This window comes from Chiloscyllium plagiosum, unplaced genomic scaffold (genome assembly GCF_037043375.1).
Source record: "Chiloscyllium plagiosum isolate Xiang-an unplaced genomic scaffold, Cpla_swu_hap1 HiC_scaffold_7, whole genome shotgun sequence".
NCBI lineage: Eukaryota > Metazoa > Chordata > Chondrichthyes > Orectolobiformes > Hemiscylliidae > Chiloscyllium > Chiloscyllium plagiosum.
Genome location: NW_028270145.1, coordinates 11,162,609 through 12,146,690, shown reverse-complemented (window position 1 = coordinate 12,146,690; position 984,082 = coordinate 11,162,609). Strand labels below are relative to the sequence as shown.

General features: G+C 40.9%; 3 protein-coding genes and 3 long non-coding RNA genes across 15 annotated transcripts; 3 read left to right on the top strand and 3 right to left on the bottom strand.

Annotated features, from left to right (window-relative positions):
- The first annotated feature begins 47,410 nt into the window (after nucleotides 1–47,410).
- On the top strand, nucleotides 47,411–111,072 carry LOC148149556 (uncharacterized). Of its 2 annotated transcripts, XR_015757588.1 has the most exons (4): nucleotides 47,411–47,549; nucleotides 49,905–49,981; nucleotides 107,540–107,704; nucleotides 110,890–111,072. It is a non-coding gene; the product is annotated as an uncharacterized LOC148149556 (long non-coding RNA). The 2 variants fall into 2 exon arrangements; XR_015757587.1 differs by lacking the exon at nucleotides 110,890–111,072 and having other exon boundaries at nucleotides 107,540–107,765.
- On the bottom strand, nucleotides 76,696–80,605 carry LOC148149557 (uncharacterized). Its single transcript, XR_015757589.1, has 2 exons — nucleotides 80,495–80,605; nucleotides 76,696–76,940 (listed from the first exon to the last, which is right to left on the bottom strand). It is a non-coding gene; the product is annotated as an uncharacterized LOC148149557 (long non-coding RNA).
- Nucleotides 111,073–173,622: 62,550 nt separating the features above from the next.
- On the bottom strand, nucleotides 173,623–202,108 carry LOC148149555 (uncharacterized). Of its 2 annotated transcripts, XR_015757586.1 has the most exons (3): nucleotides 201,968–202,108; nucleotides 181,617–181,772; nucleotides 173,623–178,582 (listed from the first exon to the last, which is right to left on the bottom strand). It is a non-coding gene; the product is annotated as an uncharacterized LOC148149555 (long non-coding RNA). The 2 variants fall into 2 exon arrangements; XR_015757585.1 differs by lacking the exon at nucleotides 173,623–178,582 and having other exon boundaries at nucleotides 179,577–181,772.
- A 113-nt stretch (nucleotides 202,109–202,221) lies between these two features.
- Nucleotides 202,222–748,470, top strand: dgkg (diacylglycerol kinase, gamma). 8 transcript variants are annotated; one of them, XM_087988713.1, is made up of 29 exons: nucleotides 202,222–202,424; nucleotides 250,224–250,297; nucleotides 279,011–279,057; nucleotides 280,909–281,312; nucleotides 316,957–317,033; nucleotides 345,630–345,650; nucleotides 360,408–360,573; nucleotides 381,275–381,337; nucleotides 384,418–384,672; nucleotides 449,558–449,728; nucleotides 471,577–471,626; nucleotides 473,597–473,671; nucleotides 477,197–477,316; nucleotides 482,956–483,073; nucleotides 491,190–491,278; nucleotides 493,367–493,483; nucleotides 508,904–509,002; nucleotides 513,608–513,724; nucleotides 530,475–530,548; nucleotides 532,791–532,865; nucleotides 556,147–556,232; nucleotides 556,617–556,706; nucleotides 560,744–560,904; nucleotides 593,289–593,353; nucleotides 645,794–645,884; nucleotides 684,456–684,657; nucleotides 742,851–742,971; nucleotides 743,188–743,248; nucleotides 747,005–748,470. In XM_087988713.1, exons 4-29 carry the CDS (start codon nucleotides 281,246–281,248, stop codon nucleotides 747,101–747,103), a joined length of 2,730 nt encoding a protein of 909 aa, XP_087844839.1. In that variant the 5' UTR covers nucleotides 202,222–202,424; nucleotides 250,224–250,297; nucleotides 279,011–279,057; nucleotides 280,909–281,245; the 3' UTR covers nucleotides 747,104–748,470. The 8 variants fall into 8 exon arrangements, with proteins under 8 accessions (XP_087844839.1, XP_043548939.1, XP_087844840.1 ...); XM_043693004.2 differs by lacking the exon at nucleotides 250,224–250,297; XM_087988714.1 differs by lacking the exon at nucleotides 250,224–250,297 and having other exon boundaries at nucleotides 279,011–279,080.
- Nucleotides 748,471–804,565: 56,095 nt separating this feature from the next.
- On the top strand, nucleotides 804,566–833,082 carry LOC122551297 (ETS translocation variant 5-like). Its single transcript, XM_043692996.2, has 13 exons — nucleotides 804,566–804,719; nucleotides 805,161–805,330; nucleotides 805,516–805,603; nucleotides 805,711–805,758; nucleotides 805,880–805,933; nucleotides 816,079–816,205; nucleotides 817,831–818,106; nucleotides 819,955–820,205; nucleotides 822,803–822,871; nucleotides 825,490–825,558; nucleotides 826,896–827,065; nucleotides 830,719–830,820; nucleotides 831,251–833,082. The coding sequence occupies exons 2-13, from the start codon at nucleotides 805,283–805,285 to the stop codon at nucleotides 831,470–831,472; spliced, it is 1,524 nt and encodes a 507-aa protein (XP_043548931.1). The 5' UTR covers nucleotides 804,566–804,719; nucleotides 805,161–805,282; the 3' UTR covers nucleotides 831,473–833,082.
- A 22,472-nt stretch (nucleotides 833,083–855,554) lies between these two features.
- On the bottom strand, nucleotides 855,555–932,159 carry LOC122551895 (nmrA-like family domain-containing protein 1). The gene is made up of 5 exons (XM_087988712.1): nucleotides 932,067–932,159; nucleotides 893,809–894,047; nucleotides 866,326–866,572; nucleotides 864,604–864,794; nucleotides 855,555–861,310 (listed from the first exon to the last, which is right to left on the bottom strand). Exons 2-5 carry the CDS (start codon nucleotides 894,022–894,024, stop codon nucleotides 861,131–861,133), a joined length of 834 nt encoding a protein of 277 aa, XP_087844838.1. The 5' UTR covers nucleotides 894,025–894,047; nucleotides 932,067–932,159; the 3' UTR covers nucleotides 855,555–861,130.
- Nucleotides 932,160–984,082: the final 51,923 nt, after the last annotated feature.

The following is a 984,082-nucleotide window of genomic DNA, read 5'->3' as shown; positions in this document are numbered from 1 at the left end:
TATCTGAAGAAATATTTATGAGTTCTGAGGAAAGGTCACTAGACTTGAAACATCAACTCTATTTCTCTCCAAAGATGCTGCCAGACCTGCTGAGTTTCTCCAGCAATTCCTGTTTTTCTCTGATACTCATTAATGTTGTGATTGTGATCTTAATCGCACAGCTTCTACAGATACTAATGAATTTGTCTTGTAAACTAGCAACTGTTGTGTCAAAAGTTGCAGCAACCAGAAGATTGCAAGCAAAGTGGGGAGACCAAGGGCAGAGAAGAAGCAAACCAAGAGCAAGATGAAGGATAAACAGAGGGTTCCAAAGAGGAGAATCCAGAGGAGGAAAGATTAAAACTCATGGGTGAAGTGGGGTACCTGAAAGTGGTAAGTCAGTAGAAACTAGACATCATACAGGTTTGGATAAGACCATAAGACATTGAAGTCTAGCAGCAGAATTAGGCCATTCAGCCCACTGTGTCTGCATTGTCATTCAACATGGCGGATTTGTTTCTCAACCCCATTCTCCTGCCTTCTCCCCATAACCGTTGATTCCCCTTACTAATCAAGAGCTTATCTACCTTTGTCTTAAGTACACCCAATGACTTGGTCTCCACGGCCTTCTGCAGCAACGAGTTCCACGGATTAACTACCTCTAATTGAAGAAATTCCTCCTCATCTTAGTTGTAAAGGTGTATTCCTTCACATTGAGGCTATGCCCTCAGGTCCTAATTTCTCCTACCAGTGGAAACATCTTCTTCACGGCCACTCTACCCAGGCATCTCAGTATTCTGTAAGTTGCAATGAGATTCCCCTTCATCCTAAACTCCATCCAATACAGACCCAGAGTCTTCAACCGCTCCTTATATGACAAGTCCTTCATTCTCCAGATCATTGCTGTCAACTTTCTCTGGACCTTCTCCAAGACCAGCACATCCTTCCTTAGATAGGGGGCCCAAAACTGCTCAGAATATTCCAAATACTGTCTGAACAGAGCATTTTTACAGTCTCAGCAGTACATCTCTGCCCTTGTATTCTAAACCTCCCATTTTATTTGACTTCCTAACTGCTAACTGAACCTCTATGTTAACCTTAAGAGAATCCTGATTTAAGACTCCAAAGTCCATTTATGCATCAGATTTCCAAAGCCGTTCCCGATATGAAAAATAGTCTACAACTCTATTCTTCCTACCAAAAACAGTATCCATTACAACTCAATAAATTACTATTAATTGCAACACTGATAACCAAGAGGTTCCCTTTTTAATCAACACTAATAAAATAACCTAATGATACTCTGTATGTAACTGATCAGTAATGGGTGTAATTCCTAAGATCTGAACTATAAGCCATAGTAACCCTTGGTCCACTGATATTCTCACTGAAACTCCTTTGAGTCTGATACAGATCCTGGTCCCACTTGAATTTAACAACTGTGAACTAGGAAACTCGAGCAAAGCTGATGTGTATTTTGAACAGGTTCAGAAAAACATGAACAAAAAACTCTTTGCAGAGAGCGAAGTACAGTCAATGTTTGGGACACCCTCCCAGCACTGCAATATCCATCAATTCATCAAGATATCTCCAATGTTGGCCTCTTGAGTTTCCTTTATTTGAATCATTCTATCATTGGCTGCTGCGATTTCAACTATTTGTCACCAAGCTCTACAATACTCTATGTAAATCTCTCCATCTCTCTATCACACTTACACACATTTCTCAATGGCGAGCTCTTTCACAGATATCTGCCCAAGATCTCATTTGTAACTCAGTGTGGATACTTGTTTTGATAATGCTCCTGTGAATTGACTCGGCACATTTAAGATGCATTATAAATTGAAGTTTTTCTTGTTGGCACATTGTCCTGAAAGCAGTTCAGTATCCTGACTTAGTGACCAGAGCTTGACAAAATACGGAAGGTGTAGCCTGATCACTTTGATTATGACTTCCTCTTATTTCTATTATGACTTCTACTGTTTTAGTTCTGTAGTCCAAATTTTATTGTTTGATCATCTTGAGCTTAAAATCTTCGAAAATCCTTAACTCTTTTTTAAACAGATTCTATTTCAAAACCACATTTGGAATATGTGTGTTATTATATTTTTCTTCTTGCTTTCAATGCTTTATAACTATGCTTATTAAATTATATCAGTTATGGTTGTATTCAATTGCATTTATCCAGCTTGTTACTGTGTTTTCCGAACTGGCTTCTGTGATGTCACCATTCTTGCCAGTTTACTATCTTCCACATATATTTCCAATTTTCTAAGTCCGAGTTATTGATATGGATTTGAAATAGTTGTGTGTGTCCCAATGTTCAGACTGATTCTATTTCTAAAAAAGGGATTTAACCGAATCTTACGTGGATTCATGCAGTTTTTGAGCAAAATAAAATGTAATTCTGCAAGTACAAATTCACCCCACAAACTTATATATGTGTGTGTGTGTGTGAGGGTATGAGTGTGTGTACGTGTATGTGTGTGAGTATAAAGGGGTATACATCTGTGAGAGGGTGTGTGTGTGTGTGTGTGTGTGTGTGTGTGTGTGTGTGTGTGTGTGTGTGTGTGTGTGTGTGTGTGTGTGTGTGTGTGTGTGTGTGTGTGTGTGTGTGTGTGTGTGTGTGTGTGTGTGTGTGTGTGTGTGTGTGTGTGTGTGTGTGTGTGTGTGTGTGTGTGTGTGGTGCAGTGGGGTCACCTGTAGTGCAACATGAACCCAAGGTCTCAGTTGAGGCCATCCCCCAGGGTTACGAATTTGGCTATCAGCATCTGCTCAGCCACTTTGCGTTGCTGCCTGTCCCAAAGTCCACCTTGGAGGATGGTTACCCGAAGGTCCGAGGTCGAATATTCCAGACGGCTGAGAGTTCTCCGACTGGGAGGGAACACTCCTGTCTGGTGATTGTTGTGCAGTGCCCAATCATCCACTGCCGTAGCCTCGCTTGGTCTTGCCAATGTACCATGCCTCAGGGCATCCTCAGGACACACACACACACACACACACACACATACACACACACACACACACACACACACTCTAACAGACTTATACCCCTTTACACTCACACTCACACTGTCTCAAAGTCACCTCCCCCCTCCACCACCACACACACACACGCACATATAAGTTTGTGGGGTGAATTTGTACTTGCAGATTTACATTTTATTTTGCTCAAAAACTGCATGAATCCATATAAGATTCTGGAATTCCCTTTTTTAGCAATAGAATCCGTCTGGACATTGGGGCACAGACAGCCTCACACAAGGCACCTCACACCTTCAATGCATTATCTGAACTGACATGGCGCCTATTGTTAAAGTTCACTTGAGAATGTAACTTTTAAAAAAAAAATCTGGGATTCACATATGATAGAAACCAACATGGTCATTCTAAAGGATGAGAGACTTAACAAACAATACATGTCTTTTTCAAAATATAATTTAAGTTGCATCACACTGTAAACTTTTGCTATAAATTCTGTGTTCTATGATCTTATATTTTACAACCACCTGATGAAGGAGCAGCACTGTTGAACTATAACCTGGTGTTGTGTGATTTTTAACTTTAAAGAAGTCAAGAGGATTGGTTAAATAGAGTTCATTGTTGTTTATTAGATTATCATTATGCAAATAATCCTCAAGTTTGCATTTGATTCCAATTTATTTCTCTGTTGAAGCCATTGTTTAGATTACTTACAGTGTGGAAACAGGCCCTTCGGCCCAACAAGTCCACACCGACCCGCCGAAGCGCAACCCACCCATACCCCTACATTTACCCCTTTAACCTAACACTACGGGGAATTTAGCATGGCCAATTCACCTGACCCGCACATCTTTGGACTGTGGGAGGAAACCGGAGCACCCGGAGGAAACCCACGCAGACACGGGGAGAACGTGCAAACTCCACACAGTCAGTCGCCTGAGTCGGGAATTGAACCCGGGTCTCTGGCGCTGTGAGGCAGCAGTGCTAACCACTGTGCCACCGTGCCGCCCATTGTCTGCCGTCCCTCAATCTGAGGACGATGCCTACTCAGGGTTGTAGGCTTCAGCCAAATAGTCTTCATGTGACTGAACAGATCAATTCTCAACCCTTTTGAGTGGGGTACCAAATTAGCTTTCTTCCAAATGACTAGTACTTTTTCAATAAACATATAAAACTCAAGTACTTTCCCAATGTCTAGTTTGATAATGGTGGATTCTCCCATTACTTCGATGTGCTGAAATGTGTGCCTACATCACATGCTCAAGTACATGTTGTTTTGTTATTTATTAGGAATTACTTTATTTAATTGTTACTGCAACTATTGCAGTATTTGAAAAGTGGTTTTCAGGATTTGATTGGAGTGTTCTCACATCTAGTTCAGAACATAAGTGACATCGATATTATTGAGAAAATCAATGAGGAAAGCTACATCTTGACAAAGAAAATAAACACCTTGAGGGGAAAATTGTGCTGACTAGCTACAATAATGCTCTAAAATGATGACTACAGTCCATGTGCACACTTGGAGCGAGACCAACATTAAATTTAAAATTTGAGAGGTTCATTCAGAAGTCTAATAACAGCGGGGAAGAAGCTGTTTTTAAACCTGTTGATACGTGTGTTTAAGCTCCCTGTTCAAGTCCACAGCAGTAGTATCTAACAGGATTGTTCCTTACAGACTAGCTTCAGGTGACTTATTCTTGCTGCTGCAAGTCTGCATGTCTTTGATGTTTCTATAATTGGTTAGTGTTTCAGTAGTCTATTCGAAATTGTCTGGCATATATTGAAGTACTTTATTGGTGACTTATTGTCTTCAAGAATCCTTGTCTTGACATTGAACATTACTAGGGATTAAGCTAAAGTCATAGCAAGTCAGACAAACCATGAGAAGATTGAGAAGGAAGAGAGGGGAAAGGAGCACAGATATGTTGGAGACCAAATTGCTGAAGTCCTGTGATCTGCTGGCAATCACTGTGCAGATGGTACCTACTGTGATGATGCCAGTAATCTGAGTTTGCACTACAGCACTCACACAGTTGTATAAATGTACATTGTGCAATAATGGATGCCGAGATATTAGCCACCAGAGGTATTGTATTATATTGATGGAGTGGTCACCCGTTCCATGGTGGAAAAGATAGGTTATAAATCTTACTTCAAGATCAGTGTCAAGTTGGTGCGAGACTACTTCATTCTCTTTGACAATGACAGCAGGCTTTCTAGCACAGTCCATCAAACTTTTGGCTCCATGCACCCATCTGCCTTCTTTTGTCACCTGTTTCATAGAAACTATCATCTGAGTCATCTGCAAATAACATGTGTGCAGCCTTGCCCTCTTGCTAGCTGACACTTGACTATACCCATATCATTTTAAGAGTTATGCCATTTTAAGAAGTTTAACATGCAGCTGAGCTAAATTCCTGGTGGTCATCACATGAATCAGGAGCTTATGGTTGAATGCATATGGTTGAATCCTGAAAAAAGGATGTGTAAAGATTATTCTGTTCTGTCTGAACCAATTTTGCTGTACATAAATCCACTAGAAATATAGATAAAGAGGATCCAAAAAGCTCATTTGTGTTAAATATAGCACAAGAAAATCATAAGCTATACCATCTTTTCGCCCTTCCCAGGTTGTAGTGCATTTTTACTTGTCTCACAATGTGCGAATCGGGCAGTATGCCATCCTCTAAATTATGCAGTGTCAGTATGTGAAATGATGGCTACAACTGGCAAATTGAGTCATCGTGCCTCATCTTCACAGACTTCTGGTTCTTCCTTCACTGCCTGTGTAAGTTGCAGTTCATGAATATGTTAAAGAGAAAAAAACAAGGTTTGGCAAACAAAGGGAACGGGAGAGTGTAAGCAATGCATTTATATATACCTACTCTGACAACAAATGAGAGCAAAAGGATCATATGTTGGATATTATCTCCACTTAAACATATCCAAATATAGTATTTCTCATAATGACCAACACTGTCTCTGCTGAGAGTGAGATTCCTACAGTAGGGGAAAGTTCCCACTGCTCCAGGCTATGGACTACTTTCTTCTGCAAAGGGAGCAGTTTGCCCAAGTTGTACTGGGAATGTGCCTATCATGTTTCTGATAACTGAGGAATGTCATCTGAGACCTGCTACACTGAGGAATTTATAAGAGTGAGGTGATGTATATGAAGTGTTCTGAAACAGGATCATGTTGGACTCAAAATATCGACTTTGTTTTCTCTCCACAGATGCTACCAGGCCTGCTGAGCTTCTCCAACAACTTCTGTTTTGTTTGTTTCTAATCTACAATTCTTTGTTTTATGGAAGCATATGAAAAGTAGATTAGATTACCTACAGTATGGAAACAGGTCCTTTGGCCCAACAAGTCCACACTGACCCTCTGAAGAGTAACACACCCAGACCCATTCCCCTGTCTGATGCACCATGGGACAATATAGCATGACCAATTCACCTAACCTGCACATCTTTGGATTGTGGGAGCAAACCTATGCAGACATGGGGAGAATATGAAAACTCCACACAAACAGTCGCCTGAGGTGGGAATTGAACCCAGGTCCCTGGTGCTGTGAGGAAGCAATGCGAGCAACTGAGCCACCATGCCACCCTAAAAGTCTTGGCACGAGTGGAGAGAGGGTTGATTGCTGATGATGGGTTGGCAGTGAAAAGTACAGTAGTGTTCACATTTTGTATCCAGTTCTGATGAACGGTCACTAGACTTGAAGCATTAACTCTGATTTTCTCTCTACAGATGCTGCCAGGCTTGTTGAGTTTCTCCATTAATCTGTTTTTGTTTCAGATTTCCAGCATCTGCAATTCTTTTATTTTAGTGTTTGAGGAGTTGAAGATGCAGCTACTGAGTTTGAAAACTCATGTAAGGGCACTGAACTTTCTCCTGATTTGCATCTGTGTTCTGCTCCTGGCATTGGCCTCCCGGACTATCGATTACAATTGCCTCCAGGTCATGTATCTGGAGGGTTCACTACCCCCATGTGGGTCTCCCGATGTCCATCCTTCATTCCATTTCCCCTACCATGACCTTCAGTGTTGCATTCAGAAACCTTGCTGCATACTTCTCTGCCCTGGTCAGCCATTGTAGATGGCTTTATGGTATTATTTCCAATGCTTTGAACCTCCAGCAGCCACAGTGCTAGCTTTAAACAGCAATGTAAAAATAAAATAGAGCAGGCGCTGGAGATCTAAACTAAAATAGAACATGCTGGAAAAACTCAGCAGGTCAGCAATGTCTGTTGTGAGGGCAAACAGTGTTAATGTTTCAGGTCTATGAGCTTCCGTGACAACTGCACAAAGTTGGTGTGTACCATCTGTATTCCCCTGAGTCTCACATTGCCATCCCTGCACTGGTTCTTGGGGACTAACCAGTTTTACTCCTTTTGAATTTATCATTGGTCTTCAAGAGTTAAACCATACTGGACTGTAACATAAAACTCTCAGGTTTTTGCCAGGTGCAATAGTTAACCTGAAGAGGGGTGCTAACATTTTTGTTTAGCTTGGGATTATGAATAAAGAACTTCATTTTGTCATTTTAGAAGCTGTATTCTTTACTTTTTTCATCGACCAGTGTAGCAAAGTGTGAATCCATATATAAAATGCACTGCTGGAACCCAATTCTTCATAAAATCCATTGAATCAGCTTTTGACAAAGTTAAAATCACAATCCACCCTGTAGCCCCCACCCCCCTTCCTTGAGCACTCTCTGAAGATCTCTGTATGAAGCTGTAAGTAGCTTCTAATGGATAGAGAGTCATCATGTTGCAAATCATGAAAACATTGCTGTATGATTAGTATCAACTTAGAAAGCATGGTCGGTCTCTTCAAGTTTCTGTACAGTGAATTTTGATTCTCTGAACTGGGGGAGAAACCACATTTAACACTTGTCAGGAAACTGCTCTTGGTGAGGAGCTATTCACAGAGACATTTCATCTTCTGTACATCTTTATTGCAAAGCTATGTGAAATCATTTAGCTCTGAATGCTTACAATAGACGATTTAAAGGAAAGGATCAAGGGGCTGAATGGTCTACTCTTGTTACTATGTTTCGAAACCAACTTGAACTATCAAAGGATTCCAGTAGATGGGCGTTTTTCCTCATTGCTGGTGTACAGTATGAGAGTTGCCAGTACTTCAATCAAGTGTTATAGGAAAGGTATTATTAAACTGGAGAGGATTCCAAACAAACTTACCAGGAATAGAGGGCTTGAGTTGTAAGGAGAGACTGGGAAGTTTTTTCATTGATGCCTAGAAGATTGAGGGTGACCTTATTGAGGTTTATAAAATCATGAGAGGCATAGATATGGTGAACAACAATGGTCTTTTCCCTATGGTGAGAGAGTTCAAAACTAGGTGGCATATTTTTAGGGTGAGAAAGATGTGAAAAGGACATGAGTGGAAATTGTTTTACACAGAAAAAGTGATTTGTGTGTGGAATGAACTGTCAGAGAAAGTATTGGTTGCAAGTACAGTTAGAGCATTTAAAAGACATTTGGATAAGTTCATGAATAAGAAAGGTTTGGAAGGATTTGGGCCAAGTGTGGGTAGGTGGATCTGGTTTAGTTTGGGATTATAGTCGGTGTGGACTGGTTAGCCTGAAGGGTCTGTTTCCTTGCTGTCTCACTCTATGACTCTATAATTCTTAGTGGCAATTCTTCACCAATAATCTTAGAGAGTAAGTATGATCCAACTCTTTGACTGGGGGTTGGGGTGAGGGGGGGTGGGGAGGGGATTAGGAGCAGGGTCAGCCATCTTGTACGTCACAGTGAAACTCGATGCATTGAGGTGAACAATCCAGAACACAAACTAGTTTATGTTCACGTTGCAGCATGATTCATGTGGTATTGTCATCGAAACAGACTGTGCTGATATAGTTCAGAACTCCACAGCTCATGTTAGTTTAGATTGCCCTTTTGTGACAGATTGTTCTTGTACATTGGAGTCTGTTTGAGTAAAGGAGTGTTAAATTTCAATTTTCAACATGTGTTCAGCGATTCCAATTTATGCACCTCAGTGTAAGGTTGCAGTATCGAAATGTCTTCCCAAACTGGTGATTATTGCCTTATCTTTTTACTGCCAATCTAAAAGGCTCATCCATATTAAATTCAATTCTAATCTTAAAGTCTTTCAACATTACTGTGCCTGCATGAAGCAAGAACAGGATAACATTCAGGTTTGAATGAAAACATGCTAGATAAACTTTATGCTATACATGCTGAGCAATGGCTATCTCCAGGAAGGCAGAATTTAAACGTTTTTCCCCTCAATGGCGTTGCCATTGCTGGAATGCCCACAACATACATCCTGATGGTTATCACTGCTCAGGGGTTATACAGCCATATAAATGCTGTGGCTAAAGAACAGGTCAGAAGATGGAAATACTACTTTGAATAACTGACACTCCAGTGTCTCTTCACCACCTACAATGCACAAGTCAGAATTGTGATGGAAATTCCTCTGAATATACACTGCTCCAACAGCACACACAGAGCTCAACATCCTGAAAAAAGCAGATCTATCAATTGGCAGCTCACCTTAAACTTTCACTCCCTCAACAACCGGCACATCAGGGCAGCAGATGCATGGAAATGCTAGCACTTGCAAAGCTCCTCTCAAAACTACCCTGATGGGGGAAAATATCAATGTTCTTTGTTAGCATTAGGTCAAACTTCTGGAACTTTCTCCCTGACAGAACTGTTTAACTCAACACATCTGCAGGTCATGAGGTGGGTTCTCTTGAAGGGGAAATAGGAATGGCCAATAAATACGAGGCTTGGCATGTTATCCACTCATGTGAACACACAAAAAGTTCTCTGGCGTGAAGTATCTAGGCAAATAGATTCAACATTTCAACATCATCAGTTCAGGGAGACATTTTGCGTCATCCTTAGTTAACAAGAACTCATACATTTAACCGAGGAAAATGCTCTAAGATATTCATAGGAAAAAATCAGGAATAAGAACAGACAGTTAGCCAACTTGGGTAGGAGGTCAGGAGAAGACTCTAGAAATCAGGATTGGAAATTTGAGAACAAAGGTACTAATCTTTAAATCAAATAATACAAGACCAATAATTGGTGAGGGGGTGTATGAAGGGTAAACATGAATAAGTGCACATTCAAGATGAACAGACATTTTGGATCAGCTGAAGTTTACACAGAGTACATAGTTAAAGGGCCTTTGGATTGAAAGGTGATGGTGTACAAATGTTCTTTTGGTCTGTTGTAGACATGCAACCTCTGCCAGGAGGCAGACTCACTGCAGACAGCCATAATTCAATAAAGAATTCATGCTGACCCAGACTGCTATCTGTTGTACTCAGAACATGGTGTCAGAAGAGGAGCTGCGATTGAGGGTGTTAAAAAAAAACACAGCCACTGATAGAGCAGCACAGGAATGATCAGTAGCTGTGACATCTGTATATAAGCAATTAAAATAAGCTAAAACACAAGAAAGAATTAGGATAACACTGAAACATGGGTTTGAGAAAATTGCTACAACTTTTGTCTTCACGCTTCAGTTGAATTTTTAAGATGTCATAAAGCAGAACTAGCATTGTGCAAAGGCAAAGTTGCAAAATGGCAACAGATCAAGCTAAAGAGGCCTGTCATCAGTACATTTCTATTCCTGTTAGGAAGAGCCTGTTTCAAGCATATTCTACCCTAAATCTCTCTGAATAAGAGAAAAAAAAATGATTATTGTTTGTAAACCTTGACACTACATCTGGAACCACAAGTGAACATGACTTATAAATACCACCTTTTCAATATAAAGTGAAAGTAAGTCCATGGTTAATAAATGACTTAATAAGTGGGCTCTTGTGGTCCACGTCCATACATCCCTCAAAGTTGCTACCCAAGTTGATAGAGTTATTAAGAAGGCATATGGTGTGTTGGCTTTTATTAGCAAAGGGATTGAATTGAGAGCCATGAGATTAAACTGCAGCTCTGTAGACCCCTGGTTAGAGCACACTTAGAATATTGTGTTCAGTTCTGGTTGCCTCATTACAGGAAGGATGTGGAAGTTTTAGAGAGGGTGCAGAGGAAATTTAACAGGATGCTGCCTGGACTGGAGGGCATGTCTTATGAAGAAAGGTTGTGGGAGCGAGGGCTTTTCTCATTCGAGTGAAGAAGGGTGAGAGATAACTTGATTAAGGTGTACAAGATGACAAGAGGCATAGATAGAGTGAATAGTCAGATTCTTTACACAGAGTTTGGGTGGGTGTGTGGAATGCACTCCCAGCAGTGATAGTAGAGTCAGATGGAGTCAATTATAAAGAATGAAATTACAACACATCTGGATAGCAGTAACAGGTTAGGTCAGAGTTAGCATGGATTTATGAAGGGGAAATCATGCTTGACCAATCTTCTTGAATTTTTTGAGGATGTAACTCTGAAGATGGACAAGGGAGATCCATGGGATGTAGTGTACATGGACTTTCAAAAAGCCTTTGATAAAGTCCCACATAGGAGGTTAGTGAGCAAAATTAGGGCGCATGGTATTGGGGGCAAAGTACTGACTTGGATTGAAAATTGGTTGGCTGACAGGAAACAAAGAGTAGTGATAAACGGCTCCCTTTCGGAATGGCAGGCGGTGACCAGTGGGGTACCGCAGGGATCCGTGCTGGGACCGCAGCTTGTTACAATATATGTTAATGATATAGAAGATGGTATTAATAGTAACATTAGCAAATTTGCTGATGATACAAAGCTGGGTGGCAGGGTGAAATGTGAGGAGGATGTTAGGAGATTACAGGGTGACCTGGATAGGTTAGGTGAGTGTGGACGGATGCATGGCAGATGCAGTTTAATGTGGATAAATGTATGGTTATCCACTTTGGTGGCAAGAACAGGAAGGCAGATTACTACCTAAATGGAGTCAAGTTAGGTAAAGGGGCAGTACAGAGAGATCTGGGTGTTCTTGTACACCAGTCAATGAAGGTAAGCATGCAAGTACAGCAGGTAGTGAAGAAGGCTAATAGCATGCTGGCCTTCATCACAAGAAGGATTGAGTATAGAAGCAAAGAGGTTCTTCTGCAGCTGTACAGGGCCCTGGTGAGACCACACCTGGAATATTGTGTGCAGTTCGGTCTCCAAGTTTGAGGAAAGACATTCTGGGAGTGCAGCGTAGGTTCACGAGGTCAATTCCTGGAATGGCGGGACTATCTTATGTTGAAAGATTGGAGCGACTGGGCTTGTATACCCTTGAGTTTAGAAGACTGAGAAGGGATATAGAACATAGAATATAGAACATAAAACAGTACAGCACAGAACAGGCCCTTCAGCCCACGATGTTGTGCCGACCACTGATCCTCATGTATGCGCCCTCAAATTTCTGTGACCATATGCATGTCCAGTAATCTCTTAAATGTCCCCAATGACCTTGCTTCCACAACTGCTGCTGGCAACGCATTCCATGTTCTCACAACTCTTTGTGTAAAGAACCCGCCTCTGACATCCCCTCTATACTTTCCTCCAACCAGCTTAAAACTATGACCTCTCGTGTTAGTCATTTCTGCCCTGGGAAATAGTCTCTGGCTATCGACTCTATCTATGCCTCTCATTATCTTGTATACCTCAATTAGGTCCCCTCTCCTCCTCCGTTTCTCCAATGAAAAAAGTCCGAGGTCAGTCAACCTCTCTTCATAAGATAAGCCCTCCAGTCCAGGCAGCATCCTGGTAAACCTCCTCTGAACCCTCTCCAAAGCATCTACTTCTTTCCTATAATAGGGCGACCAGAACTGGATGCAGTCTTCCAAGTGCGGTCTAACCAAAGTTTTATAGAGCTGCAACAAGATCTCACGACTCTTAAACTCAATCCCCTGTTAATGAAAGCCAAAACACCATATGCTTTCTTAACAACCCTGTCCACTTGGGTGGCTATTTTAAGGGATCTATGTACCTGCACCCCAAGATCCCTCTGTTCCTCCACACTGTCAAGAATCCTATCCTTAATCCTGTACTCAGCTTTCAAATTCAACCTTCCAAAATGCATCACCTCGCATTTATCCAGGTTGAACTCCATCTGCCACCTCTCAGCCCATCTCTGCATCCTGTCAATGTCCCGCTGCAGCCTACAACAGCCCTCTATACTGTCAACGACACCTCCAACCATTGTGTCGTCTGCAAACTTGCTGACCCATCCTTCAATCCTCTCATCCAAGTCATTAATAAAAATTACAAACAGTAGAGGCCCAAGGACAGAGCCCTGTGGAACACCACTCACCACAGACTTCCAGGCAGAATATTTTCCTTCTACTACCACTCGCTGTCTTCTGTTGGCCAGCCAATTCCGTATCCAGACAGCTAAGTTCCCCTGTATCCCATTCCTCCTGACCTTCTGAATGAGCCTACCATGGGGAACCTTATCAAATGCCTTGCTGAAGTCCATATACACCACATCCACAGCTCGACCCTCATCAACTTTTCTAGTCACATCCTCAAAGAACTCGATAAGGTTTGTGAGGCATGACCTGCCCCTCACAAAGCCGTGTTTGACTGCATTTAATCAAGGCATGCTTTTCCAGATGGTCATAAATCCTATCCCTCAGAATCCTTTCTAACACCTTGCAGATGACAGACGTGAGACTTACTGGTCTGTAATTGCCGGGGATTTCCCTATTTCATTTCTTGAAGAGAGGAATTACATTTGCCTCTCTCCAGTCCTCAGGTACGACTCCAGTGGAGAGCGAGGATGCAAAGATCTTTGCAAGTGGCGAAGCAATTGCATTTCTTGTTTCCCAAAGCAGCCGAGGACAAATCTGGTCCGGGCCTGGTGACTTGTCAATCTTAATGTTTGACAAAATTTTCAGCACATCAGCTTCCTCTATCTCTATCCATTTCAGCATGCACACCTGTTCTTCAAAGGTTTCATTCACTACAAAGTTCCTTTCTTTCGGAAAGACAGAAGCAAAAAACTCATTTAGGGCTTCCCCTACCTCCTCAGACTCCACACACAAATTCCCTTCGCTATCCCTGATCGGCCCTACTCTTTCTTTGACCATTATCTTATTCCTCACATAAATGTAAAATGCCTTTGTGTTCTCCCTAATCTGTTCTGCCAAGCCTTTCTCGTGCACCCTCCTGGCTCTCCTCAGACCATTTTTGAGCTCCTTCCTCGGCTGCCTGTAATCCTCTAGAGCTGAGCTTGACCCTAGCTTCCTCCACCTTAAGTAAACTACCTTTTTCCTTTTGACGAGAAGCTCCACCGCTCTCGTCATCCAAGGTTCCTTTATCTTACCACTTCCTGCCTGTCTCAGAGGGACATATTTATTCATCACTCGCAACAACTGTTCCTTAAACAGTCTCCACATCTCTATAGTGCCTTTACCATGGAAGATTTGCTCCCAATCCATGCTTCCTAACTCATGTCTAATCTCATCATAGTTTCCTCTTCCCCAATTAAATATCCTCCCATTTTGCCTAATCCTCTCCTTCTCCATAGCTATGTAGAATGTGAGGCAGTTGTGGTCACTATCTCCAAAATGCTCTCCCACCACAAGATCTGATAGCTGCCCCGGCTCATTTCCGAGCACCAAGTCTAGAATGGCCTCTCCCCTCGTCAGCCTATCAATGTGTCATGAGTTAGGAAACCCTCCTGAATACGCCTTACAAAAACAGCTCCATTCAAATCTTCTGCTCGAAGGAGCTTCCAATCAATATTGGGAAAGTTAAAGTCACCCATTACAACAACCTTACTACGTCCACACTTTTCCAAAATCTGCCGACCTATGCTTTCTTCCATCTCCCTGCTGCTATTGGGAGGCCTGTAGTAAACCCCTAATGAGTTGACTGCTCCCTTGCTGTTCCTAATTTCCACCTATACTGACTCGGTAGGCAGATCTTCCTCGACAATGGAAGCTTCTGTAGCTGTGATACCCTCTCTGATTAGTAGTGCTACACCCCCTCCTCTTTTTCCCCCCTCCCTATTCTTTTTAAATGTTCTAAACCCTGGAACATCCAGCAACCATTCCTGCCCCTGAGAAACCCATGTCTCTGTTATGGCCACAACATCATAGCACCAGGTACTGATCCATGCTCTAAGTTCATCACTTTTATTTCTGATACTCCTTGCGTTAAAGCAAACACCCTTTAACTGATCCCTTGGTTCCTTCCCAGGAAAATCCTTCCCTCTTGCTATTGCCTCATCTGCATCAACTCTCACCTCTGGTATACAGCTCAGGTTCCCACCCCCTGCCATACTAGTTTAAACCCTCTCAAACTACTCGAGCAAACCTTCCACCCAGGACATTGGTCCCCTTCCAGTTCAGATGCAACCCGTCCTTCTTGTACAGGTCCCACCTTCCCCAGAAGGCATCCCAATTATCTACATATCTGAAGCCCTCCCTCCTACACCAGCTGCGCAGCCACGTGTTAAGCTGCGCCCGTTCCCTGTTCCTCGCCTCGCTATCTCGTGGCACCAGTAGTAAACTAGAGAAGACCACTCTGTTCGTCTTGCTTTGCAGCTTCCATCCTAACTCCCTGAAATCACTTTTTATATCCTTGATCCTTTTCCTGGCTATATCATTAGTTCCAATATGTAACACGATTTCTGGCTGTTCACCCTCCCCTTTTAGAACCTTATACACCCGATCGGAGACGTCTCGGACCCTGGTACCAGGGAGGCAACATACCTTCCGGGAATCCTGACCCTGACCACAAAATCTCCTATCGATTCCCCTAACTAACGAGTCCCCTACCATGAGTACTTTTCTATTCTGCCCCCTTCCCTTCTTTGCCACAGTGTCAGGCTCAGTGTCAGAGAACTGACTGCTATGGCTTTCCTCTGGTAGGTCAACCCTCCAGCAGTATCCAAAACGATATACTTATTGCTGAGGGGATATGATTGAGACATATAAGATTATTAAAGGATTGGACACTCTGGAGGCAGGAAACATGTTTCTGCTGATGGGTGAGTCCCGAACCAGAGGACACAGCTTGAAAATAAAGGGTAGGCCATTTAAGACAGAGATGAGGAGAAACTTCTTCACCCAGAGAGTGGTGGGTGTATGGAATGCTCTGCTCCAGAAGGCAGTGGAGGCCCAGTCTCTGGATTTGTTTAAGAAAGAGTTGGATAGAGCTCTCAGGGATAGTGGAATCAAGGGTTATGGAGATAAGGCAGGAACAGGATACTGATCGAGGATGATCAGCCATGATCATAATGAATGGTGGTGCAGGCTCGAAGGGCAGAATGGCCTACGCCTGCACCTATTGTCTATTGTCTATAGATACATTAGGGATATTTAAGCGAATCCTCGATAGGCACATGGATGGTAGTAAATTGAAGGGTATGTAGGTTAGTTTAATCTTAGAGTAGGATAAAAGGTTGGCACAACATCAAGGGCTGAAAGGTCTGTACTGTGCTGTACTGTTCTATGTCCTATATTCTTATTAACTAGCTTGCAGAATCCTTTGAATTTGTGCAATTATTACATGATCTAATTGAAGACAGGATTGCATTAGACACAAAGGATTCTTTGTTGAGAGCACATGCCCAGAGAGAAAAGTTCAATCTTAGGAAAGCAATTGGCATGTGCAGGAGGGCTGAGGTTGTTAATCAGAAGCTAATGCATATTTGTGGTAGAACAGACCAGGTCTTGGATCATGGTAATGGATACTCAGCCCCAAAGGGCAGGTCAATCACAAAAAAAGGAGCAGAATGTGAATATTGCATGGAACTTTAAATAAAGGTGAAGAAGGCTTGGTCAATGTAGAGAAAGCAGTTCTCACTTTATGAAGCTGAATCATTTTTCTCACAAACGTATAGATTGAAGGAAGCATGAAAAGCAAGTACAGATGGACATCGGAGAGATATCAGCTGAAAATGCTGATGAATCCCTCTACAAATTACACAAAGTTGGTTCAGCCAGGTCAATAAATAAAATATGGATTGTATCTTCTGGCATTTACCCACACACACAACTTGTCAAACTGAAGCATTCTGCATTCTCCTCACAGGTTTATTCTCCCACAAAACCTGGGAGATATTACATTTAGTTCCCTCAGCTAAATCATTAATATACATCATGAAAATCTGGGGTCCAAGCACTGATCCCTGTGGTAATCTCCTAGTCACTGGCTGCCTCTCAGAACATGACCCATTTATTCCTGTTCTTTGTTCTCTCTCCATGTTAGGACACTATCCTCAATCCCAATTAGCACATTTAGTACATCAATATTTTTGATACAAGGGACCTATTAATTAAAATAAACAACTTAAATAATCAATCTTGCACATTCCCTTAGTACTTGTCTTATCGGGTCCTTGTGTTGCCTCATACTCCTGTGTAGTGCTAGCATGGTGAATGCAACATGGCTTGTGACACTGTTATTCAGGGAGACATACAGATGACCTGCTGATGCTCTCAAACTGCTCTAGGCATTCCAGGGTGGGTGGCTTACACACAACAGCAAAAGTATTGACAAAGTGCTTGCTATGGGAAAAACAAATGCTGTCATCCTGAGAGATTTCAAAAGAGTTGTGCTGCAGGGAGGCACTGTCACTTTCCCTGAGACACTGCCTCAATAGTCTGAGTGAATGCTAGAAAACAGATTGCTTCAGTCTGTTAAGTACCAGGCCAGACCCCCTCAAAACATTTCAAGAAAGTAGCCTGGACCTTAACTTTGCTTGTGGTTTTAAGCAGGTGTAAGGCGAATATTCCGGGAGTGATGCAGCTGGTCAAACCACTTAGTTTAAACAAAACGGAATTTATTTACAAGCTTACCGAAGGAAGCACAAAAAAAAGAGAACAGAATACAGAATAACTTATCCTATCCCAAAACCCAACTGATTATCCCAATTTAATGATGCAACAATCCCCATAAACACCTCTCGGCACAAAAGGAAAAATCAAACACAGGTTCATACAGGAGAGATGTCAGAGAGAGGGAGGATCAGCATGGACCTGCTTCTTTGGGTCCAGCAGCTTCACAACCTGACTGCCTGTTTTCAGTGAACAGCCAGACTGCTTGCAATTTAAATAAGGATATTTATGAATGTATGAATTAGGAGAAGGCATAGGCCTTTGAGGCTGCTCCACCATTCAATGAAAGCATGGATGCTCTGAATGTGGCCTTAATTCCCAATTTCTGTTTAACCCTGATAATGGTTGACTCTCTTGCTAATCAAGATTGAGAGTTCTGCTTGGAATACAGTGAAGATGTCTCAAAGCTTGGATGAAAAGAGTTAAAATTACGTGTTCCAGGACCTCCTGTTCTTCCAGGACCTCCTGTTCTAAAACCCAAGCAAACCAGAGAAAGGCTGAGCTGGGTGAACTGACCACTCTCCTTTCATGGTACAAGTGTTTATTTTTAAACTTGAAAACCTTTTGCCTGAGGCAGTATCTGTTAGCTGTTATCAAATTGGCCCCAAAACTCTTCAAGTCAAACCTCTCGGCAACTGTGTCTTTATGAGCACTCTGAAAAAAAATCACCAAGGACAACTCAATGTTGCTAACGGAGCTGCATCATCTTCTTAGGTCATGATGAAACAGGCTGGAGGAGCTGACTGGCCTACTTAGTTTACATGTTCATGTGTTCATATCTCATAGAAACCTACAGAAACTTACCTTAAAGGGATAGTCAGAGTGGACTCTGAAAGGTGTGTACGGTGTATGAAAACATGGAATAAAGTCTCAGAATAAAAAGCCAGCCATTTTGTACTGAGGTAAGGGGGAGCCTCTTCACTCAAAGAGTGGTGAATCTTTGAAATTCTCTAGCCTGGAGGCTTGTAGAAGCTCAGCCGTTCTGTAAGTTCAAGACAGGGTTTGATGGATCTCTAGTTATTAAAGGCATCCACTAATATGGCATTAAGGTGTTTACTTAGCCATGACCTAAAATGGTAGAGTAGGACCGAGGAATTGACTGGTCTATTCTTGCACTTGTTTTCTTCTAAGAGTTGCTGTGGGGTGATCAAACAAATGTTTCAGGGAATTGGGAATAACTGAGGGAAAGAATTAAGCCCTCTTCTTCTGGCAATCTGATATGCAAGAACAGGAGGTCCTGGAACACCTAATTTTAACTCTTTTCATCCAAGCACGGGAAGCTTTGAGACATCTTCACTGTTTTCCAAGCAGAACTTTCGATCTTGATTAGCAAGGGAGTCAACCATTATCAGGGTTAAACAGAAATTGGGAATTAAGGCCACATTCAGAGCATCCATGCTTTCATTGAATGGTGGAGCAGCCTAATTCCTAATTCATACATTCATAAATATACTTATTTAAATTGCCTTTCCTTTGCCTGTCTTGTTGAGAATAAACTGAGTATACCCAGATGAATACATTGTTAGAAATGAACATACGTAGGAGATGAGAAAGGGATATCTTTCCTTTTAAATATTTGAATTGAGGTAACAGAAAAATTGACATGACTCCAAGAAAATTGCTTTGCACTTTGAAGGTTAGATTTGACACTGACATGCTTTGAAGAGTTAAACTGAAGCAGTATGAAATCAGATTTCCGAAGAATTTCCCCTCTGCACTTGACTCCAGAATCGGGTCAGTCCTGACCCTGGACTTGAGCTGCAAGTTTAGTTTCAATTAAGAAACTAAAATCACTTTTCACTCATCCAGCATAAAAAGCAATAAGTCCTCACTTAACTTCAAATGTGAATTTATGAAAAGTGCAAATTTAAGCAAAACTGCATTGAGTGAATTAGTTTTTTTCATAAGAGCTGAAGCATAAACTGGAATTAGATTATTTTGGACATTCCTCATCAGGAAGTGTACAGTACATTCCTAAATTAAATAGGTTTTAAAGTCAAATACATTTCTAAATATAAAAGAAATATATATTTATGCAATTCAGATGTTTCACTATTGTGTACACCGACAGTGAGTATACAATCATTGAACAGAACACAGGCACAGAATGATGAGAATAAAATCAGATAGGAAAAGGATCATTGAGAAAGAGATTACAAAGAGTGGACATTCCAGACAGAAAGTGTTGGTAAATCAGAGAGATGGAAGTACCAGGGAGGATGGCAGAGAAAGGGAGCAAAGCAGCTGCTTGAATAATTCTCAACGATAAACTGTTGAGTGTCCAAAACAATTAGTGAGTAAGAAAATTAGTTGAAGTTGTTACTATGCTATCGTCAATTTGGGTGAACATTATCATTGGACTCACTGTCTATGTTTATCATTGTCAAATCCTTGGTCTATTTTGGAAAAAAATTTCATTTACTTATTTACAGATCAAATGAATAAATAAATATAATAGAACCAGGTATTACTGATGGTAATTCATATTTAGATATTGAAGTGAAGAATGAGGCTGATTTCATAGATATGCTTCAATTCTCCAATGGCCCTCCAGCAGTTGGTGTAATCACAAACCTTGCAACATTAAAGGATTATACGTTCCCTATTGTAACATTGGTATCATACTGAAACTCTCCTTATGTGATCCCTTAGAATTAAGGATAATTTACATCTTCTTTGTTTTGATGGGTCCTGCAATGCTTGACATTTCTAAAGGGCAATTTGCAGACTCTGCCACAATCAGGGCAGGTTAGTTAATCAGGCCCATGTAAATTAGTTGTTTGGAGACCTGTGTGTTATCTCTGATACCTTGCCTTTTCCTCTGTGCATTTCCAACAAAGACTGTCAACATCTTCAGTCCATTTCTGAATGAACCCTTCCCATTCTGATCAGTGATTTCCATGAAACTGGGGAGGTGTGCAGTTGGTGGGAGATATTTGACCCCTTTTGGGATGCTTCAGCCAAGAAGGGTAGTTCTTTCAAGAGTCTGGTGTCAGTTGTACAAAGGACATGTCCTACAAAATGAAACTAGTTTTGAAGGGTTTGTGTTATTGCTGTTGACTATAACAAAACAATGTTGACTGTATCAATATTAAGTGAGGCAATCCTGTATAATCATTGACAGTAAACAGAGATACCTACCCTTATATAAAAAGTGCCTCAACCAAACTCACTTGGACTTGACTAATGCTATTTGTGATGGCCATGAAAATATATTATATTTGTACGAATGTGTAAAGTAGGAGATGGCTAACCAGTGAATCTTTCACATCCCTCATGGTTTTGGAGGATAGTACAAATTAAAATCAAGAGATTCAAACCTGGTAACTGACTCACTATCATTTATTTTACACAGTCAAGCAGCATCAAGATCTACTCAATTATATTTAAGTAACATCGGGTTTTTAAAAAGAGCTTTTGAATCTTGGATTAAATGACTGTCCATAGATATCACATCAGAGGCACGTAAACTAAAAAAGACAAGCTCAGCAGGTCTGGCAGCCGCTGCGGAGAGAAATCAGAGTTAATGTTTCAGGTCCAGCTTCCTCAGAACTGATGATAACTAGGAAAAGTTTTTTTTATGCCGAAGATAGGGAGGGTGGAAGGTTAAAGATTAAATGTTAGGTGGAGATAGAGCCCTATGCATGGACTCGTAGGACCATAGGATCTACTTCCATACTGTACAACTCGATGACTCTAAGAACAGTTGGACAGAGAGAGGAGTGGGTAACGATCAGCCTGGGAGAATGAATAGCTACTAATGGGGACAATTAGTGGTTAACAATGGGTTGTGTGTAACAGCAGGCCAGGTGATAGCAAGGTTTGTTGTGTGGGGATTGGGGTGAGGACATGGCAGAAGGTGCCTTAAGCCTTAAAATTGTTGAGCTCAGTATTGAGTCCAGAAGACTGTAGGGTTCCCAAATGGAAAATAAGGCGCAGTTCTTCCAGTCTGCGCTGAGCTTCACCGGAGCACTGCAGCAAGCCTGAGACAGAGAACAGGGTGGTGTGCTGAAGTAACAGGCAACCAGAAACTCAAGGTCTTTTTTGTGAGTGCATCATAGGTGTTCTGCGATGTGGTCACCCAATCTAGGCTTTGTTTCCCCAGTGTGGAGGAGACCACTTTGTGAGCAGCGAGGGCAGTAAACTAGATTGTGAGAAGTGCAGGTAAAGTGCTGCTTCACCTGGAAGGTGTGTGTGTGTGGGTCCCTAGATACTGAGAAAATGATGTAAATGGTCGGGTGTTACACCTTCTGCAGTTGCAGGGGAAGGTGTCAGGGGGCTATGGGAGGCTGTTGGGATTGAGTGATGAGTGGACCAAAATGTCCCAGAGGGAACGGTCCTTGCGTAAGGCTGACACAGGTGGGGAATATGTATCTTGTGGTAGCATGCAACTGGAAATGGTAGAAATAGCAGCTAATAATCATCTGGAGGTGCATGCTGGTGAATGGAAGGTGAGGACAAGGGTCACCCTATTGCTGTTGTGAGAGGGGAGAGAAGGGGTGAGGGGCGAAGTATGGGAGATGGTTTAGACCAGGTTGAGGGCCCTGTTAACTATGGTACTGAGGAATACTTTGTTGAGGAAGAAGGTGGACATTTTAGAGGCCACCTTATTTAAGTTAGCTTCACTAGAACAGATGCGACAGAGATGGAGGAACTGGGTGAACGGAATAGAGTCTTGACACAAAGCAGGCCACAAGGATCTGTAATCAAGGTAACTGTGGAAGTGGGTTGGTTTGTATTGGATATTGGTGCCCAGTCTATCCCCAGAAATAGAAACAGATTTCGAAGAAAGGAAGGGAGGAGTTAGAGATGAACAAGGTGAAGATAAGAGTGGGGTGGAAATTGGAAGTGAAATTGATAAACTTTTCCCATTCCGGATGAGAGAGGGAAGCAGGAGCAATGATATCAGTGATATACCAGGGGAAGAGTTATGGGTGGGGACTGGAATAGGACTGGAACAAAGAATGTTCCACATATCCCATAAAGCTATAGGCGTAACTGGGGCCTGTGCAGGTAACCATGGTCCATCCCTCTGAGAAAGTGAGAGGAGTTAAAAGTGAAGTTGGATGTGAGCATAAGAGGTACAGTTAGTAAGTTTGCAGGTGACAACAAAATTGGAGGTGTAGTGGACAGCGAAGAGGTTACCTCAGACTACAAAGGGATCTTGATCAGATGGGCCAATAGACTGAGAATTGGCAGGTGGAGTTTAATTTAGATAAATATGAGGTGCTGCATTTTGGGAAAGCAAACCTTAGCAGGACTTATACACTTAAGGTCCGAGGGAATGTTGATGAACAAAGGGACCTTGGAGTGCAGGTTCATAGCTCCTTGAAAGTGGAGTCGCAGGTAGATAGGATAGTGAAGGCAGCGTTTGATATGCTTTCCTTTATTGGTCAGAGTATTGAGTACAGGAGTTGAGAGGTCATGTTGCGGCTGTACAAGACATTGGTTAGGTCACTTTTGGAATATTGCGTGCAATTCTGTTCTCTCATAGCGGAAGGATGTTGTGAAACGTGAAAGGGTTCAGAAACGATCTACAAGGTTGTTGCCAGGGTTGGAGGATTTGAGCTATAGGGAGAGGTTGAATAGGCTGGGGCTGTTTTCCCTGGAGCGTCGGAGGCTGCAGGGTGATCTAATAGAGGTTTATAAAATCATAAGGGGCATGGATAGGGTAAATAGACAAAGTCTTCTCCATGGGGTGGGGGAATCCAGAACTAGATGGCATAGGTTTAGGGTGAGAGGAGAAAGATATAAAAGAGACCTAAGAGGCAACTTTTTCACATAGCGGGTGGTACATGTATGGAATGAGCTGCCAGAGGATGTGGTGGAGGCTGGTACAATTGCAACATTTAAAAGGCATCTGGATGGGTATATGAATAGGAAGGATTTGGAGGGATATGGGCCAGGTGCTGCCAGGTGAGACTGATTAGGTTGGGTTATCTGGTCGGCATGGACGTGATGGACAGAAGGGCCTGTTTCCGTGCTGTACGACTCTACGACTCTAAGTTGTTAAGTGTGAAGGGATGAGCTCGGCCAGGCACAGGAGGGTAGTGGTGGATGGGATGGTTAGGCCTTTGTTCCAGGAAGAAGCAGGGAGCCCTGAGACCATTAAAGTTAACCTGAAAATGTAACTTTTAAAAAAAAGTTTTGTGATTTACATTTGAAAGAAGTGAAACTAACATGGTCATTCTAACAGATGAGAGACTTTACAAACAACCAAGATATTTTTCAATGTATAATTTCAGTTACATCACACTGTAAACTTTTGCTATAAATTCCGTGTCTTACAATTGTGTGCTCCACAACCACCTGATGAAGGAGCAGAGCTCTGAAAGCTAGTGTGTTTCCAATTGAACCTGTTGGACTATAACCTGGTGTTGTGCGATTTTTAACCTAATCCTGGTGGAAGATGGGCATGTAAAGGGATTGCACATCCATGATAGAGGGGGTAGCTGAAGCCCATGAAATGGAAATTCTTAACCTGGAGTAAAGCATCAAAGGAATTGCGAATGTAGGTGGGCAGGGACAGGACCGGGGAGGAAAGGACTGAATCAAGGTAAGAAGAGATGAGTTCTGTGGGGCAGGAGCAGACTGAAATGATGGGTCTGCCCAGGCAGTCCTGATTATAGATTTTCAGAAGGGGGTAGAAACGAGCTGTGCGGGACTACCAACTTGGAGCCAGTGGAGGGGAGGTGACCAGATGAAATGAGATCAGCCACCATTGTGGACACTTTGGCCTGATGTTTCATGATGGAGTCATGGTTCAGGGGGAGATAGGAGGAGGTGTCTGAGAGCTGGTGCTCAGCCTCTGCAATGCAAAGGTCTGTCTGCCAGACAACAACAGCACCACCCCTATCAGCAGGCTTAATAACAAAGGTTGGATCTGAGAGCATGAATTGCAGTCAGTTCAGGGGGGAGATAGGTTAGATTGGTGAGAGGGGAAAAGAAATTGAAGCAACCAATGTCACATTGACAGTTCTCGATGATTAGATCAAGTGCAGGTAAAAGGCCAGAGGTAAGTGTCCAGGTGGAGGGAGAGTGTTGGAAGTGGGCAAAGGTTCCTACATGGAGAGGACTCTTGTTCAAAGAAATGGGCATGGAGGGCAAGACGAAAACGACAAAAGAAGAGTTCAATGTCTTGTCAAGTCATGCCCAAAATTCATTACGGTGGGGATGCTGAGAGATAAAGCTGAGACCTTTGGTGAATCCAAGACAATCTGCATTGGAAAGCAGTAGGTCAGGAGGGATGATTCATACACGACAGGAGGTGGGGTTGGGAGAGGAGATGTAGTCAGCAGGAAGGGGAGGGGGAGGAAGGTTCCAGAGGGCTAGGGGTGTACCACTGAGTTGTTTTATCTTATGTTCCTTGATGCCTGAAAGGAAAAGAAAAAAGTTTCTTGTTAGCACATTGAATGAGCCAGAGGAGGAAGTGGAAATGGGGAGCAGTGCAGTACTGAGCTGGGTGAAGCTGTACAGTTGGAGAGTGAGGCCGAGAGCGTGCCTATGAAGAGGTACTTGAACAATGCTCAACAATGAGTTTCGTCAAAGACTGTTTTTTGAGAGCAGGTTGACCTAAAGATTGAAAGTATTTGTATAACAATTAGCATTGTATGAACAAATTTATTCTCCTGAGAACTTGTGCAACATATACGATATGTAAACGTTAGATATGTATGCATGCAAACAGAACAAACCAACAGTACCACTAGGAATTTACCAAGCATCATTGAAAATAATCTTTTTTTTTCAAATTGTGTGAAGGTAAATATGTAATATGTGGGTTAAACTCCATACACCAGAAGAATGATGTTCATGTTGTGGTTTTTGAGGAAGTTGATGATATTGATAATATTTTTCTCTGAATAAAAGAAACAGATGTTTGGCTTCCTAGCTGTGACCGTTATACATCCAAATGACTGTTTATGTGCTAGCTTCCAGGTATTTATATTACACAATGCTAACCTGTGATAAAGTACATGGATTTTACAAGAAACTGTATAATTTGGCAATGCTTACATATGCTCTGTCCACCTATGCTTTGAAGTTAACTTTTAATTTGATATAAGAAAATATCAAATGTTTCTTTAGCTCCTGTCATGCTTACTAACATCATGAATTAAGACAAATCTTAGATGCTTGATGCAGCAAGAACTTATGTAACTGTAGAGCTATCTGTCTAATAACATATTAAACTCACACAAAGAGCTGTTGTTTTCGTTTTTAAAAGTCTGGCAGATTTGAATGTAGCAGTTTAGCAGAATGTTGCAGTCTGGCAGTTTTGAATGTAGAACAGGAACACGCACAAGACGTAGATGTTGTTCAGATAGCATGCTTCCCACTCAAGTTATCAGGTTAATTCAATTTATTTTCCATCCCAAGATTTCAAGTCTGATTTTTGAATCCCCTCATGTGAACCCTAGTATCTACTTTTCATAGTGTGCGATGAAAGAAGAACAGGCTGAATACTTAAAGGAATTGTTAACCCTATAACGTCTATGCTATGACATTAGACTCTACCATACAATGGATTCATACGCCTTGGTCTTTGAAAAACAGTAAAAGTACAGAAAGGAGAAAAATATTGACAGAAATTGTCAGGTGTTTTTGTGGCTGAATGCTTCATCTTTAAGTTGGGTGGCCGGAATTAGGAAATTTCATGAGTCGACATGTCAACCTTTGTAGAAAGGGGGCTTTGTTGGATGGAATGGGGCTTATTGCTGTTCTAAGGAGATCAGAGGCAGCCCCAATAATTGCCAAGGGCTAAGGCAGGCTGTTTAAAAGGATTGGCTTGGCTTTCTGAGATTTTGTATCAGTTGTTTGCTCGCATTTTAAGTCCTCTAAGCCACATCCTTCAAACCCCCTCACACCCCAACCTGTTCCTGGGTGTTTTATACTAACAGGAAGCTGCCGTCAAAGGCAAAAAGATATTCTGTCTTTATTGCACAAATGAATTTCAGTGCTGGTGTAATTCTAGGTTTGTAGGCTTTATGTCCGAAAGACAGGAAGATTTGTATCAAATTGCAAATCCTTTAGCTGTTCACAAAATGCAGGGTATTGACCATATATAAGACCAAACTTGGCTAAACCCATAATAAAGTATGCAACATCAAATGTGACTCTGCACTTGGCCAACATTTTCTTAATAATTGCAAGTATCTGATGACTTATTCAGACAACCACTTCAGGCTTGTAGTCAGGCTCACAGTGTGATGTACTTTAATGTACTGGAATCTGTTGAGGTTTTAAAACACAAGGCCCTTGCTTGTAAACAGGAATAATTTGTTCATACACTGTTCCTATTTCAACTCAACCAGATAGGTGACAGCCAATCTCTGGTTCATTTCTCAGGGCAATGCCTTAAACAACCAGAGTATTCTTCCTGGTTTAAAAATGTTTAACGGTTAATTGTCAATTATCATTAACTGGTATAGTCTCAATTGCAACACCTCAACCATTCAGTGTCCTTTTGCCAACCAATTGGTACTCTCTTCTGATGCAGCATTAATCTTATTTTCCTTTTTCTTTGTATTTTATTAACCTTATTCATGGAACGTGTGTGCCATTGTCTGGACCATCACTTATTACCCAGAAGAGTCAACCACATTGTAGATTACATGTAGAACAGACCAGACCAGTTAAGGATGGCAGATTTTCTTCTCTAAGGGACATTAGTGAATCAGATGGGTTTAACCTGACAATCAGCAATGACTTAATAGTCATCATTAGACTCTTATTTCAAGATTATTATGAATTCAAATTCCGCCATCTGCCATGGCAGAATTCGAACCTGGGTCTCTGCATTAGTAGTCTTTCTCCATCACCAGGTAATCATATCTGATATTCAATACCACTGGGCCATCTCCTATCCTGATGGGTGCAAGATGGACACAAACATGTTATTTTTTTCAGTAATGCCTACCTTTTTTGCTTATGCATGGCACTAAAAGAAAATATATTGTCTTGCACTCATACAATGTGTAAGTCTGATAATGTGCAGAAAATAAATGTAAATGTAAATTCAATCCAGAATTGCAAGAGTTTCATCTTCTAAGATTTACTCCCCACCTCAAATTACACTTAAAGGTATTGGTGAGCTGCCTCGTTTAATTACTGTGTTCCATATGATTTAGGTAAACCAATATCACAGTTAGTGGGAAAGGCCAGGAATTTGACCCAGCAACATTAAATGAACAGATATAGTTTTATGTCAGGTGTTTATGTTCGTGTTTCATGAAGTTTTGTCCTTCAAGGTGATAGAGTTCAGAAGTTTAGAAAGTACAGTCAAATAAGCCTTGATGTGGTTGTGCAGAGGAACTTGAAGATGGTACACATTGCTGATGGAGGAAATGAATGATGAAGGTGGTCAATGGAGTACCACTCAAGTGGACTGTTTTGTCCTGGGTTGTGTCAAGATGTTTTTCAATGTTATTGGAGCTGTACTCATCCAGCCAAGTATGTATTCTATCACATTCCTCATTGTGCCTTTTAGATAGTGTTTTGAGCGAGTCAAAACTCATGTCATTCAAGGCAAAATTTCCAATTTCCAACTGATCCTTGGAGCCAAAGTATTTTGGGGGGAACTTGTTGTGTTCCAGTGTGAATTGCTCTTGCCTTCCTATCTGATAGAGTACATGAGCTTTGAAGATGTTGTCAAAGGATTCTCAGTAAGTTTCTGCAGTGCATTGGCTATGTGGTAAACACTGCTGTGGATTGTATTGATTTGGAAGTGCTGGTGTTGGACTGGGGTGTACAAAGTTAAAAGTCACACAACACCAGGCTATAGCCCACCAGGTTTATTTGGAAGCACTAGCTTTTGGAGTTATGATGAAAGACCACCTGATGAAGGAGCAGCCTTCCGAAAGCTAGTGCTTCCAAATAAACCTGTTGGACTATAACCTGGTATTGTGCGATTTTTAACCTTGTGGATTACATTGAATTTGATAGATCTGTTTATAATGAAGTGTGATTTAAAATTGAGGAATTTTGGGAGTTTGAAATTATGATGTGGGCCTCTGGTATTTGTGCATAGATAGGTCATAGAGTCATAGTCATAGAGATGTACAACATGGAAAGAGACCCTTTAGTCCACGTCGGCCATGCCAACCAGATATCCTAAGTTAATCTAGTCCCATTTGCCAGTATTTGGCCCACACCCCTCTAAACCCTTCCTATTCAGGTACCCATCCAGATGTCCTTTATTTGTTGTAATTGTACCAGCCTCCACCACATCCTCTGGCAACTCCAGACACACACCACCCTCTATGTGAAACAGTTGTCTCTTAGGTCCCTTTTGAATCTTTCCCTTCTCACCCTAAACCTGTGCCCTCTAGCTTTGGACTCCCCACTGTGGGAAACAAATCTTGACTATTCACCCTCTCCATGCCCCTCATGATTTTATAAACTTCTATAAGGTCACCCTTCAGCCTCTGACACTCCAGGAAAAATGGCCCCAGGGTATTCAGTCTCTCCCTATAGCTCAAACCCTCCAACCCTGGCAAAATCCTTGTAAGTCTTTTCTGAACATTTTCAAGTTTCACAATATTATTTCAATAGAAGGGAGACTAGAATTGCACACAGTAGTCCAATAATGCACCAGAAACACCCCAGTGAGGAAACAACTCACTCTCTTTCTCTCTCTCTCTCTCTCACACACACACACGCACACACATTCACAGTCTCTCTCTTTCTCTGTCTAACTTGCCCTCAATTTCAGAAAGGAGAAAGTGAGGACTGCAGATGCTGGAGATCAGAGCTGAAACTGTGTTGCTGGAACAGCGCAGCAGGTCAGGCAGCATCCAGGGAACAGGAGAATCGACGTTTCGGGCATAAGCCCTTCTTCAGGATTCTCCTGTTGCCTGGATGCTGCCTGACCTGCTGCGCTGTTCCAGCAACACATTTTCAGCTCAATTTCAGAATGTTGACAATGAAAAGAAACTTGAGATAACAATAACTTTTCAACTGCATTTGCACCTGTGGGACTCCTTTGCAGAAGAAGAAAGGCAGCAGCTAAAAAAAAATTAGGATTTTGCATTCACAAATCCCATTGGACTTTCATGATCTGTAACTGCATTTGCTTTTTCTTTTCTGTCTGTACTGGACACTCTTCCTATCCCTATCAGATCTTCATGTTCCTGTGTAAATGGTTGTAAGTCAAAGCAGGTACTGGGTACCTTTAGCTCACCACTTGTTGTGAAGGACCTTCATGTTGGATATCAGGCACCAACCTCCAAGAGCATGCTCGATGGTCATCAGCCAGACACACACCCAATTCCACTGACTTTGCCATCCAACTAATTACAGAGGAGGGGGTGCTGGATGTCTTAAAGTGCATAAAAGTGGATAAATCCTCAGGACTTGATCAGGCGTAACCAAGATGGGTAGCTAGGGACGTGATTGCTGGGCCCCTTGCTGAGACTTTTGGATCATTTATAGTCACAGGTGACCTGCTGGAAGACTGAAGGTTGGCTAATGTGGTACCACTATTTAAGAAAGGTGGTAAGGAAAAGCCAGGGAACTATAGACGAGTGAGCCCGACATCAGCGGTGGGCAAGTTGTTGAAGGGAATCCTGAGGGACAGGATTTACATGTATTTGGAAAGGCAAAGACTGATTAGGGATAGTCAGCATGGCTTTGTGCATGGGAAATCATGTCCCATGAACTTGATTGAATTATTTGAAGAAGTAACGAAGGGGATTGATGAGGGCAGAACAGTGGATGTGATCTATATGGACTTCAGTAAGGCACACGGCAAGGTTCTTCATGGTACAATGGTTAGCAAGGTTAGATCTCATGGAATACAAGGAGAACTAGCCATTTGGATACAGAACTATCTTGAAAGTAAAAGACAGAGGGTGGTGGTGGATGTTTGCTTTTCATACTGGAGGTCTGTGACCAGTGGAGTGTCACAAGAATCGGTTCTGGGTCCTCTACTTTTCGTCATTTATATAAATGATTTGGATGTGAACATAGGAGATATAGATAGTAAGTTTACAGATGACACCAGAATTGGAGGTGTAGTGGACAGCAACGAAGGTTACCTCTGAGTACAATGGGATCTTGATCAAATGGGGCAATGGGCTGAGAAGTGGCAGATGACGTTTAATTTAGATAAGTGCCAGGTGCTGCATTTTGGAAAGGCAAATTAGGGCAGGACTTATACAATTAATGGTAAGGTCCTCGGGAGTGTTTCTGACCAAAGAGACCCTTGGAGTGCAGGTTCATATTTCATTGAAAGTGGCGTTGCACTTAGATAAGGTAGTGAAGAAGGTGTTTTTTTTTATTTCAAAAATATACTTTATTCATATATATTTAATCTATACAATTGGACATGTCATCATTCTGTAAACATTCCATTTCTTTACGTATCGAAACAGGGTAATCATTCATATTCACAGGTTGGTGCGTTTACATTGAGCTCAGATGCCAGCGGAGCCCAAATGACTGCGTGGGCCCCCTGTTCTTCGTTAGGCAGGCAGATGTTAGACGGTGGTTTTTCCCCACCGCGCCTTGGCGGCAGCTGCCCCAAGCTTCAGCGCGTCCCTCAACACGTAGTCCTGGACCATGGAATGTGCCAGTCTGCAACACTCAGTCGGGGTCAACTCCTTCAGCTGGAAGATCAACAGGTTTCGGACCACCCAGAGAGCGTCCTTCACCGAGTTGATGATCCTCCAGGCACAGTTGATGTTCGTCTCGGTGTGCGTCCCGGGGAACAGGCCGTAGAGCACGGAGTCCCGCGTCACGGCGCTGCTTGGGACGAACCTCGACAGACACCACTGCATTCCTCTCCAGACTTCCTCTGCATAGGCACATTCCAGAAGGAGGTGTGTGACAGTCTCCTTCCCCCCACAGCCGCTTCGAGGGCAGCGTGCGGTGCGGCAGAGAGTCCGGGCATGCATAAAGGATCTCACAGGCAGAGCCCTTCTCACCACCAGCCAAGCCATGTCTTGGTGCTTGTTGGAAAGTTCTGGCGATGAGGCATTCTGCCAAATGGCTTTGACAGTCTGCTCAGGGAACCGCTCGACAGGATCCGCCCTCTCCTTTTCCCGAAGGGTCTCAAGGACACTACGTGCTGACCACTTCCTGATGGACTTGTGGTCAAAGGTGTTTTTCTTCATAAACTTCTCCACGAAGGACAGGTGGTACGGAACGGTCCAACTACTCGGAGCGTTCCGCGGCAGCGAGGCCAGGCCCATCCTTCGCAACACCGGGGACAGGTAGAACCTCAGTACGTAGTGACACTTGGTGTTTGCGTACCGGAGATCCACGCACAGCTTGATGCAGCCACACACAAAGGTGGCCATCAGGGTGAGGGTGGCATTGGGTGTGTTTTTTCCCCCATTGCACCGGTCTTTGTACATTACATCTCTTCGGACCCGGTCCATCTTTGATCTCCACACGAAGTGGAAGATGGCCCGGGTGACTGCGGCGGCACAGGTTCTGGGGATAGGCCAGACCTGTGCCACGTATAACAATACTGAGAGTACCTCACACCTGATGACCAGGTTCTTACCCGCGATGGAGAGCGACCGTTGCTCCCATCGGCCCAGTTTCTGTCTCACCTTCCTGATCCGCTCCTCCCAGGTCTTGGCGCACGCCCCAGCCCCCCCGAACCAAATACCCAGCACCTTCAGGTGGTCGGTCCTGACGGTGAAGGGGATCGAGGATTGGTCGGCCCAGTTCCCGAAGAGCATGGCCTCGCTCTTGCCTCGGTTTACCTTTGCCCCCGAGGCCCGTTCGAACTGGTCACAAATGCACATGAGTCTGCGCACGGACAGCGGATCCGAGCAGAAAACGGCGACGTCATCCATTGAGAGAGAGGGGACAGAGAGACACCAGTCAGTGTACAGATATTTCCCTGAGAGAGAGGGGACCGATAGACACCAGTCAGTGTACAGATATCTCCCTGAGAGAGAGAGAGTGGACTGAGAGACACCAGTCAGTGTACAGATATCTCCCTCACTTATCTTGCCTTAGTCAACCCCCACCTTTTAGCCAAAAAATTTGATTACAAATGGAGTATGACGGTTCAAGAAGGCAGATTGAAGGTAACTATACTTGGGCAAAAAATGCTGGTCCAGCCAGCAATATCAACATCCCATGACAGAATAAGACATAATTTAAGGTAGTGAAGAAGGTGTTTGGTATGTTTGCCTTTATTGGTCAGAACATTGAGTATAGGAGTTGGAAGGTCATGTTGCGGCTGTACAGGACATTGGTTAGGCCAATTTTGGAGTATTGTGAGCAATTCTGGTCTCCTTCCTATAATAGGATGTTGTGAAACCTGAAAGAGTTCAGAAAAGATTTACAAATATGTTGCCAGGGTTGGAAGATTTGAGCTGTAGGGAGAGACTGAACAGGCTGGGGCTGTTTTCCCTGGAGCGTCAGAGGCTGAGGAATGGCCTATAGAAGTTAGTAAAATCATGAGGGGCATCAATAGGATAAATAGACACAATCTTTTCCCTGGAGTGAGAGAGTCCAGAAGGAGGTGTTTGGTACGCTTTCCTTAATTGGTCAGAGTATTGAGTACAGGAGTTGGGAGGTCATGTTGCGGCCGTACAGGACATTGGTTAGGCCACCTATTGCATGCAATTCTGGTTTCCTTCCTATCGGAAAGATGTTGTGAAACTTGAAAGGGTTCAGAAAAGATTTACAAGGATGTTGCCAGGGTTGGAGGATTTGAGCTATAAGGAGAGGCTGAACAGACTGGGGGTGTTTTCCCTGGAGCGTTGGAGGCTGAGGGGTGACCTTATAGAGGTTTATAAAATCATGATGGGCATGGATAGGATAAATAGACAAGGTCTTTTCCCCGGGGTGGAGGAGTCCAGAACTAGAAGACATAGGTTTAGGGTGAGAGAGGAAAGATATAAAAGAGACCTAAGAGGCAACTTTTTCACGCAGAGGGGAGTGTGTGTACAGAATGAGCTGCCAGAGGAAGTGGTGGAGGTAAGCACAATTACAACATTTAAAAGGCATCTAGATGGGAATATGAATAGGAAGTGCTTAGAGGGATGTGGGCTAAGTGCTGGCAAATGGAATTAAATTAATTAAGGATATCTGGTCGGCATGGACGAGTTGAACATCTGTATAACTCTATGTGTCAGTGTTTAAGAACCCTCATGGTACATATTGATCCACTTACAGGGTGCTTCTGCATTTCAATGCTGCACCTCAGACTGCACTGACAACTCTGATTGGAATACTGTTCGAAGGGTAATGTGCTCTTGGGCACAAGCTCCAGCTCATGGACTGGACAAGGCTGCATCTCTGCGCTATTAAATCACTGTTATAGCAAACACTGACTCTGAGCTTACCTGGATACTCACACATCCCTGCCTGCCTTGCCTTGCCTTGTGCACGTTGTCCCTCGCCCAGAGCTGCCAGACTATATTATTTCTGTCCTGTCTTGCCATTTAGTGCAGACACAAAGGCAGGGAGACTGTCTGAGTCCTGGAGAATAGCAGCCTCTCCCAGCTATTTAGGCGGTTAGGATGCGCCACTATCTATACGGAAGATACAAGTATCTGATGCAGTGCAAAGTTTGAGGGGCTGGTTTGACTGCGAGGCATTTGATGATCTTCATCTGGTCTGGGTGATGAATCACTCAGGATGGGAAATAGTGTTGATCATGTATAAGCATTGAAGAGCAGACAAAGTAGCTCTTACAGAATCCTATGCATGGGCATGATCTACTTTGCAAAATATAATGACATAGATTATCAGAACACAAGTCACCATCAGCTTGCATTCCCTGCCCCAAGACCTTCATAACTTATGGGCCACCCTATACATCCTCTGCACTCTCAATCTGTTCAGAACTCCCCCACCTCTTCCCAAGCAACACATCTTGTGTCCCTATTCCAACTTTAGTATGTCCTCCATCATCATTCTCATAACACTGCCAGATCTGAGAGTCTGCCACCTGGACAGTTGTCCTTCCTCTTCTGCTGTTAAAGATAAGAGTGCATTCATGAATTCCTAATCTCCATGGCTGAGGTGTAAACGTGCCTCCCTAACATCGCAAGTCCATGTGCTCCATGCATTGCAGCATTTTTCCCCTTTCAAGTGTGGGTCCTTTCTGGGCACAGATTTCCTTTGTTGCAAGAGTCACTTGTGTGGCATCACCCAGCCCCACCAATGCATGCTTCCACATTTCCGTTCATTCCAAACGCTGTTCTTGCGGAGCCGAGAATGTCATTGACCCTCGTCTGACGCTGCAATCAGATTCTGCATACAGCCTGTGTTTCTGGATAACTTTGAATAACCGACACTAAAGAGGATCCCGCATCAATCCCAGAATTGCTGTTTCCCCCTGCCCAGCAATATAGCATGCCACCAGAAACTTTTTGTAAACCATCCCCACCCCCTACACAAGCTGCAACCTGCATCAAAGAGTCCGCCTTTCTCCCATCCCCCTTGAGCTCTGGGTGTCTTAGTGAATGCTTTCCCCACTGGACAGCTGTTCATTGGCCAGCCAGCAGTTAATGGCGACTTGTAGCCAATGTTGGGTGAGAGTGCACATCATAACTGCTTCGGGTCCTCCCATCTAACCCACATACCAACATTCAGGAGCAGGAGTCAATTTGTTTGCATTGTGGTAAATATTTCATGACCACGAACGACAAATGGAAGAGGACTTGTGTTCAAATCCTGGAATTGATTCAGTCTTTTTTTCCTGACCACATCGGCGAATTCAACTTCAGTTCTGGAAATGTGTTTGAATTTGTTCATATCGATACATAAAAGTTTCTGTAAATAATTCCATCCGTACTTTGAGCACACCAATTTCTGTTGGACAGAAAAGATGTGCTTGGAATAAGAAGAGCACACTTCTTGTATCGCTTAGAGCAAACTTAGATAAAATAGGATGGAATCCTCAAATGTTGAAATCGTTACTTCTGTGCAGTATCTTTAACTAGTGAGCAGTCAGTCAATTAGCAACATAGGAAGAGAAGTAGACCATACACCCATTGTGCCTATCCTGCCCTTCTGGATCACTTACCATGGTCGATCACTTCATAGCTGCCATTTTCCCATATTATCCCTTCATGCCTTTCGTCTTCATGCCTTTCGTCTCCAAGCCTTGAACCTGCTTGATGCCCTCTGCAGTAGAGAATTCTGAAGATTCACCATTCCCTGCGTGAGGAAATTGCTCCTCATCTGAATCTAAAGTGGCCAACCTGTGTTCCTGAGATGGTGTCCCTTGGTTTGAGAGTCACCAGCCAGCAGGAAAACACCCTAATGTGAGGGTGTTTTATTCCCTTGGACCATAAACTGGAAAATGCAAGCCAGGCACTGCTATATGGCCTGAAGAACCGAGAGAAGATTACTTTTCCCCTGAAAATCTGATCATCAAGTGGCAAGTCGTGGTGTAAACTTTCAGTATACAAGACAATGGGATGAATCTTGCTGTTTTTTGGCCAAGTGCCTGTTGTGTTGAGTGTTTTGAAGGGTTTCTCACCTGAGGCCTGGTGGGATTTCTCACCTTATCTTAACAAAGCACACCTCATTGACTTGCTACCTAACTCTTCAGGCATCACTCACATTGGAACTAGCCTCATTCTACCACTCACCATTCCCAGAACTACTCACTACTGAGCGGATATCCACTGAAATGACTTGCATCCTGGGTCCCCACATCTTTGTTAAGAAGACATTCTACACTCGGATGATCACTGGCATTCTGAAGCTACCCTGCATGATGATAGCTGTTCAATCAAGAGGTGTCAGAGGAGGGGAAGGTGGAGCTGTGATTCTCTGACAGGGCCTGGAGGACTTGGTGAATGGGATGGTGCAGAGGAGGAGTGTCTTGGGTTGGGGGTCACCACCTGGGTCAACGCAGTCTCCTTTATTCGGAAGAATGGCCAGAAGTGCCGGAAGAAGATTAATGACCTTTTATGCTCAACCAGGTTAAGTGCCGTGCTATCTCCCTGTGCTATCTCACTCTATCACTGCCATCTCAACCATCTCCCATCACAGCTCAGGCTCTGACCAGAAACTGAACTGGACTAGCCAGATAAATAGTGTGGCAATTAGAGAAGGTGAGATACTAGGTATCCTGCAGCCAGTAACTCACCCTCTGACTTCTCAAAGTCTGTGTACCATCTGCAAGGCACAACTCAGGAATGTGATGGAATGGTCTCCAATTGCCTGGATGAATTCTAACAACACTCAAGATGTTCAGTATCATCCATGACAAGACGGCCTGCTCGATTGGTACCACTGGCACCCAGAGGGAAAAATCGGCTCTTTATCTCTACCATTGGCAGAGTCGGTTTACTCTGCATGGGAAAATTCAAACAAAGAAGAAATCTAAAGTAGAATCAACTGGACAGTAAATCACTGCCCAAAATTGTCAAGTTTTCCAAAGTAATTTTGGGTGTGCTTGTTGCTTGCTTCCAATTGCTACCAGTGAGACCCCTGTGGTCTAACCCCTTGAGATGAACTTTGTTATAATACATTGGAAATAATTGAAGTGGTGTTATCTGATGTCACAATTCTGTACCAACTGATGTGATTCATGAAGCAAAAAGATATAGAAAGAAATGAATTTCGAAATCCTGAAACTGAAGTTTATTTCAATTCTAACTGCTTTGCTGCTGTTAATAACCTCAGTAAAAAGAATCATAGCATAATAAAGTGGAATTTCTGTATCCTGCCTTCCCATTACTACTTTTTATTAAATTGCTGATCTTAAACAAGTAAGGGTGGTATGGTGGGTTAATGGTTAGCACTGCTGCCTCACAGAATTCGGGATTCAGGTTCAATTCCAGCCTTGGGTGCCTAATTGTCTGGAGTTTGCACGTTCCCTCTCTGCCTGCGTGGGTTTCCTCCCATAATCCAAAGATGTACAGGCTAGGTGAGTTGGTTACGTTCAATTGCCCATAGTGTCCAGGGATGTGTAGGTTAAGTGCATCAAGTCAGGGGTAAATTTAGAGTAGTAAGGGAATGGTCTGTTTCCACATTGTAGGGATTCTATAAACTTTATACTCAAATCAAGATTTTTGCAGCTTGCTTTTTCCAAAGGGAAATGTAATTGGGAATATGGGATAATTTCCTATTTAATCACTCTGTGACAGACTTAAATTTTATATGATACAAAATGTCAGCATTTTGTAAGAGGAATGGAAGCATATTTTACATTCATATCAAGAATATTGGTGTGCTTCTAAAATAAGCAATTTAATAAAAAGAAATAATGGGAAGGCAGGATACAGGAATTCCACTTTATAATCCTATAAAGTGGATTTTTTTTACTGAGTTTATTAACAGCAGCAAAGCAGTTAGAATTAAAATAAATTTCAGTGTCAGTGTTTCAAAATTCGTTTATTTCTATATCTTTTTGCTCCATGAATCACATCAGCTGCCTCATTGATGTGAGGCACCATTTGAATTACTTCCAGTGCATTATAACAAACTTCATCTCAAGGGGATGGACCACAGGGGTCTCACTGGTAGCAACTGGGAGCAGGCACCAAGAACCTCCAGCAGACTCCAAGACCCTTGGAGGGTCATTTCCAGCAATTCTATGGAAAACAGTCACATTTTGCCCAATACATGAGTTTATGTTCCCCTGGAAAAAGCCGTGCGTGATTCCTCAGAGACAGAAAATATCTTTCACAGCACAGGCACCATTATTTTCTATGTCCAGCCACAAGTTGCACTACACTGGTGACTGTTATAAGTAGCTGCGGGGCCAAACCTATCGTGCTAAATATAGCATTGCAACTGTTTTTCACAACTTAGTCAGCCATCTATGCTGGCTGCAAATGGTGCTGCTGGCATGACAATTACTCCACAAAGAAGCAATGCATCATATCACTGATGATGCTGATGGTGAATGTGTATCATTTTCCCTGAGCCAAGTCCTGGAAAAAATCAAATTCTCAGCATTAATCTACCACAGAGAGTGTGTCAGCTACTGAACAACATTGGCAAGGAAAGCGCTTTGAAGAAATGTGAGATTACCTTTTTTGAGTCACCGCCTCCTGGCCACTAACACCCACAATATTTTTGCTGCTGCAGCAAATTGCCCCACCACAAACGCCCACTGCCATATACTTAAAGGGATGGATAAATCTAGCTTTGAAATAGACTTAAGTATTTTTAATTTTTTTTTGTTTCAATTGTTATGTTGTGTCACGACAAATAAGAGTTGTCCTCTTATAGCACTTTATGATTGCAGTGTTTTAAAGCAGGTCATAAATTTGTGGAGTGTAGAGCAGTATATCACACAACAGGATGAATCATCAGATGATGTGGGTTCATTGTGTATTAATTGATTGAGAAATACTTGTCTGGACACCAAGAAAATTCCCTGTACCACATTAAATTCCGCAATTGATTTATTTCCTTTTATGAATGGATCCTGAGAACTGAGTATCATTAGTAAGGCCGGCATGTATTGCTATTCATTAGATACCCCCAAAAAGGTTGTGATGAGCTTCCATCTGTCACGGTAGTCTACATGGGAAACATAGAATAGAATCATGGGCGGCACAGTGGCTCAGTGGTTAGCACTGCTGTCTCATAGCGCCAGGGTCCCAGGTTGGTTTCAGCCTCAGGCAACTGTCTGTGTGGAGTTTGCACATTCTCCCCGTGTCTGCATGGGTTTCCTCCAGGTGCTCCGGTTTCTTCCCACAGTTCAAAGATGTGCAGGTCAGCTGAATTGGTCATACTTAATTGCCATAGTGTTCAGGGATGTGTAGGTTAGGTGCATGAGTCAGGGGAAATGTAGAATAATAGGGTGGTGAAATGGGTCTGGGTGGGTTACTCTTCGGAGGGTCGGTGTGGACTTGTTGGGCCAAGTGGCCCATTTCTGCACTGTAGGGATTCTAAACAAAAATCCTAAATTCATGGAATCCCTCTAGTGCAAAAGAGGCCATTCGGCCATCGAGTCTGCACCAGCCCTCCAAACTGCATCCTACCTTGACCCATCCTCCCACCCTATCCCAGTAATGCTACATTTACCATAGTTAATCCTGCATCCTAGCCTGCACATCCCTGGACATAGGGTAAGTTGGGATTGATAAAAAGAGTGTGTACATCTGATGGCAAATGGCACTGAGTGTAAATGTGGTGGCAACAGTTTATAGAATGTTGAATGTATTAGGGAGAAGTTTAATTTCTACACTGGCTGAGGTTACCATGAAGGACTTTCTTTCTCAATTCTCTCCTCACCTGAGGCGTGGTGACACTCTGGTTAAACCATCACGGGTCCTGTCTAATGAGAGAACCGCCCTATGGTCCCCTAAGACGATGGCAACTTTACCATTAGCTATAATCCAAAACCTTGTGACTTAAGGTGTGTGATTTATATATATCATTTATTTTAGAGTTTGAGTTTTGAACGAGTTGCATATCTTTTGGTCTCTGTCCGGGAGATGGTTTACTAATTAACTTGTCAGCCTTTCTGGAACATGATTTTTTTAAAATCAATATGAGAGAGAGAATGTGTTCCCGAAGTGATATTGAGAATTTTTTTGTGTTGTGAGATTTTTCAGAGAGGGAAAACATTGTAAAAAATGTTAACGTGATATCAGTTTAGAAGAATTAGGATACTCATAAATTGGAAAATCTTTGGTGGCGATCCACAAAAGTCTTGGTTGAAGTTAAATGTAAGAACATGTTCTCTTGGAGAAAGGAGTTAGTTAAGAATGGCGATGCCATGCGTTATCTCAGCTTAAAGAATTGTAAATATTATTTTGAAAGATCCATACCAGATGCATTTGAAAAACTCTAAGACCAATTGTATTATTCATCAATGATAAGGCTTCCAAACTCTCAAGACCCAGGATAGAAAGAAACAATTTATGCAAACCTGTGGATATTAGATGTTGGCAGAACCTATCTTCAATATTTGAGAACAATGAAATGATGGTGTTGGTATAGATGGGTCTGAATTGTTAGGGTATGTTTTGATTTTTTTCACACATTTTGCTAAATGTAAATAAGTTCACTTCTTCAATGTTACAAACCTCTGTTTAATTGTTAGAAACAATCTTGCTGCTTTATATGCTTGTGTCTTAGTGAATTTTGTTAAATGAAAAACAAACCAGTCATGACAGAGCATGATTTGAAATCTAACTAAAACTAAACTGAGCGAGTTAGCAGTAAATTGAAGGTAGAAGTAAAAGTAGGATCATGTAAGGAGATGTTCAAATTAATTGTTCAACATTTGGAATTACAGGAAGGCAATCCTAAAATTGGGATTTCAAGCTAGAACTAAGATACGATTCAAAATGAAAAAGCTTGACTCTGAGAGTGGAAGAAAAATAAAAAGATTTGAGTTAGAATAAATGCAGGGGAATTCAGATTTAAGAAAAATTGAAATAACAGTAGATGAAGAAAAAGAGGGTTAACGAAATCGAAGAAAACAGAAAACAGAGGAAGATGGAAAGAGTGCCAGAATACCTAGCAAAACTCCAAATCTGTACTCACAACTGCGTTAGATTTAGCCATGCTGAATTATGAGGATCCATTTAAACTGGCTGCTGATGCCAGCAACATCTGTGCAGGGGCTGTTTTACTGCAGAATGATGCGATAGGGATCAAACAGCCTATCAGTCATTTTTCAAAGAAACTGACCATCTGTCAAGAAAAACAGACAAAAATTGAGAAGGTGACATTGCATCCTGAGTTGGCACTCCATCATTTTGCAATAACCGTCACTAAAAATGTGGAAGCAACCGGGATTTACAAAGACCACAGTCTATGAATTTTCTTGGAAAACATTCAGGACAAAGAGTAATGATTTTTCAGGTGTAATATGAAAATTGTTCACTTAATGGAAAAGAAAATGTGAGAACAGATATATAAATAGGAGCACATACAAAGGATAGCAAGTGCTTTGGTGCCCATCAACCTATGCAAAATATGATTGCTGTGTAACTCCTTTATGTTTAATGTCAATAAACTATTATTGTTAAGGTGACAAAGAAATAATGTTAAGATCATTTTTGATGAGTAAATAAAATGCCTTCTTAAAGACAGATTTTCATTATTATTGGAGGGAGAAATGATTTATATAAATATTAATTAATTTATTTTAGAGTTTGAAATAGTGGCATGTATGTATTTATCTCTGTGACTGAGGTGGTTTACTCATTAATTTGTCCACCGTGACCTTTTGAATCAGTAAGTAAGAAAGACAGGTCCTGGAGTGATAATAAAAATGTGTTTGCATTATGAATGTTTTACAGTCAGAGAAAACAAACGTGGGAAAGTATTAGAGCACTTTTGATTTAGAAGAAGCACCCATTGATTGAAAAACTTTTGGAAGCAGTTCACCAAAAGTCCTAGTTCAAACTAGATGTAAAAGCAGTTCCTGCTGAAGGGAGAAATTAGTTCAGAATAGTCAGGAAATAGGTTACCTCAATGTAAGCGTTTTAGTTTCAAAGTTTACCAGATTACCTGGTTAGAATCCTGAAGGGATTATTTGAAGTTGAACAAATCTATCTCAGTTGCATGAATAATCAAGGAAGAAGTTATTAAATTCTCAAGATTGGGAATTGAAAGATACAGTTAAGTCAAAACTACAATGTAGTAGTGAAGGGAATTTGGTGATGCTGGAATAGATGGGTTCGTATTTCTAGTGTATAATTTGGAATCTTTCAAATTGTGATATATGTAAGTGGTTTGGTGTAACCAATTTTATCTTTATCTCTTTTGCAGAACACACTTCTGTTTTATTGTTAAAACTAAATCTGTAGCGCTAAGTGTTTGTGTTTCAGTGAAAAACTTGTAAAATAAAAAAAAGAGAAATATGTTCTCTCAAGTGGGATTTTAATCTGGGAAATGACTTGTCCAGTAATAATATAAACTTGAATTACAACAATGTGAAGGATGCAATTTCAAATGGAATCCATTTGGAAAAGGTTGGAGATTGATAAAATCAATTAAGAAAGTGATGTGGCTGTAAGTGGGTTTTGATGGGCACCTCTTCACACAAAGAGGAAAATGGGAAGCAATTAACACAGGCATTCGGTGCCTGATTAAATGACATGGATCAGCGTAAGTGAGAGCTGAAAGCCATCTCTATTCCTTTTGCTAACACCCACTCAGTCACCCCTACTCAGCTGCCAGGAACCCGCTCCTGCCATCTTACCCTTTGCTTGGGTCCAACCATGACAGGAGAAAGTGAGGACTACAGATGCTGGAGATCAGAGCTGAAAATGTGTTGCTGGAAAAGCACAGCAGGTCAGGTAGCATCCAAGGAGCAGGAGAATCGACGTTTCGGGCATGAGCCCTTCTTCCTGAAGAAGGGCTCATGCCCGAAACGTCGATTCTCCTGCTCCTTGGATGCTGCCTGACCTGCTGTGCTTTTCCAGCAACACATTTTCAGCTCCAACCATGACACTAGACTTCAGAGCAATACCATACTGATAGCAGTAACTCCACCATCTCCCATGATGCTCCTGTGTACAGAGGAGCTGCCAGCCTCTGATTAGCCTCTGCAACTGGGGTTCTGCCTCTGGGGTCCTTGTGAACTGACAAAGGGTTGTTGCTGGCCTATTATATGCCTGATTGGCACAAGCTGCCATGGACCCTTGCAAAGAGGCAACATAGGAATCTTGCCAGCTCTCTAGCCAAACTCCCAGTTGCCTACATAAGATTCTGACATTGTTCTGCGATGTTTGTGAATACTGCTCTGAATTCTGTATTTGTATGGATAGTCTCGGGGAGGCTAGGTCCAACACATTAATAAACCATAAACAATCACTGCAGTCACCATCTATTGTATATATCTTCTGAGATGAGGTTGGGTGTACTGCCTTATTAAAGAAAGCTTGTTGAACTCTACATTCTTTTCACTGCAACTGTTCATTCGCATTCTAATAACTATTTACACTTAGACCTAGCATGTTACCTCTTTCTTCAGGGTCTCTTTATTATTACGTGATCTATTACATCTTTATTGACTGTTACAATCCCTGATGAGTTTGTCAAATTTAAGGTACAATTTGGCTAGGGATGATTAACCATATTTTTGTTTAAAATTTAAATCAGCAAATAGGAGAATAAAGCCACAAGATTATTGAACAAGTAAATATATTTTATAAAGTTACAACAGTGAAAATATTCCAATGCATATATATAATTTATACTGTACCACCCAGAATTAACATGGCATAAATATGGGTCACAGATAAACTGTGGATGAGCAGTCCACAGAGTATATCAAACATCAAATGCAGGCAAAACTGATTTTACAGATTTCTGAACAACCCTTCAGATGTTAGTGACATAGTGGGTCACGAAGTCTTATTAAAACTTTATTTCCTTTACCAGTTCTTCCAATTATTTACTTTTGAAAATTTACCCTCAGAATTGACTCAAAAGCTGCTCCATCACAGACTGCTCTAGAGGTTAATAAAATCATGAGGAGCATGGATAGGGTGAATAGTCAAGGTCTTTTCCCCAGAAGTCCAAAACTAGATGTTATGGAGGACTTTGACTTCCTCAAAATTGACTGGGAATACTGTAGGTCAAGAAGTTTAGATGGGTCAGTTTTTGTTCAATGTGTGCAGGAGAGTTTTCTGACACAGTATGTAGACAGACCAACCAGGGGCGATGCCATATTGGATTTGGTACCCGGCCAGGTGTTAGATTTGAAGGTAGGTGAGCACATTGACGATAGTAACGACAATTTGATTATATTTACAATAGCAATGGGCAGGGATAGGTATATACCGCAGGGAAAGAGATATAACTGGGGGAAATGCAATTATGATACAATTAGGTAAGATTTAGGATGCATAGGATGTGGAAGGAAACTGCAGGGGATGGACTCACTTGAAATGTGGAACTTACTCAAGGAACAGCTACTGTGTGTCCTTGTTAAGTATATACCTATCAGCCAGGGAGGTAGTTATCGAGAGAGGGAGCCATGGTTTACTAAAGAACTTGAAGCTCTTGTCAAGAGGAAGAAGAATGCTTATGTGAGGATGAGGTGTGAAGGCTCAGATGGGGGCTTGAGAGTTATAAGTTAGCCAGAAAAGATCACAAGGAGGGCTAAGAAGAGCCAGGAGGGGATATGAGAAGTTTTTGGTGGATAGGATCAAGAAAAACCCTCAGGCCTTCTATAGATATATCAGGAATATAAGAATGACTAGACTAAGATTAGGGCCAATCAAAGATGGTAGTAAAATGTTGTGTATGGAATCTGAGGATATAGCAGAAGCGCTTTTCATCAGTATTCACTAACATTGGAAAAGGGCATTGTTCGTGAGAATACGGAGATATAGGCTACAAGATTAGATGGGACTAAGGTTGACAAAGAGGAGGTTTCAGCAGTTTTGCAAGATCTGAAAATAGATAAGACCCCTGGGACGGATGGGATTTATCCTTGGATTCTCTGGGAAGCCAGGGTGGAGATTGCAGAGCCTTTGGCTTTGATCTTTATGTCATCATTGACAACAGGTTTAATGCCAGAAGACTGGAGGATAGCAAATGTTGTTCCTTTATTTAAGAAGGGGAGTCAGGACAACCCTGATAGGTTAGATATGGTGGCCTTTAAGAGCCTTCTTCCTCGGATGGTGAAGGCTAATACAAGGGCACAAAGCTCTAAATTGAGGGGTGACAGATTTAGGACAGATATTAGAGGTAGTTTCTTCACTCAGAGAGTAGTAGGGGCATGGAATGGCCTGCCTGCAACAATAGTAGACTCACCGACATTAAGGGTATTTAAATGGGCATTGGACATGCATATGGATAATAATGGAATAGTGTAGGTTAGATGAGCATCAGATTATTTTTACAGGTCGACGCAACATCGAGAGCCTGTACTCCACTGTAACATTCTATGTTCTATAGATTTAAGCTGAGAAGGGAAGGATTTAAAAGGGACCTAGGGAGAGCATTTTCATTCTGAGGGCAGTACATGTATGGAATGAACTACCAGAGGGAATTGTGGAGGCAGGAACAATTACAACATTTCAAAGGCATCTGGATGGATATATGAATAAGTAGGTTTTAGAGAGATATGGGCCAAACGCTGGTGAATGGGATTAGTTAATTTGGACTGAAGGGTCTGTTTCCATGCTGTACATCTCTATGACTCAATGACTCAATGCTCATATCCAGGTATGATGTGGAGGTGCCGGTGTTGGACTGGAGTGGACAAAGTTAAAAATCACACAACACATGGTTGTAGTCCAACAGGTTTATTTGGAAATATGAGCTTTCAGAGCACTGCTCTTTCATCAGGTAAATATCCAGGTAGCTCAATCTCTTCCTTGAGATTGTGCATTGCTGGATACCCAAGACTGAATTCCAACATCTACTCACAGGCACAAATATAGCTCTTTCAAAGTTGGCTAGCTTCACCAAGCTGCCACTAGCCCTGGGGTTCCAACATTCTTGACCTTCACCAAGCAAATATTACTTGTGGGTTTCTTCATCCCAACTCTCAGCTGCACTAAACTACCAATAGTTCCCAGGACATTTTCCAAGCCCTTGCTGCTCCACACGGCTTCAAGTACTTTTCCTGAAACTGATCCCAACTATTAACTACATTGACTGGCTCCCAGAGTTCTCAGATCATTAGTGTCTTGAAGTCTGCTACCAGTAGCACCTCTTCATTATGGAACCACCTCTCCCATTCCTTTCCACCTGAATGATCAGCAGCCTGGAGGCCACAACCTGCTAATTTTATTGCTTCTGACCAATTGATAAAAACTATTCATTGAGCCTTGAACTATTTTGAGTAACATAATGGAAATCTCTCGAAAAGCTATGCACCTGTTTTTCAGAAGAATTGAATGTAGCAACCAATGCAAACTCTTGCTGAGTGTAAAAACCATTGAAACACACTGTGCCTGTATGATAGATTGCTAGCCCACACAGTACAAATGGATCAAAACGATGGATTCTATCATATTGCGTAATTTTATATCAGTATATTAATACATTAACCCTTTATTCCAGTTGAACTACATCTCACGGCTGTGCAACAGAAGTGTCTTATGCAACTTTCTCCTTCCTTTTGTGTTGAAAATGCCTGACCTTTGCTAAAAATTACATGGAGCACACAACTAAGATTAGCAATTTGTCAGTTGGGGGAATGCGATCATGTCCATTGAAGGGCAAGTTAATTGACCTTTCAACGCTAACTAATTAAGCACAATTAATTTTACTCATTGGCCAACAATCCATCTTAAATATTTCACAGCCTTGGATACAGTTATAACTTAGCTACAGAGGTTAGTAATGTTAATAGAACCTCTAGGTATGGGGGAGAGGGTAAGCCTGACAGTAATTTATCATACTATAATATTCTCTACCTCCGCATTCTATCCGTGCTGGGATTTCTAATGTTATTATGATTCTATGGCCTCCAGACAGTGAAATTCAAAGTTATTCTATTCACTGAAGAGGAGAATCTACACAGTGGGCACCTCAATATCAGCAGTTGTTACTCATGGAGATCCATTTATAACAGGTACACTCTTGCTGATAGTCGTAGTGATCGCAATTTGAATATTTGTAACTCCCTTCACTACAATGAGGCACAGAGTTTTGAATGCTGGACAATACTCAAGCCTAAACTCATGCTCTAGATTAAGGATCAGCATGTTAATCTATTTATGGATTGTGATGAATCCTAAGTGCTGTGTATTGTTTCATTCAGGTTTATAAATGATGCATGTTCTGGCAGCCCCTAAGCGTAACTTGGTGACGCTTCCCATATCATTGTGTCGCTACTGAAAGCTTGAGTTGAGTGGGTAGATAATAGAAATGTCAGCTACGGTTGTAAAGGATGTATAACATTGCTTTTGACCGACAGCACAGCTACAAGGCATCAGCCCTGCAAGGTAAGAAACTCAGTTCCAATCTTGGCTATTTTGAACTTCTTGACCAGTAAAATAGAAATGCAATCTGAAAATGGGATTTGGCTTGCTTAGTTCCATGTATTTGGAAACATTTAATGGCACCCAGAAATGATTTTTCTGAACAATTTAGAGGTTTAATGTGTAGATTTGAACAGGCAGCTTTAAGGTGGCCTACATTGTTGGTTAATGTGTGGGCGTTGTAGCATGAAACCAAGACAGAAGGGATGTGTGAAAATTCTACATACCCTCTGTCAGCTGAAAACACTTCATCCAAATTGCAAAACACATTTACATTTGAGGTTTTCTCCACTCACATTGGGAAACATACACTGAGATCATAGATACTTTTACATTTGATGTCAGAAACTATCGTTTATATCTCTTCAATTAATCCAGCCCTTGACATGACTTTTGCTGTTACTGTTCATGAAGCACCGGGCGTGTTATCTGGCATAATTGTTTCTTTCTTGTTTAAGGAGGTTTGAGTGTTGACAGCACCATCATTTTTGATTAGATACCATTTTAAGGAAAGAATAAATGGTGCAGCTACCCAGAATGCCACACAGTGTTAAAAATAATAGGATCCTTCCCACACAGTCAATGGGTCGTCTGCTCATGGTGTCTCAGTCACTGCACATAATAGTTATCCCTCTTTCATTTTTCATTCTATTTTTGGACCTCTTGGCTACATGTCTGGCCATTGTTTGCATCTATGAGTAATCACTTGGCAACAGTGGTGACTGCTGGATGAAAACAAGTTAATATTTCCTGGAGTTGGTGCTGCAGTTCTAGAAGAAGCAATGTGAAGTAAACATACAGAGAGAAAAAAATACAGGCAGCCTGAATTCAAGACCAAAAATCAAAATCAAATATGAGATGGTGTCAAAGATATTTTAAACTGTCAAAGGAGTATTTACAGACTTAACAGCCAAGTTGAAGTACACCTCCTACTTAACGGAGATGAAGTTTATTTCCCACAATGCTACCCTTCAAGTCAAGTGTTTTGTTGACACATTGATGTGGAACTTGGTTTGTGATGGCCTACAAAAAAAAGCCAGCCAGAAGAATAGCTATATTGGGTCTGGGGCCTCATTTACAACAGGCCAGTGAATATACCTGCTGGATTACCCCAGGAAATTTACTTTTGCCTATTAGGCCACCATATCATCAACTATGATGTTTTTCCAGGGCCCACATTCAGGTAACTCTTCTTAAAAGAATCTAACCCCTGCCCCTTCGCTGGTTGATGCATGGATTTAACATGAAGCCAGGGCAGAGGTAGCCTTAAGAGGATTCTTCCAGAATATTAGTGTGGTAACCTCTAAGTCTAGATTTTATGGTGCCTGTTACAATCGGAGCTAAATGATTTAGCAAAGGGGGTACTAAAGTGACCTTATGCCTCTAATACAAACATTGCACTTAAATACAGAATGTACCCACTCACACCCTCCACCATAATGAACGTAGGGCGTGTTTTTTACACGGCACAACATCATTGTACTTCTGGGTCAGTCTTTTGCTCAGCTCTCTGCCTCAATGACAAAAATAACTAACAGTCTCACTATTACTGAAACCAAAACACAAACAATTGGTATTCATTGAGAAAGTGCTTCTATTTAAAAATCAATTGGAGAGTGATGTTCTCAGTGAATCCTATGAGAATCCAAGCCAACGTTCATGTTCTGCTTGCTATATTTTATTTTAGATTGTACTTCATTTCTCCTGGTGATAAATGACAACGAAAGTGCCATTCGTTCGAAAGTGCTTTTATCTGAAAAGTGTCCAGGTACTAAACAAAGGACAAAGGCCAATTCAACAGATAAAATGACAATTAACCTAAATGGCATGAAAGTGCACCTGAGAAATGTAATGGGAAGTATAGGGGTCAGTTAGGTACAAATCTGCAGGATAAAAGCATCTAAATTGGTAGCAGCAGAGACTCAATACCTAAAGTGATCTTATTTCACTAGGAACAACTTTAGAATGCACAACTTCTGATTCATAGTAAAAGCTGAGAGTGGAGTCCCACCCACCCATTTCTTTTAAAAATGTGCATTACTTTGTTTGCATCAGATAAGGGAAGACAATACTGAGAAACTGAAAGCTCAGAAAAAAATATTCTATGCCCTGTGCCATTTGTTAATGCAAATGAGATTTATGAGTAAAAGGGAAACCAGGTACAAACAGCTGAGATGAAACTTTGAGGCTAATTCTGGGAATTGATGAAAGCAGCAAATATGCTGTGCATATGCCAAAAACATTTTCTAACCCCTTTCAGAACAGTTCTGGAGAAGAGTTATTGGACTCAAAATGTTAACACGGTTTCTCTCTCCTCAGATGCTGCTAGCCAGTTCTGGAATGTCACAAATGTTTTCAATTGCTGTGTCCAAAGGATGCACAGAACCAAGGGTTGGGTGAGTAGGTAGCTGCAAGGATTTAACATTTCAAACCCTCATCCCACATCCCCTGCCACTCCACTGTTCAATCATGGAGATCGGTATCTGAGCTTTTTGTGTTGCATCATGAATCATGCCACTGGAAATGCAAATCGAGTCGATGTTTTCTATTGGCTAACAGAGCTGTGTTAATGGAATAATACTCCAAAATACGCACAGAGACAATTTCAGCAAGAGACATGGCCACACAGCTGTGTTTGTCATAACATGGGTCAATTGGTCCAAGAGAAACATTGCTAAAATCATTTCTGAGGTTAAGGAATACAGTTGATGACAAAGGACTTCATGTGAGATTGAAATAAAGATTCCACAAACAAAATGTATTAAATTTAGAACTAACAAAGCAATAAAAATATTTGGGACTTCCACAATGTCCCCCAACAATCATGATCACCATCATGTAGCTGACAGCCTAGATCTATTCTTGCATTTCATCCAAATGTCAGACATTAACCTGACATCACTGAGTCCAGGTTAGGGCCTAAAATATTTACAGGAGGCCTAGGGGTAAAAATAGCCTGCGTCTTAAACCAAAACTAATGCAAGCCCAGTCAAAACTGCAGCTGAACTCCCAACATTTTAATGCTTCAAATAAACTGTCAACAGTTGTCAGTAAGCTTAATCTACACTTGACAATCCTGCTTATTTTGTGTAATAACATACTTACCGTGAGGTGGTGTTTTTAATCTTACATATAATGATAGATTGTTGGCGCAGCTGTTTTGGCTATTGTGCTTCAGAGGTGTAGAATATTGATCAAATTTCCAAATAGGAAGTCAATGCTCTTTTGTGAAAACCCTCTTCAAAATACACTGACTGACACAATTTCTAGCAGCAACAGCCTGATGTGTACTTCTCCCACACTGTCATGTATTAAAGAAACCATGTCTTGCTTCAGCAATATCTCTTTCACCCTCGACAATGACATACAGATCTGCTACTGCTTATGTATTTACTGTATATAAAACATTATTAAATTCAATCACCATAGGCAAGATCAAATTATTTAATTTTGTAGTTTATATTGCTGTACTATAAGGCCTAAGCAAATCATAGTCGCAAACTGAGGACAGTCAGTACAATATAGTGTGCTTTTTAGTGAAATTTGCTGGTAATCATTTAGTTATTACAATTGTTGCCAAGACTACAGTACTTTTTGAAAGGTCCTAATTGTACATTTTAATATGCAAAATCAAACCTCTTATCAGAAGAAACTTTATTTATATAGCACTCTTCATAACCTCAAGATGTCTCTGAATAAATCATGTGATTGATTGTATTTTGAAGTGTAACGACTGCTGTATTATATGGAAAGATTGGTGCATATTGTAATCCAAAATCAGTGAACCATCATCACATGATAAGCACATGCACAGGTTTATTTTTTATTTGATGTGGTTTTAAATTTTCCATCATCACTACCAGTCTACTTACAAAATATTTAATCGTGATGTTTCCACAAAGCACCTGCATTACAGATTTTGTTCTATTGATTCTGTATTCTGCATGAAGATTTCTATTATAAATTAGCATGCAGAAATTACATGGGAATTATGCAAAGCCCTGTAACTTTGTTATTTTATATTGTCCCAAAGGCAAAATGAAACATCTGGCAAGAACCTGTAAAAGTTAGCAAGGAGCTAGTGGAAGAAAAATAAGTAGGAAGTAGGGTGATAAATTGGAACTGACAGAATTGTGAAAAAAGGAGATAAACACATCAGTAAAGGGAGGACGCTGAAGAATTGTCATACAGCCAGTCTATTTATTTTCCTTTACTTCTTTTCATACTCTAGTAAAACCATATAATGAAACAACATGTTGATACATGAGATACGGAACAATGGCCAATCAAGTCTCACTGGCTCTTCCAAAATAAAATTTAGATAGTCTTATTCTACCATATTTTCCTCATATATCTGCAATTTTGTGTTCCTTCAAATATTTATCCAATTTCATTTTGAAGGCTACTGTTAATCATCCAGTCATCTATCTTCCAGTACACTGTACCTGAGGAGAATTAGAAAATTATGATCACAAGTTCCTCAATTTCCACTTTAATTTTCTTCCTCACCCGAAGATGCTGCCTATTTGCAGGAATGGATGACTTTTCCGTTTTAATATAAAACCAATTTTTGTACTTCCTCCTTTTTTTTAAATCGTCAAGCATCCTGGTAACCTTCTTGTGTATATTAAGCAAAATCTTCTTCCTTGGGATTCATACAGTACCTGAACCATGCCTGCTGTTTCCATTAATAGATCTCCATTTTAATGCCAAATTGGTCATTCTAAGCTTGTTTCTTTTATTTCTTTGATTATTTTACCTTGTTTTCATTCTTTATTTTCTTCCATTTATTTTTCCCTTGCTTGTTTGATTACTTGCAAATGCTCCATCTTCCTGATTTGAAGTTGCTTCTTCTGTCTTGTACTGACACTACTGTTTGTGTACTGGATAGTCCTCATGAGTTGATTCTGATTTTACAGCAAAAGTAAATAACTTTGGATTCACTAATCCTTTTGTTGAAAGGAGATGTATCGTGGAAACTTCATGCCATTCCCATATTTGTTTGAGATTGCAAGACTATTTTACTACCTGTTACATTTAAAGCCATACTTTATATATGTTAGTATTCTCTGACATTCAGAGCTCATAAATAGAGTATACAGTCCCTATTACAATGACATTTATTTTCCTTTTGATTCAACTGGCTCGCAATGTGATTGGAATATTTACTTTGTCATGCCCGATCATGTCATTAGATCAACTGATGTGTTTTGGCAGTTCCTCAAAAATCAAAATGAACAGTAATGTCTGAATGCTTGAATCATGCAAAAATTGTGTGAGATGGGAGCACAACAGTCAATATTACCACATTTGTCAGATAATAGGAGGAACTCCCAGTGCCTATAGGCCTGTTATAAACTCTTGCAATGCTTTTCAAAGCTACACTGCACTAACACACTGGCTAGTAATTTTGCTTAATGTTTCTCTGTGCAATATATCCATTCAGAATTTTATGGAAAGGCAAAATATAAGAAATATTTACATCAATGCAGTGCCGGTACCAGAGTAAAGTAGATCTTTAAGAATGCTGTTTCAACAAAGATGAATATTTGGCAGTCTTAGGGCAGATGCCAAATGGGCAATTCCATCTGCAGATCAGAATTGTAACATTTTGTTTTCATTGAGAAGGTTTGAACACAAGGAGAACTTTTTAACTTGAGGGATTGGGGACTGGGGGGTCAATGAATGTCAGCTAGGTCAGAAAAAATGTGCTGGAGAGGTGGACAACGTAAACAGAGTAGGTGTTAATTCACATTGGGATTAAAAACAACAAAACATGTTTTCTTGCTAGGAGTCCAACTTGGTCCCACTATCATCTGTGTTCTCCAGTGTCTTTACGAAATAAGACATCTTGCATGAAATAAGTGTGTGGGCCTTGCTAATCGGATAATATAATATGTAAAGAGACAACAGAATAAAGATTCAAGCCTGTATTCTGGCATTAATTTGGTTTCCTCAGCGGTCTGAAAGTATTAATAAGGAGAGAGCAAAGCAGGGATTGACAGCTAATAGGTTTGAAGCTAATAGGTTACAAAGCCTTCTTAAGTTGAACCAACACAGTTGTTTTCTTCCAAAATGAAGTGCATTTTCCACAACTTAGTATAAGAGTGAACTTTCAATGCTGGAGAGGTGATTTTGAACTTTTTGGAGTATTGTTTTGCTCCTGAGGCGATTTTTTTTATGGTTTTGAATTTGATATGCCCTTTCCTGCTGACAGTTTTCATAGCAACATGAAGCACCTTACTTTGGGCTTGTCATAGAGTTGTACTGCACGGAAACACCCTTAAGTCCAATTTGTCCATGCCAACCAGATATCCTAACCAAATCCAGCCCCATTTGCCAGCACTTGTTCCATATCCCCCTAAACCCTTCCTATTCACATACCTATCCAGATGCCTTTTAAATGTTGTAATTCTACCAACCTCCACCCCTTCCTCTGGCAGCTCATTCCATTAATGCACCACCCTTTGGGAAAAAGTTGCCCTTTAGGTCTCTTTTAAATCTTTCCACTCTCATTCTAAACCTCTAGTTCTTTCCACCCCAGGGAAAAGACCTTGTCTATTTACCCTATCCATACCCTTCATGACTTTATAAACCTCTATAAGGTCACCCCTCAGCCTCCAACCCTCAGCCTCTCCCTATAGCTCAAATCCTCCAACCCTGGCAACATTCTAGTAGATCTTTTCTGAAACTTTTCAAGTTTCACAACATCCTTCCAATAGCCACAACATGACCTCCCAACTCCAATACTCAATGCTCTGTCCAATAAAGGACAGCATACCAAACAATTTCTTCCCCATCCTATCTACATGGGACCCCACTTTCAAGGAACAATGAACCTGCACTCCAAGATCTCTTTGATCAGCAACACTCCCCAGGATCTTATCATTAAGTGTACAAGTCCTGCTCTGATTTGCCTTTCCAAAATGCAGCCCTTCACCTTTGTCTAAATTAAACTCCATCTGCCACTCCTCAGCCCATTGTATGGAAGAATGAGGGGCAGCTCCAGTAGCAGCAGTGGCTGCCAGCTCCTCATTCGCCGGTCTCTTTGCAAGATACAGAGCGATGGACATAGAGCTCCCAATCCCTGAAGGTGACACTTCAAACTCAGGGTACACAGATAGAAGACCAGCTTTCTGGACGTGACTAAGAAGCAGTTCCTCAGGAAACTCAGGCTATCATAGCAGGTTGTTGCTGACAGCTGCATCCTCACTGGAAGAAGACTCCTCTTGCCATGATGGCCTAATGGATATGTATTGTCTGAAATAGAACATGATAGCTCTGAAATACTTCACCTCTGATCCCTTCCAGAATTGTGTTAGTGACCCCTGCAGGCTTTGACAATTCTCCGTGCACAAGTGCATCTCCTAGTTGCCTAAGACCATGTTTGTCCAGACCGCTGCAAAAATCCATTTTGCAACTAATGAGGCCAGTCATAAGAAGTACAGAGCCCACAGGATTTGCTTTAATGTGCAACAAGTTTAGGGAGCCATGGTGATGTTAAGGGAATCTCGGAAGTCTCTCTTTCTGCTTGGAGGGATCCATGTTGCCTCCTCCATGAAGCCCCCCGATATTTGGTGTCTCTCAGGCACTTGTGTGGTCACCTCCCCCAAGATCAAGAATCCCAGAGGTGAACCTCCTGTCCAAGCTGACAGCAAATTAGAGGACAGCAGTTCTCTGGCTCACCCTTGTCACCATGAAGGCACTGGATACTGTGAGTATGATGGCCACAGAAAATCTAGGATTGAGGGGTGACCCTGAGGTCAGCGATGATGGTGATTTGCTGAGAAGTGGGGAGGAGCTTGGCAGCAGGGGTACGACTTTCCTAATGTCGACTTCCTCGATCAGGTACTGACTGCCTTTGAACAAACCATCTCCTCAGATGACCACAAGAAAGTTGTGATTGATGACAAGCCTGCTTGTCATGTATCTGAGCTGGTGGAGGGTTCACGTGAGTTCCTCTGGGTGTGAACTGTACTTGGGCTAGGAACCATTAGGATAGTATTTCTGAAGCCAACAAAGGTATCGGTGTAATTGGGTTAATATCAATGGGGGGGGGGGGCAGGATCACGCCCTTTAACTTCATTAATTGCCCACTTGCAGTCTTCAATGTGGAGTGGGGCAGGAAATCTAAACATGAACCTTCACATCCTCAACTGAATTTTAACCGAGGTGGCAGAGTGTTTGCACTCTGTCCTCGCTTACCTCCAAACACAGCACCTGAGGGCAGGAAACTTCTTGCATGGATTGCACACGTTCAAAGTGCTCTCAGATCCACCAGGGGGGATTTGTCCATCAAAGGGATTCGACTCCTTCAATGTTCACTGTTCCATAATCAGCAGAAAGTATTCATGTCTGCTCATGCAGTACCTAACCAGCAGAGAGATTTTCAGTTATTGCCATGCTAATTGTAAGCTCTCCCTTGACTCAAGGATGACTCACAGTCATGGGTTTCTGCCGTGGCTCTTCATGTGACAAGTCAAATACTGATCCATCTGGGCACATGGGGCAACTTATTCCCTGAGGTGATGGGATCCAAAGTTCAGAATGTGCTTCCTTTTCCATCCTCCTCCATTGCCATTCTGCCTCATGTTTCATTTATACAGCATATTTCACAATGCCACAAGGTTATTGAAGTATTGTGATAGTGTGGGGCAATAGAGTGGTTTGCCCTAAACAGAGCCAACGAGGAGTTGATTGACTGAATGGGCTCTTCTTACTATAATGAACCCATAACTCTGTACCATGATGCCACTGTTATAATGTAGGAAACAAGTTTTGCAAGGAAAAATATCCCACGAGATTTATAATGATCAAATAATCAGTTTTTTTTTGTGTGGTTGATTGAGAGACGAATATTAACCAGGAGATCATTTCTCTGTGCTTCTTTGAAATGGATGAAAGAATCTTTAATAAGAAAACAAATGGGGATTTGGTTTAAGGTGTCATTTTGGAAGCTTGTATGTTTCCTGCATTCTGTGGCCCAGATCTTCACACTTCCAAAGTCTCCCTCTGATGTCTTCACTTGTAATGCCTGGGATAAACCTTACCACTGATAAATGGGAAGTACAACAAGAGCCACACATGCAGAAGAACAGTTGTAGAACAACCAGCTCCAACTGATGGGGAATAAATGGGGGACTAGTGGAGGTTAATTGAGATAAGCACTATTTCTCCATTTTTTATTCTCATATTCCAACCATACTTCACTGTCAGCCAAGAACATTTTGCTGCACATGAGGGAGATGTTGTATGTCCAAGGCAAAAATTTCCTCCATCTGATTTGACTTTAGGAAGAAAGGAGGAGAACACACCCCATCTACATCAACTGAGCTGAGGTTGAAAGAGTGAGACTGTTAAGTTCCTAGGGGTGACAAAAACCAACAATCCATCCTGGACTTCCCATGTAGATGCGACGGTCAAGAAGGCACAACAACCCTCTTCTTCCTCAGGCAGTTTAGCATGTCCATAAGGACCCTCACCAACTTCTACAGATGTACCATTGAGAACATAGTGTCTGGGTGCACATGAGCCTGATACGGTAATTGCTCTACCCAGGAGCATAAGAAATCACAGAAGGTTGTGCACACAGCCCAGACCATCTTGGAAGCCAACCTTCCATCTATGAATTCCATTTACACTTCTCACTGCCACGGAAAGGCTGTCATCATCATCATCAAAGATCCTTCTCACCCCGGTAATACTCTCCTACATCCTCTTCCATCAGACAGAAGATACAGAGCTCGAATACATGCACTAACAGGTTGAAGAGCAGTTTCTTCGCTGCTGTTATTAGACTGCTGAATGGACTAACTTCAAATGATGTTGATCTTGTTAATATTGATCATGCTTCATGCACCTGCTGTGCTGTGTAACCTGTATACTTCACTCTAAGCACCCTATTGTCTGTATGTCCTTGCTTACTATGACAGGCTCCTCCAAGCTCTCTTTGTTGCTATGCAGTGGCTCTGTAAATGCTGACAGAACTTCACACAATTTCCACTGTTGATCCAGACTAATCAGCTCTCTGGCAGGCCTTCAAGGTTACCATCTGCATCAAGCTGACCAGAACCTGGAGGTCCTGCATTATCCCTGGGGTGTCTTCACTGCTGTTCCTGCCTCCACATCTGCTTCAGTTCACATGCGATTTTGGCCCACCATGTTAGCACTTGGGGAACCCAGCAAGGTGGTTGGAGCTGAGCTGCCGAAGACTTCATGTGGGTAATGCGAAAATTCTCGCTCTTGGTGCATACTATACTTGGGCTAGGGAACATTAGAGTAGTTATGGTGAAAGCTTCAACTGCAGCTGGGCTGAGGCAAAGATGAAGCCACCACTTGGTTCACAAGTGGTTTGGAGGGAATGAGTGGGAAGCTTAGCTCAGATTGAAATAAGGCATGGAAGGAACTGCAGCTCATCCAAAGGCTGGGAAGCTCAGCAAGATCAGGTGAGCAATCTGTTGCAGACACTCAGCAGGTCAGATAGTATGTGGTGAGCAGTGATAGGTTTCAAGTCTGGAATAAAAACAGAAAACGATTCTGGAAGATAAAGTCTCTGCAGGTTCAGAGGGATCTTTAGTAGAAAAGTTATGTTCAACTTCAGATGTTATCTCAGCTTTTTCTCTCCTACACCAGTGCTACCAGAGCTGTTCAGTATTTACGGCACTTTCTATTTTTGTTTCAAACTTCCAGTACCCACCGTACTTTGCTTCGATTTTTTTGTGCTTGGAATATTTTCTTGGGAGCGCAGATCACTTGTTTCCACCTTGGATTGATGTACTACGCACAGAGCAGATGGTGCTGTGCTGCTTCACTCATATGTATGGGCTGAACTGTGAAAAGATTTCTTACTCACCGAAATGCTTTGAGATCTTGAGTGGAATTTTAATTCCGTGTAGGCAAGGCAGTAGAAACTTTGAGTTGGTATTAAATACCACCCTCAAAATCGTGGGAGGCCATTCGTTGGGACAAACAATTTAAGACTCTAAATCTAATCCCAGCCCACTGCACACATGCCTGCTATCACTTCCACAGAATGGGAGAAGCCTGTTAGAGAGTGTCCCATCTTACAGAGGCAGGACACTTTATTAACACAGTGTGATTGGAACTGTGTTTTAAACTTCACAGCTCTGAATCAGATTTTTGTAGGGCGTGATAAAGCTAGTAATGAAACAGAGGTACTGGTTTCAACAGGGCAGTGATTTTTTTTTCAACAGTATTCATTGTGGTCCGTGATGAGCAAGAAACCCCAACCCCCCCACCCTACTCACTTTGCTTTCCACCTCCCACTTGCCAACAGTGTCCTCCCTGGAATTCCTACCGTCATTACCACATTCGGCAACCTTCCACAATCTCACACTGTCTCGTTGCTGGGCAGAAGAGGGAATTTTTTTTCTCTCAAAAAGTGTTTCCCTGTTGTTAAATCGGGCTGTGTGTCGTCAGCCTGACTGAGTTTCCATCGTGTTTTCTTGCGTCGTCCCAAACTTTCCCGCAATATGTCAGGGCCTTTTCCTATGACACGTCTAAATCCCGATTGCAAAATGTGTTCATCAAACAAACTCAGGTGGGAGGGAAATAATTCCTGATATGTGTGAAGTTGTGATAACTGAATGGTTCCGCAGCCTGTGCCCTCAATTAAGATTGCTATTTTTGCATGCAAACATCAAATTGTAGGGCAGATTTCAAAGTCTCAACTGCTGTGCCTGTTGCACACCCTGTTGTTCCCGTCAGTATGTTATGTTGAAGCTGGTTGTGTTTGAGCAGTAGAACGATTGTGCTGTGGGGATGATCGTGAATTTTACTCACACAAACAGTAGTTGCTGGAAAAAAAAACTCAGCAGGCCTGGCAGCATCTGTACAGAGAAATCAGAGGGTCACCAGACCCGAAACGTAAATCTGATTTCTGTTCACAGATGCTGCCAGACCTGCTGTGTTTTTCCAGCAACGTCTACTTTTGTTTCTGATTTGCAAGCATCTGCAGTTCTTTCGGTTTTTATTTAGTGATTTTTACTCACTTGTTTGTGATGTTGTTGACACAGGTTAAATCCTGCAGCATCTTGACTATGCAAATAAGTTGAAAAAGTCTTGTTACCAATGGACTGATGAAATTCTGCCTCTCCATTACATTAACATTTAAACAGCTATTGATTGGGAAGTATATAAATGCCACGTTTCATTTAAATAAACAAATATAAAAGGTTCCAGGTCTCACATTTGTTAATTGGAAATCATGCAAATTACCCGAATTACCATCTGCTGGTCTAAACCATGAAACAAGGGGATAACGCAGTCCTTGTTTCTATGGAAATAAGATGTGAACATGGAAGAATGCCAACATTTAGAAAAGTAGATAGTAAGTAAAACTTCACTATCTGCTGTTCCTGTCAAACAGTGTAACCAAGACACTGAAAATACCATTGAACTTGATGAAAATACTTAATGTATCTGAGGGCGAATTGCAATTGCAATATGACACAAAATGCTTAACTAAATTGACCATAAGCTGTGTGGCCACGTGATTGTATTACATTGGAAGTCATAGATCCATGCATGCACCTCATACTTAACGGTGTTCACAATGAACACTTCCCTTCATACATACAGGTGGAAATGTCCTACGTGGTTCCCAGCCACTGACTGTACCACAGTTGTAAAGCCTTAACCAGCTACTTTGTGAAAGCAAGTTTTGAAACTGAGGCTTCTCAGTGGAATGAGCTATTTAAAGAAGCATTTCGCTGAACCATAGAAATCCTACAGTCTGGAAGCAGACCATTCGGTCCGTTGAGTCCACACTAACCCTGCAAAGAGCATCCCACCCAGAACTACCCCATCCCTGTAATCCCACATTTCCCATGGCTAACCCACCTAGCTCACACATCTTTGGACTGTGGGAGAAAGTTACAGCCACCGTAGGAAACCCACGCAGACACGGGGAGAATGTGCACAATCATTTGATATATTGCATTTCCTGTAATTTTTAATTTGAAATTATTTGACCTAATGCTTTATGCTTAACATGGATTGTATGTAAATGGTAAATTTGAAGAGTATGCATTGTGGTTTTTTTCACTGTTCATGAACTGTGGGCCTCCCGAAGCATTCCTAATTGGCAAGAGAGCAGTCAAGAGTCAATCACATTGCTCTGGGCCTGGAATCACATATAGATCAGGTCAAGTAAGGATTGCAGTTTCCTTCCTTCAAGGAAATTAGTGAGTCAGATGAAATTTTCTTACAGCAATCAACTGTCATTACATGGTCATCATTTGACCAGCTTTTTATTTTAAATATTTATTAAATTCAAATGTCACCATCTGTCATGTTGAGATTCAAACCCCTGTCCTCATAGCTGATGTTCTGGATTACTAGCCCACTGAGGTTACAGCAACACAACTGCATCCCCAAAGGTCAGGTACCTCAGAGTGAGGTGTGTTCTTTGGAGCTAAGTTGAATTTTATTTCATTGTCTGTATTTTTCACATCAAAATGTTTTGTAATGTACACTTACAGATTTTACGAATAAAGTATTTCTTGAAAAAGATTCCTTTTCTTTTCTTATGCAGTATGTATTATAGATTTTTCACCTTAATATAAATTGCTTATGTAAGAGAGGTGCTCAAGAACTATACATTGATGGAAAATACTGTTGTATAGGTTGTAACGTTCAGTTTTGTTTAATTCTTTCACAATCTGTATGCATTGCTGGCTTGGTCAGTATTTGTTGCCCATCTCTGATTACACTTAAGAAGGTGGTAGTGAACTGCCTTCTTGATTTGCTGCTGTCCATGTGGTTTAGCTGTGCTCAGTGATGTTAGGGAAATGGTTTCAGCATAGCACTCAGTGACAATAAAGAAATGGTAATTCTTGCTGTTAAAGGAAGTTCCGCAAGCTGCTGCAGTATATCTTAAATATGGTAAACACTGCTGCCACTGTATGTCAATGGTGGAAGAAATGAATGATTGAAGTTGGTGGATGGGGTGCCAGTCATGTAAAATGCTTTGTCCATGGTAGACTTGCAGTTTCTTGAGTGTTGTAGGATCTGCATTTAACCACGCATCAAATTCTTAATTTATGCCATGTGGATAGCAGACAGGTTTTAGGGAGTCAGGAAGCCTATTAGCACAAAATTCTTAACTTCTGATCTGCTCTTGTAGACTCAGTATTTATATGGCTAAACCAATTCAGTTTCTGATCAATGGTAACTCCCAGACTGTTTATGATGTTATTGTACAAACAACATTTAACCTTAAAGATTTCTTTTTTGTTTCTGCCATTTGTTTCACACAACAATTTTGTCCCTAAACTTGTTTCACTTCCATTTTTTAATGAAAGTTATCCCACAAGAATTGATTTGTCATGCAACGTGTTTAGTGGGCAAACTGGTTTCAGTATGGCCCTTGTAAAGATTGTTCCCCAAAATATTTAACATATAGAATTCCATAGCCACTGCTTCCACAAAGCCAGTGTTTCCCCAGTTCAAACACTTTTAACAATGATATTTTCTTATCTCTGCAGGCTAAAGGTCATTTCTTTCCATTTGTACCCACTAAAGATATTATAAAATGTACTGCATTTGAATATCTATCAAGAAGATTGGCAAGAGAGGTATCACTAAAAATAACTAATTTCATATTATTTGGTCACAACAAAAAAGGGAAAGTTTAAGCACTCATTTATTCATATTTAACTTTTTGAATGTTTTATTTGCCCTTAAAATATCTTCAGCTTTAGGGATCTCATTAGCATACTTTTTTTCCCAATATATCAAAACTTGCATTAAATCTTGTCTGAGCTTGTAACTAATTCAACAGCAAGTTTTACCATTTCTGTTACTTCTTTAATTGTGAAATCATGTATTTGTGATGACCTGGTATGATTAACTGGCCAAAAAATAACACTCTAAATAAGAGTGTTGATTCAAAGTTGCTCTAGGGGAAGAATTTACTCTTGCACCAATGTGGCAAGAGAAAAGCATTTGATCCTTGACATGGAGAAAGGCTTTCCCAATTTTCCCTTCAAGCCTTTGATGGTTATTTCTATTCTCGACATTGAATAGTAACATCTTTATTTCTATGTCATCAAAGCTCCAACTCACCTTATGTATATATCATTTCCAGTTCTCCCCTCCTTCACTGAGAAAGAAGACAGTTCAAGTTCCTGGCATGTAAACCCACATGGGTAATTGGCAGCTCTGTTTCACCAAGTGCTTGTCTCAACCATCATGAGATTTGCTAGTGATGCCTCTCTTGGCAGTATAAGTGAAAACAGGGAACTAGTTGTTGAAGAGCGATAGGATTTGTGCAGATTTACGATGAGTTGGTTCAGGCGGTAATGGGAGAGCAGTAGAGCACAATTAAAATTACTAAATTCATTGTCTATTGGGGTCATGGATTTTTCAGACAGATATAGAATTTTCTCCTTGTAGAAAATGAGCCAGATATCCATCTCTCTGATCAATATGATCACTGAGAAAGGTACAACAGTGTTGTTTCTCTATAAGGTTAGGAGTGGAAATTTGCATAATTTTGCATCATAGCACCATGAACCTCAGTCAACAAAACACTTTAACTGAAAAGAGGAATATTCAGCCCCAGGGCTCATCTGTTTAATGTTCAAAACAGTGTATTTAAAGACCTCTGAAACTGTTGACTTCAATCTTATTAATTTCACATTTCCCAAATTCTACAGTGGTTCCATTAGAAATCATCGACATGCATCATGAAGTGCCTGAAAGTTTCACTATTTGACATCAATAAACACTAAGAGATTGGCATTTAATTGAGCACAGCCTCTTTCAGCAAGACTGATTTCACTGAAAAGTACCATGCCCTCAAAGCACCATGCAGTCCATAAAGGAATGGATATAGTTTCCATCATTTTCCTTCTGCACAGTTGCTTTTCTAGACAAATTCAGAAGCATTTCTCGATGATATTTTTCAATCAGCAGAAATGCAGCTTTTCTGTCAATTAATCTCCAGTTCGAGGATTATGGGGAGAAATTACATGTACAGAGTCTGGATGGTCTCAAAATGCCATATGAAACATGTTTATTTTAACAACATTAAACATTTTTAATGGGAGGTCCATGCTCTGATAGGACTCATTCAAGCAAACTTGAATGAGTCCCATCAGAGAATGGACCTACCAGTAAAAATTATATACAATGTCAACTTGTATCTAAAGCAACTATTTCTTCACCAAATAGATATGTGCAAGTGATTTAAGGCTGTGGTTTAATATTTGCTGCTAAAACTCTGAATTGTAAACCACTCCCTTTGCCAATGGTTAGCAATGTATCTTTATTAGTTCATCATATTTCACAAGTTTATAAAAAAAATCAGTAAAAACTATTTACATATGTGATATGAAATGGAACACATTATGCACTTCTGTGCAGTTTTCATACCTTCACACTTTGGCAATGTTTGGAACTCCGAGACAACTTTCTATATTTATTGATGAGTGAAGAAGAGAATTTTTTTTATCAATGGGTAGAGTTTAAAATGATTCAACAGACAAAATCTGTATCTTGAATTTGAGATGTGAAAAATATTGCATTGCAACATTGACTAATAATAATACATCAGGCCACATGCTATACAGCCACAAGACACAGAGGAGGCAATAAAGATTAATTTCAAATGTAATGGAGCAGATCAGAGAAGTGGATATCTTTCAGTCCACACTGAAGTAGACAAAATAACGATTAATCCCAAATGTTAGTTCAAAGTAAGTAAGGAAAATGACAGGTCTTAACTAGCAATTGATCAAAAATGCAGTTTCAAAAATATTAAATAATGTGTTTACAAGGAAAGTACTATAAAATGTAGATTTATCTGCCAGGAAAATTGATGAAAAAACTTTTGGTTTGTTAAAAATACAATTGCATACATAACTGTGGGAGTTATAATGTTCTAGGAACATTGGCTACATTATTTTTTTCTCAGTCTGGGATATTTTTTATTACATTATTTTCTGTTTAAATCCATTACCATTTAACATTCTTTTATTTGCCCATTATTTTGCTAGTGAATTAAAATCTGCACTTCAAAAGGTGTTTAGTTGTAGTCTCTTAGTTTATTTTCAAGTCCTTCATTATTTAATTTTAAATGTTGAATCGTTAATGTCATGAATAATAATTTAGCACCTTTTCTAAATCCCCTTTGTAAAACAAATTTATGAAATGTAATAATGGGTGATGTATGTGATGTGTAACAAGTAGAATTAGTTAGTAAATTAAGTCCTGTTGCGATCTAATAATGCAGGTAATAAGTCAATACCTGATAATATTGTATTGTGTTGAATCTTGCATAGCGGTCAATAGCGTCAGGCCTAATGCAGTATTCATAACATCGGAACATAACAAACGAGTAAGCCATTTAATTGTCTAGCTTGTCTTGTCATTTGTGGCTGAACTACTTTCATTTCTCTCCTTCTGTCAGATCATATTCTTGAATATCTTAAGTTTGGGAGGAAATCTTCTCTCCATACTTTAACACTGAAACTTATAAATTCAAATGCCTTCTGTCAACATTCACAGGAAGAGCACCCACGACACTTCTCAAAATGTAAAAACAAATTGCGCAACGGCTGAAAAAGTAAAATCTTCAAGATTGCAGGATGCCTATTGGTCTTCATGCATTGTGAAATTTACTGTTGAATGCTCAAACAACAGATGAAAAGTTACTTCTCTAAGGTCTTCTTCACTGTGGTTTCTATAATACAGCTTAAGGTTTTCTTTGATGTAACAATATAACTGTGAAGAAGATAATTTGTTTATTGCACTGAAAATCTTTTAGTGACCTACTTAAAGATAAAATTGGGCACATTTCTGATGGAACAGGTCAATAGTCTTGTCTATACATCTATTATAAAGGTGAAAATGCTTGGTTTCTTTGTAAAAATGACTTTGTAAATTATTCCCTTTCCCGAAACATGAACAGGAAAAGTTCACTGAAATGACTTGAAACTGTACTTCCCACATTGACCTTAATCCCAGTGCAATGTATCAAATGGCCATAGTGTCAGCTCATAGCCCAAGGTGACAATTTCATGCAGTAGGGAGGTGAAGCTCATTATCAGAGGTTCTGTCCTTCAGATCAGACATTGCCTTAAGCCTTTGCTATCCATTTTTATTGGTTCAGCGAAACTTGCAGGATCACAATTGAAGAAAGTTCAATTAAGTTATTGGTTTCCAACCAATAACATTGACTGGCTATTATCTTATGTAGGTTGTGGCATCCCATTGATCTTAAGATGGTCTAGAACAGTGTAACTGCACTTCAAAGGTAATACATTGTCTCGAATACCTTTTAGCATATTTCTGATGGAAAGATGATGAGTGTATAAATGGACAGTTTATTTTATGGCGTGAGAAATCAAGTTCCTTTCACAGATCACATATTTTTTTAAACCAAGATACAAATTTGTCAAATGAGATTTCCTCTTTGTGTTTCAAACTGAGTGAGTCATGCAGTATGCTTCGTTTATATGAATATTAATGAAGTACTGTTTCTGTCTTGTTAGAAAGGGTGATTTTAGTTAATCTCTATAATTTTCTTACACAAACACCATAAATAAAGTGAAATTGGAAATAGGGGCAGGAATTGACAATGTAACATGTCAAGTTTGCTCTGCTATGTAGCACAATCATTGCTTATTTTAGACATCAGCTCCATTTTCCAACCCACGCCCCATGTCCACTGATCCCTGTGAGACGTGTCTATTCCAATATATCTCATGATGGAACATCTACAGCCCTGTGGGGTGAAGAATTCCATAGATATGCAAACATTTTCATGAATGAATTTCTCCTCATTTTATTCTTAAATCATCAAACCCTTATCCTATGTGTCCCAATGTTTTTGTTTCCCCAGCCAACACAGACTAGCTCTCAGTGTTTACCATTTCAGAATCTTTATTTTCTGATATGATTGCCATAATTCTTCTGAGTTCCTGAAAATACAGATGCAATTTACCTAGCCTGTCAACATAGCACAACCCTCTCCTCCCAAGGATGCTCCGTAAATCTTTCCTATATCACTTCTCATGTAAACATTTCATAGAGCCATAGAGATGTACTTGTTTTGGCCCAACTTGTTCATGCCAACCAGATATTCTGAATTAATCTAGTCCCATTTGCCAGCACTTGGCCCATATTACTCTAAACCTTTCCTATTCATATACCCATCCAGATGGCTTTGAAATGTTGCAATTGTACCAGCCTTTATCACTTCCTTTGGCAGCTCATTCCATTCATGCACCACCCTCTGCGTGGAAAAGTTGCCCCTTGAATCCCTTTTAAATCTTTCTCTCTCACACTAAACATATGCCTTCTAATATTGGACTCACCCATTTGGGGGAAAGAACTTTGTCTATTTATCCTATCCATGCCCTTCATGATTTTATAAAACTCTCCCCTCAGCCGCCTGTGCTCCAGAGAAAATAGTCCTTTCAGCCTCTTCCTATAGCTCAAACTCCTCAACCCTGGCAATATCCTTGTAAATTTTTTCTGAACCCTTTCAAGCTTCACAACATCCTCCCTATAGGAGGGAGACCAGAATTGCACACAATATTCCAAAAGTGACCCAACCAATTTCCTATACAGCTGCAACATGATCTCCCAACTCCTATACTCAATGTACTGACCAATAAAGGCAAGCATACCAAACACCTTCTTCACTAGCTACCTGCAACTCCATTTTCAATGAACTATGAACCTGCACTCCAAGGTCTCTTTGGTCAGCAACACTCCCCAGGACCTTACCATTAAGTATATAAGTCCTGTTCTGATTTGCCTTTCCAAAATGCAGCACCTCTCATTTATCCAAATTAAACTTCATCTGCCACTCCTCCACCCATTGGCCCATCTGGCAAGATCCCAGTGTACTCTGAAGTAACCTTCTTTGTAGTCCACTACTCCTCCAATTTTGGTGTCATCTGCAAACTTACTAACTACACCTCCTATGTTCACATCCAAATCTTTTATACAAATGACAAAAAGTAGTGGACCCTTGTGGCACACTGCTGGTCATAGGCCTCCATTCTGAAAAGCGACCATCTACCTTCAAGCCAGTTCTGTATCCAAATGTCTAGTTCTCCCTCTATTTGGTGTGATCTAACCTTGCTAACCAGTCTACCATGAGGAACCTTGTTGAACGCCTTACTGAAGTCCATATAGATCACATCCACCACTCTGCCTTCATCACCCTCTTCATTATATCTTCAAACAGCTTGATTAAGTTAGTGAGACACGATTTCCCACACACAAAGCCATACTGACTATCCCTAATCAGTTCTTGCCTTTCCAAATACATATACATCCTGTCCCTCAGGATTCCCTCCAACAATTTACCCACCACCAATAACAGGCTCACCAGTTTATAGTTCCCGGGCTTTTCCTTACCACCTTTCTTAAATAGTGGCACAACGTTAGCCAACCTCCACTTTTCTACTAGCGATGATACAAACATCTCCTTCCTTAAGTATGGTGGCCAAAACTGCACACAGGTTTCCAGATGTGGTATCCATAAAGTCTTGTACAATTGAAGCAATACTTTCTTATTCTTGTATTCCAATCCTTTTACAATAGAGGGCAAAATGCTATTTGCCTTCTTAACTGCTTGCTGGTTTTGCATGCTAACTTTTTTTTGTTGTTGCTATTATGAGCACACCCAAGAAGACAGGGGGAAACTGTTCCCATTTATAAAAAGATCAAGGTTAAGAGAGTGCAGATATAAAGTATTATGCAAAAGAAGCAACGGTGATGTAAGAAAGAAATATCTTCGCATAAGTGGTTCAAATCTGGACAGTATTGCCTGGAAGTATGGTGGAAGGAGAGTCAACTGAAACATTCACATGGAAGTGTATAGGGAAAAGGTGGGAGAAAGGCACTAAGTTGTAATGATTCTTCAAGAGCCAGCGCAGACACATTGGTAGGAATTGTTTTGGTCCCTTAAAGACATAAGCTGTGATGGAATTTCTGGTAGAATGACATGAGAAGTCCAGTGAAGCCTACTTCAATGTCTGGAGCAACTCTCTGTAACTTTTATATATCTGTCAAGCAGTAAGGTGAGTTTCTTACTAAACAGGGGTTAATTCAGGTCTTTCCTGAAGAAGGGCTAATGCCCGAAACGTCGATTCTCCTGTTCCCTAGATGCTGCCTGACCTGCTGCGCTTTTCCAGCAACACATTTCCATCTCTGATCTCCAGCATCTGCAGACCTCACTTTCTCCTCAGGGGTTAATTAAGGGAGATTATAGTTTGTTCAATGTCTTACTAATGGCACAACTCACCTGGTTAATATTCAGCTTCCTATCTTACCAAGCACACTGAGCAAGGTGGATGTCGAGGATTCGCAATGTGGAAGTCAGAGATGGTACCCCATGATGCCAGCCCACTGCTGGCTACTGTTTCCATATTGCTCAGCACCAAACAGCATCTCGATGCCTACTTCATAGGGACCAACTACACATATCCCTTCTCCACAGACATGGGCGTTTGATGTCTGCCAGCTACTTATGATGCACATGGAATCTTGTCAATTCACTTTACACCCCTCAGTGCTGCAGGCTTGCTCTCATTCACTTAGTTCCTACTTGCACGCTCACAGCATCCCCTGTTTTGCCTTGCCTATCACGCTGCCTTGCTGACAGCGGTCCGCGGTCAAGAGGGCTAGCCTCTTACTCTGTTGCATGCTACATCAATCACACACCCGCAACAAATGCTAGCAGCTGATGTGTCAAACACACTGCCAACAGCAAGCAAGCAACCACATGTCTGAAAGTCAAAGGGAGTAGTCCTCACCAAAGCTCATGGAGGAACTGGGGCTCCCAGCAAAGTGAGTCAAGAGCAGCTACTGATGCCAGTCCCAGGGATTGACCATAGTTAGACGTCTGGTCAGGAGAATCTGCTGTCAGGGAGTCTGTTTTTCTGTAGTCCAAGGTGTGCATCATGGTTAGTCCTGTGTCCCCAAAGTAGCCAGTCAAGGAGATAGAGTGTATGCAGTGTGGGAGATGTACAGGCCTCAGATAGGAGTGTGGGCACTTCTTGGTTACGACTGTGCAGTTCAGTCACTCAAGGGAGCAGGCCATGGTCAGTCTGTCAGGACGATCCAGAGAAGCTGAGGGGAAAAGAGCAGTGGGAGGAGACAAATGGGACTGATGCCAAAGGAAGGAGATTTGAGAACTTATTCTTTGGGACTGAGGACTGCAGGCTGGAAGGTGACAATTGCAAAGCGGGCACTTTTATTTGTAAGGGGGAATGTGGTAAAACATGGATGCAAAAGGTTAATTCAGAAAGGGGGTTCACCCATGGTCAGGAGCATCCTGACTTCAAAGATGGACAACGTATGATGACAGCTGGCATAGTCACCTCACATGTGAAGGACTGTGGAAGTACGCTGATCAGCTGAAGGCTCACAAACAGATTGTCTGGGATCTGGGGATATGCAAAACCTAAGGGGTTCACAGAAAAGTCAATCAGAAAGGGGATCTGGATGTCTGGACCCTCACTGAGATGCAGAGATGGAGGCTGAAAGCGACGGGTTGAAGAGCATTCACGATCATCTTCCATCTTGCTAGAAGTCAAAACCGCGCAATGTGTAGGGAAATGGCAGTGACCACACCTGGATTGGATAGGATAAGTGCCTCACCATGTGAGGGACGCTGCTGCAAAACCCATCAATGTGACATCCCTGGCCATCCTGATATATTGGCTCCCTGTGTGCTGCACTTATCCCTGCCCCAGACATCATAGATTACTTCATTCACAGAAACATTTCTGAAGACAGAGTGCCGGGAAAGGATAGGGGTGTTTTAGGATGAGGATCACTAGCTTCAGCATAACCCATAACTCTCTTGCTCATCTTGTCTCTGCTATATGTTGGAGTAGGCTCTGAGCTCATCAATCAACAGCACATCCTGTATGGACATAAAGTTAGGCATCATGCTCACACAGTTACATTCAGGGCCAAATAGACACTCACTCAAACAAACAGATATGGTACAGAACCAATCATATCTGCACAAGCATGATAGTTTACATACAGAGTGGAGAGTGTGGTGCTGGAAAAGCATAGCACGTCAGCCAGCATCCGAGAAGCAGGAGAATCGACGTTTTGGGCATAAGCCTTTCATCAGGTATGATGCTTGTAAGCCAAGGGGGTGGAGAGATAAATGGGAGGGGGGGAGGGGTCAGGCTGGGGGGAAGATAGCTGAAAGTGTGATTAGTAAATGAAGGTGGGGGTGAAGATGAGGAAACTGGTGAAATCCACATTGATCCCACGTTGTTGGAGGGTTCCAAGGCAGAAGGTGAGGCGTACTTCTTCCAGGCAGCAGGTGGTATGGGTTTGGTGATGGAGGAGGCCAGGACCTGCATGTCATTGGGGGAGTGGAGCAGGAGTTAAAGTGTTTGGCCACAGGGCAGTGGGGTTGCTTCGTGCGTGTGTCCCAGAGGTGTGGTCTCTGAAGCATTCCACAAGTAGGTGCCTTGTCTCCCCAATGTAGAAGAGACTGCATCAGGTGCAACAGATACAGTAAACGATGTGTGTGGAAGTGCAGCTAAATCTCTGATAGATGTGTAAGGCTCCTTTGGAGCCTTGGACGGAGGTGAGGGGGAAGGTGTGGGCCTTACACAGGTGGGGAGTTCCTGGACCGGGGGGGGGGAAGGATGGTGTCAAGGTATGTGGGGATGAATTCTCTGGGGCAGGAGCAGACCGAGATGATAGGTCAGCCGGGGTAATCAGTTTTGTGAATTTTAAGTAGGACCTTGTGGTGCACGGTTCCCAGACTATGAGGTTGGAGGCTGTGGGTGGGAGATCCCCTGAGGTGATGAAGTTGTGAATGGTCTGCGAGATGATGGTTTGGTGATGGGAGGTGAGCTCATGGTCAACGGGGCAATAGGAGGAAGCATCCATGAGTTGGCATTTGGCTTTAGTGGTGTAGAGGTCAGTGTGCCAAACTACCACAGTGCCCCCTTTATCAGTTGGTTTGATGGTGATGTTGGGGTTGGAGTGGAGGGAGTGAAGGGCTGCGCGTTGCGAGGGTGAGAGGTTGGAGTTGGTGAGGGGGGTGGATAGGTTGAGCTGGTCTATGTCCTGGCGGCAGTTGGAATTAAAGAGATTGAGACCAGGTAACAGACCAGCACAAGGTGTCCAGGTGGATGGGGTGTGTTGGAGGTGGGAGGAGAGGTCCTTGGAGGGTGGGCAGGTATCTTGGTGGAAAATGTAAGCAGCAGAAGGAGTGTTCAATGCCCTCACCCTCAATAATTTCTCCTTTGAATCCTCCCACTTCCTCCAGACCAAATGGGTAGCCATGGGCACCCGCATGGACCCCAGTTGTGCCTGCATCTTCGCCAGGTATGTGGATCAGTCCACATTCCGCAGCTACACTGACACCATTCCCCATCTTTCCCTCCATTATATCGATGACTGTATCAGTGCCAACTTGTGCTCCCTCAAGGAGGTTGAACAGTTCATCAATTTCACCAACACATTTCACCCCCAGCTTAAGTTCACCTGGACCATCTCAGACACGTCTCTCCCCTTCCTGGACCTCTCCATCTCCATTAACGGTGACCAATTCAACGCTGTCATCTTCTACAACCCCCACAGCTACCTGGATTACGCCTCCTCCCACCCTGCCTCCTGGAAAAATGCTATCCCTTATTCCCAATTCCTCAGCCTCCACCACAACTGTTCCCAGGAGGACCAGTTCCACTACAGAACACACCAGATGGCTTCCTTCTTCAAAGACTGCAATTTCCCCTCCTATGTGGTCGACGAGGCCCTCCAGAGCATCTCATCCACCTCCCGCACTTCTGCCCTCAAACTCCACCCTTCCAACTGCGACAAGGACAGAACCCCCACCCCCGGTCCACACATTCCATCCCAACAACCCCACCCCACCAATATATTGCATCATCCCCCACCATTTCTGCCATCTACAAACAGACCCCACCAGCAGTGATATACTACCCTCCCTACCCCTATCTGCATTCCATAAAGATCATTCCCTCTGTGATTCTTTTGTCAGGTCCATACCCACCACCAACCCACCATCCCCTCCTGGCACCTTCCCGTTCCACTGCAAGAATTGCAAAACCTGCGCCCACACCTCCCCCCTCACCTCTGTCCAAGGCCTCAAAGCAACCTTCCACATTCATCATAGATTGACCTGCACTTCCACACAACATTTACTGTGTCTGTTGCACCCTTTGTGGTCTCTACGTTCCGGAGACAGGACACCTATTTGCGGAAAGCTTCACAGAACATCTCCCGGACATACGCACGAAGCAACCCCAATACCCTGTGGCCAAACACTTTAACTCCCTCTCCCACCCCGCCAAGGACATGCAGGTCCTGGGCCTCCTCCACCACCAAACCCTTACCACCTGCCTTCTGGAGGAAGAACACTTCATCTTCCACCTTGGGAGCCTCCAACCACATGGGATCAATGTGGATTTCACCAGTTTCCTCATTTCCCCTCGCCCCACCCTATCCCCGATTCAACCTTCCAAAAAGGATCCGCCCTCTTGACCTGCCCTACATGTCCATCTTCCTTCCCACATATCTGCTTCAACCTCGTCTCTGACCTATCACCCCCACCTTCATTTACTAATCGCACTTCCAGCTACCTTCCCCCCAGTCCCACCCCCTCGTCCCATTTATTTCTCCACCCCTTGGCTCACAAGCATCATTCCTGATGGAGTGCTTATGCCCAAAACGTCGATTCTCTTGCTCCTTGGATGCTGCCTGACCGGCTGTGCTTTTCCAGCACCGCACTCTTGACTCTGATCTCCAGCATCTGCAGTCCTCTCTTTCTCCTAGTTTACATACAGTCCACAAGGCCATAAGAAATAGGAACAGGAGTAGGCTATTTGGCTCCTTGAGCCTACTTCACCATTCAACAGGATCTTGGCTAATCCAAAACTCCTTTCATGACATTTTCTCTTAATTCTTGATACCCTAATTGTTCACCCATGCTACCAAAGTGCCCTCAAAAGGATATTTGTTTCTTCTTTCCCTCCCATTACCCCTCTGTGTAGATTCCTTAAGTTTCTTGAATATTTCTTGTCTGCTGGCATCAATTGCCTTAATTTCCTCACTCTTTTTAACACTGAACTGACCTTCCAGTTCTGGTACAGGTCTTCCAATATAAGGCAAACTCAAAATACTTGTTCAGTTTATTTTTCCTCTTTCCCAATAATAACTTCCACTGGCTCCTGAGAGTCCGATGTTTCCTTCAACTGCACTTCTTTATTTTATATACTTTCAAAAACTCTTACAATCTTTTATATTCCTGGCTAAGTTATTTCATATTCTATTCTTTCATTGTTTTGGTGGTCCTTTGTTGATTTTTGAAACACTACCAATCCTCAAATGTGCTATCATTCTTTGCAACATAAAACTTGTCACCTTTAACAAATTACTTATACATCCTAAACCATGAAAAATTAATCTGATTTGTTTAAAATTTTTATTTGCTTTAAGGTGACTTTATAGAAGTTTATAAAATCTTGAGCGGTATACATAGTGTTAATGGCAGTTCTGTTTTTCTGAGGATGGGGGATTTCAAGACAAGGGGGTACATCTTTAAGATGACAGGAGAGAGATTTTAAAAAGTTAGGGTGGCAATTTTGTTTTACACAGAGGGTGGTTCGCATGTGGTATGAACATCCTGAGGAAGTGGGCAGAGTTATAGTGTAAAAAAGACATTTGGATAAGTACATGAATAGGAAAGGTTTGGAGGGATATGGGCCAAGGGCAAGCAGGTGGGACTAGTTTAGTTTTGGATTATGTTCAGTGTGGACTAGTTGGGCTGAAGGGTCTGTTTCCGCGCTCTATGACTCTGTGACTCTGCGTGCACTTTAACTGACACCAATGAACATATAGTCAGATGATTTCTTTCTTGTTCCTCAACACTTGTAAGCAAGTGCCAAATGTAGACTCTTCACAGAATACAGTAAAACAGATCTCCCCTTTTCTTCATCAGAGAAAATATCCCTGAGAACAAAACTCCCATGACTCAGGATAAATAAAATGATATAATAACATTCCCTGGCACATCTGAAGAGGGCCTTCCATTTAAATTCAATGGAGAGAAAGTACCTTTTTAAAGTCTTAATCTGTGGTCAGCAAGGTGTCAGTCTTACATCTGTGGTCAGCAAGGTTTTGGAAAGAATTCTGATGGATAGGATCTATGATTATTTGGAAAAGCATAACGTGATTTAAGGCAGTCAGCATGGCTTTGTGAGGGGCAGGTCATGCCTCACAAATATTATTGAGTTCTTTGAGGAAGTAATGAGACAGGTCGACGAAGGTCGAGCAGTGGATTGGTGTATATGGACTTCAGAAAGGCATTTTATAAGGTTCTCTGTGGTAGGCACATTCATAAAGTCAGGAGAGATGGGATACAGGGAGATTTGGCTGCCTGGATTCAGAATTGGTTGGCTGACAGAAGGCAGAGAGTGGTTGTAGCTGGAAAGTATTCTGCCTGGAGTTCGGTGGTGAGTGGTGTCCCACAGGGCTCTGTTCTTGGGCCCCTACTCTTTGTAGATTTTATAAATGACTTGGATGAGGAGATTGAAGGGTGGTTTAGTAAATTTGCCGATGACACAAAGGTTGGAGGTATCGTTGGTAGTATCGAGGGCTATTGTAGACTGCAGCATGACATTGACAGGATGCAGAGCTGGGCTGAGAAATGGCAGATGGAGTTCAGCCTGGATAAATGTGAAGTAATGCATTTGAAAGGTTGAACTTGAATGCTGAATATAAGATTAAAGACAGGATTCTTAGCAAAGTGGAGGAGAAAAGGAATCTTGGTGTTCAAGTGCATAGATCCCTCAAAGTTGCCACCCAAGTGGATAGGGTTGTGAAGAAAGCATATGGTGTTTTGGCTTTCATTAACAGGGAGATAGAGTTTAAGAGCCACGAGGTTTTGTTGCAGCTCTACAAAACCCTGGTGAGACCATACTTGGAATGTTATGTCCAGTTCTGGTCGCCTTATTATAGGAAAGATACGGAGGCTTTGGAGAGGGTGCAAAGACAGTTTACCAGGATGCTGCCTGGACTGGAGGGCTTGTCTTACAAAGAAAGGTTGATGAAGCTTGGACTTTTCTCTCTGGAGAGAAGGAGGAAGAGAGGTGACCTGATCGAGGAATACAAGGTAACGAGAGGCATGGATAGAGTCAATAGCCAGAGAGTTTTCCTCAGGGCAGATTGACTGGCATGAGGGGTCATAGTTTTAAGGTATTAGGAGGAAGGTGTAAAGGAGATGTCAGAGGTAGGTTCTTTACACGGAGTGTTATGAACGCATGGAATGCGTTGCCAGTGGTGGGAGTGGAAGCAGAGTCATTAGGGACATTTAAGTGACTGCTGGACATGCACATGGACAGCAGTGAATTGAGAGGTGTGTAGGTTAGATTATTTCAATTTTAGATTAGATTATCTTATTTACAGTATGGAAGCAGGCCCTTCGGCCCAACAAGTCCACATTAACCCTCTGAAGAGCAGCCCACCCAGACCCCATCCCCTACATTTGCCCCTTCACCCAACACTGCAGGCAATTTAGCATGGCCAATTCACCTAACCTGCATATCTTTGGACTGTGCGAGGAAACCCAAGCAGGCACGGGGAGAACGTGCAAACTCCATACAGACAGTTGCCCAAGGCAGGAATTGAACCCGGGTCTCTGGCATTGTGAGGCAGTAGTGCTAACTACTGTTCCACCGTGCTGCCCCTCAGCATACAGACTCCATTTAGACAGTTGCCCAAGGCTAGAATTGAACCTAGGACCCTGGCTCTCAGGGGCAACGGAGCTATCCACTGAGCCACCATGCCATCCACAATTTTGATTCGGAATAATTCTTGGCACGACATCGTGGGCCGAAGGGCCTATTCTGTGCTCTACATTTCTATGTTCTATGTTCTAAATACTCCCATTTAATTATATGGATATTACAGTTGTGAGTATCCTCTTTGAACACCAAATCCCTACAAGTAGGAAGGCTGAAACTCACCACATACAAAGAAAGCAATACAACAACATTGTTTCTTTGAAGTTTAAGAGCTATCCTTCTTTTTCATCTTTTTGGTGAGAATTAAATAAGATGTAACTAAATGAGTTATCAAAAAAAGTTTAATCAATACTTATGGTACCAATTGTTAATTGATGCAATGTTAAAACTGGGGACAGTTGGTTCCTTGTGGCACTTCCTGATTGGTTGCCATTGCAATATCACTCCATCACCCAGAGGCAGTGCTGATTGAATCTCTGAGTCCATGCTACTGCTGGCTCCTTCCATGCCACTCACCTGGCTGAGGATTATCTTGTTGTGAAGCCAGATTTAAAATGGCACAGGTGACCTGGTGGATTGCAAAGAGAATTTTTAACTTGAAATGTGAGGCTTCATAACGCTACAAGAAAGAAAACACTGCCATTCATTCCTTCCTAATGATTAACAAAAAACTATCAGTGAACAGCTCAGAGCTGCAGAGCAATTTCACTGCCAAGGTATAGATCACTGCCATTTAGAGTCCATAGTATAACTGAGGACTTGTCAGTTTCACATCTCACATTAGTTGTCAGTTTAAACGCCCAATGCCAGACTGTGGCAGACATTTCTCATCCATCCTCTGAAGGTTCTACATTTGGAGATGAGGTTGATTGATGAGGAAGCAACAGTGACATGAGGGCAACTTTTTTTTTATGCAGTGAGTGGTTGCTATCTGGAATGCACTGTCTGAGAATGTGGTGGAGGCAGATTCAATCATGGAACTCAAAGAAGAATTGGTTCATTAACTGGAAAAGAATCATTCCCTGATTATGAACACACTAAGTAAATTGCTCTTGCAGAGAGCTATCATTGACCCTCTCGCCTGAATGGCCTTCTTTTATTCTGTGACTAATCTATATTTCTGTGTTACTTTTCATTATTTTTAATATTGAAAGTATTAAATATATTATCTTGTCAAAATGTAGATCTGTTGAAAGTACAGACCTACTCACTTATGCATTCTTTCTTTCTTTCTTGCATACAATCATATAGATTTTGATGTTTGAGTGTTTTAATTAATTCTTGTTCTTCTTTGTCATTGTGTTTGATGTCAAATGTGGAGGTAACAAACAGAAGGTTTCTGCACTATGAGTAGGCTTTAATCAATCTTCTTAATCTAACATTCTCAGGTTTCTGCCAATGTCTCTGGCGACAGTTGTGAATTTTACAAAAGCCACTATCAGCAGTCAACACCTGAGTATTGCACATTCTACAAAATTGATCTATTCGTTTCTTATTGTAGTGATATATCTGACCCAGACAAAGTATGGCCCGCAGGCCATAACCAGCCCTTGTTCAGCACCAGAAAAAGCATACAACATTCAAAGGCGAATACAACGCAAATCCAATGCATTTGCACAAAGCTACAAGACCGCTTAGAAAGAACTTAATATAAACAGCAAAGGAAACTTTCAACCTCCTTCCAACAATATCCTTTTGCATACTCAATCTCAGAGAAATATCACTCTGATCTCAAAATTTGAATTTCTTAATAAACTAGCTCTTTCCAGTCCTCCTCCGTCGATCACTGACATAGTTTTATGCCTTCTTTCCAATTCTAATAACTGACGGTCTTTCACTTCTGACAACTCGAAAACTTTTATATAAACTCTCACAGCTTGTAGAATTTGCAGATGAAAACATATCTGCTCAATTGAAAACAGTTCTCTAAACTGAAAACCTGATTCCTCTGCTGGAAAATACCGTTCTCCTGGACTGATTCTTGATTCTTCTGAATGGAAGCCCTGATTTAATTAATCGAAGGGTCTGTTTGCTCTAGATGTCATGAAATTCACATGTTTTCTTGGAAATTATGTATGTAGGTCACTGTTCCAAATTACTTTCTGACCTCTTAAAAACAATTATGTTCGAAGAATGAAATTAAAATCCTTTTGCCTTAAATCTGTCCAGATTCCAAATGCTAATACACCTTTATCACAGCTTGCTTGTGCAAGTTGTCTGCTTTTCCTGGAGGAGAGCCATAGGGTGGATGTGGCCCACAGGCTGTAGATTGCCCTAATCCACTTGAAAGGGAAGTGCATTGAATGACAGGAAGCTGCTACTGAATACAGTCAGTCCAATTCCAAACATGGAAAACACTAGACCTGGGCAAAGGGAGGAGTCAGGATGCCGATGCAAAACTGGAGACTTTAACGGTGGAGTAGTACAGGGGGAGGGCTACCAAAGATTCATTGTTGGTTATAGAAACTATCAAACACTTGCCTCAGACAGGATATGGAATAGGCAGCTAATTTTTTAAGATATGAATCTTGAGACCAGGTAATAAATCCACAAAATGTCTAATAATTGCAAGTGGGTGGCGAAGATCAGGTAATGCTGTTCAAATGACAGTGCCTGTCCAATATATTATGTTGTTCAAGCAAGACTCTAATATCATTTACCTATCAACAAGTCTTATTACTCAGAACTCCAGCTCCCAGCTCCTCCTGCCTTCTCTAATCTTCAACTACTCATCTCTGGAAAGGGCATCACCCAAAAATGGTGCAACACCACCATCCTCCCTATCTTCTAGAGAATAGGATAGAGGTCCAGCAGGAGACAAGGACACCTACATCTTCCTGATCCCTGTGAAGGTTAGGGCTCTCAGCATCATGTGACTTACTGCAGCATAGCCATATGGCTTGTGGTTTCACAGAGAACATTCAGGTGGAAGCAATGTTTCTGCCTTGAGACCTTCACAATTTCCTGTTTAATCTTGTCCTGTCATGATGCAGAAGGTGCATGGACTTTGTCCTTTCCTAGATCACCTTGATTCCCTGTCAAATAACATGGACGAGTCCAGCCAAAAGTTGTCAGAGGGCATTGTGCTCTCTACACAGTTTTCACTCCACATCTCTGTCATTCTCCATATCCAAAGGTACTATCATGGCTACCACTGGAGCAATTTCAGCCTTTACATGGACAGGTCACTCACTCTTCTCTGCTGTGTGAGACAATGCAACAACACTCCCTGACAAATCCAGGAACTCTGTACAATACCTCAAAAAGAAAAGGAGAAGCTCCTCAATGTGGGTGCCTGGCCCTTTAACACAGGAAGAATACTCGGCCCCTCTTGTAGCTGAATGCTGGTCTGGGATGAGTAAATTCATTAACTAGACACGTCTCATCCAAATTTGGGCAAAGGGCATCTCATTAGTGAGTTTTGCGATATTATGATAACGCACAGTCTATCCCTCACATCCTATGTTCAGACATCTAACCTTTTTAAATTGAGGCTGTCACACAGGCTGCACCAGAAACAGCAGATAGAGCAGCGCATATCTCCAACAGCCTTCATTGTCATTGCTAATCTGAGTTTTGCAACAATCGAATTAAACTAAATATTGCAAAAATTACAGTTCACCGCAGTGTAAATTCCAAGCAGCATGAGGATGGTCTTCCAAATATCAGCATTAACAGTCTTGAAAGTTAGATGATACCTGATGCCCCACTGATATTTCTAGTCTTATGTCAAGGCACATCAGTGAATACTTTTGATCAATGCAAATACAGTAGCGTAATGGCAACCTTTGAAGGAACATCAGAACTCACCAAACGTTATATTTCTCACGATATTTTCTCACAATTTCATTTTGATAATACTCATTTCTCTCATTCTAACATTTTATGGCTCTTTTGCAAAGACCAAAGCCTTTGAGAGAAGGCAGCTGTTGTTGATCTGTTGGTTACCTGATCCAGTTTTTGTTTATCCCAGGTTTTATGACCAAGTATTCAGTGTCTGGATTAGTAATTGTTTTAAACATGTATCTCAAAGATGTCTCGTTAAGAATTACAGTCATAGGAAAAAAACCAGCCTAATTACAAACTCACAAAGAGAGCATCTTCTTTGACGTAAGTACTTACATTCGGATTCAATGAAGAAACTCCGATATTCCTTACTACATTCATCATCCCACACCATATATATCAAAACAGCAAATATATTAAGGTCTGTTTTCTTATTTTGGATTTCCTGAAGAAGTAACTGTCTGACTTCACCACCTCCTTCCTGTTTGGCTGCAGTCATAATCTTAGCATTGGGCTAAACACAAAGGCGAGCAAAAATATTCTGGGAGACTTGCCAAAGAAAATTTGTCACAAGGCAATTCTACCCACCATGTTTTCCTATTTCTTTGTAATGAGATTGTTGAATATAATGAAGGACCAATTGTTTTGATTCTATCTGGTCAATTGAAAAGGATAGATAGATGATCAGAAGCCATAGATATCTCAACCTCTTTCATATCTATTATTGAATTTTGACATACCACTTCTGATAAAAGACTACAAAATCACTGATGTAAATGTCAGTATCTCTAACAGTGATGGTTAACTATTGCAAGCATGGAAGGAAGTTGTTGAAGAGAATGAATTGGCAAATGTAGAATAGCATTGAAGTGTCAGGTGAATGAATTTGCATTTTGGGTATACCTACAGTGTATGGATTGCAGCCTTTCAAAGAAGGCAGTTCACCAGCACCTTCTCAAGGGCAACTAAGGATGAGCAATAATTGCTGATCCAATCAGTGACAATCACATCTCCTGGATGAAGTTTTGGAAAAAAGCATTGGCCATTCAGTCCCTTGAACACCTTCCATCATTCTAGATGATGGCTGATCATTAACGGCTTCACCAGAAAGCAATGTAGGCTGCCTTATTGAATGTATTCAAGGCTGAATTAGACTTTTGTTAGAAAGGAATGCCAAAGCTATCAGATGAAAAAGGAACGTAGAGCTGAGACTACAACTTGATCAGTCATTATCCAATTGAATGGCAGAATAGATTTGAAGTTAGAGAGAAAAGGAAAATAATGACTGTGTTTTGATGACATGCCTGTTGTGGTTTTTGTCTTGTGGTCTATGAACTTTGTAAAGTATCTTGACATTTAAATGTATTACATTAATATCAATAGAGAAATCATGCAAAGCAAATTGGTAAAACTAACTCATTACTTCATAAATATTGGTTTGAAAAATTTTGGATCTCTCTTCTATTCTAGACAAACCGTGTGGCTTTTCCAAATGGCCAAAGGCCCTCTTTCTGTGCTGAGTATTTTTACAATTAAAATGCTAAGTAATTGTGATTTATAGACAAGGTCCCTACTCATTCTTGCTTCTTGTGAGAGACCTTAATTTGGGTTAAAGAGAGCGACAGGAGAGTGGTTAAGACAGACTGATCGGGAGAAGCATAACGGAGACAACAAAAAACTACAGATGCTGGAAATAAAGTAGAAAAACAGGAGGCTGGAAGGACACAACAGTGAGGAGGCAGTGAAAGAAATTGTAACCCCAACAAATGAACATACTGGGGTCAACTGGAAGTTTAAAATGTTATGAATCTGAAATGTGAATTCCAATTACCTCCAAACATCCCATTTTGTATTTCAACACACATGAGGTGGAGAACCTGCAGTTAATCTGTTCCAGGAGGTAGTTTGTTAATTTGAATGTAAAAGTGCTACTGTGTGTCTCATCATCATCCATTGTTTCTGACTAGAAACTAAGAGTACCACAGGGATCAGACTATTCACAATATATATTAAGGATTTATTTGAAGAAACTGCATGGCATTTCTCCACTAAACAAAAAAAAAGGCAGATGCTGGAAATCAGAAACAAAACAGAAATTGCTGGCAAAACTCATCAGGTTCAACCATATCTCTAGAGAGAAAGCAATGTTAATGTTTTGGGTCCAGTGATCGTTCGTCAGAATTTCTCCAGAATAGCAGACCAGGCTCAAGTGGCCTACTTCAACTCTTATGTTTTTATACTCCCATGCTAACATTGCAACAACATTTAAATTAAATGTTCACTATTTCAATTTTAATTATATTAGCTCTAAAGCTAAAAATGCATTCTTAACTTTTTTTAACATGAACTTTGTGCAGTTTACTGTACTTTGACAAAGATTGAAGGCTTGCAAACTTTAAAGTTTTCAGTGATAATTTTCTCATCAATAGACTTTATAGACAATAGACAATAGGTGCAGGAGTAGGCCATTCTTTCCTTCGAGCCAGCACCACCATTCATTGTGACCATGGCTGATCATCCTCAATCAGTATCCTGTTCCTGCCTTATCCCCATAACCCCTGATTCCACTATCCTTAAGAGCTCTATCCAACTCTTTCTTGAAAGTATCCAGAGACTGGGCCTCCACAGCCTTCTGGGGCAGAGCATTCCATACACCCACCACTCTCTGGGTGAAGAAGTTTCTCCTCAACTCTGTTCTAAGTGGCCTACCCCTTATTTTTAAACCGTGGTCCTCTGGTTCGGGACTCACCCATCAGCAGAAACATGCTTCCTGCCTCCAGAGTATCCAATCCTTTAATAATCTTATACGTCTCAATCAGATCCCCTCTCAGCCTTCTGAACTCAAGCGTATACATGCCCAGTCGCTCCAGTCTTTCAGCATAAGAGAGTCCCGCCATTCTGGGAATTGACCTCGTGAACCTAATCTGCACTCCCTTAATAGTCAGAATGTCTTTCCTCAAATTTGGAGACCAAAATTGCACACAATATTCCAGGTGCGGTCTCACCAGGGCCATGTACAGCTGCAGAAGGACCTCTTTGCTTCTATACTCAATTCCTCTTACTATGAAGGCCAGCATGCTATTAGCTTGCTTCACTGGCTGCTGTACCTACATGCTTGCTTTCATTGACTGATATACAAGAACACCTAGATTTCGTTGTACTGCCCCTTAACTAACTTGACTCCATTTAGGTAGTAATCTGCCTTCCTGTTCTTGCCACCAAAGTGGATAACTACACATTTATCCACATTAAATTGCATCTGCCATGCATCCGTCCACTCACCTAGCCTGTCCAAGTCACCCTGTATTCTCCTAACATCCTCCTCACATTTCACCCTGCCACTTCTGTTTGTGGCTGTATCAGTTTAGAATCAATTGTTTATCACCAAACTGATCAGAAAGTTTAATAACAGTTGTCAACATTTCCTTGGAAACCTCATGAATCTTCTTTGTTGCCAATGTGTGGACTGCACTGTTACCTATAATCCAATTCAACTCCGGGACTCTCCAACCTATGTGCTGCAGCTTTAAGAGAAAGCTGTTCACTCTATATAGCAGCAATATTAGTAATGCATTGGAGTAAGCAGTACAGACTGATCGATGATACAAGTTCTGCTGGAGACTTCCTGCTTAGTTGGGTAATTTGTCATATTGTGAGCATGATTTATTTGCTGGCATCTGGGGCTAGTTAGAAACTCCGCTTTCACAGGAACAGATGTTAAAACGGGCTACATGAATAAAGATTCATGCAGGCTCTAAACTCTTAAGCCTTGACTTTGCCCTTGGACCTCATTGGCACTCTGGAGGAATAGTACCTGCCCGAGTCTGCAGGATAGTGGGTGAGAGATTTTAGACAACAGGAGCTTCCCAGTCCAGCTGAGGCAGCAGTAAGGGAGATATTACAGAGAAGTAATTGGTTGGGTTATCTTGGCAAGGGTGAAGGCCAAAGGCTTTTGTGAGACAAGAATAGACATTCCTGTTGTTTCTGGAATGCAAAAAAGCCTAAAAACAATGTCAAGTATTTGCGTCTTCTGGGCCTTTCCAGCCTTGATCTTATTTATAGCCAGTTTTCCCTGGCAGGTCCGATACTGCACACAAATTGGATTAACTCGGGTTAAAGATGTCTCTGGGTCCTTCCGGCATTGTTCATACTTGTAAGATCCAATGGCTACCTGTAGCAAGCAATTCCAGTGCTGAATAACTTTCACTCAAAATACTTTCACCAAATAGAAGGTTTTACTACAGTCACACTTTGTAATCATGCCCATCCCGTCACGGAACATCTTCTGTTCCTTAATCAATAAAATTTGCTAAAAAGAAACATAATGTTGAAACTTTTCATCTTGCTGAAAAGCAAGGAAACAAAATTCAGAAAGGAAGGAAGGAAATGTCAGTTTTCTTGTGTTGCAGTCATGGTGAGTGCAAGACAATAAGTTTCAACTTCACGTCTCTCTTTAGCAATGTTTAAGCTCTGTACTACCAAAAATAGCTCCAACCCTACTCCTAATCCTGCCCCGCTCCCTCACCTCTATGACACATTGATGAGATATAGGCGATTTTTTTTTCCAATTTCCAACCATCTCTCCCTTTCACATAGTCCATTTCTCTCTCTTCCTCAAATTCTCTGTCTCAGCTTCTGGGGATAGATCTCAGCAAATATTTATGGTAAGCCTTTTAACTCCCAAAGTTATGACAACTTGCTTTCATCACAATGTGCTTCTTTGTGATGATTCCATTTCATGTTAATCCCTTCTACAGCACCATCACATGGAGGAGGTGGTGTATCAGTCATGTCTGAACTAGTAATGCAAGACCTAATATTCTGGGAACATGGGTAAAATGGGTGACACTTGGTGAAATTTGAATTCAACCGAAAATCTGGATTTGAAAAGCTAGCCTGATGGTGATTTTATTACTATTTTCTTATTGGTATTTTTAAAAAAAGAGTGGTTCACAAATGGTTTTAGGGAAGGAAGTCTGTCTTACCTATTGTGGCCACCTTGTGACTGCAGACCCACAGCAATGTGGTCGACTCTTAACTGCCCACATCCCATGAACAAATAAAGAAAAGAACTTTCTGATGATGTAAACTCCCTTCCAATTTTCCTCAACTCGGGATTCTGTCTGTCATGGTTGACAGGTCCCTGGTCATGTCCAACCTATTTCTCCCATGTCTGCTCTCAGACCTTCACTTCCACCCCCTCGCTTTTACCATCCCACTGGCCTCTGTACTTGAAGAATCATCCTTCACCAGTTCTGTCACCTCCAGCATGATACCATTACCAAAACAGCAAATCCTTCTACAACAGTCTGGTCCTCTTTAATCACTTCTCATACAGCAACCCCATTTGAGGTAAGCATAGGAAATGCAACACAAGTTCCTTTACCTCCTCTCTCCTCACTGTCCAAATGGAAAAAAAGAACTGTTTTAAAAGCCAGGGATTGTTGAAGGATCACTGCACTGTTTTAAAAGCAAGTTACCTCACACTCAGTGTAGGTGCTGCTTACACAGCTGCTTATTCAAACAGTGGGGGAATGTCTCTAGTTACAGATGAGTTGGAGCTGAGGGGTATATACAAATGGGGCTTTGGCTGACAACAATTTACGGTTAGTCTGTGAAATGCCTTCCGCCCATCATCAACTACTGATTATTTTCCAGGTAGCTGAGCAGCCTGTGGATGTGAACATTTGTAGAGAAGCCATTGGATCGCTGAGAGGGATGGAACTATCTTTTTTCTTGGCAGGGACCAGTAAATCAGAGAGTCAGTTACTCACCTGGAAGCAAGTGAAAGGGCCTCGAAAAGGAAGATCAAGAAGCAGTTTCCCAAAAGGCTAAAAGGATCATCTCAATGAACCCTGGGGAGAAGGGTCATTGAATGGCTTTACCAGTCTTTTCCTCTGTCCACAGCACCCATGTGATGATCCTGTGTATCTGTCTGTCTGTGTGTGTGTGTGTGTAGGGGACGTTTACAAGGGGGTTAACCACTGGTTCATAATTCTATACCTGCAATACAGTCTATTTATTTGTAATAAGCAGTCATTTTTAAGTACTGAGACCTAGTCCGTGTTTCCCATCAACCTGAAAACGAGTGAGTTGAAGAATTCTCACTTTTTAAAATCTTTAATTTTTGTGACAACTCCAGGAATAGTGGTGCTTGATTCCCAGTGCACTACCTGAGCGAGGCACAAAGGTATCGTGTATTCACTGTTCAAATTGTGGTCTGCTCTACACTTAAGGAGATACGCAGAGCTAATGCCTAAAACGGCGAATCTCCTGCTCCTCAGATGTTGCCTGACTTGCTGTGCTTTTCCAGCACCACACTCTTGACTTAAGGAGATAAGTCATAGATTAGGTGACAGCTTTGGGGAACACATCTCTCAGTCCTTAAGCAGGATCCTGATCTTCAGGTGGCCTTTCACCTTAATCCTCCACCTTGATCCCACACTGACATATCTGTTCTGGGCCTACTGCTGTACCCCAATGAATCTTAACAGAAATTTCAGGAACAAGGCCTTGTTTCTCAATTAGTCCATTTACAGCCTGCAGACTTGACTATATTCAACAATCTCAGAGTGTAATCTCACAGATCCCATCCCCACCCCAACCCCAAACCCCAGCCCGCAATTTTATTTCTTTTCTTTGCACCTCAGTTTTAATTTTGGTGTTCTCTTGTTTTGCTTTTGGCCTGCAGCTGTCTTTTATTCTGTCTTTTACCACCTCCTCTGGTTCCTTCTTTTCTTCTCAACTTGTCTCATTTCTACTCCACACAGCTCTGCTTCACCAACTCTTTTGTCACTTATCATCTCATATCTTCAGCCCCATCACAGACTTTCCCTTGTTTCTTTCCAAATGTATTCATATTCATTTCACCTACTTCAAAGCTATTACATTTCTAACAGTCTCCCAGCTCCAATGAGTAAAAGGTGGTTAACCTGAAACATTAACTTTGATTAGATTAGATTCCCTACAGTGAGGAAATAGTCCCTTTGGCCCAACAAATCCACACCAACGCTCCAAAGAGCAACCCACCCCCCCCGACTAATGCACCTAACACTATGGGCAATTTAGTATGGCCAATTCACCTGGCATGCATATCTTTAGACTGTGGGAGGAAACTGGAGCACCCAGAGGAAACCCACGCAGACACTGGGCAAATGTGCAAACTCCACACAGGCAGTCATCCAAGGCTGGAATTGAACCTGGGACGCTGGTGCTGTGATACAGCAGTGCTAACCACTGAGCCACCGTGCCACCCTTCGCCACAGATACTGTCTGACCTGTTGTGTATTTCCTGCATTTTCTGTCTTTTTTACACTTCTGGTTGTTCCTATTGGCTGTATGATCAATAATTTAATGCACTCTATAGCGTTGTTGAAAGTAGATTGTTTTCAGCAAATCCACATTTCATTATTCTGTGCATCTCTTAATATTCACATATGTGATCATGAGCTACAGAATTCAAGTGGATATTCACAACTGACATTTGACTAACTAATCTGCCATCATTAAGTTCATACCTCTCTCAATTCTTAATTAGAAATATTGCATTGGCTACCTTCCAGTGCCAAGAACAATTTATAAAGTAGAAGGCAGGCTAGAGATTATGGTTAAAATTCACTGACCTATCCATTTTTTGAGTTTTGCTATATTTTTCAGAACCACTTCTGAAAGTCATTTTTTTAAACAATTATTCCACATCCTGCTTATTATATACTTTTATATGCTCAGAAAAAAATGTTTTCATTTCCTTTTGTATTATCAGAAAAGCATTGGCCTTCTCACTTCCTGCTCAACGTCCCCATCGTAAATTCCATTTTGCTCATGTTTTTCTTTTCTGTCATCCATCCAAGTTTTATCACATCATTCTTTTGAACTTCTTTCTATTTATCTGTTTAATTCTATACTCTACTTTAGCACTCTTTACTGAAAGCAATATATTTATTTTTCACTCAATTTGTCTCATATTTGAAGAGCCCTCATTTTGTGAATTTTAACGCTGAGCTAATCTGGGCCATATTTATGTCATTGAACTTTGCCTTTTTCCGAACCAGCGTCATTATTTTTGACTCATAATTATCCAATTCTATTTTCGAAAGCAGCCTGCTTATGTTTTTGGGAGCTATTTCCCAGTTTTTGTCAGACTGTGATCCACTTCATTACCCATAATGAAATTAAGTCAAATCTTGAGTGCACTATAAAGAATATTCTGAGCTTTGACGAATACAGTGAGATTGATTGTAATGCATTTTGCCTGGCATTAACAGGGCATCATCAAAATGCTGTCAATTGCTCCTTTAGTCTGAACTGGTCAGAGCTTGTGTCATGCAATGGATTCAAAAGAGGTTCAGCAAAGTTAAGCATATAAATACTTTTGTACAAACCAGAAAGAGCAGGGGTGCCCCACATAACTAGTTCAGGCTACAGCCACTATTGAACTTCCCCACATTTACCTTGCTGAATGTTACACAAACGGCTTCACTTATTCAGGGAATGCAGGGATAGGTCCTGAAGCCTGGCGTTTAATGTTCAGCAATGAAGATGGGTTGCGTTTCCGTTTGGGTGAAGCCAATCCATTCTGGATGACTGTGTCCTCCCCAGAATTAGTTTCAATGAATGGAATCTTCCCAGCTCCTGAACTGTGTGTGGGAGATGTTTAGATAAGCAGGGCAAGATTAGAAAAGTGAGACTCTTGACGTTGAGAGAAAGAAGTCTGATATTCCACCCGAGGTTTTAACGGTGAGACACCCAATTCACTTCAGAGCAATGAGGGATCCATTTGCATTTTGCTCACCTCATTAGTAGCTTTTCAGCTTCCATTTATGTGTAATTTTGTATTCTTCCAAGCAGCAGGGAGGAACTAAACAGTGATAATTCTCAACATGGATGTCAGAGCGGGTAGCTGGTGGCTCCAGCTCACTGCTTACTCCAGCTTAGCTGGCAGTCCCCAAGGAGTAGTGCACCTTCCAGTTTGCCTATGGTGTGAATGCCACTGAGGACAGCTAGTCTTCCTCACTTAATTCTTGAAGCTGCAGTTGCAATTACAGTTGTTCAGACACAGGCGATGATATAGATTGGCAATATATTTCCGAATGTGACGTTCCATTTCTGGTGAAGTGTCACTCATACCATCTTTGCACCCTCTAAAACCTTTCTGATTCCCTCTCACTACGTGTACATGGCTTTCAGCATTTGGTGCACAGCCAGACATTAAATATGGCACTGGCTGCAGAAATCTTGGAAGGTCACGGTTGCAGCAAGTTCCTCCACTGAGTGCGAGTGCAGCAGTATAGGGGCGTAATGGCCGCATTTTGAGGTGACCAGCAGAGATGTGTGTGAGATAACTCAACGAACTCGCAGAGAAGAACTCTTCATAAACACCACACCACACCCCACCTTGAAATGTCCAATTTCTAAATGTACAAATGTGACATTCAGCAGAAAGTGAGGACTGCAGATGCTGGAAATCAGAGTCAAAAAGTGTGGTGCTGGAAAACCACAGCCGGTCAGGCAGCATCTGAGGAGCAGGAGATTCCTGATGAAGAGCTTATGCTTGAAACGTTGACTCTCCTGCTCCTCGGATGCTGCCTGACCAGCTGTGCTTTTCCAGCACAACACTTCTTGAAATGTGAAATTCAGGCCAACTTTCCTGGAATATGAGCCATCTCCATCCACACGTTCATTGGCCTTATCTTGCTATTCCTATATTGACAAGCTCAATGTATGAACAGCAGCCTAGAGTTATTAATTTTGATGGCCTATCATCTTAAAACTATTCTCTAATTCCCAAACTCTCTTTTGACGGATCTTCATCTGGTCCTTCCTATGACTTAGCTCCAGTCTGAACCACAACTTCTAGATGATGTTGGATAGGCAGCAGCTCATTTACCCACAGAAAGAACATAAGAACATAAAAAATAGGAGCAGGAGTAGGCTATCTGACCCATTGAGCCTGCTCCAGCATTCAATAAGATCATGGCTGATCTTTTTGTGGACTCAGCTCCACTTACCCACCCACTCTCCATAATCCTTAAAGCCTTTACTGTTCAAACATTTATCTATCTTTGCCTTAAAAGCATTCAAAGGTCTCCAGAAATGAGAATTATGGAAATAGGAATGAGAAATATGATTAGAAACCGTACTCTTTTAAAGTTGGTTGAGGGACAAATATTGGGCAAAAACAAGGACTGCAGATGCTGGAAACCAAATTTTAGATTAGAGTGGTGCTGGAAAAGCACAGCAGTTCAGGCAGCACCAATATCGGTCAGGTCACTGAGAAGAATCCTAATTGCTTTCCTTGAGATAGTTCACCTGAGGAGACCGACAGTTTAAGGCTCCATCTAAAAGACAATGCAGCACTTGCTCACCACCACTCTGAAATGTCAACCTCTATTGAATACCCAAGAGTCTGGAAACGAGCTTAAACTTGTAAACATCTGACTCAGAGTCAACACCAACATTTTAGTCAGATCTCTCGGTTGCAACCGTATAGTATTTGAATAATCTCCTGTTTACAGAAACTCTTACCATGACTGCAATTTTTATTTTTAATTCCTAATCTTATGACAGTCATTTGTTCCACAGGTTTGTGGTTTTCTTCAGGGTTACCCTACACATAGCCTGCGTTTAGGAGAGGTATTTAGAGCCACAGAACAGTCAAATCAACGCTCCTGGGCATTCCCTACATTCCGTGACTCATCTTCTTACCCTAATGAATCGTCACTTACTACACTTCCTCATTTAAGCATTTGATCTGTTCATATATGAAGAACTGCCTCCAAATACTTCTTCAAATTTCCAAATCAGTAATTCAAAGGCATGCAGTCAGAGACATTTCATGTATCTGTAAGTACACTGAAAGAGCAGGTCAGGAAGGTATTTTTACAGTCATACAGCATGAAAACTGGCCCTTCCGTCCAACCAGTCCACGTCAACCATTTTGCCAAACTAAATTGATCTCACCAGCCTGCACATGGCTCATATCCCTCCAAAGCTTTTCTATTCGTGTACTTAGCCAAATGTCTTTCAAACATTGTACCTGCATCCTCAACTTTCTCTGGCAGTTCATTCCACACACAAACCACTCTCTGTGTAAAACAGCAGCCCATCATGTTCTTTTTAAATCTTTCTCCTTTCACCTTAAAATATGCCCCCTGGTTTTGAACTCCCACACCCAAGGGAAAAGACCCTTGTCAATCACCTTATCTATGCCCTTCATGATTTTATAAACCTCAGTAAGGTCACCTCTCAACCTTCCACATTCCAAGGAAAAAGTCCCAGTGTTTCCAATCTATTTTTATACTTCAAACGTGCCATTCCCAGCAACATCCTGATAAATGTTTTCTGACCCTACTCCAGTTTAATAATATCCTTCCTATAATTGGAGGATTTGAGCTAGAGGGAGGGGCTGAATAGGTTAGGGCTGTTTTCCTGGAGGGTTGCAGGCTGAAGGATAATGTAACAGAGGTTTACAAAATCATGAGGGGCATGGATAGGGTAAATAGACAAGGTCCTTTCCCTGGGGTGGGGGAGTCCAAAAGTAGAGGGCATTGGTTTAAGATGAGAGGAGAAAAATTTAAAAGAGACCTAAGGGACAATTTTGTCATGCAAAGGGTGGTGCATGTATGAAATGAGTTGCCAGAGGAAGTCTTGGATGCTGGTACAATTCCAACATTTAAAAGGATCTGGATAGGTAAATGAATAGGAAATATATAAAGTAAAATGGGCCACGTGCTGGCAAATGGGACTAGATTAATTTAGGATATCTGGTCAGCATGGATGAGTTGGACTGAAGGGTCTGTTTCTGTGCTGTACATCTCTATGATACTATAACAGGGTGACCAGAACTGTACAAATATTCCAGAAGAGGCCTCACCAATGTCTTGTATAACCTGACGTCCCAATTCCTATACTCAAAGGTCTGAGCTACAAAGGCAAATGGTTAAACACCTTCACATCCCAATCTTCAGCTGTGGGACATTTAGAGGAAGTGACAATTTCTAAAGGTGTTGCTTAAGCAGCCATATTTGCACCATTGACCACCATGTTGCACTGGCAGTCAGAACACTGTGTGATTCCAGTTCCTGTTCATGATACCTTGTTTTTGCCACTATCCTCTGATTGATACCAGCAATGACAAGTCATTGGGAAATGATGGTGAGATTAGAAAAATAAGGTTTTTGGCTTCAAGAAAGAAAGTTTAATTTTTCCACCCCACTGTGAGGCAAGAACCTTGCTAGGAAGTGACTAGAAGCCAATTTACACACATTATTACCTATTCTCACTTAGTTTATATACAGTTGGCTATTCTTTTTTAAAAATTTCTGTGTAGGATGTGGGTGGTGCTAGCTGGCCACATTTCTTGCCCATCTCTAGTTACCCACATTGCAGAGAGAAACTGGATGGTGACAATTCCCAATGTGAAAGTCCAAGGGAGTACCTGGAGGCAGCAGCCTGGTGTTTTCCTCCTCTGAGCATCCATCTTGGCCAGCAGTACCCTTAAACCTCAGGGATGGTCCATGGACAGTATAAGCACCTGCAACTCCATTTATGGTGGTTGGAATTGGTCATGCACCAGCCTCATTTCATCAACCTGGCATGTCTCTAACTCAAATAGAATGCTCCATCTTAGAACAGACCATCTCCTTGAATTGTAATGCCACTGCCAGTTCACCTTGCACACAGAGACTGGCACCCATCTCATGGACTGCAGCAAGGTACATCTCAGACTCTTCTCTTGCTATCCTAGCACTCAGTCACTCTGCATCTACTTAGATGTTCATAGCATCTGCACCTTACTTTGCCTTTTTGCATATTGCATCCACATTCAGACCATAGAGGCACACTGTACTTCTATCCTGCCTTGCCTCTTAACACGAACATAGAGCCAGGCACCTTACTCTCATTTGTGAGCAGTGATCAGTTTAAGGCTGGATATCTTGCTATGTGGCATCATGCTACACCAATGTCACGCCTTCAGCATGTCCCAGCAGCTTGCATGACAAACACACTGGATGTACATCAACCAAATTGGCCATGTCTCAAAGGCTAAGGGAAGTAGTCTTCAATTAAGACAAGACGGAGTGTCTTCAGTCAAAGGGTACCTGACAATAAGCTAAGAGGATCGTCCAATATTAGGCCAATGATTTGAATATGGTCAGGCAGGTATATGGAGCAGATAGGGTCAAGGATTCTGTATCATTACAGTCCAGCGAATGGGTCTGGTCTGAGTCTGAGTGGTTTACTCTTTAGAGGCTGGATGGGGACTTGTTGGGTTGAAGGGCCTGTTTCCACACTGTAGGGAATCTAATCTAATTAGGAGAAAGTGAGGACTGCAGATGCTGGAGATCAGAGCTGAAAATGTGTTGCTGGAAAAGCACAGCAGGTCAGACAGCATCCAAGGAGCAGGAGAATCGACGTTTCGGGCATGAGCTCCCCTCACCTATCAGCATTCTGAAAAGACCATTCCCTCCGTGTCTCCCTCGTCAGGTCCACACCCCCCACCAACCCAACCTCCACTCCCGGCACCTTCCCCTGCAACCGCAAGAAATGCAAAACTTGCGCCCACACCTCCCCCCTTACTTCCCTCCAAGGCCCCAAGGGATTCTTCCATATCCGCCACAAATTCACCTGCACCTCCACACACATCATTTACTGCATCCGCTGCATCCGATGTGGCCTCCTCTATACTGGGGAGACAGGCCTCCTACTTGCGGAATGTTTCAGAGAACACCTCTGGGACACCCGGACCAACCAACCCAACCACCCCGTGGCTCAACACTTCAACTCCCCCTCCCACTCCACCAAGGACATGCAGGTCCTTGGACTCCTCCATCGCCAGACCATAGCAACACGACGGCTGGCGGAAGAGCGCCTCATCTTCCACCTAGGAACCCTCCAACCACAGGGGATGAACTCAGATTTCTCCAGTTTCCTCATTTCCCCTCCCCCCACCTTGTCTCAGTCCCAACCCTTGAACTCAGCACCACCTTCCTAACTTACAATCTTCTTCCTGACCTCTCCGCCCCCACCCCCACTCCGGCCTATCACCCCCACCTTATCACCCTCACCTTAACCTCCTTCCACCTATCGCATTTCCAAACACCCCTTCCCCAAGTCCCTCCTCCCTACCTTTTACCTTAGCCTGCTTGGCACACTTTCCTCATTCCTGAAGAAGGGCTCATACCCGAAACATCGATTCTCATGCTCCTTGGATGCTGCCTGACCTGCTGCGCTTTTCTAGCAACATATTTTCAGATCTAATCTAATTACCTGAGCCAGCAACCCATACCCACAGTCACACAAAGACAGAGTGTCCTGTCATAGCAAATAACTCTATCCTGTGTATCGACCAGGAACTAAGGGCCATGATTGATTTTCGTGCAAGGTGCTTGCCCAAAGATTAAGTCTATGACCCACAATCTTTCTCAAAATCTGTAAAGCAAGTGCATGTGGTATTCCCATTTGGGATTATTAAAGCTTACCTGTAGATGGGATATTTAAGATTTTGCTTTAAATAGCATTGTGGGCACAGTCAAGTAGTCACTCTCCTAAGCACTCTTTTTATCATTGCTTTCAATCTATGTCTATGTTGCTCAATTTTGAACTAGATTACAGAATAACCCAGGTATAACAGCCTCTAAATTTGATAATTGGATATTTATATATTATAAGATGACGTTAGATGCGCACAGTTAAGCTACTACATAGCCATCCATGCTGAAATAATATAAAAAGATTATTATTCTACATTCCCTCACATTACTGAGTTATCTTACTTAAACAAAATATCCCTTAATTAACCTCTTTCCAACCCTGACCAAAGCTCACTCTCAGTACATTAAAACTTCACCTGGACCTTCATGAATTACCAGACTAAAAACTGGATTTTCAAGTGGGAGAATTGAGATGGACAGTTGCCCAACACCTAGTCAAATTGAGGTAAACAGGACACAACCACTCATCAACATGATTGCAGTGTGCAATCAAACCTGAGCAACTGCTGCCTGGTCAGCCAGTGCAGTTACTGCAGAAAGGCTGCAATCAAGAGCACACATCTGATGCAGAAACTCTTATCACTGGAGCCAACCCACACAGCCACAAGCTCAGATGCTGGCATTGTGTGCTTATTAGAAGATGACTATAAAAGTAGGATGTGTACCAGTAAGCCTCCAGACTCAAACGGGCTGCAGCCAGGATGGGGTACGGCTGGAAGGGTGTGGTGTGAGTGGATAATAACATGTGTGAGGGCACACACACACACACATCCTGTTATAGGTGAGCTCAAATTAGGATTCTAATGGACTGTGCAAAAGAAACCACCAATGGACCCCATTATGATAGTGGTAAGTATATTCAATCAAATCTTAACTTCCTAAATCTGTTTGTTACACTGAGACCTTTCATAGAATCATGGAGTCATGCAGCACAGAATCAGACCCTTCAGTACAATTCATCCGCACCAACCAGGAACCCCAATCTGATCTAGTCCCATTTTCCAGCTTTCATGGACTAATATTTTTTAAGAAACAACAAACATTGACCAACAATGGCTGAAATATGGCCCTAAGCATCAAATTTTACATAAATAGTTGCAAAATAAAGGAGACAGAGTAAAGCATCTCTGTAAAGTGACCATTTTTGTTCTGAAATGAGAAAAGAAATACCTGTATAGCTACACAATTATTACATAAAAGACTATAAACATGAGGGTGGTTGGTGCAAGGGAGGGTAGTTGAATTGGGCAACCTCACAACCTTTGAAAAGCATTTGGATGAGCACTTGAACTGTCATAACATTTGAGGCTATTGGCCTCATGAGAAACAGTGGGACTAATGTACGTAGGAGAGTGAATGGGCTGTACTGTATGATTCTTTGATGAACAAAATGCTTTGCTTTACACCCAGCTTCTGTTTAAGAAATGGTTGTATTCAGACTACCAGGCTCCTGTATCTGACACCGATAGACTGCAGTGCAATGACACAAGCATACAATACTTCTAAAATATTATTCCATTCTCTTCACCTCTGACCATTTTGACACTTCAATCACTAAGTAAAAGAGTCTTGTGTGGCTTTTTCAAGACGATAGTTCATACAAAAGTACGCTTTAAATTTTTAAAATGTTTTTCTTTGGAAAAAATACATTTGTTTTCTAAAAACTAATAACATGAAAATACTCCCTTCTCGCTGGACAGATTCCAAATAAATGTATATTTTTATTTTTATTCCTATTATTGAAATATATGTCTTGTACATTTTCCTTCTATTTGTAAATAGTTTTTGAATAATTTGACTATTATAGAGAGGCTCATTAAAAATGAAGGGAACTTTTGAAAGTGGATCTCAGAAGAAAAGAATGTAGCGACAGTTTAAAGGGTGATTAAAACAGTAACCAAAGGTTGATAGGTATTTAATTGTAATAAAGGAGGGATCTTATACACAAGAGTCAACCTGGCCCCCAGTATCCACCTATTTTATTAAGATATAATGGTAAAGATATGAATGTGACAATTACACATGAATATATAACAGACTCTGAAAGCCTTGCTGAAGAAAATAGATAAACTCCGATGGCCTCAGTCTCTGGGGTGTTCTTAACTGAGGATATTCCACTCAGGATATCGAAAAGTCTCTCATTAGGATGCCCATTTGAGAAATCGAAGTCGGTATTCAAAAGCCAAATTAAGTATTGTTCAAAGGGTCTAATTAATTTAACAAAAATGAATTTAACAATAGGGAGTGGCTATGGTATGCTCTCCAACAATCTGTTCTGTCTGGAAACTCTTTTCAACATTACCAAGAGCATTTGCTAGTGATGGGTTTCATGACTGGTTTGTGAAAATTCTGCGCATTATAGAAAAGCTTTTCTTGCGTATTTGAGTCATAAGCTTTGTTGCTTATCACTTGAGGTCCTTATCAGTGACTTACCTGTCCAAAAATCAAGAATGAAAATGTAATTGCTCTGGTGTTGCTACAGATTGAAAGTGTTCATATAAGGAATAAGCTAATAAGGAAATCAGTAAGTATTTTTCTTTGAAAGTATTTTATAAAACGGATAAGCTTATTGCACGATACAAGATTTACATTTTTTATTGCACCTTGCCTATGTATATTTGGAATAGAAATTTCATTAACCTTTCTGTAAGAATAACAGACTCATTTTGCTCATGCTACTGGGTCTTTGAGGATTAATATTTCCAAGGGCTCAACAGCCAGCCCTACACTCTTTGCAGCTGTTCTCTTGCAGGACAATAGCATGCATGGTCCCACCATGGCCATTGCACCAGTTCCCTTCCTGTTGCCAGCCGCTCATGAAGAGATGCTAAAATCTAAAGCAGTTTGAGAAAATCTTGCATCTGAAGACTCCTCTTTTCTAGCCTCCCTGACAACAACACTCATTCTATAATGGAAAATAAAATCCAAAGCAGCTCACCTGGAATTACTGTGCTGATTTAACTCCTTTGACATCTACCATGTTGGTCCCTCATGCAGTTCATAGATCAAAAACTCCCAACAGTGCAGAAAGAGGCCATTTGGCCCACACCAACCCTCCAAAAAGCATCTCACCCAGTATGACCCCCCTATCCTATCCCTGTAACCCTGCATTTCCTATGGTTAATCCACCTAACCTACACATCCCTAGATACTACAAATAACTTGGCTCAGCCAGTTCAGCTAAACGGCACATCTTTGGACAATGGCAGGAAACTAATGCACCCAGATGGGATCCATGTAGACACGGAGAGATTGTGGAAACTCCTCACAGATAGTCACCTAAGAGTGGAATTGAACACAGATCCCTGGCCCGGTGAGGCAGCAGTGCTAACTACTGAGCCACTGTGCCACCTCATTTTTAAGTAGCAGAGGACAGTTTAAATCCAGCAACCTCTGGGTTATCAGCCCAGCACACACCTGCTGCACCATTCTGCTATGTTCAATATATATTTCTTTGAGAATGCCCAAGAACATGACCTGTCAAACTAAGATGTGTACCAAATCAGCATTTGATACTGAATGGTGCCACACTGTCCTGCTCCATCCATCTGCAATAGAAGCAGAGCAGGCCTGCGTTAGTGATTGTGTAAGATAACAAGTGATCTGGCTGGCACTGTTGGGGTTCTGGGCTCTTGTATCTTGAACACGTTGGGCTACACAAGTTGAATTTTCCACCATCTTTCTCTGTTTCTCTGCTGGCAGACAGAAGAGATCAGAGATTTCCCAACATAATAGAAGTGCAGGATTTATTGATTATGATGGGAAATTGATCGATTGATATTGATTTTCCTACTGTTTACAATTCTCAGCAAAACAGTTTTCTCCTTGTGTGGTGACTTGACTTTCACCTCCCACAGTATATATATTTGTGAATATATCTTGCTTTAATATACTGACATTTAAAATTAAAATGTCAAAAACACACACAACAAATGACTGGATAGAACACAATAACTATTAACTCAATAAGTCATGTATGTTCACACAATAAGAGACGATCAGTTCACCAAACAACAATAATTTAGAATTTGTAAGTTCTTGTTAGTTGATAGATTACAGTGCAAAATAAACAATCCCCTGAAATAAGAAGCTCCTTGAAACTGGAATCACAGGTAGTTAGGATAGTGAAGAAGGCATTTGGTATGCTTTCCTTTATTGGGCAGAGTATTGAGTACTGGAGTTGGGAGGTCATGTTGCGGCCGTACAGGACATTGGTTAGGCCACTGTTAGAATATTGCATGCAATTCTGGTCTCCTTCCTATTATAAAGATGTTGTGAAACTTGAAAGGGTTCAGAAAAGATTTACAAGGATGTTGCCAGGGTTGGAGGATTTGAGCTATAGGAAGAGGCTGAAGAGTCTGGGGCTATTTTCCCTGGAGTGTCGGAGACTGAGGGGTGACCTTATTGAGGTTTACAAAATTATGAGGGGCATGGATAGGGTAAATAGGCAAAGTCTTTTCCCTGGGGTTGGGGAGTCCAGAACTAGAGGGCATAGTTTTAGGGTGAGAGGGGAAAGATATACAAGAGACCTAAGGGGCAACTTTTTCTGAGCTGCCAGAGGAAGTGGTGGAGGCTGGTACAATTGCAACATTTAAGAGGCATTTGGATGGGTATATGAATAGGACGGGTTTGGAGGGATATGGGCCAGGTGCTGGCAGGTGGGACTAGATTGGGTTGGGATATCTGGTCAGCATGGACGGGTTGGACCGAAGGGTCTGTTTCCATGCTGTACATTTCTATGACTCTATGACTCTAAGTAACAGCCATAAAGGATAGACTCGATATAAACATGAGAAAAATAAAGAATGTAAGAAAAAAATAATTTTGAAAGCATTCTACAAATAGTGAACTAAATCCTAAAACACTGTGAGAATAGAAACTGTTCGACTTACCAATACACTACAATATTACCAATACACTACAATATTACCAATACACTACAATATATACACTACAGTGTTTTGGTAAGTATTTAATATACTGAGATGCAACAACTTTGATGGTGTCTCTTTTGTTCTCACTGTAGCATACTCTAGCACTTCTTTTCCTTACTGATAATGGCATCAAGGGTTTGGTTGCAAAGTATAAAGACACTTAAAATAAGAAGTACATTTGATTTATAATTTCCCAAAGAATATTTATAATAAATATCAGTTAAATCTGAGCAGAGATTGCATCAACAGAGCATCATCTAATTAATTAAAATTACTTAGGCAAAGTAAATATTAATGTCTTGTGATGGTTGTGCTAAATCCAGTTTTAAATGGGATTCCATGCAGATATTGTCAGAATATAAATAGATTTTATAGAGTACAAGATTTCTCTACAAATAAGCTTATCGTCTCTGTCATCCTGGTGTGTCTGTATTCATCATTGTTCCATATAAAGGTTGCTGATATAATCAATGGGTCACAAAGCACAATTGTACAACAAACCATTCTATTTTTGGGTTGCAATAGACTGAGTACTTGTTGGAGCATGAAGTTTTATTCTAAACAAAATACTTTGCCAGTTCATGAGTTATGCACAGAAGTTGGTTTACACCGAGGCTAACTATTAATATCAAACAAAGAACTGTGAATGCCAGAGCTCTGAAACGAAAACAGAAATCACTGGTGAAATTCAACCGGTCTGGCAGCATCTGCGAGAACAAAGCAGAGTTAATATTTTGAGTCCAGTGACTCTTCATCAGAACTCACTCATTAATATTGGACCACATACAGACTAGCCAGCCAATTTTACAAACAGGACCTGAAATTGGCATTGGATTCCCTCCTTACACGTGTTGAGAGCCTCATGCCTCTTTTTGATGGGGATGCGAAACATCTCTTTTTCTGACTTAACATTGTGATGCCTAATAATTATGTAAGCCCTGCTGTCACATTCAAAGATAGGGTGCAATTTTGCATGTAAAAATTCTGAAAGGGCATGCTCCCATCACATTTAGAGTCATAGAGATGTACAACACGGAAACAAACCCTTCAATCCAACCCATCCAAGCCAACCAGATATCCTAACCCCATTTGCCAGTATTTAGCCCATATCCCTCGAAGCTCTTCCTATTCATATACCCATCCAGCTGCCTTTTAAACATTGTCATTGTACCAGCCTCCACCACTTCCTCTGGCAGCTTATTCCACACATGCATCACCCTCTGCATGAAGAAGTTGCCCCTTAGGTCCCTTTTAAATCTTTCCCCTCTCACCCTAAACCTATGTCCTCTAATTCTGGACTCCCCTAACCCAGGGAAAAGACCTTTCTAGACCGCATTGCCTTAAAATTCAGCTGTCTGAATATTACAGTGCCAATGCTTAATAAACTGTATGAAATTACTTTCTCTGTTTATTTTCCAATGTTTCTAAACCATACAAATTAATTATTTGATTTTCCAGCAAAAGAGAACAAAATAACTTATTACAAATCTACTAAATTTGTTGAAATTTTAAGAGATGTTTTCTATCTGAACAACTATTTACATTTGTCTCAGCTTTGTACTGATTCCTCATGGAAATGTTGCAGCTGTCATTGAAAATGCTCTGTCATTTTGTGTAGTCATTAAGAAAGTATTTATTGTCATAACTAAATTCTGTACATGGAGAAATATACCTCAGCAAATGTGCTATCTACATTAATAAATAATTAATATGATGTTGCTATATATGTTGTATAGGTACTTTGAACATAATGTCCCAAATGAGCTACAAAAATCACCACTCCACGCTTTTAAAATGCCTACCCAGCAAGCCATAAATAATCTCTTTGCTGATCAAACCAAAAAAAAATGCTGCAATAAAACTGTTAAAGCTTTCCATTTCCATTTATGGAAATACAGGTAGCTATTTGTAATTAAATAGAGAATAGAATTGAAATATGTTCTGGTTATTTATCAAGTTCCCACACATCATGTAATTTAGGGATTAGCTGGATGTTATGCATTGCACAGAAGAAAGCATCTACGTATTGTATTTAAATCACCAAATACTGAATAGTACTACCTCGATGAAGTAATATATATTTCATTCAAGTATAAATGACATCCATAGTACAGCAGCAACAATGACTGCATGTTCTCAAAATATAGCCCCAGTCTATTTGTAGAATGACCTCTCTTAAAATAGACTTCAACCACTGAGCTTCAGTTACTGGAGTAGAATGTGAATGAGGTTTCTCTGAAAATGTGAAATCTAGATGAACTCACTGACACATTAAATAGAAATCCTCAGAGGTGTTTATTTGCTGGCATTTGTATTTTAATAGAAAGTCTGACTGTGTGAAATCTTTTTGATACCATAAACAAATTGAGTGATGTTGATAGTTTATTCTTGCAAAGAATAAGTCATAAATATCCAAGGCAAGAATCTCTGTTACAATATATTATCATGGTTTATGAGACATAATGTCAGATTTGGTTTGATTGAGCTTCAGCGCTTCAATTTTACAGTATTGTAGGGTTATTTAAATGTACTTGTTGTTGTATATTCTATGTGAAAACTCTTTTAGAGTGGGGTTTATGCAGTTTTTAGTTTGCTTGGCTTTCATACATTTGTTATGCGATTGCTCCATAGGAGTTATGAATGAACAAATTTATTTCTCTTATAAATTCTGTTTGCTTTGTTGACCACATTTCTTCTCAGACAAAGATATGAAGTAATCCATTTACAGTGGCTTCACTTGAAGTATAATTAACTAGACGGTATGCACTTTGTAGATTTTCTGGAGAATGGTATAAACATAAGTCCTTGATTCCTTCGGGGTGAAAATTATCATCTTGAGACAGCTGTAACCGTTTCAGGTAACCACAATTTTATCTCTGTCGAATTGGCTGCTTTTAAACAGATAGGATGTCAGAGGTAAATTACCAATCTGCTGAAGTGGTTGAGCCAGAATTCAAATTGGAGTTCCAAGGTTTCCACACTCAATTATTCAATGTCATTCAAATTTCATGTCCAAACTCTATAGGTGCCATTGAGCAAAGACAAAAGTGGGACACTTAGAAACAGAAAGCGTTCCCATCACTGTGCACAGTTATACATTTGACCAGAGGCCTGGCATTTACAGTACGGGCCATTTTGAGAGGAAAATTAGAGTGGAACTTCAATAATGCAGCCATGAAGGCCTCCTTGACTTCCTCCAGGGTAGGCTCCTCCCATACCAGTGCTACCTGTGTGCTGCATTGTGCAGTGATATCGCCCCACACAGCTGCCTCCTCTATGACACATTGACTTGGCTTAATGTTGCCATCACATGACCCTGTCCGTTGATATGATGCCAGGATTTTAACCTTTGACCACTCCTGACAGCATTTGCTTTGTCCACTCTCTAAAAAGAAGCTTTGATGCAGAAGAAGGACCCTGCATCCTTTAAAGGTCCAAACACCTCGCTTGTAAGTCATATTTGTGGAAATTGTTTTGCAATTGCAAGGTGTTCAAAAACACTACTGGAGTTGTTTTGTTACATCTTTGTGTAGTGTGTAATGAGGTCAGCTAACTGGACCTGACAAGTTCCCTGATTAGGACTGTTCATCAGGGTCAATCAGGGAGCCCTTGGCTGAGTGTCAGAGATACTGACATTCTGGTGCCTGACACTGTACAAGGCAGTACTATAGCCAAGGACTGTTCATGTGTAAATAAAAAGTAACTTGGTGATGGTATACCAGCCTCTGTAGAGTTATTTCACCCTGCATTTGCCAGACAGCATTGCTGTAAATTCACCAGGAGTAGAAGAATAAGTGACCTGTCCAGGAAAAGGCTGCAGTGACAGTGCCTCTGGGTATGCGGTACTACAGTGAAATGGAGGAGAGGTTATTGAGAGAGCCATGCAATTCCCTCTGCCCAGCTAATCAATGTACCCAGCAACTCAACGTACATTCCATTATCTGTTGAAGTCCTCCTCTCCCCCTCCCACCCACCCCCCACCCCCCACCACCAACCTCTCCACGTCCAGGTGATTCAACAAACAGACGTTCCTTTCACCTTGCCATCACTGCAGCCCATTTGTGCCCCTCTATGTTCTGCACTCCATGTCACACTGAATCCAACATGTGTGAAAGTGTCTGAGCTGGTGACAGCAAGCATTGGTTTAACTGAAGCTGTCTCTTCAGTTAATTATGTCTCCCTCCTTCCAGGGCTCCTGCAGCTGGACAGATGACAGCTCTTGGGTATCTGAAACAAAAACAGCAATCATAATATGGGAGAGTTCACTCTGTGGTTTGAACGAGAGAAGGCAAATTCAGATGTGATGGCATTACAGTTAAATAAAGGCAATTACAGGGGCATAAGAGAAGAACTTATGAAAATCGACTAGAAGCAGAGCCTAGCGGGAAAGACAGTAGAACAACAATGGCAGGAGTTTCTGGGTGTAATTGAGGACACAGTACAGAGGTTCATCCCAAAGAACGATTATCCGGGGAGGGGTTAGACAGCCATGGCTGACAAAGGAAGTCAGGAAATGTCTTAAAGACAAAGAGAGAGTCTATAAAGTGGCCAAGAGCACTGGGAAATCAGAAGATTGGGAAGACTACAAAAACAGAGGATAACAAAGAGAAAAATAAGGAAGGAGAGGATCAAACATGAAGGTAAACTAGCCAGTAATATTAGAAATGATAGTAAAAGTTTCTTTCAATACACAAAAGGCAAAAGTAGAAATTGGGCCACTGCAAATTGATGCTGGAAGGCTAGTGCTAGGAGATAAGGAAATAGCTGAAGAACTTAATAAGTACTTTGTGGTCAGTCTTCACATGTGTAATATCCCAACAATTAAGAAGAGTCGGGGCAGAGTTGAGTAAGGTAGCCATTACAAAAGAGTAAGTGCTAAAAAAGCTAAATGGTCTAAAAATTGATAAATCTCCTGGCTGCTGTGCTTTTCCGGCACCACTCTAGTCCAGAATTGGTTTCCAGCATCTGCAGTCATTGTTTTTACCCAATGGGCTACATCCTAGAGTTCTGAGAGAGGTGGCTGAGGAAACAGCGGAGGCACTGACTGTGATCTTTCAAAAGTCACTGGAGTCAGGGAAAGTCCCAATTGATTGGAAAATCACTGTTGTAACCCTCTTGTTCAAGAAAGGATCAAGACAAAAGATGGAAAATTACAGGCCGATTAGCCGAGCCTCTGTTGTAGGTGAAATTCGAGAATCCATCACTAAGGATGAAATTTCTAAATTCTTGGAAGTGCAGAATTGGATTAGAACAAATCAGCATAGATTTAGTAAGGGAAGGTTGTGCCTGACAAACCTGTCAGGATTCTTTGAAGAGGTAACAACTAGGTTAGACCAGGGAAACCCAGTGGACGTTATCTATCTAGACTTCCAAAAGACCTTTGAAAAGGTGCCTCATGGGAGGCTACTGAGTTAGGTGAGGACCCATGGTGTTCGTGGTGAGCTACTGGCATGGATTGAGGATTGGCTGTCTGACAGAAGACAGAGATTTGGGATAAAAGGTTCTTTTTTGGAATGGCAGCTGGTGACAAGTGGGGTGCCCCGCAGGGTTCAATGTTGGGGCCGTGGCTGTTCACTCTATATATTAATGATCTGGATAAAGGGACTGGGGGCATTCTGGCGAAGTTCGCCAATAATACGAAGTTAGGCGGACAGGCATGTAGTACTGAGGAGGTGGGGAGGCTGCAGAAAGACTTAGTTTAGGAGTATGGTCCAGGAAATGGCTGATGAAATTCAACGTGAGCAAATCCGAGGTCTTGCACTTTGGAAAAAAGAATACAGGCATGGGCTATTTTTCAAACAGTGAGAAAATTCATAAAGCCAAAATACAAAGTGATGTGGGAACGCTAGTCCAGGATTTTCTAAAGGTTGATTTGCAGATTGAATCCGTGATTAAGAAAGTAAATGTAATGTTGTAAGAGGGTTGGAATATAAAAGCAGCAACGTGCTTCTGAGACTTTATAAAGCTCTAGTTAGGCCCCATTTAGAATACTGTGTCCAGTTTTGGGCCCCACACCTTAGGAAGGACATACTGGCACTGGAGAGTGTCCAGCGGAGATTAACACGGATGATCCCTGGAATGGTAGGCCTAGCATATGATGATCGGCTGAGGATCCTGGGATTGTATTCATTAGAGTTTAGAAAGTTGAGGGGTGATCTAATAGAAACTTACAAGATAATGCATGATTTAGAAAGGATGGATGCTGGGAAGTTGTTTCCAATAGATGGAGAGACTGGGACCCGTGGGCACAGCCTTAAAATTAGAGGGGTGAATTTAAAATGGAAATGAGAAGACATTTCTTCAGCCAGAGAGTGGTGAGCCTGTGGAAATCATTGCCACGGAGCACAGTGGAGGCCAGGACTTTGGGTCTCAAGGCAGAGTTTGAGAAATATTTGATCTCGCAGGGAGGTAAGGGCTACGGGGAGAGTGCGGGTAAGTGGAAACGAAATGCCCATCAGCCATGATTAAATGGTGGAGAGGACTCAATGGGCAGAATGGCCTTGCTTCCACTCCTATGTCTTACAGCCTTATGTTCTTAAAATGTCAGAGGTGGACGATTGTGAAGGAATGGGATAGAATGGGAAAGAAGAGATTTTCAGGCATACCAATAGCAGATTGCTCATTGTGCTAGGCAGCAGAATGAAGATAAACCATGGGTTGAGAAGAGATTATAGACAGGTGCATACCATTATTCCAGTATAGATACCCACCATTCCCATTGCAACCCAGTAAAGAGCCATCTCCTATATAAGGCTAAAGTAATACAGGTGTCCTTGTCTCCTACTGGTTCTGTTATGTTCTGTTTCCTTCTATTGTAAATCACTTTGTCCTGAAGTAGAGAAGGCAGAAAACCGTGATTATATAAGAGTTGGAGTATGTAGTGCAACAATAAATATCAGAAGAAATAGTTGCAGTATGGATTATATTATCCATTTAATCAATCCCAACAATACACTAATGATTAACTTGGACATTAGCTTCATTTTCTTGCCTGATGTGACCTTGCCTTCAGCAGGGATAAGACAATACTAATGTTATTCCTTGTAACTTGAGAAACTAGACATGGACAGTGTGGATGTGAAGGATCCAACAGACATTTAATACAGTTGTTTATTATGTACAATTGCTACATTCACAGGCATGTTAATGTATAGGGTAGTATTAAGCTATTCATTTAAAGCAGAAGAGCATGCTTCTAGTAGCACGTCATGCTTCATGTGATCCAACTTAAGATGGAGCTTGCAATCTTCATACCCTTGGGTCACAGTGGCAATATCATGAGCATGTCTTTTAAAAGAATACTACATCTCTTCAAGATATCATGACATTTTGCATCGCTTGAAGATACACTGACTTATTGACTGTGAGACATAGCACAACATCATCCTCTCCAAATATCCATTGATTCCCTGAAAACCTAAAAGGGGAGGCAATAACCTAGTGGTATAAAACTGGACAATTAATCGTGAGACCCTGGTAAAGTCTGGAGTTAAGAACCTAATGATAACCATGAATTAATTGTCAATTGTTAGAAAAACCTATCTGATTCACTGAAGTCCTTTAGAGTAGATAATTGCCATCCTTACCTGGTCAGGTCTGCATGTGACTCTAGACCTACAGCAATGTGGTTGATTTTTAAACTACCCTATGGGCAGTTAGAGATCAAACAATAAATGCTTGCTTAGCCAGTGACACCCTTATCTCATGAATGATTTAAAAAAACCTCTGACTAACGGGGAACACTCACAACTAAGGAGATTTCAAAGAATCACAAACCCCTGAGTATGGGAATTACTCCTCATCTCAGTTATAAATGATTAGTTCATTATCTTAATACTGTGTCGCTGTGCTTTAGATTCCCTGACTAGTGGAAATGATCTCCTCATGTCAATTCTGTCAAGTTTCTTCAGAATCATGTACATTCCATGAAATTATCTCTTTTTTTTAAATTCCAGAGGAGAAGGACCCAGGTTATTCAACTTTTCATCATGAAATCTATTGAAGCTATGAACCTAATTCGTGAACCATCCCTACATTGCTTCCAGTGCAAGTATTTTCTTCTTTAAAGACAGAGACAAGAATTACACAAAGTTTTCCAGATATCGTCTCATCAAAACTTGGTACAATTGTCACCTGGCTACTTTATTTTTGTTTTTCAATGTCCTAGCAATAAAAGCTGACTTCTATTTTCCTTCCTAATAACTGTGACAACATGCTAAGTTTCTGGGTCACTTGTACAAGCACACTCATATTTCTCTGAGCATCAATATTTCCATGTTTCATATCTTTCAAAAGATGTTCTATTCTTCTTTTATTATGAAAATGAGTAATCCTACACTTACCTACGCTATATGTCATCTGCCTTCTTAGAGTCAAAGAGTCATAGAGTCATACGACACAGAGCCACAACCTTTGGTCCAACTCAACTGTACCGACCAGATATCCCAATCTGGCCTAGTCCCCTTTACCAGCATTTAGCCTATATCCCTCTAAACTCTCCTATTCATATACCCATTTAGATGCCTTTTAAATGTTGTAATTGAACATCCTCCTTCACCTCCTCTGGCAGTGCATGCCATGCACACGCCACCCTCTGCGTGAACACGTTGCCCCTTAGGTCCCTTTTTAAATCGTTCCCCTCTCACCCGAAACCTCTAGTTTTGGACTCCCCCACCCCAGGGAAAAGACCTTGTTGATTCTCCATATCTATGCCCCTCATGATTTTATAAACCTCTATAAGGTCATCCCTTCAGCCTCCGATGCTCCAAGGAAAACAGCCCCGGCCCATTCTGTCTCTCCCTATTGCTCAAACTCTCCAACCCTGGCAACATTCTTGTGAATCTTTTTGAACCCTTTCAGGTTTTACAACATCTTTCCTATAGCAGGGAGACGAGAATCTATTTCAAAAGTGGCTGAACCAATGTCCTGTACAGCTGCAACATAACATCCTAACTCCTATACTCAATGCACTGACTAAGAAAGCCAATGTACCAAATGCTTTCTTCACTACTTTATCTACCTACAAATGCACTTTCAAAGAAATATGAACCTGCACCTCAAGGTCTCTTTCTTTGGAATACTCTCCAGAACCATATCATTAAGCGTGTAAGTCTTGCCCTGAGGGCTGGAGTGAAGGGAGTCTTGGGCAGGAGATAGGGGAGGAGGGAGTAGGCAAAGCTGACAGATGGTTGAAATTGGTGGGAAAGGGGACAACTTGCATGTGGGAGGGTAACTAGCTAGGGGTAATGTAACACCTCATGTTTATCCACTCCCTCTACAGCTCCTTCCATACACACATAACCCTCTGAGTGAAAAAGTAACCCCTCAGCTCCTTTTGAAATCTTTCCCTTCTGACCTTAAACCTTTGTCCTCTAGTTTTGGACTCCCATAGCCTGGGAAAAAGACCTTGGCTCCTCATCCTATCCATGCCCCTCGTGATTTTATAAATCTCCTCATCTGTCTATATTTCTTTACAACCTATTTTTCCTTCAGTGTTAATATTATCAGAAAACTTAGAACATTACTCTCTGCTATATCATCTAAGTCATTAATACAGATTGTAAATACCTGAGTTCCCAACACTAATTCTTGCAGCATACTATTAGTCACAACCTACCAGCTTGAAAATGTTCTGTTTTTGCCTAATCTTCACTTCTTGTCCATCAATCAATCTTTTATCCATACATATGTGTTATTTCGAACTCCATGAGCTCTAATATTTCCAATTCCCGAAGGAAGGGGAAGTTGCACCACAGCACCGTCCAGTCCAGCAGGACCTTCAGGTCCTTAGCTACAGAATGAAGTGTCAATGTCCCTGTCTGAAGTGTCTGGCCAAATATCAATCAACTGCACAATGGGCATTTAAAGATGTGGGTGCAAGGGATATCAGTAAATTCCAGGATATCCAAGGATTGGTGAGTTTTTCTGGGAATGGCACAGGCTCAGCTGGGTCTAGAGGCATACTTGAGAGATGCGGCAGGTAGTGAATGAGGCATGTTTGGCAAGATATGATGAGAAAACTCACTAGGCCTTGCAGCAGAAATCCCCGCCGAAAAAACATCATTACAGCTCAGCCAAAGAGTGAAGGTTCAGTCCATAGTATCACCCATTTTAAAAAATACCTGAGCAACCTGCTCATTCAACACACATATATATTGAGCTACAAAAAGGTCACTTAGTGAAAGAAAGATTAAAGTTTGCTCGCAAGAAATCAGTCTTCTGTTTTAAAGACGAGGATGCTCAGGGAAGCTTCAATCCTGGACTGTTTGTCTCCATAATATTGTTACTGCACATCTATTGTCGTATGTGAAGTATATTGAACCATTTAAAATTTAAAAGAAAGATGTGTCATTTTACAACTATTACGTACGCTTGAACCGGTGTCACTGTTGTGATGTTGGATATGCCACAGGTAATTTCTGCACTGCAAGCTATCACTAACTGCTGCAATGTAATTAGATTAGTTGTAAAATTTATTCCAATATTACTGGTTGAAGGATAAATGTCCTGAACGCAGGAGAAAAATCCCCCGTTCTTCTTGTAGTAGTGTTGCAAGATCTTTTGCAATCTTTTCAGAAAATATTCAGGGTATCAACTGAACATCATTTCCAAAAGAGAGTGCTCTTAACAATGTGGCACCTTCTCAGCACTGCTCTGTATTTTCAGCCTAGATGCTGCCCTGAAGTTTCAGGAGTAGTATTTGAGCTCTCAACATTCTGACTCAAAGGCAAGATTGCTACACTAAGTCTTAGCATAAGAGGGTGGAAAATATGTTTCATGTTGCACTGTGTAAACATATATGTTACACTTAGTCATTTGCTGGTAGAAATCTACCTAAAATATGGGAGGTATGGGGATGTACTGCCCTTATGCCTGTTTCCATAGCGACGTTTGAACCAGCCATCGGAAGTTAGCCATTTAGCCGACAAGCAGTGATGTTGAGTGAAGGAAAGTGTGATTTTGCTTCTGGGAGAAACCCCATTTTGCCTGAGCATGGTTATCAAAGGATTGAGACCAGACCTGAAACGTTGACTGTTATTTTCACTGGCAATTCATCGCACATGTTACTCAAATGAAGCAGGAATTTAGTCAAACGCTAATATGCAACAGAAGCTGCTTTTGTAGATTTAGGCCTTATTTGACATTAAATTATGATATTGGTTTTCATTATGAGGTAACATTTTTATAAGTGTTTCATATTACTTAAAGTTAGTAATGCAGACAATACATTCTTGCTGTCACTTTTATTAGAAGGGTTATTTATTTTCAACCAGACTGATTCATTTGATCCATTTTCTATTTATAGACTACCATAGCAACTGACACGCATGGAAGATGAGGGTTCTTCATGAAAAAGAAATACAAATAGCTGTCTGTTGAAATAAGGCAAAGTGCCTGTTTAAAAAGAATTTCTGAGTCTGGAGTAATCAAATATGTGGATCATTTGTGAAAGCTATGGAATTGTAAAGTACTTTGAGCAAAATAAATGAAATCCAATAGGTTTGTTATGTTACAGGAATTTACTTAACAAACATATTTTGTTTTTGAATTTGTAAGATGTATGAGTTTCCTTTTGTTGCATAGTGTCAGATTTCCACAAAGTTTGAATATTTCTTTAGCTATTATCTTAATGATACAGTAATCTCCATCTTCCCGGTGATTAGTATTCATGTGTCAGCTTTAGTTTTGCTTCTGACTACAGCTCACGGAAAAGTATTCTGATTTTTGGATGATAAAATTTTATTAGAACCAAATCGGATACAAGTTGTGCATGTGTCATAGAATCCCTACAGTATGCAAGCAGGCCATTTGGCCAATCGTGTTCACACCAACCCTCGGAAGAGCATCCCAACCAGACCCAACATCCTGCCCAATCCCTGTAACCCTGCATTTCCCATGATTAATCCACCTAGCCTGCACATCCCAGGACACTATGGGAAATTTACCATGGCCAGTCCATCTAACCTGCACATCTTTGGACAGTGGCAGGAAACTGGAGCATTTGAACTCTCAACATTCTGACTCAAAGGCAAGAGTGCTACACTAAGTCTTAGCACAAGAGGGTGGAAAAAATGTTTCACATTGCACTGTGTAAACATGTATGTTACACTTAGTCATTTTCAAACGTAGCTGGTAGAAACCTACCCAAATATGGGAGGCATAGGGATGTACTGCCCTTACGCCTGTTTCCACAAAAACATTTGAAGCAGCCCTCTGAAGTGAGCCAATTAGGTGATGAGCTGGCAGAAACCCACACAGACACGGGAAGAATGTGCAAACTCCACACAGAGGCTGAAATCACACCTGGGTCCCTGGTGCTGTGATGCAGCTGTGCTAACTGCAAAGCCACCGTGCAGCTAGTTTGCTAATTCAGTTCAATTGTCCAAAACCATAATTTGTCCAAAATGATATGACAACAGTAATTCTGCCTGTGCTACTTGCGGATATTGTTAATCAACCTGCTTCAGGAACATTACAATGCACATGTGAGACAGGTGGGACTGCCCCAGAGGTAGGGGCACCACCACATGACACCAAGTGCTGCCTGCCCTGCTGCTAAGTTCCTGATCTCAGGTGCATCACCTGCTCGAAGGCAGATATCTTCCTAAAGAAAATAAGGAAAATAGCGAATGTCATCCCTTAATTATCATGTGATTACCTAATTACCATCATTTGATTTGCTTTGATTAATTATTATTGCCACATGTACCTAAATGCAGTGACAAGTCTTGTTTTGCATACAGTACAGGCAGAACATACCATACAAAGGGAATAGGGTAATAGAACTGAGCGAGGAATACAGTGCTACAGCTGCAGAGAAGGTGCACAAACAGCAGGATCAACATTATATTTAAAATTTGAGAAGTCCATTCAGAAGTCTAAGAACAGGAATCTGTTCATGAATTTATTCATACATGTATACAAACTTTTATACCTTTTGCCCAAGAGGGTGGAAGAGAGTATAACCAGGATGGGAGGGGTCTTTGATTATGTTGGTTGCTTTCCTGAGGCAGTGGAAAGTATCGATGGTGTCAATGGATGGAAGGCTGGTTTGTGTGATGGTCTAGGCTATGTTCACAACTCTCTGTAGTTTCTTGCTGTCTTGGAAAGAGCAGGTGCCATACCACACCTCACTGTGATGCATCCAGAAGGACACTGCATCAATAAAAGTTGGTAAGAATCTTTGTGGACATGCCGAATTTCTTTAGGCCCCTGAGGAAGTAGAGACATTGTTGTGTTTTTTTGATAATTGCATCTACACAGATGGACCAGGACAGATTGTTGGTGACCACTACTCCCAGGAATTTGATGCTCCCAACCATCTCCAACTTTGCACCATTGATGCGGACAGGGGCGTGTCCTCCACTCTGCTTCCTGAAATCAATGACCATCCTTTTCCTAATGTTGATGGAGAGGTTGTTATATCTTTATACCATGCCTCTAAACAGTCAATCCCTTGTCTGTATGTCTCGTCGTTGTTTGAGATCCACCCTACAATGATGGTGTTATCAGCAAACTTGTAAATGGAGTTGGGGTGGAATTTGGCCACACAATCTTGAGAATATAAGGAGTATAGTCAGAGGTTGAGTACACAGCCTTGCGGGGCACTAGTGTTAAGGATTATTGTGGAAGAGATGCCGTTGTCTGTTCTTACATAATTGCGGTCTATGGGTCAGGAAGTGGAGGATCCTGTGATGGGGTTGAGGGAGCCAACACCTACCTCTCAGAGTTTAGAGATGACTAAAATTGCTGGAAGTTTTGAAGGTCAGCTCTCTCTTCCATTGGATGGTGTATGGCTTTTCATGCCAATATAATTTAGTTTCTTAGTAAAGAGAAACAAAGTATTGACTTTCTTCTCACTGGGATTTCCCAAAGGGTAGCTGATCCACATGGACCTTAGGATTACGAGAAGATTAACAGCCTGAGTAGGTCATTCAGCGTCATGATCCTGTTGCAACATTGAATTAGATCTTGGCTGATCTGCACCCCACCCCATTTGTCCATCTCTGATCCACAAACCTCTTGTTTGACAACAAACTCAGTCTTCAAGATTTCAACGGACCCAGCATATGTAGTTGTATTGCAGAAAGGAGTTTCAATTTTCTAGTATCCTTCATGTGAAACAGTGTTTGCTGATTTTGCAGCTGGATCACTGAACTCAAAAGTTAAGATCATTTCTTGATTTCCTTCTGGAAGACCAAAGGAAATAGAGTCAAATTATTGTCATCGAACTTGTTAACTTCAGTAAACATGTTTCTTGTCTCAGCAGACTCAGTTTCAAGTGGTCTGTTGCACCTTGCCACAGGATGTTTTTGTGGAGTGGGGAGCAGAGTAGGATATTGCCAGGCCCCACTGACCCTGGAGGCAGATCCTAGCAACCCCTGGAGGATGGTGAATGCTGAGGCAGGCTTGTTAGAAGGGTCTTTTCAGCTCTTTCTGTTGCAATAAAACCAGTTCGGCACTCCAGACTTTATGCCACAAACCACCTCATTCCCACCTACACATTCCCAATGATTGTTCATAACTTCCATCAGAATCTAATGGCAACTCTTATTCCCCATCCAGTCCTCATGGCCCCTCATACCCTCCATCCCAAAGCAGTGCCAACACACTGGGTACACATGAAAACCCAACATCTGGTTAACATGTTTATAGGGTTGTAGAAACAGCAGTTTATTTTTCTAAGAACATTTCTGATTTTTTCTTTCTTTCCTCAGCCATGCATTAGTTTTATATAGCTCATGGTTATGCACAGAGCAAATTCATGGCAAGGGCAGATGAGTTGGTTTTAAGAGTTTGAGAGACATGGGGCGTAGCTGAGGGCCATGGGTAATATAATTTGATTTTACAAATCAAAAGGTTTGTGAATAAAGAACATTGTTCACTCCTACCCAGAAGAGACATGAATCAAGGACATGTTGGCTCGACTCCATCAAAATTGTTGGTACTGAAAGATACCTAGCACAATAATGGAGCTGGTCCAGGTGGGAATGCAGGGTGCAGGAGATCATTTCCCATTCCCATATCCTACACTGGTAAAAACTGGGACCCACGGCAAACATCAACAAATCAGGTCTTACCATGACTTCAAATGGTTTCCCAGCCTCAATGCCAAGTACTAGCCCTCTACCTTCTCCTTCAATTTTCTTCAATGGTTTTAAACTCCTCAATTAGCTCAGATCAAAAACGTTTTTCACATTTGGCTTTGTGTGAGTTGGTCTTAGCTGGAAGAGCAGTATTAAGATTAGCTTCCGATTTGATAGGGAGAATCGATTGAGTTCTCAAATGTGTTTACTACTCAGCAAGTCATGTTGAAATTGTGCATGTATGAACATCAGCTTACAGCAGCCTAACACTCAACTGGGATATTGCCTCAGTTGAATAACCCACCATTTTACAGCTGTGGCTCCCAAATAAATAGAGGCATTTGTGTAAAGTAGCAGAAAGTTAACAGTACTAGCGAAGCAAAGAATAAAAAGAGTGTTGTAGAGTACAATATTTGTCAAAATATATTGGGCATATTCAAAGCAGGAATATTGTTTCTTTCACTTCATGTCTTGGGATTGATGTTAATTTGCATTGTCAAGTGGAAACCAGGTAGCAGGGGATAGTGTGCCCAATATCTACAATGGAAAGGTTAATTTTGCAAAGCGGACTATGGTAACTGATACATTACTGGCTGTTTTCCAGTGACAACTAAACTTTGTCCTGGTCTTGATCAAAAAAGCAATCTTACCTCATTTGTATTCACCAGATTGATGGCTAGTCTTTATTTGCTTTCATTACCATATCAGCTGTGGAGCATTATGATAGTATAAACTATAATAGACTAATTAGTATGTACTTCAAGCAATAGCAACTGTCAAATTTGGAATATCTTAAACTCCAACCGGTTCTGCACCTTAATGGCTCATACATCTTTTCTTTTGCTTTGAAATAAATTGTCTCTACTTTAATTGGTTTAAATGTGTGAGACAGAGGCTCAGTATCATTTTTTGATTTATTCATTGGGTTTTCCAGCTGCTAGCCAAATGGCCAGAATTAATCTGTGGTGGTGCAAATATGTTGCGATAAGTGTGGATGATCGACAATTTTAGCATTTATCCAATGGCACATGCAAACAAAGCATAGTGTCAAATAAAATATCAGTTAAAATATCATAAAATAAACAACTGCCAATGAATTTTATTATTCATACCTAAATGAGTTTAAAATGTGATGATTTGTTGACAGCACAAAAGTTACAGGTTGTTCTGCTATAATGCATGTTTCATTAACGCAAATTTGCTGTAATGCAGTGGCAAATTGGGGATACTGTTTCTACAGCCTGAACTTTAAAACTGCATTGGCTGTAACGTGATTACATCGCCAATGCTTTAAGCGCTGTTTCTAAAGCGCGATTTTTATATAACATGTGGTTGCACTAGAACACAATCATTGTATTGTAGAGGAACTACCCATATTTCCAATGGTGTTGCCCACAGAGGCATAGACTTTCCAAAGTCCTATTGACACGAAATAGAATTTGCAATAGTGCTAAAATGCATTGGATCTAAGTTTACAAAGTATCCAATAGGGAGTCACAGTGCCTGCAATGTTGATGTGCTCTTCATTTTTGTTACAGCATCAGAACAAGGCTTGAAGTGCAACCTAGGTAGATCCCCAAAGAAGAACAGAGATAATCAGAGAAATCATTGCTTTGAGCAGACATTGCTGATTTCCACATGGTCAGCTCATTATGGCATGAGCCTGGAAAAAAGCTTCCTCACTTCTACTTTCAACTGAGAAATTATGAAAAATGATGCTTATCAATAATCTTAATCATTGCAATTATTCTCTAATAATTCAACACTCTAATAGATTTTAAAAATAGCTTAAATCATGAGTACAATGCAACATGACAAAGGACTCGTTATCATTTGACACTTTCATATTCGTCATTCACTATTATACTAACTAAAATCATGATAATATAGTGCCATGGTTTATACATAATACACACATTAGCTGAACATATTCTACATAGGAACCCACCTTGCAGAGGAAGAACACTTCAAAATATGCAAATTCAATTGTATTCACTTGTATATTGATTCATCAACAGCATTCCATTTAAAATGTCCATGGGCAGCTTAGAAATACAAGAGTCAAAAAAATACAACAAGGAATCTTAGGTCCTCCATGCTCTTTGGTTCACTTCTCCTGTTAGATTCTGTTACACATTGACTACTGATTAATGACAAACACAGAGTAATGTTGATAGCTGAAAACGTAGCAACTACGAAGGTAAATGGCTCTGATGAACATATCATTGGGCATGCTATCAATCAAGTCTAGGAAGTGGCACTGGCTGGTTTAGGCATGGTGCCCACTGTGGGTGGGAGTGAAAAGAATGAGAGATGGTAGAAAGAAGGAGAAGGCTGCAAGGAAGTTGGTTATTGTTGCTCCAAAGGAAACAAAAAGTGTTGTAAATACTCAGTGCAACTGGCAGAATCGTAATAGATAGAAACAATGATGCTTCATCAGGAATAGTACTGATCTGAAGTATTGACTCTGTTCCGATTACGCATATCAGGCAATCGCTATGTGTTTTTTAAATTTCCATCATCTACGCTAAGGCCCTCTAATTATTTGCTTATGCTGGGTAATTTTAATTGTGTTGGTTTTAATTTAAATGGGGAAAAAATTCTCACTCAATAGAAAATGCATTTTTCTGTTAAAGCCCAATTATGTGAATAGAAATGATACACTACTGCCAGTGAATAAATAGCTTTTTGCTGTCCGGGAGCAGCAGGAGACAGAGCAGAGGTGATGTTGAAGACCAGGAGGTTGCCGGGAAGGTAAGGACTCAGCATAAATTTGGGCAGCGGCTAAACCCAAGATACTACACGTGTAGTATCGCCCACCGTGGGCGGCACGGTGGCACAGTGGTTAGCACTGCTGCCTACAGCGCCAGAGACCCGGGTTCAATTCCCGACTCAGGCGACTGACTGTGTGGAGTTTGCACGTTCTCCCCGTGTCTGCGTGGGTTTCCTCCGGGTGCTCCGGTTTCCTCCCACAGTCCAAAGATGTGCAGGTCAGGTGAATTGGCCATGCTAAATTGCCCGTAGTGTTAGGTAAGGGGTAAATGTAGGGGTATGGGTGGGTTGCGCTTTGGCAGGTCGGTGTGGACTTGTTGGGCCGAAGGGCCTGTTTCCACACTGTAAGTAATCTAATCTAATCTCCCGCCCACCCTCCTCTAGCCAGAACAAAAAGGACTCTGTAAGCTAAGGTTTATATTTTTTTTCTTTCATATATTTAAGTGCATTGTTTGGTTTTAGTTAGTTGATATAAAGCTAAGGCTGACAATGGCAGGGAAGCTCAGACCCGTGGCATGTGCCTCTTGCTTGATGTGGGAGCTCAAGGACGTGGCTGACGTTCCTGAGTCTTACATTTGCAAGAAGCCTGTCCAACTGCAGCTCTTGTTTGACCGCATGACTCACTGTGGAGCATCTGCGACACTGAGATGGTCATGGATAGCATGTTTAGGGAACTGGTCACACTGCAGGTTAGAATTGCTGAGGGAGACAGTGAATGGGTGACCAAAAGGCAGAGAAAGAGTAGGAAGGCAGTGCATGTGTCCCCTGCGGTCATCTCCCTCCAATACAGGTATACCATTTTGGATACTGTTGGGGGAGATGGCTCACCAGGGGAGGGCAGCTGTTGCCAGGATTATGGCATCATGGCGGGCACTGCTGTTCAGAAGGGTGGGACTCGGAAGGCCATAGTCACAGGGGATTCTATTGTAAGGGGAGTAGATAGGCGGTTCTGTAGCCAAAAACAAGACTCCTGGATGCATGTTGCCTCCCAGGTGCTCGGGTCAGGGATGTCACCGATCGGCTGCAGAGCATTCTGAAAGGGGAGGGTGAACAGCCAGCTGTCGTGGTGCACATTGGCACCAATGATATAAGTGAAAAACGAGATGAGGTCCTGAAAGCAGAATTCAGGGAGCTAGGAGAGAAGTTAAAGAGGAGGACCTCAAAGGTAGTGATCTCGGGATTACTACCAGCGCCACGTGCTAGCCAAGGTAGAAATGAAAGAATAGGCAGGATGAACACGTGGTTTGAGAGATGGTGTAGGAGGGTGGGGTTCAGATTTGTGGGACATTGGGACCAGTTCTGGGGAAGGTGGGACTATTACAAATTGGACGGTCTACACCTGAACTAGATTAGAATTAACATCCTTGGGGGAATGTTTGCTACTGCTGTTGGGGAGATGTGACAGGTTCTGGGAACCAGATGAGAAGACTACTAGACAGTGAGGTGGAAGCTGGAGACTGTAAGGATCACACAAAGTTAGTATTAGCAAGAGGAAGATTAGGCAGCGTGCAGATGAACGCAAAAGAACTGGTGGCCTGAAGTGCATATACTTTAATGCAAGGAGTATAGTGGGTAAGGCAGATGAACTTAGGGCTTGGATTGGTATCTGGGACTTTGATGTTATTGCGTTCAAAGAGACTTGGTTGAGGAAGAGCATGATTGGCAACTAAATGTTCCAGGATATGGATGCTTCAGACAGTACAGGGAGGGAAGTAAAAGGGGGCGGAGGAGTTGCATTGCTGGTCAAGGATGATATCACAGCTGTGCTAAATGAGGACACTATGGAGGGCTTGAGCATTGAGGTGCTCTGGGTGGAGCTGAGAAATAAGAAGGGTGCAGTTACATTGTTGGGACTGTATTACAAGCCTCCCAGCAGTGAGTGTGAGGTTGAAGACCAAATAGATAAGCAGATTATGGAAAGATGTAGAGGCAACAGGGTGGTGATGATGGCAGATTTTAATTTTCCCAACATTGACTGGGATACACTTAGTGTCAGAGGTCTGGATGGGGCAGACTTTGTAAGGAGCGTCCAGGAAAGTTTTCTGGAGTAGTATATCAATAGTCCAACGAGGGAAGGGGCCGTATTGGACCTGGTGTTGGGGAATGAGTTAGGCCAGGTGGTAGAAGTTGCAGTGGGGGATTTTGTTGTGAATAGTGACCACAATTCGGTAAGCTTTAGGATACTCGTAGACAAAGATGAGAGTGGTCCTAAGGGAAGAGTACTAAACTGGGCCAAGGCCAATTATATCAAAACTTGGCAGGAGCTGGGAAATGTGGATTGGACACAGCTATTTGAAGGCAAGTCCATATTTGATTTGTGTGAGGCTTTCAAAGATAGGTTGAAGATTGTGCAGGATAGGCATTTCCCTTTGAAAACAAGGGATAGGAAAGGCAAGACTCATGAATCATGGATGACAGGAGAAACTGTGCGACTAGCCAAGAGGAAAAGGGAAGCGTATATAAGGTCCAGGCAGCTAAGAACTGAATGGGCCTGGGAGGAATATCGGGAGAGTAGGGCCAATCTTAAACGAGAAATCAGGTGGGCTAAAAGGGGTTATGAAATAACTTTAGCAAGCAGAATTAAGAAGAATTCCCAAGGCCTTTTATTCTTATATTAGAAGCAAGAGGGTAACCAGAGAAATGGTTGGTCCACTCAAGGATAAGGAAGGAAGGTTGTGTGTCGAACCTGAGAAAATGGGTGAGATTCTCAATGATTACTTCGCATCAGTGTTCACTGAGGAACAGGAGGTGATGAATGCTGAGATTAGAGATAGAAGTTTGTTTACTCTGGATCACATTGACATAAGGAGGGAAGATGTTGGTTAGGCTAAAGGATATTAAGGTGGACAATTCCCAGGACAGGATGGGATCTATCTGAGGGAGGCGAGAGAGGAAATAGCTGGGGCCCTGACAGATATCTTTGTAGCATCCTTAAACACAGGTGAGGTGCCGGAGGACTGGAGGGTTGCTCATGTTGTCCCCCTGTACAAGAAGGATAGTAGGGATATTCCAGATAACTACAGACCAGTGAGCCTGACGTCAGTGGTGGGAAAGTTGCTGGAGAAGATACTGAAGGATAAAATCTATTTATATTTGGAAAAGAATGAGCTTATCAATGATAGGCAGCATGGTTTTGTGCGGGGTAGATCGTGCCTTACCAACTTAATAGAGTTCTTTGAGCAAGTGACCAAGTTGATAGATGAAGGAAGGACTGTAGATGTCATATACATGGACTTTAGTAAGGCATTTGATAAGGTTCCCCTTGGCAAACTAACGGAGAAAGTAAAGTCATATGGTGTGCAGGGTGTTCTAGCTAGGTGGATAAAGAACTGGTTGAGCAACAGGAGACAGAGAGTAGTAGTTGAAGGGAGTTTCTCAAAATGGAGAAAAGTGACCAGTGGTATTCCGCAGGGATCAGTGCTGGGGCCACTATTGCTTGTGATATACATTAGTGATCTGGGAGAGGGCGTTTTTGGTTTGATCAGTAAGTTTGCAGATGACATCAAGATTGGTGGAGTAGCAGAAAGCATAGGGGACTGTCAAAGAATACAAGATAATATAGATAGACTGGAGAGTTGGGCAGAGAAGTGGCAGATGGAGTTCAATCCAGGCAAATATGAGGTGATGCATTTTGGGAAGTCTAATTCGAAAGTGAGCTATACTGTAAACAGAAGAACCTTGGGAAAAGTTGATGAGCAGAGAGATATGGGAGTTCAAGTCCATTGTACCCTGAAGGTGGCTGTACAGGTGGATAGAGTGGTCAAGAAGTCATATGGTACACTTGCCTTCATCAGACGGGGCATTGAGTATAAGAGCTGGCAGGAGATGTTAAAATTGTATAAGACTTTGGTTCAGCCGCATTTAGAATACTGTGTACAGTTCTGGTCGCCACATTACCAAAAGGATGTGGAATCTTTGGAGAAGGTACAAAGAAGGTTTACCTGATATGGAAGTGGTAGCTATGAAGAGAGGTTGAGTAGGTTAGGATTGTTTTCATTACAAGAAAGGAGATTGAAGGGTCCTGATTGAGGTTTACAAAATCATGAAGGGTATAGACAGAGTAGATAGAGATAAGCTTTTTCCCAGGGTGAGAGATTCAATAACGAGAGGTCACACGTTCAAGGTAAGAGGTGAAAAGTTCAAGGGGGATATACACGGCAAGTACTTTACACAGACTTTCCTTCCGTAACCAACTTCTAACATTCATTTTTAAAACTTATCAGCAAAGACTAGGATTCTGCACAAGGTCCACGATTCAATCCGGTAGACCCACACTGGGGAATCAATCTTAGGGGCAGCAGGAATTAGCATAGATCAGGAATGGCAGCTGATCGGGGCTCCCTCCCCCCAACCAAAGCTAAGAGGGAGCTCTGACCTCATAAAAACTATGGCCTCACAAAGTAAGAAAAGTTACAATCTGGAGGGAAAATCGAGGGGCCAGATTGATGCCCGAGAGCAGTGATGCCTGAGAAGGGATTGCTCCTGGAGAGGGACACACTATGAGTGTCTAGTTGGTAGGGAACTATGGGCACACTGCTTGAAGCAAAGAGCAGAAACTGTGACTGGAGCAGTAAAGGTCAAACTGGAAGCCTGTTTTCAGTGAGGGGCCGTATTGTGAGTGTCTGATTGGTAGGGTACTACACAGGAGACTGCCTAGAAGAAGGAACCAACCTAACTCAGTAATTCTTTCAAAGGCTTAAGCTCTTTCATCGCCGAACTGTTACAGTGTTCAGAAGGGTTTAGTGCATTCGGAGGTCAGAACTGCTAACCTAAGATTCAAATACTGAGTCAAGTCATGTGGCTTATCACCTTTGTTTATTTCTAAGCTCCACTTAACCTTTGAATTTGTTTGTCAGATTAAAGTACCAGGGGGATTTGAGGGTAAAAGGGGGATTTAAGGGTGATTGTCCTGGTAGTTAGTGGTTTTAAGAGTTTGTGTCATTGCCATTCCTAGAACTTTGTAAAGTACTTTTCATTAGTGATAATTAGTTATTCCTCTTTTACATAAAACAAACAGTGTCAGGAGTCCTCATGATAAGTATAGCTCAAGCGCAGTGAGGGACAAGTTAGTTGGGAGGAACTATTGCGATAAACTCACAAAGCTTTCATCACATGTATGCCAGATAATAAAGAAAGCGGAAGGAATGTTGGCTTTTATAGCTAAAGGAATAGAATATAAAGGTAAAAAAGTATTATTGTAACCAAAGAAGGTACTGGGGAGACCACACCTGGAGTATTGTGCACAGTTTTGGTCCCTTTATTCGAGGATAGATAGCATTGGAGGAAGTTCAGAGGAGGTTCACTAGATTGATCCCAGAGATGAGGGGTTTATCATATGAAGAGAGATTGATCAATTTAGGCTTTTACTCTCTGGAATTTAGAAGAATGAGAGGAGATCAAATTGAGGTATTCAAGATGTTAAAAGGTGCAGATATAATAGACATGGAGTGGATGCTTCCTCTTATGGGGCATTCTAGGATGAGAGGTCATAGTCTTAGGATAAGAGGTAGCAAATTTAAAACAAAGTTGAGGAGAAACTATCACTGTAGAGGATTGCGAATCTGTGTAATATGCTACCCAAAGTGCAGTGGATGCTGGAACAGTGAGTAAATTTAAGGAGAAGTTAGACAGATTTTTAATTGATAATGGATTGAAGGGTTATAGGGAGAAGGCAGGAAAATGAGGGTGAGGAATATTTCAGCCATGATTGAATGGCGGAGCAGACTCGATGGGCCGAATTCTGCTCCTCCATCTTATGAACTTATGGGCATGTTATGTAACCATCGTTCTTCACAATGTGTTTGTCCATGTGGCTAATTCAGTGTCCATGATAACTCTGATTGCTTCTTCGGTTGTCTTGTCAGCCCATGAAACCTGAACAAATCAATGTACTAACAGGCAAACACGGTCATCTTCACAGCAGAGTCTGTTGCAACCTGGACCCATTAGCAGGTCTTTACATAAGCCCTTGGGCCATCTCTGCATACTCAAGGTAGGCCATTCCTGATGATTTTACTGTATGCCCCTAATAAATGGAGTGAACAATGAAAAATTGCAGTCAACTAGGTTTAAACAAGGTTAATTTGTTCATTGTCAAAAAGGGTGGCGCTGGAAAAGCACAGCAGGTCAGGCAGCACCCAAGGAGCAGGAGAGTCAATGTTTCGGGCATAATGCGTTGATTCTCCTGCTCCTCAGATGCTGCCTGACCTGCTGTGCTTTTTCAGGGCCACCCTTTTCAACTCTGTCTCTCCAGCATCTGCAGTCCTCACTTTCTCTGAATTTGTTCATTGACGTTTTTGAGAAGGTGTCTGGCCATCCCGAATGGCACGGTGGCACAGTGGTTAGCACTGCTGCCTCACAGCGCCAGAGACCCGGGTTCAATTCCCGCCTCAGGCGACTGATTGTAGTGGGCGGCACGGTGGCACAGTGGTTAGCACTGCTGCCTCACAGCGCCAGAGATCCAGGTTCAAGTCCCGCCTTAGGCGACTGACTGTGTGGAGTTTGCACGTACTCCCCGTGTCTGCGTGGGTTTCCTCCGGGGGCTCCGGTTTCCTCCCACAGTCACAAAGATGTGCAGATCAGGTGAATTGGCCATGCTAAATTGCCCATAGTGTTAGGTAAGGGGTAAATGTAGGGATATGGGTGGATTGCGCTTCGGTGGGTCGGTGTGGACTTGTTGGGCCGAATGGCCTGTTTCCACACTGTAATGTAATGTAATAATGTAAATATAAAGGTGTGTGACTTCTGATTTCGGGATTCACAGATTCTGTATTATCAGGGATTGATGTCAACCTGACATCATCCTGGGGGGAAATGGGTTAACACCCAATTTCCCTTTGTAAAATCTAATCCCATGATTATTTTTCTCACTGGCTTGATGCAACCTCTTCATCTTTATGTTGAAATGTTGATGGGATTGATACTGTCTAAATACAGTTTTTTTTGTATTTGTTTAGGTAAAGCAACCTGTCACAAAATATACAATCTTAATAAATATAGTGAACTTAAAATGTACCTATTTTATTGTTGCCACAGACATCAAAAACTGATCTATGACTCAGTACTCAATTACTCCTCTCACACAGTTGTTTCCATAATGCGTCTCTTAGTTTGTAACCAAGAGATTTTATGAACAGGTGATCAATAATTTGTTGCTGTTGCAGTTTTCAAAATGTTGCTAAAGGTTTAAGCAGCAGACAAAGTTGAAAATTAAAATGTTGAATGTGTTGGCATTTCTAATTTATTATATCTTGGCTAGAATGGACAAAGTGAGCTATGGTTTATATTATTCAACTTTGTATTTATAATATTTCCATCCTAAATGAGTGATAGGAGTTTACAAATAAAACTACTGATTTTATTAAATAAAAATTGAGTTTTCAGTATTATTCACATTATTAAACAAGAAAATTGCAATCTAATTATCACTGAGCAGCTGATTCAAGGCTACGATAGTTTAGCTTACAGCAAGAATAATAACCATATTCTTAAAATGAGAGTTGATTGTTCAGATGTGATGTCAGGAAGCAACTCAGCACACAAAAGGGAGGACAAAGTTAGAAATCACACAACACCAGGTTATAGTCCAACAGATTTATTCGGAAGCACTAGCTTTCGGAGTGCTGCCCGTTCATCAGGTAGCTGTATCAGGTAGATACTGCAATCTTTTGCTATAAATTCTGTGTCTTATGGTCCTGCTCCACAGCTACGTGTGGAAGAAGCAGCATTCCAAAAGCTAGTGCTTCCAAATAAACCTGCCGGACTATAACCTGTTGTTGTATGATTTTTAATTTTGTCCACTCCAGTCCTACACCTGCTCCTCCAACTCACAAAAGGGGTTGCAAATCACAAACTCTCCTCCATGAAAGTTGTGTATTTGGCTAGGTTAATTGAAAATTTGACAAATTAGAGTGGGTGATTCATGTTACTCAGGGTATTGTGGGATACGAAAGCAAGACAGTGTCCTTGAATTAATATACAAACCAGCCACAATCTAAATGAACAGCAGAACAAGCTCAAAGAACCAAATGATCAACTTTTTATTGCATGTGTGTTTAATGGTGAGACAAGTCTTGTATTTTTTTCTAGAATGAAGCCTAAGGTTTAATCTTGGTTGTGGTGCCTAACATCTAATGATAGTAGCATTTTAGATTATATCATGAGAAATTCTTTTGCCCACTGAGGGAGTCAAATGCATTGAACATATTTTTAGTTCTAGAATTTACATTATTCAGGGGCAACGGAACATAGCACAAATGTTGTGAAAATCAGAAATTCAATTTCTGAAGAGCTGTCTTTTTAGATAGATGAACCAAAAATGGGAAAAATTAGTGAGTGATTTGTATGAACTAGATTATTGACTAATATGCAAGCAAGTTATATCGCTGTGATCAAGAGAATTCTTCTCTTCCTACGTTCAACAAAGAAAATAGATCAGATATAGCACAACATGTGTGAAGTGCTGCCTAACCATGATCTAAATGAGAGGAAGTGGGAATGTCCTATTCACTTCTATTACTGTAAATGAATGTAATTATTTTACATCAAGTGGCAAAAGTATTCAGAAAGCAGAACATAAAGGGACTTGGGGAAACTTATGCATAAAACATAGAAAACTAGCACACAGGTCTAGCAGGTAATCAGGAAGGCTAATGGAATGTTGGCCCTTATTTCAAGGAGGTTGAAGTATAAGAGTAGAGAAGTTCTTGTGCAACTGTACAAGATGTTGGTGAGACCATCTCTGCAATACTGTGAACAGTTTTAGCCTTCTTATTTAAGGAAAGGCACAATTTCATTGGAGACAGACAGTTCAGAGGAGGTTCACTAGGATGATGTCCAACATGGAGGGATTGTCTTATGAGCAAAGATTAAGCAAGTTGGAACTCTCCTGACTGAAGTTTAGGAAAATGAGTGGTGATCTTACTGACATGTATAGGATTCCTCAGGGGATTGACAGAGTAAGTGCTGAGGTGATGTTTCCCCTCATGGGAGGGTCTAGGACTATCCAGCATTGTCTTAGAATGAAGGGACAGCAATTTAAGACTAAGATAGGATGAATTTCTTCTATCAGAGGGTGGACAATCTTTGGAACACCTTGCCACAGACAACTGCAGGGATGGAGTCAACAGACACCATTGAGATAATACATCACAGAAGAATACCACTTGGCCATCTTGTCCATGCTGACCCCTTCTGCATATTTAAGGCTGAGATAGATAGATTCTTGACCAGCAGCGGAATCAAGGAGTAGGGGGAAAATGCAAGTAAGTGGACATGAGGAATTTTGGATCAGTCATGATCTTATTGAATGGCAGAGTAGACATGAGGGACGAATTGGCCTGTTTCTGTTCCTATTTCTTATGGTATTATGCTAAAGAAGACATTGTTGTTTATCGCCTGTGCTCTCTGTTCTCTGGGAGATGGTCACATGGAAAGCTGTTGCTGTTTTCCAGGACAATGTGTGATCGCAGTGTGAATGAGGCCCAGGTCTTTTCAAACACAATTTCATCAAAGTGGGACCCTTGATCCGTGACATCACAGAGCTAGTCTCACCATCACAATATGTATCCTAGTGATATCAGACATCACAATGTGTTGGTAAGCTGGATATGTTTAAGGCATGGGGATGCACAAACAGTTCAAAGGAAGGCAAGGGAGCTGCCTGTTCACAGGTAAGTAAACTACGTCAGCATGTCTATGTGAAATACAGCCGACTAACCTCATGAAAGAAATTTGTGGAGTTCACAATAATGATGGACACTATGCTTCTAAACATTGACCACTTGGGCTTTCAGTGACATTTCACAAGGTTCCATTCAGCAGAGATTATCGTAAAAATGAGAATTGATTGAATTGGAGGTAATTTGATGAGGTGGGTTACGGTAATTGTTTGGAAGCTGGTGGCATAGCATTAGATGATGAGAATTTTATCTGATTGATGGGATGTATCAGAAAATTTTATGTGATCAATATGATGTGACCAGGGATGATTGCAGGAATCTGTACTGCCTTGTGAACTTTCTACTATGCTTTTTATTAATTGAAACGAAGGAATAGAGAGTACTATATCGCCATTTTTCTGAAGATATTTCATGGCAAGTAATTAATGTCGATAAGGGTGGAAAATTGTGAAGGAACTTTGATACACTCAGTGGGCACTGTGGCAGATGGAATTCAATGTTGTGAAGTGGGAATTCATCCAGTTTGGGCCTATGCAAGATCAGTCAGATTTCCAAAATGATGAGAAGCTCAAAACTGATGCAACAACCTAAACTAATGTCATAACTTCATGCAGTACTACTCTGCACCCTTAATGGACTGGAATATAAATGATGCTATGTTGCAGTTCTGCAAAGGCCCTTTTTAGACTATTGTGTTCAGTTCAGAGCACCACATTCTCAGAAAGGATATGTTGATCCTGGATAGGGAGGCATGTGAATTCACCAGAATGATACTGAGATTCAAAGGTTTGTTTTATGAAGACTTAGTGGTAAACTAAGCTTGTATCTCTTTCATGTAAAGTTAGAGGTTTGATCCTAGTTTTGAGGTGCTTAAGATATGGTCAGGTTATGATAATATGTTAGATCAGATAGTGAAAAATGATATTGTCCAGAGGCAGAGTCCGGGATAATGGGAATATTCTTAAAACTAAAGTTAGAATTTTCAAGGGTGATGTCAAAAATCACTTAAGCATGTAAAGTGGAGAGGAGATCAGAATTAATTGAGGAACATAAACAATGGAAGTGACATTTATATTAGATTATTATGTGATATGAAAGCAGTGCGCTCAGATTGAATTAAGGTGCAGGTCAGCTATTAGCAACATGGAGAGCTGATGGCTTCTCTTGCTGCTATAAGTATGTACAACTTCTTAACATCAAAGTCAGAAGACAAAGAATCCCAATACTTCCTTTTCTCCAAGATGTAATCTCACCGAAAGCTGTTGCTGTTTTCCAGAACAGTGAGTGATTGCAGTGTGAACGAAGCCCAAGAGTTTATTAAACACAACGTCATCAAGGTGTGACCCATGACCCGCGACATCACGGAGTTATCTTATCGTCACAATGTGTATCCTAGTGATATCAGACATCACAATGTGTAAACTGGATACACTTGAGACTGCACAAACAGTTCAAGGGAAGGAAAGTGAGGAGTAGCCATAACTCCTAGTAAGAAGCTATCGAGTACTGAATGTGACGGATGGAAGAACTGAACACGTTTTCTTTGTGAAGTGAATAAAAACAATAGTGATACGACGAAGCAATAGATTCAATGGAACGTTGCAAACATGGTAAGGTTTATCAAGCTTCGTAATTTGTGAAGGACATTACAAAGTTAGTAATGTCACTTTCTTGTCATGGTTAAATCTTCCATTTATTCTTCACAGGTCATTCAGGTATCTTTGATGATAAATCAAATCCATTCAAAAGGCTTTTCCTGCAATCTGTGCTGACCCTCACTGCCAACCTGTGAGTTTGGTTCTCACATCATGCTTTGTCTCTATACACAACAACAATACTTAACATTATTTGCATTGTTTGTGATATCCTAATTGGCAAAAATGCCACTGAAGTCCTGGATAGATATCAGGTATAGTGTAGAGTTTAACACCACTGGCTCACTTACGCTGTCCTTTCTCTCAACAAGGCTCAGCAAGAATTTGATCTGGCTTCATCCACCTCTGACAGCAGGTGATCAATAGCGGGCAAGAGAAAGTAAGGTGAAGGGCTTATGCTCGAAATGTCAACTCTCCTGCTCCTCGGATGCTCGCTGACCTGCTGTGCTTTTCCAGTGCCACATTTATCGACTCCAATGATAGTGGGCCCTGTTTGATGGTATTTGGCACCAGCTCTACTCTGTTCCAAAACCCAAGAAACCAAAGGCACTGTTTCATCTCTCATTCCTCACAGAGGAGGTAAATCATCCCCTCACTATTTCTGACTGTCATGGTTCCGGTAACAACATGGTAAGCCGTGTTTTATTTTATTTTATTTTATTGCTCATTCTGTCACTGTGACCTAAATGAAGCCTAAGGATATTTTCCCTACATGCTCATTAAGACAAAGCCTTTAGCTAGTTGAGTCAAAAGGGGGATCACAGATTAAGGCTTATGTTTGCATCATCACTGTGAGATCAGAAGTCACAATAGGTTCATAAACTGGGTAAATTTAAGACAGAAGATGGCATAATTAGTTTCAGTGAAAGATTTGGACTTTTACTAACTAACTGATCTGTCTAAAAGTGAATATGATCTGCTGGAAGAACTGAACAAATTTACTTTGTGAAGGGATTATGGCCTATGGCAACATCATCTGCCAGTAGATTAGATAGAAAGCTGCAGAGATTGAATGGTTCATTTCAATATGACTACATTTTTTTTGTAATTTATGAATGTCATAGCGAGCAATATGGTCAATTCAATACACTCAGCTAATACTGATACAGATTTGGATATACTAGTCTGAGTTGCTGTTGCTGATAAGTATTCAAAGGTTGCCTGATCCTGGAATCTGGTTATCAATGGTAGTACAGCTCCACTTTCAAGTACTTTCCAATTGCCCAAACAAGTATTTGTATACTGTCTATTTTCCCCATGGATTAGTAGATCTCTCTGTTAGTCTGAAGGATTGATTACGAGTCTTACCTAGTTCTCCCTTGAAGTCCCAGGTAAACATTCACTGTCCATCCCTGGCTCCCCTATGCTATGTTCATGTACTTAATGAAGTTTTGTAGAACTAATTCATTAAGCAGCCATGTCTGTTCTCTTAGGCAACAACATATTAAAATGCCGAAAGCTAAACAATACCATTAACACAATCCGGATCAGATTCAACCGCATGTAAGACCTTAATCTGTCCTAACAATCTACCCCCACAAAGCTCCCCATTTCAATCCCCCCCCAACGCCATCCTTCTTGATAACAATACTGTATCAAAAGGTTCTGATCTATCATGTCCGACATCATCGATGGAGCTCAGCTCCACAACAACCCAAAAACACAAAAGACAAGCACTACTTCAGAATGTCGTTGGAGTGTTGGAATCATCCTCCACTGAGAGTAAGGGGTACAGAACATTCCCATCACTGCTGATTGCTCTCAGGCCCTATCTTTCTGAGTATAAATAATGTGGAAGCCTGGTTTTATGTTCAAACACATTCCGTCATTGTGACCTAAATGAAGCACAAGATAGTTTGTCCAACAATTCTTGTAAAGCGAAGCCTTTTATTCAGACGGCCTGGATAAACTGCAATCACAGGGGAAAGCTTACTCTTATACTAAACATTAGAGTGATCTCAGACAGTTCAGTTAGAACATAGAACATAGAACATAGAACATTGTAAAGTACAGCACAGAACAGGCCCTTTGGCCCACGATGTTGTGCCAAGATTTAATCCTAATGTAAAATATATTAACTTACCTACGTACCCCTCAACTCATTACTATCCATGTGCATGTCCAGCAACCGCTTAAATGTCCCCAATGACTCTGCTTCCACCACCACAGCTGGCAACGCATTCCATGCATTCACAACTCTCTGCGTAAAGAACCTACCACTGACGTCTCCTTTATACCTTCCTCCTAATATCTTCAAACTATGACTTCTCGTACCAGTCAATCCTGCCCTAGGGAAAAGTCTCTGGCTATTGACTCTACCTATTCCACTCATTATTTTGAACACCTCGATCAGGTCTCATCTCTTCCTCCTCCTCTCCAGAGAGAAACGTCTGAGCTTATTCAACCTTTCTTCATAAGGCAAGCCCTCCAGTCCAGGCAGCATCCTGGTAAACTTTCTTTGCACTCTCTCCAAAGCCTCTGTATCTTTCCTATAGTAGGGCGACCAGAACTGGACACAATATTCCAAGTGTGGTCTCACCAGGGACTTGTAGAGCTGCAGCAAAACCTCGTGGCTCTTAAACTCGATCCCCCCGTTAATGAAAGCCAAAACACCATATCTTTCTTAACAACCCTATCCACTTGGGTGACAACTTAGAGGGATCTATGTACTTGCACACCCAGACCCCTCTGTTCCTCTACACTGCCAAGAATCCTATCTTTACTCCTATATTCAGCATTCGAATTCGACCTTCCAAAATGCATCACTTCGCATTTATCCAGGTTGAACTTCATCTGCCATTTCTCAGCCCAGCTCTGCATCCTGTCTATGTCGTGCTGCAGCCTGCAGTAGCTCTCTATACTATCGACAACACCTCCAACCTTTGTGTCATCTGCAAAGTTACTAACCCACCCCTCAACCTCCACATCCAAGTCATTTATAAAAACTACAAAAAGCAGAAGTCCAAGAACAGAGCCCTGCGGGACACCACTCAACACCTCCAGGCAGAATACTTCCCATCTCCAACCACTCTGCCTTCTGTCAGCCAGCCAATTCTGAATCCAGATAGCCAAATCTCCCTGTATCCTATACTTCCTGACTTTATGAATGAGCCTACCATGGGGAACCCTATCAAATGCCTTGCTGAAATCCAAATACACCACATCCACTGCTTGACTGTCATCGACCTGTCTTGACACTTCCTAAAAGAACTCAATAAGATTTGTGAGGCATGACCTGCCCCTCACAAAGCCATGCTGACTGCCTTTAATCACACTATGCTTTGCCAAATAGTCATAAATCCTATCCCTCAGAATTCTTTCCAAAACTTTGCTGACCACAGAGGTAAGACTGACTGGTCTGTAATTGCCAGGGATTTCCCTATTACCCTTCCTGAAAAGGAGAACAACATTTGCCTCCTTCCAATCCTCCGGTACCATTCCTGTGGAGAGTGAGGAGGCAAATATCCTCACCAGCGGCTTAGCAACCTCCCTTCTCACTACCCGGAGCGGCCTAAGATAAATCTGGTCTGGTCCTGGAGACTTATCAATCTTAATGTTTTCCAAAATTTCTAGCACATCAACTTCATCAATCTTGATCTGGTCAAGACTGTATCCCAGCTTCTCTAAGTTTTCATTTACAACAAGTTCCCTTTCCTTGGTGAAAACTGAAACAAAAAACTCATTTATGGCTTCCCCTATCCGCTCAGACTCCACGCACAAGTTCCTTGCCCTATCCCTGATCTGCCCTACCTTCTCCCTGATCATTCTCTTATTCCTCACATATGAGTAAAAAGCCTTTGGGTTCTCCTTAATCCTTCTTGCTAAGCCTTTTTCGTGCCCCCTCCTGGCTCTCCTCAGTCCAATTCTGAGCTCCTTTCTAGCTAGCCTGTAATCCTCTAAAGCTGTGCTAGATCCTTGCTTCCTCCACCTTACGTAAGCTGCCTTCTTCCTTTTGACAAGAAGTTCCTCTGTTCTCGTCATCCAAGGTTCCTTAATCTAATCCCTTCTTACCTGTCTCAGAGGAATAAATTTGTGGATCACTCGCAACAACTGCTCCTTAAATAATCTCCACATGTCTGCTGTGCCCTTTCTGTGGAACAATTGTTCCCAGTCTGTACTTCCCAACTCCTGTCTGATCATGTCATAATTTCCTTTTCCCTAATTAAATATCTTCCCTCGGTAACTGCTCCTTTCACTCTCCAAGATTATGCTAAATGTGAGGCAGTTGTGATCACTTTCACCAAAGTGCTCTCCCACTGTGAGATCTGACACCTGTCCTGGCTCATTGCAGAGCACCAAATCCAAAATGGCCTCTCCCGTTGTCGGTCTGTCTACATACTGAGTAAGGGAACCCTCCTGAACACACCTGACAAAAATGGCTCCATCCAAACCATCTACACTTCGGAGGTTCCAGTTGATATTGAGAAAGTTGAAATCTCCCATAACAACAACCCTGCTACTTTTGCATTTTTCCAGAATCTGCTCACCTGTGAGATCTTCAATCACTCTACTGCTATTAGGTGGTCTGTAGAAAACCCCCAATGCGGTGGCTGTTCCCTTGCTGTTCCTAACTCCCACCCATACTGACTCAGTAAACAAACCTTCCTCAGCAACCTTCATTTCTGTAGCTGTGATGCACTCTCTGATTAGCAATGCTACACCCCCTCCTCTTTTTGCCACCATCCCTGTTCTTTCTAAACGTTCTAAACCCTGGAATATCAAGCAATATTCCTGCCCCTGTCAAACCCATGTCTCCGTTATAGCCACAACATCATAGCCCCAAGTACTGATCCATGCTCTAAGTTTGTCACTCTTAATCCGGACACTCCTTGCATTAAAGCAGACACATTTTAACTGATCCCTGTGCTTCATCGCGTGAGAAACCTTCCTGAAAGATTCAATATATCCTGTCACTGTCCTGTCTGCAACTGACCCCCCCCCCTCTCAGACATGCAGCTCTGATTCCCACCCCCCGGCCAAACTAGTTTCAACTCTCCCAAATCACACAAGCAAATCTCCCTGCCAGGATATTTGTGCCCCTCCAGTTCAGGTGCAACCCATCCTTCATGTACAGGTCCCACCTTCCCCAGAAGGTATCCCAATGGTCAAGGTATCTGAAGCCCTCCCTCCTGCACCTCGCAGCCACGTGTTAAGCTGCATTCACTGACTGTTCCTCATCTCACTGTCTCATGGCACCGGTAACAAACCTGAGATCACTACTCCGCTCGTCCTGCTCTTCAGCTTCCAACCTAAGTCTCTGCAGTCACTTTTCAGATCCTCTAATCCCTTTCCTGGCTATATCATTGGTGCCAATATGTGCCATGATTTCTAGCTGCTCACCCTCCCCCTTCAGAAACTTGTAAACCCGATCGGCAACATCCCGGACCCTGGCACCAGGGAGGCAACATACCTTCCGGGAGTCCCATTCCTGACCACAAAATCTCCTGTCAATCCGTCTAACTATTGAGTCCCCTACCACGAGTGCTTTTCTCTTTTCCCACATTCCCTTCTGAGTCACAGTGCCAGGTTCAGTGCCAGAGACCCGACAACTATGGCTTTCCCCTGGTAGGCTGTTCCAACCAGCAGTATCCAAAACGGTATACTTATTGCTGAGGGGAACAGCCACAGGGGATCCCTGCTCTGACTGTCGGTTCCCTTTCCTGCCCCTGACAGAAACCCAGCTGTCCTTATCCTGTGCCTGGGGAGTGACCACCTCCTTGTACATCCTCTCAATTTCCCCCTCAGCCTTCTGGATCCAGCTCCAGCTCCAGTTCCCTAACTCAGCTTTCGAGAAGCTGGAGTTGGGTGCACTTCACGCAGATGTAGTCAGCAGAGACATGTGAAGTGTCTGTCACCTGCCACATTCTGCAGGAGGAATATGCAACTGCCCTAACATTGGTTTGTAAACTGAGACAATTTGAGGCAGGAGGCTGAACAACCAGTTTCAATGACAGGAATAAAGTGGCATTGACTCTTGTTTTCCCTGGCTGACTCCTTTAAGGTTGACTGCAGATGTTCAGAAGGTCTGAAATGATTTGCTTTGTGAGGTGAGTGTGAACAATTGCTTTATTACTAGCCGGCTGATACAGGGAAGGTTGCTGCTGTAAGAGGTCTTTTTTCTAAATGTAGTTGAGAGCCATTGACATGACTGACATTGATTGTAGCTTAGAGTGAATGACTAAGGACTGACACTGAGGGAGATGACAGAAAGCTTAGCTCAGTATTAGGTAGCACTGAGAGGTCAGGGATAAAACTTGGAAAATGAAGAGAGTGGGGAATTAAATAAATTCCTCAAAAGGTGATTTAAATAATTGAGACATGAACTGTGAAATGGTCTGAAGAAGTTATCGATTCTCTAACTCCAAAAATGATGGAATGTAAACAGACACAAATAACATCTCAAGGAAAGAAACAAACCAGTCCATTTTGTTCCCAGAATTCACTATTTACAGGTTAGATGGTTTCATTAGATGTGAGGAGCTATACAATGAACACCAGTTGTACTTTGTACAATTCGGAATTTTCTGTCTCTAATTTCTGCTTCTGTCACAGGTACACAACTGGGGTCAGGATGAGTAAACGAAGTGCGGATTTTGTCAAACAGCCCACAGACATAACATGAGATAGAAAACAAAAGCAAGTGGATCCATAAAAGAAAGAGTGAATTCAGACAAAAACCCAATCAATGCCAATGAACATATCACAATGAAAGGAGTGTTGCAACTAAAATTCTCCCCACGTTATCCCTCAATGCCCCATCCATTTCTCAGTGGCAGTGCTACATCCTTTATTTTTGAATTGATAGTTAACAATAACCACCCCAACAAATCTTTCGACATGTCTTGTTAAAAGAACTATTTTATGGAAAGAATGTTGAAGACATCCTTCAGGTAAAATATGGATAAATATTTGAAGTAGTGAAACTTGTTGATTAGAATTCAGGGCTGTGTTCTGACCAGTAAGGTCACTGGGGCATTCACCGTTAATATCAATATCACATTGTATTCTACCATCTATTTCCATTATTCAGTGTAAGTTTCCACCACCCAGTCGGTGCAAGCTGGATGCTTCACATTGAACTCTCATATCCCTGTATTGGTATTTTGAACCAACCCTGCTCACACTTCGGCCTCAGTTTTAGCACTGCTTGGTGCTAACTGCAATGTCCCAGGTCAGAGCCGAATACAATCTGACTTTTGTCAAATGGGCATCCATCCTAGGACTGAATGGGAACATCTTAAGGGGAGAATTGCTAATGTTCTGAGAACATGGGGTGGAATCCCACCATGACAGATGGTGGTCTTTGTCTGCAACAGTTGCCTCATGGCAACTGTGTAACCACTGTCAACTGTCATGAAAACCCACCTGGTTCACCAACATGCTTCAGGGAAGGAAATCTGCTATGCTTACTTGTATGTGACTCTAGACCCACAACAATGTGATTGACTCTAAAGCCCTCCAAGCAATTAAGAATGGATAACAAATGCTGGCCTAGCCAGCAATGGCCACATCCCATGAAAATTCTTTTTGATAAAAGACATGATGATGGTTCTAATTATTAATTTTCTTGCTGGTTCACCAATCATACTTCCCAGATGCCACTGCTTGCCAGTCTGACCTTGAGGCATACTAGAGAATATCAAGTCGTATAAAGTCTAAGCATCAGCCTTAAAGGTGATGTAAGATCAAACAGATCAACAGAAAGGTTTTCATGGGCCCTGGATCTGAACAGTTTGTGACAATGCTGTCACTTTAACAAGGTTAGTTTGTCCTTGGGTTTTTTTTAAGAAAGGTTGAAAAGGCAGAAGTGTTAAAATATCTTGGAAAGAGCCTCGTTTAACAGTGACGGGAAGTGGCCAGTTCTCCCAGTTCAGTTTTTTCTAGTTTGGTTTAGTTGTAGCAGGCACAGAAAAAAGGTTCCATGATCCTTGGCTGACTTCTCTCTCAGAAATCTCTCCTGCCTGTAAGAACCTGTGTTTGAATTCACCTTTTGCCATGGGTGTGTTTATGGGATGTTACAGGAACTGGAGCAGCTCCTTAGTTAAATTGCCATATCGAGTCAGTTGAGTTTTCAAATAGTTCAATTATTCTAAATTCTGTTTTATTTTGTTCATGTTTCAACTGTTGTCATAGGATCATAGAGTCATAGAGATGTACAGCATGGAAACAGACCCTTCAGTCCAACTCGTCTATGTCGACCAGATATCCCAACCCAATCTAGTCTGGTCTGCCAGCACCCGGCCCATATCCCTCCAAAAACCCTCTCTATTCATATACCCATCCAGATGCCTTTTAAATGTCACAATTGTGTTAGCCTCCACCACTTCCTCTGGCAGCTCAATCCAGACATGTACCATCTCTGCATGAAAGAATTGCCCCTTAGGTCTCTTTTATATCTTTCCCCTCTCACCCTAAACCTATGCCGTCCAGTTCTGGACTCCCCCACCCCAGGGAAAATACTTTGTCTATTTATCCTATCATGATTTTATAGACCTCTATAAGGTCACCCCTCAGCCTCCGATGCTCCAGTCCCAGCCTATTCAGCCTATCCCTATAGCTCAAATCCTCCAACCCTGGCAACATTCTTGTAAATCTTTTCTGAACCCTTTCAAGCTTCACAACATCCTTCCGATAGGAAAGAGAACAGAATTGCATGCAATATTCCAAAAGTGGCTTAACCAACGTCCTGTCCAGCGGCAACATGACCTCCCAACTTCAGTACTCAATACTCTGACCAATAAAGAAAAGCATACCAAACACCTTCTTCACTGTCCGATCTACCTGTGACTCTGCTTTCAAGGAGTGTTTAAATAAATTCTGTTTTGCTTAGAACCAAGTCTTTTGATCAGCTGCATCACACCTAGAATAAAATAATAAATAGGGCCTTCTTGAAATACTTTGAGGGGGAATCTTGCCTAGTCCATAACAAGTTATATTGAATTGCTTACATTGGATCTCTCTCACATTAGATTGATGGATTGTAAATGGTGTTGGAATATATATCAGATTATAGACCTGGAGTGTGATAACAGCCATAGTGAATACAGTCACTACAAGTGCCTAAAATAGGCCTACAATATGAAATCTCAATGCCTGTAGATGTGCCTCTTATTTAGTTCTCAGTATTTTGTGCAGAACCTCATTGAGGTTTCAGCTCACTGTAAACCAATACATAGTATCATACTGTTCACTCCACTGTGATGCAGGATTTTCCAGTCAGCAGTATGTTGTTGCAGCCAGATTGTAGGCAAGGTTCCCCAGTTCGATCCGACTCCAGACAGGGTCCCCTCAGGCCCCACACATGGACAAAAATCACAATGCTTGAAACAGAGGGTCTGTCTTCACAATTCTTCATTCCATTGCACCCAGGAATATGATTCTATCAGTTTAAGCTTATATCCATGTTGTGAGAGTCCTGGTACTACATTTCACCATGATTCAGGATCACAACATTCAGGACAATCAGCTGCCCTGCAAACCACCCTGACCAGTGGATGATCCACACTGAGCTAATCTACATACTAAAGGTAATGCTTCTAAGTAGTAAGTTAGAACAGAATAGAACATCCTTTATTGTCACATATATTCAATAAATATAGTGAAAAGCTTATATGTTGCCAATTATAGCACAACTTAGATTACCACACAGAAATAAAGTGTCCAGCATTACAGAAATGAGTTCAATACAATAGACCACAATGGCACTTCATTTCCAATCCACCCTAGGCCCTGGTTTCACACCGCACCAGCAACACACCATGCCAGGAGGCCCTTATGGGAGGAGGCCGTCAAGCCAGTCTGGAAGATCACCACGCCATGCTGGGAGGGCACTGCACCAGGCCAGGAGTCATCACCAGAGGTTGGCAATTGTCGTTCGCTGGGGATCATTGTTCGCCAGAGGCCAAGGATTGTCACTGGAGGTCGCTGGAGGCTGGATGTCGAAGGGAATTTGAAAAGAAGAAGAAGAAGAAAAGACCATTAGGGAGAAGAGAAAGAAAAAAGAAAAAGAGCGAGCGAAGCATACGAGCTCCAGCTGGAGCGTCCTACTCCACCGCCATGTTGGTCTAAAGTTATTGACCTATTTAGTAGGTTTCTCAGACATCCCGAATGTGATTGCTACCTTTCTCAGCTGGAGTCACTGTAAAAAAGGCCAATTTGAAGAGCAATGATGACATTCATTGAATGCAGGGAATCTTTATTTTCACAAACACTGCCCAACATTTATCCAGAAAGCCAAGGGTTTCTCCTGTGAGACCAAATTGATCAATACAGACTTATTCACGTGAGCTGGATTCAAACAGTCAAATTGATTTGTTTATACCTGGACCTTGCCAGTATGATTGGTGTCCTGCAAGTTGTGTTGGAATTCACATCAGATTTATTGTACATGTACACTGAGATATTGGCCATGATATATATGTTAAGCTGATTCAATGTCAAATTGTGGTCAGTCTGCACATGAAGAAATATTTTCCAGTTGTGTGTTTGTGATGCTAGTCATTCTTGGGTGTGATTTCTTGGTATACTTTCCTCACTTGGCGCTGCATTTTTATGTCAACTATCTGAGTTCTGAGGTATGCTCAAAGTTACCACACAACAAGTTGTCAATCAGTTCAGAGGAATCATGTGAGCCTGCTCAGAGTTCATTCTTCAAGTGATTTTCCTGAGACAGATTGTGCCAATCCAAACTGGTGATCAGACCTATACTCTGCCCCTCTCAGACACGGTGAAGACTGAAGAGCTGTAACCATATCCCATGGGAGAGTTTTTGCTGCTCAGAGTGTGCTTCTGAAAGTCATGTTTTTGATTCTGATTAGATTCTGATTAGTATGGAAACAGGTCCCCCCCAGTTCATAGACTGACCAGGATTTCTAGAATGACTCTTCTTATGTTGAACTCCTCTCCCCTCGATTTTCATTTCCCTGCTCTCAGCCTTCACCCCAGCACAGGAGCAGTTTATGTGTCTCCGCCTTGAGCCTCTGATGAGGAACAAGAGAAGCTGAAACTCTAACACCAACAGCATTAACATCAGCAGCAGGAGCAAACTCAGCAACAGCAGCAGCTCCTTCTGACACTGAGATCAAGCTGGGAGCAGGGGAGAACCCTCCACAATGGGGTCGACAGACAGAGAGTCAGCTCTTCCAACCGCTCTGAGCACCAGAACCAGGGGATGAAGCTGCATCAGGAGGCTCAGGCTCTCATGGTAGCTCATTGCTGAGATCTACAGCCTCCCAGAGCAGGATCCCCCCATCCCACTGGAGCAGAGTGGACACACACTGCCACTGGTCACCACTGGAGAACTAGACCCTGCTTCTCTCCCAGTCTCTGGAGTTCATCGCAGTCTTCTCCTGCAAGGAGAAAATACTGAGAATGGAGTGTCCTCATTGGAGAACTGTCCGCAGGTTTAAGAGGAGAGATTACTTCGCACAGCTTTCCCAGATTAACAGGGATTTCTAGATTGAAGGAAAAGTCTTCTCTTACCTTGAATTGCCCTCCAGCACCAACTGTTTCTCCTCAGCCATATGCTGTTCCACAGAGAAGTATGTTGGACACATGTTGGCTTCAAGGTGTCTCTCTCTCTCTCTCTCATATTAATAGTGGACATTCCAACTTTCTTCTGGAATGTGACCAACCAGTAATCTTCCTGCTGTTCTTGCCTGCCATTGTCATGTGCTGGAGGAATTTACAAGTTTGTAATTAACCTGTTTGGCCACAGAGGCTGGATCATTACACATTGCGCCACACGATTACTTAACCTACAGTCTCAAGTGTGCTAAATACTTAACAATGTTAACCATGACTCATGCAGGTTTTGGATACAGACTTGTGGGCATACCCTTCCAGAATTCTCACATTTAAAGCATTGCTTGAAATGATGAAGGTCATGTCTCAGTTGGCTGGATGGCTGCTTTGTAATGAAGACTGAAGCTAACAACTTGGGTTCATTTCTTGTGCCAGTTGAAGTTATCATAAAGGAATTTCCTTCTCAACCTCTCCCCCTTGCCTGAGGAATGGTGATCCTCAAGTTAAACCACCACCAGCCATCTCTCTCTGATGAAAGAGCAGCCCTATGGTCCAGTCAAACTATGGTGAATCTACTTTATGTCTTAAGAGAGTTTGCTGGAAAAATAGCGTTCACAAATTTTGACTGGGTATGGCAGAACCACACAATCTTCAATTGTGTGTTTTCTTAGCTCGTTTAAAGTTTGCTGCTTTCATTATCAGCATCTATGTTGTCCCAGTTTGTAGCTTCACCAACTTGACAACTCATTTTCAGATTTACCTGCTTCTATCAGGTATAGGTGGTGCTGAATATGGCTCTTTCGTGATCCTTGAACCTGGTTTGATGCTCATGATAGAATGAGGAATTTAACTTGTCATGATATTACAAATATTGTGAAATTACAATTCTGCTGCTGTTAGCTGACAGCATTCCATGGATGCCCAATTTTGGAAGTTCTAGATTTCAACTGGCTCAATTCCACTTAGCATGACTGTCACGCTATACAAAACAACAAAAGATTTCTTGACTGTGACGTTGTCTCCATCAGGATAGTTTAGCTGGTCACTGTGGTTATGATAATATGAATGTGCAACATATAGATTGGCAAGGATGTATTCAAGCAGGTATTTCCCTCCTTTTGATTCTCTGACCACCTTCCACCAAACTCTTCACTCCCTCAGGACACATCTAAGGATGTCAGTAAAGTACTTAAGGAATGAGGTGACAGATGTTAATCTCTGAATAAGGCTTTGTTAGGGAGTTGCGGTATACTATGAGTTGCAAATAAATAGATTGAGTCTGGATTGTGTTAGGTGTGCTTCGCTAAAGGACATTAGTGAACCTATTGTGTTTCGAGCAATCAAATAGCTTCCTGATCGCCCTTATTGATTGATGCTTTTCTTTCCCCAGAGGCTTATTTAGTTAACTAAATGCAAATCCAATAATGGGATTTAAACTCAAATTTCCAATTTATGAGTTCTATCGTTTAGCCACTAAATAACAATCATACCTAAAATTATTACCATGATCCTAGTGAATGAAAAGGTGTTACAGCTGGTGATTTCAAGAAAAATTTTGGAACGATTTTGTTCAAGCTACAATAGCACAGAAGTGGAAACTCTGGATAATTATCAATAGTTTTCAAATCAACAAGGAACGTTGGGGAATTGTCTGCTGGTATGGATGTTTAGAACCCAGGATTCAAGGCCTTGTGCTCAGATAGCATCTGCAAATTACGTTAAACAATCACCTTGTAAAATTCTTAATAGCGCCAGCTATTTAGTTTCCCAATGGTCTAAAGGAATTGGGAAGAAAGTGCCCAGAAACGTTTTCTCCAAATTGACTTTTTCTTTTTAATATATTTTTGCCTCATTGGAGATATGTCAGTCTCATTTGGACTTGGGATGTCTATATATTTTGCAATATAAGGCATTGCAGGCGCATGGGGACATAGTGATCAGACCAAAGGATCATTTTCTACTGGTCATTTGTTTGTCTATTCTTATGTTTTATTTTAAAGAGATGTTTAACATCTAGAAATAGACATGGAAGGGAGATTACCTATAACTGCATGTGGTCTGGTTTGTGAATGGATCCCAGTGAAGGACAAATGGAGGACAAACAGACTTTTCCAATGAGACAGTGCAATCTGGATGATTGTCATAGAGTCATAGAGATGTACAGCATGGAAACAGACCCTTCAATCCAACCCGTCCATGCCAACCAGATATCCCAACCCAATCTAGTCCCAACTGCCAGCACCCGGCCCATGTCCCTCCAAACCCTTCCTATTCATATACCCATCCAAATGCCTTTTAAATGTTGCAATTGTACCAGCCTCCACAACATCTTTATGATAGGAAGGAGACCAAAATTGCACCCAATATTCCAACAGTGGCCTAACCAATGTCCTGTACAGCCGCAGCATGACCTCCCAACTCCTGTACTCAATACTCTGACAATAAAGGAAAGCATACCAAATGCCTTCTTCACTATCCTATCTACCTGAGACTCCACGTTCAAGGAGCTATGAACCTGCACTCTAAGGTCTCTTTGTTCAGCAACACTCCATAGGACCTTACCATTAAGTGTATAAGTTCTGCGAAGATTTGCTTTCCCAAAATGCAGCACCGCGCATTTATCTGAATTAAACTCCATCTGCCACTTCTCAGCCCATTGGCCCATCTGGTCCAGATCCGGTTGTAATCTGAGGTAACCCTCTTCACTGTCCACTACACTTCCAATTGTGGTGTCTTCTGCAAACTTACTAACTGTACCTCTTATGCTCGCATCCAAATCATTTACGTAAATGACAAAAAGTAGAGGACACAGCACCGATCCTTGTAGCACTCCACTGGTCACAGGCCTCCAGTCTGAAAAACAACCCTCCACCACCGCCCTCTGTCTACCTTTGAGCCAGTTCTGTATCCAAATGGCTAGTTCTCCCTGTATTCCATGAGATCTAACCTTGCTAATCAGTATGCCATGGGGAACTTTGTTGAACGCCTTACTGAAGTCCATATAGATCACATCTACTGCTTTGCCCTCATCAATCCTCTTTGTTACTTCTTCAAAAAACTCAATCAAGTTTGTGAGACATGATTTCCCATGCACAAAGCAATGTTGACTATCCCTAATCAGTCCTTGCCTTTCCAAATACATGTACATCCTATCCCTCAGGATTCCCTCCAACAACTTGCCCACCACCGAGGTCAGGCTCACCAGTCTATAGTTCCCTGGCTTGTCCTTACCACCCTTCTTAAACAGTGGCACCACATTTGCCAACCTCCAGTCTTCCAGCACCTCACCTGTGATTATCGATGATACTAAACTTTAGCTCATCCCACCCACGTCCTGGTTCAGGCTTCCATGCTAACATTATTATGTCAACAGGACAGTATCTTCACCCTTCTGATCAATATAAGTGTCTCAGAAAGGCTAACCAATGGCTCCTAGCAGAGGTTATAAATTAAATGATGATTTGAAGCAAAAGTAATGGACAAGGAGAAAGGTGACCCCTTGAAATATTGGGTATTTTAATTGTTGTCATTAGCCAGAATCAAATAAATGATAGACATAGTGTAAACAACCATACCTGAAAATGTTAGAGTGTGCTGATATTAGCTGCCAAACACTTCAATTACTGAGCCAACCACAAGCTACAGGGATCAATGCACACTGCTTTCTGCCCATTTGTCGTGAACTACTGTCAACTGTCAGGGATCACATACGTCTCCCCTGTTTGTACCTCATGCACGATATCTAAACTATTGGTTTTTAAAAAATACCTTAAATCCACTGGCAAGTTCTCAACCATCTATTTTGGATAATGTATGGCTCCCAAAAATTAAAACTTCAACCTTGCCAACTATATATGAGCAAGGATGTACTCTTTGCAATTTTCTAGTATTGTGGCATTACCCCTAAGCATAATGAAGGCTGGAAAACAACACCTCCAGAATTCCTATTCTCACTTCCCTCAGTATCTTTGGATGCATCCCATCTGGCCCTGGTGTTCTACCATGGCATTTTTCTTGAGGGAGGTACCTTTTGATTTTCAGGGGCAGTTTAGAATTAAAAATAACCAAAAATCTCTAAGCAAGAATTTGTAAACTGCTCCAAGCCTCCATTAAAGGATATTAAAGAAACACAAGGTTCTGTGCTCAGCAGGCAACAAAAAATAAACAATTTCTTTCACCCACCCTCCACTCTCCATCCTCACTTGCAGTGGCTGAGATTAAAGTGAAGACCTGGAAGTCACAGTTTTTCTGGATCAATGGAACAAGGTTTCTACTTTTAGCTTAAATACAATGACAAACAAAACAGAGCTTTTTATTCAAGGCGATCACTCCAACATCAGGAACATTTGAAGAGATACTTAGAAGGAGCAGAAAAAATTCTAGATGTTCCCCATAATATTTTCTATCCTTTGACCCCACGTCTCCTTGCTTTAAACTGTACTCACCACATGCTTGATTGAGCAAACATAAAGAGGAGGGAAGTCATTGGAAAGGGTTTAACTTTATTTTTGTTGCTTTTTTTTTAACCCCACAGTCTTGTCTCTCTCCATGAAAGGCCTTATCCACTCCCAAGTTCCTGCTCTCGATCACTCATCCTCTTTCTCCCATATGCAGTCACACTCTTTCACTTGCACACTCTTTCACTCACACACACATTCACTCACACTCATTCACACTCTCTCTTTGACGTACATACATTCATATTCACACAAAATCACTCAAGCTCTTTCATACACACATGTACCCAGTCAAACTCTCTCTCCCACACTCTCAAACATACTGTCTCTCATTCCAACTAATATCCTGACTCACACACACCCACACAATCTTGCATATGTATATTAACTGACTCAGAATCTCGCACACGCACTCACTCACTTCCTCGTATACACACACACACACACTCTCACACTCTCTCTCTCACACGCACCATAAGACCTTGACGCCATAAGACCTAGGAGCAGAAATTAGGCTATTTAGTCCATTGAAGTCTGCTCCGCCATTCAATCATGGCTGATACGTTTCTCAACCCCCTTCTCCTGCTTTCTCTCATGATCCCCTAATACTCATTAGCCTATCTATCTCTGTCTTAAATATACCCAATGACCTGGCCTCCACAGCCTTCAGTGGCAGTGATTTCCACAGATTCACCACTCTCTGGCTGAAGAAGTTTCTCCTTATCTCCATTCTAAAAGGGCTTCCCTTTACTCTAAGGCTGCGATCTCAGGTCCTAGTGTCTCCTCCCAATGGAAATATCTTCCCAAAATTGGCTCAGTCCAGGCCATTCAGTATTCTGTAAGTTTCAATTAAATCCACCCCCTTATCCTTTTAAGCTCCACTGAGTTTAGACCCAGAGTCCTCAAATGTTCCTCATATGTTAAACTTTTCATTCCTGGGACCATTCTCATGAACCTTCTCTGAATACGCTCCAGGACCGTATATGGGGCCCAAAACTGTGCACAATATTCCAAATGTTGTCTGACCAGAGTCTTATAGAGCCTTGGAAGTATATCCCTGCTTTTATATTCAAGTGCTCTCAAAATAAGTGCCAACATTGCATTTGCCTTCCTGACTAGGGGCTCAACCTGCAACTTTACCTTGAGACAATCCTGGACTAGAACTCCCAAGTCTCTTTGCACTTCGGAATTCTGAACTTTCGCCCCATTTTTAAAATAGTCCATGCCTCTATTCTTCCTACCAAAGTGCATGACCTCGCACTTTCCCACGTGGTACTCCCATCTGTAATTTCTTTGCCCACTTTCCTAACCTGTCCAAATCCTTCTGCAGCCTCCCTATCTCCTCAATGCTACCTGTCCTTCTAACTAGCTTTGTGTCGTCTGCAAACCTAGCCTGAATGCCCTCAGTTCCTGCACCTAGATCATTAATGTATAAAGTGAAAATTGTGGTCCCAAACACATTCATATACATGCACACATTCACGCACTGATTCCCCCATGCACAAACTTTCTCTCACACACTCGCATTTTCTCACCTGGGTTTTCAGATCTAAGGTTGGTGGCTTTGTTTGATACATTCCCACACTCACCATCAGGAAAAGTATCCTGAATGGTCAGATCTTCTGTGTTCAAGGCGGCAGGAGGAGTTGTATCTATGTGAGATATAGTTTAGGCCATTAGCCTCAGATGCAGATCAAAGATTGGTGTTGGGACTATTGGCTGCTGGGCCTATTTAACAAGCCCACCATAATTTGCTGAGACTTTGTCCATTTGTTTTACCGAACATTAAACCCTCTAATTCTCGCAGCTTGCACCTCTGACCCACAACCCACCCAAACTCCGTGTCCAAACAAGCCAACCTATTTCCCTATCTCCATGGCTCTATATAACCTCTACTTGATTTGACTACAGTCACGTGTATTTTGTTACAAGATAGAGTGAAAATTGTCGTATAGCGTTGTGTTTCTCTGACACCATCTTAAAACACAGAAAAATAAACCAAAACATAGAATATAAAGGCAGGGAAATAAAAAAAAGAAATAAAATTCAACTTTATAGTCCTTCTTGTTAAATGCTCGACCATGGGCTTGGAGTGACTTGCCACTTTGCCAGAATAAGATTTTCCAGTCTCTGGTAACATCTTGCTTCTGCTGATGCTACCACCACCGTGAAATACTAATGCATGGCCTTCACCCTTTGTTCTTGAACCCTCCAGGCCAACTTAATAGATTTGAAAACCTCTATTACTTTGTTCACTATTTTTTTTATAAAGTGCCATTCATGAAAGCACATTCAAAATATTTAAATCCTGTCAAGTATTTTATCACTTATGAAAACAGACTTATATTTATTACTTGATATCAAAGGCATATAATCTTTTAATAACCTCTCTGAGCAGTCATTGAACTATGAATTTGCAAAACCACCTCCTCCTATTATAATGATTGGTTGTAGAAAGCACCTAGCCATTAATAATGCTATAATGATAGCTCTTGCAATGATATCAACAAACAACTATTGAAATTATTATGGCACATTTTATTCAATCCTCACGGGCACAGGAAGTTGTTTTGGGTACTCAGCTTTGACAGGACCGGCAATTTGAATAACTTGGCAGGTTGAGTATTTTCAACTCTCACAGACACAAGCAGGCATTCCTTTTCATTTTTAGAGGCTTAAATGATTTAATGGCTTGACTATTGTACAGACTTTAGCACCCCTTAAGACCATTTACAAATTCTGTCCACCATTTCGAAAGGTTACCAAGCGTCCTGTGGTTTCTAATGACTTGTTGAAAATCCTGACCATCGTGCCAAACTGAATCTGAATCAGAATATTGTCAGTTTGGAGTCTCATTCCACTGCTGCTAGAACTAATCAATGCCCAGGTTCTGTGTTAGATAAGTCAGAATTGCTTCCAATGGGTCCTACACCACCAAGGTTGTTTATATTAGTGCTAAGCTTGTTATGTCAAGGTATAGTAGTTCCAGGAGTTATTTTCATAAAGCATCTGTAATTCAGGGAGTCAAGTAATCCGTTTGTATAATGATCAAAAGTAAGCTTTTAAGTTTTGAGAAAGTGAATTTATTTTGAAATTATATTTAAATATCATTCAACTTCTTTGTTTTATGATATCGCCACTTCCAACAAATGACTGTTTGAACACTGTCACATATCTACATCTTAGTAATTAAAGTGAAGCAGATTTAGTGCATACATTGTACACTAATTGCTGCTTTCTGTGTGAAAAGGAACCGATGCATTTGAATCATTCTATTTTTGCTGATATCTTGCTGTGCAGCTTGGTAAATTGATCTGTGAAGAACATTTTGTGTCTGACTGTATAGAGGAGGTAAAGTTGCACAATGAATATCCTCAAGGACAAAGTTATTTTTCATTATTGGAAATGAGCCTTAATGGGGAAAAACAGCAAGATCAACCAAACACACTTTTATTCATCTTCCTATTTCTTATGTACATTTGATGGGCAGTGCAGTCTAATTGCTTATTTCACCACTGGACCTTGTAGTCAGACTCTAGACACTCAATACAATGTTTGAGATTACCTACACAGCAAAAATTATAAGTCTCCTTAGCATTCTGTTCTGCAATTTGCTGTTAAACTGTCCAACAACTGAGGTATTAGCAGTTCAGTTCTTCAGAGATGGTTGTTGATCCCTGTAATTAACTTGATATTTGAATATATGGTTCCACTGAGTTATCTTCTTAAGTAGTTTAATCTTCTCTTGACACAATTGTGGAACAAAATATATCTTCATGCTAATATATATCAGTGCAACAAACATACAGGAGGAATCAATATTGCATATCATGACACCTCAAATTAAACAGCTGGGAAATGTAAGAGGAACAATTTTGAGCAGATTTCCTGACTTCTGTCACGAATTTTGGGCCTCACGGTACATTAAACAAGGGAGCTGAGTGGGTGACTAAACAGTCCATTTAAATTGGCAAATCATTACCATGTGTAAAATGGCACACAGAAGGGCAGGATGTTAAATACTGCTCAAATCCATGCTGGACACTAAGCTCCCATCTCTCTCCCTAAGAGATTTGGTAGGTGGGAGGTCTTAGGCTGAGTGCAAGGGGATTCATGCAGGCTGAGGATAAAATGTGTTAGCCTGTGGGTACAAGGTATCACACATATGTGGGGAACATCAAGGTTGTGCTTCAGATTTTAAAGGAAACTGGATTTGGTTTTGTAAAAAATCTAGTCACTTGTTTTCCTTTTACACCCTTCAGTTCATTGTTAAATTCCTCTGGGATTTTAAGCTAGGTGTTTTTATTTATTTTTTTTCCACTGAGGTCCCTTCATTGACATCAGAGGAGATGCCTCTAGACATCGTTAAGTTTTGATGTTTGGTGGAAGGGTTTGAGAAATAGGGAGGATCTCTGTCCACTTGCTGTCACTCACCATCATCCCACCAACTGCATGGAGAGGTAGCATGTTTCACATCGGCAGATACTGGTGAAGGTTCTCTTCCTGATGGGGACAGCACCAGCACATCCAGGGTGATATTGCAAAGGGATTATAATACCTTGCTAGACATTGACTCAAAGGTTATTTAGTAGTTCTAACTAAACTGCAACTTATGCTTTGATTGGTCCAACACAAATGAAGGTTTGTCAGGAACATCACCAGACAATATTCCTTATAACCCCTCACCTGCCATTGCACCACAAACCCCTTTACAGAACAAGGAACTCCACTCCCCTTGCCGGGAATGACAATGAGATGCTATATTCTCAGCATCTCAATCAATAGAGGTATGAATGGTGACCCATACTGCTTGCTGCTGGAGCAGTTTGTGTTCACAATGCAGTATAATGCAGGGACACACAGGGACAGCAAGGGTCTGCTGTAGTGTGAAATCTGTTTCCATTTCTCACTGAATCCTTGCAGTGTTAATCCATTAAATAATGCTGTAAAGTAACAAGGAGTAAAGCCTATGTTGCAAACATCAAGAATGGAGTCACCTCAAAGTCAGCAGTCATTATGGGCAAAGCTGGTGCTGAGCTGCACAGTAATTTGCCTGTGGAGTCTTTACTGCATCTAATGATCCATTTCTCTTCATGTTGATTTGTAATCTATTAATCCCATGCTAGTGGGGTTCAGGAAATGTCTTTAAATGACTTTAGAAACAAAAGGTCTCCAGATCCTCCTCTTTGTGATATTGTGTTTAACTGTCCCCATCCTTTAAAATGTAACCAGCTCATTTGTTTCCTCTCCTATGACATGACAGACAATATTGGCCAGTGTTTTCCAGGGCAGATTCAGACACTTCTAATGCATCATCTTGATATTTCCACAGAACCATTCATAAAATGAACAGCAAACATGATTCAATATGCAAAAACATAAATAAAGCCGCACAAATATATCTAAAAATAATTTCAAAGCTGTGGGTGGTTTGTTTTGACTTTCGTTTGACTATGAGAGAAACCTCACACCCACAGTGTCCTCTGACAATTATAAATTAAAGTCAATGCTTTATTATCCTGAATGTAAAATGTATCTACAACTGTACAATATAATTGTGTGGAACATTTCTGCTTGAAGCAGACTTTTACTTCTCCAAGAAATCTTCATTAAGATATTTCCAGTCATTTTCTGTTCATTGTCCCTGATTGTTAAGAAGATAATAATTAGAGCAAAATTATTCTGCAGCTCTCTACTCAAAGGCAACTCAGATCCAACTCACTATAATCTCCCCATGGCTAGAGCAAAGAGGTAGGTTCCCAATGCACCTCAGCCAAAACAGTAGAGTCAGCAACTCTTCAGGATTGCCTTGGAATCTCCAGAAACTGACGCTCAATCTCTCAGGCACTGCTGTACGCGATCTTGGAGACAAACCGTGGACATTAAGAAAGATTAATTGGTTGACCTTTTTTTGAACATTTGTATTTTTCTTCATCAGAAAAAGACATTGAAAATGGGGATGGGTAACACTCATTGGCTGACAACTAAGCATCATCCAATTGGTTAACGAGCCTTCTTGCTTTCCAATTGACATAGGCATGTAGTGTGTCACAGCGATGAATGTTTTAGTGAGCTAATGTCTGGAGCCTGTAGTGAGTCATGTGATGAAGACTTAATCACAGATGGCAATGCTGCAGAATCAGTCACAGTCATAAACATAGTCATAGTCATAGAGTCATAGGGTCATACAGCACGGAAACAGACCCTTCACTCCTACCAGTCCATGCCCAACATAAACCCAAACTAAACTAGTCCCATTGCTTGCTCCATTTCCCTACAAACCTTTCCTATTCATGTACTTATCCAAATGTCTTTTAAATGTTGTAGTTGTGCTTACATCCATGACTTCCTCAAGAAATTCATTCCATGCATCTACCACTCTTTGTGTAAAAAATCTGTCCCTCATGTATTTTTTAAACCTCTTCTCATCTGAAAAATGTTCCCCCTTGTCTTGAAATTCTTTATCCTAAGAGAAGACAACTGTCATTAACCCCACCTATACTCCTAATGATTTTTAAAATTTCTATAAAGTCATCTCTCAACCTCCAATGCTCCAGTGAAAAACATCCCAGCCTATCCAGCCTTTCTTTATAATCAAGCTTTCGTTTCAAGGTCTTTTTCACAAGACAAGATGTCTGTCAGTTTGCTACATGCACCTACCATGCTAACATTTATTATGTACACCCACCACGGTAATGTATGTTAATTTATCATACAACCCAGTCTTCTTCTGCGTCCAGTTTTTCTTTCCTTGCATGGATGGGTGCTGTCCACAAAGAAAAGAAAAAATCTAATGTATCCCTGATTAACACTCCATCAGCCTATTCCTAATCATGAAAGTGATTTAAGGAGTCATCAGTCGTGTTATCAAGTGACACGCTTCTTACCACTGCTCAGTTAGGGTTCTCAACTCTAGAGTTAATTGTAGCCTTGGCTCAAATATAATCAAAAGAGTGGAATTCTAGAGGTGAGGTTAGATGGACCACCCGTGGCATCAAGGCAGCAACAAGGCAGACCCAAGCAACAAGGGATGAGGTTGTGGGAGGACAACCATCTCAGCCCACAGACATCACCGCAGGCATTCTTCTGGAGAGTGGCGTCAGCTGTTTCAACAATGGTCATTCCTCTATCGTCAGGTCAGGAAGAGCAATTGTAAAGAATGCGTCCGTTTAGTTTCCTGTATTTTGGATTGTGGCCTGGTGGGAAATGAACTGTTTTTGAAATGTTTTGTGTTTATGGAAAGGATTGCTGCACTTTAAGAAGCAGGTAACTACCATTCAATGTAAGTGATGCTTACAATGCTCTTTCTTCAAATAACAGTGGGAGGCTATTGCAGATGAGCTGGAGCCTCAGTGTATATACAAAAGGAGTTTTGGCTGATAACAATCAGTTGATTGGTTTGTGGAATGGTGACCAATTGGTGACCAGTTGGCGATGACACAGGCCATCTGCCTGCCAACAGTTACGTGGTTGTTTCCCAGATGGCAGAACAGCTTGTGGGTGTGAACAATATAGTCAGAAGCATTTGAACTGATGTCTGGAAAAGAAGGCGTTGCCTTTTCTTTGCAGAAGGCAAATAACTTAAAGGCTGAAGTAAGCCACCTTATTATTCCTCACCATTTGCTGTAAGTTATTGCTTTTAAACAGTAAGTCAGAGACTTTATAAGTTTTGAACCATTTTGCATTGTGCTTCCTGTGAGCTAGTGAAAGAACCTAGAGAAGTGAAACAGAGCAGCAGTAAAACCTGACAAGCCAAAAGGATCATCTCTGGGAACAGGAAACATTGAACTGCATTGCCAATTCTTCCCTCCACCCTGTCTTGTCTATATGTGTGTAGTGGACGTTTAAGAAGGAGGTTGAGCTTTTAACTTGTAGACTTACGTGTCAATAGTTCACAACTGTTTACCTGTAGAAAAAGTGATAATAAAGACTGGAGCTTAAGTTTCAAAGGTTTGGTCAGGAGCATTCTCTGCATCAGCATTTTTCTAATCCAAGGATGCAGGCATTAATGGATCTAGGTCTGGAGAATGAAGTGAGCCAAGTGAAATAAGTGTCTAGATTAGATTGGTGCTGGAAAAGCACAGCAGGTTAGGCAGCATCAAGGAGCAGGAAAATTGATGTTTCGGGCAAAAGCCCTTCATCAGGAATGAAGCCTTTCATCAGTCATTCCTGATGAAGAGCTTTTGCCTGAAACGGCGATTTTCCTGCTCCTCGGTTGCTGCCTGACCTGCTGTGCTTTTCCAGCACCACTCTAATCTAGACTCTGATCTCCAGCATCTGCAGTCCTCACTTTTGCCAAGTGAAATAAGTGTCAGCCAAGGAACTGCTGAGGAACAGTGATCATAGCATCATTCCATAATTCTCATGGAAAAGGATAAGAATTAATCCGAAGTAAAGTTGAATAATTGAGGAAGGTCCAACTTCAACAGAGTAATAACAGAACCAGGTAAATTGGAATGTAGATTAGCTGGCACAATGATAGTGTAACAAGCAAAGGGTTGCCTTTAAAGACGAGAAGGATCAGATACATGAGAGGTATATTCCCATGAGCAGGCAAGACAGTTCAAACAAACTCACTGAACAATGGAAGAGATAGAGAGTAAAAATGAAGCAGAAATAAAGGTGCATATGAAAGGTATCTGATTGATAATGTGGATCGATTAATAAAACCAGCACGGATTTATTAAAGCAAAATAATGTTTTTTTTGGACAGAAGAATGTCCATTGTCAGTATCAAAAGGGTGAGGGTTGGTTACCTACTTTTCTTGAAATATATTAATGACTTAGATTTGAGCGCACGAGGTACAATTTCAAAATGTGTAGTTGACACAAAACCAAGAAACATTATGAACTATGAGAAGGATTAAGATAGAGTTCAAGTGTGCATTGATGGATGTGAAAAAGTGACATGAAAATTAATGCAGAGATGTGTGAAGGGACTCACACAATAAATAGTAACTGTTGTTAAATACAGACCGCTGGCTCGCTGGTTCATGCCTTTATCAACCTAAATGATTTCCCTATATCCTTAGATTGTGACCCCTTGTTGTGGACAATCAGGAACATCCTTCCTGCAGCTACCCTGTCTAGTTCTCTTCAAATGTTATAGGTTTCTATGAGATTCCCCCCTCATTCTTCTGAACTCCAGTGTATATAACCATAACCGATTCAACCTCTCCTCATATGTCAGTCCAACCATCCCAGGAATCAGTCTGGTGAATCTTTACCGGACTCCTCTCTCAAACAATAATCTGCCTTCCTGTTGTTGCTACCAAAGTGGATCAGCTAACATTTATCCACACTATGCTGCATCTGCTATGTTTTTAACTACTCACTCACCTTTTCTAAATCATACAGGTTCAGATTTGCCACATAACCACATAAGTTTGTAATAGATGATGCCATTTGAAGACCGAGTGAATTATAGTTCACTCAAATATTATGTTTTTCAAGTTGCTGTCATCAAATGAAGATGAGATATTTTCCTAAGGAACATCTCCTGAGATGTTATGACTCTCCTCTGGAGCACATGGGGCTTGAACCCAGACCTCCTCGCTCACCTGCAGTAACACTAACTCTGTGCCATAAGAGTCCTTCCCAATTGAAGACTCGATATCTTCCAATCAACCTTCGGAAAGGTTATTACACACTTTCGAAGCAATTGAGATTTGAACCTGAGTCTTCTGAGACTTGAACGCAGGCCATCTAGTCCAGAGATAGAGACACTTGTATTGCACCACAAGAGCCCTTTTAAATGAAGACTAGATATTTTCTAAACAATCTGTGCAGTGATATTAGTGTACATCCCTGGAGCAGCTGGGACTTTATTCTGAGTGTCCTCTCTCAGAGATACTCCGTTACCACTGCACCACACTAGGCCGCCCCAACTGAAGGCTATTCAAATGGAATTCGGTGATTGCACCTGCATGATAAAGCTTTTGAACTTTGCAGCTCATTACACATGGATTCATGGAGGATAAGGATTAAATCAACTCAAATCCATTGTGTCAAATACTTTAAAGTGTGAGCTGGTTATGTCTGTAATTCAAATATTTGACATTAAAATACTGTGCCAAATGCATTTATAATCATCATATATTACCTAAGCAGTGACTTGTTTTAAGTTAGATAAATAAATGCATTTGCATTTTCCAACCATGTGTAGGTTTTCCTGATGGAAGGAAGGTTAACTGAATTAGAGTACAACTGGGTCATGATATCAAGTAAACAGTGTTACCATACCTCCACGGTACAGCACTGGTAAACATCAATAAGAATATACATTTTACATTGCTCATGTTGTTGCTTATCTCAGATATTGTTTCAGTGTCATATGTTACCAATTTATGTGATCAATGTCCTGTGGTATATTAGGTGGCACACAAATTTATTTGATCTCAAGCTAACTTCTTCCAGTTGATTAGTTGACATGTAATTCAACTAATTTGGATTTACTCATGTTAGAAAGGCAGCCAAGCATGCTAATCAAATTTATCAGAAACAAATTCCAAATACATTCAGCTATAATTTCCCACCGATAAGAGAAACTTCTAATGTCTGTTAACTTATATACAAAATAAGGAGCTTCTTGAATGGTTTTGCATGAAGATTGAGGCTCAGCTCTTCCGATCGGAATCAGAAACATGTCCAATGCTTATCAGAATAAAAACAAACCTTTACCTGTACCTGTAGAGGTGTTCTCCTCAGGAAATTCCAGACTGGAATCCTTCTGAAGTGAAGCCATCCAGCACAACACAGGATTCTATGGAGCCATTAAGACAGTAGATCGGTATAGGAACCATATCCCTTTTTCACAACATTTCTTGCCATATTCCAAAATTCGATGTTCTGAAGATTTAAAACTGATAACCTCTGTATCCATTTTGCTCCATTATAGAGCTCTTTGAGGTAGCTTTCTGTGCATGAGTACTATCTAAATATCAGTTTAGAGACCAGTCATTTTTTTTTAATGAAGTAATTGTGATACCAAAAATGTACACACTTGGGATTGCGAATGTATTATATACACTTTTATTTTGAAACAGCGATGTTTTCTTTTAGTCACTGTTAAGCCTATTTGAATTTGGAACGCTTAATGGAATTGATAGTAACCTGAAGAGATGTGTACTATTTATGGCCAATTTCCTGCTCTTAATGATCATTATGCACAGTTTCAGATGAAGAGATGGATTTGTGATAGCAGTGCACTTACAGTTAGTGGGTAAAATGAAAAATGTGTTGCTGCTTAAATGCTCCAGTTCAAAGTACAGCAATGGATTTGGTCATCCTCTGCTTCATCAGTTAGGTGGACGCTGACAGAACAGATTGTCTGGAATTTATCCGATTTTGGAACAAATGGAACTGAAAGGCTAAGTCGTGAATGGGCATTATATTCCCCAGTGCTTCTATACAAATTTTTAAGAACAGAGAACAGGACTGTCTTTAAATTTAGGAGAAAGTGAGGACTGCAGATGCTGGAGATCAGAGCTGAAAAATGTGTTGCTGGAAAAGCGCAGCAGGTCAGGCAGCATCAAAGGAGCAGAATCGACGTTTCGGGCATAAGCCCTTCTTCAGAAATTTAAATTTATTCATGTTCACAAAAGTGCACCTGCTTAATTTCTCCTCTTCATTGGGGAAATAAACTGTAGCCTGGGTGACCACTTTGCCAAACACCTACCTTCAACACACCGCCTTTTACCCTGGCCAACATCTCTGGATCAGGTTTGCTGCTATACTCCAGCATAGCCGAAACTGCAGATGCTCGAGATTAGAGTCAAGATTAGTGTGTTGCTGGAAAAGCACAGTAGGTCAGGCAGCATCCTAGGAACAGGAAAATCGACAATTCGGGCAAAAGCCCTTTTCCAGCACCACTCTAATCTGTACTCCAGCATAGTGCGGTGCAAGCTGAAATAACAGCACCTCTTTTTCCACTTGGGAACTTTGCAGCTTTTGGAACTCAATATCGAGTTCAACAATTTTAGGCCTTGAACACCTTCTCCCACTTCCTTACCCCAACCTGCACACGCCAGGGCGCTACTACATACAACCCATTGTCTGCTACTAATAGTCCCCATTAACAGCTGTTTATTCACCCAAACTGATCTTTATCCACTCCTTTGTCTGTCCAACTGTTGTTCTCTCTCTTTGGGCTCCATTTCCACCTCTTGTTGACACCTCCCCCTCCCCCACCCCATCTTTTGCATACCCACCAACCTTTTCCTAGCTATCATCAGTTCTGAAGAAGGGTCGCTGTACCTGAAATGCTAACTTTGTTTTCTCTCCACAAATGTTGCCAGACCTGTTGAGGTTTTCCAGCAATTTCTGTTTGTATTTTGAGTCTGATTTCTAGCATCCGCAGTTCTCTCAGGTTTTCCTTTACTTGCTTAATTTTCCTTTTCATTGAAAGTAAAGGGAAGATTATAGGGTTGGGGGGTGGTGGGGAGTGCAAGTCAAATATCTCCTGTTTTCCCCTAGAATCAATCCAATATCATTCATTATCCTTCATCCCCAGTCCACTCCCATCCATTTTCCTCATTGCCAATTCAATACCACACAGCTTTTTCTACAACCAGCATTAAAACGCAGCTCTAATAGGTGGTTGATATGTTGATGTTGTGAGGCTGATATATTTGAACCATTGGATACATACGATCACATAACTAGGTGTACAAAATAATGAGAGGAATAGATAGAGTCAATAGCCAGAGACTTTTCCCCAGGGCAGGATTGACTGGTGCAAGAAGCCATAGTTTGTAGATATTAGGAGGAAGGTATAAAGGAGATATTAGAGGTAGGTTCTTCACGCAGAGAGTTGTGAATGCATGGAATGCGTTGCCAGCTGAGGTGGTGGCAGCGAAGTCATTGGGGACATTTAAGCAACTGCTGGACATGCACATGGATAGCAATGAGTTGGGGGTGCATAGGTAAAGTTACTATATTTTACATTAAGATTACATCTCGGCACAACATCTTGGGATTAAGGGCCTGTTCTGTGCTGTATTTTTCTATGTTTTATGTTCTATAATCCTCTGAGCAACAAGATTTGGAGAGCTGCCCATGGCCTCACACAATGAAATCAATATTCAAGGAGTGGTACTGACATGTATGTAAGATATGCAAAGCCGAAGTAATGGTATGCAACATTTACAGGGACTTAAGCTGGTCCAAATTTCATTTCGTACAAAAATTACTTTAAGCTTTGTGGCATTGGTGTACAATCTAATCTCAGGGTTAGCTTCACTAACTACTGGAATATATAGATGGCCCATAATGATGGACTTGATGACACAGATTTGGAATTCATTCATCTCTGAGTGTAGATTTGGCTGACATTAATGACGATTACCTTCATATTTGTAGCACAAAGTATTAACAAGTATGAAAGAACTCAATTACACTCATCTCAAACATGTGAACGATCATCTGCAAAGTCTTAAAAGTTCCTCTAAGCTTGATTTAGAAACTTCTAAAGCAGAATGTGTTCAGGGTAATTCCTGTAGCAAATGACTTAAAGACAACAAGGGGAGCATGACATATTTGATTCGGCAATGAGTAACAGAGTTTAGTTAACAGCCTAGACATTCATGACCATTTTGCAATTGTCTGGATTTTACTGAAAATGAAATAGGAATGGTGGATGCCACTGACATTAAATTGATCTACACATAAGCTTACTGCAATTGGCATGGTGAGAATTTTGATTACCTTGTGGAAGAATTCCCTCTATCACCCAGCCACACAGTCTAGAGTGAGCAAAAATGGTGAATCATTGTCGGTGTTTCTTCCAATCATTACACCACTAAAGGCAACGCGGCAGCAGCTGAAGCAGTGATTCCAGGCACTCCAAAGGGAGACTTCCTCAAGTCCTCCCTGATGGTTTGGTGGCATGGGAAAGAATATGGCTTTGTCCATCATCAGGTTTTAATGTTGACTTCCTAATGTGTTCTGACAGTCAAAGGATTATTTTTACTTCCCTGTCCTTTTTTAGTAATCCACATCACTGTCTGCTCTGCAATTCAGTTACTAGGCTGACCTTGAAGTCTTACTCCTGTTGCTCTTGTAGCTGCTGGGTTTCTCTTCAGACTTTTCTTTGTCACTTCTTGCCATTTTTCTATGTCTGGCCATTGCTTGCCAGCATATAGGAACATCCTGAGGAGCTCTAGACATACCAAGGCTGAACACTAATCTAGTGCAAATTGTTAACACACATTATCTGTAACTGATATACATAAGCATAATAGGATAGGAGTTCATTTGTGCCTTCCTCCATTGGTCTCAGACACACATGATCTGAAATTATCATGACATAGCTACTTACGTACATGCTCAGTAGTCATTGTCAGAGTGTTGACTCCGTTACAAAGTAATGAGCTGAATAAATAGTAGTTGGAAAAGCTTGAGCTTTATAAGAAAGCAGGCAACAGCACTATAAAGGGATTAAATTTTTTCTGATTGCCAGCACAGAATAATTTGACAGCAAAGCAACTGCTTGGACTTTCCATTGACTCATTCATGGAGGAAGGAGGTAAACTGAGCTGCCAATCCACTAAGAGTCCATTTTGCTTTACTGGGTAAGACAAACTTCACCTTTAAAATGTTAAGGTAGAGTAAATGTAGACTGTTACATTGAACAAAAACAAATCAGAGAACTAAAGTGGAAGGTAGTTAAAATTAATCAAAAGATAACTGCACCCATTAAGAAAAGCATTCTACTTACAAAGAAGTAAATGTTTAAAAGAACCTGAAAAGCAGAATGATGGAGGCAGAAACATTAGCTTCATTGAAAATAAAAGAGACTAACAGGATTAGGTACGCTTTTGAAATGGTGAGGTTGGCTTTGTTTGGTCAAATTGCCTTATCTCATTGCTGGCATTTCCTACGGTCTCACGCCATTGTCCCTGTTCTTAGTATGGCCAAAAAATAGAAAACTACCTTAAACAAACTGATTGAGAGTTATTAGAACCAGACAATGCAGTTGAAACAATCCTTTGAATCTACTACTTAAAGAAATAACTAAATTAGTTAGACATTGCTGCAAGTTCACAACAGCAAATGTAGCAAATCCCATCTATTTTTATATGCATTGCAATTTGATTGAGACATCAAGAGTAGGATTTTCCCCTTGAGAGGACCCCATAATTAAGTTAAATTAGGATTCAGAAGCCCTGTGCAGTGCACTCATTCATTCACCTGTGAGTTGCAATGAGTTAATCATTGACAGGCAACTTAAATGATGGTAGGTGTCCCCTTGCTCCTATCAGATATAAAGGGTAGGCTTCCATTGTTACAGACAGTTTGGATTTCTTGACACATGTTGATCCAGTGGTTATTTGCTCAGTATCTCTGTGTCTTTTGCACAGCCATCCTGGATCATTTTAGTGATGCATTTTCTAGCTGGTAAAGAAGGTGTTTACTATGCTTGCCTTTATTGGTCAGAGCCTTGAGCACAGGAGTTAAGATGTCATATTGTGACTGTACAGGATATCATTGAGGCCAAGTTTAGAAGACTGTGTTCAATTCTGGTCTCCCTGCTATAGGAAGGATGTTAAACGTGAAAGAGACCAGAAAAAAAATTACATCTGCTAGGATTGGAGGCTTTGAGCCATAGGAACAGGTTGAATAGGCTGGGACTTTTTTACCTTGAGTGTCAGAATCTGAGGTGTGACCTTTTAGAGGTTTATAAAATCATGAGGGGCATGGATAGGGTGAATAGACAAGGTCTTTTCCCCCTGATGTGGAGGTATCTAACACAAGAGGGCATAGGTTTAGGGTGAGAGGGGAAGGATTTAAAAGGGAACTGGAGTTAACTTTTTCACTCAGAGTGGTGCATATATGGAACAAGATTCCAGAGGAAGTGGTGGAGGTAGGTACAATTACAACACTTACAAGGTATCCAGATGGGTACATCAATAGAATAGATTTCACGGGATATGTACCAAATGGTGACAAATGGGACTAGGTCAGTTCAGAATATCTGGACAGCAAGGAAGAGTTGGACCAAAGAGTCTGTTTCCATTGTATAACACTACAACTCTAATTAGATGTCAGAAGACAAGCTTGATGTTGAATTTAGGCTGAGGCAATAACAAGATGCCTTTGCAGGTCAGTGAGAGGGAGAAACCCACATGTACCATCTTGGCAACTTGAGCATCTGTAACCAAGATTAAAGAGAAGAGAAGAGACATGCACCAGCACAAGGCTTCCTGTGCCTGCAGCCGATGCCAGGGCTCTACGGCAGACTTGAGTGCTGCCCTTGCCCTGGGTCAGCAGCTTGAAGGTGATGTCCAGATGTTTCCCTGCTGCGTCCAAAAGCCAACTGGAAAATTCGAATTGGTCCTGACCCGATAATAGGCATTAACAGACTGCTAATTTGTTGAATTAATTAGATTTTGAGGGAGTCCATCTCACTTCATTCCCATACGCCCCCTGGGAAATGCCCTAAGACAGGAGCCAGGGAACTGCCAATAGCAAGGAATTTGATGCCTCCTTCAAGAGTGCCCCAATCTCCCAAATACCATCAATGGGGGCTAAACTTGCCCCCTTAAATGTTTCCATAGATTTTCCAATCAATGTGAGGTATCATCTGCATTACAATGGGTTGCTTTTGGGATCAAACTGAAACTGAAAAAAAAGTACATTTTACTTATATACCATATTTAACACAATAAAACAGCACAGGGTGCTCCACAGGAAGCATTAGAAATTAAAATTTAACACTGAGCCACATAAGGAGGTATTAGATGAAACACTTAGTAAGAGAGGATGGATTTAAGTAGTATATTCGAAGAAGAAAGAGACGATAAAAAGGCAGACATGTTTCATGACTAGACACAAGAGCCAGTAGTACACGAATGGGATAAAAAAGCATTATAGATGATTTTGAGGAACCACTAAAAGTATCAGCTGACAGAGGAGCCACAAGGGGAAGTTGTGTGTGCAGCAGTTGTGAGAGTAGTGTCAACGAAAAATAAGGTGGTTTGGGTGCATGACCTCATGAGAGGAGAAAGGAAAGAGACTTGAGAATAAAGTGAGTTCACTACTTGGGCAGAATGTATCTTTAGAGGAAGTTTGGCCAATTGGGCTAGGGCAAAGGAGAAATGCAACAACGGTATTTAATTAGATATAGAAAATGTAGAATGTAGGGAAATAGATTAGATTAGATTAGATTAGATTACAGTGTGAAAACAAGCCCTTCGGCCCAACAAGTCCACACCGAACCGCCGAAGCGAAACCCACCCATACCCCTATATTTACCCCTTTACCTAACACTATGGTGACATCTTGAAAAATGTCCATATTATAGAGGAGCAAGTGTTGGTTGTCTTGAAATGCATAAAGGTGGACAAATCCCCAGGACTTGATTAGGTGTACCCTAGAATTCTGTGGGAAGCTAGGGAAGTGATCGCTGAGCCTCTTGCTGAGATATTTGGATCATTGATAATCATAGGTCAGGTGCCAGGAGACTGGAGGTTGGCTAACGTGTGCCACTGTTTACGAAGGGTGATAAGGACAAGGTAGGGAACTATAGACCAGTGAGTCTGACCTCAGTGGTGGGCAAGTTGTTGGAGGGAATCCTGAGGGACAGGATGTACATGTATTTGGAAAGGCAAAGACTGATTAGGGATAGTCAACATGGCTTTGTGCATGGGAAATCATGTCTCACAAACTTGATTGAGTTTTTTGAAGAAGTAACAAAGAAGGATTGATGAGGGAAGAGCAGTAGATGTGACCTATATGGACTTCAGTAAGGCGTTCAACAAGGTTCCCCATTGGAGACTGATTAGCAAGGTTAGATCTCATGGAATACAGGGAGAACTAGCCATTTGGATACAGAACTGGCTCAAAGGTAGAGGACAGAAGGTGGTGGTGGAGGGTTGTTTTTCAGACTGGAGGCCTGTGACCAGTGGAGTGCCACAAGGATCGGTGCTGGGTCCTCCACTTTTCGTCATTTACATAAATTATTTGGATGTGAGCATAAGAGATAAAGTTAGTGAGTTTGCAGAAGACACCAAAATTGGAGGTATAGTGGTCAGCGAAGAAGGATACCTCAGTTTACAACAGGATCTGGACCAGATGGGCCAATAGGCTGAGAAGTGACAGGTGGAGTTTAATTCAGATAGATGTGAGGTGCTGCATTTTAGAAAAGCAAATCTTAGCAGGACTTATACACTTAATGGAAAGGTCCTAGGGAGTGTTGCTGAACAAAGAGACCTTGGAGTGCAGGCTCATAGCTTCTTGAAAGTGGAGTCGCAAGTAGATAGGATAGTGAAGAAGGCATTTGGTATGCTTTCCTTTATTGGTCTGAGTATTGAGTACAAGAGTTGGGAGGTCATGTTGCGGCTGTACAGGACATTGGTTAGGCCACTGTTGGAATATTGTGTGCAATTCTGGTCTCCTTCCTATCGGAAAGATGTTGTGAAACTTGAAAGGGTTCAGAAAAGATTTACAAGAATGTTGCCAGGTTTGAAGGATTTGAGCTACAGGGAGAGGCTGAACAGGCTGGGGCTGTTTTCCCTGGAGCATCCAAGGCTGAAGGGTGACCTTATAGAGGTTTACAAAATTATGAGGAACATGGATAGGATAAATAAACAAAATCCTTTCCCTGGGTTGGGGGAGTCCAGAACTAGAGGGCATAGGTTTAGGGTGAGAGTGGAAAGATATAAAAGAGACCTAAGGGGCAACTTTTTCATGCAGAGGGTGGTACATGGATGGAATGAGCTGCCAAAGGAAGTGGTGGAGGCTGGTACAATTGCAACATTTAGGAGGCATTTGGATGGGTATATGAATAGGAAGGGTTTGGAGGGATATGGGCTGGGTGCTGGCAGGTGGGACTAGATTGAGTTGGGATATCTGGTCGGCATGGATGGGTTGGACTGAAGGATGTGTTTCCATGCTGTACATCTCTATGACTCTAATTGCCGGGGTTCAACATTAGTGCCAAAAATCTCATGAGCCCTTCAGACTTGTTGTTGGTGAGGGCTGAGGAGAAAAAGGGTTTATAAAACTGATTTACAGTAAAGATACTGGGAGTTATCGTTGCAATTCCTAAATGATGGCGCCACAGATTTAGCTGGGAGCAGGTCCACAACGCTTTCTGTATTCCAGCCAGTTCTGATGATGGATGCGTATATGTCTCATCTATTCCTTGGACTTAAAGAAGGACAGACAAAAGGCTTTATCAGGGTGAAACGGCAAACTCAAGAAGTGGCAATGATTCTTCTGGGGATTATAGCATCAAAGGTGGTCTGTGGATTTGGCTAGCTGCAGAACTCTAGTGGTTAACAGAGGGATGGAGGTAAGGCAACTGAACATGTGATTTGGGAGAGGAGTTTTTCCACAGGCTGAGGCAGAAGAAAATAAGAGTGGGACTAGGAAGGAGAATTTGGCTGCTGAGTGCTACAAGGAAGTGATCAGCAGTGATTTTTTATTGATACAATAGAGCTAGCAAGACCATGTTTGATGGCAAGTTCAGGAAATGGCTGTGAATATGGCTGTGAATATGGGTGTTGAATTTCTATTGGAGGAGAGAATAAGTGAACATAGTAGAGTAATGCTGTGAGAGAAATAGTCAGCTGTGCTGGGGTTTGAAATCTCTGAGGAAGAGAATTTACTAAATGCGGAAGCTGACGAAATAAGAGAGTGAAGATGCAAAAATATTGATGCGGTTTTCAAGTGAGTGATGGTGACTGAGGATTTTGAATGTGAGTTCAAACTGAGGACCAAGATGGTGCTGGAAGAGCACAGCAGTTCAGGCAGCATCCCTGATGAAGGGCTTTTGCCCGAAACCTCGATTTCGAAGCTCCTTGGATGCTGCCTGAACTGCTATGCTCTTCCAGCACCACTAATCCAGAATCTGGTTTCCAGCATCTGCAGTCATTGTTTTTACCTGAGGACCAAGATGAGCTGCTCTCAGGAGATATAAGTGCCAGAAGAGCAAGGGGACAAACTATAGTGCAAATTAGCTATAAGAACCACACCATTGCTGTGACTGTCTCACAGAGAAATTGGTGGATGATAAAATCAGACAGGGGAGGTGCCAACACCTCTCAGCCAGGTTCCTCGCAAAGCCATTGTGTTGATAGAATCAGCCACAATAATTCATAGATGGCAAGAGTCTTGTCAACAAGGAATGAAATATTTTGCAGGACGATGTGAAGTGGGAAGCGATGCATAATCTACTAGCAGAGTCCACAATCTCACTTGTAGAAGAATCAGTTGGATGGGACAGAGATTGACAAGACTAACCCAAATGGGCATTGCTGTATGGGCAGGTTGGCAAGAACAAGAGAAAGCAGGTTGGGGAGCTGCTTGTAATGAAATGGAGATTAAATGACTTGATGGACTCTTCAGAGGATTTATAGAGAAGTACAGAGAGAAGCTGTAGACTGACCTAATGGAGGCAAGCCTGGGATAACAGCAGATGAGTGGGGAAAGAAAGCCTGAGTAGTACTAAAAGTTTGAGATTAAAAAAATTACTGGCAAGTACTTTGAGGCACATCTGTTGTTGTAGAAGGGCCACATTTGTCATTTGCAGGGCTTCCTTTGTCAAGAAGCTTAATAAAGCCAGCAACTGAGTGCTGTTTCATAAAATGACATTATCTGTACCTGAATTTGTTCATAGAAATACTTTCCAGGGGCTAGTCCTCAAACATTAGTTTATTTTCATGCATATATGTCATAGTGTGGTGACATATGCGTGAATGTTTATGCTATAAGACTTATACCTCTAATCAAAAGTGTCGTTACAGTTCAAAAAGCTTTGTCAAAAGTCGTGCATTTATTGATGACGTGTGTGCGTACCCATTGAAATTAATCACTAACACCACTCTAACTTAAATTAACTCACAAAATGGTACTCAAGCGTCAGAAATAACATCCTCTGCTCAAACACTGAGATTTCTGCAGAACTAAAAATGCTGACCTCAAAAAATCCACATCCATTTCAATGTTCTTCGACTGTAATTTTGGTGGAAGCATTCAGTACAGCAGGAAATAGGCTAGGGTTCAGCAAAACCAAATCTGTTGTAATTATTTTGATTCACTCATGGAATGCAACATAATTGGAAAGGGCAATAGTTATTGTCCATTCCTGATTACCTTTGGGAAGATGGTGAAATAGTTTCTTGACTGCTGCAGGCTGTAAGGTGAAGATACTCCCCAAAATGTTGTCGGGAGAGAGCTCCGAACTTTTCATCCAACAATGATGAAGAAATAGCGGTACATTGCCAAGTTAGAATGCTGTGTGAGGGACAGGAACTTGGAGATCATGGTGTTCCAGTTCAATTGATGCCTGTGTCTTTCCAAATAGAGTCATAGAGATGCACAGCACAGAAACAGACCCTTCAGTCCAACTCATTCAAGGCAATCACATATCCTAAATTAATCTAGTCCCATTTGCCAGCACTTGGCCCATATCCCTCTAAACCTTTTCTATTTATATACCTACCCAGATGTCTTTTAAATGTTGTAAATGTACCAGCCTTCACCCCTTTCTCTGGCAGCTCATTCCATATACACACCACCCTTTGCATGAAAACATTGTCCCTGAGGTCCCTTTCATATCTTTCACTTCTCACCCAGAATTTATGCCCTCTGGAGCTGGACTCCTCCACCCCAGGGGAAAGACCATGTCTATCCACCCTATCCATGCCCCTCATGATATTATAAACCTCTACAAGGTCACCCCTCAGCCTCCGATGCTCCAGGAAAAACAGCCCCAACCTATTCAGCCTCTCCCTATAGCTCAAATGCTCCAACCCTGGCAATATCCTTGTAAATCTTTTTTGAACGTTTTCAAGTTTCACAACATCCTTCCGATAGGAGGGAGACCAGAAGTGCACACGATATTCCAAAAGTGGCCTGATCAGTATCCTGTACAGCCTACTATACTCGCAGCTACTATACTCAGTGTTCTGACCAATACAGGAAAACATACAAAATGCCTATCTATCTACTTGAGACTCCAATTTCAAGGAGCTATGAATTGCACTCAAAGATCTCTTTGTTCAGCAACACTCGCCAGGACCTTACCATTAAGTGATTAAATCCTGCTCTGACTTGCCTTTCCAAAATGCAGCACCTCACATTTATCTAAGTGAAACTCCATCTGCCACTCCTTGGCCCACTGGCCCATCTGATCAAAATCCTGTTGTACTCTAGGTAACCATCTTCGCTGTCCACTACACCTCCAATTTTGGTGTCATCTGCAAACTTACTAACCATACCTCCTATGTTTACCATCCAAATCATTTATGTAAATGACAAAAAGCAGTGGACCCAGCACCAATCCTTGTGGCACACCACTGGTCACAAGCCTCCAATCTGAAAAGCAACCCTCCTCCACCACCCTCTGACTTCTACCTTCGAGCTTGTTCTGTATCCAAATGGCTAGTTCTCCCTGTATTCCATGTGATCTAACCTTGCCAACCAATCTACCGTGAGAAACCTTGTCGACTGCCTTACTGAAATCCATATAGATCACGTCCACTGCTCTGCCCTCATCAATCCTCTTTGGTATTTCTTCAAAAAGCTCAGGTTTGTGAGACATGATTTCCCATGCAAAAAGCCATGTTGACTATCTCTAATCAGTCCTTGCTTTTCCAAATCCTGTCTATTTTTTTCCATCACTATTTTAAAACTAATAAAATTATGGTCACTGGCCCCAAAGTGCTCCCCCACTGACACCTCAGTCAGCTGCCCTGCCTTATTTCCCAAGAATAGGTCAAGTTTGCACCTTCTCCAGTAGGTACACCCACACACTGAATCAGAAAATTTTCTTGCACACACTTAACAGATTCCTTTCCATCTTAACCCTTAACACTATAGCAGTCCCAGTCTACGTTTAGAAAGTTAAAATCGCATATCATTACCACCCTATTATTCTTACAGATAACTGAGATCTCCTTATAAATTCATTTCTCAATTTCCCGCTGACTATTGGGTAGTCTATAGTACAATCCAGATCAAGTAAGCATCCTTTTCTTATTTCTCAGTTGAACCCAAACAACTTCCCTGCACGTACTCCCAGAATATCTTCCCTAAGTACAGCCATTTTCAAAAACGCCACACCCCCCTCCTCTCTTACATCCACCCCCCAGCCTTTCTATCCTTGCTATTGCATTTGTATCCTGCAAGTCCTGTCCACCCCAGAGCCATGTCTCTGTAATTGCTACAATATCCCAGGCCCATGTTTCTAACTATCCCATGAGTTCATCTGCCTTAACTGGTAGGCCTTCTGCATTGAAATAAATGCAGTTCAGTTTAACTTGTTCTCTGCATTGTTCCTGTCTGCCCTGACTGTTTGACTGGCTCCCTTTCCTAGCTGGACCAGTCTCAGATTGATCTCTTTCCACACTATCTCCCTGAGTCCCACCCCCTTTAGTAGTTTAAATCCTCCTGAGCAGCTCTAGCAAATCTCCCTACCAGTATATTAGTCTCCTTCAAATTCAGGTGCAATCCATCCTTCTTATACAAGTCACTTCTACCCCAGAAGAGATTCAAATGATCCAAAAATATGTACCCTTCTCCCTTTCACCAGTTCCTCAGCCACGCATTCATCTGCTCTGTCCTCCTATTCCTACGCTCATTAGCTAATAGCATCGGGGTAAATCAGATATTGCTACCCTCGAGGACCTCTTTTTTTAATTCCTCCCTAACTTTCTATATTCTCCCTTCAGAATCTCATCTTTTTCCCTTCCTACATCATTAGTTCCAATGTGTACAATGGCCTCAAGCTAGTCCCACTCCACTTTGAGAATATTCTACATTGTCTCTGAGATATCCTTAATTCTGCCACCAGAGAGGCAACACACCATTCTGATGTCTTGCTGTTGGCTGCAGAAACAACTGTCTGTGCCTCTGACTAGAGAGTCCCCTATCACAATTGATCACTTGGAACCTGACATAGTCCTTGTTACATTACAGTCAGTCTCAGTCCCAGAAACTTGGCTGTTCATGCTACACTCCCCTGAGAGTCCATTACCCCCTACATTTTCCAAAATAGATATAAATTTGAGATACGGGTAGCCACAGGAGACTCCTGCAGTACCTGCCTCCCTCTCCTATTTTTCCTGGAGTTAACCTATTAACCTGACAGCATCTGTGGTTTTTCTCCCTTCCTATAACTGCCATCCCTCACACCCCTTAGCTCCTGTAAATTCCTCATTGCCTCTAACTGCCACTCCAACTGATCCATGCGATTTAATAGGATTCGCAACCAAACACATTTACTGCCGACATTATCATCATCAGTAACATGGGAATTTTCCTTAATCTCCCACATCAGACAGGAAGAGCACATCACTCTACTAAAGGCCAACTTTGCACCTTAACAAGTTACAGAAAGTAAGTCTTACTGCTCTAAAAAAACACTGCTCCAGGCTAACTTAGTACCTGTGTTTTGAATTTTTAAATTTTAATCAAGAGACAGATCTCAATAAAACATATATACAAAAAGAACCCACTCTACTCATATTTTAAAAAGGCAGAAAGGTTACACTTAAAGACCATGCACTTAACTGCTCCTGTGTTGTGAGCTGATAAAGACAGTTAGTTTGGAACCCATTTCTGACCTTATGATAAAATGAAAGTCATTGATAAAGAACCTGGAGATGTTTAGATCTTGAACATTACCTTGAGGAACTCATTCAGCAATCTAAGACTGACATTAATGTCATGTTATATTCACAACCACTTATATTTAGTATGACTCCAATCAGTGAAGAGTTTTCCCACTGATTTCCATTGAAGTCAATTTTATTGTATTCCTTGTCGCTGCATTCACTCATATGCCATTTTGTTGTCCGGAGTAGTCTTTCTCAGCTCACCACTGGAAGTCTGTTCCCTTATTCATGATAGGAACAGGACTGTAATGAGATGAGAAGTCGAAGAGTTCTTATAGCAGCCAAACTGAGCATCGGTGAGCTAGCCATTGTGGGCTATGTGCTACTTGATAGATGTGAATGGCCATGTATTTTGGTATTGATTACATCAGAACTAAGTATGCTAGGTTACTTTTGTGAAGTCATCACTGACACTGGTTATTGTGTGTTGTGAGTAATAGTTGGAAAGCGCTCAATTTACTGATGCATTAACAGGGAGTTTCCAAGACCACGAAATGTACTGATTTATTATCCCTCACTGCTGCTACTTGTAACCACACTTTCAAGCAGATCTGTTGTTGTGATGTGTGTGCCCTGCTTATCTGTCCTGAGTCATGCTCACACAACCACTGTAGCACTGTCTGCAACCACTCTGTGACATCCCATTCATGAACTCATTACATTCTGGGGTAAGAAAAAAGTGCATACTTTTAATTATTCTTTCTTGAAAGGGGTACTTTGCAGATTTGATAGATGCAATTTCAAGAAAGAATGTTTCCTCTTTATGTAGTATCATTGTGTACCTAGGGAGTTAGAAATCAACATTTTCAGGGCATTCAGACATAGCCCTGCATGATCACTGCAAGGGAATGGCCAGAACACTGAGGCAGCCTGGTCTTTGGGCCTCAGCAGCACACATGGTACAAGCTGATTGCATCTGCACATTCAAGCAAAGTGATTAATGTCATACCAACCGGCTTCAGAGACAGCAACCTGGAGGTTAGTCCCAGAATAAGGAGCATTAGAGTGGCCTCTGTTGGAGTCTGGGTATTGGAGAATGGGGGAGAGATCCACAACTTCTGTGGAGTCGGAGGATGACCGTTCACTTGCATTGAGTTTTTTTTGGAAGAAACCTTCAGCCGAGCTCCGTTCAGCCACAGCAGAAGCCTAATATGTAGACTACCTATTATTGACGTATTTAAAATCTTAAGAGTATTGGACACCTAACTTACATGCTCAAGGGGCTAGCATCTTTGTTAGATACTTGGCTGGGACACATAAATAAAAGAGCTCATAAATGTAGCTGTGGAATAATTGCCTGTGTGGATTGGCTTGCTTTGCCTCAGAACTATGCCGAGAAATGGTCATACTGTTACATATTTCGACCTCCAATGGAGTGTAATCATAATACATAATCCCCAGTGCCTTTGGGCTGATGAATCAGGTAGAGTTTCTTTGAAAAATGCATGCTATTCAGTTCTAACTGGAAGTCAGTGGGGCCTTAAGTGGAAATAAACTGAATGGAGAGAGAGAGAGACCTGCTATTGCTTACCTAACAAATCACAGCAAATATGTTATAAGTTTCCATAGAATCATAAAATCCCTACAGTAAGTAACAGGCCATTCGGCCCAACAAGTCCACACCGACCCTCCGAAGACTAATCCAACCAGACCCTTTCCCCGACCCTATTACCCTACATTTACCCCTGACTAATACACCTAACCAACATATCCAAGAACACTATGGACAATTTAGCAATTCACCTAACCTGCATTTCTTTGGATTCTGGGAGGAAACCGGAGCACCCGGAGGAAACCCACGTAAACACGGGGAAATGTGCAAACACCACACAGACAGTTGCCTGAGGCTGGGATCGAACCAGGGTCCCTGGTGCTGTGAGGCAGCAGTATGAACCACTAAGGAAAGAATGAAAGAACCTGACACTCCTGAGAGCCATATTTTCTCTATGCATTAATTTTGTGTAAAAGCACCCACAAAAGGAATAAAACTGATAGTAAACCAGAATGCACTTTATTGTAATTTGTGCTGCCATTAAGCCTTATTTCCATTCCAAAGTCTGTTCACAGAAATTACTAAGAAATAAACATAGCCCGTGAAGGACCATTAAGTCCTTAATTAAGACCAATTTCATGCTGAATTTCTCAGGATGGTTTGAGGGGTATAAATGAAAAGTCAATCCTTTACTTAGAGCATGTAAGCTATGAAGGAAATTATCCACACAATCCATCTACCAGGCTCGGTGTCAAGGAAAGGCCGCCAGCATTCTCAAAGATCCATTCCACCCTGGCAATGCTTCTTTACAACCTCTACCATCGGGGAGAAGGTACAGAAGCCTGAACACACACACCAGCCGGTTTCAAAGCAGTGTCTACCCTACTGTTGTTAGAATACTGAATGGAATATTGCATGCAATTCTGGTCTCCTTCCTATCGGAAAGATGTTGTGAAACTTGAAAGGGTTCAGAAAAGATTTACATGGATGTTACCAGGGTTGGAGGATCTGAGCTACAGGGAGAGGCTGAACAGGCTGGGGCTGTTTTCGCTGGAGCGTCAGAGACAGAGGGGTGACCTTACAAAATTATGAGGAGCATGGATAGGATAAATAGACAAAGTCTCCTCCCTGGGGTCGGGGAGTCCAGAACTAGAGGGCATAGGTTTAGGGTGAGAGCGGAAAGATATAAAAGAGACCTAAGGGGCAATATTTTCACGCAGAGGGTGGTATGTGTATGGGATGAGCTGCCAGAGGATGTGGTGGAGGCTGGTACAATTGCAACATTGAAGAGGCATTTGGATGGGTTTATGAATAGGAAGGATTTGGAGGGATATGGGCCGGGTGCTGGCAGGTGGGACTAGATTGGGTTGGGATATCTGGTTGGTATGGACGGGTTGGACCGAAGGGTCTGTTTCTATGCTGTACATCTCTATGACTCTATGACTCACAAACTATTAACATTCGCCTGTACCTGTGTTTTTGTTTTAGCCGCTGTTTACCTATTATTTACTTATCTGTGCTACTTAACTATGTGGGAAAAAGTGAGGACTGCAGATGCACGAGGAGGTTGGACAGTTCATCCACTTTACTAACACCTTCCACCCATACCTCAAATTTACCTGGACCGTCTCAGACTCCTCCCTCCCCTTCCTAGACCTCTCCATTTTTATCTTGGGCGACCAACTCAACACGGACATTTACTACAAACCGACTGACTCCCACAGCTACCTAGATTACACCTCCTCCCACCCTGCCCCCTGTAAAAACACCATCCCATATTCCCAATTCCTCCGCCTCCACTGCATCTGCTCCCAGGAGGACCAATTCCACTAATGAACAACTCAAATGGCCTCCTTCTTCAAAGACCGCAATTTCCCCTCTGATGTGGTCGACAATGCTCTCCACCGCATCTCCTCCACTTCCCGCTCCTCCGCCCTTGAACCCCACCCCTCCAATCGCCACCAGGACAGAACCCCACTGGCCCTCACCTTCCACTCCACCAACCTCCGGATACATCATATCATCCTCCGTCATTTCCGCCACCAGGAATATATTTCCCTCTCCACCCCTATCTGCATTCAGGAGAGACCACTCCGTCCGTGACTCCCTCGTCAGGTCCACACCCCCCACCAACCCAACCTCCACTCCCGGCACCTTCCCCTGCAACCACAAGAAGTGCAAAACTTGCGCCACACCTGCCCCCTCACCTCCTCCAAGGCCCCAAGGGATCCTTCTAAATCCGTTGCAAATTCACCTGCACCTCCACACATCATTTACTGTATCCGCTGCACCCGATGTGGTCTCCTCTACATTAGGGAGACAGGCCGCCTACTTGTGGAACATTTCAGGGAACACCTCTGGGATACCTGCACCAACCAACCCAACTGCCCCGTGGCTGAACACTTTAGCTCCCTCTCCCACTCTGCCAATGACATGCAGGTCCTTGGCCTCCTCCATCGCCAGACTCTGGCCACCCTACGCCTGGAGGACGAGCGCCTCATCTTCCACCTAGGAACCGTCCAACCACACAGGATGAATGTAGATTTCTCCAGCTTCCTTATTTCCCCTCCCCCCACCTTATCTCAGTCCCAACCCTCGGATTCAGCACCGCCCTCTTGACCCCTGCAATCTTCTTCCCGACCTCTCCGCCCCCACCCCCTCTCCGGCCTATCACCCTCACCTCCTTCCACCTATCGTATTCCCAGCGCCCCTCCCCCAAATTCCCTCCCCCCTACCTTTTATCTCAGCCTGCTTGGCACACCAGCCTCATTCCAGAAGAAGGAATGCCCGAAACATCGATTCTCCTGCTCCTCGTATGCTGCCTGACCTGCTTTGTTTTTCCAGCACCACATTTTTCAACTACTTAACTATGTGATCTGCCTGTATTGCTCGCAAGACAAAGCTTTTCACTGTGCCTCGATGTACATGACAATAAATTCAATGCAAATTCAAATCTTATAGGTTAGATCTAATCATTTATGCTTCATCACTTGTATTAAAATGGATGCTGTAATCTACTTCACATTTTTTTCTTTATCTTCAGGATTGAGTCTGAAAGATTGAGATTAGTGGACATTAAACATTTTGAGACATAAGGTTTTGATTGACAAGGGAATCAAAGGTTTTAGGACAGAAGTTGGAACATGGAATAAAAGCCACAATCAGATCAAGTCTGAACTTATTGTTTGACAGAGCTGGGAGCTTGAGGGGTCAAATGGCCTACTCCTGCTCCTATTTATTAGGCTGAAGGTATCCTTTATACTATCATCTATTACACATTACGGCATGAGGTTAAGTCACCCAAAAGAATCCTCAGCACCTAAACTGACTTCTAGATAAAGTACTGACGTCAATAGCTTGGAATCACCTAAGAAACAGTTGGATGTCATGATAGCATGTAGGTATTTTCTTAAAAAGATAAGCTCAAGATGGGTTGAATAGTCATCTCATTACATAAACCTTTGTAATCCTTTGAAATCTACCTGAATGTTCAATGATTTCAATTACTGTCTTGTACTAATGGCAGTTCTATAATACTTCTTGTAAAGAATATGGAAATGCAGTAAGAATTTGGGCAGATGTTCATGTCAGACTCAAAATGGGGATGATAATGGTGAGCAGCCATCACATCTACCCATGACCACAGTCTGAATGCCCAAACCATGGATGGAGTTGGGTCTCATTTAAGTTGCACTGACACATTGTGGACACCATTTGGGCAGCACCGTGACTCAATGGTCAACACTGCTTTCCTCACAGTGCCAGCGACCCAGGTTTGATTCCGGCCTTGGGCAACTATCTGTGTGGAGTTTGCATATTTTCCCCATGTCTGTGTGGGTTTCCTCTGGTTGCTCCAGTTTCCTCCAAAGACTGAAGATATGCAGCTTAGGTGGATTGGCCATGCTAAATTGTCCCGTAGTGTCCATGTTTGTGCAAGTCAGGTTGGCTAGCTTTGGTAAATGTGGGGTTATAGCATTGGAGGCTGATTGGGGGTAGGATGCTCTTCAGAGGACCAGTGCAGACTCATTGGACTGAACAGCCTCTTTCAATGCTGCAGGAATTCAATGATTCTGTTTGGGAGGGAGGTGGAGCCTCCGGAGGGGTGATAAAAGTTGAACATTAGTCAGAAGATTATTGTAAGGCTAAGAAATGAGCTCCACCTTTAAGAATCACCTATTAGGCTGTCTGGGAAAAACTAGGGCCAGCACACATTTTGTACATTTATACCACTTTTTTAATGAAAATTGCAGTCAGGTTCCAACAACTGACCAATATTAAAATGTAAACAGTTTCCTATTTTGGTGAGAGTGCCGAGCCCCTATTTAAGAGCCTGTCTAAAGCCAAAAAATTGAATCAGGCAGCAGCATATGGATGTCCTAGGTATTCACCAGATATATCGGCATGAAATGGAAATCCACACACTATGAGTTTAAGAATTACAATTGCACAAGATGCTTTTTAGTTGTTCTTGCCAGCAATGTCTATTTATTGACATATCCAACAGCAAACTTTGACATTTCATGCTATTTTATCTGAGGTGTCAAAAAAGCAAATTTTATTTTCTCTGTGAGAACATGAAAACATGCCCCTTTATGAATGAGTTAACAATGAGTTCAAACAAATACAAGAAGCGAATATTTGTTCCTGTCTCTGAGAAGTGCTTACACGCAGAAACACATGAAGGTTAAAGTGTTCTTGGATTAAAATGCCATTTTGCCTTATTAATCCATATGCAGTTTGTTCTCTGCATGACGTGGGCATCTGGCAGATTTGCCAAGTGGAAGTGATGTACTTACCCAGAGGAAAGAATGTGAGATCAGAATTTTGCATCTCAGTTCTTTCAGGCAACAATTCCAACTGATAGGAAAAACTCATGGGATCAGAAACATTCTTCTTGTAAAGCCTAACTAGCCATATTTAGACAAATGAGTGGAGACCACTTCTTAGGAATCTTCTGACCACTTCCAGCCTTTCTTACCATGTGCTGGGATTTCCGCCCTGATCCTTGTGAAGTGTCCTGTTGTTGGCTTTTATTCAGACACACCGAACCAGGGAGCTACAGGTTAAGTGAGTTCAATTCCAAATGGTTAATGAAACAACACAAATGTGAGTTGGGGTGGGAAATTGTGCATAGTAACTTTCCTATCGCAACATTAGACTAATTGGAAACATCTGAATTGTTGACTAATGCACCATGCAAATATCCCTCAGCTTGAGAGATTTAGATGCAAAATACACCAAGTTAATGTGGATGTTATCAAAGGAAACTGGACTGTAAAATAAACAAAACCCATCTCCAAAAGTTGATGATCAATGTTTATAAACATTGTAGCCATTCTCTGTCCCTTATTTGAATTGAGTTGAATTGAATTTATTGTCACGTGTACAGAGGCACAGTGAAAAACTTTGTCTTGTGAGCAATACAGGTAGATCACAGTTAAGTAACGTAGATAAGTAAATAATAGGTAAATAGTGAGAAAAACAGGTACAGGCAAATGTTAAGAGTTTGTGAGTCCATTCAGTATTCTAACAACAGTAGCGTGAAGCTGTTACGAAACCTGTTGGTGTGTGTATGTGTGTGTTCAGACTTCTGTACCTTCTCCCTGATGGTAGAGGTTGTAGAAAAGCATTGCCAGGGTGGGATGGATCCTTGATTATGCTGGCGGCCTTTCCTTGACAGCAGGCCTGGTAGATGGATTCTACAGATGGGAGGTTGGCCTTTGTGATTGTCCAGGCCAGATTCACCACTCTCCAAAACCGTCTCCAATCTTGAATAGTCCAGTTGCCATACCAGGTAGTGATACATCCAGACAGAATGCTCTCGATGGCACCCCCTATAAAAGTTGGCAAGGGTATTCGCCATCATGCCAAATTTTCTCAGCTGCCTGAGGAAGAAGAAACATTGTTGGGCCTTTGTAACCAGTGCATCTACATGAAGAGTCCAAGAAAGCTTGTTGTGGATGACCAATCCCAGGAGCTTGACACTCTCCACTCGTTCCATCTCTGTGCTGTTAATGTATGGGGGGGGGGGGGGGGGGGCATGAGTAACATCCCACTGAAAATCAATAATGAGTTCCTTGGTTTTGCCGGCATTGAGAGCTATGTTGTTCTCAGTGCACCACTTTTCCAGGTCTTCCACCTCCCGTCTGTAGTCTGTTTCGTCACCATCTGAGATTCGACCGACTATGGTTGTGTCATCAGTGAACTTGTAAATGGCATTAGTCTGGTATTTGGCGACGCAGTCATGGGTATACAGTGAGTACAGTAGGGGGATGAGTATGCACCCCGAGGGGCTCCAGTGTTGAGTGTTAGTGAGGATGAAATATTGTCCCCAATCTTCACTGATAGTGGCCTGTGGGTCAGGAAACTGAGGATCCAGTTGCAGAGAGTGGGGCTTAGTCTGAGATCAATAAGTTTAGTCATCAGTCTCAAGGGGATAATAGTGTTGAAGGCTGAACTGTAGTAAATGAGTAGGATTCTTACGTAGCTGTTCTTGGTGTCAAGATGTTCTCGGGGGGAGTGAAAGGCAAGTGATATGGCATCTGACATGGATCTGTTGGTCTGACAGGCAAATTGGAATGGGACAAGAGTAGTGGGGATGCTGGAGTTGATTAATGCCTTTACTAGACTTTTAAAGCGCTTCATGACCACCGAGGTTAGGGCCACTGGGCGGTAGTCATTGAGCAATGCTGCATGAGCCATCTTAAGCACAGGGATGATGATGGCCCTCTTAAAACAGGCAGGGACAGCGGCCTGCTGCAGGGAGAGGTTGAAGATGTCCAAGAAGATCTCTGCCAGTTAATCTGCGCATGCTCTGAGTGCATGACCTGGTACTCTGTCTGGTCCCATCGCTTTCCTTGGATTCACATGATCTGACCTCTGGTGCAGTGACTGTTGGGTTCGTCAGGACTTGTCAGAATGGGTGTTACCCCTCCATCGAAATTCTGCTCAAAGTGAGCATAGAAGGTGTTGAGACGACCTGGGAGGGATGTGTCATCGTCTGCTATCTTGCACTGTCTCTTGTTAGAACCTGTGTTGTCATTCAGTCCTTGCCATAGTTGCCGGGTGTCTATCTGGGTCTCTAATTTGGATCAGTATTGGTCCTTGGCTGTGTTAATGGCTCTGTGAAGGTCATACTTGGATTACTTACATTTGAGTGGGTCTCCTGAAGGCCTCACACCTGGTTTTTAGCAGGTTCCGTATGTCCTGATTCATCCAGGGTTTCCTGTTGGGGAACACTCGGATTTGCTTCCTCAGTATGCAGTCCTCCACGCACTTGCTGATAAAGTCTGTGACGGTGGTGGTGTACTTGTCCAAGGTACCTGCAGACAGTTTGAACATGGCCCAGTGAGCTGATTCCAGACAGCACCGGAGTTGATCCTCTGTCTCCTTCGACCAGCACTGGACCTGTATCTGTGAGGGGATCTCCTGTTTGAGCTTTTGCGTGTAAGCCAGGAGAAGAAACACGGCATTGTGGTCGGAATTCCCAAAATGACGGTGGGGATGGAGCGATAGGCATCTTTTCACAGTGGTGTAGCAGTGGTCTGAAATGTTCGGGCCCCTAGTGGGGCAGGTAATGTTCTGGTGATACTTGGGCAACACCTTCCTGAGATTGGCTTGATTGAATTCACTAGTTACAATAAACAGGGCCTCGGTTTTGTCTCTTGGGTGTCAATGGTGGAGTACAGCACGTCCAGAGCTCCTCAACCTTTGCTTGTATACAGAATTTTAGTTAAAAGAAAACAAAAATATAAATTGACAGCACTGCCATTATAGTTGCACCAATGTTCATTAAACATAGTGAGCAAAAAAGAGCTTTGTTAAAATTATTTTCACATTTAATCGTGGTTGAAAAGTTTTCTAGCATCATAAATAGAAAATGAAAAGCTACAACTTTTCCGTGAAAGATTATAATAAAGCAAGAGATTTAGTTAATAGATTCAGTATCCTTTCTTTTCTAGCAGATGGGGTGGTACCCAGTAACTTGGTCAGAGAGAGATCAATAGTCTGGCATTACAAGTGTCACTCTGAACGAGAATATTCGATTTGAATGCTTCTATATTGAACATCTCCAATTCTTAAAATAACTAAGGAAAATATGTCACTTTTGAGATTTAGTGGAAACATAAAATTGATCCAATAATTCTAAATTTCTAGCACTACATCAACCATTTCATATTTCCAACCAATTCATTCATGTCATGATTTGTAACTAATTGGAATTAAAAAACTACCTGAGTAAAAATGAAGCTCTCTCTCCCCTCAGATGCTCATGGAAAGTGTCCTGTAAATTTGTGTAAACAATCCATGATGATGTGCTAATGTGTAGAGGGGATGAAAGGTCTGGAACTATGTCACTGAAACACGGCTTGCAGACCTGTGATCTATGAAGGATCACCAAGTCCATAGATATCGAAGTTATTTTTTCCCCCAATACTCTTCTCTGAAATATACAAGTTCTTTTTTCTAGGAATTCTGTGAACTACAGACTTTTCTTGCCAAAGAGCATTTGTTTTGCAATCAATACCAGGTCCAAAGCAAATATTATTTATGGAAATATATGTTATGGAATCGAGGGAAAAGTTATTCAAGCATGCTGAGCATTGAAGATTGGCAACTTCAGAAACATACCATTTTGTGGCATCTGCAACTTGCTTTCCCGACAAAACCAACAGTTCTGCCCTAAAATCATAAGAGAAGGTGGGACGGCCTTGGATACTCACTTTATTTTACCAATTATGCTAAACACTAATGTTTTTTGGATTAAGGAGAATCCAAAGGGTTTTTACAAACACATTAAGGACAAAAGAGTAACTAGGGAGAGAATAGGGCCCCTCAAAGATCAGCAAGGCGGCCTTTGTGTAGAGCCGCTGAAAATGGGGGACTTGCTAAATGAGTATTTTGCATCAGTATTTACTGTGGAAAAGGACATGGAAGATATAGACTGTAGGGAAATAGATGGTGACATCTCGCAAACTGTCCATATTACAGAGAAGGAAGTGCTGGAGGTCTTGAAATGGGTAAAGGTGGATAAATCTCCAGGACTTGATCAGGTGTACCCTAGAACTTTGTGGGAAGCTAGAGACGTGATTGCTGGGTCTCTTGCTGAGATATTTGTATCATCGATAGTAACAGGTGAGTTGCAGGAAGACTGGAGGTTGGCGAACGTGGTGCCACGCTTTAAGGAAGGTTGGTAAGGAGAAGCTAGGGAACTATAGACCAGTGAGCGTGTCATCAGTGGTGGGCAAGTTGTTGGAGGGAATCCTGAGGGATAGGATGTACATGTATTTGGAAAGACAAGGACTGATTAGGGATAGTCAACATGGCTTTGTGCGTGGGAAATCATGTCTCACAAACCTGATTGAGTTTTTAGAGGAAATACCAAAGAGGATTGATGAGGGCAGAGTGGTAGATGTGATCTATATGGACTTCAATAAGGCATTCAACAAGGTTCCCCATGGGAGACTGATTAGCAAGGTTAGATCTCAAGGAATACAGTGAAAACTAGCCATTTGGATATAGAACTGGCTCAAAGGTAGAAGACAGAGGGTGGTGGTTGAGGGTTGTTTTTCAGACTGGAGGCCTGTGACCAGTGGAGTGCCACAAGGATCAGTGCTGGGTCCTCTACTTTTTGTCACTTACATAAATGATTTGGATGTGAGCATAAGAGGTACAGTTAGTAAGTTTGCAGATGACACCAAAATTGGAGGTGTAGTGGACAGCGAAGAGGGTTACCTCAGATTACAACTGGATCTGGACCAGATGGGCCAATGGGCTGAGAAGTGGCAGATGGAGTTTAATTCAGATAAATGCAAGGTGCTGCATTTTGGAAAAGCAAATCTTAGCAGGACTTATACACTTAATGGAAAGGTCCTAGGGAATGTTGCTGAACAAAGAGATCTTGGAGTGCAGGTTCATAGCTCCTTGAAAGTGGAGTCGCAGGTAGATAGGATAGTGAAGAAGGTGTTTGGTATGCTTTCCTTTATTGGTCAGAGTATTGAATACAGGAGTTGGGAGGTCATGTTGCAGCTGTACAGGACATTGGTTAGGCCACTGTTGGAATATTGCGTGCAATTCTGGTCTCCTTCCTATCAGAAAGATGTTGTGAAACTTGAAAGGGTTCAGAAATGATTTACAAGGATGTTGCCAGTGTTGGAGGATTTGAGCTATAGGGAGAGGCTTAACAGGTGAGGACTGTTTTCCTTGGAGAATCAGAGGCTGAGGTATGACCTTAAAGAGGTATACAAAATTATGAGGGGCATGGATAGTGTAAATAGGCAAAGTTTTTTCCCTGGGGTCGGGGAGTCCAGAACTAGAGGGCATAGGTTTAGGGTGAGAGCGGAAAGATATAAAAGAGACCTACAGGGCAACTTTTTCACACAGAGGATGTTACGTGTATGGAATGAGCTGCCAGAGGAAGTAGTGGTGGCTGATACAATTGCTACATTTAAGAGGCATTTAGATGGGTATATGAATAGGAAAGGTTTGGAGGGATATGGGCCGGGTGCTGGCAGGTGGGACTAGATTGGGTTGGGATATCTGATTGGCATGGACAGGTTGGACCGAAGGGTTTGTTTCCGTGCTGTACATCTCTATGACTCTATGACATTATTTGCAGGATCTCCTTTTCAAACATAGGCAGAACAGGATCACACAAGATAACCGTGTATAAACAGAACACTATAGTGTTCATCTTATTTTAAACATGGTCTCATCAATCTCCTCCTCCTTCTTGCTTGATTCTCACTTGTTTCTTCTCCTTTTGGATCTACTGGGGTAGTCATTGAGGTCGCTGTTACTGCTGAACTTGTGATTGTTGGCTTCTTCATGTTGTCTTCAGAGTTGCAGCAAGTCCATGATGATTTCACATGGGATCTCCATGTGAGATCCATGAGCAGGTGATCTGTAAGGAAGGATATAAAGAGAACTCAATTTTATTGAAAGAACCCTTGCGCTCTCATAAGGGGCCAACCTGTACACTTGCATTTGTAGCATTCACTCACTATGTCATTCACTTTGAGCTTAGTTGGTTGCTTACAGCATTATTGCGTCACCTTTTCACAATTTGTCTCTCAGCCAAAAATATCAAACTCACAATACTGCATTGCCTTACTGCTTAGTGCAGATACAAAACCAGAAAGCTTATTCAGCAGTCTTCAATCAAGTTTAGCCTTCAGTTGGAGAGTCCTGGCACAGTAAGGCTATGGTAGCCTCTGATACCAGTCCAGAGTCAGCTAACCGGGGTGGTCAGAATCAAGGGGGTAAGGAGCCAAATGTTTGGCAGCCTGTCATCCATCTTGACTCTTCCTGCCCTTATGGGCTGTTTTCCTCCTGGAAGAAGATAGAAGCAGGTATTGAGGGAAATTAAAGTGGTTAGCACAGCTGTTATTATTGGAAGATGCACGGAGAAGGCAGCACAGACAGCAGGCAGCAGTTAATGATGTTGGAATTGGGGTAAGTGACAGTAGGTGAGGCAAGATGTTGCGGCCAGTAGTGAGAATGGAGGAGTTATGAGCCTTGGTGGGAGGTGTGTGGAGTGGCAGCAATAGTGAAAGTGAGAAGATGGTGACACTTATTCAAGTACAGTAGAAATGGTCATTGACCTTTTTCTTAGACTGCTGCGTATTCCCCCAAATGGCTGAGATCACGCTGATCAGGGTGGTGACCTTGGCCAACGCTGGCACATTCTGGTATCAATGCCTCCATGACCAGTTCCTGTCAATTTTCTATTCTCTGTCAGGTTTGGTGCAAGATCATGAGCTGAAGAGGGCAGGTCCTGACTAACAGTATTCGTCACACCTAAAATGGTAAATTTTCTTGTTGAGTTGCTGATCAATTTACTCGACATTCCCAATAATTTATCATTTAATGCTGGGCATGACATTTCCAGGTTCAATTGGAATTCATTTCCCCACAAAAGCCAATGGTGGCAGAAAAGGAGCACATTGCCAAGACCCCTGGGATGTTGTCAGATGGCAGTGCCAGGAGGAGCAGAGAGGGCGAAGTCTATGCCCAGGGAAAGATGAACTTTTGTAGCTGTTTCAGTTTCAGTAATATCGATTTCATATTAGTTTATTCAATATGTTTACCATTAATACAATTTATTCAATAATTTATTCTGATATTAAAGATGGTGCTGGAATGTGGCAACATTATCCACTTTACAAGTGACAACATATTACTTAAGTAAGTAATCATGTAGCAGTTGTAAACTTTCAGCCAGTTTAGCTTATCGCTTTAAAATGTATCCACACTGTGAAGCGCTGATACTATAAAATCAAATAGAAAACTAAAAGCTTTTAAAGTTAGCAAAAAACTTAGCAGGCTGTATCCAATTTTGCCAGTTTAAGTCACATTTCTAAATTGCTTGCAGTTTGGTGTTTATAGTGATGTAATTAGATCTCCTCAACTCGATTATTAGTCTGCAGTGAACATATTAATTCACTTGCATTTTAAAGTAACTGAATAATGATAGGAACCTGGGCAAACAGATGGTTGGATAGAACTAAATATAGACTAAAGTAAAAACTTATTTCTAATGTATAACCCAGTGGTGTGTTACAGTTATCTAAGGGAGTCTGTGCTGCTGAGGCAGCATGTAGTTTTCCATGCATATTATAGTCTAGAGTTGCAGACAGTGATGGTAGAATCTCCAATGCTCTTTCCACCACAGTTGTCCCAAGAATTGTTCATCATCTGCAATTGGCAATGTGTTGGAGGATTTTCAGGTTAATGTTAAATCTATTTGGCCATGTTATAAGCAAACCTTTCCTGGTCATCAAGCTCTGAAGTGCAACTTGAACCTGAAGCATCTGGTTCACAGTTACTCACAGTCACTAAATCTCCCCTTGCATAGTGGTGCAAACAGTTATTTCCAATTGAAAGTACTGAACTGTTGTTATTCAATCTAGGGGCTCTCCATCCACCTAAAAACACAGTGATTTTAACCTGACTTGTGTTTTCATAATAACTGCTGTTTTACAACATTCAAAAATCTCTACTGTGCTGCTCCACTCAATTCTGTTAAACTTACAATGCCCCTAATTTCTGGCACAATTTACATGAAATTCCAGCCTCGGGTTTGGAAGGAGATGAATTCCATGTCGTAAATTACTGTCGTAACAGGAGACGGTGATATAATGATAATTTGATTGGACTAATAATCCAGAGGCCCAGGCTAACGATGTTTAAAATCTATCAAGGCAGCTGGTGAAATTTGAATTTAATTGAAAACTAGTCTCAGTAATGGTAACTATTAAATTATTATCTACTGTTGTAAAAACTCAATAGGCCCACTGAAGGGATTCTTTGAACCTTACTTGCTCTGGCCTACAAGTGACTCTAATCCCACAGCAATATGGCTGACTCTAACTGCCCTCTGAAGTGGCCGAGTGAGCCAGTCAGTTCAAGGGAAAGCAGGGATGGTCAACAAATACCAACGGTGCCCACAGCCCATGAAAAAATTAATGAAGAATAACTCGCCTACAGGAATTATGCTAGGATTTAGCTCACAGTAAAATAACAATGGTTCTGCATAAAAAGGAAAAGTTTCTTTTATATAAGATGAAAATTGTCTGAATGCTTAAATAGCATGGTGGAGCAACGTATCCCACATTTTTCTTCAATATAAGAGAGTTAGAAGGCTTGCTGCAGGAGGCACTCTAAAGGAGAATGACTTCACTTAGAATTGCTTTAGCATTCCTTTTGGTCCAGCAGCCATTAGATTCTATAACAGCCCTGTTCTCTGAAGATTTATCCACCAGTTTCACCTCATAATTATAGAGTCATCGAGTCATAGAGATGTACAGCATGGAAACAGACCCTTCAGTCCAATCCGTCCATGCCGACCAGATATCCCAACCCAATCTAGTCCCACCTGCCAGCACCTGGCCCATATCCCTCCAAACCCGTCCTATTCATATACCCATCCAAATGCCTCTTAAATATTGCAATTGTACCAGCCTCCACCACTTCCTCTGGCAACTCATTCCATACACATACCAACCTCTGTGTGAAAAAGTTGCCCCTTATGCCTCTTTTATATCTTTCCGCTCTCACCCCAAACCTCTAGTTCTGGACTCCCCAGCCCAGGGAAAAGACTTTGCCTATTTATCCTATCCATGCCCCTCATAATTTTGTAAACCTCTATAAGTTCACCCCTCAGCATACAACACCAGGTTATAGTCCAACAGGTTTAATTGGAATCACTAGCTTTCGGAGCGCTGCTCCTTCATCAGGTGGTTGTGGAGTACACAATTGTAAGACACAGAATTTATAGCAAAAATTTAGTGTGATGTAACTGAAATTATACGTTGAAAGATACCTTGATTGTTTATTAAGTCTCTCATCAGGGAGAGGGTGAAGAAAAAGATCAATCTGACGCTGGTGTGTTGAAAACAGAAGTGAGTCAAACAGTCAGGGCAGGCAGGGACAAAGCAGAGGATAAGGTCAGACTGATAAATTAAACTGCATTTATTTCAATGCAAGGGGCCTAACAGGGAAGGCAATTGAACTCAGGACATGGTTAGGAACATGGGACTGGGATGTCATAGCAATTACAGAAACATGGCTCAGGGATGGACAGGACGGGTAGCTTAATTTCCAGGATCCAAATGCTTCAGGAAGGATAGAAAGGGAGGCAAGAGAGGAGGGGGAGTGGCGTTTTTCATAAGGGATAGCATTACAGCTGTACTGAGAGAGGATATTCCCACAAATACATCCAGGAAGGTTATTAGGATGGAACTGAGAAATAAGAAAGTGATGATCACCTTAATGGGATTGTATTATAGACCCCCCAATAGTCAGAGGGAAATTGAGAAACAAATTTGGAAGGACATCTCAGTTATCTGTAAGAATAATAGGGTGGTTATGATAGGAGATTTTAACTTTCCAAAAATAGACTGGGACTGCCATAATGTAAAGGATTTAGATGGAGAGGAATTTGTGAAGTGTGTACAAGAAAATTTTCTGATTCAGTATGTGGATGTAGCTACTAGAGAAGGTGAAAAACTTGGCCTACTCTTGAGAAATAAGGCAGAGCAGGTGACTGAGGTGTCAGTGGGGTAACACTTTGGGGCCAGCGACCATAATTCTATTAGTTTTAAAATAGAGATGGAAAAGGATAGACCAGATCTAAAAATTCAACTTCTGAATTGGAAAAAGGCCAATTTTGACAGTATTATGCAAGAACTTTCAAAAGCTGATTGGGGGCAAATGTTCACAGGTAAAGGGATGGCTGGAAAATGGGAAGTCTTCAAAAATGAGATAACGAGAATTCAGAGAAAGTACATTCTTGTTAGGGTGAAAGGAAAGGCTGGTAGGTATAAGAAATGCTGGATGACTAACGAAGGAAGCGTATGCGTCAGCATATATAGACAGGATAAATCCAGTGAATCCTTAGAAAAGTATAAAGGCAATAGGAGTATACTTAAGAGGGAAATCAGGAAGGCAAAAAGGGGATATGAGTTGGCTTTGGCATGTAGGATTAAGGAGAATCCAAAGAGTTTTTACAAATACATTAAGGACAAAAGGGTAACTCGGGAGAGAATAAGGCCCCTCAAAGACCAGCAAGGCGGCCTTTGTGTGGAGCTGCAGGAGGTGGGGAAGAGACTAAATGAATATTTTGCATCAGTATTTACTGTAGAAAAGGACATGGAAGATATAGAATGAGGGAAATAGATGCTGACATCTTGAAAAATGTCCATATTACAGAGGAGGAAGTGCTGGCTGTCTTGAAATGAATGAAGTGGATAAATCCCCAGGACCTGATCAGGTGTACCCTAGAACTCTGTGGGGACATAGCGAAGTGATTGCTGGGCCTCTTACTGAAATATTTGTATCATTGATATTCACAGGTGAGGTGCCAAAAGACTGGAGGTTGGCTAACATGGTGCCACTGTTTAAGAAAGGACAAGCCACGGAACTATGGACCAGTGAGCCTGATGTCGGTGGTGGGCAAGTTGTTGGAGAGAATCCTGAGGGACAGGATGTACATGTATTTAGAAAGGCAAGGACTGATTAGGGATAGTCAACATGTGCATGGGAAATCATGTCTTACAAACTTGATAGAGGGCAGAGCAGTGGACGTGATCTATATGGACTTCAGTAAGGCGTTCAACAAGGTTCCCCATGGGAGACTGGTTAGCAAGGTTAGATCGCATGGAATACAGGGAGAACTGGTCAATTGGATACAGAACTGGCTCAAAGGTAGAAGACAGAGTGTAGTGATGGAGGGTTGTTTTTCAGACTGGAGACCTGTGACCAGTGGAGTGCCACAAGGATCAATGCTGGGTCCACTGCTATTCATCATTTATATAAATCCTTTGGATGTGAGCATAAGAAGTATATTTAGTAAGTTTGCAGATGACAGCAAAATTAAGAGGTGTAGTGGACAGTGAAGAATGTTACTTCAGATTACAACGGGATCTTGATCAGATGGGCCAATGGGCTGAGAAGTGGCAAATGGAATTTAACTTAGATAAATGCGAGGTACCACATTTTGGGAAAGCAAATCTTAGCAGGACTTGTACACTTAATGGTAAGGTCCTAGGGAGTGTTGCTGAACTTGGAGTACAGGGTCATAGCTCCTTGAAAGTGGAGTCGCAGGTAGATAGGATAGTGAAGAAGGCGTTTGGTATGCTTTCCTTTATTGGTCAGAGTATTGAGTACAGGAGCTGGGAGGTCATGTTGCGGCTGTATAAGACATTGGTTAGGCCACTGTTGGAATATTGCGTGCAATTCTGGTCTCCTTGCTATCAGAAAGATGTTGCGAAACTTGAAAGGATTCAGAGAAGATTTACAAGGATGTTGCCAGGGTTGGAGGATTTGAGCTATAGAGAGAACTTGAATAGGCTGGGGCTGTTTCCCCTGGAGCATCAGAGGCTGAGGGGTGACCTTATAGAGGTTTATAAAATCATGAGGGTCATGGATAGGGTAAATAGACAAAGTCTCTTCCCTGGGATGGGGGAGTCCAGAACTAGAGGACATAGGTTTAGGGTGAGAGGGGAAAGATATAAAAGAGACCTAAGGGGCAACCTTTTCACGCAGAAGGTGGTACGTGTATGGAATGAGCAGCCAGAGGAAGTGGTGGAGGCTGGGTACAATTGCAACATTTCAAAGAAATCTGGATGGGTATATGAACAGGAAGGGTTTGCAGGGATATGGGCCGGGTGCTGGCATGTGGGACAAGATTGGGTTGGGATATCTGGTCGGCATGGACAAGTTGGATCATCTGTGCAGGAGAAACATACAGCATTCTGTGCTGTACATCTCTATGACTCTCTAAATAAACAAGAATGTGCTACACTGACATGAAATTGCAAAACTCTTATCTGTTACTGATTAGAATTTTACCACGATATTCCATTATATTTCACCAGATTCTATCTACAATTGAACACATATTAAGATTATATCTAACTGAATAGCATAGTTTTTGATTAAATATCTTGTTGCCTTTCACATCTTATAATACACATGCATTACTGTGATTGTTTTTCCGCAGATTTTAATTATTCAAAGAGCTTAATTACTTAATACTATTTTATTTTCTAACTTGGAATTCTATTTGAATGTAAGTGTTTTAATTATTTTTAAGACTGTACCTTTTTCTTTAAAAAAATGTCCTACCTTACTGTTATTACTTTTTAAATAAAATTCATTGGAGCAGCCATTTCCTTCATTGCAACTTGTTTCTGCTTACACTTTAAGGCATTCTGATGTCACATTGCTATTGGCCTGCACAATAGACTATTCTTACATTAGCAAGTGCTGTATTAAATGACAGCACCACATCCTATTACTGTTTTTCAAATTATATTTAATACTTCCTTGATGTCAATACAGCAAATGTTAATTTGCCTGTCAAAAATCAATCTCCCCACTTTATCAATAATGCATTTGTTTATTTACAAAAAAAGTGGAACAAGTTAAAACTTAAATGGTTTGTACAAAAGCACAATACTGCATTCACAGTTAATCTGAAATGGGAACTAAATTACGAGAAAATCCCAATGGCTAGGCAGCATCTGTGGAACAGAGTTAACATTTCAGGTTGATGACGTCCTTTAGTTAGAATGATCGAAACATAAGGATATTCAAGGAAGTGAAGTGGGTGGTGGGGGAGGAGCAGACTATTAAAACAAATTGTATTTTTTCCCTACTACATTACAGTATAATATGACTCGGCTTTGATCTTTAACCATAAGATTTCAGGCAGCTACAGAAGAACATAGAATATGAAAGAACCTCATCATTTTTGCAACCATCATACAGCCACTGTTAAGTAAAGTTCATTAAAGGCTCTTCTCTAAATTACAGTGTACTCCACAACAATCTATTTGAATCTCGGTACACTGAGGTCAAGCAACTAAGCATGATTGTATCCAATATGCACTCACATTTGGCAATTCCATTTGGGACATTAAAGGGATTAGCGCTGGCATGTGTTGCAACCTTTAATTCTATCAAACAGGAAAAGAGAATTATATAATTTGTGCATGCAAGATTTTTAGACGTTTTGACATTGAATAACCATCAAAAGTGTGCAGCTGTGATAATGATTCTATAAATAATTAACATGTAGCCTGCAATTCATTTTAAAAATACCAGACTAAATGCTAGTTTACTAAAATATCATATACTTTGCTGCACAAGTATTATCTTATTCTTTATGCAATATAATTTATAAGTCATCAGGGTGTTTTATTAAGCAAGTAGATAAACTGAAAAAGATGGGTATTATCAACCTCATTTTTCACAGACTTTTCCCAGTCTGTATGGAGATGACTGGATAATTCTCTCATCAATCACACATGGGAACCCCACTGCTGTGAGTGACTGTAATTGATGTTATGGATAATTTCTGTTTGCTGTACTTTCTGGATTTCTTTTTAAATGGACTTTATTTGTTTTGATGTTTGCTACTGTAAATTTCATTTTCCTTTAAGGCCTGCTGGTTGTAAGTCCTAACTCATTTGCAATTCATTGTCTGACACAGTGGTTTCAATAGTCATTTTGAATTTTATATCATTGTGAGATGAACCTTTAATTATATTTAAGAACAGATGCAAACTCTTTGTTTGCTCTTTTTTTAAAGAAAAGGTACATTTACATACGTTTTACATTCTATAATTTGTAATATCACTTCAATTCTTCATATCCCAAGCACTAACTTAAAGTTGGATATAGTTTCATGGACAAATGCAGAGAATGCTAGAGAAACACAGCAAGTCTGTTGAGAGAAAAACAGAGTTAACTTTCCAGATCCAGTAACCCTTCAGCAGAACCGTTCTGATGAAAGGTCACATTAACTCTGTTTCTCTCTCAGCAGATCCTGTGTATCTCCTACGCACTCTGTTTTTGTTTCAGATTTTCAGCATCCAGTTATTTGTTTTCAGAGATACTGGCCATTTTCATTGCCTTGCTCAAATAGAAGTATATTTATGAGAGTAAGAACCTGAACTTTGTTCAGGAAGTTGCGACCAAAAGGGGCCATGAGGTAACAATCATCAGTGACATTAATTTATGATGTACATTTTCCAGAATAATATTCTTGCTTTTTAATTTAACTCCCCAGAAATGTCACTACTGCATGCAAATGCCAGTGGAGAACCCCAAACTGAAATAATTCTAAATTCTGAGAAATTCACTGATGTCTCACAAGGTAGTTGGCTGGTGATACTTTTAATCTGGACTGTATACGGTGTTCAATATTTCATTGCGAAATCAACTTATCAGAGACAAAGGTATTCTAAGATAAAAACAGAAGATAATGGAATTACACAGCAGGTCAGGTAGTACCTGTCAAGAGACAAATAGATTTGACATTTCAAGGCAATTAACCTTCATCAGAATCCATTGTATAAGGCATAGGATCATCCAGTCCTCATGGTATTCTCAGAAGCCTCCCTGTAGGATTAGTTTGACCTCTGAGCTAATAAACAACACAGTAAGTCTTAATGGCTCAGGTTTTCCGATAGGAAGATATTCATTGCAGAAGCGTAGGCAGGACTAGCGAGTTGGAAACATATATAAGTTCCAACTCAGCTGACTCCTTGGGAAATGCTCAGGAAGTTACAACTTCAAATGGCAATTGTCTGGTGTGTGAGACCCTCCGAAAAATTCCCCAACACCAAGTTAGAGAGTTGGTGACTTAAGAGGGTAGTTACCCAGGAAATATTAGAAGAATTAAAACTTGCTGAGGTTTCGGTAACTATTGAGCTGATGGCCATAACTCAATTTCCCAAAAGAACCCAGCACTGCACTCTTCTCCAACCTGAACTACCTGTCCCACCCTTCCTTAGCGAACTGACCTGTTATTCTCCAGTCACAAGACCGGGCACTGCCCAGACCCAACAATCTACTCAAAGACCTTACCTGACTCTCTCATCCACTTTGCATTACATCCCTCACCCACCTGGAGAGCTACCCTTGCTCACCTGCCACTCTAGTCCCTCACCCACCTGTCACCCTACCTCCCTCCCACTGGCCCCTTAACTTTTCACCCATCTGGCACCCAATGCTCTCACCAGCCAGGCACTCAATACCCCCAAATCATCTGGCCTTACCCTAATTCCTCATTGGCCTTAATCATTTTTCTTCTTTCAGTATCTGTGAAAGTAGCTTCAAGGCCTTTAAATCCTGGAATATAGTAGGTATTCTCATGAGAAAAAGGACCATGGTTTTAACAATGACCCATTTCACTGATGACTGATTGGAATCCTGGATTACACCAGATAGCTTCAACTGGCAAGGCTCCTGGTTTGGCAATTCAAACTGACAACTCCTCTCAAGGTTCTGACAAATGGTCACTGGACCCGAAATGTTAACTCTGCTTTGTCTCCACAGATGCTGTCAGAACTGCTGGGTTTTTTCAGCAATTTCTGCTTTTGACTCTCAAAGTAAATGTGTAACTATGGTTTCTGATCCTCATCAGAAGATCTGGACCAATTTGTAGATAGGCTGTACCTACTGTGAACACTTCTGAAATTCAGAATGCTCTGCTCAACTGCAAGTGTTTATATGACAAAACACACAGGTGTGCAAAAATATAAAGGTATTTCAATTTCTGCAATTCTGGTATAGAGAATTTCAAAGATTCAGAACCCTTTGATTGAAGAAATTTCTCAACTCAGTGTTAAACGATCAACTCCTTATGCTGAGATTTTGTTCCTGTGTTCTAGATTTTCCAGTCAGAGAAAACAACCTCTAAGTGTTCGTCCTATGAAACTCCCTCATAATCTTGCTTATTTCAATTATTTCAATATTACTTCTCTTCATGCTAGATTTCAGAGAGGGAAAGCCCAGTTTACTCAGCTTCACATCCAAGGGCTTTCCATGCATCCAACAACTTAGTGAGTCTGTACTAAGTCACTTCCACGGTCAACCCAGCTGCATTCTCACCCGAGGTCTTCTTTTCTATTATTATTGGTAAAGTGAATAGCCTCATATTTCCCAAATTACACTTCAACAATCCCTTTATTACCCAGTCACATGACATGTCTATTTATATTTGGAGATTGCTGCCCTCACAGCTTACATTTCCATCTAGTTTTGTATCAATGAACTTTGATACATTACACTTAATCTCTTTATCTTAGTTATCAATGTAGACTGGTACATCCTTGTGGTAATCCATTGATCACAACTTGCTAGTTTGAAAATGCCCTTTTATGTCTACCGTTTAGTTCCTGTCCATTAATAAATCCTCCATCCGTGCTTATATACACCTCCAACTCCATGAGGCCTTATTTTGCTTATTAATATTTAATGTGGCACATATACTAAGACCATTGGCTCCTCTTTATCTATCTTAACATTTAAATCATGAAAGTCCCTCAATATGTTAACCATATATGATTTTTCCTTTCATAAAATTACCTTGACTTTGTTTGATTATGTAATGATTTTCTCCATGCATTGTTAAGAATTCTTTAGGAATAGGTGCCAACATTTTTGTCATGACTGAAGTCAGCATTATTATAGCTCCCAGTTTCTCTCTTCCTCCATTCTTTAACAGCAACATTATACTTGCATACTTCCTATCTGCTGGGAACACTCCAGAATCTAAGAAATTCATAACCAGTGTAGCTGTATCCACAGCAATCTCTTTTAGCTGTATCTGAGGGCTGTATTAGGACAAATGAACATATGATTTATGAGTAGAAGTAGCATACACTGATAAACAGGGGAGTGAAATGTTATCAAGAATCTATCTCACTCTGCCTTAAAAACATCTCACTTCTATCTTAAATGGGTAACACTCTATTATTAAACAGTAACTCCCTCCTTCCAGATTCCCCAACAAGAGGATCCACCCTTTCAAGACTCCTCAAGAACTTACAATTTCAATCATGTCACCTTTCATTCTTTTAAACACCAGCAGGTACAAGCCTAGTCTGTCTAACCTTTACTCATAGTCTTGTTTTATTAAATTTTCTCTTTCCCAAAATTAACTACTTTAAGTCTGTCATTCTTTTTAGCCCCTTCCTCATCCTTTGTTTCTGGTATGTAATTTGTCTCTTCTATTTTGAAGACAGACACAAGCTAATTGTTCAAAGTCTCTGTCATTTCCTCATTTCCCATGATTTCTCTGGTCTCTATTCTAAGGGACAAATGTTTACTTTAGCTACATACTTCCTTTTTTATACATTTGTAAAAGCTCTTTACAGTTTGAGACAACAGCTTGCACATGTACAAGTTATGTCCCTTGGAGCTGATTTCCTGCCTCATGCTGTGCACCTTGCTGCAGAAACAAATGGTCATATACAGAAGAACAAGGAACAAAGGGAGGCCATTCAGCCCCTTAAGCCTGCTCTGCTATGCAATAAGATAATAGCTGATTTGATTGTGGTCTCAACTTCACTCTTTAGGTCTGCTCCTTATAACCCTTTACCTCCTTGCTTTCACTGCTCTGTGGGGAAGAGATTTCCACAGACTAACAACCCTTTCAAAAAAAAAATCTTAAATGGGAATCCGCTAATTTTAAAGCTACATCCCTAATATCCTCATCAAGGGATAACATCCTCTCAACATCCACCTTGTCACTTCCTCTTTGGATCTTGTGTGTTTCAATAAGATCATCGTTTCTGAACCTCAATGGGATCATCGTTTCTGAACCTCAATCTGAACCAATCTGCTCAATCGTTTCTAATTAGATATAACTTCCATGGAATCAGATGATTGAATATTCTCTGTACTGCTTCAAAAGCAATTATATATTTTCCTAAGCAAAGATACCTAAATTACACACAGTATTCCAAATGCAGCTGAATTACAGTCCACTATAGTTGCAGCAACATTTCTTATAACAAATGTTTTTTTAACCAGCACCTATGGGACTAGGAGTGTGTTGGTTGATCAAATATTCCAGTTGATCAAAAGGTCCACATAATCAATGTCAAAACGCACACTAAGAAATAGAGACATAATGCTGGGGGTATAAACATCACTGTTAAAATTTTATTTACAGCATAAATCACTTAAATAATAATGCAATTTTTTTGCTTTAAATAAACTTAACAGCAGAGAGCCTTCTCACTCACACACTAAACTAACTACTTGGGGATTGCAATAATACAGTAAACTTCCAGTATTTGAGGTATATCATTGTTGCCAGTTTATTGAGAGTGCCAGTTCTTGACGTGCCAGTTAAAACAAAGTTTACTGTACTTTTATATTCGATTCCTCTTATGATGAATGCCAACATTCTATTTGCCTTCCAAATCACTTGCTGCACCTGCATTCTAACTGTTGCATATTTAAGTATGGTGGATTATCACTTTAAGAGACTGATCTGCCCTTTTGAACTGCTTGGAGAGTAAACATCTCCATAATAAAGTTCTTGCTGTTTAAAGCTTCGTCGTCCTGATCCTTTTTGGAACTTAACACTAACCTTTGGTGATTCATGTCCTAGGACATTTAGATGCTGCTGTAAGGTAGAGTTTTCAGTAATCTCGCCCAGTTTCTATGACATATTGCTTTTTTATTTATCTTGTCTAAAGTGACAAGGTCCTAATTTTCCCACAATATATTCCATCTACCTAATTGTTATTCACTCATTTAACTTATCGAAATTCCTCTACAGACTCTATGTCCTGCTAACAACTTATTTTCCTACATGTTTTTGCGTTGCCAGCAAATTTAGCTATTATACATTTGACCTCCAGAAACTGAAATGGATTATAAATAATAAAGGCCCCAGCTGTGATCCCCTGTTGCATTCCACTAGTTAGAGACTTTCAACCCCAAATGGATCCATTTATGCCTCTCCTGTTAGCTTCTTGTTAGCTAAGCAATGTTCTGTCCATGGTAACATGTTAAGCCGACACCATTAGCTCTTATTTTGTGTTGTAACCATTGCTGAGGTACCTCATTGAATGTTTTTGAGAAACCCAAATACACCACATCTGTAGCTTCCCCTTGAATGTTACTTTGTGAAAGAACTCTAATAAATTAAACAGTGTTTCTTTCAAAACCATATTGACTCTGTATAATGGTTTTCAAATGCCCTGCAATAGCCTCCTTATTAATTTCACTTTCTCAAGACAGGCATTAGACGAATTGACCGAAAGCGTCCTGTTTTCTGTCTCACTCAGTACTTGAACAGAAGTGTTACATTAACGACTTTCTAATCTGCTGGGACCATTTCAGAATGTAGGGAGTTTTGAAAGCTCACAACAAATGCAACTATTACCTTTGTAACCAGTTATTTTAAGAGTTGAAAATAAAACCAACATAGAGTTAGAGAGATGTATAGCATGAAAACAGACCTTTCAGTCCAACTCGTCTATGCTGACTAGATAGCTTAAATTAATCCAGTCCCATTTTCCAGCACTTGGCCCATATCCCCTAAACCCTTCCTATTCATATACCCATCCAGATGCCTTTTAAATGTTGTAATTGTACCAGCCTCCACCACAACCTCTGGCAGCTCATTCCATACATGCACTACTCTTTGCGTGAAAAATTTGCCCCTTAGGTCCCTCTTAAAAGTTTCCCCTTTCACCTTAAATCTATGCCCTCCAGTTCTGGACTCCCCTAACACAGGGAAACAACTTTGTCTATTTAGCCTTTCCATGCCCCTCATGACTTTATAAACTCTATAAGGTCACTCCTCAGCCTCTGATGCTTCAGGGAAAACAGCCCCAACCTATTCAGCCTGTCCTCAATGCTCAAATCCTCCAACCCTGGCAACATCCTTGTAAATCTTTTCTGAACTCTTTCAGGTTTCACAACATCCTTAGTATAAGAGGGAGACCAGGTTCAGAGGACTTGCTAACCTGGTTACTATTTTTCCAAAAATCTTTATCCTTGTGATGGTTTAAGTTCCACCCTGCCTTTTACTACATGATTTTCAAGAATTCTTGTTTTTTGTGTCTTCCTAGTGAAGATAGGCACAAAATGACGTTTATCATTTCCACCATATCCTTAATTTCCATGATTTCCTATTCTCACCCTCTAATAGACTAGCGTTCACTTCAGTTACTCTTTCCTTTATAAAATCTATTTGTTATATTTTTAGCTAGCTTTCCCCCATACTCTCATTTATTCACCTTTATTATGTTTATATCATATTTTGCTATTCTGAAATTTGTTCAGATTTCTGACCTACCAGCTAATGCAACCTTCTTTTGAGCATTTTATAATCAAAGGAATTTTTCTTGGCTTAGAATTATGGGACATCACTTAAATGTCTGTCACTGTTTCTCTACGGTCCTATATTTTAATCTATTTTGCAACTTCATTTTGCCAACTCTGTCTTAATACTCTTGTAATTGCTTGCAATCATGTTTATGACACCAGTCTTAAGCCCACACTTCTCAACTGCAAACTTAATGTGAAATTCTATCATGTTACAATCACTAATGCCTTTAGGCTCCTTTATTATAAGGTTAATAATTAATTTGAATTCACTGAACGTTGCCAGGTCTAAAACAGTCTATTTTCTGGTTGGCACTAGAATGCATGCTCTAAGAAATTTTCCCAAAAACACTCTTTGCACTCATCTTCCAGGCTGCATTTACCAATCTGATTTGTCTAATCTACATGAAGGTTAAAACCACCCATGATTATTGGAATACTCTTCTTACAAGGTCCTCTTATCTCTTCCTGTATTTTCCATCTTGCAGTAAAGCTTTCAGGAGGCTTTTAAGCTACTCTCCTAAGTGACACTGCTATGCTCACAAAGCATGAAGAGAAATCTTTTTTTTCTAAATTAATTAAGTGGGCAATTGTTGGACTTATGATAGGTACCAGCAACCACATTATGTGCCCTCAAAGGTTCAATGGAGAAAAGGCCTCATGAACCCATGGACCATGCATCTCCCCATTTGGGTTTGGTTGAAAGAAAATGCCAAAATCTTAAGTCTGAGATGGTGATTATAGCTCCATGGCTTATCTCGTGCAACACACCATGGTGATGACCAGATGTATCTAAGCCATCACGTTAACAAAGTAATTCATCCAGAATCCACAGCCACATTACTAAAGCTTATGGTTTTTGAATAGCTTTCATTCTGAACAGTTCATAAACTTTGAAATCAAGCAGCTCCAGGTTAACCTAAAAGCCGAGGTGAAAGTGATGACTGCGGATGCTGGAGATCAGAGTCAAAATTAGAGTGGTGCTGGAAAAGCACAGCAGGTCAGGCAGATCTGAGGAGCAGGAGAATTGACGTTTCGGGCAGGAGCTCTCCACCAAGATTCCTGATGAAGGCCTCCTGCCCGAAACATCGATTTTCCTGCTCCTCGGATGCTGCCCTACCTGCTGCGATTTTCCAGCACCCCTCTAATCTTGACTCTAATCTAAAAGCCTGTCTGGTGTCTGTACCTTCCTTAAAACGCTGCTTTTGGGAAGAATTTTGTATTTTTCTTGAAAAGTGAACAAATTTCTCATCTTCAAGAATTGTGTTGCTGCACTTCCAATTCCATCCAAGCTCCTTCAAAGTAGGAAGTCTGCCTGACCATCAACTCCATGAATTACTGGACATTGACTTGCTGGACACTAATCTATGTGAATTAATGCCAATACCTTTGGTTTTTAGGCGATTCATTATTGTATCATTTTTGCTTTCTTTCTTCTTTGCATGCTTGTCTCTCATGTGATAAAATCTCTCATGTGGTTCGAATGCATTAATAAACCCTATACAATTTTAACCGTAAAGAATTTGTTGCAGGTCACGATAAAATTGAACTTCACAAATAGGGCTTCAGTAAACATGCCACTGCCTATTTCAAAAAGGAAAAGAAAATTTTAAAATCACCTCTGTTATTGGTAGAAGAGGAGAACAGTATAAATAATTCAATTCACTCCCTCTCTTTTGGTGATAATTTCTTACCCTTGTTCATTCTTATCCCGACCAAGATTGATTCTACCCTTTGACTTTCTGTACTAAGGTTCTCTCTCATATTAATGTAACAGAGCTACCCCAGACATTTCCTGTCAACACAGCAGAATTAAAACCATTATATCAATGCTACATGAACTGAATATCAACATTTGAATATGGAGGAATTGAGTAACTAAAACCTCCTATTCCACCTCATAAAAAGTTCTATAACATTTACACTGAATTAATTACATTGTGAAGTGCAGTTAATGTTTAGTCTGCATTTTCACACCTATTTGCGCAAGAGAGATGAATGATCTCGGTTTGTTGGATTTAGCTGCAAGAAGGTTCATTGACTTGGGACATCAGGAAAATACAGTGGAAACAACCTTTATGCATTCTGGTCAGTAGGTTTATTTTGGCTTCACTGAAATAGCTAATAGCTAATCACCCCTCATGAACTAGGCTGCTGTGAGGTTTAGAACTTTGTGTTCAACCTTGTTCTGCTGACAGACTTCACATTGTCTGCACATTTCCATTCCATGTTGTATTGTGACTCTATCTCACAGAGAAGTGACTATTGTCTTGGCTCTCAGGAACTCCAACTAACTCTTCATTTTGTATATGGAATCCGGATTTTTGTAATATGACTTTAATACAGGTTATTCTGTCCTCACCAGCTCAATAGCATGTGACTGTTGATGTCAGTATCAGGCCATTTTATACCTTATCATAATACTAACACATGCATTTTCATTATACTTCAGGTAGCTCAGTCCCACTATCTGAACCTCTGATAAGCAGCACCTCAGATAATGCAGCACTCCCTTAGTTCTGTTAGCTCTCAGTTTGAAATTAGTCAGGTGTTGGTGGCACCAAATGAGTTAAAGCTAACTCTAGAATGAATGTTTTTGTACTGTTAAATTAAAGTACATGTTTGTGGCATTTGCAAAGCCAATGAGTTTTGGAGCAATCATTTAAAATTACTTCTATAAGCAACAAGACATTGTCTTTTTAGAATTATCTGTGAATTAGTTTGGAAGCTGAGAGATCAAGATAGAGAAACATGTCCAAGGAACTAACTGCAGTTCAATGCATGATTAGGGATTTAAAGAAACACTATGGAAAAAGAATTTGTGAGGGAGACTGTTGGTAATCTTCTGGGAGGTAAATACAATAGTCACAGTTAAGAGTTGTGCAACAGGATGATGGAATCACATGTAAAACAACAGTAAGAAAACTTCTGAAAAGCAAAATGGCTATTTTGTTGACTGGTGGAGAGGGTACAATCTAAATAGCCATACAGAGTATTAAGAAAGTGGTTTTCAGCCATTTTACACATTATCTCATTCAGAATACTCCCTGCAGAGAAAGAAAAGCCTTCAAACCAACTGCAGGTATTGTAAATATTTTCTTAACTCTGAAAGTTTAACTATTAAGATAAGATTGCAACAGAATCATTCAAAGACTTTGTAGAGAATCAACAGATAAACAATTGCAGAGTTTGACATGATTCAACTTCTTCTGACCATGTGTGTTTATAGGGTCATTGAGGTCTACAGCACAGTAAAGGGCCCTTTGGATTAGTGGTGCTGGAAGAGCACAGCAGTTCAGGCAGCATCCAAGGAGCAGCGAAATCGACGTTTCGGGCAAAAGCCCTTCATCAGGAATTATGCTAGTCAAAGACAACCACCTAACTATTCTGATCCCAATTGTCTGCATGTGGCCCACAGCCTTGTGCCCTGACATTGCAAGTGCACATCCACATACATTTTAAGTGATAAAGGCTTCTGCATCCATCATCCTTACAGGCAGTGGGTCGCATATCCCTTAGACTTTCTGAGTAAAAAGTTTTTTCCTCATATCCCTTCTAAAATCTTCTGCACCTTAAACCTATGCCTCCTGGTCATTGATACCTCCACCTGGGGAGAAACCTCTTCCTGTCTACCCTAGCAGTGGAATTTTATGCATCTCAACCATGGCCCTTCTGCTCTAAGGAAAGCAATCCCAGTCTGTCCAATCTCTCTTCATAACCGAAACGCTACAGCCCAGAATCTGTAATTTTGCAACATTTAGTCTGAACTATTTTTGCAACCGCGATTATCAGTTATTCAACAGTAAGTATCTCAATCGGTTGTTATCCGTCAGGGAGCAGCGCTGAGGCTTCCTCAGCCGAGAGGTGAAAATGCAACCAGTCCGCAAATTCGTGACCTTCCCGGCAACCTGTTTTTGATTGCAGTCCAAATGTGTTGTGTCACTTTAATCGGAATTTGAGAGTGTTAGAATGCAGCTTCGTTTCCCTCCCCCCATGAAATCGGAAATCAGATGGAAATGTGATTGATTATGTGTGGGCGCCTTTCTTTTTTTATATATTTTGCAGAGAAAGCAGCTTATGAAACTCATGCTTACGACATTTCTAAACTTTCCTGGCCCCATGCAGCTACATTACTGCACACTGGAAAATATAAAGGATTGTCCTCATGGCAGCTGGCGTCATATCCCAAAATATGTCGTGTTTACATTCGGACGAAGTCATAGCAACCAAGACAATCCTGCTGTTTACTTCGCTTTTTCTGTGAAGGGAAACGATTTAGTCGGTTCTATCACAACATTGGGCAATATCATTTCATCAGGAGCGAAGCCGGATTCGCCAGCGATCGGTGCTTTGCAAGATGAGGAAAACAACCCACGTGTTCCTGGCGTTTAATTCATTAGGTCGAAATTAGCGAAATTGTCATTCCCCGCCCCCATGAAAGCGTAGGATATGTGGATTCTCTCTCTCTCTCTCTCTCAATTTAAAGTTATTGCCCAAGTGTTCAGAGGGTTCCCCCTTCCACGCGTGCTCGTGTTTATTTCGGCTCCAACCGAGGAAACTCATTTTATATACCCAGCTTGCGATAAATTCACCAATTCACTGCCCGCAATGAGTGCTTTTTCACCAAACATAAACATTCTGAAGGAACACATTACTGCAGATGCTGGAATCTGAACCATCAACATCTTTACAACAAAAGCACCCACTGCCTCCTACCGAAAACTATCGTGTAAATGTTGTGTTCCCCCCCCCCCCCCAGCTCTGAGTTGAGGAGTCACCTAAACTCGGAGCATTAGCATGCCCTCTCTCTCTCTCTCCCTCTCCATGGATGCTGCCTGACCCGCTGTGATCTCCAGCACTTGTCGTTTTCAATTTAAAAAATCCTGAAAGTGATCAGCCGCAGTTCGTGGGACAACTTCCCGCTGAAAAAAAAAACAACCAGAGCGGGCGATGAGATTTCCTTTCCGAAACACCACCAACGGTGCTATAAAATCCATCGGATCATCGCACTGAATGGAGCGTACTACCTAAGCCTCCTGATGAAGGGCTTTTGCCCGAAACGTCGATTTTTCTGCTCCTTGGATGCTGCCTGACCAGCTGTGCTTTTCCAGCAACACACTAATCGAGACTCCGATTTCCAGCATCTGCAAGTCCTCACTTTCACCTCAGCCTCCTAGCCTGCCCAGAGACACGTAACTTTCCAAAATACTCACAGCAAATCCTGCCGTCAGTTTCCTAGTGACTGCTTGTTGCTCAGGGTCATGTGTGCGATTTTACACTGTGTTGTATCACTACAGTTTTCCTTACAGTACAATGAATGATTACACAGTCTGAGAGGTGAATTGGGACGTCCCGAGATTCGGAAAAGCCCCCTCTCAGCACAGGTCTTTAAATTTTGCAAGGCGTTTGGGGAGTATTGAAGGAAGTCCTTGTTTTAAAATAAATAAATAAACAAACCCTTTAAGATTACAGGACGGTCATTGCCAGTGCGCACTTCCATTGCAGAACAAAGCCTGCATGTTTCAGTCAAGCGGCTTCACTGCTCCTGATTGCAGAGACACAGCGTGCGCCTGGATCCGGCAAGAGCGAGCTTCAGGCTCGTGCGCGTGACACGCCCTCCCGTGCTGAGGGGGAAGCGCGAGCACCGGTTTGGACAGGGCGCGCACCCGACACAGTCATCAGAAACTCCTGTAGTGCAAGGCAAGCACTGGAGAATCTTAGGGCACATTTTTAAAGAGAACAAAAGTGAAAAGAGGATTGAGATTTTCATTTGCACTGAACCAGTCAACGACCAGACTGTCGGCTCTTCAAACAAAAAAACACACACAAAGTAAAATAACTCGCAGTTTATTGCGGAGGGAAGAGCTGCCACTGGTGCCGGGGGTGCAAGGAGAAGGGGATAAGAGGTTTTGAGGTGAGTGAATATGAAGGGGAGGGCTGGGGGGGGGGGCGATGGAACAGCACAGCTGGTGGAAATGTTTGTTGTTTTTTAAAGGCAGACTTTGTTGTTGTTTGTTGTTGTTGGCTTGTCTCTGGGAAGGTGCAGCGCTGTTATGTTTGGGTTTCTGAGAGAGTGAGGGGGCGGGCGAGGCGAGGGGAAAAGGCTGGCGGCGCTTTGCAAAGCGATCGCCGGTACCTCGCTCCTGTCACTCGGGGCTGTACTGAAGGAACTGGCCGGACAGAGGGAGGGAGGGATAGATGGATGGTGCTAGCGCTGGTTTCCCTGCCTCAGCTTTGGGATGTAAATTCACTTCTCCCCTGTCAAAGTCTGCAGTGGGTTTTCCTCCCTCTTTTTCTCCCCCTCCCCCTTTTAATTAGTCTCTACTCCTGTCCCACAACCACCACCTCATACATGAGTCTCTAATTCTCGGTGTGTCGATTTCGCTGTTCAAGTCAACGCGTTGCGGGATGCGGAAACCTCGAGCGTACGTGCTCCTTGTGCAAGTAGACAGTTATATATGTGACAACTTGTGCGAGCTCGCCTGAACGCGACCGAAAAGTTGCACATTGTGTAACAGTGTTAGCTTTAAAGGAAGCTGATGGGACGAGAGTTTCAAAACCAGCACGCTTTCCTCCAGTGTTAAAAGTCCTGAAAACCAATTGGTGAAATAAGACAACTTGGTGCGAAGATTGTCTGTGCAAGGTTTATAAACGATTGGATTTTTCCATCGCAACAAATATACACGTAGGTCTCGACTCTCTAAACTTGACATTGACGCCCCCCCCACCCCCCATTCCTTCGTTTTCAGATTTGATGATCTGTAGCTGGAATGTATAAATTAGCAAATATTAGTAAGTTGCTCTAGTTTTAAACGATTAAAGTTTGCGTTTAATGTTGCAGACAGTTATAGAGTCAGACAGCACAGAAACAGACCCTACATTCTTTCCAATTCAATTGTATTGAATCAATTCAGTTTAGGCCAGTCGGAACCAAAGGTGTCTTAGCAACCTCGTCCAGGTGATGATTAACGTCTGAATTTACTATATTTATCCCAGTATGTTTGTTTGTACAATATATACATTTGATTGTAATGTTAAAAACCTGAACTTCGGATTTAATACAGAAATCCAAATTAATTTCTCTAGCCTGTTCAACCCTGTTCTATTGAGTCCCACCAATTTAAACAAATGGGAATGATCAAATTACTGCCTAAAATAGATGAATTCTGATGTTGTATTGGCTTTCAGATTAATGGTGACCTTTTTAATATTCAATAAGTAATTATCAAGGTGATGAGCATGATGTCAGATTTGCTGTTTTAACGATTGTGATTGAAAGGGTAGTCTGCATCAGTTTGGTTTTTAGAATTCTCAGCACATTTGTGTTTTTCTTTTTGTGGTGCTGATAATCTTTTCTTAAATTAAGATTCATAATAGAAATCTCATGCTGGTCAGATGAAACTGAGTTTACCAGTCAGCTATACATGGTTTTGCATTCCTCAGATCTCATTTACCATTCAAAATCCTGCCATCGATAAAGTTCATCACAGATGAACTAGAGCAATTGCGTTTCAGTGTTCCTTTCATTTTATCAGCAGTCCTTGAGATGATCAGTCTGCTTTGCATTACAAAATGGTGTTTTGCAATTGATTTTACTTCTGAACTTGGTTGTTTTCGTATTACGACTCAAATTAGGATGTTAAGAAATAGATGTTCTTTTATGTTGTATTTAAAAACGTGCAGTAAAGGCTTCTCTGATTTATGAGAAGAGTGACCTTTTTTTGTTAATAGCTTTTTAGCCACAGGCATTTAACTTGTCGGTTGAGTGGTTCTCAGTAGCTAGTGGGCTCATGGACTAGAGATTTGTTTTGATCTCGTGGCTTTCATTAATATTTTGTGACATGTCTTTTTTTGCCTGTATGGAAATGAAGGGATTTTAAGACTGCAATATGAGTAGTGTGAATAACCAGTGTAGTAGAATGTCATTTTGAGGAACATGCACAGATAAGTGAAAGGCCTCAATATTAATTGCATCTATTCAAAATTAATACTTGTTATTAACAGGCCCGTCCCTGGACTGAAATTAAACATGTGGGGAAAAATGTGAAACAAGAAAAAGATCATTAAGGTTTCACATTGAAAGCTCCCAAGGAATGAAATATTAACAAATTCAGATTCTGAGATTTGCTGTGTTCCAATATTTTCTGTTTTACTTTTCTTTCATGGATTGGAAAATGCAACAAGGAAGAAATGTTTCAATAATTTGTGAAATAAAATTGAGGAAGAGGCATTTTGATTTATTGCAGGAAAAATATAGTCAGTTGCTGCCAAACTATAAGTAGGTTATTAAAATTTGAAGAAATATCTTTTTAAAGAAAACCATTCTTGGATTAAAATTAGCTTTTGTTCTTTAAAATGTCAATAGATAGCCATGTCTATTTTATTAAACAACACGTGTAAAAAAGTTTTAAACTAACGTGCTTATCCCTGATGTTTCGCTGAATAAGCAATAAGCAGTTCTATCCTGCCAGTGCTCAGTTATTTGAACTTAGTCAGAATGGCAATTACAACATAAACCATGGGTTTTAAAGCCACTGTTGTAAAAATGAAGAAAGGATGGCCGGGTTCAGTGGCTCTGACAGGGTCACTTTGGGCATGAGGTATAAACAAGGCAAGTTTGACTATGATGTACACAGGTTGGGTGGCCTCAGAGGTGACTGTTCAGGCAGGTGCTCCTCACATGTTTGGAACCATATTGTATAAGTCAGGAAGGGTAAAAACAGTCTTAAAAAAAAATCTGCCTCTTCTTATCAGGTTGTTCAGAGACAAAGTATTATAAGTCCCATTCCATCTGACTTTATGCATGAGGAAGAAATCCATCCAAAGTATAGGCTACTTCTTCAAAAGAAAGTACACTCCCTATGTCAGTATGACCCAAACTTCAAAATCCTGACAAACATTTCTTGCATAATTGCAAGTCTTTCAAGACCTGTGCAACAGGATGATGTAAAACTCAAATATTGTAACTGTATTAACTATTTAAACTAGTATCATTGCTAACCTTTCAGTGATTTGGATAACATCAAAAGATCCAGCTGAGAGCACCTACTGAAACATGTATGCTTTTGTGCCATTTTTCTTTTTTCAAATGTCTAAACATTTTGATGATAAACTAAACACAAGATAATGGAGAGGAGAAAATAGAACATGTACTTTTCAAGTGGATTCAGTTTTGCATCATGAGATAATTATGCTGATTTACATTGGCTACTATATCTGTACCTGCACATTTTGATTTTCACTCTTTTGAAAAGCTCAGATCCCACACAGAGATTTTGAATATTTGTCAGAGCAATGCAAGATGCCCCAAACAGAAGTTAATATATTCATATTTGGTTCTCATTTTATACAATATTGCTTCTGTGAAATGCCTCGGAACATTTTATTGCAATAACTTGATTTTATATTGTTCTTTTAATGTTGTAAATGTATACGTAACTGTACAAGGCGCCATGAGGTATCCAGAAAATATGTTAGGTGTACGCAGTAAATAGAAGCTAATATTGTATGCAATATATTCTTGTGATCAGATCAAATGCAAAAAAAGTTGTAATTTCTTGCTGTTTTCTTCTTGCTGTTCTCGTTTCATTTGACTTTAGAACACCGCTGGATATGAGAATAGCCCAGATGACATTTTTGCCTGTGAAAAATTGCTTAATCCCCAATTTACAGCATTATCATGATGATAATGCTGATATTGATAAATCATGTTGAGGATTTAGCGAGTATAAGTGCAGGCCCTGATACTCAGTGATGTAGCAGAATGGTGCTGCAATGTTCAATGTAAAAGCAAGGACTGCAGATGCTGGAAATCAGATTTTAGATTAGAGCGGTGCTGGAAAAGCACAGCAGTTCAGGCAGCATCCTAGGAGCAGGAAAATCGACTTCAACCCCAGGGCATCAGTGTGGACTTCACCAGTTTCCTCATTTCCCCTTCCCCCACCTCACCCCAGTTCCAAACTTCCAGCTCAGCACTGTCCCCATGACTTGTCCTATCTGCCTAGCTTCCTTTCCACCTATCCACTCTACCCTCCTCTCTGACCTATCACCTTCATCCCTACCCCCATTCACCCAGTGTACTCTTTGCTACTCTCCCCCACCCTCCTCTCTGACCTATCACCTTCATCCCTACCCCCATTCACCCAGTGTACTCTATGCTACTTTCCCCCCACCCCCACCCTCCTCTCATTTATCTCTCCACCCTGTAGACTCCCTGCCTCTATTCCTGATGAAGGGCTTTTGCCCGAAACATCGATTTTCCTGCTCCTTGGGTGCTACCTGAACTGCTGTGCTTTTCCAGCACCACTCTAATCTACAATGTTCTATAATAACTTTATCCTATCGTTAAAACTCTACTGTGATTAAAATTTTACAAATTTAGATTAGATTACAGTGTGGAAACAGGCCCTTCGGCCCAACAAGTCCACACCGACCCGCCGAAGCGAAACCCACCCATACCCCTACATTTACCCCTTACCTAACACTACGGGCAATTTAGCATGGCCAATTCACCTAACCTGCACATCTTTGGACTGTGGGAGGAAACCGGAGCACCTGGAGGAAACCCACACAGACACAGGGAGAACGTGTGGACTCCACACAGTCAGTCGCCTGAGTCGGGAATTGAACCCGGGTCTCTGGCGCTGCGAGGCAGCAGTGCTAACCACTGTGCCACCGTGCCGCCCACTAATGTAAGACATTCTGAAAATGTAGCCCTGCCCTTATTAAGCCAAAACATGTAGTTTATAATTTAGGTAGGGAACATGAAAAAAACATAATTTCAGGTACATTTGTTTTACTGCTTTGTCGTGTGATCTAACATATGGTTACCAGATAGCTGAAGAGTAGGAGTTATATTTTAGTTTTCAGTTCTTTTAACGCCTTGCGATCTACTTAAAATTCTTCATTTATTAATCCATCTTTTGGCTCAACATATTCCAGTCTTGGTGGTGAACTGCACTGTCAGCCACCTTCTTTGTTCAGGTTTCTAAATCAAAAAGGTACTGCAGTGAGTACTTAGTTGTGTTTGGGTTAGGAAAGTTCAAAGTACTACATCTTTGTTTTCTTTATCAGCTTCGAGCATTGAGCTCTCGCTATTACATGCTCTCTACATAGTTGTAGACCTTATCTTGCAGCCATACTTTACGGAAATTGTAAAACTGGTCTCACCATTAGATGCCTATGACTTAGTGCAGGACTGGCATCATTGTTATGCATGTCACCTAACTGTTCTCACTTTGGCGTGCCTTGTACAAAACAAATAAAAGCATGACTGATAGATTTTTGCAATACCAAAGAAGAATGGTGATCTAAAATTAACAGGAAAATTCACACAATGTCCCAAGTAAGTGCTTCCCACCAATGAGTTAAAGCTGAGACACCAGATTAATTTAACATTTAGCTGCTTTATTCACGTAAACTGGAAACTGTTTTATAGATAGAATGCAAAAAAAAGTTAATTTCATCAATGATTTTTATCATTTATTTTCTACTGTGTGACATGCCAATGTTAAACTAGAGCTCTGAATTCTATAGTAGATTAATGTGCTGTATATGACAATATTAAACTTGAACTAGGTTTTTGAGCAGTTTTAAGAAAGCGTATTTTTCATTGTGAACTAAACACAGGCTATAAAACTTTATGTCAAACAATTTAAGCACTAAACGTATTGAAATTTATTCTCAATGCTTAAATATCAACTTCTAAATGGCGGCTCAGCATTATCATTTAATATGTCTGGGATATAGGTTCAACTTGACCTTCGAGAGGGGACTTCTATTGTCTCCTTCTAATAATGCCAGTTTAGGATTCCAGCTGTCACCTTCTGACAGTCGATATGCCTCTGGTTTGTAAGGCACATTCTGATGGGTTTGATCCTTTTCATCAATAACAATTGCCTCTCTATTTTGCAGTATTGCATTTGTAGAAAGGTATTGCTTTTGGAAATATTATGAAGTTGTGATGGGGCAAACTCTAGATTAACACATTGCAAAGAAGTTTATGTTGGAGAATGATATGAAATGATGTATTAAATGTCCTCTCATTTGTCAATACATTTTGATTTTCATGTTTTATTTGTATTGTTTCCTTGTTCTGTACTTTTCAGTAAAGGTGCCCATTTGTTATTCTTTATGCATTTGTATTTTTAATGACTTATTTCAACTCCATAATTTAAGTTGTTCATTTTTTTTGGTAATCTTTTAAACCTTACTATTTTGGTAGCTGAAAATTGTTACTGGAAAAGCGCAGCAGGTCAGGCAGCATCCAAGGAGCAGGAGAATCGACGTTTCGGGCATGAGCCCTTCTTCAGGAGGGCCCGAAACGTCGATTCTCCTGCACCTTGGATGCTGCCTGATCTGCTGCGCTTTTCCAGCAACACCTTTTCAGCATCTGCAGACCTCACTTTCTCCTAGAAGATTTTAACCTACTGCGAATCCTCTTACAAGGATGCCTTCCTTGAAGAAGCTCTCTTCCTCCCTCTACAAGGATTTCAGTGAGTCCCTCTTTCATCACTGCACATCCCAGGTCATTTACCTTATCACCCTCACCTTAACCTCCTTTCATCTATCGCATTTCCAACGCCTCTCCCCCAAGTCCCTCCTCCCTACCTTCTATCTTAGCCTGCTTGGCACACTTTCCTCATTCCTGAAGAAGGGCTCATGCCCAAAATGTCGATTCTCCTGTTCCTTGGATGCTGCCTGACCTGCGCTTTCCCAGCAACACATTTTCAGCTCTGATCTCCAGCATCTGCAGTCCTCACCTTCTCCTTACTATTTTGGTATTCTAGGAAGTTTTTGTATTTCAGTTGAATCCTATATTCTAGCTTGTCTTTATTTTGTCTGTTTTTGCAGTTTGTATGTATTAATTCTACCTTAACAGATCTGGAAGTGCCACTGAGACTGTAAAAATGGTAAAGGAAATTAGCAAATATTTGAAGTGAGATGAAGGGCTCAGGTGGTGCAGTGTACAATCCCTACCTCTGGATCAGAAGATATTGGTTCAAGTTCCATCTGCCCAAACATGGGATTTTAAATTAATTGCATTAGGAAACAAGGAGCCTGGTGAGGATGAGTAAGGATAGTGCTGTTGGGTGAGCAGCATATTGCAGGAAACAAATTAGGTTGGAGTTTTTGTAGAATATTGAGTCTTGAGGTAATTGAAAAGGTATAAACTGTCTTGACTACAGGGAATCTTTTGAAGTGCTGACTTCTTTTGCCCCAAGAAAATTAGTTTTAATTTTGTTTGAGTTATTTATCATTGAGATCTTTTCTCTTTTTAGTCCAACTGTGTCTCCAGTCAGAAACAAAACAGTTGCATTTCGAGCAATTAAAATATTGATCACAGTCTTAAGGCTTTTGCAATAACTGTGCGACCTAGATCAGAGAATTTGGGAAGTTAGATTTGTGATCAAAACCTTGATTTGGGTGTTTCAAGATTAAATCTTGCAGCATGTGTCAATTTATTTATTGAAGAGTTGAGTGACATTTATTACTTTAATATAGGATTTTCTCAGGCATTGAATGCAACTGAAAAATCGAATTGGCACTGTTGAAACAATTCTGAGTGTAAGCAGAAAATGTCACGAGCACTTCAGTTGTTCTAGTTGGAGTGTTTTTTTTTTATTCACATGAGATATGGGCCTTGCTGGCTGGGCAGAATTTATTGCATATCTATAGTTGTTCTTGTGAAGGTGGTGGTAAGCTGCCTTTTTGAACGGCTGCAGTCCATGTGCTATAGGTTGAAGCACAGTGCTATTAGGGAGGAAATTTCTGGATTTTGACCCAGCGACAGTGAAGGAACTGCAATGTATTTCCAAGTCAGGGTGGTAAGTGGCTTGGAGAAGAACTTGCAGGTGGTCGTGCTTTCATGCATCTGCTGCCCTTATCCTTCTAGATAGAAGTGGTCATGTATTTGGAACATACTATTTAAGGACCTTGTGGATAGTATGCACTACTTCTACTGAGCGTCACTGGTGGAGGGAGTGGATGTTTGTGGATGTGATGCCAATCCAGTTGGCTGCTTTGTCCTGGATGATGTCAAGCTTCTTGAGTGTTATTGGAGTTGCACCAATCCAGGCATGTGGGGAGAACTCCATCACACTTCTGTGTGATCTCACAGGCTTTGGGGAGTCAGGAGGTGAGTTACTCAGCCATCTCCCTAGCCTCTGATCTGTTGTTGTAGCCACTGTATTTATTGAGTCAGTGGTAACCCCCACAATGTTGATGGGGGTTTGTGATGGTAATGCCATTGAATGTCAAATGGTAGGATAGATGGTGTCTTACTGGAGATGGTCATTGTTTAACATTTGTGTGGCATGTATGTTACAATAAATTTTAAAATTAAAGGCAATACTTACACAATGTCTTTGTTTTAAATTTTTTGTAGAAGAAAATTATTTAGGAAGCAAATGGTTAAGTTTAAGATGCTGTGTTACAGGTAAAATAGAGCAACTTGAATATGAGCATAAGGAACATTGGTGTATTGTGTCGGTATAAATTTTTCTGTTCCTTGGGTGTCTCCAAATCACTGATCTAAATGTTAGCCTCCAAGGTGTGGCCTTACATGTCATTTAAAATTTTATTTTTAGTTTTTAAACATTACCTAATATATATTTGTGTTACGGTTGAGATTTAAAACCAGATTAAACTTTAAACATTGTGAGCTCCAGGCTGCATACAAACAATCTGGGAATACATTTTGCACTTCGAGTTCATAATTTATTACAGGAGTTCATATTTTTGGGCTACATAGAAATATGAAAGTATGGATGTGATTATTGAATATACTTGTGTCAATTAGATAACATGGAAGTCAAGCTACAGATCTGTGTGAAAAAATTAATAGGATTTTATTGATCGTCTAGAACTTGGTTACTACTGAAACATATACACACTGTCTAAAGTTTTTGCCTTGCCATCATCAGGGCAAGAATACTAACTCAAAGGGGAAACCAAAATTTATATAGCATGAGAGCTTCCAGAGGGGGGGACAGAAAAGTTAATAAAGTAACACTGGTCATACTGGACCTCCTCATTGAAGTATGCATTGAAGTTTTATTTGACAGTTTTACTTTTTTTCTGAGAGGAGACTGAGTGTTGGACAGTGGACTCTAATTAGTAGAGATTTTCCCTGCAAATTGCCTTGATGAGTGCCAGATGAAAAGCTTCCACAAAATCTGTCTCTATTTCAGCAATGTGAATTTTATTGTGTTTTTACAAACCTTACGTATAAAAAGAATGTTATGGTAAAATACAAATTGATTGCAGGATTGTGATGTTGTAGTGTTCTGTAACATTTTTTTTTCATTTGGAGTCCAGTATATTAAAGGTTTCATTGTGAGCATTCAACTCTTCAGTTTTTATTAGTTACAAAAAAAGCCCATTAGAAGAAAGAAGATCAAGACAAATTACATAATTTTGTTCTTTTAAGTTTGAAGAGAGCTCGACCATCCTTTTATATGCTGAGGGAAAGGACACAGTCAAGATAAAAGTTTAACTTAAGAATAATTAAGGTTAATATGATAAATTTGGAGTCACTTTTTTCTTTAGTGAGAGAGAACTTCCAAATTATAATTTGAGTATAGGGTGAACCTATCACATTGGAGAAACTGAAACCAGTCATGGAGTTTGACCTAAACCATTGACTCACTTCATTATTCTGTAGCCAACCCTCCAGGATCATCCTGGAGTCTCATGGGATTGAAGATCAATTTCCAGGATACTGTTAAGTGCAACCTGGAGAACAATCATAAGGAAATGTACGTAGTTTGTCATTTCTTTAAGTATTTGTCTTTCCCTGATCCAAAAAAAACATTGGAAAGGCTTTTTGGCTGACAGCAAGCATCATCCAATTGGTTAATGAGTCCTTTTTGCTTTCCAATTGATGTAGGAAGGCAGTGCATCACAGAGATGAATGTTTTGGCCAACTATTGGTTGGAGCCTGGGGCAAGTCATGTGATGAACCTTCCGCAAATAAATTTAACCACAGTTAGAAGTGCTGGTTTTGAACTGTCAGACTGATCTGTTTCAGAGGGTGTTTGATGCTCCATTGTTGAGTATATTCAAGACTGAGATTTTTATTCACTGCTTTTCTGTCTGCTTCCCATATTCCTCAATTCTCCAAAGTTAAGAGCGATCAGCCGTGATCATGTTGAATTTGCAAACAGGCATGAGGGACCAGAAGGTTGTTGTCTGATCCTACTTCCTCTATACTTGGAAATAATAAAAACTAGTTTAAAATTGAAACTCAAAATCATGAACTTGTTGCGAATCATAAATAAACAAAGAACAAATGACCAGTTGGTGAAGTGTACACTGGTGCACATTTCAGATATTTTCAAAACAGAAGCACTGGTGAATGGACTTAGAAAATACTTTGAGATAAACAATGTAACTTTGGATAGAGAAAACATTAAATATGTTGATATTTTCCTTATACAGATGTATATATTCAATTCCATGGTTGAAGAGAAAATTAAATGTGAAATAGATCAAAGGATTTAAAAGTGTATTTGTGTAGTAACCTGGAGAGAGAAAACAATTTGATATAGCTTCACATTAATTCAACATTTAGTTATGTTCAAATTGTCTCAACTTTGGCACTTATTCCTAGCAATCTTACTCCATCAGTTGGATTTTAATTTATCATTGTGCTGTAGGTAATTATCCCATTTTTGTCATTAACTCCCATAATTAATATATTTAAGATAGAATGTAAACACACAGTTTTCTAGCTAAGGACTAGAATTTCATTTTTGAGGGAGGAAAAAAGGTTTAATTGATGTCAAAATGCCAATGAAACTGGCACATCTATGAACATGGAATGAAACGACCTGAACACTGTTCTCTGCATCTTTGCATTATGGAATCAGGTGATTTTGAAAGCAATCTAACAGTTCTGGCCTTAGATAATCTTCCTGGCAGGTGAAATTTGATTTATATCTGCATTTGTTGTAAGTTGTTTTAGATGTAATACTTGTTATTGATCACAAACATGGACTGTGTATGCCTACACTATAAGAACTAAAGCAGATCTGTTTGCCATCTCGGGCATACTTAATTTACAAATGTAAAAGAAATCAATTTTTTTTGTTTCTCTTTGCTTTTTGGCAATTGGTCACTTTCTATGGCACGTACATTTAACATGGACTAAAAGGCGCTTAATTTAAGTGATATTTATTCAGCCACTTCAGATGAGTATAAAAAGGGCAAATTTGAAACATGCACTTTTAAATATACCATTCAACAGTTTGAAGATTATTGATAATTTAGAGTCATAGAGATGTGCAGCACGGAAACAGACCCTTCGGTCCAACCCGTCCATGCTGACCAGATATCCCAACCCAATCTAGTCCCACCTGCGAGCACCTGGCCCATATCCCTCCAAACCCTTCCTATTCATATACCCATCCAAATGCCTCTTAAATGTTGTAATTGTACCAGCCTCCACCACTTCCTCTTGCAGCTCATTCCATACACGTACCACCCTCTGTGTGAAAAAGTTGCCTCTTAGGTCTCTTTTATATCTTTCCTCTCTCGCCCTAAACCTATGCCTTCTAGTTCTGGACTCCCTGACCCCAGGGAAAAGACTTTGCCTATTTACCCTATCCATGCCCCTCAAATTCAAGGAGCTATGAACCTGCATTCTAAGGTCTCTTTATTCAGCAACACTCTCTAGGACCTTACCATTTTGTAGGTTTTAAAAATTAGGAATGCATTGCCAACCCTTGAGGGTTACCTTGGGGTCTCTACTCTGTCTCCACAGATGCTTCCAGACCTGCTGCATTTTTCCAGCGATTTCTGTTTTTGTTGTTTATGTTCCCTGCCCACTTGCAATAAAAGCCAACATTTCATTTGGCTTCGTAATTGCTCACACCTTCATGCTGATCTTGTGATTCTGTATAAACACACCTAGATCACTCTGTACTACAACATTCTGCAGTATTTTTCTATTTAAATCTGTTTTTCTTGTCAAAAGAGGATAAATTCTTATTTTCTGACATTTATACTCCAAATGCCAAATGATTTGGCAACTCATTTATCTATATCCTTTTATAAGTTCTCTGTACCTTCTCACAACTTGCTTTCATTGGCTGTGCACAATTTCATTTGAAAGATGCATGTTTTGACTAGGCAGCATTTCATTAGTACTTCATCAGTGTGCTGGGGTTCCTGGACTAGGGCTTGAATCTCTTATCTCTGGCTGAACTGAGGCTTGTGCCATCAATGCTGCTGGTTTATAATTAGTCATGTACAATGCAAAATGTAAATGGTATGATTGAGTTTTACAGTCAAATGCACTTCATTGGACGATTGTATCACTTGCGAGAAATGGGCTGTGTATTTTTTTTTAAGATATTTCTTTTACCGCAACTTTGTTTTCATATTATGCATCAAGCAGTCTGATTTTTGCATTAGAATTAATGCCAACTTAAGGAATTGCCCAAGAATTTCACTGGTTTTATGAGTACTTTCTAAACACAGATTCACTTTGGAGGAGTTGTAATTTAGCTGATGTGAAGTCTGAAAAATATGAAAATCTCAAAACACCATGAAAAAGAAAGCTGGGCATTTAGTGTGATAGCGACAGTGTAACTGGAGTGTTTAAAAAATTCGAATGTGCAAGTCATTCAAATATTTATATTTTCTAGTTATCACATTGTTGCGAAGATATGTATGAGCGAGTGCACTGCTGCTCTCATAGCAAAATGGTTTAAATGTCCTCTTTTATTTTCAAATTGAGGGAAATGAGCTGCTTGAAAAAAGATTAAGCCATTTGGGAAACAGTTGGCGATAAAGCTGTTGAAGTTTAGTTACTAAACAAAAAGCTGCAGTTTGCAAAAGGAACAGCTGAAAGAACAAAGAATTGAGGTGCCAGGTAAGAAAATTGTGAGGGCATTACACTGTTAAGGTCCTGCATTCAGCATAGTAGAAATTAAGGAGGTGAATACAGAAAATTATAATTTCTTGCTGAACATATTTCCTCTTATTTTTTAATTTGAACTTTTAAAGCCTGTGACAGTGCAAATCCAAGTACAAAAAATATGTTTAAATAAGTATGGTGATCTGTGAATCCCGAGGATGAGAGTGATCAACCAAATTACAATTTTGTCAAATTTAGCAGTTAGTCTCACTTTCCATCAACTGTTAGGTGCCAATTTAAATGATTTTTGTATGACATTTGAATTCAGTTTTATTGATTATTGCCAGGTAGTGCTGTTGCTCCCCATTTTTCCTGTTTCCTCCCTCATACTGCCACTGCTGGCTGCCTTGGTTTGCTGCTGAATTGACTACTGTGATAATTACACTGGAACAGTTGGATTGCCTGGTCTCCTCCGATTCTTCACGGGATGTAGATTTTAATTTTTTTTCCCCAATGAATCTCTCCTCTGACATAATTCGAGCTTTGTCATCAAGCAGATGCTAGCTTTTTTTTTAAAGAGTTCAGGTACACGAAATGTCTGTATTTTTTCATCTTTTCCACCTGGCTCCCAGTTGTCTGTTGCATCTTTAGTTATCAGTGCAGATTTAAAGAAGATACAAAGTGCTAAAACTGTCAGATTATTTGCATATTTTAACATTCCAGTTACTTTAAGAGGAAAATTATTTCAGTGTATGCTAACCGAATCTACTTTTAACAGCAGTCTGTAAAGAAAATGCTGCAGATACTGGAAATTTGAAATGTAAAAGAGATACAGTGCTTGAAATGCTCAGGCTCGCCAGCATTTTTTGGGAGGGAGAAATAGTTAATATTTTTGGTTGAATATGACTCTTCAGCAATGCTTTTATTTAAAAAATCAGTAACCCACTGTAATCAGCTTGGAGAAGAATCCAAGCTGCTTGTATCTATGTTTGGAGAATCTGAGAAGTTTCCAGTCTGATTTGTCAAAACATTAACTGTCTCCGTCTACAGTTGCTGCAAGATCCACACTGACATTCTCCAGCACTTCCTCATAAACTCAGACTAATAAATGTTTACAGCACAGAAGGAGGCCATTTAATCCATTTATGTCAATGACAATCTCTACACTATAAGCCCATTTTCCAATTTTTGCCCCACAGTCCTGGAGGCTGTGGAAATACAAGGGAATGTCTCAAAGCTGCTCAGATGTTATGAGAATTTCTACCTTGGTTTTCATTTCAGGCAATGAGTTCCAGATTCTCATCACTGTTTGAGTCCGGGGTGGGGGGGGGGGAGAATAATATTGGAATAATTACTCCATTTGTTTTCCCATTTGAATTTTCTCTAATTGAAGACAGTGGCAGCAAATGGTTCTTTGAATAGTGATCTTTCAATAAATGGGAAAGATATAAAAGAAGGGGCAATGTTTTCAAGCAGAAGGTGTCACGTGTATGGAATGAGCTGCCAGAGGAAGTGGTGGAGGCTGGTACAATTGTAACATTTAAAAGGCATCTGGATGGGTATATGATTGAGAAGGGTTTGGAGGGTTATGGGCCGGGTGCTGGCAGGTAGGACTAAATTGGATTGGGTTATCTGGTCAGCATGGACGAGTTGGACTGAAGGGTTTATTTCCGTGCTGTATATTTCTATGACTCTACGACTCTATAACTCTCCTCTTAGCCTTCTCCCTTTTACCCTAAAAGTATGCTTCTTGGTTATTGACCCTCGACTAATGGAAAAACTCCTTCCTTTCTATCTAATTAATGTTCTTCATAATCTTATACACCTCTATCAGGTCTCCTCTCAACCTTCACTGTACCAAGGAAAACAACCCCAGTCTATCCAATCTCTCTTCATAATTAAAACTGTCCAGCCCAGGCAGCAATCTGGTAAATCACTGCACCCTCCCATCTTTTCTATAATATGGTGACCAGAACTCCACTTGTGGCCTCACAGGATTTTATGCAGTTCAAGTATAATCCCCCTTCTCTTGCATGCTATGACTTAGCTATCAAAGGCAATTAGCTCATATAGCTCCTCAACCACCTTATCTACCTGCCCTGCCACCATCAAGGATCTGTGAACACCAAGGTCCATCTGATCTTCAGTACTTTCTACGATTCATAGTGTTTTCTCTTATCTTGCTATCCCTTCCCAATTGCATTATCTCTCACTTTTCCAGGTTGAATTCCATTTGCCATTGCCCTGTCCAGCTAACCAGTCTATTGATATCCTCCTGCAATTTTCTGCTATCCTCTCCACTAATTACCACCCTACCAATTTTGATGTCATCTGTGAACATCTTGATCATACTCCCTACATTTAAATCCAAATAATTTAATACACACCAAAAACAGCAAGGGCTTCAGCACTCAGCCCTGTCAAATCCCACTGGAAATGGGCTTTCAGTCTCTGAAGAATCCCTATACCCATTCCCCTCTATTTCCTGGCTTTTGACTAATTTTGAATCCAATGTGCCACATTGCCTTGGATCCCATGGGCTCTTGCTGTCTTGACCAGTCTGTCATAAAGGACATGCAGACCACATCAAATGCATCACCCTCATCAACAATCTGGGTACCTCGTGAATACTTGATCAGTTTTCTGTTTTTATTTTGGATTTTCTATATTTATTTTTCTCCAGCATCCATAACATTTTTGTGTTTGTACAGGTAGACAATCCTTTATCCGAAACCCTCAGGACCAGCTGTCTTTCGGATTTCAGAATTTTTCGGATAAAGGATTAAATGACATTTTCATAGTAAAATAAAAAGAAATTACTGAACAGCAGACCCACCTGTAATTACAACGAGCACTGAGACAGAATTGACACCTGCCAGTGCTGGGCCACGCCACTATGTCACATCTGAGTGACATGGTTTGAGTGGGTGTGGAGGTGCATTAAGTGTTTGTACACCAAACAACCTTGTTAATGAGAAAAAAACTTCAGGAAAAAAAATTTGATTTCGGAGCTTTTTGGACTTGGGAATTTCAGATAAAGGATTGTCTACCTGTGTCTATTTTTGGTTATTCTTGATTTAGTATGAAGATTGGTGATTAACTTCAACTCTCGGGGATATACTGTTCATTGGCCTTAGAAATATACCAAAATAACTTGTAAAGGAATTTCTAACATTGAATTAAGGTTTTCTATATACTTCCATATATTGTACTTGGTAAAATGATGTTAGAAGCTAGTGTGGTATTTCAACTTTTTTTTGTGTTTTAACATATGGCCAAACATTGTGCATTTATATAACACCTTTTAAAAGATTACACACCAATATATTTCACAGAAGCATTAGCTTCTTTTTCAGAAAAGAAGCGAACAGCAGGAAACTTTAGGCTGAGTGAAAAGGTCAAAAAGAATAACGTTATAAGCAACACCTTTTAAAGAAGCATAGAGAGGTTTAAGGAGTATCTTACTGAGGTGTTAGCCAGGACTGTTGAAGACATTGCTGCATTTGAAAGGGCAAAGTAAACCCTACTGGTGACCAGAATTGACGAAGTTGATGGCTTTTGAGTGGTTTGTAGTATGGTGGAGGTAAAATAAGCAGGCTTGAGTAAGGCTAGGGAGGGAGTTTAGAATCTTAAATATGTGGTATTGCGAACTGTGGGCCAGTGTGTACCAGTGAGTTGATTGGATGAGTGAGTCTTTGTGCACCTCAGAATACAGGCAGCCAGAAGTTGGATGAATTGAAATTAATGTAAGGTACAGCCTGAAAGTCTGACCAGGAGACCATTAGAATAATTAAGTCTGGAGATAGCAAAAACACTGGGAAATTCACTAGCAGATGGGCTGAGATGGCACAAGTAATCGTATGGAGTTTGTAGTTTGTAGCCTTGGTCATGGAGTTCTTTGTGATTCGAAATGCAGCTCTGTTAAATTTGATACTGAGATTTTTATTTGTTACTCCAGCCTCGGAAGCAGATCGCATTGGTGACTGTGGAATGCAGTTCCTGACAGGTTTGAAATACAATGGAGTTCAATGCACAAAATTTATAATGTAGGAACTTTTCTGTACACCTGCTATTGGACAACCAGTATTACAAATCAGGATGCAAAGAGTTGAAAGAGGTAGTGGTGAAACAGAACTTGGTGCTAGCAGTGTGTTTGCCAAATGACGTGTCTCTCAGTCACACAAATAAGGAATAGGAGAAGGTAAATGTGAGAAGCTTGGGGCCTCCAGAGATAATTGTGGATGAGCAAAAAGAGAATACACTTCATGATTTGCAATTACTAGGAAGTTTTCTATTTCCTATGTTATTTTAAAAATAATCTGAATCAAATTGCCAGGTTTTTGTACCATGATGGTACACGCACAAGTATTCATTGAGTCCAGTTCAATTTCACATGAGATCTTCAAGACCAGGGCAGAAGTGGGGAAAGAATTTTCTCTATTTTGATTTGAATTTAACATCCCAATTCCAGAATTGAAAAGCATCATGCAATACTTTGCAAAAAAAACCTGTTGATTTCCTTGCTTTGTTCCTTAGATCCAGCTCAATTTTAATCTTTCATCATTTTAAAAAGCCTATTAAACTTTGTCTTATTAGTAAGGGATAACGTAATTTTACTTGTCAGCCTGCCTATTGTTAGGTAAGGTGAAGGAATTCCAATGCAAGTTGTATTAATGTAAAAATGTACATTTTTTTGAGTACAATGGCTAAGATTGATGACTTGAGGAACAAACTGATATGAGGATGGAAGAGATTGCTATGGAGAAGTGTTTTTTTTTGTGCTACAAAGACATAATGATTCACAGTTAAATTAGTTGTATTCAATCATACAGTCCATAATTTCCACTAATACTTGAAAGACATAGCTGAATATGTTATGGTCAGATAGATATTCTGGATAGATCTCTGCACATTTTCTGATGTTAATCAGGGAATGTGATAAGGACATGCAAATCCTTATACCTTGTCATATAAGAAATGCCTCAGACAAAATGGTGATTGAAAGTAATGCTGTACAAAATGTAAATTACATTTTTACATATTATCTTGTTTCTTTCTGATGCCTCACGAGTAGTTTAGTAGTTGCTGTTTTTTCGAAAAATATCAATATCACACAAGTACCAAAATTAGTTGTGTTGATGTTGTAGAGTCCATGTAGGCCATGACATTAAGGAAACACTACACTGACACCATGTCATTGCTACTCTTGTCTGAGATAAAACTTAGACACAGAAGATCATTGCTGACACTCCACTGCATACAGTACACCATTTAAAAGGCATCTGGATGGGTATATGAATAGGAAGGTTACAGAGGGATGTGGGCTAAGGGCTGGCAAATGGGACTAGATTAGACTTGGATATCTGGTTGGTATGGACGAGTTGGACCGAAGGGTTTGTTTCCATGCTGTACATCTCTATGACTGTATGAGAAAGGGAGTTATTATTGTGTTTTGACCATTAATAATCCCTTACTCAGTAAAGTTAAAACAGACAAGTTGGTCATAAATAGCAATTTGATGGTGAGATCTTGTTAATCATTTACATGTTTCCTATGCTATGGCAGGGACAGCATTTTAAGTGTAAAGTGCTTTGGTGATGTCCTTAGTGTCTGAAAGGCATTGCATACAAATGCAAGTTTTATTTTTACAGTGAATACTGCTTTGATCTTTAGCATTTACCTAAAACTTGGCATTAGTTTCATATTTAGTCTTCCATAATGGTCAGTTTATCCAAACACTCTGCTCCCTTCGTCCGAATTTGGAATAATTCTCATTCACCCATCAATGCTATGCTTGCTGATCTTCATCTGCTTTTGGTCAACAATGCCTTAACACCAAAGATAAGAAATAGAATTGCTGAATTCCTGCATGGTCTTAGAGTCATAGAGATGTACAGCATGGAAACAGATCCTTCGGTCCACCTCATCCATGCCAAACCGATATCCCAACCTAACCTAGTCCGGATTTGGAGGTGCCGGTGTTGGACTGAAGTGTTTGAAGTTAAAAGTCACAACACCAGGTTATAATCCAACATGTTTATTTGGAAGGACTAACTTTCAGAGCACTGCTCCTTCGTCAGGTGGTTGTGGATCTTATTCTCCAGCCTTTTAAATGCTATTATTGTACCAGCCTCCACTACTTCCACTGGCAGCCCATTCCATAGATGCACTAACCTCTGTGTGAAAACTTTGCCCCTTAGGTCTCTTTTATATCTTTCCCCCCTCACTCTAAACCTATGCCTTATAGTTCTGGACACTCCAACCCAGGAAATAGACTTTGTATATTTATCCTATTCTATTCATGCCCCTCATGATTTTATAAACCTTTATAAGGCCACCCTCAGCCTCTGATATTCCAGGGAAAACAGGAAAATCCAGCCTATTTAGCCTCCCCCTATAGCTCTAATCCTTCAACCCTGACAACATCCTTGTAAATTTTTTCTGAACCCTTTCAAGTTTCACACCATCCTTCCGATAGGAAGGAGACCAGAATTGCACGCAATACTCCAACAGTGGCCTAACTGATGTCCTGTACAGCCGCAACGTGACCTCCCAACTCCTATACTCAATGGTCTGACCAATACATGAAAGCATACCAAATGCTGCCTTCAATATCCTATCTACCTGCGACTCTACTTTCAAGTAATTATGTACTGCACTCCAAAATGTCTTTCTTTGGCCTCACTTCCCTGAACCTTACCATTAAGTGTATAAGGCCTGCTCTGATTTGCTATTCCACCTCGCAGCACCTCCCATTTATCTAAATTAAACTCCATCTGTCACTTCTCAGTCCATTGGCCTATCTGATCAAGATCCTGTTGTACTCTGAGGTAACCTCCTTCGTTGTCCACCATACCACCTCCAAATTTGGTCTCACCCTATTCTTTCTTAGTAACTAATTGAAGCCTTCCAAAAAGCAGGTTCCTCCATACCTGGCGTCATGTGCATCCTCCACTTCCATTTGCTGTTCTCGATATCTCTTGTGTCTCCTGTGCATCTTTAAAATTTAACACCTCTGTGAAGTGTTTGGGTCATTCAAGAAGCTAAATAAATGCACACTGTTGTATTAGAAGCAAGGGAGTGGGGTGGAGTGGGAAATGAGATTAGATGTAATGACTCATAGAGATAAGGATGCAGCAGAATTTAATGGTTTGAGCCATTACCTTTTGATTTCCTAACTACAGTCCAATGCGTTCTGCATCTTGCGAGTAATTTGTCTTTATAAGCAGTCTCTCAAATTATAGTTACTGAACAGGTTTTAACTGCTCCCAAATATTTAAAGAGATTAATACTTTGTTGCTAGTGATTCATGATAGTTATGTAGGTGTGAATTTGATGTCATAACATTTAACAAGTGTTTGAATTTACAGGAAGTAAAATACAGTGGTATTAAACAATATTTCAACATTGAGACGTGGAGGTCTGTGCTGAATTTCTAATTACAAAGCCTGTTTGATTAAACTGAAACATGTATTTAAAGAAAATGCATGTGCAGTAAGAATGCTGACCCAGTTTTCAAAAATTATTTGCTTTCATTCCATCTTTGTAATAAAGAACACAAGCTACTTTGTATTTCCTATTATTTCATTAAAAGCTCTGCCACAAAAAAAATTGTTGAGCTTGACATGCCCCTTTGAAACCAATAACGATTTTGAAAAAGATGTGTTCCCAGTGATTGATTTGTTTTTAAAACTTAAATTCCATCAATGTAGCCAAAGCATTATTTCATGAATAACTTACACCACCTCTAGAAAATAACCCATTAACTGATAAACAGATCGTAATGTATTTGTGATTTGAGTTAATGTATAATCAAACTCCTCGCAAATATAACGTCTTGTAAATTAATCCACATTCCTCCTAGATTTTCAATAGACTTCCTCCGACTGTCCCACACAGCCAGGATGAGGCTTTGAATGTCCTTTTTGCAAGTATCTCCTCAGTATCCAGCAGCACTCCAGCATCTCCTTCACCTGTAAATTGTAAAGAAAATTTGAAAAGAAAAGTCAGTTCTCCTCAATCCCACTTCAGATGCTTACACAAAACAGCCTTTCTCTCTGCTTTACATATCTGCTGTTATGGAGAGACTCAGAGGAGGGGAATCTATTAAGTCCATGTCCAGATAGATAAGCCACACATCTCTCTTGTCAAACGTTTTTAAAAAAAACTGGCGAGTGATTTTGAATAGGTTCCAGCCTGGCCCTTATTCCCAGTGACAATCAAACCATGTGGACCTGCGTTCTGATGAAGAGTCTACTAGATTTAGATTAGATTAGATTAGATTACAGTGTGGAAACAGGCCCTTCGGCCCAACAAGTCCACACCGACCCGCCGAAGCGAAACCCACCCATACCCCTACATTTACCCCTTACCTAACACTACGGGCAATTTAGCATGGCCAATTCACCTGACCCTGCACATCTTTGGACTGTGGGAGGAAACCGGAGCACCCGGAGGAAACCCACGCAGACACGGGGAGAACGTGCAAACTCCACACAGTCAGTCGCCTGAGGCGGGAATTGAACCCGGGTCTCAGGCGCTGTGAGGCAGCAGTGCTAACCACTGTGCCACCGTGCCGCCCACTAACGTTAGCTTGCTCTCTCTCCATGGATACTGTCTGACCCACTGTGATGTCCCAGCATTTACCACTTTCACCTGGACCCCTCTCTGGGTTGGGTTGTTAGAACTGCAGCATACTCCATTCCAAGACATTCTGTTTTCATTTAGCTTAAATGAAACAGTTTAAAGCATGTAAAGTCTTACATCAGTGCTTTGATCCCAGTTGATGCTATTATTGGCTAAACCAGATTCCAGATTGAAACGGGCTTGTTAGACCATATTTTCATTAGATGGTCTCTCGCTGAAACATGAGCATGCACTATGGCAGATTCAGGTCTTTCAATAAAATAGAAATTTGATGCAAAAGAAATAAAATAAATCAAACAGAAGTAACTTCTCAGGGGCCAGTACCCTGACACCAAGTCACCCTTGATTTGCATGTGCATGGTATGTGGACTCTGACCAGCTCATTCAGAGCCACTCCCTAGAGTGAGGAGAATCCTTGAGATTCTGTCAGTCAGGGCTCCTTAATTGGGGCTGTTAATTTGGGCCAATCAGGGATCTAGTACTCAATTACATTCACCTGGTCAACCTCCCTACCCAAGCTATTTATCCAGTGCATGTTTAAAGACTTTGAAGCATACAGTAAAAATACAATCACGTTTATCTCAAAAGCACTCCTTATAGTATTATCACTAGAAAGGTTTGCCTTTCACTATTACCCCCACAGGACAGAATTTAACTCAGAAGATGTCTGACATCATGACATGTCTTCAATACACTTTCTAAAAACAAAAAGTAAGTCTAAAGTCGCCATAATCTCTGAGGGCTATAGGACTGTATCGTCATTGGAGAGAAATTATGGTGGGTTTAACCTGAGGATCACCATGCATGGATGAGGACTGGAAGGTGGGATCTTCATGGTAACCTTATCTGGTAGAAGAATTGAGCCTATGCTGTTGAATTAATTAATAATTTTATTATCACATGTATCTTGAAGATACATGTTTTCTTGCCACAATCCGGCTCCATTCTGAGCCACGAAAAGATAAAAATAAATTACTTGAGTAAGAGTTCATCTTCTGTTCAGACTGGATCTCGAGCACAGCTCCAGGGCTTCTGCAAGCTGTTCCGGGCCTCAAGGAGTCCCAGCTCCAGGAACTGCAGCAACGATACCCCAGAGATTTAGGCTCTGCTGCCATCCAACATTGCCAAGCGTCCAGGCTCTGGGCCTACGGTCTCCAGGAGTCCCCACTCCAGGCACGACCAGGATTCCCAGCTCCGGGCACAGCCAGGATTCCCCGCCCTGGGCTAGGAGTCCCAATCCACTGCTGATGCTGCAGCCACCATCCCACTGACACCACTCAAAGACTAAGAAAGAAAAGAAGACGACAACAAAAAGTACACAGAGAAAAGGGTGCCACTGGCCTAGACGAGCACAAGCACTAGCTACTGTGCCGGTTGGCATCACTCCACATTACAGGCCAGCTGTTCAGCCAACTGGAATAATTAACTCAATTTCTAAGATGTTTCTGCACTTTAATGCACTTTGGAGCGTACTGGCATGTTTCACTGGAATGCTGATGAGAGTAGCTCTGTGCAGGGACAGGCACCCAGCTCATGGACTGGACCAGGCTGCTGCCTGTTCGTTTTTAATATTCACTCACTTCACACCTATGTGAATGCACGTGGCCTCCCTGCTTTGTCTTGTGTTTCTGTGCTTTGCTCCCTCAGCTGCACCTTTTAAAGGTTCGCAATTGTTCTGTCTTGCCTCACTATTTAGCATAGACACAAAAAGGGGCAATTCTCATGCTTGTTTGCTGGCAAGGGAATGCCCACTTTGCTGAACAGCACAGTGCTATATCATGTCATTCCAAATACACGTCTGCATCAAATGAGTGGCCATGTCTCAAACTCTATAGAGAGTAGTCCTCCGTCAAGTTCAGGGGGACACCCTTGTGTTACCAGGTCCCAGCACAGTAAGACAAGGGCACATAGGTTATCAGTCTGGGGGCTTGGGTATGGTTGTGATGGTCAAGGTCAAGGTCTATGGCTCTGCAGTCTGAGGAGTGTATCATGGTCAGCTGTATGGTTCCAGCACAATGCGTGTAGGGAGTGATGTGACCATGTTTCGGGAGCTTTATAGATGTCAATCAGGGCTTTTGGTCACTCTTTGATCAGGGCTATCCGGCTATGTTGCTTAAGGGCTTGGGTCATGCTCTGCCCATTAAACGTCAAAGGGTTTTGGGAGGGAGAAAATTGGGATAGGCAGGATACAGGTGGAAGGCCAAGCATCCTCTGTAGTTGGAGAATTGAGTTAGCGTTAGACAGGAAGGGTGTGGTGGGTGGTTCACAAGAGTTTGGGATGATCATGTGAGAGAGCCCCGGGGCCTCATGGAGAGAAGCCCTCCCTGAAACTCCATGAATATTAAACTTAGCCAAAATGTGGAAAGGTTCAGCCCATAATTAAATTACAACAAAAGAAAACAAGAAGCTGATAGCACAGGCACTTGCATAACACGCGCAAACTGAAGATAGGTCCTCCAGACTGTCCTCCCAAATACATTCTTGAGACAAATCTGCAAGATTTCTAGTTAGTGCAGATTTCTTGACGTAATGGACCTGATCCACTCTTCATTTCTCTTTCCTGGTGTCTTTGTATCAATTGCAGAAACTGAAATGTGATCAAAAAGGTTATTCTGATTATTAACCCATGATCAGAAATTTCAATGTGTGTGTTCACTGTGGGGGTGGGGAGGAAGAACAGGAATCAACTTGAAGGTCTGGGGTCCTGACGTGGAATCCCACTAGTGGGGGTGCAGCTAGGCCCTGTGTGTTCAAATTCCCTGCATGCTAGAATTTAAGTTGCTCAAATCCAATGAAATTGGAATGGAGAATTTGCTGGAGGAGAAAGCGAGCAGCAGGAGGGAGGAGGAACAAATAGTGATCTGTAGCATGATAAAAATTCCAGGCTGTCACTGTGGCAGGCAGAAGTATCTGATAGAATCTGGAGAACTAGGAAGGGGAATTGGCCAGGCATACTGCTGCGTGCTATTGAGGTGTGCTGGACAGTACTACTAGATTTGAGAAGCCCCACAGTGAGGAAGATATCCTTTTGAGTCTGAATGATGAGGTTAACTGACTTGTGCCGTTATGGGAAATTGATTGGCAGATCCATTAACTGTCATTTCTGCTGAATAGAAGCCATCTTCCACTCATTACTGTGTGACTGACTCAGTTATTGTTTAGAGATCAGGTGAAGAGGTATTAATGGTTTCCTGGTATGTGTCTGTAATGTTGGAGCCATTGTCTACTGTAAATAGTTTATTCCTGAATTTAGTTTTTCTTTGAATACATAGGCTTTCTGATGGAATACAAGATCACTGTTTTATAACTTGCACACAGACCCTATACGCAAGTATCTCATCGGAACATGTTAAGGGTGGAGATGTAATGGAGGTGCTCAGAGGGGTATGAAAGATTTTGATTGACCATGTAAGCGTAAATTGTAGCCAGTGGCCTGAAGGTTGGTAACCAGAGGATGACAATTTAAGGTAATTTGCAATAAAACTCAAGGTGAGGACTTCTGTGTCACGGTGGGTGGCACGGTGGCACAGTGGTTAGCACTGCTGCCTCACAGCGCCAGAGACCCGGGTTCAATTCCCGACTCAGGCGACTGACTGTGTGGAGTTTGCACGTTCTCCCCGTGTCTGCGTGGGTTTCCTCCGGGTGCTCCGGTTTCCTCCCACAATCCAAAAGATGTGCAGGTCAGGTGAATTGGTGATGCTAAATTGCCCGTACTGTTAGGTAAGGGGTAAATGTAGGGGTATGGGTGGGTTGCGCTTTGGCGGGGCGGTGTGGACTTGTTGGGCCGAAGGGCCTGTTTCCACACTGTAAGTAATCTAATCTAATCTAATCTAATCTAATCTAATCTAATTGTAATGATCTAGTATTCACTCTAATTTTCAAATGAGAATTAGATATGCACCTGCGGGCTGTGATGAAAGAGCAGGTAAGGGAGTTATCTGAAAGTTCACTTCTGTGGTATACGATTCCAAAACAAGTAATTGAATCTCACTTGGAATAAATGGGCCAGGTTAATTTTGCATAATGCTGTTATCTGATGTTTTATCTTAAATATACCTTCATACATGTGTAAACATAATGAAAATAACTGATTTGTTTGTAAAACATTTTAATGAAATTTTTGGTCTATGTTGTCAGTTAGGTGGACAGGTAGGTAGTACTGAGCAGGTGGGGAGGCTGCAGAAAGATTTAGACAGTTTAGGAGAGTGGTTAAGGAAATGGCTGATGAAGTTCAACGTGAATGAATGTGAAAAATTTGCACTTTTGGAAAAAAAGAATACAAGCATGGACTAAATTCTAAACAGTGAGAAAATTCATAAAGCCGAAGTACAAAGGGATCTGGGAGTGCTAGTCCAGGATTCTCTAAAGGTTAACTTGCAGGTTGAGTCCTTATTAAGACAACATTACATTTGCTTTCATTTATCTCAAGAGGGTTGGAATATAAAAGCAGCCATGTGCTTGAGACTTTATAAAACTCTAGTTAGGCCCCATTTAGAATACTCTGTCCAATTTTGGGCCCCACACCTCAGGAAGGACATACTGGCACTGGAAGACTGAGAGGTCTGCAGATGCTGGGGATCTCAATTGAGAGTGTGTTGCTGGAAAAGCACAGCAGGTCAGGCAGCATCTGAGGAGCAGGAAGATTGACATTTCAGGCTGGAGCCCTTCATCAGGAATGAGGCTGGGAGCCTCTGGGTGGAGAGATAAATGGGAGGGGAGTGGGGCTGGGGAGAAGGAGCTGAGAGTGCAATAGGTGGATGGAGGTGGGGGTAAAGGTAATAGGTTGGAGAGGAGGGTGGGAAGGAATATTGACAGGTGGGACAGGTCATGACGGCGGTGCTGAGCTGGAAGTTTGGAATTGGGGTAAGGTGGGGAGAGGGAAGTGAGGAAACTGGTGAAGTCCACATTGATGAAAGGTTCTGAGGCTGATGAGATGTTCTTCCTCCAGGCATCGGGTGGTGAGAGAGTGGTGATGGAGGAGACCCAGGACCTGCATGTCCTCGGCAGAGTGGGAGGGGGAGTTGAAATGTTTGGCCACAGGGCGGTGGGGTTGATTGGTGCGGGTGTCCCAGAGATGTTCTGTAAAGCGCTCTGCAAGAGGTGTCCAGTCTCCCCAATGTAAAGAAGACCACGTCGGGAGCAACAAATTCAATAAATGACATGTGGAAGTGCAGATGAAACTTTGATGGATGTGGAAGGCTCCTTTGGGGCCTTGGTTGGAAGTAAGTGGGGGGATGTGGGTGCAGATTTTGCAATTCCTGTGGTGGCAGGGGAAGGTGCCAGAAGGGGAGGGTGGGTTGTTGGGGGCGTAAGGACCTGTCCAGGTGGTCATGGAGGGAAAGGTCTTTGCAGAAAGCGGATAGGGGTGGGGAGGGAAATGTATCCCTGGTGGTGGGGTCCATTTGTAGGTGGCGGAAATGTCAGTGGATGATGCGATTTATGCGGAGGTTAGTGGGATGAATGGTGAGCACCAGCGGGGTTCTGTCCTTGTTGCGGTTGGAGGAGTGGGGTTTGAGGGCGGAGGTGCGGGACATGGATGAGATGCATTGGAGGACATCTTCAACCACGTGGGTGGGGAAATTTCGGCCTTTAAAGAAGGAGGCCACCTGGTGTGTTCTGTGTTGGAACTGGTCCTCCTGGAAGCAGACCCGGTGGAGGCGGAGGAATTGGGAATGCGAGATAGCATTTTTTTGCAAGAGGTAGAGTGGGAGGATGTGTAATCCAGGTAACTGTGGGAGTCGGTGGGTTTGTTTTTTAAAAAAAAACATCAGTGTTGAGTGGATGGAGATAGAGAGGTCTAGGAAGAGGAAGGAAGTGTCAGAGATGGTCCAGGTGAATTTAAGGTTGGGGTGGAATGTTGGTGAAATTGATGAACTGTTCGACCTCCTCGTGGGAGCACGAGGTGGCGCCGATGCAGTCATCAATATAGTGGAGGGAGAGGTAGGGAATGGTGCTAATGTAACTCCAGAAGATGGACTTTTCCATGTAGCCGACAAAGAGACAAACATAGCTGGGGCCCATGCAGGTGCCCACGGCTACCCCTTTGGTCTGGAGGAAGTGGGAGGATTGGAAGGAGAAATTGTTAAGGGTGACGACCAGTTCAGCCAAATGAATGAGTGTCAGTGGAAGGGTATGGTGGGGATGTCGAGAGAGGAAGAAACCCAGGGTTTGACGGCCCTGGTCATGGCGGATGGAGGTGCAGAGGGACTGGATGTCCAAGGTGAAGATGAGACATTGGGTCATGGAAAATGGAATTCTTGGAGGAGGTAGAGGGTGTGGGTGGTGTCACAAACATATGTGGGGAGTTCCTGGACCGGGGGGATAGGACAGTATCGAAGTAGGTGGAGATGAGTTCAGTGGGGCAGGAGCAGGTTGAGACGATAGTTCGGCCAGGGTAGTCAGGCATGTGGACCTTGGGTAGGAGATGGAGGATAGGATACTGGGTAGGATACTGGCACTGGAGCATCTCCAGCAGAGATTCACATGGATGATCCCTGGAATGATAGGCCTAACAAACAATGAATGGCTGAGGATCTTGGGATTGTATTCATCAGAGTTTAAAAGGTTGAGGGAAGATCAAATAGAAACTTATAATGCATGGACGCTGGGAAGTTGTTTCTGTTAGGCGGGGAGACTAGGACCTGTGGGCACAGCCTTAGAATCAGAGTGGGTCAATTTAGAACAGAAATGAGGAGACATTTCTTCAGCCAGAGAGTGGTGGGCCTGTGGAATTCACTGCTACGGAGCGTAGTGGAGGCCGGGATGTTAAATGTCTTCAAGGCAGAGATTGATAAATTCTTGATCTTGCAAGGTAGGTGGAGTTTAAATGCCCATCAGTCGTGATTAAATGACGGAGTGGACTCTGGGCTGAATGGCCTTCCACTCCTATGTCTTTTGATTTTATGGTCACTTTTAGTACCTTGTTTTGAGGTTAGCAGGTAAAAATGTTGAGCAACAGGAGGCCACACTCTGGGTGTAGAGGAAAAGCCTGCACATTTTGTACTTTTTGTGGGGCGGGTGGGAGGGGGGGTGGTGGGAGTGCGGGAAATGAGGTTTTATTTTCCAGGAATTAATGAAAAGGAATATTTTATTTTTCACAAGTGTATTTCTCAGAAATGCCTGATGACATTTTTTAAAAAGTGCAACACTGAAGAGCTTACCGGTAAGTAGACTGCTTACTGAAAAATATACTAAGTTGATCTGTATGGTATGTTGCATGTCTACAATATGTTGCGCATATTCTTTAGAACAGTATGAACACATGAGTTGTTTGCAATAAACAGTATTCATGTCAGAGAAGACTGAAAGCAGAAGTATGCAAAGCATAATTGACAAGTGAACAATTCTACCTTCTGGCATATTGGCACCATTACTGGATTGTTTGGCCCTGTTACAAAAACAGACCTGGGCCATCAGGAGATAGAGAAAAACTTAGTCTGAAAATGATTCAGTAGGTGAACTGACTGAACTACACTCAGGCTCGTGTGCTTTGTGCTCTTTTTGACAATAAAAATATGATTTCAAAATTCATGTGTTATTCTATGTTGAGATGGGTATTTTGCTCCTTTTTATTTGGAAAGAAAATTATTTTGAAGTTAAAAATTTGTATGACCTCTAGTTTCAGTGCTGTAGTTCATGCATTGTTCTAATCTCCTCTGTATGGTATTTTAACAAACACTTCTATGTTCTTTGCAAACAGTTCCAGCGGTAGATAAGAATTTGATGTAAAGTGCACAAAATGGCTCGAAACAATTTCAAGCTTTTGCTTGTCTCCTAAAAGCAAAAGTGACTGTGTTACAATAATTTTGATACCTTAAACGTTGTCTGTCATTTTAATTTTAATACCTCAATGATATTTTCCAACATGTTATGAATCAGAACAATTTTGCATCTCTTGTCTACAATGAGACCTGATATTTTTGTGGAAGCACTGATTTTTGATCAACCAGCAATAACTTGGATTTATATCAAACCTTTCAACACAGAAAAATACCACAAGTTGTTTCTCAAATCTGCTCGACATTTGAGCTAAAGAATGAGAAATTTGGGGGAGGGGTTGCAGTGGAGTTAAAATTTGATCAAGTTATGTTATAAGAGAATAATATGAAATTAGTATACACTTGTGACATTATGATCAGGTGGGAAATGGTACAATAGCTCTCCTCTTTCTCAGTGCTTCGATTGAGTACAACAGTGATCTTTGAAAGAATACACTTGCCGATTCAATGATTGTTTGTTTAAGTGCTATAACTGATAAACATGCAGACAAACTTTGTTGGAACTTAAAGTATTTATTGGACTGTAACAACTGATCTAAATAGTAATAAAACTAACTCTCTCATGTACACGTGCAGGTACACACATTATGTGACGATAGAAGTAAAAGCATATTTAAGTAGTTGGGAAGTCAGTTATGTACTGATTTAGTAATTTGGTACATTTGGATGACTTCATACTAGGCTCAAAGGTCTTTATGGTTTCTGCAATGGGACAAATTAATGATGTTGTCAGGAACTTTCTCCTTGGTTTCCTGGAACCAGCAGCTGATGGGTAAGTTTATGGATATTGCTTGTGGTATTTCCATGGTCAAGCAACAACTGGTGCTTGAGCTTGTAAAGTGGATTAAGAGAGCCTGCTGTCAGCCCATCTTATTTATTTCTTCTTCATCTGCTCTTTTAGCCTGCAGAAACGCAGTTTCTTAAACACAAAGAGGGTTTACCTGGTTCCAGGTCAATGTTGCGACATGATTAGAGTATGGCTGGAAGAGTTTCCTTCTTAGGCAGGTTCCACTTTCCAAATTTATTATGTCTGTGGCTTGCTCCTTACTCAGTTGTCTGAATGATTTGTGAATGGGTCAGGAGATGGAGTCACTCGGGCCAACCTGGCAATGTTTTTAGTGACGTTTGAATTTTATAGGATACAATTATGCAAATATTCAGCCATCCTAGCTGCTGTGACACCTTTTTTTATATCTAGTGCTGTTCAGTCTTTTGTATTATGGTTTCAGGCTAATAAAGTCATTTTGATGCAAAACATTGGTTTTATAAGTAGAGGGGATTAGAGAGGCAATGCCAAGCTTTGTCCTTGAGGGCAAAAACTATGACTATCTGATAGAGTGAAGGGAGTCTGACATGCACAAAAGGGTAGAATTAAAGACACACAGAATTCTTGGATGGCTTTACAATTATATAAAAAAGTTACAAAAGTCCTGAAGAGATTAAAGAGTTCTGTTGTATAAAGGTAAATATTATAACTTTAAGACGGAGACCCCGGGAATATAAATCAGTGAGTACAAAGGTAAAGGGTGGATGTAACTTTGCTTGTAATCTAAACTGCACTGAGTTGTTGAAGTTTACAGAGGATGTACAACCAGGTAGAAGATCATTGAAACAGTGAATCTTGGAGCTGACAAGTGCATGGATGAAGAGTTTGGCAGCAGATGGGCTGAGACAGGAAATTGATGTTACAGAAGTGAAATTAAGTGGCCTTTTGATTGATAGGATCTGTTGTTGGAAGCTTGGTGTGATATCTACTAGGATGGTAAAGTTCTAAACAGTCAGGTTGATTTTGGGGTGTGGAATGCCTTTTCTTTTGTAAGTGCTACATGACTAAGTCACCATAGTCCCAGCAGATCATGGGCTGCTCTTTCACTAGAGAGAAATGACTGCTAGTGGTTTAACCTGGGGGAATCATCACTCCTTAAGTGAGGGGAGCAGTTGAGAAGGAGAGTCCTTTGAACTAAATTCAGTCAGTGCAGGAATTGAACCCACACTGTTGGCATTATTCTGCATCGCAAACCAGCCATGCAGCCAATTAGGATTTCACTTTGCTTTTTCAGGGAGTAGGTAATTTAACACAATTTCTGTGACTGTCAGCGCATGAGCTGTTTTTACTCACTTAGAGAATTCGTGAGCAAAATCGGTTATTACTGCAACCACAAAGTAGCGCAATAACCACATTGTCTGTGACTGTCAAGTGACTGCGGCCCTTAACTGACTTTTCAGGCTACTTCGAGATCTACGCAGTGTTCTGATGTATAGACCGACACATTCGTATCACCTCCTCTTGCTTGAGCCAAACAGGCAGAGCAAGCACAAGGTTTTCTGTGGAGTGCAGACTTTCCCATGGTGCAACCTTTGACTATGCACATATTACCTTACAAACCTCAAATTGAGTTCTGAATTGAATTCAATTCAATTCAATTTATTGTCACGTCTACCGAGGCACTGTGAAAAGCTTTGTCACAGATCACAGTTAAGAAGCATAGATAAGTAAATAATAGGTAAACAGCGGCTAAAACAAAATCACAGGTACAGGCAAATGTTAAAAGTTTGCGAGTCCACTAAGTATTCTAAGAACAGTAGGGTAGAAACTGTTTTGAAACCGGCTGGTTCATGTGTTCAGGCATTTGTACCTTCTGCCCGATGGTAGAGGTTGTAGAAAAACATTGCCAGGTTGGGATGGATCTTTGAGAATGCTAGCAGCCTTTCCTTGACAGCGGGCCTGGTAGATGGATTCTACAGATGGGAGGTTGGCCTTTGTGATTGTCTGGGCCAAGTTCACCACTCTCTGTAACCATCTCCAATCTTGAATGGTAGAGTTGCCATACCAGGTAGAGATACATCCAGACAGAATGCTCTCAATGACACACCTATAAAAGTTGGCAAAGGTATTCACCATCATGTTCTGACAGGTTAATCAACTAAAACCAATTCTATACCTTCCGTATGCAGCTTGTGTGCACCCAGGCACAGTGTAACATGCAGACAGAGCATGTTATCCTGACGTTAGTCTTTTATGGATAGTATTCTCCACCTGTATGTAAGCAGCTTTGGGAAGTCAAAGGCTGGCTATTGAGTAACCAGGATTTTCCCCATCTCCCTGGATAATATTTATTTTGTTCATTTGTTTTCTTTCCTGTTTGAGACTTCCTTTCAATGCAGAATGTGACAGTCTTCCATCTTGTAAGATGATGGTTTGCATAGTCATGCTTTGCTCTGTTGAGCATCACCCTGGTGTGGATTAGAATATAGAAACATATGAATGTGGAGAAGGAATAAGCCATTCAGCCCCTTCAGGTTTTCTCCACCATTCCAATAAGATCATAGTTGATGTGATTGTAACCTCAAATCTGCTTTTCCACATACCCCTGATAACCTTCAGTCCCTTGCTTAGCGAGAATCTATTCCTCTGCCTTTAAAAGTTTCAAGGACTCTGTTACCACCATTTTTCAGGAAGAGTTCCAAAGACACTTGACCCCCTAAAAGGAGAATTTTTGCCTCATCTCTGTTCTAAACAGGTGAGCCCTTGATCCTTTCACAAGGAACCATCCTGTCCACATGGACCTGGATCTTGTATGCTTCAATTAAATCACTTGTAGGCCTTCTGAACTTCAGTGGATACAAGACCAGCCTGTCCAATGTTTCCTTGAGAATCCACTCACAATAAACCTCCTCTGAACTGTTTGCAATTCACATAAATCCTTCATTAAAATAAATGTGCTTAGTATTCTGGATGTGGTCTAACCAGAATCCACCATAGATTAATCACAACCTCCCTACTTTTATATTCAATTCCACTCATAATAAATTATAGTATTATCTTTGCTTACCTTATTACTTGCTGTAACTCTAGCCTTGTGATATTTTGCAGTAGGATGCTCCGATCCCTTTGTGTAATCTCTTACCATTTAGATAATATGCTTTTCTTCCTTGCTGAAATTTCATGTTTTTCCTCATTATACTTCCATTTGTCAGATCATTGCCCATTCACTGAACCAATTTCTTTTTTAATAACCTCCTTGAATCCTCGTTGCAACTTACTTTCCTATCTATCTTTGTGTCATCTGCAAATTTCGCTGCCAAATGTTCTATCTGTTCATCCAAGTTATTTATTTAAATTGTAAACCATTGAGGACTTAGCACTGACTCCTGTGGTGTACTGTTTGTTTGTTATATCTTGCTGACCGGAATAAAACACATTTATGACTACACTTTACTACTTGTTAGCCAGCAAATCTGTTAAAAGACATTAATATTTATTTTCTAGAGTTCCCAAGCCTCGAAGTCTTTCTCCACAGGAAATGTGTATGTGAAATATTCATTTCGTGTATCTCCTATGTCCTGTGGTTCCACATGTAGACAACTCTGTTGAATATTAAGGGGCCCTATTCTCCACTTAGTTGTTCTTTTGCACTTAATATGCTTGTAAAATCCCTTTAGATTTTCCTTAACCTTATCTGCCAAGGCTATCTCATATCTCTTCTTCAGCCACCTAATTTCCCTCTTAAGAATGCCCCAACTCCCTTGTTCTCTTTAGGAGATTCACTTTATCCCAGTTGTCTATACTTGGCATGCCATCATCTTATTCTTGACCACAGCCTCAATATCTTTATTCAGCCATTGTTGTCTCCTTAAACCAGCCTTACCCTTTACTCTAACAGGACCATACTTCAACTGAACTCTCGTTTTCTCACTTTTGAAAGCCTCCCACTTGCCAATCGTCCCTTTTACCGCTGAACAGTCTATCCCAAACAACTTTTGAAATTTCCTGTCTCTCACTGTCAAAATTGGCCTTACTCCAGTGAAGAACTTTAATTTTTATACAAGGCCTATCCTTTTCCATAGCTGTTTTAAAACAAGTAGAATTATGATTACTGGTCCCAAAGTGCTCCCCCACTAACACTTCAGTCACTTGCCTTGGCTTATTTCCCAAGAAAAGGTCAACATTTTGCATCTTTTATCGTATATACATCCATGTTTTGATAGATGTTCAAGAAATTTTACAAAAATAAATTCCTCCCCATTCAATCCCTTAACACTGCGTGGCAATCCCAGTCCATGTAAGGAAAGTTAAAATCGCCTACTGTTACAACCCTATTATTCTTATATACATCTGAGAGCTATCTAAATATTTCCTCCTCAGTTTCCCACTGACTGTAGGGGGCCTATAGGACAATTCCATCAAGGTGATCATCCCCTTCTTATTTCGAAGTTCTACCCACATAGCTTCATTTGATGATCCCCCAGGAATATCTTCTTGAAGTACAGCAGTAGAGTCAGTTTGGCAATCATGATATAGCAAATTCATATAATGAAGCACACATTATAGCAGAACAATCTGTAATGTTTTCCCTAATCAAAAATGCCACTCCCCCTCTTTTGCCTCCCTCTTTATCCTTCCTAAAGCAGTGAAACCCCAGAACACTAAGCTGCCAGTCTCTCCCTCAGCCAGGAGGAAGTGAGGACTGCAGATGCTGGAGATCAGAGCTGAAAATGTGTTGCTGGAAAAGTGCAACAGGACAGGCAGCATCCAAGGAGCAGGAGAATCGACATTTCGGGCATGAGCCCTTCTTCAGGAATGAGGAAAGTGTGCCAAGCAGGCTAAGATAAACGGTAGGGAGGAGGGACTTGGGGGAGGGGCATTGGAAATGCGATAGGTGGAAGGAGGTTAAGGTGAGGGTGATAGGCTGGAGTGGGGATGGGGGCGGAGAGGTCAGGAAGAAGATTGCAGGTTAGGAAGGTGGTGCTGAGTTCGAGGGTTGGGACTGAGACATGGTGGGGGGGAGGGCAAATGAGGAAACTGGAGAAATCTGAGTTCATCCCTTGTGGTTGGAGGGTTCCTAGGTGGAAGATGAGGCGCTCTTCCTCCAGCCGTCGTGTTGCTATGGTCTGGCGATGGAGGAGTCCAAGGACCTGCATGTCCTTGGTGGAGTGGGAGGGGGAGTTGAAGTGTTGAACCACGGGGTGGTTGGGTTGGTTGGTCCGGGTGTCCCAGAGGTGTTCTCTGAAATGTTCCGCAAGTAGGCGGCCTGTCTCCCCAATATAGAGGAGGCCACATCGGGTGCAGCGGATGCAGTAAATGATGTGTGTGGAGGTGCAGGTGAATTTGTGGTGGATATGGAAGGATCCCTTGGGGCCTTGGAGGGAAGTAAGGTGGGAGGTGTGGGCGCAAGTTTTGCATTTCTTGCGGTTGCAGGGGAAGGTGCCGGGTGTGGAGGATGGGTTGGTGGGGGGTGTGGACCTGACGAGGGAGTCACGGAGGGAATGGTCTTTTCCGAACTCTGATAGGGGAGGGAAATATATCCCTGGTGGTGGGGTACGTTTGGAGGTAGCGGAAATGACGATGGATGATACGATGTATATGGAGGTTGGTGGGTTGGTAGGTGAGGACCATTGGGGTTCTGTCCTGGTGGCGATTGGAGGGGTGGGGCTCAAGGGCAGAGGAGCAGGAAGTGGAGGAGATGCAGTGGAGAGCATAGTCGATCACGTCTGGGGCGAAATTGCGGTCTTTGAAGAAGGAGGCCATCTGGGTTGTACGGTATTGGAACTGGTCCTCCTGGGAGCAGATGCGGTGGAGACGAAGGATTTGGGAATATGGGATGGCATCTTTACAGGGGGCAGGGTGGGAGGAGGTGTAGTCTAGGTAGCTGTGGGAGTCGGTCGGTTTGTAGTAAATGTCCGTGTTGATTCCGTCGCCCGAGATAGAAATGGAGAGGTCTAGGAAGGGGAGGGAGGAGTCTGAGACGGTCCAGGTAAATTTGAGGTCGGGGTGGAAAGTGTTGGTAAAGTGGATGAACTGTTCAACCTCCTCGTGGGAGCATGAGGCAGCGCCGATACAGTCATCGATGTAGCGGAGGAAAAGGTGGGGGGTGGTGCCAGTGTAGCTGCAGAAGACGGACTGATCCACATATCCTACGAACAGGCAGGCATAGCTGGGGCCCATGCGGGTGCCCATGGCTACTCCTCTGGTTTGGAGGAAGTGGGAGGAATGGAAAGAGAAGTTGTTCAGGGTGAGGACCAGTTCAGTCAGTCGAAGGAGGGTGTCAGTGGAAGGGTACTGGTTGGTACGGCGGGAAAGGAAGAAGCGGAGGGCTTTGAGTCCTTCGTGATGAGGGATGGAGGTGTACTGGGAGTGGATGTCCATGGTGAAGATAAGGCATTGGGGACCGGGGAAGCGAAAATCATGGAGGAGGTGGAGGGCGTAGGTGGTGTCCCGAACGTAGGTGGGGAGTTCTTGGACTAAGGGGACAGGACCGTGTCGAGGTATGCGGAGATGAGTTCGGTGGAGCAGGAGCAGGCTGAGACAATGAGTTGGCCGAGGCAGTCAGGTTTGTGGATTTTGGGCGGTGCGGGGTTGTGGGACTATGAGGTTGGAGGCGGTGGATGGGAGATCCCCCAAGGTGATGAGGTTATGGACGGTCTGGGAGATGATGGTTTGGTGGTGGGAGGTGGGGTCATGGTCAAGGGGGCAGTAGGAGGAGGTGTCCGCGAGCTGGCGTTTAGCCTCAGCGGTGTAAAGGTCAGTGCGCCAAACTACTACCGCGCCAGCTCCCTCAGCCAAGCTTCTATAATAGCTATGATATCCCAGTCCCATGTTCCCATTCGTGCCCTGAATTCATCCGCCTTACCTATCAGACCCCTTGCAGTAAATTCTTCAGAGTTACCTCATTCTCTGACTTGCTGTTGCCTGCTTTGTCTAATTAACTTGCTGTCTAACTTCTGAACCATCTTCATCTGTTTCCCTATTCTCTCTCTACTGCTTAGAATCCACCCATTCCCCATCATTACTAGTGCTGCAAAGGCTCCTGAGTAGCACTGGCAAATTTCCCTGCAGAATGCAGAGTGGTAGATGGAATTTAATTTGGATAAATGCGAGGTGTTGCATTTTGGTAAGACAAACCAGGGCAGGACTTGTACAGTTAATGGTCAGGCCCAGGGAAATGTTCTGAATCAGAGAGACCTCGAGGTTCAGGTACATAGCTCTTTGAATGTTGTGTTACAGCTGGACAGGGTAATAAAGGAGATATTTGGCATGCTTGCCTTCAGTACTCACAGCATTGAGCATAGGAGTTGGGATATTATGTTGAGGTTGTACAGAAAGTTGGTGAGGCTACTATTGGAGTGCTGTGTACAATTCTGGTCACCCTGCTTTAGGAAGGATGTTATTAAATTGGAGAAGTTGCAAAAAAAAATTACCAGGACTGGAGAGTTTGATTTATAAGGAAAGGCTGATTGGGCTGGGATTTCTTTCACTGGAGCATAGGATGACCTTAGGGTGACCTTATAGAAGTTTATAAAATCATGACTGGCATAGAAAAGGTGACTAGCAAAGGTCTTTTCCCTCATTTAGGGGATTTTAAAACTAGAGGTCAATTTTTTTTTAAGGTGAGAGGAGAATGATTTAAAAGGGGACCTGCGGGACATTGTTTTCACACAGAAGGTGATTTGTATGTGGAGTGAAGCACTAGACAAAGTGGTAAATGCGATTACAGTTACAACATTCAAAAGGCATTGAGACAGGGTACATGAATAGGAATGGATTAGAGGGATATGGGTCAAATGGGACTAGTTTACTTTGGGAAAAGTTGTTCAGCATGGAAGCGTTGGAGAGAAGGATCTTTTGGTGCTGTATGACTATAATAGTCACTTCGCTTTTTTAAAAAAAGGATTTATAGAAGCTCTTATCTGTTTTTATTTATTGATAGATTTCTCTCTCACTCTTTTCCCTCTTTATTACATTTTTAGTCGCAATTTTTTATACCCAATCTTCTGACCTGCCAACAGTCTGCACAAAATTAAATGCTTTTTTGTTCATTCATCTTTAATGTTTGTAGATAACCACTGATAGTAAGACCATCATTTGAATACGGTTTCACTTGATGGAATGTATCTATTCTATGCATTCTGAAATATCCCTTAAATTTCAGTCACTCCATCTCTATATTGATTTAGTATTTAATTTTCCAATTAGTTTTAGCCAGCATTGTTTTCATATGCTCATAATTCTCCTTTCAGATTTTAAAAAGGAATTCCAGAACCATTCCCCTCTGCCTCAAATTTGATGTAAAATTCAATCATATTCTGGTTGCTTAAACTTAAGGACACCTTCATAATGAGATCACTAATTAAATTTATTTCTTGTACAATACTAGGTCAAGTATAGTTAGCTGTCTGGTCAGCTCCAGAACATGATGTTCCAAGAAACTGTCCTGAAAACATTTTATCAATTCGTCTAGGGTACCACCTGACATTTCAAATTGATTAAAATTTTCCACGATTAGCATCATGTCATCCTGACAAACTGTCATTCTATCTTCCTTTTTATGTTTTACCCTAGTCTGTGGTTAGTATTTGGTTGCGGTGTGGAAATCTGCACATCACTCAGGAACCCCACTCTGGTACAGCAGTTTCCTGTCGAGGATACAGTAGGCTGAGAAGGTTCACAATGTGTTGGCCTGCTTTTTCTCTAGGCCCTCTTCTCATCCAGCTGAGCTTTTTGTTTCTGTTTTGTTTTTCTGGGTCCTTTCCAATCAGCCATGATAGGTCACAGTTATTGACGATTTGTCAGGCAGTTGTCAGTGTCTGTATCTGTCATTTTTGGGTGTGATATCCAGGAGGCCATCACCTAGTGGCCAAGTCTCCAGACAGATGGTCTTTAGGTCAACAGTTGTCATCCATCCAGTGGGCATGGCAGAGCCAGTGCAGGCAGCTTTGGCTTAGCAATGAGTGTATGTTGATGGAACTAGCACACTCTAGGATCTCTGATATGGTGACCTTGCCCTGACAAGGTGTGTTGAGGATATATCTGAGATAATGACATGAAAAAAATTCAGCCTTGACTTCTGCATTCAGGTGTCATGACTATGGAGGAATGTGCTGAGGATGTAGGATGGGTCAACTCTCTGTTTGATGTTCTCAGCCAGGTTGCTGTTTTTCTACATACTCTTAGACTTCTTGGATGTAACGAGTGGAGCAGGAGTTGACCATTTGATCTCTGAAATCAGCTTTGCCATTTGATGGGATCTTGGTTGATCTACTTCAAGGCTATTTCCCCACACTATCTGCATTTCCTTGGATGTGGATGTCTTGAATATCCAGAGCTCTATCAATCTCTGTCTTGAATGTTCTCTGAGCCTCCACAGTCTTCTGAAGGGTCACCACCATCTAAGTAGAGAAATTCCTTCTCACCTCGGTCCTCAACCTCTTACTCCAATACTGTTGGAATGGAATGCTTGTGGACATTCTATAGTAGAAAAATCATTCGAGGGCAACTTGTTTCATTTTTGCCTTTGATTCAGGCCAGCAAGGCTGAACAGCTTTGTCAGTTATGGTATGACCTGTGGGCATATGCTAGAAGCAAAGACAAAGAACATAACCTGGAATCAGAGCATAATCCTATTTGACCCTGCTGTGCATCACAATGGTTTCCCTAGTCATAACTTGAGCCCTTATCCTGACCCTGTCAGAACTGACTTTTGCCATTGCGTGTGGAAAGATGAAATCATTTTAAGAAAGTTCAACGGAGAGCCAGTTTTTCTCCAGCAGCTTAAGTAAGTTGCTTATGCTCCACATGGTCAAATGTCTTGATGAGATTGATGAAGGCAATAAATAATTGTCCCCTTTGTTCACAGACTCCCTTGCAACTGCCAGACAAAGAGAGTCATGTCAGTTGTAGATATTCCACTTCTGAAACCGCACTGGAAATTGCAGGGAGATGTGTCCACCTAAGATCTGCTGTTGACCAGGGCAACAAGGACAAATACTTCATCCATGATACTGAGCAGGGAGATGATCGCCCTTGTTCTTGGATGGTGTCACAATGTTTGCATTGTGCATATGCTAGGGCACTGTCAGCTAGCACCCTCTTGCAGAGATTGTGAAGCTGCAAAGTTGTCAGTTTTCCTGTTATAGTACTCACTAAGCACATGATTGGGAGTCTTGCCCATGGCAAGTGACTCAAAAGATTTGCGGAACTTCTGATCGCCTCATTATAGGAAAGATGTGGAAGCTTTGGAGAGGGTGCAGAGGAGATTTACCAGGCTGCTTCCTGGACAGAAGGGCATGTATTATGAAGAAAGGTTGAGGAACCCAGGGCTTTTTTTCATTGGAGTGAAGGAGGATGGAGGTGACTTGATAAAGGTGGACAAGATGATGAGAGGCATAGAGTGGATAGCCAGAGACTTTTTTCCAGGATGGAAATGTCTATCATAAGGTGGCATAATTTTAAGGTGATTGGAGGAAGGTTTAGAGGAATTGTCAGAGGTAGATTCTTTACACAAAGAGTGGTAGGTGCATGGAATGCACTGCCAGGAGTCTACTAGAGTCAGATACATTCGGGACATTTAAGTGACTCTTGGATAGGCACATGGAAGATAGTAAAATGAAGGGTACGTAGATTAACTTGATCTTAGAGTTGGATAAAGCCAGCAAAACATTGAGGGCCGAAGGGCCTGTATAGTGCTGTTCTGTTCTATGTTCTATGAGCTTAGTTTATAGGTGTCATATCCAGCTCTGTCACAACAGGTTGGCTTTCTATGATGATAGAGCTTCCTCAGTGGTGTTTTCCCTGGCATATCTATTTATCTCTCCAACTGTCCATTGCCTCTGCTGCTGCTTTAAGTAGAGCTGTATTATTACCAAGTTTGTGTTGTCTTTTTAATCCTGTCATGCATGCCCCTGTCATTTCCTGTATAAAAGGTTATCTTAAAATTCTGGCAGAGTTTCAGCCGCTAGTCATTTATGAACTACCTAGGAGTCTGTTGAAAATTATATTTAAGTGGTTCTTGTTAAATTCAGTTTTCTCCCTTGGGTCTCGTAATCAATGAGAGCAGGTCACATTGCTTCAATGATAGGTTCCACTACAGTGATGCTGACTTCAAATCAGTCAACATTTTTTTTTACAGTAAAGAGAGTGGTGGAGAAACTGAGCAGGTTTGGCAGCATCTGAGAAGAACAATGTTGAGGTTGATACCAGGTCCAGTCCCAACCCCTAAATGGCCCACAGCAAAATCATGGAATCATTTAACTTGGAAAATTGTACCAATCTTTGAAAATAATTAGGTTATTAAGCACATTAATTCTCTTGGACAGGAGCTAGCATCCATACTATAGTTTGCACCTCATTGAGGTGCGATATTGATTATGTTTAGTCATTTTGAAGTGATGTTAGCTACATTTTGGACCATTCTGGAAATTACCCGGTGAATAAAATAAGTCTAGTGATTCCCCTAGTTTTTAGGGCTTTGATGCTATTTTGGGAATATTGTTGATTCCAGTATGCATGTGTGACTTTTGTTGCTGATATTGAATGACAAAAGGACTCCATTTCTCAGCTGCATCCAGTTTTTTTTTCTCAAAAAAGCATGCATAAATGGAATTTGAGCATTGATGTTGATGAAATCTGAATTGGTTGTGTCAACAGAATAGCTGAAGTCCTCTCGACTCCAGTACATCTCTGCAGGAGTTCCTCAGGGTAGTGTCCTACGCTATCAACTTCAGCTACTTCATCAATGACCTTCCCTCCATCCTGAGGTCAGAATGGGGATAATCACTAATGGTTGCATTATGTTCAGCACCATTCATGACTCCTCAAATACTGAAAGTGGCCATGCCCACGTTTCTCAGCAAAGAGAAACTACCCGTCACATTTGTCCTCTATCAGGACTCTTTCAACTTAACCAACAGCTTGTCTGCCTCTGGGGTTTTTGAAATTAAACATAATACTTGGTTATTTTAAACTCAGAAATAAGCTCTGATAATAACACTTTCTGTAGTTGTTAGCACTTATCAGTAACATGCCTCAAGGAAAATCATCTTGCCGCTGTATGTATCCAAGGTGACTTACAGTTCAGGCTTTTTTCCTGATGCTGTTAACTGGTGTTGTGCATTCAGGCAACTTTAAGCTTATAATTACTGTGAAATAATACTAATCTTCATGTGTCAATTATGGGATCTAACTGACCACTGGCTGTACAATCTGATCTTATTTCCTCTAAACCTGCGACCAGTTAATAAGGGGTTAATCAAAAGAACCGATTTAGACAAGTACAATACTGATTTCACATTGCTAATCTTAATCTAAGCTGCTTAAAATAAGTCCTGTGACTTTTATTACTCAGCAAAACAAGAATTTATAATTTACATTTTTAAAAACATAACTCATTTAAACCAAAAGCCAAAATAACTATTTTGTTCACAACTACCTTCATTGTCTTGCTACACATGAGGAAGGTTTCGTGAATTGCTGTTGATTCCCCAATCTCCTCATTTTCAATCGCACATTTCTGTTTGTGTATTCAATAAAAGGCTGCCTTTCAAATACAATGTTTGAAAATATACACTACTGTTCCAAAAGTCAGAATTGACAATTGGTAACTGGTAGCAGTATGTTATTGTCTTATGTAATGTTTCCATTTGGCAGCATAGGTATGAGTTCTTTTCTACTTAGTTTGTTATTCTCAGATTTAAAGAAGGCAGCTGTATTTTGTTTACTCTGTCATGGGATGTAGGCATCATTGGCTGGGCCAGCGTTAATTTCCCATCCCCAGCTGCCCTTGACTTTGGTGGTGAACTGCCACCTTGAACTCTGCAGCCCCGGTGCTGTAGGTAGATGCACAATGCCATGGAGGAGTTCCAGGATTTTTACCCAGCAAAAGCGAAAGAATGGTGATATATTTCCAAGTCTGGATGTTGAGTGGCTTGGAGAGGAACTTGGAAAGGGGTGTTTCCGTATTTCTGCTGCCCTTTGTCCTCCTATGTGGTAGTGGTCATGAGTTTGGAAAGTGCTGTTAGGATCTTTGGTAAATTTCTGCAATGCATCTTGTAGATAGTATACACTGCTGCTACTGGACACCAGTGGTGGAATGGCACCACATCCACAAACAATCAAGCAGGCTTCTTTGTCCTGGATAGTGTCAAGCTTCTTGAGCTGCATTCATCCAAGTAATTGAGGAGTATTCCATCATACTCCTGAGTTATGCCTTCTAGATGGTGGACAGGCTTCGGGGAGTCAAGAGGTGAGTTACTTGCATAATTCCTAGCTTCTGATCTATTTTTGTAGCCATTGTGATAATGCAGCAAATCCAGTTGAGTTGCTTGTCATTGTTGATATTGGGCTATTTGCATGGGAATGCATTAAATGTAGTGAGGCAGTGGCTACATTGTCTTTTATTGGAGATGGTCATTTTGTAGCATTTATGTAGCGGGAATGTTGCTTGCCATTTTTCATAACTATGCAATGGGTGTAAAGGTGAAGAAATTATCATAATGAATTAACACTGGATGCTTCCCTTAGTCTGGTATTGCTGCAATCAGTTGGAATCTGATCTAATCTTCAACAGTCACCATTGCAAAGACTACTTTTTTTTTATTTTTGGACTTTAGACTGAAATGAAATACACTGCTTTAAACCAAGGAAACGGTGCAAAAGGATGGTTTCAGGTTTAAAATCATGCTTACTGGAATACGCTGTACACAACTCGTAATGTTGCTTTCTCCTGGACAGTGAGAACAAAAGCAGGAACCACAAAGCCAAAGAGTTCTGAACTAAGGAACAACTGGCCTTAACTTCGGTGGTCATAAGTGCTTTGAAAGGCTGGTCATGGGATTAATCAACTTCATCCTCCCCACTACTCTTGACCCACTCCAGTTTGCCTATCGGGCTAACAGATCCACGTCAGATGCCATGTAATTTGCCCTTCACTCCTCCCTAGAATATCTTGACACCAAGAACAGCTATGTAAGAATCCTACTCATTGACTACAGTTCAGCCTTCAACACTATTATCCCCTTGAGACTGATTACTAAACTTAGTGGTCTCAGACTAAGCCCCACTCTCTGCAACTGGATCCTCAGTTTCCTGACCCACAGGCCACAATCAGTGAAGACTGGGGACAATATTTCATCCTCACTAACACTCAACACTGGAGCCCAACTGTACTCACTGTATACCCGTGACTGCATGACCAAATACCAGACTAGTGCCATTTACAAGTTCACTGATGACACCACCATAGTCGATAGAATCTCAGTTGGCGACGAAATAGACTACAGATGGGAGGTGGAAGACCTGGAAAAATGGTGCACTGACAACAACCTAGCTCTCAATGCTGGCAAAACCAAGGAACTCATTATTGACTTTCGGCAGGATGTTACTCATGCCTCCCGACACATTAACAGCACAGAGGTGGTTCGAGTGGAGAGTGTCAAGCTCCTGGGATTGGTCATCCACAACAAGCTTTCTTGGACTCTTCATGTGGATGCACTGGTTACCAAGGCTCAACAATGTTTCTTCTTCCTCAGGCAGCTGAGAAAATTTGGCATGGTGGCGAATACCTTGCCAACTTTTATAGAGGGTGCCATCAAGAGCATTGTGTGGATGTATCACTACCTGGTATGGCAACTGTACCATTCAAGATTGGAGACAGTTACAGAGAGTGGTAAACTTGGCCTGGACAATCACAAAGACCAACCTCCTATCGATTAAAATCCATCTACCAGGCCTGATGTCAAGGAAAGGCCACCAGCCTTCTTAAAGATCCATCCCACCCTGGCAATGTTTTTCTACAACCTCTACCAGTGGGGAGAAGGTACAGAAACCTGAACACCCACACCAGCCAGTTTCAAAACAGTTTCTGTTGTTAGAATACAGAATGGGCTCTCAGACTCTTAACATTCACCTGTACCTGAGTTTTTGTTTTTGCTGCTGTTTACCCATTATTTACTTATCTATGCTATTTAACTCTGTGATCTGCCTGTATTCTCGCAAGACAAAGCTTTTCACTGTGCCTCGGTACACATGACAATAAATTCAACTCAATTCAAAAAGTTAGGTTGCAGAACAACAGTCTGAGGGATGTTTATTTAGATCAAATTTAATTGAGACAACAGCCCTCTCAAAATAGGCAGCATGCACTTGAGCCATCTCTCAACGTGCATATCTACTGTATCAAAATAGGTTCAGCATTGCAGGTTTCATAGTTCAACAGTTAATATAATTGCTATAGCTTTCATCACTCATGGGAGGCCAACATCTGAGGTGGCAGTTGGAGTGACATTTTGGTAGAGAGAAAAGGTATTAAATTCTCGCTCAGGGCATCTGGGTTTTCTTGCCCCATTGTGTCAGTGGAGAAGTGAATAATTAACATGATGGCTGAGTTGTCAGTCAAGTTAGCTTCTTTGTCTGAATAGCATTGAGCCTTAAGTACTGTTGAAGCTGCAGTCATCCTAGTAAATGGAAGGTATTTCATCACACTCCTGGATTTTGCCTTGTCAAGGCTTGAAAGGATTTGAAGAGTTGAGAGGTGAATCACCTGCCACAGCATGCCCAGGATCTGCTTTTGCCTTGCAGCTGCAGTATTGATCCTGTTAGGTAGTCTGGTCATCCTTGAGCAAAAACGAAGGGTTGAGGAATTTGGACATGTAGATACAGTTTAATGGTTAAATCCTCTCTTGCTGGAGTTGGACATTGCCTGGTACTTGTGTGGATATTATTTTCTGTTGTCTAAGCTGTTGTTCATGTTACATTGGCTCCAACCATTCTGCTGATGTCTCACGCACGCACTGTGGGTAGAGATGAGTTCCACTGTAGATGTCAGAGGAAGCAGCTCTTAAAGATTTTAGTAATTACACTTGACCAAATCTAATTGTACTTAACTGATATCTTGCAGTAAATCATCTTTGATATTTAAGAAATATCTGTTCTCTAGATTATTCCTGACAGTGTATGATCCATCACTAGTCAGTAGACAGGCCTAAGACAAAGTAGAATTACTTGCAATGAAATAGATCAAATAACCTTTGCACAGTACTACATGCATAGAAGTGGCGAATACCACATGGTCCCAGCAGTGGTCATCTGGGAAAATACTACACTTTCCAATTTTCAACTCTGCATTGAATGTTCTGTACAGGCATACAGGTTAACAGCCCCAATCAGAGAACTTGTAATCTATGAGGGCCACCTAACTGACCTCATTGCCTATGTTACTGCAATGATTGTAATGCAATAATCTTCATTTGGACAGGATAAATAGCATTGACGCAGGAAGGTGAGTTCATAGTGTTTTTGAAACAGTTTAGTTTTAGAATCATCTAGGAATACAGCTATTTCAATGTGGTAGACAGCAATGAGGCAGAGTTAATCTCATAATGAAAGATTCTCTGTGGGGGACAAAACCTTTAAAATTAATTTGAAATTCAATTTATAAAAAAAGGCATAGAGTCAGAGGGATGTACAGCATGGAAACACACCCTTCAGTCCAATGCGTCCATGCTGACCAGATATCCCAACCCAATCTAGTCCAACTTGCCAGCACCCAGCCCATATCTCTCCAAACCCTTCCTATTCACATACCCATCCAGATGCCTTTTAAATGTTGCAATTGTACTAGCTTCCAGTGTTAAACAAAAAATTATATCTATTATTGGCTTTTTGTTTGAGAGACTGGTTGACCAGCGCTTAATAGAGTAAAATAAAATTGTAACTTAAAATTAGTTTCAAGCTTTTGCAATTATATAAGAAGAAAAGCCATAATTGGGCGGCACGGTAGCACAGTGGTTAGCACTGCTGCCTCACAGTGCCGGAGACACTGGTTCAATTCCTGCCTCAGGCAACTATCTGTGTGGAGTTTGCACATTCTGCCCCTGTCTGTGTGGGTTTCCTCCGAGTGCTCTGGTTTCATCCCACAGTCCAAAAATGTGCAGGTTAGGTGAATTGGCCATGTGAAATTGCCCGCAGTGTTAGGTGAAGGGGTAAATGATCCGGGTGGGTTACTCTTTGGAGGGTCAGTGTGGACTTGTTGGGCTGAAGGGCCTGTTTCTACACTGTAAGTAATCTAATCTAATGTAAATGTTTGTCCTGCAGAAGCAAAGGTTGAAGTTATCATGAGGAATGAGGAAATATCAGCAATGTTCAAATATTTTATCTTTCTCGACAGTGAAATACACAATTTGTATGAAGAAAATGTTACTAATGAGTAAAAGGTATTGTGAAGATGACAAAATTTTATGATTTGTATATTATAGGGATATAATGTTTAGTTTTGGGCAAATTAAATTTCTAAATGCAAGTGGAAGACCTCAATTTGAGGAACTGTTAAGCACCCCTAAGATCACTGTTATAACGGATATTGTATCTTTACATACTATGAATTAGAACACACTAACAGTGGAAATTTCTTCGAAGTTTTTTGGTGGAGAAGGGATGTCTATAAATGTCTTCATTCTGGACTTAAATTATTTGAGTGTCCTAGAGCAAAGAATGGCTGAAAAGGGACTTAAACTTTTCAGATTAAAAAGTTTGGAAGTGGAAGATAATTAGCTGGAATCTCACTTGGACATCCCAAACATGCCACGTTGGCATGGGTATAAATTGAAAGGAGGCTGTCTTTTTTACTTTAGTTTTATCTGTGTATTTTTCTTTCAGGCAACCATAGTTTACTTGGAAGATTATGAGAAGGCAGTTGTATATCTGATGGCAGCCAAACAAGGAGAATAGAGGTAATTAATACTTGGACCTGTACCTGTTAGAATCACTAAACAGGAATTAAGTATGGGGTTAATGCTGGGAATAAAAAATTCCAAATATAGGAAGAATTGAAATTGAGAGAGATACCAGGCAAAGTTAGTGGAAGAGTGTAATCCTTGTAGAGGGAGTGATAGCTCAAATTTTTAACTGCCATTGTGGAAAACTAAAGAGGGTCACAGTGAATTATTGAGAACCATTGTACATCTTGATTTGCTCCTGGAAGAAGTGAAAGCACCCTGAAGATCTTGCAAAGTATGAAGAGCCTCTGGTGGAGTTAAAGACAGAACAGACCCTCCTCTGTTTACATTTTTCAGTTTGGAGAAAAGGGCTTACAAAAATGTGTTAAACTATACTTGTAGGTTTAAAAGCTAAAGCTGTGAAATGTCTAAATGTGGATGTTCATGCTTTGTTGGTGTGTATGAAAGTGGAAGCTGCCATATCGGTACAGAAAGCAATCACAAAGACTAATGGTGAAATAACTCCAGACAGATAAGAATCACCTTTTATTACATATCAACAGTCCTTGACTTTAGTACCCCCTCATTCAGAGTCAGTTACCAGAATATCATAATCGGTGACACTCATCCTTCAAAGTTTGTGAAAAAATTTGTAGCTCGGGTACTCGTTGTTGTGATTCTGTTTGCCGAGCTGGAAATTTGTGTTGCAGACGTTTCGGCCCCTGTCTAGGTGACATCCTCAGTGCTTGGGAGCCTCCTGTGAAGCACTTCTGTGATCTTTTCAATGGAGAAAGATTGCAGAAAGTTATAGCACAGAGGGATTTGGGGATCCTTATTCCAAGAAATAAAGAGACATAGAAGATAGCAGGAGGAGGCCATTTGGTCCTTTTAAGTCTGCTCTGCTATTCATCACAGTCATGGCTGATCGTCCAACTCAATAGCCTAATCCTGCTTTGTTGCCAAAACCTTTGATCCCATTCACCCTAAATGCTGTATCGAGTCACCACGTGAATACATTCAATGTTTTTGCATCAACTACTTCCTGTGGCAATGCATTCCACAGCCTTACCACTCTTTGGGTGAAGAAATATCTCCTCATCTCATGTCCTAATTGGTCCACCCCAAATCCTCAGTGTGACCCCTGGTTCTGGATGTACTCACCATCAGGAATATCCTCCCCGCATCCACCCTGTCTAGTCCTGTTAGAATTTTATAAGTCTTGAGATCCTTACTCATTCGTCTGAACTCCAGTGAAAACAATCCTAACCTCGTCAATCTCTCCTCATAAGTCAGTCCTGCCATTCCTGGAATCAACCTGGTAAACCTTCCCTGCACTCAAGAGCATCCTTCCTCAGAAAAGGAGACCAAAACTGCACACACTATTCTAGGTGTGGCCTCACCAAGGCCCTGTATAACTGCTACAATGCATCCCTGCTCACATACTCAAAACCTCTCGCAGTGAAGGCCAAGATACCATTTGCCATTCTTACCACCTGCTGCTTACCTTCATTGACTGGTGCACAAGGACATCCAGGTCCCACTGCACACTCCTCTCTCCCAATTTACAGTTGTGTGTGTTGCTGGAAAAGCACAGCATCCGAGGAACAGGAGAATCGATGTTTTAGGCCGGAGCCCTTCATCAGGGCTTTTCCAGCAACACACTCTCAACTCTGATCTCCAGCATCTGCAGACCTCACTTTCTCACAATTTACAGCCATTCAGGTAGTAATCTGCCTTCTTATTTTTGCTTCTAAAGTGAATAACCTTACATTTATCCAAATTACACTGCATCTGCCAATAATTTGCCCATTCACCCAACCTGTCCAGATCATGCTGAAGGATCTCTACATCCTCGTCGCAGTCACCCTCCCACCCAACTTGTTATCATCTGCAAACTTTGAGATGTTACATTTTGTTCCTTCATCCAAATCATTAATATATATTGTGCATAGCATGAATTAGAAGAAGTTAGCATCCAGATTCAGTGGGTGATAGGAAACGTAAATAGAATGTTTGTATAGTGCAAAGTTAGTGCAATATAAAAATAAATTTTGTTAAAACAATACATTACTCAGGCTAAAGCTGGAAAACAGTGAGCAGTTTTAGGCTCCTTATCCACGGAAAAATATACTGTCGCTACAGGCAGTCCAAAGAAGTTATAGTAAGCTGATGCCAAGTACGGTGGGACTGTCTTATGAGGAGAGGTTGAGTAAGTTAGGCCTATTCGAAGTAATCTTAATTAAGTTCAGGACCAGTTGGTAGTGGAATTGGAATTTAGAAGAACGAGAGGCAACCTTATTGAAATGGACAAGATTCTTAAGGGACTCTGCAGAGTAGATGGGGAAAGTTTATTTCCCCTTTTCAGAGAGTCTAGGGCCACGCAATGAATAAGCAGGGTAGTGAATCTGTGGAATTCTTTACCACAGAAGGCTGTCGAGTCTAGGTCGTTAAATACATTCAAGGCTGAGAAACAGATTTTTTTTAATCAGTAAGGGAACCCAGGGTTAAGGGAAAACAGCAAGAAAGTGGAGTTGAGGTTTATCAGATTAGCTGTGATGTCATTGAGTTGAATACTGACTTCTGTGCCTATGTCTTATGACCTGTATGCATTGTACAGGGATCAATCATACCATTCTTCTGTTTAAAAAGAAGCTGATCCGTGTGTCTTGGTGATCCATGATCTGCAACCAGTACCAACTAAACCTGAACTTAAATAAAGGCACTTGGAGGTATGAAGAAAGAGTAGTCTAATGCAGGTGGCAAAAATAGACTAAAGGGATGGTCAGTAGACGAGCTGGATCAAATTATTCTTATCTGAGTCAAATTCCACTTCTGTCCACCTGAACAGTTCATTGGAATCTTGTTGATTTCAGTCATCCTGCTCACTATCAACCACGTGCCCAATTTTTATCATCTGCCAACTTCTTGGATCATGCTCCCTGCAGTTAACAACCGCATCATTTAACGTATGTCACAAAAAGGAAGAGTACTTTGTATTGAGCCATGCAGGACCATACTGGAAATCACCTTCCAGCTGCAAAATCAGTCATAAACAATTAATGTTTTTTGTCACCAAGCCAATTATTTTTTGTCCAGTTTTCTAAATTCCCTTGCATCTGTGTGATTTTTTTTTTTAACCAATCTGCCATGTAGAACCTTATTAAAAGCCTTTCTAAATTGCACTATTGTCACCAATCTTCCTTGTTATTTCCTCAAAAAAATTAATCAAGTTAGTCAAGCACAATCTTCCTTTAAAAACTCTATGCTGATTATCCCTTATTAGTCTGTTCTAAGTGGCAGTTTATCCTGTGCCTCACAAATTATTCTGCCCGCTACTGAGATTAAACTGACTCGCCTGTATTTATCTAAACTATCCTCTGGTGCCTTTTTAAGCAAATCTACTCCATTATTAGTCTTCTGGTCTTTTGGCCCCGGACCTGTATCAAGTGAGCATTAGAACAAGGTGGTCAGACTTTCCATTTTTTCCTCCCTGGCTTCCTTTAACAATCATACTTCCTTTCTCCCCATGCTTAGCACATCCAATCCTTTACCACCTCCGTAATATCTACTTTGTTCTCCTCCTTTGTGAAGATCAATGCAAGATATTCACTAAGACCCATACCCACATCTGCCTTTACACACACCACGTTTTGGGTCTCTTATGAACCCAATTCTCTCCTTTAGTTATCATCTTTTAATAAATTGATAAAACATTTTTAGATACACTTTGAGATTACTTGCCAATTGTCTGTCTTTCTGAGACTTTGCTTTCTTAATGTCCTTTTGTTAAAACGTTGCCCCTATTTTCAATATTCCTTTCAGGTTTCTCTAATATTGAGTGCCTGACGTCAGATATAGGTTTCTTATTTTGCCTCATCTAATGGTATAAACACCTTGATGTTCAGGATGCCTTGTATTTGGTCGTCACACCCTTTTTCTTCATGGGAACATGTTTACTCTGAACTCCATGAATCATCCTTCAACTGCCTTCCACGTGCTCATGCTGATTTACATGTTTAAGCAGCTGTTTGTACGTTTACATCACTCATTACCTTAGTAATATTGGCCTCAGTTTAGAACTTTTAACTCCTGTCCTAACTTTGTCCTTTCCTGTAATTATGTTGAAACTAACTGAATTATGATCACTGCCACCAAAATGTCTCCCACTGTCACTCTTTCCAACTGCCCTGCTTCATTTGTAGCCCCAAAATGGAGTGTTTTCCCAAAAGTGGCCAAACTGTGAAACATGCTATTGGATAGTCAGTTGGAGAGGAAGTGTGCCTTACTGATGATGAAAGTATTTGTGAAACTTGGAGTGAAAACTGTTGGATAGGACTACTTATGTACCCTGTGTGAACAGAAGACATTGTATTGTGGGACTATGAAGCTACGTGGTGTCACATGTCTCTGAAGTGATTTGAATGCTTCAGGTTGTGTAAGGTGTTTCTTTGTTGTGGTGAATATTTAAAGTGGAATTTACCTTTTTTAAAGTAATTGTGTGTGAATTCATGTGTATGTTCTAGTGTTATAATTCAAAAAGTTACAAAATGTGGAATCTTGTTGATTAATTTCGTTTGGTGTTCTTTCAGTAAATTGGGTTACTCTGCTTACCAACTTTGCTTTCCATGAGGTGTTTTGAGGCTGCAAAAAGGTCAGATTTTCATCTCGTGAAGAGGCTTCCAACCTCTTGGGCTCTCGTGTGAATCACAGCTTTTGTTTTAATGCAGGTTTTTAATATAAAGTTCACATGAAAGATAAGACTTTTTTTGTTAAAATACATCACCAAATGAAAGCAGTAAATAAATGGGAGTATTTTTTTAAGCAAGCTGATCTATGACTTTGCCATTCAACTGTTTTAGCGTTTTTAATGGATGAGGCACCATAAATATTAGCAGTTGTATTTAGAATGCAGTTCTCAATATGAATGTCAAATATTCCATGCAAATCTTACAGCAATACTTGAATTGATGGGAAACTAATAAGCTTTGAAAAACAATCAAATTAATTTTGAAATTCAACGAAAATAAATTAAGTTCATAATGGGTACAATTTTTTTTTAAAATGGCCTGTGCAGTAGTCACTTACCTGCAGAACCTGATGCTTCTGTAATTTTAGTAGCAATCAGTCCAGCTCTGGGTAATTAAAGTCATAGAGTCATAGACATATACAGCACGGAAACAGACTCTTTGGTCCAACTCGTCCATGTCGACCAGATATCCTAAATTTAATTTAAAACCTAAGTGCCAGCATTTGACTCATTATCCCTCTAATCCATTCCTAGTCATGTATCCATCCAGATGCCTTTTTAAATGCTGTAATTGTACCAGCCTCTTCCACTACCTCTGGCTGCTCATGCCATTCACGCACCACACTCTGCATGAAAAAAATTGCCCCTTAGATCCCTTTTAAGTCTTTCCCCTCACCTTAAACCTAGTTTTGGATTCCCCTACCCTGAGGAAAGGCTCTTGTCTATTTACCCTATTCATGTCCGTCATGATTTTATAAATCTATATTAGGTCATCCCTCAGCCTCTTACGCTCCAGGGAAAACAGCTCCAGCCTATTCAGCCTCTCCCTACAGCTAAAATCCTCTGACCCTGGCTTCATTCATTGTAAATCTTTTCTGAACCTTTTTCCAGTTTCCCAACATCCTCCCTATAGGAGGAGACTAGAATTCCATGCAGTATTCCAATAGTATCATAACTAATATCCAGTACAGCTGCAATATGACCTCCCAACTCCTCTACTCAATGTACTGACCAATAATGGCAAGCACATGTTATGAAGATGTGGGTGTATTGTACCTTTAAGAAAGTTAACAGCTAACAAAACTACCTGACAGCACCAAGTGTTCTCAATAAGGTAACAATGTAACACTTGGTCGAAAGCTAGATTAGCTGGGTTGCCTGGACACAAAAACAGATTTGAATTAGGCCAATCAGTTTAAATTATACCCCCAAAAAGCAAACTCCAATCCAGTTTCTTGGTCTTTCTTGGACTTCTCCACAAACAGAGGTGTCACTGCCATCTTGGATCCTGCCAAATTTGGCAGGATCTAAGGTAGGAGTGACACCCTTATTGTGGAGAAGCCCTAGAAATTAGATTGGAGTTTGGTAATTTTTTGGGGGGTTATAATTTGGCACGATCCAAGGTGGGAGTGACATCCTTGTTGTGGAGAAGTCTAAGGAAGATCAAGAAACTGGATCAGAGTTTGGGGTATAATTTAAACTGATTGGTCTAATGTGAATCTGTTTTTGTCTCCAGGCAACCCAGCTCATCTAGCTTTCGATCAAGTGTTACATTGTTACCTTATTGAGAACACTTGATGTCAGGTAGTTTTGCCAGCTTTTAACTTTCTTAAAGGTACCGTACACTCACATCTTCATAACGTTTAGCATACGCCTTCTTCACTATCCCATCTACCTGTGACTCCACTTTCAAGGAACTATGAACTTACATTCCAAGGTCTTTTTTTTTCTCTCTTCAGTAACACTCCCTATGACCTTACCATTAAGGGTACAAGTCTTGCTCTGATTTGCTTTTCCAAAATGCAGCATCTCACATTTATCTGAATTAAACTGCATCTGCAACTCCTCGGCCTTTGGCCCATCTGATCAAGATCCTGTTGTAATCTGAGGTAACCTTCTTCACTGTCCAGTACACCTCCAATTTTGGTGACATCTACAAACTTACTAACCATCACATCCAAATCATTTCTATAAATGACGAAAATTTGATTTTTAACTTTTAATTAGGTAGAGAATTTCAGTTTGTGAGTTGGAAAGCTGCTTTTCAGATTGGATTCTCTGAGTGTAAAGTATCAGCAATATGCAGATGATTTTGACAACTTTTGTATGTGACGGTATTGAGGATAGAAGTAGTTAAGTAACCAATTAAGCATGGAAAGTAGTGAACAAGGAAGTATGTGATGGTATTGAGGATAGAAATAAGTAAGTAAACAAATCGAGGATGTTGAGGGGATCAGAGTTAGTAATTGGATAGATGGTGAAACAAAAGATATTCCAGAGAAGTTGCAAGTGTTAAGCGCAGATTGTCAGGAGTGTGGGAACATGGGGAAAATCTTGCAAAAAGAATGCTCTGGTGATCCAAGAATGTCATGGTGTGTGGGCAGGTCAGTGCCAAGGGTTTGGGCTGATGCTACCAAATGTGTACAGACAGGATTTCCCCAGAACCATTTTCATACCTTTGGCACTCCTAGTGGATGAGATGCAGTCATCTTCTATCACCAGTACCTGTTGCCAAAGACAATGAGAGCAGTGTTTTGTTACCAGAGCTGAGGTTTAAAAGCTACGAAATCCTGTTCCTTAAGATTGCATTGAACGTTGTTGCTGTACAAAACGTTGTGGAAACGGAGTTTGAAGTGGGATTATGATAGATGATTCCTGACATTGCTCACTCACTCACTCACTCACTCACTGTCTTTGTCACATGCACTCTTCCCCTTTTTTTTGTTATTTTCTTTCCTCAATCTATACATGCTTAAGACTGTTAATCTCTAATATCTTTCAGTTCTGACACAAAAAGTATCTGCCTGATACATTACCTTTGTTTCTCTCTTCACTGATGCTGCTGGATATTAGTGTTTTCAGCATTTTGTTTTTATGTCAGATTTCCTGTCTCCAGTGTGGTTTGCACATGTTTTAATGTAAAATGTAAATTTATTTTGCCTTTTTTGCTTCCACAAATTTGATTTTACACTCACCATTTATAAACACACAGCAGCATTAGCTTCTGCCGTCGCAAATTTTGGAGTACACCTGCTTCTATTTAAAGTTGTCATTCATGCAAGACCTTGGGTTTGTTTATATTCAATTTTTATTTGCCTTTGATAGCCCAGTTGCAAATTTCAGTGAGCAATATTTATAATCCCTCCACTCCTAATTTGAATTCATAGTTCCTTCCTAACTTGGTGTCATCTGCTCTGACAGCAGGAATTCATTCTGAATATACAATGGTTGCTGAATATTGCTTCACTGCACTGACAAATAAGAAAGGCAGATTGGACTGATGGCTGATGACTAATTTCTGAAAGTTTCCATAACACACAATGATGCATGGCAAATAAACCAATATTTGGAAAACCAGTAATACTGTGCTCATGTTATTCAGCTATGCTAAACAGGCGTGTGGCTCAAAGAATCCAAACTTACAGCATTGCTTTCTTCCTTGTCACCTTGGTTAAATGCAATGTTAAGAGCATAGGCACCCTGAGTAGATGTAATAGTGTAAAGGTTATCATAATGATTAGCAATGTCTTATCTCCACTCCCTCAATCCATTCTTTTTCTTAAAAAAAAAACTTATCACTCTTCATGTTTAATTTATCCACTGTTGGTGACCCTCTCCTTTTCTGTTTATTTGTCAAATCTTTGCTGAAGAAAATACAATGTCTGTTTCAAAGCACCAGAGGTCCTGAGTTGCTGGCTTTGCTATGCTATTATCAAATTGCACTTCCTGGAATTTTGTGGGCAATTGTACATCTGTCTCATGCTCTGTGCAGTGAGATGCCAGGGTCTTGCAAAATATGGCTGGGGAAATGTTTGTAGGGAGACTGCAGGGCTGAAATTCTCCTGGCCATGGTAAATTGGGAGAGGAACAAAAAAGAAAAATTCCGAGTCAGAGTGAAAGTAAGAGAGGGAACTGTGGCTGGATGAGGCTGCAGATGTAGTTTGAGGCTGTAGGCCTGCTGTGCTTTGAGCTGTTGGCTACAAGCTGGGCTACCCATCCTAGGCTGGAAAATAAGAGGATGGAAACTAAATCTGAGATATTAAAACATATTTCTGTGAAGTAATAAGCTGACATATCCACCCCATAGGCATATGGACTGAAACAAGCCATGAAAATATTTCAGTGAAGTAATTTATCAGAAGCATTGTTTGTATCCAGTAAATTTCATTGAACAATTCAGTGAACTACCTTCTGCTTCAATTATGTATGTGGGATTAAAATTAATAGTTAAGATGAAACAAATATTTAAATTTACGCTATTTTTAACTTGAGAATGACACTTAATTCACTGTCTTCATTCATAGTAATTCTCTTGTGTTTTATCAGCATTGTTGCTTTGATTGACAACTCAAATGGCCAATCCTAGGCACTGAGAGGAGAGCAGGAAGGAGGGGATGTTATATGGGTGGAGATTAAGTCTGGTTTCCTGTGCCACTCAGACACATTGACACAGGCAGAAAATGTATTTTATGGATGAGTCAGTGAGATGAAAGCATTTTCAGTTCAATGTTGAGTAGTTCCAAAAGATTTGCTAGTCTAAAATATAAATATTAGTTGACCACCAGTGAGCAATTAATATAGAATACTCATAAATTTATTTAGATTAAAATTGAAAGTACATGTTAAGCTTTAAGGCTTTATGATTGTAATCCCAGAGTACTTTGTTGTTACGCAGTTTCAGATGAGTTGAGGTTTATGTAACTTAGTATCCGGGATGTTAAACAAAAATAGCATCTGTAATTGAGATGTGAGGTAGCAAAGTCTGATGTAACTTTAGATAAAAATGATTCATAATGTTTAAAGTTCAGCTCTGGAACAGACAGTATGAAGGTTTGCATTGTAAAATGACTTTGGAGGTTATTGGCTTTAGCAGCAAAAGTGCAAGGTTCTTCTGGTGGGAATGGAGCAAGGCAATCACAAGTGTTAATTAAGGAAACAAAAGTCATCTTCATCCAGGACTTGCACTCGATATATGGGGAGGAAGGGTAGGAACAGGCTGACATAGTCTGGAAGACTCTTCCATAATTTTGGAAGAGAAGGCATTATTTAAGACTTACCAAATTTAAGGGAACCAATTTGCTATTTTGGAATCTGTTTCTTGGTCGTAGCCACTTAGATTGAGTGTCTATCTGGTTGTCATTTGGGTGAATCTGTGGCATCGAGTGTTGAGGAAGAAAGGAATGAATGATCTGTGGTCAAGGTGGGAAAATAGCGGTGCAGGATCCTGGAGAGTTTAGAGGGAAGCTGAAAAAAATGAGAGAATGGGTAGTCTGTGGACGACATCACAGACCAGAAGAACATCATGGTGACATGCATTATGAGAGCTTGGGATCCAGTCACAGGAGATGTTAATAGGTTTGTTTAGTGAACCATAGACATTTCCATCTCTCTTGGTCCACACACATTGTTGGAAATGCGCATAACCTTTCATTTAATTGTCTTTGTGCTGAAATCCTGATGAAATTGCTGCTGTTCTGTATAACTTTTCAGTCAATATTTCCAGATGGAGATTAGTGCACAATCGCTGTCATGTTTACTTGCAATCATCTTAGTTCAGAATGCCAAAATAAGCATGTAAATAGAATTGAAACTAGCATGATTTTTGCAGTCTGATTTTACGAATTCAGTAAAATAAAAATGTATTCACTAGTGTATTGTAAAGGTGGTTCGACTTTTCTCCTTGGGTGAAAAACACTGACCAAACTGGCCTCCCTCAATGCTGTACGATAGCAGTTTATATTAGATTTCAGTTGGAAAAAATATTGCTATTATAAATAGAATATTTCTATGGTCTCAATTTCGTGAGCAACCATAAGTCACAAAATATTTTCCGGTCAACCTAACTTGTGAAGATGGTTATCATACATGTCATGGCTGGCCACAACATATCCGCTTTTTATCCAACATGTGGTCTCAAAGCAATGATTTAGTTGGTTTGTGCTTCACACAAGTGACCACCAGAACACTCTCTTGCATTATTGCTACGTCCTACAAAAAGTTCATCATGATTGTGTTTCACATTTAGCAAGTTCTGAATTCTACCTTGTCAACATCCTGTTGCAGAAAATGCTGTCGATCACCTTGCACCAGTAGTGAATCTTTGTATACCATTTTATGTTTTCTACCTTTCTGTGCACATTATATTTGACCATAATACCTAAACACAAAATAGCAAGATTTCGGTGCAACAGTACAAATTGAGCAAACAGAATGTATATTAATGTATGTTAAGGGATGGGCATTTTATATAAAAATCAATGTTTGGGATTTTTAGGTAGTTATTTATTTTGCATGTAGTGTTCTTTGCATGACACTCACAATATAACTCAATGTTGACTTTGCATTAATCAGCTAACCAGAACGACTACTTTGATATTATGAACTCCTTGGGTTACTTAAAGCCTGACAACACACACATATTGGAATGTTTCAATGGGTGTTTAGAAACACATCCAAGTTTATGGAAATTGATGTTTGATTTGATAAGCATAAAATTTAGCTTCTACAGCTTCAGTCCATTGGAATTTCAGCTCATGATATTTAATATAATATGGAGATGCCAGTGTTGGACTGGGCTGGACAAAGTTAAAAATCACACAACACCGGTTATAGTCCAACAAGTTTATTTGGAAGTACAGGTCGACAACCCTTTATCAGAAATCAGAAAAGCTCCAAAATCTAAAGGTTTTTTTTGTGAAGTTTTTTTCTCATTAACAAGGTTGTTTGGCATGCAAACAGTTAACACAACTCCACACCTACTCGATGTGTGTCACTCAGATGCAACGTGGGTGAACGTGGCCCAGCACTAGCAGGCCTCAGTTCTGTCTCAGGGGCCATAGTACTCATAGTGAGTCTGCTTTTCGGTAAGATTTTTTAAAATTTCACCATCAAATTGTCACTTATAGAGTCATAGAGATGTACAGCATGGAAACAGACCCTTCCGTTCAACCCATCCATACCGACCAGATATCCCAAACCAATCTAGTCCCACCTCTCAACTCCCGGCCCATATCCCTCCAAACCCTTCCTATTCAAATATCATCCAAATGCCTCTTAAATGTTGCAATTGTTCCAGCCTCCTCCACTTCCTTTGGCAGCTCATTCCATACACACACCACCCTCTGTGTGAAAAAGTTGCCCCTTAGGTCTCTTTTATATCTTTCCCCTCTCACCCTAAACCTATGTACTCTAGTTTTGGATTTTCCGACCCCAGGGAAAAGACTTTGCCTATTTACCCTATCCATGCCCTTCATGATGATGTAAACTTCTATAAGGTCACCCCTCAGCCTCCGACGCTCCAGGGAAAACAGCCTCAGCCTGTTCAGTCTCTCCCTATAGCTCAAATCCTCCAACCCTGGCAACATCCTTATAAATCTTTTCTGAACCTTTTCAAGTTTCACAGCATATGTCCGATAGGAAGGAGACCAGAATTGTATGCAATATTCCAACAATGGCCTAACCAATGTCCTGTACAGTCGCAACATGACCTCCCAACTCCTGTACTCAATACTCTGACCAAAAAGGAAAGCATACCAAACGCCGCCTTCACTGTCCTATCTACCTGCGACTCCACTTTCAAGGAGCTATGAACCTGCACTCCAAGGTCTCTTTGTTCAGCAACACTCTCTAGGACCTTACCATTAAGTGTATAAGTCCTGCTAAGATTTGCTTTCCCAAAATGCAGCACCTCGCATTTATCTGAAATCTACTCCATCTGCCACTTCTCAGCCCATTGGCCCATCTGGTCCAGATCCTGTTGTAATCTGAGGTAACCCTCTTCACTGTCCACTACACCTCCAATTTTGGTGTCATCTGCAAACTTACTAACTGTACCTCTTATGCTCACATCCAAATCATTTATATAAATGACAAAAAGTAGAGGACTGGTCCTGAGCCTTTCAGATAAAGGATTGTGTACCTGTACTAGCTTTTGAGTGCTGCTCCTTCATCAGATAGCTGATGAAGGAGCAGCGCTCCGAAGGCTAGTACTTTCAAATAAACCTGTTGGACTATAACCTGGTGTTGTGATTTTTGATATTTAATAGTCCTGCTTTGTTACGTTACAGAAAGTCAGTTGGGGAAGGATAGAGCTTGAGATAATCTTCATTTTCTTTTCAGCAAAATGCATATCTTATGAGACATACCGCTGCTGAAGCATTTTGTCTTGAGCTCCTCAGGACAAATAGATGAATGTCAATTTCAAACAATGACGAGAATGTATACAACTGGAGAGGAGGCTGTTGATTAGCTCATCAAGAAGGCAATTATGATTGGTCAAGGCATTCTGTGAAGAAAACAATAGGGAGTTGTAGGCTCCCATCCACCCTTCCTCAGCCCCCAAATTCCTGAGTAGGTGCAAGGATTTTCAGAAAGCACGTCCTTCCATATGTATACAGGTAAAGTCACCATAGTCACAAAGGACCATAAGGTTGCACACTCAGAGATGATTGGTGGTGTTACAACATTATCACATCTCAGCCAAGGGCAGAGGATGAGAAGGAGGGACCTTTGTGGTAACCTCCGTTTGTATGGGAATGAGACAGTAAATTTCATATCAATGATATTGAGATGTGCATGTATTTAGTGTTAAACATTATACTCGTTCACCACTTAACTCCAGAAACACCATTTCAGTTTGAATATTATATGAAGTCCCAAATTAATATGCAGTCAATAGACATTATCTGCATCCAATTCATAGAAAATTAACAAATTCCCTTGTATTTCTTTAACAAGTAGTTTATAAGTTCAACCAAAATTTCCAAACAAATAAAAAAGCTCTATAATTCTGCACGAACTTTGTTATTGAGAATCATTCCTCCTCTAGAACTGTTTGCACTTTGTATTTTCTGCATAAATGTTTTACAAAAAAGTGCAGATTACCGATGATTTGCACCTACCCATTTAATTTTAGAGATTTTTGTTTCCTGTCCAGTATTTGTTTCAAGCCAGCAAAGTCAATCCATAGCCCTTTCTTCTCTCATACTTCTCATAGAGTATATTATCCTGCAATTAATTTAACATTCTTTATTCGCTCATAGGATGAGAGTGTTACTGGCCAGGTAGCATTTGTTGCCCATCCCTAATTGCCCAAAGGGCAATTAAGAGTCAACTATATTGCTGTGGATCTGGAGTCCAGACCAGGGAAGGATGGCAGTTTCTTTCCGTAAAGATATTAGTGAGCCAGTTGGGTTTTTCTGACAATCGATTCATGGTTATCATTAGATTCTTAATTCCAGATATTTATTGAATTCAAATTCCACCATCTGCCATAGCAAGATCCTAAGGACATTACCTTGATCTCTGGATTAATAATCCAGCGATAATACCACAAGGCCATCGCCTCCCCCAATGGGTATGCTTATCTTCAGATCATTTCCTGTGCAGAGATCCTGAGATGTAGAATCCCATTTACAACGCCTGTTTTAAAAGAAAATGTCAGGATTTCAGCAACCAAATGGTTTATAACAAACAGAACAATTTTGTCCCCTGAACAATATTCCTCTCCTTATCAATAAGATGTTATGAAGCCAGCTGCAGTGGAATACACAACAGGATGATGAGTCATTTTTAGCAATGCTTTAGATGCTGGTTATTTGGGTCATCTATGGATGAAAAACTTGAGTATGCTTTTCTACAGATTTCAGTTTGTTTATTTTTCTTTTTGCCGTCAAACATTCTCGATTTTAGTGTGTTTTGTCAGAGTGATTTGGTCAAACTCATCAATACTGGCATCTTGGTCTGGTTGGTTGTCACAGTTCAAAGAACTAAGCCGAATATTATTAAGTAGAATGAAACAGATTGTTGTGGAAGAAAGGGTCTGCATTATTCTGCAGCCAAGCTTGTTGTGTTTTGGTCGGTAAATCAGGAGCATAGCTTTGGATCTCAAAGGAGGCAGATGTAACCTAATATGCCTTGAGATCCAGTTAAAGAAAAGATAAAATAATAGCGTCCATCTCTGCATTATTACTGCATGTTGATCAGCAATGTGTATTGCAGATTAATGCCATAAGGTATAATGGTGATAAACTCCACTGAACACAGGAGAAGACATTTCTAAAAGACCAAATCAGTTTTCACATTTAGAGACTTACTATGTGAAGTACTACATAGATAGCAGCTGCAATCATCTAAACAGGCAAGGAGTCAGCAGAATCTTTGAACAAGAAACCAGCAGTAATTTAAGTCCAAGAGAGAAAAACAGGCGAGAGGAGGCACTAAGTGAGTCAGTGGCATTGAGGAATAAATGAAGGGAGATCCCTGAGAAAGGCAAGCAGCAGCAACTTGAGGAGCAAATGAGAGGAATACCTCAGGATGAACAGTTAGCAATAGCTGGAAAAACGTGTGAAGGAAGAATCCCAAGAGAGGCAGTGAGCAGCACCTAGAAGGGACACTGAGGTAGACAGTTAAAAACACAACTAGATACATTTGGTGAGTAATTGTGTTTCCTCATCTCCAGTTTAAGGTAACTGGTCTGAAAGTAGGCTCAAGTTATGGCAAGGCAGCTCAGCTGCATGAAATGGCAGTTGTGTGCCATGTGGGGTGTTGTGGGCACTTCACATGGCCCAGATGATCACATATGGGAAGTGTCTCCAGCTGCAAAGAAACAGAGTTTTGGAACTCAGGCAGCTGGAAATATTGTAACAGTTTTCAGGTTCGGTTACTGTAGATTAAGACTAGGCAGGTGATTAGGGAATGGGTTAGCAATGGACTGTTGATCCTTGTGTCTATTTCACTAACTCTGTTTTTCCCTTTGGATACTGATGAGGGCTGTACTTCATCAGAAGATTGTAACAAGAGCCAAACTTGTCATGTCCAAAGTGTTCCACAGAGGGAGGGCAAAAGGAGTGAAGCATAATCCTGGTAGGCGGTTCAATAGTTTAAGGTGTTTCTGTGACTGCAGACATGACTAAAGGGTGGTACGTTACATCCCTAGCACCAGGTGAAGAATGGAAAAGATGTCCAGGGATATGATTTTCAGGTGGGTGATTAGCATTTTTCAGATGGCAGCGTCGGCTTGAAGGGCGAAATGACTAATCTTGGTCTCGTGTTCAGACCAGGTAAGAAGCACTGAGAGGTAATAAGAGCCTAAAGTCTTTAAAGTTGCAAACTCACTTGACCTTTTTGGAATGTCTTCTCCTAGGTCAAGTAGATTATATTGCCATTGTACTTTTTTGCATTAAACAACAATGCCCACTCCTGTTGACCATGATATTTGTATGCAGATGGATGCTGCCACCATACCTCCTTTACGGGATCTAAGGGCCTATTTCGTTTAGTGTTAGAACAGCAATTGCTAGTGAGCATTAGCAAGCAAAGGTTCTTGACATGACACAATGTAGTTTCTTGCATGATAACAGTTAGGTACAAACTCCCAAAAGCTAGTAGGGCATTGTTGAAAAGGTTATTGGGAGATGTGGAGGATGCATCTGGCCTCTCTGAGATCCAGAGCTATGCTGTCAATTTTTTCCACCATGCCAAGATGCAATCATGAGATTGGGTGGAGCTCAAAGCCATCTCCAACCCTTTCAGAACCATTACCTTCGACAACAGGCTTTTTCTCTCTCTATCCTGTAACATGTTGTTTTGAACTGTGAACATTGACTAGTCCAAAATGCTATTATTAATCCCATTGGAAAGTAGGATCTGTAGGGGTATTCCAGATGGATTGGTGCTCCATGATGAAAGTTAACAATCCTTTTTTAGGTAAGGAAAATCTTGGACTTAATGATCATAGCATTATAGAGATGTACAGTACGGAAACAGATCCTTCGTTCCAACTCATCCATGCAAACCAGATATCCAAACTTAATGTAGTCCCATTTGCCAGCGCTTGGCCTGTATCCCTCTAAACCCTACCTATTCATGCAACCATCCAGATGCCTTAAGATTGAGAAGACTAGGTGGAAACAAAATAGAGTACTTGTGATTCATAATGAACACTGGAGCCATAGCTGGTGGGTACCATGAAGTGTAACTGCAGTAAGGAAATAGAGGGCCAAAACAACAGTGGGAGCATTGCAAAGCAGAATTAAGACAACATAAAATTGACAATTGCTTGGAGACTGCCTTAAGCTCAACCCAATTGGATGATAGCATCTAGGTTTGGCAGGGAAAATTGAAATCATAGCTCTGGACACTTGAAGTAGATGGAGTCAATAAAAGACAATGGTCAGACATTTGAGTCTACCAGAAGAGCAGGATATTCATAATTTAAAATACGGTTTTGGCTTGAAGAATTTATTAGGGACACGTGCACAAAGCTTCATTTGGGGAGGTCATGCAATAGGATGTGCATCATGTATTCAGCTGAAAAGGCAGAAAAATGTTTTTGTAACCAGCCAGAAAGCCCCCATTTTGACCACAGTTTAAGGGAAAACCCCCAGCAAATTGCAAAAATATACAGCTTTAATATTTAATAGAACAAAAAGTTTAAAAGAAGGAAAAAACACAGTATTGTTACACTGCTTAAAATGATTAAGAAATAAAACAGTTTGTAACAGAGATTGCAGCAGCAACGAAAGTTTGCAGAATGTAAATTGTTAATCAAAGAAAAATCATATGAGGAAATCACGGGATAATTAACATTACTTACATGATAGGCAGAGGTGGGTACTGCAGATTTTGGAGATTAGAGTCAAGATTAGAGTGGTGCTGGAAAAGCACAGCAGGTCAGGCAGCATCCAAGATGCAGGAAAATCGATGTTGATTTTCCTACTCCTTGGATGCTGTCTGACCTGCTGTGCTTTTCCAGCACCACTTTAATCGTTACTTACAATATAGTCCACTGAATTGAACATCTTGAAGAAAATAATTCTCATGATACAGGATTGTTTCAAATATTTAATGCTAAATCTCAAGATGAGAATTGAAATACACGGTTGTATTCAATAGAACCTACAGCTGGTGACTTTAAAACTCAAAACTAAAGGAAGCACCGATACATTTGAAGAATTTCTCAAGTTTTTGACCATTGGTTTAAAACCAAAGTTCAAAAAAGTCCAAGATTACCAGAGGAGATCAGCAACCAGAGGTAGTTTTAATTAATAATGTCTGCAGATTAGTGAAAAAGGTGTAAAGTGGAATTCATAAGAGGCAATTTTGTTGAAATTATTGATGAAGTTTTGTCAGATTTATTATAACGGATGGAAGATTGCAGAATCACAGCTCCCAAGTGGCAAGGACAGCCTTATCACAGGAAAGCAACCAAACCTAGCTGCCTGAGGAAGGAGCGAGGGCTCCGAAGGCTTACGGTTTCAAATAAGTCTGTTGGACTCTAACAGTGTCATGTGATTTTTTGATACTCTCCACTTCAGAGAGACCAACACATAAAGCAGTTCAAAAAGCAGATAAAAAGAGTCATTGTTAGTGTTGTTTGAACAAGAAAGCCTCCAGTACAGGCTGATGGCAGAATGTTGCACCTGTAAAGTTGTAGGTAACTTCCAGAAGATATGCAGAAGTCAGACACTATGTTTTAGAACAGTAAAAAGTCAAATGTCTATTCAAAGTTGTTGATGCAATAGACTAAAAAGACATGGAAAAGAAATTTAGTGCATTCCTGGGGGAAATTAGCAGACTAACAACTTCAAATGTGGCAGAATCCATTTATGTCAGTGGACATCTCATTTATTTTAGTTTAGGGATATGTTTGGCTCGCTTATCAGATCACATGCCATGGCTGAAAAAATCAGGTTGCAGCTAAACAGCTAAAACTACATGGTTTATAAACTCTAGAAGTTAGAGTTCTGCTACAAAAAAGTCCTGCAACTTAGAAGTGTCTGTGTTACGAATGTATGCATGATTTATAATCAACACTTCTCACTTTTGAGCACTTGCATATGCATTGAACTCAACAGCTTGTTACCTCAAGGATGTTCAGCTCATTCCAAGAAACTGCAACTAGGGCAAGAGTCACTAATTTATGCCAAGTCCAGTCAAACAGAAACTAGTTAGAGCATCTGGTCCAGAAACAAATGGCTATTGTCAAATGGTCAAGAGGAAACTAGTAGAAGCTTCCTAAACTCATGGCAAAACCCGAAAAGAAAAATGTTATGGTCACCTATGCTGATATAGAAGAATTGTTTCATTCTGTCACCAGGAAGGACATCTGTGATTAAACAGATGTAATAGAACTGTTTTCCATTTTTATCATTACAGAAGAACCTTCAGATTACAAGGCAGAAAAAATTGAGAGTCAAAACAAATATGGATAATAATAATGAACGTCACAACCCATTTAAGCTCATTGAAGCATTGTTCACTAAAGTTATTCAGATAGCAAAACTGGCTACAGAATAAATTGTTATAACAGTTTTGAATTTAATATCAGATGATGAAATGACACAATTTGATTTGATTAGATTAGATTAGATTACATTACATTACAGTGTGGAAACAGGCCCTTCGGCCCAACAAGTCCACACCGACCCGCTGAAGTGCAACCCACCCATACTGCTACATTTACATACCTAACACTACGGACAATTTAGCATGGCCAATTCACCTGACCTGCACATCTTTGGACTGTGGGAGGAAACCGGAGCACCCGGTGGAAACCCACGCAGACACGGGGAGAATGTGCAAACTCCACACAGTCAGTCGCCTGAGGCAGGAATTGAACCCGGGTCTCAGGCGCTGTGAGGCAGCAGTGCTAACTGCTGTGCCACCGTGCCGCCCACAAAGAGGAACATTTGAAGAGGAACACTTCAACTTTTCATCATCTAAAACAGAACGGTGATAAAGAGAACTCAAGGAAGTAGTGAAAGCTGATCAAGAAGTGCCTGGTGAATCAAAATAGCAACACTGAGGGCAAATGAAGACCTCCAACTGAATCAAAATGAAGTAAAATATCTATGTACTTTAATCTGCTCACACATCTGTTGAGAATAATGATTTGCTCCACATATCGAACACTAGCTGAGTAGACTACAGCAAGTCAGACCAACATTCACAGATTTAATACCTAGTCAAAAAGAACAAACTATGTGGCTCAAAAATCCAGGATATTTCAGAAGAAAAGTGTTAGTTTCCAATAAGCAGTTGTGTTCTGTAATGGAAATTCATGAGGTTAAAGGTCTCCCAGTCAATGTTACAGGGCAACTTTCTCACTTCAAGGGCCTTCCAGATAAGAAATGGTCCAAACACCTGGATGACCAGGACCAATCTCTTCAAAGAAGAACATCCAAGAGCGAAAAGATCCTTCAGCAGATAGATTTTACAAACCATCCAAAGCCAAGATCAACATCAACAAAGAATGAAAGGAACAAAAGAACAATACAGCACAAGAATAAGCCCTTCGGCCCTCCAAGCCTGTGCTGCCACATTTTGCCCTTCCATACTAAAACTGTCTTCACTTACAAGATCCATATCCCTCTATTCCCTTCCTGTTCGTGTATCCTTCCAGATGCTTCTTGAATGCCCCTATTGTGTTAGCTTCCACCACAACCTCTGGCAATGCATTCTAGGCACTCACTGCCCTTGGTGTGAAAAAGGTGCCTCGCACATCTTTTTTTTTCATCTTTTTCCCCTTGCACCTTGAACCTGTGTCCCCTAATTGACCCCTCCACCCTGGGATAAAATTTCATATTTTCCACTCTCCATGCCATTCACAATCTTATAAACTTCGTTCAGATCGCCCCCTCAACCTCCTGCGGTTCCTGAGAAAACAAACCCAGTCAACCCAACCCTCCTTCGTAGCTAAAATCCCCCATATGAAGATCAATAGTCCTCATACCAAAGATTTAATAATCTTTCATATCTGAAAAGAGATGTTATTTTGGTAGATGTTACCTCAGGTGAGGGTTGGGTGGGAGGGGAATGCTGGGAGGGCATGGTGGGATGGCTTTGTATAACTTAATTTTGGGGACTGCATTCAATTCCAACCCCCGCCCCGCCGCTCCCCTCCCCCGTTTAATGATGACATGCAATGTTAGGTAGATAAATTGGGAGAATGGATCTGGATTTTGAAGGGGACAAATGTACCCTATGTTTCCCAACAATCTTTACAGTGTCTATGAGTGTATAAAAATAGAAAGAACTGCGGATGCTGTATATCAGAAACAAAAACAGAAATTGCTGGAAACGCTCAGCAGGTCTGGCAGTATTTATGGAGATAAATCAGTTTACATTTTGGGTCGAGCAACCCTTCCTCAGAACTTTTCTGAGGAAGGGTCACTTGACTTGAAATATTGACTCTGATCTCTCTCCACAGATGCAGCCAGACCTGCTGAGTTTTTCCAGCAACTTCTGTTTTTTTTCTTTAAATATATACTTCTGGCTAATTGTTGCACAATGAGCTACATCTGAAGGTGAATGCCTCTCATTGAGAAGACTTTCTCATGGTTGCTCTTCCAAAATGAGGCCCTTACTCCCAGTCAGCTGGATGAATTCTCCGATGACCGTGAATTCGAACACAGGAAAGAACCTGACGAATACTATATACTTTGTAGTATTAAAATTATAAAGCTCTCATACATTGTGAACATTACTGACTGAAATAAAAGATTTCAGTATTACTTAATATAATCACTAGGCATTCACTCTTACCTGCCATGTGATAAATCAAGCAGTTAAGTGAAGAAGGAGTAATAGGTAATTATATTGAAGTACATCATGACGGGTGACTCATTCAGTAAATTCCTGGGAAATATGCCATATTAAAGAGAGATAATTATGTGTTTTTAAAAAGAAGTTGGGTGTTGCCGGATATCATGTCCTAAATAGGATTCTCGTCAGATTTACTCAGTTATTCATGCTCTGTGCTTTTAATCATGTGATGATTGCAATCTGTCCCAATGCCATTATTGTTATATTTAATATTTTTTCATATTGCCCTTCACAATCTTTGTTCCATTAATCTCCAGTCTTAAATTTTTGGTCATATTTTAAATAAAACCTCTGTAATTAGACTCTTAACATAGTTTACAGAGATCAGTTTGCTCAGTTGGCTAGGTGGCTGATTTGCAATGGGCGAAAGTGAGGACTGCAGATGCTGGAGATTAGAGTCAAGATTAGAGTGGTGCTGGAAAATCACAGCAGGTCAGGCAGCATCCAAGGAGCAGGAAAATCGATGTGTCCAGCAAAAGCCCGAAACATCGATTTTCCTGCTCCTCAGATGCTGCCTGACCTGTTGTGCTTTTCCAGCACCACTCTAATCTTGGCTGGTTTGCAATGCAGAGTGATGCCAACAACTTTGGTTCATTTCCTATGCCAGCTGAGGTTACTGTGACGGTTTTGCCTTCTCAACTTCACCCCTCACCTGAGGCTAGGTGAACCTGGTTAAACTCCCCTCCAGTGGTCAGTCTCTTTAAAGAGAGATCAGCTCTATGGTCCTCCGGGACTATGGGTACTTTTAAAGTAGTTACAAAATAAACAATATGATATGCATGCTACATAGAACTTTGTATGTACAAACCTTTACTGCAGTGTACATGAGAAAAGCAACCTGAACCTCTTTAAGGGGATATGTATTCTGGCTGTAAATAGTAGTGTGGGACCTTTACCGAGACAGAGCTAGTGTCATAGTGTCATGGAGTCATGCAGCATGGAAACAGACCCTTTGGTCCAACCAGTCCATTCTGTCCATAATTTCAAACTAAACTAGTCCCACCTGTCTGCACTTGGCCTATATTCCTCAAAACATTCCTTGTCTAAATTTCTTTTAGATCTTGTATGTGTGTGTGTACCCACTTCCTCAGGATGTTCATTCCACACATGAAACAATCTTTGTAAATAAAAATTGTCCCTCATGCTTTTTAAAAATCTTTCCCCATCACCTTAAAAATATGCCCCTAGTCTTGAAATTTTCCACCCTAGCGAAAAGACACCTGCAATTCACCTTATTCTAATACCCCATGTGATTTTAAAAAACTTCTATAAGGTCAACCCTCAACCTCCTACACGTCAGTGAAAAACATCCCAGCCTACCCAACCTCTCCTTCTATCTCAAACCCTCCATTCCCTGCAACATCTTGGCAAATCTTTGCTGAACCCTATCCAGTTTAGTAATATCTTTCCTATAACAGAGTGACCTGCACACGGTACTCCAGAAGAAGCCTCACCAATGATCTGTACAACCTCAACATAACATCCCAATTCCTGTACTCAAAGGTCTGAGCAACGAAGGCACCTTCTTAGCCACCCTGTCTATATCCGATGCAAACTTTAAAGAATTATGTACCTGAGCCCATAGGTGTCTCTCTGTTTTACAACAGTTTAACCTACGGCACAACTTTTAATTGTGTAAGTACTGCCCTTGTTTGTTTTACCAAAATGCAATACCTTGCATTTATCCAAATTAAACCCCATCTGCCACTCTTCAGACCATTGACCTGAATATCAAGATCCCTTTGTAATCTTAGACAACTTTCTTCACTGTCCACTTTATCACCAATCTTTGTGTCATCCACAAACTTACTGATTATGCCTCCTATAAACTCATCTAAATCATTTATATAATGACAAATAAAAGTTGACACAGTACCGATCCCTGCTGGTCACAGGTCTCCAATCCAAAAAACAACCCTCCACCATTACACTGTCTCCTGCTGTAAAGCCAATTTTGGCAAGCTCACCCTGTATCCTATGTGATCTAATGTCAGTAATTAATCTATCATACAGAAAGGTTTTACTAAAGTCCAAGTAAACAGTATCTACCTCTCCACCCTTATCAATCTTCTTATTACTTCCATAAAAAACTCAATCAAGTTTGAGACATGATTTCCCTCACACAAAACCATGCGGACGATGCCTAGTCTTTCCTTGCCTCTCCAAATGCATATAAATCCTATCTTTCAGAAACACTTTTCGCCAGTCAGACTCACAAATCCATAGTTCCTGAGCTTTTCCTTACATCCCTTCTTAAGCAAAAGCATAACATTAGACATTGTCCAGTCATCCAGAACCTCGTCTATAGTTACACATGATGCAAATCTTTCTGCAAGAGATCTGCAATTTCCTCCATAACTTCCCACAAAGTCCTGGATTACACTGGATCAGGTCCCAAAGATTTGTTCACCTTTATATTTTCTAAAACTTCCAACACTTCCTCTTCTGAAATATGAACTGCTTTCAAAACATCAGTGTTTATTTCCGAGTTCTCTAGCCTCCATTTCTTCCTCTACAGTAAAACCTAATATGAACTATTAATATCTCTCCTCATCTCCTGAGGTTCAACTCAAAGGTGACCACTTTCATCTTTAAGGGGCCCTACTTTCTGTAGTTGCTTGCTTGCTCCCAGTGCACTTTTACAATCTCATTGGATTATCCTTAATCTTATTCGCCAATGTTATCTCATATCCTCTCTTTGCCTTCCTGATTTCCCTCAGAAGAATGCCATGCACTCTTTATACTGTTCAAGAGATTCATTTGAATCTGGTTATCCACATCTAATATGATTTTTTAAAATTATTAACTAGAACCTCGAATCCTACCAGCCTTACCTTTCACTCTAATAGGAACATAACAAGACTGTGAACTCTCATATCACACTTTTGAAAGCCTCCCAATTATCAGATACCCCTTTATCTATCAACAGTCTACTCCAATCCATTTTTGAAAGTCCTTTTCTCACACTATTACAATTTGCCTTACTTCAATTAAAACTACTCTTTATGGAGATCTTATTTTTTCTGTCATTATTTTAAAACAAAAAGAATTATGATCACTTGACCCAAAGTGTCCCCCTACTATCTTTTCAGCCACTTGCCCTGTTTTATTACCCAAGGGAAGATCAAGTTTTACTCCTCTAATTTGAAAATTTTAAATATAGATAAAGAAAATTTTCTTGAACACATTTAACAAATTCTTTACCATCCAAACCTTAACAGTATGGTATTTCCAGTCAATGTTTGGAAAATCAAAATCACCATCTGTGGCAACCTTCCTATTCTTACATAAACCTGAGATATCTCTACATATTTATTCTACAATTTCCCTCTGACTTTCTGGGGGTCTATAGTACAATCCCATCACGGTGATCATTCCTTTCTTTATTTCTAATGTCACACCATTTATTTTCGCAGGATGAGTTTTCAGAAATATCATCTCCAGAAACAGCAGCAATATTTTCCTTAATCAAAATTGCCGCTCCCCTTCCTCTTTTGTCTCTTCCTATCTTTCCTAAAGCATCTGAAACCGGGACATTGAGCTGCCTGTCTTGTTCATCCCTCAGCTAAGTTCCTATAATAGCTATGATATCTCAAGCCCATGTTCCCAAACATGCCCTGAGTTCATCAGTCTTAGCTGTAAGACCGTTTGCCTCGAAATAACAGCAGTTTAATTCTTCAGAGTTACTTCATTCACTGACTTGCTCTTGTCTATCTTTTCTAATTAACTTATTCTTTTCAGATTCAAAACCAACCCAGTCTATCTTTCTATTTACTCTGTTACTTAGGATTCCTCCATTTCACCCCCTCTAATAATTTATAGTCTCCTTAATAGAATTAGCAAATCTTTCCACGAGGATATTGTTACCTTTCCAATACAAGTGAAATCCATCCTTTTTTGAACAGGTCTTTTCTGCCCCACAAGAGATTCCAATGATCCAAGAACCTAAATACCTGAATATGTCACCATCTTTTCAGCCGTTGATTTATCTCGTTTATCCTCTTATTCTTTCCCTCATTTGAGCTTGGCACCGGGAGTAAACCAAAGATTACTACTTTTGAGATTGTGTTTTTTTAATCTTCTACCTAACCTCTTATATTCACTCAGTAAAGCCTTCATTTTTTCTATAACTCTGTCATGGAATGTCCTGCCAATGTATACTATACGCTTTAACCAATTTGGGACATCCTTAATCCTGGCAACAGGAAAGCAATATACCATCCTGGATTCATGCTCACTGCAGCAGAATCTCTTGTCTGTGACCTTGACAGGAGAGCCCCTTTTGACAATTATTCTTTTAAATTTTATAAAATCCCAAACAACATAAGATTGATTCCTTGTGCCCAAGATCTGACTGTCTCTTCTGTTTTCCTCTGAGAGACTAACCTTTCCAATAGTACCCAAAGCTGAGTATGTGTTTGAGAGAGGAATAGCCACAGGAGACTTCTGAATTACCTTCTTACCTTTTCCTGACAGTCATCCATCTGTCTAACTTATCCTGTTGTATAATCGCTATACTAAATCTACTAGTCACCTAACTCCGTGTCTCTTGTATGCCCTCAAAGCCATTAAGCCTAAAAAGAAAGCAGCTTATCATAGCACCTTATGTGCAAAATAAACTATCTGTACTTACCCAAAGAGTTAATATTAACATGCAAAAAATAAGAAATAAATAAATCAAACATATAAATCTTAAAGTTAACCACTTAACTGAGCAATCAATGTGATACTTGGAATAATTGCTGAAAATTAGTAATATCTGATGAATGTGTGTAGGGATGGGGTAGAGGCTCTCTTGATATGCTCAGGTAGCATGGGGAGGGGTGGGGGGGGGGAAGAAATTTGGCAAGTATCAAAGCCAGGAATACTGTTCATTGAACTTCCTTCTGCATGGCATCATCTACATTTTATACTAAAATTGGGCAATTTCCTTTTAGCTTATTATTCATCTTTTAATAAGCTTTTTTATTCCTCTTTCCAGCCAGTTGTTTTCTGTTTTCCTCATTCATCAAACATATATATTGTGCAATATCTTCCTCCACAATCTCATCTAAATTTTGTAAAAAATCTATTACACAATAAACAAAAATTCTGACCTGTCACAATGGAGCAAAAGGATTATCATTACATCACCCCCAGGAGAGCTGCTTGTTCACTCTATCATAGAGTCTTTACATATATTTTCAATGCAATGGAAATTAACTAAATCAACCCATGAATAATCCTGGATACTTGACAAACCATTTCCAAATATCTAATTTGACTACTAAAAGCTTCTTTGTACTTATTCTCTAGTTGCCAATAGTTGAAATGGTGCCACAATTGTGAAGTTAATGCTCCAGTGTTTGAGCAAACCGACTCGTGGACTCCATGTATTTGATTGGCAACTAATGTGATGTAATTTTCTTTTGAATTGTGAGGCTTAAGGAAGTAAATATGTAGAAAAGCTGGTTGTTATACTGCTGCAGAACAAATGAAGAAATTAACCAAATTATCAAAGTGGGCAGGGCATTTGCTCCCTGAGTAAGGAGGAAACAGTGTCATTGGAAGGGGTTAGCTGGGAAACTGAGTGTCTTCCTGGTATGAAGATGAACCTCTGGAGCCTATCAGTAGCATGCAATGTATTTCCTGACTTTCTGAAATCTACAAGGCACAAGTGAAGAATGTGATGAGATGTTCATCACTTGCCTTGATAAATGCAGCTTTATAATCACTTGAGTCTTGACCTCAACTAAGGAAAAGGTACTCCCTTGATTGGCACCTTTTATCCACCACTTCCCGCATCACAGTAATAGTAGCAGTGTGTACAAGATATACTGTATAAATTAATCCAAGCATCCTTCCATAGCAGTTCCAAACTTCTGAAATATACAATCTAGAACAGTCCTCCTCAAACATTTTCCCTTTTTCCATTTTAATGCATTACATTCGATGTGATCCCGAAATGGAAATTTAGGCAAAATAAAAATTTTAAAGGGTGGCTGGAGAGAAGGTTAGGGTTTTGATAATTGAGTGGGAGATTATTAATGAACTATTAATGTGTTTGAAATCTAATTATCAATATAATAACACCTTGATTGTTAATCTTGTATTATTGTGATTATTGATGCAGGTGACTCGTGATGGGATCCTGACAATTGTTGCTTTAGGGTCCTCCTTATTAACTGAAATAAATGATTAATAATGTAGCCTCTTAATTGTAGTAATTTTCTTATTATTTTAACAGCAGGCCACTTATTAATGTAATTTGAGTTATGTGATTAATGGGATAAACCTCTATTTATGGAGAATGTTTTGATTAATGATCCAGTAGGCATCAGAGGGATAAGGAATAGGCCATTCAGCCCATTGAGCCTGTCCTGCTAGATCACGGTTGCCAAATAGCATCTATCAACAAAAATAAAGCAAGGATTCAAAAGGGTCTCACAGCTCCCAGCTCCATGGAAGCTATTGCTGCCTCAGAGCCTGCAAATATCTCACAATTTAGGAATGCCTGATCCGGGAAAAATCTGCCAATGGAATTTGAAAATCCATAGTCAATATTTTATATCATCATGATGTGATTCTGTCCCTAAAGCTAATGTAGTGTTTGCCTTTGAGTCAATTTGTCTCACACCATCGGTTTGTTAATGACCTGCATCGACAGCTCTGATTTGTTTTTGCTCCAGTGAATGATGTTCATCTTAAAACCAAGTTACTGCACTATACTTAGTGGGGTTACTGCAGTTAACCTTTATGTAGCCTGAGTGTACAGCATTCTTGTATATTGTAGAAGCACAGATTGTGTATGGCTGTTTAGTCAGTGCATCTCTGTAGCATTGTGATGTCTCTTTGGCAGTGCTGAGATGATGTGCATGTCTTTACACGTGATGTACTGTGATATTGCTACCAAACTGCACTGCTAGCTGGCCAGTGCACTTTTTTGTTTATGTTTCTGAGCACTAGAACGATGGAAGTTTTTGGAAGATGAGATGTTGAACAATAACCCAAAAGGGCTATATACCTTAAATTTTGGTTTTGTGGCAATCTCCATGAGATCCACAACACGCAAGTCAGCGGCTGAAGAGAATTACAAGGAGCTTATTCTTGTCATTTTTTTTTTCTTTCTCTTTAATAAAAACCTATTTGTAAGTCAGTGCATTTAGGAGAAGAGGTAATTTGTTTTCAAATGAGTAAAATTGATGTCATAGTCTAATGCAATAGGAAGCTAAGCTAAGGTGGGTGTGTTTGGAAACTTTTTTTTAACTGATCTTTTATGCATCCTGAGGATGAGTAACTATAAAGGAATATGCAAAACTTTTGTATACAATTCAGTTGTATTCTAAAAAGGATTCATACTGGCCTTAAAACATTTAATTCTGTTTCTCTCTCCACAGATGCTGCCAGACCTGTTGACTTGCTTCGGCACTTTGTCTGTTTAAAGGTAGGACCTGCTTTACCACACAAGTTAGTTTTTCAATTTGTCTTCTGATATGTTCCTTCTTTGGTTAGGTTTCTCTGGTTGGTTGCTTGTCTTGTGCCTATCTGTCTAACCAATCTAAAAATGTAAAGTACAGTAAAGTAAAAGTAACATGCAGTCAGTGTTTAAAATCTGGAAGACAGCAAGTGCTGGAAATACCAGCAGTGTCTGTACAGAGAGAAAAACAAAGTTTGATTCTTTCTCCAAAGCTGCTGCAAAGCCAGTTGAGTATTTTCCAGTACTTTGTTATTTAGACTGTAGTTTTTAGTAACGAAGCAGAATGGGAAGTGGTTATTATTTTCCCATGCCTGCATAGTTGAGGAATATTGAATTGTGTTGAGGTGATGTACAAGTCAAATTAATGCTTGTTTATACCCATGAACCTAAATGAGCAAAGCCACCATTTTATTTATAATGATTTTTTACTAACAGAATCCATTGTTATTATTTGGACTGGTCACTTTTATACTCTTGTGCGTCTTTATTTTTATGTTTCACCCATCGTCAACTGCACTGGAGTCTACAAACAAGCACAGGATACTTTTACGCATGCTGATTCATTTTTTTTTCCTTGTGGGCAGCATTACACAAAGTGTCAAGACCAAATGTGCTCTTGAGAAGAAGCAGAGGTGAACATTAAGGACAAGGATTGAAATAGAATGCACAGAATTCATTTAGTTTTTACTTTTGAGTCATGTATCCTATTGATATATTAGTTATATGTGCTATATGTTTTAAAAAAGTTATAGCTTATTTCACTCCTGTCAAGCTTTTATCTGTTAATGTTCTTATGACAACAATTATAACAAAGAAATGAGGAAACTGCCAACACAGTAATTACATCCTCACAAATGTTTTCATCAAACTGAAATGAGAGCTCTCTTTCTTTCCTTCTCTCCACCTTCTCTCTTTTTCTCTCGCCCGCCCGCCCGCCCTCTCGCCCGCCCGCCCTCTCGCCCGCCCTCTCGCCCGCCCGCCCTCTCGCCCGCCCTCTCGCCCGCCCTCTCGCCCGCCCTCTCGCCCGCCCTCTCGCCCGCCCTCTCGCCCGCCCTCTCGCCCGCCCTCTCGCCCTCTCTCTCTTTCGTTCTTCCTTTCGTTCTTCCTTTCGTTCTTCCTTTCGTTCTTCCTTTCGTTCTTCCTTTCGTTCTTCCTTTCGTTCTTCCTTTCGTTCTTCCTTTCGTTCTTTCTTTCGTTCTTTCTTTCTTCTCCTTCCGCTCTCTTTCTTCTCCTTCCGCTCTCTTTCTTCTCCTTCCGCTCTCTTTCTTCTCCCCCCGCCCCATGCCCTCTTTCTTCTTCCTCCACTCTTTTTGCTCTTCTTCCCCCCTGCTCCTTTCTGGTTCTCGCTCCTGCTCTTGCTCTTCCTTTTGCCTGTTCTCCCTCCCTCTTTCGTGCCTCCCCTCCCATTCCCCACTCTTTCCCCCCTTCCTCTCTATCTCTCTCTCTTCCTGCCCCACTCCTCCTCCCCATCTGTCTGTCTCTCTCTACAAATGTTGCCAGGTAGGCTGATGTTTTCCATCATGTCCTGCTTTTATTTCCTCTTTGCTTTATTCAATCCTCTGAGGTACGTTTATCTTTGTAATTTCCAGTTTTGTTGAAATATTTGCACATAAACCATTAACTTTCTTCTCTTCTGTTTAGCAACAATTCTTTCAAAGAGAAGTAGATGATGAGCTCAGATTATGAAAGGAAACCCACATAACCTACAACCCATAATTAAACCAGGCTTACATCACATTCATTGATATTGCCAATGTATTGTGCAATTATTTCTGTTTACTTATTTCCTTGTAAACTCATTTCCTTATGCTTTTGCAGATTTGAGCAAAACGTGTGATTCACCCTTCAAAAATATGAATGGATTTTATTCAACAGATCCTGTTAATGAAATTATTAAACAGAGAATCTAAGCACAGTTAATCATCAAATGAGGACAATTAATAAACCGGTTTCTTGTGAAGAGAAGTGTCATTACCCAATTAAAAATCAAATGTAAACCAATCAACAAGAGGAAACAAAACATCAGAGACATTTTCTGTCAATTTTAGAAGAAGAGATTCTATCTTCTCGGACCATATTTTTCTAGAAGCACTTTTTTGTGAATTGCTCTACTATCTTCATGAATAACAATCTGGTCTAAGTGGATTTGTGGAAAATGAGTGATGGGAAATGGGTTATCCTAAGTCCAGAAGAGTTTGCTCAGCTGCAGCAGTACACAGAATGTAAGTATGACCTTAATTGCTATTACTGCTAAATGGCACTAAGTCTTGAGTCTCTGTAACTAAAGAGAAACAGAATACATGGGAGAAGTGGAAACCTTAGTGTTATGTGTAGATGTGTGTATGTTGAACTCTTCTAGGTGCTTGTCTTAGTTGGTCTGCCATTAGTTATATTAGCAAATCTGTCACATTACATTTTCTAGTGTGCTGTGGAAGAAAAGATTACAAGGGAAAATTCAAGATCTGCACATAAAATTTGTTTGCTTGGTTATTTTCTTTTCTTGAGTTCAATATGAATTTTTAAAATTATCCAATTGTGACATTAATGTATTTCAAGCTGTTAATAAACAGTTGAAGCAGAAATGGGCAAATTGTGCATGCAATACCTGTGAGGATTGGTTAAAAGTCAATTTATATGGCTTGCAAATCTTTCTTTCTGGAGAGAAAAAGGAGATGACAGTAAACATTTTTATGTTTTTAATGAAACAACTTCTATCCTGTTATTTCAGTTCTTTGTTTCAGGACCACCATTTTACAGCTTAGTAATGATGAGTTGAAGGGTCAGGTGCTGACTCTTGCAAGATAATCCAGGTTTAAATAAACTGATATGTTCAGAATATTGAATGGTGCAATGATGTGATTGCATGTATTTTAAAAAAAAAACCTGGGTTGCATTTTCAAATGCATTTCCAGCACTTTTTATGTTATGATTAATGTACAGTGCCAGCATATTGGAGATACATTCTACAACTAAAGAAAGACCTCAGAACTGAAGTTATTACTCATTTATTATTGAGGTAAACACCATCTGGTATTCCTGTCCTCTTGCGCATCCCTCTCTTCCTTCTCCCTATTGTTGCCCTTCGTCAAAAAGTCTCCAGCACTCTTTCCCCCATGCATGTTCCCATTCATCTCCCCACCCCATCTTTCCCTCCCTCCCTACTCTCTCTGATTCCTTAAAATGCTTCTTAAATCCTACCTCTTTGCACAATCTTCTGGATATCCAAAAATAATGTTCCATTCCTTGGTTTGTCTTTACTACTAATTATGCTCCTTTGATGCAGCTTGGGATATATTACTAAGTTGAAGGCACTCTGTAATAGAGTCGTAGTCATAGATTTGGACAACATGGAAATGGACCATGTGGTCCAACTTGTCCATGCTGACCAGATATCCTAAATTAATCTAGTCCCATTTTCTAGCATTTGGCCCATATCCCTGTAAGCCCTTCCTATTCATATACCCATCCAGATATCTTTTAAATGTTGTAATTGTAACAGCCTCTACCACTTCCTCTGGCATCTCAATCCATACACACACCACCCTTTGCATGAAAATGTTGTCCCACAGGTCCTTGTTAAATCTTTGCCCTCTCACCTTAAACCTATGCCCTCTAGTTTTGGAATCCACTACCGTGGGAAAAAGACCTTGGCTATTCATCCTATCCATGGCCCTCATGATTTTATTAACCTCTATATAAGGTCACCGTTTAGCCCCCAGCACTCCTGGAAAAATAGCCCCAGCCTATTCAGCCTCTCCCTATAGCTCAAACCCTCATATCCTGGTAACAACCTTGTACATCTTTTCTGTACCCTTTCAAGTTTTGCAACATATTTCCTGTAGCAGGGAGATCAGTATTCCAAAAGTGCCTAACCAATATCCAGCACGGCCGCAATATGACCTCCAACTCCAATACTCAATGCACTGACCAATAAAGGCAAGCATACCGAATGCTGCCTTCACTATTCTATCTACCTGGGACTCTGTTTTCAAAGAACTATGAACCTGCACCCTTAGGTCTCTTTTCTTTTGCACTTAATGCTAGGGTCGTGGTGAGTGTTGCCAAGGAAGTGTTATCATTGGCTCATTCACATTTTTCTTTTGGTGTTTTTCCTGATTTCAACCTGGAACTAAAATATTTTCACTGTTTTCTTTTGGCTAAAATCAACTGTAGATAAAATAATTTTCTGGTGTTCTAAAGCTAGACAACCTGGTCCAAACAGTTGGAACACTGATTCTTTGGTTGGTTGCAGTATGTTGTCACTGATCCTAGGAAGAATTACGAGTTTAGATTATCATTTGATATGACCATGACTATTTTAAACTCCAAAAAGCATACAGGAGTTTTCGGAAATCAATTTCACATCAGCTCATGAAGTTTAGGCATCTTCTTTGGTAATGAGATAACTGTGTGCTTTTAAGGTAATACAGTACTTCACAGTTTATATTGTGTAACATGTATACGATGGCCGAAATATTTCCAGGAGTGGTGATTACAGTCAGATCACCACTCTGCTCCTGTTTTTACAATTAGCACCGAGTTACCAGTTTCTGGCTGTAAATGTTGATCCCAGCTCCTTCAGAAATGCAGAGCTTACCTGAAGCCAACACTTTCTTGCTTGGTGGTGTGAGGGGAAGTCAAACCATGCTCCCCCTATTACGCAGCAGCACCAGTTATTGTTCCATGTTCAAGGGCCTGCCAAATAGATAGGCCAGGTAAGTGTGAGATGACGCATGTTGCTTGGAAGAACGTTGAAAGGCAATTGTAGATAGGTGGTATAATTGCAAAGGGAGTGCAGGAGCAGAGGGACGGTGGTGTATACGTACACAGATCATTGCAGTTGGAAAGATGAGTAGAGAGGGCAGTTGGTAAAGTATACAGTGTCCTCAGCTGCATTATTCGGGGCATAGATACAAGAACAGGGAGGTGTTCTTGAACCTATGTAAAACACTTATTAGACATCAATTGGAGCACTGAGTACAGTTGTGGGTGCTACATTGTAGCAAAATTTGTAAATGTACTGCAGAAAGTGTAGAAGCAATTTACAAGAAGGGTTCCAGCAATGAGAAACGTCAGTTGTGGGGATACACTGGAGGTTTACACTATTCTTGGTCAAGAATAGATTTGATAGAGGTTTTCAAAATCATGAATGGGCTGGATAACTTTGATACTGAGAAGCTGTTTCTGCACAAATGAACAAAGAACAAGCAGGCATAGACTCAAAATGGAGAGCCCAAAAATGTAAGGGTGATGTGAGAAAAGGTTTTATCACACAGTGCCTGGTTAGAGTATGGAATGCATGGCCCTGTGGTGGAGCCAGGATCAATTTGAGGCATTCATGAAGATTTTGGGTGATTAGTTGGATAGAACTGGTGTGCAGGGAAGTGGAGAAATCACAGGCGATTGGTACTAGGTCATAGAAGCGATGCCTGCTGCACCACAACAATTCTCTGATTCTGTGTAGTGATGGAGTGCTGAGGGTATGTGTGATGGGGTGAGGGATGTGAGGTAAATGGTGCAAAGACCAGTGTCAGAGGGTTGGAAATATTGGGACCAATGAAGGTATCGGGGAAGTGGGTAGTAGGCTTAAAGTTGCCCAGGGACTTAGGTTCAGGTTTTAATTCTCCTGGGAACTGATAACTTAATGGAAGCAGGAAATTATGAATCCTCTGCCTTTATTAGATTTGTTTGGAGGACTCTAGATACAAGGGAATTACCCGTTGTAATTTTCAATTCAGCAGGGTCACAATGTGTTCCAATGGTTGCTTGGCAATTGGAGTATCCGGATTGAAGTATTGAAAATCTACAGTGCAAATATTGGCATTAAAAAATGTCTTGTTTTTAAAATCTGCACAAGTTTAATGTCAATTATGCGGTAACTGGATCAGTTAAAATGGCAATATAAAAATACTGAAGGTGGCCTATTAATTTGATTTTTAAGGTGAAGCTTCAGCTAATTCAAGGCATTTGAAATTCTATTCTAATTGAGTTCTCTGCCTTTACTTTTCTCCAACAATTCAAATGGCTTACAAAAAGAACTGCTGAAAACCAGGACACACAGTTAATCTTTTGATAGTCTGCTTTCAATGTGACTGTTTGTCAGGGGCTTTGAATTGTGTTGTTTTGTTTCAGTGGTTTTGCTACCACTGAATTTGCTGTGTGTAGGGGATTCCAGCTTAATTGTGGCATTGAGATACATTTTACGTGCCCTGAGATGCATTGCGACCAATACTATTTTCTGAAACCGTGGTCAAATTAAGTTGGTTGGACGATTGCGAAAGATCATGCTTAAATGTTTGAAGAAAGTCTTCAGGTGGCTGGCAGATTAATGTTGGTTTATCTAGAATAGATGAAAAACTGTTGTAAAATGGTGTTGTTGGGTAGAGTCTGGTGATTATGTTTTATCATATACTAATCAATTCTAATCTAGAATTATTTTGCTAGTTCCTTGAAAAATTCATTGTGGAATACTTAAAATTAAGAGTTTACCAAGGATTCAGTTCTGTTTTGACATGTGATGTTATCCCACTTGTACATTTCATTGATATGTATAATGGAATGCTTGTTTAGCTTATCCATCTGTGTGGCTTGCTCCACACTTGCAGCATTTTCCTATTTTGTCTGTCATTGTGATATACTCTTGGTCTGTTTTTGGTCAGATATTGAATTTTATAATTACATTTTGTAGAGCATGAGTTTTTTTTCAAAATGTTTAGGTTTTGTGGAGTTTTACTATGCATTTTGTGCTGTGCACTCAAATCAATTACTGAATTACATTAGATAATGTGATGTTCTGTTTGAAAAGCTAATTTCATCTGTCTATGTCCAAGAATAGGTTTTGAGGCGCCATAGTTTTTGGATAAGGGTTAGCAGATTTAAAACAGATTACTGGAATTACTTCTCAAAGGGTTGTGTATCAGTGAAATTCGCTACTCCAGAATGCAATGGATGCTGGGAAGAAAAATGAGTGAATTTAAGGAGGAGATAGACAAATTCTGAATTAGGAGGAAGTGAGGACTGCAGATACTGGAGAAATCAGTTGAAAAGTGTGGTGCTGAAAAAGCACAGCAGGTCAGGTAGCATCTGAGGAGCAGGAGTGATGACATTTCGGGCATAAGCCCTTTATCAGGAATGTGATGGGGGTGGGGAGAATGGAACTGATAAATAGGAGAGTGGGGTTGGGGGGCAAGGTAGCAGGGAAGGCAGTAGCGGATGCAGATGGGGAGGGGGTGATTGTGATAGGTCGGAGGGGAGGGTGGAGCAGATAGGTGGGAAGGAAGATGGACAGATAGGACAGGTCAAGAGGGAATTGCCAAATTGGAGGGTTCGATCTGGGATGAGGTGGGGGGAGGGGAGATAAGGAAACTTGTGAAGTCAACTTTGATGCTGTGTGATTGGAGTGTTCCAAGATGGAAGATAAGGCGTTCTTCCTCCAGTTGTCGGGTAGCTTGGATTTGGCAGTGGAGGAGGCCCAGGAGTTGCATGTCCTTGGGGGACTGGGAGGGGGAGTTGAATTGGGCAGCAAACAACCCCACCACCTTGTGGCCAACTGTTCAACTCCCCCCTCCCACTCCACCAAATCCAGCTGCCTGATCTGTGCTTTTCGAGCACTACACATTTTGACTCCAAATTCTGAATTAGGAATGGATTGAAGGTTTACGTAGAACAAGCAGGAAAGTGGAATTTAGGCTGAGATGATATCAACCATGTTCATATCAAATAGCAGAGCAGGCTTGAGGGGCTGACTTGTTTGCTCCTGTTCCTAGTTCTTGTATTCTTCTGTAATTAGATGGGCAAACTATTACATAAAATCCCATTGTCACTTGCCAATTTTTCTGTCTATGTTTTGAAATTGTGATACAATTAACAGACACACCTTCCCAACTTGGAATCTCTTCTGTCATCAAGTTTCCTAACCATTTCTCAAAAACAAAACTTGGTTCTAACTCTTAGACAATATTCCTGGTCCTAAACTGCTGAACAAGCAAAGAAAACCTATTTGTTCTCCTTAATATCTAATATTTTACGACATTTGATTGAATTATCCAGTAACATTCTAAGTTTCATTCCCAATTTGTGAAATATCTTCTGGTAATTTAACCCCTGGCATGCAGATATCATGCTGATCAGTCTTCATGTCTTCCAAAGCCAATATTTATTTTCTAAGATGTAAAACTGCAACTGAGCACAGTACTCAAGCTGTGACCTAACTAAGGTTTGTTAGGTTATCTTTTAACCCCTTGCTGTAGAGAAGACAATTTTTGTGGTTTTTTTGTCAGATAATAAACTTGTCTGTGGACCCCTAAGTTTATGTGGATCTTAACTGTTTCTGTCTTTTTACTATTTAGAAAGGCAAACCCATTTGACTTACTAAAGCAGTTAACCTACTTAACTATATCAAAATCTATTTGCCACACTTTTCTCTCTTCATTCAATCTATCAACTTTTAAAAATAATTTAATACTTCAATTTATATGGCTTACAATCTGTCTATCTTTGTGTCAAGGCCAAGTTTGAAATGTGGCTCTCCTCTCTCATCATTTTAAATCAATACAGAATATGATGAATAGTTAAGGGCCTGTTGGTTGCACTTGCAGAACACTAGTCTGTCTCCTGCTCAGCTAATTTCCAAACCAGTTCAGGCAGCATCCAAGGAGCTTGGATGCTGCCTGAACTGCTGTGCTCTTCCAGCACCACTAATCCAGAATCTGGTTTCCAGCATCTGCAGTCATTGTTTTTACCTCGTTAATTTCCAAACCAGTTCAATGTTTTGCCTTCATTTTCATGAGCTTTAATTTCTCTCTGTGACATATTTTAACAAATGCTGTTTGGAATGAAAGTATTCTCTTTTTTTAAAAAAACTTTGAACTACTTTCATTAGTCATAACTTATCATTGACTAATTAGTTGAAAATGTTCAAGTTGTTCAGTCTTATTTGGGAATCAAATAATAGGCTAACTAGTCTAATGCCCTGGTTTAAGTCTTTTTTAATCTCTCTATATTCATGGAGTGACATGCAACTTTCCAAGCTAAAGCAAAGTTTTCAGATTTGAGACTGTTCAAAGGTTATGATTAGTGCATTGACAGTGTTCTCATAACTACTTTGAAAATTTTGGAAGAAAATTTTGCTTGAGTATCTGTCATTCTTTGACAGATTTTATTTCATTACTGGTCCTTTGCTTACATTGATTTTGATGAGTCCTTGGTCCTGATTCAATATTAGTTTCCAGGCCATGTTGTCTGGTGTGGTGTGGTAACCCTTTTCCTTTACTGTAAATAATGGTGCAAAGTAACTGTCCATTATGTCTGGCAAGTCCTTATTTTCATCAACAAGACTGCCACTATTGAGGGGTTTTCGAGGGGTTCATGTTGTTTCTGGCTGCCCTCTCTCTCTCTTAATACAATTGTAATTTGTTTTTCTTTGTTTACTTTGGTATCCACTGCACATTTCTTTTCATAATCCCTTTCCAAAGCTCTTGCTGCATGTTTTGATGCAGTAACAGAATAGTAACAGCAAACAAGGAGGCTGGTCAGGTTGTGCTGGCTCCGTATAAGTGCAGTTTGCGTAATATTGTTCTTCCGCAGTCCTGCAGTTTCTTTTTATCCTTTTTGGATAATTATTCAATTCTTTCTTCAAGGCCTCCTTTGAATCTGCCTGCCTGGCATTCTCAGGCAATGTATTCCAGATCCTAGCAACTTGCTGCATTTAAAAACGGCCTCTCATGTTGCTGTTGGTTCTTTTGTCAATAACCTTAGATCAATGGCCTAGTTTTGAGTTCATTAACCAATGGGAATAGTTTGGCTATATCTAATCTGTCCAAAACCCTTATGATTTTGAACACTTCTATCATTTTGTTCTTTATATCTCTCCCAGTTATTAGAATCTGCTCCTTTATTGACCACTCTTTGAATGCTGTTGCCTTGTTCTGTTATATTTTACCTTTTATTTTTGCCCATAACGTTTGTCAGCAAGTAGTACTCTTTTCTTTGGGCTGTAATCCCTTCCAAATGTTTCATATTGCTTACCCCAACACTTGTCTTGATCCAGGGCTGCTGAAATTATTTTTCATTCTCTGCATCAATTAGGGTGACACTGTGATAAATCAAATTTGGATTTGGACTCACGACTCCAGTTTGTGCTCCAGCCATCTCCAGATTGGCCAAATCATAAATTTAATAGAATGATGCCCGCGCCAAGCTGAAATTCCATACTGGTAAATCTGAATTACTTGAAAGTTGTGTAAGCTTGACGTGTGACCGTATTGATCTCATTCGATAAGAAGTGGGAATTCGTCACTTCATGATGGAGGTGGCGTGGAAAACGGCGATAGAATCCTAATCACTAACTGCTCCCACTACAAGTGTTTGCAGTACAGCTACACAAGATATGGAAAACAAGAGGGAGCAAAATAATGCCATCCAACTCTATGCCAATCCTCTTTCTAACTGGCCTACATTGGAGATTCAAATAGGAAAATCATTGTACTGGACCAGACCAGACCCCCTCAAAATATTTTAAGAAGGTAGCCCAGACCCTAACTTTTTCTTGTATTTAAGACAATTGTAAAGTGGCTGTTCCAGATGCAATGCAACTGGTCAAACTACTCTATGTTAAGCAAAACAACTTATTTCAACAATAGTGTTTATATACAACAAAATAAAGAAGGACTTTACAGAATACTAGATATGATAACTATTACTAATCAACTATTCTAATATAGTAACATCCCAAAAACACACCCTTGTCGAAATTCCAAAAATAGATTTGTCTCACAGATAACTCCAGCAATCCAGAAGGAAAAATATAGAGGAAAAATTAGAGTGTCAGTAGCCAGGAGACATTTTACTGCAGCTTCATAACCCTGCTGAGACTCTAACAACAACTGCTACTGAATCTAAGCTAAATAAACTAAAAACTAGAAATCCTGATCACACCCACCCAGGCTGCATCTATTGTTTCAACTTTTAAAAACCCAAGGCCTCCTGAGCTGTTTACTTTGAGACTTCACTAACCAGATCAGCGCCTCTGCCTTAAAACCTCTCTTCAAAACAAAACCAGAATAAAATGCTCCTCTTAAAACCACAGCATCTTTATACCTTGAAAATGTGAACAAAGGTGGATGACATTGTACGATGGGGAATTCATGGATGTTGCAGTCATAGATACAATACCTTCTTCAACTGAGATGCCTGGGGAGGCGATAGTCCCTGAAAAATCTAATGAATTAAGGCCATAGAAATGCTCTACGGCTTTGCTGCACACCACAAAAACACCAATAGCATGCTAACCCAAAAAAATGAGGGCTTCTCTGGCGCTGACCTTCATTTTTCAGTGCCTTTTTTGAAGTTATTATTATAAGATATGAACAGATTGAGTAGTAAAGACATTTCTTCTGTCTCTCACTGTCAAAATAAAATGGCAAATTAAAACAACGTGCATCAAATTGCAAGGGATTGCCTCAATAATCACACCACTCTACTTAATAGATAAATGTAGATTCCCTGGGATTTGACTCTGGCATTTACTAAATTCCAATGACTGTTTTGCCAGCTGCATGGATTGCAATCTTTCACGAGGCACAAATATTTGAACCGCCCTTGTCCAATTCTATTCTACAGTCTCATTCCTCTTCCAAATGTATACTCCTGAACCTTGACTACTCCATACTTCACTCTGTATCAATGTCAAGTTCTTGTTTTTGTCTTTCAAATCCTTCTATACCCTAGCTTTGCACAACCTAACCTCCACAATTTTGTTCACTTCTCTACTTTTCCAATTAGAAACACTTGATATCTGTTTTGCTTAACTCTGTGACTCAAACCTCTGATATTTTGGTAACGTCGGATATCATAGCAATTACAGAAGCATGGCTCAGGGATGAACAAGACTGGCAGCTTAAGGTTCCAGGCTACAAATACCATAGGAAGGATACAAAGGGGGACAAGAGAGGAGGGAAAGTGGTGTTTTTGATCAGGGATAGCATTATAGTTGTACTGAGGGAGGATATTACTGGGAATCATCCAGGGAAGTATTTTCAGTAAAACTAAGAAATAAGAAAGGGATGGTCACTTTATTGGGGATTGTATTATAGACCTCCTAACAGTCAGCAGGAAATTGAGAAACAAATTTTATAAGGAGACCTCAGTTATCTGTAAGAATAGCAGGGTGGTTATGATAGGGGATATTAACTTTCAAAACATGTAGTGTTAAGGGTTTAAATAGAGAAGAATTTAAGTGTGTACAAAGTTTTCTGATTCAGTATGTGGATGTATCTATTAAAGAAGGTGCAGGAAAACAATGTGGATTTTACCAGTTTCCTCATTTCCCTCCCTCCCACCTTATCCCAGATCCAACCTTCCAGCTTGGCACCACCCTCATGACCTATCCTACCTATTAATCTTCCTTCCCACCTATCCGCTCCACCCTCACTCCGACCTGTCACCATTACCCCCAACTTCATCCTATCTCACTCTTACTACCTTTCCCCAGCAGCACCCCCCTCCCATTTATCTCTTTCCCCGCCCCCCCACCCCGGCTCACAAGCTTTATTCCTGATGAAGAGCTTTTGCCAGAAATTTCGATTCTACTGCTCCTCAGATGTTGCCTGACCTGTGCTTTTCCAGCACCCCACACTCAAATCTGATCTCTCAGCATCTGCAGTTTCTCCAAGGTGCAAAACTTGACCTACTCCTTGGGAAATAAGGCAGGGCAGGTGACTGAGGTGTCAGTGGGGGAGCATTTTGGGCCAGCGACCATAATTCTATTAGTTTTAAAATAGTGATGGAAAAGGATAGACCAGATCTAAAAGTTGAAGTTCTAAATTGGAGGAAGGCTAAGTTTGACAGTGTTAGGCAAGAACTTTCAAAACCTAACTGGGGGGCAGATGTTAGAGGTAAAGGGACAGCTGGAAAATGGGAGTCTTTAGAAATGAGATAATGAGAATCCAAAGGCAATATATTCCTGCTAAGGTGAAAGGAAAAGTTGGAAGATATAGGGAATACTAAATGACGAGAGAAATTAAGGTTTTGGTTAAGAAAAAGAAGGAAGTATATGTCAGGTATAGACAGGAGAGATCGAGTGAATCCTTAGAGTATAAAGGCAGTAGGGGTATACTTAAGAGGGAAATCAAGAGGGCAAAAAGGGGACATGAGATAGCTTTGGCAAATAGAATTAAGAATAATCCAAATGGATTTTATAAATCAATTAAAGACAAAATGGTAACTAGGGAGAAAATAGGGCCCCTCAAAGATCAGCTAGGCGAAAGTGAGGACTGCAGATGCTGGAGATTAGAGTCAAGAGTACGGTGCTTGAAAAGCACAGCAGGTCAGGCAGCATCTAGGGAGCTGGAGTGTTGATATTTCAGGCACGACAGCCTATGTATGGAGCTGCAGGAGATGTGGGAGATACGAAATGAGTATTTTGCATCAATGAATACTGTTGAGAAGGACATGGAAGATATAGGATGTGGGGAAATAGGTGGTGGCATCTTGAAGAATGTCCATATTATGGAGGAGCAGGTGCTGGATGCCCTGAAACGCATAAAAGTGGATAAATCACTAGGACCTGATCAGGTGTACCTGAGAACTCTCTGGGAAGCTAGGGATTTGACTGCTGGGTCCCTTGCTGAGATATTTGTATTATCGATAGTCACAAGTGAGGTGCCAGAAGACAAGGTTGGCTAACGTGGTGCCACTGTCTAAGAAAGGTGGTAAGGAAAAGCCGGGGAACAATAGACCGGTGTGCCTGACGTCGGTGGTATGCAAATTGAGGGAATGCTGATGTTAAAGTACCTGTTCAAGATGGCTCAGGGAATCCCTGATGGACTCTACCTAAGCCTCTCTTAGTTCGTCCCGGAGATCGTACTCTTCGGTAGTCTAGAATATAAAACTCTTATAGACACTTTAGCTGAAGTTATTATCTTTAGTTACCAATGGCATCAAAGTTAAACTATAATATAGATATCTGCAAGCCAGGCTTGAGCTCAGGTTTTAAAATCATTAGCAGAATGGCGGCGTTAGTTCTTAGTCTGTAGAGCTCTCTCAGGCTACTCCTCTTATTGCTGCAAAAAAGCTGTCTTTATACAGAAATTGGTATTAAAATTACAGAAACACCACATGTCCTTAATCAGATAAACAGCAATAAAATGGCAAAAAAGTTTGCAGAGGAAGAGAAACTCATTGAGAGGTCTGAGTTCTCTTTACTAATTAAACTCCACACACATCAAAGTGGGAACCCTGATCAAGCCAGGCCAGATGGCTAATTGCTTTGGCTAGATAACCTTCTCTTTTAACAATACATCAAAACAAGAGAGTAGTCTAAACTATATGGAAAAGGTCATGAGGTAACCTCACTCAGCTCACCTGCCCAGTATCATTATCTTACAAAATGGCTCTTGCTTTTAAAATCATCGCTCTCGCTCTCTCGCTCTCTCGCTCTCTCTCGCGCTCTCTCTCGCGCTCTCTCTCGCGCTCTCTCTCGCGCTCTCTCTCGCGCTCTCTCTCGCGCTCTCTCTCGCGCTCTCTCTCGCGCTCTCTCTCGCGCTCTCTCTCGCGCTCTCTCGCTCGCGCTCTCTCGCTCGCGCTCTCTCGCTCGCGCTCTCTCGCTCGCGCTCTCTCGCTCGCGCTCTCTCGCTCGCGCTCTCTCTCGCGCTCTTTCTCGCGCTCTTTCTCGCGCTCTCACTCTCTCTCTCACTCTCACTCAACCAACTGCAGCTTCCAGCCCCCAGGGTGAGAAGGAAGTACTGCCACACATTCCACAAGTGAACAACACTGATCCATTGACACTAAGGCCAGATGTTCTTAATTCTTCTGAACAAATGCCTCCTTTCCCCCTCTTCCCCACCCTGTGGTCAAGCACTTATCAGCATCTCCTGTAGCAGATGTGTAAGGCTACCAGCTTTCTCACTAAGGAACAGGATTTACATGTATTTGGAAAGGCAAGGACTGATTAGGGATAGTCAGCATGGCTTTGTGCATGGGAAATCATGTCTCATGAACTTGATTGAGCTTTTTGAAGAAGTAACATAGAGGGTAAATGAGGGCAGAGTGGTAGATGTGATCTATGTGGACTTCAGTAAGGAATTCAACAAGGTTCCCCATGAGAGACTGGTTAGCAAAGTTAAATCACATGGAATATAGGGAGACTAGCCATTTGGATACAGAACTGGCTCAAAGGTAGAAGACAAAGGGTGTTGGTGGAGGGTTGCTTTTCAAACTGGAGACCTATGACCAGTGGAGCGTAACAAGGATCGGTGCTGGGTTCATTACTTTTCGTCATCTATATAAATGATTTGGATATGAGCATAAGAGGTATAGTTAGTAAGTTTGCAGATGACACCAAAATTGGAGGTATAGTGGACAGCGAAGAAGGTTACCTCAGAGTACAACAGGATCTCGATCAAATAGATCAGTGGGCTGAGATGTAGCAGATGGAGTTTAATCTAGATAAATGCGAGGTGCTGCGTTTTGGAAAAACAAATCAGTCAGGACTTATACACTTAAACGTTAAGATCCTGGGGAATATTGCAAAACAAAGAGACCTTGGAGTGCAGCTTCATAGTTCCTTAAAAGTAGAGTCGCAGATAGACAGGATATTGAAGAAGGTATTTGGTATGTTTTCCTTTATTGTTCAGAGTATTGAGTATAGGAGTTGGGAGGTCATGTTGCAGCTGTACAGGATGTTGCTTAGGCCACTTTTAGAATATTGTGGGCAGTTTGGAAGGATGTTGTGAAACTTGAAAGGGTTCAGAAAGGATTTATAAGCATGTTGCCAGTGCTAGAGGATTTGAGCTATTGGGAAAGACTGAATAGGCTGGGGCTGTTTTCTCTGGAGTGTCAGAGGCTGAGGATTGAACTTTTTTGGAGGTTTTTAATATCATGAAGGGCTTGGATAGGATAAATAGATAAGGTCTTTGCCCTGGGGTGGGGGAATCCAGAACTAGAGGGCATAGGTTTTGGGTGAGAGGACAAAATATAAAAGGGACATAAGGGGCAACCTTTCCATGCAAAGGCTGGTGCATGTATGGCATGAGCTGCCAGAGGATGTTGTGGAGGCTAGTACAATTGCAACATTTAAAAAGCATCTGGATGGGTATATGAATAGAAAGGGTTTGGAAAGATATGGGCCAAGCGCTGGCAAATGGGACTAGATTAGATCAGGATATCTGGTTGGCATGGACGAGTTGGACTGAAGGGTCTATTTCTGTGCTGTACATCTCTGTGATGTTATGACTCTATGTATTGAAATGTGTATTAACTGCCTTCGCTTTGCTTCCCCACTTTCCTGCTGTTCAAAAGCCTCCAGATTTAGTTGTGAGATCAAATTCAAATAATGACCGGAATTGGTGAGTGGTGAAAATAACCTCTTTTATTTACATGTTCACAGCACATGTTCGAGATGGCATTAGATCCTGAAATACATTTTGAGTCATTGAGTCGTTCGGCACACAAACAGACTCTTCAGTCCAACTTGTACGTGCCAACCAGATATCCTAAACTATTGTAGTCCCAGAACTTGGCCTATATCCCTCTATACCCTTCCTAGTCCTATCCCCATCCTGATCCCTTTTAAATGTTGTAATTGTACCAGCCTCCACCATTTCTTCTGGCAGCTCACCCCACATATACACCACCCTCCCACATACCCCAAACCCAGGTCCCCCTCTCATCCCAAGTCCACATTCTCCAGCCTCAGACCCCACTACCCCACTATCTATCCACCCCTTCCTTCCTCCCAAGACCCCACAAACCTCTGAGGTCACCCCTCAGCCTCTGACACTCCAGGGAAAACAGCCCCAGCCTATACAGCCTCTCCTTATAGCTTAAATCCTCCAACCCTGGTAACATCCTGGTTTGTAAAATCATGAGGGGTATGAATGGGGCAAACAGACCAAGGTCCCTCCCGCTCTTCTCTCCACCCCCCACCCCCCTCTTTGGGGAGAGGTGTGCAAAGAACCAGAGGACACAGACCCACATGGTGCATGCACGGAACAAGCCACCAGAGGAAGTGATCCCATCAGTCTATTGGTGTTCACCAGTAAAATGATGGAAGGATTTGTCAACAGTGCTAACTAGTAATATCCTAGGCCCAAGCACCTTGAGCTGCCTCATCAACAACCTTCTCTCCATAAGGGCTGAGGAAGGGATGATTCACAATGCCTCAGATACAGAAGCAGCCCAGGTCTCTTAGCAGCAAGACTGAACAACATCTAAGCTTGGGCTGAAAAACAGGAAGTAACATTCACACCACCCAAATACCAGGCAATTACCACCTTCAATAAGAGATGATCTAATTATCATCCCTTGACATTCAATGGCATTACTTGCATGAATTTTCCATTAATATCCTGGGGGATACTGTTGACGAGAAACTGAATTGGATTAGCTATATGAATACAGTGGCTACAGGCGCAGGACAACAGCTAGGAATCTTGCAGTGAGGAACTCTCTTAACTCTGCATAACCTGTCCAAAAGGGAAAGTTCAGGAGTGCGATAGAATACCCTACGAGTGAGTGCAGCTCCAACACTCATGAAACTTGTCACTGTTCAAGACAAAGCACCACATCCACTACTACGCTCAGTGGCAGCAGTGTGAACCATCTATCAGATGCACAGCAGAAATTCACTAAAGCTCCTTAGGTAGCACCTTCCAAGGACCCCATGAGCATTTTCATCTAGAAGGACAAGTGCAGCAGATATTTGGGAACACTAGCACCCACAATCAGATTGATTCCTGGGATGGTGTATCACAACAGATAGGATCGGTTCGGAGTACGTTCACTGGCATTTACAAGAATGTGGGGATATCGCATAGGAACTGCAAAACTTCTAACAGCACGAGACAGGGTAAAGGTAGCAAGGATGTTCACAATGACTGGTCCAGAAACAAAAGTCACAGTCTAAGGATATGGATTGGGCCATTTAGGACTGAGGAGAAGGAGCAATTTCTTCACTCAGGAAGTGGTGAGCCTGTGGAATTTTCTGCCAAAGGGTATGGGGAGTAAACGGGAACAGGGTGCAGAATTAGATGGGTAGCCATGATCATATTGCTTGGCAAAGCAGGTTTTAAGGGCCAAAAGGCCTACTCCTCCTCATTCCTCTGTTTCTATATTAACTCCAAGCCACTCACCATCCTGACTTAGAAACATACTGTGATTCTTTCAGCATCATTGGTTCAAAATCCTGGAATTCCCTTCCTAACAGCATGGGGGTGGACTCAAAACACATGGATTGCAACAATTCAAGATGGCAACTCACCACCACATGCACAAGGGTATGTCAGGCTGGGTAATAAATGCTGGCCTAGCCAGTGAGGCCCACCCCATGAGTGAATTAAAAGAAAAACTGATGGCATAGACTTTATTCATAGAAAAACAAAGGAAAAAAAGTCAAAAATCTGTTCATACAGGGATATTAGTAGATTCAAGCATAGTGGTTAGCAGCTTGGACTTGTGTTCCGGAGACAGGCAATCAAATCCCACAGAGAACCTGCACAGTTTCTGCCTTTGCTGTTTGAATTCGTGTATCGCTGGACATCGGAGTGCATCTGGGAAAATTAACAAACAGTGAAATTCACAACTAATCTTGGAGGAATTGTTGGGTGAAGTTCACAGCACAGAATCAGATAAATTAATTGTTGTTTTAAGTCTGTCCAAGAGAAAGGCTGCAGTAGTGAGTATAGTGGATTCTTTCTTGATTATATGTTTTTGTAGATTAAATTTAAAATATAAGCTATAGCTATTAATTTAACCTGGGGCAGTGTTTGTAGAGGAATAAGACGGTGTTATTTTCTGGGTCTGTAAATTGATGAAGGAGCAAAAATGGCCGTTGCAGTGATATGTACTTCTTGTCAGATGTGGGAGTTTAAAGAGAGTTTAAGGGTTACTACGGATTATATCTGCCATAAGTGCTGTTGGATGCGAATCTTACCAGATCGAGTGGATCGTTTGGAGAGACAGATAGAAGCAATGAGGAATTTGTAACAACAACAGTATGTGATGGATGGCAGTTATAGGAAGGGGGAAAAAGTCTCAGATACAGTCACATTGATGGGTTAACTCGAAGAAGGGTGAGAGAGGTCGGCACCTAGGGCAGGAGTCTTTTGTGGATATACCCATTTTAAACAGGTACGCTGTTTTGGAAAATGTAGGGGGTGATGGATTCTCAGGGGAAAGTAACACGAACAGCCAAGTTTCTGGTATTGAGACTGGCTCTAATGCTATGAGCGGTATGTCGGCTTCCAAGAGATCAATTGTGTTAGGGGATTCTGTAATCAGAGGTACAGACAGACGTTTCTGTGGCCAGCAGAGAAAAAGCAGAATGGTGTGTTGTTTCCCTGGTGCCAGAATCAAGGATCTCTCGGAGAGGGTGCAGAATGTTCTCACGGGGAGAGGGGCCAGCAAGAGGTTATTATCCACATTGGAACCAATGACACTGTAAGGAAAAAGATTGAGATTCTGAAGGGAGATTACTGAGAGTTAGGCAGAAATTTAAAAAGGAGGTCCTCAAGGGTAGTAATATCTGGATTACTCCCAGTGCTACGAGCTAGTGAGGGCAGGAATAGGAGGATAGAGCAGATGAATGTATGGCTGAGGAGCTGGTGTATGGGAGAAGGATTCACGTTTTTGGATCATTGGAATCTCATTTGGGGTAGAAGTGACATGTACAAGAAGGACGGATTGCACCTAAATTGGAAGGGGGCTAATATACTGGCAGGGAAACTGCTTGGGAGGATTTAAACTAGTAAGGTGGGGGGTTGGGACCCAGGGAGATAGTGAGGAAAGAGATCGATCTGAGATGGGTACAGCTGAGAACAGTGGTGAGTCAAACAGTCAGGGCAGGCAGGGACAAGGTAGTACTAATAAATTGAACGGCATTTATTTCTATGCAGGGGCCTAACAGGGAAGGCAGATGAACTCAGGGCATGGTTAGGAACATGGGATGGGGATATCAAAGCAATTACAGAAACATGGCTCAGGGATGGGCAGGACTGGCAGCTTAATGTTCCAGGATACAAATGCTACAGGAAGGATAGAAAGGGAGGCAAGAGAGGAGGGGGAGTGGCATTTTTGATAAGGGATAGCATTACAGCTGTGCTGAGGGAAGAGATTCCCGGAAATACATCCAGGGAAGTTATTTGGGTGGAACTGAGAAATAAGAAAGGGATGATCACCTTATTGGGATTGTATATTCCTGAAGAAGGGCTTATGCCCGAAATGTCGATTCTCCTGTTCCCTGGATGCTGCCTGACCTGCTGCGCTTTTCCAGCAACACATTTTCAGCTCTGTATTATAGACCCCCCAATAGTCAGAGGGAAATTGAGAAACAAACTTGTAAGGAGATCTCAGCTATCTGTAAGAATAATAGGGTAGTTATGGTAGGGGATTTTAACTTTCCAAACATCGACTGGGACTGCCATAGTGTTAAAAGGTTTAGATGGAGAGGAATTTCTTAAGTGTGTACGAGACAATTTTCTGATTCAGTATGTGGATGTACCTACTAGAGCAGGTGCAAAACTTGACCTACTCTTGGGAAATAAGGCAGGGCAGGTGACTGAGGTGTCAGTGGGGGAGCACTTTGGGGCCAGCGACCATATTTCTATTCGTTTTAAAATAGTGATGGAAAAGGATAGACCAGATCTAAAAGTTGAAGTTCTAAATTAGAGAAAGGCCAATTTTGACAGTATTAGGCAAGAGCTTTCGAAAGCTGATTGGAGGCAGATGTTCACAGGTAAAGGGACGGCTGGAAAATGGGAAGCCTTCAGAAATGAGATAACAAGAATCCAGAGAAAGTATATTCCTATCAGGGTGAAAAGGAAGGCTGGTAGGTAAAGGGAATGCTGGATGACTAAAGAAATTGAGGGTTTGGTTAAGAAAAAAAAGGAAGCATATGTCAGGTAGAGACAGGATAGATCGAGTGAATCCTTAGAAGAGTATAAAGGCAGTAGGAATATACTTAAGAGGGAAATCAAGAGAGCAAAACGGGGACATGAGATAGCTTTGGCAAATAGAATTAAGGAGAATCCAAAGGGTTTTTACAAATATATTAAGGACAAAAGGGTAACTAGGGTGAGAATAGGGTCCCTCAAAGATCAGCAAGGTGGCCTTTGTGTGGAGCCACAGAAAATGGGGGAGATACTAAATGAATATTTTGCATCAGTATTTACTGTGGAAAAGGTTATGGAAGATATAGACTGTAGGGAAATAGATGGTGACATCTTGCAAAATGTCCAAATTACAGAGGAGGAAGTGCTGGATGTCTTGAAATGGTTAAAAGTGGATTGGTCCCCAGCACCTGATCAGGTGTACCCGAGAACTCTGTGGGAAACTAGAGAAGTGATTGCTGGGCCTCTTGCTGAGATATTTGTATCATCGATAGTCACAGGTGAGGTGCCGGAAGGCTGGAGGTTGGCAAACGTGGTGTCACTGTTTAAGAAGGGCGGTAAAGACAAGCCAGGGAACTATAGACCGGTGAGCCTGACCTCAGTGGTGGGCAAGTTGTTGGAGGGAATCATGAGGGACAGGATGCACATGTATTTAGAAAGGCAAGGACTGATTTGGGATAATCAACATGACTTTGTGCGTGAGAAATCATGTCTCAAAAACTTGATTGAGTTTTTTGAAGAAGTAACAAAGAAGATTGATGAGGGCAGAGCCATAGTTGTGATCTATATGGACTTCAGTAAGGCGTTCAACAAGGTTCCCCATGGGAGACTGATTAGCAAGGTTAGATCTCATGGAATGCAGGGAGTACTAGCCATTTGGATACAGAACTGGGTCAAAGGTAGAAGAGAGAGGGTGATGGTGGAGGGTTGTTTTTCAGACTGGAGGCCTGTAACCCGTGGAGTGCCACAAGGATCAGTGCTGGGCCCTCTACTTTTTGTCATTTACGTAAGTGATTTGGATGCAAGCATAAGAGGTACAGTTAGTAAGTTTGCAGATGACACCAAAATTGGAGGTGTAGTGGCCAGCAAAGAGGGTTATCTAAGATTACAACTGGATCTGGACCAGATGGGCCAATGGGCTGAGAAGTGGCAGATGGATTTTAATTCAGATAAAAGCGAGGTGCTGCATTTTGGGTAAGCAAATCTTAGCAGGACTTATACACTTAATGGTAAGGTCCTAGGGAGTGTTGCTGAACAAAGAGACCTTGGAGTTCAGGTTCATAGCTCCTTTGAAAATGGAGTCGCAGGTAGATAGGATAGTGAAGAAGGTGTTTGGTATGCTTTCCTTTATTGGTCAGAGTATTGAGTACAGGAGTTGGGAGGTCATGTTGCAGCTGTACAGGACATTGGTTAGTCCACTGTTGGAATATTGCGTGCAATTCTGGTCTCCTTCCTGTCGGATAGATGTTGTGAAACTTGAAAGGGTTCAGAAAAGATTTACAAGGATGTTGCCAGGGTTGGAGGATTTAAGCTACAGGCTGGGGCTGTTTTCCCTGTAGTGTCGGAGGCTGAGGGGTGACCTTATAGAGGCTTACAAAATTATGAGGGGCATGGATAGAATAAATAGACAAAGTCTTTTCCCTGGAGTCGGGGAGTCCAGAACTAGAGAGCAGAGGTTTAGGGTGAGAGGGGAAAGATATAAAAGAGACCGAAGGAGCAACCTTTTCACGCAGAGGGTGGTACGTGTATGGAATGAGCTGCCAGAGGATGTTGTGGAGGCTGTACAATTGCAACATTTAAGAGGCATTTGGATGGGTATATGAATAGGAAGGGTTTGGAGGAATATGGGGCCGGGTGCTGGCAGGTGGGACTAGATTGGGTTGGGCTTTCTGGTCGGCATGGACGGGTTGGACCGAAGGGTCTGTTTCCATGCTGTACATTTCTATGACTCTATGACTCTGACTCTCTGTCAGCTTGGCAATTTATATTCAGTTAATTAAATAAATATAAATATATAAAGTTAGTCATTTTAATCATGAAATGACTGTAATTTCATTAAAATCCATCTGGTTTACTACAGTCCCTTTAGAAAAGATATTTTATCCTTACCCAATCTAACCTATGTGACTCCAGCCCCACAGCGATGCAGCTGTATCTTAACTCCTCTCTAATAAAGCTTGGCCAGTCGCTTATTTTAATTCAAGTTGGCAGTTCATCAACTCCTTCTCAAATGCAATTAATGCTGACCTTGCCATTCAGGCCCACATTCATCAAGAGATTACAAAAGAAATGCAGAATGCTTTACCCGAGTTGAATATTAAGACTTGACTGGATCATGACAAGGGAGAATTGGTTATGTACCTGAGGTAAAGGAATAGAAAAAATGATTTTACTGTGTTCTGCCAGACCTACATCACTCCAAGATGGCTGCAGTCCTGCAACTGTAATCTCATACACACCTCAACTTTTAATTGCTCTGCCACCAGCAGTGATGCTTCCAACTTTCGGGATTCCAACATCTGAAATTTCTTCCCTAAACCTCCAAGTACCTTGACCTCTGTGTCCTCCTTTTAAGGTGATCTATAAAACTTCTCTTTGAACAAGCTTTTGGTCACCTTTCTTACCATCTCCTTACACAGCTCGGTGTCAAATGTTGTTACAAAACATATACCACCATTAATGTAGTGAAGTGCTGCAAATAGTTGATAAAGGAAAACAACAAAAAAACACAGAAAATAGTCCCAAAAGAAAAGCTCGCATCAACAAGAGGCTATATAAGAAACTGAGTGACGGTTAAGTAGCGGATACTTGGTAGAGGAATCACGCTCATTACAACAGGAAAGAAAGAAATGATGAGTGGAGTGCCAAATGTTTGCTGTTGAGTCCAATGCTGTTTGGATACTTGACTGGACGTACTCAATGAAAAGGCAGAATGTGACCTATTTTGATGCACAAAAGCAAAAGCCAGCAGTTCAGTGTGTTAACATAAAAAAAGCACAAACAAGGGCATGCAAGACACAATTTGCAAGAAAGGAAAAAAGGAGGTTAGAAATTCCTTTTATGTGACTGTTCTAATGATTTAAGAGTTTTATATGTTATAATTTGTATTAAATTAGAAACATAACTGCTGAATTCAGTATGATACGTTTAATGCTAAATCGCCTGCAGCATCTTAGGCATCCTGGATAACAGTAACATGGAAAACTTTGTCATTCATTAACCATATGTGAATTTGCTATTGTTTCATAACATTTGACTCTTTAGCTTGGTTACAAAAACTATAAGGTGAACCCTGGTTACTTTTATATAGGTCAATTAAGCGCATGCAGACATTGTGGCTATAATATTTTGTCTTGAAGTGTCTATAAAATACTTTTCCAAATGGCAACAATTTATTTATACTGACCTCTTCCAATTTGATTCAAAGAAGTTTATGTATGATGTGACAGTCAAGGTAGGAAGACCTTTATAGAGGTCTGTAAAATCATGGGATACATTGATAAGGTAGATAGCCAAGAGCTTTTCGCTATGGTAGGGGAGCCTAAAACTAGACAGCATAAGTTTAAGGTGAGAGGGTAGAGATACAAAAGGGTCAAGAGGGACATTTCTTTTCACATTGGGTGGGTAGTGCCTAAAACAGGCTGCCAGAGGCAAGTACAGTTTAAGAAACGTTCAGACAGGTATGAAGAGATATGGACCAAGCTCAGGAAAACTGGACTAGTTTAATGGTGAGAACTGGGACTGGGCAGCATGGACAAGTTGGGCTGAAGAGCTTATTTCCATGCTGTAAACCTCAGTGATTCAGTATGAAGGATTTAAGTAAATACAAACAAATCTCTTGTACAGTTGCCCATGGTGTAAGAGGTTTCACTTTTAAAGCAAAAGCACACTATCAACAAATAGACTGTGAAAAGTGTTATAGGAAATAGGGTAGCATGCCAAGATCACCACTTGTAACATTACAGACCTGAGCAAGGTCTATATACAACTAAGTGTTTAGTAGTATATTTCACACATGCTCCCTTTATCTAAGTTGATACGCAGAGCTGTCTAAATCTATACAGGGTTTTGGTACAGTAAATAGGGGAATCTATTATCTCTGGCCAGACTGCATATATTTAATACAGTTGGCATAAGAGCTAAGAAGAATGAGATTTTTAAAAAAAGTTCAAGTGATGTGATTTGGATTGTGCTTCCTGAAAGGATAGTGGAAGCAGATTCAATAGTCAGTTTCGAAAGAGAATTGAACATATATTTTAAAAAAAGGAATTTTCAGGTCAATGGAAAAAGAGCTGAGGGTTGGAACAAACTAGATCTCCCAAACTGTCAATACTGGTATAGAAGGGCCAAATAGACTCCTTCTCTGCTGCAGGATTCTATGATGCTTAGTTACATATTCCCATCACCTGTCTTTGCCCAAACTAACTATGCCACATCAGTTTTCATTCCAAGTTCTCATTATTTTCAAATCACTTCATGATTTAGCTTAATGTTTTTCTCCTGCCTTCTGCTTCCGCAATATTAAACACTCAACCCTCACTTCCACTCTTAATTACTTAGCCAATAGACTTTCAGCATCTGAAAGTCCCAAATCTGCCAGTTCCTCTCCACCTAAACCTCATGTTTCCTCAGGGACTTCTCAATTTTTTCTGTTTTTGCAATGTATGCTCAAGTGTCAATTAAATCCCCTCCTACTGTAAATAATTTTTCCTCAGCACAAGAAATATAAGACACACTTTCAGATTGTGCTGTCATAATTCTGATTATTCTACTTGGAACTTTAAAAAAAGACCAAAAATAAAATCAAAAGGAAATCTTACAACCCTTTGAACCTATTTTGCCATTCAATAAGATCATTTCCAATCTTCTGTCTCAATTTTTTTTCATGCTTGATCACTAGATCCCTCAATTCAGAAGTCAAAATGTCCCTAATGCAGTCTTGAATATTCAGTGATGCAGTTCCACAACCTTGAGACAGAGATTCACAATCCTTTGAGTGAACAACTTTCTCATCTCAGTTACAAATAGGCGACCCTTTATTCTCAAACAGCAACCCAGTGTTTGTACATGAGGCAGCAGCAACAGCGGTTGTTTGATCAGTGCCAGGGCACTGCTGGCTTCTTAATTTTAATTAATTCTCCACAGAGCCTATATCATCTTTCAGCACCGCCCTGATATCATCCTTAAATATTAGAGCCACACCACCTCCCCTACCTTCCTGTCTGTCCTTCCGAATAGTCTGATACCCCTGGATATTTAACTCCCAGTTGTGACCATCCTACAATCATGTCTTCGTAATGGTTACTAAGTCATACTCATTCATGATGATTTGTGTTGTTAACTAATTTATCTTGTTACAAGTGCTACAAGCATTCAGGTAAAGTGCCCTTATGCTAGTTTTTGTACCCTCTTTCAACATTTCCATTCCAACATTTCCATTAATAATATCTCCTGAGTTATCCTTAGTTTTTACTTCTTTCATAGTCTGCCATGTAGTTAAACTCTCCAGCACACATGCTGACCCGCTGCTCACCTTTTTATTTACCACCATACTTCCTGTCATGGTCCTCTTTCCTCCCCCACCCCCACACCGACTCACTAGTTAAACTTCCAGTGACCACTCTATTTATTCTTTTCACTAGAACGCTGGCTCCAGCTCCGTTCAGGTGGAGACCATCCCATTGGTACAGATCCCCCTGGTTCCATAACTGGTACCAATGCCCCATGAGATGGAACCCCTCTTTCCCACACCATGTCGTTCGCCACGTGATTACTTCCCTAATTTTCTTATCCCTAAGCCAATTTGCCCAAGCCTAAAGTTGTAGTCCGGAGCTTGTGGCTCAACACTAAAGATATTTGATTGACAGCGTCAATAGATCACATAGAGAACACATTTAATATTACATTGTATCTATTTGAAAAAGCCTGAAGTTTGCACATTGGCAATTTCAAAAGTGCTTTAGTATTTATTTGTTGAAATGCACATGTTATAAGTATGTAAAAACCTTTTTTTGCAATATGGAATGTCATGGACCCCTCATATAAACATTTAACTTTGATTTGCTTTGAACGTTCATGTGCCTATGTGCTAATTGTTCTTTACTAGTACTCCAGTTGGTGTTAGTAGAATGAGTGCTAATTGTTGTTTGTGCTAAAATCTCTCGCAAATATAAACAAGTGTAGCATACATTAATACATTGACCTTGTTTTCACACTCTGTTGTTAAACGGTATTTAATAGAATGTGGGAAAATTTGCAAAGCATCATACTATTTTTACCCTACTTTAATTGGTCTAAAAGCACATTGAAATGAGAGACAAACTGCTGGATAACAAATCCAGAAAATTCTTACAAAACTAATCAAAGGTCACAGTTTTAATGGCTTGGTGAATCCAGCAGTGTGTGTAAAGAGTACCAATATCAGATTTAAAAATAAATATTTTGGAAAAGGAGTAATACGGACAATAGGACTTAATAACATAATTTAGCTATATTTTTCTTGTGTTTACAGTAATTGGAATTCTGCAAAGCTTCTCCTCCACTATCACTTTAACCTAAAGATTACGGCAGGAGACTGGGAAATGCTCTGAAATATCAGGATAGCACAGCTCGGATTAAAAGTTGGAGTATTTTTTTGTTTGTGGGATGGAGATCTCATGACAAAGCCATTAGTTTTCATTCCTAATATCCTTGATAATGGTAGTGACCTCTTTTATTAAACTACTTCAGTGTGTCTGGTGTTGATACGCTCATTATCCTAGGAGTCTGGGTGAATGTACATGTTATCCATCTGGCCTGATAAGTAAGGTGGCCTAGACAGGACTTTGAACACATTAGTGAGGTCAGAATCAAGCATAGTAACGACAGAGCAGATGTCCTTCCTGACACACATGTAGCAACCACACTAATTGGAAATACAGATTGTGGCTGATTTTATTGTTGGGAAAGTTCCCCTGCTTTAAAGCCTCTGTAAAACAAAACATGCGATTATGAAGTAAACAAGGGATTTCTTTATTTCCAAGTCAGGGTAGTGCATGAGTTGATATTCCCATATATCTTCTGCTCTAGTCCTTCTGGGAAACTGGCCATGTGAACTCTCTCGTGATACTTTGGGGTGGAGAGGTTTGACTTCTGGTAACTGCGATAATCTTCCTTTGATTTGGAGATGCCAGTGTTGGACTGGGGTGTATAAACTTAAAAATAACACAACAACAGGTTGTAGTCCGACAGGTTGATTTGGTTGACAACCACCTGATAAAGAAGCAGCGTTCCAAAAGCTAGTGCTTCCAAATAAGCCCATTGGGCTAAAACCTGGTGTTGTACAATTTATAATCTTCCTTTGTGTTGGGTATGATTCCAGCCAGTAGTCATTTTCCCCTTCATTCTTAGGGTGGGGTTCAGTCTTGCTCAATCAAATAATGTCTTGACTTCAAGAGCAGTTATTCTCATCTCGTGTCTAGATTTCAGTTCTTTTGGTGATGTTTTGAGTAAGATTGTAATGAGATCCGAAGGTCAGTGATTGATTTTTTTCAGCCAGAAATGGACAATAATCATACCCAATGCAGCGAAACCTTTCTTCAAATGAAATATTTCAATCTCCTTTTTACAGTGTCCATCTTAAATCAGATCCTTTTCTGTTTAGGCCTGTCACTTCCAGAAATGTGCAAGTGCATTTGGAGATGCATTTGGACCTGGAGGTGTCATTAATCTGACATGAGGAAACACTCTGGAAATCAAACCCCATTCCAACACGAACTATACCAAAAGTGCCAACAGTTTGTTCAGTCAACAAAAATGGTGAACTTGTTTCCTGTTACTCGAACAAAAGTTTTCACCAGCCTTTTTTAATAAATTCAAAAATGAACATAGAAAACAGGAAGAGTAGGTCATTTGGCCATTCGAGCCTGCTCTACCAATCATAATGATTGTGGCTTGGCTCACCCATTAGATCTTTTCCATGTTCTAAACTTCCTAAAATCAGAATTTTCACACCATGGAGAAAGGCCCTTTGGCTCATTGTGTTTGCACCAGTCATCAAGCTTTTATCTGTTCTAAATTATCCAGCACTTGATCTGTAGCCTTGTTCTTATTCAAACAACTCGCGAACTAGTTATAAATTAAGGTATATTGCAAATTAAACTATGTACCCCTTTAACCTTGAACACAGATGTATTTTTGCACAGACTGGGTGAGAGGCAGACCCACCATGCTCTCAACACACTACACACATACAACGTACATAACATCTACTTGAAAATTTATCAAGCTTTTTCAAACTACTCCAGAGACAGAGAGCGCGAGAGGGACACAGTCTTTACAAATGCCTAGAGCCTCTTGATGTAGCCCATTAGCTCCATCCAGAATATGTTGCTAGGCAAGATCAGCATCAATTTGTTATTTGTCAGCTGAACAATTAAAGCAATATAACTCCAACGTAATCTTTGTCTTAAAACTTTGTTGGATGTTGCTTTCCAAAGACAGTTTTTTTTTTTGTAAATGGCAAATAGACCACAGTCTCATTTTAACCTTTTTCACTTTGTTTGGAACTGCAATCACATGATAAATCCTTTGTAATAAAATAATTGCCAAATATCCATTTGCTGGTTCTCAGAACCCATTAACATTTGTTCCCAACCTGCCTCCGAACTTGGGAAGTGAAACATCATTTTGAAATGCAATTTCGTTGCAATATACTATAACATGATAATACACAACAAAATGCAAAACCTTACAGACATTCATCATAATTCACTCTTCATGCTGGATTTACGCCATTTCATGTCACATTTTTAAAGTCTGCAACTATTTCACCATCACTATATGATAGTACATTAGCAATTATATTATCTTTTCTAGCGAACAATTCTTACAATGTTGAACTAGCTGAAACAAAATACACTGGTATGTTGAGCTTGACATATGTCTATACAGGTCACAGGATTGTGCACAGTGTAAGTGAGTCACTTTTTGTTATGGTTGTGGCAGCCATAAATTTTCAAATGTCTGAGCTCGTAAAAGTGCTGAAAATTTCTTTTCCACTGCAGAGGTTTTCTTGTGATGCTGATTCTATTTCTTAGAAAAATAACTTACTAGCTGCTCTATGCCTAACTGCAATAAAACTGGACATCCACCTCACCTCACAATCCCAGTCACTAGCATCTATTGCCGTACTAAAAGGTTTAATGAAGTCAGAGATAGCTAAGACATTAATATTGTTTTCAGCTTCTCAAAAGCTGTTTGAAATTCCTTTGACCACATTATGTTTGCCTGCTTTCGTCATAAACGCTTTGTGAAATTTGGCACAAATTTCCATAAAAGCCACACATCTCCCAATAATCTCATGGTTTCATAAGCCTAACAACAATGCAATTGTTGATCAAGTGTGCCTTCAAGGGGCCCCAGAAAATTCATGTTGACCAATGTCAAAAGATGTTAATTTACCCAATTATATGGATGTAGAATAGTTTTGTGCAATTTCTTTCATTCATTGATGATCCATAGAACATAGAACATTACAGCACAGTACAGGCCCATCCATCCTCGATCCCAAAGAGAGAAAGCAGGTCTGGCAGCATGTGTAAGGAGAGAAAAGAGCTGACGTTTAGAGTCTAACTGACCCTTTGTCAAAGGGTCAGTTAGACTCGAAACATCAGCTCTTTTCTCTCCTTAAGGATGCTCCCAGACCTGCTAAGTTTTTCCAGCATTTTCTCTTTTGGTTTCAGATTCCAGTATCCACAGTAATTTGCTTTTTTCCTTTCTTCCATCCTCGATGTTGTGTCGACCTGTGAAATTAATCTGTTGCCCATCTAATCTACACCATTCCATTATTATCCATATGTATGTCCATGTTCATTTAAATGCCCTTAACATTTAGGATGGCATGGTGGCTCAGTAGTTAGCACTGCTGCCTCACCAGGGCCCCAGGATCGATTCCAGCCTTGGGCGACTGTGTGGGTTTCCTCCGGGTACTCCGATTTCCTCCCACAGTCCAAAGATATGCAGGCCAGGTGAATTGGCCATGCTAAGTTGCCCCATAGTGTTAAGGGCATTAGTCAGAGGGAAATGGGACTGGATGCGTTGCTCTTCGGAGGGTCGGTGTGGACTTGTTGGGCCAAAGGGCCTGTTTCCACACTGTCGGGAATCTAATCTAACATTGGCGAGTCTACTACTGTTGCAGGCAGACCATTCCATGCCCCCACTACTCTGAATAATGAAACTACCCCTGATATCTCTCCTAAATCTATCACCCTTCACCATCCGAGGAAAACGGCTCTCACTGTCCAACCTATTCAACCCTCTGATTATCTTATATGTCTTGACGAAGTCACCTCTCAACTTTCTTCTCTCCAACGAAAATAGCCTCAGTTCCCTCAGCCTTTCCTCATAACACCTTCCATCTATACCAAACAACATCCTAGTAACTCACCTCTGAACTCTTTCCAAAGCTTCCACATCCTTCCTATAATGCGGTGACCAGAACTGCACACGATACTCCAGGTGCGGCCTTACCAGTACAGCCGAAGCATGACCTCGTGGCTCCGAAACTCAATCTGCCTGCCAATAAACACCAACATACCATATGCCTTCTTAACAACCCGGGTGGCAACTTTGAGGGTTTTACACACCTGGACACCGAGAACTCTGTTCATCTACACGGCTAAGAATTTTACCATTAGCCCAGTACTCTGTATTCCTGTTACTTCTTCCAAAGGGAGCTACCTCACACTTCTCCACATTAAACTCCATTTGCCACTTCTCAGCCCAACTCTGCATCTTATCTATGTCCTTCTTTAACCCACAACATCCTTTGGCACTGTCCACAACTCTGCCTACCTGACTGTCATCTGCAAATTTACTAACCCATCCTTCAACGCCGACCTCCAGATCATTTATGAAAATGATGAATATTTTACATCAACCACCATCCTCTGTCTTCTCTCAGCTAGACAATTTCTGATCCAAACCGCTAAATCACCTTCAATCCTGAAACTCCGTATTTTGTGCAATAGCCTACTGTGTGGAACTTTAGCAAACACCTTACTGAAGTCCATATACACCAGATCAACTGCCTTACCTTCATCCAGTTGTTTTGTTACCTTCTTGAAGAACTCAATCAGGTTAGTGAGGCATGAACTACCCTTCGCAAAACTGTGTTGACTATCCCTAATCAAATTATTTATTTCCAGATGATTATAAATCCTATCTCTTGTAACCTTTTCCAACACCTTACCCATAACCAAAGTAAGGCTTACTGGCCTGTAATTACCAGGGTTATCCCAACACCCCTTCTTGAACAAGGAACAACATTTGCTATCTTCCAGTCTTCTGGCACCACTACTGTCCATAATGATGACATAAAGATGAAAGCCAAAGGCTCTGCAATCTCCTTCCTGGCTTCCCAGAGAATCAGAGGATAAATTCCATCTGGTCCAGGGGTCTTATCTATTTTCAGATCTTCCAAAATTGCTAAAGCCTCCTCTTTGTCAACCTTAGTCCCATCTAATCTTGTAGTCTGTATCTCTGTATTCTCACTAACATCGCCCTTTTCCAATGTGAATACTGATGAAAAGTATTCAGTAAGCACTTCCCTTGTGTCCTCAGATTCTGCACACAATGTTCCACTATGATCTTTGATTGGCCCTAATCCTAATCCTAATCCTAATGCCTTCCTTGAAGATTTTAACCTACTGCGAATCCTCTTGCAAGGATGCCTTCCTTGAAGAAGCTCTCTTCCTCCCTCTACAAGGATTTCAGTGAGTCCCTCTCTGCACACCCCAGGTCATCTCCTCTGCCCAGAAGCTCTTCAGCCACGTTCTCAAATAGACTCACTACCACAGCCACATCTCCTTCCTCAGCACCGCCTATGGAACCGACTGACCCCGCATGGACTCCGGACTACGTTCAGACCAACAAAATTTGGACCCAACCAGGACAACCAGTACCGATAACAAATCCGAAGCCTCAGGCAACAGACCTCCCTCCGGATCCTTCGCTCCACGCTTGCAGCCATGCGCTGCTACCTACATTTTCTGCAATTAGCCCTACCCCAGCTCAGGACAACACACTCACAGACCTGCAAAGGACCTCTACTGTTCTTCAAGCACAGAAGAATCCATACACTAAACAAACAGTCCTTCCTAGCCATATCGGAAATTAAAGACAGTAAGTACCAAAAACTTTCATGTACTTACCCCCACACTCTGGGTTCCTCAACTGTTCCAGAATCTTCCATCGGCCTCCGAAATCACTCAGGCGCCATTAACCACGCAGCTGCTGCAGCGCCCGCGGCAGCAACCGCCGCCGCGAACCATAACGTCACATCCGCCCCCACCGACCTCGCAGCCTCCGCGATCGCCGCCCAGACAACCGCCTCCACGATCGCCTGGAAGACCATTGCCGACAGATTTGCGGCCTCCGCCGGGTCCATGGCTATCGGGAATAACACCATTTCTGTTGTCGCCACAGACACTTCCGCCCCCTGGGTTGCCATCGCCGCAGCCACGTCCGCCCCAGTGACATCACTAACCTGCACAACCTCCATGCGTCTCCGCCCCCATGCCGATCTCCGTCACCATGCCTAACCCCGCCCCCACACCGATCTCCGTCACCATGCCTAACCCCGTCCCCATGCCGATCTCTGTCCTCGCCCCCATGCCCAACCCCGCCCCCACTCCCAGCTCCAGCTCCACACCAGGTCCTAGCTCCCAGCCCTGCCGTGTTTTCACCATCCCTCCAGAACTACCCCTCTCTGAGGATGAAAGATCAGTCCTCGGCAGAGGCCTCAACTTCATTCCCCGACACTCTCGGATTAACGAGTTCAATACACGGCGAGACAACGAACAATTCTTCCGCCGCCTTCGTCTCTGCGCCTACTTCTTCAACCAGGATTCTCGCCTACCCTCTGACGACCCCTCCTCCCGTCTCCAACACACCCCATCCACCTGGACACCCCATGCTGGCGTCTTACCTGCCCTCGATCTCTTCATAGCCAACGACATTAACCACCTCAACCTCTCCACCCCTCTCACCCTCGGAACGTGCAGCCCTTCACTCCCTCTGTTCCAACCCCAACCTCACTATCAAACCGGCAGACAAGGGAGGTGCGGTAGTAGTTTGGCGCACCGACCTTTACACCGCTGAGGCTAAACGCCAGCTCTCCTCCTACTGCCCCTAGACCATGACCCCACCTCCCACCACCAAACCATCATCTCCCAGACTATCCATAACCTCATCACCTCAGGGGATCTCCCATCCACCACCTCCAAACTCATCGTCCCACAACCCCGCACCGCCCGTATCTACCTCCTGCCCAAACTCCACAAACCTGACTGCCCCGGCCGACCCATTGTCTCAGCCTGCTCCTGCCCCATCAAACTCATCTCTGCATACCTCGACACGGTCCTGTCCCCCTTAGTCCAAGAACTCCCCACCTATGTTCGGGACACCACCCACGCCCTCCACCTCCTCCATGATTTTCGCTACTCCGGTCCCCAACGTCTTATCTTCACCATGGACATCAAGTCCCTGTACACCTCCATCCCCCATCACGAAGGACTCAAAGCCCTCCGCTTCTTCCTTTCCCGCCGTACCAACCAGTACCCTTCCACTGACACCCTCCTTCGACTGACTGAACTGGTCCTCACCCTGAACAACTTCTCTTTCCATTCCTCCCACTTCCTCCAAACCAGAGGAGTAGCCATGGGCACCCGCATGGGCCCCAGCTATGCCTGCCTGTTCGTAGGATATGTTAAACAGTCCATCTTCCGCAGCTAAACTGGCACCACCCCCCACCTTTTCCTCCACTACATCGATGACTGTATCGGCGCTGCCTCGTGCTCCCACCAGGAGGTTGAACAGTTCATCCACTTTACCAACACCTTCCACCCCGACCTCAAATTCACCTGGACTGTCTCAGACGCCTCCCTCCCCTTCCTAGACCTTTCCATTTCTATCTCGAGCGACCGAATCAACAAGGACATTTACTATAAACCGACGACTCCCACAGATACCTAGACTACACCTCCTCCCACCCTGTCCACTGTAAAAACGCCATCCCATATTCACAATTCGTTCATCTCCGCCGCATCTGCTTCCAGGAGGACCAGTTCCAATACTGTACAACCCAGATGGCCTCCTTCTTCAAAGACCGCAATTTCCCCCCAGACGTGATCGACAATGCTCTCCACCGCATCTCCTCCACTTCCCGCTCCTCCGCCCTTGAGCCCCGCCTCTCCAATCGCTACCAGGACAGAACCTCACTGGTCCTCACCTACCAACCCACCAACCTCCATATACATCGTATCATCCGTCGTCATTTCCGCCACCTTCAAACGGACCCCACCAGGGATATATTTCTCTCCCCTCCCCTATCAGCGTTCCGAAAAGACCACTCCCTCCATGACTCCCTTGTCAGGTCCACACCCCCCCCAACCCATCCTCCACTCCCGGCACCTTCCCCTGCACCCGCAAGAAATGCAAAACTTGCACCCACACCTCCCCCCTTACTTCCTCCGAGGCCCCAAGGGATCCTTCTATATACGCCACAAATTCACCTGCAGAACGTTTCAGAGAACACCTCTGGGACACCCAGACCAACCAACCCAACCACCCCGTGGCTCAACACTTCATCTCCCCCTCCCACTCCACCAAGGACATGCAGGTCCTTGGACTCCTCCATCGCCAGACCATAGCAACACGACAGCTGGAGGAACAGCGCCTCATCTTCCGCCTAGGAACCCTCCAACCACAAGGGATGAACTCAGATTTCTCCAGTTTTCTCATTTCTCCTCCCCCCACCTTGTCTCAGTCCCAACCCTTGAACTCAGCACCACCTTCCCAACCTGCAATCTTCTTCCTGATCTCTCCGCCCCCACCCCCACTCCGGCCTATCACCCTCACCTTTACCTCCTTCCACCTATCACATTTCCAAACACCCCTCCCCCAAGTCCCTCCTCTCTACCTTTTACCTTAGCCTGCTTGGCACACTTTCCTCATTCCTGAAGAAGGGCTCATGCCCGAAATTTTGATTCTCCTGCTCCTTGGATGCTGCCTGACCTGCACTTTTCCAGCAACACATTTTCAGCCCTAATCTTAGTCTAGTCATTCTTTTATTCCTGATATACCTATAGAAGGCCTTCAGGTTTTCCTTAATCCTATCTGCCAACAACTTCTCACGCCCCTCCTGGCTCTTCTTAGCCCTCTCTTTAGATCTTTTTCTGGCTAACTCATAACTCTCAACACCGCCCCCCCAACTGATCCTTCATGCCTCATCCTCACATAAGCTTTCTTCTTCCTCTTGACAAGAGCTTCAACTTCTTTAATAAACCATGACTCCCTCTCTCGACAACTACCTCTCTGCCTGATAGATATATACTTATGACCCACAGTAGCTGTTCCTTGAATAAGCTCCACATTTCAAGAGTGTTCATCCCCTGCAGGTTCCTTCCCCATCCTATGCATCCTAAATCTTGCCTAATCTCATTATAATTGCCTTTCCCCCAGTTATACCTCTTTCCCTGCAGTATATACCTATCCCTGCTCATTGCTATTGTAAACATAACCGAAATATGGTCACCATCCCCAAAGTTTTCACCTACCTCCAAATCTAACACCTGACCAGGTTAATTCCTCACTGCCAAATGCAATATGGAATCATCCCTTGTTGGCCTGTCTACATACTGTGTCAGAAAACCCTCCTTCACACATTGAACAAAAACTGACCCATCTAAACTACTTGAAGTATAGTATTCCCAGTCAATAGTGGGCATGTTAAAGTCCCCCATAACAACTACCCTGTTGATCTCTCTCCTATCGAGTATCATCTTTGCTATCCTTACTTCTACATCCCTGGAACAATTCGGAGGCCTATAGAAAGCTCCCAACAGGATGACCTCTCCTTTCCAGTTTCTAACCTCAGCCCAAACTACCTCAGTGGATGAGTACCCAAACATTTTCTCAGCTGCTGTAATACTACCCTTGATTAACAATGCCACACCCCCATCTCTTTTACTATCATCTCTGTTCCTGCTAAAACATCTAAATCCCGGAATCTGCAACAACCATTGCTGTCCCTCCTCTAGCCATGTCTCTGAAATGACCACAACATCGAAATCCCAGGTACCATCCCATGCTGCAGGTTCACCCACATTATTCTAGATGCTCCTGGCATTGAAGTACACACATTTCAAACCAATATCCTGATTGCTGGTGCCCCTTCAAAACCTTGTGAACCTATCCCTGACCTCACTGCCCTACCTCCTGTACACTGAAACTACAATTCAAATGTAATAACAATCCTCAATTTAATAGCTGCTGTGTGTTTTCAGTAGTTCAATGAATTTCAAGGCTAAGTAGGGAGAGCATGTGTTACTTGTATATTATTCTGCAACTGCCATTGCCAATGTTGCTCTTAATCTCAGTTGGAGTAATTGCCAATATATTCAGATACAATTTAAAAATGACCACGTATTGTTTAGAATCTAATACAATACAGAATTCAGTTGATTTTGAACATTACAGTTTCTTAGATTGTCAAATGCTGGGTAAGGTGATGCTGGATCAAAGCATTTCCATCACTGTGTAAGACATCTAATGTCAACACAACGGTACAGATTGTACAGTACAATATTCAGCTTTTGTTGCCTAGGTGATAACCTGGCCAAGCGGAGTGCTGACCAATCTTTGTTTCAGTGAAATCACTGGAAACTGAATCAAAGATTGTGTAAAGGTCAAGTGATCCACACTACCTGGTTTATAACAGAAGTGATATAGCTATGCTATCCAAATATGTTTTTTTTTTCAGAGTGAACTTCCCCAATAATACCTCAGCCAAAATGCTTTTAAATGTGTAGCAGGTGATTGAATGAATCCTCTCCTGAGAATGTTGAAATGCCAAGACAAGAAATGCCTCTGCATTTCAGAATTGAAGCTTACTACAAAAATAAATTGCACCTTTTCAAAATTTTCTCTCTTTTTTTTTTTACAGATTCCTCAAAGAAACTGAAAGATGTACTGGAGGAATTTCATGGGGATGGAGTGCTGTCTAAATATAACCCTGAGCAGGTGGTGATAACTTCCTCTCCTGTTAGACTATTTGTGTAGTTTTCAGAAACCAACACAAGTGCTATAATTTGCTCATTAAGAGCTGATTGTTCACAGCTTTCCAAATAACTGATTTCTGTGAAGTTGAACAAAGCAAGTGTTTGAAAGTAGAAAGTATTTAATAAATTGCAGTGTAGCCTGTGAGTAAACTGAAAATTTAGTCCTAAGAATCATTAGATATCTTGATCATCCTTAAGTTATCTTGCTCAAATATTACTTATGGAAGTAATATTTTTAAGGCACTAATCTGTGGATAGCATTGATTGCATTTCACCATTTCTCTTATTTTTAATGGTAATTTAACCTCTTGTGTAGTAAGGCTTACTGTTGTTAATTTTTCTTTCCAGTAATTTGTATCTTAGTTAATTAGTGGTGTTAAAGAACTAATAAATTTGTCTACTCTTCTTATTGAAATAGTATCAGACGATACAAATGGATCACAATTGTGATTTTTATTACGCAGTTTATCTAATTACAAATTAAAGTTATTAATGATTGGTGTCACAACAAAATTCTAATTGTTTCTTTCGGTGGCATTATTGAATAATGAAGATTTTAAGATAAGTGCTGTTTTAAACCGTGTGAATTATACTGGAGTCTTATTGCTCAGAGAGTCTCTAGGTTTGACTTCTGCTCCAGGGTAAGTAACCTAATCTTTTCATCTGTTACACTTGTCATCTAGGTGATAGCGGTCATGCATTTTGAAGGACTCTTGGCAAATTGCTGTAATACATTTTGTAGATAGTAAGCATGAGTGCTGCAACTGAACCCGTGGTGGAAATAGGGAACATTTAAGGTAGTGATGCTTTGGCTAGAATGGTGTTGAGAATCTTGATAATTGGTAGAGCTGTACTATCTTGGCAAGTGCATGATATTCCATTATATTCCTGACTTCTCATTGTAGATGTTGAACAAGCTTTAGGGAGTCAGGAGGTCAGTTACTCACTATAGAAGTTTCTGCTTCTGACCTGTTATTGTAAACACAGTGTTTATGGACAGTCAACAATAATGTCTAGGATTGGAACTGGGGGAATTCAGTAATGTTATTGATTGTCAAAGGGAAATTGTTAGAACCTCTTGACAGGAGGTTGTTATTGCCAGGTAATTGTGTGACACAATTGTGTTATCTCTACTTTATCAACAAAGCATGAATGTTGTCCAAACATTATCTCGTGTGGGCACAGATTGTTTTAATATCTCAAGAGTTATGATGGTAATGAACACTACAAGCAGACACCCACTTCTGACCCCGCATTAGAGGGAAGGTCTTTGACAAAGTAGCTGAAGATGGTTGCTTCTGAGGAAGTCCTGTAGCAATGTACTGTACCAACACTCTCAACCATTTTCCTTTGTGCTAATTATGACCTTAATCAGTGGAGAATTTTAAGCCAGTTTTGTTATAGTGCTTTGCTACCATACTTGGTCACGTGCTTATTTGATGGAAGGGCAATCACTTCCATCACCCCTCTGGAGTTCAGCTTTTATTAATCCATGCGTGGCCCAAGATTATCATGATATCTGACACTGAGGGTGCTTGACAGAGTTGAAAATGACTATTTATGAACTAAGTTGTTGCTGGGTAAGTGCAGTTTGATGTCACTATCAGCGACATCTTCCAAATCTTTGCCAATAATTGGCCAGATTATGTTTGTCCTGCTTTGCCAATAGCATATCTGAGCAAACTTTAATATTTTGGGGGCTTTCTATCAGTCTTATTCCCTTTCTGGGTGTTTTTCCACAAACTTAATGCGTAGAGAAAATATGGCCCCCAGGAATATCAGGTTCTTTCATTCTTTCCTCAGTGGTTAGCACTGCTGCCTCACAGCACCAGGGACCCGGGTTTCATTCCAGCCTCCGGCGACTGTCTGTGCGGAGTTTGCACATTCTCCCTGGGTCTGCGTGGGTTTCCTCCGGAAGCTCCAGTTTCCTCCCGGAATCCAAAGGTGTGCTGGTTAGGTGAATTTTCCATGCTAATTTGCCCATAATGTTCAGGGATGTGTAGGTTAGGTGCATTAGTTTGGGGTAAATGTAGGGTAGTTGGGGAGTGGGTCTGGGTAGATTACTCTGAAAGGTCGGTGTGGACTTGGGCCAGATAGCCTGCTTTTACACTGTGTGGATTCTATGATTTTGCAGCTTGGCAACCTTGAACTGATGTTCCCAACTATACATTGGTGATGTTGATGGGGGTGGGAGGGGATGGATTTCTAAGTTTGGGAGGTACTGAATTGGCGGAAGAGTTCATGGAATTGTTTGCAATAATGTTGCAGTAAGATTAAAACCCGATCTATCACTGAATATAATCAGTTGTTGCATTCAATCTTAATATGGAATAAACAGTATTCTATGAAGCCCAAGCTTGAAGACTGTTCTGGACCTTGCCTTCTCTTCATTGTGGCCATTCTACCTCGGATTTTTACATCTGCAGGGAAAGGAGGAAATTTGGCTCACTAACGACAAACTTGTTTATGGAAACATTTATGAAAATTCCTTTTTTAACATTTAATCATTGAAGATATTGCCTCTTATTTAATGAAGCAGTGCCTGAAGCCACGATGATTCATTGCTGTTGTGCCTAGTAAGATGGAAAGACTATAGCCTCATTTAATCATTGGGCAGAGTATTCAGTACTGGAAAGCTCCTTATTTCAAAACTGACCTGCTAGCTACAGGCTTCTTTTGTTTCTAGATTCTTAAATTTACAACTTTCTTGGTGCTTTTTTGCTAAATCCCTGGTTCTTTGAAAGATCGTTGTTCGAGATTCACCCCAGATATGGACAGCTATCCTTTTCCATTATTGGAGTTGGTTTTCAATATATTACATTGTAGGAGATGCATGCTTTTGAATTATTTTTTAATTGACTGTGTTACAGCAGTTCCCCAGCATTTGGGAATTAAGCGAATAATATTTATGACAGATTAGTGGGATGCTTGGGTAGAACTTAATTGCAAATTTGTGGACTGCTGTCAGCAAAAGGAGGTATGCTGGACTTGTTAACGTTGTCCTCTTTATCCTCAAAACTAGAGGTTTATCGGCAAAGGAGGTCAAGACTCCCACTGGTGCTTTCTACATGTTAGGTAAACTCTGCAGACACCCTGCCTCTATTCCTGATAAAGGGCTTTTGCCCGAAACGTAGATTTTCCTGCTCCTCGGATGCTGCCTGACCTGCTGTGCTTTTCCAGCACCACTCTAATGTAGACTCTTTCTATATGTTGTTGCAGTTATAAAAATTCAACAGAGCAGTGTGTTCCAGGAAAGGTTCCCACCAAAACAAAGTCATTTGCAAACTTGTCTTTCTGTAATGTAAGCTACAGAAATGTGAAGCCAACTGTTCATTCTCGTGGTACTTCAGTTTTTAAATATTTCATGTTACAGATTGGGAGATAACTGTATTGCTGAGGTTTTATTGCATTTCAACGTGGGAGTTCTGCTCTTAAAGATTAGAATCATACAATCCTTTGTTTTATAGCAGGTTTTTTGAGCATAAATTTTGAGTTGATATTTCTGTGTATTACAGGCAGAGTTAATTGTAAAAGGTGCAATTGTTTAACTAAACCATCCACTTTTTATTCAATATGGACGTGGACAACATTGAGTGAGCCCATATTTGTTGACCATTTGAGAAAGTGGTGATAAGCAGCCTTCTTGAGCCGCTGCAATCTGTGTGCTGTAGGTAAAACCTCAATGTCATTTGTAAGGGAATTGCGGGATTTTGACCCAATGACACTGAAGGAATAGTGTGATATTTCCAAGTCAGGAATGGTTTGGAGGGTGGTGGTGTTCCCATGTGTCTACTATCCTTGTGTCTCTAGATAGAAGCGGTCATGGGTTTAGAAGGTGCAATCTAAGGAACTTTGATGAATTTCTACAGCACGTCTACTCTAGAGTGTCAGTGGTATAAGGAGTGGATGTTTGTGAATGTGGTGCCAATATACGGGCTGCTTTGTCTAGGATGGTGTCAAAGTTCTTAAATATTGTTGGAACTGTAGCCATCCAAGCAAGTGGGAAGTATTCCATCACATTCCGACTTGTACCTTGTAGATGCTGGACAGGCTTTGGAAGTAGAGGGTGAATTACTCACTGCAGTTTTACTAGCCTCTGATGTGCTATTGTAGCCATTGTATTCATATGGGTAGTCCTGTTGAATTTCTGGTTGATGGTAACTCTGAAAATGTTAGTGGAATATTCAGTGATGGTAACATGGTAAGATTCTAAATGTTACTTGCCATGTATCAGCCTAAGTCTGGAAATTGTCCAGGTATTGCTACATTTGGACATGGACTGTTTCAGTATCTGAGAAGAGATGCAGAGATGTCCAAGAGCTGAGATGACTGACCTCCAAGAACCATAATTGTCATGTTTTCGCCAAGTATGATTCCAAACACTGGTGAGTTTTCCTCTAATTGACGCCACATGTTTGGGCTCCTTGATGCCACACATGGTCAAATGTAGCCTTGATGTCGAGGGCAGTCACTCTCATCTCACCTCTGGAATCAGTTCTTTGTGTTTGAACCAAAGAAGTAATGAGTTTAGGAGCTAAGTGACTCTGCTAGAACCCAGCTGGATGTCAGTGTGTAGGCTATTGCTGAGGCAGTGTTGCTGACACCTTCTGTCTCATTGAACCTGTTGGATGAGATGATAAATTTATAGCATTAATATCTTAAGAATTTGGAATTTTTTTACAACTATAGCCAGCTAGAGTTTGGTTAGTCCTGTGATGATTTATCTTAAAAAAAACAAGCAAGTTATTTCAAACATTGACCAATATGCATTAATACCAAGAAAGCATGTGACTCCAGTCATATGCCTGCGGTGTTAATGAATTAAATGTTTATACTGTTGTATTTATGATGAATAAACACATGAAGGCCATTAGTTTAGTTTTGACTTCAAAGCAAAAGGTCAGGATCTAAATCTGAAGAATCAAGTGTTCAGTTCCATTTCTTCTGGCAGGAGAATATAGTGTTTAGCTCAGGGAAACCATTCACCTCAATGGAACAGTTGTTTCTAGATTGTGAAGCAACAAAGCTAGGAGAGCTTGCATAGTAATTGGAGGAATTAAATTCAGGCCACTGGAATTATAAAAGGTTCATGCCAGTGGACTCTGAAAGAAACAGTAAAATTGTCTCTGCATTGCAAAGAAAGCAAACTGCGAAGAGTTGGTTAAGTTTAAAAAGTTAGATTTGAGATTGGAGTAAACTCTGTCTGGAATCATCTATTTTTAAAGTGATAGTGTAGGGGAACAGGTTGAAACATTTGTTTTGCTGTTTGCATTCAGATATTTGAACTGTTTCATGTACCTAGCTTTTTTTTTCTTCACTTGCTTTGTCTAATAAATCTATTATTGCATGCAAATTTTGAAAAAGTCTGTGGCCTTGAGTAAATATGTTTCGCTGATGCACCACTGTGTTAACCAACTGCAAAAGTTTAAAAATGATCTATCAAGCCAGGTTTAATTCTGAGATGTGATTTGTCAAATATTATCATCATAATGGATATAAATATTCCCTTGTCACTATTTGAAGAAAAGCAGTGGAGCTTACCCCTTTGTCCTTGTGAATTTTTATTGCTCAACCAACACCTAAAACAAAAGGCCATGTCATTTTTCTTTTCATTGCTGTTTCTAGAATCCTGCACAAATTGATTGCTGAAGGTTGCAGCAGATGGGTGGCATGGTGGCTCAGTGGTTAGCGCTGCTGCCTCACAGTGCCAGGGACCTGGGTTCGATTCCCACCTTAGGTGACTGTCTGTGTGGAGTTTGCGCATTCTCCCAGTGCCTGTCTGAGTTTCCTCTGGGTGTTCCAGTTTCCTCCCACAATCTGCAGGTCAGATGAATTGGCAATGCTAAATTGCCCATAGTGTTAGGTACATTAGTCAGGGGTAAATGTAGGGGAATGGGTCTGGGTGGGTGACTCTTTGGAGGGTCAGTGTGGACTTGTTGGGCTGAAGGGCCTGTTTCCATACTGTAGGGAATCCAATTTAATGCGGCTTCAGAAATGCTCACTTGCTTTGGCATATCCTGTGGTTGTGAAAGGCAGTGTATAAATGCAAATCATTACTTGTTTTGTGTCAATTCATCCGTTTAGATTAAAATACTCTTCTAACAGCCAAAGTAAAGGGCTCTTTCAATAAAATTCAGCTCTTTAGCAAATATTGGTCCGTTTCCATGGAATTTTCACTTTCAGTTTTTCTGACCAGTTAGATATCTACTTTTTTTTATGTTTACAAAGACATGTTGAAATGGATCATCCTTTGCATTCAGTAGATTTGCTGTTGTACCAAAATCAATAACATTCCTGTAAAAGCTAAAGGCAGACAAATGACAATTCTTTAGCAACAGAATAATTGAAGGTAACAAGATAAATATTTGCTGAATGCATTTGCTCACGTCATAGAAGTCCTATTGTCTGGCTGTAAGTATGTTTCTGCCTAGTGATCGACAGACCTCGAGTGAATTTACTGTGTGGAAAAAGGCAAATTACATTTCAGAAATGTATGTCTGATTTTAAAAAATGCTTTATCAACATTTTTACAATCTATCGATGAAGTGATTATGAGGAAGTAATCTGATTTTGTGTTTTTTAGTTTCAAATCTGTTATTGTTTTAGAGTGGGTTCCTGCAGTCCAAGATTCAGATTCTCGGGTAATTATTGCAATCATTTGGGATTCATTGCTTTGCATTTTATTTTCATGACCTGGTGAAGTGACTCGACATGTTCCCAAAACATCATACAAATGTTTTGACCTCAGTTACATTCTGTGGTCGCATATTCCACAGACTTGCCATTCTCTGTGTGAAGTGATTTCCCTTCACCTCAGTCCTGAATGGTATGCCCATACCCTCTAGATTCTGATCTTGATCATGGACTGCCTCACCATCAGGCACACCCTGCATCTATTCTGTCTCGTCCTGTTAGAATTTTATAAGTTTCTATGAGATAATCCCTTGTTCTTCTGAACTCCAGTGACTGTAGTCTGAAGCGATTCAACCTCTCTTCAAAGTCAGTCCCACCGTCCAAGGAATCCATCTGGTAACCCTTTGCTGCATTTTCCCTATAGCAAAGCATCCCTCCTAGAATAAGGAGACCAAAACTGCGCACACATTCAAGATGGGGTCTCACCAAGACCCTGTATAATTACAACAAAACATTCTTGTTCCTGTACTCAAAACCTCTCACTATGGAGGCAACATGCCATTTGATGCCTTTACCACCTGTTGCACCAGCATGCTTACCTTCAGTAAATGGTGCATGAAGACACCCAAGTCCTTTCACACATTCTCCCGTCTTAATTTATAGCCATACAGATAATCTGCCTTACTGTTCTTGCTACCAAAGTGAATAAACTCTCATTTACTGCATCTCTCATATATTGCATTTACTATGCATTTACCCACTCACTCCAAATGACACTGAAGCATCTCTGCATCCAACTCAAAACTCTCCTTCCCAACCAGCTTTGTGTCATCTGCAAATATGGTGATATTACATTTAGTTCCCTCATCTCAATTACTGATCTATATTGTGAATAGCTGGGGTCCTAGTGCTGAATCCTGCAGTATCCCACTAGTCACTGCCGTCATTAGGAAAAAGTCAGTTTGTTCTCGATGTTTGTTTCCTGTCTGCCAACCAGTTTTCTATCCATCTTCAATTCACTACCCCCACAATAACTATAATTTTACACACTAATCTCTTTTATGTGGGTCTTTTGTTGAAAACCAAAGTCTACATGAACCATATTTACTGGCTCCCCTGAACAACTGTACTAGTTATTCTTGAAGAATTCCAATTGATTTGCCCTACATGATTTCCTTTCATAAATCCAAGCTGCCTGGCGTGTGTGATCCTACCACTGTTTTCAAAGTGCTCTGCTATTAAATAATTTTTCCTGCTACCATCATCAGGCTGATTGGTTGGTTTATAATTTCCAGTTTTCTCTGTAACTCCCTTTCTAAATAGAGGGGTAACATTAGTTACTCTCCAATCTTAGGAACTGTTCCAGAGTCTTTCAAATCTTTGAAGATGATCACCAATGCATCCATTATTTTTAGGTCCATTTCCTTCAGAACTCTGGGATATAGATTATCAAACCCTGGGCATTTATCAGCCCTCAGTCTCATCAAATTTCCCAAAATCAATTCCCAACTGAAGCTGATCTATTTAAACTCCTCCCTCTAACTAAACGCCTCTATGTTTGTGTCCATCTTTGTGAACACAAAACCAAAGTATGTACTTAGTTGATCATTCGTTTCTTTATTCTAGAACATAGAACAATACAGCGCAGAACAGGCCCTTTGGCCCTCGATGTTGCACCGACCTGTGAACTATTCTCAGCTCGTCCCCCTACACTATCCCCAAATCATCCATGTGCTTATCTAAGGATTGTTTAAATCTCCCTAATGTGGCTGAGTTGACTACATTAGCAGGTAGGGCATTCCACACCCTTACCACACTCTGCATAAAGAACCGCCTCTGACATCTGTCTTAAACCTATCGCCCCTCAATTTGTAGTTATGCCCCCTCATACAAGCTGAAGTCACCATCCTAGGAAAAAGACTTTCACTGTCTACCCTATCTAATCCTCTGGTCATCTTGTATGTCTCTATCAAATTCCCCCTTAGCCGCCTTCTTTCCAATGAGAACAGACCCAAGTGTCTCAGCCTTTCTTCATAAGACTTTCCCTCCAGACCAGGCAACATCCTGGTAAATCTCCTCTGCACCTTTTCCAGTGCTTCATATCCTTCACGAAATATGGGGACCAGAACTGTACACACTTCTCATTACAAACTCCTCAAACATCTCTGACTGTAAGGGATCAACATTTGACTTCACCAATCCTTTACTCTTCATACATTGGTAGAAGCTTTTACTGTCAGTGTTAATGTTCCCTGCAAGTCTATTCTCGTACTCTATTTTCCCGTTCTTAATCATTCCCTTTGTTCTCCTTTTGAATTCTGAACTGTTTCCACTTCTCTGGTCTGTTGTTTTGTTATTTGACCAATTTGTTTGACTCTTGTTGGATCCAGTATTATCTTTAGCTGTGGTATGACTGGCGCCTCATGTAATGTTAGCAAGATCTACATATTTTCATGCTCCATTCCTTCAAAATAAGGACCAACATTCTATTTGCTTTCCCAAATACTCAGTAAACTTGTGTGCTACCTTTTTGTGATTCATGCACAAGGGCTTCTGAATTCCTCTGAGTTGAACATCCTGAAATCTTACCCCATTTAAATAATATTCAGCTGTTCTGTTGTTCTTGTGAAAATACGCAGCCCTAAATTTCCCCACATGATACTATGTCTGCCTATTTTTCTGTCTGCTCACGTAACCTGTTTTTCTTTGCTTCTGTATCATCTATATGTGATCCTTGCCACTTGTCTTCCTACTTATTTTTGTATACTTAGTTATGGTGCATTCACTTCCATCATCCAAGAGATAAATTGTAAACTATTGCGGTCCCAACACAAATTCCTGTGGTGCTCCACTAGTTGTACGATACTATCCTGAAAAAGTCCCCAATAATCCAACTCTGTTTCTATTTGTTACCCAGTCCTCTATACATGCTATTTTACTAACCTCACTCCCTTGGGTTCTTGTGTGCCTTGCTAACCTGTGTTTGCAAAGGTCACAACACAGTGTCCTACATTTGATATAATTCTGCAATTGGACAGCAATTGATGGATAATCCTACATGCAAACAATTGTACTTAAAGCCAATTTAACATTGTCATTCAGGCTCGCAATGTGGTACAGTTGTCCACATTGGAAGCCTCATGTTTTGGCACATTGTGTCTTGTTCTTTGACTGCAAGTATACACACTGCACCTGTTCTAACCTAAGAGAATAGGTGGCAGTTAATCGCTGGTTCCTTTCTTGGTCTTACCTTAGTAAAGCAGAGTCAAACTCTGGTTTAAAATCAAAATTGACACTTAACTATCAATCATCATTAACTGGAATATTCTCCATGGCAATGCCTCCACCAGGTAAAGTCCACTTGCCAAACAATCAACACTTTCCTCTCCTACAGTATAACTGCTCTCCCCCCTTAAATCTATATTCTTGCAAATTGTCCTAATAAGTGTGAGATGAAAATTTTTACAAACTGTGGCATTTTTCAGCAAAACTCAAATTTGTGTAGTACAGTACCAAATAACCATTTGAAAAAAATCTATATTGACCTGATTCAAAGTCGATACATCTTGCCACTCTGCCAGAGTATAACAGGAGGCAAGTTTCCTTATTGGCAGGAGGTCACGAGTAGCACATGGAGGCCTCAACTAATGACTTTTTTTAATTGGTATAGTTGATGAGATAGAGAACCCACATCGTCAAATCTGCTGAGAACAAAACAAAAGGCAGCGTTGTTGTTACAGTCCCCATGAGGCTGATGACTTTAAAAGAGAAATTTGATATTTCTGTACAATAGGATTTCGGGTTTCAAGATTTTTTTAAAACCAATGAGTGAAAGCATTCAATATCAGAAAATCCTACCTCATGGTTACCTTTTACAGAGTTTCTTTAGTCTTCATTCATTTCTTGATTTTTCAGGAACCTATACAAAATGATTTGTTTCTCCTGGTGCTTGCTTCTGTTTACCTTTTCTAGCCAGGTAATGATTAATTCCCAAGTTGGCTTTTGTGATGTGGATTGACCTGGAGATTTCTGCTTCTAGTCAATGATGATGGAATCTTCCAACGTTGCTGAAGATCTTACAAACCCAGTCTCTTTAATTCAAATGGGAGATCTATTTGCATTCTGTGTAATCTACTCAGGTGCCTGCTGGGTCCTCTATTCTCTATCTCATTCTTGTAGAAGCCTTTGTTTCGGAGTTTCAGGGATACCTTAACTTTTTTTTTATGTTTCAATTTGCAAACAAACCTCTCAAAAGCTATCTCTGTGACAGTATAAATCACAGGCACTTTGTATGCAGGTGCATGTCCTAATTAACTCCGCATTACACCTTCAAGTGTATTCAATCTTGTTATTAAATAGTTTAATGTATAAGCATTTATAAAGCTTAACATTGCTGTCATCTCCCTGTAAAAATTAGAGCCTAAGCTGTCTATCCATTATCAGACAACTATTTACAGGATGAACATCTTGTGTCTCCTCCTCAGTAAATCAGTCTGGGCCAAATTGTCTCAATATAGCAACCAAGCCATGCAGACTTATTGTCAAGCAGAATTTGGAGTGGGTCACATGAACCCCAAATTGATACATTTAATTAAGTATTCCAAAAACACACATGAAATTCGTAAGTTTTATTTTCAAGGTATCTTGACCAAATGGGTCATTGGGCTAGAAAATGGAAGTTGGAGTTTAATCTGAATAAAAGCAATGTATTGCGTTTGGTACAACTAACAAGGGTAGGGTCTATATAATTAATGATAAGGCCTTGGATATTGTTGTAGAACACTCGGGACGGAGGTACATAATTCTTTGAAGTTTGCATCACATATAGACAGGGTGGTTAAAATGGCGTTTGGCACATTTGCCTTCATTGCTCAGTCCTTTGAGCATAGGAGTTGGGAAGTCATGTTAAGGTTGTACAGGACATTGGTGAGGTCTCTTCTGAAATACTGTGTCTAGTTCTGGTCACCGAGTTATCAGAAAGACATTATTAAGCAAGAAAGAGTTCAGAAGAGATTTACAAGGATGTTGCCAGGTATAGAAGGTTTGAGTTATAAAGGAAGGCTGGGACTTTTTTCGCTGGAATGTAGGAGGTTGAGAGGTGAAGCAGATAGAAATTTATAAAATAATGGGAGGTACAGAAAGAGTTAAAGGTAGTTGTCTTTTCCCTAGGATGGGGATTTCAAGACTCGGGGCACATTTTTAAGGTAAGAGGAGGAAGGTTTAAAAAGGAAATGAGGAGAATATCTTTTACACAGAGGGTGGTTCCTGTGTGGAATGAACTTCCTGTGGAAGCTTTGGATGTGGATACAATTTTAACATTTAAAAGACATTTGGATAAGTACATGAGTAGGAAAGGTTTGGAGGGATAAGGGCCAGGTGCAGGCAGGTGGAACTGGTCTGGTTTGGAATTGGTTCCCAATTCCTCGGTCTCCGCCGGATCTGCTCCCAGGAGGACCAGTTCCACCACAGAAAACACCAGATGGCCACCTTCTTTAGAGACCACAATTTCCCTTCCCACATGGTTAAAGATGCCCTCCAGTGCATCTCGTCTACATCCCGCACCTCGGCCCTCAGACCCCACCCCTCCAACCGTAACAAGGGCAGAACGCCCCTGGTGCTCACCTTCCACCCTACCAACCTTCGCATAAACCAAATCATCCGCCGACACATCCGCCACCTCCAAACAGACCCCACCACCAGGGATATATTTCCCTCCCCACCCCTTTCCGCCTTCCGCAAAGACCGTTCCCTCCGTGACTACCTGGTCAGGTCCACGCCCCCCTACAACCCACCCTCCCATCCTGGCACTTTCCGCTGCCACCGCAGGAACTGTAAAACCTGTGCCCACACCTCCTCCCTCACCTCTATCCAAGGCCCTAAAGGAGCCTTCCACATCCATCAAAGTTTTACTTGCACATCCACTAATATCATTTATTGTATCCGTTGCTCCCGATACGGTCTCCTCTACATTGGGGAGACTGGGCGCCTCCTAGCAGAGCGCTTTAGGGAACATCTCCGGGACACCTGCACCAATCAACCACACCGCCCTGTGGCCCAACATTTCAACTCCCCCTCCCACTCTGCCGAGGACGTGGAGGTCCTGGGCCTCCTTCACCGCCGCTCCCTCACCACCAGACGCCTGGAGGAACAACGCCTCATCTTCCGCCTCGGAACACTTCAACCCCAGGGCATCAATGTGGACTTCAACAGTTTCCTCATTTCCCCTTCCCCACCTCACCCTAGTTCTAAACTTCCAGCTCAGCACTGTCCCCATAACTTGTCCGGACTTGTCCTACCTCCCTATCTCCTTTTCCACCTATCCACTCCACCCTCTCCTCCTTGACCTATCACCTTCATCCCCTCCCCCACTCACCGATTGTACTCTATGCTACTTTCTCCCCACCCCCACCCTCCTCTAGCTTATCTCTCCACGCTTCAGGCTCACTGCCTTTATTCCTGATGAAGGGCTTTTGCCCAAAACGTCGATTTTGAAGCTCCTTGGATGCTGCTTGAACTGCTGTGCTCTTCCAGCACCACTAATCCAGAATCTGGTTTCCAGCATCTGTAGTCATTGTTTTTACCTCGTTGGTTTGGAATTATGTTCAACATGGACTGGTTGGACCGAAGTGTCTGTTTCCATGCTGTATTGACTCTAAATTAAAGATATTAACAAAGTAAGAAATTGACAGAACTGATTATATTTCAATATAAGGAGTATGAAGACATGAAAAGCATAGAATTGAATACCTTTTATGTAGTGAAAATCCAGAAAAAATGGCAGTCAAAACAGGCTTTGGTTCCATGTGTGTGGATTACTTAAATATCATAGATAGACAGACAGAAAGCGAATGAAAATTGCTAATGGAATATTGGCATTTGTATCTGGAGAAGTAGAGAAGCCAGCAGAGCCACATTAATTTGTAAAGCTCAATAAACGGCTTCATAAAGCCCTGGTTAGATTACACCTGGAGTATGGTGTTCGGTACTGGGCTATATACTTTAGTAAGGATTTATAGATCTTAGAAGCAGTGCAATATAGACAGAAGTGTTATAGCACAGAAAAAGGTGATTTGGCCCATTTTATCTGGTTTCTTGCCATTCTCTTTTCCCTTTATCCTTGTTTGTGATTTCTGGTTAAACAGTCATGCAACAATCAAACACCCTCTTGAATAATTTAAATGAGCCTGCCGACACCGCACCTTCAAACATTGCACCCCAGACCTGAACCAAAGGTGTGTTTTCCTCCCCGCTGCCCCCCCATCCTCCACCTTGCATTTGATTCTTTCGCAAATCACTTTATATCTGTGCCATCTTGTCCTGTTTCTCCCCATCTACACTGCATAGCCCACTCATGATTTTGAAAACTTCTGACTTGTCTTGCATTGTCTTGTCTCCTCCCTGCCGAAAACCGCTTCAACCTCTGCAATCTATCCACATAACTGAAGTTTCTCATCCCTGGAATCATTCTTATAAATCTTTTCAGCACTCAATCCAACGCATTCACATCCTTCCTGTACTGTAGATTCCAGAAGAGTATACAATTCTCCCGCCCTTATTAATCTCTTCTGTACATATTCAATGTGTTCATGTCCTTGCTAAATGTGGTGCCCTAGTTCCCCAGCTGAGTTCTAACCAGTTTCTTATTTATATTCAGCATCGCCTCCTGGCTCTTGTTTTCTACACCACTATTCATAAACCCAGGATACATTATCAGAGCGACACCAGAACTCAAGGGTTAAACTGCAAAGAAGTTTGTTAAAGAATAAAATCTGAAGTCGCATTCTCAGGAAATTAAAAGCTAAAGGACTGATTTGCAAGATGTTAAGGAGTAGAGATAAGTTAGAAAGAAAGAAATTTCTTCCAGTGGTTTGGGAACCTTTGATGAAGGAATGTTGCCTTGTCTACGGCTAGACTTTGAGGAATGAAATTAGGAAACAATTTCATGTGAAGGGTGGTAGAAGTTTGGAACACTCTTCAAGCAGCAGTTGATGCTAGATCAGTTCACTTTAATTCTGAAATTAATAGATTTTTGTTAATTAATGAGTTTCAAGGATATGAGAATTAAGATGGCATATGATGATAAGTCACAGATCAGTCATGGTTTTGCTGAATGGTGGAATGAACTTGAGGGGCTAAATGGCAGACATTTAGTTATTGAAGGAGATGTGGGGTAGAGAGGCTGGATATTACTTCTGCATTCCAGGATCATCCTGGAATAGGTGCAGTTTTAACAGTGAAGGAAAAACATGGTGCTGTATGTATTTCAGCCAGCTCTGATGATCAGTGTTCTGATGCTAAATCAGTTGTCTCTCATAAGTGTACTTGTTTTTATCCCTTGAGGTTAAGCAAGTCATGCTAGGGAGAGAGAGTAAGAGTTTTCCTCTGGACAAGGGTGTCAAGGTGGAGGTGACCAGTATGACTGAGCAGATCAATAACCATGGATGCTCTTACTACCTTTAAAGTGCTATACAAAACAATTTTGTGTTCCTGTTCTTCTAAAAGTTTGCAAACACACTTTTCCATATTTCACTGCTTTCCTGTTGCTAATATTAGGAATCATCCTTCATAAATAAAACATCTAAAGCTGCTGTTGCTCTTTTGTTACTGATGAGAGCAACTGTCATCCTGGAGAAACCACGATGATAATCATTAATATTTTGGATAGATTTCAAAAGGGAACGTATTGCTTGACCAATCTCATTAAATTTATGATTCAATGAGACTAAGCAGGGCAATGCTGTATATGTGAGTTATCTGGACTTTCACAAGGCATTGGGTAAGTTACCATTTAATAGATTAGTGAATATGTCAGTGAATATATAGTCACGAACAAGCATAGTTTAAAGACAAAAGGTAACAAGTAGATGTTGTGTGATCAGTTGAGTATTTCCTGCATTTACTGTTTTTGTTAAACTATACCCATCCCATTAACGTCCACTACAATCAGTTGTCAGTACTGCTTCTCCATCTCTGAAAAGTTAGCAACCTGTGAATCTAATTCACAAGCACCACTCATCCTCTCAGGAATCGATATCTATCTCTGATGGTCTTTCCCTGTTAAATGCTTTCTGGGGCTAGAGATACTTTTTTGCAATATGACTAACCAGCAGTGTTCCACAGGGATCAGTACTGGGTCACTTTTGTTTGTCATTTATATAAATGATTTGGATGAGAATTTAGGAGACATGGTTAGTCAATTTGCAGATGACATCAACATTGTTGGTATCATCAGTGGACAGTGAAGAAGTTTATTAAAGATTACAAAGGGATCTTGATCAATTGAGTCAATGGACTGAGGAGTGGCAGATGGAGTTTAATTTGGATAAATGTGAAGTATTACATTTTGACAAAACAAACCAGGGCAGGACTTATACAATTAATGGTTGGGCCATGGGTGGTGTTGTAGAACAGAGACCTAGTTGTTCAGGTCCATAATTCTTTGAAATTTGCATCACAGATAGATAGGGTGGTTAAGAAGGAATTTAGCATGCTTGCTTTGATTGCTCAAATCATCGAATGTAGGACTTGCGACATCATGTTGAGGTTGTACAGCATATTGGGGAGTACTATGTGCAGTTCTGGAAACATTATTAATTTGAAGAGGGTTCAGATGTTGCCAGGAATGGAGGGGTTAAGTTATAAAACAAAAGGCTGGATAGGCTGGGGGATTTCAAGACAAGGAGGCATATCTTTAAGGTGAAAGGAGAAAGTTTTTATAAAGGGTATGAGGTGCAACTTTTATTTTACACAGAGCGGTTAGTGTTTGGAATGAACTGCCAGAGGAAGTGGTGGATGCGGCTACAATTACAATGTTGAAAAAACGTTTGGATAAGTACATGAACTGGAAAGGTTTGAAGGGATATGGGCCGAATGCAGGCAGGTGTGACCAGTTTAGTTGGGAACATGTGGACTAAAGAGCTTGTTTCCGTGCTGTTTGATTCTATGACTGGAATTAGGGCTGGAAAAATGGATCCAAATGAGATCTTCCATTGAAAATTAATTGACCTGATGTTAATTCTATTTGCCCCTGTACATGTGTTGTCACACTTGGGTTTTCCAGGATTTTCTGTTTGTGTTTCGAGTAAAATCTGACTTAACTTCAAAATATTTTACTTGAGATGATTGTGGTACAGCAAGACAATGAATTGTAGGAACTATCAACTCTTGGTTAGTGAAGGATAACACATATTTATGTGTATGACTAACAGCAGAATATTCCTCCTAAAATGAGTCTGAAAATAATGAGCTCACATTTTATGATAATCAGAGTGTGTAATTAAAACAATTTTGTGTATAATTTATTCAGAGGACTTCAGTCTGAGCACTTATAACCTTGCTTGATGGCTGCTTTACATCAAAATAGAGAAGTATACGCTAATTAGTGCAGCACTGGAACAGACCCTTCAGCCCTTCATGTATGTGCTGACCATGATGCTATTCTAAATTAAACCTATCTGCCTGCACATGGCCTGTATCCCTCTATCCCTTGCCTGTTCATGTATCTGTCTAAATGCCTCTTAATTGTAGCTCACATATCTGCTTCTACCACCTCCCCTGGCAACATGTTCCAGGTACCAACCATATGACATGGGAGCAGAAATTAGGCCATTTGGCCCATCGAGTCTTCTCTGCCATTCAATCGTGGCTGATGAGTTTCTGAACCCCATTCTCCTGCTTTCTGTCCGTAACCTCTGATCTCCTTGATATTCGAGAATCTATCACTGTCTTAATCATACACAAAGACCCGGCCTTCACAGCCTTTTCTGGCAATGAATTTTGCAGATTCGCCACCCTTTGGCTGAAGAAGTTTCTTCTTAACTCCATTCTAAAGGGTCTTCCTTTTACTCTAAGGCCACACTCTCTGGTCCTAATCTCTCCTGCCAATAGAAACATCTTTCCAATGTCCTCTCTATCCAAACCGCTTAGTATGCTGTAAGTTTCAATTACATCCCCCCTCATCCAGCTATGTTGCACAAGGCAATAGTAGCAAAGATTTGGTACAAACTCAATGTATTCCAGAGACATTGTGTCTTTGAGTGCATGCCACAAAGAGAGAATATTTTTCACTGATACTGCTATAAATAAAAGCTGGATTACATTACGGCTTTGCAAAACATTTTAGAAATATAATATATAATAGCAATAAATGCAAATGACCTCCACTGTATGTGATAGTAAGTTGTTCCAAAATGCAACATTTAATAAGTTTATTGTTATGCCATACACTTGAAGGTCTGTAATTCATTACTTGGTGAACTACTGAAATTTGTCGTGTTCTGAAAACCGGGAATGTTATATTCTATCTTTAAAGGATGTTGTTATTAATTTCCCCCCTTGCATGGAGCATCAATGAAGCAAAAAGCTACAACAACTATGTAACATTTTTCCAGCAGAACCAGATATTGAGCTTAGTAGAAAGAACAGTGCCCACAACACTCGTTTCTCAGTGTGTAAACCTAAAATGCAGGCACACTAATTATTTCCATAACTGCTTAACTGACCTGGCATATACTTCCAGCACTTTGTTGTTATTTCAGATCCCCAGCATCTGCAGTATTTTGGTTTTTGCTATGTCATTTGTTCAGACTCCTTTCACGCAATGGAAGAATAACTTGTCACTTTGTCAAATGTGGGTAATGATATCATCATGTGGATCACATTTATTTGAAAGTTTAAAATTATAGTTGAAAAATGTCACAGACTCCGTTGTTGGACTCTCCTAAAATACTGGAGCTGGATTACTTGATTTGAATACAGTTTTTACATAGTCCTTGTACTACAGTAGGACTTTGTGAATCAGAGCAGGAGAAACCGGTGAGCAGCAATTCACCTCACTCTATCACTACTACTGATAAATCACAAATTAGTAGATAGCTTTGGTCAACTGTGTGGCGGTACTTAATTGACGTGGTGGTTTCTTATAGTACTTGGCTAGAGGGAGAAAAAAAAGGTATGTGATGTTATTGTGTTTTTTGAAGAAAATTTAAGCAGGCTAATTAAACTACGGGGAAAGCTTCCCAGGAATGAACCTTCGTTATCAGGTTCCTGTGTTTCCACAGGTATTGGACTATCAAAATCTCTTGCCTCACAAGATTACAGTGGCTGCGTTCCAATACATCCTAAGTATGTGTTCTGTTTACTGTGAACAGGCCAAAATGACCTAAAAACAACGTGAACTGAAGTGCATAGTTGTACGAGAACAACAACAACAACAGCACGATTTAGGGCAGGGATCAGGATTGGGGTGGTGGGGTGGGGGGAGGGGGGGTTGGAGAGTTTATCATAATTTTTGCCATTGGTTAATGTTTTTCCTGAGCTTTCCCAGTAGATTACTGAATCATAGAGTTATACAGCACAGAAACAGATCCTTTGGCTCAACACATCCATGTCAACCAGATTTCCTAAACTGAACTAGTCCCGTTTGCCTGCATTTGGCCTATATCCTTCTAAACCTTTCCTATCCATGTACCTGTCCAAATGTCTTTTTCAATGTTGTAATTGTATTTGCCTCTGCCACTTCCTCTGACAGCTCATTCCATACATGCACTATCCCCTGTGGAAAACATTGCCCCTCAGGTCCCTTTTAAATTTTCCCCTCTCACCTTAAACTTATGCCCTCTAGTTTTGGACTCCCCCACCCTGGGGAAAGACATTGGCTGTTCATCTAATCTATGGCCCTCATGATTTTATAAATTTAAAAAAGGACTCTCCTTAGCCTCCTATGCTACAGGGGGGAAAAAGTTCAAGCCTATTCAGCCTCTCCTCATATCAAAAACCCTCCAGTCTCAGTAACATCCTTGTAAAGCTTTCTTGCCCCCTTTCCAATTTAATAACATCCTTCTTAAAGCAGAGTGGTTAGAATTGTACGCAGCACTCCAAATGTGGTCTTACCAATGTTTTGTACATCCATAACATGATGTCCCAACTCCTGTACTCAGTGCTCTGACTAATGAAGGCAAGTGTACCACCTTCACCACTCTGTGATGCCACTTTCAAGGAACTATGTACCTGCACCCCTAGATCTCTCTGTTCAACAACACTGACTGGGGCCCCACCATTAAGTCCAAATTCTGCCCTGGTTTGTTTCAAAAAAATGCAAGACCTTGCATTTATCGAAAATTTACCCCATTTGCCATTCCTCAGCCCACAGGCCCAGTTGATCAAGGTCCTGTTGTACTCTTAGATAACCTTACTATACCACCAGTTTTGGTGTCATCTGCAAACTTACTAACCATGCTTCTTATATTCTCATCCAATTCATTTAAATAAATGATGAAGAACAGTAGACCCAGCACCGATCCTTGGGTGGGTAGAGAAGATCTTAATCATGTAGCATTAAACCAGCATAACTCTAGCACAGACTAGTTGGTCCTTTCTTACCCAGCATTTTTTTTAAACGGTGCATGGTTGGATAATGCAGGTAACTGTCTACTGTGCTTCTTGCCCCCGGGAACTGAGCTAGTGGCACAATGTAAACATGTTTCTCCCTCAGTAAATCTATTGTATGCCATTAAAAGATTTTCTATTGTGTTTATTGAGCATGTCAACAACCAAAACTGGCAGCTGGGAAAAGAAACAACTGATCTATTTAGCTTTTCCTAGTTATAAAACATTTACAAATTGTGATAGAGTCAAGCAGATTAGAGAATCGACCACACAGCTCAGAGTGGAATGGGAAGAAGGGATTTTGGTTCATAGAGCACTGGTTCTAGTGAAAGAGAACTGTTTTGTTGGGATAAGCTCCACTGGAGCTGAGCTGGGATCAGCAAACTGATGAATTTTACAACTTGAAATATGGCATGGCTTTTAACTAAAAATGGGATCAGGGAAATGCAATGGTTCAACATTTCCAATAAAGATATGCTGTAAAACAAAATTGTAGCAAGTTAGTTATTTGAAAATGAATAAAATCTTATGCTGTGAAGAACAGTTGTGAGCCTGAGGATTAGGAAAGTGTTAGAAACCTGGAATGGGCAACCCATAAATTTGACTTTTGTAAGGAAGGCTAAAAATACTAGGGAGTAACCTAGTCAAGAATAAAATGAAAAGCTCTTTTTTCTAATGTATGAAATACTTGTAATAAAATGAATGAAGTAGCAGGACAAAAATAGATATATAAGTTATAAGAGCTTCTACAACTAAATAAAAAAAGCTGAAGTGTTTAATTGCTTAACAGTAAATCAGAAATTCTCCTACAGCATAAGAAAATTGTTGAGATTTTGAATGAATACGTTTTGACTTAACAGCAGATACAAGTTACATATCAGAAATAAAGCATTATTAAGGTGTTAGTAAGAGCCTTCATTAATTAATGTCTGGATTTAGATGTGTTATGGATGCAGCTGATGGGTGCTACTGGACAAGGCCCCAGCTATGCCTGCCTCTTCGTAGGATATGTGGAACAATCCATCTTCCGCAACTACACTGGCCCCACCCCCCACCTTTTCCTCCGCTACATCGATGACTGTATCGACGCCGCCTAATGCTCCCACGAGGAGGTTGAACAGTTCATCCACTTCACCAACACCTTCCACCCCGACCTCAAATTCACCTGGACAGTCTCAGATTCCTCCCTCCCCTTCCTCGACCTTTCTATTTCTATCTCAGGCGACCGAATCAACACGGACATCTACTACAAACCGACCGACTCCCACAGCTACCTGGACTACACCTCCTCCCATCCTGCCCCCTGTAAAAACGCCATCCCATTCTCCCAATTCCTTCGACTCCGCCGCATCTGCTCCCAGGAGGACCAGTTCCAAAAACGCACAACCCAGATGGCCTCCTTCTTCAAAGACCGCAATTTCCCTACCGACGTGGTCGACAATGCCCTCCACCGCATCTCTTCCACTTCCCGCTCCTCTGCCTTTGAGCCCCGCCCCTCCAACCGCCACCAGGACAGAACCCCACTGGTCCTCACCTACCACCCCACCAATCTCCATGTACAGCGCATCATCCGCCGTCATTTCCGCTACCTCCAAATGGACCCCACCACCAAGGATATATTTCCCTCCCCTCCCCTATCAGCATTCCGTAAAGACCACTCCCTCCGTGACTCCCTCGTCAGATCCACACCCCCCACCAACCCAACCTCCACTCCCGGCACCTTCCCCTGCAACCGCAGGAGGTGCAAGACTTGCGCCCACACCTCCCCCCTCACCTCCCTCCAAGGCCCCAAAGGAAACTTCCATATCCGCCACAGATTCACCTGCACCTCCACACACATCATGTATTGCATCCTCTGCACCCGATGTGGCCTCCTCTATATTGGGGAGACAGGCCGCCTACTTGCGGAGCGTTTCAGAGAACACCTCTGGGACACCCGGACCAACCAACCCAACCACCCTGTGGCTCAACGTTTCAATTCCCCCTCCCACTCCACCAAGGATATGCAGGTCTTTGGACTCCTCCATCGTCAGACCACAACAAAACAACGGTTGGAGGAAGAACGCCTCATCTTCCGCCTAGGAACCCTCCAACCACAAGGGATGAACTCGGATTTCACCAGTTTCCTCATTTCCCCTCCCCCCACCCTGTCTCAGTCAAATCCATCGAATTCAGCACCGCCTTCCTAACCTGAAATCTTCTTCCCGACCTCTCCGCCCCCCACCCCAGTCTGACCTATCACCCTCACCTTGACCTCTTTCCACCTATCACATTTCACACGCGCCTCCCCCAAGTCCCTCCTCCCCACCTTTTATCTTAGCCTGCTGGACAAACTTTCCTCATTCCTGAAGAAGGGCTTATGCCCGAAACATCGATTCTCCTGTTCCCTGGATGCTGCCTGACCTGCTGCGCTTTTCCAGCAACACATTTCCAGCTCTGATCTCCAGCATCTGCAGACCTCATTTTCTCCTCAAATCTGATGGATAACTTTCTTTTTAGTTAATGTGAAGGTCATTTGCTGAAACATAGCCTCACATGAGATTGCAGGGTTTGTTTTAACAACAGAGCAGAAGTTTATTACACAAAAGAAGGAAACAAATAAACCAAGCTATCTAAATATAGAACACTGTTTGAACAGTCTTCTAAAACACAGTCAAACAAAAGCCTATTTTCAGATACCTGTCAGTTACACAGACTCCAATCCAGAGACATTATCCCTCTACATCCAATCTTTTAAGTTCAATTTAACTGATTTTTCCCAGTTCTTTCCTGTGAACTGTGGAGTCTTTGATCAAAACTAAAGAAATTCACACCTTTTAAATAGCCTGCTATTTTATGATCAAATACTCCTAATTTGAAAGATTCATCAACTGAACTTCAACACTGATTTAGCTATTCTTTCCCTGATTGTCCAATACGATACGATACTGCACTCTGACGCTCATGCTCACACCCCTGCTTTCTCCCCCCCCCCCCCCCCCAGTCCTGCATTACTGATATTATAAACTGATATTGATAAACACGGTCCTTTTTAATATTAAGCTGATTTTGACAGCTAAGGGCTGTGTGTTGCTTAATGGCCACCAATTTTGCATGTCCTTTGTAGCATTTTAATATAGCATATGTTGACTCTGTTTCCTTCCAGAGTTTATATTCTGAAATACGATACATTGGCACTCCACTTTCTTAACATCCGACATTTATCATTTTAGGGTAGTACAGACTAAAATACACATCTTACACATTCTTAAAAATACTTTAATGTATTATGTGAACTCTTATGAAATATTTAATATCCAGCACATACAACGCTGCCATTCTACAACTATTTTAATATAAATGACCAGATCTGTATTAAATTTGATATTTCATTGTCCCTCCATTGCAATGTGTTAACTTAAATACAGTAGGTTAAACTTATTCTCTTCAGTTATAAAATCAAAGAATCTCTACAGTGTGGAAGCAGGCCATTCAGCCCATCGAGCCCCTGCTGCCCCCTCCCCGCCCCAAGAGCATCCCATCCAGACCGACCCCCTATCCTATCACTGTAACCCTGCATTTCCCATGGCTAGTCCACCTAACCTGCACATCTTTGGATTGTGGGAGGAAACCGGAGCACCCGGAAGAAACCCATACCAACATGGGGAGACAGTGCAAACGCTGCACAGACAATCGCTGGAGACTGGATTCAAAGCCAGGTCCTTGGCACTGTGAGGCAGCAGTGCTAACCACTGAGCCACCATGCCGCCCAAATAATTATGAAGAACAGTAGTACTGGACTTTGTGTTACCTCACAGATGCTGCCAGACTCAGAATTTTTCCAGCATACCTGGTGTTTTGCTTTTAGTTTAGATTGAACTCTTTTTTTTTTATTCAAATGCCATGAAGACTTTTAGAAGTTGGTTTTACCAAAATGCAGTCAACACCATTAAAGCCAACATTAATTGCATCCTTTCAATGATATTTTCATCATTTAACATATCTGCATTTACTGTAGTTGTATTTGAGGAGATTCAATAAATTATCACATAAATCAGCATGTCAGGGCTGCAGTGATCCCTCCAGCCACAATTAAACCTTTCAGTATTATCTCTTATCAGCCTAACATAATTACACAGCAGCTGGAAGCACACACAGACCATCAAGCCCACTCCATCAGTCAGTGTAATCATACCGACCCTGGTCTACAACCAAACTCTCCCACCCACTGTCCAAGGTCTGTCCCTCAGCTTCAAATGGGAGGGATCACCATTCGCATCAGGATGCTATGAATCCATTCCACTTACACAGGAAGCAGTGTTTGAAGAATGTTCTTTTTATCCAAAGTACTTTCTCATTTGGTGGAAAAGAATGATCATTATTGAAATTAATGTAATTCTTTGAATCTTCATACACTGATGGAGACTCAACTTGGTTGAATAACTGGATGCAAGGAAATTCTGTAGCCAGAGTACCCAGAACAACTCAGCTGAAAGTTCTGTGAATTGAAAGTGGTATTTCAAACCATCATAACACTTGCATTAAGCCACCTAATCCCAGAAAGTTAATTTAGTACAATGGAGTGGCTGTGACACCAGAATAATTGCAACTGGGTAAAACAACAACTTTCAAAGTTTCCTGTATGCTGTATACTCTGCAAATGATTGACATTCTCATGGTACTTCCTGTACTTACCCCTGACTAATAATATTAGCTACTCAAAGCAAATGTTGCTATGACTGCAAGAAAATCTTAATTTTAATAAATAACAGAAATATTTATGAAATTCTGGATATTCACTTCACTGACTGTTGTAAGACCCCATTAGATTGTTGGGTATTAGGAAAATTATGGAAGTTTGTGTCTGTCCACATTACCAGTTTAACACCAAAACAGCCAGCTGAATATTTACCCACCATCAAGGGAAACAGTTTTGGAAAAAAAAGGCCCAAATGAGGCCCACACCTCCTGGGGGTAAACCTCCTGGGTGCTTTGCCATACCTTGTGCTCTAGCAGCTGTCAACAAAGTCCGAAGTGAAGAAAGCAGCAGCCACAATCATCCCAAGTTTCAGAAAAGCAACTGTCCATGAGGTAGGCTAGGGAGGATGAATGAGAGGATTTGGCCAATCCTACTCAGCCAGTGATTGATCCTGTCCAAAATCAGAATATGCATTGGGTGAATGTTCTGCTGACTATAAAGATTTGCATACTCAATTGGCTGCTGTGGACACAAACTGTCCAGATTGACTGGTCACTCTCACTACCTGGTAATGCAATGCAGGTGGAAGAAACCTGGCTTTATCTATTTAAGGAACATGGAAAATTATCTTGCTTCAATTGTATAGGGATTTAGTGAGAACACACCTGGAGTATGGTTCGCAGTTCTAGTCTGGGTATTTAAGTAAGGACTTGCATTGGAGGCATACAGTGAAGGCGAATTAAATTGGTTCTTGGAAGGAGAAGGCTGGCTGATCTTGAGAGGCTGAGTTCATTGGGCCAGCGTTTTGTCATTTGGTAGAATGAAAGGTGATCGCATTGAAATGTACAAGATTCTGAAGTGAATTGACAGGGTGGAGACCTGAGATTGTTTCAGCCCACTGGGCAAATTGAGGACATTGGCACAGTTTTAGTAATTCCTGAAGAAGGGCTCATGCCCGAAACGTCGATTCTCCTGCTTCTTGGATGCTGCCTGACCTGCTGCGCTTTTCCAGCAACACATTTTCAGCTCTGATATCCAGCATCTGCAGTCCTCACTTTCTCCTAAACAGTTTTAGTATAAAACATCAATAATTTCAGACTGAGATGAGGAAAAATTTCTTCGACCAGAATGTTGTGCTGTTGGTCTTTAGGGGATATGAGGGTTATGGACTGAAGGTTGGAAGATGGGGTTAAGTCTTGATAACTTTGAATGGAACAAGCTTGAAATATTATATGGCATCCTCCTGCTTCTGTTTGTGTCATTATTGGACTTCTGTGTAGCTTAATGTGGTACTTAACAATAAAAATTAAGGAAGGTTTGATTCTTGTTAGGGGAGAAAGTGAGGTCTGCAGACGCTGGAGATCAAAGCTGAAACTTTATTGCTGGAACAGCACAGCAGGTCAGGCAGCATCTAGGGAACAGAAGATTCGACGTTTCGGGCACATGCCCTTCTTCAGGAATGAGCAGAGAGTGTTCAGCAGGAGAAGATAAAAGGTAGGGAGGAGGGACTTGGAGGAGGGGCGTTGGAAATGTGATAGGTGGAAAGAGGTCAAGGTGAGGGTGATAGGTCGGAGTAGGGTGGAGGCGGAGAGGTCAAGAAGAAGACTGCAGGTCAGGAAGGCAGTGCCGGGCTGGAGGGATTCGGCTGAGACAAGGTGGGGGGAGGGGGGATGAAGAAACTGGTGAAGTCCAAGTTCATCCCCTGTGGTTGGAGGGTTCCCAGTCGGAAGATAAGACGCTCCTCCTCCGACCGTCGCGTTGTTGTGGTTTGGCGGTGGATGAGTCCAATGACCTGCATATCCTCGGTGGAGTGGGAGGGGGAGTTGAAATGCTGTGCTACAGGGTGATTGGGTTGGTTCGTCCGGGTGGCCCAGAGGTGCTCTCTGAATCGCTCCGCAAGTAGGCGGCCTGTCTCCCCAATATAGAGGAGGCCACACCGGCTGCAGCGGATGCAGTAGGTGGGTGGAGGTGCAGGTGAATCTGTGGCGGATATGGAAGTTTCCTTTGGGGCCTTGGAGAGAAGTGAGGGAGTCAACTTCAATCTTTGAAGTCTCAGGACTGCCACAGTTAAGCTTTACATTTCCAGGTTAAGTTAATGACAAAGATACTAGTATTCCCATTTAGAGTCATAGAGATGTACAGCACGGAATCAAGCCCTTTGGTCCAACTCATCCCTGCTGACCAGATATCCTAATTTGCCACTAGTCCCATTTGCCAGCACTTAGCCCATATCCCACTAAACTCTTCCCATTCATATACCTATCCAGATGCCTTTTAAATGTTGTAATTATACCAGACTCCACCATTTCCTCTGGAAGCTCATTTCCATGTATGCACCACCCTCTGTGTGGAAAAGTTGCCCCTTAGGTCCCTTCTACTCTTTTCCCATGTCACCCTAAACCTATGCCTCCTAGTTCTGGACTTCTCCACCCTGAGGGAAAGACCTTGTCTATTTACCCTGGCCATGCCCCTCATGATTTTATAAACCTCTATAAGGTCACCACTTAGTCTCCAATGCACCGATGAAAACAGCTCCAGCCTTTTTAGCCTCTCCCTGTTGTTCAAATCCTCCAAACTTGGCAACATCCTTGTAAATCTTTTGTGAAACTTGAAAGGGTACAGAACATCCTTTTGATAGAAGGGAGACTAGAATTGCACACAATATTCCCAAAGTGGCCTAACCAATGTCATGTACAGCTGCAACATTACTGGTCTGATATCAAATAAACCTATATCTCTGCATGGGCCTTGTGAGGAGAAACAGCAAACTTCACTTTGGTAGCCTCCCAACTCAATACCCAGTTAACAGTATTCTAGTATCTTGCTTGAAGAGTCATCTTTTAGGTGATGAATTTTTACAATGATGCGAATCTTTCACGACACATTGAACTAATTATTAGATGTAGTCTCAAGGGAGCCATAGTGCTGATTTAAACATAATGAGGTAAAACCATTTCCTTTTTCAAAAACAAAGTATGCTAAAAGCATGTTATATCAGATGTCATTGCAGAAAAAGATCAGCCATGATCTTATTGAATGGTGGACCAGGCTCGAAGGGCCAGATGGCTTAGTCCCGCTCCTAGTTCTCATGTTCTTATGTCAGCTGGGACTCTTTTGATAGCATGCTTGCCTTTGAGTGTGAAGGTATGGGTTCAAGACCCATTCCAGCTCACTTGATCACCAATATCAAGGCTGACATTCTCATGTAGTACTGAGGGAATGCTGCCCTTCTGGAAGTGTCCTCTTTCTCATGAGATATTAAACCAAGATTTGTGTGCTGTTTCATGTTGGATGTAAAACATTGCTTCCAAAGGGAAGGGAGTCCGTTCTGCTGTCCTGGACTGTGTTTATCTTTGTATAATCCCAGGTGCTATGGTTGCATGGTTATTGTCACATTGATTATGGGCGCTTGTTGTACGTAGGCTGGTTCCCACATTTACTACATTATGACTATGCCTCATCTTCAAATGTATTTCATTGACTGTAAAGCATCTTGGGATGACTAATGTTGGAGATTTAATTGCAAGTCATTTTTTTCTTTCATTTTCATTTGGCCATTGTTCATATGCACAATTTTAAGCCATTGCATGTTTAAAAAATAACTTCTTGCCAAACATCATTTCAGGATGAGGGCGCCCCTTGAAGGAATGAAGGGTTATGGAAATGTAATTTTCTCATCAGTGAACGATGGCCGTACTATGGTTGGCACAAATCTGCACATATGCAACCTACCTAACGTTCTGAGATGAAGTCAATTCTGTCAGTAATTTCTACTCTTTTGCAAATCTTTCTGTTACTGTTCGTTAACCTGTTTCTTTCTTGTTTCTTTCTCTCTGTCCTTCAATTCACACAACTCCGCAGAAGCAAGATATTCTAAATCAAGTAAGCATGTTATGATTATTGTTTTTCTATCTAATGCTTACATTTTACTTTTCACATTGCATTTAATCTCAGCAGTTTTTGTGGAGGGTTACCAAGATTTCAATGCGATCACTTTGAAACTTGTTTGGAAATGACGGAAGTGGTTAAAAAATGGTAACATCTGTGATCTTATACTTTCCTACATCTTAAATCGTCGATTTGTATTGAAGTAAGAAGTAAACACATTTGAGTTTAATGAACAAATCAGTAAGTGGAACAGCTCCACATTAATCATTTTTCAATAACAAACTGAAAGATTTAGATAAAGGTTTTCCTGTTATTTAAATGTTATCTTATATTACTCAGTTGAGTTCTCTCCCTGGATAGAAAACTGTAAAAGTGCAGGAAGTGAATAAATTGTAGGTATACAATTTCAAGGAATTTTTTTGTTATTTGTTCAGAGGACATGGGTACTGCTGGCTGAAGTTTCAGAATTTTGATCTAGTGACACTGAAGGAACTGCAATCTATTTACATTTTGCTTGAATAAAAATGTGAATATTGCTTTCATTTTGAGTTTCAACCTATTCAAAATTAATAAAAGCCAGGTTCTCTGGACAGTGAGAGCCTGGTCTACCAATTAGACACTCCTGCTAAATCAGGTCAGTGGAGGAGGCCTGACAGAATCAAGTGTATTTCAGGCATTTAAGTGACCAGCACCTGGCCTTCCCAGTGGTGAAAGTCCCACCTGCGAAAAGCTGGTGGCAAATCAGAGGTTGGTAGCTCTTCGCTGCCACCAGTGAGAGTGTGGCAGCTGGCAGTAGTGCACCCACCAGACCCCAGTCCAACTTATGACCAGAGATTGAGTAATAGTGGGTCATAGAGTCATAGAGATGTACAGCATGGAAACAGACGCTTCGGTCCAACCTGTCCATGCCGACCAGATATCCCAACCCAATCTAGTCCCACCTGCCAGCACCCGGCCCATATCCCTCCAAACCCTTCCTATTCATATACCCACCCAAATGCCTCTTTAATGTTGTAATTGTACCAGCCTCCACCACTTCCTCTTCCAGCTCATTCCATACACGTACCACCCTCTGCGTAAAAAAGTTGCCCCTTAGGTCCCTTTTATATCTTTCCCCTCTCACCCTAAACCTATGCCCTCTAGTTCTGGACTCCCCGACTCCAGGGAAAAGACTTTGTCTATTTATCCTATCCATGCCCCTCATAATTTTGTAAACCTCTATACGGTCACCCCTCAGCCTCCGACGCTCCAGGGAAAACAATCCCAGCCTGTTCAGCCTCTCCCTGTAGCTCAGATTCTCCAACCCTGGCAACATCCTTGTAAATCTTTTCTGAACCCTTTCAAGTTTCACAACATCTTTCCGATAGGAAGGAGACCAGAATTGCACGCAATATTCCAACAGTGGCCTAACCAAAGTCCTGTACGGCTGCAACATGACCTCCCAACTCCAGTACTCAATACTCTGACCAATAAAGGAAAGCATACCAAACGCCTTCTTCACTATCCTATCTACCTGCAACTCCACTTTCAAGGAGCTATGAACCTGCACTCCATGGTCTCTCTGTTCAGCAACACTCCCTAGGACCTTACCATTAAGTGTATAAGTCCTGCTAAGATTTGCTTTCCCAAAATGCAGCACCTCACATTTATCTCAATTAAACTCCATCTGCCATCTGTCAGCCCATTGGCCTATCTGGTCCAGATCCAGTTGTAATCTGAGGTAACCCTCTTCGATGTCCACTACACCTCCAATTTTGGTGTCATCTGCAAACTTACTAACTGTACCCATTATGTTCGCATCCAAATCATTTATGTAAATGACAAAAATTAGAGGACCCAGCACCAATCCTTGTGGCACTCCACTGGTCACAGGCCTCCAGTCTGAAAAACAACCCTCCACCACCACCCTCTCTCTTCTACCTTTGAACCAGTTCTGTATCCAAATGGCTGGTTCTCCCTCTATTCCATAAGATCTAACCTTGCTAATCAGTCTCCCATGGGGAACCTTGTTGAACGCCTTACTGAAGTCCATATAGATCACATCATCTGCTCTGCCCTCATCAATCATCTTTGTTACTTCTTCAAAAAACTCATTCAAGTTTGTGAGACATGATTTCCCATGCACAAAGCCATGTTGACTATACTGAATCAGTCCTTACCTTTTCAAATACATGTACATCCTGTCCCTCAGGATTCCCTCCAACAAATTGCCAACCACCGAGGTCAGGCTCACCGGTCTATAGTTCCCTGGCTTGCCTTTCTTAAACAGTGGCACCACGTTTGCCAACCTCTAGTCTTCCGGCACCTTAGCAATGACTATCGATGATACAAATAGCTCAGCAAGAGGCCCAGCAATCACTTCTCTAGCTTCCCACAGAGTTCTCGGGTACACCTGATCAGGTCCTGGCGATTTATCCACTTTTAACCGTTTCAAGACATCCAGCACTTCCTCCTCTGTAATCTGGACATTTTGCAAAATGTCACCATCTATTTCCCTATAGTCGATATCTTCCATAACCTTTTCCACAGTAAATACTGATGCAAAATATTCATTTAGTATCTTCCCCCATTTTCTGTGGCTCCACACGAAGGCTGCCTTGCTGATCTTTGAGGGGCCCTATTCTCTCCCTTGTTACCCTTTTGTCCTTAATATATTTGTAAAGACCCTTTGGATTTTCCTTAATTCTATTTGGCAAAGCCATCTCATGTCCCCGTTTTGCCCTCCTGATTTCCCTCTTAAGTATATTCCTACTTTCTTTATACTCTTCTAAGGATTCACTCGATCTATCCTGTCTATAGCTGACATATGCGTCCTTCTTTTTCTTAACCAAACCCTCAATTTCTTTAGTCATCCAGCATTCCCTATACCTACCAGCCTTCCCTTTCACCCTGACAGGAATATACTTTCTCTGGATTCTTGTTATCTCATTTCTGAAGGCTTCCCATTTTCCAGCCGTCCCTTTACCTGTGAACATCTGCCTCCAATCAGCTTTCAAAAGTTCTTGCCTAATACTGTCAAAATTGACCTTTCTCCAATTTAGAACTTCAACTTTTAGATTTGGTCTATCCTTTTCCATCACTATTTTAAAACAAATACAATTATGGTCGCTGGCCCCAAAGTGCTCCCCCACTGGCACCTCAGTCACCTGCCCTGCCTTATTTCCCAAGAGTAGGTCAAGTCTTGCACCTTCTCTGGTAGGTACATCCACATACTGAATCAGAAAATTGTCTTGTACACACTTAAGAAATTCCTCTCCATCTAAACCTTTAACTCTATGGCAGTCCCAGTCGATGTTTGGAAAGTTAAAATCCCCTACCATAACTACCCTATTATTCTTACAGATAGCTGAGATCTCCTTACAAGTTTGTTTCTCAATTTCCTCTGACTATTGGGGGGTCTATAATACAATCCCAATAAGGTGCTCATCCCTTTCTTATTTCTCAGTTCCACCCAAATAACTTCCCTGGATGTATTTCCAGGAATATCCTCCCTCAGCACAGCTGTAATGCTATCCCTTCTCAAAAATGCCACTTCCCCTCCTCTTTTGCCTCCCTTTCTATCCTCCCTGTAGCATTTGTATCCTGTAACATTAAGCTGCCAGTCCTGCCCATCCCTGAGCCATGTTTCTGTAATCGCTATGATATCCCATTCCCATGTTCCTAACCATGCCCTGAGTTCATCTGCCTTCCCTGTTAGGCCCCTTGCATTGAAATAAATGCCGTTCAATTTATTAGTCCTCCCTTGTCGCTGCCTGCCCTGACTGTTTGACTCACTTCTTTTCTCAGCTATACCCATCTCAGATCGATCTCTTTCCTCACTATCTCCCTGGGTTCCATCCCGCCACCTTACTAGTTTAAATCCTCCCAAGCAGTTCTAGCAAATTCCCTGCCAGTATATTAGTCCCCTTCCAATTTAGGTGCAATCTGTCCTTCTTGTACAGGTCACTTCTACCCCAAAAGAGATTCCACTGATCCAAAAATGTGAATCCTTCTCCCGTACACCAGCTCCTCAGCCATGCATTCATCTGCACTATCCTCCTATTCCTGCCCTCACTAGCTCGTAGCACTGGGAATAATCCAGATATTACTACCCTTGAGGACCTCTTTTTAAAATTTCTGTCTAACTCTCTGTAATCTCCCTTCAGAGTCTCAACCTTTTCCCATCCAATGTCATTGGTTCCAATGTGGACAATGACCTCCCGCTGGCCCCTCTCCCCGTGAGAACATTCTGAACCCTCTCCAAGAGATCCTTGATCCTGGCATCAGGGAAACATCACACCATTCTGCTTTTTCTCTGTTGGCCACAGAAATGTCTGTCTCTACCTCTGACTACAGAATCCCCTAACACAATTGATCTCTTGGAAGCTGACATACCCCTCGTTGCATTAGAGCCAGTCTCAACACCCGAAACTTGGCTGTTCGTGCTACGTTCCCCTGAGAATCCATCACCCCTACATTTTCCAAAACAGCACACCTGTTTGAAATGGGTATATCCACAAAAGATTCCTGCCCTAGGTGCCGACCTCTCTCACCCTTCCTCGAGTTAACCCATCTGTGTGACTGTATCTGAGACTTCCACCCCCCCCCCTTCCTATAACTGCCATCCATCACATACTGTTGTTGTTACAAATTCCTCATTGCTTCTATCTGTCCAACCGATCGACTCGATCTGATAAGATTCGCATCCAATAGCACTTATGGCAGATATAATCCGCAGTAACCCTTAAACTCTCTTTAAACTCCCATATCTGACAAGAAGTACATATCACTGTAAAGGCCATTTTTGCTCCTTCACAATCTACAGACCTGGAAAATAACACCGTCTTATTCCTGTACAAACACTGCCCCAGGTTAAATTAATAGCTATGGCTTATATTTTAAGTTTAATCAAGAGACTTATCTCCAAAAACATATAATCAAGAAAGAATCCACTATACTCACTACTGCAGCCTTTCTGTTGGACAAACTTAAAACAACAATTAACTTATCTGATTCTGTACTGTGAACTTCACCCAACAATTCCTCCAAGATTAGTTGTGAATTTCACTGTTTGCTAATTTTCCCAGATGCACTCCTATGCCCAGCGATACACGAATTCAAACAGCAAAGGCAGTAACTGTGCAGGTGTCCTCTCTCGCACGCGCTCTCTCTCTCTCGCGCGCTCTCTCTCTCTCTCTCGCTCTCGCGCGCGCTCTCTCTCTCCCTGCACTGTCCTCACCATGTGCTTCCTTTGTCTGCCCTTCTCCCTTTTAAACTGCTGTTGTTTTGACTTTTTTTTTTCCAAAGTTCCAAAACAATGCAACAGCATATAAAACAGTAATTGCTGCTGCTGGAATTCGAGGAAATCACCTCCAACACCTAAAGTACCTCAAAAAAAAAAAGCAGCAGCTCTTACAGCCAGAAACTTTTCCTGTCCTCCATCTTGGATTACCCTGAATCCTCCTTGGTGATCCTGGATCACTGGAGAGTGGGGACAATAGAGTCAGAGGATTGGATTTCAATGATGGCCTCATTCTGGTACTGATCCCTTGATCAAGTACAGATTGTCTATTCATGAGGTTTGACCTGGCAACACATTGATTGGCCGCCTGAGGGCACAGAAAGCTATGTGGCCCCTACTTAGTCCCTCAATACCACTAAATTGCAAGTTTCTTAGGGTTAATGGGTGTCAGCTGGTTCATTTGTTCGCCGAATTAATATCTCCCTCATGCTGACAACTAGGAATCCTGTGTGAACTCATCCTGGCCTCTGACCTAATGATGAAAGTTATGCCACCACAAGGAGACTGAAGCCAGGCCTCGCCCCATGATTAAGTTGGCTCAGCTTCCATGTTTCATACCGTGACAGGCTGCATTAATCTAACTTGCACACACTTAGCAGTAATATTATGGGATAATTGAAATACTGACACAATATTATTTGACAATAAGAAATCAGAACAGGAGTAGGCTGTTCAGCCCCTTGATCCTACCCTGCCATTCAGTAGGAACATGGCTGACCTGATATTCCTTATTTCCTGCCCTTTCCCCATAATCTTTGATTCTGCTATTCTCAACAATCTGTCTATCTCGGGCTTAAATATATGCAAAGACTTTATGGCAAGGAGTTCTGAAGGCACTCAACCCCCTGAGAGAAGAAATTCTTCCCAGTCTCAGTCTTACATCGGTGCCTGTTTGTTCTGACACTACATCCTCTGGTCCTAGATTGTCCCATGAGGTGAAACATTCTCTCAGCATTAAGCCTGTCAAGCTTCTTAAGAATCTGATGTGTTTTATTGAGATCACCCCTCATTCTTCTAAACTCCAATGAGTAAGTCCTAATCTGTTCAATCTTTGCTCATAAGACAATCTCTCTCTGCCACAATCATCCCAATGAATCTTCTCTGAACTGCCTCCAATGAAATTATACCTTTCCTTAAATTAGGGGACCGAAACCGTATTCTAGATGTAGTTTCACCAGCACCTCAAACAGTTGCAGTAAGACTTCCCTACCTTTATACTCCAACCTCCTCTGAAATAAAGGCCAACATTCCATTTGCCTTCCTGATTACCTGCTGACCTTATGTGCTAGCTCTCTGTATTTCATGTGCAAGTACCCACAAGTCTGCTTGTGTTGTAGCTTTCTGTAGGTTTTCTCCATCTGGATAATACTGTTCTTTTGTTTTCTCACCCTAAATGAATAGTTTCACATTTTCCCACATTATATTTCATTTTGCCCACTTACTTAACCTACCAATATATATCTGTAAATTGCTTGTATCCCTTTTTGTAACCTGCCTTTCCACATATTTCTGTCATCTACAAATTTGACTACAGTGCATTTGCCTCCTTTCTCCAAGTCAGTAATATATATTGTAAATAGTTGCAGTCCCAGCACTGATCCTGTGGAATCTCACTGGTCACAGATCACCTACCTGAGAAATAACCCCTTACCCCCATTCACTGTATCCTGCCCATTTGCCAATTCTCTCTCCATGCCAATATACTAGAGCAACACAATGGGTTCTTATCTTTTGACTAACCTTTTGTGAGCGAGCTTGTTGAACACCTTCTGGTAGTCAAATACAGCACATCCATGAGTTCCCCTCTATCCACTCTGGTTGAGACTTCCTTCTAATACACTAATAAATCAGTCATACATGATTTCCCTTCCATGAAGCACTGCTGACTCTAGATTATGATTTTCCAAATGCACTGCTATTATCTCCTTAATAATTGATTCAAATTCTTATCCATCAATAGATGTTAGGCTAATCAGCCGATAATTACCCACTTTCTGACTCCCTTTTTGAATAAAGGTATCACAGCTGCAGTTTAACCACCTGGTGCTTCTCCAGAATCCAAGGAGTTTTAGAAAATTATAGCTAATGCATCCACTATCTCTGTAGCTACTTCTTTTAGGATCCTAGAATGCAAGCCATCAGGGGCAGAGGACTTATCTGCTTTTAGCCCCAGTAGTTTGCCTAATATTACTTCTCTAGTGATAGTATTTAGTTCCTCCCCCTGTATTCTTTAGTATTAATGGGGCATTTGAAGTATAAGTAAAGACTGATGCAAAATACCTCTTTAACTCCCCTGCCATTTTCTTGTTCCCCAAAGCAGTCTTCCCATATTTATTTTCTAAGGAACCTATGTTCACTTTGACCTCTCTCTTCCTTTTAATATATATAAAGAAACTTTTTTTTTGTTAATAATTTATATTCCTTGCTAGTTTGCACTTGTTTCTTTTCTATCTTGTTTTAGTCATTCTTTGGATTCCGAATTTATTCATAATTTAATGGAGAGCTATGAATTGCATTTCTTCAAGGAAAAAATACAAATAGCAAACCTGTCATGAGGAAATTAGGCTGCTTATGTCTGTTTTGAATGTACTTCATTGTTCTGGGTTAAAAACCTGCCATGTTTAATAAGCCAAGTAATTCTACGTTCTTAAAAAATATTGTTTACTCTTCTTTTTGGGGAAAAAAAGAACAATTGCATGTTAATGTGAAATAGTTAAAACAATATTCATAACACAGTTTACGTAATAGATTTCGCTGTAACAGTAATGGTCATGACAGTCACAACCAAGATGAAATACATCTTAGTGACTAATCATCAGAATTATAGTTTGGTCCTCTCACATCTTCATCTAACTGTTTCATTATCGCATAGTTATCCTTTATCCAGGCATAGCTATCAGACAAATGAGCATAAATATTACATTGTCACAACATATCAATCGCAATCACTCCTGAATACAGTCTTGTCCTCTACATAATGTATATGCCAATTTATCAACTGATTATGTTTTAATTATGAACCAAAATTGGTTCATTTATTACTTTAATTCAAGATGAAAGAAGTAACATCAATTAATATAACAATATTTTTCTAGGTGTTGCTTTTCACTGGAAAGTGAATAAATCTCCTGTGACCTGATATAGTGAGTAGAAGTCAATGGTTGTTTATTAATTGACATTAGCAGTGATTTACATCATACAAGAAGTTGAGTTTTTTTTAATAAAGTACAGAGGTGTCAGTAATCTTGCTGGGTTAAAATTCCAATGGATAGTGCTTGACAGTAACATAATTGAAATGTTTACAATATCTGTATCTTTTAATTTGTCTTTGAAAGACAAACTTCTTTCTTTCACTCTGTCATACTTTCTGAAGTAAATAAGGGGAGTTTTAAAGAGAGCAAACAAGGCTGTTTAAGGTGCTTGCAAACAGTTAAATCCTCTCAAGATTATATTGGATAAGGACCTAAACATCCTCCACCATCTTCTAGATTTCTTTTGACGGTGATGCAAGTGAGCAGAGCACCAACCCGTTGGAGCTGTTGCATAAGTATTGAAAATATTCATGGAGGTCATGAACTTCCACTTTTTAAATGTACTGGGCTTGATGCCAGCGAACCCATTTCCTGGACTGTCAGTAACTCACCAAGGTAAATATGACAACTGCACCGTCAGAGTCTGTTCCTTTGGTGAAATGGAAGAGTTGCAGCCAAGACCAGGGGAGAAGCTGGTGCACACAGTACTACTGAGAGTATGCATTCACTGCTTGACAACTTCTTGGAAGTAAGATCACGTGCCTTGCACTTCCCTGAACTGAGGAACAGGAGGAGTGACATCAGCTCCATCTCCTCAGCCCCGTGCTGCTCCACACGGTGAAAGGGATGGATGCAGAGATCCAACTTTGAAGGATACAAAGCCCAGCTGCTTTTTTTACAGGAGAGAATCCGCTGTCTGAATGTGTGATGTCCAGTGCTGTGTGAGACAGATTATTTCATGGTGAGTTGTCATTGACATCTGCAACTTCATGGACCAGCACCAGCTCTTTGTTGGGAATTAAGAATGCCTGGAAATTCACTGAAAGCCCTATCCTCACCTCAGTCTATGGTGATCTGATGGTTTGCTCAGTGCTATTCTGCAAGGAGAGAAGGCTGCATTGTGAGTTTTCGAAATGGATTTTGTGGAGAGGAGGAAAGGGCAACTTTTGGGAAGGAAAGAGAGAGCACAATAAACTGCTGAGATTCAGTCTAGTCTGAAGAGATAGGGATTTGAGAAAGAACTTGAAGAGAGAAGAATGAACAGAGTTGCAAGTTGTCAGTCGGAGGGGTATGCAGAGCAATTCTGGGAAATGATATCAAATGTGAAAATGTTATACCTCTCCCATTTCTGGCATGCCTAAAGTCCTTGATTATTTAGGTGTATCGCCTCCAGGTTGGAGGGACCACATTTTTACTGCCGATTTCCTTGGTCACTTCAATTTGTGCCTGCTTGGTTACAGAGGTTGCCTGCTTCCTCCAGTCTTCAAAAAACATTAGCTCACCACAATGCCTCAGATCCTGCATCAGAACCTTCAGGTAAGAGTCAGACATTTGGGAAGTAGTAGTCTCCATTCTCCTCTACATTCCTGCAGTTGTTCCAGTTTCAGAATCCCTTGGACAAGGGATTCTGAAACTGAAACAAAAATCTCCTTGACAAGAAATCCTTCCTTTGACAAAACACTGTCATCCCATCTGTCCTCTCCAATTGCTTGGAGAACCCAGAGATACTAATACTTTGACTTGACTGAAGAGCCATAGCGAAGCCTATTCCAGTTGTCAACAGGCTTCTGATCCATTACAGTCCTCTCCATTTCGGCAGGGACCATCGATTGAAAATTCAGCCCACTGGTTAGAATCTGTTTTTAAAAGTTGACTTATAATTCTGTTCATTCAATGGAGATCCATGTACTAAAATTTCAATTCCAAATACACCATAGATACACTGAGATCTAAAATGAGGCATGTTTTGACTTTTCAACTTGTCAAATCTTGGTTGAAAAGTAAAACAAATTGTTACCTTTCCTCGTGTTTGAGGTGGGTCAGACACGGCTTCATGCCTTTTTGCTTTAGGCATGATTAACTTTCTCTTTAAAAAGAAGCATCCACATAAACTTCGTCTGAATAATTCGAAATATTTCAATCAGATTTTCCTTTTGAACAATTAAAATCAATAAAAAGAGATCCACTGGAAGCTAAAAACATTTTCTCACTCGAGCTGACAGAATACTATTTTCATGATATTTCCATTTCTTTGGGGCTGCAAATTATTTCTTCTAGAAGAAAGTCTCTGAGAGTACAATTTGATTTTGTCACATAAAGTTGGATGTTGACTCACTGTTTTTAAATACAACAGGCATATTGCACAACAAATATGTTGCATTCAAAGTCAGATTTATTCAAATTGTTCAAAACATATGTCGAGTGTTTTGCAGTTGCTTTGGTAACATACACGTTGTTGCACCTGAAGAAACATTCTTCTTGGAGATTTCATGATATCATTATGGCAGGATTAATCATCTCCATTGGATTCCTACAGAAACAAATATGACAAGAAGATATTATTCTATTTGTATAGTATATTGATGGGGCAACACTTAGAATATGCTGGAGATTCTGAAATCTTATAAATGGTTCAGGGAAGAGGCTAGGAAAGATTTCAATTGGCACTTAACCTAACCAAAGAAAACACAATGAAGTTTGGAAGCCATGGAAAAATTGAGTTGATTGTCAAATTGGCCTCCCTTCTCCAAGTCGTTTGAAATTATTCTGACCTTTCATACGATCCAATGCTGTTGGCAAAAGAAAAGATGAACTGAACTAATTAATTTTGAACTACCAGCATGTACCAATATGTCACAAAACACACTTGGTTAACTCCAGCTAGTAATGCTACATTTATTTTTTAAAAATATTTGACCTAGAAGTACATACAACCTATTGTTCACTTTAATATACACTTCAGCCTTACTATAAATAGGTTCATCAGAGCTAGATGTATGCTATGTTATTGAAAGCAATTGTTGCATACCATAACAATTATTATTACTGTTTTATTTTATTATGTGCTTAGTTACAATGAACATTCACACCAGTTCACTAGAGCTCAATTGGGGAAATCGCAGTTGATGAAGTGCTGAATAATTAGTATTGGAGTTTGCAATTAGCGTTTATGCTGTCACTTTGCTCTGGTATAGGTTTCCTTGTGATATATTCAGCAGGATATGCTCAGCATTTAGCTGCATCACCAAAAAAGTTCAAAGAAAGTACAGCACTCAACCCAAAATTAAGCAAATACACTTTGTGTATAGAGAGGGTTAGTCTATTGAATTGTGGAAAAGTATTGTTTCTTTTAATGTACAATTCGTAACTAAGTTTGAATATTCGTGAACTGCATTATCATCTTAATTATGATCTGCTTGTTAAAAGTAGATTAACAACTTTCTTGTCTATAACTAGGGTATGATTGAGAGTACTTCCTTCCTGATTTTATAATGGCATGGCTGAAAATTGAGTGAATCTTGACCACAATGTCATAAGTACAGAAATTTAAAAAAACACAACACCAGTTGTAGTCCAACAAATTTATTTGAAAGTACAAGCTTTTGGAGCATTGCTCCTTCATCACTTAGATTGGGGCTATAGGTTTGGAATCATTAATATGCAAATCCCAAAGCTACTTTCAAGTCACATTCCCGAGATAACAAGGTTTTATTTAAAAAAGTGACATTCTCAGCTCAGACAATGCATTAAAGGTATGAGGTTGGAGTCAGTCTGTATCCTAACCATGGGTCAGACGAGTTTTGTTTCCAAAGTAGGAATTGATAAAATGTCACAGTCAGTCCATGTGACATTTCATAAATTCCTACTTTGGAAATAGAACCAGTCTGGTACAAGGTTGGGATACAGGCAGACACTAACCTCATACCTTTAATGTATTGTCTGAGCTGAGATATCACCTTTCTCGATGAAACCTGAAATTACTTCAGGAATATGACTTGAAAGAAGTTTTGGGATTTGTATATTAATCAATCAAAACCTGAACCTCCATCCTAAATGATTAAAGACTTAACAGCAATCTAGGTTTGTTCAATGCATTGCATCAGTTGTACGACACTTTGATGTTTTATGATAAATTTTGTTCCCTATACTCCTGCCCCACTAACTTCCTGACAAAGGAGCAATGCTCCAAAAGCTTGTACTTCCAAATAAACTTGTTGGACTGTAACCTGGTGTTGTGTGATTTTTAATTTTGCCCACCCTGGTCCAACACCAGCACTTTCACATCAGTTAAACAAAAATGCTGTAATAATTAGGGTTGCAAATAAATTGGTTCTAATGAAGCTTCACAATGAATAGGAGTATTGCTGGAATATATTCAATATTCACTGTATTCAAGAAAAATACATTTTTAGATTTAAAGTCATTTAGTGGCTTGGGGGAATGTGGGAATATGACATTGGGATAGAGGGTCCACTATAATTTATATTGAATGGAAAAGCAGGTTTGAAAAGCTGAATGGAGAATCGATGTTTCGGGCAAAAGCTCTTCATCAGTGTTCTCTGGACAGTAAAACAAGGTAGATTTGGGTTCCCTTTCCTCTTGCAATTCAGTCAGCTTTCGTGAGAATTGCAGGGGGTTTGGGCTGTCGTAGCTTGCTGGGAGTCACTTGCTATGTTCAGCTGTAAAAGTGGTTCTTTACTGGTTGAGGAAATAGAATGTCGTCACCATTCATGAATTGTACCACAGCATGAGTCAACAACTTCAAGAGAAGAAACTAAAGGAAAAACAGATTTAATAAAGATAAGTTTAGAATCTCTTAATAGACATACAGAACACTTCAATTTGCAAGTGAATGTTTTTGTGGCTAGCAACCTATTGGGATTGCAAAGTAAAATCCATAATTTCAACCTAAGTAAAGACTGGCTTGAACTGCAATATTGTTGGCTTTTATTTCTCTGTGATGTGCAGTGTCCTGCATTTATTGCAGTAATAAAGAGGGAGCTTAAAATTGCATTGTAAAGGTGAAAGAATAAATGTCAAGTCCTAAGATAAGTTATATATGTCACCTTTTGATTTCTTTGAATTTTGAAAGGATTGATGTTTTTATAACCTACTCAGATTCAGTATTTAATGCATTTTTTATAAGCATTGCTTAAAAGTAGTTAATGCTTTGCACTGAGTTTTTGTGGGCACAACATTGTTTACCATTTTTCATACAGTGCACCTTTTTCAGGAAACAATTTAAATGAATTATACCAGCAAGTTTGTATTAGAACACTATTCAAAAGATGTGAACGCTTTGGAGAAGATGCAAAAGAGGTTTCCCAGGATGCTACCTGGATTGGAGTGCATTAGCTAAAAGGAGAGGTTGGACAAACTTGGATTGTTTACACAAGTGTGTTGGAGATTGAGGTGCGAACTGACAGAAGTATATACAATTGAGAGGCATGGATTGGGTGGATAGTAGGAGTCTGTTTCCCAGAGTGGAAAGGTCAAATAGGAAGGCATGTAGGTTTAAGGTGAGAGGGGCAAAAGTTTAAAGGATATGTGTGAGGAAAGTTTTTTACACAGAGGGCGGTAGTGTCTGGAACGCACTTCCGGGGGAGGTTGTAGAAGCAGATACAAGAATATTTAAGAGGCATTTAGACAGACATGGAATAGAGGGATATGGACCATGTGCAGGCAGATGGGATTAGTTTAGAATAGCGTCATAGTCAACACAGACATGGTAGGCCGAAGGGCCTGTTCAAATACTGCACGGAGGGTTCTATGTTTTAGCAACTCTATTATGTTAAACTGATTACTTATACCACAGGTAGAATTAGCAAATAGACTCTTAAGATTATACAGCTGCAGTTAATAAAATTTAGTAATCTGAAAAATTAGTAATCCAAAGCCTGCTCCAGAGCTTTAATCCATACTTGCTGTACCTTTTCCTTGTAATATGTCTGTGCCATGCAGACTACAATTTTGATTTTTTTTGTGCCACCACATACAGGATGAGTATTAAGATAATGACTGAAAAGTTTCCTCAAATACATGGTTAATGCAGGTTGTAGTGTGTTCTACACTGTTCATGTACATGGATGTACATGTAATAGTGTAGGTTAGATGGGCTTCAGATTAGTATGACAGGTCGGCGCAACATCAAGGGCCGAAGGGCCTGTACTGTGCTATAATGTTCTATGTTCATTTGAAAATATTAAGCCACAATAATACAGGTATATGGGGCATAGGAATTTGCAACATCTAATTGCTTTTACTAAATTAATGATGCATTAAAATAGGTGTGGAAGACTTGTGACCCAAGAAATGTGCTTTTCAAAATAATTTCATTTATGACAAAACCTGGTACTGTTTACTATTCTATATGAAATTGAATGAGTTGTTGATTTTGGATGCCGTTTGATTCATGTAATCTTTTTTTCTTGTCACCAGCCTATAGACTATGAAGGTTTCAAATTATTCATGAAGACATATCTGGAGGTGGAGATACCAGAGGAGCTCTGTCAGCACTTATTCATGTCTTTTAAAAGGAAGACATGCCAAAATTCACCAGAATCCCAGAGGCATGGCACAAGCAATTCACAGTTCAACCTGTTAGGTAAGGACTAGAGCTAATATGGTATCAAATTTCTAGAAAACCTAATGTAGAAATGGTGAGTTTTAGAATTGGGATCACAGGAATGTGGGAAAGCTGTTTGCATATTAAGAAATGTGATTGGTTATACTGTTGTCTCATATTTAGTTATGATTTGACCAAAGCAAGTTAGTGTGTGCTTTTGCAAAACAAAGTTTAAGACTACCTATTTATTTTTCTTTAAGCAACTAAACTGTTCAGAACATTATGATCGGCATACCTTCAGAAGGCAATTAAGGTGACTTATTCAGAAACATCAGTGCAATTCAACTTTTGATACAAATTCATCAATGCACTATCGCCTGGAAAATTACAGTTTAGTTGCCAATGTGTGTTACTGTTTAAAATGGTTACAGCAACCAGTATTTGAACATCGTCTTCTCTGTTAGTAGCAGTTGCTATCTCCCATTTTTCCCCAAAGAAGAATCTTTTATAATGAAAGGAGACATTATCTAGAAAATCTGCAATGCCAAAGTGAAGAGCTTTTTTTATGAAAGATTGTTGTAATTTAACATTTCTAGCACTGACGTGATTTTGTTTTGTTAAGGTCGGAGTACTACTTTAGCAGATTGCTTGTGTGTTTAATGTTACCACATAAGAAATTGACCTAGTTATTTCTGTGCTGTGACCATGTCAATATTTCCATTTTGCGTTACTATATGGCTATAACACCATTAGGTCAGGCTATTTTTAACAAGCTATTTATAACTGCTTGCCTTTCCGACGTGGGTGATATGTTTTGGAGGAAGAAGGGAGTACAAGAACAGTACATTAGGCACTTAAGATAAAAAGTGAAACTAAAGTTAATTAAAGTGGGAGACATAACAAATGTATGAGTAAAACAAAAGAGCAGGTTAGGTAATGTGATCCACTTAAGTTGCTTACACAAAGATGTTGCAGTGTACTTTCAGTACTGCATGTCACATTTTCCCTTGATAACTGTCACCCATCCAAAGCCACGACACCACTAACCATACATGCCCACTACACTGCCTACTCGCTTGCACAGAAGACTTTCCCACCAAACTGACAGCTGGTATATCCCATGATACCTGCCCCTTACATTCCAGGAGGAAAATGGCCCACAATAAGACAAAGATTCAAGACTGTTAGTGAGCTGCCCGACATTATGCTCCTCAGTACTATCTTGAGAGAATCCTGACTCCAACTGTCGAAAGTGGCTCAATAAAAATGAAAGAACTATGGATGCTGTAAATCAGAAGCAAAAACAGAAATTGTTGGAAAAGCTCAGTATGTCTGCCACGATCTGTGGAGAGAAATCAGAGCTGTCAGATGCTAATGTCTGAGCACGTGGGTGCCTGTGGCTGCTGTCTATAGAGCATACCCAGGGATGTTGGTATTCTGTTTCCAACATGGAGGTAGGTCAGATCAAGTGGGGATGACTTTCATCTCATGCTGTAAGGAAAGTAGGTTAGTAAATCCACCCTAATACTAATCTTCTAACGTTATATCAATTTGGGAGTCATTATTTTGGATGGCAAATTAAACTTCTAATATCTTATTTAAGAAAGATGACACTGAGAAATTTATAGGCCAGTTCTGAAGATTCAGAGGACTCAAGGCATTGACACTGTTTTCTCTCCATGGAAGCTGCCACTCCAGCAGAGTTTCTCCAGCAATTTATGTTATCTCGTTTGTTTCGGATTTCCAGTATCTGCAGGTCTTCAGCTATATAATAAAACATCAGCCAGTTAGCCTAACATCTGATGAGAAATTACTCATTAATAATTGAACGTAGAGTGACCAAACACCTTGAATATTTCCATTTGTTCAGAAAGACCTCGCATGGATTTGGAAAGGGCAGGTTATTCCGGTCAACTCTGATCATTAGTTTTAAAATGACGACTAAAGTAATGGACAGTAGAAAATGCTTGGTGCTACAATTTTGGTGAACACCTGTAACTTTTTTTTAATAATAAAATAAAATCCAAAATCCCAGTTATTTACCAGAAGAATGAAGCCACAGATTTCACACTTTTAAAAGCAGAAGAAGTTCTACTACACAGGAGTCAAACAAAGCAAACACTAAATACTGGTGTTAAAGGCCTCCTAATGGTCTTCATGCTGAACGTTGACAACTCAGTCTGAATAGCACCAATCCACTGATGATGTTGTCATCAACCTATTCTCAGTTTTTATAGTTTACTTGTGTTACACTGCTACCCTCAAGTTTTGGGTCCTCGCCTCTTTGTATAGTTTCAGTCTACTCAAAAATTTTGGTTTTTAAATCTCAGTTTCAGTTTCTTAGAAGCTGGGAAAATATGTTTTCTTCCTTGGTTTCCTTTTTCAATTAGAATCTGCCTCAAAAAAAAACCCAGAGTTTAAAAGCACAGATTCTATCACACCATTATGTGAACTTATCACCACCATATGATAAACAGCATGCATGAGAAATTTTCTTTGTTAACATTGAAGTTCGTGGAATTGAAGGTTGATTTGGTTTGGAAATTGGCTGAGCAACAGGAGACTGAGATCAGAGTAATTGATAGGTGTTTTTAGTTTGCATGATGTGACTACTGATCGCCTATAAATGTGTTGGGGCCTTAATGACTCACTATATTTATGAATAAATTGGGATAAAAGCCACATATGGCAAAGATATGAATATGGATGGCACTGTAAACCATGCCAATGGAAACAGCAATTTCCAAAGATATTGATGGATTAATTAAATGGGCAAAATTGTGGTATATGTTAGAAGGTGGATTCTCACCACAGCCTGTGTTGATGTATGAGCTATCTGGTAGATTGACTGCCATCATCCTCTTTCCTAGTAGAAGCCTACAGAGCCTGTATGGTCTAGTTTGGCAGAGGAAAGCTACTGATAAGACACAGGAGAAGTCAGTAATTTAGTCCACTGATGATCTCTACATTCAACGACAGAATCCTCAACTCTGTTTTCATGCCTTTTTCCCCATAACACATGACTGATTCACCACATTCAATGCTAAGATAGATATTTAATGATTCAGTCTCTGCAGTCCTCTGTGGTAATTAATTCCACTGATTGGCTACCCTCAAAAGAACTTCCTCCTCATCTCAGTGTTAAATTGGCTCTCCTTTATTCTGAGATGATACCCTCTACTCCTCCCTGGACTCTCCCATAAGGGGAAACTTTTAAGACTGAGATGAGGAAGAATTTCTTCTGAGGGTTGAGAATCTCTGGAACTCCTTGCCACTGAGAGCTGTGAGGGCAGAGTCCTTGTGAATATTTAAGGTTGAGATAGATTGTTGATCAGTAGGAGTATGAAGCAGTTATAGAGAAAGGGCAGGGAAGTGGACCACGAGAAATGTCAGATAAGCCATGATCCTATTGAAGACTGAGTAGGCTCAAGGGGTTGAACAGCTTACTCCTGTTCCTATTTCTTATGGACCCCTTACTCTGAGATTATGCTTCCGGTCCTGGTCTCTCTCTCTCTCATGCAGTAGTCTAACGAAAAGAGGCTGTTGTCTTCAGCAACATGTAATTTGTTGCATGATAGGCAACTGGGTACAAGTTACATTGATATGATGGACAGAGTCTCAGTAACAATGAGGGAGATCTTCATGTAGGTCTTACTCATTTGAGCAGTTCTTTTCCCTCAATCCATTTGGCATCATCATATTGGTCAATGCTTAATGCAGTGCTTGGTATTATCCATTTTCAGACCCATACATCCTTCTACCAGAATAAATGTATTTCAGTCTCTGAAAATGTGAAGTCATCCTTTTTAGAATGATGCAATGGAACAAAGTGCTTTTTAAATGATAAACTAAGAAGAAGTTGAGGTCTCTGTACACAGACTATCTTTGTATCTATCCACAACATGTAAATAATTAAATTGATCAATACAACTCAGCCTTCACAAAGGACTAAAATGGAAGTGCTTGGAAGTCATGCTACAGCTACACAGAGCCTTAACTGAACCATGCTCAAGTTCTTCTGTTCACTTTTGAACATCACACCTTTGAAAGGGTGAACAGCATAGATTTACCATATTAATGCCTAGACACCAAAGGCTAAATTATGAGGAATGTTTCTGCCAAGTAGAATTGTATTCCCTACTTTTGCAAGGTTTCATATTGAACTGAGCAAAGTTTTCAAAAGATTGAGCAGAACAGAGAGGGCAGAGGGAGAGGAATGATTTTGACTGAATTTTGGGAGTTCTAGGACTATGGGCATAGTTAAAAATTAGAACCTAAACATTAGAGACTGAATTTCAGAAGCATTACTACATCCAAGATTGTAATTATCTTCCTCAAAAGACAATTGATGCTAGATCATCTGTTGATTTGAAATTTGAGATTGATAAGTTAAGAAATGTAATGATAAAAGCAATAGGTTGAAAATTGGCCATAGTGGTGGTAAATGTCAGAACAGACTCGGAATAAATGGCCTCAAATTCTCATTACTTTAATTGTGTGCACTTTGACACTAACTTCAATGGCTGTCTAACTGCAAGCAAGTATTAAAATCCAGTTCATTCCTATTCCGAACTCATGTTCACAGATGTCCTTGTATTTACGACTCAAGCCACTGAAAAAATACTCTTTTAAATATTCATTTTGTTCTTCTGACCATAACTGTATGTATTTGAATATAATAGTGGTGCATTGAAAATTTATACCATCCAGGTCAGGCGCTCCTTATGTTTGGATGGCAATCTGCTAATTAAAAATGTTTGTTGCAGACTGTGCCAGTATTGGTACACACAGACGTTCAGTTTTAAAATGTTGAAGTATCAACAGATGACAAAAGAATTAATGAAGGGCACTGAAACGTTAAAGGTTGTTGGCAGTCAGTTAGTCAACAGTCTCAGCAGCCTGGAAGCTCAATTAAAAGGATTCATGAATCATGTCAATATGACAGCTGTAATTTCAATTTGGAAGTTCTGTTTATTAATGAGAAATATCAGCATAAATTAATGGATAACATCATGTATGTTTCAAAATGGATTTCACCTGCTGCTAACTATTATCACAGACTCAGACAGTCAGCATTTTTAATTACCTGAGCTCTCCCTCAAAATTATGCCCTATTAAAGGACAAATCAGTTTTCAAAATGAGATGGAGAGAGAAAAATATTCATTTTAATATAATGATGGAAGGTTTCTAAAATCAGTGTCAAGTTTTCAGTTACATCTAGGATAATATTCGGTTCATTTGTCATGTTTTTGCCAATGGTGTGAAAGCATTATCTGGATGTATTGCAGAAGCTTCTAATTCTGAGGCATTAGGGGGTGGGAGTGGCCATCAAAGCTGATGTAAAACGGCAAAAATTGACAGCGTGGTCAACCTGCCTGATTGTCTTTCCATCAATTAGTATCATATTTCTCTCTCATGCCATACTTTATTCAGCTCATTGAAGAGTTGTCTTTATCTCTCCAATTCACATTTTATCACAGTAAATGTGCAATTTATATTCAAGTTGTTTTGTTAGTATCTGATCACCTGAATCTGATGTTTTTTTAAGCAATTAGCTGTTTTGTACAGAGCTTCTACTAAATCTACTATGCAATACAACAACAATGTAATATCCAACCAAATCTGGAATTGTCCAAATTCTTGGTGTTATTTTAGTCCAACAACAAGATACACCTTAGTGACTAGTTGTTGGCTTTTGACCTTCAAGTATATTTTTGGTTAAAATAATTAAAATAAAATTGCTTGAAGTCAGTAAATTCTTTACCAGCCCATAAGTAATTCAAAACATTTATAAATTGAAAGTATTAAAATTATTCAGCAAATTTATTTTTGTAAATTTGAGTGAATTAAATGGTTTATTTGTTTATTTCTGTCTTGACACACCAGATTAAAATAGTCATCTTTTGTTTTAAAAACCAAAACCATCATTTTTTAAAAAACATTGTTTTTGCTAATGTTCCTTAAGATTCTATAAATCCTCCTCAGTAGTACTGGCAAGTCGTTCTGCAAGGATGTTTATTCAGGTTGTCATCAGTTGCAACTCACCTGGTCTAAACCGATTTCATTTCCCGCTGAACAGGTCTCAATTTCTCAGGAATATAAAGCCCCTCCCACCCACTTTTTCATCTACTCTCCGATAATGCATGAAATGCACTGTACTCAATGCAACAATAATGTAATATCTAACAAATAGTGTAATTTTTGTCCAACAAGGGCATGGCACTGTAGATAATTAGAATTTACTATCTTTAAAATCTTACTTGCTGTTTTTTTTTTTGCTAGTTACCTAAACTTTGCCTGAGGAACACAACCTCTTTTTACGATGTAATCATTGATACCAAGCTGGACTCTGATCGCTGGCTGTTCCCTTTATCTTTCTCCCCCTCTAGACTGCTCTGCAGTTGTCATCCCTGACCCTGGTACCAAGGAGGTAACATCTTTAACATGCCACCCTAGATTCAGCAGGAATGTGGCAGGAGAAAAGACTGTCTACTCCCCTAATTATGAGAATCCTCCTCTCTATTGCTTTTCCTATCTTCCTTCTACTGTTCCTCCTTCACAGATGAGTTGATCATTGAGCTACAAACCTGGCTCTGGCCATACTTACAAGAGGATTCTTCACTCTTACCAGTATAACTGGTTAGAGAGCAAGTCTGCCAATCATCCACTTCCTCTTTGCCTGCCTACCCTTAGGCTGAAAGTTGGCCATATCTAGAAACCAGTTATCCATGAAACTCAGCCTCAGTGCTGTACCTCCGTGATGCCAACTGCATCCAACATTTTGGGAAACTAAGATCCAAAACACAGCTGGCATCACTTGCTTATCTGGCTACCCAGGATACAATAAATGCCCTGGACTTCCTACGTGAACCAGGATGCGCACTTCATGGATCTGCAAAGCTGTGCCATATCTCTAATGGTATATTAATTGACATTTTCTGAATTAGATCACAACACTGTCCCTCACCCAAGCGTCTCTACTCCAGGACTTCTCTCAGACTAATTAGCATTCTTACTGCTACATGGAAACAATTTCACCCTGCTATGCTCTTTGTTGACTTCCTTTTGATATCCTGCAAACCTCATCATTACTGTTTGGATTTTAGCTAATACTTTTATACAGGTGGAGTTGGATGATGCAGAAAAAGTGAAAATAGCTGGTTTTGGCATAGATGTAGGATCAAAAGCTTGTCTCAGATTAACAAGATTGTGATTTAGTCTGAGCAATTGTTAGGAGGTGGGTGGAGTTGAGGGTTAGGGAATGAAGTAACTGGTTTTAGTACTTACACAGTCATAGAGATGTACAGTACACGAACAGACCCTTTGGTCCAACTTGTCCATGCTAACCAGATATTTTCTATAAATGAGCATGAGAATTACAAAATACTCTGGGATATAATATGTAGTGAGTGATCATTTTAATTCAAATCACTTTGTTAAGTATGCTTTTTCTGTTGTGTGTTTTGATTGATTAAACTGGCACACATTGCAACATTAATTATTTTTGGCTCTTTTTAACAACTTCAGCATTAAAATTATTCAGCTCAGCAAAGACTTTGCAGAAGTTGACAGATTGAGCCCATATTATCAGATTCATTCTTTCACACAATGTGTGAACTGAGCCACTTACTTTGCATCGCTTTTCAAGGTACTGGTTTTTCCCGTAATCTCTTACATCCTTCTGATATGTTCTTACATGGTGAATTTAGAATTTATTCACCTTATAGATTCAATATGTACAGCTTTTTGTACATCTGTGTGTTTCTATATCTCTGGTGAATATCTCTATTTTGCTTATTGTTTGATTATGTTTTGCCTTTCTGTTGGCTAAGTAATTAGAGAAAATGTGATTACTTGCTCCATTCATTTGTTCATTAAATTGCATGCAATCAATTTAAAAATCAAAGTTCTTTGTACTTAACTGTACAAAATAATTTTTGTTCATTTTATGTATTGTTCTATTTACTTGCTGGTTCAAAAATAGTTATAAAGATAAGCCCAGCAGTTACAGACCAGTCAATTTAACTTGGTGATAGAGGAACATTTGGAAATAATTATTTGAGATAGGATTATGAGTCACATGGAAAATGTGTTGAATTTAGAAGAGGATGAATTCATTAAGATGAAAATAGTCCAACTGACATACTGGAACCTTGTATTAAAGAGGCAGTGGAGAAAGTTGATGAGGGCAAATTCTGTTCATGTTGTGTATATTGATATCCTGCAGTAATGTAATGTGACTGAGAACATCAGTCATCTTCCTTTGTGCTATGGAGTGCCTTTCCCATGATTCCTGTTGATGGCAGTACATGTCACTCTTAGTCAAATACTGTCTAGATGTCAAGGGCAGTCACTCTGTGGAATTCTGTTTTGTCAGTGCTTCGACAAAAGCTGACATGAGGTCTGGAACTGAGTGTCCCTGGTGAAAAACAAATCAAGGGGCAAGTGCCAATATAACTAATAAATTGTAAGAATGTTTTGTAAATGAAACAAAAATAGCTTACACTTTCCATCTACATTCAGAAATTTTTTTTTAGTTTAGTGTTTTATAATTAGTTTTTAAAATGATTGAAAATATTTTTAATAATTCTTGATTTTTTTTCAATAAAATGACATGAAGTAACCACTGTATGATTCATTTCTAAATGTGGTTAATATAATCCTGAAATCCTGATTTGTGGGTTTATGCATATGAAATCAATGTTTATACATCATCTAAAACATGTTCTAACTGTCAAGGCAATTTCATCAAAATAATAAAATTTGGATGCGTTTTGAGTGGCTAACCAATAAAATTGTTGCAATGGACATTGTGGTCATTGGTTAGCTTCAAAGAACATTCGATTTCAATTAAAATGTTGATGTGCTCTGCATTGTTGTTCATTCATTCAGACAGGTAGGTATTGCTAGCATTTATCTCCACCTTTAACAGTCTTCAAGATGGTGAAGGTAACCTGCCTTCCTGAATCGTAGTCCTGTAGTCCATGCGGTAGAGGTATGCTTGCAGTGCATTTGAGCCAGCGATGTGAAGGAACAATGTTATAGTTCTGAGTTGGGATTGTGTGTGACTTGTTGGGAAATGAATGTGATGATGTTCCCATGTGCCTTTAGAAACTTGTTTTTGTTGCTGGTTAGGTGAACATCTCAAAGTCATTTGGGGGATGAGTAAGAGTAGACTTGGTGAGCCACCTTCTTGAACCACTGGAATCCTTGTGGTGTCGGTGCACTCTCAGCATTGTTAGGAAGAGATTTCCTGGATTTTAACCCAGCAACAGTGAGGAAACGGCAATTATAGTTCTGTGGTGGTGTGCATCTTGGAGGGGAATCAGTGGGTGGTGGTATTCCATTGCCCTTGCCTTTCTATCTAATAGATGATCTGGGTATGGAAGGTGTTATCCAAAGAGCTTTGATTTGCTGCAGTGTATCGTGTGTGCAACATGCACTGCATCCACTGAGAGTCAAAATAACAGGAAGTGTTTTTTTTTAAAAGATAGATAGAACGTAGAACAGAGAACATTACTGCACTGTACAGGTCCTTCAGCCCTCCATGTTGCATCAACCCCTGGAACCAATTTGAAAACCATCTAACCTAGACTATACCATTCTCGTCAATATGCCTATCGGATGACCATTTAAATGTCCTTAATGTTGGCATGTCTACTACTGTTGTAGGAAGTGCATTCCACACACTACTCTCTAAGTAAAGAAACTACCTCTGACGTCTCTCCTATATCTATCACCCCTCAATTTAAAGCTATGTCCCCTCATGCAAGCCATTGCAATCTGAGAAAAAAGGCTCTCACTGCCCAACCTATTGAAACCTCTGGTTATCTTATATGCCTCAATTAAGTCACGTCTTCTCTAGTGAAAACAGCCTCAAGAAGCCTCAGCCTTTCTTCGTAAGACCTTCTCTCCATACTAGGCAACATCCTATTAAATTTCCTCTGAACACTTTCCAAAGCTTCCACATCCTTCCTATAACGCAATAACCAGAACTGTACGCAATACTCCAAATGTGCCCACACCAGAGTTTTGTAAAGCTGCAGCGTGACCTCATGGTTCTGAAACTCAATCCCTCTACCAATAAAAGCTGACACACCTTATGCCTTTTTAACAATCCCATCAACCTGGGTGGCAACTTTCAGGGATTGATGTACCTGGACACTGAGATCTCTCTGCTCATCTACACTACCAAGAATCTTACCATTAGCCCCAGTACTCTGCATTCTTGTTACTCCTTCCAAAGGGAATCACCTCACACTTTTCCGCATTAAACTCCATTTCCCACCTCTCAGCCCAGCTCTGCAGCTTATCTATGGCCCTCTGTAACCTACAACATCCTTTGTCACTATCCACAACTCCACCGACCTTAGTGTCATCCGCAAATTTACTAACCCATCCTTCTACACCCTCATCCAGATCATTTATAAAAATGACAAACAACAGTGGACCAAAACCGATCTTTGTGGTATGCCACTAGTAACTGAACTCCAGGATGAATATTTCCCATTAACCACCACCCTCTGTTGTCTTTCAGCTAGCCAATTTCTGATCCAAAACACTGAATCACCCTCAGTCCCATGCCTCTGTATTTTGTGCAATAGCCTACCATGGGGAACCTTACCAAACGCCTTACTGAAATCCATATACACCACATTAACTGCTTTACCCTCATCCACCTGTTTGGTCACCTTCTCAAAGAACTCAATAAGGTTTGTGAGGCACAACCTACCCTTCACAAAACTGTGTTGACTATCCCTAATCAATTTATTCCTTTCAAGATGATTATAAATCCTATCGCTTATAATCCTTTCCAACACTTTATCCACAACTGAAGTAAGGCTCACAAGTCTGTAATTTCTATGGTTGTCTCTACTCTCCAGTTGAACAAGGGAACAACACTTGCTATTCTCCAGTCTTCTGGCACTATTCCTGTAGACAATTATGACATAAAGACCAAAGCCAAAGGCTGAGCAATCTCCTCCCTGGCTTTCCAGAGAATCCTGGGATAAATCCCATCCAGCCCAGGGACTTATCTATTTTTACACTTTCCAGAACTGCTAACACCTCCTCCTTATGCACATCAATCCCATCTAGTCTAGTGGCCTGTATCTCTATATTCTCCTTGACCACATTGTCTTTTTTTTCTAGTGTGCATACTGACAAAAAGTATTCATTCAGCACTTCCCTATCTCCTCTGACTCCACACACAACTTCCCACTACTATGCTTGATTGGCCCTAATCTTACTCTAGTCATTCTTTTATTCCTGATATACCGATAGCAAGCCTTAGGGTTTTCCTTAATCCTATCCGCCAACGACATCTCATGTCCCCTCCTGGCTCCTCTTAACACTCTCTTTAGGTCTTTCCTGGCTAACTTGTAACTTTCAAGTTCCCTAACTGAGCCATCACATCTCATCCTAACATAAGCCACCTTCTTCCTCTTGACAAGAGATTGAACTTCCTTAATAAACCACAGCTCCCGCGCTCGACAACTTCCTCCCTGCCTGACAGGTACATACTGATCAGTTGCTGTTCCTTGAATAAGCTCCACATTTCAACTGTGCCCATCCCCCGCAGTTTCCTTCCCCATCATATGCACTCTAAATCTTGCCTAATCGTATTGTAATTGCCTTTGCCCAGCTATAACATTTGCCCTGCAGAGTATGCCTAACCCTTTCCATCACTAAAGTAAACATAACTGAATTGTGGTCACTATCACTAAAGTGCTCTCCTACCTCCAAATCTAACACCTGGATGGTGCACATATCAAGGGACTGCTTTCTCCTGTATGGTGTTGTGCTTCTTGCATGTTGCTGGAAATGCAGTCATCCAGGCAAGTGATGAGTATTCTTTCACACCTCTGATATTTATGGTGCATGGGCTTCAGGGAGTCGAGAGGTAAAATACTTGCTGCAGAATTCCTAGACTCCAACTTGCTCTTGTAGCCATAACATTTACACGGCTGGTCCTGTTCAGCTTCTGTTTAATGGTGCTGTTACCTAGGATGATGATGGTGTAAAATTCAGTAATGATCAAGCCATTGAAATTCATGGGGTGATAGTTAGATTCTGTTATCTCAGAGATGTGACGTATTAAGCTCTACCCAGTCTGATTTCCTGCAGTCTTGGCTGGGGAAAAAGGGAATCTTGCTTGTGATTCAAATAGAGAACGCGGTTATCAATGTTTTCTGCTTGTCTTTGCAATTATGCTTAATTAGCTCATGTGATTTGTATCAATTGCAATTATACAATGAACTTCATTTTGTTAAGACAAATACTGCTGCTGCTTAAAACTCACTCGTGGTTGATAGTCTATTGTTGACGACCAGATACCTAGTAAGGAGTACCATGCTGGAACAAGGGTAGTATCCTTCCCTCTGGGCGAGAAGGCCAAGTCCCACCTGCTTTAGATATATGTATTGCAGCAGGTTGATTTAAATGTTTTTACAAAGGAGAATTGGTGACAGCACTCTACCCCAACCATTAGATGATTGAGCTTGATTATCGAGTCATAGAGATGCACAGTATGGAAACAGACCCTTCGGTCCAACCCGTCCATGCTGACCAGATATCCCAACCTAATCTAGTTTACCTGCTAGCAACTGGCCCATATCTCTCCAAACCCTTCCAATTCATATACCCATCCAGATGCCTTTTAAATGTTGCAATTGTACCAGCCTCCACCACTTCCTCTCACAGCTCATGCCATACACGTCCCACCCTCTGTGTGAAAAAGGTTGCCCCTTAGATCACTTCTATCTCACTCTAAACCTATGCCCTCTAATTCTGGACTCCTTTACCCCAGGGAAAACACTTTGTCTATTTATCCTATTCATGCCCCTCAATTTTGTAAACCTCTATGGTCACCCCTCAGCCTCCGGCGCTTCAGAGCATACAGCCCCCGCCTGTTCAGCCTCTCCCTATAGCTCAAATCCTCCAACCCTGGCAACATCCTTGTAAATCCTTTCAAGTTTCACAACATCTTTCCGATAGGAAGGAGACTAGAATTGCATGCAGTATTCCAACTAACCAATGTCCTGTACAGCTGCAACATGATCTCCCAACTCCTGTACTCAAACTCTGACCAATAAAGGAAAGCATACCAAGCATCACCTATCTACCTGTGACTCCACTTTCAAGGAGCTATGAACCTGCACTCCAAGGTCTCTTTGTTCAGCAACACACCCTAGGACCTTACCATTAAGTGTATAAGTCCTGCTAAGATTTGCTTTCCCAAAATGCAGCACCTCGCATTTATCTGAAATCTACTCCGTCTGCCACTCCTCAGCCTATTGGCCCATCTGATCAAGCTTATATAACATAGTGATAATTGCTTAAATATCACCATGTAAAACAACAGTGGAAAAAGACATTGGATCCTAGAAATTCATAAGACAAGTGAGCTTACTTCTTTAAAAGCTTTACTGCTTTCAGAATATTTGTCAGTCATGGAGTTTAATTCAGATAAAATGGAGTTTAATCAGGTTAAATGCGAGGTGCTGCATTTTGGGAAAACAAATCTTAGCAGGACTTATACACTTAATGGTAAGGTCCTAGGGAGTGTTGCTGAACAGAGAGTGCAGGTTGCAGGTTCATAGCTCCTTGAAAGTGGAGTCGCAGGTAGATAGGATAGTGAGGAAGGCTTTCCTTTATTGGTCAGAGTATTGAGTACAGGAGTTGGGAGGTCATGTTGCAGCTGTACAGGACATTAGTTAGGCCACTGTTGGAATATTGCGTACAATTCTGGTCTCCTTCCTATCGGAAATATGTTGTGAAACTTGAAAGGGTTCAGAAAAGATTTACAAGGATGTTGCCAGGGTTGGAGGATTTGAGCTACAGGGAGAGGCTGAGCAGTCTGGGGCTGTCTTCCCTGGAGCATTGGAGGCTGAGGGGTGACCTTATAGAGGTTTACAAAATTATGAAGGGCATGAACACGGCAATTAGGCAAAGTTTTTTTCTCCTGGGGTGGGGTAGTCCAGAACTAGAGGGCATAGGTTTAGGGTGAGAGGGGAAAGATATAAAAGAGACCTAAGGGGCAACTTTTTCACGCAGAGGGTGGTATGTGTATGGAATGAGCTGCCAGAGGAAGTGGTGGAGGCTGGTACAATTGCAACATTTAAGAGGCATTTGGATGGGTATATGAATAGGAAGGATTTGGAGGTATATGGGCCGGGTGCTGGCAGGTGGACTAGATTGGGTTGGGATATCTGGTCAGCATGGACGAGTTGGACCGAAGGGTTTGTTTCCATGCTGTACATCTCTATGACTCTAACAGTTGCAAGCATTCGAGCAAACAAGCATTTGGGAGAATGTGTAAAAGGAACAACGGGGGAGCAGCATTCCAGGCTAAAACCTTCAATTCAGATATGATGGAGGGAAGATCAGAAGTCAGGATCTTCATTAATGATTGCCCAGTATGTTCGAAATGTAACATTATGTGTATTGCAGAAGCTGTCCATACAGAACAGCACAGGTTTAAAGAGAACTATTGCTCTCCACATTTATTGACTCAGAGAGTTGGATGCTGTATTGTTGACACTACTCTGAGGGGCATGGGGAACTGGTGGGTTGTGATTACTGGCAGTTGTCTCCTGTGATGGGAAAATTGTTGGCTGCATAATTAAGAGAATTGTTCTCAGTAGCCAGGCTTATTAATCTGGAATTGTATTGGGCGTGAAAGGAGTTGGCCTTGGGAACTACTGTGCAGCCTTGATGATCAAAAGCAAGTCTCTCACAATGCTGGAATGTCTTTAGTGGCTGGTTGATGAAAGAGCAGAGCATGGCTTCTTAGCTGGAGTTAGCTGCAGCACTCGCAGTAAGCAAGTCAGACCCCTGCACAATAATCATGTCCAATGCCGTCGTGAGAGTTTTGTGCCCATTTTTGATATGGCTTGCCAGGGAGGCTGTCCTGTGTTCATGCCCTTTAGCTGGAGCTGCTGCCAATGTTCATTTTGTAGTAAACCCAAGTCTGACCTTGCCAGATAGAGTTTTATCCAGACCAAATAGCTGTAATAAGGTGGCACTGCTTTATACTAGGTTTTGAAAATATAATTACTTTGTCACATGAGTATCTTCAGATCCGTTTATCATTCATTTCCTCTCCTCTCCAGGATCCCTTGCCTTTTCAAATTGTACCTTTCTTTTTGAAGAAAACATGAACTCTTTGGTTGGTACAGAAATGTTAAGCAAGCACAATTGACAATTAACAAGTCATGAATAAGGTTTTCTTTCCATTCAGTCTTCTGTTTGTAGTAGTTTATAAATGGGTAGTAATTAAATTGCTAGAGGCCATTATACAAGATTTGGTAGAGCGCTTCGAAAATAGTAGCAGGATTAGGCAGAGTCCGCATTGGATTGTGAAAGAGAAATCATGCTTGATAAATCTACTGAAAGTATTTTGAGGATGTAGCTAGTAGAATTAACAAAGGGAAGCCAGAGGATTTAGTTTACTTGGACTTTCAGAAGGTTTTTGGTAAGGTCTCACATACGAGACTAACATGTAAACTTAAAGCACATGAATTGGGGTTAGTATCTTGAGAAGGTTAGAGAACTGGTTGCCTGTCAAGAAACAAAGAAATAATTAATGGGTCTTTTGTCTTCAAAGTAGCAGTCGGTGACTAGTGACCTACCACGGAGATAAGTACTTTGATCCCAGCTATGCATAATATAGATTGACAATTTAAATGAGGCAACTAAAGGCAGTTCCTATCCACATACTCCCAGGTTGACTCCAGACTCAAGAACTTTAATTCCTGAATTGACTCGACCCCTTGTGTTATTCTTGGAGGTCCATGCCCCTATCCCACGTAGATAACAAAGATATCCCCGTGCATCTTCAAGTTTGCAACAACGCAAAGCTTGCTGGAAGGGTGAGCAGTGAGGAGAATGCAGAGGTGTTTCACTGTACAAGCTGCGTAACTGAGCAAATGCATGGCAGATGCCATGTAATGTGGATAAATGTGAGGTTATCCACTTTGGTAGTAAAAAGAGAAAGGTAGATTATTATCTGAATGGTGATAGATCGGGAAAGGAGTATGTACAATGAGAACTGGGTGTCCTTCTATAGCAGTCGCCACATGTGAACAAGTAGATGCAGCAGGTGATGAAAAAAACAAATGTATGTTGGCCTTCCTAGTGAGAGGATTAGAGTACAGGGGCAGGAATATCTTGCTGCAATTGTATGGGCCCTTGGTAAGGTCACATCTGCAGTATTGTGTGCTGTTTCAGTCTCCTTACCTGAGGAAGGATGTTCTTCCTATTGAGGGAGTGCCACAAAGATTTACCAGACTGATTCCTGGCTTGAGAGGATTGATGTATGAATAGAGATTGGATTGTTTAGAGCTATATTCATTACCGATTAGAAGAATGAGCAGAGATTTTCATAGAAACCAATCAAATCTTATCAGGACTAGACAGGATGAATGCAGGAAGAATGTTTCCAATGACTCAGAAGTTCAGAACCAAAGGTCACCCTAAGGATACAGGGTGAGCCATTTAGGGCTGAGATGAAGAGGAATTTCTTCACCCAGAGAGTAGTGAGACTATGCAGTTTTCTTTCACAGAAAATGGTAGAGGTCAAAACATTGAAAGTATTCAAGATGGAGTTTGCTCTAGTTGTTGGGGGCTAAAATGACCAAAGAGTATAGCAAGAAATTAGGAATAAGATACTGTGTTAGATGACCAGCTATGAACTATCAGTTATCAGCAGGTTCGAAGGGCTGAATTGCCTGCTCCTCCCATTTCCTGTGTTTCTATGAATGTGCATCCTGTGGTTATTATAATTCAGTTTGTAAAACATTGGAAAGATTATGTTCCACAGCAAGTATCCAGATCAGTTGTTTGAGATTTTGCACATTAATGGGTTAGTGGACAAAACCTATTCAGATTCGTTTCTATGGTGTTTTGTGCTGACAAGCAGACATACAATGGGCACAGGAGAAATAACATCATTAGGACAGCTACTCAAGCTGATATCCTCCTGTGAAGCATTTCTTTAATCTTCTGTATAAGTTGAAGTGCTTTACCCATCATGTTTCTGTAAATCTCTAGCTTTTCCTCAAAAAGCATTTAAATGAATGCCCAGCTGAGTTCTGTAGCTTTTAACCAACATCTGGGTTTTTTTTTCTCTTGAGCGCCTGCCATTGCCATCCATCTTCATCTCTTTCAAGCTACCTGGTGTAGCTAATATGAAGCTATCACATACTTCCATACTTAGAAAGGCTGCTAATTTATTGGAAGCAGTTCAGAGAGCATGTACTAGACTAATGACTGGAATGAGCAGATTGTGTTAAGGTACTCTGGAGTATATTTTTAGTTTTTTTTTTACCTGGTCGAATTCCTTTTAAAACTGTCTATTCCATGACTGGTGCACACTGTTCAGATTAATGAGCCAGGCTGCCACCCCTTAGCCATAGTGTCCTACTTTCAAATGGAACAACCTTCCTCAATCCTAATGTCATCAAGTACAGTTCCTTGTCCTCAAAGTGACAGCCAAGTGTAGTACTGATCAGCCACCTGTCCACTAATTTGTGGGCGGCACAGTGGTTAGCACTGCTGTCTCACAGCGCCAGAGACCCGGGTTCAATTCCCGCCTCAGGCGACTGTGTGGAGTTTGCACGTTCTCACCGTGTCTGTGTGGGTTTCCTCCGGGTGCTCCGGTTTCCTCCCACTCTCCAAAAATGAGCAGGTTAGGTGAATTGGCCATGCTAAATTGCCCATAGTGTTAGATGAAAGGGTAAATGTAGGGGAATGGGTCTGGGTGGGTTGCACTTCGGCGGGTCGGTGTGGACTTGTTGGGCCGAAGGGCCTGTTTCCACACTGTAAGTAATCTAACCTTAGTTCTAATTCCTGTTATTTGATGAACATTCATTTTATTCCATATCTCTGGCTCTACTTTCCACATAGTCTTTGTGAAAATCGGTGTTTTTTAAAAGTAATTTCAAGTGTTTACAAAACTTCCAATAATCTATAATCACTGATGCAATCTTTAACGTATTTCCTCAGATTCCAGCTGAACTAACATTTTACCAGAATTTTGCAATACTCTTCTAAATCCCACCCTGGATTTAAATCATACCTATAGCCTAAACATTAAAACAGTACAAGAACTGTGTTCAACTTAGATTCTTGACAATTTCAAATCTAAGTTATATTTATGTTGGTTGATAGATTTATTTGTAAATAAAAAGAATTGCATTTGTAAAGTATCTATTTTCAACCTTAGTATCAAAACACACTTTAAATAAATTTAACTGCTATTTTACTTTAAAATTGTTTCATGTAGAAATGTGCACAATTTGATAACGTCTGTCATCTGGATAAAAATTGAGAAACCAGAACATTCTAACAAGTGGAATTGTTACCATATTTTAAAGCATTGGGAGACTTATTAATTTCTGCCATTGTTGGGAAGCAAGTGCTGTTTCCATGTTCAGACTTGTTAAAGTGTAGGTATTCACTAATCAGTCTGTTCTAAAATGTTATTACACATCTCTGGATCAGGTTAGATTTGAAACCGGTTCGGAAGTAGGGGCACTGTGACTGTACCGCAAGAACCCCTAGGTGAGTATAGGTGTTAAAAAGGTACTTTGCAGTTGCCGCATTGTGGGAGGATGGAATTTCAACCGACTCTGAAATCAGATATGTAATAAGGGCAGTGAATCATTCATTGAATGTGGAACTCTTATGACAGTTGAAAATCACTGCCTCCTTTTATTTAGCCTATGCCATTCTGATGTGTTGCATTACTGAACAGGCAGTTTGTAAGTTTCATTATGAACAAGGGAAGTTCTTAATGAATGCCAAAGCTTTATGGTATGAGATTAAATGGTATGGGTTTCACAGTATTTCCTTCAAGGTTAAAAAGAACAATCAGAAGATTACTTGTATAATAGACATATTCCTCAAATTTATGGTTTTGATCACTTCTGACAAAAGCGTTACAACATATTACCAGTTTTGCCACGCCTAAGAAGAGTGCCAAATGGAGAATAGCAGGTTTTACTTTTTTTTTTAAAATGATTGATTGGGCTGTCTGTGTAAATTGGTCAAACTACTTTAAAATAGATAAGGTTCCAAATAAATGTATTCTATGGCTAGAGCCATACAGCAAGGAAGTGGCTCTTCACTGTCTCATGTCTATGCCCATTAGCAAACACTAAACTACAATAATCCCATTTACTTGCACCTGGTCCTTGGTCTACTACACCTTGGCATTTTAAGTGCTCATCCAGGAGCTTCTTAAATGTTGAGACTCCGTACCTTCATCACCCTCTCAGGCAGCATGTTCCAGCTTTCTACCACCTTTCCACCGTATTTTTCTCAGGTCGCCTCTAAACCACTTGTTCCTCACCTTAAACATATGCTGTATGATCTTAGATAGTTCTGCCACAGGGAAAAGATTCCCACAATGTACCCTGTCTATGTCTCTTGTAATATTGCATGCCTTGGCCTCCTCTACTCCAAGGAAAATAAACCCAGACTACCCAATCTATCCTCATAACAGAGACTTTTTCATTCTAGGCAACATTTTGATTAATCTTTTCTGCACCCTCTCTAGTGCAATCACATCCTTCTGTTCCTGTGGTGACCAGAACTGCATACAATATTCAATCTGTGACCTAAACAGAGTTTTGTAAAGTTGTAACAAGACTTCTTTGCTCCTATATTTCTTGCCTCAACTAATGAAGGAATCTTCCCTTATGCTGCCTTAACTACTTCATCTACCAGTGTTGACACCTTTAGGAATCTATGGGCTTGTACACCAAGGCCCCTCTATTCCTCAGGACTTAACAGGAACGTACACTTCAGTATACCACTGAAGTCAGACTAACTGTTCTGTAATTACTAGGCCTATCCCCGAGGACCTCTTGAACAAAGGAGCCAGACAATATTGGAGTCAGATATTATGAACATTGTCATGTAAAAAAGATATTGCTTGTAGCTTTGTAAATTATAACAGTGCTATTATTAATTTGTGTATATGTTCAGAAGTTTGTGTAAGAAAAGTAGTCCTTTCGTGGAAATCCAGTATGTTTTCCATTAAAGCTTCTAAAAAACAGGTACTTAGGTGTCCAAAAATATTTTGAGTTTCGAAGCTATCTTAGTGCTGTTGATTTAGGCCTGCAAGTAAATTACAATTGTTTGACAAACTGAATGCTAAATTTAACATTCACAATCCCAAAATGCATCTTTTACGGTGGAATTCAGTGTTTGCATGAACTGTTCAATATGGTTGTTCTTTTTTGTTTAACATTCTAGGTGTCAATCTTTAACCTTTCAAATTGAAAATTACTTTCCCCTGGTTAATTTGAAGGATATAACAAGTGTGGGATTCTCAAAGAGAGGCCTGCACATTAACATGCACTATTTGTAAATTTAAAGCAATGAAAATGTTGCGGTCTCATTTGTCAAGTCAAATCTTGTTATCTTAAAAATTAACCTGTTGATTTTACCAAGTTATCATGATCAGCTGTGTTGACCAATTAAATGAATATTGTGGAATTATGTTACATATCTTTATAACGAATAATTTAGTGACCACAAGTGGATAATTAGTCTTTCTATTAGTGCAAGAATAAGTTATGATTCAGTTAGTTTAAAAAAAAGCATAATTGCCGTAATCTGTTTTACTTGTTTCATATCCTTTTTCTTTCAAAAAGAATTTAAGTAATAAAACTAAGCACAAGTTACAAGATGTAGTAAAATGAAATTGCTTTCAATTATTGTCTGTTATAGAACCAAAAACTATAGATGCTGGCATCTCCTTCCAGACAGAAGTAGCATGTGCTCCCATTACAGGTACATCATGCATCCTTCTTTGTTTTGAACCTTACTGTTCCATGATGTTTTGCGGAATGGCTATAGTTCTTGACTGTAAAGTGAGTTTATTGTTGATGCAGTGAAGATGTGTAAACACACTAAGTAATTCTCATTTTGCAAGTGTAGAATCTTTAGTTTCTGTGCAGTTTTGTGTAATGTATTATTATCTTTATAGCTAATCTCACTTTAAGGGATTCCAATGTGGTATGATCTTTTGTTATTATGTAAGTAAGAAATGTCTTTAAAGCTTGATGGATCTGATATTGTTCTGGTATGAATTGACTGTCAAACAGTGTAGCTATGTAATAGTCTTTCTGATTGATCAATAGAATCTCAAAATATGACAGAATCTTGTGTACCCCGAGGTTGCAAGCTGGAGGCAGGAAGAGGTGGTGTGGAGGCATAGTCAACATGACTGTCTTCCTGCTTCCACTAGAATTAAGCTCTGAAAAGGAAAGCCCATGGTCAGACTGCTGACTTCACCGCAAACTGTGGTCCTACAGGATCGATTTAAGGATGCCATCTGACTTTAACTGAGATTAACCTAACTGCAAATGGGCCTGTTGATATGTGGCATACATGACCAGTCAACCTGTCATCTCAGTGGGAGGAGGGAAATCCTTCCACCAAAAGCAGTTGTTGCCTGATGAAGAGACTTGCCAACTGGGAAATTCTATTTGTGGACTATGTTGTTTTTTTTTTAAACACACATCTTTCATTTTTCTTTTTAAGGAGAGCCACTTATTAAAAGAATGATGGAGTGAGTAGGTACTGGAAAGTTATGTGTATTTATGCAATGGTCAATTCAGTTGCAGAACTTTTTCCACTTGAGTGGTCCCTTATGTTTCTATCTAATTGACTGAGCAATGCAGCCTGAGTTTCGATGAAATTGTCAGATGGACCCACTACATAGTATGTGGCAACTTTCAGGAGACAGAGTTGTCAATCACTATAAAATCTACTTTTATAAGCTGCCTTTAAACTAAACTATGTAGAGTTCTTTTTTCTTTTGCCTGCAGCCCCAGTCACTGGCCTTCCTTCTTTCCTTAAGCGGTGAGGTAAAGCTATCTGGGCCTCATTATTGATTAGAAACACTCTGAAAGCTGTTTAGTTATGACATAGTTGAATGCACAGTTCCAAGGATAGTTTGTTTAACATTGTTGTAGTCCTAGCAAGCACCAAACTGATGTGTCTATGTTTGATGCATGATTCCATCTAGAACAGGATTTAAAACCTGATTTGAGTGCGGGGTCATTCAGGAGTGCAAACCCGTATCTTTTGTTCAGGACAATATGTTTTGGTATTATTGGAACAATATATGATTTGCAATTTATATTGTTGAATTGTTTTCTCTGTATGAAATATTAGTGCGTTCAGCATTTGAACTTAATAAAGTGTTTATTTTGGAACCAGGGATTTAATGAGGTACAGTACTCACCAGTTTTATTATCTAAATATAGGTGCTTAGAAGTTTGCTAGCTTTCTTTATTTGCTGTGGCTCCAAATGTGTTTTTATTTTGACACGCCTGTAAGTGCCTTTTGATATCCTGCTGTGATTTAAGGATTCAATAACTGTCACCAACATCTGTGGCTGAGTTGATAAATGCATTAGGTCAAAGTCATGGGCAAAAAAGATTCAAGTTCAATTCTCACTCAGCAAGGCCATGGTTTAAGAGCAGAGTATATTTGGAATACTAAGCAGGTTAGGTAGCATCAGAGGAGAGACAAATGAAGTGGCATTTCTGGTCCCTAAACTTTCATCAGAACTGGAAAATGGTAAAGATGTAACAAGTCCTGAGTAAGCATAGAGACAGGCAACAAGGAATGAAGGGGTAGGGGGGAATTGTGACAGCTCCAAAGCAGAAGAATAAATGATAAAGACAATGTTTAAATGCGAGGATGGTCATGGAGTAAAAACAAAACACGAGCTGGTTTCAGTGAAATGGTTGTCACTCACAGCTGGTCTCTGGGGGTGGGGTTTGGGGAAAGAAAAAATGGGGTCAGTGGTCATGATGTGAAATTATTGTTTTTAGTGATGAGTACAGAAAGCTTTACTGTATCTAGCTGGAAGTTGAGACCCTGTACCTTTATCTCATTTCATTAGGTTATTTTAAGGGGTGAATGGCAATTATGGGCTTGAAAGAAGTGCAAATAAATCACCTTCATCTGTAAGGCAAGATTGGGGAGACCAAACATAGATTGAGTGATAATTATGCAGTGCATCTCAGGTTATTCCACAAGTGAGTGTCTGGTTGCTTGCCATTTTAGTTCTCCAGACGAAAGTTGGTACTGCAGATACTGGAAATTAGAATCAAGATTACAGTGGTGCTGGAAAAGCACGGCAGGTCAGGGAACATCCGAAGAGCAGGAAAATCGACATGTGGGGCAAAAGCCCTTCATCAGGAATTCCATCTGTTCCCCACTAATCTTGCCTCTAGGCTCAAGGTTGTCACAACTCTAACCTTTCCCAGTTCTGATGACAGGTCAGTCAACCGACACATTAACTTCGCTTCTCTCTCTGCAGATTCTGTCTGACCTGCTGAATATGTTCAGCATTTTCTGTTTGTATTTCAGAATTCCAACGTCCGCAGTATTTTGCTTTTGAATGTTTGAATCTGGATGTTTGACGAGCACATGAGTGGGTTGAGTTGTGATGCTGCCCATGACCTTTAGCAATCACTAGGCCCAAAGAGGAAATAAATAATTAATTTGGATAAGTTGCTGGTGGGTAACTAGCTCTGTGGACATTGCCAACTTTAGACAATGAATGGACTGCACTTTGTAAACATGAGATCTAAATTGTGAATTCCAAAAAGATTAATCGAGATAGAGATCATCTCGCTTCTACACTGTTGTAATGCTAACTGTATTTTGATCAGTTTTTCCATCGAAGTGTTAGGATCAGTGAATAAAAGAGGTATTGAGGGAACTCCTAGTGATTTGGTCAGTTTGTTTCAATCAAACCTGCTATAAAATAAAGACATGGGAATGGTTAAATTGTTTCTCCACTTACTTTGGATTTATATGTAATCCTTGTTGTCTTTGTAATAACACTGCAGGGGTTAATGGCAAAAGTATTTTGAATGCTATGAACAGACATATTCCGGATGGCAAGAATTCCCTGGTTAACCTCAGCGATCAACAATTTCTCACCTCGGCTCCTGTTGCTACAGCCGCTGCTGCCACAGCAACTTGCTCTCCTGGTTCCTCTCGGTCTTCCTCTCAGAAATCCAGTGTTGGTGCTCATTCTGCTCATAACTCTTCTGATTCCTCCAAGATTTCCTCTGCTTCAATGCTTAACACCCAATCCCCAGGTAGTGATTATATCTTATTGTCACTCTTTCCTGTGTTTTCAAATGCTTTTAATGTTTGCATGGAGATCCTATGCTTCTCTATCTTTCAGATGACTCCTCACTTTCCGAGACTCATGAATACACTGGGCTTAATATTATTTGGCTAAGTTGATTGTAACCCACCATCATTGTGTATACTGGACAAGAATGGAGTTACTTAGCATCTATTCAAATCAATGAAGCGAGCACAAATTTTGTAAATATTTTTGTAGGATAGTCTTGGTAGTTGGAACTATCACTATCCTAAAAGTAACCACAACTCCCTTTGGACAATAAACCTTGAAGTTGAGGTGCCTGAGTCTGAGATGTCTGGGAGGTGGACAGTGTTAAACCAGCTTAACACTATTTGTATTGTGATGCATTTATTAAATATCTTTTTCTTACAGTGATAACCTGTTTTTCTTAAATTAGTTGACATGTTTTGGAAGTTGGGCACAAACCTTGGGCAGTTTGTGAATATTGGAATGTGTCTCTGAGGCTCAATATTTTCAGGGGTTCCACTGCTGCAGAATATCCAGTTTCTGAATTAAATTTAAATGTTCTTTCGATGAATATTCTGATTTAATTTTGCTTTTCATGGCACTACTGTAAAGGTTTGCTATACATTGCATCATAGGGATAGCATGATACAAAAAAGCATTGCAACTCTGCTGCTCACTTGGTTTGAGGCAAATAATACTGATCATGAGCAACTGGAATTCAGCAAGATTTTTTAAAATAACATGAACAAAAATTATTTTTTAATTCCTGGAAATGTGTGATTCTATTTTCAATTAAACAAACTGAACTGGTTCTCTAGAGAATCTTGCCTGCACCATTGTGTCACCATTTAATTGAAAAGACCATTTGAGGCAAAGCAAGTGACATAGTGCTGAAAATCACATTGTCAATACAGGCAGCATGCAGAGAGTTTAAAAAAAAGGAAAAAGCAAGAAATATTCAGCCACTCTGCATCAGTGGAGGGAAAAAAAAACAGAAACAAACTTGATGTTTCAGTTATCGACCTGTCTTCGGAACAAAATAAATTAAAGTGTTTTAGTGATGCCAGAAATGTCTTTTTAAATATTTCAAATTGGTTTGGGTGACAAACCTTTGTTACAAATATGTGACTCAAACACAGCATTGTTTTTTAAAGTTTGTAGCACTGTTTTTGAAGGAGAATGTAGCTTATATACACATTCTGAAAGCTCTGGAAACATCAGAAGCTCAAATTAGATGGTAAAACTTCATAAGATAATGATGGATGAGGAAGAGCAACTTGGTTCATCTGTCCAGTACGATATTAATGTTCCCCAGTTGTTTCTTAAATGATTTCAGGGTATTTATCTCCAGACTTATCTGGTATTACATTCCATGTGTTCTTAGTTTCTTCATGCAAAAAGTAATTTTTTATTATTGTCCTAAAATTATTCCTCTCTAGTTTGAACCTGACTCTCCTTGGTTCTCCTCTGCAGTTTTATGTACATTCCATGTCCATTTTTTCAGTCCCTCCTATGATATTCTAAGCTGTTACAGTCACCTCTTGGGTGACTCTTATTTTAGACTGGAAGGTAAATTGTTTTCAATAATTTTTCATAATTCAAGGCTCAAAATTGTGATTCTACTGTGCACTGCCTACAGCACTTGAATGTCTGTCTTGTGTTTTTTGATGACCAAAAATAGACACAGTTTTAAAGGCACTTTCTGACCAGAGAATTGTGAGGTATGATCATTATCATCTTTAACATTACTGCAGGGTTGTTCAAATGTTTTTGCATGAGGGGCCACATTTCAATATCCTTCTCACTGAAGGAGCTGGTGATTAGAATTTAGAGAACTAGTCTTTAGCACAATGCTTTATGTGAATTTAAAAATAAATGTGTAAACAATGAGGTGAGAATTTAAAGAAGAGGTTGATCGATAAACATCACTTAAAAAGAGACAGACAACAGAGCTAAAACATTTTTAGCTTTTTTGCTTAAGAAACAGCTATGTAGAGAGCCAAATGAGGCTCCAACTCCTAATCACCAGGAAAGTAAGTAAAGACCAGGGTTGAGCTGAGGGCAGAAGCTTGAACACCGGCCTTACATTGACCTTTGGTGGCTCTGGACTGGCTCTGTTGGAATTCATGCAGAATTGGAGTTTGGGAGGGGGTAGGCTTTGTTTTCCTCACCATCCAGTCTGCAGTGTGGATGATCTTTTGAGAAGCAAAGAGAAGACAGGCAACATATCTTATTTTATTGCGCTCACTCTCATCATACTCCCTCACAGACTCCCCCTGGGGCTAGACAGGTTGACAGGTTTACCAACGTTGGCATACTTCCTCTGTGCGCCACTTTATTTATTCCTAAATTGCCTCCTATAGTGTCTCATTTTTGAAAACAAAATCTAAAAATGGGTTCCATTTCTAGCAAATCTAGCAAATGAATATTTGTCGCCCATCTCCAGTTGCCACTAGTAGTGATCCATGGTCTACTTGACATGCCTGTGTGAAAACGCATCCACATTGCTGTCTGATAAGACGTTCAAGAAACTTGCTGCAGCTACACTTTAAAGAATTGCAAAGTGTGCCCAAGTCAGAATGCTGTGTGATTTGAAGGGTCACCCTGGGGTTAATAGTTTTATGTATTTGTTGCTTTATGCCCTTCTGGGTGGTGGTGGGTTGCTGAGGTGCATCCTGTAGGTGGAGCACGCTGAAATCAATACTGAAGAACAACATTGTGTTTTTCCGATCCAATACCACCTTCTGTTTCAGAAACTTGTGATTAAAAGACCATGAGTTATTTTTGTTAGGTTATGGATTTGCATCAGTGATATATGGAGGAGACTGTGTTTTCGTGATTGTAGTGGCCATTTTCTGAAAGGGTGATGTCTTGTTTTTGCTCTTGATCAGGATTAGAGAGGCCTAAAAGGATTTAAGTTTGTATGGCTTCAGAATCAAGTGGAGAATATATATTAGTGCAGTGACACAGGGTAACTTGCCCTAAGGAATGTATGAGTGAAGCAGGAATGAATTATTCATGCTTTTCTACTTGACTCTTGGGTAGTTTCCAGATCCAGTTAACTTCGTTCTGGAAGAGAAGTCTAATGACTCCACCATTTAAATTTGATATAGAAAACAAATACTTAACTGCATATCCCTTGTGATTTAAAAAAAAGTAGTTTTGTATTCCTAGTAATTTGAGGCACTAAATATATCTTTTAAAATTTGATTTGATTTGAAGTAGCTGAAAATGTGTTGCTGGAAAAACACAGCATATGCCCGAAACATCGATTCTCCTGTTCCCTGGATGCTGCCTGACCTGCTGCGCTTTTCCAGCAACACATTTTCACCTCTGATCTCCAGCATCTGCAGTCCTCACTTTCTCCTCATTTGATTTGAAGTAGCCTGTTGAACATATCTAGATTTCTTAACTTGGACACAAAAGCTTGATTATATTGTCCATGACTGATTCAGCAACCCAGGAACAAACTTGTGCACTGCAAACTCATAAACATTGGAAAGCTTTGGTAGACTTGTTCATTATTTTTGGATAGACTTCCGAAATAAATACGCAAGGTAATTTACTTTTGATTTCCTTCACTGAAAAGAAATTCCTTGGCATGATCAGCATAAATGGGTGAACTAACAATTGGCAGCTCAGAAATAGTTATTAATTATTGAAACTTAGCATTAAAAATTGTCATTCTTTTATTAAAGAAAATCAAAATGTAAAAGGGATGAAATTGGTCTACACTAATAGAACAAAACAGGCTGATCATTATTACTTTAAACTCTTTTCTTGGGTACTCATTTCCTCTCTCTCTCTCTCTCTCTTTTTTTATTTGCCAAGGTTTTAACCTCAATATTTTTCAAGTTAATTAAACATTTGAACAATGGCTTCCAATTCATTACCATGCCATTTTGTGCTGCCAATGTTGATCAGTTTCACCCACACAAGGTTCTTATTTAAGTTGCCATATTCATTGTTAATTATAATGAATGCATAGAGAAATAAATCAGCTTTAGTGGATAAATTCAGATCTGCAACAATATTAAATAGATAATGAATTGACCATGCTAAATTGGCCGTAGTATTAGATGAAGGGGTAAATGTAGGGGAATGGGGTCCAGGTGGGTTGCTCTTCGGAGGGTTGGTGTGGACTTGTTGGGCTGAAGGGCCAGTTTCCATGCTGTAAGTAATCTAATCTAAAGTTATGCTTTCCTTCTATAGGTCAACCTTGAGATATTTAGGTTTTAGTTTGACTATTTTTCTGCCAGTTAAGTGGATGCATAATTCCTTGAGTTTAAAAAAAAACATAATTAAGAGACTTGTCTGAAATTTATAATGGTAATATAAGAGACAATGTTCCCACCATGAGGAATTCAAACAAAATTGAACTTCACTACAAAAGATCAATGCAAGAATGGGAAAAAGTGAAGACTGCAAATCAGAGACGAGAGTGTGGTGCTGGTAAAGCACAGCAGGTCAGGCAGCATCCGAAGAGTAGGAGAATTGACATTTCTGGCATAAGCCATTCGTCAAGTATTCTAATTGCAAGTTTTTCATTTTCAAAGTTTTTGAAGAAAGATTTTGAGCAATTATTTTGGTAACAATGAAAAATGACACTTTATAAGGCCAAATGTGCTCCTGTAGAATAACAAATATTATAACTGATTCACATTAATATATAGCAAATAAAAGATTATCTGTGCTAAATGAGAAGCAGCATCTTCCCCACAGTATACTTAATGGATCGGCAAAGCTTGGCTTCTTGCATCTGTCTTACTATTCATTCATGCCTTTGCTGTCTTACTTTAGCTAAGTCACTACTGCAAAACCAGCACAAAAAGCATTTGGTAATGTCTGCTTTTCAAAACCAAGGATACATAAGGAGAAACAAGAATCTTTGCTGATTAACACTTCAATTTAGATTCAAATTCAACAAAGTACTACTGAGCAAGCAGTGAAGATCCAATTGATTCTTAGAGCAGCATATTTTTTATTTAATTGTGGGATGGAAGTAACTCTGGGAAGGTATTATTAATTACCTGTCTCACATTAACAGAACGTGTCCTTAAAGGGCATTAGTGAACCATTTGGATTTTTCATAGTCTGGTAGATTTTATGGTTTTCTTCATGGTGTCTGTTCACAATTGACCAGAGTTATTGAATTGAGTTTTAGCGTATTGCACTGGAACTTACCCGAAAATGAATTGAGTTCCATAACTCTAGCCTAGTGAGATTTGAACTGTCAACCTCCAAGTTACAGGTTTGGAAGCATATCATTAGGCTGTAATATCCACGAAGATCTTGCAAACTCAAAAGCAGGGAAAAGGCAGGAGACCAACAGGCATTTTGAGCAGGATCTAGATTAAAATTCAGATATTTCTGAGGGCAAAAAACATTATTTCACAGCACACATGAACAAATGTCATAGAGGAAATTTTCACAAAGATAGACTGTGTTTAAATATCTGAAAAATGGCTCCTGTTGCCAATCATTTTTGAGTATTGCTGAAGAAGGGCACATTTTGTCAAAGCATTTTGGCTTGTACAGATCAGGACAATAGAGAGGGCATGTAAAAGGAAAAACATTTCTAATAAAACTAAATGTGTTTATATTTGATAGTCAAATGGCATAGCTGATCACAAGTGGCTTTTGAGCATTATTCAGTTTCCAAGACGTGATTATTCTGTTTTCAATAATTTTCATTTAAATATCATTTGTATGAATTATAATATCTAGTCAAACAACTTAGTTCAGACCTGCATTAGATTGTGCGCTTTGATGCTTGAGCTGTCTTGGCTGTACTTTATTGTCAAAATTATGTTTATTAAGATGTGAGTCATTCTATTACTTTCCAACATTTTTAAAAACTTTTCTTGTGCCAAAGTGATGACAATACTGTACCTGCATAACTAGATTTTGGAGAAAATCAGATGGTTTTGGATGACTTATCTTTCATAAAACATCCTTCTGTTAGTTCCCTTGACTATTGAACTACAATAAATCAAACTAATTTGGTTATGCTTAATGGTATTAATTTATACCCATGATTATAGATTTTGTTGGCCAAAAAGAAGTACTCAAATGTTTTACCCAGGTATTCATTTGTGTGACAGACAAAGGCAGGGAACTGACTGAGAATTTAATTGAATAAACCCATCTTTATTTTAACTATTTTAGTACCAATAATTAATATAAAACATTCATTGCATCCCTTACTTATTTCATCTAACTTCAACTTTAATTCACTTCGTTTAACTTGTCTTTATCTTTCTTTTACTTAATCCACATTTAATCCTAACTCTAACTCAATAAATTCAGTTTGGATGAAGTGGCCAACTTTGTTCTCTGTGCAGGTTTCTCCTTTGTCCTCTCTGAAAGTAACTTAAGGGCACCTGCTTGTCCAATATGGCCTTGACAGTTTCTTCTTCTGTCTGAGTAAAATTCCTTTGTTAATTTATCTGAAATGTGATCCGTTCAAGAAAGATCTCTGGCACTCAACCAATGAATTGATCAAAGTCAGATCATATTGTTTGATCTCAGCCAATGGAGTTTACTGATAAACAGCTCGCAAATATTTACACCAAGCCATAAACAGTGACATTCCATGCTCCATATAAGGTAGTTTTGGTCAACACAGGAAACTACAGATCACAGCAGGTCCTGGCTGAAGTTTAACTGAAGTCAGTCTAAATTAGCCTAACCAAAATTCCCAGCATGCTTGATTGTAGCTGTTAACCAACTGCAAAGCCGTTTCTGCTACTGGCCATCTGACTACAATTTGCATGGCAGAGATTTGAATAGATGATAGAATTGTTAAAATAGTTGCAGAATTGATTACAGAACTTGATTATAGAATTGACAGTTTAGGAAAAGATAGATTTTTTTTTAAAATGCTGCTTTATTAGAATGCTTCAATTGATCTAAAAGCAGAATGCTTAAATACGGTGCTTCCAGCACATTACCGCCATTGTCAACATTAGCTCAATAATGCAATTAACTCTGGCCATACCAATCAGCCAAATAGACTCCAATGGTTATGAACTCCTCTTTCCCCTGATCTCTCAGGCTCTCTCCTTGAGAACCCTACACCAGAACTGTATTGCTGGCCCCTGTTCCTTGCAGTAAACATCTCAGATATGCTGAACCTTTTTATGTTATTTATCAGGGATTGGGGTTAGTTGCATATGTATTATTCTCCAAGGTATCTTTTTAGAAACAAAATACTTATTTATATCTGTGCCCTTTAGAAAAAAAAGCTATGATTTGTATCTGTTCAGAAAACTGAATATCTGCCTTTCGCCAAGAATGTCATTATGCATTGTGCCTTTTTTCAGCAAAAGACATTTGTATGTATTGGAATGTTGTGCCTCCCCTTATCTTAATTCGAAGTTTAGTTTTCATAGACTCAAGCATTAAAGACGCTGACTAGTCTGTATTATCTCATTTTATTTCGACAATGCATATGGTCCACTTGTTTTGAGAGTCTCAACTTAGTAAATTCATCAAGTTTAATTTTAAAAGAGTGACAAACGGGCATTTCTTTTTCAGCATTCTCCTGTCTTTCCAAGACATTTTGGTTGACTGTCAAGCTTAAACTTATTTCGGAAGTCTTTTTCTTTATCCTACACCTGTGATGATAGGCCATTTATCTCTTCTTTAGTTGAGACATTAAACAGTCTGCCCCTTCAGGTGGACATAAAAGATTTCATGGCATTCCTTTGTGGAAGAACTTTGGGGTTATCCTGGGTGTACTGGCCAATATTTATCCTTCAGTGAAAAATGTCTGAGAGATTACCTGGTCTTTCTCATACTGCTGTTTGTGGTAGTTTCTTGTCTGGTAATCAGCTTCTGCATTTTTTACATTAGAAAAGTGATTACACATCAAAAGTATTTGATTGGTTGTAAGTGCTTTCGAATGTTGTGTGATGAAGAAAATCTATGAAAGTGCAAGCCATTCTGTTTTATTTCTGTTCATACTTAAAAATTATTTTACTTATTACTTTATTTTGTCTAATGATATTCAACATAACTTGCTTCACCATATGCTCATAAACCATGAAACTGCTTTTCTCCCCTCCACGTTTAAGCATGTGCATCAAGATTTTATTTAAGTCCTGTAAAGGTCTTTTTGTTGTTTAAGAATCAAATGTATTAATTCTAAGGAAGTTAAATAATTTATTTTTTTAAGACTTAACTGTTGGCCAGGTTTTGCTGAACAGCAAGAGTGTGACCGATGCACACTGTTATTCATGCACAAAAGACCTAACCATTTGTAGTGAGAAAGAGGTGCATTGTGAATTGTGCATAATTAAAAGTTAGCTTTGTGAAAGCATTTCATGCTTTACCTCCCTATTACTTTCATAAGGCTCCTGCATCTGCACTTTAAGTGACCATTAAGCTTGCCACAGATAGTTGAGCTTGGTAATTAACGGAGTAAGTGCTTATATAATGTTTGGATAATTGTTAATGACCGCCAATAACCTCCTTGCCTAGAAGGCAAAGAATTATAATGTGAAGTCTGAGTCTTTCGGGTTGTGAATTGTTTTGGATTTAAAAAAAAACAATTTTGTGTTTAAAATAGTTTTTAAGTTCCTCACTCTTTCCCTGACCCTTAATCCAATTTTTCTTTCCTTCTCTTTATTTCTTGCAGAATGTGATTTGACCTTGAACTCTCTGACTCTAATTTACCTGAATTGGCCCTTCCACTATTTAGCTTTCTATCCTTAAAGCTCATTGGTTACAGTGCATGTCCAGTTTGTCCATTCATTCACAAGCTCCCAAAACCATGTTTCCATCAGTGCACTGTAATCAACATGCAACTCCCAGCAACATTTTGGGGCAGATTTTTTTGAAAACTAAAGACAGCTGCAAAATATGGCTTATTGTCTTTTTGAGCTTCTTGGTTTACTGTCATTTAGCTGAAATTGCTGCTAAATTAGCTACCAAGCCATCAATTCCATTCATCCCCTAATGCCAGTTTGAGATTAAGCCTAACTGTTCATGACCTTGTGCTGTATTTGACCCTGAAATGAGGTTCCTATCTCATACTTATACTATCATTAAGACTATCTCCCACCACCATAACAACATCTGATTTCCTTGTTTCAGCTGTTGTGCTCCTCATTCACTAATCTAGTCTAGAGGTGAAAAAAGAAGTACCCATGGAGAGGAATATATTCAGTCCTCTGTAAATTTGAGATTATCCATGACTCTGTCCATGCCTTAACTCACCCCCAGTACTATTTAGTTATCACCCCTCTTATCACTGACCTACATTGTTTCCTGGTCAAACAATACCTTGATATCAAATATTTCATCTTTGTTTTCAATAAACTCTCTGGACTAGGGTCTCCCAATCACTGCAATCTTCTCTAGCCTCACAACCCTCTGAGATACCTGGAATTGCTATTGTAACTGCACCTTTAGCAACAGAGGTCATAAGGTATGATGTGAAGTCAAGAATTTGGGTATGAATCCAATCTCTCTGTTATGTATTTCTCGAGGTACAATTTAGTTTCAGTTGGAGTGTAACTTAAAGTTTACCTTGCAGTTTCTTTTGCATTTTTGGCTAAGATGCCTAGTTAACAGAAACTGCCTGGCAGTACTATTTAAGAGTCAGTCAGTCAAAAGTGGCTTCTTGAATAAAGATTCAGTTGCTGAAATAGGAAGCTGACTTCACAGTTGTAACTTGGAAATGAGTCATAAGCTCTTGATACAAGTAAACTTTCTTTTTAATTGTGCTCTGAAAGCTAGGAATAGAGTGCTTTGTGAACCAAGTGTTAAATCAAGAATTTGATGCTTTAATAGCAGTTGATGGTACTGCTGGACAAGGCAGAATGAAACTTGTCTTTGGTAGATCATGGGAATTGTTCCGTTTAGTTACTTAATGTGGTGGTTAGTTACTGAAATATTGCCACAAAGGTGCAGATTTTTTTAATAGGATAGTGAAGAAGGCGTTTGGTATGCTTTCCTTTATTGGTCAGAGTATTGAGTACAGGAGTTGGGAGGTCATGTTGCGGCTGTACAGAACATTGGTTAGGCCACTGTTGGAATATTGCGTGCAATTCTGGTCTCCTTCCTATCGGAAAGATGCTGTGAAACTTGAAAGGATTCAGAAAAGATTTACAAGGATGTTGCCAGGGTTGGAGGATTTGAGCTACAGGGAGAGGCTGAACAGGCTAGGGCTGTTTTCCCTGGAGCGTCGGAGGCTGAGGGGTGACCTTATAGAGGTTTACAAAATTGAGGGTGGGGGAGTCCAGAACTAGAGGGCATAGGTTTAGGGTGAGAGGGGAAAGATATAAAAGAGACCTAAGGGGCAACTTTTTCACAGAGGGTGGTACGTGTATGGAATGAGCTGCCACAGGAAATGGTGGAGGCTGGTACAATTGCAACATTTTAAGAGGCATTTGAATGTGTATATGAATAGGAAGGGTTTGGAGGGATATGGGCCGGGTGCTGGCAGGTGGGACTAGATTGGGTTGGGCTATCTGGTCGGCATGGACGAGTTGGACCAAAGGATCTGTTTCCATGCTGTACATCTGAATGACTCTAAAACAGCAGAACATAAGTTTATTTAGACAACAGAAAGAAAACAAACAACCGAAGCTCTCTCTCTTCAATATAGGTACAATGGTTAAAGGATCTTAACACAAACATGAAAGCAAAGTGTCCACTTGTTTGCCAACATTATCTGGACTTGATTCTCTGTATAAATCATTTTACTATCTCAACTCTTTAAGTTTTCACTTAACTCCTTCTAGTTTCTTTCTCTTGAACTAGAGAAACCATTTACTTTTTCAATTCTATTCCGAATATTTTCTCCTGAAAACTCTCCTAGCTTAGAAAACTTTGCAAACTAGACAAGGACCCACTACAAAAACAGAAATTGCTGGAAAAACTCAGCAATTCTGGCTGCATCTGTGGAGAGAAATTAGAATTAACGTTTTGGATTCAGTGACCCTTCTGCCGAACAGTTGGTAGCTTGGAAAAGATTGGTTTTCTTCCAGAAGGTGGAGTGGGAGATGATGTGTAGGAGTAAACAATAAGTGGATATAGAGCCCAATGAGAGAGGTAGTCTTTGCGGAAAGCGGAAATGGGTGGGGAGGGAACTATATCCCTGGTGGTGGGGTTTGTTTGGAGATGAGTTCGGTAGGGCAGGAGCATGCTGAGACACATTCCGTGTGACATGACTGCAGGTGTTTGTGGACTGCAGTATATATGCTGGACAGCTGTATTAGAGGGCATCATCGATAGGGAGAGTTATCCATAAATATTGCTCTGAGATCAGGTACAAACTTCGACCAACTATGCAGTTGTATTTAACACAATGTCCAGAATCAAGAGGATATGACTGCGAGTCAGGCAAGCTTGGAGATTTAGTTAGAGACAAAAACATTGCAGATGCTGGAAGCCAAGGTAGACAAGCAGGAGGCAGGAAGAACGCAGCAAGCCAGGCAGCATCAGGAGTTGGAGAAGTCAGTGTTTCAGGTGTAGCCCTTCAGGACAGGGGAATGGGTGTAAAAGGAGGGGTGGTGTGGGGGGAGGGTTTTGTGTTGGGAGAGAGGAGGAGTGGTGAGGTAGGAATAGATAAATGTAAACTAGGTTAGATGAGATGCAGGTGAACCTCTGCCTCACCTGGAAGGACTGATTGGGGCCCTGGATGGAGTTGATGGGCCTAGTGTGCTGGCATCTTTTCTGGTTGCGGGAGAAGGTACCTGGGGGGTTCAGGGATGTTGGTGGAGAGAGTGGCATGAACCAAGGCTTGGCAAAGGGAACGGTCCTTGTGGAAGGCAGAGAGTGGTGGGGAGGGGAAGATGTTCCTGTTAGTGGAGACTAATTGGAGTTGGTGTAAGTGTCTAAGGATGTGTTGGATGCGGAGACTGGTGGGGTGATAGATGAGAACAAGGGGGAGCCTGTATTTATTGCGTTTGGAGGGGGGAGGTTTAGCGCAATGAAGTGGGGAATGGAGGCAGTGTGGTGGAGGGCTGTCTGGATGACGAACTGGGTAAAGTGGATTGTTCAAAATAAGTGGACATCTGGGATGCTTGGGAGTGGAAAATCTCCTCGTCAGAGCAGATGCAATGGAGATGGACAAATTAGGAAAATGGGATGGAGTTCTTGCAGGATACTAGGTGGGAGGAGGTGTGTATTCCAGGTAGTTATGGGAGTCTGTGGGTTTATAGTAAATGTCCACATCGACACTGCCTCCGGAGTTGGAAGTGGAGCGATCAAGGGAAGGGAGGAAGTTGTCCAAGATGGACCAAGTGAATTCAAGGGCAGGGTGGAAGTTGTGGGCAAAATCGATGAACTGCTCCAGTTCAGCCTGGGTGCAGGATGCAGCACTGATTCAGTCCCTGCAACAGTAAAAGATGCAAAACCTGCCAGCCCTCTCACCTCCATCCAGGGCCCCAAACAGTCTTTCCAGGTGAGACAGAGGTTCACCTGCCTCTCCTCCAACCTAGTTTACTGCATCAGGTGCTCCTGATGTGATCTGCTCTACATCGGGAAGACCAAATGTAAACTCAGCATGTTTTGCCGAGCATCTCAGCCAGGCCCACAGAGGCCAACTGGACCTCCCAGTCGCTGCCCATTTTAATTCCCCTTCCCACTCCCTTTCTGACATGACCATCCTTGGCCTCCTCCATTGCCACAAAGAAACAGACCACAAATTGAAGAAACAACACCTAATCTTCCATCTGGGCAGCCTACGGCCCGGAGAACCCAACATTGAGTTCTCCAATTTCAAATAACCTCCCTTTACATCCTCTGACTCCCTTTCTAGTCCCTCCCCTTCTTTCCATTCCTCTGATTGATCCTTCCTTCCAGCTATCAACTGGATCCATTCCTCCCATCAACCAACCAGGTCATACCCTCTACCTGTGTTCACCTATCCCCACCATACCACCCCGTGCCCATCCTCACACCACCTTTTATCTGCTGCTCCCCTTACACCCACTCCCAGTCCTGAAGAAGGGTTACACCTGAAACGTTGACTTCTCCATCTCTTGATGCTGCCTGGCTTGCTGTGTTATCCCAGCGTCATGTGTGCCTGAGTTTGGACATCTAGCATAGTAATGGAGGAGTCTTAGTCCTTGGCTTTGATCAACAGATGAAAACAAGGAGAACAAGGTAGATGAGCAAACTGACCTCAGTGCCATGACGCAGGGTAGTATTCAACTTGGGGCAGTGAAAAGAAATGTGATAGTGATCTTAGATAGTTTAGTCAAAAGGACAGATAAATTTTTCTGTGGCTACAACTGGGAATTCCTATCAGGTAGAGGATAAGCTGGATATCGGGTTTAAGAGAAGTGTTTATTTCTGGTTGAAAAACTAATTATGAAGTACATCAAGAATTGGGCCAGAATCTCAACTATTTATTACCTGTATTAATGACTTGGATGTAGGGACCAACTGTAATGTAGATAAATTTGTGAGGATAAGCCAAGCAAGAATTTGATACTATAGTGTCGGGGAAAAGAATCTAGAAATGCTGTCTATGCTGTATTAGGAAGAAGTGGGGTTTTTGTGATCTTTCCTAATATATTAGTTCACTTTAATGCCTGTGTGAGAAATTGATTTAAAAACCTCAGCATCAACAGCAATTTGCATGCCATCGGCATTCTGTAGCATTGTAGAGTATTTTGAGTCAGAAAAATTGATGCTGCAGTAAAAAGCAAGATAATGAGACAGTTGACCTTAAAGAAGCAGAGGGTTTCAAAGGAATTTTTACAATCCCAGACCAAATCGATAAATTTATGTTGCAATCTGACTGATGGCCAGTAGCTTTTTTTTAACTAAGTGGAGAAAGTGTGAAATCTGGGTTTTACAAAGAGAAGGAATCCACAAGACTCCACAGTTTTGAACAAATTTTCGGACAGTATTTCAGCCTATAAATCTCATACATAACTTACTCCTAACGCACAGAATTAACATCTGGTAAATATGGATAATAGATTATGATGGAACACTCAACATCAAAGAGCAAACGTGATCAAGACTGGTCTCTCAAATTTTGCACCAGATGTCACTGATATGGTGGGTCATCATGTGTCAGTAAACTTGAGAAAAGATGACAATTTTTCTGAGCTCGGTTTCATCTACCAACCACTGCTTATGGGCTTTTCAATCCCAATCTTAGCTGTACTGAGATGAACTATTCTTGTTCATGTGACTTGTTTGCAGCATGTGACTTCTGAGCTCCCTCAGCTCTGAGGGCATCCCCAAACATTCACTAAATTGTGCTATTCTATTGCTGTAGGAACTCCCTGCATAATCACTGTACAAAGCCTTTGTAGTTTAGCAGCGGTACTCTCTCATGGGGTCTCTACCTCCTCCTCGAACTAACTGTAATCTGTGAACCCCTCTTCAGTGACCCATGCATGACCTATTTAAGCCTTTGCGATAAGTCCCATTCCGTTGCTGATTGGCTTGAAAGTTGCCACCTTGCAACACTCAGAAGCAAGTGTATCCTGAAGGTTACGTCCTCAAAGAAGCCTGGAAATAGATTTTATTAGAAATTCCAGGCATGGGCCTGAGCCAGTTGCATATTTGTCCCTTAAGAATAAGGCAGTGGTGCTAGAGTCAATGGAACAATGAGGAAATGGGACCAGAAATGGAGGAGGTTACAGAGATAGGATGTGATAAGGTCATGAGTCGGTTTTACCACAAGAATGAAAATCTAAAATTTGGGGTGTTGAGAAACGAGGCATCAAGAAGCAAGGAAATAAGTTAATGTGAATAGAGCAGCAGAAGTTTGGACGATGTTGAAGATGGAATCCTGCCAGGCGATCATTTAAATAATTGAATTCAAAGTTGACAAAGGAATGAATGAGATCCAGGTCAGAGGAAGATTAAGGTATCTAGGTGTTGTTTCCTGCTCGGAGATTATCAGGTGGAAATTTAGCCAGAGTTGGAGGGGCTGTTGAATTCTGAACAGTCTGGATCAGGTAGTTTTTCACTCTGGGTGTTCTTTATTGGTCCATTATGAATTTTTAACTCCATGCAAAACTGAGCATGGTGAAATCAAATGGTTCAAAGGAATTGGTGATCTGTCCATACATGTGGCAGAAGAGGGATTTGTCCATCAAAGGTCTTAAGTACTGCATGCAGTATGATTGTAATCTAGGTGTACTGGTATTCAAGGCTGAGGTAGATGACCACCTGCCATGTTATTCACTAATCAATGTACAATGTCATTAATTTTGTTTGAACTGCTTATAAGTTAGTACCATGCTAAAAAACAATTATCTATAGATTTCAAAAGTAGTTGCACAATATAATTATTCCAGTATTCCATGACCCCCCAGTTCCCTTATGTGGCACACACACACATACACAACATCCTCTTACTTTCTGCTTCCCTGAAAGTATCTGTTCATGTTGGAAAATGACCCCTGTTGATGGCTTACTTCCAGCATATCAAAGAAGCAACTACGATTCACTGAGAACCTTGACAGTGAATTTTGGTATGTCCCTTAACCACAAGCGCATCATAACCAAGTCTCACACTGTACATATTTGACATTGAGCAAATATGTACCAGTAGAAGTTGCTGGATAGAAATCTTCCATTCTTTAACGCAGAGGTGGTGAGGTCAGTTTTAGTGCCCCTGCACTCAATATGGCTATAGTTGTCTAACTGATTACTAAATTTAGCTAACTTTTTAAAAATTTATTCATGGTATGTGGGCATCACTAACATGGCCAGCATTTATGGCCCATGGGGCAATATAGACACAACCACATTGCTGTGGGTCTGGAGTCACATGTAGGCCAGACAAGATATGGATGGTCATTTCCTCCCCAAAACGATATAAATGAACCAGTTGGACTTTTCCTGACAATCAGCAATGATTCAAGATGTTCATTAGACTCTTAACCTTCCAGTTTTTTTTTTGGTGAATCCAAATTCCACCATCTGTGGTGGTGAGATCCAAACCCAGGTCACCAGAATATTACCTGGGTCTCTGGATCAACAATCCAGTGACAATGCCACGAGGCCATCACCTCCCCCGTTGTATTTTTCAAAGAGCCACTGAAAGTTCACATTATTACTTCTAGTGTTATTTGGGAAAAAGTTAAATATGGATGCTAAATACAACTGAGCTAATAAATCATATCTGTTTGAAAGGCTTGATTCAGCATTTATTTGGAATTGTCTATTGCCGTTATTTGAAATAATGTGAAGCTGCTGAAACAGATACATGAAGGTCGAACACTGAAGCTAATTGGATGCAGATTTCCTAGAGCATAAGCTTCATGTACCAACTTCCACTGAAGGTGTAGCATGTATTGACTGACAGCAGCTACATTACAGGACAGCTCAGGGACAGAAGGAAGGCACATAGATTGTTGGCCATTGCACAGGTGGTGATCTAGCGGAGAAGATACATCCTGTACCTGCAGTGAGCAGGAGGTTCACCTCGTCCTCCTGTTCCACTGCTCTGCCTAGCCTCCTCCACGTCTTCCCTGTAGACAAAGGGAGATCCCTATCAGGATTCCGATAATGAATTGGTACCATTTTCTTCCCCCTGGTGAAGCTGTAAGATGAGCAGGAGAATCTCATCATCAGGAATGTTTATACCCAGAACATTGATTCTTCTGCTCTTCGGGTGCTGTGCTTTTCCAGAGCCATACTTTTTTTGACTCTGATCTCCAACATCTGTAGTGCTCACTTTCTCTGAGACATCTTAAGATGTCCATTAATGACATCACTTACTCTGTTTAGTGGAGCTCTTGGATAATTTCTGGAATAGATATCGGTGAAGAAGTGTGCTTTGGAAAATCTACAAATGTGTTTCCCCCGTTCTCTTTAGTCCTCCAACAATGAAACGTACAGAGCCTTATAGAGTACTGAAAAATCCTCTGCAACGACTACTTTATTCCAAATCTGTTAGTTTCTGTTGAGCAATGGTGTTTGTTTCTATACTCGTCAATAAAATGCCACATACTTTTTTTAATGAGTGCTTACAGACAATTTAAAAGACATTCTGCCTCTGTGATCCTCTGGATGACCATTCCTAGTGTGCACTTCAACATCTTTACAGTGATAGCACCAAACACAAGCTAAACTGATATCCTTTCCCATGTACATTTGGCACAGGAGAGCAATGAATCTACAGAAAATGACTGCCTCTATCTCTAAATTTTATTCAAAGAAACCAAACTGAAAAATAAATCTAACCCCAAAAACAGTAGAGTGCAGGCACTAAGTGACCCTATTTAAGTATTTCGATAGAAATCAATCATGGATCTGCAATTCTCTTGGTAAATCAAAAACTATCTTTAGTCTCGTTAGCTGTGGCATGTTAATTTTTACCTCTGCTCTCCTTCAGTGGCAGAATTCTTTTTTTGAAAGAATGTTGTCGGATTGTTTCATTTAGAGTGTCGATTGTTTCAGAATGTTGTAAATTATACTGGCTGGTGTGGTACAATTTGCCGCAGCTTCCAAAAAGTAAGCATTGTTTTTAGAGCAGGTTGTTGGATGTGGACTCGCCTGATATTATCTGAGTGAATTATAAACTGTAAATTAAGAAACAAAATCAGCTTTGTAGATTTTGAACATCAACGTGGCAGGGTAAAGCCTCTAGAAAGAACTTCATTTTAATATGTTGCATTAATACAGTGGGGCAGAGATATATCTCTAACATGCCCTTTTCACATATCGACTGTTTGACACTTAACTTTGGAAAGTTTAAAAATGTTTATTTGTTCATCACCTATGTTTTCATTAAATATTTTTCTCTGAGCAATAGAATGCAAAATGTTAGTTTTATTTGAACAGATCTGAAGAGCACAATGCCTGATATTCACATTGGATGAATAGGTTTAGTGCATTTCTCTTATAACTCTGCTGAGTCTTCAAAAAAGAAAAATAATATTAGGGTGAATTTGGTCACATCTAGTAGCACAAAACTTTAGTGAAGAAAATAATCAGTGCAAAACTGATTTTTGATTTACTATGTGTGTGTTCTATGAGTATAAAACAGAAATCACAATTTAAATTTGTCAATATTGCCCAGTTTGCTGATTAGATGAATATTGATATCCATTGTTAGATTCTGCGGTTCTCAACAGGACTCTCACTGCGGGGATGTTATTAAGAGTTCATTGCCAAAAGCCTGGTTTAGCCCAGAAATTGCACCCTTGCCAAAAGTGGCTGGTGAGCTGGCGTGGGAGGTAGATCTAATCTTTGTTAAAACTAAAGTACATCTCCAAAAGGTGTCCAAAAAGAAATTTTGCAGTTTTAATTAGGACCTGCAAATATTCATCTCCTCACTAGGTTTGCCTTCCATAAACATCTTAATTAAATCTCAGCATGCTCGTTGAAATCATAGGTGTGATACTGAAGTGCCTTTGCATCCGGACATAAGGAAGCAGGGGAGGCTTTATTGAGTCACAACATTCCATCTGCCCAATTGTCAAGGTCACTGTACATTTATGCAAGTTGGTCTTGGTCATCCACTTTTCTTGTCTTCAGCTTTTAGTTGAGTTTGAAAGCACCTGCTGAAAGCAGTCATGTCTTTGGTCAATTCATGCAGAAGTGAATGATCATGGAGTCTAATTATCTCACTGGGGGAGGAAGGATGAAAGAGTACTGAGTGTGAAAACATAAATTATCTCCTCCTCATTAGGATAATAAATGACAGTCATGGGGTGTTCTACTTATCAGAGTAAGAGGACAAAAATCTTTTCTCAAGTCTGTTTTTAAAGTTTTATGATAATCAATTGAGAGGGCCTCAACCGGGAACAGACACCCACACACACACCCTTACAGACTTAAGACACTCTGCACTCACTACAAACGCACATACACTTTCTCACACTCACAACCCCCAAACCAGACAGACACACACACACACACACACAGGCAGACAAAGACCACATGCACACACACAGTCTGTGGGGTGAATTTGTACTTGCAGGGTTGCATTGTACTTTGCTCAAAAACTGCATGCATTCATGTAGAACTCCTTTATCTCACTCTTAAGATTAGAATCAATCTAAACATCATGGCATAGACAGAGAACACAGGGGGCCAACACCTTCAACATATTGTCTAGCTATCACCATTGTTAACAGCTAACCCGCAAATGCAACTTTTTAAAAAAAGGTTTTGTGATTTACACATGAAAGAAGTGAAACTATCACGGTATTCTAACAGATGAAAGGTTTAACAGGCAATCATTTTTTCAATGTATATTTTCAGTTACATCACACTGTAAATTTTTGCTATAAATTCTGTGTGTTAGGGTTGAGCCCTCCCCTACCACCTGATGAAGGAGCCACTCTCCGAAAGCTAGTGTGCTTCCAATTAAACTTGTTGTGCTATAACCTGGTGTTGTGTGATTTTTAACTTTGTACACCCCAGTCCAACACCAGCATCTCCAACTCAATTGAGAAATGTAATTGAAGTCCCATCTCAAGGAAGGTTTGGAGATTAGTGGTGATATATCTGGATACTTTCTTCAGTAAAACAAGGTGAATGCTGCTTTAAGAATCATCAAATGCTTGTGAAACCTTCAGGAGCAATGACAAAGACCAAGAATTGAAAACATTTTTCCCCCCTTTTGTAAGCAAGTTATTTGGATCTAGAATGGATGATTTAAAGTGAATTTATATATTTCAACAAAAGTTTGTTAAATGAGTGAAATTTATGTACAGTAATACAAACCTACCACAAAATGATAAAAGGTGACAGCTAGACTGAATAAACATATCCAATAAAATTTGAACATGTTACTTAGTGGCAAGGTGTCAGCACTTCAGCTTTATACCTGACCTAATTTTCCATGTGCAGTTAACTTTATATTGTACACTATAATTAGATGCTGTTTTAAACTGAGATAAAATTGCTGATATTTTGTTTTATTGGCTACATGCTTTCTGCAGCATGTTAATAAACCCCCATACAGTTCAGAAGGAAACCAGATTTGATTCCAAAATTTTGCTCTGAGCTTAATTAAGACTATTATTGAACAGCTTGCAGGCAGTGAGCTAAAATTACACTTCATATTGGCGTCTACACTTTTGGAGGCTAAGGGCATAATCCATAGGGCTCAAGCATTTCATCCTCTGAACCCTGTTAGAGAGAGTGTAAATGCCAACTAAGACCAGTTATGATGCCGAACCCCCCCCCCAAGATGAAATGCCGTGTTGAAAGAATAGAAAGATTATAGAGATCAACAGCACAGAGGGTAGGATGGTTAGCACTGCTGCCTCTCCGCACCAGGGACCCAGGTTCGATTCCAGCCTCTGACGACTGTCTATGTGGAGTTTGCACATTCTCCCCATGTCTGTGTGGGCTTTCTCCGGATGCTCTGGTTTCCTCCCAAAGTCCACAGATGTGCAGGTTCGGTGGATTGGCCATGCTAAACTGCCCATATTGTTCAGGGGTGTGTAGGTTATATGCATTAGTCAGATGTTAGAGTAATATGGTAGGGGAGTGGGTCTGGTTGGGCTACTTTTCAGAGGGTCGGTGTGGACTTGTTGGGCCAAATGGCCTGTTTCCATACTGTAGGGATTCTATGAAAAAGCCAGATTGACCCATCACATCCATGCCAATCCAAAAAACACACAATCAGTCTTCTCCAATGTTTCAGCACTTGGCCTGTGGACTTTTGTGTCTTGGCAGCACAAGTGCCCATTAAATATTTCTTAAATGTTATGGGATTAAATGTTTGTCTCTGCCACCCTTAGAGGCAGTAAGTTCCACCACCCTTTGGTGAAAAAGGTTTTTCCTCACATCCCCTCAAAACCTGCCTCTTATTTTAAATCTATCGAGGGTCATTGATCTCTCCATTAAGGGGAAAGTTCCCTGTCTACCATATCTGTGCGCTGCATAATTTTATATACTTTTAAACATGTCCTCTCTCACTCCTCTCTGCTCTAATAAAAACAACCCATTCTCCAATCTCTCAAGTTAATTCTCCAGCCCAGAAAGCATCCAGGTAAATCTTTCCTGCACTGTCTCCAGTGCAATCTCATTCCTCATATAATGTGGATTTCAGAACTTCTCACAATTCTCTAGCAGTGGCATCACCAGTGTTTTGTATAAGTCTATCCTGCTCTTAAACTCTATGCCTTGGCTAATAAAGGAAAGTATCATGTTTGCTTTCTTGACCCATAATCTACCTGTCATTAAGGCATTGGTGTACATGCACACCAAGGCCCCTCAATTCCTTGATGCTTCCTACAGGTCATCATGTAGTCTCCTGCCATGTTTGTCTCATCCAAGTGCAGTATCTGACATTTATGGGATTGAATTCTATTTGCCACCAATCATCCCATCTGTATCCTCCTGTAACCCAAGGCCATGCTGCTCACTATTTACCACCTGACTCTTTTTTTTTTATATATTATCTGCAAACTTACTACTTAATTATTATGGATTATTTATAATGTGCAAGTCTGGGTGGTTTACAGAAACCAAATGATCTGAGTAAATCATTAAACTTTGTGCAGCAGGTTAGCACAACCATTGGAAAATCAGAAATTTTAATAATGAAAATATTAGGTTCGGAAATGAAGACCCAGATTTTATTTCCAAAGGGTTAGGTTCCGACTGAATATTCTCACCTCACCTCCCACCACCACCATCCCCCACCCCCTGCCCCAATTACTACTGAGATGAACGTATCAGTGTTAAAATTGGACTGAAGCTTCTTAAAGCATAAATGCACTTCAATTTCTGTATTGTAAACTTGTGAAGCTTGCTGAGATCACACTGAGTGTGATGTGACAGTTCTGGTTTTCATATTGTCAAAGGATATGGAGGTGTAAAGATTGGCAAGGGTAATACCAGAATAGGGATATATACATCAGAAAGGATAGATAGGCTGAGACTTATCCCCCTTGAAATAAAGAAGATTGAATGCTGACTTAATTGATGCATTAAAATTATGAAAGATTGATAAAGTGGATAGAGAGAGACTAGTTCGCCATGCAGGCATTTGTTAGAGTGGATAGAGCGAGACCATTTTTGCCTTGCAGGAAGTAACTTAACTAAAGACCAACCATATAAGATTATCACCAAGAACATTCTAATAGGAAATTAATAAACGACCTCCTTTACTCAAAGTGAGATTAGAATGTGGAATTTGCTACCACAGAGGGTGGTTAAAGCAAATATTATAAATGCATTTAGGCGGAAGCTAAACTAAAATATGAGAGTGAAGGGAATACATCATTACATTGGTAGATATGGATGCAAAAAGATGGGAGGAGATTGGAGTGAATCTGAAACACTGCAATGGACTGCTTTGAGTTGAATGCCCTCATTCTGTGCAATGGATATATCATAGCCCTCATTAACCAACCTTGCAACCAGCTGTTGACCATTTTAATCAGATACAGAAATGAATTGTTTGCATATTGACACCAACACTGTGACCCAAATTATCACACAAATGGTGAGAAAACTGGAAAAAGAAAGAAATGTTAGTCTTTTAAAGAACAGAGAGACAAATGCCAGTATCTCCTACAATCTTGGGACTTTACAGTCATTCGAATTCCTTTTGAATTGTGGTCACTGCTGTAATGTGGAAAATTGTATCTGTGCATGTACCTATTAGAAGGCTAACAAAATGATCAGATGTTGGGAGCAAATTATTGCAGATGCTGGAATCTGTAGTGAAAACCACGTGCTGGAAATCACAGCAGGTCAGGCAGCATCCATAGAGAGGGAACAAGCTAACGTTTCGAGTCTAGATGACTCTTCACCAGACTTTACATGAAGTGTGGAAGGGGCAGCATTTATGCAGTGGTGTGGAGCCATGAATGAGGCGTCATTCCTGATGAAGGGCTTATGCCCGAAACCGCGATTCTCCTGCTTTGTGGATGCTGCCTGGTCTGCTGTGCTTTTCCAGCATCACACTCCACCTAGGTTGGTTCTACACATGATATGGCTGAAGGATGAAACTACATTTTACAGATCAGCAGTATAAAGATTTGATCAGTCACTATTTCATGAGGTTATCATAAATGTTCATTTGATAAACCTATATTAAATATGCATTTGTCCTCACTTCCAAATTGCTATGCACAAATATGATGAAATGAGATAAAGCATGCAGAGAACATTTTATTCATATCTACAGCATTTGCCTTCCATAAGGAGAGACTTTCAGATGCTTCCGTCTAATTCATGATTCAATTTGAACAAATAAGGCAAAAAAAAGAGAAATACATTGAATCCATGTCTCTGAATGACAATAAGGAGAAACCTCTTCAGCCAGAGAGTGGTGAATCTGTGGAATTCATTGCCAAGCGAGGTCATTGAGTGTATTTAATACTGAGGTAGGTTCTTGATTGTCACAGGGAGAAAGCAGGGGAATGGGGTTGAGAAACTTGTCAGCCATGTTTGAATAGTGGAGCAGGTTCTGGCTGAATAGCCTAATTTCTGCTCCTATGTCTTATGGTCTTATGGAATATTTAAGGCATGAATTAACAATTCATGCATATAGAGAAAAGATAATATTGGTGATACCTTATTTAACTGGGGCATTGCTAAATAATTTAGAATTGCCAGGAGGAAAAATCCAGTTTTTTAAAAAAAGTAATACTTGTTACTACAGTTTGTTAGGGGGATTTCAACATGCAGGTAGACTGGGAGAATCAGGATGGTATTGGACCTCAAGAAAGAGACTTTGTGGAGTGCCTCCGAGATGGATTCTTAGAACAGCTGGTGCTGGAGCCTACCAGGGAGAAGGCAATTCTGGATCTGGTGTTGTGCAACGAACCAGAATTGATCAGGGACCTCGAAGTGAAGGAGCCATTGGGAAGTAGTGACCATAATACAATAAGCTTCAATATGCAATTTGAGAGGGAGAGGGTACAATTGGAAGTGACAATATTTCTGTTGAATAAAGGGAACTATGGAGCTATGAGGGAGGAGCTGGCCAAAGTTCAATGGTGCAATACCTTAGCAGGGATGACAGTGGAGGAACAATGGCAGATATTTCTGTGTATTATGCAGAAGATGCAGGATCATTTCATTCCAAAAAGGAAGAAAGATCCTAGCAGGAGGCAGGGGTGGCTGTGGCTGATGAGGAAAGTTAAGAAACATATAAAGTTAAAAGAGAAAAACTATAACATAGCAAAGATAAGTGGGAAAACGGAGGAGTGGGAAGCTTTTAAAGAACAACAGAGGATTACTAAGAAGGAAATACGCAGAAAAAAATGAGGTACAAAGGTAAACTGGCCAAAAATATAAAGGAGAGTAGTAAAAGCTTTTTTAGGTATGTGAAAGGCAAATAAATGGTTAAGACTAAAATTGGGCCCGTGAAGACAGAAACAGGGGAATATATTACGGGGAACAAAGAAATGGCAGAAGAATTGAATTGGTACTTCAGATCTATGTTCACTGGGGAAGACACTAGCAATCTCCCTGAGGTAACAGTGGCTGAAGGACCTGAACTGAAGGGAATTTATATTTGCCAGGAATTGGTGTTGGAGAGACTGTTAGGTCTGAAGGTTGATAAGTCCCCGGGGCCTGATGGTCTACATCCCAGGGTCCTGAAGGAGGTGGCTCGAGAAATCGTGGATGCGTTGGTGATTATTTTCCAGATTTCGATAGATTTGGGATCAGTTCCTGTGGATTGGAGGGTGGCTAATGTTGTACCACTTTTTAAGAAAGGTGGGAGAGAGAAAGCAGGAAATTATAGACCAGTTAGTCTGACCTCCGTGGTGGGAAAGATGCTGGAGTCTATTATAAAGGAAGAAATTACGACACATCTGGATAGTAGTAACAGGATAGGTCAGAGTCAGCATGGATTTATGAAGGGGAAATCATGCTTGACTAATCTGGAATGTTTTGAGAATGTAACTTGAAGATGGACGAGGGATATCCAATAGATGTAGTGTACCTGGACTTTCAGAAAGCTTTTGATAAAGTCCCACATAGGAGGTTAGTGAGCAAAATTAGGGCGCATGGTATTGGGGGCAAAGTACTAACTTGGATTGAAAGTTGGTTGGCTGACAGGAAACAAAGGGTAGTGATAAACGGCTCCATTTTGGAATGGCAGGCAGTGACCAGTGGGGTACCGCAGGGATCAGTGCTGGGGCCGCAGCTTTTTACAATATATATTAATGATATAGAAGATGGTATTAGTAATAACATTAGCAAATTTGCTGATGATACTAAGCTGGGTGGCAGGGTGAAATGTGAGGAGGATGTTAGGAGATTATAGGGTGACCTGGACAGGTTAGGTGAGTGGTCAGATGCATGGCAGATGCAGTTTAATGTGGATAAATGTATAGTTATCCACTTTGGTGGCAAGAACAGGAAGGCAGATTACTACCTAAATGGAATCAATTTAGGTAAAGGGGCAGTCCAAAGAGATCTGGGTGTTCTTGTACACCAGTGAATGAAGGTAAGCATGCAGGTACAGCAGGTAGTGAAGAAGGCTAAGAGCATGCTGACCTTCATAACAAGAGAGATTGAGTATAGAAGCAAAGAGGTTCTTCTGCAGCTGTACAGGGCCCTGCTGAGACCACACCTGGAGTATTGTGTGCAATTCTGGTCTCCAAATTTGAGGAAAGACATTCTGGCTATTGAGGGAGTGCAGGTCAATTCCTGGAATGGCGGGACTACCTTATGCTGAAAGACTAGAGCAACTGCGCTTGTATACTCTTGAGTCTAGAAGACTGAGAGGGGATCTGATTGAGACATATAAGAGTATTAAAGGGTTGGACACTCTGGAGACAGGAAACGTGTTTCCGCTGATGGGTGAGTGCCAAACCAGAGGACACAGCTTAAAAATACGGGGTAGACCATTTAGGACAGAGATGAGGAGAAACTTCTTCACCCAGAGAGTGGTGGGTGTGTGGAATGCTCTGCCCCAGAGGGCAGTGGAGGCCCAGTCTCTGGATTCATTTAAGAAAGAGTTGGATAGAGCTCTCAAAGATAGTGGAATCGAGGGTTATGGAGATAAGGCAGGAACAGGATACTGATTAAGGATGATCAGCCATGATCATATTGAATGGTGGTGCAGGCTCGAAGGGCAGAATGGCCTACTCCTGCACCTATTGTCTAAATGAACATGCTGGAGCACTTTTTCTGAATTATGCAAAAAGACCTGTAGATGTGCTTCACAAGTTTTACTGTTTTTTTTCTTACAATTGAACGATGTGATGTTATTAACTTTATTTGTTTGAAGCTAAGCTCATACAGATGACAGAATATACTTTTTTGTTCTGTTGAAAGTTGAAAAATTACAGATAATGAATAGTATGCATTTAGTGCTGGGATCGGAAATTAGGTTGATTAGCAGCAGATGTAGTAGAGGGCATTTAACTGTATTCCTGTATCATTGTCCATTACTCTAAACATTCTAGGGAAACATCAGTACATTGGCCCTCTAGTTAGTTAAGTGGTAAAAGTGCAGAGAAATTGAAATTCTCTATCATGTTATTAAATGATGATACTTGAATATTGCTGAAAAACATAACATTTGCTGAAGCCTTTCATCTTAAACACATCAGAAGAAATGCAAGAAAGCCAAATTTCAAATGATAGCAAGAATTTATACAGGAAAAGATGTTATTGATTGATTGGCATGTTTACTCTGAGGCATTATCACTGGAGAAACAACTTTTAGGGAATCTTCATTTAAATATGTTGATTTGAAATGTGATTTGAAGTAGGTTGGGCAGTCAGCATGTCAGGAACAAGAGTGAGTGATCAGAGGTGATTTTTGTCAGTGAATTGACGTCAATGGACAGGAATGTTTGCAAATATTAATAGGTGAGTTTGTTAGGAGCTTTAAGAAGGCCAGGAGAACAGTGGAGCTGACAAGTAGAGTTGAGATGGAAATTGAAGTCACTAAGTATGAGAAATCACCTAGGGCAGAGCCTTCTTGAAGAGAGAGAGAGAGAGCCGCATGATGAAAAAGGTAGCAGGAAACACAGCAAAAACCAACGTTTTTAAAGAGGAAACAAAAAGAGGGGTGGAAGTAGATGTAATCAAAGATTGGAATGGGGAGAAGCCGAAGTGCAATTTGATGATGATAAATCAATTTTATCACTGCAGGAACATAGGCACTACAAGTATGATATATATCACCATGCAGGGTGTGCTTGGTAGAAGTAAGTTGTGATCACCCAGACATCAATTTGCAATTCAACCAGGATATGAACTTTATCATCAATTCTGCAATCATAGATGCAAAAATAATTTTCAACAATTACCAGACATTTTGTAAAGTAATGCAGAATGAAGCAATGATCACAAGGCCTACTGAAAGTCCAGTGGCATTGACAGGGCAGCACAGTGCCTCAGAATTAGCACTGCTGCCTCACAGCACCAGGGTCCCAGGTTCGATTTCAGCCTCGGGTGACTGTCTGTGTGGAGTTTGCACATTCTCCCCGTGTCTGCATGGGGTTCCTCTGGGTGCTCCGGTTTCCTCCCACAGTTCAAAGATATGCAGGTCAGGTGACTTGGCCATGCTAAATTGCCCATTGTGCTAGGTGCATTAGTCAGAGGGAAATGGGTCTGGGTGGGTTACTCTTCGGAGGGTCGGTGTGGACTGGTTGGGCCGAAGGGCCTGTTTCCATACTGTAGGGAATCTAATCTAATTGACTTGAGTGTACAAAGAGGCTAATGAGTTTAACCCCTAAAAATTCCATAATAGTTTGGAAGAATGGACATAATTGGGAGTGCTTAGTTGATGTAGCTGTACTTAATGAGACAGATGCTACAATGGACTTTTCAAGAAATAAAAAGAGGCAGAGGCTGAGGGTATCTCAGAGCTTACTCATGAGGCAATCAAGAATTGGAAAGGCAGAAAGATAAATGACTAAGCAGAAGAAATGGGTTGGGTAGTGATTGAGAGCAAAATATAGGAAAGGGTAGGGTGTTCTTGATTTTAGGTTGGTCTTAAGCCTATAACTTAGTCTAACTACTGATGCGTCAATTAATAAATATTTACAAAATAGATCTAAGTTAAACTGCCATTTGCAGATCACACCTCCACTCTTTTGAGATCAAACCCAAGAGGAAGTCTCAACTTTAACTCATTTAGGAGCATTCATCCTCTGAGGCAGGGTGTTTTGGTTTCTAGCCCCACTTCAAAACTTTCAGCACAAAATCTGAACCAGTAGTTAAGTAGGAGAAAGTGTAAAATCAAACTAAGGGTAAATATTCAGTTTACTCAAGGTATGCTCATGATTTGTGGATCCTACGCTGTGTAAGAAATCCCAGATGTTCCAGGCAGTCTGGATGACCATAGGTACAGGAGGTGCCTCCAGACCATGTGACTCCGCCTCTCTGTGTTTTTGGATTATAAGTAGCAACTGAGGGCATCATAGTGCATTCATGAGACTGAAAGGTTCATGGATAGCACACTTCAGGGTGTGGCTGCCTCACAGTTTAAGGAAGTACAGGCAAAGAGGGAATACTGTACCAAATTGAAGAAGGGAACATGCAGCGAGGGAATTTTCCAGAGTGAATCTCATATGCAAACCATTTCTCAGCCTTGAAAATCAATGAGGGTGAATAGTTCCTTTGTGAAGGCCAGCCAAAGCCAAGGCCATAGTGTAATCATTATTATAGGAACTATTTAAAGCGAGAATTGCCTTTTTTGCCTTTTGAAGTATTGTTTGACTGTCAATTCAAGTTTAATTTGCATTGCTGATTTATGTTAAAAGTAGTTACACAAAGTGAAATGTTGTGGTATTTACTTCATGTGGCGATGGGAAGGGGGGAGTGGGGTGGGGATGTTTATGAATGGTGAAGGGTGCGAGTCTTGTTTGGTTATTTTGGATTTGGTTTCCCTCACTGTTGCACACAGTGAAGAGCAGTGTTACAAGATACAACTGCCTGCTTCATTTATTGAACTCCATTTGTTTGACTAATCTTGAGCCTGAAAATATTTTAGATTGCATTGTAGGCACAGCTTTGTATTGACCATCCAATTTCATTAGGATAAACGTAAAGACAGTAACAGAAATAATTGTCCCATAGTAAATTGCAGTAATGCTGTGAGTCCATTGCAAAATTGCAGCTGCCTGTCTCAAGTATTTCATTACAAGGAATAGTTATTGACCTGTCCTTGTTCTTATGCTGAATAAGTATTCTCCAGTTTTATTTCGGTAGGCATATTGGTCACTGAAAATCTTACTGATGCTACTTGGGGATGACAGTTATTTGAGTTCTGTACAACATTGATAAGGCACAGTAAGACTGGGTTTGATTTGGCTGGTATCTCAGAGCACCTCACCATCAATCTGATGTGCACCAGCATTGCATGTCCTTTATTACACTATACAACCAAAAACATAGAGTCATAGAGATGTGCAGGCATGGAAACAGACCTGTTGGTCCAATTCTTCCATGCCAACCAAATATCCTAAATTTATCAAGTCCCATCTGCCAGCATTTGGCTCATATCCCTCTAAACCCTTCCTATTCATATACCCATCCAGATGCCTTTTAAATGTTGTAATTGTGCCAGTCCACACCACCCCCTGTGGCGCCCATTCCAAACATGCACCACTGTCTACATGAAAATGTTTCCACTTTGGTCACTTTTAAATCTTGCCATTCTAACCTTTTACATATGTCCTCTAGTTTTGGACTCCCCCACCGCAGGGAAAAATCCTTGTCTATTTATCCTATCCATGCCCCTCATGATTTTTTTAAACCTCTGTAAAGTCACTCCTCAGCCTCCAACATTTCAGGGAAAACAGCCCAGCCTATTTATCCTTTCCCTATAGCTCAAATCCTCCAGGCTTGGCAGGTATTTTAGGTCTTGAAATATCTTCATAGTAAATTTCAACTTCGTAATGTTTGGTTTCTTGGTTTTCCTTTTCAAGCGGTAATGTCATGCTTGGTACAGCAGCATAATTCTTTTGAGGGAATTAATATGATATCAGGATGCCTGCTGGAAATATGTAGGGCAGATGGATAATGGCAATCAATAAGCATGAAACGCTTGCTTGTTGACAGCACTGCCAATTTGGAGTGCAATGTCAACTTAACGTTGTCCATTAAACACTTAAACCTGAGCACACTTTTAACAGCAGTACCGATGCTATTTAAAGAAATCCACAACTACTTAATGGTTAGATCTTGGATAGTGATGTGATTGTAGAAGTGTTTGGTGCTTCCAAAGTAACCTATTTTTACAGGAAGTGAAGTGACACTGATAGGATTTTCTATCTGTTAAGGATTCTGCTGAAACCTTCTGCACCTAGACATGAGTGCCTGTTGGTGACAGTGTATGGGTGAATGAGCAGAGGTGATAGTGAGGTTCCATTCAAGGTTCAGGGAGCAATTATCCTATTGTCACATGAATGAGGAACAGTATATCTGATGTCTACATTTCCATTACACAGTCCTCAATAAAAATCTGCCCCCTGCTGCAATTACAACTAACCCCAGAGTGGGGTGAGAATGAAGTTTCCAGTGTCAGTTTTAATAGCCCTGGCCATGAACACTGATGCGTTGGATTGCTTCTGGACTGGAGGATGTGATATTTGCAACAGTTCGCCATCCACTCTTACATAAGGGAGGTTACGAGTCTGTGCACCTGAAAAAGCTGAATGCATTCTCTTCCCAGCGAGACACAGCAAGCATGCAACTTCTTGCAAATGTCAGACTTCCCATGATATATGATTTGCTGCAAATCCATAAATAGGCAGCTTGTCATTTGAAAGAGTCAATAACGTGATGCTGGAAAAGACACAGCATCTGAGGAGCAGAGAGGAGCCTCAGAACTGGGAAGGGGTTTGAGAGAAAAAAGGGGGGGCGGAATGAGGCTTGGAGAAAGGTAGGAAGGGTGGTGATAGGTGGATGAAGGTAGGAGGTGATTGTGAAAGGTCGCTGGGAAGGGTGGAGCGGATAGTTGGGAAGGAAGATGGACAACAGGGTGGAGTGGAGTCGGAGAGTTGTATCTGGGATGGGGGTGGGAGGAGGGGAGGTGCGGAAACTGGTGAAGTCAGTGTTAAGTCATGTGGTCGTAGGTTCCTGAGGCGGAAGACAGGGTGTTCCCCCTCCAGTTTGCGGGTGGCCTTGTTTGAGCAGTGGAGGAAGCCCAGAATGGAAATGTCATGGGGGGGCGGGGAGGGAAGTGGGAGGGGAGTTGAAATGGATGGCTCCAGGAAGGTGGGGGTGGTAAGGGCATATAGCTGTGAGGAGAAAATGAGGTCTGCAGATGCTGGAGATCAAAGTTGAAACTTTATTGCTGGAACAGCACAGCAGGTCAGGCAGCATCCAGGGAACAGGAGATTCGACGTTTCGGGCACAGGCCCTTCTTCAGGAATGATTCCTGAAGAAGGGCCTGTGCCCGAAACGTCGAATCTCCTGTTCCCATATAGCTGTGACCCCTGTTTGGGTGACATGGCTGGGCTAGTTGATGTGAGAGACTTGCAGAAGTGCCAAGTGTTTGGCACTTGAAGCAAAACCACGAACATTAAGCAGAAGTTATCATTGACAGATATTGTTGAAGATTAGAGAAGTGTGGGCATTGAGCAGAGTTTGAGACGAATGTTTCAGTTATTATATCTCAAGCTGCATTCACTGGCACAAGGCATTTCTATGGTGTCTTTGAGTATTTCATAGCATTCCATTCCAGGTCCTTGAATCTTGACTGTCTGACTGGTCTGACCACGGCTATCTGGTTTTGCTGCCTTACGTGTGTTTTTCTTGTCGGCCTCCTTGTTCCCTGTAAATAGAGCATATTTTTCCTCCTCCTGTTCAACTTGTCCATCATCAAATTCAGTGTAGAGTCTGAGAATCTGGAAGCGTGCTCTCTCTCATGTAGCACCACAATTCACTCTTCTCCTGCTTTAACTGTTTGAGCTCCTACTTCAGCCAGTATGATCGCCCTCTTTGAGACGTACAGGGTAGATTTAATTGCCACTACCTTACACAAACCTGACTCCCTTACTAGGGTAAGTAACAGTGCAAAAGAACAGTTATCACTGACTGCACACATCGATGATGCAAATTATCAAGCAACAGCTAATTAGAGAGTTGCCTGCACTGCAAGGAGGGACCTCGTCTGATGCTAGTACCTGTTTTCAGGGCTATCGCAATGTTTCCCCTTTGTATGTATGATGTGAGATAGTCAGAGCTAGCACATGTTTGAAAAATGTATCTGAGATAATACACACAATATTTTCCTTAACATATTGGGACATAAGGAAGCAATTATGTCAAATAAGAAAATGATGTCCTGCCTCTGGCAGGCGAGACAGGATATTTTAACATGTTGATTGAGTCATTAATCAGAGGCAGATCTTTGATTGTCATAAACCAGTAGTCTAGCCTGCTAATGGTATTTTATTGATTTAAATGTTGCCCGGCGATAGGTTTATATAAGTAGTGCACTCAGTCCAGTATAGTTATAGCTCAATATATTAACATTCAAAAATGAGCACCAGATGCAAATGAATTCCCATGTAACTTTATAACTCAGTCATTTATATCTAATTAGATTCTATATTATGTGCAGGGTAGCCCCAGGACAACTTGGCTAATCATCCAAGAGAAGCAATTTTTATAAATTATGATATTCAGCACTATTAATAAACAAAATATTGTGGCGGAGTAATTGGACAGGACCTGTAAAAGGCAAGTGAAATCACAGTGCCTATGTAAACTTCTGCTTGTTTCCTCTGATGCAAACTTTGTGCTCTCTGCTGATTTGCATGAAAGCTTCAGGTAAACAGTATTAACTTCTGTTGAGGTGAGTGCATGTGTGAACAGAAGCCGAAGTTTCTGTGCTGATGGCATGGCTTTAAAGGTAGCCTGCAATTTTAAAGGGGAGGTGCACTCCAGCTGGAGCAACCAGTTTCAGAAAGGTGTGAGCAGGAGGAACACTGAATTATGACACAGCCAGTTCCCTGGAAATCTTGGTGCAGGAGATGGACAGGAGTATAGGGAAACTGTTGTTTGACCAGGGTCAGGAGACTATGCAGACAAGCACTTTGAAAGCAATGGAAATGGGCATTGTGGCACTCAATGCCAGGGGAGCTGATGACCTGGATGTGGTAAAGATCAATGATGTCACACTAATGATCTGTATTATATTCTAATGCCATATTCCACCAACTGCAATCATTACCTCACACTTCACTTTAAGCACCGTACATCTACCAATAATCTGTATCAATCATGACTCATGTCACATTCAGTACACCACCTCACATAGTTTGCCTGATTACAAAGCTCACATTTACCTCTCACCACATGTGTGAATTTCCAGCTAGTCAACTGTAGCAACACATCACCTGAACTCCTAGCTGTACACTCAGTGCTGAAACTATTGAAGATTACTGTAGGTTTATGCCTGATCCAATCCTCCTCACATTCCACTTCCCTCTATTCTACAATGTCTTCTGATCTGGAACTGTAGGTGTCAGAGATGACCCCATACTTGCACCACAACCCAACTCTTGTGGCTTTCTTCTACACGATATCTATTCACCAGGATGTAATGGAAGAGACGAAAGATTGAAGAGGAGGAGGAGGAGGAGGAGAACAGTGTTGAAGAAATGTCATCAGTATCTCACTTGCAGCCAACAGATACCAATACTGACTGTACTTAGAGGATGCCCCATGGGGAGGATGTGCATATAGTGAGGCACTAGATAAGAATGGGCTGTGATCAGGCCAGGGAAATAGGAGATCACAGGAACTAGCTCATCAGAGAGTGAGCTAAGAGACAGGAATTCTGCTGAGGTGAAGCTAGACTTTAGAAGAACATACTGCAAAAGAGGACCATGAAGAAGGAAATGCTTGCTACATTTAACAGGCCTGCAAACAATCTGCATGAAACTTTGAGGGAGATCAGCACCAATATGGCACAGGACTCTAGATAGATCTTACACTCTATCCTTTCTAACATGGAAGTGGAGGTCATTTCCAAGAGAATTTGTGAACCCTAATGCCGCATTGGAAGCTGCAACACAAGCTAACATTCTGATGCTGCAATGCAAGGTTGCCCTGCTCTTATGTAAGCTTGTTTTGATGGCATGGAGATTCAGGCTATTGCTGTCATAGTTGCAGACAGCAGAGTTCCAAGAAAGTTCAGCACTCCATCCTCCAACACATATTGCTAGGATTGCTGAACCTGGGGACATGACAGTGACACCATGAAGCACAAGTCTGCTCTCTTCTCTCAGGATCACACCACCTGTTTCCCCCCCGACACCCACAACTTCAACAGTGCCCTTGTTGTCTGTCAATCAGCAAGTCCAGTCTGTTGGCACTAATTCTCAGGTGGAGCAATTCCAAGCTCAGAATGTCTTGAGGTCAACCTACAGAATAATGTGCAGTGTAATATGGACTAGAATCCTTTCTGATTCCATTGTCATGTCAACTCTTCATATGTAATGCATATGGTCAATGACACCCTGAACCATAGGAAAACCTGCATGTAGCCATGTGCTGACTTAGCAGCTTCTGCCTACAGCTGTTTTTTAAATACAGACTAACAGTGAGCAGCAAATATCGATGCTTCAATCTGGAAGGAATTAAATGCATGCATGTTTATTGCCATAGTCACCATCACAGCCACTGGGAATGTCTCCCGTGCCTGTTCTGAGGCTACAATTAAGTGTGCATCAGATGGAACGTTCCAGAGACAGCCTTGTTGGTGAAGCAGAGATATGACACATTAAGCTGAATCTCAGGAAAGGACAGAGAATTGTTCCTGATCTCTCACTTTGGAGAGAGCCTCCCTCAGACAGCACTTCACCCTGCCCCATCCCCCCAACCCCTGCCCATCCCAGGTGTCCCCAAATTCCACCTTCCTCTTCAGCAGCTTGCTCTACTCTTTGCTTCCTGCTTTTTCTCCCTGTTGTGCTGTAATTCCAGGGGAATGCATATAATTACATCCCATGTCTGGGAACAGTGGTTTGTGGAGAATGATAGAAATCAAGCCTAGGTCCTTCAGCACAGACCACACCACATCCTGTAGACTTCAGCAATTTTCAGCAGGCCCGGAAACTACAAAATGTTTCTTCAATCTCTACAAAGTGAATCCGTAACTAATCTAGTAGTAGTAATGATCTCTTTAGATTAGATTACTTAGTGTTGAAACAGGCCCTTCGGCCCAACACGTCCACACCGACCCTCCGAAGAGCAACCCACCCAGACCCATTCCGCTACATTTACCCGTTCACCTAATACTACAGGCAATTTAGCAAGGCCAATTCACCTAACCTGCAGACCTTTGGACTGTGGGAGGAAACCGGAACACCTGGAGGAAACCCACGCAGACACAGAGATAATGTGCAAACTCCACGTAGACAGTTGCCCGAGGCAGGAATTGAACCCGGGTCTCTGGCGCTGTGAGGCAGCAGTGCTAACCATTGTGCCACTGTGCCGCCCCCAAGAAGTACTGATGGGGATCTTTCCTATTATTGAGCATGAAACATTGAAAGATTAAGAGAAGGTGTTAGCATGAAACTATTTTTTCCAAAATGTTTGAGCCACATCAGTGTTGTAACCCTGCTTAAAATCATAGTCTTATAATCCCCGTGAACACCCTTTGCTTTTGGGCTAAAGGTGTAAAAACGATTAGCATTAAAATGATTCCCCATCAAGGTCTTGTGACACAGTGTGGTATTGTTCCTATCCCTGGGAGAGAAGATCTAGGTTGAATTCCCACACACCCCAAAAGTGTGTCACATCACATCCAACTAGGTTGTTGTGAAAATTTTAGTTTGTGTCCTGGCACCATAAATGTTGGTTTTTAAGGCAAGTGGCTCCTAGCCCCCAGCTCCCCAAATAACAAAAAAAGCCATAAAGGAGCCAGATTTTGTGGTTTTTTAACATAAGGATGCAATTTGCATTGACTGACTAAACATAGTCCTGCCTGTGCTAGGAGGGGCAGGATATTTTAATACTAGGATTATGGTATTTGAAGCATTAATCAAAGACAGACGTGTCTTACAATGGTCATTAAACTAGTAGTCAAGTCTGTTAACAATAATAAGTCTGTTTCCATGAATCAGTCGATTTTGTGATCTTAAAACATAGCTGGTGACAGGTTGCTCCATGTAAATGTGCCCAGTTCAGCATAATTATAGCTCAGGGTATCTATTCAAATGAATGCCAGATGGAAATTGATTTCACCTATACTTTGTTACTTAATTTATATAAAATTATCATTGTATATTAGATTGATCAACCAAACTGAATCATTTCTCCGAAGTGGTAGAAAAGGAGTAGAATGAATGTCTTCCATTCCATGGATACCATTCCATGGATACCATTCCAATGCCTGCTATTGTTTGGTTGAGATAAGAAAGGGGAGCAAGGTGCACTTTTGGATTGCAACAACTTCATTCTCTTCTGTCAGATTCCAAAATATGGCAAAGGGAATCAAGTATATATGTAAGTTAGCCCACTGAGCTTGAAGGTTTGTTTTCAGATGTTTCATCGCCACACTAGTTAAGTGAAGCACTGGTGGTATGTCCCACCTCTCTTTCAAATATAATTGGGCATGGGTTGCCAATTAACTTTGCATTTAAAGTCAGTCATCCAGAGGATTGGTTGTGTTGCGTTCTGCCTTTGTTGTGAAAGTTGAGCTGTGGTGTGGGTAGGATTGGCAACTCTGGTTTGACACATTCTTAGAGATTTCAGAAATAACATTCTGCCTTAACAAATCCATCTTTCACAGTTACCCTGTTGGTTACCTCCTTTGCCTTTCTTCACGGCGCATTACCATTATGGGCCTCTCCAAAAGTCCAGAAATTGTTCCCTGCCTAATTGGATAATTTTTGACAGCTAAACAGTTTTTGGTTTAAGTCCATTTCAACAGTTATACTATAGTTAAGATTCAAAGCCACTCAGGTCATTAACTGCCATTCACCTTTAAGACAGTCACATGACATATCAAGACATTGACATTCTGATATAAAGGTACCCCACCTCTCACTTCAATCACTTTCTCTGTGTGAGGGAATCAGTGTCAACATCGGGTTATGCGACTGTCATATACTGTAAAATCAGTAAGCCAGAAGCCAGACCTTTGTGTGCAGGTCTGTGACATGATAGCCTTGTAAGTAGTTAGTGTTCTAAATAAATTTCAGAAAAGCTGACTGAGCAAGAAAACAGGCTTTGTGGTACATGTTACATGGGTTAACGTGCAAAAAGCACATCATCAAATACTTCAGTGACCTATAAACAAAGTGTTCATCTTTTAAAACACAGTTGTTAACATCCATTTGAGTTGTCTCCTGGGTTTCCTGCAGCTGTGGCTCAGAAACTATTCCTGTAGACTCTGAGGCAATCATAGAGGATTGGCAAACCTAAGTGCACAACAAATGTATCATCTCCTCTTGCTTTGGACTGTATAGTGACCATCGGGCTAGCTTCTCTGCTTACTGTAGTATGGTAGATATTGACATTTCAGTTATAATAACATCACCCGTGTCACTTTGGAGGGGAGCATGCTCTCTCTCTCGTTTAAAACTTTGCTAATCCAAGAATTCAAAACATTTTTCTATGCACTCATAGAATGTGGACATCAAGTCTGGACCAGCAATTATTGCCCATTCCTAATTAGCCGGAGAATATGTGGTGAGCTGACATCTTGAACTGCTGCAGTCCTCTGAGTGTATTTACACTCACATGCTGTTAGGTAGGAAATTCCTAGATTTTGTACCAGTGACAGTAAAGGAGCGGTGATATGGTTCCAAGTCAGGATGGCACATGCTTTCATGAGGAACCTGCAAGTGTGAGTGTTCCCATGCAACTGCTGTCCTTATTCTTCCAGGTGGTGCAGGTTTCAGGTTTGAAATGTCATTTGAAATGGCTAGATGAGTTACTGCAGTGCATCTTGTGGATGATACATGCTGCTGTCACTGTGTGTTGGTGGTGAAGGGAGTAAATGTTGAAGGCATTGGTGTAGTGTCAGTCAAGTGAGCTGCTTTTATCTTAGCTGCTTATTGGAATTGCATGTATCCAGGCAAGTGGAGAGTATTCCATCGCACTCCTGACCAGCGTCTTGTAGATGGTGGACACACCGTGGGGGATAGGAGGTGAGTTACTCACTGCATAATACCCATCCTCTGACTTGCTCTTTTAGCTACAGTATGCATATTGCTGTTCCAATTCAGTTTCCAGTTAACAAAAACCAGCAGGATGCTGATAGGGAGAGATTCAATAACGGTAACACCATTGAATGTCAAGGGGTAATGATTGAATTCTCCCTTGTTGAAGATGGCCTTTGCCTGACTTTTATGTGGCATGAATATTACTTGCCACTTACCAGCTCAAACCTGCATGTTGGCCAGAAGCTGTTGCATACAGACACACTTCAATATTTGAAGAGACTCAATATTGTGCAATCATCAGCAAACATGCTCTCCTCTGGTCTTATGAGAGCGTATTTGACGAATCAGCTAAACACACTTCGACCAAGGAGGCAACCTTGATGACTCCAACAATGATATCCTGTGCCTGAGATGATTGACCGCCAACCAACCACAAGTGTCCCCCTTTTCTACAAGGTATGACTCCAACCATTGGTTGTATGTTCCCCCTGATTCCCAAGGTTCTTTGATGCTATACTTGGTTGAACACTGCTTTGATCTTAAGGTCAGTTCACTCTCTCATCATTGGAGTTTAGTTATTTTGTCCAAGGTGTACTACGCTGTACTGAGGTCAGAAGCTCAGTAGCCTTGCCGGAAAGCAAACTGACCATCATTGTACAGCAAGCAGAATAATTAGCAGAGGTACTTGGAATAGCTGCTTTTAAAATATGTATATTATATATGTTTATTCCATCCAACTTGACTGTATGGACATGTTCAATATTCTATAAAGCCTGTATTTTGCCCCAAATGGAACACTGTAGTTTGGCCTTAACAATTGCGAGAGAAACCCTATTTCTTTGCTCATGGGTTCCAATCCAATCCAGACTAGATCCCATCCCCAGATCTGTGCAAATGGGGCAAGAAAACAAATATTATTGAAACAAAAACAAATTGGAGAAACTCAGCAGATCCAGCAGCATCAGTAGAGAGAAAGCAGTGTTAACATTTTAAGTCCAGTGACCTTCAGAACTCATAAGTATTACTGGTTCTTCAAGAGGACTTCTAATTTTGAACTGTTTACATGTGCCACGCCACTAGAGAGAGCACTGACACGGAGGCATTCTCTGTCACAGAAAATGAGAGAAACCTTCCGTGCAGGTGATTTTTTTGTTAACTTCATTCAGGATGTTGCTGCAAAAAATAAGTATTGAGATGCAAAACTGATGTGTGGCATTAGCAAGTAAAGTAAGACCCAATCATATTAGGTTTGACTGTCCCCAAAATGTTCTATTTATTTGTCATTTCTGATGGGAATTTTAATATTATATTGGGTGTTGCTTTTTTAAAAGGATGTTTTTGCAGGTGCTGTCAAAATATATGGACTTATGGCATTTACAAATATTTGCTACTTTCTCGAAATGAAAGTACTGGACCCTTCCAGGAAGCTCATGTTCACACTTCATAATTCTCATAACTGCAACCAGTGCCTTCATTCACTGCAATTTTGTTTGTTTGAGAATTGCCTAATATGGGGCTCTGGATGCTGATTCATGGTCGTAGAGTTTTGATAACATGGAAAATGGCCTTTTGGCCCATCATGTCCACACTGATCTTCCAGCATTTACCTATTCTCATTTTCCAAAACTTGGCCCAGAGCCTTGTGTGCTGTGGCATTTCAAATGCTCATCGAAGTACTGTCCCTGCAGCCAATGCTCAAATTCCAAAGCCTGCTGCTGAAGCTGATCTAATGGTGGCACATCCTCCAAACGTGGTTATCCAGACTGCCAGCAGCATTTAAGATTTCCCACATACTGCAGGTTTTGCAACATACAAGATTGAGCTCCCCACCTTACTGAGACTCAGTCACTGGCACAATATTAGTTTGTTATATTGGCCCTGACTTTCAGGTATTTCTGGGTGTTTCTGAATTAGAATATTGAATTTTACAGTATAGACCATTTGACCCATCAAGTCTGTACCAGCTCCCAAAAGAACTCCTCAGGTAGTCCCACTCTCCAGCCATATCTCCATAGATCTTTAACTTTATCCCTTTTCAAGTATATATCCAGCTCTTTTTGGAACTTCTAATGGAATTTGCTTCCACCACACTCCCAGGCAGCACATTCCAAATCTTAACAACACACTGTGTAAAGAAGTTTCACTTCCTCTCACTCCTAGCTCTCTCACAGACCGTCTTGAAGTTGTGACTCCTAATTACTGACATGCTAACTAGTAGAAATAGAATATTCTTCTTTACCCTGTCAGAATTGTTCATAATTTTGAACACTTCAATAAAGTCAACACTTAATCTTCTCTGTTTCAAGGAGAACAAGCCTAATCCCTATAATCTTGTGTCTAAAATCCTTCATTTCTGGTATCATTCTAGTAAATCTCCTTTAAGTTAATCCCTTCTTTCCAGAATAATAATACAACTTTCTAATTTATAGCATCTTACAGACTGACCCTGACAGCAGTTTCTCACCATAGAGTCATAGAGATGTACAGCATGGAAACAATCCCTTCGGTCCAACCCGTCCATGCCAACCAGATATCCCAACCCAATCTAGTCCCACCTGCCAGCACCTGGCCCAAATCCCTCCAAACCCTTCCTATTCTTATACCTATCCAGATGCCTCTTAAATGTTCCAGTTGTACCAGCCTCCACCACTTCCTCTGGCAGCTCATTCAATACACGCACCACCCTCTCCATGAAAAAGTTGCCCCATAGGTCCCTTTTATATCTTTCCCCTCTCACCCCAAACCTATGCTCTCTAGTCCTGGACTCCCCAACCCCAGGGAAAAGACTTTGCCTATTTATCCTATCCATGCCCCTCATAATTTTGTAAACCTCTATAAGATCACCCCTCAGCCTCTGACGCTCCAGGGAAAACAGTCCCAGTCTGTTCAGTCTCTCCCTGTAGCACAAATCCTCCAACCCTGGCAACATCCTTGTAACTCTTTTCTGAACCCTTTCAAGTTTCACAGCATCGTTCTGATAGGAAGGAGACCAGAATTGCATGCAATATTCCAACAGTGGCCTAACCAATGTCCTGTACAGCCACAACATGACCTCCCAACGCCCGTACTCAATACTCTGACCAATAAAGGAAAGCATACCAAACGCCGCCTTCACTATCCTATCTACCTGCGACTCCACTTTCAAGGAGCTATGAACCTGCACTCCAAGGTCTCTTTGTTCAGCAACACTCCCTAGGACCTTACCATTAAGTGTATAAGTCCTGCTAAGATTTTCTTTCCCAAAATGCAGCACCTCACATTTATCTGAATTAAACTCCATCTGCCACTTCTCAGCCCATTGGCCCATCTGGTCCAGATCCTGTTGTAATCTGAGGTAACCCTCTTCGCTGTCCACTACACCTCCAATTTTGGTGTCATCTGCAAACTTACTAACTGAACCTCTTATGCTCGCATCCAAATCATTTATGTAAATGACAAAAAGTAGAGGACCCAGCACCGATCCTTGTGGCACTCCACTGGTCACAGGCCTCCAGTCTGAAAAACAATCCTCCACCACCACACAGTCTTCTACCTTTGAGCCAGTTCTGTATCCAAATGGCTGGTTCTCCCTGTATTCCATGAGATCTAACCTTTCTAATCAGTCTCCCATGGGGAACCTTGTCGAACGCCTTACTGAAGTCCATATAGATCACATTCTCTGCCCTCATCAATCTTCTTTGTTACTTCTTCAAAAAACTCAATTAAGTTTGTGAGACATGATTTCCCACGCACAAAGCCATGTTGACTATTCCAAATCAATCCTTGGCTTTCCAAATACATGTGCATCCTGTCCCTCAGGATTCCCTCCAACAACTTGTCCACCACCGAGGTCAGGCTCACCGGTCTATAGTTCCCTGGCTTGTCTTTACCACCCTTCTTAAACAGTGGCACCACGTTTGCCAACCTCCAGTCTTCCGGCACCTCACCTGTGACTATCGATGATTCAAATATCTCAGCAAGATTGATTGAGGGACAATATATATATATAATACTCATATATGTGTTATGTATTTATGTATTATGTTTAAATTATGTTTATCAACATATTTGCAATTTCATTGTGCGCACCACACACAGAAATCTTACTCTCTCTGTATTAGAAGCTGAAATATTTGATAAGCAAGGCCAGCATTGGATCACTGGGATTTTCAAACGATAATCTGCATTTAATAAAAAAAAGCTAGAGGTGTTGAATTAATATTTTCCAATGAATTGGTTGTAGTTGGATCACTGGAAAAGAAATTCTACATTATTGCAAAGGTCAGACTGGGAATTAGATTGTTTTTGGAACAAACAGTAATGTGTTTGTAAGTGGCTAAAGAACTACACAGTGCAGAATAAACTGTGCAGAAAAGAAGGCCCCCGATTTAATTCGCAGTCTGTGCTGATTAGGTCGGTACAGCACTTGTAATAGTAAAACTAATTTCACCATCGCTGTTTGTATCTGCCATCCCAACTTTTCCTGCTGGAGTGGACTGGGAGGATGTTGAGTAGGGATGATCTTTATACTCAGTTGTGATGCCTGTTCATTCAAATAGACTGCTGTTTGGGAGCACACTTCAAGAATGGCCATTTTTGACAAGGTATTGGAGGATTCCTATTCACCATATTGTTGCAACATTTGGAGAAGGAGGAGGACACATGGAGGGAGGGAGAACAGAAACAACAGAACAATATTTATTCAAGTTATCTAATCTAATTGAAATTGTTGAAGCAAGACTGCATGTGTGGAATTAAAGTCAACAAGTTGCCCTCAAAGTTATTAGATTAGATTAGATTCCCTACAGTGTGGAAACCGTGTCGGCCCACACCGACCCTCCGAAGAGTAACCCACCCAGACCCATTTCCCTCTGACTAATGCACCTAACACAATGGGCAATTCACCTGAACTGCACATCTTTGGACGGTGGGAAGGAACCAGGGCACCCAGAGGAAACCCATGCAAACACGGAGAATGTGCAAACTCCACACAGATAGTCGCCTGAGGCCAGAATCGAACCTGGGACCCTGGTGCTGTGAGGCAGCAGTGCTAACCTGTGAGGCAGCAGTGCTAACCACTGAGCCACCGTACCACCCGATGGTCTTATCTTGAGATTTGAGAGCTCTTTCCGTATCATGATCTACCAGTTGTGAAAACAGCATTAACCTAAAGTGAGTTTTACACTTTTGTACTATTGCTGTATAATTGGTGTAATTAATGCATACTTTGTTGAAATATGAGCCTTTACCTAGTATCTGTCAATCCTTTGGTCAGATTTCCCAATCCATCCTTGCCAATTCATATCTCTTGCCCTCATAATTCCATTGTTAAGGGACTTGTTAGACAACTCGGAGTAGCAGGAGACGTTTTGGAGCTGGGAGAAGAGGAAGACATCTGTGATGTTTGAAATTTGTGAGAAAAGGAACACTGCATGGGCAATTCTGATTTACATTGAAGAGGCTGGAAAAAAAGCAAGCAATAAAACCAAAACTTTAATTGGCTAAATATTTTCAAAGTTTGCACTGAATTGTGGCATTATCACTGTACCAGTGTTACCTACTGGCAGTTCAGAGATGTATGAGTGGGTCTTCATGGCCTTCCAATGGTGCAGTATGTACCCCTTTAATGTTGACCTACTTCATATAGTTTTTGCTTTTAACATTTGTTAATAAAGTAGCAACAGTACATCCACGTCAGTTGCAAGTTTAACTTTAGCTCTCATTTGTTAAAGACTCTGCATTTTGTAGCCTGCAAATGCTTATGACCATTTTCCCTGGTATTTAAGCTTAATCCTGAAGTCTCTTTTTCCCAGAACCCCACCCAGCCCCCATTCAACCTTGCATCCTTAAGCTTCCAATGCCTGCTATGAGCACAGGGGACTCCAGCTGTTCTTCTTGGTATGTTCCCCACCTTTGTATCCACTCATGACCTTATCATCTATTCTTCATCTCCCTGACTCTAATTCCTGTCCAGTGTTCTAACATTATTGTCCTCCGTGTCCATTGCCAATATTGAATTTAACTGGAGCTTCCTTTTTGGCTTCTGTTCTGAATTTGCACTGAAATCCTGGACTCCATCATGTGGCAGAAGTTGACTTTGCAGGTAATCCTGGGACTGCACCAAACAACTTCTGTCAATGGAAGAAGCTCAATGAATCTGAAACTACATTGGTTAAATGTTTTTAACATTTACAGTATTTAAATTGCCACTGTTTTTAATTGCCAAAATATATTATTTTATAGGTTACTTTAATTATTTAAGCATTTAGGAATATATCACATTTTAATTAAGTGTTTTAAAATTTTTCCATTAAGTCATATCTTAAAGTTCCCAATCGTACACCACCATTATATTAGTGATTCATTTTTCAAATCTTTCAGTACTGTATGTTTGTTACAGTATTTGAACCATTTTTTTGAAGTGAATAATGTCCAAAGTAACCTAACTTCACTTCTAACATTGGTTCCAACGGGAATCTTGTTTAGCTTAAACTTAGTTTTCAGGAGCCACAAATTCAAGTGAGGTGAGATTTTCATACCATTACCATCAATTACAAATTATTCCTATTCACAAGCCTTTTAGTAACAGAATAAGTAGTTTGAAAAATAGTTTGCATTCAATAAAAGTCGTGAGTGTAGTGCTGGGAAAGCACAACAGGTCAGGCAGCATCCGAGGAGCAGGAGAATTGACGTTTCGGGCATAAGCTATGCCTGAAACGTCGATTCTCCTGCTCCTCGAATGCTATCTGACCTGCTGTGCTTTTCCAGCACTACACTGTCAATTCTGAGTTCCAGCATCTGCAGTCCTCACTTTCTCCTACATTTAATAAAAGCCTCTTTTCAAGCCACCTAATTTGTAGAGACCAGGGGTTCCTCGTTTTAAATCATTTTACAGCTCGAAAGTTATTTCTGATTTACGTACTCTCTCTTCATTTCAGATGTTATTTCTGCTATAACATCTCTTACTTCCTGGGTACATCTCATGTTATTGTGCTAATGACATCATAAGCAAGGCTATGTTTAATGTGCTGTAGGAATTAGCTCCATAGTGTCTGCGTGCTGCATTTGAAAATTTTTTTTTAAAACGTTCTCTGCTCAACTGCTGAAATAAACTTCTCTTTTTATATTTTTTTCTGTTTGTACTTGGAGAAGTATTGATGCAGACTTAGATTTTTTAGATCAATTCTCTATACTATTATACTTTAACTGTGCAGGTACTTTAATTGAGGAACTTATACCTGTAGTGTATATTTCTTTAAAAATGTTTCTGCAAACAAGAAGCCTCTTTCTTCACTTGAACTTCCCTAATTTTATTTTGAGAGTTATTTCAACTTGCAATGCATGAATTTGCATATGTGTGGCAAAGTTTCTAACTAATACGTTCGTTTTCTGGGTAAAAATTGTCCACAGGAATCTAACTCTGGTTTTAACATGGGCTCTTGTGGGAAGCCACATTTAAAGTCGTTCCACTTGAGGACGCTATCTTTAGAAATGCAACCCCGACTTTAAGTGAGAACAAGCTGTAACTTGAAGACTAAAGAATAACATGCCAATTGTTAGATGTTGATGCAAAATTGGCATAAGTGGGAATTAGCAAACAAAAATGATATCAGCTGAAAAATGAACAAAATTTGTGAAACAAAATTGGAATTTCACATCAAATTGCTCTTGCTCATTTTCATCTATCTCAATCATTGACTTAAGCATTGGAACATCTCCAAACACTTAAATCAGAACAAAGTAGAAGCCTAGCTAACTAAGAATGTGCTACACAATAAGGAGGAGCATCCATTAAATTGAATAAACTATCTTGAAAAATGTCTTGCATAATGAATTCATAATATCATATATTTTAAACTAGAAACCAAAAAGAAAAATTATAGTTAGACAGTTACATTATTTCATTACAAGTAACTTCTGTGTTGTAAATCAGTCATATATGTTATCCCTGAAAGAGTCACTGAACCCCAAGAGCTTGAAAGGTGAAAGAAATATATGCAGTTGAAGCAGATATACTCAGATTATTTAATTTCAGTTGATACTGATAGAATTTTCTCACTGTATGGTATGATTAGTCTTTGCTGGTTCAAAAACAGCATTGTTGCACTCCTAATTGTTGCCTTTAATGTACCCTTTCTCATAGTGGAAATAATGTCCATGTATGATTGAATTATACCATTCAGTTACTTTGATCATGCACTTGATTGAAGTTGCTGCTCTCACTTTGTAGGAAATTGTTAAATTTGATAAATTGTTTTTAAAAATTAATTTTAACCTCTAGATTTTCCATTGTTATTCATTCTTGACAATGGGCTATTTTTTCCCCAGATGTTGATCTATATTTGGAGGAATTAAATGTTAGTGCTGCATAGCGCATTCATTTGTGATGCTCATGCTATGTTGCACTCATTTAGTACAAAGCAATTTGTGCTTTGGAGCAGAAGCTAAATAGGAAGACAGGTGTTTACAAAGTTTTGCAACAGTTAGTCTCTAAAGAAATTATCATGTGTAAAAAGCAAATCTTCTATGAATTTTACTTTGACTATTATAGTGTGGCTTTGTAACACTGATACAATCAGATACGCAGATGGGAAGGAACCTTTTCTTGATGCTAAGTCTGTAGAGCATGGTAACCACATTTGATATAATCTATCACAGTCAGAAAAATTTTGTCTTGATACATTCAACAAGAGGGAACTGATTGGGCAAAAATATACATTGTTCCTGTATGAAAATGTAGTGTTTGTCATTTGTTGTTTTAAAAGATATTTGAAAATTGTCCTCTTTCTCAAAAGTTCAAGGTTGTTCCCACCCCTCCACCCCCTTCATGACCAACCTGTGGAGAAATTAAATAGGTTATTGACAGGGGATTTACTTTTGTGTCCACTAATGTTTGAAAATGATGAGAATTCAGTTTGCTATTCAAATAAATGTGTGCCAAGTTGCACCTTTTTAAGTTCCTCCATTCTAATACCTTTGAAAAAGAGGAAAACAAGAGAAAAGAAGGGGATTAAAAAAAGGCAAGAGGAAGGAATTATAAGAACAACTGATGGAAAGTGGAAGGCGAAAAAGACTGAAATTGAGTGCCTCTATTTTTTCCACCTAAAGCCTTTCAGCTGTGGCTTGCTACATTCATCATTTTCTTGCTTGCTTTAGTCAGTTTTAGTAATCCCTCAGTAAACCTTCATGAGTAAACATTAGCTTATATGTTTGTAAAACAAAATTTTTTAATCTATTGAGATTTGTAGTTCTGGAAAAGTGGAGGGAACAGGAGCAATTACTGACTATTTAAGTTGCTTTGTGTGTGTATACTGCAAAACATATTTCCAACTGAGAAATGTTTAATAACAGAATAGTGTAAAGGTGCACTGTGTTCAAGAACTTCAGAACTCTGCTGTAAAGTTAGTTCTGGGCTCCTGCTTATCAACTCACTCCTCTCCATTCTTTCACCTGTTTCCCTCTGGGTAAATAATACAAAAGTATTAATATATTGTTTCTGCGTGTCAAAACGTATCACACTGAATGCAAATTGATAGAACTCAGTCTTACAGCTGTCCCATCTGCGATATTACCTTTTGAATGCATTCTAAGTAAAAGTATGGGCACAAATACATTGTATCCAAACCTCATATATCTTTAGGATGGGTAAATTTGTGATTGTTTTAAATGACCATTTCCATTTGATCCAACTGACGAATTGTGAGTGGAACAGCAAGAACAAAATGAAGACACAAGGAGTGAACGACCAGTAGAAAATTTGATCAACTAAATTTGTTAGTTTACTGTGCCAATCATAAACCACAGTAACAGTCAATCAAACCACTCAACAAACCAAAGCTATTTTCCTCAGTTCTATTCACAGAGAAGGCAGAGTTTTCCCATTGTGGTGGGATAGGGTCTGGGCCTGTGGGATGGTTAAGTGCCTGAAGTAGACACCAAGTGGCAATCTAAGGCAGATTCAGACTGCAGGGGGAAAGCTCCTTTCATCTAGTGGGAAAGCAAATAATCCAATTAAATCCCAACTCCTCATCTTTCCTTCCTGCTTCATCCCTTTCCCTCTGACACTCCCTTCCCACTCTCGCACCCCCTTCCTCTTGCTGCCTCACCCACCCCTCCCCCTTCCCCATCCTCCCCTCTTCCACATTCTTCCCTCCCTCCTTCCTCTTCCAGCCCCCACCTTCTCCCCCTCCTCCATCTCCACCTTCTCCGCCTGTTCTCTTTCCTGTCTCATTTCCCTCTCCTCTCAGGCTCGCTCTCTCTCCCCCCACGCCTCCTATTCCACATCAGGAGGGAAACTGTGTGTAAGATGAAGGCTGTTTAAACCTGTGTTTTGTGCCTTGCTACTGTAAGGCAAGCAAACAGAGATGCGAGTGATCACAATGGTTTACTTGGAGAGGAGGGAAAGACACAGGATATTAATGGAAGACCATGATGAGACATGTATGGGAGAAGGTATTGAGCCCATGGTGAGTGAGAATGTTGCACCTTGTATGGAAAAGTGAGCTGTCTGCAGAGAGGAGATTGACTGGAACTCCAGGGTGGGTTGACGCAAGCAGTGCTGTGCAGGAGAATTTTGAGCAAGTAAGCCATGGGTCCTGAAAGTGTTACACCACTTACCTGTTACTCCCTCCCAATGTCTTGCATCATGAACTGACTGGCGATTGAAGGGACTACACGTCTGTTAACTTTCTTATCCATGCTACAGCCACACTACCTTACATAAAAAACATCTCTGAACTAACAGCCAGACTTCTCTGACCACTGGGATTCGTGACAGCCCATAAGCCGACAACCATGCTCAGACAACTACTCACCAGCACAAAAGACCCTATACCCATCATGTGGAAGACAAAACATAATTTTTTGCAAGGTTTGTAGCTCAGGTTGAGGTTTTGGGTGTAGGTTTGCTCGCTGAGCTGTAGGTTTGATATCCAGACGTTTCATTACCTGGCTAGGTAACATCATCAGTGGTGACCTCCAAGTGAAGCGAAGCTGTTGTCTCCGACTTTCTATTTATAGGTTTGCCCTGGATGGGGTTTCTGGGGTTTGTGGTGATGTCATTTCCTGTTCATTTTCTGAGGGGTTGATAGATGGCATCTAGATCTATGTGTTTGTTTATGGCGTTGTGGTTGGAGTGCCAGGCCTCTAGGAATTCTCTGTCATGTCTTTGCTTAGCCTGTCCCATATAGATATGTTGTCCCAGTCGAAATGGTGTTTTTTTTCCTCCATGTGTAGGGCTACGAGGGAGAGAGGGTCATGTCTTTTTGTGGCTAGCTGGTGTTCGTGTATCCTGGTGGCTAACTTTCTTCCTGTTTGTCCTACGTAGTGTTTGTGGCAGTCCTTGCATGGAATATTGTAGTCGCCGTTGGTTTTGTCCATGGGTTGTACTGGGCTTTTTAAGTTTGTTAGTTTTTGTTTGAGAGTGTTGGTGGATTTGTGTGCTACTAGGATTCCGAGGGGTCTTAGTAGTCTGGCTGTCATTTCTGAAACTTCTTTGATGTATGGTAAGATGGTTAGGGTTTCTGGCTGCGTTTGGTCTGCTTGTCGTGGTTTGTCCTTGAGGAATCTGCAGACTGTATTTTTTGAGTATCCGTTCTTCTTGAATACATTGTATAGGTGGTTCTCCTCTGTTTTCCGAAGTTCGTCTGTGCTTCAGTGTGAGGTGGCTCATTGGAATAGTGTTCTGATACTGCTTTGTTTGTGTGTGTTGGGATGGTTGCTGGTGTAGTTAAGTATTTGGTCAGTGTTTGTCGGTTTTCTGTATACGCAGGTTTGTAGTTCTCCGTTGTCCGTTCTTTCGACTGTGACATCCAGGAATGCGAGTTTGTTGTCGGTTTCTTCCTCCTTGGTGAACTTTATGCCTGTGAGGGTGTTGTTGATGATGTTAAATGTCTCTTCTATCTTGTTTCGTTTTGTGATGACAAAGGTGTTATTTATGTAGCGGACCCAGATTTTTGGTTTGATGGTTGGTAGGGCTGTTTGTTCTAGTCTTTGCATTACCACTTCTGTTATGAATCCTGATAGCGGAGATCCCAAGGTGTGCCATTGGTTTGTTTGTAGATTATGTTGTTGAAGGTGAAGTGGGTGCTGAGGCACCACCAACACACTCAAATAAAAACTAACAAACTTAAAAAACCCAGTACAACCCATGGACAAAACCAACGGCGACTACAAAATTCCATGCAAGGACTTCCACAAACACTACGTAGGACAAACAGGAAGAAAGTTAGCCACCAGATACATGAACACCAGCTAGCCACAAAAAGACACGACCCTCTCTCCCTCATAGCCCTACACACGGAGGAAAAAAAAACACCATTTCGATTGGGACAACATATCTATCCTGGGACAGGCTAAGCAAAGACATGACAGAGAATTCCTAGAGGCCTGGCACTCCAACCACAACGCCATAACAAACACATAGATCTAGATACCATCTAACAACCCCTCAGAAAACGAACAGGAAATGACATCACCACAAACCCCAGGAACCCCATCCAGGGCAAACCTATAAATAGAAAGCAGGAGACAACAGCTTCGCTTCACTTGGAAGTCACCACTGATGATGTTACCTAGCCAGGTAATGAAATGTCTGGATATCAAACCTACAGCTCAGTGAGCAAACCTACACACAAAACATAATTTACAAAATTACATGCAAAGACTGCATAAAACATTATTCAAGACAAACAGGCAGACAGCTAGCAATCAGCATCCATGAACATCAACTAGCCACTAAGTGCCATGACCAGCTGTCCCGAGTAGCCATACACACAGATGACGAGGGCCACAAATTTGATTGGGGCAACACCAAGATCATACAACAAGCCAAACAGACGACAGCCAGAGAATTTCTAGAAGTATGGCATTCAATCGCAGACTCCATAAACAAGCACATTGACCTGGACCCAATATACCAGCCACTGCATTGACCAATCAGAACCGGCAACTGGAAGCAACAAAAACGGAACCAAATAAATTTCAGAAGACACAATACAGCAGCACTTCACAGGAGGCTCTAAAGCACTGAGGATGTCACTCAGACAGGAGACGAAACGTCTGCAAATCAACTTCCCAGCTCAGCGAGTATAGCCACAACCACGTCGATCCAGACCTGTTTGGTTGAGGAGCTTGTCCTCTTTCTTTCAGCCATGGTCGAGCTCACCTCACTGCAAATCCTCAGATCACACAGCTCAGCCTTGGTAAGGTTAAAAGATATGGGTATTGTCTTCTCAGATCTCCTTTTCTTTGTCTGTGGTTGCTCTAGCCTTAGAAGTCCAAGTGATGGTGAGCACTTGAAACCTATATAGTGATCCCTTTGCTGGAAATCTCACAAGGTCAGGCAGCATCCATGGAGAGAGAGAGCAAGCTAATGTTTCAAATCTAGATGACTCTTCATCAGTGATCCCTTTAATTGGAAATCCTTCTTTTGATACAATGAATATATGCATGTCCTCACTACTTAGATCAGGAGCCCAGAATGTTGATCTTGCTGATTTGGAAAGGAGCCTAACTAAGCCCGCCCATTAGAAAGTTAGATTCCTGTCCTGAAAGCAGTCTTGCCATTCCAGCCCAGACTAACTCTCAAAGATTCCACTGTCAGAAATTGTTGCAAATGTTTTTGTTTTTTTTTACAAAGTGACTAAACATATCCATAATAAATGACCACATGATTATTGGAGCATTAACAGAACTTGTCTGGTCCATATCAACTACAACTAGTAAGTTACATAACTTATTCAGATAGTAAAAGTCTGAAAACAGTGGAACTCACTCCAAAAAGATTTGACATGTTAGTAAATGACTGTACCTTTAATACCTAGAGATAAAGAGGGAAAGAGAGGTGACGAGACAGACCGATTTAGGGAGGGAAACTGTTTAAAGTGGAAAATAAAAATGTGTCCTTCCCTTAATATATTTTTATTTTAAAAACATAAGTCTCTCCAACCAGGTTAAATTCCCCTTCATTAGAATTCCTCTCTGGAAAGCATTTTCTTATTTACTTTAAAGTTATTGTTAAATCTCTTATCAGCAGTTGCATTGTCTATTACAAAGTGGAATCACCTTGTGGAGCTCCTAGCACTAAAACCAACAACTGTGCAGGGAGACTGTGAAATTAACAGGTACAAAGAGAAAAGTTGTAGCTGGATAATTGAGAGAAATGGAGCTGTGTAGAGGGTATAGTACATTGCTAACTCATACCTCTGATTGACACAGGATGAGACAAATCCAGTTCAGCAGAGTAGATAGATCAACACATGAGAAAGAGCCTAACCTATAGTCCACTGGTTGACAGATCAGTTCTGGCAAGAGGAGAGTCCCTCAGACTGTAATTTGGCAATTGGAAAGGAAAAAGGATATTTAAACTGTTTGGAGACTGCAAATAAAACAGCACTTTTGTTTATAACAGTATGTTTTGAATGTATTGATCATCTAATATACTATACCGAGTTTTTTACATCAAAGTATTTATGTGAAACTTGCTGTTTTTATTTTAATATTACAAGTTGACCTATGCTTTTAACAGACTTGAAGTACTTTCGGGCAATGGGCAAATTTGCTGCCACACCCCAAATTGTCTGGAAAAAAAATCACTCACTCATGGGAGTGAAAAATCAGATAAAAGTTTGTACCTGTGGAGTAAATCTAAGTTTTCTGCTGTCTAATAAGTAGGAAACTGGGAGGGGCACAATCACTTATTGGAGGACTGACAGGTGTTAGGTCAGTCAGTGCTGGAAGTAAGGGGATTGACAGAAATATCAGGGCCCTGGAGGTTGAGGCCCAGAAAGCTAGGGAGAGTCGGGACTTGGGACCCAGTCCTTTTAGCCATGGTTGGGGAAACAGCAGGAACTGTTTCATGCCAAAACTGATATTTGCAGGGTCTGGACATGGGGAAGGGAGGGCATGGTTGAAGAGGAGGAGACTGCATGGGTGGTGATGGGATGGGAATTAGCCTGCGTGTGAGAGGGGCTGCAAGTAGGGTGGATGGAGTGAGAGGAAGGCTTCAAGTGAGGACAGTGTGGATAGAGGGAGGTTGCAGAATGGTGGATGGGGAGGAAAGGATAATATAATGGGCAGGGTTTGTACTAGCGGGAGAGAAGGCCACAAAGAAGAGACAACAGTTTTAAATTTGCCCGCAAAGAAACAGGAAATCTCAAACACTAAGGTAATGAACTACTTGCAAATGAATATGTAGTCTCTACTTTAAGGCTGTATACGTTCAAGCTTAACTAAATTTGGGGATGGGAAAGCAGTGGATGCTATTTTAATGAACAGCGTCAATTATTAAATTTAAATCTGAAATTAAGTGCTTAGATGCAGTAAACATTGTCTGGTTCAAACATTCCAGCTTAAATGAATATACAATGGAAACACATTAACTGCCACCTCACCGATCTGGTAGGCATGTTTAGGATGATGACTTCTTTGTGTGTGTAAGTGCTCATCTTTTATTCATTCAGGTGATTTGGGTGTCACTGGCCTGGGCAGAATTTATCACCTGTACCCAGTTGCACTTGAGAAACTGGTGGTAATCAGTCACTTTAAAGCAGTACAGTCCATGTGATATAGGTATTCCCATAGTGCTGTTAGGAGGGGAGTTCAGGATTTTGACTTGGTGAACAGTGAAAAAACAGTGATATATTTCAAGCAAGGATGTTGTGTGGTTTGTAAGGGAATTTGCAGGTTGTGTAACCATGTATCTGCTGCTCTTCTCCTTCTAGGTGTTAGAGGTCACCAGATTGAAAGGTGCTACCAGGGAAATGATGGTGAGTTGTGCAGGGTGATGGTGGTACATACTGCTGCTTTTGTATATAGACCGTGGATGTTGAACATGATAGGTGAGCTGCCAGTCAAGTGGCTACTTTTGTTCTGGATGGTATTAAGTACTTTTTTGTGTGTTTTTGGAGCTGCACGTATCGAGGCAAATGAAGAGCATTTCAACATCCTCTTGATTTGTGTCTTATAGATGGTGGAAAAGCTTTAAGGAGTCAGAAGCTATGTCTATTGCTGCATTGTCAGAAAATGGGACGAGTAAATGGGTGCTTAAAGACTGGTGTGGACGCGATAAGCCGAAGGGCTTTCTTGTTTGCTGTAAAATGTTGTTAATGACTTCCCAGCTTCTGACCTGCACTCGTAGATGAAGTATTCGCATAGCTGGTCCAGTTTGTTCTTTTTTTTTGTCCATACTAACCCCTGAAGATGTGGTGTGTCAGTGATTTCCTTTGTGCCAGGTATGATTTTTACCAGTAGAGAATTTTTCCCTGATTCCCATTGACTCTAGTTCTCTTAGGGCTCCTTGATTCTACATTCAGACAGGTTTAGGATGAGAGGAGAAAAATTTAAAAGGGACTTAAAGGGGCAACTTTTTCATGCAGGGGGTAGTGCATCTCTGGAATGAGCTGCCAGAGGAAGTGGTGGAGGCTGGTAAGATTACAACATTTAAAAGGCATCTACATGGGTATATGAATAGGAAGAGTTTAGTGGGATATGGGCCTAGTGCTGGCAAGTGGGACTAGATTAGATTAGGATATCTAGTTGGCATGGACAAGTTGGACCGAAGGGTCAGTTTCTGTGCTGTACATGTCTGACCCTGTGATGCCAAAGACAGGTGCCCTCACTTCTCTTGAGTTCAGCTCTTTGTCCATGTTTGGGCTAAGGATGCTGACTATACCTGGTGGAAGCCAAATTGAGTATCAGGTCATTGTTAACAAAATGCTGCTGAATGACACATTCTGTCAGCTTTGATAGTAGTCTTATAAAGCAGTAATTGATTGGATTTGGCCAGCTTTTTGTGGACAAAACATAACTGGGAACTTTTCCACATTGTTAGATAATTGCCAGTGTTGGAGCTGGACTGGAACAAGGTGGCTAGGGCTTTGGCCAGTTCTGAAGCACAGTTCTTCGATACAAGTGCTGAAACGTCATCAGGGCTTAAAAACTTTTGTGGTATCCAGTGTCTGCACTTATGTGGAGTTAATCAAATTGGCTAAAGACTGGCATTCACAGAACTCGGGATCTCTGGAGATGGCTGAAATGGATCATCAAGTCAACTCTTCTGGATAAGATTGGATCAATTCTTCACTATCTATCAAAAGGGCAGCATGGTGGCTCAGTGGTTCACACTGCAGCCTCACACACCAGGGTCCCAGGTTCGATTCGAGTGATTGTCTGTGTGGAGTTTTTATGTTCTCCCCGTGTCTGTGTAGGTTTCCCCCAGGTACTCTGGTTTCCTCCCACAGTCCAAAGATGTGCAGGTTAGGTGAATTGGCCATGCTAAATTGGCCACAGTGTTCAGGGATGTGTAGGTTAGGTGCATTAGCCATGTGAAATGTGGGTTGTAGGTTAAAGAGATGGGTCTGGGAGGAATACCCTTTAGATGGTTGGACTTGTTGGGCCAAATAGCCTGTTTCCACATTGTAGATTTTCTATCATGCTTTGCAGTGATGTGCTAGACTCCTCTATTACTAAGGAAGGGGATACTTGTTGTCTTCCTCTAGTGTGTGGCAGGCCTGTAGAGCTTCGACCCAATGTATTGGCTGTGGAATCTCTTACACCTGTCTATTGCATCTGCTTTCACCTGCATGCAAATAATTCCGTGTGGTAGATTCACCAAGTTGACGCCTCATTGGTATGTCTGGTGCTGCTGCTCCTGGCATTCCCTCTTCAGCCAGGTGATTGACCATGATTCAGAAAAGTGGGGAAATATGTTGGGCCATGAGATTGTAGATTGTGCTGGAGTACAATTCTGCTGCGGATGACCGATAGTGCCTCATGGATGACCAGTCTTGAGATGCTAGATGCTTGAAATCTGTCTCATTCAAATAGTGTCACACAATAAGATAAAAGATGTCATCAGTTCAGACTTGCGACTTCATTTTCACAAGGACAGTGCAGTGTCACTTCTCCTGATATGAACACATGCATCTGCTACCAGTAGATTGATGAGGATGAGGCCAAGTAAGGGTTTTTCCTTTTTAATGTATGTGCAGTCTAGCAGCTATGCCCTTTTAGGATTCATCCAGTTTGGTCAGTTGTGCTGTTGTTGAGCCACTCTGAATGTTGGAAGTTGAAACCATCCATACACAGTATGTTCTGTGCCTTTGCAACCCTCTGTGTGTCCTGCAAATGACGCTCAACATGCTTGAGCTGAGGAGATTTTCTTGCCCATGTTTGACCTGATATCTTGAGACTTCATGGGTCCGGAATCAATGTTGAAGATTCAAAGGGCAACTCCCTCCCAACTGTGTACCGTTGTATTGTTACAAGTAGAGGGTCGCTCCGGTATATGGGACAGGACTTACCGAGGAATGCTTTTGGCTGAGTCTAGGATATTGCTCGTAAGGTATGTTTCTCTGAAAATAACTAAGTCAGGCTTTTGTTTGCCTCATCTGTGAGACATCTCTCCAAACTTTGGTACAAGGTCCTGGGTGTCAGTAGGAAGGACTTTGCAGAGTTGACAGGGTCATTTATAGTGCCTTGGTCAATGGCATGTGGTTCATCTTTTTTCTTCATTCCTTCTTTCAGACTTTGCAGTAGTCACATGTAGCTGAGTGGCATTCTAGGCCATTTCATAGGGTATTTAAGAATCGACCATACTGCTGTGGACCTGGAGTCATGTAGGCAAAAGTGAGGACTCCAGATACTGGAAATCGGAGTATACATTAGAGTGGTGCTGGAAAAGCACAACTGGTCAGGCAGCATCTGAGGAGCAGGGAAATCGATGTTTTGGGCAAAAGCTCTTCATCAGGAATGAAGGCAGGAAGCCTTCAGGGTAGAGAAATAAAAGGGAGAGGGGTTGGGGCTGGGGAGAAGGTAGCAAAGAGTACAATAGGTGGATGGGGTTAGGGATGAAGGTGATAGGTCAGAGAGGAGGGTGGAGTGGATAGGTGGGAAGGAAGATTGGCAGGTAGGGCAGATCATGAGAATGGTGTTGAGCTGGAAGGTTGGAACTGAGGTAAGGTGGGGGGAGAGGAAATGAGGAAACTTGTGAAGTCCACGTTGAAGCCCTGGGGTTGAAGAGTTCCAAGGCGGAAGATGAGGCGTTCTTCCTCCAGGCGTCAGGTGCTGAGGGAGCGGCGGTGGAGGAGGCCCAGGACCTGCATGTCCTTGGCAGAATGGGAGGGGGAGTTGAAATGTTGGGCCATGGGGTTGATTGGTGCGGGTGTCCCGAAGATTTTCCCGAAAGCGCTCTGCTAGGAGGCATCCAGTCTCCCCAATGTAGAGGAGACTGCATCGGGAGCAACAGATACAATAAATGACATTGGTAAATGTGCAGGTGAAACTTTGATGGATGTGGAAGTCTCCTTTGGGGCCTTGGATGGAGGTGAGGGAGGAGGTGTGGGCACAGGTTTTGTAATTCCTGCAGTGACAGGGGAAGGTGCCAGGATGGGAGGGTGGGTTGCTGGGGGTCGTGGACCTGACCAGGTAGTCACGGAGGGAACGGTCTTTGCGGAAAGTGGAATTGGGTGGGGAGGGAAATATATCCCTGGTAGTGGAAATGTCGGCGGATGATGCAGTTTATGTGATAGTTGGTAGGGTGGAAAGTGATGGGGGGAAGGGGGGTCTGTCCTTGTTATGGTTGGAGGGGTGGGATATGAGGGCAGAGGTGCGGGATGTGGATGAGATGCATTGGAGGGCATCTTCAACCACGTGGGAAGGGAAATGGGAGGATTTGAAGGAGAAATTGTTAAGGGTGAGAACCAGTTCAGCCAAACGAATGAGTGTGTAGGCCAGGCCAGGTGTAGATGGCAGATTTTCCTGCAGGAGCTAAGAACAAAAATGTTAATACTCGGTGTCAGCTAAGCATAAAATAATGGCAAGTTTTGGCTGTAGCCGTTATTCATTTACAAAATATTGGCAATTTTTTTTTGTGAACAATAGATATAAGTTGTGAATGGGCAGAAAATGATAGGCAATAAGGACTGCCCCACTATTGATGTCAAAGTTTATAATCAATCTGCCTAAAACTCAAGAAATTGCTGGATTTGTGTGTAAATGCATTTAAACTTCCTGCAGAAAGTTATAATCCTGACATGTCATTCAATCTTGAAGGCCCAGGGTGAGGTGATACAATCTATTGGCACTCATTCGAATAAATTGTAATTTAGCCCTAAAGGTTTTGAGATTTTAAGATTTTTTAAATTCATGAATTTATTTTCCTTTAGTCTGTGTTTTTATCTCTCTATTTAATTTGTATTACTCTTTTTCTTTCAGCATTTGACTGTAATTCACTATTTTAGCTTCTCTGTCAATTGCTCAGTTTATTTCTCTATCTTAAATTTCATTGTCTAAGGAGACAAAATGTGAGCTGATTCATTTGCCAATCTTCCACATGTTTCATTGATCTCTCCATGTTGCTATCAACCTGCAAATCCGACACAAAAATAATTGGAACTAGTTTGTATCGAGGAGGGACTTGGGGATGGAGGGAGAAAATGCAACACATCAGTGTAATGCACCCCATCAGTAACATCCAGAATATTGTCATGCTAAAAATCACACAACACCAGGTTATAGTCCAACAGGTTTAATTGGAAGCACACTAGCTTTCGGAGCGACGCTCCTTCATCAGGTGACAATCACCTGATGAAGGAGCGTTGCTCCGAAAGCTAGTGTGCTTCCAATTAAACCTGTTGGACTATAACCTGGTGTTGTGTGATTTTTAACTTTGTCCACCCCAGCCCAACACCGGCATCTCCAAATCATTGTCATGCTATGTTGTGACACTGCAGAAAGATGAACTTGCATATATTCATAGTACCTTACCACATTTCTCAGCAATACCTCGTCACTTCAGCTACAATTAATTACTTAGAAGTGCAAAATTATTTATTGTGTAAGCCATCAAGGTAGTGCACTACAAGATTTTACAGCAGAATGACCAGGTTTTTTTTGTTGGTGATGATGGTTAAAAGGAAATATTTGTCAAAATATCTGAGAGAATTCCACTGTTGTTAATGCAAATAAGCCTTTGGGTCTTAAATTGAGATCAGGTGGACAATAAACATGTTTGTGAAGGATAGCATTTCCAACAATGAAATGCTGTTCGATTACTTTCAGAAAATTGTCAGCTGAGGCTACATACATGAGATAAACAAGTTTGATTTGATTTGGTTGTGCTTAATGTCGTCTTTATCTTTAATTTTTTTTGCAGTGTGTATAAAAGATGCTATGATATGAGGAAAGGTCCATTATTATTATACCGTTATAATTCCTTCATCTAGAAATGTTCTGTAACTTTCTTCATTGCTGGCAATGTGTAATTGCATTTTACTAGTTTGACCATGTGTCCTTACCCTACTTCCATAGTTTTAAAGAATCTGTGTTCTGTGTGCACTTCCCATCTCAATCATATATAGCATTACAGATTATTTGCTTACACCTATAACTATGATATGTAGCTTTTATACCACATCTCAGATGCTTCCTTTTTAGGTTCATAAGTTCAAATACAGTAGGAGTCATAGAGATGTATAACACAGAAACAGACCCTTCGGTCCAACCCGTCCACGCCGACCAGATATCCCAACTCAATCTAGTCCCACCTGCTAGCACCCAGCCCATATCCCTCCAAACCCTTCTTATTCATATACCCATCCAGATGCCTTTTAAATGTTGCAGTTGTACCAGCCTCCTCCATTTCATCTGGCAGCTCAATCCATACACGTACCACCCTCTGCGTGAAAAAGTTTCCCCTTCGGTCCCTTTTATCTCTTTCCCCTCTCACCCTAAATCTGTGCCCTCTAATTCTGGAGTCCCCCCTCCCCCACCCCAGGGAAAAGACTTTGTCTATTTATTGTATCCAAGCCCCTCATGATTTTGTAAACCTCTATAAGATCACCCCTCAGCCTTCAATGCTCCAGGGAAAACAGTCCCAGCCTGTTCAGCCTCTCCCCATAGCTCAAATCCTCCAACTCTGGCAACATCCTTGTAAATCTTTTCTGAATCCTTTCAAGTTTCACACCACCCTTCTGATAGGAAGGAGACTAGAATTGCTTGCAATATTCCAAAAGTGGCCTAACCGATGTCCTGTATAACTGCAACATGACATCCTGACTCCTGTACTCAATACTTTGACCGATAAAGTAAAGCATAGTAGACGCCTTCTTCACTATCCTATCTACCTGCGACTCTACTTTCAATGAGCTATGAACCTGCACTCCAAGGTAGCTTTGTTCAGCAACACTCCCAAGGATCTTACCACTAAGTGTATAAGTCCTGCTAAGATTTGCTTTCTCATTATGCAGCACCTCACATTTATGTAAATTAAACTCCATCTGCCTCTTCTCAGCCCATTGGCCCATCTGATCAAGATCCTGTTGTAATCTGAGGTAACCTGCTTCACTGTTCCACTACACCTCCAATTTTGGTGTAATCTGCAAACTTACTAACGATACCTCCAGTGCTCACATCCAAATCATTTATATAAATAACGAAAGGTAGTGATCCAGCACCGATCCTTGTGGCACTCCACTGGTCACAGGCCTCCAGTCTGAAAAACAATCCTCCACCACCACCCTCTGTCTTCTACCTTTGAGCCAATTCTGTATCCAAATGGATGGTTTTCCCTGTATTCCGTGAGATCTAACCTTGCTAACCAGTCTCCCATGGGGAACCTTATTGAACGCCTTACTGAAGTCCATATAGATCACGTCCACTGCTCTGCCCTCATCAATCCTCTTTGTTACTTCTTCAAAATCAATCATAATTTCCCATGCACAAAGCCATGTTGACTATCCCAAATCAGTCCTTGCCTTTCCAAATACATGTACATCCTGTCCCTCAGGATTCCCTCCAACAACTTGTCCACCACCAACGTCAGGCTCACTGGTCTATAGTTCCCTGGCTTCTCCTTGCCACCTTTCTTAAATAGTGGCACCATGTTAGCCAACCTCCAGTCTTCCAGCACCTCACCTGTGACTATTGATAATACAAATATCTCAGTAATAGGCTCAGCAATCATTTTTCTGGCTTCCCACAGAGCTCTAGGGTACACCTGATCAGGTCCTGGGGATATATCCACTTTCATGTGTTTCAAGACATCCAGCACATCCTCCTCGGTAATATATACATTTTTCAAGATGTCACCATCTATTTCCGCATATTCTCTTTCTTCCATGTCCTCCACAGTAAACATTGATGCAAAATATTTGTTTAATATCTCCTCCATACAAAGGCTGCCTTGCTGATCTTGGAGGGGCCCTATTCTCTTCTTAGTTACCCTTTTGTCTTTAATGTATTTGTAAAAACCCTTTGGATTCTCCTTAATTCTATTTGCCAAAACTATCTCATGTCCCCTTTTGGCCCTCGTGATTTCCCACTTCAGTCTACTCTGACTGCCTTTATAATCGAAGGATTCACTCAATCCACCTTGTCTGTACCTGACTTATGCTTCCTTCTTTTTCTCAACCAAACCCTCAGTTTCTTTAGTCATCCAGCATTCCCTACACCTACCAGCCTTCCCTTTCACCCTAACAGGAATATACTGTCTCTGGACTCTCATTATCTTATTTCTGAAGGCTTCTCATTTTCCAGCTGTCCCTTTACCTGCGAACATCTGCCCCCAGTCAACTTTTGAAAGTTCTTGTCTGATACCTTCAAAATTGGCCTTTCTCCAATTTAGAACTTCAACTTTTAGATCTGGTCTATCCTTTTCCATCACTATTTTAAAACGAATAGAATTATGGTCGCCGGTCCCAAAGTGCTCCCCCACTGGCACCTCAGTCACCTGCCCAGCCTTATTTCCCAAGAGTAGGTCAAGTTTTGCACCTTCTCTAGTAGGTACATTCACATAGTGAATCAGAAAATGTTATTGTACACACTTAAAAAGAATTCCTCTCCATATAAACCTTTATGGCAGTCCCAGTCTATGTTTGGAAAGTTAAAATTCCCGATCATAACCATTGTATTATTCTTACAAATAACTGAGACCTCCTCACAAATTTGTTTCTCAATTTCCCTCTGAGTGTTAGGGCGTCTGTAATACAATCCCAATGAGGTGATCATCCCTTTCTTATTTCTCCGTTCAACTCAAATAACTTCCCTGGATGTATTTCCAGGAATATCCTCCCTCAATACAACTGTCATGCTATCCCTTATCAAAAACTCCACTCCCCTCCTCTCTTGCCTCCCTTTCTGTCCTTTCTGTAGCATTTGTATCCTGGAACATTAAGCTGCCAGTCCTGTCCATCCCTGAGCCATGTTTCTGTAATTGCTATGATATTCCCCGTCACATATTCCTAACCATGCCCTGAGTTTATCTGCCTTCTTTGTTAGGCCTCTTACGTTGAAATAAATGCAGTTTAATTTATCTTGTTCTTTTATCTTAATCTACCTTATTCTCTGCTTTGTCCCTGCTGCCCTGACTGTTTGACTCGCTTCTTTTCTCAACTGTACCAGTCTCAGATTGATCTCTTTCCTCATGATCTCCCTGGGCCCCACCCCATCACCTTTAATAGTTTAAATCTTCCTGAACAGCTCATGCAAATCTCCCAGCCAGTATATTACTCCCTTTCCAATTTCACTGCAATCTATCCTTGTACAGGTCACTTCTATCCCAAAAGAGATTCCAATGATCCAACTATGTGAATCCTTCTCCCACACACCAGCTTCTCAGCCATGCATTCATCTGTTCTATACTCCTATTCCTACCCTCACTAGCTTGCAGCACCGGGAGTAATCCAGATATTACTACTCATTTTTAAATTCCTGCCTAACTCTGTATATTCTCTCCATTTTACCATCACAACTCAAATTATTGACACTTTGTATACAGAATAATCACAAGTTTGATCCTGACTTTCGAATTGAAGACTAGAAACGTTTACTACTTCCTGGAAAAGTGTCAGCAGTTAATAAGAAAAAACAACTTTTTACGTAGCCAGTTAATAGAAATATAACTGAAGAGAAGTTTTATCTCTTTTGAAAGTATTACACTCAAAATAAAATTAACTGCTTTTAATGAAAAAAGTTTGATGTTGTTTGTGTAGAGAACTGGCAGTAGCATTTAATTCAATAAAAATGAAAGTCAGTCTCCCAGTCTGTCCATAATTCATCTCTTGACAACTTGCTGTAGTTCTGAAGTGGTGCTGCAAGATCATGTGTATTGAACTCTGGAAAGTATTTGTGACACCCACCTGACCTATTGACAGAATCCCAGTTTCAGGCCCTGTGAAAGCTTTTTTAACAATCCAATCAGAGACTATTTCTTTCCGCAGATTTCCACTAAATTTTTACTTTTTAATGCAGTCCTTCTCCTTTTCATCCTCTCTTATTTGAACACTCCCTAACCAATTTAGTACCCTAATATGTGCTTACAATTTATTGTGATGCTAACTTGGAAAACAATGTGTTATGTTGATTACTAACTTATACAGACCCAGTGATCTACACAAAGCATAGTTGGAAAAGAGGCCCTTCACCACATAAATATTCTTTGGCTTCAATCATGCAGCTAGTCAGCAAGGTCATTTACAAAGAACAAGCAACACTGATACAATTCTTCAGCATCAGTCGACTAAATATTGCTTGGGAGCGGAAAGATGCATTTACCAGGAAAATAAATTGTCAAAAATGTTTGTAGTACATAAGTACAAATATCTGTAGTGTATTTGAACTAAAACATCTTTCAATCTGTTGGCTAGAACAGTTCAAGAATTTTTTAAAAAGCATTCCAGTGGTAGCCATATTGAATCGTTTCATTTCTTCAACAATGATCTATCAGTAAAGAATTATGTGACATTGTTTGAACCAAAATTATTTCAAACAAAATAAAGCCAGAACCGGACCAAATACTGTGCTAACAATGGTTCCTCCAACATGGTACCAGGAGCTAGTTTCTTGAGCATGAGAAAGTGGGTATTTGTTGCTGCTTGCAAGCTATTTGGCTTTAAGAGAAAAGAATATTTTTGAAAGCATTTTTGTTTACAATGAAATATTTTATACTTCACAATGTGTAATTTTAAAAAATGGTAATAGGTACACTCCACAATCTAGTATAATTACAGCAATGTGACTCACTGACAACTGATAGAATTATTTTCTTTACAATTATGCATGCTCATACTAAATCACAGTATATCAAAATACATAATAGTGACATCAATATAACACTGGGGTGGGGGGGGTGGGGTGCTGGTAGCTTAACACACTTAGTTCATCTCAAACTCTTTTAGTCATTCTACTACCATGATTATTAGGTCCACTTCATTTTATTGCAATAAACACCAGTGACAAAACCAGCATTTTCGAGACTATCAACACAAGGATTAGTATGCTTCACACATTCCTTCAGCTCCTTATCCTTGCCTTAGGCCCATTTTATACATGTGCAGTAGAAAGCTGCTGTAAACCTATCTGTTGACCCTACAAACAGAGCAGGACATTGAGATACAAAGCAAGTATGGATCATTGTTCCTTCAAAGGTGCCCCAGATAAATATTTTTGATGTTCATTGAAAGAGGAGTATACCCATATCACCAAACTTCTAATGTCTTCACCCATTGTACCAGTGTCCACTCAAGTGAATATCTATGATAACCTGACCACTATCTAATTCTTTTAGATGCACCAATGACACTTGGTTTTCTCGGTATTGTCAGTATGCATCAATGATATTGAGTTCCTTGGTGTTTAAATGGTTAGTGTTCTATGTTGTTGCATTCCTTGCTAAGTGATATGTATCAGTGGCTTATGTCATGAGTTTAATACAATAGGATTCAATTTCAGCTTGCCACTCTTGCTAGATTTAAAAGGACTTTTTTTTAAATCCTCTACCGACAAGCTAAGTTACTGGCATTCATGTCAACTCCACTTTTTCCCCAGTCCACAAGTGACTGTGTCAGATCATTTAACATAGTTAAGTTGATTTTGTTCCTTATTTTTCCATAGGTACAAAATGCTTAGACAAGAAGATGAGTTTAGCACTTCGGAAGAGTCACAGTCCTCTAAAGACATCATCTCACATGCTACAGTCACAGTTGCCACAAGTGGTGTTTCTAAAGGATATTGTCTGTTATCTGTCACTATTGGAACGGGGAAGAGCTGAAGACAAGTTGGAATGTAAGTTTCTGCAGGTTTGATTGAAATGAACAGTTGACCAATACAGTACCGTAATTTCATGCTGGAAATAGCACATTGGTACTTTTCGTCAAGTTGCATCTATATTGCAGCTTAAATGTAGCAAATCTTCCCTTAGTGAGGCACTGGACAAAGCAGAAAATGGAGAAGTGTGTTAGATTAGATTAGATTAGATAAGATTACTTACAGTGTGGAAACAGGCCCTTCGGCCCAACAAGTCCTCACCGACCTTCCAAAGTGCAACCCACCCAGACCCATTCCCTTACACCCGGAGGCAACCCACGCAGACATGGGGAGAATGTGCAAATTTCACACAGAGACAGTTGCCTGAGGCCGGAATTGAACCCGGGTCTCTGGTGCTGAGAGGCAGCAGTGCTAACCACTGTGCCACTGTGCCGCCATTACTGTACAGAAATTGAGGTGCAACCAGAGATAGGTTTTGAGGAATACGTTTGAAGGTGCAACAAGATGTAGCAAGGTAGAGACATTGAATAAAGTTCCAACGTACTGTGATAGGCTAATTGCTAATGCTGACGTAATGGACGAAGAGTAAATCAGCGATAATCCAATTTTAATGATTACAGGATAGAATTGGGTTGTAACCTGTAGCCTACTTCTGGAACTAATCCATGAGGAATTTTGAAGTCATTTAAGTGAGAATTGAATAGAGGATCAATTGTACACTGCTGCAGCAATAATGGGATAACTGGAATTATGTCATGTGATGTTAATCTTAAATTTATACCTACATAAGAATAAATTACACTTGACAAACATTTTAATGAACAGAAATCAGTTTAATGAATCCTCCAGTCAAATTCATGCGAGTTAACTTTTCATTAAAAGGTACAGAGTCTAAAGACATAATATATTTCACTATTGCTCAAAAAAATCTATAAGTACACAGAAATTCAACCAATCTCATCTCATTTAAAAATATATGTAAATGAAAGCAAAAGTATTAAGTTTTCCAATTCATTCAAGATCTCCATTTCAGGGGTGGGGATGTTCTGGGTGAAATTGTCTGCAGTCTCTAGATGCAGATTAGAGTTAATCACCGGGCCTGTTAAGTAGTGAAGTAGACTGCTTAATGGGTCCGTCTGGATTCTCTAGGATTTCATCCCCGTTGTTTTGCAGGTTATTAGATCATCTAGCCATTGCCACTCAGACCCCTTCACTCTGCGCACACACACACTATGCCAATCCATGCCCCATCACTATCAATGTGTCTTCAAAAATTCTATTCCAACACATGCCAACTGCCCCCAGTGTTTTATAGCCCATGTCCCAATTCATGTCAGTTTGTTGATAATCTTTTGCCCTTACATGCTCCATGCCAACTCATCCAGTAGCCACCATGGGCAGACCTATGGAGCTGTCTTGCGATTAAGTAAAACAAAGTTCTAAATATCAATCATCATATTTACTATATTAATAAACACCTCAATTTATGAAAGTCCATTCAAACATTTAAGTCCTATAATCATTTACATAGACAGACTGACTGACTTGTATTCATGCCTCCACATCGAAGAGAGCTAATCCTTTAATAATCTCTCTGAATTGTCACTCAAACTGTGAAGCTAGGATTCCCAACTGAGATAATAGGTCATGTAAAGCCACCAATAATTAATGATGTAATGATAATCATAGGGTAATATCAAAGAGCTGTTGCAATTGCTAGATCAAATTTTTTAATCCTCGATGACATGGGCAAGCTTTTCAATTTAAGGGGCTGGTGATTTAAATAACAGTGTGGCCTGACAAGACAAACACTCAAGCCAACAGCTAATCACTCCAAAACTGAAGGAGGTGGCTACCTCGCTTGCTGTATGTAACTTCTATCAACCTTCAACCACTCTTAGTCCTTATTGTGACGCTTCCAATTCTGAGACCCTTACTGCAGCATAAATGGTGTCAGTTTCAACTCTGTTCTGAGTTCAAATGACCAGATTTGAGTTTCCAGCACATGAATCAAGACCTCTGTCACCCCTAATCCCACTACTGGCAAAAAATGGGATTTGTCAGAAATGATCTGGTGAAGATATATTCCCATTGAGGGGAAAGGTAGCAAACAAATCCAGAGTTCCCTGGGTGACAAAGGAAATAGAGATTAAGATAAAGAACACAATGTCAACATCACTCAGAGATCAAGTGAACTGAGAACTTGGCTGAACATAGAAGATTGAGAACAATTGAGAAAGCAAATAAAAGCAAAAGAAATTTGAAAAGACACTGGTTGCAAAAATGAAAGGAACCAATGGTCTAGTATAAGGATATAAACAGTAAGAGTAGTAAAGAGAGGTTGGGTCCAGCTGAAAATGATGTACTATATGGAGGCATTGGGCATTTACTTAATACTTTGGCTGAGGCATCAACTTAATACTTTGACTTCCTTCCTTGGTGAAGATAGATTCAAAGTAAAAGAGTAGGGAGTTCAGACACTTGAAAGGTTTAGAATGGATATGGATAAGATGTTGCTTAGGCTTCCTGTACTAAAGTTGATAAGGCACCAGGACCAAATAAGCTGTATCTGAGGATTATGAGGGAAGTAATAGAAATCGTAAAAATGCAAACCGTAACTTTTCAATCTTCCTCAGACTGAAGGTGCTACCGGAGAATTGTGAATGTTACACCTTTGTTTATAAAATGGCATGAAGATAAGCTCAACAACTACAAAAAAGTCTGTTAAATATTGATGGTGGGGACGTTTGTCAAAAGAATAATTTCAGACAAAATGAAAAGTTACTTGTGCAAATGCAGGTCATTTAGGAAAATCAACATGGATGGGTCAAGAAAAAACTTATGCTTATCTAACTTGTTTGAGGTTTTTGAAGTGATGCCCAAGAGCATTGATGAGATTGATGTAGTTGATGTGGTGAGTAAAAAGTACAGCATCCTAAGCATTATCTGTCAGAACATGGAGTACATGAGCAAGGAAACTACGACAACACTTTTATAAAACATTGGTTCAGCCTCAACTAGACTATTGCTTCTATTTTTAGTCACCAAACCTTAGGAAGAATATAAAAATATTAAAAATGGTGAAGAACTTATTCATTAGAATGGTTTTAGAGACAAGGAATTTCACTTTTGTAGATAGGTTGTAGAAGAAAAGGTTGAGAGATGATTTGATGAAAGTGTTCAAAATTACAAAGTATCTGAACAGAGGAAATAGGGAGCAGCAATTCCCATTAGCGAAGGATCAAGAAATTGATGGCATAATTAAAATAATTGGGAAAAGAAGCAATGGCAATGTGAGGAAAACCCTTTTTTATACAGTAATTGGTGGGGTCTAAAATGCACTCCGAGTGTGTGATGGAGGCACGTTAAATCATGGCTTGGATCAGATATGAAAAGGAAGAATATATTAAGTTATGAGAGAACTACATTTTGAGAGCCAGCACAAGATGAGCTAAATGGTCATCTTGCATACCATAATTGTTCTGTGATTGTAAGAATGTTATTAGGCACTGAATCATTAAAATCGTATGCACTGTCTGATAGGATGATGGGCACAGATTCAATGAGTAGCCTTCAAAAGGGAATTGGTTAAATGCTTGAAGAAAAACAAATTGGAAGAATATGGCAAAGATCAGAGCAGTGAAACTAAATATTGCAACTCAAAAGAGCCAACATAGACTTTATGGGCCAAGTGGTCACCTTTTGTTCTTTAATATTCTAAGATTGTGGTTATGCAGTGTATCTGATTAACTCACAAGCAGAAACCCAGAATTCAAATGTTGGGTATTAATTTATAATGGCCATGACAAAGTAAAATAAAAAATAAATTTTAAGAACAGCGCACAGTTTTGCTAATATCTAAATTATCCTTACAAGATAGTAGATTACCTTTTAAGCCTGGACTGTAAAAATGTGTCCTTGTTTTCAGTGGATGATTGTTTAAAACAGCACAAACATAATCACCTTGGAGTGAGACCAAATTAAATAGGCCACCCCACTGTGCTGGATTCAATCTGAACTCAAACTGTTTTGATTTAAATCAAACCCTGCAGTCTGAATGAAAAGTAATTTGGATTCCCTACTGCTGGTTGCATATGGCACTGCCTTTATTTAAATTGACAAAAATGCATGATCAACCTTGAGACATGATATCAATGGTGATGTATACATGAAATGTCTGAATCAAATCAACCGCTTCACCTTGCAAAGAAAGGGATACTGCACAATCTCGATCAAATGTGGTTGTCACATCTTCACTCTTGATTTACTGTGCAAGTACCCACAGTGAAGGTTAGGAGTATAACTCTGCCCCACATTACCAGTGTCTGTGACTCCACAAACTGTCCATTAATCACTTTGAATTAAATAATGAAATGCAAACTTTATCCCCACATTTGGTGTTATTTAGACTTTATTACTAGAGTACTCTTTTAAGATTTTGATATGAAATTCTCTAAAAAGTTGAGTTTTGACATTGGGTGTTCAGATTTTGGGCTATAACAAATGTACTTGCTAGTATTAGCTCGTTTAGAAATGAATAATATAATTGTAGAGGGTATATTTGCATTTTATTTTTGTGAAAACCTGAAGTGGATTTAGCTCTTGCAGCATTTTAAAAAAGGACAAAATCTTCTGCAATTTTTCACTAAACAATGTGCACTTTTACACATTTACAAAACCAAATCAATTTAAACATTTTTAAGTGTATTTATCTTCTGGTTGAACATTTAGTACAACAGTGGTACTAGTGCTTTCGGGATTGTTGGTTAGACATGCAATGAATTGAATACAGTAACAAGGTACTGTGGTTGTAAGAAATTTTATATGGAGTAATTGATTTTATTTAAATGTTGAGGATCTATATGGAATGTATTGTAGTTATTCATTGTGTTTGAAAGATGTAGCAGCACATTGGAACAAAGAAGGTAATTGATATTAAACAGCAGCTACCACAATACATATTTATACAATATTTGTCTTGTAATAAAACATTCTGAGGCACTTCACAGGAGCACTTTACAACAAAGTGTGTCACCCTGCCACAGAAGGACATATAAGGAAAAATAACTTAATGTTTGGTGAATAATGTAGGTTTTAAGGAGTGACTTATACACTCCACCTCTCTTGTCTAAGTATAACACTATAAAGGAGGGAATTACAGAATGTACAGTTTTGACAACCAAAGTAGAGCAGCAATTAGATACACGGATATTTGAAATCAGAATTAGATTAGCTCAGATATTTCAGAAGGTTGTGGGGCTAAAAGAGATTATAGTGTTAGGGAGGGATGATGCCATACAGGGACTTTACGTCGAGCATAAGAATTTTAAAACTGAGACATTAATGCTTTAAGTTAATGTGTTTTGCATTGATTTCTTAACACTTGGGTTGATTTTGTTTTAATCTTACACAATTAGATTTCAAAAAGGCAAAAATATAAATGAATTGAATGGTATTTTAAAATTTTTTGTAACATTGAGATTGATTATGTAATCGCAGTCCTTTGCTGTAGAACAGAAATGATGTCACAGGACCAGGGTACAGCTGTTACATTGTTTGTGTCACTAGCTTAAGACTCATTTTTCTTGCATAGGTTGAATAAATGCTGCACTTTAAATGTGTCTGTAACCGATATTGAAGTTTATTGTAATATTATATCAAGTGTGGGAATTGTAAAGGAGTTCAATATTTTAATTTAAGGCATTTTTATTTCAGAGGAATGTTAAACTACGTTCTGCTAGTTATATGTATTACTGCCATGGGATGTGCATGTTTTCAGTTAAATCTGTTGTAATTTTTGATTAGATCTATTTTACAGCAGGGATGAAAATAAACTTTTCCACATGAACATTGAAGCGAATTAAGAGCTGACCAAATCAATGTGTGAACATGTATCTAGCACCAATTAGAAAACTTATCAAAAATGTTTTCTATTGATGTACAACCAATTTATTTACCCTTCAATATTAGCAAGGTTTGAGAAGATTTGTAGCTCAGGTTGAGTTTCTGGATGTAGGTTTGCTCACTGAGTTGAAAGGTTCATTTTTTAGACGTTTGTCACCATACTAGGTAACATCATCACTGAGTCTCTGGATGAAGCACTGGTGATATGGCCCACTTTCTATTTGTGTTTAGGTTGGTGATGTCATTTCCTGTGGTGACACCGTTTCCTGTGGCAACGCCATTTCTAGTTCTTTTTCTCAGGGTAAATAGGATCCCAGTCATTGTGTTTGGTCATACAGTTCCGGTTGGAATAACATGCTTCTAGGGATTCTCATGTGTGTCTCTGTTTGACTTGCCCTGGGATGGATGTGATGTCCTAGTCGAACTGGTGTCCTTCCTCATCTGTAATAAGGATAATAGTGAGAGTGGGTCATGTCTTTTTGTGGCAAGTTGATGTTCATGTATCCTGGTGGCTAGTTTTCTGCTTGTTTGTCCAATATATTGTTTGTTACAGTTCTTGTAAGGTATTTTATAAATCACATTAGTTTTGCTTGTTGTCTATATAGGATCTTTCAAGTTCATTAGCTGCTGTTTTAGTGTGTTGGTGTGTTTGCGGGCTACCACAATGCCAAGAGGTCTGAGTAGTCTGGCAGTCATTTCCGAGGTGTCTTTGATGTAGTGGAGAGTGACTAGGGTTTCTGGATGTGTTTTGTCTGCTTGTTGCGTTTGTTGCTGAGAAATCAGCAGACTGTGTTCATTGGGCACCCATTCTTTTTGAATACACTGTATAGGTAATTTTCCTTTGCTCTGTCTAGTTCCTCGGTGCTGCATTGTGTGGTGGATTGTTGAAATAATGTTCTAATGCAGCTTTGTTTGTGGGTGTTGGATGATTGCTTCTGTAGGTCAGTATTTGGTCAGTATGTGTTGTTTTCCTGCAGATGCTCGTTTGAAGTTCCCCACTGGCTGTTCGCTCTACTGCAACATCTAGGATTGGCAGTTGTTGTTTTCCAGGATGCGGACAAGAAAGATTTAGCCACATTAGAAGAACAACACTGAAAGACAACCAACTCACAGAGGAAACGCAGCAAACCATCAGACAGACAGTCACACCAATATTAAGCAGGAAAAAGGAAGGAAACACACTCGAAGGAAAGAGCTAGAAAGACTTTTAAAAAATTGTTATCCTACCGGCAGACAAAGGATGCTTGACAGACATTTTAAATCAAAGAAGCTACATTGAGAAAGCAAACGCACTACTTCCAGATACCAACACTTACCAATAAGTGGCGATAGACCCGACCCCATAACTAGAGAACCAAATCACAGCCCTACTCAAAATAACTTCAGACATCTAGAGAAATAAATAAGACCGACTTCCAAAAAAAATGAAACCATATGGATCCAACACACCACACTTCTACAGATTACCCAAAATTCACAAACCAGGAGTCCTCCTCAGACCCATAGTCTCGCTATCTGGAACACCAACTTACAGATTGACCAAGGAGCTACACAAACATTAAAACACTTAGTAGAAGACTCGCGCCACTCCATCCACTCCACCCAAGAATTCCTGAAGTCTGTCAAAGACACCAAGATAGAAGAGGATGAAATAATGGTCTCCTTTGCCATAACAGCCCTGTTCACATCCATCAACTTCAACCTGACCAAGGAAACATTGACTATGTTATTAGAAGAACCAAAGACACATACGCCAAACACTACCAACTTCATCAGCAAGGACAATGTCATCAAGCTAGTGGACCTATGCCTTACCCCCCACTTCACCTTCAATAAAAAAACCTACAGAGGTTCGCAATTTGAATGACACCTTTGTCATTAATAAACGAAACAAATTAGAGGAAACCTTCAAGATCATCAATAATACCCTTGTTGGCATAAAATTCACTAAAGAGGAGAAAAACAACCACAAACTGCCATTCCTAGATATAGCAGTTGAGCGTACAGCCAATGGGGAACTTCAAACCAGCAACTACAGGAAAACCACATGTACTGACCAAATACTGAACTACAGAAGCAATCATCCCCACACCCACAAATGAAACTGCATTAGAACATTATTTCAATGAATCACCACACACTGCAGCACAGAGGAACTACGCAGAGCAAAGGAAAATTACCTATACAGTGTTTTCAGAAAGAATGGGTGCCCAATGAACACAGTCCGCTGATTTCTCAACACCCTACCCCAGCAAGCAAACAAAACTCGTCCAGAAAACCCTAGTGCAGTTCTGACACTGTGCTGCAATGTTGGAAGTGCTGTCTTTAGGACAAGATGTTAAAGCAAGGACCTGTCTGCCACATCAAGTTGATGTAAAAATTCCCATTAACACTCTTTCCATTGTCCCAGCAAATCTTTATCTCTAAGTCAGCATCACAGAAAACAAATTGTTTGATCATTACATTTGTTTTATTTGTACGGGCTTTCTGTGCACATACTGTTGCATTTCCTACATTGTAACAATGACTACCCTTCAAAAGTGCATCATTGGTTGTAAAATTATTTCAGATAAAAACAAAAATTGTTGGACAGACTCAGCCGGTCTGGCTGTGGAGATAAAACAATTCAGAACAGTCCTGAAGAAGGGGAGTGAAAACAAAAAATGCTGTAAATCGCAGCAGGTCAGGCAGCATCTGTGGAGAGAGCAAGCAAGCTAACGTTTCAAGCTCAGATGACTTCTTCAGAGCTGACGCGAAGTGTGAAGGGTCACTGCACCTGAAATGTTAACTCTGCTTTCTCTCCACAGATGCTGCAAAACCTGAGTTTTTCCAGCAATTTCTATTTTTGTTTCAGATTTCCAGCCATCGAGTTCTTTTTTGTTACATGTTTTGAAATGTCCAGTGTTTGTTCAAAGCTCTCTTTGTGAATTTGTTTTAAAAACTAATTGTTTTGAAACATATTTATCGTTCCTACTTTTAAATGCAACTGAACATGAAAGATGAAAACTATGTATATGGCAGTTCAAACTTATAACTGCTGTAATGAAGCAAATGCCTTGACTTGCTGATCTAATTTGTCAAAGATACCAGTGCATTCAGCATTGGATTATCAAGTTGTGGAAAAGCATACTTAAACAGGTAATTGCGCAAGTTACAGTTTGTTGTGGATTTCTACCTATTTTAATGAGAAGCACTGAGTAGTTTTCAAGCAAGCTATTAAAATATCAACTTGGAAGAAAAATTACTATGACATTTGAACAGTGGCAAAAATAAAATTCCTATGAAGATCTATGTGGGTTTTTTACTTCTTCGGATAGATGTGGGAACTGTCCTGCAAGACAAGATATTGGAATTCTTCAGTCATTGTTAATTTCATCCAAGGTTTCTCTTCACAATGATCTTTTAATTTCTCCCTACTTTATTTCTTTCTGTCCTTAACTCTTTTGACATTCTTTTTAATCTGTCTCTTCCATACAATCTTAAAGTAATTGTTTAACCTAGTGTACTTTAAGCAATAATCGCATTGCTCCCTGATAATTTGGCTAGGATATAAACAGACTTCATTGGATGATGAATTGAAAAGTTTCATGTGGGATTATTTGCATTTTTTTCCTACAAAAACAGCTTTAATTTATGTAGTGTCTTAAATGTGTAAAAACATTCCATGGGTGCTTACAGAAGTGTTATCAAGCAAAGCTAGGCAGCAAAACATTGTGATATAATAAGTGATGATCAAAACCTTGATCAAGAGATAAGTTAGAGGCAGAGTATTTTGGCCGAAACGAAGGTAAAGAGCTTTTGGGAGGAAACTTCTCATTGGTGGAGTTTGGAAAAGAAAAGTGCAAAAGGCTGGAATTGGAAGGCACAAATGCTGAATGATTATGGAGCTGGATAATTTTGCAATGTTCGTGTGAGGGTGAGGCCAACAAGAGTTGGAAACCAACGATGAGAATTTTTTTTTAATTGGCATGTTGCCAGATGGGGTGTGAATGTAGGAAGTAATCAATTGGGTGGTGAGCAAGTGGGACATGGTGTGAGTTAGGATATAGTTTTTAGATTAGATTAGATTACTTAGTGTGGAAAACAGGCCCTTCGGCCCAACAAGTCCACACTGACCCTCAGAAGAGCAACCCACCCAGACCCATTCCCCTACATTAACCCCTTCACCTAACACTACAGGCAATTTAGCATGGCCAATTCACCTAACCTGCACATTTTTGGACTCTGGGAGGAAACCGGAGCACCCGGAGGAAACCCACGCAGACACTGGGAGAATGTACAAACTCCACACAGACAGTTGCCTGAGGCGGGAATTGAACCCGGGTCTCTAGCGTTGTGAGGCAGCAGTGCTAACCACTGTGCCACCCACAAAAGTCAGTTCAGAAACCACAACACTGTGATGGACAGGAATCAAACCCAGGTCAACTGCTTGGAAGGAAGCTATGCTTACCACTATACCACCATCAACCTGCTAATGATGGACTTCAGTTTATGGCATGTGAAAGATGGAAGGGTGGCCTGAATAGCAGTCGGGTTTGGTGTTGCCCATTTTATGCCATTACACAGGACTAATTTCTATCCTGACAATCCTGACTAAAATTGCCAACCTGGGGTGGAAATCACTACGTAAGATTGTGAGCTCCAGAGTAGTACTCTGTATTTTATTCATGATGAAAAGGGTTTCCCCCAGTGACATGATATAAAGACAAAATAAAGATGAGGAATGAGTAGATCAGAAAGTATAAATTCGAGGAGAACAGGGAGTATTAAAGTACCCTGATTGAGGAATAGAAAATTTGACAGCTGCCCGTTAAGCATGCAGAGAGAAAGTGTTTTTCACCATGTTCATATATAGCTTTGTAACTTGTTTATTGATGTGGACAGGAGAAAGACTGTACAGTTTTAATTGTGTACAGCATACAAATGAAAACTCTAGAACCTGTTGTACACAATTAAATCATGAGACTCCATACGTCACTCGTATCTAGTGGTTATTAGGTAGAATTTGATAGAAACTGCATTAAATAAGCAAACATCGAAATGAAAATCCAAATTACCTTCAAATTGTGGACAAAAAGTGACTGTATTTCTCCTGAGCTGTCACCATATGGTATTGCACTAGAATAACTCATTACCTAAATCTACTTTCGACACTGTTGCCACTAGATAGAGCTCCAACACAACTGAAACACTTTTCAGCCAGAATTTGCTGGAGAAGATTACACATTACAGCTTGCCTTCATTGCACAGAGTTTTAAATGTAGGAGTTGAGAAGTCATGTTGAGGTTGCGCAGGATGTTCGTGAGGCCTCTTAGAGTCAGAGAGCTGTACAGCATGGAAACAGACCCTTCGGTCCAACTCAAAGTGCAGTTTGATGATGATACAGCAAAGAGCAATAGGTATCTCGGACCAGAATGGCAGGGCAATCTATAAAATAACTCCTTTACTAATCTGATTTAATGATTTGGGGGGAAAAGCCACAGGATTCCCAAGAGAAGTAAATTTAAGGGGGTGAATTCATTGTCAAACAGCTACAGAAAAGATAAGGGAGTTTGGATTATGAGAGAAAGGAAATGACTATAATCAAATATAAGAAAAGAGTCAAGCTAAAAAATTCATATTTTATCATCCATAAATGTTCAAAATGTGAAGGAATGAGAGAGCATTGTGTTATTGAATTTTTAGTTCCTAAGAAATTGATTTGAGAAATTAATTCCAATGAACCAAACTTACACCACTAATTAATAGCCCCAAATATGCATGGCATGTTCATTCATAACTTGCACTCAGTTAAAGCAGTTTTACAACTTACAATGCATGGCAATGTTGGATTGCAACCCAGGCAAAAGCTTTATGGGCATTGGCATGTACCCATGTATCTCTTATACTAACAATAAATATCATTAATCTCATTGTTGCTTTGACTGTGAAATCTAGCCAAAGTAAATTGTCAATACTTCCTTTAACAAAATGAAAATTTGTGAATATAGATCTGTTTACTAACTACTGCCTTAACTATGTAAAGTTAAAGTAATCATTAAACAAAAATTGCAATTGAATTGTATAACTTTGGAAATGTATGTTAGCCTGAACTTTAAAAAAAATGTTGACTGAATTTTGCAGTAACTATACTAAAAAGCTGCACACGAAGACTGAAACATTTCTGTGGCAAGAATTTCCCCTTTGCCAACTCTAATTTGAGTCTGATGTCAAGTCAAGATGTTCTCTAGGCATTCAGCAACAACGAGGTGATTAACTCAGAACGTGACTGCCGTGGGGTACTGCAGGCTAACAGTAGCAGCAGTGCTATAATTAACCACAGTCTGTAAAAGCATGCCCCAGCCAATCCCTCTATCATTATTAACAAGCTTAAGGGACCAACCCTGGTTCAATGTGGAGCACAGAGAGCATGCATGGAGTAGCATCAAATGGACCTGAAAACAAGTTGCCAACTTGATGAAGCAACAATCCAGCACTAAGTAGAAGCAGCATGCAGAAGACCAAACTGAGTGAACCTACAACCAGCTGATCAAATTAAAGCTGTATAGTTAGATAACTGACTGGTGGAGGAAGTTTCAGGAACATTCCCAAACAGAATAAGGGAGCCCAGCATGCAAGTGCAAAAGCCAAATTTAAAGCATTTGCATTCACATTTTCAGCCAGAAGTGGAAAGTGCACGATATACCTAGAAAATTCAACATGACAGATTCAAGAAATGGCTGAAGGCACTGGATACAGCAAAAGCTTTAGCCCCTCAGTGAATCTTGGTTGGAACACTGAAGACATGTGCTTTGGAACCAGGTATATCTCTTTTCAAATAGAAGTGTGAATCAGTTTAGAAACCCTTAGCTCAATCCTGGATTTTCAAAATGACAGAAAATTGCTGTGTCACTATGAAATGACTCAGTAGCCAAAAGTTGGAAATCTTGCTCCTGATCATGGTTCCTAAAATTTTTTTTTTGCAGAGGTGGGGATTTTTTGTCTGTAAGACTCATGAAGGCACCTGCCCATATAAATCAGCCCCTATTTGTGTCCAGCTTTGGTGACCCAGGTATATGAAATATGTTGAGTGCAAATTAGACGCAGTCTTGAGCTTTGGCATTGTTTTGATAGACAGAATAACCTTTTGGAGAGGTAAGGTGCTCCTTTTTGTATGGTCCCAGAATGCTGTTTAAGAGAGGGAAGATGGCATAGATTTGGCACAATATTTGGCTGGTAAGGGTGGCAGTGACAGGAGTGAAGGGTGCAATTTACAGAGTTTTGAAGCAACTTTGCGAGCTGGGATGTTGTGTTGGTAGTCCAAACCCCTCACCCCCACATCCAAAATCACCATATTCTACCCTCCACCCTCATGCTTCCCCATGCTGCCTCCATCCTCTCTCACCCAATGGCATGCCCCCTTAAATCCACCCATGACAATTCCAATCAATCACTCCCCTATTGCATCCTCGATAATCATTCAACCAGTATGCACTTGCAAAATACACTTTTTAAAAAAAAACTAACTCCTGAATGAAGGAACGGAACACAAGAATTAGGACCAGAAAAAGCCATTCACCTCTCAACCCTGCATCACCATTCTACAAGATCATGGCTGATCTACCCAAGGCTTCGATTCTGTTTTCATGCCAGATGCTCACATCCTCAACTTCCTAATATTTCAAAGATCAATCTACCTTGTCTTAAAATACTTTATTATGTAGTTTTCACAACTCTCTGGAGTATATCATTCCTGAAATGATACACTGGCTCTGATAGGTTGAAGGGAGTCTCTGTCCCTGGCCACAAGGAGTTGTGGATTGTTCAGCTTAATTCATTACAAATGTACAATCCGTCACATGAGGATGAGTAAGCAGCATAGCTGATCAAATTAATCCTGACTGTGAAACAACATTAAACTATGTGTTTATCCTTATGTTCATCCTAATAATTTGGTGGATTGTTGATCCTCCTGCATCTTCATTTTTACCAGGTCTTAAGAGTGGAGTTACACAGTAAGTAAGATGTACCCTAATAAAGGCCATCAACAGTTGAGCTTATACTCAATTTGATACCGTAGAAGGATATTTAAACAGTAACAACTCTGCATATCTCATTTGGGTGCAAAATTTCCCATTTTTGTCTGCTTTCAAATGGACCTTCATCTTGCCTGATTGGCAGAATTGTAAACATACATCAAATCACAGAATTACAGTGTCCATAGTTTTTTTTTAAAAAGCCAGGAAAAGTCTTAAAGTTAACACAGTTCTTTCTTGTTGAGAATAAATGGGAAAACAGAATTGTTGTAACACAGACCTACCACTTTCATTTATGTCCTTTTGTTTTTTACATTGCATACAGAATCATCAATTCCAATTGGAATGAGCAGATCATTCGATCTGACCTTCAACTTCAAGCTAGTAAGCTATTGAAGTAACCAAGAGTAGATCACCAGATTACAGTTAGAACTGGGAACCAAAATACAAGTAACAACTGAGACACTCCTCTTCTGTTCTACCCATCTCTACTCCCCCTTCCCCAACCCATGCCACTTAACCTGGAGCAGAGAAAAGAACTATCCTAATTAACATGCATTTATTATACGTCAACCTTCAGTGTGTTCGCCCACCTCATCTTTACTTCATGACTGATTTTTAATATCATGAATTTGCATCAATACTGCAGTCACTTAGACATGAAATAAAAGGTGAATGAGTAGCTTCTTAATTAATCCTTTCCTCCAACATTATTGTTATCAAGGGATATTATGATCACAGTGCAGTCCCATTGGTGATCAGTGGGGAACCAGAGCTAGGATTTCAAATTTAATCATATTATTTCCTTTCTCTGTGGTGCAGGACTGTCACACAAATTTCACACTGAGATTGCTAGCCACCACTGTGGTTGCAGAGATTTACTTGTTAATTAGGAAGGACTCATAATTTTATTTAATTTTAAATGTCTTGTTTCCTAACATATGCTAATTAGAGGTGTTTACTTATTGTCAGCATCAATTTGAATAATGACTTGTGGGTAGCAAAAGGTCTAATTTAATGTCATTGATTATTATTGGGTACATGTTACCAATATCTAAAAGTTTGCACTTTGAGCTTGGAACTAAATTAAAAGCATCAAAACATTTTATCTCTTACTTAATTGAATTGAAATGATTCTTTCCAGTCATATGTACAACTGGTAAGTAGACTAATAAAGAGGCATTATTTTAAAGCAGGGATTTCTAGCAATAGTTTTAATACTCTGTTCAAGTTATTCCAATGCATATCAATTATTATTTCTATTGGCATTTTGTTAAAAAGTGCATTCACTATTTCCCTTTTTTTAAAAATGAATCACGAGAGTTATGAGGAATACCTGATTGTAAGGAGTACAAGGAAAAGTCCAGCATCTGTCTTATTTGCCTTCTACCTACTAGCAGTAGCAGAATCCAATGTTGTTCAAGTTATCAACTTATTTATTGCACTGAATCTGTATTACTTAGTCAAAGATCCAGACATGAGGCTAATAAAGCCCCAGTGATAGAAAATTAAGTGGACCAAAGCTTTAAACTTACTTATCCCTCCAGACAATGCTACACTTATCATGCTTCAACTTATTCATGAACCGTCTTCCAAAATGTCATTATCCGAAAGATATTATTAATTTGCATTTGAATAAGTCATTGCTAACTCCTTGTATCATCTCCTTGGAAAGACACTTTCCTGGATCTGACTTTCTCTCAATGTTTCAATAGATCTGTTTTGAATTTACCTCACATGGGGGAGAAAATCTCTCACATCTAACAGTCATAAAATGAGCTAGATTTGAATTAGCTGTCTCCAATGCAGTGTTAGTTGCCTCTTTTCCTGTTAATAGGTTATGTCAAGTTGCAGTGTTGATACAACTAAATCCCCAGCCAATGCCAAACTAGAGGGACTATGGACTTTGGATATAACCAAATATCTGTAGTCTACCACAAAATTATGAGCCAATCTATGCTATATGAAGTTCAGCATCAATAAACAAAAGATATTGCATTTCAGAAGAAAGAATATGAGGTACCCATAATAAATGTATGGAGTAGAACTTATATAGAGGGAAGTTGAAAGTAACTGTGTTCTGTGGCTTGGTATTTTATACCCAAAAGCTCTAGGTGGCAAAAAGTAAAACAAATATGATGATTATAATAAAACCACTGAGTTCACATCTCTCAAGACATTCCGAACATTTAAGTGACTTGGTTGGATATGTTTATACCTCTACTTAACAATTTATATTTTTGTAATATAGGGAGGTGCTAACCAAACTGATCTTTGAGAACAACTTGATCATCTAGACAATTCTGAAAAATCATTTAATATAAAAAATTCAATAGGTTAGAAAATAAACTGGAAACATTGCTTTCACGTCTGCCAAGACAAGAAACCCGAATTCTCTCAGCCCAGAATGATGTGAACAATGCCTAATTAGTAGGTAAAATTTGGCAAGTTTGGAAAAATTATATTCCTGATGTTGAGGAACAGAGTCTGTTGTTCCACCCAAGGATTCAACAATAGGACACAAATCTTCCTTGTGAGCAAGGAGAGGACTATTTCACATGCAGATACATCTCATTATTACCTACTTTTGCCACATTTACATGCATTTAGCTATTCTCCTGTGTGGCAAAGAGAAACTGGTTGGTGACAATTCCTAACACACAGCAGTCTCCATGTATAGTGACTGCCTACACCTCCATTCACTGGTTGACATCGCACATGCACCAGCTTAATCACATCACCACGGCATACCTTCAACTCACTTACAATACAATAATCCCCTTTAATGCACATTGTAGCCTTTCAGAGGAATGCTGTTGCCAGGCCACTTTGTGCACAGGGACAGGCACCTGTCTCATGCATTGGAGCAGAGTGCAGCTCAGAACTCTTTATAGGAAAAGGAGTGAGCCATTCTCTGAGATCATGGTTTTCTTAGTACTTGCTCACTTTGCGACTGCTTGGATGTCCTCACAATCTCTCCCTTGTATTGCCTTGTGATTTGCTGCATTATTCAGAGGTTCCAGCTTCACAGTAGTTCTCTCTTACCTTGTCCTCTAGTGCAGAGTCAAAACAAGGCAATTGTAATGGGAGTCGGCAATAATCAATCAAAGGAGGGGACACGTTGCTGTACGTTATCATGCTTAATTGATGACACAACTACAGCATATGAAAGCAGCTTGTGCAGCAAAATAGCTGCAATGCTTCGACCAAATGGCCATGCCCCCAAGCATTCGCAGATAAAGCCTCAGTCAAGTTGAGAGGAACTGTTGTCAATTTGGGGATCTCACCACAGTCAGTCAAAGGCAGCATCCAATCTCAGTCCAAGGGCCTGAACGTGTTCAGTCAGCTGCTTTGAGTGTCAGGGCCAGAGGTTTTGTGTTATTACACTCCAGGGTGTAGGCCATGGTCAATTCAGCAGGCCTAATGCCACCAATCTGGGGAGCAGCAGTAAGTGAGAGCTGTCATCCTAAGTCAGTCAATGGGGTGGATCTATCCTGGAGTCTATTCGCCAAATATCAAGGATACCACTGTAGAAGCGAAGTTGGGGATGGTTAGATATGTAGATTGGAGGCAACATGCTGAGATGTGGGGGCGGGGGGGTGGTGGAGATAATAAGTGTGATGTCAGAAGGAGAGATAATAGTCAATTGAAGGGCATAAGTTACTGTGGGACAGCCATGGTGACAATGACTTTAATAGGGGTGCAGTGCATTCTGATGGTTGTCATGGTTAAATTGCAGACCTGAGGTTCAGGGGTAATATTGCGAGAGGAAGATTTAAATGAAAGAATTGATTGGGAATGTGTGGATAATTCAACTGATAGATTCAACAAGAAATGCAAGGACAAAAGGATCATGAAGTTTCAAGGGTCCCTAAGAATGCCAACAACTCAATCTATTATGCCTTCTGTCATTGTCCAAATCATAAATGCACAATAGAAATTAAAATAGCCACCACACTCGTAGTGGGTGAAATAAATGGCTTTTCTGTCTGAGGATCTCCTTTGTTAGTGAGGCGATTGCATTCATCAGATATTAAGTACAGGTTGAAATAACTCCACTGAGGCCACTCTATCACCAAATCACCCTTTATTTACACATGAACAGTCCTTAGCTATTGTACTTTCTCGCTCAGAATCAGATACCAGAGTGTCAGTGTCTCTAATACTCACTCTTTTTAAATGTCAGGCAGGCTCTCTGATTGGACCAGATTAACAGCCTCAATCAGGAAACTCATACTCTGAGGTCCAGTGGCTGACCTCTTATCAATCACTATACAAGTGAAAGACATCCATAATCACAGAATCCTGCATGGGAAATGCACAGAATGTCCACAACTAATCTAGATCATACTCTTGGTCATGACAAATTTATTGTAGTCATCTTAGTGCAGTAAAAGTAATTGCAGGTGAACCATAATTCCCAAAGACAATCCAAAATCTCATGGAAGGGCACAGAACTGATTTTTCTCTCATCTTGAACAGTAAGTATTTGCCAACATGCTCTTTATATGCAATGCTGCCTTTCTTAGGTGGGTGGGGTGGGCTGAGTTTCAGTAATTCCACATCATTTTTAATCTCTTCCTGTATTGATGCAGCTTGGCTTGTACTGCATACTCCAGAATCAGGTCTGTTATGTCCAAAGTCCATGTAGATGTGCTCAGTGGCCTTCTTTATTGGAGTCCACCAAGTCCCACCACCACAAGGACAATGCTGACTACTCACATGGCTAAGGAGCTGTACTGTGTCTGAAATGCCCTACATAGATTCATCAGAGCTATGGCTAATGGATCCAACCACAGCAGAGGTCATTGTTGTTAAGGCCACTGTGCAACAAAGGTCCAAAGAAAAATTAAGGAGGACCAGGTGTGTAAGCAAACTCCTGTGGCTGCCAAATAGCCACTACTTGAAGAAATTACAGCTGATAGTCCCAGAGGATGCAGAGGATTTGATTTATTTATTGTCACATGTGTTTTGTTGTGAAATACAGTGAGACGTGTTATGTAGTGTTGTCTCTCTCCGGTGCCATTTTAAAACCCAGCAAAACAAACCAAATCATGGAATATAAAGACAGAAAAGATATAAAGTTCAACTTAACAGTCCATCAGTTCTGTTCTCACTTTACCAACTCTCTGGCAATTATCTAAGGATAAACCAGTTTGTTCACAATCTTAGTGTCACAACTGACAATGGATGGGCTTTCAATCACATACCTGTGCAATCGCTTTGCCCACATTTCCCCCCCCCCCCCCCCCCCCACTTTGTTATACTGCCTGACCCTGCCACCACTGCTGGAACAACCTCCAGTGAAGATCTCCAGTTCCCAGAAGCTGCTGACTTCAGGTGGGACAGGGCTTGAGTGGTGAGGTTCCTGACTGGGCAAGAACCCCAAGGACTTTCTTGCTGATGTCGTCAAAGAGGTGACCGTGTTGGTCCAGTGGCAGGGTACACTGGGTGTCCCCATCTACACTGCATGAATGACTGCCTGACAATCGGAAAGATTCAGTTTGATGGTTTCTGTTGTTTCAGATTGAAAATACTGTTCAGAATGTTTTACCTAGCTTACCAGATTTCTTCCTTCACTGTTGTTACCTTTTCTGCTTTGCTCCACAGATTATTTATGTCTTGTTTTAGGAAGTCTGTTGGAAAATTGAAATTGATCTGGTTCCCAGCATTTCAAAAATAGTTTTATGAGTTTGACCTTTGATTAGCCTTTTGCTTTTATTTGAATATTTTAAAGTTATTTAGCCACAATAGCATTGATTAAGCCTAATACCTGATGGAAAGGTGAAGCTAAAAGGTACTTGGTACCAAGGCAAAACACAAATCAGGGGCTATGGGGGAGAATGCTGCGTACATTGCTCAGACACCAAAAAAATCCCCAAGTGTGAAAACATTTTTTAAAGTAGTTTTAATTATCAGGCCTGACGATTTTAACTTGTGTATATTACACTTGTGAGCGCCAATATAATAGTGGGAATAAGATTCACAATCATACGCTCAGTCAGCACCAGATTAGGGCCATGTAAAGAAAAATAATTAGATTCTTAGCCAAAAACTGTTAAATTTAGTATTGAAAGTAATTAACAACTTTGGAAATGTGTGAACTTTCATGATTGACGTAAAAATTGTGTGGTTTTTATGATTGCTGAGCAGTCGAACTAGCAAAATAAGTCAAATGACAGCAACTTTCAGAAATGTGTAATAGCCTGCAAATAAATGTAATACCAGCTTCATTACTTGAAACAGATGTATTGCAGTCCTCACTGAAAGCAATTGAAATGCTACTTTCCCAAGGGTATAGAAGTAGAGATGGGGTCAATGTGATCTTATTTGTAAGTCCACTGTAGCACATGTTGTAATGTTTTATTTATACGCTACCTACAAATTAAACACTTTTGAAATTGTTACTTTAATTTTTGATTATTTTTTGCTTGCCATATGGAGAGTTTTTTTTACATCATAGCATTCTTGCTGAAATTTCAAAACTTATTTTTGAAGTGTTCCATCATCAAACTACATTTCACTTCCACATGATATCATTGCAAATGATATTGTGTTTGTTGTATGCTTCAACATGTTCTTTTGTAACTAGACATCTTCTCTTGATATAAGTGGGTGGCATGGTGGCTCAGTGGTTAGCACTGCTGCCTCAAGTGCCAGGGACCCGGATTTAATTTGAGCCTCAGGCGACTGTGTGGAGTTTGCACGTTCTCCCAGTGTGTGCATGGGTTTCCTTCAGGTGCTCCAGTTTCCTCCCACAATCCAAAGATGTGCACGTTAGGTGAGCTGGCTATGCTAAATTGCCCTATAGTGGACAGGGATATGTAGCTTAGGTGCATTAGTCAGGGGTAAATACAATATAGGATAATAGGGCAGAGGGATGGGTCTAGGTGAGTTACTCTTCGGAGGGTCAGTGTGGATTTGTTGGGCCAAAGGGCCTGTTTCCACACTGTAGGGATTCTATAAATTCTATGATAATAATGACTGAAACAAACCTCACTTTGTAAGTCAGTATCCTTAGTCACATTATACAGTTCATTGTTTGTTCAGGCTTTGGGGTCATTAAGCTGATGTTTTGTGTATTCTAGTATATTCACTGGTGGCATTGACGCTTCATAATCTAACTGAGAAGTGGTGGGGCTACTATCTGCGTATCATCAAACTTTCATACAAGCATCTACTTTATACAGTTGAAGAGATCCTTCTTGCCATAAAGCATATTGATATTGCATTACATGAACACCCATTTTCCATTGTGTTCAATTTGGAAACATGTTAACTAATGAAATATTTTATCAATTTATGATGTATTGACATAGCAAATTAAGAGGGATTAATTCAAAAGTGTGCCTTATTAAAATAAGTTATTGCATTCCCACTATCTAGATAGTATTAAATTTAATGAATTATGAAATGCCAGCAATAGCGTTATGCAGCAGTGCAAAACTCTGCACATTTACAATAGACCAGGTTTTATCCCAAGGAGGTAATTTGTCAATATTCCTTACAAGAAGATGAAGGGTGAAAGAGATCCTCAAGGCTGTTTCGTTGTTTTTTTCCTTCAGGAATTCTGAAATTGTCTGTCTTCTAGTGGTTTGTATCTTACCTGAATGTAATTGCAGAGAGAATTCTCAAAGACTTTGCAGTCCTTTAGTGTACATAGCTTAAGAGTGCAGTAGGTCCCTGACACTTTCCAAGTAAACTTGAGAGACAATCCCAATCCCATCTCGAATAATTTTAAAGAGTAAATGATTGAGTTTGCCCATTGAAATGTTTCTAACAATTAGCACTGATGCCTTAACACACGACATTAATGCTGATAATCAGTATGTGCTTTTAACATGTCACGTAAAAAATAAAGTTGATAAATTCAACTCCTAAAAGTAAATATCAAGTTCAATATTAGTGTATATCATTCGTCGCTTACTGATATTTATTTTTTGACAGTTATGTTTCGGCTCTATGACACAGATGGAAATGGTGTTCTGGACAGCTCAGTAAGTTTTTATTTGATTGTTTAGGAATTGCAGAACTGTAATCCTTGAAACTTGCCGACTCACCAGCTATAAAGCAAGGAGATGTTTTTCTTTTCAAGTCTACATTTTCTTGAGTATCACAGCAGAAGTAATAATAGTATTTAACCCTTTTCATGAATGCTATGCAGATTTTACTGTGGTATTGGACTATTGTATATTACATTGTTTTAAATGGCCACAAGCATTATTCATCCACGTAGACATGAGAGCCAAGTTCAGTCATGACCTCCCCCAAGTTAGTCATTTTGAAACAGGAATCATTGAATAACAATTAAAAGCAGCAACCCAAGGCTGTTTCCTTTTACCCGGTCCCTGTCATCACAGCCCTTCTCGATGTCTGGATGCACAGGATAGTTCCCAGCCATCCAAGGTTGTCTAAGATTCTGTAAGAATTGAAGATTGCTCTCCCAAGGCAATGCAGTGAACAGTGCAAAAGGAAAAATACAGAACATGCGTTTTGAAAAATTTCGTTTTGGGGGAGAAAGGTGATGTTCGACAGTCTGATAATGAATCATTTCAATTTCTGATTGAAGCTGGAATGTAGTACATCATATGGAGAGACATGCTGGGCTGCTAATGGTAAGAGGGTGATTGGAGGCAAGAGTCAACTTCATATCTGAACAAATTTGGTGATCAGCTCTGATCTTCTAAATTTAGTGAAAACCAGGGATCAGACCTCTGGTTTTATTGGGCAGCATGGTTTGGGGTGATTTTAAAAAAAATACTTGGCAAAGAGCAAGGATGTCAAGAAAATGAGATATAAACCTCACACATTGTTAATTCCATCCTTTTAGTTTGGAAAATTCCTTAATCTAGAGCTTGGGAGACTTCGAAGGGAGCCTATTAGTATTGATGACAATTGCCTTTTGCAGTTTAAATATATTTAAACTAAGAGAATGTAAACCATTTCACCAGAAGAAGGAAATGCGAGTCTACCAAAAGTAACCTGTTGTTTTCACACTCAATGAGTTAATCATAATTAGGTTCTTTCTTCAGCTTTCTTCCCACTGCCAAAAGGAATGTTATTTGCTCTGGAAAAGTGACAATGACTCAGAGTATAATGGGGAAAAACCTGTGTAAGGCACAATTGCTTTCTCTTTCATCTTTGTCTTTATTCTGTTTTGATATGGGAAAAATAAACATGATTTATACAGTTATTTGAATTGATCTTAATATATGTCATTGGTGACAATTCATGTTCTGAAATATACACTGTTGAATTTTACAGAAACCTTTAAACATTTTGCAACTTAGGCAGAGCTGCTGCCAGAATATGAACCAGGTCCCGAGCTCACATGAGTGAGCAGCAGGACACCAGGCGGTCAATTTGGGATGGTGTCCCATTTCTCAAGATGTCAGTCCTGTGTTCAGAACAGCTGCTCAGCAGCCTTTGTAATGGCTGTAGTAAAGATGCTGAGGCTGCAGGGAGAAAGTGAGGGCACCTTCACTTTGAGGCACTCTTGTACAATTTATTTTACTAAATGGGGCTTTGGCTTTTGTACGGTCAAAATAGAGACACAGCTATGAGGATGGCTGCTGTTTGTGGGAGACCCCTCCATGAACCCTAAAAGTAGCTAGAATAAGCCCCTGACCCTGGCCTTCCAGGACACCATCACAGCTTACGAGATGGTTTACAAATACACCATAAAATATCAGCGAGGACTGGAAATGGACGTTAGAAAGATAGCATTCATTCATTCATTGCTTGCCTTTGTTTGATGGACAGTGACCGTGCTGTAGTACCCACTATTAACAAATCGTGTGGTGACTGAGTGCTATTAGCATGCCCATCTTATGCTTTCCCCACTCTCTTCCCAAGACCTCCACATGGCACTGGGACTGAGAAAATCCAACTCATAATGTCTTTGCAAGCAAAAGCAAAACATGTCAGGCGGTTACCTTTTTAAATTTTGTTTTTACTTTTATTGCAGGAATTAGATCGTATCATTAATCAAATGGTCCATGTGGCGGAATACTTGGAATGGGATGCGACTGAACTCAAGCCAGTAAGTGTTGCTTTGAAGCACCATTGTTTTATTAGGCAAGTGATGTATTCACTGCCCTCTGTGTGCCCTCTGCAAGCTTCACATAATGATTCCTAGAAGTTGCATACATCTATTATTTTAGATTAATGCCTTTACTGAACCACTGTCAGCATGCCTGCAAATCATCAGGATGGAATTTAATTTAATTTAGTTTAATATTACACCTCCAATATGCAGCCATATGTCTTCTGTTTATTTTAAAATATTTTAGTCACAAAACAATTTCTTGAAAATATATTTTCTGCTTTTCCATTGATTTTAGGTGACATTTCAGAATAAATGTATTATTCCACCAGACACTCCCCAAATCCATACCAGTAAAACCTTCTAAAATTGATGCAAAACCAACTGGGAGAGAAAAATAATTTCAAATGATTGAATGGCCTAAACTGGGTAATAGCAATATCACAGTTTGTGGAAACATTGCATGCTAATGTGAAACATGTTTATAAGACCTTAAGATCACAAGATATAGGAGTACAATTAGGCCATTCAGCCTTCTGTGCCATTTGATATTTCTCAACTCATTCTCCTGCCTTTTCCCCATAACCCTTGATCTCCTTACTAATTGAGAATCTATTTCTGACTTAGCCTACACAGCTCTCTGCATCAATGAGTTCCACAGACTAGCCACCTTCTGACCAAAGAAGTTCCTCATCATCTTAATTCTGAAGGGTCATCCCTTCACTCTGAGGCTGTGCCCTCAGATCCTAGTCTCTCCTAGTCATGGAAACATCTGCTCCATGTCCACTCTAGCCTCTCAGTATTTTGTAAATTTCAATGAGAATCCTTCCTCTTCCTTCTAAACTCCACGAGTACAGGCCTACAGTCCTCAACTGTTCCTCATATGACAAGGCTTTCATCCCTGTGATCATTTTTGTAAAACCCCTCTGGACATCCTCCAACACCAGCACATCCTTCCTGACAAAGAAGGATGAAAAACACTCACAATATTATTAATGCAGTCTGACCAGACGCTTATGTGGTCTCACTAGACTATTGAATTTTAACCTTTTAAAATGGAGAAAGAAAACAAAGATTTGCCTGTATTATTTCCATGCTGTCTCCAAATTTCCCGAACGATATAGTTACTGGGACTGTGTCTCACTCTGGATGTGATCTCTCCTTTCTGACTGTGTGAAGCTTATTCTATAAGGGAGAATTCCTTGCAAAGATATTTTTGCCTACCTTGCTTGGTCTTATCACAGATTTCAGTTTTTTCTTAAATTTCCCCAACTTCCTCTCTTCAATTTCACTGCCCTTGTTCATTTTCCAGTGTCCGTCCCCATCCAACCACATGACCACCAACAGTGCTGACAGTATGACAATAATTATGGATGGAAGAGTTTGCCATTTTCAAACTGTCTTCTTCAGTGACCAAACCCCCCTCAAAACCTGATGCCTCATCAGCTCTTTTCCATGATTCCACTAATATGATTCTTTCTTCCACAGTTACGAGTGTAAGGACTTCAAACTTGAAAGTACCTGGTGTGTTACTGGTTTAGTTACTATTCATTAGATCTGTCTGAATCACTATAAGGAGTATCACTTATCCTATTTCACCAGCAATTCTTCCAAACATCTTAATTATCATGGATATTAAGGTTAATGCTTGGTTTGATTGTTGGTGGTTAACTCCCATCTCTTCCCACCACTCCCACTAGCCTTATGTGATGAATGCTTAATTATCATGAGTGAACCAGAATTTCTTTGCAATTTAAGCTAACTTGCTAGAGTTTTTGATAAGGTAGCAGGGAAAGTTGATGAGGATAATGTGGTTCACATGGTGGACATGAAGACGCTTGATAAAATGATAGCTGACATGCTTGTCAGCTACAGTGTGGTCCATGGAATAAAACAGACATAAGATTCCAAGTTGTCGGTATGATAGAAGACAGATGGTTGTAGCAAATAGTTGTGTTTTGGACTGGATGTTGGTATACAGTAGTGTTCCTCAGGGTTTAGGACTAGAATAACTGATATTCTCAATTTACATTCATGATTTCAACTGGGCTTGTAGGTTTGCATATGTGTACAAATGGCAGGGCAGATTGAGAAGGTGGTTAAAAAGACATATGGGACTCTTGCATTTATACTCAGTGCACAGAGGACAATACCAAGAGAATTGTGATGAGCCTTTTTAAAATGGGTTCAATCTCAAATATGTCTGATTCTGCCTGCCATACTTCAGGAAGGATGGGGAGGCTTTAGAGAGGGTGCAAGGAAGATGTATGATAATGTGTGCAGTGTTGACAACTTCTGTTGCATGCAGAGTGGAATGATCTTGGATTTTCCTTCTTGGAGAAGAGAAAGTTGCAACAAGATTTGAAAGAGATGAGGGGCCCAGATGGAGTAGAGACACAGAAATTATTCTTAATGGTGGGGTAGAAAGAAATAGAGGATATCAACTTACAAAGACTTAGAAAAGAATCAAAGACAACATAAGAATTTTATAACCTGGGGAGTGGCACTGCCTAAGAGCATAGTGGAGGAAGATTAATTTGAGGCTTTCAGAAGAGAATTGGCTGTGCATCTAGAAATGATAAAGTGAATTAACAGTGGAATGGCTATGGGAGTGAGTCTAGTTAAATTGCTCTTGCAGAATGCTGAAATGGACTCAGTGGGCTGAATGGCCACCTTCTATGCTGTAACCACTCCATAATTTTCGAAAACTAAGACTATCACTTTCAGCCCTGAAGAGAAGTACAACACATGTTCCATATCTTCCCAGAAGCTCATTCAATTGAACTTGCTCTGTGCATGGTGTCCTCAGTGCTCTATCTGAAAGCTTTAAACTCCATTTATTATCTATTATTTGAAAGTCAATAATTTTGTCTTCAGTTGCCCTGATTCATGTCATCTCCTTCTTTGGTTTCCACACTTCCATGCTCTGTAAACTTAAATTTAAACACATTTCAACTTCCACGACCCATTCATGTACTACCCCAAATCCAACACACTATCACTTCGCTTGTTACTACCACAACATATTTCCCAGATGCTCAATCTTTAACCTCATTTCCAAATCTCTCCATGGCTCGAATTTTCAGTTCCTACGTTGTGTGCCAGCTCATGTCTTCAGTTTTCACAACTCCAACATTCTGTGTAACATTTCTTAACTCCTCTTAACCCCTCTCTTCAATCTTTGATGTCGATATCATTTTTTTAATCTCACCCTGTGCTTCAGAGCAGCTCCACTTCACCACCTTACTGCCCTCCACCCCCCAAAGTTTTCTCCAGATTTGATTATTCTACCAAAATTTTGGTCATCCATGTAAAGCTCAAGTATTCCTGCTCAATGTCCAATTTCCATCTTTGATAAATATTTTGAGATTGTCACAGAAAGCAGTGTATTATTGTCTTTTAACTTTCAAAAAGAACAGCAAATGTATGAATTTTAAGTAAGTATTTGTTTTAAAAGCAAAGAAACTTTGAAGGAAAACACTTACAAGGCAGTAGATTAGATGTGCATATGTTACTCTGCAGATACTTATGGAAATGATGGAGGAAATAGACTACGATCACGATGGTACAGTTACACTGGAAGAGTGGATAAGAGGAGGAATAACTACTATTCCATTACTGGTCCTCCTTGGCATGGAGACAGTAAGTACAGGGCTGTAAGCATTCATTTGTGAAAATTATAGAGCTGCTCAGAAGTAGAATTTTAAACATTGAGTCATGCTTTTAACAACCATCAGTGATTTCTTCATAACCACTTCTGGTACTGGGTAATTACATTATCTGATTGCCTATGGAATTTTATTCATTAATATTATTTATACAATGCTGTTAATAATAAAAATACTAATGCCCAATCATGTTGCTTAGCTACTTATGTAATTATGGTAAATAATCCATGACAATTCAAAGGGATGATTCCCCAGTCAGTGACCGTTAATCTTGTTTGGATTGTTGTTCAGTGGTTAAGTGCTTCAAACTCCCCCACTCTGTGAGGGGGAAAGATTTAAAAGGCACCTAAGGATCAACTTTTTCACGCAGAGGGTGGTACGTGTATGGAATGAGCTGCCAGAGGAAGTGGTGGAGGTTGGTACAATTACAACATTTAAAAGGCATCTGGATGGGTAAATGAATAGGAAGGGTTTAGAGGGGTATGGGCCAAATGCTGGCAAATGGGACTAGATTATTTTAGAATATCTGGTCGGCATGGATGATTTGGAGCGAAGAGTCTGTTTCCGTGCTGTACGTCTCTATCATTCCACGCACAGAAGTATGGGAAGTGGTGCATTTCAGTCAGAAAAATGAGAAGAAATGGTTAAACCAAGCTGTACCATTTAGAGGTGTGCAGAAACTGAGCTGGTTTGTACACACATTTTGGAAGCATACAGTTATGGGTCTGGTTTTTGGCTCCCAAGGCTGGTGTACAGAATTGGGGAATTCCCTGTCTTGCCACGCTCACCACAATGAGGAGCAGGATCTTCATTCTGGGATGGGTCGGGATGATGATTCAGGGCATGAGGCAGTCAGGCACATCACCCTGATGCAGATTGGAGACAGCAATAGGAGCTGCTGAGTGCTCAAGTCAATTGTTTAAAAGGCCTGCTTTTGCTGCCTGGGGCTCTAACTTGCCTTAAGTTTGTTATTAGACCCTTAAGTCTTCATATGCACCCAACCCCGCCATCTCACACTTCATGCCACCCACTCCCAATGGTCCAGTATGCCTCTCCACCACAATCGATGGCGGCACGGTGGCACAGTGGTTAGCACTGCTGCTTCACCGCGCCAGAGACCCGGGTTCAATTCCCGCCTCAGGCGACTGACTGTGTGGAGTTTGCACGTTCTCCCCGTGTCTGCGTGGGTTTCCTCCGGGTGCTCCGGTTTCCTCCCACAGTCCAAAGATGTGCAGGTCAGGTGAATTGGCCATACTAAATTGCCCGTAGTATTAGGTAAGGGGTAAATGTAGGGGTATGGGGGGGGTTTCGCTTCGGCGGGTCGGTGTGGACTTGTTGGGCCGAAGGGCCTGTTTCCACACTGTAATGTAATGTAATGTAATCTAATCTAATCTAATCCACCGTAGGGCCCCTGACTTGCCTCCATGCTGATCTGTGCACACTCATCCCATGGTCCAAACACCAAATATCCTCCTGCACTGGCTCAAAGTGTTAGCAATCTGTACCCTGTGGAAGATGCATCTGCAGCAACTCGTAAAGTTCAATAACACCTTGTAAATCCTCCATCTGTACGACTTAGAAGGACAAGCAGAAGACGTATGGGAACACAAGTTTCTCCCCAAGCCACACGCCATCCTGATTTGGAATTATATCACTATTCCTTCATTATTTTTTGGCAAATAATCCTGGAGCTGCTATTCTAACAATACAGTAGCCATACCTACAACAGGGAGACTGGTGGTAGCCTTAACTGTTTAAGATGTGTGGCTGGGTTGCTAATCAAGCTTTGTTGTGGATGGTTGAAGTGTGTTCTTGGAACTGCAGTCATCCAGACAAGTGCAGAATATTCTATAACACTTCTGACTTGTGCCTTGTAGATGATGAGAAGGCTTTGCACAGTCATGCAGTAAGTAACTCGCCTCAGAATTCGCAGTTTCTGACCTGTTTATATTGCCACAATGCCTAGTCCATTTAGGCTGTGTGGTGGGAGTGTTAGTTCCCACTTGTCAGCCCGAGCCTGAATGTTGTCCTCACATTGCTGCCTGTGGGAGTGCACTGCCTCGGTATCTGAAGAGTCTGAAGTTGTTTGAAATACGCTACACAACCAGCAAGCATCTCCACTTCTGACATTGTGATGTAGAGATAGTCATTGATGAAACCATTGAAGATGGTTTGGGTTTAGGATACTACCCTGAGGAACTCATGCAGAGATGTCCTGGAGCAGTGACGACTGACTTTCAGCAACCATAGCCAGTTTCCTTTTTGTGCTGGGTATGACCCCGACCAGTGGAGAGTTCTTTTCCTGATACTCGACTCCAATTTTGCTAGACCCCTGTGGCGCAGACTTGATGAACCGATTGGCCTAACTCAGCTCATGTATCTTTTGGTCTATACTCTACAATGTCCTCCTTCATCAAACACTGATGTCAAGGTCACTTGTTCTCACCCCACCACTGGAGTTTAGTTCTTTTGTCCAACTTTGGCCCAAGGTTCGAATTCTGGAGCCAGGTAGCCCGGGCAGAGCCCAAACTGAGTTTGACAATAAAGGTTGTTGCTGAGTAAGTGCTAGGACTGCAGATGTTGGAGATCAGAGGTATAAAGTGTGGTGCTGGAAAAGCACAGCCAGTCAGGCAGCATCCAAGTAACAGGAGAGTCGACATTTTGAGCATAAACCCTTCATCAGGAATATGGAGGGGTGCCTGAGGTGGCTGGGGCAGGGGTGTGGAGGTGGCTGGGAATGCGATAGATAGATGAAGGTGGGGGGTGATGGTGATAGGTCAGAGTGGAGGGTGGCGCGGAGAGGTGGGAAGAAAGTTCAAGAGGGCAGTGCTGAGTTGGAGGGTTGGATCTGGGATTGGGTGGGGGGAGGGGAGATCAGGAAACTGGTGAAATCAACAATGATCTCATGTGGTTGGAGAGTCCCAAGGCAGAAGATGAGCTGTTCTTCCTCCAGGTGTCAGGTAGCTAGAATTTGATGGTGGAGAAGGCCCAGGACCTGCATGTCCTTAGCGGAGTGGGAGGGGGAGTTGAAGTGTTCGGCCACAGGGCGGTAGGTTTGTTTGTGTCCTAGAGATGTTCTCTGAAACATTCTGCAAGTTGACATCCTATCTTCCCAATGTAGCGGTGATCACATCAACAGAACTGCATGATAGTTCTGTCAGTGAAACTGTTCATCTCTTAGCTGATCATTCAGGTTAAACCGATGGGGCAGTAATTAGTAAAGTTAGATTTATCCTGCTTTTAGTACACCAGGCACTCTTGGATAAGTTTCCATGTTGTCAGGTTTTTCTCAGTATTGTAGCTATACTGAAGGTGCATGGCTAAGGGTGCGGCTGTGTTTGAGATGAGTACTACAGCTGGGACATTGCCAGCTTTTGCTGTATCCAGTGCCTTCAGCTATTTTTTTAAATTGCAGAATGAATTGAATTTTCTGAAGACTGACAGTGGGGACTGTATGAGAAGTTATAAATACCCTTCGCATTGTCATTTTCACAGACTGGGCTCCTCCAGTGAATATTTGGAATACTTTGGAGTTTCCTTCTCAATTGCTCATCACTGTTCATGACTGGATGTGGCAAGGTTGCAGAACTTTTGATCTGATTCATTTGTTATGTGTTAGTTTTGCCCAGTCTAGCTGGCTGCGCTGCTGTTTAAAATGTATATAATTTTGTGTGGCTGCTTCTCCACATTATCACCCTTGTTTAAGATATATCACTGTTGCTCCTACCATATTATTGCTACAGCCCTGCAATCCCAGAAGCTCATTATCACCTTAGCTTGATGGTGCTGTGAGGGATATGCAGATTGTGGTTGAATACGGTTCTGCTGCTGACGCCTTCAGCACCTCTCAAATGCACCATTTTGAGTTGCCAGATCTGTTGCTGAATCTGTCCCATTTGAGTGAGAGTTTCCCATTTGAGTGAGAGTTACCCCTGTGAGAAGTCTCCTCAAAATGAACAAATAACTTCATCTCAACAAGGATAATGTGGTAGTCACCCTTGCCAATACTGTCACAGACCGATGCATCGACAGCAACTAGATTTACGAGGACAGGGTCAGGTAGATATTTTTGCCCGCTGTTGCTAGTTTTCTCACCTCCTGCAACAGGCCAGTCTATCAAAGATGTTTTTCAGGACTCAGCCAAATCCCCAGATGTTTGTGATGAAGACTTTGCAGAGACGAGAATGCAGGGTATGCCTTGATGTTTCTGACACCTGGGTCAATGCCAGGTGGTCTGTCCAGTTTTGTTCATATTTTACTTTTCTGGAGTAGCTTGATACAACTGAGTGGATCGCTAGGTCATTTCATAAGGCAATAAAGGATCATTCACTTCACTGTGTTTCTGGAGTTACATAGGCAGACCTGGTAAACTTGATAGATTTCCTTCCCTGCATGTCCTTAGCGGAGTGGGAGGGGGAGTTGAAGTGTTCGGCCACAGGGAGGTAGGTTTGTTTGTGTCCCAAAGATGTTCTCTGAAACATTCTGCAAGTTGGCGTCCTATCTTCCCAATGTAGCGGTGATCACATCAACAGAACTGCATGATAGTTCTGTCAGTGAAACTGTTCATCTCTTAGCTGATCATTCAGGTTAAACCAATGGGGCAGTAATTAGTAAAGTTGGATTTATCCTGCTTTTAGTACACCAGTTCCCCCTGTTGTCAGGTTATTCTCAGTATTGTAGCTGTACTGAAGGAGCATGGCTAAGGGTGCAGCTGTGTCTGAGGTGAGTACTGCAGCTGGGACGTTGCCAGCTTTTGCTGTATTCAGTGCCTTCAGCTATTTTTTTTAAATTGCAGAATGAAAATGCCCCCTGAAGGGCATTTTCATAAATACTCATCTGGTTCCTGACCGTTTTTAATGAGGTTAGCATTTTATTCCAGATGTAGTAATTAATACAGTTGCTATGCTGGGATCTGAATTGTGTCTGTAGAGGTTTAGTTGCCCCTGCCTGGATTATTATTCCCAGGAACTCTGACACAGTATCACTCTTACCCAAACATAAACTTGATCCATCTCAATTTTTCAGGAAGAGATCCGGCCTCCTACCTAGTTGTTACTCTAAGCATCTCCAATGCTGAGTAGCAATTTGAGAATGGCATACATATTCTGAAGACTTCCGCACTACTTATATAAAATGCTAGTCAGACCCAGCCTGAACATTGGGTCCAGTTTTGAATACCCTATCTGAAGAAGCCATGTAAAGAAGCTGGATGGATGAGAGAAGGGATTTCCTGGAATGGCTCTAAAGATGAAAGATTAAGTTATGCAGTTAGATACAGAAGCTAGAGGCATGCTCTTCAGAGAAGGAAACTCAACGGCACATATTCGAGGTGATAATGATGAAAGGAACCATATTTGTAATGCATAACCTGGTAGGGTGATGGAAATAGTTGTATTTTTGAAAAGCAGTTGGATAAACCCGTGAAGGGGAAAATACAATAGGGAAATAGGAGAGTGGAAGTAACTGGAATGCTCTTTGAAAGGGCTGACACAAGGTCAATGGCATGAATGATATGGATAAGGATAATAGTTAAATATGTAGGTAAGGAATAAGAAAAAAGTGAACATTCACTGAATGTGCTTGTTTTCATTGTGTACATTTTTTTCACGGCAGAATGTGAAAGATGATGGTCAACATGTTTGGCGATTAAAGCATTTCAACAAGCCTGCATACTGCAACTTCTGTCTGAATATGCTATTGGGTGTTAGAAAACAAGGTCTCTGCTGTTCTTGTAAGTAAATCCTCATATATTTTACCCGTAAAGCATCCACAGCTAATGGAAGCACTTATATTTTAGTGTTCCTAGCCATTCTCTCTGAATGTCTGCATGTGTTCCTGTACCTATTTTGATACGTTGTGGCAAATAAATCCGACTCCTCATTATTGTATTTTGAGATTAGGCCAATTTAGCTAGCAGGAAAGTTACTTACATATTCAATATTGACAATCTGCAAATTTAACCAATTTGAATCAGATGAAATCCTAACTTGAGATTACTCTGAGCATTATTGTTCACATGTCTGCTAAGCCTATCTTAACATAAGGCAATTTTGTCTGTTCTTGCCAATATAATCATTACCATGTTGTTGAAAATAGTAATTTCAAGGATGCGGTGATATTGAGAGAGGGAGAGAGAAGAGGTATAATGCAGAAATCATTTGATAATGGTTTTTGTGCAAGTTAAGTGTTGAGCAAGCATTCATTACATGGTAAGACAAAAAGAATTGTGGAATAATAGCACAGATAATTAAATGGTTTTGTGCAAGTCTACTGAATTTTGCTCTAAACTTACTTTGTGTTAACTGCTTAGCAAGCTGGATCTAAAGCTGGGTGGAACCTGCCGAATTGTTCCCCATCGGTTGCACTCTAAATTCCTACTGATACGAACAATTACATTTTCACGGGATGTGGAATTTTCACCCCATGCTAAAATATTGATCTTTCCTGAAATTACTTAACCTTTTCAGCATTTTTTTGAATATGATCTTGAAAATACTGCATTTCAACAAACTGTTTTCCTTCCTGTGGAGCTTTGTCATGTTATTCAATCAGACATTCAACAATGTATGTGCATTTTATTGAAGGAGCTGCAAGAAATGAAAGATCAAATCAGCAAGAGTAACTTGGCTTGAGGAGCATCCCAATGCAGCAAAGAGAAGTGGAAAGGTTTACAAGGGAAATCCAGAGCTTGGGCTCCAAGGCAGCTGGAGGCATGGCAGTCAATAGTGAATTGAAGAAATGGAGATATCTTGTAGAATTTATGTAGGTTACAGAGATAAGGGAAGATTATAAAAGAAGTTTAAATCCACGATTAAAATTATAAAACCATGGCATTGTTCAAACAAAAGCCAGTGTTGATGGGTGTACAGGATGTGGAGTGGGTTAGGATGCCGGAAGCAGAATTCTGAATGAGCATGTGTGGATGGTGGATGGGATATGAGAGTTCAGCTCAGAGAGACAGGAAAGCATTAATTAATCAACTGTAACTGAGGCAGAGTTGGTGATTTTAGCAAGGTGGGAACAGGTGGTTTTAGTGACGGGATGGGTATGCAGTCAGAATATGCCATCATATTGGACATCCAAGTTGTGAATTGTATGATGGAAGAGTGGAGTTGATGGCAAATGAACACATTTAGTAGCAGGAATGGAAAACAATGGCTTTGGTCATAATTTTTATTTGGAGGAAATTTCTGCTCATAGTACTGGGTGTCGGAGAAGCAGTCAAAGATCTTGTAGCTGGGGGTGAGGTAGAATTAGGTGCTGCTGTCACACATAATGGATTTTCAAATGATGTTTCACAGGGGTAGCCAGTAGTTAAGAATAGGAGGGGGATAAGGATAGATTTTTTGTGAAATCAAGAGGTATAGGTACGAGAATGGAAAGAGAAGTGAAATCATTGGAGAGGATTCTGTGGCCACAAATTGAAAGATAGGAGAGGAACCAAATGAGTGCAGTCACAATAGACAGTAGACGAAAGATATTTGAGGAGATTGCTATTGTCAACTGTACCCAAGGCAGAGTCAGAAAGATGTGGCAAAAGAGTACAGTACTGTTACAGTCATTCAGAATGTAACTTTGACTTGTTTTTTTTTAAAAAAGCCTCCATTCACATTTTTTGAAAGTTTCTCTGTGCTTCATAGATTTCATGTGCTAAAATGTTTGATTTTACTTAAATATGGTTGCATACTTAATCTAATTTTAAATATGGTTACTTTCCACGCACACAAATTTCGTATGATTTTCTAAGGCTCTAGTTCCAAGATGAAGCTTTCCAATGCAGAAACAGGCAAGATAAGCTGATGCAGAAAGGCAACCCTGTCAGTTTGTAGGAAGTTAATAAAAGCCATGAGTCTGGACTGATTTCATTCAATTTCTCCTCTTCGTGCTTCCAAGATGTTTCAGCATTTAATAATACATCAAAGAAATTCAGGAGGGCTGCCAAGGAAATTAGTAGCAGACCTTGATACTACCCTTAGAAATTGGCAGAATTCTTTGGAGCCAGATTTAAGTGAGAATGTAACAATGTGAGAAATAGGAGCATGAGTGGACCATCTAGCCTACCAAGCCTATTCTGTGTTCTTGGGATGATGGCTGTTCTTGGGCTTTAACTCTCCTTTCTTCCCTGAACTATTTATCCCTTAATTTTTGAGAAACCAAAAGGTACCGATCCCAGTGTTAAATATAATGTACAATGAAGTATCTGTGTTCTTTTGGAATAGAGAATTCCAGAGATTCACAATTCTTATGAATAACATAATTTCTCCTCTTCTCTATACTGAATGATTGATTGATTGCCCCTTATCCTGAGATTGTGCACCACCCCAAATTTTAGATTCACTAATCAATATCAACAATCTCTGTGTCTATCATACTGTGATGAAAGGTATATGGTTTGAAATAAAATAATTTTGTTTGAGTGTGGATTTTAAACTAGTGGCATATGGGACTGATCTTGTTTTTGTGAAGAAGTTTAATAATTAATTAAATCAGTCATTTCAGAATCATGATTTTAAACCAGTTTATAAAATAGCAGATAACTGAAGCCATTGTGAATGGCAAATGAAAGTTGGTTAATATCATGGAGTTTTATGACAGGAGAAGAAAAAAAATTCAGCATTAACTCAGCAGAAGCTAGGATGGGCAAGTCTTTGTATATGTTTTGTCCAAAGCATTTTAATTTAATGGTGACCTGAGGTCAGATGGAAGAAAAGAGTGGAAAAGAAAATTTGTTCAAAGCACTTAGGGAGCTTTTGGTTAGAAATTTGCTTTCAAAAGTAAGGAAGTTTAAGATCTCAGTGTTGTGAGGATTCACAGCTCTCAGGCCCAAAACTAAAAAAACACCAATGATGTCAGCCTACAGATTTATGAGGCAAGAAAAGATTCCCTGGATTTCTAGTTAATTGTAAAGTGATTCGTAGGCTAGATGGTCCACTCATGCTCCTATTTCTCACATTGTTACATTCTCACTTAAATTTGGCTCCAAAGAATTCTGCCAATTTCTAAGGGTAGTATTAAAGTCTGCTACTAAAGTTGGGGAACAGAGAGGATTTAGTTTGGATTCTTTTAAACTGTGATATATGTAGCTAACTTTGTTTTTATTTTGGTTCTCTTGCTTTGCATAACAAAAGTTTTATTTATTGTTAAAATCAAATCTGCAGCCTTGTGTTTATGCTTCACTGAAACACCTCTGTAATACATGAAAAGAACAAAATCTGATCAATCGTCAGATTTCATACTGGAATCTGACCTGTCTGTTGTAGCATCAGCTGGGATCACAACTCAATCAAGGTCCTTCAGAACTGTGCACATTTCAATGAGAATGTCTCTCATTCTTCTAACCTCTGGAGAATCTAAGCCCAATTTATTCAATCTCTCATCTCACTGAACTGATCAGGGGCAACTATTCCAATGCAAAACAGCTTCCAGGATTTTGGTGGAGACTTTCAATTAGGAGTAAGAACTCAGAGTGGAGGGAGATGACACCAACATGCACGGGAAACATTCTGCTAAGTATCAGGTCTATTTAGTGAACTCTAAATTCCAGATTTGATATAATTCACTTCCTGCAGTTTGGTAGGAAAGTTGATTGGAATCTGTGTGTGCTCAACTAAGCTGGTTTTGAGTTACGTCATTTGGCAGAGTGAAAGTAGCAACCCAACATTATTGGGATAAAGTCATGATTGCTTCACACACCAGCAGCTCCTTTCAGACCAGTTCAGGAGACTTGCAAAGATGAGCTAGTTTGTTTACCACCTTCCACATTATTGAAGTGACAGATACCTTATTTCAACATAGCACTGGAGAAAACCAAAGGAGTGCTGTAATTTAAGAGAAGCCATCTTGCAGATCAATCATTAAACTAAAACACTGTTGTGCTCTAAAATGGGCATAAAAGATCCCAAAGCAGCTTTCTTTTGACAAAGGGTTGAGAGATTGCAGAGTTCTGAGATGCAAAGACTGTCCTCATACATGCATCGTGAAAGGTTAGCGTGCACGAACATCAAGTAATTAGAAAAGCTAATCAAATGTTAGAATTTACTGCAAGGGAAGTTGAATACAAAAGTAGAGAAGTTATCTTTCGGTTATACAGTGTACTATTGAGACTGCATCTGGAGAATTGTGCACAGTATCAGTCACTTTATTGGAAGAATGTTGTAAATGTGTTGGAGACAGTTCAGAGGTTTTTCAGACTCGTATCTGAAATGAGACAGTTACAAGGAAAGATTGCACAGGCTAGGCTTTATATTGGTTGAAGTTTCGAAGACTAAAACATGACTTGATTGAAACATACGAAATGCTGGATTTTTGATAGGGTATTTTTCACCAACACATTCCACCCTGACCTTAAATTTACCTGGACCATCTCTGACACCTCCCTCCCCTTCCTGGACCTCTCCATCTCCATCAGTGACGACCGACTTGACACTGACATTTTCTACAAACCCACCGACTCCCACAGCTACCTGGATTACACCTCTTCCCACCCTACCTCTTGCAAAAATGCCATCCCGTATTCCCAACTCCTCCGCCTCCGCCGTATCTGCTCCCAGGAGGAGCAGTTCATAGAACACACCAGATGGCCTCCTTTAGAGACCGCAATTTCCCTTCCCACGTGGTTAAAGATGCCCTCCAACGCATCTCGTCCACATCCCGCACCTCCGCCCTCAGACCCAACCGCAACAAGGACAGAACGCCCCTGGTGCTCACCTTCCACCCTACCAACCTTCGCATAAACCAAATCATCCGCCGACATTTCCGCCACCTCCAAACAGACCCCACCACCAGGGATATATTTCCCTCCCCACCCCTCTCCGCCTTCCGCAAAGACCGTTCCCTCCGTGACTACCTGGTCAGGTCCACAGCCCCCTACGACCCACCCTCCCATCCTGGCACTTTCCCCTGCCACCGCAGGAACTGTAAAACCTGTGCCCACACCTCCTCCCTCACCTCCATCCAAGGCCCTAAAGGAGCCTTCCACATCCATCAAAGTTTTACCTGCACATCCACTAATATCATTTATTGTATCCGTTGCTCCCGATGCGGTCTCCTCTACATTGGGGAGACTGGGCGCCTCCTACCAGAGCGCTTTAGGGAACATCTCCGAGACACCCGCACCAATCAACCAAATCGCCCCGTGGCTCAACATTTCAACTCCCCCTCCCACTCTGCCGAGGATATGGAGGTGCTGGGCCTACTCCACCGCCGCTCCCTCACCTCCAGACGCATGGAAGAAGAACACCTCATCTTCCGCCTCGGAACACTTCAACCCCAGGGCATCAATGTGGACTTCAACAGTTTCCTCATTTCCCCTTCCCCCACCTCATCCTAGTTTCTAACCTCCAGCAACACGATCCCCTGACTTGTCCGGACTTGTCCGATCTGCCCAGCTCCTTTTCCACCTATCCACTCCACCCTCTCCTCCCTGACCTATCACCTTCATCTCCTTCCCCACTGACCTATTGTACTCTATGCTACTCTCTCCCCACCCCCACCCTCCCCTAGCTTATCTCTCCACGCTTCAGGCTCTCTGCCTTTATTCCTGATGAAGGGCTTTTGCCCGAAACGTCGATTTTGCCTGTCCTCGGATGCTGCCTGAATTGCTGTGCTCTTCCAGCACCACTGATCCAGATATATGTTAAAGATGATGCTTGCTCTTTTAGTGGCGTCTAGAACCAAATGTTCCTGTTTAAAAATCATGTTAAAACAGATAAAGTGAAATGTTTTCTTTGAGGGTCATGAGTCTTTGGAACCCTCTTCCTGAAGAGGTGATGGAAGCAGTAAGTGAACATTTGTAAGGTGGAATAGATAAGTTGTTGTTACCAAGAAGGTGAAGAGTTGTTAGGTGGGAATGCAGATTTGAGGTTACAGTTAGATCAGCCATGAGTTGAGCAGGAGTTGAAGGGACTTCATGGCTTTCTGCTGCTCCAAATTCATATGTTTGTGTGTAGTTTTACCATCAAAACAGATAAATTGTTCATGTCTGTAACTGCAGTCTGTAAATTTGCTCTACATCCTATCAGCTGCAGCAAAGAAAGTAACTGTACTTCAAAACATGTTCACTTGCTATGTAGAAAGGCAACAAATTTGGGTTTATTATAGATACTTTGTCACGTTCAGCATTTTGAGTCACTCCCTTAAGGAGTCTGACGATTTTAGTTTTATGCATTTCCAAGGTGAATCAAATTATCTCCAGAAGGACAGAGGCTTGATTTCAATCATTAGGCTCTATTCTGCAACAAGATTCCACATCAAGATTCAAAGTCTCAATGATGAGCAAAATCATTCAGTCCAATAAGTAAGCTGTATCCTGAGAGAAGGGTATCAAAATAGCAAATACGCTACATTACCAGCTTATATAAGTTGTCTTACTTAGTTTAAGCAATCTGGTTACTTGTTTGTGTGCTATGAGCAGTGCTTTGGTTCTAGAATTGCTTTCCCGTTGGCTGTTCATCATTCAGGTGCAAGCTGCAATAGCTCACATTTAGCTGAGGACTATGAGTACCTGCCCAACAAGAATGCTTAGGTGTCATGTTGAGTGGACAGATGGTGACTCCAGTCAGCATGGAACTCTGATTAGGTACCAGCAGTATCTAGCATCTCTGTTCAACACACGCAGCTGAACATATATAGGGGAGTTGGGTGAAACCCTGCTCCCCAAACCACCCCACCCCACAAAATTCGAAAACCCACTGAACTATCTCCATCACATTTAAAGTTTGTTGGTGGATTTGATTGAGTTCCACTGACTGTAATTTTGATTAAACAAGTGGTTGGCCATTCCTGGAGTTATTTTAAAATCGTCAAAGTCTATAGGGAATGCGGCAGTGCGACATGTATTGAAGGGCTTTTCTCTAACTTTATGGATTCTGCATAAATCACTTATTCCCAGGTACGAGTGCAGGAGAATGCATCCCTCTCGGGCCACAGCATGACTGTGGAAGTAACTGTGGCCATGATTATGTGTTTAGTTCATTCCTGAATAGAGGAACAATCTTGACAACACTTCTCAGTGTGCCTTTCACTGGCAGCATGGTACATAGTGTAATTGCGTTCCTCCTTGAGAAAACACACAATTGTCACATTTGTAAGTGGACATCTTTTTTTATAACCCAAGTGTGCCTTTATTGAACTAAATGTATTGCAATTCAGCTGTGTAACAAACAACAACTTACATTTATAACAATCTTAACAGCAGAAAATGTCTCCAGGCACTTCACATGAACATTATAAAACAAAAAGCAACTGCACAGGGCATGTGTGAAACACTCCTGGAGTACAATGTTTTGGTCTCCTTTTTAAGTCATTCAGTGAAGGTTCACTTGGCTGATTCTTGGAATAAGGGCTTTGTCTTATGAGGAAACATTTAAGCAGCTTGGGCCATACTCTGAAGTTTAGATGAGAATTGATGTTACTGATACATATGAGATTCTGAGAGGATTGACTGGTTAGCTGTTGAGGAAATACTTCCTCTCACAGATGAGTTCAGAATGAGTTCAGATGAAGTTGTCTCCCACAGAAAATGAAGATGAAAAGGAATTTTGTCTCTGAGGGTCTCTAGTGTTTGGAATTAGCTTCCTCAGAGTATGGTGGTGACTGAGTCATTGAATATATTGAAAGCTGAGCTAGAGAGACTTTTGACAAGGGAGTTGAGGATAGAGAGAAAAGTGGAGTTGAGACCAACATAATTGTTTCAATAGATCAGATGCCTGTACCTACTTCTGTTTCTTATGTGCTTGAGTTAATGATTTAAATTATGCAACTTCAAAATGAACAGAGTAGATGACATATAAGGCAAGTCCATATTGGGAATCAAGGATTATTTGACCTCCCTGTGTTGTGTTTTTCAGTCTGCAAATACACAGTCCATGAGAGATGTGTATCCAAAGAAATCGCGTCATGCATAAGCACATACGTAAAGTCCAAAAGGAATACTAATGTAAGTGCAATTTCACTGAACATTTGCAGAACATGCAGATGTGTTTTAAACTTCTGAATACTGTGATTCTGAAAGTGGGATATTCATTAATGTGTTAGGATTTTCCTCAAAGCATACATTACAATCCTCTGGAATGAATACTTTAGCTGTTGTAAGCAAGCTCTCCAATAGCAAACCTCAAGCCCTGATAATCACAATCTCTGAATGTTAATTTTTCACAGGTTATACAAGATTTATTTGTAACAGTCTAACATTTGCAAAATTAGCTGTGCAATTAAAGTGATTGTAATTTAAGCACATTTTAATGTGTGCAAGCGAAATATTTTTTGAACAGGCTTCAACCATGAACCCTATAACATTTATTGATCTAATGTGGCTTTCAAGGCACAAGAGAGCACATCCAATTACAAGTATACTCCCACTTTGCTAATTCTCCAAAGATTTACCCAAACGGTCAGCAAAATAAAACTGACCTTGGTTCCTGATCCCGTTTTCACCTGAGGAAATGGAAGCTCGTGGGAGCTGATTTAGTTTGGAACCCTGAATCACAGATTCACAGCACTGTTTTGGTACAGGAGATCAAAATAATTCTTTGGAAGCCCTTGCTGCCAAGTCACTGGTGACCTGCCATTCAGTGAGTTTGGGCTGTCCACCCAGTCTTTCATGCTGATTTATTGATAACTGTCTCTCACAGGGATAAAGCCCAGTTGTTAGAAATGCAATCCTTTAGATTAGAAGAAATGTCATCAAAGGACATTTAGTATCCCTGCACACTGTTCACAATAACAATGTTTGTCCTCTCTCCTTCCTGACATTGTTGACCAACAACCCCCTCCCACCCCAAACATTGCTTACCCTCCACCTGACACTGATCCACTGCCAAATGCTGCTCTGTTATCCTGAACTCAGACACTAGTAAAACCCTTCTGAATCCATGCTCCCCACCTCCTGGCATTGCTCACACCTCTTAAACTCTCAGCCCTTAATGCGCTCCACAGCTCTGCTGTTCCCTCTCAACACCGCCCCTCCTTGCGTGATGCCCGTGGCACAGATCATCATCGCCGTCATCATCATCACCATCATCACCATCATCACCATCATCACCATCATCATCATCACCATCATCACCATCATCACCACCATGCCTACAGGCATTTCCAACACTGCTCAGTCTACTCTCCTTCTCTTCACCTTCCCCACCAGATTGTGGGATGGTGCTGAGCAGGGTCTGGAAGTGGTGAACAATTTCAGGAGTAGGGTGAATATTGTCAGGCATGAAGAATAAAATGAGCCATGCTGGAAAAGGAGCAAGCAGTGTTGGGTTGATGGGTTGGATGAGCACAGCGTTTGCAACAGATATGGGTTTGTTTTGAAATGGCAAGTTCACTGCACTAAAGGCAGAATTCGAGGATTATGTCTTCAGCTCTTGACATGAAAGAGGTCATGGTGTCTTTGGAATTGTGCCCAGCACTGGGCCCCTTATCCTGCCTCATTGCTGGGTACAAGCTGAAGCTGGATTGGAAGGTCCTAAAGCTCCAACATAAAAATGGAAGCCTGTTGTCTCTGATGGGGTCGGCAGTGCACACTCTCACTTCATCACTGACCAAGAGATTCAGGCATGAAAGTTCCAAAAGAATGTCACAAAGAAATAAATGAATGCCACCAGATGAGATCAGTCCCATCAGAAATGAAACTGCTATCATTTTCAAAGGCTTGCTCAAGAGGGTGAATGCTAAGTTTGAGATTGTGATGCCTGCCCCTGAGGGCTGTTACACCACCCATGTGTAGTGATAGGTGACAAACTGTCTTGGAGCTTAGAGCAACTTACGGTTTTAAAATTAAATTGAATGCCACAGAAAGTGGTGGTGAACGACCTTTGAAAAGGTAGTTGGACCAAAAATTATTTTGTGGTGATGCAAGTAATGCTGCCTTTGCTTTCATAATATCACACAGTGTAATTTACCTCTGTGATTTTGAATCTCTTGGTATGTTCTAGATGCCCCATTTGATTCATACAGATGAGCTAATTCTCTAATTTGTCTTATTCAGCCTTAATAATCTTAGTCAATTTCTCTATCTCCTATGAAGGTCATGCAGCATGTTTGGGTGGAAGGAAACTCTCCAACCAAATGTGATCGATGCCGCAAGAGCATTAAATGTTACCAGGGTCTCACCGGTCTCCACTGTGTTTGGTGCCAAATAACTGTAAGTATTGAGGAAATAACATGCATTTTTTTCAATGTATGCGCAAAGATTATTGTGAAAACTGAGCAAAACTTCATGAGCACTAGAGGGCAGGCTGGTTTCTCAGTGCAGGCAAAGAGTCATTGCCAACTGCTGGTGAAATCTTAGCTAGAAATGCACAGTTTGGAACAAGGGTTCCATTAAAGAAGAAAAATTGTGAGTGTCATTGTTTGCTGTATTAAGATTTTTTCAAACTAATAGCATTTTATATAAAATCCAGACAATTAATATCAATTCCTTTTAAATGGTGGGAGAACAGCGATAACAGTGATTCCATTTGTTCAGTTAAAACTATATGTTAAAAGACGTGAGCAAAATGAAAGAAATAGACCTTAACTATTGATTCGCATCATATTAAAAACACTTCATTTAGTTTTGATTGCATGCTGTTCATGGATGGTAAAATTGTGGCACTTGAGTGTACAACTCTTCCTGATGTTGCTGAAATTAAGTTTGTATAAATGCTGCCACACCTGCCTTCAGTTTGCATTTCCCCACATGCATCCATTCTGGTGCTTCCACTGCAGTTCCCTCTAAAAGTAAAATAAAACTCCTCTGCATGGTGTTGCAAGATGAAGTGATGTCCTGTGCTGGCTCTATGTTATAAGATGGATCCTCAGCATTATTTATCAGGTTATATGAGTTAGCTGGACACTTAGTGACCATAAAGGAGATTTTCTGCAGGTATTCTACTTGTAGTTGAGCTCTGCTTTGTCCAGTGCGACAGAGCAAGACAACTTGGTAGTCTGGCAAGAAGAGGCTCTAATCCTAAGCAGCATGTAGTTTATTGAATGATAACAATTAGGTATAAGTTGGATGGTGTGATAAACATTGTGACAAAAAAAATGAGATCTAGATCATTGGTCTTTCTCTTTGGAGATCCAGGGCTGCTGTCCCAATCAGGTCCTTATATCATCATCATACTGGGTAGAGTTCAATGCATTCCTCGTCTTTCACAACCAAACATTGTGGAAAAGGATAGACCAGATCGAAAAATGAAAGTTTTAATTTGAATAAGGCCAGTCTAGATGGTATTAAACAGGAACTTTCAAAAGTTGATTGGGAGAGGCTATTCACCGATAAAGTGAAGGTTGGAAAGTGGGAGACCTTCAAAAATGAGATACTAAGAGTTCAGAGACAGATATTCCAGTTAGTGCGAGGGGCAAGGCTAGTGTGTATGCTGGATGACTAGAGGAATCTGGTCAAGAAATAGAAGGAGGCATATGTCAGGTTTGGATAACTGGGATCAAATGAATTTCTTGGAGTATAAGGTCAGGAGGAGCATACTTAAGAGTGAAATCAGGAAGGTAAAATAGGGCCACAAGGTAGCTTTGGAAAATAGGGTTAAAGAGAATTCAAAGAGATCCTAAAATACATTAAGGGCAAAATAGTAATCAGAGAGAGAATAGGACCCCTTAAAGATCAACATGGCTGTCTATGTCTAGAACTATTGGAGATGGGTGAAATACTAAACAAGTACTTTGTGTCAGTATTTATTGTTGAGAAGGATGCGGAAGAACTTGACAAAATAAATTGTGATAACTTGAAAAATGTGATTGCTGGGCACCTTGTTGAAATATTTGTATCATCGATAGTCACTGATAAGGGCAAGTGCCAGAAGACTGAAAGTTGACTAATGCAATGCCATTATTCAAGAAAGATGGTAAGCAAAACCCAGGGAACTATAGACTAATGAGCCAGAGTGGTGGTTAATTTGTTGGAGGTTTCTGAGGGACAGGATTTATATGCCCATTTGGAAAAATAAGGACTGATTAGGAATAGTCAACGTGGCTTTGCCCATGGGAAATCGTTTCTCACTAACTTGATTGAGTTTTTTGAAGAAATAACCAAGAAGATTGATGAAGGTAGAGCAGTAGACATTGTCTATATGGAATTCAGCAAGGCGTTCAATAAGGTTATGCATGGTAGACTGGTTAGCAAGGTTAGATCACATGAAATACAGGGAGAGCTAGCCAGTTGAATACAAAATTGGGTTGAAGGTAGGAGACAAAGGGTGATGGTAGAGGATTGCTTTTCAGACTGGAGGCCTGTGACCAATTGATGTGATGCAAGGATCAGTGCTGAGTCCACTGCATTTGTCATTTATATAAATGACTTGGATGTGAATACAGGAGGAATGGTTAGTAAGTTTGTGGACTCAAACAACTGGTCACATAATGGATAGTTGATAAAATGTTTCCTAAGATTACAAAGAGATCTTAATCACATGGGTCAATGAGATAAAAATGGCAGATGGAGTTCCATCTGGATAAATGCAAGGTATTGCATTTGGTACAACAAAAAGGGGTAAGACTTACACAGTTAATTGTAGAGCCTTAGGTGTTGTGGAGCAGAGGAACCAAGAAGTTCAGGTACATAATTCTTTGATGTTTGCATCACATATGAACAGGGTGGTAATAAGATGCTTAGCACACTTGATTTCATAGAGTCATAGAGATATATGGCATGGAAACAGACCCTTCGGTCAAACCCATCCCTGCCGACCAGATATCCCAACCCAATGTAATCCCACCTGCCAACACCTGACCCATATCCCTCCAAACCCTTCCTATTCATATACCCATCCAAATGCCTTTTATATGTTGCAATTGTACCAGTCTCCCAACACTTCCTCATTCCATATACGTACCACCCTCTGTGTGAAAAAGTTACCCCTTAGGTCTCTTTCCCCTCTCACCGTAAACCTATGCCCTCTAGTTCTGGAACCCCCAACCCCAGGGAAAAGACTTTGTCTATTTACCCTATCCATGCCCCTCATAATTTTGTAAACCTCCATAAGGTCACCTCTCAGCCTCCAACACTGCAGGGAAAATAGCCCCAGCCTCTCCCTGTATCTCAGATCCTCCAACCCTGGCAACATCCTTTTCTGAACCCTTTCAAGTTTCACAACATCTTTCCGATAGAAAGGAGACGAGAATTGCACACAGTTATTCCAACAGTGGACTAACCAATGTCCTGTACAGCTGCAACATGCCCTCCCAACTCCTGTACTCAATACTCTGACCAATAAAGGAAAGCATACCAAATGCCGCCTTCACTATCCTATCTACCTGCGACTCCACTTTCAAGGAGCTATGAACCTGCACTCCAAGGTCTCTTTGTTCAGCAACACTCCCTAGGACCTTACCATTAAGTGTATAAGTCCTGATAAGATTTGCTTTCCCAAAATGCAGCACCTCACAGTTATCTGAATTAAACTCCATTTGCCACTTCTCAGCCCATCTAATCAAGATCCTGTTGTAATCTGAGGTAACCTTCTTCACTGTCCTATTTGCCAGGATTTGGCCCATATCCCTCTAAATCCTTCCTATTCATATATCCATCCTGATGTTTTTTAAATGTCACAATTGTACCGGCCTCTAGCAGCGTATTCCATATACGCACCACTCTTTGTGTGAAAATTTGCCCCTTAGATCCCTTACCCCTCCTCACCTTAAAGCCATGCCCTTTAGTTTATTGACTCCCCTATTCCAGGGAAAAGACCCTGTCTATTTATCCTATCCATGTCGCTCATGAATTTATAAAACTCTACAAGGTCATCCCTCAACCTCCAACACTCCAGGGAAAATAGCCCCAGCGTATTCACCCACTCCCTATATCTCAAACCTTCCAACTCTGACAACATCCTTGCAAATCTTTTCTGAACCCTTTCAAGTTTCACAACATCCTTCCTATAGCAGGGAGACCTTCAATTGCACAAGATGTTGAGTATAGGTGTTGCAAAGTCGTATCGAGGTTGTAAAGGACATTGGTGAGCCTATTCTGGAGTATTGTGTCCAGTTTTGGTCACTCAATTATAGGAAGGATATTGTTAAGCTGGAGAGAGTACAGAATAGATTCACCAGGAGTTGCTGAGAAGGTTTAAATTATAAAGAAAGGCTGGATAGGCTGGGACATTTTTCACTGGAGCATTGGAGTTTGAGAGATGACCTTCTAGAAGTTTGCAAAATCATGAGATGTATAGATGGGGTTAATGGAGGGTGTCTTTTCCCTAGGATGGAGGATTTCAAGACTAGGGGATACAGTTTTAAGATGAGAGGAGAGAGACTTAAAAAGACATGAGGGATAAATGTTTTATTCAGAGGGTAACTTGTGTGTGGAATGCACTTCCTGAGGAAGTGGTGGCTGTGGGCACAATTACAGTGTTTAAATAACATTGGGATAAGTACACGAATAGGAAAGGTTTGGAGGGATGTGGGCCAAGTGCAGGGAGGTGGGACTAGTTTAATTTGGGATTATTCTCAGCATGGACTAGTGGACTGAAGGGTCTGTTTCTGTGCTGTATGACTATGACACCAAAATTGGCAGTGTAGTGTGCAGTGAAGAAGGTTACCTCAGAGTACAACAGTACCTCAATCAGATGGGCCAATAGGCCGAGGAGTGGCAATGGAGTTTTGTTTAGATAAATGTGAGGTTTTGCATTTTGGTAAAGCAAAGCCGGGCTTGACTTGTACTGTTAATGATAGGGCCCTGGAGAGTGGTATCAAACAAAGAGATCTTGGGTTCATAGTTCCTTGAAAGTGGAGTTGCAGGTAGACAAAGTGGTGAAGAAGACGTTTGGTGTGCTTGCCTTCACTCGTCGGTGCATTGAGTATAGGAGTTGGGATATTATGTTGCAATTGTATAGGACATTGGAGAGGCCACTTTTAGAATGCTGCATTCAATCCTGTTCTGCCTCCTATAGGAAAGATGTTATTAAACTTGAAAGGGTTCAGAAAAGACTTACAAGGACGTTGCCAGGATTGTAGGATTTAAGCTACAGGGAAAGGCTGAATAGGCTGGGGCTATTTCCCTGGAGCGTCAGGCTGACGTTACTGAGGTTTATAAAATCATGAGGGTCATGGATAGGGTGAATAAACAAGGTCTTTTCCCTGAAGTGGCAAGTCCAAATCCAGAGGGCTTAGCTTTTAAGTTGAGAGACGAGAGAGTCCAAAGATGTGCAGGCCAGGTGAATTGGCCATGCTAAATTGCCCATAGTATTAGGTGCATTTGCCAGAGGGAAATGGGTCTGGGTGGGTTAATCTTTGGAGGATCAGTGTAGACTTGTTGGGCCGAAGGGCCTGTTTCCACACTAGGGAATCCTTTATCCGATTCTTTAGTCTTTATCCTATTACTTGTTACGAAAAGTTTAATACCCTCTCCTGAGGCCTCCCCACTTACCTTATTCCACAATTTTCGATGCAACTGAATCCACTCCGCCACCCCCACCCATCATGCACTACTGTCTCTTGGACACTCTTCTGCGAGGGTATAATTCCCACTAAACCAGGTAGGTGGTTTACGACTTTACCTGAAGCACTTATTAATATCCTGAATTTGTTTCATAGAGGAATTCACCAAAGCATCGTCTTAGAGTCCTTTAAATCTGATGAATTCCCTTCATGGAGGACTGCTACTTTTAAAAGAAATTTTAATTTTTTTTATTTTTTGCATTATTATGGGTTTTTCGACCAGGTAATTTCTTCTTGACTATGTCCTGTATCTGTGACTGTTGGTCATCCCATCTCAATATTGCAGCCCTATGCAACACAAATTGAATCCAAGTAAACATGTTGATTCGCAACATGTGGGTACATTAATGTTGAAGCACGTAAATACTTTACATCACCTTGTAGATTAGGTCGAACATCTTCATTCCCCCTCAGTGGTAAATCCTTCATGTTCACACCCTCAGTCATGTTACTTGAGGATTGCCACTGACTTAGTTCTATAACTGGCACCGATTATTTTACCTTGGAAGATGAAGAATTGAAATGTAAATCTTGAATTTCTGTCTGTGCATCATCTGACATGAAACTCACATCTGTTATGACAATTTTTCACCAAGCCATGTTGATACCTGGAAAGTTTTTTTTATTTAAACATTGATGACGTCAAGTGGATTGGAGTGCTCATTCTTTTCAACTGCACCTTCTCAAAAGTTGCTTGTTTCTCATATCTGAGTTTTCTTTCTTGATGATAGAAATGGAAAACATTTCTGCCAACACTCTGTAGGCATAGATTTCCATCTTGTTGACCATCTGAGGCATATCTTTAATGCTAACATAACAATCTCAATGGGTTCTGCTTTTTGGGATCTACCATGAATTTAGGAACCCCAATAAAATCTTCTACTGAGTTGTTCCTTGATTGTTCAACAATTGTTTATTCCCAGGCTAGATATTTTCTGACTGGCTTGTCTTTGGACGGATTTGGTTTGTTTTGATCTGTTCACTGTCTGTTATGAGTTTTACTCCTTCTGCTACTTTACGAATATTGAAGTCAAGATATGTGTGGGCAAGCTCAAGAATATGAATAATTTTTACATTTCCTCCTATCTTGTGCTCTTTGTGTTGCGGTGTTGCCTTGCAGCATACCTGTTATCTTGAGTCATTCCACCTGAAACATGCACTTTCATCTCTGCAAGCTGCAACTTTTGTTCCTTCACAGGTGATAAATGATCTGATAAGATACACTTGCCCCTGTAAGTGTCAGTTTAAAATTAGTGAAATGTCCATTGATAGAAAAGGGTTCTGCCAAGCTCGAGGCAGTTGGATCATCCATTTCCCTTAGAGATGCATTTGATACCTTTCTAATGCTAGTAGCTCTACTACTTTATCACCTTTGTGAGAGTAGCCATTTGACTTAATGCTGCTCTGCACGTGTGCCCTGTTTTTACACATGTTTTGGAAGTGACCTATATCACTGATACTGACTGGACTACTTTCTTGTCACGTGTTTCTTTTGAATGGAATCTGTCACACTTGTGCATTCATCCTGCTTTCTGTTTCCAGGACAATTGAAATAGTATTCATCAAAGACATCATCTTTGGACTGAAATAAATCTGGCAAGGCGGCATCACTGATTTCAGACAATTCCATCTCTTAGGAATTCTCTTCTCAGTCTCAGTTCTCCAGTGACCTGTTGAAATCATTCATTAAATTATCACGATTCCCCAGATGCTGAATTCTTCTGATAAATCTTGCTCTTGCAAGAAACTTATTTTTTCTCAGATTAAAATTATTATTAAAGCTTGACTAACTTCTTGAGAATTATCTGTGCCACCTTTTATGTTTTGGCAATTGTAACGTCAGCCATATCGACTTGACTCAGTGTCTGCTCACTCTGTATGGTGGCAACATTATGCACACTCTTTATTTAAGTAGCCTTTTAAAGCTTCTAACCTCAGCCTGTTCTGTACTTTCAATTTAAAGATATCCCCTTGCCATAATGAATTTTGAACTTTGCTCATGGACTGTTTGCTTCCTTGCTGAACCTCTAATTGGGATTGCTTCTAAAGGTCCTTGTTTCCCAATTGAACCTGTAACCACACGATGTGTGATTGGCTTCTCACTCACAATTACCACTGCACTTTGCTTTCCAGGTCTAACCTAAAGGCTCTACTATTAAATGTTTCTTCTCCCTTGCTGATTTTTCCACAGCTTTGGTCGCATGCTGTTTGATTGTTCAAGTTCTGCAGCTACCAACTTTCTATATAAATAGTTCTTAAAGACGTAGCATTTTAAAATCTGTAAATGTCTATTGCTGCATCCACTGGAACTCACTGCTCTGGAGTTCTCACCATGTTACCTTTATGGTATTAAGCAATGATGTCCACCACTGTTACCATGTTATCTGTGTTGTGTTGGTTCAAGTAGCAAATTTGAAAAGTGCAGATGTAGGAGGTTTGAGCAGTTACTGTATTGTATTCTGTGTATGATAGAGTCTGATGTCAGTGTGGATCAGTTGTGGATGAAGTAAACGGTTAAGGTGGTCGATTGGGCATAGGTCACACAGCCTGCTTTGTCCTGGATGGTGTTAAGCACTTTGAATGTTGATGAAGTCGCACTCATTCAGGCCACTGAACTCTCTTCGATCATAGTGCTGCTTTGAGCCTTGGACAATGACGGGCTGGTTTTGGGAACAGCATTGTGAGTGTACTGACAACACTTGGTGGTGGTGACAGCAATTAAAGATAAGCAGTGGATATTGGCCTTAGCCTGAAAAGCATAACTTACCGCAGAATTCCCCACCTTTGAACCTGTTCTTGTAGGCACAGTATTTGTATGGCTAGACCAGTTCAGTTTTTGGTTAATGATGATTCGTACAATGTTTACAGTGGGTAATTCAGCAAAGATGATACAGTCGGTTCAGTTATAATGCGTGTTTCTTCAACACAAATTGGCTTTAATGCTATTGAAGAATTTAGACCATTACTTGTAGAACGTGCAATTTTCTTACCTGTATTGGGTATCACGCGATTCCAGCCCATTAGTTAAAATGATGTGACCATTGTACGATTTCCTTATAACACCGTTCCATTCTTGTGCGAACCTATCAAGTTATATCAAAGCCGACTGTATTGAAAAGGACACACTCTATCAGGATATCACAAGAATACTAATATAAAGGGGAACAACATTTATTACTGTTTGAGAAGAGAGTGTTGATTAGTTGGCAAGTGCACTCTATTTGGTCGACGTGTTGCCACAGAGAAGACACCAAAAATGGCAATTAATTTCTTCAGTAGACTACAGTACTACACCTGGGATATTTCTGCATCCTGTGCCTTCACTCATTTCTTGTGAAGGGAATCAAATATCTGAAGAGTATCATTTCTGATCCTGAGAACTTTGGGAAGATGCTGAGAGGGAACTTTCACTCAGCATTTCTCATTAACAATGATTACACACACTTCGGTCTTGCCTTTTTTCACTGATTAAAGTGGGCTCCCCCATCATTAAAGCTCAGGATATTTCTGGAGCTGTCACCTCCCATCAATTGTTTGATTGTCTACCTCCTTTCACGATGAGACATAACTGCATAGATTTAATCTAATCTGTGGGCTGTGTCCATTGAAAACTATTTCATGCTGTAACTGCGATGCATTATCTACAGGAGTGACACCTTTTGATAACAAGACATTATATCTAACACACAATTGAACAACGTTGCATGAATTTGTGCTGGTGTGATGCCAGGTACGTAGGCTATGCATCACTGCGACTAGCTGATTGCAGCTGCTTTCAATTGTTCTTATTAGGCAGAATACAGATTATACCTAACCAGCCCAACCTTGCAAAATGTCTAGTATTAAATATTGTTCAATGAATGACAGCACTTGCTGAATAACACGGAGTATGCTAATAACTACTCCAGATACCATTTAAAATATCAGTTGAATTTGTATGTGGCTCATTAATGCATGCTAGAAGTCACATGCACTCCCATGTAAGGACCTATTCTCTGTAACTAAAAAGAATTTGGTCAAACTTTGCACCGTTTTTGAATTATTCAGGAGCTTGAAGAGCCTATAGTTCACCATTCCTTTCTTGATAACAATGTCATGGCTAATGAGAGGTTATTTGGCAACCATCAGCTCTCCTTCCTCTTGTAATATAACCTGTGATCATTTGAAATTGGTATTGTTGTATTTTATCCTGATGAATACAAGATGAGAAGCTTTGACAATGTGTCTGTCTTTCAGAAATATCCAAATTCTATTCTGACAAGAAACTTCAGGATGTTTATTTTGTGGTGACTTTTATTTTGTGGTGACTTTTATTGTTGCACTTTGGTAAAATGGGTGCTATGGCTGTAGTAACCGAAGGAAGGTAACTGGTGTTGCAGTTTCTGACATTGCACACTCGTATGTGTTGACAAGGGCTCAGGCTCCTGCACCATTTATCTAATTCCCCTTACCTGTCTGAGTCAGTCATACGGTCCAGTCCTTATCTAACTTTACATGAGGGGTGGCTGACTCCTGGGTTAAATGTCCTGGTAACTCACACTTTCCATGATGCTTTGAAATGCCTCAATCTCTCAAGCTGAAATTCCTTGAGTTTCAGACACTGTGGCAGACGTGGGTGCTGGAATGACGCTGCTGTCCACAAGCCTCCCACATGCTGCAGATGTGGAACACTTCCTGTGCTGCCACATCCATCTAATCTTGTTTTATATATTTAATAAATATTTGAAACCAATAAATTAAAGTTTTAAAAAATTCCCTTGCTTCTCTGCACAAAGTTTCCACACTCTTGCAAATTCTCAGTTGCCCATCTGCTAAACATTTCTCATGTTTTAAGTTCTAAATGTTGACGCTAGCTTAGTTTGGTTCAGCTAACATCTCGTCAGAGAGTCTCACTTTCATTAAATTCTTAGCTTCCAAAGCCTGTTTATGATCAACTCCATTAACATTGTGCCCTTTGTCTCACAAATATCCACATTAGCCCTCCTCATCACACTGAGAGACGTCAGTACTCAAAACAATACACTGTTACTCGGCACCCAATGCTAATTTAACTCCATCTCAGATGAATATAATACTGCTAGAGGAGAGTCAAATACCTGCCACAGCGTTCTGCCAAATTTGAGGTGGATTTATGCTATGGACTCTTGGTCCGTAATAACTGAGTGGAGGCCACACAATGTCTGCTCATAATGAACCTTCAAAAAGAGAAGACATCTGTTATCTTGTTGTCATTTCTCAGGATGCAACTTTTTTAAATCCACAGTCCTCAAAAATGGCTTCCAGCATGCTTAGAAAATAAGATCTATCATTTCTCCAATTCATCATATTTTGACTAATAATACACAGGTTCAATGTTCCTCTAATTTTTAAAGCGTTGTTTCTCCTTGGTGAGGAAGCAATATCAAAGAACTGAATCTCACTTATGTATCTACGTGTAAGTGAACATTTTCAAAAGTCATGGGGCATGTTATCCAATTTGCAGCCTTTCAAGAGATTGTTGCTTAGCATGATGGAATTTACAAAGAAGAAGAAGAGGGACTATATAAAGCTGGGCAATGAAACGAAAATAAAAGTCTCTGGTTATTCACGCTGCAGCTGTACAGAACTCTGGTGCGGCCACACTTAAGGTATTGCGTGCAGTTCTGGTTACTGCATTATAGGAAGGATGTGGAAGCTTTGGAAAGAGTTCCGACGAGATTTACTAGGATGTCGCCTGGTATGGAGGGAAAATCTTACGAGGAAAGGTTGAGGGGCTTGAGGCTGTTTTCGTTAGAGAGAAGGAGGTTGAGAGGTAACTTAATTGAGACATACAGATAATCAGAGGGTTAGACAGTGAGAACCTTTTTCCTCTGATGGCGATGGCTAGCATGAGGGGACATAGCTTCAAATTGAGGGATGATAGATATTGGACACATGTCAGAGGTAGTTTCTTTACTCAGAGAATAGTAGGGGATGGGAACACACGGCCTGCAATGGTTGTAGACTCGTCAACTTACAGGCATTTAAATGGTCATTTGGATAAGCGTATGGATGAGAATCGAATAGTGTAGGTTAGATGGGCTTCAGACTGGTTTCACAGCACGGCGCAACATCGAGGGCCGAAGGGCCTGTATTACGCTCTAATGTTCTGTGTTCTAGCTGTAGAAGGATGCTTCAGAAATGTTGACTTGGTGTTTTCTTCATTTGAGTGGGAGAGGGTTAAATATTAGCAGAAGGAGATCTAAGAGCTGACTTGTAATTCGATTGAAGTTAAATAGATTCAGTTGTTTGTGCCAAGGGTGGTTCATGGAAACTGCAATCACCAGAGCATTAATTATGTAGGATCCTGAGTTTGTTTTCTGTACTTGCGATCTTCAATGTATCTCTTTGAAGTGCGATCCTATAGAAAAACCCTTGTCATATCACAAGGGTGTTCACTCTTTCTGAAACATTGCTAGATATTATTTTTTAAAAAGTTAAATTGACAGCTTGTAATAAATAATGTTTTCTGAATAAAATGTGTTTTGTGACAATAGACATATGTGACTAATTTAAATAAATCCTTTGTTGTGTCATTGCTCTGCATATGGTAAAATTTTAATCCAAGCTGACTCTGAATTTAATTTTAATCAATTCTTCCAGTTTGTTTTAAATCTTTAAATTGTAAATAAGACAGATGCAGCATAGATGCTATTATTGTAAAAGAATTATCAATACTTAGATAAAATTCAACTTAGAGAAAGCAACACTGTACAAAGAAATCTGTCCTATTTATATATATATATAAAATATATTCTGCATAATTTTTAAAATTACTCTCAGACAACAACATGATTTCAGTATTACGTACTTCCCACAAACATTGTTGGCATCTATAGATCCTTCGCCACACTGTTGGTATGTAATCTTAATGGTGAGTTTCAGGCTACATGGTAACGTAATGTAAACATTCAAAGCAGATTGAAGTGCACTTCTGAGGTGATTCCTTTGTTCAGTCAACAGACATCTTGTTATTGAATCAGTCTGAATATTTGGACCTTACATGGAATCATGTAGAACATTCTAACTCCAATTTTCCAAAGCTTTGCATAGATCATTAGTCTTCCCTGTGCACCAGAAAATGAGATGCATATAGAAATTGGAGGAACTCAACCTTCTCATGAGTGGTTTGCAACTAATACACATGGCCTCATTTCTGCATTAAAATTGTGTTCCAGGTGATCCCATTGAGTTTTTCAACTTTTGGTGAAGCAAAAGTTCTTTAAATTTACTTGCTCTTGCAGGTGTCAGAAACAATGTATAAATTTAAGTTTAACTTACCTTGTACATTTTTATGTTAAGGAAGAGGGAAATAGGCTCATCTTTAGACTTGTTTTTATGAACTTGGCACCCAGAAATTTGAAGGCCTATGTTTATGTATTTTTAATGAGATTTTACAGCCCTTGATGTGAAGAGATAGGTTTAGTTGTTGAGTGGGGGTTTTTCTGTGTGCGCGGATAGACAGAGTGAGGAGCATCGAGATGTACAGTCCAGGAGGCTTGAGAAACGGAGATAATGTGGACCGTTTGAGGAGGTTGGAATGCTGAGCTCACTTTGATGGTTTGATGCAAATAATTTGCTCTGCAAACTTGACAGTACCAGAGCGTAAACAAAGGGAATTGCAATGATTCTACAAGATTTGAAATGGCCTTGGAAGAATTTACATTCATTATAGATAATTAAAAGGGCTACAATGAATTGATTCCTTGTGAAAAGAAATGCAACCTTTTTGCCATCGGCCACTAATTTTCAGACTGTTTAGTCATTAGCCACTCTCATCCCTGCAATTAGTTTGGGGAAATTGATGGATCTGCAGATATCCAGTCAAGACATTATTGTTTCTCTTCAATAAAAACCTCATATATCTCATCAGAGTGTTGGACATGCATTAATAGCGTCAGGTGATGATAAGAATTTTCAAATGCAAATTAGCTGCAAGTCGCACAGACAATTCCTTCACACTGTAATCCAAGAGTTCAAAAGTGAGCTAAATTGTGCAAATGTGATTGATGAAGAGTATAACTGTCCAGTATAAGAGGATAGTAAGAATTATAAATCTTGCAGTTGTCATGAATCTTGAGGTCTGGGAAAAAAGCACAAAATGTTTGTATCTTGCATTTTATTGATCTAACTGCATGTTTTCTACAATAATATGTAGTAAGGACAAAACTTTATCATAGCTAATATTGACATGAGTTAAAACAGACACTGACTGTGCTTTGGAAAGATTTTTGGATGGTTGAGGCATATTTGTAGATGTGTTCAGAGATGTGTGTAAAACCATGAATCTCATTACAGGTTGTTCTGCTATAACGCGAGTTTTCTTAATGCAAATTTGCTATAACACAATTAACAAATTGGGGACATTGTTTCTAAAACTTGAGCTTTTCAAGCGTGTGTTGGCTGTAACGCGATTACATGAACACTTTAAGTGCTGTTTCTAAAGCATGATTTTTCTATCATGCAGCGTTGCACAAAAACGCAGCCATCATGTTATAGAAGAACTACCTGTATCTTGTATATGCAGCTAAAGTCCATTCAATTGTGATCTTTCCAGAAGTAATCATGCTATGTTAGCTAATTGACTGCAGTGTGAATTGATAACTGCATGGACAATTCATGCAAACAATTTTCTTTCAGTGAATGGAGAATGTAATCCTTTCCAACTATTTCTGTGAGCAAAATCCCAAATTAACCTGCATTTTTTTGGTGATAATCCTCCTACTGGAGAAGGACTACAAAAGCTTCAATTTTGTTATGTTTAATTCTTTAAATGGAAGGAGACTTTTTTTTTTAATTAAGACTGAGTTATCAAACAAAGTGTTGTAAAGCACTGAGACAAAGTATTAGATTATCTGAGTTTTAGTTTAATTCAACAGGTTTGGCATACTGTAAAAGAGGAAGGTGGGGAATGGAAAGGCACTGGTAAGCCAGCAGGTTGTGACGAGACAATGCAATTCCATCGTAGTAATCAAATCTCAGATTTTGAACATCTGATAGAAGTACCAGGATCCTTATATGTCAAATGTTCACAATATTTTTTACAATGATCCTGATGAATAGAATAATGTAAATTGAGTGCTCAATAATTGAGGGATGCATGGTGGCTCAGTGGTTAGCACTGTTGCCTCAGCGCCAAGGAGCCAGGTTTGATTCCAGCCTCGGGCAACTGTCTGTGTGAAGTTTGCACATTCTCCTCATGTCTGCGTGGATTTCCACCGGGTCTCCAGTTTCCTCCCGCAGTCCAAACATGTGCCGGTTGGCTGGATTAACTATGCTAAAAATTTCCCCACAGTGTCCAGCAATGTACAAGTTAGGTGGGTTGGCCATGGTATAAAAAAAAAGCATTCAAGGTTATGAGGATATGGTGGGTCTCAATGGAATGCTCTTTAAATGGTTGTGCAGACTTGATGGTCCAATTGGCCAGTTTCTGTGCCATAGAATTTCTATGTTTCTAATGGTAATGGATGTGATCATGGCAGATTTATTACCCACAACCGGTACATGAGTGAATTAAGTTCCAGATGGGAGCATTCATTGGGGAGGCGCAAGATTGTGGGAAGTGCAGCAACAATCATTACCAGATTAAATATTCAGAATGATGACCCAGGGATGTCCAGAGACAGGATGAGCTCCTTATGCACCAAGTGCTTCATGTAATTTTATTCCTTGAATTTGGCTTTAAGAATATAATACTATTGATAAAATATTGAAGAAAGCTACTTATTGTTTTATGATTCGGAGATGCCGGTGTTGGACTGGGGTGTACAAAGTTAAAAATCACACAACACCAGGTTATAGTCCAACAGGTTTAATTGGAAGCACACTAGCTTTCGGAGCGTCGCTCCTTCATCAGGTGAATCACCTGATGAAGGAGCGACGCTCCGAAAGCTAGTGTGCTTCCAATTAAACCTGTTGGACTATAACCTGGTGTTGTGTGATTTTTAACTATTGTTTTATGCATATCTATAAATGAGCCAAGAATTTTGATTTTTGACTTAGTTGAATTATGTTAGAATCAGTGTTGCTATATAACCCTCCATTGTTGACCCTTGAGTTTATCGTTAGCTTCTACCTTGAGTTACTTAAAGCTTATTTTTTTCCTCTACAGCTTCACAACAAATGTGTCTCACATATCAAGCCTGAATGTGACGGTGGCCAACTAAAAGACCACATTTTGCTTCCCTCCTACATATGCCCTGTAGTTCTGGTAAGACATTGACCATTTAGATTTCCTTGTAGAACACCTGAGCATTTTAAGTGTCATTTTGCTCTACTTTTCTCCTTCTCCTTTAGAATTAAGCTTCTTATATTCTTGCGAATAATTAACATTGACTCGGTTGAAATATTCAACCAACAGTGGTCCGTTTCTTGATTCAGCAGAGAACAAAGGCAGCTACAAAAGTAGACTGCTGATTAAATTGGGCAGAATAGGAAAAACAGCAAGGTTGACTGAAAAAAACAGAGTTCAAGAGGAAATTAGTCAGAATATAAGACCAGGTAGTGTGAGTTTCTCTAAATATCTAACAGCTAAATAGCAAGAATTTAACAAAGTGAGTATTGATTCTGTAGAAAGTGAGTCTGGAAAATTAACAGTGAAAAATAAGGAGATGGCCGGTAAATTGAACAGGTATTATGCACCTATTTTCACTACTGATTAAAGAAGTAATATCTTAGCAATTATAAATCAGGAAATTGAAGGAAAGGTTGAATTATAATCATCACAGAAGTGGTACTAAATAAATTACTGAGACTGTGGACAGAGCAGAGGGCACATAATTTAAGTTGAAGAGCCAGTAATTTAGATAAAATATGAGAGAGAATTTTTCTCACCAAGAATGTGATAGATGTATGGAATGGGCTGCCTGAGAGGGTGGTTGAGGCAATTACCTCCACAGCATTTAAAAAGTATCTGGATGAGTCCTTAAAATGCCAGGCCATACTAGGCTGTGCACCAAGTGCAGGTAAATGAGATTAGTGTATTTTTGTGTTTGTTGGTTGACATAGATGTGGTGGGTGGAAGGGTCTGTTTCTATGCTGTTTGACTTTGACATGTGCCCGGGTCCTGATGGATTGTAAATTAAACTCTTGAAAGGCAATCAGGCTGAGTTAACATAGTTTTGTGAAGGGGAAATTATGTTTAACAAACCTATTAGAGTTCTCTGATGACATAACAACTGCTGTGGATAAAGAGGAACCAATGAATGCATTATACAGCTGCTTCCAAAAGTATTTGATAAAGTGTAACATCAAATGCAATTGTGGAAAATTAAAGCTTAAGTTGTAGAGTTCCACATATTAGCATGGGTAGAAGAATAACTTGCTAAAAGGAAGTTGACTCAAACGGGTCTTTTTCAAGCGAGCAAGGTATAACAAGTGATGAGCCACAGTGATCAGGGCTGGGACATCAACTGTCCATTATTTAAATCATGACTTGGATGAGGGGACAGAAGGTATAGTTGTCAAATTTTCCAACGACACAAGGGAAAATAAGTGAGTTATGAAGAGGGAAAAGACGTCCTGGAAAAAATAAAGTGGTTAAATGAGATGGCAAAATTCTGACAAATGCAGTATAATGTAGGAAAATGAGCAATTGTTCATTCTTGGCAGAACTGAGAAATGCAGAGGGATATAGTGTCCTCATGCATTAATCGCAAAAAAGTTAGTTTATAGGTCCAGTGAGTAATTAGGAAAGCAGATAGAATGTTATTGTTTATTGCAAGGAGAATTGAATATGAAAGTAGTGAACATAAGTTTTAGTTTTACTAGGCACTGGTGAAACCACATCTGGAGAACTCTATATAGTATTGGTCCCTTTATTTCAGGAAGGATGTAAATTCTGTGGCAGCAGTTCAGAGAAGAATGACCAGGTTAATACTTGGAATATTAAGAGCTGTCTTATGAGGAAAGGTTGGGCAAGCAAAGCTTGTTTCATCTGAAACTTAGAAGACTAAGAGTTTGATTGATTGATTGATTGAAGCATGCAAGAGGAGAAAGTGAGGTCTGCAGATGCTGGAGATCAAAGTTGAAACTTTATTGCTGGAACAGCACAGCAGGTCAGGCAGCATCCAGGGAACAGGAGATTCGACGTTTCGGGCACAGGCCCTTCTTCAGGAATGAGCAGAGAGTGTTCAGCAGGAGAAGATAAAAGGTAGGGAGGAGGGACTTGGAGGAGGGGCGTTGGAAATGTGATAGGTGGAAAGAGGTCAAGGTGAGGGTGATAGGTCGGAGTAGGATGGAGGCGGAGAGGTCAAGAAGAAGACTGCAGGTCAGGAAGGCGGTGCCGGGCTGGAGGGATCCGGCTGAGACAAGGTGGGGGGAGGGGGGACCTCCGCCTCTCCGCCTCCATCCTACTCCGACCTATCACCCTCACCTTGACCTCTTTCCACCTATCACATTTCCAACGCCCCTCCTCCAAGTCCCTCCTCCCTACCTTTTATCTTCTCCTGCTGAACACTCTCTGCTCATTCCTGAAGAAGGGCCTGTGCCCGAAACGTCGAATCTCCTGTTCCCTGGATGCTGCCTGACCTGCTGTGCTGTTCCAGCAATAAAGTTTCAACACTGAAGCATGCAAGAGCCTGATAGGTTGGATGTTGTGAGAGCCCTTTCCTTTTATGGAGAAATCAAAAAACCGTTTAAAGATCTCTCTCTATCTCTCTCTCTCTATCTCTCTCTCTCTCTTTCTCTCTCTCTTTCTCTCTCTCTTTCTCTCTCTCTTTCTCTCTCTCTTTCTCTCTCTTTCTCTCTTTTTCTCTCTCTTTTTCTCTCTCTCTTTCTTTCTCTCTCTCTTTCTTTCTCTCTCTCTTTCTCTCTCTCTCTTTCTTTCTCTTTCTCTCTCTTTCTCTATCTCTCTCTTTCTCTTTCTCTCTCCTTTCTCTTTCTCTCTCTCTCTCTCTCTTTTTCTCTCTCTCTTTTTCTCTCTCTCTTTCTCTCTCTCTCTTTCTCTCTCTCTCTCTCTCTCTCTCTCACACACTCACTCACTCACTCACTCACAGAAGGTCATGAATTCCTGAAGAGAAAGTGGAAAGAGAGTCTTTGAATATTTTTAAGCCAGAAATGTATAGATCCTTGTGAACCAAACAGATGAAAGGTTATCAGGTATAGACAGGAATTTGAATTTAAAGTTGCAATCAGGTCATAACTAGCCATCCTAAAAGGCATAGCTGACTTGAGGGGCTGAATAGCCTATTCCTGCTCCTAGTTTGTTTGCATTCTGTGAAAACCCTCAGGGTCACAAAATATCTTTTATTTTTTACAGATCTGCCTTTATAGTTTTTCAAATGCTATTATAAATAATTAAATTTATCATTTTATCTTCCTTTCAAATCTCCCATAGATTTCCAATTTCTTCAAGGGTATTTGTTTTACAAACAAACACAGAATGCTACAAAATTCAGCAGGTCTGACATCATCCATAGAGAGAGAAAAACAGAGTTAACGTTTCAGTTCTGATATGACACACCTTCAGACAATAAAGAACCTTATCGAACTTGAAACGTTACCCCTTTGTTTTCTCTTCATGGATGCTGCTAGACCTGCTGAGCTTCACCACCATTTTGTGTTTATCTCAGATTTCCAGCATCTGCAGTATTTTGCTTATATTTGTTTTCAAGTTAAGGTACGTGTCTTGCCAAAAAATGGCTCTTAAAATTATAATGGTAGCGGACAGGTTTAAATATTATTGTTGCTTTAACAATTGATGAGTTTCAGTTAGAGTCATTGAGTCAGAGATGTACAGCATGGAAAGAGACCCTTCGGTCCAACCCGTCCATGCCAACCAGACATCCCAACCCAATCTAGTCCCACTTGCTAGCACCCAGCCCATATTCCTCCAAACCCTTCCTATTCATATACCTATCCAAATGCTTTTTAAATGTTGCTATTGTACCAGCCTCCATCACTTCCTCTGGCAGCTCATTCCGTACACGTATCTCCCTCTGTGTGAAAAAGTTGCCCCTTAGGTCTCTTTTATATCTTCCCTCTCTCACCCTAAACCTATGTCCTCTAGTTCTGGACTCCCCCACCCCAGGGAAAAGACTTTGTCTATTTATTCTATCCATGCCCCTCATGATTTTGTTATTTTGATCTGTAAATCTACGATAGTGCATTAGTCAAGTAAATTGGAGAAAACTGGCAAGAACAGACCTTTTGCATAGATGATGAAGCTATGTTTGATAAAAAGCAGAAGGGTTTGATGTATGTTTCTTAAAAGTGGCATGGATGATTGAACAAGTTTGCACTCAAGACTGGAGTGAAATGATTTTCTGCAAATTTCTGTGAATAAATATGATGTAAATCCACTCTCATACCACAAACGCCTGGAAAGTTCTGGGACATTTGCCTGGTATATCCAGCAAAATATAGAGATGCCAGAATTTTCACTAGAAAAAAGGAGATTGAGGTTTACAAAATCATGAAGGGTATAGACAGGGTAGATCGAGACAAGCTTTTTCCCAGGGTGAAGGATTCAATAACGAGAGGTCATGCTTTCAAGGTAAGAGGTGGAAAGTTTAAGGGGGATACATGTGGCAAGTATTTCACACAGAGGGTGGTGGGCGTTTGGAACGCATTGCCAGCAGAGGTGGTAGAGGCAGGCACAGTAGATTCATTTAAGATGGGTCTGGACAGATGCATGAGTAGGTGGGGAGCAGAGGGATACAAATGCTTAGGAATTGACCACCAGGTTTAGACAGTACATTTGGATCAGCTCAGGCTTGGAGGGCCGAAGGGCCTGTTCCTGGGCTGTAAATTTTCTTTGTTCTTTGCTTAGAACCAAACATGTTTAATCCTTTTGGTTAATTTTCTGTTTTTGAAGGATAGACAGCCCAATCAGAAAAAGGCTGAAAGTGATTCACCAACAACGACGAGTTCAGATGATAACAACCAAGCTTTTAAGCACAATTCGACAACAGTAGATGGCCAAGGATTGCAGGTATGTTGAACTATTTAGCTACCAATGATCACCATGTATTGATTTGAAATACAAAATAATTAATGTTTCTGTGACTACTGGTGTAAATGCATTTGGAGCTTCAAAATAGACTGCATTGCTTTCAAAATGTTTAAATACTTAGCTGTCTTATATTAAAAGGAAAGAACTAAACTGGCACAGGGCTAACAGACTGATAGGTGAGAGAGGCTGACTCACCACACTATGCAACTCCTAATGACCAGCAAATTCAACCACTCTACCTGCTCCTCTTGCCTTTTCTTTCTTCTGTTCTCTGTCAACAGTTTCATTTTTAAAATTTATTTGGAAAATGCAAATCCCCAGAGCCAGTGATAATGTTCTCATTTTCTGAGTTTGAAATGTGTAGTCTACCCCTTAGCATACATAAGGACACTTTTATTCAGCCATGGGATATGAACATTGCACACTATGTGCCAGCATTAATTGCCCATCCCTCATTGCCCTTGAGAAGACAGTGGCGAGCTACCTTCTTGAACTGCTGCAGTCCATTTGGTGTGGGTGGATCCACAATACTATTAGGGAGGGAGGTCAAGATTTTGCCCAGCAACAGTGAAGGAACCCCAATGCATTTCTAAGTCAGGATGGTGAGTGGCTTGGAGGGGAGTTTGAATGTGGTGGTAGTCCCATGTATTTACTGCTCTTGGTACTGGTCATACATTTAGATGATGCCATCTAAGGAGCCATGGTGAATTTCAGCAAAGGTTCTTCGTAATGTGCAACCTTGTTAGTATCTCTCCACAAGTACATTAGGGGTTTGCCCTGAGGCCACAGCGGTGGAGTTTGGCTGCATAGGGGGCTAGTTTGAGAAATATGGATCACCATCTTCCCCACCTCACCTGTCAGTACTTAGGTGCCCCACAAAAGCAAATTATCACCTTAATAGACTGAATTCCATGAGAAGAACTTAGGACTCTGCAAGAGTCCCCTTGCAGAATCCCATCAGCACCCCCAATCTCCCTTTTCACCACCCAACCCCATCTCTGATAATCACTGGTCTCAACATTGAGCACCTCACTGATCTTAAGTCAACAGTGTATTCTCTGCAAACCATGCATCATAATGTTACAGGCCTGTTGGCTGCCAAGAAAAACCTCACTCCTTCCGATGAAACATAGCTAACCATCAAGTGTGAGGAACTGACTGGAATCTTTTACTTGGATTGCAGTGAGTGAATACTTGAATGCGAGAGAGCTGATCAGAAAAAACTACAGATTTGTGAAGTATGGATCAGCTCTGGAAGCATTAGTTGAATTTTCAAGGATGCCTGGTGGTCAGTGGAATGTATGAGGATGTTGCCTTATGAACTTCCATATAGCCTTAATAAAGATTCCACACAAGGCCATCAGAAAAAAAAAAGCAACAGATGGAAGTAACGTTGTGACACGATGAATCGGTGTTTGGTTGATGGATGGAAGGTGAAGAGTACAGATAAAGGAAATGTATTCTGACAGTATGTCTTGTTGTCAAGGGATCTATAGCAGTACATCATCTAGATATTAAGGTCTCGGATAAATGGTTTAAAATTGGTCAGTCCAAGTTTGCATAACGTGAGCACATATAGCAAGTTGTACAGGTACGAGCAGGAAATTACTAATTGTGCATGGGAAAACTGTGACATGTAGGGTTCAACACGAAGTGAGAGATCATCTATGTTTGACAGCAATTTTAAAATACAGTGGAAAGCTGTCAAGGGGCAAAGGGATTTCGGTGTCCAAATCAATAAAGCGCTGTGTCCAAAAGGCTAATGGAATATTGACCTTCATCTCAAAGAGGCCTGGAATAGAAAGAGGTTATGTTGTTATTAGATTAGATTAGATTAGATTACTTACAGTGTGGAAACAGGCCCTTCGGCCCAACAAGTCCACACCGCCCCGCCGAAGCGCAACCCACCCTACATTTACCCCTTACCTAACACTATGGGCAATTTAGCATGGTCAATTCACCTGACCTGCACATCTTTGGACTGTGGGAGGAAACCGGAGCATCCGGAGGAAACCCACGCAGACACGGGGAGAACATGCAAACTCCACACAGTCAGTCGCCTGAGGTGGGAAATGAACCCGGGTCTCTGGCGCTGTGAGGCAGCAGTGCTAACCACTATGCCACCGTGCCGCCCACAAAGTATGTTGTACAAAGTATTAATCAGATACATTTGGAGTATTGTAGTCAGTTTTAGGCACTCCAGGAAATATATATTAGCCTTTGGGTACAACACAGTCACCAGAAGGAAGCCTGGGAGATTTAGATAACCAGAATAGGTTGCATGAGGTAAAGCAAGTGTCAAAAATGACATGACACATACACATCTATATTTATCTACCTTTCCATATTCTTTAGAGACTTTATTCAACAAAATTTGTTCATTTTGGTCTGAAACCTTTGTTGGACTCAGCATTAACAACCCATTTGGTGGATAGTGCTTTAATTTTTCCACTATACGTTGTGAATACCCTGGTCCAAATTTAAAGTATTACTCCCTATTTGAGACTTGTGCAAATCAACACCACAAGTCTCTTAGAGGGAGGCTGAGTCAGCAGAGGAAATTGGGCTGGTTCCTATTCAGTGATTTGCACACAAGATGCAGACTCACCTGAATAATGATTGAACCACACCTAATTAAACAAGATATGTTGTGCAGTGGACAGATGAAACTGATGTTGTGATATATGTCAGCAATGTTCCCATTCAATGTTGGAGCAGGTTTAAGGGACTAAATGGCTTATTACTCCGACAGAGATCAAATAAAACACTGACTTCTTGCCTCCACTATCAACTCTCTCCTCAAATATCTCTTCTCTACATCCTCCACATCCTCTTAACCAAATTTAAGAAGCTTATGAACTACTTCACCTACTCATACACACCCCACAATGCTCCGAAATCGACCTAAGTGACCCACTTATGTACCAATGATCATAGTTCCAGTAAGTTGCCGATCACTTGGGTGCCTTTCCTCGCCATCTTTCCAGTGAGCTGAATTCGTAAATGCCTAATCTTATATGCTCCCTCTCCTTGTAAGTAGTAATTACCATGCTCCTCAGAGAAGAAATCTGCTCTTGATCCCACTTGCCTTCCAATCATGTTTCTGTTTCTGCTATAGTACTGAACCAACTCCCAGCCAACATCACAAATGACATTCTGAGTGGATGTACTGCATTGTTTATCCTTACCCTGCATGGATTGTCTGCATTGTTTGACATGTTGAAGAGTGTGGCGCTGGGAAAGCACAGCTGGTCAGGCAGCATCTGAGGAGCAAGAGAATCGACGTTTCGGGCTTAAGCCCTTCATTAGGAATTACGCCAGGGCTTAGGCCTGAAACGTCGATTCTCCTGCTCCTCCAATGCTGCCTGACCGGCTGTGCTTTTCCAGCCCCACACTCTTTGACTCTGATCTCCAGCATCTGCAGTCCTCACTTTCTCCTAGTTTTGACATGTTGACCATATCATCCTTAGCCAAAGTTTTGCCTCAGCAATCCAGCTCAGTCATGCTACTCTTCCTTTTCCCTGCTCTTAACTATCTGACTGAAGTCAAAATATCTCTGCCAATTGTTTTCTGTTTCTGTCTCCACACTCTTTGAAGTCCAAAGTGTCTATTTCTGAGCCCCTTCCTCTTTCCCATCTACATTCTGGATCATGGTGTTTTGGGTTCAGTTAAAGAGGAAACTTTGGAAATGCATTCCACAGACCCACCTAGTGGCCAAAGCCTTCAACAATATACAAATATGTGGAATGAGGCAGGAAAGGAGCAATTCTTCCATCCAACCTGTGGTACAATAAACCTTCAAAGCAAAATTAAACAGAAAATATTGGCACCACAGTTGTCAATGGCAAATTTTTGACAGAAAAGCTCAACTAAAAGTTGGAGAAAATGAAAATCTGTGATTAGGAAGTGCATGGCCTGCACAAATTATGTTCACTTTTGGTGTCACCCCAGTCACTAGTTTGTAGACGTTTTTTGTCAGTAATGTTAGGTGCACTTGCTACAAAAGCCATAACTACAACATAACTTCCATGGCAAAAGGTATGTAAGTTTGCTCACTGAGCTTGAAGGTTTGTTTTCAGATGTTTGGTCACCGTACTAGGTAACGTTAGCAGCGACAGTCTCTGGTGAAGCGCCGGGTGGTATGTTCCGCCTCTCTATTTATAGGTCTTGGTTTATTCGGGTGGGGGATGTCATTCCTGGTTCTTTTTTCTCAAGGGAAGGTAGATAGTGTCTAAATCAATGTGTTTATTGTTGGAGTTCTGGTTAAAATGCCACGCCTTTAAGAATTCTCGTGTGTCTTTGTTTCGCCTGTCCTAGGATGTATGTATTATCCCAATCAAAGTAATGTCCTTCTTTGTCTTTATGTATAGAAACCAGTCATAGTGGGTCACATCTTTTTGTGGCCACTATCGACCCACTATGACTAGTTTCTATACATATAGACAAAGAAGGCCACCACTTTGACTGGGACGACACATACATCCTAGGGCAGGCGAAACAAAAACACACATGAGAATTCTTAGAGGCATGATATTCTAATCAGAACTCTATCAATAAACACATCAATTTAGATCTTATCTATCTTCCCTTGAGAAAAAAGAGCCAGAAATGACCTCATGCATTTTCAGAAATCAAGACCTATAAAAAGAGAGGTGGGACATACCACCAGCCCTTCACCAGAGACTCTCACTGATGATGGTGACGAAACATCTGAAAACAAATCTTCAAACTCAGTAAGCTTACTTACATACTTATCATCAAACTGAGCTAAAACTCTTCTCAAAAATCATCTGGACTTAATGTTAAGTGTAATAGTTCATGTAAAATGACAATAAATGTATGCCTTTTGGCAAGGTAAAGTTTGTAGTCCTGTCAGCCTTCTATCCAGCAAATATAGCATTTTTAACTCAAGCAATTTATCATAAAAATAAAAAAATTGTCAAGCATTTATTATTTTTCAAGAAAAGATGCACCTGTAGTGACTGTACTCTGTATGCATGTACAGAGTACAGACATCTAAAATAATCTCTGTTCCAATTATAAGCAGGGCAAAAGCATTGACTGTTTTATGTGTGGTTGTGCAATGCACATGGATAATTATATGGTTATTAAATATAGGTTGACAAACCAGTGAAAACAGATTGCAGTGAAAAAAATTCATGAGGCATTTATATTTAGAAGCTTTTCATGTCTGTTTTTGATGGTCTATATATATCGTGAGCAAACACTTTTAGCATGTACCTGAAGCTTTCAATTGATGATTTGCAAGAGTGAGTTTGATTTACTTCATTCAAAAGCAATAAATAGCACAGTTGTATGACATAAGTATATTTGAAATGAAAAATCTCTGTAATTCTTTAATCAATTCACATTGCTGTTTGGGTCAACATTTATTGTTGTTCCCCAATTGTCCTTGAGAACGTGGTGGTGAGCTAGTTCTTGAACTGCTGCTGTACATCTATTGTAGACTTATTGCTTAAAATGCTGTTAGTGTAGGATTTCCAGGATTTTGACATCAGGCAGTGAAGGAGCAGTAATATAGTTCCAAGTCAGGATGGTCCATGGTTTACAGAGGAACTTGCAGAAAGCGCTATTCCATGTATCTGCTGCTCTTGTCCTTCTAGATGTTGGTGGGTTTGGAAGGTGCCTTCTAAGGAGCCTGTGTGAGTTGTTATAACACATTTTGCTGCAACTATATGATGGTAGTGGAGGCAGCAAATGTTGCAGGTGTGAGATGAGGTGTCAGTCAAGCAGGATGCTATATCCTGGTGATCAAGTTTCTTGAGCATTGCTGAAACTGGACTCATGTAGGCAATTTAGGAATCTTCCATCATACTCCTGAAGTGTGCTTTGTCGGTAATGCCTTTCAGGAATCAGAAAATAAGTTACTTTTTGCAGGATTGCTCAAATTTAGCCTGCTCTTGTAGCTGTTGTATTTATATGTCCAGTTTCTGGTCAGAGGCAACACCCACAATGTTGATGGGGATGAGGACCTTCAGTACTGGTAATGTGTCGGAATGTCAAAGTACAGTGCATAGGTTCCCTCTTGTTGGAGATGGTCATCGCCGCCACCTGTGGTGGTACAAATGTTACTTGTCATTTATCACCCAAGCCTGAATGTTGTCCAAGTCTGACTGTATTTGAACACAAACTGCTTCAGAATCTCAAGAGTCTTGGATGGCAGTAAACAGTGTGCAGTCACCAATGATCGTGCGCAGTTCTGACCTTACGATGGAGGGAACATCATTGATGAAGCAGCTGAAGATAGTTGGGCTTGGAACACCATCCTGTGAGCAGATATGGGCACCACATTTAAGGAAGAATATATTGACCTGGGGGAGACTATACCATAGTTTTACAAGAATGATGCCTGGACTTCAGAGGTTAAATTATGAAGAGAGATTGTACAAGTTTCTCTAGAATTTAGAAGGTTAATAGCGATCTGAGTGAAATCTTCAAGATATCAACAGGAAAAGGCAGTAGATAAAGAAACTGTTTCTACTGTTAAGGGATTCTAGAATGAGGGAGCATAATCTGAGAACTTGTGCCAGACCATTCAAGAGAGGTGCTAGGAAGCATTTCTTCACATAAAGGGTTGTCAAGTTTGAAACTCTTGTATGGCAGTAGATGCTGGATCAGTTCTTAGCTTTAAATTTTTGTTAAGCAAAGATATTAAGGGATATAGGCCAAAGTTGTATATGGATTTGGGCCACTGATTAGCCATGATCTCATTGAATGGCAGGGCACACTCAAAGGGCTGAATGGCCTACTGCTGTTCCTATGTTCCTGTGATTTACTGTCATTGAGATGATTGCCCTCCAACAACCATGTGTCTTTTTCTATGCAAGGTATGACTCCAAGCCAGCAGAGATTAATCCCCTAATGCCTATTGACTCTTGTTTGGCTAGGGCTCCTTGATGCCACTCTTAGTCAAATGCAGTCTTGATGTCATGGGCTGTCACACTCACTCACCCCTGACTTGAGTTCAGCATTTTCATCCATGTTATGACTAAGGCTGTAATGAGTTCAAGTAGCAAGTGACCTTGGCGGAATCCAAACTGAGCATCAGCGAACAGGTTATTGTTGAGCAAGTGCTGCTCGATAGTTCTCTCGATGACAATGTTCATTGCTTTGATCCTGATTGAATGTAAGTTTAAGGGGAATTATTGGCTGGCTAGCATTGTCCTGCACTGTGTGGACATACCTGGGCACTGTTCTGTTTTGCTAGGTAGATGCCAGTGTACTTAACTACATTAGAGAAGCGTAGCTATCAGTCTGGCTAGCTCTAGATTGTGAGTCATCAGTACTATTGCAGAACTGCTGTAAAACCCATAGCCTTTGCAGTATCTAGCACTTTCAACCATTTCTTGATATCACTTGCAGTGAATTAAATTGGATGAAGCTGGCATCCATGAAACTGAGGATCTTGGGAAGAGGCCAAGATGGGCCATCAACTCAGCATGTCTGGCTGAAAATGGATGCAAAATGCAGCAGAGCTATGATCTGATTCATTGACTATAGATTGCTGAGCTCGAATTGTCAAATGTTGCTTTTGCTGCTCAGTCATCATGTATCGTAATGTCATCACATTGACATCTCACATATTCTGTGATCCATAAGGCAGCATGCAATATATTGGGTAGTTTGCTCAATATATGACTTATACTGTCATAATACAAATAGTAGAATTACAACTGTTAGAAGGCTATAGATGTTATTCATTTTCCCTGCACTTACAGGATGTTCATGATTTGCTCATGGCTTATAGAACCTTTTAAAGAAGTTTAGAACTAGCTCCTCATTCTACTTTTCTTCAATGTGTTATTTTACTGATTGCATGAATAAGTTTAAAATCACACAACACCAGGTTATAGTCCAACAGGTTTATTTGGAAGCACAAGATTTTGGAGCGCTTGCTCCTTCATCAGGTGATTGTCAAGAATAAGATTGTAAGACATAGAATTTATAGCAAAAGTTTATTAAGTTAAGACTGAACAAACAATCCGGGTCTTTTTCAATATATAATTTCAGTTACATCACACTGTAAACTTTTGCTTTAAATTCTGTCTTACAATCCTATCCTTGACAATCACCTCATGATAAAGCAACGCTCCGAAAGTTAGTGTTTCCAAATAAACCTGTTGGACTATAACCTGGTGTTGTGTGATTTTTAACTTTGTACACCCCAGTCCAACACCGGCATCTCCGAATCATCAATAAGTTTGTTACTGTTTTGATTCAGATTTTAAAAACTCATTCCTCTTCATCAGAAGATTGTAGCATCAAGGTCACCTAGGATATAACCTGTGCTGGCTTTCCGATGTAGATGAGTGGTGTACTACGTTGTTGAAATTACTGCTTCCAGAACATTAATCTGCTTCTGCTGGTTTAGGTGGATCACAATCAATGATTTAAAGAACATTTGGGAATTCTTCCACTGCTTTGGCCAAGATCGATCACTTAGCCAGTTACTAAAACGTGATTGTGTATCTCCATACCATAAAGGTGATCCTGTTATGCATACAGTAGCTGTCTTATTATTTGCAGTACAACAATGGCAGATCAAAGTAGTTCATCGCATAGGAATACAAATTGTTCTTTCCTTCCTTACAAGTTCTAAACCCTAAAACTGAAATAGACAAGCCATATAAATACTGTAATGACACAGACCGGTCAGAGGCTGGGAATTCTGCAGCAAGTAACTCACGTGACTCCACAAAGCCTGTCCATACTCACATGACTCCACAAAGCCTGTCCATACTCACGGGACTCCACAAAGCCTGTCCATCATCTACAATGCACATGTCAGGAGTATAATAAAATATTCAGCATTTAACTAGATAAGTGTAGCCTTAACAACATTCAAGGAGCTCAATACCATTCAGGACAAGGTAGCCTGCTTGATTGGTACCCATCTAATACCTTCAACATTAACTCCTTCCACTACTAACACAGTGGTTGCAATGTGTACTATCTACGAATATGCACCGCAGCAACTCAAAGAAGTCTCTCTGACAGCATCCTTTTAAATCCATGGCCTTTAACACAAAAGACAAAGTCAGCAGGTGCATGGGAAGACCACCATCTGCAAGTTCCCTTTACAGGCCACTCAGCACCTTGATATGGAATATTCTTGCTGTTCCTGTAGTGTTGATGGACTAAAGACCCGGAGGTTTCTCCTTAACAACATTGTGAGTGTACCTGCACAAAATGGATTGCAGTGGTTCAAGAAGGCAACCTATCACCACCTCCTTAAAGGTGATTAGGGCTGAGCACTTAATGCTGGCTTAGCCTGTAATGCCCACATCCATGAATGAGTAGAAAGAAAAGTTCAGAAGCTGTAGGCAGGACATAAACACTGCACTAAACCAAAGTACAAGTTTCATTCTTTCTTGGCAGGTAATCTATTGTGTCGTTTTGAGTACCTGAGCTAGTATTTGCCATTTTGGATTACTCTGAATGCTGTTACACTAGTTTTGATAGGCACCTTAAGCTGCTATGATACATTGATCTCATCAACAGTGTCCTGTGCACCTTTTACCTCCCTTTAGGAGTAGAAATTTGATATTTTGTTCTATCAAATTTTGGCCTTTGTTCCTTTTTGATCATATAACAACACTGATCTTGTTGTAAATTGGGACTTCCTGAAGAAATGAAGTGCAGCATGTAAATACAAGTTAATTAATGTGTTCTTTGTAGTTGCTTATTGTGATTGTGGACATCAATGGTAACTTGCACTTTACAATCCCTGAATGCTGTTTTTGTAATTTGCCTAGTGATAAATATAGATGCAATTACATAATTGTTCTATGAACATAATGGTTCCTGAACTGCAGGGGAAGAAGAAACCTCTTTGTTGAGAGTAACAAAGCTGAGAAACTACTTGGAGATGTTGGGGGAGGTTGGGTGGGGGAATAAATGTTAGAATTAGAATTCCTGATAGGGACTGCAGTGGAAGTGGGCAGGAAAAAGCAAATCAAATCATTCCGATTCTATTATTTCTTGAGAATGAAAATTGGAAGATATGTTATCTTGTGTGCTTTAGCAGATATTTGAGTTTTATTTGATGCCTGCCTGATGAGTATAGAATAGCGTCCCAAACATTTCAGCACAGAGGAGGTCAATATGCCAGCTTACATCCCAATTACGTCCCAGCTTTTTCCTTATAAACTTCTGAATTGGTCATGTTTAAATTTATGTTCAATACTTTCTTAAAAGTTCCAGTGAGATCTCATTCTACCGATCTTTCAGATAGTGTGCTCCTGACCATACTCTCCCCTCAAAATGAAGATATTTATTCTAAATTGCCTCCAGCTCTGGTGCCTTTTTTAACCCATGGCCTCTGGTTACTGACACACTTCCACTGTCAAAACCCCTCATTTATCATGGCTCCCCTCAATCTGCTTTGCTCCATAGAAAACAATCCCAACTTCTCCGATCTCACCACTTTGGCAACTTGTACATCCCTATATCATCATGATAAATCTCCTCTGAACATTCTGTAGAGTTTTGACACCTTGCAAATGTATTGTCCCAAATAAGCAGTATGAAGAAATTACTTTTTAAAATTTTTCCAATGTAGAGGTGAAAATCCATTTAATTTAATGCAAGTTACAAAGTGACATTTTTGCAAATATGTTATTTTACTCTTCTTAGGGTATCTAGATTTGTTTCCAATTTCAGTAAGACAGAAGGAAGTAACAATAATGAAAATGTATATGGTTATTATTGCTACTTTCACCCATTTCCAATACTTTATCCTATTTGCAAATAAATATACGGAATACTTTCAATGGCACAAGGGAAATTTATTATCCACCATTATACACTGCAGTTCATTTACATGATTGTTTTATATCGTGAGCAATTTGGACTATGGCTGTGATGTTCCTTTTACACTGATGGTTTACAACTGAAGATTGGCATAGAAAGGAGATGTCCATTTCATGAAATACTGGCACTGTACTGGATAGGAAACAATTTTACCCTTCGCATGAGCTCCACTTGAGTAAGTGTGAAATTAGTTTCCTAGTAGAAAGGATGAAAAGAGCTGTCAGTAGGATGTTCAGTTTGCACGTTGGCTAAAAGTACCAGGCAAAAACCAAATAAGTTTGAAGGTGAAAGAAATAAAAGATGAGAGTAAAGGTTAAATCAAGATAGAAAGCAGGGATAATGTGATATTCCAGGGAGCCAATGCATTTATAAACCAGATACATAAAATGCCTGATAAAATAAAGTAAAACGAATAATTGTGGCAGAATTAAATTGCTAGTACAGTATCCAAGTAACTTGGGAGACTTGGAAGCAATAATCCAGAGAAAGAGAACAAATGTGCTGGAATAATGGCAATGTCAGATGAAGAGCGTGACTGACAGCTGAATATTGCAGATATTAACATAATCAGAAAGGACAAGGAATTGAAAATGTTTGGGTGTAATTCTACTAAATAAAGGTAATATCATGGCAGAAGGTAAAAGCAACATATCTAATGAATAGTTGGAAACTGAATTGGCATGAATTGAAATAACAGATCAGATATCAATTATACTAAGCAGGTTGTACATAGAAACATAGAAAAAAATTGCAGGAGTAAGCTATTCAGCCCTTCGAGCCTGCACAACCATTTACTATGATCATGGTTGATCGTGCAATTTCAGTATCCCATTCCAACTTTCTATTCATACCCCTTGATCCCTTTTCCAATTCCCTCCTGAATATATCTAACAAACTGGTCCCAACAGTTTTCTACAGTACTCCAAGGCAGCTGATAGACAAAAGGTGATGGAGGAAGAAATATGTAAATAATCATGTGAAATTAATGAATTTTGTGGTATAATAAGCATAAGAAATTTTGTGTGTTCCAAAGTAAAGAGGCAGCAAAAGGGAATGGAACTCAACATCAATACCAAGATTCCTATGTTACCCAATATATAAAATCCTAGCATGTAAGGGGGCATAACTGCATCCAGTAATGGAAATGAACAAAAGAAATGAGAGAGCAGTAGTAAATCTAAACCATAGCAATCATAACGCAATCATTTAAGATAATGATTGAGAAGGACATAAGTATGACAAAGACTTAAGTATTAAATTGAACAAAGCTGGATCAGAATAGAATAGTGAAAATAAACTGTAAACATTCATTGATGAGTTAAAAATTAAACTAGTTTAAAACTTGATCAACAAAGTCCATGAAAAAAATCCCACTAAAGCAAGAACAAAGTAGCCAATAATAAAATATCACCGATGAACAAAGAAATGAGCTGAAGAATAAAGAAAGCATACACAGAAGGAAAGGAGGAGAGCATGACAAAGTATAACAAAAAAAGTTGGAAATCAAATCAAAAAGTAATTAAGATGGCAGTGAGAAACTTCAGAATTAAATTAATAAAGCTTATGAAAATTCTATATTGACCTATAATTTTTGTCTATCCACACTACTACTTTAGTCAGTTTAAGGAGTATGCTTTGGTGTGGCTTTATTTGGCAGGTAGTTCCAAGAACAAATAAAGGTTTGTAGGGCACTTGGAGAATGAGACCACATGATGCATTTGTGGAAGCCAGCCATTGATGCTGATGGGGTAAAGAACAAAATAGTAAAAGGTAAAAGAACATACTGTTGTTGCAAAAACGGAATCCTGAGCAAAGCCTTTGTTGTGGATTAAGGCTGGTAGTTAAGAATTTGGAAGTTTTTTTTGTGATGATAAATGCTAAAGAATTTAGGCAAATTTGAAGGAAATAAACTATTCCTGAAATAGTACTCAATAGATCAATGTAAACTTGCCTTTACAATTCGAGAGCAAATCAATCCTAAATAGACTTCCACATTCAATGAATAAATACAAAACACTAAGTAAAATTTGACAAGATTTGTATTCATAATCTTAGACATTTGTACATTTGAACGGTTTTATCCTGCTTTTCCTGCAAGAGAAATTGTGCTTTTGTTAAAGAATAAGCAAATAAAGTAATGATCAGAACATTTTTAATTCACTCATGAGGACATGGACATCATTGGTTGGGCTGCCATTTAATTCTCATCAGTAGTTGCCCTTGAAGGTGGCAGTACCTGTCGTCTTGAACCATCACAGTCCATTGTGGGCAGACTCACAATGATGTTAGTGAGGGAGTTCCAGGATTTTTAATCAGAGACATTGAAGGGCCAATAATTTATTTCTAAGTCAGGATGGTGAGTGGCTTTGAATAGACGTTACAGCTGGTTGTGTTCCCGTGTATCTGATGCCCTTGTCCTTCTAGACAATACTGGTCATGGGGTTGGAAGATGCTGTCTAAGTAACTCAGATGAATTTCTACTGGTATCTTGTAGTCAGTAATGGAGGGAGTAAATATATGTCAATGTGGTGTAGTCAAGTTGGGCTACTTTATCCTATATGCTGTAAAATTGTTTCAGTTTCTTCAGATGCTTGTCGAAGTATTCTATCAAACATCTGACTTGTGCCTTATGGTAGACAGGCTTTGGGGAGTCAGGAAATAAGTTATTCACTGCAAATTGCTGAGCTTCTGACCTGCTCTTGTAATTCCGTATTTATATGGCTAGTCTAGTTCTGGTCTGTGTTAACCTCCAGGATGTTGATAATGGAAAAGTCATTGATGGTAATGTCAAGAGGTAATGGTTAGATTCACTCTTTTCGGATATGCTCATTGTCTGGCACTTGTGTGGCACCAATGTTACTTAACACTTGTGGAGCCAAGTTGGATATTGTCCAGGTCTTGCTATATTTAGACATGGACTGTTCCAGTAGTTGAGGCATTTTACTGGGTAAGTTTCCTCACTGTTATCTAGATTCCAGTGCTGCAGGTGTATTGAAACAGCTTGGTTAGGAGAGCATCAAGTTCTGCAACACATGATATCATTGCCAGGATGTTGTCAGGGCCCACAGTGTTTGCAGTTTTTACTGCCTTCATATATCACGTACAGTGAATCTAATTGGCTGAAGGCTGGTATCTACAATGCTGGGAATCTCTGGAGGAGGCCAAGATGGATCATCAACTTGGTACTTCTGGCTGAAAATTGGTGCAAATACTTCAGCTTTATCTTTTGCCTAATAATGAGATTGAGGATGTTTGTACAGCCACCTCCTCCAGTAGGTTGGTTAATTGTCCATCAGAATTCATGTCTGGATGTGGCAAGACGGCAGAGCTTAGACCTGATCTGCTGGCTGTGGAGTTGGTCTGGCATGCAAGTAATATGGTGTTGTAGCTTCACTAGGTTGTTAGATACCAGCCTTAACCCAATTCTACTCATTCACCATGATATCAAGAAAAGGTTACCAGGTCAACTGAGTTTCTCAGGCAGTTGCTGTTTTTGATCCCCTGGCTTAATGTCATGGTAGGGTAGAAAACATGCTGAGCTGTGTGGCTGCAGATTGTACTGGAAACAAAAAATGCTGGAGATCACAGCAAGTCAGGCAGCATCCATGGAGAGAAAGCAAGCTAATATTTCAAGTCTGGATGACTCTTCATCAGATTGTGTTTAAGAACAATTCTGCCATTGCCAGTGGCCCACGGAGCCTCCTGGAAACCAGTCTTGATTTGCTGGATCTGTTTGGTCTATCCCATTTATCACATTGATAATGATACATAGCATTAGGAAGGGTATTCTCAATGTGAAGACCGGACTTTTGTCTCCACAAGGTCTTTGCGGTGGTCATTCTTACTGATATTGTCATGGATAAATGGATCCCCAGCAGGCAGATTGGTGAGTATGAGGTCAGATACATTTTTTCCCCTCTTGTTGGTTCCCTGACCACCAGCTACAGATCTAAGCTGTGGTTCTGATGTACACTCAGAGAACATTCTGCACTTTTGTGTTTCCATCAGGCAGTGTTCTGCATGTAGGGAGTACTGATTCATCAGCCACAGGGTTGCTAGTAATCGGCAGGAGGTCTTGAGGTTTCCATACTCATGTTTGGCATGAAACCATGAGACTTTGAGGTCTGGAGTCAGAAATCCCAAGGCAAGTTCCTCCCAAGGTAAAGCACCGTGCTGCCACCTCTGATCTGCCCTACAGGTAGGAATGCCAAGGAATGATGACAGTCTCATCTGGGGCATTCTGTAAGGTGTGTTTCAGTGTGTCAGCTATTCAAGTATGACTAGTCTGTGAGACAACTTTTCAATTTTGGCACCAGCCCTTAGATGTTAGTGAGGTGGACCTTGCAGGGTCAACAGAGCTGTTTGACATTGTTTCCTATGCCATATTCTATGCCTAGTATTCTGTCTTGATTCATTGCTATTTTGTTCACTAAAAGACATTAGTAAACTAGATGGGTTTTTACGACAACCAACAATGGTCATTATCAACATGGTCATCATTAGATTTTTAATTCCAGATTTTTATTGAATTCAAAATGCAGCCCTGTCCTTGGCTGAATTCAAACCCAAGAACATTAGTTGGGTATCTAGAGAGCTAGTTCGGCAATAATGCAATTACGCCACTGCTTCCTCTTTATCGCAATAACAATCTTAATTTGATCACAAGGTTTTGAGGGTCTTAGCTATTAGTAAAGTATTTTGCAAACATGTAAATTACAAAAGAGAAGTCATGATAGGAATAGAGGCCATTAAAGGTTGCACACACAACTCCTAAGTAATGACACTGAAATGACCTATTTACTGGGCGAGACTAATATGGTGGGTGGTGATGTTAAGTCAAGACATAATACAAGATATGAGGTTATTTAATATTGAGAAAGGGGGTGATATTTTATAAACTAATCACATTTACAGCATAAAAATCCTGATCTGAATGAATTGTCTATTCAACTATAACAGAAGGTCAATTTGAACTTGATAAATGGATTGCATCTACTTATATTAAAAGAAGGAAAGCATTTAGGAAATGGAATATTCCAAGAGAGCAAAACAGGACAAAATGTGAGCAGAAGTTGGATCACAGCGCAGGTATTTCTGGTCAACATTTTTAAGATTATGAAAGGGCTAATGGCTAGAACGTATAGAGAATGTAATTCCAATTGAAGTGGAGACTGCAACTAGTGTTCACAAATTTTTAAAAAGTCAGGATTTCAGGAGAAACCTCTTCACTAGGAGAGTGATAGCAATGCAAAATTTACCACCAAGTAATTGAGGTAACTAGCATTGATTCATGTATGGAGATGCAAAATAAGCACATGAAGGACAGAATAATAGAAGGGTTGCTGATGAGATTAGATGCAGAAGTGTGGGAGGAGCTCATGAGCATAAACACTGGTTTGGAACTGTCGGACAAAATGGCCTGTTTCTGTGCTGCAAGTGTTAGGTTTTGCTATGTTACAGCTTGTACTTGAGTCATATTTAGTGTTCAGTAGGAACTGAGTTCATTATCCTTTGTTGTTCACCCTTACGTTTTGACAATATAGTTTAGGAAATCCATGGAAAATATTGCATAATTACCTCTGACAATTTGGGAATGCTGTGCACGCAACAACTTTGTTTTAGTGTGTTTTTAATCTTTCAATTGCATTTAGATTCAATGGCTTTGATGGTGGTGGCGTATGGTTATGATTATGATCAAAGAGCAGAATATCTTCTATGACTCAGTGAGCACTGGGATGGACCCTGTAACCAGAGGTGGTTAATCATAATAAAAGATTATTATTTTTGCAGAAGTAAATATAAATATACTTTAGAGTTAATTGGTACCTACTTGACAAACTGATACAATGCATGTTTGTATCAATGGTTTGTACTTATCAGGTTATTTATTTTACAGATTACAACAGTGCCTGGAACACATCCACTTCTTGTGTTTGTGAATCCGAAAAGTGGTGGAAGACAAGGTGAAAGGTAAATGAGAAAATGACATTATCAGATCAGAAGAAATATTCATGTAACGTATTTTTTATTTGTGGTACTTAATATCTGATGGCTCCAGTGAAATATTAGAGAAGCAAGCAATAAAGACATAGCATGCAGGGGTAGCAGGCAGTCAAGAAGGCAAATGGTCTCCATAGAGGATTTGAGTACAGGAGCGGGGATGTATTACTGCAATTGTACAGGATCTTGATGAGATTACACTTGGAGTATTGTGTGCAGTTTTGTTCTCCTTATCAATGGAAGGAAATCATGGCTGTGATGGGAATGCAAGAAACGTTTACCAGACTGATTTCTGGAATGGCAGGACTGATGTACGAAGAGACTAGATCAGTGAATGAGGAGGCATCTCATCGAAACGAACAAAATTCTAACAAGACAAGTGAGGGTAAATGAAGCCAGATTTTCCTGATGACTTGGGAGTCCAGAACCAGAGTTCACAGTCTGAGGATATGGTGAAGGCCATTTAGGTCTGAGATGAGAAATTTCTTCACCGGTAGAGTGGTGTTCTGTGAAACTCTCTGCCACGGAAAGCAGTTGAGGCAAAACCATTGAATGTTTTCAAGAAGGAATTGGATACAGTTCTAAGGGCTAAAGGAATCAAAGGCTATGGGAAGAAAGCAGGAACAAGGGACTGAGTTGGATGATCAGCCATGATCTCACTGAATGGTGGAGCAGGCTCAAGGTGCTGAATGACCTACCCCTGCCCCCATTTTCTATGTTTCTCTGTTTCAAACCAGATTGATCTGAAACATACCCTGTTAGGACATTCTGTGTGGTCTCTTTTGTGAAGACAGAACCAAAGTATTTGTTGAATCAGTCTTCTACCTCTTTGTTCTCCATTATAACTTTCCTGGTTTCCTGCTGAAAGGAAACTATATTTGTCTTTATTTGTCTTCACTAATTGTTTTGCCTTCACGTATTACAAAAGCTTTTATAATCAATTTGTTTGTTTCCCCTCAAGCTACCCTCATATACCATTTTTCCCTTTCTTAATCAATCCCTTTGTTCAAATCTAAACTGTTCCCAATCCTCAGGTCTAATGCTGTGTTTTTGACCTAATACTAATTCCAAGTTCTCTTGTTCTCCATAGTTGGACCATCTTTCCCATTTGTTTTTTTCTGCCAGATTAGAATAAACAATTGTTGCAGTTGTTTGTGTTTGCCATGATTGCCCAGCATCATTCCTTTAAGTAGCATTCCCCAATTTATCACTGCAAAGTCCTGCCTCATACTATCAGAGTTTCCTTTACTTAGATTCAGGACCCTAGCACCAGAATCAACAGCATCAATTTCCATCTTAATGAATAATCTTGTCATATTTTGGTCACTCTTTTTCCCAACACGTCTCTCACAACTATATTGCCAATGTTTCCATTCCCATTTCATAATACCCTATTTTGGATGGCCTGTTCTCAAGTTGGTCCTCAATATGTTGATTGAGAAAGCAATCCTATATACACTCCAGGAACAACACCTCAATGGTATTGTTACTGATTTGATTTGCCCAATCAAATGCAGATTCAAATTAGCCATAATTACAGCAGTACTGTTATTACTTGTATATCTAGTTGCCAGTTTAATGCCTTCGTGAAGAATACCACTACAGATTGAGCATCCATATGCAACACCATTATTGTTTTCTGAGACTTGATGTTTCTAAGCTCTCCCATACAGATTCTGTTTGCTCACTATTGCATTACTTAACTATTTTAACCAACATGCTCCCGCACTTCCTTTTCCTCTTGGTCCATCTTTCCTAAGAACGGAGTACTGCTGGATGTTAAGTTTCCAACCTTGACTATGATGCAGCCACATCTCTGTCATCCCAACTATTTCATACCCATTTATTTTTATTTGCATAACTAATTAGTCCACTATATTGTGAAATCTCCATACGCAAGATCTTCAGTATTGTCTTTTTAATATTTTGCATTATGGTCCTTTTTGATTCTTGCCCTTGAATTCTCTGCCTATCATTTTTTTTTCTTATTTTTGATTCTGTCTTTGGTTTTTGACCATTTGCTCTAATATTTCCTTTGTGGCTCTGTGTTAAATATTGCTTCATTGCACTCCTTTAAAGAGATTTGGGATAATTTTATTATGTTAAAAGTGATATGCAAAATATTGGTATTCTATCTGGTGTGAAATATAGATTATAGTTTGCATGCAAAATGCTTTGTTTCCTGAAAATTGAAAATAATAATATTTTGCAGAGTTCTCAGAAAATTTCAATATCTCCTGAACCCGAGACAAATTTATAATCTTGACAGGGGTGGACCTGTGCCAGGGTAAGTGAGATTGTGCAATAACATTTTAAATAATGAATAATATTTATGCATTGTGGGTTTTTCCTGATCATGAGGGAGTCAGCTACAGCAGATGTTAAGAGCAAAAGAACTGTTAATACTGGTAATCTGCCTCAATTCAGCAGATTCCACATCTAGAATGCTCCTTATTTACTTGTCTCCACATTGTATTAAATATTAAATAAGATATAAAAATACTCAAAAAGAATTGATATAATTGGTGCACATTATTGTGTTTGTAGGATTGTCTAATGTTAAACATGGATATAAAATAGTTTTCCTGTTGAGGTTGAGAGACGGTTTTGACAAGCTTGCTTACCTTATGATGGAAGAAACAAAAATAATATTAAGTATTGTGCAATTGCAAATAATTAACACATGCTTAGTACAATATATTTTCATGATCTCCACTGATCATGATTTAACAATAATAAAACAATGGTTAAAAATAGTTGGGATGGGGGGGATCCAAGATGGCGGCGACCCAGTAAGACTGAGTCTATAGTGCTCCTCCCAAGACTTGGGCACAGTGGGTCACCTACCCCCTACCAAGCTCACCAAATCATTTATAAATCATTTTTAATAGTTTAGTAACTCAATTAGTTGTGTAACATTACATTTAAGCAACTTTATCCTAAGTTAAAATGACTAAAGGGAAGGGAGCCCGCAGCTCTCAGCAAGCAGGAACCCCTCCCCCACACTCTCCAGCTGCAGCAGAGGCGTCCACAGCCGCCCCGGGGGACTTACCTACAGTAGCAAGTCTTGCAGAAATGCTTTCCAAGCTTGACTCGAAGATCGATGCCTTTATCGTCGAATCCAGGAATCGTTGGGAATCGCTCTCGGCCGCGCTGCAGAAGCACGACCGTGAAATTGAAGAAATTCAACGCCGAGTCGGAGGGGCGGAGCTAAAGGCCGCGACCTCCGAGACAACCGCTCAATCGGCCGTGGATCAGGTCCGGACTCTCGAGCAGCGAGTCCGGACCTTGGAAAATCATATTGACGACCTCGATAATCGAGGCTGTCGAAAAAATATTCGTTTGCTGGGCCTTCCCGAACAGGAAGAGGAAGGCCAGCTTACAGCATTCCTGGAGCAGTGGCTGCCACAACTTTTAAATCTGCAAGCTGGATCAGGCCAGGTAAGGGTGGAATGGGCCTACCGGGTAGCAATACGCGGGCCCGGCTCGAACCAGCGCCCGCGCCCGGTCCTGTTCCGGCTGCAGAGCTACAGGGAGAGGCAGATACTCCTAGAAGCCTCTAGAAATCTCGGAAAAGACCCCCAAGCTATGATCTACAAAGGATCCAAGATCATGCTATTTCAGGACTTTTCCCCGGCTCTGGATCGAAAGAGGAAGGCATTCGACGAGGCGAAGAAGCGTTTAAGGGACTTAAATGTACAGTACTCCTTACGCTACCCAGCGATGTTACGCTTTAACCATGAAGGATCCGTATATAACTTTGGATCACCAGAAAAGGCTAAGGAATTCTTGGACTCTCTTAGATAAACTGTAGGACATACTGGATGTTGGTCTGCCTTCACCCCCCCCCCCCCCCCCCGTTTTGGTTTATATCCCCTCCCTTTTTTTTTCTTACCTTATTGCTTAATATTATTATGGGGGGTGGGGAGAGGGATTTGATTTTCTCCCCCCCCCCCCCCCCCCCCCCCTTGGAGTTGTTTTCTGTTATTATTTTATGTATATATGAGGGGTGTATGTATATGTGTGTGTGTGTGTATGTATGTATATATATATATGTATGTGTATGTATATATATATATGTATATATAAGCTGGGGGATTTGGTTAATGTTGGTGGGGGGAGGTGGTTACCTTATTCGATTTTACCTCTGTCTTTAGGAGCGGGGTTGTTTTTCCCTTCGTTATTTTGTATTATCATATTTAATTATTATTTGTTGAACTGGTAATTTTATAGTTATATGTTTATATATGGTATTAACATTACCAAATATACCCAGGTGTTGGTAGGGGTGGGGGTGGGGTGCTCACTGTTAACTCTAGCTTTGTATTATATTTGAATTTTCCTCATTTTATTGAGGAGTGCCTGGGTCAAGGGTGGGGCATTGGTTGGGAGAGGATATGAGGGATTTTTGGAGAGGAAGTGATGCCCCCTGGGAACAAGGGGGAAAGTCTCCACTTAGATACGTTTTATATCTTTTTTATTTAGAAATAGTTTTTTACTGTATTGTTGTGGGTGTATTAAAGAGGGTTTATTTTTGTAAATTTTACATGTTCCATGCTCGAGATGTTCTGGATAGGGTTCCCCCTCCCGAGGGGTCTCGGATTGGCCCAGAGGATTATGGTTGACCAATCGGTTAAGTGGTGCACCTGGAATGTCAAGGGGAGTAATTCGCCACTTAAAAGGAAGAAAATATTATCAAATCTTAAGAAGGAAAGAGTTGATATAGCTCTCCTACAGGAGACACACCTGTCAGATAAAGAACACTTGAAATTACGACAGGGCGGATTTGATCAGGCCTTTTTTTCTTCTTTTAGCTCAAAAAGCAGGGGAGTTGTTATTCTTGTTCGGAAGAATTTCCCTTTCAAAATCCTAAAGCAGATAAAAGACGAATCTGGACGATATATCTTGATTAAAGCTCTCATAAATGGAGAGGAATATGGGATTTTAAATTTGTACTGCCCCCCGGCACACCCCTTTAAATTTATAACGGAAGCCTTTTCAAAATTGATGGCTTTTGATGCCCGTCATATAATTATAGGGGGAGACTTTAATTGTATTATGGATCCGGAAATAGACTGGATTCCCAAGAGTACTGCAGGAGTATCTCCCAGATCTAGACAATTGATGGATCTGAACAAAGAATTAGGATTAGTAGATGTATGGAGATGTCTTCATCCACAGGGTAGAGATTTTTCTTTCTACTCTAATCCACATAAATGTCACACCAGAATTGATATGTTTTTTGCCCCCTCAATTTTTTTAAATTCCATATCATCCTGTAAAATAGGTAATATAGCAATTTCTGACCACGCTGCTGTATATATGGAAACTAAGGCGAGGAACAGTGGGACATCCCCTCGGCATTGGCGTATGGACCCCTTCTTAATGAAAGATAGTAAATTTGTAAAGTACTTCTCTCAAGAATTTAAAACTTTTTTAGAAATTAATTCAGGTACAGCTAGCAACCCGTCAATGATGTGGGAGACCATCAAAGCTTACACGCGAGGCTTGATCATCTCCTACTCAGCGACCCAGAAGAAATTAAAGGGAGAACAACAGCGTCTGCTTGAAGCCCGCTTAAAAGCGGCTGAAACAGCATACACTGATAGACCCTCTATTATTAAATTGCAAAGGATTACAGCTCTTAGGACAGCTCTAAATACTACACTTACTCAAACGGCTAAGAGGGAAATATTATTTGCAAAGCAAAGGTTATATGAATATGGCGACAAACCGGGTAGATACTTAGCATTTCTTGCAAAGAAAAAAAAGGCCCCTCAGACTATTATGTCTATCAAGGAAAGTACGGGTATTTTGACTCATGATCATAAAAAGATTAATGCGACCTTTAGAAAATTCTATTCTGAGTTATATAAATCACAGGATTGTGAAGATAGGACGAAGAGGATGCAGTCATTTTTTTAAAAATTTGACTTTTCCAGACCTAACTCCGGAACAAGTATCGATCCTAAATGCTCCTCTTACACCCCAAGAAATAGTTGATGCAATTAGGCACCTTCAAAATGGTAAGACGCCGGGCCCAGATGGCTTTCAAGCTGAATTCTATAAAGAATTTACAGAAATACTGGTTGGTCCACTTATGGATATGTATAACTATGCATATAGTCAGGGCTGTCTCCCGCCTTCGCTGAAAGAGGCAAATATCTCTCTTCTCCTTAAAAAAAGAAAGGACCCAGAAGATTGTACATCATACAGACCAATATCCTTGCTAAATGTAGATTTTAAAATCCTCTCTAAAACGTTAGCACTGAGATTAGAAAGGATACTGCCACATATTATAAAGGAGGATCAGACGGGGTTTATTAAGGGCCGTAGATCATCCAATAATGTTAGAAGGGCTCTGAATATGATTCAAGCTTGTCATCAGGGAAAGATACCAGGAGTAGTGGTTTCATTAGACGCGGAAAAGGCATTTGATAGGGTCGAATGGTCATATTTGTTTTACACATTGGAGAGGTTTGGTGTTGGACAGGTGTTTACCAAATGGATCTCAACATTGTATAGTGATCCCAAAGCAGTTGTGGTTACCAATGGATTAGGCTCGGATAGCTTCAGTGTGGGTAGGGGCTGCCGTCAGGGATGTCCCCTCTCGCCATTGTTATTCACGCTAATAATTGAACCACTAGCAGAAGCTATACGAGCTGATCCTAATATAGTGGCCCCAAGGATTGGTACAGGTAAACATAAAATTACCCTTTATGCAGATGATGTTCTTCTATTCCTCAGTAACCCTTTGATGTCCATACCTCGCTTAATCCAAGTTATTAATACATTTAGTGCATTCTCAGGCTATAAAATTAACTTTTCAAAATCGGAGGCTATGCCAATGGGTGCCCTTGCTGTGATACCCCGCTTAGCGGACGGTTCCCTTTTTCCCTTTCGCTGGTCCCTGGAGGGTTTCTTATATTTAGGCATTTTTATTACCCCAGTATTTGGTCAGTTGTATAAGGCTAATTTTGTGTATTTATTGGAAAGGATAAGGCAGGACCTCCAGCGATGGGGAGACCTGCCAATTTCCTGGTTGGGTAGAATAGCATTAATCAAAATGAATATCCTGCCCCGTCTCCTATATCCTACGAGAATGCTTCCGGTGATGCTGCCGAGGACAGCTTTATGTAAATTATACGGCTGGCTGAGCTCCTTTATCTGGAACCATAGGCGGCCCCTCATTAAGCTGAAGAAGCTACAGCTTCCACAGGCAAGGGGTGGATTGGACTTCCCAGATTTTAGGAAATATCAATTAAGTTCCCTATTAAGTTATATAGCTGATTGGGTCTTGTCTGATCCACAATCAATCTGGTTGGACATCGAGGCTTCTCAAGTAAAATACCCACTTATTAACCTTTTATCCTCAGACAAGAGGAAAATCATTACAGATCACTGTAAAAACCCTATAATACTGAATACAATCAAGGCTTGGAATATAATGCGGCAAAATGAGGGTAATTCACATAAAACATCCCCCTATGCACCGATAGTGGGAGCATGGGGATTCCAACCGGGGTTAACAGATGCCACTTTTAAACTCTGGAGAGCCAGGGGTATCTCATGTCTCGGGGATTTATTTAAAGATGGGGTCCTGATGTCTTTCGGACAGCTGCGTCAGAAATTCGGATTACCCAATGGAGACCTCTTTCGATACTTCCAAATTCGAGATTTTATACAGAAGAAGACTACGTTATTAGATAGTCTTTATAAATCCGATAGAGAATGTAGTGTCCTACGACCAGTGGGGGTATCTTCCGTCAGTAATATTTATCATTTGCTACATGATGAAGTATCGGGAGATATGGATAATCTGCTTAAAACATGGGATCAGGATCTGGGACTAGAAATCTCCACAGAAACGTGGAATGATATCTGGGAAAATGCTAGAAGAATTACTATTTGTAACAGAACCCAGGCTATCCAGCTGAAGATACTTCATAGGGCCCATATAGCACCGGTTCGATTGGCAAAATTTAAGGCAGGAGCATCTCCAATGTGTCCTAAATGCAAAATAGAGGTGGGCACTCTTGTACATTGCTTATGGACCTGTCATAAGATCCGTAGATATTGGACTAAAGTAGCAAGCACCCTGACAGAAATTTTAGGAACGGAAATAAAAGTGGACCCCGTATCTCTCCTCTTGAGCTTTTCGAACTTTCCCTCCCTGGACACGTACGGGAAGAGACTATTTTCTATTCTTTCTTTCTGTGCAAGGAAAAATATTTTGATGAACTGGGTGGCGGAGGGCCCCCCTGGACTTTCAAATTGGCACAGACTAATTATGGAATGTATTCCCCTTGACTTCCTTACAAATATGGTGCACCGAAAGACCGAATTATTTTATAAAATATGGCAGCCCTTTTTGAATTACATAAATACAGATATTTCGGCTATCCTAACAAGGGCTTTTATTTAATTGAGACTACAAACCTGGCTGGTCCGCGGCCCCTCGGGGGAGGAATCCCGCACGAATACGGGTTTTATCATATCTGATGTTAACACATCCCGAGCATGTAAGAGACTTAAATATGCACCCTGGTTAGTTGTAGGTTAGATTAGTAGATAGTTGAGTTTTGTTTGTTTGTGTTTTTTTTTTCGTTTTTTTTTGTTGTTTTTTTTGTCAAATTTTGGTTCTTGTATATTTGAGCTAATTGTATATCAATGTTTATATCTGAGTGTTTTGTTTATTTTTGTAAACTTGTAAAAATGTTAAATTTCTAATAAAAATATTTATAAAAAAAAAATAGTTGGGATATGAATACTCATTGAAATTTAACAGCAATAAGTTGACTTGGACCATAACCAGACCATATGGAAATCGCTATAAAGCAAAATAGAATTAGAGTGCCATTTAATATCAGGCATCCAATCCCTACATAAAGTATTTCAGTTGATTTAAAATCTGACTTTACCCAGTTATCCATATTTTAGCACAGAGCAAAAGATTTCTATATGTTCAAGATAATTGTGTTCAATGCCATTTCATCTTTTATTACTTGCTAATGTAGACTTATGGATATTTGGCAGAGTTATAAATGTTCCTGAATTACATATTTTGAAAGTGGTTCGGTGCTGGACTCTTATTTTGATTGAAAATTTAAGAGGTTATTAAAGGATTATTTCTCTTTGAAATGATAAGTGAATAATCGCATTGTGAATATAATATGATAGAGGTCTGTGGTCCTGTTAGTGTGAAATAACATTTGATATATTCATTCTCCTTGGGCATTCATATATGGTCATTAAGTGTTTTTTAGTACATACCAGCCCTTCAGGCTTTTGCCCATTGCATTAACCTTCATGGTTACTATATTGTAATGTGTTAGGCTTTGAAAAGGTTACTGAGGAGTGCATTAAGCTCTACCCAATATGGTGACATCATTTGGATTCAGGTAGGAGAACAGGACTGGATCTGGAAGTGACTGACTCACCATCTAGGTCTCCCTCACAACTTTTGTAACAATGGCCATTTTACTAATGTGACTCATAGCTGATTGCTATCATACAATAAACTACATGCTAAAAGGAGGATGGTGGCAGCAGATCTAGCTTGCCATGCATATAGCCCTGCTAGCTTAATAAACCTGATGAACAGTGGTGAGGATTCATCATGCAGTGAATATCTCCTCATATTCTGAGCATGTGTCTGGATTCTCCTTGCCCTCCTGGGCCCTCTCTCTCTCTCCCTTTTCACCTTTTCCACCCAGGGCTTGACAATTGCTAGTAATTTACTGGTGCCGGTCTGCTTCAACACTATATGGATGCAATGATTCTATGAAATGTGCAACCAATCAACAGTGCAGTTTGTGCTAGCTGGCTGCTGCAATCATGAAGCCAAAACTTGGAGGTGTGTGCACTGTGATGAATTGATTTTAGTTAATTACCATCGCATTCACTATGCTCACAGGGCCACTACTTAGTCTAAAACCACCATTGCACTAGTTTGCAACTCTCGTTATTGTCCACACATCCTTCCAGATTACTAATCTTTTCTGTCCTCTTTACTTTTTACTCAATCATTGGAATCACCTTATCTCCTTCGTGTTTATGCATCTCCATGAATAACTCCTCCATCCACTCACTCAATGTCAAACGTTCCCTTTTTCTTGTAGCTGGAGAAACTGGCCCATCTCTTGAACTGCTGTCTGCACAGCACCCCGGCTGATGTAACTGTAATCCCAAGACTGGTTACACTTGATCTTTAGGATTGAGTTTAGCCTGATCCCTAAACTGTAAAGATTTGGAACCATGAACTCTGGTCAAACCAACTGCCTGATTAACCATTGCTAAACCCCCTGCTTACTCCAATTGGGCGAGTCTCTTGGCTGACCGAAGCAGTAAACTATAATCCTCTTTCACCTTACTAAGGACTAATCCTCCCCTTTTGACTTTCAGACATGGCCATTGATTGAAGGACAGGCAATGTGTTTGCCATGAAAGCTGTTGGCGCAGCCTGTAAATCTGACATTGATGTAGAATGATGTCATTCAGCAACAAGTCAACCACTTTTGCTGTTCAGTGCCTCACATTGTAACAAGCTGCCTGTCTCTCCCGCTACGCTAAAAAGCAATGCAAGCATCAGGTCTTGTCCAGCCTCCCTGGAATGAAAATATGGATGCAGGAGCTTATTTAAAGGAGCTCTGTTTGCTAAATCAAGAGGTTACCGACGTATTCCATGAAAATGTATTGTTTAGTGCCCCTGTACATCCAAATGTATTGACTATTGTAGGGTATTAAGAGACTAATGATGTTGGAGAAAATTAGAATAATATTAGTAAAGTTAAACGAAATTGTCTAAAAAAATTAATACAACTATAAGTTGGCATATGCCCTGTACCTGATGGCCTACATTCAAGTTGTAAAAGTGCTGGTTGGAGAGATGATGGATGTGTTGGTTTTGGTCTCCAGAGATCTTTGGATTCTGGAATAATCAGAAGTCACTAAACCCATCGTTTAAAAAAGGACAGGGAGAGAATACACAGTAATTTAGGCCAATTCACCTGACATCAAGAATGGGGAGAATTCTGGAATTTGTTTTAAGGATATAGTAATAAGGGATTTGGAAAATTACAATATGTTTAGGTCATGTCAACATTGTTTTAGAAAAAGGATAATTGTATTTTAAAATTGCACTCGAGGTTTTGGTAGTTGTAGTCAGCAGGTAGATGTATGGGTCTCTTGCGATTTTCACAAAGCATTCAATAAAATGCCAGATATCAGATTGTTGGACAAGATTAGAGGGCAGTGTGTTAGCATGGACTGAGAATTAGTTTACAGTGAGACCAGGAATAAACTGTGTCATTTTCAGCATCGGAGAGTATAATTAGTACAGCTACATAAAGGTCATTGCTTGGCCTTCTACCATTTGCAGTCTGTATCAGTGACTGAGATGAGACAACCAATGCTGATTTGCTGATTCCACTAAAGTCTAAAATCTCAGGGTAAATGGTCAGCCTTTTAGGAATGAAATGTAGAGAAACTTTGTTGATTTTAAGTTTGTGATTATTTGGAATTCTGTATTCCGGAATGCTGTGAATGCTAAGATAATGAATATATTCAAAACAGAGGTCAAAACATCTTTGGGCACAAAAGGTATCAAAAGATGTGGAGATAATGTGAGACAGGTGGATAGCTGTAGATGTTGAGCTATGATGGTACTGATTGGCAGAGCGTAATTGGTGGGCCATGTGGTCTATATTCTTGCTCCTATTTCTTACGTACTGGTTTTGGTTCCCTTTATAAAATTCGCTTGAGTGGATGGATATTTCAAATGTGCAACATCCTTAAATTATTCTGCCCTGCCTCACACACTCAGTATTTCAGATGAGAAAAGACTTCTCTGTCCCTTCCTCGCATCCACAGCTTAGAAGCGAGTAAGAATTTTTCATTATTTCCACGATGGTAAACCTTGAGCATTTTATTTACCTAGAGAGCATTGCAGGCAAGCCAACGTCCTCCATTGTAGGACTTCATGAAGTTGTGTGTAATTCAGGCTGAAGCTGCTGTTGTGCACAGAGGCCATTTACGACATGGTAAATACAGTTCATAAAATTCATTGCCGTGTTTTTCAACAAGTTTATCACTAGTTTGTATAATTCATCAGATAAATAAGATGTAAGCTGTGGTTTAGTGCCTGGGTCTGAAGGGTGTGGATCAAGACCTTGGCAAATATTTAGCCTAGCATATAAGCATTGCACAGATGTTCCAACTTTCAGATGAGGTGTTAAACCAAGACCTCAGTTGCCCCCTCAATGGATGTTAAAGTCTTAATGGCCTTATTTTGTGGAAGACTATATAAATTCTACTTGATACCCTGGTCAATATTCATTCCTTAAGCAATTTGCACTGGAAAAAAATGATTTTGTTCATATCATCTTTTTGCTTTTTATCAGGTCTTAGTTTGCTGTCACAGCTTCAAGTACTTGAGCGTCTAAAAAGTGTGTTGGCATATCCTAAAGTCAAAAAAAGGTGTTATATCTATGCAGTTTCTTAAACATGAGATGGAACGATTATCCTCATGAGCTAGTCATTGAAAGACAAAATATTTAATACCTTATTTATTTGCATATTCCATATTTGCAAACCTTTGTGCTTGAGCTAACCTGATTTGTTTGGTGAAAGGTGCTACTTTGGGCGTTATTATGAATGTAATATTTGAGTCAATAACAAAACTCAGCTTCCTTCCTCAATGTGAAGGAAACTCTTAACCTTTGCATTTGTGTCCTCTAAGTGTCAGTTCAACAAAAGCCAAACTAATATGAAACCTATGAGAAGTCATCTTTGTCCATTCATGAGATTAATTAATTTTACTAAAGAGAACTGGTTTTATGGTTAGAACTTTAAACTGCAAGTGGCAGAGAGGAAACATCGTTGGGCACAGAAAGGCCAGCATGTCAGTAATCCAACTTAATCCTGCTTTTACTGAGTGTGTTTGGAGATGAGCAAATAAAAAACCCATGGAGCTATCATGTCCATAACTTAAATATATTAAGAGTCACACAGTTTCCCTCGTGAAACTGTTAAGTGTATAAAATAAGCATTAAGAGCAGGAGTAGCCCATTTGGTCCCTCAAGCCTGCTATCCCATTTAATATCATCATAGCTGAACTGATTATGGCCTAATTCTACTTCTCTGCCTAGAACCACTCCACCCCCACCCCCCAATGCCTACCACCACCACCATCAAAACTATGTCAAACTCAGCCTTGAATATTTTGAATTATCCAATTGCCACTGCTCTGTGGAGCACAGATTTCCAAAGATTTATGACCTTTGAGAGAAGATGTTCCTCCTCATCTCTGTCTGAAATGAGAGACCTGTTACTTTGAAATTGTTCTCCTGAATTCTAGATTTCTTCAGAAGGGGAAACATTCTCTCTTCCTTTAGTTATCTGTGTATCTTACCATTTGTATTCCGTTATCTTGTTAGTTTTTCCCAAATGCACTAGCTCACATGCAGTTCTCGCTTGAACTCTATTTACCAGTATTCTGTCTACCTGCGTAATCCATTGATACCTTTCTGCTGTCTACACCATTCTTTTCCATGTCAACCACACAGCTAATTTGTTTCTTCATCTGCAAATTTCCTAATCATATTCAAGTCCTAATTATTAGTATACAAGCTTACCCTCCTGGTTCTACTTCCAGGAAATAAAGCAATAAAATTCAAGTAAGCTTTTATGAAGTAATGAGCTGAGATATTGACTCTACCAGTACAATGAATCATAGACAGCCAATGTTCTGACTGCTGAACATTATTCTATTTTTGCAAAGGCAAAATTGAGAATAATAAACTTGAATGAAAAAGATATTAAAGCTGAATACCAGAATTCAAAAAAGTGTCCATGAAGTAATGTATTTGAAATATTTTTTAATATCTATGCAGTTATTTAATTAATAATTTTAATCCCATTAATATGAAACAACTATTTAAATTCACTCAATCTTTGTAGTCAGAAATATCTTGACAAAAAAAATTTCTTTTCACATTAAACTACAGTCAATCCAAACAAATCGAGGTTCATTAGATTTATGACTTTTCCTGTATGATTTTTCTATATCCTCCTCTATATCCTCAATGTACATCTTGAAATCCTTAGGATCAAAATCTACATTCATATCTAGTTTCACAATATCTATTAGTACCCTGTATACAACTTCATCAATGTCAAAGGCATCAGTTGTATTAACCCTCTCTCTATTTTCAGTGTCTCTTTGAAGATGGACTGCATTAAAGTTATTCCTTCTTGAGCCAAAATAGAGAGATTTCTTGGTGATCTCTTGTTTTATTTTCTGATGTTTTAAAGAAGTGTTTTGATTTTGTTGCCATAAGGAGGACATTCAGTAGGTCTGATAGTTCACTTAAGGGTGGCAGACATACTTGACCATTTGTGCAACACACAAAAACTATCTCTTTATTCCACTGTGTTGCAACACAATATCCACAGAGATCTGATCCACTGCCAATATCGTATTCTAACTCTGTCTGAGCATTGTGATGAGGATCATAAACGAACGTTTCCTTAAAACAATGTGGTCGCTTACTTTCAACGCTGGTGGTTCTTGCATTCTGTCACTTACTGTCGACTTCACTTCCTGCTGCCTTAATCTAGCCTCCCCAACATGCTTTTCTCTAATTGTAGCTTGTCAGTTTCTGTTGATTTCTCTTTTTGCTCTAGTTGTCTCTTCTTCCCAAATCTACATGCCCATCACTTTCCTTTACTAAGCAATGATATGTTGCATCTCAGATCATAGTTTAGAGGAAAGAAACTGAATGAGGAAAAAAAAACGAAATATGAAAGTCAGGATTTAGGAGATAGGTTTGTTGTGTTCTTTCACGGAATGTATATTTTGGTTGTAACATTTGAGTTATGTTGTCTGTGGTACCTTGTTGCAGGATCAGCTACTGGAAAGTCAAAGCCCTGCCCCACCAATATTTCAATAGTGGGAATGGTTAGATGGCAATTTCCCTTGTATATGTCCCTTGGTCCAAACTTGGCTGAGATCTTCCCAAGAATTTCAGAAGAGTTTGCCAACAAAGAATAACAGATATTTGATGCATATATGTTTATCTATATCACAAGTGCGATAAACTGGAAACAGTTTTCCAGCCGCAAAAGCACCCATCAACCATTACTCTTGGCTTCCTGTCAATTTGTCTCGTGGTCAATTGTGTACGGATCATTCTGCTATAATGCATGTTTTATTAATGCGAATTCATTGTATCGTTATTGGGGGCATTGTGTTTCGATAGCAGGAACTTGTAAAGTTTGTATTGGTTATAACATAATTCCGGCCCCATTAGTTTAAATGGTACTGCTATTATGCAATTTTCTTATAACACAGGATTGCACAAGAATGGAACTACCGCGTTATAGCAAAACCGATTGTATCCTACTTGTCATTTTTGCTGGGTTCATATCATTTTTAGGAACAGTCAGTCTTATCAAAGACCTTCCTAAAATTATATCAATTTCTGTCAAGTTTACTATTCTCAATGACTATACATTTATACCTTCTCAAAAAACAGAATTATGTCTGGCAGTCAGGATATTAACTGAACACAACCACATTTGCTGTCTGTGATTCGTCCTCAACTTTCTAAATGAAGATTTATCCTGTCTCTGAGAAGTTTTTTTCGGTTATTTTCCCATCAAGGTTATGTTGACTAAGGTCTAATTTCAATGATATAGTGTTAGCTGTTCAGTCTTCTGGCACCACATCTGGAGCCAGACTGGTTTGATAAGAGCTTTCACTTTTTATTAACTGTTTCTCTTATTGACTTTGAATACTTTACATTCAAATGTGCAGCTTTACCCTATTTTTACCCTTTTCTTCCTCTCTCAGTTTGTTCATTTCATCTAATGTCTCCCATTCGTCCCTGATTGCAATATCCATTCAATCCCCATCTTGTGGAAAAATGAGACATTTATCAGAAACATCCTCCATTTCCACACAAAACTTAGAGTACCCTTAGAATCCCAGTGTACTTTGTTCAGTTCTTTTTAATGTATTTATAAATAAAACCTCTAGGTTTTCCTCAATTTACCTGCTGTTATTTGATTACTATTGGAAGCATTTTACACTCAAAGGAAACATAAGATTCTCTCATTGAGAGTTCCACATCCTGTTCAGCTGATGTCTTCAGCTGTTTGTCATTTTTAGAAATGATCTGGATGAGGGCATAGAAGGATGGGTTTGTAAATTTGCGGATGACACTAAGATCAATGGAGTTGTGGATAGTGCTGAAGGATGTTGCAGGTTACAGATGGACATAGGTAAGCTGCAGAGCTGGGTTGAGAGGTGGCAAATGGAGTTTAATGTGGGAAAGTGAGAGATGATTCACCCTGGAAGGAGCAACAGGAATAAAAAGTACTGAGCTAATGGTAAGATTCTTGACAGTGTAGATGAGCAGAGAGATCTTGGTGTCCATATACATAGATGCCTGAAAGTTGCAACCCAGGTTGATACAGTTGTTAAGAAGGCAGACATTGTTTTAGCTTTTATTGGTAGAGGGATTGAGTTGCAGAGCTACAAGGTCATGTTGCAGGTGTACAAACCTCTGGTCGGCTCATTTGGAGAATTGTGTACAGTTCTGGTCACTGCCTTATAGGAAGGATGTGGAAGCTTTGGAAAGGATTCAGTGGTGATTTGCTAGGATGTTCCCTGGGACAGAGGGAAGGTCTGACAAGGAAAGGCTAAGGGACTGGAGGCTGTTTTCATTATAGAGAAGAAGATTGACATCACTTAATTGACACATACAGGATAATCAGAGGATTAGATACAGTGGGCAGTGTGAGCCTGTTTCCTTGGATGGTGATAGCTGATATGAGGGGACATAGCTTTAAATTGAGGGATGATAGATGTAGGATGGATGTCAGATGTAGTTTCTTTACTCATAGTAGTAGGGAAATAATAGAGAAAGCTATGTTGTAATAGAGAAAGCTATGAGAGTCTTTTCAATCTATGCAAATACCTGGTGAAGATCCTGTTTGCAGAATGAACAAGGAGGTTCAGTTAACATGCATGCTCCATGTTATAGTAACTTTCAGTTCTGTCGAAACAGCTGACCATGTTCCAAATTTGACAAGAGAAATTAACCACTGCCCCTTGGCATTCAACTGTTACCATCAGCGAATCCTCCATTATCAACATCCTGCAGGTATCATTGATCAGTAACTCAACTGGACTCACCACATAAACACAGTCACCACAAGAGCAGGTCAGAAGCTAGAAATATAGCGGTGAGTAACTTACCTCCTGACTCCTCAAAGCCTGTCCACCATCTGCAAGGCACAAATAAGGAGTGTGATGGAGTAGTGCAGCCCCAACAACAGTCAAGAAGCTTGACACCATCCAGGACAAAGTAGCCCACTGATGTGCAATAGCTGCTATTCTACAAGATGCATTGCAGAAATTCACCAAAGATCCTGAGACAGCACCTTTCAAACCAACAACCAGTTAGAGTTGTAGAAATGTACGGCATGGAAACACACCCTTCGGTCCAACATGACAATCCCAATCAGATATCCCAACCCAATCTAGGCCCACCTGCCAGCACCCAGCCCATATCCTTCCAATCCCTTCCTATTCATATAACCATCAGATGCCTTTTAAATGTTGCAATTGTACTAGCCTCTGCCACTTCCTCTGTCAGCTCATTCCATACACGCATCACCCTCTGCGTGAAAAGGTTGCCCCATAAGTCTCTTTTATATCTTACCCCTCTCATCCTAAACCTATGCCCTCTAGTTCTGGACTCCCCCACCCCAGGGAAAAGACTTTGTCTATTTCTCCTATTCATGCCCCTCATAATCTTATAAATCTCCATAAGGTCACCCTTCAGCCTCCGATGCTCCAGGGAAAGCAGTCCTAGCCTGCTCAGCCTCTCCTGATAGCTGAAATCCTCCAACCCTGGCAACATCTTTGTAAATCTTTTCAGAACTCTTTCAAGTTTCACAACATCTTTCTGATAGGAAGGAGATCAGAACTGAATGCAATATTCCAAAAGTGACTTAACCAATGTCCTGTACAGCTACAATATAACCTCCCAACTCCTGGACTCAATACTCTGACCAATAAAAGAAAGCATACCAAATGCCTTCTTCATTATCCTATCTACCTGTGACTCTACTATCAAGGAGCTATGAACCTGCACTCCAAGATCTCTTTGTTCAGCAACACTCCCTAGGACCTCACCATTAAGTGTATAAGTCCTGCTAAGATTTGCTTTCCCAAAATGCAGCAACTCACATTTATCTAAATTAAACTCCATCTGCCACTTTTCAGTCCATAGGCTCATCTGATCAAGATCCCTTTGTAATCTGAGGTAACCTTCTTCGCTGTCCACTACACCTCCAATTTTGGTGTCATCTGCAAACTTACTAACTATACCTCTTATGCTCACATCCAAATCATTTATATAAATGACAAAACATAGTGGACCCAGCATCGAGCCTTGTGGCAATCCACTGGTCACAGGCCTCCAATCTGAAAAACAACTCTCCACCACCACTCTGTCTTCTACCTTTGAGCCAGTTCTATATCCAAATGGATAGTTCTCCCTGTATTCCATGAGATCTAACCTTGCCAACCAGTCTCCCATGGGAAACCTTGTCGAACGCTTTACTGAAGTCCATATAGATCACGTCTACTGCTCTGCCCTCATCAATCCTCTTTGTTACTACTTCAAGAAACTCAATCAAGTTTGTTAGACATAATTTCCCACGCATAAAGCCATGTTGACTATTCCTAATCAATCCTTGCCTTTCCATGTACGTGTAAATCCTGTCCCTCCGGATTCCCTCCAACAACTTACCCACCACCAATGTCAGGCTCACTCATCTATAGTTCCTGACTTGTCCTTAACATCTTTCCTAACCAGTGGCACCACGTTCACTAACCTCCATCTTTCGGCACCTCACCTGTGACGATTGATGGTACAAATATCTCAGTAAGAGGCCCCGCGATCACTTCCCTAGCTTCCCACAGAGTTCTGGGTACACCTGATCAGGTCCTGGGGATTTATCCGCTTTTATGTGTTTCAAGACATCCAGCACCACCACCTTTGCAATATGGACATTTTTCAAAATGTCACCATCTATTTCCCTGCATTTTATATCTTCCATGTCCTCTTCCACACTAAACACTGATGCAAAATACTCATTTAGTATCTCCCCCATCTTTCCTTGCTGATCTTTGTGGGGTCGTATTCTCTCCCTAGTTACCCTTTTGTCCTTAATGCATTTGTAAAAACCTTTTGGGTTCTCCTTAACTCTGTTTGCCAAAGTTATCTCATGTCCCCTTTTAGCCCTCCTGATTTCCCTCTTAAATATGCTCCTACTGCCTTTATAGTCTTCTAAGGATTCATTCTATCTATCCTGTCTATACCTGATATATGCTTCCTTCTTTTTCTTAACCAAGCCCTCAATTTTTTTTAGTCATCCAGCATTCCCTATACCTACCAGCCTTTCCTTTCACCCTAGCAGGAATATACTTTCTCTGGACTCTTGTTATCTCATTTCTGAAGTCTTCCCATTTTCTAGCCATCCCTTTACCTGCGAACATCTCCCCCCCCCCCCCATCAGCTTTTGAAAGTTCTTGCCTAATATATTTAAAATTGGCTTTGTCCAATTTAGAACTTCAATTTTTAGATCTGGTCTATCCTTTTCCATCACTATTTTATAACTAATAGAATTATGGTTATTGGCCCCAAAGTGCTCCCCCACTGACACTTCAGTCACCTGCCCTGCCTTATTTCCCAAGAGTAGGTCAGGTTTTGCACCATCTCTAGTAGGTACTGAATCAGAAAATTTTCTTGTACACACTTAACAAATTCCTCTCCATCTAAACCCTTAACACTATGGCAGTCCCAGTCTTTGTCTGGAAAGTTAAAATCCCCAAACATAACCACCCTATTATTCTTACAGATAACTGAGATCTCCATACAAATTTATTTCTCAATTTCCCTCTGACTGTTAGGGGGATAATTCAATCGCAATAAGGTGATCATCCCTTTCTTATTTCTCAGTTCCACACAAATAACTTCCCTGGATGTATTTCCGGGAATATCCTCCCTCAGCACAGCCGTAATGCTATCCCTTATCAAAAACACCACTCCCCCTCGCTCTATCCTTCCATAAGCATTTGTATCCTGGAACTTAAGCTGTCAGTCCTGTCCATCCTGAGCCATGTTTCTGTAATTGCTATGATATTCCAGTCCCATGTTCCTAACCATGCCCTGAGTTCATCTGCCTTCCCTGTTAGGCTCTTGCATTGAAATAAATGCAGTTTAATTTATCAGTTCTACCTTGTTCTCTGCTTTCTCCCTACCTGCCCTGACTGTTTGACTCGTCTTTGTTCTCAACTGTACCAGTCTCAGATTGATCTCTTTCCCCACTATAACGCTATGTCCCACCCCTCCCTTCTTACTAACTTAAATCCTCTCGGGCAGCTCTAGCAAATCTCCCTGCCAGTATATTAGTCCCCTTCCAATTTAGGTGCAATCAGTCCTTCTTATACAGGTCACTTCTACCACAAAAATAGCTTCCAATAATCCAAAAATATGAATCCTTCTCTTATACACCAGCCATGCATTCATCTGCTCTATCCTCCTATTCCTGCCCTCACTGGCTTGTAGCACTAGGAGTAATCCAGATATTACTACTCTTGAGGACCTCCTTTTTAAATTCCTGCCTAACTCTGTTATGTCCCTTCAGAATCTCAAACTTTTCCCTTCCTATGTCGTTGGTTCCAATGTGTACAATGACCTCCTGCTGGCCTCTCTCCCGCTTGAGAACATTCTGCACCTTTTCTGAGACATCCTTGATCCTGGCACCAGGGAAGCAACACACCATTCTGATTTTTTGCTGCTGGCCACAGAAATGTCTGTCTGTACCTCGGACTAGAGAGTCCCCTAACACAATCGACCTCTTAGAGAAATGGGGATAGACACATAAGACTCCTGCATTAACTGCCTACCTCTGTTACCTTTCTTAGGCTTAATCCATCTATGTGAATGCCTCCTCCTATAATTGCCATCCATCACATCCCTTTGCTCTTGTAAATTCCTCATTGCCTCTAACTGTCTCTCCAATTGATCCACTTCCATCTAGAAGGACAAGGACAGCAGATAAATGGCAACACTACCACCTTCAAGTTCCCCTCCAAGTCACTCACCATCCTGACTTGGAAATATATCACCTTTCCTTCACTCTCACTGGGTCAAAATCCAGAATTCCCTCCCTAATGGCATCATGATGAACCCATGGTAGGTGAACTACAGCGGTCCAAGAAGCAAGCTCACCACTACGGGGTACTGGGCTAATGGTCGGATACTTGGTAGTGTGGATGAGCAGAGGGATCTTGGTGTCCATGTACACAGATCTCTGAAAGTTACCACCCAGGTAAATAGTGCGGTGAAGAAGGCATATGGCGTACTGGCTTTTATTGGTAGAGGAATTGAGTTCCGGAGCCCTGAGGTCATGTTGCAGTTGTATAAGACTCTGGTGCGGCCGCATCTGGAGTATTGTGTGCAGTTTTGGTCGCCATACTATAGGAAGGATGTGGAGGCACTGGAACGGGTGCAGAGGAGGTTTACCAGGATGTTGCCTGGTATGGTAGGAAGATCGTATGAGGAAAGGCTGAGGCACTTGGGGCTGTTTTCATTGGAGAAAAGAAGATTTAGGGGTGACTTGATAGAGGTGTACAAGATGATTAGGGATTTAGATAGGGTTGACCATGAGAACCTTTTTCCACGTATGGAGTCAGCTATTACGAGGGGGCATAGCTTTAAATTAAGGGGTGGTAGGTATAGGACAGATGTTAGGGGTAGGTTCTTTACTCAGTGAGTCGTGAGTTAATGGAATACCCTGCCAGTAGCAGTGATGAACTCTCCCTCTTTATGGGCATTTAAGCGGGTATTGGATAGGCATATGGAGGATAGTGGACTAGTGTAGGTTAGGTGGGCTTGGATCGGTGCAACATCGAGGGCCAAAGGCCCTGTACTGCACTGTATTCTTCTATGTTCTATGTTCTATGTTCTACCTTCTCAAGGTTAACTAGGCATGGGCAATCATGCTGACCAGCCATCGACACCCACATCCCACAAAATGAATAAATAAACGTCTGTAGATGAGCCTGCAGATGGTCGGTACTGTGCCAGTTTCTTCCAAAGAAACTGTGGCAAGGCACATCTCCTTTATAAAGGTGGCCATGATGTGGAGATGCCAGTGTTGGGCTGGGGTGAACAAAGGCAGAAGCCACATGACACCAGATTATAGTCCAACAGATTTATTTGAAATCAAAAGCTTCACCTGATGTAGGAACAATGCTCCAATAGCTTGTGATTTCAAATAAATCTATTGGATTATAACCTGGCATCGTGCGACTTCTGACTTGATAAAGATGCAAAGGAAGGGCCTGTAAACATGTGAGGTGCAGACAGAAAAGCTTCATGTGTCATTGAAATTGCATTTGTATTTGGTAACCACTTATGAATTATTGGTCGTAACCTGAAATATGCTGTGCAGTAAGAATTGATAAGGAATATCCAGTTTTGTATGCTGTAATTAAATGCCAACTGCAACTTAATAGGAGTGCAGAAGTAAACAATTGGCAGCATAAACAAACCCATGAAAATAACACATTCCCAGTGTGTAGTACTTTAAACTGTTCCAGAAATGGAAAAGAAAAACCCTAATGGTTAACAACAAACAGGTCATTTGAGAACTCGCCTCGATCAAGAATCTGGTGTACACAGTTCATCTCGACAATCAGCATGCTGTGACAATCCCTTATTTGCATGTTAGGAATCGCAGAGCAGGACCACATTTGAAGTATTTTCCACTGGTCATGAGACCATTAGCATGACTTTATTTTTTGCACCATAGTCAGGAATTGACTGTGATTTGGGCACAGATCCATAAGCCTAATTCTTGAGGCCTGTCTATTTCCTGTAAGGCTATACACTCCTAGTTTTGGTTTGGAGGGCTTGCTTGTGTTTATTAATGTTCTCAATTTTCTGTTATATTTTGGCAAGAAGCAATGTAATAAGAGATGCACATATGCTAAAACAAAGCCTGTGTTCTTTCCACATCTTAAGTATGTATCACTGCAATGTAGGATGTGAGATTTATGTATATTAAATATAATTTATTTTTGAGTTTGGATTTTTGTAGTTTGAGCTAATGGCATATGCGTGTTCTGTGTGTCTAAAGGGTGTGTCTAATGATTAACTTGTCAGTATTTCTGTAGCCATAGCAGTCTCTTTTATAATGGTTTGAGAGACAGAGCCTGCATAAACTAACGGATTTTTGTTTACATTATGAAGTTCACAGTGTCATAAAATAGACTTTCTGATGGACGATTCTGGATTTTTAAAAATAGCATAAAGAAAAATCCGTAACTTGGCGAGAAATCTTTCAGTTTTAGTTTTGGGGGAGTTTTACAGTGTTCCTAGCTGAGGATGAATGTATAAAGTAATTGTTCCAGAGACATGGAGAATATAGTTTAGGTTTATTTTTTTTTAATTACCTCGGAGTAAGGGGTTTATAATAGTTCCTGACCCGAAGTGTTGGAGTAAAACACAAAAGGGGTTATTTGAAGCAGTGAGTGTTTAAACATGATGCATGAAGGCTCCATGCACAGACAGAAAGATTGTCCAGGAGTGTTTATGTGATTAGCATTTTAGATATTTTTACTGTGTTTTGAAATGCTTCAAATGTGTGTTCTATATAAATAGCTTGGTTTGTTCTACTGTATCTTTATATCTCTTGCATAATAAATGTCTATTTACTGTTAAACCCAAATCTACAATATTGCATGCTTATATATCAATGAGCAGCCTCCTCATTAAAACTAAACAAAAAATTCTATCAAACCAGAGTTCTGTCTGGGACCTAGCTCATCTGATAATAGCATCAGCAGGTATCAACACAGTCTCCCAATAGGTCATTAATCAAATCCAAAAAACCAAACCTATGTTTCTTTGTTGTCGAGAATGTCTGCTGTTAATTTTGAAATCCTTGCAGGAGTCAAGAGCAGCACTTTGTTACCCAAAGATACCCTCCCAATCTTCTTACAGTCATCTAGTTTCAGCAATGGTGCTCTTCCCAAGAAAGGAGCTAAAAAACTTTATTCAAGAAAAGTGTCCAGACAAAGTATTTGAGCACTTGCTTTCATTGGTACATCACAAAAATTATTTATGCTCGGATTGTATGTTATTTATTAAAATGGTACATTAAAAGTAATTTTTCAGAATCTGCTGGGTGAATTTAGTATGCAACATGTATTTCAAGCATTGTTCCAGAAATATGGGCGACACGGTGGCACAGTGGTTAGCACTGCTACCTCACAGCGCCATAGACCCGGGTTCAATTCCCACCTCAGGCGACTGACTGTGTGGAGTTTGCACGTTCTCCCCGTGTCTGCGTGGGTTTCCTCCGGGTGCTCCGGTTTCCTCCCACAGTCCAAAGATGTGCAGGTCAGGTGAATTGGCCATGCTAAATTGCCCGTAGTGTTAGGTAAGGGGTAAATGTAGGGGTATGGGTGGGTTGCGCTTTGGCGGGTCGGTGTGGACTTGTTGGGCCGAAGGTTCTGTTTCCACACTGTAATGTAATCTAATCTTAAAAAAAAGTAATCTAAATATGTAAACTGTTGACATGTCATGTATGGTGTGACACAAGTGGAGTGAATTGTTAGCACAAGTTTGACAAACTGGGTCTGCAAATATTGTCATGATTGGGGAGGACCACTAAAGTTCTTTAGTACAGTTGTAAAATGTTGAGATCTCATGTTCACTCATTAGCCAAATATTATATATCAGTTGTAGAAATATTACAGTAAAGTGTACTAATGACTGTGCTTGCATGACTTCCATGAATATTTCAATCATCTGCAGAACATCTTTTATCCAAACCTCAAGACACACAATGCATCAGCCGGCTGTAATTATTTGAAGCTCTTCTGGTTATTTTTCATAGCACAGCTTGCAAGGACTGAGATAAAAGGGGTAAAAAAAAGATATGCAGGCCTTCACAGAATATGTTAAGGAGCCTTTGAACATCAACAATTCTTAATTCACTGCCTGGGCCCTGCAGAGAGTAAAGGGTTTTTTTAATTGCTTTTCAAATGCCATTTCTTTCAGTAAGTGTGTGCTCATATTAAAAGACTTACTCTGTAGAAGACTTTTGAGCTGTATAAAATCTGTCCACTACAATGTGTCCCTGGAGTCAATTCCTTTCACCAACTTGCATTTATATAAAATCTTTAACATGGGCAAATTTCTTGAGAGCCTTCACAGAGACAGGATAAAAGGAAGCTCAATATATTATGTTGTCTTTCGTGTTGATCAAATATTGATTTGACCAAGATCCAACCAGCCAAAACTAAAACAAGCTAATTTCCTAATCATTGGATAACATCTATGATTTTGTGGAAAATATATGTACAGTTATTAACATTTGAGTATTAGTATGCATTCAAAATATTTTTTGCACATTCTGGATTGTTAGTATTCCATGATTAAAGTCCTTATGTGATCATTTGTGGGGTTTTTTTTTAGGTTAAACACTTTTCGTGACATACCAGATTTCCGAATCCTGGCCTGTGGAGGAGATGGAACTGTAGGATGGATACTGGATTGTATTGGTATTTCCAAAATTCAGAAAAAATTATTGTGAAATATAATTTAGAAGATATCAAAATATAATTGTATTTAACTCAGACTTCTCTTAACAGTGTAAAAACAATGCTTTTGCATAACCATTTCACTTTTTGTCTCGTATATTAAATATTATTGTTAATCTGCCTTTTCTTGAAACTACTTTGATAACTAGACTGCACCACTCAAAGTATGTAGTTCTAATTAAAGAAACTTGTAAAAGCCTAAATGTATATTTAAGATACTCACGTGTTAGATTTAGTCATAGTTTATAATCTGTCACTGTGGTGAAGAGCAGTCTCTTTTCAGCCTGCTGCTTTTCCAGCGTTCAATTTTACCTGAACCATACCTATCTGTTGTCATTATTGCAGATAAAATCAATCTTGCAAAACACCCACCTGTAGCTGTATTACCATTGGGTACTGGAAATGATCTGGCTAGATGTCTGAGGTGGGGAGGAGGTAAGAATGGAACCCAGTATTTACTGCAGATCCAATTAAATGTTTTATCATTCAGCTTGATTCTGTTGGCTTTGACCTTGTAAATAAAACATGTTGCCCAAGCTTAAGCAAATCCATTTTTTCCAAGTATTAATCATCAGTAATTAAAATGCCTGTGTTGTTTCTGTGTGGCCCTAACAAATAACAATATATCCATATTAAAGGACATGCCTTTGTTGTTAGTCCAGTCGAAAGATGTGCCGGCTAGGTGGATTGGACATGAGAAATGCAGGATCACAAGGATTGGAACAGCCCCAGGCTGTTCAGCTTTCCCTAAAGCTCAAACCCTCCAACCCTGGCAACATTCTTGTAAATCTTTTCTGAACCCTTTCAAGTTTAGCAACATCCTTGCTATAGGAGAGAGACCAGAATTGTATGCATGATTCCAATTGGCCTAACCAATGTCCTGTACCGCCACAACATGACCTCTTAACTTCTACACTCAGTGCTCTGACCAATAAAGGCAAGCATATCAAATGGCTTTTACACTATCCTATCTACCTGCAACTCTGCTTTCAAGGAACTTTCAATGATGGGGAGGCAATGGCTTAATGGTATTATCGCTGGACTGTTAGTCCAGATACCCAGATAATGCTCTGGGGACCTGGGTTCAAATCCCACCATGGTAGATTTGAATGCAATAAAAAAAAAGAAAAATCTGGAATTAAGAGTCTAATGATGACCATGAATCCATTGTTGATTGTTAGAAAAAAAACATTTGGTTCACTAATGTCCTTTAGGGAAGGAAACTCTCTTCCTTAGCTGATCTGGCCTATATGTGACTCCAGACCCACAATAATGTGATTGACTCTTAACTGCCCTCTGGGCAATTAGGGATAGGTAATAAATGCTGCCGAGCCTGCAACGCCCTCATGCTGTGAATGAATAAAAAATATAGAACTATGAACCTGCGTTCCAAGGTGTCTTTGTTAAGCAACACACCCCAGGACCTTACCATTAAATGTACAAGTCCTGCCCTGATTTGCCTTTTCAAAATGCAGCACCTCATATTTATCTAAATTAAACTCCATCTGCCATTCCTCAGCCCATTGGCCCATCTGATCAAGATGCCATTGTACTCTGAGGTAATGTTCTTCACTGTTCACTACATCTCCAATTTTGGTGTCATTTGCAAACTTATTAACTATACCTCTGCTGTTTACTTCCAAATCGTTCATACAAATGATGAAAAGTAGTGGACCCAACACTGATCCTTGTGACACACCGCTGGTCACAGGTCTCCAGTCTGAAAAGCAACCCTCCACCACCATCGTCTGTCTTCTCCCTTTGAGCCAGTTGTGTATCCAAATAGTTAGTTCTCCCTTTGTTTAGTGTGATCTAACCTTGCTAACCAGTCTACCATAAGGAACCTTGTTGAATGCCTTACTGAAGTCCATATAGATCACCCTCATAAGTCCACTTACTTTTTCAAAATACTCAGTCAAGACCTTGAGACACGATTTCTCCCACACAAAGCTATGTTGACCATCCCTAATCAGTCCTTGCCTTTCCAAATACAAGTAAATCCCGTCCCTCAGGATTCATTCTAACAATTGCCCACCACCGATGTCAGGCTCACCGGTTTATAAGTTCTGTGGCTTTTTCTTACCACATTTCTTAAATAGTCGCACCACATTAGCCAACCTCCAGTCATCCGGCACCTCATCTGTGACTATCCATGATACAAATATCTTTGAGCAAGGCACCCAGCAATCACTTCCCTCCGTTCCCACAGAGTTTTAGGGTACACCTGATCAGGTCCTAGGGATTTATCCACCTTTATATGTTTTAAGTCATCCAGCACCACCACCACTGTAATATGGACATTTTTCAAGATGTCACTATTTATTTCCCCACATTCTATATCTTCCAAATCCTTCTCCACAGCAAACACTGATACAAAATACTCATTTAGTATCTCCCCCATCTCCTGCAGTTCACATATGTGGCCTTCCTGATCTTTGAGGGGCCCTATTCTCTCCCTAGTTACTCTTCTGTCCTTAATCAGTTTGTAGAATCCCTTTGGATTCTCCTGAATCCTGTTTGCCAAAGCTATCTCAAGTCCCCTTTTTGACATCCTGATTTCCCTCTTAAGTATACTCCTGCTGCCTTTATACTCTGCTGGGGAATCACTCGATTTCTGGTATCTACACCTGACGTACGCTTCCTTCTTATTCTTGACTAAAACCTCAATTTCTCTCATCATCCAGTATTACCTACACCCACCAGCCTTGCCCAAGACCAACATAATGTGCTAATCTCCTTTAACACCGGTTTCTCTCCCCCTGGCCCTCAGCTGGGCTCTGCAGTATAGCTGCAAAATACCTACCTCCTCCGACTGACTGAAGTGCACAAGAACTAAATACAAATCAGACCCGTATTTGAAAATGATTCAGGCTTCCAACTGTCTCCATTGGTATGCAGTGGACTGAGGCTGCCCAATTGAAACACCCATATCAATATTGATTTCAGAGTAGCAGTGGTGGTGTGCTGGAAGCACGTGCTTGTCACATCTGTCTTTGGGGCTTTCTCTTGTGTTATCTAGTTACACCAGAGCAATGTGAATTTTAAACAGGCATTTATAACCAAGGCAAATGGCCTGAGTTTTTCTGTCAGGTTTGCATTTGTGTGTCTGAAAACAGATGTTTACATTGAAGTTCATTATACTCTGTAATGTAAGTGGAATTCTTACAGTGTGAAAGCAGGCTATTCAACCCATTGAGTCCACACTGACTCACTGAAGAGCATCCCACCCTGACCTACCCCCCTACCCATCCTCATAGTGGGATGCTATGAGGATGATTTCATATGTATTAACTGTAATGAGGTCAAAAATCGTATAACACCAGATTATAGTCCAACAGGTTTATTTGAAAACAAACTTTTGGAGGAGTGGGGATACTGAAAGATTGTGTTTTCAAGTAAATCTGTTGGACTATAACCTGGTGTCCTGTGAGTTTTGACCTTGTCCAACCCAATCCAACACCGTCACCTCTGCATAAGAACTGTAATGTGATATGGTCAGTTATTGTCAAGCTGTCAGTTTAGTATGGTATTAAAGGAATGCTCCTTTGACAGAGTTGCTGACTGAAGTTCTTTTGATTTTTATTTTGCTGACTTTCATGATAGATTCTTATTTTAGAGTGTTAATCTCATGGAAATAGTCACCTACTCTTTGTGGAATCCGCAATTTGCATTGCATTGAATTCATTGTCAGATGGGCTGTTCAAAGAGCAAACAGTCTGCTCATCCAGAGCACCAACAGCACAGAAAGGCAAAGATGTATCCCTTTGAATCAAGTGCTACAAATATTTGAAAGAGAGCAAGTAATTATTTCTACAAACAACACCATCTTTAAATATTACTTGACATGTGTCTCATGTTACAGTTTATGGTGTCTTGTTCTGCATAAATTTTCTGTTGGGTTCACCTGCAAAAAAATTATTTTGAAATAAAGTTGTTTGGGATCTCTTGTGGTTGTGATCAAGCGACAAGTACATTTTTAAAAATTCTCAATCTTCAGTGCAGCACTGAGGGAATGCTGTATTGTTGGAGGTAGACAAGCAGGAGGCTGTTGTTGGAGATGTTGTCTTTCAAATTTGACATTAAACCGATGCCCCGGCTGCCCTTCAATCGTGTTCCATTCCACTTCTTAAAGAACAGCAGTACAGTTCTCCTGATACTCTGGTCAAAATGTATCGCTCAAATAGTATCACTAAAAACAGTCACTGCTGTGATATCTCTGCTGTTGTGACACATTGCTGTGTGAAAAACAGCTGCTGTGCTTCGCAACATTACAATAAATACTACATTTCAGGAAATACATCATTTTCTGTACAGGGTTTTGGAATGTCCTAATGTTGTGAAAAGTGCTATAAATAATATTTTGTTTGAATTCCTAATTAGTCCTATGTTCTGCGTCAGCTATCAGAATAACATTGTTACATTAGTCATGTGGAGTCAAAGATTAAACTTGTGTTTCTTTATGCTTATAAAAGGATACGAAGGTGGAAACTTAATGAAAGTTCTGAAAGACATAGAGAACAGTATAGAAATGATGCTGGACAGATGGAGTATAGAGGTGATACCAAACAACAAAGATGAGAAAGGGGATCCAGTGCCATACAGTATTGTTAACAACTATTTCTCTATAGGTGTGGTAAGTACCAAAAGTTCTTTTTATTTTTGATTTGCTAATTCTCAGTTGATTCTTGTTGAAATATGTTGTGAAACTTGAAAGGGTTCAGAAAAGATTTACAAGGATGTTGTCAGGGTTGGAGGGTTTGAGATACAGGGAGAGGCTGGATAGGCTGGGACTGTTTTCCCTGGAGCGCCGGAGGCTGAGGGATGACCTTATAGAGGTTTATAAAATCATGACGGGCATGGATAAGGTCATTAGACAAGTTTTTTTCCCTGGGTTGGGGTAGTCCAGAACTAGAGGGCATAGGTATATGGTGAGAGGGGAAAGGGACCTAGGAGGCAACTTTTTCACATGGAGGGTGGTGTGTTTAAGGAATGAACTGCCAGATGATGTGGTGGAGGCTGGTAATGACAATTAAAAGGCATCTGGATGGGTATATGATTAGGAAGGGTTTAAGAGGGATATGGGCCAAGTGCCGACAAATGGGATGAGATTAATTTAGGATATCTGGTCAACAGACGAGTTGAACTGAAGCATCTGTTTCCATGCTGTACATCCCTGTGATTCTATATGGTTTTTCTGTACACACTGAGAGCACAAGATGTTTGATTTATGTACAAACCAGACATATTTCAGATAGCACTTTTGTCATAGCAAAACAAGTCATGGTTTGATAAATAATCTTTGTAGAAGAATGCTGCAAACAGATCAGCACATTGTATTTATCCTATTGGAAAATTTCTAGGATATTGTAGATTTTTCCCAAAAATGTATTTTGAGTTGATGTTACAATATGGATACTATAGTTTGTCATATTTGGTTGGCATCTAGTCCTTGGTTGTAACTTATTTTTAATATCAATAGAGCCTTTGTCAATATAAAAAAGAACAGACATCATCAAACCAGCCTTCCATCTATTGACTCCATCAATATTTCCCACTACCTTGGAAAAGAAACCAACGTAATCAAAGACCCCTCCCAAACTGGGCAGAAGATATAAACGTTTGAAACCTGTATGAACAAATTTAAGAGCAGCTTTTTCCCTGCTGTTATCAGACTTTTGAACAGACCTCACAAATGTTAATTCTCATCTCTTTCTCTGCACCCTTGCTGTGATTGTAACACTATTATGCAGGCAAAAGTGGGGACTGCAGATGCTGGAAACCAGAGTTTAGATCAGAGTGATGCTGGAAAAGCACAGCAGGTCAGGCAGCATCTGAGGAGCAGGAAGATCAGCTGCTGCCTGACCTGCTGTGCTTTTCCAGCACCACTCTGAACTAAACACTGTATTATGCAGTCTGTTCTGCTACCCTGATGCACTTGAATGGTACAATCTGCCTGTATAGCACACAAAACAACACTTTTCACTGTATCTCAGTATATGTGACAACAATAAATAAACTCAAACTCAAAAGACTTAAAGCAGACCGAGCAGCTCTAAACTAGAATGGAACATATACCCAAGTGAGGGATTTTTTTTTTATCTTGGACATATTAAGTATGGTTCTGAAAATAATTCTCCCTCCATGTAGATTTGATTCTCATGTTGTTTTGGACTTTTTAAAAACTAAAAGGATAACTAATATGTTGCACTAAAGTGGGTTATCTTTCATGACCTCTATATTAAGAGTGTGACGCAGTGCTTCAGTGCATGATTTTTGAAAAATAAAATGTTAAATCACAAAAATATTCATTCACGTTTAGCATAGCTGTAACTATAACAAACATCCATAGCCTGTGGATGAGACACAATTTAGAGATGAAGAGTTACAGTAAATGTTATCTCTTTATTTCATTAAAGCAATGCATTCTGTCTCAAAGCTTTGAGTTGTTTAAATATTTGTAGTAATCTTTGTAGTTCTATTTTATAGTACCTTAATATATAAAAGAAAAGAGAATGAATAGAGATTTAGAACATCGAGGCACTCTTGTTATGAGGATTGTTTTGATCTCTTCCTTACCTGTAAAACAGACCTTTCCCATTTTTGTCTATTTCTCTTTATTTTTCTGCACTGATGAGGAATGCTGATGAAGAGTGAGAATAATTACACAAATAATAATAACTTTCCAGTAAATTGCCAAGTGATCATTGTTTGTGTGTGTCCTTGATAGCTGATGTGAGTGGGTAATTGAATCACAACCCAGAGAAATGCCCTTTCAGACTGGAAGGACTGGATATTCTTCATGTGTTAGTATCGTCTTGTATTGTTTTTGGGTATTAAATGGGTCAATAGAGCATTTTATTCTAAGTCATATTGGTGTTATCATGTATGGGAATAAGTATCTCAATTTGCCTTCTAGTTGTTCACTTCCATAGTAGAGACATAGGGCCTTTATCATTTTGTAATCTGTAATTGTGAAAACTACTGTCACGCTTTGAAGATGTCACAGCTTCTTTCACCAACATGTAAATACAAGTGATAGCTTTGAATGCATATCAGAATGTGATATATGGACAGAGACCTTACCACCTGTAGTTCAGTGATTATGCAAGGTCAAAGAAAATCCTTTCTGTAACAATGCAAGATCAATGTTTGAATGGCTGTTTTGATGAGATCAATGTTTGTGTAGGTTGTACCGTTGAAGTGCTTTTGATGTGCCTAGAAAAGCTGCAGCTGCAATGTGTTCCCTAAGTTCCCAGTTTAAAGTTCTGTCACCAGGAAGTAGGCAATCACCTTCCAAAGGTGAGATACAGTGTTTCACAATTTCATCCTTTCTGTCATCATTGTGAAGTTTACGGACAGGAACACTTAGGTGCATTCAGAATCAGCCCGCACATTCTGTTAGAGCATGGATTGTTTCCATTTTTTTCTATCCTCCCTCTGCTGGTGCATCTGTATGGTAGCTTTCTGTGGACAAAATGCATGATGCAATTCTCAAAACCCTGCTGCACCTAACACTGCAACCTTATAGCACTGCAAGAAACCAATTACTCTGTCAGGGTACTGTGGCTCTTGGTTTTTATGCAACTATTTTTTTTTCAACCAGTTATTACCTCATTTTGCAGTTCAGTGTTGTATGAATAATGGCGCTGAAGCCCCCTCAGCAAAATGAGAGTGCAATCTTATTTCCTCTTCCTAGAAGCAAAAAGGCAGAATAAAAATGAGAGTATCCAGGTTTCCTCATTATTTGGTATGCTATTAACTGCATGACATTGCCTTGCTAGAGCTTCATTTGTCAATTTTCATGAGCAGTAAGAAAATACATTTCTTCAAGGTGAAGCAGATGTAAGGATATCTCTTATCCTGGATACCTTCACACTATGTCAGTTCTCAGTGTCATCTATAGTTAACCCACCATGATATGTCTTAGGATGGCTACGAGACAGCAAGGATTATCCATTCACGGCATTGACTCCAGTCCAGAAGCCACGTACACAGAAAGTCTACAATCAGAGCCATGTTTCCATAAGCAATATTAGAGATCCACAGTCAGCAGCCTTTAGCAAAACCCTTTTTTTTTTAGCTGCCTGTGCAGTTTGATGGAGCACTTAAGATCTCAGCTGATCAGCACCAAGATTTGTGGAAGTGTAATGCATGTCACCTGAGCTGGCCATTGGGGGAACTATGTTTGCTGTGACCACTCAGATAATAAGATGAGGAAGAAGAAAGGAAGGTAAAAACAATTAGACAGTCCCTTTCAACTGAGACTTTACATAATCACAAAAGTAATGAGTAATTTCAGGTAACATCAACCACACCTCAACATCTTTCTTCTATCGCTGACCATTTTGTTCTCCTCCAAACAACAACACAAAAGTATAAACCACCAGAAAATGCATGTTCTAATGCAGTTTTGGCAATGCAGTAATGGCATGGTGTTAAACTCTTGAACTCTTCACATCTGCTTCCAACCATCCTATTTCCTGTGCACTAGTGTTCAGTGTCCCTCATGCAGATTGCTCTTCCTTACCTTCTGAATTACACATGTTGAGCTGGAGGCTGCAAATGTAAGATCATGTGGCTGTCTCCGCCCATCCTCACTCTTCCTCCTCTTCTACCTCCACTGACTCGATAGGTTTGAGTTCTTGTGTTTCTGAAATGAAATAGAGAGGCGAGGTATGCACTGTAGTGAGGAGAAAGGAGAAAGTAAAGAGTGAGAGTTGACACCATTTAGTTTGAGAATAAGGTAAGACTCTGGAATGAGGGGAAAGTATGATGATTGAAGGAGGATTAGGATTGCAGACACCCTCATCCCTTCCACCCCACTACCGGTTGATGGCGATGGGGCTAAAACATGCATGTTGTCTTCCTATTTTTATTTTCCTGCTTATTCCTGTAATGTACCACTTTCTTTTGCAGGAAAGAGGGAAATATCTACTGCAATATGTTTAGGTGATGTCACTGGCATAATTGAAAAGCTGATTGTGTTCATGAGCATGGCATTGTGGGTGTGAGGTGGCAACAGTAGGGCATGTGTGAAGGTGAGGTAAATTGAAGGGTTAAGTACAAATTAATAGATATTGTTATGTATGTAATGGGAATGTATTGAGTTGAACAGTGTATGTGGCAAGTGACGCAGTTGTTCCAGTGGGCAAACTGAAGATGAGCAGACTCAACTTGAACACATATTATCTGAACTTTTTGTTTTAATTTGTTGGTGAGATGTGGGTGGTGTTGGTGAGACCAGCATTTATTGTACACCCCTGATTGTCCTGAATAAGGTGATGCTGAGTTGCCTTTTTGAACTGCTGCAATCTTTAGAGCATATGGGGACACATAGTGCTGTAGGAAAGGAGTTTCAGGATTTTGACCCAGTGACATTAGAGGAATGGTGATTAAATTCCAGGTCAGGCTGGTGTGTGGCTTGGAGGGGAACTTGCGGGTGATGGTGTGCCCAAGTATCTGCTATCTTTGTCCTTAGAATGGTCACAGCTTTTAATAGTGCTGGCAGGGTGAATGAAGCCTTGGTGAATTACTGCATTGAATCTTGTAGATGGTACATACTGGAGTTGCTGAGTGTCAGTGGTGTATAGAGTGAATGTTGGAGGTGGCAGATGTGGTTCCAATCAAGTGGGCTCCTTTGGTCTGGATGGTATCGAGCTGCTTCACTATTGCTGTGGCTGCATTTGTCTAGATAAGTGGAGAGTATTCCATCACACTCATGACCTGTGTCTTGTAGATGGTAGACAGGCTTTGGAAAGTCAAGAAGTGAGTTGCTTGCTGCAGGGTGCCTAGTCAGTGACCTACTCTTGTAACCACTGGTACTTACATGGCTGATCCAGTTCATTTTCTGGACAGTCGAATTTCCAGTATAGTTGGGGATTCAGTAATGGTAATCAAGAGGCAATGGTTAGATTCTGTCATATGGGAGATGGTCAGCAGTTGTGTGTAACTTGCCACTTCTTAGCCCAAACCAAGATATTGTCCAAATTTTGTTGCATTTGCTGTATCTGAGAAATCACATGTAATGCTGAACATAACACAATTATCAGAGCACTTTCCTTCTTCTAACCTTATCACAGTGAGAAGGTTATTGGCTAAGCAGTGAAAGATGGCTGGGCCTGAGACAGTACCCTGAGGAGGTACTGCAGAAATGTCTTGAGCTGAAATGATTGACCTCCAACAACCATAACCATCTTCCTTTGTGTTAGGTAAGACGCCACCCAGACGATTGTTTCCCCTGATTCCTATTGAACCCAGTTTTGCCAGAGCTCATTTATGCTCCACTTGGTGAAATGCTGTCTTTCACCTCACCCTTGGAGTTCAGCTGTTTTGTCCATGTTTGAACCAACACTTTAATGAAGTCAGGAGCTGAGTTGCCCTGGAAAATCCCAAATTGACCATTAGTGAGCAAGTTATTCCATTGTAAGTGCCACTTGATAGCATTGACAATGACTCCTTCCACCATTTTGCTGCTGAATAAAAGTAACCAGAGCACTAGTTGTCCATGTTTGATTTGTCCTTCTTTTTGTGTATAGGACGTACCTGCCAAGTTGTCGCCATTGTCAGATAGGTGGCAGTGTTGCAGCTAAACAGGAACACTTACTTAGGGACACTTGTCCACAGATCCCTGGTGACGACTGGGCACACTAAATAGGGTGGTTAAGAAGCCATATGGGACAACTGCCTTCATCAGTCTTGACATGGTAAAAACAATGACTGCAGATGCTGGAAACCAGAGTCTCGATTAGAATGGTGCTGGAAAAGCACAGCAGTTCAGGCAGCATCTGAGGAGCAGTAAAATCGACGTTTCGGGCAAAAGCCCTTCATCAGGAATTCCTGACGAAGGGCTTTTGCCCGAAACATCGATTTTACTGATTCTCGGATGCTGCCTGAACTGCTGTGCTTTTCCAGCACCATTCTAATCGAGACTCAGTCATGACATGGACTATAAGAGGAGGGAGGTTATGTTTGGGGGCTGTACACAACTTTGGTTAGGCCACAGCTAAGAGTTAAGGTGTAGTTCTGGTCTTCACACTATAGGAAAGATGTGATTGCACCAGAGCTGTTGCAGAAGTGATTCACCAGGACGTTCTGTGGGTTGGAGCGGTTGAGCTATGAAGAGAGGCTTGATAGGCTCAGGTGGTTTTCTTTAGAGCAGAGAAGATTGATTGAGGTATATCAGATTATGAGGGGCATGGACCGGGTGGATAGAATGAAGCTGTTCCTCTTTGCTTAAGGGTCAATAATGAGGGGGCATAATGTTAAGATGAAGGGCAGAAGGTTTAGAGGAGATTTGAAGAAATATTTTTCATTCTGAGGATGGTGAGAATCTGGAATGCACTGCCTGAGAGGGAAGTAGATGTGGGAAATCCCTGCACAACCTTTAAAAAGTATATGGATAAACACATGAAATGTTATAACATTCAAGGCCAAGTGCTGGAAAGTGGCATCAGTGTGAACAGGTTGTCACAGGCAGGATGGGCCATATGGACCTTTCTGTGCTATGTGACTCTGACTCTACAATTCCTCTGTTCTACCTTTTCACCAAGACATCCAGTGGTGCATTGTTTGAAAACCAAAGTTCTTGCTCTATCCATATTCAGTAATTACACAATGGATCACAGCTCAGGTTCACTTTTCAACCACTTTCCATCAATTCTGGCAGCTGCAAGGCCCTTCCCCTTTCAGGATTCTTTTAAGTAGCAAAACCACATGGAATATTGTCCACTCCTACCCCAATGATGTGTCGAATCAATGAACAGTGCAAATAGCTCTGGCTGTATGTACATGGAAATAATTTGAAACAGCAGGACCACTAATTTAAGATGTTATCTGCAATAGAGTAAACATTCATGAATTAATTGTATAAAACAATCCACACACAAGTTGCACAGATTAGCCAATTCAACTTCTGAAATATTAATTTTGTAGACCAACTCTTATGTTTACATTGGAACATTTTTAATACTATGGTATTGAAGTACTTGTTGTTGAAATAGTAAAAATATATTTATTCCAATATAGTAAACTTGATTGTAAGTTGTATATAATCCATTTATAATTGATGTATTCATGAACTGAGCATTTGTGTATGCAAACCAGAGACTGCTTTATGCAACAACTCAGATTTCCATTTCTGTCCAACTCCAGACTTCACTTTAATTTCTGCTTTGTATTGATTAATGATGGATGAAAAGAACCTTTTGAGGTTTCTCCCCAATATTTCTTTTTAATAGCTCATTCTACTAATAATCTGCCAGTTTTAAAGGCCATGCTCCTCTTTGTCATTACAATACAGATACAAATTGCCTGGTTTTGTATGAAGTTTTAGCACAGCAATACTGTTGTATGAGCAGTTTGTGCAATAGCTCAGCATTTAGTTTGAGCTCTTCATATATTAGAGTTATAGGGCATCTCATTACAGAAAGAGGTCCTGCAGCCTATCATGTCTCTCTTAGTCATCGAGCATCTATCTACTCTAATCCCATTTTCCAGCCCATGGCTTATAGCATTGGTGCTATGGTGCTTCAACAGGTGATCTTGTTAATTTGAGGTAAATTTACAACCACCATCCTCTTTCAAGGTATGCAGCTGAAGAATTTACTTGGTTCACTGTGAAAATGGAAAAATGAAAAGAGATTCCTATCTTAAACAAGATTTTTGTTTTGACACGACAGCATTGAGATACATGTTTCACTGATGTAATAGATATTGTTACAGAGACAGTGGAGAAGACCTAGTTCTGAGGAAGGGTCTCTCAACCCAAAACGTTAACTCTGATTTTTCTCCGCTGATGCAGCCAGACATGCTGAGCTTTTCCAACAATTTCTGTTTTTGTTTGTGACCAGATGGGAGGACCTGCAGTTTTGAGATACCAATCCATTCTGTCCACCATCCATGTGACATCTCTGCTCAGGCATTAATCCTTTCAGACTCTATCATCCTTGCATGATAAATAAACCCAATGCACCATTCATTTTTCTAATGCTCTTTTATTAGGTATTTTGTAACCATTTGACAATAAGTAACTTGTCATTTGTATGGCGCTGTTCATATCTTCAGAAAAATTCACAGCCAATTGATTATTTTTGATGTACACTAACAACAACAATGTATTTTTCTTAGAAATGTTGAGGCATACATCACTTGAATTCCTTACCTATTTTTGACTAATGTCAGAGGGTAATTTTACATTCAGCTGAACAGGTAGATTGGCTTCAATTTCTTGTCATCTTAAAAGATTGCTCTTCTGGCAATTAAAGGCAGCACTCATCAGTGGTAAAGTTTTAACTTAAATTACATACTCAGGTTTTTGGATCAGGGACATCAAAGCTTTAGACATCAAAGTCAAATCTGCTGTGTCCGTTAGTGAACTTTTGTTTTGCTATCTGAACAACTTGAGTTAAAAATTCCTCAAATACGTTTTACTGTTCATTCTTGTTCTGAGGTGATTTTTCAGTGCTGCCTTGTATAGCATAGGGAGTGGTGTAAAAACATCAAAAATAGAAAATTAGATTCTCAGCTAGAAAAAAAAACTCTGATTTTGCATCTAGTTTAAATGAAGTTCTGAATTTCTCTATTGAATAGCAACTACATTGTTTCCTGCTAATTTCATTTTATTATTAGAATCCTGATCAATAGCATAGTCAGAAAGTTGGGTTTTAAGAAGGAAGGGGGTCTCAAAGGGTTCGGGGAAGATAGATAACTGAAGACTTGTTAACTGTCAGGGCAAAAGATGCTGTGCAGCCCTGTGAAAATGGCAACTGTTAACTTGGGTCCTGTAAGAGCAATGTCCTTAGAAACCAGATTTAATGCTATAAAAAGGAAGTCACCAAGAAGCTGCTGCAGTGGTGAGGATCCAGCCATTTATCATGGCTATGGCTTTCTGGGTCCTTCAACTGGACCACTTCGGCAGTGGCTTTGAAGACGAGGTAGGCCTGAACCCAGGACTCCGATGACCGGCTTGGGATTGCTTTCGGTAGCTTCGTCAACCGTCTGTGACTCCGTGAGGATTTTCTTCAGCATCATGGGGGTCTGGTCTGGGATTCCAACCAGGGAGGGAGTCAGGGTCGGGTCCTCAAGCCGAGATCTGTGAAATGGTTTCATTTCTCTTTTTTAAACTTTTTCTTTTATTATTATACCTTCATGGAAGGACTATTGTTTTGAACTTCTTACTACTTTATTTTTCTAGTTCTTTACTGTGATTTTGGACTTTTGAAGGTCTGTAACGCTAGACTTTTTTTTAATTTTTGTTTATTTTTCTTCAGAATTTGTATTCAAGAATCTGTATCTCAGTACTTTTGTACCTAAGATGCTGCCGTGAGTGTCAACTTGTGAACTTTTCACTGTACTCGTGAATACGTGACAATGAAACTAATTCATTAATTCAAAAGAAAGGAGACACTCTGGAATATGGAGAGTAGTTGCATGAGTTGAAGGACCCAAGCACCTTAGAAGTGGGGAGGAGCAAGATCATGAAGAGTTCTAAACACAAGGATGAGAACTGTATATTGGGATAAGAGGGCATCAGGAACAAAGCTGCGTAGCAAGGACAAAGGGAAGAAAAGACTTGCTGCTGGATAAGGTAACGGCAGTAGAGTTCTAGATCGATTCAAGTTTGCAGTGTGTGGAGAATGAGAAGCCAACCTGAAAAACATTAAAGTGAAAGTACACTACTATGGATGTTGGAGATCTGAAATAGAAACAGAAAGTCCTGAGAAACTCTTACTGTGAAGCGTCTTTCAAAGATACCCACCTTGAAGTTCTCTTCCTTCCTCAACAAGGATCTCAGTGAGTCTCTCTTCACTGCACCCCCCCCCCCCCCACTCCCAGATCATCTCTGCCCTGAACTTCTTCAACCACAAATACATTGACCTCTTGAACTGTCCTACCTGTCCATTTTCCTTCCCACCTATCTGTTCCACCCTCCCCTCCGACCTAACACTATCACCCCCTATTGCATCGACCTATTGCCTTCGCAGCTACCTTGCCCCCACCCCTACCCTCCTATTTATCTCTCATCCCACCCCCTCCCTTTCTTCCCCACCCCCACATTTCTGATGAAGGGCTTATGCCCCAAACTTAAAAGATGCCCTCAGGAGATGCTGACTCATTGAAACACCACAGTTGGAAATCAGCACACCATGGATACAGGCCCTCCTAACTGGGATGGATGGGCACAGCAGGTGAGCTGATGGGAGGGTTAGTGGTAGGGTTTTCACAGAAGTTGTCACTGCCTCAGAGGGCAATTCCACAGGCCTTGACCACAATTAGTTTGTTGCCAGACAGGCCAAAAATGTGACAGGGGTTCCTGGAAACAACTGAGGCAGGAATGCCCCAAAAACCCTGCCATGCTAATAGCGATGGCAAAGACCAGGAGGAAGATTTTAGCTGTCATTGGACTAAAGCAGTTCCAGGCATTTAAAATGGTACCAATGTAGTTGTTTGCAGACTTTGTTGCAGTGAGACAATAGCTGTGTCTAACTATGGTTACTAAATGGGAATTTAGTAAGCATCAATTTAATGGGAATGGAATCAGAAAAGCATCAAGAACATGTAGATTGTGTTTGAGCAGGAAACCTGGCACATTTTATTCCTATCATGACAAAGGGCACGGAGGTCATTGAAACACATTTAAACATTTAGCTAATCACCGGTAAGTTCAATGAACTATCAAGGACGTGTCTAGAAGGAATCATTTTGGCGAAAACATTAAACATACTTTTGCTTCACAAAACATCATTCTGCAAACTAAAATAAAGCAAAGAATTGCTGGAGATCTGAAAAAAAACAAGAACAGAAATTGCTGTACAAATCAAGTTTTATCAGGAATTTCTGTTTTGGTTTGACTCTGAAAGCTACATCTGCGACAGGAATTTACACGTGTAGGTTAACTGTTTTCCACCATCCAACAAGAGTGTGATATCCTATTTCCATCCATCCATCATTGCGGTGACTTTGTCCAATAATTGCCAGATTGTAATGTGTAGCATTAGTTTTGTGCACTTTACTGAAAATGGAGTTATAATGAATGTTTTAACTAGAATCCTCTGAAGAGAATCCAGGATAATTCTAGGAATTAATACTCTAAGTTATGCAGGAGGATTCCATTTTTTTACTGAAGCCATGAAGATTGAAAGGAGACCTGGATTTAGCTTGGGTATAAATATTACGACATTTTATCTGATGGGTACCTGAAAAGGAAGATTTTAGAGATATATGGGCCAAATGCTGGCAAATGAAACAAACTTAATTTAGAATACCTGGTTGGCATGGATGATATGGACCAAAAGGTCTGTTTCCTTGCTGTACAACTCTATCACTCTATTAAGGGAATATGTGGAATGTCAATCGACATTTATTGCTGGATTTTGAAAGATCTGGATAGATAAGTGATGAGGAAAAGGACTCCAGATTATTATAGTAGATGTAGATAGAGATGGGAATATACTCCATAGAAAGCAACAATCCTTCGTTTATAGTTGTCATAGAAACAGATCATGCAACACAATTGCTCATAATTGAGTTCAGCAGATTGAAGATTTGATAGTTCTGAAATAATTCCATTACCTTTTAAGAAAGGATGGAATAAACATCAGAATTGATAAGATATCATTACAAGATCTTTGTAAGGACAAAAGTAAAAGGGCAGTATACATTTTTCTTGTGATGCAGAGTATATGGAATTGAAAACAGTCTGGTTGCAGCTTATGGCTGAACCACGGAGGAATGTAGCTTCAGTGGCAACTTCTGTCTGTTCTTATATGTTAAGCCATTTTGTTCAGGATCATAATTGACATCAAAGAGGAATAGATCTTTGTCTTATAATGAGTTTGAATCAGATTTGTTTTTCAGAGGTGAAAGGACATTATGGTACAAATATTTCTCGGTAAAGTATAGTGTGTTTACAGGATGTTTGTTTATGAAGGTTATACAGCTGATGACAGGATTGGTTTAGTGCAAGAGGCATGGTGTTAATTATTGTGCAGCTGGTGCCCTGATCCAGATTTGAGATGACTGTGGAAGTAATTACATTTGCAAATTAGAAACCCATCAATTAATGTAACTTGAAACTTTGCATTTCATTGTTGGTTCGATTTCAAAGTCATCAGAATCAAAATTTATAAGGCTGATTTATCTTAAATGTATTAAGAACATTGGATGATGCTCTTCTAAGATTTTAAAATTTGAAGATAAAATAATTCTGTTTCGTTGAGATCTGGGATTATAGAAAATGCATTAAATTTGTTTCCAGGTTGTAGAATTAATTCCAAATTGGTTCGTGGCTCTATACTAGCATTCATAAATGAGGAAAAGACTATATTTGGTGATTCATATTTAAAGTACTCTGTTGTATTGTACACATGATAATTAACTGTAGTCCACAGAGGACCATAGACACAATTGGTTACAGAGCTTGAGGGATGCCACTGCACAACATGGTGTAGGCCTTCGTGAAATACTATGCCTTGGCAGGGATTGAACTCATGCTGTTGGCATCATCATTTACTATATCCTAGCTAAATGAGCTAAGCAACCCCCTATGATGTACACAGAAAATTGCTTTCTCAAGATAGATAAAGCAAAGAAGTTAAGATCACTTAAAACTAAAGCAATCGATTATAAGGAATAGAAATAATCTATTGGCTTATTGTATGAATATATTTTATAGTCTGTGTATTCGTATCATGTCAGTGTGTAGTATTTTCTTGCCAACATTTGTTCTAAACAAAATCCACTATCAACACTAACTTTGCTTTCTTCAAGCTAGTCTGTAACAATAAACTCAAATATACCATTAGGAGATGATTACTGAACTAACTTTTACAGTCTTAAAGAAATCAGGCTAACTGTCATGTGATTCAATTCTAGATATTATTTTCTCAATTAAAAAAATATACAATACTTCCCAATGAATGAAGTTCTTGAAATGAAGTGCTTTCTAAATGATTGCATCAATTCTTGTTTTAGGTGCTTTCAACTGAGCAAAGGAAGTGCTTTTTTCCAGTTGAGATAACACATGAATTCATCATTAGGATTGATGGTGTTTGTACTTGAAACCATTACTTACCTTCATGCTGTTTCAGCCATTGATATACCAGTCCTCCAACTGTTTGATTTATAATCACTTAGAGTACTGGAACTTGGGAGAAAGTCATGTGATTGTCTCTTGTGATTATGGTGAATATGGTACTGAGGTACTGCTGGCTTTAATGTATGAATGCTAATCGTTTAGAAAAAGTACATGTAATCAGGAAAATATCAGTTTTGCTTGTTTCTTTACAAACCACGCCCAGACCAATTTTCTAGGGTTTTTCTACATAACATTCACAAATATTCAAGAGGTTTTGACCATGCTGGTGAGTGTTAAAATGCCTTTATGTTTTTAATAATGAGATTGATTTTTGTTTCTGTCATGTATATCAGGGTCACCCCACCCACCTGATGACATTAGTAAGAGGCCTGATTAAACTTTAGTGAATTAGGTCATTTCACTGCAAAGATTTGTGGTCACTTATAAGAGCCGATATATGGCTCACCGTTTGAGAAGCCAGTGAATGTGGCAGTGCAGAGTACAAAGTGGACCTGGGAGAGCACTTTAAAGGGTAGCTGTGAAGATTTACTGGGTGGGAATCAAATAAAGTAGGAGATTAATGTGGTAGCAGCAAAATGTACAGATCACAACACAAAAATGATGTAAACTAAAAGGTTGCTTTAAGGCTTTGGAGGTCACTGAAATAATAAGGAAAACGTTACTCCCAAACTTACTTAATTATACTGTTCTTCTTGAGAGTTGTAAATAGTTACCTCCCAACCATGCATCATGAATGAGTTGCAAATACATTGGTGGTTGTATTGGTTGACATAAAAAGGCCTTTAAGTCTAACAACCCCATAAGATCTTCAATGCAGTTTATTAATTAGGCTTCCATTAATTTTGGATGAGAACAAAGCAGGTTTTATTTGTAACTTCTATCACATTACCTCTCTACTCTCACCAAAAAAAAGCATAGGAAAGTGAAGATCAATCCCATTATCTAACTGTTTTTACCCTAAACTGCTTGCCATCACAGATTATGTGGCAATGACAATGGCAGTTTGAGGAACGAGCATGTCCTTTAATTCCAGAAATATTTCCTGATGTGATTTTGCTATTCTGATTCTGGGTGTGGTTGCTGTGGAGACTTTCCTATTATACCACAGTTTCTACGGTTGCTGAACAACTGAAGAGCAACCATACAGGCACAACCTAGAATGTGACAAGCTGTTTTAAAATCAGGACTTATGGTTATGTAGCTGAGTAATGCATCATTCCCTGTAGCTGGGAAAGGTTCAAATAGCTTGCAAATATCATCCCGTAACTTAAATGAGCTGAGCTATAAGTTATTTTTAAAGCCATCCATTTGCATTATATCATTGCTGATTCCTGAAGAAAAATTATGAACATTTTGGTTTTCTCTGTCCAGTTGATTTTAGATTTCTGAGTAGCCTGATATGTTGTAATGAGTGAATGAATTGTGAAAAATTCTTATTTAATATGAGTTGGATCTTGCAATCTTGTTTGAGTAATGGTAAATATATATTGCATGTGTCTAAAAGTGGTGCATTCACAAAAAGTACTTTAATATACATCACTGAAAAAAGCTTGCTTTACTGTAGTAGAAGACACTCCGTTTAATATATTAATCTTGTAAAATGCTCGCGTGCCTTGCTGCTGCAAATATCCAATGCCCATAAAAGGAGCATTAATAGCAAATATACTTTTTGGCAAAGGTCTAAAGGCAAAGTTCAAAAAGATAAATTAAACCGTGTGTATTCTTAAAAACAGACAAGTTTAAAAGTTTAGGAGTAAGTTCCAGCTTAAGTACATTCTTCAAGGATTGAATATGTAAGCAGTTCAATATCTTCTTTTGAAGATTTCCTCCTCGGTTAATCCTTTAAGTGTTCAAGCTTGTAATATACTACCAGCTATCTTTTATTCTTTATAAAAAATATGTCCTGTCAACTCAATTTGTAACTTCCCTCAGAACTTTGTGTGTAACCAATGAGCAGTCAAGCAGACTTGGAAGATGCCAGAATTGACTACTGGTCTATGTTGAATTAACATCTCAGTCAGACTGATACCATTGGAATGCATTTGGCTTCTATGTCCTTTGGTTAGGAAGAAGAAATTATCTAAATATCCCATTGGTGTGCAAATGATTGGAGGATTGGATTGGATTTCTCCACCCCAAACCCCTCTTGCGCGCTCTCGCTCTCTCTCACTTTCACATTTTCTCACTCATGCTCTTTCTCATGCACACACCCCTCTTCCAATAATATTCTGCTCATTGCCATTGTCAAAGCTGTAAATTAATGTTCATGTGAGTGGAGTACTACAGGGACATTGCAGCGCTGTGAAGAATGTAGGTAAATATTCTTCCCACCATAAAGCAAAAGGCTAAAGACTTTCACTCTGTTTTGGCTGTCCAAGAGTTCCTCATCTTCGGAAGATCAGAGGATTGTTTTGAATAATTTTGAAGATAATCCAGACCATTTGATCTTTCCTGCCAGAATATTGGCTGCTTCAGAACTGGAAGACAACATGCAACATATTACTAATAGAACCACGTGTTATGTGGGCCTCCGGGGGGAGAGAGAGCCAGATTGCCTGGCACTTCCTCACTTTCCTAATTCCATATGGAAGCAATTCAGATTGTCAAATACTATGCAGCTGTCTTACCCACACACACATGCTGCTGAGAGGGTTGGTTCTCCCCCTCATTAGCTGGCATCTTCAAGAGCTTCAGTAACCAGGATGCTAGAAGGTTTCATTCTTTAGGAGGCAGACTAGGCTGGGAGTAGTTAACTGGCTTTGAAAGAGGTAATTTAAGGTCACTGTTGGATTGAATTTGAATTCTGGTTTTTGAAAGCTGACAACCCTTTTTTTTCCCTAAGTCCCTTCATTCCAATGCCGGCTAAAACTTGATTTGATTTTAGCACTGCTCACGCAGAGGGTGGTGCATGTATTGAATGAACTGCCAGAGGAGGTGGTGGAGACTGGATAGGTACATGAATAGGAAGGGTTTAGAAGGAAAATGGGACTAGATTAATTTAAGATATCTGGTCGGCATGGATAAGTTGGATTGAAGGTCCTGTTTAGGTGCTGCACATCTCTAACTCTAGTAAAGACTTTTACATTTCATAATTTCACTCCAGAAAGGCCTGATTCTAACTTTTAAGCTATGTTCCCTAATCATACATTCCCCAACAATGTGACACTTAGTTTCAGCCCATTCTTTCCCCACTGAACTTATTTCTTCCTACCTTGACCCTATTTTTCTCCCTCTTGTCCAGTGTCTCTCCAACTATATTGTGATTCTTCTGGCCCTTTATGTTGATTTTCTAATTTCCAGTTTTCTGCTCCTAGCTGTCACTTCTTCACATGGGCTACTCCATTAGAACAGTCAGAAATCTGTCTGCTGCTTATAGTCACAGAGATGTGCAGCACAGAAACAGACCCTTCGGCCCAACTCGCCCATACCAATCAAATATCCCAAATTTGATCCGTAACCCTCGCAACTCTTTGTATCCATAGACCCATCCAGATGCCTTTTAAATGTTGTAATCATATCCTTCCTTGAAACTGCCCAACACAGTACCTATCCATCACTACCCTCCTTTGCCTGACTGAGCTTGTCCTCACTTTGAACAACTTCTTCTTTAACTCCTCTCACTTTCCACCAATTTTAAAGAGTCATACTAGACTTAAAACGTTAACTCTGTCTGTCTCCACAGACACTGCCAGACCAGCTGAGTTCCTCCAGCATTGTCTGTTTATATCTCGGATTTCCGGCATCCACAGTATTTTGCTTTTATCCATTCTCATGTCAGTTAACCACAACAGCTGCTGAGAGTTAAACTAAAATCCTGGTTCTGGTGGAACTGGACCCGACCCTTTCATGTTGTTTCTATTGTTCCAACTCTTCAAAAAAAAACCCCAAGCACTCTCAAGCTGTTTACTTTCTTGGCTTGGAACAGAGTGCTTGTTACTTCTGTCTAATTCTTCACACAAAAGAACAGGACAAAGTACACCTCTTGAAACTATAGCATCATTGTAACTCTTAATTCCAGATTTTCATTGAATTCAAATTCCACCAACTGCCATAGTAGGGTTTCAAACCCAGGTCCCCAGAACATTACGAGGCCTTTAGATTAACAGTCCAGCAGTAATGCCACAAGGCATTGCTAAACATTGCAAACAGACATAATGGACCAAAAGGCTGTTTTTATGCAGTGAGCATTTTGTCACCTTATGAAATATAGCATTTTCATGTGGAACAGACATTAGTAATAGAATGTCATTGCTTCGACAATCATACGGTATATAGATTTTACCATTGAAACACCCATCTGCCCCGTGCCTGAGGGCGCTCTCACATTCTCACACACGCAATAGTGAGGGCAGTTAGCCTCACTTAATTTGACAGTAAATTCTGCCCCATTCTGTCTGTACTTGCCAATGGTAATGCAAGCAAGCATGAATTTAGAAGAACATTGCACATCTGAAGCAGGTCTGTTTGTGGCGGTGAGGATGGAGGTGTTAGTTTGTGTGTATGAGTCATTCAGCTCGCATATCTATCTTGTAGGTTTACACTTGAAGGATAATTACAGTTCCTCAGCGAAGTACCAGTGTTTAATCTCAAGACAGAGAAATTTATGATGCAACAAAACAAAAGGGCATGAGTCACTGTCCCTATGACAAACCTGGAAGCAATTAGATTTTTAAAAATTGATTTAATCATAATTTCATCCTGTAAAAAACATCTACAAATCTAAAATTTGGGAAGAAAATCAGGTCTCTGCCAAAAGTATATAGTACACCTAATCACTCTAATCAAAGACACAAATAGTATTGTCTGTAACTGCAGTGCATCATTCCTGCTTAGCTCTCCTGACCTCCTTGCAACTGTATACTTTCTCAACATCCTTCAGTACTTTTCCTTTATTTTCTAGCTAGGAGACAAGGTTCTCGCTTTATTCAAATTCTGTCATCCAACCATAAAGAAACCCTCTAAGTAGTACTTCTCTATCAACAGCTCCATTATCTCTGTGATGTCAGGCAGTTTGTCTAAAATCAAGGTTATGGATAAACTGCAGTGTACTCCAGTTAAATATTGGAAACATTAGGACATTTCCAAGAGCCGCCATCAAAAGCTTTGCATCATTGCCATCAATTGCATTCCACTTGACTACTGTCTCAGTCTGAACCAGACCACCCATCGTCTTGGTGTTCTATTCCTATTCTGTCCATCTCAGTAATATCGTCAACCTCCCCACTCACCCCCTCCCTCTGTCATTGAAACACAGGTCCATCCCGTCCATCCAATCATAATTATTTCCGATGATCTCCTGGTTGACCTTGCAACCTCCATCAAAGTTCTGCTCCCTATTGTCTCACCACAAGTCCTGTTCACCTTTTATTCTATTTTTGCCCGAACTAATATATTTTGACTGCCCCAACCAAGCCTCCATCCAAATACTCACCTTTGACTTGGAATCATTTTTAATGAACATCCCTTCCTTGTATCCGTATCATCTTCCAAACCAAAAGTCTTATTTTAGATTCTCCATTCTTTTAACTCCGAACTTTTGAGAGTCTAGCCTTCCTTTTTGCAGCTTTGATCAGCAACAGCTTCAACTGTAGAGCTTCTCACTTTGCCTTTCAGACTGGAGGCCTGTGACCAGTGGAGTGCCACAAGGATTCGTGCTGGGTCCATTGACTTTCGTCATTTATATAAATGATTTGGATATGAACATAGGAGGTGTGGTTAGTAAGTTTGCAGATGATACCAAAATTGGAGATTTAGGGACAGTGAAGAGGTTTACCTCAGAGTGCAACAGGGTCTTGATCAGATAGGCCAATGGGCTGAGGAGTGGCAGATAGAGTTTAATTTAGATAAATGTGAGGTGCTGTATTTTGGAAAGGCAAATGAGAGCAGAACTTATACACTTAATGGTAAGGTCCTGGGAGTGTTGGTACAGGACATTGGTTAGGCCACTTTTGGAATATTGTGTGAAATTCTGGTCTCGATCCTATCGGAAGGATATTGTGAAACTTGAAAGGGTTCAGAAAAGATCCACAAGGATGTTGCCAAGTTTGGAGGATTTAAGCTATAGGGAGAGGCTGAATAGGCTGAGGCTGTTTTCCTGGAGCATCAGAGGCTGAGGGGTGACCTTTATAGAGGTTTATAAAATCATGAGGAGCATGGATAGACCTTTTTCCTGGGTTGGGAGAGCCCAGATCTAGAATGCATAGGTTTAAGGTAAGAGGGGAAAGATTTAAAAGGGACCTAAGGGGCAACTTCTTCACGCAGAGGGTGGTGCATCTATGGAATGAGCTGCCAAAAGTCAACTGAATGGGTATATCAATGGGAAAGGTTTAGAGGGATATGGGCCAAATGTTGGGACATGGGTCTAGATTAGGTTAGGATATCCAGTCAGCATGGAGTTGGACTGAAGGATCTGTTTCTTTGCTGTACATCTCTGACTCTGAAAGGAGTAGGCCATACAGTCCAGAAAGACCCATTTAAGATGATGACGGCTGATGGTCCATTTCAAGACCATTCTCTCTCTTTCTCCTTCTGTCTCTCTTTCTCTTTCTTTCTTTCTTTCTTTTTCTCTGTCTCTCTGTCTGTCTCTCTGTCTGTGTCTGTATCTGTCTCTCTCTTGTCAGTGATCTGGCCTTCACAGCAGTCAGTTCAGCATCCTCTGAGCAAAGACATTTCTTCTCAGCTCAGTCGAAAATGCCCCACCCTGTATCTTGAGGCTGTGACCCCTCATTCTGGAAAGACACACTCCATCTCCGGCCAAGGGAAACATCCCTGTTAAGCCAGAATTTTATATATCTCAATGAGATCGCCTTGCAGTTTTCTGAACTGAAGTGCACACAAGCCTACTCGACCCAATGTCTCTTCACACCGCAAATGTGATGTCTCAAGAGTGTAGTGTAAAGGAAAGTTCCTTCCAGCATCTTTCCTATCTGCTCTTCCTGCCTGGAAAAGCTATCGCTGCGAGTCTTCCTTGGCAGCCAGAACATATCCAGGTGGTATGGACCTTGAAAAAAATGCCACAAAAATGGCTCTATCCAAGTGTTATTCTCAACATTGTGCCTTAAGTAATAAAGTCATTGCATGGTGATGCAGTGCATTATTGTGCACCCAATTCACTAGAGTGCACCAAGGCTGTAAATTCTGGTCTCAGCTTAGCCATTGTGGAAGGTGATGAGAAGGAAATGAGCAACAGTGTAATTCATGATCTAGACTTGTCAGTGATTTATGGTACAGTGGTTATGTTCCTCAGATAGTAATCTAGAGGCCTGCAGAAATAATCTAGAAACCCCGACCACTGATTTTGAAAATTTGAATTCACTTTTATTGTCAAATTATTTTTAAAAATTAAAAAGAGTCAGTACTATTAATTAAATCTATTGGATTGTTATTTTAAAAAATCAGTTGGTTCCCTCCAGTCCTTCAGAGAAGGGACACGCAATGACATGGATGATTCTGAGGTGACTTGCAAAACTCTTCACTGCATTGAAATCCAAGAACAGTGGTTGACATTAGCAGTTCAAGCAGGCCTTGTTAGGGTAAATATAAATGGACAATGAATGCCGGTCTGCTGTCACTCTTCACCTCCTGAACATTGTACATTTTTAAAAACACTGGCTATCTCTTGGCAATGACTTCAGCTGAAAATTCCAGAAAAATGCTACTCCTTAAATTAGATTCTCCCTGTAGCTCAGTGAATTGCTGGACCACAAAAAGCAGGAAGGTCACAGGGTCAAATCCAACCCTGGTCGATCTCAAGTTCGTCCCTGATGGAAATTTTTGGCAGCTGGATGGTAGGATTAGGCTTAGTTTTGATGTTCCACTGATTGAACGGCCTATCAGCATTCACTGTCAGAGTTCATGCATGGTCATCAAACTGAAGGGCAAAATGTGTCAGTGGAATCGCATGCAGCACACAGTTGATAGCTCCAGAGAAGAGAGGAGAGAATTGGCAATGAAAGCAGGAGGAGAAGGAAATAATTTGATACCTTTCTTAGCTTGTGCAACAGTACTAATCTTCGCTGAGCAGCTTCATGCCTCACATTTGTTTATATTTAGAAACCAGCTGCTACTGCTGGAAAAATAATTACTTAAATCAAAGGTTTGCATTCAAATCACTGCTCCATGATGTATTTTGGAACAAATATGTTGCCATCAATGACTTTTCAAATCTGTTTACTCCACTACTAAAGCAACAAAGTGACATAGTGCATGCTGCTCACTGGCCTATTTTCTGTCTTGAAAAAGGCCCTTTCATAATGAAGTTGGCACCAAACTACAATAATGCCTGGGGACAGTCAGGCACAGACAGTCAAATGGTAGGCAATATTTGTGTATAAATGTCAGATAAAAGCCATTTTTATGAGAAAAAATTGAACGCCACTAACTTTCAAAAGCACTGTAATCATGGAGTCCCTCAACACCAGGTACTATTGGTCGTTACCATTGGGCAGAAATGAAGGTGTCTGTCAATTTCAATGTTGTTACAAGAGCTAACCAGATACTGTGTCATCGGTAATAGGGCAGCTCTCCTCCAAACCCTTCAAATCCCTTCCACTATCTGACGCTCAGAAATGTGATATTTGATGTCCTGCAAGAGAAATACACTGAAAAGCTCATTATCTATGCAGGCAGGCAAATACAGCCAAACCAACATTCACAAAGCTTGATTCCATCCATGACAGAGCAGCCTGCTTAAACGCTTACTCCTAGCCACTCCAATTCTCAGCACATTGCAGCTACTGTATGTGCAGTCTACAAGATGCACAGCAGCAACTCACAAGGTTACTCTCATCGCTCTTTCCTTCCATTAAGAGAAGCAAAAGCAATACTCTTGAGACTACCACTACCTCGAGATACATCCTTAATTCATGCACTATTCTCATTTAGACATGCCATAGTGATGCTTCTTCATCTGTGAATATGTATCCTGGATTCCTCCTAGTTATCAGCACCTTTGGCACATGGAGTGCAATGGTTTAAGAAGGGATGCCATCAAGTTCTTATGGTTTCAGCTGCGACCCTGTGAACAACACTTGTGTGCTAAAGAAAAAGTTCATGTTCTACATATTGAACTCTACTTCTAAGGTAGTTCCATTGTTGCTAACTAAAAATAACAAATGCTGGAGATTACAGCAGGTCAGACAGCATCCATGGAGAGAGAATAAGCTAACATTTCAAGTCTATATATGTCTCTTCATCAGAGCTGATAAAGAGTCATCTAGACTCAAAACGTTAGTCCACTTTCTCTCCATGGATGCTATCTGAGCCACTGTGATCTCCAGCATTTGTTGTTTTCTGTACAGATTCTAACATCTACAGTAGTTTGCTTTTCCATTGTAGCTACTTTCTTTGCCAGTTTTGCTAAATGCAAAAGATTAACTTTTTCAAGATCAGGAATATTACTTAAGGTGATAGCTGAATGGCTTGTCTTTGCAACTTCTAAACAAAGCTTCAAATATGCATGAGAACCCAGTGACAACTTTGAGAATTTTTCTTGTCTTTTGTGAGACCCCACAGCAGCAAAGTTGAACTTGGCAATTCATCGGAGTATGTGACTGTGCCACCACACTGTGGTACCCCACAATGTCACTGCACCACTTGGTGCAGTGACATTGTGGGGTACCACAGTGTGGTGGCACAGTCACATACTCCGAAGAGACATATAGAGCGAGAGGATTTTCCACAAGTTATTCCAAAATATATGAAGCAAGATACTTTAGCAGATTTGTCTGAATGTTTTTGGAATGGCTATACCAATTAAAATTTAATTCAAATTGTAAATAGTTTTTTTTCCCCAATGATATTTGGTTTTCTTTCAATTAACATGGTTGCCCTGCTTATTCATAAATTAGATTTTCTCTGCATTTAAAAATAAGTATTTTAATGATTTCATTATTACCAGCAGTTACCTTCCTTACACAATTTTTGGAAGCAGATGTTGAGCTGTACAACACATTTTTTTATGATGCATTGAAATAGAACCATTTTGGCAGTACAGTGGGTATACTGAGAAAGAGTTACAGTGCAACAACAGCAATGTGAGATCAAATTAAATCAAACTCTGGGCATTACAGCCCAAGCAGTTTATGAATGACATGTGAGTCATAAGGTTATGTTACTATCTTTAACTCCCTTCAATTTGTCTATTTCTGTCATACTGAATGCTTTTTAAATTTGATTTTGCCATTTTGTAAATTTCTCAGATCCTAGTGGAGGTGCTTTGTCAGTACCTATTACAATCCTTTTGTGATACGAGAAAGGCATAATACCAATCTTGTAACACGCAGAAAGGACTTAATATGGGAAGAATAGGGGGTCAGTGGTAGTAGTAAACAGCAGAATACTAATTCATGACATCAAAGGGCAAGTCTGAAATAGAATTCTTAAACTTACCACTGACTTTCTGTTATTCTTCATTAAATACCTTAAATTTTGTTTTTGGTATTTGTTTCCAACTTTATTTAGTATAATGTGATCACAAAGTAAAATGGGTACAAGTTGATTGATGAAAGGATGATAAATCCAAATGTGAAAGTTTGGAACATCACATGATGCATGTTCATCTTCCCCCAGCTGCAAAGTACTGGAAAATGATCATTTTGGAATATATTTTATGGCACTTATATTCTGGGTAGCTCCCTTGAATGTGTTACATTGATATGGCTTTGTTCTAACGGTTATCTTTAATGTTTCCCTAGTTATACTTTGCAAACTTATTCATAATTTAGGAAGCAACAAAAAGGTGACTGTGTTTGTTGTGCAGTTATTTCAGTTTATTACTTGAGTTTAAAAAGACAGAAATGTCTTTGTTCATCAAAGTCACCAGTTTATTTTCCTGAATTCTTTTTTCATTGGAGGAGAAGAATTGTGCAGTCAAATTGTAAATTCTTAAGTAACATACTTTAAAAGCAGAATAAAGCAATTAGTGGTGATTCTAATAATATTTTACAATGCATTTTTTTCTCTACATGCCCGCAAAAGCAAATATTTCTTTTGTCTCTTCATTTATTACATCAGAGAAAATGATTGCATTCACCTTTTGAACTTCTCAGCTCTATTTAGATGTCAATATATCTAATGATAGTAACTGAGTGTTAAGTAGATTAGTTCTGCTATTTAAATGTTGAGTTTATAATGTTAGGTTTTGCCTAAAAATACTAACCTTCAATAGCATTTTGCATGATCTCTGAGACCATGTTGATTACATCTGGTTTTTAAAAAATTGCAAGAGTGAAATTAATCTTAAGTGTATGCCTATTAAGGCTTGAAAGATTTGGTCATCTGAAGAGAATTAGTGCTTGAACCCTTTTTTAAAGTCTGAGCAGTGTCAGAGGAAGTATCAGTAACAGGAAGTTGGTTAGAGTGGTTTATATTTTACAAAACTAAATTTAAATCTTAATAATGCTTAATAGTGCTCCAGTTTCAATTACACATACCACATTGTACATATCATAATATACAAAGCACTAATATGTTTTAGGGAAAGAAATTTGTTGTCCATTGCTGTTCTGAGCTGCATGGAACTATAGTTTCAGAGAAATGCTGTTTTTTATAAACTAACCTTTGAAATAGCTAGCATATCACCTAGTTGTATCAGAACCATTACAAACAAACTGTATTCCACACAGCTACAGCAATTCAAGTAGGCACTAGCATTTTCTCCAGGGCAATTAGGGATGGGACAGTAAATGCCAGCTTCGCAATGACATCTTAATCCCAACAACAAATAAAACAGTGTTGTTGTAATCTGCTTGCTTTGTGAAATGACCAGAGAATCCTGATGGAACTCCTTTTCTAAATTTAGTTGCAGGTATATCATTTTACAAATAATGAAGTAAGAATATTTTTACCAATCTAAATTTAATTATTATTCATTGTAAAGGATATTTTATGTTATTTTTAAGAGGATATGCAAAAAATACAATGTGAAATTTTGTCACCGCAATGTTTGGGCTGGGCAGGAAGCAGTTCAGATTGTGTTTGCCACAGTTCAAATCAAGATCAGTGACAAACAAAATCAATCTACCTTGCTCGTTTTCGTGATCTCAGGATTAAAATCCTGTGCTTCTGGCACTGGTCTTCTCAGCCCTGTTGCCCAACTCTGCACACGATAGGTGGCGCCAGCCGCGTTGCATGATGGGGTACAGATTGCCACCTTTGGAAAGAGAGGCTGTCTCTGAAGTGGTAGGTGGAAGATTGTCACAGTACAGATTCATGGAAAATAAGCATAAACAGACACAAAAGGATCCATGGCAACCAAGGTACTGCTGGAAGTATTCATGGGGCTGATAGGCAGGAGACGAGAGATGCCATCTTCCCACAGGAACACAAGTAGATCTGAAAATACAGTTGGAGTAGGAAGTCAGGAATTCATGGAGCCCAAACACACAGACATAGAAGTAGTAACGCAAGTTGTCTGTTGGCCTTGTGTGGGTTTTAGTGCATGGTTCATCTCAAATTCACCATGACCCTGAGTGCTCTCATTGCACCAAAACCTCATCACTTGTCCATTAGCCCTACTCACTAGTTATCAGGACTCTTGCTTAATATTCACATACTACATTGCACCCTCCCATTCCTACCATACTGCTAACTTCACACTGGTCCCTCATTGTCGCCACAGACACATCTCCAGCTGTTTAGCTATGGCAAGTACATGAGCCAAAAAACAGTGCTGCACAGCTGCTGAGATTCTGCCATCTCAGTTGCAGGATGAAATGGCAAATCATAGAAGGGAGGAGATTAGAACTGCCTGGGCCAAGGTCATCAACATCTCCAAAGCTGTACGGAGGAGCTGGCCCTCTGTATCGTGGGGCTGATTTCAGTGGCAGCCTATGGCCTCCAGTGTCAGCACTGGGTTCAAAAACGTTCCCATTTTAAAATCCTTTAAGATGCATAGTTTACCCTCATCCTGCTAGATGGCACAATGAACTGAAATTTGGGTTCCAGACCCTTGAAATAACGTTACTACAGAGCCCAATATGCCACTGCATGTTTCTTTTATTTTTCATTTCAGACACGTTTCCAGGACTTGTGTTGCCAAATATTGGCAAGCATTACATCAGTCCATTGGTCTGTGTGATATCAGGGCAGTGCCATTCCCACAGGTTAAGCTGCACACAGTGCACAGAGCTTTGATATCCCATTTAAATGTCAAACACTAGGCAGGAAGTGCAAGAAGCAGCCCATTGGCTGCCCACCTCTGGCATTTCTGGACATATCTAGCAATTTTTTTTTCATGTTATTTAAAGTACAGTCAAATCGGAGATTTACAGTTTTGTGTTCAATCACCTTACACAAAATACCATGTTCTTCCACTCCTGAGATGATGACAGATTAATAAGGGTAAAGTCAATTTTATTGCAGAAAGAGAAAATGTTGCAAGAATTCAACAGTTAGGGAGCATCTGTTTATTGATCATTTTAAAAGGCTTTACACTGATCAATAAACAGATGCTGCCTAACCTGCTGAATATCTCTGGCATTTTGCCTTTTGCAGTAAATGTTTCCACTTGTGAGGCTATGAGTTATCATATTTTAAAGTTACCTATTTTGTTCATTCATAATAATGACTTGTGGTTTAATCTGCAAAATATTAATGGCAATTAATTTGAAATGTTATCATTAAAATATACAAAGATTTTCAGTATGAACTATATTGTCGTAACTAAACAATCAAACTGATTATGCTAAGAGTTGTGCTGATCTGTTGTTCTATAGGTGATAATTAAATGCCAACTTTTTTAAAATGATTCGTTAAAGTAATTCTAGACTGAAAGGTTAATATATCGTTTAAGGCAGAGATTGCTGAGCAAAAATGTTCAGGTTTCTTCTCTAGAGATCTAAGTTTTCACCTTCTTGAGTGATTAGAAAGAAATAAAATCAGTCAAAGTATTATGAGTTAAATAAAAATTAAATACGTATCATGAAAGCTTTCTAAGTGGCAAAAACAGTTTCGTCAATTATAACAGAGATACAAAGCAGAGGCTGGGAATATTGCATTGAGAAGCTCACATCCTGACTTTTTAAAGCCTGTCCACCATCTGGAAGGCACAAGTCAGAAATGTGATGAAAATCTCTCCCTTTGCCTGGATATGTGCAACTCCAAGAAGCCTGACACCATCCAATACAAAGCAAACCACTCGATCACAATCCATCTATATCCTTTAACTTTCACTCCCTCCACCACCATGCAGTGGCAACAATATGTGCCATCTTCCAGATGCAACACAGCAACTCACATAAAGCTCTTTACAAGGCATTTACCAAACCTGCAACTTCTATCACCTAAAAGAACAAGGACAGGAAATGCATGGCCATACCATCTGCATGTCCCCCTCCAAGTCATTCACCATCCTGACTTGGAACTGTATCATGTTCCTGTATTACTGCTGCATCAAAAAATCCAGAAATTTTTCTCCAGCATTGTAGATCTACTTACACCATGTGATTGCTGCAGTTAGAGGAGGAAAATTAATAATGGGCATTAAATGATAGTCCTTATACTAACATTTACATTCTGTAAACCGTGTTTTTCAAAATCCAATCTAAAATATATGTGGAGTCAGTATCCAAACTGGCCTGGGAAAAATGACACTATTTCTTTATTGTCATTCTCTTATTTTTCTGCCACTTGTTGCTCTTGCACCCCTTTTGGGCAAGGTTGCATTTGTTCAGTTTCTGAAAGGAAAGCAACAAAATGTGGGGCATTGCTGAAGGAAAGGAGACTAAAACAGTGCACAGCATTTCAAGATGAATTCACGCACCTTGGCAACCTGTGTTGAAGCCATTGAGCTTCTTCCAACTCTGGATCCACATCCTCGAAGCTGCAGTGCTGCTTTAATTGCGCTGACTGTCCACTGCCAGTACCTTGTGAATTTGCTTGGAGGGATCCCCTGGCCTCTGTGAATAGAGGGCATCTCTTCTCCTGCCCACTTTGTACCATTATTTGGTGTTTTGCTCCTGAAGTCATCTTACTGCAGCTGCTTCAGCCAGAATGTGCCTCCTATTTATGTGATGTAGGCTGGCTTTAGATGGTATTGGCCTCACTGAAGAGACAAGTAGTTCCTCGGCAGTGCATTAGACTGCCAGCAGTGTAGTTGAGTAGACCGCCCAAAGATTTTAGTAAAATGAAAGTATGGTAAGGAATCTACTTTTGGAGTAAAACTAAAAATAATTTGCAGGTATATATTTATATAATGAGGAGTTATTCGATGAATTCGTGCAAGTGGAGCAGAATCCTTTTGAACAATATTAGTGGATGATGGGAGAAACCTCACTCTTTTATTGGCTCTAGCTTATCTCTCCACGCTTCAGGCTCTCTGCCTTTATTCCTGATGAAGGGCTTTTGCCCGAAACGTTGATTTTGCCTGTCCTCGGATTTTGCCTGTCCTCGGATGCTGCCTGAATTGCTGTGCTCTTCCAGCACCACTAATCCAGAATCTGGTCTCCAGCATCTGCAGTCATTGTTTTTACCTTGTTTTCATGGCATCCCAGTGCTCAGTGAATAGAGTAAGTTGAAAATTGCTAGTGTCCCTTAATCCGTGGTCCCAAAGGGACTTGCCTATATTTGCAAACCACAATCATTGAGTCATTTAAAAGTTTTAAGCTAATGGACCAGTCCCAAGAATACTTTATAGCAGATCCAGGGGGATTTAAGTGAAATTAAACTTCCTTGTGCGAGATCATTTTTAATGGATCCAATTGATGTTTCAAAGTATAAAAGCAGTGAATGAGTATGTAAGTTTGGGGAAGTCAAATAGCAAATGAGTTTTAAGTGACACTGATCAGATGAAATACAGTCTGTTTCTTGTGCAATTATATAAAAAAGCTACATATGAAGTCAAAAGAAAAAAAAAGGTAGGAATTGCATGAAGAATCTTTTAGTGGTGAATCTATTTATAAATTGGTAAAACCATAATGTGAGCTATACTGACGTGATGTGCATCATAGCAACTGTTACTCTACAGCTTTCTTTTCTATCATCTTTTCTATCATCCACTTGAAATATGAAGAAAGTATTTTTTGCTTGATTTAATTCAAATAGAATCAGTAATGTAGAATTAAGAGTCATATTTCAAAATGGTCCATGAGATTTAAAATACATTTTCATGTCTTTGTACAGTTTTCTTCTGCAAAAGTCCTAGAAATATTGTCCCTTCCGATTTCATGACCTGTCTGTTGAGATACAAGCTATCACAGGTGCATTGGAGCACCTCCCTTTCCATAATTTCCCATCCCTATCTTCAAAATCCTCGTGGGCGTCCATTTGGAACCCAACGTGAGCCCACATTTCTATCCTGGTTCTGGAACTTAGAATCTGTGGATAGCTTATAATCCCACCAGTGATTGTGGTGACGCTGTTGAGACAATAGTACTGCTGGATAATCATACAAGTAGCACACCAAGGTAGCAGATCCTCCCAAGTGAGGAATGGAAATTTGACCTCCAGCCAAAAAATAGTTCTCAGAACAGCTTACATAAGCTTGGTTTATATGACCTTGTGCTGTGAAGGCTGCAGGGGTAATAGAATTGAAACAATAAAAGAATTGAATTGGGCACATACAGATGCTTAGAAATCACAAGCAAGGTGACATGAACTTAAAATAGACCTTAGCATTTCAAAGTTAGACTAGGAAGCATTATTTTGTCCACCAGATAAGTAAAGTCTGCAAGGTTGCTGTTGCTAAGTCAATTTTGTTTTAAGACTGGGCTCAGTAAAACCAGTAAGGGATATAGAGTCACAGAGATGTACAGCACGGAAACAGACCCTTCTGTCCAATTCTTCCATGCTGATCAGATATCCTAAATTAATCTAGTCCCATTTACCAGCATTTGGCCCATCTCCCTCTGAAAACCCTTCCTATTCATTTACTCATCCAGATGCCTTTTAAATGTTGTGATTGTACCAGCCTTCATCACTTCCTCATTGAATACATACACCACCTTCTGTGAAAAAGTTGCCCCTTAGGTTCCTTTTAAATCTTTCCCCTCTCAGCTTAACCTATGCCTTCTAGTTTTGGACTCCTCACTCTAAAGAAAAGACCTTGTCTATTTGTCCTGTCCATTTTCCTCATGATTTTATAAACCTCTATAAGATCACATCTTAGCCTCCGACGCTCCAAGGAAAACAGCCTCAGCCTATTCAGGTTCTCCCTATAGCTCAAACCCTCCAACTCTGGCAACATCCTTGTAAATCATTTTTAAACCCTTTAAATTTTCACAACACCCTTCCAATAGGAGAGAGATCAGAATTGCACACAATATTCCAAAAGTGGCCTAACCAATGTTCTGTACAGCCACAACGTGACCTCTCAACTCCTATACTCAATGCTCTGACCAATAAAGGAAAGTATACCAAAGGCCGCCTTCTCTATTCTATCTACCTGTGACTCAAATTTCAAGGAACTATGAACTGTGCTCCAAGATCACTTTGTTCAGCAACACTCCCTACAACCTTACCATTAAGTGTATAAGTCCTGCTCTTGAATTGCCTTTCCAAAATGCAGCACTTCATATTTATCGAAATTGAACTTCATCCACCACTCCTTGGCCCATCGGCCCATCTGATCACGATCCCATTGTACTCGGAGGTGACCTTCTTTGCTGTCCACTACACCTCCAATTTTGGTGTCATCTGCAAACTTACTAACTATACCTCCTGTTTGTATAACAAATACATTGAGGAATGGGAATAAAGATTCCACCCTCAAACCCTCATAAATATTGCAATCGAATTTCAGATCGGGTTGAATTATCTCTTCTCCCTGTTCCACTGATATGTTTCTCCCAGGTGCTTAAATTTCCAGAGAAGTAAGTGCTCCTCAGTGTGGTGGTGTGTGACAATCCACTCAGCGAGTGAGAGTTTCTGTGGCAACATGCACCTTTATGTATAAGTTGTTTTATAGAGCAATGGACAGTAACTCGTAGAAGCTTCAGCTTTCTTTATTGGTATATTGTGATGAATGAAAATGAATTCTTTCCTTTGATAGCTGAATGCCACAATTTCAATTGACACATGTGTAATTCAACTATAGAGTACAAATGGAAGGTAAAACATTGAAGAGGTGCAGAAGTATCTTGGGGGAGAAAAATATTGCAAAACTCAATCTCCAAAGCAGCAGTAAATATTATAGAATACAAAAAGAATAATGAAATATGACTTGTTTTGTCACCATAGTTTAGTGATCTTAATGTTATCCCCAGGATGGCTTCAGCAGATCGAGCAATTATAGCTAGTTGTCATATTAGAAAAAATGTTGTATGGTAGTGGAGAGTTTTCAAAAGGATGTGCAGAAATTCAAGGTTATACCAATTCAGACCAAGTTATTTTCTTTCCTTTCGAAAACAGATGGCTGAATGGTGCCTTTCTTTACTTAAGATTATTTTGCTGTTGACTATAAGAATGCTTGCAGTTGAGAAGAATAACACAACAGAAGTGCATCAGTATAAAAATCAATGTTACCAAGAAATCGAATAGATAGTTCACAAGTAATGTCTTTGCTTAAAAAGTGATGGAAATGTGCAATTTACAACCAAAAGGAGAGATTAGGTGGATGGGAAAGATAACTTTAAGAGGAGGCGAAATAAACATTTGAACGAGATGAAAAAGCTAAGTTGTGCAGATTGTTAGTTATGAAAGGAGTTCAAGTGGAACATGTGCTGTTATGGACTGGCTGGGCAAAATGGTTATTTTTGTATTTAATCCTCTTTATAATTCTATCTATGTAATAAAACACTTCCTCTGACTTACTGTGAACAATGTCATTACAAAACTATTTTAAATCGGTGAAATGCATAACTAAACCCAAAGATATATGAAATATAATGCAGCATAGTTTACTTATATGTCAGTAAAAATATATACTGATTTATTACCCACTTGTTTTTGCATCCTGAATAACACATTTTTGAAATCTGTTTGTATAGGATGCATCAATTGCTCACAGATTTCACGTAATGAGAGAAAAGCATCCAGAAAAATTCAACAGCAGGTAAGAGATGTCTTCCCCTCTCCTTTTGTTTCGTGGTAAAGGTGATTTTAACAGGGTTTGTGGTATTTCCATCCCAGCAATTATTGATTTGAATACCCTGGTTTCAAGTGCATATAATTCATTGTTTAGAAAACAGTTAATGAATTCATATTTCTTAGTGCTTTATGTTTTATAATTTGCTCTATTAAAGGTAAACTCCCTTTCTGACAGCAAACACATCCATCATATTTTTTTTGCTGGATATAATTATTGCTATGAATTCCACTGACATCAATTTATTAGTTTTCTGTGTTGCTACCTTGATGTTAAGGACAGTTATTCTCAACTTCCTTATTGAATTGTGCCAAGGCTATAAATGGGTACCATGTGGTTCAGGTGGTACCTAAACTGAATATCAGTGAACAGGCTATTCCTGAGTACACCAATCCTTGTAATATACACAGGCAGCAGAAACTCAATAATGTAGTGATGTAGTGATGTGTGAGGAGAGTAGCAACACACTGTTGAAATGAACAGACATCCAGCAGATATAATTTTTGACATGATTCACTGTGATAGGAAGAATAGGAGAGGTGATATGAAATAGATGGTATAATCCCAAAGGGGATGCAGGAGCAGAGTCATACAGTCATACAGTCATAGAGATGTACAGCTCAGAAACAGACTCTTGAGTCCAACTCGTCCATGCCGACCAGATATCTCAACCCAATCTAGTCCCAACTGCCAGCACCTGGCCCAAATCCCTACAAACCCTTCCTATTCATATACACATCCAGATGTCTTTCAAATGTCGCAATTGTACTAGCCTCCACCACTTCCTCTGCCAGCTTATTGCATACACGTACCACCCTCTATGTGAAAAAGTTGCCCCTTAGGTCTCTTTTATATCTTTCCCCTCTCACCCTAAACCCACACCCTCCAGTTCTGAACTCTGCCTCCCCTCCCCCTCCCCAAGGAAAAGTCTTTGTTTATTTATCCTATCCATGCCCCTCATTATTTTATAAAACTCCATAAAGTCACCCCTCAGCCTCCGATGCTCCAGGGAAAACAGCCCCAGCCTATTTAACCTCACCCTATAGCCCAAATCCTCCAACACTGGCAACATCCTTGCAAATCTTTTCTGAACCCTTTCAAGTTTCACAACATCTTTCCGATAGGAAGGAGACCAGAATTGCATGCAATATTCCAACAATGGCCTAACCAATGTCCTGTACAGCCACAACATGACCTCCCAACTCCTGTACTCAATACTCTGACCAAGAGGGAAAAACATACCAAATGCCTTCTTCACTATCCTATCTACCTGTGACTCCACTTCTCAGCCCAATGGCCCATCTGATCAAGATTCCGTTGTAATCTGAGGTAACCTTCTTTACTGTCCACTACACCTCCAATTTTGGTGTCATCAGCAAACTTGCTAACTACACTTCTTACGCTCCCATCCAAATCATTTATATAAATGATGAAAATAGTGGACCCAACACTGATCCTTGTGGCACTCCACTGGTCACAGGCCTCCAGTCTGAAAAACAACCCTCCACCACCACTCTCTGTCTTTTACCTTTGAGCCAGTTCTGTATCCAAATGGCGAGTTCTCCCTGTATTCCATTAGATCTAACCTTGCTCACCAGTCTCCCATGGGGGACCTTGTTAAATGCCTTACTGAAGTCCATATAGATCACATCTACCGCTCTGCCCTCATCAATCCTCTTTGTCACTTCTTCAAAAAACTCAATCAAGTTTGTGAGACATGATTTCCCATGTGTAAAGGCATGTTGACTATTCCTAATCAGTCCTTGCCATTCCAAGTACATGTACATCCTGTCCCTCAGGATTCCCTCCAACAACTTGTCCACCACTGGCGTCAGGCTCACTAGTTTATAATTCCTTATAGACTAGTCCTTACCATCTTTGTCCTTACCATCTTTGTCCTTACCACCTTTCTTAAACAGTGGCATCACATTAGCCAACCTCCGGCACCTCACCTGTGACTATCGATGATACAAATATCTCAGCAAGAGGCCCCGCAATCACTTCTCTAGCTTCCCACAGAGTTCTAGGTCAGGTCCTGGGCATTTATCCACTTTTATGTATTTCAAGACATCCAGAACTTCCTCCTCTGTAATATGGACATTTTTCAAGATGTCACCATCTATTTCCCTACGTTCTATTTCTTTCATGTCCTTTTCCACAGTAAATATCAATGCAAAATACTCGTTTAGTATCTGCCCCATTTTCTGCGGCTCCACACAAAGGCTGCCTTGCTGGTCTTTGAGGGGCCCTATTCTCTCCCTAGTTACCCTTTTGTCCTTAATTTATTTGTGAAAGCCCTTTGGATTCTCTTTAACTCTAACTCTATTTGCCAAAGTTATCTCATGTCCTCTTTTTGCCATCCTGATTTCTCTCTTAAGTATACTCCTACTGCCTTTATCATCTTCTCAGGATTCACTCGATCTATCTTGTCCGTGCCTGACAGAGACCTAACGTGTGCACAAATCATTAAGGATGGCAACCGAGTGCAGCTGAAGAAATTGAGTGGGAATTTGAGAGTTTGGATGAGTGGTGACTTCAATGAAAGTGGGAAGGAGGTTCTCTTTTTGCTTATGTTTCCCAGCCATTCTCTTCCTGTGGAATTGGTTATTGGTGAACTACAGGGAAAGGACTATGTGATTAAGGTTTTATTAAGTCAATAATGTAATTAAGTAATTGATCAAAATTCATTAAGGATGAGAGGACATGTGAAGTGTCAGGACTGCAAAATATAGGATCGCATGAACCCCATTGTGGTCAGGGCAAATTCATCCTCAGTGTTTGAAATTGGAGCAGCTTTGGCTCCGATTGGTTGACATTGTGATGCATCGGGGAAGGGGGAAGGATACCTGGATTCCTTGTACCAGGATGCAGTCACACTATTTAGATTAGGATCTTCGGAGTTTGCAAGTATTCAGGGACAGGAGGGTGTGACTAAGAATTTGGCAAGTGGACCCAAATGACAGGAGTGTCAGCCTGTATAATTGTCTGATAGATTTGACGTTCTCTCAGGTTGTTTGGATGAGAGAGGCTGGATGGAGGTTGAAGCAGAAAAATGGCTGTGGCACTGTTGTGCAGGAAAACATTTCAACTTGGTTAGACTTGGTGAAATTAGATTAGATTAGATTCCATACAGTGTGGAAACAGGCCCTTCAGCCGAACCAGTCCACACCGACCCTCCGAAAAGTAACCCACCCAAACCCATTTCCCTCTGACTAATGTACCTGACACTATGGGTAATTTAGCATGACCAATCAACCTGACCTGCACATCTTTGGACTATGGGAGGAAACCAGAGCACCTGGAGGAAACCCACACAGACACTGGGAGAATGTGCACACTCCACACAGACAGTCGCCCGAGGCTGAAATTGAATCTGGGTCCCTGGTGTTGTGAGGCTGCAGTACTAACCATTGAGCCACCATGCCGCCCCTAAACATTTTATAAATCTTTTCACAAACACAAAGCCACAAAGCACTTGGTCCTTCCCAGCTGGGAATTGAACCCCAACTTTCCGTGTGGCAGGCGGTGTTAATCACCATTATACTACCGAGGACGGTTGTGGAATGTAGTGGTAGCAGGGAATAGTATAGTTAGCAGGATTGACACCGATCTCTGCAGCAGAGAGTGAGAGTCTAAATGGCTGCATTGCCACCAAGATCCAGGGTTCAGGGCATCTGCAGGGGGCTGGAGAATAACTTGTGGGAGGGGATGGTCCAGTTGTCATGGTTCATGTAGGTACCAACTACATAGGTAGAATTAGAAAGTGATACTACATTAGAGAGAATGGGGAGCTAGGCACTAAAAAGCAGAACCTCAAAGGTTATGAACTCTGGACCTTTTACTGAGCTGTCTGCAAATTGGCACAGTTTAAGGGATGACTATGTGTCTCAAAGACTGATGTGAAAGAAGTGGTTTCTGGTTTGTGGAGCCTGGCAGCAATACTGGGGAAAGGGAGGGCTGTGCCATTTGCATGATGTACTTTCAAACCATGCTGAGACCAGATTTCTTGCAAAGTGCATAATTAAGGAAGTGGAGAGGGTTTTAAGCCAAATAGTGGGGACAAGAACAAAATGAAAGATACTGTAAATCAAAGAGATGAAACAAGGTAGAAGGTAGTAATATAGGAATTGAGGCAGGAAGGGATTGAAGGGTATAAAAAATAAAAACGCCCTGACTATTAACACTAGGAGTTGCAAAGATACCAAAAACACAAAGATAAATGCTCTGTATCTGAATACACATGGCATTCATAAAAAAAATGAACAAACTGTGAGAGCACAATGAAGTAAACAATTGTGATCTGATAGCCAATACAGAAACATGACTGCAGGATGAGAGGATTGGGTTGTGAATATTGAAAGGTATATGACAGTCAAGAGAAATAATAAACTAGGTAAAGCTGGAGGGTGTGGCACTGTTAATACAGGATGGCGTTGTTGCAACAGCTGGAGATTATTTTGGTTTAGGGGATCCAGATGTAGAATTTGTTTTGGTGCAGGTGAAGAATATTAGGGAAAAGTTCTCACTGGTGGGAGTGGTCGACATGCCCAAGCCATAACTACAATGTGGGATAAAGTCTTCAAGGAGAAATATCCTTGTGATAAAGAGATGGCAACAATCATGGAAGACTTTAATCTGCAATGGAAAAATAAGGTTGGCAGTGGTAGCCCGGATGAGAAATTCATAGACTGCTTTCAAGATTTGTTCCTTAGAACAGCATGTTCTAGGAGAGCAGGTTATATTAAACTTATTACTCTGTGATGTGACAAGATTCGTTAATAACCTCAGAGTAAAGGCACACATAGGTAGCAGTGACTGCAAAATGAATGAACTTAACATCTCGCTTGAAGGCAATTCAATTTGGGTCTAAGACTGGTATTGTAAACTTAATTAAAGACAGCTGCTTGGGTGTGAAAGCTGAGCCAGCTGAAGTGAACTGGCAAATTAAGCTAGGCAATAGAACCACAAAGGTGGAGTGGCAGACATCAGGAGATATTTCAGTATCATATGAATAAGTATATTCCTCCTGTAAAGAGATGTATTAAGGGATGATCCATAATCTGTGGTGAACTAAAGAAGTTAAGTAAAGCATCAAACCTAAGGAAAAAGCATATCATTGTGCAGCGATGACAGGCAGGTAAGGTAACCAGGTCAAAAGATAAAGAATGGATTTTTATAAAGTGAGGGAAGCAAAAAATAGGTAATGCTTTGTAAGTCAGTCTAATATCTATCATAGGAAAAATGTTGGAATCAATTATTAATGAAGTTATAGCAGGGCACTTTGCATTATGACTTTCAAAGTCAATGGAACTTTGAGGAAGGGAAGTGTGGTTAATCTCTTAGAATTCTTTGAAATAACAGGCAGTGTTGGTAAAGGGGAGCTTTTAGACATGGTTACTTTTGTTGAAGTTGTCCACTTTGGCAGGAAGAATAGAAAAGCAGCGTATTCAAATAGAGAGGTTACAGATTTCTGAGGTACAGTTAAGCAAGCACCTTGTACATTACTCACAAAATGTTGTTATCCGCATCATCGTCATTTGCAATCATTTACTAAAGAGTATGATTATCCACCGAGAAAATTCCATGTCATTGGTCATGGGTTCTGTGGGTTCTTCAATGGCTGATGAACCAGATTCTAGAGCCCCATCTCTGATCCACATTTGGCCACTGCATCCAGGAGGTAGAATTGGTCCTTCGCTGTGAGGTTGTTGGCATTCCTTTCTCCGGCTCCTTTTCCATTCTTCCTCTTGCTGGGTGTTCTCAGAGTTGAGTCCTTTTATACAGGCACTTTCTCCAAGTCAGTTTCTTCAGAACAAAGGTCTCCCGTATGTTGACATCTATGTTGCACTTCTTGAAGGAAGCCTCCAAGATGTCTTTGAATTGCAACCTTCATCCTCCTCTTGCTGTTCCTTGAGCTGGGTGAAGACGATTTGCCTTGCCACTGAGGACGTAGGCACCCTAAGTACATGGCGGGCCCAACAGAGTTTCTGTTGATCATGGCCTCAATACTGGTGCTATTGGCTGCTTTAAGGATGCTGACATTATATGCTTGTCCTCCCAATTCTTGTGGAGAATCGGTCTCAAACAGCGTTGATTGTGCCTCGCAAGTGTCTTGTGGTAGTGTCTATATTTAGTCAAGATTTTGAAGCCAAATAGAAAAGTCAGAAGGATGACAGCATAATATAACAAGATCTTGGTATCAACATGGATGTTATGGTCCTCAAAGACTCTCATACTTAGGCGTCCGAAGGCAGTGCTCACAGATTGGATGCAGTGTTGAATCTCTGCATTGATGCCAGCCTTAGATAACAGATTGCCCTTACTTGGGAAGCTATGTTCCATGTTTGGATGGATTTTTCCATTAATCTTGATAGTGGGGTGGACTGGAACTTGACCTGGGATGGGTTGGTAAAGGATTGAAGTCATTTTGAGATTGAGGCTGAGACCAATTCTTTGGTTTGCTTCCACGAAGACATTAAGTAAGACTTGAAGATTCTGTTCTGAGAAAGCAGAGATGACATTGTCATCCAAATACGGAAGTTCCACAAGTGAGTTCGGTGCTGTTTTCTCCTTGGTTGAGAAAATGTTTTCTATCAATCTTGTAGATATTGTCCACACCCTTGGGAAGCTTGTTCTTGACAAGATAAAAAATGGTGGCAATGAAGATGGAGAAAAGGGTGGGCTGATGATGAATCCCTGCTTGACCTCTGTCTCCAGCTGGCTTCTGATGCCAAGAAACCATACCTTGAAGCCAGAATAAATTCCATGTCCCTATCTTATCTATGAGAGTTTCCTTTGTTAGGGAGCAATTTTGTCCTAATGAATGGATTAGCCTTTTATTTTGGTCTTCTATGCCCCAGTGTTGATAAGGAGAATGTTTATGCATCTGGATTAGAGAGCAAGAAATCAATCCAGATTCCTGCTCTTGATTACTATGCAGAAACAGCAACTAGAAATTCATGCGATGGGACATTGGGTGAGAATGGGATCAGAGTCAGGTGTAGTATCTATCATATCTTAATAGCTGGGCTGACAGTTGAAGAATTGCTACCTAGATGAAAACTCAAATCAAATCACAGAAAGGGGTTGCACCTTCAGAAGAGGAGAAAATTGTTGGAAAGAAGGAGAAGAATTTTTATTTTGCTGAGTGAAAATTTGTAGAATCTAATCAGACCTAAGTCAGTTCAGGTTAATATTTTATGTCAGACTGGTCATCTCAAGTGTGAGATATTTGTTAGTATCAACAATAAGTATATTAGCAGAAGCGCAAGTAATATAACGACATGGCAAGGGAATTGTCACAATCTGGGTTTATGAACATTGGCTCCAGGCTCTCTGTTCAGTTGGAATACTGACTTACTCTGTGTTTGTTTTGCTAAGTTTTTGTTCACATAATCTATCCTCTCTTATTTAGTTTCATGTTGAGTGTCACAAGACTTTTTTTTCTTTTACCTTTTCTGGATCTAGCTATGTAACATATTGAGCAAGTTTCTTGTGATAGGGAAGACCTGCATGAGTCCCATTTAAGTCGCTACTCCACCATTAATTCCTGGAGAGTTCTGGAATAATTGCTTTCTAACTGAAGAAACCAAACTGCCTTCCCACCATCACTGGCATGTTTCCCACACTGGGCCTTCCTACGCTCACTAAATACAAGACAGTTTACACTATATTAGGGTGAAATCTTATTTTGGCCAATCTGATAAGTTTACTGTTAGTTTATTGTTTGATCTGATAAGTTTTCCATTGTTTCATCATTGTCCATTACACTACTGTTAACTTATATGTAGAGTATGCCACTCATGCAGTACATTGTTTTGCTTAATAAGCAGAATAATCTTCAGCTAACATAATTAACATAGCACTAATAGTTAATCTTCACTGTTGCCTTATTGTTCAGTTCAACTGATGAAAATATTTCTTCAAATGTCCAATCAACAAAGGTCAGCATACCCCTCCATTCAAGACTGGCATTTCCTTTCACCATGTGGAATCTTGAATGACTAAATTATTTTTTAAAATTATGCCTCACTTGTCAGCATTTTCTGACTTCACTACAAATTGCCTGCACCTATTTTGTTAATCTTTTGAAGAGGATCAATCTGATAGGCTGTCTAGATTTGCACTTTTATATATCACCAGTGAGCTCTGCTGTGAAGCTATGTTTCAATTGAATGCATGTTCTTTTGATATATGGTACAGGACCAGAAAAAAAGCTGCCGAAGGTTATGTATTAGCATAATAATTGTCTCACCGGTGGTGTATTAGAGAAATTAGCTGGCTGCTAAATTCAGCTCCATTGTGACAAAAGTACTGGCACTATGTGTGAAATACTGTTTCTTAATGCAGTCTTATAAATAGAGGTTTCCTGCCAGGTCACTCTAAATGTGGCAGCAGTTCAGATTAGCATCCTAATTTTGTTTTATGTACAGGAATCAGCAGCTATCTTAATAGTGTATTGCTGGACTACTTTTGTTTTTTTTTAATTCAGTGGTTAATTCTGCAACCATTTAATAACTGGAGCTTTCTTCACTGTTTTGAATGAGCTATGAAACATACTGAAATTTGGAGCAGCTGCAGGTTTGACTCATGTAGGAATCTGCTGTTTAATGCTGATTGTTGTATGTTGATTGATCATGAAGGCTCAAGTATGGACAACTTCACACTGTAGATCAAAATAACTTTCAAATTCCTGCTTCAAAAAACCTGCAGCTGAGGAAATCTGTCTTCTTCAGAAAATCAAAGAATGTCAAATTTTCTATTCTGTTGTAATTAAATTCAAGTCAAATTGAGTTCTTAGAATGGAATTGCTGGAATTGTTTTGTTTGTTTTAGCCTCTGTAAAGTACAGGGGAACAAATTTCGGTTGTATTGTTGAAAAATTGGAAAACAACTTCCGTTAAAAAGGATCAGGCCTCAACTCATAATTTGCAGACCACTTAGTTGTTATCTTGAAATTTTGCTATTTTTTCCAAATATGAATAATTTTTAACTATTCAGAGTGGCCATTTCCTGCAGGGTATAAGTCTTTCACCACTGTTTTTGTTAGGATGGTTGGATAAATTGCAAAAAGGCGGGGGAGTCAGCACCAGCATATAAAAGTGGAAAAGCAAAATAAGATGCATTAAGTGACTGTTGGATGGAACGAGAAAAGGCATTGCTCTGTATCAGAGGTGTGTGGACTAGGAATATAAGAAAGCTTTCTACTGCATTTATGTAAATAAAGAATGAACTACAAGCACAAGTGGCCATCTAGAAATATGATGTAGTGAAAGAGTTTAAGGGGTGCCTTAGCAAACACAGGCTAGTTAGTTTAATACTGATGATGGATAATTTTTAAAAATAATGCACGGAAAAACGATCAACAAGCTGTTGAAGGGATTTGAGTTAATTCAGGATAACCAAAATGGATTTGTAAAAGGCAGGTCATACTTGACTAAATTGATTGACTGTTTTCATGATATAGTAGAAAAGGTTATTGAAAGGAATGTTGTGCATGTGGAGACATTTGTCAAAGTGTCACACTAAACAGAATTACTGCATGGAATACTAGGATCATTGTCATCTTAAATTTACCCAAGTGGTGAGAAAATCAGAAAGTAGTGAGTTGTGGTAAATAGTAGTTTTGGACACCAAAGGATATAATATTTTTATGTCATGTCCCACTAGCAGTATACCTTTAATAGATGCAGTATGCCAATATCTCTTCAAGAAGCAAGCTCATGATATCATCATCATATCATAGCATGTGACCTGAGAAAATGAACATCCCAGATTCCATCTGAACTTGGGTAACTTGATGTATGATGTGCTGATGAAAGCATACTGTTCTTTGTAACTAAATAATGAAATACTAATCCAGACTGGGGCCGAACTGCTGCAGTTCAAGAAGCCAGCACACCACCACCTTAAAGACAACTAAGGTTGGGCAATAAATGCTGACCCAGACAGTGATGTCCGTACTCCATGAGTAAATGAGAAAAAAAGGACACTTCTGTTTCTGTCTAATATTTGTGTATGACAGTGAGCTGTTGGATATGACTTGGACTTAGAAAGAAAAATTTCAGAACTTGCTGTTGATGTCAGACTTTGTTGGTGGGGAGGTTTGGCAACAGCAAGGTTCATGCTAATCAACTGCAACAAGTCATAGACAAGGAGAATGGACAAATCAAGAACAGAAGATATTTATTATTGAGGACTGTGAGGTGATACCTTTTGGTCGACGAGTTGGGAGAGAGAACATAAATTTATTGACACAACTCTAAAGAATGAGGAAGGCCATGTGTTCTGGAGATTGTCACAACAATGGATCACAACCAGAATTACTTACAGACACATTGAACTTTTAAGTAACACTTTTTTTTTGTTTAAAAATTTAAAACAAAGACATATAAGCCAAAGAAGGCTTAGAATATAAATTTATAGGCACAAAGAACTCAGAAGTTCAATTTTTTGGCACTCTTAAGGAAAGTAACATGTAATGTGGATAAAGGGAACCCATGAATATATTCTATCTAGTTTTCCAGAAGTTATATAATAGAGGCTAAAGGTTATTGTGCAAAATAAAAGCTCACAGTGTAAAGAAATAGCATATTGTCATGCATAGAAGATTAGTTAGCTAACAGGAAACAGAGTCGGAATATATGAGTCATTTTCTCGTTGACAAGATGTAATAAGCAGTGAGCCACAGAGATCAGTGCTATGTCCTCGATGTTTTGCAGCTTATAGAAATGAATTACATGAAGTAACTGAAGTTATAGTTGCTAAATGTCCTGGTGACACAAAGGTAGTAAAGTAGGTTCTGAAGAAGACATAAGGAAGCTATAAAGCAATATGGATAGATTAAGTAAGTGGGCAAAGGTCTGGCAAATGGATTTTAATGTGGGAAATATGTGGAATCGTGCATTTTGGCAAGAAGAATAAAAAAGAATCATAATCATAAATGATAAAAGATTACTGAGTTCTGAAATGCAGAGACTTTGGGAGAATATGATCATAAAAATTGTATACTAGTACTGCAGGTAATTAGAAAAGTTCATAAAATGTTATCATTTATTGTAATAGAATTGGAGACACAAGTAGGGAGGCTGTTTTGTTACACAAAGCATTGGTGAGAACACATCTGGAGTTCAATGTGCAGTAATAGCCTCCTTATTTAAGCAAATATATCGAAAGAAGTTTAGAGAATGTTTACTAGGCTAATACCACCAAAGTTTGAATACACTTAGGCTTGCACCGTGAACTTAAGAAGAGTAGAGGCAACTTGATCCTAACATGTAAGATCCTGGGGGGTCCTTAATTGGGTGGATGTGGAAAGGAGTTGAAACTTTATTGCTGGAACAGCACAGCAGGTCAGGCAGCATCCAGGGAACAGGAGATTCGACGTTTCGGGCACAGGCCCTTCTTCAGGAATGAGCAGAGAGTGTTCAGCAGGAGAAGATAAAAGGTAGGGAGGAGGGACTTGGAGGAGGGGCGTTGGAAATGTGATAGGTGGAAAGAGGTCAAGGTGAGGGTGATAGGTCGGAGTAGGATGGAGGCGGAGAGGTCAAGAAGAAGACTGCAGGTCAGGAAGGCGGTGCCGGGCTGGAGGGATTCGGCTGAGACAAGGTGGGGGGAGGGGGGGATGAAGAAACTGGTGAAGTCCAAGTTCATCCCCTGTGGTTGGAGGGTTCCCAGTCGGAAGATAAGATGCTCCTCCTCCGACCGTCGCATTGTTGTGGTTTGGCGGTGGATGAGTCCAATGACCTGCATATCCTCGGTGGAGTGGGAGGGGGAGTTGAAATGCTGTGCTGCAGGGTGGTTGGGTTGGTTCGTCCGGGTGGCCCAGAGGTGCTCTCTGAATCGCTCCGCAAGTAGGCGGCCTGTCTCCCCAATATAGAGGAGGCCACACCGGCTGCAGCGGATGCAGTAGATGATGTGGGTGGAGGTGCAGGTGAATCTGTGGCGGATATGGAAGTTTCCTTTGGGGCCTTGGAGAGAAGTGAGGGGGGAGGTGTGGGCGCAAGTGTTGCACCTCCTGCGGTTGCAAGGGAAGGTGCCGGGAGTGGAGGTTGGGTCGGTGGGGGGTGTGGATCTGACAAGGGAGTCGCGGAGGGAGTGGTCTCTACGGAAAGCTGATAGGGGAGGGGAGGGAAATATATCCTTGGTGCTGGGGTCTGTTTGGAGGTGGCGGAAGTGACGGCGGATGATGCGCTGTACATGGAGATTGGTGGGGTGGTAGGTGAGGACCAGTGGGGTTCTGTCCTGGTGGCGGTTGGAGGGGCGGGGCTCAAGGGCGGAGGAGTGGGAAGTGGAGGAGATGCGGTGGAGGGCACCGTCGACCACGTCGGGGGGGAAATTGCGGTCCTTGAAGAAGGAGGCCATCTGCGTTGTACGTATTTTGAACTGGTCCTCCTGGGAGCAGATGCGGCGGAGACGAAGGAATTGGGAGAATGGGATGGCGTTTTTACAGGGGGCAGGATGGGAGGAGGTGTAGTCCAGGTAGCTGTGGGAGTCGGTTGGTTTGTAGTAGATGTCCGTGTTGATTCGGTCGCCTGAGATAGAAACAGAAAGGTCTAGGAAGGGGAGGGAGGAGTCCGAGACTGTCCAGGTGAATTTGAGGTCGGGGTGGAAGGTGTTAGTGTAGTGGATGAACTGTTCAACCTCCTCGTGGGAGCACGAGGTAGCGCCGATACAGTCATCAATGTAGCGAAGGAAAAGATGGGGGGTGGGGCCAGTGTAGTTGCGGAAGATGGATTGTTCCACATACCCTACGAAGAAGCAGGCATAGCTGGGGCCCATGCGGGTGCCCATGGCTACTCCTTTTGTTTGGAGAAAGTGGGAGGATTGGAAAGAAAAGTTGTTCAGGGTGAGGACCAGTTCGGTCAGTCGAAGGAGGGTGTCGGTGGAAGGGTACTGGATGGTGAAGCGGGAAAGGATACTACCTCTTGGGGGAGAATCTAGAACTAGGGATCATTTGTTTAAAAAGAAATCATCCATTAAAGACAATGTGTAAGGGAAATTTTTGATGAGTTTGTTGAGCTCTCCTCCTCAAAAGATCGTGGAAGAAAGTCTGTGAATGTTCTGATTCTTTTAAGCAGAGGGCTGAAAAGTTATTGTAGGTATGCAGGAATCTAAATGCCCTACTTGCCGCCTCCTCATTCATACATTTGTGTGTCTCATCCAATCAATGGGTAAATCTCACTTGAGTCATCAGGATAGCTGTTAATATTATAGTTCTGTCTGATTCTCTTATAACTCTGGCCAAAACCCCTTAATGTGGTGATGAAAAGTGCCAGCCACCATTCATAAAACAGTAAAATGTCATTTGGATCAGTATCAAATGCAATCATTGCTACTGAGTAGACACCTATTATTTCTTGTCGACTGTTTAGTCTACAAGTTCAAACCTGCAGTAGTTCTAATGATTTGCTTCCAAATTCTTTTTCATACAAAGTGTGCTGCTGAGTATCTTTCCCCAGGCTTTCTAAATTTACATGTTCAGGCACTTGTGAGTGTCTGCCATGTAGGTGGGATATTTTCGTTAGCTATTTGAGTGACTTCCTTTCAATTGCTGCACATGGTCCTTCAATCTTTTTGTGTGTTGGTACGTACTGAAGCTATTTTAAGTTGTGACTCACCAACACCACACTCTGTACTGCATTCATGAGAAACATTTATCATTTTTAATAATCAAATCAATGTCATGACTACAACCTAAGGTCCAGTAGATCTGTGGTGGAATTAGGGCCACAGACTGTATTTAACTCTGGATTGGAAGCAAACTACTTGAATCTTTCATGGAATCATTCAGTGCCAGAGAGTTGGTAACCAGAGGGTACAGACTTAAGGCAATTGGAAAAAGGCCAGGGAGGAAATGAGATTTTTTTTTAATGCAGCATGTCTAGTCTAGAATGTATTGTCTAAAATTATCCTGTAAGCAGATTCATTGGTAGGTTTCAAAGGGCATTTGGATGTATACTTAAAAAGGAAATGAAGAAGTGGAGCTTGACTTCCAGAGAGCCAGCACAGACTCGATGGATAAATGACCTCCCTCTGTTCTGTAATACTCTGTTCTGTAATACTCTGTTCTGTAATACTCTGTTCTGTAATACTCTGTTCTGTAATACTCTGTTCTGTAATACTCTGTTCTGTAATACTCTGTTCTGTAATCCTCTGTTCTGTAATCCTCTGTTCTGTAATACTCTGTTGTATCAATTTCAAGGCTCCAGTTGCAATTTATAACAATGTGGATCATTCAGTTCATTTGTGATTGAAGATGAGCCATTCTTAGCATTTCTTTGTGCAAGCATTTTTGCTATTTTTTTCTCCAGTTAACAGTTTGAAGTTTTTCAGTTATGAATGAATACTTTCTAGGTTTTAGGTTGATCCTGTTATCCTTCCTTTTGGTTGGAATATGATACTTGTTGAACATTGTTTTTGTTTGGCTGCAATAAGTTATTCTTCCATTCAAAGGCATATAAAATTAATTTATAAGTATTGTCCAGCAGATGTTCACCTTGCGTTCAACTCCATTATGCAGTAATATGTGGTAAAGGTAAAGTCACCACCGTGTTACGAGAACACAGGGTTGCTGTCACATTAGATAGATAGAGAGAGAGAGAGATGACTGAGGGTCACCATGCTTTGGTGGCAATGAAGGTTTGGAAGGACAGTCCTTTCTGATAACCTTAGCTGTTGCAGGAATTTGAACCCATGCTGTTGGCCTCAATTTGCATTGCAAACCAGTCATTCAGCCAACTGAGCTAACTGACCCTGTCTGTGATGAATACACACATGATGAATCATGATGAATATCTAGGTGTTTTATGCATACTTGGTGAGGCTCTCAATGTCATGTGATTTAAGCACCATTCTATCCAGTGGCATTACAGCACATTGACTGTATTTGATATTTAGGAAATAGATTAATTTAATTCAAAGCTCATATACTATGTCCATTGAATTTGTTTTGGGAAATACAGGCTTTTGTTATGCATAGGTATCAACTTACTCATCTAATTAAATTGTTCATGTACATTAGTGCAGATCAATTCCCTTAGACTTACCAGACCATTGAGCTGCTCTGTCATTAGAGAGCGACAACTGATGGTGATTTAACCTGAGGGCCACCACACCTCAGGTGAGGAGAGAGTTTGAGAAGGTTAAGTCCTCAGTTGGTGCGGGAATTGAACCCACACTGTTGACATCACAGTTTCACAACCAACCATTCAGCCAACTGAGCTAAACCAACCCAAAATATTATTGTACTGTTGGACTTCATGGTCTACGTCTAAAGCTGTTAATTCCGCCACCGCGCCCCCAACCATTTCACACCTACCTGTGGGAACAATAAGATTATTTCCTTCCCCAACATGACTTATAATGTTGCTCAATTTTAGAAAGTCTAGATGTTGTATGAGGCAGGCTTGGTTTGTCAGCATCTATGATCAAGACTTACACAAGAATAATGACACTTAGTGAGAAACTAGAGCCCTTGAACCATAGCCTAACGAGCAAAACAATTTTATCATCAAACTGGAAAGGAGAAAATTGTCATGCAATCATTCTTAGCGGCAATCTGCAAACTGTATAGTCAGTAAGTGGCTTGAAGCATTAATATACAGTGAAAATTGAATAATTTAAAATCTGAAATTATTTTGTTTTGACAATCTTTAACTTTATGTTGAAATAACAATAAGATTGTAAAGCATGTTTGCTGTGAGTCAGGTTTTGGTTTCCAGAAGTTCGTCAGTTTTAAAAACAAAATTTGCTGGAATGACACAAATCTCTATTACTTCAACTTACTTTCTTTCCTCATCGTTCAGCTGTAAAGTTTCAACTGGGTGTATTGGACAGAGGTAAACAATGAAGCCAACACTCTACCTCTCCTTAACAAATAAGAAGTGAAAAAGGAATTTTTATTTTGAAAAGTTGTGTCTTGTCCAGCTATGAAAAGCTGAAAGAATAAGATTCTAGACTTCTGATAGTTAATTCGTAGTACCAATGAGGTTGACTGGCAGTAATTAAAAGAATGGCAGGCTTGAAATGGCTTGACTTTCTGTGGTTTGACATGCAAGTACAGGAACTTCAAACTACTCAGTATAGTTAGCAGGGAGCTAACAGCAAGATGATGTACCCCATAGTGAACAGTGGAGTGGTGCAACTCAGGCAATTGTTTCTCTATTTTCTTGTTTAATCGTGCTTCTAATTCACCTAATATACTACGCACTTGGACATAAATAATGATGAGCACTATTACCTTTGCTGTTAAATCGACAGCAGATTTTGGCCAATAAATTATTCTCCCTTCCTTTCACCTCACAATCTCTAACAGTGAAGCTCTGGCAATTCTAGCACTGCCTCCTGGTACTAGCTAGAGAATGGTTGCACCACCAGTTATTGACCTCAGTGTGACTAGAATACGCTACAGTATTTACTATGGAAGGAAAAAAGCCAAATACTTTGACACAGTTACCATCTTTGCTAATGCTGTGTATTTGGAGCTAACATTCTGGATTGGATTTAGGAATCTTTTATCTGGCCACTATAAGCCAGGCATAGAGCCAAAGTCTTTGAGCAAGTGGAAGCCAGATCATCTTAGGTCACTACCTTTTCTAGATGCTTGGCTCATTCAGGATTTTGCAAAGTGTGGTGGAGACAGTCCGTCTTTCCTTTTCAAATGTCATCCAGACCATTCACGTACACACAACACTTTCGAAAGCAATATACAGGATGGAAGGAATTTTAGAATGTCTTGCAGGATTAATATATGTTTCATTTATTTTTCTTTCGTGCTCACGGTCATGCTCCTGTTCCTTCCTTTATTTAACCCAATCTTCTAGCTTTATGGAATTTTCTCTAAACACTACTATCCTCACTGTTTCATCCTGGCCAATTGGGAGTGTCTTGATCATGTGTAGTTCTGCTTTTCTGTTGCCTGATCATTAATAGCTGAAGCTATTGGTCACATGATGATATCCTGGTTTATCAGAAGGTGAAAGTTCTCAGAGTTGTACTGCCAATTTGTCGTTGCATGGATGTTATGATCCTAGCTGGATCACAAATGCCATTGTATACATTTTTGCATCCTGCTGATCCAAATGCACTTGTTAAAATTCCATTCTTTATTTTCCTCAGTTTTCCTACTTGTGATTTTCACTGCTCTTTTGATATCTTTCAACCTTTGTGGTCATCTGCATATTCCGTCTTGCTCCTTGGTCTCCGTAACAAAATGAAGAATCTGCCTTCTCTTTGTAACTTAGGATCTGCAACAATCAACGGGACTATGCAATTACCTGCACTTATAATTTATTAGAAGATTCAACACATCAAAACACAGATATTCAGATATTTTTCTGATGCAATTACTTTAAAATTCTAAGTGGCTTTGTGCCTTTAATTAGCAGCCTAGTTATTTACTTAAGCTCTTCACGAATACAATTTGTACTAGTGCACTGTATTTTCTGATTTAACACTGGGGACAAGCTTTGCATATTTGGTTTTCACCAGATCTCATGTAAATTCTGAAGGACCAAAAAGACCTGTCTCTTTTTAGCTAATTATCTTTCATCTTCAAAGGCAAATTTACATGTCATTTAAAATTCAATCACTTGTTTTGAACATTTTGTTTGTAGTTCTAGGCAAAAGGCCCAGACAATCTTTCTGATGTTTTATTTATTGGATTTGTTTTCAATTTCTGTAAAAGCTTACCACAGAGAAAGCATTACCCATCCACAGTACAAATATTAAAAAATTGGTCATCATCAGATAGTCTTTCTTCTTACAAGAAATGCTACTTGACAAATAAACTGTCCATTGTTTACTTCACCATGACTGTTAAGAGACAGTTTCAATTAACTTTGAACTTGAATTTGAAAAGGATGGTAGCTGATTCTCTGTCTGTACTATCACAATCTCATGCTTCAGCAGAAGGGTAATTTAAGTTAAAATACTATCTGCTTTCAGTCATGGATCACGCATGTATGCTTGGTTACATGTCTCATCAATAGGTTAAAAATGTTTCATAACTACAGTCTGTGGTTTCCTCAAAATCTGGGCATACCAGTAACTACTACCATAACAGTAGCTGCTTTACCAATTTCTGTTAGTAAACCTTATAAAGGAGTAACTTGATAATCAGAAAATTACAGGTGATTACACTCATCCTGCTGACTTTGAATGTTCGTTTATGTTCAAAGGAAAAGAAAATGACAATGGATATTAACTTTTTAAAAAATTATCTGCACATTAAAAATGCTCTTTTGTCAATTCTCACTAATAATTAGCGAGACTTCTGATAATTTAACTAAATACATACCACAGAAATAAAATTTGGTTCATAGTGATGATGTTCATCAAAAATAGATGTGTGAGAGATTTTGTTACCACATTTCAAATACTTTCACAAAGTTTTTTTGCAAACACTGCTTGATTTCCAGATGTCCTCATAAGATCTTTTTCTTGGTCCTGTTCGATTTCCTTCCATTCTAATTTTTCTTAATGTAGTTAGAACATAGAACAGTACAGCACAGAACAGGCCCTCCAGCCCACGATGTTATGCCGACCACTGATCCTCATGTATGTACCCTCAAATTTCTGTGACCATATGCATGTCCAGCAGTCTCTTAAATGTCCCCAATGACCTTGCTTCCACACTGCTCCTGGCAACACATTCCACGCTCTATCAACTGTGTGTAAAGAACCCGGCCTCTGACATCCCCTCTATACTTTCCTCCAACCAGCTTAAAACTATGGCTCCTCATGTTAGCCATTTCTGCCCTGGGGAATAGTCTCTGGCTATCGACTCTATCTATGCCTCTCATTATCTTGTATACCTCAATTAGGTCCCCTCTCCTCCTCCTTTTCTCCAATGAAAAATGTCCGAGCTCAGTCAACCTCTCTTCATAAGATAAGCCCTCCAGTCCAGGCAGCATCCTGGTAAACCTCCTCTGAACCCTCTCCAAAGCATCCATATCTTTCCTATAATAGAGTGACCAGAACTGGATGCAGTATTCCAAGTTCTGGATCAGTGGTGCTGGAAGAGCACAGCAGTTCAGGCAGCATCCAACGAGCAGCGAAATTGACGTTTCGGGCAAAAGCCCTTCATCAGGAATAAAGGCAGTGAGCTTGAAGCATGGAGAGATAAGCTAGGGGAGGGTGGGGTGGGGGTGGGGAGAGAGTAGCATAGAGTACAATGGGTGAGTGGAGGAGGAGATGAAGGTGATAGGTCAGGGAGGAGAGGGTGGAGTGGATAGGTGGAAAAGGAGCTAGGCAGGTCGGACGCAGTATTCCAAGTGCGGTCTAACCAAAGTTTTATAGAGCTGCAACAAGATCTCACGACTCTCAAACTCAAACTCAATCGCCCTGTTAATGAAAGCCAAAACACCATATGCTTTCTTAACAACCCTGTCCACTTGGGTGGCCATTTTAAGGGATCTATGTACCTGAACACCAAGATCCCTCTGTTCCTCCATACTGCCAAGAATCCTATCCTTAATTCTGTACTCAGCTTTCAAATTCGACCTTCCAAAATGCATCACCTCACAATTATCCAGGTTGAACTCCATCTGCCACCTCTCAGCCCATCTCTGCATCCTGTCAATGTCCCGCTGCAGTCTACAACAGCCCTCTATACTGTCAACGACACCTCCAACTTTTGTGTCGTCTGCAAACTTGCTGACCCATCCTTCAATCCCGTCATCCAAGTCATTAATAAAAATTACAAACAGTAGAGGCCCAAGGACAGAGCCCCGTGGAACACCACTGACGTCTAGGCAGAATATTTTCCTTCTACTACCACTTACTGTCTTCTGTTGGCCAGCCAATTCTGTATCCAGACAGCTAAGTTCCCCTGTATCCCATTCGTCCTGACCTTCTGAATGAGCCTACCATGGGAACCTTATCAAATGCCTTGCTGAAGTCCATATACACAACATCCACAGCTTAATCCTCATCAACTTTTCTAGTCACATCCTCAAAAGAACTCGATAAGGTTTGTGAGGCATGACCTGCCTCTCACAAAGCCGTGTTGACTGCATTTAATCAAGCCATGCTCTTCCAGATGGTCATAAATCCATCTCACAAAAACGTCTTACTTCCAAGAAAATCTTTATGTTGTGGATGAAGTTGTGGATTCATTTGTGAGCTGGTGTGTAACGTTTTGTCACCTTGCTGGGTGACATCGTCAGTGCATCATTGATAAGATGTTGGTAGTCTGGCCCACCTGGTATTTTTATGTCTCTGTTTGTCGGTACTTCTGGTTCTGTACCTGAGTGGTTTGTATACGGTTCAATGTGTCTATTGATTTGAGTTCTGGTTGGAGTGTCAGGCTTCAAGGAATTCTCTGGCGTGTCTCTGTTTTGCCTATGCTATAGGATGGTTGTATCGTTCCAGTTGAATTTGTATTCTTTGTTACCTATATAGTTGGAAATGAGAGAGCACTTGTCATGTCTGGCAGTGGTGAACTGATGTTTGTGCACTCGTATGGTCAGTTTTCATCCTATTTGCCTGATGCAGTGTTTTTCACCTTTGCAGGGTATGTTGTAGATAACCTTCGTTCTGTTGGATGTAGGTGTCAGGTCTTTAACCTATTCAAAGGATTTGAACGAAACAGGTACACCAAGAACAGTGTCCTTCTGTACTTATAGGACAAACCCAAAGAAGAAAACACTACACAACCAGCACAAAAGCGACCATACCATACATTAAAGACATATTTTAGATAACCACACGATTATTCGGCACCCTGGGAATCTTAGTGGCCCACAAACCAGTAACACCTTCCACCAACTCCTCACAAAGGTTAAAGACCTGGCACACACATCCAGTAGGACAAACATTATCTGCAAGATACCCTGTAAAGACTGTGAAAAATACTAGAGCCAAAGAGCTTGTGCACTTCAGAGAGTCAAGGCAAAAGGTCAGAGGCCTCAGTGCCATTATGGGTTTCCACAGGTAGAAGGAGTTATAAACTGATTGGATGTAATAATCCAGGCTCCATGACCTCCAGGTTAGTGTTCAGTTGAGTCAGAATGATCCCATTGTTGCTGTATCCTTCACAACTCCAAGCTAGCACAGCCACTGGAGAGAGCCAGCAGAGAGAGATACTGTTTGATGAGGGCTAGGTATTCAACCTAACTGATGACACTAATTAGAAACCTTCAAACAAGGCTGAGGATCTCTGCAGTAATGACAATGTGTCTGGACCAGGGAGGCTTCTTCCAAATGCCCAGAATGTTGTGGCAAGGGTAAATGGGGAGATTAATACCAGCATTGTAGATGCAAGGTGGTCAGGTGCAATGCAGGAAGAGGTTTAATGATCTCACACAAGTTGCCAGGTCAGGAGTACATCTTCAATGGTATATTTCTACCAACTGCATCATATCTTAATACACTGGCAAATTCACTACACTCCCACCACTCGCCTACCAACAATCTCTATCAATCTCCAACTAACAACTTCTATCAACAGGACTTATATTTGACATTCATATGCTTCCCCTCATCCTCATCGACAAAGCAGTGGTGCAAACCTCAAACCTTTATCTCAAAGCTTGCGCACATTGGCAGCTGTGCACCCATGGCAACCACATTTTCTAAACCTATTGGCTGTCATTCACTGGCACATGTTCTCTCTTTCTTGCAAGAGAAGGTGCTGCAAGGAGGAGTGAATGGGAATTAAAATGTGCTGGAGACAGAGCATACCTGCATGTTTTAAGCCTGATGAGGATAGTGCTGAATATGTGGAAAAGGGCATAATATTTAGCCCATAGTCACTTAATTCATCTTGTGGTTTTTGATGTGATGCACTTGCTATATTACAATCGTCTGGCAGTGCTACTTACATGTCCAAAGCCAAACTCAGTAACATTCAACGTTTAACATTCACACACCCTTGTTTGCATACATCACCGATATGTGGCAGTCAATTTCATCAGTCTAAGATGCACTGTGTGATTCTTTGAAAACCAATTCATGCATGGAATCTTAAATCAATGTTAAGTTTTAAATTTATGGAAAATATTCTGGATATCTTGATTCTATATCAATGCCAGTTTGAATTTGCTTATCCTTGGATTTAGTTCATCCTGTTGTCAATCTGGACACGGGCCAAGTAAACAGGGTATTATCTAACCACATGTCCTATTTTTGATTACTGTTAAATAGATGGCCTTTCTTTTTGGAGCCAGCCCAAAGGTTATCAGATTTATTGACTTGACCTTGTACTGATGATGCTCCCAGAAAGATGATAGTGACGAACATTGTTCTGGGGTTGTCATAAAAGTCCTGCTGAGTCAGTAATACCCTTCAGGAAAGGGAGTCTGCCCCATCCCCAATCTAGTTCCACGTCACTCAGTGCCCTTGGGGAACAGGTGCTGCTTTGGCTGTAGGTAAAAACAATGACTGCAGATGCTGGAAACCAGATTCTGGATCAGTGGTGCTGGAAGAGCACAGCAATTCAGGCAGCATCCGAGGACAGGCAAAATCTTTGGCTGTGCCAACCACAAGCATTTCCAAAAACCTTGACAAACATGAAAATATAAAATGAATTGAATAAGTCAGGATACGTTCACTCATGAAAGAGTACATACCTAAATCATGTCAACTTGATTAAAAATTAAAATCAATTCACATTGAATTAGCAGGTGATGATTTTGTTAAGGTCATAGAGTCATACAGATGTTTCAAGGTTGAGTTAGATTTTTGATAGACAAGGGAATCTAGGCTCACGAATGCTGACAGAAATGTGGAGTTGATATCACAACTCAACAATGATGGAGCAGGTTTGAAGGACCAAATGGCCTACTCTGAACATAAGTGCTATGTTTTTTTGAGACCAATGATTTCCTCTCCTAACCTATTAGATTAAGGCATCTGTTAAGAGCAGCACTGTGCTGTGGTGACTGGAAGATTGTGTGTTTGAGTCCTGGTCTGTACTCTGTTAGCTCTGATTTGAATAAATATCGTGGTTTTTCAGTGGTAGACTTCAGTGACCCTGTATTACTGATTGAGAGATATTAATCTGAGTTTCATAGAAGTGATTGAAGATTAATGACTCAGAAGGAAGCCATTCTGCCCAGTTTGAGAGTGCAGCTCCTTTGCCAGTTGACATCCTGTTACTTCCACTGAAAGGCATGTGTGTGGGCAACACTGCTTTAAGCTGTGATGCTATCCCTAACTGATTATCCTGCTAATATACCTTAATATTAGCTTGCAGACCTTTTGGGTTACATAAAGGGTACAGCACAGAAGCAGGACATCTCACCCAACCAGTCCAAGCCAGTTTCTGCTCCAGTTGAACATTTTCCTTTTTTCTTCCTCGAAGTCTACCATAATTCCATTCTCCCTAGAATGCATACCCATCTTCTCTTTGAGTGCATCTATGTAGTTTGCTTCAACCATCCCCACAGTAACAAAATTCACATTCTCACCGTTCTTTGAATAAAGAAGTTTCCTGAATTTCTTTGTATCTTACATCGATAATCTCTGTTTATGCTCTCTCTGTTAGGTCATCCCTCGGCCATTTTCCAAGATTAAAGAGAATTCGATCCTTTCTTGATATGTATACCAGTTGTTTTTGATATCATCCTGGGGTGCAGCCTTTAGAGATTTATGTATTTACAATCCAAATGCCTTGGTTACTTTGTTCCCTATGTGATAACTAACTTGTGTTGTGTTGAACTTCACTTGCAATTATTTGATTGGTCTGCAAGTTTATTAGTGTCCTTGCATAAGTTGCTGCAATCCTTCTCAATATTAACAGTTCTGTCAATTTGTTATCACCCATAATTTGAACAATTGTTTGATTCCAAAGTCTAAATGGTTAATGTAAAATATGAACAGCAATTGATCCTTGTGGAATACCATTTCCTACCTTCTGTCATTCTGAATACCTGCCATTTACTCCCATTCCCTGCTTTTTATCTTGGACAGTTTGGAATTTTAATACCTTGTATTATGAAAGTATGGAATTGTGTTTGAAGTTAGAATGATTTCTTTGGAAGTGCTCAAGCTACATCTATCATACCTGTTTTTCATTGTGAAAAAATATGCTAAATGGAAATTAGATAACAAGTAAAATTTTTATATTTTAAAGCAGTTCATTGGGGAAATCTAAAAATTGAGTGCGCTCTTTCCAAGTAAATAAATAGTTTGACACAAAACAAAAAAGACAAAAAAACCTGCAGCTACTGGAAATCACAAACAAATGCAGAAATTGCTGGAAAATCTCAGTAGGTCTGGTAGCATCTGTGGAGAGAAATTAAGAGTTAATGTTTCAGATGCAGTGACCCTTCTTCAGAATAGTTTAACAAGTTTTGCAGGCGATGTTTAGAGAAATGTCATGATTGTTTCACCTCTTCATGTCACCATATATGGGCAAACATATCTTGCTTGCCTTTTCACCATCTTCAGTTGCACTTGCAAAACTTTTAAGGTAAACATGTTCACAACTTACTGCAGGGAAAAATATCTCCAAAGCTTTATAGTGATTTACATGAGTACCACTGAAGTACCTTTTCAAATATTGTTTGAATTTTCTGCTTCCCAATTCTAAATTCTGACAAGAATATTTTGCATTGCTTTTAATGCTAAGAGACTTTTGAGAGCAGAGATTTCGATGTACACCTACACTTTAAAAAAAACCTTGTGTAGAAAGTAATCAGAAAGATGAATGAAATTTTGGCCTTTACTCAATGATGCTGGCACTTAAAAGTGAAAAAGCAATACTTCAATTGTGCAAAGCCCTTAGTCAGAGATAGAAAGCGTGGTGCTGGAAAAGCACAGTGGGTCAGATAGCATCTGAGGAGCAGGAGAATCAATGTTTCGGGCATAAGCCCTTCATCAGGAATGAGGCTTGTGGGCCGTGGGGCTGAGAAATAAATGGGAGGGGGTTGAGGCTGGGGGGTGGGGGGGGGCGTGGGGGGGGGGGAGGTAGCTGAAAATTAAGTAGGTAGATGAAAGTGGGGTGGAAGTGATAAATTGGAGAGGAGGGTGGAGCAGATAGATGGGAAAGACAGTGGACAAGTCAAGAGGGTGATGCCGAGTTGGAGGCTTAGGACTGGGATAACAGTGGTTGGGGGGGGGAAATGAGGAAACTAGTGAAATCCACATTGGTTGCAGGGACCCAAGGCGGAAGATACAGCGTTGTTCCTCCAGGTGTTGGGTGGTTAGGGTTTGGCGATGGAAGAGGCCCAGGACCTGCATGCCCTTGATGGAGTGGAAGGGGGAGTTGGATGGTGCGGGTTACTTCAGTGGTACTCATGTAAATCACTACAAAGCTTTGGAGATATTTTTCCCTGCAGTAAATGGTGAACATGTTGACTTAAAAGTTTTGGAAGTACAACTGAAGATAGGTGAAAAGGCAAGCAAGGTATGTTTGCCCATATATGGTGACATGAAGAGGTGAAACAATCATGACATTCTTCTAAACTTCTCACCTTCTCCCCCACCTTCATCTACCTATCACAGTCTCAGCTGTCTTGTTCCCCCCTCCCAGCCCCAACCCCCTCCCATTTATCCCTCAGCCACCCGGCCCACAAGCCTCATTCCTGATGAAAGGCTTATGCCCGATACATCAATTCTCCTGCTCCTCAGATGCTGCCTGACCTGAGTCCTCACATTCTCCTTAGTCAGAGATCATCGATTATGAAATGCTGCTATGAAGATATAGATTAAATATAACGAAATGAAGTTGAGGTATAGATCAGGCATAACTGCACTGAATGACGATTGGTTTGAGACATTGAATGGTCCCAGTCATGATGCATTTATGGTGAATGGTGCAGGTACAGGGAATACTAAGACAATAAGGATTGCAAATAAAATTGATGTTGAAAGGACCTGCACTAAGCAATTTTGCAACTGGAACAGGCAGGAACTCCATCCACAAGAATTATGCCCATCCAAAAATTAAATTACAGGTAAAAGTAGCAGCCAGATGTGAATCCACTCTCTCACTTTCAGCAGAATTTGCTGAATTGGAAAGACGATGTGGATGTTTAATCAAAAGTATGCCTAATGTCATTTTATCTAAGATCATCTAACTCAGCAGACCAGCTGCAAACCCTGAGATCTCCAGTGGAGACATAAGGTACTCATTGTTTTTATTATCTTCGACTCAGGAAAATGAATGCACTTTTTTGATTATTCAAAATGTACTTTATTCACAATATTGAATTCTTCACACTTTGTCATATGCGGAAGTGTTTGATGTTACAAAAGTAGTTTTGTGCTTGTGTTAATTGAGTATGTTACTGTTTATTTTAGCCTGATTCTATAGATTGCTGAAAATAAACAAATGCCACTTCTCATAATTACTAAGGCCCCCTACTATGAAAGGGTGTTGAACAGGTGTAGCTCACAAATTAAGAAAGGAGGAATCATAGATATGCATGGAAAAGCGTAGCAAGTACTTTGAAGTCTATTAATGAATTGAGTCAAGGGAGAAAGCTTACAAATGGCAGATTCTGCATTTATTAGTTTGTGTGACTGTGTTAAAGCTTAGATGAGCCACTGGGAAGCGAGCAGATAATTAATTTTTTTTCTGTCATTTGTTGAATTTTCTTCAATAATATTTTAATACATTTAACAATAAACAATATGTGCAGCAATAAAGAGAAATATATTGTAACCATGTTGACTGCATTACCTGAATTAGAAAGACTTTAGCACCTCCTCCCACTAATATTTCTTACTTGAAAATACTCTTAAGCTTTCATCTTCACTGAGCAGTGTTCTGAAAGAGTAAAGTATCCACACTTTACAGAAATTATAATCAAATGGATCGAAACCTGCCATTTACTATAATGAGTGGGTGATCCATTCTGTCACAGCAGTGCCCACCCGTGAAAAAAAGAAGTCCCCACAGTGGACACATATCACGGATAATGGAAATTGAATTTTGCTAATGGAGATGGTCTTTTCTACTTCATAACGACATAACCATAAAGTCTTCATCGTCACGTCAGCATTCAGATTCGTTATGATTTGTCAGTCGTGAATTCCAGTAAATGTCTTTATTTGAGCCAGAAATTCATTTTACCATGTCGCAAATTACCTCTTTGATATATTAAAACAGAACAAGCATTGGAGACTTTATCAATGCCAAGTATTTGTTCCAAAAGGCAAAGTTCCTGTGGCCTGTTTTTCTTCTCTCTCTCTCACCTATTTCCCTGTCTCTATCTATCTCTCTGTCTGTCTCTGTCCCTCCCACTCTTGCTGTTTCTGTCTTTTCCTCTTTATATTTAATCATGAAAACATACAAATATTAACCTACGTGATGGTTCTCTAGCTCTCTGCAATGAGCCGTTTTCCCTTTATTGACAAGTTCTCAAGTTTCAACTTATACAATGTTCATTTTCTGAGCAAGCTCATTTGGTAAAGATTCCAAAATTTATTGTTTATGTTTTCAGCTCCATAAAATATTCACCCATTTTGCTATCATCATGTCTGTAAAATTAAATATTTGCATTGTCCTTCACAATATTGCAATTTCTATTTTAACTTGATTTTCTCAGCCTTCTAAATAAAGATACATGTAAATACATAATTGCAATCATATCATGTGTAGCAAAACAATCTTTTAATGTAGAGAATAGAAAGTACCAATTAGTCTTACTGAAGATATTTCTAATATTGGAGCATATGACGAATGGTAGTAAGCCAGTAGAAGAAAAGTAGCAGCTATGTTGAATGGAACTCTCCATAAAAGACAAAATATTATTCACAGAATGAAGCACAAGCTCTTAGGGGATGGTGTCACATTTCTGACATTACACACTTAACTTCCAATGTAAAGTAATCTCAGAGGATGATGCATTAAAGATGCATGTATGTAATTACAGCCTGTGTTATCTGTCTTTGATATCCCTGGGAAGCAGTGCTGACTGTCCAATTTAGGTACTTGCTTGCTGGCGCCTTAAAAACCAGAGCTATGTTAAAGATGTGAAGTGCTTTTTAGCTACAGTACCAGTACATTAGTACTTTCTTTTCACACTATCCATAGGTCAGAATAAAGTAGAGAGACTGATGAAGCTAAAGTTCGAAGTGCTCAAGAACAACATTCATTTTGGTACCATAACAAAGCAAATGTCCTGCTATAAACTCAAATTTTTCTTTTGAGCTATTCACAGTATTCTGTGCAAAGTATAAAAACAAAAATGTTTGCTTTCAAAATGAATTGTAAAACTTTTCTGAACGGTGCAATATTTCAATATGAATGACAACTTATCTTCTTGACTTTGTGTTCATTATTAAAATATTACAAATATAAGACTGAATCTTATAGCAGTGCAAGTGATATGGGCTAAGGTGAGATTTGTGGCAGGGTAGCACAAGAAGTCTAAGAAGGCCTATCTCAATGTCAGAAGAATTGCACTGCATCTTTTATGCTTTTGCCAAGTGGCAAGACAGGTTTCTTGCTAGGCAGCAGCAAGTTGCTAATTTAGGGGGTTATTGATTGTTAAATGATTTAGTTCCCCCAACTCACTTCATTAATATTCAGCTTCCTGTCTTACCAAACGCAGTGAACAAACTCAACATTGAGAATTCTCAACATGCAGAACAGGGCAAATGGCAACTTCAGTTCATCATTTGCTCCAAAGGGCCTCCCTGTTGGACACCAGGCACCAACCTCTCCACCAACATTGACATCTGACATGCGCCAGCCTGTAAGAACTCTTATGATACATCTACAATCCACTTACAGGACACTTCTGCACTGTAATGCTGAATGTTGGCTGCACTGGTAACAGTCATTGTAATGCTACAGTAAGGACAGCATGCGCTCAGGGACATGCACCCAGTTCATGTACTGGACCAGGCTGCATCTCTAGTCTGTTTGCTTGCTGTCAAAATGCTACTTTGGCTCTGAGCCTACCTGGATGCTCACAGCCTGGCCTGCCTTGCTTTGCTCCCTCAAACAGAGATACCAGGGTCGTGTTGCTGCTGCCGTGTCATGTCATTTAGAGGAGACAACACAAAGTTGTGAGGCAGTCAAGGGGGATAGCTTTCGCTCCAGGGATCCTAGTAAGTAAAAGGCATCCTGCTAACCCAGTTCAGAGGCATAGAAACAGTCCATCAGCTGCTCAGAATGGTAAGAGTCAGGAGGTAATCCATGTAAGGGGTGAAGGATCATGTCATCACCACCCACCTTGATTGTTTCTAGTGTGGCTCGAATAAGAGTGAAGCAGGTATTACAGGAGATCAAAGTGGGTGGCACAGTTGTTATTGTTAGTGCAGGTGGGAAGGTGTCCCAACGAGCACGTGGGCTACACAGTGGCCATGCAGGGTTAGTGGTATTGGGGACAGGATGGGAGGGAGGATGTAGAGCGTGAATCTTGTTGAGATGGTAAGTGCAGGAGTAAACAGAGACCGAGTGTAAGATATCAGAGAGAAGATGGTGGCACTTACCCTGGCATTTGGAGAAAGTCGTTGACGTTCTCCATTGCTGTGCATTCTTGCAGAAGGTTGAGACTGCATTGACTGGGGTGGCAAACTCATACCAGACTGGTATAGTCAGGCCTCATGGACTCCAAGGCTGGGCCTGGGGAAGAGGATCGTCCATCTGGGCATCAACACATTCGGCGGGACCTTGAGGCCTCTACCCACAAAGAGAGGTGCCAATGGCTGCCACGTCCAGGGAAGATGTCAGGAACAGCTCTGAACTGACAGTGCTTGTCCAAGTGCACTATGGGCTTAAAGGTGGCACCAGGGTCAGTGATGCCAGTCAACTGCTTCCTAATGGTGCCAGGGACCCGGGTTCAATTCCAGCCTCAGGCAATTGTCTGTGTGGAGTTTGCACATTCTTCCCATGTCTGCTTGGGTTTTCTCTGTGTGCCCTGGTTTCCTCTCACAGTCCAAAGATATGCAGGTTAGGTGAATTGGCCATGCTAAATTGCCCCATTGTGTCCAGGGAATTGTGTAAGTTTGGCGCATTAATCAGCAGAAATGTAGAGTATAGCATAGAGCAATGGGTCTGGGTGGTTACTCTTCAGAGGGTCAGTGTGAATTTGTTGGGCCAAATGGCCTGTTTCCACACTGTAAGATTTCTATGATTATATAATTCTATGATTTCCATAACACGTGTTCTGGGAAGAATGTGTAGTAAGCTATCACGTTATTCACCTGCAAGATTAAAATTGGCTCCCCAGTGATTCCTGATATGGTGCATTTCCATAGGTGCCATTTGCTCAGTATTGGAGCCAAAAAGTAATTCTTTAAGTACGAGTCCAAAACGTTTTGCAGAATATGTGACCACTGGAGTCATCACTTCTGAGCTGAATTGTCGTCATTAACACCAGCACATGCAGAATTTGGGTAGCAGCTTCTATTTTTTTCAAGGATTACTGAAGTTGACTGTTATTTACCACTAATTGATGCCCCCTCAAATGTAATTGACAAATTCAATATGGACACAATTTAGACTGGCTTTCTTTTACTGTCCCCTTACATATGGCTCAGTACAAAGAACTGGGAGAGTCAGTAAAGAGCCATGGACTAAGATTTTATTCATAGTGTTTTGAGAAAACATGACATGTCTAAAGATACACTGCTGTACTTCATGGGAGAGTGTTGTACTGTACAACAGGTTTGACTTGCTGAGAGCCAAGATGCATTCATTGTGCTGTTCAGGAGGGAGTTCCAGGATTTTGACCATGCAGCAATTGCAATATAGTTCCAAGTCAATTTGACGTGTAATTTGGAAAGCTACCTGCAGATAGTGATGTCCCCATGCATCTGCTACCCTTGTCCTTCTACGTGGCAGAAGAAGTGGCTTGGAAGATGCTATTGAAAGAAGCCTGGGTGAATTGCTGCATTGCATCTTGTAGATGTTACATGTTGCTGCTGTGCATCACTGGTGAACTGAGTGAAGGTGGTGAATGTGGTGGCAATCTAACAGGCTGCTTTGTCCAGGATGGTCTTGAGCTTCTTGATTGATGTTGGAGCTGTACCCAATCAGGCAAATGGAGAGTATTCCATCACAGTCATCACATTCATGCCTTGTGGATGGTGGACAGGCTTTGGGAAACACGAGGGTAAATTACTTGCTGCAGAGTTCCTCACCTCTGCATTGGTAACTACAGCATTTGCATGGCTGGTCCTGTTCAGTTTCTGTAAATGGTAACTCCCAAGGTTTTGATTGTGGGGAATTCAACATGAATGTCTACAGATCATGGTTAGATTCTCTCTTCAGGAGTTAACTATCCTGGTGATCATTCCCTTCTAACAGTCATCCTTGAGTATCCCCACACCTCACGATTGCACACATGCATCCCCACTTCCCCAGACAGAAGCACCACATCTGTCCTCATGTCCACTTGCATTAATACCTCCACTGACCCATCCATCATTGTGGATCATCCATCCTTTCTGACATCAAGTTCAACTAATTTCTATTATTAGATATCCTAGCTTCTCATTAAAATGAGAATTGGGTTATTGCCATGCGTACTCAAGTACAGAAGTACAGGACTACAGTGAAAAGTTGACAAAATCCCCTCTCATGCACCATGTGAGGTACAAATCTTAGATACAAAAAGAGGAATAAAAAGAAAATACGTTGCATTACCTTAAAGTGAATCATAATATATTAGAAACAAGACATAGTTAAAAGGATAAGAATACAATCCCACACTCCAACAATCATCCCCACCACCCAACCCTAACAACCGTTCCCTACCCCCCCACTCCTAATAACCGTCCTCCTGTCCCCCACCCCCAACAACTGTCGCCCACCACCTACAGCCATCCCCCCTCCCCCACCCCAACCCCAACAACCTTCCTCCACCTCCACACCTCCCCACTTCCCCACCCACAACAACCATCCCCACCGCCAACAACCATTCCCACTCCCCCACGCCCAAAAGCTTTCTCCATTTCCAACAACCGTCCCCACTCCACTCCATGCCTCCAGTCTGCTCTTCTCTGGCTTTCAGCCATTCCTCACCACTCCAATCCTCCAGCCCTCAGCTGTTCCAGGCCTCTGGCCTGCTCCACACCAAGCCTCAGCTGTTGCAGGCCTTCAGCCTGCTCCATACCAAGCCTTAGCTGTTCCAGGCCTCCAGCCTGCTCCACACCAAGCCTCAGCTGTTGCAGGCCTTCAGCCTGCTCCACACCAAGCCTTAGCTGTTCCAGGCCTCCAGCCTGCTCCACACCAATCCTCAGCTGTTCCAGGCCTCCAGCTCGCTCCATGCCAAGCCTCAGCTGTTCCAGGCCTCCAGCTGCTCTGCACCGCTCCAGGCCTATAGCCCGTTCCTCTCCAGCCCTCAGTTGTTCTGCAGACCACATTGGTCCAGCTCTCAGTTGCTTCGAGGTAAGTTTCTTCAGAAAAAAAAGCACTTTAAAATCTCAGACTGCTTTGAGGTAAAAAGATGTCTGTCCGCACCACTTGATTGACTACAGCAGTGGTACTGGCAAGGTTGTATGTGGAGCTTGCTGGCAGTGTTAGAGATGGAACTGAAACAGCCAGCACCAGACCAACCACAAAACTAGAAGACATAGATTTAAGGGGAACGATTTAAGAAGGACCTTAGGGGTAACTTTTTCAAGCAGATTTTGGTGTGTGCATGGAACAAGCTGCCATAGGAAGTGGTGGGGACAGGTACAATTACAAAAGTTAAAGGCAACTGAATGGGTAAATGAATTTTAAAATTAGAATCCCTACAGTGTGAAAACAGGCCCTTCGACCAACAAATCCACACCGACCCTCCAAAGACCATCCACCCATTCCTCTACATTTACAACTGACTAATACACCTAACCCACACACCCCTGAACACTATGGATAACTTAGCCTGGCCAATTCACCTAACTTGCACATCTTTAGATTGAGGGAGAAAACCAGAGCACGCAGACATGGGGAGAATGGTGGTATATGTGTGGAATGAGCTGCCAGTGGAAGTGGTGGATGCTGGTATAATTGCAACATTTAAAAGGCATTTGAATGGGTATATGAATAGGAAGGGTTTGGAGGGATATGGCCCAGGTGCTGGCAGGTGGGACTACATTGGGTTGGGATATCTGGTCAGCATGGATGGGTTGCACCGAAGGGTACGTTTCCATGCTGTACATCTCTATGACTCTAATGTGCAAACTCCACACAGACAATCGTCCAAGGCTGAAATCGAATTTGGGTCCCTGGTGCTGTGCGGCAGGAGTGCTAGCCACTGAGCCACCATGCTGCCCTTATAGGAATAGGAAGGGTTTGGAAGGATATGGGTCAATGTCTGTTTGGTGCAGAAGAGTTGGTCTGCGCTGAATGAATCTGTGGCTGTATATGCCAAAGGTTGGGGGTGGGGTGGAGGGGGGGGGAGTGTAGTTTATGAGGCCTATCATAGATACCTGCCTTTAGATGGTAAAGAGTGTGAGTCACTTAGCTGATTGTATTAGACTGCCTTGTCCAGTTGTCTCTTCTCCTGGCTGCAGGAGCTACAGCTTCCTCACAGCATTCTCTTGCTTGTTGGTATGGCTCAGAGCAGGAAGTGAGCAGACTAACAGCACAAACATATGTTTCTCACCTTGATACATCCATTGCTGGTGCACCATACCACCTGTTTTTATTACTCAGTACAAATTTGTCTGCACTAAATCTAATGCAGAATGCTTAGGCATCAGTCCCAAGCAATACAGATCGGCTTGGGTTCAGTGGCTCATCCTCTTTCTTAAATTCTTTTCTAAAGAAAAGTTTCTGTTTAAAATTGTGAATGAGTCTAAGGATAACATTTAGTTAATTAAATTGATCGATGTTTATGTCCATTCTTGAGGTGCTTTAATAGAATTATGTGTTAGTAGATAGTTGCAGTGTAAGCATCCAGTTAAAAATTTATATTGGCAATTCTCAATTATGAAAATTTATGACTCATTCTAATAGCTCTATCTGAACCCGCCTAACCTACTTTCAATTAACCATCAAAGTAGTCCTGTTTAAACCTCCATCAATATTTGTTGTCCTGAATGTTTTATCTTAAAGCAATATGTGAACATATTAATATGTACATTAATCTAGACTGATAAGGTAGACGGCATACGCAAAAAAAATTGTTTTCATTTGCATTAGCATGTTAGTCTGTGTAACCTGTTTCAAGAGTTGACATTTCATGAGAAAGAAAAAGGATAATAGAAATGAATGGAGATTTCTACTAATTGAATTAGAACACAGTAATTTGTTGCTTGCAGTTTTTGAACAGTGAAACTCAGTGATGAAAATTCTCTTCATTGAAGCATTTCATAAAGGACTGAGCCAGCACTGATTAAAGAATGGGTTAGGAAGGTTAGTTTATTTTCCTTTGTTTTCTTTTTCTTTTAGGACAGCTTTACTTTAGATATTTTACTGAGTAAAATCATGAAAGCAGACAATAACGTTCATGAGAACGGATCTACTTGTGGTGTGGCCATGGCAGAATTCCACAAAACTCAATTGAAATTATTACTGTTTATCACTTTCATTGATGATTCAGAGGAGAGTTTAAAATGCACCATTCTTAAATTTTACTGATGATGCTACATTGATACAGGAGTTAGTAATTCAGGCCAAATGTATTGGCTGCAGGCCAGTGTGATAGAGGCTGACAGTGGATAGGCCTGTGTGTGTGAACAGATGCTGTTTAATGTGAATACGTATGATACTGTATAATTGAGGTTAGAAAATCAAATAGGTTTCTGCCAAAAATGTATAAACCATTTATGGTGGCAAATCAAGAAAGAATTCTGTGGCCAGTAGTTAATCACCTTTTTAAAGGTGTACTAGTGGCAGGAGGTGGCTATCCAAGAGGCAAACAGTGGCTTAGTTTGTATCAGTCTGATAGTTTAACAATGATGCTCATTTTGTATCTCACTATGCAAGAAATAAATAAAAAACATAGTTCCATGTAGCTCCTTTCATGATCTCTCAATGTCATAAAAACCCATTTGAGAGGGATTTGGGGCCTCTGTTTCAATCAAAAGATATTGCCTTCAACAGAACAACACCCTCTCACTGCTGCTCTGAAGTATCATCAGGACCATCTGGTCAAGACACTGGAGTGAGGCATAAACCCGCAACCTTGCAGCTCATGGTCAAGAGCTACAATTGAATCATAGCTCTCAGTGCAAGGCTGTATGTCTGTAGTCAGACTATTGTGTTCACTCTCAATTTTGCATATGATGTGAGGAAATTGAAACTCTAGTGTGAAAAATAGTGAGCATGATAATAACCAACCTTAGAGCTATTGGTTTGAATGTCAGCTAAGGTACTAAATTATAGGACTTCTGAACAATTGTGGGTGGGTGCTGTCACAATTGTAAGAGTTGGTAGGTCAGGAGAATGATCTAGGAGGTGTAAATGTTCTAGTCCTGCTTAAGCATGTGGACTTAAAGGTAAACTGTGCATGCTTAGAAATTAAAGAACAGATATGAGTCAGAATGCCCCATCAGATGACAATCTGAGAGATGCACCTCAAATAAGGGACATTTCAGTCATTCAAGCACTGGCACCAAGATATAGGTTTGTTTACTTGAGAGAATTACAGATTTAAAGGGGATAGCAGTGAAGGTTTTCAAAATAATGAAAGAATTGAATGAGTTATGGTTAGCTTTTTTATTTCTTCAGGTTGATTTGCATGCTAGGCCTCCAGGTCATACATATAAAATCCATGGACAAGGTGCTAGCTTAACTGCCACAAAATGCATTTTCCTGTCTCATGGCCAAATTGCTGAAACATGATTATTTATGGTTTACTGCAATTCTTTAAAAGGGAATTAAGCAAACTCCTGTGGGAAGAGAACATTTCTAAATAATAAAAGACAGATTACAGACTAATTCCAAATGTGAGGAGCTACCTTGGCCTTCTGGAACTTTATTTGCCCTGAACAAATAGAAGCAGTGTTCCTGAACTCCACATTGAATTCACTTCAGCCTTTTCTGTTTTGTTCCTTTCTTCCCTCATGCGAGCAATTGGATGCTTCAGTGATACACAAGGTTATAAGATTGCCTGAAAGGTCTTTTCCACTCCTTTTGGTATGCTGGCAAATGGGACTAGCTAGAATGACCATCAATAATGAAATGTACTACATTTGCAGCACACGTTTCAAACATGCACAGTTTTTACGAGAGATAGTACAGTAATGAGAATGTGTAGTTCCTAAAAATGTCTGTGGAATCTGTAATTGTCTGAGTGTTTGAAACAGACTTCTAAAACTTCAAATCAATTGATATTCTTGAATAACAAGAAATACCAGTCGTGTGACTCTTGACCTTGAGACAGCAAGAAGGAAGACATGAAGAAGCTGTGTGATTGGCAGATGCAAAGGAAAGCTTAAAGAGGAAAATCTGGAGAGTGAAGGCACAGATGGAGACATAAAGCGAATGCCGAGAGAGACAACAAGAGGCTTGGGCAGAATTCTTATGTGCAGAAGAAACCCATCAATCTGAGGAAGAGGTTAATTTTTCTGTTTGGCAAAAAGGTCTTGGAAGCAACATGCAAGTGAGCGAAAGAAGTCTGACTTCTGGAAAGCTGTGCAAGGATAGCTCAGAGATGCTAATGAGCCAGGAGTTTCCTAGAAGTGGCCAAAACGTGATCCAGGAGTTTAATAGTTGTTTGATTGCAAAGGAACTCTGGCAAGATGCTCTCTCAGGGCTGTTGTGACCTCAGGGAGGAAGAGTTTGTAGAAGAGTGCCTTGCTGATCATAAGAGTGCCCATGAAATTGAGAAACGAAAGCTGTTGGCAGATAGGCCTACTGATTCACCCTGTACAAAAAATTCAGCACCTGTGGAAAGTGTGTAGCTACATAGTGCCATGTGTCTTTGGGATGTGGTGTGGATGATTGTGTAAGACATAGCTTTATTAGAATGCCTATTTAAAGTGAAATTTAAACAAATTGAATTATAATGTGCTTTTAAACCATGTTTAATTTGACTGGTTCTCATTCATGTTAAAGTAAAAGTGAATCTTATTGATAAAAGCTTCATTTGGAAATCATTTAATGAACTAAGCTCTTTTGATCTTCAGTTTTACAGTGAGGAACAGAACTGATGTTAGTATAGCACTCAAATTTTCTTATGGGCAATGTAGATCACATTGATCAATGAACACCAGTATCAGTTTACTAAGATGTAATTGCAAGCTGAACAAATAAACTAGAATCCACATGCAGGAAATAAACTCTGTTCGCAAGCATTTATTAAGCTTTGCTCTTAAGCATTAGTTATTATTGCAAGTGGCTCAGTGGTTAGCACTGCTGCCTCACAGTGCCAGGGACCTGAGTTCCATTCCACCCTTGGGTGACTGGCTGTGTAGAGTTTGCACATTTTCCTCATGTCTGCATGGGTTTCCTCCGGGACCTCCACTTTCCTCCCAAAGTCCCAAAAGTGTGCAGGTTAGGGGAATTGACCAATCTAAATTGCCCGTAGAGTTCAGGGGTGTGAAGGTCAGGTGCATCAGACAGGGAAAATGTAGGGTCTGGGTGAGTTACTCTTTGGAAAGTTGGACATGTTTGGTCAAATGGCCTGTTTCCACATTGTAGGGATTCTATGGTGAATCCACACTATTGCTCATTATACTGTATGAGCTCTTTGATAGATTTTCCACTACAGTTGTCCTTCCTGGTGGGGTCCACAGGGTTTGTTTTGGTCTACTCTGGTTGAAGAAATTCTAATGGGAAGAGGCTTATGTCTTAAGATGTAGTTTATTGCGTAATTGCAACTATGCACAATTTACATTGTCTCAGTAATAAATTCCAGAAAATAGGACTTGCTCTTTCAAGATCTTCAGCTGTTCTTCCACCAAGGCTATATGACATTATCATAGTAGGTGGTGCTTAAGGCATTGTTCAGTATTATCCCTTTCTGGCTCTTACATTCTTACATAACAGTTGAGTATGGATAAGCAAGTGTCGACAGTAACAGTATGTAAGACTTGTATAAAATTGCTCAGCAGTTGCAAGTGCTGATACTTCAGCTCACAGTCATGATGCAAAAAGGCAAAATACTGTGAAAACTGGGAATCTGAGAGAAAAGTGGAAAATTCTGCAAAGACTCAGCAGGTCCGGCAGGAGAGAGAGAAATGGAGTCAACATTTCAAGTTCGATATGATGCTGCTTCAGAACGGAATTAACTTTTCAAGTTCATGAAAATCCATTGACCTGAAAGAATAACTTTTGTTTCTCACTCCACTGCTGACCTGCTGAGTTTCTACAGCACTTTGTTCTTCTTTATTTCAGATACCTGGCATCTACAATATATTGCTTTCTTTAATTTTGATTCTCTATTTACCAACGCAGCCTGAACTGCTAAATAGTTCCTGCACTTACTGATTTTAAATTACAGAAAAAGCTTGTTTAATGAAGCTTGTTTAAGAGCTTATTTGCAACATGGTGAAAGTCCCTTAATGTGAACTGCCATTGGGAAAAAAATATATTCTATAAGGAAACATTTGAAAAAATAATGTTGCTTAAATCCAAATTGTGCCATCAGTGTGAAACTCCATGTTGGTTCAAAATGAATATTTGCGATTGTCTGTGATGGCTAATATGTCCCAGGGGGCTTCACACTATAGTAACTATTGTTGTGGAGGCTTCAACAAAGCGGCATTGAAATGTATTTGTTGCAGAATGCTGTAATTTGGGCCTGATCCAGGTAGTCTGTTTTTGGGGTTGTTATTTCTGCCAAGTTGTAATTCATCACCATTCGTGATGCACAAAGGCAAATTAATCCATGTTCCTTGAGTAAATCTGAAACCTCTTACATCCATATTAAGCCACTTCTGCAGTTTATGGGCAGGGACTTTCTAACTCTGAAGTGGTGGGATTATAAGCAGGCACCAGACAAAATAGTAGGAAGCTGCCTTGGGACTGCCCTTTGCACATCCCTGTCAGTGAGGAAGTTGCCGAGGGACTAGCATGCATAGAAATCACTTGTCTGCTGAACAGTGATAACATCCAGTTTAAATAAGTAAGCCCCCAATTAGGGGTAATTTAGTGAACCAATCGCATGTTGATAGCAGAGGATCTCTCTCTCCCTGTCACATGGAGTGGCCACACCCCTATGACAAACCAGGGTGGCAGGTGACTCCATCCACCAAACAGAGGCAGTTAACAGCAAAGGACTCAGGACCCAAACACCATTTGCCAGTGATTCTACCTGGTCAGTCATCTAAAATAATTATTCTTCCAACCCTGAGGTTCGAATCTTCCAATTGCCTCAGGAGCACTCCATTCCCCTGATGGAGGTGCTCCAGGTGCTGAAGTGCTCCAGGTTGGGCTCAGTATTAGAAGCCCATCTGTCCTTAATTGGAGGTGACCATTAGGAGCCCACTTCCACCAGGGTCGCCCCTGGTCTCACTTGTACATGGGCTCGGGACCCTCATTTGGTCGTGACTTTGAATTCGTGAAATTCACAGGGAATTCTTGCCTTGAATATCAAAAAGGACTGGGTTGATGGTTTCCACATAAATTGGTTTCATGGCAATTGCATCTTATTGTTTTTAGCATGAGTAAAATTGAACAAATTTGGTAAAAAAAAATTTGTAACAAGTTTAGTGTTTTATCTGGTTGCTGGATGAACTCCATAAAAATGATTTGCCTTCCACATGTAAGGCGATCTGAGCATCTGGTGTCATTTTGTGTAGCTTCATTCTACACCAATGGGTGAGTATTCGATTGCTCATTTTATCTGTAATATTTCTTTGGAACAGTGTGGATGTCATAAAGATTGATATGATTTCTCAGGATCAATTATGTTAAATTGATGTTCTTGGTTCCTCTTAAACTCTGCTTTATTTGGATGAAGTGTTTCAAACTATTATTCCTGTGAAGTAGAACAGATTAGTAGCGCCTCACTGGTATCAGAAACCGAGATGGCAGTAAGATAAACTGACATTACAGATTTCCCTGTTGGTCTGTAGATCCTGTTTCACAATCTCAAAAAAAGCCCGATTGACTAAAAATGTAGAGCAAGTTGGCAAACCATCTTTAATTTCCCTCTCTAGACTACTGCTTCCAATTGTGTGTTCTGATTCATGCATTCATAATATTGAAGCAATTTTATATTGTGGGGACAGACAATCTACTGTTGAAACATGAACTGTGAGTGAATTTAATGCATAAAGATTGTTGATTCTTCATCTATTTGATTATCAGCTTCTGTCAGTTTGTGATAGCCAATGTATAAAACCAAGTTTCTTTCAAAAGGAAAAAAGTTGAATGATGGAAATTTCAATTTAAAAACAGAAAAAGCTGGAAATATTCATCAGATTTGTGCAGAGAAGAATGTAGTTAATGTTTCATGTCAGGGGTCTGCCGCTGGGTCAGACAGCTGAAACGTTAATTGAGACTCGTTTCACAGATGCAGCATTGAAATTTTCATTTTCTGCTTCTATTCATCAAATGCATCTAGTCACGACAATGTGCAACCTGTCAAAGATCACAGGTTTCATGTTTTTTTTCCAAGTGCTGGCAGGCTGTCCAAATAGAGCTCAATGCATGTTTACAATTTACTCTGGTTCAATTCGGAATTCTCGAGTGTATGTAAATGTGGAGTCTACTATTGTATAAGGTATTGGCTCTGAAGGCTTTGATGTTGAAATTGCATTAGTTTCTCCCATTCTGATGGTATAACATAGCCTTTAGGTGCAATAGCAGGCAGTCTAGCAAGAGGTTCCAGCCATAACAGACGTGCTGTCTCTGGCTCCTAGAGTTGTAAATCTGCCAAGCTAGTCAATGTTAATTGTGTATTATAATCATGCAATAAACTATACCTCGTAATGTAAGACAAATTCTTATTCTTGTTAAGATTCTTTTGTGGTTTATCTTTTTCCACTGATAATTAATCAGTCCCATAGAATCTCTAATGTGTGGGAATGAGCCATTTGGCCCAACAAGTCCACATTGACCTTCAGAAGAGCACCCCGCCCAGACCCACCCCATCCTATCCCTGTAACCCTGCACTTCCCATGCCTAACGTACCTAACTTACAAATCCCCGGACACTAAAGGCAATTTAACATGGCCAATCCACCTAACCTGCATATTTTAGGACTCCACTCAGCATAGGAAGGAGGATTCACAGCTCTTGTGGTGTGGTGGTAGTGTCCCTACCTCTGTGCCACAAGGCCTGGGTTCAAGTCCTCCCTGCTCCAGATGTTTGTTATGGTGCATCTGAATAGGTTGTTGTAAAAAGGTCTGCTCCATTTACCTGATGGACCCACTCTTGAACCACTCCAATTTGCCTATTGGACCAACAGATCCACTTCAGATGCCATATCACTTGCCCTTCACTCCTCCCTCGAACATCTTGACGGCAAGAACAGCTCCATAAGAATCATACTCATTGACTACAGTTCAGCCTTCAACACTATTATCCCCTTGAGACTGATTACTAAACTTATTGATCTCAGACTAAGCCCCACTCTCTGCAACTGGATCTTCTGTTTCCTGACCCACAGGTCACAATCAGTGAAGACTGGGGACAATATTTCATCCTCACTAACACTCAACACTGAAGCCCCCCAGGGGTGCATACTCAGCCCCCTACTATACTCACTGTATACCCACGACTGTGTCACCAAATACCAGACTAATGCCATTTACAAGTCCGCTGATGACACCACCATAGTCAGTCAAATCTCAGATGGTGATGAAACAGACTACAGACGGGAGTTGGAAGAGCTGGAAAAATGATGCACTGAGAACAACCTAGCTCTCAATGCCGGCAAAACCCAGGGACTCATCATTGACTTTCAGCAGGATGTTACTCCTGTCCCCCTACACATTAAAAGTACAAAGGTGGAACGATTGGAGAGCGTCAAGCTCCTGGGAGTTGTCATCCACAACAAGCTTTCTTCAAGTGGACGCACTAGTTAGAAAAGCCCAACAATGTCTCTTCTTCCTCAGGCAGCTGAGGAAATTTGGCATAATGGTGAATACTCTTGCCAACTTTTATAGGTGCATTCTGTCTAGATGTATCACTACCTGGTATGGCAACTGTACCATTCAAGATCGGAGATGGTTACAGAGAGTGGTGAACTCAGCCCGGACAATCTCAAAGGCCAACCTCGGATCTATAGAATCCACCTACCAGACCCGCTGTCAAGGAAAGGCCGCCAGCATTCTCAAGGATCCATCCCACCCTGGCAATACTTTTCTACAACCTCTACCATCAGGGAGAAGGTACAGAAGCCTGAACACATGCACCAGCCGGTTTCGAAACAGTTTCTGCCCTACTGTTGTTAGAATACTGAATGGACTCTCAAACTCTTAACATTCGCCTGTACCTGTGTTTTTGTTTTTGCAGCTATTTACCTATCATTTACTTATCTATGCTACTTAACTATGTGGTCTGCCTGTATTGCTCGCAAGACAAAGCTTTTCACTGCGCTTTGGTACATATTATCAATTCAATTCAATTCAATTCAGATTTCCCTGGAATTTATCACCAATGTAGAGAAAGCTTATTGAGTTTTTTTCCTAAGGTAAACAGCAATGCTTCTGAGACTCCCACTTGAGGAGGGGTTGTCAGGCACTAGAATGTCTCCACACCCAGATAGCGACTTTGTGCTCAAGATTTGGAATATGGTGGCCTCATGCCAGAGTGGTGTGCTGTAAGATAATGTCTGTCATAAGGGAGCACTGCTCAGGAGTGGGTTCCTCCTTCACTACGGGCTCCACTGGCTGGTGGAGGAAAGGACTCGGTACACTGGGAAGAACAAAGTCAAGCTCATGTTGCATGGCAGAGGAGTGGACTGGCTAATGCTGGAGCAGCTGGCTGAGAACACAACGGTCTTGTCCAGAATGTGCTCCAAGCCTTTCAGAGCCTCGCGAGCGAGTTGCTCAGCCCAGACACTATGCAGAAATTTGAGGCAGCTAAAAGCATATGATGCATTTTGAGTGGAACTGACCCTGTCTGTCCAGAGCTCAACAATGGTCCCAAGCAATAGGCCCTTCCCCCTTATTGTGGAGCCCCACATTCTGAGCCATCTTGTGATAACACTCCCCGCTCATCCCCATACCCATCAGAACAACGTGGAGGCTTTCCTGTATGGGCTGATGCTGCACTCTGACAATGTCCTCACCTTTGTCTGAAATTGGGATATGCCTTGGCTTAGCAATCTACCCCGTGGTAGGACCCTCTAAAGAGCGGGGCTTCCCTTTTCCTTGGGGATCTGGCGTGGAGAATGTTACACGCAACAGTCCCATGCAAGCATAGATTGAATAAATACACCAGGTGCCACGCTGCATGCAGTTTGTTTGTAGCTGAAGGAAACTGTATTCTATATTTATGTTCAGCGTTTCTGTATGCACCACCTCTTTATTTTCATTGAAGGAGCTGCTCCTCAATTTCTGATTGCATTTCAGCCACACGCTTCCTGATCTATGGACGCCCCTTGCAGGGAAAGGTGAACATGTCAGAGGGCCTCCTTGTGGGTCTGCTCCTGGGCCTGGCCCAAGTGTCCATTAATGGGGTCAGGCAGCAGGCCATAGACGGGGGTCATTGGACCTGACTGTCTGGACCCTCTTTCACAGTTATGTGTGCATTCTGGAGTCCATTCAAAGGCAGCATAGCATGTTCACTGGCACAATAGAGATCAATGAACGCCACAGGGGCTAGGGTATGTCGTTAAGGCAGCACAGTGGTGCTCAGTAGTTAGCACTACTGCCTCACAACACCAGGGACACTGGTTCAATTCCAGCCTTGGGTGACTGTGTGTCTGTGTGGAGTTTGCACATTCTCCCCATGTCTGTGTGGGTTTTCTCCGGCTGCTCCGGTTTCTTCCCACAATCCAAAGATGTGCATGTTAGGTGAGTAGGCCATGCTAAATTGCCCGTAGTGTTCAGGGATGTGTAGGTTAGGTAAATTAGTCAGGGATAAATATAGGGTTACTCTTCAGAGGGTCGGTGTGGACTTGTTGGGCCTTTCACACTGTAGGGCTTCTAATTCTAATTCTTAACGTGACAACATTAGTTTGATTTGATAAGTTACCCTCAATCATTGGTTTGTATTATTGTTGCAGTGTGCCATTAGAGGCTGTTTAGCCTAATTCTGGTTATTTGTAAAAGAATAGAAAGGAGGATAGGGGTGGGGGAGCTATTGTGGCACAGTGGTAGTGTCCCTACCTCTAGGACAGAAGGCCTAAGTTTAAGTCCCACCTGCTCCAGCAGATGTAATCACGGTGTGATTCTAAAATATTTAGAAAGGAATATCAGTAAGTTGGTGTGGCACAGTGCTGGTATCCTGGGTTCAAGCCCCACTTCATCCAGAGTCATGTCAAAACGTGTTTGAACAGGTTGATTAAAAATATCTAGAAAGGAGGATTAATAGCAATGAACCACCGTAACTGCAAGCTTCCAGTGACTGGTATTCGGAGCCAGAAGGAAAGAGTCAAAAACCTTGACTTTATGGAAATTTGGGTCATAGTATGAAATGTGTGTCATAAATTAAACAGGATCTAGTTGTTAAAATTTATCAGGCCTGAATTCAGGCCGACAGGTGCATTCCCATCCTTACCCATCCTTGCTTGCTCGAACCTGCTCTGGGTTAAAACCGACCACTTTTCAGTCCATTTTTAAAAAATAATAGGACAACTGAAAAGGTAGATGTGCCAGTTAAGGCCACTTATTAGAGTTCTAAATTATTAGAGACAACTTTGCAAAATAAATACCAGAACTCAAAGCGGATAAGCCACTGGGCCTTGATAACAGGCAGCTAGGGCTGTTGTAGGAAGTTAAAGCAGAGTTGGCAGACAGAGTAGCCACAACTTTTCAATCCCCAGAAATCTAAAGTGTGCATGGCATCACATGTGAAAATGTTTGCTTGCGAAGGAAGAGCAATCCAAACCAAATACCAGGAGACAAATTAATCTAATGTCCACCTAGAGCAAATCCCATGATTAGAGTTGACATTATTGAGTATTTTACATAGCACCACAGATTTATTGATAGTGTTTAATTATCAAGAAAAACTGAACTAGTCTGGTTTCATTTTTTTTTAGAAAAAAAAGATTGAGATAGAACCTGAATGAAATTTGATGGAATAAATGTAGAAGAGACATTTCCAGTTATGAGTGTATTAAAGGAGAAATGTCTTGACCAAAAGTGTAGTGAACATGTGAAACTTGCTGTAATATTTCCATATGGCAGCTAGTGGCAATTGGGTTACCACAATAATCGATTCTTAGACCCCAGCTATTCATGTATATCTTAATGATTTTGACACTGGAATTAAATGTAATATTTCAATGTTTTCTAATGACAAGAAGCTGGGTGGGAAGATGAACTGTGAGGAGGATACAGAAATGCTTCAGTCTTGTTTGGACAAGTTGAGTGAGTGGGGTAATTGCATGGCAGATGAAGCATGGCATGGATAAATGTGAGGTCATCGCTTTGGTCGCAAAAACAGGAAGCAAATCATTATCTGAATGGTGTTAGATTGGAAAAGGGAAAGGTACAAGAAGACCCGAGTGTCCTTCTACGCCAGTCACTAAAAATAAGCATGCAAGTATAGCAGACAGCGAAGAAGGGAAATGGTGTGTTGACCTTCCTCGTGAGCAGGTTAGAGTACAGGAGCAGTGATGTCTTGCTGCAGTTGTACAGGGCTTTGGTGAGACCATACCTGGATATTGTGTAGTTTTGGTCTCTGTATCTGAGGAAACATGTTCTGGCTATGGAGGGAGTGAGAAGAAAGTTTGCCAGACTGATACTTGGGATGGGCAGAACTGATGTATGAAGAGAGACTGGATCAATTAGATTAGATTACATTACATTACAGTGTGGAAACAGGCCCTTCGGCCCAACAAGTCCACACCGACCCGCCGAAGCGCAACCCACCCATACCCCTACATTTACCCCTTACCTAACACTACTGGCAATTTAGCATGGCCAATTCACCTGACCTGCACATCTTTGGACTGTGGGAGGAAACCGGAGCACCCGGAGGAAACCAAGTAGACACGGGGAGAACTGTCTTTTTCCTGACTGTCTCACAATTAACTTTCTCATTTGGGGACTGGGAACATTCTGCCAACAGAGCAATTTGACGTGTGTGTGTGTTATAGTACCTTCTGCATTCACTGTCCACCCCAAAGTGCTTTACAGCCAATAAATTATGTTGTTGATTGAGGGATAAATATTGGCTAGGACACCTGCTGTTCTTCAAAATCATGCCATGCAATCTTTTATATAAGAGGGCAGATGGGATCTCTGGGTAATGTCTCATCTGAAAGACGGCATCTGCAACATTACTGCACTCCCTTTGTAGTGAGCTGGATAATGTAGCCATGAAGTTTGTGCTCAAGTCCTGAATTCAGACTTGACCTTACAACCTTGTGGGTCGCCTGTGCTTGTGCTGGGCATTATGTAAAGTTGTGTTTGATACATTTAAAGAGAGTTTGGTGAGGAACTACTGATTGTAATAGATATAATATGTACAGACTTTCCAAAAGTATTTAATAAAGCGTCACTTACAAGATTCAGGTAGATGGTGCAAGAGGATAACCATCAGGAACCAGGTAGATTAAGCCCTAAAAATGTTACAGATAAGTAGAGATGTAGAATCCAAGGGCAAAGAGATAATAAATCCATAACTAAAATGTAGAATTTTAGTTCACTTCCAATGTATTGGTATTTGTGTTAATTAATACTGTCATCTCTAACATCATTAAAAATCACACAACACAAGGTTATAGTCCAACAGATTTAATTGAAAGCACTAGCTTTCGGAGCACTGCTCCTACATCAGGTGGTTCACAACCACCTAATGAAAGGAGCAGCGCTCCGAAAGCTAGTGTTCCAATTAAACCTGTTGGGCTATACCCTGGTGTTGTGTGATTTTTAACTTTATACACCCCAGTTCAACGCTGGCATCTCCATATCATCTCTAACAACGGTTATAATAACTGATCAAAAGAATATGTTTGCAAAAGACACTTAATACAGACTAGAAATACTGTTGCCAGTATTAGCAAGTGTCCCTTTAACAAATTTATGTGCCAGCTTTTCATTTCTATTTTAATGATATTCACCTGTATGTTTTGAAAACATTAGAATGCAGAGAAATATGATCACCTGTGTACCCTTACAGCTGCCACAGCATTTTTTGGGTTTTTTTTGTCAATAAAATTATAATGTGAAAGATCCTATTCAGAAATGTGAGACAAACGTCTGTTAAGGTTATATTAAATTCATATAAACTTAAAGCTATATATAAATGATGTGTTTAGCCTATGATTAAACAGGTTAAGTGAACTTGCGCAAATGTTATAATTGATCCATACTTAAATACAGAAAAATCTGCATTGAGGTCCAAATATAGTACTCAATATATTTTTAGCTCTAAAATCACAGATCAGTAGAGAGCATGGATATGTTCCTGATTTTCTCCCCACTAGTCATTGCCTCCTTAAAGCCCCAGCTAAAGAGCCCATGGATTTCTTGATTATTATAATCAAGACTATCCACCCTACTTCCTCAGTTGCTTCTCTCACCCCCACCACCCACTCCAAGCTCAGTTTATCCTCCTGTTCCTTTGACTGTTCGAGTCATACCTAGTTGGAGTCATATCTTGCACAAAGGAAGATGGTTGTGGTTGATGGAAGTCAATCATCTCATCTCCAGATGTCTCTGCAGGAGTTCCTTAAGATAGTGTCCTCAGCCCAACTGTCTTTAGCTGCTTCATCAGTGACCTTCTCTCCGTCGTAAGATTAGAAGTGGGGATATTTGCCAATGAGTGCACAGTATTGAGCAATATTCGTAAATCATCAGATACAACAGTAGTCCATGTCCAAATATAGCAGGACCTGGACAATATTCAGGTTTGGGCTGACAGGTGGCAACTAACATTCACGGCACAGAAGTGCTAGGCAATGACATTCTCCAACAGGAAAATCTAATAATCATCCCTTGGTGTTCAATTGAATTGCCATCAGTGAATTTTCCTGCTAACAACACCCTGGTGGTTAACACTGATCAGAAATTGAACTGGACTAGCCATATAAATACTGTGGCCAAAAGAGCAGGACTGAGCCTAGGAATCCTGCAATGAAGGAAATCCTAACTCCACTAATCCTGCAAAACATCTACAAGGCTCAAGTCAGGAGTGTGATAGAATACTCCCCCACTGACATGGATGAATGCAGCTCCAAGAGCACTTGAAAGTGTACTGATTGTAACAGGATCAGCTAAGTGGGCATCATAGAACAAGTTCCTTGATTAGATTTGTTAATCTGGTCCAATCAGGGAGTCCTGGCTCACAGATAAGAACAGGAGTGTCACTTCAAAGAAAAAAAAACAACAGGAGTGACAGAGGTTCTGTTTGCTCTGAGGGCTGACTCTGAGGAGGCTAGATCAGTGTCAAGGACTCTCCACATGTAAATAAAATGTGACTTGGTAACGGGATACTGTGGAGTTATTTCAGATAGCATCCTCCAAGAGAAAGGAGCTAGCTTGATTAGCACTACATCCACAAACTTCACTCTTTCCAACTTTGACACTTAGTGGCAGCATTATGTATGATCTACCAAAATGCCCTGCAGAAATTCACCATGGTTCCTAGACAGTTCCTTCCAAACCCACAACCATCACCAAGAACAAGGACAGCAGATACATGAGAACACCTCCATGTGCAAGTTCCTCTACCTGCTCACTACCCTGATTTGGAACTTTCTGGCGAGTGTCAAGGGATCAAAACTTGGAATTCCTTTGTTCACCACATTGTGGATGGACCTACACTACACTGACTGCAGCTGTTCAAGAAGACACTTCACCTCAACCTTCTCAAGGGCAACTAGAGATAGGCAATAAATACTGGCCCAGCCAGCAACACCTATATCACATAAATTAAGTTGTTTTTTTAAAATCCAATTCTCACTCAACTAATATGTATGCATCATATTTTCCTGACTGTCATGCTATCTAATGTTGTGAATGGTCATTTCTCTGGATACTCCCTCCTCCTCTCCTCTGAGCTGTCTCAAAATCTCAACCCCATCTGTCCGTGAAACTACTGTTTCATCTCCAATCTCCAAAGTTCAAAGTTCTTGAGTGTGTTGTTACTTCCACTTCTTTCCCACAAGTCCATCTTTCAGTCTTTCCAATCAAGTGTCTGTTGTTGCCACAGCTCCAATGGCAACTGTGGTGCATTGCAGTTTCTTATTCCCCTTTAAATCTCTCTGGCCTTGGATACACTTCATTAGTGTAATTCTCCTTCAGTTTATTTCCTCTTTTGTCCAGCTCAGTAGAATTTTCCTCACTTCCATTCTGTTCTTATCTATCAGCTCATAGCCAGAACATCTGCAATAATGGATTATCTTCCCATCCCTCATGCTGTTCTCACCACTGCCTCAGCACATCTGTCCTGAACTCATCACGTTGCACATTGTCACCTCCAGTCTCGACTGTTTGAATGCACTACCAGTTAGTTGCCTGGGATCTTCCAAATAAACATTAAGGAGACATTGCATTTGGACACCTACACAAATTCAATATCTTGGACTTGTGCTGTATCCCCTAATAGAGAAACATAATATTGTGTAATCATAAAAGCAGAAAATAATGAAAATACTGAGCGAGTTTGTTACATCCGTAGATAGTGAAATAGAGTTAACGTTTCAAATTGGTAATCTTTTGTGAACCTTTTCTGCTTTTTTGTTCCCACTGTCTTGACCTTTAAGGCATTCTCCTTCCTGGGAACAGCAAAAAAAAGAGACACTTATAAAGACTCTTTTAGGGAAGCAATTTGAAACATTTTACCAGGTTGGAAGTGGAATATAATAATCCAAATTGATGCATCAAAAAAGAATTGTAAACAAATAATTGTGTCTCCATAGTATTTATGAGCGATGTATAATTTTATTTTGGATCCATTATTTCTAGTAAACAACAATCCAAACTCAAGAGAAACTCCAAATGATCATTCAGAGTAACTTGAGATCAAAGAATTTTGCGTTTTAGGTTTAAAGATTAACATACACTTTTTAATCTTCTGGACATTTTGAGATGTAAAAACAGTTGATTGGGTTAAGTATTACAGATTTTGAAGGATATTCATTAAGTATTATCAATATTATCATGTTTTATCAGTGTCATTTTTTTATTAGTATTTTCTTTATATTTTTGCATTGTCACCTACATAACGCATGACACCAAAAATATGCTCTATCAGGAGTCAGATGTATAGAATTTGTTTGATTTACTAACAATAATTTGATACACCATTTGTAAAGTATGTTGACATTGAAGAGCTGACATCGAAAGCATTATCAGAACCTCAAGCCTCCCATTAAACTGACTGTACCCACCTATTAGCATATCGCAGACTTTGGAACTATGACAAGTATAAAAGGAATAGTCTATAATTCAGCATATGTACAAGCATCTGGAAAGTGGCACAAAGTGTATTGTCACAAAGTGTATTCCTCTTCTTCAAAGAGGAGGAAAATGCAGACTGCACCTTATTTCTGTTTGCTTTGCTAAGTGTTTCCACTTTAGCTTTATTTTGCTCAACTAATCAATTCAATATGTTTCCAAATATTCAATATAAATTCTACATCATCTTAATTAAATGTCTCACTGAAAATATCCTTAGAGCACATTTTAAAAATTTTTTTCAGAAAATTAGTGCATATTAAAATATAATCTTCAATTTAAAATATAAATAATTATTCTTTGCATATTTCTCTTAGCGCCTCCATTTTCTGTATACATATTCTTTCCCATGTTATTTACTCCAAAGTAGCAATCCATTTCTAATGGAGGTGGAAGACAGCAATCTAGTCACAGATGCACTTGGTACTGTTCGGCTGAACTGTATTTGAGTGATACAAGTTGTCACATGAAGTATACTCTGGGAAAATATGAATTTGTTCATTTTGAAGGGGAGAACAAAAGAACAGAATATTATTAAAATAGAATAAACTTGTAGAAAGCTGCAACACAAAGGGACTTGGGAGTACTTGCACACAAAACATAGAAAGCTAGCATACGGGCAGCAGGTAATCAGAAAAGCTAATGGAATGTTGGCCCTTATTTCAAGGGGGTTGGGGTATAAGCGTAAAGAAGTCTTACTGCAGCTATACAACGTGCTGGTGAAACCACATTTGGAGTACTGTGAGTAGCTTTGGTCCCCTTATTTAAGGAGAGATTTCTTTCAGTAATAATCAGTTCAGAGAAGGATCACTAGTCTGGTACCTGGTATGGAGAGGTGGTCTTATGAAACAGATTGGGAAAGGGGCTCATCAGGGTAAATGCTGAGTGCATGTTTTCACCTCATAGGAGAGTGTAGGACCAGAGAGTGTGGTCTCAGAATAAAGGGGCACCACTTTAAGATTGAGATGAGTAATTTCTCCTTTGAGGGTTGCGAGTCTTTGGAACACTTTGTCAAAGAGTCCTTGTGCATATTAAAGCTGAAAATGTGTTGCTGGAAAAGTGCAGCAGGTCAGGCAGCATCCAAGGAGCAGGAGAATCGACGTTTCGGGCATGAGCCCTTCTTCAGGAATGTGCATATTAAAGGTTGATATAGATTCTTAATGAGTAGGGAAGTCAAGGATTATGGGGAAAATGCAGGACGTGGATATGAGGAATGTCAAATCAGCTATGATTTTATTCAGTGATGGAGCAGGCTCAAGGTCTGAATGGCCTACTCCTGTTTTACATCTTATGGTCTTATGGAATAACTAGTTAACTAAGACTTCTCCCTGACTTACCACAGACCCTCTTCACTGTCACCTCCCCCAGAACTCTCAATTCACCCAGATTCTGACCTGACCTGAACCTGCACCCAACTCTCCCGGAACCCAGAACCTGACAAAAACGTCACCACCCAGAACCCAATATACCACTTCTCTGCCAGGATCTACCCCCCACCCCCCACCCCCCACCCCCCACTCCCACTCCAAGCTCTGCAGTGAAACAGGTAACCACCCCTTCCCCCACAATCCGAGACTTCTGCCCATCCGCCCTCTGGGTGGCGCTGAATCTGATCGCCATCCCTCAAATATTCAGCCCCATTGCTAGTGGGGGGGGGGGGGGCAAGTGGTTTTTCAGAAGTTTCAAAACAAGCACATGCACTACACATGCCATGGCAGGCAGATTGCAATTCCCAGCCAGGAATAGTTTGCAGGCTACAGCCCGATACAGTCAGCAACTCACTGTAATACAGCTGCAGCCATAGTTGTGGAAATAGGTTTAATTTGCTACTAATAATCATTATTCTTCATCACAAGTGATGACTCACACCCTGCTTTTTGGCTGCTCTCACATTGGCTGCTCAGTGATGAGCAAGGAATGGCCTTTGTGATTGCATTCTATCCCCAACTGATGTTACTATTGATCAGGTATTAGCTGTTGCATTCATTTGTACAAGTGTAATAATAAAGCATATAGGGAAGATTTCTCAAATTACTTCTGTTCAGTCATATCAGTTTCTGACTTTTACGTGAACCATTATGTTTCTTTATGTTCACTTCAGAATGAAGAACAAGCTATGGTATTTTGAATTTGGGACAACAGAAACATTTTCTGCAACTTGCAAGAAGTTAAATGAATTCGTAGAAGTTGAGGTAGGTAACTAATATTCCTATCGATTTGTTTTTTTTTAAAAAATGTATGTTATAAGTTGGAAATGAAAACCAAAAAAAGTTAAAAACAGAAAAACGTCGAAAACATGCAACAATGTTGGTCAGCTTCTGAAAAGAAAAAGACAGGTTCAGGGTCCCACTGTAGAACTTTCAGATCATACTGCAGAGGGTCTGCACCTGAAGTATTAATTTGTCTTTGACAAAGGTTGATGAGCTTGCCATGTAAATAGTATTTTTTATGGTCAGAAGCTAATGTGTGATTTTCATTTCAAAACCAGGAAGGCAACCCTGAGTAACTGCAGGAAAATCATTCATGCTTTCTCACATGACCGGGTCTACATTCTAAATTTGAACTCAATTAAATTGTATACAAACCTTATGCCACATTTACTGAAAGTACAATTTACTAACGCATGAGAATATCAATAATAATTCGAAGAAATTACTTCCAATTTCCTTCAGCTGAAAATCATATTTCACCAGGCCTCCTCCTTAATGTGCACCATCTGGTGCAGGAATGAATATTCGAACCACAGCTGTACTCAACAAATACTGATGCTGTTCTCTTCAAGTACTTGCTCTAGGGACATTGTACGCAGTTGTATTGCAACAAAGGTGTTAATTTGCCTCGAGGAAGAAAGAAGCATTGTTTCAGTTCCCATCGCTCAACAGCAACCAAATTTTGTATAGCATTGAAGTCATTGAATTGTTATTTGGTAGTACAGTCATTTCTGCTGTAACGCAGTAGTCCCGTTTTTGTGCACTCCTCTGTTATAGGAAAATTGCACAATAGCAGCACCATTTAAACTAATGGGGCTGGAATCATATTATAACCAATACACACTTTAAAAGTTCACGCTATAGAAACAGTGTCCCCAATTCGTCAATCACGTTATAGTGTATCGGCATTAACGAAACGTACACTATAGTAGAATGACCTATAAATAATCTTGAAGAAAATTTCAGACATTTTCTATGTGGTTAACTTTAACAGAACAATTTCTGGGTTAATTGAAGTAGCCGCATTTCATTGTTTTACTGGTCAAAACTTCACACTTTCCTCACAGCACGTGTTCAATCTTCTTGTGAAGTGTTTCCAGGTATCATCTGCTTCATTTCATGCAAATTAGGAAACAAAAAGAAAACATGATTAGAAAAGCATCAAATAGGATCAGAATAAAACATGATGGTTATAAAGCAAAGTTAAAGGTATTTAGCATTTGCAAAATGGTTGATCATTTGAATACAAATTTTGAGATTAATGGTATGATTTAATTGCCATAAAGAAGATGTAGCTCCAGGGTGACCAAGTTTGGGAACTGAATATCCAAAACTATTTAAGAGGAGAAGGCATGAAAGAAAAGGAGCTTGGGTAGCGCTCTTAATAAGGGGAGGATCTTATATTGAAGGATCAAGCTCATGAATAACTTTGGGTGGAGTTAAGAAACATCAAGGGGCAACAAAATTTGGTTAGAGTTGTTAACATACCACCAAACTGCAGAGGTAATGTTATGCACATCATGAGAAAGGAAATTAGAGATGCATAGTTTGGGTTAATGGGTGACTTCAGTTCACAGAGAGACTGAGTAATAATACTACAGAGGATGGATTCCTGGAGTGTCAATGAGTTGGGTTTCTGAAGCAGTACATTGAGGTACCAGTGGGATTGGGCTGCTTTGGGTTAAGTATTATGCAATGAGAGAGGGCCAATTAATAAACTTGTTGTAAAGGAGCCTTTGGGAAACAGTAAACACAACATAATCCAATTGTGCATTGTGTTTGAAATTGGAATTCATTCTGAAACTAGGATTTCAAATCTAAAGAACAGAATAAAGGTATGAGAGACAAGTTGGCTGTGATGGATTTGGAAAATACACCAAATGATTTGACTGTAGACAGCCAAAGGCTAGTATTTAAAGAAATACCACATAACCTATAATTATATATACATTCCTCAAAGGCACAGGCACCAAAAGGGAAAGATAAATCAATCATGGTTAATGAAGAAAGGTAAAAAATTCCATTGGATCAAAGGAAGTGGCTCTTCGGGATCGCAAAAAAGTAGTAAAGCTGAGAAGCAACTTAAAACTCATCAAAGAGGACCAAGAAAATGATTAAGAAAGGGGAAAGAGAACATAAATGCAAGCTAGCAAGGAACATAAATGTATAAAATAAATGCTGCCTTCAGCGTGTGAAAAGGACAGGGTTAGTTAAGACAAATGTGAACCCATTACTAGGTAGGAAAGATGCATTCATAGTGGAGAACAGGGAAATGGCAAAGAAGTAATCAGTCTGTGACATTTGAAGAGAATCCCCTAGAAGTTCTACGTGACTGAAGGACTAATGACACCGAACACCCAAAGGAAAACAGTATTGGTAAAGAGGGAGTTCTTGGATAGTTGACTTGAGTGAAGTTTAATATATCCCTGGAGGAGATGAGCTCCATCCAAGTGTATTGAAAGTAGTGGCTAGAGAGATAGCAGAGTCTAGATTAGAAAGGTGCTGGAAAAGCACAGCAGTTCCGGCAGCATCCGAGGAGCACTAAAATGCTGCCTGAACTGCTGTGCTTTTCCAGCACCATTCTAATCTAGACTCTGGTTTCCAGCACCTGCAGTCATTGTTTTTACCTAGAGAGATAGCAGATGCATTGATGGTTATCTTTCAGAATTCTAAGATTCCCGTGGAGTGGAAAGTAGAAAATGTAATGTCACAATTTAAGAAGGGAGAATAGAGAACTACAGTTCTTTTAATTTTCAGTAGTTGTCAAAATGTTTGAACCTATTATTTAAAAAAATACTGACTGGACATTGAGAAAAGAATAATCAAATTGGTAGAGCCAACATGGACATATGAAAAGAATTTGAGTTGACAAGCTTGTTGGAGCTTTCTAAGGATAGTCCTTATATCAAAGTCGAAGGTAAACCAATGGATGTGATGGATATCAATTCTCAGAAGCTTTGATTAGGTTTCACACAGGAAGTTAGTAAATAAAATTAGAGTGCATGGGAATCAGGAAAATATTCTAGTATATTTTGAAAATTGTTTAGGTAAAGAAAGTATAGATTAAGAATAAGCAGACCATTCTGGGAAAGGCAAACTGGTACTAGTGGGGTATTGCAAAGGTCATTAATAGGTCCCCAGTTGCTCACAATCAGTGTAAATAATTTGGATGTGGAACTAGATATTATTATTCCACATTTGTTGATGACGCCAACCTGGATGAGTAAAGGTTGATAGGAGAATGCTCAGAGGCTTCAAGAAGACTTGGGTTAAGCTAAGTGGATGGGCTAGAACATGGCTGATGTTAATAAATATGAAGTTATTCACTTTGTCACAAAAAAAGTGAAAGGTAGAATATTGTTTGAGTGGTGAAAGGTTAGGAAATGTGAACATCCACATAGGCCTGAGTGTCCTTGCTCACGAGTCCCTAATGCTTGAATATTGTGCACATTTTTGGTCCCCTTATGTAAGGAGGAAGTGCAACAAAGATTCACCAGGATAATCCCTGGAATGACAGAATTGGTATATGAGTGGAGATTGAGGAGGTCTGGATTCTCTAGAATTTCAAAGAATGAAGGGCATTGGAAATTTACAAAGATCATGCAGGACATGAGAGGGTAGATATGGATGAGATGTTTGTTTCGACTGATGAATCTAAAACTAAGCATCATAATCCAAGCATAAGAGGTAGGCCATTTAAGATTGAGATGAGGAGGAATTTAGTCACCCAATAGACCAGTGGAAGCTTAATCTTTAACCAAATTCAATACTTAAATTGATAGATGCTTATAAAAGCAAATGATATGGAGTTAGTGCAGGAAAGTGGCATTGAGATAGATCGTCATGATCGAATTGAATGACTGTGTAGACTTAATAAGATGAATGGCCTCTTCCCATTCCATTAGAACATAGAACAATACAGCACAGAACAGGCCCTTCAGCCCACGATGTTGTGCCGAACATTTGTCCTAGCTTAAGCACCTATCCATGTACCTATCCAATTGCCGCTTAAAGTCACCAATGATTCTGACTCTGCCACTCCCACAGGCAGCGCATTCCATGCCCCCGCCACTCTCTGGGTAAAGAACCTACCCCTGACATCCCCCCTATACCTTCCACCCTTCACCTTAAATTTATGTCCCCTTGTAACACACTGTTCTACCCGGGGAAAAAGTCTCTGACTGTCTACTCTATCTATTCCCCTGATCATCTTGTAAACCTCTATCAAGTCACCCCTCATCCTTCGCCGTTCCAATGAGAAAAGGCCTAGCACTTTTATTCCTTTGCAGTTACAAATAAATCTCACTGCAAATTGGCACTTGTTCTAGTTCCAGGAAATCACCAGAATAGTAATTAGGGGCACATTTCCAGAACTGGAGCAATTTTAGCCCGTGGAGGAACCAGTTCTCTCTCTCAGATTTGCATTATTGATTAGTTGAAGGCTTAAATTGGATGCCTTTCAGGTAGCATCTGAGCAATCACTGTAGGTATATTTAATCAATCTGATTAGAGATGTTATAACACACCTCTTGGGCAGATAGGACTTGAACCCAGGCCTTCTGTCTCAGAGTAGTGACATGACCACTGCACTACAAGTGTCCTAAAAGGCTCATATCGGGAACCTGATAATTGCTTGTTGCAACTAGGTAATTCCAGATAATTAGCTTGATTCAGAGTTAATTAAGTAAGAAAAATGGTTCTCCAAAAACAAATCGATGATTTCTACTTTCCTAGTCTGGTCAGTTCTTAACTTGTAGAATATGAATATCCTCAGCTTTGGAATTACCAGTTGAAACAACAGTGTTGTCATTTTGATATTTTACCACTGCCTAGTGCAAAACCAGATTAATCTGTTGCTATGGGAGCACTGCAATAGTGACCCTCAACTCTGCTTGATTTCAAATAAAAGATTTAGCCAAGGTTCCCAAATTTGAATTGGAAATGTCTGTTCCCAGTGATAGCAGTTAGTGCCTGCTTGAGAGGGTTTTGAACAGCAGTCACTCATTGGATCCAGCGCCACAACAAACCCCACCCCAACCCAATCCTTGTTTCTGATCTCCATGCCCGTGCTCCCCCATTCCCATTCCCCACAATTCCCAAACATTCCCCAATGTCCTGGGCAACTTGTTAATTCCAGGGGTGCTCTTCCAGCAGCAGCCACAGCTGCCTCCATGATGTTACTGAGCACAAGAGCCTTTTGCCTCTGATTGGCTAACAGCTATCAGAAGGCAAAATCTCTACCCCCAGATATGTGTCTCCAATGGCTCTGCCTCCTGCCTGATTGTCACGTAGTCTAGCAGACCATCTCTGGAAGACATGATTCGTAGGTGCCAGTGTTGGACTGGGGTGTACAAAGTTAAAAATCACACAACACCAGGTTATAGTCCAACCGGTTTATTTTGAAGCGCTAGCTTTCGGGGTGCTGCTCCCTCATCAGATGATTGTGGAGTATAAGATCGTAGGACAGAGAATTTATAGCAACTGTTTACAGTGTGATGTAACTGAAATTTTGTATTGAAAAAGACCTGGATTGTTTAAGTGTCTCATCTTTTAGAATAGGCATGTTGGGTTCTATCATATATAAATTCCAGAACTTTCTTAAAGTTATATTCTCAAGTGAACTTTAACAATAGGTCACATATTGGCCCAGATAATGCATTGAAGGTGTGAGGTGCCCTGTGTGAGGCTATCTGTGCCCCAATAGTCAGACTGATTATATTTCTAAAAAATGGGATTTACAGAATCTTACATGGATTCATGCAGTTTTTGAGCAAAATAAATGTAATCCTGCAAGTACAACTTCACCCCACAAACTTATGTGTATCTGTTTTATGTGTGCAAAGGGGTATGAGTGTCTGTGAGAGAGTATGTGTGTGTGTGAGTGTAAAGGGGTATAAGTCTGCAAGAAGGTGCGTGTGGGAGTGTACATGTGAGCATATGAAAGAGAGCGTGTCTATGAGAGAGCATCTGCATGAATGTATGGGTCTGTAGAAATGTGTGTGTGTTTGTCTATCCGTGTGTATGCAGTGCAGTGGGGTCACTTGTAGTGTGACATGAACGCAAGATTCCAGTTGAGGCCATCCTCATGGGTACTGAACTTGGCTATCAGCCTCTGCTTGGCCATAACGTAAAGTGGCCGAGCAGAGGCTGATAGCCATATTTGGTATCCATGGGGATGGCCTCAACTGGAGCCTTGCATTTATGTCACACTACAAGTGACCCCAATGCAACACACACACACACTGCAGAATTACACTTTGTTTTGCTCAAAAACTGCCTGAATCCATTTAAGATTCTGTAAATCCCTTTTTTAGATAAGAATCAGTCTGACCATTAGGGGGCACACAGCCTCACACAGGGCACCTCACACCTTTAATGTAGTATCTGGGCCAACATGGCACCTATTGTTAATGTTCACTTGAGAATGTAACTTTAAGAAAGTTCTGGAATTTACATATGATAGAACTGAAATCAACATGGTTATTCTAAAAGATGAGAGACTTAACAAACAATCCAAGTCTTTTTCAATATATAATTTCAGTTGCATCTCACTGTAAACTTTTTGCTACAAATTCTGTGTTCTACGATCTTATACTCCACAACCACCTGATGAAGGAGCAGCGCTCCAAAAGCTAGTGCTTCCAAATAAGCCTGTTGGGCTATAACCTGGTGTTGTGTGATTTTTAACTTTGTATCCCTGAAAGAGACGGTGTGAGCCTGTCACCATCTCTCCAGTCAGTTGGTGAGACGCCTAATATCTCGATGAGATCCCACCACTTTTCCTGTCCAAACAAAACTCTACTCGGATCTGAAACTGCGCAGCGCTCATTTGAGAACTGCAGTTGCCTCACTTTTGTCGTCTTCCCCCCCCTCCCACCCCCGAAATAGTCAAATAATTCTCGCAAATATTGTCTAGACTCACAGATGAAAAATTGCCTCTGTGATTTGGAGTGTGCTTAGCCCCTGTGGAAATGTGACCTAACAGAAGTTAACGTCTGTTGGCCGAGAGGCGAGTAAAGATTGTCAGAAAAATGAGAAAGAAAAAGACGGTTATTGTGACCAAACAACGTGGCTCTTGTTAACATCTTCCCAGCTGCAAAGCACTATCTTCTTCGCCAGCTGTTATTGCAGCCATTTGGAGGCATTAATTTCTACTCAATTGGCTGCTCTGTGTGATACAATAAAACTGGCCAAGAAAATAAAAAGTACAAAATAGAGGCTTTTAAAAACAAACCTCCCTCAGTGGTCTCAGTCAGTAAAAGCAACACACACTTTAGTCTAACCCTAAAAGGCCACAAGATCCCAGGTTTGCCTCTGGGGTGAGTGCTGCATTAACCAGTTTATTTCTGTGGCATTACTTAGAAGGATCAGAGCACAAGAAAATGCTTTAAAAACAGCTTCGGCTGGAATATTGATGTTTAATACAAGGGGGGGCCTTGCCAGACTTTGTTTTCACTAGTGCCATAATTTGTTGTGACAGGAAAAAAAAGAATGTCAAAGTGATTTCAGCTGCCAAATTTGGAGTATCCAGTGAAAAACTCTTAAGAGTTTAGAAATTGTATGGCTTATACTTGGATTTGCTATTGCTCATGCTTGGCTAAATTGAGATGTTTTTCAAAGTATAAATCTGACAAGGCTGATAGGGCTCCTAGTTGAGATGTACAAGATTATGAGGGGCATGGACTGAGTCGATTGAAAGCAGCAGTTTTCTTTAGTTAAGGGTCAGTATCAGGGGACAGATTGAGTGGTCTTGTACAGTGGTCATGCCCTTACTTGTCCATGGGCTAAGTGCTGGATAGTACTGCTAGTATAGATTTAATAGTTTTAGTCGATGTAGACTCAGTGGGTCAAGAAGCCTATGCTGTGCTGTCTGATTCTCTAATTGAAAATTCTGACTTAGGACAGAGAGAAGAACCAATTATTATTCTATCACCACCAACCCATAACATATAGGAGCAGAAATGGGCCATTCAGCCCATGTGAGTCTGCTGTGCCATTCAATGAAATTGTGACAGATCTAATAATCCCCACCTTCACTTTCCTCACAACCCTTGATTACTCTGCTGATTGAAAATCTGTCTGTATAAGCCTTCAAAATACTTAAAACCCAGTTTCTGTATTCTGGCTACAGTGAAGATTCAGTACCCTGCCAGAGAAGAAATTCTTCCTCATCTCTGTCTTAAAGGGACTAGCCCCTATTCTAAAATTATGCCCTAGGTTCTCCCACAACCTGTCCAGATCTACCCTGGACACAAAAATCTGTTAAGAGAAAGTGAGGGCTGCAGATGCTGGAGATCAGAGCTGAAAATGTGTTGCTGGAAAAGCGCAGCAAGTCAGGCAGCATCCAAGGAACAGGAGAATCGACGTTTCGGACATAAGCCCTTCTTCAGGAATGAGAAAAGTGTGTCAAGCAGGCTAAGATAAAAGGTAGGGAGGAGGGACTTGGGGGAGGGGCTTTGGAAATGCGATAGGTGGAGGGAGGTCAAGGTGAGGGTGATAGGCCGGAGTGGGGTGAGGGCGGAGAGGTCAGGAAGATAATTGCACGTTAGGAAGGCAGTGCTGAGTTCGAGGGATTTGACTGAGACAAGGTGGGGGGAGGGGAAATGAGGAAACTGGAGATCTCTGAGTTCATCCCTTGTGGTTGGAGGGTTCCCAGGCAGAAGATGAGGCGCTCTTCCTCCAACCGTCGTGTTGCCATGGTCTGGCGATGGAGGAGTCCAAGGACCTGCATGTCCTTGGTGGAATGGGAGGGGGAGTTAAAGTGTTGGGCTACGGGGTGGTTGGGTTGGTTGGTCCGGGTGTCCCAGAGGTGTTCTCTGAAACGTTCCGCAAGTAAGCGGCCTGTCTCCCCAATATAGAGGAGGCCACATCGGGTGCAGCGGATGCAATAGATGATGTGTGTGGAGGTGCAGGTGAATTTGTGGCGGATATGGAAGTGTCCCTTGGGGCCTTGGAGGGAAGTAAGAGGGGAGGTGTGGGCGAAAGTTTTGCATTTCTTACGGTTGCAGGGGAACGTGCTGGAAGTGGAGGTTGGGTTGGTGGGGGGTGTGGACCTGACGAGGAGTCACGGAGGGAGTGGTCTTTTTGGAACGCTGATAGGGGAGGGGAGTGAAATATATCCTTGGTGGTGGGGTACGTTTGGAGGTGGTGGAAATGACGGTGGATGATACGTTGTACATGGAGGTTGGTGGGGTGGTAGGTGAGGACCAGTGGGGTTCTGTCCTGGTGGCGGTTGGAGGGGCGGGGCTCAAGGGCGGAGGAGCGGGTAGTGGAAGAGATGCGGTGGAGGGCATCGTCGACTACGTCTGGTGGGAAATTGCGGTCCTTGAAGAAAGAGGCCATCTGGGTTGTACGGTTTTGGAACTGGTCCTCCTGGGAGCAGATGCGGCGGAGACGAAGGAATTGGGAATATGGGATGGCGTTTTTACAGGGGGCAGGGTGGGAGGAAGTGTAGTCTAGGTAGCTGCGGGAGTCGGTCGGTTTATAGTAGATGTCCGTGTCGATTCGGTCACCCGAGATGGAAATGGAAAGGTCTAGGAAGGGGAGGGACGAGTCTGAGACGGTCCAGGTGAATTTGAGGTCGGGGTGGAAGGTGTTGGTAAAGTGGATGAACTGTTCAACCTCCTCGTGGGAGCATGAGGCAGCGCCGATACAGTCATCAATGTAGCGGAGGAAAAGGTGGGGGATGGTGCCAGTGTAGCTGCGGAAGATGGACTGTTCCACATATCCTACGAAGAGGCAGGCAGCTGTGGAAGATGGACTGTTCCACATATCCTACGAAGAGCTGGGGCCCATGCGGGTGCCCATGGCTACTCCTTTGGTTTGGAGGAAGTGGGAGGATTGGAAAGAGAAGTTGTTCAGGGTGAGGACCAGTTCAGTCAGTCGAAGGAGGGTGTCAGTAGAAGGGTACTGGTTGGTACGGCGGGAAAGGAAGAAGCGGAGGGCTTTAAGTCCTTCGTGATGGGGGATGGAGGTGTACAGGGATTGGATGTCCATGGTGAAGATAAGGCGTTGGGGACCGGGGAAGCGAAAATCATGGAGGAGGTGGAGGGCGTGGGTGGTGTCCCAAACGTAGGACCGTTTTGAGGTATGCAGAGATGAGTTCAGTGGGGCAAGAGCAGGCTGAGACAATGGGTCGGCCGGGACAGTCAGGTTTGTGGATTTTGGGCAGGAGGTAGAAACGGGCGGTGCGGGGTAGTGGGACTATGAGGTTGGAGGCGATGGATGGGAGATCCTCTGAGGTGATGAGGTTCTGGATGGTCTGGGAGATGATGGTTTGGTGGTGGGAGGTGGGGTCATGGTCAAGGGGGCAGTAGGAGGAGGTGTCCGCGAGCTGGCGTTTAGCCTCAGCGGTGTAAAGGTCGGTGCGCCAAACTACTACCACGCCTCCCTTGTCTGCTGGTTTGATAGTGAGGTTGGGGTTGGAATGGAGGGAGTGGAGGGCTGCACGTTCCGAGGGTGAGAGGTTGGAGTGGGTGAGAGGGGTGGAGAAGTTGAGGCGGTTAATGTCGCGGCGGCAGTTGGCTATGAATCTATTGTGTACAAGAATCTATTGTGTAGTTCTTGGTGGTCAATCATTTATTCCTGAGACGTTGCTGCAGGAGCTCCTCAGGGTAATGCCCTAGATGCAGACATCTTCAACTGCTTCACCAAATACCTACCTTCCATCATGAATTCCAAAATGGAGATGTTCACTGATCATTGTGCAATGTTTACTAACATTCACAACTCCTTAGTTACTTAAGTGGTCTGTGTCCATATTCTGTAAGACCTGTACAATGTCCAGGCTTGGCTTGATAAGTGAAAAATAACATTAAAACCACATTAAGTGCCAGATAAGGACCATTTCCAGTAAGGGAGAATCTAATTATTTCCTCTTAACATTCAATTGCATTACCACTTCTGCATCCCCTATTGTTGACATCTGGTGATCACCATTGATCAGAAAATGAACTGGAGTAGTCGGGCTCAAGGGGCTGATCGGCCTCATCCTGTACCTATTTCTTTCTCATATAAATACTATGATAGCTATTCAAAAGCTAGGGATTCTACCATGACTAATTAACCTCCTGTCTTCCCAGTGCATCTCCTCCATCTGCAAGGCACAAATCAGGAGTGTATCATAATTCTTCTGGATGTTGTAGTTCCAACAGTACTTAAGAATCTTGACATCACCGAGGATAAAGCAGCCCAGTTGACTGGTACCTTATACTGTACCCTGCCTCCTACACTCTCTATCTTCTCCACTGAACAAACCGAGGCACCAGAGTGTGCCAAGATGCACTGCAGCAACTCACTAAGACTCTTTGATAGCGTCTTCCAAGTCCAAAACTTACATTAACTAAAAAAAGTGTAGTAGGTACATGGGAACGCTGGCATCTGAGATTTTCCCTCAAATCCACATAGCGTCCTGACTTGGAATTAGATCATTGATCATTCATTGTCACTGGGTCAAAATCCAGGAGCTGCCTTTCTAACAGTACTATCAATGGTCCTACACCCTAAGGACTGCAGCAGTTGAAAATGTCAGTTCACCATCACTTCTCCAGAGCAACTGGGGAGTAGCAGTAAATGCTGGCCCACCCACTGTTGTCCACATCCATATATGATTTTTTTTTTACGAAAGAGATATAAATGCAATTTTGGGCACCCAGTGACTAATTAGAACCGAACAAAGGTCCTCTAATTTTGTCGTAACAATGTTCCTCGGTCCCAAGTTTAGAAGTAGACTTCTTTCTGCAGTGGTGTGATGCTCCACTTCACACTTTAGCCATACTTTGACCTCTCTGAGCACTCTTCCACCTGGCCCATAGAACGATCTGTCATCCCAGAACACAGTATTCCTTTAATCAAATATTATACACCATCTTCAATGCTTCATTTGAACCAAATCTCTTGCTTTATTGTTGCATTGTATGTACTTTGTGATGTGGACAGCACAGTACAAACCAGAAAATTCACTTCTTTATTCTCAGTGATCGGTTTCATACTTCCATTTGTTTCAAAAATTTGACAAATTCAACTTACTTAAAATTCCAGTTGATTCGAAGATAGGCAATTCTTCAATCTCAATTAACCATATTTTTAAATAGTATTGATCACTGGAATTGCTGCAGTTGGAATCTCAAATCTTACTTAATTCCTGCCTGTTATGTGGATGTCTTTTTTTTCTATTCATGACTTTTATTGTGTGTAATAAACAACATATGCCAGCCAGTGCCAAGTCATCATAAATGTAGGACTTGCAGCGCAACCATTTAGTAAAAGCATTCCTAATGAATGACTTTCATCCATTCATCATACAGATCTACTTCTGGCAGCTTGCCAGTTGCTATAAACTCTATCATCTGTTTCCATTCCTGTCTGGATTCAGGTCTGAAGTAAAGCAATGAAAAGTAGTGGGTTTTTTTCTGTTCCCTGTTGCTCCATGTATAATTGTTTTGACCTCGGTTAGAAAGAGCAGGAAGAAGAAAGCTCCCCTGAACAGAAGCCAGGATGTACAGAGTAAACATTGTGATTCAAATGTTCTTTTAGGCATTTTTTTCAGAGAGGCCTGCTTGACAGATCTATAGCTATAATCTGCCTGTTATTCAAATTAAAAGTTGTTCTTTCCATCTGTGGAAGAAATTACTTGCAAAAGGTAGTTAATTCGGTGTCAGTCAATACCTACATTAGGGCGTTCCAAGAAAGTGATTGAGGGTTACAGGGTTCCTGCTGATTTTCATGGGGTTTAAGAAGACATAAGAGACAATAGGTGAGTTGGGGGACAGTCATCAATATGATTGTCATGCTTGGTTAAGAGAATAAGTGGTTTTATTGGATGATTTCTCGTAAGTCTTTTTATGTTTTAGACCCAATGTTCTTTTTATTAATTTGCACATTGTCTCATTTTAATGGGAAAATTATTTTGAAAATTCTCACCCTGAGTATGCAACCTCTTTATCATGACATTTAAAGCAGTGTTCTCAGACAAGGTAATGAGAAGAGAGTTTTTTTAACCCCAGCTTCAAGAGTAGAAAATCAGATCAGCTTGCAGCATCAAGAAACCAAAGTGGAAGCATAAGTGAGACCATCGAGTATCATGATGAGCTTCGCCAATGATCTCCCTTGCTTAAATAATTTGCCAATATTTGCAGTCTAGATGGAAACCACATGAACAATCATGTTGTCAAGATACTATGGGTGATCTATGCTGTGGAAGTCTTTCCCAACAGAAATCAATAACTTTTTAAGGCTGGATTGAAAAAAACAATAGAGACAGATTTTGTGCTTGCGCAGTGCTAATTCCATATGACAGCAGGCTTTCAGATGACCAATGCTAGACTTATGCACTTTATCGTGATACATAATTATAGACAGCTGTTGATGTTGTGGAAAAAGGATTTCATGATTCATATATTTCGTTAATTGATTTTTTAAATAAGATAGATGGAAAATACCTGAATTTGAGAAACCCCTAAGCAGCTTGACAATAATTAACTTTCAAAGGATGGATGATGTTTAAATAAATGGGTGAAAGTGAAAGGTGTGAAAACAATTACCTATAGAGGGCAGATAAAAGCAAAATATTTTGGATGCTAGAAATCTGAAAGAACAACATAAAGTGTTGGATAAACCCAACAGCCTTGTGGCAGCATCTGTGAAGCAAGAAGCAGTTAACGTTTTGATTCTTCTTCAGAAAAATCAAAATACTAACTTTGTTTCCCTCCCCACAGAAGGTGCCAGACCTGCTAATTTTCTCCAGTGATTTCTATTGTTATAGCAAATAGATGGTCCTATCTTAGCTTTGAAAGGAAGCCAATAAGTCTGGTGAGATTCCCATTCGAGGCATAAGATAATCATGCAGTTTTCCTAGATTGAAAGAGGATTATAATGTGACTGTGGTAAGTAAAGAAAGTATCCATATGCTTTTCAGATCAAAGCCAGGTTTGGGACTGGAAAGTAATTAATTGAAATTTCTATTTAGGACATGGGGATGGATTGAAGAGAGGCTTTTGTTTTGGGTTTATTTGCATGGTTTCTCATAGCCAAACAATTTTATGTCATGGAAAAAGGTAGCAAGAGAATGTTGTCAGGCACTGCAGACAAGAAGGCAGTGAAACCCATGTTTGAGCTCTGATGTCCACAATCATGATGCACTAAAAAGAGTGAACAAAGGTCGTCTGATCAAATGCTCATGGGAGGGTGTCAAGAAATCTCATAACTCAGACAATAGCAAGAACACTAATGAGTATAATAGTGAATTCCTGAGAACTGCAGTATACATTGTTTTTAACTCAGCAGAAACGAAAGAACTGTCATGACCCTGTAAAATGTAAGGGAATTCTTGAGTAGCAATAGCAGAAGAACATGGAGGGTGTTATTGATATTTTTGAACCAAAACAGTAATGATTTACAAAATAGTGTTGTCAGTAATAATGACTTTGTTTAGTTCCAGTACATTAAAAGTTTTGTTCAAAATGTGAAGGCTTGTAGGGTAACTCTTTATTCTGATAACTGGAATTTAAAATTTGTTATGTTAATGGCATCCCTCAAGATCATTATTCTCTCCTTTTAGTCAGGAGATGAAGTAAGTTGGCTAGGGTTGACCTGAAGCATTTAATGCTAAATTTGCTCTAAGAATTGGCCATTGATGTATGGCCAAGGAAGCATACGCCAAACAGCTCAGTTGAGTGTAAGCAAGTAGCTCTTATCACTAACAATTTGGGGATTATTGTTGGTTGTAAGATTGTGTTCTGACCAAAATGCATCAAGTCCCAGTTTTGATTAATACTAATTCCTGTCATAAATGTTCTTAAAATGGTTGGACAAAATTATTCTCTCATAATTTTAAATATTACACATTTTACTCCTATTGAAATAAAGTAATTCCAGATCATATTAAATCTACTGCTGATTAACCTGCAAAAAAACTTAACATTCTTACTGAAACTCTTGACTTAAATAATTAGATATTTGCATTATGTATCCATTTGTTTATTTATGCTCTGTCATCAACATTCTACTTGCAGTATTCGCTTATGTTGAAAGTATACATCAGTGAGATTTGAATCCCCTTTCCTGACCAAAAACTTCAGTTTTTACACCATTGTAGGGGACATTTCTGTCCTATTTAGCCTAACATATCGATTATTTAAGAAGTTTGTTAGAGTAGTCACTGATATAGCAGTGTTCATAGTTTTTAACCACTGCAAGACTCTTGGTATAGTTCAGACCCAGTAAGTGGGCAATTGTGGCTACAGTACCTGAAGTCTGTATCAAACTGTTTATTAAAAATTCCCTGCAGCATTTAGAAAACCTTGAATTTCTCATCCTGTCTATCCCTCAATATCTCAAACAAAGTCTATTTAATTCATTAGCAGTTGTATTTTAGTTAAACAACATAACATGTTGAAAAGTAAATGACAATGTTTTCATTTGATTTTGATCCTGCCTTCTCTGCATTTATCCCTGTTTTCACAGCACATTTTTGATACGGTGGTTTCACAGGAACAGAATGAAAGCGATATCAGTTCGCACATGCATGCACATACACATACACATGGACGCACATTATTTAGGGACATCTTTAAGAACTTTTCTCAGAACTATAAATGTCAGTCATGAGAGGCCGAGAAAGATAATATATCTGTTAACATTCTGCAGAGAAATGAGGGAAAGGATTAAGGATTGTTATTATTGCAATGTCCTCGAATTATTGTAGTTCTACAGATGCAGGGTAAAAGCTGTCCATGGTGCATTTTATCCCTGAAACACAGAAATTCTGCAGCAGGAAATTAGTCCAGGTCCCAGAAAGCAATACAGTCCAATATCAGAGGCAACTTCTCAAGGACATTGCTAACAGTGAATGATCAAATCAACGTTGAAATTGTACTGAAGGAGGTTTCAAATTCTGATCAAATAATTCGTTGGTGAATATGCAAGTGGCAAAAACTGGGAATTGAGTGTTTTGTTTTCCTCACACATGCTTGTATTTATTGCTTTTACATATTCAAAAGTACCAATCAGATATTTTATTTTGGTGAGTTGACATACAGGTGGGTATGCAAACCAAATTAATGACTTTATTTCAGGTGTGTTACCTTACAGGTGTCATTGATACTGATGCCCATTGGATGTAAAGTCACCATGGTCCTACCAGATCGTAGGGATGCTCTCTCATGAGAGAGAGAGAGAACTGATTGGTGGTTTAACCTGAGGGTCGCCATGCCCCAAGCAAAGGGAGGGGTTGACAAGAAGAGTCCTTCATGGTAACTTCAGCCAGTGCAGGAAATGAATCCATAGAAAACAAGGTGCCTGATTCCAAATGTACAATAATTACATGACACTTAATTCATACCAGGTTAAAAGCTCCCAAAGTACACTGCATATCAAACCCTTGATGCATATTGGCTACAACAGATCCAATGCACAATACATACAGGTCACCACGAGCACATCAGTTGCAGGATGCTCAGTGGACTCTGAAAGCAAAGTCTCATGAGCATGCCTGGAAGTAAAAATTTCTGTATCCTAACTGAATTAATCTTAATATCATCACTAATCAAAATTCCATCAATTTCATTTTATAAAATTTCAATTGACTTAGCCTCAACAGCTCTTTGGGGAGTGTTTCAGATTTGAGTCCAATGTTTTCAGCACAAGCCGAACTCCAAGACTTTAGCTTATAATCGGTGCTTCAGTCAGGTTTTGAAAGAGTTTTGTTGATTCACTCATGAGATGTGGGCATCATTGGCTGGGCCAGCACTTATTGTGAGCCTCTAGTTGCCCTTGAGAAGTTGGTGGTGAGCTGTTTCCTTGAATTGCTCCAGTCCATGTCTGTTTACAATACCATTAAGGAGGGAATTCCAGGATTTTAACCCAGTGACACTGAAGGAACAGTGATACATTTCCAAGTCAGAATGATGAGTGGCTTAGAGGGGAACTTGCAGGTGGCAATGTGCCCATCTATCTGCTGTGCTTGTGCTTTCAGTTGGGAGCAGTTGTGGTTTTGGAAGGTGCTGTCTCAAGATTTTTGGTGAGTTTCTGCAATGCATCTTGTAGATTGTACACAATCTACACAAGGACTATAACTTGAGTACTTTTTAAAGATACTTTTTTATTCTTATTCTGGACTTTGAGTAATTCAAGTACTTTTTAAAAACTTTGTATTCCTATGCTAGGCTATTTCTTTTACTCTTTCAATTCCATAACAAATACTTAAGGTGTCTGTAACTAGGTACCCTACTGCAAACTTATCACTGCACTCATTTAAGTGCACATGAAATTAAAGATATTCTATTCTAATGCTGCCACAACATCGGTGGTGAAAGAAATGGATGTGGTACCAGTCAAATGGGTTGCTTTGTCCTGGGTGTTGTCAAGCTGCTTGAGTATTGTTGGAGCTGCACCCATCCAGGCAAGAGGGCAGTATTGCATCACACAACAGACTTGTGCCTTGTAGGTTGTGGAGAGGTTTTAGCAGTATCAGGAACCTCTGACATTTTCTTATCGCCAAACCATTATATGGCTAATCAATTTCATTTTCTGTAACCGCCAGGATGTTGATAGTGAGGGCTTCAGTGATGGTAACACCATTGATTGTCAAAGGATAATGGTTAGATTGCCACTTATTGGAGATGGTTATTGTCTGGCATTTGTGTGGCATGAATGATACTTGCCACTTCTTAGCTCAAGCCTAGATATTATCCAGGACTTGCTACATTTGGATATGCTTCTTGAATTGCTCTATTATTGCTCTAGCATCTGAGGAGCCACTAATGGTGCTGACTATTGTGCAGTCATCAGTGGCCATCCACATTTCTGACCTTGTGATGGAGGGAAGGTTACTGATGAAACAGCTGAAGATGGTTGGGCCTAGGGCACTACTTCGAGGAAACCCTGCAGGGATGTCCTGGAGCTGGGATGACTGACCTTCAACAACTACAATCATCTTCCTATCTGTCAGGTATGACACCAATCAGTGTCGAGCGTTTTCCCCCAATTCCCATTGATACCCATTTGTTAGGACTCGTTGATGACATATCAGGTCAAATGTGGCCAAGGTCTGTTGTGCTCCCCTCTCTTCTGGAATTCAGTTATTTTATCCATGTTTGAACCAAGGCTGTAATGAGGTCAGGAGCTGAGTGCCCCTGGCAGAACACAAACTGGGCATCACTGAGCAGGTTATTGTTGAGCAAATGCTGCTTGACAGCACAATTGATGATATCTTCCATCACTAGTTAAGTCCCTCCAGCTTTTTCCTGCTATCACATGGAGTGAATCAAATTGACCAGGGATCTTTGGGCGTGGTTGAGATGGATTATCCACTTGGCACTTCTAGCTGAAGATTATTGCAAATACATCAGCATTTGAAATACACAATGTGAATGCACACCCAAATGCCCAAATCCCCCCTCATCATCTGGAAGGTGATGATGTGAAGGTGCCGGTGTTGGACTGGGGTGAACAACACCAGGTTATAGTCCAACAGGTTTCTTCCCTGATGAAGGAGCAGTGCTCTCAAAGCTTGTGGTTTCAAATAAATCTGTTGGACTATAACCTGATGTCATGTGACTTTTGTCTTTGGGATAAGTCATGAGGGAGACCAGTTTAAAAAGTTGCCAACGTACACTGAAGTTTTAATGGGAATCTCTCTAGTCACTGGTGATCCCATCAAGATTGACAGTGGGGAGACACTCTGCTGGACAAGACCACGTGGAATGTGAGTATGGGGTGTGAGAAAGAGTCTTCCAGGCAAGGCCATGGGGGGGTCTGTGGAGCAGCTGGCCTGCCAGGCAAGGCCATTTGGCTGTGGGGGTGAGGTGACAGTCTACTGGGTGAAAGTAGGGGTAGCAGCCATCTGTTCGGTGGAGTGGGAGGATGGAAAAGAAGTGAGTGGCCATAAAGGAGGTGAGAAGGCCAAGCAAATGGCTCTGAAGTGGGAAGGGTGAGCTGTGAGTGGCTACCACAGATGGGTAGAGGCTGCCATGGGGGCAGAACGGTTTTATACCTGTCAATAAAGGAATACTCAACTAACTGGGAGCAAGGAAAAGTTGGAACTTGCTGAAGTATTGAATTTCTTGAAGTTTGTGCTGTGTCACATTATGAACTGTGTTAATTATTTTAGAAAAATGTTTTTGCTGCTACCTTATGCCTGTTGTATTACGCTAATTTAAATATGATGGTGCCTAGACACTTAAAACTTTCCATGTGTCTTGTGACGTTAAGTTTAATGGAGGAGTGGTTATTATTGAAGATATTGCTGATTTCTTCCAATTCTGCCTCAGAGTCCAAATACTGCGTATGACAACACAAATATAGCAAATAATGTTGCTACATGACTGTGTCTCACCTAATGGACTTGGTAAGACTGAAAATGTAATGCCACAATATGAAAAGGTAGCCATGCAAAATCAAAAGGTAGCCTGCAGGAAATATTGAGAATCAATTGTGTTCAATCTTGGGGTCAATTTTTTTTTCCAATGTCAGTATTAAACAATCAGTTTCTTTGTACTGTGGGACTGCAAGCTCCTGGAAATAATCTGACATAACTTTTGTGAGTTGCGTTCTTGTTTTCAATTGATTTCTGAAAGGTGCATTTATTTAGTATCCATCCCTGAACTGATTATGTATAATTAGCAGGTTGTTCAAAGAATTTTACGGACATGACTAACTGTTGTCATACTTGCAGATTTTTATTCAAGTTGCAGAAGCTTTTTGGAAGAAGATAGTTTGTTTAGCTGTAAATTTGTTACTTGCCTTAATTTGGTTCAGTTGCAATTATTGGACTTTGAAAACAAAACAGAGAGCAATTGGCATGGTGGCAGATTTCAGTAATTGTATTGAGATCCCTATATTCCAGATTTTATTACAGTATGCAATCATAGATTATACAGCAGGCAGTTGGGATGTGTAGTTATCATACCCAACTTTATTCTGTAACTTTGAAAGCAGTTTTCAGTAAGTTTAGATACTAGTGATGGACATCCCTTTTTTGCCATTTGATATTCAGGTTCAGAACCTATGCAATCCATAATAGAGTGTGAGCCAACATTCATAGGCAATTTCAACAGACTCAGGTATTACTACAAGTACAGATGTCAGATGAATGCTAAAGTGTTCAAATGGCTTTGCTCTTTTTGCTATTTTTGTGATGCTGGAGCTCGTTTATTTAAAATTTAATAATTCTTCTGTTTTACTAACTTCATATATTAGAAAATGTTCGAGAAATATTGCAGATTGGGCAACTTCAAGCTGATGAAGGTTAATGTTCAATTGGGCCCTCCCTCACAATCAGCACAAGTTCTAAGGTTTTATTTCAGTTACCTGATTCATACTAATCCTTCATGTGACCACATAGAAATAAAGAAAAGTACTGTAACTATGCTGGAAATTTGAAATTGAAGCAAAACGCTTAAAACAGCAGATTTGGCAGTATCTATGAAGAGAAAAAAAGCAAAGTTAACATTTCAGATCAATGACCCATCATCAGAAATGAATTTAAATGGTTCAGTCAGCATCCCCTCAATTCATCCTCTGGACTACCATGGAATAATGAACAGGGAAAATGCACTGATGAAAGTTTTAGCTTTTGGTTTTGGATATACTGTTGTTTCGGTTAGTGCAGGATTCAGCTCACAAATTATCGAGGTCCATTTGTGTTTAGATTTACTACACCCTTATGTTTTCATTTTCATTTAGATTAGATTAGATTAGATTAGATTACATTATATTACAGTGTGGAAACAGGCCCTTCGGCCCAACAAGTCCACACCACACCGCTGAAGGGCAACCCACCCATACCCCTACATTTAGTATGGCCAATTCACCTGACCTGCACATCTTTGGATTGTGGGAGGAAACCGGAGCACCCGGAGGAAACCCACGCAGACACAGGGAGAACGTGCAAATTCCACACAGTCAGTCGCCTAAGGTGGGAATTGAACCCGGGTCTCCAGTACTGTGAGGCAGCAGTGCTAACCACTGTGCCACCGTGCCGCCGTGCCACCGTGTTATGTCAAATAAAATATTAGGGGATTTAAAACCACACATCAGGGGGAATTGCATAAAATTCAAAAGTAGGGGATATAAAGTAATGTTCTCTGTTGTACTTGCTTATGCAGCAGTCTTTGAATGATGAGCACCTTGGAGCTGAATGTGTCGGTTTGGGATGAAGTGCAGCTGTTGGTTCTTGCCACCAGTTATGGAGCACCTTGCACTTCCAGTGGACCTTTTCCAGTGTTTGGCGTAACTGGTGCAGGTTATCTAAGTCTGAAAAGTAGAAGGGAGCGTACTGCCCTGAAAATCATAACCTTGGCCTCGGTTTGAGACCTTTGTCCTTAAGTAATCTTTTCCTCAATGGGCCAAAAACTGTTTTGCAACATTGGAGGCAATGATGAACTTTGTTGTTTGTGTGTCATTAATGCCTCCAATGTCCCCAAAGCTTAAAACCATCTTAGGAGTCCTATATCTGCTTGAACAGCACTCCATCCTCCTCTTTAAACATTCACTCATTGTACCTAAAAGGACAAAGGGAGCAGATACATGGGAATGCCATCAAGAGAAAGGGCTGCTCTGGCATCTGAGCTTAGTTTTAGGAATTGATATTGGATAGGCAGAACTGGCATCAATGAACAGTATTTTTATGGTACTGATCATATTTTGCCTGGATGTAATGTAGTCCTGGAAAAGGGCAAAAACTAAGTTCTGCAAAAGCTCTCAATGGCAAAAGGGTAAATTGACTAAGTGGAATTTGGCAAGAGTGACCTGGAAACAGATATTTGAAGATAAATTGGTGTCAGAGCAATGGAAGGCATTGCAACAAAGAAATTCTTGTTTGTCCACAGGTGAGGTGCGGGAGTTCTGCTAATGTACGTTGTTGTTTAGGAAAGGGAGATCAATTAATTGTTGGAGACCTAACCACAAGGCTAGACAAATTATTGAACAAATGTTCTCTGCAACAGTATAAGTTATCATTTAGAAAGGCATTGATTCATTGGGGAAGTCAATGTGGATTTGTTTGAGGAAGAATATGTTTAACAAACCTGATTGATCCTGTCATCATTTCGATAAAATATTTGATGATGGGGCCATATTTGTTGTAGTTTACACAAATTTTAGCCAAGTTTTTCGTCAGGTCCTGAGCCCTGTTCTTGATTCTTTCACACATAGGAACAGTTTCTCCACATTTACTTTGTCTAGACATCATGATTTTGAATACTTCAACCTCTCAGCCTTCATCTGACCAAGGAGAAGAGTCCCGGTTTCTTCAATCAGTCTTCATAACTGAAGTTATTCAACTCTGAAACCATTTTTGTGAATCTCTTTTGCACTCTCTGTGATGCCTTCACATCCTTCCTGAAATGTGGTACCTAAATTGGAACACAGTACTCCATTGAGACCAAACTAGTATCATCTTGGATATCCATATTATACATCCAGGTCTCCTTTTGAGTTGTACCCTTCGTAGATATTGTCCCTCTGTATTTCTTCATACTTCTTTGAGATTAACTTTCTCAGCCACCGATCCACCACTCTCCTAACATTTCAATGTCCTTCCGAAGTTTTACTCTACCTACTTCAGTCTGGATCATAAGATCCAAGGGCAGATTATTATTAAAAAATGACTTAGTGATATGAAGCAAAGGGTAACAATCAATGAATGATTTTACAAAGAGAACACTATTCCACAGGAGGGACAATGAGGGCTTTGTGCTAGTTTCCTTGCTTTTCACTGGAGATGTTCCTTTTTATTTGTTTATGGGGTGTGGCTATCACTAGCTAGGCCAGTATTTCTTGCTCATCCCTAATTGGCCCTAACTGCATTTAACCACATTGCTACGGTGTGAAGTTACATGTAGCCCAGACTGGGTAAGGATGTCAGTTGTCCTTACCTAAATGACATTAAAGAGCAATATGGACTGAATTGCAGGGGATATAAATAAGAAGTATAAAGATGAGGGCTAAAGCTCTTTCACTAACAGTACTGTGAATGTACCTGCACCACAAGGATTGCAGCACCACCTTGTAAAAAATAATTAACGATGGACAATAAGTGATGCTTTTGCCAATAATATACACATCTGAAGAACAATTTTTTAAAAAACATTGCCCTTAGCAGAGAGTTCATTACCAGTCAACATAGATTTAAGGTAGTTGGTGAAAGGATTAGAAGGTCTAGGTCAAGTGTTGGGATGTGAGGATAGGCTGGATAACTCAATTTCAGTTTACTTTGACCTGATGAGTTAAACAGCCTTCTTCTGAGGTATCATGTTTTCAATAAATTATCATAAAAACATTGGCTAATTTTTGAATGTTAAGCAAAAGGCCTACGTTTGAAGCCTCTTCTTCCCCCCCTTTTGGCTTTCCCAGGAATTTCCATGCTCTCTGCACTTCCTATGGACCAGAGAATGGGAGGGCAGTTTACTCATTGGCTTTGCCCAAGCGCTTCTGGGTGGATGTATCAGTGCAAAAAATGGATTGAGACCCAAGATAACGGAGCTGGTCATAGTCAATTAAAGTAGAAGCTGGCAACTCCAATTAATTTCATTTGACTGCATCCAAAAAAATAGATAAACAGAAGAACATCAGGAGATTCATACCACCATGAAAGGAAATGTTTGCTCATAGTGTCAGCATAACTGTGACACTTAAATCGCTGTGTGGAAAATTCCAAATGCCAACTAGAATTTACCATTTTATTTTATGTGCTAAGGCACAAATTGCTCTCACTCCCTTCCCACTAGCCCCTAACCCCTTTGCAATCTGGATCAGACGTTATTCATTTATCAGTGTTTGTAAGATCAGTTAAATACAAGTGGTTGGTTAGCCAGTGAGATTGGCTGCGAAATATCAAACAGTGCAGAACTCCTGCTTTGTGTGACATCATTGTCCAACCAAAGTTTTTCAGTGCTAAAGTAGCTCTTAATCCCTCTATTGCTTGTAATTATTCTGATTTGTATTATGGGACTAGTTTATTCAAGCAGCAGGGATGAAAGAAGGTCACAAGCTGGGCTAAACTCCAGAAACAGTGGTGGATGAATGCACAGTGAAAACGCATCCCATGCAGGGTCATAACAGTCTATAACAATAACCTAACCAATACCTACTGAACTAAGCAGTACTCTGTATTTAAAGCAGTAAAAAGGATAATTACATCACTCAATGCAAATCAGTTAATATGAGTTTCATGTGGAGCAGCATTCAACAAAAACCCAGTCACTGAAAATATATCAATGTTTAGAAATAACTCTTAATAGACAGCAAAGGGGCATTGATGAGGACAGCTAACTACAAAAAAAAAGTACTGTCATGTGAAAAGAACTTCAGTTTTATCCCCAGGCTTATGGTACAGTATAATAATCTTCCAAACTGTCCTCACAAGTTTGAAGAATCCGTTTCCTTTTCATATTTTAATGCTGATCAAGGCTATTTTTATACTGTGACTAGGACCAAGTGATAAAACCGATGCCTACAAAATTAGAGCAGCAGTTTTATTGCAGTGGGGAACTGCCCTTACCTCTAAAACCTCAGTGATGCTCTTGGTACCCACGGAAATCCAATTCAGAACGTTGAAGATGCAGATCTTATTCCCTTTGTGTTAATTACTTGCCACCAACTGCACACCATTAGCATAAATGTGAAAGTCTTGCAGAATGGGGCATTCTCATCCACAACATGTAGCCGAGTTTTGAGGTGACAATAGACTTGGGCAATATCCTTGCTGGGATGGCTTGATTTGGAGAGGGTTGTGGGAATGTGGTCGAGGTAGTGTAAGTGATGGGTACCATCAAAAACTGGATATAATTCATCCTTCCACATCCAAGGGAGCGTTAACAGTCTTCTCCAGGAACTAAGGTCATTTTATCATTGAGTTAAATTGTGGTAAAGTAACACTTCAGACTTAATTAAAGGCAAGTGTATAACTGGGGGATAGGTTGAATATAAATGCTGTTGTGACCTAGGGAGAGGAAGGAGAAGGAGAGGGACATCAATGTAAACTGAATAGGTAGGAAGAATTATATCTTTATTACGTGATTCCATGCCACTGTAGCAAGCTCAGATTTGATAAGAGAACCCCAAAATGTCCATACAACCTCACTTCTATTTTGCATGAAGCAGCTATGAAGAAAGAGAAAATGCTGGATTACAGTCTTCATGATGAAGAACATTGTACATGCAGCTTAAGTTACAGTAAGTCCCTGCCTCACTGTAGGTGTAGGGGTAGGCTCCTTTCCTGAGGTGTCACTTTGTTTTACAAAGTCTGCTTTTTTGAAAAAAAAGTCAGCTTGTGGGTGATTTTTCTCAGGCAGCCTGTATGGAGAGAAGATCAATTTTGTCAGGCTACGCAACAACCCTGTCAATCTGACATCAAGCAGCACTTTGGAAAATTAAATTTCAAAAGTATGTGGAAAGAATGTTCGCAGATCTGGAGTAATATGTTAAATTTTGTTAGCACTGGTAGAGTATTGTGTAAAGACAATTCCCATCAGTATATTAGCTGTAACTTGAATTTACAGAAAGGCATTTCAGAACCATTTATTATAACTTTAACATACAACAGCAGTAATCTGGGGATTTAAGTGGTGGGTGATCTTTATTTCATTCGCTAATTTAGGAGTGCTTATTCCAGAGGGTGCCTGGCAAATGAAATCTAACTAGGGTAAATCTAACTTACATCCTTCAGTGACATGAGATGAATTAAATCACAACAAAAATGAAAAACTGGATTAATGTGATGAGATGTGGGTTTATGTTTGTAATTTGACTCATATGCAATCCTCACGAGGGAGAGTTAGGAAACTGCTTGATTTTAAGTAAGTGATTTTTAGAACTATATAATGCACTGGTAGTCTTATCTTTGGGGCAATCTTTTGCTCTTAAGAGTTGACAGGAAGTAAGCATCCAATGTAATTCCAGCTAGTTGTTACCGAGATTAGCAAACTCTTCTGCTGGTTTAGAGAGTTCATCCAGTGGCTACCTGAACTGTGGAGACAATGTTAACTAATCTCAGCAGAGGCTATGGTGGAAGACTTGCAGTCAGCCTCACCAACTTTAAAGGGGTGGATGAATTGAATACCAAGATACCTACTTCTGATTCCTCAAGGGTACCTGCTGGAAGTGGGGTGTGTGCGCTAGTTGATCCCAGGATCAGTCTAGACTGCGATGTTATCTGCTTTTGAAAGACCTGCAGACAATCACTGCCGAGGTGAACATAAGAAATGACCACAGGAGCAAGGTATCACAGGATGTTCAGAGTCTATGAATATGCTTCCCAGTTCATAGATGGAGAAAACAACTTGGGTTCAGGCAAGGCGTTTTGTTAGTGTTGCATTTACACATACTTTTCAGATGAACTGCTCTTTGTTAACAGGTGTTTGATCACAGTGACAGATGTGTTTATGGGTGTTCAGCAGCCTAGGCACAACAGGTGTAGATATCATAGAACTGTGTAGACAGTATAGAACCTCAAATCCGCTATATTTCAACCCTGATTGTTTTGCTGACTGTACTTCAGTGCCCTTGCAATCTTCCAAGTGCTACTTCCTAATAGATTATTTCACAGTATGTGCAAAATGAAATCTGATCTGATCACTCAGATTAGATGGAATGGGCTGTGGTTTCACACACAATTTAATTAAAGGTAATATTGCAACAGACTTCCTTATAAGTGCAATCTGTACAAAATATTGCACTGAAGAGTGTTTTCTTTTCAATGTTATGATTTGGAGATGCCGGTGTTAGACCAGGGTGTACAAAGTTAAAAATCACACAATGCCAGGTTATAGTCCAACAGGTTTATTTGGAATCACTAGTTTTCAAAGCCCTGCTTCTTCTTCAGGTCAACCATCTGATGAAGGAGCAGCGCTTCAAAAGCTAGTGCTTCCAAATAAACCTGTTGGACTATAACCTGGTGCTGTGTGACTTTTAACATTTTAAAAGCTGTTTGGGGTAATTCATTATAAGGAGCAATCTTTGAACTAATGGTGAATTATTTGTGTTTATGCATGTGATACAGTAGAGATAACTATCATTCTGCTGTTTTAAAGAATGCTGTAATGATAAGATATTGGTGCAAAGCAATTACAAAAGTCTTGCTAAAGAGCAGGTGGCTTTTCAGAAATTTAGTGAAATAAAGGAAGTCAGCTTCTTATTCCCTTCAATTTATTTGACAAGATTGACAACAAATCGATTTTCTATCAAATTATTTGGCTTTGTGCCATAAATTATATCTCTGCTTGCAACTGAATTATACCATTTTGTGACCATGGCAGTGAATGTGAGCTTAGCCTGATAAAACAAAATTTTGTTTTTTTTGCTTTGCCCAGTCACACCCCTGCTAAAAATATCCCAGGTTATTTACTGCCCCTCATGACTTATCCCCATGCTGACCTCCAAATTCAGCTACGTTCACCCCACCTTCTCCCTTGGATGAAGGGAGTCATCTAAATCTTTGGATTTTGTGACACAACTTTGGGTTTGATAAATTATGTCTACACCAGGATTTCATACAAGGACATGCAGTGAAATGAGAAACTTCTGTTCATATGAAACAGCCTGCTACAGCTCAGTATTCATTCAGCATGAACTTTTATCATTGCTGTTGTATGAGTATAATCTATCCATAATTTATTGAGTGTGACACACTTAGATTTCATGCGGCAGCTTTCCCACATTTGGTCATCCGTTCTGCACAGTAAGGTAATGCTTTTGAGTTAAATCAGTAATCAAATTTGGTGTTTTATTTTTTTATATACAAAGAACTGCCATAATGGCACTAAAAACAGATTTGTAGTCACAATATGATTAATGCTTTATATAGTAGAGCACATCAGATTTTTGTAACTGTCCGCAAAATCGAATTTTGTCAGGTAGTAAGTTTTTACTCTCATACCTACCAGGTATTACCTACCAGTTTACTCCTTCAGTGGGGTGTAGATGTTGTTGGACAGACCAGTATTTGTGGCCTAACTGTCCTTGAACAGAGTTGCTTCTTGGGGCATTTACAGAAGGTAAAGAGTTAACCACATGGTTATATTCTGCAGTTACATCTAGACCAGACTGGATGACGATGGTAGATTTCCTTCCCTAAAATAGCATGTGAGCAAGGAGCAGACATAGGACATTGAGCACCCCAAGCCTACTCCACCCTTTAATAAGACCATCGCTAATATGATTGTTACCTCAACTCTACCTTCCCTGATAACATTTCACTCCCTTGCTTACCAAGAATCTATCTACCTTTGTCTTTGAAAATATTCAAAGACTCCGCTTCCACTGCCTTTTGATGAAAGAAGTTCCAAATATGCTAAGCCAACCAAGGGGAAAACAAATTTCCTCATCACTGTCTTAAGTGGGTGACCCTTTATTTTTAAACTGTGGTGCTGAATTCTGGATTCCCTTCATCTCTTACTCTTCTAAACTCTACCAGATGCAATTCAGCCTATCCAATCTGCCTTCATAAGACAACACACCCATTTCAGGTATGTGCCTAGTAAACATTCTCTGAACTGTTACATTCTTCCCTAACTAACACTATTAATACTGTACATTATTCTACATATGGTCTCAGCAGTGCCTTATATAGTTTAAGCATTACAATTCACTTTTCTATTCAGTTTCCCTTGCAATAAGCAATAACATTCTATTAGCTTTCCTAATCACCTGCCGTATCTGCCGACTATCCTTTTGTGATACATACACTAGGACACCAAATTCCTCTGCATCTCCAACTTCTGCGATCTCTCACTATTGAGATAGATTACTGATGTAATATTCTTGCTACCACAATGTACAATTTACTTTTTCCCCTCATTGTAATCCATTTGGCAGACTTTGCCCACTACTTAACTGTCCTAATAAAAGCAAATTGCTACCGCTACTGGAAATCCGAAATAAAAATAGAGAATACTGGAGGTATGAATTAAGCCCGGCAACATCTATGGTGAGAGAAATAGAGTTAACATTTCGAGTCCATCTTCTGAACAGAAAAAAACACAGATCCAAAGATGGACTCAATTTTAAATATGGCCTATCTATGTGCACAGCCTCTTGTTTTACTCTGTTGGATGTGCAGTAGTGAATGGGGGCTGATATCTCTTCGTCTCGGGGAGACATAAGGCTTACGGTCTGTGCCGGAAGCTGGAGTCCTTGTAATTGCTGGTTCAGCAATACAGGAAGCTCAGAAGCACTGAAATCATTTCTGATTGTCATTTGGGAGTGACGTTATCTAAATCACATTGCTAACTCCCCGTCTCTCCATTCCCACCACCTTATTTGATTCACCAGGCCTTGCATGTCTATCTTGTTAACTGACTGGCCTCCTGATCCCATCCCAAACAGCAATACCCAGGTCTGTCAGCAGGACCCACACAACTGACAGTACATTCTGTCGTAAGTGCCTAAACGTGAAAGTTACATTTCTCAGTTCCAACAGACCTCACCTTCCTATGTCACTTAGAGCAGGGTTTTCCAGTGTCGTGACCAACTGGCCTACCATACCAAATCTCACTCTTAAATGATTAACCAACCATTCATTCCCTTGATCTTTGTGGAACCTTAATGCATGTTGAATGCCTGCCATAATAATAACTGGATTCAAAACAGTTCTTTGAAACACTTTGAAACATTCCTAAGAAAATTGACCAATCAGTCTTTGTGTCTTTTCTTTTTGAACTAACAAAGAAAATAGCACTACCAAATTATATTATTACTTTGGTGACAATGAATGCCATTAATTGGGAGGTTATTCACTTTTCACTATTCTGGATCAGTGGTGCTGGAAGAGCACAGCAATTCAGGCAGCATCCGAGGACAGGCAAAATCGACGTTTCGGGCAAAAGCCCTTCATCAGGAATAAAGGCAGAGAGCCTGAAGCGTGGAGAGATAAGCTAGAGGAGGGTGGGGGTGGGGAGAGTGTGGCATAGAGTACAATAGGTCAGTGGGGAAGGAGATGAAGGTGATAGGTCAGGGAGGAGAGGGTGGAGTGGATAGGTGGAAAAGGAGCTGGGCAGGTCGGACAAGTCCGGACAAGTCAGGGGATCGAGTTGCTGGAGGTTAGAAGCTAGGATGAGGTGGGGGAAGGGGAAATGAGGAAACTGTTGAAATCCACATTGATGCCCTGGGGTTGAAGTGTTCCGAGGCGGAAGATGAGGCGTTCTTCCTCCAGGCGTCTGGTGGTGAGGGAGCGGCGATGGAGGAGGCCCAGCACCTCCATATCCTCGGCGGAGGGGGAGTTGAAATGTTGAGCCACTGGGCGATTTGGTTGAGTGATGCGGGTGTCTCGGAGATGTTCCCTAAAGCGCTCTGCTAGGAGGCGCCCAGTCTCCCCAATGTAGAGGAGACCGCATCGGGAGCAACGGATACAATAGATGATATTAGTGGATGTGCAGGTAAAACTTTGGATGTGGAAAGCTCCTTTGGGGCCTTGGATAGAGGTGAGGGAGGAGGTGTGGGCGCAGGTTTTACAGTTCCTGCGGTGGCAGGGGAAAGTGCCAGGATGGGAGGGTGGGTCGTAGGGGGGCGTGGACCTGACCAGGTAGTCACGGAGGGAACGGTCTTTGCGGAAGGCGGAGAGGGGTGGGGAGGGAAATATATCCCTGGTGGTGGGGTCTGTTTGGAGGTGGCGGAAATGTCGGCGGATGATTTGGTTTATGCGAAGGTTGGTAGGGTGGAAGGTGAGCACCAGGGGCGTTCTGTCCTTGTTGCGGTTGGAGGGGTTGGGTCTGAGGGCGGAGGTGCGGGATGTGGATGAGATGCGTTGGAGGGCATCTTTAACCACGTGGGAAGGGAAATTGCGGTCTCTAAAGAAGGAGGCCATCTGGTGTGTTCTATGGTGGAACCGCTCCTCCTGGGAGCAGATACGGCGGAGGCGGAGGAATTGGGAATACGGGATGGCATTTTTGCAAGAGGTAGGGTGGGAAGAGGTGTAATCCAGGTAGCTGTGGGAGTCGGTGGGTTTGTAGAAGATGTCAGTGTCAAGTCGGTCGTCACTGATGGAGATGGAGAGGTCCAGGAAGGGGAGGGAGGTGTCAGAGATGGTCCAGGTAAATTTAAGGTCAGGGTGGAATGTGTTGGTGAAGTTGATGAATTGCTCAACCTCCTCGCGGGAGCACGAGGTGGCGCCAATGCAGTCATCAATGTAGCGGAGGAAGAGGTGGGGAGTGGTGCCGGTGTAATTACGGAAGATCAACTGCTCTACGTAGCCAACAAAGAGACAGGCATAGCTGGGGCCCATACGTGTGCCCATGGCTACCCCTTTGGTCTGGAGGAAGTGGGAGGATTCAAAGGAGAAATTGTTAAGGGTGAGGACCAGTTCGGCCAAACGAATGAGAGTGTCGGTGGAGGGGTACTGTTGGGAACGTCTGGAGAGGAAAAAACGGAGGGCTTGGAGGCCCTGGTCATGGCGGATGGAGGTGTAGAGGGATTGGATATCCATGGTGAAGATGAGGCGTTGGGGGCCGGGGAAACGGAAGTCTTGGAGGAGGTGGAGGGCGTGGGTGGTGTCTCGAACGTATGTGGGGAGTTCCTGGACTGGGGGGATAGGACAGTGTCGAGGTAGGTAGAGATGAGTTCAGTGGGGCAGGAGCATGCTGAGACAATGGGTTGGCCAGGGTGGTCAGGCTTGTGGATCTTGGGAAGGAGGTAGAACCGGGCAGTGCGGGGTTCCCGGACTATGAGGTTGGAAGCTGTGGGTGGGAGATCTCCTGAGGTGATGAGGTTCTGTATGGTCTGGGAGATGATGGTTTGGTGATGGGGGGTGGGGTCATGGTCAAGGGGGCGGTAGGAAGAGGTGTCCTCGAGTTGACGTTTGGCTTCAGCGATGTAGAGGTCAGTGCGCCAGACTACCACTGCGCCCCCTTTGTCCGCTGGCTTGATGGTGAGGTCAGGATTGGAGCAGAGGGATTGGAGGGCTGCGCGTTGTGAGGGTGAGAGGTTGGAGTGGGGGAGGGGGGTCGACAGGTTGAGGCGGTTAATGTCCCGGCGGCAGTTGGAAATGAAGAGGTCGAGGGCAGGTAATAGGCCAGCGCGGGTGTCCAGGTGGATGCAGTGTGTTGGAGGTGGGCGAAGGGGTCCTCGGAAGGTGGGCGGGAGTCCTGATTATGAAAGTAAGCTCGGAGGCGGAGGCGACGGAAGAATTGTTCGATGTCACGGCGTGTATTAAATTCATTGATGCGTGGACGGAGGGGGATGAAGGTGAGTCCTTTGTTGAGGACTGATCGTTCATCCTCAGTGAGGGGGAGGTCTGGGGGGATGGTGAAAACTCGGCAGGGCTGGGAGCTGGGATCTGGTGTGGGTGTCGAGCTGGGAGTGGGGTCGGAGCCAGTACCTTTTTACCTCACTTTTCACTATGCTTGTTATCCAAAAGAAAAACTGAAAAAGAAAGGAATAACCTTCGGCACAACATCGTGGACTAAAGGGCCTGTTCTGTGCTGTATTTTTCCATGTTCTATACTGAGCTTCAATTCTGTTATAAATTTGTTTTTTTTTCTTATTTTTATGCAGTTTATAGTTTGCAAATAAATGCAGTATTTCAATGAAGAAAGTACATGCTGGTGAATCTTGTCTGTGCAGATGTGTTGTATGCCTATTAAACATTCTCCAAAAAATGGCAATGTTCAAATTACTCTTGGAGTAGAGTAATGTTTGCTTTATATATCAGAGTTCTAACCAGTATAAATTTAGACCAGATCTCTGAGCTTCATTGTGCAGTTCAGATGGCCTAGGTTGAAGAATTTCAGCTGTGGGCCGTCCAAACCTGACTGCATAATTTGTGCCAAAATGCCAATTTTCCAGTCGGTCTCCAAGTGGATGTGTTTTTTTGTCATTACTCACTGTACCACCTTACCAGTATGTTTTCTGTCAGATATTTGGGAATAGCATTAGTGCAAGCAGCAGCAAGGTGTTTCCCCACAGGAACTGGTGGAATAGTGAGAGGTTGAATTATCCTGAATGTGTCCTGATAACTAATTTGCCAATCCCAGAGGGCTGAGAAGAGGTCCGACTTAATCCTTCAGCTGAAGATTTGGGAATATAAAGTAATGGATGTTTGCAAAGACTATTATTTTTTACTGGAACTGTAGCACCATGTTGTCGATAACTTACTGTCCATTTTGAATTTGACAAATCGTTTGTGTGAAACAGCGAGTTTCAGGGTCATTCATGCATGCCCACGGTTTTTTTTACAGCGTACTGAATTGGCTATTTCTGTGCCAACAGCAACTGTATAGATCGTAACAGGTTCAGTCAGTTCTGGGCTTGTCAGGTTTCTCATCAAACTTTTACCATCTGTCGATCGTAGCACAACAGATAATGTTTATCTAGTCTTTTAACAAAATCCATTGAAAACAGCCAGGGAGAAATATTTCTAACTGGAACTGAGTACTGCTGATGCTGCACAATCCTTTAAGACACATCTGCAGTACAGAAATGAAACCAACAATTCATGCCCATTCTCCCTTCATTTGTTGTTCTCCAAATAATCCAATGGGATCCACCAAAATAAAAAGCCGACAGAACTTCTATTAGGTTCGGGAAGCCATTTCTTGAAACAGGTCCCTTGTTTTGTCACTGTTTTATTTCTATCAGATCGCTTCTTTATGTTCTGGATATAGGTCTGCTCGCTGAGCTGAAAGGTTCATTTTTAAATGTTTCGTCACCATACTAGGTGACATCTTCAGTGAGCCTCCAGATGAAGCACTAGTGGCATGGCCTGTTTTTTATTGATGTGTTTAGGTTTCCTTGGGTTGGTGATGTCATTTCCTGTGGTGACATAATTTCCTGTTCTTTTTCTCAGGGAGTGGTAAATGGGATCCCCTAAACACATCAATAAAAAGCGAGCCATGCCATCATGGCTTCATCCAGAGACTCACTGATATTTTACCTAGTATGGTGACAAAGCATCTGAAAATGAACCTTCCAGCTCAGTGTGCAAACCTACATCCAGAACCTCAACCTGAGCTACAAACCTTTTCAATACTTGCTCTTCATTATGTAATCAAGCCCAGAGCAACTAGACATTGATCTTCAGTCAATTCAGTGTTACCACTCTATCTACTACATATCTACTCCGTTTGATATGAAGAAATGACCGAAAAGCTTTCGACCCTGACTGCAAGTCAGCAAGAGTACTGAAGACTTATGTTTGAGAATTAGCTGCACCCCTTCCCTACCTGACACTATGGAAGATTGCCAACTATATCCTTTCTCCAGAAAGCAGGATTAATGTTATCTAGCTAATTACTTTCCCATCAGCCTCTACTTGATCATCAGCAAGGTACTGGAAGGTGTCATTTTCAGTGCCCATTGCTCACTGACACTCTGTTCTGCCAGGGCCATTTATATCCTAATTACATTACAGCCTTGATCCATACATGGACAATAGAGCTGAATTCGAGAGGAGAACTGAAAGTGATACTCCATGGCATCAAGGCAGTATTTGATTTGAATGTGGCATCATGGCGCCAGAATAAGATATAAGGAAATGGAATTGGGAGGAAACTCTCCACTAGTTGGTTGTCTTTAGTGCAAAGGAAAATTTCTGTAGTTTTTGGAAACTAATCACCTCGGTTTCAGCACACTACTGCCGGAGTTCCTCCGAGTAGTGTCCGAGGCCCAACCATCAATGACCTACACTCCATCATAAAATCCAAAGTGGGTTTATCTATGCTAATAATTACACAATGTTCAGCAATGCCAGATATTCAAGCAGCCTGTGCCATTATGAAGTATGATCTGGACAGTGTTTTAGTTGGTAAGTGGCAAGTGGTGCCAGGCGATCAGGCAATAACAATCTCTCAAAATAAATTAAGCATCTTCACTTGGCATTCAGTTGCATTGCTGTCACTGAATTTCTCCACCATCAACATCTTGGGGTTGCAATTGATCAGAAACTGAACTGAATCAACTGTGTAAATAGTATGGGTTCAAGAGCCGGTCTAATGCTGGGCATTCTGAGGAAAGTAACTCAATGTCCTGACACCAAAAGACCTGTCAACCACTAGCAAGAGACATGTCAAGAGAATGTTTGAATGCTTGCTGCTTGCCTAGTTGAGTGCAGCTTCACTAATCCTGAAGAAGTTTTCCTTCCCAGCAGCACTGGGGGTATATTTGCAACAAATTGTGGTGCTTTACTGGGGAGGCACGCAGGAAATCAGGCCCTACTATCCCCAGAGTCATCACAGATGTCAAAGATGTTATAACAGAATGCAAAATCTCCAGTTTACCTGAGTTTTAGACCCAGGTTGACTGAAAGCACAAACTATGCTTCTGTGCTTAACAAGAATGACTATTTATTACCAATAAAAATATTCTATCTACTAGTAAACTACCAAACAACTCACGTGGTTAAAACTCTGAACCCCTTATAAAACATACTATATATACAGAGAGACACAAAAATAAAATGGGCGTTATGGCTGGAGGGAAGGAATATGACAGCAGCCCATGGACAATAGAGCTAAATTCTAGAAGAGAGCTGAGAGTGATAACCCTTGGCATCAAGGCAGCATTTGATCTGAGTGTGGCATCAAGGTGCCAAAATTGTCCACAGGAGAGAGATGACCCTTTTGATTTGTCAGGATTTACTGCTCCTTGATCCACCACAACTTACTACAACCAGAGAGGGGAAATAAACTGACTTTCTTCAGGCCTGAGGTTTTTTTACTGCAGAGAAAAAGGCCATTCCTTCCTTTCCTTAACTGTCTACTAATTTGAAGTACAGACCAAACAGTAGCTCATTACCGCAATCCATTTCATCCAAGCTTTAAAATGTTAAATTTCAGAAATTCTCAAGATTGGCTGAACACTCAAACATAACCTTTACCAACACTAAAAATACATTGAGTTGGCACAGCAGTCAAACAGGTGTGATAAAGCCTAACCACAGTCATCAAATATAGATGTATTATCAGCCATTTCATATTTTGCAAACATCAGCCCTTGATTTTCAGCTTTCAAACTTAATTCGTTCGTCATCTTAAATGCTCAATTAATTTATTCTGAGTGCACTTGGATATGTGACCATAATTAATCACGGTTCAGGCACTGAGAGTCTTGTATTTGTCAACATGGGTTAAGGAGTGGAAAAATATGCACCTCATTCCCAGTTGCATTTCAGTGACCACTTGCTATAAGTATACAATGTGGACGTCAACTGCAAGTAGGATTGACTGTTGAACAATCCACGAGGCAGAAGTTTGACTGTTTCCTATTTAAGCTAAGCACTGAAGCATGGCTGGTGCACAAGGAGCCAAAAGATGAAAGCTCTTAATAAAACAATTCTTTTTTCAGCTTTGTAATTGCAGAGCATCAACCAGACAGGGAAAGTCCTCAGGGAAGAGCTGCATAATTGTAAAATAGTGGTGCTAACAGCATGGTAGAGAGATATGCTTTACTGAGTCCTCTCTTCACTTGTTCTTTAATTGCAATGTTCACTATCCTTACTAACTTAACAATAGAGCAAATGATGAGTAACAATTTCAGTGTACTTACCCCCAATTAATAATTTCCTTTATGCCTGCAAGAATATTCCGACAATGTATAAAGAAAATTACCCAAAGAATTGTAATATTCAGCATTCTGTCTTATATTATGTAATTGTGAAGTGCATCAGTAATTTTACAGTTACGTTTTTTTCATGGCCAATAACAATCAGCATGTACTACTTATCCCATTAATTTGGCATCACGTGCTGGTTTCCACAGCCATTTTAGCCTCAGGATGGAAATATGGCCCATCTTATGTAAATGCTTTGAGAGAAAAAGTGGCTTTAGGGAACCTTCAATATTTGATCCTTTTGTTCTGTGAAAGACCAAATGGGCATTGAGTCATTTTCTTGATTAAAGTTCAATGCTTAAACTAATTCTAACCTATTTACGCTGATCATAATTTTGGAAATCGTAGAGGTGAAATCTGTCTTATGCAAGTTTGACTGAGAGTAAAACAAGCTTTTGATTTGTTATGAGCCATTTTCAAAGCAGCTGGAGACAAACCTTAGCCTGGCCCTAACCTCAATGTTTAAAATCTCGAGAATTCCTGCTCCACATTCAGTCAATTGATCTCTGCCAGGTAGGGATTCTACAATCGTACGATTTAAGAAAGGGAATGAGTCAGACTGACTACTTCACATCGTTATGCAATGATTCCTATTTGAACTGCTCTTGTTTTGGCAATGAGTGCGGACAGAATTTTGCTTCATTACATTTTGTCGAGGTTCACATGAGTAATGTTCTGGACAAGGTACTCAGTTGAGCAGTGTCTGTAGAATGGTATGTCTCTGTCTCTAGAAGAGGAAGGTAGAAAATTCACAGAAAAAATAATTTACTTTGGATAATAATGGTTTCCAGGATAGATATTAACAAGTAGCCCCACCACAATGCATAATGACAATTGGTGCTAACTCTGAATTGTAAAACTTGTGTTGGGCGACTTGAATTAATATTGTTAAAAAAGATGGGAAATAGAACATTTCCCGTTGTTCAGACCAGTTTCCCAGATTTGTTTTAATTCTAGATGGGGTACCCAGACCATTAAGCTTCCAGGTGAGGAGGAGTGAAATGGCTCCTCTTGACTGTTTAACTGCCTTAGTCAGTCACAATAATGTGAATTTAACAAGGATGTGCTTTAAATGTAACAAGGCTTTCTTGAATTAAGAAAAAGAATGAGTTTATTCTTTTTTAAACACCAAAAAGAAATAGTAAATAAATGCAATGTAAAAATGAAAAGTAAAAGCAAAAATAATACAGGACAGTCTCTGAATTGTTCATGAAGAGCAGAGAAAAAAAAGGCAGTGGATAGCACCAGTAGTGTTAACATTGGCAGCTGAGCAATCGTTCTTGAGATTCTTTCTTGTGTAGGTTGATTGAAATTCCTTTGTCCTGATTCCATTTGAATTGGTTGGCAGCACTGAGTGAATGTATATGTCTTAAGCATGCAGTGTAGAGGTGTTTAAAATGGCTCTTCTCCAAGCCATGGCCCTCACAACACTCTAGTCGCCAGTCATTAGCACACACAGAGTAGCGTTATAGTTTTTAACCCTTTTTTTGTATATCCCTAGAAGATAAAATATGTCTGCAAGAGTTGGCTTTCTATTAAGAGGAGGGATAGTCAGCTCTCCAATTATCTCTTCTCATTGTTTCTCCCTGTTCAAAACTTACCTGACTCTTTAGAAGAGACCTTTGATGGACTATGGGGGTCTAGATTAGAGAGGTGCTGGAAAAGCACAGCAGGTCATGCAGCATCCGAGGAGCAGGAAAATTGATGTTTCGGGCAAATGTTCATCAGTAAGTCTGGCAGACAGCGTCTGTGGCAAGAGAAACAGAGTTAATATGTTTTAAGTCTAAAACGAGTCTTTTTGGGTACTTCATTTCAGATCAGCAGCGCTTGCAGTTTTTTTTATTTCCGTAGTTGATGTGAATTTAGAATGATGCAAAATTTCCTTTTGCCTTGAAAAGTAGAAGTGGTTTATAAACACCATTATGATGAAATTTATTCTGTGCCTTCTTTCTGACGTTGAAAGTTTGGTTTAAGCAGTTTAGCTGAAGTAAGTGATATACTGTGATTTCTGTCTTCCAGTGTGATGGTATCGTGCTTGACCTAAGTAACACATCACTGGAAGGAATTGCAATCCTCAACATTCCGAGCATGCATGGAGGCTCCAATCTTTGGGGTGAAACGAAGAAACGAAGGAATTATAACCGTATGAGTAAAAAAGTCCCAGAGAAGGTTTTTTCAACAACAGTAACAGATGTGAAGGAGCTGAAGTTCTGTGTGCAAGGTAGGAAACTAACTATTGTGCTATTTACCAGGTAGGATTGCATCAACATCAGTTGGTGCCGCCAGTAGATTTTCAAAAATACTGTGAAACATTTTATTTGCATAACTATTATAATTAGCCCCTGAGGGAAGCATTTTGCAAATAGTACAGCATTGGTGAGCCCTTCTAGGAATTCACATGCCAGCTACAATATTAACGTGCATCAAATACTTCTTCAAAGTGCAGTATATTTTAAATATGTATCATGTTGATTTAGTGTGCAGTCCAAAATTAAAATTACATTTCTGATTCATAAATGCGAGTACACGTCTGAGACATTCATACCAAGAAAGCAACAAACTTGTGTTATGGACCAGACCAGGCCAGCCCCCCTCAAAACATTTCAGGAAAGTAGCCCAGACCCTAATGTTTCTACTTGTTTTAAGCAATGTATGGTGGATATTCAGGAGTGATGCAGCTGGTCCTACCACTCAGTTTTAAACCAAACAGAATTTATTTACAGACTACTGAATGAAACACACACAAAAGAAAACAGAATGTAGAATAACATGCTACGACATGTTATCCCCCGCAACTTAATAAAGAGCTGTGCCAATTTCCTGCAACATCCCATAAACACACCCTTTGGCAAAAAGGTGTTTCTGGCACAGGTTCTCACACAGTCAGAACACGGCCAGCAACCTGGCCCAGAAGTGGACACTGATTGCAGATCACCTAGCCTGGATCCAGCGACGCTAGCTGGCCTGAAAGACTCCCAGTCGGTGTAAGGTCCCGGATTTGCTCCCTTGTGAAAAACCCACAGTGGAAACTCACTGAAACTCAGTCAGAACATGGCATACAGTCCGGACACACCGCATGCACACCGAATGGATCAAATCTGGCACCACTAGCCAGCCTGGAAATCACCCAGGTGTTGTAAGAGCCCGGATTTGCTCCCTTGCCAAAATGGAACACTTTCCACCATGGGATGTTGCTGAAACCTGGTCAGAACTCGGCCCGCACTCCGCACTAGCTGGACACGCCACTTGCATACCAACCGGATGGAGAGAGAATCAGCATGGAACCTCTTTTCCCAGCAGTTGTTTCTCTAGGCCCCCAATCAGTTAACTAAACCAAACTAGAAAAATTCCTGAAGTGGGAGAACTGGCCACTCCCCTTTCATTGTAGAACCGTTTATAAGAAAAACAAGCCTAAAAGCCCTTTTCCCTGATTGTTGCCTTAGGCAGTGTCTGTTAGCCATTATTAAAGTAGCTAGTTCAGACACATTGGCACCTCTGCTTTTACGACCTCTCTTGAAAAAAGCCAAGGCCAAATTAGCCTTAAAGGGGCAGCATCCTCACACTTGCATTTTTTTAAGGATTCAGAGATCATTATGACTATAAAGACATTAGCTATTATAAACATTGAAATGGACCCAATTGAATATTGTGAAAGTGAAAGCCATTGGCTTGTAACTCTGCAATTAACTCCACTCCCCGGCCACATACACCATTCGTAAATAATTTGAGACGAAACAATACAGTTCACATTTATCCTTAAACGATCTTCCAATCACACAAACTGTGTCATTGCTAAGGCCACCTAGTTCCAGCTCTGTAACATGAACCAACTACGACCCAGCGTCAATTCATTTGTTGAAATCCTAGTTGTTGGGCAGGAATTTCCAAGAAGTGGGAATCTCATACAGGTTACCTCTCTGGCTGTCCTTTTCAATGAAGGTAGGGAGCCATGCACTTGTGAGAGGAGATTCTGCTCAGGGCTTCCTCAGAAATGTGGAGTTATTCTTACTGTCCTTTCATAGCATAGACTGTCAGAAAAGGGCAAACCATGCCCCTGCTTATAGTAGCCATATTCTGAAATGTAAAAGCCCAGGCAGCTACTTTGACAGGTGCTATCAAACCCTCGGTGCATACAGTAACATGAAAGGTTGGATGGCAGGTATCAATGTAACTTCTGACACCAGCAGCTCACTCTTCTTCAAGTCACTAATCTTTCATCATAACAAGGATAAGGTGTAAATCTAATAAATTTGCACTAAAGGCTGAGTGGGACAAGGACATAACCACAAAAGATGGTCTTTTGAATTGAATCCCTTTTGAGCTCAGTCCTGCTTGAGTGCCCTGATCAGGTTTACTGGGAACAGTCAATATGGTTGCTTAACTTGAAAAGGCTTGTTGGCCCAGTCAGGCTTCTGTCCATTACAATAAACCAAATTACATACGGCTGTGATTCCTCGTGAGTTGGGCCCACCCAGGGGGGTCACTTATACTGTCATTACTGCAGGTGAACTTCCCCTCTGATCTCCTTCAGTTTTCCCCCTAAGATTTTCAGCCCTTTTTACTATCTACCTTGCTATTCCTGATCTTTTCACAATTCCACTTCGTCTGGATCACAATTTTCAGCTTTAGCTTTATGCCATCCCTTATTCAATTCACCTACATTTCCTTCCTCCCCAAGTGCAGAAGAAAAATTGTCCATGCACTTCAACTGCTGTGGCACATGTTTTAATTGGAGATTGATAGGGAAATGGAATAGTCTTATCAGACTTGCTACATATTAAAGCATCTACAGTTCAGAGTGGTTGCGTCTTAAAGGAAATGCAAAGCCAATTAGACTTATTTTCTTGTTGTCATAGCCACGTCAGTCTGCATGTTAATCATAACTAATTAATATATTTAGTCAAAATCATTATTGTTTGTTAACTGTAGAACATTATTGAAGCGTCTCTGTTCACTGCTCAGGATTACCCAGATGAGAGCACATATATTGCAAATGGTTATTCTTAATTTGCATTTAATTTATTTTCTGGGAACAAACAGTCCCTTTGTTGTTTTTCATGGTTACAAATTCTTAAGACTATTTATTGAGCAACCAGATACCCTTGATAATCTGTCATTGGAAGGTATTGATTTTTGTTTAAATTACCCAGTCTCAAGGGATGATGTGTCTCAATAGTTGTTGTACCCTTTTCATAGATTTTTCTCCAGGTTATAACAAAATCGCTCCCAAATTTGTTGATACAGCTTATCCGTCACTGCCTGCCTTGATAGTCTATTATATATTCAATGAATTCTGCACAGTGTTGCAAAATTTAAATTATCATTTATTACTTTGTAAGAGGTCTGCCACAAGACCCTCACCTTTTTTTAATCAACCTGTTTGGATCTGTTATTACTCACCTTTATAAACATCACATCCTGAGGTAGGACTTGAATCTTCTGGCCCAGAGGTTGGAATACTACCACTATTTACTCGCCTTTTTTTCCTCTTGAAGAATTGTTGTCGAATCTGTAATATATTCCTTGTATTAACATTTACTATCTGGGTTCTCGCCTTCTATAAAGGAAATTCCAGCCTAGGTATTTGAGACTTTGATTGTGCCTAATCCTATCTATCATCTTGGTTGCTTTTCACTGCACATTTTTCATTGCCTGGATATCGGTCTCATATTATGATTGACAAAATTTTGTGCAGAGTGGTGGAATATGTTTCGCCAGTTTATGTTGCTACAACAAAAAATTATGCCTTAACTAGAAGGGAAAGCCAAAAGTAAAGATAGTTCCTCAATCTGTCCAATATGTTATTAACAGAGATCTGGAAGCATTTAGATCAGGCAGTCCATATGAGGTTAAATGCTCTCTATAACACAAGAAAACCATGGAAGGAAAATAAAACACCTTAGCGTCAATCTTACCCTGGAATTCAAGTGATTTGAGTTTGAGTCATTTAAATGACAGCCATGGCTCAGTTGGTAGTGAGTCTCGTCTTTGAATCACATAGTTCCAGGTTCAATTCTTTGTCCAAGGTTTGAGCAGAGAAATCAAGGCTGGCACTCCATTGTAGTGCTGAGGGAATGCTTCACTGTCACAGGATGAGATGTTAAACCAAGGCCCCATCTGCCTGTGCTGGTGGATGTCAGTTGACCATTTTGAAGAAAGTGTTATCCCCAATGACCTGTACAATATTTATTCCCTCAATCAACAGCATAAAGCAAATGTAGTAAGTGATCATTATCACTGTTTGTGGAAGTATGCTGTGCAAAATTATCTGCCATGTTTCCTTCATTACATCAGAGCCCACACTTCAAAGCGTACATCGATTACTGTAAAGCACTTTCTGATGTCAAATGATTGTGTGATCAACACTGTAAAAATGCAAGTCTGCCTTTTCTCTTTTCAAAGTGATCTGATGAAGTATTTACACACAAACAATTTCCTCTAGTGAGAGAATTAAGGGCAACTAAATAATCTTAAATGTGATGCTAAGCCATTTATGCGTGAAATCAGGAAGCACATGTTCACGCAATAGGCTGGATTTTATGTTCCTCACCAGCAGTCTTGAAGGATAGGAGCATCTAAAAATCCAATTGATGGCCTCCCTACTGCCAACACATCCCCAACTGCCTAAAAGTTTACAATGATCAGGTATCCCACTTGTCCTTAGACCTAATGCCACCCTTTAAGTAACCAATTTCATAGTGACTTAATGACCTCATTCCGACCCCACTGGTATCTAACCCATAATTGGGGTAGGCCTACCCAATACAAGACATCCTCTAGCTGTGGGAGAGGGAAGGTCAGGTGTTGGTGACTTCGTTAGCATCATGAACCCAGCACACCTCTCTTCCCAACCCCTTCAAAATACACACCCACCTCTCTCACTGAGATCTTGATCCTAATGCATGGAAATCTTTTTTCCCCTCGGAAGGCTAAAAATGCAGAGGGATCAAGTGATTCTTGTTTGGAAAGATGTCAAGGGATGTGGATCAAAAGCAAGTAAATATGGACCAACTACAGATTAGTGACAGTATAATTGAATAGTATAACAAGTTCACGTTGCAGTAGGTATTCCTGTTCCTATGTAACCATAATGGCAGGCTAAAACGTAATTGGCACTGGCAAATGCTTATTATTGACACTGTTAATTTTTCTAGTTTAGTCATTGCTTTGCTTGCAACTGAGTTTAATCCAGAGTTCCTCATGTACACTAAGAGATGTGTTTTAAAGCTGATCATCATATCCCACAGGTCCTCTTCTGGAACAGAGGATCTGTGAGTAATAATCAGTGTAATATCATATAGTGAATATAATTATCATGTCACCACAGACTAATGGACATTCCATTGTTGGCTGACTGTAGTGACCCAAAAGAAAACAAACTTGTGGATTTTGGATGAAAATGGTAACTGGCTCAATCTTATTTCCCCTTAGACCCAATACCCTCCTAACACATGTTCTATTCTGCACAGGAACAATATGTTTTGGCTGAGACACTGGAGAACAGTCAGTTTTGTATGGTTTTATTCCAAAATAAGTCAGCGCATGCAGTAATCAGTAGATGAGAGGGAAAGTGGGGGTAGTGGTAGCAGGTCGGCAATCTGTTTCATAGTTTACTGTATTTGAATGCTTTGATGTGTTGCAACCTTGTAACGTGTTCACATTTCCCTCTGAAATGACCACATCTTTTAAAATCGAAGTGCAAGTGCTGGGTTTAGACAGGATTTGGTTACATTTTGATCTGACATCACAGGAACTTGCATTTTATTAGTAACCTTCAACATCAAGAAAATATTGCAAAGTGCTTCACAGAGGCAAAAGCTTAGAATGGATGTCAAAGAGCAACGTTAGCAGCTACAATCTGAGTTTGTGGACTTTATGAATCAATTTTCCACATGGCTAGGTGTCATTCATTGTTGCTGGAATACAATGTAAGATGATCAAATAATAATTGTTGCATGTGGTATAGTTTTTCAACATTAGTGCCAAAGGTTACAAAGCCAAACATTTGTTACAGTCAAACCTTTGAACTAGCATTCAATCTACCTACAAAAGTAATTGACAAATGCAAATCATATGAAATGTCCTAATTTTTCTTTATTCTTCATCTACATTTTATACTTCTTCAAATATTGTGTTTCTTGAGTGGAGCTGATTGTTAACTTCAGGTCAGTAGCAGACAGCAGGTAGAATGTAGCTGCACATCAAAGGTAGAAAGCGCTGGCCTCAGTGGCATTGATTACACTAATCGTTGAAGGCTGATTTTCATGCAGGTTTTAGAAAACAGCTTCAAATACTGTTCAGCTTTTACAGTTTGTGTCAGTAGGTGAATAACACTTTGGCTGTGGGTTTATATTTCACTAGTGTAAGGATTCAACTGCGAGCTCTATCCATTCCACACTGCTGGAAAAACAACACAGTTGTGCTCACAAGGTAGCCCAGCAAATCAGGTTCAGGGCAAAACCAAATCACAGTTTTCAATACCAAGGGCACAATTTTCCACTTCCAGAGGTCATAAGAATAATGGCAGAGTTAATCATGTTCTTTAATCAGATTCCCTCCATCAAGGGAAACACTGGCTGTTTGGATTGACATGCAACCACATACCAATATCTGTTCCAGTCTGCAGTAGCCAGGTAATCATTTACCATGAGGGATACAGGCTGTAGGTAGACATCTTAAGCTTCATTACAGTCAAATCATTGTGTTGAACTCTCTGCTGGGTTCTCTGCTCTGTTGTACAGTTGTGCATTAAATCCTCACTCTTCAGATGTCAAAGTTATTTTGTCACCAGATGGTAAAGAGCTTTTCTAACATGCATTTATGTCTTATTAATTACACAACCCGCTAGAATTAAGTTTGCCCCCACAATTCATTTCTGCCCAATTGAGATACTCAATGTTCAAGAAACATTGGATAGGCAGAGGGATGAGAATGGAATAGTATAGGTTAGGTGGCCTTCAGATTGTTGCACTGACCTGCAAAATCATCGAGGGTCGAAGGGCCTGTACTGCGCTGTTATGTTCTAAACTCAGCAGCATATTGTAAACCTATATCTAACAACGTGGGCTCCTGACTCCTGTCTGAGAGTACATAGCTTTGGCTGTCTTGTGCAGCATGTTCTCAGTGTTAAATGTCTGCACTTCCAGTGAAAGCACTGTAATTGCAGTAGGCCTGCAAATGAGAATCAAGGCAGGATACTTCCTTGGCCTATCACTGAACCCAACTGGAGAATAACAATGTGTCAGCTTCTGTTTCACAGTCACAACCTTGCCCACAGTGTCAGCAAGTAGCTGCTGTCTCAGAGTGACAACAGCACAGGAGACATCTTGCAGCTGAAAGGAACAGTAAAATGTCAGTGGCAAAGTGTGCAGTGCTGCATGTTCCTAAAAGGTACAGTGCTACATTAACATCAGAGATACACTGCAGGTACATGCACTATGTAACAAACATACTGCATTTACACAAAGAGCATGGCAGTGTCAGAGTGAGAAAGGGAAGGCATGGTTAATGGGCGAGAGGGTAGATTCATTTCAGTTGCACAGTAAGTCAGCTGTTTACCCATTTCACTTCCGGGGATTGGACCACAGTCAGTTCTGCCTTTGCTGGTCAGTCAATTGGTGATGCCTTTTTAAAAGGCATCTGGATGGGTATATGAATAGGAAGAATTTAGAGGGATATGTGCTGGCAAATGGGACTAGGTTAGGTTGGGATATCTGATCAGCATGGACGAGTTGGACCGAAGGATCTGTTTCCGTACTGTACATCTCTATGACTGTATGACATAAGAACATGAGAACCAGGAGCAGGAGTAGGCCGTCTGAGCCTGCTCCGCCACTCAATAAGATCATAGCTAACCTTTTTGTGGACTCAGTTCCACTTACCCGAGTTTTCGCCATATCCCTTAATTCCTTTATTTTTGAAAAAAGTACCTACCTTAGCTTTAAAAGTAATTACTGAAGTAGTGTCAATAACTTCCCTGGGCAAGGAATTCCATTGATTAACAACCCTCTGAGTGAAGAAATTCCTTCTCGGTTCAGTTCTAAACCTACTTCCTCTAATCTTGAGACCATGCCCTCTTGTCCGAGTCTCACCTACCTGTGGAAACATCCTATCTATTTCTCTCTTATCTATTCCTTCGTAATTTGATACATTTCTATAAGATCCCCTCTATTCTTCTGAATTCCAATGAATATAGTCCCAATCTATTCAGCCTCCCTCATAAGCCAATGGCCTCAACTCCGAAATCAACCTAGTGAACCACCTCTGCACCCCCTCCAGTGCCAGTACATCCTTTCTCGAGGAGATCAAATTGGCACACAGTACTCCAGGTGTGGCCTCACCAGCACCTTGTATAGCTTTAACATTACCTCTCTGCTTTTAAACTCAACCCCTTTAGCAGTGAAGGACAAAATTCCATTTGCCTTCCTAATTATTTGTTGTACCTGCAGACCAATCTTCTACAAATCAGCATGCGGCAACATTTTACCATTCAAGTGATAATCTATTTTGCTGTGACTCCAACTAAAATGTATGACTTCACATTTACTAACATTGTATTCCATTTGCCAGACCTTTGCCCACTCGCTCAATGTATCTATGTTCCTCTGCAAAGTTTTACAGTCCTCTGCACACTTTGCTCTGCCACTCATCTTAGTGTCATCGGCAAATTTTGACACCGTACACATGGTCCCCAATCCCAAATCATTGATATAAATTGTAAATAATTGTGGTCCCAACACTGATCCCTGAGGTGCACCACTAGTCGCTGATTGCCAGCCAGAATAGCACTCATTTATCCCCAATCTTTGCTTCCTGTCAATAAACCAATCCTCTATCTACACTAATGCTCTACCCATGCATTCTTATGCAGCAGCCTCACATGTGGCACCTTGTCAAAGGCTGTTTGGAAATCTAGATACACCACATCCTCTGGGGCCCCGTTGTCCACCTTGCCTAAAATATCTTCATAGAATTTCGAAAGATTGTGAAGCATGACCTGTCCTTCATGAACCCCTGCTGCATCTGTACAATGGGACAATTTCTTTTGAGATACCCTGCTATTTCTTCCTTGGGTAATAGGCTCAAGCATCTTTCCCACTACAGAGGTTACGTTCATTGTTCTAAAGTTCTTCTGGCACGGTGTCACAGAAGTTAGCACTGCTGCCTCACAGCGCCAGAGACCCGGATTCAATTCCTGCCTCAGGCGACTGACTGTGTGGAGTTTGCACGTTCTCCCCGTGTCTGCGTGGGTTTCCTCCGGGTGCTCCGGTTCCCTCCCACAGTCCAAAGATGTGCAGGGTCAGGTGAATTGGCCATGCTAAATTGCCCGTAGTGTTAGGTAAGGGGTAAATGTAGGGGTATGGGTGGGTTTCGCTTCGGCGGGTCGGTGTGGACTTGTTGGGCCAAAGGGCCTGTTTCCACACTGTAATCTAATCTAAAAGTTCCCCATCTTTTGTCTATTTCCCTTTTTAAACAGTGGAATCACATTTTCTATTTTCCAATCTGCTGGAACTGCTCCAGCAAATTTTGGAAAATTATCGCCAGTCCACCCACTATTTCTTCCGCCATCTGTTTTAGTACCCTGGGATGCATTCCATCAGGGCCAGGAGACTTATCTATCCTTAGTTCCATTGCCTTATCCAACACTAACTCTTCCATAATCGGCATCTCCAAATCATGTCTTCCATAATAATAATTGTTTCCAGGTCCTCACCTACCTTTGTCTCTTCGTCACTTACTGGCTAGTTATTAATCTTCCTCCACTGTGAAGACTGATGCAAAGTACCTGTTCAATGCCTCAGAGATTTCATCATACCCCATAACTAACTGCCCCATCTCATCCTCTAAAGGACTAACATTGACTTTAGCCACTCTTCTTAGTTTTATATATTTATAGAAACTTCTGCTATCTGTCTTTATATTCTAGTTTTGTTTCTCACACTCTATTTTTCTTTTCTTTATAGCACTTTTTGTGGCTTTCTGTTGACCTTTAAAGTTTCCCAATATTCTAGATTCCTGCTGTTTTTGGCCACTTTTATTGCCTTCTCTTTCACTTTGATAGCCTGCCTTACTTCCTTAGACACCCATGGCAGATTACCCCTCCTCTTACAATCCTTCCTTCACACTGGAATATACTTTTACTGAGCACTTTGAAAATTTTCTTTGAAGGTCCTCCACTGCTCGTCAACTGTCGCAACATAAAGTCTCTGTTTTCAGCCGACTTTAGCCAAGTATTCCCTCGTTCTATCATAGTCCCCCTTATTCAAGCACAGGACCCTGGTATTGGATTTTATCTTCACACTATCAAGCTGTATTAAATTCACCCATATTGCGATCACTCCTTCCAAGAGGAGTCCTAACTATGAGGTCAATAATTATTCCTGTCTCATTACACAGGACCAGATCTAGGAGAGCTTACTCCCTCATCTGTTCCATTACATGCTGTTCAAGAAAACTATCACGGATACATTCAACACTTCTCCTCAAGGTTACCCTGACCGAGCTGGTTCGGCCAATCTACATGCAGATTATCCCCCATGATAATAGCCGTACCATTTTTGCAGGCATTAGTTGTTTCCTTGTTTATTGCCTGCCCCAACTGATGTTATTATTTGGTGGCCTATAGACTACACCTATCAGTGACCTTTTCTTGGAATTTCTAATTTTCACCCAAATTGATTCAACCTCATGCTCCATGGAACCTATATCATCTCTCAGCGCCGCCCTGATGTCATCCTTGAATATCCGAGCTACACCACCTACCTTGCATTCCTGTCTATCCTTCCCAATAGTCTGGTACCCCTGGATATTTAATTCCTAGTCATGACCATTCTGCAACCATGTCTCTGTGATGGCCATCAAATCATATTCATTCACGATTTGTGCCATTAACTCAGCAGCATTGTTACAAATGCTACGAGCATTCAGGTAAAGTGCCTTTATGCTAGCTTTCTTACTGTCATGATTCACAACATCTCTAATATCTCCTGAGTTATCCTTCATTTTTGCTTCCTTCATAGTCTGCCTTGAACTTAAACCCTCCCGTATACATGCTGACCTGCTGCTTACCTTTTCACTTATCACCATATCTCCTGTTGCTATCCCTTTCCCTTCCCTCCAACTCACAAGTTTAAAGTCTTAGTGACCGCCCTATTTATCCTTTTCACTAGAACTTTGGTTCCAGGTTGGTTCAGGTGGAGACCGTCCCATTGGTATAGATCCCCTGGTTTTAAAAATGATGCCAACGCCCCATGAAATGGAGCCCCTCTTTCCCACACCATTCCCTCAGCCATGTGTTTACTTCCCTGTTTTTCTTGTCCCAAAGCCAATTTGCACATAGCTCAGGCAGTAATCCAGAGATTATGATCCTTAAGGACCTGTTCCTTAATTTCGTTCCTAGTACTTGATAATCCCCAAACAGGTTCTCCTTCCTCACTTTGCCTATGTTGTTAGTGCCAACATGGACCACAACAACTGGATCCTCCCACTCCCGCTCCAATATCCTGTCAAGCTGGTCAGAGATATCCAGGTAGGCAACACACCATGCGGGACTCCCAATCCAGTTTGCAAACAATATTATCTATCCCCCTAATTATATAATCCCCAAAACTACCACTTGTCTTTTTGCTCCCCCCTCTTGAATGGCCTTCTTCACCATGGCGCCATGGTCAGTTGGCTCATCCTGTCCACAACTCTTTTCCTCATCCACACAGGGAGTAAGTCTCTCATACCTGTTGGATAAGGTGAAAAGCTGAGGCTCCTCTACTCCTGAACACAGAATCCCCCTACCTGCCTCACTTGCAATCACATCCTGTTGTCTCTGATCACTAACTGAATTTGAATTACTTAACCAACCAGGTGTGACTGCCTCCTGAAACAAAGCGTCCGGGTAACTCTTCCCCCTCCCTGATGTACCGCAGTGTTTGAAGCTCAGATTCCAGATCATCAACTCTGAGCCATAGTTCTTCCAGTAACCAACACTTGCTGCAAATGTGCTCACTGCCATTCACAATAGGTTGAGTGAGCTCCCATATCATAGAGCTACCAGCCTATCAGCCATTTCTACTCAGTTAATTAACATATACAAATTCACATTAAATAATTTCTAGTACTTCTCTGCTATGGTCTTACTCAATTAACTAATTAATAGAAGATTTAAAAAGTAAATTTTTAACCAATCAACTTACTTATTAACCCACCACAGAGTCATTTTTTTTTTGGTTAGGGGAGAAGGGCGGATGGGAGTCACTACACATGTAATGTCTCTGGTTCGACCACTGCCCAAATATATTGCAGGCAGCACCCCCCTACACCCCACCCCGGTGTTCACCTCTGCATCTGCTCCTACACAATGGCAGGCCCTGATACTTCCTGCTGCCAGGACAACAATGACTCTTTAACTCACTATAGTGGATGCAAATTCTAAAGCTCACAATTTCCCGTCGACTGTGGGAATCACTTTCCACAATAACAGGGCAGCACCCAAAGTTGGGGGGGGGGGGGAGCAGGTGGTGTAAGTAACAATTTTCCTGCTAGGACTTGGATGATATGTAAGGCCCAATTGAGGGACTACTCCAGTGTACAGAGGTGAGGTGATGATTGAAAGCTAGCCATCTACTTTTGCCCTCTGAGAAACATGGATGGGGTCCTTGATCTTCTACAGGGTCTCTGGTGCTCCTACCTGAGCTACAAGTACTTGTTACTGCAGGTGGTAAGGAGCAGAAACTAATGCCCTGATTCAGTGATACTTCAGTACAAGAATTATTGGATGGTACCTGGGACACAAGCGCTGTTCTCTTCCCGGAGACTGGCACCAAGAGAAATTCCTATCAAGCCCCATCTGGTCTGGGCCCAGACAGTAACTCAGGTCAGTTTTGGTGCCCCTCATGAAGTAAATGACATCCTGCACTCTGTAGGGATAAATGGTGTCAAGAAACTCAGGTCAGCTGGCATCTGTGGAAAGAAAAATAGAGTTAACGTTTCAAGTCAGGAATATACAAATAAATATACTGCAACAATTTACTGAGCAAGGTCTGTTCACTTAACAAGCACTACTGCATGAGTCTAGATTATAGCAATAGTTCAGAACTATGTAATTAGTGAATATATGTCTCTGTAGACTGATGAGTGCCAGTAACTTATAGGAAGCTTTCAAGTTTAATCAGGAAGTCACTTCCCTAAGGGTCATCATACTAATAAAATGTAATTAATCATAATACATTTTGCATAACATATTCCTATCAAAGGCTATAAATTCTTTCATTATGGAGAAAACACAGTAGTGAAGTGAGATGATAAAACAATATGATAGCTATTAACTGAAAAGTTGCCGAATGAAACCTGCTGATTAAGTGTACAGTGGGGGGTTTGTCACTGAGCCATACAGAAAAAAAAGTATTGGCAGACTGAAATTCCAGTCTCTGTATAAAGATATATGAGCACATCCAGGAGACTGTAGGGGCACGTCAGATGACGTCAATGTCTTGTACTAAGGAGGAGAATAATCAGTGGATGAACTAGTTTCTGTCCACTATCCAGTGATCCATACCTGGAAGTATATATGCGTACTTGGGATGGAAACATTATGCTTTGCATCTTATGTCATCTTTAGATGAATAGTCTACTAACATGCACCATCCAGAAGAGTCATTCAGATGAGTAATTAGATAACATCCTTGTCACTGTACCTTATTAGGTACCACCGCCAATAGGAAAGCAGGACAGAGCAGAGCATTTGCAAAATATGAAAAAGAAATTGCGTAACTGCATTCAGCAAAATCCTTGCTAACTGGAGTGTTAAATGTCCGATTTTATTAACTGTGGTGTGATGTAACAGTAGGAAAACATTAAGAGTATCTTCATGGGGCTAGAGTTTCATCTTCCATTGAAAGTGTGAAGTGGTTTGTGAAATACTGAACTTGTTTTCCCAGTGCAAAAAAAATTCTTCCACCTCCCCAAAGCTGTTGACCATCTTATTGGTGGTCAGAAAGGCATTGGTCAAAAAATGCATTCAGTGCGTCTCTTCTGAGAACAGGGCCTCTATTGTGAAGGCCAGAAGAAAATTGTGTTTCCTCCCACATACTATATGATCATACGACGTAGAGGTAGCAATAGGCCGTTCAATCTATGGAGTCTGCTCTGCCTTTCACATTTCATGTGCTGGTCTCGGTTTTTTAAGTCCTCGAGCAAAGAAAGGTGCCACCATGGTGTGACAATATTATGGTGTTAAGAGGTGTATTTGTCCTGATTTTCTACTGAGGAGAGATTGTGACATAGGTGAAAAGTGGTCCGTTTAAGCTAATAAAGTAAACAGTTTCTGAAGCCTTTTTTTTAAGTGGGAACAATATGGATGAGCTCATATTCTGACAGAATTAGGATTTCAGCTTCACTTTCGAGAGCTGTTGGGGTGGTGAAAGCTGCCTCATCTCTCTCTTTCTTTGTTACAGCTTAAAAGCTTGGGTTCTCTTCTTGCTGCAAGAATTGCATGTGAGACAATCTGTTTTACTGAATTTGCCTTTGCCAAGGGTGTGTTTATGGGATGTTATGATATTGAAACAGTTGCTGTTTAGTGTTAATGCTCTATTAGTCTGTTAAATTTTCCAGTCGAGTTAAGTTATTCCAATTCATCTTTCCTTTGTTGTTTTTAATTTTAGTACATGAATTAAGTGTTTTGTTTCAAGCATTTGACCAATCGAATTGCATTTGGAACACAATGCCTTACACGTGCCTTCTAAAATAAGAAAATGTTGTGGTCTTGGCTATCATCTTAATATATTTTGAGGGGGTTTGGTCTGGTCTGTAACAACGGGAAATTGTGAACATTAGGGTATCTTACTGACCTGGCAGGCACCTTCAAATGTCACTGTTATGTGCAATGGTAATGCAGATGTGTTTTTAATGGAGTGATTCATTGTAGAGGTACCTCCTGCAAGGATAAGTTGACCTTGTATTAATCAGTTTTGTGCATTTATATTCACACAGTACGGTACTATTCCAATTATCACATGTGCCATAATGAATTGAAAATATTTTGAAGGAAGTGCTGTTAGATTCTGTTAACATGTTTTGTGCAATTACTTAATTCCACTGACAGCTCTGGCTGTTTAGAAAAAAAACTGTTTTTGTAAGTTGAAAAAGCTGTCTGCACCTGCTACCCTTCATTGCTTGACAGGTATTCTGCTTTGAAATTTAAACAGGACGCTAATCTGTTATGCCAGTTTCAGGCAATATAGGTGAAAGTTTTTGTTATTACTATAACCATTATGAATGTTTAACTGTTAATAGCTTCCGCTCAGCGTGTCATCCATTGATCCAAGACTGACACTTTTAAAAGGCTATAAAAACACAATATTCCTTTGGTGTTGTTTATTTGTTCAGACGACTACAGCGATAGGGCTAGCAAATGGGACTAACTGGGTTGACGGAAATGATGGATTGAATGGGCTTCTTCTGTTCCGTAAGGTCCTGTAATTTTAAATTAGTAATACTTAACTGTTCCTTGTTACTATGTGATCAGTGACTACTGTGCATTTTTACACTGATAACCTGTTTATAAATAAACATTTTTGGGCTTGTTTTATTATGGATTCAAAGATGGGTCATAACGTGATTATGTACTTCCTACAATTGAACAAAGAGGAAATGCAGTAATGGTGAATACAGCTAAAATTAATAAAAGTGGATTTGGCAAAATAGATAGTAAAATTCACTAGAATTGTCTACAATATAATTTACATAGATCATGATTACTCTGACCCATCAGCAGTCATAAATATGCCAGGCAGGCCCAAATGATGGTTAAATTGAGTCAGTTAGTTAGATATTTGAATGTTGTTTGGTCCATTTCATGGTTTAAGTACTGCTGCTTGAATAGCCTTTTCACAAAACTTCACGATGCATGTGAGGTTTATAACGTGTTCTCTATAACATTCCTTCATAAGGGGTGGCACGGTGACTCACTGGTTAGTATTGCTGCCTCACAGTGCCAGGGTCCCAGGTTTGATTCCAGCCTTAGGTGACTGGTTGCACATTCTCCCCGTGTCTGCGTGGGTTTGCTCCGGTTTCCTCCCACAGTCCAAAGAGGTGCAGGTCAGGTGAATTGGCCATGCTAAATTGCGCATTAGTTAGAGGGAAATGGGTCTGGGTGGGTCACTCTTCCAAGGGTCGGTGTGGACTGGTTGGGCCGAAGGGTCTGCTTCCACACTGCAGGGAATCTAATCTAATCTAAAAAAAAAATGGCATTGACAGAAAGGTGGTGAAATAAATGAGGTGTCACAGCTGAATCCAGAGCCCTGCTTGTGACTTGGGTGTATTTACATTGAGAATTGTTGCAGATGCCATCATATGTAGAATGGGATCACAAGGTAAAGGTATAAGTCTATAATTTAGTGAGGCACCATTGTGTTTAGTGCCATTGTATGCTTCCAAAAGCCAGTAGTCAGGTGATAGCAGGTGGGGGTAGGAAGAAAGAATTACAGAAGGCAGACAATCTACTGAAAACCATAACTTAGCAGCACCTTGCTGTCCCATTGACTCAGTGCATCAATTGCACAAGCCTTATGCAAACTTCTGATGTGTGAGGAATTGACTAATCTCAATGATCAAAACTCTCATTTCCTAACTCACAAGCTGTATAATAAAGTGTAACCGTGACTGTCACTGAGTCTAATTACAAGTCCTTTGAGATGATTATGAGACATAACATATTTAATGACCTTGTGTGTACATAAGTAGTTCTTAAAAATTGCAGAATGTGACCAAACATTTTGACAGAATATTTGTTGTCTGTTGTTTCCCAATGAACAAAATGTTATCTTCTGTTTATCTAGACCCTGTTGATTCAACAGGTTCTTACAGCTTTCTACGTTGATGAAAAGGTTAGATCTAATGGAATACAGAGAAAACTAGCCATTTGGATGCAGAATGGCTAGTAGAAAACGGAGGGTGGTGGTGGAGGTATAGTTAGTAAGTTTGCAGCTGACATCAAAATTCTAGGTGTAGTGGACGCGAAGAAAGTTACCTCAGAATACAATGGGATATTGATCAGATGGGCCAATGGGCTGAGGAGTGGCTGATGGAGTTTAATTTTGATAAATGCGTGGTGCTGCATTTTAAAAAGCAAATCAGGGAAGAACTTATACACTTAATGGTAAGTTCGTAGGGAGTGTTACTGAACAAAGAGACCTTGGAATGCAGGTTTATAGTTCCTTGAAAATAAAGTTGCAGGCAGATAGGATAATGAAGGAGATGTTTGGTATGCTTTCTTTTATTGGTCAGAGCATTGACTAGGAATTGGGAGGTCATGTTGCGGCTGTACAGGACATTGGTTAGGCCACTTTTGGAATATTGCATGCAATTCTAGTCTCCTTCCTATCAGAAGGATGTTGTGAAACTTGAAAGGGTTCAGAAAAGATTTCCAAGGATGTTGCCAGAGTTGAAGGAGAGGCTAAATTGGCTGGGGCTGTTTTCCCTGGGGCGTCAGAGGCTGAGGAGTGGCCAATAGAGGTTAATAAAATCATGAGGGGCATCAATAGGATAAATAGACACAATCTTTTCCCTGGAGTGGGAGAGTCCAGAACTAGAGGGTATAGGTTTAGGATGAGAGGGGAAAGATATAAAATGTTCCTAAGAGGCTACTTTTTCACGCAGAGCGTGGTGCATGTATGGCATGAGCTGCCAGAGGAAGTGGTGGAGTCTGGTAAAATTACAGCATTTAAAAAGCATCTGGATGGGTATATGATTAGGAAGGGTTTAAAGGGATATGGGCCACGTGTTGGCAAATGGGACTAGATTAGATTAGGATATTTGGTTGGCATGTACAAGTTGGATGGAAGGGTCTGTTTCAGTGCAGTACATTTCTATGACTCTTATGACACAAACCTTAAACTTATTTAAATTATAGCACAGATTCCAAGCATTATATTTTTCTCTGTATCAGATTCAACATTCTTCATCTACCGTGGTGTGATTTTACCTCTAAAACTGTGTTTTACTTGATGTGGAAATGTATATGTTGTTTCATGTAACATAAGAAATTGAACATAAATATTGTAGTATTGAATAATCCAACAGACATTATTTCAACTAACTACTATCTAGATTCATAAGTATCTGGGTAATATTAAGTTAATAGGAGGAGTATGATTTGTGATCCATGATAAGATGCATTATGAAATAGTTATACCCTCGGGTCCCATGCTATGATGCAAGTGATGATATGATGAGCACGGCTCTTAAAGGCATACTGACCATGAGGCAAAGCTAAAACAATTTTTGTTTTAATGAAGTCAGATTGCCCACAGTAAAACTCTGCTGCTATTGAAATTGCACAAAGACTTTATTGGAAATCGTATTTGTTGCCAGGAAACAATCTGCAACTGCTATATTCACAGCATGCGTCAACATTGTACAAATATGCAATTAAAGGCCTTTAGCTAATCAACTGGGCTCTGAGTGAGATTGACACTGTTTCATGTATTGGTTTAGTGGTGATATGGGAGTTGGCCCAAGCACCCAAAGTTCTAGTACCTGAGTTCTAGATTCTGATCATTATCTAATGAATTGCTCTGGCTTAGCTCTTAATCCAGGAAATGATCCTCAATAGCAAAGAATGGAATTCAGTCACCAAAGTAATTCTGTCTGTCTGTTGGTGCATGGACAACATTTCATGTCAAATTGCAGCCTACTCTTAAGGCAGTGGTTAGGTTGTCTCCTGCTTGTCGCTGTAGATGACACAATTCCAAAATAAAGAGCATGAATCTCAGTTTTAGGAAAGGTTTGACATCTCCATTCTGCTACGTGGATCATGACAAAAGTAAAATTGTGGTGAGGAAAAACAATGCTTCTTGCTACCTCCAGGGGCTCAGCTTAATCTCTCCCACTCCTGTCGTTTATCCCAGGTGTTTTTTTTTAAGAGGCATACTGGCTGCCACTCTATTTCTCCATTTTCTGTTGCGGTATAATATGAAATCAAATTAAAACTGTCATTTAGAAGAATTTTGAAAGCCATGCACTAACATATTTTCAGAACTCCGTGCCTCTGTTATTTGAGTGCATAACCCCACACTGTATTCCATCTGCCACTTCTTTGCCCATTCTCCTAGCCTGTCCAAGTTCTTTTGCAGCCTTACTGCTTCCTCAACACTTGTCCTCCACCTACCTTTATGTCAATTGCAAACTTAGCAACAATTCCATCAGTTCCTTTGTCAAAATCATTAATGTAAAACGTGAATAGTCATCGCCCCAACACTTACCCCTGCAGAACTCTCCTCGTCACCAACTGCCATTTTGAAAAAGACTCCTTTATCCCCACTTCTTGCCTTCTGCCAGTCCTCTAATCACACCATTGCCCAACACCAGGACCCCTTACCTTATTTAGCAGGCGCCAGAGCAGCATCTTATCAACGGCCTTCTGGAAATCCAAAAAAAAACACATGCGCTGGCTCTCCTTGGTTTAACTTGCTCATTACCCCCTGAAAGAGTTCTAACACTTGACAGGCATGATCTCTACTTGATACATGTTTTTGAACAACGTCTAAGTCCACACTTTTTACTAAGCACTTTATCTCAGTCAATCGCACTCCATTAAACTCATACCACACTGATTACTAAAAGACATGACCCACTCTCACTAGTATCCTTACATACAGATGAGAAAGGACATCACTTCGAGTGGGACAGCACATCCATCCGAGGAAAGCCAAAAAGAGACACACATGAGAATCCCTAGAAGCATGGCATTCCAACCAGAACTCTATCAACAAACACATCAACTTGGACACCCTCTGAGAAAAAGAACAGGAAATGCCGTCACCACAGAAAATGACACCTCCAACCCAAGGAAGGCTAAACACATAAATAGAAAGTGGGTCAAACGCCAGTGCTTCACTGGAAACTCACTGATGATGTTACCCAGTATTGTGACAAAATGTCTGAAAATGAACCTTCCAGCTCAGTGAGCAAACTTACACCCAGAGCTGATTACTTGTTCTACATATTAATGCAAACAATGCACACACTATTAAGCTTTATTCCCTCATCGATCCCTGCATTCCAATCTGTCAATGCATTAATACAGACCTTACTTGATGATGACACCGACACTCTCCATTGCCCCATTCATGCTAACTCATGTCACCCCATGCCACACATCCAAAACCCATGCCCCTTTATAGGCCATATGCTAACTTGGCGCTAACTCCCCCACCCTCCCCTAGCTTATCTCTCCACGCTTCAGGCTCTCTGCCTTTATTCCTGATGAAGGGCTTTTGCCCGAAACGTCGATTTCGCTGCTCGTTGGATGCTGCCTGAATTGCTGTGCTCTTCCAGCACCACTGATCCAGAATCTGGTTTCCAGCATCTGCAGTTATTGTTTTTACCCCATTCTAATCCATTGTCCTGTGTTCTCTTCTCCCATCATTACCAACCACCCTTTACTCTTAACACACAGTATGCCAAATCACCTAAACATCTAGCAAATATTAAATACAGTTGTTAAGTGTATATTGATGAACTCATTGTTTAAAGAATTTCAACACTCTGATTGTTTAAAATCCATATGTTACATTTAACTTCCTTCATCTTGTAGATAGTACACTGCTACTGAGCATTGGTGGTCAAGTGAGTCGATATTTGTGGGTGTGGTGCCAGTAAAGTAGACTGTTTTGTACTCAATGGTGTAAAGCTTCCTGAGGGTTGTAGGAGCTGCACTCTTCCAGACAAGTGGAGAGCAGCATTCCCTCAAATTTCCTTTCTGCTGCATAGGCCTCCTAAGTCCAAACGCGGCAGCAACTCCTGGAATTGAAAGTCAATGATGTGATTGATGTGCCAACTCCAAGTGTCATGCACAGAATCTTGCAGCCTGCAGCTACGCAGCTTAGAGGGAAGGGTTGGTGTAGAATATTCAATCACTTATATCTTGTAGTCTTTGAACACGTTTTGGGAAATCAGGAGGTGAGTTACTGCAGAGTTCCAAGCCTTTGACCTGCTCTTATCAAATATTTTTATGGGGCTTCATGGTAACTCCTAAGTTGTTAGTGGAGAATTTAGTGGTGAAATTGCAACTGAGCATCAAGTTTGAGATGGTCTTTGCCTTGCACTTAAGAGGGTACAAGCCACTTACCATTTATCAGTCCAAGTCTGTCTGTTGTCCAGGCCTTGCTGCATATGGACAGCTCATGCTGCTCACGATGAAGAGCTAATGCTTGAAATGTTGATTCTCCTCTTCGAATGCTGCCTGACCGGCTGTGCTTTTCCAGCACCACACTCTTTGACTCTGCTCATGGACACAGTCTGCTTCAATATTTAAGGAGTGGTAAATGCTCTGAACAACAAGCAAACATCAGCTAACATCCCTACTTCTCACCTGATGATGGAGGAAGGTCATCAATGAAGCAACTATGGATGGTTGGGCCTCGGCCATTGCCCTGCAGCACTCCTGCGCCAATCTCCTGAGACTAAGGTGATTGACCTCCAGCATCTATGAAAATTGAGTTCTGATGAAGAGTCACCAGACTCAAAGTATTAACTGTTTTCTCCCCACAGATGTTGCCAGACCTGCTGAGTTTCTACAGCAATTTCTGTTTTTGTTTCAGATCTCCAGTTCTTTGTTTTATATCATTAAACTAACAAGTAGTTTTATTAGTCTAGTTTTGATTTTGTATTGTTTGAGTTTGTTAGTTGGAGTGAATTCCACACTTCCATCCAGAAACTTCGTGTGGACTGAAGAAAGAGACAAGGATTTCAGGATTGGTCTCTGTTTTAATGTCTATTGAAAACAGAAAGTCAGACTCTTAACAGCCAAGTGACAACATGTAATTGAATGTGCAGAACAACCCAAGGATATAAAATGTGATTTTTCTCCACTTTGTACTGTTCACTTTAAAATGGTTCTCTAGTCAGCAGCCCCTTACTTTAGCATCTGTGATTTAGTGAACACAAAGAAAGAGCATGCATTTAGATACAGCTTTTCAAATCTTAAGACATCCCATGTGCTTTACACTTTGCATTGCAGGCAAACAGGATTCAAAAGTATTGCAGAAAGTCTGCCAACTTTCAACAGTAGGATAAACGTGGATTATGAATGTTAATCTTAGCCTGTCCATTCAGAAAAATCTTATGATCCCATCTTGCCTGTATCCAATTGTTTTTGCCTACAATGCAATATCAAGGTATAATTCCATATATCAATTACCTTTGATTTGAAGTATTTCCAAATGTTAGCCCTCAATTTTGATTATGCTATTTTGCACCCTGTCCACTTTTGGTTTTGTTTGAAATAATTTTCTGCATCTAGCGTTTCTGCTGTATTTTTACTATCTGATAAAATGTTCCTTGCATTCCTTCAAAGCTGAAAATTTCTGTTTTCTGAAATAGTTCCTTATACTTTATTCATTACTTTTTCACTCAGAGGGTGATTCATATGTGGAATGAACTGCCAGAGAAAGTGGTAGGTGAAGGTACAGTTACAACATTTAAAAGGCATTTGGGCAGGTGCATGAAAGCAAGGTTTCAAGGGATATGGGCCAAATGCAGGCAAGTGGGACGAGTTTAGTTTGGAAAATAAGGTTGACATGGATGAGTTGGACTGAAGGGTCTACTTATGTGCTGTATGATTCTTCATAAACTAGCTGGCAGTGCCAAGGCCAAATTTATTTCCTGTTCCTGGTTTCCCAAAGAAGGTGACTTATCGGCCAGTGGCTCCTGTCAGCAACAAGTTTTATTGGAACAGAGTTTTGCATCAATGTCCATTACCTCTGACAGCTCCTGTGTTCTTGTTTGCCAGAGGCAGTTTCCAGAGTTGGTCAGAAGCAACACATGAACCTGAATGGTTGTCCACTAATTTTTGGAATGCTTGCTATTTGGATCAGTATTCTCTCCTGCTGGATTGGAATATCACAGAGAAGCATAAAGGAAACACGGCTGTGAAAACATAAGGGGAGGGAACAGCAGATTGAAGTAACATATAGTTTTGAAGTAACATATAGTTGTTGGCTCAATTAATGAGACAGGATAGATGCAGGGAGAGTGTTCCTGATGGTGGGTGTGTTCAGAACCAGGGTCATAGCCTGAGGATTCGGGGTAGACCATTTTGGATGGAGATGAGGAGACATTTCTGCACTCAAAGAGTGGTGAGCCTGTGGAATTTCTTACAGGAAGTAGTTGATACCAAGGTATTCAAGAGGCGGCTAGATATAGCACTTGGGGCGAATGGGATCAAAGGTTATGGGGAGAAAGCAGGATTAGGCTATTGAGTTGGACGATCAGCCATGATCGTGATGAATAGCAGAGCAGGCTTGAAGGGCTGAGTGGCCTCCTCCTGCTCCTATCTTCTATGTTCCTATGATTACTGGGAATTCCTGAAAGCTAACCTCGCCGATAGCTTCAGTAATGGTTGCAAAGGTTAGAAGTTCAGCTGTAAAGAGTTGGCTTGATAAATCATCTTTGATGTAATTTATAAAGAGAAACAAAAGCAAATGTGGGCACAGGATGACTGACTTTCAATTTGAAGCTTCCACTCTCCTTTAGTCCATCCATCCTTAAAATATCTCCTTCCCATCTTGATGACCAAAGCTGGTGTGATCTGAAGTTTGACTTCCTTTGACTGTATATATTTTCAATCAACCTGCTCAGGCATGCTATGTCAGACTTCTGGAGTAGATGCGATTTGAAACCAGACCTTCTGGTCCAGAAGTAGGGACATTGCCACTGCACCACAAAAGCCCCTCATTCCTCTGACTGTATGCTGCTGTTTTGGTTTATAGTGTTATGACACTGCCACTCAGCTAAGAAAAATGTGTTTAAAAAAAACACTTTCCAGCTTTAAGAACTGTACACTGGAAAGTAAGTTTTCTTTGAAAAATCTCTCATTGTTAGAGGCCACAGCAGGCCATGTCTGATACACTGAACAATTTCAAAGCCTATTGAAGCATGCTGTCTCAGTCTTGAATAATAAAATGGAGACATTTAGAATTCACCTAGCCCTCGGTATGATAATGGATCTTTGTAAGGTGCAAATAGCATTCTCTCTCTCTCTCTCTCTCTCTCTCTTTCTCTGTGTCTGTGTAGGTGTCCCTCAACAGACATCAAAGTGAAAGCCATTCCAGCTCATAAGGCATTTTGAAACATTGATTGCTTTAACTAAAAAAGCATACGACCATAGCACCAGAACCAGAGCAAATTTGAAACGATGACTGGGTTTAGGACACAGTTAAAAATCACACAACGCCAAGTTATAATCCAACAGGTTTATTTGAAAGTATAAGCTTTCAGAGTGCTGCTCCTTCGTCAGATAGCTAGTGGGGCAGGATCATAGGACACAATTTATTGTAAAAGATCAAAGTGTCATTCAACTGATGTGATATATTGAACAAACCTAGATTGCTGCTAATGGGCGGCACGGTGGCTCAGTGGTTAGCACTGCTGCCTCACAGCACCAGGGTCTCAGGTTCAAATCCAGACTCTCGCAACTGTCTGTGTGGAGTTTGCACATTCTTCCTGTGTCTGCGTAGGTTTTCTCCGGGTGCTCCGGTTTCCTCCCACAGTCAGGTGAATTGGCCATGCTAAGTTGACCATAGTGTTAGGTGTACTAGTCAGAGGGAAATGGGTCTGGGTGGGTTACTCTTCGGAGGGTTGGTGTGGACTTGTTGGACCGAAGGGCCTGTTTCCACATTATAGGGAATCTAATCTAATCTAAAGTCTTTAATCACTTAGAATGGGAATGCAGGTTTGATTGATTAATAATTAAATCTTTCAAGTCACTGTCCTGAGATAATTTAAGGTTTTATAATGTAAAAAATAGTGACATCTCAGCTCAGACAATGCATTAAAGGTGTGAGGTTAGAGGCTGTCTCTATCCCAACTGTGAGTTGGATGCTGCCTGAATTGCTGTGCTCTTCCAGCACCACTGATCCAGAATCTGGTTAGGATACAGACAGGCTCTAACCTCAAACCTTTAATGCATTGTCTGAGCAGAGATGTCACTTTTATTTAGACTAATAAAACCTTTCCTTCCTCAGTTCTGCTATTTGAGGATTGTTTCTTGCTTGTCGTGACCTCGGGCACTTTTGCTGAGTATTCTTTCTGGCAAGATAAGGAAATGAAATGATCTGCCTGAACTTGTCTCTTTTGAGTCAACTGGTATTTAATATCAGACTTTAATTTGTCATAACTATCTGTTCAGCAAGTTGTGTTAAAATCTGCACTACATCAGTTAGGAGAAAGTGAGGACTGCAGATGTGTTGCTGGAAAAGCGCAGCAGGTCAGGCAGCATCCAAGGAGCAGGAGAATCAACGTTTCGGGCATGAGCCCTTTTTCAGGAATGAGGAGAGTGTACCAAGCAGGCTAAGATAAAAGGTAGGGAGGAGGGACTTGGGGGAGGGGCGTTGGAAATGCGATAGGTGGAAGGAGGTTAAGGTGAGGGTGATAGGCTGGAGTGGGGGTGGGGACGGAGAGGTCAGGAAGAAAATTGCAGGTTAGGAAGGTGGTGCTGAGTTCGAGGGTTGGGACTGAGACAAGGTGGGGGGCGGGGAAATGAGGAAACTGGAGAAATCTGAGTTCATCCCTTATGGTTGGAGGGTTCCTAGGCGGAAGATGAGGCACTCTTCCTCCAGCCGTCGTGTTGCTATGGTCTGGCGATGGAGGAGTCCAAGGACCTGCATGTCCTTGGTGGAGTGGGAGGGGGAGTTGAAGTGTTGAGCCACGGGATGGTTGGGTTGGTTGGTCCGGGTGTCCCAGTTACCCCAAGAGAGGTGTACTGCTCATTGGCCATCTCATTGCTTCTTGATTTGGAGATGCCAGTGTTGGACTGGGATGTACAAATTTAAAAATCACACAACACCAGGTTATAGTCCAACAAATTTATTTGGAAGCACTAGCTTTCAGAGCCCTGCTCCTTCATCAGGTGGTTGCTTCTTGTTCCTCCAAAACATTGCTGATTCTTATAGGTTGTGCTCTGTTCAATGTTTGTCACACCAGTAAGGCCAAGTTTCACAGCCAGTGATGAGGTCTTCAATGTCCATGCTACCACACACGACTAATCGAGCTCTGACTCTATACTTAGTGATCCCTAAGTGTCCCTGCAGCAGTTTCCCAAGTACATCTTTCCAAAGAAGTGAAGCTGGAATGACCAATCATTCATCAGTAAGTCACCCATGATTGCCAGTGGTCAAAATATATTTACATGACCTTTGGTCTGACCAACCTTCAACATGACACTGATCGATAGTGAGACATTCCTGGTCCCTGGTCTCACCCTGCCAGATCTGGATGATCTTATTGTGACTTACTGAACATCGTCTGTGCCTGTCGAGCTTCTTGGCTTAACATAAATTGTAAGAACCTTTAATGCCAGGTGCGTGTCTTACTGTGCTAGTTTGTTGCATGTATCATTTGTGGTTTTGTATCTCAAGAATTGAATGGATTCTGTTGTTCTGTCATGATCCCCCCCCCCCCCCTCAGGATTGCTCTGTGCAACTTCTGCAACTCTGCTTTGCTTGCCACCTGAATGAATTTCTGTAGAGTCAATTTTTCTTATGATTATAATAAACCTGACAAAGGCCCATCAATTCCAACAACAATTCTGCCTTAAGAATTGTGACTTTAAATCACTGTTGCCACATTTTTCTCTAATCTGCAGAGATCATTAATGGAATCATTTATGGATTACTCTGGATACTGATCCCTTCAATTAAATCTTGCTCTTTCAAGAGTGTTACCAGTTCTGAGATCATCAGCTATTCTCCCAATCGTATGTCGAAGTATTAACATCTTCAGCTTCTGATTTGTTATCTATGGTATACATTAAGAATTGTTTCCTACAAGATGTCCATTTCTGTATTCTATTCCAGTCATCTCTGAAATTACATCCTCCTTCTGATGTTTTGTCTTCCTAATGGGATTATTTATTTTCCTTGCTTAAACATCTTTCATTTGGCTGTGACAGCAGTGCTGTTGTACTTGAGCATTTTCCCATCTTTTGGATCTAAAATGGATGCTAGACACATTTTCTGTGGCTTCACCAAATGAATCCTGCTATTTGTAACTGAAAGAAAAGATTCCCATTTCGTATTGGCTATACCGAATGAACTTTGATACCCATTGCTTTAACAAACAATACCTGTATTAATCATGGTTGTTCTAATTTTTTTCTCATTTAATCAATTTAATACAAATTACTTGACTGCAGATTATTCCTTGTTGCATATTGCCACAAGAGTTTCTTCTGTAAAGTCCTTAAATTTCTAGCTCTCCCTACTGCTGACTGTCTGCAAACAGACAACTTAAAGCTGAGTTTGAAAATGCTAAAAAGTCTCAAATCTCCACCACAGGACCACTATATGTGCAGTTAAATAGAGTCTGCACCTCACCATGAGGTAGACTTGCTAACATCATCCTTGGGAATCTCCTTGGTCCAGTGGGGTAGAGGAAACCGGCTTACCAGTTTAACTAGGAAAGGCTTTTAAATTGAACAAGTAGTAATTTATTGCATGTTAGCCATAAGTTGCATTGTTATGATGAGCATTGCTGCAAAGACTTAGGAAGACCTGGATATTAGTTTTAAATTTCAGAATATCTGTTTTTATCTACAAGACCTTCTGATACCATCATAGGACTCCTCAGTATTAACCCTTGCAGGAACTGTCAGGTACTGTCAAACCTTTTGAACAATTGCCACCTGCATTTTGTTTTAGTTGATAATTTACCTGTTTACCTTCTAAGGTACCTTCAGCAAATGCCTGCAACATGTCTTCCTTCCTTCAAGCAAGGAGTCCCCCTAGCTTCCTGCTGTCCCCCCAAACACTCCCACTCTGGTTAACAGGCCCCTCAACTGTTTCCAGCCTATATTGACAACTCTTGCCCTGACCCTCCCGTTTTCTTCCAGAACCCTGATTATCCCTCATTAACCATCTAACTGCTGGATATATGCTTCATCTTATTTCTTAAACCATTACCATTCCTTTTGGCTTTCAGTTCCGAGGCACCTTTGAGCTCTAATCTCCAGTGCCCTCTAACCTTTCCCTGACCTTCCCTGTATTCCACTTGCTCCCCAGATTCCTCAACAGCAGAAAACTGATCAGTTTTCCACTTTTTCTGTCTCCACAGATGCTGCCAGACTTAAATTTCTCCAACATTTTGTTCTTCTTTCATATTTCTAGCATCCGTAGTATTTTGCTTTTCCTTCACAATTAAGTATTCTATCTACTTTATTAATTGCCATCCCATCCTGTTGAGCATGATGTCTGTTACAGCTCTTGATTATCCCTGGGCTTCATCTTTAGTTATATTCAACAATATTTCTGGAGAATTCCAATTTATTTTCCAATTCGTGAAGTATTCCGCTATTTATCCATTTTAAATTGGCACACTTAGATACTTTGTCATTTTCTCATTTCCAAGCTATCTCCGATTCAGTTTCTCCCCAACTGACTTTATTGCAGTATTATTTGCAAATTAAACCAATTTGTATTGAATTCTAAACTGTAACTTGGAAGCAATAGGCTATAATTAGGTGTACTACTCTTCATAAGATTCATGTGGCTGGGGAAGCAATTGTAGTTTAATGTTGAGGCTTAGGCCTCCAATAACAATTCCATAATGCTGGAGCCAAAGTCAAGACAAGCGAATCTCATGTGGAAGCTGGCAGGCATCATGAGGCAGCACAGCCAACAGTTCACTCACTCTAGTCTACCAACAGCAGGGTGCTGCTGCTGCCGCTCAATTAGCTCAGAAACGTGGTAGGCATCCAGTTCCAGAAAATCATGAGGATTATTTCATAGAGACCAATGCAATTCAAGTGGCTTCCTCTGTGTTAGTACATATTGAAACACCTGATGTCCACAGGGAAAGTATCCTCCTTATCGAAGCACTCCCACTGACAGAGGACCTCAAATAAAACCTCCACACCCATCTGGAATCCTGCAGTCATACCTGGTAGACAGTTCACACCCTACAAACAAACAAATGACCTCCTGATTGATTGGAAGTGTCACCAACAACAACTTGGTAACTGATACAAGTGATGAATTGCCCAGTTTCAAACTTCTATGGACAATCTAAACAGCACTCAAATGCTTAAGGGTGGGCCATGAAAGCTATGGCTACGTGCCCAATTTATGTCCCACATGAGGAAGAGCTTGACTTGGGACTGTGTGCAAATCAGGTCCATCACCCAAAACTCTGCTCTGAGAGATCCATTTCTTTTGACATCTGACCTATTCACATTGCATAAACTAAAACTACTTTGGTATACTATTTACTATTGTGAAGACTTTGCAAATTAGACAAAATTGTAAACTTTTGGATATAGAAAAATATGTTGGATTAAAATGAATACATTCCTGTTTTATATAGGATAAGGAGCAGCTTATTTGATTTCTTCCAGTTAAACCTTAAGTGCCAGTATTTCATGCTTCAGTGTATACATAACCCTCCAGTAGTTGTATGGAGGTTAGTGTTTCTGGACTGGGACTAGAGGAGAAACAAATAGAAAAATAAATCTTAATGTTTTCATAGGAATCAAAGCAGTAGCATGTACCACAATTAATTGGTCACCCGTGTTTCATATGTTTACAACATAACCAGAATGTTGTAGTCCTATTTCTCAAATTTTATTCACTCATTAAGAATATTCAGCACAGCACAATTTATGTATGTTTTTGTTGTATGAAATTGTTCCAGATTGTAACTAATCTTAAACAATTCTGTCTAGCCAGATAGCAGCTGGACAGCAGTTCATAATTTGGACTGAAAGTGGAACAGTGTAGTACAAATGGAATCCTAGTTTACTTGACTCTTCTCTTTGTATTCTGGTTATCCTGCAATTCAAGAAATGGAGCAGATCTGAAATCTCACTCGGAATGAGCAGTACAGGAATACTGAGTTCTTTATGAACTCTGGATAATACAACAAAGAGAGTCAGCATTCCCTTACAGTTTGAAGTAGCTGATTCATTTTCTTCCTGTTCCAATATCCTTCAATCTTCCCTTTTCCAGTGATACCTGAAGAAGGGCTTATGCCCGAAACGTCGATTCTCCTGTTCCCTGGATGCTGCCTGACCTGCTGCGCTTTTCCAGCAACACATTTTCAGCTCTGATCTCCAGCATCTGCAGACCTCACTTTCTCCTCATACTCTTTTAACTCTCAACTGTTGAGATACACATCACAATTTTGGATTTTCTAGTGCCAGCAGCCTTTCAATAATTCACCCAAGTGGAGATTGTTCATATTTAAGCTGAGACAATGTGTTGATAGTTTTTATACCATGGACAGTTATAATCAAGCCCAAATTCGGCCTCCAGCTTTGTCTACAAGGGTATATTTTTCATTGGGGATACCTTGATTACCAACAGTAACATATTTACTATTCCTCCTGCTGACATCCCATTCTGTCATTTAAACAGGGTGAATTTACTACAAAAAGGCCAAGAAGCAGTAACACGTAACAGCTTTACTCTGATTGTTCCTTTTAACTGGCTGTCTGGATTTGAATACAGAAGTAGTGCAATCTTCCTTCAGTCGTATAGAAACTTGGCTAGACTGCACCTGTGATACTGTGTGAAGAAGATGTTGCAAGAGATGGAGTGCAATAAAGGTTCTCCAGACATGCTCCCGAGATGGCAGGACTATTCTGTGAAAAGAAGTTGGGCAAACATAAAGGGATACAAGTAAGATGTTTCCCCTGGTTAGGAAGTCTAGAACCAGGGGCACAATTTAAAAATGAGGATGCCCCTTTAGGACTGAGATGGGAAATTATTTTACTCAGAAGGTGGTGAACCTTTTGTAATTCTCTGTCCCTGGGGACTGTGGCAACTCAGTCTTTGCCATTTAATGTAAAGGTTGACACAATTTTGGTTATCATTGGTGTAAAGGGTTTATGGGGATATTGTGAGTAAAAGCCATTGAAGTGTTCCATCGGCCATGATTGTGTTAAATTGCAGAGAAGGCTCAATGGGCTGAATGGCCTACTCCTGTTCCTCGATCTTGTGCCTTTTTTTTTTCTACCCCCAACTATCTGAGATATTCCAGGGTGGAAGATCCGGGAAGCTAAAGACACAGCCACTGATGTGCACTGTTGAAACTCTACTGTTTAAGAGTAACATTTCCAATCTTTATTCTTCATGCATTTTTTAAAAATATTAAATCATAAAATAATGAGATACAAGAAAATGTCTAGCTTATTCCTTAAAGTCAATCTGTAATCTAGTTACTGCTAGGTGGCACGGTGGCTCAGTGGTTAGCATTGCTGCATCACAGCACAGGGACCCGGGTTCAATTCTCACCTCGGGCAACTGTCTGTGTGGAGTTTGCACATTCTCCATGTGTCTGCGTGGGTTTCCTCCGGGTGCTCCGGTTTCCTCCCACAGTCTGAAGATGTGCAGGTCAGATATATTGGCCATGCTAAATTCCCCACAGTGTTAGGTGCATTAGTCAGAGAGAAATGGGGCTGGGTGGGTTACTCTTCGGAGGGTCGGTGTTGGCTTGTTGGGCCAAAGGGCCTGTTTCCACACTGTAGGGAAGCTAATCTAATCTAAATAACTTTCCGATGCTCATGACTCAGTGATGATCATATTTTGGCGCCTTCTGGTTTATTTCTCCCATTGTCCTCACCCAACATCCATATAAACACAAATCCTGAAACATTAGTTATCAATCCAGAGCAGTAAATCTGGTCACATTCTTCCTTCCTCTCAATTCTGGGATGCAAAGACAAATTCCAATGCTCTTCGATAAGCTGAAATTAAAGAACTCAGCACAGGTTGATGACCAAGCCAGGATTTTTTGTTATAAACATGGTGTAATAACGTAATTTAATTCAAGGGAGTGAAGGAAACAAGGCAAACAAAGTAGTGAGAGTTACCAACACTGGTGTGGGTCTTCTCCCCCTGAAAATTGTTAAATTAGTTTTAAAATGACCATTTGTCACTCCCTGTGCCAGCACATTCTGCACAATAAACTTTATGGTCTGGTACTCTGTGCTTCCAGCTTTCTGAAGAACTTGTTGTGCATCTAGTTTTCCCGAAGCTGACATGTTTCACTTAGCAGCAAGAAAAACTTCAGTGCCTTCAGGTGGGAATGGAGAAGGAAATGGGAGAGATGAGTGGGCCTGAGATTCTCTCTAAATTTAAATAAAGGCAATAATGAGGATATGAAAGCAGAGCTGGCTAAAGTGAATTGGCAAAGTTGGTAAGAGGATAGGCAATACAGATGCAATACATTCAGGGGAAGATTTCCAAATGTACAGAATATATACATTCCAACAAGTAAACGAGGGATAGTCCTCAGGACCCAAACACTCACACTCTATGGTGCCCTATCAAACCAAAGTTTGAACAGACCTAGCCTTGATTACAGGTCCAAGTCCTGGGCAGGCTTGAGCCCTCAACTTGCTGACTCAAAGTTTCTACCACCTGATTTGAGTTTGTACTGTAAGTGTCCCTATCTCTGATGAAACTTTATTGCTGGAACAGCAAAGCAGGTCAGGCAGCATCCAGGGAACAGGAGATTCGACGTTTCGGGCACAGGCCCTTCTTCAGGAATGAGCAGAGAGTGTTCAGCAGGAGAAGATAAAAGGTAGGGAGGAGGGACTTGGAGGAGGGGCGTTGGAAATGTGATAGGTATCACATTTCCAACGCCCCTCCTCCCTACCTTTTATCTTCTCCTGCTGAACACTCTCTGCTCATTCCTGAAGAAGGGCCTGTGCCCGAAACGTCGAATCTCCTGTTCCCTGGATGCTGCCTGACCTGCTGTGCTGTTCCAGCAATAAAGTTTCAACTTTGATCTCCAGCATCTGCAGACCTCACTTTCTCCTCCCTATCTCTGAGCCAAGAGGCCCATGTTCAAATCCCATCTGCAGCAGAGGTGTGTAATAATGTTGCCAAACAGGTTGATAAAAAGTACCTAAAACTGTGGCTCAGGGCTTATGTGGTGTAGTGGTAGTGTCCCTACTTCTGAACCAGAAGACCCAGGTTGAAGTCCTGCCTTCTCCAGAGCTGTGTAATAGCATCTTTGACCAGGTTGATTAGAAAATATCTAAGTGCTCCTGTGGTGCAATAGTAGTGTCCCTACCTCTGAACTAGGAATCCTGGGTTCAAGTCCCACCTGCTCCAGAGGTGTCATAACATCTGTAGACAGACTGGTTAGAAGCCTATTCTATATATTGAAGCCATTCACCACTTTGATCCAGCCTTTAGGTTTATAAATAATATTCAGCTCTGCCAATAAAGCCCCACTTCTGTCTGTTTAGTTAGCACATACCTTCTGCCAAGCATTAACAGCACTATTTGACCTTATTGAATGTTGATTGCCTTTGAACTGAGCTGAAAAATGTGTTCCTGAAGAAGGGCTTATGCCCGAAATGTTGATTCTCCTGCTCCTTGGATGCTGCCTGACCTGCTGCGCTTTTCCAGCAACACATTTTTCAGCCCTGATCTGCAGTCCTCACTTTCTCCTAGTTGCCTTTGAACTGATCTTTGAATGCAGTTGGTATGGTAACCAAGCCTGAGAGACCTGCCTGCCACAATAGACCATGCAGCATCAGTTGATATCATCACTTTGTCTGACTCATCCAGCTGAGAGCTTATGGCTGAATTTAGGAGAAGGTGACAAGATAACCTGTAGGACCTTGATTTGACATTGTTGTCGCTTGATTTGATTTTATTGTCATGTGTACTCAAGTACAGAAGTACAGGTGTACAGTGAAAAGTGTATAATATCACCACACAAGGTGGTAAGTACCTAAGTACAGAATCTTAAGAACAAGGTCGAAAGAAAGAGCAAAGTTAAAAGCTAAACATTGCAATAATTATAGTAGAGCATAAAGCATACAAAATAAGGTTAAACATTGCAAATTATCTTAGTTTTAAGCAGAAAATAAAGAAACAAAGCTGAATGTTTAAACATTACAGTCTTTCTTAAGTGCTTAACCACATGTGGACTGCATTTTGAAAAATCACCTCAAGACTGGAAGTCCACGCTAAGGCCACACCGGGTCAAGAGACCATCTTGATCCGCCAAAGGACAGTCATGCCTCCCAAGAGAACACCACGTGGGCCTGGCCAAGAGACCGCCACCCTGGACTACTGAGAGATCGCATTGCTGGATCTGCGCTGAAGCCAAGGCTGAGAGTCAGAGGCCAGGAGACATAAAGACAGCTACAGCTTCTGATGAAGAGTCATCTGGACTTTAGATATTAGCTTGTGCTCTCTCTCCATGGATGTTGTCTGACCTGCTGTGATTTCCAACATTTTTGTTTTCAGTACAGGTTCCAGCATCTGCAGTAATTTTTTCCTACAGGTTCTGACAGACCAGCTGAAAATATTTTTGTCATACACTTTTAGTAGTCGTTACCATTAAAGCTGAGTAAATTCTGCTACTTTCCACTTAGTAATTCCGATTATGTGCTTTATAATTTGCTTTAATACCATATTTACAAAAATGGAATATCTGATGGAAATTGGATAAAACAATACCTTAAGTTAATTTGACTTTAGCATTTACACCATCATCTACTGTCTCAGGCAAAGGGATTTACATTTCAGGTACCAGGCATCAGTGACAGATTTCAGGTAGTTTTGAAGAAATCACAGCTGAGCTCTTGACATTGGAAAACGAGTCAGATTCCTCCCGCTTAATACCCTTGTCCTCATTGGAAAACTGCTCCCATTCCCCCAGTTCTTCAGCACCCAGCCGATCACTTCATTGCTTGCTCCAATAATGCAAAGAGCAGCATGCCAGGATGATGTAGCACACCCCTGACTCGAGAGCCAATGTTTTTTGGAGCAAGTGGTAGGCTGATCCACCAGCTAGACGCTTTGGTTTCCTAGGCAAAAGTGAGGACTGCAGATGCTGAAAGCCAGAGTTTAGATCAGAGCGGTGCTGGAAAAGCACAGCAGGTCAGGCAGCATCCGAGGAGCAGGAAAATTGACGTTTCGGGCAAAAGCCCTTCATCAGGAATTGAGGCAGGAAGCCTCCAGGGTGGAGATCCTTGTCACATTTTCCTGATGTTGAACTCGTTTGGTGAGATTGGTAAACTAGGAGGCTGAATAATAAAAATGTGAGTTGTGGTGTTAACAAGACGTTTAACAAGTGTTAATCCTCATCAAATGGTATCGCAGTGCTGTCTAGCGAGATTTTCACCATGCCCCTTGGGAAAGGTATAAAAGATGGAAAGAAATTCATGCCACAACGCCAACGCCTCCTCTGTGTGTTTTATATGTATCTGTGATGTAAGCACAGTAATGTTATACTGTTCTGTCAGTTTGAATGTTAAGTCTGTTGAGGCACTACTATTACAGCAAAGCCTCTGGAGAATTCAGGCCAATTTGACAGAAACCTTTGGATTTATGTGCAGATACAAATGCCAGATGTTGCTATCTGGTTAACACTGACTGCTACTAGCCTTATTCTTACAAGAGCAAGTTCTGTGCCTTTACAAAACCATAGCAGAAATAGATTTCAACACATTGAATCTTAAATTGTATGTATTTCAGGTCCATGTAAGCATTTCAGTTATATGATTTCTTTACCACTGTTCATGAAATCTCTGTGAACACTCATGTGAGAAGCAGGGATAGTACATAACCTGCTGAGTGCCATGTGAGTCCTTGAATTGTATGCAGTTTTTTCCCCTAAACGTTTTAACAAGTCAAAATGACCATTGTATCCTTCAGTTAAAATCATTGAACACAGCACTAGACTTTCTCACAGCATGAAAATGGTAAGAAATATGAGAACATTCACAGGAATGATGAAAGACCGTAGATCCACATTTCTCGCACATTATCATGTGATGTGAAATAAGAGACCATGAGTAATTGAAAAGTTCTAAGCAAAGTCAGATGACATTCTCCAAACCTATTCATCAGTCAGTCATTCACGCATGTACACACAAACGTACATTGCAAATTCACAAGCCCCAGTCGTGAAGTGGATGTAGGGAGCAGTCCAAGGTTTGGAAGATTTGCCCACTTTAACAATTGGACTTTACTTCCAAATATCTCTCCAAGTCTCAGCTAATCAACTGGTTGGAAATATTGCAGCAAGGGCCACAGTCTAGGACATATAGGAACCAGGTTGGTCTGGGGAGAGGGTCAGATTAAGGGAGGCATTGAGCCTGGAGGAGCATCCCTAGGCTACGAGGAAATCTGAACTTAAGTCGTCATAGAGGTGTACAGCACGGAAACAGACCCTTCTGTCCATACCTACCAGTTATCCTAACCTAATCTAGTCCCATTTGCCAGCACTTGGCCCATATCTCTCTAAACCTTTCCTATTCATATACTCATCCAGATGCCTTTTAAATGTTGCAATGGTACCAGCGTCCACCACTTCCTCTAGCAGCTCATTCCATACCCATACCACCCTCTGTGTGAAAACGTTGCCTCTTAAGTCCCTCTAGTATCTTTCCCCTCTCGCCCTAAACCCATGCCCTCTAGTTCTGAACTCACCCACCCTAAGGAAAAGACTGTCTATTTATCCTATCCATGCTCCTCATGATTTTATAAGTATCTATAAGGTCACCCCTCAGCCTCCGACGCTCCAGGGAAAGCAACCCCAGCCTACTCAGCCTCTCCCTGTAGCTCAGATCCACCAACCCTGGCAATGTCCTTGTAAATCTTTTCTGAACCCTTTCAAGTTTCACAACGTCCTTCCAATAGGAAGGAGACCAGAATTACACACAATATTCCAAAAGTGGCCTAACAAATATCCTGTACAACCGCAACATGACCTCCCAACTCCTATACTCAATACTCTGACCAATAAAGAAAAACATACCAAACACCTCCTTCACTATCCTATCCACATACAACTCTACTTTCAAGGAACTATTAACCTGCACTCAAAGGTCTCTTTGTTCAGCAACACTCCCTACGACCTTACCATTGAGTGTATATATCCTGCTCTGATTTGCCTTTCCAAAATGCAGCACCTCACATTTATCAAAATTAAACTCCATCTGTCGCTTCTTAGCCCATTGGCCCATCTGATCAAGATACCATTGTACTCCAAGTAACCACCTTCGCTGTCCACTGCACCTCCGATTTTTGACATCAGCTACAAACTTACTAAGTATATCTCTTATATTCACATCTAAATCATTTATGTAAATGATGAAAAGTAGTAAATCCAGCACTGATCCTTGTGGCACACCGCTGGTCACAGGCCTCCAGTCTGCAAAGCAACCCTCCACCACCACCCTCTGTCTTCTACCTTCAAGCCAGTTCTGTATCCAAATGGCTAGTTCTCCTTGTATTCCGTGAGATCTAACTTTGCTAGCCAGTCTCCCATGGGGAACCTTGTCAAACGCATTACTGAAGTCCATATAGATCATGTCCACCACACTGGCCTCATCAGTTCTGTTTGTTACCTCTTCAAAAAACTCAATCAAGTTTGTGAGACATGATTTCCCACGCACAAAGCCATGTTGACTATCCCTAATTTGTCCTTGCCTTTCCAAATACATGTAAATCCTATCCTTTAGGATTCCCTTCAACAATTTGCCCACTGCCAAAGTCAGGCTCATTATTCTACAGTCCCCTGGCTTTTCCATACCACTTTTCTTAAATAGTGGCACCACATTCACCAACCGCCAGACTTCCACACCTCAGCTGTGACTATCGATGATATAGATATCTCAACAGGGGGCTCAGCAATCACTTCACTAGCTTCCCACAGAGTTCTAGGCTACACCTGATCAGCTCCTGGGGATTTATCCAATGTTCAGATCCAGCTTCTTGGGGTTGTCTGGCCCACAGTCCACCTTCTGAGAGGAGATGGCTGATACCATTGCTCCAGTTCAAACATCCTGGTTGTATCATGGTTGGTTTACAACAATCCCATTTGGCATCTGATATACACGTTCCAAAGAAATTGTTATCATAGCAAGAGGGAAATAGGTCATTAATTGCTACCCTGTCTTGTTTCTGTCAGGCATGGGCAGTTAAAGGGGAGGCCGTAGTGCATTGACAAGCAATTTAACAAGAACTTTAACTGCAGGATCACATTGCTTTCATTTTATGTTTTATATTTACAGTAGCTGGAGACCATTCTGTTCATTAGGCTTTGTGTTGCAAATGGGCTGCTAAAAATGTCCACATCCATGACACTTCCAACCATGTTTTTCCAATATATAAACATAAAATTGAAATGAATGGTATTGTTTACACTTTGGTTGTGATAGTATATATTTCAGAACAGTGACAAGTTCTGTAGTGAAATTATTAATCCTGCTTGTGGAAGACCAACAACTACTGATTCCCACACTGGTAAAGAATAGATACATTTGTAGTGGAATATAGTTTTCATTTGCAAACTTGAGTTGTGTGTGTAACTGTACAGATAGTCAGTCCTGACTTGGTACCCAGGATCCCCAGTTTGTACACTTGGAGTAATATCACACAGTACTATTGTGCACAATCAATTCACAACAGGGTGTTTTACTCATCATTTTACTTGCTGCTGAATTACATTGATTGAGATACAGTTTCCAGTTGCACTTCTTCACAGAATCTTCAAATTTGCTGACCAATACATGATGCTGAAAATGTGTTGCTGGAAAAGCGCAGCAGGTCAGGCAGCATCCAGGGAACAGGAGAATCGACGTTTCGGGCATAAGCCCTTCTAGGAATGAAGGGCCAATACATGATGTCAGAGTAGACAATTAGCACAACTGAAGGCAGTGTCAAATAAATGGAGCAATTGTTGATACTATTCACTTCTGTTAAGTGGAGCCTCTTCAGGCAAAATACAAATAAAATGTGATGAAGCAGAGTCCTATTGGACTTGAAACATTAACTCTGTTCCTCTCTCCATTGGTGCTGTCATACTTGCTGAGTTTCTGCAGCACACTTATTTCAGATTTTCAGCATCTGCTGTATTTTGCTTTTATTTAGATTTCTTAAAAAGCCAAGTTTGCTTCCCTAATTTTCTCATGAACAGCAGAGCCATATAACATAGGATGATTCATGAAATCAAGAGTAGGTCATTTAATCCCTCAAGTCTGTTCAACCATTCAGTGCATGACTTCATAAGCCCATCTATTCCAAATATATCTTGATACCTTTGGTGAACAAAGGTCTCTGTCAATCTCATGATTTGGAGATGCCAGTGTTGGACTGAGGTGTACAAAGTTAAAAATCTCACAACACCAGATTATAGTCCAACAGGTTTAATTGGAAGCTTTCAGAGCATTGCTCCTTCATCAGTTTTAAAATTAAAATTCTGTTTTAACCCCGTTTTGCAGTTTTGATTGATTGCATGGCTATACAATGAGAAAAACTGTGCCTTTGCAGTAAAAGCTCTATAATTTGTAACATCAGCACTCTTTAAGATCTTGTTTACAGTAAAGCATGTTATCTGTTGTGTAATCTCAATATGGATGTGCAATCATTGGGCTTAAGATCTTTGCTTGTATTCTACTGGCAATTAGAGTTATCTTTTAGCTTTTTTCTTTCCATTTATTCATACGCATCAGCAGTATCCTCCTACCCTGTGATTGGCAATCAAAGTATTAATACAGGGTAAATTACTTCTATTTGCCCCAAGTACCATAGGCAACTTCACGCTTCTCTATTCTGTGATATGCTTTGTCAACACCAATGATGTTCATTAAGTGAGGAATCATAGAACACAAATGTAATCAATCATCTGTGCATAGATATTCCAGTCTACATGACATAGATTTACATTTTCCAAGCACCTCCCACCCTTGCTGCTTACTGCATCCTCAACACATTTCCTTTCTAAGGCAACCAGTGAACATGCTGAGTCAAATAAGGTGCAAATTACCATAAAGCCACATGTAACAAGGAGCTGTGAATTTTAGGAAGTGCCCTAAATAAAAGCTTACAGATGTAAACTGCTTCCTGAAAAGTTACTTAACAAAAAGCCTGGTCAACAAGCCTCCATCCTTTCTTTTATTCATGAAGTCCTTTGTAACTAATAACTGCTCAGAAAGTAAAAAAAGGTTTTACTTAAATGCCACAATTAGGTTGAATGCTTTGCAATTTTCTGAAGTTATGACAGCTTTCTTTTTAAAAAGCTACAATGATAACATAAAAGTGAATCACTCACCAGAAGAGCAGCAGGGAATGACCTTAATTTCCAATCTAATACTATCTTTAGCCCTTGAGATGGGTTGACCTCAAAACAAGGATTGAGGTTGTTGGAAAGGAAAACGACCACAGTGAACAAGAAAAAGAGGGTTTTGATAAATGTTGCATTCCTTTTCTGGTAAAGAACCAAGCTAAGTACAGAACGTGTGGGGCAAACCTAAAAAGCAAGCAATATATACAGTAACGTGTACATAATAGATGCAAAACTATAATCAAAGAACAGGGTAGACCAGCAGGAGGCTGGAAGAACACAGCAAGCCATGCAGCGTCAGGAGATGGAGCAGTCAATGTTTCGGGTATAACCCTTCTTCAGGAATAAGAGACAGGGAATCAAAGAACAGGGAGAAATGAGAGACTAAACAGGGATACCATTTGTAGCAGTAGAAGACATGACTGAATCACTACATGTGTATTTTGCATGTATCACCACTAAGGAAGATGATATTGCCAATTACATATCTGGTCTGGGAAGGATGCATCCATTTCTCTGCTTTCTCTCAGCTATTTGCAAATCCACACACTGTCTACAGCAGACACCTCAAGGCGCTGGAACAGTACCACCAATGCTGCCTACACAAGGTCCTGCAAAACTGCAAAGAAGAAAGATGTGTCAACACCAACATCCTCCACCAGGCCAACATCTCCAGCATCAAGGCACTAACCACCCTTTATCAGCTATGATGGACTCGGCACATCATCCACATGAATGACAAGAGACTCCCCAAGCAGGTGCTCTGCTCCCAGCTCCAAAATGGCAGGCAAGCCCCAGATAGGCAGAGGAAGTGCTTCAATGATACCCTGAAGGCCTCACTGGTGAAGAGCGACATTCCCACAGACTGGCCCAAGACCATCCAAACTGGAGGAAGAGTATCTGGGAAGACATTGAGTAACTCAAGACTTTGCCATCAGGAAAAAGTGGAAGCCAGATGAAAGCAGTGTGAGGAATGCACTGCCACATCAACACCCTACCCATACCTTCTGCCCCAAGTGTAACAGAGCCTGTGGCAGCCACATCGGACTGTACAACCACCTATGGACTCACCCTGGGAATGGAAGAGAGTCAACCTCGTCATCGAGGGACCACCAATGATGATTGACAAGCTGACTGTGCTTTTAATCCATTGGACTTCAATTTTGCTGACAAATCCATTCTATGGTGTTTTATCAAATACTGTGTGAAAGTTCACATAAACAATATCAACCACATTAACTTCCTAAGAAAAATAAGTTGGAATTATAGAGCCTCTAGACATAAGCATTCAATTGTCTTTATATGGATGTAGTGCCTGAGAGCTGGACCATGAGACCATAAGATATGGGAACAGAATTAGGCCATTTGGCCCATTGAGTCTGGTCCACCATTCAATCTTGGCTGATCAGTGTCTCAACCCCATTTTTCACGTTACCCTTGATCCTCTTACCAATCAAGAATCTATCTATCTCTGTCTTCAATACACTCAATGGCTTGATCTCCACAGTCACCTGTGGCAGTAAGTTTCACAAATTAACCACTGTCTGGCTGAAGAAATTCCGCATCTCAATTCTAAAGGGTTCTCATTTCAGTCTGAGGCTGAGCTCCCCAGTCCTAGTCTATCCTACTAGTGGAAGCATTTCTCCACGTCAGGCCTCTCAATACTTTATTCATTTTAATGAGGCTGGAGGGTTGCAAATGTTTATGAAAATATAAACCTGGTACAGATCATACAGCCTATCGGCAGTAGTGGCGAAATGTTTAAAAATATTGATTTGGGAGAAAGTTAATTGGCATTTAGAAACCTGCTAGAAGCATATAGTGTTTAACTAACTTGATTGAGTTATATGCTGAAGTAAGTTAGTAAATTAATGAGGCTGATACTGTTGTGTTAATGAGATTGAAAGAAGATGGAATATCATGTGAAAGACATGATTTGGAGGAGCTGGTGTTGGACTGGGGTGTACAAAGTTAAAAATCACAAACACAAGGTTGTAGTCCAACAGATTTATTTGGGAGCACTAGCTTTTGGAGCACTGCTCCTTCATCAGGTGGTTGTGAAGGACTTTCTAGCAAAATTAAAACCAGTGGCATTAGAGAGAGGCTGCTACAACATTTTTTTAAATGCCTAAAAGACACAAAACAAAGAGTAGTAGCGAACAGTTGTTTTTCAGACTGGAGAGGGCAAACAAATTCATGAATTCACTTCATGACCTCAGGACATTTCAAAGTACTTTACAGCAGATGAAGTACTTCTGAAGCATAGTTGATTGTTGTAATGTAGGAAGCAGAGCAATACATTTCCACACATCTCCCAGAAACAGCAAAGTGATAATGATTCAGATAATCTCTTTGAACAAAGTTGAGTGCTGATTGAGGGTTGGTTGATTAATTGATTGACTGCAATACTAAGAATAGCTTCCATTTTCCCTTGGAAACAATGCCATTAGATCTTCTATGTCCACCTGAGAAAGCAAATGAGGCACCACCTCACTTGAAGAATAGTACCTCCATGCTCTAGCATTGCCTAGGTCTTTATGCACAAGTCTTTAGAGTGTGACTTGAACAGTCTAACTTATGACTTGGAAGCACAAGAGCTATTGACTGAGCTATGGCTGACACATGATGGTCCCTGCCAGAGTGTTAGACTCTGCTCATTTTGGTATATATTTATGAAATGGACTTGGATACACAGGGTATATTGAAGATGATACTCAGAAATGAACTGGACAATGAGAAAGGCAGCACAGACTTTAGGAGGACATAAAGAGGTGAAATTGGCAAATACACACATGATATACTAAATTTGTTGTGATTTGATTTATTGCTGTCACATATACCGAAGTACAGTGAAAAGGTTTGTCTTGCGAGCAATATAGGCAGAACATACGGTGCTTAGACAGAGCGAGGCATTCAGGTTACAGCTACACTGGAGGTGCACAAAGCACAATCAACATTTAAGTTAGAGAGGTCCGTTCAGCAGTTTAATAACAGCACGGAAGAAGCTGTTCTTGAATCTGCTGGTTCATGTGTTCTAGCTTCTGTGTCTTCTGCCTGACAGAAGAGGTTCGCAGAGAGTATAACCGGATACTACGGCAGCTTATCTGTGACAACGAGAAGTGTAAATGGAGTCCATGGATGGTAGGTTGTCCTCTGTGATGGTCTGAGCTGTGCACATGACTTTCTGTATGTACTCATGCCTCTGGGCAGGGCAATTGCCATACCAACCTGTGATACATGCAGATAGAATGCTTTCTATGTTTCATCTGTAAATGTTGGTGAAGGTTCTTATGGACGTGCTGAATTTCCTGAGCTGCCTGAGGAAGAGGAGGTATTGTGCCTTCTTGACGTCACATGGGATGTTCAGGACAGATGATCAGTTATCGTCACTTCTAGAAACTTGATACTCTTGACCCTCTCCACCTCAACTCCATTGATGTAGATAGGGGGTGTGTCGTCCTCTTTTCTTCCTAAAGTCAGTGATCCGTTCTTTTGTTTTGCTGACATTGAGGGAGGTTGTTATCATTACATCACGACACCAAGCACTCTCTCCTTCCTGTATTGTGACTCATTGGTGTTTGCTATCTGGCCAACAATGATGGTGTCATCAGCAAACTTGCAGATGGCATTCGTACAGAATTTGGCTACACAGTCATGGGTGTCTAGGGTGTACTGTAGGAGGCTGAGTACACATCCTTGCAGAGTGCCAATGTTGAGGTTTATCATGAAGGAGATGCTGTTGTCCATCTAAATTTAAAACAGATGTGTGAAATGATTCAATTTGGATGGAATGATGAGAAAATATAAATGAAACAGGACAATATTAATAGAATCAGCAATAGAGGAGGAGACTTGTGGTCCAGTCCTGCCTCTAAGCCAAAAGTTCCAGGCTTTAGTTTCATTCCAAGACTTGAGGGTAATGGAAGTGTAGTCATAATGTGGTCAAACAGATCGATTGATTTTTAAACTGGTAAGTGTCTCCTGGACAGCCATGCTTGATGTGGAATGCTCCCCCCCACCCACCCAATATAACATCTGATGACCTGTTTTAGGAAATACCAGTAATGAAAGCAGATATAAACATATGCTTTTAATGCCTCATGCATCATAAACATACAACAGGAGTAGGGCATTTGCCCACTGGTGCCTGCTCCACCGTTTGATTGGATGATGACTGATCAGATCGTGGCTTCAATTCTACTTTGCCACCTAACCTCAATATCCTTTGTCTTCCCTGTTATAAAAGAATCTTAACAATATTTAGTGACAGTGCCTCATTGCTCTTTTACTTGGAAGAGAATTTCACAGATGCATGCCAATCTGAGAGAAAATATTTCTCCTCATCATTGACTTAAATAAGAGCCCTCTTTATATTAAATTGTGTCCCTTAGTTCTAGCCTATTGCACATCAAAGGTGGTGGTGGAGGGTGGAGTGCAACAAGGATCGGGGCTGGGTCCTCTACCTTTTGTCACTTACATAAATGATTTGGATGCGAGCATAAGAGGTACAGTTAGTAATTTTGCAGATTACACCAAAATTGAAGGTGTAATGGACAGCAAAGAGGGTTACCTCAGATTACAACAGGATCTGGACCAGATGGACCAATGGGCTGAGAAGTGGCAGATGGAGTTTAATTCAGATAAATGCGAGGTGCTGCATTTTGGGAAAGCAAATCTCAGCAGGTCTTATACACTTGATGGCAAGGTCCTAGGGTGTGTTGCCGAATAAAGAGACCTTGGAGTGCAGGTTCCTAGCTCCTTGAAAGTGGAGTCGCAGGTAGGTAGGATAGTGAAGAAGGCGTTTGGTATGCTTTCCTTTATTGGTCAGAGTATTGAGTACAGGAGTTGGGAGGTCATGTTGCAGCTGTACAAGACATTGGTTAGGCCACTGTTGGAATATTGCGGGCAATTCTGGTCTCCTTCCTATTGGAAAGATGTTGTGAAACTTGAAAGGGTTCAGAAAAGATTTACAAGGATGTTGCCAGGGTTGGAGGATTTGAGCTACAGGGAGAGGCTGAACAGGCTGGGGCTGTTTTCCCTGGAGCGTCGGAGGCTGAGGGGTGACCTTATAGAAGTTTACAAAATTATGAGGGGAAATGGATAGAATAAGTAGGTAAAGTCTTTTCCCTGGGGTCGGGAAGTCCAGAACTAGAGGGCATATGTTTAGGGTGAGAGGGGAAAGATATAAAAGAGACCTAAGGGGCAACTTTTTCACACAGAGGGTGGTACATGTATGGAATGAGCTGTCAGAGGAAGTGGTGGAGGCTGGTACAATTGCAACATTTAAGAGGCAGTTGGATGGGTATATGAATAGGAAGGGTTTGGAGGGATATGGGCTGGGTGCTGGCAGGTGGGTCTAGATTGGGTTGGAATATCTGGTCGGCATGGACAGATTGGATCGAAAGGTCTGTTTCCATGCTGTCCATCTCTATGACTTTATAACTCTAAGAGAAAACATGCTTTATCATGAGGTCGCTAATTAATCCTGTTTTTTTCCAGATTGCTAGGCCTAAAAGAATTCCTGTATGTGTGTGTGGTGGTTTTTAAAAAAGGGACTAGAGCTTTAAGTAGCATAGCCATATGTTGATAGTTCATAATAAAATCAGAATTTGCCGAAGCACCTTACCAGCTCTGGCAGCATCAATGGAGAGAAGGCAGAGTTTAACCTCCTCAACCCCTCAACCTCCTGCGTTCCAATGAAAACAAACCCAGTCTATCCAACCTTCATAACTAAAATCCCCCATACTGGGCAACATCCTGGTAAACCTTTTCTGTATCCTCTCCAAGACATTCGCATTCTTCTGGTAGTATGTTGACCAGAGCAGTACACAATATTTCAAGTGTGGCCTAACTAAAGTTCTATAAAGCTGCAGCATAACTTGCCTATCCTTGTACTCAATGTCCTTCCAATGAAGGTAAGCATGCCATAAGCCTTGTCTTACTAACTTATCTACCTGCACTGCCACCGTCAGTGATCTGTGGATCTACATCCCCAGATCCCTCTGCATATCAATACTCCGAAGGGTTCTGCCATTCACTGTATAATTTCCATCTGTACTTGACCTTCCAAATGTATCACCTCATTTGTACAGATTAAACTCCACCTGTGTTTTCTTTAACAGGATTCTAATGGACAAGTAAGTCAGGGAGTTTGCATACTTTGATTGAATGATTGCTTTTCTAGTGTCCCTGGGAGTAATGGAACTTGAGAGTTAGTGCCCTTTCCCAAGTGGATCCCAGACTTTGCGACCTTGCAGCCATGGTTTTATCATGGCAATTGGATCATCCATGTTTATTTTGGTTTGAACTATCAATTCATCAGCTTTGTTATGAATGGTACCTGCATTCAGACATGGTGGCTTTAGTTCCGTCTTTCTATTTTTCTAACTTCTCATGTCACCTGCTCCTGTACTCTTAGGTCTGCTGCCATGCTGTGTTCATAATTCCCCATTATGCTATTTTGTCTTGTCTCTTTAATATATCACACCTTCCTTCACTTGATCTCTCACTACCATTACTTACTTTCGGCTCTCTCCACTAGTACTGTGACCCACAGATCATCGATTCCAAAACTGGTCATAGAACAAATATAAGCTTCTAAGTCTAAATCAGAGACAGAGGAACTGGTGTACAGTACATGCAAGTTTAGAAAGCGGGTAAATTGGCAGAGAGGATCTTGGCTTTATAAATAGAGGCTTAGAGGACTAAAAATAGCAAGTTATGCTAAACCTTTCTAAAACACAAGTTAGGTCCCAGCAGCAATATTGTAGAGAATTCTAGACAGCACACTTTATAATGTCTTTAAAAGCCTTTCAAAAAAGTACAGAGAACATTTGCTAGAATGGTGTTAAGTCAGAGGATTTCGGGCACTTGGAAGAAACTACAGTGTTCAGGTTTGTTGCAGCAAAGGTCAAGTGGAGTTTAATGGAAACATTCTAGTTCATAGACGACTTTGTTAGAATAAATAAGGAGAAGCTGTTTCCTGTCGTGGTAATGTTTGTGGAGGTGGTGTTCTTGTGGCACAGTGGTAGAAATCCTGCCCCTCAGGCAGAAGCCCTCCGTACAAGTCTCACTTCAGGAGCTGATGGCCACAGAGGTTGCATTCATAACCTGACTAACCAGGTTGAGTATCAACTTGTAAATCCTTCCAATACTCCTATAGCAAGTCATAAGAGCAGGAAAGTCTGCTAATCAGCATAGCTTCAAGTTATTGCCTCTGGCAACATGTTCCAGGAAAATGTTAGCTATAAAACAGGCATAAGCATGTGCTTTGTTTGCCTTGTGCTGGGACAGTAGATGTGGGAGAGGGAAAAGGTATTTTCCACCGATTGAAAGGCCAGTAACTAAAAGGGCACAATTAAATCAAAAGACAAAAAAAACCCGAGGTGGCACAAGGAAAAGTAATTTGCATAGCAGGTTCCTCTGTTTTGTGCTGCACAGCCTGAAATTGTGATGGAAGTCGAAAATGTAAAAACGTACAAGGTTTTGGGAAATGAGCAGAGCTGTGGAGATAATTGGAATGTTTTACAGAGTCTGCATAGGCACACTGAACTGAATGGCCTCTTTCTGTGTTGTATCATTCTAGGATGGAGGAAAAAATACTCTTTAAAGTAAACTGTAACTGAGGAGGAGAACTTTGAGATGACCACACCTATAAGAATGCAAACAATTTTGTTCCCCTCACATGGCTGGTAATATAATGGCCTTGGAAAAAGTTCTGAGGATTGGTACAAAATTGGTTCCCAGTATAAAGAACTGTCGTTGCAAGGATAGGTTAAGACAGTCTTGTCTACAGCAACATAATAGAAAGAAAATGATTTTTAAAAAGGCTGAATCATGCATCTGTCATTAAATTCTTTCAATTTAACAGGTTGAAAGGAATGGGGGACTTGCAATTCTATCATCAACAGCCTGAGGGGATACCACTGACCTGCCTTGGACTAGTTCATATAAATACTGTGTGACTCGAAGTGGAGGTCAGAGGCTAAGAATCCTGCAATGACAAACTCACCTCCTGACCACCTGTCCACCATCTACAAGGCACAAGTCAGGATTGTGATGGAATTCTCTCCACTTGTCTGGATAAGTGTAGCTCCAAAAACACACAAATGGCTCAACACTATCTTCGCTTTATTGGTATCACATCCCCAAACATTCACCCCCTCGAGGACCAACACATGACGACAACAGTGTGAACAGCCTACAAAGTGCACTGTGGAAATTTGCCAAATTTTACAACAGCTTCCAAACCCACAACCACTACCATCTAGAAGGACACAGACAGCAGATACATGGTGCACCCCCAACTGAAAACTCCCTTCCAAACCACCCACTCACCATCGTGGCTTGGAAATATATTGCTGTTCGTTCAGTGTCGCTGGATCAAACTCCTGAATTCCCTCCTTAATAGTATACCTACAGCACATGGACTGCAAGAAGGCAGTTCACCACCACCCTTACAACTAGGACAATAAATATTGGCCCAGCTCACTAAGTCCACATACTCTGCAATAAACAAAACAATACATAATTTAGATACTCGGGAGTTCTGCTTTTCCAGAGATTAAACAATCTTTGGAATGCATTACTAATGCTTACTAACTTGCATAACATAGTCCATATCTAACCTGCCTTAGTGAATATGCTGCTGAAAACCCCCTCAAGCCTTTAGACCCATCCCAGTGCAGCTGTCCTGTCCAAATATCCATGTCACAGCTTCCGTGAACTTAATCTCAACTGAATTCTGCTGACCGTGCCCTGATTTGCACCTTCACTCACTGACCAGCATCAATTCCTCGTTCTGACTACACCTCCACTTTGAAATTCTCAACCTTGTTTCCAAAAGCCCTCATGATCTCTGTAACCCCTTTCAACCTTACAACCTTCTGAAATCGCTGCATCCTCCCTTTCTGACCTCTTTCAGCCTCCTGTATTTTAATCGATGGTCATACCTTCAACTCCCTTGGCCCTACCTTCGATTATTTCCTGCATAAAACACTTTGCCCCTCTATTTCAGGTGCTCCTTATCAAGGTGCTCCTTAAAACTTATCTTTTTAATCAAGCCTTTGATCACCTTAAGTGACTTGGTGTCAAATATTCTGCTGCAGCTATGGCATATTTTACAACTATATAACTTTTTGTTGAATTTGCTGTCTTCTGTGTTCTACACATTTCAAAGGGAGCAGGATTCAGAGATTGCATCAGAGATCCCATTTAATGAAAATGATTGGTTTACCACTTCAGGTAAACGTTTTCACATGATGTTCAAGATTGGCTTCAGTCACCTGAGATGTCAAAGAGAAGTTTTGCAGTTGACTAAGTAAACTGTCTTAAATCTGAGTTGAGGGATACATGTTGGTCTGGAAACCAGGAGATCTTCCTTGGGTTTGTCCTCATAATGCCAGGGATCTTTGTGTTTACCTGAGAGGGCAGATCTGGTCTTGCTTTAATGCCTTATCTAAATGACAGCATTAAAAATCACACAACACCAGGTTATAGTCCAATAGGTTTATTTGAAGTGCTAGCTTTCGGATTGCCGCTCCTTCATCAGGTGCTTCCAAATAAACCTGTTGGATTATAACATGATGTTGTGTGATTTTTAACTTTGTCCACCCCAGTCTGACACTTCCAAGTCTTGTCTAAATGACAACAATTTTGGCAATGCAAAACTGCAATGCTCCCTCACTCTAGACTGCAGCAACAGCCCAAGTCCTAGAGATGTATTGAATTTACAATCCTCTGACTCACTACTAAGGGGGTTGCAATTGAGCTTTGTTCAAGTTCACATATTAAATTGCATTCTTTTGAACTTCTCTTCCCCCTAATTACCAGACTTCAGTTCGTTTCCAATGAAGAAATGCTAATAGCGATTAGTTGGTTCGGTATTCAAGTAAATGCCAGATTAACCACCCTAATGGACGAAACAATGAATAGAGTAAAACTTTCCTAGTAACCTAAAAGACTGGAATTATTCAGTATTAAATGGCCCATTTGGTGGGGGGGGGGGAGGAATTAATGAATAGAGAATATTGAGATGGGACCCCGAGCTAGAGAGAGTGAGAAAGAAAGAAATTGGGGGTGGGGGGAAGGCAGTAAAGGGACAGAGCAGGGAGAAGGGGCAAAAGGGAGAGAAGAGGATAGGCAAACAAGAAGAGAGCTGATGATAAACAGAGACGGAGATAAATATTAGCTAGCGTGCTGATGAGAAGTGTGAACAGCTTAAAGAAAAATGGACTGGCTCTGCAAGGAGCAAACCATGAAGCACAGGACCTAAGGATGTAGGGGAAGAGTAACTGACATGGATGAGGGTGGTCACCTTCAGGAATTGTTAAACTCAATGATGAGTCCTGAAGGCTGTAGAATGCCAAGGCAGAAGATGTGTTGTTGTTTCTCCAGCATGCATTGAGTGTCACTGGAGAACTACAGCAAGCACAAGTTAGATATCTGGCAGTCACCTGGAAGCTCAAGGTAATTTTTACAGAGCGAGCATTGGTCTTCAGCAAAACGGCCATCCATCTGTGTTTTGTCTCCCAGTGTCCAGGATATCACATTATGAGCAGTGAATATGGAACTAGACTGAGTGAAGTGCAGCAAATCACAGCTTCACCTAGAAGGTATGTATGGGACTTCCAATAGTGAGGACAGGGGAACAGATATTACACCTCCTGTGATTACATTGGGTTTGGGAAGGAGTTGGCCACGATGTCCTAGAAGGAACAGTCCCTGCGGAATGCTGACAAGGGAAAAGAGAATGCGTTTCCAGTGGTGGCATCCCACTGGAGGTGGCACATTCTTCAGATACACCAGGCTGGTGGAGTGAAAAGTGAGCACCAGGGGCACCGTATTGCATGAGCAAAGAGAGCAGGTTCATAGCTCCTTGAAAGTGGAGTCGCAGGTAGATAGGATAGTGAAGAAGGCGTTTGGTATGCTTTCCTTTATTGGTCAGAGTATTGAGTACAGGAGTTGGGAGGTCATGTTGCGGCTGTACAGGACATTGGTTAGGCCACTGTTGGAATATTGCGTGCAATTCTGGTCTCCTTCCTATTGGAAAGATGTTGTGAAACTTGAAAGGGTTCAGAAAAGATTTACAAGGATGTTGCCAGGGTTGGAGGATTTGAGCTACAGGGAGAGGCTGAACAGGCTGGGGCTGTTTTCCCTGGAGCGTCGGAGGCTGAGGGGTGACCTTATAGAAGTTTACAAAATTATGAGGGGCATAGATAGGATAAATAGACAAAGTCTTTTCCCTGGGGTCGGGCAGTCCAGAACTAGAGGACATAGGTTTAGGGTGAGAGGGGAAAGATATAAAAGAGACCTAAGGGGCAACTTTTTCACGTAGAGGGTGATGCATGTATGGAATGAGCTGCCAGAGGATGTGGTGGAGGCTGATACAATTGCAACATTTAAGAGGCATTTGGATGGGTATATGACTAGGAAGGGTTTGGAGGGATATGGGCTGGGTGCTGACAGGTGGGACTAGATTGGGTTGGGATATCTGGTCGGCATGGACAGGTTGGACGGAAGCGTCTGTTTCCATGCTGTACATCTCTATGACTATGACTCTAAGAGGAGAAATGAGAGCAGAATTGTGGGAAGTGGGTAGAACAATGCTGAGGGCCCTGTTGACCATAGTGGCAGGGAATCCTCAATTGAGGAAAAAGATGGACATTTCTGAGGCCCCCCTTGGTGATCAGAACAAATGCGACAGAGATGGAGAAACTGGAAGAATGGAATGAAGTCTCAAAAAGTGGAGTCCCTTCTTCTGTCTTGAGGCTAGCATATTCTCACAGTAGCTTAACCCCATTGATTATAGCAGAATGAACACAGTAACAATAGAAAACTAGAAAAATGGCTGAGGAAAGGGTGACCTGCAACCAATTCTCAGATGTGAAACAACCCGATTGTAATATAGTACCGTTGACATTGTAAAATTTCCCTAACACACATCTTGACAGATTTATCAAATAATCTTTGACACAGAGTCATGTAATGAGATGTCAGGCAGGTGGCCTAAGTCTTAACAAAATGAAGTCATCTTTAAATTAAGAGAGGGAGGTAGAGATGCTTAGCGAGAAGTTTCCATAGCCTGGGGCCAAGGCAGCTCAAGGCATGGAGTGAACTGATTAAAGTCAGGGATATGCAAGAATTGTAGAGTCAAGAGATCAGACCTGGAAGATCAAAGAGGTTGTGGAGTTGGAAGAGATTGCAAAGATAGAAATAGGTCTTACAGTAATGGGAATTTTAAAATCGAGACATGTTGGACCAGGAATAAATGTAGGTCAGCCTGAACTTGGCACCTAGATAAATGGGATATGATGCAGGGTAGAATAGTATTGGCAGAGTTGTGGTTGAGTTCAGTTTTATGGAGGGTGCAAGGTAGAAGGCTGACTAAAATAGCATTGGAATAGTTAGATCTAGAGATAACAAAGGATTGGATGAGAGCTTCAGCAGAGGAGCTGTCATTTTCCATGCTGAAGAGTATATAGACTGTGGTTTTAAGTCTGTACTATTTATGTTAGGCCCCTGCCTTTATGAATGCTAAATCCAAAGTAGACAATGTTCAAGGACAAAAATGCAGCACAACACAATTTTGGGACGATTCGCGTTTTCAATTGGATGTTTCATTCATGAGAAATTCTGATGTTCAAATACTACGATTTTCTATCTATATGAATTAATAGTTAGAAAATTCTGTTCATTTTATTGAATTTCCAATATCACCTCAGACAGATGAGTGTCTACCCTGAGCGCAGACATAGAAAATTCACCTTCCCTGGCCCACTGCATGCTCTCTGCTAATTTTATTTATCCACACTATAATTATAGCAACTTGCTTCCTAATTTTTGTGAGCCCACTCTGTGCTGCATGAAATTATATTACTCAAGTTCAGCACATTAGGTGAGCTGTTCCCTAAGAAAGACTCCTCTTGTGTGTATAATGTGTTTTTCACTTCGCTCCTCATTATGCCACCTCCAACAGCACTGCATCCTGTTTTTCATTCATGAAATTCTGGCAAGCATGATTATCAGCTGTTTCTATCCCAGGCAGAAGGTAGCTTGTTATGCCTTAGTTTATTACCACATATGGAATCAAGATCCAACAAGGTGCCAACACAGTTACAAAGTCCCATTATGCATCACTAGCCGTTAGTATAAAAGCTGGTTTCATGAAGCATTTTGCTGAACTTGAAACACTATTTACATTCTTGTGTCTGCTGAATGTGGAGGGCAGTGGAAGGGTGAGGGAGAAATCCCAGGATTATTTTAAGGCAACAGAGATATTTTTCACTAACAAAATTTCTAGATTCATATGTTAGAAGCACCCCAAGAGGTGCAATGTTCACTTGTGGGAAGGGTGCGGTGGTGATATATAGCCAAGCTCACCAATTTCAGAGGTAAGGTGTAAATTGCCAAAGGGGTGAGTGCTATAAAGAACTGTCCAGGTCTTCTGTAAACTCTTCTCAGTTGCTGTAGATGGTCCCCTTGGCCTGTCATCCTACAGGCCAAGTCAATTTCCCCCATCAAACCCACTCACACCCTCTATGCCACCTTAGCCACTCACCCAGCATTCACCATGGGTAAACCTCAGGAGCCATTTGGAAATGAGAAAAAAGACATTAAGCCAGTACGCTGACATATTTGATATGAAATGAACTCCCATTTGCACAAGCTATTCAAAGCTTTTAAATCTCCTCCAGTGGTTAATTTCTTATGAAAATAAAATGCTATTCAGACCTTACATCACGTCAAAATCAGTTAATTTGTTTATAGATAAATGGAACTGCCAATCGGTGCATACAGAACCCCTGCCAAGATGATTGTAGCTTTTGAAACTCAACCAAGCATAAGACCCTTTGCGGAAATGTCAACCAAGAGCTATTGCAACTGCACAGCCAGATAGCATTTTCTCCCTCACCTATTCCTGTCGATCAGAGCAGTCTTACAACATTTATTTTAATACTGTTGCCGAGATCTGAAGCCTGGTTTTGTTTTTGTATATATGTTTGAAAAGTGGTATATTTGAAAACCTTCAGATCATGACAGCCTATATGATCTGTAATAACTATGTCGACTCTAACAATCTGTGACTCTTCCACTGCTGGTTACAGATCTTGTAAACAATAAAAATTGGATCAGTTTGAACTCTACATGGAGGTCAAATGGCCCTGCTGAATCAGAGTTTCTGTCCTGTATGAATCCTGTCCCTTTTCAGGCAAAAATTGAATATATTTAGGATCAAGTCTCGGCACAACATCGTGGGCCAAAGGGCCTGTTCTGTGCTGTACCTTTCTATATGTCGAATGTGGAGGACTTCCTCGCTCAAGTTTTGTCCACCATTTTTGATGGTTACAGAATCTTCCTGGCTCCATGAAAATCTGTCCCAAATTGTCTCAGGAATTCATCGAACAGCAAAACCACACTGTTGAGAAAAAGAAAGTTCTCAGGTTTGATCCTCAATATGCACACGCATAACCGCATCCTAAAATGTTGGCTGGTGACAGCTACAAATGCTCAGTCCCCTTGGAGTAGTGTGGGAGACACTGGGAAGGTTGAGAGTTTGTGCTGCCAAATTAAATCCAATGGCTCCTCCTGCTACAGGTGTATATTTATGAGTGGATGAAGGCAGGATCAGGCTCCGCTGTAATGCTGAATAACCCACCAATACTTACTGTCAAGGATCTTGTGTCCATAATGACCATTTGGATAAAATACCAAAAAAAGTAGCTGGCATTGGCGAGATCACATCCAAGGAGTCAGCACCCTTAGGTGACGGGTTGGAATTGGCACAGAAGAAAATAAACTAAAAGCTCCATTTCGTAACCTTTGTTCAAATCTAGCAAGCATATTTTTTTTGAAATTCTGTTGGTTGCGAGAATTCGAAACATTTATTTCTTTTACCCCCAAAGGAATTTTTTTTTTTAAAGTTATTTGTTTTCTGACTAATGTTTTTTGGCATACTCTGAATGAGCGCCTTGTTTACATTCCCAAGTGTGCCTCTGATAAATCTGTTCGCAGCATCAGTCCAGATGGTTTTAACTTCAACCACAAAGTAACTGCAGCTCTCAACAAACGCAGTATAATGTTGTGAAACGTCTTTGGGTGAATGAAAAGATTCCATAGTGGCACAGTAACAGTCCATACCACTTCTGTCGATACATTCTCTATAATGCATTTAATCCAGACTGACATTTCAGTAGGTACTAAGGACACGGTGCTTTTCTTTTTAAAAGCTCTATGGTTCCTTGATTGTTCACTGAACTACCTCAATGAGAAAGTGAACAATACAGATTGGTTAGTGGCACTGCAATTAACTTCAGTGCTCTGGGTCATTCATATAAATTAACAGCCTCAAAGAGGTCTTTCAGCCCAATTTGACTGTGCTATATTCCTTCCGTTGCCACCCTGTCACAAATACCAAATATTCCATTCTTCCTTGTGCACTCATCAGCTTCCCCATCCTTGAATCTATGCTGCTTGTCTTAATTATTTCCATGTTTTTGTTTCAATCATTGGCCTCACCAGCAAAGCACACATTGCCAATGTTTGATGCCCATCTCTAAATTGCCTTGAGAAGTTGAGGGTGAGCCACCATCTTGAAAACAAATGAACCAGTAGGCCATTTTACAGAACAGTTAAAGGCATCTACAATATGATGGCAGGACTGGATATGAATATCAAATTTCCATCCTTCCACAGAGCAACAGTAAAGCAGGTGGATATTTAATGACAACCTTTTACAGTCGTTTCATGGTCACCATTACCGATACTAGCTTTCAATTCCATTTTTTAAAAACTCAGAGTTTAAATTTTCATGCTATCACAATGGGATTTGAAACTCTGGCTCATTAGTCCAGGCCTTCAGCTTGCCAGTCAAAATCATGATGCTCTCATAGGCTACATATGGTTGTTAATATCACATTGTCACCAGTTCCTGCGTAAGGAGGTTTCTCCTGAATCCAGATTACATTTATATCTCTGGGCCTAGTTCTGGACTCCCCCACAAGCAGAAACATTTCTCCATGTCTATGTTCAGTCCCTTGAGTGAAATCCATGGACTTGCATATAAACTGCAAGGTCTTTGACTGAAATGTTAAACTAAAGCACTGTCTGTCTGTTTAAGATTGTTAAGATCCTGTGGCATTGTTTGAGGAAGAGTAAGTGCTCTTTCAGTGTGTTTCTCCCTCCGGCTTCACCAAAAGCTAATCATTCATCTTATTTCCTTGCCTTGGACCTCAAAGTGTTTACCCAGCACCATTGAATGCATTGTGAAAGTAATTTGTGGCATGTCAGATGCCTTAGGACATCTTAAGGACCTGAAAGGATGCTATATAAATGCAAGATTTTTCTTTAATAGAAATAGATAGTAACCAAAACAATAGTTACCTTGTCCCCATCCTAAACACATCTTTCAAATGTTATTTTGAATCCCCCTTTAAAGATTTGAGGTGAGCATTTTTCTTAATCATTCAAATGTACTCCTGACCTGGGTCCCATATTCTACCATCTGTGAGCTTGCACCTATTCACCTGACACACTCGTGATTACTAATCTACGCTGACCCCTATTTAAGCGAACCTCCTGTAGCCTTCCCAGTCCATCTCTGTAATATCCTCCAGCCCTGAAACCTCCCAAGATATCTGCAGTCCCCTAATTCTGATGTCTCAAGTATCTCCAATAATAAAGGGAACTTATTAGCGCAGATATAGTGAAGATGTTTGCACTTCTGGGGAATCCACAAAGCTAGGTTCCACAAATAAACGATTGCCCATATTAAACCCAATACAAGATTCAAAAGGAACTTAATTGCTAAGAGGATGGTGAGAATGTGGAGCTCATTACCATCAGAGGTGTTTCAGATGGATAGCATGGATACAGTTACACAAGGCAGAAAGAAACATGGGTGGTGCTGGGCTGGGGGTTTAGAAGGAGAATGGGCAGTGAGATATGTCAAGCATAAAGACAAATACAGACTAGTTATGTATTTAATGGCCAGTCTCTGCACTGTAAATTCTAAGTAAACACTGGTGGGCATTGTTACAAGTCAAATATTGCAGCTTATTTTTTCCCTAGAACTTTAACACAATTGACAATAGAATGCCAGGAATGTAGCTATCATGATCTAACTTGTATTCCTTCATGTAAAAATGCAGAGTGTTTGCTGCTGCTTATTCAGACAGGCCCCACCATGGTTGTTGGGGCTGTTAGAGCTGATGATCAAGAAAACAGCAATTTTCACAAAGTGCTTTTGTATCTTTAGCATCTTTGCCATTTCAGTGTAATTTTTCTAAGCTGAAGCTTTTATAAGTAATTGCATTTCAATGAATGTTTTGGTATTTGACCTTGGCTTAAAGAAAACCTTTCAATAAAAGCAGTATTCACAGAGGTTGAGATGTAACTCTGTCACAATAGGAAGGGCAGACGTTAAAATTTGATGGCTTCCTGGTGGTCTTCAGAATCTGTGCTTCATTCGGTTGGGAGCTGAAACTTGCAGCTTTAGTTTATCAGAGAAATAGAGTATTTTGTTTGTGGGATTTCAGGAAGAAATACTGTTCCTTGTCATCTTGCTTTTTCCTAACAATCAAACCATTTCCACTTTTGGCTGATGCCACAGCACATTATTCGTAAACTGGGTCTGTGAGCTAGTGCCACTGGTTCGGCGGTGCAGTACAATGTGCCACTGCACAGCACGTTCACAAATCCATTAGTCATTCGGTTCTTCTGAATAGAAGTATGAGACTGCGGCAAAATGTTTACTCCACTTATGTTACTTTCAAGCTAAAACATCACACTTCAGATACAATAAAATGTTCTCCTCATCCTGAGGCTTTTGTCAATTATTATAAACCTGTGTTCCTTGGCTACCTTGCTTCCTTCCAATGCACCTTCCTTCCAATGCAGCTTGCTTCTCCCAAAAAGACTCTGCTTTTACCTTCTTCATACTTACAGGTGCAACTTGGAGCCACAGCAGTATTAATCCCAGCAATTAATGCAGGAGTGTAAATGAACCTACATCACAAATTCATGACACAATGCAGTGCATTATGGTACAGGTTGCACGTTATTTTTATGGAGCGAGTATTATCCACAGAAATAAAAAATGACTTACATCAGGATAGATTTCCTGATTCATAAGATTTTTGTTTAAAGGTAACAATATATTAACAAAATTGCTCCTCACAGGGCAACAATGTTGGAAGCTGTAATTGGGAAGCAGTTGGTCACCTGTGAAGAAACATTTGCCATCACTTTAGCAAAATTTGCACAAAAATATATGTCATACTGAAATCCCACTGTCAATGTCTGCAGAAGGAGCTGAGTTTTTCTTTCCACTTGTTTCAGACTTCAGTGATCAGCTGCTTGAGGTTGTTGGCCTTGAAGGTGCCATGGAAATGGGGCAAATTTACACCGGACTGAAAAGCGCTGGGAAGCGCCTGGCTCAGTGTTCCTGCGTCACTCTCAGGTAGCTATTCATATTTATCAGCTTATCCATTGACCTCCAGAGCAAATTGTTCAGACTTGATGGTAGCATTCGAATATTTACTGAAATCTGTGTTATCCCACCCCCACTGCCCCCCATATCACCGTTGTTCTCGCTACTAATCAACCTGAGATCTGTGCATAGCATCGAAAAGTCCCCTTCTAAATGCAGATCTAACTATGGGTAATTTATTTGCAGAACAACCAAGCTGCTACCTATGCAGATTGATGGGGAACCCTGGATGCAACCTCCTTGTACGGTGAGTGTTAATTCTACCTATTTCTGTGGTTGTGTTGCTGTGTGACACTGCATCAGTATGTCACCTTTCTCGTAATACTCATGTTCTAATTCTGTAGAATAATTTGTGATTTTTTTTTAACAACTAAGTATCAATGTCTGGGGCAGGATATTTCCTCAAGGCTGGGAAACCAATGTGGGGACTATTGAAAGACAGGCTGCAATAGACAATAAAGAAAAGGAGGAGGTGGCAACTGGTTAATTGACTTCAATGGAATCTTGATGCGCTGGATAGATGTAGTTTCCTACCTCAACATAAACGGTTTGGATATGGGATGGAGAAAGGGAGCAAAGCAGTTTTTAAATCCCACCCAACCTCTGCTTCTCTCCCTTGGACCAAGATGGTGTAAGATTCGATAATCAACACTTGGATTTGAAGAAATAATATGAGCCTAAATTGCAATCATGAAATATCTTGTCAAATCCTATCTTCCTTCAGTTTCCATTTTTTATTTCTCTCCCATAAGCAGACACATAGATACATTCATTGTATATTTGCCAGTGTGTGGAAGTTTGTAGATTCAGGCAAAGTTGAGGGAGTAATTCAGTGAAAGAATCTACTTTATTGATGAGAAGTAAATCAGGTGCAATCAACAAAAATGAGTAGTACTAAATATTGGATGCACTGAGAAAAACAGGACTTGTGCCATTTCTTGACCAACATTCCTCTCTGAAGCAACAACACCAAAAAAGTAGATTAACTGGCCTTTCATCCTGTTGTGGATCTTGCTGTGCATGAGTTGACTGCTCTGTCTGTACAAGAACAATGAATTAACGAAGCACTGTGGGAATTCTGAAATTGCAACAAGAAAGGTTTTCTACGAGTGCAAGTAGTTTTTGTCTTTCCCACAGTGTTAACCATTTGCTGGGATATCGGTCCATGGTGGAGCTTCTGTGGAAGAGCTCAATTTAACCTTCAAGTTAAGGACAAGAACATTAAGCCAGGGTTCCTGCTCCCAATTGTTATTAACAAACCTTGTTTGGATGCTTCATTCCAAGCTTAGCTGCCACAGCCACAGTTGAACAGTCTGTAAATGTTTATTGTTGAGGATCAATGAACAATGGTCACTTGGATTATCAGTGTCACTGGAACAGTGTAATCAGTCAGCACCTTTAGGAGGGAAGAATATTTGTAAGACAAGAAAAAGCAATTTTTTTCCCCAGCTTAACAACCTCTCAAAATCCTCTCAAAGAAATTGTCAAGTTCTTTAAATTTCTCTTGGCATAGATATTCAAAGGTTTAGGAAAAATGGTGGACAGAATAAAAGCCACATATCACAGAAATTAAATCAAAGAGATTAGATCTTTGAGTTGGAAGAAAGATCAAATAAAAAAAATTCATGGGTACAATTAGCTGCTCAGAATATTGTCAGGACGTGTTTAATATGGCAGACTGCTCCAGCTGTTGAAATTCTTAGTAAAGATCATGAAATTTGTGGGTGACCTGCCTTCAAAAAATGATTTTTCATGTTCATTTCAGCAATCAGAGCTTCCTCTGTTCTCTGGATATCTGTCAACTCTCTCACAGATGGCCAAAATCAGAACATGTCTGTGGGTGGGAGAATCTGTATTTCAGATTAGTGTACAATCACATGAAACTTAGAGTGTGTACAACTCCTGGGAGGGACAAAGGTGTCATTCGTACTCACCTATTGAAAGAATGGGGCCTTTTTTAGTCAGATGAGGATAAAATTCAGTTTCAATGGGGGAAAGAAAAACTGCATGATGGTGGGTCGTCTGCCCAATTCCATTTCAACAACGATTCCCACAGAAAATATGTAATTAATATTTCAAGTCCTATGTGCTCTGTTTTGTTTTGAGTGGTGAAAGTTGCTTTTCAAGTAAGTGTAATTTTTTTAGTTTTATAAAAATCTTACCAATGTAACTTCCTTTAAACAATACACTTTCTCTATTTTTAAGCAAAGTTATATTTAATCCCTAATTTTGGATTGCTGTCAGTCCAAGCAACCTGTTCCCAGACTTCTGCCAAATCTGGTCTGCATCTGACCACTAGAACATGTGCAGGAGTAACCCTGGTGTGCCAGGAAGGAGTTTACCATCTGCTCTGTGCCTCACCTTGCTGGCATGCTCAAGGTCGGGAATTACCATGTGAGGAATCATTAGCTTTAACCCATTAGTCACCACTCTGAGTCGCATATCAAGGAGTTTGGTGATTCCATCAGCGTTTAATGCAGCACAAAAAAATGATGAGTGGAAAATGGTGTGGACTCAGAATCAGGACGTTAATTAGTGCATTTTGAGGTCCCAGTGTAGGCTGTGGACCAAGAGAAAGAATCATAAATTGTCCTCAGCCATTTATCTGCTCTCTGCTTTTCATTAACAATGTGGTTGAGGTTATGAAAATATTTCTGATCCTCTACTTTGGGAATAATACCTTCTCTCACTTTACTTACCCCATCCCAAATAAATGGAAAGCTGTTGGAACAGAAATACTATTGTAATGCTGCAACATCAGCACAGTCTCTGCTTTTTATCTTTTTCATTTACTACCAGCTAACAATTGGATTTTTTTTAGTAAGTCTTACAAATGGTTAAAATATTGTTCTTTTCCAACGTGATAGCTTTTGGAAATAAACAAGAATGGAATAGCAGAGCTTCTCTAATTGGAACCCAACTGGTAGCTCCCAGACTATTGGTTAAGGCCTTTGCTACATTGGAAACTCCGCACACAGAGTTGGGGTTTTCTTCATGGCCTCAGGCCATCCTTTTCCCTGCCAGTGAAAGCGGTCTGTATCAGAACTGAGGAAGATCTGAAGGAGTTATGACAGGTTATGTGTGGAAAGAATGGTTCCTCTCTTGGGAAAATGTGGAATTAGGGGTCATCATTTAAGACAAAGATGAGGGTGTTTATTCATGCAAAGGATCAAGAAAATCATTAGGGACACTTTCCCTCAAAAGATTGTAGAAGTGGTGTCTTTGAACATTTTAAGGAAAAGGTGGATAGGTTCTTGATCAGCAAGGATGTAAAGAGTTATTGGGGCAGATGGACATGTGGAAAGTGGAGTGTGGAAACAGATAGCTATGATTGTATTAAATGGCAGAGCAGGTTTGAGGGGACCAGTTCTCCGAATGTGAATGTTCCTTGGTGCAACACAAAGCCTGAAACAGCAGAGTTCATAATCTTAAAAAGAAGAAATAAAATCAATCTCAACAGTACAGGCCATACATTAAGTTTTCTATACTTTGGTTCAGAATGTCACCTTATATCCACTGAATCATTTGTTAATTATTAATGTTGTTAAAGGATGTGAATGACAGAGGGACAAAGTGAAATCTATACCTTTTTAAAATCCAGTTCAAATTCAAACTCAGTTTGGAATGGAGGGAATAAGATTAGATGAGAGACAGAGGAAGAAATGTTTTTTACATAAATTCAAATTAATAAAATTGTAATAGTCCCAGAGGACTGTTCTCTCGTTAGAGAGAGAGGTGACAGGTGGTTGAGTTTAACCAGAGGGTCACCATGCCTTGGGTGAGGTTGAGAAGATGGCACCTTCAATGTGACCTGAGCCAGTGCTGAAATGAGTGTCACTCTACCAACTGCAAACTGTGCAGTTTGAATTAATCGCTTTACTTGATATCATGGTCTTGTATTTTAACCCAGTGCTTCTCTTGTTAAAAGTAAAATGTGAAAATGAAGCATTGGTTAACCAGTACTGAGGTTAAGGCATGTCAATTTCCGCATTTTATCTTCCAGATCAAAATTACACACAGAAACCAGGTACCCATGCTTATGGGGCCTCCTGCAAAGGCAAGTTTACTTTTCTGGAAAAGAAGAAACTGCAGCAGAGATTAATCATGCAGCAGTATGGAACAGCAGACAATTATAATGTTACAAGGAAGCTCTCTGGACAAATCAGTGCTTTCTTTTTACTTTGGATTGTTTATTCTTACTCTACCTTTGTAGCACAAAGTCCTTGGACTCAAGTAATGTACAAGAGCAACTGTGATTTGGACTTGAATGAAGATAACTTCGTACCATCTATTTTAAGTGAACCTATAAAGTGAAGTTGTAAGCTGTCTGAGAATGACTAGAAAATCAAGAAACAATTGGATGTCAGACCACGAAGTTTCCATTTCCAAAGCTTTGCTCTTGTGTCTTCTTAGGAACAATGCAACAGAATCCTCACAAAGTGGTGCAGTGCTTCATGATGTGATCCACATTCACCAGTGCTACAATAATAAAATGATCCACTTCAGCTATCTCCTGCAGACGATGCACATTGCTGACCAGAGTCCCATTTATTTCATATAACCAGCTCAGAACTGCAGGCAGTTCTGGGACAGCAAGAAGAAATTCACATTTTGGAATTGTGAATAGCACTAATGTTCTGGAACTGTGAGCCCCCTAGCTTGCACCCAGATTAAATACCCATGCTATTTAATCATGCCAAAAAATGACAATAACTAATGGTGAATCATTTCATCTGCTGTGATTTAATTTGCATATCTATAAAAAAATACATTTAAATGGCTATATACCAATATTCCTCCCATTGGCAAGGACTGAGAAATTTATTAAGTAACATAGTTGTACTGACATTCAGAGAAAGCTGTGCTTAGAGGCCAGACCTGTGTGTGCGCACGTGAATCATATACATGGTTGCCGAACATTGATATTCAAGTTAAACCTATGCATCAGCACTGGTTGTGTTTACGTGTAGACTATCATTTTTGGTGTAGTATATTGGTGGCAAGGATAGGCTTGTGTGTTCTGTGTGTCAGTTTACAATCATCAGCCTTAACTATGTGTCTGGACATAAAAGGTGCAATAATTATTAAAAAAAAAGTCTTAAATGGTTTAAAAAAGCCAAATACCTGTTTTTATATTCATATTTGCTACATGTCAAAAGATCCATGACTAGAAATCCCACTAAACACACTACTAGTATGGTGAGAAGGTCCATATCTATTTTGAATGTACTGTATAGTGTTAGAAGATATTTACTTTTAGCTGTTCGAATAATTTAGAATTTTGTTACCTGTACATTGTTAAAAGTTTGAAAGTTATGTAAAATAAAAAGTTTGCCTATGTAATGTTCTCCTTAGTCAATTGAATTGCTTTAGGCTTGCAGGTATTGTGTAGATCTGTTGTCTGCCATGTTTATATGTAACCTAAAATAGATATTGTTTTAAAAACAAATAAAAAACATTCACAGACGACTCTTGCTGAACGTCATTATACTCCAGGCATGTAACAAACATTTGCATGTAATCAAGTTTTTTTGACTAATATGATGTCATGTAAGAACAAAGGTTATTTCTGTATTGCTTTTTGAAGTCATAGAATCTTTTACAAATTCAGTCAGCCCTATCAAGTAACTTTAAAAGGATTCCATTGTATTATAACAACAATATAATTCTCAATTTCCTTAAAGCATGAAATTGCTAATTTCTTCTGGAGTTTTACGCCAGTAACAATGCTGTGGTTTTGATCTCTGGTGGAATTTTCTCCTCTAATGTGGCTTGAGCATTGGTGAGAAAGGTGGGAAAATATGATGTTAATGAAAATATCAGATTCTTAATGTCAACATTTTCCAACCTTCCTTTCCCGCTATAAATGACGACTTGGGAATTTTCCCATTGGGCCATAATAATCTTTACATTTGCATGTCTGAGAACGTTCCAACTCACTTTCCCTCCACTGAGAAATAAGACAGCACAAATTCTCAGCTCCGAAAGCGGTTACAGCTCACTGAATGCTTGTCCCAATCATCACGCAAGTGCTACTTCACAATAACTGATGCTCTATGGCTACCCATTCCTCCTCAACCCTTACTCCACACAAATTTACCCCATCTTTCCACACTATCATGTCTGCTCTCAGACAAACTCGCACAACCATTTCAGTCCTTCAACACTTTGCTTTAGAGCCTGGGGACACCAATCACTTGGGTGCCTCTGAATATTGTTTCCTGTTATTTTTGTGCTGTTTAAAATTGTGGGCTGAAAAGAAATGGAACCATTTTGAAAACCACATTTTAAAGGATTGCTACATGTTTTGAAAAGAAAATAAACCTAACACACATGGCAAGCACTATGTAAATAGCTGTATGATGAAGTAATAATTGAAGTGGTTACAGACAAACTGTAGCCGAGGAGATAAATTCAGGTGCGTTTATGCATAGCAACAGGAAGTTGTTTGGTCCATGGACTAGTAATCACTTATCAATGTCTGCCAACAATGATGTGATTGGTTCTCAGGTAACTGAATAGCTTGGGGCTGGGAACCAGATCCAAAGTGATTTGATGTCCACCAGCACACTGTCTCTGTTTTCTGCAGTCAAAATCTATTTTAAAACCTGAATAAAACCAGATCACCTTTCCTTCAGGAGTTGCTGTAGGTTGTGAATTTCAACTGATATATCAGATTCCTTTAAGTGAACCAGCCACCAAAGTCTCTAGTAAACCGGAAGCACTCGGAGAAAGGTCAATGTTCTGACCAGCAAAAGTATCATCTCAGCAACCCATAAATGGGAACCATTGAAATCCCTCCCAGTTTTCCTTTGCCTATACCTGTGCACATGAAGGACTGTAAAGGGATTATAGCTTTAATTTGTGGTGTTACTTGCCAAATGTTTACCTGTAGCTAAAGTCTATTTACTTGTAATAAATAGTCAGTCATTCTTAAGTACAGAAATCTGGTAAGTGCTTTCTATCAACCTTGGGTGTAAATAATCAGGTAAATTGTGTGTATTTTAAAAACTTTATTTTATGTGCAAACTCCAAAAATAGCAGAGTTTGATTTCCAGTATGCTACCCCAGTGAGTCATGACATTCTGTCCCTGTGCACAAAGTAACCTGGCCCAATTGCCCATAAACTGACATGTACTTTGTGCATTTACACACAATGGTTTTGCATGGACGTGGACACTTGCTTCTTATGGCATTTAGCTTACTTTCTTAGCACTCATTGTTCAGCTTACTTGGTGACTGCCAGCCTCTATCTACCTCATATTGTCTTCTTCGTGCACATTGATCTTAACACTATGTTAGCCACCAGTTTTTTTCCCTGATCAGCCTGCTTTCCTTCTCTTATATGCTTTTTCACCTCCCTTCCAATCCTTCTGTATTCTATTGTCAACCTGACATCCATTACATACACAGTTCTTTAACTTGTTCTCCATTTCCTTTGTCACCCAGAGAGTTCTGGATTTGATTGCCCTTTTGAAGGAATATGCCTTGTCTGTAGCCAAATCATCTCTTTGAAGGTAGCCCATTGTTCAGTTATACTTTATTCCCCAGCAATCTCTCTCTCTAGTCTATCCAGCCCAGTTCTGTTCTTGCCCCACTGAAGTCACCTCTGATTATTTATACTCTGGATATAATCAATGTCATTTTCCATTGTTATCCTAAACCTCTATGATATTGTGATCACCATCCCCTAAAATGTTCCCTCACTGACACTTTAGAGTCCCCCTCATTCCCAACAACCAAATCTAGTTGTGCTTCCGCCTTTGCTGGAGCACTCAAATACAGCTATAGGAAATTCTCCTAAAGACAATCTAAGAATGTTTTCCTCTCTCTGCCCTTAACTTGACCAACATCCCAGTCTATGTTCCAGTCATTGAAGTTGCCCTGTTATGGTTATGATGTTTGCACCTTTTGTAATTTCCGTGCAGGTTTGTTCCTCTATGTACTTCCCACTGGTCAGTGTCTGCAAGATTATTCCAAGCAACATAATAGCACCTTGGTTGTTCCTCAATTCTAGACAAATTAATGCTGTCCTTGAACCCTGTGGAACATCCTCTTTCACCAACACTGCAAAGACTCCTTAACTAGACTCCTTAACTGCAACCCCTTTTTTTTTTCCTGCCCTAAGCTTTCTGTACACGTTGTAACCTTCCTCTGCCTTTCACTAAATCTGAGTAGAGCCTCAATTTCCAGAGGTGGGGTGGAGAAACGCTTGCTCTTGGGCCTAGAGGGTTCAGGCCTACTGAGTGCCCCCTTTTAGGTTGCAGGGCTTGAACTGCTACACCCATCCCTGTAGGACCTGGCCCACATGTGACTACAGAGTCAATATAATGCAGTTGACTCTGAAACTGCCCTCAAAAATGGCCCTAGCTAGCCACCCTATTCCAGGGCAATTAGGGAGAGGCAACAAGTGCTGACTTTAGGCCAGAGATCTCCCATCCCCAAGCAATAATTTTTATCCAACTTGTTTTAAAGAATGATGGCAGCAAGGTGGCTCAGTGGTTAGCACTGCTACCTCACAGCACCAGGGTCCCAGGTTCGATTCCAGCCTCAGGCGACTGTCTGTGTGGAGTTTGCACATTCTCCCACTGTCTGCGTGGGTTTCCTCCAGGTGCTCTGGTTTCCCCCCACAGTCCGAAGATGTGCAGGTGAATTGGCTATATTAAATTGTGCATAGTGTTAAGTGCAACATTCAGAAGGAAATGGGTCTGGGTGGGTTGCTCTTCGGAGGGTTGTTGTTGGGCCGAAGGGCCTGTTTCCACACCATAAGGAATCTAATCTAATCTAAAAACTAGAGTATTTCTGATTTGCCATGTTTTTAATGAGTTGTCTGCATATTTTCATTTTATGGTCTCCAAATTTAGCCTTTCCCCTCCCCTCCTGCCTTGAAGACAATGGTCTAGATTTTGCAGTCAGTGTAGCAGGAATATTCACCACTGACCTCAGATGAAGACTTACCCACAAAGAACTAGTAATCTCTGGTAGGAAATTCTCCTTCCCCCCACAGCAGTTTCAATCTGACATGACATCAGCAAGCAGGCAGGCAAGTAATCAAGTTAAAGTACCGATATACAGCAAACTGAGAAGTTAAATGCTTAACCTTTCTACTAATGAAATAAATCTGAGTATGAGCAAATCACTGCAGATGCTGGAACTGTACTGAAAACAAAAAAATTTTCCGTAAGTCCCAGCCGGTGAGGCAACATCCAGGGAGATAGAGCAAGCTAACTAGATATCTCCCAGAGTTCAGATGAAGATTCATCTAGACTCGATGTTAGTTTGCTCTCTCTCTACAGATGCTGCCTGACCAGTTGTGATTTCCAGCATTTTTTTGTTTTCAAATAAGTCTGAGTATTTTCAGCTAAATTAAGGATGATTTTTTTTTTAAATTTCCAGAATTTAAAACAAATTATCAAAAGTAGAGAAGTTAGAGATTCCATAAAAGGTCAAATTAATTTCTTCAGGCTTTCTCAACTTCTTTCCTCATCTCTTATTGAAGGGAAAATCCTGTCTGCCCAGTTTAATTTTTTTCAAGATGGGAAAATGGCCCACTGACCTCACAATTTCCTTTTGAGCATCTATCTTTTTTCACTCCTTCTGAGCCAAATTTAGATCCAACTTTCTACTTTCTTTTGGATCCCATGGGGTCTTAGTTTTCTGATCAGCCTACCATGGCTATTTTCTGAAATAATGCTTTCCTCATCAACCTCCATTTTATCCCCTCAGAGAATTCAATTTGGCACAGCCAATTCACCTAACGTGCACATCTTTAGACTGTGGGAGGAAACTGCCGCACCTGAAGGAAACTCCTCATAGTCACCTAAGACTGGAACCAAATCAGAGTAGAGAAGACTTTCCCTTAAGTTCATGCAGAGTGTTATTGGTTAATCCATGCCTTTTTAAATAACAATTTAGAAGGTCTATCTATTTCCTTTCCAATAATTTGCCCACTACCTTGTTTAGGATGTCGAGCCTATCAGTACTTGGCTAATTCCTTTTTTACATTTTTGGACAATGGTATAACTTTTGCCATCCTCCAATCAGCCATAGTCAAAACATTCACTGCCTCTTCACTTGCTTGTTTAAGCAGCCTGGGATGGAATTCATTCAGGTCAGCCAATTTATCCATTTTCAATGAGGCTGCATAATTTAATTTTGCCCGTCTGAATGTTTATCCAATCCAATATTTCTTTCTTGACTTAATGATAATGTCTGCATCTTCCTCTTGTGATGATAGCGTATTCATTAAGCATCCCATATACATCTTCCCTTTATACATTTAAAAATCATATTTGAATTTTCCTTGATTTTACTTGCCAATATATTTTCATGCCTTTGTTTTTATTTCTGAATTTTCCTATTACTACATTCCTCTTGGCCTTCAGTAATATTAAGCACTTTTTTTTTAAAACCTACCCTACCCCGTACGAGTAGGAGAGTTGAGGAAAAGATGAAAATGGAATGGAGACCACAACCTGATCAGTCGTCATGCCATTGAATGGCAGAGCAGGCACAAAGGGCAGAATAGCCTACTCCTATATATGACCTTTGGCATCCATCTGGGTCAAATTTGGGAATCTATTTTCTTTCTCGGAATATATTTGTTCTTAATGTCTGCCTCCTCCTCACATGCCTCCCAGTATTTAAACACTGGTTTACCTCTTGGTAGCTCTTCGCAGTCTACTTTGGACCAATCACACCTCAGTTTAATAATTTGGCTTTCCTCAATTATCGTTGTCCAGGATATGAAAAAGCATCCTGAAGTACCTGCATGGTGCAAGATGTTGTCAGGATACAGAATGTCAGACATTGACATGCATGATACTCTGTCACACACTAGCTCGATGTTAAGTAACTGGGCGATACAGTGGCTTAGTAGTTAGCACTGCACCCTTAGCACTAAAGACTCAGGTTCAGTTCCAGCATTGTGTGACTCTGTGTGAAGTTTGCACATTCTCCCCCGTCTCTGTGGTTTCCATCAGGTGCTGCGGTTTCCGCCCACAATCCAAAGATGTTGAACAAAGAGACCTTGGAGTGCAGGTTCATAGCTCCTTGAAAGTGGAGTCGCAGGTAGATAGGATAGTGAAGAAGGCGTTTGGTATGCTTTCCTTTATTGGTCAGAGTATTGAGTACAGGAGTTGGGAGGTCATGTTGCGGCTGTACAGGACATTGGTTAGGCCACTGTTGGAATATTGCGTGCAATTCTGGTCTCCTTCCTATCGGAAAGATGTTGTGAAACTTGAAAGGGTTCAGAAAAGATTTACAAGGATGTTGCCAGGGTTGGAGGATCTGAGCTACAGGGAGAGGCTGAACAGGCTGGGGCTGTTTTACCTGGAGCGTTGGAGGCTGAGGGATGACCTTATAGAGGTTTACAAAATTATGAGGGCATGGATAGGATAAATAGGCAAAGTCTTTTCCCTGGGGCTGGGGAGTCCAGAACTAGAGGGCATAGCTTTAGGGTGAGAGGGGAAAGATATAAAAGAGACCTAAGGGGTAACTTTTTCACGCAGAGGGTGGTACAGGTATGGAATGAGCTGCCAGAGGATGTGGTGGAGGCTGGTATAATTGCAACATTTAAGATGCATTTGGATGGGTATATGACTAGGAAGGGTTTGGAGGGATATGGGCTGGGTGCTGGCAGGTGGGACTAGATTGGGTTGGGATATCTGGTCGGCATGGATGGGTTGGACCGTAGGGTCTGCTTCCATGCTGTACATCTCTATGACTATGTGCAGATTAAGTGAATTGGCCATGCTAAATTGTCTGGAATGTCCAGGCATGTGCAGGCTAGGTGGATCAGCCATGGTAGATGTGGGGGTACAAGGATAGGGTGGAGGCAGCTGGGTCTCTGTGGGATGCTCTTCAGAGGGTCAGTGCAGATGTGATGGGCTGATTGGCATCTTTCTGCACCACAGTTCCAATATATCTTAGAGTTGACATGTCCCTATAAAGCAACATGCATGTTTTCAAACCTATCCTGTACCAATAGTATGATCCCAGCAAACCTTTGCATCTGTTCAAAGTCAAAGGCTAGGCATCCTGCAGCAAGTAACTCCCCTCCTGAATCTCCAAAGCTTGTCCACTATCTACACAGCACGTCAGGAGTGTGAGGGCATGTTCCTCACTTGCCTGGTTGAGTACAGTTCCGACAACACTCCAGAAGCGAGACAAAAAGCAGCCCACTTGATTGGCATCACATCTGCAAAAACTCACTTCCGTCACCACCATGCTCAGTAGGAGTAGTTTGGACCAAATCCAGTGTTTGAATAATAAAAACAAAAAACTTCACCAGCTTGCCTCTGGGAAGCAGGAATGAAATGGATTTTGAATCCTGAGCCTCAAAAATTTGAGTGATAAACGGAGAGGTGTTACTAGAATCTCTAGCTCCAGCGTATTGGAGCCAAATGTATAGAGGTTCATTGCTATGACACTCTGAACAGCTGCATTAACTGTACCAAGAACCTATTACTACACCAACTCCTGGCAGTTGTGATGACCAGGAAATGCGGTGATTAGATTTTGAAGATTTATATGCAGTCGGAAGACAATTTAATAATTCCTTTAAACCCCTGGGGAATTAATGGCATCTTCTGAACTCTTAGTCATGAAATGTTGTTGCTCACCAACATAATTAATCTGAATTTTTTCTTAGGTTCAGCAAACAATCAGAAACCTCTATATTCTCCCTCTTATCGAGTAAAGTTACATCAATCATGAGTATTTGGCTTCTGAGCTGTTTGACACTCTTCAACACGCCACAGAATTTTAAGAGTCAAGCATGCGTTTCTACTCAAAAGTGAGTCTTGGTTTCTAAGGCTGTACACCTGTTCAAGAGCACATTGGTCTCTGTTATTGGAAGAGTGCTCTCAACATTCCTTCGAGTTTGAGCAGAGTTCTGCCTGCACCAGGCCATTCTCAATCAGAGGTTGCAGTTCCATCCTTTCAACCAAGGGATTTTATCTGAAAGATTAGTGACACTCACTTCTGTATCACATACACAATGCAGAATTGTCTCATGTAACATCACGCTCAATACTCACATTGCAGCCACTAAAACACATTCTCATATAATATTGGTAGTGAGTACAGAACCAGTTTAGACACTCCTCCCAGGACCAGCTCTTTATTCTAATGGATAGAGATTATCCTTTCAGGTACTGACTGCCTTTTACAACTGGCTTCTAACAATGGCTTTATGTGGGATTCTCCCTCAGCTCGTATCAGTAACTTAATATTAGTTGAAGATGCAGGATTGATGCCAGTGACTCAACACAAGACATCCATAAATGATTGTAGGGATGAAACTTAGAGATAGGGAGGAGCTGAGCTACAGAGGGATTTGTAAACAAAGAGGTGAGACTTTTAACAGCCAGGAGGCAGTGTAAGTCAGTAAGCACATGGTGATGGTTGACTGGACATAATATCAACCCTTGCTAACCTATACAATATAGCACCAACATGGCTATGCTAATGGAGGTCGGTTCACCCACCACTGACCAGGATAACTTTGAAGTCTAGTTCCTGTCTAGACTGTTCAGTTGAAAGCTACTTTTACTGGCAGTGATACATTTAATAAGTGAAGGTAGGATGTGATTGTAAAATGAGTGACTTGACCAAAGTCTGTGTTGGACAAAGCCAGTTTTAAAAAATAATTGGCAATGTGAAAAAGACATTAAACCTAGTCCAGTTCTTCTCAAGAACATTGAAGACTTCATTAAAAAAGAAATACTCAAAGCTAAAAGCCTAAGGAATGAATATTTAATGTAGCAAGTCAGATTCTGTTCACAGTAACCTTGCATTAATATTGACATTCTTTATCTGCAGTGCTGTGATCCCAATGTTGAATCCTTGCATGCTATCAACAGAAATGACTGCGCGATCCACTGAATAATAGATAAGTATTAAAATGGACAGAGAGAAACATATTGGTCATGAAAACCCCAATCATCAACTGAGATAAGAGAATTAAGTGACATAGGGATTGTGCAGTAGGGTGGAGTTTCAGTCGAAGGTCAGCTATGATGTGGTCCACTTGTGGAGCAGCCTCGTAAGGCCATATAGACCAGTCCTGGTTCTACCGTTCATAATTTGTAAGGAAAGACATGCCAGAGGCCGTAGGTGCATATCTACAAATCCAATTCTATCATAACCTGACGTTCACATGAGCATACCCCCAGTCTCCCCATATCTCAGTCATGGATAGTTTGCAGTTCAGTTAGTAGCACTCCTTCTTTTGAATCAGAAGGTTGTAGCTTCAAGTACTACTCAAGGCTGGTGTATCGGGTTATATTGACCACCCAATAACACTAATATTTTGGGAGTACTAGTTAAACAAAGGGCCTCTCTGGTCAATGCAAAAAAAAATCCATGGTACTGTTTTAAAGAAAAACAGACCCTTGTGGTCCTGTAATATTTATCCCTCACTACATCATTTATCTGATTATCAAAATATTATTGTAAGTGGGTTCCCTGGGAGGTAAGGTGTTGGAAAGGATAGAAAACCAGTGGGCAGACAGGAAACGAAGAAGGAATCAATGGGTCTTTTTCACAAGATTTACAAGGATATTGCCAGGGTTGGAGGATTTGAGCTATAGGGAGAGGCTGAACAGGCTGGGGCTGTTTTCCCTGGAGCGTCGGAGGCTGAGGGGGTGACCTTATAGAGGTTTACAAAATTATGAGGGGCATGGATAGGATAAATAGACAAAGTCTTTTCCCTGGGGTCGGGCAGTCCAGAACTAGAGGACATAGGTTTATGGTGAGAGGGGAATGATATAAAAGAGACCTAAGGGGCAACTTTTTCACACAGAGGGTGGTACATGTATGGAATGAGCTGCCAGAGGAAGTGGTGGAGGCTGGTACAATTGCAACATTTAAGAGGAATTTGGATGGGTATATGACTAGGAAGGGTTTGGAGGGATATGGACTGGGTGCTGACAGGTGGGACTAGATTGGGTTGGGATATCTGGTCGGCATGGACAGGTTGGACTGAAGGGTCTGTTTCCATGCTGTACATCTCTATGACTCTATGACTCTAAATGGCAGCCAGTGACTCGTGGACCCCAGCTGTTTGTGATCTATTATTTAAATGAGAGAATGAAATGTATTATCTCAAAATTTGCAAATGACACAAAGTTGGGTGGGTGAGTGAGTTGTGATGAGGATGCAGAGATGCTTCACTGTGATTTGGACAAACCACGTGAGAGAACAAATGCAAGACAGATGCAGTATAATGTAGTTAAATGTGAGGTTATCCATTTTGGGAGCAAAAATAGCAAGACAGCTTTTTATCTGAATGGTTATGAAATGAGAGAGGGGGATGTCCAATGAGACCAAAGTGTCCTCATGCACCAGCCCCTACATTCCTGATGAAGGGCTTATCCTTGAAAGGTCGAGTCTCCTGCTCCTTGGATGCTGCCTGATCGGCTGTGCTTTTCCAGCACCACACTTTTTGACTATAAATGGGAGCGTGCATGGGCAACAGACAGTCAAGAAGGCAAATGTTCTTCATAGTGAGACTGAGTACAGGAGCAGGGACATATTGCTGCAGTTATATAGAACCTTGCTGAATTCACATGTGGAATATTGTGAGCAGTTTTGGTGTGCTTACCTAAGGAAGAAATTTCTTGCTATGGAGGGATAGCAGATTCCTGGGACTGAACCTCTCCACATTTGTATCAATTAGGATTATCTTCACTGGAGTTCAGAAGAATGAGGGGATATCTCAGAAACCTATAAAATTGTAACAGGACTAGATAGGGTAGATACAGGAAGGATGTTCCCGATGACCAGGGAGTCCAGAAGCAGGGATCACAGTCTAAGGATACAGAGTAAACCACTTAGGACGGAAATGAGGAGAAATTTCTTCACCCAGAGAGAGTGGCGACCCTGTTAAATTCACTACCACAGAAAGCAAAGTCGAAAAGGGTGGTGCAGGAAAAGCATAACCCGTCAGGCAGCATCCAAGGAGCAGGAAAGTCGACATTTCAGGCATGAGCCCTTCATCAGGAAGATTGACTTCTCCAGCATCTGCGGTCCTCACTTTGTCCTAGTTGCTGAAAGTCAGAGAGCATCCAGGCCAAGACATTGTATGATTTCAAGGAGGAGTTGAATATAACACTCATGGCTAAAGGGACCAAAGGATATGGGAGAGAAGTGGGACTAGGCTACTGAGTTGGAAATTTGGCCATGATCATAGTGAATGGAGAAGAATGTGAGAAATATAGATATATTTTCTACATATGTGTATTTCGTACATTACAACAGCGGCTACTCTTCAAAAGTACTTAACTTTTTAAAACTGCTTTGAGGGCTTCAGGTTATAAATGTGCAATCTATAGTAAGTGCTCACAGCTGCCCCGAAAAAGAAAGTTTTAAGACAGAGGAGGACTCCCGTTCTACTCACTATTCACTAATTTGTGTTGGAATTATTGTATCATAGAATCAGAGACTTATTATAGAATCAGAGACTTATTAAGACATAGTATCATAGAATTATTGTATTATAGAATCAGAGACTTACAACACAAAAGGAGACCTTTTGCATTCCATCATTCTGCACTGGCTGGAAAGGAGTTTTACAGCTTAGATTGTCTGGAGGATGTTTTGAGAAGATGTTGAATCAGTTGGACCTTCACTCATTGGAGTTTGGAAGAATGAGAGATGACCTTATTGAATATATGTGATTCTTAGGGGACTTGATAGTGTAGATGCAGAGAGAACGTGGGACAGTCTAAGAGGGCATATTCTTAGTAAGGATTTGCCCCTTTGAGAGCGATAAGGAGGAATTTATTCTTCTGGAAGAGTTAATTAATCTATGGAACTCCTTATCACAGATGACTGTGTTATTTAAGTATGTTCAAGACGGAGATAGTCAGATTCTTAATCAGTAAGGGAAATCGGGTTAGAGGGAAATGGCAGATAAGTGGAGTTGAGCCATGAACTTATTGAACTGCAACAGAGTCAATGGTAAAATAGCTTACATCTGCTCCCATGTCTTATGATCGTAGTTCTATTTTCCAGTGCTTGGGCATAATCTGAACTTTCCAGCACTTCTAATGCCTGTCTAAGTTGTGGTGAAGATCATAGTATCTCTCCATCGAGTCAAGCAATGAGGGCCAGACCTCCCACATGCCTTCCTCCCGCCTTACTCAAATGGGGAGATCATTTATTTTCAACACACCCCTCTAATCCGAGATACCAATTACTTTGAATCAGCCCCCCCCCCCCCCCCAATTATTGATCTCTCAGCAAATGGATTGTTCTTTCAGCCCAGTTTGTTCCAAAGTAATCACTTTCAATTCCAAAGACTATCTTCCCTGATACCTAACATTCCCAAGCTGAAAGGGAATCCAAGTCAATCTCCTCTGCATCCTTCCTGTCCAATGTTATCACACCCTTCATGAAATACACAGTGAACAGAAATCTATTCAGGACTTCACTGTGGCCTTTTCTAAAAAAAATTTAAATCATTTTGGCTATTTTTCTGTAGTCTAAAGCTTTCTTCCTCATTGCGTGACTGAGTTTTTTTGTATTATGTGCAAACAACCTTAATTATTCGCCTACATTTCAATTTAAGTCATTGAGTCACATCATGACAAGCGAGGGACTTGTTAATGAGCCCTGAAAAACCCCATGAAAATATCCCTACAATAACAAAAACAATTACTACCCTTTACTTCTTCCACTCACACTATTGGGATGCTGCTTTACCTTGGATCCCATGAGCTTTTACTTTTCTAACCAGTTTGTCATGTGGGACCATGTCAAAATCCATGTAGATTACAGTACACTAAACATGCTGCTATAATTAAGCCTCCTTGTTATCCCCTCAAAACATTTAATTAATTGAAATTTGTGTGCGTGTCTGATATGTACATATCACTTTCCTTCCCAGTTTTCTTGGATGGGATGGTAGAAGGTGATGTGGTCCCAGGTATCTGAGGCTCTTTGGAGATGTTCAACAGCAACCAATGAATCCACAATTACATTTACTTTCACTTCTTAAGGAAACTACCTGACCTATTCTCATCTACCACCACAACCAAGCTGAAAATCCCCAAACAATGGGAAGTGGAATCAGAGGGGGAAATCCATGACGTGTACTTCCATTTAATACTGCAAGAGGTGGTGGACTCTGCTATTACACCATGACGTACTCGCATACAAACACTCATTAAGTGATTGAGGGAGCCTAACACCTTAATCTGTCTTTCATGTTAAAATGCTGACTGACTATGAATGTTCTCATTTTCTATTATTAACTGAACATTGGTGATGAGGCACAACTTGTGGCATTTAAGCTTGATAGGCTGCAAGAAGGTTTCCATGCCAACTGCAGAGTCCCTGTTTACCCTGTTTACCCAACTTGTCACCAAGTCTCTGTTTTTTTTTGCGCTCCATGTCTGAGCATAGAGCAGGAAGTTATATGCTGCAGAAAAATAATCTGTCTGTGGATGAGTCAGTTCAAATGTTCCTCAACCTCCCTCAACAATAGCATTAAAATTAGGTTAACAAACATTAGAAACTCAGTCAGCACATTCATTACCAACATAATTATTAACAAACAAAATTGCAAGTGTAGTCCCTAATTTGCACTGATATAAGGTGATTTCAATTGACTAGAAAAACAAAGATTTAATCAAGTGAGGTTGAATGCTAATCTTGTCAGTCAATCTAAGATGGGGGAGAGCCTTAACAAAATAGGAAGTGCAGAAATAGGGTGGCACAGTGGCTCAGTGGTTAGTGTTGCTGCCTCACAATGCCAGGATCCCGGTTCAATTCCGCCCTCATGCGACTGACTCTGTGCGGGTTTCCTCCAGGTGCTCTGGTTTCCTCCCACAGTCGAAAGATATACAGATTAAGTGGATTTGCCATGGGAAAATTGCTAATAGTGACCGAAGTTGCAGAGACTAGTGGATTAGCCATGGGAAATGCAGCTTTATTATGGGTAGAAGGGGTTGGTCTGGGTGAGATGCCCTTCAGAGAGTCAATGCGGACCCGATGAGCCAAAAAGGCTTGCTTCCGCACTGTAGGGACTCTATGATGAAATACAGGGCAATAATTTCAGATTCTATGAAAACACAGCCAATGGTGAGGTAAATGAGGAAGAACACAGGAGCTGGAGAAAAGTAGAATTCTGGACAAGGAGATTACAGAGATAGGAAGGGCTGTGACTACGACTAAATTTAAAAATTAAAATTAGAGATGTTGAAGAATTTTGGGAGAGGCAATGGCATAGGGGCATTGACGCTGGACAGTTAATGAGGTCCTGGATTTTAATTCCACTACAGCAAAATGAATTTGAATTTAAAGGAAAAGTTTAGAATTCAGTTTATTGATGACCCTGAAGAAGTCCACTTGGTTCACGAATGCCATTTAGGGAAGGACATCCGCTGTCCATGTCTGACCTACATGTCAGCCACAGCCATGTGGTTGACTCTTAACTCCCCCCTCAAAATGGCCTCAACTAGCCAAATGGACCACCTGGCATTGAACTAAACAAACCCAGTCCTGTCAACCCTGCAAAGTCCTCCTAGCTCGGGTCAAAATTAGGAGAGCTGTCCCACAGACCAGTCAAGAAACAGCCTGACAAAGTCATAGTCACAGAATCGTACCTTACAATATCCCATACAACACCATCACCATCCAGAGGTGGCAGCACAGTGGCATACAGTCAAGAGGGAGTTGCACCTTCTCAACATTGACTCCAAACCCCAAGAAGGCTCATGCCACCAGGGCAAAAGCAGATAGACAAGAACACATCCAGCTAATTACCACAGACTGATGAATCACTATCCCTCCATTTTGAGCAGCACTTTGAGGAAGCACTAAGAGTGGCATGGGTACAGAATGCACTCTGGGTGGAAGCCTTCAATGTCTTTAGTTAACTGCAGGTCCACTGATTGAGCTGGTCGAGTCCTACATGACAGAGCTGCTAGACTGTGTGCGTAACAGGCAAAAATAGCATAACCTCATCCTCACCAATCTGCCTACTACAGATGACAGTGTTAGTAGGAGCGACCACCACACAGTTCTTGTGGTGATGGAATCTCATCTTCACATCGCGAATACTCTATATTGATAATGCCACATATGCACACTGTGTTTATGAATGAATACTGTAGGCACTTTGTGTCCAGCTGAAAATTCCTGACTGACAGGAGGTCAGCAACTGTGCTAAGCCGAGCTAGATAAGGCTGCTTGGGCCTTTGGTGGAAAGAGATGCTGCTTCCTTCATAGACCCTCTTTTCCTAGAGATACCCCCACTCCACTGGGTGTCTCTCATACAAATGGCCTGTGCCCAGGCCCTAGGACGTGATGCTGCTGCAGGGACTAAAGATCTGCCAAGCTATTAGATTTGCCAAAGGAAGTCTGACCCTGTGCCAACGTAAACTCCTCTGAGTGTTATCTCAGATAGCACTGCAGGACACGCCACCACATTTCACAATGTCAGGTTCCACAGTGGCTTTTCCTGATAGCTGGGCAGTAGTCTCAGGATTTCACAGCTGCCAGTCTACAGTCTTCAGCACCCCTTTCTTTCACTCAAAATATCCAGAAAGAACCGTGCCCACATGTCTGCCTGCACACTCTGGTTGCCATTTTGGTTTCTATTCGAGACAAGAATGTTTTGGCTACCCTCATGCTAAATGCTGTCCTTTTTGGGATTTCCTTGATTTCTCTTAGCAATATTTTTCATGCAATTTCATTTTAATTTCAGCCCCTTCACTTTCTAAACTCTTCTACATTTTTAAAAATTTTCCCTCACATTACCGCCTAACAACGGTAGTGTTTATATTTTCCCCAGCACCCATGTCGTGTATGTGCAGATGTAGAACACAGTGAAGAACAACAAGTGCGTAAATCTTTATTTATATTTCACCACCACCCGGTAGAGAGGCAACACCAGAGTGGCCAGTTAAACTCTTCTACATTTGTGCTCAGCACAGTTGATATCACTTTTCTCATTTTGTCTTAGTCCAATTTGAATGCTCTTTGACATCTAGGGGTCTAGGTTTGGGAGCGCCATGTTTTATTGTTATGGGAATAATTTATTCAGAACATCAGGAGGTAATGAGATGGTGGCAGGATGAAACAGGATGAAAATTTCTTTCAAGTTAAATCAAATTTGGCTCAAGAGAGGTTCAGTAATAGGGATTGGCACGTAGCTCCCACTCCATCAGGTACAATGGCAGAAGATTCACATTCCTGTTAACTAACATCAAGTAAGTCAAAGATAATCATATATCAAAATGCAATAAGTTGGTGGCTAAGTATAGAACCAGATTACAGAGGTCAAATGAGGTGCTTGTGTCCTTTTTTAAATGATCTTATGAGACTTAAAATTTAGCTAATCTTCCTTTTTCCTAAATCTTATCTATAATTATTTTAGTCTCAAAAATCATTGAGAATTTTTGAATCATGTACTTACAAGACATTTAAATGAGATGCATGATCCAAAGCTTCTAGAAAATGATGCTAACACAAATAACAACTAAAACACTTAAGGAGCTGAATAGATTCTATTCAACAAAAATAAATTTCCTATTTAGTGAATACCATTGAGTACCTATATTCTGTTTGTATTACAGTCTGTTCTGACGTAACGCAATAGTTCTGTTCCTGTGCAATCCCATACAAGAAAATCACTTAATAGCAGCACCACTTTAACCAATGGGACCAGAATCTCATTATAGACACTTAATAGCAGCACCACTTTAACCAATGGGACCAGAATTCAGGTAAAGAAAGCTTGCATTCCACAAATAATGGCCTAAATTCTTCAGGTACGTTATAGACAATTCATTTTGAAGAAATACACATTATAGCAGAACCAACTCTGCAAATGTTCCGGAAAATATAGTTTAAGTAATTCATGACAAATGGCAACAGACATTGGTGTGACATTCTTCATGATTTTTGGTAAAGTTGTAATCTAACCAGATTGAAAATGTTCTAAGATGTACAGTAAAGCAAAGAAACATCTGCATGATGCTTCATCAGATGTGGCTGTGAAAAAGGGTCAAGAGAAGTTAGGTGTAAGCACATTCCTTCAGTGTTCAGATAGCACTGTATCACCACTTAATCTATCAAGCATTCCAGAATGGAATTCACATTTGGTCAGAACCACTTATGCAGGACTTGCCAGAGTATAATGCATTCTGGCACCAACTCCCATTCAGGGAACATGCTTCATCGCTGAATTCTCTACAGAGCTCCAAGTTTCAGCTATGCTGCTGTGGGGAGGCCAGTTGCCTTTCTTCAAAGGGAGGAAGCATAAGGAGAGGTATCCGAAGACCATGTTACAGCATATCTCCAGCCCCACCCCTTGTTATAATAGTAAATAGCTCAGTTCCACAGCATCACTAATACAAAGCACATAATGTTTTGGGACTGTCTTTAATTTGGAATAGAATGGAGGAATGAAGGAACGTGACTGGTTCTGAATTCTCCCTGACAGCAAGCTTAAGAGACACTGGTTTACTGGGAAGCAGTTACATGCAAACCTGCAGACAGTTGGATACACAGTTGGCTTGATGGTAGGAAGCAGGAGGGTAATAGTGAAAGGATGCTTGTCAGACTGGAGGCCTGTGATCAGTGGAATGCCTCGGGGGTCAGTGCTGAGCCCGATGCTGTTTGTTATCTGTATCAATGATTTGGATGTGAATGTACAAGACATGATTAGTGAGTTTGCAGATGACACTAAAATAGGCAGTATCGTGGACAGTGGGGAAGGTTCTCAGAAATTGCAGCAGGACTTTGATCAACTGGGGAAGTGGGCTGAGAAATGGCAAATGGAGTTTAATATAGGTAAGTGTGAGGTCTTGCATTTTGGAAAGTCAAATCAAGGTAGGCATTTCATGGTGAATGGTAGGGCCTTAAGGAGTGTAGTGGAACAGAAAGACCTTGGAGTTCAGGTGCACAGTTCTTGTAAAGTGGAGTCACAGATAGGCAGGGCAGTGAAGAAGGCTTTTGACACCTTGGCCTTCAAGGGCAGGGCATTGAGTAGAAAAGTTGGGAAGTTATGTTGCAGTTGTACAGGATGTTGGTGACGACACACTTGGAGTATTGTGGTTAGTTTAGTCACCTTGCTGTAGGAAGCATGTTATTAAACTGGAAAAAGTGCAGAAAAAATTTACAAGGATGTTGCCAGGACTCAACGGTCAAAGTTATAGGAAGAGGTTGGACAAACTAGGACTGTTTTCTTTAGAGCATGGGGTTGCGGGGGGGGGGGGGGGGGGGGGGGATCTTACAGAAGTGTATAAGATCATGAGAGGCATGGATTAGGGTGAATGCACTCTATTTTTTTCCCAGGTTTGAGAAATCGAATCAATTTAAGGTTAGAGGGGAAAGAATAAAGGGAACCTGAGGGGCAACCTTTTTTTTAAACAGAGTGGTAAACACATGGAAAGAGCTGCAAGTGGAAATGGTTGAGGCAGGTACACCAACAACATTTAAAAAGGCATTTGGATAAATACATGAATGGGAAAGGGTTAGAAGGATATGAGCCAAGTGTAGAGAAGTAGGGTTAGTGTGGCTGGACATTTTGGTTGGCATGGACCAATTTGGGCCAGAAGGCATGTCTCTGTGCTGTAGGACTCACGGCAAGAGCAATGGCGAGACTGTCAAGCCTTCAACTCGCACAGGGAGGTGTTGGGAAAGCCAGGTTGAATAAACTTATACTTTAAGCTATTTATTTCACTCTACAATCAAATAGAATTGGAAGAACTTGAGAATAGTTAATTGTCATTTCTGACTGGATATGTGATGCATGTTACCATGGGGATGCTCTTTCGGAAGACAAATCAATAGAATGTCATCATGCTCCTAGTTTGCAGGTTTCTAAAGATATTCCTGAACATCACAGATAGGTCTGTCTGCAAGAATCTAAGAGAAAGGTGGGGGGGGGGGGGGGGAGGAGGTGGGAGGATAGAAGCAAGAGAAAGAGAGAGAGCAGAGAGATTGAGCAGACAGTACGGCAAATGAAGCAAAATACATGCCGACTCAATTATTCACCAGTCAGAATACGGGTAGAAACCTGAGCTCAGACTGTAGAGACCAAATTCCTGAAGACCTATACAAAGCTGGAAGACTCACCTACATTTCAGCTAGAGCCTCCATATTAACTCTTGTTCAGGATTAGAAGTTATCCAGCTGGGAAAAGAAAAAAGAGAAACCAGCCACCAGCAGCTGATAATAGCTTGGGAAATGTTCTGGGAGAACAAAGTACGCATTTAAGAGACAGATAATGTTTAACCATGTAATGGGATTGGAGATTATGTCAAAGGATCTTTTCTGTAATTTAAAGAAAAAGATGCCTACAAAAGCATTGTTTAGTCAATGATGCCTTTAGTTTGTATATTGCAGTGACAGATTTAGAACTTAAAATCTTGTTGTGTGATCCTTTCAGTTACTCACTGGAATGTAAACATTTTCTTAAATTTTCAATCTCATTTGAAACTGTAACAGTCCAATGAGGTTTCAGCTCCAATCACAGTGCTGGATTAGTGGATCTCGGATGTAGATACAGAGAATTAGTGAGACAGCATCTCGATACTTTGTGCAGTTTTGGTCTCCTTAGGTAAGGATGGGTATAAAATGAGCTGGGGACAGTTCAGTGGAGGGTTAGTAGATTGGCACTTGAAAATCAATGTTCCCTCCAAGCTGCGCTCTGACATTCCAAACACTGAGATTGGCTTGAAGACAGATTGTAGCATTAACTTCTGGTCACAGATGTCAGTGCCATGCATGGACTGCTGAAAGAAGGAATTAGAGGGAATGCTGCCTAAAATGAATAGGTTAGAGTCAAAGAGTCATAGAGATGGACAGCATGGAAACAGACCCTTCGGTCCAACCTGTCCATGCCGACCAGATATCCCAACCCAATCTAGTCCCACCTGCCAGCACCTGGCCCATATCCCTCCAAACCCTTCCTATTCATATACCCATCCAAATGCCTCTTAAATGTTGCAATTGTACCATCCTCTGGCATCTCATTCCATACTTGTATCACCCTCTGCATGAAAAGGTTGCCCCTTAGGTCTCTTTTATATCTTTCCCCCTCACCCTAAACCTATGCCCTCTAGTTCTGGACTTCCCGACCCCAGGGAAAAGACTTTGCCTATTTATCCTATCCATGCCCCTCATAATTTTGTAAACCTCTATCAGGTCACCCCCTCAGCCTCCGACGCTCCAGGGAAAACAGCCCCAGCCTGTTCAGCCTCTCCCTGTAGCTCAGATCCTCCAACACTAGCAACATCCTTGTAAATCTTTTCTGAACCCTTTCAAGTTTCACAACATCTTTCTGATAGGAAGGAGACTAGAATTGTATGCAATATTCCAACAGTGGCCTAACCAATATCCTGTACAGCCGCAACATGACCTCCCAACTCCTGTACTCAATACTCTGACCAATAAAGGAAAGCATACCAAACGCCTTCTTCACTATCCTATCTACCTGCGACTCCACTTTCAAGGAGCTATGAACCTGCACTCCAAGGTCTCTTTGTTCATCAACACTCTCTAGGACCTTACCATTGAGTGTATAAGTCCTGCTAAGATTTGCTTTCCCACCATGCAGCACCGCACATTTATCTGAATTAAACTCCATCTGCCACTTCTCAGCCCATTGGCCCATCTGGTCCAGATCCTGTTATAACCTGAGGTAACCCTCTTCGCTGTCCACTGCACCTCCAATTTTGGTGTCATCTGCAAACTTACTAACTGTACCTCTTATGCTCACATCCAAATCATTTATGTAAATGACAAAAAGTAGAGGGCCCAGCACCAATCCTTGTGGCACTCCACTGGTCACAGACCTCCAGTCTGAAAAACAACCCTCCACCACCATCCTCTCTCTTCTACCTTTGAGCCTGTTATGTATCCAAATGGCTAGTTCTCCCTGTATTCCATGAGACCTAACCTTGCTAATCAGTCTCCCATGGGGAACCTTGTCGAACGCTTTACTGAAGTCCATATAGATTACATCTACTGTTCTGCCCTCATCAATCTTCTTTGTTACTTCTTCAAAACACTCAATCAAGTTTGTGAGACATGATTTCCCATGCACAAAGCCATGTTGACAATCCCGAATCAGTCCTTGCCTTTCCAAATACATGTACATCTTGTCCCTCAGGATTCCCTCCAACAACTTGCCCACCACCGAGGTCAGGCTCACCGGTCTATAGTTCCCTGGCTTGTCTTTACCGCCCTTCTTAAACAGTGGCACCACGTTTGCCAACCTCCAGTCTTCCGGCACCTCACCTATGACTATCGATGATACAAATATCTCAGCAAGAGGCCCAGCAATCACTTCTCTAGCTTTCCACGGAGTTCTCGGGTACACCTGATCAGGTCCTGGGGATTTATCCACCTTTAACCATTTCAAGACATCCAGCACTTACTCCTCTGTAATCTGGACATTTTGCAAGATGTCACCATCTATTTCTCTACAGTCTATATCTTGCATATCCTTTTCCACAGTAAATACTGATGCCTACAGGAGTAGTGCCAGAGTACAGGAGTCTACAGGAGTAGTGCCAGAAGATTGGAGGCTAGCAAATGTGGTTCCCTTGTTCAAGAAGGGGAGTAGGGATAACCCTAGTAACTATAAGCCGGTGAGTCTCACTTCTGTTGTGGGCAAAATCTTAGAGAGAATTGTAAGGGATAAGATTTATGAACATCTGGATAGGAATAATGTGATCAAGGATAGTCAGCATGGTTTTGTGAAGGGCAGGTCGTGCCTCACAAACCTTATTGAATTCTTTGAGAAGGTGACTAAGGAGGTGGACGAGGGGAAAGCGGTAGATGTGGTGTATATGGATTTTAGTAAGGCGTTTGATAAGGTTCCCCAGGGTAGACTACTGCAAAAAATACGGAGGTATGACATTGAGGGTGAGTTGGAGGTTTGGATTAGGAGTTGGCTGGCTGGAAGAAGACAGAGGGTAGTAGTTGATGGCAAAGGTTCATCTTGGAGTGCCGTCACTAGTGGTGTTCCGCAAGGATCTGTTTTGGGACCATTGCTGTTTGTCATTTTTATAAATGACCTGGAGGAGGGGCTAGAAGGTTGGGTGAGCAAGTTTGCAGATGATACGAAAGTCGGAGGAGTTGTAGACAGTAGGAAGGATGTGGCAGGTTACAGCGGGATATAGATAAGCTGCAGAACTGGGCAGAAAGGTGGCAAATGGAGTTCAATGTAGCTAAGTGTGAGGTGATTCACTTTGGTAAGAGTAACAAAAAGATGGGGTACTGGGCTAATGGTCGGATACTTGGTAGTGTGGATGAGCAGAGGGATCTTGGTGTCCATGTACACAGATCTCTGAAAGTTGCCACCCAGGTAAATAGTGCGGTGAAGAAGGCATATGGCGTACTGGCTTTTATTGGTAGAGGAATTGAGTTCCGGAGTACTGAGGTCATGTTGCAGTTGTATAAGACTCTGGTGCAGCTGCATTTGGAGTATTGTGTGCAGTTTTGGTCGCCATACCATAGGAAGGATGTGGAGGCACTGGAATGGGTGCAGAGGAGGTTTACCAGGATGTTGCCTGGTATGGTAGAAAGATCGTATGAGGAAAGGCTCAGGCACTTAGGGTTGTTTTCATTGGAGAAAATAAGGTTTAGGGGTGACTTGATAGAGGTGTACAAGATGATTAGGGGTTTAGATAGGGTCGACAGTGAGAATCTTTTTCCACGTATGGAGTCAGCTATTACAAGGGGGCATAGCTTTAAATTAAGGGGGGGGTAGGTATAGGACAGATGTTAGGGGTAGGTTCTTTACTCAGCGAGTCGTGAGTTCATGGAATGCCCTGCCAGTAGCAGTGGTGGACTCTCCCTCATTATGGGCATTTAAGCGGGCATTGGATAGGCATATGGAGGATAGTGGGCCAGTGTAGGTTAGGTGGGCTTGGAACGGCGCAACATCGAGGGCCGAAGGGCCTGTACTGCGCTGTATTCTTCTATGTTCTATGTTCTAAAATATTCATTTAGTATCTCCCCCATTTTCTGTAGCTCCACACAAAGGCTGCCTTGCTGATCTTTGAGGGGAGAAAGTGAGGTCTGCAGATGCTGGAGATCAAAGTTGAAACTTTATTGCTGGAACAGCACAGCAGGTCAGGCAGCATCCAGGGAACAGGAGATTCGACGTTTCGGGCACAGGCCCTTCTTCAGGAATGAGCAGAGAGTGTTCAGCAGGAGAAGATAAAAGGTAGGGAGGAGGGACTTGGAGGAGGGGAGTTGGAAATGTGATAGGTGGAAAGAGGTCAAGGTGAGGGTGATAGGTCGGAGTAGGGTGGAGGCGGAGAGGTCAAGAAGAAGACTGCAGGTCAGGAAGGCGGTGCCGGGCTGGAAGGATCCGGCTGAGACAAGGTGGGGGGAGGGGGGATGAAGAAACTGGTGAAGTCCAAGTTCATCCCCTGCGGTTGGAGGGTTCCCAGTCGGAAGATAAGACGCTCCTCCTCCGACCGTCGGGTTGTTGTGGTTTGGCGGTGGATGAGTCCAATGACCTGCATATCCTCGGTGGAGTGGGAGGGGGAGTTGAAATGCTGTGCCACAGGTTGGTTGGGTTGGTTCGTCCGGGTGGCCCAGAGGTGCTCCCTGAATCGCTCCGCAAGTAGGCGGCCTGTCTCCCCAATATAGAGGAGGCCACACCGGCTGCAGCGGATGCAGTAGATGATGTGGGTGGAGGTGCAGGTGAATCTGTGGCGGATATGGAAGTTTCCCTTGGGGCCTTGGAGAGAAGTGAGGGGGGAGGTGTGGGCGCAAGTGTTGCACCTCCTGCGGTTGCAAGGGAAGGTGCCGGGAGTGGTGGTTGGGTCGGTGGGGGGTGTGGATCTGACAAGGGAGTCGCGGAGGGAGTGGTCTCTACGGAAAGCTGATAGGGGAGGGGAGGGAAATATATCCTTGGTGCTGGGGTCTGTTTGGAGGTGGCGGAAGTGACGGCGGATGATGCGCTGTACATGGAGATTGGTGGGGTGGTAGGTGAGGACCAGTGGGGTTCTGTCCTGGTGGCGGTTGGAGGGGCGGGGCTCAAGGGCGGAGGAGCGGGAAGTGGAGGAGATGCGGTGGAGGGCACCGTCGACCACGTCGGGGGGGAAATTGCGGTCCTTGAAGAAGGAGGCCATCTGTGTTGTACGTATTTTGAACTGGTCCTCCTGGGAGCAGATGCGGCGGAGACGAAGGAATTGGGAGAATGGGATGGCGTTTTTACAGGGGGCAGGATGGGAGGAGGTGTAGTCCAGGTAGCTGTGGGAGTCGGTAGGTTTGTAGTAGATGTCCGTGTTGATTCGGTCGCCTGAGATAGAAACAGAAAGGTCTAGGAAGGGGAGGGAGGAGTCCGAGACTGTCCAGGTGAATTTGAGGTCGGGGTGGAAGGTGTTGGTGTAGTGGATAAACTGTTCAACCTCCTCGTGGGAGCACGAGGTAGCGCCGATACAGTCATCAATGTAGCGAAGAAAAAGATGGGGGGTGGGGCCAGTGTAGTTGCGGAAGATGGATTGTTCCACATACCCTACGAAGAGGCAGGCATAGCTGGGGCCCATGCGGGTGCCCATGGCTACTCCTTTTGTTTGGAGAAAGTGGGAGGATTGGAAAGAAAAGTTGTTCAGGGTGAGGACCAGTTCGGTCAGTCGAAGGAGGGTGTCGGTGGAAGGGTACTGGGTGGTACGGCGGGAAAGGAAGAAGCGGAGTGCTTTGAGTCCTTCGTGATGGGGGATGGAGGTGTACAGGGACTGGATGTCCATGGTGAAGATGAGGCGTTGGGGACCGGGGAAGCGGAAATCCTGGAGGAGGTGGAGGGCGTGGGTGGTGTCACGAACGTAGGTGGGGAGTTCTTGGACTAATGGGGACAGGACCGTGTCGAGGTATGCCGAGATGAGTTCGGAGCCTGCTCCTGCCCAACCGAACTCATCTCGGCATACCTCGACACGGTCCTGTCCCCATTAGTCCAAGAACTCCCCACCTACGTTCGTGACACCACCCACGCCCTCCACCTCCTCCAGGATTTCCGCTTCCCCGGTCCCCAACGCCTCATCTTCACCATGGACATCCAGTCCCTGTACACCTCCATCCCCCATCACGAAGGACTCAAAGCACTCCGCTTCTTCCTTTCCCGCCGTACCACCCAGTACCCTTCCACCGACACCCTCCTTCGACTGACCGAACTGGTCCTCACCCTGAACAACTTTTCTTTCCAATCCTCCCACTTTCTCCAAACAAAAGGAGTAGCCATGGGCACCCGCATGGGCCCCAGCTATGCCTGCCTCTTCGTAGGGTATGTGGAACAATCCATCTTCCGCAACTACACTGGCCCCACCCCCCATCTTTTTCTTCGCTACATTGATGACTGTATCGGCGCTACCTCGTGCTCCCACGAGGAGGTTGAACAGTTTATCCACTACACCAACACCTTCCACCCCGACCTCAAATTCACCTGGACAGTCTCGGACTCCTCCCTCCCCTTCCTAGACCTTTCTGTTTCTATCTCAGGCGACCGAATCAACACGGACATCTACTACAAACCTACCGACTCCCACAGCTACCTGGACTACACCTCCTCCCATCCTGCCCCCTGTAAAAACGCCATCCCATTCTCCCAATTCCTTCGTCTCCGCCGCATCTGCTCCCAGGAGGACCAGTTCAAAATACGTACAACACAGATGGCCTCCTTCTTCAAGGACCGCAATTTCCCCCCCGACGTGGTCGACGGTGCCCTCCACCGCATCTCCTCCACTTCCCGCTCCTCCGCCCTTGAGCCCCGCCCCTCCAACCGCCACCAGGACAGAACCCCACTGGTCCTCACCTACCACCCCACCAATCTCCATGTACAGCGCATCATCCGCCGTCACTTCCGCCACCTCCAAACAGACCCCAGCACCAAGGATATATTTCCCTCCCCTCCCCTATCAGCTTTCCGTAGAGACCACTCCCTCCGCGACTCCCTTGTCAGATCCACACCCCCCACCGACCCAACCACCACTCCCGGCACCTTCCCTTGCAACCGCAGGAGGTGCAACACTTGCGCCCACACCTCCCCCCTCACTTCTCTCCAAGGCCCCAAGGGAAACTTCCATATCCGCCACAGATTCACCTGCACCTCCACCCACATCATCTACTGCATCCGCTGCAGCCGGTGTGGCCTCCTCTATATTGGGGAGACAGGCCGCCTACTTGCGGAGCGATTCAGGGAGCACCTCTGGGCCACCCGGACGAACCAACCCAACCAACCTGTGGCACAGCATTTCAACTCCCCCTCCCACTCCACCGAGGATATGCAGGTCATTGGACTCATCCACCGCCAAACCACAACAACCCGACGGTCGGAGGAGGAGCGTCTTATCTTCCAACTGGGAACCCTCCAACCGCAGGGGATGAACTTGGACTTCACCAGTTTCTTCATCCCCCCTCCCCCCACCTTGTCTCAGCCGGATCCTTCCAGCCCGGCACCGCCTTCCTGACCTGCAGTCTTCTTCTTGACCTCTCCGCCTCCACCCTACTCCGACCTATCACCCTCACCTTGACCTCTTTCCACCTATCACATTTCCAACTCCCCTCCTCCAAGTCCCTCCTCCCTACCTTTTATCTTCTCCTGCTGAACACTCTCTGCTCATTCCTGAAGAAGGGCCTGTGCCCGAAACGTCGAATCTCCTGTTCCCTGGATGCTGCCTGACCTGCTGTGCTGTTCCAGCAATAAAGTTTGATCTTTGAGGGGCCCTATTCTCTCGCTAGTTACCCTTTTGTCCTTAATATATTTGTAAAACCCCTTTGGATTCTCCTTAATTCTATTTGCCAAAGCTATCTCATGTCCCCATTTTGCCCTCCTGATTTCCCTCTTAAGTATACTCCTACTTTCTTTATACTCTTCTAAGGATTCACTCGATCTATCCTGTCTATACCTGACATATGCTTCCTTCTTTTTCTTAACCAAACCCTCAATTTCTTAGGTCATCTAGCATTCCCTATATAACTACCAGCCTTCCCTTTCACCCTGACAGGAATATATTTTCTCTGGATTTTTGTTATCTCATTTCTGAAGGCTTCCCATTTTCCAGCCGTCCCTTTACCTGCGAACACCTGCTTCCAATCAGCTTTTGAAAGTTCTTGCCTAATACTGTCAAAATTGGCCTTTCTCCAATTTAGCTGAAACTTTATTGCTGGAACAGCACAGCAGGTCAGACAGCATCTAGGGAAAAGGAGATTCGACGTTTCGGGCACATGCCCTTCCTCAGGAATGAGCAGAGAGTGTTCAGCAGGAGAAGATAAAAGGTAGGGAGGAGGGACTTGGAGGAGGGGCGTTGGTAATGTGATAGGTGGAAAGAGGTCAAGGTGAGGGTGATAGGTCGGAGTAGGGTGGAGGCGGAAAGGTCAAGAAGAAGACTGCAGGTCTGGAAGGCGGTGCCGGGCTGGAGGGATTCGGCTGAGACAGGTTGGGGGGAGGGGGGATGAAGAAACTGGTGAAGTCCAAGTTCATCCCCTGTGGTTGGAGGGTTCCCAGTCGGAAGATAAGACGCTCCTCCTCCGACCGTCGCGTTGTTGTGGTTTGGCGGTGGATGAGTCCAATGACCTGCATATCCTCGGTGGAGTGGGAGGGGGAGTTGAAATGCTGTGCTACAGGGTGATTGGGTTGGTTCGTCCGGGTGGCCCAGAGGTGCTCTCTGAATCGCTCCGCAAGTAGGCGGCCTGTCTCCCCAATATAGAGGAGGCCACACCGGCTGCAGCGGATGCAGTAGATAATGTGGGTGGAGGTGCAGGTGAATCTGTGGAGGATATGGAAGTTTCCTTTGGGGCCTTGGAGAGAAGTGAGGGGGGAGGTGTGGGCGCAAGTGTTGCACCTCCTGCGGTTGCAAGGGAAGGTGCCGGGAGTGGAGGTTGGGTTGGTGGGGGGTATGGATCTGACAAGGGAGTCGCGGAGGGAGTGGTCTCTACGGAAAGCTGATAAAGGAGGGGAGGGAAATATATCCTTGGTGGTGGGGTCCGTTTGGAGGTGGCGGAAGTGACGGCGGATGATGCGTTGTACATGGAGATTGGTGGGGTGGTAGGTGAGGACCAGTGGGGTTCTGTCCTGGTGGCGGTTGGAGGGGCGAGGCTCAAGGGCGGAGGAGCGGGAAGTGGAGGAGATGCGGTGGAGGGCATCGTCGATCACGTCGGGGGGGAAATTGCGGTCCTTGAAGAAGGAGGCCATCTGTGTTGTGCGTATTTTGAACTGGTCCTCCTGGGAGCAGATCACCTGCACCTCCACCCACATTATCAAACTTCCATATCCTCCACAGATTCACCTGCACCTCCACCCACATTATCTACTGCATCCGCTGCAGCCGGTGTGGCCTCCTCTATATTGGGGAGACAGGCCGCCTACTTGCGGAGCGATTCAGAGAGCACCTCTGGGCCACCCGGACGAACCAACCCAATCACCCTGTAGCACAGCATTTCAACTCCCCCTCCCACTCCACCGAGGATATGCAGGTCATTGGACTCATCCACCGCCAAACCACAACAACGCGACGGTCGGAGGAGGAGCGTCTTATCTTCCGACTGGGAACCCTCCAACCACAGGGGATGAACTTGGACTTCACCAGTTTCTTCATCCCCCCTCCCCCCAACTTGTCTCAGCTGAATCCCTCCAGCCCGGCACCGCCTTCCTGACCTGCAGTCTTCTTCTTGACCTCTCCGCCTCCACCCTACTCCGACCTATCACCCTCACCTTGACCTCTTTCCACCTATCACATTTCCAACGCCCCTCCTCCAAGTCCCTCCTCCCTACCTTTTATCTTCTCCTGCTGAACACTCTCTGCTCATTCCTGAGGAAGGGCATGTGCCCGAAACGTCGAATCTCCTTTTCCCTAGATGCTGTCTGACCTGCTGTGCTGTTCCAGCAATAAAGTTTCAGCTTTGATCTCCAGCGTCTGCAGACCTCACTTTCTCCTTTCTCCAATTTAGAACTTCAACTTTTAGATCTGGTCTATCCTTTTCCATCACTATTTTAAAACGAATAGAATTATGGTCGCTGGCCCCAAAGTGCTCCCCCACTGGCACCTCAGTCACCTGCCCTGCCTTATTTCCCAAGAGTAGGTCAAGTTTTGCACCTTCTCTAGTAGGTACATCCACATACTGAATCAGAAAATTGTCTTGTACACACTTCAGAAATTCCTCTCCATCTAAACCTTTAACACTATGGCAGTCCCAGTCAATGTTTGGAAAGTTAAAATCCCCTACCATAACTACCCTATTATTCTTACAGATAGCTGAGATCTCCTTACAAGTTTGTTTCTCAATTTCCCTCTGACTATTGGGGGGGGGGGTCTATAATACAATCCCAATAAGGTGATCATCCCTTTCTTATTTCTCAGTTCCACCCAAATAACTTCCCTGGATGTATTTCCAGGAATATCCTCCCTCAGCACAGCTGTAATGCTATCCCTTATCAAAAATGCCACTCCCCCTCCTCTCTTGCCTCCCTTTCTATCCTTCCTGTAGCATTTGTATCCTGGAACATTAAGCTGCCAGTCCAGCCCATCCCTGAGTCATGTTTCGTAATTGCCATAATATCCCCATCCCATGTTCCTATCCATGCTCTGAGTTCATTTGCCTTCCCTGTTAGGCCCCTTGCATTGAAATAAATGCCGTTCAATTTATTTGTCCTACCTTGTCCCTGTCTGCCCTGACTGTTTGACTCACTTCTGTTCTCAGCTGTACCCGTCTCAGATCGACCTCTTTCTTCACTATCTCCCTCCCCCCCCCCCCCCACCTTACTAGTTTAAATTCTCCCAAGCAGTTCTAGCAAATTTCCCTGCCAGTATATTAGTCCCCTTCCAATTTAGGTGCAATCTGTCCTTCTTGTACAGGTCAATTCTACTCCAAAAGAGATTCTGATGATACAAAAATGTGAATCCTTCTTCCATACACCAGCTCCTCAGCCATGCCTTCATCTGCTCTATCCTCCTATTCCTGCCCTCACTAGCTCATAGCACTGGGAGTAATCCAGATATTACTACCCTTGAGGACCTCCCTTTTAAATTTCTGCCTAACTCTCAGTAATCTCCCTTCAGAATTTCAATCTTTTCCCATCCAATGTCTTTTGGCCCCAGGTTAAATTAATAGTTATGGCTTACTTTTTAAGTTTAATCAAGAGACTTATCTCCAAAAACATATAATCAAGAAAGAATCCACTATACTCACTATTGCAGCCTTTCTCTTGGACAGACTTAAAACAACAATTAACTTATCTGATTCTGTGCTGTGAACTTCGCCCAACAGTTCCTTCAGGATTAGTTGTGAATTTTTTGTCCTATCTTTGGAGGTTAGATGAACATGTAGGCCTTGTTTCTGCTCCAGCTCAGAAAAGTGAAGTTTAAGAGATCCTGAATGGTCTTAACAAGGTGCATATGAAGGGGGTGATTCCTCTTAAGGGAATCCAGAACCAGGAGACGCTATTTTGAAATTAGCATTCGCCCGTTTCGAACAGAGATGAGGAGAATGCTTTTCTTTAAGAATTGTGCAACTTTGGAACTCTTTGCCTCAGAAGGCAGTGGAAGTGGGGTCATTGAATATTTTTAAGGCAGTGCTTTACAGATTCTTGTTCAGCAAGGGGATCAAAAAAATTTATCAGGGGTAGATGGGAATGTGAAATTCAAAACACAAAACAGGTCAGTCATGATCATATTAAATGGTGGGGCAGGCTTAAGGGGCTGAATGATCTAACTCTTCTCCAGTTTTGTCCATTTGTATGTTTCATATGAAAGTAAATACAGAAGGTGTTCATACACCATTGACTGTGTGGATAAAACCTGCTGGAAGTGTACGTGCGAACACCAGTCAAGTTCAGACTCCGGCCTAATTATAATGCACCCTCCACTCTGAAATGTATGGCCCTGGTCCTTGCAGCTAATTCATAAGGAATTGATGTATATTTAAAACTGTAATCCACATTTCTGGTGCTCTGGTTTCCTCCCATAACCCAAAAATGTGCAGGTTAAGTGAATTGATCATGCCAAATTGCCCATAGTGTTCAGGGATGTGTAGGTTAGATGCATTCGTCAGGGGTAAATGTAGAGTATAGAGTCAGGGAATGGTTCTGGTTGGAGTACTCTTCAGAGGGTCAGTGTGGACTGTTGGGCCAAACTGGCCTGTTTCTACAGTGTAGGGATTCTATGATTTCTGCAGACATTAAAGGAAAAAGAAACTAGCAAGAAGCAGAGAAAAAGGAATAACTAGAGGGCTGAGACATGTCCTCCTCATGACAAGTGGCCCAGAAAGCCAAATAAAGGAATTTCATATCCTCAAACATATATGCAGGTAGCAAAAAAACGTTAACCATTCAAGTCAATATTTTTGGAAACAAGAATACATGCAAGTATCAATGTTGGAGAATCAGGTCCAAAATGGAAAAGTACAAATGCCTAGGAAGTTGCCAGGTGCTCCTACAAATATGTATTTCCTATCAGACATGTATCCAGTCTCACAGTACCAGGGACATACATCTAGATTCAGTGTATCACCACAAACTGCCAGCTTGAAAGATGTATTTATATCTCAAGTGCTAATAAATCACAGAAAATATTAAATTAGCACGATGACAAATTATTAATATAAATACTATTTTTAGAACACTAAGTACAACCATTTGGGGAACTGCAGGAAATTGTTTCTGAATAAATCATGAATAGTCAATTAGAAATTATTAGCTATCAAAATTATATTTGTACATACCCCTAGACAAGCAATGTGAACGTATACTTGCAGACACAGATGATTAGATTAATTCCACATTAGTACAAATTACAATTACAGATGGCCCTGCCAGGGTTTTCTAAGCAACACATTCTTAGCAATTATTAATGCATTTTTAAAATTTGTTCTCAAGATGTGGGTGATTGTTTTTTTAAACCTAACCCTTAACATTCCTGTCAATCAAAAAGCTGAAGATATTCAGGGCTGAGTTAGACAATGTTTCAGCCTCCAATGCTGTTTGGGAAGAGAATTCCAAACACAATTAACACTCAGAGAGCAGCAATATCTCCTCAGCTTCATCTTTATGGGAGGTCCTTTACTTTGAAATTCTGTCCCGTAGTTTTAGATTCCTCCACAAAGGGAAATACAATCTCAAAATCTAAAATGCCATATCCCCTCAGAATAATATTTATTTATTTCAATAAGATTACCTCTCATTCTTCTAAACTTCACCAAATAAATGGCCATTTAGGAAAGAAACTGGACAGACTATCTGACATCAACCTAGACATTGGGAATGACAACAGGAAACCCATCCTCTTTACCAGCATTTAGAAGTTAATTTCAAAATTGGGAACCCTGACTTAGACTAGTCAAGCAACATAGTCTATCATAGTCATAGTCATGATCACAGAATCATACCTTGCATACAATATCACAAAGTAGATATAGTCAGGAGTGAGTGCAACTGAGCATCCTCAACATTGCCCATGTTTGACTCGATGGCTCCATGCCTCAATCATGGCAAGGAAACACCTCAATCCCATCTCAACTAATGAACCAGTGCTCCTCCATGTTGAGCAGAACTTGGAGGAAACAGAGGGTGGAAACGGTGCAGAATGCACTCTGGGTGAGGGACTTCAATTCTCCAACAACAACAGTGGCAAGCAGCTCCACTACTTTCTGAGCGGGTCAAGTCCTAAAGGATATAGCTGCTAGTCAAGATTCGATTTTCCTTAAAGTGACCTGCCATTAATTTTTTATGTCCCCTCTTCACTCTCAATTTAAAAAAAAATAGAAACAACCCACCTCTATGCTCCTCTCAGGCATCTTTTGTTAAGTATCTATGTCTTATCCAATTGTGTACTTCACTTGGCATGCACAATTCTCTGCATTACTTGGTCTCACCCTTCACAAGAACATGCGCTGTCACTATTACCCTTTCGAGTGTCTCTTACTGTTCCGATAGGGATTTTCCTGCAAGTAACTGCTCAGGCCATTTTGGCCAAATCCTGTTCCATCTTTTATTACATTTGCTGATCTCCCAGTTCAGAACCTTTACTTTCAATTCATCTTTGTACTTATTCATAATTGCCTTAAATCTTACTGAATTATGATCCCTTTCATCAAAATGGTCCCCCACTGCCACATCTACCATTTTCCTGGGTTCGTCCCAAAAAAATTAGATCCAGCATTGCCCCCTTTCTTATCAGAATTTCTATAATCAGCTTAAAAGGTTCTCCTGGACACATTAAGGATTCTGCCCCCCTCCTCTAAGCCCTTCACATCTGGCCTTATTTAATATTGAAGAAGTTGTTGTCCCTGATCATTACTCTATTATGTTTACATTTCTGACACTTGCCAACATATCGATCTTTATGTCTCTCACTGACTGTAGTCTATAGACATTCCCAGCAAAATGATTGCCTCCTTTTTGTTTTTAAGTTCTATCCTTACGACCTTGTTGAGGAACCTTCAAAAGGTAACATCCCTCCTTACTGCAGTAAAGTCATACAGCACGGAAACAGACCCTTCAATCCGACTAGTCCATAATCCCAAACCAAATTAGTTCTACCTGCCTGTGCTTGGTCAATATACCTCCAAACATTTCTTATTCATGTACTTTTCTAAATCTCTTAAATGTTCTAACTGTATCCATATCCATTACTTCCCTTGAAGGTTCATTCCACACACAAACTACTGTGTAAAAAGGTTGCCCCTCATTTCCTTTATAAAACTTTCTCCTCTCACCTTAATATGCCCCTAGTCTTGAAATCTCCCACACTAGGGAAAAGACGCCTGCTTATCTACACCTTATCTACACCCCTCATTATTTTATAAAGGTCTAAGGTCATCCCTCAACCTCCTGTACTCCAGTGAAAGAAGTCCCAGCTGATCCAACTTCTCCTTAAAACTCAAACCCTCCATTCTCAGCAACATCCTGGTAAATCTTCTCTAAACCCTCTCCAGCTGAATAATTGCCTTCCTATAACAGGGCGACCAGTACTGCACACAGTACTTCAGAAGAGGCCTCCCCACTGTCTATACAACCTCAACATGATGTCCCAACTCCTGTACTCAAAGGTCTGAGAAAGGAGAGCAAGCATTCTAAATGACTTCTTAACCAACCTGTTCACATGCAACTCAAACCTCAGAAGAATGAGGAACCAGAACTCCTAGGTCTCTCTGCTCTACAACACTACCCAAGGCACTACTTTTAATTTTACAAGACCTGCACTTGTTTGCTTTATCAAAATGCAATACTGCACAATTATCCAAATTAACTCCATCTGCCACTGTTCAGCCCGTTGACCCAAATAATCAAGATTTTTTGTAATATTAGATAATCTTCTTTACTGTCCACTATACCACCAATTTTGGTGTCATCCACAAATTTACTCATTGATTTCTAGATTAACACTGCGATCCTATATCTTCTATTACAGCTCACCCCTCCCAAGAAATAGATTAAAGATTGCATACCACAGAATATTTTGCTGCCAGTCCTGTTCCTGGCTAAACCGTATATTCATGATAGCAATGTTAAAACATCCCATGCTAATATGTCTCTCTACATTGGGAAATACTTGAAGCCTGAAGAAATCCAGTTTAGTTTTTCTTATTTTTTGCAGTAAGCTGTTGCTTTTAACTAATAGCCAGGCACTTTATAATTTGTGTATCAGTGGCTTTGTACTTCCTGCAAGCAAGTGCAAAGTACCTATAGTACAAAGGTTGAAGAACAACAAGAATGGCAAGCAAAAGGATCATCTCAGCAAACTTTGTGAATGGGGCAACTGAACTGCTAGTTTTTCCCTCCACCTATCCCACCAATGTTTTCATTGTCTGTCTGTGTCTGCATGTTTTGCAGCAGGAATTGTATAATTCGTAAAGTTATACACGACCCATGTAACTAGTCTCCACGCATACAGACAAAGGAGGACACCACTTTGACTGGGACAACACACACATCCTAGGACAGGTGATACAAAGATATGCACAATATTTCTTAGAGGCATGGCATTCTAACCAGAACTCCATCACTAAACACATCGATTTGGATCCTATTTACCTCCGCTTGGAAAAAAAGAACTGGAAATGACATCACCCATCTTAAGAAACCAAAACCTATAAATACAGAGGTGGGACATACCACCAGCGCTTCACCAGAGACTCTCACTGATGATGTTACCTAGTCATGGTGACGAAATGTCTGAAAACAAACCTTCAAGCTCAGCGAGATAACTTATATACTTAGTAAAGTTATACATTGACATTTTGATAAAGCAAACAAGTTCATAAATTCTAACCATACGTAAACAACTATTTGTAAGAAGTGGGAATTCTTGTACGTAGAAGAAACCTGATCTGTGCTTTCTGTTTACTGGGTCTAAACAGCAGGAATTTTTCCATACTTTGATAAAATCTTAAACTTTTGTGACAATTCCAGGAATAGGAGGGCTCAATCTCCAATGTGCTGCCCTATCGAGGTGTAACAATAAGACCTGGATTAGTTAATTTTATTTATAATTGTATAATAATATTGCAATTCTGCAGACTAATTAATATCAATGTGTGAAGAAGCTAATATGATGCAGATTCATTTAAATTAGTCTGAAGTGTGTAAATTATGATATGGCCAGTTTTAAAATGGATCAATGCACCATATTTCCACAACACTAAAACTTATCTCCACTAACAATTTCCAGTTGGCTTCTTTCTATTCTACTGCTCAAACACCTGTCTCTCTCAGAAACTGATTTTCGCTTTGTGTTTCATAACAACATATGGATATAGCCAGCATGCATCATGCAAGATTACTAAACTGCAAAATTACACAAAAATGTCCCAAATTAAATTAAGAAACAAAGATTCTATGAAATTCCTACAAATGCCATATATTATTAACAAGTAGCCAAAGAAAGCAAATGATGGTATATGCAAAAACAAAACAGCACAAATCTTGGTTTTACACCCAGAATAAGAATGCTGAATGTTGCTATTTTCTTGTAAGCATGTTATGGAGGGTTTCTCTTGGTGAGGACTAATGAGTTCTCACACAATTCACAGGCATAACCCCAATCGCACAACTCTAACACTCATCAACAATGGAAGTGTTCATCACTACCAGGTCCTACGGGCTCACCTGCCACCAAATCCATACTTAAAACTCCAGCTGTACAGCAGGCTAATTGATGCAAGCCAGGAGCTGGCATTCACAGTTGCAGTCAGGCAGGAATTGCCTGTCAGAGACAGGTTGGCATCCATTTTGCTGACAGGGACCTGAAGGCCCTGGTGGACAGGATGGTGGAGAGGAGGGGCATCCTCATTCCTCAGGATTACCAGAGAAGACCATGGCACCAGACTTTGCCAGCTTGAACCGAGATTGGCACGTGGGTCAGTAGAGTCTAACGTCGGAAAGAATGCTGAGCGATGCATGGGTAACAAATTCAATAAACTGCTTCTTGCTCCCATGTTAATATGTACCTTTGGTCAGCTACAGTGTTCCAATTCATCCAACTTCGAACCTGATCCCTCTTGTTCCACTTAACCCTTTGACCCCCTTCAGCTTTAAAACCTACGCGTAACTTAAAAATAAATCAGGAGTAGTGTGGAACACATCATGAATTGGCTCCACCCAGTGTCCCTCCGCAGCACAGGTGAACAGCAAACTACCATTTAAATAAGGCAAGTGTAGGTATTTATAAGGCGGATATAAAGTGAAAAATCACAGGACCAAGTTGTAGCCCAGCAGGTTTATTTGAAAGCACTAGCTTTCGGAGCACTGCTCCTTCATCAAGTGATTGTGGCAAGAATAGGTATTAATAAGGTGAGTATACATATGAATAAGGTGTAAGTACATGTAAATGTGATTCTTGCCACTCACCAGTCAGGTTCTCGTCTCATCATTATAACATTTTGCACATAAATCAGATTTTTTTCCCAATGACAAGAATCCTGGGTTCTCCAATCCCACCATATTCTCCCACCTGACTCATTATGGAGAAAATTCTACCTATAGAAGAGCTATTGCTCAACAGGCTCTAGACAGACTACAGTTTTAGCATCAAAATTATAAAAAAATGTTATGGAAACAATTGAAAAAAGTTCAGTATAAATTCAGGAGGATGATTTTAGAAATGAGAGCATTTTAATAATTTTGAATGAAGTGTGGAATTGAAGTTAACTGGTGTCCTAATGCTGATCTTAAGTGCAATGAAGTGTTAAAATAAGGTAAATATTGATAGATTGTCACAGAGGCTAAGGGAAACAACAACAAATAGGCAGCTTTTTAACATAATAATGAAAAGGACCAAAATGTGAGTTTAGAGTAAATGCTTTTATGCAGTGAATAGTAAGGATATAGAACTCTCTACCTCAAACTATTGATGAGGGAGAGTTATTTTCTTTCAAAATGGATAGCTGCTGGGGGAAAAAAAAAGCAAGATTGTTATATATGGAGAATGGGGTCAGATTAGAATATTTGGCCCATGTGGAAAAAGTCACTGGCATAAGTCAGATAAACAAATGGCTTGTTTATGTGCAAAACATTCTATGATTTTGTAAATGAGTTTAAGTGTTCTTGATAAGTCAGTCTGAAATCCAACTGCAATTTTAAGATTGAAACAAAGCTCTGCCAGAAATAAGAAGCAAATTGTAGCAATATTAGCTTTGTTTTAGTAGGCCTGAAGGAAAGGGCTGCAAGATTGCATTTTAGAGCCAGGATATGAAAACTAATAAAGCCTGCGCTTTGCAGCAGCCAAACATAAAACAAAAAGACAGATTCAAGAAATCACCGGGTCACTGAACCCTGAAGAGATAATAAAGAGAGGAAGAACAAATGAGGGGCTCTTGAACCCCCATTTCCTAATCTCAGCTGTCCATGGGAGGAAGACAGAATAGAAAAAGGGACAATCGATCCACAGGGGTTACGCTTTGTGTAGTCAGCCTGCTAGGAACAACACTGCTTGATTACATTTGTGTGGACAATATATAAACAGGCTGGGGGCTAACATTTTGCTACAGGAAAATATCAGTTATTGAGAAGAGTAATCGTGAACAATTGTGAAGAGTGGCCCAATAGAGATGTCAATGTCTTATCTCTGTCACCCCCTTCGGTCCCATACATTTGGATAGAATTTAACAGGGCCTGCAACAATGGGAAACAAGGTAGCTTGGGTTGGATTAGCAGCTGGAATCTCTGGTTCATGATGTTGGGTTGAGTTTGAGAATGTCAGTGAGCAGTGTGCTTGCAGAGGGACAGCAATCATGTCATCTGGTGCTGAGAACCTATTTGCCGTGGCAGTTACATCCCATGAATTCTCAATTAGATGGGAGCTTGGCCAAATTAAGTTCCATTGTGTTTTGCATTTCCAAGATACGCAGCTGTGATACAGCAGCTTCTACACGCGCAAGAGAAGTTCTGTTCAATGCCTTAAAATATCTGCCAACTCATGTTTCCAGCAGCTTGCCCCAGTTTTGTTTCCTCAGTGACCACTTCTGGTTTAGCGAAAACAGTGAACAGTCAGAGACATCTAATCAAACGCTGAGGATGGAATCTTGTAGGAGTCTCAGCGATGCGAGTCATGGAAACATTTGTGGCAGAATCAGACAAGAAATCCAGCAAGCTCTATCTCAATGCCACTAGCATCTTATTCCACTTATGTTTTTTTCAAGCATCATGGAGAGTTTCTCATTAGGCTGTAGTGAGTTGCCAAGGAAGGGGGAACTATTGATTGTTAAATGCCTTACTAACAGTGCATCTTTAATATTCAGCTTCCCAGCTGAATAAATGCACCAAACTGGCCAATCATTGCTCTGATTTCCATGTAGTGATTTATCAGATACCTTGGCCAATTCAACTCACCATTTGCTCACTCCAAAAAGTACCTCCATGTTGGTTAAGACCAAAGAGTATCTCAAGGGCACAATTCACCAGCATCAACCATGCACGCAAATTGTCCACAGACTTTGGCATCCAACATTTGCCATCATTCACAACCATCATGGCACCTCTCCAATACATTTGCAGGATACTCAGGAAGCAGAGGCTTGCAATGCAAGGCATCCCATCAACTTGTACTGGAAGGAGACAGCAGGGAGACTTTGCAGGCATGGAAAGGGAGCCAGCTCATGGATTAGACAAGACTGCATCTCAGGACGGCTCACTTGTTTTCTTAGCCTGCTTATTCACGTAGCATCAATGCGCATGCTTCCAACATCACTGCTTTGCCAGGCCATGTCTATTATCATGTTGGTGTTTCAGCCAGAGCCTAAAGAGAATCAGCAACACCACACTGATGTGCTCTTTTGCACAGACAGTCAACGTATCGGTTGGGATCTGTCCAGGTGGTAGTGGAAGGGCAGGGGAAATTATCAACATCTATTAACACACCAGTGTGCTGCAACAGCTACAGCATATGCTAGTTGTCATGTGGTAAACCGTGTATATAATCAAATGGCCATGTTGGAGGGGAGCTAATCCAAGTCCAATTGGCAGGGTGAGGGCCAGCGTTGGTCAGTCACAGTCCAGAAGCTGAGCCACAGACAGTTGTCTTCTTGAGATGTTCATGGTCAGGGGATCTGCCCAACTACAGACTCAGATGTTGGCAACGATCAGTCCTGTGGTCAAGGGATTCATGTGTTGGTCAGTCAGGGAGCTGCAACAGGGAATTGTTGGGGTCTGAGCAATTAGATCCAGGGGCTGTTTCACCAAGTAGGTCAGAGGTCAAAGGTGAATACAATCCTGCATGTCCATCTGTCAATCATTCAGGATAAGCAAAGGGTGTCTACAGGGACAGCGCAGTGCCTAGGAAGAGCCCAGTGCCAACGGTGTTCACTGTGAGCTGCATTCCCTGACATCACTTGCCAAATTCTAGGTGCAAAGTGCAACTAGAAAGTGGCTGGGTCAATGCCCAGGGCGGGCAGAGTCAGTATCAGTTTGATGGACAAAAGCACAAGATCTACATTTGCCAGATGACCAAACATTGGATGAACAAATCCATGAAGCAGCCATTGTAAACGTCCATTACATTTAATTTATGATAATTTTAATCACCCTTTTGCTCTGCTTAGGGGTCAGATACTGGGCAAAGGTGATTTGCAGCTTGCCATTAGCACTTGCAAATTGAACGTTGACGCCTCAATGATGGTGAAGTTAACAGCAATGACATTACAAAAGGCCAATGTTGGCCAACGGCAGACCATTATTCAAGCAACTTCCAAGGATGCTGTAGGAGTTGCACACAGTTGCTTCCTTATCCATCATGAAAGTGTAACAATAGACTGTACTGAATGCAGTGAGAAGTTGACTGGTTGATGTGGGTCTGGTTCTGGGAAGGGTGTTAGGGTACAGCAGCATATCCTTTATGATGAAAAGTGCTGTTTACTGAGCTGACCCAGCACCTTCATAAAGTTGCTGAGGCTGATACTGGAGACCACTCCAATGATGGAGACGGGACTCTCATAATCAGATTCTCACCATCCAACCATCATCTGCAGGGTTTGCCATTGATGACTCTTCTGAGATCTCAGAATCTCTTTACTCCTTGTGTTCCCAATGCATGTTATTTCCACTGTGAGTTCTGTGCCCTATTGCTGGTGGGACATTGGTTTCTGTGGCTGAGGCAGAAATGAGAGCACCAGGGCTGAAGGAAAGCCACGAAGTAGCTAATGGCTCTCAAGGAGGACAAGGAGCACCCAGTTCAGGGGGAGGTCACAGCCACAGATCCCTCAGGATGAGCGAGTTCTGCAGAAGGCCCAGAGTTTATCAGCCTCAACTCTGGGGTTAAGCGAGGTGAGGTGTCGGCACAGGCTTTTTATGTCCAAAGGCACTTTGATTGAACATTGTTGGATACTGGGAGCGGGAGGCCATCCTCTTGCAGTGGCTGTGAACGTGACTGAAGCTCTGAACTTCCACACAACTGGCTCCTTCCAGGGAGGAATTGGCGACCTGTGTGGGATCTCCCAGTTGTGCACCCACCAATGCATCAGGACAGTGGCCAATGCCAATGGTGCAATATTACACTGTAGCCTCTATAGGTGCTCTTCATGTTCCCTTTTGCTGTCAGTGAATAAAAGCTCATGTTTTGAACTGTCTCATTGTTCAGAAGAGGAATGTCACATATAGGCTAGCAGTGGTAAAAACAATGACTGCAGATACTGGAAACCAGAGTTTAGATTAGAGTGGTGCTGGAAAAGCACAGCAGTTCAGGCAGCATCCGAGGAGCAGTAAAATCGACATTTCGGGCAAAAGCCTTCATCAGGAATTCCTGATGCAAATCTGTAGTGAGTAGTAGGGACAGAGTAGTGATGACTTAGTGAGGGTGTTTAGATGGGATGCAGCTAAACTGTATGGCTTATAATTACCATGGGAGTGAGTGTCAGGTCATGCTGGCTAAATGCTGTAGGTACCATGGATTTCCAGTTGCTGAGTCTTTGCTGGCGAGGGACAACACCAGATTGCCAACATTTGTCAGAGCGCACAATGGCCTTTTAAAGATGATGTGGGCGGAAGGATAGGTATTTCAGTGGATATCCATATGTAAATTGTGGGAACACCATGTGATAAGATGGGGATAGAATCAAGGTGAGCTGGCAGCCCATGGAGTGGGGCGAGGTGGTAATGAGGCAAGTTTTGGTAAGATGCAGTAAGAAAAATTGTTCGGCCTCATGGTGAAAAACTCAAACCCAACAACCCACCCTTAAACATAAAAAAAGGAAGGTTCAGCTCTGAACAATTGAGTACCTTGACTCCCTTTCTGGAGTCGAAATGTGGGCCCTTTTTGTTTCTCAAACTAAGAGTGGTGTACGGCATGTAAAGTTGCTAATCTTTGGATCTGAGAATTTTTATCTTTATTACCTCAGCGATGTGGTGGTGGAGGAGGGGAGGGGAAGAGGGGGAAGAAGAAGTAGGATGGACTAGTATCAGCAATAACAGGACATTGTGGAAAGAAAGTGGTGACCTTCAAATGACACAACTATTGAGCTAGCAAGAAGCTTGTGGCTGAGCCCTCAGACAGCAGGGGAGACATGGGCAGGCATGGTGGGTAGAGGAAGTGTCTAGATGGGGCCAAGCTCTGATCCATAGAGTGAGGTCCTGAGAGTCTGAAGGGGATATCTGTACCACACAAACTAGACACTAACATTCCACTCAATGAAGCAAAAACTAAACTGTGCTAAAATTAATTCCAACTTAAGACAGAAGACGGTGAAGGAAATGTCTAAACTGCATGGCAATTTCTTTCTCCTTCACCCCCATTTAAGATCCCCACTGACTGAGAAAGTCATAGTTTGACATGCTCCCTAGCTCCTCATAAATCTCACTATTACATTAGTTGCCAAAGAACTTGCTAAAGCTGCCTTATACCTGCTTTTATGTGGGGATAGCAATAGCAAGGCCAGCTCCTGTGCCTCATATTCTTTTATTTACATTATACTGCATCTCCATTTTCCTGTAAACATGTTGAAGCTGATTTGGGAATTTGAAAGCAAGCAGTCTCTAGCTGGCATGATCAGTCGCTCACTATTTCTATTTCACTCCTGAAAGGTGACAAGCTGTAGTGCTGAAACGCAAGAAGATGAGATAATAGCAAATACAGTCTGGGTTTTGAAGTTGGCATATATCAGAAGATGTCCATAACACCAGGTAAGGGCTTGAGATTTACTGAGTCTTTTTCTCCTGTCTATGATGTCCTCCCTACTGAAACAGTTTGCTGATATTCACTATCCAGGCTCACTTAGAGGAGGTATCACAGAGAGATTAATGTTTATGGAGCTGATGCAAAATATAAAAAGGATTCAACACCTTTAGCAGAATAGAAACAACGACAAAATAAAACTCAAGAGGGAAGAAACCTGAAGGCAGTTTTATTTTGAGCTGGGGTAGATGCAGCAAGTCCAACTGGCATTATTTTAAATGTCATTGGTTGTAAATTGTTGAACGCTATTAACTTCACACTGGCTCCACCAACAAAGGGCAATTTGTAGAGAGATTGTGGTACTGCTTGTTGTTGATTTCCATCTCCTTGTCTCTGGCAAATTCAACATTTAATGGCATTATAATGTAACTTTCCCAAACAATTAACATAATTGGTACAGCTCTAGAGCAATTTTAAAATAATACTTCGATATAACTCTCGCCCAAAATCTCACATTGCAGTATCAGTACATGGAAAAATTAGGGAACAAAAACAAATGGATTGTGCCATGATAATTGAGTTTATTCCCACGAACAAAAAATTAGGAAGAAAAATATATCAATGCTATTCGTACCGTGATCTCAATTGGCATAAACAGTGGGGTCTTGGAATTCCATAAGATGAGATAAGAACAGTCAGATTGGTTCCAATGAGCCAGAAATTGCACCCACTAATAATCTACAGAATTGGCCAGAAGTCTATGGATCAGCTCATTTTATATTCATTGGAGAACTGCCAGTGCAAATCCCCTGCAAAATGGGTGTGATATGCTGGCGGGCGTTTGAAAATGATTGTGCAACCTTTAAAGAGTCAAGAATGGCTAAAGATTAAAGTAGGCTAAAGTGAGGACTGCAGATACTGGAAATCAGAGTCTAGATTAGAGTGGTGCTGGAAAAGCACATCAGGTCAGGCAGCATCCGAGGAGCAAGAAAATCGACGTTTCGGGCAAAAGCCCTTCATCAGGAATGAAAGCAGGGTACCATGCTGGGGAAGCATCACATAAATAACAAATAAAACCTGACTCACTTTTCATGTAGCTTCCTAACAAGAGGTTTCCAAACAGGGGCATGCCTTCAGGTCTCTGTCTCTCAGGACTTTCAGAACATGAGGACAGTTGTTGGACCCATCGCCCATTGATTAGTGAGAGCAGGACTCTGGTGTTCAAGGAAGTGATAACAGCAGCCCCAGATTCCATGGATTCCAATGGATTCTCGGTCTTTCCACCTCAGAGCATCTTGTGAGAAGCAAGCCAAGAGCCTCACAGAGCTGCCCAAAGCTGCACTGTCCAACATTGCACTCAGCAATGGCTCAGTCCCAGGCTTAACCACTGTGTAAGGAGGGCCTCCAAAGGTTGCTTTAAAAAAATGGAGCAGTCAAATATCTCTCATGGCACTGGTCCTGAGTTTAGAAAGAGAGAGACATATTGAGAAACCACAGGAACGTGATGTCAGAAATCTGTGGATTGTCTTCTCTCATTTTAGGAGTTCAGAGTTACAGAACTGGATGCCTTTATTTCATGCTGACTTATTGAATCAACAGCAGCAGCTTGTCTTTACTGCATTAGAAAGTCTCATGGCATTTCCCAGAAGCATAAAAATAAATGGGTGTTTTTGCACAAAGTTGGTAAATATTCAGAATGATTACTTCCTCAAAAGTATTTAAAAATGAACAACGTACACTCCCTAACAAAAAAAAAGTATGAATGTGTAATTCAAGACACATAACTGGACAGAAGTACTAAACAAGCAGAAAAGAATTTGAACAAAATGCACTCCAAAAGGTCAGGTGGTAGTGGTTGCATCCACCTACAATACAACTGGACATTGAGAACACACAGGGCTGAGTCTCTGAAGTTTGGATTGGAAGGGTGTTCAGAGTCAGTGAGGCCAGAGAGACGTCAACATGAGGATGAGAATTTTAAAGATCATCGTGTTAGTGGACCAACAGCAAATGTAGCTCAATTAGGAGCATGATCGTGGGTGCACAGGGCTTTCTGCAATGTGCTGCGACAGGCTATGTGCAGCAGAATTGTGGATGAGCTCAAGGATAAACAGAAAATTCTGGGAATACTCAGCAGATCCGACAGCAATTGTGGAGTCAGAAACAGAGTTAATGGCACTCCTTATGACCTTTCATTAGGATGGTGAAAAGTTATAAATTTAAAGGCGTTTATGTGAGTGAAATGGGGAAAGTGGAATAAAGAATACAAAGGGCAGGTCTGTGACAGGCAAAATAAGGAAGACATTAAAATTATGTCAGGATTAGTGGGCTGAGCCAAAGGGAGTGGAAATGGGGCAGTGTGAGAAAAAGTGTAATTGAAAAGCTGTGGGATTCAGTGGAGATAAAATTCATTAGTTGATAGCTTTTCTCCAGAAATACAGACAAGGAAGTTAAGGAGAAATATCAGAAATAAACCAGGTGAATGAGAGAAAGATGGTAATTGGAAGCAGTGTTTTGTTGTTGGATTAGAATGAATGAGTCTGCATTTTGAATGTTGGTACATTTCACCCAATTTTAAAACCATGTTTATTCATTCTCTGCATGCTGGCCAATTCAGCATGTATTACCCATATCCAACTGTCCTCGATAGTCTCCTTCTGCTCAATTTAGAATTAGATTTTATTGTCATGTGTACTCAAGTATTGGAATACATGAGTACAGTGAAAGGTATACAAAGTAATAATAATACTGGTTAATAAGTCTATGATTCAATAGTGATATAAATAAAATTGAGATACATGGGGGGGAGGCAGAAGTAAAGGATCACAGATATTCAAAGGATTGTAGGAATGGAGGAGATCTCAAGAGATGGAGAGTGTTGAGGATAAGAATTTAAAAGTTGATATGTTGCTTTTCTCTGAGAGTCAGTATAGTTCAGCAGTGATTGTGCATGAATTGCACTCGGTCCAGCTGAAGAGTTCTTGATGACTTCGAGACTACAAAAAGGTAAGATTTAGGAACTGATCAGAGGTACTTTGAAATAGTCAAGTTCAGAGTTAAGAAACAAGCAGCAGATGAGCGGAAACAGAGGCAAAGTCAAGCAATGTTAGACAGGAGGAAGTAGACACAGTCTCAGTGATGGTATAAATATGATTGTGCAGAAGTGTGGTCGGAAGCCCATCTCAGATTCAAAATTAGAGCAGCTCCTTGCAAACAGTATGATTCATCACCAAACAGTTGCTGAGAATGGAGTTGGTGGCTTGGGGATAGGAGTTGGTGGCTTGGGGATAGATGCATGTTAAAAACATTAGCTTTGGTCTAGCTTGATCTAAAGCAATATTTGTGTGGAGAAAATGTCTACTCATTCGATGCTAAATGTAGGATAAGTTGTCCAACAATTTAGACAATGGTAACTAGCAGTCATGGATTTCAAATAACTGGAAATGAAGTGGTGACAAGAAGACTATTGTCACACAGTTGTTAAGATATGAAATGCAATATCTGAAAGAGTGGAAACTCTCCAGAAGAATTTTCAAGAGGTATGTGAATGAGTGAGTATCAGAGAGAACTAGTTTACAGAATTATGGAGATAAAGCTGGCTTACAGGCTAAATTTATGATCACATCCAGTCCAATGATGTTGCTTGCTGCATTGGTGATGGTCCTTCAGAGTGATCAACTCAACATGTATAATCAAGAACATGATCAATACAAGATGAGGTCCATGGATTTAGGAGGGAGGGGAGAGAGAGAGAGAGAGAGAGAGAGAGAGAGAGAGAGAGAGCGCAAGATAATAATTGAGTATCATCTACCTCTAAAGTGCCAGGTGCAGGAATGAGGAGAAAACGTGATCATGGTCTAATAGAGGTGGGAGAACATGATCCATTATCCAATTGGCATCTCATCCTGCTTTTTTTAGGGCTGCTCACACTGCTCATTCCTTCTCTTCCACAATCTCCTGTCCTTGCTCCCTGTGGATTTCATCTCTCCATCTCCTACCTTTGATCTAAGCTGTTGCCTCCATCTCCACTCTCCCCTTTGACATTCTCCCTCCCCCCTAAGCTCCCCTATCACCCTCTGACTAGCGGGTCACACAGTATGTTGAAAGTGAAAGGCAGATGGGAGTCATTCCATCTCAGACCTTCTCTTTCATTCTGATCTGCCTTTACTTGCTTAAAGTCTGTTACATTTAAGTTAAAAATCACACCACACCAGGTTATAGTCCAACAGGTTTTTTTGGAACCACTAGTTTTCAAGACACTGCTCCTTTATGGTCCTGTTCCACAACCACCTGAAGGGATAGCACTCTGAAAGCTAGTGCTTCCAAATAAACCTTTTGGACTATAAGCTGGTGTCGTGTGATTTTTAACTTTGTCCACCCCATGTCCAACACCAGCACCTCCAATTTCTTTCTAGTCATCAACCTGAAATGGTAACTGTCTTTTCTTTCCACAGTAACCAGCAGACCAGCTGAGTGTTTTCTGTTTTTTTTATATTGGCAGCCACAAACCCATTCATCATACTGTCATTCAATGTAAAACAATGGGTTGGATTATCAAGTGTAAACTTCAGGATTCTGTGTAATAACATCCGAGTAAACAACTGTCAATACACCTTTAGACAGTTAAGACCATGCCTGACCAATCTCCCTGCTTTCTTTGATTAACTGACAATGCAAGTGAGCTGCAGTAAACATTGTGTTCTCAGACTTCCAAAGGATATTTGATAAAGCCCACACAAAACATTGCTAATGCAGCACAAAGGATTAAGTGAATGGATAAGAATGTGGCTGAGGTTTGACAAATGATAGACACAAGTTATAGAGATAATGCAGGGAGAAAGAGAGTGGGGTGCTGCAGGATTTAGTATTGAAACTACCATTGTTTATAATTAACACTGATGACTATTGAGAAACTCAGTGCGACTTAGTTAAATCTCCAGATGCTACTGGATTTGGAGGAGCTGCAGAATACAAGGAGCCATGAATCAAACATGTGAGTTGATTAAAACAAAAACTATTGTCTTTGGAAGGATAAATAGATAATATGCATACTTCATAAATGTTGTTGAAAAAGAGATACAAAACATGGTTTCACATATTATAATACAGTTTAGATAACAAGGATCTCTTTGGTTAACTACTTAGGTTCAAATATCTGATTGCTACCCTTTCAAATCAGGAATCAAAAACAAATTACCACAAAATCAATCAAATGCTAAAATTGTTTCTATAACCAAGTTTTGTCACAACTTCCTTTCTTCCTTCAGGTCAGTCCATACATTTAAAATAGCATTTAAAAGATAGTTATCAAATAAACATTTGCATAATTGTAAGGGGAAAGTTAGAAATTTAATTTTGGAACAATTGAAAAACCTTACTTTCTACAAATGCCTTCACCCAATCCCCCTTGTATTGACAGCCTTGGGTCATTGTGCTTCAGTCAAGACATAGATCTCGGCACTTAAGAGCTCCAGTGTCTAATGGCAAACTCATAATGAGATAGATACGCAGGGGATTTGTCATTTTTAAACTGATGCAACATCCAGATTTTAAATACAATAAATAAGCTGTGAGTACAACAATAAAATGATAATGCAAGAAACTGAGAGTGAAACAAACCTCAGGTACACATTTACTCTTTTGCATTAAGGAGATTTTGTAAAGTAGACAAATATTATAAGAAGTATAAGGCCTAAACCCTTCTATCATTGATGTATTTCTTCTGGAAATATGCTATATCACAATAATGGGAAAACAGCTAATGCATTTAAGATGTAGTCCACCTGCAGTAATCATATAGTTCCTGAGTAATTTGCCATTAGCATTCCTTAATTGGTCCTTATCAGCCCTGGGCAATCCAATGGGAAATCTTTTAGTTTTCAGCGGGAACAGTTTCATTGCTCCCAATATCTCTATAAAAGCTATGTGCAATTAAACAATAAAGAAAACAAAGATCTCTGATATAAGTCTTGGTCCAATCAGAATGGGGTAGTGATAGCAATATTGATCTTAGAAATTAGCCCAACAGCCTCTGGATTTAAAAGAAAATTACTGACTGAGTGGGGGGCTTGCTCCCAATAACTGTACTGTGTCTCCTGGAAAATGTACACGTGTAGCATCTGTGTAGTGAGCACAACATTGGATTGAAAAGTTTAGCATAGACTCATACAGCAAGAAACAGACCATTCAGTCCAACTCATCCACACCAACCAAACATCCCAATCTGACCTAATCCCATTTGCTAGCACTTGGCCCATATCCCTCTAAATCTTTCCTCTTCATCTATCTATCCAGATGCCTTTTTAATGTCGTAATTGTGCCAGCTTCCACCACTTCCTTTGGCAACTCATTCTATACACGCACCACCCTCTACATGAAAAAGTTACCACTCCAGTTACTCTTAAATCTTTCACCTCTCACCTTAATCCTATGCCCTCTAGTTTTGGATTCCCCCTACCCTGGGAAAAAAGACCTTGGCTATTCACCCTATCCATACCCTCATGATTTTATAAACCTCTATTGCTCAAACCCTCCTGCTCCAGCAACATCCTTGCATACCTTTTCTGCACCCTCTCATGTTTGACAACATCCTTCCTATAGAAGGGTTACCAGAATTGTACGCAACAAGCTAAAAGTGGCCTGACCAACTTCCTGTACAGCTGTTGCTGGAAAATTGAAATAAAACCCAAATAAAAAGAGGAAACATTCACCTGTTCAGATAGCACAAATGGATAAGGTTCGTATGTCAGCTGGTCTAGCTTTCATAAAATCATAAAATATTTACAACACAGAAGGAGGCCATTTGACCTGTCATATGCATCCTGGCTCATTGCAATAGCAAATCAGTTGACTCATTTGCTCACGCTAGTGTGAACAACTTTTTTTTACTTCAGATACTAGTCCATCAATAAACTCAAGCTTGTTAAATATACTTTGCTATTAACATTCCTTAATTAATCCACACTTGTTCAAATGACTATTAAATGTGTCCTAGACAATTCTTTCTAAAAGCTTCTCACCAGTGGGGATAAACTGACTGGCTTGTAGTTGCTGAGTTCATCCTTTTTTCAACAAGGGTGCAACATTTGAAATTCTCCTGTCTTATGGTGCTACCCCTGGATCTAAAGAAGATTATAGTCAGTGCACCACAGTATTCAGTTTTACATCCTCAGTATCATCCAAAGCATCACATCTGGTCCTGGTGATTTATCAACGATAGATACAACCAGTCTTTCAATTACTTCCTCTGTGTCAATTCATAGCCCAAGCCAGTATTTCAGTGATGTCCTCTTTCACATGATTTCTGCAACATCCTTTCTCCTTGATAAAGACAAATACAAAGACAGGACATTTGACTCTTCTGTGCAATTTTATTGTCTTGTCCTTAAGCAATTAACATTCTGTCAAGCAATTAACTAAAGATTCCCTTTTGTGTTAGCTGCCACTCTGTTCCCATACTTCCTTTTTACCACACTTGTTTTTTTCACTTCCACTCTGAATTTTCTGTATTCAGCCTGGTTCACATTGTATCATCAACCTGATGTTTGTAATGCATCCTGTTTTTCTGTTTCACCTTTGATCTTTCTAATCTATATTCTACATTAATGTCTGGCGGGACTGTACCATGACTGTACTTTAACTATCTCCTCGTTAAAGGCAGCCCATTGTTCCATTACATTTTTGCCTGTTATTCCTTTTCACTTGGGCCAAATCTGTTTTCACCCTATTGGAGCTGGCCCTCCCCAACCTAATGATTCTTATTTTAGATTGCTCCTTGTACTTTCCATTACTAATTTAAACATTATGATACAGTGATCACTATTTGCTTGATTATCCCTAACACTTAGTTCTTTTGACCACAACATTCCCCAGAAAGAGATCCAGCAGCATCTCCTTCCTCATTGAGTCAGAAGTATACAAACCAAGAACTTTCTCCTGATCATACTCCAGAAGCATTGACTCCCTTGCTGCCTTTTGCCCTTGTGCTATTCACTGTATATTAGGAGAACTAAAATTCCAAGTCATATCTATTTAACAGGACTGCAGTAGTCCAAGTACTCCCATCAGTGAATAAAAAATAAATAGTTTTTGCAACTCTCTATTCTGCGCATATTTGTTGCTTTTGCAGCAGTTGGTGGTCTATGGAGTGCACCCAATCAAGTGATAATCCATGAATTGGTTCATAGTCCTAACTAAATTGATTCATTCCTTGACCCCTCTGTGACATTCATTCACTCCAACATGGGCGATGCTTTTCTTAATGAAGTAGTAATCCATTTTCCTTCCTTTTCTTCCCCATCTTTCCAGATCATTTTGTCTCTAAGAATATTGAGTACCCAGTCTTGATCTTTTGTGGAGTCAGGACCATGTCATTGTCACAAAATCACTTCCCCTTGTGGCAATCTACACCTGCAGCTCACCAACATTATTTGCCACACTCCATGTATTTTTACAAACATCCACAGTGAACCAAATTTACACCCATTTAAATATCTGATTTTCTTTTACTCTAGTTACTATCTGTCCCACCAAATCCTTTGTGGACCTAATGTTACATCCTCGTTCCAGTCTGCTGTCAAGTGATTCAAACTACTTCCAGCATCATGAGCAAAACACCCTAACAGGAGGACATTGGCTCCAGTTCTACTGAGATTGGCTCCAGTTCTACTGAGATATGTTGCATTGAGCCTTTTGAAGTCTCGCCCACACCCTCCCCTCCCCTAGAACTGTTTGCAATGTCCAGCAAACTGAAGCCCCTCCAATGCCAAATAAAAATCAAAAAGAAATCAGAAACAAAAACATAAATTGCTGGAAACGCCCAGCAAGTCTGGCAGTATCTGTGCAGAGAAATCAGAGATAATGTTTTGGGTCATGTGACCATTCCTGAACAGTGGTGAGCCTCAGGTGTAGATGGCCACAAGGGAAAGTGATGTTGTGGCAATTGCACAACCTTGGAATCCACAAAAGGTCAGGACTGGGTACTCAATATTCTTAGATACCTGAAACGTTAACTCTGATTTCTCTGCACAGATGCTATCAGACCTGCTGAGCTTTTCCAGCAATTTCTATTTTTGTCCCCTCCAGTATGTCTGCTCCGGCACATCGTTTGTTCTACTCTATATATCTATATTCCCTATTGCATGTCACAGGGAGTAATCTGGGAATTATTGTCTTTGTGACCATGCCTCAAAGGCCAAGATTTTAATGATACCATGAGGTAAGGTGAGAAGTGTTGGGTCTGCTAATATTCCAGGGTGCCTTTGGGGTGTTATACTGACTGCAGAACTGATGGCAGATTTACAATATTAAATGTCTAACAAGGGGCCATTTTACAATCCCATGAAGTGGGCTACCTCGCCATAATCTGCTGGGCAAGGGTTCACTGATCAAAGGAGAGCAAGACCGATGACAACCGACCATGACATCATGATTTCCTACTAACTTGTATTTATTTAAGATTACATCTTGGAGACTGCAGGTCTCCTGAATGCATCAGCAGTGACCCACGCTCCTGGTGGTACTGCTGAGGAATTAGAGCTACCAGCCATCAGGAGCCTGCCACGACAGGTCCACAGATAACAAATTGGGAGGTTGCCTATGGTAAAATTGCTGAGAGGAACCGCTGCTGTTAACTGAAACTCAGGATCCTTTTTACCCATCCATTGATATCCCTTTGTAAAAATCAGCCCTCAGTGTCATTGTCAGCTTCCTAACTTCTGCCTTGAGAAAAATATTCCTCTCTGTACCAGCATTGTTGGTACCCATGTGGACCACATCCTCTGACTGCCACCACTCAGTGGCATGTTGGACCCTGCCAGAAGGGAGGCAACATATGATCTTGGAATCACGTCCATGGGTGCAGACTAGCTTGTCAGTTAATCAGAAGCACTTCCACAATTTTCATGGCATCTCTGCACTGGGCTCATCTGGATCTCTCCTAAAACAATGGGATCAGCAGCGAGTGCCTCTGGAGGATTCTTCTCACATTTGTTGCTGATACCTTGGAAGCAAAGGAGTTAACCTCACTTTTCAGTGGAGCCTGGGAGGGTAAAGGGGATGTCTTCACAAGTGTCAGTTTTTACAATTGATTAAGTCCAAGCCATCACAATGATATCCCTTGTTACTTGAAGATACACAAAGAGATCATTAACATTACATTATTATTGGTGTCCATCCTACTTACCTCAGGCCTCAGGCGACTGACTGTGTGGAGTTTGCACGTTCTCCCTGTGTCTGCGTGGGTTTCCTCCGGGTGCTCCGGTTTCCTCCCACAGTCACAAAGATGTGCAGGGTCAGGTGAATTGGCCATGCTAAATTGCCCGTAGTGTTAGGTAAGGGGTAAATGTAGGGGTATGGGTGGGTTTCGCTTCAGCGGGTCGGTGTGGACTTGTTGGGCCGAAGGGCCTGTTTCCACACTGTAATCTAATCTAATCTAATCTAATCTAATCTAATCTTTACCTGAGGCGGTGGTGGTAGGGAGGTTTGGGGATAATTTACAAACTATTGTCAAAATGTCTGAGTGACTTTACACTATCAAATGTGTGACAGAATTTCTAGTCAACTCTAATTTAGGATGTATCCTCTGTTTGTGAGTCTTAGTTCAGTTGTCGCACTCCTGGGTTGGAAAGTTATGGATTCAAGTAACAGCCCAGAGATCTGAGCTCATGTTCTGGCTTGATGTTTCAATGCAGCACCTAAGGCTTGCTGCATCATTGGAGAGGCTGTCTTTCAGATGTGATATTAAACTGAACACTCAGTGACCTTCTCAGGTTGCATGGCACTATTTGAAGCTGTAACAACTACAGCAGCACAGATTTGCTATTAACCTCTTAATAACCTCTCGCCAATTGCAGAGGAAATCCTTCCAAAGTCCCAGCACTGTTCCATACCCACCAGAGAAACAACCATTGTGATCTTCATAGCTCGCCAACTTCAGAAAACGTTCAAAGGGCAGATAACTCTTCAGTACATTGTTTCTCAATTTCACAAAAGCCTCTGAATCATGAATTGCTTCATATATTCTTTGAAAGATGTGGGTGGCTGGCTAAGTTCACAAACATCATTAGTCTCCAACATGACAGCACTATGCAGAGACCCCTTCCCTGTAAAGACAGCTGTTAAACATGCTTGCTTCATTCCATCACTACTATTCTCAATTTTTCTTGCAGCAATGTGGCAACTTACTACTAACAGGCATGCCTAGGCATAGACATAATTTAGCTGATGTGCACACTTTAACCTCAACCAGATGAAGGCCACAGCCAAGACAACAACAATTCCTGCAATGGAACTACAATATGCTGATGATGCGCAGTCTCATTCTAAAGAAAGACCACAACAGATGATTGACATATGGGGCACAGCCTGCTTGCCCTGAACACAAGGAAGACCAAAGTCCTCTCCCAACCCAAAATCAAAGGTATAAAATGCAATCGAGATTGAGAGCTATGGTGAAGTGTTAGAAAATGCTCCTTATTTCTCATAGCCTGGAAGCACCCAATCTCAAAATGCTAACATTGGTGAAATGGTACACTGCTGAATCCAACTTGCATGTCAAGTTTATGGTCGCGATACCAGATCTAATCCTAAACTCAAAGTTTCTCAGGCAGCAGTTCTTTCTACTCTTCCCCTGTGTTTTTTGAAGTTTGGACAACATATGGATGGCATATCAAGGCCCTACAACAACAGCATCAATTCATCTTAACTAATCTTCCAAATCAAGTGGGAGAACAAAAGAAAAACATGAGTTCTTCCAAGACACGGCTAATTCAAATATGGAGGCAGTGATGGTCCCACGTAAGCTTAGATAAATCAGACATCAGAATAGCCATCTCAAAACTGCCCATATCAGGTGCTCTACTCTGATCTACACCAAGGAGCCAACCTACACAGGAGACTAAAGAAACAGTTCAAAAACAATCTTGATATCTCCATGGATGTCTGCACTTTTAATACTGACACAAGCACAAATGGTGAGGTATCACCAACAATTTGTGTCAAGATTGTTCCATTCAATAATAGCAGTGACTGTGTGTGAGGAGAGAAAGGGCAGCTGCTGGATTCAGCAATCTACCCCCACCTCTACCTGCCCACAGTTGCTATTTAGAAAGCCACTGTCATCTTACTTTCACCCAGCCATCCACAAGGAAGAATAATCTTTTATACCTGGGACTGCCATAGATAGAGACTTAATAAAGAAGAGAATTGACCCTGTTGTCTTAGGCAACATTTATCGCTCAATCAGGATTGCTCAAATGAATAAAATGATCCTAATCCAATTGTCGCGAATGGTACTTGCCTGTGAGAAATGCCCTATCATTTTTCCTACATTTACAAACTTCAAAAACAAAATTCTGCGTTAGTTATAAAACACTCTGCGTTGTTCTATCACTTTAGGTAAATGCATTTTCTTCCCCACGTTTGATAACTGTCAAAGACAGAAAATTGGGAACATTCAGCAGATCATCGACATCTTGGGGGTGGGGGCGGTGGTGAAAGCAAACAAGTTGAGACGATAAGTCTATGAAGGGCCGTACCTGATGTTCTCCCCGCAGATGTGGCCTGATCTGCAGTTTGTCACCAGTATTTTGTTTTTGTTTCAGGTCTGAGGTAATTGCCAATGTTCCCTGGACACCCCCTCCCCTTTGTTTATTACACTATAGGATCCAGCTGTTACAGTGGAATTAAAACAGCATCAAACCACCGTGTTCTGCACAGGAGCCACACAACAGGTTTACAATGGGATTATCTCACTAATTTGGTATTGAATTGTATTGAGAACGACACAATTTTACTCACTGAGGTACAACATATCAGACACAGCCAGAGAGCGGGCAGATTAGGGCGAGTAGGTATCTACTTTTTTGTGGCTGATGATCCTTCCACAAGGGACCATAGTGACAATGAAATGGGAAGGGGGAGTGAAGATGAAAATATTGCATTTTAGGGCGGAGAATTAAACATATAAAATTTGAGAATTCTCTTCCCTTGCGTCGATGATAATACGATGGAGTGTTTCTGAGGATTTTGCTGTTTCTAGTGTTGTTGCTTCGTTCCTCCCAAATCCCTTTCACATCAGCTACATGTACGTGCGCCTGGATACAGCCCGAGACTTGACTGATCCGTATGAAATCAAAACCCCTCCCTTCCTCAGTTCCGACAAAAAATGCAAACTTAGTGGCAAGAATATCGCAGTACTTTCAATTGGCTTATTTGTGATGTACATGTACGAGACGTAGATATTCCTGTTTCATATTTAATGAAAATACTTCTATTAAATCACTAGATCGAAAAAAATAAATACCTCATCTTATTTAAAAATCACAAGGATACTTTACGGATAGCCTACGGAAGCCAGAAAGCTGTAGCATTTCATATATGTCCATCTGCTTACTTTCAATTTTAAATAAATGATTTATTTATGCTGGCATCCCAGCAAGGCAAAATGCATTGAATGTTTCCTGAGCCCAGTGTCAGATCCCAGCTGCGCATTTTAAAACGTGTCACTCGCACATCTTGGCTACTTGAGAAAGTAGATGTGTTGATTAATGCCACAGTGCAACGGGGTCGGGCTTGGGCAGTGCTTTTGGGTTGTTTATGCATGCGGTCTTTTAAGTGCTGTTTGTGACCTTGCAAGTGTCCAAGCTGCACCGTGAGCCTCTATTATGATCTCTAGTCCTTCAATGGCGCAGTTACTCAGCCCTGACCAGATTTTCGTGAATGAAATTCGTCATCAGGCCAGTTATCAATCAGGGGCGCGCCCCGCCTCCTGATTGGCGAACACCGACCTATTTTGTGAATGTCGAACAAACACATTCGGGGTCTGCCCAATCGGAGCCATGGACTCTTCAATTCCGTTTGCCCATTGGCGGGCCAGCCTTTTCAACGAGGACCAACGGGTGGGTTCGCAGAATGATTGGCGGTTCCGTTGACCAATCGGCAGCGGTGGTGGGGTTGGGTGCGCGAGCCCGAGTTGCCTCTGGGGGGGAAAGAAGTCGCGTTCACTTCAACTGAGCGAAAAAAAAACCCCATTCAACTTTTTTGTGAGCGGCGATCCGGGAGTGCAAGTGCCTGGTGTTTCTTTAATTTGTACAAAGTGCATTTTTCAAAAAAGAAAAATCATTCACTAACATAATACAAATAATTTCATAGGTAAGCAGCAATGATATCTTGATTAAGACTTGTATATATATTTTTTTAAAACAGGGAAAACTGAAAAAGGGGGGGGGGGGAAACTAAGTGTTGCATCTTAAAAAAAAACTAAGCATAGATGCTAACCAGAGCCTTGTGTTGCAAATGTTCGCCATTTTCTTCAGCACGTCTTAATGTAACTGGAGCAGTGAGGTGCTGCCTGTCGATGTGATTTTTGTGCAGATAAGCGAAGGTTTTTTTTTTCACTGAGGTGTACTCAGGGCGCCCTGAGTTCAAAGGCTGCTGAAGAAGCGAGTTGTTGGTTGTGTGGGAGGCGGTGGGTGGCTGGGGCTCAGCTGTGTGTTTTTTGTGAATGGGGCGCTCGGATCCCGTTACGCTCCTACCTGTGGCCAGCCAGCCAGCCAGCTTCTCCCATTCATAATTTTCTCTCGTCTCTCCCAGGAGGAGCTGCAGAGCAAAAGGAAACAAAACAACTACGGAAAAAAAATACGCCACTCAATTGCGTTCTGCGAGTCCATGTTAATGGTTTGTAGCAGGACTTTTAAGAGAACACGAGCTACAAAATGGACGGATTTTACGACCAGCAAGTTCCTTTTATGCACAATGTACCGGTGAGCAAAAGAAATATTCACCTTTTCTTTGTTTTGAAGAAAAATCCTACAATCAGGATTAATTCTTAAACATTAAGAAAGTTGCACGGATTTGTGCTTTTGGAGATGTGTACGTTTCAGTCCATTATTTTTATGTATTATTCAATTACTCACTTTCCTACGTGGATTTTAATTGGTTTTCTCAGAAAACACACGTGGAAGAGCTTCGCGGCCGACAAGTGAACGACAGAAAAAGGAAATTTGTGGAGACCGATCTTGCTCATGATTCGGAAGGTAAGTAACTGCCGTTGAAGGTCTAGGTGTGCAGGCAGTAGTCACTTTTCTGATTCCGCCGTAACGACCTGCTTCTTCCTTACTGGTGATCTGTTTGACTTTTTCAGAACTTTTTCAAGATTTGAGCTTGCTACAAGAAACGTGGCTAGCAGAAGGTAAGCAGAGCGTGTTTCTAATCATCTCAAGCTGTCATCGCATATTTATGTTTTTTAGTTATGAAATGTTCATGTAGAAATGCTTGACCTTGAGATACCAATTATTTTTTTTCCCCCGCAGCCCAAGTTCCCGAAGAAGATGAACAGTTTGTACCAGACTTCCAGTCGGTTAACTGTAAGTATTTTCTTAGTGTAGCGAAGGTGTCGGTAATTTCGTTTCATGTGGTAGCTATCCTAATGCATGTGCTGTGCTGTAATAACCTATTCCTTGTTACCTAGAAATGTTTTGGATTTAGCCCTTTTGTAGAATTCCTGCTAGGATTTCACCAATATTGGTTCTAAATATTCTGGGAAAGTGTATTGATATCTAACTTAAGGATCTAACTTAAGCCCAGGCAGATTGCAGTATTTGAAATTACAGTATGTAACTTTTTAAGATCAATAACTATTATTTTTAGTTTTTTAATTAAATGTTTACATCTGTTATATCTCTACCCCTGCTGTGTTGATCCTGTTGAGATGCATATTTTTCAGTGAGCTGGATGTAATCGTGGTTCAGATTTGCACTGCAATTTAGAATCTTTTGGTCAAATTGTGATTACAGGATAGTGGAGCTTTCTAAAAGTTTGCATTTCTGATTTGATCACTTCTAAATGCTTTTCACTGAAACCTTACAAATATATTAATATACAGGGACTCATTTGAACTGCTTAGGTCTTTTCATGAAAAGTGGTATTTTGAATGTTCATACCTCCATGTTGGATGAGTATTCAGCAGTGTATGCTAACAGTAATTGTCATGTTCCTGGGAGTAGATTTAAAATAGTAATACATCGAAAAATCTTTGTGCCACCTAATTCCAAAGCAGAAAATGAAAATTCATGGTGTATAAATTAAGTATAATTTGAGGAAGGGAACATGGCTTTCATTTAGCTTTTTTTAAAAAAGGTACCAATATTAAACTACCAGTTCCTGTCTCTCAATTCTGACATCTATCAATGTTAGAAACTTTTAACTTGTCTTTCTTTTTAGATTTCAGTTGACTAACACTCAGTGACTGCAGATTTCTCTGGGATCCACTATCTCAATCCTATGACCTGTTTCGATGACTAATTCTATATAAATAGATTCAATGGAAAATGAAGATGTGATCTGTTGTTTGCCTTTGCGTCCTTTCATTTTTGGCTCCTTGGGAAATTGTAGACTCTTGTAACAATCATGTGACCCCCCCCCTTGATATTTTGGGTGTTGAGAGGAGAGGTTGGCACAAAGCCAGGACCCTTCAAGTCATGCCTGTTCAAATGGCAGCCCCAGGAGTGTTTGATATTAACTCTTTACTGGCTTGCTGAGATGAATTGGCTGCAGAAGTCCAATTTCGCCTGCCTTCATTTTATATTGTTAACCCTGGAGACCCTAAATATATTTGAATCAGATGGTTTACTAATATTTATTTATTTATTTATATTAGACACTGATCAAGAACCATAACTGAAACTTGACTATCTGATAGCAGCTTTAAATATTAGTCATTGCGATTTGTCTCTGGCTTTGAATAGCTTCCTATGTATGTTTTTGTTTCCTTTTATTGTGGTGAAGCTTACCACAGTGGATCAGTCACGGTCATTAGTGAAAAGATGAAAGACTTGTATTTAACTGGTGCCTTTCATTACCAAAGGATATTCCAAGTTGACAGCCAGTGAAGTTCTTCATGAAATGTAGTCATGGCTAAAATATGAGAAATACATTTTGTGAAGTAACATTAGTTTTTCTTTCTAATATCTTTGTTTAATTATGCTAAGGCTTGCAAATGCTGTCCAAGTAAAAATGTTCTGCAACTGTACTGTTTTCTTCTTTACTTGGTCTTGTCATAAGTATAGCATAAACTAACTGGATTTCCCTCTGTTTTATTTTAACCCAAAATATTAAATGTGATTGTTTTAAGTCAAGAGCAATTGCTCTTTGTTTTTAACTTGTGCTAGCTGATGGAGGAATTGCAGCAGATGAAACTGCTTTATTTGGCAGTTTTTTTTTTCATTTTCTAATTGAGATGTTAGGACTTGAACTAGGTGGGACTTGAACGTAGGTCTTCTGGCTCAGAGATAGAGATATCACGACAATAACTCCATTTGGATGATATTGTTTGTGTAATATTGCTGCCACATGGAGAAGTTTAACTAAGCATGATAGTTATTGGAACTGTATTGTAGAATGGGAGTGTGGATTCAATTCCTATTGGAATTTTTGATCTCAGCTGTACCATTAAGTATTGCTGATGATGACTTCTGTATATTCCCAATGGCCAGTGGCAGTAGCACAAGGAGAAATATGAACAGGTGGCCTGACTGCTCTTTCAGGGAATAAAAAGTGGCATGAGGGCAGCTTGAGGAGATGGGAATGTGACTGAGTGTGGAGAGCAAGAAAAGAGTCCAGGCGAATATGATCAATGACTTTGTCTAAATAAGGATCCTAAAACTGACGTAATAGCAAAGTTCCTTTGCAGAAAATCAATGCAATTATAACCCTTTTTTATTGGTTATGAATAGTGACTTTCACCGAGAACATTTGTTCCTTGAGTCTATTTTTAATTTAAGTGAAGCTTGAACAGAGAAAATGTATGCCTTTGTGCAATTGCAGAAAATAACAGCAATGCCAGCATTTTTAATTTTTCCCAACGTAATCTGGGTGAGAAATGTATCTTGCCTGTTCACTTCTCTGCTGAAACATATCTAAGCAATACATAATACTGTCACCCCAAGTTTCTCAGCAGATGCTTGTTGGAATGAAATGGCATTCTTCAAAAAAAAAAAATCTGCTGTTGAAGCAATTTGTACCACTGGAAACAATGCTATCTTTCTTAAAGCACCAGTGTTCTCTTCATAAATTACGTTGAAATTTGTTGTTCAGAATGCTGTTTGTGCATTAAGACTGCATTTTGTTTTTCTTTTAATTTTTTTCATTCCCCAACAACTCAATTTCACTTCCATTCACTATGGAGTGCTTGCACATGAGGTGATTATCAAACTGGACCAGAGGTAGTAAGCTGAAGAGCATGGTTTTGTTTCTTCATATGGCAATCCACTTTAATGGTTCTAATGAAAATAGAAAGCTAACCTTGATTTCCAAATCTAATAAGCAAAGCAATTTTGTATTTTAAACAAATATCTCTCTCATCAGCATAACAATATGCCTATCCACTGCACTATATTGCATAATCTCCTCAGTATGTCATTCCTGATGTTCCATGTCTTTGCTTGTGCTCTGGATCCTATTTACCAGCGTAAGCCTATTACAGTTCTTACATTAAGGATGTAGAATGAAGGATTTTTACACACAAAATGCACACTTGATCAATTTCAAGATTACTTAGCCAGCTTCTACCATTGTAAATAAAGTTGCTATTCTTTAACAAAAATATACCAAATTAGAAGCTCTAGGTGGATTGCTAAAAGAGTGCTTGGTTCAAATTCAGCAGGCTTTTTGTTCAGTCTGGGTGATCAGGTGCTGCTGATCAACCCAAACCGATTTAAGGCTTTATTTGGTTGTCATAATACTATAATGTTTATTGGGTACAGTAATGAGGTCTTCAAATGTTTGCTGAAGGCTTTTTTTTTAAAAAATGCACGATGAGGTTTAGGCTTTAACTGATTTCTAGTCTATAAAATCATTTATTAAAGCATGTTTCTTTATCTACTTAGATGCATTTGGATAGTATTTAACTAAAGGTCAGTTTTCTGAAGGTGTGCTGTTATAGTCTCGATGTGTCAAGTCAGACTGTCCCAGCCCTCCAATCACTCCAGCTGGGGAATTCACTTGGAGCAACGTTTGCTGATCTGCCATGTGTGGCTTCAGTGTGATCCTTTGGTGTAACAGTGCCAGGTTCAAACTCAATGCAGCAAGAGCTGCTACGGTTCACTTTGTTATGCAATGCCACCTCCATTTACGATGGCAGGAGCTGGCTAAATGCTCTTGAAATTGATACCAAATACATTCTCATTGTTCGTAGAAACTTCTCCTTTTGCATCCCTAATGCCTGTAGTGTGGTAGGGTTGTGCTGGTAAATAGGCTGGAAGAGGCGAGCCCAGATGTGGCTGAGATATGAATGATGGCATTGAACAGTTTGTCGAGTAATGTGATGAGTGGCCATACTTTTATGCTAGTATGAGAAGAATGTTTGTTTTGTTTTGTTTCCATGTATCCCAATTCTATTTGAAGCCTTTAGGTTCCATAGTGCATGAGTTTAACAGTACTCAAAAGAATCACTTAATGCACTTTACACCCTCCAGAGCTGCCCTGACCTTTTGTGTTTGCACTACTGTTTGTATGTCCAGTTGTTGATTGTTACTCTATAAACTGTTCAGTGCCATCATTCATATCTCAGCCACATCTGGGCTCGCCTCTTCCAGTTTATTTACCAGCATAATCCCACCACACTTAGAGGCATTAGGGATGCACAAAGAGAACTTTCTATGAACAATGAGAATGTACTTGATATCAATTTTAAGATCCTTAATCTTAGTGAGAGTTAAGGTTATTGCCTTGGAACTGTGTCAATATTTAAGCAGGAGAAGAAAAATTCTGCTGAACTTGTAACTTTCAGATAAGCACTGTTGTGGTTTGGGTGATGGCTATCTTTGATTCAGAACTTTATTGATACGGCTGGAGGCATAGCCTAGGTTGGGAGATAAAAATTGTCTTTTTAAACCAGGCATGATATAATTAGCATGTTCTAATGACAACTTCCTCAACAGAGCAAATTTTATATGTGGAAACTAAAATAATGTAAGAAAATGGCAATAATAAAATGTTAATTATGGAAATAAACCACTGTTAAAGTTATTATCAACAAACTCATTTTTCATGCTGTGCAGCTCAAGTAATCCAATGTTCGTATCTTCATGTTCCATTTAAGTTTTCTAAAGTAGGAAGAATTGTTGTTCTTTTCTCCAATCTAAGAATAGCATTTTGTAATTTTCTGATTTTGTTTTATTTTCCCCTTTTGTTTGGAGTTTCCTTTGGCCTCTGCAGCTCACTATCTACATATCACTTGTAATCTCCCTGAAGTGTGCTGTACTCCATCTATTGCTTTGCAAATCAGCAGAATGTAAAATGTCTTATGTAGTGGGAAGAAATGATAATGACAAGAAATGAAATTGCGCATGGTCAGAACTTCACAAACCTCTCATTTAATGTAATGGAGCAATTGGATTTTGGTGAATGAAGCAAGTCATATTTTGTTGGTCACGTTACGTTACATTTGCATGCTTTCAGAAATCAATAGATTTCAGGTTGCACGCTGAAATTTCAGTTGCATAATTGTCTACGAGTTCATTGGTTTCAGAAAAAGCAACACAAGTTCATTCATTGAGTCCTTTTTTTTCAAATGCATACATTCAACTCAACTGCAGAGGCCTTCTGAACTGACATCTAACGTAGGCAATTCAGAAGTTAGTGTATACTGTCTTGACAAAGCTGCAAAATGCTTTCCAGTTTTCAGTAATTTGAAATTGTTCTATTAGGGACTCTAACTTACCATTGATCAGCTAGTTCTAATTCCAACATTTCCTGTTTCTGCCCCTTCCTCAACCTACGTGCTACTTAAATCTCACCTGTGCTTTTGTTGTCTTTTAGTCTCAACTAATTGAATGTTCTCCTAATCATTTTCTAGTCTTTCCCAATTCCATAAACTTATCCAAAGCAGTATCCTGACTTGCACCACTCATTATCCCTGTGCTTGCCAATGTACAGTGACTCGCAGTCCCTGAAAGCTTCCATTTTAACACTTTCACCCTAGTCTGCGAAACCCTCCATGTCTTTACACTCTATCTTTATAACCTCCTTCTCCAATTTACCATGAACTCCAATTCCACTCCTGTCAGCCTGTATCTTTCCTTCATGCCATCGCTATTGGCTGACTTCAGCAATCAGTGCCTGAAAGTCTGCTTGCTCTACATGTATATCCCAATCCATGCGCGCTCTCCATTTTATGAACTTGTCATTCCTCCACCGCTCCCCACCCCCGCACTAAAACCAACATCATTTATCACATACTTGTCACCTGTCTAAGCACTACCACCTTATCTCAAAACTCACTGTTTTGTTTTGTTATCATCTTTAGTGCCTCGGAATGTTTTACTATGCCAGAAGGCAACATAAATGGATATTGGTGTAATTTGTTACATATTTAACATTTATGACAATATAAAAGGAATTGAGACTTTATAAAGTGGAAGATTTTAGGGTTTAGGATGAGTACATTTGAATGTTTCTATTGTTGGTTAAGAACTCATTGGTGCAACATTTGCTCCTCATCCCAGTCAATGCCAATTGATTTGTAGGTTTTGGGGTAAACGTGAAATCCTGCTTTGTGAGGTGTAAGCTAGTAATCTTTTAATTTTCTAAAGTGTGATGCTTTAACAGGTGTTAGGAAAGTACAGAGTGCAATAATTGGTAAGCAATCTTTTGACTTTCCTTTGGTGTGATAGTGAAAAGTGCTGTCATCAATGACAGATCTTTCTACAAATGACACGTTCTAGTCATGACTGCAGACTAAAGGTCCAAAGTTGACACAAGCCACCATGACTAAAAGACAGCAAAGCTGAAAGCTACTGAGAAAATACAGCAGTAGCTTAGCTTTTGAAAGCTATAGCAAGCATATAAAATATTTATTTATACATCCTATTATCTGTGTACCCCATTTACAAACTGAAAACCTAGCTCTTGGTAAAATGCTTGGAAATGGGGCTACCAGTAAGCCCCATCTGATTTTCAACTTCAGTGTATACTGAGTGAAACTAGTCTATTAACAATGCATAATTTTCCTCCACTTACAGACATTAGAAGAATTTTTTTATTTTAACTGCAGCAGTTGTATATAATTACAAGGTGGATTATCAATTTTTTCCTCTGATAATTTTAAGTAGATTTTGTTTGCGTAGTTGAATTTCTGTAGTTAGTCACCAGCTGTGTTTGTGAAGCTTATCAGCTTATTCGTCTATTGGGAAGTCATCCCTTGGTGAACTGTTGTCATCTGCTTAGTGAAAAGATGGATGGAAGCAATTAGCCCAGGACCATCACTTATAGGTCCTACAGTACAGTTTGTTTTCTGGATCTTCCTTGGATGATCATTTGCTGTAATTAGTGTTTGGAACTGATCGTGTTTCAATAATATTGTGCCACAATTCAGCCATTGTTAGTGTGCACGGATGTTTGGTGGCAGTTGAACTCATTTTATTTTGTGCCAAAAATGTTTTTAGAAAAGGGTATCTCCTGATACCAAGCTGTCAAAGATAACGTAACTGAGTGATCTACAACAACAGTATTTTTTTTTCCCCCACTTCCTTCTATTCGTGATCACGAAGATGGCACAGGGCTGGTCCCAAGTTGCCATTCTTTGTGGATAAATGTAAGCATTGTGACAGGTTTTTTTTTTGTTCAAAAAAAAAGACCCTAGACATAATAACAAAAATATGAACCTCTGATTTGCTTCTGTGCGAAATAGTGTTAACTTGTGTATTATATCTGTAACTATTAGTTCATTCTGAAGTGGCAGCTGTTCACAGTTCTCATCCAGGAATATTGAGCAGTTACGTAAAGCTATGAGAATAATTTACTTCTGTTCACTGAGTGGTAGTTTAGCAAAATGATAGGATTTTAACAGTCGAGAGAGAAATATGAATGTATTTTCTGACACACAGGCATCTTCTTGATGCAATGGTGAATACTCCATCTTCAGAAAGCATTTTTAACAAGGGCTTAGATGAAGCATATTCCTCCCAGTTCTCTCTCAACTGGGGATTATTACATTTTCATTACCAAAATGCACAAGAAATACTGACCTGAGTGATAATCTTGAAGTTACAGGTAATTTTTTTCAAAAAGCTAATTTACATTCCTTGAGAAGGATTGGAATCTCTCTCCGTGGAGTGAAATGCAAACTTGGAAAGATCATTAATCAACTCACAAGGTGCAAGGGTCAATGTCTGTCCTTTTATGAATGGCTGCCATCTGTAAACCATTCACACACATTCTGGAAGCATTTCTTCACAGTAAACTTTGAGCTTTGGAGCATGACAGTTAGATCTGCCTTCTGTAGTAATACTGATGTACTACAATACAACAAGCGAATTCATCCCTGCTGTAAACTGAATTTTGTTGAGACTTTTAATGTATTTGACATCAAAGTGACATGTGACAATTAATTTTACAACATGCATTTAAATATTTAAAGATGTGCAATAAATTCATAAACTGCCATTGTGGGTTATTATAGATTAAAACCTATCATTTAACTGAAAATCAAAGTTGGTTTCCTTCACCTTCCCAAGTTAAAGAAATGAGTTTGATTTACAGAAATTAGTTTTTATCTTTCCTAGGACATTCATTATTTATCCTCTCCTCCTTTTTAAAATATAGAGAGGAAGTAGGGCCACTCAAGGATAAAGGAGAGAACTTGTGCGGAGGCAGAGCATGTGGGTCAGATCCTAAATGTGTACTTTGTGTCAGTATTCACCTAGAAGAAGGTGAGATTAGTGTGGAGCATGCTAATATGCTACTGTATTTTGAGATCAAGAAAGTAGTAGTGTTGGGTCTCTTGAAGAGCATTAAGGTGGATAAGACCCCAGGGCCCAATGGTTTCTATCCCAGGTTACTGAGAGAAGCAAGAGAGGAGATTGCTGGGACTTAACCTATAAGACCTATATCCTCATTAGCCGCTAGACAGGTCCTGGAGCAATGCCGAGTAGCTAATCTTGTCCCTCTGTTCAAAGATCATCCTGGAAACTTTGAATCAATGAGTCTTATATCAGTTTTTGGGATGTTAGTGGAGAGAATCCTTAGGGATCGATTTACACACATTTGGAAAAGCATAGCCTAGTTAGGGACAGTCAGCATGGTTTTGTGCAAGGAAGGTTATGTCTTACTAACTTGATTGAATTTATCAAGAAGGTGACAAACCTGATAAATGAGGGTAGAGCAGTCGATGTTGTCTAGGTGGATTTTAGTAAGGCTTTTGACAAGGTCTCTTCCTGGTAGGCTCATCCAGAAGATCACTATGCATGGGATCCACGGTGACTTGGCCACATTGATTCAGAATCGGCTAGCCCATAGAAGGCAGAGGGTAGTGGTGGAAGAGTGTTTTTCTAGCTGGAGGTCTGTGACTTGTGGTGTTCCTGCGGGATCCATACTGGGACCTCTGTTTGTGATCGACTTAGAATATTGTGTTAGTAAATTTGCAAATGATACAAAGATCGGTGGAGTTGTGGTAGTATGGGAAAGTTGTCAAAGGATACAGCACGATATAGATCAGTTGCAGATAAGGGTGGAGAAATGGCAGGTGGAGTTTAATCTGGGCAAATGTGAGGTGCTGCACATTGGGTGATCAAATGTTAAAGGAAAATATGCAGTTAATGACAGGACTCTGAACACCATTGATGTACAGAGGGATCTTGGGGTTCATGTCCAAAGCTCCCTGAAAGTGCCATGCAAGTGGATAGGGTGGTACAGAAGGCATGATATGCTTGCCTTTTATTGTTCGTGGATTTAAGTACAAGAGTGAGGATGTTGTGTTGCAGCTTTATAAGACTTTGGTTAGGCCGCACTTAGAGTACTGCTTTCAGTTCTGGTCGTCACATGACAGGAAGCTTGTGAAGATTTTGGAGAGGGTGCAGAAGAGGTAATATCAGGATGCTGCCTGGATTAGAGGTTATGAGCTGTAAGGAGAGGTTAGAAAAACTACGGTGGTTTTCTATGGAGCAGCAGAGGGTGGGGGGGGAGACTTGATAGAAGTCTATAAAATTGAGACATGTAGATAGAGTTGACAGAATATTTTTCCCAGAATTGAAACATCTCATGCATTTAAAGTGAGAGGGGGAAAGTTCAAAGGAGGTGTGAGGGGCAGGTTTTTTTCCTACACAGAATGGTAGATATCTGGAATGCACTGCCAGGGTGGTGGTGAAGGCAGATAGGGGCATTTAAGGGGCTTTTAAATAAGCACATGAATATGCTAGGAATGGAGGGATTTTGACTAAGGGCAGGCGGAGGGGTTGGTTTAATTTGGCGTCATGATCAGCACAATATTGTGGGCATAAGTCCTGTGTTGTACTGTTCTATGATCCTAGTTGCACAATAATCATTCAATATTCAATACACTTGCACATAAATAAGGTGGATCTGTTTACATTCCAACCCACCTCCCCCAAAAAATGGATCATTGTGAATGTTCTTCAATATCCACACACCAACGCATCTTCATCAATGTCTATCTTAGTATTGCATCTGTCAGTTTCAACAGCTACAGTTACAATGTGAGCGTATTTTATTTCAGTGGTATTTCACGGACCTCCTCCAGCGAAGATCAAGCGAGAATCTCACAGCCCGAATACAGATGTGTCCTGCCGTCACAAGCAAAGTCTCAGTTCTAGCTATGGAGAAAACTGCCTCTACAGTTATAGGTACTGCAGTAAGTTATTCTTAGACTTGGGCAATCTTCAACTCCATGTGCTTCCTCCTTTTTCATTGGCCTCCGTGGCAACGATTATTTCATTGGCTGTGAAGAATTTTAGGAAGTTGAGGTCATCAAAGATGAGTCATACAAGTACAATTTTTCTTGTTTTTAAACAAAACACTTTGTTTCTCTTTTTAGTCATTTCAGTCTTCATGACTTTCCTTGTTGTCATCCTGTGACTTGGCACACTAAGTGTTCTTGGTGCTGCAGTAACTCTAGCCAAGTCCACCCTCTTAACACTATTCTTCTACTTAAGGTTTGATTTTGTATTCTTCCAATGGTGAGGTTTCTTTTCATTAGCAACTGATTTTTTTTTTAAGATCATACTTTATCTCATGATTCAGACTCAAACATGCTGAAGCATTTAGCTTTTGAGTCAAGTGTTCAGCTATCAAGTGAACATCCCCAATGGCAACCTATTCTGGTCCACCATTTGTACAATTTTTATTTGTTGCTTCAATAGCTGCATATTTTAGTACAGCGTGTACAGGTGAATTCAGAATTAAACTGTAAATCTTCAGGCAGACTAAAAGTAATCTATTGTCCTGTACAGTGTAATGCTTACAAAAGACTAAGACACAGGTGCAGAAGTGGGCCATTCAGCCTATTGAGTATGCACAGCCATTCAATGAGATAATGGCTGATCTGCTAATCTTCAACTCCACTCTCCTGTCTTTTTCCCATAATTCTCTTAATGATTTTAAAAATCTGTTTATCTCCACCTTGAATATACTAGCATCACAACACTGGATTGTAAAATTGTAGTGATTTTCAGCATGGGAAGAAAAATACTGTAGAAAGATGATGGCCTGATTCTATGTACTAAATAGCATAAACTAATCCAGCCTAATTTATTTTTGGATATAGACCAATTTTTTAATGCAATTTATGCTCTGAACGACACATCTTGCATGGAAAAATAATTAAGGATTGCTTGCTTGCTGAAAGCCATAGAGTGTGTTATGGGAATGTGATTTTTGGGTTGATGAGGGACTGTGCTCTTTCAGAACCAGGTAGGTTTCAGATTTAACCCTTGGTTTACTTTGGTCACTGTTTTCTTTTTTTCCCCAAGCTGCATGTACAGTGAGGACAGAATAATTATCCTAAAAGTAGTCCTAGTTTAGAAAGGAGAGCTAATGCTGTGATTTGGTGGAAAGTGTGCCTAAAAAAAGCCTGAAGTAGTTTCCTGTGCAATGCCCTTCACGATCCTAAGGCCTGAATGTAATTGCTGTTTAGGATCACAAGCTAATGCTTTGTTTACATGAAGACTGAGTCATGAAATGTTGGTAAGGTAATTCCGACTTGGGAAATGGGGCCAACTAGTGAATGTGAAGCGATCCTTTTAATAGGCTTTATAACATTTTAGGCCATCATCAAAGATGATGCAGGCATCCCTATGGGGCGCACACATTTTATAAAAAGAGCTGTTAATTGTAACAGGTTTTATGGTACAGAGTGTTGTCTTTACACCTCAACTGTTCACCAACGCTAACCTAAAATGCAAAGTGAAAGATGTGCTAAGTGAAAGGCTAGCGAATTATCTAACCTTTTGTGCTTTTGTTCTGTTTGCAGTGCCTATGATAGGAAGCCCCCTGCTGGGTTCAAGCCATTAACTCCACCTGCCACCCCGGTGTCTCCAGTTCATCAGAATTCCCCTCTTTCTCACCTTCCATCGGCAGCAGTGCCAGCTTCAGCCCATGGTCCTACGTCAACTCCAGTGCAGGCTGCAGTTCCTGCACCAGCTCCGTCACAACAGCAGCAACAAGCCTTTGCAGTACCTCGACCTCCCCAGCCCCCTCTTCAGATGTCACAGAACCTGACTGAATCTCAGTATGCGGCAGATCACAGGTATGAATGTGATCGACTGTCCCCACGACTTATGGTGGTCTCACTGCATTGTTTGTAGGGGTTGGATGAGGGAAGACTTCCAGTGTGTGAAAGTGAACATTGTGGCCCCAGTTCCTGGTCACTCTTTGACACCCTTGAACCTGTGCAACATGTTGAATTCTTCAACATAAAACTAAATCAATTGTAAAAGGTCTCTGCTGTATTTGGTGATCTCTGCCAGGATTACTGGAGGGATGGCTCAGATAATTATGCTCCTCCCACCTACTCCAGGCTTTATCCCCCGAACTAAGGAAAGAAGGAATTGGCTAAGATTTGCTGGGCTGATCATTGCTGAGCGAACTCCTGCTGGAACGTGTATATACTGAGAGAATGGTCTCGCATTCAACTGCGACGACTCCTGCGGTAGCGTAGCTTGCCCCAAACCAACTTTTCTGGTAGTCTTGGCAGCTCAAGTGAGGAGACACGCAGCGTCTTTGTGAGGCATTACTTTCAGTGCAGAGGCAGGAGCAAACGACTGGGTGGTGGGAAAGGAATTTTTTTTTTTGCTGAAAAAGTTGAATTATTGGTGCACTTTAGACCACTTGGAGCTCTCATTATGAATGAGGGAAGAAAATCTATTGCCCTTTGGTTCTGGTTGTTCAGTTATTAATGTTTTACATGCTAGACCTTTCAAAATACCAATTAAATCTTGTGCTTAAAATGCCACCACTGCTAACTGGATGAACTACCAGCAAAAATAAAATCCAGTTGAATCCACAGGGTGCTCTCTCTCGGCTGAACAGAATTTTATTCCTAAGGTCAGATCCTTTATATCCACGTTACTATGTACAAATGGGGTTTTACTGGAGTTATTTTGGGTGCATTGGCAGAATAAAAGGCCCATTAACACTGTTGAGCTCCTGAAAGAGTACAGAAAGGATATGGTATTTTGAGTAGTGATAGCTCCCGAGATGGCACTTGCTTCTGTGGTAGCTTTTGCTTCCCACAACTCTTGGCTTTCACTTCTGCCCAAGTGGTATGCATGGGATGCTGGCTCAGGACCATCTGGAAGTGTTTGTTCCGATAGACACATACCAGTGGCGCTATGGATTTCAGCTTGGCAGACAGCTTGATCCGAAGTGGAAATGGGACTAATCTGACTGCAGTCAGCTGTGAAGGATCGTTTTACATGGAAAGTGGAGCTGGAGATCTAGCTGAAGTGTGGGACCACCTTTCAAGGTGCTAAAGGATTCTTGAGTAGCATAGTTTGGTGATGTACTGACTTGTCCACCAAGGTGAAAGTAGCTGAGAACAAATAGGCATTTATTTAATGTGAAAGTACTATTCAATGGTGATACAATAAACTCTATGTTCTGATCTGAGGAATCCAGATGTTCATTGAGTTTTTAGTTAATACATGGCACTGTTGGCATATAAAATGCTTCTTTTCAAAATGTACATTCAGTCCACTCCCATTATTAATGTGACATGTATTGTATAGTCTGTGTAATCAGACACATACAAACTGCCTTTAAGCTATTGTATGTTTAGGCTTTCAAATTAAAACCCTTGTTTATAAGTGTGTATACATGACATAGAAGACTTTTTACTATTTGCATTGCTTCACAATCTTTCTCATGAATGTAGTGTTCGTGCAATGTGCATTTTTGCCAAATTACAACCTAACGCAGGCAATTTGAACAACCATCCATAATTGTGGCGAAGAATAGAATGGTCAGATTTTTTACAAGTCATGCAAGATATTTATTTAACCTATGTTCATTAAGCAGGCTAGTGGAAGGAACCTTTATATCCCATTGTGCTGTGTTTTGAGAGGTGACTGACCCTGACTTTATTTTACCGTCAAAGGTTCCACCGGCAGATGTCCGAACCATGCCACCCTTACCCACCCCAGTCAGGAATCCCCAGCGACAGTCGGCAAGTTTATCAGCGGCAGATGTCCGAACCGATGCCTTCACCGTCTCCTCAGGGCTTCAAGCAGGAATACCATGACTCTCGTTATGATCACATCACTACAAGCGTCGGTGGTCCCAGCAGACAAAATTTTCAAACCCCCCTCGGAATTAAACAAGAGCCGAGAGACTACTGCTATGACTCAGGTTGGTCCATTAGCCCGGCTTGCTGCTGAGCCCTCTTCAGGTTGCGTTGATGTTTCAGTAGGTGTACAATGCAATCCTTTTCCTAATTGTCAAAGGATGAGTTGTTGGCGGTATGAAAGAATTAATCTGGACTTTCTTCCTTCCCTTGGGTGTTCTGTGTTACTTTTTATTATCTTTTGACATCAGCAAGCTGAGAGATTTGTTACCACGGTGATAGGCCTTGGCTGGTATTTCACACATTTACTTCATGGTGGTTGCTTGACAGAAGTAGCTGAGCAAATTCTACAAAATGACCTTTCATTAAGGTCAACCTTGGGAGGGAGAGGACCACAAAAGCGAGATCTTTGAAATAATTCCCTTTCTGGTACTAACTGGAAGTGTGTTGCCCTGTGTTGGGGCAAATCTTTTTCCTATTCAACATTTTTTTTTCTTAAAAATTATTTTTGTAAAAAAAAATGGAGCCCACTAACCATTTGATGTTTAAAGAATCAAACTGTTTTGTAGTTTGCAAAATGGTTTCCTCAAGGGTGTTATTAATTTGATGCTGTGTGATGTGACTGTAAATTCTCTTAATCAGCTTATGCCTAAAAATACCATAACCTATAAGAGGCTGTGAGCAGTGATCTGCAGTAAAACTAAGCAGATGCTAAAGATTTAAAGCTAAAGTACAACATCTAATGGCATCCAAGGATTTAGGAGAACAGATTTTTTTTTAATGTAGGTCACTGTTTGATTTTTTTTAAAGTTTGTTTCCCATTTCACATTGACTACATAAACATGTTACTGATGTGTTGTCAGATTTTAAACAAAAAGAGTAGGAGAGGCTGGCTTAGTGCCGGAGATGTCTAATTTACCTGGACAGCAACCAAGAAGCAATTGCTTTCTTTGCTTATTATGCAGTCAGTTGTTAGTCCAGTGGAAGTGACCAGCTCTGATTTTGACATGGCTGACCCAAGTTTCATATCTTGGCTGGAAGTGGATCAAGTAGGAAAACTTTATTTTTAAAGCTAGACCACTCTTCTTTCTGCAAAGAAAAAAATCCTACTATTTCAGTTACAATTTGCACTTCCAGTTACCTAAAGTGATTTTCAGAATCAGCAGTAATTGTCTGCTTTTCCTGTTATTTTTCCTAAGTGTTCAAGCATGTTGCGATGAAATGAGGGTTACCATGTGGATTCGTAGTCAAGTAGTGACTAACTTTTTATTCTCATTGCCCACTCTTCTGGGAAGATGTAATAAAATGCACAGATCATGCAAGAACTTGCCTCTCCAATTAAAAGTTTCTACATTTAAAATTTAAAATGCCTCATGTACAGAATACAATATGAAAAAGCCAATATCAACAATAGCTGAATTTGGCAATTTGCTTTGCTTGTCTGCAGCAGTTCTACCAGGGCCATTTTATGTTTTAAAAAATGTTTATCATTAACATCAGTATGTGGCTCAAAAAAAATTTTTTTTTTTTTGACAAGAAGCAGTGGGAAGAGCTACTTTTTTTTATTCTTCCTTCCAATATATTTCTGATTACTCACTCTTTTTCTACCCCCCCCCCCCCCCCCCCCCCCCACCACCTCCCAAAGTGTGTCTAGATATCTCCTTCCATTTCCGTTAGTTGAATTCTGTTGTTTCAACATCTGCCTGTCGAACCTGAAATCAGACGTTAACTACCAATTCCACTTGAGTTTTTGAGCTGCACGTCGATTTATTTGCATCAAATACCCTGACTAACTATACTCAACCAAAGAATTCTTTAATAGCAGCAAACTTTCCCACTTCTTTTTGACTTCCACTCCCTGACTTCTCCATTGGATTACAGAAAGAACTTGGGCTAAAAGAGATCCAAAGGAGGTTTTTCTCCCACAACTAAATTTCCATTTTCACTTGTTCAGTTTCCTTCCCTCTTCTCTTAAGTACTAGTTTGACACTTCAGGTCATTGTCTAGTTGACATTCTTCAAAAAGTTGTAGTGTGTTTGATCTGGGGGTTGACAGAAAATGAGTTTCTTAATCACATAGAATCTGCATTAGTACTCCTTGTAGCAGGAGTCTCTATTTAGCAATTTACTTGCTCTGTGCGGCATTTAATGCACCACAATGACCAACCCTGCTTTTAAATCAGCTAAATCCCTTGTGGCAAATAAATCACAAAAGTCTTGGATTCGATGTGTATTTGGTCTACATGAGTCAACACACTTTTTTTTTTAAGTGGACTGTATCCCCCTGTCTGGCTGTTTGTTCAGTTCTCCCATCTGTTTGCGGTTGAGCAAGCCTCCAAAGTAGGGGGACACATTTGCAATTTCAGGAGCTTACCATTGACTTTTTTTTTAAACCACATTCCCTTCCCATGAAGACGAACGACGCTTGGATTATGCTTTCGTGTTCAAAGTGGAGACAGCTTGGTTTAAGATTTAAATTTTCACTTGTCTTGGAGTGTAAATTATTAATGCACACCTCTCTGTCTTGCTGCTTTGCCCAGTGATTCTCATGTAACCGTTTTCAAAAGGTTGCAAATCTCGTGTTATTTCTCACTTAAATTAAATTGCTACGATAGTTCTATTTTCCACCTGTAAAATTTTTTTTTTCTAAATCTTCCATACAGAAGTGCCTAGCTGCCAGTCCTCTTACATGACGGGAGGAAACTATTATGCTGGTCCCAATAACCCGGAAGGTAAGTCCACAGCACTTTGTCTGCGCATGGTTTATTGTGATAGAGCATACGTTAAAGGTTATGGATCCCCAGTCACATCCAGCTACAGTTGTACGCACTTATAGCACAATAGTCAGATTTAATAGCTGAGGTATGGGGCTGATATTCAGAGTCAGTATTTTGATTCTGCGCAAAACAGTTACAGGCAGATTATTCAGACCATTTGGCTAGATACATAAAGTCAGAGGGATGTACAGAATGGAAACAGACCCTTCAGTCCAACTTGTCTATGCCAACCAGATATCCTAACCTAATCTAGTCCCACTTGCCAGGACTCGACCTATGTCCCTCTAAACCCTTGCTATTCATGCCTTTTAAATGTTGTAATTGTACCAGCCTCCTCCATTTCTTCTGGCAGCTCATTCCATATACGCACCACCCTCTGCATGAAAACGTTGCCTCTTAAGTCCTTTTTATACCTCTCCCCTCTCACCCTAAACCTATGCCCTCTAGTTCTGGACTCCTCCATTCCAGGGAAAAGACCTTCTCTCTTTACCCTATCCATGCCCATCCTGGTTTTATAAACCTCCTTCAAGTCATCTCTCTGCCTCTGAAACTCCAGGGAAAACAGCCCTAGCCTATTCAGCCTCTCCCTATAGTTCAAATCCTCCAACCCTGACAACATCCTTGTAAATATTTTCTAAACCCTTTCAAGTTTCACAACATCCTTCCGATAAGGAGACCAGAATTGCACGCAATATTCCATGCAATAACCAATGTCCTGTACAGCCGCAACATGACACCTCAACTCTTATACTCTAAGCTCTGATCAATAAAGGAAAGCATACCAAACTCTGCCTTCAATACCCTATCTACCTGCAACTTCCCTTTCAAAGAGCTATGAATCTGCAACACTCCCCAAGACATTACTATTAAGTGTATAAATCGTGCTCTGATTTGAAGCACCTCACATTTATCTCAATTAAACACAATCTGCCACTCCTCAGCCCATTGGCCCATCTGATCAAAATCCCGTTGTAATCTGAGGTAACCTTCTTTGCTGTCCACTACACCTTCAATTTTGGTGTCATCTGCAAATTTACTAACTATACATCCTATGTTGGCATTCAACTCATTTATATAAATGACAAAAAGCAGTTGTCCCAGCACCGATCTTTGTGGCACACCACTGGTCACAGGCCTCCAGTCTGAATGCAGTTTTAATCTGGCGTATAATTGGGGTTCTAATATTATATGCTGGCTGCCAGCAAATGCACAAAATTTTCAGTAAGGGATGGTGCTATCAGAGGAAGTGAAATATTGGGCAGAGATGCAAAAATATTATGGTGCACGAGGAGGACTTACATTAACTGCACTGGTTCTCCTCGTAAACATTATGACTTTGTGCTATTTCTCTGGCATAACAATGCATGTTGTTTCTATTCCAATTATCATCCAATACCCTCTTGAATGTTTCAATTCAATCTACAAATCTGAACATAGACTTTTAAGAAATAAGGTTGTATGTTCCAGACTGAGCTGCTAATTATTAATCTGTACAAGTGTTTCAAAATCCTTTGCTGCTGTTCCCACTCCACATCTATCCTTTTGTCACTGTGTGCAATGGGAATGCTACTTGTCACACTACAGGAAGCAACTAGGAGGAAATTACCAGCCCTAAATATGACTGGTTTCTTTGCCAAGTGTTTAAAAAGTGGAAGTGTTGTTTCTAAAAATGTACAATCAAGAGAGAATGGTTCGTGCATCTACTTATCTGATTTGAAAAATGCAGGTGTAAAAGTAAATCTATTTTGGAAGTTGAGTTCAGCTCAACCATTACCATTCTCACCTCGTGAAATCTTGAGCAGCTATAGGTTTCAGCTGCCTGTTCTTGGTTTTTGTTATATTTTCAAGATAAGTGTTATCTGCTGCAGCTATACCTCAAAACCTCTGGTTATCTGTTTAGGAAAATGTTGGCTTACACATAACCTCAACCCAAGAATTTGATAATGCAATTTAATGGTATACCATTCTTTTAAAAAAAAACAAAATCAAGTGTCGTCCAGTTTAAAATTGAGAAGCATTTGTGGTTTACAATGTCCTGAAAATGTTTAAAATCAGAATAGGCTTTTTTATTTTTTTGACGGTTTTTTTATCATTGTTCTACTTTTCAACAGAAACAACCATCCTCCCCTGGCATCTTTGTTCTCTTTTACTCTCTCTCCTTTCTCACATTCCCATGTTCTCAGAAAGCTAAATCATGAATCAACAAAAGTTCTTCCAATTGGGAAAAGAGGTTTTGTATTTTCGTTGGTTACTGAATGTAGGCAACAAAAATGTAGCCATGTCACCATGATTTATCTTTAGGCTGTCCAGTTGAGAACACTTAGCAACATTGAAAGTTTATTCAAGGTTGGTAGATGGTCAAAAATAATCAAAAGAAAGTGTATCACAACAGGAGGTCAGTTAGATTATGATCTCCATGCTAGATGCCAAATCAGAGTAAGCAGAACAAGGGACAGGGGAAATGTGAAAGTGATTGCTCACGTTTTATTTCAAGACTTCTTCTCATTTGAGTATGTTGGTATTGTGTATGTGGTTGAGGCAACTGAAAATGTCAATCTTTTCATCTTTCCCAGGTTTCCCTTATGAGAAAGATCCACGACTGTATTATGATGATACATGTGTGGTACCAGATAGGATTGACCGTAAGTAATGTGTTAACTTGCTTGATTCTGTTTTGACTTTGGTTTGGTTTAGTTTCTAACTGAACCAGCAAAGTCAAGTTTAATCTTAGTTAAATTAGTTTAACGCAACGGAGTGATTAGACTTTTTTATTCACTTGTGGGATGTTAGCTGTGCCAGCATTTATTGCCTTAGAGAAGGTGACAAGGAGCTGCTGTCTAGAACCACTGTGGTCCATTTACCAAGGTTAGACCCACAATGCCATTGGAGGGGTTGGGATTCCCAGGATTTTCACTCTGACTCTGAGGAGCACTACCGTATTTCCAGAATTAGTCAGCTAATAGAGTTATGACTATTAGCAGTACTGAGTTATCAGTCAGTGTTCTCATCACAACTCTGTGACCTTTGTTAGAATGGGACACGGCAGGAGAATAGCGTTGAGAAACATATCAGCTGTTATCAAATAGCGGAGCAGATTCAATGGGCCAAACAGCTGAATTCTGCTCCAATGACTTATTGGAAAGTGCACATGTCGTCTGTACAATAAGAACTGGATTGGAAACACTTGTATGCACCTGTCCTGCCCCCAACAAACTACCACCATCATTGAGCATTTACAACATAATCCAAGTTTTTTTTTAAAAGGTCATGTGGGATGTTGCAGAAGGCAGGTCATCTATGTGAATGTGATCCCCCAGTAAGAACCATGGCTTTTGTAGGAGGAAAATACCTGGAATTGGGTCAAGTCTAAACTTATTCCAAATAGAAGTCTGTTTTTAAGATACCTCTTAAATGTTGTTAATGTGTTTATTACTAGTATGTTCTGATGGCCAGATAACTGTTACATTAGTTGGGTTTGCTGATTTATGTTCACGCTCACAATATTGATGCACAATTATGTAAATGAAATGTTCCACATCAAAATAGGATAGAATCAGGACCTTGTTTTCTAATCCTTTTATGGTGGCTAACGAATGAAGCTGGTGTGTGACTGAGTGTATTCTTGAAAGGTATAAAATTGAAGTATTCACTTTTGCATATAGCGTGTGCCAACTGGAGAGATTGAGCCAATAGTTCCCAATGCGATCCTTTATTGCCTTCTCCCTTCAATGGAATTTTTGTTGGTTTCTGAAGGAACTGGTCATGTGGAAAAAGAGTCTCTTTGCATACATTCTTCATACCAACATAAAATATACAAAGCAGTCTCCCCTCCTCCGTTGAGTGAAGGCGCATTAAGCAAAAAGTTTAGTTTGGATGTAAGCGTAGGGCTTAATTCTGAGAAAACAGTGTGTTTGTTGGGAAAGCAAGGGAAAAGCAACTCGCTTCTAATTTTTAACTTTCAAGTTTTTTTTTTAAACAGATAAAGTCAAACAGGAATCCCCTGTGTACCGGGAAAACCTGCCATACCAGCGTCGGGGCTCTCTACAGCTATGGCAGTTCCTAGTGACCCTCCTGGATGATCCATCTAATTCCCATTTTATCGCATGGACAGGTCGAGGCATGGAGTTCAAGTTGATTGAACCTGAAGAGGTATGTGTTATATTGGGCTACTTGTCTGTATTTGGTTGGATTACTTCCTGTGCTTCTCTGAATCTGGACTGTTGTGTGTCTTTTTGTTTTCGCCCCTTCAGTTGTCTCAGCCCTAAAAGCTAATGGTAGTGGCAGTAGGCTCTGGCTTGGTTCCCCAGTCTTCACTGGGGCAAAGGGAAAATGTACAGAAAGAGATCACCCCAAACCTTGGTTAACTTTTCATATTGAAGGCATATTATGACAAGGATAAAAGAGCCAGCCAGATCTATTTTTAAGAAAATGGAAATTAGAATGGCTTCCTCAACTTTGCACTTTGATTCTGCTGAGCTGAATTAAGCAATTTTGAGAAGATGAACTGAATATTTTCTGTTACTAATAACTGCAGTGGCTTTATCACAGCATATCTTAACACTGCATGTTACAAGAAAAAGTAACTGTTTTAAGGAACACAATCTTTTTTTTAAATGAATAACAGTGTAAACTTCATAACCTTGTATCAGATTCAGCTTATCACTGGGGTTCAGGAAGATAAAACTGCAATTGGTCCACATTTATTTCAGATTTACCTAGAAATAGTACAGAAGAGCTAAGACTGCGATCCAGTGGTGGTCTGAAACACAGCATATTTCTGGAGTTCAAACAAGTTCAAAAGTATTGACTGAAGCTCCATTTCCATGGAAACTGGGCCATTTTCTTGTTTATGCATATTAGGATTTCCGTTGTGCCCCAGGGTTTTAATAGAACCATTCATCTGTACTGTCAGGGTGTGGTCACAAGTCTTCATTCATAAAGAGCTGTAACTGTGTGCAGCCTTGTCTCCAGTAACTTCTTATATCTTTTGCTTGCCTGGAGCTACTGTCTGTTGTTTAAGTTATGTGTGTGGGATGAGATGAAGGCATCAACTGTCTTAATTTGCTCGTGTCCTGCAGCTATGCAGTCCAAAAAGGCTATATTTCCCACAAATTACTTTAAGAAATTCCAGTGTGATCTCGATCTGCTCAGAAAATATTTACTCTTGAGAGTATCGTATAGCCCATGGATATAGATATGTGGCTCCCTAGAGTTTACTGAGATCACTGAAAGGAAGCCATGGGATGGACCAGTTACAGGCTCCCACTGGGGTTAGGGAAGGTCTTTATGGAAACCGCATAAAACTTCAGACTTGTGCAGGCAGCTATATACCGGGTGGAATTATGCTTGTATGGAATTACTGGAAACTATTCCTGCCAGACAACAGATCCAAATCTGAGTAAAGCTTGGAGATTAACAGGATCCCCCCTGTTTAGCATAGAAGTCTTCAAATCCCTCTTATACCATCCAAACAGATTTTGTATGAAAATCTCCAAAAGCAACAATTAACTATCGTGTGCGCCAAGTTCCTGCATTTACATGAGTAAGATGTGCAAAGTTGCCTAAACTGTTTGTTTCTTTAGGTACCAGATGTAGGAGATATTTGGGAAAAGAAAGTTAAATCTGGCTGCATATATATTCGTTCATTGCTACTTGCAAATTTTGGTGTTATTTAGAAATTAGTTACTGTTGTTAGTAGCAGAAAGAACTTTTGGTAACTCAACAGTCAACAGAATAAACACACAAGAGGACTAGAGACAGCGATTCACCTGCACCTCTCCCAATGACATCTACTGCATCCATTGCACCCAGTATGATCTCCTCTACATTGGGGAGACAGGACGCCTTCTTGCAGATTTGTTTCAGAACATCTCTGGGACACCCGCACCCACCACCCCATAGCTAAACACTTCAACTATCACCATCACCCCCCGCCCCCCCAACTCTGTCAAGAACATGCAGGTCCTGGGCCGCCTCCATCGCCAAACCCTAACCACCCAAAACCTGGTGGAGGAACGCCTCATCTTCCGCCTTGGGTCCCTGCAGCCACACAGGATAAATGTGGATTTCAACAGCTTCCTCATTTCTGTCTTTCTGTCTCTCTGTCTCTCTCCCCCTTCTCCCCCCAAGCCCCCCACCCTCCCATTATCCTAGTCCAAAGCCTCCATCTTGGCACTGCCCCCTCTGACTTATCACCTTCTCCCTCACCTTCATCCACCTATCACTTCCCCAGCTACCTCTCCTCAACCCCACCTCCCTCCCATTTATCTCTCAGCCCCAACTCATTCCTGATGAAGGCCTTATGCCCAAAACATTGATTCTCTTGCTCCTCGGATGCTGCCTGACCGGCTGTACTTTTTCAGCACCACATTTTCAACTCTGATCTCCAACATCTGCAGTCCTCACTTTCTCTTACAGATACCAAGTCTAGATCTAGGGAGGAAAGGGAGAGAATACAGATCATTGCTGGTGTTCTCCAGATTCAGGACACCTTAGGCTATAGTGTTGTACCTCATTTAACACTAATGCATGATATTAACTACAAAATTGGATAAATATTTACCTGGTCTGTTTGTCAAAATAGGTGGTGGTATTTTGCATAGTCCATTCTATATTTGTTTAACTCTTCTTAGATGGTGGATTTCCCTTTTTTTTGAGAATGAATGCAAAAAGTCTATATAATCCAGTTATGCCAGTGTATTGGAGTTTATTGCAGCAGCAAGAACATTTGGGGAAAGTAAGCGGAGGCTGTAAAAATGGCCTTCATTTGGGTTGGAATAGCAGTGAATGGACAAACTACACTTCAAGAACTGGATTATGCTGCTATGGCAACACTGAAATTTGTATTAAGTGAATGTCTTGATGTGAGGGTTATGCATCTTTGAGAGGTGTACATTCTACCAGGTTGTGACTTAAAAAAAAAATTGCAGCAGCTTTCCAGCCTGGTTGTGGCTTTGAAAATACATTATGATGGAAGATTTTGTTAGCAACTGGCCAATCAAGTGAAGTTTGATTTGAATCAAAAGCTTCCTTCTCTGTTTTGTGTATCAGTGGTCAAGATAACAGTACTACTCATTTTTCAGAGTACAAGCAATTTTTTTAAGCCTTGCTTGTAACTGAAGTAGTTTGGATGTGAAAGATGCTGTATTGGCATTTGATTCATTTATTACGAATGCTTGGTACATAGACCTTGTTCTCGTGGTCACTTGAACATTTGCAAGCAAGTAATTTAAAGAATGCATTGTGTTGCAGTATATACTGGTCAGCAAGTTGAAGTTCAGGAAGACCAGTAGGCATGCATTAGCCAGCTTGACTTTTGAGAGTATTTATAGCTCTAATTTTTATTCTGAATCAGCATTATTCTTCTATCTCTGTTCAACCATGTTCTACAAATTAATATTTGCAGTTCCCAGTACTTCTGTTAAATTGCTGGAGTGGTTACCATTGGGAGCAGAAGTACTGCCATTTTCAGGTTTCTTTTTAAAAGAGATGGACTGGTGATAAGGAATAAACACTTTCTAAAATCTCATTAACATCATGCTTGCCACATCAGCTCCATTAGTAAGCAGCTGAAGCACTATACTGTTACAGTGGTGACCTATGGGTCTTCTATTGATTTTTTTTTTGAATTCAGACTCTTGCATTTACTGAAATGCAGCTAATGGAATATAGATCAATAGTGCAACCACAGAGTCTGTGGTCACTCTATCTTTGTATCCATTTAAGAGCTCATTTGTGTGGTCTCCATATCTATGAATATATAAACACAGATTTCCTTTCCGTCTTTATCCTTTCCTCTGTAGGTTGCTCGGCGCTGGGGTATTCAGAAAAACCGCCCAGCAATGAATTATGACAAACTGAGCCGCTCACTTCGCTATTACTATGAAAAGGGCATCATGCAAAAGGTAGGGAAAAGATCCAGGTGTTAAAAGGAAAATAAATCTGAGGCCATTGCAGTGTCAGAGCCCCCTAACCTGCAATGGCCTTAAAACAGAATCATTTTGTGTGACAGCTCTCTTTTTCTTGCTGTTCACTATGCACAGCTCTAGGTATTTTATTCCTGTTTCAACTTAACATATAAAAATGGAATTTTATTTGTGTTTCAAGTATACAATGTTGAAGTATTGATTTTGTGCAGCTCTAAATTGTGTCCACTGTGTATCCTGTAACCATCTCTTGCCCCTCGGTTGACTGTTCTAACATCTGTATTGGGTCTTGACTCCTTTCATGCATTGTGTATTCTATTTTGCCATGTCATTATATATTTAAAATTAGTTTCTCAGTCTGAAATATTGTTACTGAAGGACAATTATGTACTCTGTCTCTGCTGTTTAGGTTGCAGGGGAACGGTATGTGTACAAGTTTGTGTGTGATCCTGAGGCACTTTTCTCCATGGCCTTCCCAGACAATCAACGTCCCTTCCTGAAGACTGAAGTCGACTGTCATATTAACAAGGAGGATACTGTCCCCCTCACGCATTTTGATGATAATGCAGCCTACTTGTTGGAAATGGATCACTGCAACAACCTCCAGTATCCAGAGAGCTTTGCATATTGACTTGAATCAAGCAGCCCACGTGACTGAATGCATCATTGTCCAGCTGAAAAGAGCATCTTGTGCGGTACTGTTGCACTCAGCTGTTAGGAATCCAGCTCTTCAGAACGTTCAAGAGCCTAAACGTTGTACAGTAGCCTCACTACTGAAGAAGCTGCCATGTGCTTCACTGTCAATGCACTAACAAGCTTGACTTAATATGGCTAAGTCCTCCACGTTGATAGTTATGGGGTGGGGGTGGGGGGAAGCCAAAACTGTGTGTTACTATCGGAAATGTGTTCTGGTGTGGCATTTGCGATTGTTCAGCGTGGCGCTCAGAGCTTGGATAGACCATGTGACTAGCGTTTGTTATGACAATCTGCTTTCCGTTGAACAGTTCTTTCAGCTGCCTTTCTGACGTTAAAGGGCTTCAACTTGCACAATCCCACAGTCGTATCATGGGTCAGACTCAAAGAAAACAGTATGCGCTGTAGCATGTAGATCTGTGCCCTGGACTGGATACGAACTGGTGCTGTATTAAGTAGCTAAAGAGGAGTCCTGTCTACCTGAGACTCCAATACAGTACAGCTTGTAGTTTATTTTGTCGTTTTTTAAAAAAAAAAGCTTACATGTTTTACCTGTTTAAACTCCGAAGTTATTTGACACCTGGTACACTATTTTTCCTCTGCCTCCTTTTCTAAACTACACTTGTATATGTAGCATTTTTTAAAATGTTTTAATTCAATTCTTCTCAAATGCAGGAAGAGCTATATTCAGGTTTACCACTGCCATTTGATTTTTCTCCAACTTCTGCCCCTTCCCCGTTCTGATGCTTTATCTTTCTATAATAGAAAAAGCCGGAATCAATTCTTTGTTCGGTCCAGCTCCAGGCAAGGCCATTTTATTCCGTACCGTTTGTGTGCAAATTGTTTCCGTAATGAGGTTATGCTTGTAATATTTTCTTCTGAGGTGGGAGTATGTGGGGTTGGGTAAAGGGAAGCCATCAACAGGTACTTTTCAAAATAATTTCAGAAAAGTGTATTAAAATTTGAAGTTTGTTTTGTTTTTAAGGCAAAACCTTTTTGTTAATGGCACTGCACTCTAAACTATAGAGTTCCAATATTTTGGTGATAACGTTACAGCTTTAATCGAGTGGGTTAGGGCTTTTGCTGTGTAACACAGTTAATCCTACTGCAGGTTTTGGATGCCTGCTTCAAGATTTGCACCGTAAACCCTTCACAATTTAATGTTTGGGAATCTAAATATAGGTATGACTGTTTCTGCACACAGTATCTTGCAATGGCACGTTGCAATTGTATAATTAAACATATCCATACTCTTTCAGTTCTTTATGTATAAAGTCCCCAGGGTTTATATTATTGGAAACAAAATTATTTTTACACCAAATCTCCAATTGCGTTTTATTTTAGGAATTCATTTTTGTTTTCTCTCTCGCTTCTACTCTTAAATCCGATGCTGCAAAGACCAATTTAATGGATGCATTATTCGAGGAAACTTTGCAGCATTTCTTGTTTTCAAATTGTGTTGTGCATTTAAGGGAAACCTGCCTTGTACACCAAATAAATGTTTCATCTCTGTTGTGTACAATAAAGATTTTGTTTCTTTGCCTGGCACTCTTTTTTTTTACTTTGCCTTTTGTCAAATAAGAAGGTGACAGATTGGTGGTTTGCTTTGCCTTCCAGATTCGAAGAGGAAGAAATAGTTCCAGGGTAGATTTGATTTTTTTTTTTAATTCAGTTGTTTCTACTAGTGAACTCTAAAACACGCTTGTGTTGAAATCTTCTAATTTCTTGAGTGCACACACATGTTGCTATAGATTTGGAAGGAAGCTAGTTCAGAAATGAGTGTTCTGAGAGGAAAAATGCAGGTCTGTTAGGCTGCGTTTGGAGTAGATGTGCATAGAGTGTAGTGAGGCTTGTGAACTGTATAGGATTTGATCCATATAGGATTCCCCACCCTTCAGGCTCTCTGCTTGTATTCCTGATGAAGGGCTTTTGCCAGAAACATTGATTTTATTGCTCCTCGGATGCTGCCTGAATTGCTGTGCTCTTCCAGCACCACTAATCCATATAGGACTACATACTGCCACAAAGATGAGGCAGATTGCCATCTAATTCCCAATGAAACTCTGTTAGTATTTGGTTCCAAACACCATGCACAGCTGAGAATTGTCAGTCACCAGCTTGAGTAAGTCATTACAATGGGTACAGGGAGCATGCACTGAAAGTACACAGATAGGAACACCACAATGTCAATCGATGTGTAATGCTTTGATACTAGTGCTGCCATCTTCCAATTCAGTGCTGCAGCTAACAGCTTCACAACTGAACATACTATAAGTAGTACTCCCCATCTTCCTCCTCCACCAGTGCTATTTATGAGAGATTATTCTCATTACCTTTTTGATAAGGTGATTTAGTTTTCCTCAAACCTTTCCTTTAGTATGTACAAATATTGGATGATCTATTATCTGAAGTTGCTGAAGTCGACAGTAAGTCTTCTGGCAAGTGGAGGAGGACTTGGTTGTGACTTTAAGATGTGTGGCTGTTTTTCCCCCCAGTGGATGAAGTAAACAGGCAGAGGCATGGTACGAAGAGCAAACTAACATTTTGTTTGCCAATTAAAACCAGGGATATTTCTGTGCAAACTTCAGCTCTTGCCAACCTATACACATGTCTTGCCTGTGGGTCGGTAGAGTGTGTCCATACAGGAAAGAGTGCTGGTTGTAGGTTTGCTCGCTGAGCTGGGAACAGGGCCTTTTTTTTAAAAAAGGTCAGTAGGTATAAACAGTGGACTTGAGCAGTTTGGTCAGGAAAATTTAAATGCCATCTTTTTGCATGTGGTAGTCTCTTGAAGGACAAAAATATGTACCTTTTTATAGCTTCTAGTTGTTCCTACTACTTAACATTGATCAAGTCTAATAAGATTTTCTTCTAGCTCTCTGATGACTAGATTAAATGATTTGCCTGAATGCTCCTATTCACAAGTCATGTGTATCCTAGTTATATGTAATGCTTAGAATTTCCTTGTGGGTTCTCCAATGGAAGATTGGCAGGACTCCATGAAAAATGGTGTAAAAAGCTAAAAATGTCTGTTTGTATCATTTCTCCCAAGGTTTCTAGCTAAATTGTGGTATAGGTTTGGCAGGAAAATCCTCCCCACCCCCTGCACAACAGCAAATGTGTCAAGTGATCTCAATTGGGATACTACCTTTGACTTCATGTCCTTGGTTGATGGAAGGGAATCATTAGACCACATATGTTATACACTATCTCATTTGGAATTGTTGTGTGGAAGCTGGTAAATCTTCTAGGTTTTCCAGTAATACCATTCACAAGGTGAACAGACTACTCTTCCTTTACTCTCACTAGGTTTACAAACACATAGCTAGATGGCTCAGCCTATGGAGCTATCCCCTGTAAAGATAGTACCTTTTTGAGAGGAAGAAAAAAATAACATTGTTTCAAACATTCCTGACTTTTTTTTAATTGATCTGTGATAAAGATAACCACTCTCTCACTGCCCCAATTTGGCCTAACTTCTTCCCATATCTGATTTCCTGCTCCAGCACTGAAAATCTAGATGATGCAAGTTCCCAACGTGTGATGGAGCAGGCATCACCGAGGATGTCTTGCCCTATCCTCACTGAATATTGCAGCCTGTTGGAGAAGGGCTTGTTCAGTAGGAGTGGGTGGTAATCCTATCCTGTGGCAATCAGGGTTATAGCTAGCCTTGGTGTTTATGCCAGTGGCTCATTTCAAGGAACTGTTGACATTTCCCAATCCTTGACCTATAAATGCATCTGGGCTGTTGTTGGTGTAAACTTCTCCAGGCCGTTCCCCTGCATCGATGAGCATCGAACAGTTTGAGCAGTAGGGTTCTCCATGCTTGCTGACCCACAGGTACCAAATTCCCTTGACTGTGCCCACATTGGAGATAAGGCCCTCAAAGCAAACAACAGCCCAGCACTGTTTAATCTTTGTCATCTGCACAAATATTGTTGGAGTTGCCATGATTCATATATGAAAGTGATCCAACAGGTGTCTGCCTTTTGCCAAGATTCTTGGCTGCTGAGAGGCGAGGAGTGACCCTCCCAACATTGCTAATGAAACCCTCAATGAAGATTCAATCCTACTCACTCTTTCCACCAGGTCCATAGACAGACTGTAGGCCTCTGTGGTCAGGTTTCAATACCAGATCAGCTCCTGTGGAACCTTGTAGTATGGCCCAGAAAAGGTGTGTTGCATTGTGGGACATAGTGAGTCTATCCCAACTGGAGCCAAGAAAGGAGGGATGTCCTGGATGCAGAAGAAAGGGGTAGGATAAACCAGATATTTCTAAGGATGAACATGAGGATCGGGATGCTGGCCAGGAGGGCAGTTCAAGAGATCATGACGGAGTCCAGAGCTCAAGAAGCAAGAGAGAAGATAATTGCAACCGACTTCCAGGATGAATGCAATTTGTCAAGCAGCTCCTGCTTAGAATAGAATCATAGAATACCCTTCAGTGTGGAAGCAGGCCATTCAGTCCATCGGGTCCAAGCTAATACTCTGAAGAACATTCTACCCAGACCTAGATATGAACAGTGGACCTTGTTGATTTTTGTGGTCCAATTATACTGCAAACTTGGATCTTTTGTGTAGCCAAATAAATGTTTCATTATCCTTGTGATTGTAGGTTTGATGTTTCCAGATGATTCCTCTGTAAAGTATCTAAACATCCTGCATGACTGTTAGGGGAGAAAGTAACAGCCAATGCACTAACATCACGTGGTGCTCAGATTAGGTAGCTTAAGGTATCTTGTCAGAATGACATGCCTTATAAATATGCCTCCCATTATCATTGGGAATAAAATGAGTTAGAGTAAACATTCAAAACGTTAACTGTTTTTCTCCCCATAGAGGAGCCCAGTCAGACTGCTGAATTTCTGCAGCACTTTGTTTTGTATCATATTTGTGTTTCATGCAGTGAAGTCCCTCATGATAGCCACCAGCTTGACATCTCCTTCTGACCCTTTCATCAGTAACCTTTCAATGTTTTAGAATGTAATTAGACTGTTAAGTTACTCTGAAATGCAGGACAATGTTAAACCTCTGTAAAAGCAGTGCTTTGTACAGCTTCTCGCAGCAGCCCTGTGGACTATGAAAGAGAGTGGACATCTGAGCTGCCCATTTTACATCTCCCAGCCTTGAATGGCAGTGCATTCCCTTGAAAAATGTATAGGTAGAATGAACTGTCACTGATTCTGTATTCTCACTCACAAGATAGGTGTAAATCTGAAATGAAATGTGCAGGTCAAGTCCTATCACATTCTCTGCATGTTGTATTTAGCTTCAATGTTGTCTGTATTTAAGGATTGCAGCCAAGGCATTGCTCTTTATGTCACAATTCAAGGATCCCTGATATCAGCGACTCTGCAGTCAAGGAGTTGGTTGCTTGTGAGAGATGAGTAATGCATGTTGTTACTGCACCTTTTACCTGTGGAGGTCTGGAGATGTTTGTCTCTCACAGGTTTTATTGCAGCAAATATTTTAAATAATGCAAGCAAGTGTAAATTCACAAAGGTGAAAGACTATTGACACTGGTGTTACACCCATAGCACCGCTGTGCCCTTAATATTTTTCCTCCTTCACCTGCAGTCCTGACTTCCTGACAGTTTCTGCCATATGATTCATTGAAAATGAGATGCAAAGTGGAAGGTTGAGAGAAAATTCAACCCAGCCCACGTTGAACCTCACCACAGAACTCAATCATCACTGCATTTTCACTGCAAATGGGAAATTTTATTCCATTATTCATCAACATCCACTTGATGTTTGTTTCGATGACCTGGAAGTGGTATTGATTAACTTTTGACCCTGGGCACAAATCAAAGCCACTAACCAGAGCATTAAGATTTGCCTTTCAATATTTACTACGAACTGATACACATTATGTACAGTCTGATTGATTTTGAAGAGCTAATGCCACTATAAAATAGATGGCACTTTGTTGTAACTATCTGCTTGTTGCAAAGATTATTTAAATGCTCAATAGAAAGAGCAAATTAAGGGTGCTTAATCTGCTCTTAACCAGATGCCATTCATTGCCTTGTTTAGAATCTCAATGACTCAAGTTGATAAACACATTATCCAGGCCAGAACTCAAATATGTATCTTAATGAGGTGCTTCCCTCCACCCCGATTTTGTTTTCATTTACAGTCACATCTACCTAAAGTTATAGATTGGGCAATGTTGAATATTTCATATATTATATATAAAACAACCTCAGTTATCCAAACGTCAATTATCCAAATTTCAGATTATCCGAACAAGATCTCAAGGTCCTGTAAAACCGTTATCCGTTATCCAAAGAAAATACTCCCTGCCCATCTCATTTGGATAATCAAGGTTGTTCTGTAATATAAAGACAAACGCTCCCAGAAGCTATTGAATATGTTTAAAACTTCAAGGATTTAAAAAAGGAATTTAGCACTGTCAAGTGGTGTTTAAACAAAGCGAATCATTTTGAATTGTTTTAGCTTTGAAGTAAAATCACATGAGCTTGCTTCTTTCACTCATTGCCAGACTCTCTAATTGGCACTTAGAGGAACATTGCTTATAATAACAAATGTCAAAAAGCATCTCAAGACTGACTACAGGAGTAAATTGTCACTTTCCTTACTAATTTAATTATCTCATTGAAAATGAGAAATTATATCATTGAAAAATTCAAAATTATCATGGGGCTTGACAGAGTGAGAGCTATAAGGCTGCAATCCTTGACTCTGGAATACAAAACAAGGAGGGCATAATTTAAGGATAAGCGACCAATAATTTGGGGATCAGCAGATGAGGAAATCTTTCTTCAGAACTTGACACATTTTGTTGTAGCTTTCCATTTTACACCCATCAGGATATTTTGCAAGAATACAAATGCAAGGGATATTTATACCAATTGGAAGTGTTGCAAAGCCTCATGGCCAACCTGGACATATGTTATAGTAAACATTACAAAGGGACGAGAATAGTCACCCTTAACAAGCATGATCATATTAACAAAATGCATGCCATTGTTAATGACTGGTCCAAAATTGTTGTTCATTCAACCCGCCACTCAGCACATGAATGGATAGCCTTCTGTGAAGTAACAATCTCTTACTGGTTTTATACAGCATGAGCTAGCCAAGTGTGTGGATTGCTATTGCCAATTATGAGCAAGTTCTCTATTAACACTGCGAAAGGTTCCTTGTCATTTGTAAACACTGCACAGGACCTCCATATCAATAACAATAACATTGCTAGCCTATTCACCCTTGAAAAGGCCACAGATATCAGTGCTGCAGTATTAACATCATGGTGATCTTCTACATTTCGGCCAGACAGGCTTGTATTTTTAAGATGGTGAAGTGCCTTCATGACATATGACGTTCTGGTATAAAGCTACGTCATCTTCAGTCACTCTAGAAAATGGAGTCAGTGCAGCGTTTTCAGTCAGTCAACTGTTGGTTCTGTTAAATACATGATCACAAAATACAAAGCAACTTATCAAGATTTTGGATAGTTATCTTAAATCTATGTGCTAATTTTCTTGGCAATGGGGAGTCTGCCTTCTCAGCTGTCATGTTTAGGAGTCAGATCCACATAGTTTTCCCCTCTCACACTTTTCTCACCAGCCAACCATATGTGCACAATCATTGTTAGAAAGAAGGGAGAAAATGAAACAAAGAAGATGATCACTCAGCATGCAGACAGTTATCCTAATGTGTACCAGACAAAGCATAAGAGTTTGAAACGTTCATACAAATACATGGGTTTGTGAAAAAAAAATATGTCTTTGTACCGAGCTTTGTACATGTGATATTGTAATGAGCAATGGTCAAGTTCTATGGAAATAGGCAACATATTTGAACTGCAAATCATCAACCACCCATCACATGGGAGGACAACATGGATACTTGCGATATCATGCTAAACAACAATTTAATGTCTATGACAAAGAATGCTACGCATTTGCAATAGCACACTGCTGAGTGAAGCAAGTGATAACTGTATAAGGACTAGATCTGGCTCTGTCATATGTCCACCAAAATCATTATCTAAATGTATATATCTCTCTGCAATCTTGTGCATGCTTATTAGAAAAAGTGTTCCCATTCTTTGAAGGGAAAAGGGGGATATTGTAATACAACATTGATTCCAGATATAAAAGAATCTGATATAAAAGAATCCTCTTCACCTTCAGTCAGTCTGTGTCATGGAGCCAGTATAAAGTGTTCAGTTAGTCAGCTATATGGACATAAAATACCGTAACATCAGTAATCACAGAACCCAGGTCATGTATTTAAGTCTGTGATATTGTAGCAAAGTAAATCTTAATGTTGTTAATAGAATTCAAGATGTCTGTCTCAGTGAGAACCCAAGTCTCGGTGACTATCTGTTATTGTGGGCTAGCATATATAAAAAAACCACATCGTTGCCCCTTTGCTTCAACTTGCATATCATCAATCTCCAGTCTCATATAGCACAATTTGCATATTTAAATGAATTTTGACAATGATCATAAAGAACATAATAGCTGACAATAATACAAAATGGTGTATTGAAGTGGGTAGCCCATAAATTCTTGAAGATTTAATGATGTGCTTTTGTCATTATGTTTGGAGGTCAAAATCTCCTTTATGTTTTATTCCCTAGCTGCACTAATGCAAGTGTCATTTAACAAACAAGTTACAAGTGACGCATTGGCAAATACAAAGTCCATAAATGGATGTTCCAGCAGGGCAGTTATAAATGGATATCACTCCCACTTAGCAACCCTCAGTTCCAATTTGCTCCAGATGCAACTTGCTCTGGGTTGAACCAAATTCAAAACAAGCATGTACTTTTAACCTTGTTTTATTTGTTCCAAAGTCCAGGACTGACCCAGATGTGATTATAAAAGGATTAAAGCTGTAACCTCTTAAGAGCAAGTGACATTAACAGACTGTAACTGTACACTGAAGCATTTAGAACAGCCTACATTTCAAAGAACACGGGTGACCTACTGTCAGCTTTATCTTGTTTAGCATCTTATTATTCAAGCACTCTATGGATGATTTATCTACCACCTTCAGCAATTCTAAAACAACTTGTAAAGTCCTAAGATCATAATTGTATTATAGTTAAGATAAGGTTACACACACTTTCAGACACCTGGCTTTACTAACATCAGCCAGAGGTCTAACTCCAACATAACGTACCTATGTTGTACCTGGACTCTTCCAACTGCCGCATCCACAGGCAACAATTAATCTGGCCCCTGGAGACCAGCCATAAAGTTATTTATTATGTTGCAAGGCTAACACAGATTTACATTGTGTCAGAATCCCTCTAAATTGTTTGTCTGCATTATGTTAGACCATAAGACATAGGAGCAGAAGTGGGCCATTCGGCCCATTGAGTGTGTTCTACCATTCAATGAGATCATGGCTGATCCGATAATCCTCAACTCCACTTTCCTGCCTTTCCTCCATAACCTTGGAATCTCTTCATAATTAAAAATTTGCCCATCTCAGCCTTGAACATATTTAATGATGCAGCCTTTCCAGCCTACTGTAGTAAAGAATTTGAAAGATTTGTTTGAGTTATGTATTATTTTTAGATCGATTTTCTTTCAGAATTAACGTAATTTATTGTTACAGTTACAGATTTCATAGATTTTCAAAGAGCTGAATCACCACCATCACTTGAAATTATTCAATGAGATCACAATGTCCTTAATGTTGGCTGCACTGTTGTCATCATAGAGCATCTAGATAAATTGTGCAATTCAAACTGGTCTGAAAGTAAATACAAAATCCAAAGATGAATGGTGTAAAAAAAAACAGCTATCTGTGTCCCACATTCTCATGCTACGCAGCTAAACCATCACTGGCTTCCTCAAAGAGGAGATCCATGGTGACTCATCATTAACACCTCAAAGAGGTAAATAAAGCTGTATTTCCATTACTTTCCATATCATTGTTATAGAAGTAACAAGTTAAAAGTTTCAAAAAGTGTGAGCTTGGAGTTGTATCTGGGGACTCAAAAGGACTGCCATTACAGAAGGACAAGATAAACAGCCTATCAAGTAATGAGCCAGATATCAGAAGCAGAATGATAGAAACATAGGAAATAAGAGCAGGAGTAGGCCATTCAGCCCTTTGAGCCTGCTCTGCTATTCACCATGATCATGGCTGATCATTCAACTCATTACCTTGTTTCCATTTTATCCCCACGCCCTTTGAACTCTTTAATTCTCTGAATTATATTTTTTTTCTTGAAAATATTCCATGTTTTGGCTTCAACTGCTAGAGGGTTCTACAGTCTCATCACTCTCTGGCTGAAGACATTTGTTCTCATTCTCAACTATTTAGTTTTATCATAACCTTCTTGTTTGATCAGGTTATAATTTCTTTATAGTTTTGTGCAGCAAAGTATCATTATCCATCATTAATTGCAAGATGCAAAACGTGGAGGGAATAAGTCTATATTGATTACAGACATTATCACAAATTCTGTTCCCTACTCAAAGATTATATCCTTCTTCTAACCACAGTGTGATGTTAAAATATTGTATTTATAGTACCTGCCAACGATTTGACTCTGAGCTCCTTTTTCTGAGCCTCTCTCTTTTTCACCACGAAGGTTACTTATTATATTGCTTAGCTGTTGTTGAAATCCTCATGCATGCTTTTGTTGTTTTCAAATGCAGTGCTCCAACGGACAGCATGGTGGCTCAGTGGTTAGCACTGCTGCCTCACAGCACCAGGGACCTGGGTTCAATTCCAGTCTTGGGTAGATTATGTGTGGAGTTTGCACGTTCTCCTCTATCTGTAAAGGCTTCCTCTGGGTACTCTGGTTTCCTCCCACACTCTAAAGGTGTGTAGGTTAGGTGGATTAGCAATGCTAAATATCTGTACTGTCCAGGGGTAGATTAGCCATAGTAAATGTGGAGTTATGGGAACAGGATGTGGAACTGGGGCTGGGTGGGATGTTCTTTGGAGGGTCAGTATGGACTGAATGGCCTCCTTCCACATTGTAGAGATTCTATGAATGCTCTCCAGCCCAGCCTCCCATCTTTCACCTTTCCTAATCTTCAGCTCATCCAGAATTCTGTCTCTTGTACATACAATACCCCTGTGTTTGCTGATCCACTATGGGAAGCCTTGGGTGAGGAGGTGCAGTTCAGAAGAAGTGCCATCTTTTTCTGAGATGAACTGCAAGAAGGTAGGAGGATCAGATAGAGGTGTGATTAATGTCAACAGTCTAAGCCCTAGGACTTGGGTGCAAGAAGTTCAATGCCTTCATGTAAGTGGTCATGATCATCCTTCAAATGGTATATTCCATTGACTGCATCACTACCTCACACATTGCTAAATGAACCATCATTCTGGGGATCTGGTAGCTTAGTTGGTGGGACAGCTGGATTGTTATGTACAGTGAAGTCAACAAGATGGGTTCAATCTCTGCAACAGGGGAGGTTACTGCCGAAGTCCCACCTTCTTAATCTGTACACTTGCCTGAGGCATTATGACCCTCCTGTTAAACGCAGCCCCACCATCAGCCGTCTCTCTTTCTCTAATGACATAACGTACATAAGGTCCTCTGGGACTATGGCTATTTTACTCACCCATTATTCCGATGCAAACAATCTCAACCAATCATGCCCAATACTCAAAGATTTGTGGTTTAGTTTAATCCCTACTCATGTTGCAGTGCTGCAAGTATGGCCCCAATGTCTCACAGCTTGAATGCACTGCCAGCTATTCATTCACAACAGCAACTTCACAAAAACATTTTGCATCACACTTACTTGTTTTACATAGGTGAACACTTACTAAAACAATAGCTACAGTTGATCTGCCTTGGCTCTCAACTTGAAAAAGGTGCTGCCCGCACTTGCTGATCTCCACTGGGAATCTTTTGTAATTAGCAACTGGAAAGGGGATTTACACAGAGACAAGAGGCAGGGCTGAGTTGTTAAATGACTATTTTTTATTTGGCTTTACCTACAAGACAGATGCTGCCCAGAAGATAGTGACAGAAGAGTAAATTCTGTGACTAGAAAGAGTTAAAATTGATAAGGAGGAGGTATTGGATAAGCTGTCGACACTTACAGTAAGTGAAGCACCAGTACGGATGAGATGTATACAAAGATATTGGAAGATTGAAAGTGGGAATTGCAGAGGCACTGGCAATTATCTTTCAGTCTTCCCTGGGTTCGAGGTGTGGTTCTAGAGGACTAGAGAATTGCTCAGGTCCAAAACAATTCTAACAATCAGTCAGTTTTAATCTCTGCAATGAGGAAACATCTGGAAACAATTGTTCAGGATTGACTCAGAATTGGTCACACAGAAAAAGGTGGATTAATTAGCACCGATTTGTTGGGGAGAATTGCTTAAGTTTTTTGAAGAAGTAGGCAGAGTTTTGATGGGTGCACGGCTGTTGATGTCCATATGGACTTCCAAAAGGTATTTGATACTGTGCCAAACAGCAGACCCATGAAGGAAGTTATAGGTCATGGATTAAAAAGGATAGTAGCAACATGAATGTGAAATGGGTTGGAGGATAGCCAACAGAAAGTAATGGTCAATAGCAATTTTTCAAGCTGGAAGGAGGTTTACAGTGGACTTTCTCAGGATTCAGTGTTGGAATCCTTGCATTTTCTGATATACGTATGTATAAATGACTTGGATCTTGATATTCAGAAATCAATTTCAAAGCTTGCTAACCACACAAACCGTAGGAAGATTGTAGTGGATAGATGAGGTTTAACGTGGATAAATGTGAGGTTAATACACTTTGAGTAGAAAGGATATGGAAAGACAATATAAAATAAAGGATATTATCGTAAAGGGGGTCAGGATCTGGGTGAAATTGTGAATAATCAGTAAAGATACCAGAACAGATACAGACACTTGTTAAAGTATAAACTATACTAGGTTAATTTAAATAAGACACTGGTTAGACACCAGCTGCATCATTGTGTACAGTTCTGGGTGCCAAAGTCTAGGAAGGATGCGAATACATTGGAGAGGGTTCAGAAGAAGATATTGATAATGGTTCCAGTGCTGAGACACTTCAGTTCTGGGGTAAGATTGGAGAAGTTGGGATTGTTTTCTTTGGGGAGCAGAAGCCTTATAGGAGATTTGATACAAATTTTAAATTCATCAGAGGTCTCAACAGAGTGCATAGGGAGAAACTTGCTGGTCGAAAATGAATTGGGAACCAAAAGGCATGGGTTTGACGTGTTTTGCATAAAGAAGCAAATGAAAAGTGAGAATAAACTTTTTCACATACAGAGTGGTTCGGGTCTGGAGTGCAGTGACTGGAGGTGTGGCAGAAGCAGGTTCATTCAAGGTATTTAAGTGGGCATTGGACGATTACTTTAATAGCAACAATGTGTGGGGCTATGTGGAAAAGGCAGGATAATAACATTGAGCTGAAATGCTCTGAAAGCCAGTATGGACATAATGGGCCAAATAGCCTCCTTCTGCACCATAACATTTTTATGATTCTGGTTCCACTCTCTTTTACTTTCCATCGCAGAGGCCAGAACCTGAATTATTCCCATAAATCTACTGTTCCCAGTTATCTGAAGGACAAGTAATTTATGATAAATGTTTAGAAACTTTTTTTACTTTACCCATCACGTTGTTGTGACTGATACAATACAATCCCACTTCATTTTAATTGTCCATTATTATAAATGTTATGTTAACATCTTGTGCATTTACTTTATAATATGGCTATAAAAGTTTTAAAGTTTGCCAATCACTCAACATGAATAGATTGCTCAATGTACTCATCACTAGAGAAAACGTGGGACAGTAGAAAGTGGAGCAGGAGGTTTCTTGGTGTAATCAGTATAATGGTTCCAGAGCAATGGTTTTGCTCCCATCTGGTTTAATTTAATCAAGGACATGTTGTTTAACAATTTTGTAGGTTTGAAGTAAATCCAGCCCACATACCAACATGGCTCAATTGAACTGAGGGCTTGTTTCTGGTCATTCATGGATGGCCTTCAAGTGATTTGGAACTATTCCAAGTTCTATAAAAAAAGTACCTAATGTGCAACCAAGTTTCATTTGTGTTGAATTTAAAGCTTGGCTGTTACCAGGTTTGATAAATTTAGTTTAGATTAGTTTAATTTGAACTGAATCTCTGAACTCCAAATGATTTACTTCTGACAGCAAGTAACTGAGTCTCATTGGCAACCAATAGATCATAAGTTTTACAAGACAAAAAGTAGTTTTACAATATGTTTAGAATATATGAAACAGCAGCAGGTGTAGACCTTTCAGCCCCTTGAGTCTGTTCCACCTTGCAACAAGGTCAGGACTGATCTTCCAACCATTTTCCTGATCTATCATCATATCCTATGATGTTTTTAACATGTGGGAATCTATCCATCTCTGTCTTGAAAACAGACACCCACACACAACTGAGTGTCATCGTATCTTGAGCATGTCATTCACAGGTATACCAAGACATAGTGAAATAACCCCACAGAGGTGGGTATCCCATCACCAACACTCCCTTTATTTTCACATGGAAAGTCCTTGACAATAATCCAGGTGCCTCAGAGCCAGCTCTGACACTCATGTTTACATTTGTCAGCCAGGGCTCCTTGATTAGACCATATTAACAGTCTCATCAGGGAGCTCATATTTTAAGAGGGCCACCTGGCTGACCTCATTACAATCACTAGAGGCAGGTCTTGCGGAATCGAGGAATTGCTTCCTGGTCAACACGTAAGGTGATCTTGACTACTTTGATAGTCCATAGACCTTCCGTAAAAGCATCCATGTACTTAATTAGGACTTCATTCAGGCAGCCATTTTCTAATTGTAAGATGTTGAGCAAATCTAGGTGACTCTTTCTCTACCATAGCGTCGTAGAGATAAACAGCAAGAGGACAGACCCTTTGGTCCAACTCATCCACGCTGACCATAAATCTAGTCCAATTTGCCAACATTTGGCCCATATTTCTCTAAATCCTTCCTATTCATTTACCCATCTAGATGCCTTTTAAATGTTGTAATTGTACCAGCCTCCTCTGGCAGCTCATTCCATACACATACACACCCTCTGTGTGAAAAAGTTGTCCCTTAGGTCCCTTTTAAATCATTCCCTTCTCACCTTAAATCTATGCTTCATAGTTTTGGACTCCCCCAAACCCCAGGGAAAAAAAAGTTGTCTATTTATCCTATCTATGGCCGTCATGATTTTATAAACCCCTATAAGGTGACTCCTCAGCCTCCAACACTCTAGCGAAAATAGCTTCAGCCCACTCAGCCTCTCCCTATACCTCAAACCCTGGCAACATCCTTGTAAATCTTTTCTGAACTCCTTTACTCACTGCACTGACCAATAAAGTGAAGCATATTAAAAGTCTTCTACACTATCCTACCTACCTGCAACTCTACTTTCAACCAATTTTGCCTAATCGAGCTTGAACCTGAGCCTTTTACGACAATCAGTGTAAAGAGACCTTGGAGTGCAGGTTCATAGCTCCTTGAAAGTGGAGTCGCAGGTAGATAGGATAGTGAAGAAGGCATTTGGTATGCTTTTTTTTATTGGTCAGAGTTTTGAGTATAGGAGTTGAGAGGTCATGTTGCGGCTGTACAGGACATTGGTTAGGCCTCTATTGGAATATTGCTTGTAATTCTAGTCTCCTTCCTATTGGAAAGAGGTTGTGAAACTTGAAAGGGTTCAGAAAAGATTGACAAGGATGTTGCCAGGGTTGGAGGATTTGAGCTATGGGAAGAGGCTGAACAGGCTTCGGCTGTTTTCCCTGGAGCATCGGAGGCTGAGGGGTGACCTTATAGATGTTTACAAAATTATGAGGGGCATGGATAGGATAAATAGACAAAGTCTTTTCCCTGGGATCGGGGAGTCCAGAACTAGAGGGCATTGGCTTAAGGTGAGAGGGGAAAGATATAAAATAAACCTAAGGGGCAACCTTTTCACGCAGAAGGTAGTACGTGTATGGAACGAGCTGCCAGAGGATGTGGTGGAGGCTGGTACAATTGCAACATTTAAGAGGCATTTGGATGGGTATATGAATAGGAAGGGTTTGGAGGGATATGGGCCGGGTGCTGGCAGGTGGGACTAGATTGGGTTGGGATATCTGGTCGGCATGGACAGGTTGGACCGAAGGGTCTGTTTCCATGCTGTACATCTCTATGACTCTATGACTCTATAACTAAACCAGCTGCTTCTCATAAGAGATTGGAACCAAAGTTGTATCCTTAATCTGTAAAGATTCCCCTGCTGTAGGTGACCAATCTAACAGAGGTCTTGTGCAAACGTAAGGGTTGTAGACCAGAGCAAACTTTGTTAAAGACCGGTGCTGCAGTCACTCAAACGGCCATGCCAGTATTGACCTCCATTAAAACAGGGTGACCATTTAACCAGTCATTTATTTTGATTGGCTCTGATTTTGATGTTGCTAAATATTTCAACGGTTCCAAACCAGATGTCAGTGGACTTTCCAGGGTGTGCACTCTCCTGGATACTGGCCTATGAGTTCTCTTATTCAATTTAGGTCTAGTTAGACTTTGCTGCTGTCTCAAGTCCACATACCAGCAGCAACTGCACTGGCTTGCCAGCCTAGATCCTGAAGAAAATTTTAACCATTTGGTCGAGGCTTGTCTTTTTTTGGGTTTTGCTATGGGTTGACCTAGGGACCCCCCTGTTCAGGATATGTCCTGAGTGAGGCTATGCAATTGCTTTCACCCAAGTGATGTTCCCCAAGCTCAGTTGGACTGGCTAGGATGTCCATTTCCATCAGAATATTCTGCAAATCATATGCTCCACTTCCAATGATAAAGCGTGCTGTAGTGCCTGTTTGAAATCCAGCTGGGCTTCAGCTAGTAGGTGCTTTTGTGTGGTTACATCATTAATCCCATATACAAATGGTCTCTCAGCATCTCATTATGGTTTAAACTAAAGTCCCATGCCTTTGCCAGCTGTCTTAACCTAGTCAAAAATGCAGATATGGATTCTCCAGGATCTCTAATTGTCGTGTAAAATTGATAACATCTCAGAATTAAAGGAATCTTGGGGTTGTAATACTCTTTAAGTGTTTAAAGGTTTTAGTATCTGGTGCTTCAGGGAAAATTAGGCTCCAAATAACCAAAAAAAGATATGGGTCCACAAGCTGTCAGGAGAATTACTCATTGCTTTTTATATGCCCCAATGTCATTTGCCAGAAAACAAAGCACATTATTTTCACATACTGGGCCCAGTCTGCGATGGCAGGATAGAATGAATCAAGTTTCTCAAATAACAGCCTCATACCAGATATGCTTATCCCAATTTAAATTAGACTATTGTGAACGAATTTCTTCAAGAGCTTGCTTTACTCTCATTGCCACTGAAATAACCCCACAGAAGCCAATATCCCATCACCAAGTTCTTTCCACTGACCCAGCTCCCTCAGAGCCAACTCCCAGAGTGTACAGAACGTCTGACACTCCTGTTTATACCTGTCAGCCAGGGCTCCCTGATTGAAACAGATTAATTGTCCCAGTCAAGGAACTCATGTTCTATCATTTCCACCTGGCTGAACTCATTACAATCACCTTATACAAAGCAACCTCGATTATCCAGCATTTGATTATCCGAACTGGATTATCCGGCAAGATCTCAAGGTACTGATGCTTAGCTAAACTATGTTATCCGGCATTCAATTAACCGAATGAAATACTCCCCGCCTGTGACCTTCGAATAATCGAGGTTCCTCTGTATAGCACAGCAGTTACAGTTGCAACTGATTCCATTGACTAGCATTTGAAGGTGCTACAATTGGCTCTTACTTCTATAGGATTGGTAAATGATACATTAACCAAGAGTACATTTTCCTGATTATGACTGCATGGTTCAAATGTGTAATAGTAAAGTGTGAACAGAAGCAGGCTGGCTGTGAATCTCCTGCTGACATTTACTTGCTAGTCAAAGCTGTGTGTCTGTGGAATTGCATGCAGTGAGATTCAACACCTTCTGGGGAGAAAAATGTAAATGACCCATTCACATTAAGTGTGAAGATAACAATAGTTAATGACGAAAAGTGAATCACATTAATAACATGGTCCTTATGTGGTGCAGCAACAAAATTACATTACGTGGCAGTTCCTGAGTATTAGAAATTATGAAAATTAGAGATAGAAATACATTGATATTGTTTTTATGTGTTGTAGAATTGATTCAAAGAGTGGTTTGAACCTTTCCCCAAAAGGTCAAAACAAATCTGTATTTTCCATTTTTATTTAAAATTTACAATTTACCCTTTTTATTTTGGCTTTAAAGAAAGACACAGGACACAGTTCAAAACTCCATTTCAATTAAACACATATTTAAGGAAATTTCTGAAGATGTCCATACTTGAACTGAATTGCTTGGCAAAGGACAGACAAATGGATTATCATCTTATAACAGCTGCACAAAGTTAAACAGGAATGTATTTCAGTGAGTGAAGCTGATTTTTAGCCTCTTAAATAACATGGCAGATTTTAAAAAAAGCTAGCCATGCTAAATTTTAAACAGAAGTGCTACATTTTAGTCATGTATTAACACCAACCTTTGACCCGAGTCCTTGCTTCTGAATAGTAAAAACCTTGTGCTGAGAAGAATAATCTTCCAAGTCACTACAGTTCTGTTTTAACTTTTGACTGAGAGAGCTAATTTCCTTGCAGTCCTATAGTGCAAAGGCATTGCCTATGAGTTGTGACAAGCACCGTGAAAGCATGAATCATCAATATCTGCTTGCATGAAGGACCAACTGAGCTTGAAGATATAGTGGAGATCCATAATAACATTTTAATATATTTTTTGGTTAGGATTTCATATTTCAGCACAAACCTTGTGCCACAAGCATTTTCCTGTATCTTACTGGGTACACATGCTAAAGTTGGGGCAAGAATGAAAACTCTGGTTCAACAGACTCTGAGAATTTTTAAAAAATTAAATTTCAAAATATTTTCTAGAAATGACACTACAGGTTTTGTGCACCATAAGAGATCATGTATTCATCATGTCTCCAGGCTTACAGTGAACAATTTCAATTTTTACCTGACAGACGTGTTGTGTTAAGCCTCATAGTAGATATATGTTGTACCTTTAAAGCACATACACATATTGTTTTCATCTTATCATGTCATGTGACTTAATAGTATAAAGCTCTCAATCATTATCTCCCAGGGCTGTGTCCTGTACATCATCTCATGCTGATGGAACTATGCTCCAGTACATCTAACTTCCTTAGCTTGAGCCCAGACACACACGAATCTGTGATTTTATTGTACATTGTACATACAAAGTGCTGTAATAAGAATTCGTTGAATGCTTCAGTGCTATGTGACCCATGTTTTGACATTATGTTGGAGCTAACATAAATATCACAGCATGATAGTTGCAAATCATCAGTATATCACAGCACAGTGTACTGTCTGCTCAAAGGAAGGGAAATAGGACAGATTATGTCAGGGAAAGAAATGAACTTGACCAATTTAATGATGGAGAGGGCAAGTGCCATTGGTTTATCATGCTATTGTCACATTAATGTGTCGCTTCTTGCAGCACAATATTGATACTCCCCACTCCACCCTGAAAACTATGTAATCTGCTGGAGAGACAAGTAGAGTTTACGGAGAAACCAGTCTGGAAAATTCCTCTATGTTCCTATTAGATTAAAACTATTCTGGGAAAACAGTTCTTTCTCACAGGTTCCTTCTTTATTTGCATGAGAGCACTAGCAACAATTTCCACCAAAATGCAACTTTACCTCATTTGTGCAATTCATGGTCAAGATAACAATCATGAATCTGTTCAGTGAACTTTCCCAGCAAAAAAAACTTGCAAAATCATTTTCCTATATTTTTCTTTTCTTGCAATATTTTGTAAAAATATGAATTCCATGTGTTTATGTGTGTCTCCTTGTTTTTCATGGACAAATGCAGGAAAAATAATAGAAAAACATTCCAAGGATGAAAGGGAAACAAAGAGAAACAGCAATAGTCAATCATGACCTGGGACCAAACATCTTGCAACAGGAGATGTCAATGTGTTAACGCTGAGGCAGTTAACAATAAATGCCTCATCCTTTAGATTATGTACGAAGATTTCAATTTATGCCACGTATCGGGTATATTGTGAGCAGGAATGATTCTTTGAACTTGGACAGTTATGATCTGGAAGTATTTGGAAGTGAAAAACAGGAGAATTACAGGAAAAGCAAAATTCTGTTCTCTGAAATAAAAAAAAACTTGTGAAACTAAAGAATTGTAATGTCTGGAAAACCAAAACATAAGTAAGGAAATATCACATTGATTTCAAGTAGAAGTCTGAATTCGTGGATAATAAGCAAAACACAGTGTACAACTCAACAATAGCTAAAAATATTGGAAAACGCATCCCAGAAACTCAATCAAAGATTTAAGATTTTGCCATGTAAAAACTTCTGATTTTGCTAAGTTCATAAGCAACGAAGATAAATATCTGTACTCAACCATCTATGGCAAAATGCAGGAAATTGTCCTTCGATTCTATTTGTCAACTTGATCAGAACTTTTTTTTAAAAATTCAGCAATTTCAGCTATGCCCAATGGGATTCATTTCACCTGCAAGTCACTCATGAGAGAAACAATCCAAATTAATTTTCATAAAATCAACAGAGGTGAACATTGAGCAGTTTCTATGTCAAGATGTTAATTCTCCTTGGTAGTTGACTGACCAAGAGATGAAGCTGAGAATATCCCACAAAGTTTTATTCTTACTAGTTTCTTCCTTTGGTTCTACAAGTGGTATGACAATGGCATTTGACCCACAAAGTTATTATTTACGAGTGATCGCTGGCAATGAATGTTCTCAAGCAATTCAATCCACCTTCACCAAGTTGTCTTATCACATCATCCAATGTCCATATACTTCCGTTAAGGGTCACTGAACAGCAATGATAAGAGCATTGAGAAGGATAGGATCAACTTTTATTTAACCATTCAGGGACATTATCACTATCACTGTCTACTTACAACTCTGCAACATCGCCAAAATTTGTTTCTGCCTCAGCTCATCTGCTGCTGAAAACCTCTTGCTGCCTTCATTGGCTCAAGAATTAACTGTTCCAACGCACTCCTGCCTGGTCTCCCATATTCCGCCCTCCATATATTTGAGGTCTTCCAAAACAACACAGCCCATACTTGTCCATGTGCAGGGAATCCAATTCTCTTACCAGCCTCCAACCCCTCCTCACTGACCAACATTAGTTTCTGATTAAGCAACACATTGAATTTAAAACTTTCATCCTGGTTTCCAAATTCTTCCATGGCCTTGTCCCTTCTTATCTTTGTGATCATCTGCAACCCAATAACCCTCAACAACTCCGCATATACTGAAGCAGTCCATGTCTGAATGCAGGAAGACCTGGCTTGGGCAGACAAGTGGCAAGTAACATTCGCATCACACAAATGCCAGGCAATAACTCTCTCCAGCAAGAGACAATCTAAACATTACCCCTTGACATTCAAGGTGTTATCATCACTAACTCCCTCATAGTCAACATCCTGAGGATTACCATTGAGCAAAAACTAATCTAAACTCACCATACAAATACTGTGGCCACAAGAGCAGGTCAGATGCTAGGAATACTGCAGCAAGCAATTCACCTCCTTTTTCCTCAAAGCCTGTCCACCAATACAAGGCAACATTCAGGAATGAGATGGAATGCTCCCCAGTTGCTTGGATGAATGCAGCCCCAACAACACTCAAGAGACTTGACACCATCCCAGATAAAGTATTCCATTTGATTGTCATCACACCCACAAACATCCAGTTCCTCCACCTTGATGCGCAGCAGAAGCAGTGTGTTCTATCTATAAGACACAGTGCAGAAATTCGCCAAAGATTCTTAGACAGCAATTTCCAAACCCACAACTACTAGAAGGACAAGGCAGCAGATACATGGGAACACCACTATCTACAAGCACCCCTCCAAGCCACTTGCCTTCCTGACTTGGAAATATTTCATTGTTCCTTCATAGTTGTTGGGTCAAAATCCTGCAATTACCTCCCTAGGAGCATTTTCATAGAATCGCTACAATGTGGAAATAGGTCTTTCGGCCCAACAAGTCCACACCGACCCTCCGAAGAGTAACCCATCCAGACCCATTCCCCTAGCTTATTATCCTATATTTACCCCTGACCAATCCACTAGCCTGCACATCCCTGAACACTATGGGCAATTTAGCATGGCCAATTCACCTAACCTGCACATCTTTGGATTGTTGGAGGAAACCGGAGAACCTGGAGGAAACCCACACAGACACGGGGAGAATATGATAACTCCACACAGACAATCGCCCAAGGCTGGAATCAAATCCGGGTCCCTGGCGCTGTGAGGAAGCAGTGCTCACCTCTGGGCCTACCTACAGTACATAGATTGTGTTGGTTCAAGAAGACAGCTCACCACAGCCTTCTCAAGGGAACTAAGGACAGACAATAAATGCTGGTCTGTCCTACGAGTGAATAAAAATATCTATGCTTATCTAATTGTTGCCTCATGTGTCTTAAATATTAATTGCTGTATCATTTGCTTTCAGTTATCTCGACTCCAGGCTCTGAAATATCCTCCCTTCACCTCTCTGCTTCTCTACCTCACTCTCTCCTTTAAAACCTATCCCATTGACCAAACATTTGGTCATTAGATCATATGTGGTTCAATATCATATGCTTGGTTTACAAAGCTTGTATGTTTCACCTTGAGACTTGCTATGAGGTTAAAGATGAAACAACATTGTTGCTGTTGTATCACATTAAAGGCGTTATATAAATATGGGTTATTCTATTTTTAATAATTGCATAATATAAGAAGATCTATAAATAGGAGAATCGATGTTTCGGGCAAAAGTCCTTCATTATTCCTGATGACGGGCTTTTGCCCGAAACACCAATTCTCCTGCTCCTCGGGTGCTGCCTGACTTGCTGTGCTTTTCCAGCAATACACTCTCGACTCTAATCTCCAGCATCTGCAGTCCTCACTTTCGCCTCGATCTGTAAATAGTTGAGTGTAATGTAGACAATTAGGACAAATCAAGGATACATAGAAATAATATTTTTTAATTCATTCATGGGAAGTGGGCGCACTGATTGAACTGACTCAACTAGCATTTGTTGTGCATCGCTAAATGCTTAGAGGGTAGTTAAGAGTTAACCACATTGCTGTGGGTTTGGAGTCATATGTAGGCCAGGTCAGGTGAGGATGGTGGATTTCCTTCCCCAAAAGGCGTTAGTGTCTTAAATAATTAAAGTCTTATTTTGAGATTATTACTGAATTAAAATTTCACCATCTACCATGGTGAGATTCAACACCAGGTCCCCAGAATATTACCTGGGTCTTTAGACTAATAATCTAGTGACAATATCACTAGGCCAATGCCTATTCGAGAAATTGATTGCCTCTAATTTTTAGGCTTGGGAATCACAATTCGAAAAATGCAATTCCTGTTCAAATTGAGTTGGACCATGCTGCAACCTTCAGTGATCCACCTCAGCTGAAAGACTGTCGTGTTGATTTGAATGGCTTCCGCATGGCTGTTTGCTCTTGAACACCACCTGCAACTTATGTACAACAGGAAGGCTATGGTGGATCACATATGACAGCCAGCCTGCTCTTGAAAAGTCAGGCCAGATCTTAAAAGGAAACTGCAGTCAACATTATTGGTGCAATTTTAATCTAACAAACAGGAATCCATGGTTATGGGTGCAGTGCTTCATTACACTACTGTGACACCATTTCAAAACTTGAAAATAGTCATGAATCCTCAGTGCAAACTGAGAGAGCAGAGACATTTAGATTGGAGATACAGCTGCTATAACTCTGATAAAGATTGCATGGTGTTTATTGTTGCCTCAGAGGATACAACCTTAACATTTCAGCTCATAACCCTACTTGGGGTCCTGACCTCCACTTTAGGAACTCCTGGTCTATTGCATTTTAAACAAAAAATATTACAATCTACTAATGATTAAAATCAGTTTTAAACAACAGTCATTCTCAAAAATCACAAATGATTAATCTGAAGAGTGATGTCTGAATTAGCATATTTATTTCCTCAGCTTTAATAAGCATTATATAAAATATGTGCTTCCTTTGCTGTAATTAGTAATATGAATGGTGTCTTGAGAGCACAGAGAACATTTTCAAAATATGCAGCTGACACAAAACCTGTAAGTATTGAGGGTAGTCATAAATTTCAAGAGGAAATAGACAGAATGGTAAAATGGATATATGTGTGACAAATGAAATTTAATGCACAGAAGTGTGAAGTGATACAGTTTGGTACAGAGAACAATAAATTCTTAATAATCTTAGTGAAGAGTTTGAAATGGTTGCAGGTGAGGTATTTGTCTTTATTTGTAACTTGAATACACATTCTAACAGTACAATCTCTCAAATGCCTCCCACACTATTAACACCTCTCGGTTGATAACATGTGGTCCAACCTTGCAGAAAGACGTGTCAAAGATGGCTGAAGATTTATGAATATCAATCATTAATATTAATAATGCAATTCTATGAATTAAGTACTCCAATGAAAATGTAGCAAATTTCAATGCTATTATTTATTAATTATTTTTAAAACGATGTTGTCAGCACACTAAAATCCTAGTCTGTAACTCACTTCCTTAACAAACCTCGGCTATTGTAGGAATTTCAGCACTGTACCTTCCTCCACTCTCATCAGCTTTGAAACAACATAATGAAAATGCAGTGCTTGAGTTTCAAGCACCAATCCTCTTTGACTCTGAACAGGGTGGTGTGGAGGAGGTAAGTGCAAACAATCAAACTAATTCAATGATGGTTTTTCAAAGTTTGTTTTACAATATTACATTTTGTAGCTTACAGTGTGAGTTTGTTCAATTATACTCGAAGGGTTGAGTGAAGAATACTTGTTTTAACAGGACATTGGGAGTAGGTGGAGCAGGGAGAATGGATTCTGATAATGCCAGAAGCACTTGGACTTTAAGTTTAGGATTTTATGACCACTGAGTTTTATATAAAGGTGACCTTGGGATTTCCATTGTTTTGCAAAGTTCAAGAGGGAAATACCTTTTCTGCAGATTAATTTATTAGCTACCTGCTAAGTAAAATTTATGACAATTATATTTGACTTATTCCAGTACCAATCTTAAAATATGAAACCTTGTTGAGCCTTTCCGAGAGTAGGTCACTGGCAATTCATGTCTCTTTTGAAAAGTAATTGGTTTCCATGGGGATGAAAACAATATGGCATAGGTTAACTTCCAAAATGCATTTGATGAAGTGCCACACATCAGGCTGATCAGCAAAGCTGAAGCCCAGGGAACAAAAGGGACAGTGGATGGATATGAGGTTGGCTGAGTGATATGGAACAGGAAGAAGTAGTGAAGTTGTTTTTCAGACTTGAGGAAAGCATACAGTGGGATTCCAAAAAGTCAGTATTTGGACCCCCTGCTTTTCTTGATATACTGAATATTAATGATCTTGACTTGAGAGCACAGAGAACAATTTCATAATAGGCAATTGACACAAAACCTATAAGTGTTGTCAGGAGGGTAGTGGTAGAAGTCAGGAGGACATATACAGACTGGTAGAATGGATGTGCATGTGGCAGAGATGTGCAATGTATTACAGTTGCCAGAGAGAATGAGGATGATCAATGTAAAATGAAGGTGATGATTCCAAACAGAGTGAAGGAACAAAGATACCTGCAGCGATGTGTACAAAAAACTGTTGAAGTTGCCAAGACAAGTACAGAAAATAGTTAAGAAGGCACATGGGATCTTGGACATACAATACAAAAGAAAGGAAATTTTTGAAGTTATTTCCCAGTATGGTCAGTGGTTCTTTCATATAAATTTTCACTCAAAGTATATGCTGTGCTATACAGGTATTTGATTAAGTTAGAATTATATAGTACTGTACAGCCTTGCATTGCTATATGCCATTACAGCCTACAATGTTTTTAATAGTTTATTGTGTCAGTATGCTATATGCATAAATGTTATGTTAAATTGCGCTGTATTTTATTTAGCTTATTAGAGAAACTTAGGGTGAAATCCAATCATAAAAATTACATGCAGCTTGGGACAAGATTTATCCAGAATGTATGCATGCATTTCATCAGTTTTATCCGAATGAAAATGCAGCTGATATAAATGAGATCAACAGCTTGTCCCATAATGTAGGTTTTCATCAAAGTGGTGCAGGTGACGAGGAGGAGTTGTTGGCATCTGACAATGAAGTTCCATCAAATGAAGATTCTCCATGAAACGGAGAAGACAAAAGCATATTTGGGGGAGGAGGATGATGATGACAAAGGCATTAAAGAAGCAGAAATGACTGATCAAATTACAATTAGAAATCAAGTTATTGAGGGAGATGGTAACATTGTGGTGACGTCAGTGCACTAGCAAGCCAAAACATGTATTTAAATCCCAATGTGGTAGCTGCCTGAATTTAAATTAAATGAACAAAATCTGGATTTTAAAATGCTAATCATGATAATTGTGACCATGAAACCATCATTAATTGCCATCAAAATCCAACTGGTCACTAATGCAAATCTGCCATCTTATCTGTGCTGTCCTACATGTGACTCCATATCAATGTAGTTGACATTTAAATGCCCTCCCAAGTAGCCAGTCAGATCAAGAGAAGTGATAGATGGCAAAACAATAGTGTTAGTGTTTCCAGGATGCCAAAATTTGATAAAAGATTAATATAAAAATAAAGTAAATGTTGTATAAGGTAATAGTTCTGAAGGAGTTAATATATATCTTAGATTGGCTCCGCCCATTCTGCGAGTATCATACAGACTGTAGGTGGCAACAAGGAGTTTTTATTCAGTTTTCACAGAGTAGAGATTTCTGTATCAGCTCCCTAAGGTCCTAGCAACTATGTCTGCTCAAATATAATTGTACCTATTGTAATTGGAACATAAAAAACCAGGAGCAGGAATAAGTAATTCATTCCCTTGAGCCTTCTCCACCATTTAATAGAATCATGGTTGATTTCATCTTGGCCTCAACTCCATTTTCCTGCCTGGCTTAACTCTTTAACCGATTAGATTAAAAATTTATCCCTTCCTTAAATTTATTTAGCATCCTGGCAACCACTTCGCTCTGAGGTAGTGAATTCCAGACTCTTTGAAAGAAGTAATTCTTTGTCTCTTTTTTAAAATCTGTCACCTGTTAGCCTAAAATTATGAAATTACTTCTGCAATAACTTTCGTGTTATCTAAGACAGTGCCTCTTCTGTAGATATTCTACACTGGTGTATCCTCTACCACTGATCACTAGATACATGCACAAGGAAGGAGGAGTGTGAGCAGCAAACCACCTGAAGCTACCTTTACCCGTGTTATGAAGAAGCTTCTTTATTAACATTTCTTTTTGAGGATTCATGTTTAAAGGATTGTGGAGATGGTTTATTTGAAAAGACTAAGGAGGTACCTGAACGTTTTTACAGAAAGTGTTCAATAAAAAGATTGGGTTTGTTTTAAAGATGCTCTTTTGAGGTCACCTGGTTTAGGATAATTGGACTTAGAAACTGGAAATCACATGCCTGAGTTTATGGCAGTCAGGAGTTCTTTTTTTTTGGATATTGTTTGGAGTTCTGTTGGGTTATAGCCTACTGAGACTTTTAACAAGTTACCTGACTCTTCCTTTCTAAGAAAACTCTTAGGTCCAGTGTGCTAATGGTAAGACTGGCCCTGATGTTCTCTTGAAAAGTCTCTATGCATACTTTGTGACATGTCCTGAACAAACTACATCTGCAAAAGTCTTGGTGGAAATTGCCAGTCTTTAGTGGCACCCATCTACAGGTGTCACGATGTCAATTAAAAACCATCTTGAACATTTCATACCTTAACCTTTATTCCTTCAAGAATTAATGATTTTGGCCAAAGTGGTTTTATATTCAAAGTTAGTTGCTGCAGAGAAAGCATTTTTTAAACTGTTACATTTGTGTGGGATTATTTAGAAGGATAAATATTTATGGTTTCATTTTCCAAACTATGCATTAATGCATTATGTACCTCATTGATTAAGTCTTGTTTTAGAATAACTTAAATTTTTTATTATTTATTAAAGAAACCTGGTTGATGAGATCTATTTATTCTTAACCTAATATTGGTAAGATATATAATTGGCCATATCAGTAACTATGTAAAATATTTAAATCTATGATGTGGTTAATGGGTGGTGGGACTACCTCAGTCATAAAATAAAATTTGGGGCTGGCAGGATAACTCAAAGCTGGAAAGTGCAACTGGAAATAGAGTAATAATAATTGAAAAAGATAAAAGGAAAGATGCTTGGCTACTTGTGCACACAGCAGGTTAGTAGGTGATGTTACAGCATATGGGATTAGTGAACATCTCAGGTACAGATAGAAAATTATTTAACAGCTATGGTCGAATTTAAACCCATCACTCAATGGCATTAGCCTTGCTCTCTTTATTACCAGAACGATGACATTACAACCATCTCAAAGCCTCTCTCTTAATGTGGATCAATACCTCACAAATTTACGTGGCTCCCAAATTTCTGACCCAAATTCCTCCTTGGCCCCAAGCCAATCCGATTTCCTCAACCCTGCTTGACACAACTTGCCCACTCCCACTCCAAGTCAAATTCTTCACCCTCCATTCCTATCTCCCCCTGCCTCCCTACCTTTTATCTTAGCCTGCTTGGCACACCCTCCTCATTCCTGAAGAAGGGCTTATGCCCGAAACGTCGATTCTCCTGCTCCTTGGATGCTGCCTGACCTGCTGCGCTTTTCCAACACCTCCAGTCCTCACTTTCTCCTATCTCGCCCACCCCCAACTTCCCTCTCGGCCTCGGCCTGATCTGGCTGCCCCCTTGGGTTTGACTCTCCACTCAGCTCATCTCTCTTTTTTCTTGCTCTTGCATGGGACCATCTATTCATGATTCAGGTATAAAGCTGTCTCACCTTTTAGTCATTGGTCAGTGTGATATTACAGATATTCATTTTACAAGTCCCCCAATTCCATTTGATGTTTTCTTGTATAACACCTTCTCAAGTGGCACTTTATTAAAGTACCTGAGACTAGACACAAAATGATGCCCGTTTGACCCCAGATGAACAATAGTGCTTACTTTATCCTATAGAAAAAAGGATTGACTCATGATACACAGAAAATATTGATTGGCTGATGATATGCCAGATATACAAAATCGTGCATTAAAATGATGATTAAATCTCCTGAGGTGTTTCACCACCTAAGAGACATTATAAAACAAAATATATCACAGAGCTACTTAAGGAGATATTAAAGCAGATGATTAAAGCAAATGTTTGGTCTAATACATATGAATATCTTAAAGGAATAAATCAAGGTAGAGAGGAGGAAAGGTATTTTAGACCTTTATGATCCTTCTGTTACAGATGAAAGCAATAATAGTGGAACTACTGAAATCAGAGACACTGAATACTCCAGAGTTAAATGATTGAAGGTACGCTTGTCTGATGTTAAATGAAGAAAAATGCTTATTTAATACCTCCTACAGAATAACACGTGTCTGATACTAGTCTGAATTCATTTTCAGATGATTATTGAGAGTATATTTAGCCACATTAAAAATTAAATTTGGCATTCAGTCATTTATAAAAGCATTCTTGTTTTTTGACATCCATTCTTCAAAGGACTGTGCCTCAGGATTTAACATTAACGTCAGATCCTTGTTGCGATCAGGTTGTTTCATATAAAACTGGAACATTTTGGCAAGTTCTTGGGCTCCTGGAAAATTCCGTTCCTCATATTCCTTGACTGATATCTGAAATAATAGTGGGAATTTATTAACTCTGTAAAATCTACACATATATCCAGTGCAAGAAAAGCTGTGTAGTACTTAGAACTGATTTTAAATTCACACTGCACAACCGTAGATTTGAACATTCCTAAGATCATGTCAATTTCACTAAAGAAAAAAAACATTGTGCTTAGAAACTGGCTAAAATCAAGACTGCACTGTTAGAAAAAAATTACATTCTTGTCAAAAAAGCTTTTAGAGAAATCAATGAGTACTTGAATATCCTGATTCAGGAGGTGAATATGAAACAGCTCTTCAGGACTTCACAATGAACATGCATTTCAGTTATATACTAGATCCTATTGAAAAAATGCAGCTTTATACCTGATGGAAGATTGATTTAAGCAATTGGATACAATTGGGTCAGTTGCATAACCCAGAGAAATAACAGCTATTTGAAATGAGCTACCTACATGAGTGTGGTTCAAATTACACAATTTACCATGGCTTTGAAGGGGCTCGGGGTGCACAAATAAAGACTATGAAATTGGACAGGTCTCAAAAATGGCAACAAATTGTGATCTCGGTTAGTTTAAATGATGGTCGTGTGTAACCAATGCTAAATACATTGCTCAACATCTGCATGCTTGAATGGGGGAACAAAACAGTCAGAGGCCAGCAAGAGTGAAAGTTTAACCTCCACTACTTACTTAAAGGCAACCCACACCTCTTAAAGCATTCTGGCATCAGCAGTTATGAACAGAAGTCCGATAACCAATTCTGACCTGGGAAAGACTCATGGGTGTCACTATGTAGAGATTGAGCACTGAGATATTCTTGGAGGCTATGGTGCAGGATTTGGGAGATGTCATCTAATCACAGGAAGCTAAGAGGCCATCCAGATAAGCATCGCAAAGGCAAGTGTCATAGAGTCATAGAGATGTACAGCATGGAAACAGACCCTTCGGTCCAAAGGACTTTAGTCTCATCCCCTGGAGGCAAGAAATAAAACAGCCTCACAGGAATAATCAAGTAAACATATTTACAGGTACCATAACCCACCAATTTGGCTGCTGAAGCCTCAAACCCTACTCAATACAATCTCTTTCAATTACAGCTACATAGCTTCATCTGAGCTGCACTGCTGCACACCTCAGCCACATCTTACACCTTCCACGTGTTACCAGCTACTCAGCCATATCATCCACACATGTTGACCCACACTTTATAAGCATTTTTTCCTTTTTCTTGCACAGTATACTGGACATAACCATAGGCAGCAGTATCTAATTCCCAGGGAGATGAAAGTGATAGACATAACAACATGACCTTATCCTTAGGTGAAGGTCATTTATGATCCAGACAGGTTTTTATTACAATCGATGAGAATTTCACAGCCAGCATTACTTAATTGATGAGTTCAAATTCAGCCAGCTGCCAAGGTAGCAACTGAGCACATTGTCCTCAGAGCATTAGGTCTCTAGGTTGCTAGCCCATTTACAATACCACTATACTGTCACTGGATTCCAGCAGAATTTTATGATAGCGCTTGAACTGTGCGTGGAAGCAAATATGCAATTCCAAAGGACACACAAGAGTTGTTGCTGATATTCAATTATGTATGTCATCAAAGAGCTCCAGTAAAATTGACATAAATGGAGATAAAAGCATACATTTTCCAGTGATCATAGCTTTCAGTAAGAAGGATCACTGTGATGTCGAAGGCCAGTCACTACAGTTCCAAGATGTCATGACCGGCGCTCTTCAGATAAGCATCTTTAATTGCTAAAGTGTAAGATTTTTCTTTGCTTAAATGTCAAGAGTAGTGCTGGTCACTGGTGATTATACATTGATCAGCTCTATTCAGAATTTCTCAGACAAAAAGATAACCCATGCCATTCTACCATATAATGCCGAGGTTTGGATTGGCAAGAGGCAGCAGGCAAGAGCCAGAACATGACCGTTTCAAACAAGAGCAACTACAGCCATCTCCTTTTAACTTTCAATAACACTGCCATCACTGTATACTTAACAGCAGGGGTACAAAAGGAGAGCAGAAAATGGATGCTTTTTGACAAGTCGTTCACTTCTGAATCTCTAATCATTTTTAATACCAAGTCAGAAGCATCGTCAGGTACATAATACTACTTTAAAAAAGCTGTTGTATTATTGCCTTTAGATATGTGTTACTTTAAGAGCTTTATAGGTTAGCGAGCCAAAGATCAGGATACAAACCACATAACTATTTGCCATGTGCAGTCCAGCAGGAGGCTGCGTACATAGTTATTTCTAACTGCAAGTTGTGCTCTACACTATTAATAAACCTCTTTGAGTTTTTCAAGTAACTGTATTCCCATATCCAATATGTGTCACTGAGCAATAACACAAGATACTCAACAGTCACAATGATACACAAGAAACATGACTCCATTCAAAAAGGAGAAGTCCATTTGATTAGTGTCCCATCACTAAACTCAACAATTACCCCCAATATTACTGATGCACTATAATTGGAGTATGTACAATCTAAAGGAAGAACTGCAGCCACTTATTGAGGTTAATTCAATAGAACATCTCCGCCCCACAACTTTCACCACTGTGTAGGACTAAAGCAGCAATACCATGGGAACAACAAACCTCTAAGCTCCCCTGCAGGTCACACATAATATGTCACTATTCCTTCACTGCCAATGGGTGAATGTCATGTTCCCTTGTGGTTAGCACAAGGAGAATGCCCAGCACCACCTTTTCAATAAATGATGAACAAGAAATGAGGCCTTGCCGTATCATCCCATCCTGAGAATAAATGAAATCCCAACTTCTTACAATATTAAACATTACCAGAGAGTTTAAAACAATAAAATAAATAAACATTTTCTTCTAAGCTTGACCATCAGTGCTTATCTGAAGAAGTGTTTAAGCTTTTGGTGCTAATAGGCCTCAAAATGCACGTCCTGCACTTCAGAACCACATAGAAAGCTACAAATAATGTACAAGGTTATGTGGATCTGAGACGGATTAGGTAGCTCTTTCAGAGATTTGACACAGGCATGAATGGGCTGAATGGTCCCCACCCTGCTAGAGCATTCTGTCATTCTATGATCTCTTAATTTGCTTATAAGCCAAGACTTTGATGTTCTGATGCAGAATTTATTTACTAGGTAGGCCAAAAAGAACATTTAATATCATTCAAATAGAACATAGGTACAAAGTTGGCAAAGTCTCAGCAACCATATGTGGCCAACAGGCTGCAGATTGATGTAGATGCTCCTTTTGATTATTGAACAACGATCTTGCAAATTATTTTTTAAACCCACCTTAGAATCTTGAATTGATTTTCCAGTATGTCGAGACATAATTGCAGCATACTCCTCAATTTTAAGTTTGTCAGTGCTGAGACCTATCTCCTTCCCAATATATTTTTCAGGGTTTTTGAAGATGGCCAGCACAACTCCACCCAAGTCTTCTACTGACATTCCATCCATTGGAACTCCTCCCATTGGAATATCTATTGAAATTGATTATTAAATCACTTAGATAGATAACAAAAGTAGATTTGATAACAAACAAATTGACAATAAACACATTCTAAAGTGCAATATGAAATCTAACAAAAGCTAACAGATTATTGACACCAGAAGTCAAACACAGAGAATGCTGGAGAAACTCAGCATGTCTTGCAGTAATGTGGATAGAGAAGCAGAGTTAATACTGTGAAACTGACATGATTTCTTCAGACTCTTCTTCAGAACTCAAACTGTGAACTCTGTTTCTCTCTTCACAGATGCTGCCAGACTTGCTAAGTTTCTCCAGCATTCCCTATGTTTGCACTGATTACTGTTATTTGTCTCATTTTCAACTGCCCTTCTCACTTTCATACATCAGGATTAGATTTAGATTACTTACAGTGTGGAAACAAGTCCACACCGACCCTCCAAAGAGCAACCCACCCAGACCCATTCCCCTACATTTACCCCCTCACCTAATACTATGGGCAATTTAGCATGGCCAATTCACCTGACCTGCACATTTTTGGACTGTGGGAGGAAACCAGAGCACCCGGAGGAAACCCACACTGACACGGGGAGAATGTGCAAACTCCACACAGACAGTTGCCTGAGGCAGGAATTGAACCCGGGTCTCTGGTGCTGTGAGGCAGCAGTGCTAACCATCTTTTTTTAAAAAACAGTAGGAATTCAGCTTTTTGAATCAGTAAATATAACTAATCAATTAATTAGGTCCTTCTATAAGGAATTTCACTCAATTAACTATAAGGTATTCTCTTACCACAAGTTACAATAAAATTTAGTTTGAAACTAGAATATCAAGGCTTGCTAAAAATGAAATAAACGTGTCTGTTCTACTGGTTTCTCAATAACTCAATTTCCTAATTATCTTCCTTGATTTCTGTTGACAACCCCTGATTGTTTAAATGTGAATTCTCAATATAACTGAATGGAATTAATATTGGTGTAAATCAACACTGTGCAAATACATCAGCATTATCAAAAACAAAAGAACATTTCTGACTTGAAGTTCACATTTAAAAGTCAGTGACAAAGCATTAACTTCACATTGTATGGCTCAAGGAGTAAGTGCACCACAGATCAGGAACGTGTGATTAAATCCCCAGTCTATACTGAGTTAGCTGATTTCAACCAGGACGATGGTTGGCATTGACCTTTAATCAGGAAAAAATTAGCCAATGTCAAGCTCTCTAATCTCCTGAAGGAATGTAGATAAGTGTACATAAGATGCCATGAAATGAAAGGACTTGGGCCATTGTGCCCTCTTGACTGAATAGGCTGCCAACATTAATTGACTACATTTGTACGTAAAGAATCCCATTTAGGTGCTGGGACCTATTGGCGTTCATGGAACTAACCTCAAAATGAATTTGTGGCTTCAGGACAGGGAAAAACTGAGGAAAAGAAGGTTTTTAATAGTACTTCAAATTCGCTTTAATCTCTGGAGAAATGGTATTACTTATAATACCAACTGTACAGTGTTACAACATTTTAAGCTTTCAAATAACATACCCAAAACATAATATTCTTTGCCTGACTTAACAGGTCTAAACACGTGAAGAAAATTTTCAAAGTAGTCAGGCATTCTCACACTTGTCATGCGAGCACCAATTTCACGGAAGTACTCTTCTATCTCTCCCTTCCCATCAAAATGTGGCACATCCAGCTTTCCATCAGTCAGCTTCTTAACATTCTCAAGCCCACTGAACACAATGTGCTTCACGTCAAACTGGCTGCAAATGTCAGCTACTCTCTTACCCTGAAAGAGAAAAATTAGTCAAACGTTATTTTATTCATACTTCATAAATTAAAACCACTTGAAAAGTTTCTTTCAATGGTTCAGGAGAGCCTGAGATTCCATCCCTGGTCAGTGCCAGTAATCTGATTTCAGCTGCCTTGATCATAGTGGTGGCTCAATTTGGGGCAAAGGGAGAAAAATTAAATACTGTTCCCACTGTTGCCTTTTTACCTCATTGTCAATCAGGAAGTATGTGTATATGGTTATCAGATAAAGTCAGGATCAGGTTTAGAAATGTCTTCCAAGGTCAATTAATCTGTAGACATCAGTGGCACTCTGACCCCTCACATGAAGGATTGCTATTTGGCTGGAGTGACCTCCAGCATGACTGAGTGTCTTTCAGAAAGGTCAGAAAGAATCTAGATGGAAGAATTATTCATATGAAGAAGATTCAAAGTAATGCTGTTCAACTTTTTAAATTACTCCGAATATCTTTATCATCACCTGTGTTGTGCAGGAAAAGCCTGACTCCTGTGCAGGCCAAGTCCAGACAGATATTGGCATAAATATACAAAGAAATAACATTAAAGAGAAAATAGTGAATGCAGAATCACTAAGAATACTTAAACCAGTAAATTAAGAGTTGTAGGGCCGTCAACAACAGAAAGTCCCCTTCAATACCATTTCATCTCTGGAAATAGCATTCTATTCTTCTAATGTTAAAATGTGCTCACAAAATCGCCTTAAATATAATTTGCATGCTGAAGTTACCTCTATAGATAATAAATTACATTAATTGTGTAGTGAGTTCTCAATCTCAAATTTGCAGTATTAGGAAAGAGCAGTATACAGTATATTCGAAGAAGTTTAATATGGTAGTGAGTCAGATAATCAGAGACCACAATTCATTCCAAAGTTCCAAGAAGTGGTCTGGCTTCTATTCCCTTTGAACTCCCTCTCTTAGGTCTCCCTGTCCCTTAGGCTGTCTCTTTTAAAAATCTTTTCAAAATGCATAACTTCAATTAAGTTTTAAGCCACTCCTTCCAACTTCTATGTTCTTGGCTTAGCTCTTATTTTCCCTGTGCTTAATTATAAAGATGCTATTGTGTATTCACTATATTAAAGCTGTTATTTAAAGGCATAAGTTGTAACTTTAGAAAAGTGTAGTGGCATCCTTCACTGGACAAGCTATATGCTGAAAGGTGTTTCCCCTTGTGGGAGAGTCTAGGACCAGAGAGCATGATCACAGAATAAGGGATCACTCATTTAAGACAGAGATGAGGACAACTTTCTTCTCCCAGAGGGTAATGAATTGGTGAAATTGTTTACCGCAAAGTGCTGAAGAGGCTAGGTTGTTAAGTATATTAAAGGCTGAGATGAACAGATTTTTAATCAGTAAGGAAATCAAGGGTATGGGTAAATAGTAGAAAATTGGACTTGAGGATTATTAGATTAGCGAAGATCTAATTGAATGGCAGAGCAGAATTGATGGGCTGAATGGCCTGTATCTGCTCCTCCATTTTACACTTAACAGGTCCATGATTAGGATATATGCCTTCCTTCTCTTCCCAGGAGCATTGCTTGGTAATATCTGAAACAAGTGTGAGAAGGAGAAAAAAACACAAGAAAAGATTTCACTAAATAATCTCTAACAATCTTTAAATATATGACAGCTCAGAAAAGAAAGAGAAAGCTTTTACATTCTAATTCTATTTTCACAATATTTATACTTAGAAAATCATTACTGCTACAATGAGTGCATGCAGTTAAGTGCACACATCAAAACCTGCTGTGGTTTTTCACTAATTCAGGGATGAAAACTAAACTGAATCAATACAAAGTGTGATGTGGCCATAGATACTGCCTATTGTCTGAAGAATTTTGTCAATAGGTTATAGTCAAACATATTTCTGTATTAACAGAATTAAATCTAAGAAAACAAAGTTCTGACAGTTTACTTTCCTCAGCTATGCAGTTCCAGTTCCAGACTTCTGGAATGCAATATTCATACAATTACCATTTGACCCCCAGTTTATAGCAAGTTGAGATAGAGCAATTCTTTCCTTCTACACCTTGGTAACATACATTCACAGTGTATATTGTTTAATATATATTGAAAATTGTGATAACAAGTAGATTTTGCTGAGCAGCCAGTATTGCTGACAGCCCAAGGGAAAGGTAATGATGTTGACACGTAATGCTATATTCATTTGTCATGCCAGAGACGAGTGAGTATTGATTATGCAATCTGAGCTTTGAGGTTACATTTTTCGTATAAGATAGTATGGGTTAGTAATTTTTGAGAAGATATGTATGGGTGCTTTATGAAAAATATTTTGCCCTGAAGTACCTGGCGTAATTTAGCTCGAATCGACATGAACCACACATGGGAAATAAAATAGTAAATACTGTAAAATAACATGAACAAACTTTGAATAATTAATGTCAAGATCTGGAAGATTTTTTAGACCAGTCGATGTGGTAAAGAGACTAACAATGAGGAGTTCAACCAGCAAATTTTAAACAAATTCTCGACCGGACATGAAACCTTCCAGACGTTTACTGATCTCACAAGAATCCACGCTACACACCAGATACATTAAAATCCCTGAGGGCGCCAACTTCCTGTAACTAAGCTTATATTACCTATATGTGCTGAAAGTAGATCCACAGCCTATAACTTATGATGTGTAATTCTATATTGAGTAATGGATCTCTAAATTTAGTGAAGGACAGTGCAAGCTGGTAAATAGTCAGCATTATAGCACATGCATGAATGACTGCAGGGCAAACAGGTATTGATAATAAATCAACACAAAAGTAATAAAAAGTCCACCTTTTACATAATTATTCTATCTCTTTGCACCTCTCAAGTTAAATCTTGTTCTTATAATTCTACCTTGAACTTCCAACAGTAAAACATCTTAAGTTGAGTTTTAAACATGTTATTACTCCAATGGATTCGGATTGGAAGAGGCCTTTATCAAGTTGTTTGACAGGAGTGAGCCATATCGCTGACTAATGGTGTGAAGAAATGTAGCTGAGAATGATAAGGCACAACAATGTTTGGAAAAATCTCCAAGAAAAAATACAAAATTTTTTACACCAAGCGAAAAACTAGGCGGGACTCTAAATCCGTGATCTATAAAAACAAATATGTTAATTGTTAAATCTCTTTTAATAATGATAGGCTTTTTGAATCTCCACAGAAACAATTTGAATTAAAGATGCTAAAGAATTAAAGCTCACAAATTTCACAAAAGAGAGAGGTTTGTTGATTTTGTAGAATAAAAATGGCATAACTCCCTCTGAGTTAAGAGAAGTATTTTCAAATGCAAACTGAGAGGTGTACCAACTGAATTCCCACGCAGCATTTTGTGGTGAGCAGATGTGGATTGTATGTGAGTCAGGGGCTTAAAATTATTACGAAGAAGATTCAGAGCTGAATTTCACCAAAAATCAAGAGTGAATTTTCAAGGAAGGTTTCTCTCCATTAGCTGTCTCTCTGCGGGTTACCTCACCAATTCTTCACTGCACACTTTATTTTGCATTCGCTATTCCCCTACTGCAGTTCATTCACTAGATTGTGTGCTCACTAGTGACAGATGGGCTCACCCTTGCCAGGGCATTCCAGAATTTCCAGCACAGGTACCATATTTAAATACCTGTTAAATTACAGTCGAAAACACCGCAAGCCAGGAAAACCCTTCACATTTGCAACATGAGAAGAATCACCCCATTGCTTATAGGGGCATATCAGCACGCAATTTGCTGACAGGGACCTGGAGGTCCTGGTGGACAGGGTACTAGAGAAGTAGGTTGTTCCCTTTCATGCAGACTGACGAAGAAGACCACCCCATCAGGCCTGTCTAGCCTGCTCTGAAGTTGCCACCTGGTTCAATGTGGTACTCTTGGTCCGAGAGAAATACCAAGCTGTGAATGTCAATGATCTTCTGCAATCCACAAGGGTAAGTGCCACCATTTCTTTGTTACTCCACACTGTGTATAACTCTGATACTACCCATACCTAGTACGAAAGCTCATGGTTTACTGCAACCACAGTTTAATGCAACATCTTCCCTCAATGGCTCTCTTCCATTATATCCCCCCGAAACTATGAACCTTTTCCCCCAGGCCACTGCCATCCACGTCCATGTTTCATAATCACTCACTTGGGACATCTCACCAGCTTTCTTCCATCTGCACCAACTAACAGCTGTTGGAACTATTTCGCTACGCATACCCGCTTGACGTCTGTGAGCACCATAGAATATCTTCCTGGAAGACAGCAGTCCTTTCAGCCAACATGTCTTCCTCTGCCTTGAAGAAAGAAGTCACAGATTCCCAGAGGATGCACTGGCAAGGCTGTCTCCTGCATTTCCACCAACTCAGACACCAACACCTTGGTGGGTGTGTTAGCTAGATTAGACTCAAGAGTACATTCTGGTGAGCACATGCCTCTGCATTGATAAGGAAGATATAGCACAAGTCCCTGGCACTCAGATAATCTGCTCAGCCCAGGCAGTGTCCCTGGTGTGTGTTATTAATAACTATGTGAAAATGCAGGCAGGTTTGTCAAAGGCATTCGGGAAACTGACTCCATGGCTGGAGGAATCCACCAATGTTATCGGTCACATGCTAGTTCCAGGATGCCGGTGTCTGGCTGTGTCCGTGGACAGGTTGGTGGCCATGGAAAACCAGGTCAAACTCAATGTCTCCCAAATATATGCACAGGCCTACAGTCCACCATTGTAGCCACTGGCTCAGCAACAACAGTATGGTGACAGGGGAATGAGGGACCATGATCTCACTCCAGGCACCCTTTTCTTAAGGATTAGGGTGATGCCAGTAGGCACCCAGTCAGAGAAGGAAACAAATGCAGACCCCCAGATGTCTCCTTTCAGGACACTCTGGAGATGCCTGACACCACTAACTCCATTCTTCTTTCAATCACCAACCCTGTGGGAGTTCAAGTCAAGGATTAGACAGGGTATGCCAGCATGAGCAGCATCAATACATTTACAGTTAGTGAAAGCTGACTTGCAGAACTCATTTTCATTGAACAGGCTTCATACAAAACTCCTGTTGGGGAGCTTTGGCTGAAACTGCTGTGTTACAGAAAGCTGAAGGTGCTGTTCCTTCTGGAGAATATCCTAATTTTCCTACTCGATACAATGCTGTGGTTCTCACCGATCCTCAGCAACCATCAGATAGCCTTGTCGCATCTTCCACTTATCCAGGGAAAAGAATCCAAGGATTAAACAGTGTCCTCTGCGTATACTCAACAGTAAAGAACACCTCCAAGCCTGACTTGCATGGGAGCTTCATAATGAGAAGACTTCGAGAGCCCTTGTTCATACCAGTGAAAGAGGGTGTTGCACTGCAGATACAATGGACATCATGTGAGGGCAATCTGACTTTCACCTCTAAACAAAATACATTTCCCCTGCTCTCATCTGCACAGCATTCATGGAAGACAAGCAACTGTGGGTCTTCTGCATTTTTGCCACATCATTGGGCATCTTTGTCTGGAAACTTCTCATTAGGAGGCTGCACCACGTCAGTTGGTAGTTGATGTTGGTCTAGGTCACACTGACATGTGTTTCTCATCCATTCCCTTGGTTGTTTTTAGCACAGCAGCCACAAGGACAACCACAACTTCTCTCTCTCTCTTGGGTCGATGGGGTTGGTTCCGATGAGTTCATGTGGATAACAAACAAAGCAACTCCTTATTTATGGGCTAAATGGCCTAATTTCTGCTCCTATGTCTTATCACATCACATCACATGTAAATAACATTTGAACAATGTCTCCCAAACATTGGAGGTCTCTGAGATATCTCTACATGAACATTTCACATCGTTGACTTGATTTAGATACAGACTGCTCAAGACTATGTACACATTTGGAGACTGTATGTGTGGTAGCAATAATGAGATCAGAAACTCAGTAGCCAGAAAGACAACACTAGTGAGCAGCTCCTGGACCTTGCACAAGCTTTGAAGAACATTGGTAGTAAGTGTGAATCATGGAGCTAGTTTTACATCTTTCCTGACATTGTTGGTGCTTCACATCATCGCTAAGATTAACAGGTAATGTTGAATGAGATGATCAATATTGCTTGAGGCTAGGATTTTTAGTCCAGATGATTAGTCAATGCGTGAGCTTCACAGACAGAATTCTGTGCTAACAGATGTCTTTAACTTTTATGTGTGTCTGTTTCATCCTTATGCCCCTTAAAAGGCCTCATATCACTCACCTTTGTCACAGTTGAAAACAAAAAGTATTAACTCCACCATCCCGGTGCAATGGCAGTCATTCCCCATTTTGATTGTGATTTGGATGAGAACAGAAGACAACACAGGTTATACTTCACACAGTGTATCAAGGGCTCAGCCTCAGTCTCGGAGACTGTCAAACCTTCGTGTTCCATTCTGTCTGGCACTTTCTACTGACTTCATTGGCTTTTCTTTCCCCCACATTCTGACTTAATACTTTCCTTTAACTCTCATCTCCCCACCTTACCCCCTTCAGCAACAGGCAATCAACTTAGTTTTGCCAAACAGAGTTACGCACTGTCCCCCCACCATGGAAGTCAGGATGGTAATGATCATTGATGACCCCCATCCCCAAACGCCACAGCAACCTATGTCCTCCCATCTCCGATGATTATACGTTGAGATGACCCCTTCACAATTATTGTCTCCTCTGCATCCCATTCCTGATGAAGGAATGCCTGAAATGTTGATTCTCCTGCTCCTCGGATGCTGCCTGACTTGCAGTGCTTTTCCAGTGCCATACATTTCAACTCTGAACTCCTGCATCTGCAGTCTTCACTTTCTCCGCTGCATCTCAGCTTGCTGCCACTAATCTCCAAAAGTTCCCTTTCCCAAAGCTGCATCAGTAATCCCTGATAGTGACTTCTCTAGACTTTCAGTGAACAAACCCAGTGGACTAACTGTGGCCCACTCTCTGGACTGTAAAGGTACAACTCCCTGATCCTGATTATTCCAAGTGCCCAACTGACTGCTCCAAGCCCATGGATTGATATTGGTTGGTGCCTAAGACTGGCTATTGTGGGACATCCTGACTGACAACAGTATTCCTCGACACCTCATCTAAGAATTACTCACCTCGGACTTTGAGATATGACTATTTGGTTTCACCATATGCAGTATTTTCCACATACGTTTTGGCACATGCTAATGTGACATTGATGTCATTTGGTGCTGATAAGCTCCATGTTCACCCTTGACTAATCACAGCTGGCTCTGACTCTGCGCTCAAAGGCAAAGCAAGACATAAGTACTTTGATGCTACAAGTTCTGAATATTGTGGCAAAATGCATAGCACTGATGCTATAAACATCTAAATACACATAATGTGAGTAAGTGCTAGGGACTTCAGACTACTTTCAGACCATCACAATTTGGACTACAATCAGACTCCACCACCAGGGATACATTTCCCTCCTCACCCCTATCTGCATTCTGTAGAGACCTTTCCCTCCATGACTCCCTCATTAGATTCACGTCCCAACACCAACCCACCCTCCACTCCCAGTACCTTCTCTTGCCGCCCCTAGAGGTGTAAAACTTGTGTCCATAGCTCTCCCCTCACCTCCGTCCAAGGCCCCAAAGGATTTTTTCACATCCGGCAGAGATTTTCCTGCACATCCAAAATCTCATCTGTAGAGTGTCCATTGCTCTCGATTTGATCTCTTCTACATTTGGGAGACAGGACGTCAACTTGTGGAACGTTTCAGGAAACATGTCTGGGACACATGCACCAAACAACCCTATTGCGCTGTGGCCAACCACCTCAACTCCGCCAAAGACATGCAAGTCCTGGGCCACCTCGACCACCAAATCCAAGCCACCCAATCACTGGAGGAAGAACGCCTCATCTTTCACCTTGGGACCCTTCAACCACACGTCATCAATGTTGACTTCACCAGTTTCCTTATCTTCCCTCACCCCACCTCATCCCTGATCCAGACCTCCAACTCAGCACCACCCTCTTGAACTGTCCTACCTGTCCATCTTCCTTCCCACCTCCGCTCTGCTCTCTCCTCCAACCTATCACTATCGTCCTCCATCTGCATTACTATCACCTTCCCAGCTACCTTCCACCCCAGCCCCACCCCCACCTTCCTATTTCTCAGCCCCCAACCACCCCAACATTCCCCGTGAAAGGCTTATGCCCGAAACGTTAACTCTCCTACTCCTCAGATGCTGCCTGACCTGCTGTGCTTTTCAGCACCACACTTTACTACTTTTGCTAAGAAAGTAAACTAAGGGCCCTGAGATATATCCTGTTGTGATGCATGAGATGGGTGCCTCTCCCTGCCCGCGAAATGTCTTGTGAGCAGCACTGTAATGTAAGTTGGAAGTAAGCTCAAAACTGCAGCACTGACGTGATTCACTGTATTATGAGTCAGTCTAAACTGTTCCTGAAGAAGGGCTTATGCCCGAAACGTCGATTCTCCTGTTCCTTGGATGCTGCCTGACCTGCTGCGCTTTTCCAGCAACACATTTTCAGCTTAGTCTAAACTGTGCCATGATGATGTGGTGACACTGTGTGTCATTTGCCAACTTCCATGGATAAAGAATGAAAGCGCTAATAGCTCATGGAGTATGTCTCGAGACTTGCTTTTTTATTCATGGGATATGGGTGTCACTAGCTGGTTAGCATTTATTGCCTGTCCCTAATTGCCCTTGAGAATGTGATGGTGAGCTGCCTTCTTGAACTGCTGCAATCCATGTTGGGGAATGCTGACCAAGATGGAAGCTCAACGTTGAGTGACTACAGCTGCCAGGTAGCCGCTCAGACGTTCATGTCAGGAATTGTTAACATCTAGTTTCTCTCCAGGGGAAATAGCAAACTGCATACAGATGAGGTGAGATTAGGGAACTCTCAGATGTTAATGCATGTAAGTACGCCTCTCGCTGCTTGTTGATGAGATTCTTGGCTCGCTGTTCAACCTTGCGTGGAAAATTATGTATCTTTCTTCTGACATTGAAAACTTTATTTTGACAATTTCACCATACTTAACATAATTGTTTGCTACGGCCCACATCATTCAGGGAATTGGATGATTTCATCCTCAGTCCCAGCAATGGGAAATACAGTCAATGCATTCGACAAACAAAGAAAAAAAAGTCTCCAATTTGAAAATATTTTCAATAGTTACCTATGAGCATATAAACCAACTTAAAAGACTATACAATGTCGAAGTGTTATATTGTACAATTAGTGGTATTTAGTGCAGCTGTCAAATAGTTTACTTTCATTTGTTCTGCGGGTCTGAATAAGGCGGCAGTAATATTCCTCTGCCTGTGAACATCAGTTTGTGTAGTAATTTCTGTTTTTATTAGAGATTGAGAGTGTCACTCAGGCAGTGATTTTACAACATGCATCGAACAAAGAAATCTGACAAAAAAATTCAATAACATCAAATGTGATAATGAACCAATGACTTAATTGTGCTGGTTAGGTCAAATGTGGATTCACTAAATTGCTCAGACAATAACATTTGACATCTTCGCAGAATAAAGTATGTGAAATAGAGGGAAACTACTTCACAGTTTCTACTACTTCACTCTATTTCATACAGACTCAGCAGTATGGAAACAGACCCTTTCATCCTACTCACCCATGCCGACCAGATATCCGAAATCAATCTAGTTCCATTTTCCAGCATTTAGCCCATTACCTTCTAAACCTGTCCTATTCATATGTCCATCCAGATGCCCTTTAAATGTTACAATTGTACTAGCCTCCACCACTTCCTCTGGCAGCTCATTCCATACGCACACCATCCTCTGTATGAAAAGGTTGCCCCATAGGTCCCTTATAAATCTTTTCCCTCTCACCCTAAACCTATACCCTCTAGTTCTGGACTCTGCAACACCAGGGAAAAAACCTTGTTTATTTACCTTATCAATGCCCCTCATGATTTTATAAACCACTATAAGATCACCCCTCAGCCTCCAACGCTCCAGGGAAAATAGGTCCAGCCTATTCAGCCTCTCCCTATACCTCATACCTACAACCCTGGTAACATACTTGTACAAAGGAACTTCGATGATCTGGCATTCGACTAGCAGAATTTTGGATTATCTGAACAAGACCATAAGGTCCCAATGCTTCGCTCACTATGTTCTCCAGCATTCAATTAATCGAATGAAATATTCCCCGTCCGTGTCCTTCAGATAATCGAGGGTCCTCTGTAAATCTTTTCTAAACTCTTTCAAGTTGCAAAACATCATTCCGATAGGAGGGAGACCAGATTTGCATGCAATATTCCAAAAGTGGTCTAACCAATGTCCTGTATAGCTGCAACAGGAACTCCCAAATTCTATACTTAATGCACTGACCAATGCAAGCATACCAAATCCCTTCTTCACTAGCCTGTCTATCTGCAACTCCACTGTCAAGGAACTATGAACTTACACTCCAAGGTCTCTTTGTTCAGCAATTCTCTCCAGGCCCTTGCCATTAAGTGAATGAGTCCTGCCCTGATTTGCCTTTCCAAAATGCAGCACCTCACATTTATCTAAACTCCATCTGTCATTCCTCAGCCCATTGGCCATCTGATCAAGATCCCATTGTACTCTGAAGTAACCTTCTTCACTGTCCACTACACCTCCAATTTTGGTGTAATCTGTAAACTTACTAACCATACCTGCTTTGTTCACATCCAAATCATTCATATAAATGACAAAAAACAGTGGATGCAGCACCAATCCTGTGGCACACCATTGGTCACTGGCCTCCAGTCTGAAAAGCAACCCTCCACAACCACTTCTGTCTCCTACCTTCGAACTAGTTCTGTATCCAAATGGCTAGTTCTCCCCATATTCCATGCAATCTAACTGTGCTAAACTGTCCATAATGAGGAACCATGTTCCTTCAGATATTGAATAATTATTAGCAAACTTGTGATTTGTGATACATGATTAGATAAAAGCAGCAACTTTGAAAGAGGTTTATAGAAAGCAAGAGGGTTTCCTTGCGTGAACTGCTCAAGCTGATGATTAGTGCCTTATTTTCTGCCATTGTTATTGTTATTTTTCATGTGTATCTTTAACAATTTTGCATATTAACAGCCAACAAGATTAAATCGAATACTGTTACTCAAAATTCCATTGAGGAAGTAACCAAATGCAAAACATATGTAACAATGTCCTATTTTTCTGCTTTTACATACCTCACTGTGTCTCTTAGCAATGGAAAGTTAATGCATGGTATTATTGTATACTCAATTGGATATATCACTTTATCAGACAGTACAAACATAGCCTCATGATAAACAAATGTTCATCTTGTTGCACAATCCATAGATAAATTTCTCAAGGAGAAGTAGCTAATTGCATTCTGTTACTCATCTTCAGTGATCTACTGATTGCTATAGCAAGCCATGTTTTTGAAGTATCATGTTGACAAAAGGAATGAAGCCATCAGCACACTCTGCCAGCTAGATAGAATACCTTTATAATTGCAGTTCTCCATGTGGTGAGATGTCATTCTTAAAATGTGCTGCCATGGAGAGTTACTGAGCGCAATCACATATTTCTCAGTAGGGCTATTTTGTGGTAATTTGTGCCAGAATTTGTTTTCATTTAAAAGTCACATTATGAATTTTACTTCCTGGCTATGATCTTTGCCAGATGTCAGAGATGTGTCCACATATACACTTGCATTGCAAAGAGTCCCAGCCCCCATGCAATGGTAAAGTAAGAGTTAGTGTCATCAGCAGTATCTGCTCACACTTGCAGTAGCAGAAATGCTAGTTCTGAAGGATCTTTGAGAAACAAGTCTGTGTCATTCTTACTCCCCCAGCAGAATTATCACCATTTGATATATGTGACAGCACTGTCATCAAAGTTGAAGGTGCCACTAGGAATCTCACTAATACAGAATGCCAGAAGGCTTAGATCCATCCTAGCTTTCCTGAATATACATCATAACTTTTTAATTTCATTAAATTAAAATGCTATGTGAAATATCTGATCAAAGATGATTTTAGATTAAGGAGGAAACATTTGCATCCAAATAGTATTGTTCATATCAATGGGATTTTCTGAAACATGGATAATTAATTATATTTTAAACTCTAACTACAGTTACCGTATAGAGCAATGTGTCAGCGAACTTGTACACGATAAGGTCAAAAAGCAGCAATGTAAATGACCAGATAACCTGTTTTATTACTTTCAGTGAGGTATAAGTATTGACCAGAATACTGGAAAACTCATTTGGCTCTCTTCAGATAGTGCTAAGAGATTTCTTTTATCCTTCAATGGTCATGGACAGCAATACTAAGGCTAGTATTTATAGGTCATCCCTAAATGGCCTTGATAACTGCTGTCCATCTGGTACAAGTATGCCCATGCCCACAGTGCTACTAGGAAGGGAGGTCCAAGAGTTTAGCGCAACAACTGTGAAGAAACAATGACGTACATCCAGGGTGGTGTATCACTTCCAAGGGTAGCTGGGGTGGTGATCCAATGTTTTTGCTGTGCTTGATGTAGAGGGTGCCAATGTTGGATTGGGGTGGACAAAGTTAAAAATCACACAATATCAAATTATAGTCCAACAGGTTTATTTGGAAGTACTATCTTCTGGAGCACTGCTCCTTCATCAGGTGGCTAATGGGGCAGGATCATAAGAAACAGAATTTAAAGCAAAAGATCAGAGTATCATACAACTGATGTATATATTGAACAAATCTAGACTGCTATTATGTCTTTCATCTTTTAGAATGGGTTGCAGGTTTCAAATCATGAATATGTAAATCCCAGAATTTCTTTCAAGTCACATTCCCAAGATAACTTAAGGTTTTATAAAAAAAGGTGACATCTCAATTTAGACAATGCATTAAAGGTGTAAGGTTAGAGTCGATCTATATTCCAATCTTGAGTCAGACTGGCTCTAATCCCAAAGTAGGAATTTATAAAATGTCATATGGATTGACTCTATGACTGCCTCCAGATTGTGTGCATTTTTAACAAAATAGAATGTATCTACAAATATAATTCTGCAAATGCAAATTCACCCCATAGACTTTTATGTGCGTGTGCATGCAAGTGAGGGAGAGAGTCAGAGAGTGTATGCATGCATGCTTGATCGAGTATGTGTGTGTGTGCGTGAGTGTGATGGAGTATATGCCTGTGTGTGTGCGTCTGACAGAGAGCGTATGTATGAGAAAGGCTCTGCGTGAGTGTGAGAGTATGTAAGAGTGTGTGTGTGTTTTTGTGTGTGATTGTGTGTGGGAGAGACTATACTCTCTCACACTGGTGAGACCAAGTAGACACAACAATCACAAGACAGGATGTTCCGTCCCAGTTGGGGAACACTTCAGCGGTCAGGGACATTCGACCTCAGAACTTCGGATGACTGTCCTACAAGGCGGACTTTGGGATATACAACAACATTGAGTGGCTGAGCACAGGCTGATAGGCAAGTTCAGTACCTATGAGGATAGCCTCAACCGGGACCTTGGGTTCATGACCTATAGTGTCCCCCGGTTGAGGCTATCCTCATAGGGACTGAACTTGCCTGTCAGCCTGTGCTCAGCCACTCAAAGTTGTTGCATATCCCAAAGTCCACCTTGCAGGACAGTCACCCGAAGTTCTGAGGTCAAATGTCCCTGACCACTGAAGTGTTCCCCAAATGGGAGGGAACATCCTGTCTCGTGTTTGTTGTGTGGTGCTCATTTATTTGTTGTGTAGTGTCTCTTGGTCTCACCAATGTACCATACCTCGGGGCATCCTTGCATGCAACGTATTGGCCTAGTCACATAAGTACCTGCCACACACGTGGTGGATGGTGTCCCCATGTGTAATGGTAGTATCCATGCCGACCCTCTGACACGTTTTGCACTGGTTGTCATCACAGGGTTCATGGCAACCTTAAGTTACCTTAGGAATGCAACTTGAAAGTTTTGGGATTTATTTATTAATGAATTGACACCTGCAACCCATTCTAAAAGACGAAAGACTTAAGAGCAATCTAGGTTTGTTCAATATATCGCATCAATTGTACTACACTATGATCTTTTGCTGTAAATTCTGTGTCCAATGATCCTGCCCCACTAGCTACCTGACGAAGGAGCAGCTTTCTGAAAGTTAGTATTCCAAGTAAACCTGTTGGACTATAATCTGGTGTTGTGAGATTTTTAACTTTGCTGTCCTTACCCTTCTAAGTGATGGTAGGTGTCACAGGTTTGGAAAGTGCTATTGATGGAGCCTTGGTAACTGCAGCAGCTCATCTTGTACGTGGTATTCACTACCACCACTATACATTGGTGGCAAAATAAGTCAATTTTTGAGATGGTGGATATGGTGTCGATCAAGCAGGCTGCTTTCTTCTGGATAGTGTTCAGTTTCATGAGTTTTGTTTAAAAATGGGGAGCCAACAGTGAAAAGGTGGCTTTCCACAAATATAAAGTTGGTTTTTCAAAGACAGCAAGATTATTCAGCTATAATTATTAACTTAGTAAAACATTAAAAACCCAACTATACCTCATTCAAAAAGGTGTAACTCTTTCAAGGGTTTTCACAGCTAAGCTAATAGCGCAAAAGAAAAAAAATTCTCAAATTCAGTGATATTGAGTTGACTGTAATCAGTGGAAGGTGATTGAGATGGAGAGGAGGAGAACTTCAAGTGTGTATCCCTTCGGTAATTAAGAGCAGCTGACAGTGGCCTTTGGATTATGCTGTTTAGCTGTGCATATGAAAATCTAGGAGATTGCTCTCAGTTTTGAAGGAGTAATGACCAAACTCTAACAGTTGCATTATCTTTGAGAGAAAGTGAGGGCTGCAGATGCTGGAGATCAGAGCTGAAAATGTGTTGCTGGAAAAGCGCAGCAGGTCAGGCAGCATCCAGGGAACAGGAGAATCGACGTTTCGGGCATAAGCCCTTCTTCAGGATCTTCCCAACATTAATACTGTAAAAAAAACCAGCCATCTTAATGTCAAACTCTATATTTCGGCTTGATGGTAGGACACAGAGGGTGGTTGTGGAGGGTTATTTTTCAGACTGGAGGCTTGTGACCAGCACTGTTCCACAGGGATTGGTGTTGGGTCCACTTTTGTTTGTCATTTATATAAACAATTTGGATGACAATGTAGGAGGAGGCATGGCTAGTACGTTTGTGAATGACACCTAAATTGGTCATGATTCGGAGATGCCGGTGTTGGACTGGGGTGTACAAAGTTAAAAATCACACAACACCAGGTTATAGTCCAACAGGTTTAATTGGAAGCACACTAGCCTTCGGAGCGACGCTCCTTCATCAGGTGATTGTGGAGGACTCGATCGTAACACAGAATTTATAGCAAAAATTTGCAGTGTGATGTAACTGAAATTATACATTGAATAATTGATTGTCTGTTAAGCCTTTCATCTGTTCGAATACAGTGATAGTTTCACTTCTTTCATGTGTAAATCACAAAACCCTTTTTTTTAAAAAGTTGCATTCTCGGGTTAGCTGTTAACAATGGTGATAGCTAGACAATATGTTGAAGGTGTTAGCCCCCTGTGTTCTCTGTCTATGACCTGATGTTTAGATTGATTCCAATCTAAAAAGTGAAATAACAGAGTTTTACATAAATTCATGCAGTTTTTGAGCTCAGAGTTCAACATGAATCTATGTGGTTTTTGAGCAATGTAACTCTGAAAGTACCAAAAAAATTCACCACACACAATATATATGTGTGCATGTGGGTCTTTGTCTGTCTGTCTGGGGTGGGGGTTGTGAGCGTGAGAAAGTGTGTGTGTGTATGTGTGTGTGTGTGTGTGTGTAGTGAGTGCAGAGTGTCTTAAGTCTGTGAGGGGGTGCACGTGTGGGAGTCTGTGTGTCTATAAGGATGTGTGTGGGTGTCTGTGTGCACGTCTGTGTGTATCTGTGTCCGTGTGCATGTGAGAGTGTGTGTGTGTGTGTGTGTGTGTGTGTGTGTGTAGCAATATCTGTCTGTGTGTGTGTGTAGTGCAATGGTGATCATCTGTAATGTGACATGAACCCAAGGTCCCGGTTGAGGCCCTCCCTATGGGTACCGAACTTAGCTATCAGCCTCTGCTCAGCTACTTTCCTCTGCTGCCTGTCCCGAAGTCCACCTCGGAGGATGGTCACCCGAAGGTCCGAGGCTGAATGTCCTGGACCACTGAAGTGTTCCCCAACTGGGATGGAACCCTCCTGTCTGTTGATTGTTGTGCGGTGCCCATTCATCCGTTGTCGTAGCCTTTGCTCAGTTTCCCCAATGTACCATGCCTCTGGGCATCCCTGCCTGCAACGTATAAGATAGACAATGTTGGCTGAGTCACATGAGTACTTGCCATGTACACGGTGGGAGGTGTTCCCAAGCGTAATAGTGGTATCTATGTCCACAATCTGACAGGCTTTGCAGCGTCCACCGTGACAGGGTTGTATGGAGTTGGAATATTGCATGCAATTCTGGTCTCCTTCCTATCGGAAAGATGTTGTGAAACTTGAAAGAGTTACAAGGATGTTGCCAGGGTTGGAGGATATGAGCTATAAGGAGAGGCTGAACAGGCTGGGGCCGTTTTCCCTGGAGCGTCGGAGGCTAAGGGGTGACCTTAAAGAGGTTTACAAAATTATGAGGGCATGAATAGGATAAATAGACAAAGTCTTTTCCCTGGGGAGTCCAGAACTAGAGGGCATAGGTTTACGGTGAGAGGGGAAAGATATAAAAGAGACCTAAGGGGCAACGTTTTCACGCAGATGGTGGTAGGTGTATGGAATGAGCAGCCAGAGGATGTGGTGGAGGCTGGTATAATTGCAACATTTAAGAGGCATTTGGATGGGTATATGAATAGGAAGGGTTTGGAGGGATATGGGCCGGGTGCTGGCAGGTGAGACTAGATTGGGTTGGGACATCTGGTCAGCATGGACAGGTTGGACCGAAGGGTCTGTTTCCATGCTGTACATCTCTATGACTATGACTCTATAAGTGGCAGATGGTGTTTAATTTGGATACATATGAGGTGTTTCAGTTTGGTAAAACAAACAAAAGACATGACTTAAACAGTTAATGGTAGGGCCCTCGGTAGTATTCTGGATCAGTGGTGCTGGAAGAGCACAGCAATTCAGGCAGCATCCGAGGACAGGCAAAATCGACGTTTCGGGCAAAAGCCCTTCATCAGGAATAAAGGCAGAGAGCCTGAAGCGTAGAGAGATAAGCTAGAGGAGGGTGGGGGTGGGGATAGAGTAGCATAGAGTACAATAGGTCAGTGGGGAAGGAGATGAAGGTGATAGGTCAGGGAGGAGAGGGTGGAGTGGATAGGTGGAAAAGGAGCTGGGCAGGTCGGACAAGTCCGGACAAGTCAGGGGATCGTGTTGCTGGAGGTTAGAAACTAGGATGAGGAGGGGGAAGGGGAAATGAGGAAACTGTTGAAGTCCACATTGATGCCCTGGGGTTGAAGTGTTCCGAGGCGGAAGATGAGGCGTTCTTCTTCCATGCGTCTGGTGTGAGGGAGCGGCGGTGGAGGAGGCCCAGCACCTCCATGTCCTTGGCAGAGTGGGAGGGGGAGTTGAAATGTTGAGCCACGGGGAGATTTGGTTGATTGGTGCGGGTGTCTCGGAGATGTTCCCTAAAGCGCTCTGCTAGGAGGCGCCCAGTCTCCCCAATGTAGAGGAGACCGCATCGGGAGCAACGGATACAATAAATGATATTAGTGGATGTGCAGGTAAAACTTTGATGGATGTGGAAGGCTCCTTTAGGGCCTTGGATAGAGGTGAGGGAGGAGGTATGGGCGCAGGTTTTACAGTTCCTGCGGTGGCAGGGGAAAGTGCCAGGATGGGAGGGTGGGTTGTAGGGGGGTGTGGACCTGACCAGGTAGTCACGAAGGGAACGGTCTTTGCGGAAGGCGGAGAGGGGTGGGGAGGGAAATATATCCCTGGTGGTGGGGTCTGTTTGGAGGTGGCGGAAATGTCGGCGGATGATTTGGTTTATGCGAAGGTTGGTAGGGTGGAAGGTGAGCACCAGAGGCGTTCTGTCCTTGTTGCAGTTGGAGGGGTTGGGTCTGAGGGCAGAGGTGCGGGATGTGGACGAGATGCGTTGAGGGCATCTTTAACCACGTGGGAAGGGAAATTGCGGTCTCTAAAGAAGGAGGCCATCTGGTGTGTTCTATGGTGGAACTGCTCCTCCTGGGAGCAGATACGGCGGAGGCGGAGGAATTGGGAATACGGGTGGAATTTTTGCAAGAGGTAGGGTGGGAAGAGGTGTAATCCAGGTAGCTGTGGGAGTCGGTGGGTTTGTAGAAAATGTCAGTGTCAAGTCGGTCGTCACTGATGGAGATGGAGAGGTCCAGGAAGGGGAGGGAGGTGTCAGAGATGGTCCAGGTAAATTTAAGGTCAGGGTGGAATGTGTTGGTGAAGTTGATGAATTGCTCAACCTCCTCGCGGGAGCACGAGGTGGCGCCAATGCAGTCATCAATGTAGCGGAGGAAGAGGTGGGGAGTGGTGCCGGTGTAATTACGGAAGATCAACTGCTCTACATAGCCAACAAAGAGACAGGCATAGCTGGGGCCCATACGTGTGCCCATGGCTACCCCTTTGGTCTGGAGGAAGTGGGAGGATTCAAAGGAGAAATTGTTAAGGGTGAGGACCAGTTCGGCCAAACGAATGAGAGTGTCGGTGGAGGGGTACTGTTGGGAACGTCTGGAGAGGAAAAAACGGAGGGCTTGGAGGCCCTGGTCATGGCGGATGGAGGTGTAGAGGGATTGGATATCCATGGTGAAGATGAGGCGTTGGGGGCCGGGGAAACGGAAGTCTTGGAGGAGGTGGAGGGCGTGGGTGGTGTCTCGAACGTATGTGGGGAGTTCCTGGACTAGGGGGGATAGGACAGTGTCGAGGTAGGTAGAGATGAGTTCAGTGGGGCAGGAGCATGCTGAGACAATGGGTCGGCCAGGGTGGTCAGGCTTGTGGATCTTGGGAAGGAGGTAGAACCGGGCAGTGCGGGGTTCCCGGACTATGAGGTTGGAAGCTGTGGGTGGGAGATCTCCTGAGGTGATGAGGTTCTGTATGGTCTGGGAGATGATGGTTTGGTGATGGGGGGTAGTATTGTCAAACAGGGATTCATGTACATAGTTCTTTGAAAGTTGAATCACAGGTAAACAGGGTGGTAAAGGTGGCATTTAATACGTTTGCCTTCACTGGTCAGACCACTGAGTATAGGAGTTGGAATGTCATGTTGAGGTTGAATAGGATGTCAGTGAGGCCATTTTTGGAGTATTGTATACAGTTCTGGTCGCCCTGCCACAGGAAGGATATTATTAACATAGAAACAGACATAGAAACTAGGTGCAGGAGTAGGCCGTTGGGCCCTTTAAGCCTGCACCACCACAATAGATCATGCAATCTCAGTATCCTATTCCCACCCTCTTCCCATACCTCTCAATCCTTTTAGCCACCAGGGCCATGTCCAACTCCCTGTTGAATATATCTGATGAACTAGCCCCAGTTTCCTGTGGGAGAGAATTCCCCAGGTTCACAACTCTCTGAATGAAGAAATTCTTCCTCATCTCAATCCTGAATGGCTTACTCCTTATTCTTAGACTGTGACCCCATGTTCTGGACTTCCCCCAATATCGGGTACATTCTTCCCATAGCTTGGCTGTCCAGTCCCATCAGGATTTTATATGTTTCGATGAGATCCCTCCTCATTCTTCTAAATTCGAGCAAATACAAGCCCGGTCAATCCAATCTTTTCTCATATGCTAGTCGTGCCATCCCAGGAATCAGTCTGGTCAACCTTCGCTGGACTCCCTCAATTACAAGAATGTCCTTCCTCAGACTAGGAAACCAAAACTGCACACAATGCTCAACGTGTGATTCACCAAGGCCCTGTATAACTGCAGCAAGACATTCTTACTCCGGTACTCAAATCCTCTCACTATGAAGGCAGGCATGTCATTACGCCTTCTCACTGTTTGCTGTACCTGCATGTCAACCTTCGAGCCACTGTTCCATCAGGACACTCATTGCACCTCACCCTTTCCTAAACTGCAACCATTCAGATAAAAATCTGCTTTCCTGTTTTTGCAATGAAAGTGAATAACCTCATATTTATCCACATTATATTGCACTTGGCAAGTATTTGCCCACTCAGCCAGTCTATCCAAGTCACCCTGCAACCTCTTAACATCCTTGTCACAGCATACAGAGTCATCTGCAAATTTGAAGATATTGCAATCAATTCCTTTATCCAAATCGGTAATTTGACATTAAAACAGCGAATTGAAGAGTTTTCAGAAACGATTTACCAGAATGTTGCTGGAAATGGAGGGTTTGAATTATCTGGATAAGCTGGGACTTTTTTTCATTTGGTGAGGGTGACCTTACAGAGGTTTATAAAATCATGACAGGCATAGATAGAGTGGATAGCTAAGGTCTTTTCTCTAGGGTGGGGGAGCTCAAAACCAGGGGGCATATTTTTAAAAGGTGAGAGCGGAAAGATTTAAGGAGGACCTGAGGGTCAACCTTTTCACACAGAGGGTGGTTCTATGTGGAATGAACTGCCAAATGAAGTCATCAATACAGGTACTGTTATAACATTTAAAAGACATTTGGATAGGTACGTGAACAGGAAAGGTTTAGAGGGATATGGGCCAAATGTAGGCAAATGGGAATAGTTTACTTTTGAAACTTGGTCGGCATGGACAAGTTGGACCGAAGGGTCTGTTTCTGTGCTGTATGACTCTATGACATTGAGACCACTTGTGGTGCATCATGTAATTCCAAATTCCCTGTATCAAGATCACTTGCATTACATACTATAACTATCAACCTTACATATTGACATCAATTCTAGGATATATCACAACCATCTCCTCTTCCAAAAAGTCAACAAATGTTCTTTCTAGAACACTGAAGGTCATCCATTACTTGGCACTTGCAACACTTCACCCAGCTCACCCCTACTCTCCACACAAGAGACTATGCTCACACCATGCTCCAACGTCACCTCTTCCTACCCCAATCTCCTCCCCATTTGTCTCTCTATCCCCACCAATCTTTACCCCATTTATTTCTTCCACCAAATAAAAAAAAATTCAAATTTTCCATTGTGTAGCGTGGTTGATTTCCTCATGTCTCTATGTCAGATCTCAGCCACATACCAGATTCCTTGCCCACCTGGCATCAGCTTCAATGACTACTTTCAATCTGCCCCTATCTTTGCTGATTGCTGCTGTGAAATATGTCCTTCTTAGATATGCAGGGAATGCTATGGGTAGCATTAGGTTATTTTAGAATATCGAATACCAGAAAGGGAAGATGACATTCACTGCTCTGAGAATTCTGGACAGTGTCACTACATGCAAGAATGATACCAGGGCAATGGTATGGTCACAATGTTCCCTGTCTGGGAAAAATGGTGAAAACGACATTGCACAGGTAGGATTTACTACCTATTTGGTTAAATAATTTGAAGTCTACATCAGGTAGTAGTAAGAGAAGTTGCTTTTGCTGCTAATGTGGAGCAGGTTGTCATACCTTACTGGTAGTGTGCTGGAAATCAAACCCTGTTATTTCTGAAGCCATCACAGAAGTTAAAGATTCGGTCAAAGCATACAAGATTCCTCAATCTGCCCAAATGTTTAGACTCAGGCAAAAATAAAACATGAACTAAGTTTCTATACTCAGTAAAAAGTTTGATTAATTACAAAGAAATAGATTCTAGCTACAAGTAAACAACCACGAACTGTTGACATATAACTCTACTAGATCTAACCCCTTCATAAAACTCCACCTTGCACACATATAGGATGAATAATATTGGTGTTACAGATGGGGGGCACAAGTGGGAAGACAGTTAAATGCCCTGACCCTCCAAGGTCATTGACATGATGCTTGTTTGGGCTTAGTGTTCTTCAAACTTCTTCTCCAGGTACTTTTCAGTTCCTTGCAGCAGGCACAGAGTGACTGGTTCACTGACTTATTGGTTAAAAGAAACAGTTTACAGTCGCTGGTGGGCGGGAATATGGGCTTTCTGCAGGCATTTATTTTACTGCAGGGAAGACACTTCACCTCCCCTTCCAGAGGCTGATCAACTACCCAGAAGCCAATCACATAATTATTAGCAGGCAGATGGTCTTTGCCATCTGTAGCTCTGCCTACTCGCTGCCAGCCAAATTACCTTTTATACATACCTCCTGATTCCACCCCATTTGCAATCAACCTCACCACTAGTTGAATAAAGCAGCGTGTAAATATCATTTACAATGAGTTTCAGAAACTTACTTTTAAAAAGTGCAACAATCCTTCCACAATCCTCATTTTAAAAAGGAATCAAGCTTTTTCAGGCCATAACAAAACTACCACAAAACAAAAAGATATAGTCTTTACAAGCAGAAAGAGAGAACAGGCATTAACAAGAGCACATTAGGGTTGGCAATCTGAAAAAAAGACAGGTGAGATGGGGAGTAATTTCAAAAGTATATAAATAAAGTCAAATATCTATGGAGAGGAACCAGGAGAATTTTGAAAATAATATACTGTAGTTTCTTTGAGCAAAATAAATTTTCAACAAGTAAGCTATTCCATGTACTGCATCTTTTTTTGTAATCCAATTGCACTAGTTGAAGATAACCTCTTTAAAAGCCAACAATCCCATTCCAGCAAGAAAAATAATTAATGAAAAAGATTTCTGACAGAGCTCTAAGGCTGATTCGCCTGATGGCAATCTGTATATAAAGTACAAGGTAATTCTGTGTATGTTCCTGTTGGAAAGACTATTCTCTTAAGTTGAGAAAACTGCCCTACAGCTGTCTTGGATCTTGTGTTCAATTTTGTTTAACCCAAAATGACCCCAACCTATCATACCAATTGCAGGACTCAAACCACTATAATTGAAGAGTTGAAGTCAATGTTATAACTAAAAATTTGGTTCTATGCCAAATTTTACATCTATATTTCTTGTGTTTTGTAGCACAACCAACCCCGAGCAGAAAGAAACTGGCAAAGACTGATTTTACTTCCTGCAAATCCCTTGTCCTAGGCAGAAATCTACAAAAACACAAGCTAACAGGATCTTCAACTGCCAGGCAAATGTCATCTTTGACTTACAGAAGAATTGTAAAGGTGACATGCTGACACACTGCTAGTTATAAAACATTATATCACCCAATAGTACAATGCATTTTAGTGGGCGCACACGAAAATATTCTGATTTCAGCCATGCCAGCGTGGAAAGAGCCATTTCCACAAATTTCTTTACACCAAAGCAAGTTACAATGTGGAACTCTCTGTTAATGCTGAACGGACAAATTATTTTGGACATAAATTCGATAGGTTTCTATGAGAGAAACACTAAGGGTATGGGGCTCAAGCAGGGCAGTAAGGATGGACTAGACATATGTAAGATAAATACCTGGCTCAATGAGAGGCACAGGAAGGAGACGTCTCGGTATCATGAGGTATTGACACCAGGACTAGGGCAACAGTCTATTGGGATGGGGCTCTACTTAACTAGACATGAACTAGTATTCTACAAATCATACAACTGAAACTACAAATAGGACTTAAAACACAGAGCTGAAGTTTGGGCTGGAGATGGGTTGGCTGGTCGTGGAGGGGCTACAAAGATTTAGAATACTAAAGAAAGAAAGTGAAGTCATGGAGCAGTGTAATGATTTGGGTCAAAACAAACAAAACAGGACAGCAAAGGATAGAGAGTTTAACATTAATTGTGCCTTAGCATATAAGGTCCATATAATGAATGGTGGTTAAAAAAGAAACATCTATAATAAGATAGACAAACTAGCAGCAAAAATAGAGGTGAATGGATTTGATACAACGATCACAACAGAAACACAGTCACCGAATGATGAGGGGATTGGGGAGAAATTAGGAGAACTGCATGAGACAGCCAGAGAGAAACTTCCCGTCAAGAGCAAACGTCCCAATTTTCAACGAAGTGTTGAATGACAAGATGAACTTCTTGCTAGTGAGCAGCGAGAGGTCTATTTGTATGCATTAACATCCTCATTATTACTTAAATTTGTCTACTTGATATACAGTTTCCCAATCTCACATCCCATAGATAAAAACTAGATGGCAACATGAAAGTCAGAGCAAATACCTATCCACTCCTGCTTGAAATTTGCTCCTTCAGACCTCCATCGGTCATCAGCATCTCACTGAATGCTCCATGGACACAACCTGCATCCCCCAGCTTCCAGCAGGGTCACCCAGGTTCCTTTAGCAAAGATAGATGCCAACTGCCCACTGTCCAACATGTCCAGGGCAACTGTAGACTGCCAACACCTGACTGGGTGCACTTCAAAGATGGCACCAGGAATCCCAGGACAGATAATGTTGAAATAAGTAGTTAATAAGACCTGTAACAATACTAAACATTGTAGAAATCATTAAACAAGAAATAATTGGAAAGTTAAGGTACTTCAACCTTTATAAAGACAAGATAAACCAAATTATCAAAAATAGCCTGGAGGACAGGTTTGTAGAATGCTTTCATTTCCGAATATGTTGTGGAGCTAACTAGGGCTGAAGCTACTTTTGATCTCGTATGAGTGAGATAGATCCATACATGGGTCACAAGAACAATTAAAGGTAGTATTAGATTAAAAGAAGAGGCTTATAAAGTTTAAGAATAAGACTAAACCTGAGGATCGCAAGTGTTTTATAAATTAGTAAAGGATGCGCAAAACATTGAGAAAAAGGGTAACAAAAAATGAAAGTGAACTAGCCATGCATGTAAAAATAGATTGTACAAGCTTTTAAGCATACAATAAAAGAGGAAGGTAGCCCCTGAGAGGTAGAGACAAAGGAAGTTACATGGGGAATGAGATATCGCAGAGATGTTGAACGCCTACATCTGTCTTCAGTAGAAAATTCAAATTACATACCAGAAACAAAAGGGTAATTAAATGGTTAATATGAATGAAGAATTGAAGTAATTAGAATCAGCAGAAAGATGTATCACCGAAACATGTGGAATGAAAAGCTGCCAAATCCCCATCACATGATTGACTATTTCCCAGGGTTCCAGATGAGATAGTTGTTGAGATGGTGTATGAATCCATCAGACTCCAGAAAGTTCCCAGTAGTTTGTAAGGGTTAGCAAATGTAATGCCACTATTCAAGAATGGGGAGACAACAGAAGCACAGAAAGAGTTATAAGCCAATTAGCCTAATATCACTCATTAGGAAAATGCTGAAATCCATTCTTCAGCATGTCTTACTAATGCATTGGCAAAAGTGAGGACTGCAGATGCTGGAAACCAGAGTTTAGATCAGAGTGGTGCTGGAAAAGCACAGCAGGTCAGGCAGCATCCGAGGAGCAGGAAAATTGACATTTTGGGCAAAAGCCTTTCATCAGGAATGGAGGCAGGAAGCCTCCAGGGTGGAGAGATAAATGTGGAAGGGGGGGGGGGGGGAGGTTTGCAACTGGGGAGAAGGTAGCAAAGAGTACAATAGGTGAATGGGGGTGGGGATGGAGGTGATAGGTCAGAGGGAAGGGTGGAGCAGATGGGTGGGAAGGGAGATTGGCAGGTAGGACAGGTCATGAGGGCAATGCTGAGCTGGAAGGTTGGAACTGGGGTAAGGTGGGGGAAGGGAAATGAGGAAACTGGTGAAGTCCACATTGATGCCCTGGGGTTGAAGGGTTCCGAACACTTGACCGCGGAACCCTTCAACCCCAGGGCATCAATGTGGACTTTACCAGTTTCCTCATTTCCCTTCCCCCACCTTACCCCAGTTCCAACCTTCCAGCTCAGCATCGCCCTCATGACCTGTCCTACCTGCCAATCTCCCTTCCCACCCATCTGCTCCACCCTTCCCTCTGACCTATCACCTTCATCCCCACCCCCATTCACCTACTGTACTCATTGCTACCTTCTCCTCTCTCTCCCCACCCCCCCATTTATCTCTCCACCCTGGAGGCTTCCTGCCTCCACTCCTGATGAAGGGCTTTTGCCTGAAATATCGATTTTCCTGCACTTCAGATGCTGCCTGACCTGCTGTGCTTTTCCAGCACCACTCTGATCTAAACCTTGTCTTAATAATGCGTTTTAGCAATCATTGTTAATCAGATGGTCAACATGGTTTTAAAAAAGATATACTGTATTTGACAAATTTATTAGAATTTTGTGAGGACGTAACTCATATGGTGGATAAAGGGAATGCCATCAGATGTAACATACTTGGACTTCCGAAAGGCACAAAGTGCCTTACAGAAAACTTAATATGCAAGTTCAGACCTAATGGAGTGTGGGATAATACCTTGTCATGTGTGGAACATTGGATAATGGACTGGAAGCAGACAGGAGAGATAAAAAGAGCATTTGTAAGTTGTAATTGGTAAAATGCCATAAAAATCAATGCCAGGGCTTCACCAATTCACAATTCATGTTAATGACTTTGAAGATGAGATTTGAGAGTAGTGCATCCAGGTTTGCTGACAAGACAAAGCGAGGCAGGAATGCAAACTATAAGGAGCACTTAAAGAGGTTTCAAAGAGATATAGGTAGTTTAAGTGAGTGGACAACAAGGTGAGAGATGGAATAGAATGTGGTCAAATGTGAGGTTATTCGCCTTAATAATAGAAAGGCATAATACTTTTTATAACGTGGGCAATGTTTAATTTTTGAGAGACTCTTGTAAGGAAGCAGAAGGTTAGCATGCAGGACTAACAAACAACCAGGAAAGCAAACATTGACTTATTGCAATGTGTGAAGTACAAGAACAAGAAAGTCTTTCTACAATTGTGTTGAGCTTTTGTGAGGCAAATTTGGGGACAGTAATGTGTGCAATAGTTGGTCTCCAAACGTGAAAAAAAAACTTGCCCTGGAAGTCCAGTAGATTCGATCCTGGGATGAAAAATTTGTCCTATGGTGAGAGACTGAGTACATTTGGCCTTTAATTTAGAAGATTTTAGGTGATCATATTGATAAATTCAGAAGGGGCTTGACAGGGCAAACACTGGAAATTGTTTTGTCTTCCTGGAGAAGCTAAAACACATGGGCACAGTCTGAGGGGAAGGGGACAATTGTTTTTAGGAATAAGGAGGAAAACCATGACCAGGACAAATTAGGGTTCATTGATACTCGTCCTGGGTCCCACTATGTTATCAGCATACAGGAGCAGATTTTCAATCACTTCATGACAATAGCTTTTTGTTTTACAGCTGTTTTCTTTCTGGTCTGTAGGGAAAATAAATATATGCAACCATGAGGCGGGGGCTCAGTTTTGTACGTAATTTCCTTCATACCTGCTGGAGTTCTCTATCTTTGTCCATATACTCCCAGTAGTCTGTGACTAAGAAGACTCCATATACGTCTTTCAGTGCTTCCAACAGGCTCTTTTCATTGTCCAGGTCAGCTTTCACAATCTCAGCTCCAAGATGTTTTAATTCTTGAACTGCTTTTTTTCTTGGGTTCCGAGTAATAGCTCTTACCTTGAATGAACCATCCTTCAATAGGGCCATCGCCACTGACCCACCTTGATATCCTGCCCAAGATGAAAAATGTCCATTAATTTTATTCGTGGGGAATGTCCACAACTTGAATCTTTCATAGTAAGTACAAAGGAATTGTTTTGGAACTCTTGTTTATCTGTTCCTCTACCTTTAAGGCCACCAAGCCCAATGAATAAAAATCTGTTCATCCACTTGCTTAAATGCTCCCTTGGAAGAAGTGCTGTACACAGCCTAAGGCTAAATAGAGGCTAATTTCTAAGTCTCAGTGAAGCATGCCTTTTGAAATCAGGTCTTACTTGTTTATTGATGGGTTCACTATCTGTTAATTTTGGAGACAGTGAGGTCTGCAGATGCTGGAGATCAGAGTTGAGTGTGTGTTGCTGGAAAAGCACAGCAGGTCAGGCAGCATCTGAGGAGCAGGAAAATCGACATTTCGAGCCAGAGCCCTTCATCAGGAATGAGGCTGGGAGCCTCGAGGATGGACAGATATATGGGAGGGGGGCTGGGGCTGGGAGAATGTAGCTGAGAGTCCAGTAAGTGAATGGAGGTGGGGGTAAAGGTGATAGGTTGGAGAGGAGGGTGGAGCAGATGGGTGGGAAGGAAGATTGACAGGTGGGACAGGTCATGAGGGCAGTGCTGAGCTGGAAGATTGGAACGGGGGTAAGGTGGTGGGAGGGGAAATGAGGAAACTGGTGAAGTCCACATTGATGCCTTAGGGTTGAAGGGTTCCGAGGTGGAAGATAAGGCATTCTTCCTCCAGGCGTCGGGTGGTGAGGGAGTGGCGATGGAGGAGGCCCAGGACCTGCATGTCCTCGGCAGAGTGGGAGGGGGAGTTGAAATGTTCAGCCACGAGGTGGTCGGGTTGATTGGTGCAGGTGTTCCAGAGATATTCTCTAAAGCGCTCTGCAAGAAGGCATCCAGTCTTCCCAATGTAGAGGAGACCGCATCGGGAGAAACAGATACAATAAATGCTGTGTGGAAGGACAGGTGAAACTTTGATGGATGTGGAGGCTCCTTTGGGGTCTTGGACAGAGGTAAGGGGGGAGGTACGGGCGCAGGCTTTGCAATTCCTGTGGTGGCAGGGGAAGGTGCCAGAAGGGGAGGGTGGCTTGTTGGGGGAACGTGGACCTGACAGGTGGTCACGGAGGGAACAGTCTTTGAGGAAAGTGGATAGGGGTGGGGAGGGAAATATATCCCTGGTGGTGGGGTCCATTTGTAGGTGGCGGATGATGCCATTTATGCAGAGGTTGGTGGGGTGGAAGGTGAGGACCAGGGGTGGTGGGGGGGCTTATGCCCGAAATGTCGACTCTCCTGCTCCTTGGATGCTGTCTGACCAGCTGTGCTTTTCTAGCACCACATTCTTTAACTCATTATTTACTTGGCCCTGCATTGTGTGATCAGAGACAGTTTTGTAATCTGAAGGTCAAGCTTTCACTGGATTATTTTAAGCCTAGAGCAGATCTCTGGAATCCCTGACAGTTTCCCTTGTTTACCAGAATAAGGAAGGTCATAGGTTTGATCCTGAGGTAGCTAGGCATTGCGTTAAGCCTCAGTGCCAGGAGCAAATCACTCAGACTCCTGTGGCTGGATTTTATGTGCTCCATTGGGACGGGCTTGGAATGCATTGGAGACTGCAATGTACCAAGGGAAGGCCAGTGGGAGGTGGAGGGGGTTTGGTGGTGTTGCTGATTGGGAGGTGGTCATACCATTGTCTTTCTGCCACCATGTGAGAGATGATGAACTTCCTGTCTTCAGCTCAACTTCAAGTTATCAACAATTGGTGTGTGTGTGTGTGTGTGGTTTTGTTTCTGGAAAGACCACCAGTCAAAGCTGGGTAATTGGTGCCGATCCCTTCCTTCAGGTACAATCCTAAAGCAGCCATGAGACACACAGGCACAGTTGAGACTGAGGAATTGCTAGCTGTCATGTCCTAAAAAGGTGACCCCTAATTTTAAATAAGTGCCCCTAGTTCTTTGCTCACCCAAAAGGAGAAACAGTTTTTCCACGTTCACCTTGTCAAGATATTTCAGGATGGTATAGAACTTCAATCAAGGCACTCCTCACCTTTCTAAATCCCCAGCCTCCCCTGCCTATCACCACACCCACAGTCACCCAATGGATGCTGCCAACCGTGAAGTTGTGCCCAACTTGAGTCTATTCCTTCAAAATGGCGAAGGAAAGAAGGTAGCTGGACAAAAGTAAAATTACTGATTGATTCAAAATGAATGAATCTGAAACCTAAGATTTAAACTGTGTCAGTTTCTATTTTAAGCAGATCCTTTAATCAGTGCCTTCTTTAGGACTTTCAGCGTTCCCTCCACAATGATATTCAATAAGCTGCAGCTTTGCTCTTTTCAAAGCAGGGGCTCTGATTTCCAGCAGAAGTTATTTTAGGCGTGATAACAACAATCGATAACTGCTTGTCACTTTGATTACATGATCTGAGTCACTTGCTCCGATAGTGTTTGTATCCCCAAATGCAATTACTGATACAACTTCACTGCAAGGCTATCCAAATGACACTTAATTTAATCATTACCACTTTAACTTGCGCATTCAAGTTTTGAACAAAAATGTAAAAGAATATCTAATTTGATTCTTCACTGAAAAGCTGTGAACTGATGGAAGTTGGATGATTGTATAAACTCCACATCTTCCACATTTTCCCTTGATCAAGAGGACAATTAGGTGCCAATGCTTGAGCTGCACTTTAAGCAATAAATTCAGTAGAAGCTTTAACAGATAATTGTCCAGCCTGTGGTGGCTGTCATTCATTATAAGAAGCACTTGTTTGTTAACACTTCCTCACTTGCAGTATGGCTGTGATTTGTGTGGGAAATTGCTGGCTTCAACCCACACAGTGATTGTTGTTACAGTCATCCATGATAGCACTGATTCATGAACTTAATAGATACCCTTGAGAAATTAATTGCTCTGCAATATGTCATACATATATTGATATCAAGATTATTGATTAAAAAGATGATTACATGTCATTTTATCAATCTTCTTCTGCATGGCAAGCATTCTCTTCCAGAGGTTGCATTTAAACTATTATCTCAATGTCAGAAAATTACCTTATAGAATATTAAATTAAGAACTGAAAGAACTGCAGATGCTACAAATTAGAAACAAAACCAGAAATTGCTGGAAAAGCTCAGCAGGTCTGGCAGCATCCTCAGAAGGGTTCTGAGTTTTTAGGAAAGGACACTGGATCCAAAACATTAACTCTGATTTCTCTCCACGGATGATGATGCCAGACCTGCTCAGTTTTTCCAGCAATTTTGTTTTGTGTTACAAAACATTAAGGTGTTTTGTCCTGATAGTGTTCTAAAAGCAAAATCTTTCTGGAAGATTACCAAAGCCAGTCTGAAGGAGGCTTTGTTTTCACTTGAAGAGATTAGGACATTATTAAGGTCGATTAAGAGATTATTTATCACCATTTGGAAAGAGAAAATAAAACAATGTGCAAAGGATGACCCAAAGTGCTTCACGGCAAGTTAACTGCGTTGAATTGTAGCTATCATTAGAGTATATCAGGTAGCCAAAATGACAATCTATTAAAGGATTTAAAGATGACAACAAATATTTAATACTTGAGATACTGGGGGTTGGAAAGCTGAGGTAATTTAACAAAGGCTGTTAGAAGTCATGCTTTCCATATATTATAGTAATCAATATTGTCACCACAAACTGTAAGACCAGATAGATTGCTGCATTTGGACTAAAGATATCCTTTTCAATCATGGTTCACAGTCCCTTGATACAGACAAGAACAACAGCTGAAGATCAATGTTATGGGTTAGGCAAAGCTACCAGGATCATGGATGAGAAGAGAATCTAGATGTTGACACAGATCAGGAAAAGAGTTATATAGCTCCATGAATGTCCCCATAAACATTGTAGTCTGCTTCTTCTGGCATGGCTTTGCTATGCAAAGAAGAACAGCTAAGGAGTTGTAAGTAGGTACCTGGAATTAACTAATAGCATAGTAGGGCATCTGATCGCTGAAGAATTCCATACGTAACATATTGGAAGAGAGGAAAAATCTTAAAATGAACAAATGTTGAAAATAGCTTCTCTTAAATGCCTGTACCCAAATAATGCAGTCCTCTTCACTTGCCAGGTAAAAAGGAACAATGAGATACACTGACTTCATCAAGTACCATGGACAATCTTTCATACTTCGACTACTGTTTCATGATACCTCATTCAAGATGAGTTCTCAGACCATCTTTGAAATACCTTTCCTCTAATTTTATCTTCCATGTTGTGTGTGTATGATCCTATGATTGTTCTCCCTGATCTCTATCCTGATCACACTAAATAACACTCCACTGTACGTGTTTAAGAATTTTGTGACTTCGGAGAAAATTAGAGTGTGATACACAAATGGAGAAAGCAGCCATCACCTTTGCTGACTTGTGAAATGTGCTGATACTAAGGAACAAAGTGCAGGTTATGTGGCTGGTATTCTCAGCACTTTGTGTATGGCTGTGAAAAAGCAGATGACTTCCAGGTATCAGGAAAGAAAGCTCAACTACTTTCTTACTTGTTGTTTGCTGCACACTATGAATTTTTAAATGGAGGAATAAAATCATAACTATGGCTGTTCTCTCAAGAGCGAATTGCCCAAGTATGTTAGCGCAAATCATGCAGAGGCAATGTTGTTGGGCTACATACGTTCACAGGATGAAGACCGTCCTTAATACTGGCAATGGACCCCATGCATCATGCCAAAACTGGGCAAGAAAATGTGCAATTTATTATCACCTAGTGCCCTTTATCAGTTGACTAGTCAGTACGTCTCCATTACGAACACCACTTAGAAGAAGCAGTGAGTGTTGCAAGAGCCCTAGGTAGTTGACTTCAATACCCATTACCAAGACAGCACAGTCATACCACTCCTGACCAGGCTGGCAGAGTCCTGAGAGCATATCCGCCAGACTGGCCCTGTAGCAAGTAATGAGGTAACCAACAAGAAAGAAAATCTTAATTAATGTAATGAACTTCACCCTCAACATTCATTGAGTCATAGAGATGTACAGCACAGAAACAAACCCTTCGGTCCAACTCATCCATGATGACCAGATATTCCAACCCAATTTAATCCCACCTGCCAGCACCTGGCCCATATCCCTCCAAACCCTTCCTAGTCATATACCCATCCAGATGGTTTTTAACTGTTGCAATTGTACTAGCCTCCAACACTTCCTCTGGCAGCTCATTCCACACATGTACACCCTCTGAGTGAAAACGTTGCCTCTTAGGTCTCTTTTACATCTTTCCCCTCCCACTACTAGTTCTGGACTCCCCCATCCCAGGGAAGAGACATTGTCTATTTCCCCTAACCATGCCCCTCTTGCTTTTATAAACCTCGATAAGGTCACCCCTCAGCCTCCGACGATCCAAGGAAAACAGCCCCAGCCTATTCAACCTCTCCCTACAGCTCAAAACCTCCAAGGTAAAAACAATGATTGCAGATGCTGGAAACCAGATTTTGGATTAGTGGTGGAAGAGCACAGCAGTTCAGGCAGCATCCGTGGAGCAGCAAAAATCCTTCAACCCTAGCAACATCCTTGTAAATCTATTCAGAACCTCCTTCCGATAGGAAAGAGATCAGAATTTCAAACAACATTCCAAAGGTGGCCTAACCAATGTCCTGTACAGCTGCAACATGACCTCCCAACTCCTGTACTCAATACTCTGACCAATAAAGGAAAGCATACTAAATGGCGCCTTCACTATCCTATCTACCTGTGAATACACTTTAGGAACTATGAACCTGCTCTCCAAGGTCTCTTTTTTCAGCAACACTCCATAGGGTCTTACCAGTAAGCGTATAAGTCCGGCTAGGATTTGCTTTCCCAAAATACAGCACCTTGCATTTATCTAAATTAAACTCCATCTGCCACTCCTAAGTGCATTGGCCTATCTGATCAAGACCCCGTTGTAATCTGAGGTAACCTTCATCGCTGTCCGCCTGCAAACTTACTAACTATATCTCTTATGCTCACATCCAAATCATTTATATAATTGACAAAAAGTAGTGGACTCAGCACAGATCCTTGTGGCACTCCACTGCTCACAGGCCTCCAGTCCTGAAAGCAACCCTCCACTACCACTCTCTGTCTTCTACCTTTGAGCCAGTTCTGTATCCAAATGGCTAGTTCTCCCTGTATTCCATGAGATCTAACCTTGATAATCAGTATCCCATGGGGAACATTAGATTAGATTAGATTAGATTACTTACAGTGTGGAAACAGGCCCTTCGGCCCAACAAGTCCACACCGCCCCGCCGAAGCGCAACCCACCCATACCCCTACATTTACCCCTTACCTAACACTACGGGGAAACCCACACAGACACGGGGAGAATGTGCAAACTCCACACAGTCAGTCGCCTGAGGCAGGAATTGAACCCGGGTCTCTGACGCTGTGAGGCAGCTAACCACTGTGCCACCATGCTGCCATTGTTGAATGTCTTACTGAAGTCCATAGAGATCTAATCCACTGCTCTGCCCTCATCAATCTTCTTTGTTACTCCTTCAGAAAACTCAATCAAGTTTGTGAGACATGATTTCCCATGCACAAAGCCATGCTGACTATCCCTAATCAGTCCTTGCCTTTCCAAATACATGTACATCCTGTCCCTCAGGATTCCCTCCAACAACTTACCCTCCATTGATGTCCAGCTCACCAGTCTATAGTTCCCTGGCTTGTCCTTACCACCTTTCTTAAACAGTGGCACCACGTTAGCCAACTTCCAGTCTTCCAGCACCTCACCTGTGACTACCGATGATACAAATACCTCAGCAAGAGGCCCAGCAATCACTTCTCTAGCTTCCCACAGAGTTCTAAGGTACATCTGATCAGGTCCTGGGGATTTATCCACTTTTATTCATTTCAAGACATCCAGCACTTCCTCCTCTGTAATATCGACATTTTTCAAGATGTCACCATCTATTTCCCTACATTTTATACCTTCAATGTCCTTTTCCACAGTAAACACCACCATTGCAGACAAATCTGTTCATGGCTATAATAGGTGGAAGATCACTATTCAGTGTTTGTTGAGACAAAGTTCCATTTCACACTGAATATACCCTAATTTGTGCTGTGTGGCAAAACAACCACGCTAAAGAGGATGGAGTTTGAAGACAGCTAACAACTCAAAATGGCATCTATAAGTTTACTATGGGCATCAGCAGCAGCAGACCTGTATTCTCCCACAACTCGTGACCCTTTGACCTGGTATATCCTTCACTTCATCATTAGTCTCAAGCCAGGGTCAACCCTGCTTCAGGAGAGTGCAGAAATGCATACCAACAGTTGCACCAAGTTAAACCTAAAGATGTATGCCAATCTGGTGAAGTTACAACATAGGAGTGCTTGCATTTCAAACAGTGGAAGCAGCATGTGGTAGACAAAAGCAAACACACAGCCAGCAATTCAGACCCTGCAGTCCTTCAGTATCCTATCATGAATGATGGGTGGACAATGAAAAATCTAACAAGAGGTTCCACAAAGATCCTCCTCGGCAACAGGGTAGCCCAACACTTCAGATAAGAAGTGTTTATCAACATCTACAGCCAGGAATGTTTAGTAGATAATACATCTCAACTTTCTCTGAGATCTCCAAGACCATAAATGTCAGTCTTCAGCCAATTCAGTATACTGTACAATACACAATATCATATAATGCACTGGAAGCTGCAAAAGCTATAGGCACTGACAACATCCTGATGATAACACTAAAGATTGTGTTAAAACTAATTGTGCCCCTAGCCAGACTGTTCCAATACAAATATGGCAAATAGATGATGCTATCTATTGTTCAACTGTTTTAGTGGATTATAAGTAAAGATGTCATAACTTATAATCAGATAAACAAGGAACTAGGAGAGAAGGTAACAAAAAATGCTAATCACCAGAACCCATACTTTCATACATCAGACTCAGCCAGCAATGCCTTTCTCTTAAGTGGCAGCCTCACACCTGGCTCAATGTGCACACAAAAAAGCACTCAGTGAGCATTATGCTCCAAGACACAGTTCCAGTGCTTGTGTTCCTACTATCTTGGAGTTATAGCCCACTTTGGTGCAGTGCTTTTCTTTCACAACCAGGGTGATTTTGGAAGAACTAGTCTGTGTCCACCCTTGGCTATGGTCCCACCATCTTGCACAGATACTGGCCTATTAAAGACTCCATGTTATGGTTTCAAAGCATGTTCTCCCTCATTTGTAATTCAAATATCTTCACCCCAGTGTCCTGAAGTAGGAACTCTCATGAGCTCTAAGTTTCTTATTTTCTGCCTATACAGTAGCCTCACATTTATTATAATGGCTTTATCATTGTTCTAGTTTTAGTTATGTACCGACTAACCTTTACATCTTTATTTCTTTCCTGCTCTCATCTTAGTATTGCTGTGTTGACTACTAAGGTCAATTATCATTTCTTTGTATGCATGGTACACATGGTGTGCTGTTACAATTCCAGTTAATAAACCACAGTTTCTTTTGAATTACTTTTTTATTTGAATTCATTCGCAGGATGGGAGCATTGCTGACTAGGCCAGCATTTAGTGTCCATCCCTAATTGCCCGCAGGAAAGTTAAGAGTTAAACTTATTGCTGGTATCTGGAGTCACATATTGTCCAGACCAGATAAGAATGCCAGTGTCATTCCCTAAAGAACATTACCTGTGTCTCTGGATTAACAGTCTAGCAATAATATTACCAGGCCATGGCCTCCTGTAGGCACAGCTGAAAAAAAAACTTAGACCAAAATATTTTAAAATTGCCTGTTGATGGTGTCTGGGGCCTGAGTAAACCCTTTCCAACTTAATCACCATCTCAATGTGGTGGCACGAGAGTGTGTGAGAGAGTGAATGTGTGTGTATGAGGGTAAGTGTGTGAGAGACTGAGTGTACAAGAGTGAATTGTGTGCATGTGAGAGTACTTGAGGTAGAGTGAGTCTGTGAGAGAGTGAGTTTGAGAGACTGAGTATGTGTGCATCAGTGTGTGAGTGTGACATAATGATTGCATGAGTGATAAAATAAATGGCTGAGTTTGTCAGTGAGTATGTGTGAATGGGGGAATGTGTGTGAGGGACGAGAGTGTGTGTGTGAGAGAAGGACAGAAAGAGAGAGAGAGTGTGTGTGTGTGTGTGTGTGAGACAGTGTGAGTTTTTGTGAGAGTGAGTGTTTGTCAAAGAGAGTGAGTTTTGTGTGAGAATGAGAGATCCAGATAGGATACCCCAAATTATAAAGCTTCCTGGTGAGGATGAATGAGCTGAATAACATTCTATTAGTTTTCATAATTATTTGTTGCACCTTTTTGTATTTCATGCGCTCAGACATCCAATGTAAATTTTCTGTTAACAAAGCCTATTCTTGTGAATATTGCTGCCCAGATTTTTTTTCAGGAACATGCAACGAAGCAGAGCTACAGGTAGCATTATATGAACGACTGAATTGTCTGTAACGTCTGGCACTGCCATGGTTGTAAAGTGTATTATACATAAATCTGAACTTTTGATGTGTTTATAAATAAAAACATGCACAAAAACCAAGAAGATGTGGCAAACCTATCTAAAACAGTTCCCAATTCTGGGCACCTGAAGGATGGGGGTTGATGATGGTTGTGGTGGAGGTGAGTTATGACGGTACAAGAAGCAGATGAATCACCAATGTCCCTGGATAAAACTGGTTTAATATTCGTTTTCAACATTTTCATTAAATTTACAACTAGTTTTCAACTAACTAATCAAAGAAGACTTGCCAAGGTTGTGCCCAGAAAGTAAAGTGGGTGGCACGGTGGCTCAGTGGTTAGCACTGCTGCCTCACAGGACCAGAGACCCGGGTTCGATTCTCGCCTCAGGCAACCGTCTGTGTGGAGTTTGCACATTCTCCCTGTGTCTGCGTGGGTTTCCTCCAGGTGCTCCGGTTTCCTCCCACAGTCCAAAAAAGATGTACAGGTAGGTGAATTGGCCATGCTAAAATTGCCCGTAGTGTTAGGTGAAGGGGTAAATGTAGGGGAATGGGTCTGGGTGGGTTGCTCTTCGGAGGGTCGGTGTGGACTTGTTGGGCCGAAGGGCCTGTTTCCACACTGTAAGCAATCTAATTTAAACAAAAAAACAAATAAACTTTGGATGCTGGGAATCTGAATTGGAAATCCAATTCTGAAGAAGAGTCACTGGACTCAAAACATTAACTCTGATTTCTCTCCACAGATGCTGCTAGACCTGCTGAAATTTTCAATCAATTTCTGTTTTTGTTTCAGGTAACATTTGCTGTTGGTAAGGTTAAGTTTGCACAATAATGAATTGGTGGAATAATGGTGATTGCAGAACACCTTCAGTAGGCGATACATAATAGCTCAAGGAGGCAGTGAGCAACTGAGCGTAGTAATTATTTTAGTCGTGCCTGGATTACCGTGAGAACAAGTAAACAAAAGGTGCCAAAGGGTACAAACATGTCCCAGTGAAGAAACAACACCTTAAAGAGGAACAGGCAATGGAATAAAAAGAATAAATATGCCTAATATACAGTAACTAGATTTTTACTGAGTCTCACTGGAGTCATAAATGATCTGACATTAACAATTTCTCCTCTTTTCTAATGATCTCATCAGGTTTCCTATTGTGCATCAAAAATCTTCATTAATGATTGACTTTTGGCAGCAAGCTATTACATGCACGCACTGCATCCATGATGCATGCAATTTGAGCCATTACATTCTTTCCTAAGTGGCACAGATGGATGTGGTTTTTTTAAAACTAAATTAGTATTGATTATATCACAATTAAAGCCTATCACAACAATCCACAGCTGCAATCAATAATAAAACTACTCAACAGATGACAAACCAGCATTTTTATTATTAGATTACATCCTAAAATTCAGCTGGAGACACAGAAGATTAACACGCGCATGCATCATCCTCCCCAGTTTAACATTACTGATCACTCATTGCTGTCAATAGTATGGTTACTTTGATGCTCATCATTTTTTTTGTCAATCATGTCACAAATCTTTATTGTGAATAACACAAATTTGAAGTTTCCATGGTGAATAGAATATGATTCTAATGAATGAGCATGGAGAGTTTTGTGGCTCAGTGGAGAAAGTCCCAGCCTCTGAGACAGAAGCTCCAGGGGTTCAAGAACCACTCTAAGACTTGATGGCCAAGCAAGGTATAATCTTGGTTCAGTATCTACTTATAAATCCTTCAAATACAAGCATATGGCAGGTGGTAAGAGCGGGAGCCATGTAATAGAAAGAACATTGAAATCTCTACATCATTATTCTTAGCTCTAGACTACAGCATGCATGTAAAAGTGTATATTCCCATATCAATTCAGACCCCTTGAATAACCAATATGGATCACAATGGTGCCAACAGCGGAGGTTTATTGAAATGGATTAGGGTTCCCTTGTTCTCCCATGGTAGAAGTCATTTCATTGTGGTTTGGACCTGCCTTCATAGACAAAACTCATGGAGAAGAAAAATAGCATCTGCAACAGTCCTAAATGGCCAATTTTGATTCTTCTCCATGAATTTTGAATCTTCTCATCCCAAGATTCTTCTTTGGGCTGTTGTAGGCTGCAGCGGGACATTGACAGGATGCAGAGATGGGCTGAGACATGGCAGATGGAGTTCAATCTGGATAAATGCAAGGTGATGCATTTTGGAAGGTCGAATTTGAAAGCTGAGTACAGGATTAAGGATAGGATTCTTGGCAGTGTGGAGGAACAGAGGGATCTTGGTGTGCAGGTACATAGATCCCTTAAAATGGCCACCCAAGTGGACAGGGTTGCTAAGAAAGCATATGGTGTTTTGGCTTTCATTAACAGGGGGATTGAGTTTAAGAGTCGTGAGATCTTGTTGCCGCTCTATAAAACTTTGGTAAGACCGCACTTGGAATACTGCGTCCAGTTCTGATTGCCCTATTATAGGAAAGATGTGGATGCTTTGGAGAGGGTTCAGAGGAGGTTTACCAGGATGCTGCCTGGACTGGAGGGCTTATCTTATGAAGAGAGGTTGACTGAGCTCGGACTTTTTTCATTGGAGAAAAGGAGGAGGAGAGGGGACCTAATTGAGTTATACAAGATAATGAGAGGCATAGATAGAGTCGATAGCCAGAGACTATTTCCCAGGGCAGAAATGACTAACATGAGGGGTTTTAAGCTGGTTGGAAGAAAGTATAGAGGGGATGTCAGAGGCGGGTTCTTTACACAGAGAGTTGAGAGAGCATGGAATGCGTTGCCAGCAGCAGTTGTGGAAGCAAGGTCATTGGGGACATTTAAGAGACTACTGGACATGCATATGGTCACAGAAATTTGAGGGTGCATACATGAGGATCAGTGGTCGGCATAACATCGTGGGCTGAAGGGCCTTTTCTGTGCTGTACTGTTCTATGTTCTATGTTCTAATGGGTTATTAACTAATCAGCTAAAATCCATGGTTGCAGATATTAACATTAGTAATCAGTTGGGTGTATTAGCATGGATGCACAGCCCATGGATAAGACAGCAGTATATGTTTCAAGAGTTGAACACAGACAGGCTTATCGGATACTCAAATGGTCTATCATATAGGGCAGGTTCTCCTGATTTTGAAGCAAGAAGATTGCCCCAAAGTAAGTACGATAAATAGACTGGGTAGAGTTCAGCTGATGTGTATGGAAATTCTTCTTACATTTCCTCAGGCAGACACAATGGACACTGTTTTCAACATAGGGACATTATAATGATGTATGATTTGCTAATATTTGCACTGTACATGGCCTCAAGATACAAAAGAACTTTCTTTCCCAGAACAGTCCCCGAAGATGCATATGGTTCAGCAATGATGGAACTACCAAAAAAAAACCACAATACAGCATCACAATGTTTCAGTCTTCAGAAATGTTAAGTGTAACAACTTGGATCACTGACCTTTTGTGGTTTATGTACTTCCTGAAGTTAAAATTCTGAATTCACATTAGCTACTGGAAGGTCAAATCGATATCAGTAAAAGTCTCAAATTATACTCGTAAAATGTAAATAATTCCTTGGTAATTTGAGAATCTCTTCAATCTTTTGAATCTGAGATCAAAATCAGTCATATTATGATTATTATTCCCATAATATTCCTTTACTTTCAGACTGTTAATTAATTCTAGTTTGATACAATACTCATTATTAAATGTAGTTTTGACAGTTCCCTTATCGACTTCAAAACACATTAGTCTAGGAAATCATCCCAAATATATTAGGAATTCACTGTTTTTATTACTTTGGCTGTTCTGTTTTCCTAGTCTACCTGAAAACTAAAATATCTATCATAACCAAATTATTCTTGATCTATACTTCCTTGATCTGTATATTAATATTTTCCACACTGTGTTTAAGTGTGTCTGAGCTAATTCCAACATCATTTTTGTTGCCAGACAAATCCAAGAAAAATACCAAGATATCGAAAACTCTGTATTGTATTTACTTACCGAGTGACTAAAGCATTTAACTCAGTAAATCATGACACTCTGCAATCTATGCTCTAATGATTTGGATGTCAAGAAACTTTATCATAATCTTGCAACTGCTTCACAACATGATTGTAACTGTCCTGAGTGGGAGATTTGAAATAGATGTTTTTAAAATTTGGTCCAAGGTCAAGCAAGGCCATGCATTAGCCCTATATTATTCCGAATCTACCTGATCGTGGCTATTCACCTTAGAAAGATCAATTGGCCATTGATGTCAGTATTAAATATCATTGAGATGGAAAACATTCTAGCTAAGTTGCTTCTGTGCAATACTAAACTGACCACCATAGATATATATTATCTATAATTACTGAATGATTGCAGGGTTGTTACCCACTCTGCAACAAGTTTGCAAACCACCCACAATATTTTAATTCTACGTGCAATTAACTAGGCCTTTCCTTGAATGTTGCTAAAACAAAACTCATTATCAACTCATATTTAGTTAGCAAATTATTCCATTACCTATCGATAAGAGATTTGAAAATGTGTTGAGAACTACCCATATCTCAGCTGTCAACTCTCTCAAAAAGCCACAGTTGATAAGGTAACCCCAACACTGGATCAGCTGTGCCAGCTCAGCCTTGTACAAACTACAGCAGTGAGTGTTTGACAACAATGACCTCCATCAGTCAACAAATGTCTTAACATACAGGAAGTTGTCATCATCACTTTCCTGTATCACAGCAAGACATGGACTTTGAATCAGTAATACCTGAAGGTGCTAGAGAAATTCCATCCACAATATCAACTGGATTCAATGGCAGGACAATCAAACAAATGCTAGGGACCTCCTTGATGCCAGGTTCACAAGCATTCAGGCAAAATTCAAGCAAAGTAAATATTGATGGCTTATTCATTGTGTGTTCATGGCTGGCCCTTCTTCTTTCCCGACTTGTTTCTGCAGATCTTACAGAATGGAATATTTAGCTCCCAAACGTGAACAGCTTGTATCCAATCTTTATTGGCTACTGTAACATATCCTTTAAGTGAATTTGTGCAACCATGTCACTTGCTTTATTTCTTGTTACATGCATTCATCTAATGAAATTTGCATTGGTGAGCAATGCTATATCCTGCCTATATGTTCACTAGTGTTCCATTCAACTTTTTGGCCAATGCTGGGAGAAAACTGAAATGACAACTGACATATTCATCGTCAGGTGACTGATAAAAATGCAGAGTCAAATTCTCAATAATGTTCTTATTTTGTAAGTGGATTACCCGAGTGAGGTGGAACTATGAAGCCCCAGTTCAATAAGTAGACTATGCTGAACTAACTAGAAGAGCAGAAGAAATGCTATGGTTTGTAAGTAGGTACCAGGAGAAATCAGCCATTTAGCGTCATAGAATCATAGAGATGTACAGTACAGAAACAGACCCTTCAGTCCAACTCATCCATGCCGACCAGATATCCTAACCTAATCTGGTCCCATTTGCCAGCACCCGGCTCATATCCCTACAAACCCTTCCTAGTCATACACCCATCCAGATGCCTTTTAAATGTACCAGCCTCCACCACTTCCTTTGGTAGCTCATTCCATACACACATCACCCTCTGTGTGAAAATATTGTTCCTTATGTCCCTTTTATATCTTTTCCCCTATCACCCTAAGCCTTTGCCCACTAGTTCTGGACTTCTACACCCCAGGGAAAAGCCTATATCTATTTATCCTATCCATGCCCCTCGTGAATTTAAAAAACCTCTATAAGGTCACCCATAGACTCTGACGCTCCAGGGAAACAGCCCCAGCCTATTCAACCTCTTCGTACAGCTCATACTCTCCAACCCTGGCAACATCCTTGTAAATCTTTTCTGAACCTTTTCAAGTTTCACAACATCCTTCCAATAGCAACGAGACCAGAAATGCACGCAATATTCCAAAAGTGACCTAAGCAACATCCTGTACAACCGCAACATGACCTCCCAACTCCTATACTCAATACTCTGACCAATAAAGGAAAGATACTCAATACTCTGACCACCAGTTGGTGAAGTAGGAGACCAGAAACCAATCTATATTCAATTTTAGATTAATTTGCATTGTGATACAAGTGTAAAATGTCTAACTCTACTCCCTCACCAGTGCGAATAAGTGTCTTTTTATGTGTGTGAAATTAAGAAATCATCCAATCAATCCCCTCCAATAATATATATGCAACCTTAAATTATATAATTAACAAATACTGCTCAAGGATGGCTGTTAAAATTGCACATGCAAGATATGTCAGAATAGGACATGGCTTTAACAATGATGCTCACACAGGAGAAAGTGAGGACTGTAGATTCTGGAGATGAGAATCGAGAGTGTAGTGCTGGAAAAGCATAGCAGGTCAGGCAGCATCCGAGGAGCAAGAGAATCGATGTTTCGGGCATAAGCCCTTATGCCCAAAGGGTTTATGCCCGAAACGTCGATTCTCGCTCCTCAGATGCTGTCTGACCTGCTGTGCTTCTTCAGCACCACACTTGTGACAATGATGCCCACATAGTAGAATACTCTCTAGACAAACATTTTTTGGAAGCACACATGAAGAATGGGCACTTTGGCAAAGTACCAAAAAAGAGCAGGTGACTAAGAAATTGTATATTTACCCCTTCTGAAGGGAAAATAAGAAAATTTGCAAAAAGAAAACTTGCTGCCACAGCAAGTTAACATACTGGAAAGTAAAAAAGAAATTACATATAATTACAGCACAGATACCGAGTCAATCACCTTAGTGCCTATAGGCCTAGAAATTATAGAGCATATCCTATTAAGAAAAGACGTTATTAGAACTATAGAGACAACTAACACATTTTCTCAACGTCAATACTTTTATCATCATATTAGATAAAGTTGGCAGAACATCTCAGTTCCCCAAAGTTTAATTAGAGAACCCATAACAAGTGTGAGATCAATTCTTGGGTCCTCTTTTCAGTACTTCATACAGACCTGATATTGACTGAACATTTAATTCTTTGCATAAGCAATACTCCACCAACAAACTAGATATTTCTAAGTCACAAATTCCTGCATTTTGTTAGCATATTGTCAATTAGTGCAAGAAATGGATATTCTTTTGTTTTCATCACAGCATAATAACAAACTTTGAAATAGCCATCTGTCAAATTATTCAGCACTTGTGCATTTTCACTGATGCTTTTTATAGAACAGCAATTTATTGTCACAAGTATTTTTACAAAAGAACATTTTTAAAAGTCGCCATACCACAGAGCCTGTATTAATGACAGAAATCATAGATATGAAGAAAAAAAAGAAAAAATTAAGGCAGAGCTCCTCTCAGATCAACTTCAGTTTAGGGAATGTCAATTAAGACGATGAACGTTGGAGTACCTGAAAGGCACAGCCAAAGAAGACCTCCACAGCAGGACAAGGCCACCAAACCTGGAGACCACCACGCCAAGCCGAAACCACCCCTTCTGGACAACACTGTCATAATGGGAGACCGCCGCTTCAGGATAGAATACAATACTCCATGCCAGGATGAGATCTCCATGCCGGGCCACTAGAATACCTGGAAGCTGCCAAAGACCTCTGCACCATTGAGATTGCCAAACCACGCCAAGCTGAGACTGCTGCACAGGCTGTGCCGGGTTGGAAGCCTCTTCTTCACTGGTCCTGGGGCAGGAGAAAACAGCCTTCCAGCAAAGAAGTTATAAAAAGCAAAATAAATGCAAACATTAAGAAAAAAGGCAGAGAAAGAAAGAAAAAGTTAAAAGCAGACAGAGTAGATGAGCTCCAGGCTTCTTGGCTGAGGAGCCCCTAAGCTGCGTTGCTGAACTGCTGCGATCTGGCTTGCTTTAATAGATATAATTCTAAAACTTAATCGTCCTCATGAACCCCCATGCAGTGGCTAACTTAGGTTGGACATAATTGCAGTACAACTATGAAAGGCCACAGTTCAATGGCGGCCATGTTCTTACACACAAGATTTGGGAGTGTGGTTGATTAATTACAAAGCAAGGTCTAAAGTTCATTTCAACAAATTTAAAATTTAAATCCATTTCACATCTTTAAGTCATTAACATCCCAAGAGGAAGTAAGATTCAGTAGCAAAAGAATACAACTATATTATTACTGTGAAATAGTAAACAATATATGAAAGAAAAATAAAAAGATTCAGAGGTTTGATTGAATAGTCTGTGGTCCTAATACTTGTAGTCCAATAGTTTACAAAGTTTTCTGCACTGGTAAAGAGTGAGCCTGCTAAATGTGCATGGATGCAAAGTTTTCATAAAAAGTGAATCAGGCTTAATTGGGTTCATAACCTAAAGATACCTGTTGAGAAGGTTCCCCAATGACTAAGAACCAAATGGATGAGGTAGCTGAAGGAGCATGACCAGGACCTGTGGTATCACACTGCTGCACTAAAGAGATAAGGCCTTTGATGGAAGAGGGAAGTGGAGAAAATCAGCAGAACAAAAGGAGAAACAAAATCAAAAGTAAATGGGGAGGAACAACAAGCAAGAAGGACTGACCAGCTTTTTCCATTGTTAATTATCTTTATTTTTATAATGTGACTCACCTGAATCTTACAAGTCATGTTTTTAAGTTGACATGCAGAATATATTTGAACAGACTATATCAAAATAAGATGTGGATAAGGTGCAGGGTACGTCTTTGATATCAAACCATTCAAGTACAGTTCCATAACCATAATTGAGAATGGCATCTAGGACAGTGAGTTTCTCTGTACCTGGCTGCCAGTAGGACTGATACCAGCATCAGTTTCTCTGTAAATAGATTAAATGGGAACATAGCCAGGAAAACAACTACAATGGGATAATTCTACTTCCTATTTTTACACAGTATATTAAGTAACAAAGATTGTTTAGATTAGGCAGGGCCACTCTCAATTCAATATTTATAGTGAGGTATTGTGGGGCAGGTAGTGGGAACTTTCAAACTCAGTGTAATGTGTAAATCACTTTCTTACATTTAAATAATACACAAATATACGTGTTGAATGAATACCAGCCTTTATAATATAGACACTTCAAACATTTTAAAATGTTTTACACTAATTATAGGAAACATTGCTGGTGTGTATTTTTTCTGCTATTCTATTTCTACATGCCTGAGGTTTACCCTTTCCCTAATACCACAGATTATATATCCCTTAATATTCCATTCTTCTTCCTCTCTATTTGTACTGGTGTCTATTTCTATGTTGTAATATAGGGAGGGAGGGACAGATGACACACACAACTTTTTTTTAGTATGTGATAGTTCCAATGGACTTTCCAAAACATCTTGATTGTGAAAAATACAATAATCTACAAGTGAAATAATTTCAACTGCACATATTTCTGATTGTTCATGCCCGAATCCTTCATTGGGACGGAAAATAAACAAAGTCTAAATGGAAGAATTCATAAACAGAAGCAAATTCATGATATCAGGGTATGGAAAATTCCATTCTTATCTAACCTGGAGTACTTTTGAGGTTTGGTGAGATGAATAAGCAAATCAACTCAACACCATGCTAGAGCAACATGTGTCTCCCTCCATCTCCAACTCTTCAACTTGATTTTCTCGAACTAATTTATCCTTCAAGACCACCATTTATTTTCATATACCACAGTTTTCCTGCCTCACTTATTAAACCAAGTGTTTTATTAATCTTGAATCTTCTGATTAAATTTGTAACACAATATATTTTAACCTGCTTTTTCTCTTTACAGATATCTAAAGGCCTGTTGCACATTTCCAGCCTCTTTTCTTTCGTGATGCCGAAGTTATATCAAGTTCTGTTTATCCATCACTCGTGTTCACTGACCATTTCTATTTCAGTAAAGAGAAAAAGTGGCTGCCAGTACAGCGTAACTTTCAGAACCACTGTCGGAGACTGTGAATTTACTTACCATTTAGCTTAGAATGTGAACCACCACATCGAAGTGTTATTTCAATGGCATTACCACAGACTCTGGGTGGCAGATTGTTATATAGTAGCTAACACTGGGATTCTTGGACCAACAATCTGTTAAGTAGAAATATATTTTTTCGCAAAATAAGATTGACTGACAATATTTCAGTGTAAAATGCATATCTCAAAAACTAATCAGTCTAAGACAGAGCCATACAAAATAATGCCCTGCACCTGATCGGGTGCGGGTTTTACACCTTTAACCATTATGCAGTCTTCCTGCTGCAAAGTTCTGTTGTGCCAATATAAAGTGAGAGCAGATACATCTCATTTGTGACTCTTGTGACAGAACTGCTTGTTGGCAATCTCTGTACAGACTGACAATTGAAGAACGTAACCTATCAAAAAGTTGCTGTGTGAGCCCAGAGTGGACCTTGAACGGGCCCAGTGGTGAGCACAGGACTTGGCACCAGAATCAGCAGCTGCTAGATTGCTGGAGGCAATGTCGGTAAGGTGGGCCCAATGGTGAAAGATGGCACCTGAGGATCAGCAACTTTGATGTTGGTTGGATTCAGTATTAGTGGCGGCGAGGCAGTGGCGAAGAAGTATCAGTCCAGCGGTGAAAGATGTTGCCTGAGGATTGGCAACTTTGACGTTGGTTGAGTCCAGTGTAGCTGGCAGCAAAGTGGTGACGGATGGATGTGGATCGAAGAGAATTATGCCTTTTATTTACTCACTACAAACTGATGATTACAAAGTGGTTTAAATTGGTTTCACAAATTATTTCTTTGATAGTTTACTTCACTTTGGATGAGATTTATATGGTCTTTCAGACTATGGTTTGTCACTCTACAACTAATTTCATAATTCCTGACAGTGCATATAGTTAAGATCATACTATTATGCACAGGACCAGTGTTAGGGCCATAGTCATTGGAGAACCAAGGATGGAGGAGAATCAGCTGTTACAATAATCTGAAGCAATAGCAGGTCAAGGTCAGCATATTATGGCCTGCCACTGTCTCCTGAGCAGGCAGTTATAATTTGGATCAAAAGAAGAGGATTGTACAGTGTTCAAGTGAACCCCGATATTTTCCCAGGTGCAAGATCTTTTGTAGTTCCGACTGACAAAGGTTCCACAACTGACTTGACTACACATTTACTGTTAGGTTGTATCACAGCAAGGTAAAGCACTTAGTGAAAACAGATCAGTTGAGCTCATGAACAATGAGATACTTAGCACTGGTAGCACACATGGACTCAATGTAGAGGAATGATTAAGATTGTTATTGTGGTCTCCAGAACCTCTGGATAACAACTTAATAATGGGAAAGACCAAACTATAAGGAATGTAGCCTTCTGGCCACTACTCCATCAGCATTCCTGCTCCCCTGATGCTGCCTGACCTGCTGTGCTTTTCCAGCACCACACTCTTGACTCTGATCTCCAACATCTGTAGTCCTCACTTTCTCCTGAAGAATTCCAAGATGACCTTTTTTTTTAAAATTTAACTGCAAGTAAAATTAGCTTCAAAGCCTCCCTTTAGTCTCCTACCCTCCATACCCCATTTTCAGGTAGTTGAATCTAAATGACAGATATACTGATATTTTGACATTGTGTAGCCTACAAATATTCTCTTATTTTCAGAATAGTCAACACTGAGAGCAAAACTGTTTCACTCACCTGACCAGAACACCCATAATATTAGTGGGTGAAAGCTGTAACCAAGCCTTCAACAGCAAGCACAACAATAAAGGCATTAAATAAGTGCAAGTTAAAGTTATAAAGTATCCCAAGGTGCTTCTCAGGGGCATTACCAGACAGAAATTGGCATATAGCCAAAGATACAGACACTAGCGCCGGTCACAAAAACTTTGATGGAAGAGGTACATTTTCAGTAGTATTTTAAAGGATAAAGGAGATTTCACAAAGAATTCCCAGAACTTAGAGCACACCAATGTACCTACAGAGAAACACAGAAACTGCATCATGTGATGGTGTGCATGTACCACCTGTACCAGTTTATTTATATTGTCAATTTTCCAACAATAACAGAACTGTTGTCTGCACTAAGCCAGTATGTAACTGCAACCGTCAAATTCTCACGATTTTCTTTCTCATTGGGATATTTATTGAGCTTCTATTTGAAGGCTATATTTAAGCTATATCCACCATACCATCAGGCAGTACATTCCAAATCTTAATCCCTACTGCATGGAAACATATTTCCTCATGTCACCTCTGATTCTTTTTCCCTGTCATCCTAAGCAGGAGCACCTTCCAGCTATTGAAAACGGTCTCTCTTTGCTTATTCTAACTCAACGATTCATGCTTTTAAATAACTCTATCAAAGCTTCTCTTAGCATTCCCTGCCATAAGGAGAACAATTCCAGCTTATCTCATCTAATCATACCACAGTAATCCCCTCAGTGCTGGAACCACTCCAGTAAACCTCTTTGATGTGTACATCAATATCTTCACATACTCCCTAAACTGTGATCCCAAAATTGAACATAATGGGCTGGATTTTTATTGTTGAGGTGGGTAGCGGGAGTTGGGATAATGCCCAGTTCTGCATGCTTTTCTCGGGTAAAAGGATGGACAGGTACGGGCAGCAGTCAGGGCAGGTGACTCCCAAAAGCGTTCGGAGGCAGTGGCAGGAGTTTGTTGAAAAGGCTCACCTCAGTGCTGTGGAACTTCATTCCATTAATAATAAAAATGTAAATCCCGGTAATCCTCAAAGTCCACCTCCCCTACACAATCCCCATGCCCCATTCATCCAACTCATGTCCCTCCATGGCCTCTCATGCCATCACCTCTGAGGTGTTGTGAACCATGAATTCCTTAGAAGTGGTCTGACTCCATGAAAATTCCAGATGACTAGGACCTGCCTATCTGCAAAGGAGCTGGTTCAAGTGGGCATCAAGGATGCAGGGTGGCGATCCCAACTGGTTTGCACCTTTACCTCACAATGGTAAAAGTAAATTTCCGGGAGAAGGACCTGGAAACAAACAATTGGGTCTGGCCACCATTTTCACAACTCCAGAGCCTGTCCCTAACTTAATAAACATTCAGCCCAGTACTCTCAATTAAAGGCCTGCCTTTTCAGTCCCAGGTCAGGAGCTCAGAGTCAGGCCAATTCCCAGCTCCTCATGCTCAGCTTGGAGAAATGGTGCCCAGGAAGCTCAAACTTTCGTTCTGGTGGTGAGGGTGGGAGTCATGTCAGGTAACCCTGGACACAATTCTGAGGTTGCCAGGTGCAAAAGTGGACTGAATGAAAGGCCTGCCTTAGTGCTTCAGCACCTTGCTGTTGTGGAAAAAGGAATATTCGACCAAAATACAGCACGGCAACCCTCATTCCCTACGCTCCTGATACCCAATCAATGCTACATCATGCTTGCCATTCACATATCCTGCACTAACCTACACTCAACCTATGCTCTCAAGCCACTTCCAATAGCCCAATCCTCTCTATGCCAACATGCGCTTCTCCACCCACTCCCCATGGGCCCTCCCAACTGAACCCTACAGCTCCTCTCCACAAATTTCACTGCTGTCAGCTTTTGTCCTCTATCCACCTTCCATTGCTCTTTACAGTCCTTATGCCATCTTTGTGCCAATGCCTTCAAAAATGAGGTAACAAGAGTCCAGAGACTGTATGTTCCAGTTAGGGTGAAAGGAAAGGCAGGTAGGGAATGCTGGATGACTAAAGAAATTGAGGTTTTGGTTAAGAAAAAGAAGGAAGCATGTCAGGTATAGACAGCAGAGACTAAGTGAATCCTCAGAAGAGTATAAAGGCAGTAGGAGTATACTTAAGAAAGAAATCAGGAGAGTAAAAAGGGCACGAGATAGCTTTGCCAAATACAGTGAAGGTGAATCCAAAGGGACCATAAATACATTAAGAACAAAAGGGAATCTAGAGAGAATATGGCTCCTCAAGGCAGCTTGTGTGTGGAGCTGTAGGAGATACTAAATGAGTATTCTGCATCAGTGTTTATTGTGGGGAAGAAATTGGAAGATATAGAATGTGGGGAAATTGATGGTGACATCTTGAAAAATGTCCCTATTACAGAGGAGGTGGTGCTAGATGTTGTAAAACGCATAAAGGTAAATAATTCCCAGGATCTGATCAGGTGCACTCGAGAACTCTGTGCGAAGCTAGAGAAGTGATTGTGGGCCCCTTGCTGAGATATTTCTATCAGCAATAGTCACAGGTGAGGTGCTGGAAGACCAGAGGTTGGCTAACGTGGTGCCACTATTTAAGAAAGGTGGTAAGAAATAGCCAGGGAACTACAGGTCATGTGCTTGATATCGGTGGTGGGCAAGATATTGGAGGGAATCCTGAGGGACAGGACTTACATGTATTTGGAAAGGCAAGGACTGATTAGGGATGGTCAACATAGCTTTGTGTGTGGGGAAATCATGTCTCACTAACTTGATTAAATTTTTTTAAGTAGTAACAAAGAGGATTGATAAGGGCTGAGTGGTGGAAATGGGACTTCAGTAGGGCGTTCCACAAGGCTCCTCATGGTAGACTGGTCAGCAAGGTTAGATTACATGGAATACAGGGAGAACTAGCCATTTGGATACAGAATTGGTTCAAAGATAGAAGACAGAGGGTGGTGGAGGAGGGTTGCATTTCAGACTGGAAGCCTGTGACCAGTGGAGTGCCACACAGATCGGTGCTGGGTCCACTGCTGATCGTCATTTATATAAATGATTTGGATGTGAACATAGGAGGTATAGTTAGTAAGTTTGTAGATGACACCAAAATTTGAGGTGTAGTCGATAGCAAAGGTTACCTCAGATTACAATCGGATCTTGATCAGATGGGCCAATGGGCTGAGAAGTGGGAAATGGAGTTTAATTTAAATAAATGTAAGGTGCTGGGCTTTGGAAAGGCAAATCAGGGCAGGATTTATACACTTAAGGGTAAGGTGCTAGAGAGTGTTGTTGAATAAAGAGACCTTGGAATGCAGGTTCATAGTTCTTTGAAAGTGGAGTCACAGGTAGATAGGATAGTGAAGAACATGTTTGCTATGCTTTCCTTTATTGGTCAGTGCATGGAGTATGGGAGTTGGGAGGACATGTTGCAGCTGTACATAATGTTGATTAGGCCACTTTTGGAATATTGCGTGCAATTCTGGTCTCCTTCCTATTGGAAGAATATTGTGTAACTTAAAGGATTCAGTTAAGATTTCCAAGGATGTTGCCAGGGTTGGAGAGTTTGAGCTATAGGGAGAGGCTGAATAGGGTAGGGTGGTTTTTGGAACTGTCTCACAAACTGTGAATTACCAAGTACCCCACTGTGATATCGACAGATTGTGAAATCAACCATGTAGCATTAACACTATAATGATGGCTCTCAAGCTTATGTGAACAGGGTGAAGTAGCAAGCACATTTTCTTCAAGCATACAGCCAACACTGTTTTCAAAAACTTAAAGGGCAGGAAATTGAAATGCTTTGACAGACAGCATTTCCTACTGGAAGTATTAGTGATTTTTCTTATATTTAAGACATGTTCTTTTGGACCCTCCCACCACCCCCCAAAAAGTGGAAACATTTTCTCTACATCAACCTTTTTAAAGTTCATTAATGAGATGCTGGCAACATTTGCATGGGCAGCATTTGTTGTACATTCCTAGTTGCCATTGAGAAGGAGATGGTGAGCCACTCTTTTGAATACAACTGAGCAACCTTCTAAATGGCTCAGCTATTTCACAGGGCAATTAACAGTCAACCATAAGCCAGAGTGAGATATTTCTTAAGATTTCCTTCCCTAAAGGACATTAATGACGACGCAGTTATTTTTAATGAGAATCCAAAATAATAATTACCATTCCTGAGACTGACTTTTCAATTCGCTAAGTAATTCTGGAATTAAATGTAAATTTTCCAGCTTATGTGGCTGTATTTGAATTTATATCTCTGGATGATTAATCCAGTCTTTTTGGTTACTAAGCCAATAATATAACCATCATATTATTCCCAACAAAACATCATTTATCTCTACCCCACCCCACAGGATTAAAAAAAACTATAATCCCTCCAGCTCAGCCCAATTCTCTCTCTGGTATCATCCCTACAAATCTTCCTTGTACCTTCCCACAGCAGAAAGGCAAAATGAGAGGTCTGCTATGGCAAACCTACAAGAAGCCTGTTCAGAACACCTCCATGCAAGTAGGTCAGCCTAATGCACTCAGGACCATGAAGATCAGACCCTTTAAAAATAACTACACATAATTTAGCTTATATTTACACGTTCCATTTTGTATTAAATGTACATATATTGTGAAAGGAAACTAACCCCAGATAACTTATTAAAGTAATGAAACAGCACAAAATTTATATTCTGTCAATTGTTAAGTATCTACTTTGAAACAGCCAGACACTAACAGGAGCAACTTCTTGATAAGACACTTATCAGTGTACATACTCCAACATTCATGAAGATGGATACCCTGGGATTTCATGACTAGCTGTTTCTCAACAATTAGCTTCCATGACTAGCACATCTCACAAACATAGAGAGACAAAAATCAGTAACCGAGGAAACACAGCTCCCAACTCATCTGACCTTTGCTGCTATAGTAACAAAACTGGCCAACAGAGTGTGTGCTGCAGGCAGATCAATAGGATTGAGATGCTGAAAGATGACATTTGTTTAATCTGCCTTGTATTGCTCATGTTTCATTTCTAAAGCCAAGATTTAAACTTCCATGCATTCACTATGTACACTATGCAATACAAAAAAGTTGTGGACATGACTGTCAATTGGTTCGTTAAGGTATAACAAAACCTTCCTAGAGTACATTAGGCGCACAACACTGCAATCAATGAACAGTCAATTCTCAGCAATTGAAAATCACATAACTCATGTTAACAATGCGTGCAAACCAATAATCAGCATCAAATTCAGAGCTTCTAAATTAGCCTGTATATAAATAGAGAGCTCACAATCTGGAATTTTTCTTTATCATGATGAGTGAAGTGGGCGCAGCTGGTTGATGGGTGGTAAAAGGTATAAACAGATGTAAGGTATATTTGGATTTATCATATGTAACATAAAGAGTTTGCCCATCCATTTATATAACAAAGATTTTATATAATATTACTGCACTTATTTATAATCTCATGGTTCCTTTATCAAACATTTAATTGGGAGCAATTGGACAGAATAGCCTCAGAAACTGACTTTGTCAATTATTGAGTGTGCAGAAAATTAAGGGAAGCTAGGATAAGTGACTAACTTACTATGCCAAACGTTTGCTTCAAAAAATCAAATGAGGTTTACACTGCTAGCTATTGCTGACTTATGATAAACTTCACATTTAAACCTTCTGTTTCATATTCCAACCAGATGTTAAAACCAGTCCAATAACCTCACTCACATTTCAAAAACTAATTTCAGGGTATTATCCTACGATCAAGTGCATGTTCAACATGAACTTGGGCAAATTTGCTGAGCATTTCCCAACCAGATTGACATAAATTTTCGATCTACAAGACACTTTAAATATCACACTGGAAATTTTAAAATAACTGGGCTTTTTGAAAACTGCAAATAATAATTGCACTTTTGTTTCATTTTTGTCATATGTAAACATTTCTAAAGATTGCCTGGACAGTGGGATCAACTTGACCTGTTCTTAGGAAATAAGGCAGGGCAGGTGACTGAGGTGGCAGTGAGGAAGCACTCTGGGGCCAGCGACCATAATTCAATTGGTTTTAAAATAGTGATGGAAAACGATAGACCGGATCTAAAAGTTGAAGTTCTAAATTGGCAGAAGGCTAATTTTGACAGTATTAGGCAAGAACTTTCAAAAGCTGATTGGGGCCAGATGTTTGCAGGTAAAGGGAAGCCTTCCAAAATGAGATAACAAGAGTCCAGAGACAGTATATTGCTGTTAGGATGAAAGGAAAGGCTGGTAGGTGTAACTAGGGAGAGAATATAGCCCCTCAGAGATCAGCAAGACATCTCCCTACAAGAGATGGGAGAGATACTAAATGAGTATTTTGCATCAGTGCTTACTGTGGAGAAGGATATAGAAGACATAGAATGTGGGGAAATAAAAGGTGACACCTTGAAAAATGTCCATATTACAGAGGAGGTGGTGCTGGATGCCTTGAAATGCAAAGAAGTAGATAAATCCCCAGGGCCTGATCAGGGGTACCCTAGAACTCTGTGGGAAGCTGGGGAAGTGTTTGTAGGAGAAAGTGAGGACTGCAGATGCTGGAGATCAGAGCTGAAAATGTGTTGCTGGAAAAGCGCAGCAGGTCAGGCAGCACCCAAGGAGCAGGAGAATCGACGTTTCGGGCATGAGCCCTTCTTCAGGAAGCGTTTGTAGGGCCCCTTGCTGAGATATTTGTATCATCAACAGTCACAGGTGATGTGCCGGAAGACTGGAGGTTCGCTAACATGGCACCACTATTTAAGAAAGGTGGTAAGGACAAGCCAGGGAACTATAGACCAGTGGGCCTGACGTTGGTGGTGGGCAAGTTGTTGGAGGGAATCCTGAGGGACAGGATTTACATGGATTTGAGAAGGCAAGGACTGATTAAGAATAGGCAGCATGGCTTTGTGCAAGGGAAATCATGTCTCATGAACTTAATAGAGTTTTTTGAAGAAGTAACAAAGAGGATTGATGAGGGCAAAGCGGTTGATGTGATCTACATGGATTTCAGTAAGGCGTTCAACAAGGTTTCCCATGGGAGACTAGATAGCAAGGTTAGATATCACTGAATACAGGGAGAACCAGCCAGCTGGATACAGAACTGACTCAAAGGTAGAAGACAGAGGGTGGTCGTGGAGGGTTGTTTTTCAGACTGGAGGCCTGTGACCAGTGGAGTGTCAAAAGGATCAGTGCTGGGTCCACTACTTTTCATCATCTATATAAATGATTTGGATGTGAACATATGAGGTATAGTTAGTAAGTTTGCAGATGACACCAAAATTGGAGGTGTCATGGACAACGAAGAAGGTTACCTCAGATTACAACAGGATCTGGATCAGATGGCCAATGGGCTGAGAAGTGGCAGATGAAGTTTAATTCAGATAAATGCGAGGTTCTGCATTTTGGGAAAGCAAATCTTAGCAGGACTTATACACTTAATGGTAAGGTCCGAGGGAGTGTTGCTGAACAAAGAGACCTTGGAGTGCAGGTTCATAGCTCCTTGAAAGTGGAGTCACAGGTAGATAGGATAGTGAAGAAGGCATTTAGTATGTTTTTCTTTATTGGTCAGAGTATTGAGTACAGGAGTTGGGAGGTCATGTTGCGGCTGTACAGGACATTGGTTAGGCCACTATTGGAATATTGCGTGCAATTCTGGTCTCCTTCCTATCGGAAAGATGTTGTAAAACTTGAAAGGGTTCAGAAAAGATTTACAAGGATGTTGCCAGGGTTGGAGGATCTGAGCTACAGGGAGAGGCTGAACAGGCTGGGGCTGTTTTTCCTGGAGCGTCGGAGGCTGAGGGGTGACCTTACAGAGGTTTACAAAATGATGAGGAGCGTGGATAGGATAAATAGACAAAGTCTTTTCCCTGGGGTCGGGGAGTCCAGAACTAGAGGACATAGGTTTAGGGTGAGAGGGGAAAGATATAAAAGAGACCTAAGGGGCAACGTTTTCACGCAGAGGGTGGTACGTGTATGGAATGAGCTGCCAGAGGATGTGGTGGAGACTGGTACAATTGCAACATTTAAGAGGCATTTGGATGGGTGTATGAATAGGAAGGGTTTGGAGGGATATGAGCCGGGTGTTGGCAGGTGGGACTAGGTTGGGTTGGGATATCTGGTCCGCATGGACGGGTTGGACCATTTTTGCCTGGTCTGTTTTCATACTGTACATTTCTATGACTCTATGACTCTAGAGGGCATAGGTTTAGGGTGAGAGGGGAAAGATGTAGAAGTGACCTGAGAGGCAACGTTTTCATGCAAAGGTTGAGGTATGTATGGAATGAGCTGCCAGAGAAAGTGGTGGAGGTTAGTACAATTGCAGCATTTAAAAGGCATTTGAATAGGAAGGGTTGAGAGGGATGTGGGCCAAGTACTGGCAAATGAGACTAGATTAGGTTAGGATATCTGGTCAGCATAGGTGAGTTGGACCAAAGGGTCTGCATAGAATGCTGCACATCTCTGTGACTCTATCCTGAACTAAAGTGAATCAATACAAATAGGTCTACATATGTGATAATTCAACATCAATCTTTATTCATCCTGGTCACATTGCATCTGTCAAGTCATGTTCACTGATCCTAAGAAGCACAGAATATTCTTTTCATCATTTTGGTTCAGTGTTTAGCACAGTTGCTTCATAACTATCAGGACCTGGGTTCAATTTCATACTCTGGCGACTGTGTGGCATTTGCACATTCTCCCCACGTCTGCCAGTTTCCTCTGGGTTGGTGTTTCTTCCCACAGTTGAAAGGTATGCATGTTAGGTGGATTGGCTATGCTAAATTGCCCATTGTGTTCAGGGATGCGCAGGCTAGGTGGATTAGCCACGGGAAATGCAGGATTACAGGGACAGGATAGGTGGGGGTGGGTCGGTGTGAACTTGATGGACTGCATGGCCTGCTTCCACACTGTACTGATTCCATGATTTTGACCAATGAGAGAATAACTCTCTGTAATTTGAGACTGTATCCCAGATAAAGCCAGAAGACAAAGAGCAGGTCAACCTCAAGTTTGCAACCTAGGAAGTGACTTGATGGTACAATAGTATTTGTCGACCCACTAGATTTGTCTGGTTACGGTTGCCTGTTCTGACATAATGCAATGTTAAAACTACAGCATTACACTTATATTGACAAAAATACCCAGGCTCCAGAAGGTAAAGTCACTGGTGTTACCAGTGGACAAGTCTATCCCAGACTGAAATCTAGCTTGATAGATTTTTTTTTAAAACTTAATGAGATGGCGTTTCACAGAAACACAAGCATACAATGCTGTGGATTTGGTTTGAACAATTAAACAAATCTGTTATGCAAAAGAAATAAGTACAAAATAGAATAAATCAAAGTATTTACATAAACACAATTTAAATGATTGATGTAGACAATCCCATCTATCCCAACACCAACACTTTATAGTATTCAAACACAAAAGATAGTTCCCTTATTTCTCACATCTATAGGTGTGACATAATTGTCTCTTCCAACTCCTAGTCATGAGTGTTTAATTGCCTTTTTCTGGATTAGTCACTCAACTGAGCTTAGAATTTCTTTGCTTCAAAAATCCCTCATACAAATACCTCTGGTATGAATCTCAAACTAAAACCACTGCACAGAGGTAATCTATTTCCTAATCAATCATTCTCAAGTATCTCCTTTCTGAAGAAAAAATGTTTCTAATTTAACATGAACTGACCAAAAGCTTTCATTGTTATGTGATTTTCCTCTAAGCACAAAAGATCAATTCCTCATTCTTCAATGTTGATAAGTAATAATTCAGAAGAAATTAAAACAAATATATAAAAGAGATACTCTGCCTCTAGAATTTCTAACAATTAATTCATACATGCATCTTTTTGTAAAACAATCCAACTTGTAAAAATCCATTTTATTTCAGAGATTTTCTTATTTCAAGCCAACAAAGTCAATCCATTGCTTTTATCATTCAAAATTTTCATTGAGTGTGAATTATCCTACAAGGAACCATTATCTATATAACATTCAATAGTCTATTATCTTCAGTACAGCCAATGTACAGAACCTCTCAAAATAACTAATGAGTAAGATCCTACAACCACTATCTGAAAGAACCAGTATTTCTGCAGCAAGAGCTTGGTTAATAAACTTTTCTTTTCAAATGTCAAGGACCACATTTACCATTCTCATTAAGATATGCCACAACACCAAAAGTGGTAGAATACCCATCAGGAAGAATAACATGAAAAGCATAGTCAAAAACATTCTTCAGGTCACTTAAGGATCAGAAGTTAAATTTGCAATAATGCTTATTTAATTTCCTTTGTATTTTTATTTGTTATTAAACCATTCTTTATTTTCGGATTTTTCATCAACATACTTAAATCCAACACATCAAAACCAGCATTTGGTTTAGTCTGGATGCCCGGTCAGTTCAAATAGCCAATCAAGCTTTAAAATGTAAATATACAAATTAGGAGCAAGAGTAGGCCATTCAGCCCCTCAAGTCTGATTCATCATTCAATAAGATCCTTGCTGAGCAGATTGCAAACTTAAATCCACATTCCTGCCTGACCCTGATAACCTTTTGCTCCCTTGCTTAACAAGAATATAACTGCCTCTGCCTTAAAAATATTCAAGGCTTCGACCTTGTCAGGAAAAGACATGCAATACTCAAATTATCCAAAGACTCACGACTCTGAGAGGAACATTTTTGTTTCATACCTATTTAAATGGGCACCCCTTGATTTTAGGTTTCAGAATAAACTCAAAACTCTCCCCAACAATCCAACTCAAGAGTCTGTTTTGCCTTGCTCTCCTTGAGTTTATCCTCAGGTTTTTGTTGGCAACCACTAAATCTTCCCACTCGTGCTTTTAGTTTTACTTTTCAGCTGCTCTGTAATGTTTATTTCATTGTCTAATCTATTTGTAGTGACTAACCTGGGCCAAACAGGAAGCCCTGGCTGACCAACATAAACAGGGGATGGAGATTAGAATCTCCTCAGTTGAGGACCGACTGAGAGCTAGCTGGTCACACAGCCAGTGTGCTCCTATGAGAAGAACTGATTTCTGTGCTGGCTGAATTGCAGCCAGTATGTACTTTTGTTTGTTTGTTTGAGAAAAATATACACAGGGGATTTAGAATCTCCTCAGTTCAGGGGACTAGCTCTGGGATGGCTGGCCATAGCGAATGTACTGTACACAAATATATGAAGGGTAACTTGGCGATGGGACATTGGCCTCCATACAGTTATTTTGCTATTAAAAATGTGGCATCTCCTTTCATTTCTCCACCTGCCAGGACTACTAATATTAGATCCACCTCTTGTTCTGTTGGAGGTTCTTTCTTCAATACCAGAACAAGAGTCAACCCCAGATCCATTTTCAAATCTGCAACATGCTTTCTTACTCTCCATTCTTCCACTTCACTGACAGTCTATGAATCTCACACTTTTGGCATTATAATGAACATTCAACATACAATTAAATTTCTGGAAGCTTTTACTTTATAGATAGGGTTAACGGCAGGTGTCTTTTCCTTAAGATCGGGGATTTCAAGACTGAGAGGCATATTTTTAAGGTGAGAGGAGAGAGATTTAAAAAAGACGAGGGGAAATTTCTTTTTACACAGACGGTGGTTCGCATGTGGAATTAACTTCCTGAGGAAGTGGTGGATGCAGGCACAGTTACAATGTTTAAAAAATACTTAGACATTTACATGAATAGAAAACGTTTGGAGGGTTTTGGGCCAGGAGCAGGCAGATGAGACTGCTTTAGTTTGGGATTATGTTTGCATAGACTGGTTGGACCGAAGAGTCTGTTTACATGTTGGATGACTCTATGCCCCACAGCAGATCAACTGACATGTCAAAAATAATTATCATGGCAAGTTTCATTTTTGCTTTTGCTTAGAGAGGCAACATAATATGATAAGTATCCCACTGGAGACTACACCAGCACTTATAAAATGGCATAATTCAGTTACTTTATGTGGAAACACAACTCTCGAAGCAACCTTAATGTATACTAATCACCAATCCTCAAGCTAACAGCATTTTTGTATTACTTAATCTTGTGTTGGTCCTCACTACTTAGTAATCACAATAACATTTTAACCAATCCTGTACTGTCAAAGAGCAAGCACCATTGATTAATCCACATTTAAAGAAATCTGCAACTGACACATTCATCATCAGACTAAAATTCCTTGTGATCAATTTAATTTACTCAGGTTCATCATTATCTTTATCCCCTTCCTTAGAATTATCTTTGTCATGTCAGTTCATAGCTCTTGCTTTTGCTCTGAGCAGTTCACGCATATACTTTGAATTACACCTGAAGCTATTCTTTGGGCATGCCAGTGATTCCTGCTCCTGATACTGTTGTTCCAACTTTGTCTTCTGCTTTAATAACCTGATCTGTTAACAGTGCTTGCATCCACATTCTGTCTGCCTTTAATCTGCATTATATCGATTCCATTGGCTATTAACTTGAACATTTAGAAATCTGGCAATCATCGAGACATCTATTCTTTGTGACGTATCAGAATAATTCCTTTGTTCCATAAAGGCTGAAGGATATGACTGTTTCCCCAGGATTCTCTTTAAGGCAACTGACATACAATCCAACAGGGTCTTCTCCTGAGAACCAAACACCTATCAGAACCAGTTGTGTTCCCAAGTGAAATACCAGTATTGAATACCAGTAGTGATAAGGGGATCCTCAAATTGAATTTCGTCCATGTTTTATATAACTTGTTAAAGTCCAACATACATTCATGAATGATCTGTCTTGCAAAATCTGACCATGTCCCAAAACAGTTAAGAGATCATCTTGTTGATTTCAGACAAGATCATTAATAGATGGTCCAAACCTTCATCACTGTTCAAGTACTTGGCATCAATCTCACAAAACATTTTCCTCTAATTTTACTTCTTGTACAAAGTGACAAGGAGATCCTGTAGCTCAGTGGGTAACATGCCAACGTCTTAGCCTTTCCAGGACTTGATGGTCAAGAAAGGTGCTTTCATAATGTGGCCAAACAAACATGTATTAAGTTGAAAATCCCAACATACAAAAATGTCAGGCCATGAAGTCAGTAAATATTCCTGGTCATCCACATGACGGAAAGAAGTTGGAGTCCACCCTTGTGGGGGAATCTAGAACTAAAGATCTTGATCTCAAAGTAAGGGGTCACCCAGTTAGGAAAGAGACAATAAAGAATTTCTTCTCTCAGATGCAGTGAGTCTGTAGAATTCTTTATTGCAGAGGTCTGTCAAAGCTGGGTCATTATGTAGATTCAAGTATAAGACAAACAGATTTTTAAATCAGTAAGGAAATTAACAGTTATATGGTTGCCTAAATGTGAAGGTTGGAAATTAAGACTTTTTTCAGACAGTAAACAAATATCCCAAAGGCCATTGTGGAAAATGGCAGAAAGCAAATATGACAGGAAAGACAGGAAAGTTTTACAGAGTTATACAGCACAGAAGAGACCCTTTGGCCCATCAAGTTGAGCCAACCTACCTCCACAAATCGCACTTTCCAGCCAAGAGCTTGAATATTATGACATTTCAAGTGCAGTTAAGAATTATCCAATCTGTCATGGTCACAGTGAATCACAGAATGCTATGGTGCTGACAGAGGGCATTTGGCAAATCATTTCCACACATGGCAAAAGTAGATTTGATTTGCTGAATGTCCTACTTCTCTTCCTACATCTTATGGTCTGTATCATCCCTGTCCACAGCTCAAGACTTCAATATGCACATAAAAGTATTCTGTTGCCACTACACAAGTCCATATCTCCACTTCCTTTTTTTTGCTGATTGTATGATTTAGACTCCAATGTTGGTGTTATCACATGCCAACAACACATATTTGCTTTCTGCCATTTTCCACAATGGCCTTTGGGATATTTGGGATTACTGTCTGAAAAAAGTCTTAATTTCCAACCTTCACATTTAGGCAACCATTTTCTGCCTGTATGTTACGTTTTAGAAATCTGGGTGGTACATGCTTTTATCAACAATTATTCTTCAGAGATAATTGTTGCAAGCACAAATTGTCTCACCCAAGACTGGTTCTATTTTATTTGTTAAATACTTACCAACACATGTTATGCACCTAACACTATGGGCAATTTAGCATGGCCAATTCACCTGGCCTGCACATCTTTGGACTGTAGGAGGAAACCCACGCAGACACGGGAAGAATGTGCAAACTCCACACTGACAGTCACCCGATGCTGGGATTGAACCTGGGACCCTGGTGCTGTGAGGCAGCAGTGCTAACGACTGAGCCACCGTGCCGCCCCAGTTTTTTTTAAGATAGTTTGCCCACAGTATTCATCATATTGAAAAAGCTACAATGAAGGAGATCAGCATAATAGTAAATTAAGTGACAATTATCCAGTGGTAAAGACATATTTCAGCAAGTAGTCATAACAAGCATAAGGTCTATACTCTTAACAATAAATTTGCATTGAAATAATAATTTTCAAATTGAAAAGAGAAAGCTTTCTTTACATTAGTATCTTTCACAACATCAGAACTTTCCAAAGCATTTCACAGCTAGTTACTTTTGAATTGTGGTCATTGTCATAATGCAGGAAATGTTTTACAAGGGAATAGTTCTTAATTGGGTAAATGTTCATGTTCCATTGGCTCCACCATTCTATTGATGTTACATACAGTCAGTGCATGGAGACAAGGAGTTCTAGCTTTCAGAGGGAGCAGATGTGTCTGGATCAGCATACTAAGGTCCCAACAATTATGTCTGACCAAATATGGTTGTACTTATTGTTACCTTGCAATAAGCATTTCTTGTTATCTAAGAACAGTGCCTGTTCTGTTGATTCTCCAGAGTGGCGCATCCTTTACCACTAATCACTAGACAGACCCAAGACAAGAGAGGTAGTGGCGAACTACCTTAAATAACAGTGGGTCAGTTGGTAGCACTCTTGCCTCTGAATCACAACTTTCTGGTTTCAAGTCCCACTGCAGGCTTTGGGCATAAACATCAAAGCTAACACTCCAGGATAGTTCTAAAGTACTTTCTTCAGAGGTACTGTCTTTCAAACATAAAATTAAACCAAAGCTCCCTCTGCCTGCTTGGCTGGGTGTATAAGTTCCCATAGAAGTATTTCAAAAAAGAGTAATGGAGTTGATGTCTTGTCCAGTATTCCTTCCTCATCTAATTTTACAAAAATAGATTGTGGTCATTTTTGTTTGTGGGAGATTACCATCCACAAATTGGCTGCCAGGTTTCCTGCATTACAACAACAGCTTTACAAAAATGTACTGTAAAGTAGTTTCAAATATCCATAAAAAGCACTGTATCTAACGTAGGTCCTTATTTTGAAGTTCAAATTGGCGGTCTGGGAAAGCAATCCAGCCAGTCCCTTTCATCTGTTTAATCCCGAGTTTACTTCCCTTAAGTGTCTAACCAATGGTCTTTTGAAATAATTCACCATCACCAATTCCAATGACTAGGACATTCAAATCATTATCATTCATTGTATAAAAGATCTCTTCCTCACATGTCCACCTTTTGTCCAAAACCTTAAATCTGTATCCCCTACCATCCGCTAATAGTGACAGCATTTCTTTATCTTATCTGTCATAATCTTGTCCAACTTCAACCAATTTCCACTCCATCTCCTTTGCATCAAGGTAAACACTGTGCCAGCTAGTTGTATGACAAAAGGAGCATGACAATGTGGTCAATGTATCAGAGGCTACAGATGGGAAGAGTGAGAAGAAATAATTTAACACAGTCGCAGAGGATGTTATTTGCGATTTTGATAATGATGGTTTCAACCCAATTGTTTTGAGGGAGGGTGGCACAATTTGAAAGAAACACAGGCATCAATTTGGGATTTGATAACACTCAAGACCTTTTGAGAAAGAAAGATTGGAAGAGGGATGGTAGGTTGTTAAAGTAAGGGCTCGCAAGCAATATTCCCTCTTACTGCACACAGACAGCTAAACCAGTCTGTATGTGTGCTGATTGGCATTGGCATGCCAAATGCACCTTTGACATCTGGTTCCAGAGGTCTGTACTGCGCACGGGTCTTAGAGAGTTGCAGCCCAAAATAAAATTAGTGGGAATGCTGCTCTCACGTGTTGTGTTTATGACAGCTCATGAAAGCAGATGGGACAGGAAACAGTGGAGACTGGGACATTGAATTTATTCAAGATTGTTAGCTAAATTGTTGATCAACAAGGAAGTCAAGGGTGTTGGGGGACAGACGGGCAGGTGGAACTGAGACCACTAATAGATTAGCCATGATATTAACAAATAGCAGATCAGACTCAAAGCACTGAACAGCCTGCTCCTGCTTCTGAATTCATAGTAGCCAAGGACACAAAACAAAAAGAGATATTATGCACGCATGTGAAACTCTAGAAGTATTTTGTGCAATCATCCAATATTTAGAATTCTTAGCATCTAGGGGAATATGGGGAAGTCTTGCTACAATCGTACATGACTTTGGTGAAACCACACACCAAAAAACTTAGAAGAATGAGAGAAGGTATTGAAACATACAATATTAAGCTTGACAGGGCAGATGCTGAGGAAATATTTCCCAATATGGGGGCTATCTAGAACCAGGGGGGCAAAGAGCTCTCCATTTAAGATGGAGGAACTTCTCCTCTCATTAATCTTTGGCATCCTCTCCCCTAGCAAGCCGTATGGTCTGGGTAACTGAATGTATTCAAAGCTGAGCCAGGTAGATTTACAATTATTTAGCACAAATGAGACAGATACCACGTGTCAAAGTGCTGTGAGGCCCAACTTCATGCTGACAGTGGGCAATGGGACTGATTAGTTTCCCGATAAAGGGCTAGCACCGACTGGCTGGGCTGAATGGCCATGGTAGTTTGGGGGGGTCCCTGATTACCGAAAGTAGTGGATCCAGAGTTGGGAGGGGATGGCACTGGATCCCGGAGAGGATTGGATCATTGTGGAGAGTAGACCCCCCCCCCCCGATCCCTCCTACTCACCGGAAGCGCCGAAAACAGCGACAGTCCGCGGGGCAGCCACGGTAGGACCCGGGCCCCGGGCCCCGGGCTTCAGGCTTCAGGCTTCAGGCTTCACTCCCCTCTCTCCTCACCGCCCCCTTCAGTGCTCTCCCTCCGCCCCGGCCCGGTCACCGACCCCTCACACCGCCCCTTCATTCCTGTCCCCTCCCCTTAAACTCCGCCCCCACAGCTCCTTCCCTCCTTACCCACTGCCTCCCCACCCGCCCCAATCCTCACTCCTCTCCCCCTGTCCCCTCACTCCCCCTCCATTCCTCTCCCTGTACCCCGTCACCAGCTCTCAAACCCCCTTCCCCCTCCTGAATATCCTCACCCTCTCTTTGTCTATCATTTCCCTCCCTCAATCCCTCCACCTGCCGCCCTCTCCTCCCGTCCCCAACTCCTCTCCCACCACCCCTCACACTTCCTGCCCCCTTTTCCCTCCTCAATATCTTCACTCTCCCCTTGTCCCTCACTCCGCTCCTCCACCCCCTTCATTGCCCTCTCACTCCCTTCACTGCCCCCTCATTCCTCTCCCCACCCCCCTTCATTGCTCTCCCCACCCCCCTTCATTGCCCTCTCATTCCTCACCCCACCCCCCTTCATTGCCCTCTCACTCCCTTCACTGCCCCCTCATTCCTCTCCCCACCCCCCTTCATTGCCCCCTCATTCCTCTCCCCACCCCCCTTCATTGCCCCCTCATTCCTCTCCCCACCCCCTTCATTGCCCCCTCATTCCTCTCCCCACCCCCCTTCATTGCCCCCTCATTCCTCTCCCCACCCCCCTTCATTGCCCCCTCATTCCTCTCCCCACCCCCTTCATTGCCCCCTCATTCCTCTCCCCACCCCCTTCATTGCCCCCTCATTCCTCTCCCCACCCCCTTCATTGCCCCCTCATTCCTCTCCCCACCCCCTTCATTGCCCCCTCATTCCTCTCCCCACCCCCTTCATTGCCCCCTCATTCCTCTCCCCACCCCCTTCATTGCCCCCTTCCTCTGCCAAATCACCACTCCTCTCACCTACTGCCATCTTCCCCTCCTCAATCCGTTCGCTCTCTCCTTGTCCCTCATTTGTCTCCCTCACCCTCTTCACTGCCTCCTCACTCCTTTCACCCTCTCTCTCACTCCACTCCCTCTGCCCTGTCACCGCCCCTCACACCTCCACCCCTTCCCGTCCTCAATGTCTTCACTCTCTTCTTGTCCCTCATTTCTCTACCTCACCCCCTCCCCTGCTCCCTCACTCCTCCTCTGCTCCCTCAGTCCCTTCACTCCCTCTCACTCCTCTGATCCCATTCCCCTCCCCCACCATCTTCGCTAGCTCTTCTCCTGCCCCTCACTTCTCTCTGTCCTCCCTTCACTCTTTTCACTGCCCTTCACTCCTCTCCGTCCACCTCCTCTATCCTCTCCTCACTCACCGTCCACCTCTTCACCACACCCTCTCACCGTTCACCATATCTCTCCCGCTCTACCCTTCTCATACACCCTGAAGCACTCATACCTTTTCTTGTTCCTCTTACCCTTTTGGACTTCCTCCTTTTGTCTTACCACTTTCTTTTCCTGCTATTTTTCACCTCTCATTTACCATGACAGGAGCCTGTCCCTGACCTTTTCTTCACAGCACCTAACTTTTCCACCCTGTCACAATCTTTACTGCCTCTCCTTCATTCCTCTCACTGACACATCATACATGTCCCTTTTGCTTCGCTCTTCTAATTTATTTACCCCATCCTCCACTCTGCCCCTTCCTTTCCGTCCCCCTTCTATCTCCCATTTTCCTTCCCCCCATCTGTCTCTCTTCCTACCCTCTTTTCCTCACAACCATCTCCCTTTCCCACTTACTCTGACCCTACTTTTGCTCAGACCCCACCCATTCCCCTGCACCCTCACTTTCACCTACACTTTCTCCTTCCACTCTCTTCCCAATTCTCCCATTTCGTTTCTTTGCATCCACTCTCTTCCACCCACCCATCTGTTTCCTGACTTCGTAACCTTCCCTGCTCTTACCTTCAGCTAAATCCCAACATCTTCCCCTCCACACACATTCTCTTGCTCTTGTTCTCCCTCTTTGCCCACTCATTGCTAGTTCCTTTCTCATGTCTATAGTCTTCCCTTTAACTTCTCCTCTCCCACTGTCCCTTCCCTTGCAAGTCTTTTCCTTTGTCCCCGCCCTCATTCTGTATATCTCCTGCATAAGGCATACGAGCAGATGTAGGCCACTCAGCCCATGTTCATTTTGCCATTTAATGAGATAGCTTACCTGATAATCCTCAACTTCACTTTCCTGCATTTTCCCTGTAACCCTTCATTCCCTTATTGAGCCTTGAATATACCTAATGGCCAAGCCTCAACAGCCCCCTGTGATAAACAGTTCCACAGATTTTCAACCCTCAGAGAAGAAATACCTCCTTAACTGTCTTAAATGTATGACCCCCTTACTATGAGACTATGCCCTCTGGTCATAGAGTCATACAGCACAAAAATGGATCCTTCCATCCAACTTGTCCACACCAACCAGACATCTCAATCTGACCTAGTCCCATTTGCCAGCACTTGGCTCATATCCCTCTAAACCCTTCCTCTGTACATACCCATCCAGATGCCTTTTAAATGTTGTAATTGTACACAATTCCCCAGGCAGCTTGTTCCATACAAGCACTACCCTCTGCATGAAAAAGTTACTTCGTGGGTGCTGTTTAACTCTTTCTTCTCTCACCGTAAACCTATGCCCTATAGTTTTGGATTCCCCCACCTTCGGAGGAAAATTTTGGCTGTTCATCCTATCCATTCCCCTTGTGATTTTATAAACTTCTATAAGGTCACCCATTAGCCTCCAGTGCTCCAGAACAAAAAAGCCCTAGCCTATTCAGTCTCTTCCTATAACTAAAATCTTCCAGTCCTGGCAACATCCTGATAAGTTTTTTCTGCACCCTCTAAGGTTTAACAGCATCCTTCCCATAGAAGGACAACCAGAATTGTACATAAACGTGGCATCACCAATGTCCTGTACAGCTACAACATGATGTCTTAACTTCTACACTCAGTGTTCTGACCAATGAAAACAAGCATGTCAATCGCCTTCTTCACCATCTTGCCTACCAATAACTCCACTTTCAAGGAACTACTGTATATACTCGAGTAATAGTCGATCTCATGTAAAAGACAGCCCCCTATTTTTGGCTTTAAAAATCTGGAACTTTCCATGCATCTCATGTAAAAGCCAACCCCAGTCCTTCACAGACAACATGTCAACATTTATGAGTCAGTTTGCCAGCAGTCGAGCTCCACTCTGGGTTTTCAGAATTACCGTAATTCGTTGTGTTTTTTTCTTTATTCATTGAGATCAGTTGGGGTTCTGCTAATGACATGGTATGAATTTTGATAGGCATGAACTTCAGTCATTCAAAAGTAGTACCCGTGTAATAGTTGTTCCTCTATATTTAACCTTGAAAAGTAGTCAAAAGAATTTGACTATTACTCAAGTATATACGGTATGCATCTGCATCCCTAGGTCCCTTAGATCGGCAACATTGCCCAGGGTCCATCCATTTAGTGTATAAGTCCTGCCCTGATTTGCCTTACCAAAATGCAACACCTCTACAACCTCGTGGAGAAGGTACAGAAGCCTGAACACACGCACCAGCCGGTTTCGCAACAGTTTCTACCCTACTGTTGTTCAAATACTGAATGGACTCACAAACTCCTAACATTCGCCTGTGCCTGTGCTTTTGTTTTTGCTACTGTTTACCTATTATTTACAATCTATGTTACTTTACTATGTGATCTGCCTGTATTGCTCACAAGACAAAGCTTTTCACTGTGCCTCGGTACATGTGACAGTAAATTAGATTCAATTCAATTCACCTCACTAAATTCCATCTGCCGCTCCTCAGGCCATTGACTGATCTGATCAAGTTCCTGTTGTACTCTGAGATAATCTCCCTGTCCGCTATTTTGGTGTCATCTGCACACTTACTAACCATATCTCCTTTATTCACATACAAATCATTCATATAAATGATTACAGCAATGGACCCAGTACCGATCCTTGCGGCACATCATTGGTCATAGGCCTCCAGTCTGAAAAGCAACCCTCCACTACCACTCTGTCTCCTACCTTCAAGCCAATTTTTTATCCAAATGTCTAGCTCCCGGATCCCATGTGATCTAACCTTACTAACCAGTCTGCCATGTGGAACCTTGTTGAATGCCTTACTGAAATCCATATAGACAACATCCAATGCTCTGCCTACAACAAGCTTTTTTTGTCCCTTCTTCAAAAAACTCAAAAAAGGCACGATATCCCATGCACGAAGCCATATTGACTCGGCTTAATGGGTCTGTGCATTTCAAAATTGTTGTAAATCTTTCTGTCAGAATCCCCTCCAACAACATACTTTCCACTTATATCATATTCATCGGTCTATTGTTCCCTGGCTTTTCCTTCAGCCTTTCTTAAGTAATGGCACAAGTTTAACCAACCTCCAGTCTTCTGGCAGCTCACCCATGGCTGTCAATGATACAAATGTCTCAGCAAGTGGGCCAGCAATCTCTTCCCTAACTTCCCACAAAGTTCTGGGAAAATCTTATCAGGTCTGGGGGATTTATCTACCTTATCGACCTGTTTAAAACTTCCAGCACCTCCTCTTCTGTAAATGAACTCTTTTCAAGACATCCCTATTTATTCCTTAACCCCACTCTCTCATTTTTGTTTACACCAACTTCCACACTTTCATTCACTGTTCACAGTCTCACCTTCTTGCTCCATGTCTGTCACTTTTCCTTACCCACCCTTCTTTTTCTAGACCCAGCACTCCTATGCATTGTTCTTCCCGTATTCACCATTTTGCCTGACCTTTCTCCATTTCCTTTCCACTACATATTCCTTTTTACCTACCTTTGAGTGCGTGGCCCAATTATCCTGTACTTCTAATTCCACTTCAGCGAAATACTGCATTTAGTCAGGACTCCAATGTGTGACGCATGAGTCATAGAGATGTACAACACAGAAACAGATCCTTCGGTCCAACTCATCCATGCCAACCAGATATCCTAAATTAATCTTGCTACATTTGCCAGCACTTGGCCCATATCCCTCTCAACCCTTCTTATTCATATAACCATCCAGGTGCCTTTTAAATGTTGTAATTGTACCAGCCTCCACTACTTTCACTGGCAGTTCATTCCATACACGCACCGCCCTTTGTTCAGGATGCCCCCACCACAGGGAAAAGACCTATTTACCCTAACTATGCCCCTCATGATTGTATAAACCTCTATAAGGTCACCCCTCAGCCTCTGACGCTCCAGGAAAAACAGCTCCAGCCTATTCAGCCTCTCCCTATAGCTCAAACTCTCCAAACCCTGGCAACATCCTTGTAAACATTTCTGAACCCTTTCAAGTTTCACAACATCTTTCCAATAGGAGCGAGACCAAAATTGCACGCAATATTCTAAAAGTGACCTAATCAATGTCCTGTACAGCTGCAACATGATCTCCCAACTCCTATACTCAATATTCTGGCCAATAAACGAAAGCATACCCAACACCTTCTTCACTATCCTATCTACTTGCGACTTCACTTTCAAAGAACTATGAACCTGCACTCTGAGGTCTCTTTGTTCAGCAACACCCCCACCCCAGGACTTTACCACTAAGTGTATAAGTCCTGCCCTGATTTGCCTTTCCAAGATACAGCACTTCACATGATTTCTACTTGATTTGCATCAATGCCTGTCCTAGAGTTGGTTTGTGATAGGGAATGCAGAGAAGAAACAGTCACTCAGAGATTGATAAATGAACATACATATATATTTATTATAATTTGACAGATATTGCATCTATGAAAAATCAGGACCCCAATTTTCCCTTTCTGACACTAAGCGTAAAGGCAGGTATATTAGGTGTCAACTAACTCACCATCCCCATCGTTGAGAAATCTCACTGGATTGTACATCTATCAGTTTGTTAAGAGCTGACTACTGAGCTTCAGCGTGCTAATCAGCCTATCACAGGCCCCAACAGTGTCATCCCAACTACTTAGTAACTGTGGCCAATCAAAACTGTCTCCTAAATTTCATCGGTTAAGGTTTTCTCCTCTGGGTTCCAATGACAAAAAAGCAGAACTTTTGCATTTGCTTCCTGCAGAGTTGGGTCACAAAAATGGAAGTGCAGAGGCCTGATTTTCAGAGGTCAGATTTTGATTGGTCCCAGGTTGGGGCAATTGGGGTTGCACACCCTAATCTGGTTGGCATGTCACCCTGGTTACCCAGTTAGGGAACCAGCCACTTTACGTAACTGCCACAAAGGCAAGTAACTGGGCAGGTATGAGCTGACACACTTAAATGGCCACTAATTGATTGTTTAAGAATCTTAATTAGTAACCAGTTAAGAAAGATCCAAGTGGTCCTTCTTGCTAGAACTTAATTGTTGGTGATGAGAAGGGACAATACCTCTTGCCAGTACTAGATTATCAGCTGTATAGGGTGGGATGGGATATAATGGCAATGGAATGTAGTGAGGGTAGAGTATTATGGCTGCCAAATGCTTTTGACAATGATGGAGAAGGTATAGGGTGACTACCCATCCAGAACCAATTAAGTGACCTGCTTATATGAATTAGGGGCAGGTGTAGACCATTCAGCCCTTGTGTCTGCTCCACCATTTAATAAGCTCATAGCTGATCTGATTGTGGCCTGAATTCAATGTTCCCAACTATCTGAATGTCCCTTGACTCCCTTTTTGGTCAAGAATTTATTTCTGCCTGAAAAAAAATCACCAATCCTGCCTCCATCACTCCTTGAGGAAGTGATTTCCAAAAGCTTTCAGCCACCGAAAAATAACCTCTTTATAGTATGGGGCTATAAAGCACCATTTCCCTTTACTACTGGAACTTCACTAAAGTTGGCAGTGGTGGGCGGGTCATTCGGTTCCTGGTCAAACTTGCTGTTCTCTCAAATAAATGCAAAATACTTTGGATGCTGCAGATCTGAAATAGAAAAAGAAAATTCTGGAGAAATTCTGCATGTCTGCAGCATCTATGGGAGAGAGGTGGCATGGTGGTTCAGTGGTTAACCCTGCTGCCTTGTGGCGCGAGGAGTCCAGGATTGACTCCAGTCTTGGGTGACGGTCAGTGTGGAGTATGCATATTTTCCCTGCGTCTGCATGGATTTCCTCCATTTGCTCTGATTTCCTCCCACAGGATAAAGATATGTAGGTTAGGTAGATTGGCTGTGAGAAACACAGGATTACGGTAGAGATATGGGTCTGGGTGGGATGCTCTTTGGAGAGTCATTTTGGACTTGATGAGATTCTATGAATTTTCTATGCAAACATTTGTTTCTCTCTCCACAGATGCTGCCAGACTTGCTTAGTTTCTCAAGCATTTTCTGTTTTTATTTCTACTGCTCTTTCTGTGGCCCTTAGACAAAGCCTCCTAATCCAGAAGGTTATTCTATGACCGATAGACAGGAGTTGCATTGGCAATGGCAGAGGCTGCAACATTCCTGCCATCATCAACTATGTCCTCCCTTTAAATTTCCCTATCCCATTCATCTTCCTGTGATGCTGGCACTATTTCTGTCTCAGCAATGACCACTGCTCACGTGTATTGCCAGACCAACAGTCCTTGCCATAATATGATTAGATTCCCCACAGTGTGGAAACAGGCCCTTCAGCCCAACAAGTCCACACCGACCCTCCAAAGAGTAACCCACCCAAACCCATTTCCCTCTGACTAATGCACCTTACACTATGGGCATTTTAGCATGATCAACTTACCAGATCTGCACATCTTTGGACTGTGGGAGGAAACCGGAACACCAAGCAGAAACCCACGGAGACACAGGAAGAACATGCAAACTCCACATTAGACAGTAGCCTGAGGCTGTGAGGCAGCAGTACTAACCACTGAGCCACCATGCCACCTTGAATATGGGCCTCACACCTCATCCCTACAAGGCTAGAAATCCAGTATTAGCAAGAGATAGTGTCACCTGCTCTCGCCTCATCAGTCAGGTTCTGCGCGAGGAGGTCCACTGGGTCATTCTTAATGTACCATCAATTGAAGCTTTTAAACAATCATTTGGTCTACCAGTCCTCATCCCCTCCTCTGGCCGGCAGCTTGGGGGTTGTCTTCCTTTTTTTCAGAAGGGAAAGAGCTTTAATGGCAACAAATTAATTGCCAAATGAGCCTAAAATGCATCTGAGGCTCATCCAGCAGGTGAGATGCTGTTGCTCAGGACTTTTACTGTCCCAATAAAATGCACCCCAAAATCTCAAATTTAGTTTTCATTGAACAGCAACAAACTACAATTGAAGAGGGGATGTACCAAGCAGTAAGTAACAAGTAGAATCATGAATTGCACAATGTTATGAATCAAAAATAGGCTTTTAATTACAGCTTTAGATCAGAGTGGTGCTGGAAAAGCACAGCAGGTCAGGCAGCATCCAAGGAGCAGGCTCCTCAGATGCTGCCTGACCTGCTGTGCTTTTCCAGCACCACTCTGGTCTAAAGTCTGGTTTCTAGCATCTGCAGTCCTCACTTTTGCCTTTTTAATTACAGCTGACAATAAAATGTAACTGACGAATTGAATTCGTTATATCAATAAAAATATGATGTTTTAAATCTCTGATTTTCTGCCTCATTGCTGACTTAGAAGAACCCCAGTTTTGAAACATAATAATTAAAATATATAACATTCACAAAAATAGTTAAAATTATCTAAGTATGGATCTTGTTTTACCAACAATATCGTTTTTGTGGAAAGATGTTTTAGTAGGACATGTTAAATGTTGTGGACTGGTCAAATTTTTATGTAGCTCTGAAAGCCAATATTATGCTTTTGACTTCATGTAAACGCGTCATGAAATAGAATAAGAGAGCTCAACAAAGACATACCTGAGGAGAAACTCTCTCCATTAGAAGAAAAGAGCTAAAGGGAAAACAAAACTGAAAACTTGCCGTTAGACAGATTACTACAATTCCTTTGAGCTCAACATCAACTATTGACTATGTTACCCAATAGCAAGTTTAGAAAGGACTACACTACTATTCATCTTCATATTAGTTAATCAGTAAATGGTGTTAAATTACAATCCAAATTTAAATAATACTGTTGTAAAAATGTTTATATTTGTTTGAAATAAATGGAAGCTTGATGTTGGTAAATCCAATTTAAATACATCTATTAAAGCAATCTGCCATCCTTACCTGGGTCTGGCCTATATGAGGCCAGATCCACAGTAATGTTATTGATTCTTAATTGCTTTCTGACATGACCAAGCAAGTCAACCAGCTAGGAACAGGCAACAAACCTGTAGAGATTTATAAAATCACAAAGGACATGGATAGGATTAGTAGCCAAGGTCTTTATCCCAGGGTGAGACAATCCAAAACTAGAAGGCATATGTTTAAGGTAAGAGGGGAAAGATTTAGAAAGGACCGAAGGCTAACTTCTTCATACAGAAGGCCATCTGTGTATGGGATGACCTGCCAGAATTACAGCATTTAAAAAAACCCCTGGATGGGTCTATGAATAGGAAGTGTTTAGAGGGATATGGGCCAAGTGCTGGTAAATGGGACTAGATTAGATTGGGATGACTGGTTAACATGGATGGAAGGGTCTGTTTCTGGGCTGTATGACTCTATGATGCTATATGGTATGGTATGGTATGGCGAGGCGAGGCGAGGGCACAGTGGTTAGCACCGCTGCCTCACAGCGCCTGAGACCCGGGTTCAATTCCTGCCTCAGGCGACTGACTGTGTGGAGTTTGCACGTTCTTCCCGTGTCTGCGTGGGTTTCCTCCGGGTGCTCCGGTTTCCTCCCACAGTCCAAAAGATGTGCAGGGTCAGGTGAACTGGCCATGCTAATATTGCCCGTAGTGTTAGGTAAGGGGTAAATGTAGGGGTATGGGTGGGTTTCGCTTCGGCGGGTCGGTGTGGACTTATTGGGCCGAAGGGCCTGTTTCCACACTGTAATGTAATCTAATCTAATGATTAGGTGGAATATTTTACTAATAAGCAGTACTGTAGAAACATTTAGTAAAGAAATTAAGATGGTGTGATGAAGATTGGTGGTATTATATCTTGGGAAATTTGGGTTCTAAAGCTGACAGAACCAGATATAGAACAATACAGCACAGAACAGGCCCTTCGGCCCACAATGTTGTGCCGAACATTTGTCCTAGCTTAAGCACCCATCCATGTACCTATCCAATTGCCACTTAAAGGTCACCAAAGATTCTGACTCTACCACTCTCAAAGGCAGCACATTCCATGCCCCCACCACTCTCTGGGTAAAGAACCCACCCCTGACATCTCCCCTATACCTTCCACCCTTCACCTTAAATTTATGTCCCCTTGTAACACTCTGTTGTACCCGGGGAAAAAGTTTCTGACTGTCTACTCTATCTATACCCCTGATCATCTTATAAACCTCTATCGTCACCCCTCATCCTTCGCCGTTCCAACGAGAAAAGGCCTAGCACTCTCAACCTATCCTCGTACGACCTATTCTCCATTCCAGGCAACATCCTGGTAAATCTTCTCTGCACCCTCTCCAAAGCTTTCACATCTTTCCTAAAGTGAGGCGACCAGAACTGCACACAGTACTCCAAATGTGGCCTAACCAAAGTCCTGTACAGTTGCAACATCACTTCATGACTCTTGAATTCAATCCCTCTGCTAATGAATGCTAATACACCATAGGCCTTCTTACAAGCTCTATCCACCTGAGTGGCAACTTTCAAAGACCTATGAACATAGACCCCAAGATCCCTCTGTTCCTCCATCTCACTAAGAACCCTACCGTTAACCCTGTATTCCACATTCTTATTTGTCTTTCCAAAATCGACAACCTCACACTTGACAGGGTTGAACTCCATCTGCCACTCCTCAGCCCAGCTCTGCATCATATCTAAGTCCCTTTGCAGCTGACAACAGCCCTCCTCACTATCCACAACTCCACCAATCTTCGTATCATCTGCAAATTTACTGACCCACCCTTCAACTCCCTCATCCAAGTCATTAATAAAAATTACAAACAGCAGAGGATCCAGAACTGATCCCTGCGGAACTCCACTTGTAACTGGGCTCCAGGCTGAATATTTACCATCTACCACCACTCTCTGACTTCGACCGGTTAGCTAGTTTTCTATCCAATTGGCCAAATTTCCCTCGATCCCATGCCTCCTGACTTTCCGCATAAGCCTACCATGGGGAACCTTATCAAATGCCTTACTAAAATCCATGTATACTACATCCACTGCTCTACCCTCATCCACATGCTTGGTCAACTCCTCAAAGAATTCAATCAGACTTGTAAGGCAAGACCTACCCTTCACAAATCCGTGCTGGCTGTCCCTAATCAAGCAATGCCTTTCCAGGTACTCATAAATCCTATCCCTCACTACCCTTTCCATTACTTTACCTACCACTAAAGTAAGACTAACTGGCCTGTAATTCCCGGGGTTATCCCTATTCCCTTTTTTGAACAGGGGCACAACATTCGCCACTCTCCAGTCCCCTGGTACCACCCCCATTGACAGTGAAGATGAAAAGATCATTGCCAACGGTACTGCAATTTCCTCTCTTGCTTCCCACATAATCCTAGGATATATCCCATCAGGCCCGGGGGACTTGTCTGTCCTCAAGTTGTTCAAAATGTCCAACACATCTTCCTTCCTAACAGTATCTCCTCTAGCTTAACAGTCCATTTCATACTCTCCTCTTCAACAATACAGTCCCTTTCATTCGTAAATACTGAAGAAAAGTACTCATTCAAGACCTCTCCTATCTCTTCCGACTCAATACACAGTCTCCCACTACTGTCCTTGATCGGACCTACCTTCGTTCTCGTCATTCTCATGTTTCTCACATACGCATAAAATGCCTTTGGGTTATCCTTGATCCTATCCGCCAACGATTTTTCATGCCCTCTCTTAGCTCTCCTAATCCCTTTCTTTAGGTCCCTTCTGGCTATCCTGTATCCCTCCACTGCTCTGTCTGAACCCTGTTTCCTCAACCTTATGTAAGCCTCCTTCTTCCTCTTTACAAGACATTCAACCTCCCTCGTCAACCAAGGTTTCCTTTATTGGTCAGAGTATAGTTTCAACCTTGTTTTGAATTTCCATATTATGTGTCTTTAGAAAGAAAGAAACTAGTTTAATTTTTGAGATATGTGAGTGTTTGTCAGAATATGGAAACTTGTTGACATTTATTTAAATGAGACTTTAAAAAGCTATTGCAAAGAGTAGAAGAAAGAAAATATTGTGTTGTTGTCTAGCAACAAGGTGCCCTATGACACAGGAAGATGGACAGAAGCATTTCCATTTTAAGAAAACAGAACTATCAAGAAGAGCAGTGAATGTGCAGTTTCTTTCAAGTAGTAGCGTGTTTTCCTCGTGGAAAAAAAAACCTGGATGAGCAGCAGTGCAGTTTAGCAGTCTTCAGAACTGTTAGGCAAGAGAAAAGAAGTCCTGAGTTGTTTAATGTCAGTCAGAGGAAACTCCGAATAGAAAAACTCCGAAGAGAAGTTTAAAGAATCCATTTTAAGAAATAAGTGAGCTATGTCAATAGTTTGCTTAAAGAAGCGACTAAAGAAGATAGTATTGAATGAAACCAGACATTTGCTGGATAAAAAACCCAAGTGCAGCTATGCCAACAGAACAAGGGACATCAAAGTTTAAATTGCATGACCCTTCAGTGAGACTTAAGCATCCAAAAGGTGGTTGATAGGAAAATGATTGAATCTTTATTTCAATTAGTTCTTGTATAGTGTGAAAACCATTGTGTTTCTTTCATTTTGTGTATCATAAAAGTTGATGCTCTTTTATTAAAAGTATATTGGCAGTATATTATTAATATGTTTACATTGATCATGCATTTGATTTTTGCATTTTTTTTTAATAATCAAGCCAGGTTTCTGTCTGGGATTTGACTTGTCCATTATTACAATCAGATTGTAATAATGTAAACCAGTTTAATTTTTATGTTTTACATCATTATTCATGGAGTTAACCATGGCAAAATAAGGGCAAGTGAATGGTCCTCAGAAAGCAACATGTTATTTTAGGTAAAGCCATTGGGAGTGGTTTGTACTGAAGATATCGAAGCTTCTTCTCGCAGAGGAAATATGTTGTTTAGTAAGGACTGGTATCAGAATGGTGATACCATATAGGCATGATGTAGCATGCGTAGCAAATTTAATAGATTAAAAACCAACTATTGTAACTCATAGATGGACAGTTACAATAAAACACTCACCAAAATATGTAATTGCGTTTTTAATTTACCTGTCACTTTGTTGTGCAGTATTATTTCAATACCACAGCAAGAGTCAAACCTGTGACTCATCATGAGAAATAACAGAGGAAAGTTACAGCTTCACTGCTATTGAAATGAAATAATTTCAGGGAAACCAAATGAACAGACTGCTTTCAACTTCTTAAAGATGTGTTGGGTCTGTCCTGCTATGCAAAGCAGGAATCGAAATTAACATTCCATATTGGGATTGTTCGAAGCAGATCTGCAAACAATAACTATGTGCTGTATTTTCCCATTTCCTTCCAAGTTTTTGGAGTGAGGTTCATACTGTCCAGTTCATGGCCCATTTCAAACTTTCCTACATATTCTTCCACTCTGCACTTCATTAACGATGCAACCAGTCTCTGTGGCACTCATTTCATGACACTGTACAACAGGAGAGGCAAACACACTTGCTGCTACCAGGACCTTTTTGATGATATGTTGTTATTGAGAACTGTCTCTTGATTAAACTTTAAAAATATAAAAACATAGGTACTAAGCTCGCCTGGTGCAGTGTTTTTTGAGCAGTAAGACTATGCTATTTTCTAGGTCTGTAGTTTGTTAAGGTGCAAAGATGGCCTTTTATAGAATGATGAGGTCTTCCAGTTCAATGTGGGAGATTAGGGAGAGTTTCCATGTTACTGGTGATTATGTCTGCAAATCCTATCGATCACATGGATCGGTTGGAGTGGCACTTAGAGGCAATGAGGAATTTACAGGAGCTGGGTGTGAGATGAATGGCAATTGCAGGGAGGGAATATAGTCAGGTAGATGAGTCACCTCCAGGAAATATAGGAGAGGGAGGCAGGTAGCGCAGGAGGCTCCTGTGACTATCCCCATATCAAACAAATATGCTGGTTTGGAAAATGTAGGAGGTGATGGACTCTCAGGGGAATAGAACAGTGACAGCCAGGTTTCTGGTAGTAAGACTGGCTCTAATCTAACTCGGGGTATGCCAGGTTCCAAGTGATCGATTGTGATAGGGGACTCTAGTCAGAGGCACAGACTAATATACTGGCAGGGAGATTTGCTAGAGCTGCTCGGGAGGATTTAAACTAGTAAGGTTTGTGGGGGGAAGGTGTTTGTGACGGGACCCAAAGCGATTGTGAGGAAAGAGATTACTCTGAGACTAGTACAGTTGGGAAAAGGAGTAAGTCAAACAGACAGGGCAGGCAGGAACAAAGTCGAGAATGAGGTAGGAGTAATAAATTAAACTGCATTTATTTCAATGCAAGAGGCATAACAAGTAAGACAGATGAACTCAGGGCATGGTTAGGAACATGGGACTGGGATAGCATAGCAATTACAGATACGTGGCTCACAGATGGACAGGACTGGCAGCTTAATGTTCCAGGATACAAATGCTATAGGATGGATAAAAAGGTTGGGGGTGGGGGATGGTGTGGTGGCAAGAGAGGAGTGTGAGTGGTGTTTTTCATAAGGGATAGCATTACTGTTGTACTTAGGGAGGATATTCCTGGTAATACAGGAATATTACCAGGAACTGAAAAATAACAAAGGGATGATCACCTTATTGGGATTGTGCTATACACCCCCCAGTAGTCAGTGGGGAAGTTGGGAAAGAAATTTCGAAGAAGATATCAGTTGTCTATGAGAATAATAGTATGGTTATGGTAGGAAATTTTAACTTCCCAAATATAGACTGGAACTGGTGTGGTGTTAAGGGTTTGGATAGAAAGGAATTTGTAAAGTGTGTAGAAGAAAACTTTCTGATTCCGTATGTGGATGTACCTACTAGAGCAGGTGCAAAACTTGACTTAGTCTTGGGAAATAAGGCAGGGCAGGTGACTGAGGTGTCAGTGGGGGAGCACTTTGGGGCCAGTGATCATAATTCTATTAGTTTTAAATAGTGATGGAAAAGGATAGACCAGATCTAAAAGTTGAAGTTCTAAATTGAAGGAAGGCTAATTTTGACGGTATTAGGTAAGAACTTTCAAAGGTTGATTGGGGCATATGTTCGTAGCTAAAAGGATGGCTGGAAAATGGGAAGCCTTTAAGAATGACATAATGAAAATCCAGAGACAGAATGTTCCTGTTAGGAGTGAAGGGCAAGGCTAGTAGGTGTAGGGAACGCTGATGATAGAGAAATTGAGGCTTTGGTCAAGAATAAGAATAAAGCATAAGTCAGGTAAAGACAGGAGAAATCAAGTGATTCCCTAGTAAAGCATAAAGGCATTAGGCATATACTTAAGAGGGAAAGCTGGAGGACAACAACGGGACATGAGATAACTTTGGTAAATAGGGTTAAGGAGAATCCAAAGGGATTCTACAAATACTGAAAGGACAAAAGGTCAACTAGGGAAAGAATATGACCATTTAAAGATCAACAAGGCCACCTATGTGCAGGAGATGGGGGAGATAATAAATGAGTATTTTGCATCAGCGATTATTGTGGAGAAGGATATGGAAGATAGAGAAAGTGGGGAAATAAATCCAGAGAAGGTGGTACTGGATGTTTTAAAAGGCATAAAGGTGGATAAATCTCCGGGACCTGATCAGGTGTACCCTAAAGCTCTGTGGGAAGCAAAGAATGTGATTGCTGTGTCCCTTGCTGAGATATATGTATCCACAACAGCCACAGGCAAGGTGCTGGAAGACTGTAGGTTGACTAACGCGGTGCCACTATTTGAGAAAGGTGGTAGGGAAAAGCCAGGCAACTATAGAACAGTGAGCCTGACATCAGGGGTGGGTGAGATGTTGGAGGGCATCCTGAGAGACATGATTTACATGTATCTGGAAAGGCAAGGACTGATTAGGGATAGTCAATACAGCTCTGTGCATGGGAAATCATGTTTCACTAACTTGATTAAGTTTTTTTGAAGAAATAATAAAGAGGATTGATGAGTTCAGAGCTGTCAACATGATCTATGTAGACTTCAGGAAGGCACTCAACAAGATTCCTCATGGTAGACTGGTTAGCAAGGTTAGATCACAAGAATTAGAGGGAGAATGAGATATTTGGATACACAACTGGCTCGAAAATAGAAGACAGAGGGTAGTGGTAGAGAATTGGAGGCCTGTGATGAGTGGTGTGCCACAAGGATCGGTGCTGGGTCCACTGCTTTTTGTCATTTATATAAATGATTTGGATGTGAGCGTAAGAGGTATAGTTAGTAAGTTTACAGGTGACACCAAAATTGGAGGTGTAGTGGACAGTGAAGAAGGTTAACTCAGAGTACAATGGGAACTTGATCAAATGGGCCAATGGGCTTTGGAGTGGCAGGTGGAGTTTAATTTAGATAAATGCGAGGTGCTGCATTTCGGAAAGGAAAATCAGAGCAGGACTTACACACTTAATGGTAAGGTCCTGAGAGTGTTACTGAACAAAGAGATCTTGGATTACAGGTTCATTGTTCCTTGAAAGTGGAGTTAAAGATAATTAGGATAGTGAAGAAAGTGTTTAGTGTGCTTGCTTGCATTGGTCAGTGCATTGAGTATTGGAGTTGGGAGGTCATGTTGCAGCTGTATGAACAATGTCCATAGAAACCTGGCAATGAGGAGCAGGAGTAGGCCATTCAACATGATCATAGCTGAGCCTGTATCTCAGTGTCATATTCCTATTCTCTCCACAAACCATTTGAGATCATTAGTCTCAAGAAATCTATCTACTTCTTCTTTAAATGTGTCTAGTTATACAGATTTCTGTAGCAAAGTATTCCATAGGTTCCCTACCCATTCAATGAACATGAAGATAAATTACTTTTTATTCTTGTTTAGAATAATGCGTGCTAGAAAGGACTGGATTTGCTGCCCATTTCTAATTGCACTTGAACTGATTGGTTCTCTTGGCTGTTCAGAGGGCAATCAAGAGTCAAACATATTGCTGTGGGTCTGGAGTCACTTGTAGGGCAGACCAGGTATGGTAAGGGCAGCAGATTTCCTACAGGACATTAGTAAAGCAACTTTTTTAAATGACAATCGCTCAATCATCGTCATTAGACTAGTTTTTAATTCCAAATCTTTAAATTTCAAATTTCACCATCTGTTCTGATGGGAATTGAATCCATATCCCAGAACATTATCCTACATCTCTGGATTATTGGTCTAGTGACATTATCAACTTTCTCACTGTTGCCCATACCACTCAAGTGAGTGGAACTGTTCCACTTTATATTTTATTTGACTTTATTTCAGCAGAACAATGAGGATAGCTGGTGCTGTCTCTGCACTTCCCTTATTATCCTAACTCTTTCAGTTATGGTTTCCACCAGATCTCTGAATAGGACAGCCTTAATTTTGATCTTTGCCACTTCAATGCCACACTGAATTTTTGAACCTCCTAAAGTAGTGGGATGCATATCAGTGTTTGGAACCTTCTGGCAGCTTGCCAGTTGAATGTAAATGAAGCCAAACCCTACAGTGTGGAAACAGGCCCTTCAGCCCAACCAGTCCACACCAACCCTCCAAAGAGTAACCCACCCAGACCCATTTCCCTCTGACTAATACACCTAACACTATGGACAATTTAGCATGGCCCATTCATCTGACCTGCACATCTTTGAACTATGGGAGGAAACTGGAGCACCAGGAAGAAACCCACGCAGACACAGGGAGAATGTGCAAACTCCACACAGACAGACGCCCAAGGCTGGAATTGAACCTGGGACCCTAGTGCTGTGAGGCTGCAGTGCTAACCACTGAACCACTGCCACCCCACCCTTCTACCTGATGATATTGGGCGAGTTTGACCCAAGGTGAAAGTCATGCCAAAAATATCATGTGCCAAACCTTATTTTATCTGAGAACTATTTATTAATTTCAGCAGATAATACTTTCCTTGAATCACATCCAATATAGAAAGCAAGGTCCACCACATTATTGATCTAGATAAATGTGAGGTGCTACATTTTGTAAAGGCATATCACAGCAGGACTTAGATACTTAATGGTAAGGTCCTGGGGAGTGTTGCTGAACAAAGAGACCTTGGAGTGCAGGTTCAGAGTTCCTTGAAAGTGGAGTCGCAGGTAGATATGATAGTGAAGAAGGCGTTTGGTATGCTTTCCTTCATTGGTCAGGGCATTGAGTATAGCAGTAGGGAGGCCATGTTGTGGCTTTTTAGGACATTGGTTAGGCCACCTTTTGAATATTGTGTACAATTCTGGTCTCCCTCCTATTGGAAGGATGTTATGAAACTTGAAAGGGTTCAGAAAAGATTTATAAGGATGTTGCCAGGGTTGGAGGATTTGAGCTATAGGAAGAGGTAGAACAGGCTGGGGCTGTTTTCCCTGTAGTATCAGAGGCTGAGGGGTAACCTTATAGAGGTTTATAAAATCATGAGGGGTATGGATAGGATAAATAGACAAAATCATTTCCTTAGGGTGGGAGAGTCCAGAACTAGAGGGCATAGGTTGAGGGTGAGAGGGGAAAAATTTAAAGGGGACCTAAGGGGCAACTTTTTTATGCAGGGGATGGAGCATGTATGGAATGAGCTATCAGAGGAAGTGGTGGAGGCTGGTACAATTACAAAATTTAAAAGGCATCTAAATGGGTATATGAATAAGAAGGATTTAGAGAGATATGGGCCAAGTGCTGGCAAATGGGACTAAATTTAGGTTGGGATATCTGGTTGGCATGGACAAGTTGAACCAAAGGTTCTGTTTCTGCGCTGCACATCTCTCTTACCCAATGACACTTTCTGACACATCCAGTGGATGATCTTTTCATATTTTTATCTGTTCTCTCTTGCTTAAACAAACCAGAACAATAATAATGAGATTTATCTTTGGATTATAGAGTCTATGTTGGGAATAATGGATTTTTAAAGAAGAAAATGGTGAACTGAAAGCTTAATAAAGTGCTGCTACTTTTCCTTTTATTACTGGGAGATGTACTGAACTCTGTTCCTCAATCCACTGAAGATAAGACAAATCTGTTCAAGCAGATTTCTGTTACAATATGTGCAATGTTTATGTGTTTAATTGCACAGGGTTATGGTTTTCACTGAACTGAACTGCCTGGGCAGGATCAGAGTTTTTTCTTATTCTCGTGTATCCACATGAATTATTCTTTGGACCCTGTAATAATCCCAATGTAAATAATAATGTCTGCAAGGGAAACACATGCTGTGAACAAATATTTGGAATTTTCTTTGCACTGGTTTTCTTTAACAGAGATGTCGACTCTTTTTCTGACACCAAAATGATTTGTCCTTGAAACTTTGACCACTTATCAATCACTTCAGGAGGATGAAGCAACATTTTCGCACCTACTATTCAAATTGATTGATATGTATAGAGTGTAATAAAAAAAGAAAACCTGAAAGAAGATGACCAGAGTTAAATAGGCAGAAGAACTTTTACACCCTGAATTTGATGGTCAGGAATTGCCAGATAGTACTGAAAATTTCATTGGCTATTGAAAACACTTTTACTGTCATTTTGTTCCAGGAACAAAATGGTTATCTATGTCGATTTCCCACCCACTGTTCAATATAATCCATGATGAACTGCATCCTCTGAATACCTGCTGGCATTAGATTTTCCACTGTTCAAGAATAGGAATCATGCAAGTAAAAATCCAAAGGATTGAGCCATAGTGCAGGCAAGCCCTGGAATTCCATGTACTGTGTCACAGCATGTCTCATTGTTTGGCAGTGTGTGTGTGCTAGATACTGCAGTACAAAAATGGTTAAGAAAGACTTTTTGAGTTACTTTTTTTTGCAGTCACCCAGACTTACTTCATTGTCCTACAAATTACACATAATGTGTCCCTTCATTTCTTATTTTGTTTTATTGTTGGTGACAGTATTATCAATTAATTGATTATAATTTGCATGCAAATAAAAGTAAAAATCGCGATAATTCTAAGGAATGTTAGGTAGTTAAGAAATGGATACTGAAGCCTAACACTTATTCATAGCCAAATGAATGCAACATTTAGTTCACATTTGTCACTGTAAGGGGAATTTTCTATTGCATGCTGAAACATTAGAGACATAAGATATGGCAACATATACCATATTCCAAAAGAGGTTGTGGCAGATAAAAAAAGTCAACAATTACCGCAGTGCTCCCAGATAACACTAAGTAGCAGAGACATTAAATTTTGGGCCATCGTGACCTCAGCTGATTAAGCCAGAGGCAACATGGCAATTTGTCTCAATAGTCCTGCAATAGGGAGGAGGAAATCAAACAGGATTTCTGCACCTTGTTACTAAGGAAACTGGACATATGTACCTGTCAGGTAGGCACAGTATAGGCACTGATAGTTGAATGGCCTAGTAACAAGCTCTTTAAGGTTGAATAGTACTGACCAGCCATAAGGTACTACAAGTCAACTAGTATATAGAAGTATATCACAGCAAGGAGGTTATGCTTTAAGATAGAAGTAAGAAATGCAGTGAGGGAAAGAAAATGTTTTGTCATCTGAGTACCTCAATTCTGATCCCTTGCTACCAGTAACACTGAAGTTTTGCATTTCAGTAAGAGCTTTTAAAATTAAAGTATAACTACAATTTGTTTTTAAAACTGTATATGAATAAACATACCATGTGCATCTGCATATAAGTGTAAATATTTCTGTCACTTCATTCCTCCCTTTGTTCTACACAAGGAAACAAACATTCCTCATTCAGGCAATGCTGCCCTCTGATTCATCACCCAAAGGACCATTCTTCATGTGCAAGGCTTGAGGGTTGGCAAATTATTCAACCATGGAAAAGAAGAATACTGTGGTGACTGGTCTTTTAGGAAAAGCAAACGGAAACTGTTGGAAATACTCAGCAGGTCAAGACAGCATCATTGGAGAGAGAAACAAAATTATCATTTTAGGTTGATGGTTTTTCATCAGAAGTTAGAGTCTTGTAATAGGTTTTGACAAGGAGGTGGGTGGGAATAGTACAAAGAAAGGTCTGTGATGGGGTAGAAGATAGGGGAAATTAACTAATAGAAAAGTTAGGCATACTGAGACAAAGAGAATGGTGCTGGGCCAAATAAAGAAACACGAGTTGTGCTGTGATGAAAGAAGTGTCATAAGTATGTACATAATCATTTTTAGAATTTGGATATCAAACATGATGGCATGTGGGTTTTGGTTACTTTTGCAAAGGGTTGTATAAATAATTAGGTCAGTCAACATTTCCAGAATCATGGCATAATCCAGTATGTCTCAGGGAACAGGAACTCCTAGAGTGTTAATGGAAGGTGGCTTCTATTGTGCCTGGTTTATGACCAAGAGTAAAGACATCAAGGAGCATTTGCTTGATTTTAATTTAAGATAATCAGGAATTGATTTTGGCTTAGGAAACCCAGAGTTGAAAGCTTTTAAGCAGTTACGAGGCGACCTGACTGAAGTCAAAAGCACAGTTTAATTTTTCTCACAGAAAGGTGTGTAGAACAGGTCACGAAATAAGTTACCTCAGTGGACATCTCCTTTGAGTAACTTTCAATCCAAGAGCATTTCATTTGAACTCAGCAGACTGTTAAAAGACTGAGGAAGCCTAAACTTTAAGCAGACTTCACAGTTCACAGAGAAGAATTGGAGTGAATCTTTTGAGTCAAATTTAAAGATTTGAGTTGGAGAGGTAATCTCTTTGGATTTGGAGCTGCAAAGTAATGGTGTTGGGGAATTGATAAGACTTTTGTGCTTTGTGTTATCATCTTTTGAACTGTGTTCCATATCTAGATGGCTTTGTTTGTTTTAATTTATCATTTTCCTTTTTATGCAATGAACTTCTGTTCTGTTGTTAAGAAAACACTGAAGCCTTGTATGCTCGTCTTTCAGTGGACAATTGCGACATAATTTAAATCAAAATATGAATTAAGCCAGATTTCATTCTGGGATCTGATTTGTCCAGTCATAGCATCAGTTTGGATTGTAACAGTAGCTAGGGCAGGTGTGCTGTCGACAGAAAGCAAAAACAAACAAGGGAATACATGAAACATGCAATAAAAAAGGAAGAACATGGGAAAAGAAAGTTTATGGCCTGAATTTGTTGAACTCAATGTTAAGTTTGGAAATCTATTAAAAAAGACCTAATTGGAAGAGGAGGTACCATTCCTCATGCTTACATTAAGATTCACCAGAACAGTGCAACAGGCTAATGACAGAGATATCAGTGTGAGAACAGGGTTGAGAATTAAAATGACAGGGCACCAGAGTTCAGGATCATGCTCATGGACTGAATGGACATGTGACACAAGTGGTCACCCAATCTGTGTTTGGTCACCCTGATGTAGAGGAGACGACATTGTGAACAGCCAGTGCAGCAGATAAAACTCACAGGTGAACACTTGGATGCTTCACTTGAAAGGAGCGTTTGGGGTCTTGGACAATGGGGAGAAAGAAGGGAAAAGTGCAGGTGTTAGATCTCCTGTATTTATTTGGTAAAGAAGGGGAAGACGTGCTGGAGGTGGACTGGGAAGTGAACCAGATCAGAATGCTAAAAAAAGTAAGGGAAGGCAAGGTTGTGCTTGATGATGGAGGTGTTGGAGGTGGCAGAAATGGTAGGAAATGATTGATTGAGGACATGGGAAACCACACCTTAAATATGTTAGTGAGGGGAAAGGGTGAGAGTAGAAGTGCAGGAAATGTGGACCAAAGTCTCTGTCACCCATAATGGGAGAGAATCTTCAAATGAACAGAACAAATATCTGAAGCTTTGTTGTGAAAAATTGAATTATCAGAACTGATACGACGGAGATGGAGGAACCTAGAAAGTGTAATGGTGTGCAGTGTGAAGAAGTGTAGTTGTGGGCTTATAAAACTACCAGTTGACGATCTAGCACCAGAAATGGAGATGGGAGAGGATGGGGAATGGAAGGGAGTAACAATGTGAAATTAAGAGAAAAAAAAATTAGAAAGGAAAACTGAAGTTCTCAGATTCATGATAAAGGCACAACATGGCACCAATGCAATCAGCAACGTACCAGGAAAAGAGTTAAGGGCAGCGACCTGAATATGGACATAATAAGAAATGATTGACATATCCTACAACAAGGTAGACATAGCCAGCACCAATGTGATTACAGAAAGGGACACCTTTTATTTGGAGAACATGAAATTGAATTGCAGAGTCATAGAGTTGTACAGCATGGAAACAGACATTTCAATCAAACTTGTCCATGCTGAACAGATATCCTAAATCAATCTAGTCCCATTTACCAGCATTTCGCTTATATTCCTCTAAATGCTTCCTATTCATGTAACCATCCAGATGCCTTTTAAATGTTGTAGTTGTACCTGCCGCCACCACATTTTCTTGCAGTTCATTCCAGACATGCACTACCCTCTGTATGAAAAAGTTGCCCCTTAGGTTCCTTTTAAATCTTTCACCCTTACCTTAAACCTATGCCCTCTGGCTTTGGATTCCCCTATACTAAGAAACAAAACCTTGTCTATTCACCCTTTCCATGCCCCTCATGATTTTATAAACCTCTATAAGGTCACCCCTCTGCCTCCAATGATCCAAAGAAAATAGCCCGAGCCTATTCAGCCTCTCTTTCTAGCTCAAATTCTCCAATCCTGGCAACATCCTTGTAAATCTTTTCTGCACCCCTTCAAGTTTAACAACATCTTTCCTATAGCAGGGGGAAACAGAACTTAATTCAATATTCCAAAAGTGGTCTAACCAATGTCCTGTACAGCCTCAACATGACATCCCAACTCCTCTACTCCAATGACTTAAAGCAGAAATTATTCAAAGAGAAATCAAGTTCAATTGGGTGGAGGAAGGTGGTGGTCAATTGAAACTGATTAGCTCAGTTTGAGGGAGACACATGGAGCCCTCAGACCACCCTGGTGGAGAATAGAGGTTTAGAGGTACTGGATATACATGAAAAAGAGATGACCATTAGGGCTAGGAAATTACAAATTATCAAAGTGACAGGGAGTATCAGAAGGGTCATGAATATAAGTAAGGAGAGATTGGACAAAGATGAAATAGAGTCAAGGTAAGAAGAAATAAGTTCAGTGGGGCTGAAATAAGCAGAACCAATAGGTCTCCCTAGGCAGTCCGGTTCATGATTTTAAGCAAGGAGGCTGTAGCAATATGTATGAAAATAGGGAATGATGAAATGGGAAGCTATGGAGGAAAAATCAGTGACTTTCATACCACCCTCAGTCCTGTGCATTGCTTCTCTGCTTTCTCCAGCTTTACTATGACTCTATGACACTACAGAGGAGATGAGATCAGTGATTGTCCTGGAATCAATGGCTTAATGCTTGATGGTGGTGGAGTCATGGTCCAGAAGGAGGTAAGAGGATATCTCAGAGATCGATGTTCGGCTTTTGCAAGTTAAAGGTCAGTTTGCCAGACAACAACAGCATCACACTGGTCAGCAGGTTTAATAAAAATGTCAGAACTCAGAGAACAGCTTTCAGAAAGTTGGAAGGAACACAAGTTAGAGTGGGTAAAGAGAACAGTCTTCAACATGGAGGTTGTTTGAAGCAAGCAGTGAGCTCAACCCACCACAAACCCACTCTAGTTTCCATATTAGATTTTTCCAACTCTAGTTTGTTGGGCGAGTTTGATACATTGCAACCAGAAAATGAGTGAGGCACGTTAGGCCTTCAACACAGACCTTAACAAGCATTAATCGCCATCAATTGGCAACTCACCTCTTCCCGGCAAGAATTTCACTATGTTGTTTGTGAGAAAAGTTAAAGATGGGGTGAGATGATTTCAACATCAATTCTGCCACAAATCTTGCCAAAGCCCTTGTCAGTCAGACCCCTAAAAGATTCCACCCAACAGAACAAATTCTTTGCTAAGGAGAGATCATTCAATGTCAGAGTGTAGAGTGCTTTGAATACAAAACATAGTTCTCCTGCCATTAGCGTAGCACTTCCTGTATATAATATTCTTTCCAGCTTCTGAGGACCACATTTTCTTGAATCACACAAGCAATCATCAAGCTCCATTTATGTTTTTATCGTCAGATTTTCTGAAAGCAGTTCATGGAGGTCATATGTTTCATCACTTTGATAGAGCTGTCTATTCTAAATATAACAGTGGCTGTAGTCACCGGTATTGCAGCTACTTTCTGCAGTAGTGAAGGGAACACAAATTATTATCTGTGAGAGATGAAAAGACTGTTTTTAACAACTTGAGTTTTAAGGCTATAATTGTATACCAGCCATTGTAGAAAGTGAAAATTTAATTATTGTAATGAGCTATAATATTCATCATTTTGAGTAACCTTTGGATTTTGCATTAGACATTTCTCAAAAATATAGTATTGCTAAATTAGAGAATTAAATATTTTTCAGAATGTGAATTCACTTTCTTGAATGATACAGTACAGCAAAACACCATTTGGACCAACATGCCTGTGGAAGTTCTTTTAAAGAGCTAATAAATTAATCTTTTTCATTTCTGACCCCATTTTACCCCTCAAATGTTGACCCACGTCTTGTGAAAATTGTTATTCATATGCTTCCACTAAACTATAAACATGAAGTGTTGCAGTTTGACAGTTATGTATAGCCCACATCTGCTATATACACAAATGTCTGTCACTATGTAGAAATTGGTACAATGGTTTAAATCATGATGGGAATTTTTAATATGAATAAGGAGACGCATTTTATTTAAAAGCAGTAAATTTAGGAAAAAATATCTAAGTAAGATTTAAGCAATTTTTCACGTTAAGACTTATAAGGAAGTGATATTCACTTGGGACCAAGTGCAAATGTGCCAAAAGAGAAAGTCAGGCAGTGTGTAGAGTTACTGTTGAGACATTGTGATACGTACAACCATTTTTATATCCATTAATCTTCTGAAGTAAACATTACCAAACACATTTACGTTTTTTTATAACCATTTATGCTTACTTTAATTTTCTAATCTTTCCCTTCTTCTTGAGAAAAGTGAAGTCAAATGAAGGGTTAAAATAATCGTGGTTAAGCAGTAATTCCTACATCCTGAAATATGGTCAGACAGGCATTGGGAATAGGTCTGGCAGCAGTTACCCACAATCCCTTTCAGCAGATGTTTAGTTGAACTGAACAGTGAGGATAATTAATTGTGTTGGTAAACAGAAATGAACACTATGTGAAAGGTGAGCAAGAGTGTATACAGGTAGCTTGAGCTAGATAAGATGATATTAAATATCTGTTAGGAGGTAGGGAGTACTGAAAAGGCTACACATTTATTGTTCATCATTGGTTGCCCTTTAACTTGAACCACTGCCATCCTTGTGGAGATAGTGTTCCCTCTGTGGAATGCCAGGATCTTGCCATTGATCCATAATTTAAAATAAAACTACCACGAATCCATCAAGAAGTATTTTTAACAGGAAAAGAGGAAGGTGATGGGGCAATATGCTTCTGGATGGAAATATCAGGAGGTTTGGTTTCTCAGAAATATCCATTGTACTGAATATCATACTATTCAGCAGAAAACAAAACTTTCAGAAGTATCCCAAAGGAAGTTTTACTAAATCAAGCAGCACCTCTGAATCCCTCCCAAAAACAGAGACACATCAGATTCAAATCCAATCTCCCTGCCTTAACTGGTAACTTTCTAAATTGACAAGGGTTGAGTCCTTTATGTACATTTTAATACAGCATCTATATTTTACTTTTCAAATACGACATGTAGGAAACAATTTGTCAATACATCTAACAAAGTTGATGAGTATTAGCAGATGTGATTTGTTTATTTCTGCATCAGTAGCAATGACTCCAGGGAAGCTTAAATGGCTGTTTCAAAACACTACACAGTGGCTGTCTTACCAGATGGTTTGAATCAGATCTAACCCTTGATAGATCAAAGAACGAGAGAAGGACACAGCCATTTATTTTCACTGTGAACATTAAGCTGTTAGTGGACATTAAAATATTTTTAAAATAGTTATTCATTTGCTACATGTGACAGAATTTGACCTGTGAGGTCAAAAAATATCATTAACAGAAAAACTTTCTGGGAGTAACTAGTTTCATTCATCAAAATAATAAGACATCTCTGAAGAACTTGCTTTAGTTTCCAATAATTGTAAACATTGAGACAATAGCCATCTTATTTACATCTTATGTGTCATTTTCTGCTCACAGAAAATATAGTAACCATATTTTTTCAAGTTTATTTTAGTTATTTGTTCTCCATTGGAGTTTTATAGCATGGTTCAGATAGTTGCTATGTCGTGCCTTAAATCAAAATTCTGTGGGTTTCATTCTTGGTATCAGATATATTTGCATGTCAACGTTTTCATTTTAGGATGCTCGATGGGTAAGGTTTTAGAAACAATAGAAATGGAAGACATTCATAGGGATTTGCAGAGGTTTAAGTTAATTAGGGAAAGACAGCATGGATTAGTAAAAGGCAGGTCATTAAATTGTTTGAAGTAACAGAGAAGGTTAATGGAAGGAATGATTTTTGAAATTTCCCAAAGACTATTAAAAATCGAGGAGATAGAGAGAAAAGAACTTAAAACAATTACCATCACCAGGGAAAAGGTGTTAGAAAAAGTATTGGACCCACAGGCTGACAAGTCCCCAGGACTAGATGATCTGTATTTCAGGATATTTAAATAAATGATGGCACAGACAGTAGTTTATTGATTGAAATTCTGCCATAATTCTTTATATTCTGGAAGGTTCCAGCAGATTGTAAAATTGCAAATGTAACACCTTATCAAAAAAGAAGGAAGGCAGAAAGCAGAAACTATAGGCCAGTTAACTCACCATTAGTCATACAGTCATAGAGCCATGGAGATGTACAGCATGGAAACAGACCCTTCAGTCCAACTCGTCCATGCTGACCAGATATCCCAACCCAATCTAGTCCCACCCGCCAGCAATTAGCCATATCCCTCTAACCCCTTCCTATTCATATACCCATCCAGGTCCCTTTTAAATGTTGCAATTGTACCAGCCACCACCACTTCCTCTGGCAGCTCATTCCATATACGCATCATCCTCTGTATGTAAAAGTTGCCCCTTAGGTCCCTTTTATATCTTTCCCTTCTCACCCTAAACCTATGCTCTCTAGTTCTGGACTCCTCCACCCCAGGGAAAAGACTGTCTATTTATCCTATACATCCCCCTCATATTTTATAAACCTCTATGAGGTCTCCCTTCAGCCTTCGACGCTCCAGGGAAAACAGCCCCTGCCTGTTAAGCCTCTCCCTATAGCTCAAATCCTCCAACTCTGGCAACATTCTTAGAAATCTTTTCTCAACCCTTTCAAGTTTCACAACATCCTTCCAATAGGAAAGAGACCAGAATTGTACGCAATATTCCAAAAGTGGTCTAACCAACATCCTGTACAGCCACAACATGACCTCCCAACTCCTATGCTCAATGCTCTGACCAATAAAGGAAAGCATACCAAACGCCTTCTTCACTATTCTATCGACCCGTGATTCTACTTTCAAGGAGCTATGAACCTGCACTCTAAGGTCTCTTTGTTCAGCAACACTCCCTAGGATCTTACCATTAAGCGTATAAGTCCTGCTAAGATTTGCTTTCCCAAAATTCAGCACCTCACATTTATCTACATTAAACTCCATCTGCCACTTCTCAGTCCATTGGCCCATCTGATCAAGATCCCATTGTAATCTGAGGTAACATTCTTCACTATCCACTACAACTCCAATTTTGGTGTCATCTGCAAACTTATTAACTATACCTCCTATGTTCATATCTAAATCATTTATGTAATTGATGAAAAGTCGTGGACCAACACCAATCCTTGTGACACTCCACTGGTCACAGGCCTCCAGTCTGAAAAACAACCCTCCACCACCACCCTCTGTCTTCTACCTTTGAGCCAGGTCTGTATCCAAATGACTAGTTCTCCCTGTATTCCATGAGATCTAACCTTGCTAATCGGTGTCCCATGGGGAACCTTGTCAAATGCCTTACTGAAGTCCATATAGGTCATGTCCATTGCTCTGCTCTCATCAATCTGCTTTGTTACTTTTTCAAAATACTCAATTAAGTTCGTAAGACATGATTTCCCATGCACAAAACCATACTGACTGTCCCTAATCAGTCCTTGCCTTTCCAAATACATGTAAATCTTGTCCCTCAGGATTCCCTCCAACAACTTGCCTACAACCAACGTCTGGCTCACTGGTCTATAGTTTACTGGCTTGTCTTTACCAACTTTCTTAAATAATGGTACCACTTTAGCCAAGCTCCAGACTTCTGGCACCTCACCTATGACTTAACAGCAAGGGTCCCAGCAATCACTTCCCTAGCTTCCTACAGAGTTCTAGGGGATTTATCCAACTTTATGCATTTCAAGACATCCAGCACTTCCTTCTCTGTAATATAGACATTTTCCAAGATGTCACCATCTATTTCCCTACATTCTATATCTTCCATGTCCTTCTCCACAGTAAACACTGATGCAAAATACCAGTTTAGTATCTCCCCATCACCTTGCTGATCTTTGAGGAGCCCTATTCTCTCCCTAGTTACCCTTTTGTCCTTAACGTGTTTGTAAAAACCCTTTGGATTCTCCATAACCCTATTTGTCAAAGTTATCATATGTCCCCTTTTTGCCCTCCTGATTTCCCTCTTAAATATACTGCTACTGCCTTTATATTCTTCTAAGGATGCACTTGATCTCTCCTGTCTATACCTAGGACATAGAACATAGAACATAGAACATAGAACAATACAGCACAGAACAGGCCCTTCGGCCCATGATGTTGTGCCGAACATTTGTCCTAGCTTAAGCACCCATCCATATACCTACCCAATTGCCGCTTAAAGGTCACCAATGATTCTGACTCTGCCACTCCCACAGGCAGCGCATTCCATGCCCCCACCTCTCTCTCTACCCCTGATATCCACCCTATACCTTCCACCCTTCACCTTAAATTTATGTCCCCTTGTAACACTCTGTTGTACCCGGGGAAAAGGTCTCTGACTGTCTACTCTATCTATTCCCCTGATCATCTTATAAACCTCTATCAAGTCACCCCTCATCCTTCGCCGTTCCAATGAGAAAAGGCCTAGCACTCTCAACCTATCCTCGTACGACCTATTCTCCATTCCAGACAACATCCTGGTAAATCTCCTCTGCACCCTCTCCAAAGCTTCCACATCTTTCCTAAAGTGAGGTGACCAGAACTGCACACAGTACTCCAAATGTGGCCTTACCAAGGTCCTGTACAGCTGCAACATCACCTCACGACTCTTGAATTCAATCCCTCTGCTATGAACGCTAATACACCATAGGCCTTCTTACAAGCTCTATCCACCTGCATGGCAACTTTCAAAGAGCTATGAACATAGATACCAAGATCCCTCTGCTCCTCCACCTTACTAAGAACCCTACCGTTAACCCTGTATTCCGCATTCTTATTTGTCTTTCCAAAATGGACAACCTCACACTTGACAGGGTTGAACTCCATCTGCCACTCCTCAGTCCAGCTCTGCATCATATCTAAGTCCCTTTGCAGCTGACAACAGCCCTCCTCACTATCCACAACTCCACCAATCTTCGTATCGTCTGCAAATTTACTGACCCAGCCTTCGACTCCCTCTTCCAAGTCATTAATAAAAATTACAAACAGCAGAGGACCCAGAATTGATCCCTGCGGAACTCCACTTGTAACTGGGCTCCAGGCTGAATATTTACCATCTTCCACCACTCACTGACTTCGACCGGTTAGCCAGTTCTCTATCCAACTGGCCAAATTTCCCACTATCCCATGCCTCCTGACTTTTTGCATAAGCCTACCATGGGAACCTTATCAAATGCCTTACTAAAATCCATGTACACTACATCCACTGCTCTACCCTCATCCACATGCTTGGTCACCTCCTCAAAGAATTCAATAAGACTTGTAAGGCAAGACCTACCCCTCACAAATCCGTGCTGGCTGTCCCTAATCAAGCAGTGTCTTTCCAGATACTCGTAAATCCTATCCCTCAGTACCCTTTCCATTACTTTACCTAACACCGAAGTAAGACTAACTGGCCTGTAATTCCCAGGGTTATCTCTATTCCCTTTTTTGAACAGGGGCATAACATTTGCCACTCTCCAGTCCCCAGGTACCACCCCCATTGACAGTGAAGACGAAAAGATCATTGCTAACGGCTCTGCAATTTCCTCTCTTGCTTCCCACATAATCCTAGGATATATCCCGTCAGGCCCGGGGGACTTGTCTATCCTCAAGTTTTTCAAAATGCCCAACACATCTTCCTTCCTAACAAGTATCTCCTCTAGCTTACCAGTCCGTTTCATACTCTCCTCTTCAACAATACAGTCCCCCTCATTTGTAAATACTGAAGAAAAGTACTCATTCAAGACCTCTCCTATCTCTTCCGACTCAATACACAGTCTCCCACTACTGTCCTTGATTGGACCTACCCTCGTTCTCGTCATTCTCATGTTTCTCACATACGCATAAAAGGCCTTGGGGTTATCCTTGATCCTACCCGCCAAAGATTTTTCATGCTCTCTCTTACCTCTCCTAATCCCTTTCTTCAGGTCCCTTCTGGCTATCCTGTATCCCTCCAATGCTCTGTCAGAACCTTGTTTCCTCAACCTTATGTAAGCCTCCTTCTTCCTCTTTACTAGACATTCAACCTTCCTCGTCAACCAAGGTTCCCTCACACAACCACCTCTTTCCTGCCTGACAGGTACATACATATCAAGGACATGTTGTATCTGTTCCTTCCCTGACAGCCTATGCTCCCAACTTATGCTCCTCAGATCCTGTCTTACAGCATCGTATTTACCCTTCCCCCAATTGTAAAACCTACCCTGTTGCACGAACCTATCTCTCTCCATAACCAAGGTGAAAGTCACAGAATTGTGGTCACCATCACCAAAATGATCACCCACTAACAAGCCCAGCACTTGTCCCGGTTCGTTACCAAGTACCAAATCCAATATGGCCTCCCCTCTGGTCGAACAATCTACATACTGAGTTAGAAAAGCTTCCTGGACACACTGCACAAATACCAATCTACTTGATCTAAAGAGCTTCCAATCAATATTTGGGAAGTTGAAATCGCCCATGACTACTACCCTGTGGCTTTTGCATCTTTCCAAAATCTGTTTCCCAATCTGTTTCTCCACATCTCTGCTGCTATTGGGGGGCCTATAGAAAACACCCAACAAGGTGACTGCTCCTTTCCTATTTCTGACTTCAGCCCATACTACCTCCAAAGGCAGATCCCCCTCGAACTGCCTTTCTGCATCCATTATACCATTTCTAATTAGCAACGCCACACCCCCTCCTTTTTTACCACCCTCCCTAATCTTACTGAAACATCTGTAACCAGGAACCTCCAACAACCATTCCTGTCCCTCTTCTATCCACGTTTCCGTGATGGCCACAACATCGTAGTCTCAAGTACCGATCCACGCCTTAAGTTCACCCACCTTATTTCTGATACTCCTTGCGTTGAAGTATACACACTTGAACCCATCTCTGTGTCTGCAAGTATTCCTTGTCAGTGCTACCTTCTCCACAGCCTCCCTACATTCTTGGACATCCTGAAAAAACAGCTAACCTACTTGCTGGACTACAAGTCCGGATCCCATCCCCCTGCCAAATTAGTTTAAACCCCCCCGAAGAGTGCTAGCAAACTTAGCTCCCAGAATATTGGTGCCCTTCTGGTTCAGGTGCAACCCGTCCTGCTTGTACAGGTCCCACCTTCCCCAGAATGCAGTCCAATTGTCCAAATACCTGAAGCCCTCCCTCCTACACCATCCTTGCAGCCACGTGTTCAACTGCACTGTCTCCCTATTCCTTGCCTCACTGTCACGTGGCACCAGCAACAACCCAGAGATGACAACTCTGTCGGTCCTAGCTTTCAGATTAGATTAGATTAGATTAGATTAGATTACTTACAGTGTGGAAACAGGCGCTTCCAGCCTAACTCCCTGAGCTCATGAATGACCTCCCCACCCCTCTTCCTACCTATGTCGTTGGTGCCAATGTGCACCACGACTTCTGGCTGCACACCCTCCCCCTTAAGGATTCTGAAGACACGGTCCGAGACGTCTCGGACCCTGGCACCCAGGAGGCAACAAACCAACCGAGAGTCTCGTCCATGTCCACAGAACCGCCTGTCTGTCCCTCTAACTATAGAGTCTCCTATAACTAGCGCTCTCCTCCTCTCCCCCTTTCCCTTCTGAGCCTCAGAGCCGGACCTCGTGCCAGAGACCCGGTCACTGCAGCTTACCCCTGCTAGGCCGTCCCCCCCAACAGTATCCAAAGCGGTATACTTATTGTGAGGGGAACGACCACAGGCGATCCCTGCACTGCCTGCTTCCTCCCCTTCCCACCTCTAACTGCTACCCAGCTACCTCTGTTCTCTGGCGTAACTATGTCCCTGTAGCTTCTATCTATCACCCTCTCAGCCTCTCGAATAATTCTCAGTTCATCCAACTCCAGCTCCAGTTCCCTAACGCGGTCTGTGAGGAGCTGGAGCTGGCTGCACTTCCTGCATCGGTGGTCACCCCTACCTCAAACATCCTGCAGGAGGAACATTCCACTGTCTGCGCTGCCATAACTCTACACTTAGTCTCCAAAACAAGAACACTAAGTAGCTTACCTGACATATGCTTTCTCTAGTCATCCAGCATTCTCTATACCTACTAGTCTTTCCTTTCACCCGAACAGAAATAGACTGTCTCTGGACTCTCGTTATCTCATTTCTGAAGGCTTCCCATTTTCCAGCCGTCCATTTACCTGCGAACATCTGCCCCCAATCAGCTTTTGAAAATTCTTCTCTAATACCATCAAAATTAGCCTTCCTCCAATTTAGCCTTCCTTCAACTGTTAGATCTGGTCTATCCTTTTCCATCACTATTTTAAAACTAATAGAATTATGGTCGCTGGCCCTAAAGTGCTCCCCCACTGACACCTCAGTCACCTGCCCTGCCTTATTTCCCAAGAGTAGGTCACGTTTTGCACCTTCTCTGGTAGGTACATCCACACACTGAATCAGAAAATTTTCTTGTACATTCTTAACAAATTCCTCTGCATCTAAACCCTTAACACTATGGCAGTCCCAGTCTATGTTTGGAAAATTAAAATCTCCTACCATAACCACCCTATTATTCTTACAGATAACTGAGATCTCCTTTCAAATTTGTTTGTCTAATTTCCCTCTGACTATTAGGGGGTCTATAATACAATCCCAATAAGGTGATCAACCCTTTCCTATTTCTCAGTTTAACCAAAAAAACTTCCACCCAAATGTATTTCCTGCAATATCCTCCCTCTGTATAGCTGTAAAGCTGTCCCTTATCAAAAACGCCACTCCTCCTGCTCTCTTGCCTCCCTTTCTGTAGCATTTGCATCCTGGAACATTAAGCTACCAGTCCTGTCCATCCCTGAGCCATGTTTCTATAATTGCTATGATATCCATGTTCCTCACCATGCCCTGAGTTCATCTGCCTTCCCTGTTAGGCCTCTTGCATTGAAATAAATGCAGTTTAATTTATCAGTACTATCTTGTTCTCTGCTTTGTTCCTGCTGCCCTGACTGTTTGACTCACTTCTTTTCTCAACTGTACCAGTCTCAGGTTGATCTCTTTCCTCACTATCTCCCTGGGTCCCACACAACACCTTACTAGTTTAAATCCTCCTGAGCTGCTCTAGCAAATCTCCCTCCCAGTATATTAGTCCCCTCACAATGAAGGTCTCAAATTCATTAATTAGGAGGTTCTAGCAGAATACTTAGAAAAATCTCAACTTAGTCAGGCAGAGTCTACACAACTACGTGAAGGTGAAATTGTGTTTAGCAAATCTATTAGAGCTTTTTTGAAGAAGTAACATTCATAGTGGATAGAAGGGAACCAGTAGATGCAGTACACTTAGATTTCTCATTGCTAAAGTACCACAAAGGTTGCTGCACAAAATAAGAGGTAATGGTGAAGGAAGAATAGCATGAACAAAGGATTGGTTTGCGAGCAGGAAGCAGAGTAAGGATAAATGGGTCTTTACCAATTGACAAGCTGTCATTAATGAAATGCAGCAGAAATTACTGCTCAGTCCTCAATGAAAGAATATAAAAAAGTTACTAATGGGATTTGTGAACATGATAATTTACTTTTAACTTGAAGAGAACTTATTGGCATCCTACTTTAACAAAATTCTTCAGTGAAAGTGGCAAATTCTTCCAATTAGGAAATAGTTATAAGTATTCATTTGTGCTGATAATATGCTGTCCCCTTGATGATTCTGAGTGCCTGAACCTAATTGCCTTTGCAGAACTAGTTTCTTCTTTCACTCATGCTATGGATGAAAGTTCTGAAGTAACTAACTAATCCTTAACAGCAGGCACTCTAGGATTGAGTTGGCCTTTCGCCCGAGGTAGGTTAGGTTTCAGAGCAACTGCTGTTCATTATAAGTAATTGCATTGCTGCACAACAAACTAGCCCTGTTTTAATAAAAAAGATATATTCAAAATACTCAACAAGTCAGGGAGCATCTGCAGAGAGAAAAAGGGTGCTGGCGGATTGGGACTAGTTACACCTTTAAAAAAGCAGTGGAGGCCCCTCATATCATCTGGTGGGGGACGGTGATGTAGAGGGACTGGACATTCATGTTGAAAAAGAAAGTGAATGGGACCAGGATATTGGGAATTACTTAAATGCCAAAAAGTGCCCTAAAATGTGTACATGTGCATCCTCATAATTAGGACACATCCAACCACCCCATGCCAAAACAGTTCTTAACAAAATCATAAAGTAACATGTGATTATTACAAAATTAAATTGTTCCTGCTCATCATTTTTGATCCATCCTCCAACATCCTCCTCCAACATTTTGCCACTGTTGTCCAGCTTTAGAGCTACACTCGTCTGGTTTCATTCCATTTAATCATAGCTAACGTATTACCTCAAGGACTTTTATCCGTCTTCCACATATTTGTATAAGACAGTTAGTACCTTTCTCACTTCGATCTACTTACTGAGATTAATAACTTAAGAAATAGCTGGTGAGTAGTGAATCAACACAAGGTATCCCAGATGATTCCAGTGAACATAACCAGAGCAGAAACCATGCCAGCAGAGCTGGTATTTGAAAATATATGGCACATTCTTTGCAGTCACCCAAGGATTTACCTTGGTACCCTCCCAGTTCTCATCGACATCCTAACTGTCAGTAATCATCCAAAAGCACAGAATTTGTTTTCACATGTGCCCTGCCAACACCCAACTCAACACCATTACCAATTTCCCAAACACTCCCATTATCACTAAGATTTGTTACTATCAGATAGCTAATATACATCCAGTGCTGGATGAGCAGAAGTTTCCTTCAATTTAACATTGGGAAGTTTGAACTCATTGCCTTTGCTCTCCATTTTAAATTCAATCTCCTAATTCTCAACTCAAACCTTCTTCCTGGCAACACTCTGAGAATAAATTATGTTGTATGCAATCTAATTTGATTTGGGATCATATTCGATGCCAAAATAAGCTCCCAACCACAATCATACCATCACTCAAAGTGTCTATTTCCATCTAAGAAAGTAAGGGTGTAGTAAATATGAATGAGGCAAATATTTTCCTTTGAATGTCTCCCACCATTCAAAACTTCTGCCTCAGTTCCACTTTCCTGCCTGATACCCATACTCCTTGATTCCTCGGGAAGTGTCATCGTGGAATTCTTATTTTTAGCACAACTGAGAAAATACTATTCATGGCTGTATGCTACACTGTCTTAAAGTAGATATTCAATTCTCCCAGAATCAAATCGAAAGGATTCTTGATTTTCTTTTTCTTTCTAAGATTTCAAGCTTCCAAGAAATATGAAAGTAGTACAGGGATCCTACCTCAAGTGTAAATCGGTCATATCTTCCAGCCTCATCTTAACTCCTCACAAATTTGGTCTCTTCAAACTGAGCATAAGTTTCAAGTCTGCAACAAAATGTGAAACATAAAGGGCTCAAAATACTGCTACAGTTGTTGTCAAAAGTATGTGATTTTATTTGATGTCTTGATTCTTTCCTTTTTTTAGGTATTCCATTGGTAGAGTCTGACACAGTTAATCACAGACTTCCAGCTTCTAGTTACTCACCCTCATCTTGGACTCTGTGATATGCAGTAACATTTTTTTTTAAAAGCCTGTAACCTAATAGCACAATGACCTCCTCTGTACACTTCCCATTGCAAAACTCTTCACCATGATAACACAAATAAAATGGGCTTCACACAGGTAAAAACATCGATTATCTATCGTTGAGATCTTAGATCAGTTTTATCCTGGAAGTGAATGGAGACTTTAAAGGATAATTGTTTGGTTCTGTCTGCTGATTACAGCACATGCACAGGAGAAGGGTCAGGTGAAGCAGCAGAGAGGACAATGGGGCAAGGAGACTTTGGGGAGAAGGGAAAGAGATGGGTGAAAGGGGGAGGGAGAGAAGGGGAGAGAGAGGGAGTGATAAGGGGCAAGAGAGGAAGCAAAAGGGAACTTCCCTCCTCCAGTGTACTTACTGCCCCCATGTCCTCACCTCTCCTTGCATCCTCACTCCCCATGTCTGGTATCATAAGAACATAGATATGAGAGCAGAATTAGGTCATTCAACCCATCAAGTCTCCTCTGTCATTCGTTCATGGTTGATTTGTTTCTCAACCTCATTCACCTGCCTTCTCCACAAAACCCTTGACGCCCTTACCAATCAAAGCTTATCTATCTCTGTCCTAAATCCACTCAATGACTAGGTCTCCACAGCCTTCTGTGGCAATGGGTTGCATAGATTCACCACCTGCTGGCTAAAGAAATTCCTCCTCATCTCAGTTTTAAAGGGTCGACCCTTCACTGAGGCCGTATCATCAGGTCCTAGACTCTCCTCCTCATGGAAACATCCTCTCCATGTCCACTTTGGTCAGGCCTCTCAATATTCTATAAGTTTCAATCAGATACCCCCTCTAAACTCCCACTGAGTACAGACCCAGAGTACTCAACCTTTCCTCAATATGACAAGCCCTTCATCCCTGGAAGCATTCTTGTAAACTTTTTAAGAATGGAGATGTATTGAACAGGAGTGGAATCTGGGCCTCCGGCATGGCAGGTGTGAATTCCACCACTGCACAACCACTCTCCCCTCCCTTTCCCTCACTCCCATCCCATGACACCTTCACATCCCTGCACCCTCTCCACCACAAACAAACACACACACACACACACACCAGTGTACATGGTAACAGGATTCACAACACCATTCTGGGACTTTTACAACACAGTCAAAGTTGGCACATGGGGCTGCTGCTATTGCATCAAAGTGTAAACACCCTGACCTTCTTCCCTGCAAAGCTATCTGACCTTGCTTAAACATCTAACAATCAGGGCAAATTGTCACACAGCTTCTGACCAGATCACAATGACCTCACTAAATTAGTCCCAAAACATATACTCCCAAACCTAAAAATTGTAACAATAAAAGAATGGGGAATGGTAGACACAGGATGGTAAAAGGAAGGTTGTCTTATGGGATCCATAGGATCAGCAGATACTCTCATAGCCTGAGCATAGCACAGGACTCCAGGATTCACTGTCATTACTTCCTCATCCTCCTCTTGCTTTGTTTGGCCCCAGGAGTCCTGGTGACAATAGCCACAGTGGAAACATCATAGAGCGAACAAACAAATCACCATGACACCCACTCGGACACACAGTGAAGAACTCCCCTCAAGCAATCTGGACACCAGAGGCAGTTCTTTAAAACACCTACTGCCTGTTCCACAATGTTTCAGTTGGTCTCACCATTAATGGCCAGAGCATGATCTGCACAATATTTGGCTTGTGAGGGGTTCTGCAGCAAAGGTACTAGTGTAATTTTACAGCCAAAAAAAACTTTGTCCTTTGCTGATTGTTTACAATCCTGCAGGGTTTTCCTAAAATGGTCCAATAATTTCCTATATTAACAGTTATTCCTGCATAGCACCTGTACCATCTGTCAATAAATGACACCATTCTCTATCCTTCTGTAGATTTAAAGACAAACTTTCATTGTCAGTTGTATTGATTAACCCATGGTTCGTGAAAGAGGAAGTCACTAGGGTGTCTGTAATCAAGGGATTTGCTTTCAGTTTAGATTTCAGAAGTCTGGATTCACATTAAGCACAATGACATGTTAACACTGCTTCCAAACAAAGCAACTCACAATTACAAAGGTAACGCTGCACAATGTAATTCTGCTTACAACTCATCAGCTGGTTAGTTGGCATTCAGTTTCTTTTGGCATTTTATAATTGATTGGACATCCACAAAGCACTTCAATATGAAGTGATATAAGCACCAGAGACAGGCTATTTATACACATCGGCAAATCTCAATGAAATGTGCTACCAAATAATTCCTGATACTGTGCTTAATAAACTGTTCATGCAGTAATCCAGACTAACTGTGCAATTCCATGTCTACATGATCCAATGGAAACATTATCCTTTTCTTACTCAGAATTTTGATATAGATAAAAAAGCAAATAGATATATACGGGGATATGGATAACAGAGTTCCTCAGTCAGGAAGTATTTCTGTCCAACAATTTCATCATATTAAGTCAACAGTTTAAATAATATACTAACTGTGTCTTGTGTTTCACACTTGGTTGCAAAGCTATGTTTTGGCTGTTGTTTCCAGTTATCCCAATGACGACTGAGGTAGCAATAGAGTAAAGAAGAATAAGAGTTTTTAGAGAGTGTACAGTGAATTTACAGTCCATCAAGGTAGAATGTTTTGCTGGATTTGGTTCTGAGGAATGAGATCAGTCAAGTGGGTTCAGCATCAGTAGGGGAATATATAACAGACCATAAAATTATGAAGTTTTATTGGCCAAGGAAAAGCACTGCGATTAATCCAAAGCAAAAAAAAAATTCAATAGGACAGGACCAATTTCAGTGAGGTGAGAGGAAATCTGCACTAGATTAACTGGAATCAAAGGTTGGCAAGCAAACTATAATGGAACAATGGGGTGCCTCAAAAGAGAAGATAGTTCAGATATGAATCATCATAGATTCCCTACAATGTGGAAGCAAGCCACTGAAGTCCAGACCAACCCTCCAAAAAGCATCCTACCAGACACACCTCCCTACCCTATCCCCATAACCCTGCATTTCCCATGGCTAAATCACCTAGCCTGTATATCCCAGGACACTATGGGCAATTTAGCATAGCAATCATCTATCCTGCACATCTTTGGACTAAGCCACGAACCGCCCTATGTGCAAGGTACTTTCTCATGAGAATGAAAGGTAAATCAAACAAGTCCAGAACTTGATGGATGATGAAAGAGATTGGCGACATACGAAAAAGATGCATATGATAGATGACAGGTGAATAATACTGTCAAGAACCCCAGGCTAAATACAGATGATTCAGAGGAGGAGTGACAAAACAAATGAGAAAAGGTTCGAGAGAGTATCAGAATACATTGGAAGCTAATATAAAAGTAATTCCAAAGTCTTCTACATGCATATAAAGATCAAAAGATTAGCAAATAGACAAGTGGGAGCAATTAGGGACCAAAACGGGAATATAATGCACGGTGGCAAAGACTACAATTGAGTAACAAATAAGTACATTCACCAGTCTTTACCAAGGACAATGTTGGCTAATTCATAGTCAAAGTAGTAGTTGAGAGACTTGGTGGATAGAAATTGATAAAGAGAAGGAATGAAGCTAGTTTGTACTTAAAGTTGATAAGTTCAAGGGCTGAATGACATGTGTGCCGATACTATGGCTTTAAGAGGTATATTTTGTCAATTTCTTTGAAGAGAGGTTTTGAGCCATGGGTGAGGAGCTGGCTGGTTCAAGCCAATAAAGTAAGCAACTTGTGAGGCCTTGGGTTTTTTCCTAAAAGTTGGAACAATAGAACCATGTGAATGGGCAGAATCAGCCGCCCATAGAAACAGGGTTTTAGTTTAGCTTTCAGCAGTTGCTGGGGTTTTGAAGTTGGATGTGGAAATTGTTATTCATCTCTTTGCTACAGCTTGGGTTCTCTCTCTGCTGCCAGAAATGCATGTGAGACTATCTGTTTTACAGAATTTGCCTTTGTCAAGGGTATGTTTATGCAATGTTACTGTATTGGAACAGTTGCCATTTAGCAGTTAAGTAATCTATTATTCTGTTAAGTTTTCCAACAGAGTTAAAGATATACCAATTTTTCCTTTTTTTTGTATTTTAACTGGGGGTAAGGTTGAAGTGTGTTTTGCTTAAAGCTGAGTAGTGTGACCAATCAAATCACACTTGGAAGAGAGAACCTTACACTTGCCTTTAAATAAGAGTTAATGTACAGGCTATCTGCTTGATATAGTTGCAGTGCGGTTGATTTTGTCCATAACACGTGCATCTGAGTTAGCTCTGAATAAGCACCTGAGATTGGTTATGCCACTTTTGGAATATTGCGTGCAATTCTGATTCCTTCCTATCAGAAGGATGTTGTGAAACTTGAAAGGGTTCAGAAAAGATTTACAAGGATGTTGCCAAGGTTTGAGGATTTGAGCTATAGGGAGAGGTTGAACAGGCTAGGGCTGTTTTCCCTGGAGCATCACAGGCTGAGGGATGACCTTATAGAGGTTTATAAAATCATGAGGGGCATGGATAGGATAAATAGACAAGGTCTTTTCCCTGGAGTGGGGGAGTCCAGAACTAGAAAGCATAGGTTTAGGGTGAGAGGGGAAAGATATAAAAGAGACCTAAGGGGCCACTTTTTCACACAGAGGGTGGTGTGTGTGTGGAATGGGCTGCCAGAGGAGGCTGGTACAATTGCAACATTTAAATGGCATCTGGATGGCTACATGAATAGGAAGGGTTTGGATAGATATGGGCTGGCAGATGGGAATAAATTGGGTTGGGATATCTGGTCATCATGGATGAGTTGGACCGAAGGGTTTGTTTCCATGTTGTACATCTCTATGACTCTATGACTCTAGCTGATCCAAGGAATAAGAGTGAGTTGAGTGAGTGCGAGAGAGTGAGTGAGCGTGTGTGTGTGTGGTTCTGAAGGCATCCTGGCTGCTGACAGGATACAGGACATTGACCTGCATGATACTCTGCCTCTGATTGCAGCTTAGCTCGTTGCTGAGGAGAATGTAATTCCTTCCAGCTGCAATCCATCTCAAAGGTGATAATGCAGTGCCTGTAGAATAATATCTGTGCAGTCAGCAATGCCCTGTGCCTTGAGGAAGGCTGCACTTTTGCAGAGCTCCATGCTCACGTGCCTGCTTCTCCCTGGTTGAGAGATATTATAGACATCAGCTGCTCCAAATACGGAAGGCACCATATGCTTAAATGTTCAAGATCATAGCTATCTTCAGAGCCAGTGGTAATACTGCCCTCGCCCTGCTTTGAGATTGCAGTTGTGGCTGGAATTGGTGGAAGAATTTGTGTTGGCTTTCCTTCGTAAAGAGGAAATATGTGAGTCTCTATTCCCTGCTGAAGTTCAGGAAGGAGGGTTGGTCTCTGAACACTTCAGTCGACATTGCCTCCAGTTAACAGCCTTTCACCCCTCTCCATTTAAGCAGCTTATGTTGTTCTGTGTTGCTTATAAACATTCTCCCCATCATTCTATTGCATCCATATCTGAGAGCAAGTGTCCTGTGGAGAATCCTGGAAGTCAGGCCAAAGTCCTTCAGCATAGGGCCCATTGATTTCAGCAACTTTAAACAGGTCTGGAACTTTCAAACATTTCAATCGTCATACCAAAAGCCAGCAAAATGAATCAGCAACTAACCCAAAAGGGTCTGATGACTCTTTTAAATAGCAAGTTGGGGGAGGTCCTTCCTGCAGCTGTGTTAGGTTAAGAAATGGGTTGTAGCTGGAAAATTGAGCTCAAAAATAACAGTGTTGGCATTAAACTGTTGCTTGCATGCAAACACCCTCACAAAAACGATGTCTGCTGCATGTGCCTCAAACACCATTTTAAAGACAAAATGGCAGCCATAGCGATAAAATGAAAAAAACAGAACTCTGTAGATCAAATTTTTTTGCATTTGTGTTAATTTATGTTTCAAGCACCAAAGTGGCACTTGCATTAACCTTAGGCCTTTCAGGCCCACTAAGCACCCAGACACTTTCCAGTCTTCATGGCAGTGGCCAATAATGCACATCGAAGTATTCCCATTTTCTCGTGGGAGTTGGTGCCTCAGGCTCCATGTCTCATTTAGCTTCTTTGTGATGTTCTCCATAGCATGTATTCCAGTCTGTGCTGGTAAAACACTATCATCCTGTGTTTTCTACCCAAAAACATCCTGTGGACTGAACAAGCCTGCAATAACCTCAGTGTGAAACAACAGAAGCTGCCAGGCGTTTCTGAAGCTGCTTGTCACCTGCTCCTTACTGGCTGATGAGTTGTGTCAGTCAGATGTTCTGTGCAGATTGAATTACAGTTTTAAAAACAGCACAGCACAAACTGTGCTTCATTAAGGCATTTCACTTTCCAACTGCTTAAAATTTCTCTGAAAGGAAGAACTGTCATCAGCACATATTATTTACCATGAATCACTTGAACAGCAATAAAATGACGGAAGTTGCTCCTCCCCTGAGCAAACCAGAGAACTAGAAATAGGCAATAAAATAACTTACAAAGGCACGGCATCCAAATTAAACCAGTGGTACCCTTAACGTGAAAACCCCAGGCAATCTTTGTTGGGCTCATTAGTCTTTAGTAACGTACTGTTTATTCAGAACACTTCTGAGTTGTTTTAATGTTGTGTAATCCTCAATATATATTTATCCATCTTCAGGAACTTACCTTGAATTTAACCTTGACAATGCTTGAGATCTTTGTTTTCAAAATACCTCCTTTCTTTCAAAGGACAAAAACTGCAACTATTCTTTGCTGTTCCAGGGCTTTGTCTATTGCAGTCAAAGGACCATTTTTAAAATTAGTGCAGATTTTGCAAAACATTTTAAAAATTGCATTCCCTATTTTGTTTTAAGTTTTGGAAACGTCAGTTCTGGCCTTGAAAAGTCAATGTATCCACCAGGCGGTTCCTGTCATATTCAGAGTGTTTGGTGTAGTTCAACCAATTGCATCTGACAGCAGTTGGCAGGATACTCGTGCACCCTTCCATTACATAGCGCAAACAGGGTGTTCAACATGTTACTTATTCTCCTCACTAACCTTTTAGAGTCATAGAGTCATAGAGATGTACAGCATGGAAACAGACCCTGCGGTCCAACCTGTCCATGCCGACCAGATATCCCAACCCAATCTAGTCTCACCTGCCAGCACCCAGCCCATATCCCTCCAAACCCTTCCTATTCATATACCCATCAAAATGCCCCTTAAATGTTGAAGTTGTACCAGCCTCCACCACATCCTCTGGCAGCTCATTCCATACACCTACCACCCTCTGCGTGAAAACGTTGCCCCTTAGGTCTCTTTTATATCTTTCCCCCTCACCCTAAACCTATGCCCTTTGGTTCTGGACTCCCCCACCCCAGGGAAAAGACTTTGTCTATTTATCTTATCCATGCTCCTCATAATTTTGTAAACCTCTTTAAGGTCACCCCTCAGCCCCCAACACTCCAGGGAAAACAGCCCCAGCCTGTTCAGCCTCTCCCTGTAGCTCAAATCCTCCAACCCTGGCAACATCCTTGTAAATCTTTTCTGAACCCTTTCAAGTTTCACAATATCTTTCCAATAGGAAGGAGACCAGAATTGCACACAATATTCCAACAGTGGCCTAACCAATGTCCTGTACAGCTGCAACATGACCTCCCAACTCCTGTACTCAATACTCTGACCAATAAAGGAAAGCATACCAAACGCCGCCTTCACTATCCTATCTACCTGCGACTCCACTTTCAAGGAGCTATGAACCTGCACTCCAAGGTCTCTTTGTTCAGCAACACTCGCTCGGACCTTACCATTAAGTGTATAAGTCCTGCTAAGATTTGCTTTCCCAAAATGCAGCACCTCGCATTTATCTGAATTAAACTCCATCTGCCACTTCTTAGCCCATTGGCCCATCTGGTCCAGATCCTGTTGTAATCTGAGTAACCCTCTTCGCTGTCCACTACACCTCCAATTTTGGTGTCATCTGCAAACTTACTAACTGTACCTCTTATGCTCGCATCCAAATCATTTATGTAAGTGACAAAAAGTATAGAACCCAGCACCGATCCTTGAGGCACTCCACTGGTCGCAGGCCTCCAGTCTGAAAAATAACCCTCCATCACCACCCTCTGTCTTCTACCTTTGAGCCAGTTCTGTATCCAAATGGCTAGTTCTCTCTGTATTCCATGAAATCTAACCTTGCTAATCAGTCTCCCATGGGGAACCTTGTCAAACGCCTTACTGAAGTCCATATTGATCACATCTATTGCTCTGCCCTCATCAATCCTCTTGTTGAATAGTCTTGCATATTACTTTGCTTGTCCTGAAAAATCCATGATCACTAATTGCAAAGTGGCTCACCAAGATTTTCAGATAGCTATGTTAGATTCACATCTGCTCCTTTAGGCACAGTTTACCTTAACAGTAGCTCGCATGTTTGGGAGACGGCTCTACACAGTTCTCCCCTCCCACACACTCATTGTCCAACTGCACATGCACAACACACCGTTGGTAAGAATGGAGAAAAGGGAGCAATCGCATGATCAATGAGTACGTAGACAGTTTTCCCAAAGTGAACCATGACAAAGCGTACAAGTTTGAGACTTTCGTATGAATGCACGGATTCATGGAAAGATAGTAGTAGTTGTGTCCAGCGAAGATCATTTGATGTTATAATGGTCAAATCCTGCAAAGAAATTGACAACCCATCACATAGAAGATGCTTCAGATACTGACAGTATCTCGCCAGCAACAGTCACATACTTACATATACATCTAGATACACATTCACCTAAGATAACAGATAGCACATCATAAAGTGAAGCTACACCAAGTAATAATAACTGGATAAGGGCTCGATCTGGACTTGTCATATATCCAAAGCATTATCTGAATGTACAAAGACAATAAGTAGAATTTTCCCAAAATGTAGCTGTGTAAATTTTGAGGAGTTTAAAGGAGGGTTTGTCTCTTCTGATCTCCAGTGAGTTTTCTCACACAATGTTACAATGCTGATCCTATTGAAAATGCATCATACCCCACTCTCATGCTCAGTAGCAGGGGAAGTACCCATCACTGCCAGGACCTTTTGGCAGTCCTGGTGCCAATGCCAACTTTAAAGCCCAGTTGTATACCTGTATAAAGCTGCAAGTCAGGAATTGGACTTCACAGTTCCAGTGAATATTTGATAAGATGGCAGATAGAGACAGATTGGCACACCACCTGGCTGACAGGAACCTGGAGGTCCTGCTAGACAGGATGGCCATCTTCCTTCCTCAGGACCACCAGACGAAATTAAAGAATCAGTCCCTGCCAGCTTGGGCATCCCAGGCAGTGCTGTGTCCATATTCCAGAGGAGCATCCAGCAGTGCTGCCAGAAGGTTAATGACATTCTGTGCTTCACTACAGTAAGTGTCATCACCTTCTCTCTGCTACTTCACACTCTAACTAACGCTGCCACTGCACCATGACTCATGGTCTACTACCCTTATTGCATGCAGAATCTTCCCTCAGTTGCTCTCAACCATTCAAGCCTCAAAGATTACTGACCCTTCCTGCCCTCTTACTTGGGTTCACTCACCACCTATCATCTACCTGCTCCAGCACCAACAGCTTTGCCAACCACTTCCATCTTACTCAATCCCTTGTCTCAATCCAGGAGAAAACAGCCCACAATAGGACAGAGAGCCAAGATGGATGGTGGGGTGCCTAATATTCATCTGCCTTTCCCCTATGAGAAGACAACCTTTCCCATATAGGGAGAGAACTGTCACTTCCCATAGTGATGCCTAGTTTATGTCCCAGCAACCGAGAAAGATTCATTGTCAGGTGCAGCTACACTCTTCCATTAACATCACTGTGTATATGTTCGTAACATGCCCAAGCTTCTATTTTGCAATTAATTCCTCCACTTGTCTCCTGTAGGCATGAACAATACCCACAAAGGCTCCATCATGAAGAGACCGTCCCACCAGATATTACCTCCTCCTCCACCTCTGAGGAAGAAGCCATAGATCCCTTACTGGCTATACTGCCTGCTGCACCTTCCACAAACCCATAGACTGACACATCAATTGGTATGTTTGGCTAGATGACAGTTGAGAGCATATTCTGGTCATGGCCACATTCATAGTCAAGGAAGAAATGACCCAGAGACACTGGAACTGAGAGGGTTGTTGGAGACCAGGCACCTGCTCAGCGCCAGGCAGGAGAGAATGCAGTGGTGTCAACCATAATAATTCTGTCAAAAGTGCACGAACGGGCACAGGAGCAACAGGTAGCTTTCACTGAGATAGTCAGAAGCTGGATCAAAGGTTGGAGGTGTCCGCCATGCTATCTATACCGTGCTGGCTCCAGAATGCATGCATTTGTCTATCTTTGTAGACAGGATGGTGGTTGCCATTGAGAGATAGGTACACCAGAACAGTCATCAGCTAGCAGAAATGCACACCATTAATGTAGTCATTGATTACAACAGGGGGATGAGAGATTTTGAACCCATACTGTATGATACCCCTTCCCCACAAGGAGACAGGGTGGTATGCATGACTCACCCAGAGGACACTCCAACAAAGATAAAAGACAATGGGAACTCATGCACTCTGTATTCTGAAGGGACCATATTCTGCAAGCTCAGTACTTGAAGGCTTTTCCACATCCACTGTGAAATTTTTGTTGGTCCTAGCCTTCCAAACACATGTCCCTCAAAATTTTCTGTAACCAATCACAATGCATGTTAACAGAGATGACAACAAATTCTCTGCTTTGATTCATTGATGACAGTTTCAACGACTCAATGTAAGGATTATTGAAACAAAGCAGCTCCTTAGTAACATGGTCAGTCAGTGGTCTCAGCAAAAGCAAATCACACTTAATTACTGTCCGCCATAATACAATGAGTGCTAGAAGCCAATTAGTTAACAAGCCAGTTAAAAGGAAACTGAACAACAGAAGGATTCTCTCATTCTGAGTGCTGTTAACCAAATACCCTCAGAAGAAAACTGGACAGAAAGGATTTCAACTAATTTGCATGAGTCAAGCATCCCAAAATCGACAGTTCAGTTAATTCTTCACAGAAGACTGAGAGAGACTGATCCAAATTTTATCTTTTGTTGAAATTACTTCTTATTCCTACTCTATCTGTATGTATGTTGCAATATTAATTCCTTTCGTGTTTAGTAATTAATAAACTCACACTTTTGTTAAGTCAGGAAACCTTAGCAAAATTAACTTTTTTTAAAATTTGGTCTGGGAGAAAGGAAATCACAAGGAAAGGATTCCTGTTTTAACTGACCTTGTTGCAATCAAGTCAGGAGGTGGGTGAATAAAGAAGGGAACCAGTTCACCCTCCCTCACCTGGGAGCTAAAGCTTTGACATATTGCATCTAGAACTGTAATAACTTGGGGAATCTCACCTAGGGTCTGGTCATAGCATCACTATGCAGCAATGCAAGTGTTTTTGATATTTCAATATTTCAGGAGCACTTATTTCACAGTTATTTATATATTCTAATATTAAAATTTATTTGCTTTCAATACTTTCAAATCCAAGATACTTTCACAAATTTGGTAAATGCCAATTTATTTTTGTATCACTTGTTAGCTTGTATATGTACATGTTAATCTTACAGGAGAAAGATTGTCCCTCTCTGCTATAATAAAATTGTAAGCACTTTACATATATTTGTGGCTATGATTTCACTACAAATAGCAAATGGCAGAAATCCCATTCCATGGTATTATTGTTCACACGGTCAATGGCATCCAATAAACTCTAAGAAACAGCTGACAAAAATAGAATGTAGGAAATGACACTGTTCTCTGTCAGAAACACTCTCCCATTTATCTCTGTAGGTCAATAGGCACTTTTCATTCTGCTTGTATGTTGCTGAAACCTTCATACGTTCTGACAAGGTTCTGTGCCTGTACTCCACATTTTTTAAAATGTATGTTTTGCCCACCTTCCTAACTCTCATCTGTCTATCCATCTTCCACAATAACAGAGAACCAAATGCAAAGTTTGGTACAATGCTTCCTTCTATGTGGTGTCCTGGCAGAATGAGAAAGCCACAATTTAGTTTCTACTGAGCATTTCAGACATAGGTGTAATGTCCGTCTATCCCACTAAGTGCATATAAAGCCCAGACATTGTACGAGTTCCTCAGGGCCAAGGTCCAACCATTTTCAGCTGCTTCCCTCTATCATATGGTCAGGCATGGCGGTGTTCACTGATGATTACCATGTTCAGCAACATTTTCTGCAGAAATAGCATTTAAAGTGGTGGATGGGGCGCCAATCAAATGCTTTACTTTGTCCTTGATGTTACTGAGTATCCTGAATGCTATTGTAGCTGCACTCATCCAGTCAAATGGAGAATATTCCATCAAACTCCTGAAACGTCCCTTGTAGATGTGGAGACATTGTGAAGTCAAAGGTCGCTATACATTACAAGATATTCAGCCTCTGTACTGTCCTGTGGCTACAGTATTTGAACAGCAGATCCAGTAACTTTTTAGGGTTAATGGTAACACCCCTGCTGGTAATGTTGATGATTTTTGTTTTGCAATACTAATAGTATTGCATGTCACATGGAATTGGTGAGATTAAACTGATATTTGCCACTTATCAGGCCAGGCCTCAACGTTATCCAGGTCTTGCAGCATGTGGGCACAACTGCTTCAGTACATCTTCAGCATCCATCCCCCCACTTCTGATTTTATGATGAAGAAAAGGTCGTCAGTAAGCAGTCGAAGATGCTTGCACCTAGAGCACAACCCAGCTGAATCCCTGCAGCACAATATTTTATATAGAAAGAGAAACTATGCAACTTTTCTGATGAATAAAAGTAGAAAGTAGTTTCAGGAGAGTGGAAAAGGAAACAAAAATGGAAGTGTGGAGGAATGTTCGGTGAGGTATATGGAAAAGTAATTTAGAGCAATGAATGAGTTCAGAGAGGGCTAGAAAACGTCTCTCTTGTTTATACTGAGTTTGAGAACGGCTGCCGAATAATAAATTCTGTTTTGCCCCATTTCAGTTGAAGTAGTTTGTACAATTCACAGCAATTTTACTCACCACAACCTGCAAACTTGATCTTCCTGTCTGGAAAAGTGCATATGTCTGACTGGCTTGCATTATCGTTACTGCATAAATGCTATGGCTGGAGCACTGCCTTATAATTATCTTGAGTCTAATTATCTGGCTCGGATTTCTACATTAAAAAGTGGATGTTTCCCCAAGGTAGCTTTTTCTTTCATTGTCTTGTGTCTGTTTATACTATTTGGCAATCAAAACACCTTTCCTCTTCTGCCAATCTAGTTAGGAAATTATAAAGTAAACACATTGGACACTTCCTAAAGTGAGTTGGATTCTTACAGACTTGTAATGATTGATGGTCTGGAAAGTTCACCAACAGTGGACTCAGAAGTACAGTAAACAGAAATCCAGCCATACCACAAAGGTGAACAAGTGCAATGAAGGTCCCATTTCCCAACCTTCCATGCTCATGTGATCCAAGGGCTTCACCATGTGGCCAGATTAAGAAGAGCAAGATGTAGTTGTTAATCCCAGAAGCAATCCATACTCACTGCAGCACATACTGCATTTCAAATCAATACATTTTCCAATCTGAAAAATTGGTCGATTTTTTTTAAATGATATTTTTATTTGTGTGTGAGAAAAGGGAATACTATGTTTTATTGGTGGGGTAAATGAAGTTGGCTGGATGGAGGCTTGTGTGGAACACTAATATAGGTCAGTTGTGTCAAGTGGCCTTTTGTGTGATTTATACTCCATGCAATTCTATGCAACACATTAAAGGCAAAACTATCACAAGTTATCACAAAGGCTGATAACACAGAATAGTATAAGATTTGAGTTTGGGAGTCACAAGTAAATTGGCATTTGATCTCATTAATGATTTTAATGTAGCTTATTAAGAAACAACACTTTAAATAGGATGCAGAATCTAAATATAGTGAAATTACAATGAATCAAATTTGGATAACCCAAAATTTCGGTTGTGACGGAGTTGTTAGCCATTCCTACCGATATAATAGGGAATCCGATAGAAGGATGCCCACGATAAACCAGAGTTGTGGACTGGTAATTCTAGATTAGCCAAACACGTGTTTATGCTCATACAACAGTGCCAATCAATTGTGCCTGCAAATAGAAATACTCAGGGATTTCGTACTGCAGTACACAAACACATTTTACTGAGTTGTTGGCATGGCGGACTCAATTGAAGACAGCATGCTTAGTGGAGGAAGAGAACTGAGATTTTCCAGAGCTAACTCCGAAAATATTTCAATAACTTTTAACGTATAGGGTCATGACATTATAAGCTACACATAAATTGAAAACAAAGACATTTTTCACATATTGCATCAATGCGTTTTCATTTTTTAAATGCAGAATGCAATCGTAGGCAAATCGGATTATGTAAGGGATTCCTGAAGAAGGGCTTATGCCCAAAACGTCGATTCTCCTGTTCCTTGGATGCTGCCTGACCTGCTGCACTTTTCCAGCAACACATTTTCAGCTTCCTCGATTATCTCAAAGCTCCACTTAATTATTTACAGGTGGGCCCCCAACTATTCGACCAACTTTGGTTTTACTGTAGTCAGAAAAAAAAGACTCATGACAAGTAGGAGTCAGTTCCACAGAACCAACAGACAAGTGACAGATTGAGTGCTTGTCTCCTCATGAGAAGGTGACAACCCTTTGTGATTCTAAACTGATTTTTCAGGA

What these genes read in the sequence shown, in the direction of transcription:
- dgkg (XM_043693004.2), top strand. Translation starts at nt 281,246, where the DNA reads ATGAGTGATGGGAAATGGGTTATCCTAAGTCCAGAAGAGTTTGCTCAG. An exon ending in TCCTCCTTGGCATGGAGACA is followed by an intron (nt 477,317 to 482,955) that starts GTAAGTACAGGG and finishes TTTTCACGGCAG; the next exon opens with AATGTGAAAGATGATGGTCA. An exon ending in GTGTTTGGTGCCAAATAACT is followed by an intron (nt 493,484 to 508,903) that starts GTAAGTATTGAG and finishes TTTCCTCTACAG; the next exon opens with CTTCACAACAAATGTGTCTC.
- LOC122551297 (XM_043692996.2), top strand. Translation starts at nt 805,283, where the DNA reads ATGGACGGATTTTACGACCAGCAAGTTCCTTTTATGCACAATGTACCG. An exon ending in CTTTTATGCACAATGTACCG is followed by an intron (nt 805,331 to 805,515) that starts GTGAGCAAAAGA and finishes TGGTTTTCTCAG; the next exon opens with AAAACACACGTGGAAGAGCT. An exon ending in TCTTGCTCATGATTCGGAAG is followed by an intron (nt 805,604 to 805,710) that starts GTAAGTAACTGC and finishes TGACTTTTTCAG; the next exon opens with AACTTTTTCAAGATTTGAGC.
- LOC122551895 (XM_087988712.1), bottom strand. Translation starts at nt 894,024, where the DNA reads ATGGCCCTATTGAAGGATGGTTCATTCAAGGTAAGAGCTATTACTCGG. An exon ending in CAAAGAATATTATGTTTTGG is followed by an intron (nt 864,795 to 866,325) that starts GTATGTTATTTG and finishes CAATTTCAATAG; the next exon opens with ATATTCCAATGGGAGGAGTT. An exon ending in AATCAATTCAAGATTCTAAG is followed by an intron (nt 861,311 to 864,603) that starts GTGGGTTTAAAA and finishes CTATTATTTCAG; the next exon opens with ATATCAGTCAAGGAATATGA.